Here is a 1103503-nt window from a genome sequence, read left to right on the forward strand (position 1 = left end):
GACATAAAAATACACAAGGTTACATTTATTACATAAAAATACAGACATTCTACCTATCCCCAGATAGCTTAGATCTGAGCGCACATTATTACCGGATTGCGCTCAGATCACATACATACAGTTCAATCGCCATGGAGCCAAAGTCTTTCATACAGTCTTTCAGTATACGGCTGGGCTCCATGGCATAGCTATCTGGCGTAGCATGGCTTTAACATTCCGCAGAAAGGCACAAACCAGGGAAAAACAAAAGTGGCCATAGTCTAAAGGCAAGAGGCGGGCAAGCAGCCCCCTCCAAGGACACGTGGCGAGGTCCGTTTCGCCACAACCACACTACAGTCCCTACCTGTGAGGAGGACATGGAAGCGCTAAACATTAGTTTAATACATGTGTATCAGTGATGTGTAATACATGATGCATTTCATGGCAGGCTCACTTTAAAAAATATCCCTCTATACATATATTGTAAAGCGCTGCAGAATTTGATGGTGCTATATAATAATAACATAACAATAATATAAATATTATGGGGAGAGAGAGAGTGTATGTACATGGAGGTATGATTTCTGAAATATATATCTATACAGTCGATAAGGTGGAAGGCCAAACACAGATTATTTATTAAAACCACATCTAACACCTATAATTACTCCAATAATAAAATGATCTCTTTGACGGAAGCAAGAGCAAAATATAAGAGAACTTGTTCGATTATTTTTGGAGTTCAGACGCTCAACTTATCAATATATCAGAATGAAGACTGTTTTTTTTTTTTTTTAAGCAGCAAAACTAAAGAATCCTAAAACCTCTTTTTTTTTTTTTTCCTAATCTGTATTTCTGTTTCCATTTCATAACCGTTAACTTTGATTGCAGGATGTCATTGTCCGCACCCAGTTATAATTGGACAGAGACAAAATTTTCTTCAACTGCTGGTGGGTGAAACACATTCATGGTCAAATTATTTATATAGATGATATGGAATAAAAAAATAATGGAATCCTTTCTAAAATGTACAAATTGATTTTCATATCAATGTTTCCCTGTGTTATTGTTTTCTGTGATTTATTATTTTTTTTTAGAGAATATTATTTGTATACATCTCAGATGTATTGCGCTGTCCTTCCCAATTCTCTGTATAATTATTTTAAAACGTGCAGCACAAACCAGGCCGTGTTTGTCAGCATCATGCCTGAATAGGAAGGGCACGGCAAGACACAGATTTCATCTGATTAGAAAGTGACAGGTTGTGTCTGTGAATAACAGTTTTTAAGATGAATTCTGCATAGTACAATATGGCAGTGACAGAGCCATCCATTCTGAATGCATCAGTGGCTATGAATAGTCGCAGGGTTTATTGTTTTTCGGAGCAACATGTAGACAAAGATTGAATGTTATACTATACCTGTCAGGGTACCTGAAGCCTCTACCTCTGAGAGAGGTAGAGACTTAGAAGTTTATCCGTCCGGACGGCATGTCTCCCCGGTCCCTCGCGGTTCACTCGGTCTTGCTAACGCCGGCCGCGAGGGAGTCACTTCCTTTTATAGCAGGAGGACCGGAGGTCGACGTCATGACGCCAACCCGGAACGTCCTGTCACTCAAATCTCGGGAGACGAATCAGGACTCGCCGGAGGCGTGTCTTCTCTCTCTAACCAGGATACTTAACAGTGGCTCTCTCACTTACTCATTGCCCTGTCGTGGTTCTAGTCTGCCTAGTCACACAGTGCTTTGTTATTCCCTTGCCTTTTGGTTTTGACCCGGCTTTGGTATTTACTCTCCTGTCTTTCTGTTATCCTTGACCCGGCTTGTCTCTCGCTTACCTGTCTTCTCGTTCCCTCGACCTCGGCTTGTCTCTGACCATTCTATCGTAGTTCTACGTTAAGTCCGGCCATTCTAAGGACCGGTATACGTATCTGCTACTCTTTGTACTCTGCGTGTTGGATCCCTGACCCGATCCTGACAATACCTTAGGTAGCAATATAGGTTGTCAGATGTCTTTCATGTGCACCGCTATTATGGGTTGTGCTGTCATCTGTAATAAACTCCTAGGACAGGCATACAAATAAGGGTATCTGTGTATATGTCTGTGAGTTATTTATATATATATATATATATATATATATCTATATCTATATATATATATATATATATATGTGTGTGTGTGTGTGTGTGTGTGTCTTGATGAAAGCTCCGTAATGGAGCTGAAACGTTGATGTCATTTTGAATAAAGAAGAATAACTTGAAAATCCTTGGAGTGACTGTATTCTATATACCACTACCGACTCTATCATAGATCATGGCCTTTGACCCAAACCACAAATGACAAGGCAGCATCCTGGAGTTGAGGGAGCATTTTGTTAGCTATTTAATTATGAATCCCCTCCTTTCTCAGATTGTCAACAGTCACTTTATCACCTACTCTCCTGTCGTTTACTCCCTCTGTTTCAGCTACTCCTCTTAATTAAAGGGACACTGTAGGCACCTAGACCACTTAAGCGTATTGAAGTGTTCTTGGTGTAGTCTCCCAGGCCCCATAAACCTGCAATTGTAATTATTGCAGTTTTTGCTAAACTGCAATAATTACAATTGCAAGGGTTAACTCCAGCTCTAGTGGCTGTCTACCAGACAGCCGCTAGAGGACTACCGGGTGGTTAGGTGACTTTTAGTCACCTAACTGAAACTAGACGTCCTCAGTCCTCCCGCTTTTCCACGAGGACATCCAGCATCATGTAAAAGCCCATACGAAAACATTATTATACAATGTTTTCCTATGGGGGAAGTGCTAATACGAGCATGGCTCTCACTGAGCATGCACTTTAGGTCCCCCCCTGCTGGCTGACGTTGGTGGAGTCAGAGCCTGAACCAGCACCAAGGGACATATTCTAAACCCCTTCACCACGAGGAGAGGAGTGCACTATAGGGAGCTATTGTGCTAGGAAAACTTTGTTTTCCTAGCACTATAGTTTCCATTTAATTCAACTAGGTGGGTCCTGTTGTGTGGTCTTTCTTTGTTTTTTTGTTTTTTTTGTTCTATTTCTGTTTCGGCACACTAGAACTAGCTAAAGCACGTTCTCTAAGGACCATAAAATTGTTTTCCTTGACCATAAAAATGTATATGTACACACCCTATCTCAAAGATATATGCAAGCTAATTCAGTGGACTGATCTGTTCAGATCTTGTAATTTACAGTATGACATCATCACTGTGAATATTCATGATTATCATACTTGAATCAAATTATTGTTTTAACTCTAATCTACAATCTTTCCATTCCCCACTTGGTGTTCTAATGTCTCTGGTGCAAGCTCCAGTTATACATACTGTAGCGGTTACCCCGATGGGTAGAGGGGTTTCCACCTCCAGGGGGCGTCCTTCTCCTGGGATATTACAGCATTCCCAGCACTCATCCAAGTAGAGAAGCTTTTACAAGAGCTAGTGTGATTGCTTTATAGCAGTTTCCCCCAATACGAGACAATACTCTAGATTAAGGGTAAAGTAAGAACTGGAGGTTTAATGGAGCATACTGGTCTTTTATACAAGTTTCCCCACAAGGTTACCGCCCAGGTGGACCTTGTAGGGCACAGGACGTAAAATCAACAGACCAATAAAAATATATATTTTTTTTACATTCAGACACTCCCAGATACTGTACACAATCCCTCCCCTCTTTTTTTTGGAGATAATCGAGTTAATTACAGTATCAACTCAATTATCTCCAAACAAAAAAATACAAGTTTTTACCCATTTCTGGAAACACCCCAAAAACATTTTGGAACCTCATAAACATATATCCCCTGATATCCCTGATCTGGGGGAACAACATATTGAAAAATATACCCAGATCGTTTCAGGGGTTCAAGAGTTAAATGGAACTCTATTTTTTTGACCGACCGCACGCATGTTTTCATGCCCAAAATAGTTCCAGAGGATTAGGCTGTGCGGCCGGTCTCTTTTACCCAGTCAAAGTCTATTAAAATAGTCGAACACAGCTGTTCGTACCCAGAGGCATTAAGTGTAGTTGGTAGGTAGATTATATCTACCGAACGGCTCTACATTCGTGTAATTACCGTCGAACAGGACGAGGAGTGGAAGTCCCAGAGGTGTTCGTGCTGTTGAGTGTCCGATTTTAGTTCCATGCACTCGACGACAAAACACAGTTGGCCGCATTTATATCCCAAGATGGCCGCTGCCACGTGTTCGTGCATACAAATGCCAACCACCCAGACAATCAATTAGAATGTTAGGGAGTTCGTGGTTTATAGAGGTGTTATTAAGGTCAGTGAGGTTAACAAGCGCCATGCTCCAAGTCTGGGTGTCCGGTCGTTTGGTAGATTTTTCGTTATTCGAACGGCCAATGGTAAAATAAAACAGGCTTTTTTTCCATACGAATGGTTAGACAAACAGACCATTTTAAACCAGAAACTACTTAATACACCGGCAAGTACAACTTTACTATTCCTCTGACTGCAGCTAGTTGCACTGTGGCTGCCCTTCTAAAAACAAAGCACCCCACTGCCTGATCTTAATTTCTATCGGGCAACTGCTGTAGCAATGGCTGCTTCCAGTCAAAAGCTAATAATGTCCACTTAACCGCTTAATAACCTCTTTATACCTAAGCAACAATTCTATCTCTACCTTCAGTAAAAGTCATCAAAATAAATGAAGTGTATTTACAAAATAAATGTTAAAAAAAGTTAGAGAGCCATGTCTGATGGATTTTGTACAACTCTGAGTCCTATATGGTTTTCATTACGATCTAAGTCTTTGCTACTCTCTTAAATGGCTGTATTCCTTTATATTTCTACAATAAATAAATTGGATTTTGAATTTATTTCAGCGTAAGACTCTTTGTGCCTAACCTTGCATTACTTGATGACTCGTGCTGACTTCAAAAACAGTTGTCTGTGTGTGCCCATGCATATAAACCACTTTTACTAAAACTTTTCTAAGGTGGAAAATGTGGCTCTTGTTCTGTAAAGAAAAATATGGAAGTAGAATGCAGAACTGAGGTCAGCTTGAGACACTAGAGGAAACACTCAGAAATAAATGATCACCTAGAAACACAAGAAGTGTATATAAACGTAGATTTGGATCCAGTCTTGGCTAGAATTAAATATGATTGTGCAATATTTTATTTAGATGTGTACATGTATAGGACAATATTTTATTTACACGAGAACTTACAAGTTCTGCTATTCATACCTTATTATTTTAATATCATGTATATTTTATCACATTTTTCTCTACCGGTTACCTTATTTTTATTTTATCTTATTTATTTATTTTTTTTTTTTTAATTCCTAAAGGAATTTCTCAGATTGAATATATTAAAAAGTGCACAATGTGGGGGCGGAGCCTGGCAGCCAGACTGAGCGGTTGTGCTGAACCTCAGCTCCCGCTCTACTCGACACTTTTTGGGGGTAATTCCCCGAAAAACCAGCACAATCGCCCACTGGAGGACAGCTATAATGACGGGGACACCCGGGGGAATCACCCGACACCAAAACCAAGCCTGTAACCCCCCGGGGACCCGTCCACATACCCTGAGGCCTATTGGAGGTCGAGCAGCGGGGAGACGGCCGCTCTCTGCGCTGACTGGCCCGGTCACGGACCCCTCGGGGTTGCCATCTACCCCCCCCCCCCTGGACCGAAGGGGGTCATCTCGGTCCACAACAGGCATCAGGAGTGGCAGTCACAGGCAGAGCACAGAGCCAGCTACATCACAGCACAATGGCAGCCAAGCACATGGTGCACCCAAAATGGCGGCAACCTGCACACCAAGTGAGCCATACTGCATGCCCGAAACGGAATCCCACAGTGAGGACACGCGACGCATAGAGGCCGCTTTCGCCCGGTTCTGGCATGCCTTGAATGAACAGCTGCAAGTACCTCAGGCAGCGCAGCACACCCTGCCGGAACCAAGCGAGCTGCAATACCCCCACGGGGAAAAGAGTAAGGTACCACAGCGCAGGCGGGCGGGATGCGGGAAAGGAGATGGGAGCGGAGGAAAGGGGCGCCCTGTGTCGTACAGAGCTACAGCCCCCAAGCTACCAACCCGACAACCGCCGCGCAGGATGAGAATCCACCGCTGCTTGCAGCGACATCGCAGCAAGAACACAGGCTATCCCTTGCCACAAAGAAACCCGGCCCAGAGACAGAGAGCCCGAGCTGACGGATTCACTATGCTGCCCATGTGCACCCACCAAACCGATCGCCCACCCGGGGTGAAGGCCCCCAGGGGTATTGCCCCCCAACAACAGCCGCACACACAGAGACACTCCCGCCGCAGCCAAAGCGGGCCACCGCAAGCACACACATACGCCAGTCAAGGGAAGGTCATGGCACTACAGGGCACCCAAGCCTGCGGATTAACAACAATTACCCACACATGGGCCAGAGGTTGGAGGAGAAACCAACACGGCATCACCTTGGCTGCTGCTCACAGGGACATCCCCACGCTTGCTCTACCGCTGAGGGGAATCGGCTGACCGGGCACCCATCCCCGCAAAGGGGTGGCTGAGCAATTGCTGTACCTGCAAAGAGTCTCTTAAGTTCACGCAGTTGCCATATATTACCTCCCACTCTATAATGAACTTACCTAAACAACTATCATCACTGCCGTTAACAGGGATCGGCTGATCCTGATGCTGGACTTACCGCTAGATTCCAGGGCTACCTACCAGGGACATAACGCTGAGGGTCCATTGCCAGCACCCACGGCTGGATTACCACATTGCTCGCCGCAACCGTAACATTGATGTGCCAGCCTGGTTGCTCTGATGTGCTGACTGAAGCTCCTGCATGTCTGGTTAAATAACTAGAATGTCTCTATATTAGAATGCCTTGCTTTTGTCTAAGTTTAAAAAAAAAACTCCTAGCCCACGACGGACACACTACTATAACACTAACATGAAGGCAGACTTAACCCCATGTTGATAGCTTGTTATTGCATAATAGACTACATAAGAGCAGCGCTACCTGTAAGCACATCACACATAAGCCAACTACTGATACACTGCAAATCGTACTGCCACTCTACACCTATGCAGGTATAGCTAATCTAGTACTGTTAAAAGTTGACTATGTTATATCTTATTTTGTTTTACTTTAATCTACCGATTTCACTTTCTAGCCAGACTTGTTATCATTACATAAAATGTACAATCTCTTAAGCCACGGTCTACCCTTAGTATATCGTCATACACGCTGTTGGGGCGCCTGTAGAAACAGCTATTGCAATTTCTGTGCTGCAACACGGACTCTCAGTCTGCTAAGTTGTACTGATCTGCTGCCACCTAATTGCTCTCACATTGTTTTAATATTGTAGGCCAAACAATTAGAAACGTTATTAATGCTGATGTAGCTCCTAGTTTATTCCAGCCTATATCATTACAGCATTGAGAATTACCCATAATGTCATCAACATGTAAATCACACTAGGCTCGAAGTAAACGAGATTCAAGAGGGTTTTGCTATGCTATAATTTGCAGCAATGTAAGCTAGAACATGTCCTGTTTAAAGACATACTACAGCCAGTTAGGATAAAGCCCTATGCCATACGTTTCACTCTCCCCACTGGCGTATAGTGCACAGCATGCCTGGTATTTAGCCATGCTCCAATCAAGCTACAGAGGGCACTAGCATATTACTCATTAGTATATACAACATACAATCTGTGTTAAGCTTCACCACACTGTTTAATCATACATGCTGGTTTAACCCTTCACATGTTTCCTATCCTAAATATAAAAAATGTGCAATGTCTTTCAATGCCATACCTATGTTACTATATGTTTCCATACCTGCTTGCACTAGCTATCGTGGCAGTGCAAACATTATTGTTCCCGCTATGCACAAATAAAATAAAGAATTTAAAAAAAAAAAAAGTGCACAATGTTTTTTTAAGTTGGATGCAATGTACTTTTCCATGCAGTTTGCTGTTAAAAAGTATAGATTTAAAAAACACTATTTAATTTTTATTTACTACATAAGGGACTCACTGACTTACTTGAAGTATAGTCGTCATGGTAACAGGAAACTACCATCGCCTGAGGACTTGCAAAGAGGCTTCTTTTTTTTTTTTTGCCTTTTATTAACCGGTTAATAATATTGGATATCACTCAAACATGGAAGTAACCAACAATAAGACGCATTGACTGACTTATTCCAACTCATCTTCCTTCTGACTTCTTTATTCAGTGTGCTACTAAACTTCTAGAAAATTCTAAGGGAAGTGATGGTTTGATTGTTCCTACGCCCTTTTTGTTATTCTATATTGCCTTTCTTGATAATATGATAATGTCATTTAAAGGGACACTCCAGGCACCCAGACCACTTCTGCCCATTGGAGTGGTCTGGGTGCCAACTCCCACTACTCTTAACCCCGCAAGTGTAATTATTACAGTTTTTAATAAACTGCAATAATTACCTCGCAGGGTTAACTCCTCCTCTAGTGGCTGTCTGCTAGACAGCCACTAGAGGGCACTTCCTGGTTTTTAGCACCGGAAACCTGTGCTAGAGCGTCACTGGACGTCCTCACGCTATGTGAGGACCTCCAGCGTCGCTCATTTCCCCATAGGAAAGCATTGAAATGCATTTTCAATGCTTTCCTATGGGGAGCGCTAATGCGCATTATGTCTCTCCGGCCGGTGGGCGGGATCATTCCTACAGTGTAGGCAAGCAATCATAGTTACAGACAACATACAATGCAGGTATGGCAATTGCTGGATCTGCACAATTTTAAGTGTTAAATACAAGTTATAGAAGCATGTCTAGGTACAGATTAGAGTATTCGCTTGCATACAGATAGGCTTTCTAGACATGTAGACAACCAAATTAGATATACAGAGACCACCAGGTACTTGTCAAAGCTGCTATGAATAGGGGCATAAATTCTCGAGATGAAAATATAATTTTTTCTGTTAAGACCACACCTTGAATATGTTTTTTTTTTTGAAAATCTGTTTATTTATGATAGGGGGATAGAAAGAGTACAGAAAGGATCGGCTCGCAGGCCCACAAAAAATATAATTACACTTCGGTGTGGCCGAGTAAGTGTAGTTCAATATTGTTTATATCAAAAGTAACATTGCATTTATATGAGTTGACGTACAATATAACTGTTCAGGTTTACATATAACTGTAGGCAAGAGCCTAGTAAGGTTCAATTAGGTTTCTGAGTATGCTAATCGAGGGGTGTCAAGCACCAGGACCTACATATACTTTATTGAGTACAAAGCAACACTGTGCATCGTGTCAAAACCAGGTTGGGCGGCAGGTCGGAGATAATGATGAGACGTTGTAAATGTGTCATAGGGAGTATTAAATGAGTAGATGAGTGTGCACGTCTAAGTGCTTGGTCGGGTTACGATAGCCGGTCAGCCTTTGAGCGAGTGCCCGTGTCTCTCGGCTCAAGGTGTCCAAAGTGATGTTGCTATCCAGTGTTCCTGTTACATTACTTTGTTGTCGATTATTTCAGTACGGTTATGTATCATGCAATAGGAAAGTAGAAAGATAGAGATAGGGTGAATTAAGGTGGTCATCGTAGTGGACCCCCTCCCCAGCTCCACGGAGCGCAGCCCGCGCCCCCGCCGGCGTCGCAGACTCGGTGAAAGTGAGGGACTTTTTAAGTGGGTATCGTGTTTCAAGCCCCGTGGGGTGTGTGCGTATGTATCAGGTCGTCGGGTCAGTGTCGATTCTGTCAGTCCAGTGCGTTGCCCTTATTGTTGTGAGCGTCTTGCCACCCATAAAGTCAGTGGCGTGGAGTATTACTTGTCGTTTGGGTCACGGTCTTCCCCCTTTTACTGGAGGTCTATCGTCTAGTAGCTTGGTATGCGAACCACGGCTGCCACCGTTCCACGTGCCTGGTTCCCCTACCCGTAAGGGATGCCTGTAGTGCTTCCGCCAATTGTATGTCTCCGACCCTGTTTAACCAATCCTCAACCGTGGGGACCTCGGTCCGCTTCCAGTACGCAGGTATGAGGGCTTTGGCTGCGTTCAGTAGGTGACGTAGGATGGACTTCTTATAGCCAGAAATAGACCGAGTGGTGATATGTAGGAGGGCCAGTTCCCTGGACCATTCCGTGTCGTCTCCCAGCATTGTTTTGATTTCAGATTTGATACTGTTCCAATATGGAGTGATGAGTTGGCAGTCCCACCAGATGTGCACGATCGTGCCCCTCTCCTCCTGACATCTCCAGCATGTGGGGGATGTCGTCGGGAATATCCTGTGTAGTGTTACTGGTGTCCTATACCACATGGATATTAACTTATAGTTAACTTCCTGATAACGGGAGCTGGAGGAGCTCTTGTACTGCCAGAGGAGTGCCGTGTCCCACTGTGGTTGCGAGATCGGGTTCTCCAGTTGTTGTTCCCATAGTCTCCTGAACGTGGTGTTCGTTGTGGTACTTCCTACCAGTAGGTGTTGGTAGAGTAGTGATACCGCCTTGTTAAGCGTGTCTCCCCGGTGGCATAGTTCTTCAAACCACGTAAGATCTCTGTGAAGGCGTTCCTTGTGCGGGAGAGACCTATAATAGTGTGTCAGTTGTAAATAGCGGAGAGATACCATTGGTGAGTTAGGTCTATCGGCCAGTAATGCGCGGAGGGGCCGAACAGTGCCCCCATGGAGGACCGTTCTAATTGGGACGTAGTCTTGTTCTTCCAGGAATATCCAGGCCTTGGCTGGGATGCCACCAGCAAGGTTTGGGTTGGGAACGATTGGGAGAAGGGGACTAGGAATCGGGGATATGTGCGTAGTTTTGCGCATCGTGTCCCACGCCTTCAAGGTTTGTGTCGTCGGAGTCTCTAGTCCTTCTCCCGTGCGACAGCGTGTTCCCCCCTGCCATACTGCTGCTTTAAGTGTGGCGGGTGATTCCCCATTGTTCAGGGTAACCCATTGCTTCGGGGAGTCAGCTACATGCCACTCCAGAATTCGTTGTAGGGTGGCGGCTTGATGATAGCGTTTGAAATCCGGGAGTGCCAGGCCACCTCTAAGTCTAGGTCGGCAGAGAGTGTCGTATCGTATTCTAGATCTCTCCCCCCTCCAGACGTACCGGATAATTGCGGATTTTAAGGTGGAAAAGAAATTATTCGGTGGCGTCAGGGGTATTGTCTGGAACAAGTAGAGAAGTCGCGGGAGAACATTCATTTTTAGCACTGCGACTCTTCCGTGCCAGGTGATGTGTGGGTACGTCCATTTATCTAAATCTGAGATAACCCTTCGCAGGATAGTGGCATAATTGTGGCGATAAAGCTCCTGGGGGTTCGTGGTGATCCATATACCGAGATATTTCATCCTCTCCGTGCACCAACGAAATGGGAAGGTAGTTCCCAGTTCCTCGTATTCTTCCGGTCGAAAAGTGAGGTTGAGCACTTCACATTTGGAGAGGTTAAGTTTGAAACCCGAAATCTTTCCAAATTTTTCGAACTCCAGGAGTAGGCAGGGCAGCGTGACTCGTGGGTGGGAGATAAAAAAAAGGAGGTCATCCGCATATGCGGCCACCTTATGTTCTGTCCCCATCCAGGTGTATCCCGAGATGTCCGGGTGGTGGCGGATCGCATGTAGCAGTGGTTCCAGGGTCAGTGCGAATAAAAGTGGTGACAAAGGGCATCCTTGTCTAGTCCCGTTCCGAATTTCGAAGCTGGGAGTTAGGGCCCCATTCACTCGGACGGCAGCATGTGGTTTATCGTATATGGCTGAGATCCACGCCAGCATATTGTGTCCCAGTCCCAAGGCCCGCAGGGTTTCCATCATGTATGACCAGTTGACACGGTCGAAAGCCTTTTCGGCGTCCGTGGAAAGAAGTAGGATTTTATCCCGCGTCTCCCGAGCCCTGTGCTGGATGGAGAATAGGCGCAGCGTACTATCTCGTGCCTCCCTCCCCGGTATAAATCCCGTCTGGTCTGCGTGGACCAGGCTCGGTAGTACCCGTTGCAGTCTAGTGGCCAGGATCTTTGTAAGCAGTTTTGTATCCACATTCAGCAGGGATATGGGTCGATAACTGCCACATTGCTCTGGGTCTTTTCCCGGTTTGAGGAGGACCGTGATAGTGGCAGCCAGAGATTCCGCTCCAAAGCGTCTCCCATCCGTAACGGTGTTCACAGCAGTAGTCAGCCGGGGTAGGAGGATTGAGGAGAAGAGCTTGTAATACCCCACTGAGAATCCGTCGGGGCCCGGTGCTTTGCCTGTTTTGGTGGACTTCAGGGCTGCGGCCATTTCTTCGGCGCTAATTGGTACGTCTAGTATATCCGCCGCTTCTGGGGACACTCGTTTGTCTATGTTATCGAGTAGGTAGTCTTGAATGAGCGTGGAGGGTTGGTGTCCTAGTATTGTGTTGTCAGGGCCCGGGATGTTGTAGAGGGCGCCATAGTAACGTCGGAATTCGTTGGCTATGTCTTCGGGGAATTGGGACAGTTTTCCGGATTGCAAGCGGATTTTATGTATCCGTGTGCGGGGGGTGTCTCCTTTCAGGATGCGGGCGAGGTATTTGCCGCCTTTGTTTGCGTGAATATAGAAGAAATTCTTGGAATGTTGTAGCGAGCGGTGGTATCGTTTTGTAAGGAGTTCCTTCAGGTGGCGTCGGGCATCCGTCAGGTCCTGTTGGATCGAGGCTAGTGGGGTTTGCTTATGTTGAAGTTCTAGCTTCGAGATGGTTTTATATACATTTGTCATTTCCTGCATGGTCGCCTTGCGTCGACGGGAAGCTATTTTTATAAGGATGCCACGTATGGTACTCTTGTGTGCCTCCCAAAGTGTGATTGGAGAGGTGTCTGTCACGTCGTTTTCCTGGAAGTAAAGGTCAAGGGCTTGTTTGATCTCATTTTCCACCGCTGGGTCCTGAAGTAAGGTGTCATTCAGACGCCAGGTCCACCGTGCCGGCTTGAATAGCGGGGAGTCCAGCTCCACTGTAACCGGGCCGTGGTCTGACCATGTGGCGGGGCCTATCTCGGCCGACCTCAGTCGTGGTAGCCCTTCCTGCTGAAGCAGGATGTAATCTATCCGCGCATAGCGACTGTGGAGCGCAGAGTAGTGGGTGTAGTCCCTGACATCTGGATTGAGTGCCCTCCAACAGTCTACCAGTCCCAAGTCACTTATTGACTTATGGATCGCACGAATGCTAGATGTCGGTAAGGAACTATGTCCCGTCGACGTGTCCAGTTGAGGGTCCAGTGGGGTGTTAAGATCGCCCCCCACAACCAGCGTGCCTTCCGCGAATTCGCTCAGTTTGCTCAGTGTTCTGCGTAGAAAACGCGCTTGATTCCTGTTGGGCACGTATATAGAAGCCAGAGTGTAAATTCTGTCTGCTATCGTGCCTTTTAGGAAGATAAACCTCCCCAATTTGTCGGTTACTTTGTCTAGTTCTTGAAAGTCTAGGTCAGCTGCAAGAATAATGGCAACTCCCGCTTTACGGGCCGTGGGGTGGTTGTTGAAGAAATTGTCGGGGTATTGTCGATTTCGAAGTTTAGGTGCAGATCCTTCAAGGAAGTGAGTTTCCTGGAGCATTGCTATGGAGATTCGTTGTTTCCTCAATTCCCGAAGTAGGTGAGTGCGGCGTTCAGGTACGTTAAGGCCTCGACAGTTGAGGGTCACCACACGAAGCGGAGCACTAAGGTACGCCCTTGTCCTGTCGTTGTTTGGGCCAAGGCACGCGGAGGCTTCTGCCCTAGCTCCCATACCAGTTAACCAGAGGTCTCCGTACACTATCAAGCTGGTCCCTGGCGGCCAGGCTATTGTGGGGGTAGTAGGTTAAACGGTCTGTAAGTCTCAGTTATGTAGGGAACTCGAACCGTGGGAAATGGTGCTCTGAGTCGGTATGCGAGTAGGGATGTGGGGCGGTATACGTCGTCTGCGTTTAATGAGGTCAGGGTGGGGAGGACAACGAGTAAAGCGAGCCGCCCAGTGCGGGGGATGCGCTCCTAGAGCCAAGGAGAAGGCGACACAGAGACGCCAAAGTGAAAGTATAGAGTATAGAAAGTAGAGGGTGAGTATGTTAAAAAAATGGGGGGAGTTAAGTGAGTCCCCAAGTAGAGGTGACCCCGAGAGGTGGGGTAAGAGAGGTGTTCACCTCAGTCCTCCTCCGAGAGTAGGAGGGAGTAACCGTGCGACGAGAGGGGATGCCCGGGATCACCCAGGTACCAGACCAGGGGGTGAGTCAGCGGGAGGCTCCCTCGTCCAGAGCTATGCACGGCTCGTAGTGGGGGTCAGTGGTCCTACCTCGGCCCGTAATGGACCAGAATCAAAAGTGTGTGGTAACTGTGTTATTTCAAACAACTCCTCTCCGCCGGCCACACAGCCTGGTGCTTTAATCTATACATGGAATACTAAACATGGAAACATAAATACATATAAATAGGGTAACAGAATAACCCATGAAAGGAAGGGGTCCCATCCCCCCGCCTCCCCCAACCCGGGGTGAGCCCTCACGGCAGCTAGACAAAAGAAATAATGGTTAGGCATTTACGGCACATTTAACATATATATATGCAGGGAATAATGCGATCGGTACAATTATATACACATATCTATGGTGAGAGCACGTAGATCGATATCAACATAATTCCTAGCTAATCCACTCTAGGTGACTGGGGGGTGGCACGAGCCTCTAAGGCATGGTTAGGGTGTGTCTCATCTACTTCCCGGCTATATTATTCAATACAGCTATCTAGTGCATGCATTCCTGTCTACTTTAGTGGAAATGATAGAACGTGGTTCGGGAACTATATATGAGACGTCACACATGGCAGTATAGCTGCGCATAAATAGGGTAACCTGAAAACCCAGGGAACCATGGCCAGAGCCCACCCAACCTGCCCCAGGTGGGGCTTATCCCCCCGCCCCTCCCAACCCGGGGGTAGCTCCCATGGCAACTGAGCAAAGGAAAACATTGGTTAAGCATTTGCACCACATTTAGTAGACATATATGCAAGGGGTGATGTGAGTATTGCAATGGTGTGCACTCAGACTTAGCGATAACAGATATAATAACATCAATATGCTTCTCGACTAACCCTTTCTAAGTTGCTGGGGGGCAGCATGTGTCCCCGAAACATGGCTCGAGTGTGTTCATTCTACGTCTCAGCCTCAATTACCTGTATGGCTATCCACGACATGTACTCATACCTATGCCAGTGGAGATGGCAGAGCGTGACCCTCCCATCCCTGTGTGTGGTAGATTGGTTGTCCACTAGCCAGCGTGGGGCATGACGTGTACCATCCCCCCCCCCGCCCCTATGTGGTAAAGTGAGAGTAACGTGTGGTGGAGTATTGTGACCTATCCGGTGAGTGTCTGATGTAACGTGTGGAGGGGCAATGTGTAGGGCTACGGGTGTAGTCTGGTCCCAGAGTGTCATACGGGCCCTGTGGCCATATAGGTGTGGTATCAAATAAGTACGTAAACGGGACCGAGTGTATCCAGTGTCCTGTATGTAGGGGCATTGCCCCGTACCGTATGTCCACGTTGAGCATCTGAATAGGTGATGTTGTGGAGTGGAAAGTCCAGGGCTGCAGTCAGGGAGAGCGTATGTGTCCCATACAAAAAGGGGTGGGTTGCAGTGTGCGGGCATTGACATACCCTAGGGTAATCGTGTTCCCCATGAGACCAGTTCAAGTGTCTCGTTGTATCGTAGTGAACAAATGAACCCGCTGGATGTTGTCCGTGTTGTAGAGTGTGTGCCCCCCATCATCCCCCCTCCCAAGTTCTTGACTGATACGTAACGTTAGGCAAACGGGTATTCAGGGCCCGGATCACAAAGAGAAGAAAAAACCCAATTGGTACCTCCTCGTTGCCAGGTCAGATAAGTCCCCAGGTTTGGCAGTAGAAAGGTGCAAGTGGTCTAGGTAGGTGTCGTGAAGGTTAAGGCGCGTGAAGGGTCCCCAGGCAGGAGTGAGAGTCAGGGGGATAGATCCAGAGGGCAGTGTGTATACCTCTTATTCCGGCGCCTCCGGGTTGTTGCGCCTGCGTTGTGCTGGGCCTTGCGGTGGTTCTCTGTCTCGTCTCCTATGAGCCCTGTGTTGTTGAGGCCTCCCTCCTAGCGGGCCCAGGACCCAGTCAGGGGTAGGGATATGCGGCAAGTTCATTTCCTCCAGGAATCTCGGGATCTCTTCGGGCCAACGGATTGAGGCCCAGCCATTCCGGTGTCGGGCCATTAGAGCAAAGGGGTAGCCCCACTTGTATTGGATGTTGCGTTCCTGCAGGGCTGCTGTGATAGGCTTCAGTGCTCGCCTGGCCTCTAAGGTGATGGGCGAGAGGTCATTAAAAAGGGAAACTTGCGCGCCCTTGTAGTCCCAGGCACGGTGGGATCTGGCCGCCTGCATGATGGCATCTTTGTCCCGAAAGGAGCTGAGGCAGCATATAATGTCTCTTGGGGTGCCGTCCGCTAACTTGGGACGTATTGCTCTGTGCGCTCGTTCGTATCTGAATGTGAGCGGAGCGCCCTCTCCTAGGATCATGTGAAAGAGGTCGTTAAGGGTAGTTTCAGGGTTTTCCTCACCTTCCGGTTCAGGGACCCCGCGGACCCTAATATTACATCTCCTTCCCCTATTGTCTAGGTCCTCCATTGTTCGCCTCATGTGTAATAACAGCTCCCCTTGGCGTGCTAGGGCCATATCAGTCGCCTGCAGTCTCGTGGCCTGCGTGTCTCGGGATTGCTCTAGGCTTTGTATTTGGCCTGCATGTGCGTTTACCTCTGCCCGGACACCTGCTATTTCAGCCCGTAGTGCATCCTGGATGGACGTGGTGTGCACTAGGAGGTCAGCCTTCGTGACCATAGCAGCAGCCATGGATCTGAGTTCCTCACCGATCTGCTCCAGTGTAGTAGTGCCACGAGGTTCCCTGGAGGACGGCTCCGTCGGCGCCATCTTGGATCCGCTCGCCTCCTCGCACATGTCGGCCGAGTTTTGGAGAAATCCATCCATCGGGCCGTGAGTGTGCCCGGATTGGGAGCCCCTCGGGGTCTGGGGGGTGTCGGTTCGTCGGTTGCGTCCCATGTGTGCTGATGGGGTCGGATTAAAGGCTGTGTTTTACGTCGGCGGGTCGGAGCTCACTCACTGTGCTGCCATCTCGTTCCGAGCTCAGGCCACGCCCCCACCTTGAATATGTTGTGCAATTTTGGGAACCTGTTCTAAAGAAGGATATCATGGCACTAGAAAAAGTGCAGAGACGAGCTACAAAATTGATAAAAGGAATGGAGCATTTTAGTTACGAAGAAAGGTTAAAACATTTAAATCTCTTCAGTTTGGAAAAACTGCGCCTTAGAGGGGATATGATAACATTGTACAAACCATTATCTGGAAATCTATTCATAAACAGGGCTATACATAGGACATGAGGTCACACATTTAGGCTTGAAGAAAGGAGATTTCATCTAAGGCAAAGAAAAGGTTTTTTTACAGTAAGAGCAATAAGGATATGGAATTCATTGCCGGAAGAGGTGGTTTTGTCTGAGTCTATACAGATGTTTAAATTGCAATTGGATAAATACTTGCAAAAACATAACATACAGGGATACAATTTCTAATTAGTGGGCTAATAGCTGCTTGATCCAAGGAGACATCTGACTGCTATTTTGGGGTCAAGAAGGAATTTTTTCCTAGTTTGTTGCAAAATTGGAAGCGCTTCAGACTGGGTTTTTTGCCTTCTTTTGGATCAACAGCAAAAGCATATGTGAGGAAGGCTGAACTTGATGGACACTAGTCTCTTCAGCTATGTAACTATGTAACCACCATCAGCAGAGCATTAGTTGCTAGGAGCAGTGGTGTATCCTGGTTTTGTGCTGCCCTAGGCAGGACAAAACTCAGGCGCCCCCCTCCCGCCCGCGCCACCCCCATCCAAAGCTTCCCCGGGCCCCCCCCACCCCCACCCTTCCCGCCCCGCCTTCTAAATACACACACACACATTCACTTACAGATATGCATACACTAGCTAACAGAAACACACACTCGCTAACAGAAACACACACACACTTAGACACACTCACTAACAGACACACACTCACTAACAGACACACACTCACTAGCAGATACACACACACGCACTAACAGACATACACAGACACACTAACAGACATACACACACACACACTAACAGACATACACACACACACACTAACAGACATACACAGACACACTAACAGACATACACAGACACACTAACAGACATTCACACACACACACTAACAGACATACACACACACACTAACAGACATATACACACACACACACTAACAGACATATACACACACACACACTAACAGACATACACACACACACACACTAACAGACATACACACACACACACACACACACTAACAGACATACACACACACACACACACTAACAGACATATACACACACACACACACACACACTAACAGACATACACACACACACACACACACACACTAACAGACATACACACACACACACACTAACAGACATACACACACACACTAACAGACATACACACACACACACTAACAGACATACACACACACACACTAACAGACATACACACACACACACTAACAGACATACACACACACACACTAACAGACATACACACACACACACTAACAGACATACACACACACACACTAACAGACATACAGACACACACACACACACACTAACAGACATACACACACACACACTAACAGACATACACACACACACTAACAGACATACACACACACACTAACAGACAGACACACACACACTAACACACACACAGACATTCACACACACACTAACAGACATTCACACACACACACACACACATACTCACTCACATATTTAACACATTTTATTTTTATTTAAAATTTACCCCCCCCCCCCCAGCCTCCTTACCTTTGGGAATGCTGGGGGGGTCCTATTTCTCCCTGGTGGTCCAGTGGCTGCTGGGCAGTGCTGGCGGGCGGGCTGGCGGCCGGCGAGGGAGCACTTCCTCTGAGCTGTCTGCTCAGCTCCCTCGCGCGCCACACAGTGAGGCTGGGAGGCGGAGCCGGAATATGACATCATATTCCGGCTCCCAGCCTCACTGTGCGGCGCGCGAGGGAGCTGAGCAGACAGCTCAGAGGAAGTGCTCCCTCGCCGGCCGCCAGCACTGCCCAGCAGACCGCCCAGACGGCATGTCAGTTAGCCGCAAGGCTAACAAGGCATTTGCCCTGGGCGTTTGGGGGCGGCTTTTTTTGCCGCCCCCTGGAAAATGCCGCCCAAGGCAAATGCCTTGTTTGCCTCGCGGCTAATACGCCCCTGGCTAGGAGGTGTCAGAGGAATAGTACAACTATAGGTAAAGTAAAGTAATAAGTAGCTGACTAACATGTAAACCAGAAGAAAATTAAAACAAAACTTTTTAGTTGACATCAAACTAGTGTGCAAAAGCTGCACGTAATAGGCTTCAGAAAAGTTAGTGTACTTATCTCAGCCAATTCCACAAGCATGCTTCAACTGTGGTCCGGATCGGCTTCCAGTTACAGATTGCTGCATGGTTCTCCCCGTACCTACCTGCCTCATCTGGAGGTCGCTCAGATCGCCATAGGTAATACGGCCATATCCCAGCTTCTCTGCTCTCCAAGCCCAGGCCAGCACATGAGCCATTGCCTTTCCACCACTTAGCCCCCCATCTTCAGAGGACGGGCTGATGTCCTGTGAGACACCTCCTCCGCAAGCAGTCCTACAGAGTCGTTGATGGACATGACAACCATCTTTGTGCTGGAGCAGTGTGCTGGAACGTTGCTGAGGACACTCTCCGTCACAGGCTGGGTAAGTAATGGCCTCGTCTGGAGGGACTCGATCCTTGTTTAGAAAGCTGTGCATATATCGTCAAAAGTTGCATTAAACCTTGATTACCATTGATACAGTGGAGGCTCAGGTGGCTGTATGCGTCGTACACGCTGGCAGCTCCAGGCCAGGAGATCGTCCGTTTCTCCCTTTCACAAATCGCCCAGGTGAATAGGCCTCAAAATCTATTCCGGGCTGCATGTGGTTCAGAAGTGCTTCAAACTCTCACAAAAGAACTCCTAACTGGACAAGGAGAGGTAAGTGTTTGCTGGAGTACCCTTTGAGGTTACAATCGAAGCAGAATGTTTCAAGCTGTATGTGAGGAGCTCACTGAGACCACAGTCATCCGCCATACTAGCCAGGCCCTGCCCCCCTACAAAACAAAGTTTTAAAAACATAACGTCTGGTGTCAAACACATACCCGCCATTTTTAATCAAAGGTGACTTCAACATTCTTGTTGCTTACATTTCCTTGTCTTGGCATTCCACTTGGATACTTCTCTTTCAGTTTCTAGCCTACCAATGGGCATTTATAGAATAATAGCCATAGCATGTACTCCAGTTCTCAATGTTGGGTTGGTCCTTTGATAGGCTGGGGACATCAGCTAATGATTATCAGTAAGCTTACTAACCACCTGGCTAATCCTACCTCAGTAATGGCAGCCGGGAGGTAGAAGACACTCCTGCCCCTAGAACAATGTAAATAAGGTTCTCTACTCGATACATTGGATGCCTTGCAGCATGGATATATCATTCTATTTGAGATGCTTTTTCAGCATTGTGCGTACGTTGACAGGCTAGAAAGTGAGGGAGAAGACCTGGTTTACTTGCAGAGGCTGGTCACAACTATTTTATTTTTTTATTTTTTTTATACCTCTAAAACAGTGGGATTTTAAGGTCATTTAGAGGCGTCACCTGATATTATCTTTTATTTATAATTACAGTTTTTGCTGTGCTTGCTTTAAATTGAGTGTTTAATTTATTAGCTTTACTGCATAAAATAATCCAGTCAGCATTGATACTTAAAACGTGTTATTTTTTCATTTTTATTTTTTGTAAATACACTCTTAATTTTCACTGTAAGAAACTGGTAACAACAGTTGGACAAAACATAACCTATAAACTGTCAGTATCATAGTTTAGGAAATGAGAACACAAATTATAAACCCGGGTAGATAATTATAATATACTTCTGTCAATATCACTCTATCTAGGGTTACAATACCTTTAATCCCTTTAAGACCCTTTAATTACCTTTTAAGAGCACTACGTTTGCAGTGATCTCCATTCCTCCCCGGCTGAGATCACCATTCGCTACTGATATCCGCCAATCCAGTGCTTTTCCAGGGCAATCATCACATGAATCAGCATCTACTCATAGAGATGCATAGGTTCAACTCTTCAATATGGGGAGTATTTGGTGTCTTGGTGAGCTTGAAGATGCTGAACAGTGGTCCTAGAAAGACAACCACTAGAGTTGGACTTGGATAACAATTTTTAAACCCTCCTTCTGTCAGACAAGGGACAGTCTTTTAGCTGTAGTTGTTCTGACTTCTGGAGTTTTATTTTAATGCAAAAATAACATTTCTATAAATGTCTCCTGGAATCACTAAATATTTCTGTCTTATTAAAAACACTCTCTTTTTCTGTTTGCAATTGGATGAAATCAGTAGAAAAAGTGTAGAAAAATAAAATGGTAATTTCTTGGGCATATAGTGACATTTCCATGTTATTAACATAAAAGTTCCAAAGAATATAAATATGGAAAAAAAGTATTGGGACACACCTCTTATTGAATTCCGGTGTTTCAATCAGACCCAGTGCCAGATGTATAAAATCAAGTAGCTAGCAATGCAGGCTGCATTTACAAACATTTTGTGAAAAAGAAAAAATTAGTTGCTCTGAAGAGCTCAGTGATTTCAAGCGTGGTACTGTGATAGGAAGAAACCTTTGCAATAAGTCAATTAATGACATTTCATCCCTGCTAGATATGCCATAATCAGCTGTAAGTGGTATTATTGGAAAGTGGAAAGTATTTAGGAACAGCAGCAACTGGACCATGAAGCACAACACCTTGTAAAGTCACAGAGTGCTGAGGCGCGTAAAAGTCGCCAACACACTGCTGATTCCATAGCTAAAGAGTTCCAAACATCCACTAGCATTACTATCATCAAAATGATAAAAAAAAAAAAAACTGCGGTAGCTTCATGGAATGGGTTTCTTTGCCGAGCAGCTACATGCAAGCCTCACATCACCACCAAGTACAATGCCAAGTGTTGGATTGTGTGGTGTAAAGCATGCTGCCTCTGGAGCACTGGAACTGTGTAATGTGGAGTGACAAAACATGCTTCTCTGTTTGGCAGTCTGATGGGTGAGTCTGGGTTTGGCAGATGCCAGGAGAACATTACATTTGGCACAATGCAGTCAGGCAGGTAATGTTTGGTGGTGGAGGGATAACGGTATGGGGGCTGTTTTTCGGGGTAGGGCTAGGCCCCTTATTTCCAATAGAGGCAAATCGTAATGCTGCACCATGCCAAGACATTTTGGACTAATGCTATGCTTCCAACTTTGTGGGAACAGTTTGGGGGGAGGTTCTTTTCTTTTCCAACATGACTGTGACCCAGTGCACAAAGCAAGGTCTATAAAGACGTGGTTGGATCAGTTTGGTGTGCATAGAGAGAGCACATCCAGCATCAGTTAGGTGACCAAAAGTAGCCTATCCACCCGGAAATCTCTCTAGTGGCTGTCTGGACTGTTAACCGTGGCAGATAATTATTGAAGTTTATTCATGATTACAATTGTAGGGTTAAGGAATCTGGGACTATGCACCCCAGATTTTTCTGTTCTTCTTTTCAGTACAATAGGTCCGGAAGCAGCAGAATGCATGTTTGTTTTACGGACATGCAATCATAATGCAATATTCATCCCACTCTCTGTATAACAGTTGATTTCTTCCTGCAGGAACCTTTTAGTGTTATACGTACAGTGATTTTGGTTCATAAATGATGTGTAAATGTCATTCTGCAAAGCATGTCGAAAGGTAAAAATGTGATGTTCAGTAGTGTACTCAAAGGAAAAGGAAAAACATAAAGATAAAAAAACCTCTTCATTCCATTAATAATATAGCTGCAATATGACCTCATGTTTAAGTTCCATATCATCCCAAAGAAGTTAATACAATACCTTCATATATTAAACTATCAACCTCCTCTGGCATGTAAAAACCTGCTGGTACAGGAAATCATGTAAAAACAGGAAGATAACACAAATACTGTAACTGATCCACAAAAATTGTTTCTTAAGGGTTTTCACCAGAATGTTGGTTAAAATATATAACTAAATTAAGAATTCCAGTAACTCCTGTTAAATTAGGGAGAGCCAAGAATGTCTTTCTCCTAACACTCCTGGAACACAGGTATTCATATAAGCCAGCCAATTGCAATTTGATTGAAGCTTCCAAGAGGGAGATACAATATTTCCCTCTTAAGGAAAAGCCATGCATCCAAGACACAAACTGAGGATTGTATCATGTATGAACTTGGCCCTATGCAGTTCTCTAGACCATTTAATTATTTATTTTGATTGATGCGTTTTTCCCTATAAACAATGAATCTAAATGGAATTGTTATGGATCGGATATAGCAGTCTGACAGAACATCAGTGCATGCACATTGAAGTTGCTGTTAATACAGTAGTTTAATCAATTCTCTCCAATTTTAGACCGCAACTGAATTGATTATTTAATTTCTCAAGTGGGTTTCTTAAGTAATGTGGCTCATCTCATTAAATACCACCGTGGTACCTCAAGTCTTAAGATATCAGCATGTTCAGAGATAAGTCACATGCAATCTCTCTTGCCATATCCAACGAAGATCAATGCTTGTTTAATAAATGAGATCCTCGTTTGGATTAATTAATGTCCTGCTAAGAACCTTTGTGACTGCTTATGCAAATTGCTGAAGGAAGAAATCTAAGGAAGGCAGATATGTGTATCTATTAATAATGAAGATGTTTAATGTTAATTAACTTTATTACAGTAAGTGCTACCTCATTATATACAATATATATGCACCTGCAAATATAAACTTTTTCATGTGGAAGTTTTGACAATATTGTAGACTGCAGTTTGTATGAAGCAGTAGATTAAAGGAAGTTCCACACACTTGTGCTATAGCTGTTAAAAGTAGACAAGTCTGTCCTTCACAGAAGCATTAGGTAATGTTGATTAATCAAAAAGTCTTTTTTTTTTTTTTCTAGATGTATAAAGTAAAACCTTAAATTTGTTCTGTGACCATGATTTTGGGATATTTAGGACATTTCTGCGAGAAAAACATCATCCTAATTTTTACCGTTTTGAAAGATGTTCATAATGAGAAAAAAATGTTTTTGTTTTTTTCTGTATATTCCCAACACTTGTTCAAAATTACTCTTTATTTTTTACAGGTAGTTTAGGCTACCTGTAGTTATATTCTAAACTTGACCCCGGGGTTCTGTTGGTACACTCCTGTGACATTAGCATGAGTTATACCCAGTATGCCTACAACTAATGTTTAGTTAGGCACCTTTCGCTCAGGCGACCTAATGATTTGGGTGAATGGGACAAGAGAATGATCCCTAGCTTCCACATGCAAAACTTTCCACCGAGGCATGTTCTGCTTTGTCTCAGGAAATTATGTACCCACCTGCCCCTCACCCTAACTGTGACAGGCTTCCAATACCAGCATCCTGTACCCTAAGCACAGTACACGAGCCACTGTGTCACTAGAAGATTAGTGGCTGTGGTGATATACCCTCTTGAAAATGGGTTTCTACCGCCTGAGGTTGCCCCTTCCTAGTTATGATAGCTCCAGAGTGATTACAGCTGCCAATGATTATAGTATTGCTGAAGGGGTAACCGCAGTAGTACCAAAACACGAGCCGAGGCTTGGTGAAGAAGAACTGTTTAATCCCAGCCAAATGGCTCACATTTATACAAAATCTGGTTCAGAAGACACTCCCCAAAACACTCCCACAATGTAACCACAAAATGCATTGTCATCGTGACTCGGCAATAAATGTACAAATATGAAAAAACATAAAAATCCATATTTCTCACATAGTAACCCTTGTAGTTTAAACATCCCCGGATATCCTGGACCTGAGTGCCCAACATAGCCAAAAAGTGCTCAAATTCCACAATTACAGCCGTAACACCACTGGGGTAAAGTTCTGACCGACCGCACATAAGGCTCCTGCCCAAAACAGTTTCACGGATTCAGTTGTAGCGGACGGTCAACTTCGGGAGTTCCATGCGATCGAAATACAAAACACACACTCTAGGGAAATTGGTAGTGTTTGTTCGTATAGTTCATATGAACAAACGTACCGAACGTCACTCTCCTGACATGTGTGGCATGGAAGAAGCAGGCGTTCAGCTGTGTTCAGGAGTTTCAGTGTCCGATTTTAGTTCCACGCTATCAACGCCCAAACACCGCTGCCTGCATTCTCACGAACCTGGCCGCATAATTAGAACCCACACTGATGGAAGTGTCAGGAGACGTTAACAAGTGTAAATAAGCTCAGAGGTGATCTGCAGTTTGTGGGTTGGTTCGGTTCCTGAACAGTCCCAGGGAATCCCACAAACCAATGTCTTTTAACAGCCTTTTAGCTGGGTCCATAGTCCTGAAGCATGCGGTTAACTAGTAAGCTCCTCCTGGAGCTTGTGGCAAGGGCAAGTTCGCCACAGTGGCCTGGGACTCAGCTTAAAGCTGCTGAATCTGCTGTGATCCCTCTAAATATTGAGGGGGACGGGGAGCTCTAGGTGTTCTATGGCAGGCTCATGATTGAAGCCAAATGGGCCAGTACCAACTTATCAATCCAGTCCACACCACATGGTAATTCTTAATTTGTTGACTGTCGCAAAGTTCAGAATAGCATCACACTGAAAAAGTAAAACCATACCAACTTAGAGTTCAGGGTCATACAACTAAACATGCGCAGCTGTGGCACAGCTGACTATCCCACTGTGATATGCCCTGATTCTTGAGCATTGTGGGAGAGGAGACATACAGCACGGTGAGCGAAACCTCTACTTTTCAATGGAAATCTGCACTTTGGAGCACTATATGTTATAACCCTTTGTGCTGACCATCCATTTACATTTAACCCCCCTCCTAAAATCCCTTTTTTTTCTCTGTACTTCAATATTTGAAAAGGTGAAATGAATTGTGACTCAGTACCGATATCGAATACCAATTGTGATGCAATTACTTACTGCCTGTATGAAAATTAGATGATTGGTATGTTTTGGTGTGCACTAGTTCTGCTATGCACTGTACAATTGTCATTGCTTGTTTACTGTGACACACATGTACTCGTTTATGCTGTGTACTTTATCTACTACTCAATAAAAAATATATACAGGGAGTGCAGAATTATTAGGCAAATGAGTATTTTGACCACATCATCCTCTTTATGCATGTTGTCTTACTCCAAGCTGTATAGGCTCGAAAGCCTACTACCAATTAAGCATATTAGGTGATATGCATCTCTGTAATGAGAAGGGGTGTGGTCTAATGACATCAACACCCTATATCAGGTGTGCATAATTATTAGGCAACTTCCTTTCCTTTGGAAAAATGGGTCAAAAGAAGGACTTGACAGGCTCAGAAAAGTCAAAAATAGTGAGATATCTTGCAGAGGGATGCAGCACTCTTAAAATTGCAAAGCTTCTGAAGCGTGATCATCGAACAATCAAGCGTTTCATTCAAAATAGTCAACAGGGTCGCAAGAAGCGTGTGGAGAAACCAAGGCGCAAAATAACTGCCCATGAACTGAGAAAAGTCAAGCGTGCAGCTGCCAAGATGCCACTTGCCACCAGTTTGGCCATATTTCAGAGCTGCAACATCACTGGAGTGCCCAAAAGCACAAGGTGTGCAATACTCAGAGACATGGCCAAGGTAAGAAAGGCTGAAAGACGACCACCACTGAACAAGACACACAAGCTGAAACGTCAAGACTGGGCCAAGAAATATCTCAAGACTGATTTTTCTAAGGTTTTATGGACTGATGAAATGAGAGTGAGTCTTGATGGGCCAGATGGATGGGCCCGTGGCTGGATTGGTAAAGGGCAGTGAGCTCCAGTCCGACTCAGACACCAGCAAGGTGGAGGTGGAGTACTGGTGTGGGCTGGTATCATCAAAGATGAGCTTTTCGGGTTGAGGATGGAGTCAAGCTCAACTCCCAGTCCTACTGCCAGTTTCTGGAAGACACCTTCTTCAAGCAGTGGTACAGGAAGAAGTCTGCATCCTTCAAGAAAAACATGATTTTCATGCAGGACAATGCTCCATCACACGCGTCCAAGTACTCCACAGCGTGGCTGGCAAGAAAGGGTATAAAAGAAGAAAATCTAATGACATGGCCTCCTTGTTCACCTGATCTGAACCCCATTGAGAACCTGTGGTCCATCATCAAATGTGAGATTTACAAGGAGGGAAAATAGTACACCTCTCTGAACAGTGTCTGGGAGGCTGTGGTTGCTGCTGCACGCAATGTTGATGGTGAACAGATCAAAACACTGACAGAATCCATGGATGGCAGGCTTTTGAGTGTCCTTGCAAAGAAAGGTGGCTATATTGGTCACTGATTTGTTTTTGTTATGTTTTTGAATGTCAGAAATGTATATTTGTGAATGTTGAGATGTTATATTGGTTTCACTGGTAAAAATAAATAATTGAAATGGGTATATATTTGTTTTTTGTTAAGTTGCCTAATAATTATGCACAGTCATAGTCACCTGCACACACAGATATCCCCCTAAAATAGCTAAAACTAAAAACAAACTAAAAACTACTTCCAAAAATATTCAGCTTTGATATTTAATGAGTTTTTTGGGTTCATTGAGAACATGGTTGTTGTTCAATAATAAAATTAATCCTCAAAAATACAACTTGCCTAATAATTCTGCACTCCCTGTATATTTATTGGAGGATGACCTATTGTGTACAGGATCAGATTTATAAGACCACCAAGGTGAGAGAGAGGGGAGGCACTGCCAGTAAGGAGCGTGTGTTGAAAATGGAAACAAAAATTGTGATGAAGGTATACAGAGGAAATACAGGGTTTATATAAAAGGGGGTGGGGTGCCAGTACTGGTGTAAGTGTAAGTTAAACACAAATACTGGAACTTGTTTTCCTTCTTGCTCCTGGTAAGAACTTTCAGTGCTGTAATTAATCAGAAGCATGGAGGCGGCAGAGATACCCCAATATGTATGTAGCGGAGTAGTAGTATTATCCACGGTATCTACGCTGGTAGACAGGATAAGCAGATCCCAAAACAGGCAAAATACAGGTAGCGTAGTTATAATCCCTTCCTCCCAAGAACTAGACGACACATAGCTTGGAGGTCAACTGAGGTTTTTAAGTACAGGCACAGTATTTATGTGGTTACGGATCTACAGGGTTTCCCAAGTCCTAATGCAGGGTTTGTCCAGTAGGGGACTACATGGGGGACTGGGTTTTACACATCCTTTACCCAGCATACATTGCTGTACCAAGGAGATAATTATCCCAGCATGCATTGCTAAGGGGAGTATCCCTTGGTACAGAGGAATACAGTTTTTACATTAAAATCCATAACTCACACAATTTTCCTGTTATACAGCTTGTTAACCCTTTATTACATAGCTGGGACCTGGACGCACAGTTAAGTGAACTTGCGCCCAGATCCCAGCACAATTGACCGAATGCTGTTCAGTTTCCCTCATCAGGTTAAATTCGTTTAAACGATTGCCTGAGTTAAGGGAATAAAACTACCGAAACCGGTAAACTCCCGAACGGCTTGGAAGTCCAGCGGGGCTTGTGTTGTCAAGTAGCCGATTTTAGTTCCAGGCACTCGATGACAAAACCCCGCTGGCTTTTCCGCAAACAAAGATGGCCGCCGCCTCGTGGTCGGTACACGTATGGCGGCCACCCGCAACTAACCGCAATTAACACGGATACAATGTTGCGAAGTACCTAATTGGAGACACACGACCGTCTATGGGTGGTCTCCCATTCGGTACTTTGCTTAACTCACGAACAGTGCGGGAATACACTGTTCGTGTAGATGTAGATTTAACATTAGCGGTATTAGTGTGCTTGAAACACACGAATGCCGCATACATAGTAAAATACAGGACATAGCAAGACATTTACATTAGTCCATTTAAATCACTCTTCACAGTCTCTGAGTGGCTGAATTTGCCACAATGTGACTCCACTGGGACAGGAGGCTTAGTAGCAGAAGAACCAAACTCAATTCCCCCTAATGGAATAGTAATGCCTTGGACTGTAAATTCTCCTGGGAGCCTAAATGTGTTGGTTTTGGCATGTCTGGTCTTGATTTGTTTGAAGAAAATGGTTTACAAATGCGTTTTTTTTTCTAACAGCAAACCCTTTTGTAGGGGGTAGATTTGCTTGTTGTAATGTTATACACTACCGTTTTTAGATATATTTAGCAGGTTTGTTCTATTGTTTATAGCAGCTGCATTACTAAGCCAACGACATTTAACTTGGACAATATAATAGGTCGGTCCTTGTGGAAAAAGTGTTTGAAAGGAAAAACAACTGACGTTTTTTAGTTAAGCCTCAGCAATTCCTTGAATTAAATCCTCTTTGCTTATCTAAAATAATTACTATACTTTTAAATTTGGCTTTACGTCCTTCTAGATCAGTCGATGCTGTTGACTTTTCTGTTGCAGAATTAATATAGGTCAGTCCAAGAGTATTTTAATGCTATATAATGCATTGCATTCTAAACCTTTCTTGGAGAGAATAGATTGAATTGTTACAGAGATTCGGATTAATCAGCCTTGTGACATAAATGTCATAGCCTTGTAGGGATAATTGCTGCTTTTATTTAAAAAAAAAAAAAAAGGCAAAGCAAATTCTTTATAAAGACCTTGAAACAAGAGGTATTGACACTTTTTATATATATATATTTTTTTACCTCTCATTTAAGCCAGACACACGCTTCCATTTTAATAATGACTTCCATTTTCCTTATTGATAGTGCTGGGAATCCCTAGTGGTACATCTTACATCGAGAAGCCGAAATCATGCTGAGAGCTGGAAAGAGGGAAAATATGCCAGCAGGGACTCACTTCAGCTTTCAAATATGAGTGTACTTTCTTTAGAGCCTGTCTAAATATGATAAAAGGTCTTGTCTTCGCTTTAAATATGCCATAACTGCTTCACTAGAGATTGCCCTCATAGTGCTCCGACTCAAAGATTGTCATTGTTCTCCTGAGCTCAGCTATTTGTAGAATTTGAAAATCAAAAGACAATACCTTCCCATGAGCTAACTATCTTTAACTTCTCATTTCCAGGGTAGGAGTCTAAAGGATTGTGTGAATATAATAAAGAGTCCCAAAGGCGTGAGCTCTGCATTGAACCATGTCTTAATGGGCTTATGAGCTTGCCCTCAACTTAACTGTATAGTAGATTTTAGAAAATCCAATGTGAAAATCCTGTATTTTTTATAGTAGTACTATGGAAAAGAGAGGTCGCATAATGGTGCAATATGAATTATTGGGAAAGAATGCCATTGGGACCTTCTGTTTTGTGGTTAAAGGACCACTCTACACCACAGCAGCACTTCAGCTTGTTGAGGTACTTTATAGGTGAGGAGTATCCTAGTTTAACCCCAGTTTATAAAAGTGTTGATTTCCGTTGCAGAATTAATTTAGGTCAGTCCAAAGGCTGCAGTCATACTGCAGGCATACTCCAATAAATGCATGCATAACAATATGCATGTAAGTATTTGGGGTATATCTACTAAACGGTGGTGTTTTTGTTTTTTTGTGTTGCATGGTCCTTTAATGGGTCTAGATTTCCCAGTATTTACCACTATTTATATTAATAAAAAAATTGAATGGGCAGAATGTCACATGGTGCAGCTGCTGACCATGGGATTGTGAGCCTCGTATATCAGACCAGTCACAGACCTGTATTCTGGAGAAGGCCTGAGATTGTCTTTCAAACTGCATGCTATACGTTTTATTGCTTGGTGTGACATCACACCATGGATAATGGGATTTGAAAATGTTATCTGCTTATTGAATTATAAGGCAGGTCATGAAATAGTTACTTAATATTATATATTAAAGAACAGCAGTATGATGAGAGAGATCCTATAACATAAACAATTATAGGTCCAATATTTCATTATGTCCAGTATCTAAGAAGACTGGTAAAAAAATAAATAAAATAAAAACTAAAATCTAGTGAATATATTGAATAGAAGTACGAAGTTGTTTGTTTCCACTAACAGTGTCTAGTACAACTTCTATTATTTCTGTAATTAATATGAAACAATAACCTTCATAATGTTGGTTTCACAGTAGATTAATACCGAACAACTTGCAGAGGATATGCTATGAAGCAAATTTTCCGGAATCTAAAAACCTCAAAATATTAACCATGAAAAAGTTTTTGTTTTTTTTTTTGTTTTTTTTTCTTCATCAAGCTTTGCGTTTTAAAAACCTAAACTGTTCTGTCACACCTGCTAGACCATCAAAAAGCCTAGAAAGAATGTCACTTTATCGGATTGACTACCCAGTAAGGAAGGAAGAGACTGGGTTAGTAGAGTAACATGCCATTAACAGCACATATACAAGAAATATTATTGTCTAGGTCGAGAACATGCTACCATGTAACCTTTTTTTGCAAGGTAGTTGCACAACAGAGATAACAAAGCCCAACGTATGCTTTATAATAAATCACACACAGCACAGTAAAGGCAATGTATCACTATACACAATACATTCCAAGTGGAGTTGAAACCCCTAATTTTTGTATGCATCCTTAAGATAATGCATTTATAAATGTGAACAAAAGGAAAGACTGCAAAATGACAATTGTGGTCCCATCACATGATATCTGATGCTTGGTATTAAGTTGTGTTCCATGTTGGTAAGTTGCGTTCCATGTTGACATTGAGCTCTATCTTTGCTCTTTTAAGCATATTTATTGGGACAGTTCTTATTTGCACTTTTGCTTTAATTTGCTTTATATAAAGAGTAAGCAATTCCCTTTATTCCATGTACTGGGATACGTTGGTTCCAAATATCTTTCAATGTTTGTTTGTTTTGTTCATGTGCAAAACACTTAAGAATTGTTGATTGTTTTGGGGTGTCTGTTAATATGTTAATACATTGGTTAAACAAAAAGTGTCCAAATTCTCTGTGGGGGTGGTCTACTTTTTACAAATATATACTTTAACAGCAATCACAGAATCCAATACCGCTAAACAAAGTTCTAGTCTCGTCAGACAAAATATACACATATTAAACTTAAAAAGTGTAAGTAACTCCTTGCAATATGTATTCTATAATTTCCAATATAAATGCATGGGATCTCTGAAAAGCCTTGGTCACTATTGGGTTAAAGATGGCAGTGAGAACCAAAACTACTTTTGTATCATTTATATTCTGGGTGTCTGTTATTTAAGGGGGTGTCTAAATGGTTGCATTTCTAACAGCAGTTTCCTTTTGCAGAACACTGGTAATCTCTTAGAACTGCAAATTGATTTATTTGCCCTTAGCATTTCAAGAAGAAAATAACATTTCTATCCCTCTGCACTGAAAAATGTACAACAATATTTATTGGCATGTATAATGAAGAATATTTTTTCTCCTTACCATTTTTTTTTTTCTTCAGATGTTTAAGATTTTTTTTTGTACGTTTGTAATCAGACCACTAACTCCATTCTGTTACACAATTAGAAGCAGATTGCTCTATGTAGGAGACAATTAATTAGCATCTGTTATTAAAGATACTGATATGCAATCAATAGAAACTACTGCATAGTACATCCAATTTTTTCTGTTGTATTTTAACACAAGATAATTGTGACAAACCTTTTCGGAGAGGAGGAAAGATGTAGTGGGTAAAGATTTTTCCATCAGCCAAATCAAGACTCCCTAGCAATTTATTAGTCACATAGACTCTTAGTTACTTTCCATTATTTATTTATTTTTTATTATTTTTTTATTATTGCAAAAAACTGTAACTCAGATGGGACTGCGCAGGAAATTCATAATGGCAAGTCAACGAAAAATGCTTATAATAACATGGGCAAACATTATGTAATCTTTATCTTGGTGACATTTATGATATAATTTTGGGAAATAAATTGATATTAAGGCCGAGAGAAATAATGCAAAGGTATTGTCTAATAATAGTACATTTTAATGATATCCTTTATGCTACCTGCATTAGGATACCTGACCACCAAGACAGGAGAGGGAAGAGGCCACCTTTGCCCTAGGAGTCCAGAACAAATTTCCTTTTTTGCACACATAAGTCACAGATCAACAGAAATATGCCAGCATTAAGATCCAGGACCATTAACCCATGTACACAGTACTGGGCTAGAAAAGTACTTCAGGCTTATAGTACTGCAAGAATAAATATTCTGGCACCCATAAAGTTGCTTTTAAACAGGTGAAGAATGGTGAAACTGTGGTGTATGTATATATGAGAAGGCTGATCCGGTAGACGAAGCCTGTAGTTGTGGAAGGAGTTACCTGGCCTAAAAATACACCAACCTCCCCTTCTTCTGGGCCGAGACTGCCTGGTTCAGTACAGAACCATCTACTTCCAATTCAAAGGCCATCAATACAAACTACCAAAACTCTAAACAAGTAGCCTACCTACATATTAATTTTACCTCATTCTAGTAAAAAAAAAAAAAAAAACACACAAAAAACAGCCACCTCCCTCGTAGCTCATGTGGCACTGCTGCAACTTTTCTTGTTGATGTTTGCGAGTTCATAACAACAAACCATAAGTTTGTTCGTGCGGCCCACGTTGGACCGCTTTATCACTGAAATTCAACAGGTTTTCACACCACATTCAGCCTTTCACTAACTAGGACGACATTCTCAATCCAATCTGTATTCTGCCCTCACTCAGATATGGCGATTTTCCACTACTAACGCAAATTTGGTCTATTTCAATTAAACATAGCATTACAGAGATACCTCATTTAGGTTTGTGCATTATGCTTACTGTATTCACCCCTCATTTGGCCATATCAATTTTATCATATGCAATTCATTTAGTCACCCTGCATTTTAATGTATAATAAATGCTATGCCATATTCAGTTTTTCATATTTGCAGGTTATTATTTTCGGCCCATACGGTCTTGGTTATACTTGTCAGCTTTGAGAAAATCAGCATTTGTTACTTATGTTCACCAGGTCTTCTGCATATTCAGACACTCATTGGGCCTACATTGTTTTGTAATGATATGGCTAGGTGTTGCAACCGATGTTCTAACTTTATGTCCGTCCCAAACTTGGACCTATACATGTGGTTTGCATTTATGGCACTGCTTGTTAAAATTCTGTCTAATTTCACTTTCTTAGATTTATTTAAGCCCTTTCTGGGATCCACCTAGTAAAGTGTACTTTAAAATTATGGTGGTCATAATTATGTCTGTTCTATGGTTATACGGCTATATTCACAGCCCTCATTTATGTATGTTATTTCTACACTTCAAATCAAGACATACCACGAACCAGGTCTGCCACTGGGGTGTCACCAATAACATACTAAATTGCAACCGGTCTACTCAAATATTTTCAACATTCATTAGACCCCATTTAATTGTATAATTTTGCACCCGTAACTTCTCATTAGGCCCTCATTTGACCATCCTGCATCTAGATGTAGCTATGCTCATTTGGCCTCCACTATCATAAGAAAGTGTAGGGTGTTCTAAACCATGTGAAAACAATATGTATACTTTATCAATAGAGTGGTAACCTAATTTTGACCTTCCTGTCGCTCAGGGTTTATAAATTGCTCTATTATACTACGTTAAGTACACCAATCAGTGTAAAAATAAAGTCTCTGGGGGCAATCCACTAAGACACAATTTGGGCTACACATTTGGCATACAACATTTCCAGCTTTACAAGGGTCAACTACAACCCTATCATCCTACAGTTGAATATTCCTCTCAGCCTTGTTAGACCCACACAATTCCTCCCTATGCAACCCTCTCTCTGCACTCCTGAGAACCTAGAACCGCTTATCCTACATTTAACCATATTCAGGCCTCCCTAGTCTGTCACTGTTTTACCTAGGCGTTGTATAATCCACAACTCCTGTCACAGGCACTTCCTTGACCCCACAGATGTTCTCATTTTCTCATACATACTTCAGGTCCTTCTTGTGGAAGGATGCACAGTAGGAACTCATAATTAGATGCAGCACTTCTAGGCATCTATTTCATATCCAAATTGATTGGCCTAGATTTATGCTCATAATCATAAGTTCCATTATTATCTAGGTTTCTAATTTCCCTACTTATGATCCTGCTGTTTTAATCCTTAACCACAACACAGGTACTTTATACTCTTATCTCAATTAGCACTTAAACTATACTGGACATGTTAACGTTTCCATTGTGTCTTTAGGATTCTCTCTATGATATTCCTTTCTCAAGCTCAACCACACACTAGTTGGGCAAGATACGTACATTCCAATATATTTTCTATCAATTCATTACGGTTCTAATCCCCTACATTCCTTAGGGATAGGTCAACTGGCTGTTAAGAGTATTGGTGTGGACCATATTATTGTATATTGTAATTCAGTCATGCAATGCCTACACCCATCCTCATGCGGAGGTATTTGTCCATTGGCCAAACTCCTAGCTAGAGCCTTGCTACTACTTTTCTAGGTTTTATATAGGGCCTCACATGTCACGGCCACTCATTTGAACCTCTTACCTATTACTATTATTATTTATAAAGCGCCAATAAGTTTCGTAGCGCTGTACAATGGGTGGACTAACAGACAAGTATTTGTAACCAGAAAAGTTGGACACACAGGAACAGCGTGGTTGAGGGCCCTGCTCAATGAGCTTACATGCTAGAGGGTGTGGGGTTATGTCACACAAAAGGTAAGTGTAGGGTAGAAAAGTAGGCTTTTAGATAGTATTTATTGAGGGCTTAGTTTTTGTTTTGATGACCGTTTCAGGAGAGAAATCAGGGTGCGGGGAGGGAAAGTTGTTCACAGTTTAATTGATATGATTTCCTAAAGAAGTATGTTTTCAAAGATTTTTTTAAAGGAGTGGAGATTTGGTGAAAGTCTTACAGAGAGGGGAAGGGCATTCCATAGATACGGTGCAGCCCGAGAACAGTCTCTAAGTTGCGCATCAGAGGTAGGAGTACAAACAGAGGTTAGACATAGGTCTCCGGCAGAGTGTAGGGGCCTAGACGGGGACATATTTGTGCATTAGTGAGGATAAGCAGGTCAAGGCAGCATTGTGTAGAGATTTGTAAGCAAGTATCAGGATCTTAAATTCAGTCCTTTATCTTACAGGAAGCCAATGTAGGGGCTGACAAAGGGGGAGGCGTGGGAGGTGCGGGCGGACAGGAAGATGAGCCTCGCCGCCGCATTCATTATAGACTGTAACTGGGCAAGTTGGGAACACCATAAGACCACTGAGAAGCTGAATACAGTAGTCAAGGCGAGAGAGGACAGTAACATGGACAAGCACCTATGCCGTATCAGGCATTAAATAGGGTCTGATATGCACAATGTTTTTGAGATTTAAGCGGCAGGATTTGGCGATTGATTGGACATTAAAGGTGAAGGAGAGGTCGGAGTCAAAGAGAACACATAGGCAGCGAGCCTAAGAGGTAGAGCGGATGGTAGCGCTATTGACTTGGAGGGACACAAACAAGGGAGTAGCAACACATGAGGGAAGACCAGAAGTTCTGTTTTGGACAGGTTCAGTTTAGGAAAATGAGCAGCCATCCAGTTGGAAATAGCACTGAGAGGCCAGCATTGCATCAACATCGTGGCCTCAGTCCCTCAATTCATAGCTAGAGCCTCTCAGAGCCACTTGGTACTTCGTAGGGCCTTTTCTTCCCCTTGTTTCGCAAAATTGTTTACCATTTGGCACTATGGAAGCCACCAGTTGATACAGAGTTATACTTTCACTTACATGACTGTCACATTTACTCTACATATAGATGTTGCACACCTCAGAACTAGTAAGATCTTTCAATCCAAGCTCCCCTGCCAAACCCTCCACCCCATGCACTCCAGCTGTAACCCAAGATACCGCCAGCCCCAGTTCCTGGCGATCTTGTACCATTCGACTCTTACCGCGAAGCTCTGATATAAAGGTGTGCCATTCCTTTTTTTGGACCGGAAAATGTGCTGTATGAATTTTGGGTTTTCAACCTCTGTGGCACCCCTACCATGAGTCAGCACCCAAGCTTGAAATACAGCCAGCATGGCAGGTATGTAGGCCATGACGACTCCCATTCTTTCATCCTTCTATACAATTGTTGTCAAACTAGTGACGTTAAGAATTTGAACCTTCCCATGTAGTACCCTACGTCATGCTCCTTACTTCCATCCCCTCAGGGTTACACTGCCAGTTACTATCCAGCATGTTTCCTCATCTAATGTTATTATCTGTACTGTAAGTTCCCCTGTCTTTGGGGAGAACATGGCTACAACACATGTCAGTAGTTTAAAGCTAGGGAACACAGATGGAACAATCTGACTGTTCCGTATTTGTTCTCGCCTTTTGTCACTAAAAAGGCGTTTCTCTATACTTACACTTCCCCTGCTCTAGTTGATATTCTAATTACATGTTTCATAGTAGGTTTCCGCAAATGTGTCATTTCTCTTTTGTCAGGTATCGGGGTTTGTCCTAAGCTGAAATCTTCTAGTTAAGACTCATTCTACTTAATTACTATAGGAGGCAGAATCAAGTATTGGTTTCATGCTGCTTCCCTTCTGACAACCCCTTTATGTGCAAGTGCACCTATATATCAATGGGAATCCCAATTATATCTGCTTAATTTCATTCTCGGCTCCTCATTCTTTAACGTTCCCAGCATAAGGCCATCGTAGGCAATGACTCGGAAGCAGCCTTACTGGGAAAATGCCATATCACTTGCCTTCAAGTTGTTCCTAGTGCATCAGTCCCAGTGGCAGTTGCATGAACGGAGCATTCTACTTTGCCACCGGTCTTACGTTTGGAGTGGAGAGCTGCCCAAACTAATCGTTATAGATGCCTAATCTCTCTGTTGGCTCCTTTTGTACATCGGTACTATCCATCAGTAATACATTATCTACATGATTGTATTGATTATGGAACCAAATGCCATACCCTGAAGCAGATGTGTCTTTTGTATCTGGTACTTCCTTTGGCACTCCGCTGGCCTCTACACCAATTTTAATTTCTGGAATACATTCGGCTTGATTTCATTGCAGTTCAGCCTCACCTCAGACGAAGTCCAGCGTATCCAGGAAAAGGGAAAAACCTTACTGGGCAACAATGCCTGTTTCCCATATGGATCTTCCATTTCTCCTTGGTCTTCTGAACTTTACCATGGACCTTATACAAGGGAGCTCATACATTTCCCATCCACTCAACCTGCGCCAAGGTTCACCTATCAACAACAGCTTTGTTACTTTCGACACATGCTTGAGCAGACCTGTTCATGTTGCTAAACTTTCTATCCCACCAAAGCAGGGAAGCCATGTAAACTACACCATTGCCCATCATTTCTGGATTGATACAGCCACCCACACTGCATTGCAGCCAATTCCATAGTTAACTCGGTCTGTGACAAATTTCCCACAGTGACACGGAACCTGCCCTCTTTTAGTAAATCCGCAGCATGGGAATTATTTAGGTTCAGTCTCCCTCACTAACAATAATAAGGTTAATTAGGAAGTGACTGGCTGGCAACATCACAGGAACTTCTTTGTCAAGAAACCCACACCAGGCTGCCACTACATAGCAACGAATGAGTGACTTGATCACAATTTCTCATATTCTTCCAAACTCTCACCACGGCGGGCAAACGACCTACCAAACCCGTACATTCCAGAATTTAATGCTGGATTAACTTATCACATTGTCATGGTTGTCTGTGGACACATGCAACACTCTCTACCAATGTCACATGTTCATGCACTGGGTTTTGGCTATTTTCAATAAACTCCCTTCCGCGTATCAAATCATACTCTTTCGATTCTATGGCGGCGTTCACATATTTTTGTCACTTCAACCTTAAACTAGCTCACAACACCTTACATCAAGGAATGGAATAACATTCTAATTGACACCTCCATCAGATTAATGGAATTTTTTATTAAACTGGAGGAGTCTCACTTAGAAATGGTCAACCAGAACTTACAGACAGAAATTAACATCATCAAAACATTTTAAACTCACACAGACTTCAAATTAATGGAAACCAAGTTAAATAACAATTTGGAAGGTACAAAAAAAGAGAGAGAAACTGTCCTTGAGGAGAAACCTGATAGAGGGATGTTGGTATCAAAAAAGATATAGAGTAGGTTTGGTATCCTGTGGGAATAGGTATAAAAATATCATACTTTAATAGGGTAAGTAGACGCCAGTTCTGAGTAGCAGTAGGTGCTGGCTGGCTTTTGGCTGGCACCCAGACTTACTTGCATAAGACAAAACGGGGCGTGTAGGTAAGGGGGTGGTACTATGTTGATATATACTAAAATCACATAGTACCAAACAAATACAGAAATAACAATACAAAATAGAAAATAAATCCACCCTATCCTTTGCTCATAGGCTGGTCCAAAATAATGGACAGTGGCAATAGGAGGGGAAGGGCGAGTAAAGGAAAAGAGGGGGGTGGGGGAGGGGGAAATGGGTGAACGGAGCTAGGCTAAGCAGAGTATGCAATGCCTAGAGGAGAAAAACTCATTTCAATTATTACAGTGTACTGATAGCGTCCTATTGTAGTTGACCACTAGGGGTCGCTCAAGAGTTAGCTTCAAATCCTGTGAACTTACTTCATTGACACAATAGTATCTAATGTGGGTGTATATACAAGTAAAGGCATAAACTAGTATCCGACAGACTAGAGTAGAATGTAACAAGTCTGTCACTTTGGTCCTAAGCCTAATACTGTCTTGACAACCAACATGGAAAATTAAGTCAGTACGTGATATGAACTCTTAATCGTGGTTTCTCAAAGAAATGGTTAGTCTGAAGGTCAGACACATATACTACAGTAAAACAGAACGGTTACGTATTTGGTTATACCTGGATCTGGCAGGGTGTTAAATGCATATGTAATTTTGCCCAATTTTACACCCAGCTCGGATAATAAGGTAGATCCGTTGTGTGGGCTATATCTGTAGTGTTGTTTGGGATTCCATGTATCCGATAGTACACTGTAATCCCAGTGCCTAGTTCCCTACGTTTGGTGTCTCCAGACAAATTGAGTCCACTGTTGATCTTGTGTAGCATCTGATTATGCTCACGAATTATCAGGATCCTAACAGTGGTTAGATTAACGGGTCTGGCTCACATACCAGACAGTCTATACTTGGAGAAACCCGGAAAAGGAATAGTGCCTTCATGGGCACTAGTTATAGTAAAGAGAGTGCCAATGAGACGGCACAATAGTAAGTAGGTGAAAAGAGTTATGTACACTGTGAAATGGTTTGCATAAATGAATACCCAAATCGGTATAGAGCTAGCTTTCCGATTCAATTATATCAGAATGTCAAATCCCCAAGATAAATATATACAATGTTCTCTCATAACAGGATCGGTCTGTTTAGCTGTCTACACTACCGCGGGGTTATAAAGCCCGCTAGGGTAGATATCAGTGAGACAGGTACTGGGAACCGATCGTCAGGTATTTGGAGAAACAAAATATTTTTCTTGGGAGGTGACGGAAAGCAAGTAACGGTCTCAGGTTGATGTCGATGTTTTGGGTTCACATCGACATCAACCTGAGACCGTTACTTGCTTTCCGTCACCTCCCAAGAAAAAGATTTTGTTTCTCCAAATACCTGACGATCGGTTCCCAGTACCTGTCTCACTGATATCTACCCTAGCGGGCTTTATAACCCCGCGGTAGTGTAGACAGCTAAACAGACCGATCCTGTTATGAGAGGACATTGTATATATTTATCTTGGGGATTTGACATTCTGATTGAATCGGAAAGCTAGCTCTATACCGATTTGGGTATTCATTTATGCAAACCATTTCACAGTGTACATAACTCTTTTCACCTACTTACTATTGTGCCGTCTCATTGGCACTCTCTTTACTATAACTAGTGCCCATGAAGGCACTATTCCTTTTCCGGGTTTCTCCAAGTATAGACTGTCTGGTATGTGAGCCAGACCCGTTAATCTAACCACTGTTAGGATCCTGATAATTCGTGAGCATAATCAGATGCTACACAAGATCAACAGTGGACTCAATTTGTCTGGAGACACCAAACGTAGGGAGCTAGGCACTGGGATTACAGTGTACTATCGGATACATGGAATCCCAAACAACACTACAGATATAGCCCACACAACGGATCTACCTTATTATCCGAGCTGGGTGTAAAATTGGGCAAAATTACATATGCATTTAACACCCTGCCAGATACAGGTATAACCAAATACGTAACCGTTCTGTTTTACTGTAGTATATGTGTCTGACCTTCAGACTAACCATTTATTTGAGAAACCACGATTAAGAGTTCATATCACGTACTGACTTCATTTTCCATGTTGGTTGTCAAGACAGTATTAGGCTTAGGACCAAAGTGACAGACTTGTTACATTCTACTCTAGTCTGTCGGATACTAGTTTATGCCTTTACTTGTATATAACCACATTAGATACTATTGTGTCAATGAAGTAAGTTCACAGGATTTGAAGCTAACTCTTGAGCGACCCCTAGTGGTCAACTACCATAGGATGCTATCAGTACACTGTAATAATTGAAATGAGTTTTTCTCCTCTAGGCACTGCATACTCTGCTTAGCCTAGCTCCGTTCACCCATTTCCCCCTCCCCCACCCCCCTCTTTTCCTTTACTCGCCCTTCCCCTCCTATTGCCACTGTCCATTATTTTGGACCAGCCTATGAGCAAAGGATAGGGTGGATTTATTTTCTATTTTGTATTGTTATTTCTGTATTTGTTTGGTACTATGTGATTTTAGTATATATCAACATAGTACCACCCCCTTACCTACACGCCCCGTTTTGTCTTATGCAAGTAAGTCTGGGTGCCAGCCAAAAGCCAGCCAGCACCTACTGCTACTCAGAACTGGCGTCTACTTACCCTATTAAAGTATGATATTTTTATACCTATTCCCACAGGATACCAAACCTACTCTATATCTTTTTTGATACCAACATCCCTCTATCAGGTTTCTCCTCAAGGACAGTTTCTCTCTCTTTTTTTGTACTTTATATTTTGAGGGTTACCCCCTCCCTGTCCGGTCACACTTGACAACGTTATGGGCCAACCCACTTCTTTATCAAACAATTTGGAAGGTTTCAAAAAATACATCAGGGAAAAGAAACATCTTAAGTACCAACGTGACCATAGAGATTTAAAGGAAGGAACTATTTTGAGACAGAGGAACTATAGGAAACACTATAGTAGCAAACAGAGCTCCACATCAGGCTAAACTGAGTGGTCCGACTCTGATCATGGCCCACTAAGGAAAGATAGATATCCAGTTAGAAATAGAAATTACTCACAACAAAGAAGGAAGGGCATTCTTAAACCAACAGAAAGAAATGTATCCTTTCCAGACTCACTGAACACCAACTCTTCAAATTTGAGCACCAATGCTCCAACCCCATGCACATCTTCACAACCTGGAACCTCCTCTTCTTCTTCTTTTTTAGAACAGAAGTGGCCTCTACCTCAGAGAGGCAAACTCAGGGACAGAAAGAGATGGGGCTACAAGACCAACAAGGAAGGATACAAAAATCAATAAATCAAGAACCTCCAGATGAGAACCTTATTATCAATTTATCCACCTTTACACTTACCAAGGAACATAAATCTCTCCTTAGTAAAGGTCTGTCCTTTGTCCCTTCTCCCATTACCAACAAGTTTGATTGGATAAAGGACACAAACCTTTTTGGGGCGTAATCTTGCCTTCAGTGTCACTCACAAACGAAAGGAGAATAAACTTGCTAGAGAGCTGTCAGGATCGGGACAGGGATCCAACACGCAGAGTACAAAGAGAGGAAAGGTACGTATACCGGGCCTTAGAATGGCCGGACTAACGTACCGAGAGTAATAGAGAATAGTCAGAGACAAGCCGAGGTCGAGGGAACGAGAAGACAGATAAGCGAGAGACAAGCCGGGTCAAGGGATAACAGAGAAGCAGGGTAGTACAACGAGCCGAGTCAAAACCAATAGAGCAAACAAGAATACCAGAGCGCTGAGTGACTAGACAAGCTAGAACCACGACAGGGCAATGAGCTGAAGTGAGAAGTAAGCTTAAATACCCTGGCTCTGGATGGTAATCACGCCTCTGACAAGTACCGATTGGATATCGGAGACTTGAGTGACAGGTCGCTCGTGATAGCGTCATGACGTCACGTATTGAGCGTCCTGCTAGAAAAGGACGTGGATTCCTCGCGGCCGGTGTTTAAGTGACTGGATGAACCGCGAGGAACGGAGGAAACAGCTCGCCTGGACGGATAAACCACCAAGTCTCTACCTCCCTTAGAGGTAGAGGCCTCAGGTTCCCTGACAGTACCCCCCCTCTCAGATACGCCCACCGGGCGGAATGAACCGGGGCGAGATGGGAAGCGGAGGTGAAATGCTCTGCGAAGGCGAGAAGCATGAACGTCCTCCTGAGGTACCCAACTCCTCTCCTCAGGACCATATCCCCTCCAGTTGACCAGATATTGCAATTTTCCCCTTGAAATTCTGGAGTCAATGATGGAGCTGACCTCGTACTCCTCCCGACCCTCCACCTGAACAGGACGAGGTGAGGAGGCCTTAGAGGAGAATTTGTTGCAAATAAGAGGTTTCAACAAGGAGACATGAAAGGAGTTAGGAATGCGTAAGGCAGGTGGCAGAGCAAGGCGATACGCAACCGGATTGATATGAGTGAGAACCCTGTAAGGGCCTATGTAACGAGGAGCAAATTTCATAGATGGAACTTTTAGGCGAATATTCTTGGTACTCAACCATACCCTATCCCCAGGAACAAAAACAGGAGCCGCTCTTCTATGCTTGTCAGCGTGTTTCTTGAACAGCGAGGAACTATGTAATAGAATTTGCCGAGTCTGATCCCATAATTTCTTCAGGTTGGCGACATGATCATCAACCGACGGTATCCCCTGAGAAGAGGAAACCGAAGGAAAAATCGAAGGATGAAAGCCATAGTTCATGAAGAAAGGGCTAGAGCGAGTTGAATCGCAAACAAGGTTATTGTGTGCGAACTCCGCCCAAGGAATCAGACCGACCCAATCGTCCTGGTGTTCGGAAACAAAGCAACGTAGATACTGTTCGATCTTTTGATTAGTACGTTCAGCAGCTCCGTTAGACTGAGGGTGATAGGCAGAGGAGAAGTTCAATTTGATGCCCATTTGAGAACAAAAGGATCTCCAGAAACGTGAGACAAATTGAGAACCTCTATCAGAAACAATCTCTGAAGGAATCCCATGTAGGCGAAAAACCTCTCTCGCAAAAATCTCCGCCAATTCAGGAGAAGTCGGAAGTTTAGGTAATGGCACGAAATGGGCCATCTTAGTAAATCTATCCACCACCGTGAGAATAACAGTCTGTCTCTTGGAAGCAGGCAAATCAACGATAAAGTCTATGGACAAACAGGACCAAGGTTTCTCAGGAATGTCCAAGGGGTGTAACAGACCACATGGAGATGCATGAAGTAGTTTAGTCTTGGCACAAGTCTCACAAGCTGCGACGAATTCCTCAATATCTTTTCGAAGTGAAGGCCACCAGAAATCCTTGGATATCAGAGAGTATGTCTTGCGAATACCAGGATGACCAGCTATTTTACTTTCGTGAAAGCATTGTAAGAGCTCCAGTTGAAGTTCAGGAGGAACAAAGTTTCTTCCCTCAGGAGTGTTTCCAGGAGCTAGATGTTGTGACTTCAAGATCTGGTCAAGTAGCGGAGAATGAATTTTGAGACTGGTATTAGCAATAATATTGCATTTGGGTACAATGGAGGACAACAGTGGTTCAACTGAGGCAGAGGGCTCATATTGGCGAGATAGCGCATCGGCTTTAGAATTCTTTGACCCAGGTCTGTAAGTCAGAACGTAATTGAAATGGGTAAGAAACAACGACCAACGAGCCTGCCTGGAGGACAGACGTTTGGCCTCTCCGATATAAGACAAGTTTTTGTGGTCTGTCAGAATGGTAACAGGATGTAAAGTACCTTCCAATAAATGTCTCCACTCTTTCAAAGCCTTGATAACCGCTAGTAATTCTCTGTCACCAATGTCATACCTGCTCTCAGTACCGGTCAATTTTTTAGAGAAAAATCCACATGGATGTAATGGTTTATCAACACCCAACCTTTGAGATAGGACAGCACCTAAACCAGTCTCTGATGCGTCTACCTCAAGTAAAAAAGGCAGAGAAGTGTCGGGGTGAACTAAAATTGGAGCGGAAGCGAAAAGCTCCTTGAGAGTTTTGAACGCCAGGAGAGCTTCAGTAGTCCAATTCTTAGTATCAGCCCCCTGTTTGGTCATGTTAGTGATAGGTGCGATAATGGAAGAATAGCCCTTAATAAAGCGCCTATAATAATTAGAAAAACCAATAAATCTCTGTACGGCTTTAAGACCTTTGGGTAAAGGCCACTCTAGAATGGATTGGAGCTTATCCGGATCCATCTTAAATCCCTCCCCAGAGATCACATAGCCGAGAAAGGTTACCTGGGTTTGATCAAAGCTACATTTCTCCAACTTGCAGTACAAGCCATGCTGGAGAAGCTTGTGCAAAACCCTCCTGACTTTCTTGTGATGAATCTCAATGTCACTAGAATGAATGAGTATATCATCTAGGTATACAATGACGCAATCTTGCTGAAATTCCCTAAGAACCTCATTTATCAGATCCTGGAATACAGCTGGTGCATTGCATAACCCAAAAGGCATAACAGTATATTCATAGTGACCATATCGAGTATTGAATGCCGTCATCCACTCATGTCCCTGCTGGATTCTCACCAAGTTATATGCCCCTCTGAGGTCTAACTTGGTGAAAATTGTAGAGCCCTTCAAACGATCGAAGAGTTCGGTAATCAAGGGGATTGGATAGGCATTTTTAATGGTTATCTTATTTAGGCCTCGATAATCAATACAAGGCCTCAGAGAACCATCCTTCTTTTTAACAAAAAAAAATCCAGCCCCGGCAGGGGAGGAGGACCTTCTAATGAATCCCTTGTCTAAATTTTCGTGAATATACTCCTCTAGAACTGAGTTCTCTTTCGTAGATAACGGGTATACATGACCTCTGGGCGGCATGGTACCAGGGAGTAGGTTAATTTTGCAATCAAAGGACCTGTGTGGGGGTAAGGTATCGGCTTTCTTTTTGTCAAATACAGCCTTTAAATCTAGATACTGAGACGGAATTTGTGTCTCTGTAGGATTATCAGAGTTAGCCGCTGTATTGGTTAAGCCGAGAGGTGAGACTTTCCGCAAGCATTTCTCTTGACAATTCTGTCCCCACGAAACTATCTCCCCTGACTCCCAATTAATAATAGGGTTATGTCTCCTCAACCAGGAGTACCCCAGCACTATGGGAATAGACGGAGAAGAAATGAGCAGTAAGGATATGTCTTCTCTATGTAGGATGCCAACAGTTAAGTTAATCGGTATGGTCTCATGGAAAATAACAGGCTCAAGTAACGGTCTACCATCGATGGCCTCAACGGCCAGTGGTGTCTCTTTTAACTGGGATGGAATAGCATGCTTGGCAGCAAAACCCTGATCTATAAAGCTCTCAGCAGCTCCAGAATCGATTAGTGCCATAGTCTTAACTACTCCCTTCTCCCACTTTAAAGAAACGGGTAACAGAAGCCTGAGCTCTTTGTAGTTGTGAATAGAGGACAAAGTAGAAACACCCAAGACCTGTCCTCTAGAGGAACTTAGGTGCGAGCGTTTCCCGAACGATTGGGACAGTTTAGGCGTAAATGACCCCTGACTCCACAATACATACATAAGCCCTCCCTTCTCCTGTACTGTCTCTCACTCTCTGTGAGATGAGTACTGCCTATCTGCATAGGTTCAGGAATACGTAAGTCCTCGAACTCAGAAATTTGAAAGGTAGGCGCTAGTTTAAAGGAGGGTCTACGGGTCCTATCTCGAGTGTTCAGCCTCTCTCTTAAGCGTTCATCAATACGAGATATAAAAGAAATTAAATCCTCCAAATTCTCAGGGAGTTCTCTAGTAGCGACCTCGTCAAGAATTACATCTGATAACCCATTCAGAAACACATCTATATAAGCCTGTTCGTTCCACTTAACTTCTGCCGCCAAGGACCTGAACTCTAGTGCATAATCCACAAGTGTTCGATTGTCTTGTCTAAGGCGCAACAGTAATCTAGCTGCATTGACCTTCCTACCAGGGGGGTCAAAAGTTCTTCTAAACGCAGCTACAAAGGCATTATAATTATAGACTAGTGGGTTATCATTCTCCCATAAAGGATTGGCCCATCTCAACGCTTTTTCAATGAGTAGAGTGATAATAAATCCAACCTTCGCTCTATCAGTAGGATAAGAGCGGGGTTGTAATTCGAAATGGATGCTAATCTGGTTTAGAAAGCCACGACACTTCTCCGGTGACCCGCCATAACGTACTGGTGGGGTAATACGGGAAGAAGCACCTACAGTGGCTACCTCTAGACCTGAGACTGCAGGAGAAATAGAAGGAGTACGTGTCTCCTCAGGTGGATTACTAGCACGGGACAAAAGTGCCTGTAGTGCCAAAGCCATCTGATCCATCCTATGCTCCATGGCGTCAAACCTGGGATCCGAAGAACCAAGCTGACTGTTTGTACCTGCAGGATCCATTGGCCCTGTCGTAATGTCAGGATCGGGACAGGGATCCAACACGCAGAGTACAAAGAGAGGAAAGGTACGTATACCGGGCCTTAGAATGGCCGGACTAACGTACCGAGAGTAATAGAGAATAGTCAGAGACAAGCCGAGGTCGAGGGAACGAGAAGACAGATAAGCGAGAGACAAGCCGGGTCAAGGGATAACAGAGAAGCAGGGTAGTACAACGAGCCGAGTCAAAACCAATAGAGCAAACAAGAATACCAGAGCGCTGAGTGACTAGACAAGCTAGAACCACGACAGGGCAATGAGCTGAAGTGAGAAGTAAGCTTAAATACCCTGGCTCTGGATGGTAATCACGCCTCTGACAAGTACCGATTGGATATCGGAGACTTGAGTGACAGGTCGCTCGTGATAGCGTCATGACGTCACGTATTGAGCGTCCTGCTAGAAAAGGACGTGGATTCCTCGCGGCCGGTGTTTAAGTGACTGGATGAACCGCGAGGAACGGAGGAAACAGCTCGCCTGGACGGATAAACCACCAAGTCTCTACCTCCCTTAGAGGTAGAGGCCTCAGGTACCCTGACAAGAGCTAGGCATCGCTCAGGAAGACTACCAACATGTTCAAACTATGGTGTCTCTCCTTGAGGAACAAAATGAAAACCCACCACTTACTAATTGTAAGCCTTCCAGCTGGTACACCCCTAACTTTAGAGAAGTGTCCAGTGTGGACCTTTTTGTCCAGATGACAAAAAATTTTTTAGAAATCTTTTCCTCCCCCCACTAAAGGTATCGACAATCTAACCAAGACAGAACGTGAGGCACTCAGAGAGTTAAGCAAGAAGAAAGATCTAGTTATAAAGCCTTCTGACAAAGGTGGGAATATAGTATTGATGGATCAAGATAAATATATCACTATGTGTATGGAACATCTTAAAGACAATACCCAGTATAAAGTACTCTCTCATGACCCTACAGCTATATCCCTCACCGAATTAAAAGCTTTACTAACACAGGCCTTGGATGACGAATTAATAAAGAAGGAAGAATACCAATTCATGATTCCTAATAATAACCCTACTATCTCTACTTTCTATTGTCTACCTAAAGTCCATAAATGTCTAACAAATCCCCTGGAAGACCCATAGTCTCTGGCAACAATTCTTTGACCGAGAAAACCAGCAAATTCTTGGAACAACTTCTATATCCATTTGTCATTAATCTGGATTCTTATGTTCAAGATACGAAACAAACCCTGTTGGTATTAGAAAATTTAGTGGTCCCCCCTACTCTCTCCTTGCAAGCTTAGATGTTGTATCATTATACAACAACATCCCCCATGACAAAGGACTGCACGCCACCTCTTATTTTTTACATAGATATTCTAAATATAATTCGGAACAAATCAAACTCATTTTGACACTTCTGGAATGCTTTCTCACTCATAATTATTTTGTATTTGATGGGATATACTATTTCAACTACGTGGCACTGCCATGGGCACTGCTTGTGCCCCAAGCTACGCCAATCTATATCTAGGGTGGTGGGAAGAGAACCTTTTTGAAAATACGGCAACCAATCCATTCCATCAATTCATACATAAATGGTTAAGGTATATCGACGATATACTAATATTTTGGACAGGCTCTAACTTCACAGACATGGTAAAGGTTCTCAACAACAACCAAATTGGGCTACAACATCCTGTTCATAGTTATATAAATAGCGCTCTACACACTACCACCTTATCAGTCTCACTGTATTAAATAGACTGTGAAATATGTACATAGCGCCATTATTATTATTATTATTATTATTATTTTATTATTTATATAGCGCCAACAAGTTCCGTAGCGCTGTACAATGGGTGGACTAACAGACACATAATTGAGATCAGACCACTGTACGTACAGGAACAGAGGGGGTTGAGGGCCCTGCTCGATGAGCTTACATGCTAGAGGGAGTGGGGTATAGTGACACAAAGGGTTAAAGTAGGGGGATTAAATAGTTTGTTAGAGAAGGGTTTATTGAGTGCTTGGTAGGTCATTTTTGACAGTTGCAGGAAAGGAGTCATGGGGTGGGGGATGAGAAGCCTGCTGACAGTTTAATTGATACGCTTTAATGAAGAAGGGAGTTTTCAAAGAATTTTTGAAGGAATGGAGGCTGGGTGAAAGTCTGATTGAGGAGGGAAGGGAGTTCCACAGAATAGGTGCAGCCCTAGAGAAGTCTTGAAGGCGAGCATCAGAGGTGGGGATCCGGGCAGAGGATAGGCGTAGGTCTTGGGATGAGCGCAGGGGTCATTCTACTAAACAGCCCTCTTTATAGCCACTTCTTGTTCTATAATTTGATATCTGGCTGTTTTTTTTTATTTATGCTGGAAACCTTTGTGCATTTTGCACTCAGCTATTACATTTCCATTTTTACTCTTATTCTATAAAAGTTATTTTTTATTTTCATTTGTCCTAGGGCACTCAAGTTTCTTTGTCTGTCTAATTACTACTTTGGTAGTGTATTGTGGGTTAACCCTACTATGAGTGTTTCCCTGTAGCTTCCAACTTTTCTTGTTTCTTCTACCTGAATACAACCTTCCATATTTTCAGGTCATTCTAAAAAAATATGCACTGCTTCTATTAGCTCTACATAACATGTAATGGCTGGGACAGTAGCCATCTGCATATGCCAGATATATCACTCAATCTCAGAGGGAATTGATACATGCATTTAAATATTGGTTATGTAATATCAACATGTATTTATTGTTAAAATTTTGCCCTCTTTTACAGTCCTACCAGAACGTCCAGCACACCACAACTGACACCACCATTAGGATAACTTGGCTTGTTGTATCCAACAATTATTATTTTTTTTTTTCAATTTTGCCAAAGTTGTGTGTATCATGTCTGCATGCTGCATTCACAACATGGACTGAATTAATTCCCTCAGAAAAAGCATACATGCATTGTGGCTCTGTTGATTGTTGCATTGCCTCATTAACAAAACTGTTAATCCAGCTGCGTTCAAACCAATGGTATGGCTGCCATTATCATTACAGTGAGGGGGGGGGGGGGGAAGTATTTGATCCCCTGCTGATTTTGAATGTTTGCCCACTGACAAAGAAATGACCAGTCTCAGAAAAACTCGTGTCAAAAAAGTTATAAATTGGTTTGTATGTTAATTAGTGAAATAAAAGTATTTGACCCCTTCAACTTAGTACTTGGCAAAACCCTTGTTGGCAATCACATAGGTCAGACAGATTTCTTGTAGTTGGCCACCAGGTTTGCACACATCTCAGGAGGGTTATTGTCCCACTCCTCTTTGCAGATCCTCTACAAGTCATTAAGGTTTTGAGGTTGACATTTGGCAACTCAAACCGTCAGCTCCCTCCACAAATTTTCCACGGGATTAAGGTCTGGAGACTGGCGAGGCCACTCCAGGACCTTAATGTGCTTCTTCTTTAGCCACTCCTTTGTTGCCTTGACTTTGTGTTTTGGGTCATTGTCATGCTGGAAAACGCATCCACAACCCGTTTTCAATGCCCTGGAGTGCAGTTGTCCTGTCCCTTTAGCAGGAAAGCACCCCCAAAGCATAATGTTTCCACCTCCATGTTTGACGGTGGGGATGCTGTTCTTGGGGTCATAGGAAGCATTACTCCTCTTCCAAACATGGCGAGTTGATGCCAAAGAGCTCGATTTTGGTCTCATCTGACCACAACACTTTCACCAAGTTCCCCTCTGAATCATTCAGATGTTCATTGGCAAACTTCAGACGGGCCTGTACATGCTTTCTTGAGCAGGGGGACCTTGCGGGCGCTGCAGAATTTCAGTCCTTTACGGCATAGTGTGTTACCAATTGTTTTCTTGGCGACTATGGTCTCAGCTGCCTTGAGATCATTAACAAGATCTTCCCATATAGTTCTTGCCTGATTCCTCACCGTTCTCATGATCATTGAAGATACTGTTATTTTGTGTTTCTTCAATTTGTGAATAATCGCATCAACTGTTGTGACCTTCTCACCAAGCTGCTTGGCAATAGTCTTGTAGATTATTCCAGCCTTGTGTAGGTCTACAATCTTGTCCCTGACATCCTTGGACAGCTCTTTGGTCTTGGCCATGGTGGAGAGTTTGGAATCTGATTGATTGCTTCTGTGGACAGGTGTCTCATACACAGGTAATGTGCAGAGATTAGGAGCATTCCGTTTAAGAGAGTGTTCCTAATCTCAGCTCCTTACCTGTATAAAAGACACCTGGGAGCCAGAAATCTTGCTGATTGATAGGGGATCAAATACTTATTTCACTCATTGACATGCAAACCAATTAATAACTTTTTTGACATGCTTTTTTCTGGATGATTTTTTTTTGTTTGTTATTCTGTCTCTCGCTGTTAAAATACACTTACCATTAAAATTATAGACTGATAATTTCTTTGTCAGTGGACAAACGTTCAAAATCAGCAGGGATCAAATACTTTTTTTTTTACCTCACTGTATCAGGGTTTTTCACTAAAGTGAAATAAAGGTGAATTTAAAATTTAAGGTCAAAATAGCCGAACTGGAAAGCTTCTCCCAACCAGCTGTGCTTTCAGTTTGGCTACTTTGAATTCACTTGAATACACTTTGAATACCCCGCAATACTCTTTTTAGTGAATAACCCTTTATATATCACATATAGCTATTGCATTTTTGTTCATCCTGTGTGAGGAGCAAAACTTCTACTTCAGGATAAATATCCTATCCCATAAACCTCTGATGTAAAAGTGTTTATAGGATAGGATCACGGACCACGATGAGAGGCTTCTGATTGGTTGAGCCTCTTCCTGGTGCATATTTATGTAGTGCATTAATATAGTGTGTATGTTTTTAAAAATGATTCCTTTAAGACACTTAAGATTTTAAAATATGTCTCTCTCCTGTCAGTAGGTTAACCAATAAATGTGTCAATATATAGACTTTTTACAATAAATAAAAATATAATGGTGAAATAGGGCAAGAGTGACTAAAGCCGAGCATTATGGGAAATGTGTTTCACGAAATTCCACATTGCCAAGTATAATATCTGTGATAGTCTGGTGCTGCGGGCTAATAAAAGTCTCACAAGTAATTACCCCATGTAGATATAATAAGCTAATGACATGCTCAATAGGGTCTTATCTGTGGATTCATTTGACTTTGGAGGCAGATTAAAATGCTTTGCCTTATTTGCATTCCCACTGCCATGTAGCAAGCTGTATGGTGTCATAATATATTCAAAGCTGATCTCAAAGCCCAAACTGTTATGTTATCTGCCCCTTGGAAATGGCATCATGATATTTTTTTTCCGGTCTCTCTTAAGACAGAACTTCAAATAGATGTTGCTAATGGATATGCAATGCTACAGTAAGTCATTAAATGATATGAAAATCAAAGGAGATGTCTAGCTTAATATAACTTCAAATATAGGTCACTGAAGGATGATTACCTTTGAGTTAATCTCAATCATATTTTTTAAATAAATGAAAATACGAACAGATAAATTGTAAATGATGTCAAATGACATACAAGTCAATAGAGAGGTCATTCGGCTCTGCTACAGCTGGTTGTGAATAGATCGCACTGTTTGGTTAAAGAACACCAATGTTTTGCATTGACCACAGTTACATATGCATATGTGATTGGTTCAACTTGAACGCAAGTCGTTATTGATCCTAAATGACGATATAAACGTCAATGGCGATTATGGAGAGAACTTGTTTTACCTTACTTCTTTAATAGAATATGAGATTAAAATGTACTTTTAAAGATGCATGCTGTTTTATCCTAATCAGGACTTGCAGACAGTTTCTGTCTCTTGCTACACACCCGCAGTTGCTGATATTTCTATGGAATCAGTAAAAGGCTTCCTAACTGGGTCCTCGTCTGTACATATTTATTAAACAAAATGTCATTTTTCATTTATTTAAAAAATATGATTGAGATTAACTCAAAGATAAAAACAGCACTCTACCTACCTTCTCTCCCTTCATCGGGTATTGGGGGGGGGGGGGGAATGATCCCTTATTTGGTGGGTGGTGTGGGTGTTTTCTTATTGGGGGCAGTTAATAGAGAGTTGAGAATCCCTTGATTCTCTGTTGGGCTTTGGGTCACACCATCCATGCATAATTATGGTCCTTACCTAAAAGGAAGAAGGATGCTATAAAATTGTGCACCAATAAATGTCCAGTTATTTGACTATGTAAGACATCTACAGTATTGATTTTTAGTGTAATACTAAAAGAACCGTAGCTACTTCAGCTCACTGTAGTGGTTATTGTGCCAGGAATGCCTATGTAATCCAACTTCATATTTGAGATTTTTTTTTCTCTCTTTGGAGATTCTAAAGAACAAGAAGACAAGCTCATATTATACTATTCATATCCATTGAAATAACTATTCATTCTAGTGGTTCACTGTTTCAATTGTCTCCTTGTAAAAAATATCTACATTTTAAATATTAGTTTGTTATACGAGCCTTTAAATTAACATTTAGTGTAACAGTAATACAACCGGGCTTGTGGGACAGAGTGACATAGGGCTAGAGGCAGAGGCGTAACTAGAAACCACAGGGACCCGGTGCGAAAATTGCTCTGGGCCCCCACATACATCTTTCCTCCACTTCCTCACCCCCACCCCCACCCCCCTCCCCTCCATTTGTATAATATAACACAGACACACATGTTAATACACAGTCACACAGAATGGCACACAATCAGATACACAGAATGACACTTCTACAGAAATACACACACGTACAGAGAGAGACACATATAGACAAATGCAGATACGCATACACAGAATGACACACATACAGATACATACACTGACACACATACAGATGCATAGGGGCACACACAAGAGCAGGCTGAAGCTGAAGGCAGTTGTTTTAATGGATTTGCACCTCCCTGCTGTTGCGCCATAAGATAGACAACTGGGCCTCCTTATGAACGTGTCGGGCCTGACTATGCATATCAGGAGTGTTCAGTTTTGGAAACCAGATCGCTACGAGTCCACAACATAGGACATCTAAGATCCTCAAACACATTAATTGAATTGGGGTCATAGGAAGCATTACTCCTCCTCCAAACAAACCAGAAGAGGAAGTTTTGGTGAGCTGGACAGGGAATCAATGTGCGGCGTCTGTGCGTTCCAAGGGTATATATTGCCTTTATATATTGAAAAAGGTATATATTGCCTTTAAACGGTCACTGACTGTAGGGTATATTTTTATTATATATATATATGTGTGTGTATTTACATGCAGAAGATTATGCCATCTATTTCTGTAATATAGTAACCTTGTCCTGATTTCACTCTGGAGAATATTTAGTAGAATATTTGCCTGAAACTGAAAACGTTTACTGGTTAATGAAAGTGATGGAAATTCGGCCATAAAGTATACATTTCCAATATAAAATCCAGTATAAGCAATTTGTGACTCAATTGCCTACTGCTCTGAAGTAATTTTTTCCTGTTAAGACCGTAAGGTAGATAATCAGAGAACAAGATATGTTTTATGATGTGTATTATATGTGTGTGTATATCATTAGATGTGTTTTTATATCGAATACATTTATTTTGCAAGATTATATATATATATATTTTCCCTAATGTAATTTATCTATTTATCAAGAAAACTTTTCAAGGAGTTTGTGCTTCAAGAGTGTTTTCATTCAGCAATAAAACTATTGTGTCCTATCCTTTTATACCCTTTTTATTTTTATATACTGATAAAAGGTAATATTTTTCTAATTTAAGAAAAATGCATCAGTCATTGCAAATAATACCTAATAATGCACGTCATCTCAAAATATGTGATCAGTTTTCCAATTTAGTTTTTTTTAATTCATACAAAAGCCAAATAGATACACCGCAAGGAGTTAAAGCAAAAAGGGGGTCCAAGATTGGGCGAGGTACGAGGGGGGAGAGGCAAGGTTGAAGAACACATGAAGGAACCGTGTGATTACTATGCAATATCTTCAGGTAACCATATTTAGTGGTCACATTTAACAATGACCCTCAAACAAAAGAAGGGTAAGTCATCTGATGACCAATTTCCACGTATGTGATATATTTTGCTTTTGCTTTGTTTTACTTGTTTATTTTTAAGACACCATGATTTATTTGCTATGGATAGCAATATAATATAATATAATAAAAGATTTACTGTAAATTTAAAATATCAACATTTCTTGTGCTTTCTCTCTTCTAGAAATTGTAAATATGAAAATAAAAAAACATTTAATTGGGATGATTAGGTTAATTAACAGTAACTAATTCTAACACTATGGAATGTCATGACAATTTACATTTATTTGTTGCAATGTTTGTTAATGCCTTCAGCCATAATGCGTAAAGAGAACATGTAAATTACCGATAAAGTAGAATAAAACAGCGATACAATAGGTCAAGAAAACAAAATGTGTAAATGCCATAGAAAGGCAAGTTGGTGTTAATGGACTGATTATGTAGTGATGAGTAGATTTGGAGTTTAGCTTTAATTTGATCTGTGAACCAGATTGCAGGAAAATTCTCCTGCTATTATATTATGTATATATTTTGTAGTTCACTGGCCAACTTTCAAGCTCTTTTGGCCCATCTGTTTCATTTCCAGAATCCGGTTTCTGGTACTGAAATTATGCCAAGCCAAACAAACTTTTCAGCAAAATTGGGGTGACCTGAACAATTTTCTGTTTTCGGAAAAATTATTTGGCTGAATTTTGAGCCAGCATTTGTAAATGGTGAGTAAGAGGAGGAATCTGAGAACTTATTATATTAATATGTAGAGACAATGCGCAGCTTGGGAAGTCTATAAAGGAGAGATAAATAATTTGAGATGTGAAGAGTCAAATACATCACATGAACAATCCTCCTGGGAGGATATTGCAAAGTTAGCTGAAAGAGAGTCAAACAAAAAGAAAGAATGTGGCTAAAGCAGAAGAGACCATAAATTCCTAAAAAAAATAAAACCAATCGGATGTAAAAATCAGATGTAAAAAACAAAACAAAAAAAAACCACTACAACAATAGGAATAGAATCCTGTGTAGGTATCCCCTAGGTATACCTGTCTCCTATGTAGGTGCCCCCCTCTAAGATTTACCTACATTACATGTAGGCATGCTGGTCTCCATGCAGCTGTTCTGCTTCCCTGGCTGAGATAATCAGTTTTGATGATCTTAACCAATCAAATGCTTCCCCATAGAGAAGCATTGGGAAGCTAATGCTCGTGTGGGGCAATAGGCTGCACTGCGCCACTAAAATGCTGTCAAGGAGACTCATGTGTTATATAACAGAGTTGAACTTGGTTATAGCTCCTGACAATAACTAAAGGTGTGGTAGCTCTGCAATGTTAACATTGCCATTCCTGCAAACACTTAACACTTGCAGGGTTAAAAAAAAAAACAGGGGTATGGCACCCAGAACCCTTTACTGAGATGGGATGAGATAGGTCTGGGTACCTATAGAGTCCTTTTAAAGTCAAATATAAATGGCATCTTCAAAAGGGCCTGAGTTTATATACTAATGGACATAGTGATGATAAATGTAATGGCAACATTGTTCAATATGTAGAATGATTGTGTATAGGAAGGTGACAACATACATTTTACAGATTAACAGAGACAAACTGTATTGTTTTCTACAAAAATGTTTAATTATTTTTAACTATGATAAAAAAATTCTGATTTATATTTCAGTGCCCTAAATTCTGTCGAGTCCTGCTGAATTTCTTTCAGCAATTGCAACTATAACAAACAAAGTAATCAGAAATTTTATTTTTGGTCTGTAATTTGTTTGCATTCATTAAGGAGTTCTAAAAATGGTCCAACTGGGATGTGCTTTGTCTCAGGAACACTACAGCATTTTAAATACAAACCTGTATTCATAATGCTATAGTGTTCTGCTGCTTATTTATTTTCTGCGCCCTCCCATCCCCTCCCCCGGTTACAAAACAAGTTTTACTCATCTCGTAGCCCTCACACGTTGATCTCCATGCTGCTGGATCCACTTTCTTGACTGATATCTTCAATCGTGATAACCTCAGCTAATCCAATGCTCCCTTAGGCTACTGCACGTGTACAACAAATCATTGCACTGAGACAATCGGCATCTCCTTATAAAGATGCATTGAATCAATGCATCTCTATGGGAAGTCTTTAGCTGGAGACACTAAACGCTGGTCTTGCAAAGATTGCAGGACGTCGTCCAGAAAAGTCCTTCTGGTGGCTGTCCCAGTGATGGCCACTAGAGGTGGATGCAGGCATAGTTTATACTGCTGACCCTACATGGACAGGCTATATATGCTCCATAATAACTACATTGAGCTGCAGTAGATCTGATGACTACGGTGTCCCTCTACATTTTGCATTTGCTTTGCTCCATTACTCTGCCATTTGTGATTTGTCCTGTGAATATTCCAGGTTGATGCTGCATTAGCTTGTTTATGCTTTCTGTGACCTTTTAGTGAGGTAAGCCTACTGCTGAGAGTTGGTCTTGTCAGTATTTTAAACTATTGTAAAAAATGGCAATTGATTTCCTAATTATCAAATTTTGTAAGGAGGAAGTAATCTGTGAAGTCTGTTCAATGTGCAACTTACAAATGAAATAGTACACATTTAATCAGAAAAGCGAGATCAGATGTTGATAAGCACAGAATGAGTCTAATTAACCCCTTAAGGACAGAGCTTCAGAAGCTTGACTTACGCTTAATGACACAAGCAATTTTTGCATTTTCTTGCTGTTTGCGTTCAACTGCAATTTGCATCTCTCTCATTTATTGCACCGACACATATTATATACTGTTTTTTAAAGGACAGAAAGGGCTTTAATTTGATATAACATATAAATATATAAATGCTTACTTATTATAAAAAAATACAGAAAAATGCAAAAAAAATGAAAAATATTGTTTTTTTTTACAGTTTTTGCAATCATAATGTGTGCATAATTAGTGCAGGTTAAGGAAAGTAATTAAAAATAAATTCATTTATTTGTTCTGATTTACAGAATATATAATGTGTCTGGGATTTTAAGTTTTTTTTGGTAGTTACAGGTCACAAAGCACAAGGAGTAAAATAAAATTTTAATATGGAGCGATTTTAGAATTTGGTATGTTTGTCTTGTAAGCCTAATAGCCATAAAATAAAACAAAATTGCCACACAAAAGTATATATTTATATAAAGTAGACATCACAGGCTATTTACCTAAGGTTGTTTTGACACTTTCTACGTAGCCATTTTACCGCCAACCTCTGCTAAATATTGGAGTAAAATTGTGTTTTGGGGGGTTTTTCGCACACAAACGTATAACAAAGAACTTCTCATGTGTATTTTGTAAAGTTGTTGTGTGCTATTCCTGTACAAAGTTTTATTATGTGTTCAGTTACTTCTGCTGAGTACAACGGTACCCCCATTGTATGTCTTTGGCACTATTTTGTGAAGCTACAGTGCCATATAGGAGACCTGTCCTTTTCAGTATTCACAGTAGAATTTTGAGAGACGGATATAATGAGCCTATGCTTCCATTTGGGGTATTATAACAGTTTGACTGTTCAAAAACCCCCACAAAGGCCTACCATTTGTAAAAGTAGACACTCCAGGGTATCTCATAAGGTGCATATTGTGCCTTAACATGCCCCCATTTTTTTACCATTACATGCCAAAGTATGTGGTAAAAAATAATTGTGTGCATTTTTTACATACGGATTGCATTTTTGCTGGGCATTTTGTATATTTCATATGTGCCACTAAGTTCAAACCCCCCAAATTATGCTCAGCTAAGTCTTCTGAGTAAAAGGACACCCCCATTGTATGTCTATGGCACTATTTCGTGAAGCTACAGTGCCATACAGGAGACCTGTCCTTTTCAGTATTCACAGTAGAATTTTGAGAGACGGATTTAATGAGCCTATGCTTCCATTTGGGGTATTATAACAGTTTGACTGTTCAAAAACCCCCACAAAGGCCTACCATTTGTAAAAGTAGACACTCCAGGGTATCTCATAAGGTGCATATTGTGCCTTAACATGCCCCCATTTTTTTACCATTACATGCCAAAGTATGTGGTAAAAAATAATTTTGTGCATTTTTTACATACGGATTGCATTTTTGCTGGGCATTTTGTATATTTCATATGTGCCACTAAGTTCAAACCCCCCAAATTATGCTCAGCTAAGTCTTCTGAGTAAAAGGACACCCCCATTGTATGTCTATGGCACTATTTCGTGAAGCTACAGTGCCATACAGGAGACCTGTCTTTTTCAGTATTCACAGTTGAATTTTGAGAGACGGATTTAATGAGCCTATGCTTCTATTTGGGGTATTATAACAGTTTGACTGTTCAAAAAAAACCCCACAAAGGCCTACCATTTGTAAAAGTAGACACTCCAGGGTATATCATAAGGTGCATATTGTGCCTTAGCATGCCCCCATTTATTCACCAATATATGCCAAAGTATGTGGTAAAAAATAATTTTGTGCATTTTTTGACATACGGATTGCATTTTTGCTGGGCATTTTGTATATTTCATATGTGCCACTAAGTTCAAAACCTTCAAATTATGCTCAGCTAAGTCTTCTGAGTAAAAAGACATCCCCAATGAATGTCTTTGGCACTATTTTGTGAAGCTACAGTGGCATATTGGAGACCAAGCCATATCAGTTTTTACAGAACTTTGAATTTTGACGCTGGACCTATGTGCAATTTCCAAGCATCTTCGTAAGTTTTAAATTCAAACTACCCCACAAAGGCCTACCATTTCTTAAAGTAGACACCCCAGGGTATTTCAAAAGGCATATTTTGAACCTTAGCGTGGGATAATTTTTCCGCTAGCTTGTACCAGGTGTAGTGGTAATAAGCGTTTTTTCTGCCTTTTTGACACACAAAGTGAGTTTGCACAGTATATTTTGCAAACCTTATGTGTACCACCACTCTATAATACTTTATATGTTGCTCAGCTATGTCGGCTGAGTACAAAAATACCCCCGTATGTACCTTTGCCAGGTATATGTGGACATCGGAGGGGCACATTTGGGACACAGCCATTCCATTTTTTTTCAAACTTTACATTTTTACGCTGTGCCCATGTCCCATTTTAGAGTATTTTACCAGGCTATATAATCCAAATACCCCATAAAGCCATACCATTTCTTAAAGAAGACATCCCAGGGTATTTCAAAAGGCATATTTTGAAAATTAGTGTGGGATAATTTTTCCGCTAGCTTGTACCAGGTGTAGTGGTAATAAGCGTTTTTTCTGCCTTTTTGACACACAAAGTGAGTTTGCACAGTATATTTTGCAAACATTTTGTGTACCACCACTCTATAATACTTTATATGTTGCTCAGCTATGTCGGCTGAGTACAAAAATACCCCCGTATGTACCTTTGCCAGGTATATGTGGACATCGGAGGGGCACATTTGGGACACAGCCATTCCATTTTTTTCAAACTTTAAATTTTTACGCTGTGCCCATGTCCCATTTTAGAGTATTTTACCAGGCTATATAATCCAAATACCCCATAAAGCCATACCATTTCTTAAAGAAGACATCCCAGGGTATTTCAAAAGGCATATTTTGAACCTTAGCGTGGGATCATTTTTCCGCTAGCTTGTACCAGGTGTAGTGGTAATGAGCGTTATTAAATGTATTTTTTTACTTTTTAAAACTTTTTTTACTTTTTAAAACTATTTTTTAAACTTTTGTTTTGCTTATTAATTTTTTTAAAGTTTCCTAAACTTTCGTAAAACTTTTTTTTACAGGTTTAACATTTTTCTAAGCTTTTTCTTTTACCGTTAACCCCTAACTAGCAGTAAGCAGCACTAACAGTAAATTCCCCATTTTCCCATAACTCCCACCCACCCCAGCTAGCAAAATATTTAATTATACAATATTTAAATTAGTTAATTAAATTAATTTAACCCCTGAGGGTTAAAAAATAAATAAAAGTTAATCGTCAGAGGTTAAAAAAAAATTAGATCACAGTATAATACTGTGATCTGTATTTTGATCACTGTAGGCAGTGATAGACTGGCAGGCAAGGGGTTAATTTTTATTTGGACTGGGTAAAGGGTTTATTTTTTTTTATTTTTTACTTAAACGTTATTAAAACTTTTTTTTTACTTAATTTTTTAACTTTTTAAAGCTTATTTTAAAACTTTTTTTAACGTTAACCCCTAGTTAGCCTAACACTAAATCCCCCAATTCCCCACTAACTTCCACCCTCCCCAGCTAGCTAAATTTATAATTTTAAAATATTTAAATTAATTAATAAAATAAATTTAACCCCTGAGGGTTAAAAAAAAAAATAATTAACCCTCAGGGGTTAAAAAAAAAATCAGATCATATTAAAATGTAATCCCTGCCAATTGATCACTGTAGTCAGTGATCAATTGGCAGGGAAGGGGTTAATTTTTTTATTAATATGGGTAAAGGGGGGGGTGGGATTTTAATTTAACTTTTTTTTTTAACACCAGGGGGCAGGATCAGTGAAGATCCGTCTCCCTGCACTTCACACTGAACCCGGAAGTGCAGGGAGGCGGAGGTGAGTATACACAGCACATGTGCCCGCTCTGGCATGCTGTCAGAGCGGGCACATGTACTCTGACAGCCCGATCCGGTGCTCCCGGTCTGCCTCTAATGCAGAGGCAGACCGGAGCACCATTAACCCCGCGATCGCCGCGATTGCGGCGATCTGGGGTTAATTTTACCGCGTGACGGACGAGGTCCGTCACCCGTCGTTAAGGGCATCCCCAGGATGACGGACCTCGTCCGTCACCCGTCGTGAAGGGGTTAAATTTCCAACATTATTCATCCTTAAGCACCGATATGTTGCTTTACAAAACCAGCGCCAAGGGTATTGTAAAAATAAGGACAATTTAAACCATACTTACCGTCATTTTCTTTTCCTGACTATGTATCATGGCAGAATCCTTTATGGGTAGCTCGGCCCTCAGAACCAATGCAGGACAGGAAATGAAATTCAAATTAAGACTGAATGTATAAAAGGTCCCTCCTCCCTTCACACATCGGTCAATTAAAAATCGAAGAACAAACCTAGTGAGTAAAAACGTAACGCCACCATGATACTACTACCAGCGCAAAGGAGAAGTTCCTTCAAATTCATAAAATATGGTCCGTATGGTTATCCGTATGGTTATCAGCCTTAGTGCTCTTCTAGCTATCAAGGTGGATTGTGTTAGGTCTTGGTATATCGTGACTCTGTGGTCTTCGTATTCTATCTTTCTTTGTTGTCTTGCCTTTTGCAGGATGTCTTCTTTTAAAGGGAAATTGTGAATTCAACATATCGCGTCTCAAGGCTTTTCATGCAGCAAGGCTTTTGGCCTCACAGCCCTTTGAGCCCTGTCAAAGTTTATGGTAGTCACCTGCGGCCTGTTAAGGACTTGGTTGAAGAGGGAGGTAAGTGTTTTTCAGATTTTTCGTTGGCCCCCTTTCAGTATTTCGGGTAGGCCCCGCACTCTGAGGTTATTGCATCTGCCTCAGTTGTCTAAGTCCTCCAGCTTCCTTTGTAGGAAGATTATGGCCACAGTATGTGATTGTTGTACCGTCTGCATATGGTGGTGGTGTTGTTGCGCCACCAGCTCACCCTTGTCTTTTAGGGTTTGTATTCTGGTGCCAATTTGTTGGACTTCTTCGCGGAGCATTTTTATTTATTCCACTAAGCTTTCCTCCATCTTGGAGAACATATTTTTGAGGTCTGCTTTCGATGGTAGATGTGCCAGGATTGTTCTGAGGTCTGCCTCATCTGTCGAGCAGTCCGACGGGACTGGGCTCGCTGACTGTCCGGAGCTTGTCTGGCGGCCGCCATCTTGGATCTCGTGCCTACCTCAGTATAGTCGGTGATGAATCTCCTTAATTAGGCTTTGCAGAGGTTTGAGCAGTGGATGGGGTAATACCCACATTTGCCTTGGATTTTTTTTAGTTGCCATGTCTCATTATTTTCCGGGATTATTACCTTTGTGTGGACGTGTGAGAGCTCAGCTCTCACACGTCCATCCACTCAGGAATGCAAGCCACGCCCCATAAATAGTGAATCTTTGAGCAGAGGAGTGCCCCTTTAAGCTGGATAAAGAACAGCGCTAGATATTTTTATAATTTAAGATATATTTTATTTGTTTGTGTACTAGTGGTTTAAAAAAAAAAAAAAAAAGCACAGGTTTCCTCTCATGATTTTGTGGTTTCTATGATAATACACGTAATAATAAAAAAAAAAAAAATAAGATAAATAAAAAAACCTACTCTGAAATATAAAATGTTTCTAATGCAATATTATTTCTTAAAAAATGAATTAGACATATGATTATCATGGTAACAGAGCACTTATTCGCAACCTATACCTATTGTTCATGACAAATGTTTTACTAAGCCATTGTGTAAAACTGTCTGGAACAACTGACATTAATTTCAATTACAGTCTCTAAAGTGTAAAATGAAGGTGATGCAGAGAATTTAAAACAGGTTTCCTATATGCGCAGATGACAGACAAATGTCAAATGCTCAGGCAAACGCAGTTATCAGCAGTGCTATATTTATATTTATAGACATCAATTCAAAGCCTGTCCTCTACCAAAAACAAATTGCACAAACTGGAGGATTTTTTTTTTCTGTGCATGTGTAGAACACTTTCACTGCAAAGTAAACTTTTGATAATGGTATGCAAGAAAATAATGCAAAGCTTTTAAAGCAAATCTATCAAGCATTGATTTCAAATGGGTGCCTTTCAAATGACAAACAAAATAAAAACAAGCTTAAGCAAAGTATGTTTATGCTAGGCAGCCCTATGAAACAAATTTTTGACTTATGAATACATGGTGAAATAACAATGCTGCCACCTACTGGGTAAGCAATGACGTTTAATAAAAGGAGACTTGTAATTTTAGTTTTATTTTGCTATTTTTTCTAATCTTCACTTCTTAATAGAACATTCCATGCACTGCAGCTTATTAGACTTGGAGATTGCTTTTGGTCCAAACGGAATTTTTTCAGAATTTGGGCCGTTCGGGTGACTGGTTGAATTCAAGAAGTCTGGGCCAAAATGTAGTCAATTCCAAAAAGATGACTGATGTCTAGCGTACAGTTATTAAACATTGATCTTATTAACAAGTCAAGCTAAATATATGTATATATAACTATAGATTTATTTATTTATTTTTTATTTTTTTTTCAAATTTATTATTTATTTTATTTATTTATTTATTTTTGCCGCATCTCCCGTTTTTTCCTCTCTTGGTAACTTTTTCTCACTTGGTCTGTAAAACAAATGGTGAGAGGTTTCTATCTGTGTTCCACAACATATATACGTAATAAAATATCATGTATATGTTTTGCAGGACAGTAATCCATTTTCGCACACTTTTGGTTCGTGCCGATAGTCTGGTAAGCTAAACCAACACATGGCCAAAATGTAGGTGTTCCGAAAATATTTTCTATTTGCAGTTAAAATGCTTCAGCTAAACCAAATTTTCTCGCCATGCAAATCTACAGCTTATCGTAGTGGTTATAGTGAAAGAACTCTTTCGGTGTAATCCCTCTGATTCCTTTTTTTTTTGTCAAACCATTTTGAAGCTTTTTGAGACTAAACTTTCAACTTGCAACACTGTATGAAAAAGTTCCATTATTATCTCATAATTTGCCCAAGCTCCTTGGTAAGCAGCATATAGCTGTGTCAAATCACCAAATCTCCCTGAATGAATTTTGTAGTAAGACTTGTTGGAGTTAAGCCAGAATGAAATGGATTCAATAGCTTCAGCCTCCTGCTCCGAAGATATCTTACAAGTGATATAAATCAGAATACTGAGCACAGTTTCTTTAATGGAAAAATCTATAGAACAGTGAAAATTTAGCCAGAATAGAAACTGAATAACATAGGTCTTAATAGTATCTGAAAATGTCAGGATCCGCAGTAAAATTAACGATCTTAATTAATCATTCTTTCACTTTATGATTAGGAGAATAGAGAACACATTTCAGATGTATTTTTCCTTAGATGCAGCAGAGAGAGAGAGACCCAAAATAGGTGCAAGATACTCCAGGCCTTCTTTTTGACAGTAGATTAACCCTCCCAGAGGCCCTATTTGGAGAGACAGTCCCTATTTTGCTTCCATATCCTTGTGTCACTCTTTTCAATCCTAATGTTCCTCTTTTCTATGAGATACATATTGTTGATGTGTCTGAGTGTATAACAGAGCTGCTTAGCAATAATGTGTAAAGTAATGTCTTCAAGACATTAGTTAATGGCCTTTAACACCTTTAGGGTGTGCTGACACTTCCGGTAGTTTTAGTATGAGCAAGGTTAAATCCCTGTTCACACCAGGGAGACCCAGGTATAAATGGATACCAAGGGCTCCCCTCTGTTAGTTTTGGGCCATTTTTAGTGGCCCCAGACTTTTTGATAAGCTACATGCAGTGTTGGAAGTAAGCATGGTATGTAGCGATTTAAACACACATTTAACTTAAAGGGACACTATAGTCACCCGAAAAACTTTAGCTTAATGAAGCAGTTTTGGTGTATAGAACATGCCCCTACAGTCTCACTGCTCAATCCCCTGCCATTTAGGAGTTAAATCCCTTTGTTTATGAACCCTAGTCACACCTCCCTGCATGTGATTTGCACAGCCTTCCATAAACACTTCCTGTAAAGAGAGCCCTATTTAGGCTTTCTTTATTGCAAGTTCTGTTTAATTAAGATTTTCTTATCCCCTGCTATGTTAATAGCTTGCTAGACCCTGCAAGAGACTCCTGTATGTGATTAAAGTTCAATTTAGAGATTGAGATACAATTATTTAAGGTAAATTACATCTGTTTGAAAGTGAAACCAGTTTATTTTTTCATGCAGACTCTGTCAATCATAGCCAGGGGAGGTGTGGCTAGGGCTGCATAAACAGAAACAAAGTGATTTAACTCCTAAATGACCGTGAATTGAGCAGTGAAATTGCAGGGGAATGATCTATACACTAAAACTGCCTTATTTAGCTAAAGTAATTTAGGTGAGTATAGAGTTATCCTTTAAATGCCTATCTCTAGATCATGATGTGAGGAGGGTTCAACCCCTGCACACACCAGGAGACCCAGGTATCAATGGATACTTGGTGCTCCCCCCAATTCAGTTGCGGACACTTTTAGTGGCCCCAGACTTACAGATGAGCTTGATGCAGATAGAGCCCTTTAAATCCATTCATACACTGAAGCTCCGCTGCAGTGTTCCTGAATCAAACCTGACAGGGTCTCTCTGCCTGTCCTCAGTCTAGCGAGTGTAGTAGATGCATGAAATAGGCTTCCAGCTGAAGTGGTAGAAGTTAACACAGTTAGGGAGTTTAAGCATGCGTGGGATATGCATAAAGCTATCCTTACTATAAGATAAGGCCAGGGACTAATGAAAGTATTTTAGAAAATTGGGCAGACTAGATGGGCCGAATGGTTCTTATCTGCCGTCACATTCTATGTTTCCATGAACCAGGCTTCATTCATAATTACATTGCATGTAATTATTAAACCAGCCAGTAGATGGCAGTGACAGATGACTATCTACTGATTTAACTAGTAAACCCATTTTTTTATATCAGAATTGATATTAGCAAAGGAGTTTGTTAGGGTTATGGTAGGGTTGGATTGGATTTAGAGGAAGTCAGCGTATGATAGAGTTGTTGTTGGGGTTAGCTGTAGGGTTAGTGTTCGGATAAGGAAATGGTTAATCCTAGGTTTTGGATTATGCTATTTTAGGATTAGGGATAGTGTAGGGCTAAAAGTAAGGTTGTGGTAAGTGTGCGGTTAGCATTCGTGCAAGCATAGGATGAAGGTTAGGTTTCCAGTAACGTTACGTGGGGGTTGGTAAAGGGTTAACGTTACCTACTAAAAATGTATTTAGAACCTAGACATATATGGCATTTAGAGTTGAACTGGATGGGTAAACATTATTACATGCCAAAATGTGAAAGAATTATTTTCTTTTTTTTCTCTCATTTTTAACATTTTGTTAACACTTTATTATTTTAAGGGCACATATGTATTCCTAACTTCATAGTCCTGAAGCCCTTTTTAATTATAGCCTCTTTCCCCTCCCTCCCCCCCCCCCACACTTCAGTGTCTAACCCAGCGGTGTATTTACCACGAGGTTGGCAGGGCATTTGCCTTGGGCGGCACTTTCTGGGGTTTTTGCCGCCCCCTATTCGCCCTGGCAAATGCCTTGCCAGCCTGTTGTCCTGGGGAGGTCCAGGAGCTGACTGGCCACCTCAGGACCCCCCGAGGCTGGCAGCGGTGGTACTTTCCGGACAGTGCCGACTGCAGTGACCGGCTGGCCGCCCAGCAGCCCCACTGAACCCCAGGGAAAGCGAGAATCCACCCCAACACTCCCAAAGTTAGGGAGGCTGGGGGGATTGAGATTATTATTTATTTATTTTTTATGTGTGTGTTTGTGTGTGTCTGTTAGTGAGTGAGTTACTATGTGTGTGTCTGTTAGTGTTAGTGTTAGTGTGAATGTCTGTTAGTGACTGTGTGTCTGTTAGTGTGTGTGTTTTCTGTTAGTGAATGTGTTAGTGTGTGTATCTGTTGGTGAGTGTATATGTGTCTGTCAGTGAGTGTGTGTGTGTATTTAGAAGGCGGGGGAGGGGAGAGAGTGCCTGAGTTTTGTCATGCCTAGGGCAGCACAAAACCAGAATACACAACTGGTCTAACCCCCCCATCTCATTCCTTATCCCCCACATTAGCTGCCTTTAAAACCCCCAGCTATATTGGGCTGAGGTGGAGCTAACTTGAATCTCCCTTCCCATTTTGTACTAAATGTAAATTCAACTTCTTCCCACATTGCCACACACAACACTTACAGCAGCCAAAACTTACCGCTCACAGCAGCTTACCGCTCACAGCAGCTTACCGCTCACAGCAGCTTACCGCTCACAGCAGCTTATCGCTCACACAGCTACACATATTACTCATAGCTACACATATTACTCATAGCTAACCACATGCAACCATACACATCACACACAGCTATACACACATTTCACACAGATAGCCACTACACACGCTACCCACACAGCTACAACACTTACAGCCACCCTATCCCCACACCACAGGTCCACTTAATATTTTAATAAATATTCACATTACATAACATTTAAAAAATACCATAGGTGAAGATAATTCCAGTGCACATCCTAATAAAATGAGCTGCACTCGCCTACACGCAGTATGCAACAGCTTTATTGGAGTCTGGGCAAAAGAACTGTCCAGGCAGACCCAGGAAAAAGCATTACTACTGAGAATACTGCTATAGAGGCAGACATTCATGATGTATGGATGATGGAAGCTGTGCTGGGCATCCACAGCCGCTGCGATTAGTTACAGACTCTATCTGTTGTCTGCCGGTGCCCAGAGTACACTGAAGACTGCTACATCCATCCAATTAGGCTAGCTAGAGCAACACCTAGGTACAGTATCTGTGTGCTCCCTGCCTCCTGTGCACCAGCACAAAGCTACATGGAGTTGTGCAGTTAGTGCAGAATGTCATCTCCGTAGCAAACCGCGGGACCCCAGGAATGATGATTTCAATACAAATAAAATAATTGAGTGTGTGAATGTGGCTATATGTGTACATGAATGTGTATATGAATGTGAAGTATCTTTGGATTAATGTAAATATCGTAAAAACAGATGGGACATTTCTGATGTCATGATCTTATGGGTAGGACATTATGTCTGAGCATGGGTTGGGGTGGGGCAAAAAAATTTGGTTGGACCACACCTTCAGTTTAGTTTGGGTTGTCATCTAGTCATACATGTGGAGGTTTGGGTTGTTCAAATATCGTCCATGCAAAATATTTGTGGAAACAATCTGGAAACAAACAAAAAGGGCCCGAAAACAGTCCAATCTGTGTACACATGCAAAATCCAGCGCACTAGCTCATTCACTAAACCACAATTTAAATAATTTTTTTTATATGTATTAAGGCCGTTTGGCCTGTATTTGTGGGAGGAGCTTAAATTAAATCACTTTCCTATATAAGGTACACCCCTTACCTGACTCCATACCGATCATTTAAATACATAAAGGGAATCAACACAGTAAAGGAGGAGACTATATTTAAAAGAAGAAAAACTACCACAACAAGAGGACATAGTCTTAAATTAGAGGGACAAAGGTTTAAAAATAATATCAGGAAGTATTACTTTACTGAGAGGGTAGTGGATGCATGGAATAGCCTTCCAGCTGAAGTGGTAGAGGTTAACACAGTAAAGGAGTTTAAGCATGCGTGGGATAGGCATAAGGCTATCCTAACTATAAGATAAGGCCAGGGACTAATGAAAGTATTTAGAAAATTGGGCAGACTAGATGGGCCGAATGGTTCTTATCTGCCGTCACATTCTATGTTTCTATCAAGGTCAGCGTCTGAATGACCCTCCCACCCACTCCTCATTTTCAACACTTTCTTTTTCCTTCTATTTTTCTTTCCTTTTATTACTCCTTGATGGGCCCTCTTTATTTACAGGCCTACCGTATCGGCACACCACAACTGACTTTGCTCTTTTATACTATCCTACGTTCTTACTTGAACCTTACTCCATATACGGCTATTTGCCCCTTACACAAATATATATAAATATAAATATATATATAGGTCCAGGTCAACTCCTTGCTTTTGCATCCCTACCAGTCACAGATGCCTCTATTCCAGGGCCCTGTTTAACTTTTCCCTGCAGAGAGTCCCAGGAGGATGCGTTTCCCATGTAAGTGGATTGATCTCAGAACAGTAGGCATCAGACAGCTAGGACAGGATCTGCCAAGAATGGGGTACATTGACGCTGTGGCAGGCTTATAATATTTTTTGCCTAGGTGAGGTGATTCAGACATCCCAGCATAAAAAAAAAACTCATTTGAGGGAGGTGCCCTTCCCCCCCTAATCTCTGGAGAGACGTAAAGGAGGGTATGGGCTGGGGGCTAGGAAATGTAGTGTGGGATAAGGGCTTAGTAGGGTGGTTAGGGAAGTAGGTGAATTGCTGCAATTGGGGAAAGGAGCTCTAGTGGAGGGTATGGACTGTAGTCAGGGAATATTGGCTGTAGTGGTGGTTATGGGTTAGATGCTGTACTAGGGTTGAGGGCAGCACTTGCGGTGATAGAGGCTGTAGTGGGAGGGATAGAGGTACCAATACCCTCCCATTCCATCTATATCTTCCCCCAATATATCCCACTCCCATTTTCTATCTATATCTTCCCTCTATCTCCCACCCCCTCACATCTTCCCTCAATAACTCCCACCCCTCATATCTTCCCCCTATATTTCCCACCCCCTCATAGCTTCCCCCAATATCTCCCACCCCCTCATAGCTTCCCCCAATATCTCCCACCCCCTCATAGCTTCCCCCAATATCTCCCACCCCCTCATAGCTTCCCCCAATATCTCCCACCCCCTCATAGCTTCCCCAATATCTTCCACTGCCTCATAACTTCCCCCAATATCTCCCACCCCCTCATAGCTTCCCCAATATCTCCCACCTCCTCATAGCTTCCCCCAATATTTCCCACCCCCTCATAGCTTCCCCCAATATTTCCCACCCTCTCATAGCTTCCCCAATATTTCCCACCCCCTCATAGCTTCTCCCAATATAGCCCACCCCCTCATAGCTTCTCCCAATATATCCCACCTACTCACAGCTTCCCCAATATCTCCCTCTCTTTCATACCTCCCCTTCCTGTACAAGCAGCAATTGTCTTCCTTCCACCAGCTTTGCACCACAATGATTGAAGTTGGTACCTGCTGGGTATCCTATTCCTGGCTGGAGTAGCCTGCGGCGGGCTGTTAGACTGAGCTCCAGGTAGTCACATGAGGGGGCAGAACTCCCTAAACGGATAGTACATGTGGTTCCCTTATGGAGCCGCTGCAGTGTCTGATCCCGGTAACCAATTTTTTTGATAGTGAGTTAAATGGTCATTTCTAATGATTTGAAGTTACCATTTAACTCAAACTCCAAAAAAGTTGGCTACCGGATATTATATAGACCTCGTGGGTGTCAGTGAGCCGCAATTAAAATGCGGAAGACTTCCAGAACGTCCAGCAGAGCTGGCATGTCTGGGTTTAAAGAAAACTATTACATTCCGTGAGACTTGAAATTGATGTTTAGTGAATGAGTGAGTGTATTTTTGTATGTTGTATGCAATGGTCCCAGCAGCACCCTTACAAGTATGCATGTTCAGGTGAGTGCAGCCTCTTGGTTTCATATATATATATATATATATATATATATATATATATATATATATATTGCAGTGCACTGCCATTTTGTTCACAGATCAAGTAAGAACAAGTAACCAATATTTATTTATTTATTTAAAGGAACACTATAGGGTCAGGAACACAAACATGTATTCCTGACCCTATAGTGTTAAACTCACCATTCAGATGGCTTGCCCTCCTTATCCCCCCTAAAAAAAGTTTCAAACTCACTTTATTTCCAGCGCCGCGCAGGTCGACCGGTGCTGGCTCTGCCCCCTTTGTGACATCATCAAAATGGCTGATTTTTTGCCAATCCAATGCTTTCCCTATTGGCATGGGGGCATGGCCAAATGCCATTTTGGCCAATCAGGACCTCCTCTTAGAGATGCATTGGATCAATGCATCTCTACGAGGAAAATTCAGCGTCTGCATGCAGAGTGTGGGGACGCTCGTGGCTGCTTTTCGGCAGCACTGACCCAGGAAGCACCTCCAGTGGCCATCTAAGGAGTGGCCACTTTGAGGTGTCCCTAGAGACAATGTAAACACTGCTTTTTCTTTGAAAAGGCAGTGTTTGCATGAAAGAAGCCTGAAGGGAATTATTATACTCACCAGAACAACTACATTAAGCTGTAGTTGTTCTGGTGACTATAGTGTCCCTTTAATAAATTACTTTACTTTTTTCCATCTGTTGATCACTTCTCTCTCAATCTGTGCATAAAATCAATATTGACCATAATTCATCTTTCTTTCTTTTTTACCCACATACCAAAACTCTGAGTCATGAATCAAACTAACATGCTTGTCTGTTATGTGAGTTGTTTGGTTAAATTTTCATACTGTGCTTCAGAGTTATGGAATCGGAAGACCAACCAAAAAGCCTAAGTTAAGGGGGGATAAGGATGTTCAGCATTTTTACTTTTACAGCAAACTCAGTTGAAACTTGCTCTCTATGATTATGCGTGAATTTACATTTCTTAGTAGTTGCTATCTGTCCTGTAAATATTTTATTTTATATATTGTTCAAGCAAATCTCTTTATCTTTTTAGCTGTACATTCATACCAAAAACTGTTCTAAGAATTAACACATCGTTACAATGCATCAGTGTTACTATCATTTCCCAGGAAACTTCAGTCTTTGATAGAGGTTATTGAAAAATGTGTTTTTCCCCACCTTTTAGTCTGATCTTTATTAATTCGATATAACTGGTGCAAAAGGAGGAGAACTCATGGGTCCAGTCTATCTAAAATGGACAGAGAATGTAATTACTCTTCTATAGAGGTCGTTCGGATTCATAGTGTGCCGACATCTATAAAATATGCTGTCCATGAAACATTGAAATTACAATTCATGTTGCCATTTTAAAAGGCCTGAAAATGAGATTATGGCCAGAGTTGTATATCTATTAGTCGATTAAACATGTATACTCATCAGTCTGTAATAGAGGAGAACATTTTCTTTAATTAGGGAAGGAGGGCCAAGTTTCATCTAAATTCAGATTAATTCTTTACAGGTTGAATTTACAAATCAAGAACAAGAGTATGTAACCATTGCAGGACCTGTGATCAGTGAAAACACAACTAGTACCAATCTTTGGTTCGGTAATTATTCTATCTATTGTTAACTCTTTCATGTAGAGAGACTGAGCTGTATCGAGAGGCTTCAACGAAATCTGAAGCATGTCTACCCATACATTTGGGATATATGAAAAAAATAAGAGTTTGCAAAGATTACCTTTTTTTTTTTTTTTTTTTAGACTATTCATAAAGACCCTGCTTTGTTGTTTCAAAAACCATAATGGTTTTTTTTTTTTTTGCTTTTTATACATTTTAGTTTTGTTTGTTTTTTATATATTTTTGCTATATCTCTCATCGTGTTACAACACTGTGTGTTGGATTCGGACTGTATATATAAGCAACAATAACAATTTAAACACATTAGCATATTATTAATATAGGTCTCTTAAAGGTGAGCTGTCCCTTCCTGAGATTTTGAAATTATGGTTACATATCCCTTTATATTTAGCAAATGATGTGTTTGTGAGGTGTGAAAATTAAAATGAATTGTAGAAATGAACACCTCTGTATCCTGTAACCAGGCATCTCCATCTTAGCTTCCTGTCAATCATATGTCAGCAAAAAGAAAGCTTACAGACAAAATGGCAAATTAAAGGACCACTATAGGCACCCAGACCACTGCAGCTTAATGAAGTGGTCTGGGTGCCAGGTCCATCCAGGGTTAACCCTGCCTGCTGTAAACATAGCAGTTTCAGAGAAACTGCTATGTTTACCTATGGGTTAATCCAGCCTCTTGTGGCTGTCTCATTGACAGCCGCTAGAGGAGCTTCCGCGCTTCTCACTGTGATTTTCACAGTGAGAAGACGCCAGCGTCCATTGAAAGCATTGAGAATGCTTTCCTATGAGACTGGCTGAATGTGCATGCGCGGCAGGATGATGGCGAAAAGGAGGAGAGTTCCCCTTGCCGAGGGAGCCCGGCGGGGGAAAACAGGTAAGATTATAGGATCACTAGGTCCCCGCCCTGAGGGGGCGGGGGGGACCTAGTGATCCTATAGTGCCAGAAAAACGAGTATGTTTTCCTGGCACTATAGTGGTCCTTTAAAGAAATGTTATATTCACAATTCTTGACCTGGTTTTGCCTTGTCCGAACGGGATTATGATGTCATTTCCTAACACTTTAATATAAATGCAATGGGTAAAAAGGTTAAACAGTTGTATGAGATTTAATTGTAAGTGACAGTCCCCACCTCCTCTATTGGCATTCTCAGTTGAAATAAACACATAACATATATTTATTGTATTCTAGCAGCATTGATTTCCACAATTCAGTGATGAGCCCTCTGACACGGGGAGAGTCTAATGAAGATGTTTCGAAAAGTGTATTTGTAATCTATTAAATTATAATTGATTTCATTTTTCAACTGAAGTGTGTGCTAAATATTTAAAGGAGCTCTCCACTGCCCCAAAAAATAAAAATCTCTAGTAGATTTACCTCTAATAAAAACATGTGCATTTAATTATGTATCTCATTAGAAACTTGCAAATGCTGCAGATCTTGTCTGAAGCCTTTGCACATGGCTGATTCTGGGTGGGTATTAAGCGCATAGGCGCTCTGTAGAAAGAGGCATATCGGCAGGTGTGCAGTGCTAGGCTCAACCCCCTCAGGTAGGTCCTGCCCCTCTCATTAGGCTCCCACAACTTGGCATGTTGTTATCGAACAGCTTGTAACTTTTGCCTTCCAGCATTGCTGACCAGTGCTGATCATGAGTGGTGGAGCCTAACAAGAGGGGCAGGAACTACTGTGAGGGGTGGAGCCTATTTCTGCACAACCCCGCGATCTAGCGCTATCTACAGAGCACCTGGTTGCTTTGCACCCACTTGGGATCTGCCCTGCCTTTGCCATTCTCTTCACCCCCTGCCCAGACTTTCTGTGGCTGTCCAAACACAGAAGTCTTTACAAGGCAGGTGCTCTGGGCAGTTGGCTACCTTTTAAAGAGGCACTATAGGCACCCAGACCACTTCATGCCATTTAAGTGGTCTGGGTGTAGTGTCCCTGTAGCTCTTAGTCCTGCAATTCAAAACATTGCAGTTTTAGGGAAACTGTAATGTTTACATTGCTGCACTAAGACTGCCTCTAGTGGCTGTCTACCAGATAACCACTAGAAGTGCTTCCTGGAGTTTCAGGGAGTTTGATTGCATAAACAACGCTGGGCGTCCCTACACTCTGCATGAAGATGCCCAGCGTCAGAGAAAACCTCATAGGAACCAATGGAGGCAATGCTTTCCTATGGTCACCCGCTGCATTGGATGATATCGGAGTAGGCGGACCACATCCCAGTGCTGAAGGACATCAGCGCTGGAATCATGTAAGTAAGTAAAGGGTTATTTAACCCTTTACAACAAGCGGGGACGCAGGGGAGGGTGCCGCAGGGCCTGAGGAACACGGTACTAAGAATACATCTATCTATTTTTTTATTTTTATTTTTTACATAAATTGTGTAAATCCTATTGAAATGTGCCCTTTTTGTAAAAAGGAAGTCTTGCTCTTAACACTTAAAGCACTTCAGTAAGCTGTAGTGCTTTAGGAGTCTGGAGTGTTCCTTTAACCTATACATAAGTCAAAGTAGGACTTTGCCAATGGGTTGTAATAGTTTCGTAGAAAATAATTACACATTTATGAATTATAGTTTAAATGACCAAAACCAACAGGTGGACATTTAAAAGAACACTATAGGATTTGGAATAAAAACATGTACTCCTAGCGCTATAGTGCACAGGCCAAATCTGCCAGGGCTAAAAGAAAGAGTTGACTCACCTTTTTTCCCTCACCACGATGGTCTCTCCACTCAATGTTGATGCTTTCAAACAAGAAATGTATTGTATTTCTGTATTTAATCTTTCAAGATTCTTTTGTTTCAGGTATTGTACAGGAGGATTGGAGGAAGGCAGATGTCGTTCCTATATTTAAAAAGGGTTCAAAATCCTTGCCTGGAAATTATAGACCTGTGAGCTTAACTTCTGTGACTGGGAAAATATTTGAAGGGCTATTAAGGGATAATATTCAGGAATTCATTGGGAAGAACTTTGAAACATAGGTCATGACAAACTAACCTAATTGCATTCTACGAAGAAGTAAGTAGTGTAGATCAGGGTGTTGCAGTGGATGTGATCTACTTGGATTTTGCCAAGGCATTTGATACGGTTCCTCACAATAGGTTAGTCTTCAAACTAAAAGAAATTGGTCTAGATGAATATTCTTGTTCTTGGATAAAACATTGGCCTAAGGATAGAGTACAACGAGTTGTAATTAATGGTACATTTTCAGGCTGGACAAAAGTGGTAAGTGGTGTCCCTCAGGGTTCTGTTTTGGGACCGCTTCTATTTAACATATTTATAAATGATCTTGAAATAGGCATTGAAAGCCTTGTTTCTGTGATGACACAAAACTTTGTAAAGTAATAAAATGTGAGCAGGATGTTGCTTTGCTGCAGTGGGATTTAGATAGATTGGGGAACTGGGCACTAAAATGGCAGATGAAATTTAACGTAGAGAAATGCAGTTATGCACTTCGGGGTCAAGAATGCACAAGCAACCTACACCGTAAATGGTAGTGAATTAGGGATAAACACTTACGAGAAGGATAGAAGGATTTGGGAATTGTTGTAGACCACAAATTAGGCAGCAATATGCAATGTCAATCTGCAGTTGCGAAGGCCAGTAAGGTTTTGTTATTTTTAAATAGGGGCATAAATTCTCAGGATGAAAATATAATTTTGCCTCTTTTTAAATTGCTGGTAAGACCACACCTTGAATATGCTGTGCAATCTTGGGCACCTGTTCTAAAGAAGGATATCATGGCACTAGAAAAAGTGCAGAGACAAGCTACAAAATTGATAAAAGGATTGATAAAACATTTTAGTTACGAAGAAAGGTTAAAAAAGTTAAATCTCTTTAGTTTTGAAAACCGGCGCCTCAGAGGGGATATGATAACATTATACAATATATTCGGGGCCAGTACAAACCATTATCTGGAAATCTATTCATAAACAGGGCTGTACAGTGGACATGAGGTCATGCATTTAGGCTGGAAGGAAGGAGATTTCATCTAAGGCAAAGAAAAGGTTTTTTTACAGTAAGAGCAATAGGGATATGGAATTCTCTGCCTGAAGAGGTGGTTTTGTCAGTCTATAGTATACAGATGTTTAAACAGCAATTGGATAAATACTTGCAAAAACATAACATACAGGGATACAATTTCTAATTAGTGGGGTAATAGCGTCTTGATCCAAGGAGACATCTGACTGCTATTTTGGGGTCAAGAAGGAATTTTTTTTCCTAGTTTGTTGCAAAATTGGAAACGCTTTATATTGGGTTTTTTGCCTTCTTTTGGGTCAACAGCAAAAACATATGTGAGGAAGGCTGAACTTGATAGACACAAGTCTATTTTCAGCTATGTAACTATGTAATTGTGTGTTAATTTTAACTTAAATGCGAGTACTGAAAGGGACTTGGTGCAGTAAGTTCCATGATGTTTTTATTGTCCTTGTTTCAAGAATTCTGCACAAACTCATTTTTTGGGATTACATCACAAAACACCAAATTGCAGTGAATGTAAAACAAATTGTACCACTTAGTCTGATATAGACTCAATTTTGAAATTTGGATTTAATTCACTGTTATTTGCTGTATAAAGTATACAATCCTATTTAGAATAACCAATGTGATAATTCCTGTGGAAATGCAAAAATGACAATTATTGGTAAAGTAGAGAGGTGTATAAAGAATACTGCTGCAGATTAGAGCTTTACAAGACATAACAAAATGGTTTAACATAAAAAACAATGTTTCTGTATTATATTTTATTTATTTTATCTTGAAGTATTAAATAAAACCATGTAAAAAAAAAAAAGATGTATTTTTTTCTAAAAATGCTATTTACCGCTTGCCTGTGACTAATGAAAGGTTTTAGAAGAGAAGTAACATTCTGGTTTCAAACCTTCCAAGTGTCCCTATTTAGTACAGACCCTTTTGCGTCCAAATCCATCTGTTCCCCTTTTCTATCCTAATATCCCTCTTTTCTAGGAATGAGTCGTTTAAATAGTCTTAATGCAACCTCAAAGAGTTTAGAACGAGATCAATGTATCTCATGAACACAGTCTGATTTCTATATTACTTTATTACTTTATTATTTTAGTTGTATAAATTATGAGAGAGTCACTTGAAATATCTCAGAACATACCCCCCAGCTACACCCCCACTCACACTCCAAAAATTAAAGCGCAGCTTTTTGTCCATATAAAATGTTGGTTAGTACGGTATGTCTTTTTAATATGTAAGTGATGTGCAAACGTTTATTTCCACTTAATTAGAAACATTTTATCAGCTAAAGAGTAAATATCAGATTCCCCCCCCCCCCCCCCCCAGGCAATACTTACTGAATATAGTTGTTTTACTTTTTGCATTATATTAAAGGCATTTTTTCACAGAGCACTGTTTATCATTTTTGATACAGTGTATGGCATGGGCATCCAGCTATCTGTCCATTGTTGAATGTTTACGAGCCATATCTGCCAATAAAGATGAGAGCCAGTAACATCTAATTAAAGTAACGGCATCATGATTTTTTTCAAGAGGCTATCCTGCTCTGTACCCTTTCTAGAATGCTCGATCTCTGTTCTCACAGTCGGCTTTTCAGTTATTAAATAGGATATTCGCCTATTAAGATGAACGCTTGGCCCCCGGCTTAATTTTACAACAATTACAGCAATAAATAGCAGGAGACTGTTTATGGATAAAACTATTATTCTCCATCTTATAACTGCCAGTCCCTTGAAGAGTGGTTAAGATCAATAACATTTTAGTATAGGTATTATTTTTCTCCGCTATCGGCGTTGTGAATGGATGTTCATAATAAATTTTGTTCAGATTGCATTCTCTTTTCTCTACCTTTTCTCTACCTGTCAGTCAATCCTCCTCAGCCCTCTGCTATTAATCAGATCAGGTTTGCAGCTTTCATGTAACATCAATTAAATCTAGAATTTACTAACAGAGACTAGGCTGCTCTGTATCATTTCTAGATAGTTCTATCGCACATCACACAGGTAACGTTTTAGAGTTCTGCATATATGGTGCTGTGACATTCATGAGTGTTTCGTCAAGAAAAAAGCACTGTCAATGGGGAAAACAGATTTTTGCAGTATATATGAAGCAGCTTTTACATTTATTCTTATTGCACATGCATTCTAAATTCTACAACCTGAAATCCCTTAAGTGTTGATTGTAAACTGGGCAGAAATGCTTTTGGTGTGTAAATGTATTCCTGTTTTTTTGGAACTTCTGGATTAGTATGCCCAATAGGGATACCCCTACATGGACACGCAATGGCAACTGTCACAGATATCACAGAATACAAGTGAACATCTGAAAATGTTTGTTAACTATTATCAGAGCATGCAGTGGTGGGATTTAGCCGGTTTGCACAAGCTAAATTATAAAATGTAATAAGTAAGACAAACTGGTCATTCGTTCGTCTATAGAGGCAGAGTCTATCCATGCCAGCGAAAACTTTGTTCTCCTGTAGAGTGCAGCAGCCCTTCGTCACAATCCTCAGGAGGCTATATACATACTAAACCCCCAGCGGTCACACACACACAAATAGACTACATACAATTTATACTGTCTATAAATACACACACACACACACTCTCTATACCATCAATAAACACACACTACAGTTCCTCACATACACACACTCTATAATACAGTCAGCTTGGCATGAATGCAGCTTGGTGCGCACACACATACGCACACTCTATAATCTTTGTAAGCACAAACAACACCCTAATGCACTCACATTCTATACACACTACTCTCATAGGCGTGCGCAGCCTATTGCATTAGGGTGTGCACCCTAAAGCACAAGCACACGCGGCGTATATATATATATATATATATATATATATATGTATATGTATATGTGTGTATATGTATATGTATATGTATATGTGTGTATATGTATATGTATATGTGTGTATATGTATATGTATATGTGTGTATATGTATATGTGTGTATATGTATATGTGTGTATATGTATATGTGTGTATATATATATATGTGTATATATATATGTGCTGTATGTGTGTGGGTGCTGTATGTGTGTGGGTGCTGTATGTCTGTGGGTGCTGTGTATGTCTGGGTGCTGTGTATGTGTGTGGGTGCTGTGTATGTGGGTGCTGTGTGTGTATGTGGGTGCTGTGTGTGTGTGTGTATGTGGGTGCTGTGTATGTGTGTATGTGGGTGCTGTGTATGTGTGTATGTGGGTGCTGTGTATGTCTATGGGTGCTGTGTGTGGGTGCTGTATGTGTGTTGGTGCTGTGTATATGTGTGTGTGGGTGATTGTGGGGGGTGGAGGTGGGGGTACATTACTTAATATCCCCCCTCCCTTCTTACTTTATGTAGGGAGGGGGGATCCTTCCTTGCTACATTCCCTGGTGGTCCAGTGGAGGTGGGGGCAGATCAGTTATCCCCCCTCCCTTCTTACCTTATGCCTGGGAGGGGGGATCCTGCTGCTGCCATCCTTCCCTGGTGGTCCAGTGGAGAGTGAACTCTAGCCCCGCAGGGCTAGAGTTCAGTCACGCGAGATCTGAGCGTTGCCGCGGCAACGCTCAGATCTCGCGAGAGGAACCCGGCGGAGCTGCTGGCAAGAGTTCCGCCGGTCCTCTCCTGCCTCCCTCCCTGCATGTGGGTCGGTGGGGAGGGAGGCTGAGAGCAGAGCCGGAGGTCTCCTCTGCCAGTCTCAATACATAGCGCGTGCCGCGGGGATTAGGGTGTGCCCAGGCACACCCGGCACACCCCGTGCGCACGCCTATGACTACTCTATATTCCCTATAAATACACACACTATGCCCCTATGCACACTCTACACCCCAATGCACACATTACATCCCCTACACACACGCACACTAAACCTCCTATACCGCTGGGGGAGGGAGAGGGGGAGAGACCACTAAGGGGGAGTAGAGACCACTAAGGTACACTGGTGGGGGGAGAGAGACCACTAACGGGACACTGGGGAGGAGGGAGGAGAGACCGCTAAGGGACACTGGGGGGGGAGACCACTAAGGGACACTGGGGGGGGAGACCACTAAGGGACACTGGGGGGGGGAGACCATTAAGGGACACTGGGGGGGGGAGACCACTAAGGGACACTGGGGGGGGAGACCACTAAGGGACACTGGGGGGGGAAGACCACTAAGGGACACTGGGGGGGGAGACCACTAAGGGACACTGGGGGGGGAGACCACTAAGGGACACTGGGGGGGGGAGACCACTAAGGGACACTGGGGGGGGGGGACCACTAAGGGACACTGGGCGGGGAGACCACTAAGGGACACTGGGGAGGAAAGAGGAGAGACCACTATGAGACACTGGGGGGGAGGGAGGAGAGACCACTAATGGAAAGATGGGGAAGGAGAAAGACCACTAAAAGACACTGGAGGGGGGAGGAAAGACCACTGAGGGGGCGGGGAGACCACAAAGGGACACTAGAGAGGGGAGGAGAGACCACTAAGGGACACAGGGGGGAGAGACTACTAAGGAAGTCTTTGGGTGGAGGAGAGACTTCTAATGGAAATATGAGGAGGGGAGGAGAGACTACTAAGGGAAATATGAGGGGGGAGGAGAGATCACTAGGAGAAATATGGGGTGGGGGAGAGACCACTAAGGGACACTGGGGGGGGGGACCACTAAGGGACACTGGGGGGGGAGACCACTAAGGGACACTGGGGGGGGGGAGACCACTAAGGGACACTGGGGGGGGGAGACCACTAAGGGACACTGGGGGGGGAGACCACTAAGGGACACTGGGGGGGGAGACCACTAAGGGACACTGGGGGGGGGGAGACCACTAAGGGACACTGGGGGGGGGGAGACCACTAAGGGACACTGGGGGAGGGGAGAGACCACTAAGGGACTTTGGTGGGGGGGGAGACCACTAAGGGAAATATGGGGGAGAACTCTAAGGGACAGGGGGATAGAGAGCACTATGGGAAGGGGGAGGCAAGGGAGAGCACTAAGGGAGGGGAGGGGAGAGCACTAAGGGACAGGAGGTCAGAGGAGAGTTAAGGGACAGGGGAGCAGGGGAGAGCACTAAGGGACAAAAGGGGAGGGCTGAGCACTAAGGGACATGAGGGAAGGTGACAACACTAACAGAAAGGAGGGGATGGGAGATTTCTAAGGCACAGGATGGGAGACCCTTAAGGGACAGGGGAGAAGTGGAGTTGAGACCACTAAGGGACGGGGGAAGTGGAAGAGATCATTAAGGGACAGGGGGAGTGAAAGACACAGGCTGAGGAAGGGGTGAAAGAGAAGCACAGAAGGGCTGGTAGGGGAGACAGAGACACACAGAGTCGCTTGTGAGAGAGGGACCTGGTGGGAAAAGAGACACACCAAGGAGCTGGGAAGAGTAAGACACAAAGGGCCTTGGGGAAGTAACACATGCAAATGGGTTGGGAGGATGTAGGAGACATAAAAAAGTGGGTATAAGAGACACACAAGAGGTTTGTAAGAGATACACTAAAGGGGAGTGTAAGACACAAAACTAAAACAAAAAAAATTATAATAACAAAATAAATATAATTATAAAAATAAAGAGCTACTCCCCTCTCAGCCCCTATCCTACCCCACAACCGCCATTCTTTCATACTACACACATACACAATGCATCCTTAGATACACAGAAACACACATGCACAGAATGCATCCTTACTCACGCACACACTGAAACATACAATGCATCCTACACTCACACAGAAACACACGATGCTTCCTTACACACACAGAAACACAAAATGCATCCATTAGACATACACAATGCAGCCCTTGCACACATACACAGAAGCACACAATGTATCCTTTCCACACACACACACTGCTTCTCTTAATGCATCCCTTACAGGCACACACACTGCATTACATACACCTAAACACACCGTGGATCCCTTACACATACCAACACACACAAACACAGTTTGACTAGGGTGGCAAAAATCCTTGCACCAGCCCTGATGCACACTAAAGCTCCTATATACATACACATTGCAGGCCTTCGATACACACACACAACAAGAGCCCTTACATGCACACACAACACACCTTAGGCCCTCTGATCATGCACACAAACTACACACACTACAGGCTCTAGCCATACATAGTACTCCATAAACAAACCCATTTACACACACATTACAACACAAACAATCTCCTCTACACACATGAAACCCCACAAACAACCTCCAAACACATACAACACCACATGGATCATCTCCACACATGCACAACACACTTTAATAACCCATTCCATTTTTGTTCTTTTTCTCCATCTGACGGAACTGGATGCTCTATAGAAGCATCACACTAAAATACTTATTTGGGGGGCATGCTTGTCATTGGTGATGATGTAACATGCCTCCTTTCTGGCTCCACACCTCCTAATAGTTTGATCAGCTCAAACTGCCCAGGCTGTTGTCCCAGTCTGGTCCTGATTAATAGCATTCTCATGCTAAAAATCCCTTTTTCTAAATGCTTTCCTGATTGTGGAAATCTCCCTTATTGATTAGTGATGTCCAGTGGGCAGGACAATTGCTCCTCAGGCTGCTCTCTAGCCACTTTTCACATGTAAATGCCCAACTGCATAGTACTTTCTATTTCTTTCTATTCAAATATCTTGTATGGACACATTTATTTAGTTTGTGTACTTGTGTCGATCTTTGATATTAACGGGTGGGTTGGTAAAATTGCATTATTGGTCACTAAGTTGGTTTTGCCCCCCAGGGTGTATGTGGGTTACTGCGTCAAAGTATTTATTTATTTATTTTTAAATCCATTTACTGACGATTTACTAACGCTTGCAATCCACATATACACTATACACAATGACAATATTATGAAATACATATAAACGTGGGGGAAATGTGTATATACCTGGGAGATCACAATCTAGGAGTGGAATATATACACGTAGTTTACATCATCAGAGAAATTATATTGTTTTTGCTGTTTTTCTGTGTTAATCCCAGACATTTTAAATGAGTGCAGGCATTTGAAAAAGCAAACAATTAGTTTATTGCAATCTGAGAAGTAACAGATCAAAGAACACGGTGTAATTAATATCAAAAAAGTTAAGTGGGCAGCAACATACATATACAAGCGACTAAATTTGAGTGTAAGCTCACGATATAGAATGCATGTGCGCTCCTAAATAAACTGTAAAAATAACCAAAATTTATACAAATATAAATATATTTATTGTTAAATGGTAAATGAATAGATAGCTAGATAGATCTATAATTGATTAGATTAATATAATATATGGTATAATATAGCTATCTAGATATGTAAAAAACACACAATGATATAAAAATGAAGCAAAATATAAATGAGAAAACTCAATAAAAGTACCTTACCTCGGTGGGGGCCCCCACCGAGGTATAAACAAGAGGAATACTCGGGAGCAGGACGAAGTCCGACGTGTGAGGTGTGTAGTGCTGGACCGCGGTCGGAATCTTCTAAAAAGACCGCGGTAAGTAGAAAAGGCACTCCAGCAGAGAACACGTTGCACCACGGTCGGTGCCTTCAAAAAAGACCGCGGTGTACGGAGACCGGCCGGCAGCAAAACACGCTTCAAGTTGATACTCACGGGGATTCCTGCACCCGACCTCTTCCTGCAACAGCTGTTGCAGGAAGAGGTCGGGTGCAGGAATCCCCGTGAGTATCAACTTGAAGCGTGTTTTGCTGCCGGCCGGTCTCCGTACACCGCGGTCTTTTTTGAAGGCACCGACCGTGGTGCAACGTGTTCTCTGCTGGAGTGCCTTTTCTACTTACCGCGGTCTTTTTAGAAGATTCCGACCGCGGTCCAGCACTACACACCTCACACGTCGGACTTCGTCCTGCTCCCGAGTATTCCTCTTGTTTATACCTCGGTGGGGGCCCCCACCGAGGTAAGGTACTTTTATTGAGTTTTCTCATTTATATTTTGCTTCATTTTTATATCATTGTGTGTTTTTTACATATCTAGATAGCTATATTATACCATATATTATATTAATCTAATCAATTATAGATCTATCTAGCTATCTATTCATTTACCATTTAACAATAAATATATTTATATTTGTATAAATTTTGGATATTGCAATCTGAGGCATTAAGAATTTAGTAGCACTATAATGGCTATGACATAACGCTTGGATATACAGTCAAAACAAAGTCTTGGCAAAGTTTGTGCTATGGTAAAATTACAGATGAGAACACGGTATGTCAATGTAAAAAAAAAACAAACAAAGACCAAATTACCATATATTATGTATCCTGGGTTGGAAAAAAATCCATATTTGCTCTTGTATCAGTCTGGACTACTGTAAAATAAACTGACCTGTAATCAGAATCTTATCTTGGGCTAAGCAATTTGCCTCCTTTTAGCACACTGATGGTTATGATAAGAAAGGCTTTCCTTAATGAAAGGGTTAATCTTGTATTGTGCAATATACACCTCTTTCTTTCTATTACTCTGCCACACCTATACTGAAGACATTACCCAGAATAGACGTAATTGTATTACAATGCTTTATGTAGATTACCAATGTTACTTAGGATAGGTGAAGGGAAGCTTCATGATAATAATCTAAGTGTCAGTGGAATGGCAATATAAATGGGGCAAACCAGACACAATGACACCCAATTAGCCTTGTCCAGCCAGCCAAAAGGATTGCAGAAGATAAGGGGGAGAGTTTGTCTGGGGTGGGGGGCTGTTAGACATTACAGGATATAGTAAACTGGAGCGTGAGAAAGTCCTTGTGTTTTTGGAAAGCCAAATCTGTGTTTGGAATGGTCAGTAGTTTGGACGAATTATGAGTATGTCTTTGAAGAACTTTACCCCTCATCGTTAGAAAAATGTAATTGCATCAAATAGCACTGCAGTTTGTATAAATTAAATTTGCCTTTATGACCAGCCATTAAATCTTGTAAATGGATGCAGTACCAAAATGTTGGCCATCAAATTAAGGGATGATCTAAAAATTAGAAAACATTGCCTGTTTAAATATTTCATAATAAATTATGTTAATGCCACAATATTCTGTCACTAACTTAAGGTGCATTGATTGCAAGTTGTGTCTTCACTATTGTGGTAAATTCATTTTGCCTTTTTATATACTATTAATATCTTAATGATTTCTAAAGTTGCCTAGGTCACCCCTTTGATGTATTTTTTTTTTCTTTTTATACTTTTTTTTTTTTTTTTTTTAAAGCTACACACAGGCCATATATGTTGACTAAGCAGCCACGTCTAGAACATAATATTTTATTTGCAGGATTAGACTTTCTTTAGCAAGATTTACATCCTGGAAAATGTATGTTACTTAAATGTCAGTCATTCACGTGTTGGGCAATGTCTATTGTATACAAAACAAATCCTTTTACCATTGTAAATTCAGTCTGTGATTGCATTCAAAGTACCTAATTTTACCTAGAGGCTATAAATGGAGTTGGAGCCAGAAGGACAGGGTGGGGACACAGACAGTGCTACCATAGTCCAATAGTTTAAAGATGAACTCATTCGATTTACATTGTTGCTGTAGGTACACCATAATGACAATCTTTATAATATGGAAATCCCATCTGTTACTGTTGGATTCTCCATCCCTTATGGCCAAGACATGTTCCCTCTATGTGCCCTGCTCACTGATACTGTGTCCCATGTGATTTTTCAGCAGTGTGATAGAGTTGAGGTTCCTTCTGCCATGTCTGAGAGGACTCTGCTGCTCCAATGCTTTGGGATTTTCTGAATGTCTACACTAAGAGGAAACTGCTGATCAAGGTGTCTGGGACCTGCTTCTTTACAGGCTATGGTGTGAATTTGTCTGCTAACCTTGGGACCCCTTAAAAGGTACGTTGAGAAAATGGGTTAATGCTGGGGCATAGGACTGGCCCATTGGATTTATTATATTGGCTCTGAGTGATTAACTGTGTACTCCATTTTCACATTTAAAGGGTTAAACACAATACATGTTTTGAATTACAATTCTAATCACACTTTATTAGTGAAATGGTTTATGCACCATTTATATTCTACATAACGCATAGTATGGGGGTGTGGAAATATTTATTTGGGTGTGGAGTCATTTTACAATTAACGGTTGTAGGTCCTTATTGTACGTACTTCTTGTAGAGTTGGGTTGTGTAAGCTCGTTTGAGCAGGGCCCTCTTCAACCTATCGTTCCTATAAGTTTTCTTGTAATTGTCCTATAGTTAAATACTCCCCCCCCCCCCCCCCCCCTAATAATATTGTAAAGCGCTACGGAATCTGTTGGCGCTATATAAATGGCAACAATTATTATTATGATGATATTTATAGAGCGCTGTCAAATTCTGCAGCACTTTACAATGGGATAATAATAATAGGTAACTACCAGTGGGATTATTGTTCTGTTTTTCTTTTCTTTGTATTGGAGTAGACTTCCCCATGGTGTTTTTAGGGCAGATTGTATTTTTATGGATATCGTCCTTATCTTATAGCGCTTTGGCTAAAATGACTGACCATGTACTGGCAAATGTGGTGATATATAATAGCATGGCTATAGATAATACTTTGTTTGGTGTGATTGGAATTGTGGAGATATCTGTACCTGTCTGTGGATTTCCTGTACACAGGTGAATGCCGAATGCCATTGGTGACAGTTATTGTGCAGTCCAATAAGTAAATTTTTAGGTTTATTGATGGGTGGAAAAAAATTGAATAATTTATGGAAGTCTATAAGGTTCTTTTTGTCCATATTATTAAAATGCCATCCATGTATTGGTAATATTTATATGGTTTGTGTAGCGGTGTACATAAGAATCTGTTATCTTAGTCAGCCATGAAAAAGCATTATGGTTACAATTATCTTGTCCCATCACTGTCCCAGTCATTTGTAAGTAGCTACTGTTATTACTACTGAAATGGTAATGTGTGAGTATAAATTCTATAAGCTTGGCAACAATACCATAATTGCGCATTAGTTGAGAAATTATACAGTAACATCCCACATAAAATTAGTACTGAAGCCGGTGTTCAAAGATTCCACTTCCATGGTACCCAGTATAGTATTTTAATTTATTCTGTGTAATCAAACCAGATGGGCTAACCATCATTACTAACCATTATTCCTCCCTCACATCAATGAGCCTTGGGCACCCATGACCATGACAATTCATTTATTGTCCTTACTTGCACTACTTTTGGTAGGTACTAACCACTGCATACCGGAAACGCTCCATAAGACTTATAATTTTGAAGATGCTCTGACCCAGTTGTCTAGCCATCACTATTTGGCCTTTGTCAAAGTCACTCAGATCTTTTTGCTTGAATATTTTTCCTTCTTCCAACACAAGAAATGAAATGCCTAATATATTCCACCCCTTGCAGTGGCTGATCCAGCCACTCTAAGAAAATAGTATATCTGGTTTTAGAACTACACTTCACATGATGCCTTAGATAATCATGAGAGTTCTAGGTCTGAAACAACTGGGGATCAGCCTTGTGGTGACCCTTGATAAATTAGTTTTATGGTTTTTTTTTTCTTCATAGAATTGGCCTCCTTTATTTTTCTAGAATTAGTATACACATCTCTCGTATTTTATTCACTATTCATTTATTAAAATAAAATCCTAACATATTCAGTTGCATTGTATAAAATTATCACAATTTTCCCAAACGGCACTTTCTGAATTTCCCTTGTTTTTTACCTCGTTTGCCAAGTCATCAGGCATTTTCTAATTTCTACTCTGCTTTCTATTCTCTAATATACTATTCTATTTGTTATTGAAATAAGACTGTTTTCAGCTCTCTCTCAACGTAGTCATACTTTTCATGCTGTTCGTTGTAGTGGTCATAGACTCTTTGTATCATGTTGTTTTTTTGTAAACCATGTTATTACAGAATCATTATTCCAAGGAATCCATCGGACTTAACAGGGTGTTAAATCCGTATATCAAACTTTTATGAGAGCTGACAATATAATATGTCAGTGCTGGTGATGTTCGGAACAATGTAAGCTCACTCAAGACCTTATTTTGTGAAAAATCAATTTACATTTCTTAGGAAAACATTGGTATGCATGTGGCTGTCAGAATGGGATTATTCAATAGGAAAGCTTTCTTTTAACTCACATGGAATCTCTCCTTGGTTGGTTGGATTACAGGTTCAGGGAAATAAAGAGGCCAAATGAGAATGCACAAAGAGATACATTACAGCCCCAAATACAAAGTGAAATATTTTAATTAGATGCAGTGTGCAAATGCATTGCAGTTGAATTCACAGAAATTCCAGGACTCGAGATTAGCAGTTAGATGGCCGTTTTGCTTACGGTTGTGTGAACAGATGCTGACATTTTCCGTTTTGCCAGAATAGACGTATTGTGGTGACCATCACATTTGCAGTTCAAGGCAACAGATGACGGTGGTAAAATGCGTAAGGCACAAAACCCACTGAAGTCCTGAATAATTTTCCCTGGAGATAGATTTAAAAAAAAAAAATGTAAAAACCAAAGATACATTGTTTAGAAAGTCTAATCCCACTACTTTTTGTTACTTAAGAAGCCATTGCTTAAAGTTTCAGACAAAACTTTCACTAGTAACTAAATAGCACACCGGATGATTGTAATGGTAGGAATAATAAGACCTATTTTATTTTTTTCAGTTATTGGTGCATAACGGTTTAAACTGTGTTCATGAGGTTTAGTAGACTTGTGCATGGCAAAATAATTAAGTTCCTCCGAAAAACATTTTGGTTCGATTGATTAGAGTTTAGTTCATGTGACGTTTTTGATTTGAATGAATTTTGTGGATTCGACAGTTTTGGGAGAAACAATTCAGACAAACTATAAATGTTTAAATAAATACATACATTTAAAACCCTATGGGAGTTAATATGACCCTCATTTTAGTATAAGGTAGATATGGGTTAGGGAGATTATTTTTTTTAGGGTGGGGGAGGGAGTTTGCCAGGGGAATGGGGACACAATTGGCCCTAACTTTGGTGGGGGGTTCAGAGAGGGGTAAGAGGGGGGGCGGCGAACAAAAGCAGCAGCATTAGTTGCCCAGTTGCTAGATTTTAATTAGAGTGAGCAGACGCTGGCTGTTCACTGTTTCGTAGACATACTCTCACCCATGGCCCACAGATGGAGGCATAAGGGGGGGTTATATCTCCCTTATGCTCATATGGGGGTCTTTTCTTTCTGATAGAATGTGTCTGTATCCTAGACTTAAGATAAGGCCAGGGACTAATTAAAAGTATTTTGAAATATTGGGCAGACTAGATGGGCCGAATGGTTCTTATCTGCCGTCACATTCTATGTTTCTATGTCTGCTAGCTAGCAAGGATTGGTCAGTCTCTGTAACAGAGCCCAGTACTCTGGCTGAATTCCTCTGTTAGTAGTTCCCTCTAGTTGGAGAATATCACTCTGTAGTGATTATAGTTCATCCCCAAACATTAGATGACACATAGTGAAGGGTACAACAACAGTTTGTCACCAACCCTGCATATCTATAGGGACAATAACAACAGGGGGTCATTAACTGAGACAATAGGTTACAGCCCAGGTGCCGCTGTGTCTGGGAGATGATTGTTATTTATTGTTTACTTTTCTAATCTCCAGACATCAGGGCATTGTATAAGAAAACATGAAAAATCATACTTTTTATTATCATAATTAATGGAATTTAAGCATTCCAGGTCAGGGCTAACTCTCCCAAGCAACATGTCCACAAAGCACCAGGATTAGATGTACCCAGCCCAAGAAATCATAGAGTGAAGTTTGACCGGGCTGGGGCTGCTTTCCGCTCCCGTGCAGAGTTCCAGACTGTCACCGTTAAGTGCTGGTCTCCAAAAACAAGTGCCTCTGGCTTTGGAAAATGGGGATCCCACTGACTCTTGGTGAGCGTTGATAGTTTGTCCTCCTCCCCATCTTCCCTCCACAAAGCATTCTCCTGGGTGCTCGGATAAGGGTGTAGTTTTACAGGTCTCCTAGAGCAAACACAGTGGTGGTAGAGTGTGCACTGTGTGATGTCAGGGCATGGGGGGGGGTAGGGGATAGCCAGGGGATAATTGACTTTGGAGTCCTGCACCAGTTAGTCCTGAGGACTGGAGCAGTCTCGGTCACAGTCGCCACACCCGAATCACGAAATAAATTAAATTGCTCATCCATTGCCTGCTTCGTTTGTGCTCTCTCTATAAATATTTAGATCAAGTTTTGGGAACATATTGGGATAATTATGAAGTTAATGCACAGAACTAAAATCTTATGGATCTTTCTATAAAATTACGTAAAATTAGTGCACAAGATTAACATGAACAGGGCCCCCTCTCCCGAAGAAGAAGAAGAAATCTCTAGAGTTTTATGAAAACTATTATCTAATATATGGACGGATTTACATTTCTGTATTTGTTTTAGAATTAATGCAAATAGGGACAAATTATTCATCATTCGTAGATATTGTCAATATCATAATGGACGTCACACACCTATTCAAGCAAAAGAGAAAAGATTTAATCATATCCTTAAAATCAATTCTATTGAGAAATATATTTTTCTTCATCCAGTAATTATTGAATAGATATTTGCTGTATTCTGGAATAGAAAGAAAATATATATATGTTTTCAAATATTTAAACCTAAAAAAAAAAAAAATGCATTTGCAAATAAGCTTTATAGGCATAAACCATGTTTTATGCAGATCTGAAAATTTCAGCACAAAATAGAACGAGCATGCCTTCTGACTAAGCGTAGGTATTGCAGTATGAATGAAACGTTGAAAACGTGCTGATATGTAGAGCTTGAAGGGTTACTCAAACCCTCGTTTTGTACATTAGTTTTGTTTAGTCTAAATACCCTATTTATTTCTTATTTAAACCTGCAAAAAAGATTTAACTTACCTTGAATCCAGTGCCGTGCCAAGTTCTCCATCATCGCGTGGCGTTGTTGTCTTTCCGTCCATTGTCCAATCAAATGCTTCTTATAGAGTAGCACAGAATGCTACACCAGACATGTGCACAGTGTTTGTGGTTGTGAGCAGAGGTCAAGTCCCAGGGAAAAAAATGTGGGAACTCGCCCAAGATCCCTCCTTCCCCTCCCCCCCCAGTCAAAATAAATTATACGCGCGTATGCATATATATTTCTCAGAAAATATACTGCAACATTTATTGTAAAGTGCCAGTTTACAAAGACAAGTATATGGAGATATCCTCTCCGGAGTACGTCAAAGTTATCCATGCTCATTTATTAATGCCGGCAAAGTAAATGGTCCTCTTTGTAGAGTCAGATTTATTTTGATTAGAACTCAGCTAAGCCTGACAAATTCAAACCAGTTTAGACGGAGCAATTTGTCGTTTGGCTTACTGCCAGAAAGCACTGTTTAGTCGATTGCTCCCAGACTGCCAGACTTTCACCGTGTAAGAATTGGGTCTCACTCACTGCCTGATTTTATTTATCATTTGTGTATATATGTATTATCCCTTTTTTCTTTTTGTTTGAAGTATTCTATTTTTATCATGCATATATTTATTAAAAGTTAAGTTTTAACTACCACCCCAAGTCCCAAAGGAGGGCTTATATCACTTTTTTTTCCCATAAGGGCACTTTAATATTACTTGTCAGTATCTACTCGACCCCTTTAGAGGTGCCCACTCCCATTGGGGCACTATACTTGAGATCCTATGTCTCCTATATATTAAGCACACTCACTGACAGACAGGCACACACACACTCTCACTGACAGACAGGCACACACACACACTGACACAAACATTGACAGACACACCTATTGACAGTAAGTGTGTGTGTAATTGTATGTTTCTATCAATAACTGTGTCATTAAATGTGTGTCTGTCAGTGTTTGTGTGTCAGCGAATGTGTCTGACAGACACACAAACACTGACCATCACACTTACTGATAGACACCCTTACTGACAGACACACACACACACACACTGACAGTCACACTGACACAGACACACACACACTTACTGATAGACACCCTTATTGACACACACACACACACACACTTACTTTCAGATCCTTACAGTCTTGCACACACTCACAAATACATTGTATTGCTTGTTTCGTCTACCTCTAGGAGTCCTCTGAGTCCTCTCCCTGGGGTCCAGTCTCTTCGATGCTCTTCCTTCTCCTCTCTCGCGCTGTTTAGTGATGAGGGACCGGAATGACGTCATATTCCGGCTCCTGGCTTCACCACAGAGGGCACGCGAGGGAGCAGGAAGATCATCCGCTCAGACAGCGCTCCTTCGCCACCACCTGATTGCTGCAGAGTAGGCACCTGCCTCTGGGGCAAGCAGGTGCCTACTCTGCATTGCTAAATAAGCGACACTCCGGGGGCACCCTTAGGTGGATCGGCCGTGGCAGTCCTGCAGGACTACTAATGGTGAATGGTGTTCCTGCTGTGGAAAAAGTGCAGGAACGCCGTTCCCTCGTGTTCCTCCAGGACTCGAGCCCTGGTTGTGAGTAGCGAGATGATCTGAGTGACGGCTCATCTCGCTGTGAAAGCCTTCTTTTACCGCACTCACTAAGGAGGTGAATGAGTGAGGTCCTGTTGAGAGGGTTGTGAGGGGTGGATAAGGAGGCTACTGGCTGGAGAGAGATTTAACACTGATCCGTTATTGAGTCTATGAGCACGCAAGCCATGCACACACAGTCCTACAAGCTTCTACTTTCAGGCACGCTTACAGCACCGTCTGCAAAAGAAGAATCTTATTTATGGCCATTAAGCAGTGCGTGCTGGCAACGTGAGTATTTATTGCACAGAAGTCGCACACCCCTGCACAAAATGACAGATTTCCCTGTTGGCAGCATTTCAAGCTGAAATGCTGCACCATGACCACATCAGGTGGTTAGAGCAGTGGTATTGTCAGAACTGGGAAACCCAGGTTCAAATCCCGGTAAGACCGTGTTACCAGTAAGTATCCCTGACACCAAACAATATATATATCTGCCTACCTCAAATTCTTATAAATAGTAAGTTTGTTTGAGCAGATCATTCTTCACCTTCACTTACAGAATATGTTAATGCTACATAAATAATTAATGGTGATTGGGTTAGCCCTTTAAAATAACCTTTAAATTATATATTTTAAGGGCACCTCTCCACCTCATTTATTATTCATTCATTACTTTATTGTCTCTGAAACATTTTGTTGTGTATAAAGGCATTTGTTTTAATTGGTTGAATATTATAATGCCTGAACACATTTCACTACTTGTACTTCTATACTATAATCATTGTTTATATTCAGTCTATTGAGTTACGCCCGGAATTTGTAGACTATATTTTGTAAATATAGCTGACTTCCTGTGTGCAAACATAAAACTGTATTTAGATAAGTTCAGTAGAAAATACCATGCTCTGTTACTCTGTATCTAAAACATGTTCTTTATTTCTAATGCAGATCTTTGGAAAATGGTGGCTGGGATACAAATCAAAACATACCTATTTTTCTGCTGTTGCATCTCTCTGAACACCATAACATCAGATCATTTGCTGGAAAATGAGGTCCACTCTAGTTTTGTACAACGGAGATTGAAAGGTCATCAACGCAGTGAAATTCAAAGAGAAATTTTGTCCATTTTGGGTTTGCGGCATAGGCCAAGACCGAACTTGCATGAAAGAAAGATGTCTGCGCCGTTATTCATGATGAACTTGTACGGTGCTTTGACTGTCCCTAAAGAAAACGAAGATGGATTTTCATATATTGAGAAACTATTTCCCACATTTACTACAGATGCACCACCACTGCTAAACTTTCAAGAGCGAAACTTTCTTCTGAACACAAATATGGTAATGAGCTTTGTTAATCTAGTTGAGAATGACATAGAGTTCTATCAAAAATGGTTCCGCAAAGAGTTCAAGTTTGATCTAGATGAAATTCCCCACGATGAAGAAATCATCTCTGCTGAATTCCGTTTATTTAAAGATCATGTGCTATTAAACGAAACATTTCAGATGACTATTTATCAGGTGCTTGCACTAAACCAGGACAGAGATCCTGAGTTGTTACAGTTAGATTCTCAAACGATTAGTGGATTGGACAAAGGATGGCTGATATTTGACATTACAGCTACCAGCATTCAATGGGTGACCAATCCAGATTGTAATCTCGGTCTGCAACTTTCAGTCGAAACTCTGGATGGGCAAAGTGTTGACCCAAGACATATAGGTGTTATTGGCAGAAATGGTTCCCAAGATAAGCAACCGTTCATGGTAACTTTCTTTAAATCATCAGAGATCCATCTACGTAGCATTCGGTCAACTAGCAGCAAGATACGGAATCAAGAGAGAGCAAAGACTTTAAAAGAACAGGACAATCCTCTCCTCCCTAATGTCTCGGAAAGCTTCATAAGCAGCACCTTGAATAGTAACAGATTTAAAAGACACGCATGCAAGAGACACGAACTGTATGTGAGCTTCCGTGATCTTGGTTGGCAAGATTGGATTATTGCTCCAGAAGGATATGCAGCTTTTTATTGTGAAGGAGAGTGTGCATTTCCTCTTAACTCACATATGAATGCCACCAATCATGCGATCGTTCAAACGCTGGTCCACTTTATTAATCCTGGAACTGTTCCAAGACCATGCTGTGTCCCTACAGAACTCATTGAAATTTCAGTTTTATTCTTTGATGATAACTCCAATGTAATATTAAAAAAGTATAAAAATATGGTTGTGCGATCATGTGGTTGCCACTAGGCTTACTGAAACTAAGCGACAGCTAAGCAACCAAAGCCATTAGATAATATTTTTAGGATTTTTTTTTTTTTTTAATAATGCTTTTATTTGATTATTTTACAAAGGATATTTGCAGGTATTCTATTTTCCTTTTGTTCGCAATCACTCCTAATAAGGAAAAAAAGGTTCCTTTTTTATCTCTAGTATAATTTTCTCAATGCATAAAATGATTTGTAATTTTAAAATTTGATTTTATACTTAACAAAATAGGAATTTCACAATATTCACCATTTTACTGCAAAATATTGGTTTGGTAATCTTGAAGATGCAAAAAAAATACATACTGTAGATTTATAATAAACATTCTAATATTATAACACAACATGTAAAAAATATATATAATAATGCCTGAACAAAAAAAGGAATTCTATAAGTGATGGGTTAGCAAAATTAAAAAAGTTGTTAAACCTATTTTCTGTGGACCTATGTAGAATGACTCACAATTATTTGCCTTCAATGTAGTGTTTTAAATGTTGATTGATTAGAGCAATTTTGAAATAGCCATGCATGAAAAAAAGATTGACATCATTGAAACATTGCTAAAAAAAAAACATCCAATTTAAAAAGACTGTGTTTGGGCTAATGTTCGTGTAATGAAGAGATATTGTTAGGATGTAGGTTAAGGTGTGTTTAAGATTTGGGAGGCTTAGATGGAAATTAGGATTAATGGTTAAACTAAATTTGGTGACTTGTTTAGGCATTTGCTCCTCTACTCCAAACAGAGACTTGCCACATTGACAGACACTCACCCTTCAGTGAATATCGAATACAATTAAAAGCTTGCAGCGTGCACGGACTTAGCGCTGCCTATAGCTCTGTAGACTGCCAAAAACATACTACAATTAAAGATAATCTAGAATACTGCTACAGTAATGACTCGTTATTTCAAAGAGAATAACGTCTTGTCTATTCTTTGTGCTAGCCAATGTATGCATGAAGTTATTCAACTATACATTCATTTGACCAACATCAGCTTTATGGCTATATCACCAGCATAGCAGTGTAGAAACAAATTCTAGAGTGCTCCTACATGCACATACTAGGAATTGTGGAATAGGGCTTGTAAAATGTAGGGATGAGAAGGTTGTACATTGAGAATGTGGTCTATTTTAGAGAACCAGGTTGGATTAATTGGATCTTCACCCATATGATGGCGATTTTGTTTGTCATCCTTGCCGATATAACTTTATCAATTGTCTGTTATTATTAGTTATTAGAACGTGGAATAGTGTACTAGTATACAATGGCTGAAATGGAACACCAAGGGTTCAAGTCCCTTAGCGCCAGCATGGGCATGCTGTCTGCAGGACTTTCCCAGGTTTCTTGTTGGTCAGGGGGCTTGATTCTGGTCAAGCTCCAATCTCAAAAGACTGTTCTTTTGTTGCCCAATTCAGAATACACATTATTTTACTAGTATTAGGCCAGAATTTACATGTTACTGGTCCTCCATCCCACCTCCAACAGTCATACCATTTGCAGGTACAAGTAGTAGTCTAAGAAAGAGAGGTAGAAGCGAACACTTCTACCTAACCTGTCGCTCATGGCATGGCTGAATGTGACTGCTCTGTCTTGGATCTGCTACTGGCATGCAGAACAAGTGAAGGGAGAAGAGGACATAAACAAATATCATATTATATTTCACCTCTCTGACCACTCATTCTGTACACCACTTGAGATGGACAATGACAGACCAGTAGAGTGCATTCGATTTTAAAATGGATAACAATTCATCAATATTTTGGGCGATCTGCGATTCGTCCAAACTCACCAACTCTGAATCACCATAGCAGAATCATGAAACAACTGAAATGGGCAATGAACGAACCATGTTTGTTTCATGATTTGGAGTATAGGCAGTAAATACTGATTTTATTCAAGGTTTTGATTTAATATTTTGGATAAAATTAAAAAAATTGGTTTAATATTTTTGGAGAATCCTTTTTTGTTTTTGTTTTTTTTTTCTTCAAAACTTAAGTCAGCAAAACATATTAAATATTAAAAAAAAATCAATATATTAAAATATTTTTCAAAATATGAAATCATCTGAAAGTTTTTTTTTTCTCAAAAATACTAAATTGAGACCCAGTTGAAAAGTGATCAATTAAGGAGAAAGAAGGAAGAGCAGTAAATACATTTATATTTATATTTATACATTATATATTTATTTACCAGGATGGAGCAAAGGCTCTGCATGCTCCTCTGCCTGGCCACACTACAAAATTGGTAGGTGGAGGTAAGAGGGTGGAGGTAAGGGGGGGGGGGGGAGGGGCATTATAAGATTCACATAAATTAGTAATGTGTATATAAATTTATTCATTAACAAGAAATATACTGTAACTGAATACATGACGGTGTATATAATACTACACACTGTGGCTCAAGCTTTGTTCTAAAAGGAAAACATGTTAAAGAAAAAAAACTTGCCCTCCACTCATTTTAAAAGAGCACTAATTATTCATTAAATACAAATCATGACTTTAACAGTAAAATGATTCTTTTTTTTTTCTTCTTTGCTAGAACTCTGATGTATATTGTCTTATATTTAATCAGCTTTCCTTACAATAAAACCCAGCACATTTATCTTCTGTTGCTTTCAAGTTATCTCCAGAAGCGTATACCTATGTATGAATGTTCTCTATAGTTGGGTGTAGGGCCAGGGGCCCAACGTTATCTTCACTTTTTTTTACTTTAACTTCTTACACCCCAAACCCATGCAAACACCATGCCTACCAATAGTTCTGATTTTGAAGGGACAATCCCAATTTTCACTTTTAGGGGCACACCTGGAGGCTGCCGCCAACAATTGTGCAAATTCATCATAAGAAGCACTGATACACTACTCCCTGCATGTCCTGCCCTCCGTGGGCCGCATAACATGATTGGCAGGAAGCCTGGTGTGTATTCATGCCAGCCTGACTTGTATTCATGCGAGGCTGACCTGGTGTGTATTCATGCCAGGCAGATTTGCCCCCTCACTGGGCAGGTCCACTCCCCTTTTCGTGGAGGTCTGACTGCTTTTGGGCTGAGCCATTGACACAATTGTATCACTGTCCCTATACCCACCAGGCGGACACATTCTGGGACTGCTGATGTCGTGAAGTATGAAACACTGACTAACTTTCTAATAATCTAACAGGATATGTAGTGTCACAAAGAAGGTGACACTTCAAGCTGGTTCTTTAAGCTTCTGTTTACTAAAGTGTCTGATGCAGTCCCCAAAATTCAATCCACTAGATCTTCTTTTTAGATGAAAGCTGAAGAAAGGTAAGGTCTGAATTATGAATGTTTGAAGAGCAGCTGGGTAATTTTTTCAACTCTGTAGCTGCCATTTTCTGACCTGTGGCATCTGTCTGCTTAACCTCATGCACTCAATCCTTAATACTCATCCCTTTTTAATACAGAGAAACTCCTACAATAGTAGAGCTACAGTATAGAGATAGGTAATTGCAGTAACAATACAATAAACAGAAATGCATATAATACACACTGCTGGATGCAACACAAAGAAACCTTTTAAATACACAGAGCTATGTAGACTAGAGAGGTACATACAATAGACAGCATTGTGATTGGCTGGCATCTTAAATTCTGATAATGCCAGCCGGGGAGGCGGAATGAGAGTGAGGCCAGATGCGAGGAGCCCCATGTGGCACTGGAAAAAGATGAGTTAATCACCTTTCTAACGAGGTTAGGTGGGCCAACCATCTACATGGTGGTCCTAGAACTATAGTGTCAGGAATACATATTTTTGTTCCTAACACTATAGTGCCCCTTTAAGCAATGTGTTGATGTTTTGTTGTCCCTATCAATGTTTTGATGTCCCTATCTTGTAAAAAAAAAAATAAAGAAAATGCGTTTGCCATACAGTAGAATGATCCAAGACCTCAAGATGGCCAGACATGTCTGCTAACAGCTTCAGCAATCAAAGATTTAAAGCAAAATTCGAGCAGTTATGCCAGAACATTTGGAATTGACTTGCCAGCCGACCGTCTATACTCACTTTGCCTGCACAGCTGCTCACTCTAGCCACCATTCCAGCTCTCTATCCCTCTCCTGGGCAGGGAGCCTAACGTCCACAGCACATATATTCACACACTCAAAGGCTGAGACCTCTGCATCCTCTGAATCCTGGCCTTCATGCAGCATACTCTAACAAGAACATCTGAAGTATCTGGAATACCCCATCTGGCAGTGGAAGATCCATGGACATTAGGCACTAGCCCTCTTCAAGGCCTGGAGCTGAAACAGAAACCTGGGGCATGACTGTATCATCCCTTAAAATGGCTGGAGGAAACTCAGCGAATGCTGACACACTGCTGTGCAGATGGACTCCCATTCAAGGCCTCTATGTGGCATTGGCTGACCCAGCCTGGCATCTGCTAAACTATCAGAGTTTAGGCTTCTCTCTTCAGTCTTCTCTTGCTTAAATTCATTTTTTCGTGTTTTTGTTTTTTTCTCATCTCATGCCCAGTGGTAATCTATAGCCTGTTATGCATATCATGTCAAACATATTAGTTTTGGTTATATCTACAACCAACCTAAACCATGCTTCTAGTTCTTCACCATTTTACTCTCCTGAAAGTCTTGTTTTGTAGCAGCACTTCTCATGTACTTATTACATGGCTAGCTAGCCTTATCTGATTCAGTGCTATTCAGTATTCTTGAGGTGGAGTCTGGCCTTGTCTAAATGAATATCCAGCTTAACTATGTGGCTGAGTACTAAGACAGGCCCGTGCCTAGCTTAAGCATTCTCTATATTTAATGACAGCCTAGCGCAAGCCTGCTGCTCTAGACAAATATACCTAAATAGTTATTTTTCTTATTTTTGTCTATCTATTACTTTCCATAAAAATGTGCTTATACCTTACATGACGTGCAGAGCCGTTTAAAGGAATTTGGGGGCCCCAAGTAAAATGGACATGGAGGCCCCCACCCGGCGCCACCCCTACCCAACCCTTCCCCCCTGCCCCGCCTTCTAAATACACACACACACACATTCACTGACAGATACGCATACACTAGTGAACAGACACACACACTAACAGACAAACACACACTCACTAACAGACACACACTAACAGACAAACACACACTCACTAACAGACAGACACACACTAACAGACACACACTCACTCACTAACAGACACACACGCACACTCACTCACCATAATACACTTTTTTTTATATTTAACCCCCCCCAGGCTCCTTATATTTGGGAATGCTGGAAGGGGGGGGGGGGGGATTTGTCCCTCTTCCTGGGGTCTAGTGGGGCTGCTGGGCAGTCGGGCGGGCGGCGCTGACGAGGGAGCACTTTCCCCTGAGCGCTCTGCTCAGCTTCCTCGCGCGCCGCAGAGTGATGCCGGGAGACGGAATATGACATCATCACTCTGTGACGCGCGAGGGAGCTGAGCAGAGCGTTCAGGGAAAAGTGCTCCCTCACCAGCGCCGCCCGACCAACCAGATTGTTGCCCTGGGCATTTGGGGGCGGCTTTTTTTGCCGCCCACTGGAAAGTGCCGCCCAAGGCAAATGCCTTGTTTGCCTCGCGGCTAATACGTCCCTGGTCGTTGTCTTGGGGCCCCAAGCAATTGCTTAGTTTGCTTGCGTTGTTGCGACGGGCTTGATGACGTGCAACTGTTATTTTATGTTTATGAACAAAATGCCTGCTGCTGCTGTAGTGGCACTGTACGCTTGTTCTGTATTCATATGCCCGTCAAAAAAAATAAAGAATGATATAAAAATAAAGAAATCTATATATTGGATTCTCACTTCAAGGCAATTGTACAACATTGTAACAGGTCTTTATCAAAACAAAATGAAAGTTTAAATAAGTGTGTCTTTATATTGTACTAGGCAAACAGCTAGTCAAGTTCACAATGTGACTTATTTTCAAATACATTTTTATTGGATGCTACAAATCTGGCCATGGCAGAACACTCTATGTGCAATATTAACTTAAGTACATACTGCTGCATAATATGGGGCCTGAATGATTATTTGAGCATAGCTGCATATTTTAGACATTTTTTGTAGTTATCAAGCCAGCATAGTGTATAAAGGAAATTGCTCGAAAATTAAAACAGGGCTTTATTATACAAAGAAATCAGAGGTCCAGCACTCCCGTATTCAAAGCACAAAGTGAAATGCAGGATTCCAGTTCTGGGGTTGCAAGCACCTTCCAGGAGAGTACGTGAGTCTAAAAAAAGTATTTTGTAATGTACCTTGAGTCTCCTTAATTTCAAGTAATTTAAAATTGCTGATGTGTAGATTTTGCTGGTATAACTTCAATATGATTTTTTTATGTACTTTTCATCGCTTAATTAACATATTTCTCACAATATATTCAATTAGAAAACAGACATTTGTTTTTGTTCTTCGAGATGTTTTAGCACACAGATTCATTATATCTCCACTTTCTCTCTTAAGACTAAGGTATTTCCAGAACTCAAAAAGAAAACCATATGTGGAACATTAACTTTTTAAATGTAAACGTATTGTATACTTAATAAATGTATGTGCAAATTTAGCGTTTATTATTAGCCGTAATTCGGGTCACTGAAATAATGCAGGAATTCCTAATTTCAATCAGTTAGTTAAAACGTCATATAATACAATATTGTCCAATACAAAATAGACTAATAGCTTAAATTGGAATTGTAGTACTTCTCTAAGGTCAGCAGAGGTCGGTAGATAACTTGATTCAAAGTAATCTTTTGAATGGGTATTACTATATTGCACTTATATCGTCAGTAGAGGGCACTATATCTATCCCATATACCAGTTGCGGCTTTAGACTTGGCAAGGCCTTAGGCGAAACTCATACATGAGGCCCCCACTAACACCATTATTGAAACAAATAGCAGTTGATTTGTGTGTGTATAAAAAGCTGTAGATGTATTGAAGGAGGAACTTACAGCACTGGATATAGTGAGCTAGTCTTTGTATACATCTGTGACAGATGGCGTGAGAGGGGTGACAGGTAAGGTGGCAGGGTGAGGGGGGTGACAGGGTGAGGGGGGGGGTGACAGGTGGGGTGGCAGATACCTTTTTCCCTCGTGGTCCAGTGGTGGCAGAGTCTACAGTTCACCAGCTATGCCAGGATTATTAGGAGTGAGAAAAGACAACAGTAAGGGAGGGGGCACTGTGGGAACCTATGGTGCCAGGAAAACAGCTTTGTTTTCCTGGCACTACAGAGTCCCTTTAAGGGCGGAAACACATGAGTTGTGTGGACAACTCCTATGTACTTTAGGATTTTTTGTTGTCTCTATATATTACCAGAACTTTGATATTGTGAAAAGTCGATATGTTAGTTTTATGAACAAATATTGAAAGGGTGATTTAAAGTTGTTCCTATCATTTTGAAAATAAGGCAGAACTGCCTCATACATCCGTGGTCACACAGGGGACTCAAACACTGTGGAGGGAGAATGGGTTCGGAAGAACTCTTTCTACTTCTTTTCCAGACCTTTGATTGTTGTCCATGTAAGATGTAAAACTTGGATTGGGAATGGGAAATTAAATTAGTCTCCTCATTACAAAAGGTCTGGCATTGATTTCATGTTGTTGTCGTTGTGTGAGGCTGTGACGCTAAAGGAAAATTTATTGTTTCAAAGGTAGAAGCTGTCCACACTCTACTTAATTGAAAATCCAAGGTGTAAATCCAGACCTGAGTCTGGAAAACCTCAACTCATTCATTAAAAATACAATGTGTTCCAGGCACTGAAGGTAGATAAGATGGCAGACTTTTTGAAGATTCAGTGCGTGAAGTAACAGCAACGTTTCGACCTCAAATAAGGTCTTTTCAATTTAACACCACAATGTATACGAACAATACATATAAGAAAAAACATTGATTAAAAGTGATTAACAAGTGTACACTTACTTAACAGAATGGTCTGCATCTAAGTTCAAGCGACCACAGGATGACCTGTGCTCAACTGCGCAATGACAAAACACACCCACAACCTTGGTGCTAATTAGTGATGTACCGAACGGTTCGCCAGCGAATAGTTCCTGGCGAACATAGCGTGTTCGCGTTCGCCACGGCGGGCGAACACATGCGCGGTTCGATCCGCCTCCTAGTCGTCATCATTGAGTAAACTTTGACCCTGTACCTCACAGTCAGCAGACACATTCCAGCCAATCAGCAGCACACCCTCCCTAGCAGACCCTCCCACCTCCTGGACAGCATCCATTTTAGATTCATTTGGAAGCTGCATACATTTTTTTTTATTTTTTTTTATTCTTTATTTTTGTAGTGCATGGAGGTATAACAAATGAGCATGTGGTACCCCAACGGCATTCCTCATGCTTTTCAAGTAACAATTGTAACAATAGGGTATATGTTAATACTCTAGTCTGCGCGGAGCCCTCCATGGGTGAAGATGGATTAATTTTTTTTTTGCGCTCGGGTTTTTTATTTTATTTTTAAGTTTGACGGGTATAATGGCTTTTTATTTGGCCTTTTTTGGGGCTGAAAAATGAAGATTTTAGAAAAAAGAAGACGTTGAATAGTAATTTTATTTCCCCCTCACTATTTTTTAGGGTGAGGGGGGGTAGGTAGGGGCTTTTTTATTTGGGTGTGTGACTAGGGGCTTGGGGACCCCTAGTCACCTTTGATGTGGGAGGGGGGGATTTTAATTTAGGGCCCCCACCCGCCGCTCAGGGGTGGGGGCCGGGGGGGACCTACTGTTGTTTAGGGCCCCCACCCACAGCTCATGGGTGGGGGCCGGGGGGAGGGCAGTAGGTCCCCCTCCCCCATTATTCTTTTATAGGGCCCCCACCCTCAGCTCAGGAGTCATGTTACTCTGTATATAGAGGGAGCCATGTTTACACTGTATATAGAGGGAGCCATGTTACTCTGTATATAGAGGGGAGCCATGTTACTCTGTATATAGAGAGGAGCTATGTTTACTCTGTATATAGAGAGGAGCCATGTTACACTGTATATAGAGGGGAGCCATGTTACTCTGTATATAGAGGGAGCCATGTTACTCTGTATATAGAGGGAGCCATGTTATTCTGTATATAGAGGGAGCCATGCTTACACGGTATATAGAGGGAAGCCATGTTACTCTGTATATAGAGAGGAGCCATGTTTACTCTGTATATAGAGAGGAGCCATGTTTACTCTGTATATAGAGAGGAGCCATGTTACACTGTATATAGAGGGGAGCCATGTTACTCTGTATATAGAGGGAGCCATGTTACTCTGTATATAGAGGGAGCCATGTTATTCTGTATATAGAGGGAGCCATGCTTACACGGTATATAGAGGGACGCCATGTTACTCTGTATATAGAGAGGAGCCATGTTTACTCTGTATATAGAGGGAGCCATGTTACACTGTATATAGAGGGGAGCCATGTTATTCTGTATATAGAGGGAGCCATGTTTACACGGTATATAGAGGGGGGTGCCCGGGGCGAACTTTCGCAGGGGCAGCGAAATGCCGCCCTGTGTCTAGTGTAAAGGGACCGGCCGCTAATAAGACTATCTACCCGAGTTTCCCATCCAGCAGCAGCAGGGTCCTCTGTTCTCGGGATCCGCGAGAGCATTGCCGTGGGTTGCCATAGCAATGCTCTCGCGGATCGCGAGAACGTTGCCATAGCAACGCTCTCGCGGATCGCGCAAACGTTGCCATAGCAACGCTCTCGCAGATCGCGAGAACAGAGGACCTTGCTGCTGCTGGATGGGAAACTCGGGTAGATAGTCTTATTAACGAGCATGGAGATTACTGGGCCCCTCTAAACTGCCCAGTGATGCTGTGCCACCGGACCACCAGTGGAGGAGGATGGGAGGGACAGGTAAGTGGCAGCACTTATTCCACACAACATACACATTGCATCTGCATACACTCTACACACACTGCATACACTCTACACACACTGCATACACACTACACACACACTGCATACACTCTACACACTCTACAGACACTGCAAACACTGCACACACGCTACACACACTCTACACACACTGCATACACCAGGGGTGTCAAACTCAAATTCATCGGGGGCCGCATCAGCAGTTTGGTCACCCTCAAAGGGCCGGTTGTATCTGTAGGACTATATGACACACACACTGACAGACAGACATACACACACAGACACACTGACAGAGACATACACACTGACAGACAGACATACACACACACTGACATACAGACATACACACACACACACTGACATACAGACATATACACACACACACACACTGACAGAGACATACACACACACAGACAGACATATACACACACACACTGACAGACAGACACACACACACACACACTGACAGACAGACACACACACACACACACACACTGACACACAGACATGCACACACTGACAGACATGCACACACTGACAGACAGACATACACACACACACTGACAGACATACTGACAGACATACACACACTGACAGACAGACATACACGCACACACACACTGACAGACACACACTGACAGACACACACACACTGACACACACACACACTGACAGAGACATACACACACACACACTGACAGAGACATACACACACACACACACTGACAGACAGACATACACACACACACACACTGACAGACACACACAGACAGACAGGTTCAGGAGGGTGGCTTACCTGGGATCCAGAGTGCTGCCTGAGGTAGTTGGGAGTTGGAGGAGCTGGTCCTGCCCAGCCCCCCTCCTCTCTGCCCTCTGCTGTCTTCTTGGGAGGACTTCCTCCCAGGCTGACGTGAGGGGGCCGGCGGTAGCTCCACCCCTGCTGGGCACCAGCCACGCTGTGTGCTACAGAGGGAGCAGGGATATGACGTGTTCATATCCCCGCCCCCTCCACACAGTCCGCGGCACTGCAGCTTGGCGCTCGGCCACGCTACAAGAAGTGACCGGCAGGAGAGGGGAGCTGCGCGCTTCCCTCTTGCCGGTCACCCGGGCATTTGGGCCCCGGGCCGGTGCGCCCTAAGGCGGCCGCCTTAGCCGCCTTAGCCGCCTTATGGACGCGCCGGCCCTGTGTGAAGGCTGGCGGCCGGCGGCGGCTACACGGGCCACATGACGAGGTCTGGCGGGCCGGATTCGGCCCGCGGGCCTTGTGTTTGACACCCGTGGCATACACTCTACACACACTATACACACTCTACAGACACTGCATACACTCCACACACACTATGCACACACTGTACACACACTGCATACACACTGCACACACTACATGTACTACACACACTGCATACGCACTACACACACTGCATACACTATCCACACACTACATACACTATGCACACACTTCACACTCTATACACACTATGCACACACTGCACACACCCTACACACACTGCATACACACTGCACTAACTATACTTACACTGTACACACTATAAACACACTGTACACACACTGTACACACTGCATGCACTATACACACACACTACACACACTGCATACACATTGCACACAATATACACACACTACACACACTGCACACACTACATGCACTACACACACTGCATACACACACTGCATACACTATGCACACACTATACACACACTGCATACACTATGCACACACTATACACACACTGCACACACTATACACACACTGCATACACATACATTTTAAAAAATTGCAGTTGTTTTTTACATTTCAAAGTTGGGGAGGGGGGTGCCAAATAAAGGATCCGCCCCGGGTGCCAAATGCTCCAGGTACGCCCCTGAGGGGAGCCATGTTACTCTGTATATAGAGAGGAGCCATGTTTACACTGTATATAGAGGGAGCCATGTTACTCTGTATATAGAGAGGAGCCATGTTACTCTGTATGTAGAGAGGAGCCGTGTTTAGACTGTATATAGAGGGGAGCCATGTTACTCTGTATATAGAGGGAGCCATGTTACTCTGTATATAGAGGGAGCCATGTTACTCTGTATATAGAGGGATCCATGTTACTCTGTATATAGAGGGAGCCATGTTTACACGGTATATAGAGGGAAGCCATGTTACTCTGTAAATAGAGGGAAGCCATGTTACTCTGTAAATAGAGGGAGCCATGTTACTCTGTATATAGAGGGGAGCCATGTTACTCTGTATATAGAGGGAGCCATGTTACTCTGTATATAGAGAGGAGCCATGTTTACACTGTATATAGAGTGGAGCCATGTTACTCTGTATATAGAGGGAGCCATGTTATTCTGTACATAGGGGGAGCCATGTTTACACGGTATATAGAGGGAAGCCATGTTACTCTGTATATAGAGGGAGCCATGTTTACATGGTATATAGAGGGAAGTCATGTTACTCTGTATATAGAGAGGAACCATGTTTACACTGTATATATAGGGGAGCCATGTTACTCTGTATATATAGGGGAGCCATGTTACTCTGTATATAGAGGGGAGCCATGTTACACTGTATATAGAGGGAGCCATGTTACTCTGTATATAGAGGGAGCCATGTTACTATCTGAGGTGGTTAACTATGATTGGCCCTGGCATGTTTGTTAGTCTGGCCTGCATGGTTGTCTGGCATGAATAAAAGTAGCATGTTTCAACTATATTAGTAGTTAGACTAGTTTGCACTAAAACATGTGCAAATGGGGAGTTTGCGGTTGTGCAAATGGACTGTTTGCGGTTGTTTGCGGTGCGTTAAACGGGGAGTTTGGTCTGTCACTGTGAAGCGGGCGTAACCCTTGCACTACCTGATCGAAACAACATCATACCTGATGTTTTAAAGCACGTTATTCCAAACAATTTAGGAATGTTAGGTGATTTATGCCCTTTATGGATTAAAACCAGACTCTGCATCAACTATGTAATTTTCCATGGGAGTTTTGCCATGGATCCCCCTCCGGCATGCCACAGTCCAGGTGTTAGTCCCCTTGAAACAACTTTTCCATCACTATTGTGGCCAGAAAGAGTCCCTGTGGGTTTTAAAAATCACCTGCCCATTGAAGTCTAAGGCGGTTCGCCCGGTTCGCCCGTTCGCGAACATTTGCGGAAGTTTGCCGTTCGCGAACCGAAAATTGTATGTTCGTGACATCACTAGTGCTAATATACGAAAAGACGAAATGTTACAAAGTACATAGGGATCCAAAGGCACAGACAGAAGCCTCATGGTACCAATAATGAAATATACATGGAATTGTGGCAAAAGCTTTTTTTTTCATTCCAATTCTGATGGAGATCCCATAAGGCCTAAACAAGAATTGCATAATTCTCCATAGTGACAATGTATAGGCTGGTGTAACGTCATGACGCACTTACATGATTACGTCTTTGCCACAGCTCCATGTCTTTCTCTTTTTTGGTGCCATGAGGCTTCAGTCTGTGTCTTCAAATGCCTATATACTTGGTAATATTGCGTCTTATGGCATATTGTCGCCCAGTTTCAAATTGTGTTTAACGTCACTATGCAATTATGCACCAGTCATCCTGAGGTCATTTGGACTCAGGTGCGGACCATTCGGTTAATGGAGTAAGTGTACATATGTTAATACCTTTTAATCAATGCTAATTATGCTTCAGCTTGTTATATACTATTAGTATACACTGTGATGCTATCTTGATAAAGATCTAATTTAAGGTCGAAAAGTTGCTACTGTTACTTCATGCAGGGCCGGCCTTAGGGGTGTGTGATCTGTGCGACCGCACAGAGCGCCATCTCTGCGGGGTTGCCATGCTCCCGACATAGCTCGCACATGCCCCAGGTGACTTCATTATTCTCCATCCGGGACTATTAAAAAAAAAAAAAACGGAAGTGGGGGCGGAGCTTCATGTGTGACTGGGCAGAGCTAAAATGGCAGTGGGCAGAGCTAAATTCACCCGCTGCACATTAAGTGGGAAGCAGGAAGGAGCCCCTGCTTCCCCAACTACCAGGAACTGCAGTGCCTTCCCTCCTCACTCCAGTACATAATGGCAAGAGGTAAGTGTGTGTGAGACTGCGTATAACTGTATATGTGTGTATCTGTCTGGCTGTAATTGTGTGTGTATCTTTGTGCCTGCAACTGTGTGTGTGACTGTCTAACTGTGTGTGTGTGTGTGTGTGTGTGATTGTCTAAAAGTGTAAGTGTGTGTGTGTGTGTGTGTGTGTGACAGTCTACCTGTCTGTGTGTGTAACTGTGGGGCTGTCTAACTGTGACTGTCTGCCTGTAATGGTGTGTGTGTGTGTGTGTGTCAGTTTGTAACTGTGTATGTGTATCTCATTAGCTCTTTTGGCTTCTAATATCATTTCTATGCGAATGACACGCAAATCTATCTCTTCTTTTGATCTCTCCCCATCCCTCTTGACTAGTGTCTCTGACTGCCTCTCGGCTATTTCTAACTGGATTGCTGCCCACTTCCTTAACCCCTTAAGGACCACACTTCTGAAATAAAAGGGAATCATGACATGTCACTCATGGCATGTGTCCTTAAGGGGCTAAACTCAACTTGACCAAAACTGAAATTCTGGTCTTTCCTCCCTCAAGTGTTGCTACTACTGTGTCTGTCTCCCTCCAAGTCAAAGGTGCTAACATCAGGAGCACCACGCAGGCTCGCTGCCTAGGTGTTCCCTTTGACTCTGACCTCTCCTTCACGCCTCATGTTCAGTCTATCGCCAAATCCTGCCGCTTCCATCTCAAAAACATTGTGCCCATCCGACCCTACTTAACTCCAGATGCGACTAAGGTACTGGTCCATTCCACTATCCTTTCTTGCCTTGACTACTGTAATCCGATTCTCAGTGGTCTTACGTGCTCCCAACTTGCGCCGTTACAGTCCATAATGAATGCGGCAGCAAGGCTCATCTTCCTGTCCGTCCGCACCGCCCACGCCTCACCCTTAGGTATGATCGGGGGGGAAAGAGGATGGGTAGGGGGGCTATGAAGATTTTCCACACATGGCGCCTATTGGCCTAAGGTCGGCCCTGAATTCACGCACTGAGTCTTCAATAAATCTGCCAACTTATCTACCTTGAGTACATGGACCACGTTGAATTCTAAAGGAGAATGTGTAAAGGTTCTAAAACATGGTAGACATAGTTTGACTTAAAGGATCTGGTCCTTGCATTCTTTGTATGGAATAAGGTGTAGGGACCAATGCCATATATTTGAAAGGTAGCCCTGTGCAAAAGGGATACTGTAGGCACTGTAACTACTTCAACTTATTGAAGTGACAATAGTTTCTGGAGTCTCCATTCAATGCTAAACAATTTTAAATGGTTTAACGCTAAACAGTTCCCAGCAGTCCATGTCCTCTGTGCTCCCTAGGCTAGCAAAGAAGTGTGTTTGGCTGAGAGTGTCATCTGACTGCTTTTAGCCTATCACAGTTCCCATTACTGGTATGGCAAATGCTTTCTGCAATAGCCATCCCATAGTGGGGACAGGCATCTTTATTAAATGTTATTTTTCAAAGCATTTAAAAATGAAATTTAGAGTTAAAGTTCACTTTCAAAGAAGTTGTGAAAGTATAATAATTGGCATAATCAGGAAACGATCTAAAAACTGTAATATAGCTGCTCTCACTGAATGCCAGTAATTGTTGTGCCAGCCAAGCAGACATGTACAGTGGTGCATGGTGTCCCTTGTAGCTAATGCAGGAAACTGATCATTGAAGTGTCAGTCGCTTGATTAGCAGTATTGTGAGCACATATTGGTTGGCAGGGTGTTCTAATGAATTTCTAACCCAGAAAGCGTGGAAATACAGAGCAGAACAGTTCATAATATTTCGAATGACGCTGTGTTATTGAAGGAAACGATGTTTCAGTAATAGAATAATTGAATTTCTTGCAAAGTATAATGTAATCAGTGCAGGATTCATGTTTTTTTTTCTTTCTTTAAATATGCGCTTTAAAACCATTAGGTTTCACCTGTTAAAGTACATGATGTTCTACGAACAAGAGACAGGAAATCGAACCACAAATATGTACAATAACAGATTAAGTGATTTTAGTGATTATAGTAATTTTATTTCTGAAGTGGCAGGTCAGCTCTTACTCTATGTGATGACTTTTAAGCCTCGGATTATAATTTTTATTCAACAAAGAGGGTGATAGTTTTGCTCTAAAAAGAGATGATGTCACGTGGTGTTTTTCAATTCCATTTTTTAAAATCGACTTTTTAGCATATGTATTTGTACTTTTGTTCCTTGAAAAGTCTTCAAGTCGCTCAAAATGTACATCTACACAATAACTGCAAGGCATGCTTGTAACTGGATACCTCCCAGCATTCTATATCGTTAGGGATAATTCTGAGATTCTTTTATAGCTTTGACCTCTGTTCAATTTACATAAAATGATATTATTAGAATGATCCCAACATTGCCTCTGTATGAGAATTAATAAAGAAAATGATTCACTACTATATGCAAGCTGGCTACCTGTCTGCTCTGTAACTGAAAACCATATTTGCTAGTTATGTTTTTATAGTGTGTGTAATGTTCTGTTTATTGTAGTGTAATAATCCTATATAGTATGGTAACTATCGTTTTCACCTAACATGCTATGGATCATATGATCACTGCACAGGCTCCTTGACATGTAATAACCACATTGTTAAACAGTTGTGATGGGCTCACATTCATCTTGTAAAATATAGGTTAAAATAGCATAAATCTAGATTATTATTTTCTGGACATTCTGGTCAAAATCGCAATCCTCATCATTTAAAGGGACCCTTTCTGGGTACCATCATATATTATAAAATCTTTTCAAAAAGGAACACAGTATTTTGCAGCACTCTGCGTTTTAAATCTACCTCTTCCTAATTAACACAATATTCCCAATTACTGTATCCATACTTCCCAACTGTCCTAAGTTTGGTGAAACTTCCCTCACTTCTCAGCTTTGTTCCCTGGTGTCCCTAAATGTCCCCAGTCTGCACACTGCAAATACATCATTAGACACAATCACACTATGGTGCATGCATAAGAGGTGTTGACAAGTGATCGTAACATAAATTAGTGATCAGGGCATTCATAGAAAATGCTGCTGATTTTGAACATTCCCATCCATAGTGTATTGCCTGTCTCTATTGATGGTTTATGGTGGGGTGTATATTAATGGATTCTAATAAAAGCCAAGTTTTAGTCACAATATATTATTGTGGCCTCTTTCGAAGTCTCTTCCTATTTATAATCACATACTTAGGAGTACACCCATTATATTTCTTGAGACTTCAGAATAAATATAGAGGTGCATTCTACTCCTGAGGCATAAACTGGCAGAGCCACCAGACATGGCAAAATCAGTTTCATACAGTGAGAGCATTGAGCAATCAGATGTTGCGCTGTCACCTAGAGGCCACCAGTTTCCATCACTTGATGTAAACCAGCATACCACAGTCACCAATGTGATTGCCAACCTATTGCAGGACATTAAAAAAACATTGTACTGCACAACTGGCAGTCTTAAAACAGGATCTAAACCAGGCTTCCCCAAACTCTGAACTGATGATTCTATGACTGAAATAGGCTGAGAATCATGGGAGTTGTAGTTCAGCAACATCTGGAGGGCCGGAGTTTGGGGAAGCCTGATCTAAACACTCTACATGAGAGAGTTAAAGTTGCATAAAGTTACAGAGGTACGCAATAGAGTAGTTTCTAGTGCACAAATAGCAGATTTCCATAGATGTACACCTTATCATCAAGTGGACTGTCAGGATGATAACCTTTTTTTTTTTTTTACTTGCAGTGATAAGGAAATTAATAAATAGGTGCTAAGACTTATTTCCTCTTTACCTCATTATGATTTGCACAAATCACTCGCAGAACTCTGTAACTGCTAAAGAGATGCATACTCGCTCGCAGTCCTTATTGCCACCATGGAGCAACCACGATGATCACTATCTCATGTTACTTTATGATCACTTGTAAAACCACCAATGACACACATACTCACCATGGCATATATCAACTACTATTGTTCACAGGGAAATATTACAAAGAATAACCATCACCGTCCTTGTACTGTGTTTGAATACTTTGGACAAACCGCAACCTATTGCTGAAATATATAGATTGCTCCGTGACCTTCACAGTGTGTCCGTGATGGTGCAGTTTATATCCTGTGGGGTATGGTGACTAAAAAGTGAATTGTAGTCTGTTGAAAACCAAATTGCTAAATTTAGGCTAAACTTAATAAGCTGCCAGATTTCCAAGCTGCCAATTTGGAGAAGTTTTTCAAATCCGCTCTTTCAGTCTGAATTTTACAATTATTTTTTTCAATTCACTACAATTTATTGTTTGTTTTTTTGCATACGGTAATTTGTTTTCACAACTTTAGTAGAAAAATGAAGGTCATGTTTAAGACTTTTTTTTTTATTAAGAAGACATTTATTTAAACCAAAAATATTTGCCACAGCTAAACATAATAGAAATTCAGTTTGTCAAGAAAAGGTGCACTTGTTCCAGTGTTTCATACACTCAATGCCGGTTTGTTGGAAATACATATACATAGATTATTTTGTTTTTAATAATATCAAGTGTGTATTCTGAATGCTTAACATGCTGTATCTACCCACTGGAACCCTTATCGATGTCAGGCCCACATAAGGTACTGATCTGACCAATGATGCTCCACTCTGCCCTTTTTAGGTAAGTTAAAATGGCCTTCTTAACGGTCCTTTTGGGTTATACAAGAAGTCAGTGTTTGGTAAGTAAAACATTTTTAAGCATACAAGAAGTATGTGCATGGATACCAAATTAGGGGAATTCTCAAAATGGTTTATCTACAATAAACCTGCAAAACAAATCTTTAATATTCCATTCTGGCCAAACATTTGCACCTAGGAAGGAGAACATGTTGTAAATCTCATTGATGAATACATTCTTTAGTTTACAAAATCATGCATATTCAAATTCCAGGGATTTAATTGTCTTCCGGGAGTTGATGAACTATAAGTATTGTTTACATGTCATTTAAATACAATAATTAGGGCAATTTATGTGAGAGGGATTATTCTTGAGGACAATAGAGATAAATTCTTGGCCTTCTAATACAAAATGGGGTCGAAATTATCTTATACAAACATAGAATGACCTGGCTATGACTCATGATTTGACATCTGTAAATGGGGGAAGCAGTAGCAGATTTAATTGAACCATTCACAACAAATACTATAGACTGTAAGCTCGTTTGAGCAGGGTCCTCTTCAACCTATTGTTCCTGTAAGTTTTCTTGTATTTATAGTTACATCGCCCCTCTCATAATATTGTAAAGGGCTACGGAATCTGTTGGAGCTGTATAAATGGAAATAATAATAATGAAGGAACTGAAATTAAATTCTATAGAAGAGATTTATACATCACTGAGGTCCTTAAAAAGCCACTAAAACAAAAGGATGACTTTTTCATGTGTATTCTTTAACTATTGTTTTACTTGATGACCTGCTCATAAAGCCCACCGATCAACACATTGGTCTATTTACCCTTCATTTAGGTGGAAGTAATGTTTGTGGAGGGCACATGTATAACCGAGAATCCCTTCCCTGTTAAATTATATATATATATATATATATCATTTGACAATGCATAATTATGAAGTCAAAGTTAGTGCATCTGACTGCTGAAACTAGAATCTACACTAAATTACATCACATTGCACAAATAAATTAACAGAAAAAAATGCTTAGCTCTACATCAGTGTTTCCCAACCCAGTCCTCAAGGCACACCTACCAGTCCAGGATTTAAGGATTACCCAGTTTTGTCTAAGGTGTTTTTTCTGTTTTTTCTAAAAACACCTTAGACAAAACTGGGTAATCCTTAAATCCTGGACTGGTAGGTGTGCCTTGAGGACTGGGTTGGGAAACACTGCTCTACATTACATGACTTTGAGTGGAGTGGTAGGTATCCGTGACTGAATGCTAAATATGTTTTCTAATGGTTTACTTTTACCTTATGAAAGTCATGGACAATATGGACCTATCTAAGGGCACATAGTTTATTCTACATTGCATTACATTTGTCCAGGTAGTTAATTAATGATTAAGTCTAGTCAAATAACACACTATCACAAGATCTAAACTTGAATAATCCTGTCCACATATAGAATTTACACCTTCCATTAAGCTTTTTACATAATCAAAAACAACCCTGAGGCCTGCTGTTTGGCCATTCTTGTTGCAATTGTCTACAAAATAAAACACATTCTGAGACCTTCTATTGTCCTTAGTGTACTCAGAGATCCTTAGTGTATTGCTTGCTAAACAATATTACGCAATGGAATGTGCAGGGTTTGTTGTTCTGAAATAAACCAATTGAACACTGTGGATGGATACATTTTCAAATACATCTACATGCAAGAGTGTGCAAAATAATCCCATAATCTATTGGTGAAAGGCAGAGAATATCCCCTACAAAAGCCAAATCATTTACTGAAGGGTGTTCAGGGTGTTAATCTTGGTACATACACGCTTGGACACTGTGGCCCTTGAACTGCAGCCCCCAGGGAGGGATTACAGATGCCCTTCGGTCTTCATGTGCACAGGCGGTCAATAGCAGCACTACTGCATCATGATTTTCTACAAAAAGACAAACTAAATTGATGCCCTATATAACAGGAAAAGCATTACTTTATTATTTACAAAGTTGTTAATCCAACACCTAAACAGAAAATATAGTCTCATGCCCTGGTAATGTAGCAAAAGTGACCCAGGTACTGTGAATAATGCCGGGTCTGTGCATTATTTATTTGGCTCCTTTTAAAAAAAAAACAAAAAACTCAATGGTGGGAGATTAGGTATTGCATTGTTATGTGTGATTCCAACAGTGTGCACACAGTCTAAAAAAAAACAAACCACGTGATAGGATCACAGCTCACGAAATAAAAAATAAAAAAAGTAAAAAAAAAGTACTATAAAGATTGTGATGATTCTAATGAGAAACATATCATGATGGACACTTTTCTTGTTAAATAAAATGATCAGTAAAAACAGAGGCAGGTGCAGATCAGTCATTAGTTCTGCTTCTGGGCGTCTGTGTTGCTTAGTATTTGCTTGAGGAGGTGGTACAGCCGATGTTATCTCCGGCCAACAAAACCTGTCTGTCTGCTGGCTGCTCTGAGGCAGGATACACAACAAGCAGTTTTGTAGTAAGCGTAGACACACAATCTGGCCTGCACAACAACATTGCAGTTGTAGTATTTGTCTTTGCAATTTTCATCTGTAGGAGAGAAAAGAATACATTCACAGTTACATTTTGTTCTTTATTGTAAAACGGATACGTATTGTTTATGACATGGCATTGGTTTAGAGGCAGAAAAGTTGATCTTATCTTTTTCTGATTTGTGCATCTGATATATACATTCATTTATACTGTAAGGATAACACATTTCTACTTCAGTCCTTACCAAGCCACTGTTAAAGGGACACTGTAGGCACCCAGACCACTTTAGATAATTAAAGTGGTCTGGGTGGTGTGTCCCTTTTGCACTTTAATTCCATAGAATTTAATTCCATAGAATTAGTTCCATCGAAATTGCAATGTTTACATTGCAGCTCTAAGTCTTCCCTCAGGGCTTCCTGAATTGAAACAGACCTTTGGTCCGGTATGATGCTGGACATCCTCACGCTCTGCATGAGGACCTCCAGCGTCAGATTTTTTCCCCATATGTAAGCATTGATTCAATGCTTTCCTACGGGGAGGTCTAAAGCAGGCGCGGCATTTGGCGCGTTAGACCATGCTAGTCGTGGAATGGAAGAGGGACATCGGCATTGGGAAAAGGTAAGTAAAAGGGGTTTTAACCCTTTATTTACCGGAGGGGGAGAGAGCCAGGAACACAGCTTTTATTCCAGGCACTACAGTATCCCTTTTAACATGCTCAAGCTAAACACTTGTCCATGGATCTAGAGCAGGCAACCTTTGACACTCCATATGTTAAAGACTATACCTCCCCTGATGCTTTGCCAGCATTATGGGAGATGTAGTCCACAATATCTCTAGTGCTGACATTTCTTCCTTTTGCAACTTGCATCACTGACATGCTTCCCCCATGGCCCACCTACACCATCCTCATCAGCATCCCAATGACAGTGGACACCCAAGAACCACAGCCCTTCTTACAGGACAAGTCACAAATGGACCTTTAATATGCAAGGTAGCCCTGAATCTCAGCATTAAACAGTTAGAGATATAACTATGTAAAATTCACTCGATTCACTCAAATTCACTCAACTGGCGTAAAGACAATTTGTTTAAAACTTGCACGTTAATAACAATTTAATGAGAATTCTTTCTGCTTCAAGCTGATGATTGGAATATTTTACTAAAGTATATGTTAACAAAAGTTGCCATATTGTATTTTTTAAAAGCTATATCAAAGAGCATCTGCTAGGAAATTAAAACCTTGAAAAATTAAACTGTGAGCATCGGAAATTCATCAAATTCATCAAATGTTGAAACTTTAACTGCTGACCTTTTCTGTGACAAAGCATTTATTTAATTAAAAAAATATATAATAGCTGTTTTTATTTTTCTGCAGCACACTCAATATCCACTGACATTCTTTCTCTCTGATAAATGACCCATGTTTTATCTGTGAAGCAATTTTTGTTTTTCTACTTTGGTTGGTTTCAGCACATCTTCGTATAGTGTGATAATAAATCAGTTATATTACATGTATCTCCACTAGAGTGATTGGCTATTTTTCAAATACAAGTTTCAATAAAAAGGAACACTCCAAGAACCATAACCATTACATGAAACCATAGTGGTTAAAATGGCAGAAGTGCCCTGGTGTCATTCCAAACTAAGATATCAAACATTTTAGCACTATTTGACTACTTACCTGGATCCAACCAGGGGCACACGGCCACATCTCCCACATCCTGCCTTCTCCAGCTTCACTTATTGGCTGAGATCATCATCTGAACACTCTCAGCCAATGAGTGTGCTCCTACATTGGATGTGCATTATTCTACAGACATCTGTTTTTTGCTGGCGGAGAAGACCAGCTGCAACGCTGACCCAGCAGTCCTGGGTAAGTTCTCAAACCATGCTGAAATGGTTTGACATCCTAGTGTGGGACAACTCTGAGAGTTATAGGAAAGCTTCACGCTATTTAACTCCTATTAAAGAATGGAAAACTAAAATACATGTTATAGATAGATAGATAATAGTCCTATATATTGTCTGTAAAGGAGCCTCATTATTCTACAGAATTCCTGATAGAAGCCTTTAAAGAAACACTCCCCCGCCATCCCCCCTCCCCCCCATGTTTGGAAAAAAATAATAAAATTAAACTATTTACTTACCTTTTTCCAGCAATGTGGCTCCCTTGGATCTGCTTGCCTCTCCAACACCCACAAAGTCATCTAGGAGGCATGGCTTCCTATGAGAAGGTCTGGGAATCTAATGTCCATGCACGGCAAGTGCCATGCGTAATTCCAAGCTTCCCTATAGAAAAATATTGATTCACTGCCTTCCTACGAGGGCTTCAGGGTCACGCAAGAGTTTTACTGAGTCAGTCAATACGACAGCTACTAGAACTAGACTTAACTTTGCAACGTAAACGTTTCTAAAAATTTTGTACATTGCAGGGTTAAAACTAGAGGATGAAGTTGAGATGAAGTGGCCTGGGTGACTTGAGTGGCATTAAAGAGCATCATATTTAATATCATGGAACTTTACAATATGATTTTAGAAGGAGCATCATTATTTAAACGTTTCCTTTCACACACTTGACAAATCTGGTCTCAGTTGTTATTATATATCCATATTAGGGTCACTTTACCAATTTCTGGTATGCAGTCCTGGGGATTACATGTCTCTGTATGCTCCGGTTTGAGGTCGGGATCACATTTATCACTGTGGGCCATGTCATCTGAGAGGCATCGTACCTCACGGATTCTGAATCCACCCTCACAGGATTTGGAACACTAAGACAATAAAAAAATAAAGATTGTATATATTTAGAGAGAACATATATCACAATGTTGGGTATTGTTATCATAGGGCAAGACAATGTGGTTGAAATAATTATACTTAAAGGGACTATAGTCACCTGAACAACTTTCACGTAATGAAGCAGTTTTGGTGTATAGAACATGCCCCTGCAGCCTCACTGCTCAATCCTCTGCCATTTAGGAGTTAAATCCCTTTGTTTATGAACCCTAGTCACACCTCCCTGCATGTGACTTGCACAGCCTTCCATAAAAACTTCCTGTAAAGAGAGCCCTATTTAGGCTTTCTTTATTGCAAGTTCTGTTTAATTAAGATTTTCTTATCCCCTGCTATGTTAATAGCTTGCTAGACCATGCAAGAGCCTCCTGTATGTGATTAAAGTTGAATTTAGAGATTAAGATACAATTATTTTAAGGTAAAATACATCTGTTTGAAAGTGAAATAGTTTTTTTGTTTTTTTTTCATGCAGGCTCTGTCACTCATAGCCAGGGGAGGTGTGGCTAGGGCTGCATAAACAGAAACAAAGTTATTTAACTCCTAAATGACAGTGAATTAAGCAGTGACATTGCAGGGGAATGATCTATACACTAAAACTGCTTTATCTAGCTAAAGTAATTTAGGTGACTATAGTGTTCCTTTAATATTGCTATAAAGGAGATCAATTTGTTGTGCAGATGTCTATTCTACATATTTACTAACTGGCATTAGCATTTGTGACAGAAGGTTTAATAAAATTAATTCCTGCACAAAGCACCAGTATTAGGGATAAACGCCTCAATCTAATAATTTCTGCACGGTTTTTAAGTGTAATATTTTTGGACAAACTCCTAAAATGATTTTTATTTCAAAATTATAAATATATTAAAAATATCATATATAAAATATTTATAAATATATCAAATAATATTAAAATATTAAATTAATGTAAAAATAAAATATTAATTCAAGGCCAAAGTTAGATATTGTTTGTTAATATGAATCCAATAAGACGTCAGGATCTTCATGAACATCTTAATATCTATTTATGTAAATGAGCAAACCATGCTCAAATCTGTATAGTTTTTGCACAAGATAAATAAAGGTTTTGCAGAATGCTGTGCCATAAGCCTGCCTGTTTAGCCACACCCCTTCATACCAGAAACGAATACTTCCTTATCAGAGGTACGTACACAGCTCAGCCAGTGAAGTACCCAGTGATCCGAACTAAAAAGCAAATTGCATTAGGAGGAGAGGACACCAAGGGAAGCACATAGTAAGGATATCACTACCTGGTTCTAGATTCTCTGACTGTCTGCAAATAATACAGAATATTAATAAGGGCAAAATCCACCAAATGCATCAAAGTTGTTTTGGAATGTCCCTTTAAGTTTGTAAATCGTACAAAAAATATAAATATGACCACTGCTGGCATACGTTAGAAAGTACTGTACTGAGTAAACAAACAGAACTCACATGAGTGATCTCTTCCACCACCTATGTTTAAAAAAAGATTCAACCAATGGCACCATATTTATTTTCAAAATTCAGACCAAAATAGCGAATGTGTTCTGTCATGTAATCAACTGCCGCCATCTTAGGTCAGTCATTGTTATCATCTATATCCTGTGCACCTGTCAGTCACCATAGTAAGGGCAGTGTACCCTGGTTGTGCCAGGAATTTGCTGGATTGTAATGTTAAATATTACAACTTTAATAAACACTTAAAATAACACAGATCATCACATGAAAGAACGTGTCAAAACTAATCATAGGTGATTTTTTTTTTTTTTTTAATTCTTTATTTTTGAGTGCTTGAGTGAACATAAGCATCTCACAATGCCACAATAGCATATGCAAGATTGGTATTATTACAGCATTTTACAGTCATGACATTTAGGTTTAGCACATTTTTTTGTATAAAGTTAGTCAAGTAATATATATACGTCCTATGGTTGTACACAGAAATGAAAGTAGAGCGTATAAACTAGACGTGGCGAGTAACAGATAGAAAATAAAGATAAAACAATAAGGTCAACAAGTATACTGTGTTAGCAAACTATTAACAGGAATTAACATCCAGGAGGCGTGAGTACAAACGAGGAGGCACAGGCAGGCAGTCTGCTTCCCTACCCACATTAAGCTATGTACTTTAAGCTTGATATCGCTCTCATCAGGGTTAATCTGTACCCCTCATGGTTTATGCCATGGGGGGACCAGAACATGTTTAAGAACAATTAGGAAGTACAGTGAACTACCCTGGTGCCATTATCATAATTACCATGCAAACAGGTTTGGTTCATGCGTAGATTAGATTAGAGACAATATAGGTAGTACAGGTAATGTAGTTCAACGCTAGTGGCAACATTCAGCTAATACAAGTGTACCTGTGGACGTTGGTATTTTCCCTTTTTTATGTTATAGGTTAATACACGCAGAGTGATGCAGTGGTGAACAAGCTAAGTATATACATCTAACTGTAAATCATTTGTTATGGCTAAATGACTTTGCTAATTGTTAGATAGATAGAAAACAAGCTTTGGTGTAGCTGAAGCTTTGCACATGTTTAATAACATGTTTAATAAAACTGTGGCCCAGTTCGGTGGGTTGTCGGTGGGTTCTGACGATCCTTGCCGTGTGAGCGAGGTCGTGGGGAGACCTAGCTTTCCTAGTATCTCCGGTGCCTCATGAATGTGTCGCGTTGTAATCGTGGTGTTGCCTTTAGTGATTAGCAAGGTATGAGTAGAGGCCCAGCGATACTGGATGTGGTGAGCCCGCAGGAGGGATGTTAATGGGCGCAGGGAACGTCTCCATGCTAGCGTTGCCCCAGAGAGATCCGCATAGAATGAGATAGACATCTCCTCAAAGGGATAATTCGGATGGTTTCTAGCCGCCGCTAGAACCGCTGATCTGTCCCTTAGGGTCTGGAATTGCATAATCACGTCCCTCGTAGCTACGGTAGGGGCTTTGAGGGGCTTAGGAACCCGGAAAATGCCGTCCAGAGTTATCGCTTTGGCTGTCTTGGGAGTCAATAGGGCCGCGAGGAGCCGCCGTGCGACATGAGGGAGCTCAGAGTCAGGTAGGTTGTCTGTAATGCCTCTTACCTTGAGGTGTGTGAGGCGGCGTTTGTCTTCAAAGTCAGCCATTTTTAGGTCGTTTTGAAGGAGTCGCTGTTTTACCTCTTGCATCTCTTTTTGCAGCCGCTGGATTTGGCTGGTATTTGAGTTGGAGGTGATTTCAACTACTCCCAGACGCCCTGTTAGGCCCTGCAGCGTGTCTTTAATGGAGGCCACCTCCGCCGAGATCTTATTGTGGTGTTCCGCCATGAGTTCCCTGATGGCCTCCATGCTTACCGGCGTGGGGGCCGGAGGTGGCGGTGGTTGTCGAGTTTGTGCTGGCGGTGAGTTATGTCTTGCCGGGCAAGGGCTTTCCTCCTCTTCGTCCGACGTCTCGGCATAGAAGTCCGAGCATCCTCCGTGCAAAGACGCCATGTTGGCGCTCGAGGCTCCTCGGGCCTGCCGCCACATTTAATCGATGTTCATGCCCATCGTGGGCTTTTCGGGTCGGAGCTTTTTACTTTTCCTCCCCATCGGGCTTATGGTGCTGTTGCAGTCCCCCACGGGTGATGGCAACCCTTGAAAGGAGGTAATTAGCTGGTTTTCTCGTTGGTTTGCTCGGAGCTCAGCTGGCATGCGACCGTTCTCCTTCGTAGCTAAGCGCCGCCCCCCATAGGTGATTTTTGATGTTTTTAATGGTGTTTCAATGGTGTAATTTCCAGATAAGTGATGGTTCCTCTTTAAGAATATTGGGTTTATTTAAATATCAGTTCATGATCTTTGATGTGACATAACCACATTTTGCAATAGTAATAGCACAGTGCAGCTGTAAGTCTGGGCTGCATATCATATCTGCCAATGGTCTGTAATACTCTGTATATGATATTACTATTAATATTTGTCAAGCACTAACAGTGCTATCCAATGTGTAGACTAACAGACAAATATTTGTGACCAGACAAGTTGGACATACAAGAACAGAGGGGGTTGAGAGCTGTTCCAGACCGAATGTCCCATGATGGTCAAGGGTCAGCCATCACTGTTATACATGATTACATAATCAAAGGTCAGCCATCACTGTTATACAGGATGACACACCATTCAGTAAATATTGCAAGCAGAAGCAGAATAATTATATTGTCAAACCATGAAACCATATTTGCATAAATATCACAGAAATAGTTTGTAGGCAGAATATAATTAGAGAAATGGCACAGCATGTTTCTAGTATTTTAATTGCTGGAAAGTGTCTACACATTACAGGTCAAAATAAATAACTTGGCAACAGCAGTCAGGAAGCGCCTCTAATGATTAATAACCGTTTCACACAGCTATATTTTCTAATTCATTGAGTTGACATAATGACAATACGGACTGCTTCAGGCAGATGCAATATGCTAATACTGTTAGCTAACCGTCATTGTAGTTTTCTGCATTTATGTAGCTATTGGGATAAAGCTTGTTTTTTGGAAACATCTTTCAGAGAAGTGTAAAGTTTAGAAACCGGTAACTTACTGAACTCCAATCGGTGTAAAACCATTTTGCGCCGCAGGTTTTGAGGTGGCAGGATTGCTGGTTAGGTGGTCTTTCCAAATATGAACATTCCTGTGGATTTACCACTGTGAAACCTTCGGCTCTCTTCCTGATGCATATCACATCTCTTTGCTGCGTTCCAGTGCCACATTCAACCGAGCACTGTGAACAAGACAGACAGAGGAATTTCAGCAAAATACAAACATACAGTTGTGCTCAAAAGTTTGCATACCCTTGCATTGATTTAGAAAATAGACGGATCATGCAAAAAATTTATTTTATTGAAGGATAGTAATCACATAAAGCCATTTTTTTATCACATAGTTGTTTGGCTTCTTTTTAAATGGTAATGATAACAGAAATCACCCAAATGGCCTTGATCAAAAGTTTACATACCCTTGAATGTTTAGCCTTGGTACAGACACACAAGGTGACACACACAGGTTAAAATGGCAATTAAAGGTTAACTTCCCACACCTCACATCGGTTAACAGCAAGTAAAGGTTAATTCCCCAACCCCTGCGGCTTTTTAAATTGCAATTAATGTCTGTGTATAAATAGTCAATGAGTTTGTTAGCTCTCACGTAGATGCACTGAGCAGGCTAGATACTGAGCCATGGGAAGCAGAAAATAACTGTCAAAAGACCTGCGTAACAAGGTAATAGAACTTTATAAAGATGGAAAAGGATCTAAAAAGATATCCAAAACGTTGAAAATGCCAGTCAGTACTGTTAAGAAGTTAAAAATTCTGGGTCTCTTAATACCAAGTCAAGGTCAGGTAGACCAAGAAAGATTTCAGCCACAACTGCCAGAAGAATTGTTCGGAATACAAATAAAAACCCACAGGTAACCTCCGGAGAAATACAGACTGCTCTGGAAAAAGACAGTGTGGTTGTTTCAAGGAGTACAATACTTGAACAAAATTGAGCTGCATGGTTGAGTTGCCAGAAAGAAACCTTTACTGCGCCAATGCCACAAAAAGCCTTGTTACAATATGCCCAACAACACCTTGACACGCCTCATAGCTTCTAGCACACTGTAATCTGGAGTGACAAGACCAAAATAGAGCTTTATGGTCACAACCATAAGCACTATGTTTGGAAAGGGGTCAACAAGGCCTATAGTGAAATGAATACCATCCCCACTGTGACGTATAGTGGTGGCTCACTGATGTTTTTTGGGGGGTGTGAGCTCTAGAGGCACAGGGATGTTTTTAAAATTGATGGTAAGATGTATGCAGCATGTTATCAGAAAATACTGGCAGACAATTTGCATTCTTCTGTATGAGGCTGCGCATGGGATGCTCTTGGACTTCCCAGCATGACAATGACCCTAAGCAGAAGGCCAAGGTTCTGGAGTGGTCATCAAAGTCTCCTAACCTTAATATTATCGAGCCACTCTAGGGAGATCGTAAACGTGCATTTTGTGCAAGACGACAAAAGGGTTTGCGTGACCTGGAGGCAGACGAATGGGCAGCAATACCACCTGCAAGAATTAGGGGTCTCATAGACAACTATTACAAAAGACTGCACGCTGTCGCTGATGCTAAAAGGGGAAATACACAGTAGTAAGAACTAAGGGTATGCAGACTTTTGAAAATAAGTCATTTCATTTTTTTTCTTTGTTGTCATGTTTTGTTTTATGATTGTGCCATTCTGTTATAGCCCACAGTTGAATATGAATCCCATAAGAAATAAAATAAATTTGTTTTGTCTGCTCATTCATGTTTTCTTTAAAAATGGTACATATATTACCAATTCTTCAAGAGTATGCAAACCTTTGAGCACCACTAATACTGGCCATAGAAAGAATTTTCAAAACAACTGCAAACAGAAGAACCCAAGCATTTCTCCATAATCACTCTCTGGTTTGGTGAGAAATGCAAGTTTTCAGAAAAAGCAAGAACTCGAACTATGAGCATATGTTTTTATTGTTGGTTTGTTTTTCTCATATCGAATTCACATTTTCAAGCAAGCTCTATGCAATGCATTATAAACAGAATAAGTCCAATACAGCCTGGAGTGTCCCGTTAATTTTAACTGCACAATCCACCTACAACAAAGGTAGTCTGTTCTTATATCTATATATATATATCTATATATATATATATATATATATATATATATATATATATATTATATATATATATATATTTATATAAAATAAATGTCAAATCAATTAAAAATGTACTGTATGTACTGTATGTCTGTGATAGCAGGGGAGGACAGACAACATTTAGCCATAAGTATAACTGATTGAACTTTTCTTGTGCACACAACTCACTGGACCACCTTAATCACAATGGTGATATAATGTTTTGAGAGACGGAGGATGCTAGTGATGTGACATCATATTTCCTTGCAACTTCGATCAAAATCACCTGTACAGCATGACAGAGCATTCACAGAAATCTGTGCATGCTTAGGAGATACAGGCTCTCTTTCCTGTGACTCTGTGGCCACCAGTGATGATAAGCATTGGATATGAATGTCATGACCACTGTATCATATAACCCTGCTGTCACTTGTAAATATCTTGAGGAAACCTATACATGCTCATCGTGGTCTGTCAGCCTAGTCAATCTCAGATCCTACAGTCTAGTGGGAAAAGTCCTAGTTGGCCTGTTTAGGACTGAGTATTTTGAGGTTGTGGGCCATGTCCAAACCAACAAAGCCCAGAGCTATCAAGGGCCCTGCACAATTCCTAACCGCTTCCTGACTCCTTAATTCCTGTGCTTGCAGACATCCCAAAGCACTTCATGCTAGCTTAAAAAATAGCAGAAGCGTGTGAGGTTGCAGTATCACAACCCCTGTATGCTAGTGGTCCGGGGACAATCGCCCCCTTCTTCTTATGCCGGCAATCCATGTGAGATACTATATGTACATGCAGCTATATTATTTCTTCTTTGTATTAATCCAGTTGAGTTGCTCTTGTTCTGTCCAGAAATATGAAGTGGTATTGTGTATATAATGTCATGTTATTTCTGGAAAAAAAAATATATAGAAATATAGCAGCAAGACATTATCAGTTCTCTAAGCTGATAAATAGAACAGTTTGAAAGGAAAACGCACAATTTCCTTGCCAGGTATTATTCAAAAACTACCTTTAGCATTATATTTCAGCATTACAGTCCATTAATTATCACTGAAACTGCCAGGATTAAATGTCAGACTGTTCAGATATGCACTTTTTAACTTTCTCTTGCCAGTTGCAAAAACATATAATGGGGAGTAGAACAATATCACGGTTTAATTGGCAAGTCAAGAAATACTAAGATTCTGGAAAGAATAATTAGGTTACGGATCTTGGCTCTACAGCATGATTCACTTCCACACTCATATTAAATTACATACGTCTTCTGCAGATACACAGCAGAGCTGTGAAAAGATGCTTGGCAGGAAACAGACATGGTAGAGTAGTTATCAACACCTAGAATCTGTGTATACCATTGGCTAGTTTCTATAAGCTTCACAGAACCCGAAAAGGTCATTTTTTATTAATCCATTGATGTAAGGACAGTCACATGTATTCTACAAGAAAAATTCTAGTTGCACAATGTGTATTACGCCTGTGACATATCTTTTAAGCCCTGTATCGCCTGTTCCTCTAGTATGGACACACATTAAGACCATCACGAATATAGCTAAGTGTCATCTCTGGAAAAATCAATATTAAAATGTTTTATGTATGAAAAATGTAATGTAACTTAGGCTGTATTAAAATAGAGTTTAGAAAAAAACATTCAGCCAGGGATGTGTGCAAATAATGTTTTTTGTAATAAATATGTATTTGGCAGTTTTTGCTGGTGAAGTTTAGAGCTGGTGGGGCTCTAGACTCTACCACTGGAATCTGACTCCAGCCCTGACCCAATGAAATACAGTATATGGACAAAAATATTGGGACACCTGACCATTACACCACTAAGTCTTTTATGACAAAGCATTCTAAATACATAGACATTAATATATAGCTGGTTCCCCCTTTGAAACTATAACAGCTTCCACTCTTCTAGAAAGGTTTTCCAGACGTTTTTCTTTCGCCTATTCATCCAGTACAGCATGTGTGAGGTCAGGCACCGATTTGCAGTCTCTGTTTCAGCTCATCCCAAAGATGTTTGATGGGCTTGAGGTCAGGGCTCTGTGCGGGCCAGTCAGGTTCCTCCACACCAAACTCCATCCAACCATGTCTTTATAAAGCTTGCTTTGTGTGCTGGGGCACAGTCAAGCTGGAAAACAAAAGGCCTGCCCCAAACTGTTCCCACAAAGTTGGAAGCATAGCATTATGGTATGCTGAAGCATTAAGATTTGCCTTCACTGGAAGTAAGGGGCCTAGCCCAGCCCAACCTCTCCAAAAACAGACCCATACCATTGTCCCTCCTCCTCTAAACTTTACAGCTGGAAAAATGCTGTATGACAGATCACGGTCTCCTGGCATCCACAAAACTCTGACTCACCCATTAGACTGCCAAACAGAGAAGCATGATTTGTCACATTTTCACTGCTCTAGAGTACATTGGCGGTTGCTTAACACTATTCGATCTGCGCTTATCATTGCACTTGGTGATGAGGAGCTTGCATGCAGCTGCTCCGCCGTGGAAGCCCATTCCATCAAGCTACCACCGAACAGTTTTTGTGATTATATTTGTGATTGTATAAATGGCAGTAGAAGTTTGGAACAATTCCACTTTTATGTAACATATGCCTCAGCATATTTCTTATTCTTTTCGGTGTGTAAATGAGATCCTATGCACAGCTTGAACTGACTCTCTGTACTTAGAAGGACTGACTAGCTGGCTTGCATGATGGTTGCCTCCTAAGCAGAGAGGTAAGATGGTGGAAAAAAACAGCACATCGGGGAAATGGACATTCAGAAACTCTAACTGTGGTTCTGTTAGCCAATCAAAGCCCTAAAAGACAGGCCAGCACATAGGATCGACTTCTAGGGGTTGGGCTAATTAAAATAGATCGAGCTTAAAGGACCACTATAGGCACCCAGACCACTTCAGCTTAATGAAGTGGTCTGGGTGCCAGGTCCATCTAGGATTAACCCTTTCTGCTGTAAACATTCAGAGAAGCTGCTATGTTTAATTTAGGGTTAATGCAGCCTCTAGTGGCTGTCTCATTGACAGCTGATAAAGGCGCTTCCACGCTTCTCACAGTGAGAAGACACCAGCGTCCATAGGTAAACATTGATTATGCTTTCCTATGGACTGGCTGAATGCGTGCGCGGCTCTTGCCGCGCATGCACATTCAGCAGATGACGGCGAAAAGGAGGAGGATAGTTCCCTGCGCCAAGGGAGCCCGGCGGGGGAAAACAGGTAAGATTTAACCCCTTCCACCCCCTAGAGCCCGGCAGGAGGGGGCCCTATGGGTGGGGGGGACCTAGAGACCCAATAGTGCCAGGAAAACGAGTATGTTTTCCTGGCACTATAGTGGTCCTTTAATAAAGCATGTGAATGGAGAAATAATGTGTGATTTGCAGAAGTCCCAAAATTTCTGAAATGCTTACTTAGCTCTGACCCACTTCTAACACAAGAGTGGGAGGGTTGAATAGGTGCAGAGCTGATCTTTAAAGAAACAGTTACACCATTTTTTTCTAACACAGTTTTGCTCCCCCCAGAAAAAAAAATACTAGTATTCCCACATCAATAGATTACTTCTCTTTTACTTGTATTTATTTATTTATTGTAGCAAACACTGGTGGGTAGCTGCTGCATCTGCCATTATGGACGAGTCTCCACTGATATTGATTGTACTGTATAACTTTTTTTTGTTTGTTTGTTTAAATAAGCTAACATGCAAATAAAAACAATTATTTTAATAGAAGTATGTTTTCAATAGTGCCCTCCTTCTAATTAATTATTTTCAAAATGGCTGACACCAATGCCCTATTTTTTAAACTAACTTTCCTTGAACAATCTATAATTTAATTACGATCCTCCATTCCTTAGCGAGGTCAGCTTCACCTTGCCTTCATTAGTCATTTACTGACTGATGTTACTTTAACTGCCGTGTATATGTTAACCATAATCTAAACACACTAGGTTTCAAAATAGTAAAAGTGCCTGTAGCGGCACAGAGGACATCATTGCAACTCCTTACCATCTCTCTGTTGGTCAAAGCAGCTATCTAATCTTAAAGCTACAGGCTTTTAATAATTTTATTTTATGGAATGCTACCGGTGACTGGTTTCTTTTAAAAAATATATATATCATTAATTATTTTTTCTCATTTAACTTGTGTGGGTCAAGACAATTTGTTTCTGCCTTACAGAAAGGTTCACATCTTTACTGCATATGCCATAAACAGAAAATGGTAAAAATCAAGATGAAGTGTACAAACATATTGAAACAATATTACAGGTTAGAAATTATGCTTAGAGTAAAAGGGACATCACCAGAAAGGAGCAATTCTATAGAAAAAAAGCATCAATTTACACAACCAGATTAAAGCCAAGTGCATGGAAAATGTAGGATAAAACACCAGTGTCATACCAATTGGTAACATGTAATGCATTGGGGAGGATAAATCAATGCAAATGCAAAAAGTACTAAGGGAAACGTTAGTAGAATGAAAGATAGACAGGTTAAATGAAAAGCAATATATGAAGATTCTTCGTGAAGTTTATTAACAATTATTTAATATGTTTCTGTACAGCTGTAGGTTGGAATTGTTCCTGGCTGTGTCACTGTAAACGTTAGAGTGATGACAAATTGTGTGAGATCAGTTTCCTAGTAGTATGAGAACCTGCATCAGGGGGAAAAATATCTAAGACTTTTGAACTGTGCTTGTAAGTAAGTAAATATGGATAAAATCTGAGTGTGAATATTGCCATATTGCCAGTAGTACACCTGGGACATTGCTCAATAAATGCAGGATCATACCAACGCTACCAGCACTAGTCTGGACTAGTGGCGGACCAGATACTACCAATATGATTTGTGTGTTTTTTTTAGCGACTTTGAAATGTGCCTCAAATGTTGGTCCCTTCATCATCCATAACACTACAAAAGTGTTATTAATTGCAATAAAATGCGAATTGTTGGGATTTCAAAGTAAATATTTATTTCAGCCTTGGTTAAAGGTAAAACAGCTGTCAAGATTAATAGGACACTGTAAGCACAAACACAACTTTAGTTTAACCCCTTAAGGACCAAACTTCTGGAATAAAAGGGAATCATGCCATGCCACACATGTCATATGTCCTTAAGGGGTTAAGGTAACACTAGAACGTTAGGTATTGTAGGGATAATTATGGGGTAAAAAGCTAAAAAATAATATATTAAATCTGTATTCCTAACGTTAGAGTGTTCCTGTCGCTAGTTTTATTAGGGGCTCCTTCCCCTCGTCATTAAATACCCTTTTTTACTTGCCTTGATCCAGCACCGAGGCTCCCTCAATGCTGCTGGCCTCTCCTCTGTGGACGGTCCAATCCAATTCTGCTCATAGAGGAAAAGCATTGAGTAGGTGCTTTCTTATGGGGTTTCTAAACCAGGTGTGGAAGCAACTCTAGTGGCTGCCACTAGAGGAGGAGTCAACCCTCCAATGCAAACACTGCAGTTTCTCAATAATTGAAGCGTTTTACATTGCAGGGTTAAGTTGACACTGCACCTAAACCACTTTGAGATGATGTGGTCTGGATGACTATAGTGTGCTTTTAATGAAGCAGTTTTGGTGGTTAGAGTTAAATCACTTTGAATCACTTTTGTTTCTGTTTATGCAAAATGGTTTCATTTTAACTCACATCTTATAGCACAGTGTGTTTACGTTAGTAATCATAAAGGGTACCTCCTAAATAGAAAATCTAGTAGGAAGTACGGAGAGAAATGGGTTATAGGGGTGGTAGTAAGGGCATAACCCTGCATATAGCACAACATATTCAAAAAAATTAAAGGTAAAGCACCCCGTATCGAAACGGGCTGCTCTCCTTTAAACCACCCCAGAGACAGCATCTATGCAAAACAAATAAATTTTATTTAAATAACCATTAAAAACAACGTTAGTAGTACTTATCAGTGTGGCTAGGGCTGCATAAACTTAAAATTTTACTTCTGAATGACAGATTAGTGTGCAGTGAAACTGAAGGAGCATGAACTATACACCATTTTTTTTTTTTTTAATTAAAGATGTTTTGGTACTTAGAGTGCCTTTTTTAAATATTGAGAACAATGATATGCAAGTTGGGAAATAACATGATATCAGGATTTTCTGCAACGAATATGATCAAAGAAAAAAAAAAGTGTGCAAGAGCAAAGGAGCCTGCACGAGCCAGATATAATAAACCTATGAGGATCCTGTTAATATGAGACATTGGATACCCTAGCTGGTGTGCCCCTGGTAAGGAGATATATCAATATAGCATGGATATGGTAAACATATGGAATGCTTGCTTGATATTCTGCAGCACCGTAAGGAAATATGGGAAAGAAAACTGGATATCATAAATGGATTGAGTGGCTCACCAAGAATATAAGATGTCTTACCTACTGTATCTATGTTTCCATCACCCTGTTAAAGGGACTCAGATTTTCCCCTTGCCTACTAGCCATTGGCCAGTGCGGATTCAGCCCTGGGGAGTAGTAGTTCACCCCTGGTGATTGTGTCAGGTAGAAAACCTGCTTCCAGTGGCAAGTAACCTTTTGGCTTGTCTAGTCGTGTAGAACTTGAAATTTGAGCCCTGCTGTGACCATAATCTAAACTCTCTCATTCACTCTGCACTTGTGTGCTGGTTTGTCTATTTCATTTAAATAGGTTTCCCTCTTGTTCTTTTCTTGATTATTATTTTTTTCATTACAAAAAAACACAATATAAACCATATATTTATGCACTTGAGTTAGAATTCAAGTTAACCTAAGCCAACCACTTAAAAATATTTTGTTTTTGCTATTTTCACTACGATCTATCTGTAGCAGAAACTCTTCAACCTATCATACCTTAGTCATGTTTTGATTGTCAGTTCCATCCATCCCTCAAACACCTGTGCACACCACCTACTAACTCCACTTCCCCTCTTAAAAGAAAATTATTTTGATTATGATTACACCGCGACCCCAGCTGTGTTTTCACATCTCTTTAACAAATACTTTTACTACTTCTGTACGTGCAATTTGCTTTTCAGAATGGAAGCTACACTTTTGAATAAACCATATTAAAATAGTATTTACTCTTCTTTAGCTGTGCTTTACTTTCTCTGTATTCTTTAAAACATTCTACAATAACTACGTAACTATAGACCACACCTTGAATATGCTGTGCAATTTTGGGCCCCTGTTCTAAAGAATGATATTATGACACTAAACAAAGTGCAGAGGTGGGCTACAAAATTAATAAAATAATGTACCATTTTGGGTATGAAAAAAGATTAACAAATTTGCATCTCTTAAGTTTAGAAAAACACCACCTCAGAGGGGATATGATAGCATTATACAAATATATTTGGGGTCAATACAAACTAAATTTATTCATAAACAGGACTATACATGGGACACAAGGTTGCACATTTAGACTGTAAGAAAGGAGATTTAGTCTAAGGCAAAGTAAAGTTTTTTTTTTTTCTGTTTTTAAGTGTTGATTTAATTCAGTACTAACACTCATGCATTTCCAACAGTGACCTTTACAATGCAAACTCAGCAACACCACGCATGGTCATGAAAAACTTTTAAAGTTTATTCACAAATTACTAAAACTAACCAGTTACTAGATTCCACTGCAGGTTAGTAAGTTATTCAGTTGCAATAGACAGGGCTCCGTGTTAAATATCCTTGGTGTGTACACAAACAAAAAGCTTTGGTAAAGTGCATTGTTGCTACCAAGAGAATAGCAGCAGTTTTCTAAATTACAGTATTGTTTTTAAAAGTATTTTAACAATACGAATGTGGAATTCTCTGCCTGAAGAGGTGGTTTTATCAGAGTCTGTGCATATGTTTAAACAACAACTGGATGAATACTTGCAAAAACATAATATTCAGGGGTTTCATTTTTAATTTGTGTTGTTATAGCTTCTGGGTACTGACTGATCTGACTGCCATTCTATAGTCAAGAAGGAATTTGTTCCTAGTTTGGAAAATTGGAAGCGCTTCAAACTTTGTTTGTCTTATTTTGGATGAACAGCAAAAACAGATGTGTAACTAAGTTCATTGACAATCTTACTTCTCAAAAGCAGAATCGCTGTATGTGAAAGGTGGAATTTGTCTGTATTACTCAAAATACCTGAGGGATGTATAAACATAAATTGATAAGGTTTTGCATTGCAGGCACTGTGGGTGTATCTCAACTAATTTCCTGAAAGCATATAAAATCCCCCACCGCAGCCATCAAACTATATTTTCTAATCTTGGTAAAGCGTTGAGCTACACAAAAAAACAATCCATGCCTTACCAATGGAAAAATGGGTCCAAATATTCAATACTATATTTTCTAATCTTGGTAAAACGTTAAGCTATACAAAAAAACAATCCATGCCTTACCAATGGAAAAATGGGTCCAAATATTCAATACTATATTTTCTAATCTTGGTAAAACGTTAAGCTATACAAAAAAACAATCCATGCCTTACCAATGGAAAAATGGGTCCAAATATTCAATACTATATTTTCTAATCTTGGTAAAACGTTAAGCTATACAAAAAAACAATCCATGCCTTACCAATGGAAAAATGGGTCCAAATATTCAATACTAAATTTTCTAATCTTGGTAAAACGTTAAGCTATACAAAAAAACAATCCATGCCTTATCAATGGAAAAATGGGTCCAAATATTCAATACTATAGATCACTAAACTAGTTTCTAAGCTCTTTTGTTTACTTGCCAGGGTTACATTATGTGAAAGCCTCCATTAGTAGACACTTTTCCAGTAACTCAGTGGAATGTTGGCTTCAAAAGCCCTACATGTAGAGGTCAAAGCTCAGTCCTACTGGGAGGACACAAAGTACCTTTCATGGGTCTGATACTTAGCTTAATTCACTTCCATTACTGGCAGCAAAATGTTTTATACATGAATAAAAAGAAACATTGAACTCTGAATAAGAGGCTAGATTTATCTTTGCAGGGTCACGTTAGGGAAGCTGGGTCATGGCCAATCTCTGTATTCTTTATCCATCACCTAAGCACAAGAGCCGACTCAAAATAAAAATAGTTATACATTTTGTTCAAGTCTGTGTTTAAGATATTTTTATTACAAAAGGCAGTGGCTCATGGCATTACAGAGTCTGATGTTTAAAATTCATAAAAACTTCCCAAGCTCTGGTACTATTTCGACAATGCACCGCGATGTCTGGTGATTTTATTTTTAACATTCTGGACGAGTGTCTGTAAAACACGCTGACAGCTTTATTTTAATAAAAACACAGAAATATTGCAATGTGTATTCTGCTCTGCAATAAATCTAACCCAGAGCTTACAATGACAATCTCTGCCCAGTTCTTCGTTACATTAGCCTCTATCCTCATTTCTTATGGGTTATTCTATCTTCTCCAGGACAGTTATTTACACAAGCGTTTTAGTATTCAAATAAACTGTAGTCTGTTAATGGAATCCCATCACACACTTATTGCTTGACCTCATATAGTCGCACATAAAGCATTAGCAGTAAATATAGTGTACTGAAGGTCAGGAAGCAATGCTCCAGAAACTCTGTATTGTGCACATGAACGTTAAATCACAGGAACGATGCAAAGAACAGTAGATTGATTTTCAGAACATCCTCAAGAAGCATTCTGTATATGTCATTCAAGGACTAGTCCAGAGATTGATTCCATTACCAAACAATATAAATATGTAAATTCCTGAAAGATGTATCAGATTTACCTTCTGTTTTATCTTCTTAGATCAATGTTTTAAAAATGCATTGAACCAAGTTCAATTTATGTCAAATTGTATTTTTTCTTGAAAGATGAATTTGTGGTGGCTAGCACAAAAGAGAATGTTAGAAAAAAAATAAAATAAAAACATGCAAGTTTGATGTCGACGTTTATTACCTGACTCCAGCTTCCCATAAACCATTCAACTTTGCCATCACAGGGTCCATTATCACACTTTGTAGTTTCAGGTGGTCTATTATTTCCACAGCCTTCTAGTGGCAAGCTGCTGATATGATTGGACAGACACACCACTGATCGTGTTCGAACTCCCTCTCCACACTCCGCAGAGCACTGCAACAGAACACAGAAATAATTATTCCACGTAGCAAAGGTAGTCTAGAAAAAACATATACTGAGCATAGAGTTAAAACAGATAGTACATAAGTAGTCAAATCAATTGCTTCTAAGCAAATTATATTTTAAAGGTGCATTCTAAGTAATAATGGCTTCCAGTGACAGGTTTGTTTTAAATGATTAAATGAACAACAGTATATATATATATATATATATATATATATATATATATATATATATATATATATATATATATATACATATATATAAAGTACTCTAACCTTTAATAATTTCATTGGCTGAAGCTGGTGGTGACTGCATCAAGTCACAATAGGCTTCTTAGGTAACCCATGCTAAACCCAAGTAAAATGGGATGACAAGTCAGATGAAAAGAGAGATAGAGAGATGTTCTTCACTAGATGAGGGGAGGGAGGGACAAGTTTGCCATTAAAAAGAAGTGCAGTAGAAATTTGGAGGACCTCCAAGAGTGGGAGCTCAGTCCTCATAACTGATTTTGGAAGAGAGGGCTGAAAATTTATATAAATGGGAGAAATATCAATGACAATGACATGCAGCCAAGTGGGAGTTAAATATTCTGAGAAGGGAGAGAGAGAATGCCCTATAAGTAGTGTCTATGATCTGTAGCATAGTGAACATTGGAAAGAATCCTCAGCACAATTTGTTTCAATAAAACAAGACCTACACTAAATAAAGTGGGTTTATTTCAAAACATTTATATGTTGTTGATTTTACAAATCTATTCCTTTTGTGAGATACAAAGTGTTTTTTTCTATAGCACGAGGAGCAAAGTTAACCCTCCCCTCTCTTTGAAATGGAAGGGGGGGGGGAAGAAAAAACACTAAATCTATCTGTAATTTAGTCCCAGGACAATCATTCCTCTAAAGCCAATAATGATGGTCCAAATATTTGGCATGTTTGGCAATCATCGCTATAAGCCAATCGGATGCCTCTCCTAGAGAAGCATCCTCTCTATAAGAGGCATTAACAGTGTTCGGCCTCTCAAAGAGAAGCAAAAGTGCGTGAACACCCTTAAAGGACTTCAGGCTTGGGGAAGATTTTAATGGATTGATGGAATTAAGATACAATCTGAGTTTGTATTCAGTAAATCACATATTAATACACATACAGTAGATGAGGAATATAAAAAAGGGAAAGTTGCATTTATAAATCATTTATCTATCTGTACACCTAGGGTTTGTAGATAATGAAACTGAAATCACCATGATCTAGACATACATTGATCAACTGGTGAAGCTTACTACTGAAGACAAAATTATTAGGAAATAAAGAAAATATTGTATGTTCATTTATTACCGAAAGAGGAAAATAAAAGCATCTTACCCTATCACTCCATTCTGTAAGAAACCAACTTCTGGCACATGCTCCCATGTCGCAGTTTTCAATATCGATTGGACGAAGCTTCATGTTACATTCTTCATCATCAACCACATCTCCTATGTTGCTGACACACTTTACATCACGGGTCTTCTGCCCCACGCCACATGGCACAGAGCACTGAAAGGATAAAAACAACATTTGTTATAACAGCTAGATCTGCACTCTGCGTGCATTAAAGGAACACTAGCAGGTGTAGTCACTGAAGTGAGTATTCAAAGTGCATTTCTAATTTAATGTCAAGATAGCTGAACTGGAAAAACTCCTTAAATTAGAAATTCATCTTAAATGTACTTTAAATTTTTACTTTGTGGTTTTTATCCTTTGTGAGGAGCAAACACGCTAAATCAGGCTCTGATTCTAAAACTTTGTATAAAGACAGGTCCAGCAGACCTTCAAGAAAGTTTAGCATCATGGGGTCACGGCAACATAAGTATTTTCACAACTCAAGGTTGAAGGTTCTTAATGGGTTACTTCAACCAATTGGAGGAGCGGGACATTTTCAGGGTCATATGTCATATGTCCTACTGGACACAATGAAGAAGGTCACGTTCCTCCGTTTGGGATAAACAATAAGTTTTCAAAAAAGGTTTTACTAACCTTAATATTCCGTGCCCTCTGTAACTTTAGAGGGCCTGCAAGCTGTCCAATCCTGGGCTTCTCATAGAGAAACCTGGATTGGACTTATTGCTGGCTCAGAGTGCATGCACGTGCTATGGGCCACCAAGGCGAGGGAGGCAGAGGAAGGAAGTGGGGAAGAAGAGGGATGGGAATTTTACATTATTTTAGAAGCCAATGTTGCATGGAGGGAGGCAGGAGAGAACCCCCACAGGGAGGGTGGGTGGGAGAAGCTTACAGGGTGCCTGCAAGGGCATGATTTCTACATCTATTGTCAACGTGCAGTGCGAACTGACAATCAACATATTTTATGCACAAGCTGAGAAGCATTCATTCTATTGGCTGGGAGATCATCAGCACGGGGTTACTTGCAGGTGGGTTAGAAGTAACTTCTTAATTTTACAAGGTTTAAGGGGTAGAGAGGGCCCAGGAAACTAACCAACACTAAATGTACTTATTAATAACACTGGAGTGTATTTATTTCACTTTTTCTGTGTTTCTTTAAGCTTCTTACGTGCAATTTCTTACTTTTATAGCTGTTGTTTTTGTTTATTTATTGTTTGTGCTGTCAAACGAGTTTGCTTATAAATGGCACACACAAATTACCTTCATATCCACTTGGTGATACTCTGCAAACATATTCTTCAATAAAATTAAAAAGCAGAAAATAGCTAGGGGCAGATACTTATCAGATCAAAACAATATAGGTTGTTTTATTTTTATTTTTTAATTTTTATCCCTTGGCAGCAATAACAGTAACAGAGTCAAAAGGACAATAGCTCAAGGCCTTTAAACAAGGTCAAACATACTGTAGCTATATATTTTGGCTTGCAATCTCTATTACACTAACTTTATGGAGTTTATTTACTAAACACAGCATTTTTGCAAACTGAAAGCTCGATTGCAATATTCAGGATAAAATAGCCAAGCTGTAATTATAGATAATTTGAAGGAATTTTTCCAAATGATTAATTTAAGTCTAAATTTGGAAATTTAGTTTTTCAATAGACTATATTTGGGGTTTAGTAAATAAATCACTGTTGGTTTAATAATAGTGGTTTAATAAACAGCTAGGTGTGATGGATTGAAAACTGTAGCACGTTGTAGACCAGGGGTTGGCAACCTTTGGAACTCCAGATGTTGTGGACTGCCTCCACTGATGCTTTGCCAATATTATTGCTGTCAAAGCATTTTTTGGAGATGTTTCCAAAGGCGTGTCCCCATGTCTTCCAGTATCCCCATGTCTATGTCCACAAGTGCCCCATGTCTCCCAGTGTCCCCTAGTCTCCCAGTGTCTGTGTCCCCATGTCTCTTAGGGTTCCTAGTGTCGTAGTGTCCCCAAATGCTTCAGTGTCCCCATGTCTCCCAGTGTCTGTGTCCCCATGTATCTGTGTCCTTAGTGTCTAAATGTCCCCATTTCTCCCAGTGTCCCCAAATGTCTGTGTCTCCATGTCTCCCAGTGTCCCAGTGTCTGTATTCACAAGTGCCCCCATGTCTCCCAGTGTTCCCGGGTCTCTGTGTCCCCATGTCTCACTGTGTCCCCTAGAATCCTAGTGACATGGGGACACTTAGGGGAAATGGGGACATTGGGAGACTAGGGAACTGGGCGACATGGGGACACTGACACCGTGATACATTGGGACACACTGAGAAATGGGGAGACTTGCGAGACTGAGACACTGGGAGACAGGGAGACACTGGGAGCAATTTATCTATACAGCAGAATCAAACTGTGAGTAGGAACACTATAGGGTCAGGAACACAATCATGTATTTCTATTATGTGAAAACCACCTTCTAGCCCCCCTGGCCCACTCTTGCCTCCTTAAATATAGTGAAATCTTACTTGTATTTAAGTCTGCAGCTGCTGGCTCTGCCTCTGAACTGCCTCTGTCTGCTGACATAATCAGAAGTGGTGGTCTGAGCAAATTACAATGCTTCCCCATAGGATTGGCTGAGACTGTCAACTAGGCAGATCAGGGGCAGAGCCAGCACAAGTCAAACATAGCCCAGGCCAATAAGCATCTCCTCATAAAGATAAATTGAATCAATGCATCTCTATGAGGCAAGTTCAGTGTCTGCATGCAGAGGGTGGATACACTGAATGGCAGTGCTGCACACTAGGCAGTACTGCCCCAGGAAGCACCTCTAGCAGTCATCTAAGGAGTGGACAGTTGAGTTATTTTATCTGAAAAGACAGTGTTTACTGCAAAAAGCCTGAAGGGAATGATTCTATTTACCAGAACAAATACAATAAGTGGTAGTTGTTCTGGGGAGGGACTATAGTGTCCCTTTAAGTTTAGAAGCTTAAGAGGAATGTATGGCAACAAAACCTGTGTGGACTGGCTGACAATAAAATTAGTTTAGTTAATGCTGACTTTGGTTTCTCTAACACTGTGGCATGTCCCCTTTCTTCTAAACTCACTACATACACTACACTCACTACATATACCTTTACTCTGTCCCAGACTATATACCAGGAACTTCTGCCTGCTAGTAAGACGATAAGGAGACAAGTGGACATGTGAGTGCTCGGGGACAGTCCTTAGAAAGCATGGAGTAGGAGCATCGTTTGATGCATTTATGTCAAGTTCAGGGTGCTGCCTGCATAGTATGCCCTTAGTTGGACAGCCTGTATGATTGGCAGGCAGCCTGACATGCATTCATGCCAGGCTGGCCTTCCAATTCTTTGGACAAACATGCCCCCTTTTTGGGCATGTTCATCCCTTTTGGCAGGTCTGGTCACGTGATTCGCGTCAGTGCCACACCCTTTTAACCTGCCCATTGACTTCCTGCTTCACTGGACACTGCTGTTAGGGGGTATGGATTTACTTGAAAGATGAAAGCATAAATTAGAGAGAGTATGTGTTTTTCGTATAGCTGCATCCTTTCATAGAGTATTAGCATAGAGTATGTGTTTTCGTAAAACTGCATCCTTTCCCTCCAACACCATCTCCATCAGATACATGACGCTTGGGAGGTATGGTTGTTTCAGTGTTTTTGGTCGATAAGATTCTGTAATTAGGCCCATCATAATTGTCAGCTCCAGGCCCACTCGGCTCTTAATCTGGCCCTGTTAACAATGTTATCTCTTGCTCTGTAAATTGAACTTTAATCACATACAGGAGGTTCTTGCAGGGTCTAGCAAGCTATTTACATAGCAAGGGATAAGAAAAATCTAGGATAAACATTAGATGACTCTTTACAGGAAGTGTTTATGAAGACTGCGCAAGTCACATTCAGGGAGTTGTGACCAGGGTGATTTAACTCCTAAATGGCAGATAATTGAGCAGTGCAGGGGCATGATCTATACACCAATACAGTTTAATTAGGCTAAAGTTGTTTTCGTGATTTCAGCGTCCCTTTAACCCCTTAAGGACACATGACATGCGTGACATGTCAAGATTCCCTTTTATTCCAGAAGTTTGGTCCTTAAGGGGTTAAATATTTCAATTTGTTTTTCAGTTCAATACAGTTTTATGTTTAGAGAATAAACCGTTTCAATATGTGTTTCTACTTGGCCTCTCAAAAATAGGCAATATATGAAAAGGAAATTGTTGTAGTTGCCACATTGCTTCCTAAAAGAAGTGGCAAAGGCATGTGTAGTATGCAATTTTAGAAATACCAAAATGGAACCTAAAGCAGAATCCAATTTTTTTTTCTTCGTTTACACTCTACTTAATTGAATTACTGTGGTTTATAATAGATACATTTGCTGAGATGTTATACATGAATACAGAAACATGTTAGAGTCAATATCTATATTTCTAAAACAATCTTACAATTGATTCGGAATAAGGAGGGGGAGACAGTCAATTATGAAAAATTAAATAATAGCCATGGATCATGCTACATCATTGGAGCCAAAAGGCAAATAATTTCAATGGACATATCGAGAACCCTACGAACTTCAGCTAATTAAAGTTTGTCCCTTCCTCCCTCCCTCCAATTTTCAAGTGGTTTAACTGAAAAGACTTCTCTACCCCCCGTAGCCCATCCACTGAGCTTGCATCATATAATGATAGATGCTTGGAACAAGGTTTTGAAATGGGTCTTTTCAGAGAGTCCAGTTGCAGAGTTAATGGACTGCTTTGTCGAGGTAGTTGCTTACTGAGGTAGTTGCTACCTGCTACAGTAACGGAGGGCATGTTGATAGAAAGCAATTACTTTGGCTCAAAGTGGCCAAAAGCATCTTGATCTGGAAGAAGGAGCAGACAATAATATCTCCCAGTCTGGTGGGTGGAGGGCAAGACCATATTCTGAATAATCACTGCAGTATTATTCCCTGGTTCCGAAAGACAAGGCATGGATGACGTGGCAGGGGAAATCTTGATCCCAAGATGAGATACAGTCGCCTCTGTTCTCATTACAAGCAGATTAAGAACCAAAATAGTTCTAGTGGCCCCTAGAAGTGTCCTTAGGGGGCAATGAAAACACTGCCTTTTCTCTAAAAATGCAGTGTTTCATTTAAAAACTATAGACTATACTCACCAGAATAACTCCATTAAGCTGTAATTGTTCTGGTGACCATAGTGTTCCTTTAAGTACATTTGCTTCTTATATACAGAATCGACACTTATACTCACTATAGCACAGAAGAGAAGCATCAAGCCTGAGTATAGAAGTTTATTTTTACATAATTTCTCCAATTATAATATTGTTCCTGTTATCAAATACAGCCTGCAGTATATAACAGTTGACACTTACGGGTGTCCACTCTGTCCTTATTTGCCACTCACTGCAGATCTTCATTTGGCATGTACTCGTTGTCTCCGGCTTTTCCAACTGCTGGCAGCGGTGTGGCTGTACTGTCTGGGTACGGTTAGCGTAAACGTGCCTGCAGAGGATTTGCCGGTGCTGCATTCCTAAACCGCAGGTTTTGCTGCATTCCGACCACTCGCCAATATCCCAGCTAAGAATTATAAAGTAAAATGGAATAATTAACAGGTATCAGTAGTGTAACAAACATTATTTAAAAAAGCACAAACTTGAATGTTAAATGACATTATGGATTTGTATTGGAGATGGGGATAGAGTGCGTTAAATTAGCAGAAACACAGATTTGGAAATACATTTTCATCAATTATTTCTCAGTTTTAACATTCTATGATGTATATAGACATCCTTTGGCGTTTATTTACATACTTTAGCCTTTGATGATAAAATATAGAAAAATACAATAAAATGTAGTTGATGGATGATTCAAACATTCACCATCTATGGAACATTTACTCAAAAGGCATATTAAAACAGGATATTTATCTGTATTAATACATAGATTGATGTATTGTAACGGATGGATATACATGAATATTATATTTCATTCCATATCATTCCTATATATTATTCATACTGAAAATAAATCTGGTTTAGTAAAAAGTAATGGAGTATTATATGAGAAAAATATAGAACGTTACATTCCCAAATCCCAATATTCCAGAGTTAGCTGCCATTTAATACAGAATAAAATATCCTACTGTGTTAAATTCACTTTGCGCTACAGCAACTGCCAAGAGTTATCAAGGCAAATTAAAAGGTGGCAAGCGATAAACAGTTATGCATTATTTATGAAAACCGCTCTGCGTGGATGCATAAGAGAACATCTAAACTAGCAAAACTAGGTAAGCCATTCGGCATTATTGAGTTGCAAAAATATTTTTTATATCAGATTTGGAAAGAAACAGGTGACATTTTCACCCATCCTGTGCTAAATAATTTATATTTTTTTTAAAAACACTTCAGGTGAGCACATTTAGGTTTCTAGGCAATAGTAATTAACCTTCTAATTATTGACTGACACTGTGAGGAATGGATATGGTTAAGATTGATACAGTGCAATGTGGACAATTGACTCTCATTAGTCTAGTACTTAATGGGTAGATGTTATAATCAATAGTAAGAGCAGGTCATTAAAAGTTATCTTGGCACATTTGTGTGGAGTGAAAAGTTGCAGTAAAGACTAAAGACTGTAATGGGCAAAGAATGATCCAAAAGGTGAAGACGTACTGAAACTTAAGTTAAAGACAGTTTCATTCTCTGATCGAAACCCCAGAAAATCAGATAATAATCCAATCAAAAAAGAAGAAAGATCTGTAAAAAAAAATTGGCCGAGATGCTATAGAAAATATTGTTAACATTTAGCAAAGCAGAAAAGAAACGAGTTGCAAAGGATGCTATACTGAGATCCAAGATAAAAATGTAGAAATACAATAGGTAGCATAGAACCAATCAATATTTTATAACTCAGAGTCTGACATCTCTTCACACATTAAATTGTCTGGATATTGGTTATTATGAATTGATAAGTGTACTTTTTCTGCTGTCTTCCCAGTCATATTTCCATCATCTAAGAGATTAATTTATAGCTCCTTGAAATGCTAGACGTGCTCACTTATTCCATATACAGGAGTTGGACAAAATAACAAAAGTATCTAACAAAAGGGACACATGAAGTGCCATGCTTAGCGTATCGCGCAAGTAGCACACTGCGCTTAGATGCTTAAATGGACAATATAGGCATCATCACAACTTCATCTAAATACCTTATGGTGCTAGGAGACCCACTGGAGAAGAGGTGCCGCTGATTGGATGAGATCCAATCAGTGACACCCCATTCACAAAACTGGCTTGGAAAATGTAAGCAAACTTACAGAAGCCGGAAGCCGCCAGGGGAGGAGCTGGGGTGGCACTGGATGCAACTTTGGGGTTAAACAGCTCAAAAACGGTTTAAATTATTAATGTAAGATTTCTTCAGGAGACTCCTTGAACCATAACTACTTAATTTAGATGAAGTTGCTTTGGTGCCCAGAGTGTTTCTTTAAACACAACAATTAGCAAACCTTAACCGAAAAATATTCTATGCATATTATACATTCATCTGTCTTCGTCACCATGGCTTTACATCTGCAAGTTATCTTAAACATTTACTGCAGGGCAGCATCTAAATAAAAATTAAATGATATAGTTTTGTCTTTTTGTGTTTTGTGTCTAAGCTTCACATAGACCCCAGCTATCATCACCAAATACATCCACACGTACTAGCTAAATTCCATTTTCATACAGGGTAAGGGTGACAACCTTTTTGCATACACACACAAAAAAAACAAGTGGGGTTTCAGCTTTTCCTAAAAAAGATACAAATGTAATAATACTGTAGTGTTGTTACAATAAAAGTAACTACTGGAGATACAGTTGCACTCACAAGACATATGTAGATAGTGTGTCTCAAAGCCTCCCTGAAACACCCCAGAGGACACCTCCTTCATGTGTTCATCTCCATGCACGTTTTTCATCTTGTTTCTATGCTTTTTATATATGTGATCCCTGAGGAAGTGTTCAGGTAAAAGGTGAAATGCGTTGGATCGTTTTTATGGAATGAATCCCCTTACATTTCCACCTGTTGATCCAGAGTATTCCTGTGGAGACCAACACATGAAGGAGGTGTGCTGGTAGCCCCCTGGGGTGTTCCGCGGAGACTTTGAGGCACACTATCTACATATGTCTTATGAGTGCAACCACTACTGCAGCAGTTACTGTTATTGTTACAATATTACACTGTTATTACATTTGCATCTATTTAAGAAAAGCTGAAATCCACTTGGGGGACTAAGTGCCACACTGTGGCAATCAGGATCTCCTTACAGAGATGCATTAAAGTTCTCCATGCAGAACGCCAGTACTGCATAGTACCGCCACCTTTCTACTTTGCTATATTCTAGCTTGTATGTGACTAAAGGTCACATGACAAATACATAGACAACCAAACCACCCAATAGCTAGAGATCAAGCCAGCGTTTAAACTCTTGCACAGGAATAAGCATAGGGTGGATTATCCGTCTGGTAGCAAAGAGTTAAAATGCATATGCCCCACAAACTGCTGAAAATAGTACTTTAAAGTGGTATCTTACAAAGCTGGACATGGAAAGAGATTGCAAGGCTCCTCTTCAGCACTGGGCTTCATGCTAGGGTCACAGAACGATTCTGCCACCTCTTCATGAGTATTCCTGTTTACACAGTGAAAAGACGGGTATCGTGATCCTGTAAAAAAAAAAGTAAATGTTTGGATGCTTGTATGCAAAATTTTATTTTAAATAACAGAGACAGCACATCATAAGTGTTTGATGCAAATCTGACATTATGGTCAAGATTCTAGAATTTAAAAAATACTTTATAACAAATAACATACATGTAAAGGTGAACACATGGTGTTGTGCCTGACAGATTTAACCAGTGGCGTCATATAGAATTAATCAATTCACCTTATATTCTATCATGAAATTGGCACTTAGAGCTTCACAGCCGATATTCCAGTACCGCACTCTTCATCTGAATGAAGTGATGGAATGGTGCGCACATTAATATTCTATAAATTCACAGTAAGTGTAGTATGTCATCTCCAAGCCTTGATGCTTTTAGTTAAAAGAAACCTGATACATTTATAAAGTAAGTAATAGCAATATGCATTTAGCACCATGTTTAGTAAATATGGACAGCTGCACTATAAATACTCCAGTGTAAAAAAAAATAAAAAAAAATCCCCTAAATAAAGGAATGAATGACATGGTAATGAATGAATGAATGAATGACATGGTAATGAATGAATGAATGAATGAATGACATGGTAATGAATGAATGAATGAATGAATGACATGGTAATGAATGCATGACATGGTAATGACATGGTAATGAATGAATGAATGACATGGTAATGAATGAATGACTGACATGGTAATGAATGAAAGGTGTTTGTTCTCTTGATAATGAACAATAAAATTTCTCGGTTTCAAACCAAGCATATATATATATAGCGGACTGAACTGAAATAATTAGAGCTATGTTATTCACTAAACCAGAATTTTGTAATTCTAGGTCAAAAAACACACGCTTCTTTTTTTCTGTGTGTATGTTTTAGGGACTGTATGTGAATTTGGAAATAAAGGAAGAAAGAATTGGAATTTAATAAAATTCTAACTAAGCGGGAACATGAAATAAAGTGAGGGTGCTTATGAAAGAAAAGGAAATATGGAATGTAAGTGAATGAGTTTGGGATAACATATTTTGAAAAGCTTATATAAACATTTTACATAGAGGTCCAAGTATGTGCCACATACTTAAAAGAGCATTCTAATTTTAGAAATAAATATATTGTTTGTTTTTTTGTTTTCTGTTTATTTTGTTTAAGTTAAAAAAAAACTGTACTCCAGAACCGAGCCTCCTTTCTGGAGGCCAATCTGCTTTCTATGAGTTTATCAATCCAGATGACCTCTGGTCCAATAATGTGCTTACAGAAGCACTGAGAACCTACACCACGTATGCAGTAATTGAAGCAATCCACCAATCAAATGTTTCTCATAGAGAAACACTGAACCCAATACTATTGATAAACTTAAGTGGTGTCTGGCATCATCATGCACTTTAAAAAATCAAAGGTCTTAAGGAGTAAGAACCTCTAGTGGCTGTTTGTCTGTTTCTCAGAAATGGCAATGTTTAACATTGTCCTGGAAAAAAGAAGCACATATGCACCAAAACCACAAAATTACAATGTAGTGGTTGTTGTACTTAGAGTGTTCATTTAAAAACCGGGACGGAAAGCAACTTTCTCTCTGGGTTACTCATTGAACTGAGAAATACTGGGAATTGAAGGAATAGAAAATTCAATTTTTTTTGTAATTCTTTCCATGTGTGCAATAGGTATTCAGCATGTAGTACATTTCACGGTAAAGACAGCATCACATGCAAATCATAAACCAAATTTTATGTTTTGTCTAGCATAAATTCCTCTTGGCTGCACGATCGGCTAGGTTGTCACTTAGCTGGAGGTTGCGGGACAGTAGCTAGCGCACCTTCCGGGTTGTTGGATAGGGTTGTGTCTGTGTTTAATTTAGCTTAGGGTGCGTGGGTGTTGGGTAATTATGACATTGTCATAGGGCTGGTAAGTATGCATAGTATGCTCGTAGCCGTAGGCCAATGGGCGATTGTGCCACCATGCCAGCTGTCAAGCGTGAAGGGGCACGTTTAGGTAGATGGAAGATGGTGGGGGAGGGGGGGTAATAGCTGGGCAAGATAACTGGCTGTCAGCTTTCGGAGCCAGATATAAGGTATGTAAATCTGTACATTTAACTAAAACATAGTAGAGTCAACAGTAAACTTATATCAAAATAATACGCTGTCAAAACATAACAATAAATCTGCCAGCGCTGCTTGTTTCAGGTGGGTGAATCGGGTGCGCCCGGTCTTGTTCCCCTTGGCACAAACGGGCTGATGTGAGCGATAGTCCATGAAGGTTGAGTTTCCATTGAGGCCGCGTCTGCTGGCCGCGTCTGCTGAAGGAAGGCTGGAGCGTCCGACTTGTGTGTTAGAAGGTGCGTCTTGCCTGCTTTGTCTGCCGTCAGTCGGTGCTGCCCCCATTTGTATGTAATGGAGTTCTCGCAGAGCAGTTGAGTGATCTGTCTAAGAGATCTCCTCCACGTCAAAGTGTGCCTGGAGATGTCTCTATAAAATGTTAAATGCGCCCGCTCAAATTGAATCGTGGGTAAGCCTCTTGCGGCTCCCATGAGCACCCCTCGGTCAGAGTCCCGAACAAACTTCACAAGTATATCTCTGGGAGCTTTCTGGGGAGCTTTGGTGGCTTTGGGTAATCGAAAGCATGAATCCACCCCTACTTGCTTTACTTGTTTGGGTAGTAACAGAGTGGCTATCAGCCTCCGGCAGTAGTGGGTCAGCTCAGAGTTGGTAACCAATTCTGGCACCCCACGGATCCTCACGTTCCGTGCCTTCACCCTGTCTTCCTGAGTAGCTAGTTGTGTAGTTAGGGTGCTGCATTGTTTTTGCAGGGACACCAGGGCTGTATCTGTGGCAGTTTGGGCTACCCCTGCACCATTGAGGCCCTCCTCCACCTTCACCACCCGGTTTGTGAGCCTGGAGACTTCCTCCCTGACCAGCGCCATGTCAGTTTGGAACATTGTTTGTATCTCTTTCACCAGTGCCTTTATGTCAGCTCTTGTGGCAGGGGCTGAGTGGGCCAGCTCAGGGGATGTCGTGGGTTTTGCTTGTACCTTTTTTGTTGGTGAGTAAGTGGCTGTCGGGCTCTCGTCGTCCGACGATGGGGAGGTGTAGGTCCCGGCCGGCGAAAATTAAAAATTTTAAGCCCCAAAAACTTAATTGATAACTTCATACTTTTGGTAGTTATGAACTAAAATGTGCAATCCTTTGGTCAATCCTCAACAATTAGCTATTAAGTGAATAACCATGATAGTTGGCATGTAATTCAAATGTGTATTGCCTGCTGCTTTGTTATGTACAAATTTTGGAATAATTCATTGTAGTTGTTTATTACACATGATAGGCTAGAACAGGCATAGGCAACCTTCGGCACTCCAGGTGTTTTGGACTACACCTTCCATGATGCTTTGCCAGCATTATGGGTGTAAAAGCATTATGGGGGATGTAGTCCACAACATCTGGGGTGCCGAAGGTTGCCTATCCCTGGGCTAGAATAAAGTTAACCCATCTTTTTATTGCAGTACAAATATGTTCTCTGCGTTGATAAATAATTTAGTTTTTCTGTTTGGCTCTGCTCATACTTTTTGTAAAAATGTGATTAGCTATTTATGCATTAGAGACTATGAATTACTTCAATATTTGATCAACCATATGTTCAAGTTAACATCTACAATTGGAACAGATAGACTCTGTAGTATCAGGATATGCAGATCGCCTCTGCCAATTCACCTTGTGTTCCCATAACTCCAACTTGTTTATGCTTTTTGTTCAATGAACCAAGAAGCATAGCTGTATCAAAAAGCAATTAATTGGAAAAGTCAATAAACAATATACAAAGGTCCTCTCCATGGTAATGTGAAAATTAACAAGCAACTATATCTAGAAAAGAAGTGTAGATCTATTGTTATTGCTTATCAGTTAATATGGCATATACTTTCATTAGTGCCCTAGGGTTAAATATACAATACCCAGGTCATATGGGAATTTGTATTGTTTCAAAAAGCGGAATCATCATTTGTATTTGTGTAAAGAGGTCAGAGACACACTGTTTCTAGCTCTGATTCCATGCTTTTTGACTGTCAAAGTATTTTCTACATCTGCCCCTCATCCATCACATACCTGGGTATCCAACTAAATAACGATGTGGCGAACCTTTATGATACAAACTACACCCCCTTACTGTGAAAAGCACATAAAGTCCTGGGCTAAAATTAAGGACAAATGTGAGCTGTTGTCTCTCCTATCCCCTATTGACCCCAATCTGGAGAAACAAGCTCTTTATGCTCGGCCTAACACCAATGCATTTTGCCAACTTTGAAAATAAAGACATCTCACGGTTGGGCCACTTATAATCACAATAACAAAATCATTGAATATAGTGATATACCCGACAAAAACACCTTTAAAACATTCAATTACTTCAGATACATCCAACTAAGAAGCTTTGCATCCATGCCCATTATCAAGCAAGCAGGCACGGCCCCCTTAACACAATTCGAACTGGATTGCATAAAACACCCCTATAGGCAGGAACAAATCTCTTACCTATACACCACAATAGCGACCCATAAAACACAAATAACGATCCCCTATTACAGCATTGGCCCCCTAGACGAACCCTCTAACTGGTCAGACATATGGGAAGCCACGGCCCCCTTATCCATCTGTGTGACACACAAGGAAAAGGTGTACAAAGTGTTATTTTGCTGGTACTTAACACCTCAGCGCATAGCTACCATGCACCTAGCACCCTCCAATCAATGCTGGAAGGGATGCGGGGAAGTGGGGACTTTCCTCCACTGCTGGTGGACATGCCCCAAACCAAAACCCTTATTGCAAAGCATCACAGCACTGATCTCCAGACTGTATGACAAACTGTGCCCCTTAAACCCTTGAATGTTGTTGCTCTCCATGCCCAAGGACTCTTTTATCAGAGCAGAGAACAAGTTAATAGCACGCATGGCACTTGCAACAAGAAGGGCAAAAACTGAACTATTATCAACCCTGCAAATACCCTCACACAGTACCATTGCCAAAAATATACAAGACAGTGCAAACATGGATAGTCTAACATCTCAGATTCATGAGACATCCAAACAATTCCACAAGTCCATGGCTAACTGGAGATACATTACCCTGGTAGATGTTACACACTTTAAAAACAGCCGACCTTGGATGACCCATGGACTGGCACCCATTTACCTTCCCTCCCACCCTCAACCCATTCCCCCTCAACTCACCCTGGGGGGGGTGGGGGGTGGGCTGGTGGGACCTGGGAAACCAGGTGATATCCCATGACCTCTCAGCTCCCTTTATCCTTTCGTACCCATACAACTCCTGCCCTTTTAGCCTCTCTCCTTGCTTCACTCTCTTCCACCCTACACAGGCCACACATACACTTACCCACGCAACCACTGATTAACCCAGGGCCCGAAGCGGAGCATGAGCATCTCTACAACAGGAATGCACACAGAAAACCCACCCTACACTAACAACTCGCCACAACGAGAAACCGCTGAAAGTGCAGGCAACAGCACTTAAGACCCAACACAGTCTTGGTACACCAAAGAACGAACACAGCAGACTGACCCTAATGTTTACAGGTTGACATGCATGACTACCCTAACACTAGCAACATATTCTTCTCACAAGAGCCCGCTACCATCCCAATAGGCATCCGGCTCTACAGACACAAATAATACAAAGAAAATATCAGACTCTAAGCCAAGAGTCAGCCGAACTTAATGTACACTTTGAAAACTTGACTCAATGTACATGTATTGCTTAACCTGGGATAATCGTTTAAGTTGGAATGCAGCGCTAAAAGTGTGTTCCTGTACTACCCCTTGTACTATTTCTGTTTTCTGATACCCTTGTACTATTGCTGACATCTGTAATTTCACATTTAACGAACAAAAGAAAAATAAAGAATAAAAAAATATATTTTTTTTCTAAACTTTAGTAGGGGTAACATTCACAATATGACTATGCTCAAGACATATAAATAACTCAGTTAAGCTTGTTAGAAGTGAAAGCTAACCTTGGCGACTTAGTTGTTTGTTAACTTACAAGTCCCATTATTTTCAGCCATTGTTGCTCTAAATGAACCTACCAACACCAACATTTCCCCTTCTTAGTGTAGTTACAACATTAACAATAATAATCACTTTACAATCTAATATATCATTTTATTATCCAATATTAGTAGATACTTCATCTGGTTTTAGTGGTGTATTTGTCTCCTTACACCCACCTCACCTTTCCCACATGTAGCTGAACATTCTGTTGACCCAACTTGTTTCCAGTTGTAGTCACGGTTTCGTCTTGCTGGTTGTATCGGCTGCACCTGGTTGTCTGGTTGATTCGATGGAATCCTCCCAGGCTGCAAGGGTGGCAACACTCCAGTGGCATGATCAGTGTGTATGTCAACATCACTGAAGGAATCTCTGTTCTCTGTAGGAGTTGATTCATCAGTTATCTCTAGCTGGCCATTGAATGGTTGACCTAGGCAAATAAAAATACAGGGTTATTGACCAGTAAGTGGAGTCAATAGTGGAGTGGTAACTGGAGTGATAACTGTATCACGTCTATGCCTGTTTCACTATGTTAATTTACTTTCCATTCTATGAATGACTAGTTTTGGTAGCAACATATAGCCTTATTGAAATGTATATCTATTGTTTATTTGTTTGATTAGTCTCTAGTAATAAATATTATTGAATTGCCGAAAGCAAGGAGTGTGGACTCTGACTTTACACTCGATTTTCAAGTTATTATTTTTAGTTATTCATTTTTTTTTTTATTAATTCCATATTTTACTTCAATAAGTTAATTATAGTATCTTAAATCTGTTTAAGGAGATTACCAGGTCTCCGATTTGGAGGGAGTTGCGGACTGATAACATTCTCTGCTGGAATAACAAACTCGTAACGAATGCCAGGATTTGGTTGTTGATGTATCATCTGAAAGAACAAAAAACAAACCCTTATAATCTGATACATTTAAACTTCAATTTACCCCGTCCACGTACAAAATCAACGTGGGCCCACAGACATTTGGCAAGCACAGAGCAGTCTCACACTTTAATGTTGCATAGCTATTAAGAATTATGAATTAGTGCATGTAAAATATTCACCTTGATTTATAATGTGTTAATTTGGAATATAAAATCTGCATTGGTTTATTATACAAAATGGCAAAAAATAACATACCCTTTTAAAACCACTAGGTGGCATTAAAAATATTCAATTGTATAACATGTTTATAGCATACCAACATATGGTATCATACCATGTTTAAAATGGGTTCTACTGGATCAGCAAATTACATTCTCGAGAAAAATGGCTCTGATGGATATGTATCTGTATTTGAGATTACTAGAAATACATTATTAAGAAACTGTTACAAACAGTGAAACATAGAAGACCGTATTGAATCAATATTAATTAATGTTTGTGCATAATGCTAAATGCGTTTATTTCATGAAACCCATTACCACCCATCTTGTGATGCACTTACAGCTAGAGATCTTGTAGTAAACATGTAGATATTTGCCTTCATAATTGTATAGTGTTTCCCCATGCAAATAACAGACACCCAGCTATGTACATACAGGAGAGGACTAAATAACTTCAAATTATCTTGTTAGAAATAACATGATTGACAAAAAAGCTACATTTGCAAACAAATGGAAACATATTTAGTACACACACATAAAAGGAACTCTAGACTTGTATGGGAAAATACTCAATCAATAATCAATCGATTACTAGCAACAAACATGGGCTGTAGTATTTCTTGTGCTTAACTTGCCCCCTTGCACTGCATTATAACTGTCAGAGTATTATGGGAGATGTAGTCCACAGTATCTGGAGTGCCGAAGGTTGCCTATCCCTCGTCTAGATCTTGCAGGGACATTTTCCAGCCAACAAAATGCACAGTATATGGCATATCAATTATTAATGTATAATAAAATGGCGTAGAGCAGTCTGTTTCATTATATACGTTCAGCAAATGTCTTTGTATGGTGCATCTGAAATTAATTATTGAGCGTTTTCAGAAACTCATCACAAAACATCATATTCAAGTCACGGTTCCCCATTAAAACTCATTGGAAGGTTGCTGTTATAAGATATGCTTCCACGTCCTTTTGATCTTAGCAAATCATGTTCATGTTCTATGACCTCAGATACTGAAATCAGGGCCGGCGCGTCCATAAGGCGGCACAGGCGGCCGCCTTAGGGCGCCAGAGGAGGGGGGCGCAAAAATCCGAATCTCCTGCCTCTGGCTGGAGACTCGGATTTGTAATCTCACCTCTCTCCCTGCAGCCAGCACACAGCAGGAGCAGGGCAGTGAAGTCAGCCGTCCTCCTCTGATGATGTCAGAAGGGGGCGGGACTTCTGCTCCCAGACTCCCCAGCGGTCCTGACTGCAGCTCCAGCCTCCCAGCCGACCACCAGTTGAAAGGTTCTCCCTCCCTGGCCCAAGGTAAGCTTCTAGGAGGGGAAGGGGGTGGGGAAGAAGCATTTTTTTTTTTTTTTTTAAATCAAAACGTTTTTTTTTTCAGCCCCTTTCTACAGCCCCTGCCCCCACTATACTCCCCCTGCCCCCACTATACTATCCCTGCCCCCACCATACGGCCCCTACCCCCACCATACTCCCCCTGCCCCCACCATACTCCCCCTGCCCCCACTATACGGCCCCTGCCCCCACTATACGGCCCCTGCCCCCACCATACGGCCCCTGCCCCCACCATACGGCCCCTGCCCCCACCATACGGTCCCTGCCCCCACCATACTCCCCCTGCCCCCACCATACTCCCCCTGCCCCACCATACTGCCCCACCACACTCCCCCTGCCCCACCATACTCCCCCTGCCCCACCATACTGCCCCACCATACTCCCCCTGCCCCACCATACTCCCCCTGCCCCCACCATACTCCCCCTGCCCCCACCATACTATCCCTGCCCCCACCATACTCCCCCTGCCCCCACTATACTTCGCCTACTATACTATCCCTGCCCCACCATACGGCCCCTGCCCCCGCCCCACCATATGGCCCCTGCCCCCACCATACGGCCCCTGCCCCCACCATACGGCCCCTGCCCCCACCATACGGCCCCTGCCCCCACCATACGGCCCCTGCCCCCACCATACTCCCCCTGCCCCCACCATACTCCCCCTGCCCCACCATACTCCCCCTGCCACCTCTATAGCCCCTGCCCCCACCATACTCCCCCTGCCACCTCTATAGCCCCTGCCCCCACCATACTCCCCCTGCCACCTCTATAGCCCCTGCCCCCACCATACTACCCCTGCTACCTCTATAGCCCCTGCCCCCACCATACTGCCACTGCCCCCTCTACAGCCCCTGCCCCTCCAAACTTCCCCACCATACTACCTCTGCCCCCTTTACAGCCCCTCTTTAGCCCCTGCCCCACCATACTACCCCTGCTACCTCTATAGCCCCTGCCCCCACCATACTGCCACTGCCCCCTCTACAGCCCCTGCCCCTCCAAACTTCCCCACCATACTACCTCTGCCCCCTTTACAGCCCCTCTTTAGCCCCTGCCCCACCATACTACCCCTGCTACCTCTATAGCCCCTGCCCCACCATACTGCCACTGCCCCCTCTACAGCCCCTGCCCCTCCAAACTTCCCCACCATACTACCTCTGCCCCCTTTACAGCCCCTCTATAGCCCCCACCCCTCTATGTCCCTCTATAGCCCCTGCCCCACCATACTGCCCCTGCCCCCTCTACAGCCCCTCTTTCCCTCTAAAGCCTCTGCCCCACCATACTGCCCATGTGCCCCCTATACAGCCCATGCCCCCCTCTACAGCCCCTGTCCCCACTATACTGCCCATGCCCCCCTCTATTGCTTTTGTGCCCCCCTCTTTATCCCGTGTGCCTCCTCTATTTCCCTCTACAGCCCCTGCCTCTGCCCCCTTTCACACGCCTCTACTGCCCCTGTCTCCCCCCTCTACTTCCTCTACCCGCCTCAACAGCCCCTGTCCCCCCTCTACTTCCCATTTACCCCCTACCATACTGTCCCTGTGACACCACTTTATTGCCTCAGTGTCCCTCGTTACAGCCTGTGCCCACACCATACTGCCCCTGTGTCCCCCTCTACTGCCCCTGTTTCCCACCATACTGCCCGTTTCCAACCACATTGCCCCTTTGCTCCTTTGCTCCCACCACAGCCCCTATACTCCCTTCTACAGCCTCTAACTCCCTTACTTCACATCCCTTCCACTCCCTTTTACACCCCATAACTCCAGTACAGCCCCTATTCCCTTACTTACAGTCCTTACCCCCACTACAGCCCCTCTGCCCCAATTGCTGCCCATATCCCCCACACTACAGCCCCTGTTCCCACTTGCAGCCATCAACCTACTTCAGTCCCTAACCCCCTACTACAGCCCCAATTCCCCACTACATTTCCTAAGCCCCCAATTACAGCCCCTAACTCTCAACTACAGCCCCTGTCCCCCTACTACAGCCCCTAACTCCTCAATTAGAGCTCCTATTACCCCACTGAAACTCACTACCCCCCCCCCCCCCCCCCCAAAGATTAGGTTCTGGATCTGCCCCTGCTCTGTATACCTGTCTACATGTCTCTGTATGACTATGTCGGTCTATGTCTGTGTCTGTATGTCTCTATGACTGTGTCCGTGCGTTTCTGAATGTCACTGTATGCCTGTGTCTGTATGTCTCTGTATGACCGTATCCATATGTCTCTGTATGCCTTGTTCTGTATATCTTTGTGTGACTGTCTGTGTATATATGTCCCTGCATGCCTGTGTAAGTATGTATCTGCATGCCTGTATGTATCTTGTATGCCTTGTTCTGTATGTCTCTGTATGCCTGCATCTTCATGTCTCTGTATGTCTGTGTTTGTATAAATGTGTCTTTATTTATCTATATGCCAGTGTCTGCATGTCTCTGTGTGTGTGTCTGTATGACTGTATGTCTGTGTACCTGTATGTGTTGATTGTATGACTGTTTGCCTGTATGGCTGTGTTTGTTTGATTGTGTGCCTGTATGTGTGTGTAGCTATATATCTATGTCTATATGACTTGGGAGGGAAAAGTTACACAAAGGAGCCTGAGGGGAAGAGGGACACACAAAAAACAGGCTGAGGGGAGAGACCCACAGAAAAGGGCTGTGGGAAAGAAAGACACACAAAGGGGCTGGGGGGGGGGAGGAGATACACATGGGGGTTGTAAGAGACATACAAGTGGGTGTAAGACACACTAAAAGGGGGTACAATACACTACATGGGGATTTCAAAAGGCTGGATATGAGACACCGCTAAAGATACATCTTATTGGGGGGGGGGGGGGGGGCGGCAAAATTCATCTTCGCCTGTGTAGCCAAAAATCCTTGCACCGGCCCTGACTGAAATCTAAAAGTAAATTGCCAGGCAATATGCATTTTTTTCTCCATACAGCTCTGTACTAAATCTCTGTACTGCAGCCAATCCATATTTGATATCTCATCCTTTACATGAATGGTTAGTATAGTCAATAAGAAATCCCATACAGTATACTGCGATCAGTCAAGGGAAAAAAATTAAAAATGGCTTAATAGAGAAGTATGCCTGGATGGAGGGTCATAAAATGTCTGCAAAACAATAACCACTGCAGTGTTATAGGTTTAGTTATAATCAATGATTTTAAAGAATAGGTCTAGCCCAGGCATAGGCAACCTTCAGAACTTTGTGGACTACATCCCCCATACCACAGATGTTGTGGACTACATCCCCCATAATGCTCTTACACCCATAATGCTGTCAAAGCATCATGGGAGGTGTAGTCCGAAACATCTGGAGTGCCGAAGGTTGCCTATGCCTGGTCTAGCCAAACCTTGTCCCCTCAACCATTGGATGGCAAATACAGGGCAACCTGAAAGATCAAGGTTAGACACCAATTCTGTAATGTTTTTTAAAAGAGAAATGGAATCTAAATTAATACAAAATTATGTGTTCTCCTATTCTGTTTTACCAGATAATTATACTTTAATGCACAACAGATAAATGCACATCAGGGGTACTGACAGATGCTATTCCCAGCCACCGAATCAGCAGTATGCTTTGATCTACATTTCTAATATGAATGGTCATACTTTAAACTAAGCCTCAACTATAGCGACCAGTCTTAGTCTACCTTAGGTAACAGAGTGTTTATCTGAATGGATCCGATCACCCGATGTAGCAGATTATACTATAAAATTCAACTTCACTTCGGCTATTGTATTAGGAACGTCGAGGGAGGTGATATCATTCTACCCAAGTGCAGGGACTCAGGCTTTGGCTTAAGGAGTGCCCTCAAATGCACAGCTTTATTATAGGGCTTTCCACCCTTTTCTATATCAATGTATCCAGCACGCTACCAGGCACCTTAGCCAACTCCGGTGTTGTTTATTTAAATTTTTTAGTTACAGTATAGTGTACCTTGTCTATATGTGTGTTAACAGCACACTACATTAGTAAGTTACAACATTATTTCCTCAACAAGGCTACCTTATCAGTCGGGGTTCATTGGGGATTATCCTTTAGGTCAGTAGCCTTTGCCCTAGCATTTATTTATTTGCACTAGGGCTTATGCTAATAGGCGAGTGTTCAATTTGGAAGATGCCCCCCTTTTATTTAGAGACCCAGTAGACTAATGTATTTACATTACCATACCTGACACAGTAGGTACTGGCTACAGTACAGTGCCTTGTAGGGAGTCCTACCAGTTCCGCTAGGCACTCTTTAGATGATAATCCCCTCACTTCGGGTTCTCTCTTGTCCAGTGTGGTCTCTATTTGGTTTTATATTGTATATAGTGTGTTTTGTTTCTGAGTGATATTTTTTGTGTACTGCATTTTTATAATTTAATTAAGTGTTAAGTTTTATTCATGTTTCTTTCACCCTAGGGTAGATTTCCACCTTTTATGGACTACTATTTATCCCTTCTTTTTATCTTAGGTTAGCTCTAAATGGGCTCCCACTCCTAAGGATACAATATATGATGTCCTAATGCTCCTGACACGTCAGATTATTATTGTTATTATTAGTGAATTTATTCACTAGGGGTTACCCTCTCCTCCACCTCCCTCCCCCCCTACCCCCCTACCCCCCTTCAGGAGGTAAATGTACTCAAACCTGTATTCTATTATTTATTACTTTAATGCATACTTTCACTTTATAGAACAGACTTTTTTTTTTTTCTCAGCCAATAGAATCACCAGCCACCTAACCGAAGCAGTGATGACATAAATGGATGAACTGGATTGTAATGTCAATTGCAAATTTTTATAAATATTTAACAGAAAGTAATCAACACAAGATATAGGCTATTTTCAGTAGTTTATTCAACAGTGTAATTTTTAGAGATGTGGTAGTTTCCCTTTAAAGATCAAGACAATGGGGCCAGTAGGGAGTCTATTCGGTTCTCAAACCAATATCTCCATCAAGGTCACTTTTAGATCGGTGTAACATACTTTATTTGCTCTATTTCATAATGTTTCTTATGATTCAATCTGAAGTGAGAGAAATTCATATCCACTCATATGATACTTACTGGCAGTGACATGACTTCAGCCCTTTACATATAACTTGACGGGGACACAACAATATACAATTCGGGTTACACCAGTTAGAGTGTGCAGGGGCTCGGGAACTAGTCTGAATAATGTTTTGGTGGTTTTATTGAGGCAACAACAGGTATTCTAATTCTAACACAGAGAGAAAGAGCAAGCACCATGGAAATCAATGGATTGTATCTCAGCATTAACCCCTTAAGGACACATGACATGTGTGACATGTCATGATTCCCTTTTATTCCAGAAGTTTGGTCCTTAAGGGGTTAAAGGGACACTATAGTCACAAGAACAACTACTGCTTATTGCATTTGTTCTGGTGAGTAGAATCATTAATTTCAGGCTTTTTGCTGTAAACACGGTCTTTTCAGAGAAAATGCAGAGTTTACATTACAGCCTAGTGATAACTTCACTGGCCACTCCTCAGATGGCTGTTAGAGGCGCTTCCTGGGGCAGTGTTGCACAGTGAGTAGCACTGCCATTCAGTGTCTCCTCCCACTGCATGCAGACACTGAACTTTCCTCACAGAGATGCATTGATTCAATGGATCTATAGGAGGAGATACTGATTGGCTAGGGCTGTGTTTGACTTGTGCTGGCTCTGCCCCTGATCTGCCTCCTTGACAATATCAGCCAATCCTATTGGAAAGCATTGTGAGTGGCTCACATAATCACTTCTGATGATGTCAGAAAAGCAGGCAGTTCAGGGGCAGAGGCAGCAGCTGCAGTCTTGAATAAAAGCAAGATGTTACTATATTTAGGGAGGCAAGGGGGATTTAGATGTTGACTTTAACACTATCGGATCAGGAATACATGTTTGTGGTCCTGACCTTATCGTGTTCCTTTAATAGCATTAACGCCCAAAACAGCACATGTTTGGCCTTGATAAATACAACATGGACAGGATGGTTAATAATGGCATTAAAAGGTGTTTCTGGATGACAAGTCCCATAATATTAAGGCTGTCCATCATGGAAAATGTAGATTGAAAACAGGGCTAGCAATTTTTGTTCTAAAAAGCAAAAAGTAGCACAAAACTTTCCCACGTAAGAGCCCATCACAGCATGCAAATAAAATAAGGGTATTGTGATAGAAGAATGGGTGTTTGATACAATAGGAGTAAAAGGTTAGATCATCACATTTTGATGTAATGTGAAGAAATTAAGCTAAAGGACAACTGTCTCTATTTTATTATTATTTCCTATTACTTAAAATAAAACATTACATGTTTTTAACCTCTATGTTTATTATCCTTGGATGCATAAATATAAGCAAAGTCATCTATTCAGTGAATCCCCGGGCTTAGCCTTACTCCATGGGGGTGGCCATCTTAAATCCTTTTTGGTTGGAAACACAGCTTATCTGACCAAACAATGTGCATATAATTAAACATTAGAGTATTCTCATAAATCCAGGCATCCTGCCCACGCTCTGTACATAATTTTACAAAATTATTAATATATATAATTACAATAAAATATATATGGCAAGGCTGAGCTCAGTAAAATATTCATGAGTTACCCTGAAGAGTGGCTCTATATAATAATAGCTACTACCAATAATAGTATCATAATCAAAATATATTATAACCAATATGAATTTCATGTTTACCAGTAAAGTATGTCCTGGGATACAAATTCTATTTATTTAGTTACCTAGGCAGATTTTATTTCGAAATGTCAATTATGACTATGTATGTTAATTAATGTATTATTTTTGCCACAGGGCAAATCAAAAAAACTATTGCAAAAGTCCGAGACTTGTTTTAACCCTTAAAGATTCAATGGTCATGTCATTCCATAACAGCAATATAGTGCCCTCATTTAGCAGTAGGGAGGCATCAAAGCACTAAACAGGCAATTTCAATCTGGCACAGCATTTTTGAAGGACCTGTTTGCAATGATTCTCTAATGTGTCATTGATCCTTAGGAGTTAATCACCAAGGGCCAATAAAGATCGCTTTCAGCCTAATGGCCCTTAGTAAATGCAGTGGCAAAAAAGAAGTAAAAAAGGTGGATTGCAACATTATTATATATTTTCCCTGTTTCTTAAATGGTTAACTAATGGAATAAGAGTGAACTTTCTTTGTACCCTAGCAGTGTTTATGGTGGCAGAGATAACTGTTTAAGGATCAAGAGACATTGCTGGCAAGTGCAGAATATTCTTAGGTAACCTTCCTTTGTAAAATCATAAGTACTTTGGAAGGTTTCTGACAATTCAGCATGAAGTCCTCAGTGACTCGGTGCCAAATAATGAAAAGATCTGTTCTGAATATGAAAAGATGGATTCTTTATATGTCAGAAAGAGACTTGACTGAGAAAGCAACAGGGGTGGACAGAGTTGAAAAGGTGGTTGATTAATAGCCTAATTAAATTATTAAAACGGGTCTTTGAGACATAGTCTGCAAAAGTTCATTATATTTGGCAAACAACAGAGCAGAGAATGTATTTTATTTCCTTTCGTTATTAATCATGTGATAGGAAATATTTTTTAAGTATAGCATATGACTTTTAAGAGTATTTTATTACACATGTGTAATAACATTTTTCAGACATATGTCTTATGTATAACTGATGGAAGATATATAACAGAAAACACTCAAAACCCAAGTAAAATATTTTAGTCCTGGACAGTGAATTGTTTCCCCCCCATATCCATAGATTTAATGGTAACATTTCTACAGTATGATTTTTTAAAAATCTTTCAAACACTTTATGGATAACTGCACATTAAAATTATTGGCATTTGATATCCGTTTAAAGCGCTTTCAATTTTGCAACAAACTAGGAAGAAAATCCTTCTTGACCTCAAAATGGCAGTCATATAAAAATGATATCCCTAAATATTATGTTTTTGCAAGAACTCATTCAATTGCTAGTTTAACATCTATATATACTCTGATAAAACCACCTCTTCAGGCAGATAATTACACATCCTTATTGTCCTTACTGTATAAAAAACTATTTATTTTGCCTTAGCCTAAATCTCATTTCTTCCAGTCTAAATGCTACATGTCCTATGTATAGTCCTGTTTACAAACAGATTTCCAGAAAATGGTTTGTATTTAACAAATCCACTTCCTGGTGATGTATCTTTGAAGTTTATTTAATGCAGAGCTTGTGTTTGATATTGCTTTGCTGATCTGTAACATTCATGGCATAATCATATTTGTTTGGGTTTATCCTGCCAAAATACCAATTCTTCATTTCTTGGGCTACCATTAATATCGGGCTAACATTTCGAGGTAACTGTATATATAACTACTACAACACACACAAGATTATTTGTGACTATGAACAGAACTAATAATCAGAATATGATTTATAAATAATCCACTGTATTCCTTTTTAAAGACAAAAAAAAAAAAAAAAACAGAGGTAGAGAGAGAGAGAGAGAGAGAAAGAGAGAAATAATGCTTAAAATTTGGGGATCGTCTGAGAATATATTGGCCCTCAAATCATAACAAAGGTACCACTTGCTGATGGTTATTGGTATTTTCTATTATTTGTTGCTATATTTTTTTTTATATTTTATATGATTATGGCCTCAATTTAATACATTTGAATATCCTTTTTTCAATTTTGGGGTATAATTTTGGATATATATTTTTTCAACATAGTAAAATAGCAAAAATAGATCATGTATAAAAAAAAATATATAAAAAAAATCTAAATAAAAAGTTTTGTTTTTTAATATTAAATCATTTAAAAAAGTTTATCCAATAATATTAAATCATCTGAAAAGCGGAGTCAAAAAATATATAACCTATATGTAGTAAAATAATTGCATGCATGTTTTCTTAAATAAACGGGGTACAGTGGGTTATTTTCGTAATTAACTCTAAATATCCCAGAAGGTTGCAATATTTTATCGACCAATGAAGGTAAGATTTTACATTTCCTGCATTAGTCACTTGCCTTAAATATTTCGGATTCATTGAGTGTGATGTATTTCTGATATAATAATTGCATGTCAGTTTATTTTATGAAGCTCATTAGTTGGTATTTATAGATGTCGTTGGATCTCGGTATCATGCTGGCTTGCCTTTACCTCTAATTACAGTGTGCTTATTTAGCATTTATATTCAGGGAATTACCTCACTGTGTAATTCTCATAGACCATAATGGAAGCGCCTACTAGCCGTGTGTTTTATGGAGTTTTTTCACTGAATGAAATTACTATTTACAGGTTCATGTGTGCAAGTGACATAACACATTTTACTGGAGTTTTCTTGTTCATCACTGAAATGTTATTCATTTTGAGAAGTAGAAGAAGCAGACGCAATATCGTACAAAAACTGAAAATAGGTACATTCGGAAGTCGATATATATATCTTTTTATATCTTTTCTTATTTTGTGTTTTTAATTATATATGTAGTGTTGAAAAATTATAAAGTGTCAAGTACGAGTCAGAGAGTACTTTTAATATCATTAGAATCACTTTAAATGTCGTTGGTACTTACATAAACATCAAGTGCTTCATTTGTTGGGCCTTCAGCTAAAAATGACTCCCCAGCAGTGCTCGAAATTTCATTTGGCCGCTTATAAACAAACATTGTCCCACCTCCTTCATATTTACCGGGCCTGTCGATGGCCCAGTTTCCATTGATGATCGATCTGCCTGACCGACTTCGAAGCGCTAAAAAAACAAAAAAAAACAACGTACAGTAAAGTATATGATTTTAAATTCTATATAATGCTTCTGCAAATAAAAATCTGTATTTGATCGATAGGCTGAAGTGTCAATACTACAACAAATGTCAGGTAGGTATGTGAGCCTAATAAAAATGTACAATGTACAAATATACACATGTGATTATTCAATCAATTAAGAATTGCGGAAAATAGGAATATTCAAATAAATGCTATTAGTAAAAACAAATCAGATAAATCAAGTGTACGATTAAGACTTTGTAAAAACGTTACACACTTAAAACATTTATTAAAATAGATATCAAAATAAACACTCAAGCACCATAACCACTACATCATGCTTTCTGTATTCCTGAACCGCGTATATTTATTCACTAATGTGCACTTCTGACAAACATTTGAAATGCGCATTGTAATTCTGGTAATTCACACATTAGCATATAACACTGTTTATCCTTTTTTTTTTTTTTTTTTTTAAAACACAATTCAGATGTCAGGATCCCGCTCGCGGCAGCTTCAATTGGCCGCGTGCCACTCGCAGTACCCTCAGCTAACCTCTCGCCGCGAGTATCGGCTTCTGAAACCCGCGCCCGCTCGTGGCGACTTCTCTGTGCTGCCACTCATGGCGGTTTCCCATGCCTCTGCGCCGCTCACGGCTATTTTCAAATCCACCAGAGGTGATTATGACGCTTAGATAAGCGCCCGAGCGAGCTACCTGACTCGGCGCTCGTTGATGATGTCACTACTTACAGTGGGAGTACCAAATACCTTCCACGTGTAAAAGTTAATTCTGATTGGAAGCTAGCCAATCAGAAACTCCCTAAGCATATTTAAACTCACCTCTTCCGTTTCTTGTTGCCCTGTTGTGGTCTTTTGATAGCCCAATAGCGCGTATTCTCTGTTCATTTGGCTGATTGTCTGGTTACCGAAATTTTGGCTTGTCTCATTGTTTATCCTGCTCTCTCTAACCCCTGACCTCGGCTTGTCTTATCGATTATTCTGTCTCTCTGGTTTCCCCTGACTTTGGCTTGTGTACTGACTTCTCTCTGTGTGCTCAACCCGGCCACTCTAAGGACTGGTACAACACTTTCTGTGTCTGTGTTATATCAGCGTGTCTGGTTCCAGAGTTCTTGACACCGGAAACCAACACTTTATCAGTCATGGCACCACCACTATCACAAGCATTTTACTAGAGTCAATATAGGAGCATTGGGGAATAAAAGCTCATGTGTGGCAGTGGTCTGCTCCTATTGGAGGCTAGCTGTGAGAACAGAGATTGACTTGGTTCTCACAGCAGAAATGCCTCTAGTGGCTGTAACGTAGACAGCCACTAGAGGCATATTTAACCCTGCAGTATAAGCATCGCTGCACACTATTTCGAACTTAAATTTATAGAGCTTCTTTTCTCAAAAGATTATTTCAAAATGTATTCGTATCTTGTAATTTGTAATACATACTGTATTTTTTGTTTTTATACAGCACTAACATGTCCCGTACCTCATCTGTTTCTGAAAATCAACATTTCAGGAAAAAATGTTTTAGTTAAATGCCATTGGGGCTAGCCTGGTATTTTATATTAGATCTGTCTATGTAGTTTGGGTCAATATGCTATCTAATTTGAAATGGCATAAATAGCCTAAAAAGTGTCTGAGGGAGGACGCTTTGAAGTATTTGTGCATTGTTGGCAAGTGACGCATACGTGTTATTCTTGGTTCAACTATGAATTTCACCCCTTAAGGATAAGAGGCAATCCACGTCATCGTAACAACCTGGTCTTTAAGCATCATATTCAAAAATATAATTCTCTACTCGTTAAAAAAAACAGTAGGGGTGTACAGAGTCAAACATGCTCAATAATCAGATGGAATGTTATCTGTACTTGAACTATATATATATATATATATATATATACATATATAAAACAGCCTTTAAGTTATTTAGTTTAACCTTTAGCTGGATGAAATATGAATTGATTCTGTGACTAAGTGAAGACAGAAGTTACTAACATAATGAAATATATCAGGAAACATAATATAGAGTGGACTTTAAAAATATTATGTAGAGCAGATATGGCCAAAAGGAAGGTCCAAATGTCTTATTTTCTACAGCTGGATGTCTGTTGTGCCTATTCTTATGTATAGCTGTCTATGGGTATCTGAAAGTAAAGGATGTAGAACTGTAGTTCAAAGACCGTTACAATTCCATGTAACTAAGAAACCTTAAGGCTACCAAGGACCAGCTATATGCTAGGGATCACAAACTGTGATATCATCAGGATACCCCTGGGTACAATGTAGCCAGAAAATAATCTATTACAAGTCTGATATTTATTGTTAATCAAAGTTGGATAAAGTGGAGAAAAACATACAAATCTAAAGTAGAACCTGGCACAGAGGAACACCTTGCAGTGTGACTTACACATTGTGTATTAACCACACATAATAATAGACTCATTAAATACCAGAACTAGTCATGATGCTTGAAAACTAGTCATAGAATATCAATAGGAGTCGTACATTGTCTTCCAGAGCTATTGTGTATGAATATTACTTATTCCTAACGTCAAGTAAAATATCACAAACACAAAGGGTACTCTCTGAATGATTTATGGCTATTTGTTCTCTGATATGCATGTCGTGGCTACCTACAGTGCTGCTTTGCTACATGCATTAGCGCCCCCTAGAGGATTTATTAACAGAACAACATAAAAATGACCATATTTTCTTAGTTATAATTATCTTGATGCTGTTAAATCTTCTAGTGGATTAAAGAGGCCTTCATCAGGTCAGTCCGGATCTCTCCAAGAATTCGGATGTCTGGTATTAGTTTCTCAGATAAAATTGCAGAATACAGAAGATTGTGGTCGGTTAGTTCATTTAATTTAAGAAATAATATTGTACTTATTTCCTCTACACACCGAGAGGCCATATTTAAGCTATGAATGTCAAATTAAACCAAAATCCTGCCCTGGGATTAGTATATGTCAAATGTGACAAAACATTATATTCCAGTGAGAATATGGAATAACAACTTGTAGCAGTAAAAAAAAAATCTTACTTTTCAAACATTTTAATGGACTAGAAAAAAAATCGCTGTTAATGGTTATCCACACGGGGGCCTCCTACACATTTTAGGCAAGACTGCTTATCTAAGGCCCTCAAGCCGTTGGTTGGTTTCTGATTCCAAGGTTTTAACGCAAAAGGTCTTGCACACAAATAGATGACTCTGTGGTGAACACAATGTGGGTTTTACCAGGGTTTCGTCTACAAAATGGATAAACTGAAGATAACAATCCACACTTTTTTACAAGCATCCATGATGAAATCTTCATATCTAGGATCAGGGCCGGCGCGTCCATAAGGCGGCACAGGCGGCCGCCTTAGGGCGCACCGGCTCTGGGGGCGCAAAATTCCAGTGACCGGCAGGAGGGAAGTGCTCCCTCCTGCCTGGTCACCTCCTGGATCCCCGGAGCTGCTGGGAGGCGTGCGGCTGCAGTTGATTAGGAGGAGGCGGCGAGGGAGCTCTCTGATCTCTCTGACCGGCTCCCTCTCGCGCCTTTTGCTGATGCCGCGGGAGCCGGAATATGACGTCATATTCCGGCTCCCGCGGCATCAGAAAACAGCCTGCGAGGGAGCCGGTCAGAGAGATCAGAGAGCTCCCTCGCCGCCTCCTCCTAATCAACTGCAGCCGCATGCCTCCCAGCAGCCCCACTGGACCACCAATGAGAGACCCACGCCAGCACTCCAGGTAGGGAGGCTGGGTGGGAAATTTACATTTAATTTAGATAATTAATTACTGTGTGTCTGTGTGTGTGCATGTGAGTGTGAGTGTGTGTGTCTGTCAGTGTGTGTGTGTTCGAGTATGTGTGTGTGTGTTCGAGTATGTGTGTGTGTGAGTGAGTGTGTGTGTCTGTCAGTGTGTGTGTGTGTGTATGTGTGTCTGTCAGTGTGTGTGTGTGTGTATGTGTGTCTGTCAGTGTGTGTGTGTGTGTGTGTGTGTTCGAGTATGTGTCTGTGAGTTTGTGTGTGTGAGTATGTATTTTTCTGTAAGCCTGTCTGTATGTATGTATCTGTATGACGGTATGCCTCTGTATGTATGTATGTGTCTGTATGTCTTGTACGTATGTTTCTGTATGTCTCTGTATGCATGTATGTAACTGGATGTATGTTTGTCTCTGAATGTCTGTATATATGTCTCTGTATGCATGTATGTAACTGTATGCCTTTATGTCTCTGTATGTACGTATGTGTGTGTCTCTGTATGCCTGTATGTCTTTGTATGTATGTATGTGTCTGTATGACGGTATGCCTCTGTATGTGTCTGTATGACGGTATGCCTCTGTATGTATTTATGTATGTGTCTGCATGCCTGTATGTCTCTGTATGTATGTTTCTTTATGCCTGTATGTCTGTATGTATGTGCCTGAATGTCTTTGTATGTATGTTTCTGTATGCCTGTCTGTATGTACGTGTCTGTATGACGGTATGCCTCTGTATGCATGTATGTCTTTATATGCCTGCATATGTCTCTGTATGCATGTATATCTCTGCTTGTATGTGTCTGTATGTCTCTGAATGATTATTTCTGTCTTTGTATGACAGTGTACCTGTATGACTTTGACTGTGTGACTGAAAAATTATGCCTGTGTGCCTGTGGCTTGGGAGGAAAGACACACAGGTGAAGATGCATTTATTTTTTTTAATGAGGGTTGGGGGCGCCAAAATGCATCTTCGCCTGTGTAACTAAAAATCCTAGCACCGGCCCTGTCTAGGATGGAAGGAGGAAGTTGTCTTAGCAGGTATTTAGCGGATACAATGTTTGTGTCTATGTTTGTATATGTCAGTGTGTATATATATATGTGTATCGGTGTGTTAATATTTATGGGTGTGCATCTGTGTATGTGTATACATGTCAGTGTGTGCGCATCTGCCTGTCAGTGTGTATGCGTGTATACATATCAGTGTTTGTGCATCTGCGTGTCAGACTGCATGTGTGTCAGTGTGCACGTATCTGCATTCAAACGCAAACACTACACACAAGTACACCACTGTATTCCAATGGCAGAAGTACATACAAAGACACCCCTGTAGGCACACATATACTGTATATAAAAACATGCTTACATTCAAACACACAAACACTGTTCACAAATACAACTCTGCAAGGATGGGCAAATGGTAGATCCCCTGCTGGCATAGCATCGTTCGAGTTGTAAGACAGATGGAGATCTACTCAAAGGGGGGCCCAAAAATCGTTCTTGCACCAGGGACCTCTCTACATTAGTTCCGCAACTGGAATTGTTAATTTATATATGTATCAGAGTGATAAATGCACTTACAAATATGTATACATATTATTTTAAATATATTTATTCTACAATGAGGCAGACACAATATTATTCATATATTCCATAAACAACTCTTTCCTGTTTAAAATCAAGATTTTAGAATACTTCTTATGACTATTGGTTAAATAAAGAACATGTAGATGAGTGTATATTTTGACTTATGTGTTGGTGTATATAAACAATGCTTACTTAAATGATCTTGTAGAGTATATCCATTTATATTTTTTTGACAACTTTTTTTTACAGTACATACTATATAAAATTTGCTATATGACTTTAATATAAACATATCCCATATGTAAAACAAGAACAACTGTATAGCCAAGTATTATAACAAGCAAATCGATAAACAATAAAATAATGATAGTCTCCTACAATATTAATGGAACAGTAAAAGTATGGCAGATGTTCCCATCATTGATTATACAGAAAATGGAAGAAAAAAGAGGAAAATAGAAAGAAGGATGAAAGAGAAAAATAACTTTTTTTCTCACATTTAGATAGATTCCAATCTCATAATTGATCATTATTGACACTTAAAGAGTGTGGATGAACCATTAACAATGTCAAAAGGATTGCAGTCCCACAGTTCCACAACTTTTCAAGACTTTACATTGAACACTCCTACAGTGAACACACTGGCGGTCACGATCTTGCTAAAAAACAGTTAGCAACAATTTAATGAGACTATAGAAAACTTAGCAAATTCAACACCAAAGGATTTTAAAAGGACTTTGAAATACTTTTCTAACAAGTAATCCATTTCCCAAAAATATTTCTAAGTATTTGAGCGTAAGCGGAATGAACCACAAACACGGCTCCTGACTTGATACAGTGTACAAGCAATGACAACTAACAATTCCTCGCTATACAGACAAATTAGCATTGTAATTAAAGTTTAACTAGCAAAATTGATAACACAATAAATACACATACACAGTACCAGGAAGGGATGTTTTACTATGTCAATTCTGTGTTCAGTTTTGCTATTTTGGCCTTACATTTAAAATTCACTTTGAATTCCCATCAATTCTCACTTTAGTGAATAACCTGGTGGATCTGTGCATTCCCAAAAATAAGTTTTAATCCTACAAAATATGTCCTTCATTTATTATGTTTGTAAGCTTTTAAACAATTATTAGAATCTGTTAGAAAAACTCTCCAAATCGTGAATCTACAAAAATTCCAATAGACTTTAAAGGCGACTTTAATGGCCCAATAACAGATTGTGAGCATATGAAATGTTTATCCAAAAATATCAAATCCAGGTCATTGTTAGGAAATAAATAAATAATCTATCACAAAAAAACAAGCGATAAAAGGCGCTATAATTAAAACTAGTCTTGTATTTGAAATGTGAACAAACAGAAAGATAAAAAGGTAAAGCGGCACCTTTATAGTGCCCACGTTTTTTTATGTTTTTTTTTTAATAAATAAATAATGTTCATTTTGGATATAAGGGAAAATGATGTCGTTTTAATTATTTTCATTACCATTTTTAATCAAGGAGTGCCAGTTAAGAGAGAAAAATGACTCCTCTTTGCTGACACTCAAAAGTTTAAAGGGACACTATAGTCACCCGAACACTTCATCTTATTGTAGTGGTCTGGGTGAAGTGCCGCTGTCCCCTTTTTGAAAAAACGCAATAATTACATTGCAGGGTTTACTCCACCTCTAGTGGCTAACCTCCAGACAGCTACTAAAGGTGCTTCCAGGCCCCTAACTGAGTTTTATTCCATCAAATGAACCTGGACGTCCTCACACTTTGCAGGAGGACATCTACTGTCTTCATAATCCCCATAGGAAAGCTCTGATTCAGTGCTTCCAATCGGGAAGCTAGAATCCATCAAGGACGCTCGCTGCACATATACTATAGGCCCCCCAATTGTTGTGACATTGTGGGAGGATGACACCTAGACAGCACTTAAGGAGCCTCGGCACTGCAAAGAGGCAATACAAAAAAAAAAGAGGGCTTTAACCCCTTAAGGGCACATGACGTGTGTGACACGTCATGATTCCCTTTTATTCCAGAAGTTTGGTCCTTAAGGGGTTAAGTTAAATTTAAGTTAGGGGCAGGGTACACTATACAGGCTTGTATTCCTATTCACTATAGTGTTCATTTAAGGACAGTATAACAGAATTAATATCAAAAACAGAATGTGCGCTGAACACAAAAATAATTAAATGTAGAGCATTGGAATTATAGCTGGATGAAGTTTAAATGTGCTTAATTCTTAAGAAATGTTTTTCTTCTTCAGTTCAACTATTTTTATGGCAAAGAAAAATAAAATAAACAATAATATTTGAATTAATGGTTTAAAAGGATTAAATGGGCCAGATAGACTAATTTTAAGACGCAACACCTTTACTCACATTTACAGACTTTATACAGAATGGAATTATACATTTATGCCAAAACTGTGCTCTGTGAAATAGATTTCTAAAACATTTTTTAAAAATGACATGTCCCAGCCGTCCGAAGTGAGCAGACATCCAGGGCACAGCGTCTGGCTGAGACTGAGGAAATCCTTGATTGTATATTATTTTTAACTTTGCAACACTTTTACATTTTGTAATTTATAATTCCAACCATGGAAGTGAAGCAACAAGTAAAACAGGTAATTCGTATCAACTATTGTATGAAAGGAGCTAAACTGATGTAATTTTTATTTTAGGTAATCCAAGGGCCGCATTAAAGGAACACTATTGTCACCAGAACAACTACAGCTTAGTATGGCTTGTCTCTGCAGGGTATTTGCTGTAAACACTGCCGTCACAGAGAAAAGGCAGTGTTTACATTGCTGCCTAGTGACACCTCTAGTGACAGTCACTCACCTGGCCAGTAGAGGTGCTTCGTGAGTCAGTGCTGCACAACGTGTAAATCACACACACACAGATAACACATATACACACAAATATCATATATACGCACAGATAACACATACACATATACACACACAAAAATACAATTTACAAACTTTTAGCCACCCACTGCTTCCATACATTTTTGGTGCAGGCAAGTGACTTCCTAGGGGTCTAGTGGCATCTGTATGGGTCTGATGGGAGTCAGGTCCTGACTCCAGGGTCTCTCTGGTTCTCTGGTCCTCCCTTCTCCCTTGCGGCTTGTTGGTAAGCTGGCAATGGGTGCATTTTACTCACTTTCTCCCTGCATGGGGCTTCATATAGACCAATGGTCGCACTGTTAAAGGGCCGCATTGCCTCACCAAACATGGCCAAAATCGTTGTTCCGCCAAAATCCCATAGCGGGCCACATGCAGCTAATGGGACACGTTTTAAATGGCCCTGATTTAATGAAATAATGAAATCAGGCTACCTATTCACATGACACAAGTACATTCAAAGTACTCACACTTTAGACACAGGTTACAGTTAGTTAAACTAAGGTGAATATTTGAATTTAAATTTTTTTAGGGGTTTTTATTTACTTAGTTAATTTAGATCTATAAGTGCCTCTGGCTCTATCTCCAGTTTTTCTTTTTCTTTTACATTGTCATATGCACTGTAGAAAGTTGCTAAATGCACTACAATCCCCAGAAACCCTTGCTATGACCATCATTGGGATGAGAGGTGCATTTTCGTGTGTTCATCATAGTAAAGTGAATGGTTTTATGAAATGGCACGTATATTCTAAAAAATTAAGTAATGCAACGTTTAAGGAGAAATAGGCCAATATGGAATCTCCGAAAAATGAGAATATAATTCTATGTCAAATGTAAGTAAAAAGATTGACAATGGCAATTATTGATGTTATTAGCTAGAACAAAAGGTTATTAATTTACAGCCTGCTTCACTATTTTACAAGCAGACTATTCAAGATATCAAGGGTTCAACCTGCAGTTTTACTGCGGTTGAAAACAAGGTCTATCACATGCAATAAACCAGCATTTCCCCAGCTGAGTAAGAACAGATATAATCTATAAAACAGGAGCATTGCTAGGTGGCAGAGAGATAAGGGGCTTCAGCCCAAGGGTAAATTTCATGGCTCCACATATACTAACGTGAGCCCAACCTAAACCACACATTAAACCCAACGCTATGTACCACAGTGAATTAACATAGGGTTTTTAGGAACCAGTTATTGAAACGTAAAAGGAGTTATGAACGAGTTGCTGAAAGCAAAACTAGAATTTCCAGAGAAGTATCCGTTCCTTGTTCCCTCACTACACTATTGCAGTATTTACTGGGACGAATGAAGCAGTGAGTGCATGAGTATCGAAAAAAAAGAGGAATGATTATTCATTGGTGTGTGTCTAATTACAGGGCGGTTTTGTATGGATTGTGTGTATGAGAGTACTGGGTGTAAACTTTGATGTGCATTTCTGCGGAGAGTGTCTGTATATGAATGCCAGAATGTATGTGAAAGGATAAAAGTACGTGTAAACACAGGTGTGTATTTGACATACATTACTGTGTGTGTGAATGCAGAATTGTCTTTGTGGGTGTGTCATTGCGTGTATGTGTGTAAATTTGATTAATATATATTATATTAAGTATTAATATTATAGGTTACTGAGCCTTCTCTTCGACTCTACTTGTTTCTCTCAATCCACCTATTTCTCTAAAAGTGTTCCTTACCCTTACAAAACGTAACATCCTATCCGCACCTATTTCCATCTCATACAGCCGAGTCATTTAATTGTATAAGAGATGGCAACTACGTGACATGACATGGTGCAGACCCAGTTAGAGAGATGTGTTGGTCTCCCGAAATGGCCTGCAGAATCGTTGGCAGGCCCCTCACTGCCCTGGGCTCTTTGCGACCAAACTGCCTGTAGAAGTCAGTCCATACCTGCTTATCACAGGCTGGCTGGCTGCTTATCAGAGGCTGGCTACATAATGGAAGGCAGGAACATGAAATGCTCCCTCCTAGTGCTCTCCCCTCACCCCCCCCCCAAACATGTTTTGCTTTTGAGGGCACACAATGCAATGCATGTAGGAAGGTAATCAGTGCTGCAGACATTTTACACTCCTCAGCACTGATGTTCCTACATGGCTCGCAATTTCAGAGTATCAGAACTTCATTGATGATGAACTGGAGAATTGGGTTGAATAAAAAAAAAAAAAAAACATCCAAATTTTAGTCCTGGTGTGTTTCAGTATTCCATTCAGGGCTATATCCCAGCAGTCCCTCTCTCAACAAATCCTCTGCTATAAAAAACTCAGAGGCTATAGTGAAATTAAAATGAAATCAGAAAATATACATCAGCTTCTGCTAACACGTTTTTACCCATTTCATGCACACATCCTTCAGCTACTCAGTGTATTTCTGTGAATGAGATCGGGGTCCCAACATCTTGTAAGGATCTTCCATAGACTGTTTTGTCCCATTGGGCATGTTTCAGAGTATTTGTGTATCCCAACTATTCAGCAATATGCATATTGTAGCTTTTAGAATGTCTTTATCTTTAACTGGAATAATTTGTTAACACGCATTACTAATCAATTTCATCTTTAGGATTTTTAATTAAAATAAATTGAATAATAAGTATAAACATTTCAGCTTTCAAAACGGTCGTCTGTTCTATTACCCTGTTGTCTGTGTTTTGTTGAAGCTAACAAATTTGCAAGTCAGAACATCAAAGCAACAGCCCTTAAAGCATACATCATTCTGAGACCTGCCAAGTGCGGTCAAAGCCAACAGACAGATCTGTATCATATAAACATTTTTAACAGAGTTTAAAAGTAAACAATACGATTAAAAATTAATTGTCTGCAAGCAAGATGTAAGAACTTCCCATGGCTTCAAATCCTTTGGAATGATTAGTGAAGATAAAGCTAATCAAAACAAGAGCTGCAAAAAATGTCACCCATTTAAAAATTACGGTAATTGCTTAAAAGGTAAGCAAGTCAATTTCAATGATTAGATGACTTTACAAGCCTGAACGTTCAAATCATCCAACTATAGGTCCAGAAGGGCTGATGCATAAAACATACTTTATCCAATCATTTAGTCAGGATGTAAGCCACTTAGCTGTGAGCATTAGGCCCTGGACAGTTATTCTCATAAAAGTTATAATTTGTATTAAATTAATTTGTGACTGGCAGTAGAAAGCCATAAGGTTAATCGTAGACTTCTCTATCAAGCCCTATATAGGTATGAACTAACAGCAGTCTGATCCCCTTGGCAAATTAAGACCCTATGAAAGCCAATAGATACACCAGGCATGAGTTTGCCGCACATTTAAAGATCACATATACACCCTTAAAAATGCAGATAAAATAAAAAATGTAAACAATTGTCCAGTGTTTAGTATGAACTGTTTGTTTTCAATGGGAGCACTGAGCATATTTCATAAGCCTCGGGCTATCGAGGATCTATCTCAGGGATAGACATCTCCCATATTGCTCTTGAATAATGCTGGCAACGATTCAGGGGAGATATAGTCCACAACATCTGGAGTCAGTGGCGTACACACAACCCATGGGGCCCCGGTGCGAAAACTGATCCGGGGCCCCCCAACCCCCCGCGCGAGTGCTTACTCTGCGCAGGCTGGGGCCGCAACACATGGCGGCGGGCACCTGGTCGCAGGGCTGCGACCCGTGCGACCGCGGTATGTATGCCAGTGCATGCATAAACACATACACTTAAAGGACCACTACAGACACCCAGATCACATCAGCTCAATGAAGTGGTCTGGGTGCCAGGTCTCTCTAGTTTTAACCCTGCAGCTGAAAACATAGCAGTTTCAGAGAAACTACTATGTTTCACTGAGGGTTAATCCAGCCTCTAGTGGCTGTCTCATTGACAGCCGCTAGAGGATTTTCTGCGATTCTCACTGTGAAAATCACGGTGAGAAGACGCTGAACGTCCATAGGAAAGCATTGAGTAATGCTTTCTTATGGGCGGTTTGAATGCACGCGTGGCTCTTGCCACGCATGTGCATTCGGAGCTGAGAGGCGGATGGGGACGGAGAGATCCCCAGCGTTAAGGGAGTCCGGCGCTGGAGAAAGGTAAGTGCTTAAGACACACACACACACACTCTCATGAACAGACGCACACATTTACTGACAGACACACACTCAGTGACAGACGCACACAAACATACTCAGTAACAGACACACACACTAACACACACACTCACTAACACTAACACACTCACTAACACACACACACACTCACTAACACACACACTCACTAACACACTCACTAACACACACTCACTAACACTAACACACACTCACTAACACTCACTAACACACACTCACTAACACTCACTAACACACACTCACTAACACTCACTAACACACACACTCACTAACACTCACACACTCACTAACACACACACTCACTAACACTAACAAACTCACTAACACACTCACTAACACTAACACACTCACTAACACACACACTCACTTACACTAACACACTCACTAACACTAACACACTCACTAACACACACACTCACTAACACACACACTCACTAACACACACACTCACTAACACACACACTCACTAACACACACACTCACTAACACACACACACTCACTAACACACACACTCTAACACTAACACACACACTCAAACGTTTTTTTTTTTTATTTAATCCCCCCCAGCCTCCTTACCTGTGGGAGAGCTGAGGGGATTCCCTGGGGTCCAGTGGTGTCACCCGGCTGGCTGGCTGGTCCTGCGGGCGCGCGAGGGAGCACTGTCCCCTGGGTGCTCCCTCTTCAGCTCCCTCGCGCGCCGCGTACTGATGCTGGAGCCGGAAGATGACGTCATCTTCCGGCTCCGGTTTCAGTGCGGTGCGCGAGGGAGCTGAAGAGGGAGCACCCAGGGGACAGTGCTCCCTCGCGCGCCCGCAGGACCAGCCGGGTGACAGCAGGGCCAGCCTCGGGGGGCCCGGAGGTGGCCGGCTCCTGGGCCCCCCAGCAGAAGAGGCTGGCCCTGTGGGTACATACCTGGGTCGCAGGGCGGCCGGGCCCCCTGGTGGGCCGGGCCCGGTCGCAGCCGCGACCCCTGCGACCCCGGTGTGTACGCCACTGTCTGGAGTACCAAAGGCTGCCTACCTTACTATCTCTCCTTGTTACTCACCAGGACTCTTCAAACCTCCATTAAATTAAGAAAAAAGAAGAGGGAGAAATAAAAGGGAGAGAGAAGGACTACATATTCTAATAAGGGAAACATGTATATATTGCAAATAGGGGTTCACAAAGTATCCAAGAATAGAATAGATATCATATAATGGAGCTATAAACAACAACTCCCTAAGTCTAGGAAGGCAAAACGGAGATGATGGCAGGCTACAGTTTTATTTATTTTTTCATGCATCTGTCTGCTTAATTACAATGGCACCTCCTCTCACTGCTAGAGGCACTGGATGCTGATATACCGGCATACACTGTCTGTTACAATGCAGTTTGCAGGGGGAACAGCAGGAAGAAGACGTCGATAGTCAGCAGGGCCGGACTGGGAAGAAAATTCAGCCCGGGCATTTTTTAATTACAGCGGCCCACTAAAAAGGGGGCGGGGCCAGATAGGGTGTGATTTGTCATCCCCAATGACAAGCACGCCCCATCACAAAGTGAGCATGTTGGTTCAATGCTCTTCCAGGGTAGACGATGCGCAGAGCTCTGCTGAAGAGCTCTGGCATGAGAAAAAGGCCCTGTATTTGTTATGCACAGCACAAGCAAATTTAATAACATGCTTGCACTGTGTTTGCTTGAAATTTGTCTCTGGTGTCTCCATAGTTGGGATACCAGGAGACAAAAATGCTAGGAAAGCATATTGTGCAGTGTGTGTGAGGGTGTGTGTAAGGGGTGTAGTGTGTGTGCGAGAGGAGTGCAGTGTGTGTGAGGGGTGTAGTGTGTGTGTGTGTGAGTGATGAGTGCTGTGTTTGCGTGAGGGTGCTATGTGGGTAAGGGTGCTGTGTGTGTGATGGGTGCAGTGTGTGTGTGCTGTATGTGAGCGGGTGCTGTGTTTGCATCAGGGTGCTATGTGCGTGTGAGGAAGTAGTGTGTGAGGGTGCAGTGTGTGCATGTGAGGAAGCTGTGAGTGTCAGGGGTGCAGTGTGTGTGAGTGAGGGTGCTGTGAGTGTCAGGGGTGCAGTGTGTGTGTGTGTGTGTGTGTGTGTGTGTGCTCTGTGAGTGTTAGGGGTGCAGTGTGTGTGTGCTGTGAGTGTCAGGGGTGCAGTGTGTGTGTGTGCTGTGAGTGTTAGGGGTGCAGTGTGTGTGTGTGTGTGTGCTGTGAATGCTAGGGGTGCAGTGTGTGTGTGTGTGCGCTGTGAGTGTTAGGGGTGCAGTGTGTGTGTGCTGTGAATGTTAGGGGCGCAGTGTGTGTGTGTGCTGTGAGTGTCGGGTGCAGTGTGTGTGTGTGTGCTGTGAATGTTAGGGGTGCAGTGTGTGTGTGTGCTGTGAGTGTTAGGGGTGCAGTGTGTGTGTGTGTGCTGTGAATGTTAGGGGTGCAGTGTGTGTATGTGTGTGTGCTGTGAGTGTTAGGGGTGCAGTGTGTGTGTGTGTGCTGTGAATGTTAGGGGTGCAGTGTGTGTGTGTGCTTTGAGTGTTAGGGGTGCAGTGCAGTGTGTGTGTGTGTGTGCTGTGAATGCTAGGGGTGCAGTGTGTGTGTGTGTGTGCTGTGAATGTTAGGGGTGCAGTGTGTGTGTGTGCTGTGAATGTTAGGGGTGCAGTGTGTGTGTGTGCTGTGAATGTTAAGGGTGCAGTGTGTGTGTGTGTGCTGTGAATGTTAGGGGTGCAGTGTGTGTGTGTGTGCTGTGAGTGTTAGGGGTGCAGTGTGTGTGTGCTGTGAATGTTAGGGGTGCAGTGTGTGTGTGTGCTGTGAGTGTTAGGGGTGCAGTGTGTGTGTGTGCTGTGAATGTTAGAGGTGCAGTGTGTGTGTGTGTTGTGAGTGTTAGGGGTGCAGGGTGTCTGAGTAAGTGTGATCTGTGTGATTATTTCCCCCCTCCCTGCTTACCTTATGCCTGGGAGGGGGGAATCCTGCTGCTGGCATCCATCCCTGGTGGTCCAGTGGTGTGTGAACTCTAGCCTGTGAGGCTAGAGTTCACTCTTGCGAGACCCAGAGCGTTGCCATTGCAACGCTCCGAATCTCGCGAGAGGAAGCCGGTGGAGCTGTAAGTAGGAGCTCCGCCGGGTCCTATCCTGGCTCCCTCCCTCTCTCCCCGCCGGCGGCCGCAGGATACTGTATGTGGGCCGGTGAGGGAGATCTCCCCACCGGCCCGCCGTGGACTATTGCAAGGCCGGTGCTCGGATAGTGCCGGCCCTGCAAAGACCGGCAGTGGAGAGATCCTGTAATCTCCCTGCCGGCCTCGGCCCATGGCCACCGCGGCCCACCGGGCATTTGCCCGGTGTGTCCGATGGCCAGTCTGGGCCTGATAGTCAGTGTCATGGCTCCCATGCTTTCCTACCATTAGACACTAGGGACTGCATGGTTATTTCTTGTTCTCACCCCTGTTTGCTAAGAAAAGTAATTTCTGTGTGTATGTGTCTATGCATGTAGGTACATGTTTGTTTATAAATCCTTGCCTATAAATGTATGCATGAATAATGATTTTGCAGTGTAAATTGCTAGTTGTACATGTATGTTTGTGTGAAAATTATAAACTATATGTAAAGGGTAGGCATAGCCATTACTGGCCTAAGGCAGACAAAAACCTTAAAGGAGCACTATAGTGCCAGGAAAACAAACTTGTTTTCCTGGCACTATAGGGTCTTTGGGTCCCCCCCCCCCCCCACCTTCAGGGTCCGCCCCACCCTCAGGGTCCCACTCCCGCTGGGCTGAAGGGGGAGGAAGGGGTTAATCACTTACCTTTCTCCACCGCCGGGCTCCCTCAGTGCTGGGGAAACCTCTTTCGTCGTCAGCGCAGAATCCGCACGCGCATTCAATCAGTCCATAGGAAAGCATTTTTTAATGCTTTCCTATGGATGGCAGCATCTTCTCACTGTGATTTTTGACACTGCTTAGCGCATTGAAAGCAAGTTAAAGCTTCCATGTGAGATTACGTTGGTTTGAGTTTGACGAGTTGAAGCCCAGTGGATAAACTCTACAGTTAACGCCAAGCTAATGAACAGATTTATACATTCCAAGTTATCCTCTTTGATGAGGTTATAAATAAATCCAACACAGATATCATCGGCAGTCGGAATTTGGAAATGTTTATGATTAATGTTGTTAATTAACTAGAGGCCTTTCTGACAACAAACTGATTATGATGCCTTTAATATAAAAGAGAAAAAAGATGAAAAAATATGTACAAACCTAAACCGTCAGCCATATTATAGCAAAATATAATATAATCCAGCATTGCAGTACATCAAAGTGTAGTACAAATGTGGATCTGCAGAGATTCGGGGTTCAAAATAATAATAATAATAATAATAATAATAATAATAATAATAATAATAAAAGTCACATGATCTAGCAGGCATCATTAAGAAGCACTTTGTGTTTTCTCTTGCCAGTATGAAGTATATATTTGTATTGTACGGACTAATCTCAAATCTAACTTACCCGAGGGCATCTTACTGATTCTTTATACCATGTCTCTTTGAGTTAGCGCACATTGATATTAATGCAGACACACTTGCTTTTCCATAAACCAGTTGAGTGCAGTTCTTTATTAAATCTGACCTGGTGTTAGATACAGATACATTTATATACTTCCTTTGCAAAAAAAAATAGGAGGTATGTAAAGTTGATTAAAATTGTAACTCTCTTCCTAATTTAACTTTTTGTTTGCCAGATGAATTATTTATATCTCCATCACTTTGTACGTGAATGTGGGAATTTCGAGAAAAGGGAGCTTTTTCCATTGACGCTCTTTGCAATGCTAATTTGTTTAATGGTCGTCGGATCTCCAATAGATATGAACATATGAACATTTCCAAGCATTGTTCAGTTGGCACAAGCTAGTTAGGGAATTTAGCAAACCGTGTTCACAAAGGAAGTACTTTTCTTCTCACAGTGAGGTATATGACAATTATCCTCAATTTGTCCTATTTTGTGGAACAGTAGCTTTGTGAGAATGTACGCATAAGACACCATATGGTTCTAGAGACTCCAACAGAGAAAATAAATCTCTAATTAAATATATAATATGCTGTGTGAGATCAACTCTTTCGTATGAGCTGAACTATCTCCTACTATTTAAAAAATGTTATTCCTACCTCTTGGTCACCATATTTTGTTCTATTTGCCTCCCCTGCATGGGATATTTTCTCCTGATGTGTTTTTTTGTCTTTGTTTTTGAATTGATCAAAAAATCTTAAAGATTAACCACAAAAAAAAATAAAGTTGCCAAGACTAGGTATTTTCATATAGTGTTGTCAAATGACTTTACTAATATATCTTTGTTAGAGATAACACTATGAAAATAATGACACTGGCTTTGGCACATATACTGTATGTTTAAAACAATATTTACAACAGCTGTGCCAAAATTCTAAAAGTTTACTCAATTTCAGAGAAATAGTATTAGGTATTAGCAATTGCAATGTTTCCTGAATAACTTGGGTAGGATTCAAATGAATACTGGGGATTAAATCCTAGAACTGGAAAGTCATTTAATCATAGGGACATAGGCAAGAAGGGACAAACTGGATAATTATTTAAATTTGCTGCTGTGTTACCAACTACCGATATGACAAACATGCTCACATATAATGAGTCATAATACTTTTCCAACATCCTGAAGATGTAAAACTACTATATATACCAAATATCAGCGATATCGTCTGAGATGGTAAGTTTGCCAACAACTTTAATATCTCACAAATGTTTAAATGTCCAAATGGTCAGATGGCATGGGTAGACTAAAGCCTACTGTTGATTTTCCAGCAAATGTAGAACTACAGGTTGGCAAAGTAGGCAGGGAGAAATACCTCCAAAATGTTAAACTGTTGATGGATTTTATGCAACAGCTGTATAAGCGCTATGTTAGTACAATGTACTTTCTTACATAGCTTTACAATAGTCCTGCAGCTGAACATCTGCCGTTTGTCCTCTCCTGTTTAGTAGTGTAAGTGCTTGTACCAGGTCTGACGCTCGAGCGGAATTTTTGCTGCACTCTTACCTTTACTTGTGTCACTCTGAATCTGTTCATTCTTAGAATGATGCAAGCTTTGACACCCGCATATATTGTGGGTTCTTTCCCCCCCCCCCCCCCCCCGATTCCTTGTCGCAGTGTCCAGATTTACGCAGTGTGCATGTCCAACATGACGAAGTTTAAGGATTTTCAGGGGCTGGTCCCGTTTAAACGCATGCCTCCTTAGGACCAGTGTTTATTGCCCTTAAGTGCATCTTTTGTATCATAGTCTATTTGTTCTTTGATCCAGCTAGTTTTGTTGCTATATTCTGGTGTTCCTGATCCAGCAAAATTTTGACCCGGAGTTGATTTCTGATTTGGCCTTAGTTTTGATACTGTCTATTTTTGCCTACGCTTGAAATCCGGCAATTCTAAGGTTAGGAGCTCCACTGGTTCATGACAAACAGTTATCTGATTGTTACCACAAGATAGCTAACATATTTTGGGTTGTCATGTTCCTGGGTCATTTTATCAGCTTCTTTGCTAAAACTTGCCAAACTGATCCTGATCACCCAAGCCTGGACTTCTTCCCCAGCTGCTGCTAGATTACTTTTCCCATGATTCTCATCCAATCTGCAAAAGCTGGAGAGCTACATTTGGCTGCTGCTGGCTCAGAATCAAGCTCTCCATGTCCACAGAGCATACTGGGGACAAACGCAGATCACATCATTTAAAACTGGAGAGGGAAAAGAAACCCAAAATAGCTGGGAGAATATTCTGATTTCCTGATCCATAGATAAGAGCATATTTAGATTTTCTACAAATACAAACCGTTTGTCTTAGCTGTAAATAATTCTTATTTCCCAGAAATAAAACAATGTATAATCTTCGATTTATTTGTATAAATCAAGGCAAGTCATAGCAGTCTCAACAATGCACACTAATAATATGTATCTCTCTATTCTAGAGACTTTAATGTGAATAATTAGGTTACCTGGGTTGCTTTGTCTCACTCAATGCTGCTTTGTCTGAACAAGCACACAATACATATTAAAACGATTTCTGTACATTACAAAATACCGGTAACCAGAAACTCTGCGGAAAGCAGATTATATTTAAAAATGAGCAAAATGATCCCTAATGGATTTAAACAAAATAATGATAGTTAATATACAATTTTATTAGAAATAAGTAGAGACATACAATTACAACAAAGAACCATTAAAAAGCCAAAAAGTGGCTCGGCAGATAAATTGGAGGAGGGTGCATGTGCCAGGACTAAGTAGGGGTAGGCAAGAGGGGATGGGAGTAAGAGTCAAAAGTGTAGCAGTATAGCAGTGCCAGGGGAAAACCAAGTGACACCCTGTATGCCAGCTTGTTAGACCTTAAATAGGAATTATAATGGGACATAGAGGAACCTCTTTATACGTGTACACCCTGTTTTGGGTGGTCTGCTTTGTAGTATAATCACAAGGTGAAAACAAAGTATATTTGAATATAATAAAATGTTAACTTGTGTAGCAAGATAACCAGGAAAAAATAGAATGGACTATTCCAGACGGTTCTCTGTAAATGCAAATAAATATATATGTAAAAAACAGATAACATTCATATCTTGTAATACCTTTTTTATTGGACTAACTGAATTTTTTTAATGACAAGCTCTCAGGAGAACCTCCCTATCTCAAGTCCAATAAAAAAGGTATTACAAGATACAAATGTTATCTGATTTTTACATTTACATCACATTACATATATATGTAAATAATTATAATTTGAGAGTTCCTTTAATATAGGATAAAAGAATATTTGAATCCTGCGAAGAACAGGATACCATGGACAGCTACCCATGAAAATGAACCATGATGTCTATTAGTCTGTTGTTAACAGTTTTCCACATTTAGACTCGGTCACAGTCTGTGATACAGTTTTTCTGTTGTATAGTTTTGGTCCTTTCCAGCTACATATCTAGTAGCCTTTCTTAAAATCGGTCTTATAGAATCAGAATTGAATATAGGAAAACTGTGTTGTATAACCAGCTTAATCTAGGTACATTCTCCTTAATAAGGTGGAAGAAAAAACAATTTTTTTACACAAGAATACATAACGTTTGGGCTTAATTTATTGAATAAATGCAGCCACACTGAAATCTTATATGAACGTCTCCATATGTGAAAAGTAACCTTTTATTTATGCCACAAACACAGCAATTTTCCACCAGTATTTACATGTCTAAGAATCTGAATAATGTTTTATTATAATGCTTTCTAATATGGGAATGCTTGCTTTTTTCACACACATGTCCAATTTAAAGATCTGTAATATTCATTATTATAGCATGATCAGAGATAGGTGCTGCCAATGGTACAAATCAACATATTAACCAGCTAATAAAATACATGTTAATAGAATATTTATTTCTGGACCGAAAGCCAAGTAGTGTCCACACCACATAGGAACATTGCCACTTTTTGCTACATCTGAACCACAACAAAATGCAAGACACTTCTTATTCTGGTGATTCGTGGTGGATAAGTCTACCACCTACACATAGATAGACAATAAACGTACCTAAGTAGTTACTGCTTTTTGACATCTCGGTCACGTTGATCTTGGTGGCACCTTCAGGGATTTCTATAACTTTATGGTATCCAACTTTAGTTAAAATGTGTTTGAAGATTCCCGAGACCACTTTACAGGCTGTGTTATCTCCTCCACATACTCCGCACTTGTCAATCACTTTGTCTGACCCCAAATAGTCATCACAGCCAATACCCTGCAGCAGAACAAATACATTATGTAATAACATGCAATGCAATTTATGCAATAGGTTTACATTCTGAGGATACAGTAAATCAACTTCAAAGTCTGCATTAAAATGATTATGTTACTGCCCTGGAGAATGTGTATGCTATAAGTAGTTGCTTTAAAGGTACATGTGAGAAATGCAATACAAGTAAAACCAGCCCATACATTGAACACGTGTTTTTTTTTAAAATAAGCTCTGCCATTTTTACAGTGCATTTCACATATTAAAGATCATAGCTGTGGTTAAAACCACTTTTTTCCAGTTTTGTATGATTTATAATGGGTGTAGAAATATGAAACAGGGTTTGATGATTGTCTGCCTAAACCTCAAAGAATGACTTTCATGTAAGGTATTACATATATAATGCATGATGAAAATTTATAAAGCTTTTAAAACTACTGGGCAGAATATAAAAATATACAATTTGTGGGTTATAATGAAAATGTCTAACTATGTTGGTTCCACGTTAACCCCTAAACCACAAATAATGGTCCATCTGATCAATCTTGTTTTTAAGGAGTCTATTGCGTTAACAAAGAAGCCCACTTATTATATAACGGAATGTCTGTACAGAGCAGCCAAGCTCAAATAAGAAAGGTATGATCACAAGGTTCAAGATATAAAGGGACTAGATTGTAATGGCATTAAAGTACAACATTTGTTATTTGAAGGGACACTCAGAGTATCATTCACAACAGCTCATTATGGTGGTTGTAGTGCAAGGAGTCTTTGGGTGCTGTCTATCTGATTTTTGTAGTTTTGCGCCAAACTACCGCAGCACTGGAGTGTTCCCTTGAAGGAGCACTCTAAGCACCATAGCCACTACAGAACATATAGTGCCAGAAGCCTATAGTGCCATCACACTGTTAAAAGTCGAACCTTACAAATGATTTGACACTTACCTGGGCCCCCCAGGTATCGACAGTTCAGCCCCTTATCACAGATATCACTAAAGCAGATGCCAAATTTCTGCATTAGTGAGATCAATCCCGCCTCTCGTTCAATAGAATTCTTTGGCTGAAAGTGTCGGGTGACACCTCTCGGAAAATGAATTTTGTCTTAAGTTGGATAATTATTTTTTTATTTTACTAAAGCAGAAGGCTGGCATCTGCTTTAGTAAAATAAAAAATAATTATCCAACTTAAGACAAAATTCATTTTCCGAGAGGTGTCACCCGACACTTTCAGCCAAAGAATTTTATTGAACGAGAGGCGGGATTGATCTCACTAATGCAGAAGTTGGAAATCATGAGAAGCGGGAGCAATAACTGCTTTGATAGGTTGGACCATGTGCTCTCGGGGTCGCCAGGTCCATCTTTGAACATTCAAAAATGGAGATGTGCTGGTGACTCCCTGACATTGTGCTGCAGTGGTTAAGAATGCTTAGAGAGCTCCTTTATAACAGCAAACATTATTTTCGTAGCCGCAAAATTCATAATTCTTTTTATATTTGAATTGCTATAGTCACTGTAGTATGTACTGTGATATGTTTTCTGTGTTTACTGAAACTACTTCATGCATTTAGCAGTTACCTAGTGGTATATTAAGATGAGTCAAATAAATGAGAAAATAAAACTACAAGGTTTTTCATAATATTTTACTTTTTTGTAAAAGAAAAATCAAGCAATTATTTTATCACTTTTCTTCAAGATGATTGCTAGTAATTAAAAGGATAACAATAACAACTAGCAAATGGTATGCTTTGAAACGTCAACTTCTTAAGATTGATTGTAGTGAATTGACCTATTGTTATTGATTAAGAGTTCATTATATTGGATGGAGAGAATAATCAGTGTACTTTTTGTGTTTATATCCATAATTGATTATTGCATATGAAAGCAAAATGATTTAATTTCATAGATTTCCTAATTTATAAAACCCAGTCAATGAAGGGACACTCTATGCTGTGAGATATATGGATAATGCATAAGAATGTGCAACACATAAAATTAAAGGCAAGTATATTTATTCATTTTATTTCTTAAAGTACAAAAACAAATATCCGCTGAGAGCTCTTCCAAAATCAGAAAGAGGCTCCACCAATCACAAGCCCCTTATTTTGATCCACGAGAGTGATTTTACCTTATAAATCTTCTATCCAGGAAGAGATATGTAATGTAATCCCTAACTCTAGATCACTTAATAAAATAGACTGTACCGTGGCTGCCATCAGCCAAATTACAGACATATTCTCACCTATGTGAATGTGGTTGTGCACGGAAATTAACTTGAACCCTCGGCGGCACATGTGCGATGCATGTGCTTACACCTCACTTTACATTTTATTTCTATTCTCTATATCAGTTTTACTCTTCTCCATATACCGTATCCTTTCTCTCTCTCCATATTCTGTATTCTCCATATTTAGCCTTCTCCTCCACATCACTTACCCCCTCCATCATATTTTGTTGCCATCCCCAAATGCCCCCTACCTACCATTCCCTGATTCTACAAACCCCATAGGGTAGTTAGTATTCACACATTTTATATTAGTCGTACTTTTTATTAATCTGAAAATCATTCCTACCTGTCTCTTTTTACATTGCTAAACTTTCTACAGTGCACAAATTGAAAAGACAGAATAGGTTTAGCCATGAGCCTTGCGTTGTAGTTCTGTTCTTCGATTCCTCTCAGCCATTTAGGTGCCACACTTGGCATATCATTACACTCTCCTATACTTCCCTATTACTGTCAGTTACAATTACCCTTTAAGCTTTTTCATTCGTAAAAATAAAGACGAAAAGATACAAAAGAGCAAGAAATGATTTGACAAATTAATTTAGATCGGCCAAAATAGGTTTGGACGAACATCTAATTTGTGTATGTGCTATTATTTATGTTTGCAAACAATACATACCTAATAATTAGTTGTTACTTCTTAGCACAGGTAGAAAATAGGAAGATCTCTGCCATCGTAAACTAGATCTCCCTTACAGTGAGCAAAGCATCATGGGAGCATTAGATTTATAGCAGCTGGAGGTCTACATTTTGGCCACCCCTGCTCTAACCTTATCCCTTCAGAATTATAAACATCCAGTAAGCGTTCTTTGTGTACTAGGCATTGCCTTTTTCCTTTGCCTGCCATTATTCAGTAAATTGGTCAAAATCCAAGAATTTGTTAGAAATTTGGCTCGTACAGTGTTTTTTAATAATATCTAATACATTATCCAAGACAGGTCCCACTTTAAGGTGCTACAGAGGTTTGAGATGAACCATTTTTTAACATCCAGTCTGTGTTTGCTCCATGCTGTGATCAGTATTCCAAACAGAAAGCCAGATATTGCTAAGCTCCAATGAAAATATTTAACAACCCTGTTTTTTTTTTCATTATTATCCAAAATATACACCCTTGACTGTTCTTCTTGGGTTTTGTGGCAGATGCCTGCCTGTTTGTTATCATGAGAAAGAAGAGTTGGGAGGTGTTCCAGTCAACACAGACATTCTGTTACTCTGTAAGTAGACTGTGTTTATTTTGCTAATACCTAAAGTGCAATTTAATCTCATCATTTTTGGAACTGCAGAATAAATAGTGTTTTAAGGCTACAGCACGTCTCCATTCAATTTTAATATAATTTATTTTAACATTATATTATATATGATAATCCGAGCAAAGGATTCAGAATCAGAGATCAGGGTTTGATGCAGTTCAAAGGATAATCCAGATGTGGATTATGTGCTCACAGTTCCTCAGTCACACCTCTCATGAGGTCAGAGGATGACCCAGAGGATGACCCAGAACCCAATTTTGGGAGGGGCACTGGAATATTATTTAATTTCAATGTGAAATATTTATATATACATTTATTTTGCATATGAACATTCATGCACAGACAAGCGGACAGTCAATCTAATTGACACACATACAAACTAGTGACACAAACACACATAAGCTCACTGACAGAATAGCTCACTGACACACACACAAGCTACCGGATAGACACACTCTGACATGCATAGTCAAACTCACTGTCAGATAGTCTCACTGACATTAACAAACAAACTCACATGAACACACAGCCTTACTGACAGACAAACATTGATACACACACTGTCAAGCTGTACTCACTGTCAGATGATCTCACTGAGACACAAGCTCATTGACACACAACTAAACTCACTGTGAATCTGACACACACAGACAGTGTGAGATCCACACACAAGCCCACTGACACTCACACACCCAAGCCCAATAACATACACACACTTATTGTCAGTCACTGCATGCTAAGCATGGCATTGGTGCCTGGCATTGGGATTCACTCTTTATCTGAATGCAGCAGGAGGCTGTTGTCTTCTATCTCCACGTGCTTTATGCTCCAAAACCCCATTAAAAGTAATTCTACAAGACAGTTTGTGCATTGATTATGCAACATATGTTTGACTTGTGATGTTTACTGATCTGTAGAAAATAATGTTGTAGTATTCCCAGGCTTACCAATTTTCTTTTAGCTTGTCATTGTGCCCTTATGTGTTTAAGTGGTTATTATAAAGTTATTATTGTGGTTTGGCTTAGCCAGTAATATGTAAAGCAGGGCTGGCCTAGAGGTAGGTGGAAAACTCAAACTCCCATGATGCTTTGCTGCCTTTAAGGTTAGCATGCACCATTCTGCACCTACGTCAACTCTTCCACACTTTTTGGTTAGCTGATGAGTGATACTGAGAATGGTATCACTTGTGTCTACAACAAGCCCCAATGTCACTACTGGAAAATCAGCAGAAGATCTAAAGCACGGCTGTGAATAAAATTAAAAGGAAATCATCAAATGAAAGAACTAAACACAAACAGAAGCCATGTGTACTACACATGTATAATTTGTGTTTGTTTACAAGAGTTCCAGTTACAAATCACTGTGAGAAAAGCTAAACAGTGCTGGCTAACTTCTCGCACAGCAGATGGTGGTGAGGACTATATGTCCCATGAAGCTCAGCAAGTCAAGAAAGAATGTAAAGTAAGGCAAAACCATAGAAAGTAATAGAAAAGGTTTACAACCCCTCCACAATAATTCAGCTTTGATCCAATATACCGCACAATGCTCTAATAATAACAATTGATACAGATCTTGCCATTATGATTGGCTAAAGACTTTCAGCTCTTAGTTGGTATGGTGCAATTGTTATCAAAGCAATCAAACACCCAAATGTACAAATCTTTTTATTCTGCTGGTAATGCTCAGAGTGCACCTTTGTAATGGCAAACACCATTTGCTCAGCAGCAAACTTTTTATATAAACTCTTTTAATATTTGTATTGATCTAGTCACTGTAGTATCTAGTGTGATATGTTTTTTGATAATGCTGTCAAAATCAGAAAAGCATCTTCATTTTAAAATCCGCACAGTACGTTGATTATTTTGTTTCATTAGTCTCACAATCTCTAGCTAGATAAGCCAATTTCACCAGTTTAAATAACCACTAGAGCCACCAAACAAATTCATCTCAATACGGTGGTCTAGATGAAGTTGTTTCTTTAGTTTTAACCCTGCAATGGACAGCACTGCCAATGGACAGCACTGCCACTGTAAGATATGGCAACGCTTACATTGCAGTTTTAAATACGCCTCTCGTGAATGTTTATCTGACCGCTACTGGAGGCGCTTACGCTGTGAGAACCGAGTCAATCTCAATTCTCAATGCAAACTTCCAATAAAGGCACAGATATTTGTGTGTATGCACTTTCCTACCCCAGTCCACCTCTATGAGGAACACTGGATTGGACATTTAGAAGCGTCGACATATTCATTGGTTCATGGGCAGCCATTAATGTGTTGAGATTGTAATTTCCCTATCTTAATAAACTGTTTAAATTACTATATACAAATTATTAATTTCCAATAAACATATGTTCAAACGTTATAAGTTTCCCTTTGGCGTAACATAATTCGCCAATTGAAATATAATATGTTTTGAGTACTCTGATAACATAATCCGCATGATTAATAGAGGGCAGCATTAAAAATTAGCAGTGGGTAAAACTAAAGACAAAATGGCACATACCAGTGTCTGTATATAACATTTTGACAGAGTTCAAAAACTCCCATTGAGATACATAGAAATATCAATAGGAATGGTATTTATCATGTAGACTAAGCAACTTATGTGTGGAAATTGAATACATTTATGCCTGAAAACCTATGACTGCCCTAAGAATATCTCCATAACGTTTTTTTTTTTGTTTGTTTTTTACCAGGCAGCCACTGTTTGCCAAAGTACCCACCACTACCTGTATCAAGTAGAGGCTGTTAAATGTCGGCTATTTTTACAAGTAGCAACATGGAGTTCATGGCTGCCACTACTAAAATGCCAGTCATTGACTGCTGACATTATTCTGTATGAGACTTTAGCTACTAGTTCCAACTCTGTCACTACTCCGCTAAGCCTTCAAACTGACTAATTGATAACGTGTGTGTAATCTTCCTGTTGGCTAAGTAGCAACAGTGGACTTTCGCAAACCCTTCAATGAACACAGGGAAGGTCTGCCGTAGCTACTCTGATATACTATACCAGGAATATGATTAAGCCGGATGTGCACAATACTCTGAATCAGGCTAGTACATCTCATGGTTCTTTAAAAATCTTTTTGCTGGTTTTATGTACAAAAGAGTAAAGGAAAATAGTAACCTTCCTTTTACTGTAGATTTTAGGTTACATACATTCCAAACTACACTAAGTTTACCAATGTAAAAAAAAAAAAAAGTTTTGTTCCTTTTTCCCATTTAAGGCTTTCACAATCAATATAGATCATTTACATTATTGAAAGAGAGAAGAAAATTATGTGAATAATAATTAAATCAATAACTCTGTTAACCTATGCCAGTATTCATTTACATAGCATCTTACTGAACCAAATTTCATCCAAAACAATTTCCGCTGGGTCTTTTAGACTTCAAAATATCACAAATGACTGCTTATAAATTGCTAACTATAGGAGCCAGAATAGCTGACTGGGGTCACTTAAGGACGTACAAAGTCATCGGATTATTTAACTGTTATGGTGGGTTGTATTAAATAAACACAAGGGGGTGAAATCTTGCAAAACTATGAAGGACTCGAACTGTTCATCAAAGTATGTGACAACGTAGAACAAAACACTGGCTTTAATGTTTCACATATGTTCCATGTGAACACAAGTTGCACTTTGAAAACTGAATATGATCATATAAAATGCATCAACACAATTGCAAAACTGTTTGGTGGAATGTTTAGGGATAGACATCACACAATGTTCGGGTTTTACATACTGAGTGCATGGCTGCCAAGTATAGATTCAATTCAGAACATCTGCTTCTATTTTCGGAGCTTGAGATACATTGTTTCTAAAGCTTAAAGTAGATGAAGATGGCCAATAAATATAGTTCATACTATTAAATCTGAATGGTCAAGTGTTAATGTAATGTAAGAAGAATTACACTCAATGGATGAATTTTGAAATTAGAAGCACAGTGTGAAACATATGCGATGATTCGACAAGCATAGGTGGAAAATGTAGTTATCTCATGCAATTCAATTTTGGACCATGATAAGGCGAAGACCTTACAAGGAGCATGGGTTTACAATGTGACAGACAGCAAATTACAGTAGCCCTATTGGGTTTGGAAAAATAAGCAGGAATAGTAGAGGGAGGGGGAAAAAAATCAACAAAACAAATTAAGCATTTTATAAGACTATATGAGTGGCTGATGAATGTCCTAAAAGGAGGAAATAAGATACTTGAGTACAGCTAACGTATAAAGTAAACAACAACAAGCCATGAATAGCAAACCAAATAACTTACATGTTATTGGAACTGGAGAAAGGATAAAGTAGTCTAAATAGACAAGTACAAACAATGTTTTGACCAATTATTAATCTTTGTCCTGGAGTCAACGTGCACAGTAAAAATTTAAACTGGTGTAATATTCACTGTAAGATTATATCATAGCTGCAAAGCTCTTAAGGTAAAGATGTATAATGTGCTTCAAATTCATAATATGCAACCGAGTATTCAGGATGTGAATGGGACACACAAGGTTTACTTCATTCAAAATAAAGGATTTGTCATTGTATAATGACAGGGGACCAGGGCAAACACTCACACTTCCTATAGAAAGATGGATTTCAAGTTCAAATACATTTCACTCTATATACTGTGATAGCTCAATGGCGATCAGTGACATTTCGGAGATGCTAAATAGTCATTTTCTGCTTCTTCTAGAAATTGCCACTACCCAGAACTTCATGTCTGGACACATTGTTAAGAGGAGTTATATTGCATTGTCGGTATGCAATGTAATTTGCATTAATGGGTGCTGTAATTTTTCAGGTTTAATTACATTCAATATAATGCCAATCTAACAGCCCATTGAAAATACATAAAACAGTTCTTCAGTTATAAATGATATACCGATTGTAGACAATATATACCATTACTAACTCATATATATGCGTCCAACTAGTTTCCACCTATGCATATTTTTCAAATTGTATTTCTACTGAACTACTCACACTATACATTTTACACTGCTACAAAATATAATCTGATTTCTAAATAAAAATAGTACTTCAGCTTCCTAAAGGTAAATGATCATTATTAATGAATGAGCAATATATTCAGCACAGGTATGCAATGTAACTAGACTGGGACTAGTGTATGTATGTATCTATCTACACATTCTATTCGATTTTGTAAGTAATTAAGTTATGATGCTAGTCAGTACAGTGGTTGATGTGTTATCTTGTTTTACAGTTTGTGGTTTGTATGTTCCTAAATCATAAGGAAACTTGTAGTAGTATACAATAGGGTAAGTACGTTTGGAAAAAACGATTAACTATTTCCATATGTTAAATGCATTTAGAATAATTAAACAAAACATCACAATGATGTCAAGCTGGTTTGTCCTTTTATGCTCTTTGATAATTATTTTGACAAAGCTATTTTTTTTTTTAAACAAATAGATGAATCTGCTCCAAGATAAATAAGAAATGGAGGGGAAACCCTTCGATCAATATTAGTCATCTTGAAAAATATATTCACAACAGAGTCAAAGCCATATCATTCCCAATGCGGCATACAAAAAGAAAATAATTCTAGTCTAAAAATTAGTATTCCCTAAAACAAATCATTTAGATGTATTTACAAAACTCCAAATTAGAGAAAAGTATAACCCATACTGTGAAACTGTGCCTACTCAGCCAGAATATTAAAATTCACAATAAATCCATTTGCATGTAAATAATAACTAATACCATATTTAAAAATGTGAAAATATGACGTGCATGTTTTGGCAATAATATCACCAAGCGATTTTCACTGATGCGGTGTTATTTTTTACTTATACTGCTCAACAAGTCTACGAGTTATGGGGATCACCATCACTGCTGGTGTTATGCTAGTGCCAATAGTGTGGAACAAAAGGAACATTCACAGGTGGAATTTGATGAAAATAGAGTCAAGCTAGGATCGATAGGGGAGCCTATTTAATACTGATGTACTGGTACCAATAATTCTAATTACCGTATATACTCGAGTATAAGCCGAGTTTTTCAGCACATTTTTTGTGCTGAAAAACCCCAACTCGGCTTATACTTGAGTCACTGTCTGTATTATGGCAACTTACATTGCCATAATACAGACTGGGGGCTGTGGGGGCTGCAGAGCATTTACTTACCTCTCCTGCTGCTCCTGTCAGCTCCCTTCTCCTCCGCGCCGGTCCGTTCAGCACCTCTGTCAGCTCCCAGTGTAAGTCTCGCGAGAGCCGCGGGGTCATAGTGCGGCTCTCGCGAGACTTACAGTGTGAGCTGACAGGGGAGTTGAGCGGACAGGAGCTGCAGGAGAGGTAAGTAACAGCTCTGCCAGCCCCCTCCCCCCCACTGAACTGCCAATGCCACTGGACCACCAGGGAAGGATAGCCCCCCTCCCTGCCATGTATCAAGCAGGGAGGGGGGACGAAAAAAATAAATATAATAATAAAATATTAAAAATAATAATTTTAAAAAAATAACAATATAACAAAAAAATTCAAATAATAATTAATAAAATAAATAATAATAGAACAAAAAATGATTAATATAATAATTAATAAAATAACAATAATCAAAATGCCCACCCCCCACCAACACATACACAAACACACACTGCATCACACACACTCACACTTCATTCATATACACGCACTCATACACACACACACTGCACTCACACACACACACACACTGCACTCACACACACACACACACACACACTGCACTCACACACACACACTGCACTCACACACACGCATACTGCACATACACACACTCACTGCACTCATACACACACACTGCATTCATTATTTACACACACTGTAAATCAATATTCAATTAATATAACTTTTTAGGATCTCATTTTAATTAGAAATTTACGTTAATACGTTTTCCCAGTTTTTTGGGGTAAAATTAGGGGCCTCGGCTTATATTCGGGTCGGCTTATACGGTAACTTCACTGGAAATTAGAGGGGGTGTGTTAAAATAAACATAAGTCTTTTTAAATTAATTTGTTCAAAGACTTTCTAATTATTATTTATTATTATTATTTTTTTTTATAGCTATTCAGTCTATAACCTCATTACATTCCAACACACCTACCCACAGTTCCTAAAAACAAACCCATTTACTCTTCCTTTATCTCGGGATACCTTCCAAATCAGAAAGAAGTTCAATAATAAAAGAATAAGTAAAACAAAATGAGCTTAAGCACATTCAAATAATGCAATCATTGTATATACCTTATAGGCCAAATAATTGTAAACGAGAGGTCTGTTTTTAATCTTGCTAACAAGTTGAGTTTAGAGTTTCTTTGGGAATATTTCAGCATGCCATCATATTTCATTATAAAACTGCACCTTCAGGAATTATTAAGCCATTGGAGCTTTTACAACAAAAGTGTTATAAACTTTGCAAAATAATAGGAACACATCTGGGCCTCGTCTATAGTCAGCTATCAGCATGGTTTAGTAATGCACCTGGGATTACTAATTCCTGAGATCAAATCAAGTCTGACTTTGTTGTCTCATCATTCTTTATAGAAGCATATTTTATTGATTATACCTGGCAGAAACTCTTAACAAAGCCTTTGTTCAAATTTCACACATCTATAAACCAGGCTTTGACATCCCAGTACTGGGGAGAAGCGATGCTAAATATAGCAAGCAGAAGAAGGTTCCCCCAGGTTATAAGGTCAATAAAAATAAGGCTCTTATTAAGAACTAGCTATTTCAAAAATGGAACACGAAATACAATTGCTTACACTTCATTAAAAACAATACCTTGGGCTGTAGCGTAATGAGCAGATTACGATTTATAACGTTTAAATCTATTTCGTTCAAGAGATACGGCACTTCGGTTCCACAACAAATTTAGAATCTCACTAGGTAACTAGATAAATGCCAGCTTGGCTTGCGGCATTGGGGAGGGTGGCTTTATGCAGCCTCTACGCCCCACTGTTAAAATAAGAGGATACGTTTAGGGGAATGCAATTGACCGTTAGAATATCCACTTTGTGGGTAATTTAAAAACTGAGATGATAACTTGGAGATTAGCATAGTTGTGATAGAAAGTACCAAATCATGATGGAGATATTTTTTAAAGCATTAGGAATTCTATCAAAATGATGGATTGATCGGCAACAGTTAACAAGTTAAGCAGAAAATAAAAGTTTACAATATATCTTTATACCAGTGACACAGCGTATATAGAACAATCAAGCATACAGAACGATGAGCAGTTTTCCTAAGAACTTGTTCTCCTGTGGCAGGGTATACATAACGTAGGAAGTTAGTACTAGGTTAGATAAGATGCAATGAAGAGGGCTTATTTGCAATTTACTGTGCTAAAGATCGTATTGTCACTTTGGAACATCCAGTGATCCTATACAAAGCTGCTATATTCTGTAAAGGGAGGTAGTTGCTTAGAATACTCAGTGGGGGACTACAGGAGAGAAAACAAATATAACAAACCAAATTATATACACAGGGAAAGCAATCTGTAAGTACCCATATGCTCAAGTCAATGGCAATTTCAACTGATCTACCTGTGTAATTTATGCTAGCCTAATGTATGCTTCTTAAGCAGAACCATTGAGGTTTATTTATGCCAAAGGTCACTGTTCTTTGTAGGATGTGATTAAGAATCAATGTATGACTTGCTAGCAGGGGTTCTTTTACACTTGTTTTCAAACCAGCACATGTTTTCTCATTTAGTGTAATGAAAGTAAATTAGTCAAATTTAAATATACCTTGCACAAGTCAGTTAACCTCCAGGTTCTAGGTTTGCTATGGATGAACAACCTCAATTCACTTACACTGCAGCAGAAGACATATAAAGCACAAGAAGCAGCTAGTGGGCTTAGGGGAACCAAAATGTAAATATTTCAAGGAACATTCCCAATCCCATAAAACCTTCTGCTCATTTGAAGTTAAGGGCTGACCAGGTTCCCCTCTTACCTTCGAGCCTTAAAATATTTTGCAAGAGTTTAACCTCAAGTGGATTCTCTGATTCCTGGACAGAGCTACCCCGAGCAACCATGCTCTGTGCCTCCACTAAGAGTTTCAGCTGACACTCTCAATGGCTGCCCTTTGAAATAGTACAAACTAATTTTTTGACCCAATTTCATTATTGATGTGCTTATTGTTCACGATTAAGGATATTGCCCCTGTACGTGGTTTATCCTTTCCCTTTCCCTCCTATTAATTCTGTTTTATTTCCTTCATTTCTTCAAAACGTGTCAACTTCATTAAAAAATATTATTAAAATGTCTTTCTTCCACTGAAGATGTAGAGTTTAAGAGCCCACTATTCAGTACAGGCATCGTACCATAATAAGGTGCAAATGGACGAAGCCACTGTTGTGTTAGCGGCATATTCACGATCTATAATTGCTAGCAAGTCCAAGCATAAAATCTCAATGCAACAACCATTGGATGCATAGTTGGAGTCAGTCGTCGGTTCATTGTTACACGTGCTTTTTACACCTTTGAAGCATTGAATGCTTATGCAGCAAACTCTTCGCTTTGACACCAGGGTCCATAAAAACATGATATATAAATATTATAAACGAGAATTCTCTACTTATCAAATTTTTCACCCCTTTGTGTTTTCTGCCTCATAATATACAACCATGATTTTCATTACCCGATAGAACTAAATAGAACAAACAACCACTGAAAAACTAATTCATGAGCCATGACATAATTACCAAATGACAATCTGGCTTTCAATTAAATGTGTTTTTCTGCCTTTTGCGCAGTGTGCTAATCTTGGTGGCCAATTATATTGTTTCTTCGGCAAAATCTCTTTTCCATGAGATCTCAAATATAAATATTTCACAAGCCAAGAGAGGCCCATAGTACCAAAAGTCAAATAAATAACTAAGCAGCTGAGCATAACAAACGTTTTTTTTTGTGTTAACGACTTTCAATTCTTCGCTTCAGCATTACACTTGCACTTCTTTAGATTGTTGGCTGGTGAGATTAGAATGCTAAATCCGTCCAAGTATATAATACCATTTTCCCAAGCATTTTAAAACAGCCAAGAAATGCATTAGGATTTCATAACCAAAGAAAACAAAGTATACGGACATCTCTTGCAATTATATTTGAAAGTAATACTTTAGAAATGCATTTTGTTTGATTTTGGCATTGGAGTTGTAGAAATCCCTCGATAGTGGCACTTAGAAGAATTACAGTAATATAAAGTGGAAATGAAGCAAATTATTAAAATAAAAGAGTATTATTATAGTATTTTAGTCAGTCAGTTATAGCTGGTGAGAATGAGTATAGTAATATAGTGAAGTAGGCTGAGAGTGAGTAAAGTTGTAACCGAGCTAGAATTGAAGGGCTAAACGTTGTACTCTACACACAAAACGTGTATTAATAGAAGTCAATAAAAAGGATCCTTTCTAGAAGATATTATTGACTTGAAGACTTTTATTAAAATATAAATACATTCATGCTTGATAATCTGTACCCCAGCAGATGTTTCTAATAGATGCCTTGAGGAAACATGGTGCATTCCCAGCAATGGCTATAATCCACCAACCCATCCATCGATGCTCATAGAGAAGCACGTGACAAACATAGTGTGTGGATTCAACTGAATCTGTTTCCGTTCAGTGCCCAATAGGAGGTGTGGAAACTGCAAAATGTCAGAAGTACCATGTCTCACAAACCTGCATTGTGTTCATTTGCAAAGCTGTAAGAGCAGCATCTATACCTCCAAATCACATAATCAAAATAAGGTAATTTTGGTGCTTAGACTGTCCTTTTAGTTATGAATATCTGACTTGCAGTTGTCAAGTTGTGTTTTTTTCTAGCAATATGAAGGCAATGTAGTAAATTCTTGTTTATAATTCTCTAAAGGAAAAATGTCACATCTTTCGTTATTGCACCACCAAGTAGAAAATATAATGTTCACCAACACTTTGTCTCGTGCGTGGAGATATTTCAAGGCAAAACACATCCTATACAACATGGAACATCCCAACTTACTGCTAATGCTTTTTTTAAATTTGTGTGTCATATGGTGGTTCTGCCACACATGCAAGTACTGGAGAGTGATAAAACAGGTATTTGAATTACTCTTTCACACAATTGGCCATACAACGGCCCTCAATTCTCTCCTGTATCAACTGAAAATACCTGGGGTAATACATAGGAAGGACTCCTCACTTCTAGCATTGTGGGGGAAACCCAGATTGTACTGTGAACTATGAATGTGCTGATCTTAGCCTTTACCTCCTTTCAAACTGAATTGCGGTGTTCGAAATGTGTTGTTTAGTGATGTCGCGAACATAAAATTTTCGGTTGGCGAACGGCGAACGCGAACTTCCACAAATGTTCGCGAACGGGCGAACCGCCATAGACTTCAATAGGCAGGCAAATTTTAAAACCCACAGGGACTCTTTCTGGCCACAGTAGTGATGGAAAAGTTGTTTCAAGGGGACTAACACCTGGACTGTGGCATGCCGGAGGGGGATCCGTGGCAAAACTCCCATGGAAAATTACATAGTTGATGCAGAGTCTGGTTTTATTCCATAAAGGGCATAAATCACCTAACATTCCTAAATTATTTGGAATAACATGCTTTAAAACATCAGGTATGATGTTGTATCGATCAGGTAGTGTAAGGGTTACGCCTGCTTCACAGTGACAGACCAAACTCCCTGTTTAACGCACCGCAAACAACCGCAAACTCCCCATTTGCACAAGGTTGGATACCAAGCTAGCCATGTCCCGTTCCTTGCCCTCAGTGATGTCATTGAAGGTCTCTCTTCCTCCACCCAGGAAGCGGGAGATGGAAAAAGATGCTTGGTCGGTCCTCCTACTTCAAATTTGGGGCACTGCGCGTGCAATCTAATGTGCCACCAGATAGGAGTGGTGTGTTAAGTAGTACTATTCCTATCAGTTTAATCCCTGTTCCGTCCCCTATCAGGGGACGTGTATATAAGGCATTGATTTTAGGAAGCGGGAGATGGAAAAAGATGCTTGGTCGGTCCTCCTAATTCAAATTTGGGGCACTGCGCGTGCAATCTAATGTGCCACCAGATAGGAGTGGTGTGTTAAGTAGTACTATTCTTATCAGTTTAATCCCTGTTCCGTCCCCTATCAGGGGACCTGTATATAAGGCATCGATTTTAGGAAGCGGGAGATGGAAAAAGATGCTTGGTCGGTCCTCCTACTTCAAATTTTGGGCACTGCGCGTGCAATCTAATATGCCACCAGATAGGAGTGGTGTGTTAAGTAGTCCCCCTCATCAGGCCTTTTTTAGTCGAATGTATCGCCCACTGTCAGTCCCTTCGGGATCCATCCCTCATTCATCTTAATAAAGGTGAAGTAATCTAGACTTTTTTGACCTAGGCGACTTCTCTTCTCAGTGACAATACCTCCTGCTGCACTGAAGGTCCTTTCTGACAGGACACTTGAAGCGGGGCAGGCCAGAAGTTCTATCACAAATTGGGATAGCTCAGGCCACAGGTCAAGCCTGCACACCCAGTAGTCAAGGGGTTCATCGCTCCTCAGAGTGTCGATATCTGCAGTTAAGGCGAGGTAGTCTGCTACCTGTCGGTCGAGTCGTTCTCTGAGGGTGGACCCCGAAGGGCTCTGGCGATGCGTAGGACTTAAAAAGCTCCACATGTCCTCCATCAACAACACATCTGTAAAGCGTCCTGTCCTTGCCGGCGTGGTTGTGGGAGGAGGAGGATTACTTTCACCTCTTCCCCTGTTAGATTCCCGTTGTGCTGTGACATCACCCTTATACGCTGTGTAAAGCATACTATTTAATTGATTTTGGAACTCCTGCATCCTTTCCGACTTGCCGTAATTCGGTAACATTTCAGGCACTTTCTGCTTATACCGGGGGTCTAGTAGCGTGGACACCCAGTACAGGTCATTCTCCTTCAGCCTTTTTATACGAGGGTCCCTCAACAGGCACGACAGCATGAAAGACCCCATTTGCTCAAGGTTGGATGCCGAGCTACTCATGTCCTGTTCCTCGTCCTCAGTGATCTCTCTGAAGGTATGTTCTTCCCCCCAGCCATGTACAACACCTCGGGTACCAGATAGGTGACAACGAGCACCCTGGGATGCCTGTTGTGGTTGGTCTTCCTCCTCCTCCTCAAAGCCACATTCCTCCTCTGACTCCTCTTCCTCACAATCCTCTTCCAGCGTTGCCGCAGGTCCAGCAAGCGATGCTGATAAGGCTGTTTCTGGTGGTGATGGTGACCACAACTCTTCCTCTTCACGCTCATCTACGGCCTGATTACGCACTCTTCGCAGGGCACGCTCCAGGAAGAAAACAAATAGTATGATGTCTCTGATGGTGCCTTCGGTGCGACTGACTAGGTTTGTCACCTCCTCAAACCTACAGGCATTGCGCACGAGCGTCCAGTAACGTGGCAAAAAAATTCCCAGCTCCACAGAGGCTGTCCTAGCATCCCGGTCATACAAATACTCGTTAACAGCTTTTTCTTGTTGGAGCAGGGGGTCGAACATTAGGAGTGTTGAATTCCAACGTGTCGGGCTGTCGCAAATCAAGCGCCTCACTGGCATGTTGTTTCGCCACTGGATATCGGAAAAGTGCCTGAAACGCCTGAAATGGCCACACACCTTCCTGGCCTGCTTAAGGACGTCCTGTAAGCCTGGGTACTTATGCACAAAGCGTTGTACGATCAGATTACACACATGTGCCATGCACGGCACATGTGTCAACTTGCCCAAATGCAATGCCGCCAAGAAATTTATTCCGCTTTGCCGATCTCCGGTTGGTGCGGAGTCAGCCACTGATCCACCTGTGCGCTCAGGGCAGACAGGAGTGCTGGTCCGGTGTGACTCTCTGCTTTCAGGCAAGTCAACCCCAAGACGGTGTGACACTGCCATATCCAGGATGTGGAACAGTACCTGGGGAGCTGGGGGGTGTCGTTGATGTGGAGCAAGACGCAGCAGCAGAAGAGGACTCAGCCGAGGAGGTTATGGAAGAGGATGGAGTAGGAGGAGTAGAGAGGTGGCAGCAGGCCTGCCTGCAAGTCATGGCAGTGTCCCCAACTCCTCTGCAGAGCCACGCATTCCATGCTTGGCAGCCGTCAGCAGGTTTACCAAATGCGCAGTGTAGGTGATATACCTGCCCTGACCATGCTTTGCAGACCAGGTATCAGTGGTCAGATGGACCCTTGCCCCAACACTGTGTGCCAGACATGCCATTACTTCCTTTTGCACAATCGAGTACAGGTTGGGGATTGCCTTTTGTGCAAAGAAATTTCGGCCGGGTACCTTCCACTGCGGTGTCCCAATAGCTACAAATTTTTTGAACGCCTCAGACTCCACCAGCTTGTATGGTAAAAGCTGGTGGGCTAAGAGTTCAGTCAAGCCAGCTGTCAGACACTGGGCAAGGGGGTGACTTTGTGACATTGGCTTCTTACGCTCAAACATGTCCTTGATAGACACCTGACTGTGGGCAGATGAGCAGGAACTGCTCAAGGCGAGAGACGGAGGGGCGGATGGTTGAGAGGGGGCAAGGAGGACAGCAGTGGTTAACGTGGCTGAAGATGCTGGACCAGGAGGAGGATGGAGGCTTTGAGTTTGTGTGCTGCTTGTACTCATGTGTTGATCCCATAGGCGTTTGTGATGTGCGATCATGTGCCTACGCAAAGCAGTTGTACCTAGGTGGGTGTTGGACTTCCCACGACTCAATTTCTTTTGGCACAGGTTGCAAATGGCATCGCTGTTGTCAGAGGCAGACACACAAAAAAAATGCCACACTGCTGAGCTCTGCAATGACGGCATTCTGGTGGTGGCAACAGCATACGTTGATTGGCGTGCTGTCTGGCTGACCCCGGGTGCCGATGCATGCTGTCTGACTGTACCACTAGCTCCTTGCGACGACCTCCCCCTGGTTCCAACTCATCTCCTCCTCCTCTCTTGTCTCCCCATCTGAACTTTCCCCCTGTTCTTTTTCTCTTCTAGCGGGCACCCACGTGACATCCACGGACGCATCGTCATCATCAACCGCTTCACTTGTATCTGACAACTCAGCAAAGGAAGCAGCAGTGGGTACAAGATCATCATCATCACACCGTACGTGTGTAATGCTGCCTGACTGAGACATATCCCTGTTATCTACATCCTCTGGCAATAATGGTTGCGCATCACTCATTTCTTCCAACTGATGTGTAAATAACTCGTCTGACATACCAAGTGAAGCGGCTGTGGTGCTAGTGTTGGTGGTGGCGGCAGGCGGGCGAGTGGTAACTTGAGAGGTGCCCGAAGCTAAGCTGGAGGAGGATGGTGCGTCGAGGTTCCGAGCGGAAGCTGTAGAAGATTGGGTGTCCTGTGTTAGCCAGTCAACTATGTCCTCAGAACTTTTCAAGTTCAGGGTACGTGGCCTCTGAACACTTGGCATTATTCTACGGCCAAAGGGAATCACAGCACCACGACGGCCCCTGCGGGGTGGCCTGCCTCTGCCTGTCATATTTTTTTCCGATTAGTGGTACTATGCGTGCAAGCTACTGTGACAACAGATATGCGTGGCACTGGTGTGACACTGTGCCCTGGCAGGCCCTGAAACGCACACTCGTGAAGGAAACTGACTGCTATTATATTACAGTCCAAAAAGTTTTTTTTTTGTTTAATGCAAGCTATTGTGACACCAGATATGAGTGAGTGGTGGCACTGGGCAGGCCCTGAAACGCACACTAGTGAAGGAAACTGACTGCTATTATATTACAGTCCAAAACGTTTTTTTTTTGTTTGTTTAATGCAAGCTATTGTGACACCAGATATGAGTGGTGGCACTGGGCAAGTGGGCACAGTATACGCTGTGAGCCTGACACACACGCTGGGAGATAACTAACTGCTATTCAATCTATTACAGTCAAAATTGTATTTTTTTTTTAAAATGTACACTACTGTTACACCAGATATGAGTTGCACTGGTGTGACACAGTGCCCTGGCAGGCCCTGAAACACACACTCGTGAAGGAAACTGACTGCTATTATATAACAGTCAAAAAAGTTTTTTTTTTGTTAAATGCAAGCTATTGTGACACCAGTGAGTGAGTGGTGGCACTGGGCAAGTGGGCACAGTATATGCTGTGAGCCTGACACACAGGCTGGCAGGTAGGGAACTGCAATTACATTACACAGAAAAAAAAAGCAGACTGATGTTCTAGCCCTAAAAAGGGCTTTTTGGGGTGCTTCCTTACAGCAGAGATCAGATGAGTCCTCCAGGACTGTAGTGGACACTGAATACACTAGCCTAGCTATCAATTTCCCTATCAAATCAGCAGCAGCTACACTGTCCCTACTCTCACTAAGAATGCAGCTTCACAATGAATGTAAAATGGATGCTGTCCAGGAGGTGGGAGGGTCTGGGAGGGAGGGTCTGCTTCTGATTGGCTGGAATGTGTCTGCTGACTGTGAAGTACAGGGTCAAAGTTTACTCAATGATGATGAATAGGGGGCGGACCGAACAGTGAATGTGTTCGCCGTCTGTGGCGAACGCGAACAAGCGATGTTCGCCAGAAACTATTCGCCAGCGAACAGTTCGGGACATCACTAGTGTTGTTCGATAATTGCCTTTTTCATCTTTTCTATTCATCTGTAGTGGAGGGGTATACAACCTGGAGATGTTACAGACTACATTTCCCTTGATGCTATTACAGCTATAATGCTGGCTAAGCATCATGAGAGATGTAGTCCACAACATCTGAAGTGCTGAGGCTGCATACCCCTGACATAGTGGCCTAGGTGAGAATGACGGTAATCCATAATAGATCACCAGAGGTTGAGCTTATCAATAACTCATTAAGACAGTACTAGTCCACCGAGACTGAACGGAGCCGTCTCTATGAAGTGGAATGTGCGAGAAATGTTCAATTATAGAAAAGTCCATCTACGTTTCAATAAGGAGATATTTTAATGCCTTGCGGTTACATATTTTTGAGGGCTGCAGTTAGGAACGGTAATAAGGTGTTCTTAATTACTTGTACGATACAAAGACCAGTATATAATTAATTTGAGATCAGTTATTTGTATCTTGACTCCCTACCCATCCAAAAGACATTGTGTTAGCCGTGTTGGCGGGCTCTGTCACTATGTACCATGGCAATAGCCAGCATTCTTGAAGTAGGACTCTGGGTATCTATGTGACAGCATGCTGAGACCAATTCATCACTAGAAGAATATGGAAGGTTGAAACACAGCTCATTACAACACTGCTGGGTGCCGCAATCCGGCTCGCCTTTAAATAGATACATCAGGGGAGCCAGGACACTGCCTGAATTGTAGCAAGAAACATTTAGGTCCAGTCATCTAATAACCTTTATTGTTAGTGCAGCTCATTAGCTCTCTTACATGTATTCTCCGAACACATTATTTAATCAAACCCATTTTCTATCTCAATCACGGCGATTATTGCATTTTTCTGAATAAGCAAGGACCAAGTTAACTATTTGATTACTTAAATCAGCATTTTCTTTGCATTCTGTGTTTCTTTGAAGAGCTTTATCCATCAGTCAATAGTGAATTTAAACAGGATTACATTTCCAAAATGTATCTCAGTCAAGAATAGCAGGGTTATTTACTACAGTGATAATTTAAAGTAAATGTTAAGTGTATTTCAAGGTCACAATAGCAGAAATTTAAAAATTCTCTCATTTAACCTTGGTTGCTTTGACCTAAATGTACTTTGAATTCTCACTATCGTAAATAACTCTGTAAGACGTACATCTTTAAGTAACCAAGGAGATATCTTTTAAAGGACCGGTTGTCTTTTCTTATAAACAGAGCCCCAAAATCTACTCTACATATTATTCATATAAACTCAGTCTAATGAAGATCCTTATTAGGGAATATTGAAAGGAAAATTGATTTTATCTACACCAAAAATATTTACTTTCTTGTGTAAACATCTAAACTCCATAAGCTGAGAGTCTCAGATTGACTCCCGCATAGTAATTTAATAAATGAATAGAAAACACTACAATCACAAACCAGATATTACCTCTGCCCTTATACACAAGATGACAGGATATTTAATATAAAACGACCAACAAGCACTTTCATAAATGAATGGGATCCTTGAGTGATCCGTGGAAATTGAATTAACCCATTTAGTACCAAGTGTGTTGGTAAGCAGTTCGTTTCCAAAAATAAAATACCCTTTGCATGATACTCAAAGAATTAAAAGGGGATATTAGTATGTGTCTGTCGGTGAATGTAAGTGTGTGTTTAACTGTGAAAGAGTGAGTGTGTATGCCTGTGAATGTCTATGTTTCAGTGAAAGCGTGTGTTGGTTTAACAGTGTGTGTGACAATGACTGTGTATCTGTAAGTTAGTATATGTCTGTGCATGCATCAGTGAGGGCGTGTCTGTCAGGAAGAGAAATTTGGAAGGGGGGGGGGGGGGAGAGGGTGCCTGAGTTTTGTCATGCCTAGGGCAGCACAAAACCAGAATACACCACTGATTCAGGGTACCCATCGGGTTGCCCACGAACTTCGGTAGTATTGACAGCCTGGGAGGAAGTGAGAGATGGTGACTTCCTAGAGGGCATTACAGTGTTAGAAATACAGTTTTGTATTGCTAACCTTTATAGGAGCCCTTTAATTCTGTCTCATCAGTCTGTTCTACCATGGTGGTATTTTGTCTATCATTCAGAGTGTCCACGAATATGTTCAAGTAATTTCCAGATATGTCAGTCAGTCTGGAGGTAGCTATCCTGTGTTTAACATTATGTTTTCCAGAGAGCTATTCTGTGTGAAATGTTCCTATACAATGTACTTTATATTTCCACATCAATTATTACTACAGTCTCACTATATTATTATCTTCTTTTAATGCTACACCACCATTTTCACCACGCCTGTTTTCCTGCAACCACTGCGCACACAGTGTCTAAGCCAAGTCTTTCATCACATTGTGTAAGCATCTACTGTTCCAGCTGGCAGTATAGAGTGCTGCCAATCAAAAATATATATTTCCACTGTTCTGTAAAATCTGTTCATGTGTCTCTCGCTTAAGTCTGCCAATATAGGGCATAATATCTATGCGAGATATTAAGGGAATAATATCAGAACACGGTTTCTATGGTCATTAACGTCGAAAAGCTTAGACCCTCTAATAAAGATGGCTACACCCACACAAATAGTCCTCTTTAGACATTGGAGCCACCAAACCCATCATGTTCAGCTTCACACAGTTGGTAACATACATGTTGTAGCATTACAATGACGAATACACAGGTCTTAAAAATGCACATAAAGTAATCCTAAAAGTATTTTACATATTACCACCCCTCCCTATAACAAATGCCTATCTCCCAATGTAAAAACAGGCTAACACAAATGCCAGTTTTATGGGTCTCCAAGATGGACATCCAAGATTTAAGTGGCTAATCATTGTGGTAGTCTTGTTGCACTGTAGATGATGTAGATGACATGAAAATAATATATGACCCATATCATGAGACGCACTATTTATAAGAAAGTATATTGCACCATCTTCTAGACAGCTTAATAGTGTACCATGATTGCTCAGGTAAAATGCATCATATTGTTACAACCAGCTGGTGACGTCTTGTAAAAGAAATGACTTGATCCAATGTACGACCAGGTGTCTTTAATATTATCAAAACATATTTTCCGAAATACTTGAAACATCTTTGCAATGACAGCTTCACCCTCTTTGTATAGTAAGTAATGAGAACATAGGGATGGGAAAAAAAACGTAATGACTTCTTCATAACGGAGAAATGTCTAGCTGGGTTGATATAAAAGAAAACAGACTTTATTTGTTGTAAAATTGAAAAGCAGTAAAACTATGCAGAAGATGTAATAAAATGAGAAGATGCCCTCTGAGATAGCGAGGGATTCCAGAAAATAAATTAGATATAAATTACTATGTATTTTTGTCGGAGAAGATATATATTCACAGTACTTTGCACTCCTGGGAAGAATTCAAAGCACTCAGGTCATCAGCATTGGATTCATTTGACTTAGAATTGACAGATATAAGGGATTTTGTTTAATGTCAGCTTCTACATAACAAGCTTATTGTGGTATATGCATCATGTCTATCATAATCATTTGCAAGCAGTACAGCAGGAATACTTTTAACACGTTAAGGTTCAAGGCTACTTTTCACCACAAGCACAGAGTAATTATGGCATTTTTACTAGGTGTTTATGATCTTCTGCTTTTAAGTGCATGAAAGTTGATAAGGATAACTAATTTCTCTGTACAATATTTTTTTAATATATCATTTGTATTGACATATAAAGTGATGCCTTCAGCAAGATAAACACACATATAGTGGTCTAAATTCTGGTCTCCTGCCCCAGGCTTTTTGTCAAACTGTTTAGGAGCCATTTGATAAAGACTACATATTGACATGACGACCAAAAACCACCCAACCATATCTGCATTATCAATGTCAGTGCCATTAAATACAGATTGCAGCCAATAACTACCATCCAAATGGACACGAACAACATAGAACTGTAATTTACACATCAGTGCATCTGTAGAGGTGGTAGTGTCTAGGCGTTGGAAAGAGATCCAATTTTGTCAAACTGCTTATTTAAAAAAAAAAAAAAGTATGTGGCAAAAACACTACTAGAAGTATTGTTTGTCCACTCCTTTTTTGCCACATACTTGTTTTTTATGTCCAGAATATTGTTTCCTACCTGGCACCTGCTACCACTACATGTGACACCTGCAGACTACCGTCTAAAGAACCCTATGTGGGGATCATACCACCCACGTTTGAAAAACAGAGCGGTTTGCCTGCTCTCTTAATGTAAATAGATTTGATATTTTTCATCCTTATACTTACCGATACGGAGAGCACTATTTATCTTATTCTCTTGTCCTATGTGGCCCACCCTACCGTTATTCTGCCATGGATAATTGCCTGAGGGATATCCTACAAGTGGGGATCTATACAACTGTAGGCTGTTTTATCCAGAGCTGATTTTAGCTCCATCCCATGTGAGTTGGCATTTGGGCTTTTGTGTTGTGTGTCCTATATTTTTGATTAACATACTGCACTAGTGATCTTTTCCTGTTCTTCTGTTTTCTTTTATATGCTGCTATGAAGTAAAGCCACAACCAAGAACACAACATGGCCACTTTAGATAAGAAAGGACATTTTTTCTGGGACTGTATTTGTTACATGGTATACAATTTAACATATATATTTTTATGTTTTTTATTCTGTTTTATGTGCATAGTCCAGTATTATTCATTGCCTATTTTCAAATCCTTGTGTGGTTTTAATAGTTTTTTTACATTTTTTGGTGCTACCTATATCCTATTGTTTCTTACTTTCCCAGGATGCACGATTTGCCTGAATACTAGTTAGGCAAAAGGTTTTTACCTAGGCAAAAGCTTTTTGAAATAACTATTTGTCTATCTCATATACATGCAATAACCCAACGCTTTCTACATGTGGACCCATGCAGATTTCTTAGTTTATCTCTCTGCCTACAACGTTTCCCCCCTACCTATGTCATACTTGCTGGTTTTCTCTCATCCTTTACCTTTTATTTCTACATATATACCATTCCTCCCTTTACTCTAATTTCACTACAAAATGAGTTGCATTTCAGATAATACAAGCCTCAATTTGGATTTATTATGCTGTGTTATACAGCTCTGTGATTGATGTGTGCATCTCCCGCAATGCAATTTCATGTTCTTCTTTCTCTTTTATGTGCATACAAGAATTTTCTGTGAATTCTACTTTTATCATTTCACAATACAGTTTTAATTACTTTTCACCTGTATAACATTTTGTTCCCTCCCCTATAAAAAAAACACATTATAAGAACAATGTTATGCACAGAATGTGCAACGACAGACAATACTGCAAACTACACATGCTTGGATTCTAGAAACACTCCGCATGTATTAAAAAATATTTTCTTCAGTCATTTTGTTCTGAATTAACACTAATAATGGACACTTGATTTAGCTTTTTGAGGCAAAGAGAAGTCACAGTGTCAGCTTTGCTCCCAACAAGGAATGTAGGTTTCAGGTGCATGCATTCATGGTAAAATGATAGAGGATACATTAGCTGCAAACTCCCATCTTGATTAGTGTGTATTCTACAGACGACATGGCAGCACTATCGATGAAGTACCCAACAGTATGCAAATATGATATCTATTCAGGAAAAATTGGTTGGTTGGCAACCTAACAACTCGGTGGGTCGTTGCTAAATATTTACCTGCAAGTGTCATGTATGTTCACTTTAAGTTGAAATGGACTTGACAGATTACAACCTAGTATCAATCGCACTGCAGTCAGAGGAGTAATCAGAATTACTAAAAGAGATCACGAACAAGTTCAAAGGCAGAAGTGAATAAGAAGTGTATAAAAAGAAAAAAACAAAGAGGAACAAGAAAATGATGGGAAAGACATGAAGGTAAGCGCGCGTAATCATAAATGCCGCAAACTGAATTCATGCTATAGTGGTAGAAAAGAATGCATTGCTCACTCCTACTCAGCAAGAACCTGATTTTGGGTTGTGAGAACGCGCAACTTTGTGTCACATTTTATCAACAGAGTGATGCTAACACCTGTGGGTCATAGTTTGGCTAGACCGGTGTACATATTACAGAAGGAAGAAACCGTTTCTTTTTTTGTTTCTGTATGTTTTGGATAAAGTGGGTGCTATATGTGAATGTTGTACTATGTGATCGTATAATGCACATCTACGCATTGGCTGCTGTACAGCTGCTTGTACCAAAATTAAGCATAAAACGAAAGTGCCGTAATGGTGGTGCACTCTTAGTACAAATGGTACAAATACCATGCTAATATGGTTAATACCCAAACCAGTGGCAGAACTACCAGGGTTGCGATGGCCACTCTGGCAACCATATACCTCAACTGGGCCACCAAGTACCCTGCCAGCACCCACTGTACCACCAGGGATCCAATCCCTTATCTGAATGAAAGTAAACAGCAGAGGGTTAATAACAATAATAATATATATATATTTTTTTTAAAATAGTCACACTCAAACAGCCACAAAGGCAATCACAAGTCTAAAACACAATCACACTCAGCAAACCACAAACACAATCACATTCAGCCAACTACACACACAATAACACGCATCAAACCACACACACTATCACACTCAGCCAATTGCCAATCACACTTACCCGACCACACACACATTCACACTCTGACAACCACTGCACAATCAAACACAACCAACCCCATCTGCCAGGGGATATATACGTGTATTGGATTTATATTTATAAGCTATGGCTTATCAATGTAACTATTTTGTTTTGCATGTTAAATGTTGATAAGCAAAGTTAATGTGACTGCTTTAGAATAACTGACTGTTGGAGCATTATGTCTAACAACAGAAATGTAAAATGCAGAGTGTGATAAACACAGTGCTCAGCTTGTTGGAGCAGTGTCAAGACATTCTAAAAAGCCACAATTTTGTTACAATATGGACAGACAACATCTCACTGGCAAGTTACATCCCTGCACAGCAGTGTATATAGGAATATTGTATCATCAAAAGTTCAGCCAAACCTCACAAACAACACAAAGAAACCATCTGCATCAGCTGCGGTCCATAATGGTTACCAAACAGATCAGTTGATCTCCTGATTTTCATTCCGTAGGGAGTGCAGTATTATCCAGTATATATTTACCAAATTCAGATTTAAAGGGGTCAACATTGCATCTAGCCACTAGTGAGTTAAAATTAGCCCTGGCAAGTAGAAATTTGACCCAGATAAACGTGCTATGGATCCTTCAAGCTTGCAGTGGCAAGTAAATGTTACGACCTGGCTAGTAGCGTTAAAAAAATAATAAACATGAGGAATAGAAGAAATATATTATCTTGCCACCCACATCATACTGTTCCAGATAAATGTTAATGATTGGCATTGAGTGTGAACAAGATGTACCGGTAGGTGGCCTCTCGAGGGGAGCTCTTACATTTAACTTACCAAGATACTAACCATGACTGAGCAGGGGTCTGTTCAACTTCTGGCATATGTTATCATTATGACTCCTATCTCTGTAAAGTCCATCAACACACCTTATACACAGCATCATGCTCAGGAGATGCAGTCAGAGGTGTTTGCTATAAGGTGCCTAGGGTATGCTGCCATGTTGTTAGACCACCAAGTCAGGGAGCTCTCATTCTCAAGCTGTACAAAAAGAGGGGTACCCTTGTAAGAAACATATCTGAAAGGATGGACAAGGAAATCAATGTTGGATCAGAATAAGGAATGGAGAGAAATAGATAGGATTTGGAAAGTAGGGCGAAGGTATGGCTGGGCTAGATATACAGTTACATGTGGGGAGGTGTTATGTTAGTGCTTGTAATTACTTTTGGAGACGATTTAGGACTATTTGATTATCTGACTGAGGGTGCTAAAAATGACTGCTTAGGGGGAGGCGTGTCATTACTTGTTAATAGGTGGGTTAGGACTGGTATTTCAGTATCGTTAAGGGATGCAATTGAATGCAGGAGGTGGTTGTTAAGAGATTAGGGCTAGTATTTTATTTCCAGCAAATTGATACAATCCCGAACATAAAACCTTGGAAAAAAGATTAAAAACAATTAAAGTTTACTAATTCTCCAAATTATTTTTTCAAAGCATGCCAGAGCTACCAGAAACTAAAACTAGGCAAAAAAAAAAAGAAAAAAAAAAAAGAAAATGTACTGATGTAGCATTTTCTAACTCTAAATTCATCAACATGAGAAGTGTGGAATCCATATCATAGAAGACAAGCCTATATGTCCTTAACTCAATACTAGGAAGAGGGGGCTTTGTTTTCTAAGCACTGGGCTGTCTTCCCCACCAATTTATATACGGAAAATCAGTTCTCTTAGACAGGTTTCATCAACTTTATGTACTTGTCGGGAATGACTCATGGTGATGACTGTGATGTTTTTAAAGTAGTTTGGCTTTCCCTCCTGTGTGATTTATGGTTTTCCTTTGTTCAGTGGCAGTTGCTGGTTGTCACATGGGAATCCGGTGCACTTGGAACGAGTAACATTTAATAAGAATAAAATGATGTTTTCATATAATTCACATTCTGTCATGGTTAGCCGCACATACGCATCTCAGTTACTTAATTACTTCTTACAGGTGAACAGCAACCTTAACAAAATGACCTTTCTGTCCTGGGAAGAATCGATAGTGATTACCTAATGTTCAGGATCACAGTGTTGTTTCATATGGGCTGATATATTTATAGTCTGGACAATAAAAATGGATATCTATTTATTAAAGCAGTTTTTATTAAAGGGGGATTCGAACGTCTTTTAAATTGTCCTATTAGAGTTTGTACAAATAGAAAGGAGTAAAGGTAAACTTGCCTATAAAACAATACTTTGCTGCCAAATGTTAGAAATAAAAAGCCATCCTATTGCTCTGGGTCGGATTCCTGTTCTGGACACATTCTGTGTTCGAGGAGCAGGTTCAGTAGGAAAGCAGCTGGATGGATAGGGTGGTACTATACTATAGGTCAGGGGTGCCTAAAGGTAGATCCCCAGATGTTGTAGAACTACAACTCCCTTGATGCTTTGCAGGTCTTGGGATCTACCTTTTTGGCACCCCTGCTATAGGTACTTGCTTCGCTGTACAGGAGGTTGTATCAGTGGAACATAATGACACAAGCAGTAAGGATTAGGTATGTGTAATGATATAAGTGGGGATGATATTAATGCTAGAAATTAAGGGGATGTGGCCATACAGAGCAGTCAGGTGATTATTTAAGGCTATTCAAAACAGATTTATAAAAAGTGTATCGCTTTTCAATGGTTCGAGATATAGAAATTCTACCTGCACGTCTAGTGGGATTGGGTTAGAAATAAATATAACTAGTCTTGCATGTTTTGAACAGTTATGTCATTGTAAGATCCGATGGTTATGAAACATATAAACAACTGTGAAATTACTAAGAGACATTACAAATAAATAAGTACATTTGCAGCTTCTAAAAAGCCATAAGTACATATTCAATATCTTAAGAACCAAGGGGTTGAGTTAATTCATATTAAACCAGGACCGTACCAGCACATTGGCCTACATGTGATATTGTTGGATAAGCTTTCCAAATTGTTTAATATTTTTTAATTAACATTTAAAACATTTTCTTCAAAATATTAAAATATCAAAAATTGTGTTATATATAAAAGTGTATTAAAACACATAAAATATTACAACATTTAAATATTTTATACAGGTTTATCCAAAAATATTAAATTATGTGTAAAGCCTCTCCAACGATATTAAATTAATGCCACTGCCTGTAATAAAGGGGATCATTTGTTACACTTTCATTATTGTACTAGAAGTTCTAATTGTAAACAGTCGAGTCTATATGTCCATCCAACACAGAGTGGCTTACTTTGTATCACCTTCGTATCTGAAGATCTACGGAACCATACTTATGCTTAGATATCTTGGGCCTTATTTCAACAAAGAATCACTTTCCGTGTCCTTTATACACAACGTTCTCCTCTCAGGAAAACACATACAAAAAATCCCTCTGATTACCAACCATACTCACGAGAGGTGAATTTTTTACCTTAAAAAAAAAAAAACCTGTCCACATGGAGTTAAATAGAATTTACAACCATCGCTCTATAAACCAAGCTAATTATAAAAGATTTGGCACCAGCCATAACATTATAAATGGCTTGTTTTCATCCACATCCAGTTACCCCTCCTTTTATTTCCCTCCAAGTCCCACAGGCCTGAAGGTAAGGCGAATATCAGCTATTTTAACAACAATCTCCTCTGCTGCACCTGGATATCAGTTCACGTTCTGGCTCTGTTTATTTCCAAGTCAGCGACGGCCATGAATAGCAATTTCTAAAGATCTAGTGTTTACCAAGTTCAAGGTCATAACACCCTGGCTTTAAAAGTAATTTAAATAAACACACAGTATGAAATTAGCCTAATGACCAAGAATTCTGTCAACTTAAATACTTGCAATTATAAAACGCATTTTTATAATGCCTTAACGGTACCCAAAATAATTCCATATTTTATAAATTGCGTTCTTTCAGAAAACTATAGAGATGTAGTTTAATAACACGAATGCCATTGATGGTAATTAATTAGCTGTACAAATGTAATTTACAATAAAAGCTATGGCACAGTAACAAGGGAAATAATTAAAAGAAAAAATGAAAGGGACAATCCAGACCCCTAAAGCATTTTAGCTTACTGAGAGCTTTATACGTGAAGAGTGTGTCCTCTTTTTGTTTTTTCATTTTACAAAAAGTGAAGATTTCACTAGAAAATTGCATTTACTTTTTTTTTTAATAAAGACATCTTGTCACACCTCTCTAGCTGTCAGACAATCGCTCCTGTTGCTTCCTGGTTTCTTTAGCTCAGTGGAGTTAAACCCAGGAGGCCGCAATTGCCAAGAGCACCTGCCTTGCAAAGACTTCTCATATAACCGCACTGGGAATTTTGTGTTTTGTGATTGGACAGATAGAGAAAGCCTGGGCTGTGTTAACCTCGAGGGCTTGCAAAGGCTTAAGAGAAGAGATCTGCAGCTTTTGGATGCAGTTTTTAGATACACCGAATGAAAAAATTCATAATTAAACTAATGGGCCTTTGCATTGCATATCTACGAAACTGTGATTTATTTATTTTATTTGGACAGTGGAGTGTCCCTTTAAATGTGTATTTTAATGAGGATATCAAGAACTTGATGTTAAGGTCAAACAACATTTCCTACATTATTCCCATAGCAGGAGATGAATGAAACCAGATATTGATACAGAAATAAAGAACATTTGGGTTCAAACTAATATTGCAGAATTCTGTGATGTTTGTTTGTGCATGTGGCAATTCTGTTCCATGAGGATTCACTGTGAGGCAGTTCAAAACGCTGCTTTATAGCAAAAAAATTTATAAAGCATAAAGGTACTGACTCAACTGCATCACCCACCTGAGAATGAATAAAATAATTGTAGATATTACTTTTGACACCATAGAAACATAGAATGTCACGGCAGATAAGAACCATTTGGCCCATCTAGTCTGCCCAATTTTCTAAATACTTTTATTAGTCCCTGGCCTTATCTTATTGCTAGGATAGCCTTATGCCTATCCCACGCATGCTTAAACTCCCTCACTGTGTTAACCTCGACCACTTCAGCTGGAAGGCTATTCCATGCATCCACTACCCTCTCAGTAAAGTAATACTTCCTGATATTATTTTTAAACTTTTGTCCCTCTAATTTAAGACTATTTCCTCTTGTTGTGGTAGTTTTTCTTCTTTTAAATATTGTCTCCTCCTTTATTGTGTTGATTCCCTTTATGTATATCCCCCCTGTCTCGTCTTTCCTCCAAGCTATACATGTTAAGATCCTTTAACCTTTCCTTGTAAGTTTTATCCTGCAATCCATGAACCAGTTTAGTAGCCCTTCTCTGAACTCTCTCTAAGGTATCAATATCCTTCTGGAGATACGGTCTCCAGTACTGCGTACAATACTGCAAGTGAGGTCTCACCAGTGTTCTGTACAATGGCATGAGCACTTCCCTCTTTCTACTGCTAATGCCTCTCCCTATACAACCAAGCATTCTGCTAGCATTTCCTGCTGCTCTATTACATTGTCTGCCTACCTTTAAGTCATCAGAAATAATCACCCCTAAATCCCTTTCCTCGGATGTTGAGGTTAGGACTCTATCAAATATTCTGTACTCTTTTTACGTCCAAGATGCATTATGCACCAACATGTATAATGCAAATTTAAAATAGTGGTAAAAAGATTCCAGTATGATAATCTAAATATTCTGATAATCTGACTACTCTAGATTAACAGTAGATAGGTGGTGTAGTGGTCCAGATCAACATCACCCATCAGGAGCACTGTGATAGACAGATCAGGGTCCCCCACAGTAGAACCCAAAAATAGTCCACGGGTTACACAGTGCAGGTGGCTCTATAGTCAGATTTATTGGTGCACACAGGATACAGCAAAAAAATATGCAGTGTTCCAGCCTACATGGCCTTTCTTATGCATCACACATGACAGACTGCGGAGGTCAAAATGTTCTATATTTTGGGGGGGAGAAATTATAGCATAATCTTTCACATTAAAAACAACTATAAAGTCACTTACTACAAAATTAATTAGGTATGATGACCCTGCTAAAATAAAGTCTAAAGGTGCTGGGTTACAGTTACTTAAAAACATAAAAATATTTCTAGAAAGCAAGATTACAAAGTATTCAAACTGAAATATAACTGTAGAGTGGGAAGTTATAGCAGGGTGTTTTATGGACATTGAATGATTGGATGGATGAATGGACGGACGGACGGACGGATGGACAAGTGAACGCATGGGTGGGTGGTGGACGGATTTTTTTTTACAGTTGTCTTGTTTATTAAAAATGACAGTTTTTAAATCACTAGTTCTTAAAAGTAAATATTTCATTTTACCTTAAGAATCAAAAGAGTCACTTGCAAGCTTAATAACAGTGAAGAGAGAAGAAGGTAAACTTGATTGATGGGCCAAAATTAATAATGCTGGAACAACATGTGCTGTTATTGTTGTGACTCATGCATATCTAACCAAAAGAGGCTCCAAAATACATACTTGAAATAAAAGGAAAGAAAAAATTAATTAAGAGGAGGTATGCGAACGACAAAATATTCGTTACTGGTGATACTCGCTCTTCCCAGAAAGCCAACGAGAGATACAGCTGTGCAGTGCACAATAGTATGGACACAAATCACTTGCAATAACTACGAGTATGGCTGCAATTGTTTTTAATGGTGACATCACATTTAGGCACTTTTAAAGTGGGTTGCATAAGTTTTGCACAAGAAGGGAAAAAAATACCTATATGGTTTAACAGTAAGCCAAAGTCGGGACTTTGTAGTTTAATCAGGACTGTTAGGAGGTATATTGTTAAGACTTTCATAGAGGGTTTACTCCCACTGGCCTGATTTCAGTAATAAGGGGAAATTAACCTACAGTATACCGATTGGATCATGTCCAAACTCACTCTTCTACTATCAGTAAACCGGAGGTTACAGCCACTAATTTCCTCTCATTCCTGGCGTTTGTCTCCTGCTCTATATTGAATTATACGAGACATTTTATTTTATAAATTGACTAGCGTCATGACAAATTCAAGCCTTTGCCTGTAATTGCTGTACTTAAACATAATAATTAAAACAATCAAAACAGCTGTAGCACACTTTGCATCACATGCAGACCTTAACTGTGCGTCGGGGAACCATTTCACAGACTGAATGCGTTCCTTGGTATAAAACTTTCCATCATAAAAGTTTAAAGGTACATAAATATTGTGGATTAATGCTGTCATCTATACTCGTACAAGAATTGTTTACTGCAGGAGGGAAGCATCTACCGTATAAATCCCTCTGCAGAGAGACATTCATCTCCCAGCTCCGAGGGAACCTTGCATGTCGGAAGTAAAATAACCAGATTAATAAAATATGAGTGGTTATGTCAACAAGGTGGTCCCATTGTTTAAGTTCGAGATGTGAAAGGAGCAGAATGAAGTGCACTTTTCATGACTGGCTGAGAATAAAGGGAAATGTAGCCAGGCAGTACCTATAGTGTCTCTCGCCGGCTCAGTACTTGTGTGAGTAATGCAGGTTGCTTTTAACCCCTTAAGGACCAAACTTCTGGAATAAAAGGGAATCATGACATGTCACATATGTCATGTGTCCTTAAGGGGTTAAAGTGACACATCTGGGCGGATATCCGACTCATTTTTAACTCCACATCATCACAGGTCAGTTCCCAAAGCGCTCATGGTAAAATGGAATATGTCTAACTGCTTGTCACAAAGGGGTTAAATAAATTGTGGAGACAATAATGAAATAATCAAGAGTCCCGAGGAAGAATAGCAATCTCTGACAGTGCATGTTTTGCAGCCAATCTTAGTGCTCTGATCCACATCCAGTACCAATAACTTCATCCAGGAAGTGCCTGTGATCTCTCAAACATTCTCAGCGCTGCACTTCCAAAGGCACTAATGCGTGTAGGTTTGTTCAGGGTCTATAAAGTCATACTTTTTATGCAAAGTGTTTTACCAACTACTCTTCTAAGTGGAAAACAAAACAAAGTTTTCATGTTTGTATTTTTTTTTTATTCCTTTTTACCAAACACTTGCATCTGCCAATCTGAAATTAAACCTTGTTTTTTTTTATTTCTTCCTTATTTGATTGGACCAATGTGCACTGTATATGTGCAGGTACTGTGCCTTTTAAAGTGTTTTTCAGAGTACCACAGGCATGCTCAATGTACAGACCGCTTCTTCTATTGGTGCCCACCGGATGTCACTGTTAACATATGTATGCATCAGCAAACACACTTACCTCTCAACAGTCAAGGATTCGGCAGAACAGAAGCAACGTCAGGCTCCTGTCCCATCATTCCATGTTTGAACAATTTGCACAGCTAAAACAGATTATTAGTCACAACTGCTCTGCCTGATATGAGCCCAGAACATTCTGTTCAAAAATGTTGTTAGAAGCACATTATCGACCCAGAGTAGGACTGGCCTGTCTGACATGCATAAATGCTTGAATATCTCCCAACATTTCAAATGGACAAACAGGGACACTTGAATTTTAGGGATGTGAGTGGGGGTGTGGCCAGGGGCCGGGAGGTTCTGAGAAATTTCTAGGTGACTTACTAATAACAATTTATGTAACTAAAATGCAATTTAGAATAAGAACAAAGTATCTTATTTAAACAGACTGATTTCTAAACGTATTTATTGTAGTTTAAAGACACATTACGTTGGGCATTATAGCTGGGGAGCTCTGTTATACACTCAGACACACCAACAATATGGAGCATTAGGATAGAAAAGATGAACAAAGGGATTTGGCCCAGCATATCCCTTCTAAATATAGAAACATAGAAACATAGAATGTGACGGCAGATAAGAACCATTCGGCCCATCTAGTCTGCCCAGTTTTCTAAATACTTTCATTAGTCCCTGGCCTTATCTTATAGTTAGGATAGCCTTATGCCTATCCCACGCATACTTAAACTCCATAACTAGATAGAGGTCCATAACCATGAATTTGCTTTGCTTAATTGACCATCACTTTGTAAAGAATGAATTGACCCCATTTTTGAAGGTCACACCACGACCCCGTGAGTCATAGTGCAAAGAGTACCATTGGCATCCCCACTCCCACTAGTCTGCTCCCTAGTTTTAATTCATTCAAATGTTGGGAGGTATGAACACGCACACAACTTAATTACTGTCAATCAAGCTACTTTATTGTCGAGTAGCTAAAAAGAAAAATATCTGGCAAAAACTAATTAAATTATGAAACTGGCCGCAACTAATTTAACTTAATACCATCTATTGACAATATAGTGAATGTCATGAATGCATTTCTTAAATGAGCTAGTGAGATTTTATTTTAAGACACCAACAACCCAACATGCCTGTTATTTCTACCGATACCTTGTGCCAGTCCTTTACTCACATCTGAACTCCAAATTCTTACCTACAAGACGTCTCTAAGGCTGCACCATGGAATGCCTCATGGAATACCCTAACAGGGCTTATTAGACTTTCTCTCACTCTTTTACTCTTTTACTAAATCCTAAACACTCACTTATTGAAGTAGCCACAGAAATTAACTTAATCCTCCTGATACCTTCTCTCCTTTTCGTCAATATCCCAATCTTCTACCGCTACTCAAGTCATAAAATGTTTAACGCTTTATATTTAATAATACATCTAAATATACAATTTTACTCTGAAAAAACTGGTACTGGTTTTTGTGTAATTTTACCCCCTGCCCTTCAGATAGGAAGCTTGTTTGAGCAGAGTCCTCAAGCTTGTGTAATTCAAACTGGTCTCATTGATTTAACTTGTACGTCTCTTCTTCTTGCTGTACAATGGCGCTGAATATGTTAAGTGCTTTATAACAATAGTCATTTTATTATGATGGGCAATAAGAGAAGATTTATATAACTATTAATAATTGTCATGCTAAAGATTATTAATATCTGACAGTTTTGTCTTGCTTTATTTCTTTTCATTTTAAGAATTATATCAAATTAAAAAGTCTTTACGTTCCAAACTTCTTTCATTACTTACAGCTGAATCTCAAAGCTATAAAATAGAATTGAAGAACAGATCAATCAGGTCAACGGTTTCCCATCACAGTAAAGATCAATTAGATGGTTTACTATCTATTGTTTCGGTGGAAAAAACAGCACATCTTCTAAGAACAATAATTACTTTTCCTTCAGGAGATCTTGACTATGTTTCACAGTTTATAACTCTGAAAGCACAATGCTGTCTATCACGAGTGACCTCACTTCAAAGGTCTCAAGTACTTCTGGCCTTTAAGTACACAGGACCTTTCTTCAATAAACCCTGTACACAAGGCATCTTCCATACCATTACCCTGAAAGCAGGTGGCTTTGATAGTTGCTCAAATGAATTAGCATTCACTAACAACACACAATAGGAACTGAAACTCTATTGGCTAAAAGACTCTGCTCAGTTATTTTAGACAATGATGGTTCTAAAGGACTTTTCTGAACTACTGGTCCAGACAGTGCACTTGCGTTGAGAGTCTACATTGTCTCACGGAAGGTGGAATTCTCTTGCTATGTATAGAATCATTCAAGTGGCCATCATCACTGTAACAGTGCCAAGAAATTGAAAGACTAAGTTCACGTTCAAGAACATGAAGAAAGTTTTACCTTGGGATCTACGTTCTGGTATATGCATCACCTTGTGCTTCCATAGTTCTAGCACTTTTATGTAATAGACAAATTCATATCCACTTTAAAAATTGTATTTTCCAAAGAACATGACTATTTAAGCCCTAGGATTTTTTTTCTTGGATTTAGTTTGGATAGCTTTAGAGTAAAAGTCGATGATCCCAACAGCTTATGTAGCAGCATCTCTGTCTGCAAATGGGATTTTATGAAACACAACACAATAACATTAACACCTTTTTGAATTAACTGAATAGTTTTAACATGGGCCAAAGCAGAAAGGCTTTACTTTTATGGTAAGGTAGCATGTAACATCTAGCAAGTGTTCCACAAATACAATACACTGGTTAGCATTAATGAGACATTTCAGTACTTTAAACTCCATTACAAATTGAATCTTGATTTTTATTTTATTTTTCTTAAAAGTAGCTCTATGGCAAATTGTATTGGAACAGATAAGCAGAATCAAAGCCTAGTTTTTCACTATGCATTTAACACTTAACTAGATATCAACACAGATTAGAGAAGATTAAAGCCAAACAATTACTTCCAACCATTTAAACTAAATGACTAAATCAGCACTAAATCCATTTTTCATCCCAGGGATCATGATATGCCTCATCACCCAGCGATTTTCAGTTCTGAAAAGAGATTCTCATAGGAACACTGCTTGCAGTACATACTGAACTCTCTCTGTGATATCACAGATACTTTTAGAGAAGCAGATTACAGTGCTCATTGTGCATGCGCACAGAGCATGAATAAAAGCATTCAAAATGCAATCCCTGCTATCGATGGATTTAGGATCAAAAGCAGACGTTGTCCTATGCATGGTGACACCACAGGACCTTGCTAGACCAGCTAGGATTTTCAAAACAGAAAAAAAAAAAGAATAAGCCAGATATTAAAAATAGATTTTAAACAAATATTTCCATTAAAAAAAAAAAAAAAAAAGTGTTGTAAGTTTGGTTAAAGATCTGCAAAATTGCAAGCAGAAATTCCAAACAAGAGACCAGCATAGAAGGAAGCATAACTACAGTACAGTGGTCCATACAAGCTACAAAATTGGAAAAGGGAAGGGCATGGATTTTTTTGTTTTACAACAAATTATAAACAGCATTTTAAAGTTGTTACTTTATAAAACATTTGAGAATGTTATGTTGCACTTGTTTTTATTCCTTTGCAATGGTTTGCTAATATTTGAGATATTAAGCATTAACCATCCCTAATATTTGTTTACCTAAAATGACATTTGTCAATTTGTCATTTGTTAATAAGAATAATTTCTACAATGTACATATTACACAGGTTAATAAATAAACATATACATATAATTACATATAAAACATATTAAGTACAATTTAGGCACCCATTATTGCAGCTTTCACTGCTGTGAAAACTTTGAGGCATAGAAACATAGAAACATAGAATGTGACGGCAGATAAGAACCATTCGGCCCATCTAGTCTGCCCAATTTTCTAAATACTTTCATTAGTCCCTGGACTTATCTTATAGTTAGGATGGCCTAATGCCTTTCCCACGCGTGCTTAAACTCCTTTACTGTGTTAACCTCTACCACTTCAGCTGGAAGGCTATTCCATGCATCCACTACCCTCTCAGTAAAGTAATACTTCCTGATATTTTTAAACCTTTGCCGCTCTGATTTAAGACTATGTCCTCTTGTTGTGGTAGTTTTTCTTCTTTTAAATATAGTCTCCTCCTTTAATGTGTTGATTCCATTTATGTATTTAAATGTTTCTATCATATCCCCCCTGTCTCGTCTTTCCTCCAAACTATACATGTAACGATCCTTTATACTGACAACAACAACAGAAATATTCTAACCTTTCAGTATACATAGTTGGAATTTTTATGGTACATCTAACACAAAGTATATTTATATTATTGTTTTGACAATATACATTTAAATAAAGAGATAGAAATACTGATGATCCAGAAGAGAATCGTCGAACCCAGAAATAAGTTCATTTAAAAAATCCAATAGTAATGTTTGTTCCCTCTGTTCATAGCCACACGACCAGAATACATATTTAGACACAACGATTCCAATTTAATGATGCAACAATTTTGGCTGTTGAATCCTAACACGAATATATAGATTTGCAAAAAGTATTTAAACTATCGCACAGGATATTGTGCTATATTTTGGATCACTTTAGCAGTATTAACAAAAAGTTAAAAAGTACAACTAAAATGCAAAAGGAATTGAGGAATGTTTTTGTCAATGGCACTATCAAAGACAGTGGTGCATCTAATAGAATGCTGAGACTCAATTCACATCATATGCTACTAATTAAATATTTCGAATTTACCGAGATCTATGTATCAGTTATATTTTTAAATGTTGTTTACGTGCTTATTATTTCCCATTAAAACCATCAGATTTGGGGAAACATCTCAGAGCTAATTTGCTACATCTATTTATATTCTTCTAGACTATAGATTGCTACCTACTATGAAAAATAGATGATTTGAGCAATCAATAAGTTCCGATACCAGTCGGTGGTATATGATCAAACCTGAAAGAACAGACACTTGGACAGAGCATGAGTAGCAGAAACAGTCACGCTGTTAGAACAGACAGAGGGCATTACGTTAGCGAGCAATAAAGCTGGACCTCTCATAAAATATCCTGACATGTTTAGAGTCTTCAATTTATACCTAAACTTTTCACATCAATGTAAACAAACGTTGGAGGGCCATATAAAAATTCCAAACCATAGAAAAAGTTTAATTCTGCCTTGCATGGACCAAATGCTGCATGTTTTATATTAAAGTCATCATTATTATTCATTGCCTGATAAACAAAATAGTCATTATGGGAAGGGAATATTGCTCTTTTAATACATTGCATTGATCGAAGGCAGTTTTGTCAAGCCATTCTCATTTTCCCCACAGTATTTTCTTTTGTAGACTCGTGCAAAATTATTTTAAATCCACACCCAAACAAGTCATTTCATACATCTCCACAGTTTAATCAGCCAAATCGATCCGCCCAGAGGGAGGGAATTAAAAGGAATTTGAATCGGACAAAGTGGCTCAAACCAATAACTGTACAAGTCAAGTATTTGTACTTATTCGCCTGCTTCTAATACGTTTATATAATTAAAAACAATAACTATTGCGCAATTCGCAAGCTATTTTCGTTTTAGTAGACATCACACTTAATCATTTCTTCAATTATACACACTAACATTAAATGACTGGAGTTCAATGAAGCATGTCCCTTGCAACCTCCACATGCCATTTACTTAAATCTTATCATATTTTATTTTTCTTCTCCTCAGTGTTTTGGTTATACATAATATCTTGCTGAGGTTATCAGGGAGACTAGCATAGCATTGTTCCTCTTCACTGTTCCACAAAGACTATAATACATGCGTCACATGAGATATTAGGAGGCTGAATTTATGTCCCCCATAATTTCTTATAATCCAGATCGCTAAGGAATGCCAAGAAGTAACTGTAATTTTCAGTCTTAGCGAACGTCTTCTTGTGTATGCGTGTACTGACCAGAAGTAATCTGCGCACCTATAATGCTAAAGGAAATATATTTATACTGTTCTGGTATGCAGTATATATTAAGAAAAAAATAAAATAAATGTCATTATCATTAAATATTACATATAGAATTATAACATGATTAACGTAGTCTTTGAATGGTAGCTAATTGTTATAGAGCCTTGGTATGCAATATATTATCCATTCTCATCAAAATGATTCATGCTAACAAAGTGAACTTCAGTCAACAGAGTTTGTTCACATTAAATATTCTTTATGTGTAATGGTTTTTAATTTCACATTATGAGCTGCTCTGTAATGAATTGATACTACACAAATCTTAACAGATCTTAACATCAGATGAACTGGCCATTAGACTAGTCATCTGTCATTCATGTTTCTTTATCATTAAAAAGCATTAGTGTAACATGTTGAACGACAAGTCCCACTAATGGGCTCACTCGAAACATACGCAGAAAAATCTATGTAACAATCTGTAAATGTATTTTGCTAATAGTTATGCGTAGTCAGGAGTCTTTCTGAAGAAAGATGACATGTAATTATTTTTATTGCAAAATGCATGACTAACTCCCAAGGAACATGGAATTTACTAATGTCCCTTAAGACAGAGCATTAGATTTAAGACTTTCTTAAATCTTAGTCTTAATCGTGGTCTGGCTAGGCTGTGGTCCACACTTGGTGGAAACTAAAGCATTCACAAATCCAACTTCTCTCCCAACCAGCCAGTTGTAGGTCTCCTGAGATCTTTGCTGACCACATCAAAATTGCGAGAAGGGCAGAATTAATGGCATACCTGTGACTAAGGAAAAGTGAAGTCCAACATTCATCATGTAGGCGTCTACTGCCTGTCCTCCTCTGCTGCTTCTGAACATGTAAACAAAACACTTCAATATCTATTTGGAAGTCCACGCTGAATACTTAAAGGACCACTCTAGTGCCAGGAAAGCATACTCGTTTTCCTGGCACTAGAGTGCCCTGAGGGTGCCCCCACCCTCAGGGACCCCCTCCCGCCCGGCTCTGGAAAGGGGAAAGGGGTAAAAACTTACCTTTTTCCAGCGCTGGGCGGAGAGATCTCCTCCTGCTCTCCTCCTCTTCTCCTCCCCGTCGGCTGAATGCGCACGCGCGGCAAGAGCTGCGCGCGCATTCAGCCGGTCACATAGGAAAGCATTCATAATGCTTTCCTATGGACGCTGGCGTGCTCTCACTGTGAAAATCACAGTGAGAAGCACGCAAGCACCTCTAGCGGCTGTCAATGAGACAGCCACTAGAGGACATAGGGGGAAGGCTTAACCCATTCATAAACATAGCAGTTTCTCTGAAACTGCTATGTTTCTGAAAAAATGGGTTAACCCTAGAAGGACCTGGCACCCAGACCACTTCATTAAGCTGAAGTGGTCTGGGTGCCTAGAGTGGTCCTTTAATTTTGGCTTGCCTGAATTGGCTCCAGCTTTTCTGCACAATATTATTTTATTATAACCACATCTAATAAACACTTCATATTATCACTGAGTCTGAAGCAAAATGATAGGATAATTGCTTGTCTATGTGGAATGGACTGATCTTAGACAACATGCTGCAATTTAAAACAAAACAACAAATTGTTTAATAGGCATGTATGCATCTCTCTAGACTGTACACAAACTGAAGTGCATAAAAGTATTTTAAGAAAGAAAATGACATTGTTTTCCCAATTACTATGACAAGCATTTTATGTTCGTCAGCTGAGTTAACAATAACGGATTTTATGTTATAACTAAATTCTGTAACATTTAAGCAGCACCATGTGAATTATTCATCAAGCAGTAAGTTGTGGTAAATAAATGAGTTGCAAAACCTAATGTAAAAGTACGGAGTTCAAAACATTTTAGACTTTGTCTTGCAAGTAACTTGTCAGCTCACTAATACAAAAGCAAAAAGTTTCACGTATCTTCACGGCGTTCTGTGAACTTAATGCCCATGCATGCAGAGCTCCATGCACGCATTAGGCCTCCCCCATAGGAAAGCATTGAATCAATGTTATCCTGTGGGGTGTTTCAAGATGCTAAGTGTACTGATGCAAAATGTGAGAAAGTCCAGCGTCATTCCACGGAGTTAGACTGTGTAAATGTAGGAAGCGCCTCTAGTGGTTGTAGTCTTCTTAAGCCCGCAAGGTAAACACTGCATTTTCTATAAAACTGCAATGTTTTATATTGCAGTGATGGGGGACAGGGGCAGTGCACCCAGACCACTTCAATGAGATCAAGTGTTTTAGGTGCGTATAGTGTCCCTTGTATTGTGTGTGATGATTGATAATTAGTGAACAGTCAACCTACAGCTCTCAGTCATTTTATAGTGTCCCAGCTTTGTATGAGCTGGTATGATAATGTACACTTTAGCATATCAGCTCAGACCAGGAGCACTGCAGGTTTCTGACAGAGGCAGGTAAATGTCAAACTACGTCCAAATGCTTTGACATGGTGATTACACGCACACTGTAGTGGCTATGGTGCTCAGAATATTCCTTTAAAGGGTTAGTTCGAGCACCATGACCGCTTCTGTGTCTGTATGTGCATCGATTCGCTAAGAAATACTGCACATGCATAAACCAGAAGTGTTACTCCACTACCAGAAGTGTTACTCCACTACCAACAGCGTAATTGGGGTGCCATCACCCAGGCTGGAACTAGATTTCCGGGCTGGCTCATTTCAACTTTCTGCAATGTCAGTCATTGGCTAAGCGTGGTCAGCTGATGCTCTCAACCAATAAATGGTGACGGCCACAGCTTCCATGTTTAATGGCTCTGCAGAAACCGTAAACATGTCACAAACCCACCGGTGAGGCTCGGTAAGGTGCAAACCCATTGCTAAATCCCTAAAACCAGACCATGGTACTCCTGGCATCATAACCACCACAGCGTGCTTTACAGTGACATATGTATTCCTTCTCCGCTGCTTGTAAAATTACAGCCCTATTCTAAAATGTAAGATACAGCAAAACACTTTGCATTAATAAAAACTTAGCATTTTTCCATTCACTGAACATTTCAATACAAAATATCCATTCTGTGCACTTCATTTCATTTCCAAAACTAAGCCCTGATTTCTCCACAAGAATCGAGGGAACAATGAATCACAGAGATTTATGCAAAGCATTCCAAACTGAGAACACGGCAGTAACGAGGCATTCCCCAAATGGACCAATAGATCGGCCATTGACAGCCAACTATAAATAAAAATGAAGTCATATTGGCTTCTGGAGTATAAAAGGTCAAGAGACATCATAAAAATGAGTCTCTAACTTTAAATCTGTTTAAATTGCGGTGAACTTCTGAACAGTTGAATCCTTGCAATTTATCGAGGCTTATTTCATAGTCATTCACAAAACTTTAAGATAAGACAATATGAATCGATTTGAATGAGTTTCTTTATCTCTAACAGTTTAACATGCTGCCTGCCATTTGTTTGGGCAGCCTATTTCACTAGACTAGGGTAGGCACCTCAGATTGCATTTATTTATTTAAATAAATAAAAAAAATACAAATGGCTATTAAAAATGTTAGTTAGCATGAATATTTATATTTGTTCAAGAAACTAAATTTTATAAAAAAAATTAAAAATTCAAACTAAAACTTTAAAGGGAAACTCCAGTGCCAGGAAAACAATCCGTTTTCCTGGCACTGGAGGTTCCCTCTCCCTCCCACACCCTAATCCCCAGTTGCTGAAGGGGTGAAAACCCCTTCAGTCAGTAACCTGGGGCAGCGACGATGTCCCTCGTCGCGGTCTCCTCCTCTGCGCCGCTCCTCCTACTGATTCCGTCGGCCGGTGGGCGAGACTGATCCTGCCCACCGGCCGAGGAGATCTAATGCGCATGCGCGGCAGTGCCGCGCATGCGCATTAGCACTCCCCATAGGAAAGCATTGAAAAAGATTTACAATGCTTTCCTATGGGGAAATGAGCGACGCTGGAGGTCCTCACACGGCGTGAGGACGTCCAGCGATGCTCTAGCAAAGAAAATCTTTGCTATAAATCAGGAAGTTCCCCCTAGTGGCTGTCTAGTAGACAGCCACTAGAGGTGGAGTTAACCCTGCAATGTAATTATTGCAGTTTATAGAAAACTGCAATAATTACATTTGCAGGGTTAGGAGTAGTGGGAGTTGGCACCCAGACCACTCCAATGGGCAGAAGTGGTCTGGGTGCCTGGAGTGTCCCTTTAATTACAATTATAAACTTAATATATAAAGTACAAAACACCTCCATTAAAAACCTGGTGTATGATATATAATAGAAAAATATTAATAAAACAATAATATAAAAAATAAAAATCTCCTCTCACTCCAAAGATACATGCAGTGTGAGGACGTCAAGCGTCATATCATGGAGTAAAACTCTGTGAAAGGCCAGGAAGCTCACATGGTAGTCTTAAAGGATCACTATAGTGTCAGGAAAACAAACTTGTTTTCCTGACACTATATAACCCTTAGGATCCCCCCCATCCTCAGGGTCCCCCTGCCACTGGACAGAAGAAATTAAAACCCCTTCAGCTACTTACCTTTATCCAGTGCCGGCTCCCTTGGCGCTCTCCTCCCCCGCCGACATCAGCTCCCGAGTGGAGCGGAATGCGCATGCGCGCGCATTCAAACAGTCCATAGGAAATCATTTCTCAATGCTTTCCTATGGACGTTCTGCACGCTGAATGCGATTTTTGCATCCAGCGTCACAGAAGCGCCTCTAGCGGCTGTCAGGAAGACAGCCACTAGAGGCTGGATTAACCCTGCAATGTAAACATAGCAGTTTCTTTGAAACTCCTATGTTTACATCTGAAAGGTTAAAACCTGGCACCCAGACCACTTAATTGAGCTGAAGTGGTCTGGGTGACTATAGTGTCCCTTTAACCATGCAAGGTGACATTACAGTGTCTCTGAAAATGCAATGTTTGCAGCTGCAAGGGTAAGGGAACAGGGACACTGCAACCAGACCAATTCAATAAGGTGAGGTGGTCTGGGTGCCCATAGTGTCCCTTTAATGCTGTTTTCTCTATTTCCTTAAGCTTTAACTTCTAACTTTTTGTTAAAAAAATGTACATTTTGAAACAATGATAAATACAAAAGCATATGTAGTTCCACCAGTTTATTGCAGGACATTTCTACCCAACAACAGCATTTCAGCAGCACTATCCACATGGGCAGACCTAGTTAGCAAGACAACAGAGAATTCATGCAACCTTCCCAAATCTGATCTTAGAGCCAACATTTCGTCATGTTCTATTTATAAAGTAAATATGTATTGTAAAATATAAGAAAAACAGACATCATGCTAAAATGAATGCATCATGAGTGGTCCCACACTATTTAGGGAAATCCACTCCAAACAATACATCATACACTTTAAACTATTTTCTTTTACAGGTGACTTTTACTTGCAGGTGCATTCACAGCCCAGTAAAGTGTGCAAATACTATGTGCTCACAACAAACAACTTGTATAAGACATAGCTAGCTCAGAAATAAAGATTCTAGCCGGCTGACTTAAATTAAGTGGAGATGGTTCTAACCAGGTTACACCCTGGTTAGAAACATAAACCCCTATGAATTGTGGGTGTTTTTTTCCAGATAAATCGATTTGGATAAATCACATTTTTCTGCTATGCTCAAGTCAACAACTGGCCCAGGGTAACACATGTGGTCTAGCTGTACAAAAACAGTAACAAACACAGAATGTTGGGCAGCTCCATGTGCCAATGCCACTGCTATTTACCCTGTGAACATATGACCAGGACACTGCTGGATCCAGCTACTAGAAGTAAAACTAGCAGATGTGCCATGAAAGCAAGTTATTAAGGTTTGAAACAAGCATAAGCATTACACTGTAATGGCAACACTGAGGCTACAAGAACAAAGCCAATGAACATTGGGAAACTCTGAACACCACGTCCAATAAGCCTAGAGCCATTGAAGTGAAAAGAAAAAGCAAAACAAAATTCTCAGATGAAAGCATTAATGCTTATGAATGAGATGCTCAAGTAGTGAGCATTGGACTATTGTATCATGACTGGAAAGCGAATTTCTTCAAACCAAAGTAAACATGTGTAGAGAGACTGAAGCATGAAAGACCAAGAACATGGGTAATCAGACAAAGACCATAGGTGCAAGGGTAAGTTCTAAAAAAGTGATCTTCACACATTAAGTATCACATTGTTCATTTAACTAATGTCTATTCTCTGTACCAAACACACCTGTCACATATTTTATATATTATTATTATCATTTATTCATTATCAGGTGTTTTTCAAGTGAGATGGATGTTTTATTTTAATGAACAGTACAACACCAAACAACAATCGTAAGCACAAATGGAGAAGTAGAACAAGGAACACAGTGGAGCGGACTGCATGGTTGAAAAATAAAAGGCAAAGAAACCCGTTCGATGCTTGGTGCCCAAAACCTCTACTTCACAGGTTTATCCACTAGAGTGAAAATTCAAAGTGAATTTCAAATTTAAGGTCAAAATAGCCAATCTTTAGAAAATCTCTAAGTCAACTATGCTTTTCCTGGTGGCTACTCTGGCATTACATTTGCAATTCACTTTGAATTCTCACTTCAGTAAATAACCCTGTTAGACTTGGATCCAGCAGCCAGTGGTCCCATACATTATGTGTCCAAAGCATTACATAATGAACTAAGCAGTATATCTGTATATCTACTGATTTACTGCTTAACAATCTTTTTATTAGTTCAGGCAGAGTAAAAGCTACATATACATTGTACAAAAGTGAAACAGTTTATGAATCAAACATGTTGGAAGGAGTACAAACGGTTCATCCTTGCAATAAAGTTCCAAGCATGCATGTTCCACAGTACTCATTTAGCTATCCACCCCATAACCAAGACATAGATTTCCCAAGAGATTTTTTTTTAAATGTATTCCTTTTCAGTTATATCATCTGCTAGTATTCAATAGGTTGCACCCTCCAAAATTGTAGTAATTCAAAGGAGTAACATGTAGGATACAGGCTAATAAAATATTCCATCTCATTTCAGTACAAAAACGTGATATTAATGGGGACCAAATAGAAAAACCTTTTTTGTAACAATGTTTATGCTTAATACTTCTAAAATATATACAAAAGCCCATGATATATATATATATATATATATATATATATATATAAAGAGAGAGAGAGAGAGAGAGAGAGAGAGAGAGAGAGAGAGAGAGGAGAGAGAGAGAGTGTGTTTTTCAGGGACATTTGCAAAAGTGATTAAACAGGGTAGTTTATGTGGGCAGGGCAACTATGAGTCTGTACGCCTCTGTAAAGTTCCTGTGTGTCACTAATTGAGCTAATGTGCCCACTGCCAGGCCCCCACCTCTGCCAATGTTGGTAAACATGCAAGGATTGAGTTTGCTGGCTGTTCAAAACTTCTTCTGTGGTATTGAACATCAAATATCTAGATATCAAAAAGGTTTAGAAAGGAGAAATATCCAAAAATTATTTTAATGATTACCATTTATATAGAACCAATGTATTCTGCAATTATAGACAGGGGCTTACAATCTGTGAGGATTCAAGGTAGTCGAATAGTTATTGATGGTCTGACCAGAAAGTTGGGTTTCTCAGTTTTAAGGAAGTGCCATTACTGCTCTAACCAGCCCATATACTATGATTCTAACCGAACCTGCTTTTGAAAGACTCTCAAAACGAGTTATCTCTTTCCACAAGGGACATCTGGTGGTTTTGTTTTCTCTATATAAAAAGTTTTGTTGAACCTTTATTTTACCAATTCAGCAGATGTATGACACAATGTATGGTTTATATTTTTCAGAATAAAGATGAACACGTTTCAATCATCCTTACATATGTAACATATGTAACATTTCTTACCCTGTATTAATACTTTTATTTAACAACTATGGACATCATCTAACTAGAACATGCCGTAATCTTCCGATCTTTCTGTTTTGTGCCCTGTGAATCTTTTATTTCACATGAAACTAATGACCAAATAAGCACAGTGAACATCATCCCTTAACGCATTAAACAGGTTGACTAATCTCTCTTTTGAACATAATTGGATTTTCACGTATAGTGAATCTATTAACTTTGCACTGCTTGAAATAATTGCTGTAATTGTTATAATGACTTTATTTGCCATACTATTTCCCTAGAGATGGCACAGGTTTCTAGATCAGTGCTCAACCTCCGTTACCTCAATCGGTTAATATCTGTTCAAACTCTTAGTTACAAATTCAATATCTAACAAGGTTAACTCACTTTTTTATCCTTACAGGGTCAAGGACACAAGTGTCAATGAATTAGATAATAATAATTATCAGCTGCTACTTAGATCAAATACATCAACATGCTCTAAATGCACTGAGTCTCATTTGGGAAAAAGTGCAATATAAAATAACATTGTATTATAATAATCTTCTCTTTGTTTTAAGTTAACCATATTTCAACTTTGTGAACATTGTCTGGAGTTTTATCGTTTGAAAATAAGCATATAGAAAAAAAGTATTAATATATCAAATTGTTAATCTATTTTCCTATTTTAACTTTAGAAGGTAACAAAGTTAAACAAAAAAATAATAATTAAAAATGGACACCTGTTAATCATAAATATATTATTATTATTCTTAAGTGCACAAGTCTCTATACAATTATTCAGCATCAATTATTTTATACTATATTTAAGTACCGTAGTGTGTGTGTGTACTCACTGATATAGCTATACAACCAGATATGAAAAAAAGGAACAAGCAGATCAATGATGGTCTTAGCTCTTTAAGTCATCACATGACCTGTACAAATTCAGTCTTTGGCTCTCCACAGTTCACGGTCACTCAAAACATGGACATTTGGAATGTGTAGATATACCACTTCCTTTGATCCCTACATTGTTCATCAATTTACCAATTCATAAATTAAAAAAATAAATAATAATTTATATGATACATATGTGACACTAACTGCCCACATTGCATAGAAAACTTTTTTATTAACACAAACAGCTTAACAGCAAATCGTGTGACGGAAAATCAATATATAGAGCATGCAGACAAGGTCAAGCTCAAAAACAGATGGCTCCTTGGGATTCCCATGCTCCATGACTGCTCCACAAATAGAGAATGTTTAGATAAACACAAAACCATGGTGAGCAGTTCCATGGTCAAGGGAGTGACTACAGTTGTTATATGATCTACAAAACAACACGATTTTGGTATAAGAACTCAGAAGTTAATCAACAAATCTATCTCCATTGCATCTATGGTTTTACAAATAACTGTTTCTTTTTGTCCCAAGTTCCTTAGGTTAGTTCCTTAGGATGACATAAGACAGGAAAACATTTCTTGGTCTGACAAATATTAAATAAACATTTTCAGATCTACACAGATGTATAAATCTATCATCCTTTATAGAAGGGCTTGTGCATGGCAGGATTGTCTGGTACGGCTGAATCATTTTAACTAAATTGAAATAATGTTTATAATGTCTGATGCTCATTTGTGTGACGGATCAGCTTGGCCGAACATCGTCCATTTACAAGAAAAAAATCATTAAGTATGTACATGAAGTATAAAATTACAATACTTTACTCCTGCAAGATGGCAATAAAAGCAGCCACTACAATAAATGTAACTACATAAACTACTATATACATTGTAACATACAAATAAAACTAAACCAAAAAATTCAATACAAAACATATAAAGCTAAAAGCTAGGAACTAAAAAGTAAAATATACAAAACACAATAAAGGCAAAATACAAGTGCATAATGTATATACAGTCTAGGTGTAATAAAAACATAACTGACGTCAGACAAGAAAAACATATCGATGAGAAAAAACTTAAACAAATAAAAAATACAGATAAAAACCCGAAATCAGGGGGGCGGAGCCTAGCATCCGGACGGAGCGGTCGTGCTGTGCCTCAGCTCCCGCTCCACTCGACAATTTTCGGGGGTGATACCCCCAAATATCGGCACGACCACGACCGGAAGGCACCAGACATGCTGGGGAAACTAGGGGGTACCGTCCGGTACCAAACTCTGACCCGTCACCTCTTGGAAACCGGGCAGAACACTCGGAGGCCTACCGGAGACCGAGCAGCAGGGAGACGGCCGCTCCCCAGTCTGTCCGACCCGGCCAAGGATCCCTCGCAACAGTCATCTCCTACCCCCCCCCCTCTGGACCGATGGGGGACATCTCGGTCCAAACCCAACGACAGGCACCACAAGCATACCACGCAGTCCTGTACTCTGCAACTCCAGACCGGCCTAACGCATGGGGAACCCAAAATGGCGGCGGCAAGCGACCCCCGCAGTTCAAACAGCATGCCTGACACAGGGGAGCCCTGCGATATACACCAACGTATAAACGCAGCATTTGCAAGATTCTGGCACAAGCTGGAGCAGAGGCTTCAAGCCCAGAGGGCAAGCAGGCTATCCCAGCCGGCAGCTAACAAGCAGAACCGACCTAGCAGCATGCAGACAAAGGCGAAACCGCAACCAAGGCCAGACCGCAAACTTGAGGTGAGAGACACGAGGCAGAGGCGCCCCACTCCGGGCACAGCCTCTACCCACAAGAATACCGCGCAACCACGCAGCCCACCCAGCCCGGGTGCCAGGAGGGATATACCTCCACAGCATCGACCACCCTGCAGGAGGAATGCCCGCCGCTGGCGGCGAAAGAGATCCGGCACCAACTGCACCCACAACGGGATTGCCTCGACCTCACAGAGCCATCGAGCCAGTGGTCAGAAGATGTCACCCCCTGAATGGGCCTGGGGCAGGAGGGGGCCCGCGCCCTGTGCCGATCACTCCAATGCATGGGACTGTTCAGCATGTGCCTTACCAATGCCGACTGAAGGTATAGGATGACTCCCAGCAACTACCACCGCCGCACCGCGGCCTAGACTGCTGCCACGCCACACAGCAACGCAGCTATAATGGACTATATCCTCCTACACCTAACGCTGTTTACTGTAACCTGCAGTTTACTAATCTATGTTATTAAGCATGCCTTTAGTTTAAATACTGCTCTTATCCTGTGTATTAATTATTGGTAGTATATTAGACCTATTCTGTCTTCCTTTTACTTTGACTTAACACACTAAGCACTGAACCATATGTACTTGACTTAATCCTCTAAAGCGATGTCTTAGCATGTTTTTTCTACTCCTACCTTTCCCTAAACCACGTCACCAATCGATGGGCAAAGTGACGATCCCTTCTAGGTGGTTAGGAAGAACACAATGTAATCCTGTCATATCGTAAGAATAACACTACTGCTGAAACTCTTAATTAAAAAAAAAAAGAGGCCGTTACTCTCGGGAGTACATGCAATTTTTGTATAAACCAATTGTGCATAACCTGTACTTTTCATGCATTAACCCCCTGTTTTACTTTCTGTAACGTTCCAACTTTTGCCTCAATAAAAACAAAGATTGACAAAAAAAAGAGAACAGCTATTAAAATAAAATAAAAATCATAATGAATAAAAAACCCGAAATCAATAAGAGGGAGATGTCTCATTCAACATTTAATCCCAATGGATGCTTGGTTTTGTAAGTGAATATATCCTGAGTGACCTATTGTGAGACGCCAAAGTTGTGAGTACCCATATTGAGATTACTATTTAGAACTTTTTGCAGACTGTTTTCTAGTCTATAAATCCACAATAGGGGAAACATATTGGATGTAAATTGTATTGTGTTCAAACATTGTTCATGCAAAACTATTCATTTCAGTAAAGCAAAAGGGCACCTTAATAGTCCATTTAGTGTACTACAATATATATATATATATATATATATATATATATATATCATATAAATGCTATATATAATAAATGCATATAGAATATACCGTATATACTCGAGTATAAGCCGAGTTTTTTAGCACATTTTTTGGCTATACTCGAGTCAATAGTCTGTATTATGGCAATTTGCATTGCCATAATACAGACTGGGGGAGAGGGGGGCTGTCAGAGCTGTAACTTACCTTTCCTGCCGCTCCTGTCAGCTCTCTCCTCCTCCGCGCCGTCCGTTCAGCACCTCGGTCAGCTCCCACTGTAAATCTCTCGCGAGAGCCGCGGCTCTCGCGAGACTTACACTGGGAGCTGACAGAGGGAGCTGCACGGACGGCGCGGAGGAGGAGAGAGCTGACAGGAGCTGCAGGAAAGGTAAGTTACAGCTCTGACAGCCCCCCTCTCCCCCCACTGAACTGCCAATGCTGGACCACCAGGGAAGGAGCCCCCCTCCCTGCTATGTATCAAGCAGGGAGGGGGGACGAAAAAAATAAAAATTAATAATAATAAAAAAAAATAATAATTAAATAATAAATAATAATACTAAAACAATAATAATTAAATTAAATAATAATAAAAAAAAATAATAAAAAAAAATTAAAATAATAAAAAAAATGAAAAAAAACATTGCCCACCCCCCACCAAGGCTCTGCAACACACACACATACACTGCATTCATACACACACACTGCACTCATACACACGCTGCACTCATACACACGCTGCACTCATACACACACGCTGCACTCATTATACACACACTGTAAATAAATATTCAATTAATATATTTTTTTTAGGATCTAATTTTATTTAGAAATTTACCAGGAGCTGCTGCATTTCTCACCCTAGTCTTATACTCGAGTCAATACGTTTTCCCAGTTTTTGGGGTAAAATTAGGGGCCTCGGCTTATATTCGGGTCGGCTTATACTCGAGTATATACGGTAGATTCATTTTTTTTGCTGCTCTACTGTTTTTCCCTCTATTGCTCACTTTTCATTTGATCTATGAACAACATCAACATTTAGTGGCTGTCCCCTAGCGATCATCTTTTTCCTATAAATCATCAGGTTTTTTGCGCCATGGGCAGAAACCCTAATTCCGAAGCATCCGTACATATTCGGGCATCGACTTGTTATTAGCTTGATTTTATATCCTCATGGTGCTTCTGAAATACGGAACATGATCGAACAGCCAATCACCCAAGTTTGAATGAACCCACAATTTATAACTATTCATGATCTCACCAGCACAGCATACCAAAGCATTTAAGCAATTTGCTAAATATTTAGGAGAAGGACCTTTGCAGATGTAAATAATAGATGATTTGGAAATACATTTTGAACACAGAACATACTTGCCAATCAAGGCAATCTGGAACGATCTGTTTCGTTAAACTAATAAATAATAGACAGCTGCCAAAGTATGTTTTCCCCAAATGCATAGAGCTCATCATAGTAGCAGGTTGCATTGCGTTGATGAATTATTTCAGTATGGCTCAGAGAAAAAAAACAATCCAGGCAAAGCCAATGTATTATTAATTTTGGCACAGGAGAAAAGAATCAGACGTCGCTATATACCTTTAGGACCTGAATAGAAATACTCGGCTCGTCTCTATTCTCCTTTTAACGCTTTGCAGATGACCGTTAAACAATGCAGCCAATGAGCTCTGCCTTTCCTGCTCAAGTCTCGAGGTTGTTTTTACAGACGTGCAACATCTCCTTAGATTTAAGGACTGAACGTACTTGTAATGTGAAAAGCAGAAGCATTCGGGAGTTCTATACAGCTTCTCAATTCAAGAGTTCTTTTTAAAGGACCTGACCTTTTCACATTATTGCCTGTGACCCGTGGAGTGGGATAACTAAACACTGTTCATTCTGCAAGGTGGATAGACTAAGAATGTTGTATTTGCTATTGTATATGTCTTAGAAATGTAGAATGTGCACTTTTGATTATTCTAACTGCGCACACTACTGAGCGTTAAATTGACCACGTTTTTAGATCTAATGGAGGTAAACAAGTGTACATCATCTGTCTGTCTATTAGAATTAGAATTTAATGTTACAGCACATCAAGAGATAATATGTGTGATTTACAATCTAGAAAGCACACCATATTTTTTTATCTTTGAAAAACCAACCTAATTTAAAAAAAAACAAAAAAAAACTTGTACTGTATTTTAAGATCACTAGTGATTGGAATTATGTAAGGAGTTTGTTTTATTTCCTATCAATACAAATATATACTTTTAGATAATTTTTGGTCAATGGGCTTAGACAGTTCGTTTACCTGCAATAGTCTGGAATGACATCATTTATAAACATTATGGAACGTTGCTCTGAATACGATCAGACATTCATGAAATGTAGATTTTAAAGTATCCAGCAGAAAATGTTATTAAAAAAAGTCCACATTTCTCTCCATCATTTCAACAATAAATGATTCATTAAAGCGGTGAAATAATTTAAGGACTTTAAGGACGGTGCCTCTCTGATTGTGCACGGTAAAGAGTTCCAGAAAGTAGGGGCAGCATGGCCGCATGCCCTGGAACCTGAGTCTGTCTTTATTCTTGGCACTGACAGGAGGTATTTGCTGGCTGACCGAAGTGAATGGAAAAGAATGTAGGCTGTCAGGAGCTCTTTCAGGTACTGTGGGCCTTGCATGTGTGTAGTCCTGTTCCAAGTTAATGGAATGCAAAATTGTATCTAGTAGATAGACTCTCCATTGATTAATTTGACGTGGTTTGGGCTCCCTGGCTCAAATTTAAAATGACCCCGCAACTGTTAGCCATAATGCCCTAGTCAACCCACCGCCGATAGATTGAGTGGTATGCATGGAGTGTGATTGATCGGGCCCAAGTTGGGAAACATAAGCATGATAACGTAACACTAATACTTCTTATTTCCCATTTTGGGAACATTTAGTATTATCATTCATGTATTATAATCTAATTGTCACTCCTACTAAGGACCCAGTATGTTCTAATGTCTATTGTATATCTATCGATACCGAAACCTTTGTATAGAGATTATCTTATGTAAACTGGAAAAAAAAAATATTTGCAAAAATAAAGAAACTTAAAAAAAAAAAAGTGTCCACATTTTTGATGATATCATATTTTGATCATGTTTGATATTGAGGTATTCCAGTGAATAATACCAGTCTCTGTGTTTGTTTCAAATATACATTTATGACTGCATGTGTAAATAGCTAAACATAATTTGGCTATAGAGTATTTGGTGATGATAATTAGTCACAATAACTCAAAGTATGTGTTTATACACCTATTTACATCGGCGACACCATTTCGGTGGAATAAATGTGAAAAAAGAATGGAGGTCACTAGTTCTGAACAGGAACTCTCAAAATGGCAAGACGTCAAGTTCAACGGAAATTGTGCTCTATAAAATAAATAGCAAACACGAATAAAGCACACTTTGCAAATGGAAATCCAATTCAGGAGAACTGCCATTTATAAATAAATTAATTTGCATGTCAAGCAACTGGAAGTTCATCTTTATTCACCAACCTATTTCCCTCTCTCCTAAACCCTCCCTCTTTAAATCATATTCAGCGCATTTCAAAGGGCACGCATTTGGGTTATAAACGGTCACGTATCTAAAGAAAGAAAGAAAGAAAAAAAAAATGCTTTGGAATAAAAGATTCAAGCTCATACAGACCGCTGCTGGGTTCAAATAGCATTTTATGTAGGTCAGCATTAATGAAGGGGAAACCCTGCAATGGCCAGCCCTCTTTCTTTTTTTTTTAACAGTTTTATTTGGTAATGAACGTTTCTCACATTCCAAATCTCTTTTATACAGGCCAGTAGTAACCTGCAGCTGTCTAACAGATCTAAACCCCCATAGATCTCACACACGTGTATCCCTGACATGAAAATAATCTAAGGATCAAAAAATGGCAAATACAACCTTTTTGTATGAGAACAGATATGAGTGTGAGTAATAATTAAAACCTTAAGGACCGAGGTTGTATGGAACATTACGGAGACACGCCAAGTACATGCACGACTTTCATGCATAATACAGCTCCTGCCTAAATAACTGACTTGGTTTTACAGCGGTCTATTATAATAAGGATGTCATAGTCCTATTTTACACAATATTTAATTGTATCTCTACGTTGTACTAGCCAAACTATAGACAAAGATGTATCTTAAAGGAACATTAAGGTGTTAGGATGCTAGGAATAAAAGCATGTATTGCTAAAAATATAGTGTTCTTCTACCTAAAGCCCCCCCACACAGTGAGGTTTTAACTTACATTTTCTCCCTTACAATGTTCATGGCCTTCTTGGCGTGATGATCTCTGCCAATTCAATGTTTTGCCATAGAGAAACTTTAGGAGGCTAAGCTCACTCCCAAATCCACTTGTGTGTTTGTTTTGTTGAATTTGTTTATTTCATTCTAACGTACTGCAGGAAATGACTTTAAAAATCTATATTATGATAATGGCATAGATATAATTCTCACAAGTGAAAGGCGCACTACTGATAATGGAAAAAAATCATTATTTTCCCAATAGCTGCATTTTTAGCCATCACCTCCAAATTTTCCCTGCTACCTTTTGTCTCAAATCCCCACGGTATCCTTCAGATTGTAAGCTCACGGGCTAACTAGCTAAGCACTTTGTATAAAAGAGCTTCAATGGCTAGATATCAGCGTACGGGCAGGGCTCTCTCTACCTCTTGTATTTGTCTGTGTATATTGTACGTTCTTCACTAATTGTACAGCGCTGCGGAATCTGTTGGCACTTTATAAATACCAGTAATAAGTAAATAATGCAGTTTTTAAAGCACATGTATATATATATATAGTAGTGGTATTAAAGAATAACATTAAAGGGTTACTCCAACCACAATGACGACTTCTGCTTTTGGAAGTGGTCATGGTGGTTGGAGTTTGTATGTGTAGTGTTTTTGCTTCAAACGCTGCACATCCTGATATATTATTATTATTATTATTATTGACATTTATATAACACCAACAGATAGCGATTTACAATATTATGAGAGGGGGATTTAACTAGAAATAGGACAATTACAAAGAACTTACGGGGACAATAGGTTGAAGAGGACATTGCTATAGGAGGTGGGGTATAAAACACATTAGGACAGGAATTTGCAGTCAAATAAGATGGGCTGCCCTTTAGGAGAGAGCAAGAGACAGGTATGTGAGGTAGAGGTTAGTCTTGGAGGCCATAAGCTTTCCTAAAGAGATGGGTTTTAAGGCACTTCTTAAAAGATGCAAGACTAGGGGAGAGTCTGATGGCAGTAGGCAGGCTATTCCATAGGAAGGGAGCCGCCCGCGAGAAGTCCTGCAAGCGTAAGTTGGCCGTACGGGTGCAGACAACGTACAGGAGGTGGTCACTGCGCTGGGGACTAGTAGCACGCCCAGCACACATGACTTGGGCAGTCCAGAACTCTTTTCCAGACTGCCTAATGTCAATTCTGTGCAAAATGTATGTCTGTTGTCAGTGCACAAAGAGAAAAAGGAAAGGGGAACAAGGGTTAGAGCAGCCCTTTGACGGTGCATTCTAAACACCAGAATCACTTCATCTGAATAGGGGAATAGATTTTGGCCTTGCAGCCTTCCTGAAAACTGCAGTTTCTGAGAAACGGCACGGATTTCATTTCACAATTCTCACACCTGTCGTGACTTTAATTTATACTGCTACAATAAGTAAAATAGATTTGATAATTAATTATTTTACTTCCAACATCAGCATCCAAAGTATGATGACTCAGAAAGCTCTATATGAAGCCTCAGATTCAATGCTTCTCACAGAGAAGCACTAGTTTAGTGGATTGTGGTGATAGTTGTGCCTGTGTCCTATGTCTGAAATGTTTCTATGTTAAGGAAGTATTTAAATGTACAAAACTCATCGCATTCGATGAATTCACAGTAGGAGGTTGGTCTGCAGTGAGGGGGCTTTCATGAAGCAGGATTACAGGTAAATTTAAGTTTGTTTGTTTTTTCTTTAAAGGATTATTAATCTAAACGAAAACTCACTTAAAACTTATAACAAATTTGTTGATGTTTTTTTTAAAGACTGTTTATTTAACTGGTTTATTCCGGGAGCCTTTTTGTACAAATGCCGCATCTAAAGTTCTCCATGATGGCCAATTATGCAGCTTGGTATAAACATAACTATTGCAAATTGTATCATCTAATGTATGAGCATCTGGACCAGAGGACAAAATTGAATGTATGGTTTATGGGACAAGCAAATTCCACTCAGATGACTGTACTGCCAAAATTGCTGTATTATTTCAAAAAGCTTTCACAAGCACTTCCCAAGGCCTTGCGCGCATTTAGATTTACTTGAACAATGAACAAACGTTTTATATCAAGGGAAATTGCACCTTGCCAATGTTTAAAGGTAGAGGAACCTGTGCCATATATGAGATTGCGTATGATATGCTGTTGCCAGAATGCCACTGTTAGAACATGATCAACATTTCATGCATCCAAATTGAGAAATATAAATTCAAATTGGCAAAAAAAAAAAAATCAACAACAGAAAGAACAACAATTGTGCATTCATGAAAGGAGAAACCAATATATATTTTATATTTTATTTGATTTTAAAATGCTGGTAATGTTATATTTTTCATGTTTAAGAACAGTACCGAATTCCATAAAAGAAATGAATCTTGAATTGGTGTATTCGTACTAAATTTATAAATGAACATTTAAAATTATTAGTTATTATATTACTATATTATATATTATATCAGTTTCTGCGGAAGCCAGATGTCTAAATCTGCTTACAGAGGAGACGCCTGGCAGGGACACAAGTCTTTTTGCAAGTCTTGCAAAATAGTTTGCTTTGCTCCATTACCAGGGAACAGAGCAAGGGGACTACTACTGCCATAACAAGTACAGCCCGCTAGTTTGAATAACCCTTTACGAAGCATTTTAGATGTTATTAGATTTTCAAAAACATTTTCAGACTGTGAGAAATCTGACGAGGATGATAGGTCTTTTTCCTTAAATTAATCACACCAGTTATGATTTTTGGATTTAAAAGTTAACTAAATATATATATATTTTTTAAAGCAGAGGCATTTATTTACCCTTGTGATATTGAATAAGTTAAAGAGAACAAAGTTACTGATTAAAGTGTTGGAGTCTAGTTTTTTAGCCTATTCTCAGGACATATTGATGCCCATGTCAAGAAATAAAGATATGCCTTTCCAGACAAGAAACAAAGAATAATAATATATTATTATATAATTTAAAATTGTATCCAATTAAATCATTTGAAAAGCTTATTGAAAAATATTAAATCGAGCTCATAGTCTGATATACATGGCAACTTTCTGTGTAACATTATATTAAATTATACATTCTACCATATTAATCTGGAAGGTGTGTTAGAAAGATAAAGATAAGTGTGAGACATTAAAGGACCACTATAGTGCCAGGAAAACAAACTCGTTTTCCTGGCACTATTGTGTTAATAGGTCCCCCCCGCCCTCATGGCCTCCCTCCCGCTGGGCTCTAGAGGGAGGAAGGGGTTAAACACATCTTTCTCCAGCGCCAGGCTCCCTCGGCGCTGGGGACTCTCCTCCCTCTTCCGCTGAATGCGCATGCGCGGCATGACCAAAAGTACTCTCAGATGTGATAAAGTTCGAAACATAAAATCATGAATTATAATCTAATAAATAATATACCGGTTCCCATTTTCTGTTCCTGGAAAACTTGCTATGCATTGTAGCTGATTGCTGCTTGTTGTAGCGATTTGTCTCCGTGACAATCTTTTCAATGACGTCATCTGTGATAAATAAAATAATTTTAGGTATGCCAAAGGATCATTGTGCTCAACGTCTACCTTCATCCCAGGTGATCCAGTAAACGGAAATCTTGGCGGCGGTACCTCATCCATACCGCAATCAATAAGGCACCAAGTGCGCACATCACTGAGCTCGGGTGCAGAATCGTCGCTGTCGCCACTTCTCTGGTCACTGTCAGAGTCGGATGACGAATCTTGCCACGAATCGCTATCGCAGTCGCTCAATTCTGCGAGGGGCTCTGTGTCGCTGCCGCTGTCACTCATCTGATCCAAACCCGCTTTGGAGATGCTAAAGTGACGCTTTGATGCCATGGTAAAAAATTTATTTTATGGGCAGAAATTACAGCAAAAAGGGCAGGCAGGGCAGTGTAGGATGATCAAATTTCAAATCTGAGGTGATACTGTGTCAAATCTGAGGTGATACAATGTAATCTGACAGGATTTCAGTGTATCACCTAACTTTATGTGTGTGTGTCACTTTTATGCTTGAAACATTTGAATTACCCGCCCAGTTCCGCCCCCATGAGCCTCAGCGGCTCAGAGAGATGGAACCAGGAAGTCAGATGGAGGCATCCGCCGGGGCTCTCACCGGCAATCACAGTGCGGGGACATCGCTGGATCGCAAGGAGAAGGTAAGGAGACTCCGCTGCCAGCTCTGTTATCTACCCCGAGCGTGACTCGGGGTTACTGCTTCTGGCAGCGAAAATTAACCCCGAGTCACGCTCGGGAATACCGCTAACATGGTTAAGCTGAAGTAGTCTGGGTGCCTATAGTGGTCCTTTAATAAATTGTAAAAAGTAAAAACAAACTTCAGACAATGTATTTTACCATAACCTCAGAATAGACCCGCATGCCGGCTGCAAAGATGGGAATAAGATACAATGTCTTATCCAATGCTCTAATCAGGTGCTGTTATTTTAAAACTGTTCCTCTCAAATGAACACAGCGAGAAACCATATCCAAACCAGAATATGGCATAGTAATATATATACACATGTAAATATAGGTTGGGAAGAGGTATATGTTAGGTTAATGTGTAACATTATAATTACTTATCCCTATACTTAACAAATAGATATATGTGAGGTGTGAAAAATAATATTCTATTTAATAATCCACACCACACCTAGGCACCTGCAGCTCATCTTAGCTCCCTGTCATGCATTGTTATAAGCTCTATCTATTGCACACAGAGAATAGGATATATATATATATACACACACACATACTAACATAGCGGCAAATTGCCCCTCATTATGAAGGTGAGTCCCTATTTCTGCTCAAATCCTTCTGTCCTCTTCTATTGTCTCTTTTTCCAGGAGCTCCATATTGTTTGTGTATCTGAGTGTATAACAGAGCTCCACAGCAATATGACTTCTAGTAATGAGTCTTTAACCCCTTAAGGACACATGACGTGTGTGACATGTCATGATTCCCTTTTATTCCAGAAGTTTGGTCCTTAAGGGGTTAAACTACAATAAATGTGTTTAGAAATCAGTCTGTGTAAATAAGATACTTTGTTCTTGTTCTAAATTAAATTTTAGTTGCATAAATTGTTATTAGTAAGTCACTTGCAATTCATCAGCACAGCCCTGCCCCCTGGCTGCAGCCCCACTCCCAGCTCTAAAATTAAAATGTACCTCTTTGTCCATTTGAAATGTTGGGAGTTGTGTATATACCTGCTCTCACTCTCCTAGATGGGAGCCAGGACTGCTCATTGAAGTATGAATTATCAAGAATTTTAAGTGAAATTAAAATTTTAAGCCAAACTAACTTAAAAAAATAGCTGACATGGAGATTTTTTTTCAGTTTGGTTATGGTGACCTAAAATATTTAAAGTCATTTTGGGTTCATTTTAAATTCCCGACAATACACACTTTAGTGACATAATTTATGTTAGAGCAGTTCTGTCTCAGCTATATCATTTTTGAATATTTCACCAAGATACATTTTTGGGGGGAATACTAATATTGGATGCATCTAACTGCTTCTGCTGTCAAATTTTTTCAAATCCCACAGCTATGATTAGCCATGTTGCATAGCGATAGTTGGTCTATTATTATTATTATTTATAAATCGCCAACAAATTCGCAGCGCTGTACAATGGGTATCTTGTGGTCTCGCAGGATCCTCCTTACACCTCTCTCCTGTACTCTTGACAAATGAAACACCAGGAGCCGAACACAGAATAAGAAGAAACCTTCAGGTAAGTATACTTGTCTTCAGCATCACCCCTGGCCATTTCAAACCGAGTAGGGTAATTACCTTCAAGGTTCTTTTTAAAATATTCAAGCACCCTCAAATGTGACAGGGCCACTTTAAGGCTTTTACGCATTAAAAAAAATCCTGTTGCCAAAGTTAATAAGGGCATTCATACGCTATAGCTCTGCTCTTTATTACCACTTTCATGTCTACAGTGACTATAATCTATTTGTGACCACATTTGTTGGTTAAGGTCGACGTGCTGAAATTAAATTAAAAAGGACGTAAAAAAATAGCCTTGCTTAATGTCATTCATCAATATATAATTAGTAGAAGAGTTTCAAAACTGAATAAATAAGTCAAACATGGGAAAGAGTTTGAATTGCCACATGTTCCAAGTCTAGAATTCTCTGTTAAACACTCTTGTAACTGGCTGAAGGCATTTCTGGCGTCGATCTGTAGCCCATTCACTTTGGCCAGTAGCATAGGGAATATGAATGCTTTGCCAAAGCAATGACATTGGATATAAGGATACATCATGAGCTCTTATTCAGCCACATTTAATTTGTACAGGTGCTGTTGTGATGATACAGACTCCTAAAAGCTTAAACCCAATATCAAAGATACTGTTAAAGTTAGTACGTGTGTTTTCTAAATCACAATTCAATAGGAAAAAAAAAAAGATCAAATTTAATGTTTAATTTCTTTTTATTAAAGCCATCTCCCATATATTTCTATTTAAAATATGCTATTTGGTATTTGCGCTTGCCGTAAGACATATATTTCAAATGAGAGAATATTGAGTTATTCATCCCTGTAAAACACTTTCAAGGTTATTTACTAGAGTGAACCAAACTGGAAACATTCCCCAAGTCAGTTATGCTTCCAGTCAAGCTACGTTGGCCTTAAATGTGAAATTAACTGTGAATTCACCTTTAATTCCCAACAAATCTCACTTTAGTAATTAACCCTAAGAGTAAGCAAATAAATCAAATATTAAAAAAAAAAGAAAAGAAAAAAAGAACAGTGAATATGTCGAAGAACAGTATTGGACTGGTCCCTCCAATACATAAATTACAACCAAAAATGCCTGATTTAGCCTCCTATGTCTACGGCAGTGTGATGCTGGTGAATACTCACTGAGGCATACTGCAACATGTCCAGTTCTGGATTATCTTTTAGTTTGGGGATTTCCTAACATTATGCAAATAAGCAATTGCAAAAAGTACAGATAACATATTACCATATCAGATTGATCTCACCAACATTGCCAGCCGTAACGGATATGCCAGGCTCTTCCCACTTTAGATAAGAGATACTGTAACCCCAGATTACCATTTATAACTCTCGCAAGCCAATCCGCAACATACACTAGTAACCCATCTAGACGCAGTGAGTACCACATGTATAAATCTTTTTTTCAAAATATCCACGTATGGCTAAAATACTTCACAGAATTAAATTAAATGTTTCCATTCTTAGATAGTTACCAAAACTTCATTAAAATGTGTGATAGGCTAAAAAAAAAAAAAATGCTACTCCGGGACTGCAGTGATAACACAAATATGTACGAGAGCAGCTGAAATTTGCGGCATACTGCACCAAGTAGAACACTGTCTCAATAGCAGAGAGCTAAGCAGTTTAACAGATATCATAACACATTATTTCATGACCTAGCAGTCAGAGAAAGCTAGTCCCTCCCCCCCCCCCTATTATTTACTGCTACCCAGAGGCCAAATTAGTTGGCACAGCTTAGCTACCAGGGTTTTACAGTAGGAATGCTTTTAACCTAAAAACTCTAGAGGCTAACAGTGGACTAACAATGCTCATTTCTCCTTGATTCGGAGACATGCCTTCCTTTCGCTATATAGCAATGCCAAAATGTATTGCTTAACAAATATCATGTATTCTGATATGTTTAATTGACTTGAAACCGAAGATATGTTTGAATTTCTTTTCTAAAGTAAGAGAATATTAAAGTGAATATAAATGCTGAATTGAGGTCCTTATGCTAAAGCAGTACTCGTTTACTAAACAGAACTTTAAGGTTATCTTGAAACTATAAAGCACCCCACTTTGGAGTTTTCAAGTCAAAAATATTCCTACTTTGATGACCCTGGTACATAACTGTGCCAATTTGTTTGGCATCACAGTAATCCAAATAATAAGGGAGAACTAATCAGGATGTAGACTATCGTAGGTAAAAGAGGGTAATCATGTCCAAAAAAGTGGGTGAGATTATTAAAATAGAGGTTGGGACAAGTGGAGAAAAATGAGGTCATGTCTATAGAGAGGTGAGGTGTTTTGTTTTTGGAGCTGAAAAATTGCGGACTGCAATTGGAATCAATACAGCTGCTGTCTGCTCAGTCATTTTTAACGTTTGTGTTTTTTTGGATTTTTGTTTGCAATCATTTAATATACACTACAGCAACATTTTTACTATTGGTGAAGTATACTTCATATAACGACTGACATTCTGGAAAATGCAACAAGATGACACCTGGAGGGCCAGGTTCGGACACCTCTTTCATAAATAATGCTCTGCAGAAGAAAATAAATAATTGCTCTTGAAATTAGGCAGACTAGATGGGCCAAATGGTTCTTATCTGCCATCATATTCTATGTTTCTATGTTCCTAAATCTCCCACCACATATGAATTTAATTTAGACAGACAATAAACTACTTTAAAATATTGATTCAGTACATAATAACGCTACGTTATTTATAAAAATGTATACAAATCCGGTGATTTTTTTAACACTACAAAAGGACTACATATTCACGTTAAAAGATAAGGAAATATCGTCTTGTCTTCACGAACAGTAGCTGAACAAATCACACCCAGCCAACAAGCTGATAAATGAGCTGAAGATGCTGTCTGGATAGCTGAACAGCCAGTAACTTATCAGTGTACAGAAGCTGTGGGAGGACAGGACCATAAATCCATCCAGCTGGGATAAGGAGTTGGATTCATTCATTGTCTATTGTTTACCTACTTATACAGTATTTTTTATGTGTTTTTTTACTTATGGAACTTAAATTATTATATATTGTTGCGAGAATAGTGTACATTGCACTGTTTAAATTATTGAAAGGCAACAAATTGATCCCATTTCTTTCATATACATAAGGAACACACGGAATACAAATTTAGTGGAATTTAAGGGAATAATAATCCCTGGTACCCGCAGAAAGATAATCCTACCTTACTTCTATTATGTTGTGCAAACAAAATTTAAATAGCAATCAGCATGTCACTTTTACAGTCCATATTAATTCCTCTTGCTTATTCAAAGTTTTAGTACCACATATATGGTTGTAAAGAGGATATGTATCAAAATGACAATACTGTATTATTATTATTATTTATATAGCGCCAACATATTCCGCAGCGCTATACAATTATAAAATGGGGATATTTCACAAGTGATTTACATACAAAATATAACGGAGACAAGAAGTGAAGAAGGCCCTGCTCAAACGAGCTTACAATCTATGAGGAACTGTACTTCATATCTGTAGACCCAGGACATACTTGAAAACGAGAGAAATATCAATTTATCCATCCTGGTAAAATATTTTATAAATAAATAAATAAGCATCTAGAAAATATTTGGCCAGAAAAAAAGACAAATGTAAAAATAGTGTTTGTAGTGGATCCATAAAGTCTGATCTTTTGAAAATAATAGTTCACTAATCAGAAAGCATGCATACTTTTAATAAGTGAATACAAGCACCTCGGAACACCTCTGAACGCTCCCACACTCTGCAACGCTCAGGAATCGGATGACAAGTCGGGATGGGGATGCAGCTGCAGTCTGGTGATGGAGCTTCACTCAGTGGGACTAAAATGCTACACAGATGCATGAACCTGCTTCTGCCTATTGAGACTTTATGTAATGTATTCCCACACCACACACCAGCTCTCACCACCACCACTATACAACATGCTGGCATCTTATAATAACGAATGTGCACCTATTTAGAAACGCTAACGTGTCTGTTGCTTTTAGACCACTCATCCCTCCTGAGTCATGGTATCTTTCCACAAGGCTACTCAGAGCTTCATGTTTATATGCTTTAGTACTCAATGGCTTTATACGCTTACGTCTTGCTCTACAGCAATAGACAAATCTTTCTCTGCCATGTTTAACCCTTAATCGTTTAATCTTGTAATCTACCATCTATCTGCAATCAACTTATGACAACTCCTAGATAAGCAATGGTTTTATGTATAAAACTGTGAGATATACACTGCCACTTAACTATTGTCAAGCCATGCCAAAACTGATTACCCTAGCTGTGGTGACAGTCTCTGCTCTCACCAGTTGAATGTATGTGTAACCAATTTTCTATAAAAATGTGCCTGATATTCCAATGTCCCGCATGTTAAGCGGTGTAAATGCTTGGGGACTGCTCTCGGGGCACCTCGTGCCTGTCTGTAACCCTTTTTGCGCACAACAAAAATAAAGAATTAAAAAAAAAAAAATAAGTGAATACAAGTACAGAAAGATAAGTCCTGCGATCACTCCCATCACTCCTGGGCGGCAGAAACGACTACAGTACACATCAGCCCCAATACATAGGAAAAACCAAAGAAAATCAAGTTACCCGCGCTCTCTCCTTAATCCCTATGTATATTTAGACAAATGGAGGTCATTTAGTTGCTCCAATGGCCACTGAAGGGAATGCTCGCCTGCCAACGTCAAGGCAGACCCCCCTAGACGGGTCCTACACTGACCCTTCACCTTGCTTCCTTGGCAAAGATCTCTAATGAGACAGAGAGGGGTATTTTTTTTATATACACCCCTATATACTTGTTAACCCTTAATAGGGAACACATGGGATGCTAAGTTTTGTATGCATGTATTCACATGCAAAAATACCCTTCAAATGGAAACCTATATTACACTAATTTAAAGTCGATAACAATTTACTTTGGCAACATTACCAGCAAAAAGGGAAAGGAACGTGACATTTTGTGTCTTGTGATTTAATTGAAAACACTCAACAGAATGCAATACATGTCTACGTTCCAAAAACATTAACGATTGAACACCAGCGATAGATTGTGACCAGGGTGTAAATCAGGGAGAGATTTCTAAAGTGTAGAATCAGAATGGCCTACAAATTATATATGTGCACTTTGAATATGTCAATAGTGAAATTCCACACGTCATATGACAACGCTCTCAAGTTGCCACATTAAAGTTTGTACAGTCATTAGAGCATGGTTTGTAATCAAATGAGTCATTATAGATTTGGGCACATAATTGTACACTGTGATGTAGGATACAGCAGCCCTAATATTAAAATTACAGCACAGATACACTGTTATACCTTGTATTGTTACACGTACAGTAGTTTTACAGATTAGAGCAATCACAGGGTGAGTTTACTTTAACATTAAGTGTTATTACAGTGTTTGAATCAAGAATGGGCAGTTCCAGCAGACATAGAGCTTAATGAGTGCTGAAAGTGACAGACATATTTTGGATTATTATGAATTAATCAGATAGGATGGTATAGGGTAAAGGGAATATAGTCAGTTTGAGGAGTAAGTGTTGGCAGACTCCTCAGAGTAGATGTCAACATATTTATTTAAAGGGGCATTCCAGACCCCTAAACCACTTTAGCTTGCTGAAGTACTTTATGTATGAAGAGTGTGTGTGTTTTTTTATTTTATTTCATTTTACAAAAAGTGCAGATTTTAATAGAATTTAGCACTATTATAAATTAAAGGAATACTATAGAGTCGGGAATGAAACAGGTATTCTTGACACTATAGTGCTGGTTTGGCTACTTGGGTCCACCCTCTCCCGGTCAGTGGCTCCATGACTGAGGCTCCAGAGGCTCCATGACTGAGATCAGCAATCTTAATTATTGCCTCCAATCCAATGCTTTTCCATAGGAAAGTATTGGGAGGCTTTTGTGCATGGGCCAATTAGCATCTTATCATAGAGATGCATTGAATCAATTTCATGACACAGGAAATACCTCTAGTGGCCATCTGAGTGACTGCCACTACAGGTGTTACTAAACACCAATGTAAACACTTTATTTACATTAAAAAACCTGCAGGGACAGGCTATAGACACCAGATCCACTACATAAGCCGTTGTGGTTCTTTTGACAATATTGGCCTTGAAACCTTGCTGTCAATCAGACAACCAAACCTGTTACTTCCTGGTTGTTTAGCTAAGCAGAGCTAAACTCAAGAGGCCATACAATTACCCAGAGTACCTGCCTGCAAATATTTCTCATTGAGCTTCACTGAGAAATCTGTAAGTGGACACCCAATTAAAAGTCTGAACTGGGTTAGAAGGGAAGGGCTTGCAAATGCTTAAGAGAAGACATCTGCAGCTTTTGCAAGCTGTGTTTGCAATAAAAAATAAATAAATAAAATGTCATGCATGTTTTTATTGGGTTTATATACTAAACAGATATATTTTTTTTTATTGCATTACTGAACCGCTGTAATCACAATTACACTATAAACACACATACACTAATAATATATGCAAATAAAAACATGGACTCAAACTGAAAATGCACACAGAACAAACATGCATTTGTATAACAAACACCATACATACAGATTGCTACTAAACAGCATATCAATTGTGAACCATAGGACATCTTAATGTATTAATTATATTGGACTTCAAAAAGGCCACAGTTAATTAGTGGATGAACATGTGATAACACAGTACATTTATCCCTACAAATACCATAGAAACATGATGTGCGCGAATTGTGTTTGATTTCAATAAATCTCTCCTAATTGAATCATTCAAAATATTCTTTCCTACAGCCCTTGAAAAGTGAATTTAATCTATTATCACTTGGCATTTGCACACCATGCTGATGTTTAAATTCATCATCCCAATCACATATTCTCCTTTTAACAACTATTGGTTCTGCTTGTCATCTTTACAATCAGGTGCATGACTACAGTGTGTTTTACTGCAAATTAGCCAATTATCCGACTGCCACAGTTGCCTCTTTACCTCTGACTAGCACATCTAATACATTGCTTGGCATTGAATACAATTTGACTTTAAGATTTCACTGTGCTTCTAAAAGTATAATCAGCGGAAACATTATTCCCGCTTAAGTAAAAGGCAAGCACTGTTTCTACATATTCAATCTGATGTGCTGTAGAATGGGCACTTTCATACGAAATAGATATCTCGGAACCATTTCCTGAAAATAACACAAACTGATACATATCACTGGATTGTTGGTTATCTTTTAGGGCCTTTATAATGGCAAACTATCCTGCTAAGCAAATGATGTTTCAGAAGCATTTTACATCTGTCTTACAACCTCTGTGTCTCTCCTACATTTCTAAGCTGGGTTTTATTATTATTACTTTTATTATTTATGAGGCATAAACTTGCAAAGAAACATTACACAATTTGTACATAGAAAAATGTATTACCTTTACTCTGAGCCGTGAAATAATTAAATACAGCAGCCTGAACATACTGACCTTAAGAAGACCTGAGAATACATATATTTATTTTTTGTTATACACATGCATAGATACATAGTGCTAGGAAATGAATTAAGGTTTTGCTATTGTAAGAGTTCACAATAGCATAGTAGGTTATTTGGTTGATATGGATAATACCCTCCAGAGTCAGGTGACAGAGTTATTCAATTTCCCAAAATATGTAGAGCAGATCACTAGGAGGGTATCTTGTAGTCTTCTTGGAGAATGTTTAGTTTCAGAAAGTGTTTAAAGCAGAGGAACGTTGGGGAGGTTTTGAGAGAATTAAGTATGGGATTACTGGTGCACAGGGAAAGACATCAGATAGAAGCGTGTGAAACAAGAAAAGATGCACAATGGGCAGAACAGCAAGTGTGGCTGGCTGTGTGCAAAGAGATAAGGGGATGTGTTTCGGTCAAGACACAACAGTTCTTCAAATGTATCTTCCAGTAGGAACATGTTTGAGTCTGTACTGCTTGTCGTAGGGTCATGTTTCTACTTGATACTGGTTGCGGTATTCTACTAAATGGAATGAAAACACACATACAATAATAGCAACAGTATTTAATAGCTTTTCCCCTTCTAATATGCATCAAGCAGGTGGTTACATAAGGAATAGAGGAAAGGCCAAACAACTTGTACTATATAAGAGTCTGTCAAGAGCTGACAGAGTGTCTTTGAGGTGCTTGCATATTCTCCACAACCTTCTACACAACCATGTCCAACTGGAAAGTTACTTTTATTTAATTTTAGGAGGTTTAAATAATTTTAAAGATATGTGATATGAGTCCCCGCCTGGATTTCTTCTTAAAAATTGCTAGATGTAGAAATTGGATAGAAGATGAATTATTTGGCATGCATCGGATAAAATATGTATCCAGTTGAGGCTTATATTACAACATTTCCTTTTTTAATGTCATGTCTCAACTGGGGTTACCCTTGTTTGCCTCTGAAGCTGTCAAACTTGTCTAGCTTGATATATTTTTATTGTATTGGACAGAGTAAAGGATGTAATAGTAACCCCAACACATGGAATTACTATAATATCAAACCCACATGCCGGAAAGCTTCAAGAAATTAAATTCCTACAATGCAACTCTTAACCCTAGACTGATCACGTATATAGAGAGATTTGTTCTGTCAGCATTCTGTGCCGTGTAATGCAGTGTATGGCATCTAGGACTCAATTTGCAGGTTGCCTTCATTTAATATGGACATGTGGGTAACAAGGTATCTATTTGATATGCACTGACAATGCAAGCAAGTCTAGGCACCAAGTTTGCATCTCAGATCTAAAACACAGAAATACTCAAACTGGGTCTGAAATTCCAATTTGGATATTTACTGGAGTCAATTCAGTATAAAATCTGCAGAGTAAGCCACAAATATGCAAATTCACTTTCTTGATATTAGTGCAATAGTTTCAATTAAAAAAACATAATAAAAATATATCATAATTCAATGGAGCAATGATACCTATGATGATAACAATGAGAATCAAAAAGGAATAACATATACTTCATTAGAATGACTATAAGACCTATAACTCCTCCTTGAATATCATGTGATCAACCTCCTACAACCAACTTAACCTCCTTAAGGGAGGTAAGCAATTATTGAAGAATTGCACATCTAGTGATTTTTCCACGTTCAACAGGCAAATAGTTATTGGGTTTTGATATTCAGAAACAAGAGGAACAATTAGGGTAGAATGAAATGTTAAATATAAAACGATTGTGTGAATTTTCACTTAGTCTGCACCTGTCAGTGGTATCCCATCACTACCCATGAGGAGAGAATGGGTTGCCTCTTTTAGATTGACATAGTCAGAAAAGGTTGACAAATGCATGTTGAAATTTGGAAGCTGAAAATAATCCGTAAAGAGTGCTGCAACATTTGTCTGTTGATCAGGGTTTAAATGTTTACAATGTTCTACAGAGACTTCTTTCTCCATAACATCAATGATCCTTGGGATGATAGTTGCTAAAACATGGCAAGCCACAGCAGTTCAATAACTAACTGAAAATTTTGGATTCATTATATATCCGAGCAGTGCAACAGTATGTTTGAAAAGTGATTTTTTTGTTCTGAGATTTAACACCGCAATCAAATACATGTGACTCCAATATGTACCATTTGACGGACCTGTCATTTATAGTTACCTCTAAGACGGTACTCATGGATCACAGTAGTAAACATACATTCATACACTGGTGAGAACTGAACATCAATGTATACTATGGATACACAGAATTCAACAAAATAAGCTTACACTTGCTATTTAACTTTAGAAATGTATTTTCGAAAGGTCTATGTTTTCTTAACCTATGTCTCGTCTCATGTTGCTTATCTGGTAACTCCATTTCTCCTGTATTTTATCATCTTGTTAGCACCAGTGCACTTCTTCTAGGTTACATTAACCAAAAAATTCCCATACGCTGGGGACTTATAGAAGCATTTACAAGACTGCAGCTGTAAGAGTTTATTGTTTCGTGCAATCAGAAGAAATGTACTGCTGCTTGGTGTACACACAGAAAGCAAATTGCCCATTCAAACAGCACAGAGATCAGGACTGTTTGCATGGTTTTATAAGCATAATCCAAGCACAATGTTGGGAATTGATTCATGAGGATTTTAATAACTATGTGCATGCACTGGGGATTTGCTGTGTTGATCACAGTGCATACGAAAGTTATACAACAGAAGGCCAATATGAGAGCAGCATAAGCAAGCATATAAGTGTACTATGACATGAAATGGGAAACCAATCACAACTTCTATGCCTTGAAATTTTGTTCTATTGTTTATTCTTCCACTATATTACAGGTACAAGCTTTTAATGCAAAACACATTTGGAAAGAAGAAAAAAAAACAAGAAAAAGCTTTAGAGTAATTCTATTTTAGCTTGTACAAATCACCCGCGGTTCTCACAATTCTGGTTTGTGAATATCTCGGTCAGTGGTTTCAACTATTATGAAGTATCTGCCTGTTTGTGAATAAAGGGAGTTAGCCTACGCTCTCCAAAGTGCCATGGTTAATAATAGTGGCACTACATAAACAATACCTACACGATTTCCCCAGAATTTGAAAGGCACGTGCCTTGCTGTCCTTAATTGCACTGTGGATTAGATTTAAAATCTAAATTTTAACAAGAATTAGGACTACATTTTTAAATTGCTACATTTTAGTGAGATTATCTTTCTGTTCTAACATTTCAATAGGATTACTTTTTTAAAATTTTGATCTCTCAGTGGTTATTTCAATTCCTTATTATTACTACCTTTATAATTTAAACTTACACGCTTGTAATTTAGGCACTTTTTTGCAGTCTAGTTTCTACATCTTGACCTTACAGAATGTGTAGTCTCCTTCATTGTTCATTGAGTAGTCCGTCCTACGGCTCACTGTACTTAGAGGGTCATCAGCCACACTTTACCCATGAGACCCACCATTGGTGAAACAACATATTTGAGGTTGCTGTATCTCTCACGCTGAGGGAACGTGCCAGCATTTTCAATTTGCACTGCAATTTGGGTGAGATCAGCCTAATGTGCAAATGATTCAGACTCTCCTTATAATGTAACAAGTGAGCTAATATTGGAAAATCTATGAGATAAAGGCAGGGGTCTACTGAAATACAAGCTGTTAGAATTGTTGTCCATTCTCTGTGTTCTCTTGTAATCGTTTTCTTTGGCTTCATATGACAGATAGTGTGCTCCAATTACTATTGTTTCTTATGGACACACCAGATTGTATTTTAACAATCTCTATATCAAATTTCAGATGAGTTATATGGTATGTTTCTGTGATTGCATTCCTATGATATATTAAATGATAACGGGGCAATATTTTGTATTTCTTTTTATTGACTGGTTCACCCAAGTCTAATACAAAATCCTTATTAGATCAAACTACAATTTACATAAAAAAATAGAATAGGAATATGAGGAATACAGCATGTTAAGTCAGAAGAGTAAAGTAATTTTAAGTAATAAGAAATTAAGTAGCCAAATGACTGAATATGTAAAACAGTCTACTAAACTGATAAGAGGTCTTCTCACAGAATTACTGAGTCATCCTTGAATATTAACCCCTTAAGACCAGAGGGCGTACTATTACGTCCTTTTTAAAGCGGCTCTAAATGCCACAGGACGTAATAGTACGCCCTCCGTTTTTTTTTCACTTACCCGGTCGCCGGCGATCCCACGCCGACGATCGCGGTTGGGGGGACTCCCAGGGAGCCCCCCGCGGCACCTCCGTCCTCTTCAGCCCCCCCCCCCCCCCCCCCCCGGGCCATGTGAGAGTGAGGTCCTTGCGAGGACTTCACAATCACATGGCCGGGATAGCTGGCTGCTGCATTGCCAGCAGGGGGACTAACTGTAATGACAGTTGGTCCCCCTGCTGGCTGGAAATTAAATTTAAATAAATTAAATCAGTGTAAAAAAATATATATATACTTAGATCATATATATATATATTATATATATATATATGATCTAAGTATATATATACCTATATACACACACACACACACTGTCTAGGTGTATTTTACTATTAATATATATATATAATTATATATATATATATATTATATATATATATTAATATCAAATTACACGTAGACTGATACTGATTAAATATATATATATATATATATATAATTATTGTTATATATATTTCCTGACCAATTCTACATGGCAGCATTTACTCTTGGGGTAGCTCCTCCCCTCACAGCAGAAAGGACAGGAAACAGAACTCTGAAACTGGTATATATAGATCCTCCCCCTACCCATCAGGCAGTCTTTTTTCCTGTCCTTCACAAGCAGTTTGGAAGGAGTCTGCTTATGCAGGCCAAGGTTTTCTTTTATGCTCACCAGGCTATATTTTTGTAGCCATGCCAGGGTTCAGCCTCTAAGCCCTGAAGACCCAGCAATACGCACTAAGATGAAAAGCTGCTACCCTGGGTACCCCCTTTAGTGACCGGGGGTTGGACCCAAACTCTCCCTGAAGGGGATGAAAATGGTCCACTGCATGCCAGGGTTCAGCCTCTTATCCCTGAAGAACCAGCAACAGGCCAGCTTGGGTACCCCCTAAAGGGATGTATGTGATCTACTGTATACATGAAGCCCAGCAAACAGCATACCGGTAAGAGTTTCCAGCCTGGGTACTTGCTTCAGCATCCAGGGGTCTGTCCTATCTCTCTTGGAAGTAATGACAGTTGTCCACTGCATATATGAGGCCCAGTTGAGTCTAAGCCTTTATCCCTGAAGACCCAGCAAACGGTACATGTGTAGGAGTTACCAGCCTGGGTACCTCCTTCAGCAATCAGGAGTCTAACCCATAACTCTCCCTGCCGGGGTATACCTATTATTTGTGTTCCACCTTGTATGGTGATGATGAATGGCATATGGGGTACAGATGGAAGCCTATAGTTTAAACAGTTTAGGCTGTCAGTTGTTCAAATCCCCATTTTTTCCGCTGAAACTCAGTCCTGCAACGGTTCAGGTGAGTGCATTAGTAGTTTGGATTAAAACTAGTATAGGCACCTGGGTCTCTGTTCTTTCAGTCCCTCCCAGCTGCTTATTTTAGGCTTCCTTCTAACAAATAGGTCACATTTAGGAGATTTGTGTGGTGAGCATTTTAGGTAAGTTTATATTGTTTGGTGCAGGTATATGTACCCAAAAGAGTGCTGATGATACAAGTATGCATTGGGCAAAGTAGTGCTGATAATGCAAAAAGAGTGCTGATAATACAAGGAGGCATTGTGCAAAGGAGTGCTGATAATGCAATGAGACGCTATGAAAAAGAGTGCTAATAATGGATATCCTGGCTGTACAAAGTCTGCTGGAATTCCACAGCCTGGGGTCAGAGGAATATCCAAGGTAAGAGAACCTTCCTGGGTGTCTGTTTGAAGTACACATATGTATATGACAGGTTTTGAAAAACCTAGCTCCAAGGCCACACACACACTTGTTTCTATCAAGGTATGTGGCATTGATTGCTGTTATCTGTGCATTATCACAAATAAACAGGCTTTTGCAGACATTGGAAGAATATGCTGCACAGGAGACCACCGGGCCTCAGTATCTGTACATGAACTGGTGGTGATACAGCATCGGTATGTTTCCACTACATGCTCTAATGTATGAACAGTGTGTGTCCGGTATATGCTCTAGGTATGAGTTGCTATGAGGACACGGCCTCAGTATTTGTATCCACTATATGCTCTAGGTATGGGTGTGGGGACATAGCCTCAGTGTAGGTGTCCGCTATATGCTCTGTGTATGAGTTACTGTGAGGACACTGCCTCAGTATATTTATCCACTATATGCTCTATGTATGAGTTACTGTGAGGACAAGGAGTTACTATGAGAACACAGCCTCAGTGTATGTATCCACTATATGCTCTATGTATGAGTTACTGTGAGAACACAGCCTCAGTGTATGTATCCACTATATGCTCTATGTATGAGTTACTATGAGAACACGGCCTCAGTGTATGTATCCACTATATGCTCTATGTATGAGTTACTATGAGAACACGGCCTCAGTGTATGTATCCTCTATATGCTCTATGGATGAGTTACTATTAGAACACAGCCTAAGTATATGTATCCACTATATGCTCTATGTATGAGTTACTGTGTGTACACAGCCTCAGTATAGGCACGGCATCAGTGTATGTATCCACTATATGCTCTATGTCAGGGGTAGGCGGCCTTCGGCGCTCCGGGTGTTGTGGACTGCATCCCCCATAGTGCTCTTACACCCATAATGCTGGCAGAGCATCGTGGAGGGTGTGGTCCGGGATGGCTGGGGTGCCGAGGGTTGCCTATGCCTGCTCTATGTGTTAGTTGCTGTGCGAGCACAGCCTAGGTATATGTACCCACTATAGGCTCTGTGTGAGTTACTATAAAGATGCTCTGTGTGTTATATTGGCTGTGTATGAGTTGATCTGAAGACTCTGCCTAAGTGTGTGTTCTTTATATGCTCTAAGTCGCTGTGAAAACTCAGCCTCAGTGTATGTCCTCTACATGCTCTATATGAGACATTGCTTCAGTGTATCTGTTCCCTATGTGATTGATGTATTAGTGGAAACACAATATGTGTGAATGATAAAGGGCACATCCGCTATATGAATCCAAGCTAATACTGGTTCTATGTCGGTTGTGAGTCGCAACCTCAGTATATATGACTGGTGTAATATGTGCATGAAGTTCGGTTAGAACACAGCCTCAATTTAGCTCATTCATATAATCTTAATATGTGTACAGGCATAGTGTCACTGTATATAGCAGAGGTAGGCTATGTATGATTTCTGTTTAAACAGACTCCGTATATGTAACTGATATATCTGTGCATAAGGTGCTGTTAGTAACTCTCACAATGTATGTGATTCATATAATCTGTATGCAGGTTGGTATTATTATATAACCCCAATTTATATACGGCATTGGTAGATTTAGTATATACGATTGATCTAAGGTCTGTTTTGCGCTGAAATGTAGCACTGCCCAGTTCTAGCAAATACTAATGCACTAGTAACTGGATAAGTAATTATTGCCTACTGTGGATTTTCGATTTCAATTTTTTAAATGAAGTAAATAAGGGAACATACTGCTGTTGGCTTTGTATTAGATTCCTTCTCCCACAGGTGTTTCAGGATAAGCAATTAACACATTTTTATCACTTCAGGTAGATTGCAGGTGTTACTGAACCTGTCTGAGTGCCTCTCCCAGGAGAGAAGGAGACCTGATTTTCCAAAATGAAGCATGGTACTGTTTCACAGAATCAATGTTAATTATTTTTATTTTTTTTGTGGGTGCACATCTATGTAATTATTCATGAGACAATAGATTTTCTATTACCAGGTATCCTCTCCTCTCTGTCCAAGATAGGGAATGTTTTTTTAATTGGTGACAGTGTTTTACCTTTAGATATATGCTGATTACTAATTCACAGCTAAGTAGATCATACTAGTTGCAAGAGTACAAATTGGGCTAATAATTGATCTCACAAGTAGGTAACGCTGAAGCCATTACCTGATTTAAAAGCTGTTCATATTGTTTTTTTCTCTCACCTGGTCATAACCTTTTAGTCTTTAAATCTGAATTCATTTCCTTAAAGCATAAATCTTATTATCTTTTATCCCTTGGGGTCCTGAAAGATTGGCAATCCCTTTCGTATATGTCAGGAGTGTCATGCTTCTGGTTCTTAATGTGTTAATGATCAGAATCTTCTGACCAATTCCCCTGTTGTGAAGGGGAACATTATACATTCCTTTCTGCAATAATGGTATTATTTTAGGCTCATATGCTCAGGTAACTTTGATGCTGTGGATTGCATGTATTTTAAGGTCTTTCCAGTCCCCAGTCCTTCCTACCAGGTTTTCTATTTTAGGTAAAAATTCACCTGCTACCTGAACAATAGTGGAAATCCCTAAACAGGTTCTGTAATTGCGACCAACCTGTGGATTATATGTTTGGATTGGGGTTGATATCTTGCAGATATAACAAGCTGCTTATTATCACCATAGGCTCTGCCATAAGTCCTTCTTCACTGTCTGAGGATAAGGTAAGAGGAAGTATGTGGTTGTTCTCCTAGGGATAATTGAATATCTTCTACTGCCCTGCTTATTGTGTGTCTGTTGCCACAATGTATAATGTGCCTCTGGTTACCACCTTCCCATCAGTATCTTGCCTAATATGTGTGTGTATATTTTCTATTACCATGTATATCTTACTTATGTTGCACAACAGTCTCTAGTAAATGTGATTAAACTGTTTGGCATAACCTGTACTATTTTACAAATATAGGTACTGACATGGTTAGCCTCCTTATTGATTATTAGTTGCCACAAATTCTATGGTTATACCGATATTTCTTTATTTTCCTCAACTAATCTGTATATGGTTCATCTTGCCTTTTGCCTAGTAATGTGATTAGTTTATCTCCTGTGGCTGATCATTGCTGTATCAATTCGTCCACTGTGTGAGGTTGTGAATCTAAATTTAGCAACATCGGGTAATTGTTGCAGTGTTTTAATGACCGACTCTTATTTCTCTACTAGGCTCTGCCCCTTTCTGACAGGCAGGTATTGATTTGTTCCTGTTGCTTCAGGTAAGTAGTTCACAAGGCAAGAGGAAGCGGTGTGAATCGTCTTTATTAAATACATCCAGAAAGTAGTAAGATTCTCAGTGTTATTCTCCCCATGTTTAATAGCATGGGGTCTCCGTTCTCATCCAACATTTATCTGCGTGTTACAGTATGATCACTGGAAGTTATGCCTTTGAGGTTTTGATTTGATGATATCAATTCGGTTTTATATCAGTAACATTTTTCTTCTCTAGTTTATGCTTTTATGGCCTTAATTCCTATCTGACTCTATATCTATTCAGGATATTTCTGGTATTGAATGCCAGGAGGTTGCTGACCTTGCAGCCTCTAGGGGAAATTTGTCTTGTCTGAGCAGATTTTTATGACAATTTCCTATTGATTCTTGTTTGGCTTTGTAAAGTCTTCTACGGTTTATACAGCTCAATAATGGTTTTATAGCTATTGGCTGTTTTTGAACTCTGTCCCTCCCTCTATGTATTGCTTGGGTATTCCCCAAGAGTAAATGCTGCCATGTAGAATTGGTCAGGAAAATGGAAAATTCCTTCATACTTACCGTAATTTTCATTTCCTGATAATTATACATGGCAGCATTACGGTCCCACCCATATACTATAGGAGGTGAAGCTAGTTGCAAAGACTGCCTGATGGGTAGGGGGAGGATCTATATATACCAGTTTCAGAGTTCTGTTTCCTGTCCTTTCTGCTGTGAGGGGAGGAGCTACCCCAAGAGTAAATGCTGCCATGTATAATTATCAGGAAATGAAAATTACGGTAAGTATGAAGGAATTTTCCATTATTTATATATAATATAAAAAAATATGTAAATACGTAAAACAATAAAATTAAAAAAATAATTAAAAAATATATAGATGTGTTTTATTTCATTCTAACTGTATTGTGATATTAATATATATATATTTATATCAAAATACATGTAGAACGAAATAATAAATATATCTATATACATAAATATATACGTATATATCACTATATATATACCTATATATAAATACAAATATCTTAATTTTTTTCATATATATATGTATATATACACATATGTATATATATATATATATACATATATTAATTCTACACATATATTTATGTAATAATTTTACATAATTAGGTATCCTTATTAATTACAATTAGCGGGACCTGCCTGACAACCCATGCCGAAAGTATAGGGAATTTAATTTGCTAGCACTATATTCAACCCTATAACTTTCCAAGACACCATAAAACCTGTACATAGGGGGTACTGTTTTACTCGGGAGACTTTGCTGAACACAAATATTAGTGTTTCAAAACAGTAAAATGTATTACAACGATGATATCGCCAGTAAAAGTGACGTTTTTTGCATTTTTCACGCACAAACAGCACTTACATGGACGATATTATTGCTGCAATACTTTTTACTGTTTTTACTTTTTACTGTTTTGAAACACAAATATTTGCGTTCAGCAAAGTCTCCCGAGTACAACAGTACCCCTCATGTACAGGTTTTATGGTGTTTTCAAAAATTACAGCGTCAAATATAAGGCTTGTGTTTCATTTTTTTCACATTAAAATTCGCCAGATTGCTTACGTTGCCTTTATGACCCTATGGTAGCCCAAGAATGAAAATTAAACCTATGATGGCATACTATTTGCAATAGTAGACAACCCAAGGTATTGCAAATGGGGTATGTCCAGTCTTTTTTAGTAGCCACTTAGTCACAAACACTGGCCAAAATTGGCGGTTTTTGCATTTTTCACACACAAACAAATACTAACGCTAACTTTGGCCAGTGTTTGTGACCAAATGGCTACTAAAAAAGACTGGACATACCCCATTTGCAATACCTTGGGTTGTCTACTATTGCAAATGGTATGCCATTATGGGTGTAAATTTATTTCCTGGGCTACTATACAGTCTCAAAGGCAACGTAACCAATCTGGCGAATTTTAATTTCAAATGTAACACGCTATATTTGACCCTGTAACTTCCCAAAACACCATAAAACCTGTACATAGGGGGTACTGTTTTACACGTGAGACTTTGCTGAATACAAATATGTGTATTTTATTGCAGTAAAAGCAAACAGTATTATGACATTGACAGTTAAAATGTAGAACTAAAAAAAAAAATTACATTTTTTTCATATTCAATTATGTTTCATAGCTAAATATTTGATATTAAATGAAAGCCCTGTTTCCCCTGAATAAAATGATATATAATAAGGGGGGGTGCATTTAATATGAAAGAGGTGAATTACGGTTGGACAGACATATAGCGCAAATGCCAGGTTTTGTTTACATTTTGTTTCGTTCACAACTTGTACATTTGTCTCAGTCCGTAAGGGGTTAAAATACGAGGAAGCTTTCAAAATTAGACAACAGAACTGGGAAACTTACAGCCCTGTAATTTATTACATAATACGATGTAGTTAAATGTTTGAAATCGCAATCAATGTACATTGAGATTTTTCAGGGTATAATTATTCCCAATTTGGCACATTTTCTACTGTCTCCCAATCAGGGCACGGATACATTTGTCCAGCTCTTTCTATTTACAAAGATTTTGCTGGCCGATAAAAGCCAATATGTAGTATTGGTTTTATTGAATGAAAATCATGAAGAGGACAGCAATGTGTCTATCCCACATTTTCTGACTCTGATTATAAATGTTATGCATTATATTTTGCTGGCCGATAAAAGACAATATGTAGTATTGGTTTTATTGAATGAAAATCATGAAGAGGACAGCAATGTGTCTATCCCACATTTTCTGACTCTGATTATAAATGTTATGCATTATATTTTGCTGGCCGATAAAAGCCAATATGTAGTATTGGTTGTATTGAATGGAAATCATGATGAGGACAGCAATGTGTCTATCCCACATTTTCTGACTCTCATTATAAATGTTATGCACTATATTTTGTTGGCCTTACAATCCATCAGTATATCTCATATGTTAAAAGTAGTTCCCTGGTGATTCATAAACGTCCCTTCGCAAACTTATTTAGGTCCACTTTCTTCTAAAGGATATGGAGTTTGCTTTGCCCGTTGAAATAATTGTGACGCCCTTCGCCATTATCCATTCTTTGCTTGAAACTAACATTTTCCTAATATTCTTCAAAAAAAAGTATACTGTGAACCAATTCTAAAACCTCATTTACTGTACACTATACAAATTATTCTATTATTGTTTTATTTTATTTTTTATAACTTGTTCGTTCCGTCACAGTTGTCAATATGAAATTGATTAATACGCTTTCATTTAGCATATATATTTATATAACAATAACAAAAACATAATAACTTGTATAGTGTACAGTAAATGAGGTTTTAGAATTGGTTTACAGGATACTATTTTTGAAGCATCTCATAATAAACCAGGTATTAAAAAAAAATAAAAAAACTTGCACAAATGGTTTAACCCCTTAAGGACACATGACATGTGTGACATGTCACGATTCCCTTTTATTCTAGAAGTTTGGTCCTTAAGGGGTTAAAAGAGGAATGCTATTCCAGCTATTCCCCACAATCTGATATAAAACACATCAGGCTACTTACGTTCGGGTTATTTAACAACATTTTGCAAGGCTCACATGCATTCCTCCATTGGAAGTTGTCTACATGGGGGACACTAGACATCATACATACTGCGGACTATATGACAGTTTACTGATGTCCCATTTTGAAATAAAATATTGAACAATATTCAATCTAACAAAAATGGAATAAAATATTTATTTTATGAATTCTCAAAGAAAATAAAACCACAAAAAAAGTTAGAAACAGTACAAAAAAAGCATTGTTTTTGGAACGTAATAAGATGGAGGAATTTTATGACTGATTTACTCCAAATACAATTTTGTTATAAACTAATCCAGAAAATGCTAATTTTACTAGTCTGCCACTCTGCACTATTTTAAATTGTAAGTCTGGATATAATTACTGTAACGGAACGCAGTATATTAGTCCACGATATCCGTTGGTATCCTCAGGAAATCCACAGTCAAGACAGAAAGCACGGCAATATTCCCCATCCTCCCAATAACCGGACGAAACACAGTTTGGGAGTCAACTAACTCGCTTTATTCACAGACTTCCGTATTTATGCAGTTCCCCGTGCAAGGGGTTTCCTTACAGTTATTACAGGGGATTTCTCCCATCAGGCATTGCAATTATCCCAACAGGCATTGCTGCACGAGGGGGATACTCCCACTAAAATGGACGATTAAGTGGATTATCCCCTCGTGGAGCAAAACCGACAATTTATACAGAAATCTGTAGTTTATCCATTACAGCTCGCTTTTAGATGAATGACCGTTCGGTAGATAGCTGGGGTCGGTGGGCACATTTAGTGAGAATACCGCTCCGATCCCAGCTAAATTAACCGAACGCCGCACAAAATACATCCAAACAGGGAATTCGGTCTAAAAGTACCGAATATATATGGGGCACATAATGTACTAAACGCGGTACTCCACACCGCTCTGGAAGTCCAGCGGTGTTCGAATCATTGAGTAGCCGTTTTCGGTTCCAGGCTCTCGACGACCGAACACCGCTGCAGAGACAAAGGATCCAAGATGGCCGACCGCCGCATGGTCGGTAGCCGATCGGCGGCCACCAAGGAGAGCCTTTAAATACCGATTGCACCCGGAGTGCAATCGGTTACTTGGTGCCACACGACTGGTGAAGGTGTGGTCTATTTGGGGAGCCCATATTCGTACGGCGAACGGCTGTACATAGCATTATCACAGGTAACAACTTGCAGTATACATTCAGCCTATGGACAACATACGATACATATAAGTCAGAAGTGGCTGGGTTTGCCACAATGCTCCCCCAGAACCAAGCCGGCATACACAGTCTGATCCCAACGGATCGGCTTGGGGATGTCCGGGGGAGTACTCACAGATCATTTTTCTAATTCTGTTTGTCTGGATAACCCGTCGGCGTTACCGTTTTGTTTTCCTGGTCGGTAGTGGATGGTAAAGTCAAAGGGCTGCAGCGCCAAACTCCAGCGCAGCAGCCTGGCGTTGTCTCCAGATACACGGTTTAGCCATACCAACGGGTTATGATCTGTGAGTAAGGAAAAAGGTTGTCCATACAAATACGGCTGTAACTTTTTAAGGGCCCACACCACGGCCAGGCATTCTTTCTCAATGGCGGCGTAGCTTACTTCGCGGGGTAATAACTTGCGGCTTAAGTAGGCTACGGGATGTTCTCCGCCATCGGCTCCCACTTGGCTCAGCACTGCCCCCAATCCAAACATTGAAGCGTCTGTGTGGACAAGAAATCTTTTAGTTGGATCAGGAGCCATCAACACAGGAGCATTAGTTAGTGCGGTCTTGAGCTGTTGGAATGCCTGCTCACACTCTGGGGCCCAGACAACCAGTCGGGGAAGGTTCTTTTTGGTCAGGTCCGTCAGGGGTTTGGCCAGGGTACTGTAGTCGGGTACAAATTTCCTATAATACCCTGCAGTCCCTAGAAACGCTAGCACCTGGGTTTTGGTCCTGGGGGTAGGCCACTTGGCCACGGCCTCAATTTTGGCTGGCTCGGGTCTCTGCTGCCCACACCCTACTCGGTGTCCTAGGTACTGCACCTCGGCCATCCCTATGTGGCACTTACTCGGTTTCAGCGTTAACCCCGCTCCCCCAATACGATCTAGGATCGCCCCTATATGTTGGAGGTGATCCTCCCAAGTCTGGCTGAAGATGGCTATGTCGTCCAGGTAGGCACAGGCATAGTCCTGGAAGCCGTCCAGTAGTCGATCTACCATCCGCTGAAAAGTAGCCGGAGCGTTTTTCATCCCGAAGGGCATGACCTTGAACTGGTACAGGCCAAACGGGGTGACAAACGCCGACTTGGGGATGGCATCATCGGCTAAAGGAATCTGCCAGTATCCCTTACATAAGTCAATTGTAGTGAGATACTGGCCCCGTGCCATTTTATCTAGCAGTTCGTCTATACGGGGCATCGGGTAGGCGTCAGACACGGTCTTGTCATTCAGCCTCCGGTAGTCAACGCAGAATCGGGTCGTGCCGTCCTTTTTAGGTACCAGGACTACCGGCGATGCCCAGGGGCTATCGGAGGGCTCGATAACCCCTAACTGCAGCATCTCATCCAGCTCGGCCTTCATATGAGTCCGGACCGATTCCGGGACCCTATATGGGGCCTGCCGCATAGGTAGCTGTCCCGGGGTTTCAACCCGGTGGGTGGCCAGCGGAGTGTACCCAGGTACATTAGAGAACGTAGCCCCTTTAGCTACGATCAGCGCCTGTATCTGGGCACGCTCACGAGGGCTTAGCCGCTCCCCCAGTTGAACCCCCCGGGAGGGCTCTACCGGCTCTTCCTGTTCTAGCAGATCAGGTAATGGTAAGTTCTCCTGATCTTCCATGGCTGAGGCACAGATTGCCGTCACATCCTCTATCCGCTCGTGGTAGGGTTTGAGCAGGTTGACGTGAAGCATGCGTCTCTTCCCTACCCCGGAGCAGGGGCCAATCACATAGGTAGTGTCGCATCGCTGCTCCACTACCTGGTATGGGCCTTGCCAGATGGCCTGCAGCTTATCGGCGCGGACAGGTTTTAAAATTAAAACCTTCTGCCCCACTTGAAAGCTGCGGTCTCTGGCTCCCCTATCGTACCATCGCCGCTGACGTTGTTGGGCCGCCTGGAGGTTGGTGTGTACGGCCTGGGTTAGCGCCTCCAGTCGGTCTCGGAACTCCAGTACGTACGATACTATAGGGGTTTCGCTAGCGATACTCTCCCCCTCCCAGTGCTCCCTAATTAAGTTTAAAGGTCCCCGTACTCTCCTCCCGAACAGTAGTTCGAATGGGGAGAACCCGGTCGATTCTTGGGGAACCTCTCTATACGCAAAGAGCAGGTGAGGTAGAAACCTCTCCCAGTCTTTGTGGGTCTCCCCGAACGTCCGAAGCATCTGCTTCAGCGTCCCATTGAAGCGTTCACATAGTACATTGGACTGGGGGTGGTAGGCTGAATTGACTATGGGCTTAATGCCACACACTTTCCACATCTGTTGGGTAACCTCAGCAGTAAATTGGGTGCCCCGGTCAGATATTATCTCCTGGGGGAACCCTACTCGGGAAAATACTTTTATGAGAGCTTCCGCCACGGTTTCAGCGTGAATGTTAGAGAGGGCTACCGCTTCGGGATATCGGGTGGCGTAGTCCACCACAGTTAAAATATATTTCTTCCCCGAAGGACTGGGTTTTGGCAGGGGCCCTATTATATCGACTGCGACCCTGCTGAAGGGTTCGGCGATAATGGGAAGGGGACATAACTTGGCCTTGTGGCGATCCCCTCGTTTTCCTACTCTCTGGCAGACGTCGCAGGACGTGCAATATTGTCGCACATCCTGTGAGATTCCGGGCCAGAAAAACGCGTGCGTTAGGCGGTACCGGGTACGGGTCATCCCTAGGTGCCCTGATAAGGGGATGTCATGAGCAATTCTGAGCAGCTCCTGCCTATACTTCCGAGGTACCACTAGTTGTTTGTTCGTTAAGGTGACGGACCCCCCCACGTCCTTGGCCGTGACACGGTACAGTAACTCTTTTTCCCACGTGAAATGCTCCCCCTCTAGCCCGGCCTGGACAGCTTGTGCCCGGTCCCTATAGACTTGTAGAGTGGGATCGGTCTGTACTTCGGTGATAAAGGTAGTCGGGGTATCCCAGGATATGTAAGTCGGGTGAGGGTCGTGGTCTCTTACCTGAGCCTCAGAGTGTATCGGTGTAGCCGTGGTGCGTGCCTGTTGCCGTGTGGTTACCGGATGGGCTTCCTGGTAGGGTGCCTGAGGAACAAAGGCAGAGGTCATCTGACCCAAATCATTCCCTAACACAACATCTGCAGGTAAGTTCTGCATTAGTCCCACTTCTATTGTCCCCTCTCCCGCACCCCAGTTCAAATGTACTTTCGCCGTGGGTAGCCGGTATACAGCTCCCCCGGCTACCCGAACGGCCACTGATCCGCCGGTATGCGTGCCCTCCGAAACCAAATGGGGGGCTACCAGGGTTAAGGTAGCTCCCGAATCTCGCAGACCCTGCACTTCGGTTCCCTCCAGAGTTACTAGTTGTCGGTGATGTTGCCGGTTATCAGTGGCTCGGACCGACATGACCTCGTGCAATATGCCCAGAGGTTCCTCCGCCTGCACACTCCATACATCCTGAGTGGCGGGGTCCCTCTGGTAATGGTGAGCAGCCGCCCTGGGTGCGGGGTTTGGACGGCCCTGATTCCAGGCGGGCCGGCTGCGATTCTGGTTGCACTCTCGGGCCATATGCCCCCATTGTTTGCAGGAATGGCATTGGATGTTTGCCCGCCCGTTGTATCTGGACGGTGGCGGTATCTGTCCTTGGGAGGGACGGAACGGGGCAGCGGTGGGTGCTAGGGGTGTTGTAGCGCTAGGTAGTCCTGGGGGTCGGGAGTAGCTTTTGGCTACGGGTCCCTGGGGTCTCCGGGCATCGAAATGTTGATCGGCCAATCTAGCCGCTTCCGTTAGGGTAAGGGGTTTCCTATCCCGTACCCATTCTTGCGTCTCCGGGGATAGTCCATTAAAAAATTGTTCCAGCAACATCAGCTGGCGCAATTCCTCCATGGTGGTGGCGTTGCTGGCCTGGATCCACCCTTGGGAGGCTTGATCTAATTTGTGTGCCCATTCGGCGTGCGAATCTCGCTCTGGTTTGCGTAAGTGTCGGAACTTGCGCCGGTATGCCTCCGGGGTAATGGCATACCTCTCCAAGATTGCACGCTTTACTTTGGCATAATCTTTGCTGTCCTCACTGGGTACAGCACGGTACGCTTCGGCTGCCCGACCTGCTAGTTTGCTTGCTAGCAGTTGCACCCATACGGACCGTTCTAGCTCATGCAGATCACCCAGTCTTTCAAAGTCCTGCAAGTACCCGTCTATCTCGTCCTTTTCCTCGCAAAAAGCCCTGAAGGCCTGGTACGGGATCTTGGGCTTTACTGGGTTGTAGAGTGACCCTGGGTTTGACTCGGTTCGAGCCAGGGTGTGTTGCGGGCTGTGTGCCATAACGTATTCCTGCACATTTGCCATTACCATATTTAACATGGCATCTGATACCGGTTGCGGCAAAAACGCTAGCCTGGTCCTCATCTCTCTTTCATAGAGTGTTTCCTCCATAACTACCGGGGGGGTAGCGCTGCGGGCTTGGTCTCCCTCCATCAGCTCGGCAATGATCGTCGCCTTGTTTTTGCTGCTGGCTACTTTCCCTCTGGCTTCCAGTAGTTCCTTTAACGTCTGTCGCTTTAGTATGGTATAGTCAATCTCCATACGAATTGCCTTTGCTTTCCTCGTTCGGTAGTTCCAGTTACACGAACTCTGTTTTTCGGCTGTAAGGTTCGGATCCCGTCGCTTGCCACCAATTGTAACGGAACGCAGTATATTAGTCCACGATATCCGTTGGTATCCTCAGGAAATCCACAGTCAAGACAGAAAGCACGGCAATATTCCCCATCCTCCCAATAACCGGACGAAACACAGTTTGGGAGTCAACTAACTCGCTTTATTCACAGACTTCCGTATTTATGCAGTTCCCCGTGCAAGGGGTTTCCTTACAGTTATTACAGGGGATTTCTCCCATCAGGCATTGCAATTATCCCAACAGGCATTGCTGCACGAGGGGGATACTCCCACTAAAATGGACGATTAAGTGGATTATCCCCTCGTGGAGCAAAACCGACAATTTATACAGAAATCTGTAGTTTATCCATTACAGCTCGCTTTTAGATGAATGACCGTTCGGTAGATAGCTGGGGTCGGTGGGCACATTTAGTGAGAATACCGCTCCGATCCCAGCTAAATTAACCGAACGCCGCACAAAATACATCCAAACAGGGAATTCGGTCTAAAAGTACCGAATATATATGGGGCACATAATGTACTAAACGCGGTACTCCACACCGCTCTGGAAGTCCAGCGGTGTTCGAATCATTGAGTAGCCGTTTTCGGTTCCAGGCTCTCGACGACCGAACACCGCTGCAGAGACAAAGGATCCAAGATGGCCGACCGCCGCATGGTCGGTAGCCGATCGGCGGCCACCAAGGAGAGCCTTTAAATACCGATTGCACCCGGAGTGCAATCGGTTACTTGGTGCCACACGACTGGTGAAGGTGTGGTCTATTTGGGGAGCCCATATTCGTACGGCGAACGGCTGTACATAGCATTATCACAGGTAACAACTTGCAGTATACATTCAGCCTATGGACAACATACGATACATATAAGTCAGAAGTGGCTGGGTTTGCCACAATTACTATGCTAGAAAATGTCTCTGTAAGCTCTATAGGATTTATGTGGGATTTAAAGCTTAAAGCGATATAACTTGGAAGAGACTGTGATATTTTACCTGTTAATATTTAAAATCAAATAAAAGTGTGTTTTCAAATTGTCATCATATGGAATATTACCGATATCAACAAGAACAGCATTTGTGACTTTTTGTTTAACATATTTCATACAAAAGGGAATTGAATCATTTTATAGCACTAATTTGATTTAAATCCACACCAACTCAAGGATTGTAGAAGGTCCATAGCAAAACCAAACCTTGGGCCAGGTCCATGATTTGTGGAGGTTGCAAGAGACAGATTGGATTTTCATAAAAGTTTAGGTTGATAAATGGAAAGATTCTTGTAGATAGAGAATAATATCAATTTCTTAAATACTTAACAAAAAATACCACAAAGGCTGTTTCTGTCCTTTGAATTTAATGTTTTCTAAAGCTGTGCAGTTAATAACATACTTACACAGCACACGTACAGTGGCTTCTCTCATAGAGGATACAAAAGAATATGAAATAATTGGCTACAAAACACTGAACAAATATTTGCTGTGGAGTCCGGTTAGCAATCATCAACATATGCATGAATCCAAACTCTGTTCATTCTCTTGAAGTTGGAGGTTAATTGTGACCACAAATCTTGTAGGTATGGGAGTTTGAAAGATGAAGAATGTTTGATGGCACGGAAATGGGAAATGCTGGGTGTGTTCGAAAATAGTCACAAAAACAGGTCAGATTTTTTAAGAAAATAAATGTATTTTTCTTTTTTCTACTGTTTTTTTCTACTGTTTCTAGTATTTCCTGTTTTTAAGTCAGCATATGGATTATCTAGACTTGGGTACAGTAAATTGAAGATTTTTGAGAGAAAAAACCCACACATATACAGGATCTCACAAAAGTGAGTACACCCCTCACATTTTTGTAAATATTTTATTATATCTTTTCATGTGACAACACTGAAGAAATGACACTCTGCTACAATGTAAAGTTGGAAGTGTACAGCCTGTATAACAGTGTAAATCTACTGTCCACTCAAAATAACTTGACACACAGCCAATAATGTCTAAACCGTTGGCAACAAAAGTGAGTACACCCCTATCTGGAAATGTCTAAATTGGGCCCAATTAGCCATTTTCCCTCCTCGGTGTCATGTGACTCAGTGTTACAAGGTCTCAGGTGTGAATGGGGATCAGGTGTGTTAAATTTGGTGTTATCACTCTCATACTCTCTCATACTGGTCACTGGAAGTTCAACATGGCACCTCATGGCAAAGAACTCTCTGGGGATCTGAGAAAAAGAATTGTTGCTCTACATGAAGATGACCTAGGCTATAAGAAGATTGCCAAGACCCTGAAACTGAGCTGCAGCATGGTGGGCAAGACCATACTGCGGTTTCACAGGACAGGTTACACTCAGAACAGGCCTCGCAATGGTCGACCAAAGAAGTTAAGTGCACGTGCTCAGAGTCATATCCATAGGTTGTCTTTCGGGAAATAGACGTATGAGTGCTGCCAGCATTGCTGCAGAGGTTAAAGGGGTGATCAGACCATACGCAGCACACTGCATTACATTGGTCTGCATGGCTGTCACCCCAGAAGGAAGCCTCTTCTAAAGATGATGCACAAGAAAGCCCGCAAACAGTTTGCTGAAGACAAGCAGACTAAGGACATGGATTACTGGAACCATGTCCTGTGGTCCGATGAGACCAAGATAAACTTAGTTGGTTCAGATGGTGTCAAGCATGTGTGGCGGCAACCAGGTGAGGAGTACATAGACAAGTGTGTCTTGCCTACAGTCAAGCATGGTGGTGGGAATGTCATGGTCTGGGCCTGCATGGGTGCTGCTGGCACTGGGGAGCTAAAGTTCATTGAGAGAACCATGAATGCCAACATGTACTGTTACATACTGAAGCAGAGCCTGATCCCCTCCTTTCAGAGACTGGGCCGCAGGGAAGTATTTCAACATGATAACGACCCCAAACACACCTGAGATGACCACTGCCTTGCTAAAGAAGCTGAAGGTAAAGGTGATGGATGGCCAAGCATGTCTCCAGACCTAAACCATATTGAGCATCTGTTGGGCATCCTCAAACGGAAGGTGGGGGAGTGCAAAGTCTCTAACATCCACCAGCTCCGTGATGTCGTCATGGAGGAGTGGAAGAGGACTCCAGTGGCAACCTGTGAAGCTCTGGTGAACTCCATGCCCATGAGGGTTAAGGCACTGCTGGGAAATAATGGTGGCCACACAAAATACTGATACTTTGGGCCCAATTTAGACATTTCCCCTTAGGAGTGTAATCACTTTTGCTGCCAACGGTTTAGACATTAATGGCTGTGTGTTGAGTTATTTTGAGGGGACTACAAATTTATACTGTTATACAGGCTGTACACTTACACTTACTACCGTATATGATAGACAGCCACTAGAGGAGGACTTAACCCTGCAAGGTAATTATTGCAGTTTATAAAAACTGAAAAAAACTACACTTGCAGGATTAAAGGTGATTGGAATTGGCACCCAGTCCACTCCAATGGGCAGAAGTGGTCTGGGTTTCTGGAGTGTCCATTTAATGTTGAACAAAAAATCTGCACACCAGTCAAGCCATAAGACTTGCTTTTCCCACAGAAATCACAAATCTGCAGTGATGTTACTACCGCAAAGATTCTGGGTGGGCATATGCAAATTAGTTTAACAAAGAATCACATTTTTGCCTCATTCCATTTTAAACATGGATTCCTTTGAGCTTTGAAACACAACTTGGGAAAAGATGCAAAGCCAGTGAACCACTCATGGACAGCTGTTTCATAGTCAATGCAAATCATCAGCATGAGGTTGGTTGCTGGCTTGCTATTGAGGCTTGGCAGTACTGTGTACAGTGACCATCCATGTTGTTTATTTAGTGTATGGGGTAACAACATTAGGGGCTATATACCACATCTTTTTAGGCCAGCCAAACTTTAGCAGTAACAATTAAGTGGAAATACACATAATATATCACATTTCTGTTATGCCACAGATGTATCACAGAGTGTCTCTTTACCTAACAATATGAAAATTCCACAATCGTGTTCGTGACAGAAGCTCATGTGCCATGGCCTTTTGAAAAGGCTTGAGGGCCAGTCTCTGAGCCACATACTGTGGACCCGGTTCTAAGAGCCCCTGTGAGGGGCTTGTGACGGTAGCAATTGAAAAACAAATTATTCATTGTTACGCGATAATTTTGTAGTGCTCTCTGCTGACTGAATGGAAGCATACAATTACATATTGCTGGTATGCAAATGAGAGCAACAAAATACATTGATAAATGTATTTATTGTTGCTTTTTATTTTGCTTGAAAATATTACTTCTATGATATAGTTCATGTATTAAGTATTATTTAGCATTCTACAATGTTCTGTATATTTGTATTTTAAAAGTCCGACACCATATGTTTAAGGACTAGTCTCCAAAAGCTAGTCCTTGCCCCAAAATAAGGACGTGTGTTCGTTCCATTGGGAACTGTGTCCTGTGTGGTATGTTCAGGTTACCCAGTAACATTAGTCTTCAGACCTGTAAGCTGGCTGCATTGGTCCCCGATTTCCAGGATGTGTTAAACAGATATAGGCATGAGAGCCACAAATGTCTTTTGTAAAGGCAGTAGCTGATCACACTGTAGACAGAGGTGTGGAGGAACCGTGATCTAGTGCATGTACAATAAGGTGCCACAGCCAACTCTCCACATTGCACAAAATGATGACTGTTCCCATTAGCCACCTAGAGTGGTATGAAATTGAGGATGCAATTCCACCTTTTGCGAAGATTAGCAACTACATAAGACAAATTGGTTCCTATTTTATAAGCTCAAAAGTGACTTCAAAGCAATAACTTGTTTAAAGTAGAATTGTCACATCCCGGGATTTTGAGTATTATGTTTATTCACACATAGAGAAATCCACCCAGCTACCTCCTTCTTGGCTCCCTACTAATCATTGTTATAAGCTCAACCCTCTTCTGTCACTAAACTGGTCATAATTAGTATTCTTTGTGTTTATTCTCCTCCAATGCAACAAGTGCCCTGGCTGTGCCAGACCTGAACTGGATTTTGATGTCAACTGCAAAATATTTATATTTAGGCAAAGGAAAACAGAGTCTAACATGGGAAAGTGGGTAACCTACATTATATGTTATTTTAATGTTTTGTTTAATTATGTAACTTAAAAAAAAAGTATGGTATTGGTTACACTTTAATTCACCTTTATTGTGAAAAAAATACAACCACGTCTTGCAAAAGCATCATGCTTTGCACAGCACATACATCAACACGTATATAGCTTTCGCGTGAGAAAATAAGCTTTTTGAGACCTACTGACACTTCCAATTAAACTCATGTCCAATACACATTACATATCTGTGACTTGTCATTTTATAATACTGATGTATGGCCCTTGTGTACATTCTTTCAAAAACAGCCCATCACTCTATTTACAATAACATTTTACAAGTCTCTATATGTGAACGTTAACAAATGGAAATCCTGATAATGCACTGTATATTCCACATCTTTAATAAATAAACAGCATACAGATGGAAAAGTTAGAAGAGCTGACACGTATAATCCGTCTGAAAAATGCATTTAAATAAGCCAAAGAGAAGATAAAGTAAATATCCACGAACTTTACGTCTTTCAGCATAAATTACTTGGGGCAAAAACATGGTGTTCAATCCTTGGAAACATTATTACAAGCAGAATTATAGGACTAAAAGCTGTGTTGAGAATTCAGAAAACGTAAACAAGTTTGGCAGTTACCTACTCAAATAGGAGTTATAATTGAGTATCATGACAAGCATCAAGCGGTCACATCTCTCTTACACAATATACATTATTTAGAGGGACACTACAAGCAACATAACCACTAGAGTGCTTATGCCAAGCATCATAACCTCTACAGTGTTTAGTGTCTCTTTAACTGTTTAATGGCATTGAAGAAGGCACTTAAAGGAACACTGTAGCATTATGAATATAGATGTGTATTCCTAATGCTATAGTACCCTGTTAAATGTTTAGGTCCCCTTCTTCTCTTGTAGGGAGTTAAAATGTGCTTCTCTGTTTGCGGCTGGACCCACCTTTGGAGCTGAGATTATCAAGATCGATGACATCAGCCAATCCAATGCTTTTTCTGTCTGAGTAATGCCATTAGAGGCATTTAAACTCTACAATGTAAATATTGTCATTCTGCAGGACAGCAATGTCCTACACTGCAGAGAAAAAAAAAAACAGAGGGACATAGCACCCAGACTACTTTGTTGACTTGAAATGGTCTGGGTGCCCATAGTGTCCCTTTAAGGTTTTCCCTGTCCACCAGCATTCCAATTCAGGGGACTCCAATGTTTTAAGCTATGCCATCAAACCATGATGCACCATTCACTCATACATCTTTTTATTTTTAGCCATACTACTGGATAGATACTCTGGCATTTCTTCAATGATTTAAAGCAAATGCGTGATCTTGGGACTGCATACACAGTTGATTTGCAATGTATGCCACTCTGAATAATAGCTAACTTTTAGATAGGTACTGGGATGTGCAAAAACCTTATGCATGTTCCTCATTTCAGCTTTTCAGTCTCTTCTCATTTCATGTATGTAAACACTGGTCAGAATACCTATCCGGGATTGCTATTGAACTCAACCTGTGATTGTTCCATTTTAACTTTGAAAGAGAAGAGTAAATAAAGTAATGAGGTGGGGTTAGAGGTTAAGTCAACCTAAACCCCAAAATTAAAGAATATGCAGAGAAAACATACACAAATAATTGCTAAATTGTCATTGGTTTTAGGGTTTAGTTTAGAGGAAAACAGAAATTAAAAATAAATAAATAAATATTAACACCCCAACCCGTCCCAGTTTTGCTTCTTTGTGTCTAAAATTATACAAGTCAAATGTCAAGACACTACAGCACACAAATTATTTTATTATCCCCACAATGCACTTCGTAGATTAAAAGTTCATTGATTATACCCTAAACAACAAAGATGGGAGATGGGTCTGAATTATTGTAAAATTACATCAGCTTAATATACATAGACTGGTAGGAGTTTATGTCAGATTTAGTCAATGACAGAGATGTGCAATATACATTTGTGCTCAAAAGTTTGCATACCCTGGCAGAAATAGTGACATTTTGGCACTGATTTTGAAAATAAGACTGATCATGCAAAAAATGTATTTTATTGAAAGATAGTGATCATATGAAACCATTTATTATCACATAACTGTTTGGCTCCTTTTTAAATCATAATGATAACAGAAATCACCAAACTGGCCCAGATCAAAAGTTTACATATCCTTGAATGTTTGGCCTTGTTACAGGCACACAAGGTGACACACACAGGTTAAAATGGCAATTGAAAGTTAATTTCCCGCACCTGTAAAATGGCAATTGAAAGTTAATTTCCTGCACCTGTGGCTTTTTAAATTGCAATTAGTGCCTGTGTATAAATAGTCAATGAGTTTGTTAACTCTCACGTGGATGCACTGCGCAGGCTAGATACTGAGCCATGGGGAGTAGAAAATAACTGTCATAACACCTGCCTAACACAAGGTAATAGAACTTTATAAAGATGGAAAAGGATATTAAAAGATATCCAAAGCTTTGAAAATGCCAGTCAGTACTGTTCAATGACAAGATGAATGCAAGATGTTATCAGAAAATACTGGCAGACAATTTGCATTCTTCTGCACGAAGGCTGAGCATGGGACACTCTTGGACTGTTCATGCAAGACAACCAAAGACTTTGCATTACCTGGAGGCATTTTGCCAAGATGAATGGGCAACTATACCACCTGCAAGAATTAGGGGCCTCATAGACAACTATTACAAAAGACTGCACGCCGTCATTGATGCGAAAGGGGGCAATACAAAATATTAAGAACCAAGGGTATGCAGACTTTTGAACAGGGGTCATTTCACTTTTTTCTTTGTTGCCATGTTTTGTTTTATGATTGTGTCATTCAGTTATAGCCTACAGTTGAATATGAATCCCATAGGAGATAAAAGAAATGTGTTTTGCCTGCTCAGTCATGTTTTCTTTAAAATGGTACATATATTACCAATTCTCCAAGGGTATGCAAACTTTTGAGCACAACTGTATAATATATTACTTTATAAAAGAAATGTTCTGGTAATCGGTCTATGAAAAGTATGTTAGAGCACCAGGTAAGCATCCAACATTCATGCAATCTAAATTCTGATGCTGGTTGTTTGTGAAACAATGAGACATTTTGATGAAAAAAGAAAATCCACCTGTAATAATCAAATCAGTCAACATGACTCATCCAGCAGAGGAGGGGTAAAAGAGCAGAGGACACCTCCTAAAAGAAAAAAAAAACACATCTAGAAACTCTAAAAAGGATGGGTGGATGTAAAGATGTAATTTCCAATTTGCTGTTTAGTTCATCCATCAATTGGAACAGTAGGACACCAAAGTGATAAGGAAAGCTGCAAAATTCTGATTAAATTAGTAAATCTCCAACCATATAACATTAGGAAAAAATGTCTAGCTGAACCCTGGACTCTGGCTTTTTGAATCCTGCTCTTTTGCCACTGTCCTTGCCTTGTTGCCAGCACTGGGAGCTGAACTTACCCGTGGCTGCTCTAGCACACCTCTATCCCATATTGATTGGCTGGATATAAAAGCCTGCCTCACCCTGGGAAGGGGGTCAGTTCATTGACTCTGGTTCCCTTGTGTGGTTCCTGTCTCTCTGTATCAGCGTTCCAGTATTTCCTGTCTGATTCCGGCTTCTGACCTTGGCTTCCTCCTGGACTACTCTGACCTCTGACTTCCACTGACTTTGGCTTTCCTTGACTACGCTTCTGCTAATCCCTGCTGTACTGCTACTTGGAGCACTATTCCTGGAAAGCCCAGACTCACAGGTCAGGTGGCGTCTTACCTGGTCACCCTGGTCTGTGTCTACTTTGCAAGGGTGAGCGTATAACTCTGCGAGCCGGACTCCCCATCAGCTAAGACTCCTGACAGTCCTGCAATGTAAATCATTGCAGTTTTAGAGAAAGCGCAATGGTTAATTTGCATGACTAAGACTGCACCTAGTAACTGTCAGTGAGACAGCCACTAGATGTAAATACTGCTTGCTAGGTGACTTTTAGTTGCCTAACTGACGCTGGACGCCCTCACTTTCTGTATGTGGACATCCAGCGTCAGAGAAAACCCAATAGGAAAGCATTGCAGCGTGAACATTAGCCTCCACCTTCCCCCTCCAATCAGATGATGTCAGAGGAGGCAGAGAGCGGAAAGAGATCAAGAAAGATTGGCGTTGGAATCAGGTGAGTACAGTCAGGTTTCTTTAACCCTTACAGTGCTGGGCGGGGGAAGGAGTTGCACCGAGGGAGTTGGGGGGGGGAGCAGAGGAAAGTATAGTGTAAGGAATACAGCTTGGTATTCTTTATACTATAATATCCCTTTAACGCTTAGTTAACGCTTAGTATTTTGTGTTAGTCATACTGAAGTTCACAGTTGCAGATGTTTAAACCCTTAAGCAATAGATATCAAATCCACATTTTTTTTTTTTTTTAACTAAAAAGTCTGATTTGAATAATGTGCTTCTCTTGATGTCATCCAGTTGCATGTTGGGAGATACTGATTGACTACTAAAAAACAAACACAAACTTACAAGTTCAACATCATATATAATGTTTATTAGTGATATATATATTGTAAGTTCCTTCGAAAAGGGTCCTCATGAACCTACTGTTACTATCAACATTTCTACTAGTTTGTCACATTTGTTGTTACATTTCCCAATGTAGAATACTCTGAGGCACTGTGGAGTCAGCGCTCTAGTAATACTAATATTACTTCTAATCTTTTCATTTTAATCTAAACAAATTAATCTGCCAATTTTGACACTGGAAGACATTTGCTCCTAGGTTCAGGTCTCAGTCCAAGTATTACAACTACAGGTGGTCCTCATTTTGCGACCTACCTGTTTAAGATGGCTCGCACTTACGACCAGCTCTCTCGCGAGGTGGTAAGTGCGAGTTGTCGTGGGAATTAGAGGGATTCCCTGCTCTGCCCCGTTTTTCTATGTTTGGGGATATTTCCCTGAACATAGATGAACGCAACAGACCAGGGAATCCATCTAATGTATGTTTGGGGAAATTTGCCCGAACATAGACTAGAGGGATTCCCTGCTCTGGTGCATTAGTCTATGTTCGGGGAAATTTCACTGAACATATAAGGACGCAGCAGAGCAGGAAATCTCTTAACTCCTCACTTACCGACCAATTCGTTCTATGACCGCGTCGTAGGATGGAACCCGGTCGGTAAGTGAGCAGTGTCTGTACACATGTTGCGATTAGATAGTGTGATACCCAGCAAGATACTGTACTAAATGAACTAAATTGTATTTCTTTCTAGTCTGCAACTTCCAACAATAGGGGGCATGTATTCAAGATGGGGGGGAGCAGGTTTAGCATGGGGATGAGGGGGGCATTTGGATGATGCAGATTGCATAATCAATTACTAACTTGCCCCTAGAAGCGGCATATTGAGTGCTGAGATGATTGGTTGCCTTGTCAGCCAGTACACCCTTTTCACAGGCATGCTAATGTATATGAGCTGAAGTGTCACTTTTTTAACTGTTAACACACTCATGCTGCACTTTTGACCCCCATTATTGGGAAACTAGAAAAAGATCCTAGAATGGAGGGGCATGTTCCCAAAATCAGGACTGTCCAACAAGATTTGGGACTGTTGGTAATTACAGTGTTAACCTTACAAGTTTAAACTTTTTTTTTTTTTCAAGAAGCTGCTTCGGGGGTTGGTGATACCAAACTTGTCCCTGAGGACGTATCAGGTACAGCAAAACAACACAGTAAGAACCTGTGTAGCTTAAAGGAATGAGTCTGATTGAAGTTCTATCCTCCAGAGTGTATTTGCTGACATGGTAAAGTTTATGCATACACAAACAGTAAAGGTTAGTGTCTGATGTAAGAGCATCGTTAACAAATTCAAGTATGACTGCAGGAAACAGCCTTTGTTTTTTCTGCCTAAATACTGAACTAAACACTAAAAATAAATCAGCTGCTAACTGAAGTATGTGGAGTCTATCAAGAAGTTAGAGAGAAATATAGCTACAGATCAGAAAACCGAAAATACCCTTTCAAGATTGCCGAGCACACATACACCCCCCACTCTCAATGCCATCACCCCTTATTTTGTTAATGCTGGTAGCCTCACATTTATTTTTAAGGTGCACTGTAGTGCCTGGAATACAAACATGTATTCCTGGCACTGCAGGCATAGAAACCCATTCTAGGTTACCGGCCCCTCTTGGCTCCTATTAAAAAGTTAAAGAACTTATGTTATTTCCAGCGCCAGAAGGGTCCTGTCGCAGCTGTCCCCACCCCCCTCCGCCTCCTTGGCTGAGATCATTACGCAGCAAGAAACCACACCTCGACAATCAGCATTTACTAATAGAGATGCATTGAATCAATTGACCTCTATGAGGAGCGTTCAGCATCTCTATGAGGAGCGTTCAGCATCTCTATGAGGAGCGTTCAGCATCTCTATGAGGAGCGTTCAGCGTTTCCATGTTTAACATCAATGCTGCACATTGTGCAGCACTGAACCAGGAAGAACCTCTAGTGGCAGTCTGAGTGACAGCCACTAGATGTGTTTTTTTTTTCTATGAAAAGGTAGTGTTTACATTAAAACGTCTGTGTAGACAGGCTTCAGACACCAGAACAACTACATTAAGCTATAGTTGTTCAGGTGACTATAGTGTCCCTTTAAAATCACTTTTACAGACATGATCAATGATATGACATGTACTAGCCCCAGAACTTAGTCTAACTGTTCTAATTCTCAATGTTCTCTAGTGTTTCTAGATCTAGAATTATATATAGTATGACTTGAAAGTGAACTATAACAGATATCAGATATTTTGATAATTTTGTTATGCTTCATCCAACAGTATACCAAGAGTGTTTTGCCTTACATTACATCCATAAGCCATATTAATATTTCTTTCAATCATTAAACTGCCCTTTAGGTGTCTTCTCTCATCACTTTGACTCCCATCTTAAATTGATCCAGCTGGCTTTAACTGCAGCCAGAAACTCTATAATGCAACATGATGATGGCCCCAACCTATCCTCATTTTAAGCTAAATTGTTTTACATTTTTGCAATGAATCGGGTAAATTTTTTCAACATGCAAAACAGAACAAAAAGAAAATGTGACCTACTCAAGAAAACGTACTTTTTGTTATAGTGATCTGATTCTTCAACAATTGGTAGAGAGTCATTCTCCTGTTCCCCTTTGAATGGGTACCATTATAGAAGTTGGCAAATTTCTTCTTACTTGGCATCAAAGGAATTCTCCAAGCACCATAACAACTACAGTATACAGTACACTATAGAGCTTATAGTGAGTGAAGTGCCCAGGCCACCTCAAATCTAAGCAGTAAAACCATTTAGTAACGGTCTGCAGGGTGCTGCTTCCCACGTGCTGTAGTACTTATGGTGTTTGGAGTATTTATTTAACTTTGGGTAAAAAGGAGTGTGGTGTGGAGGGAGAATACTAGGTGTTTGAAATGTGAGTGTGATACCGCTAGTTTTCCTACACTTATGTCCACTAGATCTGAAATATTACACTACTGGTGTTCCCGGCTTTTCTCGCTGACCTTGTATGTGGATATCCAAACTATCTGAAAAGGCTATCTCCCCCCAAGTCACGTCACGTCTCATTCAACCGTTACAGCTGCTTCTCCCTCTCTCAGTAGAGGCATCTCTATGTGAGAACTTTTTGGACCATACACTCTCCATATTTTAAGACTGTGCAATATGTTATCCTTGTTAAATCTTTGAAGATAGCTATGATGTTGTTGTTTGGTTTGTGGCGCAGCCATTTCTTCTGTTGTTTGATTTTATGATCTGACACTTTTATGTTGTTTTCTTTTTTCTTTTCTTTTCTTTTTTTTTGTTAATAAAAACTACCTTCTTTGAAAACCATAAGAAAAAGAAAATGTATTTATCATCTTGATCTTAGTGAATTTACTAATTGTCATCTTGACTATCTACCGCAATAAATATTGCTTGAAATTTAATTTTATTAATATTCTGTTAGAAAAACTAAGTTCTGGTTCTTCCTACGGTTATGTTTGTAGTTTTGGTTTTTTCGGTACTTCTCTTTTCTGTACATACCTAAATGTTATAACTGGTCTGAAATATAAATAGAAACAGAATGTTTATGAATTCGTTTTTTTATATTTTTTATTTGTTAGATATTGCTTCCCTAAGTTTAATGAAATTCATATTTTATTCTATATCTAGTATATACTTGTAAAATGCTAATGTATTACTGTCTTTAGACATTTATACATCTGGGAAAAAAATATTATTTATATAAGATGCCAAAAAAAACACAAAAAAACAGAGAGAGAGTGAAAGATAATAAAATAGATACTAAAATGGTGTAAACTTTAGTCAAAAAAAAAAATCATAGTCCTAACTGTGCGCCTGTGGTACACATTTGTCATTTGACCACATTTCATTGCTTATTGGGCAACTCCTAGCCATTAAAATTGCATCATCTGGAGCTTGAGCAAACTATCGTGACATGAAACCTGAAAGATGTTTACTTAAAGATGTGAACCCCCCCTGCTCAAAGTTTGGATAATTTTTTTTTTTTTGCAGGGATGCTGTAACAGTTTTCTCTAATACAGTAAGGCAAAAAAAAAAAAGTGTGTGTGCCATCTGTTAAGCATAATAAGATTAGATGTTTAAAAAAAAAAAAAAAAAAAAAAAAAAAATATGTCTACAAGACATCTACTGTGACAATTCCTTTCCATATTACCTTGTAACTGCATTTTACAGGCTTTTCTTCCTGGGGAAACTAACATGTGGCCACATGTTGCATTCATGCTGCTTTAAATTTCCTCCAAATAGCATTCTAGGATTTTATTTGCAGGTAGGAGGTGAAGCAAGCATTTGCCTTCTTAAAGTGGCACTGTCATTTTTTTTTCTTTCAGTTTTCCTTTCCTTAAGCCTCTTGTATCTTAATGATTATACAAACACTTTTGCCACTTGCTTGTATTTATATGTATTACATTTTCTTTGTGTAGAATTAACTTCTGTTCATGATCTCTGCACTTTGCCTCTTTTGTGGGATTCTGTTGCCCCATGTTCGTAAAATTAGCGTAAAGGCCAAAATAGATTTGATGATGCTCTGTCCATTTAAACAAAAATGCCAGCGATCATGCTCCCCATGAGAAAAAGTAGTCTAGTATAATCATCCATATCTAAAAATCTAAGGTGAATTAAAAAAAATAAAAAAATAAGGATAAATAGATATACAAAAAAAAAAAGATTAATCTAAAAACAAAACCTGCAAAGCGACAGAGACGGTAAATTAGCAACTATTTAGTAGTTAATAAGAAGCGAAGCAGGATTAGATGTTCTATGTGTAGTAGAAAAGATCGTAGTCTATAATTGGCCAGGATAGATAGTTTATATCTCACAAACCGACAATGATATAAAACTTTTTTCCCCCAGGGATCTCCACATTGTTACGACCCGTTCTTCAAATATAAAATGAGTGAACAGTAAAATACATTTTGCTACACACCTTAATTACATGGTTTGTAATACCAAAGTGGTCTCCACTGCAGTAAGGTTGCAGAGTCACAACAATAAGCACATTTTTCAGAGCAGTTGCCTTGTATTATGGAAAAATAATGTTGAGGCTGGTATGCTGGCAGAACTGGACTCATTTGATAAATTTGCATCCTAATATAGAGGAGCCTGTCATCATTGCTACCACGAGTACTCTATGTCTGTAAATGATACATTATGGCATCTGAAATTACTCATTTAAAGGGACACTATAGTCACCAGAACAACTACAGTTTAATGTATTGGTTCTGGAATGTATAGTAAGTCCTTGCAGGATTTTTAATGTAAACACTGCCTTTTCAGTAAAAAGGCAGTGTTTACATTACAGCCTAGGAACTCATCTAGTGGCAGTCACTTGAACACTCTGCATGGAGGTGCTGAATGTTCCTTATTGAGATGAATTGATTCAATGCATCTCTATGAGGAGATTCTGATTAGCCCAGTGTGGCGTCTTTAGCTCATTTGCAATAGTCTCCCCCAATGCTTTCCTATGTGAAAGCATTGGATTGGCTGCAATCATCAAATGTACACCTTTTTCTTTTAATGGGGGCAATGGGAGGCCGGAGGACAAATGGCCCATTTAGACGGTTGTATTCCTGACACTATAGTGTTCCTTTAATTACCATATTTCTTGGAGAGGAGAAATTCCCTTGGCATTTCCCAGAATTCCCAGCACTGAAGGAAACACTGCTGTTTACCCTGTGTATTGATCTTCCTACTAACTGCAAGCTTCAGAACTGATTCAAAGAACTAAAATGTGTTTAATCCCTTAAGGATCTATAATATAGACAAGCTTCTCCTTAAGGCGAGATACCAGCATGGAATGCCCAGTATATTCAGCTGGTGTATTTAAATTACAAAGATAATGCATTATGATATAGGCTCTTTTAAACAAACACTATGATAAAAAAAAAAAATAGCACAATTAGAGTGCTTGTCAGATATGCCCCCCCCATTTCTAAACAAAAAATAAAAAGCCAATCAATTTAGCCTGGCAGCCTCAGTTTGGAAAACCTTAGTGCCAATCCAGTGACCTTTGTTCCAATTCAATGCTTCAGATGCTTTCTATATAAAAGTATTAAATCCAATGCTTCTCTTTAAGAACCACCGTGACACTGAACATGAAGATGTTCTGTCATTGAAAGTCTTTACTAGGATGTGTCTTTAGTGTCTGTCTGATTGATTGACTGGCACCTACCAGAGACATACTGACTGCCAATTTTTTACAAGCAGCAATGTTTACATTTGTCAGACTGCACGGACAGTGTCTATGCACTAAAACTCTAGATTAGAATGTAGTGGTTTTGGTACTTATGGTATCCCTTTAAGGAATACATTTATACATAATTATACGATTGGCACAGTAGCTGATTTTTCATTCTTTCTTTCTTTGTTTTTCTTTTTCCCTGCAGTGGTGTGAGCTAAATAGTTGCCATTTTATTACATTCTTTCTTGACATGACTTATCTTTTGCTAATCATCAGAAAACTCAATTGCAAAATCTAAAAAGGAAGTCGTATAATGAAGTTATAATGCAGCTTTGTATAAATATCACACAAAGGATAGCTGGGGAAGTGTACACCTTTGGAGGTGTCTGAGCCTTGGACCCTAGTAAAGCCTACTAATCAGCAAAAACAGATGTGAGAAAGGCTAAAATTGATGGACACATGTCTCTTTTCAGCTATGTAATGCATCCTGCTTTGATGAATACAGAGGCAGAGGAGTAGGTCTTCAGAAGCCATGATGGCTCCAAACATGCAGAGAAATAAACAGGCCTTTAACCCCTTAAGGACCAAACTTCTGGAATAAAAGGGAATCATGACGTGTCACACACGTCATGTGTCCTTAAGGGGTTAAATCTGCCTTTTTAATCTATTTAAAACTAAAATATGCTTAGAAGTTCAGTTTTTTCTAACAAGTCTTGATTACATTTATTTCCACTTTGTCTAAAAACAAATTATATAAAATACACACATTCCATGAACAATTAAACGCTCACAAGCCCCCCAACCCAGTAGTATCATTCCCTCTCCCGCGCCAACCACATTTCTTTACATCACAGCATCAAAAACTAAACGGCCATAGTAGAAATATATAAAATGACTCCATTTACTAGGGTAGTGGAATTGTGGGACTAACTACACTCCTCACACTACAAAAGGATGTGGCTCAACCTTATCCTGCAGCGACGTTTTGCAAGCAGAGGCAAAAGGACTGCAAGATTTAGTGGGCCCGGAATAAAATTAAGGGGGCTTCTTGTTGCCCAGTAGTGAACTGCAACACTGTTTCTTGTTGTGGGAGGGCCTGCTTTTACCTTTCTGAGACCTATCCACTGCCTGTTCTTACTCCATTTTTTTCCATCATTCCTTTTGGTTTCAGCCTGGACCTGCAGCAGTGTTTCAAGTCTCTGCCCTTTCTTGCAGGTAAGTGCTATATATGTCTTCTTTGGTTGTTTTAGCATACATTAGGCAGTGTAGGACCTGCCAGATATGGGGTACATTGGCATTGTTGGCAGGCTTATGCAATGTATGATCATATAATGTAACTAAATCCCCATGATTTTAATATGTAGTACTTAGTTATTTCTTGTTTTGCCTATGTTATCTTGTCTTGTTTTAGTTTGTATACACAGTCCTGTCCAGTCCAGTCATGCCCATGTTATGTTCATGTTTTCCTCATGTCTTGAGTATATGTTCTGGGTTTAGCTTACTATCTTTCTCTGGTTCTGGGTTCTATTAGTTCTGTCTTGTTTTCATGTTTGGTGCCTATCTCTAGTCTTGCCTTGTTTCTAGTACTGGATACAATCTTGCTGCAGAGCCTCCCTATGAGGCTGCTTTTTTGTACTGTATTAATTGCAATTTTAATATTGTTGGTCCCTGAGGAAGTCCCATACTTTACAAGAGGGACGAAACGCGTAGGACCTTTATTGTATTCATTTTTATATATATTTTATTGAAAATTAAAGCCGCTTTTTCATACCTACACCCGGAGTCCTGCTTTTTGGTGGAAAGATCCAGGGAAGTGTCCAGGGGAACTCCCCCAGCCCCCCATACAATCAGGGGAGGCACCATATATGCCTGAACTGTCCAAGATCCTGTGAGTGCATTTCATATTGCGCAATGTTATTTTTGTAAAACTTTATTACACTATATTCGTTTTGTATTTATCTCAATTTAGGCAACCAGCCGGTTCCCTCGTTGTGTTTTGTATATATTGGTATTGAAGTTGATTGCTAGCTGGGAGCGATCTGAGGGAGGCTGTATTTCACCTACCACTGATAAGTATCATTGTATATAAGTGTGTGTATAAGGTGTATTTCTTTGTTGTATTGGTTTGCAGAGCCTCCCTATTCAGCTTAATTTCTAAGCTCCTAGTTCCTGGTATCCGCTGAAGCTGATTCAGGGTCTTGGTATGTGGCTGCACAAGCGCTGGTGCTCAACACCAGGGGGCGTGCGGTTACCCTGCACCAGACCCTGCTAATCCACCTCCACACTGTGACTCCTACTCTGAACATCAGGCATACTGGGTCCCGGTCCTCGCACCGCCTACCGGACAGTGTCTGGGTCCCGGGCACTGGACCGCCACCCTAACAGTATGGCCGCAGGCCCTTCGAGTTCGTGGAGTGGACTTTGCAGCTTTCCTGTTCTGTCTGTAGCGTGTCATGCCTGGTTCTTCTGCATGCAAGAGATCCTGTATCTGGACCAGTCTGGAGATGGCTTCCTTATTTTTTGTCATGGAGGAGGTCGATCTGCTAAGCGGTACGGTGGTCGCTTTAGGTGTTCTCTTGTGATGCTTGGTTCCTTGTTCTAGTTCCTGTTGGTTTTTCGGCATGCAAGAGTTCCTGTATCTGGACCAGTCTGCTGGAGATGGCTTCCTTATTTTTGTCGTAGAGGAGGTTGATCTGCTAAGCGGTACGGTGGTCGCTTCAGGTGTTGTTTTAAAAAAAATGTTTAGTTCTGCGTGGCATTTTAACTGTGAATGGCATAATACTGTTAGTTTTTACTACAATAAAATGCACAAATACAACAGTACCCACCTTGTACAGGCTTTATGGTGTTTTGGAAAGTTACAGGGTCAAATATAGCACAGTTCATGTTTCAGTTTATACAAAGTGAAATTTGCCAGACTGGTTATGTTGTTAGGGTGTCTTGGAAAGTTACAGGGTTAAATATAGTGCTAGCAAATTAAATTCTCTGGACTTTCGGCCTGGGTTATCAAGCAGGTCCCTCAAATTGCAATCAAAAAAATTACTTAATTATGTAAAAATATTACATAAATATGAAGTTAAATATATTTACATATTTGAAGTCTACGTGTATATTTATGAAAATATTTATGTAATAATGAATATGGATATACATATTTTGTATTATTTTTCATTTATTTAAATAAACACATAGATTATATATATAGCTGGAGTTTCGCACCGAGGTAAAAAAACAAGACCGGTTAAATTGAGTGCGGGGAACCAGGATTTATATATATATATATATATAAAATTTCATTTTAAGCGTATTTAAAAAAACAATATATATATATATATATATATATATATATATATATATATATATATATATATATATATATATAAATATCAAAATACAGTTAGAATAAAATTACATATATATATATATATATATAGAAAAAAGCAGTAAAGGGAGCACACTAGGTCTTCATTCAAGTGAAACAAAATTATTTACTGCATTCAGAAAGAATACATAAACTGTTTTTTGCTTAAACCACAGTTTATGTATTCTTTCTGAATGCAGTAAATAATTTTGTTTCACTTGAATGAAGACCTAGTGCGCTCCCTTTACTGCTTTTTTCTATATATAACGCGGGATTGAACCTAGGCATATGTACTATCTTTAATACTTTGGAGGAGTGCCCTGCTTCTTATATTGTTCATATATATATATATGTGTGTGTGTGTGTAATTTAATTTTAATGTATATATTAATATAAAAATACACTTAGTTTGACATGATATATATATATATATATATTAACATATTATTCTTAACATATTTTTTCTTATTTTACAGAAGCAAGGGTGACGGTCTGTCAGTTTAGGCAGTCCACCTGCAGGCAGCACTATGGACCCCTACTGCGGCCATGTGCCGCTCTTTCAGAGCGATCAACAGGCCCACGGGGGCCTTATTTGCCAAGGGGGGGACTGTCTGGGCTTTCAGACAGTCCCCCCAGACCGGCAGGGACACCGATCACCGGTGGGGGAACGGCGAGGATCGGGTAAGTGTGATGGACAGCGGGGATGTTCTATGGCGTGTAGGCTCGGCTCCTTAAGGACAGTATATAAGACCCGCCGTGCTTAAGGGGTTAAAGACACAGATAGAAAACAAAAAACAGAAACAGATACATTCTAAAACGTAATGCATACAGTATCACAGCTGACAACGGGTTCATTTCCATGGTTTACACAATCACAGCTAAGGAAAAGACAAGTTACCAGCTGCAAACTCTCAGTATATCTTATATTTAAAAATGCATCTATTCTATTTTTAAGAACATTTAAGCACTAAATCCTATCTATAAGGATGGTGTATACCGTTTTCAATGAATACCCATGATATTTGGCAGATATCAAGCTCAGCAAACATTTCTTTTAGTCTTCTTGCTATTTTGATTTAAAAAGCCCCATTTGCTTGATGTACATGCAATATGCACAATGGTAAAAGCAATGTAATGGCGTACTGCAGTGGTTATGGTGCCAGGAGAGCCCTGTTGACCCTCCCAGTTTAAGTAGTCAGATCATTTGTCAATGTTTTGTGAGCTTACCTGGGGTCTACGAGGCATTAGTCGCTTCCTCCGGGAAGCTTTGATCTAGGCCCTGCAATGTAGGGATGGCTGATTGGCTGAGAGCCAATTTAGCATATAACTTGCTTTTGCCAGGGAGACAGGAATTTTAACTATGAAATGACCTATCTACCAGTAGAAAGAGGCCAGAACATGGATTCATTATTGATGAATCTTTATTTAAAAAGTATGCACATCTTGATTAACACCCACACTGTGTTATACAGTGAAGTCAGGGACTCGTATGAGTAGGTCACTGCATTGATGAATTATTTATGATTAGGGCCTTATTTTTTTTATATTTTTTTTATGAAACTCTGGATGTTTAATATACATCTATTTTTTTAACCATGTCTCCTTTTAATACATCTTCTTTTCTATGGATAAATGAGTAAAGGGATAATTTACAGTTAAAGTGGCCCTCTCATCAGAACTTGTTTATTTATTATCAAATAGCACTACATACATGGCAGTCAACGGTAGTGATTTTAAATATGTTCTGCTGGTTTGTTTTATGGTAACAGAAAAGAAAATAATACATTATTTTTAGTATCATTAGAGAGTTAAATTAATAGATTCATTTTTCCATACAGTGTAATGCCAAGATCTATGAATCTCATTTATGAACAAATCATAACTGGTGATTGGCTACTGACATCACATGACACTGGTACATTATCTTTTGTTTTCTTTTTTTTTTTATTGGTATCTTACATTTTCATGGTTGTAAGGCAATACCAAGATGGCCACCAACACGCTAGAAAACATTTCAGATCTCAAAGTGGGAATTACATCTATTAACCCCTTAAGGACCAAACGTCTGGAATAAAAGGGAATCATGACATGTCACACATGTCATGTGTCCCTAAGGGGTTAATACAGTTTTATTAAAAAAAATATTAATTTGTTGAGAATATTATTTTATATTAAAAGGAAGGTTTAGTAGCATTACTGCTTTAAATTAAAATATCATGTTAAAAACAAACAAAAAACAATGAATGCTCACAGAATTCTTTAGAAGTGCATCATATTAACTGGAACTACGTCATATGTCATAGGCTACTTTTTTTACACCAGTTAGAGGAAGAATATCAGTGACTCAAACACAGCCAGTATAAATTCCATTTCACTTACTGGACACTTAGAACCCCAAATCTAGAACATGTGACATTGTGTAGCAGACATTATTCTGCTTAATGCAAGTTTTAACCAGGTGAAACATTTTTCATGGTTCACGGAGGAATGCATTCCTTTATTTTACAGATTATAACAGAAGAAGCTTTATTATTTCCCTGCATATGTTTAGAGACTCTGAATATCGTGGTTTATTTAAAGTTATTAAGGATTTATATGTGCAATATCTTATTTTAAAACCAAATGTCCAGATGTTGCCTTTTAGTAGTGAAGCAATGCTGATCACGCAGACAAAATGGAGTATCCGTAACTCTTAAAGCACCTGTTTACTTACCAAATAACTGCTCCACTGCTAGTACAGGGCTATACAGCGGGGGCTCTATCAGGTCATGCTTGGCTACAGCTACATGAACCAGCACACCTGCACGATGTCACTGCAATGTGCGTTTGCCATTTTTTGTCTTTGTTATCCCAATGGAATCAATAATTCCTGCTGCCTACTGAGGATGGGGAAATTAATTGGGTGTGAACACACTAGAGAGTTATGGGAAAGATTGCTACATGGGCTTTGTGGTTTGGAAGGATAATGATATAAACAGAGGATGCTCGTAAAATGGAGGAGAAATAGGAAAGAAGACAAGTGGGAAGGTTACCAAGTACAGAAGGGTATAATGGAAGAATTAGCCTTCGAGTCGTGCAGGAAGATGATTAATATTCCTGTTGGGGTTTCCCTATAAGAAATAAATCCACAGTGAAAAGTATACACTGTATTGAAACATATGATGCTTTGAAGAGATACATGTCAATTGCATAACTTTATTGTGGAAAGGAAAAGGAAAATTCCTTGATAAATCTATGGTGGTCGAGTGGGTGGAACAGGCAATCTGCGCCCTCCGTGGCAGTCATCACTTTTCCCTGTTCCCTATACAAAGGGTTTAACTCAAATTGCATGGTGAGAGAAATATTCAGATCCAAGCACATGCTCTCTGTGTTGCAGATCTCATCAGTGAGCTGGGGTGAGGATTATATGGGAAGGTAAGCACTGTTAGACAACATCCACACCTATTGGAAGAAAATATATATATATATCCAAGCACACCTGAGGTTTCTTCTAAAAGGCAGACTTTTATTAGGAACAAAAAAATGGAGACAACGTTTTGGCTCCTCTCGGAGTCTTTATCAAGACTTGAAAAAGGCTCAGAGAGGAGCCGAAACGTTGTTTCCACTTTTTTAATCCTGATCAAAAGTCTGCCTTTTAGAAGAAACCTTTAGGTGTGCCTGGATATATATATTTTCTTCTATTCTATCTCTCCTTAGCGATTGGCCCTCCTTATCTGGAGTACCCTGCAAGAAGTATTCCGCCTTTTTTAGTTTGTGCATTATACTCTTGTTTTCTTGCAAACATTTACACCTATGACTGCAACCACTTCCCCACGTCCCTATCATTCAATTTTATTTGAAATGTGATTGACAGCAAGCATGTGTCAACAACATGAACAGTGTACATTAGCTGCAATGTAGGATTTTAAACAAATGCAACATTATTTATATATTACGCAATGTGATGGACAGATAGGCAGACAGAAAGATGAAATATTACAATGAGTAACAGTATTTCGTAACAGGTTTACCCCTAAGAATGAAATGAAATTCTGCATATTTACAGTAAAACTGAGTAAGTTGTCAGTTGACTTCATGAACTTTTACCACGATCTCCTATTATATAATTATGTATATTTATATCAGCAACCATCAATGTTTTCAATGATATGACAAATATCAAAAGAGCTTAACTGCCGTGGGCTAGCAAAGTATAGAGTGATATGCAAAGAGTGGAGGAGTGGGAAGGGGATTTTAAGAATAAGCAGCCAAAACACAGAAATGAATACACACTGCCTCACAGTTTTAGAGCTTGTTGTTGAAATATGAGAGTAGGAAATACTGGGGTTCAGAGATAGAGTGTGACTCAGCCTTGCTCAGTTGGCTAAGAATATATGGGGTGGGAGGACTAATAAATTGAGTATGGTGGTTTAGAGCAGTTACATGGTTATGAAGAGCTTAACCTCAGAAGAACAAATGTGCCAATAATATTTATAATGGGTAAAAATTCACCTCAAGATGTAACCTTAACCAAAATGGATGTGACAGTTTTACATTCCTTAGGTGCAGTTACAGCTATCACTGCAGTTAAGATAGTATGGATGTAGTGTGAGCAGTGGTACCACAGCTATATCCCTTAATTTCTATCCTTACTTGATGTCCTCAAGTGACTCCACTTCTAGAAGTATCCTTGTTTTCCTGCTTTTTTGTCTGGCTAATCCCAGTTTCTAAATGCACTGGCCTGGGCTTGCACTAACTTCTGGCTTACGGTACCATGTCTTATACTGAACTCAGTTTGGGAGTTTTGTCACTATTCTACTCAGCCCTGGCACAGTGGGTACCTTTGCTTTACTGTCCATCACGGATATCATGTGTTTCTTGCTTAATCACTCTGGTAGGAATTTTATGACCTCTGGAGAACATCTAAGTTCAGATGCTACTTTCAACCCAAAGGCTCATCTAATATGATACAGGTTAAAGGTTCAGAGAACCTTCAAATCTGAGGTTTTGTAACTTTTGATAAATGTCTCTAAGTTTTATTATTAGAACTCCAAGCACCTTAAACACTAAAACCCGTTGTAGGGGTTATGGTGCCATGGGTGTCCTGTTGCCATCTCAGGGTAAGGTACTAAGCTGTCAAACCATTTTATTATGGTTTTACAGCGTTCTTGGGTTACTTTGGGTATCTGAATTCTCCTTCAGCCCCTGCTTCTGCTCTTCTCTTACAGGAGAATCCAGTTAGCTATGCAGAGCTAAGCAGGGCCATGCTTGACTGCACTCATTGGCTGAGAGCATCAGCTGAGCGTTCACAGACAGTGAATATACTCTTGAATTGTCTGTGAATTGTTCCTGCAGTAGAACATTGGGTGTAGTGCGGTGCTCAAGGGACCAAGATAAGTCATCAAACCATGCTAAATACGTTTTACTACTTCTTGTGAGATGAAGCAGGGCAAGCATGGTACTATAACCACCAATGGGCTGTAGCAGTTATGGTGATTTGCAGTGTCCATTTTAAAAATAATTCTCACAGATGATTTATTTATTAACAGATGCCTCAGGATCAAATCAAACTAAGTTATTATAGTTATATAGATATAAGGATCATATTTACATTATTCTCATGGTAAATCATAATACAATGCGAAAAAGGTATTTATAGCAAAACATGTTGAAAGACATATACTTCAAGTTACATATGCATTCAGTTTTTTTACGAAACATATATTTAACGCCATTTAAAGAATTGCATCACCATTACTAAAATTGCACAGCCATTTAGCTATTGAATAAATCAAGACTCTTCTGCTAGAGTTTAGATTTCGGTAAACAGACCACTCAGAAATAGGATTACACTACAAACATCGCACTAGGTCATTTGTATGGTAAAAATAAACAATATTCGTTTTCTGCTATAACCAATGCAAAACCGTTACAAAACTACAAATAGTTTAATGAAAAAAACAAAACAAAAAAAAACTCTAAACCACTCCAAATGGGCATGCATAATAAAAAAAAAATTAGATATGAAATAAAAAAAATATTTATTTATAAAACTTTTCTACAAGTTTATATATGTGTAGTCTGTAAGACGTAAACTGTCTGCACATCCTATGCGAAATGTGATGCTTATAAAATATACCTTACTTTGAAAATGTCAAGAACGGTACATATCTAAATTCTTCAACATGTCAGGTTCAGTTTGCCAGTGCTAAATCTAAAATAACCAGGCGCTTTCTCTCCAGCAAGCATGACAAACACATCATCAGATTATGCAGTGGGAAAACATCTGACAAAAAACTTTAGACACAACGTAACTTACCTCTACCCCAGGTCTTGCTAACACTGTATCTTGAAAGGAGAGCAACGTTAACAACAGGTAGCTGACAAACATTATCAAGTCAATGTCAAAGCTATCCCTACAGGGGGAAAAAATCCTTCTGCCAAGCACTAACAACTAACAGATGCACTTGTGCCTCAATATCTCAAGTCAACACTGCAGTTCTGCAAGGCACAAAACTCCCTCTCACTGAGCTACTTTAACAAGGAACTTGCTTTCGGCTGCAACACTGAAGACAACTAGAAAGCTGATCCTCTAATATGGAATAAGTTCTCCCTGCTAGGGAGGGGGGAGGAGAGGAGACTCCAGCGAGCAAGGGGTTGTAGTTCATAAAAAGGAAAGAAGGGGAGGGGACAGAAAGTGGTCCATGGCATGCTATGCATCTGCTTAAAGAAAAGGTAACTTTTTTTCAGAGCAATAACGGATAATTCACAATGGGATTGCATGAAACAAAGTGGTTTTTATGAAGTGTTTAAATGTTTCGTAAAAAAAAAAAAAAAATACTTTTCAATAGGAGAGGTGGAGAAAAGGTACTGATTTTAGAAAAAATAGAAAATATCATCCAACTCTCGGAATGGATTGCACTAACCCTTTCTTGGCAAGTTCAGTTAATTCTAATAAAGATTTGAAAGGTTATTTTTAACCAGGGCATGTGTAACTTTTCTGTATTTTTTCAAACATGTCCCTGGATTTCTTGTCAGTACTGGCAAGCCATCGGTCAAGAAGGGGTTAATCAAATAGAGCCTACTTCATTTAAAAATGATGATAAGCTGATTGCTAGTGGTTTAAAGTCATACTTATGATCAGATAAGACTTCCAAATGGGTGTAATTATAAATATGGGTAATTAAGTCTCAGACAGATAAATATTATCGGAGGATACCAAGGCTTTAAATCAGTGGGTGTTTTAGTAAGATATGGGTTTCCTGTTTGAAATTCGTAGTGTTGCTTTAGAGAAGCACCTTAGTGTTAGGAATGCAAAAGAAATCACCGTGCTCCCATCCCATCCATGAAAGGGTTAAAAATCCTTTCAGTCATTTACCTGATTTAGTTCTGACGTCTGGGTGGGGCGACCTAATGCGCATGTCCAGTAAGTTCCACGTGCGCATTAGTCTTTTCACATAAGCAGACATTGAATCAATGCTTTAATATGGAGTTTTACTTGATACTGGACACTCATGCAGTGTTAGGACATCCAGGGTCTTATCGCGGAGTCAGACTCCTTTAGTGGCTGTCTAATAGACACAGTCTTAGCACTCCAATGTAAACCTTTCAGTTTCTCTAAAACCGCAATGTTTAAGGGTTAAGTGAGAGGAAGTGGTCTGGGTGCCTATAGTGTCCCTTTAAGTGAAATTCAAAAACAACATTAAAATTGGTACGGTAGAGTTGTTTTTGTTTGTGTATTTAAAAATATTTTATAGTCCAGTTAAGCCTAGAAAAATGTTTTACACAGCAGTATTAAAACAATAGGAACATTAAGATGAAGTAGTGTACCTTTAAGTGAGTGCACTTTATTTTTTATTTTTTTTTCATCTTCATCTACAATTTGAATGGGTTGTCTACCCAAAAAAATGGATTACTGTAAATAACCTGCAAAAAAAAAAAGGACTGGGACTCCCTTCCACACAATGCTGTTAGATTTGGGACAGTTACTTAGTATAGTGAACTCATCATGTCAATGGTACCCATGAGGATGGAGCTCGGACACTGACCCTTGTCTTTTACTTTTCTTTGCAAATCTGCATTTTCGACAGTAAACGGGAAGTGGATGTTCATCTAATTATTTCCAATTGGAACACTGTGCATATCGCCAAACGTACTGATTACAGAACCCATAGTTCTAATAAACCAGTCACCAAATACAGGATCAGCAGACCACAGTCCTCTGGTATCTAAAACAGAAAGCTCGAGCAACCCACTCCATCTATACCAATCAGTCACCCCATCGGCAGCTTACTCCATCAAAACCTTACATTGGTGACAGGGGTCACTTTTTAAAATATACATTGTCTTTACAAATGCTAGGTGTACACTAATAAAAGTAGCAGGGCCTTCACAAATGCTTTATGGAAAAATCATACAAGGATTTTGATTGAACCCATTCCATGTGGGGGTGATGACAGGCGTACAGTGTTATTTCCTGTATGTATTTAAATATGGGCTTCTTCTGAACTACCTGCAACAAGGGACATGGCTATACGATTGTGAAAGACTCACAAGACAGATGGGATTTTCCTTGGATTTCGTAATAAATCATGTTTTGTGTTAACTGGAAAAAGGAGCGTGAATGAGACATTGTCTGTGACTTTGTCCCTGGAAAGTTAGATTTCTTTATTGGTTCTTTGCTTAAAAGATACTTAACACATACAGTGTTTCTGTTACTAAAGTATTTTATCAACTACCAGCTATTACAGAAAGGTCAAAATACAAAGAACACCTGGATGCGTAGAAAATGAAACTGACTCCCTCATGCTCAGCTTGAAATGATTTCAGTAGAATTTCCCAGTTTTTACATTTGTTCATAAATTCCTTAATTCAGGAACCATGTCTGCAGTTCAAGTCGTTAGATATCACAAAATAAATGACCCACTGTGAGAGACATATATTTCCATGATAGCATTTTATTGCCCACACAATAGTATATTAACGCACAATGACTTTGCCATATGCTCATCTTGGATACACGTCTGATATGTTCCGGTGAGTACATTTTGGAACATGTATACATATGACATTTCCTTTGATCTCACTTGACAGATGTGGACATTTTTATGCACCCACATTCCTCAAAACTTTTTCTATTCAAGTATAACACAAACTTTAATTAATTTGGTCACAAAACATCACTGATGGACAGTTTCCAGTGTACTCTGCTATACTACAATGTTCTATCGCTAAAATACAGCTGGAACGCTGCCGAATGAATGGAAGGCAAGTCTTTTTTTTTTTTTTTTTAAATCAGGCATATGGGTGATTATCAGAAAGAGAATAGTTTGGCCAAAAGAAATTAAAGAATACCTGTCCTGCTTTGGATTATAACTGAAAAAAGCAACTGACACCATTAAAGTTAATGTCAATTCCTTTTTATCTCACCCTGGCAAATGTTACTGAATTGTTTGCAGGGGCGAGAAGTGCAGAGGAGATAAATATAAGCTGCTATACTTCAAGGTGATCGACATTGGTATCATCCCAGAATGCACTGGGCAGCTTTTACATATGATGCTGTACGAGCACATATTTACGGATTTGTTGCACACACGGAATCATGGGAAGACGCTTAATAAGTTGCACACAAGGAATTATGGGAGACACTTAATTGCATGAAATTCCAAACTGGGCCTTTTAAAAAAAAAAAAAAAAAAAAATACATAAATGAATAAAATACTTTCTTTAAAGGACCACTATAGGCACCCAGACCACTTCAGCTCAATGAAGTGGTCTAGGTGCCAGGTCCATCTAGGGTTAACCCTGCAGCTGTAAACATAGCAGTTTCAGAGAAACTACTATGTTTACATATGGGTTAATCCAGCCTCTAGTGGCTGTCTCATTGACAGCCGCTAGAGACGCTTCCGCGCTTCTCACTGTGATTTTCACAGTGAGAAGATGCCAGCGTCCATAGGAAAGCATTGAGAAATGCTTTCCTATGGACCAACTGAATGCGCGCGTGCACTCTTGCCGTGCATGCGCATTCAGCCGATGATGTCGGAAGGAGAAGGAGAGTCCCCAGCGCTGAGGGAGCCCGACGCTGGAGAAAGGTAAGAATTTAACCCCTCCCTCCCACTTCAGCCGGCGGCTGGGGGGCCATGAGGGAGGGGGGGACCTATTAACACTATAGTGCCAGGAAAATGAGTTTGTTTTCCTGGCACTATAGTGGTCCGTTAAGTGAAATTAACCCCTTAAGACCACAGGGCGTTCTATGCCGTCCTTATTTTGGTGGCTCTAAACGCCGCAGGGCGGCATAGAACGCCCTGTGATCTTTTGCACTTACCCGGTCGCCGGCGATCGCGATATGTGGACTTACCTGGGAGCCCAGGGAGTCCCCCTCCGTCCTCTTTGGTCCCTCTGGGCCATGTGATCGCGAGGTCCTTGCGAGGACCCCACGATCACATGGACGGCATAGCCATGTCAATGCCAGCAGGGGCAGTGCCTGTAATGACAGGTCCTCCCCCTGCTGTCTGAAAAAAAAAATGAAATGTTAAAACAGTGTAAAATTAAATAATATATACTTAGAGTTATTATATATATGATCTAAGTATATATATACACACATACACATAAATACACATACACTGTCTACATGTATTTTAATATTAATATATACATAATTATATATATATTAATATCAAAATACACGTACAATGATAGTGATTAAATATATATATAATTTTCATTATATATATTTATATATAATAAAAAAATAAATAAATATATAAATACGTTAAAAAATAAAATTATAAAAAATAAATAGATAAAAAATATATATATATGCGTAATTTCGTTCTAACTGTATTCTAAAATTATTATATATTGATATCAAAATACATGTAGAACAAAATATATATCTATATACCTAAGTATATACGTATATATCACTATATACACCTATATATAAATAAAAATAATTAAAAAAATTATATACATATATTATACACATATTATACACGTATATATATAATTTTACGTATATATTTATGTAATAATTTTACATAATTAGGTCATTTTATTAATTACAATTTGCAGGACCTGCCTGACAACCCAGGCTGAAAGTTCAGGGAATTTAATTTTCTAGCACTATATTTAACCCTGTAACTTTCCAAGACACCATAAAAGCTGTACATGGGGGGTACTGTTTCACTTGGAAGACTTCGCTGAACACAAATATTAGTGTTTCAAAACAGTAAAATGTATTACAACAACGATATCGTCAGTGACAGTGAAATTTTTTGCATTGTTCACACACAAATGGCACTTACACTGACGATATAATTATTGTGATACGTTTTACTGTTCTAAAACACTAATATTTGTGTTCAGCGAAGTCTCCCGAGTATAACAGTACCCCTCATGTACAGGTTTTATGCTATTTTCAAAAGTTACAGAGTCTTACAGAGTCAAATATAAGGCTTGCGTTTCAGTTTTTTCACATCAAAATTCGCCAGGTTGCCTTTGAGACCGTATGGTAGCCCAGGAATGAAAATTACCCCATACCATTTACAATAGTAGACAACCCAGGGTATTGCAAATGGGGTATGTTCAATCATTTTAGTAGCCACTTAGTCACAAACACTGGCCAAAATTTGCGTTCAAATTAGTTTTTTGCATTTTCAAATATTAACACTAACTCTGGCCAGTGTTTGTGACCAAGTGGCTACTAAAAAAGACTGGACATACTCCATTTGCAATACCTTGGGTTGTCTACTTTTGCAAATGGTATGCCATCATGGGGGTAATTCTCATTCCTGGGCTACCATATGGTCTTAAAGGCAACATAACCAATCTGGCGAATTTCAATGTGAAAAAACTGAAATATGTTACACGCTATATTTGACCCTGTAACTTCCCAAAGCACCATAAAACCTGTACATAGGGGGTACTGTTTTACACGTGAGACATCACTGAATACAAATATGTGTATGTTACTGCAGTAAAAGCAAACAGTATTTTGACATTCACAGTTAAAATGTCACGTAGAACTAAATTTTTTTTTACAAATTCTCATTTTCTTCCATTTTTTTTTATTTTAAATTATGTTCCATACCTAAATATTTGATGTTAAACGAAAGCCCTGTTTCCCCCGAATAACATGATATATAATAAGTGTGGGTGCATTTAATATGAAAGAGGTGAATTACGGTTGGACAGACATATAGAGCAAATGCCAGGTTTTGTTTACGTTTTGTTTGGAACACAACTTGTACATTTGGCTGCGGTCTTAAGGGGTTAAGAGGTAACTCTTAAGTTTTTCAAATATATGATTGACTTATGAATGACAAATCCTCTTCCATTCAAAACAAAAAACTTTTTTCCATACAAGTAGCTAGAGTGGAGTCTTTTTTCCGGAACCAATTTACTCTCTTTGAAATTAAATTTTCCTGCTGATACTCACCCCAAACATGAAAGAAAATTAAAATCTAAAGCAGAACTATTGAAGTTAAATTTCTGTACACCCAGTTTGCTATTTAGAAGTTAGATTTGTGTTGAGATAGTAGTATTCACTTATTTGTTTTAATGTTAGCTGTTTTTATTTTTTAATTTACATGGCCTGTCTGGCTGTCCTGGCATAGCAAGGCATACTATGCAAATTAATTTAATCCACACAATACTATATGCTAATTTACAAAACTACTGAAGGAATATCTAACCATGTATGGATTTGTTCAGCATTTCACTGTGGATGCTAAGCAAGCGTGAGTGCGCTTGAAGCATAATGGGATGATTACATCACTATGGACATGAATATGCTACAAAGATAAGTGTGCTTTTTCACTTATCTCTACTGCTACTTTGCTGCTCATCCCAGTAAACACTTCAATAGCTCTTACGGGGGTGAAGGAATGAGAATCTGTTACTAGCAGAGAAGTGATATCTGCTTCATAAAATAACACCAAATAACTACACATTGAGACATTACTAAAGATATATAAAACACAGCCTTTATTTATAATGTAAGTTAAAAAAAAGCTGGATTATTTTTTTTATAGAAATACAAGAGCTGACCTGCAGGAAGTAGGGTCGCATTTATAGAATCACATATGTAATGAGAGAGTGTGTGGGATCAGACTTTTCAACTTAAAGGGACAGTACAGTCAAGAGAGCAACTACAGCTTATTGTATTTGTTCTGATGAGTATAATCAGTCCCTGAGGACACTGTCTTTTCAGGTAAGATTGTAGATGGTGGTTTTAACACTATAGGATCAGGTACACATGTTTGTGTTCCTGGCCCTACAGTGTTCCTTTAAACTAAATTGTGTACCATGTGATCACATACAGTACCTAATGTATTAAGGTTTGATTTTTATCATAGTTTAAAATACAATGTTGAGAAACTAAAGGATTATCGTAAATATTAATGTTTTGTTTTGGATTTTATATTTTTTGGGACAATCTGAACTGTCAAAAGTAGAAGCGACATGCACAAAATATTTTTTCTATTCTTTTAGATTAATTTACTAATATGAAAACTCTAAGTGAATTTCAGAGCAGAATTAGAGATTTTTTTTTTTTTTAAACTCCGGTTATAGTCACCTGCAATTTGAAATTCATCTTGAATTTTCACTTTAGTAAATAACCCTATACATTTTTCATAAGCCATACATAATATAGTTTGCAAACTATATATATTTAATAATAATAAAATGTTCAGACATAAGCATATTTTCTGAATACAGGGACTCCAAAAATAAATGAAATACTCACATGGAAGGTCAAACTGAGGCCTTGATTTAGAACGGATCTGTCACTTTTTTTTTTCTTATATTGCCATGACCCAAATCCCCTCCTTAGTTGGCCCGTTTTTTTTATTTAATCAAAAACATTATTTCCCCATTTCTTTGGCTGTCAGCTATACTGCACACCTAGCCAGGGGCAGATAATACTATTTCTGGGAGCTGCCATCTTAGAGAACTGAGGCCTAGAAACAAGACCCAGATGGAGTGGTACTCTGTCAATAATGGAGAGTAAAGCCCATCCGAGGCTGTGAAAATGGTTGGGGGGCATCAGGGGGCATGAATGCATGGATCCCTTGGCTTTGACTTTAAGCCAAGAGATCCTTATGATGAAAGATCTACTTTAAAAATGGTTGGATAAGCTTTTTAAAATGTTTCATATTTTTGAGTAAACTTTTAAAATGACTAGAATGGAATTTTTAAAATGTTAATGTTTTGAAAACATCATTTAAAAATGTAGCTAAAAATATAAAATTATTTGAAGAGCTTATCCAACCAAATTAAATTGAAGAGTAAATAAGTTACCACCATTTTTTGACAAACAACCTAGATTTCCAGTAATCGCTCCCCCTCCCGCCAAAACCAAAAAAAAAAGCCTCTTTACACCTGTTGTTTGCCTGAAAGAATACAGTGGACTAAACACTAAACAGTGGAAATCAGGAATGTCCCACTGAAATTGGGACTTTTGGGATGGCTGATGATGTAACATTGCACAAACAGTCAATATTTTCCCCTCTAACATATGTATTTTGCATTTATACAGACCATGACCTGTACTTTGCAAAATACATTGTGCCTTGCAACAGGCCTGCCATGCAGCACAGCTAAGAGTGGAGAATAATCATTAGAATCCAAGAATCGGTCCTGTCTTGTTTGCCAACTTGATGATTTGATATATGGTTAATAAGCACAGCAGTTAAAATCCTTTGCTGAAGAACAAAAAAACTGGCTGGGATAAAAGTTTCTGTTCTACTGCCTCCAACTACATTAACATCCACAGCATGTGCTATAATATACATTTCACTAACTCAACATATTTGGCTTCAAACAGGCATTGTGAAGAGTAATAGGAGAGACATCTTAACAGAATTAGCAGGGGATTGTATAACACCGACTTAACAGCAGACTTTAAATTGTCACCCCTCCGCCCCTTTGAATGTAGAACAGTAATTATGGGTACTTTTACATCTTGGTTTATTCACATCAGTCATTATTATGTCTAGTTTGTCAGCAAAAGACGTGCTATAGTTGAGTCCAGTGTTTGACTTAAACCTAATTTTCTGGGCGTGTGCATAAGAAACCGCAAGAAATTTGCCAGATATTTAGCATTTTAGATATTTTCTGTGCAAGCCGTTCTAAAATATAACTCTTACATCTCAGAGTTATCTGATCTGTAAAACATTTAATGTTTTCATAATCGGTACAAAATATGTACTGCTCAAGTTGAGGGTAAAAGGTATATCATGGAGACTGTCAAAATACTTTAGATAAAATATTACCTACATACTATAAGGCCAAAAATAACAAAATTTAATTAGAGGAATAAATACGTTAAGCTTTACTGTGGTTCCTTGTTAACACATTTCAAAATAAAATGGACGAACAAAATAGACAGTCAACAAACACAGATTTCTGGCCATTGGTTCTGGCACTGGTTAGTCTACATTTCGTCAATTAGAGTTCATGTGTTTCATCAGACGTACTCACAATGCTTTGTCAATGCTAAATGACAATGTAGTAATCAGGAAAAACAGGCAGTATAGCGATCTATTGAACTATTCAGAGTTGGTCGTCCAGCACTTGGACATTATGTGGGGCATGTGCATTCTATATGCACACATTATCAAAATCTATGAAACTCATTTAGGCCTTGATTTAATATTTTTGGATAAGTTCTTCAAAGATGGAGAATTACTGTGGATATGGAGAAGAAGACATCGCTGCCCAGATAGGATTTTCACACAACATGATACTAGTCTGTACATGAGACATGAAGACTGAACAACTGATACAAATTAGGGTTTGTAAAGATTTTCAACATTTGGTTCAGCTGCAAGAATTGTTGTAGGACTTCCGAGCACTGTTGAATGCAGGGTGAATGAAACAGCAGGGAACAGCTGGCTAGAATCTTGATGAGAGTAGCCATGGCATGATGTCTGCATTCACAAGCACAAGAGGAGATGCTTCTTTTACTTTGTGCCTAACCTTCAAAGGGGCAATAGTTAGATACCTGATTCCAGGAAGATTATATTGATCATGTTTCTATAGAAATTGCTGGCCATGTGTAACAAAGCAGCCATCGGGTTCTGACCATACATAATCTCCATGACTTTTTATTCATTTAATTATGGGGTTTTCTGTGTCCACTATAATGAGTGCACTTTGATAATATATTACAGAAAAAAACTTGTCAATGGATAGTGAAAGAACAGCCTCCGGTGAGTCATCAGCAGAACACATGTTGACAAATCACAGGAAACTATGTTCATAAATACAGTTGAGAATGTCCTAGGAGGTTAAAAGAATAGTATTAATTAGGAGATCATTGTCTGTATCTGAACCTAAAGAAATATTTATCATCAGTAGAAACACCTTCTTTGTCAACCTATGTTTTTATTGTGGCATAAAGGTTACACGTGACAATAACAATACAGCAACCAATAACCACATTTTATAAATGGGTTTATAACATCAAGAGAATCAGCGGTCACAAACAGTAATAACGTATACCGAGCAGATGACAAGAAGCTTAATCAATCTTAAAATGTAAGGTCAGATAAATAGGATTATGTGTAACTTTTATTTGTTGGCTGAGAAAATATGACACTGACCAGACACGCAAGGAAACTCACAGGCATATCAAACAACTTAGATATATCAAACGGATAGCAACATGAAAATGAAATATTGTGACAACTGCATCATGCAGACTTGTAAGCAAAGGGATTGTCTCAATGAACTATCCAACACCTTGTCAAGAGAGAAACTCAGGCATATAATAGTTGACATGGGTACATAGTCCCACTGTGAACCAGCTCAAAATCTCCAGGTAAGCGCCAACCAAGGGCACCTTTCTTCCCAGTTAGGGAGCTACAGGTGATATGCTCTGTCCCAGGTTTAGAGCCTATTACAGGCCCTCATTCATCCAATTTTCTACACTCTGTTTCTTTTAAGGTCCCTCCAGCAATGGAAACTACCTGAAGAAGGTCAGCCATTCTCATCCACTTCCACCAGACTCAGCGCCAGCAGTCTATGAAAGCCCTTCCCAATATCCTGTGTGCCAAGACGGAATGTGCAGGAGATACAAACAGTGATATAAGAGTTGTTGAAACAGATAAATCCAATCTGGCTGCTAGTCTCTGCCAAAATGACTGGCAAACATGGTCAAATGGCATCCAAGGTACACTTGTTTCTGCTCGGCATTTACAGGAGCGTCGGATATATTGGAACCACTAGGTAAGAGTGTATCCTCAGGGTAGCCACAAATTGCCAAATTGGTCAGTGTGAATAGGGATAACCACCACTGGCCCAAAAGGAGGGAAACAGAGCACAGGAGATAACAAGAGCACACCAAGGCAGAGAGTCGGCCACCTCCACCGCCTCATTCCATCCAGCAGGCCTCAGATAGGCCTTAACTCTTAGCACCTGACCCAGATAGAGAAAGTCAGTTCCAAGGAGTGTCAGGGTGTTGTTAAGTTCAATAGATATCAGATAGTTGTGATAAATGTCAGGTGAGCTTGCAATTTGGGCATTATTTCCCCAAAAAATCAGAGGCGATCCATCACCAGGTGACTTTTTTGGTCAGTATTTAGGGTCCGCCCCATAGAAACACCTTTTTAATAGCATTAAATTAATGTTGTCCACTTTCTGAATATACGCAGTTCATATATACACATACATATTGGTATAAATATTACTGTGTCTTGTCATTTTCATAGTGATACTTAAATAGTAGTTCAATAATCATGCAAACCTAATCTGTCCCTCCTTGGAATTAAAATAAGCTCTTGCTTTGATATCACAAGAGCCACTTATTTCAGATAGCAGAGTATGAAAAGTGCAGTTAAATCAGTCAAGAAGTGGCCATACTATGAGTGTTTGTAAAATTGAACACTGCATCTCTTGAAAAGCAAACATATTTGGAATATTTCTTTAATCTCTCTCCTTACTACTCCTTCACAAAACAATTAACACTATAATTTAAACATAACGATAAGGAATCTTCAGTAGGCCTAAAAATAGGTGTGTACTCAGCATTGGAACCAAAGACATCGGAATCGTTTCTCTCTTGCTACATAGTAAGTAGTATATGTTTCAGAAATTATTGCCAAGTTAGGTTGACATATACTAAAAAAGTGTAAAAAATAGACGCTAAAAAGAATTACAATTTTTTTTGCATTTCGCACCAGATTGGTGCATAAATGCTTTTCAAGTGGGACAAACAAATCAAATGCCTTTAATAAACACCCAAACGAATCAATGCATGCAGGATTTGCCTCTGGAAAAACACTCTGCATTGAACAACACGTCAAAGGTAAATCCTAGGCAGATCGATTTGTTCGCATGCCGATTAAAAGACATTTGATTTGTTCACCCCATCTGAAAAGGATTTGTCCACGAGCCTATTTAACACAAACAGTAACAGTTGTTAGCCATTTTCATAACTGCAAATATAATCAAAACTTTTAAATATTTGAGCATGTTGGATTATCTCACAAAATAAAGATAAATTACATCTTCCTGTTTAATATTCATTTTTAATTTCAAGTTATGTGAGCGTTCTCCTTTAAGGGAAAACCCCTTGGGAATGTTAGAAAACTATAATTGCCACAGTTTGGATGTCAAATGTTTTAGGCAAAGCAAACATGTTCTGTACTTGTTTACATTAGTCGTGCACAGTTAATTTTCATCAACAGTTCAACACTATAAAAGTGTGCCTGGAACTTACTAAAATGACCTTGAGCAATATTTGCTCCTGCATTAGCATCGCAATGTTACATTTGGCAAGCTGAGAATCTTTGTGCAGTTCCAGGTCTGCGCAGATCCAAAACAGAAGACTTAAGAAAGACATGAAAAATTAGTATTTTTTTTTTATATTTAAAAGTAACTATTAATCAAGCTAATCATTTTTCCATTGTGGTGTTCCCCATTTCCCTTATTTTTCTTTAAAGTTGGGTCCCTACTGAGGTCCCAGAGAAATCAATGTTCAAACACACTGTTTTGCAATTATAGGATCATTGAAAATATGATTTGTATGAAATGCCATTTTAGAAAGCAAATATTTTTCTCTTTCTTTCATTTACTTTTACTTTTTATTGTAGCTACAGTAAATATATATATATATATATATATATATAAAAATAATAAATACAAAAAGTTATTGTATTTTCTACCCACATTATGGTTTTCTCATTATCCACTGCAATTGCAATGAAAGAACGGCATTGGCTTTTTTTAAAGTTTTGACCAATTTTGGAGAAATTTAGGGAAATCAAAGGGTTACTCAATGCACCATAACCACTTCATTGATTTGAAGTGTTCATGGTGCCTGGAATCTGTATGTGCATCATTTCCCTTTGAAACGCTGCACATCCAGAGATTAACCTCAATAGCAGCAGCACATACAGAGATTAACCTCAATAGCAGCCTTATCAGAGCATCACAAACCAGCCCAGAGTTCCCAGTTGGCTATAGTTAATTCTGTGCAAAATTGGCATGTGACGTCAGCACGCACAGCCTGCTGGTACCAGAGAGCCAATGGTGGCAAGAACCCCTGTCTTTTCGCATGGGCATGCTGGGCAGTTGCCCAGGGGCCCCACAGGCATGGGGGACATACTGTGCTGCCTTTGATCTCCCCTGCCAGAACATGGAGAGTCAGCCCTTCTCTCTTGCCGTGGACCCTCTCAGACCGGTGAGGGAGATCAGAGATGCCCTTCATTAGAGGAGAGAGGGCAGGAGGACCTGGAGGAAGGGAAGAGGGACCTGTAAGGCTGTGTGGAGCATTGCCGCACCACCACTCGACCACTAGGGCTGGCTGTGCTCACCCACCCCTCACTAAAGGTAAGAAGAAGGGAGGGGGATGAAGACTTTATTAATGTATAGCAGTGTTAAAAAACTACCTGCACCCCTCAAACTCTGCAACACACACACAGCACCTCTCACACACACAGCAATGACCCACCCACACACACACACAGCATCCCCCTCCCCTCCCACACAAAGCACCCCTCCCACAAACACAGCCTATAGCACCTTTCACACACAGCACCTCTCTCTCTCTCACACACACACACACACACACACACACACAACACCCCTCAGACACACACACAGCACCTGTACACACAAACCCATACACTGACTCCCTCCATACAGTATGTTGTGTGTATTCAGCAGTTTGTATGTATTGAGCAGTGTGTGTGTGTGTATTCACAGTTTGTGTGCGTGTATATATTCAGCATTCTGTCTGAGTGTGTTGGTCAGCAGTCTGAGTGTGTATATGTTTGTGTGTATTCCGTGGACTGTGTGAATGTGTTCAGCCGTCTGTGTGTGAATGTGTTCAGCAGTCTGCGTGTGAATGTGTTCAGCAGTCTGTGTGTATGTTTTGTATGTTTGTATGGTATTTGTTGAAGGTATTAATAAATATAAGCTTAATTTTATCTATAATTAAACATTTTTATTCCTGTGAGTTGTGTATAGGCAGGGCCCCAGTGCACTGCTTTGCCCCGGGGCCCATAATGTTGTTACGATGGCACTGGACCACGCCACCCCATTCTCTCAGTCCACCATCCCTGACTTCTCAACCCCTCTAGTGAGGAACGTCAATGGAGGAAGATAGGCCTAAGGTAGATTTTGACCAGACCAGGCTAGTTGAGGTTACTCCAACTACTACTGCAAACACTCAGCCATATACATACACTTGAGTTGAACAGTGTTTTAAAAACAACAGTTAGTGTCTCTATGGTCTTTCCTGTTTCTGTGCAAGAAGTGAAGCAGGTATTAACATAGAGATTAACTGTGCGATTCAAACACTGTCTGACCCAAGGTGTGTGTATGTATATGAATGAAGGATCCTGTCACATACTAAAGGTAGGGATGAAAATGTCACATTTTGTACATATAATTCTTTTTTTTTTTGGGGGGGGGGGCATTTCCTTTCAATACTTGATTAAAAGATTTGTATATTACCAATTATTCTTTTAATGCTACCATTATATCTTGACAATAAATTCCCTCTAAAAACCCTACTTCAAGCTGTTTTTTTTTTTTTTTTATGTTTTTCTTGTTTTCTTATGGCAGTGAAATTCGGCTACAATTCAATTCAAAAGATTTCTTTTTTAATACAAAACTTACTACAGCAGCGAGATCCATTTGAAAATAACAGGCACATGTTCAGCTCAACGTGGCTTCAATTTAGTCAATAGAGAATTTAGGAAAACTCAGTAGAATTTTATCAGCTGAAGTGAAAAGAAGTGATCCAAATAAAAGTGACAAAATTTGCTATAGCCAATGCCATTTTTCAGAAATAGACCCTAGAGATTGGTGAACAGACAGATGGCATGCGATTTATCCGACGAGAATGCGGTTTTATGAATACGCAAATACTGATTCACCGGTGGTGGATTTACTCGGACATACAGAAAGGATGGCAAAAAATCAAAAGCTTAAGCAGTAAAACTCCTTAAAGAAAGAATAAAAAAAAAGAAAATAAACTTTGTTGTGATTCCTGAAATGCACTCTAATAAAATAATTAAAGGGATGTCAAGTGAAGAGAACAAACCTGTTTCTTATGTATACGCAGCTGCCTCATGCTTTATAACAGGATGCTGGAACTGCCTTTTTTTAAATTAAAAATAGTGACAACATTTTAGTGGGTGCTTGAGATGGAAACAATGTTGGCACTGGTAAATAACACCACGGGAAAAATTCAACCGCATCGGTTCTGTCCCTGTGCAATGTAACTGATCATAACGGGTTACATGCACTGCAAACATCATATTAGCAATGAATGCATTTTGGCACATGGATGCCGAACAGAAAAAGAGGATCCATTAATGTCTGGAAAGAGATTCAATGAATTGGACTCGTGTTTCTTTTTTTTAAATGGGTAGTTGAAGGTACTAATTAATTTTCTTAATTTCACATTTATTTATTTTTTACGGTTTCTGAAATATTTCAGACTGATAGAATATAGACAAGCTCGGCAAGTCACTTTTCTTTTCCATCACAGAGTAACAACCTGGACTATTACGTCACACTGACAAGCACATCTGGATATTTTACCGTTCTCTCCATCCACTCCTTCCCATTTACAAACTCTTTACATTCCTTTTCTTCATATAGCTATTTAAACTCCCTCCATCCTCTACCTTTATAGCAATTCCCTATGTAAAAGGTTAATAAAATGCACACATATCAACTAGAAGTTGCAACAATATATAAAACCATTTCTCTCTCTCTCTCTCTATATATATATAAATATATTATATTATATAATGTTTTTTATTGGTATATATAGAATACTTTATAATTTAGAATTAATTACTACTAATTGTACATTATTATACTGAATTCATTTTCAAGTTTTTTTTGTTTATTTGTTACTGGCCAAGTAAAATTAAAAGGCCTTGTTGCAGCGATGGATGATGTTTGGGGCTAAGGAAAAGAGATAAAACAGTTAATTAAAAGGAATTTACAGCTGGGAGTGGCAAGTGGGGGGTGGGGGGGCAGTGGAGGAGCAGGCTAGCCATTTGTTATAAACAAGTAAGTATATGCCAACCAAAATTTTAACAGCCATATGTTCTAATATATTCACATAACACTCACATAACACGAGTCTGTTACGGTCTATACCCAGAAGTGCACATTATCGGCAGGCTTTGTCTCAATGCACTGCTACAAGGAAGGCTTTCATACAACTGTCAAGCATATATACACACACACACACACACAAACACATACATACATACATACATACATACATACTAAGCATATGCATTTGTTGCACTCTTCCTTACACAAATTAATTATTTCAGCAACGACTTGACTTGTCTAATACATACATATGTAATGCTGTACTTTTATTCTGTGGAAGGGATGGTCACATTACGAAATATAAAACATCAATTTATCCAAAATTTAAAGGGACACAATAGTCACTAAAATAAATTTAACTTAATGAATCAGAATTGGTGTACAGATCATGCCCCTGCACTCTCACTGCTAATTTATCTGCAATTTAGGTGTTAAATCACTTTGTTTATAAATCCTTAGCCACACCTCCTTGCATGTGACTTGCACAGTAGGTATGTGCATGAGCAAAACATTTGGTTCGGTTCGGAAATTTGGGTAAGTAAAAAAAAAAAAATGTCTGCTTCGGCAATTCAAACCAATGGCATCCGGTTCGGTTCGGCACAGCACTTCGGAACTGCCGAACGTCATCCCTTTGGCACTTCGGACATTCATAAGCATCCGAATGTCCCAATGGCATGAAATTCGTACGAATGTACATTCGGAACGAAACAAATTGCACATGTCTAATACACTTTATGTAAAGAGTCATCTTTATAATGTTTATACTCAATGTTTATACTTCATTTGTTGCAAATTCTGTTTATTTTTTTATTTCTTATATCCTGCTCTGTTAATAGTTTGCTAGACCCTGCAGAAGCCTCCTGTGTGTTACTAAAGTTCAATTTACAGAGCAGGAGATTAAAACAAAATTAATTAATATGTGATTCAAAATGAAAGCGTTATTTAATGTAGGCTATGTCAGTTACAGTCAGGGGAGGTGTGGCTATGGCTGCATAAACAAAAACAAAAGTGATTTGAAACATAAATGGCAGAAAATAGAGCATTGAGTCTACAGAGACATGATCTACCTATTGAAAGTGCTTCAGTAAGCTAAAGTTGTTTTGGTAACTATAGTGTCACTTTAAGTCAAGCAAAAATAAATGCGTACTGCCAATATTACTACAATGGCTTGATGTCGAAGCTGAGGTCACTATTACCCCAATTAGCATAAGAAAGCTCTAGGGTCATTAGGACATGACCACTATATATCTACACACAACCTAACTGCTTAAAATTGAAGATTTAATCAGCACAATGTCACTGAAAAAAACCACATACATAAATCGAAATACAATGTGTTTTTTTTAATTCTATTTACCCTTTAGTTCAGTTATACCATAAATTATTTAAATCTGCAGTTGCGGGGGGCGGGGCCTGACCGCCGAGCAGAGCGGACGCTTGGAGACACAGCTCCTGCTTTGGCCAGCAAAACTAACGGCAAAACGACAAAACACAGAAAGTACAAGGTTCCCAAAAAGCTTCCAAGCTACTCACGGCAAACCAGCTGCTTCGACGGGTACCAAACATGCCACATCCAAAGCGAGACTCACCCGAGCACCTTATGCGGCCTACAAGCATGGCCGGCGCGGAGGAGACGGCCGCTCCTCTGACGCCCTTCATAGCTGGACCTTCGATGTTGGGCCCCTGTTCCCCCCCCTCTGGACCGGTGGGGGTTATCCCGGTCCCCGATGGACTCACACAAACACCTCCACGGCCCCCGGTAGCCCAGAGCAGCCCCGCCACCTCACGCGGAGTCACTAAAAAGACGGCGGATGGGCCTACACCCACGCCACATGGCAGGGACAGTGGCTCTGAGTGCATCCTCACGCGGATTGAGAGGAGCTTCCAACGCTTTTGGGCATGGCTGGAAAAACGCATGGCCCTGCAATCCATCTACATGGAAGAGGGGAAAGAGGGAGACCAGTTGGAGCAAGGTGGACAGTCCCTGGGCACCACTGCTGCTGCTCCTACTTACCTACCCAGGCTGAGGGTCTTAAGGAGAAAGCCTCCAATGCATCGCCCACCTCGCAGGAAGATCGCCCGCCGGCGGCGGCGGATGACCACCTGGGTCTTTTACTGCACCCGACACGGGAAAGTCTCGGACTCGAGAAGCCACCGAGCCTGTGGTTCCCTGATGCGGCCCTCCATAAAGGTCTGGGGCTGGAAGAAGGCTTATCTTTCATTCTGTACCCCTGTTAATGCTTACCTCAATAAAAGAAAAATTGACAAAAAAAAAAAGAAAAATCTGCAGTTGCTTCACTGTCGATTTACCATGTAACAATGAAAAACAAAGCAATAAAAAGGAAATACTTATCTTTGCTAATGTTTAGCGCCTGCAAATCATCGTTATTTATGCATCTGTTCTACGGAAACCTGATATTTAACACCTTTTAATAGAGCATGTAGTTTATTTTTGCAATGGAAAAAAGATACTATAAAAACATACCATTATGCACACTAAATAAAACTGCTCTAACAAAGATGCCATGATGAAAGTATAAAACCACAAGTCTGAGCTATGAGCTGGTTATGTCATCAGGATGTTAATTAGGATCCATACGGTACTTCTTTGTTAAGGTTTTTTTTTTCCGCTCTCAAATGGTTATTAAATCCATAAGATGCATTATATTGGCCTACTTTGTAAAGAGAAAATAGGTGTCAAAGTACTCAGTCTGCTTATTAAGGAAGGTTAACGTTAACAAAAATATGGGAGCTGTAAGCGAAATGTAAAGGAAAGATTTCAAGATGACTTAATACATTTCCAATAGGTCATATATCATTTGTCAAGTTATTTCTGTACAGCTCTGATATAACCAATAAAAGAGACTAAACAGAACGTTAAACACAAGCCGTAAAGAGGCAGTAAAATTATTTTCTCTATGGATCACAAGCAACCTGTGAAGTAATAGACACAAGCATGTATATATACATATAAAAGTATATAGATTCACAACCACAATTAGTGTGACAAAGATGCTAAAGTTAACAGAATAAAGGGGTGAGCAGGGACCTGCTCAAACATCAATCCATTGGCATGGGGCAAATTAATCTAAATTAATATTGGGTGTACCTGACCCAAAAAGAATGTGAGAAAATAATAAAAAAAAGCGCAACAGGTGATTCAATACTTTATTAACTGATTCAATACTTTATTAACACCAATAAAAATAAAAAACACGTAAAAAGTATGCTAAGTACAAAATTACATACAATGTAATAAAAAAAATAAAAAAACAGGAATATATTGTGTAAATAAAATGGCAAAATAAAATGTGCTGGTATACAGTCTCAAATTGATACAATGTTTCCAAAGCCACAAAAAGAAGGGCTCGATAGAGCAATGTGTAAAGCAATTCCTGAGCTAGTATGTGCCTATTAAGGCTCCACAATTTCTGTTGTGAGCTGAAATGTCAGTCTCTATGCACTACATTTTATCTCTGACCTGCTTAGTAGTCCATCCAGTGGCGTTTAAGGTAAAAGGTGCTAAAGGCTCCTCTGCAGATGTAGTATAAAGTCCTCCAGGCAGATTGTTTTTAAGCAGAGTTGTAGAATGCAGCTCGAGTTTTATTGGGTATTTTTTTAATCCATGTATTTCATTGTTTTTATATTATTTCAAGAGTATACTGTTTAGCGTTTATTTATACCAATATTAATTTTTTTAACTGTCATATTTATAAAGTGTATGTGATTCAGAATGCTCTGCACAGTTATCACGGATTGGTACTATTACAAATACATTTACGGAAAGGTACAAACCTGATAGACTATACATTATACAACAGAGCTGACAGATTAACTTTCAGTGGTTTGCCATTATATAAAGGATGGTATTTCCCAAGAACACTTTAGTACTAGCAAATATCTGCCTACCAGACGCCATACTGAACAACCATAAATAAAAAAAAATATTATCTATAATGCACACTGTCTGCAATTATGGAAAAATAAAAGGGGAGGATTGGTGCTATTCGGAGTTCTAAATTCGGATTAATCACCATGGAAACCAAAAGAATGTCTCTCAGCATAGCACTTTGCACCCTGATAGCACCCTGATAACACCTCGATAAATCTTCCCCCATATGAGTTCTGTATGAAAGAAAAAAACAAACTAATGCTATGTGGCAGTGGTTGCTCCTTCACAAAATAACTTGAAAACTAAATGGTACATTAAAATACATGTGAGAAATCAAAGGTGGACAAACGATGCTTTGCCAGGAGAGCATTAGCACAGTTTTCTTTTAAGAGTGGTCTTCCTGGTGATTGAGAATGCCAAAAATGCAGTCAATAGGGGCACCAGAGTCGAAAAATAATGTAATCATAATACAAAAAAAATATTTGGGGCCATAGTTATCCATATGCCAATGATCGCACTGCCAACCCTCTTACCAACCCTGCTGGATCACTTAGGCTGAGACCCATACAGCAGTCACCACTTTTTAAACACCAAGATCACATGATACAACTGCAATGCACTGGTAATTCTAGTTCACAAACCATTATTCATCTCTACCGCTTTGCTGTTTAATCCCATCTTCTTGAAACAAAATCATCCTTTCTTAAATAAAAAAAAAACTGTTTTGTTACGTGCATCACTGCAGCAATACATGAAAGGCTAGAAATGGATAACTGAAAGTCTGACATTGTAATGTCTTAGACGCTCACATCTTACGGCCCATTAAGAGAGATGACTGAGGTCGTCAAGCCTAAGAATGGAATAAATCTTCAAGTACTCGAGATATACTTATACTGAAGAAGCAGCCCTTTTCATAATAACAAGAGGCCCATCCACTAGTAATCTGTTATTTCTATATCCTTGAAAATAAAGTATACATCGCAGTGGAGCATAACATTGCAAAACAACACATATAAGTTATAACGTGCACCCATTCCTAACCTGATTATGTTGCAGAACGTAGCCCAGTGCCAACTAGTTCTCAATCACATCTGTTTTTGCTTTTACGTATACTGCAATGCTTATTCTATAAATGTTCGGAATTCCTGATAGGTTCTAACACAGTCTACACCTTCACAATTCATTCCTCTATGTACTTCAGTGAAGGTGAAATATTATTTTTAAATGTCACATGTTCTTGCCGCTTGAGAGGTATTCATACTTCTACCAAAACAGCCATAATTGTTTTCCATATTACAATCACAATTGTAATGGTGACACAAAAAAAAAAAAGAAACAGTAAAACCACATACTTAAATACCTCATTTTGCCTATTATAGCCAAGAAATAAGTGAGCTATTTATAAAAAACACTCACATTCACCTTTATGTTTGTGCCCATTATGTACACACAGGGCTAGATTTACCTTTCTTGCTGCCCCAAGGCCAGTATCCTCAATGCACTTCCCACTTTATAGACATACACACACACAAAGTGTAGATGAATTTATATGACTAGTTTGGGGCATGATTGAATAATCAATGCGACTAGATGGGTGGTTGGATGATAAGTGGACCAGGGTGGGGAGATGGTGTATGTGTGTAGAGGCTGTTTGTGGAGTTTCATATCTGGGGGTGGCTGCCCCTTGTGTTACATTTGGCACTGTGGGGGGGGGGGGGGGGGAGAGGGGGAATATGGGCTAAAGTATGAGGCAGTAGTGGCCTCGTGACCTGAGTAGTTTAGTGGTAAATCCAGTCCTGTGTACAAATGTGCCATTTTCATATTTATATGATTTTACCAGTGATAAATAAGACAAACACGTAATATTTCTAGAATAAAAAGGTTATTAAAATAAAAGATGTATTCTTAATTTGAAGGGTTTTTTTTTTAATAAAAAGGAAGGCTGTGGAAGTGGTTTTCCGGCCTCTGAAAATCCTCTACTCAGACAGTGACAGAATAATTTGTCGGGAAAAATAAAGGTACACTCCACAATTTTATGTATAGGGAGCAACACATTTACAAAACGGGAAAAAAAGAAACAAAACAGAACAGGACAAAAAATTGAAAGGAGAGGCACAGTAAAGAATATTTTTGGCAAAAAGAAGGGAATAAATAGGCACCAATAGCAAGAGCCCCAGAAACAAACAGCCTGAAATTGGGCACAACATCTTTTATATATAAACCTCACTTAGTTCATGGCATACTTTGAGGTGACTTGAGACACACTATTTAAAAACCATTGAGAGAAATGTTACATTTTTTTCTTTGCAACATGTAACAATATACTGATACAAAGAGAACATATATCCTTAAAAAAAATATCCTTTTTTTTTTTTCTGTTATTATTTTAGATTGAGAAAACATCACCCAGGTTCATACTTCTTCCATATAAATACACTTTTAAATTGTTCGATAAAACATATTAAGATGTGACATGTTTAAGAAAGGGAGGGAAAGGTATATATTTAAGTTCAATCATTTTCGGAAAGAAGCAAAGTTTAGAAGAAAAGAATATTATTATTATTATTATTATTATTATTTTTGGCTATTCTCCACTGTTTCAGTTCAGGAAAATATTCGGCTAGTGAGTTAAGCAACGTATCGGCTTAAGGTGCATTGTAAGTATCCCCCACACACAGGCAGCTAGAACTCAGAGATTGTAGAATCATTTCTCATGCAGTTAGTGCCAGGGAAGGATTTAACATTTAATATTATAAGTAACTTGGAAATGTTGTTAAACCCTGCGGTGTGAGATGCAAGTTTTAGAACAACAAAAATATATTAAATAGGTGTTTTATTTAACGACTAAAATTCCTATATATTTCAAGTTGTTTGTTTTTTTTCTGCACTAAACTTCTTTCCACTTTTAAATATTCTCCCAGTGCTTTGTTAGAAAAATACAACATACAGAAAGCTCTTAAAGTAATATAATACACTGAAAACAAGTGTATTTTACATATATAAACAATGTAATGTTTCCTGCCACTACTCTTTTGAAATATAATAACAAAATCTTATAGCACTGTGTATAAAACAAACGAAAAATAACACAAGATCAATGTCTGCATATCAAAAAAATCTTGGGTAAAAAAATCGTGGGGAGACCTAACAGAACTGACGTTGTACTTTTCATGTGCATGTAAAATTAAAAGTCTAAATTCATCCTATGAAAAGAGCTAGTGAAGATACTCTAGATTAGAAGTGTTAAACTCTGGCCTGCTGTATTCCACCGTTGTTGGACTACAGCTCCAAAATTATTCTAGGCAACCATGGCTTGGCATAAAATTCTGGTAATTTTAGTCCATTAACACAGTGGGGCGGGGGTTGACAATCCTTCTCGATATGTTGCAATAATTAAATTACTAGACCAGGCAAAGGCAACCTTCGGCACTCCAGATGTTTTGGACTACACCTCCCATGATGCATTATGGGGGATGTAGTCCACAACATCTAGAGTGCCGAAGGTTGCCTATCCCTGTACTAGACTAACCTGCGCCGATGATATTGTTGCATTGTTTTTTTTAGACTGCTGAAAGGCAGTAAGGTGAATAGAAATGCTTCATTCTGGAAAAGTTTGAAAATACATTTAATTGTGAACGTTACAGCGTGTGGTTTTATTCAGGAGCCATCTATGTTTAGTGATATTTCCCAAGTGCTCTTGTACTTGTCAAGAGGAAGATAATCAAAGCCCACACAAAATCTATTTTTTTCAGGATCATGCAAGGTCAAGCACTTTGGCAAAACTATACAAAGTCTTTCAAATGTAGGTTACAAAATCACAACTGACGTGTCCAAATAGCATTAACATTTGACTGGTCAATCCGGAGGGGGTGAGATTTAATTTAATTTTCAACACAGCAATTAGTCACCTAGACAATCGGTTGCTGGAACACATCCAACAGCATAAAATGTCAAATTATCAAGCTGCAATTTAGTTTTTTCCAATGTATGAAATGCCAGACGCAAAAATAATATATTAATTTCTATAACATGTTAAGAGAAGATATGATGTTCAGTGAGCCAGAAAAAGTCTCAATCGGATAAGGAAACAGCAGAATCTCGACATATATGTGTCAGAATTACAATTGATCATTGATACAGTATTAGTATCACACTAGGAATAAGGATAACATCTAACCTTGGCCGGACCTAACGTACCAGAGAATAGTCGAAAAACGTGCCGAGGTCAGGAACACAAAACGGAACACAGTTGCAAGGAATAGCCAATAGTCAGGGATACCAGAATTCAGGGAAGTTAGAACGAAGCCAAAGTTAATAACCAAAGAAACACAATCAGGAACACGCTCTCGGATAACCATCAAAGGGAAACCAAAACAGGGCAATGATAAGAAGAAATTAGTGAGTTTAAATATCCCTCCAGTGAATCCGATTGGCCGTATCTGGCCTTTGACCCCAAAACGTGAGTGCGCATCCTCTGCGTGACGTCACCCACACATCGACATCACTACCATCATGAACAGATTTGGGGCTACATAACAGTGTGGATCCGCAGTTGCCAGCGTCCAATGGCATGTCGCAAAAGCCCGGTCTTATGGCATAGGACCGCCAAGCAGCACTTATCTTATTCCTGGAAAGGTGATTTATGTTGTGCATTGCATATGGAGAGGATGTAGACGTGACAATATGGAAGCATATTGCTATCAAATTATTATTTTATATTCTGTTCATATTTGGTGTTGTGCTGTCTGCTATAGTAATACATAGTACTGGTAAAAGTTGCCTACACCAAAATATAAACATCCCTTTTCATATCAGAAATGATCCTGCTGACAGCTCTCTTGGACATTTTAACCTTGGCGTGTCTAGTAGAATGTAATACCCTACATGCTCCAGTAATAACTCTTTGTAATTCTAATAAACCAAACTGGGTGAAATACGCCTGCACAGTGTTAGAAGAAGGACTGCTTTGCAAGGTCACAGAATTACGTTGGGTCTAGATTCTAGAATGATGCAGATACCCTGCCAGTGCCAAGGAGGAGATCATCTGTAACAAAGAGCAGTGTCTTATACTTGATGGATTTGGATTCCCTACTGAGAAATATTGAAGAAGTCAGTACAACAAGAGCACCATTTAGTTTTTGGTATTTAAAGGAACACCTATAGGTACATAACCACATCATCAGTTTAAAGTTGATAAGACACCAGGAGACCCCTGGTGCCCTCCCACTATCCAATGCTAAACCATTTGGACAGTTTGACACTGAATGAGGGTCCTTGGGTCCCTGCCACCCAGAATGTCCAAGTCACATAACTACTTCAATGGCTATGGTTCCTAGAGTGTCCCTATTGAGGTCTTCAGTGAATCTGAAAGTTTGAAGCCACTTGTTTCAACCTAATATCTGTAACATCCTAAAGTTTTTTCTGATGTAAAATAAACCACAGCACCTCAGTGTAAATGTTCACTTACAAGCCTTCACAGCCTGTATAGGAGACTCAAAACATTGTAAATCGCATAAATGTATCCATAAGACCTCTTATGATCTATAATGGTTTGCAGGACTCACCTATATCCCATGCAGGCAAACCCTAAAGGAATATCCAGTGAATACTGCAGTCATCCACAATTGGCATTCTGAAAATACTTCAGTAACACAGACTTTGTAGAAATACAGAGCAAAACAGAGACAAGAAATGTCCAAACTCCCTCACCGCTGCACTGCAAGGGATGAGACGCCCATTCATTAAAATGTTATTTTACAAAAGGAAGCTTTATTATATAAGATAATTTAAAAACAAATAAAAAAGGGTCAATGCAAGAGAGCTCACCAGCAAGGTTTGTAGGGGGCACTCATAAATTACTACACTGAATGAACAGACCATGGAGGTGTTTGCTCTCCGGCCTAAAGAAGCAGCAGGGAATCCTATGCAATTTTAGCACACAGTCTCTTGCTATAGTTTTTAGTGTTGAATCAGTTTAATTTTGTCCTTACACATCTGATATGCATGCCTTATTTACATAAAAGCAAAATTAGAGAGATTCAATGTGACATTTTCCAACCTCTTCCATGTAAATAGGTTTGGGAATATATGAAATATGTGAAACTGCTTTACGTGTTTAGGATTTTTTTTGTATTTATGTTTTGAATGATATTTAGAATATTGTAGCGGTCATAAAACACAAGTTATTTTAATAATAAAAAAGCTAGACATGAAATATTTTGCTTCCTACTTCTTATCTTCAGTGCATGAATGTAAGAAACAAACAAAAAAAGAAATACGCAACAGTCTGGGATCTTAAATTATCGACTGTTATTTTACAATTTATCAATTGCATGAAATCCGAAATATAAAACTTCTTAAAATATATCATAAAAAGCAAGATCCAGATTTTAAATTGGCTATAATTTTTCTTTTGCCCACACAAGATGTGCTCCAAAATGCTAAATCGGAGATTTACTGACCCTCATGGGCCTTACTTTTTATGCAAAAAACATCTGTGAATCTGTACCAAAACCCACAAGCCTGACCACTATTAATTGTGCCAAGGGACTGTGAAAAAGCATTACAGTAATAAAAAGAAATCCTACTGCAACTTAAGCTAATTTAGCAAAACAATAAAACACAGAAGAAAATAAAATCAGCTTCAAAATTCGGAGTAAAAGATTATATTCACAATAGCTGGAGAATCTTCAGGAAATATTTACATTTTGAAGAATACTTGATGACAAAATGATGATACACGATGGCTTTGTTTTATCGTTTCAGAATGTTGTTCTTTTGGTTGCAAGTTACCGCGAATAGAATTCTACTTTTATCTGTTTTTCTTCTAATGATGAAAATATAATCGTGGATAATAATGATCAGATATCTAAGATGCTGTAGGTAAGATGCACAGCAAGACATTCTAATCCTGCGTAATATTTTTTTCTTAAGATAGCAAAGACTGGTGTTGGCTCAGCTCAGACAAAATTAAATTTGTGAACCGAATCAGGAGAAAAAAACAAACAAACAAAAAAAAAGGCATGAAAATGGGCTTTATATTATGAATATATTTTGCAGTATATTGATAGGAGCTTTTTCCTATTATGTGGTCCAGAGATCAAATGAGAAAAAGAAACGGATGTTAAAACAGGATAAGCAATAAAAAAAAAACAAAAAAAAAAACACTATATATTTATACCATATCTTGATTAAATTATATAGTATGTAAAAATACAAATACACATTTCTTTACAGCTTCTCCTGTTTTTTCCACCATTGCTAAGCACTCACTCACTCTGTGAACAAAATCAAAATGTAGTGACTGTCCCTAGCCATCAATCGTCTTGAGTATGATGATATAAGTGCCCCTATACATGTTATATAATGACTTTTAACCCCTTAAGGACACAACTTCTGGAATAAAAGGGAATCATGACAGAATATTTTCGTCATGTGTCCTTAAGGGGTTAAAGGGCAAAAATGTATTTATTTTGATATCCTGTATGTATACTTAACACAATAATAAGTGTGAATAAAATGATAAAAATAAGTGCGAGTAAATAAAAAGAACTCAAAATAGATTGGCATATCACTCCTTATTGTTAAATGCCTAATGTGACTAGGATCTAATTTAATTAACGCTAACCCTATACTAACACCCATTCCAACATACCAACAACCCATTCCAAGCATTAAATAACTGCTCCCAGTATCCTTCCAGTTCCAAGACAATCACACTGGTTGATGTTGCAATGAGTCGCATTCCACTCCAGGATAGACTGAACTGATAAGACCATGTTGATTTCAGTGGAAGATTGAATACGTATGTACTATATCCAAGCAGAAATTAGGTTGTTAGGAAAATGTGGTGGGGGCAGTAATAATAAATAGTACTCAATAAAATGACAGGGAATGGTAACTTAACTAAGTAGTTAATATTAAAAAGGTTTCAGAGTTACAGCCATAATGGACATTTAAACCGTAAAATGTTCTTCTATCCGTCCTTTTGTGGTGTGTAAATCATACCTTAGAAAATCATGTAACATACTGGTTTAAATTCCATACTATTATATAACGTGGGGAACATGTCATTATTAAAATCAGCAACAGATTTATTTTATTGAAAACAAACCATGCCTGTCTAAAATATCACTACTATCTGATATAGGATATATGATATATTTAATTGTAAACAGGGTCAGCAGTTACATCTTAATGGTACCCACATTTGTTATTATCTACCTAAGCAACGAGTGAGTTTTATGATTATGTCTGATGGGACATAGAACTGAGTTATAGGCTCTATATTACAATTATTTTGTAGATGTTTACTGCCACACTATTTCTTGGAAGCAAATTAAAGGGGGGAGGGGCCATGAGGCTGAACATGAGAAGTACAGAAATAGCCGTTTTGAAGCACCGTGGGGCAGGTATTGGTTGGGGTATTGGTTGGGGTATATAATGAGATAAGAAGGTCTTCATCAGGCAGCTAAGGAGTCATTCAACAACCTGAGTTATTCTGCAGCTATAGGAAAATACAGATATACAGATATAGGAGTTCATTTATTGTGCAGTTTGAGAATATGCTGCATAAATTAAAGTATCTGAAACATATCGTTTTTTAACTTGAACTTCATGACACCAACTACGTAGAAAGAGGTTATTTTAACGTTGTTTGAGCTTCAAAAGAGATAATAACATAAGAATGATTTGTAGCTACAGAGTGAAAGAGAAAGGAGTAAAAGAGGAATAGAGAGAAGTGAATTTTGTTGGCAAAGTACAGACTCAGTGAAGGGGGTAACAATTGTCTAACTTCACAAACCTATCACCTTAAAACAACATATATTGTCTAGTTTGTGGGGGAAGCAATTTAGTGACGTGTTACAATAGTCAAGGGTGTTGTTAGTGTCGTGCACTGTGTTATTTAAACGTTAATCCTCATTCCTCCAACCAGCATCGGACCTATGCCTTATGGTTAACATGGTCTCTACAAACTATAGTTGGCTATGGTCTCAGCAGAGTTTATGGTGTCAGGTAAATGTATTTTGTTGTAAAGAATACAGGTATCAGGTCAACCGTTTAGTTGCTGGTTACATTTCTGTGTAATTTAAAGACATCTTGTGTAGGGTTGACACTAGCACCCTAACCCTATCAGAATGGAGTTCCAGCGCTGTGATTCTATTTACAATGGCACTTTTACCATAACAAAACCATTATCCAAACACTGAGAACTCATGGTAAGGCATGGGACTATTGACGACTAGGTAGAAATATATTAAATAGATTCAAGAACACACGGTCTGGTATTGAGCAGACATGCAGCCCTACATACAGACCACCATACCTTCAAACATTGTGAGATATGGAACTGGACAGGAAAACAGGCCTTCGCAGGGCATGGCAACTTACCTTACTGGTGATGCCCACAATAGATTGGGACCACCAATTGAAGAGACTTTTCAACCTGGCATCAAACATGCTGCTGAAGTGCTCCCTGCATGGTCCTAGCACACGCTGCTGTGCTGCCTGAGGACACCAGGAAACCTATTGAGGATAGCGGGATAGGACCACCAAACACGGGACAGTTAGGAGGCTTGGACCGCCAAAAGACCACACAGCATAGTCTGGCATTGGCTGGGATAGAAACTTGATGAATAGTTAGGGACCAGGCACCGTAGTATAATTAGGGATACGTCACAAAGTCAGAATATAAGCTTGGACTGCCAAAAGACCACACAGCATAGTCTGGCATTGGCTGGGATAGAAACTTGATGAATAGTTAGAGACCAGGCACCGTAGTATAATTAGGGATAAGTCACAAAGTCAGAATATAATGCAGGAACAAACTAAATATGTTACAAGAAATATCTGCAGGAACTAAAGTGAGACGGAGAGTATATAGGACATAGTGAATTAGGTATTACTAATTATGCCATTGTCAAATACAAAGAGTCACTTTGTATTGACTTCAAACATACCTAAAACACTAACCTACAGTTTTTTAAAAGCATTTATGTAAAATATGTGCAGATTTTAAATATCTGCCGATATAAAATGCCATCAAGTACCTTTCATATTTCATAAGAAATGTAGCCCTGCCAACCCAGTGTCAGTTAGATTACCAATTAACAAGCTCACTAATTAACAGCATACATTTCAAATCTTAAATATGACAATTAAATGAATAGAGTTAACCATATTACAAATTCAAATATTTGCGTGTGAAGTAATTAACAACATCTTGTTGTACTAAGTTTAAAATGATGTCAAATAAAGAAGAGTGTTACAAACTGTATCATTCAAGGGATAATAAACCAATATATGCTTTAAAAAAAAAAAACTAATTAAAAAAAACCTGGTCTCCCATTGAAATCAATGTGATAATATCTGCCCTTCAATGAACTGAAGAAACGTGCTCTATCAATAGTGTCTCTGATAACACAAACAACATCAAATATACATTGAACACAGAGTTTTAGAAAATAAATTATGATCTGAACCAAAGTACCAACAATAACCCTTAAGAATGAGAGTGCTGGACAGCTCACAGGGTAAACATCATCTTTGTGTGGGTGGCAACCAGCATAAACAGATATAACTGATTAATTTTAAAGGTTTGGCAATATTTAATTTTTTTGTATTTAATACTACAAATTGGTTGATCAGAAAAGGAAAGATTTTAAATTTCCAAACTATAAAATGATGGCTTTGACGGATTGAAACTCAATTCTATAACTAGCAGAGACACCATGGAATTCTGGTTATCTCGCTATTTACATGCCAAGCAAAAAAATAAAATATCTTTAAGACCTCTCTGGTTATGTGACCGTGTCATATAGTTCACTGCAGTCCAGGTTGTTCTCTCTCTTTTGGAAGCTAGCTCTCTTTTAAAGTCCAGAAAAGAGTCATCACATCGCACTTAATTTAACTTAACGTTCGGTCGACAAACTGGAATACGACAGAAAAGGGATTTTACTTCCAGATCATTTTTGATAAATGAGACCGAAAATGATTAAACGGTACTTCCAATTTAGCACTTTCAGACTTCAGCCAGATACATCTGAACACGTTTTAAACAGCTAATATATATAGGAAACATTTGTCATATTAAAGATTTATGTCTCATATGAAGCCATTATATTGCGGATTGGATCATCTGGCAATAGAAAGTTTCGGGTTTAGTCGTCTGAAAATGACTTTAATGGATACCTGATGAATTATACAAGGTTTTAGAGTGTAAAATGAAGATATAAGTAGGATAATGTCAACCCTTCCATTCTTGTTTTCCCAAGACACTTATGAAACATGTTTTTATAGAGATGTTGGAAAAAAAAAGTCTGTGTTAAGGAAGTCACTTAGAAGAAAATAAAGTGAGAATATAAACTAAAAAAAAAAAAATTGACATTAATTATTCAAAGATAATTTAGATTTTCTCTCTACTCATTTTATTCAGCACTTTATCATGGTTGTAACACAGCAAGGCAAGACGTAAGAACTGTGAGATAAGTACAGCTATACAGGCACACAAACAGATTGGGTTCGGCTACAACACCCTGTCGATTTGTTAATTGTGTGGAAGGGAGTTATGGAAAGTGCCACCCTCTCAGGTATAGTTCGTAGTCACTGCTAGGGACATCAAGGAAATCTGTCACACAGAGATCTATGGTATGTCCGAGAAATACGTATAATTATGTCTGCTTGTTTCAAGGTCTACATCCGTTTAAAGGGCCCCACACAATACAATGGAGCAGAGACATAGAAGGTGATCAGACAGTATTTAGTTCTCAGGCAATGTCCATTTTACCTCGAGGCTTGTCCAGGGTTGAGCCCCCCCTATCACCGCAGGGGTGAGAAACAAATGGAATTGAGGTTCAAGTAAAATAATTGACATATATATTTCTTGATATGTTGCATATGTGCCTGTTAAGGTTTGTGTGAGTGCATAAGAATGTTTGAGGGGTTTTTCTTTGTTTATTTGTTATAGTGTGTTACAGTGTCAGATTGTTCATCTACCTGTTATTATTCTTAATGAGCTTTCAAGATTATAAGTTAAATTTACAAATATTTTTGATTTATTCTAAAAGCTACTATAGTAGTGTGTCTGTGACAGTGTCACTGTTTGACATTAATTGGCGTTTACAATTATATTTTTTAATTATCAATGATGTTCAAGTGGTTGCCAATCACTCACAGAATACGCATAGGGCACCTAAAGTCTTAAGGCAATACGAATAAAGTGTCAGTGATAAGAACTAATTAATCATTTTCCATTCCCTCACGTCCGATCTGCAGATAGCAAAAGATAAAACATGGTAAGAGGTTACCCGGATATTTAAGAATAAAACATGAGGTTACCCAGATATTTGAGAAAAAATGTGAGGTAATATATTCTATAAGATAAGTCAGTGACCCCAGTCAAACTCCATGCACAGATTTAAAGTGAAGTGGATCCAGGTTTCTGGGAATTTTGTCAAGGATTAACTTAGTTGTTGGCGCTGTAACACCTTTCAATACGAGTAATTTAGAAATGCTTACACAATGTAAAATGATAATGTGATTGAAGACAGCTGTTGAATTAAATACTGAGACCAATGTGTCAAGGTCAATCCCCAGCATTTTTAGTCACTAATTAAAAAAGAAGAAGTCTCTTGGTCTATGAATAAACAGGTACTGGGTCTCCTGCATAAAAAAAAATAAATAAATAAATAAACAAAAAACAAACGAGAGGGCAACTTAATAGCAGTGAAGGACTAGTTATTCCCAAAGATAATAGAAATCATCAGGGCCAATCAAGTCAAACTTGGGATATCGATTGCTTGTCAATTGGTCTTCCATTAAGAGGATATTTCAAACCCGCAAAGCTTGCTGAAAAGCTTTATATTTAAAGAGTGTGTCCTCTTTTTTCATTTTTGAAATAGTGCAGATTTCAATAGAAATTGACACTTTCAGAAATAAACCTGGTTATACCCCCCTAGCTTTTTAAGCAGACAGCTGGACCTATAACTAAATAAATATATAGGATACAGCTGAAGATCTACAGAAAACAAAAACACAATAGTGTAATACAGTTAAACATGCAATAAAGGCGCTAGCAGAGTTGCACTCACAGAATGAAGAATGTTATGTATCGCCTTAGGGTGCCTCCCCTTAGAATGCTGGAGGGCTAACCCAAGACCCCTTCTCTTGGATGCCAGCCTTAGAACCAGTTTAGAAGATGGGACTCCAAATGTTATCAAAAATGAAAATGCTTTATTGCATACAATAAGTTTAGAAAAATGATTGTAAAGTCAGCAGTCTGCAATTTGTGCAAGAAGTTTATACATATAACTCCAATAAAAAATGCATAATTAAAGACATGCAAGTTTTCATTTGGAGTATATCTGCAAAACAGTGACTTATTTATTTTGTTTTTGGGCAGTGTCCGAGTGGCCGTGTCTCTTTAACTTTGAAACCTTGATCTTAACGTTTCATTACATTGCAAATGGGTCAAGTAGAAAAAACTATTATACCTAGCGACGCAATGCTATACTCCAGTATACACTTGTATGTATTATATAAAAATATGGCATTGTTATTGGCATTGTTACAGGCTTATGCATTGTATGATCATATACTGTAACTAAATCGCCTTTATTTTGCCTATGTCATGTGTTTACAAAAAATGAGCGTTCATATTTGTTTTTTGTATTTTTCACACACACATATGAATGTTAACTTTAGCCTGTGTTTGTGACTACTTGGCTACTAAAAAGACTGGACATACCCCATTTGTAATACCTTGGGTTGTCTACTTTTGCAAGTGGTATGCCATCATGGCGGTAATTCTCATTCCTGGGCTACCATACGGTCTCAAGGGCAACATAACCAGCCTGGCAAATCTCAATGTATATAAACTGAAAAAGGTAATGTGCTATATTTGACCCTGTGACTTTCCAAAACACCATAAAACCTGTACGCTGGGGGGTACTGTTGTACTAGCGAGACATTGCTGAATATAAAAATGTGTATTTTATTGCAGTAATACCAACAGTATTATGACATTCACAGTTATAATGAAAAGCAAAAAAAAATACTAAATGTCTTAACTTTTCACACTGTTTTAGATTTTATTCATAATTACTTGTTTTAGATATAAAAAATTGATGGGAAATGAACAAAATGATATAAAATAAGTTTAGGTGAATTATGTTTGAACAGACATATAGTCAGATTCTAGGTTTTGTTTACATTTTGATTTGATCAGAACGTGTACAACTCCTAGTACATATATTGTATATTATCTTCTCAAATTGATGCACTTAATGTTCTAGCATAGAGTTCTTCGACTAACCCGGCGATTTGTGACTGCTTTTTGACATCTTAGTTATTTGAAGCAATCCTTGTACCTTTTGCTTCCTCCCCATTATTTCTTTTAGATTGCAAGCTCACGGTGCAATTTCCCACTTTGTAATCTGCACTTTGCATTGAAGTATTTGTGAAGGATTTAACATTTGTTTTTTTACCAGTTTAATTCCGTATTATACGGTCTGTATAATTGCTGGCATTTGTTAATGAGTTCTTGAAAGCTGAAGAAAATTATTTATAAATAGGTGAATAATAACAAAAATAATTTAGCACGATGGGAGTTTAACTTTGATAACATCCCCAAAAGCAGTATATAGCATGTATAAATAACTGGGTTCTTCACGAGTGGTTTTCCATCCTATTCTAAAGATTACCTTTATTAAATTAGACGTGCCATAAGTAAATTGGCAGTATGAACTAAACAAGCTTTGCCTTCTCTTTCACATTTTCCACTTAAGACTGCCATGCTTTCTTGGGAATAACAGTACTTGGTGGATAGAGAGAACACGGAAAACAGAAGTCAAAATTATAAAACCTTTTTACAATGTACTATACTGTGAAGAAGAAATTACTAGATATATTACATTTCCTGGAGACCTCACACGTTCTTAATGTATTTTTCGCTTGTCAGTTGTGCTTTTTTTTTTCTGGTTTTTAGGGAAATTTGCTAACCAGAATTAGATGAACTACACAAAACATGAGCCATAAGGAGGAAGACATTCCCATACCCACACGTATACTTACAGAAGGTTGTCAATCTGAATCTCTGCCCTAAGAGAGCAAAACAACAGATATAACAAAGATGAACATAAAAAGCTAGCCATCCTTGACCAAGGGACAAGATTACCAAAGATCAATGGAAAATTGTCACCAGACAGTATGCAAGCTGCGGTTGTTGAAGAATTGTCCACAATCCCAACCAACACCATCACATAGACCAGCAAGCTCATATATGTCACAGTATTAGTGTTCCTCCAGATGCTTGACTACACGGGCAGGCGGAGGGAAAAATAATGCCCACCATGGAGACTAAGACTGGAAGCCAAGATAAAGGCAACAAGTAATGAAGTTAGTAAGCTGGATCAACTTCACAGAGGTGGAAAGATCAAGGATAGATCCTGCCAACTGAAATCCAAGGGTATGCCCATATCACAGGCACTGGAAACAGCCAAAAAAAAAAAAAGGCTAACAGCTCCGGCAGCCAGACTTAGCAGATACACTAAAAAAGCAGGGGCTAAAAGAATAAATGCCCTATTTAGCAAAGAACCATCCAAGGTGCATGCACAACTACAGAGTAACCACTTACCCTACCAGGGCAGAGGCTAAACCGTACTGGAATAACATATGGAAAAAAGAAACATCACATAACACCAAGACCCAGTGGCTACTAGACCTGAAAGCAGACCACTGAATTCTCTAGGAACAGGAAACCGTCACCATCACAGTGAGAGAAATCCGACAACGAGTAGCCCATATAAACACATGAAGAGTTGGTCAGGAACTAAAATGATCCACACCTTCTAGATAAAGAAATTAACAATGCTGCATCAATGCCTAGTGACACAAATGAATCAGCTACTAGCAAGAGACTCCCACCCTGACTGGCTAACACAAGGCAGAACAATACTGGTCATTAAGGGCCCATACCAAGGAACAACATCATCTATCGACTGATCCCCTGCCTCACAACAATAAAAAAGGCCCTGTCAGGCATCATAGCCTTCTAGATCGATGGACATATGACTCAGTACATGAACAATACTCAAAAGCAAATTGGAAGCAACACCAGAAGATAAAAAACACCAACTGCTGATACACAGGACCAGACACCAAGCAGATACACAGGACCAGACAGAAGATTCTGTGCACAGCCTGCAGTGACTACAAGAAATCCAATGACACAATGACTGGAATGCTTGGCTCTATACAAGGTCAACAAGATAATAAGAGCCTTTATCAAGAACTCGATGGGCAAGTAGAAAACAACTCTAGAAGCCAATTCCAGGACAATAACACAAGTGAACATAACATTCAGCATATACCAAGGTGATGAGCTATCTCCATTGCTGTGCTGCATAAAAGTCTCAAGCCCCTTAGCCAGATCACCATGAACAGTGGATATGGATACAGGTTCAAGAGTGGAACTACCATGAGCCACCTACCATACTTGGACAACATCAAGCTGTATGCCAAGAGTGAGCGGGACATTTACTCACTGGAATGTCTTTTGGACTAGATAAGAGTTGGCAGATGATAACAAAAGGGTGAAGATGATCAGGACATAATGAGTTCAAGTCCCAGAAGTTCAAATAGGAGATGTAGAGAACAGTTACAAGTAACTGGTGTACCACAAACACATGACATCCATGAGGAAGAGGCCAGGAAGATAGCAACATTCAATTACCCCCAAAGAGCCAGACAGGTCCTAAGGTCCCATATCAATGGCAAGAACAAGATCCAAGCCATCAACACATATGCCCAATTAGTTTTCAGATACCCAGCTGGAATAATAACCTAGCCTAGAGAAGAGCTGGTCACCATGCATGTTAAAACCCCAAAACTACTCACTATGAATGGACGATTCCACCTGAAATCCAACACCCAGAGACTATACACCAGGGGGAAGGAAGGAGGTTGGGGCTTGTGTGGCGAAACCAACTTCGCCACTGTGGGCTGGAGAAGCCTGGCTGCTAGCCTCCTGCCCGCTGACTATGGCCCCTGGACATATTGCCCTTTAAAGACTATATTTGGGCATGTATAATTTATATTGCTGCTACTGGCCCTTTAAAATCAGCGGTGGACATTTTGGGACTACTGTCCCTTTAAGACTGTGAAGCATACTCTATTGTACTGCCTGTATATTGTATATGTATTTATGTATGCAGTTAACCTGGGTTATATATATATATATGCAGCCTTCATCTGATTGTTCGGTAGAATCACTCCATTCATTGTATTGAGGAAACTACCGAACAACCAGACCACCCAGGATTAAGTGTGCCTCCAATTACCGTTTGCAACAATGTTGCAAACGGGTAATTGGCAATCATGTAATGTGTTCTGTGTCCTCTGGGTGGCCGCCATTCAGGAAACAACCACGTGGCGGCGGCCATCTTTAACTGCCGAACAGCGGTGTTTTGCCGTCGAGTGTCTGGAACTGAAATCGGACACTCGACTAGGCAAACACCGCTGAGACCTCCAGACTTCCAGGATTTCGTTCGGTAGAAAGGAACATACGAACTAGGGGATTCATACGAACTCCCCTTAGTCTCTATAACACCAGTAATTCGTATGTTTCATTCACCTGTTTGTGACCGACCGCAGGGCCAAAATGCATGGAACTGTTTTCGGATACTTTACCCATGCGGTCGGTCAATACTTTAAAGTCCCATAACTCCTGAACCATTTATCCGAATGGGCTGATTCTTGCATATGTTGTCCCCCTGAATAAGGGCTATCAGGGGATACCTGTTTTGGAGGTGTAGCATAGGTATTTGGGGTACATCCAGGAATTGGGGAAAAAGATGTACAGTATAATTGTGGTAAGTGTTAATCTAAGGGGAGGAAATGTGTGGGAGGTACATCCATGTGATTGGTTAATTTCATCCTCCCCCTGGGAGTGTCCTGTATGTACTTGTTGGTAATAAAAGCCAGACTGGGTGTCCCAGTCTTGAGTTCCTGCTTAACCCTCAAAATGAAGTGCCGTCTCGTTCTTGGGGGGGATTGGATTGTAAGCTGACTGCCAAGAGTGTAAGCCGATTGTATGCTTTTCTTGTTCAGCTGTTCCAGTTCGGAGTGTTATTTCGTATCCAGATCGGGAGTGTGGTGTTCTGCAGTAGCTGTGCCTGTATCCAGAAAAGGGGATTATCGCCTAAACGGATTTTCCCCCTTTCATGCTGAAACGGTCCGTTACAATTGGTGGCAAGCGGCGGGATCGTTCCTACAACCAGAGGGACAGCTACAGACAACACCATTCCTGGATTACAAAGTGAGGGCAACGCCAGTACCCGTACAGCGCCACTATCTACAAGGAACCAACTGCAGCAGAGCAAGCATGGCACCCAGCTACACTCAAGAGGCGTATGACAGAGAGGTCACCGCGGTGCTGGCTATATGCGGACCCAACCTCTCAGAGGAGCTAATACAGTGTGTGAAGAAAGCAGTGCGAGAGTACTTGCCGCGGGAATCAGAGTGGGCCAGGGGGTTTGCAGACCTCCCTCCCCAGCGGCAATGTGTGGCCCAGGGAGCTGATGGTGTCGTCCATCCTCCCCAGCAGCCGTGTGTGTCCAAGGGAACCGAAGGTGCAGTCCTTCCTCCCCAGCGGCAGGCTGAGTTACAGGGGGCAGAGGTTGTTGTTTCTGCCCCCCAGCAGCAAAGTGATATGCCAAGAAGGCAGTGTGAAGTGCAGGGAGAGGAGAGCAGCGTCCTCCCTCCCCAGCGGCAGTGTGTGCCCCAGGGAGCTGATGGTGTCGTCCATCCTCCCCAGCAGCCGTGTGTGTCCCAGGGAGCCGAAGGTGCCGTCCTTCCTCCCCAGCGGCAGGCTGAGTTACAGGGGGCAGAGGTTGTTGTTCCTGCCCCCCAGCAGCAAAGTGAGATGCCAAGAAGGCAGTGTGAAGCGAAGGGAGAGGAGAGCAGCGTCCTCCCTCCCCAGCGGCAGTGTATGCCCCAGGGAGCTGATGGTGTCGTCCATCCTCCCCAGCGGCAGTGCCTATCCCAGGGAGCTGATGGTGTCGTCCATCCTCCCCAGCGGCAGTGTGTCCTGCAGGGAGCAGAGACAGTCAGTCTCGCACCCCAGCAGCCGGACAAGAGAATGAAAGGGGAGACAGCTGGTCCCCCTTTCCACCAGCAGAGAGAGTGGCAGGGAGAGGAGCCTGCTAACCCCCCTCCCCAGCGGCAGTTTACCGTCCAGAGAGAGGAGCTTGTTACACCCTCTCTCCAGCGGCAGCCTAACCCACCAAGGGGAGATGTTAAGCCCCACATCGGTGCAGATGGGACCGTAGTCTCTGCACTTACAGCCCCAGGGGTAGGGACGGTCGGTCCTGTCCCCCAGCCACAGAGCGATATATCTAAAGGGGAGACAGTCGGTCTCCAGCAGCCAGGCTCCCACCAGACTACTCCCGTGGTAGTGCTGGCAACAGGACAGAGTACCGCTGGTCTCTGCCCCCTCAGCAACCCACCAAGGCAACCTATCAGTCTCTCACCCAGCCGTGGGGAGGCACCTGAACTTGGACAAAATTCTCCCTCACCCAGGTGTGGTAACTGTTTATTATGGGTGGGCTGCTCTACTACTTCTGTTCTGTGGGTGGGTTGCTGGACTAACCAGGGCACTGACCGGCAGGAGGTCAGATACCCTGTTAGTCTAATTGGTAAAGGGGAGAATTGTGGCGAAACCAACTTCGCCACTGTGGGCTGGAGAAGCCTGGCTGCTAGCCTCCTGCCCGCTGACTATGGCCCCTGGACATATTGCCCTTTAAAGACTATATTTGGGCATGTATAATTTATATTGCTGCTACTGGCCCTTTAAAATCAGCGGTGGACATTTTGGGACTACTGTCCCTTTAAGACTGTGAAGCATACTCTATTGTACTGCCTGTATATTGTATATGTATTTATGTATGCAGTTAACCTGGGTTATATATATATATGCAGCCTTCATCTGATTGTTCGGTAGAATCACTCCATTCATTGTATTGAGGAAACTACCGAACAACCAGACCACCCAGGATTAAGTGTGCCTCCAATTACCGTTTGCAACAATGTTGCAAACGGGTAATTGGCAATCATGTAATGTGTTCTGTGTCCTCTGGGTGGCCGCCATTCAGGAAACAACCACGTGGCGGCGGCCATCTTTAACTGCCGAACAGCGGTGTTTTGCCGTCGAGTGTCTGGAACTGAAATCGGACACTCGACTAGGCAAACACCGCTGAGACCTCCAGACTTCCAGGATTTCGTGGGGAAACTACCGAACGGCCCGCCGTTCGGTAGAAAGGAACATACGAACTAGGGGATTCATACGAACTCCCCTTAGTCTCTATAACACCAGTAATTCGTATGTTTCATTCACCTGTTTGTGACCGACCGCAGGGCCAAAATGCATGGAACTGTTTTCGGATACTTCTCCCATGCGGTCGGTCAATACTTTAAAGTCCCATAACTCCTGAACCATTTATCCGAATGGGCTGATTCTTGCATATGTTGTCCCCCTGAATAAGGGCTATCAGGGGATACCTGTTGTGGAGGTGTAGCATAGGTATTTGGGGTACATCCAGGAATTGGGGAAAAAGGTGTACAGTATAATTGTGGTAAGTGTTAATCTAAGGGGAGGAAATGTGTGGGAGGTACATCCATGTGATTGGTTAATTTCATCCTCCCCCTGGGAGTGTCCTGTATGTACTTGTTGGTAATAAAAGCCAGACTGGGTGTCCCAGTCTTGAGTTCCTGCTTAACCCTCAAAATGAAGTGCCGTCTCGTTCTTGGGGGGGATTGGATTGTAAGCTGACTGCCAAGAGTGTAAGCCGATTGTATGCTTTTCTTGTTCAGCTGTTCCAGTTCGGAGTGTTATTTCGTATCCAGATCGGGAGTGTGGTGTTCTGCAGTAGCTGTGCCTGTATCCAGAAAAGGGGATTATCGCCTAAACGGATTTTTCCCCTTTCATGCTGAAACGGTCCGTTACAGCTTGAGTGTCAAGACCACAGTTCTGGATAAAAGACAGAGCATCCACGAGTACATCATGCAGATGGCTCCCAAAGATGAACTTGTAAGGGAATGTTTGAGACAACAACAGATAGAGGATGCAGAGAAAGAGGTGATTTGCATTGCATTGAGATAATTGATAGTTACGCACCTCCCTTACAGTAAAGTACTCTTCTTAAACCCTACACTACTCCAACATAATATACTGCACATTATCCTCTATATTGCGCTAGCACACTACACCATCAGTAAACAGGAATCCCCTACACTACACTAACACTGAAATGTACAGTACACTATTCATTACGTTGTACACTACTTTAACACGTACAAAAACAAATATACTAATGTCCCAGTGCTGCCTGAGATTTGTGGAAGTTACAGTACTAGGAAACAGTTATTTTAGCTGCCATCAATAATAGCAGTAGGTACTACTCGGGAGCAGGGCTGGGTCTTTACATCACGTGCCTATAAGTGCAGAATTATAAGCTGCCCCCACACCTCCACCCCCACATACACACAAGGTCTTCATGGGGGCTCTCCCAAGTTGTGGGGGTGTCCCATGTTTTAGGGGGTTACATTTATGGTTATAGGAATGGGCATTTCGTGCATGTGGAGTTTAAAGTGTGCATCAATCCATGCTGTAGTTGCTCCTACATCAAGGCATTTTCTGTGTAAGAGGCTATTAGCGAGCAATGGGAAATGATCCATTCCTCCTCCTGTCCAGTATCACATGCGGATCCTAAAGGAGCTGTGACAGTTTTACACCCTCTATAACCGCGTCGGTAGTTCTGCTATCAAGCATGGGAGGCTGAATGAACTACATAGGACATGCCAAGCCACGGCTCTTGGCATTTCTCTTTCCTCACCAGCCTACCAAACCTCCAAAATGACACTTTTACTAGCTTTGTATAGATTGTGAAGTGCATGCACTAGGTTTGTCTGAGATTAAAGCCCCCAAATTGCAAAGAGACGATCCATATATTATTCCTCCACATATAACTAATAATAATTGCACTTTTGACTTTATCATAAATGCAGTACAGAAACAGAAAACATTAACTGCCCATTAACAGGAAGATCATGTAAAAGATATGAACACACTTACACAAACATACCACTTTAAGCAATGAACAGGCTCAAATTAGCCTTAAAGAAGAAAGAACATGCTCTCGCTTTATGCTCTATTGATGGCATAATAATGATAATGATGTCATTATTATAGCAGCCTCAATGGACAGATGTGGTTTTTACATGGAAAGACATAACTGTAAAATTTAAAGTACGTATTATGGAAATATATTTTATTCACTGGCCTAGTAATTTCCACAGGAAATCATCTTAAATCACGAACAATAAGAAGGAAAAAAAAAACCTGCTAAACGTCAGAAAATATTATTTAAGTTCTAAAAATGCCTATGCAACATCTGAAACGCCAGTTAATTTAGAAGTTCATATTTATATTACTCAACATTTCATGAAACACAAGTTCACCTTAAGTATTTTTCCAGCAATACTTACTTATTTCGTTTGCAAAACCGTAAAGATTTTTTTTTTTTTTTTTATATTTGATTTATTGTGTAGACTTAAAATGCCATCAAACAAAGAACAGAAATCAAGGAATATTAACTCCAACGAGAAGCTGTTTGATACTGTACATGGCATGCTTCAGTATTAAAAACGATTGCTGCGCTGATTGTAATAAAACATATGGAAACTTAGGCAAATTCAATAAAAACAACGAAACACTATTATAGATATAATGAATTAACACCAACTCTCCCACACCTAATTTATGATTATATAGTTGAATAATTTGTATTTTTTTTAAATGACATTTATGACAATTATTTACATTTTGAATGATTACAGATTAAAATCTGTACATATTATTCAGTAACTTAGATATAGGAACATGTTGCAAAGTCTGTTTGTAGAGATAGATAGACAAATCCACATACTCATTTTATAAACACCTACTTTCAATGAATATCAACGGGTCGATTTACTATACCTGTAGTAAGTCACAAACGATGGACACCGCACTCACACTTAGAATCGGAGTTAGAAGGGGAGGGCTTGCAAAGGACGCAGACAAGAGAACTGCTGTTTTTCCCAGTTGGTTTTATATATACCCCCAGTGGAAAAAAAAATGCATAATTAAATGCGTGCAGGATTTAATTTGGGTTATATCTATTAAACAGTGATTTTTTATTTATTTTGTATTTGGGCAGTGGAGTGTACAGTTAACTAAACAATAATACATATGTTGTCAATAGGAGGAGAGATTAAGTGATTAAACCATTAGAGATATTAAACCATTAGAAGATGGTGCTGAAGCTGACACAACTTTACAGGAGAAGTAACGTAAAACAAAAATCATCACAGCCACTGACGTACATACCACGGTCGCAGGGGTTGCAGCTGCGTCCGGGCCCGTCACTCCAGGGGGACCCAGCCGCCGTGTAGACCCCTGCGACTGGGTGCCCGCCTTCACTATTTGCGGCCGCCGTCCAAGGGTCCATCGGGTGGCCCATGCTGTTACGGCCACCCGATGGATATGGATTGTCAGGGGGCCCGGTCAGCGCTGGGCGCTTTAACAGCGCTGGGCGCTTTAACAGCGCGACCGAGCCCCCTGTGATGACATTACAAGCTGGGAGGAAGTGACGGCATACCACTCCTCCCAGCATACACAGACCCCGCACGGGAGGAAGCAGAGGGAGTCAGAGTGATAACTCTGACTCCCATCCACTTGAGCCACCACTGGAACCCAAGGGAAATTCACCCTCCTGCACCCAAAGGTAGGAAACAGGAGGGTGACTTAAACCTTTTGTGTGTGTTTCTTTGTATGTATGTGTGTCTGTCTGTATGTATGTGTCTGTATGTGTCTGTGTGTGTGTGTGTGTGTGTCTGTGTCTGTCTGTGTGTGTGTCTGTCTGCCTGTATGCATGCCTGTCTGTTTGTACGTATGTGTCTGTCTGTATGTGTCTGTCTGTGTGCCTGTCTGTGTATCTGTCTGTATGTGTGTCTACCTGTATGTATGTGTGTGTGTGTACCTTTCTGTTTGTATGTATGTGTGTCTTTTGTGTGTGTGTGTGTCTGTATGTCTGTCTGTCTGTGTCTGTGTGTATGTATATATGTGTAACTGTCTGTATGTGTGTGTGTGTGTGTCTGTCTGTGTGTATGTGTCTGTATGTATCTCTCTGTCTGTGTGTGTGTGTCTGTCAGGGGGGAATAGGGATGGGGGGAACAGGGAGGGGCCCCACGGATCAGTTTCACACCAGGGCCCCATGGATTGTGTGTACGCCACTGATCACAGCATACAGTATAATGCTAAGTCTCTCAACACTCAATGTTAAAAAAAACGGATCTAAAGGCCTTTAAATTGAAAGTGACACGTATTTGCATGCAACAGTTTCTCATTCACTCACCCAAGTAAATGCTATAGAAGTCTTTACTGGGTTGAATGTTGCAGCAAAGTAAGAAAACATACACTTTTCTTCACATCCCTTACATGTTTGCAGTCAATGCATCACTCTATGAAGCTCATGTACAATCAGCATCCGCAGAGAAATGTCTTAAGTAAGTATCTGCATTCCTTTCACAGTTTCCTAGTCACGAGAAACAACAAACCCTCCCCCTCAGAAAACAGTATTTTTTTATATAAAGACGTGGACAACATAATTTATTGAAGATTAACAATTTATTTAAGATTTCATAATCTAATCCAATAAATGTGCACAGCGTTTGGATCCTGACATTTAGTTCGCCTGTACCGCCTATAATGAACCAACGCAGGGTTCAGAAGTTAAACATTCCTCATAGAGATTACCAAAACCGACAGTTCATATAGTAAGACATTGACTTTATTCATTTACTAACCATTGGGAAAGTCCAGCAGAGCCACGGGGAAACTGATAAATATTTTAATTAGGAAACAGCTGTATCCTCACTAGCATTTGATATACCATGTATGTAAATCAATCTTAGATCTATAAAATAATAACAATTGTTATAAAATACATAAATGGACACCTTTGTTTTATTAAATAAATGCAAGCCTTCAAATAGTGCATTCATGACAGTACAAATGTGACTGTACGCTAGGAAAGGAAGAATTTCATTTGGGATTTAATCAAACTGTGTGTGTCGTTCGTAAACAGACATATACACTTTCTACAGAATATAACCTTTTGCCACTGATATTCCTAGGCATTTGGCAGAATAGCAGCAGTCAAAAGAGAAAAATGCTCCACTCAACAGATGCCAAGGGCTGGTGAATAGTTTCCATTGAAATTTAAGTAAATTAACTGCTAATCCCGCAGGCAATTATAACAATACATGGTGTTTTCTCCTTTCTGTGATTTTAACAATAAACTGGATTATTTCAAACAGTTTTGATACATAACCTAATGTGTGTGTTTATGTGTGTATATATATATATATATATATATATATATATATATCTCCAGGGGGCTGCACTCACCTGAACATGCATACATGGGTTGCTGCTGGGGCCAATTTATACAATACACAAGATCTACTCACTCGTCCATTTATTTTATTTATTTTTCTAAAAACACCTAATCTAGGCAAAAATAATGGAGGTTTAGTTACATTATTTTTTTTTTTACCATGAAGAATGATTTAGATTTATTTTGTTTTTCAATATGTCTTAGATATCAATATAGTATTCAAATGGCCATGCATTTTTTAAAAAAACAAAAAAACATTTTTTGGTTTTTAGGATTGTGTGTCCCTGTCTCCTTTTCTCCATCACCCTCGGATTAGCTAACATCTGACCTCCAAAGCTATATTGAGCGTGTGTGACCTTAAATATGGTTTACTACCTGGGAGGAGACAAAGTCTGCAATTTCTCTAGCATAAATACCAGAATTTCTTGTTTCAAATAGTGCTTTGAATACTACTGCATGTATAATCACTCTGCTTTTTCTTTAAAGGGTTAACTGCCTTGTAGGTTTGTGGAAGGGTTTAGAGAAACAAATTCAGAATGTTCTCTGTGTCTCTTGCAGCTATAAAAACACAGCTACACCTATCTGTACTGGCATGGATACAAATATTTGTGGGATGAAATACCCTCCTGCTCTTTACTTTGTATCAAAAGTGCAAGAAAAATATGAAGAAAATCACAATTAACCCTTTAAATAAGAGTTGCAAATATCCCATCTGATCCATTAAACAAACACTTTCTGTTTAAATTTAAAACATAACATAATCTGTTTTTCATCTGTAGAAAATGTAATATATGCACTATACTAGCACAATGATCAGCAAATGCAAAGATTTGCAGATAGATGTATGGTATCATTCCAACTCTAAGTGGAACAGGAAGATGCTTTGAACTTTTAAACACACCACTCATTATGCTCTCATGCCTTCCCAAAAAGGAAAGCATTCTGGGATAGAACAGAGAGGATGCTGGGTTACTTCTATGCGATAGTGTCATATGCTTTGCCTTGATCACCTTAACATTTAGATTTAACGTTACGATAACTAAAATGTTAAAATACAGATGATACTAGTAGCATTAGTTAGACCCGGTCAAGATATAAATTGAAGCATCCCTGTAAGGAACGTGATTTTTATATTTAGATTATAATTAATCATCCAGATAATATATAAAGACTGCAGAATGAATGTATGCTATCGAGAATTTTTGAAAAAAGTTAAGTGAATGTATCATTCAAAAGATTTAGGCTTCAGATGAGTGCATGAATGTTATCTATATATTGTACATAGTCCGCAATAAATGTTTAGCTCAATACATATGTTACAAGAAGATCACATACGTTTCATTATTACAAATCATTACATCAATTCAGATTTGGGTTTCAGCATACAATAACAGCACTGCATGGGTCTATCCATTATATTTACTAATAATCATATTGTTATGGTTCTAAGAAAGCCCCCCTTGTATGTTGGAGGAAAGAAAAAGAGTACAGTGGGGGAGATTTATCAAAGTGTTGATGACACCTATTATATCCCACCACCATTGGACTCCTCTGAATCAAGACACTGGTGGGCCAGGTATTAGGGAGTGGGCTAGTGACACAAATCACATCACTGGTGCTAAGACAGGATGGACCCACTCAGAATGTGGGTGAGCCTGCCCAAAGTATTGGAATGTCGGCCTGTCATAAATGCACGCCAGGCTGCCTGCCAGTCACACAGGCAGACCATGCAGAGAGCATTGTTTTAACGATCTGTGCATGGCAGTAGTTCCTTTTTGTTTGAGGGGGAGGGGGAAGTTCCATGGCTTTACCAAAACTCAGGATGATAGGACAGGAAACTAAAATCAGGACTGTCCCACCGCAATCAGGATGGTTGGGATGCTCCGATGTCTAATTTTAGGCAAACATTTTGCACCCAACTGTCATTTTTGAATATATGCAATTTTTTCAGCAACACAATGGATTTATCAATCTTTCTGCCAATTTTTCTGAAAAGGAAAAAAAAAAGTATTCTGTTTCACTTCTCTTACTCTCTAAATTTGGTGGTCTTCTGAACTGAATATTTATGCGAACACTGCATTAAAAACATCGTTTTTGGAAAACAAAACACTGCATTTAGATCACTTTTAGAACACAAAATGTGATGAAACTCATGATGGGATTTAACTGTCATTTTTCAGAACACCTTGATAAATATGCTCCCAAATGTTAATCTATACAACATTGTCTCTTTCATTCATGCTAACTAGATCAAAATGAAACTTGGACATGGGCACAGACAAATTTACATCAAATGCTCCCCGCTTCTCAAACGTTGAGAATAGCCAGGGCCACGTTCCATTTCTACGCTACCAATACATTAAATGATTTTTAATTTTTTTTTAAAAGGAAAATATATATAAATCATAGCACAAACGTCTAAATGTAATTTCTCTCTAAGCCTAAACCATTCTCACCTACTTCCTGAGTTTGTTGCATAAACCTATAGAATAATATGCAATAATGGTTAATAAATTAGATTTAAAAATACTACTAATAAAATGTTTTCAAGCTTTTAGCATAACATGAGAGAAAAAAAAAGACAAAATATTTCTGTATTCTCACTATTACTTTGTATACGAATGTTATGTTTCGGTAGCTTGCGAATTTTCTCCTGTGGAATCACTTTTTCTCTAACAGAGAACAAGGTATTTGATGCATTGCAGTTTGTGCCATCTCAAATTTTACGATGAGCTTACTCAGCCTTGTCTATACAAGTATCTAGCTGAGTTTAACACCTGCTTACATACACATACTAGTGGTCATTTTTAGAGTTTCCAGAAATACAAAATTAACACAATTTACACAATGTGCAGCTGTGAACAGATTAACCTTTATCCACAGGATGAACATATATTTAACATACGGAAATTATACAATAAATGACAAAATTTGTGCAATTTATGTAAAAGGTTTTCCGGCAGATGTAAATATGATGGAAAATCTGCTAGTATGCCATTGATTCCAAATAATCTCAAGGTTAAGTTCGCCTAGATCTCCTTAAAATGTTTGTCAATTAACCCTTCCTAATCATCCATAATAATCTACACAATGTGTTTTAGAATTTACAGAAAAAAACAAACATTTGTTTTGGTATTTATGTGTGTATAAATATATTTTTTTAAAAGTGTGTGTGTACATATAGAAAAATATCTTTCTATATCTATCTACACATACAGGCACGCACTAGTTATTGTGTTCATCTATTAAAATTACGTTTGCTCCTCAATAAATAATTTTATGAATTAAAGGGGAAGCAAAGGTTAGAATTGACTTATCTTTTTTGTTATTGTATTGCATAGATAATGCAAGAATAACAAAGTTAATCATCAATGTATTTGTAACACAAGTTAAGGTTTTACATAGTCTGAATTAGCACAATCAGATTACTCCAATATTTTTTTTAATGGCACCTCTCAAATAGCTGATATTAAAGGACCACTGTAGGCACCCAGGCCACTTCGGCTTAATGAAGTGGTCTGGGTGCCAGGTCCAGCTAGGTTTAACCCTTTTTGCTGTAAACATCACAGTTTCAGAGAAACTGCTTTGTTTACCTATAGGTTAATCCAGTCTCTAGTGGCTGTCTCATTGACAGCCGCTAGAGGCGCTTCCGCGCTTCTCACAGTGATTTTTCACAGTGAGAAGACGCCAGTGTCCATAGGAAAGCATTGAGAATGCTTTCCTATGAGACTGGCTGAATGCGCGCGCGGCTCTTGCCGCGCATGCGCATTCAGCCAGGGACGAAGAGGGAGGAGAGTCCCAGCGCAAATGGGAGCCCTGCGCTGGAAAAAAGGTAAAGTATTAACCCCTTCCTCCCCCTTTAGTGCCACGGGAGTGGGACCCTGAGGGTGGGGGCACCCTCAGGGCACTATAGTGCCAGGAAAACGAGTATGTTTTCCTGGAACTATAGCGGCCCTTTAAAGGGACACTATAGTCACCAGAACAACTACAGCTTAATGGTGAGTATAATAGCTCCCTTCAGGCATTTTCATGTAAACACTGCCTTTTCAGAGAAAAGGCAGTGTTTACATTGCCCCTAGGGACTCCTCCAAGTGGCCACTCCTCAGATGGCCACTGGAGGTGCTTCCTGGCTCAGGGCTGCACAGTAAGCAGTCCTGCCGTTCAGCGTCCTCACGCTCTGCATGGAGACGCTGAATTTTCCTCATAGAGATGCATTGATTCAATGCATCTCTATGAGGAGGTCCTGATTGGCTAAAACTGCATTTGGCCCCCACCCCCTTGGCAATTTTGATGATGTCACCAAGGGGGCAGGGGCAGGGGCAGTGCCGGCAGACCTGTGGAGAGCTGAAAATAAGGTACGTTTTAACCCATTCTGGGGGGTGGGGGGACAAGACACCTAATTGGTGGGTTTTACATTTTTGGTGGGTTTGTGTTCCTGACCCTATAATCCTTTAAGCCATAATTACTGCATAGTAGAGCTTGGAGACAGCATGGGTTTCATTATCAACCTTTTTTTTTTTTTTTACTCATGATAATTGAAGTATAGCTAAGGAACATTTGCTGTGCTTCATTATGACTTGAAAATGCTTGAAGTAAAAAAGTATTAAAAAGTATTTAAATGAAAAGGGATTGGGTATACATTAAAAGAAAACCAGAGGAAAACAAAATAATTATTTTACAAGAGTAAACTCATGTATACAATTTAATTATCCTTTTGTTGTGGAGGAATTTTTTTGTAAACACCAAATTTAAATGGTTCTCCATGAACAAATGTTAACGTAATCATGTAATATTGTTTGGCTTGAGCCTTTACAGTTTTAATATGACACTTTGAACATTAAAAAAAGAAATAAGCATACAAGTGTCAAAAAATAAAATGAAATACCTTAGATACACATATGTTTCAGACTTCTATTAAAAACCTGGAAATTCCATTACATACAAAGCAATATTACTGGTACCCAATAGATGGCTCAAACAGCATTAATCAAGCTAGATATGTCAATGTTTTAGTTCAACAGCAAACTTGTTCACAATATAATACAAAAAGGCAAACATTAAAAGCTATGCACTTTTATTTCAGACATCTGGAAGGAATATTGCACCTTTTTGAAGGTTTTTTTGTTTTGTGGTTAAATATATTGTTATTTGTTTTAAACCCTTTGTCAAATTCTGTGCATTGAAATACAAAAATTAGAAAAAGATAGAAAGCACATTTTTTGCATAGCTTTGCTTATAATCATTTCTACACAACTAGTGCAAAAACCCTCCCCTACCCCCCGATTAAATATATACACTTATATGACCTAATTGTTAAACATCCTCAATTACTCTTTGAAAGTTATAGGGCAAATACTGTAAGGAATGAGTTGCAGTTTTAAAGGTAACAAAATGTAATATTTGGTCTGCCATGACTATGTCACTAATGGTATTTAACGAAGACCATTTTGACACTTTCATTTAACTGTGCCATTTTTTGGGACAAAACAGTAGTATCCAATTGCACTTTACTGTAATCATGGTATATTATTTCTAAAAGACCACTACTTAGGGTATTTCATGGAGCTTTTTGAGTCTTTTCACTTTGCTATTTCATCATCAGTTTCTGACAAGTTAAGTGGTACATTTTATTTTCAGGTACATATTGGATTCTAATGGTGGATTTCACTGGTTTTGTGGGTTCTACTACTTCAAAGATCCCATATTTGTATTCTGCTGTATCTCTCAAGTATAGCCATACTACAAATATATATATATATATATATATATATATATATATATATATATATATATATATGTAAATGTTTTAGTGAATAGTAATTGGAGACATGGCTCTATTTGACATGCCTCTGTGCTTGCTTTGCAGACAAGTAATTTCCTGAAGTAACACTATCTGTGCCACCATACTGACACTATTTATAACAACAGGTATACCTTATGCTATATATCCCTAGCCCTATGTCATAAATGATTTTTAACCCTAATCCTCACTCTATTCCCTGCTCTAACTAATGTCAATACTAGAGTCTGTCTGTAAGAATGTATATCTATATAATCAAGCTGCTGTCTAATTGTGTGAATGGCTAGTTATCTGCATGTGATATAATACTGATGGTTCAGACTGGAATTGATAAAGTGGTATTTGAGGGAGTCATTAGAGGGTAAAGGCCTTTGAGATATTTATGATTATAGTATTTCCAGAGCAAATGCAATTCGGTGCTTGTCAATGCACCTAGCTATTCAACACTTCAACTAGGTATTAATTATCAACTGACAAACCCACATGCATTTACAATGGAGCTTAACAGAACAGTGCACAGACTGGAAGACAATGAATTTAGATTCATTTTTCATAAATAATAGGCATCACTGTCCTTATGTAGGCCACATTTCCAAGAAAGCAAAATATGTTTTTATTATCCTCTTTTATACCTCAGGAAGCCATTTTCTTTCCTTTGCTTAGGAAAAATACATCTTATTTCAAAGAAACTGGACTGTTAGTGCTAATTGTTCAGAGGTTTTTAACCAATATATTTTTGTCTAAAAATTAAAAACATTTTAAATTGATCTGATGTTACACCTCTTATGGTGTTTAAAACCCTGTTATTTGCTACGTTGAGGATGGGGAGCAAGTAGACATCATTCTAACTCATTCACTGGTCCTATGAGCTCAGCTGCAACTATTTTAGAGGAAAATCAATAGGTTTTGACTATCAATATAGACATATACTAAATCATATTATAGAAATAGGGTTCCTTGCCAAAAACTATATTTTCTTTTAGTGTGGCTCGACAACACCCACCACCCCAAAAAAAGTGTACAGTTGTACATATAGTTGTACAATTGTATTAAATAGCAAAATAATAAACAAGGAGGGTCCTCTATCTTCTGATTTTCGCTTACAAAGTAAATTACGGTATACCTTTATTTGAATCACCCGGCTTATTAAAGGACCACTATAGGCACCCAGACCACTTCAGCTTAATGAAGTGGTCTGGGTGCCAGGTCCAGCTAGGTTTAACCCTTTTTTCTATAAACATAGCAGTTAATCCAGCCTCTAGTGGCTGTCTCATTGACAGCCGCTAGGGGCGCTTCCGCGCTTCTCACTGTTTTTCACAGTGAGAAGACGCCAGCGTCCATAGGAAAGCATTGTGAATGTCGTGCATGCGCATTCAGCCGAGGAGGAGGAGAAGAGGAGGAGGAGAGTCCCCCGTCCGGCGCTGGAGAAAGAGCTAAGTTTAACCCCTTCCATCCCCTAGAGCCCGGAGTGAGGAGGACCCTGAGGGTGGGGGCACCCTCAGGGCACTATAGTGCCAGGAAAATGAGTATGTTTTCCTGGCATTATAGTGGTCCTTTAAACACAGAAGAATAAAATCTTTTATTGTAAATAAACACTAATTTGAAACACACGTCCTGTTAAATAAATCTAAAATTACTGCAACCTAAGCCAAAAGGATCTCAATTACCTAGAATTAATTGACTTCTAAATAGATTGGTTTTATAGTGCAGATTTACAGTACATGTTAATGGTAGAAAGCATGTCTTAGTGACTATTCGTCTCAAATCTTTCTGTTATGACATCCTGGGTGTCAGGATCGGGACAGGGATCCAACACGCAGAGTACAAAGAGTGGAAAGGTACGTATACCGGGCCTTAGAATGGCCGGACTAACGTACCGAGAGTAAAGAATAGTCAGAGGCAAGCCGAGGTCGAGGGAACGAGAAGACAGATAAGCGAGAGACAAGCCGGGTCAAGGGATAACAGAGAAACAGGGTAGTACAACGAGCCGAGTCAAAACCAAAAGAGCAAACTAGAATACCAGAGCACTGAGTGACTAGACAAGCTAGAACCACGACAGGGCAATGAGCTGAAGTAAGGAGTAAGCTTAAATACCCTGGTTCTGGATGTAAATCACGCCTCTGAAAAGTACCGATTGGATATCGGACACTTGAGTGACAGATTGCTCGTGCTAGCGTCATGACGTCACGTATTGAGCGTCCTGCTAGAAAAGGACGTGGATTCCTCGCGGCCGGTGTTTAAGTGACTGGATGAACCGCGAGGAACGGAGGAGACAGCTCGCCTGGACGGATACACCACCAAGTCTCTACCTCCCTTAGAGGTAGAGGCCTCAGGTACCCTGACAGTACCCCCCCTCTCAGATACGCCCACCGGGCGGAATGAACCGGGGCGAGATGGGAAGCGAAGGTGAAATGCTTTGCGAAGGCGAGAAGCATGGACGTCCTCCTGAGGTACCCAACTCCTCTCCTCAGGACCATATCCCCTCCAGTTGACCAGATATTGCAATTTTCCCCTTGAAATTCTGGAGTCAATGATGGAGCTGACCTCGTACTCTTCCCGACCCTCCACCTGAACAGGACGAGGCGAGGAGACCTTAGAGGAGAATTTGTTGCAAATGAGGGGTTTCAACAAGGAGACATGAAAAGAGTTAGGAATGCGTAAGGCAGGTGGCAGAGCAAGGCGATACGCAACCGGATTGATACGAGTGAGAACCCTGTAAGGACCTATGTAACGAGGAGCAAATTTCATGGACGGAACTTTTAGGCGAATATTCTTAGTACTCAACCATACCCTATCCCCAGGAACAAAAACAGGAGCCGCTCTTCTATGTTTGTCAGCGTGTTTCTTGAACAGCGAGGAACTATGTAATAGAATTTGTCGAGTTTGATCCCATAATTTCTTCAGGTTGGCGACATGATCATCAACCGACGGTATCCCCTGAGAAGAGGAAACCGAAGGAAAAATCGAAGGATGAAAGCCATAGTTCATGAAGAAAGGGCTAGAGCGAGTTGAATCGCAAACAAGGTTATTGTGTGCGAACTCCGCCCAAGGAATCAGACCGACCCAATCGTCCTGGTGTTCGGAAACAAAGCAACGCAGATACTGTTCGATCTTTTGATTAGTACGTTCAGCAGCTCCGTTAGACTGAGGGTGATAGGCAGAGGAAAAGTTCAATTTGATGCCCATTTGAGAACAAAAGGATCTCCAGAAACGTGAGACAAATTGAGAACCTCTATCAGAAACAATCTCTGAAGGGATCCCATGTAGGCGAAAAACTTCTCTCGCAAAAATCTCCGCCAATTCAGGGGAAGTCGGAAGTTTAGGTAATGGCACGAAATGGGCCATCTTGGTAAATCTATCCACCACCGTGAGAATAACAGTCTGTCTTTTGGAAGCAGGCAAATCAACGATAAAGTCAATGGACAAACAGGACCAAGGTTTCTCAGGAATGTCCAAGGGGTGTAACAGGCCACATGGGGATGCATGAGATAGTTTAGTCTTGGCACAAGTCTCACAAGCTGCGACGAACTCCTCAATATCCTTACGAAGTGAAGGCCACCAGAAATCCTTGGATATCAGAGAGTACGTCTTGCGAATACCAGGATGACCAGCTATTTTACTTTCATGAAAACATTGTAAGAGCTCCAGTTGCAGTTCAGGAGGAACAAAGTTTCTTCCCTCAGGAGTGTTTCCGGGAGCTAGATGTTGAGACTTCAAGATCTGGTCAAGTAGCGGGGAATGAATTTTGAGACTGGTATTAGCAATAATATTGCATTTGGGTACAATGGAAGACAAAAGTGGTTCTACTGAAGCAGAGGGTTCATATTGGCGAGATAGCGCATCGGCTTTAGAATTCTTTGACCCAGGTCTGTAAGTCAGAACGTAATTGAAATGGGTAAGAAACAACGACCAACGAGCCTGCCTGGAGGATAGACGCTTGGCCTCTCCGATATAAGACAAGTTTTTGTGGTCTGTCAGGATGGTAACAGGATGTAATGTACCTTCCAATAAATGTCTCCATTCTTTCAAAGCCTTGATAACCGCTAGTAATTCTCTGTCACCAATGTCATACCTGCTTTCAGTACCGGTCAATTTTTTAGAGAAAAATCCACATGGATGTAATGGTTTATCAACACCCAACCTTTGAGATAGAACAGCACCTAAACCAGTCTCTGATGCGTCTACCTCGAGCAAAAATGGCAGAGAAGTGTCAGGGTGAACTAAAATTGGAGCGGAAGCGAAAAGCTCCTTGAGAGTCTTGAACGCAAGGAGAGCTTCAGTAGTCCAATTCTTAGTGTCAGCCCCCTGTTTGGTCATGTTAGTGATAGGTGCAATAATGGAAGAATAGCCCTTAATAAAGCGCCTATAATAATTGGAAAAACCAATAAATCTCTGTATGGCTTTAAGACCTGTGGGTAAAGGCCACTCTAGAATGGATTGGAGCTTATCCGGATCCATCTTAAATCCCTCCCCAGAGATCACATAGCCGAGAAAGGTTACCTGGGTTTGATCAAAGCTACATTTCTCCAACTTGCAGTACAAGCCATGCTGGAGAAGCTTGTGCAAAACCCTCCTGACTTGTTTGTGATGAATCTCAATGTCACTAGAATGAATGAGTATATCATCTAGGTATACAATGACGCACTCTTGCTGAAATTCCCTAAGAACCTCATTAATCAGATCTTGGAATACTGCTGGTGCATTGCATAACCCAAAAGGCATGACGGTATATTCATAGTGGCCATATCGAGTATTGAATGCCGTCATCCACTCATGTCCCTGCTGGATTCTCACCAAGTTATATGCCCCTCTGAGGTCCAACTTGGTGAAAATCGTAGAGCCCTTCAAACGATCGAAGAGTTCGGTGATCAAGGGAATCGGGTAGGCATTTTTAATGGTTATCTTATTCAGGCCTCGATAGTCAATACAAGGTCTCAAAGAACCATCTTTCTTTTTAACAAAAAAAAATCCAGCCCCGGCAGGGGAGGAGGACCTCCTGATGAATCCCTTGTCTAAATTCTCGTGAATATATTCCTCTAGGACTGAGTTCTCCTTTATAGATAATGGGTATACATGACCTCTGGGAGGCATGGTACCAGGGAGTAGGTTAATTTTGCAATCAAAGGACCTGTGTGGGGGTAAGGTATCGGCCTTCTTTTTGTCAAATACTGCCTTTAAATCTAGATACTGAGACGGAATTTGTGTCTCTGTAGGATTGTCAGAGGTATTCGATGTATTAGTTAATCCAAGAGGTAAGACCTTCCGCAAGCATTTTTCTTGACAATTCTCTCCCCATGAAACTATCTCCCCTGATTCCCAATTAATAATAGGGTTGTGTCTCCTCAGCCAGGAGTACCCCAGAACTATGGGAATAGACGGAGAAGAAATGAGCATCAAGGATATATCCTCTTTATGCAAGATGCCAACAGTCAAGTTAATCGGTATGGTCTCATGAAAAATAACGGGCTCAAGTAACGGTCTACCATCGATGGCCTCAACAGCCAGAGGTGTCTCTTTTAACTGGGATGGAATAGCATGCTTGGCAGCAAAACCCTGATCTATAAAGCTCTCAGCAGCTCCAGAATCGATTAGTGCCATAGTCTTAACTACTCCCTTCTCCCACTTTAAAGAAACGGGTAACACAAGCCTGAGCTCCTTGTAGTTGTGAATAGAGGACAAAGTAGAAACACCCAAGGCCTGCCCTCTAGAGGAACTTAGGTGCGAGCGTTTCCCGAAAGATTGGGACAATTTAGGCGTAAATGACCCCTGACTCCACAATACATACATAAACCCTGCCTTCTCCTGTACTGTCTCTCCCTTTCAGTGAGATGAGTACTGCCTATCTGCATAGGTTCAGGAATACGTAAGTCTTCGAACTCAGATATTTGAAAGGTAGGCGCTAGTTTAAAGGAGGGTCTACGGGTCCTATCTCGAGTGTTCTGCCTCTCTCTTAAGCGTTCATCAATACGAGATATAAAAGAAATTAAATCCTCCAAATTTTCAGGGAGTTCTCTAGTAGCGACCTCGTCAAGAATTACATCTGATAACCCATTCAGAAACACATCTATATAAGCCTGTTCGTTCCACTTAACTTCTGCCGCCAAGGATCTGAACTCTAGTGCATAATCCACAAGTGTTCGATTCTCCTGTTTAAGGCGCAACATTAATCTAGCTGCATTGACCTTTCTGCCAGGAGGGTCAAAAGTTCTTCTAAACGCAGCTACAAAGGCATTATAATTATAGACGAGTGGATTATCATTCTCCCATAAAGGATTGGCCCATCTCAAAGCTTTTTCAATGAGCAGAGTAATAATAAATCCAACCTTTGCTCTATCTGTAGGATAAGAGCGGGGTTGTAGTTCGAAATGGATGCTAATCTGGTTTAGAAAGCCACGACACTTCTCCGGTGACCCGCCATAACGTACTGGTGGGGTAATACGGGAAGAAGCACCTACAGTGGCTACCTCTAGACCAGAGACTGCAGGAGAGATAGAAGGAGTACGTGTCTCCTCAGGTGGATTACTAGCACGAGACAAAAGTGCCTGTAGTGCCAAAGCCATCTGATCCATCCTATGTTCCATGGCGTCAAACCTGGGATCCGAAGAACCAAGCTGACTGTTTGTACCTGCAGGATCCATTGGCCCTGTCGTAATGTCAGGATCGGGACAGGGATCCAACACGCAGAGTACAAAGAGTGGAAAGGTACGTATACCGGGCCTTAGAATGGCCGGACTAACGTACCGAGAGTAAAGAATAGTCAGAGGCAAGCCGAGGTCGAGGGAACGAGAAGACAGATAAGCGAGAGACAAGCCGGGTCAAGGGATAACAGAGAAACAGGGTAGTACAACGAGCCGAGTCAAAACCAAAAGAGCAAACTAGAATACCAGAGCACTGAGTGACTAGACAAGCTAGAACCACGACAGGGCAATGAGCTGAAGTAAGGAGTAAGCTTAAATACCCTGGTTCTGGATGTAAATCACGCCTCTGAAAAGTACCGATTGGATATCGGACACTTGAGTGACAGATTGCTCGTGCTAGCGTCATGACGTCACGTATTGAGCGTCCTGCTAGAAAAGGACGTGGATTCCTCGCGGCCGGTGTTTAAGTGACTGGATGAACCGCGAGGAACGGAGGAGACAGCTCGCCTGGACGGATACACCACCAAGTCTCTACCTCCCTTAGAGGTAGAGGCCTCAGGTACCCTGACACTGGGTGACTCTGGCTAGTTTATGAGGGAATTACAAAGTCTAAAGATAGTTAGACACAAAAAGCCCAGATGAGACTATATTGAAATGTCCCTAAGTATGTACACTACATACCTTTGAAATTATTATTTCAACAACTATGTTATATTGTTTCTCTACGCAAGAAGCAATATATCATAAGCTGCCAAAGAGCCTATGTGGCTTTAGCATATATTGGAATAAGGTTTAAGTATTAAGTTATGAAAGGTACAGCATAGATATAGATGTATATGCAACATGAAAAAGGACCCTGTTGGGACTAAAACTGCATTTATTATATAGACAAGCTATTGCAGAAAATGGTGTGTGTAACATGCATAACATATAATATAAATAATAAAAATAATATAACAAGGTTACACTGATATACAAAAGAAGCCTGAGAGTTAAGTACTTGGAGAGGAAAGAAAAACAAAGTATTTAATTGTTAGCTAAGTATTTATTATTTTTTTTTTTTTACATAAAATGAATAGCGGCACCACAGAGTTTAGAAGCCAGTATCTGATGCCAAATGAATAAGAACACAAATGTATGTGTCTGAGATTGCAAAAAGAACTTGTGAAATTCACACAAGACTTCAATGCATGATCCAAATGTCAGGGTGGTTACCAACTGGGCTATTATCTCTAAATAGGCAACAGACACTCCGAGCCAACACCAGGGACATCTCATAAGTTACCAGAGTGATCATACACTTAGTACAAAGGTATTGTTTGATTAGACAAAGTGAGGAGCTGGGGGAAGATTTATGATTAGGAAATAAACAAGAATGAAGTACGTGGCCCATCTATGGGCTCTCAGACAACAAGGAGAACCTTTTGTTTTGCTTTGTTGGTTTGTTTAGTTTATAGACTGCTTCATGTAAAAAGCTTATACATATAACTGAAAGGTCCACCAGCAGCAACACAGTGTCCATGACAAACAAAACGTGAGAATAATATAATAGTAATATTTCAAAGTAATATATCAGCTGCAGAGCATTTTACGATTACACTTGCTACAAAATTCCAGATTTGTCTGCATTTCACCATGCTCACCAATACATATATTTTTAAAATTAATAATTCAGCCAGGTGAAAAGTAGATGCGAGCAAAGTGGAAACAACTCAACATCTCCCACCCTCCTGGCTTAAAATAGTTCACAGGCAGACACAACATGTTAGACAGACATATGCGAGGTGCATTTTGCATGCCATAGGTGTGACCTTCCTGTCAACACCGAGATTCCCAGCAGAGAGTTTGATTAAAATACCACTGGTACAGCAAAATAGCTCACCACCGTAGGTATGGAAGCAGTGATAGTCCGGATATCAAATAGTATTTTCTACAGCTTTTATGAGCGAGGGCAAACTGGAAGCAGATACAAAATGCAATGGTATGGTCTCATTCTTAGTTTTACACTTCTTTTGCTTGCCAATTTAAAGTATTCTTGTTCCCAGGGTACCAAGGCAAAATACAAATAATAAGAAATTAAAATGAAATATACTTATGTAATGCCAACATTTTTTTTTTATAATTGAATTTGTGGTTTAGAGATAATTAAAACCTGTGTTATAGAATATTTCGTTGACTTATAAAAACTATTTTTTTTATTTTATTCTTTTTTGTTCTTGCTTTGTCCTTGTAGTTTGCATAAAATTATTTGCACTGATTTATCTGCGCTAGGAAAATGGAGGAAGGATATCAAAATGGTTTATCGGTACCATTGTAGAAAACAATACAATTAATTTAGTGGGTAATACACTGTGTCAATCACCAGGAATATAAAATATCTAAAAGTGGGTGGCATTATCCTCCCTCTCTGGGGAAAATGTTCCTGCCATTGTGATTGCCTTATCAGTACCACCTGCAGGTGGCGCCAAGACATGAAAAGTGGTTTCCTCATATTATATATACCTCCCTCTTTGATTGCATAGTGGGCTCAATTTTCCACAATTCTTGAGTAAATCAGGTTTGTGTGCTTATTTTTTATAGGTGAAAATGTATCTTGCCAAAAAAATTGAGGTAATAATGTAATTATGGGAAACATTGGTGGGAATGAAATTCTAGAAACAAGACATTGGCACAATATATTACCCTCTGCTATACCCATGGATGCTGGACTCAAACACATTTTATAAATAGAATATCCTATTTAATTATATTAAAATAAAACAGACATAAATAAAATACACATTCCCTTAGTCTATGAAATGCAGGATATTAATTAGGCATGATTCAATTCTCAATTAGACTGTAACTTGATTTTGTGAAGCACACACATTAAATTATAAGTTAGAACTTAAGAATAATTTAACTCTGCAAAGAGAATATTAAACGTGCAATTAAGCTTGAATTAGCCTATGAATCTATAACAGATTGATTTTCTTTAAGTTTATATCAACAATCATGAACTCCAGTTTACAGGATAATGTAATATAAATTGACTAACTCGGGTCCTTTGTACAGTTCTTTTTTTAGTGGGATTGTTGCAGTGCTCTCCTATACTATATATAAACACAGATTTATATCTTCCGTTAACCAAGTATGTAGTTATGTAATGTGAAGTTAGTACAGTCTACCTGACTCACACCTACTACACTCTCTAAACAAGTAGAAGATCAAGATTTATATGTATTTCATAATGCTTCTGAAACACTATCTATAAGCAATTAAAGGGACGAGATCCAGGTAAGATTAGCACTTTCGATTTAATAGTGCACGAATATGCAAAAAAGATTACTTATGTATGCATGCCTTCCAAATTCAGTAGAACAGTCACGATTTTGGGGTGCTGACCTGCCTTTGTTCCCTGGTGTCCCGCATCTGGGGAAAACAGGGAACTATTCCCGGGAGGCACAGTGTGACCACATCATTAGATGCGCCCTCACTGTGGTGCGGGTACTAGTCCCATGCAGGGAGCTCGTCGGCAGCGATTTGTTAGACATGGTTCCGGGTTTCGATAGCTGGAAGCCAGCCAGGCTGTCTGTCAGATGGTGGACCTGCTTCTGTTCCAGGAAGACGTACCCCTATCAGATGAGACTGCCCATTTTCTAAAGGCCTCATCCATTGTGGGTGTCACTAGTAACACAGCTAGTCACTGCTAGTCACTGGTGTAGCCCTCTCAGGACTCTGCCCACCTGCATTTACTTGTGGAGCCGGTTGGGAGGTTTGCGCATGTATTTTAAAAAATATATATATCCATGTGACCTACTAGTCTGACTCACAGTGCTAAAATTTTTTTTTTATAAAATAGCAGAACTAGCCTGGCAGCTCCAGTTGAATGGATTTCCCAGAATAAAAAAAAAAGTCTTTCAATGAGTCTTTCTCATTGAAGAGAAACCACCAATCAGCAACTGTGAGTTATCAAACAGACAGCACAGTGTACTTTTAACTAGTACTGTACAATGTTGTCTAAATGTACGGTACATATCCAGCTGTTACAACATTACAACTTTCAGGGTATGATGCGAGTTGAAATAATACAACAAAAAGAGGCTGACATAACAGTTACATGAATATGTTTTCATTTATTACTGGGTATGTAGGTATTATATATGTCACATGGGTATATGGAGGGTTAAAATAGTGTGCTTTTTCCCTTTACTTTCCCTTTATTAACTGTCTGTAAATTAATTTTTCCGCTTTATAATTCGCTCAATATATTGTTTCACTGTATTTGCTAAAGCACTTCAAAAATTTCTCGCAAGCATCCTAGATACACATAGCAACCATTCTCAGCCAAGAATAACTGACCAGGGCTCGTAGGTACAGTTCAAACTATATCTCAAGTGAAATCTAAAAGGAAAAAAAAATATTAGTGCATGTGAATATGGACTAAAATTAATTTAAAGGGACACTATAGTCACCTGAACAACTTTAGCTTAATGAAGCAGTTTTGGTGTATAGAACATGCCCCTGCAGCCTCACTGCTCAATCCTCTGCCATTTAGGAGTTAAATCCCTTTGTTTATGAACCCTAGTCACACCTCCCTGCATGTGACTTGCACAGCCTTCACTAAACACTTCCTGTAAAGAGAGCCCTATTTAGGCTTTCTTAATTGCAAGTTCTGTTTAATTAAGATTTTCTTATCCCCTGCTATGTTAATAGCTTGCTAGACCCTGCAAGGGCCTCCTGTATGTGATTAAAGTTCAATTTACAGATTGAGATACAATTATTTAAGGTAAATTACATCTGTTTGAAACTGAAACCAGTTTTGTTTTTCATGCAGGCTCTGTCAATCATAGCCAGGGGAGGTGTGGCTAGGGCTGCATAAACAGAAACAAAGTGATTTAACTCCTAAATGACAGTGAATTGAGCAGTGAAATTGCAGGGGAATGATCTATACACTAAAACTGCTTTATTTAGCTAAAGTAATTTAGGTGACTATAGTGTTCATTTAAACCTTAATTTTATTCCCATTATGCTTTACCAATGATTACAAAAATTATTATATGGTATATTATAGTGTATAGATATTGGTATCGGAAAGTAAAATGTTAGTATTAATCACTGATAAATGGATTTTATTCACTCAATTTACATGTGAAGCGATTACAAAACCATTTGCACAAGGTAAATAAAACAGAGAATTTACCTTAATTTAACATATTTTAACTTGACAACAAGGTTATTGCAATCTCATTAAATTATATAGTTATACATTTAAAAAAAACTAATCTCTAAAATTGTAGGACCTGCAGCAAAGGAACTATTCAATGTATGAGTAAATATCAGCGCGTATGATAAGAAGCAAACCCTAAGTGTGTCGCACGTTAATTCTCCAGCAGTAGATTTCACCCTTAAAATAAATGCTGATCACATCTGTTTTCACAGGTGTGTAACAATCTATGGGCCTTCATACGGAAATTTAAAGAATGTGCCCAAAGCATTTACTTCATTAGTAACATAATGGGTTTTAGCTCAGAGTTAAACCTTTGGATACATGTGGAACAAAGGTTCTGTTTAAAAATCACCTGATCAATATGCCGACAACTGTCTATAGTTGATTTCTGTCTGCAGGTAATGCTTTATTTATTAAATGTATGTTCTTTCTGCATCAGGAACTGTGGGTACTTGGAAAAGTTGAACTTTCTAAAACAACATCTTTTTCAGCTTAATAAAGGTAAAACAAATAAACTTGAAGAAAGTTTACAAAAATTATGTGACCTGTGGAGAAGCTTGGAGGCCAACTACCTTCCTAGAGATCATGGATCCTCTGCTGTCACTGGAACTCAACTTTGCGGTTCTGACCCCCAAGAGTATCCATTATCCATCCAACCTCTTTTCGTGTTTCATTGTTCAGTCAGCAGGACTTTACCCTACTGTTCCAAGAGGGGTATTCCCTTAAGTTTCCCACCTTGTTTATTTGTGCTGGAAGAAGAAGTTGTCTTATTGTTCTAGTCTAATCTTAAAGGGATACTATAGTCACCAGATCCACTACAGCTCAATGTAGTGGTTCTGGTGTCTATAGCCTGTTCCTGCAGGCTCTGCAAAATAAACGCTGCATTTTCAGAGACTAACAGACTAACATTGCTGCCTAGTAAAACCTCTAGTGGCTGTCACTCAAACAATCTTTACAGGACCTACTTTCAGTGTTTGCATGGAGACACTGATTTGTCCCCATAGAGCTGCAACTGATCTATGAAGAGATTCTGAATGGCACAGCTCGGTATTTTGCTGTTCATGCACAACGCACGGAGGCTGGGCTAGCTGTGGCTTATAATCATACTTTCCAGGCGCTAGGTGGTGTGGCTAGCTACGGGGCAAGATGAACGCGTTGAGACTTGCTCCGGACCATGAGCTCCTGCTTATAGTGTTTTAGCCCAAGTACCTGTGTATCTGCAGGTTTATACACCCGCAAAACTGAGCCGAAAGTGTGAACAGCGAGAGTAAGCAAGGGTAAGCTGGAAGTGTAAATGGTGGTAAACCGTGGTGGTAAACTGTAGCTGCAACATAGTAGTATGCCACAGCACAAACCCAGGAAAGGCTCTGTGAAAGCATCATAATTGTGTAAGCTCATGTTTATATTTACATATATTCTCAGTTTGTCTCATTTATTTGTTGGATTTATTCCAGTTCTTATGAAATGTTATGTTTTAGAAGATATTTATATGCAGCTTGCATTACTATTGAACTGGCTTTCCAATTATCACTCAAGGCTCACCAAGAATTACATAATGTTTTACTAAACTGTTACCTCCCGTAGGTTTATTGGTAAAGACTGGCCTGCTCCACCCTCTATGTATGAAGATGATGGTAGCAGGTTTCCATAGAAGCACATGATGCCATCTCTTACATTGTCACCATAATTTGAGTCCGGCATCTTCTAGACGTCTTTGCCATTTCTCTGAACATGTCACAGGGAGGAGTTTTTCATAGATAATAGTGTAGTAATATTGTTTCGGAAAATACAGTTAAGCTAAAACTGTGAGCTCCAAATGTGTTCTTAACAGCCGATAACAGCTTCTTCCCAAACATATTATTCTAAATGCATCAGTAAACGTCAGGAATGTTCTGACAAAAAACTGCTTATAATGAACAGATAACAATTAATATCAGCTTAGTAGCTAACTAAGCAGTAATCAGCTTTGAGTTAACATAGCATTTAATTGCTTCCAACTTTATACAGATAATTATGGTTCCTATTAGGACAATGTCATTGCATGATTAAGATCCCATTCTTCATAGTATGACTGTCTCCTATATCTGTGTACCATTACAACATAGCTTACAGGAAGTGACTTACATGTCAGCATTATGAACACCAACATTTACGTAATCACATATGTTTATAAAGGGTTTACAGACTGCTTTAACCCCTTAAGGACACATGACATGTGTGACATGTCATGATTCCCTTTTATTCCAGAAGTTTGGTCCTTAAGGGGTTAAGAATGGCATTCATAAGTAAAGGTTCCCAGAAGTATATGGTAAATATATTTTAAGAGTGGACTCTAGGAGTTGTATTAACGTAATGTCTGGAACAGTGTATCTATACGCTACCTACAGTTTTGTGTTGATTGTACTAGTTAGCAATGCTGGAGGGGCACAATAACCTTACTAATAAATTAGAGAACTTTACTGTATAGTTCTTTCCACAAAATGTGACTTTTGCGCCCATAAACAAGGTATCAAGCTTTGAAGACAAACTGAATAATGACAAATAAAGAAATCAAAAGAATACACAGCACATAGTTAAGTACAATAACAGTAATTGGATTTATCCCACAATGATTGCACTCACGAAATAGTGTAGAGTAATGCGCCTTTAAGCCCACATGGGGCTGACGTAGCGTTCACCTTCCACGGATAGGTTACTCTGTCTTCCAAGAAATGGGAGTATGCCAGTTGAAATGTAAAAAAACATTTTTATTTAAAGGCAATAACAAGCCTTAATCAAAAATCAATAAATTAAATTTAAAATTAATTTAGATTTTTGATTAAGGCTTGTTATTGCCTTTAAATAAAAAAAAAATTACATTTCAACTGGCATACTCCCATTTCTTGGAAGACAGAGTAACCTATCCGTGGAAGGTGAACGCTACGTCTGCCCCATGTGGGCTTAAGGGCGCATTACTCTACACTATTTCGTGAGTGCAATCATTGTGGGATAAATCCAATTACTGTTATTGTACTTCACTATGTGCTATGTATTCTTTTGTTTTCTAGTCATTCAGCTGTATCCCATTTTTGTTTACTCACATATCTGTTTTTGAGGTTCGTTTGGGGGAAACCTCTAGGGAAGCTGTATCCATCTTACACTCAGTTAAGTACCTCTGCATATTCTTACCATTGAGTTGGTTAGGTGCATTTGTATTTCTTGTGTATTTTTTTCTTCTTTATACAAATAAAGAAATCAGTATTATCACCTTAACGGTTATATGACAGGCATAACACACTCTCTAAACACAACATATAAAGAATCTTCTTTTTTTTTTTTTTTTAATAATATTTATTCAAAAAGTTTTTCATTTTTACAAACAAACAACATCATGTGAGACATTAATAAATGAATAAACCTTACTTCTAGTTAACAATATGAATAATCAGTAATTGTTTTCACATAATGTACGAAGTAAATATTGCTACTTTATATCAGAATATATCAACCAATATCTTGCCTTACAGTCCTTATACATAACAAACATACGACCATTCACACTTTCAGAGTGAGAGGTTAGCATATCCTAGATACTTATCAAAGTGTTCTTCGTTGCATATACGCATATAAACACATATATATAATCCTAGATACATGTATAAAGGCCAACATTTTTTCATCTAGTCATTTTAAGTCATCTCTCTTGTTTATTATAAGTAAGTCATCTCAACAATAGTCACATTGTCAGCCATATACCAATATATACATAGACATTATTACAGTGAGGTGAAAACATGATTATGTATTGTGTATGTATTATAAAATAACATTATCCAGGGTAACAACATGCATAAATGGAAATACTAAATACTTAAATGAGCTGTATCATAGTCCCCCTAAATTTGGACACTAAGTGTGATCCTATCACCTATATCTCCCATGCAATCACCGGAAGTTCTCTATAAACGAGTTAACAGGAGGCCCTTAAGTTCATCTAATTTTCACCATATATTAATATGAATTTATCTAACCACATTTTGTATATGCATTTCTTATGCAATGAACTTACGTATTGTTTATAAGGTTATTTTCCATAGACAATTGGAATTTGATTTGGTTAATAACAGGGCAGAGGCCGTTTTTTTTTCTAGATTATTGTTAGAAAGTTTAAAGAGAATATCAAAGGCCCATGACCACAATAATTTCACTATGGGACACGTCCACCAAATGTGTATATATGTTCCGACAAATGAGCCACATCTCCAACAAGTATCTTGTAGATGTGAGAACATCTTCGATAATCGAGAAGGGGTATAGTACCATTTGTATACTAATTTAAAATGACATTCAACCAAATTGAGGCTGTGGACGTGTTTTGTCAAATGGAATATTGAGGTACACCATTCCTTTTCAGAAATTATTAAATGATATCAATTTGTTATCTACCATAATGTCTGATATGTTATCTATGCCATGATTAATCCAACTATTAAACGATAGATCAGCTACATTCTGTTCAATTACAGCAAGAGAACAAGTCTTTGGTATCTCATTTATATAACCCAGCAGTTTTTTAATTTCTTGCCATATATCTAATAATTGGCTAAGTATATTGGATTTTATTTGGGCATAAAATTGGGATTTGCCCTGTAATTCTTTCCAAATAAGATATTGCCATTTATTAGGTAGAACAGCCTGTGCTTCTAGTATATACCAGTGTTTATCAACATATTGTGGAACTTGCAAATAGTAAATATGTTTTATCATGTTTGCATAGTAAATATAAGTGATGTTGGGAAAATGTAAGTCCCCCTTCGGCAATTTTTTGAACAATGTTTTGAGAGCTAGTCTCAGTTTTTTATTTTTCCAGATGAACCTAGAAAAAGACGATTTAATCATATTTAACCAAATCTTTGGTGTCTTGAGGGGTACCATGGAGAAAATTTAAGACCATTGCGGTAGTATGTATGAATTAATAATATTAATTCTCCCTATCCAGGTTATCTCCAAATGTTTCCATTTTTGTAATTTGTAATTAGTATCTTTAATCAGTCTCAAAATATTTTTCTCCATTATATCCCCTATAAGTGCCGGTATAACAATCCCAAGATATGTTATTTCCATATTAGTCCAAATAAAATTATATGTATCAGATAATCTATTAACCACTGCATTTTGTAAATTAATATGCATGGCGACAGATTTCGAGATATTCAGCTTAAAATTAGAGATCGCACTATAAGTGTCAATTTCTTGTATGAGGGAGGGCAAGGATGTCTCAGGGGAAGTAAGTGAGATCAGAGCGTCATCCGCATAAAGTGATATTTTTATATCCATATGTCTCGTGGGAAATCCCTTAATATTTGGGTTATTCCTTATATTAATAGCAAGAGGTTCCAACGTAAGAATGTAAATAGTGGGGATAATGGGCAGCCCTGTCTGGTGCCGTTTCCGAGGGAAAACCACCCGGCTGAAATATTAGGGCCCACTGTTCTGGCAGAGGGATTAGAGTACAACGCCATAATTGCATTGCAAATCCTGCCATTTAGGCCAAAGGCCCGCAACACTCCCTCTAGATATCCCCACCCGACCCTGTCGAACGCTTTCTTGGCGTCTAGAGACAGGGTCAGGAAGGGAATGTGAGGTCTATGGGCCATATCCAATATATCTATCACTCTTCTAGTGTTGCTTGAAGACATGCTCAGAACTATTTTCAATATTTTTTAGTAAAAATGGCTAAAACAGCTATATGAGTAGAATGTGCAAGGCACTCACTAGACTTTAATATACACTGATCAGTCACACCATTAAAACCACGGACAGGTAAAGTAAATATTGTTACACTGACACCTGTCAGGGTTATGATATATTAGGCACCAAGTGAATAGTCAGTTATTTAATTTAATTTGTTGGTAGCAGCCACAATGGGCAAGCAAAAAGATCTGAATGATTTTGATAAGGGCCAAACAGTGATGGCTATATGACTGGATCAGAGCACCTCCAAAAAAGGCAAGTCTTGCAAGGTGTACCCAGTATGCAGTGGTTAGTACCTACCAAAATCGGAATTACCACTGGTGAACCGGCATCATGGTCATGGACGCCCAAGGCTCATTATTGAATGTGGGTAGCAAAGGCTAACTTCTCTGGTCTGATCACACATTACAGCTGCTGTAGCTCAAATTGATGGAAAAACTTGCAGGCAACGATAGCAAGTTGTCACAACACACAGTGCAACGCAGTTTGCTGTGTATGGGGCTGTCTAGCAGCAAACTGGTTAAAGTGCCCAAAGCACCTTCAGTGAGGATGTGAGCTTCAGAACTTGTTTTTGGTGAATGGGTTGAGTATGCTGAGATTTGGACATGCACAGTCACTATTGATAAGGCAAAATTGTATAACTGACAAGTCCCAGTACAAGATCAAAGAATGCAAGATCAGGATCAGCAAACAAAGTAAAGTCTTTGTTGACAAGTCCGGTAGATTCAACAAATATAATATAAAGTCTAAACGGGATAAGCAAACAAACAAGGTTTTACCAGAACCATCCAGCACTGCAGTGGCGTACATACCGGGGTCGCAGGGGTCGCGGCTGCGACCGGGCCCGGCCCACCAGGGGGCCCGGCCGCCCTGCGACCCAGGTATGTACTCACTGGGCCAGCCTCTTCTCCTGGGGGGCCCAGGAGCCGGCCAACTCCGGGCCCCCCGAGGCTGGCCCTGCTTACACCCGGCGGGCAGTCAGGCTGGCGGGCGCGCGAGGGAGCACTCTCCCCTGAGTGCTCCCTCTTCAGCTCCCTCGCGCACTGCACTGAAACCGGAGCCGGAAGATGACGTCATCTTCCGGCTCCGGCATCAGTACGCGGCGCGCGAGGGAGCTGAAGAGGGAGCACTCAGGGGAGAGTGCTCCCTCGCGCGCCCGCCAGCCTGACTGCCCGCCGGGTGACACCACTGGACCCCAGGGAATCCCCTCAGCTCTCCCACAGGTAAGGAGGCTGGGGAGATTAAATAGAAAAAAAAAATGTGTGTATGTTAGTGAGTGTATGTTAGTGAGTGTGTGTTTGTGTGAGTGTGTGTTTGTGTGAGTGTGTTAATGTATGTTAGTTAGTGTGTGTGTGTGTGTGTGTGTGTGTGTGTGTGAGTGAGTGTATGTTAGTGAGTGTATGTTAGTGAGTGTGTTAGTGTATGTTAGTTAGTGTGTGTGTGTGAGTGTATGTTAGTGAGTGTGTTAGTGTATGTTCGTTAGTGTGTGTGTGTGAGTGTGTGTTAGTGTGTGTGTGAGTGTATGTTAGTGTTAGTGTGTGTGTGTGAGTGTGTTAGTGTATGTTAGTTAGTGTGTGAGTGTATGTTAGTGTGTGTGTGTGTGTGTGTGTGAGAGTGTATGTTAGTGTGAGTGTATGTTAGTGAGTGTGTGTTAGTGTGTGTGAGTGTGTGTTAGTGAGTGTTAGTGTGTGTGTGAGTATATGTTAGTGAGTGTGTGTGTGAGTGTATGTTAGTGAGTGTGTGTGTGTTAGAGTGTGTGTGTGTAAGTGTTAGAGTGTTTGTCATAGTGTTAGAGTGTGTGTCTTAGTGTTAGAGTGTGTGTGTGTGTTAGTGTGTGTGTTGGAGTGTGTGTGTGTTAGTATTAGAGTGTGTGTGTGTTAGTGTGTGTGTTGGAGTGTGCGTGTTAGTGTTAGAGTGTGTGTCTGTGTGCGTCTGTTAGTGAGTGTGTATGTATGTTTGTCACTGAGTGTGTGTCTGTCAGTTAATGTGTGCGTGTGTGTCTTAAGCACTTACCTTTCTCCAGCGCCGGACTCCCTTGGCGCTGGGGATCTCTCCGCCCCGATCCACCTCTCAGCTCCGAATGCGCATGCGTGGCAAGAGCCACATGCGCATTCAAACTGCCCATAGGAAAGCATTACTCAATGCTTTCCTATGGACGTTCAGCGTCTTCTCACTGTGATTTTCACAGTGAGAAACGCAGAAAATCCTCTAGCGGCTGTCAATGAGACAGCCTCTAGAGGCTGGATTAACCCTCAGTGAAACATAGCAGTTTCTCTGAAACTGCTATGTTTTCAGCTGCAGGGTTAAAACTAGAGAGACCTGGCACCCAGACCACTTAATTGAGCTGATGTGATCTGGGTGTCTGTAGTGGTCCTTTAAGTGTATGTGTTTATGCATGCACTGGCGTACATAACGTGGTCGCAGGGGTCGCAGCCCTGCGACCAGGTGCCCGCCGCCATGTGTTGCGGCCCCAGCCCGCGCAGAGTAAGCGCGCGCGCGGGGGAGGGGCCACGGATCAGTTTTCGCACCGGGGCCCCATGGGTTGTGTGTACGCCACTGCAGCACTGGATCAGTCAGGCGAGAGTTAACCACAACTGGTTCAGGATTAACCATTCAGGGACAGGTGATTAAGGGTTAACCAAAGCAGGAACAGGCTTGAAAAGGGTTGTGACCTTTAGGAAGTCCAAAGGGGGTTCTGTGCTTAAATAGGTGAGAGACCCCTCCAGTGCAGGCATGCGTCCACTTCCCCAGGTGAGCGGGTAAATTCCCAAGGTGAGTTGACCATTCAAACCAACTGTTCCCCACAATAAACTTAGGAATACCAATATGGAACCCCCGCAGTTCTGACACCCTGAGAAGATCCTGGATCAGTGTGATGGACACAAATACCCCCAAGCATGCCAGGCAGAGGGGAAGCAGGCCTAAGGGCAGACAGGGCGCGTCTCACTTCCCCTTGCACACAGCAGTCCACATATAGCGGCTGTAGGGGCCTACGGGCAAGGAAAGAGTGCTGTGCGCCTTGCACTTTTGGTTACTAAAGAACTGAAACATCCATCGGCAGCCGTGACAGAACTGGACATGAGGCAAGTTTAATAGATATTTAATATAGAGTGGTATTATGTATAAATAAGGCAAAGTAGCCTTGACGGAAATATCTAAATTACCATGCATCTAGGGACATAAGAGACCTGGTGTATTTCAGCCCATAGGCACGGCACTGTTACAGATCCCTATCAATGTGCGGACAGTCAGTATGATGTTCAGTCTGTATTCATATATGTGTCCCATTCCTCCTTCTCTCCCCCACCCCTCCATGTGTCCCATTCCTCTCTTTGTCCCCCTCCCCTCCATGTGTCCCATTCTTCCCTCTCTCCCCCTCCCCTCCATGTGTCCCATTCTTCCCTCTCTCCCCTCCATGTGTCCCATCCTTCCGTCTAGCCTCTCTCCCCTCCATGTGTCCCATTCTTCTCTCTCTCTCCCCCTCCCCTCCAGATGTCCGATACCCTACTTCCTCCATGTGTCCCATTCCTACCTCTCCCCCTCCATGTCCGAGTCCTCCCTCTCTCCCCCCTCCTCTCCATGTGTCCCATTCCTACCTCTCTCCCCCCTCCTGTACATGCTTCTCGATGCAGTTCCTGGTCTGACAGGAAGTGCTCTCACAGTGAGCACTTCCAGTCAGACCACTCAGCCACGCTACACACAGGTAGGAGGGGAGCAGGGGAGCTCTCCCCTCCTGCCAGATACGCGGCCCCCAGGCACCATCCCAGAAGGCATGCAGGCGGCCCACGGTCACAGGGGTTGCAGCTGCGGTAGGGACGCCACTGATTCTCCTATACAAACAGAAAAGTCACATACCCAAATTGTAGATTATGCTAGCTTTAGTGTACCTATAATCTTAATTTTATTAATGACAGGAGGCGAGTATTTGCTTAAGTCTCTCTTTACTAGAACTCCACAGCAGCACAGAAAAACAACCAATCAGAAAAAAGTTAGGTACTATAAAACTCCCCTCCCCATGCATCATTTCCTCTTTCAAGCTGCGACAAAACAGAATAAAAAGGCAGAGAACATCATGGGGAAGAAACGAAGTCCTAGATCTGATGAATATAACGATGTCCACCATTCGAGAGTAACCGTCAAACTAGATAGTGTCGATGGACTGTAAACTGAAACGAGAGAAAAACAGAATCGAACAGGTTGATTATCCAATGAAATGTACTCTGAATAAACATGTAGGTACCCAATGTAGCAACCCAAATTAATATTAATATGTAGACATCCCAACCCTACATATGAAGAAACACAGACATAAGGAACAAGCGACAGGTAGCAGAGACAACAAACAGAGTTGCATACGTACCTGATAATCTAAACTATAACATTAAACAAGGGAGGGACAAGAATGGGTGGGAAATACTCGCCTCCTGTCATTAATAAAATTAAGATTATAGGTACACTAAAGCTAGCATAATCTACAATTTTATAACATGACAGGAGGCTTCGTATTTGCTGTTTCAACGCTCAGATCACCAATCCAACGCTGTTTGTGTCGCTGGTATCTATTCCAGGAAATATCAGAGAAAACCTAATTGGACGTTCCAAGTACGATAAATGACAGCAGACGGATCAAAGACTTAGGGTCGGGAGAAGAAACTGCCACCATGTCTCAACTCATGATCCGTAAGGTGGCTCCTCCGAACGTGCCAGGGCCATTCGGCAATGCGGCCTTGGAGGCAGATCTCCAATCTCAAGGAATGCGCCTAAGTCCGCCACCAAAATCGCAATAGAAAACTGAGGAGGATCTTCCGTTCCTTCCTGTCCTACCCGGTGAGATGCCGTATCCGAGGATAAATTCATAATGCAGGCAAGAGTGTGGCCAGACCAGCCGTATTCTAAGTGATACCAATATTCCAAATGGACTGTGTAATCCTCGGACGCAGTGGAGAAAAGACTCCAAAGGACGTCCATTCAGAGATCCGAACTGAACTTGTGTGGAGGAAACGGCGGTCGACTACTCCGGGAATAGCGAATCCCAGAAATCTGCAAAGGAATGGGAAAAGCAAACCGCAGATTTCCATCCAGAAATGCCCTCGTCCAAGAGTGAAAGATGTCCGTGTAGAAGTCAGGGCACACCAGGTACCTCCATAAAGTCTCAGAGGTCTCCTCGATGGTAGTTGAAAGTAGGTTAGTGCGAATCCAACAAAGATGGCTCCCGTGAGGGATAAACAGGGCGTAGACGGAGGGTCCTCTATCTCCGAACCATGTTCACCAGGTACGCGCTCCGAGGAAACGGGGCAGTCCTAACAACCATCCCAAGATCATAATGACCGGGGAAGTCCAGACAACCCGGGTTTCCGGTCTTATCATGTGATCCATACGCACGGTTTTACCGTCAGACCGGGTAATAGGCCTTCCATAATCTTGTTACCCGAGCAAGGCAGTGCCTGTTTGCTCCATGAAGGTCTCCGTATCTCCTGACATCTTGACATGGGAGAAACTGTTTGCGCAGTTTGTTTGTAATGGTCTGGATATCCAAACAGAAAGCAATCTGTATCAAATGGCGCAGAATATGCCTAAAATCTGCACTCTCATAATACCGGAGGGCCATCCATTAGCCGTACCATCTCCAGGATAGTGCGTAAATAATTGGGAGACTCCCCCCGTTATACCGCTGAGTATTTCCTGCGTGATCTACAGCGGTCCGGATCCAGTAGATCCATTACAGGAGACAGAATAGAGGGATCTAGTCTAAACATGCAATTCTCGCATGACCAGGCAGTCCTCTAGAAAGAAGTCAGTAGCGTGGATGTCAGTTCTAAGTGAACGCAGGAGGGACGCCCCTCTATGTAGTCATCAATGTCATGCACAGGTAGAAGCCTGTGTGATGAACAGATGGCCGGTACTGTAGAGCGTCGAGTGTATGAGAGAGCCGCGCTCTCTACTACTGTGATCGCATACCGCAAGAGCGTCCGGCTGCTAGCCTGAGCGGGCCGTGCCCGTTAGTAACCAACAGCAGAGTCTACATCCGTGGCCGGTTCTCTCTATGATAATGGGTCCTCCCAACCTGTCCTCTGTATCCAGCCCAGAATCTGGTCGAGGCCGAGTGAGGGGCTGCGCCCTTTAATAACGAATCAGTATCCGGTTCCGTATGAGAGGGTTCGCCCTCTGTTCCTGAAAATAAATATACTCGGATCGAGGTGATGGAGGGTCGCACCCTCCCGTGGTGCAAACTAGAGTCCCTAGAGGTTCAGGGTGGCCAAACTGTAGGGTGCACCCATTATAATGTCAGCATAAGGCTGAGGGCAATCTTTGGAAACAACGGTGGAAAAAACTATCAACCGACTAACCGGACCCCGTGCGCGCGGGGTCCAGGTAGACCGTTGGTAGCCTGAGGAAAGCTGGAGACGTTCTCCGCAATCCACGAGTGCCCGAGAGGTCGGAAGAGGTCAAGCCAGGCCTCACGACGACCCGAGCGAAAGGGAAAAGGAAGTCATGAAAAAACAAAAAAACGACAATAAATGTAGATAAGAGAAAATACACCAATGCTATCCGGATAGAAGGCAAACAGCAGGCCGGAAGGTAAGAAAAGTAAGTCCCACTGGACAGGGTCAAAAGCCAACCCAGCGCAGGAAAAAACTACTGAACCTATAAGGAGTCCGGGAGGCAGATACGGAGTATCCGGTAAAGACAAGGAAAAAACACCGCTTCTCCTGTAGCAGGCTGAGTACCGGTCCTTGCCTGTGCGAAGTTCTCCTTGGAGATGTGCCGTCGCCGGTTTGGAGTAATCCTTGGATGTGCCCTGGGTCTTCATAAGAAACTTTGCCCTTCAGGCATGAGGTGTAGGGCTTTCACCCTTCCCACCATATTCAGATGGCCGTATACTGGTGTTCTCTTGAACACTAAGGCAGTGGTGTTTGTCTGGACACCTGCCTATCTCCATGTCACTGTTGGGCACTGGGATTTCCTCAGTGACATTACCCCAGGCCTGCGGCCAAAAGAGGTTGGGTGCCAATAGTGTAGGCCCGCCAGTAGGGCACAGGCCCAGCAGGCCCAACGAATGGACACAGAAAGGTTAGCCAAGCAAATAGTCACAGACATAGTAGGCCATTCAAGGAGGCACCGACACAGCAGGCTTTTTTAATGGGCGCAGACACAGTAGGCTGTTCTTATGAGCACAGATACAGTAGGCTGTTCTTATGGGCACAGACATAGCAGGCCGTTCTTATGGGCACAGACATAGCAGGCCATTCTTATGGGCACAGACATAGCAGGCCGTTCTTATGGGCACAGACATAGCAGGCCGTTCTTATGGGCACAGACATAGCAGGCCGTTCTTATGGGCACAGACATAGCAGGCCGTTCTTATGGGCACAGACATAGCAGGCCGTTCTTATGGGCACAGACATAGCAGGCCATTCTTATGGGCACAGACATAGCAGGCCATTCTTATGGGCACAGACATAGCAGGCCATTCTTATGGGCACAGACATAGCAGGCCATTCTTATGGGCACAGACATAGCAGGCCATTCTTATGGGCACAGACATAGCAGGCCATTCTTATGGGCACAGACATAGCAGGCCATTCTTATGGGCACAGACATAGCAGGCCAACTTGGGCTGTGCATTATTACCATATTGTGATGATCATGTTATTTATATAGTGCCATCCAAGTCTGCAGTGCGGTTCAATGGGTATAGAGTGAGTAACGGGGACCTCTGAGTTCGTGAAGAGGTCCCTAAACCTAGTAGATCCTCGGAGCATCCTGTGAGATAGGACCCCTAGGTACCAACCCATTTATACAGTGTAATGCCGTGTGAATAACTCGAACCGGGACAGGCAGTCCCTAAATGCCCAGCAGTCAATTAGTGGTAGTCCAGCTGTATCGTGTACAAGCGGAAGTTGTGCCAGTGATTATCATTTCCAAGAATATAAGATACACTTAGCGGTACTCTCCATAGACTGTGCATGGGTATGCACATGCTCACCCGGATCTGTTTGAGATTTCTTATCGATATCATAGGATACCATCAATATACCGGCTGAAGGGTATTGAAACCATTGACACTTCCAGGAGTAGGGCTAAATGATAGTCAACTCGATGAAATCCCCTAAGAACCTGATAAAATTCATAGTATCAGTGTAGACTGGTCTCCCATACCAATGAATCAGATCTTCTATATCTTCTATATGCCACGAACAGAGAATTCCTACCAGAGTAGTCTCAAATGAGACCTCGTGTCTGGACCAGAAAAAATATATATACTGGCACTGTATACATCCTGTACGGAGTTTGTATAACTGAGTATGTACATACCTGTAACTTGCAGTAGGCCGTGATATACCTTGACGGTAGAACTCACAGAAATCTGTGATATATATATACTGTCCGCAAACTCTCAGAAATCTGTGGTAAACACTGTAGGCAAAAACCCACGGCATTCTGTGATATACACTGTCAGCAAAGCTCACAGCAATCCGTGATATACACTGACAGCAATGGACAGCCAAACTCACAGCAGTCTGAGTCAGCAAACCAAACTCTTAAACACTATTAGCGCACGCCGCAATCTGACATATGTATTGCCACTAAAACTCACATCAACCTAAGTCAGCAAAACTAACTCTTGATAAACACTATAAGCACACACAGCAATCCTACATATGTGTTGCCACTAAAACTCACATCAATCTAAGTCAGCAAACCTAACTCTTGATAAACACTTTAGCACACACAGCAATCAGACATATGTATTGCCACTAAAACTCACATCAATCTGAGTCAGCAAACAAACACTCGATAAACACTATTAGCACACACAGCAATCTGACATAAGTATTGCCACTAAAACTCACATCAATCTGAGTCAGCAAACAAACACTCGATAAACACTATTAGCACACACAGCAATCTGACATAAGTATTGCCACTAAAACTCACATCAATCTGAGTCAGCAAACAAACACTCAATAAACACTATTAGCACACACAGCAATCTGACATAAGTATTGCCACTAAAACTCCCATCAATCTAAGTCAGCAAACCTAACTCAACGCACAGTAATCTGACACATGTATTGCCACTAAAACCCCACAGTAAGACGTGCATAAAACTGTATAAGGATGTAGAAAAAAACGACGTGCAAAAACCCTAAGACTCACAGAATCTGTGAGACAACGCTGTAAGTAAGCTTACAGCCCTCACAGGCAATAGCAAAAAAGGAGTATTCCCCCGGAGGTCCCAGCCGGGTAACAAGTAGCCGTGATCCGAGCACCGCGGACGGAGGAGGGGTCGCAAGTAGGTGCACTCTCCTCCGCCCGGTCGGCTACCCGCGGCTCTCAGAAGAAATGGAGTGCGGCGGGCAGCCACGTGGATGAGTGGAGCGGCCGCCGGGTACTCGCGTCCGACCGCGAGTACCTCGGGTGCCGGAGAGTCAGAAAGGGGGTCGAGGGAATCAGGAGACAGCCCGAGGCTAGCCGCCAGAAATCCCGAAAGAGCAAGCAGCCCGCGGGAAACGGCGGGACAAGGAGAATGGGGTAGAGAGGGGGGGGAATCCCAATAACAACAAAATAAACATCTAAATACCATACACCTAACCACATAAGCAGAGGTAGATATATAACAGAGATATATAGTTAAACCCAAAAAATATATCCTGTAAACATACAGAAGGAGAAAGTACAAGATATAAAATAAGTAAATATATATTAAGATACCAAAAATGAATCCCAATAAAACATAACAAAACCCAAAACCACCCACTATAAGCAGGAGGTAGTGGTACTCTGACCTGTACTGATGCGGAGCAGCAAAGAAAGAGGAAATGATGCATGGGGAGGGGAGTTTTATAGTACCTAACTTTTTTCTGATTGGTTGTTTTTCTGTGCTGCTGTGGAGTTCTAGTAAAGAGAGACTTAAGCAAATACGAAGCCTCCTGTCATGTTATAAAATTCATGCTCTTCTAGTAGTCCACAATACATGAAGGTCATATTCTCCTCCTTTTAGCTCTCTAAGAAGCCTTTAACACGCCTGATAAAAAAATCTTATTGAACCAAAAACTTCCTTTTGGTGTTTTTTTGTGGTTACCTCCCTTACGTGTAGCTAACGACAATAAATTGTATAATGACAATAGGGAGTGCACATTTGACCAAAAAGTGAAGCAGTAAACATTTGTGTTCAGTACTTATTGCACTAGCTTGGCCTTTGTTCTGTATATTACATGTCCAATGGTTTAAATGTCTACTCGAACCAGCCTGACCACTTCTGCTCTCAGCTTGAATCACTGGACATGCGGGTGACAGACGTTCACTGCAGAGCCTCCAGTAAGGGGAGGCTTGTGTCTCCCAACCCTATCCCATCTCATAATTTTATTTTATTTCCTCCTGCCCACCCTCCTCCTTTTCTCCCTCTCCAATGCCCTCACATCATTGGCTCAGAGTGTGTGCATGCCCAATAGGGCATATTTCAAAGAACCAAAAAAAAAAAAAAAAGGTTAGAGAGACGCTTTAACATAGGATGAGAGAGAAAAAGTGATTAAATAGTTTGATTATATTTTTTCATTCTCATACCACAGTATGATGAATTATTGATTATTCTATACTTAAAGGAACACTACAGGTTCAGGAACATAAGCATGTATTCCACACGAATCTTGCTCCCCCCTGGCCCTTCTTAACCCTACAGTAAAATCTTACCTTTCTTTCAGTCTGCTTATGCTGGCTCTGTCCCTGATCTGTCTCCTTGGCTGACATCATCATAAGTGATTCTCTCAGCCAATCACAATGCTTTCCCATAGGACAGCAGTGAATTGGCTGAGTTAGAATCAATGCATCTCTATGGGGAAAGTTCAGTGTCTCTATGCAGAGGGTCGAGACACTGAATGGCAGTGCTCCACAATGGTCAGCACTGCCCCAGAAAGCACCTCTAGTAGCCATGTGAGGAAATGACCACTGGAGGTATTCCTAGGCTGCAATGTAAACACTGCCTTTTCCGAAATGACAGTGTTTACTGCAAAACGCCTGCGGAAACACAGAGCAATAAATTTCCACCATTGTCTTCCATCTCCACATGGAGTGACACACATTTAAAAGGTGTTAACCAATAACATATTAAAAATAAATAAATACAACTTGTATCTGACAAAATAAAAAAAAAAATACATACTCTTGCACTGTTAAATGCAAGGATTGTCCATTTGTTAATTGCTACACCCTTCAAAAGTGTATGAGAGACATTCATAACTTTTTTTTTACAGTAACAGCACAACCTGGTGAGAAACAAAGAACTTGTTTAAGTGGTGACATCTGCTGCAGCTGTTTCACAAAAGACATGCCCATTATCATACTTGACACCTATTCAAGGTCAAGGACATGTGGGAGATGTGGGTAATGGATAAATGTTTTTTTTTATGTTCGTTCCTGTAAGTGTATTGTACAGAATGTAAATTGTGAAATGAATGTATGTAACCAAATATCCATTGAGTTGGTGCTTCAATTAAAAAAATAAATATAAAAAAAAGGTTACATTTTGATTAATTCTGAATAATCATAATACATTGTCTTTTTAGAAATCCAAGATTGCATTATTTCCCGTAATAAGTTTCAAAGTTATCCATCATTTATATTATATAATATTTTTATAACTAGATCCATGTATGATGTTCTTTAAAGTTAACGCTGCAGGGAGACATGCATGTCCTAATTTTCATGAGATTGGTAGAAGTTACACGCCAGAAGGATTCTCCATGGGAGAAAGGAGTATGAATGATGTCACCTGCTGTGCACAACTTAATGAGCAGTTCTATGTATAGTTCTATGTAGTGTATTGTGTATGTGTCTGTATGTATGTTTTTATATATATATATACTGCACTCGTGATGCCCCAAGCTCCAATTTGTTGGTTTGTGGGGTTTTGCATTATTTTTTCTTTAATAAATATATCTGTCTTACGCATTTAATATATATATTCCCAAGGGGGTTCTGCACTCACGATCTCCCAATCTATATGACGGCCACTGTGCCAAAACTTTTTTTGTTTAGCTGCAAAATAAAAATTTCGATATTTCACTTTCAATAAAACATTTTCATTCGGACCACCAGGACCAGGGCTATATATCATGCTTGAAAGAGAGCACTCTGGAGGCTAAATAGTGAATCATTTTGCCGGTTTTATTTTTCTGCATCCTGCATACTTACAAACACAAAAACACAGTTTAAATCCTCACTGGGACTTTTATGAAAATGATAAAAGTACTGATCAGAACTGAAACAATGTTTTTTGTTTTCCGGGATGCAGAAATATAAAAGCAGCAAAATGATTCACCATTTAGCCTCCCCAGTGGTCTATTTCAATTAGGCTCGAGATTTTGTCGATGAAATGTTGAGTGCAGAATTACATAGAAACATAGAAACATAGAAACATAGAATGTGACGGCAGATAAGAACCATTGGGCCCATCTAGTCTGCCCAGTTTTCTAAATACTTTCATTAGTCCCTGGCATTATCTTATAGTTAGGATAGCCTTATGCCTATCCCACGCATGCTTAAACTCCTTTACTGTGTTAACCTCTACCACTTCAGCTGGAAGGCTATTCCATGCATCCACTACCCTCTCAGTAAAGTAATACTTCCTGGTATTATTTTTAAACCTTTGTCCTTCTAATTTTAGACTACCGTATATACTCGAGTATAAGACGACCCGAATATAAGCCGAGGCCCCTAATTTTACCCCAAAAAACTGGGAAAACTTATTGACTCGAGTATAAGACTAAGGTGGAAAATGCAGCAGCTACTGGTAAATTTCTAAATAAAATTAGATCCTAAAAAAGTTATATTAACTGAATATTTATTTACAGTGTGTGTATATAATGAATGCAGTGTGTGTGTGTATGAATGCAGTGTGTATATGAATGCTGTGTGTGTATGCAGTGTGTGTATGAATGCAGTGTGTATATAATGAATGGAGTGCAGTGCGTGTATATGAGTGCAGTGCATGTATATGAGTGCAGTGTGTGTATAATGAATGCAGTGCAGTGTGTGTATGAGTGCAGTGTGTATGCAGTGTGTGTGTGAGTGCAGTGTGTATATAATGAATGCAGTGTGTATGTATGAATGCAGTGCAGTGTGTGTATATGAGTGCAGTGTGTGTGTATGAGTGCAGTGTGTGTGTATGAGTGCAGTGTGTGTGTATGAGTGCAGTGTGTATATAATGAGTGCAGTGTGTATATAATGAGTGCAGTGTGTGTATATGAGTGCAGTGTGTATATAATGAATGCAGTGCAGTGTGTGTATGAGTGCAGTGTGTATGCAGTGTGTATGCAGTGTGTGTATGAATGCAGTGTGTGTATATGAGTGCAGTGTGTGAGTGCAGTGTGTATATAATGAATTGAGTGCAGTGTGTGTATGAGTGCAGTGTGAATGCAGTGTGTGTATGTGTGTATGTATGCAGTGTGTATGAATGCAGTGCAGTGTGTGTGAGTGCAGTGTGTGTGTGTGTGAGTGCAGAGCATTGGTGGGGGTGGGCATTTTATTAATTATTATTGTAATATATATATTTTTTTTAATGTTATTATTTATTTATTTTTTTTTTATTATTATTTTTTTTTTCGTCCCCCCTCCCTGCTTGTTAGCTGGCCAGGGAGGGGGGCTCTCACTCCCTGGTGGTCCAGTGGATGGGCTGTAGGAGGGGGGCTGTCAGGAAGCTGTAACTTACCTTCACCGCAGCTCCTGTCAGCTCCCTTCTCTCTCCTCCGTCCGTACAGCTCCCAGGTCAGCTTCCTCTGCAACTCTCGCGGCCGCGCGGAGCGTTGCCACGGTAACCCGTGGCAACGCTCTGACCCCGCGGCTCTCGCGAGATTTGCAGAGGGAGCTGACCTGGGAGCTGTACGGACGGAGGAGAGAGAAGGGAGCTGACAGGAGCTGCGGTGAGTTACAGCTTCCTGACAGCCCCCGGTCCTTGTCTGTATTATGGCAATGAAAATTGCCATAATACAGACAACTGACTCGAGTATAAGACGAGTGAGTGTTTTTCAGCACAAAAAATGTGCTGAAAAACTCGTCTTATACTCGAGTATATACGGTATGTCCTCTGGTTGTGGTAGTTTTTCTTCTTTTAAATATAGTCTCCTCCTTTACTGTGTTGATTCCCTTTATGTATTTAAATGTTTCTATCATATCCCCCCTGTCTCGTCTTTCCTCCAAGCTATACATGTTAAAATTCAGGGAGTACTTATACTACTACTACTGTGGATTTACATATTTATTTATTTTTAGACAAGCCAGTTTTTTTCTTCTTCATGTACAAGTCTAATATCTATATATACTGGAATAAATAAATAAACAAAAACAGTGTAATTTAGGATTAACCCAGCATCAGCAGATTGACTCAAAGGCTATTTGACATGATCAAAATGTTAGCTTTCCAAAAGCCTGTGCAACGCAGAGAATATCACAACACACCAGAGAACTTGGAAAATGTGTTGTTCCACTAGAACAGGTGTGCCAAAAAGGTAGATGTCTAGATGTTTTAAAACTACAGCTTTCATGATCCTGTGTCATTGTAAAGGCAAACAACGCATCACGGGAGTCATAGTTCTACAACATCTGGGGATCTACCTTTTCAGGACCCCATGCACTAGGGTATATGAGCTTTCCTTTGACTGCTTGACTTCAGCACATCTTCAATAGGATACGTAGGGAACTATATAGTCCTATCTTGTCCTATATAGTCCTATAAATGTCCTGTCTTGGAAAAAAATATATACATTAAATCGGCAAAAGCTTTCAGGTACAAATTGCCAAAGGCATACCATTTTTACACTATTTGTTGGTTGTTGGGTTGTTGTTGTTGTTTTTTTGCAACTTTAATGCATGAAATTAGTGTGAAAAAAAACAAACAGGAAAAATAATGGCAAACATACAGTATACAGAGAGGGGGCAGAGCAGGTAAAATAATGCGTTTCATGGGACTTTTTCAGTATGTCTATATGGCGTTTTCCCTGGTGTGCCTCATCTTGGTGCACTGCTTGTTTGCATATATGATTTCTTGTTCTTTCACAATGCAACACAAATTGCACATAAAGGGAACCGTAACATTTACCAACATCAAATTATAACATACACTGTATACGGATCCCAACACTTTCAACTCCGCCTTTTTCGCCACAACTCTATTGCAGTGGTGTTGTCACTCTGCCCATTTATCCCCCCTATGTATTTGTTGGTTTGTGGGGATTTTACATTATTTTTTCTTTAAAGGACCACAATAGGCACCCAGACCACTTCAGCTTAATGAAGTGGTCTGGGTGCCAGGTCCCTCTAGGGTTAACCCTGCCTGCTGTAAACATAGCAGTTTCAGAGAAACTGCTATGTTTACATTAGGGTTAATCCAGCCTCTAATAGCCGTCTCAGTGACAGCCGCTAGAGGCGCTTCCGCGCTTCTCACTGTGATTTTCATAGTGAGAAGACGCCAGCGTCCATAGGAAAGCATTGGGAATGCTTTCCTATGGACTGAGTGAATGTGACATCAGAAGAGGGAGGACAGTCCCCAGCGCCGAGGGAGCCCGGCGCTGGAGAAAGGTAAGAATTTAACCCCTTCCTCCAACTTCAAGCCCGGAGGGAGGGGGGCCATGAGGGTGGGGGGACCTATTAATACTATAGTGCCAGGAAAACAAGTATGTATTCCTGGCACTATAGTGGTCCTTTAATAAATATATCTGTCTTACGCATTTATTTTTATTATTGGTACCAAGTGTTCTACTGACAATGTGATCTGCTAATTATGATAAATAAACATGCCAAATAAGTAAATTAACTCTGGAGAGCTATCATGCTTTATACTTTTATTTGGTTGTAGTACTAAACATAGCTGTTGATTCCTTGGATATTGATAGTAAGCAACTACCATGGTCATTTTCATAAAGTGTGTGCCTGTTTTCTGCAAAAGAGAACCTCTGGGCTGGTTCTGTGAGTAAATGTCTCATCAAAAACAAACAAAAAAAAAAGAATACTAAAAGAGAGCACCCTCAAACATCCCCAATATTTAACTGCATTTAACTAAACATTTAAAATATTATAAAACAAAACCTATAACCCTATGTAAAATGGATAAAGACAAGGGATTAAGAACTCTAATTGACTTAGCACAACATTCCCAGTCTATTATTACCATCCAAAGATGATATAGACAAATCATTATTTTGATGGTTGCACAGGAGCCAGTTTTGGCACGTAGTGCTTAAAATTCTATGAAGGAGCAAGTCTGCTGGCATACTACAAAAACCTTAGAAAACATTAATGGTATCAGAAGGTACATTATAATGTACTATTCACAGTATGAATGGCAAAAAGGAACTGTTATAAGTTCTTTACATCAACAACATTTCTACAAGTCATCTAGCGGACAGAACCAAAAACCAAAATGCTTATTCTCATTTATAAAATAACAAGCGACAACAGAGAAACTCCGCTAGCATGGAGCACGCAAAATACAACCCCCCCCCCCCCCCCCTACTCCGCTAACTAGTAAGAATCCCAAGGGAAACATAATAATGGCTATCCATTGCTGTTCTATGTATGATACTAGAATGGCAGTATAATATCACCAACTATAAATATATAAAACATATTTAAAAAAATATTATTTAAGACTATACACCATTATATATCTGTAATGATAATAACCAACATCACACTCAAATCTGATTACTTGATAGCAGAAATGTGCACAGTTAATGTTTTATAAATTACTTTTCAGGATGAAGAACGAAGAAGGAACTATGAGTCAGCATTAAATAACCATAAATGTAATGTCAGTAAAACATCCTCCGGAAAAAAGAGACATTCTGTACTTTTTATCGTTAATGTGTGGACTTCTGAAATGTAAGCAAATATATACCACATGTTCGATTTACAGACCAAATGAAGGCTTTCATAATACATAGAGACCTCCTGCACTGCCCATTCTGGATGTGTGACAGAAAGGTGAATTAGTAACATGTTATTCATCGCCACTTATCCAAATGGATTGCACAGAACTGCTCGAAAACAGGAAATACAGATATTTAAAGAAATACTTTCAGAACCAAATGTTTCATAAAGTATCCCAATATAACCCAGTGATTACCATATGTAATTCATACATTTACTTTATTATCCAAGAAAACTAGGGAAGAAACTCAATATTTCACAAACTTTATTGGTTGATAAACAATTGTATTAGGTGTATTGACTTAGATGCATATGACAAAATATAACTGTACCGTCATAATAACAGTGAGAACTATGTTAAATTAGTTCATGTTCTGATCAGACTGCCATGTATTCCATTCTACAAACATTCTACATTTAAACATTTCTTAAAAAAAAAAAATTATCAGTTCAGAGACTGACGGCTTCAGCAAAGTCGAAAAAGCGTGATCCGTAAATTCTTACCACTGGAGTCCTGATCGGTAGTACATAATGCAACACATGCTTGAATCTATACCCCAGGACAAAGATCTGTACTCAATCGTTGCAATAAGAATTCCACAACATTAGTGTTTTAACCCCTTAAGGACACATGACGTGTGACAAGTCATGATTCCCTTTTATTCCAGAAGTTTAGTCCTTAAGGGGTTAAAAAAAACCTAAAAAAAACATGAATATATGCAAACATACAGTACACAGGAAGTTCCGTGCCTACATGGTACTTCCTCAGAGATTTCCACGTCTATATGACGTTTTCCCTGCTGTGCCCTGCCTCGGTGCACTGCTTGCTTGCATATATGTTTTCAGTTTTTTTTCCCAATGCAACACAAATAACACAGAAAGAAAACAGTAAAATTTACCAACATCAAATTATAACCTACACTGTATACAGAGTGACATGTGACAGATAAACCTAAGGAATCCCAACACTTTTAACTCTTAAGTCTTTCTCTCCATAACTCGATTTCAGTTGTGTCATTACTCTGCCCCATCTCTCTCCCCTTGTGTTTACCCCAACCCCATTTGTTTGTCCCTCCCAGATTTTCCTCTGCCCTGACACTTGCCCAAACAGTGTGTTCATATGCTTCATGTCCCTCGTGTGTCTCACCAATCCCATCGTGTCCCTTCCTCATCTTACTCCCATCCTGATTGCCCCTTTAAGCTCCTTTACCTTATTCTGTTGGTTTCCGTTTCCCTCCCACGCAGCATTTCAGCACTGCATTAAAAAGGCCTGCAGAAAAAAAAAAGACATCCTCCACACAGCCCCACTTCGCTGTGCTTCTCTCCCATTACTGCTGTTACCCAAAGCAGCCTGCCCTCACTTACTGAGTCGCTCTTCACAAACCCCTGAAGATACACCTATTTACAACCTTGCAGAATCACAGTTCAGTTTCCTATGTGTCCCCCACTGAGCACATTATCAGTACTCCCAACTTAAAGTATCAGATCTTATTACTTCCTCTTATTCCCCTCTCCCCCCCCCAAACTAGTGTACCATTACCATGACATAGTGTAACCATTACAATGATTTTTACTTGCCCTTCCCTTAAAACACCAATTTTAATCTTTGCAGATTCCATTTCATTTTAATCGGTAACTTTGTCATTGACGTCTAAATAACGAGTTCTCTGCAAAGTGCATAAGATAAATAAAAAAAAAAAATAGAAAATACATTTTGTGATTATATTGCACAATAAGATGAAACGGGCAATTTAAGTGAAACTTGACTATCCTGTTCAATTTGTTTAGACAGCTTTATATTATACATTGGACATGTCATTCCATCCCACTGACAATCTTTTATTCACACTGAAGGCTATTTTACATTGTTCCATTCGTAAAAGATCATTTATGGACACTTTTCAAGAAAACCAGTAATGGCACTGAAACATTCACATACTACAATGTATTCCACGTATCTATCATTTGTCACCCTTAGCATAATATCACTGCTGTGTTACTCTGTTCTAGTGATATAGACGACTAATTCCTTATTGAAATGGCAAACCGTTATCATTTCATCCACTTGACTATTAAAGAATACTGAAAAGGATGTAGGAAAAAAACGTTTATAATTTCTGAGTTACTTATTATATGCTTCAATACCTTCCGTGTACACAATATATTATGACATATGAATACCAGAATTAATTGATTTATTGTATACTAATTTCTAAAAAAAAAACTCACTCCCTACACATTAACTCCAAATAAGAGGTAAATCCGTAATGATTACATAAAGGTTCTGTTCAGAGGACTTTAGGATATCAGTCTTATTATTTTTCGAAGTTCCACACCAGGTCAATCAATAACCATGTAAGACATCAAATACTGCCCAGTTCTCAGAGGAGGACTAATTCTAGCATGCAGACAGATGGCAAGTTATTATTTGAATTATGGTCTCTTTGATTAGCCGCTAATTTGTTATATTACCTTTTACATTCAACGTCATGATTTACCTCTGGGTATTATTCAAATCATGAACATTTTATAGAATCTTTGCTGCAATTCTCAAAACTTAGACACGTTTCCATAACAGCACAAATAACTTATCCCCATAGCTTGAGGACATTAAATCTAACGCGGAATAACAAAGAGATGCTGCTTTTTAGGAGGGTCGGAGGGAGGGGTATAGGGGAGTTTAAATATGTTTATTCATGATGGATAACCAACACGGTGCTTTACATAACATTCATTACATTTTATATTTCTTTCAACTGAAAAGTGTAAAAAGGTTACTGGAAATACACAAGAGGGTTCAAATTATCATATATTTTTTACAAATCCTGAATGAGACCAATTTACATAGTCCTGAAATCACCAAGGCCTCCCACTAACTCCCATTAGATGAGGCAGCTGCCTGATCACTATATAATCGTAACTACACCTCTAAGCTTCTGGAAATCTCCTTTCACAGAGGTTATTTTGCACAACAGCTGGTTAGCATGTGAATTTCTTTAACATTGTTTGCCTTTTGTAGCTTTTTATGCTTTGACTGCATAAAAACAGATGCTACAATAAAGTGCAGACAATTAAAAAGTATTTTAATTTTTTTGTTAAGGCAGTGGTTCAAAGGGATTCTGAGAGGAATATGAGACTGTGTTATATATTACTAGTATTTGCAATAAGAACAAGGAAACAATCTTGACAAATATTTAAATTACAACATTAAGAGAGAGCATCTCACAGACTGCTTTAGCTTAAAGGCACAGTTAAAGCACCAGAACGGATGACCCTCTTGTAGGTGATGTTTAGCTACATCTTTGTCTGAATGTCCATCAGTGAAGGCAATACATGCAGCGTAACGGTGTCCACGTATATGCTCTCAATATAAATAATGCCAGAAGGGCAGGTGATCTTATAGAATACAAACCTAGTTGTGCATGTTATCCTATGGCAAATGTCATGTTTTTTTTTACTGGAATATGGGTGGTTAATGGACTTGCCCGGTACTTATGTCCACAGGTGACAGGTGACACAAAAATATGTAGCAGCCCACATTTCAAACAGTGTTTGTGAAACTGATCCGTGTGTGCCAACCTGCCACGTACGTTGCATCATAACGATACAAAAAATTATTTTCCAAGTCATACCTTCAACCTCAGAAATAATCTGAGTTGAATCTTTGATATACGAGGGGGCTTTCACAACATGTTGTTGTAAATAGTGGTCAACATATTCAGAGACGTTGCCAGCTAAAGAGCCAAATGCCACTGATGATCGGCCTTCCAGGAGGATTTTTTAATGACTTATGGATTTTTGGTAAATAATAAAAATAAAAAAAGCCATTTTGGGAGATTTTTATAAAAAGGTAATCAAATTCATCTTTGTTGATGATTTTATTTTGTAAATCTTCATTAAAAAGAGAAAGCAATTGCTTCTTAAAAACCTTCATAGGACTTGATTTTAAAATCATGTAAGTATCTGTCTCCTAGAATCCTAAATGCTTCTAGCATGTAGTCCTCACGATTTAATATAACCGTCCCCCTTTCCTTATCTGCTTGCCTTATAACCAAGTTATAATTCTCTAAATTGCTTCAGGGCTATCTTTTCTTTTATAGTGAGATTTTCTTTTCCACTTTTTTAGAGAGCTTATCAAACTCTTTCAAAATCATGTCGCTAAAAACAGGATTAAAATCGTCAAGTTGGTAAAAACTTAGATTTATATTTTAAATTTGAATGTGTTATTTGTGGAGTTATAAGCTCCACAGGTTCTTCAATGATAGTCTCACAATGTTCACCAGTAATATATTTTTTCTTTTCAAAGAAGCATTTAATTGTTAGTTTCTTTAAGAATTTATGTGCATCAACAAACAGTTCAAAATGTTTGGGACCTTTTCAAGGAGCAAAGTTTAATCCCTTATTGAGAGTCTTTAGTTGATCATTACTAAGTTCATATTTCGAGAGGTTAAAAATCCCTTCTTTGTTCTAGATTTTATCCAATTGGTCATTTCTTCCTCCTCTAGATCCTCCTACCGCTCCTAAGGAGTTTTTTTTTTTTTTTGTGGGGTGTTTGAGCTGTCATTAGGGGAATAGATCTGTTTTTGTAGTGCCATACATTTTTTTATAGGGCTTCTTCAATATTGGTTCCCCACTCCCCTCTCTAAAAAATCTCTTTGTTGTTTCCTTAAGTCCTCCCTTGCGTGGTATGTTTCCGAAAGGTTTAGATAGTTCTTTGCGTCTTACCACTATATCTTCATGTTCAACCCTTGTGGATTGGACAGGGGTATTACTATACTGTTTATATGTTCTTTCAATTTTCCCATCATATTGTTTATTATTTCTATATGTTTATTAACTATACTGCTTCTGTATCTCGTGATTTGGGGATTTGGGAGTGATCCCTAATTTGAGTGCCTAGCCTGCACTTGCGATTTGCACTTTTCCAACTTACCTTTCCCTTTTTCTATGATTGTGCCTCTCTAGTCCTCTGATTGTTTTCAATGGATGTTGTATATATCAAATTAATCACTGTGCCATGTATTAAGTTGTCATATATTGCATAATATGCAAAGAGGAACCGCACTCAATCCACAATAAGCCAGGGGTGCTAAACTAGACCATGGGCCAGCATGAGCCCAACAATGATAAATACCAGTTTACAGAGAGAAGGTCCAGGCACTCCAATAGCTTCAGGCAAATGTATTGGAACATGAGGAACGCTGCAATGTTTCGACACAGAACCAGGTTTTTGTCAAGCTTGACAAAGACCACATATTCTGGGTTGAAATGTTGTAGTGTTCCTCATGTTCCAATAAATTTGTCTGAAGCTATTGGAGGGCCTGGACCTTTTCTCTGTAAATTGTCATATTTCCCAGACTTTAAAAAAAAAAAAAAAAAAAATTATAATTAAAATATCCAAATATTCACTAGAACTATGTGATAATATTATGCTTGCTTGGATAATAAAGTTACATGACTGATAAAAAAAAAAAAGTACATTAGTATTCCAGAAGTAATTTTATTAAAGTTTATGGAAATAACAACAGAAAAAAAACATTGTAAACTATGTAATATTATACAGTTCCTTACAATTAACAACATATGCATAGGAATAATACAGGGCAAAAATATAGTGAATGATTTTCTGATAATTTAGTTATCTAATGACCTCTGACCCTTGCAAAAATGTGAGCCATATCAGTTACTGAAAATCAACTGTGCATATAACCAGAGGCCAATTAGAACTTATGTTGGAAAATATTCTCCAAAGTTCTGCCAAAGAACTCAGTAGGTAATACGTTATTTTATGGCAGTAGTAAGTAATGCATGGCTAAAGAAAGCTTAGTATCTATATGCCTGTATATTCCTTTAAAATACATGTATGATTGCTTTAAGTGTCATAAATAATTTGTTAAATATAATACAGTCAGTTGAGCTTTGCAATGGTGTATGTTACATTATTATTGTTTCCATTGAAGTTGTGGTCCCACCTTTGTCTACAATGAAATGAGCTGAAATATTTGTAAATTAGCTGACCCTACTGATGTTAAAGGAAAACTTTAATAATAAAAATAAAGATATATGTTATGTATTTCTATTTTTTTTAAAACTGCTGGACCCCCTTTCCATTGTAAAAAAAACCAAAACAAAACAAAAAAGGCACAGAGAGATTTGTCTCAAGCCAACAGTTGCTTCTAGACCCAAGAGCACTTGAAAACTAGCAAAATGGTAAACATACTTTTCCTGGTTGGACAAATCTACACCTAATAATGCAGAAGTGTTCAGTGAGCTGTAGTGGTTATGGTGCTTGGATTATGTGTTTTAAAACTTACAAATTTATAAACTATTGCATAATGTCCTCCTATGAGGGGTGATACTACAGGGCCATCTGAGATTACAATCATAACTCATCTAATTCAATCTGTGGTGCATTTAACAATGTAGCTAAGTATCTAAGAAACTTTTGGGAATACAAAGGGATACGTTGAGCATCGGCAACAAAATGCCACAAACGAGTATAGCACGATCCACAAACAAAAGCTATGTTTGTGTAAGAATCTTATATGTGACAGTTCTGCTCTAAACAATAGACAACCCAAATTAACACCATCACATCAAATGACATCAATGACAGCAAACATAAGTCTAATGCTAGATTCACCTTTCTGAGGTAAAGCCAAGTACATCTAATGAAATGCTGCTTTCTGATTGAAATGGGTTCACGGCCCCCACCTGGCCACCCAAGCTATTTGACATAGCATGCGGTACATTTTAGTAATCAAAATTTCATTTTTGCCAAACTTTTTTTTATGTAATTGTACAGTGTGTATGTATATATATATATATATATATATATATATATATATATATATATATACACACACACACACACATTTTTTTTATTTGTTTGTTCGGTAGATACTGAACCACTTATATTACATATATGTTATGCTTTGTCTACCTGCAATATGGACATTTACAGGGAAGGAAGACAAAAAAGTTACAAACTAAGCAGATTTTTGTTACTCTGACACCCATACTATATCAAGCCTTTTCGAGGACTAGCAAAGATGATTTTATTATTTACTGAGCGCCATAAATTATCCAGACAAGGAACATCAGTCTAGCCAGACAATTTGACTTCGGTTTAGGCCGAGAGGGCAATATGGGAAGGGACAATATGATTAGTTATTAGCAACACGTATATGACAGACTATTGGAAACTCCATGTTCATGTCAGACTTCACATACAAGCTTTTATTATGTGTGTTAAACCCTGCAAGGTTCCCCCGTAGCTCACTTGTTAATGATTACAAGTCTAAACAGCTGCTTTGGTGCAGAAATGTTCTGCCGATCCTGGATTTGAGCAAGAATAAAAAAAATGAAGAAAGGAAAAGGTCTCACTGGTTGGAGAAATAACTTAACTGTTAGTCACTATTACTGTTACCCCTAACCACAGAACACTCACTTTGCCAATTAGCACATTATAAAGTCACGCTAAAAAGTTCACAGAAACATAGCTTAATAAGCTGGAAATGATTCACGTTTCACTCGGCTTGTGATTAACACAAAAAACTTGCCAAAACATATTAACTAACAGCAATATAAATCAGGGAGTCATTTTTGAGTTATGGAATTTGCTGAATGATAGAAATGGCCAATGTGCTGGTTACTGTAGAGACACATTTAATGAATGAATGAGGCTCAGACTCGTGTGCTCAGGTGGCGCTGTCAAATGCCAGCTGCTTTGTTGGACTAATACTCATATTACCATAAGCCAGACAGATACTCCGTTAAACTGAAAATCTGAGGATTTAATTCCAACAGGTGTGCTTGGCAGAGATGGTTGGATTAATCCACTAACACATAATGTTAATCTCAAGGCTTTGATGTTCTGAGAATCTAGGATTTAACGCAATAAATACGCGCAGGTGTAATTCGGTTTCTACATCACGAAATATATAATAAACCCATAACATAAATCAAAGGCATTAACCTACTATATAAGCATGGTGACATCAAAAAGACATTCATTTCTGTCTGCAACAAATAACATGCAGAGAAAAAGCCTTAACATTTTAGAAACCAAAAATTGCATTAAATATGAATCATTGCAAGATAATTTAAAAACCCACAAATAATAACAAATAGTATGAAATGTACAAAAAGAAATCCAATGCTTGCTAAACATCCATCAAAGTCCATGTAGAAGCTTAAAATAAAGAAGAGTAAACCTATAAAGCACACAGTGCCAAGTGATTTGCAGAGCATTGAGTCCAGATAGGACGTTTTGTATCATGAATATAGCAAATATGGCAGAAGAGGAGTTGATAAAGAGTACATTGATGCTTGCCTGAAGCATTCTGCAAGATTTAGTGGCAGCTTGGTTATAGCCTAGGAACACCTTTTAGGCTCTAGTATCTGGACAGAATCTATGGAATTATAAATCCAGATAATCTAATATCCATCCCCATTCTCGCTAATCTCACAACTATCACTTGTTAAAAAATATTAAACACTACTGTGGACCTAAATTCATCTTTCAGCCATATGACTGTGAAGGAGAGACTTGGGGTAGGAATTGAAGGGTGCCTTCAAAAGTTCAAATGATCTATTTTTCCACACAAAACAGCCCGAGTGATTATTATTTTTGCCATTTATATAGCGCCAACAGATTCCGTAGCGCTTTACAATATTATGAGAGGGGGGATCTAACTATAAATAAGACAATTACAAGAAAACGTACAGGAACGATAGGTTGAAGAGGGCCCTGCTCAAATGAGCTTACAGTCTATAGGAGGTGGGGTATAAAACACATTAGGACAGGAAATGGCAATCAAATAAGGTGGGAGTGAAGCAGAGCTGGAGGAGAGAGTAAAGTGTTGCCCTTTAGGAGAGAGCAAGAGACAGGTATGTGAGGTAGGGGTTAGTCTTAGAGGCCATAAGCTTTCCTAAAGAGATGGGTTTTAAAGCACTTCTTAAACGATCGAAGACTAGGGGAGAGTCCTGCAAGCGTGAGTTGGCCGTACGGGTGTGAGCAGCGGAGAGGGAAGGTCACGGGCAGAGCGGAGAGACTGAAAAGGGGCATACCTATGGTTCTGTGATGGAGTAGTTAAAAGACAACCGTCCCTTCCCAGGACTTTTAATATTATAAATTTAATATGTCTTATGTATCGATATAACACCAATTATTCCCAATACAATGGTTTTTGTGACCATGGAAATGAAAATAATAACTGTTAATAAAAGAAGAAAAGGCAAGTGGGAAATGTATAGGTTTAGTTTAATATTGTAAGATTTTGTAGAATGTAATTTTTTGTAATTTGTATTATTTAAGATGTGTATTGATGCAAAAGCACAGTTCTACTTGAACTTATATTTATATTAATACACACAAACAGCATCACATGTAAGACACAATTTGTTTTAAGTACTAATAATAGTAATAAGCATATTTGGCTGCAAAAGAGAATTGTATGGCAAATAAAAAAGCAGGTAATGAGCCAAAATCTAAATACATGAATTATCCTGAAACAACTCTCTGCTGTCAGACAAGTTGTCTTCCTTATTACGTTAGCACTAAAGTGATTCTGCCTTCTACTCCAAGTTACAGTAAGCTTGTGAGTGTGTGCTCGTGTCCACAAGCCTCTGGTTCCCGCATCCTCCCTGGCTTCCCATGCACATGTCCACTTGATGAGAATCCTCTGATACAAAGGGGAAGGCTTGCAAAGGCTGCAGACAAGAGAAGGACACGGGGAGATAAAAGAACGACCGATGGACTTGAGACCTACATAGGGACACTTGGAAGGTATGATTTATGTGCTGTTGAGGGTCCCTGTAGATCTACACAAAACCTTTTATTCCACTAGTCTGCAATGCTGGCAATCTGACTGTACCATGCGTGTGTTGTGGTGGGACTGCTCCAAAATCCAACTCTTTTGAAAATACATATTCAAACATTCAAAAATTGACTAAAATCTCTATACCCTTGTCCACAGCGGCCCACCAACATTCTATCCTTTTTCTGAACTATAGAAGATACTCAACAATACACCTGATCAACACACGTATATCACACATCCTTCTCTTTTGAAAACCCTCTTTCAGAGATTAGGTTCTGAAAGTTGAGGGCGTTCGTTATATGGAAGATTTAGACCATACTGCATCTGGTCCTACTGGATACGCACAAAAGCCTGCCCTATGGTCTGCCGGTGCAGCTACAGAGGGGATCAGCTTCTACCTTTAAGACTACTGATGGTCACCCCACCCCAGTTAATTTGCACACACAATGTTGTTTTATTAGATGGAATTTCACCTAAATGTTGTTACATGCAATTTTCCCACCATTTTTCAGGTATTTCTTATTTCTGGAAAGGTGAGTAAAATGAACTCAAAAAAGCGGGGAAAGAAACTAAAAAAAAGTTAGTCAAATTAAAATTTGTATTGTGTTCCTAAATGATAAAAAAAACTTCACTAACCTAAGTGGATGATATATTTTTGGAAACATAGAAGAAAGAGAAAAAAATAAACTTTCAGATGCATTATTAATTAAGGATTTAAGACCTCAGTTCACAAGCTGTTATCAAGACTGACCGAGGCGTCATGTGGAAACTTCTTCCAAGATGACATATCCAGCATGTAAACTGGTTTAAATTAGTACTGGGTCAGTAAACAGAAGCTATGTGGCATACACATGGTACCTTTTAAACCAAAGCCTGCGTTTTCCATGAGAACAACATGTAGGCAACTGTAAATCAGCAGTCATTATCAGAATAGAAACATGTTGGACTTTATGTGGGAAAAATTACTCATATATCATGTGTTAGTCTGATCTTTTATAATGTTCTTCCACTACACAGACAGTTATTGTGTTGAAACACCTGCAACGTGCTTCGAAATGTGATGACCTCAGCAAAACTAAAGGTTCTCTCAGTTTTTCAATCCACAAAGTAAAAGGGAATTCCTGCCAGTGACTAGTGACTACCCAAAATAAACCTTCCAACAGAGGTTGTACAAAATTCAATGATCATAAGAGCAGCACCAGAAGTTCTAAAGTGGGCATTTGATTTCATAAAGCCATTCATTGCCCAAGTCCACATCGGAATCAGTGTAAATAACTAGACTTGTGAGAAAATGCTGTCCGGCTTAAACATTTTTCCCAAAAATCGATATTTTTTTCAGGATATCTAAATTTTCGCTATATGTCAGTTTGGCTTGGCAGAATTTCAGTAATGAAAAACTGATTTGGGAAACAAATCAGACGTACCGAAAGGGCGCAAAAATAGGCCAAACAGTGTAAAGATTATTTATATATTTTGCAGTACACCGATAGAATTATATTTCCGCTACTTGTTCACAGATCAAGTGATAAAAAGTAACGAAGAGAGGAAAAATATAAGAAGCAGTAAAAAAAAAGCTTTATATATAGATTTATGTATTTATCACTTGCTCCTTTGTTCCCTCTATTGGTCACTTCTAATTTGATCAGTGAATAAAATCAGCATTTAATAGCTGTCTTCTAGCTACCAATTATCTGTTTTTCCCATTAACCATATATTTGTTTGGCGCCCTGGGTAGAATTCTAAATCACAAATCGAAATGAACATGTTCTAGCCATTGCGTATTTAGTTTGTTTTGTGATTCAGCTACATTCTGACTTGGAGTTCGGGAATTCGACTGATCACCTGAACCAACTTCAGTTGGTAAAAAAATTATATTTTCCAAGTCTACTAACAACAAAATGGCCACAGAGTCAGTTTTCTCTAGTTTTAGAGTCTACAACTGATCACAGGTCCAGGCACACTTTGGTGGCATGTAAATTACTAATCTTAGATAATTAACTATTTGTATCATTTCACACTTCTATGCAAACAGATTACACACAAAATGGATGACCCTTTTATTGTAGCATTTTTTTTTTGCCTTGTGCCAAGGACCGGTCAGCTGTGGAAATGTGATGTCTCACTGCCATTCACATGAAGGGATATATGGGAAGAAGATCCCATGCTGGAGAAAGTTTGCATAAGAAAGGCAAGTGACTTTTACTTACCCATAAAGCAAACAAACAAACAAAAAATTAACAAAGCAAACATATCAGCTGCACTATGTTTGAGTAAATAAAAAGAGGAATGGCCCCAACATAAACATGGCAGTTCCTCTGTAAAGTTATCAGATTGTCATAGGTTTCTATATGTTTTCCACTCACCAGTCTAGAGTAAAGTAAGAATACTCTGAACCCTGTACATAGCTAACTGTAACACTGACTAACTCAGTGCACTAACAGTTATTGAGGCATTTGAGATGCGGTGATGTTGCCAAAACTACATATGGTGTACAGTGCTCTCAAGGCCAACCCTTGGCTCCAGGTTCTTAGTTCATTAAGATCAACCTTTCCTCAGGACTAAAGTCACATCATACGGTGGAACGGAATCTCCAGAATTGTTTGCCTAGATAGGTAATTTTAAATAATATTGTAAGAAACTAAAATTGAATTTTTTGTGTGTGCGCCCTTCCTTAAACTAAGGAGGCAAGATGCAATAAAAAAATGTACAAAAAGAGGAAGAGCAACCTCATTGGGCAGTAACAGAAATCTGGCTAATTAAAAGTCAGAACAAACTTGCACACTATATATTGAGGAACGTATTATTATTATGGGGGAGTTTATTGGCAACTATTATTATGGAGAGAGTTTACTGGCTCCTAGAACCACAAAAAGGAAAGGCGTCCATCTTGTTTAGTTCCCATAAATTCGGCATGGCTATATGGTGCATGTGTACATGGTACCAGACAACTAAGTAACTAGTAATAGCACATATGGATACAAGTTCATGGAGTCATTGGCTCCCAAAGATGACAGTGACTCAAAACTCTGATTACAAATATGGTGGCACAAACGAGGAACCACAGTGTTCTATGAATAATGGATAATACATTTCCAACAAAATAAAAATTTTCTTTGAACTGACTGACTGAAAGGAAGACTAAGCAACTAGTATGATTCCAGACACATTATCAACAACAATCTCTGAAAAACCACACATTTCTATTTATATCTTAAAATTGTAAATAAATCAAATTTGAAAACAGACCAGATGATTCCATTATGAATCACAAAAGGCATTAATCGCCCAGGCAGGACAATGTGCTTTTGACTCGATGCAGTATTTTCCACCATTGCCTTGTTCTGCTTTACTCAAACAGAATATTTCATATGACTGCCAGAAGATCTGGACTGAGCTAACATAGAGAAAACAACACAAAACAATGTTGTTTCTGAATGTACTCATTTATAGTGAGCGATGCAATAGATTTTGTTTATTTCTCCAGAACTGTAGTTGTTATGACTTACCAGAGAGTCAAAACATATTTGATTTCCGATACAAATGACATTTGCTAAGCACATCTTTGCCTCTATGCTAAAATACAAAATGTTCCTTTCCAAAACCTTAAATAAAACAGGATTTTGACAAAATTGCATTTTATAACATTGAATGTTTTTTTGAAACCCTTCAAATGTAAGGTAAAAGTGGAAAAATAAAATACATTAGCTAGATTGATTTAGCTCACAACAAAATATACTTAGCAGCAAGAGTCTGCTTTTCAATATTGTATAATATAAGCTGTCTATTTGTTTAAACTAGAGATAATTAGGGAAAAAAATATTCTCAAATTATCACCTTTTCAGGGATATTTAAATAACCAGTGACATAGTTACCAAGAGCTGGGAAATAGGACACTCATGTTAAGTGACACAAATAGCTTATTCCTCAAGAAGTCTTCAGATCCCAAGCACATTTAATCAGACACAAAAGGTAGCCATAGATTTTAAGTCTATATATATATATACACACACACACACACACATATATATATATAGGTTTTTTTTGTAAAGTACTGATGTTCCTACACTTGATTATATAAATGTTGCCTTTATTTTTTTAAATAATGGAATTGTTTATATTCACTCCTCTTTCTTATTACAATATTTACAAAATAATTAAATAAATTATTATCAATGTTCGGGATTGTAGGGTAGAGGAATTCTGATTTTTACTTTTTCAGATCTAGATTTTCAACCTTAGTTTCCATTTGATCTATTTCATGTATCGGTCATAGAGACAGTATACAAAAATAAATTTCATCTGCTGTAAAACATTTTGTTTGTCTTTTCTGTGTCTTTGCCGGTGATGACTCTCCGTAGCTTGTGTTATGGATTCCAGCAGACAATACAGTGAAAAGCCCTCAGCTATGCTCCACTCCTTACAGACAGAAAGCCTCCTGGCTGTTGTCACTGTCAGGATATTAAGAGTAACAGGACAAAATCTTATGACATGTACAGTTGAATAACAATACCAGACGAAGCTCACATGAATAAATCTGGCAGCAAGATCTCGATGACTCCATGACTGCAATAAAGCTTTCAATGTAAACAGCTGACAAGCATACAATTAATGCAAATTAAAAACATCTATTCTTTTTCAAATAGTCACATGGGAATATTGTAGCATTCCTTTCTACTGCAAAGCCTGGACACACAGTGGTAAAATATGCAGAAAAAAACCTAATGCACAGTATTCAAAGGTGGTATAAAACATATACCAGTATACAAACTTTTAGCTTGAAGGAACTCTATACAAAACTTTATTCCTAACACTAGTGTGTCCCTGTTTCTATTTCTTTAGATCCGCACCACACAAAGTGAATAGATAAAAAAAATAACTATTTCATTTTACCAGCAGGTGGGTGAACCTAATGTATATGCAGGCCAAGTGCCACACTTGCATTAGAGGTTTTCCATAGGAAAGCAGTGAATCAATGCTTTGCTGTGGGGAATTTGAAGATGTTAGAGGTGCGACAGATTGACCCGATTATCACTATATTTGCCACCTCCATGTTGTGATCCTGCCCTACAAATATAACAGAGCCTATCCCGTGGCCCAGTTAGCTCCACAGACTGTCAGGACACTCCTTAGAATAGGGCACAAAGTGATCGACCGGGAGGTACCCAGGAATCTCATGGAACAGTAAACCGGATCGGAAGGATGCTGAGATCTGGTGAAACTTCAAGTGGGTATTGCTCATTCCCAGGAAAACCAAACTGAGCCTATTTGGAGGGAAGGTTGGGGAGGTGATGAGGTGTATAGCTCCACCAAGGTTTTGTAGAACTCACTTCTATGGGTCTTTGGGAAGCCATTATTTGGGACTAGAACTTGATACAAAAGAGTTTGGAACTCTGCACCGGATCAGAGGGTAGTTGCTGCCTGGTCAAACTTCAACACGTGATTGCTCAGGCATAGCTCTTGGTGATAACTCATGGGGAATACTCTGTGTTGGGGATATTATTTTAGGGCACTTAAATTACCTTGTGTTTGATTGAGTTCCAGACACCAAGGCGCCGGGGTGGGAATGCATTGTTTAGTTTGACGGCCCCCTGTTGGAAATGTATTTATAAATATTTGTGCATTTCTGAATAAAATTTATACAGTTTTTTCCCTTCATCAAGCCTCGGCTGATGCTTGGGAACTGAGCTATAATCACTCTAGCTGACCTGTTCCAGAGGAGAGGGATACTTGACGGAGATACTCAGTCTGAGCTGAGTATAGTTGCTACATCACAAGATGCAAACAGTGAGAACAACCAGTGTCACTTCACAAAGTAAAACTATATTAGCGTCCAGTAAGCATATTGAATAGACAATATACAGTAAAAGAATTCAGCTTACAGCAAAATGATATGACCACAATTAAACTGTAACTAATAATATGAACATACAAGGATTCCATACATATCTGGGGCATAAAACAAACCCCAAAATAGCTCTCTTTCCAGGAAGCTCCACACACCAAAACTACAGACACATCGATTATATATTTATTCAAGTGCATAATTTCTCGCTATTAATCCATCCATGTCACATCTTAATCAATGTGATTAAAAAAAAAAAAAACAGTCTCATAAAAACAACTAGACAAAATAGTAAAAATAAAAAGCTTTTATTATACCCTGCACTTTACAAAGCTCTAACATTTGGTCTGAATAATTAAGAAACAATAAGTATTTATTATTAAAATAATTGTGCATATCTTCTTATTAATGGTAAAACTATAACATGTTTTAAAATATTAAAATGCATAAAAATAAAGTATTCTAGAAAGAGTCCAATGCAGCCAACATGTTATACTCAGCTAATCAGTCATACGACGGAGAAAGGAAATATAATATTATGTTACATGATTACTTGTTCTAAGCATAGAATATCTTCTGAAAAGTAGAATGCTGTGAGATATGTTGACACAGTTTAAATAATATATACTTCCAATTACAGTTTCAAACACCGATGAACAGTACACTCACAGTCATCTTAAGAAGAGGAATACTATGCAATGAAACACAATAACCACAGATAAGCATGACCATCTACAGATGCCTATAGATCGGAGAGAGAGAGACAAAAAAATGAAATTCCAACTTTGATTAATAAATTATAGTCTGTGGGCCTACCATTTAAAAATAAATAAATAAATAAATAAATAATAAAAAAGAAAAAAAAAAACTAGGTACATGCCTGAATACCTCCGATCAGAAACTATTACCTAATTTTCTAAATATCCAGAATAAATATTGGAGACAGAAACTAGAAAATAAACGTATAGGAATTATTTTCAGGTTCTCAAAGAAGGTTGGTAGACTTTCGACATAATAAACACAACTACTGCCTCCATTTTTTGCATTTTATAATTACACCCTGCTGTTACACAGAGACGTATTAAATGTAGCGTATGCTTGTCAACTTCAATGCACTCAGTGGGGTGTCCCCCTAGGCTACAGTGTGTATCTCATTAGTTAAAAAACAAATCAGTTCAAGCTAGAATTTGTTCTCTATCACATAGCACAGCAATTTCTAATTTTGTATTTAGATCTAATTTTAGAATGTTGCTTTAATGCCTCTTATGTAATTACGTGGGGATGTTGATGATTGCTATTAAACAGATTCCGGTGTCATATTGTGTCCCGTTTACATGATGGGAGGCGTGACCTCTAATCTTGGACCTGGTATTCTTCTTCTTATTGGGATAATATATGGGTCTCAATAACATATAAACAAATACTGATACCTATACATAATGACACAATGTAATCTTTGGATACAATGAAACATGGACCACCATTTGAACTGACATAGAACACACTCCTCTCAGAGCCAAATCACAAGAAAAAAAACACTTGATTTACATAACAATATAGTCTGGGATAAGAAAAAGAGAAAGGCCAAAGCAGGGGGAAAGGACCAGAAGGCTAGAGCCACTTCAGGAAATTGCACCTGGAGGTGCTTCGGAAACCTACTGGCTTACTACAATCATTCGGAAATGCAAAGTCTGACCTACGCATGTTGGTTCAGGAAGCTGGGTGGCAGCAATTACATCCACCACTTGTAGTCATCATGGAAGGAGATAGTCACAGTTTTCTGGTAAGTATATATTTAAATTCACTAAATTAGCAGCAAGTGTGCCAGCAATGAATAGATTATGTACAGACCTGCCTGAAGTATAAGCAACACATATAATTCCTATATTTTCTGGATGAGATAGTACTTTTAGTTAAAGTGATTTGGTCTTTTTTTGTATTTACTTTTACCTTATGATCACATAAAACATACCCTGTACACATCTTTCTCAAGCTTCACGGGAGTGAATAGGGAAATAAGGTTGTAATAGTCTCGTGTTCTACTAGATTAGACAATACACTTCATTAAGGCAGTGTGTTAAAAGCCACCATGCACCTCAGTTAATCTCTGCTGGTGTGGTAGGCTAACATGCTCCCTCCCCGCTGCAGAACTTGTGCCCCCTGCTGCAAATCTTGAATGAGTGAACAATAATCCTAATAAAAACTATTATGTAGGCGTTTGACGATCATTAATTGACTGAACTGTCCATTTTTTTAAAATTCATTTTATCTTAAGTCACATGGCAGGAGGTAAATGAGACCAATGGACTAGTTTGATTCACATCATGGGAATCCCATTGGAGTTTAAATGAGTACATATTTAAAACTCTGAAGAGTGAGAAAAATTAAAGGAAAATGTAAATTTATTTTGTTTTACAAATCTTATTATTAGATTTAGCAGTGCATTTCAAGTTCCACCGAGACCAGAAAGAATTAGATGTCATAACAGTCATTTTACATTCACGATCACTCTGCTTTTAATCATTAACTCACAGATGGAACCTTCGTTATAATAGCGCATAAAGCATATTCTTTCCTTATTATGTAAAATTATGTTAACTATGTTATCTTATTAGGGTGATTTCATTACATTAAAGTTCAAAACAAATGACATTTTTTTTGTATAAAATATCAAACCAGAGGATATGTAGGGTGACTGAAACATGAAATATTTCTTGTCAGTGCTAATTAACAAAGGGACGCCTAACAGTTCAAGATCCATCACAAAAAGGAGGACAAAAGGCAGATAACAAAACTTTTATCAAAACTACAATCCCATTGATGCACAACAATTCACACAAACTTACATTTGGCTATACATACACAGACACACACAATAATACACACACACACAGGTTCCTCTGCATGGACACAGATACACAATATACACAAACAGACACACACCAACTCATACACATACGCACATTCACATACAGACTCACCCAACAATTCATACACAAACACGCATTCATATTCACATACAGACTCCAATAAATGCGCATGGCATGATGTCTCATCCCTAAGGTCCAGCTGCTTGCAGCTGATGTTTCTGCTGCACAGTTCCCTGCATCAACTGATGTCAGAGTTGGGGTGACTTTACATCCCAGGTCTAGCGTCTATAAAGGGCATGCTCGAAAGCTAAGAAATCAGTACAGAGTGATCCATACAGCCCCTCGCCACCAATACCGCACATGACAGCCACAGAGCAGGCACCTGCCATGCGGCATCCTTACCAGCAATGTGCCAGTTGGAGTTGGGTGTACACTGTATACCTGCTTCCCTCCCCCCAGTAAGTACACTACAGCACTGCACTCATTACTCAATATAATTTCTTGATCATCACATTTTTCCTAATATTGTATTGCTTCAGGAGTTCATATAATGTCCCTATTTTCTTTAAGAAATCTTTAAAACGATTTCAAGAGAAATCTGCATTTTTATAAAGCTTCTGGGTTTCACCCTCCTAGGTGTCAACAGGACAGCTGTAACTTGGAAGACACTCTTCCTCACTAACCTTGAGTGCATGCATGGGGTTTAAACAAGCCTTCAGCCTCACAACATTCTTCTATAAGAGCACAGAATAGGCCAGGAGATAATCACTTAAGAGAGGGACACTTTAACCACTGGATTACAGTGAAGCAACTTCTTTTTAGGGGATGTTGGGGACCGTACATCTAAGTAGTATAACACTGTCTTTTTAATTTAGCCTTTTTATGGCCCTACCAGGTTACCTGTACACACATGCTTTAGTTCCATTAGCCACCTTTGTTTTCACTCTCACAATGTTGTCTGTTTACGACTTTTACATGTTTTTTTTTTTTTAACATCCTTCGATTCTTAGCAAGGACCTAAATACGACATTTTGTTTCTGCTATCGCTTATACATAAAACCACATTTACCTGAATATCCACTTAATACCTGATATTGTATTGTAAAAATGTGTATGTAAGGCATGGCTTATTTCGATTATTTTATATAAAAAAATCAGAGAGTGATATCTGCTAACATACTTTCTCAAACAGATATTTGGAGCCAAGCTAATTGGCAAAAATAAAATGTTAGCATGTACTTAGTGTAATAAAAATTTTATGTTTAGCAGATAATTCTTGGTGTTGCTGCACATTATATCTAGTAAGCACATTAATTTGACTGTTCGTAGAGATTTCCATTTGAAAGGGCAATGAGGGTGCCGAGTAGAAAATAATATTCCACCTATACACACTTATAGTTAAATTATGGCTGTACCAGTGTTTTGTGCCCGTCACATACTGTATCACATATGCTCATAAGCGAGTTTTTGTGACTTTGCACACCCATAATTCTGAGAGCATAATGACTCATACAGCTTTCAGGGTGCTGTGCAGTATACAAACTAAAGGTAGAATTCTAGCATAAACTGTGGTAAGAACACTTTTATTTAAAATACAAAAAGTGTATTTTTCACGTTTTGTTCCCAATAGTGTGCTTCCCAATAGTGTTCACACTACAGGAAGTGGCTGAGCACTCCCAGGTGATCCCAGATGCCCAACTAGAATCAATGAGTTAAGCGAGTGCTCCTAATGTCCTCACATAAATAGATGAGAGCTATTCACAAATGCACAGAACATCGAGACTGGCATCCACGAGCTTTAGAATTGGTTAGTTCATTTGGCTTTAACTGATTTTGACGAGGAACACAAGACACTGATTTTAATGAGTGTGCGGTCTCAGTGACGACAGAAAGATTGGATGAGTAGTAATGAGTAGGTAATTTCCTCTCTTTGACCACCATGTAATAATCTCTTAGATATCTTTCCCATCATGCTCTATATTTTACATGTTAGTAACCACTTTGCCAACAGTGTTCCTTTAAGTGGCGATGATTGATGGGACATATACTATATGTACAAACCTATGGACTTATATTGTGCTTAAAATTCTTAGTCTTCTGGACAATTTAAAGTTATGCTTTTAGAAAGTTTGACTTCCTGTTTTGTGTAGCTTGAATTAATTTGATTGAACTATTTTTAAATGCAACCAACATTGCCCATGTGGATTAATGCTTATAGCAAAAACTGGCAAAATGTAATCACCTGCTTAGCTATGTGGGTTTTTGAGTGGTTCAATGAATTTGTTATATGGAGCCTTAAGAAAATGAGAATCTATAAAAGATTTTAATGTCGTCTAAACCTTAGGAAGCCAACGTTTTAAAAACCCAGCTGTAAGAATAGAAGTCCTTGTTCAACAGGAAACAGCCTGTATGCTGCAGACCTCATTACATGCATAGGAAACAAAGCTTAATATTAAAACATTCAAGCAAATACCGGAGTGAAACCAAAACACATTACGTCATACACATTTCGGTGAAACGTCAATTAACGTTTACAACTTTATGCAAGAAAGCCCCACGTTTAACCCACTGCATACTTAACATAATTGTGTATTTGATTTGCAATATATATGAAGGTTTTTTTCATGAGTGTATCAGAATCCAATAACATCTTATCAATCTCTTTTTTTAATTTTTATTTAATTTACTTGTTTTTATTATCTTTCGTGCAATACCATGCAGTCCCTGCATAGATAAAAGAAATGATTTACTTTGGTATGCTATGCCTCAAGCAATTAAAATTCCATAGCACAATAAAAGTATATACTAAATGCCTAAATGCTTCCAAATCATTGAACTCTTGTGAAAAGGATGTGCAATTTCAGTAGATACAAAAATAACATTAAAGGAACACTATAGGATCAGGAACACAAACATGTATTCCTGACCCTATAGTACTAAACCCACCAGCCCCCTTACAAGGAATCAAAACTCACCCCGCCCCCGATCCACCTCCTTGATGGCATGTTCTTGTTCCCCTCATGTCTTGTGTACATGTCCTGGGTTCTGCTTTCTGTCCTGCTCCAGTTCTGGGTTCTTCTAGTCTAGTCTTGTTATCTTGTTTGGTGCCTGTTCTAGTCTTACCTTGTTTCTAGTACTGGATGCATATCTGCATAATATCAAGCTCCTAGGATCAGAGAAGCTGCATCAGGGGGCTGGTATGTGGCCGCACAAACCCTGGTGCTCAACGCCAGGGGGCGTGTGGTTACCCTGCACCAGGTATTGATTGTTCATTTCCACGCTGTGACTCCTACCATCATCAGGCATACAGGGGTCCTGGTCTCCAGACTGCCACCTGTGACAGGTTTAACATGTTTAGAGTTGCATCAGGTTATATGAAATAATGCAATCAGAGTGTGCTAGACATATATGGTGTAGGTAATGTGCGCTACAGAGGTTATGCAATGGGCAGTGTAATCTCAGCGTACTAATGAGTCGTCATTATGTCTCCAGTAGTTACAGGTCTGATTTGTGCACTTGTTAGAGGAGTCACATCAATAAAAGGGCGCTGTAAGCCTCATGGTGGCACAAAAAGTAAAATATAAAGCAACAGGTCAGAAGCACATAAAAACAAAATCAAACCAAACATGAGAGCGGGACTTTGACAACCCAAGGCAGGAGGGTGGTAGGCCTATCGCCAGTGAGAGTCCCTGGTCATTCTATTCCCAATATTGGGAAGCTGCTGGAGTATACTGGAGGGTTAAGTTCTCTTTTTCCCGCTGTCAGTCTCGGTGAGTGTTGCTGGATGTTCTGCTGTAGGTCGCTTCTCGATGTACAGGGAAACTGGGCAGCAGGCATTACAGTGTGGTGCAGGTTGCTTTCCGCTTCAGAAGCAGGTCTCCGGGCTTGACTCTTGGTGTGCCCTGCCAGACGGGAACCCTCTGAGAGCGCAGATTTGGTACCTGCGGCTTTGCGTGCTTCGTGGGAGATCCTCTCCGTGCATGCTGAGGCTCGTGTAGGTGGTGGTGGATGGCAGGGGGAGGCTTTGAAGTTGGGGCGCTTTCTGTGCTCCCCTCCCCCGCTTCTGCACTGTCAGAGTTGTGATTTTGTGGATCCGCATAGGCTTTGTTGCAGTTGGAGCAGTGGGCTGTCGAAAAACGTCTATCTGCTGGTGACTGTGCCCTTTCAGCCAGTTTGGCCCATAATTGTGCCCACACGTGATCAAAGGCAGCTGATATTTAGAGGACTTCGGGAATGCATTCAGTACTAAAGTAGCCATCATATTTCTTCACATATGTGTACATTCTAAAAACTGCAGCCTTGTAACTAATCTATGTCACACTTGCAGAGAATTCTTCCTTCATCATCATTGGAAGCACTAATTAGTAACCATTGGCATCCTCCATGGTTTCCTACAGCAACAGGGTTAAGGAAAAGAGGACAGAGAGCCTGGGATTGTTCTCTTGCAGAACGTAACTGTAAAATAATCAATATGATTAATTTAATTAATTACAAGATGGCCTTAATTGGTCCTGCGATGGGCTGTAATTTTCTGTTCCAAGTTCCTAAATAGATATCAATAAAGTATAAAAAAAAAAAATAAAAAAAATATATTTTATTATTATTTATTTTTGCATTTTATTTAATTTGTAATATTGTATTGTGTTTCAAGCGGTTATGTCTTTTGTTTTTGTTCATGTGAGATCCAATACAATGACTGCATAGATTTGCATTGAGACAAGTTCTAGTATGTTTCCATTTCAATGTAAATGCACTCCTGACACCAATTCGGTAAGACTCGGCTTAAAAGACTGGGAGTGTATTAATGCACTCTTTAAACTACTGGTAGAATAAGCATTGGGATGAAATGGTTTCTGCTATTGTGGCAGAGAAGGCATGGTTCACTAAAGGTACATAAAGCCTATTTTCACAGACCAAACCATTCCTCTTTCTCCATCCTTTGGTTTTATTGTCCGTATCACATGCTCATTTTCTTTAGCCATAAGCATTTAAGCAGAAAAGGCCTAGAAATGATTTAGGAGGGGCTCAGGAACTTCAAAAGCAGTCCCCAACTCAAGTGCAGTGTCACTGTGAATTCCTCATTGACCACAACAGAGAAGACTGACCTTAGCTAACCCGCCATACTAATGAATGTGGTTAAACTCTGCTATCGATCCAACTTTTCACAAGGTAGAACTGCAGACACATTAGCCAGGGCGAATTTAAAGCACCCACTGTGTTCCGCAATAAAATATTTTTTTTCAGCCTTGATGTCGCTTGGGGGGTTTCTTTGAGATTGCAACGTTTTTACTTCTGCCCCATTTACTGTGATGTTCAAAATATATGAGGAAAGATCTGTTTACAGGAGGTATTAAGTGTAGAATTTAACAAGCCAACAGGCACATTTCAACGCCTGCGTTAATTCACATAATTGCCCAAAGTGAAATAAAATACAAACAAATGTCAGGGCTATTTGTATTTTAACTAGAGTTATCGTGCACACATCAACTTCTTTCAGCATAAAGATGACCAGGTAAATCAGATCATCTCAACGTGCTGTTATGCCTCTGGAGTTACCCAGACGTATAGAATAAAAATTTAATTTAAAATTCAGCTCTCACTACCTCTCACTTTTATTTAAGTCTAGCTGCATTCTAGCTCCCTTCTTTCTCATTTTAAAGGAGAATTTCATAATATTATTATTACATAATTTACTAATGTAATAGCAAGCTGTGAACACATTTCATAATTATGAAAACATGTATTGTATGTATCCTATGTCAGCTCTATGGCTGATCACACATTATTCTAACATTCAACTTTGTGCAAGAGAAAAAAATCACATCATTTCTATTCACTATTTATCACAAAATCACACTTTTGTTTTTCTAAACTGGTTTTTGTCCAGACAAATCCCACATGAAACCTACAGTGGTTCTGAGAACAAACAAGTGGCAACCTTTAAAAATATTCTCAGATGTAAATATTCCTGACATTTTAGAAAATGAAGGGTTCACAGCAGATATGCCTCGCTCTTTAAATGCAGAATAGTTTTGCTTCAAAATGAGCAAATTCAGCTGAAAGGAACAACTTAATCTTAAAGGAACACTCCAAGCACCATAACCACTACAGCACACTTTAGAATGATATGACTTCTAGGTACCACTCCATGCCTCCACTACTATTGATAGAGAACCGGAAGCTCCAATGCAAGAAATTCCATAAGGTCCTTCAGCTGGGCCTTGCAGTGCAGGCACAGCTAAATGGTTGGGAGCATTAGCTGATGAGCTGAGTCTTGTACGGCTGGGCTTCGCTCAGATAGAGAGCGTCTGGCTGCTGTGGGAAGTAGTGAAGGCAGGCACTGGACTCAGCAGATCTCATGTGAGAAGTCAAACTGTTCTAAAACTGTTTGATTACTTACAATGTGGAAGCAAACCGTGGTGGTTATGGTGCCTGGAGTGTTTATTTAGCCAGAAAAACTATGCAGTTGTGTAATACATACAGCAAAATTATATATTGCCCATTCATAGTGACAGTAGAAAGGCTGTCTACCAAACCTGTAATCAGCATGTCTGTTGTCAATTGTATCCCTTGGTTGAAGTATGTTATAACTTACTGAATTTAAAATTATACCTTAAACACCAAAACCAATACATCCTAATATAGTGCGGTTTTAGTGTAAAAATTCTGTCCATTTTGTCAGGAAAGGAAAAACATAGCTGCTTTAGAGAAAATGAAACATTTACATATTGCCAAGAATATGACTAATAAATGACAGATAGAACACAATAGGTAGAGGTATTACCTCTAGAAGACCTTCAATGTTCCATGTTCAGATCTTCCATGTTCAGCATCATCCTGCCGAATATAATGATATTCTATATTTATATTTCAGAATCTGAACATAACTCTTTATAACATCAATTATCTGTTAAAGGGACGCTCGAGACCCCTAAGCACTTCAGCATGCTGTGATTGGACAGCCAGTGATTTTTTATTTATTTGAGCAGTGCAGTGCCCATTTAAAGATTTTGTTATATAACATGGAAGAGCCCTGAATCTAAAATAAAAGTAGTAACACTCGAATGTGAAAAATAAATATATTTATTTTTAGTATTAGAGCATTTCTTTAAGGAAAGAAATGACAGAGCTCAACTACAGACAATGCAACATTGATGACACACACACGGTTGACTTTGTTTATCACAGTGACATACCGTGTTAATGTAATGCAATCAGATGTTTCCAGAAATAGAAATAGAAAGTCTACAGCACATTACAAATAATTACCAATCCTTTTAGTTCACAATTGTGCATTCTTTAATAGAGTTTAATGGTCTGGATGTATACAGTGTTCTTTGACTATGTTTCAATTATAATGTAAAAACTAGAAATTAGATTTCGCAGTACATGTGACATATTTGTCGTCTGCAGCCTATTGCAACTCATAGCTTTCCTGGCCAGCAAAACTGCTTATGGCAGTTTTATTATCTCCCATGTCCTGTGTTGCTTTGTGCAGAAGGCTCTCCATTAACTTAGTAAAACAACAGCCATTGAATGCTACCCAGTGAAATCCATGGATGTAGAACACATTGTCTGAGCACAGATAAATATGTGCGTATGGTAAAGAGTAGTCCATTGAAGATCTTGTTGCCCACCGATGATAATAACTATTGTCAGTGTAACATTTAACCCTGTCCCTGGAATCATTAAATGACTATTTTCTATTGCATGGCCCGGTATACGAACATCCCCGAACAGATTATACCAATTGGTTTGTATACTGAACAAAGTACAGACAGACCACCAAGAACAGTCGTGTGCCGCTCATTGACCTTCCTAATCCCCATTATCACCATCGTAACAGCAATTACCACAACATTCGAAATGTTCGGCTGGGTAGCCGCCATTTGTATGGATGAACACATTTTTAGCCTCGTACACGTACAGCGGTGTTTGAGCATCGAGTGCGTGGAACTAAAATCGGGCCCTCGATTTGTGGCGAACACCGCTGGGACTTCCATCCCCATGCACGTTCGGTTCTATTAGTCTAGGAAGAACGGTTTTTGGTGGGAACACACTCCTGAACGGGGGGAACACGACCAACTGTTATATTCATGGTTTTATTGTGTTTTGTACTCCCAAATGAAACCGACCACTCAGCCTGAATTCATGGAACTCTTTTGGGTAGGCACCTTGTGTCGGTCTAAACTGTACCCCGGTGGCGTTTCGGCTGCGTTCGTGGGATCTGAGTGCTTTCGAGATATGTTGGGTGCTCAGATCCAGGCTATCAGGGAATATAGGACTTTAGGGGGTACCTGTTATTATTATCTTTATTTTGAGGTATTATTGATATGTATGTCCTGGACATGAAAGTTAATGTAAGTAAAGGACCACTATAGTGCCAGAAAAACACTAGTTTTCCTGGCACGATAGTGCCCTGAGGGTGCCCCCACCCTCAGGGACCCCCTCCCGCTGGGCTCTGGGGTTCACAATGCTTTCCTATGGACACTGGCGTCTTCTCACTGTGAAAATCACAGTGAGAAGTGTGGAAGCCCTCTAGCGGTGGTCAATGAGACAGCCACTAGAGGCTGGATTAACCCATTTATAAATATAGCAGTTTCTCTGAAACTGCTATGTTTATAGAAAAAAGGGTTAAACCTAGCTGGACCAGGCACCCAGACCACTCCATTAAGCTTAAGTGGTCTGGGTTCCTATAGTGGTCCTTTAAGTTGTGTACTTTGTCACAGTCTCCTCTCAGGTCCAGTGGGTAATGCCTCTGGATTATGTATTAGGAAACCCTTTGCATGGGCACCTGCATATAAGGTCAGTTGTGGCTGCTATCAGTGGCGTACACACAATCCATGGGGCCCCGTGTGCGAAACTGATCCGTACCCCCCCACCCCAGACCTTCTCCCCCTGACCGCGGGCCCCCTGACACATACATGCAGACACACACACCCCGACAGACACATACATACACACATGCAGACACGCACATACAGATACACAGATACACACACACACACACACATACAGATACACACATACACACACATACAGATACACACATACACACACACATACAGATACACACATACACACACACATACACACACACATACAGAGACACACACACATACACAGAGACACAGACACACACACATACAGAGACACAGACACACACACATACAGAGACACAAACACACACACACACATACAGAGACATACACACATGCAGAGGCACAGACACACACATACATACATACAGATATACACACACACAGATACACAGACACACACACACACATACACACATACAGAGACACAGACACACACACACATACAGAGACACAGACAAACACACACACATACACGCATACAGAGACATACACACACGCAGACACACACACATACATACAGGTACACACACACACAGATACACAGACACACACACACAGACACAAACATACATACATGCATACAGAGACACAGACACACACACACACACACACACATAAATACACACATACAGAGACACATATACATACACACATACAGAGACACACACACACATACAGAGACACAGACAAACACACAGACACACACATATAGAGACAGACACACACAAACATACAGACACACATACATACAAACATACAGACACATACATATACACACACATGCAGAGACACAGACACACACATACATACATACAGACACACACACACACACACATACAGACACACACACACACACACAGATACACACACACACACACATACACACATACAGAGACACATACACACACACACATACAGAGACACACACACACACACATACAGATACACACACACACACATACAGACACACACACACACATACAGACACACACACACACATACAGACACACACACACACATACAGAGACACACGCATACAGAGACACACACACTCATACACACACACATACACATACACAGGGGCACACACACATACATACACACACACACATACAGAGACACACACACACAGACATGCAGAGACACAGACACACACACATACATACACACATACAGAGACACACACATACACAAAATGTTTCCTACCTTTTGTGAATTTCCCTGGGGTCCAGTGGTGGCTCAGCCTGATGGGAGTCAGAGTTCCCACTCTGGCTCCTTCCTGCTTCCTCCTGCGTGGGCTCTCTGTATTCTGGGAGGAGTGACCGGGGAGTCACTTCCTCCCAGCAGTGATGTCATCAAAGGGGGCCCGGTTGTGCCGTTATAGCGCCCAGCGCTGGCCTGGTCCCCCTGACAATCCATGTCCATCAGGTGGCCCTGAGAGCATGGGCCACCCGATGGACCTCTTAACATGCGGCCCCGGAGGTTTGCCGCGCGGGCCGTGGCAGCTGGTACCCGGTCGCAGGGGTCCGCAGGGCGGCCTGGCCCCCCGGAGTGACGGGCCCAGTCGCAGCTGTGACCCCTGCGAACGCGGTATGTATGCCACTGGCTGCTATTTAACAGTTCTACTTCACCCTCAACACAGAGCCTCGTCTCGTGATTGTAAGGAACAACTGCTGTATTACCGCTTGGATTACTGCTTGGAAATACTACAGCATTACCCATACTAGGGGGGAAGAACATCTCTGGCAGCAGAAACCCCTCATCTCTCGGGTGGCCGCCACAGTCACAAAATCAGGAATTGTGGAAAACTGAGATAATTTAAGTGTGAAAAGAGAAGAAAACAAAACAAACTGGAAAAAATGATGACATGGTGATCTTTTTTCCCATTTCGCTTATTTTTAATTCAAATTTGCAACCCCATTGTTAAAAATTGCACTAAATTATGGAATTATTAGCAATGCATTATTTCATGAACAAGTACCTAGGTAAGGGATACTGGATACACACGGTCCGTGGGAGAAGTGGCCATGCATTGTGGGGTGAGCATTTCCCAATGCTCACCCCACAATGCATTTCACTAAATGAAGGAAAAGGCCATCAACAGGAGTCTCGTCCACTAAACATATTGAATCAGTCTCATTATTTTTTCCCTATGACACGATGCTTTATGGAAGAGCAGTGGTGGTTACCGGTGGTGGGATAAGGATTTTTTTTTTTTCTTGAAACAGAGATGTCTTCTAGAATGTACACCAATGTTACCAGCAGGACACTATTCAGGCTATTTGTTAAACTGAGAATAACCAGAAATTAACCAGGGAATTACACAAATTAGGCTGAAATTGCTAAAACAGCATAAATCACCAACTCCTTTTCACGTTTGCCTATTTGACCTTCCTGGTCAGTACCTAACTATTCTCAATTTAGTCCTTAACTTCTTTGTCCTATCACCCTTGGGGATTTTCAAATATTCGTAAGAGATATGCCTAATAAAGTAATTCAGCAGGAGACCTTCACAAACTGTAATATGAGGTCTAGCGAAGTTATGAATAAATAATGTTTTAGAACAAAACCATAGAACTTATCTAAGAATCATAGGGATACTCCGGACAACCAAACGGCCTAGTTGCAAAATGTACATTTCACGAATATGCTGGCTGTTTTAAAATTGTTCTTAGTGTTTGTTTTTGTTTATTAAATAGCAATTGGTTTAGACCTCACAATCTGCAGAATTAATAATGCTATACATTATGTTGTGACTACTGGAAGTTGTAGTTTAGCTGGTAATTGAACTTAAAGTCCCAGAAATGATTTATGTGCCCAATAAGTAGTGTTTATGGAACTACTACAGCATCATGATTGGCTGTGTCACTTCCAGGTTTGATGTGAGGTCACTACAAAACCTGCATAACGGAGCTTTATAGACACAGACAATTAAAATATGTGAGTATAACTTTAATTTGTTATTATCCGATTATTTTTAATTTAATCTATATCAGTAGTCATTAGCCAGTGTGACGTGGCATACAGGTGAACCTTAAAATTCTGCAAAGTGACCCACAAACACAATGTCATATAGGCTGTAATAGGTTAAATTGCGCCCTAAATTATGCATTTTTTTAAATTTATTTATTGTTTTTGCAGTGCTTAGAATTACAAACATGCTTGGTACCATATTTTTTCTTTAGATATTTTACTATATAAATCATTGTGTTGTTCATTGGGTTGTTAGATTTTATATTTTTTACAAATTCATTGTCGCACCACAAAAGGAATAGAGGTTCGATATTACCAAAATCCGATTTTTCGATTTCTAACCAAATTGGTCTTGATGTTGTGAGGTTATCACACTTAAATAAGTGTGCAACCATATTATTCATATAGAGTTTTTGTATATCCGGAAAAGATACTCCCCCGTCCCTCCAATGTCTCTGTAAGATTTCCAATGACACTCTAGGTCGCCTATCCTGCCAGATATAATCTGTTATTTGTTTCTGGAGACCGCGTATCGTCTGGGGGGACACCCTCAGCGGGAGGTTGCCAAATAAAAATGTCAATTTAGGAAGTAGGTAAGAATTTACTGCTTCAATTCTCCCCAGCCAGGACAATTCTAGCCCCCTCCAATTTTTTAGAGTATTCCTAAATTGGGTTACGATTTCTGTGTAGTTAAGTTCTCCGATTTCTCTGAATTCCAAAGATAGTCTTACCCCTAAATACTTTATATTACTAACTTCCCAGTCACAGTTAAATTCCTTTTTAAGCATATTTTCCCCAGGCCTGCTTAGGCCTTTTGTCAAAATTTGGGTTTTCTTTATATTTAGTTTGTAGCCAGAAATTTTTCCATATTCTTTAATGAGACGGAATGTGGCTGGAATAGATCTGATAGGATCCGTAAGAGACAGTAGAACATCATCTGCATAAAGTGTAATTCTATTCTCCTTTGTATTTACCATTAACCCGCTGATACCCTCACTCTGTCTAATCGCAGCTGCCAATGGCTCTATAGAAAGGATATATAAAAGGGGTGCCAATGGGCAGCCCTGTCGCGTCCCGTTTCTAATTGGGAACCAATTTGATTGAAACAAAAATCCTGTAACTCTGGCTTGAGGATCTTTATATAGTGCCATTGTACATTCCCTATATAAACCTTCTATGCCGAAGGCCTTCAGAACCTCTTCCAGATATTTCCAATTTACTCGGTCGAAGGCCTTCTCGGCGTCAAGGGTAACCAAGGCAAAAGGGGACGAACTTTGACTTGCATGGTACCAATCATATATCAAGAAATGCCCCATTAACCTGTTTAAAATATTACATAAAAGATATAAACATTCAAGTATGGGAAAACTGCGGAATTGTAAGATTTACGGAACTATTAGAGGACAATAAAATATGGTCATTCCCAATATTACAGTCTAAATATAATCTCCCTCCCAAAGAAATATTTAATTACTTAAGAATAAAATCTTTTATTATGGGAAAGACTTTTTCGGAAACCTCTCCAATCGATCAGTTTACACTATCCCATTATAGAAAAAAAATTGCCTCCAGATTTAATCAATTCATAAGGAGACAAAACCAAATAGATAAAGTGACAGCAATGATTAAATGGGAGCAAGAACTCAACTTTTCTATGCCGGTTGAAGACTGGCTTTCGGGCCTAAAATTAGTTAAAAGATACATACATGGGGTAAACATACGGGAAGTATACTTTAAACTAGTATATCGATGGTACCTGGTGCCTACACGCCTTCACAGATTTCAACCCACACTTCTACCAGATTGTTGGAGATGTGGTAGGGAATTAGGTACATTCCCTCATATATGGTGGAACTGTGAGGAGTTGAAACCTATGAAAATAATTTTATCCGATTTGGTAAATCTTATTTTGAAAGCACAAACTGTTATCACGGCTCAAATGTTCTTGTTTCACTTAGAAATGCCAAGGGTCAAGATAAAATTTAAAATCCTAATGATACATATCTTTATGGCAATCAAATTAGTTATGGCCAGAAATTGGAGAATTATGGGCCCGTTAGATTGGCATGATATTTGCATACAAGTGGACTACCAAGGTAGGATGGAAGCAGGCATAGTAACAAATAAAGTTTCCAAAGAGAAATATGACGAGATCTGGGCCCCTTGGAATAGATACTTTAGCACTCAAAATTAACCCCCCCTCCCCCCTAAACGTTAATCTCTCTAAGGCAAGGTAGTAACCACATGAGGAAGTGTATGTAGAGTCTTTTGAATGTTTTTTTTTTTGTTTTTTTTGGGTAACTAGAAAGAATGAAAAAATGAGGGAAAAGGGAAAGTAAAGAGGGAAGTGTATGTATATACCGTATGTATAATATTTAATTTTCGATAATATATCAAACCTGCTTCTTTTTATTTTCCTCTCTGTAAGCGTGTTATATGGATATGTATGTAATTTTTTTTTAAAATGAAAAATAAAATAAAATATTTATAAAAAAAAAAAAAAAGAATTACAAACATGCTTGTGCTGCCACAACAGCAAGTACAAGCAAATAAGTAGATCAGGATAAACATTGCCATGGCATGCAAGGAACAGCACAATTTTTATAGTTAATAAGGTATGAGGTCTGAGGCTTTTCTATGCTTAATAAAAATTTAATTTTTATCTGGGAAGTATTTACTCAGTTTTACTAGATATATGTACTTTACAGAATTTACTAGTAATGCTGTAAGCAAATGTGACCTTCAATGAAGTGCAAATTGGTCCAAAAAGAGTCTGGAAAGATTGATCTACATAATGCATTAGAAGAACGGTTCATATCCCACCTTGGCTACCCGATCTGATAGTTTGGTTAATTTTCTGGTTCCAAAAAAAGTAACCGGTAAATCAAAACGTTTCTGTCCTGTTATGTGACTTTTCAACTGTAAGGCAACCAAATTGGACATTTTTGTTTAATTTCGCCAAGTTGTTTCCATGTTCAGCTCACCATGACTCACTGTTTAGCAAATACACCCCCATAGCTACTTTTGTGGCGATCTAAATAATATATTGTAAGGATTTGTTCCCTCAAAAATGGCACTGACACACTAAACAACAGGTTTTACTGCACACACCTCAGAGTAGTATTTAGCAATTCAGAAGTAAATTGTACTCTGTAATTAGTGAAAATGCCTATTTTATTACAATAATTTACATCATACACTATAACTATAAAATACACAACTGTTTATCACAATGCCATCGGAACTTGGTACAGTAAGCAGTGCCACCAAGTGGTTATTCAATGAAACGCACCCATCAATTCCAACATTCTTAATGTAATGCTTTATTCTTGAGATATAGCCATTAGAAAGAAACATTAGATAGATCAGACAGGACAGATAGATCAAATGTAAGACGAACTGGCTAACTGATTATTCTGTACAATAATGGATACCTATTTATGTTTAGCTACAGTCTCTTTCCTGGAATTTGAAAGCTGAAAGGTTAAAAAAAAAAAAAAAAACAACAGTTGTAGTATGTCGGCTTCCTTACAGGAGAATTCTCACCTTCTATGACTTTTATTATTACAATAATGTTTATCTACATTTAATAAATATATGTTTGTGAGGTCCCTTCCAGTCATTGCACCTGGCAGTCAGTATAGAGAGAACAGGTGGCTATTTCCTCCTCCATTTCTACGTGTGCTCTGACTGTGCCTAGTGACTGTGCCTAGACTAAAATGAATTGTTAGATCTTTAGATCAACCTTGTAAAGAAAACAGAGCATTACTTAGTACACATTATAGCGGATTTTCAATGTACTATTCAATGGTACAAATAATAGGGATGTGGAATATGGAGTAAAATTAACCCACTATATTTAATTATAAAGTTAATTCTTCAAAGAATGTAAGTAAAAAAAAAAAAAAAAAGAAAAGAAAAGAAAAGAGGGGTAGCAGCTACACTTTATTGATATGTCCCAATTAAGTTGATCATATGGAGTTGCTGTATCTTTTGTGCAGAGGGAACACCTCCTGTCCTGTTATTTGGTATCAGTGGGATATGTCTGATTTGCGAATGGCTAAAGCAGTGACTAACCAGACTATTGAAAGGGAAAATGATCAAGTTTTATTTCTGCTCTCAGTGCTTTCATATCTTTGGGAAAGGGAATGGGAGTTGCGTATTTTCTTTTCTTGTGCATGCTTGCTTTCTTATTTATTGTACGGGTCAACTACAGGGCTTATTGAAAATCAAGGAACATGGCAGATACCCCTTTACACATATCAATAAAGAGGCATATTTGCTGATTTACTGGGAATTGTACACAGAATTGTGAAAATCAGGCTACAACTGTCCAGTTTTTCGCCTAAATTGAAAGGTTTTCATTTATTTATTTTTATTAATTACAGTATGGTGTTGAGTGAATAAGCTCCACAGTGGCTGTATGAGGCACAATGTTTTTATGTTTTCCATGTAACTGCACAAATCGATAGAGTAAAATGCCGAATACTACTTTACAGAACCCGTTATATTACAATGGCAAGATGACATTGACTAATTACATGAAATTCTAAAAGTAAAAACTTGACGCAGGCACGGTTAAAGACATAATACTGTGATTTACTGAAATTATGTACTTTGAAACAGATAAGATACAATGCATAATTATATTTGCAAACCCCATTGTGTTTTCTACCACCAGACCTCTTGATGTGTAGAATCCCAATGTTAAGATTCAGTTTACATGAATAGCATCAGTGATCAGCACTGTTGCTTTTAAATTAAACTTAGGCTAAGATTTCTAGATGAAAAATACACCGTAAAGGGTTACTCCATACATCCTCACCAGCAGACTGGACTGGCCATTTGGCAAACCAGGCATATTGCGGCATTGCCAAGGGACGAGGCCGACCAGGGATATCAAAGGATTTCCACGGACGGCCTATGCATGTAATGAAGTCCCTTCTTCTTTATCAGAGATGAACACATACTACAGCACCTACACAAAGAAAAACTACTCTGTGCACACAAACTACAAGCCCTATACATAAACACATACATTACAACCTCTGTGCACTCGTGCTACAGCCCTAGATACACCTACATATACACAGAGAACCAATACACATACATGCACATTACACCCTCTAGAAACACTACAAATACACACACATGTTTTTTAATCTCTCTCTACAACCAGTAGACACACACACAATCTCTACAGTCCATAGACACACACACTTTATATCCAGTAGAAACACATACACAATCCAGTCCCTAGTCACAAATGGTACACCAGACTCCTTTACTCACACACTACACTGATGTAGAATTATTAAAAAACGGTTGAGAAAGGTGACTTTGGAGTAAGCACATGTAGAAGGAAAGGGATTACTGTTGATTTCATTTGAACTGTGATGCATGCACTGTATTTCAATTGTATTGTTGTCTTGTTTGTTTAGTGTGGAGTCATTTAAACTCCTGTATCTGTCTCTAAGGATTTTCCTTCCCTTACTCTTTACCTTTTCTACACTTCCTGTACTATTGTACTATCCACTCCCATTCCTCTTAATAGAGAAGTGATTGGTCACACACTTCTCACCTCGCTCCAATCCGTGTCTACCACCCCGGGTAGGCGGATTCAGTGACTAGTCTACGTTTTGGGAAGACGCACTTGAGAAAGACCCACGATTCTCAGGTGGCAGTCGAGCATTGTAGACGTTCTGGTTCAATTTTCCTTATCTTTCCCTATATCTGGGACGCTGGTGTAGGGGAGAAGGGATTATGGGGCAGGATTTAGGTAAGCCCAGTAAGGGCTGGTTAGCATGTGATTTAGTTGATGACAGAGAGGGTGAGGAGATGGTTAAAGGTGTTGAAAAGATTGCAAAAGTTTGTAAAATTGCTGTGCCGACATGTGGTAGGTTACAACCAGAAAGTTGGCGTAGATTGTTGATGGAAAAGAAAGGCAAGCTTGCAAATTATAATTTATTAAAAACAGCTGAAGCATGGTACAGAGTAGCAAAGGCTATTCAGCAAGAAGGTTGGGTTGAGGAAGAAATAATTCACAAGGGTGTGAAATTGTTTGTGTACCATAATAATTGTGTTGCTGGGGCTCTTCCTCAGCCAGCGCCCCAAAATGGCGCCCGGGGGATGTCTATCCCAAAGGTCCAGTCAGCAATGGGAGATTGCCAGCTGACTATGTATCCCACTCCCAATCCTCCCAATCCCCATCCCGTCACCTCTCCTGTTTGCCCGGTCCTAAATTCTGATGGATCCTACTTTTCCCCTTCTCCTTCCCTAACATTCCCATCACCCTCATCCATCCCCAAGCCACCTTCTGAGTCTAATGCTAACATCTCATCTGCCATTCCTTCCTCACACTTTGTCTCCGTAGATAATCCTACCCTCCCATCTGCATCTGCCCAGTTCACTAACCCCTCCTCTCCTGCCACTGTCAATCTTGCTGATCTCACTCCGGCTCCTCCTTCTTCACCCGCCTCTACTGACTCTTCTCCACCCTCTCCCTCGCCCGCCCCGACCACAGCCCAGGTTCCCACCCCCTCTGCTAATCCCTCCCCAACCTCACTGCCCACTCCAGGTTCCGCCCCAACTCCCACCCAAATGGCCTGGCCATACCCCTTCCCATACCCCTATCCTCACTGGCCATACCCCTTTCCCCAAGCCACTCCCCAAGTTCCGGTCATGCCCAGTCCGGTTCAGTCTGCCCCGGATGTGCCCACATCCAACATGGCCGCCACGTCTTCCCTTAACCCCAATGCAACTTCCTTCCCCGCCTCCAATATGGCAGCCCCCAGCCATTCAGCACCCCTGATGCCGGTGCTTCCCGGTGATTACCGGTCCCAAGATTATGACCCAATGGCAACTCCCGCCTCCGGAGCTCCCTCCTATCCCCCGGCCCTGTCTCCTCAGGTGATCCCCTCACGCAGAAGGTCCCAGATAATAGAGCTAGATGAGGGAGAGGATGACAGGCTGTCCCAGGTTTCAATGGAGGCTGCGAGAGCCCACCGTTCTATTGAAGATCCCTTCGGCCATCAGGGTCGGGGAGAACAGGCCCCTCCTAAATATGTCGCTTTTAACCCCACACAAGCTAGTGCTTTAATGAAATCTCTCCCTGACCCAGAGAAACAGCCTATGCCTTTTTACCGAGGGATAGTTCAGATACAAAAGACTTATTCCGCCGCCTGGCGTGACCTACTGAGCATTTGTGCTATTAAAGCAGGGGATGCATATTGGCCCAGCATGGCCCGCCACCTCAGTACAGATCTGCTTACAAGTGATGTTGATTATCCCTCCGGAGTAACCTTTTGCAATCAATTGAGAGATTGGGCTAAGGATAAACTTGCAGATCAAGCTGCTGGCCTTACTGATGTTATGCAAGAAAAAGGAGAATCAGTGGAAAGGTTTCATGCAAGATTATATCAAATGTTTACAGATTTGGGATTTGATCTCACTGACAAAATTCATTCACAAATGCTATCAGGTGCGTTTGTCCAAGGTGTTAAAGATTCCATACGCAAGGGAATCATTGCTGCACGCCCTGAATACAAGGTTGTTCCCCTAGATACGTTACTCCTAGTTGCTAGAGGTTTGGAATCTGCCCAAACCCCCAGAAGACCCAATTCAGCTCCTCTCATGGTGGCCCGTGCCACCCCCATCACCCCTGGCACCAAGGGTGTCAAGTTAGAGGACGTATCATGTTTTAATTGTGGGGCTAAGGGACACTACAGAAGTGACTGTCCAGAACCCAAAAGGGAACCGGGGGAGCCCAAAAAGTTTCCTACAGGGGAGCCCAAAAAGTTTCCCAAGCCTGCCCCGGCCCCTAAGACCATGAAAACGGTTCCAATTGTTGAGGAACCAGATGATGATTAGGAAATAGGCAAACCTGTGTCATTAACCCCTGTCATGGCAGTGTTTACAGGGGATAAGGGAGGGGGGCCACTTGCCACAGTAACTTTACCCATTGAAGGCCAACCTACCACATTTCTTATTGACACAGGCGCAGCCCGAAGTGTTCTCAGAGAACAAGACCTGCCAGACCCATCTTTCTTGTCAAGTATTGATGTCTCCTGTGTTGGAGTGGATGGCCAACCGAGACACAGTCCTCTAACAACCCCTCTGCGGGTTGGCACAAGCTTACTTGCTCGTTTTGTAGTTTCCTCCACATGCCCAATTAACCTGTTAGGCGCTGATGTCCTTTCACGCCTACAGGCGTCTATAACCTTCACTCCAGATGGACAGGTAGAAATGTCTACACCTCTATCTGTCTCTGACACTTCAGCCCTGTGCTCCATACCTTTGATGCTGCAATTAGATATATCCAATGAGCAAGCAGCAGAACCTAGGTCCAATTTCCCAGATGAGTTGAAAACTCAGGTGCCTGCTAAGTTATGGTCCTCAGGCCCAGAGGATATAGGTCACCTAAATGTCCCACCTGTGGTGGTTAAGCTCATCCCAGGAGCTAAGTTACCAAGGAAACCACAATATCCTCTAAAACCAGCACAGGCTGCAGCCATTTCTATTCACATCAAAGCGCTCCTGGAAAAGGGTGCTTTAGTGAAATGTAAATCAGAATGTAATACTCCATTATTTCCTGTGAAGAAGAAGACTCTAAAAGGTGAACCAGTAAAGTACAGGATGGTTCAGGATCTCCGTGCAGTCAATGAAGCCACTGTCCTGGACACCCCTCTTGTACCAAACCCCCATACCCTGCTCTCTGGCGTCCCACCTTCTGCAAAGTATTTCACAGTCATTGATCTAGCTAATGCCTTTTTCAGTGTTCCACTGGATCCATCCTGTCAATACCTGTTCGCTTTCACCCATGAAATGCAACAGTATACATGGACTGTCATGCCCCAAGGGGCACAAAATTCTCCAAGTCAATTTGCCAAAGCCATGTGTACTATTCTTGACCCATGGCAAGCTGAACATCCAGAAGTTGTTTTACTCCAGTATGTGGATGATTTGTTGCTCTGTGGAGATGATATACCAACTACTGAAAAATGTTCAATCAGTCTGCTTTGCTATTTGGCAGAACAAGGATGCAAAGCTTCACTTCTCAAGCTGCAATTCTGTCAACCTTCTGTGATTTTCCTTGGACATTGCCTATCTCAAGGTACCAGACATCTCACTCGGGACCGAGTCAGAACAATTCTGGACATTCAACCCCCAAGGACTTCAAAATCTCTTCATGCCTTCTTAGGCCTCATTTCCTACTGCAGAGCATGGATCCCAGAGGCCTCTCTGCTTATGCAACCTCTCTACGATGCACTCAAGTCAGATCCATTCGGCCTGACCAACGAAGCTCTGGACAATTTCAAATCTCTTAAGCGTGCCATTGCTTCTGCTCCTGCCTTGGGCCTACCTGATTACTCCAAACCTTTCAAATTATTTGTCTCTGAAAGACAAGGCCACGCAACAGGAGTTCTTACCCAAACTAATGACTTAAGAGGCCGCCAGAGGCCTATTGGATATTTCTCATGTCAACTGGACATTGTGGCCAGAGGGACCCCTTCCTGTCTCAGGGCTGTTTTTGCTGCAAGAGAACTCATAGAAAGAACCTCAGACCTGGTCCTTGGCCACCCCCTGGTTGTTTTGGCCCCTCATGACATTTCTGCCATCATCAACCAAGTCCAGCTCAAGCACGTGTCTCCAGCCAGACACCTACGCCTGCAGTGCCATCTTCTTCTACCTGACAACATTTCCATCCAAAGATGTCAAGTTCTTAACCCATCCACTCTTCTTCCACTCCCTGAGGGGGGTATCTATTATGGATTTATCACAGATGAAACCTACATTTACCTGCTTTGTGGATGTATCAAGAAAGTCATGCATCCACATTTGACATTTTATGAAGATGAAAAGCCTCTCTGTGAAGGCCCAGATTACGCCTTCTGTACCATGTGGTACAAACCAGACATTACTCCCGAGCCTTGCTATGAAGATGAGCTCTACCATTGGACTGATGTTAAGCTCACTGCTCAAGATTTCTATTGTGACTCTGAAGGCAATAGCATGGTCTTGGTCCAATTACCTCAACAACTTAACTACCTTTACCGCCATTGGGATACTGCTATCCCACATATTCCTGTTACCAAATTGAAGACAAAGTCATGGAATGATCTTGGGCCCATGGCAAAGTTATGGGCCACCATGGATGAAGAACAGCTACAGGAAAATGGTATTGTCAAATACCCAACAACTGACCTTCTGGAAGCATGGCCACGTCACTTCCTAGAAAAAGAATTTAAAGACCTAGTTATAACAAATGACTATGACCCAGAAACTCCTCATGACTGTTTCGAACAGATGAAAATGGAAACAGTACACTTACCAACTGTGCATGAGAATCCATTACCGGATCCGGATTTTACTCTGTTTGTGGACGGTTCAAGGTATGCTGATGAAGAAGGAAAATACCATACAGGATATGCCGTAACCACAACAGGGGAAGTTCTCAAGTCATCACCTCTACCGCCAGCAATGTCTGCGCAAGAAGCTGAATTACAAGCCCTGACGTCAGCATGCAAGATTTCCAAGGGAAAGCGTGCCAACATCTATACAGATTCAAGATATGCTCTGGGTGTGGCACATGACTTCGGCCTCATTTGGAAGACAAGAGGATTTCTTACCACTGCCGGTACACCAGTCAAACACAGCTCTGCAATCAAGGAACTAATGGATGCCCTCCTACTCCCTGAAGAAGTGGCCGTTTTGAAAGTAAAGGCACATGGGAAATTGGATTCAGATGAAGCAAAGGGCAACCATTTGGCTGATCAGGCTGCTAAGCAAGCAGCCAGAGATTTGCAGGAAGTGGACGAAGAAGTGTCCGGTCAAGAAGAAGAAGTTCCTATCTTTACCTTACAAACTCTTCCTACTGACCTAAGAATTCTACGAGAACAACAAGCTACAATTACCCCTGAAGAAATCCAGAAATGGAAGAAGAAAGGAGCTGTCCTAAAGGACGGAATTTACTACAACAATTCTAAATTTTGCCTTCCAAGAAGCTTGTACCCAGCAGTTGTCCAATGGGCCCATGGGCCTGCACATCTGTCAAAAGACCTAATGGCCGCCCTCATTCAAAAATATTATGAAGCACCTGGAATCACAACCCTGATCAACAGCTTCTGCAGGGCCTGTGTCATTTGTGCAAAATGTAATCCAGGAAGACCAATCAAGGTGCCTGCAAAGCACCTAGCAAAACCCATGTACCCATTCCAGAGAATTCAAATTGATCATATCCAAATGCCCAAGAGTGGGTCTCATGAATATGCACTAGTAATGGTGGATATGTTCTCAGGCTGGCCAGAAGCCTACCCTGTAGCCAATATCACTGCAAAAACAACCGCAAGACGCCTACTTACAGACATTGTATGTAGATTTGGACTTCCAGAAGTCATTGAAAGTGATCAAGGCCCAGCCTTTACAGCAACAGTGACTAAAGAAATTTGGACTGCTCTGGGAGTGACCCTAGCCTTCCACACCCCTTACCACCCACAAAGTAGTGGTAAAGTAGAGCGCATGAATGGCACTCTAAAAGCCAGAATGTTAAAAATGTCACAAGAAACAAAAATGCCCTGGCCAGAAAGTCTGTCAATAGCTTTGTTCAGCGTTAGGCACACACCTAGAGGGAAACACTCGTTATCCCCATATGAAATTCTATTTGGGACAGCACCCAGACTAGGTTGTTATTATCCACAGCAGTTACAGCTTCAATCAGATGTTTTAGTAGACTATGTAACTGAACTTGCAAGTGCCTTGAACAAAATACATGCCCAAGTTTTCTCTTCAATTCCAGATCCCGATCTGAACACAGGTACCCATAACCTGCTTCCCGGAGATTGGGTTCTGGTTAAGAAGTTCGTGCGGAAAAGCTCCCTGGAACCAAGATTTGACGGGCCATTCCAAGTTCTCCTGATCACCGCAACTTCCGTCAAATTGGCCGGCAGGCCACATTGGATCCACGCTTCCCACTGCAAGAAGTCTCCTGCCCCAGAGGAAGCAGATACCGCACAACCATGTACCTCTGGTACATTGTCTCCTTAATTAGTTTAATTAAGGCCCAGCAAGTAGCCATCACTAAAGATGCTAGTGGGTACACCTTCTGGTATAATTCATCATGTACCCGTGTGGCTACCTATACCTTTGATTATTGTGACATCGTAGAATGCCCATTCACTACAACACAGATCCAGAATATCTATAGAGATATCCCTCATGCAAAAGATCCATATGTTTGTGTAGTTGACAAACAATGGGGACATGATTGTGGCCATTGGGGGGCGGCGGGATGGAATGCCGGGCCTTCCTGGGGCTACAAGCCAAAAAGTGCCTTATCTAAAGTAGATGATCATGGTAGGTCCCTCCTTCAAAGAATGACTCTGAGAAAGCCTGGAGGAGGCACACCAATGAAATTAATTCTTAATGTTGAACATCCAAGCCCAACAGATGCAGACCAGTATGTATTGGGAATGTACTGGAAAAAGGGCCACTATACTAAATTAGGGCATTTCTACCTTAAAGATATGTGTAATTCCCCTGAGTGGCGAGGAGCTACTCATATGGTCACAAACCCATTAAAACCACACATCCAGTCCTTTAAGGACATGATGGCCATTGCTAACCCCACCTTTGAAGATACTATGGCCGCTGAAACAGGTTTTAATGATGTTAACCTATGGTTAGAATGGATGAAATATAATGCCAACAAACATAACCGAACCGCATGCTATGTGTGTGGTGGTGCCCGGCCTCATCTGGGCACTGTACCTTTAACCCTGCCAGTAGATGATGAAAAATGCATTTTAAGTTTTTTTGCCTACCAATATAATTTCAACAGGTCTCAATGTCAAGCATGGACAACGGAGTATCCTCTTATAGCCAAAAATGTAAGACCTCCTCATGGTGTTACTGTATATAAAGGTAATTACACTTGCTATGCCAAACATGATGGGATTGGTAAATTTGTGGGTAACTTTCGCGCAGGTTATTGTAGTACATACAGGACTGTTCCTGTACGTTTGCTGCAGCAGCACACTAGGTCACTGGGAGATATTTACTGGTTGTGTGGAGATTTACAGTTAAGATCCAGAATGGACACAGAGTGGTGGGGGGAGTGTACATTGGCCAAGGCCATTATGCCTATACACATTATTTCTGACACACACACCAACACCCATGAGTCCAGCCACACTAAGGCCAAGCGTGAAGCCCCAGTAAAAGGAAGTTTTGACCCTCACATTTACATTGATGCCATTGGGGTGCCTAGGGGGGTACCCAATGAATTTAAAGCAAGAGATGAAGTTGCTGCAGGATTTGAATCAATTTTTACCATAGTTACTGCAAACAAGAACTTAAATTGGATAAACTACATTTATTACAATCAACAGCGTTTTGTTAATTACACCAGAGATGCCCTCCAGGGATTAGCCGAACAATTGCAGGCAACATCCCAAATGGCCTTCCAAAATAGAATAGCCCTGGATATGATCCTAGCCGAAAAAGGAGGGGTATGTAAAATTTTGCCCGACACCATGACATGTTGTACCTACATCCCAGAAAACACAGGTCCTAATGGTAAAGTTACATTAGCCATAGCAAAATTAAATGACCTCTCAGAAGAATTAAAAAGGAATTCTGGGATAAAAGATCCCTGGGACAGATGGTTTAGTTGGATGACAGGTTGGAAAAAGGCTTTAATGTATATTGGTATGGCAATACTAATTTCTTTTTTTATCTTTGCTCTTCTCTTTTGTTGTGTCTTCCCCTGCCTAAGGAAAGCTCTCACGAAGACTATTGACCAAGCGGCACCCACTTTCACACTACTTGATGTTTATGACCAAGATTTCCAGGATCTCAACTCACCCTGTTTGCCGCTGCAATCCATCCCTTTTGATGATAAAGTGCAGGAATTCTAGGAAGGGACTAACTTAGGGACAGCATCTGTCAGTGAATGGTAAAGACCCCGTGTTGGAGAAGTGGTGGATTAGCTGCCATGGGATACCCATGGGTGTGAAGTGTTCGAGAGCCATACTGACGGATGAGTTAGCCTATCAGGGTCAGAACTAGGGACAGCCTTGCACTTTGCATTAACACCTAGCTAGCGGCCACAGGGTTTCTGTGCCTTTGGGTTAACACGTCTTCCTGGTACTAACTTAATAAAGTTTTATCTCTTAGAATCTAACATTTCATAGGGGGGACTGATGTAGAATTATTAAAAAACCTTATTGTACTTGTATTCAATTATTGCACTAACTCCATTTTAACCTTATACTGTGACAATCCTCCATTTTGTCCTCCTAACCTGACTTGTTCATTTTAAAAACTACATTACATGACAGTATTTCTCAGCACATCTAATACAATAGACAAGGACAGTATTCTCCATAAGGATATGACTAACCCAGGAACTGTTGAATTTCCCCTAACTCGCAACATAATATAATTTAAAGGCCATGAGAACACAATAGTAATGAAATGTTCTATTCATAAGAGACCTTGCACCTAACCACGAGATTTGACATCACCGACCGAGTAAAATGACGCTCAAGACCCCTTGTCCCCCACCCGTGTCCGGAAAAGTACCACCTCTTGGTGGGTGGACACGGAACTAACCACTTAGCTTTTGATCCAATTAATTATATTGATAGGTGGACACTAACCCAGACACTTAACAATTAATCCAATTAATGATGTTTATTCACTGATATCTTGATAATCAATGATGACGAAAATGTCTCTTAAAAGGGCCTGCGCGCCCGCTGATTCTGCACTTGCCAATAAATTTCCTCGAAGTTATTTTAACCTGAACTCCGTGTGTCAGACTGAATTACTTCAGCGTATATACGCAATTCAATTCTCTTTAATTTGGACAGGAACAGATAGACACTTAAACATTTTGGTTTACTGAAAAAGTACCATAACAACACCACAAACAGTCACCGCTACACACACGCAATCCCACAATCAGCCTCCAAACACATACAGAACTACAATGAGCCTCCACACACGCATAACCCCCTTTACTGGCCATGCCCCACTTTTGTCCTCTAGTATTCCTCTTATAGGGACACCAGAGACAGGTCACCAGCAAAAGCAGATCTGTGCTGTGTAAAATACACACAGGGCATTGCTCTGATGTGAGAGCTCTTCAGAAAGGCTCTGAGCATGAGATGCCCTGGAGGGACAGCAAACTAACGTACTTACTTTGAGGTGGCCTGCATGTCATTGTTGATGACATGAGATGCCCCCACTCAGTCCCCGCTCCCTCCTATTGGACAGCTCTGCCTTTAAATGCCCAAGCTGAATTTTTTCCCCAGTCCGGACCTGTCAACCAGTAAGGCATGCAGTAGTGCTTATGATGCCAGGAGTGCACTGGCCTAGTTCCCAGTAATGGGGCAAGTAAGTGCATCCCTCTTTCCATTCATTGGCTGAAAGCATCAGCTGACAGCTCTCAGCCAATGACTGCAATTCTGTGTATAGGAAAATGCACATGGATAGTGATGTACCGAACTGTCCGCCGGCGAACAGTTCCCGGCGAACTTAGCGTGTTCGCGTTCGCCGCGGCGGGCGGACACATGCGCAGTTCGATCCGCCCCCTATTCGTCATCATTGGGCAAACTTTGACCCTGTGCCTCTCGGTCAGCAGACACATTCCAGCCAATCAGCAGCACTCCCTCCCTTCCACACCCTCCAACCTCCCTCCCAGCATCCATTTTCGATTCATTCGGAAGATGCATGCTTAGTGAGAGGAGGGAAAGTTTAGCTGCTGCTGATTAGATAGGGAAATTGATAGCTAGGCTAGGGTATTCAGTGTCCACTACAATCCTGAAGGACTCATCTGATCTCTGCTGTAAGGACAGCACCCCAAAAAGCCCTTTTTAGGGCTATAACATCAGGCTGCTTTTTTTTTTTTCCTGTGTAATGTAATTGCAGGTGCCTGCCTGCCAGCTTCTGTGTGAGGTTCACATTGGATACTGTGCCTATTTGCCCAGTGCCACCACTCATATCTGTTTTAACAATTGGTTAAGCTTTACATTTAAAATAAATATTTTTTTTCACTGTAATAGAAGAGCAGTTGCCTGCCTGCCAGCTTCTGTGTGAGGTTGGATGCCTTGCCCATTTGCACAGTCAGTGCCACCACTCATATCTGTTTTAACAATTGGTTAAGCTTTAGATTTAAAATAAATAATTTTTTTTCACTGTAATAGAAGAGCAGTTGCCTGCCTGCCAGCTTCTGTGTCAGGTTGGATGCCTTGCCCATTTGCACAGTCAGTGCCACCACTCATATCTGTTTTAACAATTTGTTAAGCTTTAGATTTTAAATAAATCATTTTTTTCACTGTAATAGAAGAGCAGTTGCCTGCCTGCCAGCTTCTGTGTCAGGTTGGATGCCTTGCCCATTTGCACAGTCCGTGCCACCACTCATATCTGTTTTAACAATTGGTTAAGCTTTAGATTTTAAATAAATCATTTTTTTCACTGTAATAGAAGAGCAGTTGCCTGCCTGCCAGCTTCTGTGTGAGGTTGGATGCCTTGCCCATTTGCACAGTCAGTGCCACCACTCATATCTGTTTTAACAATTGGTTTAGCTTTAGATTTAAAATAAATATTTTTTTTTCACTGTAATAGAAGAGCAGTTAGTTGTCTGCAAGCGTCTGGGTGTCAGGCCTACTTCAGCGTGTGCTCTGCAGACCTGTGCCAGCGTGCTTTGACAGTTGCCAATCATATCTGGTGTCTCTTTAGCGTGCTTTTACAAAGAAAAAAGGTTTCCAGTGTAAGCTAATAGCAGACAGTCAGTGTCCTTCAAGCGGCTCTGTCAGGCCTTCCTTCAGCGTGTGCCCTGCACAACCCTGCCAGCGTGCTTTGACAGTTGCCACTCATATCTTGTGTCTCTATAGCGTGCTTTTACAACCAAAATTTTGTTTCCACTGTAATAGAAGAGCAGTTGCCTGCCTGCCAGCTTCTGTGTGAGGTTCACATTGGATACTGTGCCCACTAGCCCAGTGCCACCACTCATATCTGTTTTAACAATTGGTTAAGCTTTAAATTTAAAATAAATATTTTTTTTCACTGTAATAGAAGAGCAGTTAGTTGTCTGCAAGCGTCTGGGTGTCAGGCCTACTTCAGCGTGTGCTCTGCAGACCTGTGCCAGCGTGCTTTGACAGTTGCCAATCATATCTGGTGTCTCTTTAGCGTGCTTTTACAAAGAAAAAAGGTTTCCAGTGTAAGCTAATAGCAGACAGTCAGTGTCCTTCAAGCGGCTCTGTCAGGCCTTCCTTCAGCGTGTGCCCTGCACAACCCTGCCAGCGTGCTTTGACAGTTGCCACTCATATCTTGTGTCTCTATAGCGTGCTTTTACAACCAAAATGTTGTTTCCACTGTAATAGAAGAGCAGTTGCCTGCCTGCCAGCTTCTGTGTGAGGTTCACATTGGATACTGTGCCCACTAGCCCAGTGCCACCACTCATATCTGTTTTAACAATTGGTTAAGCTTTAGATTTAAAATAAATATTTTTTTTCCACTGTAATAGAAGAGCAGTTGCCTGCCTGCCAGCTTCTGTGTGAGGTTCACATTGGATACTGTGCCTACTTGCCCAGTGCCACCACTCATATCTGTTTTTACAATAGCTTAAGCTTTAGATTTAAAATAAATAATTTTTTTCACTGTAATAGTAGAGCAGTTAGTTGTCTGCAAGCGTCTGGGTGTCAGGCCTACTTCAGCGTGTGCTCTGTAGACCTGTTCCAGCGTGCTTTGACAGTTGCCAATCATATTTGGTGTCTCTATAGCGTGCTTTTAAAACCAAAATTAGTTTTTCACTGTTATAGATTGAATAGCAGTTACTTGTCTTCAAGCGGGTGTCTCAGGCCTACAGTGTGTGCTCTGCAGAACTGTTCCAGTGCACATTGCCAATCATATCTGGTGTCTCTATAGCGTGCTTTTAAAACCAAAATTAGTTTTTCACTGTTATAGATTGAATAGCACTTGTCTTCAAGCGGCTCTGTCAGTCCTTCCTTCAGCGTGTGCTCTGCAGAACTGTTCCAGTGCACATTGCCAATCATATCTGGTCTCACAGTAGCTTGCACGCATAGTACCACTAATCCCCAAAAAAATGACAGGCAGAGGCAGGCCACCCCGCAGGGGCCGTCGTGGTCGTGGTGCTGTGATTCCCTTTTGCCCTAGAATAATGCCCAGTTTTCAGAAGCCACGTACCCTGAACTTGAAAAGTTCTGAGGACTTAGTTGACTGGCTAACACAGGACACCCAATCTTGTACAGCCTCCGCTCGGAACCTTGACGCACCATCCTCCTCCAGCTTAGCTTCAGGCACCTCTCAAGATAGCACTCACCCGCCTGCCGCCACCACCAAAACTAGCACCACAGCCGCTTTACTTGGTATGTCAGAGGAGTTATTCACACACCCGTTTGAAGAAATGAGTGATGCGCAACCATTATTGCTAGAGGATGTAGATAACAAGTATATGTCTCAGGCAGGCATCATTAAACACATGGAGGTACGGTGTGATGATGATGATGTTGTACCCGCTGCTGCTTCCTTTTCTGAGTTGTCAGATACAAGCGAAGCGGTTGATGATGACGATGCGTCCATGGATGTCACGTGGGTGCCCGCTCGGCAAGAAGAAGAACAGGGCAAAAGTTCAGATGGGGAGACAGAGAGGAGGAGGAGGAGACGAGTTGGAAGCAGGGGGGGTCGTCGCAAGGAGCTAGTGGCACAGTCAGACAGCATGCATCGGCACCCGGGGTCAGCCCGACAGCACGCCAATCAACGCATGCTGTGTCCACCACCAGAATGCCGTCATTGCAGAGCTCAGCAGTGTGGCATTTTTTTTGTGTGTCTGCCTCTGACAACAGCGATGCCATTTGCAGCCTGTGCCAAAGGAAACTGAGTCGTGGGAGGTCCAACACCCACCTAGGTACAACTGCTTTGCGTAGGCACATGATCTCACATCACAAACGCCTATGGGATCAACACATGAGTACAAGCAGCACGCCTACTCTAAGCCGCCATCCTCCTCCTGGTCCAGCATCTTCAGCCATGTCAACCACTGCTGTCCTTCTTGCCCCCTCTCAACCATCCGCCACTCAGTCTCCCGCCTTGAGCAGTTCCCGCTCATCTGCCCACAGTCATGTGTTTCTGTCAAGGACATGTTTGAGCGTAAGAAGCCAATGTCACCAAGTCACCCCCTTGCCCAGCGTCTGACAGCTGGCTTGTCCGAACTATTAGCCCGCCAGCTTTTACCATACAATCTGGTTAAGTCTGAGGCGTTCAAAAAATTTGTAGCTATTGGGACACCGCAGTGGAAGGTACCCGGCCGGAATTTCTTTTCACAAAAGGCAATCCCCAACTTGTACTCGATTGTGCAAAAGGAAGTCATGGCATGTCTGGCACACAGTGTTGGGGCAAGGGTCCATCTGACCACTGATACCTGGTCTGCAAAGCATGGTCAGGGCAGGTATATCACCTACACTGCGCATTGGGTAAACCTGCTGACGGCTGACAAGCAAGGAATGCATGGCATTGCAGAGGAGTTGGTGACACCGCCACGAATTGCAGGCAGTCCTGCTGCCACCTCCTCTACTCCTCCTACTCCATCCTCTTCCATAACCTCCTCGGCTGAGTCCTCTTGTGCCGCTGCTTCTTGCTCCACATCAACGGCACCCCCCCAGCTCCCCAGGTACTATTCCACATCCCGGATACGGCAGTGTCACGCCGTCTTGGGTTTGACTTGCTTGAAAGCAGAGAGTCACACCGGACAAGCACCCCTGTCCGCCCTGAACGCACAGGTGGAAAAGTGGCTGACTCCGCAGCAACTGGATATCGGCAAAGTGGTGTGTGACAACGGAAAAAATTTGATAGCGGCATTGAAGTTGGGCAAGTTGACACGTGTGCCGTGCATGGCACATGTGTGTAATCTGATCGTACAACGCTTTGTGCATAAGTACACAGGCTTACAGGACGTCCTGAAGCAGGCCAGGAAGGTGTGTGGCCATTTCAGGCGTTCCTACACGGCCATGGCTCATTTTGCCGATATCCAGCAGCGAAACAACATGCCAGTGAGGCGCTTGATTTGCGACAGCCCTACACGTTGGAATTCAACACTCCTAATGTTCGACCGCCTGCTCCAACAAGAAAAAGCTGTTAATGACTATTTGTATGACCGGGGTGCTAGGACAGCCCCTGGGTAGCTGGGAATTTTTTTGCCACGTTACTGGACGCTCATGCGCAATGCCTGTAGGCTCATGCGTCCTTTTGAGGAGGTGACAAACCTAGTCAGTCGCAGTTGTGTGTGTGCGTGTGTATGGCTGTCTGCCTGTGTGTGTGTGTGTGACAGGGCGAAGATTTCTTGCACATGGGTGTGACAGGGTGAAGATTTCTTGCACAGGGCGCCCAAAGGCCTAAGGCTGGCCCTGCGCATGGGTCAGTGGCTCTGCACCAGACTTCCCTCCAATTGATCAAAGTTAAAGGATTTCAAGTGGACTGATTACAATTACAGGGCCTCTAAAGAGTCCTGTATTGTTATTTGTCGTCACTACCTTCCCGCGTCGGGAGTGGGTCATTTGCGCCCCTGCTGCCTTCCTTGCATGTGGTAGCTGTTTGTCAGGGATTTGTCAATCCATATCTGCCAAGTGACCCTATGACAGGGCGAAGATTTCTTGCACATGGGTGTGACAGGGTGAAGATTTCTTGCACAGGGCGCCCAAAGGCCTAAGGCTGGCCCTGCGCATGGGTCAGTGGCTCTGCACCAGACTTCCCTCCAATTGATCAAAGTTAAAGGATTTCAAGTGGACTGATTACAATTACAGGGCCTCTAAAGAGTCCTGTATTGTTATTTGTCGTCACTACCTTCCCGCGTCGGGAGTGGGTCATTTGCGCCCCTGCTGCCTTCCTTGCATGTGGTAGCTGTTTGTCAGGGATTTGTCAATCCATATCTGCCAAGTGACCCTATGTAGGGGTAACAGTCCCTATTCTGCTCTGTGTCAGTGTGTATCATGGTCTCTGTGGACAGGGAACAGTCTCTATTCTGCTCTGTGTCAGTGTGTATCAGGGGTTTTGAGGACAGGTGTCAATCCATATCTGCCAAGTGACCCTATGTATATCTGCTGTCAGTACACAGGAAAAGTTTAAATATTTCTTGTTCTACGTTCTCTGCAACTCCACGCACCGACTCATCCAATACGTGAAGATCTGGGGTTTCTCTGACTCTCCTCAGTAGTGTATCAAACAGAGTCTGCACTGTGGAAACACGGACATCTTCAGGACATAACTCAACTATTTGCAGATAGGCAGTCTGCAGCTTCTCTTTTTCACCTGTTCTCTTCTTTCTCTTATGCGTATTCTTGTCTATATGCAGGTGGTCTCTTGCCTTTCTTTTAACCAATTCGTTCCTTCCATATGGTTTCAAAAGATCTCTGGCATCATTACTTTCAACGCAAATAACGTCATCATAGTTAGTCTCCTCATTATTCACCGGGAAGAGAGTGTTTGCACTGACTACCCACAGCATGCTCTTGCCATTGCCTACTCCACCTTCAACGACAGGGTGCAAGTCCCAAGGAGAAGGATCATTCACTTTATTATCTGTCTTTATTTCACAAGTAGTGCCTGGAACATCCTCATGGGTCACAAGATGTAAATCTGGACTAATGTCAACCCCAGGGTCTGGAAAATCATCAATTTGAAATTTTTCGAATAATCCCAGTGGGCTGCCACATTCTTCCTCCTCTGATGGTATTAAAGTTTGCAGAGATTCACTATGGGGTGGTGTCAAGCATTTTGGAGAACAATTAAGCATCTCCATCCCAATACGTTTCAGATGTCCTATCAGCTCTTCCACCCTATGCGATAATATGGGCAGGCTACCCGTGACGTCATTACTCACGGCCCTATTTCACGCGGACACTCTGTGTCAGTGTGTATCATGGTGTCTGTGGACAGGGAACAGTCTCTATTCTGCTCTGTGTCAGTGTGTATCATGGTCTCTGTGGACGGTGAACAGTCTCTATTCTGCTCTGTGTCAGTGTGTATCATGGTCTCTGTGGACAGGGAACAGTCTCTATTCTGCTATGTGTCAGTGTGTATCAGGGGTTTTGAGGACAGGTGTCAATCCATATCTGCCAAGTGACCCTATGTAGGGGGAACAGTCCCTATTCTGCTCTGTGTCAGTGTGTATCATGGTCTCTGTGGACGGTGAATAGTCTCTATTCTGCTCTGTGTCAGTGTGTATCATGGTCTCTGTGGACAGGGAACAGTCTCTATTCTGCTCTGTGTCAGTGTGTATCATGGTCTCTGTGGACAGGGAACAGTCTCTATTCTGCTCTGTGTCAGTGTGTATCAGGGATCATTAGGATAGGTGTCAATCCATATCTGCCAAGTGACCCTATGTAGGGGGAACAGTCCCTATTCTGCTCTGTGTCAGTGTGTATCAGGGGTTTTGAGGACAGGTGTCAATCCATATCTGCCAAGTGACCCTATGTAGGAGGAACAGTCCCTATTCTGCTCTGTGTCAGTGTGTATCAGGGGTTTTGAGGACAGGTGTCAATCCATATCTGCCAAGTGACCCTATGTAGGGGGAACAGTCTCTATTCTGCTCTGTGTCAGTGTGTATCAGGGCTGGGCTTTGAGGACAGGTGTCAATGTTAGGTGATTTCTGCCCTTTATGGATTAAAAGCAGACTCTGCATCAACTGTGCAATTCTCCATGGGAGTTTTGCCATGGATCCCCCTCTGGCATGCCACAGTCCAGGTGTTAGTCCCCTTGAAACAACTTTTCCATCACTATTGTGGCCAGAAAGAGTCCCTGTTGGTTTTAAAATTCGCCTGCCCATTGAAGTCAATGGCGGTTCGCGCGGTTCACCGGTTCGCGAACATTTGCGGAAGTTCGCGAACCGAAAATTTCGGGTTCGCGACAACACTACACATGGACATTAGTCACTGATGATGAACCAATGATGCTGCAGGAGGTGGTGTTACACCAGCAGCGGAGGCGTTAATCTCCATATGTATAGTGTTTCATGCGGAAACGCCGCACATACAGACACCTGGCACTGTGGCCAGGGAATTGCACATTTGAAACCAGTGTACCTGAACTGGAAACAATTCATCAAGCTCTGGTATTTTTGACTAAAATGTTTAATTTTACTGTCAATTCCCCACAATTCTCATTTTATAAACCCTGTGATATAAGTGGTTCTATAGTACTGTATGAATATTAAACAAGCAGAATTATTTCCAATTTTGGCACTATCAACAAGGGCTATGTTAGTACTAAATCATTCTTAGATAATGCTGAGCCCATGAATAGCTAACTTTCCAGAACACTCCAGGCACCATAATAACTTCATTGGAATGAAGCTATTTTGGTGCAAGGACTTCCTTGATGCTTTCTGCCAATCAGCAGAGCCCCTGTCTAAGCTTCCTGATTCAAACCTGGGACAAAAGTGGAATCAGAGGGGCAGAGCTAACCGGTGCTAAATTCAACACTTCCGAGTTACGGATGAATCCCTAAAGAAAAAAAACTGACACCGGGGCCCTACTGTCACCATAACAACTATATTCCAATTAAGTTGTTATAGTGCATGGAGTGTTTCTTTAAAGGCAGCATAGGCAGAGGGACATTTTCGTGTATAAACATCTACATCCTTTAAAGACATTACTTGCTGACTTTTCCACAAGCCATTGCCAATTTTCATTTTAGAAGTATAAATAAACTTGTTTCAATTTGAATTGACAGTCAAGTGTTAATAATAGTACTGTTCATACTTCGTACTGTTGAGGAACAGCAAGATATCGAATAATTGGGACATATCTTGTCTTCTAATTAACACAAATTCAGTTTCTTCATGTATTTATTGCTATCAACGTGCTGTAACCAGTAATCCATCAGATTTTGAACGACATCTCCTAGCATTAGTTATAACTAGCAACATGGTTATTGAAATTATATAGACACAGAAATAGATCATTAGAGAATGGGATACATAATGCATTATGACTACATCACAGAAAAGAATAATCTGCTGAACTCACATTCTTTAGTTTATAGAACAATAATGCAGTAAACGGATTGCCTGGTATATAAGAGGTGTATATGCATAGGTTTTACAGAATTAATCTAAGTTTTTTATTCAAAGTAAGCGGACTTACATTTCATAAGGTCTATTTCAAGTCTGTAAGCCTGAGTATGCTTTATGCAAATCCTGATATTTTAATGTAATTGATTTTTAGCTAGAGCCCATTATATTCCAATATTTTAAAACCATCAAATTGATTCAAACTGCTGATTTAAGGTGTTTCATATAACTGTTCACATAACCTAGCAGTACAACTAATATTTGACTTGACTCTAAAATATACATACAGCCAATATATTCGACCCTTTTGAAATGCGCGTTTAACTGTTGATTCTCCTTTTAATATCATTTAATTTAAGTTGCATCTTATATCTGAATAGGATGTAATTGAATATAAAGGAGTTCATTATCCCAGTACAGTGGGGCTCTTGCTAAATTAAGTCTGAGTGGTTTCATAATTCGTATAAATGAATAAAAAGGAAGATGTTCCAATCTCACATTAAAAGTAGACGTTCAATATGCTAAAAGAAAAGACACTTCTGACCCTGGGCGATCAATGTACAGTGAAAAAAGGTCACAACTATATATCAGGGGACTGATACGCAATATATTAGAACATGTGAGTTAGAAAGGGCTACATTGTGAATAAGATATATAACGTCTGCCTTGGTTCTAGTACAAGTATATATATATATTTAAAGCAATGCAGCATTGCTGACAATTTTCCATTTCCTCTGGATGATCATCTAGCAGCTGGCCCCTTTGGCTCGCAGTATGGTAATAATGCAACTTTTCGAGCTTTTAAAAGCAATGCAGCTGAAATTATTTTTTAATGGAAAATATCGGTACTAAATCATTATGTTGTTGCGTTAGCTAAAAAATAACAAATTAAGTGGGGTGTTTACAGCTGTTTTGTTAAAAATGTCACTATCAAAAATAATATTTATTCAAACATTAGACTCATTTTACATCACAGGTTAAATGCAATAAAACCTCATTATACTTAATTTCAAAACCCTTTATTTGTTGTTCAATTTAGCAAAAAAAAAAAAAAATGGTAATAAAAATAATAATGTAGAGGATGTTTGTGCCAAGTAAATGGAAGTGTGCTATGCGGAGTAATAAGTAAATTCAGTGTTTTTTTTTTATTTTTTATTCTCCAATATTTTAATTATTCTTGTACAGTAGCAATAAGTCAAGGAATGAACCATGATGACAGATGTTAGATTGCTTTTAAACGTTGTACAAGAAACAGGAATATATGACTTCAGATAACCCACTTCTATTTTTGGATTTGAGCAAGAATATTAAATGTGGATGAGAGGTCTACACATCTATATGTCCAACCAAGACTGGACACACCTACTTGAGACAGGGATCAAAGCCCTGGTCAGTATTTCCAGGAAGAAGGCCTTCTATAAGAGGGTCACCAGATGGTAAAGAACCCCTGTACTGCTTCATACATACTGGCCCGCAGTGAGTGATAAATGTTGGAGATGCAATGGGGAACAGGGAGATATGGAACACATTTGGTGGCAGTGCCAGGATATTACCCCCTTCCGGCAGCAGGTATTAGCAGATATTACAATGATCATCCCCTTGAAAGCCCGCCTAACGCCATCCCAAGTCCTCCTAGGTTGACCTAACTCCACTAGCGGGAAACCCAAACAACAACTACAGAACATAATGCTGGGGGAAGCAAATGCCCTCATCCCGGTATACTGGCGAAAGACATGTATTCCCAATAGAGAACAGTGGGTGCAGAGGTTGGAGAGGGTGAGGGAGCTGGAGGAAGTTCACTGGTCATCATTAGGGAAAAGGGATAAATACTTAGACACATGGTCACCCTGGATACGACATTGGAAAGACATGCCTTAAGGACTCCAAGTTGGTAACAAGGGGGCCCCAATCCTGAGAAGATACATAACCACACCACGACTAACACAGATCAAAGATGGAATAGCAGAGATTCAACCCAGTAGCAGACATAGGCAGACCCCTCCACCCACCTTACCTTTCCCCTCCACGTTGCCCCCCCCCCCATTCTATCCCAACCAACATGAGTCACACAAGCTAGATATAGACCAGAGATTGAAGCAGACCCAACTTAACCAGGGGTGGTATAGCCACACTTAGGAGTACCCCACCAGTTGCATATAGGAGGGAGCGCGTCCCCCAGAGAGGGGAGACGGATAGTCGAATGCTCTTAAGAACTTTCATTGAACGAAATAACTCCAGTCTTGACTGTGAAATGCTGCAAGATGTGATCGATGGTTGGTCATGTATACAATTTACCACTCTGTTAAGACCTGAATAGAATGTAAAAGATTTATGATGTGTTACTGTTAAAATGACAACATGCTACCTCCCCTATTTTCTTCTGTATCCCATTTACCTGTTGATACCTAAAACAATAAAAAAAAAAAAAAAAAAGAATGTTAAATGATTAATTTTCATATACAAGATCCTATGTATGACAGAGTACGGTGCGGTGCTTTGGGCATCTTGCTGCATGTTTTCTTGTCTGAATATGTTGGAGGCCTAGTACAACAGGACTTAAAAAGGAACTGCTAAGTTTATCTTAGCCAGGTAAACAAATAGATAACTATTAAATAATGCTATGTATTGTAGAATACTGTATCATTTGGGGGGTAGGAGACTGCACAGACATGCTTACAGAGACTTCAAACAAGAACAACAGTTTACCTGCAGAGAGTGTAGGACTGGATGCAGCAATAATGAACCCCACTCTAACCCTATAACCTCAAAATCAATAAAAAAAATTTAAAAAAGCACAACCGTGTGTTCGTATGTTGAATTACATTTATTACACTATTCACAGTGGATCTTGCAACATGTCAACATCTTCAAATCTGTGTCTTTACTGTTTGAAACGTTGCTTAAGTATTGGCAAAGATCATTAGTGTTTAAAACTTTGCTAGGTCCACAGTGGATGGTAGCCAATTCCTATATAACTATTTCAGATAACTTCTACATAAGAACAAGGTCTAAATCTGCATATGCACACAAGTCACTGGCATTTAACTCATTTCATAGATGTTAAGCTCATTTGAGCATGTTACTATTACAAAAGCCTGGGTATAACAGTGTATAACAGAGCTTCACATCATTAATACTCATAGTAATGTTTAATTAACTAGAAAAGCTACCATTTCTGGGGAAATTGTGTGAAGTGTTTTTGCCTCCACCAGTAGTTTACAACTGGAGTGGGCGGAGTACCTTATTATTTTTGTTTATATAGCACATTTAATTGCAACGTTGTTGCCCAAAGTGCTTCATAGTTAAATTAAAATAAACATTTATAAAAACATTAGCAGGTGTACAAAAGGCCCTGTCTTTGACATCGCTTGCTGCTCCAGGCTGGCACAGGTCAGAGTATTTTTGCGGTTGCCATCTTCAAACGGTAGTATTTTAGAAACTGTACATCCTACAGTGAAGAGCTTTATATTGTGAGAATCACAAGACCCAGACCTACATTTTGATGCATAGTATGTCTCCGCAATATTAACAATGAAGGCACAGTCGCAGTTTAGAAATTGCCCTTCAAATTTGAGCTGGCTAGAGTGGAGTTTCAATGAATGTCAATGGACGGCGTGAGTTGCAAACAAATGGTCATATTGTGAAAACAATCAGGACTATGGCTTAGCCATGGACATTTCTAGTGGCAGCAGGGATAGCTGAACATTTTGATATAAGATTTGTGTAGGTGGGCTTGAAAATGAGGGAGTGGTGGCAGTTTAGAAATCATGTCCTGATTTTTCAGCTTTTGCCAGCTCCCACTCTAGCTTTGAACATTTTGCCATTCATTCCTATGGAACCAATTTTGCCTCGAGAACGACGATATTCCGTGAACCATTCGGCGAAATGTTCCACAGAGTAATAGCACACCAATCGGGAACAATCCGCACGTTTTGGTATATTTTTGTCTATGTAGTGTAAAAACTGTGGGAGGAGTTAGGGTGGTAAATTTGGCTATAATAAGAATAATAATATATATGTGAGATAACATTAAGTGGTCTTGCTATGCAAGAACACTTAATAATAATAACTCGAAAAGCTACAATTTCTGGGGAAATTGTGTGAAGTGTTCTTGCCTCCACCAGTAGTCTACAACTGGAGTGGGCGGAGTAACTGTTATTATTTATATAGCACATTTAATTGCAACGTTGTTGCACAGTTAGATTAACCCCTTAAGGACCAAACTTCTGGAATAAAAGGGAATCATGACATGTCACACATGTCATGTGTCCTTAAGGGGTTAAAACATAAATTTATAAAAACATTAGCAGGTGTACATGACATCACTATGACATCACTTGCTGCTGCAGCAGCAGCAGCATCCTACATCGAAGAGCTTTATATTGTGAGAATGCTATGCAAGAACACTTAATAATAATAATAATAATAATATATATGTGAGATAACATTAAGTGGTCTTGCTATGCAAGAACACTTAATTAAACTACTATAAATGTGAAATCACTGTTTGAATAAGAGATGTTGTTTTTATTTTAAATTACATTTTAACACCATAAATTATTGTTAGTAAGGCACCTAAAATTTCACAGAAGAGCTCTGCACCTGGCAACCTCTAAAATTAAAATGTTCCACTTTGTCCAGGAAGGTATGAAGGGGCCCCCTACTGGACAGGCTTCTGTAGGCAGGTGCCTGCTCCGTCGCAATACCCCACAGCTGCAGGTTGCCCCTTTTCTCCATCCTTCACTAAGCTTCTTATAAGCATAAGACCGTTTATCTTCTGAAAACATCTTGCACTATAAACACAATTCTTTCAGAATGCTCTTATCGCAGTTCAAAAGTCCAGTGATTATCCTTCGGCAGCATAAGCATCCTTCTTAAATAGCAAATACGCTTTTTGATGAAATTAAATTGAAACAAGATGGTTAAAAACAGACAGGCCTACAAGCTCTATGTACTCCTTGCTCCAGATAAATGATCACACCAGGAGCATTAAGAAAGGGGCTTTATTTATCTTTTAAGTATCACTAGTATCACCAACTCAGTAGCTAAATCTTTAAACTTGGCATAGAGAGTTACGTATAAGTGTTACTCATAGATTCATAACTATGATTAATCCATTACCCTGCCATCCTGGCCCAATCGGATCACCTTTACACCACAATTTATATATTGTTGCTTTGTTTGCAGTTTTTGGGTAGAGGGTGAGGGATAACGCCGATTTATGTTCATTTACTGCTTTTTCGGCTTGTACTGTGTTATGGGAGGGATAGTGACACCTAGAAGGGACAGGTTCAGGTAAGTAAATCTTACCTTTCCCTGCCCCCTCCACAGCCACTGGATCCCAAGGGGTGGCATCCAGGGCTGGACTGGCCCACTGAGATACCGGGAATTTTCCCGGTGGGCCGCAGCACCTGGGGCCGGCAGGAAGCCCTAATGTTTTATTTAAATAATTTTTCCCTCGGACTGTGACAGCTTCTGTCAGTCCGAGGGAATTCAGGAGGCAGGTGCTGAGGGCTGGTGCCAGACGCAGGGAGCACTGAGTCTCCCTTCCCAGCACCTTTCTTAGCACTTACCGGCCCAGCATGGTAGCTTGTCCCCACGTTGTAGCTCCGCCCCCGCATGGAAGCCCCGCCTCCTGCACGCAAGCAGTGGACCTTGCTGCAGGAACAGGCGTAAGAGTGTGCCTCCCAGAGAATAATCCAGTGCCAGGTAAGGATTAAATACTGTGAGTATGTCTGTCTGTAGTGAGTGTTGGTACTAAGTGTGTGTGTGTAGTGAGTGTCAGTAAGCAGAGGGAGGGGGGTATTAATGGAGTGAAGGGGGGTTATTAATGGAGTGAAGGGGGGTATTAATGGTGTGAGGGAGGTATTAATGGAGTGACGGGGGATATTAATGGTGTGAGGGGGGTATTAATAGTGTGAGGGGGGTATTAATGGAGTGAAGGGGGTATTAATGGTGTGAAGTGGGGGTATTAATGGTGTGAGGGGGTATTAATGGTGTGAGGGGGTATTAATGGTGTGAGGGAGTATTAATGGTGTGAGGGAGTATTAATGGTGTGAGGGAGTATTAATGGTGTGAGGGGGTATTAATGGTGTGAGGGGGTATTAATGGTGTGAGGAGGTATTAATGGTGTGAGGAGGTATTAATGGTGTGAGGGGGTATTAATGGAGTGAAGGGGGTATTAATGGTGTGAGGGGGTATTAATGGTGTGAAGGGGGTATTAATGGTGTGAAGTGGGGGTATTAATGGTGTGAAGTGGGGGTATTAATGGTGTGAAGGAGTATTAATGGTGTGAAGGGGTATTAATGGTGTGAGGGGGGTATTAATGGAGTGAAGGGGTGGTATTAATGGTGTGAGGGAGGTATTAATGGTGTGAGGGGGGTATTAATGGAGTGAAGGGGGGTATTAATGGTGTGAGGGGTGTATTAATGGAGTGAAGGGGGTATTAATGGTGTGAGGGGGTATTGATGGAGTAAAGGGGGGTATTAATGGTGTGAGGGGGGTATTAATGGAGCAAAGGGGGGTATTACTGGTGTGAGGGGGTATTGATGGAGTGAGGGAGAGGGGTATTAATGTTATGAGGGGGGTATTAATGGAGTGAAGGGGGTATTAATCAAGTGAAGGGGTATTGATGGAGTGAAGAGGGGGTATTGGTGGAGTGAGGGGGGGAGGTGATAATGTTGGGAGGTAGGGAGGGGGTGCTGGTAAGGAATTAAATACCTTTTTATAGCTCCCTGGTGGTCCGGTGGCCATAATATCCGGTCTGCAGCTCCACAGACCTGCAGACCATGTATCTTGCGAGATCCAGTCAGAGCGTTGCCGTGGTAACCCGCAGCAGCGCTCTGATTGGCCAGGTCTCGCGAGACACATGGTCTGCAGCTCTGCACATTGCGGAGTTGCAGACCTGTGTCTGCGATTGGTGCTCTCTTGCCGAGCAGACTGGAGGGGCTCACAACCAGCAGCATATAGAGCAAGCCGCCGGGGCCACTGCTGGTGTCGGGTCCTCAGTCACTGACCGAGGACCTGACACAGTCTGCCCTAAAGTGATTTAGGTGGCTGCGAGGCCCCAGGCAGCGCAAGGCCTTAGGCGGCTGCCTAAATCGCCTAGAGAGCCGCCTCTGACCACAGTCTAGCACCCGGTATTTAAACAGTGATTATATTAAAGCAGGAGTGCAAGGCAAGATTGAACGGTATATGTATATATATATATATATATATATAAACACACACACACATACAGTGGCGTACACACAACCCATGGGTCCCTGGTTCAAAACTGATCCATGGGGCCCCCCTCTAACTCCCTCCCCCGACAGACACACACACACACATACAGAGACACACACAAAGACAGACCGATACATACAGACACATACATACAAACAGACAGGCACACATACATACAAACAAACAGACAGGCACACACTTACACAAGATACATACAGACACACACATGAAAAACATACAAACAGACACACACATACACATACATACAGACACACACACACAGACACACACACATACATACATACATACAAACAGACAGACACACAAGACATACATACAAACAGACAGGCACACATACATAAATACAGACAGACACATACATACATACATACATACATACAAACAACACGCTCATAATATTTAAGTCACCCTCCTGTTTCCTACCTTTTAAGTGCAGGAGGGTGACTTTCCCTGGGATCCAGTGGTGGCTCAGGTTGATGGGAGTCAGAGTTCCTACTCTGACTCCCTCTGCTTCCTCCCGTGCGGGCTCTCAGTGATAGCTGGGATGAGTGACGGGGAGTCACTTCCTCCCAGCGTGTGATCTCAAAACAATGCAGCGCTACCCGGGCCCCCTGAAAATCCATACCCATCATAAGGTGCCCATCGGGTGGCCCATGCTATAAGGGCCACCCGATGGGCACCTTAAAATGCGGGCTTGGGGACGCATATGATGATGGCGGGCACCTGGTAGCGGGGGTCTGCAGAGCGGCCGGGCCCCCTGGAGTGACAGGCCCGGTCACAGCTGCGCCCCTGCGACCGCTATATGTAAGCCAGTGTACACATACACATTACGTGGCACAAGAACTTATGGGGCTGGCATACATTTTTTTTCCAGGGCTGCTTTGAATTCCCAGTCCGGCCCTGGTGGCATCATCGTCAGGGGTCTTTGCAAATGTTACCAAGACCCCAGAAAGTGACAAAGTCACTTTATCTAAATGTCTATAGTGGATTCTGAAGGCAGGGAATTCACAGGGAATTATCTTTCCAAGAATGCTGAGTTTTGTTACTTAACAATAGGGTCTTGTTTCTTAGAGAATGCTACGTAAATGCATATATTGATAAATCTTAATTTATATTAATAGACAGTCTATTCTTAGTTATGAATATTCAATCATATGAACAAGTGAGTGAAGCTTTCCTATTCTCCCAGATGATCATTGGTTTTCTTTACAGCTAAATAAATAATTTTCTGAATCCAATTACGAAGCATTTTGTGTCTCTTTTAGAGATCCCACTAACAGTTTGTTATGCAATCTAAAATACATTTTAATATCAATCCAATGATACATTGACAGGAGATCATCGACAAGCTAGAGGCAATGTTCAAAAGTTCATTTGGTTCAACTGTAAAAGCTTTGTATACATTACTCCAAGCCAACATAAGTTTCTGTTAATAACTTTTTATATTACTGTACACATCGTTGTGTGGTTTCATTACCATTAGATCATATTTCAAATGATATGTCTTTGAAACACAGTAGGCCATTAATGAAAATAGACATTTGTGTTGTGTAATTTCCATAATCATGGCTTGATGGCCCCTAAAAGGAGCATTTAATATTACATACATTAGTTATATTTAGAAACGTTTTACTTCCTCTTTATTGTTGATATGAAGAGATCTGAAACATTATAAGTGACTTTAGAAGTCATAAAAATTTATTAGTAGAAACTCATTTTATTTTAATTACATGGATTCATAAAGATACTTAGATGCACAAAACATTGCCTAAAGGTTTATAGACATTGTTGACCGCACAATATTTCAGATCTACAACTCTTTAATCACATTAACCTCTTAAGGACCAAACTTCTGGAATAAAAGGGAATCATGACGTGTCAGACATGTCATGTGTCCTTAAGGGGTTAAAGAGATTGATATATGATATGATATAAAGTCGGCTCCAATAATACTTCCGATAGGGATATTTTTGTAGGAAATAATTATGAAATTGAGGGGGTGAGTAGTATGGATCATATTCAATACATTCATGAGATAGGCCGTGATTAGAGAAAGGAGGAATAGGAATATTTTTGGGCAGGTAACAGTAGATTTTCAGCTTTTTAGAAGGTCTGCTTTTAAAAAAAAACAAAAAAAAAACCAATTTAACAGAGTAAGATTCATCGAGATTATCTACGAACTAATTCTATAAACACATACTCACACTCAATATAAACTATTGATAATAATAATATATTGTAAAGAACATTTTAATGGGTTCTTCATCCACCAATAGATGAGTTGTGGTGACTTTAGCAAATAATGATAAGATTTAACCTTCTTTTTTTTTTTACAACAGTCACCTATTCTAAGCGGAATTGCAGCTGTGCAGCTCCCATCCCACCCCCAAATCACACTTGTCCTGTTAGTGTTGGTAAATTCCTCTCTCACATTGTTAAACATTGGGTATGAGTCAATGTATAAGGTAAGTAGCTTATGGAGCAGTCAAATTAAGGGTCACAAGGTCTCCAACTTCTGATCTACTGAATGTACCACCCACACTACTAATTAGAATGCCCAGGGACATGTACAACTCTTATAGATATCCTTATAGCAATGAAAAAACAATTCTCTGGTTTGAAATCTCAGTATATGTGAACATAGTGGGGTGTCTTACCAAACTATTCCATATAAATAAAAAAGTATAAAACATAATCAGTCTAACATGCAAACAGGCATTAGAGATGTATGATCATTCCTGCAGTAGATTACAATCAAGAGAATCAGAATATACAGTGAATTCAATTTGCAGCATTCTAGGACATTATAAGATCAGGGCAAACCGCAATCTCAGTTCCTGGGAAATAGATGGGGAAGAAGTGGAGGCAGGGACATATTTTATTTTCCAGGGATCCAAGGTCCCTTCAGATGGTGACTGTAGTCATGAAATTAAAAGACGTTTCTTGGGGAGGAAAGCAATGGCAAGCTTGGACAAGCTGGTAAAAACTAAATATATTACAATATCAACAAAGGTCCACATAGTCAGAACTATGGTGTTCCCAGTAGTAACATACGGATGTGAGAACTGGACTATAAAGAAGGCTCAGCGTCGTATAATTGATGTCTTTGAACTGTGGTATTGGCTTATCCCCTTAAGGACACATGACATGTGTGACATGTCATGATTCCCTTTTATTCCAGCAGTTTGGTCATCAAGGGTTAAACTGCTTAGAATCCCTTGGATTGCAAGAAGATCCAATAAATCTGTACTACAGGAAATCAAGACAAAATGTTCACTGGAAGCTATGATCATTAGGCTGAAGCTCAAATATTTTGGCCAAATAATGAGAAGGCAGGATTCTCTAGAGAAGACTCTGATGCTGGGAAAGATTGAAAGCCCAAGAAGAAGTGGACGACAATGACGGAGATGGATAGATGAGGTCACTGAAGCCACGAACATGAAGTTGTTGAAGCTCAGAGGGGCAGTGACTGACAGATGTACCTGGCGTACTATTGTCCATATGGTCACGGAGAGTCGGACACAACTGAACGACTAAACAGCAACAACAAGGACAGTAAAAGCCTCAGAGATATAATGTATTGTAAAGAGCATAGTTTTCCTGGGTTCTCTGCACACATGTAAACATCTTAATAATTTAAAAATGAAAAACCAGTGTGGACCAGATCAAATCCCAGCAATGTTGCTGAAGCTCAGTGAGCCAGCAATTGCTAAACATGTCACTATCCTTATCAATGAATCCCTGGTGTCAGGATACATACCCAAACTTTGAAAGACTGCAAAAGTTGTACCTATCCATAAAAGTGGTGACAATACTTTGGTATCTAACTATCGCCTGATATCTTTGCTTCCTGTATTGTCAAACATCTTGGAAAAATGTGTCCACACACAACTATGAGTATATTATCAAAGATCGAATTATCTGATCCGTGATCAATCAGGCTTTCGTCCAAATCACTCAACTTCGACTGCCCTCTTAAAAGTTTGCAATGACATTCAAATTGGCATAGAACAAGGAGACTTAACTGGAGCTATTTTCCTTGATTTTACCAAGGCCTTTGACACAGTAGACCATGGCATTCTCTTGCAAAAAAATAAAAACTCATTGGTGTTCGTCTGCTAACCTGGTTTCGATTGTATGTTTCAGACCGATTGCAATATGTGCCCATTTCTGATAGCGCTTACCTCTCTCTTCCAGTCACGTGTGGTGTTCCCCAAGGCTCAATACTCGTCCCCCTGCTATTCACATTATTTATAAATGATCTTCCTAATGTCTGCAAATCCTCAACTGTACACATGTATGCAGACGATACTGTAATCTACGCTAGAAAACCCAAGCTACCGCAGCTTGAGGCTGTGCTCCAAAACCAATTCACAGAGGTTGAAAAGTGGATAGCAGATAACAAACTCTTCCTAAACACTGACAAAACTGTTACAATGATCTTTGGAACTGTACCTAAATTACGTAAACTACAAATTCAACAACTGTATATGAGAACAAATTCAAATAGCACACTGACAGCAGTCTTCCCATTTAAATATCTAGGTATGTTGCTAGACCCCAATCTATCCTTTGGCCTTCACATTGAAAAAGACTCTTAAAAACTTTACCCAAAACTAGGTGCCCTGAACAGAAACAAATCCTGCCTAAGCCCTACAGTAAGGAAGCAGATTGTGCAACATATGCAAATGCCGGTCATTGATAATGGGGATGAATTGTATGCACCCGCACCGCAAACCCACCTTAATAAACTCAATACGTTATATAATTAGTTCTGCAGCTTTGCACTAGAATGTAATTACTTTACCCACCACTGTGACATGTTAAAAGAGCTAAACTGGCTGTCGCTTGAATCCTGACGTACTCTTCATCTTTCCAGCATGGTGCATAAGAACATTTCTGGGAAGCTCCCACGCTACCGGAGTAGAATGCCCTCTCCAGCTGTTCCAACATCCTATAACCTCCGATCCAGTTCTAGCGGATATCTAGCATACCACAATACAAAAATAAAGTGGCTCGATCCTCCTTTTCCTACAGAGCACCGCAATTATGGAATAACCTCAGGACACAGTCAAATCTTTATTCAATCTAAAATCTTTTAAGAGATCTATGGCAAGATACCTCAGCACAGAATGCACCTGTCATGGTTAAATATATTTATTACCTGTGATGTGTTACATTTATATATGTGTGTATGTGTATATATATATATATATATATATATATATATATATATTTATAGTTTGTATATTGTTTTTTGTAATATTGTATCCTATTGTAACAATGCAATGTTTTGTGGACCCAGGACATACTTGAAAACAAGAACAATCTCAATGTATCCATCCTGGTAAAATATGTTATAAATAAATAAATGAAATAAGTAATCATATCATTATATTTGTACAATTTGTAAGAACTTACATTTTATAAAACATCATACATATCTGTACATGCTCATCAAAAAATGTATTCACCTGATAAGGTGTAAAAATACAATTATATTACTATATCACTTTTATTTATGTAATATTTGATTAGCAACAAGGTCAATGTATAGGATTAATGAGATTGCCCTGTACACTGTATTAAACATATATGCAGAACACAATAATACACGTTCTATACGTAAGCACATGTTGGTTGATATATTGATTAGGACCATCACCTTTGCTATTTTTTTTATTATTTTTTTTACAATGCAGCACATCACCTATTAGTAATGGTTTTTATTAATTTTTTTGCACAACACTGTGTCATTCATGTTTGGACAAAGGGCTTCTGAACTTTAAAAGATTTACTTGTTCACAGTTGTCATTTTCTGTCTGAATTTATTACCATGAACCTGTGAGAACCCCATTTTTCCAAGGGACCTCTGGCAGATGAATTCCTGTTTGCTAAATGCATTCTACATATTTCATAATCACAGGGGTCGCGAGAGATCCAGCTGTGACAGGTTACCAGTAGTGTTGCTAAGTTCTTTTTAAAGAGACCGTAATAAAGTATAAAAGGCTTTAAAATACCACCACTCAAGTTTAAATAGTCACTAAAAAACTGTGGGATTTGCTGGTTATGCATTGAATTGCTACAAAAATGTAGCATTTTAGAGAACAAACTCTCATTATAACAATAGTTTGCCATAAACTGCAGAATGTCGGGAACAATTGGAAAAAATAGGCTATATACACATCTCTACAATTGTTAAACTGAAAATGAAATGTATTTTTAAAGATTTGAGGCTAGAAAAATCACACAATTAAATAGATATTTAATATATATATATATCATGTGCTGATATACAGACTTGCAATGCACATCTATTAGTTCACTGTGACTTTTAACTAAAATAATAAGAGGATCATTCATATTATCCACTCACCTAACAATGCCGGATAAAGTTAACCGTTTGATTTAAAAAAAAAAAGCTTTTGTAGGAAACACAATATCTAATTTTCATACAACATCTTATGGCAAAATGTGTTTTACACTAAAAGCTCTTTTTGAGCACTGCCCCATCATGTCTTGTTGCTGTATGCCAAACATTTTTTTTTATACTGTTTTATACTGCAGCTTAGTGGTCAGCAGAGGACAGTACACGTCACTGTAATTTGTTACATCTTTTTTATGTTAAGCAGATACTTAATTACTCTTACAAAAAATATATTGATCTTATATTAGCACTTAGATGACACAATCTATATCTTTTACGTGTTATTTGTCAGAGAGCAACTGTGCTAAAAGAACTGTTCATGTTGTATTAGCTCAGATTTTTGTGAACTCTTTTATAACTGAATCAGGAGACAGGAGACAGGAGTCAGACCTCAAATGTTGAAATAAACCTTGTTAAATAAAAACAGTATTGCATCCCCACACTGTTCCTTCACTTAATTTTCCATTGGCTACAGATGACATCTGCTGGCTGCAACCAACAGTAATCTCAACATCTTTCAGCTAAGGTATAGATTTTCTAATTATCCTTTGTCTCGATGGCCAGTTTTCATTACAACAGAGTCAATATGACAAAGTGCGGACGAATGGAAAGAATTACATAATATAAAGAATTATATTTAAAAAGAGACAGCAAGAGCAAACTAAACCATATGACGCTGACTTTGATACTTAGTGAGATATTTATAATAAAAAAAATCGTCCTTACGGTAACCGTTAAAGATTAATTAATTTAAAGTCAGTAAGATAAAACAATGCTTGGATTAATATGCTGGGTAAAATCATTAGCATAAAAAAAAAACGCTTAAAATACATAAAACCATTCAAAGAAAAATTAAGGAAAAAAAACATTCAAACTTCAAAAGAGGGATATTACTTACCGCGTGCCTAAATCTACAATGTTTGGACTGCATAGATATATTTAACCTTCCTATAATTAACATTTTCCTTCATATCTTTCCTCTATTATTTTATAAATAAAATGTTCAGTACTTTAAATACTGGAACTTGGTTCTGGAACTTTGATTGGTTAATAAAATTAAAGCTTCAACAAGAACATATAGCAACTTTATCAAGGGGTGGGACACAAACAACATGGACGTTTCAGTATACACAGATCTATAGTACTTCATAAATGTGGCTATGTAGAAAACACTTCAAAGCATAAGTACAATGCACATACTGCGATAATTACACGAATCTCTGAAAAATAAGTGGCTCTGCAGGTCAAAAAATAAAAAAGAAAGACATCAGTACTTCAAATGTAATCTGTGTCACCCCTTATAATGTTTATCAAGCGACCTGTACCATAATAAGCATAGAAACATAGAATGTGACGGCAGATAAGAACCATTCGGCCCATCTAGTCTGCCTAATTTTCTAAATACTTTCATTAGTCCCTGGCCTTATCTTATAGCTAGATTGTCTTATGCCTATCCCACGCATGCTTAAACTCCCTCACTGTGTTAACCTCTACCACTTCAGCTGGAAGGTGATTCCATGCATCCACTACCCTCTCAGTAAAGTAATACTTCCTGATATTACATTTTAAACCTTTGCATAGTTATGTTGAAAATCATAAACACGTAACCCAAGACACAGTGGTCAACTTAATCAGTAATTTGTTTGCTTACCTTGCATTGGCCAGACACACAAACAGACGTTCCGTTGAGGTCACACGGCGTCCCATCTATTACTTTCTCAGCTTGTCTCACGTAGAATCTGTAGCCCATGGCTCGACATGTTAGCTCACACTTTAAATTATCTTTTCCTAGAGAAAAAAAAATATCACATTGTCAGCACAATTCAGTTGGTAAAACTGTAATAAGAGAAATAATAAAATAATAATGTTTGTATATCAGTGTCAGTGTGTGTATGTGTGCATCTGTGTATGTTTGTATATATGTGCATCTGTGTGTGTGTATATATTTTGCCAAAATACCAGAGTATTGCAGTATGCAATGATACCTTTTTGTATTGGACTAACATAATATTACAATGACAAGCTTTCGAGAGTTCCCTCTCTTCCTCTGGTCTGAAGCAAATGATCAAACTGATCAGAAAAATGTACACCATATATATTGTAGATTGGATTTGCCATATTAGTCCAGTAGACAAAATGCCAAAATACCATGTGTGGATAGAAACCCTTTCCACCTGAAGTAAGTGGATCGTTAATACATTGCTAAACACAAATAATGCCAAGCCTCCATTACAAGCCAGTAACCAACCTCATGCTGATGAGTTGCATTAACTACGAAACAGCTGTCCATGAGTGGTTCACTGGCTTTGCTCTTCTTCCTCAGTTGTGTTTCAAAGCTGTTGTATACAGCAGACATATACTCCAAGGAATCCATGTATAAAGTGGAATCATGAGGCAAAAATGTGGTTCTTTGTTGAGCTCATTTGCATACGCCTACCCAGAATCCCTTACAGTAGTGAGAGCACTGTTAAAGTGAGATTTCTGTGGTAAAAGCAAGTCTTATGGCTTGCCTGGTGTGTGTATTTGTGTTTAGCAATGTACTAACTATATATGCAGGAAAGCAGCTCACACTTCACACAGACACACTCGGCCTTCCCCCCCTCCACACACACACCACGCTCATCCACCACACACGCAAGACTCACAGAAACAGAGCCCACAGCTCTAGGAGGTACAGAGCCCCAATGGTACGCTACCAAGGGCCCGGGACCACCTCAATCCAGCTCAGGCACACATTAATATCTGTACAATATTTCTGCCTGTGACAGAGTATTAATATTTCTATAGAGATATTTAAGGTAATAGTTGCAATTTTAAATTGTATTGCGACACTTTATCGGTTATTTGTTGTTTCTGATTGACACATCAATATCCAATACTGCTGTGTACAGTGGGGGAAAAATATTTCTTAGCTCACAAGTAAACACTTACTTTAAGTGCTCGTAGAGCCTATTATTTTAGTTCATTGTGTGATTTTTACGCTAATCACAAACTTTACCTGAAAATTGATCTTCCATGATTGTAATGACATCATGTGCAACCATGACGTCTTCATGAAAGCTATTCCTAGTTCTAAGTGACTCAGATATGTGGCTCTCTTCTTTTCAAGGGTCTAATAACCCATGTGAGCCCCATGAAAGTTTAAAAGTGACAATGATGAAACTGAGATAAGGATATGACTTGGCATGAGCCTTTCACACCCATATCTGCTACGGAGGAAGATATACATTACTTATGTAGCAAAGGGGAGTACCCTATTTTGAATGAGGAGTGCTATAATCCCATGATTGCAGAAAAAGTGGCAATCACATCATTACCTAGATATCATGGAACTTTATGTGGAGAGCATACTGCTATTGTTAAAGGGACACTACAGGCACCCAGACCACTTCTGCCCATTGGAGTGGTCTGGGTGCCCACTCCCACTACTCCTAACCCTGCAAGTGTAATTATTGCAGCTTTTTATAAACTGCAATAATTACCTTGCAGGGATAACTCCACCTCTAGTGGCTGTCTACTAGACAGCCACTAGAGGGAACTTCCTGACCCATAGCAAAGATTTTCTTTGCTAGAGCGTCGCTGGACACCCTCACCTTGTGTGAGGACCTCCAGCGTCGCTCAATTCCCCATAGGAAAGCATTGAAAAATCTTTTCAAATGTTTTCCTATGGGGAGCGCTAATGCGCATGCGCGGCGTTGCCGCGCATGCGCATTAGGTCTCCCCGGCCGGTGGGCGGGATCAGTCTCGCCCACCGGCCGACGGAGTCAGAAGGAGGAGTGGCGCGGAGGAGGAAGCAGCGACGAGGGACATCGTCGTTGCCTCAGGTAAGTTACTGAAGGGGTTTTCACCCCTTCAGCAACTGGGGATTGGGGGGTGGGAGGGAGAGGGAACCTGCAGTGCCAGGAAAACTGATTGTTTTCCTGGCAGTGGAGTTTTCCTTTAACTGCAGAAGGACTGTACTGCACGTTTAAGGCATTTCGTGTTTAACTGTATACATAATGTCACATGCTTAATTCAAACAGGGATTGTAACACAAATGGTTTCAATTTAATTTGTTTACATCTGGTATTTACTCAAAGGCAGAATTTAGCGTTAGATTACGAGTTGTGTACAGAAGCAGTAAATATTATTGCATTTGCTTTTGTGGACTTATACAGTAATGACCCTTCCAGGTGTTATAGCTTAAAATGGTCCTACACTGGGATGCACTCCAAATCTGCGTACGAATGCAATTGTTATATCAGCTTTAAGAAAGAAAGATTAACTCCAGAGCATAAAGGGATCATGCTATAAAATCAATGATGGAGATATCTTTTAGATCCAATTTAAACTGGAAGCCAAAAGCAACTCAATGAGGTCACTAGATACAGATAGAATGATTTGTAGAGAATAAGTCAGTTTTAAGACCCTATCATAAAACAATGTGCCACATGTATTATTCTTAGTCTATCTCTTAAGGAAAATTATTGGTTTGTGAACTTGTAATATTTAGATATTAACCCCTTAAGGACCAAACTTCTGGAATAAAAGGGAATCATGACATGGCACACATGTCATGTGTCCTTAAGGGGTTAAAGGGGCACTATGAACCACAACCACCACAGTGTGTGTATATGTTGCAAGAAGGCATTGTGTGCACTCCCTCCGGTTATTGTCAAATGATTTGAGTAGTTTGATATAAAATGGACTCTGCTATTATTCACTTCCTAGTTAGGTGGATGGCAATGGTAGACTGTGACCACAGGGCTAAGCCGCCTACAGCAATAACAGTCTACCCTCGCCTTTGAAATTTGAATAATCAATGCTTGTAGTACAATGAAAAAAAAAACTGGAATATGGATTCATGAGCTCAATTTGATCTGATTTACCATGGGTTTTTGCTTAGGCTTTAATTCAAAATCAATACATGAAGACATTCGAGTAAATGTACTTCCTGGAAGGGCCATTGTCCTAATTCCTGAAGATCTTGACTTGGTTTGGTGAAAATGTAATTGTTTGAAAACATAAACGTAAATAATGTGTGTAAAAGAGGCATTATTGCAGGGACACCAGCAACTAGTAAGGGTTATATAATTGTTTCCAGTGTCCCAGCTTAATAAGGTGAATATAAATGTGCAGAGTTAACATAGTATACCATAATTACCAACTTTACATGTTAACAAACACCAATGCAGCTGCTAGGAAAATAAAACATTGTTCACAGCCTCCATATAGTAATAAATCCAATATGTCATATACACCGCACATCATAAATAATATATGTTAACGGAACAACAGATTCATGCATACATAGAATTTATTAGATCAATAAAATTAGTGCTACTATCAAAGCAAAGGTTTATAGGAATAATAATAATAATTGAGAATCATAATACTCGGTTTCAAGTATTGGTTTCACTTTTATTTCCTGAGAAAGATTTTCCTAAAATGTATTTAGTTTGAAATTGTTGTTTTTGTTTGTTTGTTTGTTTGTTTTTCATTTTAATTTCATTTAATTTGTTGTTTCCATTTTTTTTTTTAACATTTAATTCAGTCCAAACTTTCTAATGGAATATAAAATAAATAAATAAAAAAAAAATGGTAGGGCACTAATGAAAGAACAATATTACCTTATAATTGATTCTCATCTTTAAATCTCATAGAAGCGATTATAAATTAGTATAGTGGGGGTTAACAAATTGCGTGAAGTGCCCATGCAGACTGATCCAATTGGTCACAATCACGGTTTTTCACATCCTTCTTTTTACATGTGATTGATAGAGAAGATCAAAACGAATTATCTTACATATTAAAACTAAAACCTCTAAATTTGGTTTCCCATTGGCCGAAAGACCCGCCAGGTAGATGTAGAGACTGTTGCTGAATAAATGAGGATAAATGGACTGATTATGTGCCCTCACACTGCCGGGCAGATTATGAAGCACATAACCGTCCATGTACAACTATATCTTATTATTGTAGGATGTTGCTGACTAATCTAACCACTAGATGTCAGTATTAAACTTACAGATTCCAACAATAATTTTGAGGAGGAAATCCCCATATCAACTCAAGGCAGTTACCTGCAATCTTTTAACCCTGGAATAATGAAGACTCCCATAGCTAAACCTCCTTGATATTGACAATTTCTGGTTAAGAACCTTTACACATGTTTAGATATTTTTTTTCATAATGTATTATTATTACTATTTTTAATATTCCTTTTAATATGTATCCTTATAATATACACAAGTATGTCCCGTCGAGACCCCTGCGCTCATCCCAAGACCTACGCCTATCCTCTGCCCGGATCCCAACCTCTGACGCTCGCCTTCAAGACTTCTCTAGGGCTGCACCTATTCTGTGGAACTCACTTCCCTCCTCAATCAGACTTTCACCCAGCCTCCATTCCTTCAAAAAATCTTTGAAAACTCACTTCTTCGTTAAAGCGTATCAATTAAACTGTCAGCAGGCTTCTCATCCCCCACCCCATGACTCCTTTCCTGCAACTGTCAAAAATGACCTACCAAGCACTCAATAAACCCTTCTCTAACAAACTATTTAATTCCCCTACTTTAACCCGTTTGTGTCACTATACCCCACTCCCTCTAGCATGTAAGCTCATTGAGCAGGGCCCTCAACCCCCTCTGTTCCAGTACGTCCAGTGATCTCAATTATGTGTCTGTTAGTCCACCCATTGTACAGCGCTACGGAATTTGTTGGCGCTATATAAATAATAAAATAATAATAATAATAATAATAATAATATGTATCCCTTTGTACAGCGCTACAGAATCTGATGGCGCTATATAAATAATAAAATAATAATAATAATATGTTAAGTTCAATAAACAATATCACTGAATTTACATGTATGGCCTCTAGAGGAAATCCAACCCTCAGAATATATTCTGATGTGTAACAATATACTTTACTTTTTATGTAAAATTGATGTCCCTGTCTTCAAAACGTTACGCTTTTTGTTTCCTTAGAGTATAAGTCACTATTGAAAAAGCTTGCAATTTCAATTTATATATGTATTTATATATATATATATATATATATATATATATATATATATATATATTTTTTTTTTAATCTTTCCTAGCAATATGTTTTAAACACATAGTAAGTAAACAAAATATTAATTTATTATAACTACTTCATCTCATTGAAGTGTGTATAGAGTTTGTACAGTACACTCCTTCTATTCAGAATTAAACCATTGTTAAGCCACTCATTCCATATGTGCTGCTTGGGTTAATGAAGAAGCATTAGCCTGAGCAGCTATGATTGAGAGTGTCGGCTTACTGATTTCAGCCTATCACAGCACCCATTGCACTTATGATTTGATAGGGCTAAAAGGAAGTGTGGAATTTCTGCCTTAGCCATACCTACAGTGGCAGCGGGGCAGTAGGAGGCCAGAAACCCTTGTTTAGCGTTAAAGTCCTCAAAAACGATTTATTACTGAATGGAGGTACACTAGGTAATATTACCAATTCAATGAGATGGCATGGTTTCCTGTGCCTAGTGTCCCAGTACCTTTACCAATTTTGTGAATATACACTTTACTTCATTTAATTTGATGTTTTCAAATAGCAACGATACATTCTACTCTAAAGAATTCTTTATGTTAGAAAACAATATGCTAAATGATGACGTGACCAGCATCACTGTAACATTTTAAAAATCTCGGAGACTAAGGACAAAAAAGACAGAAAAACAGAATTACTGTGGACATTTCTGTTTGTGTACTTAATTCGCCAACATATTTCTTGTAATACAAGTACAAATGCCTTATGTCATTGTTGTAGAATGAAATATATAAACGTTGTATGTACTCTAGGGATTGATCTACCTGCAGGGAACCTTGCTGCCATATATGTTTTGATAGTACCGTCCAATAAGGTAAGACGTCCTTAATCATTTATCCCAGCAAATGCTTTAGAGGTGTTTGCTGAGATAAATTATGCAGTGGAGATAAGTAAAATAAAAAAAAAATAAAAAACATACTTACCTCCACTGCAATCTGTCCACAGCAACACCATTTCCCCATGAAGCACAATTCGAATTATTCATATAGCACCAACACAGTCTGCAGCGCTGTACAATAGGTAAACAAGACCAACACTGAATTCTTACAACACATAATGGACATACTGGAACTGTAGGTGAAGAGGGCTCTGCCCAAATGAGCTTACAATCACCATTGAGAAACGTCATACGTCGACATTCCTTCCACAGAGCCATGACTGCAGGTAGCTTGTTATATTCTCTAGGTGCAATTGTTTAATTTACGTTTTGATTTGGACTTTATTTGCAATTTGTCCTAATTATGTGCTTTATTATCTGATGTGCATTTGCGTAATATGTTGAAACCTTTTTATTTCTATTCTTCTTAATATTTTCCCTAATTTAAATGCATGTGGAAAGTCAATTATGTTATTCAAACAAATAGCAATGCATTAATTCGACAAAAGGTTTATCGTAAAATAACCAAAACACTGCAATAGCCACCAACTGTACAACGAGTAAACACGAATTATTTAGAAATCAAGTGTAATCTAGACATTTTCTTTCAATCTATACCTGAAATAAACTCATGGGTTCGGATGACAATGTTGTCAGCACATGGTAATTAGAAGGAAAGCTAAAGTCAAAAAAACAAATCTACAGGACAGTGTGATGTACAGAAATATAGCACAAAGAATAAGAATAAAGCCAATACTGCAAACACATTAACAAAAAAAAACATACAACAAACTTTAAAAACTTTTTTTTTATATTATTTGTTTGTGATTTGCCTTATTTATTTTATTACATTTGTAATGATGCAACAGGTAGGCCAGTTCTTGGAATCCTGAAACATAGTGAACCCAGTTATCTGAAGTGGTCATGGTGCCTGGAGTCTGTATGTGCAGCTATGAAATGTTGCATGTATGGAGATTAATTTATCTGCTGCCGGAGTTGTGATTCCACCTCCAACAGCGTCACTTGGGTGTCATCATCTATCCCAGAATTAGAGTTCTGAGCTAGTTAATAAGAATTCGGTGTATATTTCTATGCGCAGAGTTGCATTGATTGGCTAAAAAGGGAGAGCTAACTCTCTTAGCCAATGAATGGCTTTCAAGATCAACATCCAGCTCTGCAGAAGCTTGATGTACGTTGCCAAACAGCCCCATTACTGGTAAAAGGGGCCAAGGTTCACATCGTAACCACAACAATGGGTTGTAATGGTTATTTGCATATTATACACTTGCCTTTCAAGGTAACTTGTGTAGACTTTGCCATTTGGTCACTCAGTATATTGTTTTCATATGTTTAGTTAAGAAATGCTGTCTGTAACAATATGACATCTAAAGACTAACAGAAATGACAGAACCTGGATAGGGAACTCTCACTCGTGTTTTTGACCTACTTTGTTTTATTTTATTTTTAATATGGTTTATTATGTTATACAATGTTACACTGTATCTGAAAATATAAAAAAGGAAAAAGCTGACAGATACCGCAGTAATAGATACCTTAACCGGCCTCTGCGCAGGTCACAGGATACGCAACTCAAAAACGTACCAATAACATTGTATTGCATACATTCATCCCTATCGTTGAACCACAGAATAGGCTTCTGCGCAAGCCACTCATGTTCTTTTGAAACCTGTCAGCACGAAAAATAAAGAATATATAAAAAAAGAAATGCGGTCTGTACATTTGTACCACACAAACATGTCTTATATGTGTGATTTCACTTATCTCTATATATTTTGTCTGCCATTACAAAAGGGCAATCTCATGTTTCATTCTAGACTCATGATTCCAGTCTATTAAAAATCAGCCACTTTGAGATAGAACCCCTTTAACAAGCTAGTTCTCCTCATCATTTTCTCTTGGAAAACAAGTATCACATTCCACAAACCATCATTTAAAATAACCTAAGAAGGGCACTTTTGTTTCAGAGTGTAGAAATGGAATTAGGGCCACAGGCATGATTGTACCTACGTTAATTTAGTAAATTATAAAACCAAAGTATTTTATTTAGACAAACCAATATTGGAAAATTCTACTATAGTTCATTGACACAACATTGTTAGTTTTATTCTCTTTAAGCCCTTTGATTTACTCAGACACATTGACTATGCTTTTTATCCTAAAAGAAGAATAGAGGGATTTGCTTCTCTACTAAAAACACACAGTAGTTAAAGCGTATTCAGAATTCCGCAAATCACCCGAAGGCTTTTTATATATTAATAAACTCTTATCATTTGTACAATAAGTCAGTCCTTGCCAAGAAATAAACGTACAGTGCTTTTGGCTTTCCACGAAATAAGAGCCAGGACGACTCTTTGAAAAAGCAAGTCTTGTGGTTGACCCATCTCGATGGTATTAACACAGTGGTTTGGTGATGGTATGTTTGCCTGTTTTATGATGTGGATAGGGGCATGTGGATAGCCACAACATGAAAATTAAAGTATTCAAACGTCGAATACATTTCCAACTTTTGTTCACATATACAGAAAAGCAAACACATTTTGAAGGTGAACCACCAATTGCTATACTAACAGTGCTAAGCAGACTGAGAGACTCCTTGGAGTTATAATACAAATAAAGTTTTATAATGGTTATTGGCATCGTGATCCAATAAAACGAGCAATATCTACAGATCGGGCGATAGGAAATATAAGTAAGTATTTAATACCTAAACATTCAGTATTTCCTCTTACATTTTGTGTGTGTATAAGGTTACAATTCTCTAAGCAACTGTGAATAACCATTTTGCTTTTATAGCAGATCCTGTAATAAGCAGTTTTTGTGATGACATTTGCAGGTAAACTTATGATTTATCTAGCAAAAATGCCAATATAACAAATACATGAAATACATTTTTTAGAAATGCTTTCTTGGACATTTTGTGATCCACTTTCATTATTTACACAATTCTACCTGAGGCTTCTGGAATGTTGCTAATGATGTTAATTGATTTGTGCTTTGCTCTACTTTTATAACATTCTACTACCAACACTGTTATGAATCTCCCTTTAATCGTTTTAACCATCCTTTCTGCTGATGTAATACCGGGACTAGAACTGAGCAACCCCTTGCAGTTGTATCATATTTTAGATCCCCATCTATTTAACTTTGCCATCTTAGCAGCCCCTTCCAACTACACTGGCTTTTAAAAAGTAAGGCATGATTGAGTGCCCACCATATTTTACAGCATCGCTGTCACATACATCCATTTTGCAATACAAAACAGCACAGCAATAGGAACTTGATCTAAAGTCGCCTGGAGTTTCAGAATGGAGCACAACCCAGGACACGGAGGGCTCAGCAACCCACTGTTGTCTGGGAGCAATATCCAAGACCGATATTTCAATGATTTCAGAGCTCTCAAATAAGTTACCCAGTTAACGTCTCCCATGTATTTAGGGACTGCACCAGTTATTCCCATTGTTAAAATCTTTATGTCAAATACAGGTGCCTACTGATTTACCAGCCTCCTATTGTCCCCAGCAAGAATGTAAAATATGAAGGTAAAAATCCATATCTTGATGATGCGCAAACCTGCAAAAGATACAGGTATTTATACTAACATGCGCCCTAAAATTAGGGTATGGGCAAGTGATATGGTTTGAAAGACACTGCAAGCCCCATAACTGATTGAAGTGGTTATGGTAACTGGAGTTCACAGGCACCATATCTAACATGACTGTTAAATGGTTTAATCACTGTGTAGTAGAGGTGCCCAGTCCGGGCAATGTGCAGCTCATTCCCCAATGACAAGAAAGCAAATGTGGAGTGATAAGTGTATACGCAGTGCTCCATCTTTTGTATTTTAGTAAATGTGGAGTTATGCATACCATGGGTAGCAGGTAGTGATAGGCTGATAGCATTAGCCCTGGCATGAATTGGTCAAAGGCAGAACCTAACTCCACCTTCACTTTATCCTTTTTGGGGTCAGGCTTTAATATAGTGACATGGGACCTGGTGCCCACAGACTCTAGGCATGAGAATGAAATGAAATCAATAAGTTGAAGTGATTATGGTGCCTACAGTGTTCCTTTAAAGTTAATATTTGGCTCTGCTAGGGATTCTTTAATCTCAGATTGGAACAATTAAGCATGGTACAAGGAATACAGATTCAGGTCTGCCCAGGCCAGTGGAGTTTACACTCCCAGGCAGGCACTACTAGCAATTCAGTCGTTCTATTGAAAATTATATGCTGGGAGAAGAATGGGTGAAAATAGTGCTATTACCCCCCAAAAAATACTAGCAAGAAATTCAACATATAGCACAAAGGCTGTTACTAAATACCAAACATATCTGTGCCATATAGGATTGCTTTACAATGTGTTTGTTATTTTGTAACACACTACTTTGAAATAATTTTGTAATTATACTCCTTCTGGAATACATTAGGCATGGTGTTCTAGCCTTGACAACCATTTCATGCTTGTTGATCAGCAGAATCTTGTATCACTTTTGACTTACAAAATGATCCAATATATTTTGCTGCATATATTTTCCAATTGTGAATGACATGAATTGAAAGCTTTTTATGTCTTTTCATATCTATTATTTTAACTTAAACATGTATTTAACATTAAATTTCACTAATGAGAAATTAAAATAACGTATAGAAAATGTACAACCAGGCAGACAATTTGGGTTAAACATATTTCTGCAATAATATAAGCCTGAGATTCAGTTACATCCTAAACGTGTAGCGCTATAATACGCAATGTAATATAAGCTGCTATTTGATTAAATATTGTCACTTAGAACATATGTCTAATCCTGAAGGGTCAGAGAGGCAACAGGGATAAACCAACATCCTGGGTCAGATTTAAACTCCAGATAGCTTTAGACATAAACACTGCTGGATTCCCTTTATGTGCAGGGTATAGGAGGGTGAGGACATTGTGTAGGAAGCAGGATGCTGAATAAGAAGACAGGGTACAGATAAAGGGTAAAACGCGTAGTACAGGCCAGTGACGCTATGAAGCAGGCTACAGAAATGTGAATACGGGGAAGGACACAGGAGGGTGAAGTCATGGGGCAGAATGCAGGAGAGAGACTGCATGGGTCAGGATAAACGAGGGTGAAGGCACAGGGAAGGATAAAGTAGAGTGAAGACCCCAGCAGGATACAAGAGGGTAAGGATTCAGGGCATGTTAGAGCAGTGAGAAAACACAAAAGATAAAAAAAAGAGTAATCAATCAGGATGTCTGCATAGAATAATGACTTAAGGACTGTTTAGTTGGCATGTTTCAATATATAACCATGAGAGCCTATTGTAGTGGTTACAGTGCAAGCACACTCTGGATGCAGCCCTTTCTCAAACCGCTTTGACAAATAAATGCCCCCATTACCATTATTGTAAGCCCATATCCTGTATCTGTTGTTCAACAGAAATTCATCTGAGCAGAACGGACTGCAATAAATCAGTATAGTCACAGCTTGCAATAGCCCAGCAGTCTATCATAGCAATGACTGCTTAAATACAGATGGACAAAAACAGAGGGACCATGCCCATAGCTTATAATAGGCATGCAGTGATCGTGGTACTTAGAGAGCCCCTCTAATGCAGTTCATTTTGAGTATAAACATGCTGAAAAAGAGAGAGACAGACTGAGATGGTTATAATCTTTATAAAACCACACTATAAAATATATCTGATAAGGAATAAAGGTGGGTTTTTTTTTTAGCAGTTTCTGGGAACAGGACAGCTAACACTGGGACAATTCTGGAAAAGTGTCAGAATGCAATAACGATGCATTCCATCACTCTTACCAGCAGGAGAACAGGACGCTTCACTATCCCAAGAGAATAGGCTACGACTAGCCATTTGTCATTTTTGAATATTTTTACAATTGGTAGAATGTTTAAAATGCACCACAAAGACATCAATTACATTTGGTTCTTCAAACCAAAAACCACCCACACTCACAGTTGTATGGTCATTGAATCAATTAATCGGAGTCTTCAAAAAACAAAGCCACCATAAAAAATATTTTTTAAAATATAACTTTTTTTTTTTTGTAATTCTTTTTTTTGTTGTGCAGAAAAGAACAGACATTCCTGCAATGCCCCAATAGCATCTGCCAGATTAACATTATACACGATGTGACAATTGCAAGGCATGTTAAAGAACTGCACAATATGTATAGTATAGTAAGACTATGCTAGCATGTCTAAATATGAAATTGGAATCAAATCTGCTCAGTAGGGTGGGCTATCTAGACAAGGTGATAACTGGTAAGATGAGAAAGCTATATAAAGAAGATGCTGCTAGCACTATATTGGTAGATCAAAAAAGAGTGTGGTTAGAGTTGTTCTTAACTAGTACTGTGGAGCGTGAGAAAAGGGTAAGGACCACTGGTTAGGCAAATAGGCTACAGTAGAGGAATAATATGATCACAAAATTAACAAAAGCATGTCAATCTTCAAACACTGCATAAGCAATACGATAGTAGCCATGCCAATGGTAAGATCTGTGAACCACTCATCCGATGCCTAGGGTCGGCAATTCCCAGCTTCTATCCCCTGTCGCTTCAAGGAGACTTCTACAACTTTTCCAGGACATTAGACAGTCCGGCTTGGCTTTCCCCAGGGAGCTGGTAAGGGCCCGTTTCTGCGGTCCTGCAGAACCACACATCCAGAGGTTTGGAGAGTATGCTTCTAGGTTAAGTTAGTTAGAGGGCTTAACCCTCCTCAGTCTGAGTGAGTTGCAGCCTGCGTGATTACTCAGGCATTGAGATACCTCTAAACGTCTCGATGGCTGCTTGTGCCTTCTCCTCATCCCCTTTAGGTAGATGCTGCAAATGTGCGAGAGAGGCTTGAGGATGCATGAGAAGTCACTTTGCTGCACAGCTCAGCAGGATCATGACCCAGTCGTCAAGTGTGAAGGCAAGTCTCCGGGCTCTGAGCTGCTCAAAATCTGTCACAGATGGCATTGGAAGCCAGGAGCAGCCGATCTAAGCATGCAGGCTCCAGTGTGGGAGGGCCCCAGGCTTCAGTGGGGCAGCCATTTTGGTGGTTAGGCCTGGGGTCTCCTTTTGGTGGAGTAGCTGGAAGTTGTATTGGGGTGACCACTGCAAGTCACCAATGGGGAACAGGATAGCCCCTGCTGGCCCATAGGTCTATCTAAATGTAACAGAACAAAGCTGTGTGAGAGTCAGTACCTGTTAGGTGGGACAGCATATGCAGCAATTCTTCCCTCTTGCCCATTGTTGGTATTGACCTCTTAGGAGTATTATTTAAGGGTATACATATTTTAGCTGCTTTCCTCATTGATCCTGATTTCGTACTCCTGAACTTGCATTTTGGTTGACCACTCTCTATCTGCTGCACATAATGGCCACTGGCGTGTATAGCAACTATATCATCTTCTGGCATCCCTGACTTTGCCTTGTACCTGTTTACATTATTTTGTTATCAATTTTTCTTTGTTTCTATTAACTCCAACAACTCTAAAGTTGGTAATACATCTTACTATCAGCTGCCTAAATCTGCATTTAGGGACACAATTTGTCAGCCTAGTCCAAGCCGGACAGCTTCAAAGCATAAGAAAGCGGTGTCTACACCAGTAGGCCAACAGGCTTTGTTTGTGTTAATTCCTGGGAGTGGGGTACACTACAATGCTTTGGTCAATACTACATTAAGTCACATAACACTTTTGCCTGGGAAGATGGCCAGCAGGAATATCAAGACCTGTTTGGAGGAGATCAAAAAAACAGTAGTGGAGTCCATGAGAGAGGAAAAGAGACCAGGGAGCTGAATGAAGGTGAAGAGGGGCAAGAGAACAGAAAGGAAAGGGGCACGGAAATAAATGGTGATGGAACAAACAGTGCTAGTATAGAAAAGTACAGTACATATATCTCAAAATGTTTGCAGCTAAAGTGTTTTTCAAATCTGATATAAACCAAAATAGTCACATTGAGAATTGAGACTTTTTTGATTAAAGAAACGCTCAAAGCACCATAACCACTAAAGAATGCTGTAAATCTATATCTATCTGTCTATCTGCCTGGTCACACATATTCACTATGAAACTTGTGTCCATTTTGGAGCTAGATTTTGTGCCCATAAAGACACGATGCCTGAGTCTTCCTCTAAAAACTCACGGAGAGAAAGAGAGAGAGAGAGAGAGAGAGAGAGAGAGAGAGAGAGAGAGAGAGAGAGAGAGAGACATGACCATTCCTCTTTAAGCAGAAATCGGCTTCCATCCTCCGCTAGCTTCTTTTATTGAACACCATTTTTGCCTTATTGAAAACATTACCGAGTTTAAATACGCAATTTTACCCAATTTCACAAACACAATTTAAAACATAAGCTCCTAATGCTTTTCATATTCATAGCTTTCTAGAAATAGAAGCGGTCATTCCTTCTAGTGAAAAATGAACATTCTTTCACAATGAAGAAAAAAATGAATACAAAAGTAGATCAATGTGTCTGTAACAATGGCACTAAAATAGAGACCTGTTCTGAAAGGAGATTGTGCTAAAGCATGTGAACGCATGTTTTTGCAGGAGGTTTGGGAATAAAGGTTAAATACAGTAAATAGCGCATTCAAGTGTGAGTCACAGCTGAGCATATGCTTGCAATCAGTGCTCCAGCCATGTGCATTATAACAGAATACAAATATTTGGTATGTGCAAAGGAATCTCACTATTCTCTTCCATGAGTAAACCCTTTGAGTCCTGAGTTCTGAAATTAAAATTGGCATTCTACGGGGAGTAAAAACAGCAGAACTACTATTCATTACCATGACTGTGAAGCTAAAAGTGAAAAGGAGAGCGTCCAAACCCATTCATCATTAATATCTAGGGGTTTAATATCACCTTCACTCTGCTTATGTCAATATGTTATTTTCTGACTGTTTAAAGGAACAGTACAATGGGTAATTACCCTGAATGATGGCACAATGTGAATTAATGTGTTCTGCACATTGACTCCTCACCCTAGAGATCGGTGGGATGTCATAGTTATCCATGCACAGTTTAACTTAATGATGTTAAACTGTTCATGTACAAGGATTCACTAGGAGATACACGGGATATACACACTGGTCCAGTCTGGAATTATTGGTCCTGGTATAACAGGGGTATGGGGTTCCCTTTTTGACAGTAGGCACCGGTTTACTAGGGGCGCCAACTCTGACAACAAATATGCACTTTGAATTTTTAGTCATATTTTGATATACTTTTTCATTCTGTTAACACAGTAATAATTTTCTCTCTTTTTTTATTTTATATACAGAGGAGGGTTTGAGCTATATATGCTCACTTATGCATCCTCTTAATCATATAGCCATGAACAGAATACTTTGTTTTTGTGTGATATGGGCACCTGAGACATTTGAAATATAATCTAGCCCACCCAGGGTTATGTACAAAGAGCACACAGAGACGGATAATTAAGATAATAAGTTGTCTATTTGGCAATTGCTCCACATTCAAAAGCCGCAATATAGCTCCTTTTCATTCACATAGTTGATCTGTTCACTTTAATTTTTCCCCATCTGATTGAAGAGCTATAAAGGACTCTGTTGCGGATGCAGTTCAGTGAAAGATTAGTATGTGTACACATTTTAGATGCCAGCAGCTGGAGAACTATGAGATGCTATTAATAACTGACTGAAGAGGATTCAAATATAGAGAGATCAAATCCAAGGGACATATTGATAATTAGGGTCCTTTTATCAAGCCAGATACTGTTTAACAACTTAATGGCTAATAAGGTCTATACCGTCATAACGATCTGGTCTTTAAAGGAACACTATAGGCACCCAGACTACTTCATCTCATTGAAATGGTCTTGTTGCAGCGTCCCTGTTCCCCTTAGTCCTGCAATGTGAAATATTGCAGTTTTTGAGAAACTGTAATGTTTACAGTGCAGTACTAAGACAGCCTCTAGGGGCGATTCCGGGAGCTTACCGAACTCTGGGTTCCTTAAATGACGCTGGACGTCCTCATGCGGACGTCCAGTGTCCGTTAGAGGAAATAATAGGATGACGTCAGAGGAGGCAGAGCGCCAAAGGACATTACTGCTGGAATCGAGTGAGTAAATAAATGCGTTTTTTAACCTTTTTTGTGATTAGGGGTCACAAGGTGGAGGGGGGACCAGAGGGCATTATAGTGTTAGGATTGCAGATTTGTATTCCTAACAGTATAGAATCTCTTTAAGGATCCTATTCCAAAAATAAATGAGCCAATACATGAATTACTGCAGCACAGAGCTTCCAAACATACTATGTGTTAAACTACATTTGGCATGGGGACCAGAAGAACCAAATGGTGATGATGACAAAGTGCAGTATTTGGTTGCTAAAGAGCAAAAAGTCAAAACTCTGCTATCCTTCTACGGTTCATAGCAATGAATTAGACAGTAGGAATAAATGTTTTTTTGTTTTTTTTTTCTCCAGCATTTTCTAACATTTTCCATCTTTTAAACATAAAAAGGATGGTTCTATATTGTAGGATCTTAGTACACAAGAAAAAAGAACTTTCTAAGTATTGCAAGTATTGTTCAGTAATCACTAGAGCGTCAATTATGCAACATCTTTATACACATGTACACTAATCCTACCTATGACAAAGAATGAGTGGAAGACACGTAGGGTACCTTGTAAGTAAAATAACTGAAACCACCAGTAGGGGGGGGATCTTCCTATTATAAACCTCTAACACCAGCTTGCCATTTCATTTTATTTGGAACTCTACATCTTTTCAGGCATTGCTATTCTTTCATTCTGATGCAGGGCATATTCATTCATTATTTCTTTCAAGTCCAAAGTCTAAATATAGGAGAAAACCACCTATTGGCAAGGAGCATTACTATGATGTATTGGGCACTATTCAGAGAAAAAGGACAACTCTACAGCAAACAAAACGATCCCCTGTAATAAGTGGAAAGCACGTATTAAGTGTTCCTAAAGTCACATCTCACCAGAGCTAAATTTGATAAATTATTAGCAGAAGTGACTACTAAAATGTAAATGGTTCATCTACTATAGGGCACATACTAACTAGCCTTAAAAGTTAATACTAAATTGAAAATGAAAATAAAGAAATTAACCAACTGATCATGCAGTCTGGCTTTTCATATTTTCCAAAAATAAATACACTTAATAAACCTGGGCATAAATAGTGTAAACATGGAAATCATAAATAAGGTTAAAAGAACACATTGTGAATTTTTAACATACCATCACCCAATGTGATCATAAATGGTGAATATATTCACAAAGTTATATAAATTACCAACAACTTGCTGTTTGATTAAAGGGACACAAACAACTTTGGCTTAATGAAGCATTGTTGGTGTATAGATCATATACCAACAGTCTCTCTGCTGAAGTCTCTGCCATTTAGGAGTTAAGTTTCTTTTGTTTCTGTTTATGCAGCTCAAGCCACACCTCCCCTGGCTATGAATGAAACAACCTACATGAAAAAAACTTTAAATTAGTTTCACTTTAAATTAGTTGTTAACTTGCTTTAAATGTTTTTATCAATAGCTTTGTAAATTGAACTTTAATTATACATACAGCAGGAGATAAGAAATTCTAAATTAAACAGAATTTTCAATAAAGTGTAAACATTAGATGACTCTTTACAGGAAGTGTGTAGGAAGGCTGTGTAAGTCACATGCAGGGAGGTGTGACTAGGGCTGCATGAACAAAGTGACTTAACTCCTAAATGGCAGAGAATTGAGCTGTGAGACTGTACGGACATGATATATACACCATAACTGCTTCATTAAGCTAAAGTTGCTTTCATGACTATAGTGTCCCTTTAATGCATTACTTATAGTACTAAATAGTAAAGTATCAATTATTTGTTATTGCCTTTGCAATGTATGCTTACCTGTGTATCCTTTTTCTTGTTTTTAACTTGTACCCACCAAGGGATGGACACATTAATAAGAATAATAAGAATCCGATTTGACCAGTGCTAAATCAGCCAATGACAGCTGCTAACGTTATACGTACAACTTAATTCACAAAACATCCCTATTCTTCCAAGCCGCAACCAGAGCTCTAGGGAAATGAGGACTTGGATAAATGCACATTTCATAACTACAATTCGGGTGGATTTTAAACATCAAAGGAGGAAGGTAAATGTCCTTTTTTCCCCTTTTTTTCCCCTTTTTTCAAAGAAAAGGGATTGTCTTATATCTATAATGTTTGATTTTGCATAATTTTGTGGCAGAAACAAGTTACCACGTGCACAGACAACATGGCAAGGGACCTTCTTCCATCATAACCTATGCAACAAGCATAAGTAGTTATGGTGCTTCTAACTCTCAGGATTATCACGATTTTCAGTCTGTTTTATTTAAAAGCCACCTGGATTAATCAGAGCTCTTGGTCCACTATTCCATCATTCTTACCAGCATCCAGGTATCTACATGTCTAATGGTTCTAGGGTTTAGGGAGGGTAATTTGTGTTGGAATAAAACTTTGGATTTTGCTCTGCATTCCATTTCTGCTTTGATATTTAGCTATTAAGTGACTTCCATTCTAATGCACTAGTTGGTAATACATTTTACATATTTTGTAAACTAGAAAAGCAGACAGGAGAGAGGAAGAGTTTAGAAGGGATAAAAGGCTAACATTACAATTAAAATAATTTATTCATTATTCCAATTAAACATGCACGTTTACATATTGCAAATGCCTTCATAGCATGTGTTGCCAATGACATTTAAACTGTACAACCAGAAACTGAAAATACAATTATGGAAAAGGAAAGAGCTGTTTTAGGGTTCCCAAAGGGAGGATTGAATTCTTGTGTAAAGCATTAAATGCCGCAGACACATCCTGCTAGATTACAAAATGCGAAGGAGTACCATACTTTACGCCTTTAGTTTAATATTGCCCTATGCTTTATACTACTTTTACCTTCTCGGAATTAATAGATTCCTCCTTGTCAATTCACAGTGCGCTATTGTCATAAAACGTCACTAAGTTTTATTCCCCTAGTGGACACTTCACATGTGAAATTGTAAGGTTTTCCTGTGTGTATGTTCGATTATTTTCAGTAAATCCTACTGGATGCCTTGACACATTTAGCATGGCATTTTGTTACTATCACGTCTGTAAAACCAATACGTGTATAATAAAGATAATGGCAGAGGATATTTTATTTCCAGAGATCGGACCTTCCAATAAATCTGCTAAAATTCCATGTGTAACACTTCAGGAATGACATCAGAAACATTGGTACAATAAACCATTATATGTGTCTGAAATACTCTCAACTCTATATTTACAGTGGTACACATGATTAATGTTCAGAAGTAGTACTGGCCATTAGACTTGGAGATTTGTTTCATTATGAACTGCATCTCATCCGAATTTTAATCAATCTGTTGATTGTACGAATTCCGAAACCCGGAGCCAAAATGTAGCCAAATCATGAAAAAAAAAAACAATTTGCACAAAGGACAAGCATATTCCTTTTGATTCGTGATCCAGAATTCCGCTCTTGTTACCCCCAAAACAGATTGATGGGAAATAAAGATGGTGGACGACTAAGTGAGAAGTCACCAATAGCAATGGAAAAAAAGGAGGAGCAGTACAAAATCTATAATTATGTATATAATATATGTTTAATAAATACATAATATTGAAATATAGAAGCTAAACTGCATTTCCTCATTTTCCATCTATTTTGGTTACTTTTTCTCACTTCATCTGTGTACCAAATTTAGGAAAATGCACTTATAATTTTACTGTAAAATATATACATAATATTTAAATATGTTATGTATGTTTTACATATGTTTTGTAGCTCACTAATTGTCCATTTTCAATCCCTTTCGGTTCATTGGATTTGCTTTTCCAAATCTTTTTTTAGTTAACCATCCTAACTGGCATAGGGACAAAATTCAGCCATCCTGAATTTATTGTCTATTTTTTCCGGACTGACGAAACAAACATTTTTGCTGTGCGCAAGTCGATTGGCCACAAACTTCACTTGAGTACAATAAAGTAAACCTATTTATAATTTCTGCATTATAGATTATTTCACTTTATTAAATCCAAATTATCGATTCGGAATAATTTTAAAAAGCGTTTATAATATACGTTTTAGCCGCGAGGCAAACAAGGCATTTGTCTTGGGCGGCATTTTCCAGGGGGCGGCAAAAAAAGCCACCCCCAAATGCCCAGGGCAAATGCCTTGTTAGCCTTGCGGCTAACTGACATGCTGGGCGGCGTGCGGGCGGCGAGGGAGCAGTTCCCTTGAGCTGTCTGCTCAGCTCCCTCGCGCGCCGCGGAGTGAGGCTGGGAGCTGGAATATGATGTCATATTCAGGCTCCCAGCCTCACTCTGCGGGCGGCGCATGAGGGAGCTGAGCAGACAGCTCAGGGGAACTGCTCCCTCGCCACCCGCCCGCCTGCCTAGCAACCAGCCCAGCAGCCCGACCGGCAACCCCAGGGAGAGGGGGACCCCCCCACTGTTAGTGTGTGTCTGCTAGTGTGTGTGTGTGTGTCTGTTAGTGAGTGTGTGTTTGTTAGTGAGTGTCTGTTAGTGAGTGTGTGTGTTTGTTAGTGAGTGAGTGTCTTTTAGTGAGTGTGATTGCCTGTTAGTGAGTGTCTGTTAGTGAGTATGTGTGTGTCTGCTAGTGAGTGAGTGTGTGTGTGTGTCTGTTAGTGAGGGAGTGTCTGTTATTGTCTGTTATTGTGTGTGTGTGTCTGTTAGTGTGTCTGTTAGTGTGTGTGTGTGTGTGTGTGTTTGCCTGTTAGTGAGTGTCTGTTAGTGAATGTGTGTGTGTCTGTTAGTGAGTGTCTGTTAGTGAGTGAGTATGTGTGTCTGTTAGTGAGTATGTGTTTCTGTCAGTGAATGTGTGTGTGTATTTAGAATGTGCTTCGGGGGGAGGGGTGGGTTGGGGTGGCACGCGGGGGGGGGAGGAGGGGGCGTCTGAGTTTTGTCATGCCTAGGGCAGCACAAAACCAGGAATACACCACTGATAATATATGGAAACCCTGCTTTATGTGAAAAATGCAATGACAGATCTTTCTACCTTTCACTGTGCAGGAGGAAGTAGTTCAGACATGGGACCAACCAGTCATCGAGCCTAGAATTAGAAGCTTCTGAGGTTTATAGAGATTCCTGCCTGTCAATGACCAGAAAGTAACTTTTTATGTTTAGATTATGCTTAGATCATTTAGAGGATGGAATGTTTGGATCTACTCTTCTGTCCTACCTAGACCACTTATTTCAAGCCTTGGGAGGAGACAACTTGGTAAACAACAAGAGTCTCAATTTATTGTAGTTTTAAAGAAGTAGCTTCACTTCTCTCTCTCACCAGGCAGAGAAGCCCAGTTCCATAGGTGTGATGGTGAAGATATCTCTCGAAGGTCTACTAGCCTTGTAAGTATAACTTGGTTTTATATTAAAGCACACAACAAATGCAACACAAACAACTGCCTACCAGAGAGTCGAAAATCCAATGCATTCAATCCTACTAAAGCATCAATGCTTTAGCAAGTACCTTTCTAACGGGGCAAGCAACTAGCAGCACAACACATCCACTTATATGTATATGTCATAGCTTGAGAATGGTCACACTAATCCAAATGTTGCCATTTTTGGTGCGATAAAACAGCACAACACAGTGTTTGCAACTACTGAATTTCTTCACATCGGGGTTTTGAATAAAAATCTATTAAATGAACCATTGAGATGATTTTTTAGTTCATATTTATTTAATATGAGTCTTGATTTGTCTTACCAAGGAAGTAAAATAAATCTGGAACCTAGTCTGAAATATATATTTTCTAAAAATATGACATGATCATATTGGTAAATGTAGTATAATAATTAAATGTTCAAATCGCTACATAATGCTGTTCCCACCTATCTATCTTCCCTAATACACAAGTATGTCCTGTCTAGGCCCTTACGCTCTGCTGAAGACTTACGTCTATCTTCTGTCCGTTCTCCCACCTCTGATGCTCGCCTTCAAGATTTCTCGAGGGCTGCACAGTTCCTATGGAACTCATTTCCCTCCTCCGTTAGATGCACACCCAGTCTCCACTTCTTCAAAAAATCATTAAAAACACACTTCTTCATAAAAGCGTATCAATTAAACTGTTAATAGCTCTTGACTGATTCTTCTCTTGCAACTGTCATTAGTCTAATACTATCCTTACCTTTTGTGTCACTTTACCCCACTCCCTCAAGCATGTAAGCTCATTGAGCAGGGCCCTCAACCCCTCTGTTCCTGTGTGTCCAACTTGTCTGGTTACAACTACAGGTCTGTTCGTCCACCCACTGTAAAGCGCTGCGGAATTTGTTGGCGCTACATAAATAATAACATAATAATAATAGTTTTCCTAATGTCCCAATGAAACATTGCTACCCTTCAATACCAGACTTCTAACTTAGCCATATACCATACAGTATATAGTTCTACCCTTCCCTTCAATTAGTAATACATCAGAAAATGCATAAATAAGAATGAAACATTCCAAAAAAATATTAATATAGCACATTGAATAGGTGGCAACACTAAGACCACTCCAGGTGCGAGCCCACTCTACTTTGTCCTTGGAATTAAAGTTTTCCAAATTGGCAACCATATACTGGCAGATATTTTTATATTAGAATCTTGCTTGTGGGCCAAATACCAAAGCTGGTGAATGAACATTTTAACCCAGCCCTTAATACTTCTAATAAAGCATTGCAGACACACACAATAAAAACCAGATGTGAACATTGTGTATGCTGGAAACACTGACCTTCAATAGGTAGAAGCAATGCCGGGTTTCAAAGAGATCACTTTAATAGGTTTTTCCACATCGGGTCCCTGTTGCCATTCAGAAATTAATTAGTGCTCTTAAGTAATTTGACAACCAAACACAAGGCAAACGAACAGAGATATGTAGAACTAGCCAGTCCTTCTCTTGCCTTTCATGCTTGGTTTAATGAGATTTATGAAACAATGAGGAATATAAAGGATAAAAAAATAAAAAAATTTAGCTTCTGTTCTGAGTCTTTGGGAGTTCATTAGGCTACCATGCAACTGCTATTTTTAGATTCTCGATGATGATGTATAATGAGGTTATTGGACAAATTACTTTTCCTTTTACACACAGTATTTTGGGAATAATTAAAATGTCAGTTTGCAAAACCATCTTATACAGGGGTAGGAAATACATTTTTTTTTTGTGGAAAAAATACCTGTAATTGATGAAATGCAGTTATTTGCTGTTAGACCTCATTTGTTAGGAGATGGACCATATATTATTTTATACAGCATGAAATTATTTTAAATTATACAACTATTTCAGAAAGATGGGGTTACAGGGGACAATTATGAATAAAAGCAGTGTCCTATGACAGTATGATGTTGCTACATAATAAGAAAAAACTGTGGTAAACAGAACAACAATGATAACACAAATTATTATAACATATATTAAAAAAAAACCACACAGGGGTAAGTGCCCTGCACTTTAAATTCCACTACTCTTGGGCTATAGTACTGGCCATAGTATTTATCAGCACACATAAATAGATCAAAACTAAAAAAAAAAATCTGCACAATTACCAAGATCCTTGTTTAAGTAAAAGAAATGTTGGTACCAATTAATTGAACCAGTTTAGTTCAATTAAAGTGTAATCTCACCTGCCAGTGTCAAGGCATCAAGGCAAACCAAGATCAGCCTATGCTAAAAATTCTCCTTGTTGCTTTTAGCTAAAAGGCAAAAGCTCTAATGAGAAACAAATGTTTATTTGTATGACCCTCAGCAAACTAATTAACCCTTATCAGGACACATAGTTACATACTGTATCTTCCTTCTCAGTATTTAAAGGAACACTACAGTGTCACTATATGGTTAAAAGCACCATTTAGGTTAAAAAGGTGTTAAGCTTACATTTTTTTCCAGCTTCTCGCTGGGCCTTGTTGCGGTTGGCCCTCCCCCACTCCACCTCCTTGGCTAAGATCATCATTCTTGATAATCTGATCCAATCCAATGGTTTCCCATAGGAAAGCATTGCGAGGCTATTGCGCATGTGCGGCAAAACACTGTGGGGCGTCCATCAGCATCCTCTCATAGAGATGCATTGATTCAATGCATCTCTATGAGGAATGTTCAGAGCCTCCATGCAAAGCTGAAAGTGCAGCGCTGGCCTAAGAAGCACCTCTAGTGGCCGTCTGAGTGAATGCCACTAGAGCTGTTCCTAGACAGTAATGAAAACATTGCCTTTTCTTTCATAAGGCAGTGTTTACATTAAAAATCCTGCAGGGACTGACTATGCGCACTACATTAAGCTGTAGTTGTTCTGGTTAGTATAATATGCCTTTAGCACCATATGGTGTATTCTTTAAATCCCACAGAAAGGAGATTTTATTTTAAAAATTTAAAACTATGGATTTAATTTCCTGGTACAAAAAGTAAATAAGGCTGTGTTACTTAAGTGGCACTTCTCTATTTAATACAATTACAAACATTAGGAGTGAATACCTGCTCATTCCCCCCTTGTTGTTGTTATTGTTTTAAGAATATCATTTTATCTGCCCACCTGCATTGCCAACTAGCTACAACCTGCATTCCCCTTTTATCTTCTTATTAGTGGCACTTGCATCACTTAGGAGCGGGCTTTCATGCCACTTCCAGCATTATCGTTGCAACTGTGATGTGAAGGACACCAATATCAGCACAATGAGAAGACATCTCATCCAGTGTTCTACAAAAAAAATATCACGGCCATTTGGTGGCTTCTTACCTGCTCCTGAGAATCCTTGTGGTGTCCATGTAGGCTTTTATCAAGCCACATGGCGACCATCACAGCCCTGGAATTGCTTTCAGTGCTAAGCATTGCATTGTGATGTTTATATTAATTAAATATCAGAGATGGCACAATCATGTCCTAATGATGCCAACAGATCCAGTACTGCTCATCTGAAGTTGCTATATTGAAGTTGCTGACAGATACACGACAAGCATTCCCAGCACCACACATAAGCCTGACCAATGACATTCTATCACTGGTTTTCTAGCCATCTCCAGACATTCTTTGGATGTGATGATTTGTAACGGTTTGTTTTACACAGCACAAGCAGTGATCCAGACTGAAGCATGAAATCCTGCAACATATCTCACACCACAGCAAACTACCTAGGTAAGTGTTATATCAAAGTATCAATGAAACACATGTGGTATTCAAACATACTGTAGGCCATAGGGTCCCATCTGAACCAAAGGTAGATTAACCATACAGCCTGGGGCCCAGGGATCGGACAGAGGTACCAGAACCATGAATTTACTTGGCCCCATCATGCATCACTATTTAAAGAATGAAGGGGGGGCTGGTAAGCTGCCAAGGAATGCAAATCCTTATCTGATCATTTCCCATGATTCTCAGCTAGGTTAATGGCTGGCTGAGCATCAAGGAATCTGTAGTACCCAGAAGCGTACAGTACATGGTATCAAGAACCATGGTCTGCCTCTCTGTGTTAACTAAATTTCCTGTGATGCACAGTCAGCGTTCAGGGGTACATGAAATTAACTATATTGAAAAGGATATCAAGCAGAGGTAAGTATACAACAATAAGGAGTCATGGGGTCCTATTTAAACAAGCTTAAAGGCTACTCTAAATTAGTACAGTGAGGTAAAAAAGTATTCGATCCCCTGCTGATTTTCAACGTTTGTCCACTAACAAAGAAATGATCAGTCTATAATTTTAATGGAAGATCTTAACAGTGAGAGACCGAATAACAAAACAAATCTAGAAAAACGCATGTCAAAAAAGTTATACATTGATTTGCATGTCAATGAGTGAAATAAGTATTTGATCCCCCATCAATCAGCAAGATTTCTGGCTCCCAGGTGTCTTTTATACAGGTAATGAGCTGAGATTAGGAGCACTCTCTTAAAGGGAGTGCTCCTAATCTAAGCTTGTTACCTGTATAAAAGACACCTGTCCACAGAAGCAATCAATCAGATTCCAAACTATCCATTACCAAGACCAAAGAGCTGTCCAAGGATGTCAGGGACAAGATTGTAGACCTACACAAGGCTGGAATGGGCTACAAGCCAATCGCCAAGCATCTTGGTGAGAAGGTGACAACAGTTGTTGCAATTGTATGCAAATGGAAGAAACACAAAATAACTGTCAATTTCTCTTGGGCTGGTGCTCCGTGCAAGATCTCACCTTGTGGAGTTTCAATGATCATAAGAATGGTGAGGAATCAGCCCAGAACTACACGGGAGGATCTTGTTACCGATCTCAAGGCAGCTGGGACCAGTCACCAAGAAAACAGTTGGTAACACACTACGCAGTGAAGGACTGAAATCCTGCAGCGCACGCATTGTCCCCCTGCTCAAGAAAGCACATGTACAGGCCCGTCTGAAGTTTGCCAATTAACATCTGAAGGATTCAGAGGAGAACTGGGTGAAAGTGATGTGGTCAGATGAGGCCAAAATCGAGCTCTTTGGCATCAACTCAACTCGCCATGTTTGGAGGAGGAGCAATGCTGACCCCAAGAACACCATCCCCACCGTTAAACATGGAGGTGAAAACATTATGCTTTGGGGGAGTTTTTCTGCCTAGGGGACAGGACAACTACACCGCATCAAAGGGACGATGGACGGGGCCATGTACCGTCAAATCATGAATGAGAACCTCCTTCCCTCAGCCAGGGCATTGAAAATGGGTCATGGATGGGTATTCCAGCATGACAATGACCCAAAACACGCAGCCAAGGCAACAAAGGAGTGGCTCAAGAAGAAGCACATTAAGGTCCTGGAGTGGCCTAGCCAGTCTCCAGATCTTAATTCTATAGAAAATCTGTGGAGGGGGCTGAAGGTTTTAGTGGACAAACAGCCTCAAAACCTTAATGACTTGGAGAGGATCTGCAAAGAGGAGTGGGACAAAATCCCTCCTGAGATGTGTGCAAACATGGTGGCCAACTACAAGAAACATCTGACCTCTGATTGTCAAAAAGGGTTTTGCCACCAAGTACTAAGTCGAAGGGGTCAAATACTTATTTCACTCATTGACATGCAAATCAATTCATAACTTTTTGACATGCGTTTTTCTGGATTTTAATTTTTTTTGTTATTTTGTCTTTCACTGTTAAAATACACCTACCATTAAAATTATAGACTGATCATCTCTTTGTCAGTGGGCAAATGTTCAAAATCAGCAGGGGATCAAATACTTTTTTCCCTCACTGTAGCTACACACAAATAAATATATAAGAGGCGGCATTATAGGTGGTATATTTACAGGAAATATTTCCAGGAGTGAATTATGCTCACTGTGGCAGTGTAGCAATATTGCTATTACACTGCCACTGTGAGATGTGGTTGCTCTTCACACTTGGTTGGTACACTGAGCTAATGGCATACCAGCTGAGGAAGGTGGGTTCTTTGGCAAACAAAGTAATCAACAGCAAGGCTGCATAGTATAGAAGACTGCGATTGAACATGTGGCTATGCATGCTATGTCATGGCAATCTTGCTGGGCATAGGGGCTTCTCTGTCAAACAGCAGTCATGTAGCCCATGGAACAGTGAAACTAAGGGAATGGGCCTTGCCATAGCTAGAAGGCAGGCATACAGGGGGAAAATATTTGATTTATTTGGAATGGATAGGGGCGGGCCTACAGGAATATTAATAATGGGCATTTTAGCGTAGGGGCAAATTGAACTAATCCTGACTTACTTGCTGTTGTATGCAGCAAGTTTTTTGGGGGTCTTTTCTTTTACAGATGGATCCCGGTATGGAGTCTTTGATGGAGAGGATGACCGTTCGTCAGAGAGGGATCTCCTGGCTTCAGAAGTGCCTTGGATCTGCGGTTCCAGTGCCTAGGCCTTTGGAAAATACGGAGCGCCAGTCCGCAAGGCAGACTAAGCCACCCCAGCACTTGAGCCCTAGTTCCATTCCTTGGTGCTCATCGGCTGGGCCTTTGGCGGGAGCGGACATGGTTGGTGAGGAGATTGCCGATTCTGGAATTAGGGGGAGGCAGACTGACGCTGTTGTTTACACCGGCATTTGTCTGGACTTTCTTTGGGGCTTTTAGGGTGAGCAAACTGGTTAGTGGTAATCAAGCATGTTAGGGTGGTATTCAATAAGAGGACGTGGAGTTAGGTAATACCCGGGTGACCATTCGTCTACAGCGGTCAAAAACAGACTTCTTTGGCAAAGGGTACATGGTAAATCTTCATTCATTACAGGGTTCATTGTTATGTCTGTTTTTTTATACTTTTTTGTGCTTATGTGGATGTTTGTCCCAAGGTTCGGGGTTTCTTCTTGATGCATGTTGATGGGTTGTCCTTGTCGCGATATCAATTTCTTCGGGTTTTTCGGTTAAGTTTGGGCTGCTTGGGATTGGATCTCATGTAGTTCGGGACACATTCGTTTAGGATTGGGGCTGCAAAAGAGGCAGTGCGTCTGGGTATGGGGGACGAGTTAGTAAAAAGAATCGGTAGGTGGGAGTCTGTGAGGTACAGGTCGTACCTTAGGTTGGACCGTTTGGTTTAGAGTGGGGCGGTATGTTCCTCAGTTTTCTATTTGGTAATATTTTTTTCTTTCTTTTGTAGGCTGGGTTGCCTGGTTGGTGGGCCACTCATACATCGATTGGGTGCAGCAGAGAGCTGCAGTTAGACAACAAGGAGGATAGCTAGGCTTTCCACGGCGCTTGGTTCAATTGCGTTGGTTTGGCTATAGAAGTTTCAGCTGGAGGGAGGTTTGTTTTGAGGTTTTAGGAAACTAGGGTCTGGGCAATCCCCTGATTTATTATTGATCCACGCTGGGGGATGGGGGAAAACGAGTTAGGTCAGCTACAAAGCTGGTACAAAGTATGAAATGGGATGTGGAGAGGTTGCGGTGTCTTGTCTCGGGTATTACTATTCTTTGGGCAGAGATGGTGCCTTTGTTACATTGGCAGCATGCTCTGGATCCGATGCCAGTAGCTAATATGAGGGTAAAGGTTAATAAGCGCTTGACAATTTTTATTAGACGTACCAGGGTGTACTATTCACTTGGTTGGATTTCGTATTTGGTAAGTTGGAGACCGTTGGTGGCTTTCAACCTGGGGGCGTAGGGGTATGTCAGTATACCCCTTCAATGTTACATCTGTTGTGGCTGTGTGTTTTGTTTTATGTTCTTATAATACTGTTATATTGAATATGTATGTTAATTTATGTATGACCCATTGTGTTAATTATATTCATAAATTATTAAAGCTGTGACATTAACCCACTTTAATTTAGTGTCCGTGTCTTTCTGGAAAGGGTGTAAGTTCAGGTATAATTAATGACATATGCTAAAAGACGACTATGCGCATGTCAAGAGCAAGGCTGCATATGGTAGCAGGCATTGAGAATGAACATATGGTTAGACACACTTAATGGGCACAATTGTATAGAAAATGGGCACCCAGGCAAAGGTTCCTTCCATTTTCCTGTAGCTCTAAGCATGAATTTACTCAACTTTTGCATGTTGTGGTGAACTCAGTTGACACCAATGGCAAGCTGCATGTGGGATGAATGTTTTAAAACTGTCTCACCTCCACGTATACCACACATTTTCACCTAAGTATGGCAGCTCTATGGGTCAGATTTCCAATTTGCCACTTTTAGCCTGGAGTGCACCAAACCACACAGTATCGTGTGTGTCAAGGTCCTGCCAGCACCTTCAGTGCTTCGCTGGCACAAGAAATCCTAACTAGGAGCGGATGAGTTTTGGTGTGAGGTTGAGGCCCTAAGGCCAACTGCCCCTGGCCCCCCTTTACAGCCCTCCCATGCTGTCTGCCTAGGTTATTCTAATGTTCCGCTGTCATCTGTAACACAAGCACCATGTAAGCAAACAGTGAATCTAGTTGGCAATATTCCCTTTTTAATTTTTTTTACATTTGCTTAAAATTATGATCTCATTGATACCAAAGTGAAATAATGCTAGACGTCACCTTCACTTACAGGATTAATGATTCTGATGTTTAGTATACACAGCTCTATTTTATGCAATGATAATTGTAAAATATGATTTAAAATTTGCTACAGCTTTCAGGTTCAACATAGCATTCTTTGATCCAGTATAACTAGATATGTCACAATCAGACAATATGTAGCTACATTTCAGATGCAATGAATGCAGAGGTAATGGAAAGGCAAGAAAGTGCATCACTGCACAAGTGTTTTTGATTTCCTCCGCTGAAATGATCTGTGATGTTTTTAACACTATCGGTGTGCCCCTGAGCAAACATCTATTTGGGAAAAAAATTATTATATAAAGAGTTCATTCTCATTCTCTAAAAGAAATACATGCAAGATCTTGAGTGTGTAATATGAAGGGACAATATAGTCACCAAAACAATTCTCGGCTTAATAAAGCAATTTTAATGTATAGATCATGTCCATGTAGTCTCACTGCTCAATTATCTGCAATGTAGGCGTTAAATCACGTTGTTTATGCATCTCTAGTCACACCTCCCTGCATGTTACTTACACAGCCTTCATAAACACTTCCTGTAAAGAGTCATCTAATGTTTATACTTCCTTTATTGCACAGTCTGTTTAATTAAGAATGTCTTATCTCCTGCTAGGTTAGCAAAATTAAAGTGCAGAGCAGGAGATAAAAACTTTTAAAATGAGTTACATCTGATTGGAAATAAAACCAATTTTTTATCATGCAGGCTGTGTCAGTCACAGCCTGGAGAAGGTGTGGCGAGGGCTGCATAAACAGAAACAAAAGTGATTTAACTCCTAAATGGCAGTGAATTGAGCAGTTAAACGTCAGAGGCACGTATACACAAAAAAATGCTTCATTAAGCTAAAGTTGTTTTGTTGCCTATAGTGTCCCTTTAAACTGCACTGAAGTCTGTTTTAAGAAGCCCAAGATAATATCTGATTACACTTTTCCTGCTGTTACTTCTTCTTCCCCATTCACTGCCTCATCTCTAGGGCTTCTTCAGAGCAGTGAGAATCCCCTATGTTTAATTAAGCCAACAAAGAATATGTTTGCATTGCGGAAACAGTTCATTCGGTATATAGACGAATTTATAGTTTACAGGACTGACATTTTATTGCGAAACAAATGTTCCCAGTTCATTCCATGAAAAGAATACTATTGTGAAATATGTTTATTGGAACAAAGTAAATATTTATTAAAATAAACTGTGTAAATGCCTCTGACATTCACATGCAAGTTTTAGGTTACGCTTTTCGGAGGTGGGGGTGGTGTCAGAATTTTTTGAGTTTAAAAGAAACACATTTAAAAACATATGTTTCCCTTTACTACCAAAAATGTTTTATTTCGTAAGCAAAAAAATGTGATGATCACTTGTAATTATTTGTGTATCAGGCATGGTAGCTGACTCTATTGGATTCCCTGAGGGCAACACTACCTTTGGAATTTGATATAAAATATAGAAATGTTAATACAGAGTTATTTATGAGCAAATATATGGTTTGGGAATGATGGATGATCTCACATTGCAAGTATACACTCATTTCATTGTACAGTGCTATGGAATTTGCTGGCGGTATATAAATAATAAAATAATAATTTCATCTTTCTAATTAGTGATTATTTTGTGCAAGTTTCTAAACTATTTTTCACTGTAGTGCTGCTGTGTACAATTTTTAAATTTTTCGTAGTTAATACACAAAAAAATTTAATTATGGAGAACATGGGATTTTGTGCTGGAGGAAACTACCCCTAGAGAAGTCTAAAGTGAGGGGAATATAAAGTGAATTTTAAATTTAACACCAAAATAGCCAAACTAGGTACAGAATTGACTTGGAGGATTTTTCAATTTTGTCCTGAATTTTAAAATTTACTTTGAATTCAATTTAAATTCTTGGCAAATCTCATGTTAGTGTTATTATTCTCACGTTGTTTTAGGTTATTTCTTTTAGTATTTTTAGAAGCTAGATCACTTGGACACTTTAGAACACTGGGCGGACGTTCAGTATGGTGAAACCACACCATGAGTGAATTGTGCTTAAAGCTGTGAATATCATTACAATTTGCGAGTGCATTTATAGTTTGTTGTATAGAAGTAAAATTGTTGTCTCTACTATTCTATATACATTATGTGAGAAGGAAGCTCTCAAAAGAAGGTCATGATGCCAATTCCTCTATTCGCGATTTATCAAATAACTCCGCTAAATATGTTTTCAATATTCTGCAAAATATTACTTTTATTGGTGAACTAAAATGTATTATGTAATATGATATTACATGTTTCAAATGTATAATATCAGAAGGTGTTTCTTTTATATTTATAAAAAAAGATTTCTAATATTGCTAATAATTCAGGAAAAATAACTGCCACTGAAATATGAAAAGAAAGACACATTATGGACCCTTTATCGATCATTTTAGTGTCTAAAAATGAAAGTCATTATTCAGTGGCAAAAACTCTAAAAAGTCAAGTAGAGAAAAATAAAATAAACAAGACTAAAAATGTAACCGAGTCATAACACACAATTGCTCAAATATGCCTGTATATAGCACATAATTAAATTGAACAACAATATCTATATAAAACCAACTACATGCAATATATAGCAAATTGAAATTATATTCAATACAAAGAAAATAATAAAGATTATTAAAAAATACCTACTAAATGATATAATTAGAGAAAGAGAGAGAAATAAGGGGTATGCAGAATAAAATAATAGGCTACAGTGCTAAAATACTACAAAGGTTTTATACTAGAGGCTCCATAGTGCATAAACATTTTTACAATAACCAATTTATAAAGATTAAGGTATATCAAAAGAAGAGTTTAAATCTTTGGGAGAATAAAAAAAAATGTTCCTCAATAATTTTTAGGTTTAGCCATGTCTCAGCTTTTTTTTTTTTTTTTACTAAAATATGCCAATTCTATAACTTCTTTATTTCAGTTTCTAAAATTACTTGTATAGTGTTTTATATTACTCATACAATCCTTGAACAAACATATTGTCTGACTAAATGCACGGTTTGGAACAAGTGAGGCAAATAAGCAAATATATCACATTCTTTGAAATCGTTATTGTAAATATATACAGAATACTATTGTAAATCCCATGTTTGTATTTAACTTGGAAAGGTATTGCCTGCACAAATATTTACACAAACTGTATATGGATATCCACCACCACATGTCAACGTCCCTTTGTGGTTAAGCAAGGTGCAGCGCCGGGTTCTTACCTCAACATAGCGTTTTTTGGGGAGTTTTGTCATGTGAGGTGCAGTTTAGGTTTCTTCAGTTCTGTTAGATGTACAGCAAAGGAGTCACTACCAAGATCTGCCACTGCAGTGTTCTAGATTAGGCAGATGTTTCACATGTATCACACAGCTCTACTGTAAACTTGGTGGTGAATGGAGTGTATGCAGTGTTGTTGTGTATTGTTTGGAGGAGTGTGACCTGTGTGGAGAGGCACTGTGTGTAGTGTCGGCTGAGTGGTGGGCAGATATTTTGCAAGTATGATTTGTGTGAGGTGTTGGATGAATGTGGTGGGGGGATCAGTTGTGTGTGAAAGGCGGAGTGTGATGTGAGTTATGTTTTTAGTAAATAATACAGATTGATGATATTTAAGAGAAAAACACTGCAGCCTAGCCTGCTCATCTTCGTTCATCATATCTAATCTCTCCTGGTCTCATATAGTCTGCAAAAGCTGCTGGTAACAGCGCCACATGTTAGCAATTTGACTAAGGTTGCCATTTCTGGTTATAATGTTCACCAAAATTATTTATATAAATTTGTTAACTTGATAGACACCAAGATAAGCATGGACCGGGCCAAAGAGCTTGCGGTCTAGTAAAAGTTAGCATTTCTGTGATGTGAAATACTGTATGATTAAGAGGAAAGTTAACTTGCTTTAGATTGCAAGTTATTGGGGCCATTCCATGCATGTCCTGATGAGCATTTCTGTCTATGAAGAACTGTGTGACACCTGTCACAGTTATGTAAGGTACCTTACAGCTTCAGATGGCGATTACTCAACAAAGTGGAGTGGTAATCGTAGAAGGGGTAGCAGGCTGAGGACATAGTGGAAGGGCTGGAGCACAAGGATTCATTTTACTGCACTCAAAGTCAGTCCAGCATGATCCACAGTGAATTATTAGCGGAGCTGCAGCCAGACAGGTACAACGTAATTTATGGCACTGGAGGTTTTGCCATTGTGGAGGCAGTAGTTTCTAAAGAAATGTCACTTTTTATTTTGTTTGACTTCCCGTTATTACTGTAGAGTATGAGGTGAGTGAGAAGATTCATTCCATTGCGAGAGTGAGGGGGTCAGCTGCCTTGCGTACCATTGGGATGTTGACCCTGGTTTACAGCATACCTTTGTAAATAAGTTGCAAGACTACTTTTCCTTAGAAAATATATTTCGTTTGCTCAACTTAATGGGTCTAGTTAGGAAGACGTGGTCAAACAGCAGTCCTCAGATTACAATGGAACTTGTAATACTCTTTTAAAAAGTTGCAAAGGGTTAACAAAACATTGATAAATAATAGAATAAAAATTAGATAAGAATCTGGGAAAGTAAAAATAAAATCAAGGATTGGGCAAAGGATGAAAAATCACCTTAGAACATTTATAGGGAGGAGGCAACTGCATGTCACTGGAGAGGGATCAAATTAACTGGAGGGTGGATGATAAACAACAAAGAACAAGAGAAATAAGAGGGCAGGTAAAGAACACCAAAACAACTAAGATACAAATGAGAGGGAGAAAAGTGAAGGCAGGAGAAGGAGAAAGGAGTAAAGAAATAAATATGGAGCAAATGAGAGGGGATAGATTCCTTCACCATAATTCTCTAATGTCCTCTTTTTGGCAGACCTCAAATTTAAGAATAATGGACTTCCGGATCTGAGCTATGAGGCTTTATTCAGGATAACACAACATCAAAATATTGGCAGAGTCAGACTACACTACGTAAATCAGCCTTTCTGTATTGCTTTTTCTATGCTGACAATCAGGTGTGGATTTCTGCATATCATTTTATTTGTCCTAATTTCCAAATAAATATTGGTCCAATATAGGTGACAATTAACATAACATTTTAAACTTTGGAAAGTGACTATTCCTCGTAAAATGTAATCATAACAGAAAAATAGAAATACAAAATAACATAAAAAAGTTCTGCAAGCCCAAGCAATTTGGTTCACATTATATAATAAAAATGTCTTTACAGTGATGCCATTGTACGTATGTAATCTATGAAGTTGATAGTTTAAAATGTTTGTTATGCTAACAAGACAGAAACTTTTAAGAACTTTCCAAAGAATCCTGCAGCTCTAGTTTTGCAGTTATTATGTCTTATGGGTAAGTTTATGATAATGGATTAAATGTTTTGGCATTTGTGACTGTTTTGTAAACTTTCTTTGGCCTTCTTGTGGACCCCAGGAAGTCTAGGCATGAAAAAATAAATACAAATAATAATGGATGCTTTGATATAAAAGTGTAGTGTTTGAGTTTATTTTATTAAAGCAAGCAAAGCAAGCGTGAATGCATCTACATATATTTCCAATAACCTCAGATACAGCCATTCTCTATTTTTCTATTTCTTTGGCAAATCTCACATTCAAGGAAAATGGACTTCCACAACTGAGCTATGTGGCTTTATTGTGCATAATTCAAAATCAAAACACTGGCAGACACAATACTCTACAGTAAATCAGCTTGTTCTTCTTGTAAAGTGATCTAAAATATTAGGCTTACTCAGATAAGTCATATTAATGAATTGTTTTCTGTCGAGAGCCAGGCTAATGACTATTTCAGAAGAGTATTTCAGGTCAGCAGGGGTGTGTTCTTGTTCACAATAGTTGATAAAGATTTTTCTAATGCGGTTAAAAGACCACTCAAAGCACTGACACCACTTGATCTCTAAAACACTGCTGTTTAGTAGATACTGCGATGTTACGATTGCAGGGTTAAAATACCTTGACAGCCACTAGAGGCGCTTCCCCTGTGACAAAAGTCAGGTTCCGTTCGGCATGCATGCGCAACTTAAATAGAGATTTTCTAAGCAATAATAACATCATGAGCTCATCGAGATTACCCATCTGCCTTCAAGTCAAAAGCCAAATGAACTGTCACAAAGCACCTTGACCAAATATGAGTGGCTGTATATGGTTTAAGAAATTAGACTTGGCTAATTTTTATTCATGAGGGAGACAAAAATTTTGTTATGTAAATGAGCTGATGTTGCAAAATTACATTAAGGAATCCATAAGAAAGCAAGAGCAATGATATAATTTTGGTAATTTGATCCAAAGTCTATACTTAATTGGTACCAGATAACCTGATCTTTATTTAGGACATTTTTCTCTAGAGCTACCAGGAATAGATAGTAGTGTGTCTGATTCCAAGCAATATGACAAGCACCATAATTTACCCTAGCTACCTTCATTGCTTATGCTGCGTAGTGCTAATCTGTCCCACGTTTCAATGCCCATATTTTCTTAAAACTGAAATCATTTTCAAACAATCTCTTCACCTCAAATACCTTAGATGAGGAAGCCTACGTGTGCAAGTTCTTGTATGGTGTATGCATATTTCTGTGAATCTATACCTGACTCCCAGAAAGTTAATTGAAGTGCCAGGACTGGTTGAAAGCTTTTTCGGCTACATCATAATCTGGACAGACCTTATTACCATTACCGGTCATGTTTACTTGAGTTTCAACTTATTAATATTAAATTCTTATTACATTATTAAATTCAGGTTTTGTCTACCAAAAAATGCATCACATAGATAGATGCCAGCAGAAGGCCCAATAAATGTACTATTTCCAGAAATTCCATGAATTATACAGAAAGGTGCAAGGAATACCGTTGATTGTCAAACTGGTTTCAACACATCAGCCGTGTATGTTCACTTTGTAGTAATGTCCTGCATTCCTCTAAAATCATTCTCTTTACAGTTCTGCCAGATACTGGAAATATATCGCTTTTGTTAGATTACGCTGTCATCAGCTAAAATTTTAGGATATATAGATGGGGAGCAGCTGGAGCCAACAACTGAGCTGTTTTTAGAAAGCAATTTTTAAATTTTTTTTTATCTCCGGTGATTAATGTTAGCAGATTATTGTGTTCAACTTGTACAGTCATTGCTTATGAATGCTTATAGTTTAGAGAAAAGAATCTCCACCTTTATAAAGATAATCATTTAGATACATTGGATTAAACACAGGGGTGGCCAAATGGTAGAACTCCAGCTGGCAAAGAATCATGGGAGCTGTAGTTCTACAATACCTGGAAATCTACATTTTGAAATCCCTAGCTATACTTTTAGATTAACCAACATTTTCTTAAAGTACCAGAGACCATTTTTTTTCTCCAAGTCTTATAAGCAGATTGCCTCCAGGAAGTCAGCCATCTATTGTATGTGTATAAGATAAAGCTGTCTAAAATCTATGAATAAAGTAGAAACATATCTCCATCTACACAACAAGCACAAAAATACACTCTCCTTAATAGAATTCCACATGGAACTCTGCTTCTTTGAAATAGTGATGCTCAATATCAAAACCCTCTTTTCACTTCTGTGTGAACTGAGAATGAAGGTCATTTAAACTTAAGAAAATTAAAATGAGGATGACGAGCTATGTTACATTTCCAAAAAATCGTTCTGGTCTTCTTTGTGTACTTTTACAGTGATAATGTCTCTGACTGCCTCTCTGCTGTTTCTAACTGGATGGCTGCCCACTTCCTTAACCCCTCAAGGACCAAACTTCTGGAATAAAAGGGAATCATGACATGTCACACATGTCATGTGTCCTTAAGGGGTTAAACTAAACTTGACCAAAACTGAAATTCTGGTCTTTCCTCCCTCAAGTGTTGTTACTCCTGTGTCTGTCTCCCTCCAAGTCAATGGTGCTACCATCAGCTCAACCAACACAGGCTCGCTGCCTAGGTGTTCTCTTTGACTCCGACCTCTCCTTCAAGCCTCATGTTCAATCTATTGCCAAATCCTGTCATTTCCATCTCAAAAACATTGCGCGCATTCGCCCCTACTTAACGCCAGATGTGACTAAGGTGTTGGTCCATTCCACTGACCTTTCTCGCCTTGACTACTGTAATCCGCTTCTCAGTGGTCTTACGTGCTCCCAACTTGCGCCGTTACAGTCCATAATGAATGCGGCGAGGCTCATCTTCCTGTCCGCCCGCACCTCCCATGCCTCACCCTTCTCAGTCCCTACATTGGCTTCCTATAAAATAGAGCTCAATTTAAAATTCTGGTTCTTGCTTTCAAATCGCTACATAATGCTGCTCCCACCTATCTATCCTTCCTTATACACAAGTATGTCCCATCTAGGCCCTTACGATCTGCTGAAGACTTACGTCTTCTGTCCGTACTCCCACCTCTGATGCTCGCCTTCAAGATTTCTCGAGGGCTGCACCGTTCCTGTGGAACTCGCTTCCCTCCTCCGTTAAAGGCTCACCCAGTCTTCACTCCTTCAAAAAAATCATTAAAAACCCACTTCTTCATAAAAGCGTATCAATTAAACTGTTAATAGCTCCCAACTGGTTCCTCTTCTGCAACGGTCATTAGTCTAATACTATCCTTACCTTTTTGTGTCATTTTACCCCACTCCCTCTAGCATGTAAGCTCATTGAGCAGGGCCCTCAACCCCTCTGTTCCTGTACGTCCAGTTGTCTGGTTACTACTACATGTCTGTTCGTCCACCCATTGTAAAGCGCTGCGGAATTTGATGGCGCTCTATAAATAACATAATAATAATAATAATAATAATAATAATAATAATAATGTATAGTTATGTAGAGTTATCATTTAAAATTAGTAAACTCACTTATTATGACCGTTGTGTGGGCTATAAACTTTGAATGATAGAAGAAAATGTTCCATGTTGACTGGATTATTTGCATATAAGAGCAAAATCATAACGTGGTATTTAAAAAAAATTTTTTTATAGCATTACCTTTTAATCAAGTAACATCAATTCTATATTCATCGAATAGAGAGTTAGAGATTTCAGTATTTGGTGAACATTGGCAATATCTGTCCAATGGTTGCTAACAATATAAATATATATATAAAGGATTTGAATCATGCCTAACACTAAAAATCCGGTATAATGATATGTACCAATTAAAACTACACTATAGTCACTGAAACATCTTTAGCTAAATGAAGCAGTTTTGGTGTATAAAACATGTCCCTGCAGTCTCACGGTTTAATTTTCTGCCATTTATAAGTTAAATAACTATGTTTACTTTGTTTGTTTAGAACAATGGTTCCCAACCCAGTCCTTAGATACCCCCTAACAGTCCAGGATTTAGGGATTGTCCAGTTGTCTCTCAGGTGTTTTTAGAAAGAATAATATTGCCGCTCTAGTCAGGGCCGGACTGCGGATACAAAGCAGCCCTGGGAAAAAAACCTATGCCAGCTCCACGCCATCAGATTCCATAGCGCTGTATTAGTCATTGTGCCATGTACTGTGTTATATATTACACACACACTGAAAGGACCAGTATTTTGAATTAGAAAAATAAATATACCAATAATAGGCAAGGATATGTCTTGCCACCCCAGATGATTGAGTAATATATATATATATATGTATATAAAAATAAACAAAAGCCCTGCACTCTTACTTACTGAAAGGTATTCAGACCCGGTGCTCGATTGTACTATTAGACATAGAACAAAAATAATCAGCACTCCCAGGACTCCCAGAAATTATACTTTACTCCATAGGTCGACGTTTCAGCTCCACTTGGGAGCTTTCATCAGGACAGCAAACATAAAACAAATGAAACACACATAGTTTAAATAAGAACATCAATCAGAAAAGAACTTACATTTCAGGTGTGTAAGAGGCTGGCCTCCCCTCCTCTCGAGCGTCTGATCAGGCACCACCGGGATTCAGCATCTCATTAATTGCGCTGATGTCGTCAGCACGTAACGTCGTTACCATGGAGATCATGACACTGATAGCGTCTATCGCTCATCCTCCAGTTTACTTCCTGGATGCTAGCATTCTCGGTAGTCAGGGAGATGCCGGCGCATGCGCAGTGAGCTTACTCCCCCGGTCTAAGTGTCTGACCTGCGATCAGGGAGCAAATTGCCAGCATCCCTCACAAGCGTAAACATATATATCAAAAAACATTTTTGGGGAAATGTCATCATATTCTCCTCCCTTCTGTATCAAACATGTCCAAAGTTAGTATATCAACACTTAAATAAATCAGTAAATAAAGTGTAATACTGCAAATAATTACTGTCACAGGTCCATTCAGGACCCTAGTGCAACATATAGCATATACATAATCCATATCTTAATACTAACTTAACACCATATTGTCAAGCTAAAAGTGCTAGTGACCAACATTAGGGATCCCTGGGATTAAACCCGGTTCCTCATATATTGCGATAAATATGTGATAGAATATAGTAATATAAGTGAGTAAATGAGTATTGTAAGAATTGTAGCTATACAAGCCATACTAGAACCCCTGATACTCGTGTAGTATTACAAAACTAAGACATCCATATGGATACAGTTATACTAGTGTATCAAAAAAAATAGGAAACCTCCTACATGTGATATTGATGCGAATATATCTAACAAAGTGCCAATGCATACTATTGAAAGTGCAAAACAGTGCAGAAAAATCACACGATACGTTAAAGTGATAAGTGCCCAGTGTTAAACGCCATAATAATAAAAAAAAGTGTATGGTCCAATGCACTTTTTTAACTCCAAGAGAGGAAAAAAGGAAAAAAGAGTAAGAGGAGAAATGGACACCATAATTATCCCATTACTTCCTCCCATTTAACGGGAGAGATTATCACAAATGTATTTTCACAATAACCTGTATCTGCAGTCCTACTAAGAAAGAAAAAATAAAGCATGTATTATTCTAAGCCCTAGAAATATAGAGCAAAAATGCAAGATCAAAAAATATCAAGATTAAAATGGGCCTGGCAATTTGGATCAGAAAACGACTATATACAACTCACTATAAATATTCAAAATATTGGTCCTTTCAGAGTGTGGCTGGCACAGTCCGAGGGGAAAATAATTTAAATGACAGCCTCATGATTTGGACTGTCTGATCAGCCCCAGGTGCCGCGGCCAGTCTGGCCCTGGTTATAGTTACAAAGACTGTAGACACAACAGAGTAATCCCTAGATCCTGGACTGGTAGGGGGTACTTGAGGACTGGGTTGAGAACCACTGGTTTAGGACAATATTTTAGCTCCTAAATGAGCCTTTTCACAAGTATGACTTGACAGGAGGTTCATGTAGGAGCCGAAAGTAGTTCTCACTTCTTGGCTCCAAAAGAGGACTGCCTTTTAAGCAATAGATTGGATTTTTTTTAAACAGACTTATCATTTGTCCCTAACGCAATAGACTAGATTTTTTTTTTTTTTTGCAACAAAAATTAGGGGGTGGGCTGCAACACCTGCTCCTGGAATGCGTATATCATATTCCATTGTCATACTATGAAGTCTAAAAAAAAATGTGAAGAGCATGTCCACTATCTATATGCGGGTCTCCTTGAAAATTCAATCCTTATGCTTTGCTCCCCATTTGTCCTGCACATGACACTAGCTCATTTCTATACAATTTTTAACATTAGTCCTTCATTCATCCATATAATACACAATTTCAGGGATATCCTATTCCTCTAGGACAGGGGTTCTCAACCTTGTCCTCAAGGACCCCCCCTACCAGTCCAGGGTTTAGGGATTACCTGGGTGTGTCTAAGGTGTTTAGAAAAAGAAAAAAAAACACCTTAGAGTCCAAGGTGTTTTTTTCCCCCCTTTTTCTAAACACCTTAGACACACCCAGGTAATCCCCAAATCCTGGACTGGTAGGGGGTCCTGAGGACTGGGTTGAGAACCCCTGCTCTAGGAGAAGGTTATTTGATTCTATATTATAATGCAAGTATTACTGGTTTAGATAAAACAGCATGACCATGTTATACTAAATCACACTGGTAATTTAATTTTTGAACATTTGTAAGCTCTAGTGCATGTTACAATATCAAAACTTTATTTTTTATTAATGGGATTAAAGTACATTTCTACTCACCAAATGTTCTGTCAGCCTTAAATGGATTAAATACCATGAATAATTTATTATGCTGCCGTAGAACACTAAATATACACATTTACACAAACACACATGTACGCACGCAACACACACAATTTATTTATTCCTGTCTAAAGGCATTGAAGACTTACAGTCATGTTTTTGAACAAGGCACATGAGGTGCCCACTATTCCAAATATAGTTACAAGTGAAGTTACTATTTTGGCTCCATACCACTCCTCTATTACTATTGGAGCCTACATTTCTCAATATACAGTGCAGTTTTATTTGAAGTTTTGTCTACTTTGGTTTAACTCATTTGCTCACCTCTATCTAATAAATTAATTATTAATCATTTATGGATATTATTTGTAGAGGAATCGTATAGTAAATCCTTTATTATTTAAATGTCAATTAATAGCCAACAACTAATGATCCCGTCCTCAAGTCACACTAGTAGTCCAGTATTTATCAGTATCCTAATTGGAACATAATTACTGTAATCTGCATTCGGTTTCAAACTTTTGGCGTTCGATGTTTCAAACAAATTCGGTAACTCTGAAATGTTTATGGGCGAATCACAAAACAAACAAGTTGGACAATAATTTTCTGTGTGATTTGGAGTTCCGTCCGTGGTGCAAAAAAAAAAAATGTACGTGATGCCAATGTTAGGGGGAATGTCATCATGGATATAAAGTATATATGATATATGATCTTGGGTGCCACATCTTCATATAAAGTTATACCAAAGACTCTACAACAGACTTTTGGTTTGATTTAGTAAAATAATGATATATTTTCATATATTTTCAATGTTTTCAATATTTTAATATATAATTTTATTTTAAAATATTAAATATTTTTTTAAATAAATGGACCGACGCAGCGCTGGAAATAAGGTGTTATTATTATATTTAAGGGAGGCTAGACTGTTTTTTAACACTATAGGGTCAGGAATATACATTTATGTTCCTGACTCTATAGTGTTCCTTTAACAAGATCACTTTGACTGGCATGAAAAATATTCTAATAGCAAAAGAGAAAAATTACTTTAATAAATCAAAATATTTAAAAGTGATACATCGCACAAATGCATATATTTTCTTAGGAAGAATAATTAATTGTTTTAACCAATGTTTAGAGTATATGCTAAATCATTAAACAGTGTATAATATAGAAGAATTTCAATGATGGGAAAATTGTTATATTTCATCTGAAAATACTAGTTCCATAAGCTATATAACTGGGTTACGCATCGAACGACAATCTACGCATTTTTGCGAAGCACATACATTCTAGGCATTCTAGGCAATGTCTATTAAAATGTTTGTCAGTCAAATCTCCATTTCATAGGTTCTTATAAAGCTGCTTCTTATTGTGAATTCCAAGTTCTAGAACAGCTTATTGATCCAAGGAGAGATCTTACTGCCTGTGTGGGGTCGAGAAGGAATGCTTTTCGTAGTTCTTTGAAAAACTGAAGAGCACTTCAAACTGTTTTTTTTTCTGCCTTCTTTTGGATCAAAAAGAAAACTGATGTGAGAGACTGAATTTGAAGGATGCATGTCTCTTTTCAGTCTATGTAACTATGTAACAGACTGTTTAGGAATGACATCCTATTCATTAAGATCAGATGAAGTGCCTTTGAGGTACAAAAGTAATTAACGCCTTGTACTGTCGTGTCGCATCTTTAATGAACACTGAATAAAGGTATTGTTTTTTTTTATGTTTTTTTACTGATGTGAGTGAGCAATCTCTTTCTATTTAGTGTGTTTGCTGGATGTACCCCATCCTTCCAAATATATAAGAATTGTTTCTTAACTTTAACACCAAGAGAATTAAGATTGTGTTATTCTGACTAAGAAATGTTTTATTTTGAACACCAAGTGAAATCTGGCTTTTCTTCTGACACCACAATCACATGAATACTCCATTAGTTTATGATAAAACACAGATTTAGCTGATAGATAATATCGTTCTCTCTGTAGAATCTGCATAACAATGTAAAATCAATTTTATCTTTTTCTGCTCTAGGTTTAAATGTTCTTTGTGAGTAGAGATTTCCTCAGATTAATTCACGAGCAAAAACGGTTTACTTTGTACAGTATATACCAGCAGATTTACAGCCTTAAAGGAAATGACACGTCAAATTCATGTCTTGAGGCTTTCCAAATATATTGTGAACCTGGTTTAAATGCATATTAAAATGTGTAACCTGCTTTTCATCTCAATAAGCTATACTGATGTCATTGGGACACTAAATTTACTTTTTGTCATTTTCATTACACGTTAAAATGTACAATATAGAATTTAAGTGTAAATCAAAGTTTATTGGACTTTAAAATGGGGAAAAGACATGACAATATATTTTTCTCCATACCCAAATATTACCGCTATAGGAGGAATAGAATTAAGAGGTTGAATGATAAACTGCTTTCCAATGAACAAATAAATCAGTCTACTCACATTTTTACTACTTTGAAATAAATATTTATCTATGGATATGCCTTGTTCTGTATGGCTACCAACATTTCTGATTTTAGTGTGACAGTCCCGATTTCAGGGATCCATATTTGAAAACACCAGGGAACTGTCCCCAACAATTGAAGCACAAGTATGTCCTATGTGATTGGCAGGCAGCTTGATGTGCGTTCATGCCAGGCTGACTTCCCAGACTTCTGGGTGTCCCCATCCCCTTGCCATTGACACAATTCATGTGACTGTCCCATCCCCATTACCCTGCACATCGTCAATCCACTCCATGGGGCAGTGATGTTAGAGGTATGTTCTAGTCTTCCCAGCTATATATTTGTCCTCTAATGGATATCTATAACTAAACAGGTACAAGTACACTTGCTACAAGAGTAGTAACGCACAAAACATATATATAAGTGAGAAAAAATTTAATAAATAGGTGAAATTAAAAAATGTAAGTCAGTCTAAAAATAGTGAACATTATATTATTGATGCATGTCCCATTCTTTTTTGTAGGAATCTGTGGACATGGTAGACACATTTTAGAGGTGTGAGCAGAGGTGTTGCTGTTCTGAGAAGCTTAATTTTTGCAACTAAAATGTAATTTCAAAACACGTTTAGATACACACTACCGGTAGTATTATTGCTGTGTAGCTCTGTTATACACTCATACACACCAACAATATGGAGCTTTCAGAAAAGATGGACATTAGGCTGAAGGAAATGGACAGAGGGATTTGGGCCAAAAATAGGGACACTTGAGAGGTATGCAAACTATAATTACTCTAAAATCAATACACCAGATTGCATCAGAATGCCTTCAAGCTAATAAATGAAGATCATTTCAAATTTTACTATTTCATATACTTCGAGCAATGAAGGTGAAAATCAATGAATCTATCCTTATTTACAAATTTATTTGAGCATTATTACTCTTTGTTTTATAATCACCCATCGACTAACACAGTCCAAAATTAATACATCTTGAGATTATTTAAATATTCTTAAAATAACTGTAAAAATTGGCTAGACTTCAGATGTGCCATTTTCTAAGCTGGAAATTAAGAAGGTGATAAAACTCACTTAAACGTTACCATACGGATTCTCCAACAAGGATAACATATTCTGCATCCTTCTGGTACCTTCACTTGTAAAATTGTTTAGTGCATGCCAATACCCCAGCCTTAACAACCCCTCTGCCCAACTTCTGCAAATATCTAATACAATTCAAGGTCTATTTTACCATTTAATACTTAACACTAAAGTTATGCACAGGTTTTGGTCAACTGCTTAGATTACATATTACCATCAGTGCTGGAAAATAGCCAAGTGGGTTTTTAGTTTCTTGATTGCCAACCATCTGACAAAAACAGGAAACATAATATAATACATCATGCTAAAATACGTAGTTCCCTTTGACTAGCCTTCATTTTAAAAACAGAGAAGACCATATATAGACTGCACTGGGGATGTCTTCCTGAAGTTTAGCTTTAACCCCTTAAGGACACATGACGTGTGTGACATGTCATGATTCCCTTTTATTCCAGAAGCTTGGTCCTTAAGGGGTTAAAGGAAAACTAAAGCATTAGGAATACAAACCTATATTCCATTGCTGCTGCGTTGTTATTTTATGCCTGGGAGGACGTCAGTGAGGAGACATGGTCTTCTTCACTATAGTTCAATAAAATGTTTTACCTTGAATAGTCAAAAGTAAAAGACCTGTGCAGCCAGGCCATTTCATTAAGATGAAGTGGCCTTGGTGACTTTAGTGGTCCTCTAACTTACACAAATATGTATCAATGGAATCGTGGTAACAGTTAGTTTCATCACCCATCATGCAATCAGGACTCCCGTTACCACCCTTCCGGATACTGAATGACCCAAGGTGATTATGTTCCATGTATCTGTTGCTTTATATGTGTTTCAATGAGAATTTAGCTATTTCTGTTTGAAATAATGATGATACCTATTGGTATATAACCTCTCAGAGTTTCCCTGCAGAACCTAGGCCTCTTTGGAGCAGACATATAAGTGGCAAACAGCAATTTATTCATTTCATTGTCAACAAGTGACAATATAAATTGTGTGTGCTTGGTAAAGAAAATCAATCATGATATTGCCTATACATTTGTCAAAGCATTAGAAAGTCTGAAATAAACAGAGATAATCTGGGGAAATGGAGTGACGTTAAATTGAAGCTATATGATGGTGGTCCTATTGAAAGGACTTTTGGTTGGGTATTTTAGTGACCAAATATAAAGATTATATGAACTTTTCTTTTTCAGAAGCATTCTCTCCATGTTCTAGTCACATGTGGGTACGATCACAGTGTCACTCATGCCATAATGAGAAAGCATTTACTAAACATTCGTTACCTGAAGGTAAGCAGATTAGTTTACTGTAAACATATGATAATGGTAATAGAATATACACATTGATTAAGTAATATTGCTAAGCTTTATCACATCCCAGGAAAGTATAATATTAAGACCATTTAGGGGTCTTATGTTTGACCACATGCTGCTGTGACTTATGGACGGTCTAACACAAAATACCCTATGACGACTTGTACTGACCCTAGACCTGTCATCCTTCAGCACATCAGATGTTGTTGAAGGCAAAATATTTTCACACATATGTGGCTCAGTTTCTTGGTTTTGTAGTGAAAACCATGCATTGTCCGACATTTCAAACTGCACTATGAAAGTCTTACCAAGCAAGAGTGACAAACAACTATCAAATTGATTTTAACAATGAACGTCAAAATATATTACCAAATTTTAGATTCTAGAAAAATAGCTCTATCTGGCATGGATTTATAATTTATTATATATAGTTTTGTTGAATATCAAAAAATGTCTGCATTAAGAAATCTATGATATTTCTACCACCTGTTATTTTAATAAATGAAAAACAATATATGCAGCAACTATTTTTTACCTATGAACGTATATAAAATACCTGTTTATACACAGTAAAATTAATACTTCATATCTTATAAATTATTTCTTTGCAGTATTTCCCATCTGCTAGACTACATTTCTTATAAACTTTGAGTATTTATTCAGCTTCATTCATTACTGTTCCAACATAAATATAAAGCTTCTATTAAATGGATGGAGCTGGATATTTCTATTTTAATTAGAATTTTTTACTCTTTTGTGTGAGAAAACCTTTCTGATCTTTTTGACTTTGGAATTCTACATATTATAGATTTCAAAGGATTCTTCCAAGCACCTAAAGGATGGTAATGCCCATCACATTTAAATGTAAATATGCATTCTGAAAGAATGCTGCCTCTTACTTGCACATACCATGTACACTTTATCTCACATTTAGTTGCATTACGAAGGAATATTGGGTATATACATAAGAAGTAATTACCTGCATAGTTATAATACACATTTCTTTTTTTCTTTTTTACTGTTACAGGTAAGATTCATCTGTAGGAAAGGTTACTGATTGCACAAGGTTTGATTTCCTGTTGGTAATTATAAGGCATTTGATTTGATTAGTTAGCTACTTTCTATTGATTGCTGTTTAATTATCTATTGTTTGCAAATAAGCAGAGGCCTACCCAGGTGTTAAACATTCCTAGTGGGTGGTGATGTTAGGAGTATATAAGGGTAGTTGTCATGAACTTGGCTAATGTAGCTTGGTTGCTTCATCTAAGTGTTGCTTCTAAGTGTGTGTGTGGTTGGAGATATTCTGGAGAGTGCTGCTTCTAAGTGTGTGGTTGGAGATATTCTGGAGAGTGCTGCTTATAAGTGTGTGTGGTTGGAGATATTCTGGAGAGTGCTGCTTCTAAGTGTGTGTGGTTGGAGATATTCTGGAGATAAACTGGAGGTAATCTGAGTTATTCAGGATGATAAATAAAAAGTTAAAATTTGTTTGATTAAATTAATTCACCTCATTGGAATGGCAGACTTAGTTCAGTGTAATAGTTGCTATGCATTTGTTTCACGTTCCACTTTTTGGAGGTTTGGTTGTTGTCTAATCTGTAGACAGTTCTCCATCTTGTGGCAGGAGATTGTATTTTTGAAGTCTGAGATTTGTAAATTATCTGGTAAACAAACTCAGGCTGGAACTGCTGCAAAGCCACTGCCATAGAGACATAATAGGAATGGCAGATGGATCACTGTAGGATCTGGTAGACTTAGAGTTGTGGATAAAAGGCATATTGCACAGTCTGTTGCTCTACATAATTCATTTTCTGCACTTTCAGAGTGTAATGGTGTTATGGAGACAGGCACTGAGGGTAGTGGTGTTGTGGAGAGAGGCACTGAGGCTAGTGGTGTTGTGGAGAGAGGAACTGAGGCTAGTGGTGTTGAGGAGAGAGGCACTGAGGCTAGTGGTGTTGTGGAGAGAGGCACTGAGGCTAGTGGTGTTGTGGAGAGAGGCACTGAGGCTAGTGGTGTTGTGGAGAGAGGCTTGGAGACTATGGTGAGGCCCAGTGGCGTACACATGACCTATGGGGCCCCGGTGCGAAAATTGATCCGTGGGCCCCCCCAGCACGCTTACTCTGCGCGGGCCAGGGCCGCAACACATGGCGGCGGCACCTGGTCGCAGGGGTTGCAGGGCTGCGACCCCTGCAACCGCGGTATGTACACCAGTGCATGCAGATGCACACACACTTAAAGGACCACTACAGACACCCAGATCACATCAGCTCAATGAAGTGGTCTGGGTGTCAGGTCCCTCTAGTTTTAACCCTGCAGCTGAAAGCATAGTAGTTTCAGAGAAACTGCTATGTTTCACTGAGGGTTAATCCAGCCTCTAGTGGCTGTCTCACTGACAGCCGCTAGAGGAGCTTCCGCGATTCTCAGACACTGAACGTCCATAGAAAAGCATTGAGTAATGCTTTCCTATGGGCGGTGTGAATGCGCGCATGGCTCTCGCTGTGCATGCGCATTCGGAGCTGAGAGGCGGAGGGATCCCCAGCGCCAAAGGAGTCCGGCACTGGAGAAAGGTAAGTACTGAAGACACACACCTACACACTCTCACGAACAGACGCATACACAGTAGCTAACACACGCATACACACTAGCTAACAGACACACAATTACTGACAGAGACACACTCAGCGACAGACATACATACACACTCACTTACAAAACACACACTCACTAACAGACATCAAACAGACTCACTAATACAAACACACTCAGTAACAGACACACACAGTAACACACTCACTGACACTCACTAGCAGACACACTCACTGACACTCACACTAATACACAGTAACACTCACAGTAACACTAACACACACACACTAACACACACACACTAACACTCACACTAACACGCACAGTAACACTCACAGTAAAACACACACACTAACACTCACAGTAAAACACACACACTAACACTCACAGTAACACTAACATACACACACTAACACTCACAGTAACACTAACATACACACACTAACACATTTTTTTTTAATTTAACCCCCCCCAGCCTCCTTACCTTTTGAAGTGCTGAGGGGATTCCCTGGGGTCCAGTGGTGCTGCTGGGCTCCTGGGGGGCCGGTCACCCGGCGGGCGGGCAGGCAGGCAGGCGCGCGAGGGAGCACTCTCCCCTGACTGCTCCCTCTTCAGCTCCCTCGCGCGACGCATACTGATACCGGCGCCGGAAGATGACGTCATCTTCCGGCTCCGGTATCATTGCGGTGCGCGAGGGAGCTGAAGAGGAAACACTGAGGGCAGAGTGCTCCCTCGCGCGCCCGCAGGACCGGCCAGCCGGGTGACAGCCGGAGGTGGCCGGCTCCTGGGCCCCCCAGGAGAAGAGGCTGGCCAAGTGACATACATACCGGGTCGCAGGGGCGGCCGGGCCCCCTGGTGGGCCGGGCCCGGTCGCAGCCGCGACCCCTGCGACGCTGGTATGTACGCCACTGGTGAGGCCTAATAGAAAGCAGTTGTTGTTGGGGGATTCCATCATAAGAGGTGTGGAGATGGACAATGGTGGTCTTGTGAGGCGTCTTCCCGGAGCTACTGCTCACAGAGACAGGAGACGTATCTGTAATATTGTTAAGCGAGCAAAGCAGGAAGGGGAATTGGATGTACTTGTCCATCTAGGGAAAAATGACTTGGCTTGCAATGAGGTTTCAGAGGTTAAGGAAGTTTTTAGTGTTTTTGCCAATGATATACATTAAGAAACCATCAAGTTAGGTTCTTCTTGTTCTTCTCAACAATGAAAGGAAACAGCTATCTGTTGAAGAAACATAGAAACATATAGAAACATAGAATGTGACGGCAGATAAGAACCATTCGGCCCATCTAGTCTGCCCAATTTTCTAAATACTTTCATTAGTCCCTGGCCTTATCTTATAGTTAGGATAGCCTTATGCCTACCCCACGCATGCTTAAACTCCTTTCTGTGTTAACCTCTACCACTTCAGCTGGAAGGCTATTCCATGCATCCACAACCCTCTCAGTAAAGTAATACTTCCTGATATTATTTTTAAACCTTTGTCCCTCTAATTTACCTCTTGTTGTGGTTGTTTTTCTTCTTTTAATATAGTCTCCTCCTTTAATGTGTTGATTCCCTTTATGTATTTAAATGTTTCTATCATATCCCCCCTGTCTCGTCTTTCCTCCAAGCTATACATGTTAAGATCCTTTAACCTTTCCTGGTAAGTTTTATCCTGCAATCCATGAACCAGTTTAGTAGCCCTTCTCTGAACTCTCTCTAAGGTAGCAATATCATTCTGGAGATACGGTCTCCAGTACTGCGTACAATACTCCAAGTGAGGTCTCACCAGTGTTCTGTACAATGGCATGAGCACTTCCCTCTTTCTACTGCTAATGCCTCTCCCTATACAACCAAGCATTCTGCTAGCATTTCTTGCTGCTCTATTACATTGTCTGCCTACCTTTAAGTCATCAGAAATAATCACCCCTAAATCCCTTTCCTCAGATGTTGAGGTTAGGACTCTATCAAATATTCTGTACTCTGCCCTTGGGTTTTTACATCCAAGATGCATTATCTTGCACTTATCCACATTAAACGTCAGTTGCCACAACTCTGACCATTTTTCTAGTTTACCTAAATCATTAGCCATTTGGCGTATCCCTCCTGGAACATCAACCCTGTTACATATCTTAGTATCATCAGCAAAAAGACATACCTTACTATCAAGACCTTCTGCAATATCACTAATAAAAATATTAAAGAGAATGGGACCAAGTACAGATCCCTGAGGTACCCCACTGGTGACAAGCCAAGCTTCGAATATACTCCATTGACTACAACCCTCTGTTGCCTGTCACTCAGCCACTGCCTCACCCATTCAACAATATTGGAATCCAAACTTAAAGATTGCAGTTTATTGATAAGCCTTCTATGTGCAACAGTGTCAAAAGCCTTACTGAAATCTAGGTAAGCAATATCTACTGCACCACCCTGATCTATAATTTTACTTACCCAATCAAAAAAAAACAATAAGATTAGTTTGGCATGATCTCCCTGAAGTAAACCCATGTTGTCTCTGATCTTGAAATCCATGTGTTTTTAGATGTTCAACAATCCTATCCTTTAACATGGTTTCCATCACTTTCCCCACTACTGAAGTAAGGCTTACTGGCATATAGTTGCACGACTCCTCCCTATTACCTTTCTTGTGAATGGGCACAACATTCGCCAACTTCCAATCTTCTGGGACTACTCCTTTTATCAAAGATTGGTTAAATAAATCTGTTAATGGTTTTGCTAGTACACCACTAAGCTCTTTTAATAGCTTTGGGTGTATTCCATCAGGTCCCATTGACTTATTTGTCTTTACTTTTGACAGTTGAAATAGAACCTCTTCCTCTGTAAACTCACGTGCAATAAATAACTAATTTATCCTTTTTCTTAACTTAGGTCCCTCTCCTTCATTTTCATCTGTAAATACCGAACAAAAATATTCATTGAGGCAGTCAGCTAGACCTTTATCCTCTTCTACATACCTTCCTTATTTTGTTTTTAATCTAACTAATCCTTGTTTTACTTTTCTTTTCTCATTTATGTATCTAAAAAAAGTTCTGTCCCACTTTTTTACTGACTGTGCTATTTTCTCTTCTGTGTGTGATTTGGAACCTCTTATAATTTGCTTAGCCTCTTTCTGCCTAATCTTATAGATCATTCTGTCTTCCTCACTCTGTTTTTTTTTTTTATAATTACTAAATGCTAACTTTTTGTTTTTTACTATTTTGGCCACATCTGCGGAGTACCACAGTGGTTTCTTGAATTTTTTGCTTTTACTGACAAGCCTAATGCAATTTTCTGTTGCCTTCAATAGTGCAACTTTTAAATAATCCCATTTCTCTTGGACACCATTTAAATTGCTCCAGTCTGATAATGACTCCTTTACACATATTCTAATTTTAGAAAAGTCTGTTTTTCTAAAGTCTAAAACTTTTGTTTTTGTGTGGTGTGACTCAGTCACTGTTCTTATATTAAACCACACTGACTGATGATCACTGGATCCTAAACTTTTACCTACAGTAATATCGGATACCAAATCTCCATTTGTTAACACTAAATCTAGTATGGCCTCTTTACGAGTTGGCTCCTCAACGACTTGTTTTAGAGACAATCCCAGTAGGGAGTTTAGAATATGTGTGCTCCTGACACAAGCAGCTATTTTTGTTTTCCAATTCACATCAGGAAGATTAAAGTCACCCATGATGATAACTTCCCCCTTCATTGTCATTTTAGCTATTTCCTCGACTAGTAGATTATGTAACTCTTCAATTTGTCCTGGGGGCCTATAAATCACACCTACACGAATTACTGTGTGATTACCAAATTCTAACGTAACCCAAACGGACTCTATGTTCACCTCACTAACTTTTATTAGGCTAGATTTTATGCTATCCTTGACATACAGGGCCACCCCTCCCCCTTTCCTGCCTTCCCTGTCTTTTCTATATAAAGAGTACCCTGGAATTGCTATGTCCCAGTCATTTTTCTCATTATACCATGTCTCAGTAACAGCGACTAAATCTACACTATCAGTTGCCATTATTGCCACAAGTTCATGGATCTTATTCCCTTAACTGCGAGCATTTGTAGACATGACTCTAAGCTTATCATTTTTTAACACACTTGCTACAGGCACCTTCTGTCTTTGTTTTGGGGGACAATTGGATTGATGTTTTATCACCCTTTCCCCCCCCCCCCCTCCTAGTTTAAATACATCCTAGCAAAACCTCTGAACTGCTCACTGAGAACATTTGTTCCCTTTTGAGAAAGATGCAAACCATCTTTTTTGTACAGTTTATGTCCATTCCAAACAGAGCTACCATGAGAAATAAAGCCAAATCCTTGCTCCCAACACTATTCATTGGCAAAAACACTAAAAGAAAAACAGAGGGATTATACTTTCTTCTCACACGCCCACCAGACCTATTCCCAAATTGATTTAGCCTTGGTTGAATCCAACTTTCTTGATTCAATCATCAATTCTAAAATTGGTTCTATATTGTTATCCGACCATGCGCCAGTATTTATGAATATAAAATCTGATTGCCAATATGGGATAAGATCCAGATGGAGATTAAATGAAAGCCTCTTAAAAATGGAATATGGTGTTAATAAATTGATACTTGATTTTGATAACTTTGTAATAACAAATGATAATGGGGAAGTATCAACAGCAATGCTTTGGTGTACCTTTAAAAGTTATGCTAGGGGCCTTCTCATAAAATTAGGCTTAGATCTAAAAAGAAAAGTAGAGGGATCTTTACCAGAATTAAAGGTTACATTGGCAATTAAAGAAAGATGAAATAAAATTAAGGTTGATAATGTACTGGTAAAAGAAATAGCTAGATTAAACATATATATTTAAGAAAAGACTTATGATAAAGTAAATACAAATATCTGATACCTCAAAGATGGCATCATAATAGCAATAAAATTAATAAAGATCAAATAAAATTAAGAATGAACATAAATAAACATCTATAAAAAAAATAATGATAAACAATTAGCTTCTCCAAAGGATATCTCCCAAGCATTTGTAGACTACTATAGATCACTATATAATTTAAACAATGTTGAGAAAAGTAACAAAGAAATAAAAGTAACAAAGATAATTTAAATCTACCTAAAATAAATCAAGAGTAATTAGATATTTTAAATGCCCCTATAACATTAACTGATATAATAGAAAAGGTGCATAATCTTAAAACAAATAAAGCACCCGGGCCCGGATGTTTTTTCCTCCTATATCTCCTAAATCTCCTATAGGAAATTTGTTAAAACCATTGCACCTATTCTTTTGAGAGTGTTTTCTGAAGCTTCGGTCGAGAATCCCCTACCAAACTAAATGCTATTGGCATCGATTATCCATGTTCCAAAACTGGATAAAGACCCAGCTTATATTACTAATTATAGACCAATCTCTCTTATTAATTTTGGACCTAAATATTTTTTTCTTAAATTTTGTCAAATCGTTTAAAGGGAGTTTTCATGGACTTACTTAACATTGATCAGTCAGGCTTCTTCAAGGGAGAGGCACTACAGATAATACTCGAAGAATTTTAATGTAATTCATAGGATTAACAGAGACAAAATGGGTTCCATTATTATGGCCCTTGATGCCAAGAAGGCCTTTGACAGAGGCAATTGGAGATTCCTTGATTCTGTCATGGGAATTTTTGGCATCGAGGGCCAGTTTAAGGATAAAACTATGTTACTATATAATAATTCTTCAGCAAAAATAACAAAACATCTTTTTGAATCAACTCCTTTTTTAGTAGAAAATGGCACTAGACAAGGATGCCCCATGGGGTCACTTCAATACATTTGAACTATAGAGCCAATGGCTATTATGATTAGAGAAAACATAAATATGAAGGGTTTTATTTCACATAATGGAGAGATAAAGATATCTTTGTTTGAAGATGACATGCTTCTCTCCATGATGGCCGCTTTAAATTCAATTCCTGCAGTACTAAATACCAGACAGCTAAAGTAAATATTAGAATTATAAAATCAATATAAAAAAACAAAACACATTTTTACATCCTTTTAAACAAAATTTCAGGAAGAGCTTCTTATCAATCGTTTCCATTTTGCTTGGAAGGAGTCTACAATTTATTTTTGGGGTATTGAGATTTCATTTGATATAAAGGAATCAATTAAGTCTAATTACCAAGCTTTATAAAAAAAAATCAAATTCAGTTAACTAAGTGGAAAAGGATCGAATTATCTTGGTTGTGATGGTTAAATTTTGTAAAGGCATATCTCAAGCAAAATTATTATATTGTGTTAGAGCCTTGCCATTTAAAGGGGAAAAGGGATCCTCGGCCAGTTTCAAGGCATGCTTTCTAAGTTTATATGGTTTGGTAAACAACCTAGGATCTCTCAAAAAACCCTCCAAAAAATTACTTACAAGGGGGGATATCCTTTCCAGATATTTTTAAACCTCACAAAGCTAGTATGATATCCCACCTATCCTTATGGTTAAATGTAAAATATGATAATCATTTTTGGAACAAGTTCAAATTGTAAATTTAACATATTATACTTGCTAGGAATTTTAAGTTTAACAAAAATAAATGAAAATATTTACTCTAGCAAAGTCCTTATCGATATGATCTTGAAATGAAAAATTTGGACTACCTTCTAAGGACATTTTTATATACTTAAGAATTAAAAATTATTTATTAACAAAAACAATATTACATGACCATTATATTGATTCCTATTCTACTGTATTTTATTCTAAACTATTAATATCTAGAACTACCAAATTACTTGACTCTAACAAACCTTTAATTCAAGTAACCCCTTTCTTAAAATGGGAACATGATTTAAAAAAAAAAAAAATGTGTCTTTCGGACTGGACTCACGCCACCACAGATCTAAAGCGCTTTATACATTGTGTGCCTCTTGTTGAATTACACTTAAAAATAATTCATAGGTGGTGTATGGTCCCAATGAAACTTCCTAACATTTCACCCTCATATTCAAAAATCTGCTGGAGATGTGGAAAAGAAGATGGGACAATGTTTCACATATGGTGGGAGTGTAATGAACTAAATGATACAAAAACTCAAATGTAAACTCTAATTTAATCAACTGTTTATTTCCGAAGATCCTTAATATATCACCACAATGTTTCTTTTTAATATCGAATTTCCATCCCAGAGTAAAATACAAAGATATATACTTACCCTTATATTTTTGGCGATTAAAATATGTATTGCTAGATTCTGGGAAAAAAAAACGATTTCTTCTCCCTGGCAGGAGATAATAGATCAATTGGAATTTCAATAAAAAATGGAACACAATTTTGTTTCAAACTCTAATATTAGGATATCATACTCTAAACTATGGTTACCCTGGACAAACTATAGAGATAGCCAGTAATTATTACTCCGAGATATATCTGACACGTGCCGAGTCCCCAATCTTAGGTCCTTCTATTTTTTTCTCCATTTTGCTCTCTCCTCTCTAATTAGTTTTTTTTATATACTTTTGTATTATAATATAAATATCAAAATAATATGACCTTATATACCTACTAATGTATTACCTCTAATGCCAAGGGAAGGGGAGAAGGGGAAGGGAATAAACATTTCGTAAATGTGAATATTGTGTGTATATGTGAAAAACAAATAAATAAAATAAATATAATATATGCATTGAATAGAAAACCAACAATTCAGCCGTAAACCACTAAGCTAACAAACATGTGAAGTCTGTGGGCTTTAGAACTGTGAGAGTGTTGATGCACTTAATGAAGGGTTGTCTCAGCTATAAGTGATGAATACACTAAAGTGAAAAACAAAAATAATAATATATTTGGCTATTCAGTAAAAAAAAAAATTCTTCCAGTTCCACTATATTGGTCTGAATTTTTTTTTTTTTTTTTTTTTTTTTTTTCCACAAGTTTAGTTAATTACGCCATTAAATAAGCATGTATCTTTAAAGTGCAATATACACATGTAAGTACACACTGAAATACTCTGGAATATGTCTGGAATCTCAAACATTGCCACCCCACAGATGTTGCTAAACAACTACTCCCATGATTCTCAAATCATCTAAGAATTATGGGAATTATAGGCCATCAATATTGAGGGACCATAGTTTGAGATACCTGCTCTAGTTTGTATTATGTCAACTCACTACCTCACCATGTGCAGACACAAACCCATGAGAGAAGGAAGTGAGTGACATAATTGCATCACTGGTATGCTCATTTGCCCCGACCTACCGGTGTCCTAATTCACAGCACACCGGATTTGGGAGGTATGCTAATAGCTCAAACAAGGTAAAACATTGAAAGAAAATCTTTAGAATAATAAATAATAATGTGCCATCTCCATTTTTGTATTTCAAAAAACCAATTGTGTATGTTTTTACATACTGTAAAAAATGATTTTCACAAACGTGTAATTGAAGAACCATGTCACAGGTGTCTCATCTCAGGACCCTATTTAAGCCTTGTACTGCAGAGAACTCGAGATGGAAGGATTTCCCCAAGTGAGTAGCTCATTTAGTAGACAGTTGGCAGTGAGAGTAGGACCTGCCAAAGATGGGGTACATTGACGTTTGTGGCAGGCTTATGCAATGTATGATTGTATAGTGTTACTAAACCCCCATTATTTTTTGCCTAGATTAGGTGTTTTTAATAAAACTAGTCAAATCTGTCAGCATCAAAGTAGCTGTTTAATTGATAAGTGAGTGCGCTGGATTTCTATTTTTACTGTACTTATTGGCGCCCAGCAGCACCCCATTTATGCATGTTTAGGTGAGTGCAGCCAGCCCCTTGTGTTTCCATATTTATATATAGGAGTCTATCCAGCTCCTTGGTTTTGCAAATCTGTCAGCATCAAAGTAGCTGTTTAATTGATAAGTGAGTGCGCTGGATTTCTATTTTTAATTGAAGAACCATAACATGCATTTCTAAATATAGAATAACAAAATCATGCTGCTACAGGTACTTATTTATTTTATTATTTTTTTACTTCAAACTCATGGAGAGCCACATTATAAAGCACAATTCTATCTGTGTGAACAGATTAGATTAATTGGTGGATGCACATCCTTTCTTCAACACTTTTCTCACTATATGTACATGGACAGGACTGAGGGGAATTGTCAAATGAGCTGCTTGTTAGGGTTAATTATGTGGCATGGAAGGGCTTTCTTAGGGAAAATAAATAAACTAAAGCAAATATTAGTTACCTTATTGCTTATAATGTGTGACATGCAACATTCCTTAAATAATAAACAGGTTTGAACCATTAAATTATTACCGTATATACTCGAGTATAAGCCGACCCGAATATAAGCCGAGGCCCCTAATTTTTCCCCAAAAAACTGGGAAAACTTATTGACTCGAGTATAAGACTAGGGTGGGAAATGCAGCAGCTACTGGTAAATTTCTAAATAAAATTAGATCCTAAAAAAAATATATTAATTGAATATTTATTTACAGTGTGTGTATAATGAATGCAGTGTGTGCGTATGAGTGCAGCGTGTGTGTGTATGAGTGCAGCGTGTGTGTATGAGTGCAGCGTGTGTGTATGAGTGCAGCGTGTGTGTGTATGTGTGCAGCGTGTGTATGAGTGCAGTGTGTGTGTGTATGAATGCAGTGTGTGTGTGTATGAATGCAGTGTGTGTGAGTGCAGTGTGTGTGTATGAGTGCAGTGTGTGTATGAATGCAGTGTGTGTATGAATGCAGTGTATGAATGCAGTGTGTGCAGGGCCGGTGCAAGGATATTTGCCCCCCCCCATATGTCCTGACCTCCCCTCCTCCTCCCTCAGTGGTCCTTACCTCCCCACCCCCGTGTTCCTTCACCCCCCTCCCCCAGTGGTCCTGACTCACCCCTCCCCTAGTGGTCCTTACTTCCCCCTCCCCTCCCCTAGTGGTCCCTACTTCCCCCTCCCCTCCCCTAGTGGTCCTTATCCCCCCCTCCCTCCCCTAGTGGTCCTTATCCCCCCCCCCTCCCTCCCATAGTGGTCCTTATCCCCCTCCCTCCCATAGTGGTCCTTATCCCCCCCCTCCCTTCCTCCCATAGTGGTCCTTATCCCCCCTCCCTCCCATAGTGTTCCTTATCCCCCCCTCCCTCCCATAGTGTTCCTTTCCCCCCCCCCCTCCCATAGTGGTCCTTATCCCACCCCCCTCCCTCCGATAGTGGTCCTTATCCCCCCCTCCCTTCCATAGTGGTATAGTGGTCCTTATCCCCCCCTCCCTCCCATAGTGGTCCTTATCCCCCCCCTCCCTCCCATAGTGGTCCTTATCCCCCCCTTCCCTCCCATAGGGGTCATTATCCCCCCCTCCCTCCCATAGTGGTCCTTATCACCCCCCTCCCTCCCATAGTGGTCCTTATCCCCCCCCTCCCTCCCATAGCGGTCCTTATACCCCCCTCCCTCCCATAGTGGTCCTTATCCCACCCCCTCCCTCCAATAGTGGTCCTTATCCCCCCCTCCCTCCCATAGCGGTCCTTATACCCCCCTCCCTCCCATAGTGGTCCTTATACCCCCCCCCCCTCCCACAGTGGTCCTTATACCCCCTTTTTTTTAAATTATTTTTTTTATTATTATTTTTTTTAATTATTATTTCTTATTTTATTTATTTTTCGTCCCCCCTCCCTGCTTGATACATGGCAGGGAGGGGGGCTCTCCTTCCCTGGTGGTCCAGTGGCAGTTCAGTGGGGGGGAGAGGGGGGCTGGCAGAGCTGTACTTACCTGTTCTGCAGCTCCTGTCAGCTCTCTCCTCCTCTGCGCCGTCCGTGCAGCTCCCTCTGTCAGCTCACACTGTAAGTCTCGAAAGAGCCGCGGCTCTCGCGAGATTTACACTGGGAGCTGACCGAGGTGCTGAACGGACGGCGCGGAGGAGGAGAGAGCTGACAGGAGCTGCAGAACAGGTAAGTACAGCTCTGCCAGCCCCCCTCTCCCCCGGTCTGTATTATGGCAATGCAAATTGCCATAATACAGACCTTGACTCGAGTATAAGCCGAGTTGGGGTTTTTCAGCCCAAAAAATGGGCTGAAAAACTCGGCTTATACTCGAGTATATACGGTAATTCTTCTAAGTAGAACTGTATGAGACAAAAAAAAAATAATATACAGGTAAAACAAGTATCTCAATCTTTTCCTCTTGAGTATTGACTGTATATTCATCCACATCAATGTGGGAATATCGTTATAATTTAGGCTCAATTTAAACTGATATAAATTAGCCTTAGGTTAATTAAGTCCAGAGTGGTAGAAGGCAGTGGTTCCATGTTATGAGGGGGAGGGGGGGAATTATTTGCTAATTGTGCTTCTGATGTCTAAAGGAAAGGTGGCTGCCTGCCTCTTAAAGTATTCCATGGTAAAAATATATATATATTTTCTTAAAATTAAATTATTCCTTTATATTTTAGATTTTGGTACTTCCTTTTTTTGATAAAAAAAAAAAAAAATAGTAAACAACTTTGTCTCAGTGCCAAGACATTCACCATGTTCCGTCCCGGACTGCCTCATTAGTGCAGATCCCTGTCCACGAGTAATGCTTCTCTCATTATTACAGGGGCATTGGGTGCATGCACAGCCATTACCAGAGCAATGCTACTCATATGAGAAACACTCACTTCCACTTTAAACCATAGTTCAATGCAAGCGAGGCAGACAAGTCACAATCCACTGTACATCACTGCGGAATATGATGGCCCTTTAGAAAAAAATTGAAATTCTTCCAAGTAACTGTCTTTAATGAGTGAAGAATGGATATGTTGAAAGCGGAGTGTTCACACATTGAGCGCTGATAACACTTTGGATTTGATTGAACATTTGTGGTATAGCTGTTCAAAAGATTTAACATTTTTGTGTAATTTTTTTTAATTGATTTTTCAAAAGTTACATTTTTAAAAAAAATATATCATACATAATAATATACAGAAAAAACTAAAAAAAATTAATATTTTTCAAAATATTAAATATTTGTAAAAGTGTATCCAATAATATTAAATCTTTTGAAATGCTTATCCAAACGTCAAGGCCTTTATTTGATAGTTAGTAAGATACACTGCAGCAGTATTAATGCAGGGGCAATGTAGCTTAGTGCATAAAATACAAATTCTGGAAGACGAGCTATGTACCCCCTATAAATTCACATTTGCCTGGAGGTTTGAATTGTTAATGGCTGTAGATGCTGCTTAAAATGTGGGAGATACAACTCCAGACTATCCAGAACATAGGAGCTCCCTTTCCAGACTGTGGGTCCAATGCTCTCAAATACAATTCTGGATCATGAAAAGTCAGTGGAGACAGACATTACATAATATAAATGTGGGGAAGATAACACCTTCACAAGCTATCTTACAGAGTGTGTGGGTTCTTTTAATTCAGATTAGAAAGAATATCCACTGTTTTATGACACATGTGTATATCAATACATTGATATAGTGTTATATAAAATGTGTTATGCTTTTTCCAGAGTGATTTAGACATATGTGAATATGTATTCCATTTTTAGGCTATTGAAAAACCTGATTTTTCTTTTCTTTATTTAAACAGCATGATATTACATGTTGGATTGCATTTAGAAGGAACTTAAATCAAATGGCAACAAGATCCTGTCTCTCAAGTCCACAGGTAGTTAAAAAAAAAAATGTTCTTGGACAGACAGACAATGCTGGCAAAGCAAGGCATCATTAAGAACTGATTATGTAACAAAAAGGTTACTTTAACGTTATACTTCGATGCTGCATTGTTTGAGATTTAATTTTAATGTATTTTAAATGCTGCACTCAAACATGATTATCCGATTTCAGGTACCACATTACACAGATTCATCTTATCAATAGTGTAATGTAAACTAACCCTGCCAAAAATTGTGGATGTCATTTCGATTATATGGTTTATAAAATGGATCTGGTTTTAATATTGATGTATTCGATCTGTGGTAAGGTAAAATTCTGTGAATAAAGGCTTGCACAATCATATTAGTACATTTAAGAACATTCATGATGATGGTAAACAAGAACCAATTTAAGGGTTCTGGTAAATATGCATGTTATTTACAGGTATACTATAGTCACCAAAACAACTTTCGCTTAGTGAAGCAGTTATGATGTATAGATCATGTCATTTCAGTCGCACTGCTCAATTCTCTTCCATTTAGGAGTTAAATCAGTTTGGTTTATGCAGACCTAGTCACAACTCCCTGCATGTGACTTACACAGGCTTCCTAACTATTTCCTGTAAAGAGACATCTAATGTCTAAGCTTACTTTACTGCATAGTCTGTTTTATTTAAAAGTTTTCTCCTACTCTGTTAATAGCCCGCTTGACAGATCCTGTGTGTGATTAACCCCATTAAGGACACATGCCATGTCTGACATGTCATGATTCCCTTTTATTCCAGAAGTTTGGTCCTTCAGGGGTTAAAGTTTAATTTATAGAGAGTTAAGAATAAAGTAAATTTTGATCTGATTAAAAATTAAAACATTTTTTTCATGCAGACTGTGTCAGTCACAGCCAGGAGAGGGGTAACTAGGGTTGCATGGACACAAACAGAAGTTATTTAGCTGCTAAATAGCAAAGAATTGAGCAGTGAGACATCATGTGCATGATATTTATGAGGGTGGCTTACTAATTAACATCATGTTTAGAAAACAGTATTATCCTATTTTTATGCATTTGACTTTCAAAATATAAATTATATAGAGGGGAATAAAAATGAAAAACACATGGAAATCTATAGTGGGATTTTTAAAGGGGCATTTTGGGCTGAAAATTACCCTGTTATTTTTTTTATTTATTTATGAGGTGTAAAAACAAGATTAAATGCTTCTTTATCCTGCAACTGGCAGTCTCCGTCTCAGTTTCCTGTCAGTCATTTTTACAAACTCTATTCTTTGCATCTTGAAGGCAACACAGAAGAAGCATAAACCGAAGAAATTAAGCAATGTTACAGTTTCTCCTCCTCATCTGCATTGTGTGCCTTGGTTGTGCCTGGAATGCATTGGATTGTGATTTCATTTGCTAAATATTTACACTAAATTTAAAAGAAAATTGATCAAGATATGAAACAAGGACAACAAAAGTTATATGTGATATTCTATTTTTTATTCATAGTGTGATTTACAGAGAAATAGCGGTTCCATTTCAATACATTATTTCCCTGCTTCTTTGTGCAGTATATTGCCTTTGAGATACTGGCCACCTGGGTGATATTGTATCCAGGTGACAAGGATATCGAATCTACACAGAATTAGGAGGCACTGCCATCCTAATTTTTTAGTCAAGAACAATTGTCATATATTACATTTGTTAGCTTCAAAAACGACACATTATGAATTAATATTAAGCAGTGATATTTTTCCCTCTTACCTTCAGAAAATGGTTCCCACTCATACAATCGGCCCATAAATGGCTTGTTGTTATAGGATGCACATTGAACCTCTCGGATGCCTCTGTTATTCCCTGGGCACGGCTGTTAAAACAAATACCCAGAAAGCTGTTTAGAATTCTCTGTACAATGACAAATAATTACAAAATTCCTAAAAATCTTTAAAGACTTATTTCTTAAATTATCAGTAAATGCTAGCCATGTTATGGCCACTCTCTCTGCCGATGTCTTAAAGTTTACCTCCTAGAAACACTATAGTTTGCCTTCTATAATACAAACAATTTCAGATGTGCTGTGCTTGCACTGTAGAACGACAGCAAGCTCCATAAGGTGTCAACAGCAACACTAATAGTAAATTGTATAATATACTACATTGCTGACCTCGGAACATTTACTCTAAATGTATACAAGCAAAATTAGACAAGAGATAGATTGTATCCATTCAGAGACAGACAAAAGCCATATGAAATACCTATTTTCACACATGCAGAGACTATGTAGCTAAGACATCTTCCAAATGTGAAAGGCTCTCTTTTTGGTTGGATTTTTGTGTCTATTTCCCATTCAAAATTTTCATTGTTGTCCAATAAAAATGTACTAACTAGCAATAATAGATATTCAACCTACTGAACAATTAATGCTGACTATCCAAGTATTTAAGGACAGTAGAATTACATATTCACCACTGCTGAGCTCACATTCGTTATTCTTACATCTCCTTTTGAAGCTACTACTAAAGCATTAATTATAAAACCACCTTTTTTTTTTTTGGAAAAAAAAAACACAACATAAGGGTAAACGTGCATTTAATTGCTTGAGGACTAGAGTCGAGGACACGATTTTGCCTCAATTAGTACAAAAAGGAATCAACAAACATCACAACACTTTGGTGACTAGCTGCTTATTTTACCAGCAAACTGATATAACAATGATTCATAACCCTTCAAATAATAATAATTATAATAATAATAAAATCTTAATTGAAGGGCAAAACTTGCCTAGTCTACCAGATGGAAGACTAAAGACGTTTTCACCAAGGAATTGCCAAGTTTTTTTCTGCCTTTTTTTTAAAAAAATGTTTGTAAAAGCTCTTTTCAATATTCTTAAATGTATTAATTTATTTAACATTTTTAAATTACAAAATCCCATTTTAGCATGGTGACATTGTAAATTTCAGAATTATTAAAACACAACTTAAAAGTAAAAAAACAAAACAACAACACTCTCCCCATTAACCCCTTAACACCGCAGCCAAATGTACAAGTTGTGAACGAAACAAAACGTAAACAAAACCTGGCATTTGCGCTATATGTCTGTCCAACCGTAATTCACCTCTTTCATATTAAATGCACCCCCCCTTATTATATATCATGTTATTCAGGGGAAACATGGCTTTCATTTAATATCAAATATTTAGCTATGAAACATAATTTAATATGAAAAAAAATGGGAGAAAATAAGATTTTTTTTATTTTTTTCGTTCTACATGACATTTTAACTGTCAATGTCATTAATACTGTTTGCTTTTACTGCAATAAAATACACATATTTGTATTCAGCAAAGTCTCATGTGTAAAACAGTACCCCCTATGTACAGGTTTTATGGTGTTTTGGGAAGTTACAGGGTCAAATATAGCGTGTTACATTTGAAATTCGCCAGATTGGTTACGTTGCCTTTGAGACTGTATAGTAGCCCAGGAAATAAATTTACACCCATAATGGCATGCCATTTGCAATAGTAGACGACCCAAGGTATTGCAAATAAGCGATGTCCAGTCTTTTTTAGTAGCCATTTGGTCACAAACACTGGCCAAAGTTAGCGTTCGTATTTGTTTGTGTGTGAAAAATGCAAAAAACACCAATTTTGGCCAGTGTTTGTGACTAAGTGGCTACTAAAAAAGACTGGACATACCCCATTTGCAATACCTTTGGTTGTCTACTATTGCAAATGGTATGCCATCATAGGGGTAATTTTCATTCTTGGGCTACCATAGGGTCATAAAGGCAACGTAAGCAATCTGGCGAATTTTAATGTGAAAAAAATTAAACACAAGCCTTATATTTGACGCTGTAATTTTTGAAAACACCATAAAACCTGTACATGAGGGGTACTGTTGTACTCAGGAGACTTCGCTGAACACAAATATTTGTGTTTCAAAACAGTAAAAAGTATTGCAGCAATAATATTGTCCCTGTAAGTGCTGTTTGTGCGTGAAAAATGCAAAAAACGTCACTTTTACTGGCGATATCATGGTTGTAATACATTTTACTGTTTTGAAACACTAATATTTGTGTTCAGCGAAGTCTCCCGAGTAAAACAGTACCCCCCATGTACAGGTTTTATGGTGTCTTGGAAAGTTATAGGGTTAAATATAGTGCTAGCAAATTAAATTCCCTATACTTTCGGCATGGGTGGTCAGGCAGGTCCCGCTAATTGTAATTAATTAGGATACCTAATTATGTAAAATTATTACATAAATATATGTGTAGAATTAATATATGTATATATATACATATGTGTATATATACGTATATATATATTTTTTTTTCTTTTAATATTTTTATTTATATATAGGTATATATATAGTGATATATACGTATATATTTATGTATATAGATATATATATTATTTCATTCTACGTGTATTTTTATATAAATATATATATATTAATATCACAATACAGTTAGAACGAAATAAAACACATCTATATATTTTTTAATATTTTATTTTTAATTATTTTTTTTATTTTATTTTTTTACGTATTTACATATTTATTTTTTATATTATTTATAAATATATATATAACAATAATTATATATAATCAGTATCAGTCTACGTGTAATTTGATATTAATATATATATAATTATATATATATATTAATATTAAAATACACCTAGACGGTGTATGTGTGTGTATGTATATGTGTATATATATATACTTAGATCATATATATATATAATATATATATATATATATATATATATATATATATATATATATATGATCTAAGTATAAATTTTTTTTTTACACTTATTTAACATTTATTTGATTTGATTTCAGCCAGCAGGGGGACCAACTGTCATTACAGTTGGTCCCCCTGCTGGCATTGCTGCAGCCAGCTATACCGGCCATGTGATTGTGAGGTCCTCGCAAGGACCTCACTCTCACATGACCGGGAGGGACCGGAGGAGGAAGATGTGCCGCGGGGGGGCTCCCTGGGAGTCCCCCCAACCGCGATCGCCGGCGTGGGACCGCCGGCGACCGGGTAAGTTACTAAAAACCGGAGGGCGTACTATTACGCCCTGCGGCGTTTAGAGCCGCTTTTAAAAGGACGTAATAGTACGCCCTCCGGTCTTAAGGGGTTAATAGAATCACACTGACAACAATATAAACAAATTGGAGAAAAAGTACAACTCAACAATAATTTTTTTTTGTGAAAATGTATTCGATTGCATCCACGTTGTTTTTAAACTATAATCTACTTTAATGCAATGTGCTATCTTTAGACTCCAGTTTTTATTTGGACTCTAAAAATGATTTTAGTGATACCAGTGAAACATAAACTACAATCGATTAACCACTTTATTTGTAATATAGTGAGCCGATAAGGTTCAACGGCATGAAATAGCACTATGACGCAGACATTGTGCATTTAAAGGGGACTTTAATAGGTACCATAATGATAGTAAAAATGTACAGGTGTTTGGCACAGTATATATGCATGCCATCATTCAGACACAAACAACCACCTGGACATAAGAACAGCTGCACTGCATATGTTATCACCATGGCAACAAAGATACATTTAAGCAAGACTACACAAAACTTCTGAATAATCTATAGAATATAAGCGAACCTAGAACAAAACATGTCAACCATATACCCCAGGAGAAACATCGAACAGAACATTTTAAAACAATGTATTTTGAGAGTAAGCTTAGATTTTATTTTGTTCTTTAATATTAGTAATTTAACATAAAGTTAGCTTATGCATGCAGATTGTGAAAAAATGCATGCAGCAAATTTTATTTATTTCTCCATTTTTAATCTGCACCAATGATTATTTTGAAAATTTTTCAAAGAATAACAATCGTAAATTTCATCGGAATGCACAAAATTAAATGAGACATGCATTTTAATGTCTGGCACATGTTACCTATAGTACTAAATATGTTTTGTCAAAGCCTCGCCATGGGAACTTGATTTAAATGTACCCGGGGCAATTCACTTTTCTTGTAAGAAAACAGAAATTAAATTCAGAGAAACAACACATTTTCAGTTTAAGCTGGGTCAGTTAAACACAGAGACGGGAAGAGAACAGGGAGAAACTGTACATTATTATAAAGCTATATACCACTTGCAACAGCTCCACCTACTGTCAAGTCTGAAAAAAACTGTCATTGTAAATGATGAATAATGGTGGTACTAAAAAAACCTCTCCCCAAAAGTATTACCATCATTATTTTATGAGCAGCATCTTCTCTATTTGCCATCTGGATTTGACTTTCAAAGTCCATTTGCTCACAAAAACCTTGCATCCAGACAACAACTCTGCAAATGCCCATGTTCCAACTTAGTGAAGTTACTCCACTTCTGCTGTTGCTGCTTCCGTCTATCTGCTCTTTCTACTTCAGACAGTCCTGCAACATCTAAGTTGGATGACCGTTCAAGTGTTCCACATCTTAGCAGTATGTTACACTCTCTGTTATGATGTCCTTTTTTCTGTCTAAATTAGTCCTCAGATTTGTTTCAGTGACTTCTTCATTTTCATCCTTGTGAGCATTAGATTTTTGTTAAGAAGCTTTGACTTCTTCGCTCCTTTTTTTGGCAGTGATATGCACTTGGCATGTCTTCATTCGTGTATATATATGTAAAACATATATATATATATATATATATATATGTTTAAATAACTTTTTTCCAGAGGAGGGGCTGTATCGGTGCTGCTTACCTCTCCTTCTCCCACAACATAACGGAGTGGGCATGGCCTCCTCTGGCATGGTCCAATCCAGTGCTACTCATAGAAGAGTGTTGGGGACCTAATGCACAGGGGTGGCGAGTGCCATACACACTCTTGAACTTCATACCCACAGTCACTAGAGGTGGACTTAACCCTACACGGTAAACATTGCTGCTTCTAAAAAAAACTTTAAAAAACTGCAGTGCTTTACATTGCAAGGTTAAAAGGACATGGAAACTGCACATAGACCACTTCGTTGAGATAAAGTGGTCTGAGTGACTAGTGTCCCTTTAATAAGGAACACTGGATGTAAATGAAAATCAGAAGGACAAAGTAACTCCAATTATAATGGGCTATATTAGCCAATTCTGCCACTCTTAAAAGGGCAACTCTAATCTACTCAGCAAGTTTTATGCATATCAATGCCTACAATTAAATGTTCAATTAAGAACTGTCCACATTTGACACACAAAATATATACTACAGCTGGCTGGCTAAATTATAGGAGTTACGGTTACACGGCAGTGGACTGGAGCAGAGCGTTTACACACTCTGCAAAAGAATCACTCTGTAGAATTATCGTTAGAAAAGATGGAAGAATCAAATCATTTGTAAAATGAAGACTTGTCTAATAGACATCAATGTCGATAAATAGTAGGCCTATACAATTTATCCAAGGATATGAAATCAATAATAAGACAAGAAAATAAATACAAAAAATATACAAAATTAGTCATTAAAGGAGCACTATAGGGTCAGGAATACATGTTTGTGTTAAAGCCACCATCTAGCCACCCTGGGCCCCTCATGCCTCCCTAATTATAGTAAATCTTACTTGTATTCAAGTCTGAAGTTGCAGGCTTTGTGGCAGTTTGCTTTAGACCTGCCCACTGCCTGCTGACATCAGCAGAAGTGGTAGCTTGATCCAATCACAATGCTTCCCCATAGGATTGGCTGAGACTGACAAAGAGGCAGATCAGGGGCAGAGCTAGCACAATTCAAACAAAGCTCTAGCCAATCAGCATCTCCTCCTAGAGATGAATTGAACCAATGAATCTCTATGAGGAATGTTCAGTGTCTGCATGCAGAGGGAGGAGACACTGAATGTTTGGATGCATTTTAGGCAGCCATGACCCAGGAAGGATTTCTAACAGCCATCTGAGGAGTGGCCAGTGAAGTTATAATTAGGCTGTAATGTAAACACTGCATTTTCTACTCACCAGAACAAATTCATTTAGCTGTAGTTGTTCTGGTGACTATAGTGTCCCTTTAAATAATTTCAATGAACACATGCAATTCTTCTTTACAGCACAGCTTCATAAAAGAGCAAAACAGTCTTCCATTTAAAACTAGCATGGATGTGTGCTATTTGTTCTAAAAAATGCTATTTTTTAACATGCAAATAAAATAAACAGGTTCTTTAATTCATAAAAGAGTTTAGGATCATAAAGACGTATTCATGCAAAGCTGGCAAAATCCTCCAATCGCAAAGAACCACTAAGTCAGATAACTGGGAACCGTTCCAAACTGGACATGCAACTGGAGTGTGGAAAAACTATCGGCAAAATAGAACTCACGTTTAACAAGACTAACATCTAATAAGTGGGGATTCTTCTACACATGTGCTTTTCTTCCATATATAACACCAATAATTGCTAAGGAATAATGTCACATATTCTAACAAATTGGTTTAAGTATTTTCTGCAAATGTAATTATGTTGCTTAGATGTATTTAATAATCACTGTAGAAAGTCAAATCCCGAACCTGGTCTGAGCCAGCTACAGTGTGCATTTTTTAATATTACAAACATACATTTTATTTCTTCCATGGCCGAGTTAAAAAGTACTGGAATTGATACAATAGTTCAGGTGCTATAAATATGCTTTTACAATCCAGGATGAAATGTAGTTTAAATATTACTTGCCTGAGCCAACATGGACCATTTCAATTCAGTTTGGAAATGTGCAGGATTATTTACTAAAGTGAGAATTGAAAGTGAATTTCAAATGTAAGGAATGAGTAGTCAAACTGATAGCAAAGATGACTTAGATCATTTTTTTTTCCATTTTGGCTACTTTGACCTTAAATTTGAAAATCACTTTGAAATAACCTTGAATATTTACTTTAGTAAATCGGACTGTTAGAATCAAAATTAATAAAAGTCCTAATATTTTACACTAAACTGCTATGTGATGAGAGCTGTGATTGGGAAACTGACACACGTATAAGTCCTTTTGTGTAGAAATCTTAATGGGTATAAGACCTAGGCTACTTTAGCAGGGTAATTCATTCAGACTAATTGTGCTATTGTAGAATGCAGTCAAAGGTATCTAAAAAATTATCATTAATTAGAAAACGTAAAAAATTGAGTAAAATTACATTGGATGTATTTTTTAAAAAAGAAAAGAAAATATATTCCTCTCTGAAAGCCATTGATTCGTTTCAGACGCCTGTGTACCACTACCTGTCCACCTTCTTTACAGAATACATTATTCCATAAAGAACGGAAATGTCCGCCGCTATCCATGGAGAACTGTTCAGAACAGCAAAATAATAAATTACAACGATAGTAACTATCAAAATTGACATATATGGTGCAGACTATAGACCTTTTGATGGCATCTAATTATGTGCCCTCATCTAGGCTATACGTTCGTATTTCCTACTAAGTGACTCGTCTCTTTCAATTTTAAGAATCATGGTTACAGGTTTGGTCAAGCTTAGTTAGATTTATCACTAACCTGTTAGCAAAATTGAATTGCATTACATGTCACTACAACCACAAAACTGTGATTCCCTCCAGTATATTCATGTTTAAAGATTTTCCCAGTAAGAACAATTAAACAGAAAAATTGACGAGGCTCAGCATAAATGTTCAATCCAACACGCCTGAAATGTTCTGCTTGAAAAATTGATTTGATTTAATCTGTGAAGCTCTGGGCATTTAAATCTCCAATTCTTAAAACTAAGCAGCCTCCCTGCATCATACTGTGTTTTGGTAATTCCCTTTCAAAACCGCAAACTATTATATGGTTGGTAAAGTGAGAATAGATATTTCTATGTACTGTTAAACTTTTCTACGCATGTGATTAGAACAAGATGGGGAACGTTAAGCAAAGCTCGATTGTTTAACTATTTACTAAGAGATCAAAACATACACTTCATGGCCTGAGACGTTATTCTTAATATTGGAAAGTATGCATTGTCATTGTGTTGCCACCATTTGTCAGCCAATGTTATATCTGGGTTTTACTTATTAGTGCTATTATTAGGTTTATAGAATGCTGTATGATTTCATTCTTAAATACCAGGGAATTACCTGCAAACACAGATTGCCAACAGCCTGGGGCACAGTGCTCAGGAAAGCTGATGTAAGCCCTTAACAAAAAACAGAATCAGCTGAAACACATGGGTCCCCCTAGTCACAGTTTATATGATACAGATGTCTGAATTATAAGGTATTAACACTGAGAGGACAAATCAAATTGGCTATGCATCAGGAAGCATGCTAAGCAAAACAACAGTATGAATGCAATGCAGTTAGAAAATGGCTAAATGACAAAATGGCAAGGGCGGTCTGGCAACGTTAAACCCAAGAAGCGTGCATGCACATCCAACTACCTTGGTAATAAGGTGATGTTAAACACATCAGCACAAACTCTGCACAAAAAAATATAAAACACGAAAGCCAGTTCTCTCCAATCTGCACTTAAAATTGTCCAAAAGACTTGGCATAGAAAGAATTTACAAAGTGTCTAAATGCAGACTTAAGTGTACCAAATGCTAAGACCCCCGTGGCAACATAGAATATTTGTAACCAAAAAACAAATGAATTGTATTTACAGTCTATTTGAAAATAATGTTTTTAAATGTGTATGCACACATAAAGCTTTAACCCCTTAAGGACACATGACATGTGTGACATGTCATGAGTCCCCTTTATTCCCGAAGTTTGGTCCTTAAAGGGTTAAAGAAGACTATGGTGTACAATGAACAAGAGCTATGTTATTCCATTCTGCACTTTATATTTACGAAAAACAGATCATTGGTATTCTAAAGTCTAATATCTTTAATCAAATCGCTTGTGGTGTAGATTAACATTTGCATACATCTTTACACACGCATCCTGTATATTCCATGATGCCCATCTGTAGTGCATGGTTAGATGTATTACAAATGTAAGCCAGAATACCAAGTTAGCAAAACAGTACAGGAGACCAGTCTGAATAACCGTTGGCAAAAAGTTAAATATATTATTTTATATATACAAACAACTAAATTTCACTTATTTCAAACCTAATTCACAAATATAAACATAAAATAATAAATAAATGCACGAAAAGAACATAAAATCCATCAAAGAGACATTTCTCAGAGGTTGTACGGTGCTCTTTAAACCAGAAATATTGTATTTGTAACGTGCTAATTGAATAAGGCAATGCAATAAATAATATCATAGATCTACATTAATCGGCAATATTGCTAGAAGTTCTTCCTATAATGGAATTAAAAGTAAGGCATTATCACACAATCGCCACAATTCATGACACACAAAGCTATAGCTAATAACTCATGGTACTGGGGATAATATCCTTGAACATTAACAGCTGTTGGCACTTTCAATTATGGGGACACACAATCTTTGTATGAAAAAAAGATTTTTAGCTGAATATATCTTCTTACTGTGAATAGCCTTGGGACAACAAAAGAACTCACTCCAATAATCAAACCAAAAATGATTCACCAACCATTAACAGATAACGTTGCAGTTCCCACGAGTATCCACCAAACAATCCAAGTACACTTACAGCAGGTAACACAATTCTGAACAGGAAGCGTTAGGAATGTAGGATACTAGTTATCCAACCATTTAAGAGAAAAACATTCTGATATCTACTTCTTCCTTTCCAATTGTGACCATTCTAGGTTCAAATTGTGTGGAGAAGATGTTCCAGGTTGCAAGGCTGGCTCGTCCATAAGGCCCCTGGAACTGAGAAATGTCATGCCTTCTTATGGTGAATCGACTGTCTTTAGGATGCCATTATCCAAATTAAAAGCTTTGGGGGGTAAGGTGGAGGGAGTCCCAGTGATATGCAATTCTTCAATCTAAGCACCTTTGTAATGTTTACGTATATTCCTTACTTTCCGCCATAGTCATTGGCAAAAGATTATCCTATAAAGTTATATGTGTAAACGCCTCCAGCCTAGAGAGAGATTTTCTAGCAACTCACATAATGGCCCTTTTTAATATGGTTGTAATGGAGCCTTACCACCACATCTCTTGGTATCTCCAAGACAAGGCTTTAACATGTATGTGCATGATCAAGCAGTAGATCATCTTCTTTTAATGACGGAAACACAGGTGTGAAGATTTCTTTTAAATATGTCGGCAATGCATCTTGCTAAATAGTTTCTTGTCTGTCCTCACCTCTAGGGCATTCGTCCTCAAAACCAATTCTCATGCCACGAAAACCCTCTTTTAGAGAGTAGCATGACGTTTTTAGCATTCCTTAGAGTCTCCTTTCAGACATCAAAAGTTCCTTTCCTGTGCCAAATAAAGCTTCTGCTTCAGAGCTCGCTTCCGTTACGTGAGTAGAAGATTGTGCTAACTCGCCATCTTGTTCTCTTTTCCTAGGTTTAACAATTAATTTCTCTTGGGGTTCTTGGATGAGGCTATTGTGGGTTACAGACGGGAGGTATTCTGTTTTTGAGGACATTATCCACCTGACAATGTGTTTGTTTAGTGGCTAAAGGCCACTTTTGCTCGGAGCTAGCACAACATGTCACTGCACCGCTTTACCGGAAGTCCTGCCTCTGCCATTTCAGCCAAAGTAGAAAGACTTATATTGTCAAATACACGGATAGGTAAGCAAGACAAGTGCAGTTGGTGGTAATAATGCTGGAACCTTATGGCAGTAAGTAGTATAGCAAGGTAGTATTCCATGCCCATGGGAATCATACACTACCTCATGTTAGAAGAAGTGGCTCCAGTGGGCAAAGTCCATATGTAGATTTTATCCATCTGTGCTGTTTTTTTTTGTTTTTTGTTTTTAATAGTTACAAATTACATTTTCTTATCTTGATTTCAAAACTTCAGTATGTGAAGAATGAAGAGAAGGAGGCAAAAACAGGTAACCTACCTGGGGCTCTGTAGGATCTTAATCCTTCTCTGGTACACAACGAACTACTCTGTCACCACAAGGCTAGAGCAGAGTTATACAGTCTGTTCTGATGACTGAACAGGTAGCAAAGAACATGCATAGAGTTACAAGTTCAGTACTGAAGTTCATCCATTCACTTTATTTGGTATAATTGTGTTTGTTGTATCTATCCATCACAGAAGTACAGTAATATTATGTTTGACATTCTATAATTTATTGCTATTATATTGACAAATTCTCTCAATGAAAACGGTTTCAAATTGAGTAACTAAGTGGTTTAAGTTCATAATGTTGCTATATATTTTATCTTTTTTTTTTTTTTCGTTTCTTTGTTTTTGCTGCTGAGAAAATTGCTGAACTGGAACAATTCCCCAAGTCAGTGATGCTTCCCTTCACCTACTTTCTACTTCAATTTGAAATTCTCTCTGAATTCACTTTGAATTCCTGGCAATTCTCAATTTAGTAAATAGCACCATGGTTCTTTCTTTTTTCCTTGATTATTTTACAGATCTCGATTAAATAATTTGGCAACAATCCTATGATATGAGAACGCAAATGGAATTTGATCCAGAAGGAAAAATATTTAGAGCATGAATAATACTGAGTTTTACACTGTGCAAATGAAGCAAAATAGCCCACCCAGAGCAAATTATTGCAACCACAAACTGTAACATGCTGGCCTGGCACAGATGTTTGCAATAAGACATCATAGCAAAAATGTATATTACATAATAAAAAAATAAAAAATAATTAGAAATATTCACATACAAATCGAATGTCAAAAAAATATATTTGTTATTAATTAATGTATTACCACAAAACAAAAAAAGAAAAGAAAAAAGAAATTAACAGTAATGTTGGCTGTTTCAGTGGTCTGGAATCTGGTTTTGTTTTTGTTGCAACATAAAGAACGAACAAGAAGACCGAGCTAGTATCTCCTATATACTTCAAATTGGACAAACGTACATTATATTTTTCCACATTCCCAATCTAAATACTTCCATATAAAATGCAATGTTAAAACAATATTGAGTGTATCACATCAATTTTAAGACATCAAATAATACACTAGGGGGGCGGAGCCTGAACATTGAGCCGAGAGGTTGCATGCCACGCGAGCTCCCTTACTAACCAACAATTTTCAGGGTAAAAACCCTGTTTACAGCCTGAACCCAAGCACCCACACTCGTCTCCCGACTCTGGGACAAGTCACGGATCATATTGACCTCAAACTCGAGTACCCACGACGCACTGGGCCCGCAGAGGCGAATTGAGTCCTACTAGCCACCGGGCGGCGGGAAGGATGGCCAACTTCCCCGCTTTCCTGGATACCGACAAGCAATACCTCGGGCCTCCCCCCCCACCCTGGACCGGCGGGGGTTATCCCGGTCCCCACCGAACAAGCCAAGTCAGACCTTGTGGATGAGGAGAGACACTTACCTACACGTTACCTATTTACTTCCATAATGGAGGGCATCCCCCAGAAGAGCTAACATAGAAACATAGAATGTGACGGCAGATAAGAACCATTCGACCCATCTAGTCTGCCCTAACGCAATCACCGGCAGTGACCTTAACTTCTCAATTGAACGCTCCTTGGAGAGATTAGAAGCGATATTTACCAACTTCTGGGCCAAACTGGAGGCACGAGTGGGGGCTACAGCTTCCCAACAAGCGACAGCCAGCCATCAAACGATACCGCACAGCGGGAGCAGCCCCCTCCCCACCCCCCCCCCCCCCGGATAAGAAGGGTGAGCAAAACCCCACTGGCAAGCCCTCCTACTCACCTGAGCCAAATGCCTGCCAGGGCTCCACACCGCAAAAGGAGCAACGATCTGCGGTTCTGAGATGCCAGAAAAAGGCCCCAAGATGCTCATTCATAAGCACTCGCTCTCACTCTCGCTGGAGCCCTAAACAAGCCCTGCACACACGCATCTCACCGGATCCAAGCACCAGAGACCAGCACGGCACACATCTGCCCCCAAATGATTACAGCATACAACCAGGTCGCAACACAAGGGTCCACCCCACAGCCTATCGATGAAGCTGAATCTCACCGCAGCTCCATGCGGAGCTGGACATTCCACTGATCAGGACTGTGTATACCCACTGAGTGGCATCGATTAGCGGCAAATGCAGGGCCTTACTCTGCCACAGAGCTCCCACCACCCTAGGCCACACACAGCAGCACCTAAATCAGCTAGCCTAGCTTGATACTTAACACAGCTGGCTGAGCAGGCACCAAGTGCCGTTATTATGCTCCATTGTTTTATATTGTTTTACTTTGTTTATTTGTTAACCACACGACATTGCACCAATAATATTTTCCTTTTAACACAGTTAGCCAAGGCTGTAAAATTAGTGACAAGGGCCAGTAGCATAAGATCTCTGGTGTGTAATCCTAGCATGTTATAATATGTATCCTAGTTGTATTTCTCTCCCGCCTAGCATATACCATGCCTCATGCAATACCTTTCTTCTCTTTTAACATATGCTCTCTCAGATCTCATGTTTTTAGATCAACAGCTAAGCTTGATTTATTAAACTCATAAAAATGTGCACTGCCCTTATATGCTATGACACAACATCTTGATGCAGGGGCGGACTGACCAGTTGGGCACTTCGGACATGGTCCGAGGGCCCGGCCGGGATGGGTGCCCGCCATCAGGGGGCCCGCCCGCCCCTTTAAATGCTGCAGCCGCCTGAGCGCTCTCTTAAGAGCCTCAGGCGGCTGCAGCTTCTCACCTCCCCTCCCCTGTAGCTGTGCGGTCCGCGGTGCCCGGCCGGAGTGCAAGGAAGGTGCACACACTGTGCACCTTCCTGTCAGTCCGGCCGGGTACAGGAAACAGAAACTCCTGTTCCGCGCGGAACAGGAGTTTCTGTTTCCTGTACCCGGCCGGACTGACAGGAAGGTGCACACTCAGTGTGCACCTTTTTATCACTCCGGCCGGGCGCCGTGGACCGGAGAGCAGCTCGGCCACGCTACAGGGGAGGGGGTAAAAAGAGAGTGGGAGGGGGTGTTAAAAAGAGAGTGGGTGTGGGGGGGGGTTAAAAAGAGAGTGGGAGGGGGGTTAAAAAGAGAGTGGGGGGGTTAAAAAGAGTGGGAGGGGGGGGTTAAAAAGAGAGTGGGAGGGGGGTTAAAAAGAGAGTGGGAGGGGGGGTTAAAAAGAGAGTGGGAGAGGGGGTTAAAATTAGAGTGGGGGGGGTTAAAAAGAGAGTGGGAGGGGGGGTAAAAAGAGAGTGGGAGGGGGGGTTAAAAAGAGAGTGGATGGGGGGTTAAAAAGAGAGTGGGGGGGGTTAAAAAGAGAGTGGGAGGGGGGGTTAAAAAGAGAGTGGGAGGGGGTTAAAAAGAGAGTGGGAGGGGGTTAAAAAGAGAGTGGGAGGGGGGTTAAAAAGAGAGTGGGAAGGGGGGGTTAAAAAGAGAGTGGGAGGGGGGGTTAAAAAGAGAGTGGGAGGGGGGTTAAAAAGAGAGTGGGAGGGGGGTTAAAAAGAGGGGGGGTTAAAAAGAGAGGGGGGCTAAAAAGAGAGTGGGAGGGGGGTTTAAAAAGAGAGTGGGAGGGGGGGTAAAAAGAGAGTGGGGGAGTAAGAAGGGGGTAAGAAGAGGAGGAGGGGGGAGTAAGAAGAGGGGGGAGTAAAAAGAGGAAGGGGGAGGTAAAAAGAGGGGGTAAGAAGAGGGGGGAGTAAGAAGAGGGAGGAGTTAGAAGAGGTGGGAGTAAGAAGAGGGGGAGGGGGGAGTAAGAAGGGGGGTAAGAAGAGGGGGAGGGGGGTAAGAAGAGGGGGAGGGGGCAGTAAGAGGAGGGCAATTTCCCCCTCCCCTGTCCGCAGGCACCGTGCGGGCAGCCGGCAGGGGAGGAAGGAAGAGAGGACCCGGGAGCTCAGCCTGCAGCTCCTCTAGGTCCTTCTTGCGTGAGCACAGATCGTTGCCGCGGTTACCATGGCAACGTTACGGCTCTTGCGAGAGTAAACTCTAGCCCTGGAGCTACGGGCTAGAGTTCACTCTCAACACTGTGACAACCAGGGATTCCTGGTGGTCGCAGTGGTGAGAGTGAACTCTAGCCCCATAAACACACTGCCCCCACACACCATACACATCCACACACTGCCCCCCATACACACACACACTGCCCCCACACACACCATACACATTTACACACATTGCCTCACACACACACACATACACTGCCCACCCATACACACACAGCCCCTCATACTAACATTGCCACACACATACACAGCCCCCTCATACTCACATTGCCCCACACACCCTACACATTCACACACTACACCCACTCACACACACACACCCACTCACACACACTGCACCCCTTACACATTGCACCACTGCTCCTATACCCTACTACAGCCTCATATCCCAGCAGACCCCAGGTAAGTTGTCAAACTGTTCTTAAACGGTTTGACTACTTACTCTGGGAGGGGGGCCCGGCCCTCCTGGCACCATAACGACTACACAGAGCAGTAGTGGTTATTGTGCATGGATTATTTCTTTAAATAATCTACAAGTGCCCCAGTAGCCAGCAAGCCAGCCAGCCCACAGGCCGGCCAGCCAGCCAGCCAGCCCACAGGCTGGCCAGTAGCCAGCCAGCCCACAGGCCATCACTTAGGCTTACAGCCAGCAAGCCCACAGCCTGCCAACCGCAGCCAGCAAGCCCACAGCCTGCCAGTCGCAGCCAGCAAGCCCACAGCCTGCCGGCAGTAGCCAGTAAGCCCACAGCCTGCCGGCAGTAGCCAGTAAGCCCACAGCCTTCCAGCAAGCCCACAGACTGCCACCCAGCAACAGTAATTAAGGTAAGAGGAGCCAACTTGGCCTAGGTATCAGCGAGCTATGTTGTGTTGCTATATTGTGAATAGGAACCAGACTGTTGGAGACCCCCCTCCAGGCCCCATTAGACTCCATTGTAGTCTCTAATGGCACCTGGAGGAAATTCTTTCTAACACACTCTCTAAAGGACACTGAGATAGCTTCTGCTAGAATGCTCCCCCCCTCCATGGCCCATTAGCCCTCAATTGTAGTCTCTACTGGGGCCTGGAGGCGACTGTTTCCAGCAGGGACACTGAGATGGCCTCTGTTAGAAAAACCCCCTTCCAAGCTTATTAGACTCCATTGTAGTCTCTAATAGGGCCTGGAGGGGATTCTTTCTAACACACTCTCTAAAGGACACTGAGATAGCCTCTGCTAGAAAGACCCCCCTCCATGGCCCATTAGCCCTCAATTGTAGTCTCTACTCTCCCCCTTCCTCCCTCTCCTAACGCATTTTTAAATTCTTTATAACGGAAGGCTTGGGCAGCATCGGGCAGGAGTGCTGCTCTAAGCCAATCAGTAGCTTCCCATTCATAAAAATTGCTTGAAAAAAAAAAATGTACCTTTTTTTGCACTCACTATGCTGCGGACTGCACATATCACTCACAGCTAGCCAGTCCTTCGTGCCGAGAGTGCATTATGTTTATCTTCCCTTGACAGATCGTGATGCACTCCAGATTTTTTGGATTACAACTACTGCCATTTTTAGTGGCATATATAACAAATTGAATGCAAAACTCATTTGAATATACAAATGGTTTCCAGGCACACACTCACTCAGAACATATGGCAAGAGAACAGGATTATACCTTTATAAAAAAAACAAAAACACCCACCGTGCTGGCTATTTGAATGTATGTTCACAATCACATTATTAAAATCACTGATATAATGACTGCTGAGAATACATTGCTTATACGACAAACATTGCCTCTCTAACAAATGCTGGGTTAATAACTTATTTTTGAGCATATAATTTAGTTAAACCTTTAACCCCTTAAGGACCAAACTTCTGGAATAAAAGGGAATTATGACATGTCACACATGTCATGGGTCCTTAAGGGGTTAAATAAATGCTGATCACAAAACAAAGAAAAAACTAATTTTATTACAGTTATCCAACATGTGTATCATCAATATGTATATACATAAATAACAACAGAAGGAATGAGAGCACTTACTGGATTTAGTGAAGATATCAAACAATTGTATTTAAGTTTGCATAATTAAATTAATGTTTGACCAATACACTGTCTTTATCAAGATCTAGACCGTGTATTGGTCGAAACGTTGATTTATTTATGCAAATTTAAATACAATTGTTTGATTTTTTCCACTAAATCCAGTGAGTGCTCATTCCTTTGGCTGTTATCTATTTTGAACGCAGAGATGCACCGTGGTCTACATAGGTACATCATTTTTGTTTCATGGGAGCACAGTGCCAGATTCTAACATTTTATTCATTTACATATATATATATCCAGATTTGGTTGGCTTCAAAAACATTTGCTCAGTCAACAGGAGATTGCTTCCTTTCATGTTAATGCAGACAAAATCCAGATGTTTTTGTTTTTTGTTAGGTTCTTCAGAGGTATAAAATATGTCTTTCATTTCCTCTCCCTGAAAGTAATGGTTTTGATGTTTATTGATGTACTGTAGAGTTTTACTGGTTCCAGGAGACCTTTGGAATGGTCATGTGTTACAATACATTTTAATAAACATTGTAGTAGTAGTTATCTCTTAAAAATGTGTTGCAGACACTACTTCAAAATGAGAACGTTTGTGTCCTTGAAATCTCATATTCAGTTGTCTATTCACTAGCGGCTTAGTTGGACCCAGTCCATTTGCGATTATGCTAGAATACCAAACACATATTAACTCAGGAATTCCCTAAAATGTTGCTTGGCCCAACTGAGCGGCTGAGCTTGCAGACATTCCTCTACATTTCATATTCTGTAGTGCTCAGTTAGAAATGCATCAAACAAAGTCATAAACTACTAAATATAAATGAAAAAAAAAAACGTAGTTCCTGCAAAATATGTCTGATATTGCACACTGACCGCAGTCCACTCTTTCAAATACTTGGGTATGATGTTAGACCCCAATCTATCTTTTGGCCTGCACATAGAAAAGCTTGCATCTAAACTTTATCCAAAACTAGGTGCCCTGTACAGAAACAAATCCTGCCTAAGCCCTACAGTAAAGGAAAAGATTGTACAACAAATGCTGATGCCAATCATTGATTATGGGGATGTTGTATATGCATCTGCATCGCAATCCCACATTAATAAACTCAACACATTGTATAACTCGTTCTGCCGATTTGTGCTACAATGTAATTACAGGACCCACCATTGTGACATGCTAAAAGAACTAAACTGGCTGTCGCTGGAATCCAGACGCACCTTTCATCTTTCCAGCCTTGTGTTTAAGAGCTTTTCTGGGAAACTCCCACCCTACCTGAACGCAATGCTTTCCCCGGCTGTTCACACTTCCTATAACCTCCGATCCAGTACCAACACTTTACTTAGTCTACCTCAATACAAAAAGTAAGCAGCCCGATCCTCCTTCTCCTACAGAACACCGCATTTGTGGAACGACCTCCCGCACAAATTAAAATCGTCCCTAAGCTTAAAGTCCTTTAAGAGATCCCTCTCTACATACCTCAAAACAGAATGCACCTGTCATGGTTGATTATATATTTCCTACCTGTTCTATGTTAAATTTTGTATATATTGTATATTAATATTGTTTTTGTATTTTATTGTACACTAACTGTAACAATGCAATGATTTGTGGACCCAGGAAAACGAGAGAAATCTCAATGTATCTTTCCTGGTAAAATATTTTATAAATAAATAAATAATAAAAACACCTGAAACAAGTTTCCATGACAAACAAATACTGATACTTAATGATTCAAGACATAAAGCTGTGAACACAGTTAAAAACAGAGAACAAATAAGAAACTACCGTCTTTCCCTGATTTTCGGGGGATGTCTTATTTCGGGGGGAAACGGTAGCAAGCATGTGCTAGAAAGCAGGTCTACGTTCGTGGAAATTCCTCCTAACATAGACCAGTTCACTAGCACATGGAATCCTGCAAATCTATGTCCAGGGAAACTTTCACGAACATATATTAGCTTACTCTCAAAGGGAATCCTGCGAAAATTCCCCAAACATAGATTAGCAAACCAGCTTATATAACGAGCATTCCCCAAACAATAAGCTAGGGCTTATTTTCAGATGATGTCTTATTTTCGGGCAAACAGAATATTAGTGTAGCTGGAGGTGAAAAGGTAATTCAGTTCAACCAAGCCATTTTTTTTATATAAAATTTACATTTATAAAATGTATAAAAAATGTTATATAAAATTTACATTTATAAAATTCTGGAGCAGACACTTATTCATTTCATGGCTCAGCTCATTCAAATATCGTCCATGAAAAATACTCCAGAAACCACTTTGGGTGAACAAAAAAATGATGCAAAACTATACAAATAATATCATAAAGCCCCAACTTCAATTCACAGCAGTAAATGTTTTAGCAACCTCGAAGCAAACCGGTTAATTCTTTTTACGATCTTATTAGGAACAACATTCAGACATCAATCATGAAAATACAAAGCCTAGGACCAAGGAAAAGTCCTGAGTAAAGTCCCCAGGTGGGACTGAAACGTTGACCGGCTACTAAACTCATTTGTTCCCACACAGTACAGTGGATGTTCATTATAAATATGAAGAAAAAAAGGAATACTGGAACTTCTGCATAAAAAGTCTAAGTGCAGCCTATTGTTTTCTATTTTTGTATGATAAAGCAAAGACTGGGCACCCGGCAAATGGAACTAATTTAAGCAAGTGTACAAGGACTTTTGTATTTCGAATAGAAAATAATATAAATGTATTTAAACCCTGTATATCCGATTAGAAATAATAATCATTTAAATTACTGTTATAATATGGTCTACAACTCTATAGCTTACACAAAAATCTGCAATAAAAAAAAATATTTGGAAAGTACAGAAAAAAGCACCTTGGATTGGTTCCTCTGGGTTGAGGTTTTAGCATTTAAGATGAGTTCGAAATATTATGTATATTTTCTGTGCACTTGCACTATATCAAATACTTTTAGAGCTATGTATTTGTAGCATATGAAACTAGTTACTATGAATCTCGGTTCAATGTTAACAATAAGTGGATGCCAATCATATCTCCCAGACATGCAGAATGAAGGATAAACCAAATATATGTTGAATAACCGGCATCAGGGAAGGAATGTGTTTAATAGTCTTTAGAGGGGGATTGGTAAACCCAGAGCATCAATAAGAATAGAACCTCATACATGTGGCATGATTGGCCACAAAGAATGTGTGCTATAAACACAGCTGGTGGAGTTAAATCCTAACACAGACAAACAGTAAAGTAACAGATGATCACAACATGCTCTTAATCAGAACATCCTTAAAGACTAGACAAATAGCTTATTTTATTATGTATATACAAACAGTAAATGATTGACAGGGATAACTGATGCTTGTTCGCCAGGAATGCTTGAAACCCCTGTAACAGACCACGTTCCACGAATCTGAAATAACCTCCTAACAGACCTCCCGGTCATGTGACTTGTATCTTAGCCAGTCAAATAACTTTACCAACTGCTCTCGCTAATAGACCAATATCTATTACAATTATTTATTTTTTAAATGTTAGTTGAAAAAAAAAATGCTGGTTTCTGCACAACTAGGGTAAAAGTGGTTAAAAATAGCGATAGTTTAGAGTCAGTGTGTTAAGAGGACAGCAGTAAAAAAAAGTAAGCGTCGGGTAAGTTGCTTGAAAATGGTATTTACCATTTCTAGTAGAGAACCAAAGGTGCCACTTGAATAGAAAGTGACAACAAGGTTAAATTTCCAATCCACTCCAATAAGATCTTAAAGGAGAAAATAATAAATAACAAAATAACTTTATTAGCAACTCTAAAAATTACTAGAACAAATTAAACAGTGTAGCCTGATATGAGGGGGAACAGCCCTGAGTGAGATGCTCAATAATAGATAGTTAATAATAAAGCATACCACACTAGTTCCAAACGGGTATGGATTGGCAGTACGAGAACTAACTGAAGAGATAGCAATCTACTGTATTCCCTAGGGTTATCCCCTACTTTTCCAGTCTAGGTGACCTTTTTTTGTGGGTTAGGTACGGGATGAGGGTGTTACACTAAACCCCTATCCTTGACCGCTCCCCTTCTTTTCTTTTATTTACCATTTCTAATTACCATTTCTGTACCTAATCCATTAAAGTGGTGTAGAAAATTCTCTAAACAAATTGAAAACTCTAATAGAGAAACATAAAAAGCGACGGGATTGGTAATAAATAAATAATGTATTAGACAGACTAAGCAACATGGATACTGGATACTTTTACACCAGAAATTCTATGCTTGTCTGGCAGCAATATCTCTGACCACTCTTTACTAGGCTTACGCTACTTGTTAAAGCACCTGTCGCTAGTTTTAGCAAGTAGTTACTGCTAATCTCTAGCTTTCATCTCTCAAGCAAATCCATAACCTCCTAACAGCAGTGTCCGGTGAAGCAGGACATAGGGTGGGCAGGGTAAAAGGATCAGTCAATTGACGCAAATCATATAACCGGCACCACCCAAAGGGGCGGACATCAGAAAGTGGGTGGGACTCCCTGAAGAATTGAAAGAACAGTCTGGTGTTAATACAGGTCAGGCTGCCTGGCAATCATGCAGGCTGGCCAATTAGGTGCGTACTATGCAGACAGTGCCCTGAGCTGGACACAAATGCATCGAATGACACGCTCGCTCTATACCCTACTGGGAACTCTCCCCTATCACTCACTTATTCACTCCTCTCCTCACCTTCTTACTAGCAGGCAGTCAGGAGACATTCCTGGTATGCAGTATGGGACAGAGAAGAGATGGAGAAAGATCAAAGCAGCAAGAGCATTTATACAGTGTGCAAAGTCTGCTTTACCTTAACTAATTTCATTGTCAGCCAGTAAACACAAGGAACTATTTTTTTTTATTTTTTTAAATAAATGGACCTATACTGTGGGCTCCATCGGCCAAGGCTACTTTTACTGGCTTCTTCAAAGCCTTCAAACTGAATAACGGAGAACTCGTGTGTAATCCTGCTGTTGGTAAAGAAGCCACAGTGGGTTGTCAGTTTATGAACATAGGGCTGGTGTATCTAATTTTGTTGCTACTTTGAAGGTTTCAAACCAAGACATTTATTACACTGGAACTATACATATAAACTACTTTCTAATACCATGAATCAGACTAGTAAATCTCACAGATACAAAATACAAGTGTAAATCTTTTTCGTGCTTACACTGCTTATTATGTGCACTAATAAATCAAGCCATTAGTTTTACATGGGTTAGAATCAAAGCAATATAGACTATAGCTCCCATGATCCTCAGCAAGAATTCATTTTATCACTTTGCATTTGGACTTTTTAAAGTGAATGAAAATAAACAAGCCGAAAATATCCCAGGCTGTAACAATCCCTTCAAAATTGTCCCTGTAATAGATTAACTTGGCACTTAAATTATATATATTTTTCTGAAAATTACATAAAATAATTCAGTTTTTTTTGGTAGTACACATGAACAGAGTGATCAATGAATCTTTACTTTCCCTTGTGCACCAAAAGCATTGCCCTAAAGTTGTACACATATCGCATAAGTTCCGTTCTGCATTATGCAAGAAACAGCAGAAGGGTTTAGATGCCAAGAGAGACACTTTTTGTCAAATCACCAAAACACATTTTGGCACTGGTAATCTGGTACAAAAGCACCTAAAAATAGTCTGCATCATAACCACTTCAATAAGCAGAGTGTGATTCGCAATTAGGCAGAGTAAACAGCTGCCTATAGGTGCTTCACTGCCAGATATGCCTACCTTAAACAGTAAAAGTGATTTTTATGTTTTGTGTGTTTTTAGATGGAGCACCAATTCGAGTTGACATTCACACAATCCATCCTGCATTAACATCTTCCACACTGCAATTGCACCGAGGTACTTACCACACTAAAATAGTAATCTTTCCTATCTATACAAGCACAAGAAAAGACACGCACACTCAATGTGAACACCCATCCTCCTGGACATCTAAGGAACAATCCGTAGATATTATCAGACTCTTGATGCAGCTGTACAGGCAATAAAAACATACCTGATCCCACAATTAGGGTCAAAGGAGCTTTACATATTACATCTGTGACGAATCCTACACCAGGACATTGGATTAACTGGTGCAGGACTCTTAAACACATAGTCCAGACAAAGAGCTAATCACCCGTGAACACTTCCTACCCTTCTCTAGTCCATTTCACACCGAGCACTCCCTATCCAGACCACAAAACTGTCTCAGAAGCCCAGGAAAGCCACAATACCTCCAGGGGAACCAGGCAGAATTTGCATGGAACTCTAAGTCAGCCTGGTCTAGTGCGGCTGCCCGGTGAAACTAACGGCCGTACCTACGCCTTCAAATTAACATCTAGGTGAGCACTTTTTTGAGGGGAGGTAGAGGAGGGTTCAGCCAACAATCTAAGAGCCTAGCGAACCCCCCCTATACAGGAAGTAAACAGACTATTTAGGTGACCAGTACTTAGCCGCAAACAACCTGGAACTCCTTGCCAGATCAAATTTCAATTGAAGATTTATTGATCAAGGCATATCCGATCCGGGCACTTTATCGACGCATTGCTTGGGGGAACGAGACCTATACGGGGATATATGATTTGTATGTCATTTGTATGTTATTCTGCCACTCTGAAGCCTGGGGACTCAAAGTCAGTCAGTAATTAGTTTGTCTCCCAGACTCAGACGCCAGGGCAGTAGCCGATTGTTCTTTGTGTGTGGCACTCTGCTGATGTTGCCCCTCTAAAAAACACAATTTGTGACAAAGCGAGTTCTTGTTCTGCAGCACTATGTATCCTCTAGTGTCTGTGGGGAGCTATAATCACTGATGCGTGACTTTCCCCTGGAAGAAGAAGAAATAGATGGAGGTATTCAGCCTGAGTATTGGGCTCTCTAACAATCTCCAGGTTGAAGAAGGACTAAAAAAAATACCACTTGACATGTGGCCAAACAGGAGACATTAAACCCTTAATCAAGGTGATCTTAAAAGTGTCATCTCTGTGACTCATAGGCCAACATACAAATAATTTAAAGGGTTTGGAGCTCAATACTAATTAGGAGAACCAAGATCTACAATTATTGCTGGTCTTCAAAAATGGAGGAGTTATTTATAAAATTAGATGTATTTCCTACAAAATTCATAATTTATAGATGTGGAAACATTCAAATTAAATCCAAGAGTCACCATTCAGTCTGGACGCAATGGTCCAATTTCATGTACAAAGTACCGGACTCCTGAAGGAAGGAGTTAAAACAAAGAATCTTGTGGCATTCACATGTCAAGAAACAAGAATTGGCTTCTATTTGCTTTATACATTGAGTTATTTGAATTCTATATGGAATTGCTATGCATACAGCTGTCTAATAAATTTTAAGTTTTTACGGACATTTTCATTTAAATGAGCTGATTTTTTTATTGCTGACGGGAGACAAACAGTTGTTGCTAAGCTAACATTTCATCTTCTTTCATTGAAAAGAGCTAGCTTCCAAGATGCAAGCGTTTATTGCTTATCCAAGTCTTCCAAATATTTTATAGCATGTTGACATATTAAAAATGTATCCAAATATTCATATTAAACAGAAATATTGATTTTAATAAATTGTTGCTTGAAACAAACTGTCCTGATGCTTGCTCCTCTACATACAATTAATGGCTTTATTATTTATTTTATATTGAATGCATTTTAACTAAGTCTTTCATTTACTATATACACATAGATTTTATTTTCCAATAAGATTAAGAACAACTACAAAAACAGAATGTGGAAGCGGTGGAGAAGCAGGAATGACAGGATAAAGGTGAATGACGGCACAGGTAGTTGACTTCATCTTAAAGATTGACAGGATTTTCTACGAAAGTGAGAATTTAAAGATACTTCAAAGTGAATTTCCTATTTAAGGTCAATATAGCCAAACAGGAAAGATTCTCTAAGTCAACCATGATTTCGGTATAGCTACTCTGGTATTTGAATTGAATTTTACTTAGAATTTTCACTTTAGTATGCATTTTGTCATCGCGGGGTATAGCTAAAAACAGCTTACAAAATCTGAAGATCTCTTGGCTGAAACCTTTGCAAGCCCCCCAACCCTCCTGCTAACACAACCTATGGACGTCCTATCACAGACTTCCCAATGCAACTTAATGAGTTTGCAAGGCTCCACCTAGTTAAACAACCAGGAAGTAAATTACCCTGCTGTCTGAGTGACAGCCTGGGGGGGTGTTACCATGTTAATTTATAAAAGTGCCAATGTTCACTGAAAGCTGCACTTTTTTGCAAAATGAAAAAAAGAGGACATACTCTTCACACACAAAGCATTTCAGCAAGCTAATCTCTCAATTGTATCTCAATTTTGTTACTTTATAAAATTGATGATTTTAAGAGACATCTGCACTTTTATATATGCAAAGTTGTACCTTGCCAGCAATCACTCAGACAGCTGCAAGGGTCCTATTCCTGATTTCTATGAGAACGAGATTGCCACATATACAGCACTGATAATTGCCCAGTAGGTGGAGTGGAGCTGTAGTGGGAAGACCAATTGCAGTTGGATTAGATGTAAATTAGCCCTTTACTTCTCAGGAGAGGGGGTAGGGTAAAAATCTAAAATTACAGTGCCACGCGAGTTATACATGAAAGTATTTAAAGTGATACTATAGGCATCAGAACAACTTAAGCTTAATGAAGCAGTTTTGGTGTATAGTCTCACTGCTTAATGCTCTGCCATTTAGAAGTTAAATCACTTTTGTTTTTGTTTATGCAGCTCTAGCCACACCTCTCCTGGTTGTGACTCACTCAAGCAACATGGAAAAAAAACATGTACAAAATGTCTCAATCAGATGTTAACTTTATTTAGAACTTTTAATTTCCTGTTTTTTTAAAATTCTAATCACACAGGGGACTCATGCAGGCTCTAGAAGGCTATTAGAGCAGGAGATAGGAAATTCTAAACTGAACAGATTTTTTAATAAAGGAAATGTAAACATTAGATGTCTCTTTACAGGAAGTGTTTAGGTATTCCTATATATAAAAAAAATACCATTCAACCACCAATAATCTTTTTTTTCAACAAAGAATCCATCCATCTTATTATGTCTGCCGGTTTAGAGGCAGATGAATAAGTAACTGAACCTTTCAAGTAAGAGAATGGTAAGATCAGTTTGTGGATCACATTGGTTTCAATTAAAACATTTTTATAAAACAATTTTAATCGGAAATATTTTTTTACTTTTTGAATTTTTTTTTAAAATTCTTTATTTTCAGAGTGCATATCTTAACATGCCAGAGTACATGGGCAGTTCTCAGAAGTTACAAAGATGTATACATAGGTATATTGCGAACTGATCAAGAAACACTGCGCATTTTTGTATGTATATAAAATCCAATGCTTAGAGATAATCGGCTGGTTCTGGTCAGGCTGATGCCTAAATAAAGATACGTTTTTTTCACCATATTTCGGAAGTCCTTGGAGTGCTATCTTTACATTACTTATTTTATATATACCGTATATACTCGAGTATAAGCCGACCCGAATATAAGCCGAGGCCCCTAATTTTATCCCAAAAAACTGGGAAAACTTATTGACTCGAGTATAAGACTAGGGTGGGAAATGCAGCAGCTACTGGTAAATTTCTAAATAAAATTAGATCCTAAAAAAATATATATTAATTGAATATTTATTTACAGTGTGTGTATAATGAATGCAGTGTGTGCGTATGTGTGTGTGTATGAGTGCAGCGTGTGTGTGCATGAATGCAGTGTGTGTGTGCATGAATGCAGTGTGTGTGTGCATGAATGCAGTGTGTGCAGGGCCGGTGCAAGGATATTTGCCGCCGTAGGCAAAACATTTTTTGCCGCCCCCTCCCCCCCCCATATGTCCTGACTTCCCCTCCTCCTCCCTCAGTGGTCCTTACCTCCCCACCCCCGTGTTCCTTCACTCCCCCCACCCAGTGGTCCTGACTCACCCCTCCCCTAGTGGTCCTTACCCTCCCCTCCCCTAGTGGTCCTTACTTCCCCCTCCCCTCCCATAGTGGTCCTTATCCCACCCCCTCCCTCTCATAGTGGTCCTTATCCCCCTTCTCCCTCCCATAGTGTTCCTTATCCCACCCCATCCCTCCCATAGTGGTCCATATACCCCCCCTCCCTCCCATAATGGTCCTTATACCCCCCCTCCCTCCCATAGTGGTCCTTATCCCCCCCCCTCCCATAGTGGTCCTTACCCCCCCCTCCCTCTCATAGTGGTCCTTATACCCCCCCTCCCTCCCATAGCGGTCCTTATACCCCCCTCCCTCCCATAGTGGTCCTTAACCCACCCCCTCCCTCCCATTGTGGTCCTTATACCCCCCCCCCCTCCCATAGTGGTCCTTATACCCCTTTTTTTTATTATGAATTTTTTTTATTATTTTATTTATATTTTTTTTTCGTCCCCCCTCCCTGCTTGATATATGGCAGGGAGGGGGGCTCTCCTTCCCTGGTGGTCCAGTGGCAGTTCAGTGGGGGGGAGAGGGGGACTGGCAGAGCTGTAACTTACCTGTCCTGCAGCTCCTGTCAGCTCTCTCCTCCTCTGCGCCGTCCGTTCTGCTCTTCTGTCAGCTCCCAGTGTAAATCTCGCGAGAGCCGCGGCTCTCGCGAGACTTACACTGGGAGCTGACCGAGGTGCTGAACGGACGGCGCGGAGGAGGAGAGAGCTGACAGGAGCTGCAGGAAAGGTAAGTTAGGTTTTCTGACTTGTAACCTTAGTTAATTAGGATTCTCAGCTTGTCTGCTTTTTACATTTTGTTAACATTACCCAATATCATGATTTTTTACGGGGTGGATTAGCCTTAACATTCACCAACAGGAGCAATGCATTATGGATTTACACATCAGTAGAAGAACCAAGGTATTGTGTGGGATATATACCCACTGAATTGTCATATATGGTAAATCTGGTTTATTCATGTTTCCATATTTCAAACAACATAAAAAAAAAGTTCAAATATATGTTTCAATACCATAAGCTGTTTAGCATGATATTAGTAAATATAATAATATATGACTGTTGAAGTGACACATTACTCATAAATAAATTGCATAGGTACTCAAAGATGTAGCACATGTTCAGAATAAGAAATGACATTGACCAATAATATATAAAAAAAAAATCATATATCGATATATGAAAATGAAAAAAAATCAAATCAAAACAAAATGTCCCATAACCTGGTGGCAATGCTTTAGGGGCATATTGTTTTCCTATAAGAACCATGCAAAAGGTGCATAGTGTATTCCATAGTGAAATATGAAAGGTAATATCTACAGATTTTAAGTACTTATCTATTGATATATTTGGTTGTGGCTGGACGAATCTCAGCATTTGGACAGTGTAGTGTTTTGTGGTTTCCGGGTTTTTTCTTTTTTTGTAGCAACAATGATACTTGAATTACAAGACCAGGGGTGTTACAAGTTTACAAAATCTATCCCTTAGGCCAAAACAAAATACTATAACCACCACTTCAAGACTGCATCCAAATATAATCTATAATGCCATCCTTTAATCCCTTCATTCCTATAAAACATCCTTTGCCTAACTATCCCTATTTGGTCCTTATAACCCATAAGCTCTGCTACTCACTACTCTGGTAGTTTGGCCTGTAGACAATTGTTAACACCCTGCATGGCTGTTCTGCTAAGCAATCAGCCAATACAATATAGGACCGATAAGTATACCAGTCTCATGATCTCTCGGAGAGATCCAGAAATAACCAGTTTACCTCTGTGGTTTTAGACCCGGATACCATTCTCTAACATAAACTATATATACAACTTAAAAACAGGATTAAGGCAGTTTACATAAACAAGGATGTGTTCAAAGAGAGTCTGTAAAATGGAACGAGGTGTGCACCAGAGGTATGTATTTAAAATAGTTACCTCCACAGCACTAGAACACATTCCTCTATAATGCTATTGGGACCTGCAGGTCAACATATGGTGAACAGCCTCTTACATCTATAATGGAAAACTTTTTAGAGCAGATTATGGATCTAATAAATGTTGTTTTTCTCCTGTGTGTAAATCAAATACAAAATTCTCTATTTTTGCACTTTTAAATTCTCTGTAACGTGGCGGGCATAAGCTGCATTCTCTATTGTCTTGTTCATAAAACACCTCTAAAATTAATTCCTAATCCAGTATCAATTACACCTGCTATTCTTTTGCAACTGCTCCAAGACCGAATAATCATGAAATGTTAGTATTATTTGTTACATAATTTCTCAATCTTTTTTATTTTTCATATAAATCAACTGATTACAATAAACACCCCCAAAACATTAGAAATATTTAATGAATTAAATGTGAGCTAGAAACATTCACTCATCTTAAAGTCATCACAAAAGTTAAATACGCGTACCCTCCGTTTCACCCAAGGATCATTTAGATAACATGTGCTAGAGGCATGTGATTTACTACTTCTGATTTATTATGCTTCTATATCCTCTGACTGCTGTGTTTTAAAGGATTGTACGTTATGAAAAACATATGACCCTGCATTTGTCGAAATTCTTTAGGAAATGACTAAAAACAAAAACATCCGATTCATTCTTGATCACTAGTGTTTACAGCATATGTAGCATTAACACAATACTTCTACAACTAATACACATTGTAATTCATACATGTAATGTATTGGATATGTAGCAATGAGTGTAGAATGATATAAACATACTCCATTATCTATTAAACTTTGAACGGCAATCTGAACACCATGACCACTACAGCTTATTGTAATATGTGTATTGTGCTATGGTAAGAGGAACCTGTACTAGAGTACTTACATGCCACTCATACATCCTCACAGTATATTTAAGATCGACAGGTCATTATCTGGAACCCCAAATCAACTCCCATAACCATTTACATAAATTTGTAAATAGCTCCTTACTTCACAGGATGCACAAATTAATTTGGAACAAATAACTGAACAGATCGATGGGAAAGCCAAACGTCTTTACATGACCAACGTGTAGGGTTGCTGTATTCACCATGTTTTCCTAGACACTCATAATGTAAACCACGTATACTGGGGCACAAAAAAATGCTTGCCCATGTATGCAGAATCTACATGCTACAGGATTTTCATCTCACTGGAGCTAACCAGGATGGGAGAAGAGCAAGGTTTTTAGCCTCCGAACCAAAGCAATAAGTTACAGTGGCACATCTGTTAATATTCCCAATTAACATTCGGGGGCAGAGGTGAGCAGGCAAAAGGGAAAGATTCACAAAGGGGTGGACCTGCCCATGCAAGGGGCATGTTCTCCCATAAAGTGGGAGAGACCACTCCTTAAGTAGGCGATTAGGCTGACTAACAGCTTACCTCCTCCATGACCATGAACGGAGCACAGCTGAAACGCTCTGTGCATTATCCTAGTGTCCTCTCATTTCCTGCGTCTTGAAATCTGCCTAGCAGATTAGAATTATATGCAGATTCCAAAATGTAGGACAAGCCACTGGGATTTGTTTTGGAAGTGACAAGTGTGAGACTGTCTCGGCAAAACCAGGACTATTGGCCTCTATGGTGGTTTTGATTCTTTATATAGCAATGTCTGTTTATATATGGACAAACTGTACTTTTCTTGCGTGGCTAAAGTATACCGAGGACAATACAAAAACTTACGTGCAATCATATTTTAGAAACCACATTTTTTACGGCTCTACGATTGTCATTGACATTATCGGATAATACAATGATGAACATTGTGTGTCTGAACTAACATTTAACGTGAACCTGTCATGGAATGCTGGCAATTCAATCAATAGTAGTTGACTGCTTTGGAAATGAAATACAATAGCCAAGTAACAACTATACATGTTTGCCACAATTACAAAAAGCACAAATCCAGGAGAGGAAGTAAAAAAAAATCAAGAAAGAACAAAATCAAATAATGAGTGATTTGATATAATGAGCTTCAGAAAATCACGATGGCAGGAATGATGAAATAGAAATGAGCTACACGGTTATACCCTTTTTTGGTTGCATTGCCACAAGCAGATATGAGAAAAGAAGAAGGATTGTGTTTAAACACATAACCTTATTTAAAGCCTAGTGCTCACATAGAAATGTCTGACCTAAAATCCATTTTACATCAGTCAATAGAGCACCTACAATATGTATGCAGGGTTCTGCATGAGACCATCCTAAATTTATAAAGCTGCTCAAGTCATTGTTAAGAGCACATTTCAAACCACATGCCATGAAAATTATACTTATAAAACATACTTTATGAAATGTTTTAAGATATTAGAATTACAAAAATGTTTATAGCAAATCAAAGGAAGTTGAGTAAGAACCAGTGCTGCAGAGTCAGATTTGGAATCGAAGTCGGAAGCAATTATTGGGTTAATTGAGTCGGTAAAAATGTAGTCTACGATTAAATGTACTGTATATCCCGGCATATGAGTTAATGTAGCATTTAAATCAAACCTCAAAAATTAAGATGTGTTATATAGCTTTAGGCCTATTGTTACTGGGTAAGTTGACACCCAAAATAATGTTGCAATTTATACACCGGTATGTATGGTACATTGTAATACAATTATATTGCATATAATATCATAAAGGAATTAAAGATAGAGCTACCAAATTGTGGCGTTGAGGTTAGAGTCTAAGGATTTGTGTGAACAGATCCTTTGCATAGTTACTTTTCACACTATGATAGGTACACAACTACTGTACATAATTATTATTTATAATACACACTTTGAATAACACATAAGGTGAAACGCGCTAGTGGCTTTATAATAATCCTTTTTTTGTTTTATAATTATAAATAAAGTTTCTTTTTAAATTTTTGCTCCTGGATACTTTCTAATCTGTTATACACCTCTCCTGGTATTATGTGTCCTCAGGGCCATTAAGACACGTCTTTCCCTGCACGGTTTTGTTTATAGAGAGCACTATGTTTTGTACTTTTAGTTATTTGTGCTGCTGCTGACCCCCCCATGACTGGGACATCTGAAAGTGGAATCCGTACCATTATTCAAGGCTTTGTTACTTTTCCGGAGAAGGCCTTATATTCCATAAAGGAGGACATACCATACATCTTCAGGCAAAGATTGTTGCAGCCAGGCACAGAATCTCTGAGCTAGTATAAACCTTTATTGAAAGTAAGTGGCTCTCCACATATTGTCGGATCCCTATGCAGAGAGACACTCCACCATTGAACTTTCATTTGTTGCTTTTTGTCTTTCATATAAATCAACTGGAAGCGCAACCATCCACCTACTGTGAACCATTATCAATTCTTTAGCCAGGAAGAGAGTCTCTTGGCAGGATTGTTTCTGCTACATATCTACAGAACTGATCTAGTGCTTGATGCACGGTTTGTATTACATAAAACAGAGGAAGATGCGGGGTTGGGGGAAATATAGACAGGGATAGAACAGAGATTAGAGATCTCTTTCCTGATCATGGAAATCTCAGTAAAGTGTGTTGCAAAGTTAGTGGTGGTCAAGATAGTAGGAGGAGGAGCAGCAACAGGGCGAAGAAGACAGTCAACAGTGTGAAAGAGGCATTTGGGTACTTTGGAGCGTATGGTTATTAAAAAGTTGAGCTAATTTTTTTTTTTTTTTCAAGAGCCAGACTGTAGGAGCTTAGCATTAATTTATTGTGGAAGAAGTCAGACATCAAATGAGGCTTTCTCTAGCAGCGTTCAGCAATTCAAGAGCATTTTTGGAGGTAATGGGTCAGCTTAGTGTGCCAGGGTTGTAGCTGGGATCGCTTACAATGTTTAATAAAGGTAAGAGGAGAGAATGGAGCTGTAGAAGGAGGTTCCAGAGCTAGGGCAAGTTATGCTTGAGATGGGTGAAAGGAGAGTTTGGAGGTTGGTGGAGAATTGCAGCAGGTCAAAACAGTGGAGGTTTCTACAAGACTGAGGTACCGAGGTGTGGTGTAATATTAGAACGGGGTTTGCCAATGTCAAATGTCAGCAGATGGTGGTCAGATATAGGAAACAAAACATTGGAGAGAATAGAAGTGGTACAGAGATTTGTCAAGATGAAATCAAGAGTGTTTCCGTGCTTAATAAGTTGCTGATTTAAACCATTGTAAGAGGCCCTAAGGGGAGGTTACAGAGAGCATTCGAGAGGCATCAGATCTGTTAGGGTTGTTGATTGGGATATTAAAGTCCTTTAGGATATGAGCAGGGGATATGCATTGTGGTAGCTATTAAGAAAAGTGTTTGATGAATGTGCTAGGATGACCAGTCGGGTGACAAATTATGGCAATTTAAAAGGAGTGGGTTTAATTAGGCGGACAGTATGAACTTTAAAGGAAGGTAAATATAAGACAGGAGCAGGGAGAAATGGTTGAAAGGAACATTTGTGGAAGAGAAGGATGCCTCCATTGCCTCCTTTACAGTTGTTGAGTCTGGGACTGTGGGAGAATTGTAGGCCACCGAAACATAAAGAAGCAGGAGTTGCGCTATCTGAGACGGTCAGCCAGGTCTCAATGAGTGCTAGTAGGGTGGGAGATTTTGAACCTTTTGCAGAGGTTGTCTATTGCTGTTGATTTCAGATGCAGACACACGCGGGTGTTCCAGAGTGCAACGTCGGTAGGCGAGGATATATGGCTGGGTTGTGGGATGAGGTTCATGCAGTTTCTGGTTGGTTTAGTGTGAGCAGAAGAGGTGACGGACCCTGGGTTGGGTGAGACATCACCAGCTGCTAGAAGCAGGAAAAGAGATAGTGAGATAGTGAAAGGAGGTGAGTTTTCAATGGATGGGGTCTAGGATGAGATAGTTTGCCAGTAGGAGAGAGAAAATAGAGAAATGAGGGTGAAGGAGGGAGTGTAGTAGAGATGGGGAATTTTGGAGATTGTTGGGAGGTGGAAGGAAGTGGGGGTAGGGATTGATTTTGACCATAAGAAAGAAAATGGAAAAGAAGAGGAGGAGAAGTCAGAGCAATGCTCAGATATGTGGACATGGAGATGTGATAAAAGGTCAAAAGTGGCAAGGAGAGGATATACAGTGGTGTATAACGTCGGGGGGGGGGGTATAGTATTGATTTGGAAAAGTAGGAGTACAGAGAGGCATGATAGGTAGCTTTGAGTAGTTTGTTGACTGTGTGTAGGTAGAAGAGTGTGCCGAGTTTGCTGTAAATGAGAAGACTGTACATGTTACAGCCTCCCCTCTAAGGATTAACCGCAGAATTTGAAATAGTTGAGCGGTAAAAATATGCTTGGATTTTTCCGATTTGGCAATTTTGGACTAAATGTTGCAATTCCCTTATCAGCACTTCCTAATTTTCAACTTGGTTAATCAACCTAGTTTAATATTATATTTTCATTATTTTTGCAGGCAGTTTATTATAATACAGTTGAATAGCTCACAATCAAGTTTAGAAATCACATGAAGAAAACATTCAAGAAACCGTAGAAAAATGCTGAAGAGAAAAAGAGACCCACAGAACATCTCCTAATGACTAGTATCCCAAAAATGAAAGCAACTTAATTAACCAAACTTGTCCTAAATACAAAATAAAATAAAAAATCCTATTAAGTAAAATGGAATAGTCCACTGCAAGTTTTATAAACATCAAACCATGAAACTGAGACAAGCTAGACAGTTCAGGTGATCGTACTAGGTGATTATTTTCAGGATTCCAGATGCTCAGTAATAGACCCAGCACCATAGCATTGCAATCAAAAGTGCACACAGTGAAATCATCAAATAAATTTTTTTTAAAACTTCCATTGACAAGAAAGATACTGCCCCAAAAACTTTCTCTTATCTTCCAAAAATGAATATATACAACAAAGTAGGGAAATTCTGCTTTAAAAAACAAACAAAAAAAAAACAAAATGCAAGACAGCATAGCGTATAACTGTATGAAAAGTGCTCAAAATGTACAATTTCAATTGGCCACTTTTTTATGTGAAAATTATACCTGGTAAGAAATAGGGATCGACCGATATTGATTTTTTAGAGCCGATACCGGTACCGATATTCTGTGAACTTTCAGGCCGATAGCCGATATAATTTGCTGATATTCTGTACATTTACCATTTTGGAAAATAAAAACTATTTCTAAAGGTAAATGCACAAAATATACATGCCACGTGTAGTGGATGCAGTGTGTTTAGACAGGGGAGTTGTGTATGTTTGTGTAGAGTGTGTGTTGTGGATGCAGTGTGTGTGTGTTGTGGATGCAGTGTGTGTGTTGTGGATGCAGTGTGTGTTTGTCTAGTGTGTGTAGTGGATGCAGTGTGTGTGTCTAGTGTGTGTAGTGGATGCAGTGTGTATTTGTCTAGTGTGTGTAGTGGATGCAGTGTGTATTTGCCTAGTGTGTGTAGTGGATGCAGTGTGTATTTGTCTAGTGTGTGTAGTGGATGCAGTGTGTATTAGTGTAGTGTGTATATAGTGAAAGCAGAGTGTGTGGGTAGTGTGCGTGAAGTGAATGCTGTATATACTAAAGGTGTGTGTGTGTTTGTGTAGTGTGTGTATATAATGAATGCAGAGTCTGTGTGTGTGTTTGTGTAGTGTGTATATAATGCAGAGTGTGTGTTTGTATAGTGTGTGTATATAATGCAGCATGTTTGTGTAGTGTGCATTATATAAACACACTACACAAACACACTACATTATATACACACACACTATGCAAACACTGCATTATATACACACACACTACACACACAGCATTATATAAAAACACTACACAAACACACACTGCATTATATACACAGTTTGTTTGTGTAGTGTTTGTGTATATAATGGAGTGTGTGTGTTTGTATAGTGTGTGTGTATAATGCAGTGTGTTTGTATAGTGTGTTTATATAATGCAGTGTGTGTATATAAAGCAGTGTGTTTGTATAGTGTGTTTATATAATGCAGTGTGTTTGTGTAGTGTGTGTACATAATGCAGTGTGCATTATATAAACACACTATACAAACACACTGCATTATATACACACACTATACAAACAAACACTACACAAACACACTGTTTTATATACACACACTATACAAACACACTGAATTATATACACACAGCATTATATACACAGTATGTTTGTGTAGTGTATATAATGGAGTGTGTGTGTGTGTGTGAGGGGGCATTTTTTATTACATTATTTTTTTTTTTATATTTAATTATTATTATTATTTTTTGTTGTCCCACCTCCCCGCTTGTTGCCTGGCCAGGGAGGGGGGCTGTGGCAGTCCCTGGTGGTCCAGTGGCATGGGCTGAGCTGTGGGGGGGGGCGGGCAGCAAGCATTTACTCACCTCCCAGCAGCTCCTCCAGCTCCCCAGTGTAACTCTCGCGGCCAAGCGTTGCCATGGTAACCCATGGCAACGCTCTGACGGCTGCGGGTCTCGCGAGAGTTACACTGGGGAGCTGGAGGAGCTGCTGGGAGGTGAGTAAATGCTTTCTGCCCGCCCCCACAGGACCGCCGGGCTTGTAATGAGCCTGGCGGTCCTGGGAGGTATTATCGGCAATATCGGTATCTCTATTGGCCGATACCGATATTGCCGAAAATACAGAATATCGGCCGATTATATCGGTAAAACCGATAATCGGTCGATCCCTAGTAAGAAATGTATTAACTGAATGGAAGATCCCTGAGGAAGTCCCTAATATGGACTAAACGCATTGGACTACTAGTGGTGACTTTTGTGAACCACTTGCTGTTTTTAATTTCCATGTAAAAAAATTGCTTTAAAGCTACACCTTTTATATGTATTTAATTTAAAAAAAGTATTTTCTCTATGAGCTGATGACATCTTACTACTGCCGAAAGTTCATGGTGATCTGGACAACAGCAGAACAACCCATTTAATGGGAGATTCTAACCAGGCATCATGTGTGTGGCCAATTGGAATGTAAATTTTGAGCACTTTTCATGCAAAGTTATAGGCTATGCTGTCTTGCATTTTTGTTTTAGCAGAATTTCCCTACTTTGTTATATATTGTTGGAGGTTTTAACAGGATTTTAACAGGATTTTAACAGGATTTTAACAGGATCTTAACAGGATCTTCCAGAGTAACTCTCCTCCATCTTAGATTTGTCTCCAATCCACGATGATGTTGTTGGATTAGTTTATGAGAAAAGGAGTGAGGCGTTTTCTGATTTTAGAATACAACTGTATTTTAGGGGTGCAGTGTGTTGGTCAGCCAAAGTAGAAGACTCATGGTTGGTGAACCATAATGCACCACGATGGTCTGCAATATTTTGAAGTTCAAAGGTAGAAAGTGGAGTTGAATCCAAGCTGTATATAAAAGTTGTATGGAAATAAATTCCCAACCTAATTTGGGTCCCTGACAAATATTGGTAATGTGCAATATGTATTTCAAATATTAGAATTTTATGTCTTAATAGCAATAACGCATAGGTCAAAATTTTCTTTTCCTTTCTGTTTTGTTTAATTTACCTGGACTCTGTGGATATATAGATTTTCTGTAGCTGTCAAACATTCTTATTTCAGAACCAGCTGCAGCAGCTAGAGATGATAGCCATGATTACCAACTCGGGCTATGGAATTGGGGCATAATTATTGGAGGGACTAATCATTTGGAACACTGTAGTAGGTGCCCGGTCCTCCCCATTATCTACCACAATTACACTGCTGGGGGCACTTTGTAGTAAAATAATGTCTTTATCGCTAACTGCAAAAGGGAGGTTTCCTACGTAATCATTTCCTGCTGGGAAAAAAATATTTTACTTAAACCAAATCCAATGCTGTCAAAGTACGCCCTCCTCAACCCCCAAAGTAAAAAAAAAAAAAAAAACATCATCTCAGGGAATGGGATAGGGAGTTTACAAGCAGCAAATTCATATTTAGACACACGCGCATGTATACATGTATTTATACAAGGATACACACACTTGCTGGTTTAATTATTTATGGTTGGTTTAATAACCAAGATTAAGATTTTGTAATTATTGTATATGGACTGTTCGTAAAGCCAGTCTGAAAGGATACCTGTTTTCAGTTTTTTCTTCAAGCTTCAAACTATATTTGAATATACCAATAACCAGTGTGTTGAAAACACAAATGTGTTCATCACATGGTTAGAATAAAAATATTTTAAAAAAATTAATAAATAAAAAAAAAAGAATATTAAAAGCTTCAAGCGTGAGCAAGTCTTTTTACTTAATCCAGAACGTAAAAAAAAATATTTAGAAAAAAGGTTTGCCTTTACTATTCACCACCAGTAAAATATCAAAAATCAAATGCAACAAAACACAATTAAACTTACATGAGAGAGAGAGGACAACCAAAAAAAACTTGTCAAGATTAAAGCCATGCCAGGAGATTAATTTACAGCAATAAACCTGTTCTTAATATCAGTATTTGATATCTGCCTGTTGACTAAAGCAATCAATGGTATATTGAGATTTTATTTCAAATTCTTAATATTAATACACATGATTTAGGAAATTATTTAATTTAATGTAATAAACTTTAAAAATAAAAAAGGACTCTTGACCCGTTACCTAGTTATCAAGGCGTTACTATACATTGAATACATGGAATTATTACATACTATTAACGCTCCTAACAAAGTGTGATTGGGAAACAGTAATGTTATTTTATGTACTTTCTCTAGCCAGTTGTTCATCTTTTTTTTTTCTTGTTTAAAACAGATTTGAAGAAAGAAACAAAGATGGAAAGTGACGGCATTGATAAAGGGATCTGCAATGTGGTGACTCTAGATTTCAGAATGTTCCTCAAGAATGGAAAGTCTCTGGCACTAAGCTGGAGAAGAATTGTAAAGAAAAAAGACATTTCAATAAGATAACGGAAGCCTTACAATATATTGACTGGCATAAACTCTTTAGTGGATAAATTGAATATCTTCAAACAAATATTAGAAAGGTACATTTCTCAGTATGTACCATTGGGTAATAAATATAAGAGAAACAAATTGAAACCAATTAAATCAAAGCCTTTAAATTGGACAAATCAGAGGCATTCCATAAAAGATATAAGGTAGTCAAAGTTAATACTTTACTATACCTTTGTCTAACCTTTTCACACATTACTAACCACCGAACCCTAACCAGACATAACTGCTTATTATACGGACTGAGGTGACATATTGTTGCAGACATTGATGAAGCAATAATGCCTGCACCAATTTAACATTAACTAACGAAGGGAACTGAACGTAAACGTTGCCTCCTCTTATTTTTTTGTGGGTTTTTTTCTGATTTTTTAATTTTTTGTTATGTTTTGTTACCTATGAAAAGAAAAATAAACAGTGGATGTACCGTATTCCTTGCTATGTTACCTGTATACCTGCTCATTATTCACAAACTTTGGAGAATAATATTGTATATGACGTATTATTTCCACCTGACATTCACAATAAAAATGGTATTGGAAAAAAAGGAACAAATTGAAACCATAGCCAAATGGTCAAGTGAATTAAGAAATTAAAAATAAGAAAAGTGCATGTAAACCATTTAAATTGGACAAATCACAGGCATCCTATAAAAGATAGAAAGAAAGCCAATAACGCATGCAAAAAGGCGATTAGATTCACTAAACTTCAAAATGAGAAAGTGAAAGCCAAAGAGAGCAAAACCAGCCCCAAAGCATTTTTTCAGTACATAAATTCTAAAAAATAAAAAATAAAAATAAAAGTGTATGTACACTAAAAACTGGAATGGGGGAGTTAGTTAATGAAGACCAGGAAAAGGCAGACATTTTAAACAGCTATTTCTCCATATATATTAAGAACCTATGGCAACAGATATGCAAATGATTGCTGCAAAAAACTTGCAGAAACATTGTAATTGGATGACTCAAGACAAGGTGCTGCAGCAACTAAAGAAAGTTAATATAAACAAAGCGGCAGGGCCTGACGGTATTCATCCACGAGTACTTAAGGAACTAAGTGTGGAAATAAGAAAACCTCTTTTTTTAATCTTTCAAGATTCTTTTCTTTCAGGAAGTGTACTGGAGGATTGGAGAAAAGCAGATGTGGTGGTTTCTATATTCAAAATGGGTTCAAAATCCTTGCCTAGGAATTATAGACCTGTGAGCTTAACGTCTGTGGCTGGGAAAGTTTTTGAAGGGTTATTAAGGCATTCATTCAAAAATTCATTGAGAAGAACGTCGTTATCAGCAAAAATCTGCATGGTTTTATGAAGCACAGGTCATATCAAACTAGCTCGATTGCATTCTATGAAGAAGTAAGTAGAAGTATAGATCAGCGTGTTGTAGTGGATGTGATCTACTTGGATTCTGCCAAGGCGTTTGATACAGTTAAATACAATACACATTAAATTAGTGTGATTCTGTGTTTGCGGATGACACAAAATCATGTAAAGTAAAACAATGTGATCAAGATATTACTTTGCTGCAGAGGGATTTAGATAGACTGGGGGACTGGGTACTCAAATGGCAGATTTAATTTAATGTAGAAAAATGCAAATGCACTTCGGGGTAAAGAATGCACGAGCAACTTATACCCTAAATGGTAGTGAATTAGGGATAACCACACACGAGAGGGATTTGCAAATTGTTATAGACAACAAACTATGCAACAATATGCAATGTCAATCAGCAGTGGCTAAGGCCAGTAAGATATTGGCATGCATAAAAAATGTCATTAATTCTCGGGATAAAAATATAATTTTGCCTCTTTATAAATCACTGGTAAGACCAAATATTGAATATGTTGTGCAATTTTGGGCACCTGTTCTAAAGAAGGATATTATGGCACTAGAAAAAGTGCAGAGGCGGGCTACAAAATTAATAAAAGGAATGGAACATATCAGCTATGAAGAAAGGTTAACAAATTTAAACCTCTTTCGTTTACAAAATGTCAGCTCAAAGGGGATATGATAACAGTATACAAATATATTCAGGGCCAATACAAACCATTGTGAGGAAATCTATTCACAAACAGGACTTTATATAGGACACAAGGTCATGCGTTTAGGCTTGAAGAAAGAAGATTTCGTCTAAGGCAAAGGAAAGGTTTTTTACTGGAAGAAGTGGCTTTTATCAGGTTCTGTACATATGTTTGAACAGCAACTAGAAACTAGATGCATATGTGCAAAAACATAATATTCAATGATATAAATTTTTAACTGTAAGGTAATAGCTTCTTGATCCAAGGATTAATCTGACTGCCATTCTGGGGTCAAGAAGGATTTTTTCCCCTGGTTTGCTGCAAAATTAAAAATGCTTCAAACTGGGGGGAGATGGGGGAAGGGGTGCCTTCTTTTGGATCAACAGCAACAAATAGATGTGAGGAAGACTGGACTTGATGGTCACAGGTCTCTTCTCAGCCTATGTAACTATGAAATATTGTCCTGCAAGAGACTTCAAATTAATGGAAAAAAAGGTTATATTGTCATTATTAATATGAATTACCATTGCTTTTTCTGCAATTCTGTAATAAAATGAAAGACAAAAAATCGAATTGCCTCCTGAAAAGAGCGCTAAGAATCCATAAACAACATTTTATGTTCAATATAAAGTCACAGAAGAAGTATGTCCAGTTACAGAGATCTTTTAAATTGGAAAAATCCCACTGCAATCACGGTGTGTGACTGAGAAGCCTGGAAGCAAGTCAGTTAGAATGCTTCTGACAATCTCAAACCCAATTCTGAAGCCAATTAAAACCCTTATTAAAAGCTAGATAATTTACTTGAATTCCCATCAAAGTCCCAGCAAATGTCAGATGTTAAAATGGCAGCACCAAAAGAACAAATTCCCTATAGGTTATGGGAAAAGGAGGTCTCACAACTCTGTCAACACACAATGTCGTATAAATGCAGCATTCTGTAAACATCACAGATGTCACTGGACAAGTCTGTGCCACAGCCAATAACATGTAAAGTATCATATATAGCTCACTTCGTGAAAAAATGAATGGAACTAGTGTGTAATCTTTCACGATGGGAACCAGATTCAAACATTTATTCAGCTGTGACTCACTGTTGTAACAGTTTTACACCCAAACATTTTGGAGGTATGTGATGTCCGATGTGAACGGGTGCACACAGTGATTTTTGAAAATTCAACCAAATGTTGCTCAGTATGATGTGACAAGTGATGTTTGAACGAAGAATGACTAGCGATAAGTCATCTTTGCTTAAAAAAACTAAATGAAAATTGTCTTAAGAAACAGAAAAATTTGCTTTTTGAACGGCCTAGTTTTCTTTGAACACAGGTGAAATTTGTTAAAGAAAATAAACAGCTTTAACTAAAATATCTACACAATCTGAATGTCAATCTAATTCCTTTCATAATTGTTAATATAAACACTGAAGTAAATCTATTCTATTAAGAAAATTACTTCTGCAGTTTCACAATGTTCCATCACTCTTGGGTAAATGCTCTAAGAGTTACCGTTGGTATGCTCTGGGATATATCTTTTGCATCTCCATGGAGTAATGAGTCCAGCTTATTTAGGCTATGACTGACACAGGAGATACAGTCTATAGCCAAAGGACTATATTGGCATCACAGGTCTAGTGTCCATAGTATCAATTTCAGGGTTGTTTAATAAAGTGAGAAATGATGGGAATAATCATTATTATTATTTTATTATTTATATAGCGCCATCAGATTCTGTAGCGCTGTACAATGGGTGGACTAACAGACATGTAATTGTAACCAGACAACTGGACGTACAGTAACAGAGAGGTGGAGGGCCCTGCTCAATGAGCTTGCATTCTAAAATGATGAATTTCAAATTTAAGGCACAAATAGCAGAATTGGAAAGACTCTACAACGCAGCTATGGTTCCAGTTCAACTAGTCGGGTCTAAAATATGAAATTCAGTATGAAATTGCTTTGAATTCCCAACAATTCTTACTTTGGTAAATAACCCTGTAAGTCTCTTTCACCCGCTAGTCAATGCTAGAAATGAACTCAGAGATACAGTGTGCGTGAAGTTGGCATCATTCCATACAAAAACATGAACTAAAAGTAACCTCACTCTAGTCACTACTAGTTTCGGCATTGACCTCTGTGAAGGATTTTTAATTAAATAATTTTATTTTTATGTATGAGGCTGGTACATCTGTATATATCAATCAGTGTGTTTGTGAAATCCCGTACAATCACCATGCAAAATAACATGTATTATATATATATACACATACACAAACACATTTTTAAATATATATATATACATACACACACACACACATTTTAACTATATATCAAGCTCTTGAACAATCAGACCTTTGAACAATCAAATAACATCACCACGATGAAGTCACAGACCAGCTTCATGGCTTATTCACATCAGACCATCAGATCTTGCTTGGTGTCTGAAGTAGTTGGACATAATATTGCAGATCTTACAACAGAAAGCTCACTTCATAAAAAGTGAACAAAGGGATCTCATTCCTAATTAGTTGGATATCAAAGTCATTAGGTGAGTGCGGGAAGGGGAACGCTTAAATCGGATATTTAGAGACTTTACACTGTGTTAAATCTCAAAAAGGGACAACTGACAAATGAAAAGTCCAGAGGTAGATGGATCATATTAAATATCCTATAGAGCAGATATTTCATTTTAACACTAATTGAGTCAGCCAATTAGTAAGAACAGGTTTCAGGATCATATAAGAATATATTTGCAGATAAGATGGGAAACTACTTTAGAGCAATGTAGGGCATTAGCACAATGGTATATGGGACTGAAGAATGACAATTGATGTCCATGTCTAGAACACAGTATTACTGGCCATCAGCAAAATCTTATCTGATTATTCAGCTTTTACTAGAATAAATAAGATAAAAACATATGAGCTTCATTAAATAGCCAGTGATACTCCAATACCCAGAAAGTAGCAAACGAATGGTTTACTGTGTGCTATATAGCTTTATATACTAATGATCTGACACCAGGATAACACCAATGGATCATGATGTAACATTCATATATTCTATTTCACTGTGTTACAAATCCAATCAGTTATGAATAAGTATAAAGAACGAACAAGAACCTTTCTAGATATATAGCATCAAACAGGTTTGATGAACCTTAATATATAGTGGATTAACCTTTTTATATATATTTTTAAAAAAAATTATACAGCAAAATAATGTAGATAGAAGGTACAAACTAAAGAATATAATGTTATTTCATTCATTATTTAAGTAGTTACCTAAAAAGTAAATTGGAGATTGACAATTTTATCTAGATTGTTATTAAGATAATGCCATAGTGACAAAGGACTATTTTACCATCACTAATCTAGTGTGCATAGTATCAATTTCAGGGTTGTTCATTAAAGTGAGAAATTGTGGGAATTAAACATGAATTTCAAATTTAAGGCCTAAATAGCAGAATTGGAAAGACTCTACAACTCAGTCATGCTTCCAGTTCAACTATTCTGGTCTAAAATGTGAAATTCAGAATGAAATTGCTTTGAATGCCCCAAAATTCTTACTTTGGTAAATAACCATGTAAGTCTCTTTAACCCACTATTGAAGGCTAGAAATTAATTCTGAGATACAGTGTGCGTGGAGTCAGCATCATTCCATACAAAAACATGAACTAAAAGTAACCTAACTCTAGTCACTACTAGTTTTGGCTTTTTAATTAGCAACATTAGTTCAGTTTGGGTTAGATAAAGTATTATTGGAATGGTAGACATTATCCCCAACTCACATAATTAATTTTGAGATGAAACCAATAAACTATTTTTTTATGCGCTTGTTGATGCAAATCTTATGGAGTACATAAGTCATATATTTTTAAAATATGAAAGATTTTTAAATAAATAATGTTATTGTTATGTATAAGGATGGTACATCTGTACATATCAGTGTGTTTGTCACATCACATACCATCACCATGTAAAACAACCTGTTTATATATATTGTTTTCAGATCAGACCTATTACAAAAGAAAGATCACTTCATAAAAAGTGAATAAGGAGATCATTGGAATCTCATTCCTAAACAGTTGGATATCAGAGACATTAGGTGAGTGACGGAAAGGGAACGCTTAGAAAGTATAAATTAAAAAAAATCTATCATTCTTATCTGTACCATGAACTCCTAACTCTTAGTTAATGAGCGAGGCTTGTTTCACATTACGAGAATTAGCCCAGGATGCGTCATATTGATGGCATTTATTTCATTAAAGCTCTTGATGTCCCTGCAGTAATGAGTCCAGCTTATCTAGGCTATGACTGACACTGGAGATACAGTCTATAACCAAATAACTATTTTGGCATCACCGATCTAGTATGTATGGTATTACTCTCAAGGTTGTTTATTAAAGTGAGAAATTATGGGAATTAAAAATTAATTTCAAATTTAAGGCACAAATAGCAGAATTGGAAAGACTCTACAACTCAACTATGCTCCCAGTTCAACTAGTCTGGTAGACAATTTTAAAAAACTGTCAAATAAGTTTTATTAAAAATGTGAACAATTTAGTAAATAACAATAAGCAATAATAATAACAGAAAGAAATGGGATAAAACAAACTTAGAAATATATTTAAAATTATAACAATCATCCAATGACATGTATGGGAACAATTACACATTATGTATGGTTAAGTGGAGACTACATTTTTAAATCAACCATCACCACTGGTGGTCTGAATGCCAACTCACATCTTTTTTTTTTTTTTGAATACCAAGTATAAATTTTCTTTTATTATTGGTATTTTAGGGTCTTTCCAGTAACAGGGAAAACTAGCGGAAGCTCCTATTAGAAAACGACCCAGAAATATCAATCGTTTTATCCAAATTATGACTAGCATCCCAACGTGTTCTAATCTTTGGACATGACCAAAAAATATGGTACAGAAAACCAATTTGGCTACAACCTCTCCAACATGCAATAGAGCAGGGGTAGGCAACCTTCGGCACTCCAGATGTTGTGGACTCTACCCCCATAATGCTCTTACACCCATAATGCTGGCAAAGCATCATGGGAGGTGTAGTCCAAAACATCTGCAGTGCCGAAGGTTGCCTATGCCTGCAATAGAGGCTAGTAAGTTCATCTTAAATAATTGGGATGAGGTTAGGTACCATCTGTAGAAAATGTTATAATGGTTTTCCAGGTGAGTGACACATTAAAATGTGAAATTCAATATGAATTTGCTTAGAATTCACAACAATTCTTACTTTGGTAAATAACCATGTAAGTCTTTTTCACCCACTATTGAAGGCTAGAAATTAATTCTGAGATACAGTGTGCGTGGAGTCAGCATCATTCCATACAAAAACATGAACTAAAAGTAACCTCACTCTAGTCACTACTAGTTTTGGCTTTTTAATTAGCAACATTAGTTCAGTTTGGGTTAGATAAAGTATTATTGGAATGGTAGACATTATCCCCAACTCACATAATTAATTTTGAAATGAAACCAATAAACTAATTTTTTTTATGCGCTGGTTGATGCAAATCTTATGGAGTACATAAGTCATATATTTTTAAAATATGAAAGATTTTTAAATAAATAATGTTATTGTTATGTATAAGGATGGTACATCTGTACATATCAGTGTGTTTGTCACATCACATACCATCACCATGTAAAACAACCTGTTTATATATATTGTTTTCAGATCAGACCTATTACAAAAGAAAGATCACTTCATAAAAAGTGAATAAGGAGTTCATTGGAATCTCATTCCTAATCAGTTGGATATCAGAGACATTAGGTGAGTGACGGAAAGGGAACGCTTAGAAAGTATAAATTAAAAAAATCTATCATTCTTATCTGTACCATGAACTCCTAACTCTTAGTTAATGAGCGAGGCTTGTTTCACATTACGAGAATTAGCCCAGGATGCGCCATATTGATGGCATTTATTTCATTAAAGCTCTTGATGTCCCTGCAGTAATGAGTCCAGCTTATCTAGGCTATGACTGACACTGGAGATACAGTCTATAACCAAATAACTATTTTGGCATCACCGATCTAGTATGTATGGTATTACTCTCAAGGTTGTTTATTAAAGTGAGAAATTATGGGAATTAAAAATTAATTTCAAATTTAAGGCACAAATAGCAGAATTGGAAAGACTCTACAACTCAACTATGCTTCCAGTTCAACTAGTCTGGTAGACAATTTTAAAAAACTGTCAAATAAGTTTTATTAAAAATGTGAACAATTTAATAAATAACAATAAGCAATAATAATAACAGAAAGAAATGGGATAAAACAAACTTAGAAATATATTTAAAATTATAACAATCATCCAATTACATGTATGGTTAAGTGGAGACTACATTTATAAATCAACCATCACCACTGGTGGTCTGAATGCCAACTCACATCTTTTATTTTTTAATACCAAGTATAAATCTTCTTTTATTAATGGTATTTTAGGGTCTTTCCAGTAACAGGGAAAACTAGCGGAAGCTCCTATTAGAAAACGACCCAGAACTATCAATCGTTTTATCTAAATTATGACTAGCATCCCACCGTGTTCTAATCTTTGGACATGACCAAAAAATATGGTACAGAAAACCAATTTGGCCACAACCTCTCCAACATGCAATAGAGCAGGGGTAGGCAACCTTCGGCACTCCAGATGTTGTGGACTCTACCCCCATAATGCTGGCAACGCATCATGGGAGGTGTAGTCCAAAACATCTGCAGTGCCGAAGGTTGCCTATGCCTGCAATAGAGGCTAGTAAGTTCATCTTAAATAATTGAGATGAGGTTAGGTACCATCTGTAGAAAATTTTATAATGGTTTTCCAGGTGAGTGACACGTTAAAATGTGAAATTCAGTATGAATTTGCTTTGAATTCTCAACAATTCTTACTTTGGTAAATAACCATGTAAGTCTTTTTCACCCACTATTGAAGGCTAGAAATTAATTCTGAGATACAGTGTGTGTGGAGTCAGCATCATTCCATACAAAAACATGAACTAAAAGTAACCTAACCCTAGCCTTTGCTAGTTTTGTTTTTTAGTTAGCAACATTAGTTCGGTTTATAATACTACATAAAGTGGTATTGGAATGATAGACATTATCATTAGCGCGATTCATTAATTTTGAATTCAAATCAATTGTCAATGTTTTTTGCGCTGGTTAGTGTAAATCTTATGGAGTACAAAAGTAATATATTTTTTTAAATTAGTATTGATCTCTATTGAGGATTTTTAAAAGAAATCATTGTATTGATATGTATAAGGCTGGTACATCTGTACATATCATGGTGTTTGTGCCATTACTTACCATCACTTTGTAAAACAACCTGTTTATATTGTTTTTTGTTTTTTTTTTCAGATCAGAAAAGCTTGCTTGATCAAAAGTGAACATGGGGATCATTGGAATCTCCTTCCTAATTAGCTGGGTATCAGAGACATTAGGTGAGTGCGGAAAGGGGTACAGTTATATAGAATATTTGGAGATTTTACACTTTACTAAATCTGAAAAAGAGGACATTGACACATGAAAAGTCCAGAAATAGTTGGATCATATTACATATCCTATAGAGCAGAGATTTCTTTTTAACACTAATTGAATCAGCCAATTAGTAAGAACAGGTTTTAGTATCATAAGAATATAATTGCATATGAGATGTCGAACTAGTTTAGAGCAATGTATCAGGGTATTAGCACAATGGTAAATGGGACTAAAGGATGACAATTTACGTCCATGTCTAGAACACAGTATTACTGGCCATACGTATAATCTGGCCTGATTAAACTTTTACTAGAATAAATAAAACACAAACATGTAAGCTTCAGCAAATAGCCAGTGATGGTCTGATACCCAGTGAGTACCAAACAAAACGTTTTACTGTGTGCTGTATAGCTTTATATACTGATGATCCGACACCAGGATAACACCAATGGATCATGACGTAACATTCATATAGTCTATTTCACTGTGTTACAATTCCAATCAATTATTAGATATGAAAACCGAACAAGAGCATTTTGTAGATAAACTATATGAAACACGTTTGATTTATATATGTGTATATTTAAGAAACTCCCAGGCCTCTGAGGGAATGAGGAATAAACATACCACCCAGGAGGGGGGAGAAAATCAAATAAATATATATATTACCGTATATACTCGAGTATAAGCCGAGTTTTTCAGCACATTTTTTGACATTGACTCGAGTCAATGTCTGTATTATGGCAACTTACATTGCCATAATACAGACAGGGGGCTGGCAGCGAGCGCTTACCTCTCCTGCAGCTCCTGTCAGCTCCCTTCTCCTCCGCGCCGGTCCTTTCAGCACCTCGGTCAGCTCCCAGTGTAAATCTCGCGAGAGTAGCGGGGTCATAGTGCGGCTCTCGCGAGACTTACAGTGTGAGCTGATAGAGGAGCTGAATGGATCGGCGCGGAGGAGAAGGGAGCTGACAGGAGCTGCAGGAGAGGTAAGTAAACTCCCAGCCAGCCCTCCTCCTCCCCCCACTGAACTACCAATGCCACTGGACCACCAGGGAAGGAGAGCCCCCCTCCCTCCCTGCAAGGGGGGGACGGAAAAAAATATTAATAATAATAAAATTAATAAAATAATAAAATAAAATAAAAAATAATAATAATTAAAAAAAATAATATAACAAAAAAACTATTAACATTAAAATAATAATAATAAAAAATAATAAAAATGCCCACCCCCCACCAAGGCTCTGCATCACACACACACACTGCACTCATACACAAACACACACACACTGCACTCATACACACACTGCACTCACACACACACTGCACTCACACACACACACTGTAAATAAATATTAAATTAATGTAATTTTTTTAGGATCTAATTTTATTTAGAAATTTACCAGTAGCTGCTGCATTTCCCACCCTAGTCTTATACTCGAGTCAATACGTTTTCCCAGTTTTTGGGGGTAAAATTAGGGGCCTCGGCTTATATTCGGGTCGGCTTATACTCTAGTATATACGGTACAATTATCTAGAAGAATATGGATTTATTTATTATTTATGTAGTTACATAAAAAGTAAATTGGAGATTGACAGTTTTATCTAGATTGTTATTAAGACAATGCCATAGTGACAAAGGACTATTTTAACATCACTGATCTAGTGTGCATAGTATCAATTTCAGGGTTGTTCATTAAAGTGAGAAATTATGGGAATTAAAAATGAATTTCAAATTTAAGGCCTAACTAGCAGAATTGGAAAGACTCTACAACTCAGCCATGCTTCCAGTTCAACTATTCTGGTCTAAAATGTGAAATTTAGAATGAAATTGCTTTATAAGAAAAAGGAGAAAGACAATGACAATGGGAAAACCTTCATATTCTGACAATGAGGGGAAAAAAAGTAGAATCTAATAAAAATGCTAAGGAAGCCAAAAAAAATAATAATTCTTATCTGTACCATGAACGCCTAGTACGTAGTTAATAAGCGAGACCTGTTTCACATTACCAGAATTACTCCAATCTGCCATATTTATGGCATTGATTTCATTAAATCTCTTGATCACTAACCTAGTTAACATAGCATAGACACATCTAATACATGCCACAGGCACATCTAATCTATGGAATACTTACTTAATAATGTTCATAACTTTCTGTGATTGGGATACACAAGTTTTATTTTAATCTTTCTCCAAGCATAAGTTCTTTATTTTTTGTTTAAAACAGGCTTGACGGCAAACAAAAAGATTGAAGGTGATGGCTTTGTGGTAGCTCCTACTGAAAACAAGCGCCGCAAGAATGCAATATCCCTCATCCAAAATGCAAAGAGGATAATTAGAACTTTAAAAAAAAATATTACAAAAAAGCTTGAAATTTATGGAACAAAAAGTTTATCTGTTCAGATGAAGCCAAGAAAACGGCACAGCAGGTGCCAGAAGAAAACAAGTGATCCTCCGAAAGAAAAACCTACATCTGGTATTACCACACAGGACTCTTGTAGTGCTTTTAAAAATCAAGGGGCCAGCACTTTCAATACCTTGGAATCAGACACAACAAATCATCTCAGGAAATGTTCTATCCACGCTAAGAAGATACAGAAAGTAAAGAAATCTTTGAGCATCAAAAGTATAAAAAAGGAAATATTACATCATATTGCTGATATCTACAAAAAAGAAGTTCTACATCAGAGTGAAACATCTATACGGCAAGAAACATATCAGCTAATTGTGCCAGAAGTGGTTGAACCGACTGTGCCAGAAGTGGTTGAACCAACTGTGCCAGAAGTGGTTGAACCAACTGTGCCAGAAGTGGTTGAACCGACTGTGCCAGAAGTGGTTGAACCGACTGTGCCAGAAGTGGTTGAACCGACTGTGCCAGAAGTGGTTGAACCGACTGTGCCAGAAGTGGTTGAACCGACTGTGCCAGAAGAAGTGGGTGAACTGACTGTGCCACAAAAAGTAGATGAGCCAATTGTGCCAGCACAAGCATGTGAACAACCTGTGTCACAAGAAGCAGGTCTTAGCATCGTACCTGAGAAGGAACAAGAACAACAGTCATATGTGCGTTGTCTTGATAAGAAGCAAGATGGGCAATGGCTGCCATGGCTCAATCTCACCCAAGAGCACAAGAACATGATAATCAACGATAAGTGGTTGGATGACACCATAATTGATGCTGCCCAGACTTTACTAGAAATGCAGTTCGATACCGATGGATTGCAGAGTTGTGTGTTAGCACAATTTGGCATGACGCCTGTGACCAGGGAGGCTGTTCAAATACATTATGATGTGAATCGTCACCACTGGTTCACAACAGCCTTCAAAAAAGGGATTGTTAAGGTTGCGGACAGTTTAAGAACATCATGCCTGTCTCCTTCAGCCATTAGAGAGATTAACCAATGCTACGGTAAGGTCATCAAGAAACCACTGAAATTAGTTCACATGGTAAAAGTGGACCAGCAACCAAACTATGACGATTGTGGTGTATTTGCAATTGCAAATGCTTTTGAGCTGTTGAGTGGTGGGAATGCCACATGCAAATACCAACATCAACAAATGAGGAAACATCTGATCTCTTGCTTGGAGAATGGAAAAATCACTGCGTTCCCAAAGAGATCTTAGGATTTTGAAAATAAATGATACAGGCAGAAACCTCAAAACATACGAATATAGACTTTAAATAATAAATACTGATATTCCTGATTGACCATTACTCTTATACCTCACCCATTTGCCAATCATTATACTGACTTTCTATACTCTTCAGCATCTAATTACAACTGCTAACACTAACCTAAAAGCTCTCACAAACTCCACTCCAAACTACATTTCTTCTTCTCTCAACAAATATACCTCTTATAACTCTCATTTCATTGTCCTCATCACTACCCTCGCCTCAATAGCCCAGCTCACTCGCTCCCCTGACACTGTTTTTCCACACACCCCTTTTACTAGCTTATTTCGACACAGACATCTTATCCATCCAGTGGCGTAGCGTGGGTTGTCAGCACCCGGGGCAAGGCAAGTAATTTGCGCCCCCTAACCCGTGGAGTGAGGGGGTGATTAGTGACAGAGTGAGGGAGGGAATGGGTGACACAGTTACAGAGGGAGGGTGTGACTAGTGACAGAGTGCGGCAGTGGGTGACTAGTGACAGAGGGAGGGGGTGACACAGTGACAGAGTGAGGGAGATGGTGACTAGTGACAGAGTGAGGGTGGTGGTGACTGTCACTAGTCACCCCATCCCTCCCTCTGTCACTAGTCACCCACTCCCTCTGTCACTGTGTCACCCATTCCCTCCCTCACTCTATGTCCCTCACGCTAGTCACCCCTTCCCCCCCTTACTCTGTCACTAGTCACCCCCTCCCTCCCTGTCACTAGTCACTCCCTCCTTAACTCTGTCACTAGTCATCCCCTCCCTCACTCTGTCACTAGAGTGAGTGGGTGACTAGTGACAGAGTGAGGGAGGGGATGACTAGTGACAGGGAGGGAGGGGATGACTAGTGACAGAGTGAGGGAGGGGGCGACTAGTGACAGAGGGAGGGGGCGACTAGTGACAGAGGGAGGGTGACTAGTGACTGAGGTGACAAGTGACACAGTGAGGGAGGGTGACTAGTGACACAGTGAGGGAGGGTGACTAGTGAAACAGTGAGGGAGGGTGACTAGTGACAGTGTGAGGGGGGTGACTAGTGACAGGGGGGGTGACTAGTGACAGGGGGGGTGACTAGTGACGGGGGATGAGTAGTGACACAGGGGGGTTGACTAGTGACACGTTGGGTGAGTAGTGACGGGGGGTGACTAGTGACACAGGGGGGTGACTAGTGACAAGGGGGGGTGACTAATGGCAGGGGGGTGACTAATGGCAGGGGGGTGACTAGTGACACAGGGGGGTGAGTAGTGACACAGGGGGGTGAGTAGTGACACAGGGGGGTGACTAGTGACACAGGGGGGGTGACTAGTGACACGGGGGGTGACTAGTGACACAGGGGGTGACTAGTGACACAGGGGGGTGACTAGTGACACAGGGGGGTGACTAGTGACACAGGGGGGTGACTAGTGACACAGGGGGGTGACTAGTGACACAGGGGGGTGACTAGTGACACAGGGGGGTGACTAGTGACACAGGGGGTGACTAGTGACACAGGGGGATGACTAGTGACACAGGGGGATGACTAGTGACACAGGGGGATGACTAGTGACACAGGGGGTGACTAGTGACACAGGGGGGTGACTAGTGACACAGGGGGGTGAGTAGTGACAGGGGGGTGAGTAGTGACAGGGGGGGGGGTTATTAGGGACACAGTAGGAGGGGGGAAGGGTGATAAGTGCCTACCTTTCTCTTGCTCCCTCTGGTCTCTCCCAGGCTGCTGCTCCTTCCCCTGCTGATCGGGCTCTGTGTGAGAGGAGTAAACAGGAAGTGATGTAACTTCCTGGCCCTCCTCTCCCATCACACAGAGCCGCGACGGACAGGAGAAGGAGACCTGGCAGAGAGGAGGTGAAGCTGCCAGGTCTCATTTGAGGATGGGGGGCGCGAGCGCACCCCCCAAGATGTTGCGCCCAGTGCGGCCGGCCCCCCCTGCACCCCCCACGCTACGCCTCTGTATCCATCAATCCATACCCCCTCTGACATACTGTTATTTCTCCTATGTGTCTTTACCTTTTCCTCACTGATTGCAAGCTCGTTTGAGCAGGGCCTTATTCACTTCTTTGTTACATTCTCTATTTAAATTACTTGTTGTCAAACATCCATACTTTATAATTAGATGCTGAAGAGTATAGAAAGTCAGTATAATGATTACAACTGCTAACACTAACCTACAAAGCTCTCACAAACTCCACTCCAAACTACATTTCCTCTTCTCTCAACAAATATACCTCTTATAACTCTCATTTCATTGTCCTCACCACTACCCTCGCCTCAATAGCCCAGCTCACTCGCTCCCCTGACACTGTTTTTCCACACACCACTTTTACTAGCTTATTTCTACACAGACATCTTATCCATCAATCCATACCCCCTCTGACATACTGTTATTTTTCCTATGTGTCTTTACCTTTTCCTCACTGATTGTAAGCTCGTTTGAGCAGGGCCTTATTCACTTCTTTGTTATATTCTCTATTTAAATTACTTGTTGTCAAACATCCATACTTTATAATTGTATATTACTAATAATAAATATGAAATAATAAATATATATATATTTATATATTTTTTTTATTTAATAAATGTTTCGATGTATTAAACAACCCAATCTGCAAAATTGTATCTGTTTTAGATTTGTAAATTTACAACATCTTATTTGTATGTATATATTTTTAACAAGCATCTACCACGATGATCATATCTAGAGTTATATATACACTCAGCGCTGTATTTAGTGCAAGGCTGACAAGGCATTTGCCTTGGGCAGTACTTTCAGGGGGGGGGGGGGGTGGCAAAAACCCTGGGGATGTCACCTCTTGATGTAGGCAGGCGGCGCGCACGCAGTGATGCCGGAGGCGGAATATGACCACTCCAGCATCACTGAGAGGCGCACGAGGAAGCTGAGCGGGAGTATGAGAGCTCCCTCGCTGCCTGCCTGAACTCTGCTCCTGTCTCCCCGACCACCTGCCAGCCCAGCCAGCAGCAGCCCCACTGGACCACAGGGAAAAAATCCCAAATGTAAGCAAAAAAAATTGTGTTAGTGTGTGTTTGTTAGAGGGTGTGTCTGTGTGTGTCTGTCACAGAGTGTATGTGTTTGTCATTGAGAGTATATATGTGTATGTACTCATATCTATGTGTGTCTATCAGTGTGTGTATGCGTGTGTCAGTGTGTATATCCGTGTCTGTCACTGAGAGTGTGTGTCTGACACGGAGTGTATATATGCCTGTCAGTGAATGTGTATTTGTCTTTGTCAGTGTGTATCTGTCAGTGAATATATGTGTGTCCCAGTGTGTGTGTGTGTGACACTGAGTGAGTGTGCATCTGTCAGTGAGTATGCATGTGTGTCTTGTCAGTTAGTGTATATGTGTGTCTTGTCAGTTAGTGTATATGTGTGTCTTGTCAGTTAGTGTATATGTGTGTCTTGTCAGTTAGTGTATATGTGTGTCTTGTCAGTTAGTGTATATGTGTGTCTTGTCAGTTAGTGTATATGTGTGTCTTGTCAGTTAGTGTATATGTGTGTCTTGTCAGTTAGTGTATATGTGTGTCTTGTCAGTTAGTGTATATGTGTGTCTTGTCAGTTAGTGTATATGTGTGTCTTGTCAGTTAGTGTATATGTGTGTCTTGTCAGTTAGTGTATATGTGTGTCTTGTCAGTTAGTGTATATGTGTGTCTTGTCAGTGTATATGTGTGTCTGTCAGTTAGTGTATATGTGTGTCTGTCAGTTAGTGTATATGTGTGTCTGTCAGTTAGTGTATATGTGTGTCTGTCAGTTAGTGTATATGTGTGTCTGTCAGTTAGTGTATATGTGTGTCTGTCAGTTAGTGTATATGTGTGTCTGTCTGAATGTGAGTATGTGTGTAACTGTGAATGAGTGAGTATGTATGCCTGTGAATGTGTATGTTTCCGTGAAAGTGTGTGTTGGTTAAACAGTGTGTGACAATGACTGAGTATATGTCAGTGCATGCATCAGAGTGGCCATGTGTCTGTCAGAAAGAGAAATTTAGAGAAGGGGGGGAGGGAGTCTGAGTTTTGTCATGCCTAGGGCAGCACAAAACCAGAATACACCAGTGTATACACTGGCATTGAACATGCTTCACTTCACGTCCCTGGTATTTTTCATTACCCAACTACTGGTAAACATTTGAATCTTATGTATAAACTCACTGGACAACCGGTGCACTCACAGACTTTCCAAGTGATCAATATTTATATAAAATGGTGAAAGATTTTCATAAACGACAGTAAATGGTAAGCAGTCTCATGGTCATGGCTTGTCCAAAGTTCAGGGAAGGCAGTAAAGTGTCAAAATCTGTAAGGGAAGGGAGTCATATATCCTGAAATCATGTACAAGTCATTTCTGGGTTCTAGCTTATGAGATATAGATGATGACATTGTTAGTAAAGGTGGAACAGCAGGCAAGATGTGTTACTAGTGCTTGGAATTGCTGGCCATACCAAAGTAATATTGTTATTATAGAAAGTCTGTAGTGCTGTTCAATAAGCTTAGTAATATCTCCGTAATTTCAACAAGACAAGATGGATGTCCAGGAACAGAAGGTGCTGAGGGCCATGCAGAAATGAGTTTACTGTAAAAAAAAAAAAAAAGATTACAGAGGGACAGAGAGAGATTGGAACAATACAGATTTGTAAATAGAAGTGATATTGAAAACGATAGGAGCTCCTTAATTTATATTAGTTATTATTGGGTATCAAGGTGAAGTAGGAGTATCTGTAAATAAGCAAATGTAAATTAGACACACGCCATAAATACGCAAAATCTGTGAACAAGACAGGTCAGGCATTTGAGTTTTGCTCTCTTGCAAAACTCCTGCCCTCCACACTTTCACTGGGACAGCAATGCTTGGCATCAGTATTACAAGCAGCTATGTGTAAGGACAAGAATCCAGGAGCATCATCTAGTCAGTCCCACAGTTATGCAATTCTGCTACACTTAAGGTCTTGTGTGTTTGTTTGCATTTCTTCAAATTTGAAAACCATTATATGCATGATATACACAACATAGGTGTTCTCCTTATACAGTTAGTATTCACAATCATTACATATTATGCATGCATATCTCAGTCAATGCTTTAAATGAGCACTCCACTGCCACATAGTAAAAAAATATATATATATATATAAATTACTATTTAGTAGATATACCTCCAGTGAACACATGCATGAATTTAGATTGAATTGGGATTGTATCTTAAGAAATCAGCACTTCTTTAAATTGGGGTTAAACTAGGGTACTCCTCATCCCTAAAGCACTACAGCAATTCCTTTAAGAATACCACTAATAATGGGTGGGTAATGGGTGGGTGGGTGTGTATTATGTATGATTTATTTATTTTACCAGTCCGACACTGTCTGTACTCTTTCAACCTAACTATTATCAACTTGTTTTCCCATGTCTGTCAGATATCAGGTCATCCCCCTTCATTATGCACCTTGTAATCCCCTCTCCCCTCCTTAAATGTATGAGAGGAACAAGCAGGGTGCCTGGCGTAATGGGGCTCCTATACTCAGCCAGATTATCTCTGTTAATCTCCCTCCCTTGCATAGGTCAGACATCAAGCGTGATTATAGCTCGTTTAGCAGTTGCCCCAGATATCAGCCAAGACTTGATTTAGGGTGAAACAAGCACTACTTTATTGAGACACACACAGAATTTTTACACATGTCCTTGTTTCGACAGTGAACAAGACTAAACCAATAACAGTAAGGACTTGTGAAATCAACCAATCACACTAAGACGTTACAATTTTAGACCTGTACTTTGGTTTCTAACTATCGTCCAATATCATTGCTCCCAGTATTGTCACAAATCTTAGAAAAATGCGCCTATATGCAACTATGTGTATTACTAACTGTGTGTATTACCAACTATCTGACCCCTGATCAATCAGGTTTTCGCCGGAATCACTCCACTACAACTGCCCTCTTAAAAGTTTGCAATGTCATCCAAACTGGCATGGAACAAGGAGACGGAACTGGAGCTATTTTCCTTGATTTTGCAAAGGCCTCTGACACAGTAGATCACGACATTCTACTGCACAAACTAAAAAAACTCAGGTATTGGTGATCATCCACTAACCTGGATTTGATCATGTGCATCAGATCGCTCACAATATGTGTCCATATCTAACAGCGACTCCCTCTCTCTCCTAGTCAGGTGTGGTGTACTCCAAGGTTCCATTCTCAGCCCCCTACTATTTACATTATTTATAAATTATCTGCCTAATGTCTGCAAATCCTCAAATGTACACATGTACGCAGACGACACAGCAAGCAAATCCGATCTACCGCAGCTTGAGGGTGTGCTCCAAGACCGGTTCACAGAGGTAGAAAAGTGGATCACAAAAAAATAAATAAAAAACTATTCCTTAACACTGACAAAGCTGTCACAACGATCTTTGGAACAGTAGCTAAATTACACAATTCCCATCTATGCATTAAAACAAATGGGACACTGACCGCAGTCCACTCTTTCAAATACTTGGGTATGTTGCTAGACCCCAATCTATCTTTTGGCCTCCACATAGAAAAGCGTGCATCTAAACTTTATCCAAAACTAGGTGCCCTGTACAGAAACAAATACTGCCTTAAATTAATTAAAATATTGTACAGCAAATGCTGATGCCAATATATAAAATATTTTATAAATAAAGAAAGAAAGACATTAAATTACAGCCAGTACCATGTTTAAAAGGAAGGATGGGGACAGACAATCACAAGGACTGTGGACAAATTGGAGGCTTGAGTGACGGATCAGGCATTTTAAAGAAACACTCCACTGCCCAAAAGGGCAAAGAAATGTACATTTTTCATGTATATATTCATTGAGTGCATGTCCCCTTTTTTCCCCAGAAGATACTTTCAATCTTTCATTGAGACGTTTATGAATTTTATCACATGACAGGAGGCTTCATATTTTGCATAATCTTTCTTTACTATCTCCATAGCAGCAAAGAAAAGAGTGACAAAACTTTTAACCAATCACAATGTAGAATAGGGTATAAGAGGTGTGACATATGACATAATTTCCTCTTTCTTTGCTGCTCTTTCACAAGTTAAGTACCGTATATACTCGAGTATAAGACGAGTTTTTCAGCACATTTTTTGTGCTGAAAAACACTCACTCGTCTTATACTCGAGTCAGTTGTCTGTATTATGGCAATTTTTATTGCCATAATACAGACAAGGACCGGGGGCTGTCAGGAAGCTGTAACTTACCTTCACCGCAGCTCCCGTCAGCTCCCTTCTCTCTCCTCCGTCCGTGCAGCTCCCAGGTCAGCTTCCTCTGCAACTCTCGCGAGAGCCGCGGGGTCAGAGCGTTGCCACGGGTTACCGTGGCAACGCTCCGCGCGGCCGCGAGAGTTGCAGAGGAAGCTGACCTGGGAGCTGCACGGACGGAGGAGAGAGAAGGAAGCTGACAGGAGCTGCGGTGAAGGTAAGTTACAGCTTCCTGACAGCCCCCCTCCTACAGCCCATCCACTGGACCACCAGGGAGTGAGAGCCCCCCTCCCTGGCCAGCTAACAAGCAGGGAGGGGGGACGAAAAAAATAATAATAATAATTAAAAAAAATAACAACAACATTAAAAAAAAAATATATCACAATAATAATTAAATAATAATAATTAATAAAATGCCCACCCCCACCAATGCTCTGCACTCACACACACACACACACACACACTGCACTCACACACACTGCATTCATACACACACTCATACACACACTGCACTGCATTCATTATATACACACACTGCATCCATACACACACTCATACACACACTGCACTGCATTCATTATATACACACACTGCATACACACTGCATTCATACATACACACATACACACACTGCATTCACACTGCCCTCATACACACACTGCACTGCATTCATTATATACACACTGCACTCATATACACACACTGCACTGCATTCATTATATACACACTGCACTCATACACACACACTGCACTCCATTCATTATATACACACTGCATACATACACACTGCATTCATTATATACACATTGCACTCATATACACACACTGCACTGCATTCATTATATACACACTGCATACACACTGCACTCATTATACACACACTGCACTCATACACACACTGCACTCATATACACACTGCACTCCATTCATTATATACACACTGCATTCATACACACACTGTATACACACACAGCATTCATATACACACTGCATTCATACACACACTGTAAATAAATATTAAATTAATATAATTTTTTTAGGATCTAATTTTATTTAGAAATTTACCAGTAGCTGCTGCATTTTCCACCCTAGTCTTATACTCGAGTCAATAAGTTTTCCCAGTTTTTTGGGGTAAAATTAGGGGCCTCGGCTTATATTCGGGTCGGCTTATACTCGAGTATATACGGTACAAAATTTTGTGTTCTCATTATTCAGCATATATACTTATTCTCTATCCTACATTTAGTTCTTTCACTGTGTCTTTATATATTTACCCTAGTATTTCTCTTACCCTATCTGTATACCCTGGAACCTTGCCTGGCTCCCTAGGTGTCTTTCACGGCTCCCCCGCCGTCTGTACTTTCCCTCCATATCTCTGTTTTCTGTCAACGTTTTTTTCTGTGCGCTCGCGCACAACAGTTTCGGTTGTTCTCTACCGAATGCTTTTATTCGGTAGTTTTGCGCATTCGCCATTTTGACGCGAATGCCCGCGGTCTTTTTCTGTGCGACCGCACATTGACTATTCGGTTCTTTTCTACCGAACGCTTCTCGTTCGGCAGTTTGATGTGATCGCCTTTTTAAGGCGTTTGCGACCATTTTACTATACGCACGTACGGCAGTTTAATTATACGAACGGCAAGCATCCAGTTTTGCCACCCAAACTGGGGGAGGTACTATCCTCCCCATACTAAGGCTGTCAGTCCGGCGGCCATCTTAAAAAGATAGACCCTGCCTGTTTTTTCTGCTCCAGCTATCCACTGCAAGCAATTGGAAATCCTTGTACCCTTTTTTTCACTCAGTGGGACCAAGTCAGGTTAGTGCCTTGCCTTGCACTTGTAGTTGGTTTTAGCCAGTTGGTCTGTACCTTATTCTGGCCGGGGTGAGCCCCCATTTTATGCTGCTAAACGGACCTGTTCATGCAGGATTCCGATTACCTGGGTGAGCCCAGTGAAACAGCCCTCTCCATCTTACTACGACCTACCAGTCTCTAGCCTCAGGTTATTCAGTCCTGATACCATACCACCCCGGTCCCCAGGCCTCTCCACTAATTGTGCCTAAGTGCCCTCACGCAATTTATCGGGTGAGCCCCGAATACTCATTCCATATAATGAGGAATCACAAACCTCAGACCTCCAGGCCATGATAACAGCAGCTGTGGCTGCAGCTATGGAACAGGCCGCTTCCAAGTCGCTCCCAAGAGACTCTGAAGTCCCCATGCCCATCTCTAAACGACTCCTCCAGAGAACGCTCCCAACGGCCTAAACGCCATTGGAAGGGAAATGTCACTCCACGCAAATCTAAAGGGAAAGCCCCTGCTGATCGCAGAAAAGCCACGGTTCATGCTTCCCACGACCTCACACAACTTTCCTCAGGTGAGGAAGACTTAGAACCCACTCACGCACTAGCTCTGCTGGATGAATGGCAGGCGGCAGCCTCCGACCAGGAGGACTCCGACAAGGATTCCGCAGCCAACTCTGACCCTTACTTCATAAGGGAACAGGGTCTGGGTGAGCCCCAAGACTCCATGGCGACATCCATGGATAACCCACAGGAGGGCACGGAGATTTTCCTTGACAATTCGGGCCTCCAAATGTTTGACCCAAGAAACATCCGGCATCCCCGTTCGGAAGAATGGTCACCACCCGAGCATTTGGCAAGGTTTATGCACTTCTGGCTCAGGAAATCTCTGGACAAAGAAGTGAGGAACCGGATGAGATCCGAATGCCCTCGGCCTAGCCTGCCAGACAAAGTGACGCACACCCCCGAGTTTGACCCGCTCATGACTACATTCATGTCCCGAGGGGGTCGGGACCCGTGCAAGGGCATAGAGCGCGGTTTTACAGGAGCGCAAGACAAACTGCTAGACGCCATTGGGCCACTAGCTAGAATCATGGATATGGCGGATTACGCCTATGAAAGGGCTGACACTTTTACCCCAGATACGGTGCGTGAATGGGCACGAGATACCCGGGAATGGGCACAAAGGTGCTTCTGTTTCCTAGGGAACACCAACGTAGCCCTCTCTTCGGAGAGGCGCCGAGCAGCACTTTACCGTATCGATGAAAAACTGGTCAAACTGGGGGACAAAGAATTAGGACCCTTGGCACAGGGTAAATTATTTGGAGAGGCCTTCCTTAAGGAATTAAATAAAAGGGTCAATATATTCACGTCCCTTAATAAAGCACAAACTTCAATGCGGAAAGTCTTCCGCAGTTCTCACACCCGTGGTGTTTTTGGAAGGGCTGGATGGCAGAGGGGCCGTGCCGCCAGCCGGTTTTGTCCATCCGGCCCCCGTACAACAAGGACTCAACCGTTCTACCCAGACTCATCTATCCGACACAGATTCCACCAATTCAGGGGATCTGATCATGGCCGAGGCAGCCGAGGACGCTCACGGGCAAGATTCTCCAACGGTAAGTCAGAGTCTTACTCTGCCTCTAACCTCCTGTCATATCGCAGGTCGTGTTTCTCTTTTTTTTCCCAGAACTGGACAGAACTATCTTCAGACGCGTGGATAATCCAAACGGTGCAGGGCTATTGAATAGAGTTCAACTCGACCCCGCTCCAGCTGTCCCCTCCACGTCCGATCCAGACTACACGGGCAGATGCCCGCCTCATAGACGCGGAACTCCGAGAACTTCGCTCCAAGGGTGCCATCCAACCAGCTCCGGATGCCACCGGTTTCTACAGCAATATCTTCCTGGTCAGGAAGAAAACCGGCAAATTTCGGCCCGCTATCAATCTCAGGGAGCTCAATTCTCATGTGGTATATCGACATTTCAAAATGGAAGGTATCCATCTTCTCCGGGACTTACTTCGACGCGACGACTGGTTCACTCGTCTGGACCTCAAGGACACAAACCTTTCTGGTACACAGAAGCAGCCGTCCCTACCTCAGTTTCTTCTGGCACGGGACCCCCTGGCAGTTCACCTGCCTCCCGTTTGGCCTCAGTTCAGCCCCGTGGTGCTTCACCAAGATTATGAAGCTGGTGGTGGCGAAGCTCAAACCCAAGGCATAAGATGCATCATCTACCTCGACGACATCCTGATCTTCGACGAGGATGCAGAGACTCTGCGGAGACACACGAATCACACACTACACCTTTTAAAGTGTCTAGGTTTCGTCGTCAACCGCCCCAAGTCCGCAATGACCCCGGCTCAATCAGTTCAATTCCTCGGATTCGTAATAGACTCCACATCATGCACTCTCCACCTCCCGGCTACCAAAATTATGGCAATCCGCCGGGAGATCCGGAAAGTCCTTCTTCGGACAACCATACCATTACTGGCACGGATCGTAGGCCTTCTCTCCGCATCCATCCAGGCCATTTTCCCTGGACCCCTGCACTACAAGGCCATGCAACGCCTCAAGGCAAGTTTCCTTCGCAGACAACCGACATACGACCAACCGGTTCCAATGTCGGCCGAAGTTCGGGAGGAGCTACACTGGGGGCTGAACTGCATGCAGGCTTGGAATGGCAGGGCCATATTCGGGAACCAGACAGACTTCGTGCTGGAATCGGATGCCAGTTGTTCAGGCTGGGGAGCAACAGATGGAACCATGTCCACAGGAGGAATCTGGACTTCCGAAGAGCTCTCGATGCACATAAATTGCCTGGAACTCTTGGCCGGGTCATTCGCCATTTTCAGCCTGGCAAAGGACCGATCCAACTGCTGCATCCTACTCCGCATGGACAACGTCTCAGCGGTAAGATACATCAACCGCCTTGGAGGCACTCGTTCTCAAACGAGATCTTCGATTACTGCCTACCACGCAACATCACCTTGCTGGCAGAGCACTTACCAGGAGACTCCAATACGACGGCGGATTGGTATTCACGCCACTGGCGGGACGCCTGCGATTGGCAACTAGACCCTCATATTTTCGCACTACTGGATGTACAGAGGGGTCCTCTCTCCATAGACCTATTCGCGTCCCATAACAATCGACAGACAGAGGCTTACTTCAGCTGGCTCCCAGACCCGGAGAGCCTCACAACGGACGCTTTCCTCCAACAATAGCCACGGGATGGTGCTTACGCATTCCCACCTTTCGCAATGATAACGAGGGTCCTTCACCGGATCCGTCTACAGGGAGTGAGAATAATTCTCATCACGCCGCTCTGGCAGAGCCAGCCATGGACCTTCTGGAACTTTCAATCAAAGATCCCCTCCTCCTACCAGATGCCCCAACCATCCTCAGGAACCCATTGGGCCTACCTCACCCACTAGTCCTGCAGGAACGCTTGCCCCTTGTGGCCTGGACTCTTTCCGGGGCTCCTGGAGAACCAAGGAATTATCGCAGGAAACTATGGACCTGCTATGGGATTCATGGGCACCAGGAACAAGGAGGTGCTACTTATCAGCATGGCACTCCTGGAAAAGTTGGTGTGTGGGACGGGACCTCAATCCCTTTACTGCACCTACTCACTCCATCATGAATTTCCTGACCTCACTTTTCACTGCTGGAAAATCATACCGGTCCATCAATGTGGTACAGTCAGCCATCTCAGCGGCCCATACTCCGACCCAGGGGACTCCGGTTGGTAAGGACCCGCTCATCTGCAGACTTCTCCGCGGCATGCGCCTGCGGCGCCCCCCGGAACCCAAATACTCTAGACTTTGGGACGTTGGCGTGGTCCTACAATTCTTACGAAATTGGCCTCCCAACGAGGAGCTGTCACTCCGCCAGCTTACCGCAAAATTCACCTTCCTGCTCTGTCTGGTTTCTTTTCGACGGGTATCTGACGTACGCGCCTTTGACGCCAACGCGTTTACCTTCTGTCCGGCGGGTGTTACCTTTCAGGTCTCACATCGCACTAAGGGCAACTCTCACTCGGTTTTCTACCCTTTCTTCCCTTCTGACCCTCAACTCTGCGTGGTCTCAACTCTCCGTCAATACGTGGAAGCCACCACGACGTTGCGGCAGTCTTCCACTCATCAATTTCTGATCTCTTACGTCCGCCCTTACGGTCCGGTTTCGGTTACTACACTGGCCAGATGGGTTAAATGGCTACTGTAGCGGAGTGTAATGTTAAAATCCCCGATCTCCGCTGGTTCCACAGGTAAATCCACAGTCAGCGCTGAAAAGTAAGGCAAGTTCCCAAATCCTCCCAATAACCGGACGAAACACAGTTTGGGAGTCAACTAACTGGCTTTATTCACAGCTGGCATATTTATACAGTTCCCCATGCAAGGGGTTTCCATACAGTAAATCCAGGGGATTTCTCCCATCATGCAATGTAACTTTCCCAACAGGCTGTGCTGCACGAGAAGGATACTCCCACTAAAATGGACGATTAAGTGAATTATCCCCTCGTGCAGCAGAACTGACAATCTGTATTAAAATACGGTTTTTACATTCTATTCGGCAGATTTAAATGACCGAACGTTCGGCAGGTAGCTGGGACCTGAGCGCATCTTTTGGGAGAATACCGCTCAGCTCCCAGCTGAACTGACCGAACGCCGCATAAAATACACTTAGCCATCGAGTTCGGTTTAAAACTACCGAACACCAATGGGGAATACAATGTGATGAGAGCGGAACTCCCGAACGCTCTGGAAGTCCAGCGGTGTTCGTATCATTGAGTAGCCGTTTTTAGTACCAGGCACTCGACGACCGAACACCGCTGGAGAGACAAAGGATCCAAGATGGCCGACCGCCGCATGGTCGGTAGTCGAACGACGGCCACCTAGGAGAGCCTTTAATTACCGATTGCAACATTGTTGCAATCGGTTAACGAGCGCCACACGACTTCTAAGTGTGTGGTCTACCTGGGGAGCCCGTGTTCGGTTGGCGAACGGCCCGAATGGCCGCAATTCGTCAAACGAAGGGTTTGTATGCTGGTAGCTTAGGGCTGCCAGCATGCGAACGGTCCTATAAAATACACACACAATATAGAAGATACAGTCCCCCCTTACAGCCTATGGACAACCTCTACATATCATAGTCCAGAAGTGGCTAGGTTTGCCACAGCTACTATCCCTTGCCGGTATTGACCAAACTTTTGGAGCACACTCCGTACGTGGGGCAGCGGCCTCTTCCGCTTATGTGGCAGGCGCGTCCCTTTCGGACATTTTACGAGCGGCGGACAGGACCAGAGAATCTACCTTTAGGACATTCTACTTTCGTCCTCTTGATAATCCAGCGTTTTCTCTTCTTTCACAGCATTGAAATTGCAAAATACGAAGCCTCCTGTCATGTGATAAAATTGAAGATTATGCTAGCTTTAGTGTACATATAATCTTAATTTTAATAATGACAGGAGGCGAGTATTTTCCCTCCCTGCTCTCTTTCGTTCTTCCCTCCCTATTATTTCACATCTACCTATAACACTTTGCTCTCTCATATTGTTGTATAAATACCTAACTTAGTAGCACTTGTTTAAATGCCTTATTTACATTCATTTGAATATCTATATATACGCCTTATGGGTGGGATATTTATTTTACACCATTAGTCGGGAGGACGTTTAGTTTATTATTATCATTTTACTAGAAGAGTAAGTTAAATTAAGGGACAGACACTCATTGTTTTAAACAATCATTTCTGGACTCTAACACACTTTATACTCTCGTTTCAGCTTAATCAGAAGTCACACGGAATCATTAAAGTCTCCATACAAGATGTCGTCATCATCGCATCATGGGCCTTATCATCAGGTCTTGGGAGACCATCGTTTGAAAACGGTATGCCTTCGTCTGCATTCTACCTGTTCCTGTTCAATTTATTCTGATTAGTTTCCAATTTCTCGTTCAATGGACTTTTTCAGTTGTTCTGTTATTTTTCTGCATTTATGACCTTGTGATGTCGCAATTTTAAAGAGGAAATGATGTCATATGTCACACCTCTTATACCCTATTCTACATTGTGATTGGTTAAACGTTTTGTCACTCTTTTCTTTGCTGCTATGGAGATAGTAAAGAAAGATTATGCAAAATACTCGTCTCCTGTCATTATTAAAATTAAGATTATCTGTACACTAAAGCTAGCATAATCTTCAATTGGTGCCCATATACATGTGTGCACCGGCTTATGCACACATGCACACAGGTCTGGAGAAGCTGGTCTGAGATCTGTGTGGGAGGAAGCACTTCCGTTAGTTCAAAGGAGCTACATGAAGTAGGCCTCAAACCTCAATCAAACAGCCAGGGGGGCATTTCTAAAAGTAGAGATTTCTCATAGAAACTAGGATGCTCCTCACCCATAAAGCACTTCAGCAAGCTAGGGTGTGGAGGGGTCCTTTAGACTAGTTTTAAAAGCCCTCTCCTGGAACAATAAGACAGGGCCCTAATTGAGTTTAAGGAAACATTCACAAAAAAAACATTTCAACCATGCAATATAGAAATTCAAAAATACAATATAGAAAGTCCCAATTATTTTAACCTGGATAGTTAGCCGTAGTATTTTCTAAGCCCAGTGTCACCAATAGAGGGTCTATAATCTCTAGGAAGGAGGCTGGCCTTCAATCCCCTCAAAGAGCCATCAGAACTGAGGCTTCTGTTATACCAGGATTGTGTACAGAGACATCTGTACTGAATATGGGCAAAACCTGCCAAAGTCAAAGTGGGAATACCCACAAACTGAAGTTAAGAATGACCAAGCTACGATCCTGTGGAACTACTAGATCCAGGTGGAGAAACAAGTACGTGCCAATCAGATATTATTATGGTGGAATAAAGAACTGAAGACCGCTGTGGGAGTGGATTTGGAACTACCTAGTGGCATCACATACCATCACCATGCAAAACAACCTGTGTATTTATATATATATATATATATATATATATATATATATATATATATATATATATCTTGGCTTTTTTAGATAAGACCTTTGTACAACCAAATTAAATCACAACGATGAAGTCACAGATCAACTTCCTGGCTTACTTTTTAACACTAATTGAGTAAGCCAATTAGTAAGAACCGGTTTCAGGATCATATATATTTGCAGATGAGATGTGGAACTAGTTTAGAGCAATGTATGAGGGTATTAGCACAATGGTAAACGGAACTGAAAATGCCCATTGATTCATGTGTCTAGAACACAGTATCTACTGCCCATAACTGCGGTGAAAAAAAGAACTGAAGAACTGCTGTGGTCGTGGAGGTGGATGTGGCACTACCCAGTGACTATAATGTCAAGAAGAAAGAGCAAGAGAAGGTAGACAATTAAAATAAGCTAGTTGTAAATGTACCACTAATATGTTTTTTATTACTCAGTACTAAAAGATTGGTTACATATCTTCCTCAAAAATCAGGAGGTTTGGGCTTTTTCATTTGATACACCACTGACATTCTGTTCATGAAACCCATGTGGAACAATGGTGTGCTTAGAAAAGTATACAGGAAGTGCTCACATGGAATAATCTCACTGGAAATGATCTGCCTTTATATCAATGATGTCTAATTGTCTTTGACCACTCTTGTATGTATTCCACAATTCAATTCTTAAATCTAACTCCGCTCAGGCAGGCTGACTCGTCTTTGGTTTAGCAGTGACTCCAAGACAGTCAATCTTCAGTTTCAGGTTCTTTTTTTTACAATTTTTTTTCAAATTTGCAGTTATGTCAGCTCTGAGCCTTCTTTAGACATTCTTTATATACCCAAATCTTCTTGCCTTGTGGATATAATATTTGCACAATTTCTATTGACTTTTTATTTTTTTATTTTGTATTTTTGGTGTGCAAAGATTAATACAGACCTGCCTGAGGTACCCCAACGGCATTCCTCAGGCTTTGTATCGTGGATTACAATAGGGTAGAAAGTAAGACGTGCACATTTTATATAACGAGATATTGACAACGTTAACTGTGTTAGGCTAGTAGACAAGAGTAAATCGGTGAGTATAAGCTAGAGCCTATGTAGCTAGACTGCGCTAGATAGTCTGGATTGATGCAGTAATTATACCTTTAGTTTAAATGCGTAGCTTTGGGTCCAGACAAGCTAGGAAAGCACTTTACTGCCCAAGGTGAAGGTGGAGCGTTGGTAAGAGGGCTTTAGACAGGTAAGCATATGATGTGAAACTAAATGCATGATAAATGAGGGCCTGTGAAAATTGCATATCAGAGACATAAAATAAAGCATTGCATCACTTCAGCATTGTGGTAAGTGCATTTCAATGCTTTTGGGATCCAGGTTGCGGGTTGACGGGCAACGGGTAACTTGCCAGTCCCTTAACACTGTGGGTGGGGAATCATCCGATGCCCTTGCGTGGGTGAAGGCTGTGGATTGTGTTCAGTCCCGTTGGGGGGCCAATGCCGCATCAGGGAGGTGGTGCACCCCTCTGGCCCTGAAGCCTAGTGAGAGCTGGTACCCGATTGTCACGAGCCTGGGAGCCATTAAGGTCCAGGGTCTTCCCTGTCGGGGCGGTGCTGTGGGTCTTGCAGTCAGCTTATTTCTGACGTTGTTTCTGCCATGTGGCCCTGCACCTGTGTGGCCGGTACGTGTGGGTTGCAGCCCTGGTTGCTCTCTGCCCGGGAGGGCATCTTGTAGAGATGGCTGAGGTAAGGGATCGTTGTGTGCCCTGAGATGGTGTCCCAGTCCCCCTCTCTGCGCGCACGAGGGCCCTTTCCGTCGGGATAGGGGTAGTCTGAGCTGGTTCAAAATAGGTCAGAAGTTTGTCCCAGAATCTGTCAAATATAATGTCGATAGAGCCTCTTACTGTGTTGCTTTGGTCTAACTTATCCTGCAGTTGCATGCCCGTTTCACTGAAGTTTGGGTCTGCTGTGGCCGCCATCTTGGAGACCACTGTGCCTGTGGATTTCGTGAGGCCTGTCGTGTCCTCTGTGGGACATATTGTGAGGGGTGCTCCTTCTGGGGGGGACCGGGATATCCCCCACCGGTCCATAGGGGGGGGTAGTGTGGCTTGTTCGCTTGTGGCACACAGCAGTGCGGGGAAAGCGGCCGTCCTTCCCCTCTGCCGTCTCTTTTCGGCCTCTTTTCAAAGCGTTTTTTATTGTTTCCATGAATCCATGAATTGGACAGGAGGAGTGAAATAAGAAAACATAAATACATGGATGATGAACTTTAGCAGAAGATGCCCTTCTGGTCTCACAGGACACACTAGGTGGCCCTGACCATACTGAAACCAACAGTTGCAATCTAGGTGCCTTAATGCTTCTTTCTACCTTGGAATAACACATTTGAGCATAAAATAAACCATCATTGTGTACTTTATACAGGGAGTGCAGAATTATTAGGCAAGTTGTATTTTTGAGGATTAATTTTATTATTGAACAACAACCATGTTCTCAATGAACCCAAAAAACTCATTAATATCAAAGCTGAATATTTTTGGAAGTAGTTTTTAGTTTGTTTTTAGTTTTAGCTATTTTGGGGGGATATCTGTGTGTGCAGGTGACTATTACTGTGCATAATTATTAGGCAACTTAACAAAAAACAAATATATACCCATTTCAATTGTTTATTTTTACCAGTGAAACCAATATAACATCTCAACATTCACAAATATACATTTCTGACATTCAAAAACAAAACAAAAACAAATCAGTGACCAATATAGCCACCTTTCTTTGCAAGGACACTCAAAAGCCTGCCATCCATGGATTCTGTCAGTGTTTTGATCTGTTCACCATCAACATTGCGTGCAGAAGCAACCACAGCCTCCCAGACACTGTTCAGAGAGGTGTACTGTTTTCCCTCCTTGTAAATCTCACATTTGATGATGGACCACAGGTTCTCAATGGGGTTCAGATCAGGTGAACAAGGAGGCCATGTCATCATGTTTTTCTTGAAGGATGCAGACTTCTTCCTGTACCACTGCTTGAAGAAGGTGTCTTCCAGAAACTGTCAGTAGGACTGGGAGTTGAGCTTGACTCCATCCTCAACCCGAAAAGGCCCCACAAGCTCATCTTTGATGATACCAGCCCAAACCAGTACTCCACCTCCACCTTGCTGGCGTCTGAGTCGGACTGGAGCTCTCTGCCCTTTACCAATCCAGCCACGGGCCCATCCATCTGGCCCATCAAGACTCACTCTCATTTCATCAGTCCATAAAACCTTAGAAAAATCAGTCTTGAGATATTTCTTGGCCCAGTCTTGACGTTTCAGCTTGTGTGTCTTGTTCAGTGGTGGTAGTCTTTCAGCCTTTCTTACCTTGGCCATGTCTCTGAGTATTGCACACCTTGTGCTTTTGGGCACTCCAGTGATGTTGCAGCTCTGAAATATGGCCAAACTGGTGGCAAGTGGCTTGGTTTTTCCACACGCTTCTTGCGACCCTGTTGACTATTTTGAATGAAACGCTTGATTGTTCGATGATCACGCTTCAGAAGCTTTGCAATTTTAAGAGTGCTGCATCCCTCTGCAAGATATCTCACTATTTTTTACTTTTCTGAGCCTGTCAAGTCCTTCTTTTGACCCATTTTGCCAAAGGAAAGGAAGTTGCCTAATAATTATGCACACCTGATATAGGGTGTTGATGTCATTAGACCACACCCCTTCTCATTACAGAGATGCACATCACCTAATATGCTTAATTGGTAGTAGGCTTTCGAGCCTATACAGCTTGGAGTAAGACAACATGCATAAAGAGGATGATGTGGTCAAAATACCAATTTGCCTAATAATTCTGCACTCCCTGTAGTGTGTAAACATTTTTGAGCTGTATTCATAATTTAGCTTTAAAGGGGAAATTTTTATTCATCCTTCTATATAGAGTACTGGGACACTAGATTCCACCAACCCCGGCTCTACATTCATTAGTGGAAATGTTAAAGTGACACTATAGCACCTGAAGAACTACAGCTACAGAAGTTGTTCTGGTAAGTATAGTCAGTCTCTGCAGGCTTTTTTATGTAACTATGCCTTTTAAGAGGAAAGGACACCTCCAGTTGCAGTCACTCAGACGGCCAGTAGAAGTGCTTCCTGGGTTGTGCAGCACTGAAGTTCAGCGTCTCCACTCTCTGAACGTCTCTCTGATTGGCCAGCGTGGCATTTTCCTGCTCATGTTCAATGGCCTCCCACTGCTTTTCTATGGGAAAGGATTGGATTGGCTGACATCATCAATTCTGATTACATCAGCCAGAGAGGCGGATTGTGGATGGGGCTAGCACCAGCAGACCACCTGCACAGCACTGGAACAAAAGGTACGGGTTCTACTTATTTAAGGAAGGCATGGGCTAAATAGAGTCTTTAACACTATATGGTCAAGAATACACGTTAAGGGCCTTTATTCATCTGATCGGCACATATATAAATATATAGAGATACGCAGATAGACAAATAAATATGTGTGATCCACTGAGAAGGAACATACCAGGGGGAAAGCAGAGCCGATCCTACTGTCACGATCGCCTGGGTGCAATAACATTTTTGCTGACTCCAGGTAGGCGTGGCTATATCGATAAGTCCTCTCCTTCATGAACATAACACTTCTAACCCCACCCATTTTTATGGAAACCACTCCAACTCTTTGGGCCCCCCCAACTTCATCAGGTATATATGTCATTCACTTCCTACAGTGCCAGCATTGCACCCAAAAAGCTTATCAGTGCCATCAATGTCCCCAGCTTACCAGTGCTGCACTTTTTTGCACTTTTTTTTAATTACGGAAAATAATGCATCTAATACATGCATCAAAACTAACCTTTCCCCTCTCTATCCCATGCTAATCCTGTGGAAATAAGTGTATGGCAGCCAATCCAGGGGGCATGATGTCACACAGCAAGATTCCATAGGAATACTATAAGCACCAAAACAATGTTAGCTTAATGAAGTGACTTGTATGTATAGATCATGCCACCACAGTGTTTTGGCTTGATTCTCTGCCAGTTAAAACACTTTGTTTATCCATCACTAGCCACACCTCCCCTACTTTGATTCACACAGTGTCCATGAAAAGAAAACAAAATAAATAATGCTCAAACTATTTACTTTAGAAGTTATCTCCTCCTCTGTTGACTGAACTTTAATCAGACACAGGAGGCTGTTGCATGCTCTAGCTGAACGCTCTCAATACAGTTGCATTGGGTCAAAGCTTCTCTTTGAGGAGATGCTGATTAGTTCAGCAAGGCGATTTCCACACATGCACATTCTCTATGGGGAAGCATTGAATTGCCTGAAATCATCAGGATTGATGATCTCAGCCAGAGGAGGTGGGGCAACTGCTGTGAGACCGGTGCACTGGGGGAAGAAAGGAAAGTATAATGCTTTTTTTTTTTTTTTTTTAAATTAACTAATTATTATAACACTATGATGTTAGAAATTCATATTTTCATTCCTAAAGCTAAAGTGTTCCTTTAAGACAATTTGATAGGAAGTAGCAATAATCCAAAGCTTGTGACACCTTATTAAGATGGTTTGCTCTCATGACCATTCCTTGCTTTAATCTGTAAACATTACTACGTAGGTTTCTAAGAATCAACTTTTATGGCCTGGATTGTGTGGACCAAGGATAAAGTCACTGTTAGGCCTGTTATCTGTTCGGTTGTGTCAAGAAAAATGACAAAGGGTTAAACATTCAAGCCATCTAGGGTCATAACCAACAATATTAGACGTGCAAATAAATATACTGAAGTCTAAAAACAAATTGGAAATGGCAAAGTATATAGTATATTGTAGTATAAATCTCATTAAAGCAATATATTATTGCTATAAAAATCAAAACATTCCAGTTTCACAGGCTCCAGCAGAGGCATAAATAACAGACTAGCTACATACATTATTAAAACTTATGAAATTTCTCCATGTGTTTGCTTTGCTATAATATCATAAAAATGCACTTACATTTTTATTACAAAGCTTGTATTGTTTATAGGCTCCGATGCACATGATGGCTGTGGCTCCCCGTTGAGCAGGAGGTTTATCTTGGAGAAGTTGGAGGGTTGTAGAGCCACGGCTGGAAGTATCAGGAAACAAACTCTGTGATATTGGCATAGTGTGAGAATTGGAAGATGTTCGCTGCCGATTTGTTGGAGGCTCTGCTACCGGTGACACCACTGGAATTCCACTTTCTTCTGTATAAACGTTATCCTGATGAGTTGATGGGAATCCGGAAAAACGCCTATGATTTGCATTCTGCTCATAGGATGGTTGCCTCAAAGATTGACGCTGTCTCTTTGCTCTCCCTCTTGGAACTTCTTGACCAGTGTCACTTTGTAATGGTAAAATATAAGGAACTTTACCATACCCGTATGATCCTGGACTGATGGGCGTTCTGGTTCTGTTTCTAGATTGAAATTAACAGTGAATTAAAATGTATACATAATTTCTTTTACAATTGATTATATTGTTTTTAATTAAAATACAATTTTTAATAAAAAAAAACCCCGATGGTTAGATTTGCTGTTCTTGATCTTAGTGAAATTCCCCAATGAACGTATATTAATTTTTTTTTTTTAATCACACAAAACAATATTAAGCATAAGTTTGAAGGCCTCTATGAAACTTAAGTGAGTTAGTGAATAAGTTGACCCCCCCCCCCTTCAGCCACTTACCTTTCTCCAGTGCCGGGATCCCTCGGCGTTGGTGACCTCTCCTCCCTCTGCCAACATCAGCCCTGAATGTGCATGCGCGCGCGCATTCAACAGGCCATAGGAAAGCATTACTTTCCTATGGACGTCCAGCGTCTTCTCACTGTGATTTTCTCCGTAAGAATCACGGAAGCGCCTCTAGCGGCTGTCAGTGAGACAGCCACTAGAGACTGGATTAACCCTCAGTGAAACATAGCAGTTTCTTTGAAACTGCTATGTTTTCAGCTGCCGGGTTAAAACTAGAGGGACCTGGCACCCAGACCACTTCATTGAGTTGAAGTGGTCTGGGTGCCTATAGTGGTCCTTTAACCTAAGTCATCTCTATTTACCTAAAGTAAAGATGTTCCATCATCAGTATTGTACTTTAAACCCTCAGATAACACTTCAAAACTCACTATCATCACGTTTAATTAAAACAAAACAAAGATCATCATCCTTTGAAGGAGGCTAATATTTACCAACATACAATCATGGGAAAAAGAAAGCAAACAGGTACTTGTAAAAAGGAGATAAACACTTCTAAAATAAGTTAACATCTAGCTGAAAAATATATTTTTGTTCCATGCTGGCTGAATCACAACCATGGGAGGTGTGGCTAGGGCTGGATGGACAGAAACAAAAGTGATTTAATTCCTAAAAAATAATTAAGCAGTGAGACTTCAGAGGCATGATCTATACACCAAAAATGTGTTATCTATAGTGTCCTTCTAAGTGAGGATTGTAGGGATCTGCCAATTTCACTGTGTATCCCCTGCATGGGAGTCATGTCCTGACTGTATGTTAGTGTGAGTAACTGACTCATTATGATTTGTTTGTAGTGTCTGCAGCTAATTAGTTATGTGAAAGGATGGTCCATACTTTCCCTTGTGTATAATTTAGAAAGTAAGTATACATTGTGAGGTGTGAAACTAAGGGGGTATTTGGGACATGCTAATATTAAAATATTTTCTTTTTTCTTTTTTTTTTTCTTTAAAGAGATCTGCCTTAAAGGACCACTATAGTGCAAGGAAAACAAACTTGTTTTCCTGGCACTATGGGGTTATTAGGTGTCCCCCACCCTCATGGCCCCCCTCCCATTGAGCTGAATTGGTTAAAACCCCTTCACCCACTTAAAGGACCACTCTAGGCACCCAGACCACTTCAGCTTAATGAAGTGGTCTGGGTGCCAGGTCCAGCTAGGGTTAACTAATTTTTTTTTTATAAACATAGCAGTTTCAGAGAAACTGCTATGTTTATCAATTAGTTAAGCCTTCCCCTATTTCCTCTAGTGGCTGTCTCACTGACAGCCGCTAGAGGCGCTTGCGTGATTCTCACTGTGAAAATCACAGTGAGAGCACGCAAGCGTCCATAGGAAAGCATTATGAATGCTTTCCTATGTGACCGGCTGAATGCGCGCGCAGCTCTTGCCGCGCGTGCGCATTCCGCCTGACGGGGAGGAACGGAGGCGGAGAGGAGGAGGAGAGCTCCCCGCCCAGCGCTGGAAAAAGGTAAGTTTTAACCCTTTTCCCCTTTCCAGAGCCGGGCGGGAGGGGGTCCCTGAGGGTGGGGGCACCCTCAGGGCACTCTAGTGCCAGGAAAACGAGTATGCTTTCCTGGCACTAGAGTGGTCCTTTAACTTTCTCCAGCACCGGGCTCCCTTGGCGCTGGGAACTCTCCTCCTCCTGCTGACGTCAGCGCCGAATTTGCATGCGTGGCAAAAGCCCCGCGCACATTCTAACCGCCCACAGGAAAGCATTACTCAATGCTTTCCTATGGACGTCCAGCATCTTCTCACTGGGTGCCTATAGTGGTCCTTTATTAACATGACATTTAAAAAAAAAATGACAGATCCACATTAAGCCTGGCTTTAAGTGGACAGCAAGTGCTAACTTAAGTGGCACAAGTGTACCAGCAGAAAAGGGTTGCGACATTGAGATCATGTTCAGAAAAAGTTATGAATTGAATACCAAAGCTGAATGGGGATCAGACCCTTAGTGAATTGTCTCAAATGTTCTTAAGCTTAGTGAAATTCCCCAACGAATATATATTTATAGGAAGAAAAAAAAAAAATCACACATGATAAAACTACAAACACAAAATATTTTAAAACATGTCTAAGTGAGACACTGTGATTACTTATAAAACTGTTCTCTTCACACAGGGCTAAAATGTAAACATGCTGCCTTAGTGGGCGAAGAGAAATGTTCGTACTATTATAATCCTTCACATAAATCTATGTGCAGATGGTTAATATAGTATACAACTATGCTTCTGTACAGTAATGTTATTTATGGTTTCAGACATGCAGCTGTGTCCACTACCTGGGAGGTTGTAAAGACTACAATATAAGGTGGTATGTTTGTTATCGTGGTGCATGCCAGTTTTACCACATAACCGATCGCTAATGTGTTTTCACAGGTTTTCTCATAATAATGAAGTATTAGCTAATACAGTACATAAGAAGTTGTTGGCAGAAGGGCTCATTAAGTATTTCCTTCTAAGCCCTGTTACATGCATAACTTGCTAAGCAAAGCAAATTCATGTTATAGAAGCAGCTGTCACTTTCACAGCTATACAGCTGCTGGGTTAGTGCTGCATTGTAATAATAACTGAGGTAGGCCATAATTATTGTAAGTGTCTTTTTCCCCAGTGACGGGCCGAAAGATATATTATTTGTTGTAATACAGATAGGGTGGAAACAAATGGTAACCCAAATACAGAGTATAAGAAAACGTAGCACTCTTGCGCTAATATGAAATAAAAAAAAAGGTAAATAAACATGCACACCTCCACGGCCTTGACATATGCATAGTCGCCGTTCCGGCACATGCGTAACAAACCAAAGAACCAAAATACTCGGACACCTTTATTTGGGAAAATTATCACAGCTTTAATAATATATAAATCAAGTTAAAATAATTTAACGTCATTGTCACATATTAACATAACATATCCCCCCTCCTTTAACAATACTAACCCAGACAATGATCCACAACACAATAAGTAAAAACACCAGGTCCGGAGCTACAGACGAGCTGGAACCTACAAATACTCTTCCAAACCGAACTGTTCTTAGCGAACCAAACTATTTTACATCAAGACAAACAACCTACACCCCAAATTCTCTATCCATCCCTCGCCAGAGCTCAGAGCTCGACACCTTGAGCTACCGGAGCGCCCCCACCAAAAAACGCCCTTTGCAAACCTTCCTGAAACCCTAACAACATGAAATCCGTACCCACCTCTGACAGATGCACCCCATCTTGCTTGTAATAACCCGCAAACCTATGCCTTACAACCACCTCCCCAAGCGCCTAACATAAGTCGCCATGAATTTATTCACCTTCTCCCTACATTTCACCAATGCCTAGTGTGGAGCCACTGCAATTGCGGTACCATCTCTGACCATATGACTACCATGTCAACCTATCCACCTCCTTCTTCATCCCAGTGAGCAAAGCCCTCTGTGACACCAGACCTAATGCATTCCTCCCGGCATGAAACAAAACAATGTTAGGCACTAATCCTCTTGAATAGCTCTAAGCACACCCCTTGCCAAATAAAACCAAACTACTCAAACTGCACCATCGAGTGAGGAAAGCCCAGCTGTATGACTTGATGATAAACTGCAGCTCTCCATTGTGCCCACTACATATACGAGTGTCCCATCACAGACGCAATCCAACATGCGGAAGAAAACACGTTACCAACAGAGAACAAATATAACCATTTCAATCAAACTTAAACTAAATGCTTGGGCCTCACATATGACCTGAATCTTACCGATTCCCACCTCCCGATCTTCTTGACCAGTTAATCCCCCAAACCTAACCAAGCTGCCCCTGTTGCAGCCTCAATCCTGAACGAATGTGTCACGAACTGTAAAGCCCAACTGCCCCAAGGCCAACCAAAAAAAAAACCTAAAGAATTGAAATTTGGACAACGCCGAACCAACAGCATGCAACAAAAATGGACCTCCCATCATGGAACCTGCTGGCTGGAAAGCCACTGTACATGCTGCTTTACCTGGCACCGAAAAAAAACGTGACCGCGGCACCCTTCCTGAATACGTCCGTTTTGGAACGGTGGACATGTAGCACCACCCGATTCTGCCACAGTTCCGCATCCAAACTCTGTAACCCGCCTCCGCCCAAGCGGTTACTGCTCACCAACTCACTTATCCTAAACGCTATGGAAAACAGCAAAACCTCGTACTCCGGAAAAAAAAACCTCTGGAAGCACACCGAGTAAACCTTGCAGAATTTTGAAGGATAACGGCCTGTGCGAATCCCGCGATGACCTGCCTTTCCGAAACCCCTTGATAGCCTGATGCACTAGGAAATGTTTGGTTAAATCTTCCCACCCATTAAGCTTAAATAAAAACTCCAAGGCAGTCATGTTGCACCCTATGGCAGACTGAGATGCCCCCGAAGCAAATAACCTGCAAATGAACCATAACAACGTGTCGAACCGAGCCGCAACCAAGACCTGACCTTTCGCACACACCATTGCAGCATCCCATTGTTGCCGAACCTTCACATAGGCCGCCCATGTGGATGGCGCCAACTAACCCCCTTATGAGACGACAAGCAATAGGGCCTGAGCTGCCACTCTTCTGCCGGACAAGGCACTCCCTACTTCTAAGCGCTCGGAGCCACTGCTCAAAACCGTTCCCACCGAAAGAGCGAATCAGCCACCACGTTCAACAACCCAGGCACTTGAAGTGCCCTAAACACAACATTAAATCGCATGCAAGAGAGAGCGAAGCGGCGAAGGAGCCAAATAACAGGGATAGAAGAAGCAGATAAACCATTAACAGCATCAACCACCGACATGTTGTCGGTAAAGAAGAAAACATTCTTGTCCCTCAGCTGCTGCCCCCACAATGCCAGCGCCACTATTAAAGGAAATAATTACAGAAACGCCTTCCACTGGTCATGGTTCGGAACACCAATGCCCCGCAAAACAAGCCCCAAACCCGATGCTCCCCGACGCGTCCATAAATAATTCCAAGTCTGGCGAAGATGCTGCGGGCTCCCGGAAATATACCTGCCCATTAAATTCCCATTGAAAGACCTGCCCACATCCAAATCAGCTTTCATGGATGCCGACACCTGATTGAAGTGATGCAGTGACGCTACCCTGCTGGTTGCCCTGTAAACGTAAAGTTGAGCTGGCCCACCAATGACTGAAGTGCCCGCAAAGTAGCTCCACGGACCTCCGCCTACGCCTGCCACAGTGCCCTCAACTTGTCCTCAGGCAACCAATATTCTCCCTGAATCGAATCAATCTCCTAGCCCAGGAAGGACAAGCAAGTAGTCTGCCCCACCCTCTTGTCGCCCGCCAGCGATATTCAGTAGACATTCGCAACCCATTCCAAAGTTTTCAACCCTATGCGGCACACCTCCGAACCTGCACAAAGGAAATAATCTAGGTAATGGACCACAAATCTAGTGCCTGCCTCGTATTTGACCACCGACTCCAGAAGCGTACTGAAATTTTCTAAGTACGCACATGAGATGGAACAACACATCGGGAAACACAGATCAACAAACTACTGCCCCTTGAAAAAACAGCTTCGTAAATGATGACAGTCGGGGTGGATGTGCAATTGTCGAAAAGCCTTTTCCACGTCTGCCTTGGCCATCAAGGCCCCCATGCCCGCACGCCGAACCAACTTGACCACTTCGTCGAATGATGCATTCGACACACAGTAGAGGGCCTTTGTCAATATCATCACTCACCGAAGTTCCATATGGATACGATAAATTATGAATAATGCGGTACTTACCGGGCTCCTTTTTTGGCACGACCCTCCACAGTGAAACCCACAAATCACTCAACGGGGGCACCATGAACGGCCCTGGCATCCTCCCTAACTGCACCTCCTTAAATAGCTTCTCCCGCACCGCATCTGGGAAGTCCCCCACTGACTTCAGATTCCGCAGATTACAAACCCCCTCCCAATGCCGAAACGGAATCCCAAACCCCCTATTGAACCCATCCCTTAACAAAACAGCATCCTCTTGGTTACCGTAGCTGTTTAGCCGCGGCAACATTTCGCCGACCTTCACCAGCTATCACCCCGGCGGCAGCGGGTGCCCCCAAACCACCCGTTGTTCCTCCCATGGGGGAGGACTTACCCTTCTTGAAACAGCAGTTGTAACCAGGCGCACCTCCACACTCGGAGCACTCGTTCACGGCCCAAACCAACCTCCTGTTCACGGCCAGAACATTCTCCCGATCCAGCCCTCGCCTGTTTGCGGCCCAAACGTTCGCTTGTTCCCTTACGTGCCTGTTTGCTGCCCGAACATACGCCAAACTCCATGTTCACCTGTTCCCGGCCCGAACACTCCTCTCCTTTGCGGCCCGAATGTGCAGCCTCAGCCTCGTTTCCATGGATACGCACAGACCGTGCGGGCGCATGGTGACGCCGGCAACGACCTCCCAAACTCCCACCACTCGCAGCAGCCTCCAGCCTCCGTTCCAGTGACGGACTCACCCTATTCCTCCCGGTGGAGCCAGCGCTGGGTCTCAAGCGTTGCGGCGGTCGGGTATTCCTGTGGACCCAGAAGCAGAAGGCCCAGATGGGACCAGGGCCTCTCCCAGACGCTCCCGGAACAAGGAAAGACATCTCTGCTGTACAGCAGCATGGAAACCAGCCAGCCATTCCACTATTCTTCAACAACAGTACTTGCAAGATACAAGACAGAGACACCACACAGCCTGCACAAAACAGGTAAGTGAGGATTAATTAAGATGGTCACTTATCTAAAATGGACACTATATATACTCTTCTAACGCAAAACCCAACCTCCAGTTATTCTAGCCAGTCCCCTTACATTACACCCCTCCTATGCCTGTCTCCTAGCGATGTCAAGACCCATTCCCACTAGCTGCGCTGCTCCATGGGCTACATTGTATGTGTCCAGGGAAACGTCATTGTGTCTTGAGGCCTTGTGTGCTCTCATGCATGTGGTCAGTACATGTACATGTGTCCATATGCACGGAACAGTGGGGGTTACATTAATATGCTCTGGCTTGTATGGACAGGAAGGCATGCTGGGTAAATTAAACTATGAAAACAGTTTAGAAAATGTAAAATCGCATAACCTATAGCTAACTTTCAGATACTTGTAAGGGTAGGCTACTATCTTTTTATATGTGACAGTTTCACTTTAAATAGTAACAGAGAAAAAAGCAACAAGATGTAAATGAAAAAGTAGGAGAACGATCATAAGATGAACTGCTCCCTCCCCACAATTGAATACACTGCCCACTCCTCCTTATTCAATACACTGCCCTCCCCCATATTAATACACTGCCCCCCTCCCCAATGTAATACACTGCCCCTTGCCCCCCTCCCCAATGTAATACACTGCCCCTTTCTCCCCACAATATAATACACTGCCCCTTCCTCCTCCCAATGTAATACACTGACCCCCCTCCTCCTAATGTAATACACTGCCATCCTCTCCTCCCAATGTAATACACTGCCCCCCCTCCTGCCAATTTAATATACTGCCCCCCTCCTCCCAATTTAATACACTGCCCCCCCTCCTCCCAATTTAATACACTGCCCCCCTCCTCCCAATTTAATACACTGCCCCCCCTCCTCCCAATTTAATACACTGCCCCCCCTCCTCCCAATTTAATACACTGCCCCCCCTCCTCCCAATTTAATACACTGCCCCCCCTCCTCCCAATTTAATACACTGCCCCCCTCCTCCCAATTTAATACACTGCCCCCCCTCCTCCCAATTTAATACACTGCCCCCCCTCCTCCCAATTTAATACACTGCCCCCCCTCCTCCCAATTTAATACACTGCCCCCCCTCCTCCCAATTTAATGCACTGCCCCCCCCTCCTCCCAATTTAATACACTGCCCCCCCTCCTCCCAATTTAATACACTGCCCCCCCTCCTCCCAATTTAATACACTGCCCCCCCTCCTCCCAATTTAATACACTGCCCCCCTCCTCCCAATTTAATACACTGCCCCCCTCCTCCCAATTTAATACACTGCCCCCCTCCTCCCAATTTAATACACTGCCCCCCTCCTCCCAATTTAATACACTGCCCCCCTCCTCCCAATTTAATACACTGCCCCCCTCCTCCCAATTTAATACACTGCCCCCTCCTCCCAATTTAATACACTGCCCCCCCTCCTCCCAATTTAATACACTGCCCCCCCTCCTCCCAATTTAATACACTGCCCCCCCTCCTCCCAATTTAATACACTGCCCCCTCCTCCCAATTTAATACACTGCCCCCCTCCTCCCAATTTAATACACTGCCCCCCTCCTCCCAATTTAAATACACTGCCCCCCTCCTCCCAATTTAATACACTGCCCCCCTCCTCCCAATTTAATACACTGCCCCCTCTCCTCCCAATTTAATACACTGCCCCCTCCTCCCACTTTAATACACTGCCCCCTCCTCCCACTTTAACACACTGCCCCCCCTCCTCCCACTTTAATACACTGCCCCCTCCTTCCACTTTATTACAGTGCCCCTCTCATCCCACTTTAATACACTACCCACCCAATTTAATACACTGCCCCTTACTCCCCACAATTTAAAACACTGCCCCCCATCCTCCCACTTTAATACACTGCCCCCCATCCTCCCGCTTTAATACACTGCCCCCCATCCTCCCACTTTAATACACTGCCCCCCATCCTCCCACTTTAATACACTGCCCCCCAATTTAATACACTGCCACTTACTCCCCACAATTTAAAACACTGCCCCCATCCTCCCAATTTAAAACACTGCCCCTTTCTCCACGATTTAGTGACAGGGAAGTGACAGTTGGCCTTTAGTTTTATACAGACCAAAAAGAACATTCTAAATAATGCATTAAGGGAACACTGTAGGCACCCAGACCAGTCAAGCTCATTGAAGTAGTCTGGGTGCAGTGTCCCAGGTGCCTTAACCCTGCAAGGGTAATTATTGCAGTGTTTTTTTTTTGGTTTTTTTTTAAATGCAAAATTTGGCTCTATGTGTTAACTCCACCTCTAGTGTCTGTCTACTAGACAGCCATTAGAGGGACTTCCAGGTGGTTAGGTGACTTTTGGTCCTGATATGCATGAGGACATCCAGCATCATGTAAAACCCCGTAGGAAAGCATTATACATGTTTTTCTATGGGGGAAATACTAATGTGAGCACAGCCATTGCAGAGCCTGAACCAGCGCGGAGAGACATCAGGTAAGTGACCTGGCGGGGGCTGCGACAGAGGGGGGGGGGGGGGGGGGCATTATAGTTTCCCTTTAAGCAAATGGGGACAATTTTATACTATAGTGATTTTATAATATGACAGACTAAAGCATAGCAGTAAAGGAGGTTTGTTGTGTCCTGCCAGTAAGTTTACAATATTTTGATTTAATTCTCTTGTTTTAATTTAAAATCCAGCTTAGAAAAAGTGCCTTTTAAGACCTTAAAGTACATAACTACCTTGAGGGTTAGACACATAACATTCCTGCGGCATGATAAATCTGGGACGCTACTTGAAAATAACCAACAATGATATGGTTGTGACCTGGGTCACACTGCCTAGCCACAAATACCACAATGTAATATGCATGCAGTTGTGTTATGATTAACTTAACTAAATATGTCTGTTACTACAGCAAACTCCAGGTCACTTGGTTTGAGGCTTTTTGATATGGAAATCCACACAAACCATTATTTGATTTTCCAAGTTATTATCGCTTTGTGGAATGAAAGTTAAAGTGAAATATTTAGGACCACAAAGACACACACAACATACCCACTCATAAATTTACACAATGTAGAAAACCATTACGAGAAAGCTTAAAATATCAAATGAAGTAAATAAATACTAAAAACTCTCACAGTTGCTTAATTAGAAGCAGTGATTTTGCATGTGCCTTTAGATTTACTTTATGATGGACCGCCACTAGCTTGACGCAGGTCCTCTCGGGCGGGCACAAGAATACTTATCGCCTATCCCCTAACACACAATACAACCACTTCACCCCGTACAGCCTCTACGTACACCAAGAACAGCCCCTACCTACACTGAGACCCCTTAACCCCTACAACCAGGGCCGGCCTTAGGCCTTCAGGCGCCCTGTGCGAAAAATATTCACAGCGCCCCTCCATGGTCACATGCCCTCGTTCATCTTGTAAAAAGTGCTAAGCCTCCATTACATAGGTGTTACGTATTAATGTGATTTCTGGGCATATCATGCATATACACGTATATTAATACATTTGTAAATGTTATAGGCGTAATAACACATATAATAATATTAATAATACACCCATATTAATATACATGTATATTTAAATATTACTCTCAGAAATCATGTTAAATTCTACTTATTATGGTACACACAATTTCTGGTATTTTTAACCTCTTAAGGACACATGATGATTTCCTTTTATTCCAGAAGTTTGGTCCTTAAGGGGTTAAAGAGCAGAACACACACACACACACACACACACACACACACACACACACACACACACACATATATATATATATATATATATATATATATATATATATATATATATATATATATATATATACTAGAAGAATTCCTCCCACATACTAATTTCTAACAAGAGTGTCCTGTCACCCTGAAGTTGCCATGCCATTATGTTGTGTGTGGAATAGGGATGCAGTGTGTGTAGGGAAAGTAGTGTGTGTGTGTGTTTGTGTGTTAGAGTGTGTGTAGTTTACACAGTAAGGGTGGGATAGTGATGATTTGTGGGTAGGAGGGGGTGACATAAGGCTTTAAATTAGGAGGTGGGAGAGCAATTTTAGGTTTTATTTTCTTAAATTAATTGATGATTCCCCCTTTCTGCCCCCCTCCCTCTTGCATACCTTTGGGCAGGGATGGGAGAATACCGATTACCTGGTGGTCCAGCGGTCTCTGCCAGCTCTTGAAGTTCTGCACCTTGCAGAACAGGAGCCCTCCTCTCGCGAGCTCCGCGTTGATAGTATGAGAACGTTGCCGCGGCAACACTCCGAATGCCGAGCTCGCGAGAGGAGGGCAGAATCAAAGCGCTCACTGCTCGCTCCCACCTCCTCACCGGCGCTCACTGCACGCTCCTCATCGGCCAATACCAAAGCAGAGTGCACTCTGTAAGGGCCGGCCAGGGCGCAATCTTTCACCCACCAGGGCGCCCTGAGGTAGGGCAGGACCTGGTTGTGCGAGCTGTGTCGGTTGCCCGGCGCCCCTGTTGGCATGGCGCCCTGTGCGGCCGCACAGTTCGCACACCCCTAAGGCCGGCCCTGCCTACAACCCATATCCCCTCCTGCAATGACTACAGCCCCTATCCCCATACACCCAAAACCTCTGCTGAACCCACTACAGCCCCTATCCCCTTACACACAATACAACCACTACACCCCCTACCCCTCCCCTACACCCAGTACAGCTCCAACCTACACTGAGAACAGCCCCTACCTACAACGGGAACAGCCCCTACCCCTCCCCCCCTACAACCTACCCCCCCTGCAATGACTACAGCCGTTATCCCCACTACAGCCCCTATCCTCATACACCCAAAACCTCTGCTGCACCAACTACAGCCCCTATCCCCTCCCCTACACCCAGTACAGCTCCAACCTACACTGAGAACAGCCCCTACCTACAACGGGAACAGCCCCTACCCCTCCCCCCCCCTACAACCTATCCCCACTGCAATGACTACAGCCGTTATCCCCACTACAGCCCCTATCCTCATACACCCAAAACCTCTGCTGCACCAACTACAGACCCTATCCCCTCCTGGAAAAAATACTGACCATATGCTCCCCTGCACGCACTACAGTCCATATTACTCAGGTATAACCTGCAGTTTCTATCCCCCCACACACTATTACCCCTATCCTCCTCACACACTTACAGCATTTTAACTGCAGCCTCTATACCCCTACACAGAGATTCAGCTACTATCATGTATACACACACTACAGTCTCAGTATTCTCCACACATATACTACAGCACCTATCACACACACATACTACAGCACAAACAGCCCTCTCAACAACCGCATCCATGCACGCAACCTCACAAGCAGCCAACCTCTATGCACATAACTCTATAAGCAGCATCGCCACACATGCAATACCTCACGCAACGTCAATATACACACACATCACAAGCAGCAACCACACACATGAAAAACTACATGCAGCATTCCTACACACACAATTCAAAAGCAGCATCCCCACACATGCAATACCAGATATAGCTTCTGGGTGTAGCTTAAGCAAAGTCCCCTTCCTGTGTCTAGGAAAGATTTACACCCTTTCTGAACATCTTGTGATGTAGACATGAGCGGGAATTTAACAGCCTGAGCTAGTGTGGAAAGATGAATGCGATGCTGTAAACATAATTTCAAGGAACACTCAGATGGGTGTGATTGGAAGAAAAAAAAAGTATAGTGAAGCTGGGAGAGGAGGTTAAAAACAAAACAAAACTGATGCGGCCATGACAGTGACGCTTTAACGAGCAGCGTTGGCTTTGGAAAGGTTGGGGTGGGGGGACGGGAATACTTATGCAACAAATAAATATATTATTCTTGTTTACTTATGTATCCACTATCCAAGTTTTAGGTATATTGTGTTAATTACATGACAAAACAACATAAAATCCATTTTAATTCCAGGTGGAAACATCCAATAGGGCAAATTTGTATGCAAGTCAATGTTCATACATTCATACATCTACACAAACATGTGTTTAAAATAAGAAAATGGAAAGAAATTATTTTAAAATGGACAAAAATCACAAAAATAGTCACATCTAAGAAAGAAGGTTGCTGATGCAATGAAATTTAGTTGAAACATTACCCAATGCAGCTGTGCAAATCCAATCTAGTAACACACGAGGACTATACACATGGTGACCTTCATCATTCCCAAAGCCAAAAAACGTAAAAGAAAATCTATCCCAGGAAAAAACAATTAACAAAAAAATGATACATTTCATCGTCTCATCTCACAAACCAGGGCAAATCCTTTCATAGGATGACGTGATTGGAACATCTTTAAGGGGAGATGATGGATGGATGGATGGATGAATGAACGGATAGATAGACATTATGTGCTATATAACTATACTGCTCAACTCTTCTGGCACTTTAATACTCAAATGTTTTATGCTGTAACCATTGTTTTGTATTATCAATATGTTCTTGGGGTTGTGTTTTGCAGGTGCACAAGCTACGAAAGGGGGTTAAAGAAAAAACAAATTACAGCAAGGAGTTTTGTACTTTAATTAGGTCTGATATAGGAAGCATTCTATCCCTTCCCAATTAAATGGCCTTGGAACTTTACCAGACGTGGAAGATGTCCAAGGATACTTTATTATCCCTCCGACACACTGTATGTTTCCACTATATCTACAGTAATGACTAGGAAACCCCTCAATAATGTTGACACAGAATAGCAATACAATGATCGTAATCTTTTGAAGGGCTGCCAATGCATGTTTAAATTCAGTTTTTTTTTTTTTTTTGTATTATCCATTTTCTAATTGTTTGGGCCACTCTATGAATCATTTGTAGAGCTTAGATCTGGAAGAAAGTGCTGATTTGCCATGTTGGATAATGTGTTATGTCATCTCTCCTGCTGAATTCACACAAGCTCAGCTGTTGCTGTTCTTCTTAAGTGAATATGCTATGGGACAGTAATGCTTATTACTACGGCTTTATTTTTCTTCCCCTGCTGTGTAAAAGATTGGATGTGTCCCTGTGTTTCTTCAAAACATATAATAAAATGTGTGAATTTACATTTATTGTCTCATTGTTCTTATTACCATGGCAAAGTCAAGCAAGGGAAACAAGGAGGAAACATGAAACACAAAATATATTTGTATGGAAAAAGACAATCAGAAGAAACACTTTATTATTTAAACAAGGATTTTTTTTTTAGAGATGCTGCCATGTCACATTAAACTATCTCTGCATTTAATGTTGGACAGTTTAAAGGGCACTGTCACTATATATATATATATTTTCATACTCGCACTTCATTAAGATAAGAGTTTTTAAATCAGACCAAATGCCCTAACCAACATATACACTAACATGCCACTAACATAACAGCATAAAGTTATTGTGTTCCATTGCTGGCTAAAGTCCCCCAGACCATCTCAATGAAGCAGTCTGGGTACAGTGGTCATGTCTTTTTAATCCTGCAATGTAAAACATTGCCGTTTTTAGAAACAGCAATGTTTATATGGAAGGGTTAATTGCACCTCTATTTGCTGTCTTTCTGAGAGCCACTAGAGGTGCTTCTGCCTCTATAGCGGCGTTAAACTCGAATATTCAACCGGATGGTCTCATAGAGATCATCGGATTGGTGCAGTGCGGCATTTGCCATGCATGTGCACCAGCCTTTTAAGGTTTCCCAATGTTATCCTTAATCTCATCAATGGAATCTGAGTTACCGTGGCGAGACCAGTGCCCTCAAACTCTGAATTAGCTACATTAATTATGTCTTTCATATCTGAGAATTCACTTTCTACAAATGGATTGATAATCAACAACAGGTACAGCAGCGCAGCTCCTAATGTGCAGACATAAGGAGAACTATTTAAAAACACATCTGAAGAATCTTTCCACCAACTACTCTGTGAAGGCACTGCCTGTGTTGGTTCTCGTTGCCCAGGTCTTCTGGGTATGAAGACACTGATGCACTTACCCTAATCCTTCTTTTTGGCCGGTCCCACTGCAGTGTGAGCATCATCATCATCTGCTTGGACTCTCAGAAACACCACTAGACTATTCCATACACAAGAATGGTGTTCCATCATAGCAACCTCAGGTCCCTTGTGTCATGATTTACTTGAACTGTTTTCCCCCTTAGACTCCCAAGGAACTCATCGGCCTGCCATGTTGCAAATAAGGATCGGCACAGATCTACCATGTGCTAAACCTCATCTCTATGCTCTATAGCCACCAACTAGCCTAGTATGCAGAGCACAAAACCATTTCCAGAGTCTGTAAACAAAATATGTTTAGGCACTTGGCACATGTCCTTGGATAGTGTTGCTTGTTACAATATTTCTGGAGATTACAGTAGGATACTAGAATTGCTAGCATGTTTGTCAATGGGGTTAACAAGACTTCAAGTCACCGGAAAAATATCCTCCTAGCTCCTGATTCTGTGTCAGAGTAAGTAGGAAATCTGGTTACAAAAAGATTTTACTTCACACTAAGGCTGAGTGACGAATACTCACCTTAACTCTGACCATGCAGCACCTCTGGTCTTGCAGCTCATGGAACAGAACAGCTAGGGGAATGGGCCTGGACAGGGCATAGCAACCAATTTAAACTAATTACCATTTGGTAAGTGGGGGCGGGGCTTGTTAAGGGTATATATATATATACCTATAGTGTCCATTTTAACTAAACCTACACTTACTTGTTAGCGGTCAGTCCCACCCTCCCATTTGCTTTATAGTTGGGTGTTTTTTCCAGTTTATTCACAGTGGTGGGGAATGGCCAGGTTAAAGTGGGGGGCGGTAGAAGGAGTAGGAAGTGGGCATGGCTAGGTTTAGTGGGGATTAGTCGGAGTGACAGTTGTTTTTTAGGTTCAAGCTCGTTGGTGGCTCCGAACCTGGGGGTGTAGGGGTGTCTCGGTACAACCCTACAGTTTAATCAGTTGGAAATGGGGCCGTTTGGACAGCCGTGTTACGTGTTGTCTGTTATTTATTATGTTATTATTTGTGTTGGGTCATTGCCAGGGGTATTTTATGTATGGAGAGATGTTGGTTTTAAATGTTATTAAGGATTTGTTGGCAATGACCCTATTTTGTTATAAAGCTTATCATCTGCGTGAGATGGGTGCAGAAAGACAGGAAACAGAATGTGATTTGAAGTGACTCCATCATCCATAACATGACAGAGCCCTGCTTTTTTTATTTAAATAACTTTATTTATTGGGCTAGCTAAATTGCAATTACAGATAATATAAAAATAATTGCTTCACATCTGGTTCTAACTGAACTACACGGAGTGCCCACGCGGACATTCAATATGTGCCTGAACCACACCTGGCATCCTATATGATTTGTCCTGACAGCATAGCATTTTGGGACAGATCAAAGAACGTGTTAGCGTTTGTGAGTGGATGTAGACATTCATCTACCACACTGTATTATGTGCAGATTAAAATGAGGCTCTCGTATGTTATTGTTATGGATTGAAATTAATGTAGGTAAAACATTATAACTATACGCAATTTTCTAAAAGTGCTACTTATTTAAAAATGATGTGTTGGGTTTTTTTTTTGCATCTTTAAATTCTTTAAATTTTCTGGAATGTTGCAAAATGGAAGCCTCACTCAGAGTGCCGTTTTTGTTACGGAAGTTTTTCTATTACAAAAGCTTGGAAGTCCAAACAGGCGCACACGATTGTTAATTTTTTTTTAAATTCAGTTGAATATGACAGCACTAGACCATTTCACAACAGAAAAATAAAAATGGCGCAAATTAAATATATACGTTTTGTGTTCTGCAGAAGACTGCACTTAAATTGTTTTTAAAAAAAGTTCACATCTCTGACTATTGGGTAATGTGTAATTATCTTGTGTAAGAACATTAGTAATTTAAGGGGTTTACAATGGTCAGCTCAGTACTGGATATTGCAATCAATCTGGACTTAATTATCATTGATTAATACTAGATTGGGCACATTAACCCACAAATGGATCAAAGAATATGGTTTAATCAAAAACAGCTTGATTCGACTATTGTAATGATTTCACCGTTTTCATATTTAATTAATGCTGAGGAAAATGCTGGGAAAAAGAAGAAGAATTTCAGGGTTTCATGAGCATATTATAATAAATTATAACTCCATCAATGTGCCAACACGGAGTTGTCTCAGCGAGCATTACTGTCTGTGTCTCCTATACCTGTAATAGTCATAGGTGACCAGCACATCATTATCAAGTACCGATGTTAACAATCATAGTTCTGCAATACGTAGCCCAAGTCATTTAATGAGGTAATGCGGTCATTAAATCCAATACAGTAATGTCATACACACTGTGCATGTATTCCCATTTAATTCCAAATGCAAGGTCAAGAGACAAAAACATTCAAAGATGATGAGTATTATAGCCTTTATGATGTAGAGCGGAAGTAATTCAAAACATGTTTGGAAGGACAGAGGGCCAATTAGGGTTGCCAGACTGTCATTTTTTCTGGGTCACTAATTTCTGTGTTCAAACTCATGAGCACTCATAGAGAATTCAATTAATTATGGCAAGGGGTCACTTTATTTACCACCAACTTTCGTCCATGCTGTTAGGATTTTGCAGGGAGGCTGGTGATAGGCTGAATCAGCCAACGCATTCACCATACCACTAATCACCAATTGAGAGTAATAGTACATGCCAGTTTACTCAATAAAACCAGTGATAGGCTGAGAGTGTCACTTTCTCAATCGATCACTGGCTAACCAGCAAAACCTTCCTCCTATTGTGGAGCACAGAGGAACAAAGTCAGAAGGCAGGTATAGCTGGTGTGGGAGACCAACCTTTAGGCTATACTGGGTGAGAATGTTACTTTAACCATTTTTATTGATGCCCCATTTTCATTTAAAGGAACACTCGACAAATCCCAGGTGCCAGGTCACCATGGCGACTAGGAATTTTGTCCTGGGATCTGGGATTTGTGAGCTTGTTCCCTCTGACTGAACGTACTGTAGGCGTGCAGCGAGGGAGCTGTGATCTCCCTGCACCCTTGTGCACCGCTTAGCGATACCGGGACCAGAATATGATGTCACTCCAGCCCTGGTATCACTAAGCAGCAGGCAAGGAAGCAGAGCAGGAAGATCACAGCTCCCTCGTCGCCCACATCCACTCTCCTACAGCCGGTTACTCACTGGACCCCAGGAAAAGCCAAACCACTTCAGTTCTGCCAAAGGTAAGGAGGCTGGTGAACTTAAAATTAATTAAAACAAATAATAATTTGTTAGTGTGTGTATGTGTCTGTCATCGTATGTTTGTCAGTGTAGGTGTGTGAAAATATTCACCAGTACTGGTGATAAGAGTAGAGTTAGACTATGCACCATTTTGGCTGGCAAGGAAACAAACATAAGACAGGCGTATCAGAAGGCATGGCGTAAAACAATGTGCTCAGCAATGTCCCTACCACCCCCGACAGCAACTCTAGTCAGGTTCCCTCCTGAGCTTCCTTCATATACAAGGTGTGTCAGGAAAAAGTCCACCCATTGTTCATCATTTTGCATTATGCTTGAACATACCTCCGTGCAAACTATAGGATGGTTCATAAGGCTTTCTGGGGACAATGCAATGAGTGCATGCATGTTTGGCATGTGATCTGAAGGTTTAGTACATTATTATATAGGTTAAGTACATTATTAGAATAGTATTATTATATAGTAACGTGTGTACTGGATACTCATAATGATGGGGCAGGTGTGGGTGATGTAAGTGAACTGAATGACAAAACGGTCTTCTTGATCAGACATCTAGTGAAATATTTAAAACATTTCCTGCAGAACATGTAGCCAAAACTGAGAGAAAGATCCATATCTAAAGTATAGTTACAGATGTATGACTTCACATAGTGAATGTAAGTTAAAGGAACACTATAGGGTTAGGAACACAAACGTGTATTCCGGAGCCTAGAGTGTTAAAACTACCATTTAGGTGGCTTGCCCCCCCTTAACCTCCTTAAAAGGTAATAAAACTCACCTTATAACCAGCACCGCGCGAGTCTGCCCACATTGGCCCCGCCCCTGATCCACCTTGCGAACATAATCATAATTTCCTATGGGAAAGCATTGGACTGGCTGAAATTGGCCAGGAGGCAGGGCAGGGCCAAATCCCAGCTTGGCCAATCATCACCTCCTGTGGGTGAACATTAAATTAAACACATAATTTATGAGTGTGTGAGAGTGAGTATGTGTGCCTGCCGGTCTGTCAGTGAGTGTGTTTGTGTGCGCCTTCCTATCAGTAAGTGCAGGGCCGGATTAACATAGGGGCTGATTGAGATGCAGCTCCAGGCCCAGGCCCATGGAATAGGCCCATTGATTTAAGAATTTTTTTTTTATTTTTTTTTTTTACACACACTCCTCTTAGGTTTGCCAGGTATTTCTCATGTATTTCTTATAGTTGCCAGGTATTTCTCCTAAGTATTTCTCAGGTATTTGAGGCTGCCTAGCCGGTGCTGATATTGCAGTTATACCGGCAACACAAATGTCTGTCTCAGTAAACAGAGATTATTCTGCAATACCAGCGCCGGCCGCTGTTTGTGTGGAGAGAGGCAGGGATGAGAAGTTACAGCATCTCCCTCCCTGCCTCTCTCTACTCACTGATCTGCGGGAAGCAGCTCTGCACAGAGAGTCCAGACAGCAGGCTCCGAGCCTGCGAGACATGGGGACGGTGAGAAGGTGCTGCTCTCTAGCACCGAAACGTACGTTGGGCGTTTTTCTTCTCATATTATATATATGAGCACTGGGCACTGGTGGATGTAGCACCATGATTATCACTTGATTTAATTTATTTACTTTCTCTCTATCTTTCCTATGCCTGTCTAGCTAGATTTACAGGGAGAGAGGCTTTTTAATGTAAACGATCAGTCTGTTTTTGACTGTTTATTACCATTATATACCAATTTCTATCTCCCTCTCTATCTGAGTTAGCTCTATCTTGAGTTTTTGCTATACTAATTATGGACATTTCCTAGGAGGTATTTATGGCTGGGACCTAGCCAATTGATACTCATACCCTTATAGCGAATTATAATAAAGCTGATAACCAGGGCTGAGACATGATGTTATATGGCGTAATTATATCCCTACCTATACCCCCTTTGGTTGGCATGGAATTCTAGTACCACCTGTATATGCTTCATTTAATTATTATTATTTTTTCTGTTTATGGGTCTCAAAGTTACAATCACAGCTTTGCAAGCCAGGATTGTTGCATTACACTCTATCGCTATAGATATTTCCAGATATGTGGCTAGTCTCAAGAACACACTGAGACTGACTACATTTTGTATCTGTTGTTGGACATTGGGAGACATGGGGACACTGAGACACAATGGCCCCATGTCTCCCAGTGGCCCTAGTCTCTCAGTGTCCCCATGTCTCCCAGTGTCTCTCAGTGTCCTTAGTGTTTGTGTCCCTAGTCTCCCAGAGTCCCGTAGTCTCCCAGAGTCCCCTATTTTCTCAGTTTCCCTATTTATCTCAGTGTCCCCATGTCTCTCCCAGTGTCTCAGTGTCCCGATGTCTCACAGTGTCCCAATGTCTCTAAGAGTCCTAGTGACATTGGGACACTGGGAGACATGGGGACACAGACTCTAAGGGACACTGGGAGACATGGGGATACAAACACTAGGGGACACTGGGCGACATTTCGGACACTGAGACACTAGGGGTCACTGAGAGACATGGGGACACTGAGAGACAATAGGGGACACTGAGAGACATGGGGACATGGGGGGACTTTGAGACCCTCCCAGTCAGTGTCCCTAGTATTTCCGTATCCCCATGTCTCCCAGTGTCCCTGGTGTTTCTCAATGTCCGTAGTGTGCCTGTGTCCCTAGTGTCTCTGTGTTTTCTAGTCTCCCAAAGCCCCCTAGTCTCCCAGTGTCTCAATGTCCCAATGTTTCCCAGTGTCCCCTAGTATAAAATAAAAAATATCAGGCACTCACTGTTATAGATTTAAGCAGGATTATTGGACAACGCAACGTTTCGACCAGTACCCAGGTCTTTATCAAGTCTCCAGTGACACCTATGTATCACAGTGTCCCCTACTTATTAGAGTGTCTCAGTGCCCCATGTCTCCCAGTGTCCATAGTCTCTCAGAATCCCCTAGTCTCTCAGTGTCCCCATGTCTCACAGTGCCCCCATGTCTCACAGTGCCCCCAAGTGTCTGTGTCCCCTAGTATAGAAGAAAAAAAATCTAAGGCACTTACTGTGTTAGATTTAAGCAGATTTATTGGACACCGCAATGTTTTGACCTGTACCCAGGTCTTTATCAAGTCTCCAGTGTCCCCTATGTATCACAGTGTCTCAGTGCCCCATGTCTCCCATGTCCCCTCGTGTCCCGAAGTCAACCAGTGTCCCCATTTCTCCATGTCTCCCAGTGTCCCAAACAGTCTGTGTCCCCAGGTCTCTCAGTGTTCCCTAGTCTCTCAGTGTTCCCTAGTATCTCAGTGTCCACATGTCTCCCAGTGTCCCAATGTCTCTCAATGTCCCCTAGTGTCCTAGTGACATGGGGACACTGGGAAACATGGGGACACAGACACTAAGGGACTGGGAGACATGGGGACACAGACATGCCCCCTGTTTGCGTATGTTCGCCCCTTTCGGCAGATTTGTGTCAGTGGCCCACCCTTTTACCCCATCCATAGACTTCCTGCTTTACTGGACACTGCTGTTAGGGGGTATGTGTTTACTTGAAGATGAAAGCGTGAGATTAGCATAGGGTGTGTGTTTTCTCATAGCTGCATCCAATGAGTTTCCCTCTAGCACCATCTACATCAGATACATGACGCTTAGGAGGTAGGACTGTTTTAGTGTTTTTTGTGAATAAGATTTTGTAATTAGGCCCATCATAATAGTCAGCACCAGGCCCACTGGGCTCTTAATATGGCCCTGAGTAATTGTGTGCCTGTCAGTGTGTGTCAACTCAAGTGTGTGTGTTTGACAGTGAGTATGTGTGAGTATTGGTACTTTACTGTGCATTTTATTGTGTTTTAGTCCATCCCAAACAACAAAAATGTGCCAGGCTTTTAACATAGCCTTTGCAATCACATTCCTAGCTCAATTAATACATTTAATTCAGAATATACATCTGTGTGATCAGACGTGTGTGTGTGTGTGTGTGTGTATCACACACACATGTATATTCTGTGCGCACAGCAGAACTATTGGATTTGACTGAATCAATAGATCTGAAGAAAAAAATGTATTTGGTTTGATCTAATTTTTATATTTATATATATTTTTTTTTAACCATATTTACAAAATGTAAACAAATGTAATGCAACAATTAAAATCTGCTAACAGACATCCAAGTGTTCCTATTGTTTTGTCTCCAAATGTCTTTATAGATAGGTGTATACAAAAAAAGCATTACAAAAAAAAGTATCTATACAATTCTCTGGGATTACTCAAAACTGCAGAACTACATGAAGAACAAAGTTAGAATACTAATGAGCTAATTAGAAAGGTTTACTTTTTGTGTTCGCTCTTTCAAGATCACATGTCAATTAGGAACAGCTGATATAAATACCCTAGAACTTCATGTAAGACTTAAAGTCTTACCAACTAGTGCCAGGTCACCACTGATATTAATATTAATCTCTGCAGAATGTTTTATGGTAGCCTCCTTTGTGTTTCGGCTTCCTAATTCATTAGCAAATCCTTTGGCATTTATTTCAACTTCTACTTGAATTCTGCTGCCACATATACACACATATACATATATGCATACAGTCTTTATTTTAGAAGGGATTACCACAATCTTCTTCCTGTATATATTGTTACAGTTGTGGTTGGTGAAATAACTGTAGATAACTAATACATATTTATCAAGAAGCTTTAAAGCCCGGTTTATTAAATCAAGAAAGGAATCTGCCCTCAAATTAATTTTATGTATCTGTACGATTATAATTTTTCAGCTATGCTGTCCATTTAATATGTTTCTAACATATCAATCATATATAGATGTTTGACATTCCTCGTCTTGTATAGAAACCCGGGGCAGTTAAAACCGTGCCTGATTTCTTGGTGTGTCAGCAAACGTTTTATATTACTAGACAAATCACAAATACAATTTACTGTTACCGTGCTTGTTCCCAGATGTAATTTAAAGAGCATCACATTTCATTATCGGAGTCACCACTTGCCCTAAAAATGGACTTTTAATGGTAACTAACAAAACCATTGAGCAAACCCGAGCCTAAGGAACAGAGAATGTTTTAGTGGTAACGTGATTACTATACCTTCCACCTGCCCACCTAATAAAAACACTAGAACGCTTTCAAATGAAATAATGTCTTGAAGAAAAAAAAATTATAGTATTACTCCATACAGTCAGTAGAACAGCTTCTTTAAAAAAATGGATTTAGCCTCTTGCAGTAATTTTTTTTAATAATATTACACATACTACAAAAAAATAAAAAGGAATAATACACAGTTCAAGTCCTACATAAGAGCATAGCAGGGTTGGAGATGGGGCGAGTGGGGGGTGGGGTGGGGGGGCATGTACCATGGCGCTTGTCCACGCAGAAACCAGGGGGGATCTTGAGCATCACTACCGATAGGTGTCTCCAAGGCCAGTGGGGAGTCTCCCATAGAATTACTAAGAGGCTCCAAATGTGTTACTTCTACAAAAGGTTAACCATCCAGTGCAAAGGTTTGTAAAGGGTTAATGAGCATGGACACAGTAGAATAGCCTGGCATTTGGATAGTAAGAGCTAATCCCTATTGGCACGTGAATGGATACTGTTATTAGCTACAAACTGTTTAGTACTGTGTGAGAATAGCGTATGTAACAAAGAGGTATTGTATTGTGGCATTGTATTTGGGTAGGTCCCCCCATATTACCATCTAGACCAGTTAAAAAGTAATCTATGGGAATGTATTCAGTAGTAAAAAGAGGATTGTGATTTAGGAAAACAGATTCAATATTATTCCAGCAGATACACTTGTTATTCTTAAAATATAGTAAAATGGATTTATGTATTTTTAGAGCATGTTGACTTGGGCCTTGTTTCCATTGTTGTTGCATCTTTTTTACTGGCCAGCCACTTCTAGCTAGAAGGCATGTCGCTACAGTTAACAAGTAGAGGCTGTTTACTAACTGCAAGCTTTGAACAGGGAGTTACCACCAGCTGCTATAACCGAGTCAATTTCTATCTTGAAGCCCAAAGCGCAGCTAAGCGAAAAAAGGCCTTGACAGGGGTTAGGAGGCGGGCATAGGAGGAAGCAAGGAAGGAATGGAGTTATGGGTAAGTAGGCTTGGCTATTTAAATAGGCAGCCATTTTAAATCATTCACTTTTAATTACTACCTTGTCGAGTTTGTGTACACTCCTGTGTCCACAGATTTGGCTTGGTGGGTCTGTTGTTTTTCTCTCCTTCTGCAGAGTCGATGGATGACATGGAGAAGCTGTTGGAGGGGATCCGGTCGGCGGCTCAAGGACGTGGCGTGGACTGGCTGCGGGCCCAACTTGGACCGGCCTTGGCGGGAGCTGCGAATCCTGAGGGCGGCGTAGGTCGGCCTCTGCGGGGCAGCTGAGCCCGGGCGTGGGGTCCAGTGGGGACGGAGCTGGTAGCCTCCCGGCGCGCTACCGGGACATCGGAGGAGCTGTAGCCGGTGGCTGCCCGGGAGCTGGAGATAGACGCGGTGCAGGGGGAGTGTCGGCTGCCATTAGCAAAGCTGCAGAGGCTAAAAGGGGTGGTGGCAGCAGTGGCACAGGCCCGCAAGGTTCCCCTGCGACAGCTGCAGTCGTTGATCGGGATGCTGAATTTTGCGTGCAGGGTGATCCCAATGGGTAGGGTGTTTAGCCGTAGTTTATCAGCAGCGACGGCGGGGGTGCGATCCCTGCGTCACTTCATACGGGTATCGTCAGCCATGAGGGCCGACTTGGCCATATGGGATGCCTTCCTGCGGGATTTCAATGGGACAGTGTTTTTTAGGCAAGAGGGCGTGTCATCGGCGGAACTGGAACTGTTCACCAACGCGTCTGGTAGCGTAGGCTTCGGGGCCTACTTTGGGGGTAGTTGGTGTGCGGAACGGTGGCCGGGGGAGTGGCGAACAAGCCCCCTCATGCGTAACCTGGCTTTCTTGGAACTGTTCCCGGTGGTCGTGGCATTGGCGCTGTGGGGGGATAGGCTGCAGGACCGGAAGGTGGTCTTTTTCTCGGACAACATGGCCGTGGTGCACGCAGTGAATAATCAATCGGCGGCGTCGAAACCCGTGGTCAGGTTGCTACGGCGTTTCTTTTTTTTGTGCATAAGCAAATAACATCCGCTTATGAGGTACCCCAAAGGCAATCCTCTAGCGTTTCATATGCAGGTTCTACATTGGGTTACATGAGAGACATGCAAATTTTTGTCATTTTTTAAGTCACATAATGTGTTACAACTGCGTAAACATAGATATTAACAAGTCTAACCATGGCACGAGTATCTGCACAATTTTATCCCCTAACAGGTTAATAGTCACAAGCTTAAGTTAACGGCCAGGTGCTTCCAGATGATTTAGTATATATGCAGGGAAGATTGCGTTGTCCCAGGCTAGTAGCGGCTCAGACATTTATATTCACAAGGTAAAGTAAAGCGATTATTCAGTTGCAGATTATTTAAATACAAGCTAGTACTAGGCTATGGCATCTGAATGCTGAATAAGGTCAAAATAAACAGGCTTCACAATGCTTGGTCTTAGTGGCGCTCAGGTATGTGATTGGCAAGAATAATACTAGGCTACGAAAGGTCTTATGCCTGTCTTAGTGGGTTGGATTGCGTGAGTTTCAACATAAAAAGATAAAACTAATGCACAGCTAATTCGAAGCCATAATAGAAGTGGGTCATTAGGTAGTAATAACAGGATTGATAACCCATTTAACTAGGCTGCCCTAGCGCTCATTGCCGAACTTAAAAAAAAGGTATTGCCTAAACAAACATGCATATTTATACAGTATTGACTTGTGGGCAAGATCTAGGTGGCAAAGTTCTCCGGCAGCGGGATCAGGCACAGGGCAGACATGCCGCTTGTAGGGAGGTAGTCCAACGTGCGGGCATTTTCGTCGGTTGTCTGTGCTTGATTTGCAAGGTACTGGCTCAGCCTATGCCCCGGTTCGGTCTCAGGCTTAGGGGGTGGTGCATGGATAGGAGGCAGAGTTCGAGCAATTCCTCCCCACAGCCCCGAGCCGTCGTGAAGGCCTGCGCTTCTGGGCTTCGTACCTGGTCACTCACGTGGGAGGCCGAGGTCTTCCCCTGCAGGGGCCTACTTTGGATCCCGGTGGGTGATCACCGCCTGCGGCGTCGGATCTTCAGCGGTGATGGCCGGTGCCCCGGGTGAATCCTCCTGTGCTGGCAGGCTGTTTGTGCCTCAGAAGGGGATCTGGGATGGAGGTGCAGCCATTGCAGTGCGTTTAAGGTGGGCCCAGTGGAATGCTGATGCTCTTCTTTTTCGGCCCAATATCTGTGCTGTAGGCATCCCTTTGGTCTGCTCAATGTGGTCAGCCGGCACTTCTCTGGGGCAGGTGTCTGTAGAAGTCGGATGGCGTTGGATGGCTGCCTCTGCAGCAGGCTCCATCTTACTGGTAGGTCGCACATGTGGCAGGCGTGCGGCAGCCATCTTGAGGGATGCCGCCGGAGAGTGTGCCGTTGCAGATTGCTGGCTTGAGGCCCTGCACGGCGTTTCGTTTTGCTGTGCATGTCGCTAAATGTTGTTTTTCACGCGCACCATGTGCCTGGGTTCATGAACGATGTGGCTGACGCTCTGTCTCGTTGTCTCGCTCTGTCTTTTCAGTGGTCCCGATTCCGGACATGGTGCCTGAAGCGCAGGAAGTGGGGCAGGCATGCCCGGACGAGATTTGGCGGCTAGGTGCGTCCTGCTTGGGGGACTTGTGAAGGCTTCGCTGGCGCCGGCCACGTGGGCCGCATGCAGCAAGGTCTGGGAATCTTGGGAACGGTCATGGGACGGGTTGGACCGCACGCCGGCGGGGGAATCACTCACGGATGCGTTCCTCTGGTACACCTGTCAATTTCTGGCGAAGGGGGCGACAGGTTGACAGGTCCATGGCGGCGATGGCTTTCTGGTTTAAGCTACACAGGAAAGAGGATCTTACTAAGGCCTTTGTCATCAGTAAGGCACTGAAGGGGTATCGGCGGGGCCACAGGCTTCCTGACACTAGGCGCCCCGTATTGGTGCGAGTGTTGGGGACCTGGTTGGATTGTTGCCTGAAATTTGTTTCGACAGGTTCGAAACATCGTTGTTCCAGGCGGCGTTTCTTTTGGCCTTTTTCTGAGCTTTTCGGTTGGGGGAGTTGGTGAGTGCCACGCGGGCAGTGGCCGGGGGCGTACAGGTGTCGGGGGTCCGAGTGCTGGAGGGGAAAGTGGTTGTACACCTGGCAAGATCCAAGACGGACATGAAGGGCATGGGCCGGGATGTGACACTGCGGGCCCTGCCGGGCTCCGCTCTGTGCCCGATGGCCGCGGTGGCGGGGTACCTGGCACGGAGGCCGGGGGTTGGGGGATCGCTACTGGTACACGCGGATGGGTCTTCCCTCTCCAGGTTCCAATTCACCGAGATTTTTCGGTCAGGCCTGGGGAAGCTGGGACTGAGGGCGGATAAGTTTGGTACACACTCCTTTCGCATTGGGGCGGCCACGGAGGCAACACGGTTGGATCTGGGGGATGACATAGTGAAGCGAATTGGGAGATGGGAGTCGGTACGGTTCCGTTCGTATGTGCGCTTGGGTTTATTGGATTAGTATGGCGGGGGGGCCTTTGAGGATCCCGGGGGGCTGGATACGAAAGGGGGTTTTTACGATCTGTTTTTCTTCTCTTCCCCAGGCCGTGTCGCATGAACGGGCCATTCATTTGTCTTCTGGGCCGAAAGGAGGGCTGCAGCTCGAGCTCAGGGCCACCAGCTGGGCTTTCATAGGGACCCGTTGGCAGTGCAATGGTTTGGGTACAGGGGTTTTTGTTGGGGGGAGGTCTGCGGGGTGGTGGCACGCGGGCAAAGGCCAGACCTGCTGGTACTCCATGCGGGGGGCAACGACTTAGGCCTCACACCGCAGCGGCGGCTGGTGAAGTGGATGAAGCAGGACCTTAACAGTTTAAGGGACCTGCTTCCTGGGGTGATGTTGGTCTGGTCGGAAATTGTCCCGAGGAGGCGATGACGGCACGCTAGGGACCCGGAGGCTATTGACAGGTGTAGGAAGAAAGTGAATAGCTTGATGGCAAGCTTCGTGCGGAAACTTGGGGGCGTGCTGGTACGGCACAGCGAGTTGGAAGGCGGGTTGCCGGGGTACTACTGCTCGGATGGTGTCCATCTCTCGGCAGTTGGTTGGGATCTGTTGACCCTGGGCTGGCAAGACGGAATAACCAGGGCACTTTTTCTTCGGGGTGGCGGAGCTCAGACAGCTTAAGGAGTCACGGTCTGAGCTTGTGGCGGGATAGGGAGCTGAAGGAGAAGAAAGAGGCTAGGATGAACGTCATGGAGACGTAAAACTGTGGTCATTAGTGGTTGGTAGGTTCCGAGTCCTGTCGGTGGCTCAGAACCTGGTGGGGCAGGGGTATCCGGGTATACCCCTGCCATGGTTAATTTATGTTTGGCACTTTGGTAAGTTGGTATGTTGGAATATGTTATATATATATATATGTGTATGTTATTTATATGGGGGTCATTGCCTTTTATATCAACAAAAGGATTTGGATGCGAGGGAGGAGTATGGGGGGCAATGACCCATGTTTATTGTTAAATTATTATTAGGTTTATTAATATTGTAATTAATAAATTGTTATTATTCAGGATTGTTTTAAATAAAGCTGTGGACAAAGTTTCCCATATACCTGCGTGTCAGTGAGTTATTGGGTTAGGTATGTGGGGGGTTGTCCTGGAATCCGACTGCCCATATGGCGACCATACACCGGTCAAGTGATTAGATTGGTGTGCACAGCAGAACTATTCGATTTGACTGAATCCTATCTGAAGAAAAAAAAAGTATTTGGTTTGATCGAATTTTGCTGATGTGGCAGTTCATTTCAGACAAAATATAAACCATTTCAACTATTCGGCCGAACCGAAAAATGTACCTTCCAGCTTTCAGTGTACTGCCAAAAATACATTAAACACAATATATATATATATAAACAAACCAATATAAAAGGAATAGAGGACCTTGCCCATGAGCATTTATAGCCCTTATAGACAAAGTACTAAGCTAGCTGGCTTGTGAGTTTACAATCTAAATACTATGAATGAGAATTAAAATGGAAAACTCCAATGTAAAGGAAGCTGAAACCAGGGTTGGAAGTGCTGAAAAGGGCAGATGTTGTGGTGGAATCTCGGTAAAAATAAATTTAGTAGGCCGAGATTACCACGTGGCATGTGTACGTGCATATGCTGACGTATCGATCAGTTGGTTGCACGAGGCAAGATACGATCAGTAGTGTACGGAGCATGTGCAAGAATACAGGATGTAGTATTCCCCTCCTCCATTGTGCTGGACAAGCCATGCGGTCAAGCAGGAAGTTAATTCTTATTTGTATTGATTGGTCAAGAGAATGTGCGGGTGGAGCTTAATATGGGAGGAGTTATGTGCCTATATAAGGAGCCTGCACTATTGTCCGGGGCTCAGAACTTGTGGTATTTTGGTGACGCTAGTCCCTCTGAGTCCCGATCGGTGATCCAATAAAGAATCTCTTCCTTCCTGAAGAAACCTGTGTCCATCTCTCTGTGCTTTGCTTCCGTCAGTTTCTCCGGTATCATTTGGTGCATTGGCCGGGAAGCTCATCGTTCAACGGTAGCTGAGAGGCAGAGGCGTGAGACGGTCTATCTTTGCCCACGTTCTCTACGGCTGCACCCCTGAACTTCTGCGTGGACCTCCCTTCGTCTCGGCGCCACTGGTCTGTTGTCCAGGAGATCATCGGCCTCTACGTGAGAAGTGCTGGGGTGTCCCCGTCGATGAGTGTGAACTCAGGTTCAGGAACGAGGAGGTAAGACAACTGCTGTTTTAGACGGCAGACCCACTAGGGGTATACCGATTGTGCGGTAGGCCCAAAGGGGTTTAAATCTGTGTATCTGCCCCCTCTGTCGGAGGGAAGGAGCGAAGGCGCACCGCTCGATCGAACGCTCTTTAGTCAGACCGTTTGATTTTGTTAGTCAGGCGGGGCTCTGGTGTAAATAGCCCTAGCCGGACACCGGTGTCTTGTCTAGACTAGCGTTCTAGGGTGTATATTTTGTTCGCTAGGTCGGAGGGACCGGGAGACTAAGCGGCGTCTGTGTAAATTCGGTTCGCTAGCTCTCAACCTATCTTGGCTAAGTGGGAAGGCGTGTAAATTTGGAACCCACTAGACTTTTGATAGTTATCGACTAAGAGGCGTCTGTGTAAATTCGGTCCTCTAGCTCGCTATATGTGGTGCTTGGGCAGTGTGGCTAACCAAAACGGGTGTATATAGTTTTAGGTAGTCCATCAAGGTACTGGCCAATAGTTTAGTTGGGAATTGTAAATGTGTTAAAGATTGTTTAGTAAAGTGTATATCTTGTTAGATAGCGCGAGCTCAGCCGTCTAGCGAGAGTGTTAATAGTGTGTTGCTGTATTATAGTGCACGGTACCATAACCCTGTATATTTACTGACACTGTATATAAGTACTAATCATTGTCGTCCATTGCATGTTTAACACCATAACCACTAATAATTGTATTGTGACCTTAACTTGTGCTTTGACCTATGCTAACCGTACTGTAACCGCTATTTGTAAAAGACGATGTTACTGGGGTGTGTTATAGACGGGTAATTCATATATAGAGAATTATAGCGTGGGTGACTGTATAGTTACGCCAAAGGGCATAATATTGATTATTTAGTGACTGGTGTAACAGCTGTGTGTGTACGGGAATTCCCTGAGTGTTTATTGTGTTATTGTATACGTTTCACTTGGTAACTGTACCACGTGGTGCTGTTGCCAGAGGAAACGGGTGTGACTGTTGAATAGTACGCGTGCATAGTATTCGTTGTCAACGACGTTCCATTGATAAGTATGGGCGCGTCGCAGTCAACGATTCCGGATCCCTTAGGTTGTATGGTGAAGAATTTTAAAAAGGGATTCAAGACATGTGATTTTGGGGTTAAAATGTCTCCTGTACGTTTGGTCACTTTGTGTACTAGGGAGTGGCCTACTTTGGTTGCGGCATGGCCGCCACGTGGCAGTTTGGATCCAACTCTGGTACAGCGCTTACACGTGGCTGTATCGGGTAGGCCTGAACTTTACAGGCAGTTTCCTTATATTGATTGTTGGAGACAGGCCGTAAATGACTCGCCAAAATGGCTCCAGACATGCCACGAGGAGCAATGTCGCCTCATGGTAGCTAGGACTTGTTTGTCCACTAGGACTGGTGTTAAGCCCATTTTGGACACGCCCCCTGAGTCCGAGATCCCTTTGCCGCCCCCTTACTTTCCGTTAAGAGGAAGTGACGCAAATGCGGGAAGTCCTGCAACCCTTCCCTCATTGTCCTCATCCACTTCCGCTTCCTCCTCCAGTACAGAATCCACCCCCCCTCGTACTAAATCTCCCCTTCCGGAATCAGAACCAACCCCCATTAAATCCGAATATCCTGATTTGGCGCCACTTCAGACTTCCGGTCAAGCTTCATCTAGCTCGACTCGAAGTGTTTTATTTACAACCTTTTCCCAAAACCAAGCTCCCACATCCCCATACCCTATTTCTCCCCGACTGGAACCTATGACTGACGCCCCTCCACGTAGCCCCATACAGACCCGACAATTGACCGGTGCCCAACAATTAAAACACTATCAGATGCCTCTTCGTCTGAATCCTGGGTCAGCCTATATCGATGCCGCAGGCCAAATGGCACATGCTGACCCGGTCTTTGTATATGTCCCGTTCACGACAACCGATCTCTTAAATTGGAAGACCCACAATTCCTCGTATACTGAGAAACCACAAGCTATGACTGATCTGTTCACCTCAATAGTACAGACACATAACCCGACATGGGCTGATTGCCAGCAGTTATTAATGACTTTGTTCAACAATGAGGAAAGGACAAGAATTAATCAAGCAGCCATTAAAGCACTAGAGGATAAAGCCCGTACTTTAAACCAAGCCAATCCATCAGCATGGGCCGCAACACATTATCCCAACACCGATCCCGATTGGAATGTAAATGGTGCTGATATGGTTCAACTCAGAGCCTATAGAGACGCTATAATTGCTGGCATGAAAGCCGGAGGAAAGAAAGCTATTAATATGTCGAAGACAGTTGAGGTGATTCAGAAAAGTGATGAAGCGCCCAGTGTCTTTTATGACCGATTATTGGAGGCATACCGCTTGTATACCCCCTTTAATCCGGAAGACGCAGATAATTCCCGAATGGTGAACTCCGCCTTTGTCAGCCAAGCTTACGGAGATATTAAGCGCAAGCTACAAAAGTTAGAAGGGTTTGCAGGTATGTCTATCACCCAACTAATGGAGGTAGCGAATAAGGTATACATGAATAGGGAAACAGAAAGTAAGAAAGAGGAAGAGCGCAAGATGCGTAGAAAGGCAGACATGCTAGCGGTAGCGATCGCAGGCGTAGATAGACGGGGCCCAGATAGAGGCGATAGTAAGTGGAATGAGGAACCTCTAAGTAGAAATCAGTGCGCATACTGTAAGGAAGAAGGGCATTGGAGAAATGAGTGTCCTCGAAGAGAACAGTGTGAGAGAGACAGACCTAGGACAGGTTATGGAAACTTTAGAGGCAGAGCGAGAGGTAGAGGAGGCCCCGGAGGGAGTAATGGTAATAGAGGGAGCAATGGGAACAGAGGAAGTGTTAGGGAAGATAGGTATTTCCCAGCAGCGCAAAGGTCCCGCGATAGAGAAGGCAGGGACTTTGTAGGATTGGCTGACACGGTTATGGAGGACTATTGATACCGACCGGGCTCCATCCCCCTTGGTCGAGCGGAGCCTATGGTCGATGTATCAATAGGGGGAAAAAGGAGTGCGTTCATGATCGACACTGGTGCTGAACATTCAGTGGTGACTAATCTAGTTGCTCCTCCATCTGGAAGGACTATTACTGTAATAGGAGCAACTGGAAGAAGTGCTGAAAAACCGGTTCTTAAAAGTCGACTCTGTACATTGGGAGGCCACGTAGTAAAACATCAATTCCTTTATATGCCTGAATGTCCAGTCCAATTGCTGGGACGTGATATGCTATCAAAATTACAAGCGCAGATTACGTTCCTACCAAATGGAATAACATCCTTAAAGTTTAATGGACCTTCAGGTATTATGACATTATCCGTACCAAAGGAAGAAGAGTGGCGACTTTATACAGCGTTGACTAGCCAAAACCCTAGGAGTGATGAGTCATTATTTAACATACCAGGAGTTTGGGCAGAGAACAACCCACCAGGACTGGCCCGCAATATTCCACCTATAAAAATTGAACTAAAACTTGGGGTTTATCCAGTAAGCCTAAGACAATACCACATCCCGCAGAAGGCTAAGAAGAACATCCAATCCTATCTGGATAAGTTCATACGGTATGGTATCCTAAAATTCTGTACTTCCCCCTGGAACACCCCATTGCTGCCTGTTCAAAAGCCCGGTACAGATGAGTATCGACCTGTGCAGGACTTGAGAGCAGTCAATGATGCGGTTGTTAGTATACATCCAGTTGTACCCAATCCATATAACCTGCTTGCTTTAATTCCGGGCGGGGCTACTTATTTTACAGTCTTAGACCTCAAAGATGCCTTCTTTTGCCTCCGAATTGCCGCAGAAAGTCAATGTATTTTCGCTTTCCAATGGGAGAACGCTGTAACGGGCTCAAAACGCCAAATGACTTGGACAAGACTGCCCCAAGGGTTTAAAAATTCACCTACCCTATTTGGTTCAGCTCTAAGTCAAGATCTACTGGATTTCGAGTCCATCCCAGGAGAGTGTGTATTGTTACAATATGTAGATGACTTGTTGATAGCAGCAGTTACAAAAGAAATCTGTCAGCAAGCAACGCACGATCTACTACACATTCTCTGGAAGGCAGGATACAAGGTGTCTAGAAAGAAGGCTCAGTTGTGTTTGCCAACTGTCAAATATCTGGGATTCCATATCTCTGAAGGTCAAAGAATTATGGGGCCAGAGAGAAAAGAAGCGGTGTGCCAAATACCGATACCCAAGAATAGAAGACAAGTGCGAGAATTCTTGGGGGCAGCAGGCTTCTGTAGGATATGGATTCCCAGCTACGCGATACTGGCAAAACCTCTGTACGCAGCTATCAAAGGTACAGAGCACGACCCCTTCTTATGGACCCAAGAACAGCAAACGGCATTTGAAGATGTGAAGAAGGCTTTGATGAGCGCCCCAGCATTAGGTCTACCTGATCACACACGACCATTCTACCTGTATGTACATGAGCAAAGAAGAATGGCTGTGGGAGTATTGACACAGTACTTGGGATCATGGCAAAGACCTGTTGCCTACATGTCTAAGCAACTGGATGCAGTGGCCAGCGGACTTCCACCTTGTCTAAGAGCCGTAGCTGCAGCCGCCCTGCTAGTAGCTGAAGCCGATAAACTCACTCTGGGTCAAGAACTTTATGTACGAGTCCCACATGCAGTACAGACGTTGTTGGATTACAAAGGAAATCATTGGTTTAGTAACAGCCGTATGACCAAGTATCAAGCAATGTTGTGTGAAAACCCAAGAGTGCATTTAGAGACTGTAAATACCTTAAATCCAGCTACCCTTTTGCCACAACCTACTGAAAGTCAACATGATTGTTTGGAAGTAATGGATGAAGTATTTTCAAGTAGACCAGATCTTCGTGACTTTCCCATCCAGAACCCCGATGTTCAATATTACACCGACGGCAGTAGTTATGTGAAAGAAGGGATCCGCTATGCAGGATATGCAGTAACAACAATAGACAAGGTGATAGAAGCTCGGCCACTGGCGAAAGGAACATCAGCACAAAAGGCAGAATTGATAGCACTGACACGAGCGTTACAATTGGCTGAAGGTTTAAGAGTGAACATCTACACGGACTCCAAGTATGCGTTTTTAACCACTCATGCCCACGGAGCTTTGTATAAAGAAAGAGGACTACTGAATTCAGAAGGCAAAGAAATCAAGTACGCAGCTGAAATCCTACAACTATTGGAAGCAGTGTGGGAGCCGAAAGAAGTCGGTATCATACATTGTCGAGCGCATCTGAGAGGAGATGGTGATGTAACCAAGGGAAATCGGATGGCAGATAGTGCAGCTAAGCGTGCTGCTGAATCAGGAAGACAGGAGTATGTGGGGCATATAGCTGCTCTTATACCAACTCCACTGTCCCAATGGACTCCAGTTTATACAGCTCAAGAAGAGGAGTGGTTAAAGACTGAACCAGGAAAGTATTTGGAGAACAAGTGGTATCAGCTAGAAGATGGAAGAATAGTCATACCAGCATCACTAGCGGTAGAAATTGTCCAAAATTATCACAACGGGACACATTCTGGGAGAGACAGCACAGAAGAATCTCTCAGAAAACATTTCTACATACCAAGATTGTCCAACTTGACTCAGGCCATTGTACGAAGATGTGTAACGTGTGCTAAAAATAATGCAAGACAAGGACCAGTAAAGCCACCAGGAGTCCAGTTTATGGGGGGACTCCCCATGTCCGATTTACAAATTGACTTTACAGTGATGCCTAAATCGGGTGGACATCGTTACCTGCTGGTAATTGTTTGCACCTATTCAGGCTGGGTAGAAGCATGTCCTACTCGTACAGAGAAAGCAGGAGAAGTTGTGAGATTCCTGCTACGAGAAATAATACCCCGATATGGACTACCCTGTTCTATAGGATCGGACAATGGTCCAGCTTTTGTTCATCAGTGCCTACAACAACTGACTCATATGCTTGGTATAAAGTGGAGGCTTCATACTGCATATAGACCCCAGAGTTCTGGTAAGGTAGAGAGAATGAATAGAACTATTAAGAATCAGTTGGCTAAAATGTGTCAGGAAACCCAACTTAAGTGGAAAGTTCTCTTACCCATAGCTTTATTGCGAATCCGCAGTACCCCTACCAGAAGGATGGGCCTCTCTCCTTTTGAAATCATGTATGGGCGACCACCTCCCGTACTTGGTAACTTAAGGGGGGATTTGAGTCAGTTGGGAGAAGGAATTACCCGGCAGCAGGTTGTAGAGTTGGGTAAGACTATGGAGGAGGTACAGAAATGGGTACAAGATAGATTACCTGTGAATATTTATCCCCCAGTTCATAGTTACCACCCAGGAGACCAAGTGTGGATTAAAGAGTGGAATAATGTACCGTTAGGGCCCAAGTGGAGAGGTCCTTATGTTGTTCTTTTGTCTACCCCTACAGCAATAAAAGTAGCCGAAGTGACTCCGTGGATACATCACTCCAGGGTTAAACCAGCAGCAGTCGATTCTTGGCAAGTTACAGCAGATCCAGAGAATCCCTGCAAGATCCGGTTAAAACGCACTACTCAGTCGGAGTAACGAGGAACTTTTGTGGATTACAAATTTTATTGTTACAGGGATTTGGTGAAGTGAGTGTTTTAGACGGCCATAATAAAGCCTGTCCTCTCACCGACATATAGTGTATAAGCCAGGGAAAGTCTCGAAGGGACTCCTGTGAAGACGAGCAGAACTCCATTCCCTGCAGCCCTTACATCCTGGAAGCTGAGGTGCCTTCGCACGGACGAAGACTGAGGATGACGGCGAAAGATGTGTTGATGATAGTGTTTATTTATGTGTATTTTTATATTCAGGAAGGTAGAGGTACCGACACTCCTAGCTGTGAGGTATGCATTAAGACTACGAGAACAGGTAACCATATTTCCCAAACCCTAATTTGGCATTCACAATATGAGTGTAAAGGAGATGTATCGAGATGTAGATACCTAAATATAGACTATAGTGTGTGCCATTTAGGAGTAGGAGAACCTAAGTGCTTCAGTCCGGAGTATCAACCCCGTACAATTTGGTTGACTCTCAGGAATGGAGATCCTCAGGGGACCCTAATTAATAAGACAGTGTTAGAATCCGTACATTCTTCGGGTGTTCTGCTATTTGATGCGTGTAAAGCGATATCAAGTGGTAGAAAGCCGTGGAATGTATGTGGGGATCTTAGATGGGAGAGGACGTATGGGTCTAATGATAAATATATTTGTCCCAGTAGTAAAAATAAATATGTGAGTCCTAGATGCCCAAATAAAGACTATAACTTTTGCCCATATTGGTCTTGTGTGGGGTGGGCGACTTGGGGACAGACAGTAGACAAAGACATGATAGTGACTAAGTTGCCTACCAGCCCATATTGTAAGTCTATGGAATGTAATCCCATCCATATACTTATAAATAACCCCGACAAGTTCTTAGACAAATATGGTAATTTATTTGGGTTTCAAATATACGGGACGGGTTTAGATCCTGGGACAGTATTGTTTATAGGGATAGAGACTGATACGGTATCCTCCCAAACTCATCAAGTATACCATTCCTTTTATGAAGAGATGAGTATAGATAATAAGATCCCCCATAATGCTAAAAACCTGTTCATTGACTTAGCTGAAAGTATTGCCGGTAGTCTTAATGTTACCAACTGCTATGTGTGTGGAGGTACTAACATGGGAGACCAATGGCCTTGGGAAGCAAAGGAGGTAATGTCCGGTTCTGAGACAGTTGACCAATTAATATCTACACAAGCCGATTATCATATGAGTGTTAGAGGTAAATCTGAGTGGAGATTAAAGACCTCCATCATAGGTTATGTTTGCATAGCAAGGAAAGGAATAATGTATAATACTTCTGTAGGAGAATTAACTTGTCTAGGGCAAAAAGCTTATGATGATGATACAAAGAATACAACTTGGTGGTCGGCTTCAAATGTCTCAGAACCATCTAACCCGTTTGCTAGATACGCCAATTTAAAGGATGTGTGGTTTGATTTATCCATCACATCTACCTGGAGAGCCCCAGCAAATTTGTACTGGATCTGTGGTAAGAAAGCCTATTCGGAGTTGCCACAGGACTGGGAAGGGGCATGTGTGTTGGGTATGCTCAAACCATCCTTCTTCTTGTTACCGATTGAAACAGGTGAGACTTTAGGTGTTAAAGTGTATGATGTGAATCATAGGAAGAAAAGGGGACCCATAGAGATAGGCGCCTGGGAAGATGATGAATGGCCTCCCCAGCGTATCATAGATTATTATGGGCCAGCCACGTGGGCAGAAGATGGTACCTTTGGTTATAGAACTCCTATTTATATGCTCAACCGTATTATAAGATTACAGGCGGTGGTTGAGATTATTACTAACGAAACATCACAAGCGCTCAATCTTCTAGCGAAGCATAATACCAGGATGAGGACAGCAGTCTACCAAAATAGATTAGCCTTGGATTACCTTTTGGCAGTAGAGGGAGGTGTATGTGGGAAGTTTAACCTGAGCAATTGCTGTCTTCAAATAGATGACGAAGGGCAAGCAATAGCTGAGCTTACTAGCCATATGGTTAAACTAGCGCATGTGCCTACTCAGGTATGGAAAGGGTATAATCCAAGCAGTTGGTTTGGTAGCTGGTATGAGTGGTTTGGAGGGCTTAAGGCAGTGGTAGGTGGAGTCCTACTGATTTTAATGTTGTGTCTACTCCTGCCGTGTCTTATACCTTTAGTAGTTAGGTCTGTGCAAAGCCTGATAGAAAATATAGCAGAGAGGAAGGCTGCTGCACAGATAATGGCAATTTATAAGTATAAGGCTCTAGATCAGGGAGAACCAATGCAGGAAGATGAGTGTTGAAGATTCACATCATAAGTTAAGTCTGGTCTGGTTCAAGGTAACTTGCGGTGTATGCAAACTAAGGTTAAGTGATGCCTCAAGTAATTGTGAAATATCAAGAGGCATCAAAGGGGGGAATGTGGTGGAATCTCGGTAAAAATAAATTTAGTAGGCCGAGATTACCACGTGGCATGTGTACGTGCATATGCCGACGTATCGATCAGTTGGTTGCACGAGGCAAGATACGATCAGTAGTGTACGGAGCATGTGCAAGAATACAGGATGTAGTATTCCCCTCCTCCATTGTGCTGGACAAGCCATGCGGTCAAGCAGTAAGTTAATTCTTATTTGTATTGATTGGTCAAGAGAATGTGCGGGTGGAGCTTAATATGGGAGGAGTTATGTGCCTATATAAGGAGCCTGCACTATTGTCCGGGGCTCAGAACTTGTGGTATTTTGGTGACGCTAGTCCCTCTGAGTCCCGATCGGTGATCCAATAAAGAATCTCTTCCTTCCTGAAGAAACCTGTGTCCATCTCTCTGTGCTTTGCTTCCGTCAGTTTCTCCGGTATCAATGTTGCTTGGAGTTGATTGCATAGGTGCCAGCAGTCCTGAATTCGCAGGGACAATCCTGCATTTTGGGGTACTGTCCCAGCAAAATTAGGTCAGAGAGACCCCTCCCACATTTTGAAATCTGACAGCAGCCCTCAAAATGCAGGATGGAACTAGGAACTAGGACCATTCATGGAGCGCTTTAGCAGTGCCCTGAGCATGGTCTGCAAGAGGGGGCAGGCTGCCAGTCAGCCTAGCCACCCTCTTTAGGGAATAAACACCCTGAACATAGACAAACGCAGCAGAGCAGAGAATCCCTTAAATCTATGTTCGGGAAAATTTACCCAAACGTAGACACTTGCACCAGAGCAGGGAATCCCTATAATCTATGTTCAAGTGGAAAATTACCCGAACATAGACCAGCTCTCTAACATGGGGAATTTCCTTGAATCCCGAAGCTAGATAGCTAGTCGTAAGTGCGAGCCGTCATAAAAAAGGTAGGTTGTTAAGTGAGGACCACCTGTACACTAAATATAGTTTCATACCACACTGCACAGGACTGGGTTTGTATTTTAATTAAATGATACATTATTTTGGCAATAGGCTCTCTTGTGCCTGTTGTGAAAACATTTCTTTGACTACACAACTAACATAACAAGTAGTTCCTTTGCGTTTCAGAATAAATTAGTCTTTGTGAAGTAACAGAATATCAGGCAGGAAAGGGGTGGCAAGTGGACTCTTAACATAAAAGTAAAACATTTGCCTTACAGATAAAAAAAAGGCTCTATAAGTAAGGAACCCTCCAAACTCAATGCCAAACAAGAGTCATAATCACCTCTGATTCACATTCTTATCTCTCAAGCAGAATGATTATCCATCTGATTGCCTCATGTAGCACAGTCTTTTCCTAAATTACATCCTGTCAGTGGGTGTTGAGAAAAAGCTAAGTAGTCCAACTGAAGTGATAACATGAAAGCTTTGCTAATGAGTAAACTCTCCACTTAATTCCAGAGATTAGCTACACAGGACACACATCTGACTATTTGTCCAACTGAGCAGAAAATACCTCTCTGCGGTTTGCTGGGCATGAGCAGACGACATTTTAAATAGTTAAATTTACGTGATAATAACTGGGACACCACGTTTTGAAGCATTAATCAGTGTTCCGAGTGGATAAACTAGGAGGCCAAAAGCTGAGAAGTTGTTCCCCACACAGGAAAGCCAAATCTGCCAAAGATTACAGAGTAGCAGACCTCCAGCATTATTACCACCATTATAAATTTGCTTGAAGTATGCAAGAGGCAGCCTGGGCCCAGTGAACGAGTCCGCAGCCAGAAGTCACTCACTTGCCAATACATTTATATCAGAAAGCGGAGAATAATACTATTCACTTAGAGTGAGCATCTTTAATATTTAACTTTTATAGAACATAACCCGGAGCTATATTTCAATAGGCGGGTGGTTATGTCATTAACGTTACAGCAGACTGGGATTCAGAACAAGAAAATAAAGTGTTTCTCAGCATAAGCTAATTAATGGAGGCTAACAAGAAAAACGAGCATGGCTTTATGATAATCTCAAAAAAACACCTGCTGGAATTTGTCTTGGCAAAATCCATAACTAAACGGCTGGCCAAGTTGAAACACAAATATAGTTGAAATGGCAGAAAGTATGTAAAACCTTTTGAAGTTCCCTTTCTTCTTTTATTCTTTGAAAACAGTTCTAAAGTGGTATATATTACAGTTAAATATATAAAACAGTATATATATATAAATATACACACACACTCTGGTGTATATATTAAACTGTAATAAATAGTAAATATCTAGTTTAATCTTAAAGTATTAAACAATACTTTCTCTAAAAGAAAAAAACGTAATCTTCTCTGAGAACACCTTTGTACTCGGTATACTGGTCTTTTATTGATATTTACTGGTTTTTTTTTGTTTTTTTGGGGGGGGTAGGGGGTTTAAATTGTGCAGATTCTGTTTGAAGACAGAAATTTGACTATGAAACAGGCAGGAATTGACTCTGGAATCAAATCTATTAAAGGAGCACTACGGGTACCAAAACTACTGCATTCCATTAAAGGGACTCTCCAGTGCCAGGAAATCAAATCCGTTTTCCTGGCAGTGCAGGACCCATCAGTAACCCTCACCCTCCCACCCCCCATCCCATGTTGCTGAAGGGGTTAAAACCCCTTCAGTAACTTACCTGAATCCAGTGCCGATATCCCTGGGCACTGGGTCAGGCTCCGCCCAGGCTCCTCCCCAGTGGCGTACATACCGGGGTCACCAGGGGGCCCGGCCGCCCTGCGACCCGGTATGTATGTCACTGGGCCAGCCTCTTCTCCTGGGGGGCCCAGGAGCCGGCCACCTCCGGGCCCCCCGAGGCTGGCCCTGCTGTCATCCGGCTGGCCGGTCCTGCGGGCGCGCGAGGGAGCACTGTCTCCTGGGTGCTTCCTCTTCAGCTCCCTCGCGCACCGCACTGATACCGGAGCCGGAAGATGACGGCATCTTCCGGCTCCGGCATCAGTACGCGGCGCGCGAGGGAGCTGAAGAGGAAGCACTCAGGAGACAGTGCTCCCTCGCGCGCCCGCCAGCCTGCCTGCCCACCGGGTGACCGGCCCCCCAGGAGCCCAGCAGCACCACTGGACCCCAGGGAATCCCCTCAGCTCTCCCACAGGTAAGGAGGCTGGGGGGATTTAAAAAAAATGTGTTTGTGAGTGTTAGTGTTAGTGAGTGTGTGTTAGAGTGTGAGTGTATGTTAGTGTGTGTTTGTGAGTGTATGTTAGTGTTTGTGAGTGTGAGTGTATGTTAGTGAGTGTGTGTTAGTGAGTGTATGTTAGTGTTAGTGTATGTTAGTGTTAGCGAGTGTGTGTTTGTGAGTGTGAGTGTATGTTAGTGTTAGCGAGTGTGTGTTTGTGAGTGTGAGTGTATGTTAGTGTTAGCGAGTGTGTGTTTGTGAGTGTGAGTGTATGTTAGTGTGTGTGAGTGTATGTTAGTGTGTGTGAGTGTATGTTAGTGTGTGTGAGTGTATGTTAGTGTGTGTGAGTGTGTGTTAGTGTGTGAGTGTGAGTTAGTGTGTGAGTGTGAGTTAGTGTGTGTGAGTGTATGTTAGTGTGTGTTTGTGAGTGTGAGTGTATGTTAGTGTGTGTGAGTGTATGTTAGTGTGTGTGAGTGTATGTTAGTGTGTGTTTGTATGTTAGTGTGTGAGTGTGTGTTAGTGAGTGTGTTAGTGTGTGTGAGTGTTAGTGTGTGAGTGTGAGTGTATGTTAGTGTGTGTGAGTGTGTGTTAGCGTGTGTGTGTTAGTCTTAGAGTGTGTGTGTGAGTGTATGTTAGTGTGTGTGTGTTTGTGTGCATCTGTTAGTGAGTGTGTATGTATGTCTGTCACTGAGTGTGTGTCTGTCAGTAAATGTGTGCGTCTGTTCATGAGAGTCTGTGTGTGTGTGTCTTAAGCACTTACCTTTCTCCAGCGCCGGACTCCCTTGGTGCTGGGAATCTCTCCGCCTCTCAGCTCCGAATACACATGCGTGGCAAGAGCCACGCGCGCATTCAAACCGCCCATAGGAAAGCATTATTCAATGCTTTCCTATGGACGTTCAGCGTCTTCTCACTGTGATTTTCACAGTGAGAATCGCAGAAAATCCTCTAGCGGCTGTCAATGAGACAGCCACTAGAGGCTGGATTAACCCTCAGTGAAACATAGCCATTTCTCTGAAACGGCTATGTTTTCAGCTGCAGGGTTAAAACTAGAGACCTGGCACCCAGACCACTTCATTGAGCTGATGTGATCTGGGTGTCTGTAGTGGTCCTTAAAGTGTATGTGTTTATGCATGCACTGGCGTACATACCGCGGTCACACAGGTCGCAGCCCTGCGACCCGGTGCCCGCCGCCATGTGTTGCGGCCCCTGCCCGCGCAGCGTAAGCGCGCGCGCGGGGGGGCCCACGGATCAGTTTTCGCACCGGGGCCCCATGGGTTGTGTGTACGCCACTGCTCCTCCCCCGCTGATGTCAGCCGGTGGGGGAGACCTAATGCGCATGCGTGGCAATGGCCATGCACGTGCATTAGACCTCCCCATAGGAAAGCATTATTCAATGCATTCCTATGGGGATTTCGGCGACGCTGGATGTCCTCATGCATAGCGTGAGGACATCCAGCATCGTTTAAAACACTTTTCATGTTTTAAGAACATAGAAGTCCCTCTAGTGGCTGTCTGATAGACAACCACTAGAGGAGGACTTAACCCTGCAACCGCTTGCAGGGTTAAGGGTGATGGGAGTTGGCACCCAGACCACTCCAATGGGCAGACGTAGTCTGGGTGCCTGGAGTTTCCCTTTAAGTGCATTCTTACCTTTAAGTATTAATTTGTTTTTTAATGGCTCCAGACACGGGTCTGTCTTCTTGTCTGGAACTGCTTGCCAAATGCAGAAGCATCTCTTTGAGCAGCATTGATAGCCTATCAGAAGCCACCCATAGCTTACGTATTTCCCGAGCAGTTTCAAAGAAGAAGCTGGACCAATTCTTGGGGGACTCCACTTCAGTGTTAAACTGTTTAAGAATGGTCCAACACTTGAAGGGAAGAAGGTGCCGATGGACTTGGACTTGAAATGAAGGGATTATGGTGTCACAAGTGTTGTTTAGTTTTAAGCAGCAATTCATTTACTGTGGTTTCACAAGAATATGGATGTAACGATAACATAAACAAAACAAACTGACACCAAGATATTTCTCTATAACAAGTGATAATTAGAATCTCCCTGTTACAGTGAATTCTACTTCTCAAACAATATTTTATATATATATATATATATATATATATATATATATATATATATATATATATTCAAAGAGGTAGCAGCACTCACGGAGTTTAAAAGTTCTATTCTTTATTTGGTCATTTAAAAATTGCGATCAATGTTTCAGTCCTCTAAATTGGACTTTCCTCAGAAGAAAAATAAATTAATAATTATGTCTAGCTAATAAACAATATAATATTGTGAAAAAAAATATACAAAGAGAAGCACATAGAAAAGAAAAAAAAATCACTTAAAAGGAACAATTGTAGTACACCCCAAAATCCTGCGTGTCTGTTTATATTTTAAAATCCAGTATTGACATTGTCATAATAATATTTAAAATTATTCACATTCAAGTACATGTACATGAAGCAATCAAAATAACATTCAGAAAACTAGCACCATACTAATGTCTGAGCTATTTTAGAATGTTTGCCCTGTATATAAACAAATTGGAGACCTTTTGCGAGATTCATTTATAAAGATGTGAATAAAAATGTATGTATTTATCATAATTCCCAAGTGTCTTTAAGTCTCTATGGCTTTATTATTGTTTCTTCTTTAAAGGGACACTTTATTCACCCAGACCACTTCAGCTCAATGAAGTGGTCTGGGTGCCAGGTCCCCCAGGTTTTAACCCTTCAGATGTAAACATAACAGTTTCAGAGAAACAGCCGCTAGAGGCGCTTCTGGGACGCTGGATGCGAAAATCGCATTCAGCGTGCAGAACTTCCATAGGAAAGCATTGAGAAATGCTTTCCTATAAACTGTTTAAATGCGCACAGCTCTTGCCGCGCATGCGCATTCCGCTCCACTCGGGAGCTGACGTCAACGGGGGAGGAGAGGTCACCAGTGCCAAGGGAGCCCGGTGCTGGATTAAGGTAAGCTGCTGAAGGGGTTTTAACAGTCCAAGAGAGGGGTCCAAAGGATGATATAGCATCAAGAAAACAAGGAGAGAGAGAGAGAGAGAGAGAGAGAGAGAGAGAGAGAGAGAGAGAGAGAGAGAGAGAGAGAGAGAGAGAGAAAGTGAGTGTGTGTCTTATACAGGTAAATATTTTGAATACAGCTTGTTAAGAGATATGACATCACTGGACCTGGACTCAGCATTAGCATCGAAGTATCTGCATATCTCTACTTGTTCTGAATACTCCTTGAAAACAATATCTGACCATTATTTTATCACCAATTGAAGAGTCCTTACATTTATTTTGGTTGCGTTAGGGCCAAGTGGCTAATCACATATATGGCAGTTATCATAAATTACAATTGTCATGTTATCTGCCTTTTATTTGAAGTATGTTTTCTTACTTGTGCCAGATCTCAATATCTAAATGTAGCCGTTTTGTTGTTTTCTGCCCATATTGTCAGCTTGTTGCTCTTCTGTGGGACTGATTTTACTGAAGGATTGTGGGTAAATTAGATTGGCAACTGAAACAGAATTTAGGTTTAAGCTCTGCCTAGTGTCAAGTTTTGTCAACTTTACTGTTACACATATGGAAAAGTAGTCCCAATTTTTTTTTATGCTTTTTATGAAAACTAGAGCACTCCAGAAAAATTAAAAATAAAAGAGTCAGACACAGGCAGCTATATAGAACCCAAATACTTAAAGGAGCACTATAGTGACAGGAATACAAACATATAATAGCACTTTTTAAGTGCCTCGCCCTCCTGTAACCAAGGCAAAAGGTGATTTTACTCACCTATTTTCCAGCGCCACGTGGGCAGGGCCGTCTTTAACGCGGGGCAAACGGGGCAGCTGCCCCGGGCCCTGTCCGTGCCGGGGGGCCCAAGACAGCTGCTCCGTTTGCCCTCTGCCCGCAAATTATGGGGGCCCATCGGGTGGCCCATGCTCTTAGGGCCACCCGGTGGGCCTGTGTCAGCAGGGGCCTGGTCGGGCGCTGTGGCGCTTTAACAGCGCGACCGGGCCCTTGCTTTTCGGCAGCCGACTGGGAGGAAGTGACAGCCGCCGCGTCACTTCCTCCCACAGAAACAGGAGCCGCGCGGGAGGAAGGAGCTGTTCCGGAGGGGGCCAGGCCGGGAGAGCTTAACAGCCAGCCCACTGGACCCCAGGGAAGCCACCCTCCAGGAAAAGGTAAGAAACTGGAGCGTGGTTATCAAATTTTGCATGAGTGTCTGAGAGTGTGTGTGTGTGTGTGTGTGTGTCAGTATATATGTATGTGTGTATGTGTTAGTGTGCCAGTATGTCTGTCAGTGTATCTGTATGTCTGTGTGTGTGAGTCGGTCAGTGTCTGTGTGGTTCAGTATGTATGTATGTATGTGTGCATGTCTGTCAGTGTATGTGTGTATGTCTGTCAGTGTGTCAGTATGTCTGTGTGTGTGTGTCTGTCAGTGTGTCAGTATGTCTGTGTGTGTGTGTGTGTGTGTGTGTCTGTCAGTGTGTCAGTATGTCTGTATGTGTGTTTCAGTATGTCTGTCTGTGTGTATGTGTGCCAGAATGTCTGTATGTCTATGTGTGAGTCTGTCAGTGTCCGTGTGGTTCTGTATGTCTGTGTTTGTCAATATGTCTGTCAGTGTATGTGTGTTTCAGTATCTCCATATGTCTGTGTGTATATGTGACAGTATGTCTTTCAGTGTATCTGTAGTCTGTGTGTGAGTCAGTCAGTGTCTGTGTGGTTCAGTATGTCTTTGTGTATGTGTGTTTCAGTATGGCTGTCTGTGTCAGTACGTCTGTCAGAATGTGTCTCTGTATCTGTATGTTGTCCATTTGTGTTTGTGTGTGTATCTGTATGTGTCAGTGTTTGTATCTGTATATCTGCATGTGTGTCAGGTTGTGTATCTGTGTGTCTGTATGTGTGTCAGTGTAGCTATATGAAGTCAGTGTGTGTACCTTTGTATCTGCATGTATGCCAGTGTTTGTATCTGTGTGTGTCAGTGTATCTATATGTAGTCTGTGTGTATCTGTATGTTCTTGTGTGTATCTATATGCGGTCAGTGTGTATCTGCGTGTGTGTGTCAGGTATTGTATTTGTGCATATCTATATGTAGTCAGGGGGGCCCAAGTAAATGCTTGCCCAGGGTCCAAACAAAATTAAAGATGGCCCTGCACGTGGGTCTGTCACGGCTGGCTCTGCCCTTTTGCTGAGATCATCAAAATTAATGTTATCCACCAATCCAATGCTTGCCCATAGGAAAGCATTCGGAGGCTATTGCACATGCGCAACAAAACACTGCATGGCACCAATCAGCATCTTCTCACAGTGATGCATTAAATAAATGCATTTCTATGGGGAATGTGAAGACACAATGTCAATGCTGCACGTTGTACAGCACTGCCCCACGAAGCAGCTCTAGTGGCTGTCTGAATGACTGCCAATAGAGGAGTCCCTAGACAGTAATGTAAACACTACCTTTTGACTGAAAAGGCAGTGTTTTACATCAAAATGCCTGCAGACACCAGAACAACTAAATTAAGATGTAGTTGCTCTGGTGACTATAGTGTCCCTTTAAAGTTTGTTTTTTGGCGACAGAGCTGCTTTAAATACTGGTACATTACTTAAATAACATTATTATTATTATTATTATTATTATTATTATTCAGACATGTTCTACAAAAGTGTATAACAGGCTAAATCAAGCATAACTGTTGTTTTAAAATGAAAGTCCCCCTCTACTTATTATACAGAAAGAAACATGTTGTTTTTCTTTAAATAATACATTGGTTTTGCCAGTAGGATTGATATTAATGCTTACTGAAAAGTGTAAGGAAAAAAGATGATTTATGACTAAGTATTCTAGCTACTTGGTTAAAATACCTGCAAGAAATAAACTGGCAGCTAACAGCAATACATTCCTTCCGTGGAACTATTGCCACAGTGGACATAACTGGAAACTGAAATGAGATGCTAGATGAAAAATTCTATTTTGATTGTAGCTTGGACTACGCTAATGAACTGGAGACCAAAACACCTTAAGTTACATACTTAAATTTCATTGATAAGTCATAAACCACACAGTAATTGTGCAGGAATGTTACAGGCTCGACAGGTTTTTAGGCTGTTACTAATACCAAAAACGTATTTTATCCTACATTATTTAATATATATAATAATAATCTGCAAAGGACAAAAATCTGCACAGGATCCCTAAAGAAATAATTGCTTTTCCAATCTAAATACTCTAAGCCCAGATCAAAGCCATAAATTCAGGAATTTGATTAAAGCGATACTATAGTGCTCAGAATACAAATCTGTATTCCTAGCACTATACTTCAGTCTCGCCCTGTCCCCCCCCCCCCCCCCCACCTCCTCCCCCCACCACCTTTAGGCACTGTTAGAGTTAATAAACCCTTACTGTACTTTATCCGATTCCCATACTTATCCGATTGCTTCAATGCTTTCCTATGGGGATTTCTCGGACTCTGGATGTCCTCTGGCAGAGTGAAAGTGCCTCTAGTGGCTGTCTGATTGACAGCCACAAGAAGCAGTGTTAGTCCTACAAGGAAAGCATTGCAGTTTCTCTAAAACTGCAATGATTTACTTTGCAGGACTAAAGGGGACAGGGACATTGCACCCATACCATTTTAATGTGCTGAAGTGGTCTTGGTGCATACAGTGGTCCCTTTAACATTGATAGCTGAGGGTATATTTATTTTCTGACACATAAATTAATTACTAAAGACAAAGTGGTCATTATATGGCCACCTAATTTTATTAGATAGCAAGCAAGAAAATTGCTGGACAGCATATTTAAATGATCAGATGATAATATGGTAATTATTACTATTTTAGGTAGCCAAGCAATTAAGTTATCGGTCACCCTCTGGAAATCAGAAGTATTATTCTCCTACTTTTTTTTTAAATACCTTTAATTTGCAAACAACTTGTCTAAAAGTAAGATTTGGTGTAATAATAAAGACTTATACATTTGGTGTAATAATAAAGACACAATATATAGCATACTGTGTTACATAAACCACAAGGACTGATGACCATATTGCTTTGGGCAACGTTTTTTTCTTTTTTAAAAATATTTAATAAAGTTAATCTGCATTTTTATCTGGATAATTCTGTTTATTGGCTGTAAATCAGAGCTGAATAGCAGTTGCATGCATCTGTGACAGACTCCGTTAGGTGTTGCTTTATTAATTATTTACATAGTGCCAACACATTTCACATGGCTTTATAATCATAGAGATGCACTGATTCTATACATCTCTATGAGGAGATGCGGATTGGACAGAGCTGCAAATGGCTCTGCCCCTGACCTGTCTCCTTGAGAGTCTCAGCCAATCCAATGGGAAAGCACTGTGATTGGCTCAGAACAACACTTCTGATTATGTCAGCCAAGCAGGCAGATCAGGGGCAAAGCCAGCAGCTGCAGACTTGAATAAAAGTTAGATTTTACTATATTTAGGCAGGTAAGGTTGGGCACATGGGGGGAGATGGTGGTTTTAACACTATAGGGACAGGAATATATGTTTGTATTCCTGACCCCATAGAGTTCCTTTAAAGAAACTACTTGAAGCCAGGTATGCTGTATATTGCGCAGCTCTCAGTAGAAAGCAGAGTACTGAACCGCAGACATTTTACTATTGGAAAATTAAAAGCTGCTATACATTTCCTATATATAAATTCTTTGCGCAGTGCCCCGTTTGGAATCCATGGAGATATTAAGATGGGCTTAAATACTTGGCCACTTCCTAAGCTTCAAGTACTAAACACATCTCTTGAATCTCTTTAAATAATCAGGCAGAAAAATTATCAAAAATACCACCTAATAGACATACACAGTGGCGTACATATTGGGGTCGCAGCTGCAACCGGGCCCGTCACTCCAGGGGGCCCGGCTGCCCTGCGGACTGCTGCGACCGGGTACGAGCCACCATGTTTTGCGGGTCCGGCCCACGTGGCAAACCGCTGCGGCCGCCATTCAAGCTGACTAGGCCCCCTGAAAATCCATACCCATCGGGTGGCCCTAACAGCATGGGCCACCCGATGGATATGGATTTTCAGGGGGCCCAGTCAGCGATACGGCGCTTTAACAACGCGACCGGGTCTCCTATGATGAGATCACACGCTGGGAGGAAGTGACTGCCCGGTCACTCCCAGCTATCAGAGAGCAGCGTGGGAGGAAGCAGAGGAGGGAGTCAGATTGTGAACTCTGACTCCAATCAACCTGAGCCACCACTGGACCCCAGGGAAAGTCACCCTCCTGCACCTAAAAGGTAGGAAACAGGAGGATGACTTAAACATTTGTATATGTGTGTGTGTGTTTGTTTGTATGTATGTATGAGTGTGTCTGTCTGTGTATGTCTGTGTGTATGTGTATGTGTCTGTATGCGTGTGTGTCTGTCTGTATGTGTGCCTGTCTGTTTGTATGTGTCTGTGTGCCTGTGTGTATGTGTGCCTGTCTGTTTGTATATATGTGTGTCTTGTCTGTGTCTGTATGTATCTGCTTGACTGTATGTGTCTATGTGTGTGTGTCTCTGTGTGTGTGTGTGTGTGTCTGTCGGGGGGGGGGGGGGGGAGGAAGAGGCAGGGGCCTATGGATAAGTTTTGCACCAGGGCTCCAATGATTGTGTGTACGCCACTGGACATGCAGTAAAGTTCCCAAGTCTGTCATTGTTCTGACCTTTTTTCTAAAATTTCCTACTTTAAAGTTGGGCAAACTTATTGAAGTTGACTAATGGACAGAGATGGTATTTGTTAAAACCTTTCAGAACACACGTACGTAAGCGCAACTTATTAAATAATTCCCAGAGTCACATTATACAAAGACTATCTTCACTACATTTGAATGCAGTGATGCAAAGACCTCTCTCTGATTTATATGGTCATGCTGTATTTAAGCAGTTTAACAATATTACATGCCAGACTCCAAATAGCACAGCTAAGTCATTAAATAGCTTTCTGTACTCCACTTGGGCTGTAGCTCTAATAAAGATCATTAAAACATACTTATCTTTATCATCTTCAGCAGAACAATTTTAGAATTAAAAGCACACAAGAGCTAGTGTTGATCTTTTAAAAGGAGCTGAGCTGTAAAGACTTAGAACGTTAGTAGCTATCTGGAATTTCACTGGCCGTTTGTTAGAAAAATGACCATGTTACTGTAGCTTTACCACATAGTGAATTGCAGACAAAAAAAAAGGGTTAAGAAGGTTAAAGTAAAGCAATATAAAACTTTATTACAGCAGAATAGCAGCAGCTTATTTTATCTTCTGAGCAATCACAGAGTTACTGAGACAGGTAAAAGCATTGAAACCATATGCAAGCATGTTTCTGGTGAGAAAGGGTTTTTTCTTCATCAGATGACATCCATGTCTGTGGTCCCCTTAAAGGGACACTATAGTCTTCCAGACCTCTACATCTCATTGAAGTGGTCTAGGTGCACTGTCCCTCTTAGTCCTGCAATGCACATCATTGAAACTGCAACGTTTATATTGCAGCACTAAGACTGCCTCTGGTGGCTGTCAATCAGACAGCCACTAGAGGCACTTCCTGGCTGCTAACGGACTCTAGGCTCACAGGACATACTTGAAAACGAGAGAAATCTCAATGTATCTTTCCTGGTAAAATATTTTATAAATAAAAAAAAAATTTTTTAAATGACGCTAGATGCCCTCATGCTCTGCAATACAACTTTGTATTCCTAACACTATAGAATCCCTTTAATGCGCCTACAGCTGCCTCTTCTCCAATAACAGCGAGCAAAATAATAACATGAAATGGCACCGACAATTGATCACAAAGGATTGCCTGGTTAAACAGACAATTGATCACAAAGGTTTGCCTGGTTAAAGGCAGCTCCCACCAAGTACATAAAAAGAACTCCTATGCAAATGTCTAGGCATTTTTAAGAAGTAAGGAAACACTATTCTAGGGAATTATAATCACATATATATATATATATATTTTTAAAAGTGTTTGAGATTATGCTTTAAAAACAAGTAGCAGAAAGCATCAAACCACACTTTATACACTTTCGGCTGATTTACTGAAGCAGGAATTGTTTGGAATCAACCAGGGAAATGTAAAATGTACACCAAACTTGCAGCACTAGAAAAATAGCTGAAGTAGGTTAATAAACCAGTTAAAGAACCTGTTAAAACCTCATGGTAACAAGTTCACTTCCCATCGAGTTCAATTTAGTCTTTGTTGTCCTTACAGTAAAATAATGATTAGTGAATGTCTAAATCGCATATCAATTCAACGAAAAGTAAAAACTTAAAGGACCCCTATAGTGGCAGGAAAACAAACTTGTTTTCCTGGCACTATAGGGTCATTAGTTTCCCCCCACGTTGGGCTGAAGGTTTTTTTTACCTTTCTCCAGCGCCGGGCTCCCTCGGCGCTGGTGACCTTTCCTTCTCCTGCAGACATCAGCTCCGAACGCGCATGCACAGCAAGAGCCGCGTGCACATTCAAACTGCCCATAGGAAAGCATTACTCAATGCTTTCCTAATGACGTCAGCGCCTGCTCACTGTGATTTTCTCCCTGACAGCCATTAGAGGCTGGATTAATCGTGTAAACATAGCAGTTTCTCTGAAACTGCTATGTTTTCAGCTGCAGGGTTAAAACTAGAGGGACCTGGCACCCAGACCACTTCATTGAGCTGAAGTGGTCTGGGTGCCTATAGTGGTCCTTTAAAAGAGCAAAACAAAAGGTTCTATTTATAAAGGTAATGAAAATGCAAACGGATAGCACCACGCATTACAATTAATGTATTAAGCACCCAACATATTGTTTGACTCTTCATAATCGTTAACCATTGTATATGTAACCAACTATAAAGACATTTAAGCACTTAGGAACAAGAGACGGAAACAGCCCAGCTCAAGTGTGCTTAGTCTTAAGAATACAGTTATGCTAACAATTATCTACAAACCAAGCATAAACCAAAATAAACTGCATTCCCAGAAATAACCCTAGTATGAGCAAAATCTTCATTTTAATGCTTTATAAAAACATATCTAATTGTTCTGAATCACATTTTCCAGATGGGTGACTGTCCCGTACAAGATCTTCACTAATGTTTATAAAACATACACAGCATTAAACGAATAGGCTCTATCAACAAGCCTCTGAAAATATATTCTACAATTTAGGATAATAAACAGAGGTAACAAGTATCTTCTGTGATATATTGAACATATAAATAAAGTGAAACCAAGCGTGATCAGATACTTTCTGCCTTCTCCAAACCATATATGCAAATCTTGGCTGGAAGAACAAACGCATTTTACGATTTCATCTAATATATTGCAGACACTAGTGGTGTGGGTGCAGCCTTTGTTCATGTTCTGGTTTCAAAACTATGACTTATCGGAAATCATCACTTTTTTTGGTACATTGATAGATGAGGTAACAGGGCAGCTAATCACAGATAACCTCGAAATTAAAGCGGCACGGTCATGCCGAACTTACCTTTCCATAATCGCTTCCTCTTCTCTCCCTCTCTCAGGATCTGTTATTCATTTCTTACTATCTAGTTTTCTTTTAAAATAAGACAATGTAAGGACTACTTTGTCTTATGTAGATTCATTTTCCCACAATTCTCACCTTTCCTCTGTGATTTCGTGATGCCTGCTTTCACTATTCCCGAATGTCCTGTCATTTAGACAGAACGCCGGCGAAACTACCGAATTCCGTCCTAACAGAATGAGAACAGTTTGTTCATTAATGTTAGAATGACATTCGGTACTTTTAGGTAGGTTTGAAATTTCAATCGAATGAATGAAATTCCGATCCGTGCTGCTACTACATCTTGCAGCCGCTTAGTAGATAGCTCACTAATTCCCACGGTGTTAGGAAGCTATCTACTAAAAGGCTGAAAGACCAAGATGGGTCTATCAGCCAACTTTACTAATACTAAGTAAAAATTACTTAGGATTAGTAATTAACTGCACCTATTAGCTATATTGCGAGTAGGGGCATGTCTAGTAAACAGTAAGCAAACTGTGGCTGCTCACTGTTGTAAAAAATAAATAAAGCCCCCCCCTCCCCCCAATAAAATGCCCCATGGTGGGGCATCTATTAATAAGCAGGAGGACATAGTTCCCCCCAAAGCCCCAACCCGTGCCCTGCAAGTGGGGGCTATTTAACTAAACTGGGGACATAGGATACCTCCCCCACCCAGATGACTAGGGGTCCCCAAGCCCCGAGTCACCCCCCACCCCCAAAAAAATTAAATAAAGCCCTATCTACCCGCTCACCCTAAAAATAGTGAGGGGGAGACAATAAAACTAAATACCATAGTATTTTAAAAAATACTTACAATTTGAGGTCTCCTTTTTTCTAAAACCTTCTTTTTTCAGCCCCCCAAAAGGCAAATAAAAATCCATAATACCCGTTGAACTTCTAAAATAAAATAAAAAATTGAGCGCAAAAACAAAAATATGCCCCCCCCCCAAAAAAAATTTCAACGCTAAAAGAGAATCAATCTTCACCCAGCGAGGGCACCAGCTGCTCACTGTTTAGCAGACATGCCCCTAGTCACGATATAGCAAGTAGGGGCATTCGGGAGATTTCAATCTAGTGTGGGCAGATGACGTGTCCCACAGGGCCATCATCTCCCCACACAAAGATGGCGGTGCCCAGGGCCTAGAGGGTCAATTAGATGTAGTGGAGTCCGGAGGGAGTAAAAAGAAAAAAACCTGGATTCAGCCATGACAGTGCCGCTTTAAAGCAAATGTTATCCTAACAATAGAGCACCTATAATGGTATACAACCCTGACATAGAAAACATCTACATGGCTGTAAATAACGGTCATTAAATTTAAGTGTTATTAAAAGTAATTACATTTGATTAAAGGGACACTATAGTCACTAGAACAACTACAGCTTATTGCAGTCGTTCTGGTGTCTATAGGCGGTCTCTGCAGGCATTTTCATGTAAATTCTGTTTTTTTCAGAGAAAAAGCAGTGTTTACATTGCTGCCTACGGACACCTCCAGTGGTAGTCAGACAGCGCTAGAGATGCTTCCTGGGTCATTGCTGCACAAGGTTAACTTTCCCTATAGAGATGCATTGATTTAATGCAAACCCATACAGCGCTGGAATAAAGGAGAATATTTATACTATTAAAGGGGGGTTGAACACCTAAATAGTGTTTTTAAAACTATAGGGTCAGGAATATACGTGTGTGTTACTTTAATGATGTATATGGCTTTTTTGAGTTATCTGGCTGAGCGGTCACGTTAGGTTAGGGTTTTTTTTTTGTAATCTGACCAATTGCTGCTCAACCTAACTTGCCTACTGCTGCAGGTACTAGTGTAGATGGACAGTCTTGACAGGCAAGCAGACAGATAAATAGGAAGACAGACATACAAACACAGAGATATTTAGACCGATAGATTAATCATTCGGATTGTTGCTTTTTCTCTTTATGTTTATGTTTATGTTTAGGATTTTTACTTATATTGAGACTATTTAATAATTCATTAATTCTTCATTACAATAGCAATTTATTAAAACTCCTGCTTACACAGTGCAGAGCTTATTTTGGGCTTTGTATTCTTTGTCGGACATGCTTGTAATACAATATGTGATGATGAACAGTGACCTAAATTGAATAGGACATAATATTCTTTGTTTGCTTTTGTTGCAAATTGCCCAAATCACTTAAACTGTCTTAATGACAGGTTCAATGGAATAACTATTTACTAGCAAGCGCAGCAACTTCAAGTTGAAGAAAATTGGACAGATCACATGACTTGCCAATACAATCAGATTAAACATCTGAATTTAATACAGGACATTTAAATAGAGAATTTTCATAGGTTTGTTTCATTAATATTTTGTAACTTTATGCCCGCGGAATTAAGATATTGGCAGACAAAATGCAGAGTTGTTTATTTTACCTTATATTTTGTCTAAACTTGACCCCCCCCCCCCCCCCGACTCATGTAAAGTTCCATCTGGCTTTTTTCTCACCAACACAGATCTGTTAACATTAAGTACACTTGAAGAAACATGGAAAAATCTGCTTAGCTGGGAGGGTTTGCTCTGTTTTGTTAACCCTGATGTCTGATGTTTTAAATACTTTTAGAATAATATGGGCTCAGGTCCATCGTGTTTTTCCTACAAAAAGCATTAAGGTGTATGTCAGGGTAGGCAACATCCGGCACTCCATATGTTGTGAACTACATCTCCAAAAATGCTGGCAAAGCATCAGGAGAGATGTAATCGTCAACATCTGGAGTGCCAAAGGTCGCCTACCCTTGGATATGATAGTGCTAGGAGCACTTTTATTGACTCCTCGCACAACAGAGCATGGTATTACATGGAATTTGTATTACTAAATCTGAAACAGAGAGCTATGCTAAAATTCACAGATTTCTCCTGCAGATTCTTTTTTTTCTTAAATATAATTCTGACCATTAACCCCTTAAGGACCAAACTTCTGGAATAAAAGGGAATCATGACATGTCACACATGTCATATGTCCTTAAGGGGTTAAACATTAATATGTATGTAACTTGTCCAAATTTTTGGAGTGACCACCAAGGCAGTCTCTCTCGTCTCTTCTTTCAACGAGCCTAAAGAACAGCTATATTCTTTCATTATTTTAAGATCCTGACCTTGTTCAATCACTGGGTGATTGAAATTTTGTAACCAAACAGATCTTCTCATATTTTGTGAGATAACATGGCCAGATATGGGAATTAAGCCAGGTTAAAGACTGAGTGTTCATTCTACACCATTTTTGAGACCAAGACATAACAAGAGTACATGAGAGCATTGTCAGTGGATTAATGTTCTGTATTGAGGAGTACATTCTCATATCATGTCAACCAATGCTTTGATATATTTTCTCAACGTGAAGGATAATACCGAGGACGCATGCAGACTGAACCACAGATTTAGAAAATAAATATGCTAATATGTTATTCTGAGAAAAATCCGAGCAGTAATATGGATACAGATTTATGAAGACATGAGAGGAATTTGAAAGAAAAAGAAAAAGAAAAAGAAAAAACACACATTATGATGGGGTTGGTTACCCAGGCTGTCTTGACCTGGAAAATGAGCAAAACCAGACATATGTTTAGTTGAGATATGTTCTGACAGCATCATATTTTTTTTTTTAACAAAGGTTTGTGCCAAAACATGTTTAAGATGTTTCGAAGTGTGCACCATTTGTTACAGTGGTGGAGCAGTATGGGAAATGTGGTGCATGGGCAGGGGTCAAGTCCTGGGTAAAAAAGTGCAGGAACTCACCCAAGACCCACTCCCCGCCCCCTTCCCCCCCACGCCCCCCTCACACCACAAAAAAAATGATATGCTTGTATGCAGGGGCTGAGTAAGGGCACGGGGCTGAGGAGGGGGACAGGAGCTGAGGCAGAGGGACAGGAGCTTAGGAGGGTTGGGGGGCATGGGCTGAGGTAAGGGATGGGGGCTGAGGAAAGGGACAGGACCTGAGGGGCTGAGGAAAGGGACAGGAACTGAGGGGCTGAGGAAAGGGACAGGAACTGAGGGGCTGAGGAAAGGGACAGGAACTGAGGGGCTGAGGAGGGGGACAGGGGCTGACGAAGGGGGCAGGGGCTGAGGAGGGGGGCAGGGGCTGAGAAGAGGGAAAGGGGCTGAGGAAGGGGGACAGGGGCTGAGGAAGGGGGACAGGGGCTGAGGAAAAGGGACAGGGGCTGAGGAAAAGGGACAGGGGCTGAGGAAAAGGGACAGGGGCTGAGGAAAAGGGACAGGGGCTGAGGAAGAGGGACAGGGGCTGAGGAAGAGGGACAGGGGCTTAGGAAGAGGGACAGGGGCTGAGGAAGAGGGACAGGGGCTGAGGAGGGGGGCAGGGGCTGAGGAGGGGGACAGGGGCTGAGGAGGGGGACAGGGGCTGAGGAGGGGGACAGGGGCTGAGGAGGGGGACAGGGGCTGAGGAGGGGGACAGGGGCTGAGGAGGGGGACAGGGGCTGAGGAGGGGGACAGGGGCTGATGCTCGTATGCAGGGGCTGAGTAAGAGCACTGGGCTGAGTAAGGTGGACAGGGGCTGAGGAGGGGGACAGGGGCTGAGGAGGGGGACAGGGGCTAAGGAGGGGGACAGGGGCTAAGTAAGGTGACAGTGCTGTGGAAAAGGGACAGGAGCTTAGGAGGAGGGGGGGCATGGGTTGAGGAAGGGGCCATGGGCTGAGTAAGGTGGCAGGGCTGAGGAAGAGGGACAGGAGCTTAGAAGGAGGGGGGCATGGGCTGAGGAAGGGGCCATGGGCTGAGGAAGGGGCCATGGGCTGAGGAGGGGCGCAGGGGCTGATGAAGGGAGCAGGGGCTGAGTAAGAAGACAGGGACTGAGGAGGGAGACAGGGACTGAGTAAGGGGACAGGGCTTGAGGAGGGGGACAGAGACTGAGGAAAGGAACAGGGACTGAGGAGGGGGGCAAGGACTGAGGAGGGAGACAGGGCTTGAGGAGGGGGGCAGGGACTGAGGAGGGAGACAGGGACTGAGTAAGGGGACAGGGCTTGAGGAGGGGGGCAGGGACTGAGGAGGGGGCAGGGACTGAGGAGGGGGCAGGGACTGAGGAGGGGGGCAGGGACTGAGGAGGGGGGCAGGGACTGAGGAGGGGGGCAGGGACTGAGGAGGGGGGCAGGGACTGAGGAGGGGGGCAGGGGCTGAGGAAGAGGGACAGGGGCTGAGGAAGAGGGACAGGGGCTTAGGAAGAGGGACAGGGGCTTAGGAAGAGGGACAGGGGCTGAGGAAGAGGGACAGGGGCTGAGGAGGGGGGCAGGGGCTGAGGAGGGGGACAGGGGCTGAGGAGGGGGACAGGGGCTGAGGAGGGGGACAGGGGCTGAGGAGGGGGACAGGGGCTGAGGAGGGGGACAGGGGCTGAGGAGGGGGACAGGGGCTGATGCTCGTATGCAGGGGCTGAGTAAGAGCACTGGGCTGAGTAAGGTGGACAGGGGCTGAGGAGGGGGACAGGGGCTGAGGAGGGGGACAGGGGCTAAGGAGGGGGACAGGGGCTAAGTAAGGTGACAGTGCTGTGGAAAAGGGACAGGAGCTTAGGAGGAGGGGGGGGCATGGGTTGAGGAAGGGGCCATGGGCTGAGTAAGGTGGCAGGGCTGAGGAAGAGGGACAGGAGCTTAGAAGGAGGGGGGCATGGGCTGAGGAAGGGGCCATGGGCTGAGGAAGGGGCCATGGGCTGAGGAGGGGCGCAGGGGCTGATGAAGGGAGCAGGGGCTGAGTAAGAAGACAGGGACTGAGGAGGGAGACAGGGACTGAGTAAGGGGACAGGGCTTGAGGAGGGGGACAGAGACTGAGGAAAGGAACAGGGACTGAGGAGGGGGGCAAGGACTGAGGAGGGAGACAGGGCTTGAGGAGGGGGGCAGGGACTGAGGAGGGAGACAGGGACTGAGTAAGGGGACAGGGCTTGAGGAGGGGGGCAGGGACTGAGGAGGGGGCAGGGACTGAGGAGGGGGCAGGGACTGAGGAGGGGGGCAGGGACTGAGGAGGGGGGCAGGGACTGAGGAGGGGGGCAGGGACTGAGGAGGGGGGCAGGCACTGAGGAGGGGGGCAGGCACTGAGTAAGGGGACATGACTTGAGGAGGGGGGCATGGACTGAGGAAAGGGACAGGGACTGAGGAGGGAGACAGGGACTGAGGAGGGAGACAGGGACTGAGGAGGGAGACAGGGCCTTAAATAGGGGGACAGGGACTCGAGAAAGGGACTTAGGAGGGGGACAGGGACTGAGGAGGGGGACAGGAACTGAGATGGGGACAGGGAATGAGGAGGGGGGACAGGGCCTTAAATAGGGGGACAGGGACTGAGGAGGGGGACAGGGACAGGCCTGAGGAAGGGGGACAGGGCCTTAAATAGGGGGACAGGGACTGAGGAGGGGGACAGGGACAGGCCTGAGGAAGGGGGGCAGGGCCTTAAATAGGGGGACAGGCCTGAGGAGGGGGACAGGGACTGAGGAGGGGGACAGGGACTGAGGAGGGGGACAGGGACTGGGGAAAGGGACTAAGGAGGGGGGCAGGAACTGAGGAGGGAGACAGGGACTGAGGAGGGGGACAGGGCCTTAAATAGGGGAACAGGGACTGGGGAGGGGGACAGGGACTGAGGAGGGAGGCAGGGACTGGGGAGGAGGGAGGCAGGGACTGGGGAGGAGGGAGGCAGGGACTGAGGAAAGGGATTAAAAAAAAAAAACTAAAGTGCCTTCCCCCCTCCCTGAGGCTTACCTTGGGCCAGGAGGGGTGGGACAGGATCTGGAACCTGCAGCCTGCAGCCTGTGGAGTAAGCCGGCCTCTCCTGATGATGTCAGGAGTAGGGGGCGTGACTTCCTCTGCTCCCCAGCGGTCCTGTGAGAAGAGCAGAGGAAGCCACGCCCCCTCCTACTGACATCATTAGGAGAGGCCGGATGACTCCACTGACTGCAGGGGGAGAGGGGAGTTTAAAAATCCGAGTCCCCAGTCAGAGGCAGGGGATTCGGATTTGTGCTCCCCCTGCTCTGGCAGCCGCTTGTGTCAGCCCTGGGTCCTGCAGGATTAGTAATGGGAATGGCTCCTGCTGTGGGAAAAGTGCAGGAACGCCGTTACCACGCGTTCCTGCAGGACTCGAGCCCTGTGCATGGGCATAGACAATGTCAAGGTTAATAATTCATTGTATAAGCCATGACCCAAGCAGGTCAGCTCCTAATCCACTTTAAAAGTTGGCAGGGTGGGAAAATACAAAATAACGGTGTTTTAAGACAAGTATATTTATAAGGCGGATACTTTTTTTTTTTTTTGGACTAGCCTGCTTCTCCCTTCACCGGTGATCAAGACTAATTCAGTGTACATCAAATTAAAATAATAATATATATGTTTCCTGTCCCACTACCAACACTTTACATGAACACTCCTCCAGCATTATCTTTCTGTTCTGTCATATGTATCAACATTTTATAATGCATTGCAATATGTTTGGGTACAGCTCCCTTTGGTATACTACAGAAAAAGGGGGTAACCCTTGGTAGAATAGAAAAAGGAAGAGGATGGGTAGTATACTGATGTAAGGGTATTAGAAACGTATAGGAGGTATTATGAATTATGATACCGATGAAGGCTGTCCCATCTCTGTGACATCAGATTCATTCACCAATTGCATACACTTTTCGCCAACCAATCATGAGCTTTTTGCTCTTTTTTAAACGAGTGCCTCACACCGACCGGTTCCCTTCTGACGAGCCTGGTCGGGTGAAACGCGCGCGTCAAGGGAATTACCTTGCGGCTTATCATACTTACCATTAAGTTTCCATGTCTGTACTCCACTTTCTGTACTTTTCTCACCTGGGGGGTTGGGTTTAGGTGCCCTCGAAGGTACGGGGGGATTATCTACGGATAATTTATCCAGCAGCTTTGCCTTTTTTATTAATCTTTTTTCGTCATCCTCTCTCTCCTCCCTGCTACCCTATGAATATTCTATACATGAGTGAGTTGTGTTGAATCCTGTGTTCGGGCAGCATATTTAGCCACATCCAGTACTCTAGCTATTGATCTGACATTTTTACGTTAACAAAGAGACCCTGCCGTTATAGTTATTCACTCCTGGTCTGCATACATGTGTTGAATCCTGTGTTCGGGCAGCATATTTAGCCACATCCAGTACTCTAGCTATTGATCTGACTTTTTTTACGTTAACAAAGAGACCCTGCCGTTATAGTTATTCACTTCTGGTCTGCATACATAACGAACGGACAGTATAACTGGCAGCATGCTCTGATACATGGTCTCTGTGTATATCCTATTACTACCCTATGAATATTCAATACATGAGTGAGTTGTGTTGAATCCTGTGTTCTGGCAGTATACTTAGCTACATCTAGTACTCTAGTTATCAATCTGACTTCTTTTACGTCCACACAGAGACCCTGCTGTTACAGCTATTCACTACTGGTCTGCATACATATGAACGGCCAGTGTAACTGGCAGCATGCTTTGATACATGGTCTCTGTGTATATCCTATTGATTAGGTTATGCGATAAACGCTACAGCACTTGGTGCTTTCACAGTGACTCACTGCGATCTTACACAAACAGCGAACTGACAGTGCGTTATATTGGCAATATTGTTTGATGTACTGTCACATCCTATGCCTATTTATTGAGCCTGCCGTTTTGCAGTGTTTTGGTGCTTCACTGAGACTTACTGCCAGCCTACACATATAGTGAACAGACAATGCACAACATTGACAATATTTTTTGTTAAGGGTTATATTATCTAGCTAGACGTCTGCAGACTTTGTATTTAGGTATTTCAATCATCAACATATATACATACGTTCTGCTGTTTTCCACACTTTCTCAAGTATTTTATCCCCTTTTTCAAACCCCCCAACCCCCATATCTCATGTTTATCAATTCTCTGTAACACAGACGTGTGTTTTTACAGATATTTATTGGAGTACAACTTTGGAACTTCTGAATTTCCAGTTATCAAGCCCCTTTTCTTTTAATCTACTCTATTGATTTTCAGGCCCTCTCACAGTATTTAGCTAGTGTGTGACACTCTGGGTGATTGCCAAGTTATTAGGCAATTTTTTACACATATATATATTTTTCTCTAATAAATTCTTTTTTATTTTTTGATTTTATTTCTCATTCTTTTCTCTGATTGGTACCTTCAGCCTTCATCAGTATCATAATTCATAATACCTCCTATACGTTTCTAATACCCTTACATCAGTATACTACCCATCCTCTTCCTTTTTCTATTGCAATATGTTTATTCTATCGATATACAAAGTACTATGTATAGACCTATGCTTTCCCATACTCGTTTGCATGTATGCTTATATATGTGATTGTGCATTATTTATATATATATATTTGTTTATATGAGTTCATGTGCATGTATGTATGTATGTATGTGTTTGTGTGTGTGTGTGTGTATGTATATGTGTATGCATATACGTGTGTGTGTATAAAGGGTATATATACATGCATACATGTATGTATGTATATGTGAATGGGTGTATGTGTACATATATGGTCTACATATGTGTAGGCACATTGGTATATGTGTAGGTACATGTATTGGTGCTTGTGCGTGGATGTTTGTGTAGGTAGATGTAGATTCATTGTTCTACTCGCTCAGTCATTTTGAATGTGATGGCCACACAATACAATGCTCACTCAATGGCAACTAGCGCCCCCACTGACTAGTACAGTGGAGTTGTTATTGTTCACGCAAGCGCATTCCACTCTCCCTGGCTGCCAGGTTACATTGATGCTGCGCAAACCATTCTCGTTATATTAACAATGGCTGGACCAGACAGATCTATATACATATTTACAAACACAAAAGAGATGAGGGAACAGTAACCGTTTGTGTAAAATCTAAGTCTGCCTTCTAGTGAATACTATAAACACTGTATTTTTTTCAACTAAAATGTCACTGAATGATCACTGAATATCAACCGTAGGGCACATAAACAGTCTTTGAAGATGATCCATTTTTAAGAATGCATGTTCACTACAAATCTATGGTTTATGTATTATAACAGCAGGTGAGTAATGTAGGAAAAATGTCTTGCAGTCCATTGGCTAATCAACGATGTACAGTAATTGCTACACTTTAATCATGCATGTCTGATTGACTGATCTTTATAAATAATTTATTTAAAAAAAAAAAAATGTATTTCCCAAACATTTTTACTGAAAATTGTTCTACATGGTAACCAACACATTCCTGTTCAATGTGTTGTTTGATAGACGTGTGTTTAGGTTTATAAATTGAACAAGTGAATTTGAATCACCTGTAACAGACAACAAACAGACGCCATACAGCTGCTCACGGCCAAGATAATTAGTGTCTATAGCTGTTACAGCTGTTTATGTAACCCGTTCTAGAACGGCAACCTACACGTAAGACGATACCTTACATTCCTGTTTAATGGCTTCAAGTCATAACAGCTATGAAACGGTTAATCCTGTAACTATCTTCAGACATATTCCAAACATTAGTAACCCCACTACAGTTTACATATAACATTTCTGAAATTCAACTTCTGTATTAATAAAAAGTAAATCAGAGCCATAAAAGGGTTTCTTTAAAGTCTAATATCAAAAGCTGAGAATTTGTACAGATAGCTATTAATGACGGACATTAATCCCCCAGAGAGGCTCAAATCCAAACTGTATATGTGTAAGCTACAGAGAACATTCTACTCCTCTGTTCCAAAATCAGCTACAATTACTCGGCCAGATGATTTAATGTTAATCATATCATAAAGCCAGGTTGCTCACCATACACGTCAATACTTCATGATTTTTTTTTTTGTACCACTAACTTACAGGCAAACACACTGGGTAGTGTTTCCTAGAATGCCCAATCGGCAACCATACACATCTGCCCAGATATTGAAGATGGGTTCACTTTGCCCCATCCCTTGGCCATCCTGGAAGTAAATACTTACCTTGTTTATCTCCATTCCTGTTCCTTGGGTGTAAATCCACAAACCCAGCTAACAGAAACATCTAAACAACTTAATTTCCACTAAACACTTCCCAACCACCGGCCCCTCCTATCACCCTCCCCGGTTCCTTTTTACTTTCTAGCCTGCTTCTTCAGCTGCATGATCTCTCACACAATTACCTCCTCATTCCCTTTACACATTACCGGTGGCTGCAATTATCCTTTAATTCTCTCTGAACATCACCTCCAATTTCCCCTGGCTACTTCTTGTCTCAGCTCCCTATTTTAACCTTTAGATTGTAAACTCATGGGCCATCCCTCTAGAGTGTAAGCTCATGGAGCAGGGCCCTCCACCCATCTGTTCCTGTACGTCCAGTTGTCTGGTTACAATTACATGTCTGTTAGTGCACCCATTGTACAGCGCTACGGAATCTGATGGCGCTATATAAATAATAAAATAATAATATAGACAAGTACTTTGTATAAAAGCTTCAGCGCCTGATCTCAGCTAATGACCAGGGTCCTCTTTACGTCTTTCTCACCAATTGTACAGCACAGCAGGATATTCTGTCACTTTATAAATACAGACAATAATAGTAATAATAAGAATTCTACCATACCTGCAATAAAAAATTTTTTTAAATAAAATCCCAACTACTTTGCCAATCCTTTCTGGCACACCTATCCACATGCCCTGAGTCCACACATCAGATTTATTTACCCAAGTCTACAAAGCAGACTTAGCAAGCATTAGATAACTTTATCCATTTAAATGAATGAACACCATACAACATATCTAGGTATTACAATACTAAATAATAAAAACACAAACTTTTTAATAAATAAAAAAAACAAAAAACGCTGGCATGTGAGGGCTGCACTTTAAGAGAAAGCATTCAATTATAGTGGATAGTAATGCATTAAGTCTTGGAAACGTTTTGATCACCAATGGATGAATAGCCTGCATATTTACGATTTACATATTTATCTACAAATATAGGTCTACTGTTTTTACAATAGCAGGAGTCCTTATATCCACTCTACATCCAGCTTGATACATTGTGATACATTGTGGATAAGACTGTATTGATCATCATCTATATCTTTCTTTTATCTATTTATTGGTGCATGATAAATACTTGGACTTGGATTTATATTCTATTTTGACTGTACCAATTTGGGATATTGAATTAATTAGATACTATTATATTGGCCAACTGTTTAGCGGACTGATCCCCATCTTGCTACTTTGGGTTTTTATTCTCATGTACGTATTTGTATCCTACTTATACCCACTCCTGGTCATCACATTATATTTTTCTCCTGTGCTTTTACTTGAATAAAGGTTGTTAATGCTTTACCCTTGATCAAGCCTTGGCTGGTGTTCGGGATTTTTAACTATAATCTCTCTAAACCTCCTATAACAGAGAAAGGAAATTGGCGGAAATCCTCAGTCTAAGTATAGGAGCTCCATCACACTAGCCTTTGTTATTCAAATTTCACATTCCCCTCAAACTATGGACTTTTCAGTGACTAAAAAATATATAATATTTTTATCACACGGCAGTATCTTTCTGGCCTTTGCAGTTGTTTACTAACAGGGTATGTTATTTCATTGTCAGTTTACCTGCACAGGCACACCACACTCAACACCTTCATAGTAACACAGCAATATTCTACACAAAAACATACCTGCATTCTCACACACACTGTGCCACTGTAAGTACTAACCTGCAATATACATGTTGGTTGTGATAGAATGTGTGCATTTATACCATGTAGCTTCATTTGTGTATTTCGTTTGTTGTGTTTTCCGTGTGGTAGAAAAACGATCTCTGAAGTCTGGCTATGAGTTAGGTTGTGATTTTAAGTCTGCATGCTTCAGGGTTTTTCTGTGTATCTGTGAGTGCAGTTGTGTTTTATAGTGAGTGCACAATCTCTGGCTGTTTGCAGACATTGTTCTAAAAATATTGAAATAAAATTCTGATCGCAACTCCGTATGATGACCCAAAATTATCACTACACAGGAGTAGGTCTAGGACAAAACCCAACTGCAACTGTTAACAATGGGCGACATATTGAAATCTAGAGGTACTCCTCAAAGTTGGGCTGGGAAATTCTAGTATTCAATTATTTTGAGGGCTGATTTTCATCTCTAGTCTGGGTCTGCATGTTGCATATTGATTCATCAGCTAATAAATCCATAACATTGCATTTACCTACACTGAATCTCAACAGCCATGTGTCTACCCAGTCATTTTACTCATCCAGTTATTTCTGTGGATATGCAATGTCATACTGTATTACATTATGGATTTATATGTTTTACAGATACAGGCATGTAATTTAAATTACAAGAACATTATTCAATGTATTAAATAGAAATGGCACAAGGACAGAATCCCACATATCAATGTTTTCCAATCTGTTCACTCTACTACTCTCTGCACTCTATCTTTAAGTAAGTTTTCCAAGAACAAGTCTGGTCAACTAGACCCATAACTTTGAATTTGTGCAGTAAAAATATATAATTTAATTAAATGCTTTAGCGAACTCCAAGTAGACCACAGACACACCCAAATCTACAGTATCTCTCTTCTGACTTTGTCACATAATACAATTAAGCTAGTTTGACATGATGTATCTTTCATGAAACCCATTTTGATTCTTGCTAATGCCATTGTTGTTCACAATGAATTCCTGAATATGATCCCTTAATAATCCTTCAAATAATTTTTGAGCCACGGGTGTAAAGCTACAGGTCTGTCATTTCAGGACTGAGATGTTGATCCTTTTATAAATACGGGCATCATATGTCACACTGCTTTACAACTAGCCTTTGCTACAATTCGTGAAAAGAGAGAATCCTGGCAGATTAAACACAATGGTTTAGCTATTTCACGACCAAGTACCAATGGGTGAACAACATTTGGCCCTGTGGCTATATTTAACTGATGTAGTACTTCAATATGTGGCATCCATTTAAAGCTTGCAATAAAGCTGTTTTAACATTTGTTTCCATAGTCATAGCCATTGGTTCTTCCTTGATATAATAAAAAACATTTAAAAGGTCTTTTCTGATCATCAATAACTTAACCAACCACCAACATTTTAATTCTAGAACAGTGTTCTTGATATATTTAGAAAAAAATTGGGATTCATCTTTCAATTTATCCAACTGCCATTTTGCAAATCCTGTTCCATATTTTTTTTCCCATACATGATGCTGTTGACCCAATTAATCATTGTTACTTGACTATGTTTGAACATTTTAAATGTCTAAAAATAGACACTCTCTACAAAAAAAAAAAATGGGCAGTATGAACAATGCAGATGCATTTGAAATACATTTCCCATGGTGCTAATCCATGCCTGTTATATAGGGGTATAGTATAAGAAGCACACGTCTATGAAAAATCTCAAACTTCTGCAATTTACACTAGATCATTTTAGGCTTTATGTTATGTATTACATTATTTGCTACTTTATATTGCTTTAAAGTATACTGCACTATTTCATCTTTTATCCAAGTTTGTAAATAGTACGATTTTGGATGATCAAGTTGGTGAATTTAGCCTAAAGAAGCATAGAAATAGTGTGTGTGTGTGTGTGTGTGTCTTATACATGTATAAATGCGGTTGGGTAAACAAAATAAATGCCATCAATTATGATCAAAATTAAATTTTCTACTGTTAGCCAGTCAAAAAAAAAAATTTATAATAGTGCCAATTATACTCAAGGGTAGGTTACTAGCCAGCTAAAGATGTCCCACACTAATTATTTAAAGTTCATGTATGCACACGCACCAAATACTGAACTTTATGTGAACTTCAACCATTTTAGAAGGAAATATCCAGACAAAATACTAATGCTAAATCTGAGATACATAAATCATGCAGATAAAGTTGAGATTATATCTCAGTGTGTGTATAGTTCACATGACAATTCAATTACAGAAAACTACTATCGCTATTTAAAACTTACAGTTTTAGACAAACACTCACACGTATGCACACGTTACTCCTTAGAAGTCACTTTCCTTTAGATTATATAAATGAACATGGGGCAGATGTAAAAGTGCTGACTAAAGAGGGACTTTAAACATCATAACCACTACAGTGTATTGTAATGGATATGAAGCTATGAGTCTATGGGTGACCATTTGTTTGTCAAGCTATTTTGGAATAGTTTAACAAAAACATTGTCTCTCCTCAATACCAGATGCCCGCATTGTCTTCAGCAGCATGATAATGCAGAAATTACTATTTGACATTATGACATGAGAATCCCCCCAAACTAGACAACAATGATAACCTAACGCTAGGAATAGGATAAATCCTGTACACATTTTAGATTAATCAGACATTTCTTTCACACCCCCAGACTACATTAATCAAATTAATGACAATAATATAACGGATTGCCACATAAAAACACATGCAAAAGAATGCAGTACCTCCTTTCTGGTCTTGAGGTCTGTCCGTTGGGTAATGGTCGTCCACCTCTTATTATTCCTCTGCCAAGATGAATTTGACTTAAATTCTCTGAAGCTGGAAGACTGTACCTTGGACTGTCTCCTTTTCTATGAAGAGGCACCGATGTTCTAATTGCGGACACAACATGGCCAGGGTATGGATTTAGAACAGTGTCATGGTTTACAGCATTTTGGAGGTTGACCGTTCTTTCCCCTGTAGCATACTGTTGACCTGGACCTTGGTAGACCCTTTCTTGGTAGCTGGCAGGAAGGCAGGGTCGGGTTTGTTCCATAACTCCTCCACTGCAGCTTCTAGAGCAAGCTGACCATGGTCCCCAGTTTCCCCATGTACCAGTAGGCCCAGCACTGATATTTTCATTAACATTACTTTCGTGGTCTATCCTTTGTGGGACCTAGAAACAATCATATATATAGCAGTAAGAAATCTGATCAAATGGGCATTTCATGCAAACAATAATGATTTAAATTATGTATACACTTTTTCGTTTTACACATAAACCAAAAAACTAAATTGCTTATTTTATGGTGACAATTAGGCATATTTATTTTTCTTATCAAACTGAAACATGCTAAAATACTTGAATGACATAATTGGACAGTATTCTATAAGATAATGAAATAAATAAATATAATACAAATACAAAAATACAAGTCCTGCGCTCCAACAACGACCGTAGTACACATCAGCCCCAATACATACAGTAAAAACCAAAGAAAAAAAGTCACTTGCACTCTTTCCCAAATCCCTATGTATATATAAACAAATGAAGGTTATTTAGTTACTCCAATGGCCATTAGAGGGAATGCCCATCTGCCACGCCAAGGCAAGCCTATCAGGTGGGTCCTACACTGACCATTCACTTAGCTTAGCCATTGGAGTAACTAAATAGCCTCCATTTGTTTAATTATACGTAGGGATTTGGGAAAGAGTGCAGGTAACTTTTCTTTACTAAATAAATATAAGAATAAATACAGCTTAAGTAATGAAAATACAAATACACACATTTAAGAAGAAAAACCCTCTTAAAATATTACATAGATGATTCTAATTTATATATGATCTATCAGGAAGCAAAGTGCTTGATTTCTAAAAAAAAAAAAATCTGCAATTAGAAGTCTGTATTTTAGCAGTAATTAAGATTACAGTTTTGGAAGGGCAAATACAGTGATAACATGATAATTACAGTACATAAATGTAATTATGTATCAAATATGTGTTACATTGCTGATGCTGTGCAACAAGAATAAAACGTGCATATTTTTCCCTGAGTAATTCAATTAAACATCAATTTATGATATATTATACAAGTAAATCAAATTCTATCCTTCAGCCTTCAGAGAGGAATGCACACAGAGTGTGAGACAGAAATTCAAAACAAAAATGTAATAGAAACAGTATGTGGAACTGTCGACTCCAAGGACACAGAAAATCTACAGATGAATGTGAGATCCTGCCAGTTTTCGCAGATTGGAGCTTTTTCATGCCTAAAACAGACATGACAGAATTAATATTCACTAACTGATCGAGCTCTATGCCTGCCCAGTAAATACTCACTTCAGACTAGCAGTGTAACCCATGATGGGTTCCGAAGAGGAACGGGAGTTTTAAGCCGTATGATGGAATTGTTGAATGATGATAAAAATAGAAAAAAAATAATACAAATTAAAAAAAAAAAAAAAGAAAAGAAAAAGGGGGAGGATCAGATCAGGCATAGTGTCATTTCAATTTTAATGTATTTTATTTCCCCCTACTCTGCATAGTTGTAAATGTCCCAATTCCCACACTTCTGAAGTCAGCCAATGTGTGCTGGCTCTGAGGAGGGTAATCTTGTGCGGAGATCTTGTGATGATATTTTGAGAGGCTCACACCAAAATATACAGCTGACGCATTGCTGTTCCTATATTTAGAGGCTAATTAAATTCTCTATCTAAGGGTGGTGGCTCAACAAATGTCTGAAACTCCAGCCAAAACCGAAGGCAGGAATTCAGAAGAAATAACTGAGAATACTACTTTTAACTAGTTAAAGGGAAGCCCACTGTGGTAAGAAAGGAGTGCAATGTACCATTAATTGGGTTAGTCACATGTCCGCCGTTATTTAAAGGACCACTACTGGCACCATAACAACTTCATAACAAATAAACTGTAACGGAACGAGGAGGTCCTGGGCACCTTCTTATCTTAAGGGGATGAACCGTCAGTGCCCTGATGTACCCCCATCAATGGTTTGACTTCTTACCTGGGTGCACCAGGCTCCACTCCCTGCCTCCACTACAACCTTTAGGCAACCCAAAAGCTCTCTGTATCATTGCAGGGCTTAGCTCATTGGCAGAGAGCGATCAGATACGTTGCTCCCTGCACTGCAGGGATTAGCTCACAAGAGCTATCGGAAGGTCCTAAGCAGGAGCTTCTGGCTTTCCTGGCTGCTGAAGGGATGGAGGAAGTGGGATATGGTGTACCCTAGGTAAGAAGTCAAACTATTCTAACAGTTTGATGACTAACATGGGTTGTTGGAGGGCTGTTAGGAACTCCTGGCACAAAAATCTATACCACATGCTGAAGTGTTACATTACTTGGAATTTTCCTTTAAAAGAAAATGACAACTGTTTATCATTTGATTGTGATAGCAATAAAGTTATTAACTAAAGTGTAAATCTCAATTGTAAGTCTAAAATAGCCAAACTGACCGACTTTCCTATGAGGAATCTCTAATATGGGCACGCATCCCATTGGTGTGACATCGCTGGAGGATGAGACACAGAGGAGTGGAAAAATGTTTTTTACCCATCATACACCGGGGTGGTAGGACACAGGAAAGGGACACTATAGTGTTAGGAATACCGTTTTGTATTCCTAACACTATAGTATTCCTCTAATTTAGGTTGACAAAGTGATCTGTGTATCTCACCGCTACAGTGCCCTCCACTAATATTGTCAGCCTTGGTAAATAAGAGAATAGAAGGTTGTAAAACATTATCTTTATTGTTTAACCATTTGTTAAAAAAAAAAAAATACACAAAAATGCACTGCTCTCATGTATATCAAACATCTGCAAACACAGCATGGGGTTATCAAAAAAAAAATACACAAAAATGTTGGATCGACTGTGGGCAAGTTCTAAATTATAAACCACTCACTCAGTGCTGTGTGGGCTGGGATTGTGTGCATACATTGGTAAGGAAGTCTCTCATAATGAGGCAAACACTTTTGCATGTAAAAACTAAAGATTTGAGTATGCAAAAAAAAATACAGCATATTAATGAAGGCAAAATCTACCAAATTCATTAAAGTTGTAAAAAAGTTCTAAAAACACATTTCAGCTTGCCCTTTACCCCAGTTAAAAATATTTGTAAAAAGCTCACATTTATTCCAGTGCTTGGCGGCTCAGTCTCGGCTGGCTCTGCCCACATCCCACCCCCTTGTCTGAGATAACCAAAATTGACGATCTCTGTCAATCCAATGCTTTCCAATAGGAAGGCATTGGGAGGCCATTGCGCATGCGTGGAAAAACACTACGCTGCGTCAATCAGCATCTCCTCATAGAGATGCATTGAATCACACTGTGCTGTACTGACACAGGAAGCACCTATAGTGGCCGTCTGAGTGAGTGCAAATACAGGTGTTCCTAGGCAGTAATATAAACACTGCCTTTTCTACGAAAAAGCAGCATTTACATGAAAAAGCCTGCAGGGACATATTATACGCACCAGAACAACTACATTAAGCTGTAGTTGTTCTGATGACTATAGTGTCCCTTTAAGTCATTAACAGTTAAACTAAATATAAATGAAAAAAAAACTGAAAAATGTGAGGTTTAACAGTGTCTTCAGCACTGCTCTGCGAGTCAAAGGGTTAAAAAAAAAAAAAAAGGTATCGAGCATACGTCCAGTCCCTTGACAGACACATACGTCTGTTTTCTACCCACAATACAAAACCTCTTGCAGAAAAGTGCATTCAACAGTAAGCAGACATTCTAACAACCCATAATTGTCTGTTAGGAATGTAGCAAAATGTTATTCATGCTTGCTTCACCTTTTTAATACACAATGAAGCCTCAGAATATAACCATTTGTAGCACGGGCCTGTCCGCAGAGTGCCAAAATCTAGGAAAACGTTTCCAGGTATCCATGAAAATGTCAAACTACAGCAGCTTACACATCAGTGCCACTGTCTCTAAAACTAAAAAAAAAAAAAAAATTCACTGTATCTTGTTTGGAAGGATATACTGTAATTGGTACACCTTCCTTTTTTCTCTCCATATTGTTGTTTTAATATTCATTTTTCAAATTTCTAAAAGGTAGTGAGTCTACTGAATGGTATAGCAGAGGCACCCAGAAAGAGCTCTTTGGCACATGCGTTAGTGACTTACAAATGGATAATGGCATATAGTGACAATAAGAGGCATAACTAAAATTACAGAAGGTATGCAGACTGGCCATGGTCACAGGGGGTAGGTACGCCACTGGTGACAATGGGGAATTTCCATTGGTGATATATACTGCCAATGGTGATTCCATATGGATGATATATACTGCCAAGGATGATTGCCCATGCATGATATATACTGCCAGTGGTGATTAGTGATGTCCCGAACGGTTCGCTGGTGAATAGTTCCTGGCGAACATAGCTTGTTCGCGTTCGCCACAGATGGCGAACATATGCGATGTTCGGTCCGCCCCTATTCGTCATCATTGAGTAAACTTTGACCCTGTACCTTACAGTCAGCAGACACATTACAGCCAATCAGCAGCAGACCCTACCCACCTCCCAGACAGCATACAATTTAGATTAATTCTGAAGCTGCATTTTTTATTTTATTTTTTGTGTTTGTGTTTATTATACATTATCCCCCATAGCCAGTAACCTGTGTTTATTATACATTACCCCCATAGCCAGTAACCTGTGTTTATTATACATTATCCCCCCATAGCCAGTAACCTGTGCTTATTATACATTATCCTCCCATAGCCAGTAACCTGTGTTTATTATACATTATCCCCCCATAGCCAGTAACCTGTGCTTATTATACATTATCCCCCCCATAGCCAGTAACCTGTGTTTATTATACATTATCCCCCCACAACCAGTAACCTGTGTTTATTATACATTATCCCCCCACAACCAGTAACCTTTGTTTATTATACATTATCGCCCCACAACCAGTAACCTGTGTTTATTATACATTAGCCCCCCATAGCCAGTAACCTGTGTTTATTATACATTATCCCTCCCATAGCCAGTAACCTGTGTTTATTATACATTATCCCCCCCATAGCCAGTAACCTGTGTTTATTATACATTACCCCGCCCCCATAGCCAGTAACCTGTGTTTATTATACATTACCCCGCCCCCATAGCCAGTAACCTGTGTTTATTATACATTATCCCCCATAGTCATTTATTGTTGGACCTAGGCAGCATGATGTCTTAGGCCGGCCCAGAGAGTGAGTGAGTGAGTGAATAATATAATATATATGTTCAGAAACATATTAGTAATATATGTAAATCGGGTTCATGCAAAGAGGGTGAAAAGGTATTAAAGAAAAACACACTTACTGCATCAAATTTACAAAGCCAAACTTTTAAAAGCTTTCCTCATTTCTTTCTCGGGATGAGGAATATATCGGTTGTAAACTGAGGATTTCCATCTGCCCAATCTTTTAATAATATGCACTGGAGTGTCCGTGTTGAAGGAGAACGAAGCTGCCCCTATTCTAAATGAAAGACCCGAGACATGGATACAACCCAATCTTAGGAGTAGTGTTCTGATGTAGAAGATGAATTTAGCCGTAGTCAGAGGGATTCAGTCAGAGTAGTGGTGAAATGTGTGTGGCATGACTGAGTGTTGGTAAGTAAGAGTCAAGTATTTTAACTGGGCACTAGTTCTAGGTGGGATAAAGTGGTATAGTGGATGGATGAGTAGTTTGGTTCGTTTTAGAGGTTTGTAGAGAAAGTATATAGTGATCATGATTTTTAGCGATATCCAATAATTTTAAGGTGGTCTCAAAAAAACAGAAAATGCTATATAAAATTTGTGGGAATATCGAATAGTCGTGTACAGTAAATCAGAGAGGGCTCAGAATATCAAACCATCGATCGGTAACCTGGATGAAGTAGGGGGTCTATCTATCTGTTTTATTAAATACGCGGTAATTTGCTTTTAATCGAATAGGACGTTAGGAAAGGTGTCTGATTGGGATAAGTGGTTGTGGCTGTATTTACCTTATCCTGGGAACGACCTGGCTCCTAAGCTTGAGCCGCGCGTGGCTGGATCACTCCTGCCTCCACACGAGCCGCATGCGGCTTGATCTCCTCTTCTGACTTAGCCGCGTGCACTGACCGCAGTGATCGGTCACGTGGCCCGCCTTGCACTAGGAGCACGGCTCGAGTCACGAGCTCGCTCTTAAAGGGGCAGTGGGAGCCAAAAGCGGATTCAGGCTCCCATTGGCCCACGTCATTCCAGCACCCCCACACACGAACGTTTTGGGGGCGTAGGCATGACGTGGGCCAATCACTGGTGTAACAGTAGTGTACATTAAAAAAAAAAACTAGAAATTTGACTGTGGAATAATAGCAGTTAGTTTCCTTCACACATGTGTGTTTCAGGGCCTGCCAGGGCACAGTGTCACACCAGTGCAACTCATATCTGGTGTAACAGTAGTGTACATTTAAAAAACAAATACAGGGGGCTTGTTGTCACCTTTCGAGGACCCTTGGTGTTGTACGTGGCTGGGTGGAGGAAGAGACCTTCAATGACATCAGTGAGGACAAGGAACGGGACATGGCTAGCTTGGTATCCAACCTTGTGCCAATGGGGAGTTTGCGGTTGTTTGCGGTGCGTTAAACGGGGAGTTTAGTCTGTCACTGTGAAGCGGGCGTAACCCTTACACTACCTGATCGATACAACATCATACCTGATGTTTTAAAGCACGTTATTCCAAACAATTTAGGAATGTTAGGTGATTTATGCCCTTTATGGATTAAAACCAGACTCTGCATCAACTATGTAATTTTCCATGGGAGTTTTGCCATGGATCCCCCTCCGGCATGCCACAGTCCAGGTGTTAGTCCCCTTGAAACAACTTTTCCATCACTATTGTGGCCAGAAAGAGTCCCTGTTGGTTTTAAAATTCGCCTGCCTATTGAAGCCTATGGCGGTTCGCCCGTTCGCGAACATTTGCGGAAGTTCGCGTTCGCCGTTCGCGTTCGCCGTTCACAAACGGAAAATTTTATGTTCGCGACATCACTAGTGGTGATAGCCCATGGATTATATTATTATTATTTTTATTATATTTCTATAGCACCAACAAATTCTGTAGCTCTTTACAATGGGTGGACGAACAGACATGTAATTGTAACCAGACAAGTTTGACGCACAGGAACAGAGGGATTGAGGGCCCTGCTCAATGAGCTTGCATGCTAGAGGGAGTGGGGTAAAGTGACACAAAAGGTAAGGGATGTGTAGGGAAGTAGCTTCGTAGAATAGTATTCACTGAAGACTTAGTGTGGGTTTTTTTCTTTGTTTTTGTTTTTTTACCAGGAGATGAATCAGTCGGGAGCCAGTTTAATTGATACACTTTTGTGAAAAAGTGAGTTTTTAATGATTTTTTGAAGGAGTGGAGACTGGGTGAGCATCTAACGGAAAAGGGAAGGGAGTTCCACAGGAACGGTGCAGCCCTAGAGAAATCTTGAATGCGAGCATCAGTGGTGGGAGTACGAACAGAGGATAGACATACAGTGAGGGGGGAAAGTATTTGATCCCCTGCTGATTTTGAATGTTTGTTCAAGGACAAAGAAATGATCAGGCTATAATTTTAATGGTAGGTGTATTTTTTAACAGTGAGAGACAGAATAACAAAAAAACTAAAAAATTCCGAAAATGCATGTCAAAAAAGTTATACATTAATTTGCATGTCAATGTGTGAAAGAAGTATTTGATCCCCTATCAATTAGCAAGATTTCAGGTGTCTCAGGTGTCTTTTATACAGATAATGAGCTGAGATTAGGAGCACTCTCTTAAAGGGAGTGCTCCTAATTTCAGCTTCTTACCTGTATAAAAGACACCTGTCCACAGAAGCAATCAGATTCCAAACTCTCCACCATGGCCACAACCAAAGAGCTGTCCAAGGATGTCAGGGACAGGATTGTAGACCTATACAAGCCTGGAATGGGCTACAAGACCATCGCCAAGCAGCTTGGTGAAAAGGTGACAACAGTTGGTGCGATTATTCGCAAATGGAAGAAACACAAAATAACGGTCAGTCTCCCTCGATCTGGTGCTCCATGCAAGATCTCACCTCGTGGAGTTTCAATGATCATGAGAACATTGAGGAATCAGCCCATAACTACACGGGAGGATCTTGTTAATGATCTCAAGGCAACTGGGACCATAGTCACCAAGAAAACAATTGATAACACACTACGCCGTGAAGGACTGAAATCCTGCAGCGCCCGCATGGTCCCCCTGTTTAAGAAAGCACATGTACAGGCCCATCTAAAGTTTGCCAATGAACATCTGAATGATTCAGAGGAGAACTAGGTGAAAGTGTTGTGGTCAGATGAGACCAAAATCGAGCTCTTTGGTATCAACTCAACTCGCCGTGTTTGGAGGAGGAGGAGGAATGCTGCCCCCAAGAACAGCATCCCCACCATCAAACATGGAGGTGTTTTTCTGCTGAGGGGACAACTGCACTGAATCAAAGGGATGATGGACGGGGCCATGTACCGTCAAATCTTGGGTGAGAACCTCCTTCCCTCAGCCAGGGCATTGAAAATGGGTCGTGGAGGGGTATTCCAGTATGACAATGACCCAAAATACACAGCCACGGCAACAAAGGAGTGGCTCAAGAAGAAGCACATTAAGGTCCTGGCCTAGCCAGTCTCCAGACCTTTATCCCATAGAAAATCTGTGGTGGGACCTGAAAGTTCGAGTTGACAAGAGGAGTGGAACAAAATCCCTCCTGAGATGTGTGCAAACCTGGTGGCCAACTGCAAGAAACGTTTGACCTCTGTAATTGCCAACAAGGGTTTTGACACCAAGTACTAAGTGTCATATACTTATTTCACTCATTGACATGCATATCAATTTATAACTTTTTTTACATGCATTTTGGGGGATTAAAAAAAAAATAATTATTTTGTCTCTCACAGTTAAAATACACCTACCATTAAAATTATAGAATGATCATTTCTTTGCCAGTGGGCAAATGTTCAGAATCAGCAGGGGATCAAATACTTTTTTCCCCTCACTCTAGGTCTTCAGCAGGACATAGGGGCCTAGACGGGACATACTTGTTTATTAGGGAATATAGCTAGGTGGCAGTAGCATTATGTAGAGATTTGAAATGTTAAGTCCTGCCAGAGCTTATCTATTTTTTATAGTATTCCTAATACATTATGTAACTCTTGCAGAAGTTAACTGGGTATAGCAGGACCAGGGTCTATGAGAGGACATCGTCTTCACAAATAAATGTATCGGATTATTACAAAAGCAAAAAATAAATAAAAAGGGCTGATTTAGAGTGTGCCATTGCTGCTGCCCAGGAATAGCGGGAGGTAACTGTTCTATTTGCTTTTGTATGCCACAACTATCGCTGCCGCCAACCCCATGTGCTCCCTATTAAGTGTTAAAAAGTGTGTAGGGGTTTGGAAAAATACACTTCTCTGTCTCATTAGAGATTTTACCTTATAGCTGAAGACAGCAAGGTGAATTGTTAGTGTAAGATTCACCTAAGAGGTCTGCCTTGACGGGACATGTGAGCTTGTCCTTTAGTTATGTAAATGTGCATAGCGATTTGGGATAGTGCGACGATAACCCCTTTTTTTTTGTTTTTGCTTTTGTTCTGTGCATATGTGCTGATGTATACTATAGTCATTGCTGCTAAATATTAGTGGTGGTAGTTTGAGTGTAGGGCTTAATTTTGTGTGTTTGAATCTGACTGTTTGACCACAACTATTGCCTAATAGATGATACATACATTTATTTTATCCACAGGCTTTGACGCGCCAGTTAAGTCACTGACAATCTCTCCATCTGACATATTCTGCCATCCACAACTACATTAGACTAATCGGGCAATTTCTTTTTTTGTTTTACCTTTCTGGACCTTGCAATGAATGAAATTAAGTAAAAATTCATGCCCTCACATGAAAAGTCATCAATAATGTTAACTGTTTATGCTGCTCAGCCTTAACCTTACGATAATTGTTTAAACCAGTGATACAATTATCTAATGATTAAATTCTGTAAAACAATTTCAGCAATCCCTCCCACTTTTTACACCCATGCTCATCATTGTATTTATTATTGCAACACACATATCATGTATTTCCTGGGCATTCCATAAAATGTCACCTCTATAGCACAGCTGGTTCTCATCGTAAACATTCCACACAATCACAAAACGATCCTTGCACTTGTGTCAAAAGCTCTAGAATTACCAGTCTGTGAGAGGAGTAATTACAAGTCCACTAATTAAAATGTACACTTATAAACAAAAAGCGACACCGGAAATATTCCCTGTGTTTTGTGATGTATGGACTGTTGGGCTGTGTATGAGTGTGTGAGTGTATGAGTGTGTGTATTGTGATGTATGGGCAGTTGGGCTGTGTATGAGTGTGTGAGTGTATGTATTGTGATGTATGGACTGTTGGGCTGTGTATGAGTGTATGTATTGTGATGTATGGACTATTGGGCTGTGTATGATTGTGTGAGTGTATGAGTGTATGTATTGTGATGTAGTATGGACTGTTGGGCTGTGTATGAGTGTGTGAGTGTATGAGTGTATGTATTGTGATGTATGGGCAGTTGGGATGTTGTTGGCTGTAAATTACGCACATCCTTTCTTTTGGTTCTTTACTTCCTGTTCCTGTTGGGAGTTGGTGGAATGTTCGAGGGATTTTAAACCCTGTGTAACAAGGCTGCAATATGAAGATGCTGTTATGTATGTATTAATAAAGTGAGTACTTCATTATACAGGAATTATTGGCTTATTTGTACAAAATATCACGTTTCATACTTCTTGATGTTTATTATATAACATATGCTATCATACGTAATCAAACTCAATGTGTTAATCCTTTATATGTATCTATATATTACACTACATTTCACATGCTCTTGCTTTGTGCAGAGAGAATTAAGTATGAGAACTTAAGAGGGATATAGGGTAAAAAAAAACGTATGTGGACTAGCTATAATTTAGTTAAGTTAAAGCAGACTTTGCACAGTGTTCAAATGCTCTTGCTGCTTTGGTATCTTTAATAGCGTGGCACGTCCCTTTAACTCTACACTCACTACATCCATCTTTTAATGTGTTCCAAGCTGCATACCAGGAGTCCCACCTGCTAGCAAGAAAGGAAGGAGAGTAACGGACAAGTGAGTCCTGGGGGACATCAGGGGCTGCCCACAAGAAGCAAAGAGCAAGTGCATCATTAGGCGCATTCATGTCAAGCTCAGGGTACCCAGAGGGTGGGGGCACCCCTGACACTATAGTGATCCTTTAATTTCTCTCTTGCACAGATTATTAAAAGAGAAACATTTACCAGCCATTGAAGCCACTTGTAACCCCTCTGACAATACTTTAGCGGGTGTCATTGATTAAGGAAAACACTGTAAATTCTGTGGCTGTTTTATTTTTGGGCAACATATGTACTTCAATCCTGGAAATTAAATCAAGAATTACATTGGTAAAATGTAATTTAGCAAATTTTTATTTATTTTTTTAAATGCTTTTTAGCTACAGTTTTGCAAAAAACGAATAAAATGTTACTGGCATCAGTCAAAGAAAGGAACTTTAGAGTTGTACTCATACGCACCATAACTACAGCAAGATGCCTGTGTGGTGTTCTGCTATTTTTGGTCAAACTGTTTGAGAGATTAGGTAAAACAGGTTCTATTTGATTAGTTGTGCAAATATTTAGCTCAATAAAAAAAAATAAAAGTACATCAAAATCCAAACTTTCTGATGGTCCTTTAGTGAGATGACCATGTGTGGGTTTCCCTTCTTGGGTATGTTCTCTGGTGTCCTGCTTCTGAGGACAGCAGAGAAAGTCTCCAATACCAAACTGTGTGACTGCATTATAAAAGAGGTTCTCTAAACATCATAGCTACTGCATTTCATTTCAATAGTTATGGTTAAAAGGTTCTGGGGTTGTCATCCAAACAGTGTTTGCAGAGTATGACAAAACTAGAGTATACAGCCAGCTTATCTAGTGCCGCTCAGCTAATGTGGAAGTAAACATCTGTATTAGCACAACCAGCTTTGGGTGCCAATAATAGACAGAGAATGCCAGACAAACCTGCCCCCAAAATACCGTAGGGCTATAATTGCCACCCAAACTTGGACAAGCTAATGATGAAACTCACGTTTGTTTTAGCAAAAGAGCCAGGCTGTGAAATCAAGTTATAAGGACCCCTTTTATTGTCCAACTGTTTGAAAACTAATAAAATAAATGGTACTCATTGTTAGACATACTCATTGTCTAATATATATATATATATATATATATACACACACATATATACAAAATACAGAATCCAGCGCCCTCGCTTATTAACCAAACCGTGATTTCAAATCTTAGAGATTGTAATAGTTTTATTTAAAAACACCTCACCTAGGCAAAAAATGATGGGGTTTAGTTACATTATATGATCATACATTGCATAAGCTTGCCAACTACGTCAAAGTACCCCATATTCGGCAGGTCCTATCCTAATAGCAGCCTAATGCTTGCTCTTGTGAGATTAATCCACTTACTTGGGAAATACTTCCTTACTGGGACTCTCTGCAAGTCAAGGCTAAATAGGGTCCTGGAATGAGGCACCTGTAACAGGGAGGGGTGCAAAACCCAGGGGTTGGCCTGGGACTCCCAAATATATAAAAGAAACCAAGAGGGCTGCATTCACCTAAACATGCATACATTATAGGGTGCACCTTATAATGTATGTATGTTCAGGTGAGTGCAGCCCTCTTGGTTTCTTTTATATACATATATATATATATATATACACACACACACAATATATATATATATATATATATATATATATATATATATATATATATATATATATATATATACTTTCTTCAGATTTACAGTTTGTGACTTCTTTCTGTTATCAACATAAATTGCATATTTCCATGGTCACATGAAATAAGTGTAGTGTAATGTAGGTGATTTCCATTCATTTCAACAAGACTTTGTTTAGGTCTTTCTCCCAATTGGCATATTTTGATCTTTGATTGACAGCTCTTGAAACAAGGCGTCTCTGTTCCAGCTGAATATGGTGTCCAACAGTAGTTCTAGATTGCTTATACAGCTCTGTCACACATTCATTGAAATGAAAATCAGCCTAATCATTGGGAAGGTTTTATAGAAGACACATTAAATCCAGGCGTTTTCTTTTCATAACAGAAGATATTGTGGATCGCTGCCTGGTAATTCATTAACAGACTTAGACAAATGAATGCAGGCCAGCAAGCCAGTGATGTGATGAATACTTACAGTGTGGATTAAACGGCTTAGCAGCTGCCTTCGCTCCAAACAAATACATCAATTATTCTTGTGTTTTTACACATGACAGTATTTTCCTCCCAACGCAAAATAAATCAAATAAAATACCAAGATCCATTATATTTCAAGCAATATAGTTCAAAATAAATAAATAATATTATTATTATTTATGGATCAGACTTGGAATAGGAATGGAATATTTTAAAGAATATTTACATGATACGTGTTATGACGGACATTAACCCCTTTTAGTGTGACACTGGCTTACTGGGGGCAGTCTGACAACTGATAACTAACCACAAGGTGACACTATAAATTGTACACAGACCACAGTTTATTGTGTGGTCTATCAGAATTAATTGCATGCTAAATTTGCCCAAATTTGCATGTTCCATAGAGTAGTTACTGGCAGTGGCAAGAAATATTTTTTTCCATTTACTTTAGCTTTCGTTCTGTCATTTTTTTAATAGAACTACTAGTCAGACAGGGGCCGTCATTGCCAGATCAACCATCCTTCTGCTTGTTAAAATTCCCACCAATTAATATCCATAATTGGTAACTGCAACACAATGCTATCTGCACCTCAACTATAATAACTATATCAAAAGGCACATAACAGTGCAATGAACTACATTCTCCCAACTTTGTTTTTAATGTTTGTTTGTTTTTCTTGGCTTAAATAGTTTTATTACATTCGCAAACCACTGCAATGTTACCAATAAAATCAGAAGGAGACTATTTGCTCCCCTCCCAGTACACATACGTAAGACAGCCATAGTAATTACTCCTCCACCCTCCAATGTGTAGAAACAAAGAAGAGTCCTAGAGAGCTAAAGATGGAGATGGGTAACGTAAAAGTGAACAAGACATGTTTATGGGTTTCAAGTCATCCAATGTGGCGGAGCACTGAAAATGTACAGACATTGAACACCCCTGGGGCCCTCGTCATTGATTACATTGTCCTGCTTTACAAGGGAATTCTGAACCTCTGCTATAGGGGAATTGGGATACATAACATCGGCAGTACCTCCATCTGACTGGATGGGTTTCCCAGACAGGAACATAATAAATTACAACAATATATAGTGGCAATAGTAAAACAGTATTAACATGTATTCAAGGATAATGGCAGATAAAGATAAGGCAGGAAATACGGTACCTGACTAAACACACCAAGCTCAATAAAGTGGTCTGGGTGCGCCCATGTTTTAACCCTTCAGATGTAAACATAGCAGTTTCATTGCAGGGTTAATCCAGCCTCTAGCGGCTGTCTTCCTGACAGCCGCTAGAGACGCTTCTGCGACCCCGGATGCGAAAATCGCATCCATCGTGCAGAACGTCCATAGGAAAGCATTGAGAAATGCTTCCCAAGGACTGTTTGAATGTGTGCGCGGGAGCTGACGTCGGTGGGGGAGGAGAGGTCACCAGCGCAGAGGGAGCTTGGTGCTGCATTAAGGTAAGTAGCTGAGGGGGGTCATAAGGATGATATAGCTCCACTCGGGGACGGACGTCGGCGGGGCAGGAGAGGTCACCAGCGCCGAGGGAGCCCGGCGCTGGATTTAGGTAAGTAGCTGAATGGGTTTTAACCCCTTCAGCGCCAAGGGAGAGGGCCCTGAGGGTGGAGGGGTCCTAAGGATGATATAGTGTCAGGAAAACGAGTTTGTATAGTGATCCTTTAATATTTAGGCCAAGGTGTACTTTTACACGTATATATACTTTTGTGTAGCAGTTTTTGATTTTGTGACTGCTCTATAAGTTGTAATCTCAGCATTCCAAATTTTGCAAAGTTTCAGCTCTAAAACTGTAATTTATGTCTTGCAATAAATCAGGTTATAATTTCTATAAATTAATTGAAAGCCTAGACATGAGCATGTTAACAATAAGGACTAATTAGTCAATCTATTTTGCGTTAGTTTTTTTAGCTACAGTTTTTGTGTAAAAAAATTATTAAATGTAAAACTGAGACACAGTTTTTATTATGTTCATATTCGAAATTGTGTTATGTAGGGTATCAGAAGAAAGCCCTATTTCTCCTTTAAAAATAAATTTTATATGTATTCATGCTCTAAAACAAAAGGGTGGAATTGTGGTAGAATAAACGCATAACAAAAAAGGAATTGGTCTCAAATGTGTTGTTTCTCAAAAGAAACTTGGTCTTTAATGGTTTTAAACACAATCATAAGATATCTTCTGCAATAATTCTTCTGTAAGCCTTTATATATGGCAAAACCAGAATTCTGATTTATATCTGGCAGACGTGCCATGACGTACAAGTTCACATAATAATAATAATAATTTTCAAAAATGCATGCAGGAATTTTAGCATGTTTACATTCGATATGGAGGTAAACGTTTGTCAGCCTTAGAAAGGAACATTTAGTTTTCTTGCATCGATCATAAGCTTGTAATATACTCTGTCGAACTACCCATAGAATGTAAAATCTTAGCACAGTAAGGCGTTCTGAGATCAGAGAAAAGCAGTATTACCTTTGCCAGACTAGTTTTGTAGACATGCAAATAGATGTTGAAAGAGAGATTAGCAGGGTTTACATTGGTTATCGAATATTAAACATTATAAATCACAGAGATCTACATACTGTGGTTAACAAAAGATAATATAAAGGAGTCAAGATCAAAGGGATGAGATACAAATGAGTGTCTAAATAGCTACAGTTCTCTCCTACAGCTAAGTTATTACACATGTTTGCTTTTAACTTCCAATCCAGAAGAGTAAGTAACAACACATTGTGTGTGGATTTAAATTCTGCCTTTCTTAAATTCCTCTCATTAATCATCAACTTTTAGAATAGCCAGAGCAACCCAAAATATGTTTATCACACAAGATTTTCTGACGAGCCCCACATTTACTTTTGTTTGAACGTTGTGCCTAAAAGATATAGTCGATGCATTGTAAAATAAACAGTGGTATTACATATGTATACTAATTTTTTTTTATTTTTTTTTATTAAATTTTTATTTGAGGTCGGTATATTGAACAACTTTTTCGTTATATAAATTTGACAGGCATAAAAGATCATTTGGTAAAAGAAAATGGTGTTACATATGTTATTCAAACAATATTTCAGACACAAATATGAGGGCATACCTTTGAGTTAACCATGCAGTAGTAGTGGTATGTGAGTTATGTTGCTTTTCACATATCCCTATGTTCCTAAATTCGTATTTATATTCCCATATTTTTTCTTTTCCCTGTAGCTTTATATAGTGGTTCTCTTTCTGTTCGTCCTAAGCCTTTTTGTCTTGCTGTGGTCGGTTGGGCAGTCGGGAACCTAATTACTTTTTGTTGGTACTTTAGTCCGTGTTGTGTGAGAATGGAAGGGGGGGGGGTGAGATAAATGTTTGTTGTTGGTTGTTGGTTTGGGGGGGGGGGGGGGGAGGAAGGGAAATGATCTTGGTCTATTATGTGGTCTTGAGGAGGTATTGTGTCCAGGGATACCAGATCTCTGTTTATTGTTGGTATTGGTTTGAGAGGGCATAACAGGTTTCCTCTAGACTTCTGGTATTTTCTACTTTTTGTAGCCATTCGTGTATGGTTGGGGGATTTGGTTGTTTCCATAAGGCTGGTATAAGCTGGTTTGCAGCTGTTATAAGGTGTAGTAGTAGGGCAGCTGTGTGTTTTAGTAAGCCTTGTGGAGTTAGAAGGAATAGGTATGTGTCTGGGTCCAGAGGGGCGGATATCTTAAGTATGGCGTGGATCAGGCCTTAAATGCGTGTCCAGAATTTTTGTATCTCTGTGCATGTCCACCAAATATGTGTGGTGGTGCCTACAGCTGAATGGCAACACCAACATTGTTTGGAGGATGTGGGAAATAGGGAGTGTAGTTTCAAAGGGGTGTAGTGCCACCTCTCTATTCTTTTATAGTTACTTTCCTGTGTTGTTGCATTTTTTTGAGGATTTGCTGGAAAAAAAATGTCCATTTGTCAGGCGGTATTTTTATATTCAACTCCTTTTCCCAGGTGAAGGTGGCGAAGGTCGGCCTTTGTTGGGGTCTTGTGGATAGAATCAGGGAATACATCATCGAGATGAGTTTTGTCTTTATGGATTGGAGGGAGCAGTATTTTTCGAAATTAGTTTGTTCTCGGCTAGTGCTGTGGGCTAGGGGCCCCGATTGGATAAAGTGCGTTAGCTGCCTGTGTTGGAATAGTTGTATTGCCGTGGGGGAATCCATGAATGCTTGTATAGGTTTAATTGTTCGCGACCCTATGGTTTCCACGGTGTCCCCCAAGGCAAGATATGGTGTCTTATGGAAGGACTGAAACGATTTGCCTTCTACTCCTGGTTGAAATAAGGGGTTGTGAGTGAGCGGGTAGAGTGGTGACAGGTATGGTGATACCAGTTTGTGAGTGCGTAGAGTTGCCCACATGCGGAGGGTTGGGGTGATTGTGGGATGTGGGTTATGTAGCAATAGTACCTGCCCTGATTTGTGCCAGGGTATCGTGTAGATAGGTGCTCTAAAAAAGGTGTCCTCTAGATTTACCCATTGTTTCTTGGATTGTGGGTGTGACCAGTCGTATATTCTGGTTAGCAGTATTGCTTTATGGTATGTTTCGACATCTGGTAATCCCAAGCCGCCTCTGTCCCTCGGTTTTGTGAGGAGTGTGTATGATAGTCGTGGAGTTTTGTAAGCCCAGATGCATGTAGTAAATGTTTTACGAACTGTCGTGAACCAGGACTTGGGAATTGTTATGGGGAGCACCTGTAGCATGTAAAGGATTCTGGGTAGGATGTTCATCTCAAGGATGTTCATCCTGCAAAACCACCCAAAGTGTGGCTTATTCCATGTGGTGAGATCAGTCGCTATGGCTTTTAATAAGTCAGGAAAGTTGCTCTCGAATAGTTGGAGAAGGTCCCTGGTGATGCAGATCCCTAAATATTTTAGACTGTGCGTGGCCCATGTGAATTGGTGTTCTTGTTGCAGCGCATCTTTCTCCTGTGATTGAATGTGTATTGGGAGGATCTTGCATTTGCCTTAAAATTGGAGAGTATACCATACGTAGTCATTTCAGATATTAGGTGGGGTAATGAGGTCACTGGGTTTGATAACATGAAAAGCACGTCGTCAGCAAATGCCGCTATTTTATGTTCCTTTGTCCCCGCCCGAATGCCCCTAATGTTAGAATTGTCCCGGATCCCCTGTAGGAAAGGTTCTAAGACAAGTACAAAAATGAGTGGGGAGAGGGGGCAGCCTTGTCTGGTGCCGTTCGAGATTGGTACTGAGTCAGTGAGTTGTCCATTTATACGGATGTTGGCGGTCGGGCGTGAATAAATTGCGGAGATCCATTTTTGCCAATGTGGTCCAAAACCAAAATGTTGCAGCGTATGTAGCATTAGGGTCCAGTTTACCCTGTCGAATGCTTTTTTGGCATCTATTGACAGGAGTAGACTGCGGCACCCAGCTCGTGTGGCATGGTGTATGAGATTTAAGATCTTGGTGGTGTTGTGTTTGGCTTCTCTGCGAAAGTGCGTCTCCTGTATAAATACCACATCGGCCTTATGTCTATGATAGTCTGAGAGTGCCATGTGTCGTTTTACTGCTGTATTTAGTCCCCTAGCATTATGTGAGGTGATGGTTATAGCGGCCCTTGCTCCAGGTACGCTCATGTCTGGGGTGTTATTGGAGTCATTCGGTAGGTGTTCAGATTCCATTGTGTCGTGAACCTTTTGTAACACGAGATATCGTATGCACTGTTCTAGACACTATATATAAGATCGTTTGGTACAAATATACAAATTCACATAAACAATAGTATTGTTAACAAACAATTAACTATTTACAATTCGTCAGTTCTAATCTTCATTCGTTAGATGAATACCTTTAATAACTGTAGATAGTTGCTTGTGTGCAACTATTGTATCTGGTGTCGGCCTCTGAGATGTCCCTGAGTCTGCAGGAGGCCAATGTGTTGTGACACCGTTAATAATGGTGAGTGGGGTTACATGCGATTAATTTGAAAGTGGTACTGGTTTCGTTGTGTGATTGTTGTGTATTGTATTGTGAGGTATATAGTGTTTTACTAGTACCGTCAGTACCAGTGGATGGTTTGATACTTGTTATGGTGCTCAATAGGCGCTTGTGGGCTGAAAACTTATAGTCATGTACAAGTGTATTGGAGCTTGGTGTTGAGTTTTTGTGAATGGGGATGTGTAGTATGGCTGATGGGAGGTATACGTCTTAACCGTAATCCCAAATGGTGGAGGAAGTAGTTACATTGTTATTGTAAGAGAAGGATTTTTTATTTTTTTTCCTCAACCCTGGAGTGGGTTGGCTTTGTAGTTTCCCTGTTTGTGTACCGCAATCTGTAGTTCGGGTGTGGATTACTCTGTCGGTTAATTGTGTGATGTGCGGGTATGGGTTACAACTGCATAATTTTAAATACATTGCTGATCATACAACCTGATGTTAAGAGTCCGACAGGGTGTCCTTGATGTCATATTCGTCATTTTAGGTCTTAGCGAAAGTTCACAAGTCCCATCTAGGTTTACCATTAAGTATTTGTATGTCCAATACGTCGGGATCAGCTGAAGGTGCGTGAAGGAGAGTGAAGTTTCCTTTCATTTCCCTTATGCAGGCGTTGTTGTCCTGTGAGGGTTCCCTTTAGGTGGTGTGAGAATTGCATATTCCATCTGGGCACGATGTGTTCATGTGGGTTAGTCTTCCATGGCCCCTCTGGGGTGTCTCTCTCTTCGTTGCTGGTGACTGACTTGTCCGGTTCGCTGTTTCTTCGCTGGCGATTGCCATCCCGTACCTTGTGGGGGTTTGTTGCAAGAGGCAGCCGGGTCTGGTGCGTACCAGTCCATAATGGGGGTTTTGTTCAGGTTTAGTGCCCTAACAAATGGGGCTACGTCATGATGTGTGATACAGCAGTGGGGTGGAGGTGTTTCTCAGGTTTCTCAGGATGTCTTCTTTGAGTGATAAGTAATGGATGCGACATATAATGTCTTGAGGTGCTTCGCCTACCCCATTCTTTGGCCTTAGGGATCAGTGCGCCCTGTCAAGAATTATCTGTGTGTCTGGCGGGCAGCCTAGGATCGAGTTGAAGAGGGTAGTTAATTGGTCGTGCAGATTTTCGTTATCCGTCTCCTGGAGCCCCCTTATGCGGAGGTTATTTCTCCGTCCTCTGTTATCTAGGTCATCTAGTGACCTTTTCATCATGGAGAGATGTCTGTCATGGATATTTACTGTGGCAGTTAGATCTTGTATCTGTGTTTGGTAAGATCCCCTCTCATCTTCCAGCTGCTGTACCCTGTGGCCTACCTGTTGAATTTCAGAGCTGAGGCCCTCCATTTTGTGTTGGAACGTGGATTCTAATTTCCCCAGCATTTGTGCCAGGTCGGCTTTAGAAGGTAAGTTTCTCAAGATCTCCTTGATATCCACATCAGAGGAGTCTATGGAGCTTTCAGATGGGGCAGGGCTTTGTGGTTGAGAGCCTGTGAGGGTCGCCGCTGGCGCCATATTGGAATCCCCGTGTTCAGAAACGCGGTCGGCGTATTCTTTGAACAGACGCGTTACCGATCCCGGTTTACCCGCCGGGGTCTTCCCCGTTGGTGGGTGAGTGGTCGGCTGTTTTTTGTTGTTCCCCATCGTGCGTATATTCCTCCGATATCGTCGTTTTCAGCCCTTGTAGCTCGGAGCTTACTTAGTGTGCGGCCATTCAGTCCGGTCGCCGGCCACGCCCATGTATACTCATTTTAGGGTTGACCATTATGCATACCATTGTCCTATGCTTGTGCTAGATGAGTTAATATGCATTCTAGAATAAGCATCCTTTATAATCAGAAATAACATAAGCATTCATGATAACGTTTGGTTGGGAGGCAGTCATAAATGTCCTGCAACTCTTTGACCATGTTGTGATGAACGGAACATTTGGACTTCATATGGCGATCTACCACACCAGAAACACAACCACTTTTAAACTCAGAAGACAAAATCTAAAATCTTATTATTTTAGTCAAAATTTTTTACACGTAATCTAGATGATTAACTGGATAGGGCGGACTTTCACAGATCAAACAAGGTCTTATTGGTACAGTTGACATGTCATTACTAAGCAGCTAATATTGTATAAATGTACATGCATAAAGAAACAATATAGTGTCAGGAATACACACATGTATATACATGTATACAGTGTCAGGAATACACACATGTACTTAGTGTCAGGAATACAAACATGTATATAGTGTCAGGAATACAAACATGTATATACAGTGTCAGGAATACAAACATGTATATAATTGTATATTGTGTCAGGAATACAAACATTTATATACAGTGTCAGGAATACAAACATGTATTCCTGACAGTATAGTGCTGGTTCCCCTGTCTGTGCAGCACTGACACAGTAAGCAACTATTGTGTCGGTTTGAGTGACTGCAACTAGAGGTGTCACTAGGAAGCAATGTAAACACTGCCTTTTCTCTGAAAAGCAGTGTTTACATTATAAAAGCCTGCAGGGACAGGCTAAAGACACCAGAATTTTTTTTTTAAATATGGTTCAGAAATGGAGATTTCAAAAATATGTCTTTTACCATGTTTAAAAATTAAAAACAAAGTTAACATAAGGGTTGGAGCACAAATGTAATATCTAAATGAAAAGTTAGAAATATAAAGTTTTGACAATTCTTATTTAAATATATGAGCCCGTGCTAATTGTATGTGGTGGAAGTGACACGTTTTAATATAGTAATGACTTATACCTTATTTTAGGTAATATTCCGTGGTCCACCCTGTACAACATTCCTTTATGAGAAAATGCATATTGAATTCATTTAACAACTGTAATTAAACCCCCCTAGGATATCTGTAAAAATGAGTTCAAGGAAAATTAATTAAAGAAAAAAGGAAACTACATCACAATATCAATTCATTTCTGCCTTAGGGAAATGTTTTTCTGGGGAAAAAAAAATGATATTATGACCAAAACATGTACTTTTAAAAGTTAGAATAATGGACAGTGATTGGATTAGTATTCTACACCTTGGTAATCAGTGCTTTATTAACAGTAGCTAGAGGACATAACGCATTTTATTGTGTTATGTCCAAAGCCACATACCTAATAGTTATTGCTTGGGCTAAAAGTTATTAAAATGTTATTTTTATTACTTACATACATTGCCAGCCATATATAAATTAATGCTTGCAGTGCCATAAGATGGCAAACACGAGATACTTATTCATGTAGATAAAGCATCATAGGCCATTATTAATAATGCCGAAACCTGAAAGTGCAGTGAATGTAAGTTATCACCGAAACAACATTTATTGGAGTGAAGGAGCAGGAACCATCCACCTTCCTGGAAGTGATAGTTTCTCTTTAAAGACGCTCTTCGCAAATCAGTCTCATCTTAAAGCGGCTCCTATGGTTTGCAGGTTTTGTTTTCAAATTAATTGTATTTTTCTCCCTCTATATCTCCTTTTTTTTTTTTTTTTTTTTAAGTTACACATAAGGAAAAGTAAAGACAGCTTTTTCCTGTAGGCTCTGCAATATTTGGCAATTTGTGGCAATGGGCGGAGAATAATAAAGTTCCAATTCTATCGCTAAACTTATTTACCCACAATCAATCAGTCAAAATAAGGACAAATTGCAGACTTCATGGACAGATGCTGGTATCCGGCAGCACAGATCCAGATGATAGATCCTATACCATAGGGTGTGGTCTCTTCTTTAAATAATTTTCGGACCAAACTAAATAGTTTTATTTGTTTCAAAAAAACACCCACCAAATTGAATATAAAAAAGTTAAATAAGCCGCATGTTCAAAGAATATTCTCACAAAAATACTAATCTGAACGAAAAAGGTTGTCTTCTGAGGACAAAAGACATTCCATGCATGTCTCTTAGGGACCCACACTGCCCCTTTTTTTTTCCCCAAAAGTTCAGAGAATACTATAGGCATGATTTTTTTTTTTTAAATAACTGAATACATTACAAATCTGTGTGTATATAGTGTGTGTGTGTGTGTGTGTGTGTGTGTGTGTGTATAGTGTGTGCCTGTGTGTTTTCTCATACATGGTGTGTTTCTATTTCTCCAAATAAATATATTTTTTTCATTTACAAAAAAATAAAAGAACAAACACACATTGTGCCATCTTGTCTACTGGACTAACACACTAATCCCCTCCCCCCACCCCACCACAAAAATAATACTATATATATATATATATATATATATATATAATTTTATTAAGTATTCATTTATTTTCACAGTATGTTTCCGTATATACTTTCTAATAGACTAAATATGTTAGTCCAATAAAAATGGTATAACTGCATACCAAAATACTCTAGTATATAAACACACTGTACGTATACACATAATTGATATGCAAACAGGCATATATTATATGCACACACAAACACAAATGTCAGAATCTACTTGAATCAGTGTGCAGTTTTATCACATTTTGATTGTCATAGGTAGACAGACGTATCTCTTCCCAAGTCCTTAAGAAACCGGCTACATTTTTCTCCTAAATAATGGTAATTCTAATTACAGTAAGTAAGAAAATACTTGGTATTATCTGAGGTCAAAGTCAAGGTTCTCAGTGGAATGCGTAGCATATTTTATAACACTCTGTAGGGTGTAAGGTTACACGAGGGGAATAGGTCTGGAGTTAAACAGCAACAGTTTTCAACCCCGAGTAAGGCAAAGGAGAAACAAAATGAGAGTGACACAAGCAAATGATGGCTTCAGTGCATACAAAGCAGCAGCTGTGCCCAGAAACGGTAACAAGAAGCAGTGAAATTGGATTCAGGGTGTGTAGTCAAAGGGTTGGCTATTTTAAAGGCTTTCCCTACATTTGTTAACAAGAGTTCACATCCTGTTTGCACAGTGCTGGGAAATAAAGCATTGCAGTCACTCAATTAGCAATTACCCTTTCCCCTCTGATAGACTGATGGTGCAATAACATCTATAATTATTTATCTTTCAGCCTGACTGCAGCGTCAGCTTGAACTGGAATATAAGTGACTTTGAAAAAAAAAAAATCCACGATGATTGATAAGCTAGCGGGAACTAACAAACACAATGAATATTGATTGCTGCTCTTCCTCACAGAGAGAACCCATCATTAAATGACTTGGCGAATACAATGTACATGTGATGTATTTTATACCATGACACAATGTTATATTTTGAAATTTGAGCACCGTGAAAAAAGCAATGATCATTCTCTCTCATTCATTCATTGGTGCCTTAACCATAGAATAGGACATGGAAATACATATTACAGTGTATTGAGTAGAATGCTCTTCCCGGCTGTTCCCACGTCCTATAACCTCCGATCCAGTACCAGCACTTTAGCATACCGCTATACAAAACTAAAGTGGCTCCATCCTTATTTTCCTACAGAGCACCGCAATTATGGAATAACCTCAGGGGACACAGTCAAATCTTCATTCAATCTAAAATCCTGTAAGAGATCTATGGCAACATACCTCAATACAGAATGCACCTGTCATGGTTGACTATATTTATTATCATATATTAATTATTTTTTATTTTATTTTTTGTAATATTATATTGTACCCTATTGTAACAACGCAGTGTTTGTGGGCCCAGGACATACTTGAAAATGAGAAATCTCAATGTATCCTTCCTGGTAAAATATTTTATAAATAAATAATAAATAAGTACATATTCAGTGTAAGAGCAACCTCACTCAAAGTATTAAGACGGTTTAATGTTGTGAGCATATTTGAACATTTATGACATTTTCTGCAGACTCTGCAAAAGTCCAAAATATGAATAGATTTCAATACCACTTCAGTGCATTATATCTCGAGTATCATGTGCTATGGAATGGCAAACCATGTTTTGAGTTTTTGTGTGCAGAGGAAGACTGGTTTCACGTATATACTCCCTTTTTATTTCTCTGGTGAAGCCTGGTTTCCCCAAATGGTTCCTTACAATAGGAACCTGAACTGGGTTTCTCTCTTACACAAAAAGAATAGCAAAAAAAAGTGCATAAATGTTCTATTTCACCTAGGTTTCAAGCGTTCGCATTTACAAGACTTACGAGGTGATACCGCACCCTTACCATCTGGCACTGCTCATCTACTATGATTTCAGAGAGAACCTGGAGATTTGAGGATGTCATGGGCTTTTCGATCAACCTCCCTGATGGGGAAATCACCTTGTACCTGGTGCCGACCCTCATGCACCACACTAACCTCTCAGTCAAGAGATAAATAAACACGCGGTTACTAGGTCTTTTCTAATTTCTCCTTCTCCCTCTCTGGGCTCTGTTGTGTTTGTACATGTGTAATGTCAGAAAATGTAGTTATGTATTTGACTGGCGATTTTCAAATTCACCTTTGTTAGACAGTTATTGACTTTTCTAAGTATTGGTCCCTAAATAAAGATTGTTTAAAAAAAAAAAAAAAAAAAAACAAGCAACGTATACAAATTCTAAGAAACACAATCAGCCATAATACGATTTTACTATCCACAGAGAATGTGGGGCGTTTCTTTTTTTTTTTTGTCTGTTGACTTAAACCATGGAGATAAATACCTAGGAAGAAAAGAATGGCTTGACTGAATCACTACTTTACTGTCAATCTCCTGCTAGGCATTTCAGCATTTTCTTGTATTCAATCGCATGGAAGCAGAGGCTCTAAATAGCATCATTCTTTAAGTATTTGTCATCTACATTCATCATGCTGCCTGCTATAGTAATCCGGCTTTAAAATCAACTCCCTGAACTAGGTCCATTGACTTAATGGTAGAATTGAAACTTGGCTTTTCAATAGGCACAGTCCTTTGAGAATAAATTTGGGGCCATTGACACTTACTTACTGAGAATCTGTTGACAATAGATAATTTTTTTTATTACAACAAAGTGCATTAAGTCATCCAATTCTTTATTCTATGCTCAACTAGGGCTTGTGACCAGATCCAGAGCAGTTGGGTGGTATAACTTTGTGCACTATTATTATTATTATTATTTCCATTTATATAGCACCAACAGATTCCGTAGCGCTTTACAATATTATGAGAGGGGGGATGTAACTATAAATAGGACAATTACAAGAAAACTTACAGGAACAATAGGTTGAGGAGGACCCTGCTCAAACAAGCTTACAATCTTTAGGAAGTGGGGTGTAAAACACATTAGGACAGGAAATAGCAATCAAATAAGTTGGGAGTGAAGCAGAGCTGGAGGAGAGAGTAAAGTGCTGCCCTTTAGGAGAGAGCAAGAGACAGGTATGTAAGGTAGATGTTACTCTGTGAGGCCATAAGCTTTCCTAAAGATATGTGTTTTAAGGCACTTCTTAAAGGATTGAAGACTAGGGGAGAGTCTGATGGGGGTAGGTAGGCTATTCCATAGGAAGTGAGCCGCCCACGAGAAGTCTTGCAAGCGCGAGTTGGCCATACAGGTGCGAGCAGCGGTCAGGAGGTGGTCATGGGCAGAGCAGAGGGAACGAGGAGGGGCATACCTATGGATCTGTGAAGTTGTTTTTAAGTTGGAATCTACAGGATTTGGCAACAAAGTGGATGTGAGGCTCAAAGGTGAGGCCAGAGTCAAGTATGACACCAAGTCAGCGTGCTTGCAAGGATGGACTTATGTGGATATCACTGACTTGAAGGGAGAACAAGAGAGGAGAATCAGGGTGAGAGGTCTGGGGAGAAGAGATATATTTGGGTGTCATCAGCGTACAGGTGGTAGTGGAATCCAAAAGAGGCTATAAGTTTGCCAAGAGAGGCAGTATAAAGAGAAAATAGAAGGGGACCAAGGACAGAGCCATGGGGAACTCCAACTGAGACAGGACAAGGGGAGGAGGAATCCTTGGAAAATGAGACACTGAATGAGCGTTGGGAGAGATAAGAGGAAAACCATGAGAGGACAGAGTCACAGAGACCGAGCGATTGAAGAGTTTGAAGGAGGAGAGCATGATCAACGGTGTCAAAGGCAGCAGAAAGGTCAAGGAGAATTAATATGGAGTAATGACCTTTGGATTTAGCTGCAATTAGGTCATTAGTAACTTTGATAAGAGCAGTCTCAGTAGAGTGGAGAGGGCGAATGCCAGACTGAAGAGGGTCAAGGAGAGAGTTGGAATTGAGGAAGCGGGACACATGGGTAAAGACAAGTCTTTCCAAAAGCTTTGAGGAAAAAGGGAGCAGGGATATGGGACGATAGAGGGGGAGGACGGGTCAAGAGATGTTTTTTTTCAGGATAGGTACTACGGTGGCATGTTTAAGGTCAGCAGGGACAGTGCCAGAAGAAAGAGAGCAGTTGAAGATGTGTGTTAGGGAAGGCACAAGACAAGGGGAGAGAGATCTGATGAGGTGAGATGGGACAGGATGGAGTGGGTAAGTGGTGGGTAGGAAAGGCATGATCTACGTGTGGTTGAGAAAGAGAGTGGCAAGGAGGGGATAATTATTTCCTTAGCTGTGTTCAATCTTGTCGGTAAAGTAGCATGCAAAGCTATCAGCAAGGAACAATATCTAAATAAGACATATGCTTTTAGATAGGAAAAGTGCAGGCTATGCGTGTCGATTGGCTTTTTAAAAATATTTTATATTCACACATCACCATTGTTCCCTTAGAACCTACAGATTATACCACCTTTTAAAGAACAAGGAAAACCATCTGTCAGATCCACACACATCAAAGACCATAAAACCTTAATCCGCCTGCTCCAGCAATCCCTCTATTGTTTCAAAGTTAAATGTGATTATTCCATTCAGAGACATTAAAACCTAGCACTGACAATATTTTCTTCTCATCAGCTCACAAATAGTTTAACAGCAGAAAAAAAAAAAAAAACCTATTGAAGGCATCCCTTCAAAAACGAAAAGCCCCATCAAATAGAACAGCAAACTTCAACTCCTAAAATGACCTTTTAATGTTAAGCTGTCATCAGTCGTTTTCAACTAGTTATTTTAACACTTGATTCTTTAAACAATCACTTCCTAAGGTTATAAAAGCCCTTCTCTTGAAGAGAAATGAAGACTTTTGAATGTTCCAAACTGGACCACACAGGTAAAACAAATCTGAATATTTTACCAGTGACTGCAAATATGTGCTTCTGTCAGTGAGGTATGTATTAATTTCCATCTGTTTTATTAGGCATACATAAAAGATTTATACAGACCTTCTTAAGTTTATGTTTCAGGCAGCCAGTGAGAGCTACAGGAACCCGACCATGGCTGTTGTCAGTACCCTAGTGAGCCGTGACAAATTATTTAAAAAGGTTAAAGACTCTACTAACATGGTAACAAATGTGCAAACAAAATACTACATGATCTTGTTAATCAACCAGTATGAGGTCTAATGGAAACCTTGCATGTGTAGTATAAATTCATAGGTACAGAAAAAAAAAAAGAAGAAGAAAAATATATTTGCTATTGACAGGGCAGTAAGTTATAATGCAGGCAAAATAACTCTAAGACATGATGCTACCTGGTTACAAAAATAAAATGCTGTCCCTACTCTTATTCACAAATAGCGTTTATGTTTATTCAGACTAGGCTTGCTTATTCCCACTAAGTATCCAACCATTTTGCAGAACTCTTCAGTGCTCATGATGGCACAAGTGTTCCTTTTAGGCTAAATACCGTATATGGATCTTAATGTAATGACCCTCTGAGTAATATTTAAATACTAGGAAATGTCAGTTCATCTTTAAAGGGACACTATGGTCACCAGAACAGCTTAATGTAGTTGTTCTGGTGAGTACAGGGCCGGATTAAGAGCCCAGTGGGCCTGGTGCTGATAATTATGATGGGCCTAATTACAAAATCTTATTGACCAAAAACACTAAAACAGTCCTACCTCCTAAGCGTCATGTATCTGATGGAGATGATGCTGTAGGGAAACTCATAGGATGCAACTATGAGAAAACACATACCCTTTGCTAATCTCATGCTTTCATCTTTCAAGTAAACCCATACCCCCTAACAGCAGTGTTCAGTAAAGCAGGAAGTCTATGGATGTGGTAAAAGGGTGGGCTACTGACACAAATCACATAACCAGAACGTCCGAAAGGGCGAACATACACAAAAAGGGGAAATGTCTGTGTCCCTATGTCTCCCAGTCCCTTAGTGTTTGTGTCCTCATGTCTCCCAGTGTCCCCATGTCACTAGGGGACATTGAGAGACACTGGGAGACATGGGGACACAGATACTAGGGAACACTGGGAGACCTGGGAAATCTGAGACTCTTGGGGACACTGGGTGACAGACACGAGGGGACACAGGGAGACATGGGGCACTGAGATACTGTGATATATAGGGGACACTGGAGACTTGATAAAAACCTGGGTACAGGTCAAAATGTTGTGGTGTCCAATAAACCTGCTTAAAGCTATCACAGTGAGTGCCTGAGATTTTTTTCTTTTATACTAGGGGACACTGAGACACTACGGGCACAGAGACACCACGGGCACAGAGACACTACGGGCACAGAGACACTACGGGCACAGAGACACTATGGGCACTGAGAGACATGGGGCACTGAGACACTGATACATAGGGGACACTGATACATAGGGGACACTGATACATAGGGGACATTGGAGACTTGATAAAGACCTGGGTACAGGTCGAAACGTTGCGGTGTCCAATAAACCTGCCTAAATCTATCACATTGAGTGCCTGAGATTTTTTCTTTTATACTAGGGGACACTGAGACACTAGGAGACATGGGGACACAGAGACATTGGGAGACTAGGGGACTTTGGGAGTCTAGGGAACACTGAGACACTAGGGACACTGGCACACTACAGACACTGAGAGACACCAGGGACACATGGCGATACTGAGATACTAGGGACACTGGCTGGGAGACATGGGAACACTGCCATGTCTCCTATGTCTCAGTCGCCCAGTGTCCCCATGTCTCCCTGTGTCTCCATGCCTCTCAGTGTCCCCATGTCGCCCAGTGTCCCCTAGTGTTTGTATCCCCATGTCTCCCAGTGTCCCTTAGAGTCTGTGTCCTCATGTCTCCATGTGTCCTGATGTCACTAGGACACTAGGGGACACTTAGAGACATGGGGACACTGGGAGACATGGGGACACTGAGACACTAGGGACAGTGGCTGGGAGACATGGGGACACAGACTAGGGGCCACTGGGAGACATGGGGCCACTGTGTCCCTAGTGTCTCAGGGTCATGGGCATCCGAATGGGGGGGTAAAGGGGGTACTTGGCCCCCCCGGATTTTTCAGCTTGTGCTGCTATTTTTCGTTTTAGTGTGAGAATACAGTGCAATACCAGCGCTGGCCAGTAGGTGGCGCTGTGAATGGAGACAGGCAGGAAGCTACAGCTTATCCCTGCCTCTCTCTCATGACTGAAACCGCAGGGGAGCAGCACAGAGGCAGCCTACAGAGCAGGTAAGTGAGAGATGGGGGGTGGGGGAGACCGCATAGAGGAAGGTAAAGTAGAAGGAGCAGAAAGGTTCTGCAAGGGGCAGGAGGGGCCAGCAAGGAATAGAAAGGGGCAGCAAGAAGCAGGAAGGGGTCGAAAGGTTTTCAAGGAGCAGGAGGGTAAAGTAGAAGGAGCAGCAAGGAGCAGGAGGGGTCAGCAAGGAGCAGAAAGGGTCTGCAAGAGGCAGGAGGGGTCAGCAAGGAATAGGAAGGGGCAGCAGGAAGGGGTAGGGACGGTCTGCAAGGAGTAGGAAGGGTCTGCAAGGAGCAAGAGGGGTCAGCAAGGAGTAGGAAGAGGCAGCAAGGAGTAGGAAGAGGCAGCAAGGAGCAGGAAGGGGCAGCAAGGAGCAGGAAGGGGCAGCAAGGAGCAGGAAGGGACAGCAAGGAGCAGGAAGGGGCAGCAAGGAGCAGGAAGGGGCAGCAAGGAGTAGGAAGAGGCGGCAAGGAGTAGGAAGAGGGAGCAGGGAGGGTCTGCAAGGAGCAGGGAGGGTCTGCAGGGAGCAGGAAGGGGCAGCAAGGAGCAGGAAGGGGCAGGAAGAATCAGAAGGAACAGAAAGGATCAGCAAGGGGCTGCAAGAAGCTGGAAGGGGCAGAAAGAAGCAGGAAGGGCAGTAAGAAGCAGGAAGGGTATGCAAGAAGCAGGAAGGGCCATCAAGAAGCAGGAAGGGCCATCAAGGAGCAGAAAGGGATCAGAAAGAGAGCAGAAGGGCGCAAAATAAGCAGAAAGTAGCAGAAAGGTAAAGGAGCAGAAGGAGCCTCAGAAGGCAAAGAAGACTGTGTCAAATGAAGGAGAAGAAAATGAGATTGGAGCACTTCATTCTGGACACCACATCATTAGGCGTTGGTACCTGGGCCTGTCAGGGAAACTTTGGACCTTCTCATCTCCCCAGGTAAAAACAAACAATATCAGTGTTAATGTGTTCACTTTTATTTACTGAGTGTCAGGAAACACAGAGGGCCGCTGGGTAGGGGTGCCGCTGATTGGCTAGATGGGTCAGCTAGCACTCTAAGCCAATCAGTAGCTCCCCATTCATAAAAACGTAAAACATTTTTATGAATCGGGAACTAGCGATTGGCTTAGAGGGTCAGCTGACCACTCTAGCCAATCTGCAGCACCCATGCCTGACGTCAATCTGCACTTCCTGACACTCTGTTTCAGAAGTTGAATACCACTGAGTGACCTGGAGATCTGGAGCTGAAGGAAGCCTTTGGGGGTAAACCATTTGAGAGCGGTTTAACCCCTTCAAAGAAAGAGCACCCAGGGCCTCCTTGCATCACATCATTTTCATTTAGATAAAGTTGTTATGGTGACCAGAATGTTCCTGTAATTTGATGAAAGGAACACTATAGTGTAAGGAATACAAACATATATTCCTGACACCATAGTTGTGAAAACGCTATTCACCCTGGCTTTATGTGAAAATGACTATGCTCCTTCCCTTTCATGACACTGTCAAAAAGGGGCCAAGCATGGATGTCATTACAATTATGTCCCCCCCTCCCCCCCGGAAAAATTCCTGCGGACGTCCATGCTCAGGGTCCCCATGTTACCCAGTGTCCCAATGTCTCAGCGTCCCCATGTCTCGGAGCTGCTGTCTGGACTCTCTGTGCAGAACTGGTCCCAGCGGATCAGTGAGTAGAGAGAGGCAGGGAGGGAGATGCCGTAACTTCTTATCACTGCCTCTCTCCACACAAACAGCGACCCCTACTGGCCGGCGCTGGTATTGCAGAATAAACTATGTTTATACTGAGACAGACATTTGTATTGCCGGTATTACTGCAATACCGGCACCGGCTAGGCAGCCTCAAATACCTGAGAAATACTTCTGAGAAATACCTGGCAACCCTAAGAAATACATGAGAAATACCTGGCAACCCTAAGAGTAGTGTGTAAAAAAAAAAAAAAAATGTAAAAAAAAAAAAAATTTTTTTTTTTTTTTTTTTAAACCAATGGGCCTATTCCATGGGCCTGGGCCTGGAGCTGCAGCTCCATCAGCCCCTATGTTAATCCGGCCCTGGGTGAGTATAGTCAGTCCCTGCAGGCTTTTTAATTTAAACACGGTCTTTTCCGGGAAAATGCAGTGTTTACATTACAGCCAAGGAACACCTCTAGGTGTTACTCCTCAGATGACCACTAGAGAGGTGCTTCCTGGGGCAGTGCTGTACACTGTGCAGCACTGCCATTCAGTGTATCCACCCTCTGCTTGGAGACACAACTTTCCTCATAGAGATGCATTGAATCTGGGAAATTGTGAGCAAATCATCTTTCTAACCCGAGGTAAGAGGGACCAACCATCAAAATAATGGTTTTAGAAATACAGTGTCAGGAATACACGTGTGTAATTTATTTCACGTGATTGCCTTATTATAAAAGTGACATGTCAACTCTTCGTTAAGTGGGACAAAAGCTTACCCATTTGGTTTTCAGAAGTTTGGTTCCTTGTGAGATCTGAAAATCTGACCTACAATCTGAGCATCAATAACAAAAAAAGACTCTCAGTGGTTATGTATATTTATTTTTCACAGTCAGTCTGCATTACCATTTCAATAGTTCCGTCCTCCTTGTAGCAAGGGCTGTCAAATATAATTCATTTACAAATGAATTCCCTGTACTTTACCTGCCATTTCCAATAGCAAAAATCCATCAGACACCTATATATCACCAGGTTTTTCCTACTGTCAAGAGCTTAGTCACAAAACCTGTAAAGGCTATAAACAACTTCAAAACTTAAAGAGGAACAATCATGTTTTACACGTTTCTTGAATCCAATATATTGAATCCAATATATATATACACACACACACACACGAGTCAAGATTCATATATACATGTATGGTGTGTTATGTCACCCTTCAAGATAACAGCTGTTTTCTAAACGGGCACAGACTGGGCCTTTAAATGCAAATAAACATGTTTAATATCCCAAAACATTCCGGAATATAGAGTGTGTATCACTCAGCAGGTTTTCACTCACACATGAGTTTCCCTGCACAAGTTCAGTTTTGCTTTTCACTAACAGACATTTGGGGAGGAAAAAGAAGTATGAATTGAGCCTACTTATCCAATTCCCTCAGTAATTTAGTTTTCATGACATTCCATGACTGGGCAGTTTGGGATGTCAAGAGTTTTATTAAATATATATCATAATAGGTTATTTAACATATATGGGCATTAAATACTTATTTGCTGGAGGCGGTTCTAATATTATCTCTAATGTAAATATGTTTCTGTAAACTTTACTCTGAAGGGATAAATCTCTTCACTGAATGGTGGACAATAATGTGATATAAGGACCTATCAACAAGCCAAGATTTGAGGATTTCCCAAACCGGTATCTGACTGGGCTGATTCTTAAAATAACAATGCTAAATCTGAAGTATTTTTTTTTTATTCTTTATTTTTGGTGTGCAATTGCATATCACAAGTGATGGAGATGCCACAACAGCTCTCTCAGGTAGTCAAACATATAACATAGGTAAAAAGTTTGTATTAAATGACAGTTTTTTTTTAAGATTAATTTTACATGTTACAACAATCCTGCAAGATCTATCCTTGTATCGCCATTGGCCCACCCAGGGTGAGAGGTTACGTGTAATTATCATGGTTTTACATAGCGTGTTCAGCTCTGTTTGGTGTACCATGGTCGCTTGTTTCATGTAAGTAGATCCGAGTGGTGGCCATGGTGATAAAGATTTGTACCACACTACTCGCTATTGTGACCTATTGTGACAAGGATAGGGCATTGTGGCCGGGTGCGTGATGCGTGAACCTGGTTCTCCCTATCCTTAAGTTGTCCTGTGTGCCTCGTAGTTGGTTTACGGTGTGTGTGTGGTCTGTGACGCCTAACCTAGGGGGTCTGGGGGGGCGGTGGAGATGTTCTGTTGGTATATGAGCTGGCTCTGCCATGGTGGTGGCTGTTGTGGGTATTGCAGTGCCCGGTAATGGTATTATCGGTATGTGGGTCATCACCTATAAGGTGGCCTTTTGACTCAGGGGAGTATTATGTGGGTGTGTGCCTTGCGGAGTTCCCTAATTGGTGCTAAGACCTTGATAAGATAAGATAAGTAAACGTATAACTGGAACAGAAATATTAATGTCAACTCTGGTCATTTTTTTTATTTATTTTTTGCCAGAGGGCTGAGAAGCAGTCATTCACATGAGGTGTCTGTTATCGGGATTCCCCATCTCCTCGGTATAAAGGGGACGGTTCTCGTGGGGTCCCATGTATGGGGGCTGGTGGGCTCGTCAATTGGCTCTGGTCCCGGTGGGAGCCCCAGCGCCTTGAGGAAGGTGTCCGCCTCCTGTGTGGAGGTGAGATGCAGAGTTGTGCCGTTGTGGTCCACAGACAGAGTTTTGGGAAGTGTCCAGTGGTAGGTCACCTTGGCGTCTTGAAAGCGACGGGTCACTGGGCGTAGGTTTCGTCTCCATTTAAGTGTGGATCTTGTTAAGTCCTGATAAAAGGTAAGACTTGCGGATTCAAAGGCCATTGGTGTTTTGCCCTTTAGCGAGGCAAAGATGGCGTTTCTGTCCGCTTGAGTGTGGCACCTGACGATTACATCCCTGGTTGCTTGGGGGTTGCCTGTGGTGATTTGCGGATACGAAACATCTCTGCCATGGCCAGTTTTTGGCCTGTGCGTGTGGCAACATGGTGGCTACCAGTCGCCTGAGGAATACGGCAACTCTGATTGGCTGATGTCATCAGGGATTCCCCTGATTTTTACGTTGCATTTGCGGCTTCTCTCTTCTGTCGCCTCCAGCTTGCTAAGCAGAGTTGAGTGGGAGGATTTAAGTTGTGATACTGTGTCTTTAAGGCCTTTTACTTCTTGTTGGATGTCGATTAGGTCTTCCTCTGTGGATTTCACGCGGTCCGTGACCGCGTGGACCTCCGTTTTCATTATGGCCATGTCTGCCGCGGACATTTGTTTTAGTTCAAGTAGGAAGATTTTAATGTCCAGTTTTGGTTGGTGGTAGCGCATCTGGGTCAGTCTGGATGTCATGGGGTGGCCCATGTTCTTGGATATCCCCTCAGCATGATCTGAGCATGTGGAGTTGGTCTCTGGGTCAGGCGTGGCCACCATCTTTGGGCCTGCTGGGTGCTGGAGCATGCTGCTAATGTCATGGGTGTTTTTACACGCACCTGTTGCTGTCCGCTGGGATTTTCTTCCCATGGTTTCCAGGTCGATGTGCGTGTTCTCTGTGGGTGGTGCGGCTATGGAGAGTACTGCGCTGTAAAGCACCGTTTCAAAGGCCCTGTAGTCTGGGTAGGCCTTGGCTTTGCGGTGGACTTCCCGACCCGTCTGTTGGAACGTAAAGGGCATCGGTCGGGTGTCGGCTTTGCTCCCCCGTTCTGCCTGTGGGATTTCGGAGGTGAGTGGGCACGTTTGGCTGCAATTTCTCATTGTTTTCGTCTCGTTTTAGCCGGAGCTCTCTGTATGAGAACAGGTTTTTTTTTTTTTTTTTTTTTTTATAAATTCTTTATTTTTCGTGCCAGAGAAATACAACATTGGTTATGTCAATAATGCAAGTAGTAGTTTTGTACTTTAGCTTGTCATGTGACATGAGAAATTGGCTTAACATTTTTATATTAACCCCTTAAGGACACAACTTCTGGAATAACATGTTATCATGATGGAAAATTTCCGTCATGTGTCCTTAAGGGGTTAAACAAGGTTGAACAATGTACATTAGGAGGAGGTTTCGTCAAGACCTGCAAGGTGTTTACTAAGAGTTGTACGTTGTGGAGTGTTACAAGAGGGTAGGTACATATTCGAGAGGAAAAAAGGGGAGAAAAGGCTGCGCCAAGAGATACAATAAAATAAGTCCCAATAAAAATATAAAAAGGATATATATAAATATATATAAAAGTCAATATAAAAAGGAGGATAAATGTCTATGTTGCGCTGGTGTTCTCTCTTCTTATGATGCTTTGGATCCTCCCGTGATATGTAAAATATAAAAGGGAAAAGGACCAATGGTGCAGATTGTGGGGTACGTGGAAAATGAAGAATAAAGATGTAATAAACTCACATTTGTATGAGCTATAACCAGCTCAGGTGGAATGGGCGTTCTGCAGTATAATCCCTGCTAGTAGGATATCAGGAAATTCTGATCCACTGGGGCTGTCCAATTCTCAGGAGAAGGGAGAAAAATATATAACAGATAGTGCTCTCTGAAGATAAGATGTGGTATATACAAAACAAAATAAATATACTCACAGTATACAGTGCAGATGACACTGCACTTGAGATATGGCGTGGGTGGTATAATCCCCACCTTAGGATATATAAAATGCCAGGAAAGGATAATATAAAATTGGAGTGATAAAAATATATATAATAAAAATATGAATGGCACAGAGATAAAGCCAAACGTAATTTATTAATAAAAGTATACAATAAAATCCATTAACGCGTTTCACCTCAAGGGTTTTATCAAAATGGAATAACATGACAGTGGATCAGAATTTCCTGATATCCTACTAGCAGGGATTATACTGCAGAACGCCCATTCCACCTGAGCTGGTTATAGCTCATACAAATGTGAGTTTATTACATCTTTATTCTTCATTTTCCACGTACCCCACAATCTGCACCATTGGTCCTTTTCCCTTTTATATTTTACATATCACGGGAGGATCCAAAGCATCATAAGAAGAGAGAACACCAGCGCAACATAGACATTTATCCTCCTTTTTATATTGACTTTTATATATATTTATATATATCCTTTTTATATTTTTATTGGGACTTATTTTATTGTATCTCTTGGCGCAGCCTTTTCTCCCCTTTTTTCCTGTACATCCTTATCCCAGAGGGTTAGAGGGTGACCCTCTGTAAGGTTGCTGCCTCCTTTGTATATTATTAGCGCTAACCTACTCTACACTTTTTCACATATTCGAGAGGTAAGGCTCAGTGTTAGTAAGAAGGTATGGTGTTTGGAAGCTGAAACTCTCTGGTGGATGTGGTTGGTACGTGCAGGGGCGTATTAGCCACGAGGCAAACAAGGTATTTGCCTTGGGCGGCATTTTCCAGGGGGCGGCAAAAAAAGTCGCCCCCAAACGCCCAGGGGCAAATGCCTTGCGGCTAACTGACATGTCGTCTGGGCGGGCGGTCTGCTGGGCAGTGCTGGCGGGCGGGCGGGCGGCCGGCGAGGGATCACTTCCTCTGAGCTGTCTGCTTAGCTCCCTCGCGCGCCGCAGAGTGAAGCTGGGAGCCGGAATATGACGTCATATTCCGGCTCCGCCTCCCAGCCTCACTGTGCGGCGCACGAGGGAGCTGAGCAGACAGCTCAGAGGAAGTGCTCCCTCGTCAGCCGCCCGCCAGCGCCACCCAGCAGCCACTGGACCAACAGGGAGAAATAGGACCCTCCCCCCCCCCAGCATTCCCAAAGGTAAGGAGGCTGGGGGGGGTAAATTTAAAAAAAAAATGTGTTAAATATGTGAGTGAGTGGAGTATGTGTGTGTGTGTGTGTGTGTGTGTGTGTGAATGTCTGTTAGTGTGTGTGTGTGTGTGTGTGTGTGTGTATGTCTGTTAGTGTGTGTGTGTATGTATGTCTGTCTGTTAGTGTGTATGTCTGTTAGTGTGTATGTCTGTTAGTGTGAGTGTGTCTGTAAGTGTGTGTGTGTTTCTGTTAGCGAGTGTGTGTTTCTGTTAGCTAGTGTATGCGTATCTGTAAGTGAATGTGTGTGTGTGTATTTAGAAGGCTGGGTGGGGGTGGCGCGGGCAGGAGGGGGGCGCCTGAGTTTTGTCCTGCCTAGGGCAGCACAAAACCAGGATACACCACTGGGTACGTGCCAGTTACACTGGTTTGTTACCGTCCAGGGAGTCGGTTTACTGTAGGCTTATCACTGAGGGGAAGAGGGGCCAAGTGTTTAGGGGGCCTAGTAGGCCCTGTTAGTCTAGGGGGTGAGTTCCCTGATCGATCTGTGTGTTCCCACTTGTGTACACACTTGGTTCGTTTGGCACCTCTAACCTAAGGGGGGTAGCGGGGGGTCTCGCCTGTTAGTGTTGCTGCTAGGGGTAAAAGAGCTTGCGTGGTGGGCTCCTGGTTTGATTTATAAGTTGTTAGCAGAGTTAAAAATAAAACATTAACAACATAAGTAACGATAACTGGGGCATTAGCTGCCACGTTGGGCTTCAGGTTTCTCTCAGTCAGTGTCAATATGGCCCTCCCGACTGTCAGGTCGTGGGTTGATTTTCAGTTGCCGCTCTTGGGGTGAATGGTCTGGTCGTGGCAGGGTCCCCGATCCTCGTAGAGGTGGGCCTCGGTGGAGCGGATGATGGTGTTGGTAGTCCCAGGACTGTGAGAAGTGATGGTGCCGAGGGTGTGAGTTTGCCCTTGGTGGGAGGGTTCCCGGTGCTCCCCAGCGGTACTTTACGCCAGCTGCTCTCAGTTGTGAGGTGAGCGACGCCAGTGTTTTGCGCCATTGCAGGGTTGATCGTGTCAGATCTTGGTAAAAGGTCAGTTGTGCTTCATCGAATGGCAGTGGCGTTTTGCCCTTCGATGCTGCCATGATGCGTCCCCTGTCCTGGGATGTAGTGCAGCGCAGTATGACATATTGGTCTGTATTTTGTGAGGCCCTGGACGGGGCTGAGATTCTGTACACTCCGTCCATTGCTAATTTCTTTGCAACGGCCTGGGGTAGGATGCTTGCCAACAACCGTCTCACATAATGAGGCAATTCGTCGGGTGAGATAGTGGCTGGTATGCAACGGATTTTGACGTTGTTGCGTCTGTGTTTGTCCTCTAGTGAGGTAAGCTGCAGGGCTAGTGCTTGGTGGGACTTGGTAAGCTGTTGTACCTCTGTATGTACCTGGGAGAGGTCAGCTTGGATGTCCACTATGTCCTCTTCAGTGGCCCTCACTCTGTCAGCTTTGTTTTGCATGTCAGCTCTCAATACTGCGAGTTCGGCTGCTAGTACCTTGTTAAAGTCTTGAAGTAGAATTTTCAGGTCGTGTTTAGTTGTGGGACTGGTGTCCTCTGCGGTTTCTGTAGGCATTTGAGGTGTGGGGAGTGTTTTACCCCTCTCCTGTAAGTCCCGTTGTTCGGGTGTATCGGCAGGGGTGCTCTCCGTGGGCGCCATCTTTGACGGCGCTTGTTTCTGGAGCAGGGCTCCTATGTCTTTGTGAGCGGCCGGAGGGTGTTCTGTGATCGCTGTCCCATGGCGGGCATCTGGGCCACCGGTTCGGGTTCTGGTGGTGAGCCGGGCAGGTAAGCTTTGTCCCAGTGGTCGTATGCTCCACCTAGGAGGGTCCCCCAGTCCGGGGTCTCTTGCGTGGTGTAGGCCCCGTGCCTGCGTCTCTGCCTGGGCGCATTTTTGGGGAGAAAAAAGTGCATCAATCGGTGCGGGTGTACCTCCTGTGCCTGTTGCCGGTTGTTAGGTTTACGGATGGCGTTTGTGGGCTTAGATTCAGGCGAGATTTGATTAAGTCAGCCGGAGCTGTCTGATTTTGCGTCCGTGCAGCACCGCTGCTAGCTCTGCCCCGTATGAGAACAGTTTTAATGAGCACTAATAAAAATATGTAAGTTTTCACACCAATCATTATTTTAAAGGATCGTCACTCCCTCCAAAGCAGAATATCAATAAATATAAATAATAAAAGGGAAAACATAAAATACATAATCAAACTGGTTATTTTATGGAACAGCAACCTTCACATTGTAGTCCCAATGCTATCCAGTCAACATTTATGTCACCCCCAACCTATGACACCACACTAATGTTAAAAAGATACTACCAAGCCAAGTTGCTTTGTGTGGCTGGCAATGCCTCCTTGACGGATATCATCAAGTTTGATGATCTCAGCCATTTCAATGCTTTGCCATAGGGAAGCACTGTGAGGCTAGTGCGCATGCACAACAAGACACCACACTGTGCCAATCATATAGTCTCCATTAGACCATATTTTTGATATAGCTGAGTTTTGCTCGGCTATTTGGGAGAAAATGTTCTAGTGAGAGCAACTAGAGGCATTTAAACCCTGCAATGTAAGCCTTGCCGTTCCTGCAGAATGGCAATGTTTTACACTTCAAGGTTAAAATGATGAGGACATGGCACCCAGGCCACTTCATTGAGATGAAGTGGTCTGGGTACCTATAGTGTTCCTTTAAGATTAGGCAATGAAAAGTTAGCTTTATTGAAAACTATGTTTTGTTATGTTAGGATGGCCTCGCAATCTTTTCAATAAATGGAGTACTATGAGAGTAGCAGCCATGTGTCATGTCTTTGTCCTGTATTATAATGGTAACAATGTAAGTTAAGTAGACCTTGAAGAACCTGTACCTTTTTGGCTTACAAAAGCCTATTCGTTTGTTTCATTATCACGTCTTGTGAGGTCCCAAGTACTGGTCCTGAGAGAATGGCTGAAATTCATGAACATTAACAAAAAATAAAGGAGGGAGGAAGGACACTACGTGATTCAATTCACTCGAATTTTGCTCAGAAAGTCAGCCTGCATGACCGTTTCAGTGGAGCTACAGCTCAACTGTTCCTTTTGATGGGGGCCTGTCACATCTAATTAATCTAGAGCTTCTATGTATAATATTTTAACATAGGTTTTTATATCTCATGTATATACTATTGTGATTTTTCTTACATTTACAAAATACATATTCTCTCCTTTGTCTCTACAAAAGATATAAATGCATACTTTAGTGATCGTTGCACGCAATTTGATAAATTATTTTTTTAACTTCTCTGTATCAGTTAGTTGTGCCAGTTCCAGTTTATTTTCACCTGAAAAGAAAAGACGTGATTGTCAGTGGCATAGACTGACTGCTGGTCTGAAGTCACAAAGCCCAGTTTTGGATAGTGAGCTCTACATTTAAGTCAAAGTTGAGGACCTGGGTAGCAGAAGATGGAAAACAGTGAATGTTTGCTGGGCAAGACTAGTTAGAGTATAAAACATGCTGACCTGCAGTTGTGTGTGTTTCAAAGTGTTATTTTGCAGATTGAAACTGCATCATTAACAGATCAAAAAAAATAAACAACAAGAAAACAAATCCAGAGAACTCTACAGGTATATGGAAAAACCAAAGGTTCCAAACAGGACTTCTCATAGCTTTAGTACCACTCACAACATCAGACCGTTATGGTGTTTAATAAATAGACACAGATGAATTTCAATTCAATAAAGAATATACCCCTGCAATTACAAGTGCCTCCACAACAGAAAAAGTTGAATATGAGCAGCTACAGAGATTATTTGAGATTTTAACTGAAAACAAACCTAAACTTCATCACAATACATTGACCCATCATCACATAATTTGAAGGATAAAATATGTGAACATTTACAATACCCAGGTGACACCACCATCAGCAGCAAAGACAATCAAACAAAACCCCTACTTGCTAATAAATCATGTTCTGCTACAGTTTATGTATATTTCATTGCTGTTTTGTAGGAATTGTTCACTTGGGATCATACAAAGTTCCAATTAGGTTTAGGTCATTGACTCTACCATTCCAAAACATAAAATGTGATCTGCACGCGTTTAGAATCTCATTGTGGATGGTCTACATTCTGTCAAGCTTCATGGATGGACAATCTGGCATTCTAGTGTATAACTTGCTCGTACAATCCATAATTAATTGTTGCCTCAATGACTGGAAGACATCCAGGTCTTCAAGATACAAAGTAGTCCTACTACATCATAACTTTCCCACCATCATGTTTCATTGTCAGGATACTTTTTTGGAATGCACTATTTAAATTTACCCAAACAGCTTTTCTCAAATATGAAAAACATTTACATTTTTGTTTCACCTATTTGTAGTCTTTCAAAAGACACCTGGATCATCCAAGCAGTCTTCCGGAAACCTGAGATGACAGTAATTATATTCCTGTCGAGAAGTAATTTCTTGGTATAGTTCTATGTACCACATATTTGTACAATATTTTCAATTTGGCAGATTCACTGCACATTTGCATTCACCAATGCAAGAAATGAATACGGATCCACTAATTGTGATTCATGGAGATTTAGATCCTCCGTGATTTTTGGGGAGAATGTTACCCACACAGGTGAATTTCAATCTGCCCAACTATTGATTAACAAAGGATTGTGTATTCAGCAATAATTTTGAAACAAACGTCCAGCCTCATACACAACAGCAAAACGTTTCCAACTCCTGATTGAGGCAAAAGTAAAATCACAAACCAATGTTAGGAGGAGCAGACTCTAGGAGACAAGCAAATTTTGTATTTTGAAGGAAGGGCCTCTCACACGCACACCTACCTGTCAGCTCATTGATTGAAACATCTGAACTCAATTACTTCATTACTAGACCTGATTCCTCTACAGACTTACATACAATTTCCTATGTAGACAATTAATGTAGGACAAATATGTTCCAAAAATGACATGACAAATGAAATGTTATTTTCCTTATATATTATTAGAACTTGGATGAAGGTCAGATCTCATTTAAGATTAAATTAATGCCGGGATACATGTTATTCTAAAGGGTTCATAAACTTGACCTGACCATTGTATGCATCATACACTCATTTATGAGAAACTACATGTTTTTAAAAACTACTTTTTTTTTAAAATAATTATTTTGCTTGGAATTTGAGTCAAAACGGAAAGACGTGAGAAAAGAAAAACAGGAGTAATTTTCTAAGACATGTAGCACACAAAAAAAAAATATTTACACTGCCTTTGTTACAGACTCAATGTCCTTCAGTCTACAACACACACAATTACACCGTATTATAAATAACTATAATAACCATATTTCCATGTAAATAATAAAAAATATCTACTTTTTTGTATTAATAAACTTTGATTCTATATCCTCCTATAGAATAAGAGCTAAAAACAAAATGTGCACAAAATATTTCTTACCGTTAAACAAATATTTTACGGTCAGTATTTCTGGATTGAAATATTATTCTGCTATTGCTCTAAGTGACAGCGTATGTTTTTATTATCTATCTATCGCATGGTTTATTTGATCTGTTTTATACTCTATTTACAGTTTTGTGCCAAATATTACCAGACACAACAAATCTCCAGAAGTATTTCCGCTTATCGTTTACAAGTAGAAACAAGTGCAATAATTGGAACATTGCAATGTTTCAAGGAGTCAGGAAGAAAAAAAAGGATTTATCCGACACGGGAAATAGATGTTAAGAGTGTCAGTGTTCACATGATGTTATTCTGACAGAGATACCAACAAGTTTCATATGATACAAATATACAGAAACTCTGACAGAAATCCAATATAAAAACCTCAAGGCAACACTTTTTGTGTACAGAGAGAGTTGTTGGTACATTTAAAGTCCACCCCTTAGTTCTGTGGAGAGTCTGCTGCCTCTGGTCTACCCTTTTGCACTTTTAATATTCTTCCACATTTTGCTGACTTGACAGTATTAGCAATGGCGTAAGAGGCGGGACAGCACACACAAGAATTTGCCTATTCAACAGAGTTCAGAAAACGGTCTACTACTTGTTATAGCAATTCGAATTATCATGAAATAGGGTGTTCTGGAAATGTAAATCATATATTGAGGTGACATGAAAATAATACACAGGTATAATATATACGATATATTATATAATATAGGTTTCAAGCATGGTTATGGCCAAAAACAGTGCATCTATTTGTCTTTGTGTCTAAAAACATGGAAGAGGTAAAGAGAAATAAAGGACTGGAAAAAAATGAGGGAGTACAAAAACAGAAAAAAAAGAAAAAATTGAGATTGGAAGGGAAAGAAAGACAGATTATTCAGATTTAAATCCTTTATGTACTCACAGCATTCTGGATCTAAACATTGCATTACCATTTGAAAACTCTGTTTTTATTTATGTGGTTAAGCTTTAATTAGAGGACCAGATCCAGCACCGGCTTACAGAAAGACTTTTACAGCTCAGAAGCTTATTGCATGGGCTGTTTGTTGTTGGATTGCCAGAGAAGGACAGAACTCTCAGAAATATAAAATCAAATCCCTGTGCAAGCTACTGCAAGAGCCATGGCAACTTTGCCAGCACCAATCACTGTAAAGCTATACTAGGCAACTGCACAGTGGCCACTGAAAGTCTTGGGACCACTTGCTAAATGGAAAAAAAGCCGTCCAGCAGCACACTTGACTCTCTTGCACTGACCAGATAAACATAAAATTAAGTTTTCACTAAACAGGAAACTCTAGAGAACTAACATGAGCGTTGCAAATTTTAGGTAAAAATAGCAGACTTAGAGAAATGCTGCGACTACAATTTTGGAATAAATATGCAATGCCGTTGTTAGTCCTCTGAAATTCTCTGTTTAGTGAATACTCCCCACAATGTCCCAAGTAGGCTTTTCTAATTTAAGCAGTGTTGTTTTTTTTTTTTTTTTATCTCTCTATACAAAATGGATTTATTCCTGACCGAAACGAAAGCTCACATTCATTGCACTTAAAGGGTTACATTTAAGCACCGGCACTAAACAAATATAGATAAGGTTCTTTCATAATCCTTCATTTTATAGTACTTTGGCAAGCATTCTACAAGCATTTACATTGCAACACTACAGCATCTGGCACCTTTTGGAAGGCAGCCATGTTTGCTATCGGCACTCCTAAGTGGGGAATTATCTCATGGGCATAGCCTTGTTTTGACAAATATAGCAGGCCTGGTAACCCACAGCTGATATTAATCACCTCTGGACTATGTAAACCAACTAATATTACACCACAAGTCATCCTCCTGAGAAAAGAACTCAAGAAATGAGATCATTAAAACAGCAACCAATGCATTGCATTTCCTGGTCTGCTTACTACTTCACCTGCATGAGCAACTTTATAAGGCCATTCGTTATCCCCTGGAATAGCTCTAGAAAATATTTAATGGTCGAAGCCTAAACATATACTATGGGCAATGTGAGGTGTGGAAATATACGGTCTATAAATACATGTGTCTTCTATAAATAGAGCAAGGGCTTCCCACATACTAGGTTTATACATTGAAAGTGCTGTTTATTGCAAATACATTGCTCTGCTAGCTTTTAAGTGGATTTGGTTAGAAGAGTGTAGGATATACGATTTTATGATAGAAACTTTCTGGATTTAATATGTCACCAGAAAGTGGCAATTGATATTTCACGAAAATAGGTTAAGGTTTAGCGAACAAAAGTAAATAAAGGGTGATGTGAAAACAAGATTCTTTGGATTTCCTGTTTGCGCCAATATTTTTCTTTATCTGCGCCACATTGTCTCGGTTTGCACCCTTCCTGACAGCATGAGCAAACAAAAAAGGAATACAAAGTAGCTACAAGTGTGTGCTAAAAATATTAATAAAAAGTAGGTGCAAATGTGTTGATTTTTTTATAAATCACCTCTATTGTCTTTAAATTGGCATAGAGGCTCTTTTTTTTTTTTTTTTTTTTGCTTCTAAGGAATTTTTTTTTTTACAATTAATGAAATATGGGATTTTGTAGATCCAAGAGGTTAGGAGCTCAAGCCAAGTTTCTCAAAAGCAAGCCAGAAGGAGATATGGTTGTCTCACACATTTAAGGCATTTCCTCCATGAGCCCACATTGTTAGAATAGAGCAATGGTATATAAAACATGGAATGTTATGTTAAGGAGGTAGGTAAGGTAAAAGAAAAATACAGAGGAAAAAGTTAGGACATGGAGTAGATATCAGGAGTGAATCGAAGGTCCCTGTCTGAAGTTTTTCTGTACAACCTTTGGTCCCAGGTATAAACAAACATTTATGAGATCTTTTATTTTAAACAAAACTTTTTTTTATTGGTGTCTAATCAATGGAATACTGCATACAGTATTCTCCTGATGCAAATGAAAACTACTCTAACAAGTCTTATTTATATGTTTGAAGCATTAAAAGTATTTTACACAAATTAACCTGAAACCTTCTAGCAAGGTACAAAGCAAGGAAGAAAGTTGTGTTTCAGAAAAATCCAAAAGCTTTAAGAATTTTACAAAAGCTTCATTTTTATTTTATTTATTTTTTCCACCTCAACACAAGTGTGTGTCCAAGGATGCAGTCACAAGGTTTCCCCAAAATAGCAGCAACAAAACTACTGTTTCAGGCAGGCCAAATTTCCTTCCTACAGGTGCCTGACCACCAGAGGGCACCTGTTTTCAGCACTTATAATGTGCCTTTTTGAGGAGTATTAAGTACCAGCTGCCTTGGCTAGTGCTCCCTGTAGTCCAATCAGCCTTAACAGCTACATGAACAGTTATAGAGGGTGTAAAACTCTGTGCTGTCTCAGCTCCTCCAGTGTCTGTGTGTGATGATGGACAGGAAGTGGAAGAGATTACTACCCATCTGCCCACTAACAGCCTCTCACACAGGAAGCGCATTACAGGAGGAGCAAGGGAAGTACATTTTTTATAGCCACTCCTGTACCTCTAATATCATCAATCTGATTGGTCTACAGAAAACATAGGAGGGCGAGTCCTCAAACTCTAGCACACAAATCGTGAGAAGAGACATAGAACAATAAAGCACAATAAAATTGTACTTTTTGAATAGTGTAAGAAACAGAGAATATATCCAAACAAAAAATAGCAAGAGCCTTGTGCCTGCCATTTGATATGCAAAGATATGCAAAAAATATAAATAATTCCCGATTAGACATCAAGGTATGACCTAAGAAGGATGACAAGAGAAAGAAGCTTTATTGCTGAATGGTTCATAAAGGTTTGAAAAATAAGGGAACAGCACACAAATCACCCAACAAAAAACAATCCAATACAGTGTCCTATAGATATTGTGATTGCTTGCTCACCCCTTTATAGTTCACACAGCATTTGGCATCGCTACAGAATATTGGCAGTAAGTATAGTAAATAGCGGCAGAAGCATGAAAATATCTTATTCTCGTGCCAACCACTAGACCAACTAAAAAAAAATCTCAAAAGGAAAAATGTTTGAATTTTTTGTTCTTTCAAGCATCTGGGGTTGTGTTCGTGTACCAATACTTTGGCCAAAAGAGATTGCAAAATAATCTGATTTCACTGACCCGTGTTCAGTGCTAGTATTATATGCCAAGGAAACAGATGCATAGCGTATGATTAGGATGTTTTTGTTCAGTTAAATTCTTAAAAATTCTGCTCAATAAACCATATCCAGGCTGTGTAAAATGGGAGTTGCAATCCATGTACATTGAATATATAAATCAGTACTTTCCAAACCAGTTATCATGCATACCCAGTCTGTTAAAGATTTTGGATTCTCCAAATTGTATTCCAATCAGGGCCGCCATCAGGGGGTGACAACCATGACGGTTGTCACGGGCCCGGCGGCCCTGGGGGGCCCGGACTGCTCTGGCAGTCCTGGGCCCCACTTTCCCTCCCTGCACACATAGATAGCGAATATCGCGATCTATGTGTGCAGCCGCGGGCCCCCCGGCTTCCCTGTTACCGCAGAGGGGGCCCAGGCAGCACACAGACTCTTCTCCTCTCGTTTCTGCTAATAACTCTCGCAAGACCCGGTTGCCATGGCAACGCTCCGCGGGTCTCGCAAGAGTTATTGGAGGAGAGAGAAGAGGAGAAGCTGTGTGCTGCCTGGGCCCCCTCTGCGGTAACAGGGAAGCCGGGGGGCCCCACCATGCCACCGGACCACCAGGGATGGAAACTCCCCCCTCCCTAGACACAGGTAAGCAGGGAGGGGGGAGAAACAATTTAAATAAATGTAATTTTTTTTTTTTATTATGTTAAAATGCCCCTCCTCCCCCTCACCCCAGATTGCAAATTTACACACATACACTGACACAACACATACACTGACACAACACACACACACTGCATACACTGACACAACACATACACTGACACAACACACACACTGCATACACTGACAACACACACACACACTACATACACTGACACAACACACACACACTGCATATACTGACACAACACACACACTATATACACTAACACAACACACACACTATATACACTAACACAACACACACACACACTGCTTACACTGGCACAACACACACACACTACATACACTGACACAACACACACACTACATACACTGACACAACACACACACTACATACACTGACACAACACACACACACTGCATACACTGACACAACACACACACACTGCATACACTGACACAACACACACACACACTGCATACACTGACACAACACACACACACTACATACACTGACACAACACACACACTGCATACACTGACACAACACACACACTGCATACACTAATACTGCATACACTAATACAACACACACTGCATACACTAACACACACACTGCATACACTAACACACACACTGCATACACTAACACAACATACATACTGCATACACTAACACAACACACACACACACACTGCATACACTAACACACACAGTGCATACACTAATACAATACACACACTGTATTCACTAATACAACATGCACTCTGCATACACTACACACTAACCCACTCACTGCATCCACTATACTGACACACACTCTGCATTCGCTACATATTGACACACACTCTGCATTCGCTACACTAGCACACTCTCTGCATCCGCTACACACTAACACACTCTCTGCATTCACTACACATTAACACACTGCATCCGCTACACACTAACACACACTCTGCATCCGCTACACACTAACACACACTCTGCATCCGCTACACACTAACACACTCTCTGCATTCACTACACATTAACACACACTCTGCATTCACTACACATTTACACACACTCTGCATTCACTACACATTTACACACACTCTGCATTCACTAAACATTTACACACACTCTGCATTTACTATTGGAATTGGACTGGGTAATTGTCCTCATGGTTGTCTCTTAGTTAGACCACCTTTGGATTTATTTTCTTTGTTTTGTTTCATTACCCTAGGGTTACCCCCTTTCTACCCAGTCTAGGTGACCATCCCTTACCTAAGAGACGGTAATAGGGTAGGGTTTTGTCCTCCCTGTTTTCTGGTCCCTTAAGGTTTCATCTACACTCTGCATTCACCGCACTAACACACACACACTAAATGCATTACACTGACATACTCTGCATTCACTACACACTAACACACACTCTGCATTCACTAAACTATGCACACACTCTGCATTCACTAAACTATGCACACACTCTGCATTCACTAAACTATGCACACACTCTGCATTAACTGTACACACAGCATCCACTACACAAACATCCTGTATTCACAGTACACACACTACATCCACCACAAATTGAAACACTCTGCATTCACTATACACAGACACTGAGTCTAATACACACACTGCATCCACTACAGACACTGCATCCACTAAACACATTTCATCTAGTACATACAAACACACACTACATCACTGTACACACACTACATCCACTACTCAAACACACTTTGCGTTCACTATACACACTGCATCCGCTACACAAACACACCCTCTGCATTCGCTACACACTAACACACACTCTGCATCCGCTACACACTAACACACTCTGCATTCACTACACATTAACACACACTCTGCATTCACTACACATTAACACACACTCTGCATTCACTACACATTAACACACACTCTGCATTCACTACACATTTACACACACTCTGCATTCACTACACATTTACACACACTCTGCATTCACTGCACTAACACACACACACTAAATGCATTACATTGACACACTCTGCATTCACTACACACTAACACACACTCTGCATTCACTAAACTATGCACACACTCTGGATTCACTATACTGACACACACTCTGCATTAACTGTACACACAGCATCCACTACACAAACATCCTGTATTCACAGTACACACACTACATCCACCACAAATTGAAACACTCTGCATTCACTATACACAGACACTGCGTCTAATACACACACTGCATCCACTACAGACACTGCATCCACTAAACACATTTCATCTAGTACATACAAACACTACATCCACTACTCAAACACACTTTGCGTTCACTATACACACTGCATCCGCTACACAAACACACACTCTGCATTCACTGCACAAACAGTACCTAATACACACAAACACTACATCCATTACACACATTCTAATTCACTTCCACTATACACACCACATTCAGTCCCGCATCATTGTCAGCGGACTAGGTAGGGCGTGGGCGGGCCCAGGAGGGAGGGGGCGGGGGGGCCCAGACCTTGTGCTTTGTCAGGGGCCCCAAAATTTCTGATGGCAGCCCTGATTCCAATGGAATATTCATCAATAACTTGGGTTCAGGACAACCGTTCATAGTAATGAGTGGAGCATTCCTAACCCTGTTCAAGGATTTTATTTACATTGTCTATTTTGGTGATCCCAAGGAACATAATTTATAACTGAACTAGAAAGGAACACAATACAAAATGCCAACTACATTTAACTATGCAATGCAACACTCACTAACAATGTTACATTAAACTTCATGGCTTAAAGGAACACTATAGGGTCAGGAACACAAACATGTATTTCTGACCCTATAGGGTTAAAAAACTAATGCCCCTGCCCCCACACCCCCACCCCACAAATATAGTAAAATCTTTCCTTTATTTCAGTCTGCTGTGTTGGCTCTACCTCTGATCTGCCTGCTTGGCTGGTATCATTAGAACTGATCATTTCAGCCAATCACAATACTTCACCATAGGAAAACATTGGATTGGCTGAAATTGTCAATTCTAATAATCTCAGCCAAGGAGGCGTGCCAGGGGAGGAGCTAAACACCATTGTGGCCAATCAGCATCTCCTTATAGAGATGCTTTGAATCAATGCATCTCTTCGAGGAAATGTCAGTGTCTCCATGCAGAGCACTGCCCCAGGAAGCATCTCTAGAAGCCATCTGAGGAGTAGCCACTGAAGATGTTCCTAGGTTGTGGGCTAGGCTTCTCTGAAAAGACAGTGTTTACTTCAAAAAGCAGTCAGGGGCTGACTATTCTCACAAGAACAACTACATTTAGCTGTAGTTGTTCTGGTGACTATAGTATCCCTTTAGAGTTTGCTTATACCTTATATTAACAACCAGAGCCAGTATCTGCCAGTGAAATACACACATGTTGGATACTCGAACAGTGGAAACATATCTGATGCCTGTAAGGAGGCATTTGTGGCAACTACTGTGTCAGTAAGATTAACTGACACAAAGAGCTATGGAGTGAAAAAGCCAGAAGAAAAACAAAACTTTTTTTTTTTTTTTTTTTGCAAAAGCATTGTCCACAAAATCAAAAAGAAAACAAATAGCCATGACAGGGCTATAACTAGCCCATGGTGGCCTATTTCTATAATTAGCTATGTAAATCTAGATATTGGGTAATCAAATGTTGATTAAAAAAAAAAAAAGTATGCCAACAGCAAAGCTGTCCCTGGCCAGGAATAGAAGGATTAAACATACTTAATTATAATACAAATCATTTGAGTCAAAGTGATGAAATTACAACTAACCCCCCGTGTACAAAGGTAAGAATTAATTCCAGATTGTGTGCATTAACCCATAATGAACTTTTATAAAAAATTCTCCTGGTGTGGCAATTACGTATTAAAAGAAGTGACCGTTGCTATTCCCAGGTCAATAAAAAACAGCCTTTCAACCTGCACTCGATTAGTTCCCATTGCATAAGTATCTTGGCTATGTTGGATTCTAAGCAGAAAGATGCAGATGTTCTTGTCAGCAGGAAAATCGAAACTAAAAAAACGCAACCCTTGATGTCCCATGTGGCTACAATAAATGTGGAAGGCCTGTGGAAAAATGCAGTGTATTAGTACACCTTTGTCTGATCTGGAGAGGATAGTGTTCGTGTACGGAGTCAAGAGAGGAAATTTAATTTTAGAATGAGTTACTTCATCAAGGTTGAGGACTATATTAGAAAATATGATCACATTACCGTTCATGAGCCAGATATACATTAACTCCACAGATTGAAGAGTACAATAAAAATAAGCAAGTTACCATTTATAAAATATGTTGTATGATATACATTTAAAATTAAAGTGAAATTGTTATCCACAAAAAATGCCGGACGACAAGCCAAATAGAAAACTTGCATTGAAAGTACAAAGAAAATATTTATACTTCTCCTGTTACAGAATACAAATTACCAAAAATTATATGTTTATAGCCACATGGGAGATATTTATCAAGGTAAAACAGGGGCTACACTGGGTTTAACAGACTCAATGTTGTGAGACATACGATTGTTTCCATGGTGACTAGTCCCTGAGTACTTTGCTCAGAAGAGCAGCCATTTTTGCCTCAATACATTTTACCCATGTACCTTTATAAGGGAACTATCATATCTCTGCAAATTACACCATTCAATAAAATAGTGAAAAACACCAACCCCATTTAAATCTAGGTTTTCTTTTAAAATGTATATTAAATGGCCTCACAATCCATGACTGCAGACCCACAACCCACCCGTTGCCCAATAAACACACAACACCTGTATAATGGATAAGGGCAACGGTCACAGCTTTATTGAACATTTTTGACCAGCATTAAACCAACTGTCAGCTGATGGGGTGATTCATCCATCAGACAGATCTCACATCCTTTTACCAGAGTCCAAAGCAGCCTGCCTTCCGCCTTCAGCCCAAGCATGCTGCGACTCCCCAATCCGACTTGGCACTTGCCTTCCCATGCGCTGGCCAGGTATTCCGCCACCGCGATGCCGGCCTCCTACGCCCTCCCCCGGCATCGCGCCCCCCGCCGCCAGCGCCTTCTCAATCCCATCTTGTATTCCCACGTTGAAAAAGTCCAAACCAATCAAGCCTAAGTGTACCCCATCGGACCGTATCAGTGTGCTGTTATCCCCCTCCAACTCGACATGCCGGACTACGATGCCTCCAAGCTGACGAACAAACCTCGACACCGCCACATTCAACTTGCGCCTGCTGCGCTCCAGACCTTTTGCATGAGGCAACAGCTGCCAGCGGGGCCTCGGGACCACACCAACGTTACATCCCGAAACAGTGCCATGCAACGGGCGAGATCGTCCTTCATGTTGTGCATGAGATCCACTGTCCGGACCCGCCCCAGGTCATTGCCCCCTGCATGTATGACCAATATCACCTAACTGGGAACCAACCTGCTCAGAAAACGGCACTCTGGGTAGACCTGGCTCCATGATAACCCGCGAAGGCCCCTCCATCGGATCCGTGCTTGGTCGTAGGAAAACCCCAGGTTGCGGCCATAAGGGCGCTCCTCCGCCCGCCTCGCTGCCCAATAGATGTAGGAATGCCCTAGTATCCATACGTAACGTGGGGGAGAACCTAGAATGAACAGACAACCTAACGGGAAGAACACTGTTACTCACCCCGAAAATAAACCCTATAAGAGGTGCGGCCGTACATACAGCTGGAACCTCCCTGAACTCCACCGCCCCAATTCCCGCACCGCTGCCGGTGAAAATCCCATCCCACTAGCCTGTGTGGCCGCCCCAATCCGGAAGGAATGGGCCGAGTACCCTTGCGGGCTCCTCCCGCTTGCCACCAGGGAGTCACGCAAGATCTTGCTAAATTGATAGCGCGTCATAGGAGACCCGTCCTGATGCACCAGCAGCGCACCCCCGCCCGCAGGGCGGACCTGCAAGAATCCCTGAAATAGGAGCACTGGATAGTATTCCCCCCCCGCTGCATCAATACGTACCCACGCCCCTTCGCCTCTTTGATCCGTCTTGGACTTACGGATCCGAATGTCCAGCCCCTTGACCGCCCACCGCACATCCGACACCAACAGCGGTGGCGCCACCCGCCGACTGGCGGCCACCAACTCTCCGACCCGCAACGCCCCAAAGAAACACAAAGAAAACGCGACCCCGAACAACAACGCCTCGTACTCTGAGCTACACACCCGCCGCCAGGAGCTCCCACAGAAGCTGCACCGAAATAGGCCTCATCTGATCGCGGACCCTCCTCCGACGCCACCCACGCAGGGCTCTCTGAATACTAAACTCCCTGGTCATATCCTTCCAACCCAGAAACCTAAACAAGAACGACAGGGCCGACAGGGCCTTCTCCGCTGCCGCACATGACCGCCCCTCATCCAACAATTGCTCCAAAAACATTAAGGTTACCTCAAAGCGCCCCGAGTCCGACGCCAGGCTACCTTCCCCCGGCACCAACCCGAGCCACTTAGACCACACCGCCCGGTAGGACTTCCACGAGGATGCTGACAACGACTCCGTCACTAACCCCATCAATCTTCGGAACCGAGCTCCCATAAAGACTACGGGCAAGGCTGACCCACCTGTTCCGCCTCTGGTGCCGCCTCTCGGAAACGCTGCCACTGAAACCGAGAAAGCGCATCAGCCACAATATTTAACACTCCCGGCACATGACACGCCCTAACCCACACATTATGCTGAAAAACTCAACAGGACCAAGCGCCTCAGCAACGCCAGCACCGGCAGCGACGCCGACGTTGCGCGATTTATCACATGTACAATACTCATGTTGTCCGTGTGAAAATCAACTGTTCGGTCCAGTAAATCGTGACACCATAACTCCATTGCAACTACAATCGGGAAGAGCTCCAGGAAGGTCAAGTTGCGCATGAGATCCTTACCCTGCCAGCTGTCCGGCCAGGCCTCCGCACACCACCGGACCCGGAAGTAAGCCCCGAAGCCGAGGGAGCCGGACGCATCTGTGAAGAGTTCCAACACCGAGTTACCAACCGCCGCTCGCAACCAACACGACCGGCCGTTGTACCTTTCCAGGAAGGAACTCCACACCTGTAAGTCCGACTTAAGCTTTTTCGTAACCCGTATAAAATGATACGGCTCCCGAATCCCCACCGTCGCCAAAGAGAGCCGGCGACAAAACGCCCGACCCATCGGCAACACCCGACATGCGAATGCCAGGTGACCCAGCAGCACCTGCATCTGCCGCAACTGCACCTTATTCGCCCCTTTGACTAGGTCGACCCAACGAAACAGCACGGCGACCCTGTCCTCCGGCAACCGAAATATCATGTTGGCGGAATCAATTTCCACCCCGAGGAACGACAGCACCTCCGCCGGACCCTCCGTCTTCTGTTCCGCGACCGGAATGCCAAAATCAGCTGCCACCTCCCGAAAAACACGCAGAAGATCCCCACATACCCCAGTCCCCCGTTTCCCTACGAACAAAAAATCATCCAAATAATGTGTCACTGAACCGAAACCTGAATGACCACCCATTCCAGAAACGACGCAAAGGACTCAAAATAGGAGCAGGAAATTGCACACCCCATCGGAAGACACGTCATAGTAGTAACTACCCTCAAAGTGGCAACCGAGGAGGTGATGACACTCCGGGTGGACTGGTAACAAGCGGAAGGCCGATTCAATGTCGGACTTCGCTAACCAGGCTCCAACACCGGCGTACCTGACCAATTCCAATGCCCTGTCGAAAGACGCATACCGGACGCGGCTGAACTCCTTATCAATGCCGTCGTTAACAGACTCACCTGCTGGATAAGATAAATGATGAATCATGCGGTAAGCTCCCTCCTCCTTTTTGGGAACCAAACCCAACGGCGACACCCGAAGATTCACAAATGGCGGGCGGACAAACGGCCCTGCCATCCTCCCCAAACTTACCTCTTTTTCCAGTTTTTCCCGCAACATCCCTTCCCTACCCCGAACCGAGCGCAAGTTGTTAGCAAAACGTGGCTCCGCCGAGGGAACAAACGGAACCCAAAACCCTGACGAAAACCGGTCCACCAACAACAACGCATCCCGCCGCTTAGGATACCGAGCGAGCCACGGCTCCATCCTTACCCCGCTCACCGGGGTCCAGGCCTTTTGGGGCGGCGTCCGCAGCCCCACCTTTTGGAGGCACCTGTTTCCCCTTTTTGAAACAGCGCGACGCAGGATGCGCTCCTCCACAGTGAGAACACACATGTCGAAAGCGGCAGGAACTATACCACCTGCAATGGCTCTCATTGAAGAGCCAGCAAACCCCCCGCTTAGGGCCAGCCGGCACCCCTGGCTGGACGCCGGCTGCTCCCTGAAAGGGCGCCGGCCGGCTGGGAGTCATGAGAAGCAGCCAAAGGCTGCCATCCTGCACCCCGAAATCCAACCCTGGGCATACCGCCATCTTTTGCCGAAATTGCTGGTCATAACGAAACCAGCATTGACCGCCATAAATTTTGTAAGCCCCCCAAATGAGATCCAGGTACCCAAATAACGAAGGGGCCCTTTCCGGAAACTGCCTGGACAACACGCTGGCGAAAACCGCAAACCCCTGCAACCAGTTCCCAAACGTCCTCGGGAGCTGCTTGCCCTTGTCCCCTTCCCCCGGCTCCCCCCGTCTAGGCCTATCTACGGAATCCTTGTCTGGCGGAACCAGGGATAGCAAATCCACAAATTCGCCACGTACTATCGTCTCGCTAGGGACATGCATGCCCAGCGGAGACAACTCACACCCCGGTATGCTGGGACGAAAAGCGCACAGTGGAGCTGCAGGCGCGGGCCCTGGCACAGGCGCTAATGCCCCCCCTTACCCTGCCCCTGGTAACCCTGCCACTAGGGCCCTAAGCAAACGCAAGACTTCCCCTTGTGCCTCCCTGGAACCCCCTATACTGGCCCCCAGACTACCCCATGCGCCTGCGCAGGCTGACTCACCGGACACAGGAAGGCTGCCAGGCACACGGTCCTCCAGCTGGTCCTCCTGCTCCTCCACGCTGTCTTCCTCTCCCATAGCCGGTTCCTCCTCCAAACCCAGCCGGCCTCTCCACAGGCCGCCATCCACCGCTTCTTCAGGCCGACCAGAGCCATGGCCGCCATCACCCGAGCTCGTGCCCGGCCGCCGTCCCTCCATGTCTCCTGGGCACTCTCCAGGCCAGCCTCCCGGCTGCCCGTCTCTCCGGACCGGTTTGCCCGGTTCCAAGATGGCGGGGCCTGCGACATCAGTGCGCTCCGGCACACTGACGTCACATACGCGCCCCGCGGCGCCTCCGCTGATGTCACTCTTCCCGCGCGCCGGGCGCGCTCAGACGTCACATCCGGCTGGGCCGGAAAAGAAGCCGGACTCCTCGACCTCGTACCTCTACCGCCGCCATCTTGATCCCGCCGACCAGCATCCATTTCCCGCCGCAGCCGCCCTCCTGCAGCCCGGGTCGGTAAGGGAACACCTCCAGCCGCTCCGCCCGCTCCGTCCGTCCCGGTCGCTCTCCTCCTACCGCTGCTTCGCTGCACTGGGCTGGGGGAAAGGCGCGTAGGAGGTCTGGATCGCCTAGGCCTCCTACCGCCATCTTGCCTCTCCTCAGGCTCCGCCACCGCTGCCTCATCGCAGTTAATAGAGTATGGTAGCTAACAGGTGTATCAGCGTGGTTTGAAACAGAAAATCAATCAAGAAGCGAGGCTTCTACACCGTGTAGATTAAGTTTAACGGCAGGCTATGAAACATGTATGCTATGTGCATTGTGGTTAACTATGGTATCTCGCTTAGTAGGGTGCTGGGTTAACAGAATGCACGTTGTGTATTACAGTGCTACAGCAGCGGGTAAGAGCTGAGAAAGCAAGGCAGAAGCAAAACAACATTCAAATATTACTATTAGACAAAAAAAAAGAGAGGAGAGGAGAGGCACACTAAAATAGTGCTAAATACAGTGGTCTGGAGTTCTACATTGAATTAAAAAAAATTCTGACTTCACAAACTAATATAGAAAAAAAAAATGATATATATATATATATATAATATAAAATATCTTCTATGCTATAAGTGGATAAGGTGGCTGTTTAAATCACTAAAGTACCACAAATTATATACAAACACCATCCTTAAAAATTCCCTGTAGTGTCATATAGTAGCAGAGGATACACGTGCCTTCCAACCATTGCAGGCCAATAACCTCAATGGGCAATTTGTCTTCCTTAAATGTCTGCCCCCTATCTCCCAACATAATTAGGGGCTCCAATGTCCAGTTTATTATCTCAACATCCACCGTTTCAGCTCTCCTGCACACTTACCCGCTGATCTTATTCTACACATTATTCTTCCTGTTTTTATATCTCACCTCTGCCAGATTGTAAGCTTGTTCGAGCAGGGTCCTCAGAAACTGTTAGTTTCAAATTAAAATGTAATGGATTTAAATTAAAGTGCTGCAGATTATAATGGCACTATATACATGCCAATAATATTCATAATTTGTAGTATTTGCCATTGGGATTGTAGTGAAGACAAAAGAGATCTAAAGATGTATTTGATAGCAAAATGTATAAATCAAATGTTTTCCTATATAAAGGGAGGCCATAATACATATGTCATGATGGGTGTAAACGAAAAGATCAACACATTCTGGATGCCTGGATTTTGGACTACGATTATGTCTCTATTATGCACAGAGAATACATTATAGAGTGTGCAATAAACAGAACACGGCTTGTTTCCTAGATCAGCTCTACTTTTTAAAAAGTTCAAAGTTATCAAGTTGGCAAAACTATAGTCAAAAAAAAGATTGTGTTTCACTTAAAAGACAAGTTTCTGGCATTCAACCCACGTACATGAAAAAGAATTGCACTTGTAATCTTGGAAGATCATTGTTCTAAAACAAGCTTTAAATATGATCTCGTTAATGGCTTGATTGAATTGTTATACGAGTATGGGACTACAACATGCTTAAAACAGAACATTATAACATGACTAAAGTGTGACTCCAAGCACCATGACCTCTACAGTTCGCTATGAAACTCTGCACATACAAAGTTTATCCCTTTGCTGGCAGATGTATAAAACACTACCTCTGGCAGTGTCATTAAAGCATCACTATCCCCAGGCTGGCTGATATCAGTTCTGTGCATATTGGACATCTCCCATACGTTCAACCCATGTTCTCCCCTTAGTCTGTCTTCGCTTACTGCCCTCTCCCTACAGCAAAGGGGTGAGTGCTGTCAGTGGAGAATGATAAGGTCACCAGGAGAACTTGGCCTTGGGTTACTCTAACTAAAAATGAGTGTTGTTAAAAACCCCTTTTTTTATGGTTTCATTTAATATGCAATTATTTATTCCATCACGTGATCACAGAAATAAATCATTATCTTTCTTTTAGTTAGATCTCTATTAATAGCATTTCCATCTCTTGATTTTTAAAAAAAAAAAAAAAAAGTTAGATTACTACACCTGGACAGCAACACAACTTTTATGTATATTATAACTTTTGGCCTAAACAATGACCTGTAATTTTTGTGTGCCCAATTTTGAAATTTTTTGAAAAGCATTCCGCATGTTATCCCTACTTCCCCGTACCACCTTCTACGTTTGAAAATACCTCCTTACAGCTGGTTCCTGTAACGAACAGCTCAACCTCTGTCCTCTTCTAATTAGTGTTACTCTAATTAAAAATTTGTATATTCGTAAGCACAGCAAAATTCTCTAGGATTTATGGTTAAGCTAATAGCTTTCAAAAGTAGAACGTTAGTAAAGTTAATAAGGGAACTACAAGTCTGCTAATTATCTCCTCCCACGTATAACTGACAGAATCCTAGTTTGACAGTGACAGATTAACACTTTCAAATTATCGGTGCCTAGGCTAGAATATCACATTTATTCTCTGCAAAGGGAGTGAAATTCGATCTGCATGTTAACCCTTGAAGAGTTCAGGTAAACATGCCCAATAGCTAAGACTTTATACACCAAAATGAAATGCTTGTGAATGGCTATTTCCTGAAAGGTAGAGTTTAAAAATGATCTAATGCATGGGGATTTCTTGCAAGATTCGGCATCCATTAACCGGAGAATCTTTTTTATGTTTTATTAGTATGAATTGTTTGCTGTATATTTGAAATGCATTTTAATGCAATGCATAGAAAATTAAAGAATGGCTGATGTACGCCCTTTAATCTTCTTTGATTTTTTGTTTTGCAAGTTTTACAGATAATTATAATATCCATTAAAAGTCATTGCCATTCTCTTTGCATGATGTAAATCAGTCTTCTGGTCTCCAATTTTACGCATGTATGTCGTTTGTTGTGTTTGTCCAATGTCATGCTCTACCAAAATACCAGGTTTACTTTAATGAACAAAAAAATGACCTGTTGTGGGACAAGTCATTATCTGTGCAATTTTCATGTCTATAAATTCATGTCCAATCAGATTAAATTGGCCACAACATTCTTGTGTTCTCTCTGTGCATGGTAGTCCCTTCGAGAGAACAGACTTTGGTAAAAAGGTAGAAATGGAGCGATTAAATGCAAATTGCACACATGCATATACTGGATACATCTATAATTCTAGTTAATTTCTGGCTGGTTATCCTGAGACTTTTAGAGCAACGGCAACTAGTATGACAGATGTTGGCAACTCCAGAAGAGTCACAATGGTTTCAAAATCAGCTTAACTCCAAAATCAAATTTTACGTATGTCCCATAAACCGAAAGGGACTCTCTAATCACCAAAACTACTTAATCATAAATAAGTGGTTTTGGAGCATGAATATTGCAGTTAAAATTATGTCAATATTTGTTTATATTTGCCAGAGAACATACTCCCACGGCTGTCAGACAGACAATCACTAGAGCAAGACTGGGCAAAAGTTAGCTCCCAAGATGTTGTACAACTGCGATGATGCTTTGCCAGACTTTAGAATGTCAAAGCATTACAAGTTACAGTTCAACAACATTTTGAAATGCCTTTTTTTCCACAAAAAAAGGTTTTTATGTGTGGCACCATCATGTCATATTTGTTTATACTTCTCATACAGACCCATTGGAGTCTCTACGTGTCTCTATAAGAACATTCTGATTGACAGACCACAGCAAATGCTCTGTGAATTGCACGTCTCTATGAAAAGCATTAACTTGGACAAAATTCATCAAGTATGACGGCTTCGGCAGAAGCTATGTGACTGCACTAAGGAGACTGCCTTAGTGCTGGATTTAAGGTAAGTTTTAGGGTTTGTCTGTTTATTTTTATGTTTTTATATATAACATGGGTGGTGCCTGAAACTAAATATGTTTCTATTTGTGTAAAAGTGTTCCTTAAAAAAAAAAAAGTGTTTTCAAATTTTACAAAGTATTACTTCATAGATAATGCTCAGTGCATCTTAAAAGGACACTATAGTCCCCAAAACAACCTTAGCTTTTTGAAGCAGTTTTGTTGTATAGATCATGTCCCTGCTGTCTCACTGCTCAATGTTCTGCCATTTAAGAGTTAAATCACATTATTTATGCATCCTAGTCACACCTCCCTGCATGGGACTTGCACAGCCTTCCTAAACACTTCCTGTAAAGAGTCAGCTAATGTTTATACTTCCTTCATTGCAAATTCTATTTAATTTAAAATGTATTATCCCCTGCACTGTTGATAGCTTGCTAGACCCCACAGAAGCATTCTGTGTATGATTAAAGTTCACTTTAGAGAGCAGGCTATAAGAACTTTTAAAGTAAATTACATCTAATTGAAAGTGAAACCATTTTTTTTTCATGCATGGTGTGTGAGTCACAGCCAGGGGAGGTGTGACTAGGGCTGCATGGACAGAAACAAAAGGGGTTTAACTCCTAAATTGCAGAGATTTGAGTAGTGAAACCTGAGAAGCATGATCTATACACAAAAACAGTTTCATTAAGCTAAAGTTGTTTAGGTGACTATAGTGGAAATTCTATCATTTAATCGAACTTAGAAAATCACTGATAACCTGAGACTGCAGGATCATGATGTATACAGTAAAACTGCTTCCTTACGCTAAAGTTGTTTTGGTGACTAGAGTGTCTCTTTAAAAACAAGAAAACACAAGTGAAAAAAAGCGCTATAACAATAGTCCTCTAACAAATTATTATTCATTTTTTAAAATATGAAATTGTATATCGTCAGGATACGGCGAAATGCGTCATCACGTTCAGCTACGTCAGCATGCACGTGCACAAACAGGATGGTAACTCCACCTCCCAGAAGAATTTACAGCAAGAGTCTCTTAATGAACAAGGAGCTGACATTCGTGTAAAGGACTTGGTATTCTACTTTTTGAAGGGAGAGTGTTGTACAAAGCGGTATTCTGGTTTTATTGTGCAAAAAATAAAATAAAATGTGGATCGACTGCCTCTGTCATTTTCTGTCCCAAAGTGGATGTGGATTTAGAGGTATTACAGTTAAAGCAGGCTTTTCTGCTCTACTTTTGTGAGTTTTACCAATCTATATATTAGATAAAATAGATTATTTACAGTTTTACACTATTGGTATGTTTCTCTTTTTTTGTTTCTATGTTTCTTGTGATATATGGATATTCTGAAAACACGAGCATATGACATTTTCTCCTTATTCAAAGAAAATATTTATTGTGAGTTTATTGGTTTTTATACACTGTGATTAGCACTGATTTGCAAATAACACAATTACATAGTTTTTTGCACTTTAATGTTTGTACTGCACTTTACAGAATATTTTTGCACTTTAAAAATGTATTTGTCTTAAAGGCACAGCGTACCCATATTGCTTTTTTAATGCTCTGTGTATACATTTTACAAAGAATGAAAGTTGAAAATATGTTGTGGTAGAACTTCATCAATCCTCAACGCAGAGCACTGTGGTTTCAGGAAGTAGATTTTATGAAATTATCTTTTAATAGGTCATTTCACAGCAAAGAGGAGAAAATCAGTTTTGTTAGAATCTTCTGATGAAGAAGCCGTTTAACAATCAATTAAACACAAACTGTACCAGTCTATTTCCATCAATACTGTCTTTCGTGAAAGAAACATGATACAGCCAATTACTCTTATGCTTTTATAACCATATTATGATTCTGACCATCCTAGACATGGTTTTGCCATAAAAGTACCCGTCTGGCATTTTATGCAGTTCACTTTTCTTGTGTCATGACAAACCGTAGATTAATAAAATCCCAACGTGTATTTGTAAACTTACCTTTCTGTGATCAATTGACAGCTGGGACACAACTAGCTGAAATCCTAGCAATACAATGGAGCTGACCAACCTGAAAAGAGAATCACAGGGTTAGTACCAGAAGTGCTATTTTTCATGGCTATCTCTTGGTAATCTTTGTGTTAGACTTCCCTATCCCCAAGTCCTCTCATCTAATGACAATTGAAATGGCAAACGGTTTTTCTCACTTAAACCATTACAGCTGCATACCGCAACTGCTTCTCCTAGTGAATACAGATGTTAAATTCCTTTAAAAGGAAAGGAAAACAAATTACACACATATATTGTGTGTGCGCCCATGTGCGTGTGTGTACGTGCATGCGTGTGTGTTTAAAACAACAGACTTTATCAAGCCTAATTTCTGAGCAAACACAGAATTCAAAGATGAGTTGTGATACTAGTTAAAGTGACATAAGTGCAGCAGAAATATATACACATACATACATAGATTATTATTAGTATTATTTATAAAGCGCCAACTTATTCCGCAGTCAGGGCCGGTGCAAGGAGTTTTGGGTACATAGGCGAAGATGTATTTTTCCCCCCCAAAAAATAACATCTTCACCTATTTGCCTCTTAACCAGCCCCTCTCCCCATGGATTATTGGTGCCCTCCCCTCCCTGTCCCTTGGTGCACCCCGCACCCCCTTAGTGGTCTCACTCCCCTTCCTGGTGTGCCTCCTACCTCTCTTGTAGCGTTGCCGAGTGGAGGATATCCCCTACAGGAGCTTCAATTTTCTGTACCTGGCCGGACTGACAGGGAGTGCTCTCTCAGTGAGCACCTCCGGTCAGTCTGGCCGGGTACAGGAAACAGAAGCTCCTGTACTGCGCTCCGCCACGCTACACTCAGTGGTGTATACACACTGACAGCCACACACACTCAATGACAAACACACACTCATTCATTGACACACACACACACTGACACTCATTGACAGACACACTGATAGTCACACACAGACTCAATGACAAAGATACTCTCACTGATTTGACAGACACTCACAAACACACACTCATACACTCACATGCAACACTCATACAATCACTCACAGACACACACATTCACAGACACACATACACTCACTCACGCACACACACATTCACACACAGTCACTCACAGACACACACACACTGACACACACACTCACAGACACACAGACACACAGACACACACTCACTCACACATACACTCACTAATTATTTTAATAAAAAAACATTTTCCGCCCAGCCTCCCTACCTGGAGAGCTGGTGTGGATGATGGGTCATTCCCTGGGGTCCAGTGGGGCTGCTGGGCGGCGTGCGGCAGTGCTGAGATCAGACGCGGCGAGGGAGCTCTAATCTCACGGCTCTGCTCCCTCGCGGACTGCCTACTGATGCCATGGGAGCCGGAATATGACATCATATGACGTCATATTCCGGCTCTCGCGGTATCAGCAGACAGCGCGCGAGGGAGCAGAGCGGTGAGATTAGAGCTCCCTCGCCGCGTCTGATCTCAGCACTGCCGCACGCCGCGCCGGGGGTCCAGAAGGTGACCTGGCAGGAGGGAGAGCTTCCCTCCTGCCGGTCACTGAAATCTTGCGCTCCCGGAGCCGGTGCACCCTAAGGCGGCCGCCTGTGCCGCCTTATGGACGCGCCGGCCCTGTCCGCAGTGCTTTACAATATTATGAAGGGGGGGGATTTACAATAAATGAAACAATTACACAGTGACACAGGAACAATAGGTAGATGAGGACCTTGCTCAGTTGAGCTTACAGTCTAGAGGAGGTGGGGTAAACAAACACAATAGGACAGCAAGGGGGACAGCAACCAAACAAGGAGGGGAAGTAGCAGAACAAGAGGTGAAAGTATGGCTCTTTAAGAGAGCAAGAGACAGATATGTGACATAGAAGTTACTCTGGGAGGACATAAGCATTTCATGGTCATGGGGTTGAGGAACTTCCTAAAGGATTGAAGATTAGGGGAGAGTCTGATGGGGTTAAACAGGCTGTGCCAAAAGAAAAGAGAGTCACCTGTGAAAAGTCCTGAAAGCACAGGTTAGCAGTAAGGGTGCGAGCAGCGGACAAGAGAAGGTGACCGACAGAGTGGAGAGACCAAGAAAGGGCATATCTCCAAATCAGTGAAGAAATGTAACAGGAGCTAGAGTTGTTTAGAGCTTTAAAGGTAAGGGTTAGTATTTTGAATTTACACCTATGGGATACAGGAAGCAAGTGTAAGGATTGACAGAGAGGTGAGGTGTGAGAGTAACGACAAGTGAGAAAGATCAATGTGGAAGCAGCATTCATTACTGATAGAAACGCGGAGCAATTTGGCTTTTGGAGACCGAAGAGGGGATAATTACAGTAATATATGTGAGAAATTACCAGAGCATTGACAAGCTCCTTGGCAGCATTTTGTGTAAGAAAATGGTGGATGTGGGCAATGTTTTTAAGATGGAATTGATAGGTTTTAGCAACATACTGGATTTGAGGAGCATAGGTGAAGCCAGGATCAAAGGGAACAAGACAGCAAGCTTACAAGGACGGACTGATGCAAGTACCATCAACTTGCAGGGAAAGCGAAAGAAAAAAATAAGAAGCTCCATTTTAGAGACATTGAGTTTCAGAAAGCAGGAGGGCATTCAGTCAAAGATTGAAAAAAAGGCAACCGGTAACACGTTGTAGGCCAGTGGGGGAGAGATCAGGGGGAGAGATATATCTGGGTATTATCGGCATAGAGGTGGTAGTGCAATCAAAAGGAATTAATATGCTTGCCGAGAGAGACCGCATAAAGCGAGAACAGAAGGTGACCAAAAACAGGTCCTTGGAGGTATCCAACCGAGAAAGGACGAGGGGAGGAGGTGTCATTGGAAAAGGAGATACTGAACGAACATTGGGAGAGATAGGAGGAGAACCATGAGATAACAGTGTCACATACACTGAGGGTTTGAAGAGTTTGGAAAAGGAGGACATGATCAATGGTGTTAAAGGTACACACATACACACACCACACACATACATACCTACCTATCTACCAGTAGATATGCTTCACTAATTCATGCAGTTCTTGGTGGGGTCACACACAGAACTTTGAGGAAAATTTTCGTTTTATTAGGGTAGGTTAAAAAGCTGTTTGACAGCTCTCCTGGATAAAGCTAAATGCAGATTGTTACATGTAATCAAATTGTTAGCCCTCACAAACACACAGTTAAATAAAGAAGACAAATGAGAAAAATTCTGTACATTTTCAGAATGTGTGATATTATTGTTCTTTTTCGAACTTGCATATCTGCAAAGAGTTCCATTTATAGAGATCAATCATTTTACTGGAACAAAGGCAAGCACCTGAAGTTGCTGGGAAACTCTGCCAGCTGACCCCCAAGGTTATAAGAAAGTTCTCTACGATGTAGAAAAATGCAAAGAAGCCTCAAGTTGACTGAATGAAATCCCTATTCCTCTCCACACAGAAACATGTAGCCTTTACCATTCAAGAAATCCAGATACCTAGAATTGGGTTACACATTGTTCCTTGTGCTGGGAATGGCTATTATACTGAAATCAGTCTGGAGCCAACAAGTATAAATCACCAAACGAGGACACTGTCTCTAGAATCTGACATACAAAATATTTTATTCTACTTTAAGAATACTAATAAAGCTACTGATATTTTTTTTTTTTTTACTTAATATTATTTTACCTGTTTTTACAAATAACTGATCAACTCAGATGTTTTAAATATTCCATCTTTGCTAGAAAGAAAGAATTGGTAAAAATTAGTGTTAATGCAAAACAATGCAAGCAGATTTAAGAAGTATTCCACCATCTATTTAGAACTTTCTTTAAAGGATCACTACAGCATCAGGAAAACAAACTCGTTTTCCTGACACTATACAACCCTTAGGTCCCCCCCACACCCTCAAGGCCCCCCTCCCTTGGCGTTGAAGGGGTTGAAACACCTTCAGTTACTTACTTTAATCCAGCGCCGGCGCTGGTGACCTCTCCTCCCACTCCGACGTCGGCTCCCGAGTGGAGCGGAATGCGCAAGCACATTCTTGCCGCGCGCACATTCAAACAGTCCATATGAAAGCATTTCTCAATGCTTTCCTATGGACGTTCTGCACGCTGAATGCGATTTTTGCACTGGAAGACAGCCACTAGAGGTTGGATTAACCCTGCTATGTAAATTGAGCTGAAGTGGACTGGGTGACTATAGTGTCCCTTTAAAGAGAAACTATAGTGCCCCTTCCCTCACGGCCCAGCCCCCTCCTCCTCCCCCACTGCATCCCCCTGGTTCAGAAAGGGTTAAAAAAAAAAAAAGCTACGCTATTAATACCCATCCACAGGCCATGACAGTCAGGCAAGAGAACCCAGGCGACACTGAAAAAGAATAGAAGGAGGGAGGTCGACAGGGAACAGGTCCCAGAGTTAAAGTAGCCACAAAACATAGCTGAGATTGCCAAGTTGAGGATAATAACATGTAAATATTATATGTAAATACCCTATGCTGTACCCAAATGTTCCTGCACAAGTATCCCTTTTTCTTTTTGTACCCTGGCGAGCAGGCGCCGCGAACTAAATATGACAAACAAGAAAATAAAAACATATGTCAATTTGGAAAAAAAACAAAAAAAACAAAAAAAACTGCAATAATTGCCACAACAGGGTTAAGGGGGCAGGGACATGTCACGCAGACCACTTCAATGACCTGAAATGGTCTGGTTGCCTATAGTGTCACTTTAACTTTCTATTTATACACTCAAAATGTTACATCAGTGATAGGTCTCCTTGTCAAGAGTGGAACTGGAAGATGGTGGCTCGAAGTAGATAGAGCTTCAATTAAGTATATTTACCTTGCCCCACTTCTCTGGAGTTGGTCAGTGTTGCTTGTATGCATGCCAGGCTGACTGACCGCTCGTTTGGCTGGCCCCATTCGGGGCACACCACGTACAGAGAGTTTGTTGAAGTACTCTGTGCATGGACTTAATGCCTTGAGGGTACTCAGTGAAGCACGAAAGCGTTTAATTATGTGCTTGAACTTCGTTAATTGGAGAAATTATCCTGGTGTCCCCAAATGCAGGCCACCAAGGAAGAAACCCCAGACAGAAGTCTGAATATGGGACTGGGCTGCCAAATTCAACACTATTGTGAAGTATGTGCATAATGATTATGTGTCGATGTTCTACTTCCCTCTAGAATTAGCAGCATTTTCCAGTCTCCAAGCTCAGTCATGGTGCTCCCATTCAAGTTCTGTACTTCCTGTAAAACAATATTGCATTCCTAAAACCCACGATAAATCCCTTAGAATTATTGATACATTTCTATCTTGTCCCCTACATCTAAGCTATTCGGCTTTTAATTTCATGCAAATCACAGACCATATACAATTCATGTATGAAAATATTATGGAATTTAAATTTAAGCCGAAGTTCTCTAGAACTTAACAAAATGAGTCTTGATTTAAGGAAACTATAGGAATTACCTACAATATTGTGCTAAGTGACCTAGGCATACCAACTTTCTTGCACATTTTCACATCATCTCCATAGGACATACTTTACCGAAACAATTTGCCTAATATTACCCAATATTAAAAAGGACTGTTCTAGGGATTATCCTCAAAGACTACGATAAATGACTAACATTTTTTGACGTTTATAAAGAGGCACAGGTTTAAAAAGCTTACAAACAGAGAACTACTACTGCCTTTCTTCCCTGTCTCCTTTTATCCTGAAAAGAATTTTGACTGCATCCACTGATTTTCTATCCATACAAATTTATACATCTCTAATTGCACCTTTCTCGGGTGTCCCTGCTCTCCCATGTATTTTAAATGAGTGCTGGATCTATTGTTCATAAAATTCAGAATCATTCAAGTTTTTTCAGTTTTCTAATTAACACATTAAAATACGTATACTCATATGCTATTCTTCTAGAGAATGCTTGTTTACTAAAAAGTGAATTTCAAAATTAAAGGGATAACATAGACACCAATGCAACTTTAGCTTAATTAAATGATTGTGGTGCATAGATCACATCCCTGCAGTCTCCCTGCTTAATTATTTGCTATTTAGGAGTTCAATCACTTTTTTTTACAGCCCAAGTCACACCTGCCTGCATGTGACTTACACAGCCTTCCTAAACACTTTCTTCTAAAGAGAGATCGCATGTTTAAACTTCCATTATTTCACAATATCTTTAATTCAGAATTTCTTTTCTCCCGCTCTATTAATAGCCTGCTAGACCTTGCAGGAGCCTTTTGTGTGATTAAAGTTCCGTTAACAGAGTAGGAGACAAAAACATCTAAAGTAAGATCTGAAACCACACCAGCGGAAGTGTGGCTATAGCTGCATAAACAGAAACAAAAATTATTTAACTCCTAAATGGCAGTGAATCTTGCAGTGAGACTGCAGGGTCATGATCTGTACATCAAAACCGCTTCATTAAACTAAAGTTGTTTTGGTGACTGTAACGGATCACCTGGCACCCCGACTTGGTACCTCCGTTAATGGATGCTCCTAGTGCTTCCTGAGGACTCCAAGCACTCTGGCAGACACCACAATCACCGAATCCGAGAAACCTTTAAATTCTCCCAAGCATATGAATGCTGTAGACCATTGAATAGGAACCATACGAATAGGCTTGTACTCCTAGCAGTCAACTGGAACAGCATGCAATAAATCCTTCCCCCAATAATGAGACGACACATCACTTTGAGGGTAAAACAGGAACTCTGGACTGGCTCATCCAGCCTGGCTTTTATTTCCAACTCACACATACAGGCCACACCCAGGGGGAGGCATACAAGAACCAATGACATAGATGTTACCTCCCACACATCCCCTCCCCTTAGTGTGACACATAATCCCATTATGCATACAGTGTAAAATATACTTTTACACAACTTTCATAACTTTAAAACCATACATCACATTCACATAAAAATACATATCCACAATCAATCCATTCAGGGGAACAACATATTAAAAAATGGCATGAATCCGACCAGGGGTTCAAAAGTTACTAAAAGTATCTTTTGTTCCTTTCTGGCTGGCAGAAAAACATCCCCACAATGCACCCTGGTTTCCTCCCTTCTGCCCTGGAGTTAATTGGAGAAGTAATCCAATTACCCAGGACTAAAGGCAGACTCCATTAACCACATGGTTGCAAAACAACATAAAACACTTTAAAATACATAAAGTCACATTTACACATAACACACAGACATTTCACCTATCCCCAGATAGCTGGGATCTGCACGCACAAAACTACCGAATAGCGCGCAGATCCTACTCACACAGTACAATTGCCATGGAGCTAAAGTCTTTCCCATAGTCTTTCATTATATGAATAGGCTCCATGGTATGGCTATCTGGGGTATCACATTCCCATAAAGTCTGGTCCATAGTCCAAAGGCAAGAGGCGGGCAATCAGCCCCCTCCAAGGACACGTGGCGAGGTCGGTTTCGCCACAGTGACTATAGTGTCCCTTTAAGACCAGTGTAGCCAAACTGAAAGCTTAACCAAGTTAGACAATTGTTTGTCTATTTTGACCATTAGTTTGAAATTCACTTTGAACTCACTCTTAATTCTCACTTTAGTGAATAACCCTGTAAGACAAAGTTACCTTCTGTAATAACAATATGTTTATTTATGCAGTCAACTGTGTCCAACTATTAAAACTGAAGAGTTTTCCATCTGGGAGCAACATATACCCACATGCTAATGTACAAAAAAACATACCACGGAGCTGCTTCCTTTTAGTAATCTGGCGAAAAATTAAGCAAGCAGTGTTATGCTTCAAAGGAAACTTTCTCACCACAAACTCAGACCATTTAAAAAATAATTTGGTAAGTCTAACTGCATAATACAATCAAGAGTGCCTGAGCCATATCCTCTAAATACATTGATTAGGGATATTGTGATTGATTTAATTAAGTTCTGCAGAATGTCATACTGTAAACTGGTAGTAAAGTATTTTGTAAGAATGATTCTTAAAAACATTCAATAGGACGATACTGCTCCATTCCTCATCTTTCTAGGTCTGGACAGATGTGTTCCCGCCCGACTTTAACTTCATGGAACTACAGTTGGAATTTTTACAGTTGGATTGAAGTGATGGTGAAGAATGTAATATATGGTTGGAATCCCTTGTCTCAAGAGAAATTATTAAAAAAATAAAAAAAACGGAATTAGAGGAACCAGTTGGCTTGACTCTAGAGCAAAAATACAGCTATTGTATAGTAAATCCTTCCAGTATCATTGTGATAGTCCTCACATTTGGTCATTCTTCACCCTATTACAAATACTCTGCACCTCTATGTGTGTTTGTGAAGTGTTCTAGGATATATTTGCAAGTGGACTTTGGGTCTCCAAGTAAATTAGAGTGAATAAAATAGACCACAGTGACAGGTCATTATTGATATAAGAGATAGCTGCTGTACATCTTAAAAATTACATTTTAGACTATCTTCTACATCTGTATAACCACCAGTACGGTCACTGCCAATTGTATTTGTGTTACAGAGAAAGCAAAAATCGAATGCCTTCAAGTCTACTAAACAACTCCTGTTACTGTGTATTGAGAGATTCTGTGAGACTGACTTTTTTCTCTTGCCAATGAAAACTAAACAAAATTGTACTTTAAATAAATGATCAGAAAAAGAAAATTGGAGACATTAACCTAATTGGAGAAAATATCCTGGTGACCCCAAATGCAAATAAATATATAATCATCCTGGTAGTGTGTATTCTATCTAAATAATACAATTTACAATAATACAACTACTGATGTAGTGGTTATGGTGCCAGGAGTCTCCATGCATCCTCACAGGGTAAGTAGTCTATTTGCGAGTGGCCTGACAACTTACTTGGGATCTACTAGGCGCCAGTTACCTCCTACTCTGCTGCCAGAAGGACCTCAGATAGGTTGACAGTCCGTTCACAAGAAGAGTTTATATGACTTTTATAAAACTTTTTTTATAGTACTAACAATATACATTAAAATACAAGCTTTCAAGAGGTTCCACTGTTCTTCAGGCCAGAAGCACTATTGAAATATCTACAGTTAGACCTGTGGCCCATATGGGTTAGAGGTATTCACTCCCATTATATGGCGTCTGTATAGCTGGCGAGTAATGCTGGCTGGGTACCATGATAACTGCCTGCTAGACATGTTTAATCATTCACTACTAATTCAGCATTTTCATCTTTGTTGCACCTATTTAAACCTCTGTTAAATTGTAAATGAATCACTACTTGAGTACTTCAGTGTGAGTTTGGTGGGGGGGTTCATTGGTGACATATTTTCCATGAGTTTGTACCTACATTAACAATGACTACAGCCGGTTCCTTTTATTTCTTAAAATCTTTAGTTTGTTATCAAAGTGCCAATATTTTCAGTTGGGTATGAAGTGAAAAATATGCATGCTTCAAATGTACTTCATCATAAATAGAAAAAGTATTCTTCTGTGGAAGAGCTGGTAGAGAGTACACAAGGTAAAATTAATGAAGATGGGATGACAGTTGAGATGGTCTCCTTACAATGTAGTCTACAAAAATATACAAAACATCTGCGATCAAACAAAAAATTTAACATTTTGGAAAAAGCTGAAAACTTGTAGTTTCATGTGAGATATGTTTAAAAAAAAAAATACTGTTCAGAACAACAAAATGTACAGCAGATCTATGGCAATGATCTGAGTAAAATGTGTAACAATGTGCTACTCACCGTAAAGAATACGACACGATCAAGCTGTCTACCATGTTTTGCAGAAATGTAAGAGTAGAAGAAGAGTAAAAGTAACTCCTGTGCGGAGATCGTTTGACCTTGATCAGTAGATGAAGAATAGGAATTCACACCTGTAAAAGATATAAATGTTCATTACAAATTACACATATACCAGAAATGTTACATGCTGGAAAATGTAAACTATCAGAATGGAAGTCTATGCAGAGAGAAACTTGTTCCATTAATCATTTTATGAAACATTTTCATCAACATAAAATTCAGAAGCTTAATGACATTGGTAAAAAAAATGCATAAACATTATAGAATCTGCACACAGTCCAAACAATACTAACATTCATGTATGGAAGAGGTAGAGCTAAAATTTGGGAATGATTGCCTCCAGTTGATATATTTTGTAATAAACGTTCAGTACCGAGTGTGAATTCCAATCCCTGAACCAGTATTTTCTTAACCATTAACCATATAGTTTATTACACACATTAAACCTTAAATGTGGCAATAATATACAGCAGTCACATACAACTTACAATTATAGCAAATTAAACGGTCACTCTAAGCACCAAAACTACTTTAGCTTGGTGTATAGATCAATCCCCTACAGTTTCGCTGTTCAATTCTCTTGTCACTTAGGAGTTAATTCACTTTGTTATATAGCCCTAGCCACATCTCTCCTAGCTTAAACTTACACAGCCTCACTACACACTTGGAAGAAACAATTTTAAATGTTTTAGCTTCCCTTATTGCACTGTGTGTTTAATTTAGAGTTTCTAATCTCCTGCTCAATAAATTGCCTGCTAGATTAAGGTTCAATGACATTGGGTTCATGGAGGCTTTGTGAGTCACAGTTGGGTTGTGTGACTAGCGCTGCTTAAACAGAGTCATTTAACTGCTATATATACACTCCCCTATAACAACTATAATTACCCTATTATTATTATCTTTAATATGCAACTGACTAACGGTATCATTTCATGTTATAGATGGTGAACAGATGGATAGACTTTAATGCTCTTACATTTCTAATCATTTAACGAAGTTAGGATTTTCCATGCTGTCCTAACAATAGTGGACTTTAACACAGTTAGGCTGGAAAGAAACATCCCAACGTTCTGGTGTGAATAGGGTTAAATCCCTTCTCACATCAGGGAGACCAGAGTATCAAGTAGAACGCTCTCTACGGTTTTACCTGGGTGATGTCAGCAGAGTGACCCCCTGTGAGTTAGGATTATGGACAGAGTTAGCATAAGTGTCGCTGTAGGGTTAGAGTCAATGCTAGATTAGGTTTAATACTGTTTCATGGTTCGGGATAGTGTAGGATTTAGATTATGGGTAATGCAGGTATACAGTTAGCGTCAGTGTAAGTATTGGAGTATTACTGGTATAGGGTTAGCATTAACTATCAGATATCTATTTAAATCCTAGATATAGGAACCATTTACCAGTCAGGATTGATATGTAAATCTATTTTAAGTTCTTTTTTTTAGTTGCAAAAATGTAGGGCCACTCAAAAATGTGATGTGTCTGTGTGTGTCTGTGTCTGTGTGTGTGTGCGTCTGTGAGTGACAGTGTGTGCGTCTGTGAGTGAGTGTGTGCGTCTGTGAGTGAGTGTGTGCGTCTGTGAGTGAGTGTGTGCGTCTGTGAGTGAGTGTGTGCATCTGTGAGTGACAGAGTGTGTGCGTCTGTGAGTGCATCTGTGTGCGTGTGTGTGTGAGTGAGTGCGTCTGTGTGTGTGCATGTGAGTGTATGAGTGTGTGTCAGTGTATGATGAGTGTGTTTGTCAGTGTATGAGTGTGTGTCTGTCAAATCAGTGAGAGTATGTTTGTAATTGAGTCTGTGTGTGACTATCAGTGTGTCTGTCAATGAGTGTCAATGAGTCTGTGTCTGTCAGTGACGTCTGTGTGTAGCGGAGCGGAGCGCGGTACAGGAGCTTCTGTTTCCTGTACCTGGCCAGACTGACAGGAGGTGCTCACAGAGAGAGCACTCCCTGTCAGTTCGGCCGGGTACAGAAAACTGAAGCTCCTTTAGGGGATCTGCTCTGCTAGGCAATGCAACAATAGAGGTAGGAGGCACACCAGGAAGGGGAGTGTGACCACTAAAGGGGTGTGGGGTGCACCAAGGGACAGGGAGGGAATGGGAGAGAAACACCAGGAGACAGGGAAAAGAGGGGGGAGTGGAGAATAACACTAAGGGACAGGGAAGTGACCACTAATGGTCGGGGAGGGGAGAGGGGCTGGTTAAGAGGCACATAGGTGAAGATGGTTTTTTTTGGGGGGGGGGCAGAAAAATGCATCTTCGCCTATGTACCTAAAAATCCAAGCACCGGCCCTGCCTGTCACTGCAATGGACCAATCTACACACTGTGAAAGGTCAGATTGAGACCTTGTTTGCATGGAATACTAAATGCCCGGAAAAAAACACATCCACCGGGAGCAGACATAAGACACATTATGTGACATATTTGAAAATTACAACCACAAACATGAATTCAAATGTGTTACATAGAGTAGATGTATTGCAATGTAAAAACACACTCATGCACTGTTAAATAAAAGCCTTTTGCTCTGAAAACATAGCAGAAAGTGGAAGGTTGATGTTAATTCATATTATGTGGTGTAGACATGTAATCATACAATACATCACCAGTGCTGGCTCTAGCATTCAGGACTTAAATGCTTTACTACAGCAAATGGATTAAAAATCTGCCTTTATTCAAAAACTAAAATCGATTTGAACAGAATATGCAGGAGGACAGAAAGAATGAACCCACTAATGCATTTCCTGCTGTGCCAGGTACTACTACAGGTACCTCAGAAGTCTTACAGTATTAAATCATTAGGAAAGCCTTTTAAATTGAGACCTAAATTCTCAAATAACGAATTAGAGCCAGTGGATTCAAAAACAAAAAAACTAAAACGCCTTACAGGATGAGAGATGTGTCAAAAACATCTCTAAAGTAACTATCAATTAAGTACTTTAAGGTTTACGTTCTTATCATAGGACTACTTCTTACTTCAAACAGCTTTTGCATTTGGCCATGGATGCCATGTGATCCTCATGCATAGACTTTAGTTTTGTAAGTAGATTTAGTTAACTTCCTTTTTAGCTTTCCCTTTCTCGATCACTGATTAGCAATAAAAAAAAAAAAAAAACAGAATTCACATGTCTAGCAATGCATCTGCTCGTTCATTCCCATCTAGCGATGAGCTTGTTTTCTTTGTACATTCAACATACTGCTATCCATCTAATTCCCAAGGAACCATTGTTCTCTTATCTTAAGATCCTGGGGAAACCTATTTTGAATGAACCTGTTTTTAGGTCATCGGGACTTGGGTTTCCAAGGTTTGACTTGTCCATGATACAAATCAGCTTCTGTTTGCTATTTAACGTCTATAATACCTTAAACTGGGAATAGACAGTCAATCCACATTTCTCATCATGTAATTACTTGTACATTTTTACACACAAGTCCTTCGTTTGCTCTGGACCCAATTCACATTTAGGTCTACACACTCACATCTATTCTATTGCACCTTACTTTAGGTTCACTGGTCCAGTAGAAAGATTATGAAGTCATTGACAAATTCCTTAACAGACAAAGTAATGGATGGGTCAACAGGAACATAAATTAGGGATGTTTTGATTTGATATTTACATGACAAAAGACACCCTGGGTGCCAGTTAATGCGGAATCCAGTCACATTTGTACTTCTAAACATATTTTGTCAGGATTAAAACATTTTCGGAAGAAAAAAATAAAATCTATATATATGTTCACACTTCCCAAATTAAATTAACAATTAAAATGCCAACGTTATCAAAATGTTGAAATAGAAAACCGTTCACGAAATACTTAAACCATTAACATGTCATTTTGAAAACTAGCAGGCAAATGTATGCCGTGGTACATTGGACTAGTATAAACCATGTTTATACTGCTATTAAATTCCTCTCTGAAAGGGCAACGGCTATTAAATTACTCTCTGAAACTATAAGTATATATGATTTCACATGGAAATAAAAGACATGCTAACTTCAAAAGAATGTTCGAACTTTAATATGACTTTACTTGTAATATTTAATTCAGGTCCTTTGGCTATAAAAAGCTTTCCTACACCCAAAGGGTTTCTGATGAAATGGGGGTGGAGGGGGGGAAAGACAACACTGATTTATGAATAAGGAGAAAAGAAAGAGTGCATTGAATTTCTTTTGCATAAAGATGAGCATTTATAGAAAGAATCCATGGCCACTATGCTACATTTTAATTTGGATAACAGACTTTACATATTAATACACTGTAAATGTAGATAGCAAAGCTAGGTCAATGTACGCGAAGAAATGAAAATGCCAATGGATTAATCATTCCTCCTGGCCTTCTGTGATCAAAAGCACTCTTTAAACTAGACATTAACGTTTTAAGCAGTAAACTGTTCAAATAGAATGTTTTTGGGTTTTTTTTTCTAGGTATGGTATGAAAGATGAATCAAATGTTTTTATTTCCATGCCGAATTCTAAAACATAGACCATTGTTACTCTAGAGCCGTGTGCTGTTCCACCGTCCTGTTTTAATTCCCTGGTGTCCCGCATACGGGGTGAAAGTGAACTGTAGAAAGAAAAGTCCTGCGCTCACTCCCATCACTACTGGGCGGCTGCAATGACTACAGTATACATCAGCCCCAATATATAGTAAAAAAACAAAGAAAAACAAGTTACCTGCGCTCTCTCCTTTCTCCCTATGTATTTTTATACAAATGGAGGTCTTTTAGTTCCCTCCAATGGCCATGAGAGGAATGAGCCCACCTGCCAACATCAAGGCAGACCCCCCTAGGTGGGTCCTAACTCTAACCATTCACCTTGCTTCCTTGAGCCTCTGGCAAAAATCTCTAATGAGACAGAAAGGGGTATTTTTTATATACACCCCTATACATTATTAACCCTTAATAGGGAACACATGGGATGGGCGGCTGCATTGTAACAAGGCTGAGTAATACAATAAATGGATACAAATGCAGAAAGAAAAGTCCTGCGCTCACTCCCATCACTACTGGGCGGCTGCAATGACTACAGTATACATCAGCCCCAATAAATAGTAAAAAACCAAAGAAAAACAAGTTACCTGTGCTCTCTCCTTTCTCCCTATGTATTTTTATACAAATGGAGGTCTTTTAGTTACCTCCAACGGCCATGAGAGGAATGAGCCCACCTGCCAACATCAAGGCAGACCCCCCTAGGTGGGTCCTAACTCTAACCATTCACCTTGCTTCCTTGAGCCTCTGGCAAAAATCTCTAATGAGACAGAAAGGGGTATTTTCTGTCTCATTAGAGATTTTTGCCAGAGGCTCAAGGAAGCAAGGTGAAAGGTGGGCTCATTCCTTTCATGGCCATTGGAGGTAACTAAAAGACCTCCATTTGTATAAAAATACATAGGGAGAAAGGTGAGAGCGCAGGTAACTTGTTTTTCTTTGAAAGTGAACTGTGCCTAGACAGCAAAGCACAAGTACATCTTCAGATACGCTCGTGTGCAGTGTGCACTAGCATCGCGCAGAGAGCGATTGAGCAGCATTCCAGGCATGGTCCTGAAGGCTGGGGGTTGGTCGGGAAGGATGTCAGTTGCGGGCCACCTCATTTCTGGATGTTCCTACCTATTATGGACATTGCTAGTGATACAGACCACGTCCTCAAACCACTCATGCACTTTAGAGAATGACATTTCATCCCTACATTGTGTTAGCAGTTTTGTTAGCAAATGTACAGTCTGTGAGAAGAACCTATTTAAAAACGGGTCATTCTCTACTTTCTCAGTCATATTTTTTGTCATAAATGATTTGAATGACAAGGGAAAGCACACAAGACCACTCACATGAGGTCCTTCTGGTCTCCCAAGCTTAGTAAGCACAACACATGCGCTGTAATTGCAGTGGAAACTCGCTAGGTGGCAATGAAGCCAGCATGTCCCAAGCAGGCACATGCTGCATTCCCAAGCAGAGCGAATGAAAGTAGACATCTGCAATTAGTATCGGTCCGAATTTAAATTTGGCCAAATCTCGGCAATTCAGATATTCAGATGCTTCCAAATGTCCGAATTGTCGAATTTCGGAACTGCCGAACCGAATTGCCGAAGTGCCGAATTTCAGAAGTGCCGCAGTGCTTCGGATTTCTGAAAAGTGACAAAACAGGAGAGAGTGGGAAAATTAAGGGAATGACGACAGGAATCTAACCCTAGCCCTAACCCTAACCCTACCCTTAGTAGGTTAGGAGAAGGGAATTGCCGAATTCCCGAACCGAAGTCCCAAATTTCGGAAGTGCCAAACCGTAGTGCTGAAATCCTGAATGGCCAAACTGAATTTTTTGCCCATGCACATTCCTAAATGAAAGAAGATCACGGTAAGAGCAGAGGATGATGGTGGGTAATGCGTGAAGAATAACACCCACAAAGTTCTAAAGATGGTGGCACTGGAATAAAAGTGAGGCGAGTATATCTAGAAAATTTACATTGAATACATAATATTTCTTTGTGACATATGGTGTATTCAATGTATATAGGGCGATACAAGGTAAGTAAAATTTTCCTTTAGAGGTAAATAGTCAAAATACATATGATGAAACTACAATAATCCTTTTGTATTCCCTCACTGCAGGAATAACTCCCATCACCGTAGTCCCCACAACCTGCTCATATATATTTGGGAAACTCATTTATTCATTTATATAAAAACAGAAGGTAACAACCAGCACTCTAATATTGTAATGAAAAACACAACATGCAGGCATCCCTGAACTAAATAGCAGTCATATCAACAGCATCTTTATTAACCACTAAACCGCTTAGAACACATCTTTCAGATCCCCATTATAAAGCACTGTGCAATATATGTGCTGTGTTAGAATAATAATAATAATAAAGAATAAAAATAAAGGTTCCTACGTATATGTATTTGGCACAAAACACATATTATCCTCAGCCATTAAAAAGACACTATAGTCACCAGAACAACTATAGCTTAATGTATGAAATTTCCCGGTGGGCCGTCGGCACCTGGGGCCGGGCAGACACCTGGGTCTGCTGGCGGCCGCTGGGGAAGGTCTGCTGGCGGCCGCTGGGGGAGGTCTGCTGGCGGCCGCATGGGAAGCTGTGCTGTGCTGGCTCTGCTCCACAGCGTGCAGCTTAATGAGACCGCGGCCGGAATATGACGTCATATTCCGGCCGCGGTCTCATTCAGCAGCGCGCGAAGGCGGGAGAGCAGAGCCAGCACAGCACAGCTTCACATGCGGCCGTCAGCAGACCTCCCCCAGCGGCCGCCAGACTCCAGCACAAGTCCCCCAGTGGCCGCCAGCACAGTCAGCAGTCTGCACTGCACGGCCCCCTGGCAGCCAGGTAGGAGTAATGTGTGTTATGGTCTGTCTGTCTGTTATGGTCTGTCTGTATGTCATGGTGTCTGTATGGTGTGTGTGTCTGTCTGTCCGTCATGGTGTGTGTGTGTGTGTGTGTCTGTCCGTCATGGTGTGTGTGTGTCTGTCTGTCTGTCCGTCATGGTGTGTGTGTGTCTGTATGTCTGTCCGTCATGGTGTGTGTGTGTCTGTCTGTCCGTCATGGTGTGTGTGTGTCTGTCTGTCCGTCATGGTGTGTGTGTGTCTGTCTGTCCGTCATGGTGTGTGTGTGTGTCTGTCTGTCCGTCATGGTGTGTGTGTGTGTCTGTCTGTCCGTCATGGTGTGTGTGTGTGTCTGTCTGTCCGTCATGGTGTGTGTGTGTGTCTGTCTGTCCGTCATGGTGTGTGTGTCTGTCTGTCCGTCATGGTGTGTGTGTCTGTCTGTCCGTCATGGTGTGTGTGTCTGTCTGTCCGTCATGGTGTGTGTGTGTGTGTCTGTCTGTCCGTCATGGTGTGTGTGTGTGTCTGTCTGTCCGTCATGGTGTGTGTGTGTGTCTGTCTGTCCGTCATGGTGTGTGTGTGTGTCTGTCTGTCCGTCATGGTGTGTGTGTGTCTGTCTGTCTGTCCGTCATGGTGTGTGTGTGTCTGTCTGTCCGTCATGGTGTGTGTGTGTCTGTCTGTCTGTCCGTCATGGTGTGTGTGTGTCTGTCTGTCTGTCCGTCATGGTGTGTGTGTGTCTGTCTGTCTGTCCGTCATGGTGTGTGTGTGTCTGTCTGTCTGTCCGTCATGGTGTGTGTCTGTCTGTCTGTCTGTCCGTCATGGTGTGTGTCTGTCTGTCTGTCCGTCATGGTGTGTGTGTGTCTGTCTGTCTGTCATGGTGTGTGTGTGTCTGTCTGTCTGTCCGTCATGGTGTGTGTGTGTCTGTCTGTCCGTCATGGTGTGTGTGTGTCTGTCTGTCCGTCATGGTGTGTGTGTGTCTGTCTGTCCGTCATGGTGTGTGTGTCTGTCTGTCCGTCATGGTGTGTGTGTGTCTGTCTGTCCGTCATGGTGTGTGTGTCTGTCTGTACGTCATGGTGTGTGTGTCTGTCTGTCCGTCATGGTGTGTGTGTCTGTCTGTGTCATGGTGTGTGTGTCTGTCTGTGTCATGGTGTGTGTGTCTGTCTGTGTCATGGTGTGTGTGTCTGTCTGTGTCATGGTGTGTGTGTCTGTCTGTGTCATGGTGTGTGTGTCTGTCTGTGTCATGGTGTGTGTATGGTGTGTGTGTCTGTCTGTCTTTCATGGGATTTGTGTCTGCCCGTCATGGGGTGTGTGTGGTTCTGTCTGTGTCATGGTGTGTGTGTGTCATGGTATGTGTGTGTTTCTGTGTCTGACATGGTGTATATGTGTGTTTTAAAAATAATGTTTTTGCTCACCTTTTTTTCCCCCACGTAGTGTGCTGGTCTCCCCTCGACTGGCCCTGCCTCTATGGCTAAGATCATCAAGCTTGATGATCTCAGACAATCCAATGCTTTGCCATAGGATTGGCTGCAAAACACTACACCAATCAGTATCTCCTCATAGAGATGCATTGAATCAATGTATCTCTATGGGGAACGTTCAGTGCCTCCAGAGTGTGGAGGCCCTGAATGTAGGTGCAATGACACAGGAAGCACCTCTAGTGACTGTCACTAGCGGTGTCACTTTGAAGCAATGTAAACACTGCCTTTTCTCTGAAAAGTCAGTGTTTACGTTGAAAACCTGTAGAGACATGCTATAGACACCAGTACCACTAGATTAAGCTGTGTGTGTGTGTGTGTGTGTGTGCGCGCGTCTGCTAGTGAGTGAACTTGCTTGCATGTGTGTGCCTGCGAGTGAGTGAGCTTGTGTTATTATGTCAATGAGCTGATGTATATTAGTGAGATTTTTGTCTATGAGGCTGTGTATCAATGAGCTTGCGTGTGTCAGTGAGATTGGCTGTGTCTGCATGTGAGTATGCTTACTGTATAATTAAATGTTTTACTCTGAAAGGACCAATATTCTATATTAGAAATATATATATATATATATATATATATATATATATATATATATATATATTACTCAATCATCTGTCATCTGGGGTGGTAAGATATAGCCTTACATATTACATACGGCAATATATGTCGCAATGACATGGGGCTGGCATAACATTTTTTTCCAGGGCTGCTTTGTATCCCCAGTCTGGCCCTGAGCAGGATTTTTAATGTTAACACTGCCATTTCAGAGAAAATGCAGTGTTTACATTGGTGCCTAGTAACATCTCTAGTGGCAGTAACTCAGACGGCCACTAGAGGTGCTTCCTGGATCACTGCTTCACAGAGTGCAACACTGATGTTTAGCACATTCCCGCTCTGAGTGGAGGCACTGAATGTTCTGCATAGAGATGCATTGATTACATGCATCTCTATGAGGAGATGCTGACTGGTGCAGTGCAGCATTTTTCTGTGCATGCGCATTGGATTGGCTGAGATAATCAAATTTAATTACCTCAGTCGCTGAGGCAGAGCGTGGACGGGGTAAGCCGCAATGACACCGGCCCAGCGTGGGGAAAAGGTGAGTAAAATGTATTTTTTCATGGGGGACCTGAAACCTTAATGGTGATTTCACACCTATGGTGCCAGGAATACACGTTTGTTTTCCTGACATTATAGCGTTCCTTCAAATCTGTAATTTGAATCTGTTTGGAAATGAGCTACACCTGTAAAAGATGTAATCAGAAGCCTTATGTTCAAGCTAAGAACAGAGAAAGTCAAAACACGTTTACTAGCTTTAGACGTGTGTCGAGAGCAAGCATACAGAGAGCATTTTATATGGCACGTAAACTCCACCCTAAAGGGAGACTATCCTCGCTATACATTCCTCTCCCTTCCAGTAAACATCCAGCTGATTATACTGTCAAGACAAGCACATACCTCATAGGAATAAGGTAATGGAAAAAACGACTTCTGAGAAAGTAGCACACTGGCTCAAAATGGGATTAGATGGTTCGGATGCAGATACAGTTTAGGTGTGAACTATTATAGGATAATCTCTTCCTTCTTCAAATGCACATATTCAGGCAGTTCACCCTATAAAGGAGAGCTCCAGCGGAATCTGTTACTAATTAATGTGAGCAGGATATGGGAAATGTTTGCACATGTGTTTTGTTCTATAAAACATTCATAATAAAAATAACTGTGTTGCGTGGAAGAAATGTATTTAGGCATATGTTAATTGCTCAAAGACAAATGCACGTAATATGTGCAAATTCATTTTCCTTTTATTTAAAAGTCGTTTATAATTCCAGAGAATGCACAGTCTCTGTTTATAGGCAACATTAGACAGTTGTAGTGCAAAGAAAAACCAATTGCATGATGCCAGGGGAATGTCTTAGCTCTGTTAAAGCAGGAGAGAAAATATGTTAAGTATTTAGGCTTTCCAGAGAAGTGGCTTGTAATTTAGTTAGATAAAAGGACTGCTACGTCTAATTCAAATGTTTGCAAATTTTTTTTTTTTTTTTTTTTAAAGTATCACAACTCTACGAAGTGTCTACGAAGTGTAAACGCATTTATAGATATGGGGACCAGTTGCATATACTACATTGCCCAATGAAAAACATTATAATTATTGGACTAAGTGGGAAGATAATGTAAGAAAATCTTATCGATTATAAATTTTAAATATGGAACCGCACTCATAATTATTTATTGTGTTAATGTGTTATAATTATTAATTGATATACTCTGATTGTTCATTGCATGTTTTATGATTACAAGCATGTATACACTGTATGAGTATATAACTGTGGACGTTTTGCTTCCCCTATTTTTATTACAGGTGGTCCTCACTTTTTGACCTACCTGTTTTGCGATGGCTCGCACTTACGACCAGCTCTCTAGCGTAGGGATTCGAGAGATTCCCCATTTTAGAGTGCTGGTCTACGTTTGGGGTGTGCATGCGCCTCACTTACCGACCAATTTGTTTTACGACTGGGTTGTATGAACGGAACCTTGGTCGCTAAGTAAGGGGCATCTGTATTGTAATGGTTTAAAAACACTAATTGAAAATAATTTGTTCTTAAAGGTTATATGATAGCATATGAAAACAAAGTCCAAAGGAGAAGTCAGGGTCTAACCACATTTCAATATGTCACGTGATTAAGATATACAATGAAGGAGTAGGTATTTATTTGATATAGAATATTAACTGAATGGCAGTTGGTACTTACTTTTCTACTTCGATTGGGGCTCTGAGTTGTGCGCTGGATTTTATATGATAGTACGTCGATAGATTTTTAGACTGGAAAATGGAAGCTATGTAGAAGGATTGTATTCTTAAAGGACCACTCTAGGCACCCAGACCACTTCAGCTTAATGAAGTGGTCTGTGTCCCTGGTCCAGCTAGGGTTAACCCATGTTTTTATAAACATAGCAGTTTCAGAGAGCTTTTGCCGCGCGTGCGCATTCAGCCGAATGGGAGGAGAGGAGGAGGATCGGAGGAGAAGAGCTCCCCGCCTGGCGCTGGAGAAAGGCAAGTTTTAACCCCTTTCCTCTCCCCAGAGCCCGGCGGGGGCACCCTCAGCGCACTATAGTGCCAGGAAAACGAGTGTTTTCCTGGCACTATAGTGGTCCTTTAAATATTAGGGAATTGTGGTATCAAGTATAAACTGTAAAGCTTACACTGGGAGTACATTTTTTAAATAGTATTTTACATTGCTGCTGCATATCTGTTCATAACACAACTTTCATTGTCCTTGTTTGGACATGGTACAATGACAAAGTTGAATCTGAAGATATTTATAGGAGCTTATTGGAGTAAACAAATAATTCAATACTGTATTATTTTTAGATAGACATTTTTAGTGTTTTCTATCCATCAAGCTCACTGGCTTCTTAACTAACAAGCCATTTAATCAGTCAAAATGAAATGTCCAATGCAAAGAAAAAAATGTGTTCCATCAATAATCTAATGGGTGAAAAGGTACAGTTGAAAGGTATTGCAAACCTCTTATGCACATAATGGAAAACTAAATCTGCAAGATCATTCCTACAAAGAGTGATCTGCTAAGAAATATAGAGTGACAACAATAAGTCTAGCTTAATATTAAAATCAGAATGAAACACTAAGTTTAAGGATCTTTCTCCCAGGAGTTCCCAACTATGGATTGGGATGATACAGCCTAGCAAGGGAATCCTGTGCATCTAGTAGCATCCATGTTTAAGAATGGGAACCTCTCAACAACACATGCATTCATGCTCTTAGAATTCCAGGCCGTAAAACCATTGAGCTTGATCACTGCCAGTTTTGCATTATTCTTAGATTCTGAAGAACTCTCCCCCGGTTTAAGCAAGATTATAAAGATAGACAGACACAAAATATGATTGTTAGAATTATGTTTTATAATTCTACTGGGCACATAGTTGCTTTTCATGTCAACACCAACACTAACGTAACTACTCCATCAAAAGGTTCTTTGAAGTGAGGCTGTTACAATATGACCAGACCCACAATCTGATGGGGACCTGTGCAATTTTGTTAGAGGTACCATTTGCAAAACCCGATACACTCAATTAATTCATCTATCGATATAGAAATATATATATATTTTTTCTTTAAATAAAATGGCTGTATCCATACCTAGGGAAAGAAAACTATAAGATGGTTATATAAATATAAAATTGAAACCGGTGCTAATTTGACAAAGGCACACGAGAAGGAATAATTAGAACATTTTTACACAGTGCTGGTACTTTTCAAATACTAAAAAAAAAAAGTAGGTGTCTACATAATGTTTCCAAGTTTTAACTCACAGTTTAAAAATACCTGTAAAATTATTATTATCATCATGTTTTCCACAATTGCTGGCAAGACCGCGTAATTCACAAAATAAAAACCCAAACAGTAAAATGCTGTTGACAGGTAACTTAAAGCAGAGCTTAAAACGGTTTGATCTGCATGGACAAAGCTGAGTAGCATTACATCAGCGGTAGCATTGGCATCCATATTAGGAAAAGAGACAAAACCATTTTGGCGCATTTTGCAAATCCTAATTTTTGGCAACAGGTTTTTTTTATTTCTAGATTTAGTGGAATTTCTCTTAAATTATTCCATTACAACAACCAAAATTCACAATAGAGTATTGGCCTACAGCCACTACTCCTGAGTAATAACAATGGCTGGCCAGTGATTGGGAAAAACCAATGTTCTATTTTTGTCTTGGCAGTCTGTGAGGTTTCGATGTGTGCCAATGAAAAGGTTGCTTAGCAAGATGGAAGTTATCCCGATTTTCACTTTTTCCATGAACGTAAGGCAGCCATAAAGCAACTACTTATCTCTAGCACCGTCCTCTCTGTGGAGTCTTCTAATCCACTCAAAATTTAGCACGTCGTTAGGCACCAAACATAAACCAACTTAATTACAGGCAACAGGATGGTAAACTCAAATACAATAATAATAACTTAAAGCTTCATTATGTTAATGATATGACAGTGATAATGCGTCATGACAGCTTTCACTAATTCACGAGCTGGGCAAAGAGACACGTATAGCTGTGAAGGATTACATTGACAATTGGGTGCTAGGTTCCAGGGATCCAAAGTGAATACAAAATACATTTCTGTGCAATATAAGATACGAATGCAGTAATGTAAATAAAAAAAATGTCCCCCGTAACTGTGACAATGCCAGCTAAATAAACAACAATGTTAAACTAGAATGAAAATCGGTTTCTTTATTTAATAATAGCATTGCCAGGCTTGCTAGTATTTTTTTTTTCTTCTGAGAATCTATTTTAAATCTATTTTAGTCTAATTTCCTGACTGGCTAGAAATTAAAGTTTGCTTGTTTTACACTCAGTAAAAATTATGAGGGCACCAAGAAAAATACCTCCCTTATTGTGCATCAATCCATAAACATTTCAGAAATGGAACAATCGAAGACTTTTGCTCAGAAATGCGATAATGGAAAAAAAACTGAGTTAAGTCTAAATCTATTTGAGTAACATTTTTAATCTATTGTATAGATGGATGCCTTATCCAAAAATACTGAAACACACATGGAATGTAAAATAAAAAGATACCTACTGTTTGTTTAGTTGTCAGAAGCTACAGGACCTTCAAGAGGCTGCAGCTAGGGAGGATTCCTTCACTGTAAGTTTTAAAGGAGCCGGTTAGAAGAGGAGGAGATTTCTATAGGTCGGTACAAACTCTACAAGAACTTGACAGGCGCACAGTCGGATTTGCCGGCATATGCGCTAACCTTACTCAAACACCCATTAAAACACGGACACAGGTTATACTGTTGGAAATAATTAGTCCAAAGCTTTATTAAATTAATAAAATAATTAAGGAATAACAAATGGGGTCATTGCCAACAAATCTTATTAAAGTTAACATCCCCCCATATACATAACATACCCCTAGCAATGACCCCACAATAATAACAATAGATAATCTAAAAAACATGTTAATACAGAAACTGGCCAATATGACCACATTTCCACCAGGTTAAATTGTAGGGGTGTACCGAGACACCGCTACCCACCATATCGATTGTAGGGGTGTACCAAGACACCGCTACCCACCAGTTCCAGTGTAGGGTGTACCAAGACACCACCACACCCCCAGGTTCGGAGCCACCGACGGGCTCGAACCTACCAACCACGTGCAACACTGCCCAATCCACACTAAACCTCAGGATGCCCACTTTCTCCTCCATCTACCCTCCGATTTAACCAGGCCATTCCCCGCCACAGCTCAGGACTTGACACCTAAAGCTCCTGAGCGACCCCGACCACACCGGAATAAGGCCTGTTGAATGCCTTCCTGAAGGCCCAATTTAAACAGATCACACCTTACATCCGAAAACGTACCCCATCCCCCCTGGAGTACCCACGGAGCTTGCCTCCCAGTCCATTGTGTCTCACTGTTACACCGCCCCCACATCTGATAAATACCGCCATCAAATTTTGTTATTTATTTATTTATTTTTGTATTAATTCGTCCTCGCCACCGAGACCGGGTACCTAGTATGTCTCCAATGTAACCGAGGAACCATCTCGGACCGCACCACCACCACACCTGTGGCCAGCTCCCATAGCCAGTCCACCTCCCTCTGCCTCCACCTGTTCAATTCCTTTTCCGGGACCATGCCGATATCCTTCCCGCCCTTGCGGATTACCAGAATGTCCTAGACAGTACCCCTAGTTACCTTCCGGAAAATTTCCTCCACTATTGCTTTGCCACCAAAACCCCCGAAAACCAAAACCACTCCAGCTCCACCAATTCCAAAGGAAAGCCCAGTTGCGCTTGACCCGAACCGCGGCTCCCTTCTGCGCCCCTTAGATGGAAGAGTGGCCCACCAACCATGTCACCAAACCCGAAACGAAAGCAGCATAGCCCCAAACACAAACCCATACGTCCATAGCCATTAAACCAAATAGACCGGCCGTAAACAGGACTTAAACCGTGCTGACTCCCACTTGCCTAAACGTTTCCCCAGGTCCTCACTTAAAGCCAGGCGGGACACCTCTGTCGCCGCCATTATCCGGGAAGCTTGGGCCCTAAAGTGCCCGGGATCCAAACCCAACATTGTCAAGCCCCTCCGAACAAACCCCTGCGGGAATTGAATCGTGACCGCGCCGATCCGTCCCCTTTTACCAGTAAGCCACCCGGGATGTCCGGGCGAAGCTCCAAGTAACATGATATGCTTGGCGCCGGGCGTACCCCTGACCCCGGCAAGGAATATAGCTTTACCAAACCTCCTTTACCAGACACATCCGTTCTTGTACAACCCCACCGAATCATTACCTTAACCGACTGAGGTTCAACAACCGAGTGTAGAACCCCCCCAACACCCGCCTGAAAGGCACTCACCAGCTCCCCAATCCGAATTGCTCCAAGCCCCCGAGAAGGCCACCGCAAACAAACTCACCTCAAAAGTAGAGTTACCCAAGGAAAACAGCCGCCCGGCACCTTTTATTTTATACCTCTACGTAAGACCCGCGATGCCTGACGGACGTGTCAACATTCCATCACTTCCTCCCAATCGGTCTGTTTGAACCCTAACGCCAACACCGCCATGCTCTTGTCCCTTGCCGATGGAGCTAACGCTGAAAGAACAAGTGGCTTAGGAACCACAGCAAGGTATCCCATCGCCCCTCCTTTGACTGGGACCCCCCAGTGAAACCAACCGCCTCGTCCCATATATCCCAAACCTCCACATAGGCGATCCCCCTGCCCGGTGCCATAGGATTCCGTATCAATCCTCCAAGCATGACGTCTCGAGCTGCCACACTTCCTCCAGACTGGCCTGTCCCTCCTCCCGCGCCCCCTGGGGCCGCCATTCGCAGCTTGTCCCCTTGTGCGCGAGCCAAGTAACCAGCCCCTACCTTCCGCCAACCAGGCACGTGGCGTGCCTGTACCCGATATTAAACGACCTGCACAATAATATGAATCGCTGCCATTGGTGTACCTCCTGTACCGAGGGCCCGGCTGGATGGTAAACCGCATGAACCCCGCCGTATTGTCTGTGAATTACGACTTTTTGTCCCTTAATCCTTCACCTTTTAGAGCCACGGCCACTCCCAATGGAAATAACTCAAAAGATGCCAACTTCGAATTAGAGGACTTACCTTTCATGCCTCCTGCCACCGCTCTGCGCACCACCTGCCTTCCAGGTATGCTCCGGAATCTATGTTCCCAGAGGCATCCGTGAACAACTCGATACCACCCGCAGTGGCTCCACAAGTAGCCTTCGCCATGAAACGGCTACTGACCCATTCCTCGCGACTAACCTGACATGCAAACTTGAAACTGCCTTATGAACAACTGCGATTTCTCAGCGTGACCTTCCTGGACCTGTGAACCTTCACCCTAATTCCCGAAGTGCAGTCAACTGATCCCCAGGCAATTGACACTCTCCTACCACCGAAACAATTTCCAGCCTAAGCTAAGACGCGCGGTAGGATTCCCGCGACCGTAAGGTATGTCCACAAAGGCCCGGCCCAGCCGAGCCCACACAGCAAGCTATCTTACAGATAATGTACTAAGGAACCCCTTCCTGATTCCTCTTTAACCACCCACTCCCAGACGGAACCAACTTCCCGAAGTAGGAAGTAGGAACATGAAATGGAACTGCCCCTTGGCAAGCAGAGGTTACCAATAGGCACCTGCAAACATGCAACCCAAAAGATGGAAGGGTCGTAAATAATCGAACACGTCCCGCTTCCCCGAACCAACTCGACGGCAAGGCCGAATGATGCCAAAGATACAGAACAGGTCCGTGTCGATGTCCTCATTTACCGATGCCCCTTTCGGGTGCGATAAGTTTTTTATCAGACTAAATTTGCCTGCTCCTGGGGGCACGCCGGCAGCCCCCGGAAAGAGCAAATTTCCCGCACCATCATAAGGAAACGGGGACCTTACCCCGATTACGCTTACTAGGATACAAAAGCACTAAGCCAATTCCCAAAGTCTTCAGTATCTTGCGATACTTCCGGCTTTCCCCTCCTCTTCAAGGAACTCCTCGAGCGGAAGACAGGAACATTTTTTTTTTTTTTTACAAAATCCCTTAATCAAAACTTATCCTCCGCCTTCAAGTGACCCCCCCCTCCCCCCAATGTCCCCGCGAAGGACACATGCCCATTTCGTCACGCCGCGCCTGGAATATTGCACACATCTAACTGTTCTCCTGCCCCGTCGAATGTCCCCGGTACCGGTACACCCTATTCCCCTTCCCTTCCCTGCACGCCATCACCACCACCGCCCTAACTTCTGCCTCCCGACCGCCCTTCGGTGACCCCACCCTTCCGCACCGCGGGGACGGCCCCTTTTTTCCTTGATCATGACTCTAAAATGATTTTTGCAATTTAAAAAGTGTGGTGTGTTTATTGACTCACCGCCCGAACCCCCGTCTGTGCTGTCCTTCCGTCCACCTTGCCAGGCTCTGGAATATCTGGTGGACGCCGACTCCTGTCCATGCTGGTCCCGCCTCAAGCTCGTAGGAGTAACACTCCTCGACCGCTGGAGACCCCGGCCGTGCCAGGCCCCGGGGATGCCGCCCTTCCGTCCACCTTTTCAGGCCCCGGAGTGTCCAGATGACGCCAACTCCTATTCGCCTGATCCCTCCTCAGGACCATAGGGGTATTGCTCCGCGACCTGTAAGGAGAAGACAACCTGGGTAGACTGTACCGCTGGGACCCTACCCGTCCTTCCTCCCTACGCTCCTTTTCACTGTTCCAAGCTTCGCACCTCCGCACCGGCCTAACTTCCTTGCTCCTGGCGACCCTCCGCCGTCCCTGCGCAATGCAGCCAGAGGAACCAGATGCGCTGCGCCGCCTCCTCCCCCGACTGTCCGTGGAATCTGGACCTCCTTCTCCACCCCCTGCAGCTGGTCTTGGAACCACTGCGCCTGCTGTGTGACGGGCTCCTGTCCCTACTCCACTGCCGACCCGCTGACCTCCTTCCGCTGCTGGGCCTGGCGCTAACGCTGCGCCGCTCCCTTCTGTAATCCCTCCTATCCGTGTCCCTGCTGCGGTGCCCCCCGTGAGAGCAGCCTGAGGGGCCCATCCTCCCGCTGCAGCAGCTCCTGTCATCCCTGTCCAGTGCAGCACCCCGTGACTCTCCCCTGTCCGCCTAGCCTGGCCCAACGTTGGCCGCTGCGCCTGGCTCTGGGGCACCCTGCCCCCCCTGGCAACCTGAGGGTACCCCTGCCGCTCCCGTCCTGGCCACCTCCCAGGCCGTCTCCGAACTGATCCTGCTGACCGGGCCACCCCGGAGCGGCTGGGGGTCCGCCTGTGCGGAGTCGTCACCTGTCCCACCAGTCCCCTGCCCCACAGTGACAAGTATAGACTCACCGGGAGGCCTCAGCGAACTGCCTCCTTCCATGTGCTCTTCCGCCATCCCGGCCGCCATTCCTGCCGTGCTGGAGCCTTCCTCCCGCGGTATCTTGCCGCCCGCCGCCATCTTAAGTGGGGCGCTTGCCGCTGCAGGCCCACGCTTCGCGGCTGTCCTCGCCCGACCGGCGCCGCGTTGAACAGATGGTGCCGGCCGTCCTCCAGCAACCTCCGACCCTCCTGCCTCCTGACTGGGCGCCAACGGGCTCCTCCGACGCCGTGGTGCGGGCGCCATGCCCGGGCCCAAACGCTGGGGCGGCCGTGCTCTTTGCGCCGTCCTGCACTCCGCTGGTGCCGGAGGGGGAACCGCAGCCCCCAGTTGCTCATGCAGCCAGGCCAGCCCATGGTCCTTCACTGCTGCCCTCACTCCAGCCAGGATCTCTTCCAGGGACGCCATGGACCTGCAGAAAAAGAAAAAGAGAAGAACTTCCCAGACCTGTCACAATTAACAGGTAAGTGAAGCTCTGATGAAAAATTTTCTTCTATGCTGCCTCCTGCCTGAATACTGCTCTGTTCTTCTATGCTGCCTCCATGCTGCCTTCTGCCTGAATACTGCTCTGTTCTTCTATGCTGCCTCCATGCTGCTGCCTTCTCCCTCCAGGGCAGGCAGCTTTCACAACTGACAGGTAAGCTTAGGTTTAGTTAAAATGGCCACTTCATATAATGGCTGGTGTAAATATTCCCCTTATGGCTCCGCCCTACCCAGCATGCTAGCTGTCACTCACTTCCTGTGGTTGCTATGCCTACCTCCTGGCTCTGTCAAGGCCTATTCCTCTTAGCTGCGCTGATCCATGGGCTACATGTATGGTTAAAGAAGTAAGCAAAATGTCATCCTGTGATGCCTGTCAAACCATGCACAATAGCGTCAAAGAGTTTGTTATGATGCTTAGATTGTCTTTTTAATAATATAACAGAAAGATATACTGCACTGGTGTCACACTAATGTTCCAAAAAGCACATACATTGTCTGCCTATTTTCCTATTATGCAATTCTTCTTTTTTTGTAATATTTTGTTTTTGCAACACTCATCTGTTCTAATGTTATTTTTCTTTTCACTGGGTGGGATTTTGAGAATTTTGTTTTTAGGTGTTGTGTACTGCTCTGAATTAGTTAACTTGTCACCTTAATTACCTGACTGTTAATCAGAGGTTTAAATATCCATGTGGTTTCATAGCTTGTTTGTGTCTAAGATTAAGTGCCATGTGTGGCACAAAACGCGTTAGACGGCTGTTCTGGGGACGTATGCTTTCTTTCTTTATTTTGCATTGTAGGGTGCATGGCATGCTGTGTATTTGCACAATTGTTTTTAAGGATATCTTTTGAAATAAATGCTACGTTTCATTGTACAACCAACGTTTCATCAGATTTTTTTCGCAGACATGTTTAATTAGAAGGACAATGTTAGCCGGCAAAACCACCCTTTGCGTGCCTTGTTCTCTGTTCATAAAATAAGTCTAAAATATGATTTTATATTTTAAAATAACATATTGTGAAATAGATTCTATTGATAAGTTCTTTTCTTTTACACTAGTTTAATATAAAAAAAAATTCGAACACCAAAAGAATGGTAATCTGTACCAAAGGCAGCAATCAAGAAAGTCGCCAACTCGTATTAAACATAATCCATTATGATCTTAATGCTGGCTAAATGCAGTATTTCTCTTGCTACCAGGTCCTTTTTCCATTTTCTATATATACTTCTATCACTCTGGCCTATGCCAGAACCCATAAAAGAAAAACAATCACTCTTTATCATATTCCAATTTGTCTGCAATTTGCAGGTTTACCTTTTTTTTATACAATTTTACAGGGTTCTAATTTATTTTATTATCATCACTTTTCCACCATACTGGGCAAAACAACTGTGAGAACATAACCTTTTTCCTTTGGGTATTGGTGTTTTTGTTTCTCACCTAAAAGGAGGTCAATTACCAATTACATATTCTAACTTTGTTTTTTTTTTTGTTTTTTTTTTTTGTTTTGTTTTTAAGAAGCATTGTGTAATAGTTTGGCAAAGAAGAGTCATCTTCACAGGTTTGAATTGCAAGAGGTTTAGAAGCCATTATTTTCAAAGGGATCAGCAAAACATGTAGCATTTATAGGAGTTACACAACATAACTTTTTTTTATATCAAACTTTAGAATTTTGCCATGTTTTACTAGAAATCTATATGACATTTGTATCACTTACATGCATATCTAGTTATTTCTGTTGGTCTTTGCTGGTAAACACTGCAAATTCTAATTTTTGGGGGGGATTGGGAGCTTATTCCTCCTGTTCAACTTAGCATATCTTTAATTAACTGAATTTAGAATGCATCTTAGATTCCTTCACCAAATGAATGTTGGAAGATTTTGCCAAAAGCCAAGAAGAGTTACCCAAAGTTGGGGTATATAAATACATTTGAGCACCTCCCCTATTTTTTCAGGTTAACTCACAGGTGCTATCATTGCTTCCAGCAGAATAGCTACCTCTGGTGCTCACTTTAAAGACTTCTCTAGGGCTGCAGCATTCCTATAGAATACCCTTCCCCTCTCTGTTCCAACCAGTCTCCACTCCTACAAAAAAATCTTTGAAAACGTACTTCTTCAGGACAGCATATCAATTCAACTGTCAACAGCTTTCACTTCCCACACCCTGACTCCTCTCCTGTAACTGTCATCAAAACAAAACACTAAGTCCTCAATGAATATTATCCTAACAACCTACTTTTCTACCCTACCCTTACCTTTTGTGTCACTATACCCCACTCCCTCTAGCATGTAAGCTAATTGAGCAGGGGCCTCAACCCCTCTGTTCCTGTGTGTCCAACTTGTCTGGTTACAATTGTGTGTCTGTTAGTCCACCCATTGTACAGCGCTATGGAATTTGTTGGCGCTTTATAAATAATAATAATAGCAAATGTTATCAGGATGATTTAATATGAATCTGTATGTGATATGCTACCAATAACATAAAAAATTTAATGAACTTACTTTAAAAACAAAACCACCAATGTATAAAAAATGCGATCAACATTCTGTAACATTTAAATCCTATTTAGGCCAAAGAGAGGGTGCTATAGAGTTGCTGTGAATTAAAGCCTTTTTTCTCGACCACTGGTATGCGTGCCCCAAGGGGTACATGCACCAAAGGCAGGGGGCATGCCAAGAGCTGGCCAGGAGGTAGCTGGCTATGCACTAAGGCAGAGTAGGCCTTATGCTTATGCAGACGACACAACTCAACTAGCAGCAAAAGCCTAAAAGATATTAATTTTTTTATATTGTCCAGGGATTCAGTCGATCAGTCGATATGGTGCAGCGTTAGAACATGAGACTTTATCTACTATTCACTGCAACTTCATGCCCAGCTGAAAGTCGTTAGTATTTTGTTGCCATTAACCCCTTAAGGACACATGACATATGTGACATGTCATGATTCCCTTTTATTCCAGAAGTTTGGTCCTTAAGGGGTTAACATTAGCTTTAAGGTAGGACATGGTGTACTTTCTGCTTTGTGGACACTCCAGGAGGTAAGCTGCTTCCAAGATACCAGAGCCATCACATTTGGCATCAGATATCACAAAAATATCAGGTGCCTCACATATATACATGTTCTCCTCTAAGGATTGGTCAAATACCAACTAAACATCATTACCATTTCTGCATGCTTTATACATCGACTTACAGCCATGTGACTGTTCTGCTGTTTGCGTTCATAATAAAGCGGTTGCTGGGTGAGTCATATTATACATATATAAATATATATAAATATATATATATATGCATGCATTGTCAAAAAGTATGAGGACACCCCTTGCAACTAATGGGTGTGGATCTTGTTTTAGCAATAACCTTTGCTGACAGGTGTATACCTTAAAATACACAGAAATTTAATCCTTATAGAACAGGCTTCCAGAAACTCCGACCCTCCTGATGTTGCTGAACTACAACTCCCATAATTCTATGAATGAAATAGATAGGCTGAGAATCATGGGAGTTGTAGTTCAGCAACATCATCTGGAGGTCCGGAGTTTGGGGAAGCCTGTTATAGAATATCAACTGTAGCTAAGACCCTTATTGGAGACTTTAGTGTCCATCATGGGATGCACCCATTTCAATAAAGTCTGCACAAACTAAAATTGGAAGGAATGTTGTCAAAAAGAAATGCTCGATGTGATCTTCTAAACAACTGTATATAAATCTACAATTTGAGCTCAGCAGGGACAATACACAGTATTAAGAACTAAGGGTATAGACTTTTGAACAGGGGTCATTTAATCTTTGTTGCCATGTTTTGTTTTATGATTGTGCCATTCTGTTATAACCTACCGTTGAATATGACTCCCATAAGAAATAACAGAAATTAGTTTTGCCTACTCACTCATGTTTTCTTTAAAAATAGAATATATATTACCAATTTTCCAGGGGTATCCAACTTTTGAGCACAATTGTAAGCCTTGACACCTCAGAACTCAGGAGAAGTGTTCAACAAGCCACATTTTGGCCATGTATTGAAGCCCATGGAACAACGCAGTAGGAGGAGTGGGCCTTGACAGAGCCAGGAAGTGGGCAGGTGCTAGTGTTTGGGGGTTGGCTTAATTTAATGGAGCTTGGGGGCGGAGACAGGGAGTATAAAGAGCAGCCATTTTAGAATAGGGGCCATTTTAACCAGAGCCTTTCTTACCTGTAAATTGTGTCAGGTCGGCGAGGTTCTTTTTCTTTGTCGTTTCTGCAGGATTATGGCGTCGCTAGATGAGATTCTGGATGGTGTTCGGGCAGCGGTGAAGGACAGAGGACTGGATTGGCTTCATCAGCAGTTGGGGACTGCCGGGCCTGCTCCTGCGGTACCGGCCCGTCGACCGGCGAGGAGGACGAGACCACCTCAGCGTTTGAGCCCAGGCGCTGGGCCTGCAGCGCGGCGGAGGAGGAGCCCTTCAGCGGGAAGTGGGGTGAACGACGGTCCGGGTGAGCCCCGGTCAACAGAGCCAGGCAGGCGCACGGCTCGCTCCGGTGGGCGCGGCAGCGGCCTGGCGAGGACGGCCGCACAGCGCATGGTGGCGGATGGATCTAAGCCACGCGGTTCCGCGGCTGGCAGGAGGAACGGTCCGGGCGGATCTCGGAAGACGGCCGGGGCGGAGGCCAGGCCGGCTGGGAGTCATATGAGCGGCGGCACGAAGCGGACACGTCCCGGTGAGTCAGCCACTAGTGCGAATGCTGGAGGGCAGGGGTGTGATGGTGATGGCGGATGTATGACGGCCCCTCAAGCCGTGGGGGGAGGCCAGGACAGCAGTGTGAGGGCAGGGACGTCTCAGGCTGAGGCAGGTCAGGGAGACAGATGCAGGGATAAGGGGACCTCACAAGGAGCGAGTGGGTCTGGGCACACGGCAGGCTGCCAGGATAGCGGAGATGAATCTGACATGGGGCAGACGGCCGAGGAGAGGCCTGGCTCGGCACTGACAGTTGAGGGACAGGGTGCTCAAACTGTTAAGCTGGTTCGGGATGTCAGCGGTAGGCGGGAGGGCCCATCTGGCCGCTCCCAAGGTCAGCTTCATGACAGGGAGGCCGCAGGGAGTGAGTGGAGAGCAGAACGACGCTTCTCTGGCGTCAGGCGCAGCGTTTCGAGGAGCAGAGCAAGGAGTTCAGGGAGCAGGGAAAGATCACCTGCGCGGAGCGGGTGCAGCTTGGCGGGCTCATGTTGCAGGAGGCGTGATTCCAGGGATAGCAGGAGGAGGAGTCAGCGGAGAAGATCGGGTTCGCCGGGAGAGAGGCCTAGTGATCGGTGGAGGGGATCATCTCGTGAGGGCAGTCGCCCTGCGAGACGCAGCGTTGCTGAGGAGGATTGGGAGGAACGTAGGGAGGAAAGGCGGGTGAGGAAGGTTCAGGACAGACTACCCAGATTTCCTTCTCCCTACAGGTCTCGGAGCAATACCCCTACGGTCTCGAGGCGAGTCCAGGCGGATGGGAGTCGGCGACAACGGGATTCTCCGGTGCCTGAAAAGGTGGACGGAAGGACGGCGCCTCTGCTGCCAGCTACGGCCAGAGGTTCGAGTGGTGAGTTCCTACACACACGACACCCAGGACAGTTGTTAAATGATTTAAGAACATTTTTAGATTCTTGGTCTGGGAAAGAGGGGTCGCCTGCGCAATTCGGGAAAGTGTGGGCGCGAGAGAGTAGTCGGGACATAGCTACAGGGCTCGGGGTTACACAGCTGTCCGCGCACGGCGGAGGTGAGTCGGGAGCGGGGGCTGATTTGTCTGGGTTGGAAGGAGGGGGTGAAGAGCGGGAGGTAGGTGATGTCCCGGATGCGGCGCGGCAGAATGTGCACGTGTCCTTCGCAGGCCCCCTCGGATGTCATTTAAAGGTGGAAGTGGAGAAAAGATATGGAAAGGTGAGTTTGTGGAGATATTTTCCCTCCTTCCCCTAGAGGAGTTCTTAGACTTGAAGGAGGAGGATAAGAAGGATGCTAAAAAGGAGGAAGAGGAGAAAAGGCGGAGGTATCGCAAGATACCTAAGACCTTTGGGAATTGGTTGAGGGCCTTCTGCATTCTAGCTAGCGTAATCGGGGAGAAGGCTCCGGGGCGTTGCTCAGAATTATTCTGTTATTTGGATGGGATAGGTGATGCGTACCGAACCTACGGAGGTTTGGCTTGGTGGAGGTACGACGAACAATTTCGTCAGCGGCTGGCAGCGAATGCGAACATGCGGTGGGACCAAATGGACCTGCCGTTATGGATGCGCCTTATGATGGCCCAGAAGGCGGCGCCCTTTCCTGGGGCAGCCGGCACGGCCTCAGGGGCCGGGTCGGCTGGGCAAAAGAAAGGTTTCTGTTGGATGTTCAACGAAGGACATTGCAAATGGGGAAATAATTGCAGGTTCCGGCACGAATGCTCAGGCTGCGGGGGGTCCCACGGTGTCAACCGTTGCTTCAAAAAGGGTAAGTCTGGCGGGGGAAGCGGTCCCGCAGGGGCGGCAGCTACCGCAGCTCCCGTTGGGAGCGTCTCCGGTGAAAATAGACGTGATGTTGCCTTGGCTAAGGCGATACGTTAACAGGGAAGATGCTATTTTCTTGTGGCGGGGTTTTCGGGAAGGGTTCTTTATTCCCTACGTAGTTAGGGAACCTGGTACGTTGTGTGGGAATCTTAAGTCAGTGCGGGAACACCCAGAGGTAGTGAGGGACAAGCTAAGTAAGGAAGTGCAACTGGGGAGGATGGCGGGGCCGTTCTCGGCACCACCATTGCCCGATTTGCGAATATCCCCGTTGGGCGTGGTTCCCAAGAAGGAGGCAGGCAAATTCAGGTTGATTCACCATTTATCGTACCCGAAAGGGGCTTCGGTGAATGATGACATCGACGCGGCTCTTAGCTCCGTCTCTTATACGTCATTTGACAAGGCAGTCGAGTTGGTTCGGAGGCTGGGGCATGGTGCGCTGATGGCAAAGGTAGATGTGGAAGCAGCATTTCGACTGCTCCCGATACACCCGGACTGCCATCATCTGCTCGGTTGCTGTTTTGAAGGGGAATATTTTGTTGATCTGTGCCTGCCTATGGGGTGTTCGATCTCGTGCGCCTATTTCGAGAAGTTTAGTACCTTCTTGGAGTGGGTTGTGCGGACGGAATCGGCAGAGGGTGCGGTGGTGCATTACCTCGATGATTTTCTTTGCGTGGGCCCGCGGGATTCGGACCGCTGTAAACAGATATTGGACGTGTTTCAGTGGGTAGCGCATAAAGTGGGGGTCCCCCTGGCGGAGGACAAGACGGTGGGGCCTACGACGTGCCTTAGTTTTTTGGGCTTAGAAATTGACTCCTGTAAATGGGAATGCAGGTTACCGGGGGACAAATTATCACGGCTGCGGGAGCTGGTGGCCACGGTAGGGAGGGCCAAGAAAGTGACACTGCGCGGGCTCCAATCGCTGGTGGGGAGCCTTAATTTCGCGTGCCGGGTCATACCCATGGGGAGGGTTTTCTGTAGGCGCCTCGCACAAGCTACGAGTAAGGTGCGTCTGCCGTCACATTACATTAGGGTTTCGGCGGATATGAAGGCGGATTTAATGGTGTGGGACCGGTTCTTGCAGGATTTTAATGGAACGGTGATTTTTCGAGAGCCGGCGGCATCAGGGAAGGTTGTTGGTCTATACACCGACGCTTCTGGTAGCGTAGGCTTTGGGGCTTACCTGGGGGGTCACTGGTGCGCTGAGCCATGGCCGGAGGCCTGGAGGCAAAGCTCGCTGATTAAAAATCTAGCTTTTCTGGAGCTATTCCCGGTGGTGGTAGCGGTGAGTTTGTGGGGGCGGGTGTTGTCCAACAAGCATATTACATTTCACTCGGATAACATGGCGGTAGTACAGGCGATCAATAGTTTGTCGGCGTCGTCCCCCCCTGTTTTGTGTTTGCTGCGGCGTTTTGTCCTTCTTTATATGTCTTTTAATTTGGTGTTTAGGGCTAGGCACATCCCTGGTATGTTGAATGTGGTAGCTGATGCGCTTTCTCATTTTCAGTGGGAACGATTTCGGGAAGCGGCGCCGGAAGCTTTGGCACAGGGGCAGGCTTGCCCTGGCGAGATGTGGCAGCTCGGGACCGCATGCTTGGGGAGTGTATAAAGAATTCTCTTGCGCCGAGCACTTGGTCAGGCTATGTCAAGGTTTGGAAAGAATGGGACGAGGCGGTACAGCAGGTAGGGGGTGACAGTTCGCAAGGGCAGAGAGTGGATGTGCTGTTGTGGGTACTGTGTCGCTTGTTTGCTAAACAAGCGTCGCCGGCCGTGATAGATAGGTGCATGTCTGCTATGGCGTTTTTGTTCAAGTTCAACGGGTGGGAGGACATTACGAAGAATTTTCTAATACGCCAGGCTTTGAAGGGCTTTAAGAAGGGTAAGAGGCTCGCGGACCCGAGGCGACCAGTGTCGTTTTCGGTCTTGCAAAACCTGTTAAGTGTGTTGATCGATCTGTGTAATTCCCCTTTCGAAGTGACACTATTTTCCGGGGCGTTTGTCTGGGCGTTTTTTGGGGCTTTTCGCATTAGTGAGCTGGTGAGTGCCAACAAGTCGGGGAACGGCGGTTTGATGTTCAAAGACGTGGTCGTAGGTAATGATCAGGTGCAGATGTGGCTGCGACGGTCTAAAACGGACGTGTACGGCAAGGGACGTGCGGTGGTACTGTATGAGTTGCCAGGGTCAGAGGCTTGCCCGGTGGCTTGTGGCAAAAGGTACTGTGAGGTGCGGCCAGAAGGTAAGAGTTGTTTCTTTTTACACGCCGATGGTTCAGCGTTGTCGAGATTTCAGTTTCTGCGGGTTTTTCGAATGGGTCTGCAGAGAATGGGCTTAGAGCCGAGTCAATTTGGGACGCACTCCTTTCGCATTGGGGCAGCGACGGAAGCTGCGCGTTTAGGTTTGGGGGACGAGAAGATCAAGCAAATAGGGAGGTGGGAGTCCGTGCGATTCCGCTCGTATGTAAGGCCTGATAAGTTGGTGTAATTGCTAGGGTGCAAGTATCTGGGGATGGGGACGTTGCCTTTGTTCTGCCACTAATTTTGTCTCTTTTCAGGTTTGAAAGTTTGGTTGCTGGGCCACTCGTATGTGTACTGGGCGGAGAAGAGAGCCGCAGTTCGCAGAAGCGGATCACAGCTGGGCTTTCCTTTGGAACGAGTGACTCTATGTTGGTTTGGTTTCAGGGGCGCAAGTTGGCAGAGTTTGTGTAATTTCTTGTTTCAGAAAGTGGTTGGTGGGTCGGTCCCGGATGTGGTATTGATTCATGGAGGAGGGAACGACTTAGGTGGGATTCCGCAAAGGGAATTGGTGAGAAGGATGAAAAGGGATGTAGATCGGCTGAGGGAGCTGGTTCCTGGCGTGGTGGTGGTGTGGTCAGAAATGGTTCCGCGATTTGCGTGGCGGCACGCCAGGGACCCGGCTGCAATAGCTCGATCGAGGGGTAAGGTTAATAAGATTATGTCAGTTTTTATTAGACGTTCTGGGGGCGTAGTGGTGCGTCACAGAGAGTTGGAGGGCATGTTACCTGGGTATTTCAGGAGGGACGGTGTACACCTGTCAGACGTGGGGAACGATTTGTTGAACATTGGGTTCCACGAAGGTATTGAGCAGGCCCTGTTTAGTTGTGGTGGGGGTCGCACATGCGCTTAAGGAGGTCAAGCCATGTGCTGTGGCGGAACAGGGCATAGTAGAAATTGGAATTTGGCGTAGAGTTTGGACTGGACAGGCCGAGGTGTAGGCCTGATGGAATTAAGGACTGGTTGGTTCTAGCTCTTCGGTGGCGACGAACCTGTGGGTGTAGGGGTGTCTGAGGTACACCCCTACAGTTAACAATATGATGTGGGGCCTCTTTGGTAGGCCGTGTTTCAAGTGAATTGTTATTTGTTATATATTGTTCAATTGGTAGGGTCATTGTCAAGGGTACTGTGTGGGGGGTATAGTAATTTAATGTATAGTTGGACAATGACCCTAAATTATGTTAATTATGTTAATTTATGATAATTTAATTAATAATTTAATTAATAAAAGCTGTGGACTTTATACTCCAACAGAATTAACTGTGTCCGTGTCTTATTTAGTTTAAGGTTATAGTGCATGACGAATATCGTCTGTACAAAGGTTTATATAAAAGTTTTAGCACATGCCGAATAACGTCTGTGCAAATGTCATGAAGCCCATGGAACAACGCAGTAGGAGGAGTGGGCCTTGACAGAGCCAGGAAGTGGGCAGGTGCTAGTGTTTGGGGGTTGGCTTAATGTAATGGAGCTTGGGGGCGGAGACAGGGAGTATAAAGAGCAGCCATTTTAGAATAGGGGCCATTTTAACCAGAGCATTTCTTACCTGTAAATTGTCCCACCCACCCTCCCTCGGTTTAGCAGTTCCGTTTCAGTCACAGCGGCGGAACAGGGCATAGTAGAAATTGGAATTTGGCGTAGAGTTTGGACTGGACAGGCCGAGGTGTAGGCCTGATGGAATTAAGGACTGGTTGGTTCTAGCTCTTCGGTGGCGACGAACCTGTGGGTGTAGGGGTGTCTGAGGTACACCCCTACAGTTAACAATATGATGTGGGGCCTCTTTGGTAGGCCGTGTTTCAAGTGAATTGTTATTTGTTATATATTGTTCAATTGGTAGGGTCATTGTCAAGGGTACTGTGTGGGGGGTATAGTAATTTAATGTATAGTTGGACAATGACCCTAAATTATGTTAATTATGTTAATTTATGATAATTTAATTAATAATTTAATTAATAAAAGCTGTGGACTTTATACTCCAACAGAATTAACTGTGTCCGTGTCTTATTAAGTTTAAGGTTATAGTGCATGACGAATATCGTCTGTACAAAGGTTTATATAAAAGTTTTAGCACATGCCGAATAACGTCTGTGCAAATGTCATGTGTACACACAAAAACATATTTATATTACAAATGCGTAATACATCTATATTTTCATCTAAGATGGATAGATAGAAATAAGTAAGTACATAAACTCACACGCATAGGAAAAATGATCGGCAAGAAATGTCCTAATTCCGGATTTAAACTTCGTACCCAATAAAATTAGATTATTGAGCACCACAAAAAGAAAAAAGAAAAAGAGAGAGAGATTTCTCACTTTCAAAAGGAATATATCTATATTTAACTGTGAAACCAAACTCTCCAGCCTCATTCAGTTTATGAGAATAATCATATATCTTTATGGAAAGTTAAGCTGTCGGACAGTTTGGGTTATTATGTATACCAGAAGCACACATACAATAACTGGACAGAAGCCTTTAGCATTATTCAGTGCCAGCAATCACCATTCAACGTCTTAAGACAAAGCCTTAATTTAGGCAGGAATCCCTGGCTTCGGGTTTGTAGAGAGAGAACGCTGCACTGATAAAAGGTCTCCAAAAACACTATGGTATAATGCAATCATGAAATGGAATAAAAAACAGAATTGATTATGTAAGCACAGTTTAGGTTCAATTTAAGAAAAAAATAATTAAATATGGAATAATATATATGAATCTCTATAGAAGTTACTATACAAACATATAACAGTCACATTGCTTAATGTGAAAATTAAAGATTATTAAAAAAACAATAAAAAACACATTGTTAAAGAAATGAGAAAATGCATTATAGATGTTACAGTGAAAAGACGCAATATGATCACAAAGAATAGGACAGTGGACATAGGGTAAAGAGTGGCATTAATCTACAGAAAACGAAAACATTGAAATTGTCACTTTAATATATCTCAACCTTTAGGGACACTCTGGGCACCGATGCAACATCAATGCAGCACTGTATTTAGCGCGAGGCTGACAAGGCATTTTCCTTGGGTGGCGGCAAAAAAAGCCGCCCCTAATTGCCCTGGCAAATGCCTTGTCAGCCTCTTGTCCTGGGGGGCCTAGGTTGATGTAGGCAGGTGGGGAGGGAGCAATCTCTCCTGGGCTCTTCCTGCTCAGCTCCCATGCACACCGCATAGTGATGCCAGAGCCGGAATATGACGTCACTCTGGCCTCGGCATCACTATGAGACCCGCAAGGGGAGCAAGAGGATCAGAGCTCCCTCGGTGCCTCCAATATGAGCCTACCTGCTCGACCGCCCGACCCATGCCTGCCCACCTATGCCTGCATGCCTTGCAAGCCCCGCTGGACCCCAGGGAAGAATCCACTCCAGCACTTTTTTTATTGTGTGTCTGTTAGTGTGTGTATTAGTGTGTGTGTGTGTGTGTGTGTGTGTGTGTGTGTATTAGTGTGTGCCTGTTAGTGAGTGTGTGTGTCTGTCAGTGTGTGTATCTGTCAGTGTATGTATGCATGTGTCACTGGGAGTATGTCGATCAGTGAATGTGTATATATGTCTGTCAGTGAGTGTATATATGTCTGTCAGTGAGTGTGTATTTGTGTGTCTGACACTCTTTTTTGCACAGTGTGTGTATGTCATTCAATCCGATTGGCAGTTTGGAGGAAACCCACATCTCCAAAGCCCTGTACAGATGTATAACATAGCAAATGACTGGCGTGATGGACAAGCATGTTCGTTTTCTTCAATATTCGATGAGAGATCTGGGCTAGCTAATGTAAATTCTGTACATATTTAGGCAAGTTTTCTTTTTTTTTTTTTCTCTTTCTTTCTTTTTGGGGTGGAGGGGATATCATGCCAGTAAGGGTTAAAGGTTACTCTAAGCAAAAACAGTGTTTTATTAAAACACATTTTTTTGGTTGGAGTAAGCCTTCATTGTACATTGTTGCAGTATATGTTGCAATTACAAACAAAAAAAGGGGATGATCTGCTGAACCAATCACAAATAAAACAACATAGCGTATAACTGTGTATGTAGGCAAATTGTAGAAATTGCATTCACAAATGGCCACTCACACTTTCACAGAAGTTTGCAAGCCTTGAAATTTTCTTTTCAGAATAGGAGTTCCAAATCTTCTATCTGGGTTAGAATCTCCATAGATGTATTTGTATATATGTGCTCAAGAAGAAAAAGTAATAAAAATAAGATGCACGTTCAGAGTGAAGTACAAAATAAGTATTTAATAACTTACATCAAGTTTTAAAATCATCAGTGTAGTCCCTCTATGTCACCCTCACCTGAACGTGCATCTTATTTTTATTATATTTTCTTCTTGAGCACATATATACAAATACATCTATGGAGATTCTAACCCAGATAGAAGATTTGGAACTCCTATTCTGAAAAGAAAAATTTCAAGGCTTGCAAACTTCTGTGAAAGTGTGAGTGGCCATTTGTGAATGCAATTTCTACAATTTGCCTACATACACAGTTATACGCTATGTTGTTTTATTTGTGATTGGTTCAGCAGATCATCCCTTTTTTTTTGTTTATATTGTGTGGAAGACAAGAGGAAGTCTTCTGGGATATTACCGGAAATCTTATCCTATACAGGAAAGTTTCTTTCTGCTGATATAAATTAAGCACTTCTTACACTGTGGTGGGTGTACACACACATTGTTCTTTTCTGTATGTTGCAATGACATATTTTTTTTATTGTGTAGAATAGGGGTACAATTCACCTCCGCTGGGGGTATGCGAAAACATTTGTGTAATGGCGGAATAGAGTTCCGCAGGGCCAATCGGGGCAGCTGTCTAATGGCTTGGCGGTATGTGCACAAGTTGGTTAAGGTCTCAGGTGACAGAAATGTTCTGCCCAAAGCTTTCCAGCAGACTGGCTGGGACAAAGGAGATCTCGCCTACTGCAACCTTCCATGTGTTCTGCAAATTTACATGTAGGACATGCACAGTGATATGCTCATTCATAGACCGTGAATAATTCACAAAACTAGAATCTTTGTATAAAGAACACAAAAAAATAAATCTTTGTATCAAAAGGCGCACTGCTTGGTCTTGCAATAGTGCGTATCTACCTCTTTTTTTTTTTTTTTATTTATTTATTATTGCCATTTATATAGCGCCAACAGATTCCGTAGCACTTTACAATATTATGAGAGGGGGATTTAACTATAAATAGGACAGTTACAAATAAACTTACAGGAACAATAGGTTGAAGAGGACCCTGCTCAAACGAGCTTACATTCTATAGCTATCAACATATTTTCAATATAATCTGGAAACACCATCTCCCAGGTGTCTATCAGAATGTCAACTATACAATATCTTTCAAAATCAGAAGAAGAAGTCGGATACATTTCATTTCATAATATTAAGCTGACACCATAACATTTCAAGATCAATCAAGAAATATTAGTGGCAAACATTTCCTATATTCTCTTACTAAGTCATATATTGTATCAGCATATATGAAATGCAAAGCAAAATGTATACTTTCACTATGAAATATATTATCCCACATTGACCACATCAGAATGGGTCACCTTAACCAAAGCCTGTATTAAAATACACCTTTCTTTCTTTCTTTTTAAATAACCCTTTTTTGCTAATTAAATTAATTTTGGGAACAGCTAATCTAATTTCCACAAAAGTCTTAATTATTTAATTTAGTTTTATCAAGAATAGAGATATCAAAAGGTCTCTCATTTAGCATATGAACTCACACGCAAGGCCTATATGTAATGGTGCAGGTACACTACATTGTAAGCGTATCAATTGGATTTTGCATTGTATGTGTTAAAGAGACACTAGTTATCAAAACAACTTTAGGTTAATGAAGCCGTTTTGGTATATAGATCATACCCCTGCAGTCTCACTCAATTCTCTGCTATTTAGGTGTTAAATCACTTTATTTATGCAACCCTTGTAACACCTCCCTGCATATGGCTTGCACAGCCTCCATAAGCACTTCCTGTAAAGCTAATGTTTACACTTCTTTTATTGCAAATTATGTTTAACTTATATTTTCTTATCTCCTGCTCTGTTAATAGCTTGCTAGATCCTGCAGGAACCTCCTGTATGTAAGTTAAAGTTAAATTTACAGAGCAGGAGATATAAACTTTTAAAATAAGTCACATCTGAATGAAAATTAGATGTTGCTAGGGCTGCATAAACAAAAACAAAATAATTGAGGAGTGAAACTTGAGGCATGATATATACACATGATATATACACAATAACTGCTTCATAAAGCTAACATTGTTTTGATGGCTAGTGTCCCTTTAACTACTGCATAATATGTGTGTGCGCTTAACAAATGCTACGATAATACTGATACTTAAACAAATGTATACAGATATATTGCTGCTTTTTTTTTTTTTTTAGGCTAGAGAGGATGAAAACAATATTCGGAATACAAATTAGAAAATCATCGGCAAGATTTACATTGATGGTCATACAGGACCCAACATTAAACACAATTATTACAAGAAAATGAGTGATGCATGCATTACCTTTGAACCTGAACAAAAAAAAACAAAAAAAACAATAAAAATAGGGCATACCATGTGATTATGGAAGGATCCACTTAGGGAGAGGGTGTGTTTCTGAAACCCATACACAAACATATTTACATCCAGATTTGGTATTAAAAAAAAAATAAAAAATAGAGAAGGGGGACGGGGAGCTGCAATCTTGTTACTCACTTAGGAATCAAAGCTATAGCCCCTTTACATGAAAATTAGAAAAATGATGGACATTCCCTTAATTATTCCAGTAATTGCCATGACTTAAATTTTTTATGGATGGCAACCATGTTGGTTACAATAGACAAGCTATAAAAACGTACATCCTGCTGGGAATAGCACCCCCTAGGGGGAACTGCGCACACCAGCTAATATTCCAACCTTGTCTTACAAACTGCATTTAGACTTTTATTGACCCATTTTGTGCGGTTTAGTCTTGCAATATAAGATACATTTTTTTTAAATGTATTTATTTTAAAAGAAAATTTGACATTTGTCACGTTTCATTATGAGATATTTGTGAAACGTACACATCTAAAAGCAAGCACTGCTAGAAATGTCTTGTACACATGGTTATCAGAGCCCGCAATACATTATAACACCACATTAAACACAAAGGAAAAGGTTTTGTGGCCAGAGCAGCAAAGAACTTTGAGGCATATTGTTCCTATTACGATAGCTAGATGGGCCTTCACTGAGCTACTTTCGTTTGGAATTTAACGGAATGTTATGAAAGATCCATGGATCTAGTCTATACGCTTAAAATATGGCACCAATACAATTATATCTCCTGGAGTTTAGAAAATGTGTAACAGAACCGTGTCCAATTCCTTTAGCTTGTAACTGCCCATCATGGAGATGTAGGAGGCAAGGGATAGGGAACAATATCCACGATTGGGTAAAGTAAGTTTGCACAGACACTTTTTCAAATGAAAGCATATACTATTAAAATCCTAACATGTTGAACTCCATATGGGATATAAACCTGCCTTTAAATTAATGTCATCCTTCTTGTTACAGTTCTAGTCTTTACATTTTTAAGCAACAGAATATAACAAGCATGTTTCGGCGCTAGTCTGCGCCTTTGTCAACAGCTCTTGACAAAGGCGCAGACTAGCGCCGAAACGCGCTAGTATGGCTTAACCGACATACTTATGTATATCTAAGATGACAGCTTTCTGCATTTAAACTATTTAGAGGATGAGGGGGTCTTATATTTATTAGGTCTTAGATTCTTAGTAGGGACCCGAGGGTCCTTTGTCATACTGGACAGGAATCTTTTTAGTGAATTAGGGATAGTCTAGTACCTAGTTATACCAGGGAGCACGCTATAGACAAATAGCATTAAGCAATCTGTACTTCACAGATACCCGACGAGCTCTGGTTATACACGAGGACCGATCTCCCCGTCTATTCAGGTCCGGCTATCCTTCACTACTGTCCTTTCTAAGACTACCTTGTAATTATCTACTTTAATTTTTTCGGGGGGGGGGGGGGGGCGCGGGATTTACTGAGTGTTATAATTGGGGTTTTTATCGCTACGGCTAGCATCTCGACCGTACTTTTGGTTCAAGGAACGCTGCCGCTCTTTCTCCCAAATACTCCGGTATAATCTCCATTATTACCCTGACGATTTATAACCCCCTCAAACTCAACGATACAGCATTAAGACTCCTTTTTTACCCGCTCTTATTAACATACACGTGTAGCATTTAAGCGTGTGAAATAATCTTTGGAGTCATCTATTGTAGTGGGTACCCTCTACTCCCTAGATCTACACCTAAAGAATATCGGCTACTGATACACTGTTGCAAAAAAGTTACTAGCAGCAGTTTATACAAACATTGTAACGATTTAAGTATTCAGCCGATATGGTGTGCTATGTGTACAGTTAGCAGAATAGCTGTAGGTCTTTATTTCTTTTAATTATTAATTTTTTCACTTAAATTGTATATACACCCCTTTTCTCACCATGAGTTAATTAACCCTCAAGAGGGACTAATAAAGATTTATTATTTTGTATAGGTCTGTCCTATGCTCTAGGACTGGCAATTTGTCGCCACATACTAGTGTTGCATCTTTCCTAATAGGGTATAGGGACTGAGTCTTCCCATTCCAGTCTCTTTCTTCAGTATTTAAACCTTCGCCTTCTGCAACACCTATTTTCTCATGAACACTTCAACAGAACAATTCTAAAAACAAATGGGGAAAAAAATCCACCCACCACAAAAAAAGATTTTAACACAATGCAAGACCCCAGCAGTTGCCCTCGTAACATTTTCTTTCATGTGAACTTCATGGTGTTTCCATTTAATTTTAACCAAATAATATTGTACAGAACGTGTTGACATTTATAAAATATTATGCTACCTAATATAATGGGACATTTTACGGCTAGCCCTGGGCAGCAGTGTTATAGAGAATGTAAAATGGTAGTTAACGGCCAGTCAGAGATATATTAAATACATTTTAGAAACGGTTTTCCAGGCAAATGTTTTTCGCTAACCAGGATGGGCCTAATTTGCTATTTACAAATGGGATCACTAACCTACTATATGAAGTAAAACAAATAAAACTCTAAAACCGAAATTTATGTCACCATTGGTTTAAAAAGGCATTCAAGTCAGTGGCACGCTCGTACAATAATGGAAAGAAAAACAGATTGCAATATCCAGTTTGTTCCAAAATGTACGTTGCCAGTGGTTGAGGCCTTATGAATGGCTGCCTCTTTATCCCAGGCCAGGCTGTGAAGACCATCAGAGCATCTCAAGTAGATGAACAAACTCTTAGTTCTAAAGTGATGTCACCCGCAAAGCATTTTGGATGGAATACAGCCTTTATTTCAAGTTTCAACATTTGTTGTTTTTAGGCAGTGATGGAACAGCGATCACTGAGTTTTTACAGCCCTCTTCATGGATGCAAGGTTTACTGCTGCATAAACAATGTGTCCAATACACTAGTCCTATTCAGCTTGCTGTGAAACTGCCTTCCTGTTTAGGAGATAGGTTCTCCTCAATGAAAGAGAAGAACACCATTTCTGTCATAGGGAGGTAACTATCCAGCAAATTAAATGAGGGTGGTCATTGAGTCCAAATAGGTCACGAGCATAAATTGTGAGTAGAATAGTTGTTTTAGTAATGCCATTTACCAGCGTTCTTAATCTGGCACCCAGCTCTGAATATTGAGAAATAATGAGAACTATATAAAAAGTGTGACTTTATTATTTTAAATTACGGTCACCTTACTACATCTATAATGTAAAAAGTTGGGTATGGGGAAAAAAAACAAAACCCTCTGATGTGATGATCTCTTAATGCAAAAAAAAATGAAATAAAATACCTTAGGTGTAGTGTGGTTGCCCCTGTTACGTAGATATGACCACGCATGTTAAATGAAAGATAGAATGACATGAAATGAAAAAACAAAAACACAGACAGCGTATAATTCCTATAAATGACACTATATTAATTATCTGTTTACATGTGGAACTTTTGATAATTGCAACACTCATCATACTGCTTTCTATAAATATTATATTTAAATATAGAAGAATTTAACGGCAGGTGCTTTTTAACTACTATCAGCTGATGACAGAAAACTTCATACTTTGAAAATTTTTGGATGGTTTAGTGTGTCTATAAATAAGAAGATTTATTTTCTAAAACATTTTTTTCCTAGGGCAGCAGATAGTTGGAGAAAAATAGCTTAAAGCTGTGTGGGAGAGAAAGAGAGACTTGGCAGAAAATAAATAAATCTTAGAATGCTTATTACGGTCAGTGATCTGGTATCTGCAAATAACAGAATATTAAATATAAAAAGGTCACTACAATAGCAGATTTACAAAAAAAAGTAATTTTAAATAAAGCATAGCAAAACTCTTATAGCATTTTAATGTTAAAAAAAAATAATACATATCTATCTCTGTCACTGGACAAATACAGCTACAATCTCTATGATATAGAGGCCTGGGAGTTTGAAGATTCTGTGCAGTATCTTAGTTGCTAGAACTACACTCCTGGAATAAAAGCCCTATTTATCAAAGAACCAAACAAGGTGTATGCACAACGGCAGAGTAACCACATGTCCACCCAAGACCCACCCAGAGCAGAGACTGGACAGTAGTGGAAGAACATCTGGGAGAAAGAAGAATCACATAACACCAAGGCCCAGTAGCCACTAGACCTGAAAGTAGACCACTGTATGCTCTCAAAACAGGAACCGGTTACCATCACAGTCGGAGAGATCTAACAAAGAGTAGTTCACATGAAGAGTTGGTCAGCCCCAGTATCTTACATGATCCAGACCTACTAGATAAAGAAATTAACAACACTACATGAATGCCTAGCGGCACGAATGAACCAGTTACTAGCAACAGGCTCCCATCCTGACTAGCTTACACAAGGAAGAACAATGCTGGTCATGAAGAACCATCACAAGAGATCTACACAATCAAACTACCGACCAAATCACCTGCCTCCCCACAACATGGAATTTACGGTAATTCATCATAGAATCCATGGGCATACAGGATTCTAAGACCATAGTAAAGACAAAAAGGAATTGGGAGTGCACCCGGGACATGCATTTTGCAGGAATGGTGCTGCCATAGTCACCAACATATATACATAATACAGATTATGGAACAGCACACACATAAAAATAAATTTTCACATTTTCTACGGCAACTTAAACTGGCGTATCTCAGCAATAAAACATGGTGATCCAGTTCCATCATATAACCATATTGTGACAACCCCACCACTACTTCATAGTACTCCAATATGGGCGAGTCATACACCAATTCTAACATGGGAAACAAATTAAATAGTGCTAGTGCTAAATAAGCAAAAGTGTATTTTAATAATTATTTTAAGAGCATTGTAAATATATATAAAGAAAGATTTATGTGAAACACAATTCAGGGATGTATACATTTGGGGAGGTTTTGAATAGCAATATCACTTTTATTTTAATTTTCATAGAGCAGATATATGATATGCATTGTGAACGTTTAACTTCCAGCGGATGAGGGAGGTCGCACTGGAAGTGACGTTGCGATGTGATGAAAGCAGACACAGAAGACCCGGGGGGACATTAACTTGTAGACAGCTGGGAATCAGGATCCTCGCCATGAACCACCAATGAACTTGGCATTATCCTTATATATTGCAAGACTCGAGGAGGGATAACAATGCTACTATTCCCCTCTAGAGGATAATTTAGGTTGTATATTTTGTTTTAAAAATTATCACGTCTACTTATTACTGACTAATGGATAGAGATTTTTATCAAGAAGAATCAGAAAGAAGGAATGTGTTCATGAATAAGTGTTTTTTGGGGAGCTTGCGAACATTGTGAAATGTGTGAAGGACATCAAAGAACATTTGGAATTTTAAGCATTACCAAGCTGACAGGAAGAATGGGGTTTACTAAACAGTACATAAAGTAGGTGTGGGTGAGGTTTCTGTAGGTGAGTGGGTAAAGATAGAGATTTAGGGATAGAGAAAGAGATGAAAGGGTTTTTATGGAAGTGTGAAGTTATAGATGGACTTAAGGAATTTGACAATAGAGTTCTATTAGATAAGAAGCAGGTGGATTATTTTGTGTATGGTTATTATGGTTTACAAATGGAGGTGAAGGGGTGGGGTTCTGCTTGACAAACTAGAAATTTGTAAAATATTAAAATGGCTGTCTCTCAAACTGTGTTTTACGGAAGATCATACAGGGAAGAAAAATCTGTCTGTGTGAACGGAAAAAAAAAAATCTGGAAAAAAATGGGTACAGTAGATGGTATGGTCAGTAGAAACAGTATAAAGAGTAAAATCAAACAGTGACTATATCAGAGTTGGAGAATTCTTCTATACATGTATTCAAATTGGTTTTCAATCACTTGACTTCACGGTTTAGTGAATAAATACTTAAGGCAACATGCTCAGATGATCGCAGGTGAAGTATATATGCTCTAATCAAGCCTTTAATATTGTATAGGTGGAGTTAATATGGTGATATATTGGAACATTTAATTTATTTTGTCCAAACTGCAAATCGGTAAATGCTAATGAATGGTCGGTATCTGACGTAAGCATCTAGTAGCCAAAACCATCTAATGGTTCTTGACGTGAATGATGTTTATAGGCTGTTTTTGATGGACAAGCATAGAAATGAGCTCTTGAGGTGTTGGACTTGAAGGCAACACGTAGCTGCTTAGGTCTGTTCTATTAAAGGGGAACTGGTCAAAGTTCTGGAATTTTTTTTGCAAAGTAGGGTACACAATTATCAATATAGGACACGCATTATGACCATAAATGTATAGTCATTTAAATATTGGTATCTCTATAGCTGTAGACGTATTGGTAGCTATAGTGTGACATTCTTAGAATTTCCTTTCACGAGCATAAGTATATATTGGGGATAATATAGCAATATATAAATCCCCTGGAGACATTGGATTTAGAGAAAAATTTGCATATAAATAACACAATGTATCGATACATTCAAATAAATGCTTTCTGTTCTTAAGTTTAAAACTTTGTCTTGATTGTAACCAGTGAATACTTACTATGGCAACTGCATGTTTTATTTACAGTGATATTTACTAACGGAAACCATATCTGACTTATAGAAACTTAGTGAGTTCAAAGTAAACTCAGAATTCAAAGTGAATGGAAAGTGGATTTCAAATTTAAAGTTCAAAATAGCCATACAGGAATAATATGATTTCAATTCAGCTACTTTGGTCTTGCGTCTGAAATTCACTTTGAATCTTTACCCTGGTAAATAACCCGGTCATGTTTTGTTACTAATCAAGTTACAAACACCAACAGCCAATTTTAGATATTTTAAGGCTTTTTTCTTTTTTTTTTTTAGAAGATTCTTTCTCCCGCAAATATTCTAAGCAGAATTAACTCTGAAAACTTTAGCTTTGTGGATAATTTGCCTTTTTACTGAACAGTTTAGAGCTGAATTGTTTAGCAAAACACAATAAGAGCACATTTTAAGGACACATCATTTCACATCTAGATTAAATAAGGTTTTCTACATTGTATCTACACTGCTACCTAATGGCTGTGTGCTAATGTTAGAATAATAGGAATCCGTTAAATTCAATGAAATTCACAAATATGAACAATCGCTTATGGGGCTTAGTGTAAATCAAAGCCAGTAAGAAAATGCTGAGTTTTGGGTGGGGATGCTTAATCTAAATATTTAGGGGGAAGAAACAATAAACATATCCATAATTGAAGCAAGCATTACCCGAGGATAAAATGCATCTGGCAATTTACATACTGAAGTCTTAAAACTACTAAGGATTATCTGCCGAGCCAGACATCTGGCTGAGAATGATGGCAGTTGCAGTCTGCAGCTGGAAGACCAGAGAGAACCAATCTCATAGTATATCAAATTTTACCTTATTTATAAAGTGTTGAACCAGGAAGAGTACATTGAGATTTGCCAGGTTTGCAAGTATGCCTTTGAGACGCAGTACAGATAATAAGGCAGCATTTTATAGCATAACAAAGACTGAACTTGGCATTGCGCTCGCCTGGAAGAAAGACCCAAGATTCAAGTTTCTGGTCATCTGTGGGAGTTAGATAAAAACAGCACAGAGCTCACAAACGTGATCAGAAGTGAATAGGAAAGTATTTTTTCCTTGGCATTAAAAATGCATATGTCCATTCTTTAAAAAGGTTCTGCTTCTCAATAACAGCCTGCATTAAAGGAACACTATAGTGTCAGGAATACAAAAATGTATAGTGTTAAACTAAATATTTAGGGCCCAGCCCCCTGTCTGTACATGAAAAGGTGATTTATTTACTTTTTTTCAAATTTGATCATCTCAGTCAATCCAATGCTTTCCCATAAGAAAGGTATTGGGAGGTTATTGCAGCTCTGCGTCAAAAAGCAGAGCTACACCAATCAGGATCTCTTCTCTCAATGCATATCAAGGGGGAACATTTAGCGCCAACATGCAAAGCGTGGGTGCGCTAAATGCCAGTGCTTCACGCTGTGCAGCATCAGACTAGGAAGCACCTCTAGTATCCATATGAGTGACTGCAACTAGATGTGTTCCTAAGCATCAATATAAACACTGCCTTTTCTTTTAAAAGGCTGAGTTTACATTAAAGAGCCTGCAGGGACAAGCAATAGACACTAGAACAATTACATTAAGCTGTAGTGGTTCTGGAGACTATAGCACTCTTTAAAAGGGACACTATAGTCACCAGAACTACTACAAATTAATGTAGTTTTTCTGGTGAGTATAATCAGTCCCTGCAGGCTTTTTTTTTTTGCTTGCAGTAAACACTGTTTGTTTTTGGAGAGAAAAGACGTGTTTACAGCCTAAGCACACCTCCACTGGCCACTCCTGAGATTGCTGCTAGAGATGCTTCTTGGGGCAGTGCTGCACTGACATTCCGTGTCTCTTGATTCAATGCATCTCTTTGAGGAGATGCTGATTGGCCTGTGTGGCGTTGTGCCTTGCCCCCTGACCCACCTCCTTGGCAATCTTTGCCAATGCAATGCTTTCATATGGGTTCCTATTGGCTTTGATAAACACTTCTGATGATGTCAGTCAAGCAGGCAGAGCCAGCACCAGCAGACTGGAAGTTAAGGTAATATTGTAATATATATTTAGGGGGGCAAGGTAGAGCCAGGGGGTCTAAATAGTGGTTTTAACACTATAGGGTCAGGAATACATGTTTATGTTCATGACCCTATAGAGTTCCTTTAGGTAATTAAAAAACCTCTTTATACTAGAACTATTTCAAAGTAAAGTAAATTCAAAGTAAATTTCAAATGTTAGGCCAAAATCGTTAGATGGGAAATTCTCCAAGCCAGCTATGTTTCAGTTCAGCCATTGTGGTCTCAAACTTGAAGGTAACTTCTATTTCGAGTTAATGTGAATTCACAGTAATTTTGTAAATATTGGATTCCTCTTCTTCTAAACATCTGGAAAACGACATTTCAACAAACATGTCTGTGTTTTTGAATGAATGGCGTTTAATTTAATATTGTTAATAGATAATTAGCAAACATGCTATGAACCTAAATATGTATACATTTTATTTACAATCTATTTGTATTAAAAGGAACACAACAGTGTTAGGAATACAAATGTGACCAGGTTCCCCACTGCCAAGGTTAAAAAAGGGTTTTTTACTTGTTTTTTCTGCCTTGCAGTGCTGGTCTCTGATGTGCCGCTCTGCCTCTTTGGCTGAAATGATCGAGATCAATGATCTCAGCCAATCAAATACTTTCCCATAGGAAAGCATCGGCAGGCTAGTGCGCATGAGTGGCAAGACGATGCTCTCCGACCATCTGATTGAAATGTTAAAGTTTAACTCCACTATTTCGTCAGAAGCGCCCTGCAATGAAAACATTACTGCTCCTACTGAACGCGAACAGCTGCAGGTTTAAAACAGATGGAGGGACATGACACCCAGACTATTTGATTAACATGAAGTGGTCTGGCTACCTATAGAGTCCCTTTAATAATGGCTTAACAACTGAACTAGAAAATGTAGATCTAGAGAGCATGTTGGACAAGTGGTCTAGTCTAGTTTGACTATTTTGATCTGTATTTTGCAATTTGTTTCACAACAAACAATTTTAAATTAATAAACCACTGATGTAAAACATTTTTTTGGCCACTCATAACATTGAAAATGCCCAAAATGGATATTTTGTGTTTTTAAACAATTTATCAATATGCATAATAAATACCAGTAATTTGTAAAGTCAAAAATGTATATATAGAGCAATTGCAAGTTAAGCACACTTTACTACACGTTTTGTTTTTGTGGATCTTTGTGAAACACTCTGTACCAAAGGCAATTAACCCCTAAAGACAGGGAACATATGGATTTGGGTTTCAAAGAGGAACATCTACGAGGTGAGGCTGGGCTGAGTGTACTCATTACTTGTGGTACACCTTGTCTTGGGCTCTTGGCCATTGTCCCTAGTATTAACTGAAAATGTGACTCATCCCGTTTAATCATGCTAAAAGTAACCCAGTACCCTTGATCCTGCTAATCAGTAATATCATATAAATAGACTTCTTGACAGCCTAACAAAGACCAAAGCCAGTGTGTACCTTAATCAGTGCACGTAAAAAACGGCATAAGACAGACAAAGATTCACACTGGTATTTCTCACAAAAGATCTGTGATCTAATTTGACTTGCAGTATCAGAAAGTAGCAAAGATGTAGAGCTCAAGAATAGTAAATTTCCGATCCTAAGGTCTTCAGTGTAGAGAAGATAACGGACATGGTTGACCAAGCCTACATTCCTCAATCTGCCGTTGCTCCTTCAGCAACAACAAGATTACACACGTTATCAATAAGTCAATTTGAAAGTTAATGGCAGTCAGTAAAAGTGGAAACAGAGTTGGAATCAGTTACCAAGTTCTTTCCACAGAAATTAATGGGAGGTCTAGGGGATGCAGGGGAACTCCAGGCACCACAATCCAACAATGCTGAGAATTACCCCATTTTGCCATGTTTAGAGCATGAGGAACCAGGACCTACTCAACGCTTTATATATCCTCAACTTATTCTAGCTCTCTAATGTTTTATGAACATACACTTGAGGGAATAACATACATTCATCATGAGTTTGCGAAGCTTAGGAAAGTGGTTACCAACCAAATCATCAAAGTGCACCAGCAGTCCATGATTTAGGCATTTTCCAATTCTGTTTAAGTAGAGGTAGTGGCAAAACCTGTTGCACGTACTTTGGTTGAACCCACTGACACCGGGAATAACTTACTCACCATAATCACATATGTACGATTATACACAAGAGGAAGTATTTTATGATCTATATTTGTGGTGTATTTCACAGACATTTGCAGGTTTGTTAAAAATATATGTCAGGGGGGCGGAGCTTAACCAGCGACCAGGGAAGACGTGCACTGCACGAGCTCTGGCAGACCAGGCACAAAAACGGCGGTTAAATCGAGCAAAAATGCCACTAACCTCCTGCAAGGGGGCCCATCGGCCGGGGAAGACCGTCCCGGACCGAGTGATACCGAACCCGACACCCGGGATTACCAGACACAGCAATGTCAGCATGGGGCCTACCGCGGGAGGCGGCAGAGAAAGAGGTCCGCGCTCCAGTAAGTCGCACGCAGTCACCTATGAACATGGAACACTCCCTCCCCCCCCATATGGACCGGTGGGGGACATCCCGGTCCCTGCCAACAGCGGAACCCTACGCCCGGCACCCTCCGACTATACCCGCGACCACTCCAAGCAAGGCGGGCGGTGGGGCCCCCAAAATGGCGGTAGCTCATGGCGCAGCACCACAAGTCACATATCAGCCTGCTAAGCAAACGACCCAGATTGCCCAGCCAGCAGAGGCACGAGCTTGCAGGGGCGCACCCAGTACCAAAGCACCAAAGAGAGGGACCACTGGCAACCAAGTACAATCACACTCCCTGGAAGCCCTAGACCTACTCTGCTCGAGCTTCCACACGACACTATGTGGCAGGGGAGTGTCCTACCTCCAAGCGGCCCGCATGGTGGCATCATGGCTCCGGCCGTTGACCCGCCGACGTCTTTACGGATCCCCACTGCAGACCTTCAGGGCGGTAATCCGGCAACGCAAGCAGCGACAACCACAATGGCGAGAAACCCCGGGTGCCAGCACCCACGCTTCCGCACACCAGAGCGGGACCCGCCAACGTGAACAACCTGTTCCACACACAGCAGCCCCGACAACATCTGACCAGCAAAGTGTAACTCGGCGGAGGAGAACTGGGGATGCCTGCCGCGGAGACTACCGAGATGCAGCTAAGATGGCTACCAACAAGCAAAAATCCAGGAGCCAGCGTGGCACACCTCCACCCTCTATGGTCGCGGCAGCGACATGTGCCACAACACGGAGGTCTATCCCACTGCTTAGTCTTGGAGCTACATCCCAGCCACGGAACGCCATGGCAGAGGCGCGACTCACGGCTCGGACAGAGAGCTGCAAGGTGAGCCTGGAGAAGCTTGGACCAAACGACTGGGAGGCCAGGACCCGTTTGAAAGCCTCCATCGGAGTAAGCAGGGGTAAACGGAACTGCCCTTCTATGGGCATCGGCTGAAAGACTTATGAACTTTACTTGCTGTACCACAGTGTCCACGGAGCAAGTAGCTTAATGTGCTATACATTTCATTTACATGGTTCCTAACTTGTTCTCCCTACATTGTCGCCCTACAAATTATTTTCTAGAAAGTGAATAAGCCTACAAAAGTCAGGGTCAGTTCATGCCACAGATTTTTGTTCTTGTTTTAATCTCAGTTTAGCCTTAACGCTTAAACTCATAGCACTGCAGTAACTGATTGCAGACACTCAGCATGTTACTAACACGTTTGTCTACTTAACTATGCATCATGTAGTCCTCACGACATACCTGTCTAGGCCCATGCGCACATCGACCTCCCTATTAATGATGATGCTTTGCTTAAAACTAAGCCTATACATACATCTAGCGAGGTGCAGCCTCTCTGACCAGCGAATACTAATTCACGCATAAGCGGCTATATTACCAGCAGGGGCATGTATAAATTTTTTCCTTTATGTTCATATCATCTCCAGCACATAGTTTAGTTTATCTTATTAAGCAAGCAAATACTGGTAACGCAAGTTGTACCACAGCATACACAGAAGGATATACCATATCTGCATATAACATGTTACATGTCCTGTTATTTTATCAACCAAGCTTGTATGTTTACATGATGGTTTTGCAAAAAAAACCAAAAAAACCCATGGCAATCTTTCTTTGAGGTGCATTGCACACCATCTTGTTCTCATTAACTCATGTTACCCCACAATGCCTCCTCTCTCTCTTTTGTACCCCATAACGCATATGCCATAATAAAAGAAAGATTTACAAAAAAAAAAAATATGTCAAACTTCATCATCAAGGTGTAAAAACTGCCCAGTTTTTTTAAGATTTCCGTAATCTGCATGCCAAACAAACATGGTGTACCAATCAGAACTATATCTGAGAATTATCCTACACAACACAACTTATACACGGAGCCTCCAATACTTGGACTTTTACACCCCTGTTCTAAACGGTCTTAATTATGTCATACTGTGATGTGTAAAATATTTGTCTATGATTGCATGTCTAACCTTTGAATGAACAAAACTACAAGAATTGTACTTTTCCTCTCGAATAATAACTACAACATCAAAGCATGCCTGGAATCTATGGGAAGATTACACTCAAATAAAGCAAATTGATTAAGAGATAATTTTAACAAATTGAAGTCTAAAAAAACATATCACATAAAAAGAGGCAAAGGAGAAGCAAGGTCAGTGAAGCCCATGGGGAGATTGCAAAGGATTTCTAGTAAATATTTGAGAGTAAGGGAAGTATAATGGGGATGGGGAGGAATCAGCAGTACTGATTTGAGATATGTGCATTGAAAACACTGCTGTGATCCATCTGGCGACATGGCCTGAAGTTATCCCACCACCTGTCCAAAGACCTAAGAAATGCAATGAATAGAATCTGACAGAAGGATAGAATTCGGAATATACAGTTTTACTGTACGTATGCAGATAGACACACTCCGTGCTTCCTAAGGGATTAGGCGGTTACACAAGATTGTGCAGATGACAGCAATCCATTTTTTTCACTCTAGCAAATATTCTGGTCAGCTACAAATCATTGATGAATACCAACAATTTGAGTCATTTTAGGATGACTGGGGGAGACAGGCAGTAAAGTTCTATCAATCACACATGGGAAGAAGAGTAGAAACAAGACAAAAACAACTTATCACTGTGACACACTGTAATAATAAAACTATAATACATGATCATAGTAAAAACTTGTTATAAAAACATCTGTCCGGGTCTCCAAAAAAAATTAAAGACATTTTACTTTTGAAGAGATAAAATATATAGAATAATATATATGTCATCGCCACGAGAATATTTCATTTTTACTCATTTAACGGCCATGCGGTGGGAAAGTCAAAGACTGCTTCAACTTTCCAATCAGTTATTTTAAGTCGGCAAATCAGGCAGTTCCTTTCAAGCTACACAGATAATTAACGGGTTTCCCTATTTCTGTTACGGAGGGTTTAAAAAGTTAATATGCACAAAAATCAACATAGGCAATTGATGCCTAGTTGATTAAGTCACATAATTCTATATTAAAAAAAATAAAATAATCTATTTTGAGGTCTTTTTCCCCCATGTACAGTTTAAAAAGAGATCACTATAGACCAAGAAAATTATGACTTGCTCAGCTAGCAATCATATTCACATCATTTCACGTTCCCCTTGGGAACTTGACTGCCGAGACTCAAGTACCAAAATCAAACAAGTACAATTTGTAGATAACTACCCTAGGTTCAAAATCAGCTCCCCACTGAGATTCATTTGAATTTACCAATTCCAGTATCCTTACAGTATATAGAACATTACTGATGAGTAACTGCAAATAGTCTACAGACTATTTGTAAGAGTTCAAAACAAGGAACAAAAATTAGTGCATCTTTCGGGACTTGAGTGTATACTCCTATGGAATTCCCTACACAAGGAATTGCACAGTCTATGAAAACATCTGTACTTAGGAACAATCACCTCTTCTCCCTGTGCAGTTAGAGGAATTGGTAATGCAATTTGCAAATTTAAAAAAAAAAAAAATTATATATATATACACACACACACACACACACACGCATATGTGTTCTATACCATTGTCAACATTTGCATTGCATACATACTCGGAAATATTGCTTTTTAGTACACCTCCTTTCTTACTTATCTGACTAAAAACCACGTACCATGTCTGAACCATGTCTGAACGTGGGATCAGGCATATTTATCAGAGTTAGCAGAGTTTGTTCATTGTGTTCGGATTCGTGAATATTAACGAGTTCTGTTTGATGTGTATTAGTGTGATAAGCAGTGGTTTCGACCAATGAGTGCAGAGCCAGGGTAAGCCAGGATATGCTTTGAAGATATCTATTTACTTTATTAATACACAAAGAGACTAGAATACATGTATTTCATTCTTCCTTTAAATAAAACGGGATGATGGATTTCCTTTACATAGAAGTGTTACAGAAAATCATACCAGGTACAAAATGGTTTCTATATTTGGCGTTGATGATCCATCGTTAATACACTTAAAATAAACATTTCAGCCTGACGCAGAGTGTGTGGTAGAAAGAACATTTGCCTTTTCAGTACTTTAGTTCAATGCAGAAGTAACAAGACACGAAATATACAAAACTTCCATCAAAATCCATGGATGAGCTTGTCCATAAGTTTTGAGTTTAAATTGCAGAAGTGCCGCAAAGTAACATTCTCGCTAGCCACTGTGGCAAGATAATGCTAGGGCACACCAAGATAATATACACTTGCTGGGCACACTGAGTTAATATACACTTGCTGGGCACACTGAGTTAATATACACTTGCTGGGCACACTGAGTTAATATACACTTGCTGGGCACACTGAGTTAATATACACTTGCTGGGCACACCGAGTTAATATACACTTGCTGGGCACACCAAATTAATATACACTTGCTGGGCACACCAAGTTACTATACTCTTGCTGGGCACACCAAGTTAATATACACTTGCTGGGCACACCAAGTTACTATACTCTTGCTGGGCACACCAAGTTAATATACACTTGCTGGGCACACCAAATTAATATACACTTGCTGGGCACACCAAATTAATATACACTTGCTGGGCACACCAAGTTACTATACTCTTGCTGGGCACACCAAGTTAATATACACTTGCTGGGCACACTGAGTTAATAGTACACTTGCTGGTCACACCAAATGAATACACTCTTGCTGGGCACACCAAGTTAATATACACTTGCTGGGCACACCAAGTTAATATACACTTGCTGGGCACACTTGGATCAACTAAACAGTCACTAGCAAGGCTGGGTAGTATAGGGCACGGAGAATAAACACCTGGCTATGTATTTATGCCATGCCATACTGACATTTTCTGGCAAATAAAGTAGACAAAAGCAAGACTGAAAGGCATTGAGCAAGAATGTGCAAGCCATTGCAAATACGTTCAGCATGATAGAAGAAATAGGTAAACTACTAGGAAACGATCTTCGTATTTCCCTAATGCTCGGAGCTGTAGGAGAGGGTTTTACTCATATGCCGAGTTCCTTTTTTTTTTTACTATTGAGGACATTCCATCAAATTAAGCTACACTTTTTCAGAGCAATTTGCTTAATTAAGTTAAGAAATACATGAAGACATTTACAGACTTTTCTATCAAGATAGAAAAAAAATATATATAGATTGTGAATAGCATTTTCCACACTTTCTTCGATCCATGATGATTTTACTAGATAATCTATGGACTGGTTTCCAAAGTTGTGAAATGATAGCAAAAAGCAGCTTCTCACTAAAACGTGTGACGTGATCATAATCAAGTGGCTGCTGTTTACATACTGAAAAATCACACCAATGATGACTCAGAATTCCTGGCTGACGAGAGCTTTAACGTCTCTCATAATGAATGATAGATGTTAAGTGCTACTTACCAACTTGTTTCCATGATAGATACTACATTTTACCGGTTTTCCAAAACAACCTGCCTCAGCTAGGTTTTCAGAGACAAAGTCAAGAAATAATGCAAGCACCATAACTACAACCCGCTATGGTTATGTTGCTAGGAGAGCTCTGGCACCATTTTACGGTAAATACAGTTTGACAAATTACCTGGATCCTGCAGCCCCTACTTTTACTTTTCTGCTGTAGGTGAAGCCAGTTAGATCTACATAGCTAGGCAGAGCTGTGCGCTAATTGCTTGTAGCCAGGGAGCATAATCGTGAATCGAACTCTAGAGAGATGCCCAAATCCTCGTCAGAAGAAGACCAGATGCCAAGCGGGAGCCTGCAGATCTAGGTAACTTGTCAATCCATTCCAAAATGGATTACTGGCACCATTACCACTACAGCAAAGTGTAGAGTTTATGGAGTTTGGAAGTATTCCGTTAACTCCAAACTCTACATATATCCTATAGGAAAAGTGCATTAAACACATATCAAACATGAATAAAACCAAAGTAAAAGGCCGGACACATGATTTAAAAAAATGAATGTAATAGAGAATCCACAGTTTCAACAAGCAGGATGCATTGTGAAGTTTATTGAAGAAACAAACAGCGACAAAAAAAATTAATGTTTCAGCCCAATGGCCAATACGGAGCTTTAAAATCTTCATCACTACTACACTAACCAAAAAAAGGGAAAGATTTGTCAAACTCCAGCCATCTCCACTATCGTCTGCATCAGTCTTGCAACGGGCAATCAAAGGTAAACTGCATTGCACCAGAATGGGCATTTTACACTGCCCGGCAGTAGATGCTATGACAAGGACTTGGAATGCATGCGCTTTATTGCCCAACCTTGGAGACACTAATAGGTGAATGCCAAGATGTAAGAAAGGGCAATAGTAGCTCGTAGGCTGCAAAAATAATAATAATAATGCAAATTTGAAGCCACCAAATCTGTGTTCATTCACGCAAACCATTAGGGAGACCTTATGGAAAAGCTGCTGTCACACTTTTGTCAGTTTTAGATATACATGCCTGCATATCTCCCACTGTGTTGAGTTTGGTTGACTGTCTTGCCATATTTGGTTTGTTCCCAGGTGACATCTAGGGACATAAGGGAAATGTGTCCAATCAGCACAAAACAAGTGTTTTATTAGGTGTGCTTAAACTGCTCTGGGTGAACTCATGGCACATGCCCAGAGACACCAGTGTAAGAATGAAAGAATATACATTAAATCATGTCGTTTTCTATAGAGAAAATTATATATCGTCACTTGGAGGTCCATTGTAATTAATTAATTAATTATTGTTTGTTAACGTTTTTATAATTGTTCTTAAACAGTGAAAAAAAAAAAAAGTATCTCAAAGCTACACCATATTTTCGCGTGGGGGGCAGGTTTACTCTGTCCTATGGCTTCAGAAGCAATCTGAGTGTTCCCCTGAGTGGAGCTGGATTGACAGGTAGACATGCCCCTTTTTGTGCATGGCCGCCCCTATATAACATGGGTTCACTCCTCTTTGCCACTCACTCCATTTTGGAGGTACGTGAGGTATGTGTCTTTTTATCAAAGAAAGGATAATGAGAAACAAAGATCCCCCATACTAACACTCCAATGCCTAAACAAACATCTAAAACATAAAGCACAGCTTATACACGTAGTCTATTTAATCAATAGATTAAAAGAAAAATCACAAAGTCTGCATAATCATTAGTTTGGATTATGTATTGAATTTGATTATTTTTACTATACTTTTCACAGTGCTAAAACTTTTGTATTTTCATACCATATTAGACTGTGTTCTTAGAGTTATGGGTATTGCAAAGATATCTTTCCTCTCGCACAATGATTCTAGGGTAAAAATACAACTGAGAAGTGGACAAAGCCCAAAGGCAAATCTCTTTCTGAACATTTTCCCTCCTCCCAAACAATTTTGATGGAATCCAAGGGCCTGTGGTGCCTTTTTGGTCCATCTAATCCTACCAAGAATTCTCCACGAATATACAGCATTTCTATAGCAATTTTACTTTGGCATTCGTCCCTGCAGGAAAGATTATTTTTGAGAAGATACTGCAATGGAGATACATTCTTTAATCCTACTGTGATAAGTCACATTCTTGGACTAAGTTACTAATTTCATCTTAATGATCATAAAATTTTGATATAACAATACCTAACACAGATAGTGGCCAAGGTCATATAAAATATGTGAATCTGGCGGGGGCTAGCACTGAACCCGTGACATTGGACAATGAAGAATAATAAATCTAACATACTAAGTCTCTCTTTCTCGCCAACAATGCTCAGTGTGCTATGTTTAAATGCGTCCCTTTTGATCGGTCTGGAAAAGATTTGCTTTGGTTACAGACATAAGAAAACATAATATCCAGCAAAACACCTTTTTTTAATATTTATAAGCCTGAGTGTAGGTATACAGGCTTATCAGTTATGTGAAAAAGCAGAACGGGGGGGGGGGGGGGAAGCGTAGTATTATTTCTATAAACGAACGGTTCTCCTGCACAGAATTTTATGGGTGTTGAGAGATGTAAAAAGATGCCTTCTGGTTTTTTTGGACAGAAATGACACCAATTGTGTAGGCTCATTGTACAGCTTTCTGGGATGTTTTGTGATGTATAAACAATGTAACAAGATACCAATTCTATATAATTTTTTATTTTATTGACAACAGTTTGCTCACAGATTTGGACAATGGTAAAGCACAGCATGGAGAACGAGTGGGTGAAAACAATGCAAGATAATATTGCCAAGAGTTTTTGGACCACATCCAAGACGGTGGAATGTCAAGTGATCTAAAGCAAGGATTAGTACAATATTTTAACAAACTGTGTGTATATATATATATATATATATATATATTTACAGGTAATGACAATCTTATCTTAGTAGTCCAAAGGATCCTTACCTAGGATGATAAAGCCGTGGTGTCGAAAGCAGTTCAGGATTTAGGGATTACCCAGTTGTGTCTAGGAAGTTTTTTTTTTGTTTTTTTTCTAAAAACACCTTGGGGGAAAAAATGGGTTAATCCTCAAATCCTGGACTGGTAGGGGTGCCTTGAGGTCTGGTTAGGATATTATAACCACTGCTTCTTGTCCCCTATTGATGTCTTTGTGCTTTTGCAATGCTAAAACTAGGTTGCACAGTTTACAACCTCAAAACCTTACTATATTTAAAGGGCCACTATGGTGTCAGGAAAAAGTTTTCCTGACATTATCCTTAGGGTCCCCCCACCTTCAGGGCCCCCCTCCCGCTGGGCTGAAGGGGTTAAAATGGGCTCCCTCTGAGCTGGTGACCTCTCCTCCCTCCTCCGATGTCAGCTCCCGAGTGGAGCCGAATGCGCATGTGTGGACAGAGCCGCGCGCGCATAAAAAACGGCCATAGGAAAGCATTTCATAATGCTTTCCTATAGACGTTCTGCGTGCTCAATGCGATTTTCGCATTGAGCGTCGTGGAAGCACCTCTAGCGGCTGTCAGGAAGACAGTCACTAGAGGGTGGATTAACCCTGCAATGTAAACATAGCAGTTTCTCTGAAACTGCTATGTTTACAGCTGCAGGGTTAAAACCTGGCGGACCTGGCACCCAGACCACTTCATTGAGCTGAAGAGGTCTGGATGGCTATGGTGGTCCTTTAAGATTTTTGTATCCAACCCTTAGCTTAGGCCTGGAAAGTTTCTTCCAAGATGCAGATAAAACCATTTTTATTTAGGTTTTCACTTTCCTTATATGATACACCTGAGGCAAGTTGCAATAAAAATATACATATTTTAAATGCTTAAAGGAAAGATCACACTGCTGTGACCAGATAGCACTCGGCAACTACATCACCTGTCATCACCGTTAGTGCATTAGAACGCATTGCCGGGTAAAGCAGAGTGATCTCCGGTTATGTTCCTGGTGAAGGAGCACTCAAGGAGGGAATGTCTTGAGAACTGGCTATTTTCATTTAAATGTTAACAGTTTTGGACTTCTCTGATATATTCTCTGATAACACTAATTTACATATTCTTACTCAATATGCAGCCTCATTTGTGGATTTCATAGGTTTTTTTTATGGTATGTAAGTATACCTTTGTGTGCCTGTCTGTATCTGTGTATACCTCTTTCTGCTTGTTTCTCTCTCTCTGCCGGTATGTGTCTGTTTGGGAATGTGTTTACCTATACGTGTCTGTCTATGCCTGTGTGCGCGCGCTTGTGTTTACCTCTCTCTGCCGGTCTATGTCCGCTTATGACTGTCTGTTTGCGTCTGTGCTGGTGTGTTCCACTCTGTGCTTGTGTGTATTGGAGGGTCTTGATAAAGGCTCACAGAGGAGCCTAAGCGTTGTTGCCACTTTCTTATTCCAAATAAAAAGACTGCCTTTTAGAAGAAACCTCAGGTGTGCCTGGATATTTCTTTTCTTCCATTTGATGTCTTCAGGGATTAGCCCTCGCTTTCTGAAGTACCCTGCAGTCTGGAGTACCCCTTTTTAGTGTGTGCATTATACTCTTAATTTAAAAAAAAAAAAAAAACACACAAACAACTGTATTGGGGGAGGAGGGGGTCTGCATGTGCTTGTGTATGCCTGTCTATTTGTATGTGTACGTACAGGTTTGTACACGTTTGTGTCTACACATGCACTGTACAGCACTGTTGCAGATCCCGTCAGATAAGGCACCAGACCCCAAAGTAGGTCTCCAGGAAATAGTTGGTGGCAGCTGCGAAGGACAGCTTTAGGTAAGTAAACCTATCCACCACTGCACCCTGCTGCCTCCGGATCCTAACTGGAGATGACATCTTCAGGGTCTTTGCAAACTATGTCCTTTTACCAAGCTTGTTGTGTTCAGAGTAGCACTATAATACTGTTTTCAAACAAATTTACCATGTTCTGGTAAGTGATAAAATGATCACATTTTTTTTTACCAAACACATTATGGGGGCTACAAGTTATGAGTGCAAATAAAATAAGAAAAGTAGTAAATTTAAAAAATAGAGTTACTTTTCATTTTTGATGAGATGTTTGACTGCGAGAGTTGATACAGACAAAATGCAATGTGATGAAGACCCTGGGTTTTAACTGGCATAGACCAATCTTGCACAGCAAAACTGAAGCCATTAAGGAGTAACAGTCTGGTCCTTCCGCTTTAAATATATTTGTTATACTTGGAGGTTGCAGGTTCACTTCCTGGCAGGCACTGGCGGAACTACCGCGGTCGCAGCTGTGACCAGGCCAGTCACTCTAGAGGGCCCAGCCCACGCGGTGTAACCGCCAAGGCCACAGTAAAGGGGCCCATCAGGTGGTCCATGCTGTTAGGGCCACCCGGTGGCAATGAATATCCAGGGTCTTTAACAGCGCGACCGGGCCCCCTGTGATGACGTCAGACGCTGAGAGGAAGTGACAGCCCCGGTCACTCCTCCCAGCTATCAGAGAGCTGCACGAGAGGAAGGAGAGGGAGTCAGAGTGGGAACTCTGACTCCCATCAGCCTGAGCCCCCACTGAACCCCGGGGAAAGTCAACCTCCTGCACGTAAGGTAGGAAACAGGAGAGTGACAAACATTTCGCATGTATGTGTTAGTGTATGTGTGTCTGTGTGTGTGTGTGTGTGTGTGTATATGTGTGTATCTGTTTGTCTGCATGTGTGTGTGGGGATGGGGAGATTTAGACGTATGGGGGGGTGGTAGAAGTTTCGGGGGCCCCCCGAAGTGCAGTTTTCGCACCGGAGCCCCGTGGTTTGTAGTTACGCCTCTGCTGGCAGGATTGACTCAGTCATTCATCCTTCCGAAGTAGATAAAATGAGTACCATTAAACTGGGTAATAGTAACATCCCCTGGATGTTGGGCAAAAGTCCGGCCAGGACGTACTTGGAAACCAGAGTAATCTGAATTTACACTTTGTTATTATATCTGTAACGGTATGCGGTATAATCGTCCACGACATCCGTTGGTATCTTCAGGAAATCCACAGTCTGAGTAGAAAGCAAGGCAATATTCCCAATCCTCCCAATAACCGGACGAAACACAGTTTGGGAGTCAACTAACTCGGTTTATTCACAAGCAGCGTATTTATACAGTTCCCCATGCAAGGGGTTTCCACACAGATCATCCAGGGGATTTCTCCCAACATGCATTGTGACTTTCCCAACAGGCATTGCGACACGAGAGGGATACTCCCACTAAAATGGACGATTAAGTGGATTATCCCCTCGTGTAGCAAAACCGACAATTGACTCTAAAATCCATAATTCACATAATATTCGGTACTTTGGAATAATCGAACGTTCGGTAGATAGCTGGGGTCGGAGCGCACACTTTGTGAGAATACCGCTCTGATCCCAGCTGAATTGACCGAACGCCGCACATAATACATTTAAACATGAAAGTTGGTTTAAAAGTACCGAATAAATACGGGACATATAATGTACCGAACGCGGAACTCCCGAACGCTCTGGAAACCCAGCGGGGCTCGGATCATCGAGTAGCCGTTTTCAAGTCCAGGCTCTCGACGACCGAACACCGCTGCAGAGACAAAGGATCCAAGATGGCCGACCGCCGCATGGTCGGTAGTGGATCGACGGCCACCTAGGAGAGCCCTCAATTACCGATTGCAACAATGTTGCAATCGGTTACTTGGTACCACACGACTTGGGAGTGTGTGGTCGACCTGGGGAGCCCGTATTCGTACGGCGAATGGCCCGGATAGCCGTGTTTTCGTCGTATGAATGCTGGTACGCTGGCAGCGTACGGCTGCCAGCGTGCGAACGGCCATAGCACAATACATACACATTTAACGGAACACATCATACAGTCAGCCTACGGACAACCTATACTGCATATAGTCCAGAAGTGGCTAGATTTGCCACAATGCTCCCCCAGAACCAAGCCGGCATACACAGTCTGATCCCAACGGATCGGCTTGGGGATGTCCGGGAGAGTACTCACAGATCACTTTTCGAGTTCAGTCTGTCTGGATAACCCGTCAGCGTTACCGTTTTGTTTTCCGGGCCGATAGTGAATGGTAAAGTCAAAGGGCTGCAGCGCCAAACTCCAGCGCAGCAGCCGGGCATTGTCCCCAGATACACGGTTCAGCCACACCAACGGGTTGTGATCTGTGAGTAAGGAAAAAGGTTGTCCGTACAAATATGGCTGTAACTTTTTGAGGGCCCACACCACGGCCAGGCATTCTTTCTCGATGGCAGCGTAGCTCACTTCACGCGGTAGTAACTTGCGGCTTAGGTAAGCTACGGGGTGTTCTCCGCCATCGGCTCCCACTTGGCTCAGTACTGCTCCCAATCCAAACATTGAAGCGTCTGTGTGAACAAGAAATCTTTTAGTTGGATCAGGAGCAGTCAACACAGGAGCATTAGTTAGAGCCGTTTTGAGTTGCTGGAATGCCTGCTCACACTCTGGGGCCCAGACAACCTGTCGGGGAAGGTTCTTTTTAGTCAAGTCCGTCAGGGGTTTGGCCAGGGTGCTATAGCCTGGAACAAACTTCCGGTAGTAGCCGGCCGTCCCTAAAAACGCCAGCACCTGAGTCTTAGTCCTGGGGGTAGGCCACTTTGCTACGGCCTCAATCTTGGCTGGCTCGGGTCTCTGCTGCCCACACCCTACTCGGTGTCCCAGATACTGCACCTCAGCCATACCTATGTGGCACTTGCTAGGCTTTAACGTTAACCCAGCCTCCCCAATACGATCTAGGATCGCCCCTATGTGGTGTAGGTGATCCTCCCAGGTCTGGCTAAAGATGGCTATGTCATCTAGATAGGCACAGGCATACTCTTGGAACCCGTCCAGTAGCCGATCTACCATCCGCTGAAAGGTAGCCGGAGCGTTTTTCATTCCGAAGGGCATGACCTTGAAATGGTACAGGCCAAACGGAGTGACAAACGCCGACTTGGGGACGGCGTCATCGGCTAGTGGAATTTGCCAGTATCCCTTACACAAATCAATGGTAGTGAGATACTGGCCCCGTGCCATCTTATCTAACAGCTCGTCTATCCGGGGCATCGGGTAGGCATCAGACACCGTTTTGTCATTTAGCCTCCGGTAGTCGACGCAGAACCGAGTGGTGCCATCCTTTTTCGGTACTAGGACTACCGGCGATGCCCAGGGGCTATCGGAGGGTTCGATAACCCCTAGCTGTAACATCTCATCTAGCTCGGCTTTCATATGGGTACGAACGGATTCCGGAACCCTATATGGAGCCTGTCTCATAGGTAGCTGTCCCAGGGTGTCTACTCGGTGAGTGGCTAGCGGAGTGTAACCAGGTAAATTGGAGAAGGTAGCCCCTTTGGCTTCGATCAGCGCTTGTACCTGGGCACGCTCATGGGCGCTTAGCCGCTCCCCCAGCTGAACTCCCTGGGAGGGCTCTATCGGTGCCTCGGGTTCTAGTAGGTCAGGTAAGGGTAGGTTCTCCTGATCCTCTAAGGAGGAGGCGCAGATGGCCGTCACATCCTCGATCCTCTCATGATAGGGTTTGAGCAGGTTCACGTGGAGCATGCGTCTCTTCCCTACCCCTGAGCAGGGGCCGATCACATAGGTAGTGTCGCATCGCTGCTCCACTACCTGGTATGGGCCTTGCCAGATGGCCTGCAGCTTGTCTGTGCGGACAGGTTTTAAAATTAGAACTTTCTGTCCCACCTGAAAGCTGCGGTCTCGGGCTCCTCTATCGTACCAGCGTCGCTGTCGTTGCTGGGCCGCCTGGAGGTTGGTGTGCACAGCCTGAGTGAGCGCCTCCAGACGGTCCCTGAATTCCAGGACGTATGATATGATAGGGGTCTCGTTGGTAGTACTCTCTCCCTCCCAATGTTCCCTAATTAAGTTCAAGGGTCCCCGCACCCTCCTCCCAAATAGTAATTCAAACGGGGAGAATCCGGTCGACTCCTGGGGAACCTCTCTATAAGCAAAGAGTAGGTGAGGCAGAAACCTCTCCCAGTCTTTGTGGGTCTCCCCGAACGTCCGAAGCATCTGCTTCAGTGTCCCGTTGAACCTCTCACATAACCCATTGGACTGGGGGTGGTAGGCGGAATTAACTATTGGCTTAATGCCACATACCTTCCACATATGTTGAGTAACTTCGGCCGTAAACTGGGTACCTCGGTCCGAGATTATCTCTTGGGGGAACCCTACCCGGGAAAACACTTTCATTAATGCCTCCGCTACGGTCTCGGCATGTATATTAGTGAGGGCCACAGCTTCGGGGTACCTGGTGGCGTAATCCACTACAGTCAGAATGTACCTTTTGCCAGAGGGACTGGGTTTTGGCAGGGGCCCTACGATATCTACCGCTACGCGGCTGAAGGGCTCTGCGATAATGGGTAGGGGACATAGCTTGGCCTTGTGGCGATCCCCTCGTTTACCTACTCTCTGACATACGTCGCAAGAGGTGCAATACTGGCGCACATCCTGCGAGATGCCGGGCCAGAAGAAGGCATGCGTTAAGCGGTACCGGGTACGGGTCATCCCTAGGTGTCCTGACAAGGGAATGTCATGAGCAATTCTAAGCAGCTCCTGTCTATACTTTTGCGGTACCACTAGCTGCTTGTTAGTCAGGGTGACAGACCCCCCCACATCTTTAGTCGTGACACGGTATAACAACTCCTTCTCCCAGATGTACCGCTCCCCCTCTAGCCCGGTTTGGTCTGTTTGTGCCCGGTCCCTATATACTTGGAGGGTGGGATCGGTCTGGACTTCGGTCGCAAAGGTAGTCGGGGTATCCCAGGACATGGGGGTCGGTTGGGGAGCATGGTCTCTTACCTGAGCCTCAGAGTGCATCGGTGTAGCCGTGGTGCGAGCCTGTTGCCGGGTGGTTACGGGGTGTGCCTCCTGATAGGGAGTCTGGGGAATAAAAGCGGAAGTCATTTGGCCTAAGTCATTCCCCAGCACAACATCTGCAGGTAAATTTTGCATAAGCCCTACTTCCACAGTCCCCTCTCCCACACCCCAATCCAAGTGTACTTTGGCAGTCGGTAGCCGGTATACTGCTCCCCCGGCCACCCGTACTGCCACTGATCCGCCAGTGTGGGTTGCGCCCGGGACCAAATGTGGTGCAACCAAAGTCAAAGTGGCTCCCGAATCCCTGAGCCCTTGTACCTCCTTGCCCTCTAGGGTTACTAGCTGCCGATGATGTTGTCGGTTGTCGGTGGCTCGGACCGACATTACTTCGTGGAGCACCCCTAGCGGCTCCTCAACTTGAGCGCTCAGCAATTCTTGGGTGACGGGGGCTACCTGGTAATGGTGTGCAGCAGCCCTTGGTGCCAAATTTTGTCGCACCTGATTCCAAGCCTGCCGGCTCCTGTTTTGGGTGCACTCCCGAGAAATGTGTCCCCACTGCTTGCAGGTGTGACACTGAATGTTAGCCCGGCCGTTGTATCGGGAGGGGGGTGGTGGAGTATTCAGTGCTGGCCTGTGCAGGGGTACGGTGGGGCCGGTAGGAGTAAAATTATGGGGTGGCCCGGTAATCCGAGGGAGGGCCTTATTCTGTGATCCGTGATGCCTCCGGGCATCAAAATGCTGATCCGCCAATCTAGCGGCTTCGGGTAAGGTGAGGGGTTTACGGTCTCTCACCCATTCTTGTGCGTCTGGGGACAAGCCATTAAAAAACTGCTCCAGTAGCATAAGCTGTCGTAACTCCTCCATATTAGTGGCGTTGCTGGCCTGTATCCATCCTTGCGATGCTTGATCCAGCTTGTGTGCCCACTCTGCGTGAGAATCTTTCTCCGGTTTGCGCAAGCCCCTGAACTTGCGCCGGTATGCTTCTGGGGTAATAGCATACCTCTCCAAGATCGCCCTCTTTACTTTAGGGTAATCTTTGCTGTCCTCTCGAGGTACAGCACGGTAGGCTTCCGCTGCCCTACCCGATAATTTACCGGCCAGCAGCGGTACCCATACTGCGGGTTCCAGATCGTGCAAATCGCACAGCCGCTCAAAATCCTGTAAGTACCCATCGATTTCGTCCTTTTCTTCACAAAACGCTTTAAAGGCGTGATGTGGGACTTTGGGCTTTATTTGTCCGTAGGTGGAGGCAGTAACAGACTCTGCCCTAGGTGGGGTTGCTGGTGGGTTGGTTGCCAGCAGATAGTCCTGTACATCCGATATCATCACGGTCAACATTTCCAACGATACTGGTTGCGGCAGAAACTCCAACCTGGTTCGTAGCTCTTTTTGGAATGGGGTCTCTTCCTTGGCTGGTGGAGGTGTAGTGCTGCGGGCTCTGTCTCCCTCCATTAGTTCAGCGATCAGCACAGCCTTAGATTTGTTGCTGGCTATCTTGCCCCTGGCTTCCAGTAGCTCTTTTAAAGTCTGTCGTTTCAGTATGGTGTAGTCAATCTCCATACGAATTGCCCTTGCTTTCCTTGTTCGGTAGTTCCAGTTTACACGAACGCTGCTTTTTCGGCTGTAAGGTTCGGATCCCGTCGCTTGCCACCAATTGTAACGGTATGCGGTATAATCGTCCACGACATCCGTTGGTATCTTCAGGAAATCCACAGTCTGAGTAGAAAGCAAGGCAATATTCCCAATCCTCCCAATAACCGGACGAAACACAGTTTGGGAGTCAACTAACTCGGTTTATTCACAAGCAGCGTATTTATACAGTTCCCCATGCAAGGGGTTTCCACACAGATCATCCAGGGGATTTCTCCCAACATGCATTGTGACTTTCCCAACAGGCATTGCGACACGAGAGGGATACTCCCACTAAAATGGACGATTAAGTGGATTATCCCCTCGTGTAGCAAAACCGACAATTGACTCTAAAATCCATAATTCACATAATATTCGGTACTTTGGAATAATCGAACGTTCGGTAGATAGCTGGGGTCGGAGCGCACACTTTGTGAGAATACCGCTCTGATCCCAGCTGAATTGACCGAACGCCGCACATAATACATTTAAACATGAAAGTTGGTTTAAAAGTACCGAATAAATACGGGACATATAATGTACCGAACGCGGAACTCCCGAACGCTCTGGAAACCCAGCGGGGCTCGGATCATCGAGTAGCCGTTTTCAAGTCCAGGCTCTCGACGACCGAACACCGCTGCAGAGACAAAGGATCCAAGATGGCCGACCGCCGCATGGTCGGTAGTGGATCGACGGCCACCTAGGAGAGCCCTCAATTACCGATTGCAACAATGTTGCAATCGGTTACTTGGTACCACACGACTTGGGAGTGTGTGGTCGACCTGGGGAGCCCGTATTCGTACGGCGAATGGCCCGGATAGCCGTGTTTTCGTCGTATGAATGCTGGTACGCTGGCAGCGTACGGCTGCCAGCGTGCGAACGGCCATAGCACAATACATACACATTTAACGGAACACATCATACAGTCAGCCTACGGACAACCTATACTGCATATAGTCCAGAAGTGGCTAGATTTGCCACAATATCTTCTACTATATACACATACATCCCTGGTGCACTCTATTTTACAGGATACCTAGCACAATGCAATGCTATGGTTAACTTAAAAAAAAAAAAAAAAAAAAGCCGGTAAAACATGTAGGAGATTTTGAACAGAGTAAAGTCCAAGTTATCTAGTTTCTACTAAAACACAAGCTTTAACATTACCACAGCTTTAATGCTGAGTAACTACACTTAAATAACCAACTACTTCAACATTGCTTACTTTGCTATGTAAACAGCATTCCTGGGGTCGGACATCTCTACCTAGTAGCAAAGGTTGACCGTAGCTTGTTGTCAGTGCAACCTTTGAAGATTTGAGCCTACATTGTTAAGGATGGTGAGAGCCAGGAATGACATCAATAATGGTCACTTTGCAATTCCATTTAATGATATCCTAACAAGGTTTAGAAACTCTCAGGCAAAAGAAAAAATGCTGAGAAATGAAAGGCTGGCAGGAGCTGTCCACATGACGAGTCAGAAAATTGTGAATGAATGAAATTCAACTGCATCAACTCAATGTTTGCAGACAAAACCGAACAAGAAAAAGTATTGGTGTTGACGCTATAATATCCATATGCAGAGCACAGAAATAACAATACATATAGCAAATCAAAAGTTAAATATTGCAAAAACCTAGAACTTATTCAGGGGTTTTCTTAAAGGTTACTAGAACATATTTGAGATTTCTAGTGGAATATTATTATTATTGCCATTTATATAGCGCCAACAGATTCCGTAGCGCTTACTGAGTAATATGCCTTACTGAGCACTATCAGGAAAGTTCTACCTCTCAATTTTTTGTAAAACCTGATCTTCCGCACCCCTTCTCTCATCACTGGGGCCATGTGCAATCCAATCACAGCCTTCTCCTAGAGAAGCCTGTGATTGAACCTTTTCGCTGGCTCAGAGCACATGCACACATCCCAGGCTGGCGAGGAGAGGGAGGAGGGAACGTATTTCCCAGATCATTTAGCTTTGCTTTGAAAGGTGCATTCTATGCACCACAACATATAAGTGTAGTGGTTATGGTGCAATGAGTCTGTGGGTGCTTCCTCATGTAATAATCTCAAATCTTTCAGGAGTGGTCTGAAAAAAATGGGTCTCTATCCAGAGGCTGCAACCTCCTCTGGCATCAGCAGAATCCATTTTGCTCCACAGGGCTAAGCAGAGTCATGCATCAACAGAACGCGCTCAGCCAATGAGTGTGTCCCTGTATTGTGCCATACTTAGCACAGGGGAACATCTGCAGTAGAGGCCAAAAACAGGGCTGCAGCGCATGCACCCAGGTAAGGTGTCAAACCATTATTCAACTGTTTGACTATTTATTGTGGCAACAAGGTCTTATCAGGCACCATAAACGCTACTGTGGACTGTTATAGTATTCGGAGTGTTCCTTTAACACATATCAATTTCTTTTTTGTTAATGAAAATAGTCCCAAGCACGTAGAGATACACACTGTGACAAACTCTCCTTCCCACAAACTCCTGGAGGAGTTGGCTTGCCAGCCTCTTGCCCACAGACTATGGGCCCTGCAGGGAAACCTGTAAAAGACTAGTTAACTGGCTTGGTTCATGCCCTTTTTCTATTCTGTTCGGGAACCGAACAGGCGCACGAACCATGGACCACCCGGGAGCTTGTTAAGCCTAAATTGACAGTTTGTAACACGTTCCACCGCAGTGTTCTAATTGTTCGTCTGGGTGGCCGCTGTTCACATGAACGACCACGAAGTGGTGGCCATCTTGTTCGCATGAACGCAGGCAGCGGTGTTTGTTCATCAAGTTATGGAACTGAAATCGGGCACAGAAACTCCTGAACACCGCTGGACTTCCATCAACGCGTGCGTTCGGTTCCATACGACTATGGATTCCGTTCAGTAGTTTGTTGTTTTTAAACTAGCGAACTTGACCGACTGTTAGCATTAATGTCATGGAACTGTTTGGGGCATAGGACCATGTGCACAGTCGGTCAAAATTGTGACTTCCAGGGAAATTCCGAACCCCTGAACTGATCTGTCCAGATTAAAACATTCCAGCGTGTGCTCCCAGAGCTATGTGTTGTCTGGTTACTGGGAGGGGAAGGGGCTAATCACTACTCCAGCTTGCTCCAGTGTGGAGGATTCAACAGGGAAAGTCCTTGTAAGGACTAGAGCGCCCAGGACTGAGTGTCGTCCAGTGCCTGGAAGTGGATAGAGCAAGTTCCCCATTTGGCTCCAGGACGGGGTGTGGTTCCAGGATCACGGCGACTGGGGGCAGGGGTGCTGAGGTTTGTCCCCTGTTTTAGCTAGGAAGCGGTACTTGGCAGAGGTACCCAGCCGGGGTACAGGGAGCTCCGTTACACACACTTTTTGAAAATTGTAGGTTTGCAATTATACTGGTCCTTTTATTTACCCCTACTCTGTCCATGTGGAGTTTGTGACTCCACTTCCTCAGTGCCATTCTTGCCTCTCGTGTGTTGCCCTGTCAGTGCTTATTGTGATACCCTGGCACATTTCTGACTACCCATTCTCATATTTTCTCATCTGTCTTTCATTAACATTTCTTTGTCTATTGAGCTCTCCGTTTTCTCACCCAGGATAGGAAATGAAAACTATTACACATGACTGCTTAGCATGAGGGTAGCAAACGGCTGCGATGATTTAATATCGTTACCTGAACAACGGAACGCTTTCATGTATTCTGTATTCTAAGAAAGCGTGATAAATTCATACACCATTATGTTTGCACAAAGGATAAGGTAAACATGAAGTTGGGGAGATTTAAATGGGACTGATTTATGAATGGACAGAAAACATGAATGAAAGGAGAACATTCAAAGCTGCATTCATAAACCAGGTCTGATCAGGACACAGATGAACAGAATGGAAACCACATGATCTGCAAACACTGGTACTACTGGATACATGGGGGGAATGGGAGGAACCTCCATCAAGAACTAGCATGCTTGATTTATGTATATTTTACTCTGATATTTTGTTTGTAGATTTCACTCTTGCATTCTGATAATGATTTATAACAATTTTTGTTTAAAACTTTAAAGCTTGTTTTTGGCTTTTCTATTACTCCTTTCCACAGCAGAGACAGTTCCACCTCGGACACTTTGGACAGGACAACCCAGAGGACTATGCCCAGAAAAACTACTGTTTGTGAGCCCAAGGCAGATACATTGAATTCTAATGATGAAACAGACCATGTATGCGTGTGCAATTTAAACTTGTTTATTTCAAAGGCATTTCTGAAACCTAGGATGGGGCCAAGGAAATGATGCTCATTTAAGGCCAGAGAGTAACATGACATGTTCAGGTTGATTCCAGATAATACAGAAACCTGTACATTAATACTGCTCCTGGTGACGGAGTTATACCAGTGCCCAATCTAAAGTAAATTACACATACATACATATATAAAGGGGTTATATATCCAGCCAATCTGGAGAAGTTCCTTCATTTAACAACTCAAGCTTACAGGTGCACCAGACAATACAAGAGACTTCACAGGTGTGCATAACCAAAACTACAGCCTAAAGAAGACTTACAACAACATTTTAATTATGCTAATCCTGTAAAATCACAAATACGTTTTTCATTTTATATTGAACACATAATTAACACCCTGATCCCCGATTGCCTTTTAATATTAAAGAGAAAAGTACTGCTTGTGCATGTTACTGCTCCCTTTGGTTTCAGAAGGTTAGGGACACTATAGTCACCTAAACAACTTTAGCTTAATGAAGCAGTTTTGGTGTATAGAACATGCCCCTGCAGCCTCACTGCTCAATCCTCTGCCATTTAGGAGTTAAATCCCTTTGTGTATGAACCCCAGTCACACCTCCCTGCATGTGACTTGCACAGCCTTCCATAAACACTTCCTGTAAAGAGAGCCCTATTTAGGCTTTCCTTATTGCAAGTTCTGTTTAATTAAGATTTTCTTATCCCCTGCTATGTTAATAGCTTGCTAGACCCTGCAAGAGCCTCCTGTATGTTAATAAAGTTCAATTTAGAGATTGAGATACAATTATTTAAGGTAAATTACATCTGTTTAAAAGTGAAACCAGTTTTTTTTTGTCCATGCAGGCTCTGTCAATCATAGCCAGGGGAGGTGTGGCTAGGGCTGCATAAACAGAAACAAAGTGATTTAACTCCTAATTAACAGTGAATTGAGCAGTGAAATTGCAGGGGAATGATCTATACACTAAAACTGCTTTATTTAGCTAAAGTAATTTAGGTGACTGTAGTGTCCCTTTAACGCCATACATTTAGTAACACAAATGAAAAAATAACTTTCTTTTACTTTTATGAAATTATGAGCATCTCAACTAAAGGATCATTATAGGCAGCCAGACCACTTAATCGTAATTAAGTGGTCAGCATGCATTGACCCAGTCATTGTCGTCATGCAATTTAAAACATTGCTGTTTTGTACATACAGCAATGTTTACATTACAGAGCTAAACATACTTTTAGAAGTGGTCTTTTTGACAGCCACTAGAGGGAGCTTCCGCTCCTAAGACCTGGTCAGACTTGGTTCTGTGACGTTCAAAGTCCTTACGCACTGGATGAGAACGTTGAACGTGCTCTAAAGCTGATCATAGGGAAGCACTGGATTAAATGCTACGCTAAGAGAAACATTTGATTGGAGTAACATGGCACTTGACACACATGCTTTCCTTGTACTTAATGCTTCTCTATGAGAAGGATTGGATTGGACAAGAAAACCAAGATTAGACAGCCTGCAGGAAGAGGGAGCAGGCACCTGCAAAGATTGAGTCTCTGAGCTGGACAAAAGGTAAGAAAAATGCTTTTTTAACTAAAAGTAGAGGCTCCTGAATCAAAAGAGGGAGTAGACGACTAAAGCGTTAGGAATTTGTATTCCTAATACCATAGTGTTCCTTTAAAGGGATTCTATATTGCCAGGAAAACAAACCTGTTTTCCTGGCACTGTAGAATCCTGCAGTGCCCCCCTCCCACGCGGCATCAGCCGGCGGGGAAGACCTAATGCGCATGCGCGGCAGTTGGCGCGCTCGCATTAGGATTTCCACACAGGAAAGCATTATTCAATGCTTTCCTATGGGGAAAAATCTGACGCTGCAGGTCCTCACGCAGGGCGCGAGGACGTCCAGTGTCAGATAACGAGACAAAAGGTCCGTTTCAATTCCGGAAGTCCTTCTAGTGGTTGGTAGACAGCCACTAGAGGAGGAGTTAACCCTCAGAGGTAATTATTGCATTTTCTCAGAAACTCACTGTAAGGTTAAGGGACATTGCACCCAGACCACTTTAATGAGCTGAAGTGGTTGGGTGCCTACAGTGTTCCTTTAATATGTGATACCCATTCTGAAAATGTCTACAAGTACCACTTAGTAAAAATATACATGGAGTAACTCCTTAAATGCTATTGTATTACATTCTATCCTTAACCTATTGATTGGTGGGTATAGAGCGGTTATATTTTAAAAAGAGAATTGTGACAATATTTTCCTGGAGACTGCTCTGTTTTTACAGGTTTGCCAGTGTATAAGTAGAATTGTAATAAACATGTGCTGGGAATATCTTTTGACATTCCATTTTAATATTTAGTACTGGAGACTTATGTTCATAACCAAACATTCTACAGCCTATTCACTAAACCGTTAATTACCAAGCGTGAAGAACAGCCGTCTCAATGCTCTGCAATTCACTTTTCCTTGAACAGACCCCTTCTACGTTTCAAAGAAATCCTCAGTAACAAGGTAATTATGATTTATTTATCTACACTTTATCGCTTTCCTTGATGACATCACCAGAGTTGCTTTTTTTCTGATAAGAATGCATGTGAAAGCCATTGTAAGGAAGTTTTAAAAATATTTAGTCTTCTGCGACAAAACTATTCAGTGTGGCTCCAAGTAACGTTTTAAAGTCATTTTGAACAATTCCCAATCTCTGCCCATAGCCATATAGGAGATAATGTGCCAGCATGTTGTGGGCCGATATCTGTTTTATCTTGTTGAGCACATTGTGAGTGAGTAATGTAAATATAATGCATTTAAAAGAAAAAAAAAAGGATTCACTTTACAAGCCTGGAAAAGCATGAACATCTACTCACTTGTCCGCTTTGGTTTAGTAAATAATCCCACAAGAAAATTATAAAATTGTTGGTGAGTAAATGGAAATGTAGATGTATTGGGTGTGGGTGATTATACTTCATAAATTGGATTACTCACTAAACTGGAAATTGAGAATTACAGGAGAATAGGAAATCTTAGGCTAAAAGAAAAGCCAACTACAAAAATATCGGTTTTGGCCAACATTTCTCGAGAATTCACAGTAGTTTAATGGCTAAACACTTACCTGGGATACCTGAACACATAACATATACATACTGACCGATGTCAAGTACTGCCCTGTGGTCTGAATTAAATTTAAGTCATTTATCAATAACTGCGTCATATGATTTCTACATACATCAGGACAGTACTTTCAACGTTAAGAAGCTTGTTTATCCAGGAAAACATGATGAACCTGGCCTTCCAAACCAAGGCAGTGATGGCTATCCTCCCAGTTGCAGGAGTTCGCCCCGTTTTTATTCACACAAGAATGTATTAAGCTGTTCATTAATCTGATCATTATGGGAAATGAACCGAGGGGTATGTCCTGTACAGAGGCCATCAAAAACACGCCCATTCATTGAAATGTCAATCAGAGCGACTGTGATTGTGTTCGTTGTAAACTGTACTGCCTATATAATTAATTTATATTCAAGTACATAAAAAGTACGTGTGGTTTATGTTTATTATTATTTTTATTTTTTTTTAAATGTACTGTATTATAGAACTATCCACATGAAGAAAAGCAGGGTTATTCACCAAAGTGAGAATTCATAGTGAATTTCATATTTAAGACCAGACTAGCTGAACTGAGCATTGCTAACTTAGAGACTTTTTGCATCTCTGTTATTTTGAACTTAAAGGACATTATAGTCACCATAACCACTACAACTTGATCTAGTAGTTGTCGTGTCTATAACATGTCTCTATGGGTTCTTTAATGTAAACACTGCCTTTTTGCTGCCTAGTAACACCTCTAGTGGCAATCACCCGGACGACCACTAGATGTGCTTCCTAGTCCTACGTTCAGCATCTCCCTGGTCGGCGTGGAGACGCTGAATAATCCCCTGAGAGAGATACATTGATTTTATTCAACTCTATGAGGAGAAGCCAATTGGCTCAGAGCAGCGTTTTGACGCACATGCGCAATAACCTCCTAGGATGATCTCAGCCATGGAGATGGGTTAGCCACAAAGAGACCTGTGCATCGATGGAAAAAAAAAAAAAAAAAAGGAAACTCACCTTTTAACTTTCCAGAGAGGGGGCCAGTCACTTAAACATATTTTCCAGCACTATAGTGTCAGGAATGCATGGTTTTATTCCTGACACTATAGTGTTCCTTTAAATTTGAAATTCACCTTAAGTTTTCAGTTTAGTGAACAACTCTATAGGAGTTGCATTACAAAATGATAAAAATAGAGAAAAATGCATAGAACCATTTTATATTGCTAAATTGCATTAAACTATTTACTAAACAAACATCTTACTACTTCTTACTATACATTGAAATCATGTAACCCTATCTATTCCATTAGTCACTAAACTAAGACCTGTAGCCAATTAAAATAAAATTGGTCAAAATGTTAAATAAAATAGCCAAATGGATGGTATTTTTCCAGATCACCTATTGTATCTATTGTGTTAACCTTTAGGATTTAAATTTACTACAATTCTGAGTTTGGTAAATATAGATCACATCATGTTAAAAATAATGCTCTCAGGCAACCGCGCCCCAAATCTTAATTGTATAATTCAGTCCAAATACCCAAGCTGTGTCTACAGGTGAGTCGGTAATTTTTTTTTCCCAGAGCAACTACTTTTGCCTCCTTATGCAAAAAACAACATCCAGGGCTATCATTTCTAATTAGTGGGGTAATAGCTGCTTGATCCAAGGAAATATCTGACTGCCATTTTGGGGTAAATAATTATTTTTTTCCTAGTTTGTTGCAAAATTTGAAGCGCTTCAGACTGGGTTTTTTTTTTTTGCCTTCTTTTGGATCAACAGCAAAAACGTATGTGAGGAAGGCTGAACTTGATGGACGCAAGTCTCTTTTCAGCTATGTAAATGTGTTCCTAAACGGAGTTTAGTTACAATCCAATTGAGATTTAATTAGATCAAATTAGCTGTTTAGTGAATAACTCTGGGATTTCATTTACACAGATTTTTTTTTTTAATTTAACAAATGCATCTGCTCCCTGAACATACAGACAGCTTTTAAAAACACAGGATTTATAACTGTTCCTAACCCTTAAGCAACAACATTCCTCTCCACCTGCATGTGTCAGGATACACCAAGAGTACATCAAACAATCACATATACCTGGTGGGCATTACAGCAGGGTAACTGAAAGGAGCCTTCAGATCCAGGGGGGCCCATGTATCAGTTCACATGTGCCCAGGTAATAAAACAAACAAAAGTAGCAACATTTTCTAAAATATTGATATTCTATTAGCCTTGAGCACCTGAACAAAAAGGTAAAATATTTCTATACAATCAGAAACCTAATGCAGCAGTTAACCCTTAATATGCTGGAAGATCAGCCAACTGTCCCGGCACATCAATGGTGAATTCTCCAAGATCTGCTCAATCCCCAACTTTAATAATGAGCCCATAGCATCACGTGTTCTATATAAATACACACACACAATGTGTGAAGTGCTCTGCAGGGATGGAATGATGACATTGTTTTAGAACACTGGGTTATACATTGTTACAAGGCTCACACACACTGTATAGGATGCAGTCAGACACACCATGTGCATTACCTGTATAGCAAGATCCAGGCTGCTAAGTCCACAGGTCCCAATACTTTCTCCCAGACTTTTAAATACCCTCCAGGTCCCAGGCTGACTGCAAGACAAGTTAGTTTCTCCCAGTAGCAAAATAGCAAAGGAAAAAAAAGGAGAAATCCCCCCCAAAGGAGGAGATCTGTGATAAAGCGAAACGTGCATGCAGGTTTACTCTAGTTCCCTGGCAACTCCACGCTGTGGGAAAGAAGGAAGCTCCTGTCTCTCTCTCTCTGTGAAGCCCTGTCCCATCAGAGTTTCACTCTTTGCTATACTTGGGAAGTGCACTGTCAAAGGCACAGGGAAACCCAAAGGAAAGACGTGCTCTCTGCTGCCATCTGGTGGTCGAATGAGGTGACATGTAAAGTTACACAGGGCTATTTGCAAAAAAAAAACAGTGTGAATTTAACCCCTTAAGGACCAAACTTCTGGAATAAAAGGGAATCATGACATGTCAGACACGTCATGTGTCCTTAAGGGGTTAAAGTATATTTTTTAAAATTTAAAGGCACAGTAGCCCAACTGGAAGCATAGCTGACATTTTTTGCAGTTCACTTTAAATTGTAACTTTATCAAATAACCGTGACAGGGCTGATTTCAAAGCGAGTGATTTCAAATTTAAAGCCAAAGTTGCTAAAATGGAAAACAATCTGCAAGTCGGCTATGCTTCCAGTTTGGCTACTTTGACCTTAAATTTGAAATCCACTTTGCGTTCCTATCAATTGTTAGCTTAGTGATGAACGTGTTATAGAATTTCAGCGTAGGTCAAGTGAGTGTACGGAGAGGTTCTTTATTGTTACACTGTCACGTGACCCAGTTCAGGACATCGTACGTCATTATTTGCCTTTGTAAAAATACATGCGCTGTACATTCTAGAATACTGTTAAATCTGTTCGCATTTTAAACGTTACTGTTTACATGGGGGAGGGTTTTCAGAACACATTCTAGTACAGCTAGCTCAAGTAGTTCTGCAGTATATTTTATTTAACTGACTAAACAGGGCTTAAAAGCAGAGCTCAGTGTTTCACGTGCTAACTTTGTCATTCAGAGAGCTACCCTGCTACCATACCACTATAATAAGCTAAAGTGGTTATGGTGCCTAAAGTATCCTTGTAAAAATAGTATTTTATATGTTTACCTTAAATATTGTGGTTTTGGTTTAAGATTGACTAATTTCATGCATTACTATAAACATCACACATTTAGTCCAAGCTCAGCAATGCCACAGTGAAATCGTTGAAATGACTTTTGATCTGGGTTCCATTCTTAAAGGGACACTGTAAACACTATAACCATTTCATCTCTGTGATTTGGTTATAGTGCCTGGTGTCCCCTGACACTCTCCTCATCAGCCCAAGCAGCAGAAAGGAAATGAGTTGCTGGGGACTCTCATTTAGAGCCTTAAAACCTGTTTAATGCTGCATGAAATGATGGCACCAGGGACTCCAGACACTATAACCACTTCAATGAGATGAATTAGACACAGTGCCTACTGTGACCCTTTAAAGGGGCACTCCAAGAATCATAACCAGTACAGCAAATCTCAATATAAGAGGAAAACTGCTTAGAAATGGTTTAAATTCTTATCTGGGAACCACCTGGCACTAATCCACATCTACTACTCTCTGCCAGAAGGAGAGCTCGGAACTCCTAAGCAGGAGCTTCTGTTAGCTCTCCTGAGCTAAGTCCTGCAGTGCACGGCCATCTCATTGGTTACGAGCGTCAGCTGATCATTCTCAGCCAATGTGTTAAGCCCTGCACTGCCGGTCTTTGCTCAATGAAGAGAGCTTCTTGAAGAGAGGAGGTTTAAAACGGCGCTCTACGAACCACAGGTAAGATATCAAACTATTATTAAATGGTCTGACTCCTTACATAGGAGGGGCTCCAGGGCACTCCTAGCACCATAACCACTACAATGTGCTCTGTAGTGGTCATGTTGCCCTGAGTGTTTCCTTAAAATGGCTTGGCCTTCCATGAGCATTAATATTGTTGCGATAGTGGTATATAAATTTTTATATATATATAATCTTGTGAATAAAACCACTCTCTCTTTAATCTGTATGACTGTCACTATTTAAAAGATATAGGTGACAGAGGCCTCTTCCAATTACAAAGTTTACTATAATTTTATTTAATGACATCCCTCGCTATAAGTCTCTCTTTCCTCTTTTTTTTTTTTCTTTAAAGTTATCAAAATGTTAGATATAGAAACATAGAATGTGACGGCAGATAAGAACCATTCGGCCCATCTAGTCTGCCCAATTTTACAACATTTTCATTCGGACCACCAGGACCAGGGCTATATATCATGCTTGAAAGAGAGCACTCTGGAGGCTAAATAGTGAATCATTTTGCCGGTTTTATTTTTCTGCATCCTGCATACTTACAAACACAAAAACACAGTTTAAATCCTCACTGGGACTTTTATGAAAATGATAAAAGTACTGATCAGAACTGAAACAATGTTTTTTGTTTTCCGGGATGCAGAAATATAAAAGCAGCAAAATGATTCACCATTTAGCCTCCCCAGTGGTCTATTTCAATTAGGCTCGAGATTTTGTCGATGAAATGTTGAGTGCAGAATTACATAGAAACATAGAAACATAGAAACATAGAATGTGACGGCAGATAAGAACCATTCGGCCCATCTAGTCTGCCCAATTTTCTAAATACTTTCATTAGTCCCTGGTCTTATCTTATAGTTAGGATAGCCTTGTGCCCTATCCCACGCATGCTTAAACTCCTTTACTGTGTTAACCTCTACCACTCCAGCTGGAAGGCTATTCCATGCATCCACTACCCTCTCAGTAAAGTAATACTTCCTGATATTATTTTTAAACCTTTGCCCCTCTAATTTAAGACTATGTCCTCTTGTTGTTTTTCTTCTTTTAAATATAGTCTCCTCCTTTACTGTGTCGATTCTCTTTATGTATTTAAATGTTTCTATCATATCCCCATGTCTTTCCTCCAAGCTATACATGTTAAGATCCTTTAACCTTTCCTGGTACATTTTATCCTGCAATCCATGAACCAGATATCTAAACTTACAGCAGGATTCGAATCATCCCTTATACAAAAAGGATAGATAGGACCTATATATATATTCATTAACTAACCACTACTCCCATACCTTTTTATATGGCTAAAATGGAGAATTAATGAAGTTACTTATTATCACCAGGTAGGTAACATGTGGGACACTAGTTATCTCTTCCCTGTAACAAAACAAGTAAAGTAGGGAGCAGACTACCTGTCTACCAGGGGTGCATAAGTCGAGTAAAAAAAATTGCATTTTCTGGATAGATTTGTATATACTATTTAATATTTCTACATTGTAATTGCATGTTTTTCTTCATGGACGAAGGAAAGATTTACGTCCCAATTCTCCTGTGTACCTTCAAAATTATGAAACAAGCATCAGGGGACTGGATTTTTGGGGGACACTTGAAACTTCTACCACTATAGGCACATTTGATATGAATCTGATGAAAATGTGTACGATTTATAAGATAAGTTTTCTTATTTGTTAATTATTTAATAAGTTTTCTTATTTGTTAAATTGTCGCCTGAGAGGGGATATGATAACATTATTCAAATATATTCGGGGCCAATACAAACCATTGTGTGGAAATCTATTCACAAACCGGACTTTACATAGGACACAAGGCCATGCGTTTAGACTGGAAGAAAGAAGATTTCGTCTAAGGCAAAGGAAAGGTTTTTTTACTGTAAGAACAATCAGGATGTGGAATTCTCTGCCTGAAGAAGTGGTTTTATCAGAGTCCATACAGATGTTCAAACAGCTACTAGATGCATACTTGCAAAGACAGAATATTCAAGGATATAATCTTTCAATGTAGGGTAATATGTGCTTCATTCAAGGATAAATCTGACTGCCATTCTGGGGTCAAGAAGGAATTTTTTGTCCTAGCTTGTTGCAAAATTGTGCTTCAAACTGTTTTTGTTTTTTTGGATCAACAGCAAAAAACAGGTGTGAGGAAGGCTGAACTTGATGGACGCAAGTCTCTTTTCAGTTATGTAACTATGTAACTATGTAATTCACCAAACGATATTTCCTAGAAACATTTTTGTTAATTCTTTCAGTTTATGCATGTGTGATGGCATTTGTCCAAAATGTGTAAAAATATTTATAGATATTAATCCTGTTGCTCCCGATTATCTCCAAAACTATTCTAAATCTCGAGTTTTTTTTGTTTCTCTCTTGCCACACAAAACAAATCTCGCCAATATATACACGGGGTTGGGAGGGATGTGCACATAGATTTTTTAGGTCAAATTAACCTTTGCCATAATTATTTCAAATGACCTAAAAATCTATTAGAAACTCAAGAACTAAAGTTCATTATTGTATTGTAATGCACACCTGTTCATGACGAACTAAGCCAACATATAAAAGGATCATTTGTACTACTAGATACAATGCTAAACTTGACCAATTGTCGATGTGATTGACAAGTCTTTATTAAAGGCGTGGTTCCCCTAGACAAAATATAAACAGAGCGTACAGCATGTTAAGCAATACAATTAAGCACATCTGTCAGTCTGAAACACGTAAATACAACACAGAGATGTTTCAGACGTTTTTTTACTGCTATGGTAACAAAAGCATCAAACCTCCTATTGTGTCACATAGCTACAAACTACGACAAATACAGATGGAGTGAAAATTGGACATGTTCTTTGTGTGCAATATCAGATGTCCCAGTGAAACTTCAGATATCTGCTAATACGAAAAGGTAGTAAAGCACAATCCTCAATTTTATTAAAGGACACTTTTTGTTATTATTATTATTATTATTATTATTGTTATTATGGTATTTATGTAGCGCCATCAAATTCCGCAGCGCTTTACAATGGGTGGACGAACAGACATGTAGTTGTAACCAGACAAGTTGGACGTACAGGAACAGAGGGGTCGAGGGCCCTGCTCAATGAGCTTACATGCTACAGGGAGTGGGGTAAAGTGACACAAAAGGTAAGGATAGTATTAGACTAGTGACAGTTGCAGAAGAGGAATCAGTCAGGAATATAAGTTATTGTCATATCATACCTCCCTATTTGTGTGCAGAGGGGACAGTCCCTATTTTAGGCCAAATTCGCTCTCTGTCCTTCTTTTCTATTCTAATGTACCTCTCTTCCAGGAGCTCCATATTGTTGGTGTGTGTCTGTGTGTATAACAGAGTTCCACAGCAATAATACTCACAGTAGTAGAATAATCGTAGTTGAAAATCACTCTGGGTAAATAAGATACATTGCTCTTGTTCTAAATTAAATTTTAGTTGCATAAATAGAGGAATCCTTGGCCGTGTTCATTTATGGCCAATGTAATCAGTTTGGGCTCTATTTTTAAAAGAAAGGATTTTCGGTGTTCTGTAGCAATCGCCGTGTTTGCGTTGCCTATTAGGCATACCAATCTCTGAATCCATCCCCTGACAGTTAACAAATCCAGTTGCAGGTTGTTATGCATCCTCAACTGCCTCAAATATCTTAGCGGCCTGTGCCAGAATGTCCAGGATTTTATCCTGGCAATTGCGTAGCGAATAATCCAGTCCCTTTTTGGGTTTCCACCCTGTTTTACCCAGGAACTGGACAATTGTGGGGTCCACGACAGGCATTTGACACACTTTACTGGGAACAGTCGGGCATGGGCATTCAGCCCACAGCTTATTGCTTTTTCTAGGGGCTTTCAGACCTGCAAAGTCAGATATTGCACCACATGTTCGGCCGGGGACCATGCGGCTGAACGAGGGTGTCTCGTTTTGTCTGGGTCAAACAGGGGTTCACCCTGTGGGTCCAGAACCTTGCCATCTACATCTGGAGGGGGTGTGGTGTATGCACCAATGTTCCTTCAGTAGAAGGGGCGTGTGAGGGAGCCGGGATGTCATCCCCTGCATCCTCTGAATCAATGTCAGACTGTAGAATATTGCATATTCTATGTTTCTATTGATTATGTATGGATGTCTGGATTGACATAAGTAACAGATGGTATGAATAAGTCACAAGGCTTTCTTTGTCTGAGAACTCTGGAATGTCTTGTCCTTCTATGGCTAGATTTATACTCTGATGTCATTATGGTCATATCTATATAGAATAGTGAACAAAGGTGCCCGAGGTTGTTCTTCTTGTCTGGCTGTCTACCTATGTCAGGAGTCCAGCAATTACCATCGGCTGTTGAACATCCATTATCCTTTAACATCCTTTGAAGTTTTATTATTTATCCGTAACTCTAGGAATAAACCTGAAGAAACTGTAAGTCAGATTGCGTATTAGTATTTTTGGTTAATATAGACATGGCGAGCCTTTTACCCAATAGGTTATATACATAAACAAGACTTATTTTTAATCAACCAGGAAAAATACACAGAAGAATTAAATCTGTTACACAGACCCTCCATCTAGGTTCAGATAGGACTCGCTTAACTCCTCCTCAGAATCGCTGAGCTCAGACTCAGATGCATCAGCGTGGGCCTTAGCCCTTTTCCACATCCTAGCCGCTTTTGCCCGGCTAGTGGCTCTTTTGAGCGGTTGTGCTAGTTGTGCTCCATCTGAGACAGGTGTAATACTGTCCTTTACAACTTGTTTGGAGGAGTGTTTGGATTTTGACAGGGACTTCCGACCTGGTACGTCCGAACCAGTGGCCACATCGGATGGATCTGTCACAGGGACAGAACGCTGCGCCTGCAAGAATGCTTGGGAAATAGTGGTGGACAGGGAACTGGACATAAAGCCAATAGCTGAAACCATGAGCCCAACGATCCAACTTCATGTTATCTTGCTTTGCTCCTGTGAAAGAAAGAGTTTAGCATAATACTCGCCTCCGTGTCTTTAATAAAATCATGACTTTATGTCATGATATTCGTAAATTCTGGGGATTTAGTTGCAAAAATAGTTTTTAGTAAGTCAATTAAAATTTCTCAGAAAAGTATTGCTCCTAGCCTAGCCAACACTTACACGCTTAAAATTAAAGTGTCCATTTGAAATGTTGGGACTTATGTGATATGGGGCAAGTTATACCCAATTCATGATAGGTAAATGCATATCTCGAGTGGCTATTTGCCGTACATATGGACAATATGAGAAGTGATCATGCAAATAGGCATACACATATTGTAGACCTGTGGAAATTTTTAATTTTTTTTTTTAAACATCTGTCTCGATGATAGAAAACAAAGGAATTCACGAGGTCTTCTTCATTTTTCATTTACACCATATACATGCACCTAAATTATGTATATACAGAGAATGGCTTATCTTGGAAGTTATTACATGTACGGAACCTTTACCTGGAGACTGCCTGAACGTCCTGCCATTTTTGGGTGTCATTGCATTTTATTATAAAATGACTAAAGAGCCGTAATCCTTTGTTCCACGTCTTGAGAGAGAGCACAAAAAAATGTGTTGCTTTCACTATAGCTCAGCACAACCATATTTATTAACCTTGACTGTGTGCAAACTGACACTTTGTCATAGTTATAGTTTGTGTCAGATTCGTAAATTGATATCTATGTATCTTGATCTCTTCCTTGCTTGAAAAAAATCATTAAGAAAACAGGAATTCATTTATAATTTCCAAAGGCAATAAAACAGTTGATTAACTATTTTCTTTTTCAAAACACTGGTGCTTCTCAAATTATGAAAAATCCTGTAATCAACAGACAAATGTCCTGAAATGTCAAGAATTGAATTTCCTGTGTAAATTTGTTGCACTTTGTGAAATTCTAATAAAGATGTCATTGTCTTTCATCGCTACTTAAAGGTTCATGGACGTTTTGTTAAAGGACATAGATGTTTCAGATACCACGAGCATCCTGTATTATAAATGCAGTTATTAACAAAACTATATAGTTCTCATTGGTATCATTTTACGCAAATTAAGTTCATCTAATTAAAGAATGTCTCTCTCTTTTTTTTTTTTTTTTTTTAAAGAGTTGTCTAGAATCAAAAAAAGTAATACAGACGAGACAGGCTTACTGGAACTTTTTTCCACAAATTCTAGTTTAAAGAGAATATTTCATTATATGCTTTGTATATAAAAATCTACTGCAATTTTCTGCAACTAGTATTTCTAATTAATTTCTAATGATTTTATTTAAGTGTTATGTTTAGCAATTTATTTATATTACAATTATTTAAATTGAAGTATAATCAAATGAAAAAATGTATTCCATCATTTACAATAATTTTGCGTGTGTGTGTGTGTTTTTTGTTGTTTTTGTTTTGTTTTGTTTTTTTTACATTTTGCCCATTGTCCACAAGCTATGGCCCCAGTCTATAATCCCAGCTCAGAGGATTTATGATATTATCTATTGTATGACTTATATGACTGTCAGAACGTAAACTTGTTAGGATGTTATCTAGAATATCTGCCCCCAGGCTCACTACGAACAAGTGAGAGCATGAAGTGTTCGGTGATCTAGTAGTTTGCCGTGGGATATGATTCTATACAGAATTGTTACCATATTTAAAGAGGTATTATAATTATTATCTTCTATATGGCAATGAAAATAGGATGTGGATTACTGAATTCAGACTAGGAAATCGGGTTTATTTACTAAACAACAGTTTTAATCATTTAAAATCTGTATTGTAAAATGTAGGCAAACACAGACAATTGAAAGAAAAATCTACAAAATAAAATTAACTTTAGTCACAATTTAACTGTTTTAGGTTCAGTTTGGCAATAAGGTTTCTGCACTACAAAAATAAGGAAAATGAGACCAAACTGCAATGAATCAAAAGCCAAATAAAACAAAAGTTATTAAAATATACAAATCTGGGGGCTGGGCCGGGCGGCCATGCCGACAGGCTGCAAATCACTTGGGCTCCCGAGGAAAAAACAAAAACTAGGGTATATACCCACCCTACCCGACGTGTACCAACCCGGGGGTCCATGGCACAAAGCTCTGGAGTGTCCCGGTGCAGCTGGAGCGCTCGACGATGCGTGGCTCTGGGTCCTGGTGAGAGACTCTGGGGCTCGGGGATGGAGGCCTACCCGGGCGGGGAGTGGGGCGGACGGCCGCTGCCTTGCTCTCCATTCCGACCATAGCGATCTACTACTATCCGACAGGCGCCTTCCTGGTCCTGTTTCCCCCCCCCCTGTGGGCCGGGGGGGTCATCCCGGTCCCCATCAGGCTGGCTACCGCCTTGCACATCTTACCTGAGCGGCCCGAAGAGAAAAGGCTCCCACCAAAACAAAATGGCCGGCGCCCGCGCTGCAACACCACCAGCCGAGACAGCGACCCCTCTGAGACAGGCAGATATAGCAGATATGGCAATGCGGCACTACACAGCCCGAGCTACCACCACGGGGCACATGCCCGATGACAGGCGGAAACCACTATAGCCTACATCTACTTCACCTGCCCATGTCAAAGCGGTAACCTTCGACAAGGCACGCTGGGACACCCCCGACCGAGCAGGCCTCACCACTGATCGGTGCTGGAAGAACAAACGGGGACAACATCCTCATCCACCGACCACACAGGGCTACAACCCACGTCTGAAAACCAAGGTCTGCAAAGCTAGGCACCTAGACCAACACAGCAACCGGGAAGCTATGACGGGACCTCGGGTGACCTGCAGGGACTCTCCCCACGACTAAGCACAGGCTGCATTCCCATTGCCTCTTACTTTGTGCACGGTTGGAGCTAGCGGTGACCCCAGCCATTCACACCAAGGAGCACCCCATATAGCAAACCATGTATAGCCACACCAGATATCATTGTAACTGCAATTATTGTTTAATATGCATACCCTCTGTTTGGTATCTTATAGACAGTCAATTTTTGTTTAAGCTTTATACCTGGTAAGGGAGATAGTGGAATATGTGGTGCTCAGCCTGGTGGCACACTACTTTAATGATTACTTTAATGGCTTTAAAAGATATGCATTGAACTACCAGCAAACTACCAGACCTGCTTAGCCAAGAAGGGACCAAACCCTGCTTAATAACTAATCGTATTGCCTAAACATGATTAACTTCTACATAACAAGATTACAGAAATTAAGTAGAATAAAAATAAGCCACTTAAGCTACTGTTACTACTCACTTAAGCAGTTTATTATGACAGATGTAGTTATAGCATGTACCTAGCTTGTAATGTTAAGGAAAAATTGTATATTCTTTCAAAATATGTGTAAATGCTGTTGTGGCATTGGTAACATGCGAATGTTATTTCATGCACAGCAAAAAATAAAGAATTAAAAATCTACAAATCTATCAGTGATTTATATAAAGTTTTCCCCAAATCATTGTTTATTGCGTTTTTTGTGTTGTTTTTTCCCCCATAGAAAAAGGAAGAGGTATAGTTCAGTACCTTACGTAATTTAGTATTTCAGTATTGGTACAGAGAATGTAAAACATACATTATCATGTTATAGAAAAACTCGAAATCACATAATTAGAAGGTTTTTTTCAAATTATCCTATTTTGCTTCAATTTTAAAACTACATTTTTATTTCACTGTTTAGTGAATAAACCCTTTAGCTCTACATAATTCTAGATACAGAAACGCAGGAATTGTGATTCTTTACTCCAATATTTAAATATCGCTTGTAATACTTGCAGGAAAAGTTCAATATTCATGGTAATTAACAGAATCAAAACAGGAAACTAGAAAATCTCAAGGGTCATACTTCATAATATATTAAGCAAATCTGTTACCCATTACAGTGCATACTTCAAACTATGCGGTGCTCTATTGACAGAAATTGTACATTATCACTGGGGAGTCTGTACATAGCATTGTAATGGCTGGTGAGCATGTACAACTTTTTTTGTGTGTGTGTTTGCTAGTTTTCAGATTTTGTCTTTATTTTTGTTTGTTTTGTTTTTAATTTATAAAGATATTTTTAGGATTTTAACTGTATTTACTCTTTGTGGGAAAAAAAGAGAGAATTTGACCGATTTTCCCTATTTAAACCTGATGTTACTTTTGAATTCATATCAATAAGTTCACCAAATCTCACTTGTGTAGTTAAGCATATGAATTCAAAGACTACACCGTCATGAGTGGGTGTTTTGTTTTATCCATTACCCCATCTCCCACTTCCCACACCCATACCATCCCCCACTTCAAACACCAATGATTGTCAATCTCTTCCTCCTGTTCGGTCAATGGGAAATTTCTCATGATATCGATTATAGCTTGTTGCGACCTACTGACTATACTCGAACTGGGAAACTCCATTACTCTAAAGAACCTGGTAAACTCTATTACACAGATGTATAGAACGGCAATGCCTAGTACAAAGTAGACTTGATTGGAAAGTTTCGATTTGGCCAAATCATCTTTCCTGCAATTGCAGTTTTTAAAAAGGATAGGGAGAGGAAGTTGCGCCAAAACAATATGACTGATACAGGTAGACTAGACAGAAAGCTGATAAAAACAGAATGTGGTAAATATATAAAATAGAATGAGGGAAATATGTATAATAAAGCACAATGAAAAATAAGTGGAGATAAAAAATGTATCTCCACTTGAAAGCCTTAAAGAAATGTATCTCCACTTGAAATGCGTTGTGGATATTTTAATATTGTTGCTAAAGGTATTTTGGCTACTTTTATACCATGAGTGTGCCATTTTACTCTTTTATTATTTTATACTTTTCCTTCTCTATTGCCTAGCATCCGATTTTATTTGTTCCAGTGAGAACTACTCTAAAGAATCCTAGGTGGGGATTATACTACTCATGCACTACCCATTGAGCGGTTTGTCTGCTCAACCAAATGTGAGTACCCAATTATATTTCTATACTCCTGGTGTTTTTAATACAGTGAGCACTATTGTTGTTTCTTTTTATTTTTATTTTATGGTCTTCATATCACTGAGACAACTATCAACTTTTTTACGTATCCTATAAGTGGGGATTGTATTGGAGCTGGTTAAAGCTCTGAAAAACATGAGTAGGACCACATAGACTTTTTTTTATCAAACACCACTCTCTGTGATATATTGCACTAATGGTCTCTCTTTGTTTTTATATATGGATCCTAAGAATTCTTCTGATTTGGCATCCCTACGGAAGAAAATTATCTGAAAAAATCACAGTTGTTTCTTCTGGCAAGTTTTTATTTGTGTTCCTTTGGAATCTATATTGAAATTTTTTATACTAATATTCATTGTTTTGTTTTTTATTATACATATTTCTCTCATTCTGTTTTATCTATTTACCACATTCGGTTTAATCGGCTTTTTGTGTTGCCAATCCGTATCAGAGTCATATTGTTTTGGCGCAACCTCCTCTCCCTATCCTTTTTACCATTGTATTTTGTGTGTAGAGCTAAGAGGGAGCCCTACATTTTGAGGTGTGCTGCCTACCTATTCAATAGCACTGATCCATTTGTCTGTATTTTCTGCCAATTGCAATTTTTGTTCGGCATGTCTGACACATGTTCATGTGCTGGTTCGGTTCGGCTGAATATCATCCATGGGCAAATATTTGGGGAAACATTTGGACAAACCAAAAGGGTGTCTATAACATAAATTTTATGTTTGTATTTTGCAGTACACTGATAGGAGCATTTTCCTGCCATTTGGTTTACAGATCGTGTGAGAAAACCTAAAATAGAGGGAAAAGAGGGGCAGTATAAAAAAAACTAAAAACTATATTTATAAACGTATATATTAATTAAATTTATAAATATAGTTTATTTACTACTCTTCCTATTTTCTTCTCTATTGGTCACTTCTCACTTGATCTGTGAATACAATCAACATTTAACGACTGTCCCCTAACCACCAATCATCGATAATTTATTATTATTTTTGTGCCACAGTGAGAATTCGAATACCGACTCAAATCGTTTGTTCCATTATACATACGTATGGTGCTTAGGAGATTCCGAACTTGGCTGCAGTCTAGCAGAAAGCGTATCAGTGTAGGCCACATAACATATTGTCCATATAATGTACCAAACATTCTCGTTTTGTGCAGTAAATGAGTCTGTAAGTTAGCAGGATACGTCCTTATGGCTAGTTATTTGTTACTTTACTAATTATACCTTACATTTTTCACAATACAATATTTATATAACTGTCACTATAGATAGATAGCTGTATCCTAGCCAATGAACAATATTATGAATTGTATCCGTATATGTATAGTCTAAATATATGTTTCGAATCACATTTCCTACGCGAAAAAGAAAGTCCAAAATAACTTTATTAATCATTGTGATTGTTTAAGTAAACTAGATATGCTGAAAGTAATTATGGACTATGAAAGAAATGGAGAAATAGTTCATTTTACATTTCTCGTGTGTGTTATACTGGACATATTGTATGGTTTTGGGGGGGATCAATCAATGGAAGGAAGGAAATATAACAAGTAAATTTAATCTGTGTGTACACTTAAAATTCCCAGATGTTTTAAATGCATTTGTATGACCTCATCGCTTTATGGTACGCAGCTTGTGATGTATTTAGTCTGTAGAAAATGGTTAGATTTGGGTCACACTGAAGCCTGACAGTAGCAATTGCTCTTTGCTCTGGGCAATAACTGGACTGCCTTTTACTCTTTTCATCTCAAATTATCCATTTAATTTCCCTCTTAAATAAAAGGATAGGGGCATTGACTAATAATTACCAAAGCAGAACTGGTTTTCCATCTATTTATCATCAAGTACCTTTGCTTAGAGCGAAGGTTTGCAATATATCATTGTGTGACCTGGCAACCTCGGAACTGTACATTAATTCTGCTGAGATTTCGATTTCCTTTGTCAAACAAAGCACTACACAGAAGATTTACATGTAAAATTATATATGGCCATCGGGAAAGGAATGATTAATATAGTTTATTAGTAGTTTTCAACACCAATTAACTCTGATTTTGATTTATATCCATAATTCTGTAAGAATTAAAATATACAATTATTTATATGCGTAGTGGGGACACACTTAATAGTGGCAAAAATCGCAACATGAATGAAATCTTATTAGTCTTAAGTGGTTTATATATCAGATTAAAATTGTAGATCTCTTAAAAGTCAAATAGTGTGGAGCTATCCAATAAAAATCCGAGCAGTGCCATTTTCACTTAGAAATTGATGTTTTGGAGGTAATCGATACATTATTAATTTGGGGAACTATGCAATAAAACTTGGACTTGTGGGAGATGATTGCCAATTTGCTAAATTACACACACACAAAAAATAGGACAAATATTCAACTCTGATGTAGTAGTCTGATTATTATTCACTTATAATTATACCTTATTTGTTAGCATTTTTCAATTATTCCTTAATTTCTCAGATCTTCAAATCTTCACTAAATAAGACTTTAACTAGTTTTTTTGGGGGGGGGGGAGGGGGGAGGGGGAGGGGGTTGCCATTGAATTCAAAGCTGCAAAACATGTTTGAAAGTAAAGTTCAACCTTGAAATCAAAATCTGCAATTCATATGCTGTACAACAATCAGGGCAACAACCAGGGCCGGCGCTTCCTATAAGGCGAACTAGGCAGCCGCCTAGGGCGCCATATAGGAGGGGGGCGCCCTGCGCCCCATCGCCGGCCCTTTAAGTGCTGCAGCCACCTGAGTGCTTTATAGAGAGCCTCGGGAGGCTGCAGCACGGCCTCTCTCCTCACCTTCCCCGTGTGTAGCGTGGGTGGCCATCTTCATATTGATAAACCATTATATTTCAAGAAAAAATATTTCCTGTTTCATCACTGATTTTGCAATAAACACTGTAAGAGTTTTTTTGTTTTTTTTTAATCAGTTTATCTTTCACTAGATCATGTATTACAATAATAAAAAAGCCAATACATTATCTGGAGATGTTTTCTTGTGTATGTAATGTGTATGTAATGTTCAATCTCTATTTAAGGGTTTTCCAGTTTAGACTCAAAATAACTAAATAAATAATAATTCAGTTATTAAATCTAAAAATATACAGCTTGTTAAATGAACAATCAACGCACCATAACCATTTCAGCCCACTGTAGTGGTTATGGTGCAAGGAGTGCCTTCATACTGTCCGACTGTCACAACATTTTTGAATGGTTTGACATCTTATCTGGGTTTGCACTTTATCCGCTACATCTATGAGAAGAAGCCAGATGGGACCATCAGCTGAGCTCTTTTAGCCAATGAGTGTAGTCCTGCATTGACCTGTTTTGCTTTTATAATGCAATCTGGTTTCTCATGCTGGAGAAGGTTGGATGCAGTGTATGCAGCACACGCTCAGATGCTTTGATATCATGTTGTGGGATGGCACCAGGGCACTCTTGACACCAAAACCACTGCAGCTGCCTGTAGTGGTTCTGGTGCTTGGAGCATAACTTTAAGCCTGCTGTCATCTAAACTTGAGAGAAATCAACATTTACCAAAGTCCATCTGAGTTTGACATAATTTAAAGGATTACACCAAGTAGCATAACCGCAATAGCGTGAATTAGTAGTTATGGTGCCATTAGTATCCTGGTCCCATCTAAGGTAACCTGTTTCTCACTGTTCATCCTTGTAACTTATTCACATCATTATTGAAACCAACAGAGTCTAAGTAAAGTCTAAGCACTTACTATTTCCATTGAAAAAAGTGCGTAATTAAATGCATGCAATGGTTGAATTAGGGGTATATCTACAGTGATTTTCATTTATTATTTTTTATGTTGGCAGTAAAGCGTACAACACATGTGCATCTCAACAATGAAACAATATTTCAAGTTGTAATCAATGAAAAGGAAACTAAGGGAGGGTATACATTCATGAAACATTCTCACCACTGCTCGTTCCCAATTAGAATATCTCTTTATTCAAAATCTTCTTAAAATCGATTAAACACAGTGGGGGAAACCCTCCAAAACCTTCATTTGTTTATCGTACCACCCAAGGTCTACGAGCTTTTTTCCACAGAATGTCTCATCTAATTTAAGAAGATTTTGAATAAAGAGATTTTTTTTATTGGGAACAAGCAGTGATGAGCATGTTTTAGGACCATATTCTCTACCTTAGTTTCCCTTTCGTGGATCATATTTGACCCTTTTTGCATTACTGAGCTTGAGTCTACATTATATGAATATACGCCAGCATAGCGAAACTGCGTATTTGAAGATGTCTATCGACCTGCATAAAAGAAAGGCAGCCCTTATCTTCATTTTTCTTGCTTTACAATATTGAAAGTTGTGTCTGAAAATCCTATCAGAGCTGAATTTTAGTTGTAGTTGAAGATAACCAGTCTCCAACCTGAATTCTGCTTCTGAATGGATTTGGTATTTTACTATCACAAATTTAGCAATAGATAGTGAATAATAGTGTATTACACACTAGGTCAATACTCTTTTCTATGAATTATCCGTTCTGACAGTCTTACACTATTTTTAACTTTTTTTTTCTTTTGCGTTATCTTTGTGTAGTGCATTCCATTTATTTAATATTTATGCATTATTTATGCACTAAATAGTTCTTGCTACTTGTTCATTAAATTCCATCATGTTTTAATGATGGAATGTTTTGTTATTGTTGTTGGGGGTTCTTTTCACATTTCCCTGATGACTTCTTTATAGAATAATACATTATTATCTTAATGCTATACTCCCTCTTTGCTTATTACGTGAGCTATCTGGGTATTGTTACTTAGCAGTTTATACCACATATAGCGCTTGGTTTTACCTAGTACTGGAATTAGTCCTGGTATTCCAAATACTCAAAATATTTGTACTTTGCTAACACTGATAAGATAAACCCAGAGAAACTTCAAACACCTGAATTCACTGTTAAAAAAATGAAATGTGATTACCATATAGAACAATTCATTTACATTAACTTCATTACTTTAATTGATTGATTTGTGAACAATGGGTTCAACATTAAACGTTAGCTTTAGGGCCTAGAATGGGCTCTTTATTGCCTATGTTAAGGAGGTATGCTAAAATGCATGAAGTCTTTTTGACGATATTTAGTCAGATTATTCTTTGGGAGTTAGAATGGGTATTTTTTATTATATGGAATAAATATGCATTTCTACCACACATTAGGACTTTCATAGGATGTGGTTGATATGTACGGGAAAAAAAGTATAACATAATGCATTATTGAATAATCCTTCTGGGGGGGGGGGAGAGTCACATTACTCACCCAGATTGGGTCCCAAGTGGAGTCGGGTCTGTTACGCATTGTTATTCATTTACTCTTTACATTCATTTATCTTTTCCATAGTTTTACTGATTTATTTCTGCATACAGCAGAAACCATGCACACACCCCCCTAACATATATTAATTTCAGAGGCAGCTTCAGTATACCGCCTCATTATGTCACTGCGAGGGGATACACCTCGGTGGTACAATAGCAAAAAGTGATAACACAACGGACTTCTCGGTAATTGTCACACACATTTTTCTCTACTTGTTCCCTTATATACTCCTCTTATACGTTCTGCCTTCCTTTACTTCTCTTCATACAAGTAGGTGGGTGAACAAGAAAGACCAATGGGGGACTTGTTTCATCCTACAACTACATGCAAAGAGGATACAAGTCTCACTGTTCACGTGACACTTTAACAAAATAATCTCCCCACCACCCTATGACTTATGTTTTTGATGTCATCTGTATGCCTCCACACTGGTAACTGAAGGACCAAAGGATGATGCTCGTGTAGTTCTATTAATGGAGAAATGCACTTATATAGTTATGCCTGCCTTACTAACCCTTTCTTTCTTTTTTCTGTAATTTCTATAAACTGAAATTAAAAAAGAAAAAACGTATTTAAAAAAAAATAATGCATTAAAACATGTAATACTGCAAAAGTGAACATAAAACACAGTTTTCTGTTAAACAAAAATGTACTCATTCTGCTAAGTACTGCACTCTCCAAGAGACCCTCAATAAGGGATAAACTAATCACCACTAAAAAGAGATCAGAGACAGAATGGGCTTACATCTCCACTACATCGATGAAGATCACCATATGCACTACTATCAAAGAAAACATGTTTTTCATTCTACTGTTATTACTAAAAATCTAATTCTACAGAATATTAAAAAAAGAAAAGAAAACACCTTTAATGTGCATTGTTGTGTTGTTACCTATTTATTTATTTTATTTATTTATTACTGGTATTTATAAAGCGCCAACAGATTCCGCAGCGCTGTACAATTAGTGGAGAACGTACAATATACACAGACAAATACAAGAGGTAGAGAAACCTAGATCTTCAGAGTAAAATCCAACCAACTGCTCTCTTTCTTTTCTTTCAGAGACTAGGGCGGTTGGATCATATTATCATTCTTGGTACAACCATTCTACTGTGCTGTTTTTTTGATTAGTGGACAAAGTTCAAAGAACGATTCTTGACCCTGATCCTAAGATGACATTTTTTCACAGCAATCATTTTTACTGCAGGCTCTCTAAGAGTGAGCTTAAACTATCCCACTGAATCTCTACCTATGCCAAATTATAAAAAACAAAAAGATGGAATTCCCAATAGCTACTTGAGCAGTTGGTCAGGAAAATAAACAACGTTATCTCCATGGAAGAACTGGAAGAACATTGACAGACACAATACCAGCTACAAACAAGATATGGCATCCTTGGCATAACTACTTGGCTTAGGGTTCTCAAGGCAGCCACCCAAGCTGTCCATCCTATATATATATTATCTTATATGGTATTATTACACATTTATATTTTTATCTGCCCCATCTTTTGCTCTCTAACGTTCCTTGCTTCTCTTTCTCTGAATCTCTAGATAGATACGTGTATTCTCTTTCTAGTCCCGGTCCAATACACAGGACTTGTCATTTAAACTAAAACATTAAAACTGGAGAATCTTACTTTTCCATTAAAATGGAGTATCTTTTTTATGTACCAATTTTTGCACCATTTTCAAAACGGTTTTTGAGGTTGACTATTCTTCTGTTCTGCATTAACATTGAGCCCTGTTTCCTTGCTCAGATTGCAATGTCCGTAATTTGTTAATTTGATCTCCTATTTATGTATTCTTTACATTGTAGAACACCATTGCCATATTTATTATATTGTTATGTCCAACTCTAAATACAATATTTGAAACCGAAAACTGGGTGAAAAAGATTACATCTTAAAGGGAAGCTATCACATATGTGGATTTTTTATATTTTGTTTACTTATCCCTATATTTAATAAATATGTATTTTGGATGTAAGAAAATGTAAATGACATGTATAAATCCACACCTCTTTATCCTGCATCCATGGAGTGCCTCCATCTTAACACCCTTTCAGTCATTGTTATATATAAGTTCCGTCCTTTGTACCTGGTAGAGAAAGCGTAGATAGAAAAAGAATAAATAAAACAATGTTTTTATTTATTCTCTTGATTTGCAAAGGTTGCCCTGCTTTTGCCTTGTCTGAAATGGATTCTAAAGCATCTCGGGGGAAAAAGAGATTACCACAAGTTCTAACTTATTTTCCAAGTTTTATTCAATGACATAAATTGCAAAAAAAAAAATAACAGTTAAAATGTTTTGCAGCACTGTAACTAAAAACCTTAAACAAATATAAAAAAAAAATAAAAAAAAAATAGAATAGCCACGATGCTTTTATATCAACTATAGTTGCAACCAGGAGAAGTTGCTTTGTCCAATCTAGTACTAACATAGATGATTGATTTTGCCAATATACTCAGAGTAACTACGTCCAATACAGAGTTATGCCTGGTACTGTTTTAACTGATATGCACTGGATTTACTGCCAAAATATAAACCGGTGTTACTGGAAAATAACACGAGTTCAGGTAAGATTCTTTTTAAATAGGTTAATAGGACTAAGCCTCCCAGAGACCCTAAAGCCAGTTCAATCATGTCTACATAAGAAAAGGTAATATTTTTTTCTTATAAGTAACAAAAACAAAGGTGAAATAAAATTATGAGCGGAAATAGAAGGAAAGAAATAATTATTTTAAAATCAATTCTAAAAATATATTTTAAAAAATGTAAGTAACAATGGTGCTTTAAAACAATATTTTCTTCTGACTTTGGTGGTTTTACCAGCAGTGAAATGGCGCATGAAATTTGGATAGTGGTCACTTTGAAAATTGTCTCACAATTACGGGCAAGAGTCACCAAACATCTCTGGTTTGTAAATGACTTCCTTTATTGACATTATTTACGCAGTCTCTACTCCAGCTGATATACAGAAATAAATCATTCCAATCGAGCTGCAACTGGTGTAAAGAATTGTTGCATGAAATGTTAGATCTATGGAGAATTAGAACAGAATTTATATTACAAAAAGTTAAAATTGTCCAGTACAAGCAATATATCATGAATAGGGTTAACACAACCCCGTCTCATACTGGAAAAGTTAGACTCTCCATAATGTCACGCCAAATCACATTTGTAAAAAGTGACAACAATCTATCAGACTCCGTGAAAATGTAATGACTTAATGACCGTGTGCCTGGTGAGCCTGCTGCTTTCAAAACATGTTCATTAATCTGCCACGGTCACAGATTGTGTATTTATGGACAGTAAAATACTCTAACCATGACTTAGAAATATTTTCTTAGCAAAAAGAATTTAAATTTAGAAACACTCCTGTGTTTTCCTAGGAGGAAATATCCCCTCTGGTAGCTGCATTTACGTGATGTGTTTTTTGGTCAAGATTAGTATTTTCTTTGGAGAATTTTGACAGAGATTAAACATATTTTTTTTTATTTTTATTCTGGACATACCGTATATACTTGAGTATAAGCCGACCCGAATATAAGCCGAGGCCCCTAATTTTACCCCAAAAAACTGGGAAAACGTATTGACTCGAGTATAAGACTAGGGTGGGAAATGCAGCAGCTACTGGTAAATTTCTAAATAAAATTAGATCCTAAAAAAATTATATTAATTTAATATTTATTTACAGTGTGTGTATATAATGAATGCAGTGTGTGTGTATGAATGCAGTGTGTGTATGAGTGCAGTGTGTGTATAAATGCAGTGTGTATGTATGGGTGCAGTGTGTGTATGAATGCAGTGTGTGTGTGTGAGTGCAGTGTGTGTGTGTATGAATGCAGTGTGTGTGTGTATGCAATGTGTGTGTATGAATGCAGTGTGTGTATGAATGCAGTGTGTGTATGAATGCAGTGTGTGTGTGTGTATGCAGTGTGTGTATGAATGCAGTGTGTGTATGAGTGCAGTGTGTGTGTATAAATGCAGTGTGTATATTATGAGTGCAGTGTGTGTGTATGAGTGCAGTGTGTGTATGAATGCAGCGTGTGTATGAGTGCAGTGTGTGTATGAGTGCAGTGTGTGTGAGTGCAGTGTGTGTGTGTGTGTGATGCAGAGCATTGGTGGGGGGGCATTTTTTTATTATTTAATTATTATTATTTTAATATTTTATTTTTTCTTATATTATTATTTTTTTTTATTTTATTATAATTTTTTGATTGTTTTTTTTTTTTTGTCCCCCCTCCCTGCTTGTTAGCTGGCCAGGGAGAGGGGCTATCACTCGCTGGTGGTCCAGTGGATGGGCTGTAGGAGGGGGGCTGGCAGAGAGCTCTTACTTACCTTCACAGCAGCTCCTGTCAGCTCCCTTCTCTCTCCTCCGGTCCATGCAGCTCCCAGGTCAGCTCCCTCTGCAAGTCTCGCGGCCGCGCGGAGCGTTGCCATGGTAACCCGTGGCAACACTCTGACCCCACGGCTCTCGCGAGACTTGCAGAGGGAGCTGCACGGACCGGAGGAGACCTGGGAGCTGCAGCTGACCTGGGAGCTGCACGGACCGGAGGAGAGAGAAGGGAGCTGACAGGAGCTGCTGTGAAGGTAAGTTACAGCTTCCTGCCAGCCCCCGGTCCTTATCTGTATTATGGCAATGTAAATTGCCATAATACAGACAATTGACTCGAGTATAAGACGAGTGGGGGGTTTTCAGCACAAAAAATGTGCTGAAAAACTCGTCTTATACTCGAGTATATACGGTAATATAAAATATGACTACTCAGAAAAATAAAATTAACAAAATGAATGTACAAAATGTCCTCATTGTCTTCTAAACCACTACAAGACAAAAGGTTTTCGGAGATTCTGTCCATATGTGACCTTGGCTTTCTTGGTACTTTGTCTACGTGTTTGTTTCACCGTAACATTAGCATTTATGTGTTCTCATATGTAAGATATATAGTTTTAGTTTGTTTGTTTTTGTAAACGTAGAAACGTGGTAAAACGTAGAAAAACAAAACCGTTTTTCACAGTTTTGCTCTTGGTAACTGCTGCACAGGCAGTGCAACTAAACATTCATTTCATTTAGCATAGTTTTGCGTATTTGTCCTGATTGTTGAAAGGCCCAAGATGTCTAGGATTTCAATTAAAGTTTGGAAGATATAGGACAAATTTGGCACGCTGAGACTATACTAGGGTTACTCCAACCATCATAACCACTACAGCAGTTTGCTGTAGTGGTTATGATGTGAGGGGTACCCTGGTCCCATTTCCCAGTAATGGGGTGAACTGTTTTGCAACAATTTGCCCTCTTACCTGGGTCCCTGCTGGGTGTCAGGTATCGGGTGCAGCAGTATTATGACATCATGCTTCTGGAACCCGATGGCTTAGAGCATCAGCTGACCGTTCTCATGAATAATCATCCATGCATAGAAATTGATATTAGCCAATCAGAATTCTAGTTCAGGGCTGGCTCATGATGCCCCAATGATGCTGCCAGAGGTGGAGTTACAACTATATATGTGCAGCATTTCTTAGTGAAACACTGAACATACAGATCACTGGAGAGATCGCAGCGCTTGGGGTAATCCTTTCAGTGCAGCCACAGAATCCAAAATTGCTACACAAAATAAATATTTGTAAAATGTAAACATCATATTATTTAACTATGCACATTTTCACTGTTTTAATTTGACCAATTAATCACCAGCCAAAACTGTTGGTTTTCATTTCAGGGTTAATTTTGCTGGCCATTTTGGTACCAAGACTCATATTCTTCTACTGACATCGAGTACAGAAACACCTCCAATGCAGAACTTTGTGAATGTTTTGTGAAACTAGGGTCAAATTATAGACAAGTCCATTTTTTTTCTCCCCGGTTAATGTACTGGCACCGTGTCACTTTTGAGACAAAATCGCAATCAGCATTTTACTCCCATCATGGCATACTATTCTGAATAGAAGACAAATTGGGCTATTTAATATTGGGGCATTTTTAAGATTTTTACATTTATGTTTCATCAGTCATTTTAGCCAAATGTTGCATTCAATTTTTTTTCCACATATTGAATTTTTTTTTTTTTTGTAAATCTCTTTTTATTTTTGAGGCATATGAGTGAACAAAACGATCATATATATGCATGGTACACGAGACATTTACAATTGTAATTTGTGTGTTTTTTTCATACATCATACATTTGTTATGCAGCCTCTTTTTATGGGAGTAGGTTACAGGTTAGGTATGCCGTATGTGGTAAGGTAGTTTAACCCCTTAAGGACACATGACATGCCTGACATGTCATGATTCCCTTTTATTCCAGAAGTTTGGTCCTTAAGGGGTTAAGCATAGAGGTCTGCAGTCATGAAACACATGTCACATTACGGCTTTGAGAACACATATTGAATTTTAAAGGTATAGTTATCAAAATAACTTTAGGTTAATGAAGCAGTCTTGGTGTATAGATCATGCCCCTGCACTGCTCAATTATATGCCACTTAGGAGTTAAATAACCTTTGTTCATGTTTATACAGCCCTAGCCACACCTCACCTGGCTGTGACTCATACAGTCTACATGAAAAAAAGTGGTTTCCTTTTCAACCATATGTTAACTTGCTTTAGACGTTTTTATCTTTTATCTCCTGCTCTGTAAATTGAACTTTAATCACATAGGGGTGTGATTAACAGAGCAGTTGATAATACATTCTAGATTTAACAGAATGTGCAATAAAGGAACCTAGAATATCTAGATTTTTTTAAGGAAGTGTTTAGGAAGGCTCTGAGAGTCACTTGAGAGTGCAGGGAGGTGTAACTAGGGCTGAATAAATAAAGTAAATTAACTCCTAAATGGCAGAGAATTGAGCAGTGAGACTGCAGGGGCATGATCTATACATCAAAACTGATTTATTAAGATAAAGTTGTAGCTTACTTTAGAAGTCTGATGAAGCCTTGAGAGGAGAAACGTGTTAAGTGTGGTCCTTTTAGTCGATTTTAGACTTTTTATTTATTTGTTTTTATATTTAGTTTTTATACTTTGATATAAGTAATAAAGTTAACTTTTTTTTAACATACTTACTTTTTTATCTACATAACATCTTGGTCCCTGGTACCTGTAATATCCTAAGGTGAAGATTATACCATCCAGGCTGTTTACACTAGAGCAAGTTCTGCTCTAGAAATTGTAAGTACAATGCCCTATTTATATTTGTTTTAAGTGTACTTACTTCACTATTGGAGTTTCTTTTTTCTTTGTTTTCTATACTGGAATTATCTAACTTGGAGAACTCTTGTCATCTGGGCCATCATATATCCTTAGCTAGGGATTATACAATTTGTGTGCAAAACAGCAGAGCTCTGAGTTAGCTCTGAAAAAATGTGAGTGAGCTCTCTATATTAATTCTTCTGAATGTCTCTATTTTGCACAACTGTATTGCACTATTATCTGTATTGTTTTGTTTCTTTGTTTTAAAGGTTAACCCAATTTGAATATTCCAGTGATACATGTATGTATTAAAGGACCACTATAGGCACCCAGACCACTTCAGCTTAACCCCTTAAGGACACATGACGTGCCTGACACGTCATGATTCCCTTTTATTCCAGAAGTTTGGTCCTTAAGGGGTTAATGAAGTGGTCTGGGTGCCAGGTCTATCTAGGGTTAACAAAAAAATGGGTCGCAAGAGTATACTGAGAACGGGCAGCAGCTGAAATAGCCTGCCCTTGGGTGGGTCCCCGCTCAGAACTCAAGCTGGTTTTTGCTCATCTTGTGCCATTACAGAGAGAACATCTCTGAAACATATCAGACTGGTCCCACCCATACGGGCAGTCCAGATCCGAAATGCCAGCAGGTTCCCTCTGCACGAGAGATACAGCAACCCCAGACGATCGTTTCAGCCTTGTTAGGCATCATCAGTGAGGCATAGCTGATCTCTCTCTAGGCACCGTGAGCAAGGGGTCCACGTCTGGATTACCCTTTAAAATTGTGGAGAGCAAAAAAACAAGTCGCAAGAGTGCACCGAGGACGGACAGCAGCTGAAATAGCCTGCCCTTCGGTGGGTCCCCGCTCAGAACTCAAGCTGGTTTTAGCTCATCTTGTGCCATTACAGAGAGAACATCTCTGAAGCATATCAGACTGGTCCCACCCATACGGGCAGTCCAGATCCAAAATGCCAGCAGGTTCCCTCTGCACGAGAGATACAGCAACCCCAGACGATCGTTTCAGCCTTGTTAGGCATCATCAGTGAGGCAAAGCTGATCTCTCTCTAGGCACCGTGAGCAAGGGGTCCACGTCTGGATTAACCTTTAAAATTGTGGAGAGCAAAAAAACAAGTCGCAAGAGTGCACCGAGGACGGACAGCAGCTGAAATAGCCTGCCCTTCGGTGGGTCCCCGCTCAGAACTCAAGCTGGTTTTAGCTCATCTTGTGCCATTACAGAGAGAACATCTCTGAAGCATATCAGACTGGTCCCACCCATACGGGCAGTCCAGATCCAAAATGCCAGCAAGTTCCCTCTGCACGAGAGATTGCTCACGGTGCCTAGGGAGATATCAGCTATGCCTCACTGATGATGCCTAACAAGGCTGAAACAATCGTCTGGGGTTGCTGTATTTCTCGTGCAGAGAGAACTTGCTGGCATTTTGGATCTGGACTGCCTGTATGGGTGGGACCAGTCTGATATGTTTCAGAGAGGTTCTCTCTGTAATGGCACAAGATGAGCAAAAACCATAGAAACTGCTATGTTTACAATAGGGTTAATCCAGCCAAGAGTGGCTGTCTCATTGACAGCCGCTAGAGGCGCTTCTGCGCTTCTCACTGTGAAAATCACAGTGAGAAGACACTGACGTCCATAGGAAAGCATTGAGAAATGCTTTCCTATGAGCTGAGTGAATGCGCGCAAGGCTCTTGCCACGCATGCGCATTCGGCGGATGACTTACTTTTGGCTAGAAAGTGGAAATCCACCAGTGCCCCCACCATACGGGAGGTGGTTCAACAAGTCTCTCTTAACGGCCAATATGAAAAGATGGCTCATCTAAGCTCTGACAGCACCAATAAACGATTAGCTGCTTGGGGTAAATTGGAGGATTGGCTAGGAGGCCAAGATATACCATAGACACTGTAGAGGTAACAGACCCATGATAAAGGGTCTTCGGGGACAAAAATAACACCTCCCCAAGCACCGCACGCAACCAGTTGAACCCACAGACACCCCCCAACACCACCACTCACCAACACCACCGAATTGCCCCACAGGAGTATATCACCTGATCAAAACCAGTCATTTATTCTCTACCCTATTTCTCTTTCTCACTTTTCTTTTTTCTCTCTGACCTCCTCTAACCCAGACAAGCGCTGTGACCTCCTAAAAAATACGGTGCCCACAAGAGTAGGGTAAGATGAGGGTGTCTAAGCACGTTGATGCCACTCTAGGATGGCGCTATACACTTATCCTGGTAAAGAGTGGCACGCTGTCTGCAGACAAAACCAACAGCAGGAGAGGATATGGACCATCTACTGGACAGAGAGGTTTAGGGTACACAATTGGTATCACGTACATTCCTGTTGATGTAATACCGATGTGGAGCGTTAAGATATTGTTATGTACATCTGTAAACATAGTAACATTCTCTAGCGGTAATGTGTTACCTTGACTGTCATTTGAATCATGTGTGTTTTAAAAATCACCCGAATAAAGAAATACATTTAAAAAAACAAGAACAAAAAATAGTTGTACTCCCAGAACGATGTGTCGTCTAGTAACTGGGAGGGGAAAGGGCTAATCACTGCTCAGCACCTTGTTCCAGCTCGTGTAGACTCAGCAGTGAAAGTCCTTGTAAGGATTAAAGCTCCCAGGACTGTGGGTCGTCCAGTCCCTGGGAGGGACGCAGAGGCTCCAGGAGTACCCCAGTCAAGCCACGGGGTTTACCTGGTTCCTGTACCCCCAGCTGGGTACCTCCGCCAAGTAATCCTTGGCGATGGTACCCAGCCGGGGTACAGGAAGCTCCGCTGCACGCACTATAGTTGTAATGGTGTGATTTTTTTTCAGCAAGTTGTTACATTGAAAACTCATGCACTACAGGTAGGTGGGTTATGCAACATGCGGCTGTAACAAAAACTATTCACTTCAGCTGTGATAGACTCATATCCCACAGCCATATTTGCTGAGCATTGTGGGACATTACGTCTTCAGTAGATGAATGGACACATGTTTCCTTCCAAAAGCAATACATTTCTATTTCATTCTTGCTGTAAAAAGATCCCAATGTATCACTGCATTAATTATTTCATGCAAGATATTTACAAACTAGAATTCCCATGATGCTCGGACAGCATAAATGTTGGCTGGGTGTCATGGGAAACGACTGGGCTGCCTGGGTTTGGCACCAATCCTATAGGCAAACACAGTATCAGATGTAACAAAAATAACATTCACAATTCAGACCGATTGGGTCATCCTTAAATATGTGGCACCATCTCCTCATATTAGTTTAATTGAAGCTGTGTAGCTTGTGGATTTCTCTAAATACTTTCCTTGGATGAGAACATTCATGAAAAATACACACAGACCACTTTAACTCCAGTGATTGCATTGCTAAGTGCAGTGCACCAATTAGCATTAGAAATAATAGAATTCTGGTGCCTTCTGCTTATTATATGGGAATCCTCTAAATCAAGTACAGCTTTCAGCCATTTTGCTCACGGTGGATTCAAGCAGAGCCCCCGCAAATCCTCACAATTGGATGCAATAAGCATTAAGCCTCTTGAAGGGGCGAGAGAGGAAATATCAACTATTTTGTCTAATTTCTGGTTTTCACGCTCTTTTAAAAACAAAACAAAAAAAAACATCAATTATGTGATTTTTGCTGATTTTATAAGGGCTATACAGGGGTCATATATAAAAAGCTAATGGTAAGAAAGTTTTGGTTTTTTTTTAAAATAGTTTCTCAGTTAGTATGGGAAAGCTTCTCGTATAAGCCTCAGGGTAAATTAGAGAAATTCGAGAAGCTTGGCTTATTTGAGGATGGCTGTAGTTAATATGTAATAGTAACAGACACCAACACGCAATGGAAAGAAAAAGCATCATTTTAAAGTTGTTAAACAAATTAGCATCTGTAGTTAAGGAGGTGAAGAAGAACTGGAAGTCTGTCCTCCCGTGTGAGGAATTATTTATACGGACATGTCACGCAATCTGGTTTTATACTTTAGACTGTCAGATCATCTTTTGTTTGTTTGTTGTAATTATTTGTATATTTTGTGTACACTTTTTTAGAGCTGCAGAATATGTTGGCACTTTGTAAATAATACCAATAATAAAGCACATTTAATTTGTATCTATAAAGATATCCAGTGAAAATAAAGATATAAGTATAGCGAGTTCATTCATGAGAATGTTGCGTTTATAAATGTTGTATTGATAAGAGATCAGTCATTACAGCACAGAGTGCTCTAATATTGTCCCATGGTAGGTAGCCAACCCATTTTAGGACAGTTTGACAACTTACTTCTGCACATGAACACCTATCACCGCTTCTGCAGGAGAGCCAGGTACCACTATAGAATTAAGCACTCCAGTACTGCACTTGTTCGCTAAGAGATCCGTGCTTTAAGCCAATAAGTGCAGTCCTCCGGTGCCTGTATGTTTTCTGGCTGTAACGGTGCCACGCCCATGACATCGCTTTCGTGTTCCAGTGCATACGTGAAATTGCTCACACGCCCTTAGCCTCATGGTGTTTTGTTCTGATTAATGATACTGGATGCCTCTATTTATACTATTAGATAATATGATGATTTATGATGCTGTCTGCTTGGTTGCTCACGTCAACCAGTACAAGCAGGATAACCAGTGAACCAGGATCATGGGCGCCCAAGGCTCATTGTTGGATATGGGGGACGTAGGCTAGCCCGTTTGGTCTGATCACACAAAAGAGCAACTGTAGTTCAAATTGATGAAAAACCTAATGTCGGCCATGATTGAAAGGTATCAGAACATGCAGTGCATTGCTGTTTCCTGCACATGGGGCCACACAGCGGCAAATGGATCAGAGTGCCCATAAGGACCCCTGTCAACCGCAGACAGTGCGTTCAAAGAGGACGTGAACATCACAACTGGACCATGGAGCAACGAAAGAAGGTTGCCTAGTCTAATGAATCACATTTTCTTTTAGATTAGGTGGAAGGCCAGGTGCTTCTGTGTAGTTTATCTGGGGTGAAGAGATGACAGCAGGATGGATGAGATAGTGTTATGCTCTGGGAAATGTTCTGCTGGGAAACGTTGGGTGTTGGCATTCATGTGGATGCTACTTTGACATGTACCACCTACCTAGAGTTTATTGCAGACCATGTACACCCCTTCAAGGCAATGGTGTTCCTTGATGGCAGTGGCCTATTTCAGCAGGAAAAATTGCACACTGCAAAAATTGTTCAGGAATGGTTTGAGGAACATGCCAAAGAGTTCAAGGTGTTGCCTTGGCTTTCAAGTTTCCTAAATCTCAATTCAATTGACCATCTGTGGGATGTGCTGGAACAAGAAATCCTATTCAGGAAGGCCCCACCTCTCAACTTGCAGGACTTAAAGGATCTTCTGCTAATGTCTTGGTGCCAGATACCACAGGACATGTTCAGAGGTCATATGCTTTGACACATCTGAGCTATTTTGGCAGCACAAGGGGGACCTACAAGAAATTGGGCAGGTGTTTCTAATGTTTAGGCTGATCAATCTCTATATGTCTCCAGCATCAGCGTGGACGCTCTAATGACCAGTACTCGCTTATGTTCTCTTTCAACCTGGGTATGTGTGTTCGGGTTAGGCCAGTCCTGACATTGGCTGCTTCTGCTCTTAATGCTGAGAAAGGGAGACTTGTGAATTGAGCCATGGTACCTTTTTTTCATATTATTTAAAATCTATCTACATATTGTAATAAATAACTGAGCAGGAATCATGATTATACACCAGCTGCCTACAGTATTTTATTATTGCTTCATATTATTTTCTTGCTGTTGACTATTTACTACACAAATCTCCGTCTCTTGGAGTACAGAGAGTGTGATTAACTAGAGTTCTATGACTGTTACCCTATATATTCTTACAGGTCAATTAAGGTGAATCAACAAGTGATTTTGTTTTCTACAATATTCTTCATTCAGAGGTGAAGTTACAATTCTGTAATTAATCATTTCCATCTTTTCATCCATTCTGAATGACATAACTAAACATATTCACTTACGGGGATTATGAAGGACACGTTCTGAATGCCTGAGCCGTGTTAGCCATGCTCATTCAAGTTCAAGAGCACGTTCTAAATTAGTTCTGATGTTTTCTCATTCGTAGAATAGAAGTATTTAACATGTTTTGTGTACACAATGCTTACATCATCATCCTAATGCACAAAACAGGGCTTTTGTCTCCCAGCTACCAATCAGAGACGTCACGTAACCCAAAGTGAAGATGAAAGAAGTACTCTTACAGGTCTATACATTCATCAAAATTGGGTTCATGTAAAAAAAAACTAATTGCAAAAATCCCTTTGCTCATTCACAGAAAACACATCAGCATTAAAAGATGTAATAAGCAAAAAAAAAAAATGTTTCAATCAGTATCTCACACACTGAGCACATAATTCTATGCCAGGTAGTCATCGTAGTATTTTATATCTATTGGACATCATTCAAAACAACAAGGTTATTGAAAAAAAAAAAGAAAGAAAATCTAGAACATTCAGGCCATATAAACCCACAGTTTTCTGCAGGTGTAACTATAAAAGAAAACTGTAACGTTTATATGTGGAATAATTGGATTGACTGAGTTCTTCATTACTGATTATCACAGCCTGGAGTCTGGGGTGCCTATGTGAGACTAGCGTGCCTCGGAATTATTTACAGCATTTAGTGAGGGACAAAACAATCGACATAGTCACTAGAACCCTTCAGCGTTAGGAATACAAGTTTGTAATCCTAACGCCATAGTGTTCCTTTTAAAATTATTTAAAAAAATAAAATATTTGATTCACTGCAAAGAAATGAACAAACTGTCTGTGGCCACTATTTTGATGACCTTGAACTAAGTGACCTACATATTGGTAAGGTATTGAAGATAGTATTAGAAATTACTATGCTCATGTTGTGTTAACAGCAGCACAACTGATTTATAGATGGAAATTCAATTATCTTAAAAGTAGGTTGAGCCTGGTACCGCCTTTGTAGTTTTTCATTATGTCTACTTTTGCCCTTTCTAAAAGGGCGGTGGGCCATTAAAGAATATGCCAGCATTTTATGAGGCTATCTGAGACAAATGTATTGGCTTGTACTAATTTACACAGTGTGCTTCCCGCTGCTCCCATTTAATGTTGCCTTTTTTTGATTTTTACAACATGCATATATGGTTTAACCATCATTTACATAGTAAAAGGAGAAACGAGAAAATGAATAAATGCAGACGTTGAGGTTGATAGATCTTTTACAGCTCCTATACGGTTCGAATTGCCCACACATTTAATTTTGCTTTTGCATCTTATCACACACATAATTAAAGGGAGAGGAAATGGTTCTTACAACCCATCCAAGCCATGTCCTGCATTAACTCTCAGTAAAAAAATGGTTAATGTTATCAACATAAAGGACAGCATGGCGATGACGAATGCCATCTATGCAAAATTGAATCCTGGGTTACTTAGAAATCCTTAATTCGGTTTTAATTTAATGAAAACCTCAGTTTGGAGTATTCCAAACACACTTTCTGATGACATAGCCAATTTAACTAGTATAGAATCTCCATGCATTGTTGATGCTATTCCCGGATGCAAAGAAAATAACAGAACCTAAATGAAGGCTGACTGCTTCCAAGGAGCTTGACGAGTCGCGTAGGCTTTTGGTTCGATATCTGATGAGAACTCAGGCCAAGATGTTGAATTTACAATCCCAGCCTGCTCAGGAAGGCAGTTCCTTGGCACAGTGCTTCCACGGATGTGAGTTTAAAACTATAAATCATCTGTTTCCACCATAAAATCAGATTGCGCAACAAAGTCTTTCCCTCCCTAATATACAATTTAACTTCACTGAAAGGAAGTCTTCTACAAAACAATAGACTTTCGTTTGCTCCCTGAAAATATTATAAAAGAGCCATTAACAGTTTAACGACCCATATCTTTTTTGGCAGCCAAAGTTTTGAACGCTGACAGATTAAGAGATGCAAAATGTTCTTGCGTTTTTTTATTCCTGCATTTTAATTTACATGTAGAAGTTTTCCAGGAGAAACAGAGGACGTGTTTTATCTTGCTCACTAATAATATACACGGCAGTTGCACGAGGTTAGGATGAGTATGAAGTTCAATCTTGCATGTCCAGACACCGAGCACATTTTTTCCTTTGCTATACAGGAGCTTGTTTACAACAATCTGTGCACATTGTTCAGGATCTACTGTTCACGGTGTGACATCCACTCCATTGCTGATTAGCAACAGAGATCTCTGCAGCTGAAATATTATAATAAGACACTACAGATAACTTGAAAACAGGTTACACACCCTGAATCTAAAGTGTAGGTTCACAAGACAACTGCAAAGTGATAGTAATGCTATATATGGGTCCGTAAATCTGTACTCCAGCCTCGTTATGACTAATGGGTATAATCTGTTGGTTGTAGCGTTCAATATAATTATAGTAGAGTATTTTAGACTTTTTTTTTTCCCAGAGGGATGGGCATGCTATATAATAAATATATTTTATGTGATCTGTGTGACACTAGCAAGCATTTACTTGTAACACTTGTAGGACTTTCACTTGTAGAGGCACCTTCAATCATCTGCTGTTACTACTGTTTGAGATGAACAATAATACATTGAATTGTGCTTAATCACAAAGGTAGAATTTAACCCCTTAAGGACCAAACTTCTGGGATAAAAGGGAATCATGACATGTCACACATGTCATGTGTCCTTAAGGGGTTAAAGAGAATTTCCAGCAGATGTAACCAACGAGGACTTGAGGACATGAAAAGGCATGTTAATCTGCCTAGATGCTGTGTTAGCAATGTGTGTATGTAAAATTCTGAATAACATGTCTCAGTAGACAGAATTCAAAGTGGAGTGAGATACACGCATTCTTAAAATATTGCATCTATTTTTGCTTATTCATGAATTACGTAAATTGTGCGCAACACTGTGATGTAAATGAGATCAGGTGTTGGGATGGCGTCATTGAAGTCATAAGTTCCCTAGTTATAATTAACATGTATTATTAAACACATTGAAAGTTATAAATTACTCCAAAAATGTAATTGTTTTCAAAATAATAATAATAATTTAAATGTGATAAAACAGTCGAGTACTGATTAAAAAGAAATCCGTTATGTGATTTTGCTTGTGGTGAGTAAAGATCTTCAAACAAATACAATGATTTAAGCTTGTTCAGGACTAAAACATTGTACCACTTACTTGGCATAATTCGCACCTTCCAGCATACAACACCCCTCTCCCCCCACATCCCTGATTAACGCCCTCCTCATCCTTCATAAACCGGATAGAGAGAGACCTGGCATCCTTCTATCTCCCCTCTCCCCAATATTGATACTTCCCTAGGGAAGTACCTTAATGATAATAATAAAAAATAAGAATAATTATTTTAAATTAATGATCTCTCTGGCTAATACTTAAGGGAAGCAGGGTGGTCGGTAGAGTCATTTAATGTTGGGATGAGAGAGTAGGATTTCGGGTGGGATGGTAATTTGCGGACCCCAAACCACCGAGAGGATATTAGTTTAACTATTTAGTACCAGCTAATGGGCAGGGTAAGTGGTGTAGGAGTTTATAGCCAAGTAATTGTATTACCTCCATTCCACTAGCCAGGAGATGAAGGACATTTGTAGGGGCTTAATCTGAACATAAAAACATTTTCAGTTTTGTAGATGCTTAGCATAGCTGTTCGAAACAAATGTATTCTGTGATTTCTAGCTAACGTTATGGCAAACTTTCTCTCATCTGTGGTGGGAAGTAATTTATTGTGTTTAGGAAACAAGCCATGAAAAATTAAAAGCCATTAAAAAAAAAAAAAAAAAAAAAATCAGTGGACATAAAGGTACACAAGCTGGCCACTTTTTGTCTCTGGTCTTCTCAGTGAACCTGTCATAGATATTACAGCCATGGAAAAAAAATTCTTAAGGAAATCATTTCTTTTCAATTTCACTCAAATAAATAGAATCTGTGTTGTTTTCTTACGATACATTTGATAATGTTTTACCTTTAGATAAAATGTCAATAGTTCTAAAATGTCAGGTAATGTTTGTACATATTGGACACACGCTGGTTTTTGTATTTGTAAGAATAAATTATAAACAAAAATTTAAAAAAATCTGCCAAAGCCACTAATATTTTCAAGTAAGTTCATTCTCAATTTCCGAGGTCCATAGGGGATGCATCCACCCACATATGGGATCAAATTGCTTCCTTACAAACATAAAGTAAATAAAGCTGTTTTTCAGCCTTAAAATGTAAAAATATGTGGTTTCATTTACATATGGATTTTGTTTATGCATTAAAGTTACTAAAATAATCCAGAATCATTCTAAAATAAAAATATAAACATGAATCCTTCCTGATTGCTATATGAAATCTTTATTTAATTTTATGGAGTGCAAATAAAATAGATATACTGGGATGACACACCCTTCGTTATTGTTATGATAACTTTATCTAAAGCTTGTTGAATAACCTTAAGCAACCTTTTAAAAGCGTCAAAGTGTGATTAGATGACAACTTGGCATGATTATCCTAAACTGCACAATTTCAACTTTTTTAATTGCTATGAGACTAGCAAGGCATTTAATGTAACACTTCTTTTTAAATATGAAATACTTCACATATACTCCGGGGAACCAAGGAAAATGTTCCCAGCATCCTAGCCTATCACATGACATATCACTGGAAAGCCCAGGATGTCCTCTTTATAATACAGCAGGGATTGATAGAGTATCTCAAAAGAAAAAAAGGAGCATGCTAGGAGACTACAGCTCCCACAATACATCAGGTGGTATGAGGGCATGCTGGGACATCACAGTAGTATTCTCTCTACCCTGATCCACATTCCGTTCCCCAGACATATAAATCAGAAAGTAAGACCTAGCTGAGGTGGAGCAAACCTTAATGTGGCTGCTCCTTTTATGGTGTGGCATGTCTCTGGAGCTTTGTTGGTGGTAAGTGATGATATCTGCTGAATCTCCCACACATATAGGGACCTCTTCCTCCTTGCCACAGCATTCAAAAGTGGATCGGCGGGAGGGAGGCCAGGTATGTGTGTGGGCTGGGGAACACTGAAATACGTCAGGTGCCAACCTAACTTAGGCCCCACGCACAAGTGTTGGTTTTTTTAACCCCTACAGGGACATTCCATGTAAAAGACTACCCCCAAAAAAAGTTTAGAAAAAAACAGTCTTATACATGGAAAAATACGGTATATGTCTGGGCAACATAATGCAAACCAGAGTGTCATTAACAGATATGTTGACATTCTGACAAGAATGTGCCTTCAATGTAGACGTCTTAAGGAACACTTCATAGCCAACAGTGGAAGATGTGGACCAAAAGCAAACCCTTAATTGAGATGGTAGGATGATTAGGTTAGGTTCTAAGATTTATTGAGATGATTAGGTCCTAAGTTCTATATTAAAACAGACGTTTTTGAGCATTTGTTCTTTTATAATCAAAATGAGTTGAAAAAGGACTTCAATTTTTTGGCTAAGATAGCAGAACTGAAAACATAGCTTACTTGGAGAATTTTTCAAGTTGGGCTATTTTTGGCCCAAAATTTGAAATTCAAGTTGAATTCACTTTGAATTCCTGTCTATTCCCACATCAGTGAATAATAATAACATGATGAATTTAAGCATTGTTATTTCCCCTATAACATGTCCTCTATGCTGAAATGTAAAGCCCAAATGAGCAAACTAGTTGTATTCTATATCTTATAAGCAAAAATGGAATCTTTAAACTTTTGAATACTTCTTTAACATTCCTAATGTTTCTCACAGTTTATGCTTGTGTTGCCGTATATATTTTGGTATAAGAAACATTTCTCTAAGTCAGTAATCTCTATATTGATTTCTCCATTTCCTTCGACTACACTTAAAATTGTTATATAAGTTTTAACAAAGGCAACACATTATCACTGCATACTTTAGCCTTATGTTTCACCCCGAGGCCACTAGGAATTCTTTGGTTTTCAAGACTTTCACATTAGATGCTACATATATGTGTTTTTTTCTTTATTTTCTTTCCAATACTATTAATACATAGCTCTCTCCTGCACATTGTAAATATAATAGGATAATCACGCTAGGATATAAATAGCCTCAATCTGCTCCTCTATGTAAATGTTTCAAATAGACATCTGCTGTGGTACTCTCTCCCTCCTCTACCCCCAAACCCGCTGTAGCGGAGTAGTAGTATTATCCACGGTATCTCCGCTGGCAGACAAAATAAAGCAGGTACAAAGCAGGCAAAATCCAGGGAGCGTAGTTACAATCCCTTTTCTCCCAAGAACTAGACGACACATAGCTTGGAGGTCAACTAAGGTTTTTAATCACAGGCACAGTATTTATGTGGTTACAATTGTGAGGGGTTTCCCGAGTCACAATGCAGGGTTTGTCCAGTAGGGGACTACATGGGGGACTGGGTTTTACAGACAGAATACCCATCTTACACTGCTGTACCAAGGAGATAATTATCCCAGAATGCATTGAAACATAGAAACATACTGTAGAATGTGACGGCAGATAAGAACCATTCGGCCCATCTAGTCTGCCCAATTTTCTAAAATACTTTCATTAGTCCCTGGCCTTATCTTATAGTTAGGATAGCCTTATGCCTATCCCACGCATGCTTAAACTCCTTTACTAATGGGATTATCCCTTGGTACAGAGAAATACAGTTTTTATATTAAAATATATAACCAACATAATATTTGTGCTAGACAGCTATTTAACCCTTTATTACATAGCTGGGACCTGGGCGCACAGTTAAGGGAACTTGCGCTCAGATCCCAGCACAAATAACCGAACGCGGTTCATTTTGCCGTATCAGGACCACTTAATTCAAACGATTGTCTGAACTAAGGTAATAAAAGTCCCGAAAATGGAAAACTCCCGAACGGCTCGGAAGTCCAGTGGGGCTTGTGTTGCCGAGTAGCCGAATTTAGTTCCAGGCACTCGACGACAAAACCCCGCTGGCTTTCCAAGAACAAAGATGGCCGCCGCCTCGTGTTCGGTACACGAATGGCGGCCATCCGCAACAGACTGCATCTAACACCGATACATTGTTGCAAAGTACCCAATTGGAAACACACAACTTGCTATGGGTGGTCTCCCATTCGGTACTTTGCGTATTCCACGAACAGTGCGGTGATTCACTGTTCGTGGATAACCAAACTTAACATTAGCAGTATTCGTGTGCTGTAACACACGAATGCCGCATGCATTACACAATGCGGTTAACAGCAGAAGAAATATACAGTTCGGTTAAAGATACAGTTTAGTTCTATAAGTGGCTAGATTTGCCACACCCGCACCTAGGACTTGTGATGTGTGGCAAGGTAATAAATACCATACCATATTTTTGGCATCTGAATATAATGCTAGTGTTGATGTGTTGGAGAGAGTATAGTGTCTGTAAAAAAAACTGTAATGAAACAATGCTCTACGTTCAAGGTACCCTTAATATTTCAATATTTTTCCAAGGTGGCCCAAGTCAGAATTTGTAGGTTGTATCTTTGTACATCGCTGCAGCATTTACTGGCGCTATAGTATAACGTGTAGTGTTGGTGTTTGATTAAAGGGGTGCTTGTAAATAATTTTAGTGTTTTAAAATTATACAAAGGTGTATACTTTGTGTGAAGTATTTGTGTAAAGGGGTGTGTTTGTATATCCTTTTGGAGTTTGAATGCAGGGGTGTGCTTGTATGTTGTGCTGGTGTTTGACTGCCTGGATGTATGCACATACACTACCACATACATACATACTTCCACAGATATACATGCACATTAACACACAGATACATCTAAGTACACTGACACATACACACAAATCCATATAGACACCGACACATACACACACTATAACACATGTATACATCGACATATACACACGCACCCTGACACACACAAACCCTGATACAAGCACACACTATGATACAGATACACACTCTGAAAAAAAAACCACACACCCTGAGACACAGATGCACATCCTGACACACAGATGTGTGCGCACACACACACTGACACATATACACACATACACACAGATGCACACCCTGATACACACACACCCACGTATTTCACACATTACATTTTTTTATATCTCCAGCCACCTTCCTGTTAGCTTCCCTTATGTATCCAGGAGGGTTGCTTGGAGTCCTGGTCCTGCTGGCTGGTGTGAGTGAGAGATCTGAAGCAGCTTGTGGATTGCTCCTCTCTCCTCATGCTGCGACTGCCTCCCTCCCACGCTGTCTCCCTGCACGAAGCTGGGAGGAAGTGACAGACTGGCACTTCCTCCCAGCTGGCTGACACTACAGGGGCTGAGAAAAACACATTTAAAGCAGTCCTGTCCTCGTCTGAGGTCTTAACCACCATGATGCTGACATTGCATCGGGGCTCCAGTGGTCATGGGGGGCAGGGAAAGGAGGTTTTTATTTAAATGAACCTCTCCCTCGTGGGCACCTCCATCCTCTTCCATCTAGACCTCTTCAGCTGCCAAGAGCCAATGCCAGCGTTATACTCTCGTGCATGCGCAAATGTACAGTGTTGAGGATCATGCAAGATACTCCATAGAAAGAGTTTTTTCCCTTCAGCCATCACTGGTGATGAATGGGGAAGTCCCAAGATTGACAAAATGTAGCTCTGACTTTTGTCCATCTTTGTCGGAACAGAAGAAAAAAAACTGAGACATAGTAGCCCCTGCTTTGACTCAGTATATCTTTTTGACTGGGTTGGAATTTCAGTGAAACTGCAACACAGTCTAGGTGAGTATTTCATTCTATCTTTATGAAATATTCATTTTGTAGCAGGGAGTGATAGAGGGAGCGAGCTTTCACAGCATCACAAAGTTACCACCTGTCTTTACAGGAACTCTCAGAACAGAGTTGTCCTGCAATTATTTAATGCATCATAAACATAATGCGCAATAAAAACCATAGAACAGAAAATAGAAAGTAGTTACCTGCGAAGTTACTGAAAATACACCAGGTATACTGGGTGAGCTCTCACCATACCAGGAACTTACTCAACCAATCCTGTTGATCCCATTATTTTCAGCGAACACTGAGCACAACCCACGAACTCCAGGTCATGAGGGTATTATGGGACATGCAGTTCAAAAATGTGCAGCAATTACATGTATGACTACTACTTGCTGTCTTAACAATTTTTTTTTTTTAAGTTTCTACAATTATTATTATTATTATGTTATTTATTGGCGCCATCAAATTCCGCAGCGCTTTACAATGGGTGGACGAACAGACATGTAGTTGTAACCAGACAAGTTGGACACACAGGAACAGAGGGGTTGAGGGCCCTGCTCAATGAGCTCAAGTGTGTTTTTAACGATTTTTTTGAAGGAGTGGAGACTGGGTGAGCATCTAACGGAGGAGGGAAGCGAATTCCACAGGAACGGTGCAGCCCTCGAGAAATCTTGAATGCGAGCATCAGAGGTGGGAGTACGGACGGAAGACAGACGTAAGTCTTCAGCAGATCGTAAGGGTCTAGACGGGACATAATGTAAATGTAATATGGACTGACAGTGAGAAATAAATATACCCAATGGGATGAAATAACAGTAGGGCTGCGTCACATACTAGACGGGACATACTTGTGTATAAGGGAGGATAGATAGGTGGGAACAGCATTATGTAGCGATTTGAAAGCAAGAACCAGAATTTTTAATTGAGCCCTATATTTTATAGGAAGCCAATTTAGGGACTGACAGAAGGGTGAGGCATGGGAGGTGCGGGCGGACAGGATTTACAAAAAGCTGGATGCGCAGGGATGCCAGGGAACTTAAGGCACCATATGCAGAGAGCACAGGTTGTTATGGTGCTTGAAGGGTCGCTGTAAATGAATCTTAAATCCAACTGACTAGTCCTGCATAAAACAATGATACACAATGAAAATCAAAATATAAAAACAATACAGGAATCTGAAGGATGGTATATGGACCTCATACACTATCTCCTATAAATGATGACAAACAGTTAACCTGCCGACAAGGCATGATCTCCATTTAACCCTCAGACAAATACAGAGCTCTGGATTACTGTAAATGGGGTGTTTCAGTCCTGACCTGCCAAAGAGAGTGGAAATTGCACTGTTTTACGGGACGTCCTGTTGCTCTTGGCAACCAGAATTTTTTATGTGTCACGGAGGAATGAGAAACTAAGAACCTAATGACAGATATAGCATGAAAGAGCAAAAGACATTTTCTTTAGGATTTTAATATAGGTATTTGAGCCCTGGGGTCTTGCAGGATTGCCAGGCAAATAATTACGGGGAACGTTTAACAAAATCAGCTTTCATACCAGCATTGTTCTTGAGGGTCGTTTAAGCCACAAATTGTGTTGTTAAGGTTGTTTCCTTAGGTCTTAACCGCTTGTCTGTGCCAGGGAATTTATTTTCTCGTACTAACGCACAGAACGAGTTAAAGGAAGGAATAGACTGCTTGTGCAAGTACAGCAGCTCCGTGGGCCAACGATTCTGTTCAATATGAATTGTTATTAGTTGATCCTGTCATATGGTTTGTTGTGTAATATCTCTTTATACACTGACTTGGAACCTTATAAATAAAACCACTAGCAATCCAGAGGAAGGCATTTTACACAGAACTATTTTCATCATGTGGATCAGAGCTTCACGGACTCTAGAGATACTGTGGGTGGTCCGGCAGGAGAGCTCTAAAAGTAGATTTTGGCAGACAGACTGAGGAAACATGAAAGTGTCCACTCGCACTGTTTGTGCTGTCTCTAATGACTAACTGACCCATGTTCCCATTTCCCAGTTGCAGTCTGCTTGCTTGAACGACAAATAATTTAGAGTACTTTGAATAAACAGTTCTGAGAGTTCATCCAGTTCATGTGTATATTTTGTCATGCCCCCTCCCGCCACTCAAAACAGATTCATTACAGGTTAGACGTCAATTGCACTCATGGAAGAGGACTGTTACAAGGTACTTGTGTAGATGACATTTTTGCAAGTAGGTGCATATGGTAAGCTCCATGTGGGTTAAATGTAAATCCAATAGGGAAACGACTGGATTTACTGCAGGAAAAAGCTAAGCAAAAAATACAGTTCCACAAAAAGAAAGGGTAGTAAGAAATATAATAAAACCATACCACAAGAATTGCAGGATTCACATGACGTGAGGTAGCAGAAATAATAGAAAATAAATCGAATAAATATAGGAACTGGCAAAAAAAAGTACACTTCAAAGGGAAAATATATAGGAATTCTCTATGAAATGGCAAGCAATATAAGGACATGCAAAGGCAGGGGCGCTGCTATGTGTGTGGGGAAAGGGGGGTGACACGTCCTGAGTGGGGTCCTTAAAATCCCTGAGTGTACTTTTGACACTATGTCATTGTTAGACCCAAGACTCCTGTAATACTGAGAGAGAAATAACACTTCATATCACATGATTTGTGAAAGTGCCATATTTGGAGTTAATGAAAATGTGTGAGGGTATTGCTGGGATTATAGAGTTTTAATACAGTGTGGTAAAGGTTAATACAAAAGGCGTGCGGTATATAAATATAGGTTACTGTAATACTCTGAATTCAATCAAAGATTTGATGTCACAGTGCGATTTATAGAACAGATCAGGATGTAACGTTGGAGTTAATCGTATAGGGCTGGTTTTAGGAGGGGTTTAAGTCAATGTATGTAGGAGGATCCCACATTTTAACCACCTGGCAGTGCCCCTGTGCAGATGTCAAGGTTCAGAGGGTAGGTTAGTCTGTATAACATGACAGAGGTTTTTGCAGACTGCAAACATATAGGACAATCATGTAATAAGTTAGCATAATCATATAATAACCAAACCAGGGCCTCGCATATTTTTGATAATTTTAGTATAATAATTTATTATTAGGAAAAAAAATATTTAAATGTTATAATGTATTGACATTTTGTGATTTATTTTTTCATATGACATATTTTTTTGATATTGAGAGTTGTTGGTAATTCTAAGTGAATTCGAATTTCATATTTTAGAGCAGAGTAGCTGAATTGGATTAATGATTAAGTCAGACATTTTTTTCCTTTTTATTATTATTATTATTTTTATTTTTTTTATCTGACAGTGATGTAATGAGATCCATCAATGAAAAAGCATGTCTGGTAGCAGGGGCGGACTGACAACTCATGGGGCCCCTGGGCAATAGGAGATCATGGGGACCCCGTGTACCCACCAACTTGCAAGAGACACAAATATACATCATGCACACATGCATGTGTTACAGAAAGAGTTGTCATGTGGGGGGGGGGGGGGGAGAGGCTTCAGTGGGGGACAGGAGTTGTTGTGTGTGGGACTGGGGCTGTAGTGGGAAGATAAGGACTCTAATAGGCAACAGGGGCACTAATGGGTGGAAAGGCACTGTAGAGGAGGTATAGGGGTTCTAATTGCAGATATAGACTGTAGTATTGGGTGTTTGTGGGGGACAGAGGCTGTAGTGAGGTCGTTTTTAGGTTCCCAGACCCCCTTTCCTCCTATTAAAACGTTATTTTATTCACTTTTTTGACCTAAATTAGAGTGGGTGCTGGTGCAAAAAAAAAAGGTAGATCCCCATCTTTCGTACAACTACCATAATACTTTGCAAGATGGGTATCTACCATTTTCCCATCCTTGCAGGGTTGTACTTAGCTCTGAGCAGTGTTTGTATGTTTGACTGTAAGCATGTTTTGAATGGAGTATGCATGTGAGAAGGTAGGGGTGTATTTGTGTGCACTGTTTGCCTTTGTATGTAGGGGTGTGTCTGTATGTAGTGTTGATATTTGAATGCATGTACAGATACACAGGTGCCGACTCACCGATACATACACACACTAACACATACACACTAACATACATACAGATATACACACTAACATACATACAGATACAGACACACAATAACATACATACATATACAGATACACAAACACACACTAACACATACACACTAACATACATACAGATACAGACACACACTAACATACATACAGATACAGACACACACTAACATACATACAGATACAGACACACACTAACATACATACAGATATACACACAATAACATACATACAGATATACACACACTAACATACATACAGATACAGACACACACTAACATACATACAGATATACACACACTAACATACATACAGATACAAAGACACACACTAACACATACACACTAACATACATACAGATATACACACACTAACATACATACAGATACACAGACACACACTAACACATACAGATAACATGCACACACAGATCACATTACATATTTTAACCACCCCCTGCTTACATACCTTTTTGGTTCAGGAGGGTGGCATCTGGCTGAGTGTGATGGGAGTCTGGCTCCCTCCTCTCTCAGATTCTTGGTAAGCAGGGAGGGCATTACACAGTAAAGGGTCCTGACCGGGCTCCTGATCATTGAAGCATTCTCTTCAATAACAGGTGGCCCGTGCAGGCAGCGCAAGTCAACGCGTGTGCGTGACGTCGGCGTTGTGCGCCCATGTGCACAGGGATCACATACTCCTCTGCTCCCCCGGGCCCTAGCTCAACTTCTGGTAAGACCTGCTGGGCCCGAGGGAGGCGTTTGACTCAAGCGGTTGGCGCAAATTCTGTTGTGTGTATATGCCACAGACACAAAGTGGCTGGGTGGCGGGCCCCCTACCTCAGTCCGGCCCTCGGACCATGTCCGAAGTGCCCGACCGCTCAGTCCGCCCCTGTCTGGTAGTGAAAAGGGCAATACTTATCTTCGAAGTTTCACCTGGTAAGATATAATTTGTCACCAATAGTACATCATGCATTGCTGGAATCAAAAAACTCAATAAAACATGTAAGACACACAATCAAACAATATTTCCTAACATTCGATTTTAAGGATTGGTGTAGCACCAAGATTGACAGTGACAATTTCTAATAAGTCATTACTGCAGAAATTCAGAGGAGGTGTGCTCTGTATGATTAAAGGGAAACTCCAGTGCCAGGAAAACAATCCATTTTCCTGGCACTGCAGATTCCCTCTCCCTCCCACCCCCCAATCCCCGGTTGCTGAAGGGGTGAAAACCCCTTCAGTTACTTAAGAGAGGCAGCAACATGTCCCACGTCGCTGCTTCTTCCTCCGCTGCCGCTCCTCCCAGTGATTGCGTTGGCCGGTGGGCGAGACTGATCCCGCCCACCGGCCGGGGAGACCTAATGCGCATGCGCATGCTTTTCAATGCTTTCCTATTGGGAATTGAGCGACGCTCTAGCACAGGTTTCCTGTGCTATGGACACGGAAGTGCCCTCTAGTGGCTGTCTAGTAGACAGCCACTAGAGGTGGAGTTAACCCTGCAAGGTAATTATTGCAGTTTATAAAAAACTGCAATAATTACACTTGCAGGGTTAAGAGTAGTGGGAGATGGGACCCAGACCACTCCAATGGGCAGAAGTGGACTGGGTGCCTGGAGTGTCCCTTTAGGCATTTCAAAGATTACTTCATGGTGTTAATGGGAAAGAGGGCAGATAATTAGAAGACAGTGATTGGCTGTGTGGCAGAGTCACGTTGGCAGCTCAGCTCACACTTACTTCTTATTGGCTGTGCATACACAGAAGTTCTAGGGAATCAACATCAACATTGTGGAACCCCTCCCTTGCACGCCTCTTAGTGATGCCGGAGCTGGAGTGACGTCATATTCTGGCTCCGGCATTACGGCTGTGTGCACGAGGGAGCTGAGCAGGGAGATCACTGACCACTGCTCCCTCCCCATTTTGTTTTTAGAAATTTTGGCGGAACCCAATTTGTGTTCTTGCAGATAGGGTTCCGCGGATATCAATTGGGAAATGTTGACCTAAACAAATACATTCCTTGTTCCAAAATTTAATTTAAGCACTCAAAGTGTAAACCTGAAAAATGCAAAACCATTTACCTTTATCCTATGTTTAACTTCTCTTTCATTAAACAACCCATGTATCCCAATACTAAATGTAACCACACTCTAATGCCAATAATTCTAAACACTGCTTATACCCCAACTGTAACCCCTTCCAAGCTTCTAATACTCTAAACACTAAACACCCCATGTAATCAGAGTAGCTCTGCAAATTGTGAGTTAGCATTGTTATTGATTTGTATACCAATTATTTATGTTATCTTAACATTTGACATATTGCACTATTATTGTTCTGTATTTTTATTTCCCTTGAGGGCTTTATACAACATTGTTGGATTATCTGTATGTATGTATATACCATCACATTATTCTATTCACTTTTAATGTTTGTCTGGCGCGGTTTACCACTCTGTTTTTTATAACCCCATGTAATCTAACTCTGCATTGTATACCTGTCTAATCTTAACCCCTCTTTACCCTAACCACTTCTCTAACATCATATTAAATCCTGCATGCATTTACACAGCTGCATACTCTCACTGTGCTCACAGATTCAAACACAATATATTACAAGCAGAAATATGCACATACATATATATGCAGTTGTCAGACACTTGTTTTATTATGCCTGTAATGGCCAGTTAATTAGTTAAACTCACTTTATCTGACTTTTTGTTTAGGGAGGGGCAAGTGACGCCTTAGAATTCAGTGCCTACAGGCACCTGACATTTAAATCCATCCCTGCAATCAGGAGCATGTTGTACTGTTCAGACCAAAATATATGTTTGTGTCTATTGTTAAAGCCAAGCAAAAACCTACACATGTCTTTATAAATACTTAGAATGCACTTCTAATTAAAGGAACACTATAGGGTCAGGAACACAAACACGTATACCTGACCCTATATTGTTAAAACCACCATCTAGAACCCCAGGTCCCCCCTTGTAGTAAAATCTTACTTGTGTTCAAGTCTGCAGCTGCTGCCTCTGCCCCTGATATGCCTGCTTGGCTGACATCAACAGAAGTGATGCTTTGCCATAGGATTGGCTGAAACTATCAAGGAGGCAAATCAGGGGCAGAGCCAGCACAAATCAAACACAGCCATGGCCAATCAACATCTCCTCATATATATGCATTGATTTAATGCATCTCTATTAAGGAAAGTTCAGTGTCTCCATGCAAAGAGTGGAGGCACTAAATGGCAGTGCTGCACATTGTGCAGCACTGCCCCAGGAAGCAACTCCAGCAGCCATCTGAGGTATCCCTAGGCTGTAATGTAAACACTGTATTTTCTCTGATACAGTGTTTATAGCCAAAAAGCCTGAAGGGAATAATTCTACTCACCAGAACAAATAGCTGTTTGGTGACTATTGTGTCCCTTTAACTTCAATTGTAATACATTAACAAAATTGGGAGCTAGATGAAAAATTGTATAGTAAAAGTATTCAAAACACAAATCTGATTTTTATGAGTTTGCAGTTGTGTATTATATATACAGGCTTAAACACCTGATACCACACTATAAATTTAGTCCTGAAGGACTGTTCAATAATTTAGAAATTTTAACAAGAACCAGCTTTAGGTACCTGACCTTTGTTCCAACAAGTGTATTGTAATGTTAATGGTTCTTAAAGGTATTCCTGTGTTCTGTATCCTTTTTTCCCCAAATTATTTGTACTTATACTTAAGCTGAATAGCACATGAGAAAGTATGTACAGCTAACCTTTTATACCCCCAAGGAGTCCATAAATAGTTCTTACACACCCATGAGAATAACAGGCACCATCAACCAGTTTAGGAGGAGGATTATCAACAGCCCAAATTCTCTGGCTTCTTTTTTTTTATTTTATTTTTTTGAGAATACTCGTGTAAATCTATTGATCTAACATTTTGTTTTGGTTTGATGTGTTGTGCTATTTCAGTCATTAAAACATTTCTGGAATCTGCTTGTTCTGTCCTAGGGTAAATCATCCAACTTTACCTGAGATTGAGCTCCACGTTTTGAATGAAGCTTTTTCAGAACCAACGTAAAGATTTTGGAGCACACTTTCAGTAGGTCTTTTGAACCTTTTGGAAAGAGAAATTCTAGGGCAAAACTCGAAATGTGGAGCACTCACAACGGAAACCAATTAAATGTTCCTAATGATTGTCCCACCTCTTGAAGCTTTTCCTTGATGAACTATTTATACCCCCACCTGTAATATTTCTGGATATACAGGGAGTGCAGAATTATTAGGCAAGTTGTATTTTTGAGGATTAATTTTATTATTGAACAACAACCATGTTCTCAATGAACCCAAAAACTCATTAATATCAAAGCTTAATATTTTTGGAAGTAGTTTTTAGTTTGTTTTTAGTTTTAGCTATTTTAGGGGGATATCTGTGTGTGCAGGTGACTATTACTGTGCATAATTATTAGGCAACTTAACAAAAAACAAATATATACCCATTTCAATTATTTATTTTTACCAGTGAAACCAATATAACATCTCAACATTCACAAATATACATTTCTGACATTCAAAAACATAACAAAAACAAATCAGTGACCAATATAGCCACCTTTCTTTGCAAGGACACTCAAAAGCCTGCCATCCATGGATTCTGTCAGTGTTTTGATCTGTTCACCATCAACATTGCGTGCAGCAGCAACCACAGCCTCCCAGACACTCTTCAGAGAGGTGTACTGTTTTCCCTCCTTGTAAATCTCACATTTGATGATGGACCACAGGTTCTCAATGGGGTTCAGATCAGGTGAACAAGGAGGCCATGTCATTAGATTTTCTTCTTTTATACCCTTTCTTGCCAGCCACGCTGTGGAGTACTTGGACGCGTGTGATGGAGCATTGTCCTGCATAAAAATCATGTTTTTCTTGAAGGATGCAGACTTCTTCCTGTACCACTGCTTGAAGAAGGTGTCTTCCAGAAACTGGCAGTAGGACTGGGAGTTGAGCTTGACTCCATCCTCAACCCGAAAAGGCCCCACAAGCTCATCTTTGATGATACCAGCCCAAACCAGTACTCCACCTCCACCTTGCTGGCGTCTGAGTCGGACTGGAGCTCTCTGCCCTTTACCAATCCATCCATCTGGCCCATCAAAACTCACTCTCATTTCATCAGTCCATAAAACCTTAGAAAAATCAGTCTTGAGATATTTCTTGGCCCAGTCTTGACGTTTCAGCTTGTGTGTCTTGTTCAGTGGTGGTCGTCTTTCAGCCTTTCTTACCATGGCCATGTCTCTGAGTATTGCACACCTTGTGATTTTGGGCACTCCAGTGATGTTGCAGCTCTGAAATATGGCCAAACTGGTGGCAAGTGGCATCTTGGCAGCTGCACGCTTGACTTTTCTTAGTTCATGGGCAGTTATTTTGCGCCTTGGTTTCTCCACACGCTTCTTGCGACCCTGTTGACTATTTTGAATGAAACGCTTGATTGTTCGATGATCACGCTTCAGAAGCTTTGTAATTTTAAGAGTGCTGCATCCCTCTGCAAGATATCTCACTATGTTTGACTTTTCTGAGCCTGTCAAGTCCTTCTTTTGACCCATTTTGCCAAAGGAAAGGAAGTTGCCTAATAATTATGCACACCTGATATAGGGTGTTGATGTCATTAGACCACACCCCTTCTCATTACAGAGATGCACATCACGTAATATGCTTAATTGGTAGTAGGCTTTCGAGCCTATACAGCTTGGAGTAAGACAACATGCATAAAGAGGATGATGTCGTCAAAATACTCATTTGCCTAATAATTCTGCACTGACTGTATGCTGTTCGTGTCTGAGCTACCTTGAAAAATAAGATCAACATGAAAAAGTATACAAAGCTGAACACAAGCCCCCGTAGTGAATGGAAATTAAGATCTAACATTTAAAAGGACAACACTTTCCTTAAGTAGAAGCAACTACCCAGAATATTTCCTCCGGTCTTCTGAATGCAAAATATATGGTATACTAAGGAAAAAAGAAATACAACATAGTGAAGTGAGTAAGTTCCGATTGGCCACTCAATATTATCCAGTTAAAATGAAGCCTTTCTAAAATCTTTGTCAGGAAACTCATCTTCCAGGTCCTCACTTTACTTCCACTTCAATTCCATGTGTAGTGGAACAGAAAGAGATAAAGTGCAAAATGTAAAACGAAGACCAAGTAAAGTGCAAAAAGAAGTCTTTATTACTTACACATAAGTAAGAAACAGCAAATAACAGTCCAACGTGTTTTGTCACCTCCGGGGACTTCATCCGGGACAAATGCTGCTGAATGCACAATCAAATAAAGAATAAAACTACTGCACTATGTTGTACAACTACCTATATATATTATAAAATAAGATCAAAGCCAAAAGAGTAGTAGTTGAATTTAGTTTAGAATTTAATTCACTTTTGATTCTGTTTATACAGCCCTAGCCACACCCCAATTGCCTGTGACTCACAAAGCCAACATGAAAAAGTTGTTTCATTTTTAATCTACAGCACATTGTAATAGGTATTACAGCGTAGTGTGTTTACTTTATAAGATTACTTTGTTAATTAAACTTTAACCACATGCATGCGACTTCTACAGGTTTTAGCAGGTCATCAACAGCAGGTGAGATAATAAATTCTAAATGAAACGCACTGTGCAATAAGGGAAGTTTAAAACGTTTAGACTTTTTTTCAGGAAGTGTGTAGGAAATCTGTGTGAGCCAGGGGAACAAAGTGATGTAAGCTCCTAAATGTCAGAGAATTGAGGGGTAACACTGCAGAAGCATGATCCATACACCCAAACCAGTTAATTAAGCTAAAGTTGTTCTGGTGCTTAAAATGACCCTATGATCCACAAAAATAGGGCGGCGATTACATTTTGGGTTCGGGCCCAGATGATCTCTTACAAAAGGTTTAGATGTTCTTTTCAATCTATTGTGATAATAAAAGTTATGGCAGAGCCCCACATTGGTACATACCTAAAACAAATAACTCAGTAATGAAAAGGGCAATATAACTGAAAGCAAAGGAGTTAACTTCTTCCACTTTGAGCAAAAGAGAATTAAAGTACCTTAAGGCATAACACAAAAGCATATTTTCATGTCTGGCCCCATCTAGGTATGCGACTACTGTATAAAACTCAAATGTTAACTTCATGTTAGTGGGGGCAGTTAGTAAATGATAGTATGCTGTAGACAGACAAAATTGCTTAAGGGATTGTTTTGACATCAATATAAAGAGTAACCCAAAATATGTAAAAAACTGGGGCTGCTGATCCAGAAAAAAAATGCCATGTACCGTGAAAACAAAAGGATGTATGCTTCATAGTTAAATGACATTTACCATGGTGTGTGGTCACGCTTAAATACGATTATGCATCAGGGAGTTTATTTCCTCAGCACTGAAATACAAAATATACCAAAAAAAAAAAGCAAAACAGCCAAATAGGATTTATTTTCCAATTTATGCTCTTTTCCTACTTGGCTATTTTGGTTAATTATTTATATTTCACTATGATTCACTGCTTAGTGAAAGAAAAAACGAAAAAAAAAAATGTATATGTATTTTGAGTCAATTTCAAGGTAGTTCTTCGAAAAAACTGCCGAAGAACCATCAATAAATATATTAGATTATTATGAGACTGTCCTGTGTTATATACATTTACATGAATATTTACTAAATCTAGACTAGACTAGAAATTGAAATTGTATGACATGACAGGAGGCAAATATTTGCATTCTTGCTTTACTGCACCTTCGTATAGCAGCAAAAATAAACAGTACAGAAACTACCAATCAAAACAAAGATATGTCAAAAAAAGGCAGTGTCCCTGAGGTCACTTCCTCTTTCTTTGCTGCTCGCCTCCTGGATTAGATTAGAATATTTCGTCTGCATAACTACTCTACATATCTACATTTATATTGTTCCTCTTCATCAAATTAATTAGCATAATTGTATTATTATTTTCTTACTTTATTTGTTACTTAATCTGTTTGTTCTTTTCTGTTGATCACTGGTCCCCTTCTCAGAAGAACAACCTCTCCTTATCTCTATTTTAATTATCTAGCTCTATTACCTTCTGTTTTAATTATTTTGTATTATCATACGTATATTATAGTACTGTTGCTCCTGCTTTCCTTTTCAATTCTGCCACAATTGCTTCCTTTTTTCCCTGTGTCTGCATTTTATGGTTCGCATTGTGAGAAGCAGGCTTTCAGGCCTTTTGGCCTGGATTCGGACACGAATTGCGGCTTTTCCCCAGCCGCCATATTTGCCTTGCATTGCAAGACCTGCCGTCACATACGAGTTGCATTGTACCACATGTTCTAAAAAAGGTGCCTGAAGACATTGGATTGCCTGGATCCTTTTTCTAATACTGGTTCATCTAAGCACTATCTTAAGTGAATTGAGTGTGGTTCCTTTTCCATTTTCCATTTTTGCAACTTACATGCGAGAGGTCCAGCGGCCATCTTGTTGAAACTGATAAGATCAGGCTTCCCCAAACTCCGGCCCTCCAGATGTTGCTGAACTACAACTCCCATGATTCTCAGATTATCTAGTTAATTCATAGAATCATGGGAGTTCTAGTTCAGCAACACCTGGAGGGCCGGAGTTTGGGGAAGCCTGGATAAGATGATTTCTTGATTTTTCAACATTTGTTGGTTACCAATTTTTTTTTTCTTTTAAGTTTCTTTTAAGTTTACTCTCCTCTTCCCTGTAGATAAGGTAATTATCTGGCATATCTATAAGACTCTCTGCACAGAGCCCCCTCTTATCTATCTTTTAATAACACTGACTTGGTTTTATTTGCCATATTACCTGATACTATTAGGAGTGAGCCACTCAGGGCAGAGTTAACTGACAGTAATAAAATAGTAATATACCTTAATACAATAGTAATATAAACAAGAGGTTCAAGTGTTTTAATATTCCAACACTTATACCTATTATTTATATTACTATTTTATTTTGTTACTACTTAATTACTGTCAGTTACCCCTGTCCTGACTATGGAAGGTCTATATGAATTCATGCCATCTTCTGATAGCCTACAGGCTATGGTTAATGCTGCTGTTGCAGCTTCTCTGGCAAAATAACTGCCTGATTATTCACTGACACAAAAGGGGGCCAATGCCCGGTACAGGACAACATACCCTCCGTTTACCCCCTGAGCTGATACGGCCATATAAACGGCAATAGAAAGGCTATAATTCTAAGCCAAATCCAAGTAAAGGGAATTCTCCTGCTAAGAAGACAAAAGTAACCTCTGCCCAATCTTGATGATCTTAGCCAACCCAACTCTTCCTTATATGGAAGCATTTGGAGGCTTATGTAGATGCACCAATCAGTATCCCATCATAGAGATGCATTGAATCAAGAGTGTTCCGCATCATCATGCAGAGTATAAAGACACTATTATGGAAATATTACTGGATCTCGTCCAGGGAGTCCAAGTGATTGCCCGAGAGATAGCCACCAGAGGTGGTGTTTGCAGCACTGTAAATACTGTTTTTTCTCTGAAAAGGCAGCATTTACAATGCTCAGTCTGCAGGGACAGACTATATGCCCCAAAACCACTGCATTAAGCTATAGTGTTTCTGGTGACTATAGTGTATTTTAATGTTAGACTACATCTCAATATTACCATTAAAGTGATTCTATAGTGTAAGGAACACAAATCTGTATTCTCCACTCTGACCACCCCCCTCCCTCGTGGCCTTCCAGCATGGAAAGGGATTAAAACCCTTTATGTACTCTCCCAATTCCTGCGCCGATCTCCCTCAGTGCTGGGTTGGTGCTCCGCCTCCTCCACTGTCATCCAAGATGAGGGGTGCTAATTAGCGGCGAGCACATTTGGCCCTCTCCATAGGAAAGCATAGAAGCAACCAATGTAGATTTACCTGACGTGTGATGTCCTCATGCAGAGTGTGAGGACGTCCAGTGTCAATTAGGAGACCAAAAGTCGGTTAGCAAACCGGTAGTGCCTCCAGTGGCTGTCAATGAGACAGACACTAGAAGAAGTCTTAGTCCATGTTTTACATTGCAAGACTAAGGGGACATGGACACTGCACCCAGACTACTTCAATGAGCTGAAGTGGCGTGAGTGCCTGTGGTGATCCTTTAAGATGGCAGATGATATATCATACAGGCCAACTGCTTTACCAACTCCATTTTAGTCTAACGTTTTGCAATTCTGTATTAAGTTCACTGTTTAGTAAATAAACCCCACTGTATTCATTAAGAAACTGTGACACATACAGCCTGCTGATGGGTAAGGTGTCATTAAAGAACAAAGAGCGGGTGGGCAAGTTGTCTGAGAAGACACAGAGGTAGACATTGATTTTGTCTTTATATTAGCTTCAGCACATACAATATAAATATATAAAGAAGGGAGCTTTTTGGCTCTGAGCCCCACGTTGTATCTGTACATGTCAGGAGCTTTAAATCAGGAAGGTGGGGAAGGCAGAAAGGTAACATCTGTTTTGTTCTTTCAAAAATGTCTCTTCTGCCGTTGGCAGGGTCAGTGTATCATAACATGTAAGAGCAGGCGTTCAGCTAAACACAGTGATAGGAGTGATGCTATCCAGACATCAAAATACTGTATAGAGAATATGCGTATTAGCAATACAAATCATAGATACAAAGACAGGTATAAAAATACTTTAAAACCCAAGCATAATTGGAATCAGATTCTCAATGGAATTCCAGAATAAAGTCTACAACGTGTAGGCTCTTACTCTGTCTGGATCTCCGAAGGGTTTACTTTTTTACCCAGTATAGACTTCTTTATTGCATTTTTTTTTTAGGATTAGATAGGACATTCACGCAGATCACACTGCAAAATGAGTAAAATCCAGATTACGAGTTTTGGGGCTCTTGCATTAAACGTGGCGGTTTTCTTTCGATATCTACTTTATTCAGTTAGATCTATTTCATTTAATTAAAGAGCAAACAAATGAAAAGGTGAATAGGGTACGCGACTGCCCCCTCCCCCCTCCCCTTAATGACGCCCCTGCTACAGTGATACATACTTCCCTGATGCTTACCAAGTATGTGTTCTGTTGAAACATCCTCACCAAATTTGGCAAAATCCAGAACTCGTTAAAGTCTTGTGCTCCAAAGTATGAGGCTTATACACAAATAAATAACACAACGTAGCATTTTCTAATTAAGTATCTCTATAGGCTATTTGCTGATATTGCAAATATAAGAATGAAAAAAAATGCATAACAATTATCAGCAAGCGACTAAAACAAACAGTTGGGCTATTTGCTTCGCTTTCAAAAGCTTATGTGTTTTCAGTCAAGGCTAGTATGTATTTTAGTGTGAAGAACAGGTATGTTAGAAGATACCATGCATATCACATGATGTATTTGGTATTTGAAAGATGGAAGAGAACTTGCAAATGCATACCAATCTGTCATGCAAGCATCTCAACACACTTCAAGTCTAGAATATGCTACACGCAGTACGTAGCTCTCTCACGATCTCAGGATTTCTATTTTTAACCGTGAAGAACAAGCAAATGAATGATTCTCCACTAATGGCAAGACATTTCTCAGTGATAATGAAAAAGACAGAAATAAGCACTCTCTTCTTAAGAATGAGCTGCAGTTCACCAACAAGGTGTTCCCTCAACCTTGTGAGAAGTGGACAAATATAGCAAAAAGGTGAACAGCGCTAATAATAAGAAAAATACATACGTATAGTGAAATACTGGCCAACGAAGTAACTTGAAAAAAAAGAACAAAATACAATAATGGTACAGTATGTATGAACAATATAACTAGACAAAATAGAGGTGTTAAATTCACACTCACACTTTTAAGAGCTATATCAGCTCGGTATTAGATGCCTGGACGGGGATTATTCTCAGTGATAGTCTGTTTTAAATTGTAGGGTTGTTAAGAAATTTTTCAGTATCCAATAAGACAGGCGATGATTGTTACAAAAAATACAAATAAAACAAATAAATACAAAAGTAAGCAGCCTTTGCTTGCAGCCATGTTTGCTTTGTAATTCTTAAGTTATCCCGTCTTAATGGACATTTGTATAGAACATCATATCCTTCTCTCATTTTGTCCATAGTTTGCAATCAATAGTTCCTGTTTACAGCTTGCAAATTCCATTATTTCATTACGGAGAATGAGATAAGTGCGTAATATGTGTAGAAAAGTAAAATCTGTAGAATTATTGTGCTTTATAGCCATTTTAAACGAATCAAAACACTTTCTATTTGTGCAAATAAATATTCCACTTAGGTCATTGGTTTAAATAAATACACTTTCATTGCAAAGTAGTCATTAAAGAGCTTAAAGGCTCCCCATAGGGTACATTTCTACACGTTCTAATCATTTCACATGTACACTGAACTCTTGCCAAAAATGCCAGAATTAATTTTTAGAAGTTCTGATTTGTACATGTTGCTATGGTTAGACTGCGTTTCTGTAATTAAACATAACCTTGGTTACTCGCTTCCCTGCGGAGTGTCACATATATTTATACATACATATACACACAATGCTGTCTATCATCTGTAAGAGTCAAACTGTACTGTGCAGCCAAAAGGTATTCACACATTGTAAATGCATGAGAACAATGCAGGGGTGGAAAAGGGGGGTGAGATAAATGAAGCTGCATGTAGCTGTTACACATTGCTAACCATTAAGCAGACATGGTTTTTATCCATGGTACTATTTAGTTTGAATAACACTTTGGAAGTAATTATGTATTTGTATTATTGTAAAAAATATAACAAACACGAGAACAGACATAGTCAGGGTTATTCAATAAATTGTGCATTGTCAGGAATTCAAAGGGTTACAAGGTGGATTTCAAATGTAAGGCCAACTTGCTGTACAAACACAAAAGTGATCTGCGCAACGTAAGGCACTTATAAAGTGGTAAAGATATTTATCCCAACCTATAATGGGGTAGCTAGTTTAGGATCATTTGTAATTACTTAGATGTGACTTTCAATGCCCATGGCAGGATTATTAATGCTCATATTAAAGTTGGTCAAGGAAAGAACCTTACTACTCCACAAACACATTGGCCAACTTAAAGCGGCACTGTCTATCACGAAGATAGGATCTTTATACTCATATTGACTATGTTGGAATTGCAGAAGTAAGTAAAAGTAGCAGAGACTACACAAGGGAAGGTTCCTCAAACTTTACATGGAAACATGCAAAAAAGCAGAGTGAATTGAGTGATGGTGGTACACTCACATAAACCCAGTGTAGCACTACCTAAATCAACACTCACCCTTTAAAAAAGGTGTATCTTGATGGAATATGCTAGAAAAAAAGAGATGTATATATAGTGTAATACGTTCAATATAGGAGTGCAGTAAATTAATATTGGATGCACTCATATAGATAAGAGCCAGACAAGGACAGGCTTAGATATCAACAGCAGGGGTATACTGTGTTGAACGTAGCTCTACAGGAACCATAGGTAACTTGGAAAAATGTTCCAACTTAGCTACTTTGGCCTTAAATTTGAACTTGCCAATGGATCTCATTTTAGTAAATAACCCTAAGTGGTAGAACGCTAGATTGGATTGTATTTCATATTTTCTACCTTAAATAAGGCTAAGGTATCATTATTTGACATATAAATGTCTTATGAGTATATGTTTGCATGGTAAGAGAGAGGGGCAATATGTTAATTAAGTCATCCGGAACAAACTCTGATGGGTATTGACGAATGATTTGCTTTAACCCCTTAAGGACCAAACTTCTGGAATAAAATGGAATAATGACGTGTCACACATGTCATGTGTCCTTAAGGGGTTAAATATAAATTGAAAAAAAGTGCTACACATTTGTGTCAGACTATAACTATAAAATATGTTAAGTACACAGAGACTGATCAGACTATTTCGACATGTAGCTCAGCTCAGAGACATACAAGCAATCAATTGATAGATGCATATTTACTTCCTGACACATTTAATCCATTATTTCATTTTCAAATATAATGTGGCTTTCAATTAAGTGTTTCTCGTTCATGTTTTTGGTTTATTGTCCAATGGTTAAGTTACATTGGCTTCCTGTATCCTGTAGGAGTCAATTCAAAGTGCTAACCCATACCGATAAAGCACTGAATAATTCTAGCCTCTCTTATATCTCTTCACAGATCAATAGGTATGCCCCTTCCCGGTCTCTCCGCTCTGCCCATGACCTTCTCCTGTCCGCTGCTTGCACCCGTACAGGCAACTCATGCTTGCAGGACTTCTCGTGGGTGGCTTCTTTCCTATGGAATAGCCTGCCTACCGCTATCCGACTCTCCCCTAGTCTTCAATAGTTTTAAGAAGTGCCTTAAAACCCATCTCTTTAGGAAAGCTTATGGCCTCCCCGACTAACCTCTACCTCACATACCTGTCTCTTGCTCTCTCCTAAAGGGCAGCCCTCTACTCTCTCCTCCAGCACTGCTTCACTCCCACCTTATTTGATTGCTATTTCCTGTCCTAATGTGTTTTATACCCCACCTCCTATAGACGGTAAGCTCGTTTGAGCAGGGCCCTCTTCAACCTATCGTTCCTGTAAGTTTTCTTGTATTATTATTATTATTATTATACTATTTATAGAGCGCCGTCAAATTCCGCAGCGCTTTACAATGGGTGGACGAACAGACATGTAGTTGTAACCAGACAAGTTGGACACACAGGAACAGAGGGGTTGAGGGCCCTGCTCAATGAGCTTACATGCTAGAGGGAGTGGGGTAAAATGACACAAGAAGGTAAGGATAGTATTAGACTAGTGACAGTTGCAGAATAGGAATCAGTTGGGAGCTATTAAGAGTTTAATTGATACGCTTTTATGAAGAAGTGGGTTTTTAATGATTTTTTGAAGGAGTGGAGACTGGGTGAGCATCTAACGGAGGAGGAAAGCGAGTTCCACAGGAACGGTGCAGCCCTCGAGAAGTGTTGAAGGCGAGCATCAGAGGTGGGAGTACGGACAGAAGATAGACGTAAGTCTTCAGCAGATCGTAAGGGCCTAGACGGGACATACCTGTGTATAAGGGAGGATAGATAGGTGGGAGCAGCATTATGTAGACATTTGAAAGCAAGAACCAGAATTTTAAATTGAGCTCTATATTTTATAGGAAGCCAATGTAGGGACTGACAGAAGGGTGAGGCATGGGAGGTGCGGGCGGACAGGAAGATGAGCCTCGCCGCCGCATTCATTATGGACTGTAACGGCGCAAGTTGGGAGCACGTAAGACCACTGAGAAGCGGATTACAGTAGTAAAGGCAAGAAAGTACAGTGGAATGGACCAACACCTTAGTCGCATCTGGCGTTAAGTAGGGGCGGATGCGCGCAATGTTTTTGAGATGGAAATGACAGGATTTGGCGATAGATTGAACATGAGGCTTGAAGGAGAGGTCGGAGTCAAAGAGAACACCTAGGCAGCGAGCCTGCGTGGTGGAGCTGATGGTAGCACCATTGACTTGGAGGGAGACAGACACAGGAGTAACAACACTTGAGGGAGGAAAGACCAGAATTTCAGTTTTGGTCAAGTTTAGTTTAAGGAAGTGGGCAGCCATCCAGTTAGAAACAGCAGAGAGGCAGTCAGAGACACTAGTCAAGAGGGACGGGGAGAGATCAAGAGAGGACAGGTAGATTTGCGTGTCATCTGCATAGAAATTATATTGGAAGCCAAAGGAGCTAATGAGTTTACCAAGGGAGGCAGTATAGATGGAGAACAGTAGGGGACTAAGGGCTGAACCTTGAGGGACACCAACAGAGAGGAGTTGGGGAGAAGAAGCAGAGCCAGAGAAAGAAACACTGAAAGAGCGCTGGGAGAGGTAGGAGGAGCACCAGGAGAGAGCAATATCTTGTAGACCGATATTGCTAAGGATGAGAAGAAGCTGTTGATGATCAACAGTGTCAAAAGCCGCAGACAGGTCAAGGAGAATTAGGATAGAGTAGTGACCATGAGATTTTGCAGCGGGTAGATCATTGGATACTTTGGTCAGTGCCATTTCCACAGAGTGCTTAGCGCGGAAACCAGACTGAAGCGGGTCTAGCAGAGAGTTTGATTCGAGGAAGTCTGTCAATCTCGCATACACAATTCTTTCAAGGATCTTGGATGCACAAGGCAGTAGCAAGATAGGACGATAGTTGGATGGGGAGTTAGGGTCAAGACTGGGCTTCTTTAGAATTGGGGTTACAGTTGCATGTTTGAAGGGTGATGGAAATATACCAGAGGAGAGAGAGAGATTGAGAATTTTAGTGAGAGGTGGAGAAAGAGAAGAAGACAGAGTACGGATGAGAAGCGAGGGAATTGGATCTAGGGAGCAGGTGGTGGGGCGGGAGGACTGGAGCAGAGCAGAAACCTCTTCCAATGTAGCGGGTGTGAATGAACATAGAACAGCAGAGGGAGTGAGGTTAGGGGAAGTATTGCAAGGGGGAGGAGAAAGATGAGAGATCTCTTATCTGATTGTAGAGATCTTGTCAGTGAAGTGAGTTGCAAAGTCTGAGGCAGTCAAGTTAGTAGGTGAAGGAGGTACAGCAGGGCGAAGAAGAGAGTTAAATGTGTGAAATAGTCGTTTGGGTTCGCGGGAGAGTGTGGTTATGAGGGTATTGAAGTAATTAACTTTTGCAGAGGAAAGAGCCAAGCTGTATGAGCTCAGCATAAATTTATAGTGGAGAAAGTCAGATGCACAGTGAGACTTTCTCCAACAGCGTTCAGCAGTTCTGGAGCATTTTTGGAGGTATCGAGTGAGCTTGGTGTGCCAGGGTTGTTGTTGCGGCATTTCAATGTACAAGGTGCCATGATGTCTAGTTGAGAGGAGAGGGTGGAATTGTAGAAGGAGGTTGCAGAACTAGGACAGGTGAGGTTTGAGATAGGTAAAAGGAGAGTTTGGAGATTAGTGGAGAAATGCTCTACGTCAAGACATTGGAGGTTTCTGTGAGAGTGATGTTCAGATGGTGGTGTCAATTGGGTCTTAGGTATGCCAATGTCAAAAGTCAGCAGATGGTGGTCAGATAGAGGAAAAGGAATATAGGAGAGATTAGAGGCAGTACAGAAGTTGGTGAAGGCAAGATCAAGAGTGTTTCCTGCTGTATGGGTTGCTAAATTGGACCATTGCGTAAGGCCAAAGGAGGAGGTTACAGAGAGCAGATGAGAGGCATCAGTGCAATTAGGGTTATTGATTGGGATATTGAAATCCCCAAGTATAAGGGAAGGAGTGCTAGATGAGAGGAAGTGGGGAAGCCAGGAAGAAAAGTGCTCAATGAACAGTCTAGGATAACCGGGGGGGCGGTAGATGATAGCAATTCCTAAAGGAGTGGGTTTAAATAGGCAGACAGTGTGAACTTCAAAAGAAGAAACGGATAGGGCAGGGGGAGTTATAATTGGTTGAAAGGTACATTGAGGGGAGAGAAGGATGCCTACGCCGCCTTCTTTACAGTTGAGTCTGGGAGTGTGAGAGAATTGTAGCCCACCAAAACATAAAGAGGCAGGAGTAGCGCTATCAGAGGGGGACAGCCAGGTCTCTGTAAGTGCAAGCAGTTTGAGTGAGTTTGAGATTGAGTGAGATTTGAGATGAAAAAGTCGTGTATGGTTGTTGATTTTAAATTACTGCAGATGGAGCGGGCATTCCAGAGTGCACAATGAATTTTGGTAAGTGAGGGTAAAGGGCAGGGTATTGTGATGAGATTTGTGGGGTTTCTGGTTGTCTTAGTGTGTGTATAGAAGGTGAAGGGCCCTGGATTGGGAGAGACATCACCAGCTGCTAGATGTAGGATGAGAGAAAGTGACAGGAGGTGTGAATGGGTTTTGTATGCATAGGGTCTAGGATGAGATCGATTATGGGCTGTAGTGAGAGAGAAGAAAAATGAGTGTAAGGCATGAGATGAGAGAAGGGGGGAGTGTAGCAGAGAAGGGCAAATGTAAATGTGGATGGGGGATGAGTGAAGTGGGTGTAAGGAGAGATTTTTATACTGAGGGAGACTGAGGAAGTGAAAAGGAGGAGAAAACAGATCATTGCTAAATTGTGAAAAATGAAAATTGGAGATAGTTGGAATGTCAAGATCAGGTGAAGGTAGGAAAAATGTGTTTTATGGTTTAAAAAAGTGCAGGAGTGTACTAATAAGAGGCAGGTTTCTTTTGTTTAACCTAACTAAAATGTAGGTGTGACAGACAATCTATAAATGTAATAATGAGCATGGGGTGGGATGGTGTGGGGAGGGGAGGGGAGGGTGGGCATCTCACTGCTCACTGCACGGCTTGCTCACTGAAGGAATAGGCTTGCAAAGTTGGGGAATCAGGCTGTTGAATAAAGAGATGTGAGGGTCAGAGAGCTTGCAATAAACGTAAGGGAGGGGGAAATGTATCTAGGTACAGAGATGGATATTCAAATAAAAACAATAAGAAAAGGGAGGAGTCAGAGGTCAGTCACAAATAAGAGGGGAAAAATAGAGGAATGCATATAGGCGAATAAAACAATTACAAACAGGGATAGCATAACAGACAAGATATAAATACAAGAAAATATTCAATGTACACAGGATATATTAAATAAAAATAAAATAAATGTACAGGGTGGTTAAGTTAAAAATAAATGAAGGTGTGCAGGATAGAGTCGTAGTATGGTCTTCCAGAAAGGGTACCTTTGCAGACGATCAGGCTTGCTCACTGAAGGAATGGGCTTGCAAAGTTGGGGAATCAGGCTTTGCAGACGATCAGGCTTGCTCACTGAAGGAATGGGCTTGCAAAGTTGGGGAATCAGGCTTTGCAGACGATCAGGCTTGCTCACTGAAGGAATGGGCTTGCAAAGTTGGGGAATCAGGCTTTGCAGACTCTGATCAGGCTTGCTCACTGAAGGAATGGGCTTGCAAAGTTGGGGAATCAGGCTTTGCAGACGATCAGGCTTGCTCACTGAAGGAATGGGCTTGCAAAGTTGGGGAATCAGGCTTTGCAGACTCTGATCAGGCTTGCTCACTGAAGGAATGGGCTTGCAAAGTTGGGGAATCAGGCTTTGCAGACGATCAGGCTTGCTCACTGAAGGAATGGGCTTGCAAAGTTGGGGAATCAGGCTTTGCAGACTCTGATCAGGCTTGCTCACTGAAGGAATGGGCTTGCAAAGTTGGGGAATCAGGCTGTTGTAATTGTCCTATTTATAGTTAAATCCCCCCCTCTCATAATATTGTAAAGCTCTACGGAATCTGTTGGCGCTATATAAATGGCGATAATAATTATAATAATGTATCAGGTTTTTCGATACATTGTTAAAATAGTAGACCTAACTAACATAAAACAGATAAAGACAGTTACAAACATGAAGTCGTGCATATGTTTTTTTTTTCTTTTCTTTTAATGAAATCATATTTATTGGTTTATTGCTAGGCAGGTCATTTTTTAATTTTTATTTTTAAACCATTTGTTTTATATGGTGCCTCTGAGGAAATGCTACTAGCATATTATGCAAAAAGGTGTCTGTTTTAATTGTCCCAGTCATTATGCTTGTTATTTTTGATCTTACGCAGCGATTGAAAATAGGCATTTGATTTTCGCATACTGATCAATGAGGTAAATTTAATGCATGAAGTGGTAAGGATTTTACATATTTTGCCTGTTCTGTCTACAGTGTTGCTCATCAGTTTTCTCCAGTTTACTCTTCATACCAAATGCATAACATTGCATTTATTTTTAAGAATTTTTTTTATAGAATGACATACTCTATAAAATACTCATATTGACTGTGTTGGAATTTTACTGAAATTCAGGATGAAAACTATTTTCATCCTGATGTCGAGATGTCACAGGGGTATCAAGCTATGTATTTTGTATAGTATTATCAGCATATTCTATTTTATACATTTGTATAAGTATGACATCTGGCTGCCCTACACAATGTCACTTGATTGACTACCTTATGTATCTGGTGTTATCACTTTCAGTCCTGCCTGGATCATACAGGTGAGCATGCTGGCCTTTACAAAAATAGACCCAAATGTTGAGGATTTATTAACATAATCTTGTCTTGACACCTGGCTTTGTTAGTTACATAAAGATTCACAACATGTCAAAAGAGAGAATTTATTAGACTTTTTCTTAAACAAAGACTCATAAAAAGCAAAATTAATTGAAACGAGGATTATCTTCAGACAAAGTGAATATCCCGTGAAGGACCCTTTCCACAAAGTCCTCAAAAGCGACAAAAAGTGGAAGACTTCATGGCTTGATTCTCCTCTACAATAATTTCTTGATTGAAATTAATTTTAAACCTTGTGGTAATATTCGAATACTTGAAATCTTAGGGAAAGAGGAAAAATGCATTTTTGGAAATAGAAAAGTACGGTTTTAAGGAGAATACTGAATTATAGTGTTGTCTTGGTTAGAAAGGATATCTGGAACGTGCCCAAATTGTGGTTTTGCATGGCTATTTTTGCTCACAGATCCTTTGTAAGCATTGTTTCATGTAGGAGTTTTTATCACGAACTTCAATCACTGCATCTCTGACAAGTTCAATGAACATCTGCGGCCATAACTTTTGCAGGGATTCATTTTTCATATTGATGTCAGCAGCTTCATTTGCAAGGTCCTGCACGTAGGTATGGCAAAAGGCCTTCTTTTCTTTGATTTCCTAAAAAGAAAACATTCATTCATTTTAGTAATTAGCATAGGTATTTGAAGTAAAACAAACAAACAAAGTATTTGTCAGGTTTCTGCCTGCATAGGATAAAAAAAAAAAAAAAGAGGTCTAAAATGATAGTCACATAAATAACATTTATTTCTAATGTAACGGTATTTAATTCTAAAGAAATATATAACCGAAAACACAGGAGTGGTGCAATTTTCAGATTAAAGGTGAAACTGTCACTTTCCAGGATTTTTAATAAGACGCTGACGAATGTACAATTCCACACGTCTTTATCTTGCTACTAGAAACCTCCATCTTAACTCACTTGTCAGTCTCCGTTATAAACGGCGTCCTTTGCATATGGCAGTCAGCATTTAGAAAACAATGTTTCTATGTCTGCTTTTCACTTGCCTTGTTATGCTTCGAATCTGTCTTGCCTGCATTGGATTGTGATGCCATTTTCTAACTCTTTAAAATAAATTTAAAAGAGCATGTCGTGAAAAAGGTTAGCATGAGTTATCAGTGATTTTCTAAGTTTGATTAAATGATAGTATTTCCAGAGTTCGGTTTTAAAGGAACACTATAGTCACCTAAACAACTTTAGCTTAATGAAGCAGTTTTAGTGTATAGATCATGCTTCTCAGGTTTCACTGCTCAATTCTCTGCCATTTAGGAGTTAAATCACTTTGTTTCTGTTCATGCAGCCCTTGTCACACCTCCCCTGACTCTGACTGACACAGCCTGCATGAAAAAAAAACTGGTTTCACTTTCAATCAGATGTAATTTACCTTAAACAAGTGTATCTCTTTCTCTGTAAATTGAACTTTAATCACATACAGGAGGCTCCTGCAGGGTCTAGCAAGATTTTAACATAGCAGGGGGTAAGAAAATCTAAACTAAACAGAACTTGCAATAAAGAAAGGATAAACATTAGATGACTCGTTACAGGAAGTATTTAGGAAGGCTGTGTAAGTCACATGCAGGGAGGTGTGACTATGGTTAATAAACAAAGGGATTTAACTCCTAAATGGCAGCGAATTGAGCAGTGAGACTGCAGGGACATGATCTATACACTAAAACTGCTTCATTAAGTAAGAAACAACTGTCTAAATCTTACATTTGAAGCTAGATCAAAAAGTCACAAAAACACCCAAATTATTAATATACATTCTCAAAACATTGATTATTGAGAAGGGATCTTGTGGAAATATGAGATGGAAATTTTTTTTTTTTAATTTTTTTTTTTTAAACTCACCCAGTATTGTGTTGCACCCAGTATACATGGAGACAGGGTAACATTGTAATTAAATGAATGCACACCTGTACATTTAGAAAGCATTCATGTAATAAGTGGGAAAGCAATTATTTTCCCTCTATATACTAAACAAATGCACAAAGAGACATCAGATTGCAGGCTAGTTATTAATTTAAACAACTGAGGAGAGTGTAGGTGCATGTAGAGCTAAAATAGAAATACAAGATTTTGGTTAACTGCATTCTATATAGACAAGGCACGCGTTAAATTCACTATAATATGGTTTTAGCACTAGTGTGGAATGACTTTTGTGCTTATGAAAAATTATTTTAGGAAGTCAGATAAAATATTTTGTTTATTTTTTTAGAGGAACATAGTTCACCCAATTTTGATCCTTCCATAGTGTAGGGTGTAAGGAACTATCTGTATGACTCTCCTGTCATCATCCAAAACCACATTGAGAAGTCATAGGGGAAGCATAGTGTGCACACATTGTACGACTCCCATTAAGGAGGGTCAGGATTGACAAAGGAATCTCAGCCACTTCCTGAACCATGAATATTCTAGGGATCTGCAGCATACAGTGGACATTTATAGCTTAAAAAAAATTAATATTTACTTTTTTCAATTTGTATTATTTATTATTATTACAGATTGATAATCTTACACGTAACTACATAACACATGGGTATCATTTTGTGACAAAACTGTAAATATTCAAAAACCAAACCCACGGTAAACAAGTACAAGTGTATTTTAAGTAAAGAATGAACAGTGAAATCGTGCAAAGGAAAATAATATTATAAGAAAACCATAAAGAGGTATAAGTAGCTGTGTTGTTCAAATGTGGGTACATAGAGGGTAATATATTAAAGAAGGACAATGGAGCAGGCTACTATTAGAAAAAAAAACAACATGAATTAAACAAATCAACCAAAACATACTTGTATCAAATGAGACAAGCTCTAAAGAATGCACAGATAGTGAAACTTCTCTCCTAAGAAGGGACAGCAACCTTGAGTCCCCACATGTCCTATGAGGCCTGTCCCCTGCAGTTTTCAGGTAAGAAAATGCCCATAATAAAATCAGGGCATGCCGACCCCAAGCAGGACTGGTGCCTAAGGCAGCCACTGGACTGAGCTTGATGTGGGTCTCTCTTGACAGATGTCTTTTCTGCTCAAATATACTGTTTGGCAAGGGTTTTAATGTTTAGAAATTATATCGAAAGTGGAAGCTTATGACACCTGGAACAGGCTGAGATTTAACATAGGACTTCGATTTAGTCATTATAAAATAAAAAATAAATAATGAATACTAAAATGTGTAAATAAACAATGGATAGTTAAATCTACCAATTTCTTAGGGAGGAGGATCAGGGAGGGTAGTTGCTTTAAAGTGAAAAAAGACTCAAGTAAATCTTATTTCCTGAAACAATTAAATTTTTTTTTTTTTTTGAGTGTAGAATGTATAACAGTTCAAATGTATCTGAATAATATAATACACATTTTAATTCTCTTTCTTACATACTATACAATGCATTACTTTACTCAGCAAATTTTTTTTTATTAGTGCTATCAGGGTTATTTTCTAAGATGATAATTCAAAATTAATTTTACACTTAAACCCAGTCTAACCACATTGAAAGTATAGACCTAAATAATTTCTCCAGTCTGGCTGTTTTTTTTTTTTCAATTTGAAACTTGTTTTTTTTATTGTTTCACATTGTTCATCTTTCAGCGCCTGCTCGCCAGGGTACAGAAAAGAAAATAGGGGTATGCAGGTACAGTCTGTTACATTTTGGGGGTGTATACACATTGCACATTACACATTACACATTCCAATTGGTTCATTTTGACTCGTGCCTGTTCCTTTTAATAGTTTGCATAGTTCTCGTGTCTACCCTTCCCTGGTTTTCGTGGAGGGTCTATGGCATCTGTTTTTTGTTGTGCGTTGTGGCGTCATATTGATATGTACCTCATTGTTGCTATGTCTTTAGTTAGGTATTGTGTGGGTTTTTCTCTAGGTATTCCCTCTATCTCTCTCCCGCTTGCTTTATATGTTTTCGTGGGTGTATGGGTTTGTCTGCCATCGCTTTATATTTCGAATTTAGAGTGACTTGGTCTAGCAGCACCTCTCTTGTGGGTACCTGTGTTGACTTCCATGATCTTGCTATGAGTGTCACCGCTGCTATCATCAAATTAAATATCAGACCTTTTTCTGTTTTGTGTGTTACGGGTGGTAACATGAATAATATGCATTGTTCGATATTCAATGGCCATGGCCTGCCCAGTAGGTCCCTAGCTATTGTTTCCACCTCCTTCCAGAATGGTTTGAGTTTTGAGCACTCCCACCATATGTGTCCCATTGTGCCCCTTGCTTCCCCACATCGCCAACAGTTGTTAGGGGAGCCTGGGTATATCACTGCCAGTCTCTCTGGTACCAAGTACCATCTATATTGAAGCTTTCTTATGGTCTCCAAGTGTGAAGTGCATAGTGTGTTCCCTTTATGTGCCCCGTAGGCTTTCTGCCACTCTTCTTGCTCTATGGTGTGCCCCAGCTCTTTGTGCCATGCTTGTTGAAATACCATTATATCATCCGCTTCTGTGTCTAGCAGGGCCGTGTATAGTGTTGAAAGCGTTTTCTTAGGGGGTCTGTTTGTCAAACACACGGTTTCCACCTTGTGTGTGTGTAGTGCCCCTTGGTTCTGTAGTTCTATTTCGGTGAGTAGCGATTTCATTTGTAGGTATGGGAAGATTGCTCTGCTGGGTAAGCTGTATTGTGTTTGGAGTTCCGGGAAGGGGAGTAGGTAGCCGTGTTTGTATCAGAGTTTAATTGTTGTGCAGCCCGCCTCCCTCCATGTTTTCGTTACTAGTGTTGGGATGCTTACTGTTAGTCATAATAGTGGTGCATCTCGGCATATGATCCTCGGGTTCCCTCCTTTTGCTCGCGTTTCATCCCAGTGTTTCAGTGTCAGTGTCGTGGTGGGCAGGGGGTTCATGGTTTGTGAGCGTAGTGGCCTAGGTAACCAGAAGAGATCTCTCAGGCTCTGTCTGCCTATCCAATGAGCCTCTATTTGGGTCCATTGTAGTAATTCCCCCTCTGCAGTGGCCGCTTTGACTGCTGTCAATTGTGCTGCTGTATAGTATGTCCGTATACTTGGGAGTCCGAGTCCCCCTTTCGCTACTGGCAGTTGTAAGATTTTTGCTGCTACTCTTGTTTTTTTGTCTGCCCATATAAAGTGAGTTAGCACTCTTTGTAGGTTGTCTAGGTATGTTGTTGGCAATGCTATAGGTAGGGTGCGTAATAGGTATTGGTATTTTGGGAGCAATATCATTTTTATGGCTGCTATCCTCCCCACCCATGACAGGTATTTCCCTTTCCAACTCGTCAGTGTATTAGCTATTTCCTTCCTCAATGTGGTGTAGTTTATCTCGAGTAGTTTGCCTAGATTGGGTGGTATTTTAATTCCTAGGTATGTTAGGTGGTCAGTCCGCCAGTCAAAGGGGAAGGCCGTTTTAAGTCTTGTTAGTGTATCTGTTGATAGCCCAATTCCCATGGCTTGGGTTTTCGAGACATTCAGCTTATAGTAGGAGTCTTTCCCATATTCTATAATGGTAGCCATTAGGTTGGTTAGAGATATGTGGGGTTGGGTCACAGTTAGTAAGATGTCGTCTGCGAATAGGTTTGTTTTGTATTCCCTGCCTCCCACCTGTATACCATGAATCGATGCATGTTGCTTTATGGCAATCGCCAGCGGCTCGAGAGCTAGCACATAAAGTAGGGGCGACAGAGGGCATCCCTGTCGGGAGCCGTAAGTGATGATGAAGGGGTCCGAGACAAATCCTGCGTTCACTACTCGTGCTGATGGTGCGTTGTATAAGGCCCTGACCGCCAAGAGGAAGCTCCCTGGCACCCCAACCCTAACGAGGACCTGTTCCAGGAACTCACATCCCAGGCGGTCAAAGGCCTTCTCCGCATCCAACAAAACCATCACACTTCCTATTTTCATGCGTTGGGCACTGTAAAGTATATCAAGGACTTTCCTGGTGTTATCACCTCCTTGTCTAATTTTTATGAACCCTACCTGATCAGTGTGTATAATGTGTAGTAACAGGTTTCCGAGACGTGATGCATATATTTTGGCATACAGTTTGGCGTCCGTATTTAAGAGAGATACGGGGCGGAAGTTTTGTGGGCATGTGGGTGGTTTTCCCGGTTTTGGGAGCGTGATTATGTGGGCCAGTAACGTTTCGGTCGGTAGGCGTTGAAGGGCGGTGGCTTCATTGACAGCTTTCGTTAAGTGTGGTGTGAGGATGGTTTGGAATTTTTTATAGTAGCAGTTGGCGAAGCCGTCTGGGCCTGGTGATTTGCCCAGCGGCATATTTTGGATGGCCGTGGTCACCTCGTCTTGGGTGATTTTGGCGTCTAGTGTTTGTTGTTGTAATGGTGTAAGCGTGGGCTTTGGGATCTTGCTTAAGTAGTCTTGTATGGCTTTTGGTTGTGGTTGGTGTGTTTGGGCGTCTGTTGCTAAGTTGTATAATGAGTTGTAGTATTGTCCAAACACATTGCTAATATCTTTGGGTGCTGTAACTTTGTGGCCTGCCGTTAAGATGAGGTGTGCTATCTTTTGTTTCGTTTGTTTGGCCTTGAGGTGCTGTGCCACTAATTTGCCCGCTTTGTTCTCCTGCGCGTAGTGTGTTGCTTTCAGTCTGTGGAGGTTGTGCCCGGTGGTGTCCAGTGCTTGCTTATGGATGTCTCGTGTGATTTGCATTATGTGTTTCTTTAGGTCCTGTGTCGGGTTCAGCTGGTTTTGGATTGTGAGGTCTTGTAATTGTTTTTGCCATTCCCGTGTTTGTGCCTGTGCCCGACGTTTTAGGAAAGCTGCTCTCTTTATTAATAGCCCCCTAATCACTGACTTGTGGGCTTGCCTCGTTTTATTTGAAATAGTGTGTGAGTTCGGTTTCTAATTCGTTTGTAAAGTTTGGATCTAAGAGTCGTTCAGTCTCCAGGGGCTCCTATGTGTGGATTCATATAGGTCCATTAGGTTCGCTAGTACTGGAGCATGGTCTGACCACGTGATTTGCTCTATGGAGCACTCTCTGACCTGTTCTAAGTGTTGGCCCTAGTCTGGCTGTTTTGACTCTAAATTTGAAATTCACTTTAGTGAATAACTGTATATGTTTTATATGTTTTGGGTAGCTTCCTGTACTATGTGTCACTTTCTTTTACTAGTTTATTCTCGTGTTCTGGGTGCTTGGAAATAGTACATACTGCTGACTTCCAGTTTACCAATGCAGACTTCAATAATGCATTTTTTGTGTTATGTGCCAAAGCTAGTCTAGCTAGTCTGCCTGTATTAATAAAACATAACCCCCCCAGTGGTTTCTAGGGTTTGGGTTAGCATAATCCAAATGTTTTTTTCCACTTTCCTTTAACCATATCTACATTTTGTTTAGGCGATTGAGTTAATCTGAGAACAAAAAAACGTTAACTAGATATGAGCTCAGAAACACATTGCACACTTGAGGGCAGTCAGACTACAGATACTCCTCCACCCCCCCCCAATGACACCAAGGGAGGATTCGATAATCAAAACCCCATAACAGCCAATATGTACCAAGCTTAGTTTACAATGCTTTCTACTTACATTAACAGCGTGCAAACAGGTAGAAATCAATCTGAGTTTACAAAAAAAAAAGTTAAATTTCTGTAAATTTCAAACAAGCCCAGTCTTGAATAGCCAGTTTCAAAAATATGTATATAAAAAAGTTAAATGTGTGTCAAACTCATTTTGTTCCAGATGGAAGGAATACAGCTCTAGTATACTGTAGAGTTCAAGTTCTAATTGTAGTAAATGAAGGACAAAGTTATGTGGGCTTCAACCATCCCAAAATAAATTAATTTGGCAGGTAAAATACACAATTTGTTGTGTTTTCATGAATGATTCCTTTTTACCAAACAGAGAAGGACATGTTGTCACCTCAAAAGGTAGGGTGGATAGCGACGGTGATTACATGGGAACTATCAACAAACAAAAAAAGATCAAAAAGGGAAAAAAATGGAAAAGTATGCAATGACAATCAAGTGTCTGACTTTCTGATTTAGTCCACAGAAACATTAGGGAGGGAGGCCCACGAGGAAGCCACGGTTTTAGTAAAAAAGGAAGTAGTAATCCTCTCAGGAGCTGGCTTGTTAGCCAGGGCATATTGGAGCCACTTGACAAAAATGAGGTTGAAGCCTTTTTTACCTAGATGGGGTCAAGAATAATAACCAAGCAAAGAAGAATTCCAGAATAGCCAAAAGGCCTCAGCAGAATACTTTACAAATTATGGAACAACCTCTCCTTCTCAGGCGAAGGACAAAAGGAAAGAACAACAACAGTTTGGTTTAAATTAGAGGCAACACTTTGGAAAAAGGAAATTAAAAAACAAAAGAAGGAGCCCACAAGCTAAAGAAATTTTCAGAAATATTTATTGCAGAGGAAACGGTCAGAAGAAACAAGACCTTCTAGGATAACAAATGTGAATATAAGTAAGCATAGGCACAGTACACAGCACATAGAATACCATGTTCAGAGTCCAAGGATTTAAAGTCCTAAAAGAGCTGAAATTTGAGTCTTCAAGGTATTTCTGTCTGGCCAAACACTTATCCAATCCTTCTTGAAGGAATCCAACAGTGCAAGGAAGCTTAAAAGACTTCCAACGGTACCCACCAAGAAAAAACAGCATGCCAGGGATGTGTGGCATACTTTGTGGTAAAAGCGACTGGTTATAGGTTGGCAAGTTTGAAGTAAGGCCTCAATGATCTTATTTGAAAACATCTGCAATGAAACATCAAACAACCAATCTACAAGCCATCAAAGACAGAGCCGAACTTCTGGATGAACCACTTAATTTCTATGGAGGCCAGGAAATAAACTTGCACGCCAGGCACCAGTGAGCTCTTTGAGAGGTTGATACATCACCCGTACTTGACCAAGACTAGACCGCCAGGTTGTAAGAAGTCACGTGTACCATGATCGTCCAAGTATCAGAAAAATGCCAAAGATGCTCGCATAGGCCATCAGAGCACCAAGCATCTTGGTGAATACTCTGGAGACCACTCTACTACCAGTAGAAAGGGCAAGTAGATAAACTGGCAGGGCCAGTCTTGAAAGGTGAACTACAAGAAAAAGTTTTGATTTGGAAGGATCAGATTACAATTATTATGCATGCGTCAGACTGACAGTTATTAGGAACTGGCCCTCCAGTGCCTCCCCCTGAGGAACAAGTTCAAGGACCAGAGCTCCAGGATTGGCTGGATGTTCTCTCCATAATTGGCTTCAGGAACAGGTTTTGAGTTGCACCCCAGACCCTGTTTGGGAACAGAAAAATGTATCTTCTTTATGATCCCAAACAGGGTTTGGGGTTGAACTCAAAATGTGTTCCTGATCCCAAAGAAGGAATATATCCAGAAAGGTCTGAGCCTTGAGAGGGTCACAGGAAGGATGAAAAAGCAGGAACCAATCCAGAGGAGGGCAGTGCTGAAAGTCCAGCCAGTAACCTGATAAAATCACAGCCACGTTCTGAGACAGACCGGGTCCAAGTGTCCCTGAAAAACTGCAAATATCCTCCCACCAGAAGCTCGGGTCATGGGGGGTGGGAAGTGAACACATTCCTGCAGACTTTGTAGAACTGGCAACTTTGTTGATCTGCATTGCAATGGCTTTTTATATGATCACATTCCTGGAATATCTTTGGACACATAAAATAATCGACAATAAATTACTCCAAATAATAACTCCAGAAATGTGATCCTATAGAAGAAAACATTAACTAATTTTCTCAGGACTTTCAGGAATGGGAAAAATAAAAGAGTAAAAAAGCAGCAACCAATCTAAAATTAGTGTAAGTGGGTCAGTCTTGCATGTTCACATATAGATTTCAGATATACAGGGAGTGCAGAATTATTAGGCAAGTTGTATTTTTGAGGATTAATTTTATTATTGAACAACAACCATGTTCTCAATGAACCCAAAAAACTCATTAATATCAAAGCTGAATATTTTTGGAAGTAGTTTTTAGTTTGTTTTAGTTATAGCTATTTTAGGGGGATATCTGTGTGTGCAGGTGACTATTACTGTGCATAATTATTAGGCAACTTAACAAAAAACAAATATATACCCATTTCAATTATTTATTTTTACCAGTGAAACCAATATAACATCTCAACATTCACAAATATACATTTCTGACATTCAAAAACATAACAAAAACAAATCAGTGACCAATATAGCCACCTTTCTTTGCAAGGACACTCAAAAGCCTGCCATCCATGGATTCTGTCAGTGTTTTGATCTGTTCACCATCAACATTGCGTGCAGCAGCAACCACAGCCTCCCAGACACTGTTCAGAGAGGTGTACTGTTTTCCCTCCTTGTAAATCTCACATTTGATGATGGACCACAGGTTCTCAATGGGGTTCAGATCAGGTGAACAAGGAGGCCATGTCATTAGATTTTCTTCTTTTATACCCTTTCTTGCCAGCCACGCTGTGGAGTACTTGGACGCGTGTGATGGAGCATTGTCCTGCATGAAAATCATGTTTTTCTTGAAGGATGCAGACTTCTTCCTGTACCACTGCTTGAAGAAGGTGTCTTCCAGAAACTGGGAGTTGAGCTTGACTCCATCCTCAACCCGAAAAGGCCCCACAAGCTCATCTTTGATGATACCAGCCCAAACCAGTACTCCACCTCCACCTTGCTGGCGTCTGAGTCGGACTGGAGCTCTCTGCCCTTTACCAATCCATCCATCTGGCCCATCAAGACTCACTCTCATTTCATCAGTCCATAAAATCTTAGAAAAATCAGTCTTGAGATATTTCTTGGCCCAGTCTTGACGTTTCAGCTTGTGTGTCTTGTTCAGTGGTGGTCGTCTTTCAGCCTTTCTTACCTTGGCCATGTCTCTGAGTATTGCACACCTTGTGCTTTTGGGCACTCCAGTGATGTTGCAGCTCTGAAATATGGCCAAACTGGTGGCAAGTGGCATCTTGGCAGCTGCACGCTTGACTTTTCTCAGTTCATGGGCAGTTATTTTGCGCCTTGGTTTCTCCACACGCTTCTTGCGACCCTGTTGACAATTTTGAATGAAACGCTTGATTGTTCGATGATCACGCTTCAGAAGCTTTGCAATTTTAAGAGTGCTGCATCCCTCTGCAAGATATCTCACTATTTTTGACTTTTCTGAGCCTGTCAAGTCCTTCTTTTGACCCATTTTGCCAAAGGAAAGGAAGTTGCCTAATAATTATGCACACCTGATATAGGGTGTTGATGTCATTAGACCACACCTCTTTTCATTACAGAGATGCACATCACCTAATATGCTTAATTGGTAGTAGGCTTTCGAGCCTATACATCTTGGAGTAAGACAACATGCATAAAGAGGATGATGTGGTCAAAATACTCATTTGCCTAATAATTCTGCACACAGTGTATGTGTAAACAAATTCTTGGAGGAAATGTAAAGTCACAACAAGCTGTGACACATAACTGAAGTAAAAACAGAGCAACATTATCCTGAAAATACTGATTTAATACTGAGCTACATGTTATCACATCATTATAAGCTAATGAAAAGTCAAAACAATGAGTTGGGATTTTTTCTGCCTGAAAGCATTAGACCTTGACTTGGGTCACCCATGCTAACCATAAAAAAAAAAAAAATTAAAAAACATTTGATAAGCGTCAGAAAATCCTTTCCAGCTGATTACTATGAGAAACTTATTTTTTCACAAACAAGCTCAACTGGGGATCCTCATTAGCAGGGCTTTTAGTGGCAAATCATATTTACTTTGCTATTTTATTGCTGATGGGAAACAGGACTTGGCGGATATTCTTTTTAATGTGAGTATTTAAACCCAAAGTAAGATATGAAACCAGCTGTGAAATGTTCTAACAACAGAATGAGACAAAGAATTCACGCGTGTTTCAAGAATGCCGTAATTCACTGATTATTGCACGCGCTCATTATAGAGCACTCCAGAAGCATATTTAATAACTCTAATGATTACATTTAGACAGGATCTATCAGGCAGTGGAAATGCCCGACTTAACTAACAAGTATGAACTCAATATAAATATTTATATACATTAAAAAAAAAAAAAGAGTAAAAAAATGTGTATGTTAAACTGCTGTCTTCTAAAGACCAATATATGCTCCATTTATTTTAAATATATGATCTTAATAGCTACAATTATACATTTTTTTTGTTATCGGTTTAAATAAGTTATATTGCTTTAGCCAACTCTATGGAGAGCACAATCCACATGTTATCTTAAAGTGAACTGCTATCCACAAAGCTATGTAGATTACAATTCACCTCCATGTAGTTATGAACTATGTTGCCGAAATTTCCAGAAATTGTACTGCTTGTTAGATATTGGAGATCGTAGGCTCTCGCCATATATAGAGAATTTTATACTGATTCTCAAGGTGATTGGCACATGTGTGGCAAGGCGAGGAAAAGCTAAACCAATCCTGTAATTTGTAGTGTTCCCAAATCTTTTTGCCACGCCAACATAAATTTCAATTTAGAGGTGGGCCCAGATGAAATATAGGAATAATATGAAACAGTACCTCTACTTTTTTTCTAAAGTAGAGATTTTCAAAGTGTTATATATCCCCAATCCAAATCCATTTCTGAGATCTCAGAACAATTGGGTAAGGGCAGCCATCATAGAAACATAGAATGTGACGGCAGATAAGAACCATTCGGCCCATCTAGTCTGCCCAGTTTTCTAAATACTTTCATTAGTCCCTGGCCTTATCTTATAGTTAGGATAGCCTTATGCCTATCCCACGCATACTTAATTTCCGTCACTGTGTTAACCTCTACCACTTCAGCTGGAAGGCTATTCCATGTATCCACTACCCTCTCAGTAAAGTAATACTTCCTGATATTATTTTTAAACATTTGCCCCTCTAATTTAAGACTATGTCCTGTAGTTGTTTTTCTTCTTTCAAATATAGTCTTCTCCTTTACTGTTTTGATTCCCTTTATGTATTTAAATGTTTCTATCATATCACCCCTGTCTCGTCTTTCCTCCAAGCTATACATGTTAAGATCCTTTAACCTTTCCTGGTAAGTTTTATCCTGCAATCCATGAACCAGTTTAGTAGCCCTTCTCTGAACTCTCTCTAATGTATCAATATTCTTCTGAAGATACGGTCTCCAGTACTGCGTACAATACTCCAAGTGAGGTCTCACCAGTGCACTTCCCTCTTTCTACTGCTGATACCTCTCTCTATACAACCAAGCATTCTGCTAGCATTTCCTGCTGCTCTTTAAAGGACCACTCTAGGCACCCAGACCACTTCAGCTTAATGAAGTGGTCTGGGTGCCAGGTCCCTCTAGGTTTACCCTTTTTTATATAAACATAGCAGTTTCAGAGAAACTGCTATGTTTATATAAGGGTTAAGCCAGCCTCTAAATCCTCTAGTGGCTGTCTCACTGACAGCCGCTAGAGGCGCTTGCGTGATTCGCACTGTGAAAATCACAGTGAGAGCACGCAAGCGTCCATAGGAAAGCATTGTAAATGCTTTCCTATGCGACCGGCTGAATGCGCGCACAGCTCTTGCCGCGCATGCACATTCAGCCGAAAGGGAGGATCGGAGGCGAAGGAGAGCTCCCCGCCCGGCGCTGGAATAAAGGTAAGATTTAACCCTTTACTCTCCCCAGAGCCGGGCGGGAGGGGGTCCCTGAGGGTGGGGGCACCCTCAGGGCACTATAGTGCCAGGAAAACGAGTATGTTTTCCTGGCACTATAGTGGTCCTTTAAGTCATCAGAAATAATCACCCCTAAATCCCTTTCCTCAGCTGTTGAGGTTAGGACTCTATCAAATATTCTGTACTCTGCCCTTGGGTTTTTATGTCCAAGATGCATTATCTGCACTTATCCACATTAAATGTCAGTTGCCATAACTCTGACCATTTTTCTAGTTTACCTAAATCATTTGCCATTTGGCTTCCTCTTCCTCTGTAAACTCAAATGTAACAAATTACTAATTTGTCCTTTTTTTCTAACCCAGGTCAATTTCCTTAATTTTCATCTGTAAATACTGAACAAAAATATTAATTGTGGCAGTCGGCTAGACATTTATCCTCTTCTACATACCTTCCTTCTTTTGTTTTTAATCTAACTGATCCTTGTTTTACTTTTCTTTTTTCATTTATGTATCTAAAAAAAATGTGTGACCTTTTTTTTTACTGACTGTGCTATTTTCTCTTCTGTGTGTGATTTGGAAGCTCTTATAACTTGCTTAGCCTCTTTCTGCCTAATCTTATAGATCATTCTGTCTTCCTTACTCTGTTTTTTTTTTTATAATTACTAAATGCTAACATTTTGTTTTTTACTATTTTGGCCACATTTGCGGTGTACCACAGTGGTTTCTTAAATTGTTTGCTTTTACTGACAAGCCTAAAGCAATTTTCTGTTGCCTTCTTTTAACACTTTAGTGACCAGACCGTTTTTAAATTTTCTTACCGTTTGGGCCGTTTTTACATTTCTGTGCTGTTTGTGTTTAGTTGTAATTTTCCTCTTACTCATTTACTGTACTGACACATATTATATACCGTTTTTCTCGCTATTAAATGGTCTTTCTAAAGATACCATTATTTTCATCATAACATATCAGTTACTATAAAAATAAAAATATGATTACCGTAATCTTTTTTTTAAAAACACACTTTTTCTAGCCTTGGCCCCCAAAATCTGTTACGCACCTACAACCGCCCAAAAACACCCGGGCTAAATAGTTTCGAATTTTTGTCCTGCGTTTATAAATAACCAATGTTAACATGTTCTTAGCTTATTTTTTAGCTTATTATTTTTTATTGATATATATATATATATATATATAATATATATATATTTTCCTTGTAAGTGTATTTTGATATAAATATATATATACATTATCAAAATACAGTTAGAATAAAATTACTATATATATATAGTGATGTCCCGAACAGTTCGCCGTGAACCGTGTTCGGTCCGCCCCCTATTCGTCATCATTGAGTAAACTTTGACCCTGTACCTCACAGTCAGCAGACACATTTCAGCCAACCAGCAGCAGACCCTCCCTCCCAGACCCTCCCACCTCCATGATGAATAGGGGGCGGACCGAACACACACACACACACATTATATATAGTTATATATTATATATATATATATATATATATATACATACACACACACACGTGTGTAATTTAATTATAAGTGTACTTTTATATTAATATATTTATATATTAATATAAAAATACACTTAGTATGACATAATATATTAATGATAAATATACATATTATATATAGATATATATATACACACACACACACACACACAGATACACACACACACGTTTTTTTTTTTTTTTTTACTAAACATAATATTTTTTATTTTACAGATGCAGTAGGGACGCCTATTGTGGCCATGTAATCGCTGGGGCCTAATTTGCCGAGGGGGGACTGTCTGTGCAGTCAGGCAGTCCCCCCAGACCAGGAGCAACACCGATCGCAGGCGGGGGAACGGTGACAATCAGGTAAGTAACCTATTTACTGTGTATGTACTCGGTACATCCGCGTTCCTTAAGGAACGCTTTTGTCGGACGTATCTAGTACATCCGCGGTCCTTAAGGAGTTAAATAATCCCATTTCTCTTGGACTCCATCTAAACTGCTCCAGTCTGATAATAACTCCTTTATACATATTCTAATTTTAGAAAAGTTTGTTTTTCTAAAGTCTAAAACTTTTGTTTTTGTGTGGTGTGACTTAGTCACTGTTCTCATTTTAAACCATACTGACTGATGATCACTGGATCCTAAACTTTCACCTACAGTAATATCTGATACCAAATCTCCATTTGTTAACTCTCCAACCTCTTAACGAGTTGGCTCCTCAACGACTAGTTTTAGAGATAATCCCAGTAGGGAGTTTAAAATATGTGTGCTCCTGGCACAAGCAGCTAATTTGGTTTTCCAGTTCACATCAGGGAGATTAAAGTCACCCATGATGATAACTTCCCCCTTCATTGTCATTTTAGCTATTTCCTCAACTAGTAGATTATCTAACTCTTATTTGTCCTGGGTGCTTATAAATCACACCTACACGAGTTACTGTGTGATTACCAAATTCTAACGTAACCCAAATGGACTCTATGTTCACCTCAGTAACTTTTATTAGGCTAGATTTTATGTTATCCTTCACATACAGGACCACCCCTCTCCCTTTCTTGCCTTCCCTGTCTTTTCTATATAAAGAGTACCCTGGTATTGTTATGTCCCAGTCATTTTTCTCATTATACCATGTCTCAGTAACAGCAACTAAATCTACATTATCAGTTGCCATTATTGCTACATGTTCATAGATCTTATTCCCTAAACGGCGAGCATTTGTAGACATGACTCTATGCCAGTGATGGCAAAACTATGGCACGCGTGCCACAGGTGGCATGCTGGGCCCTCTCTGTGGGCACGCGGCCATAGGTCGCCGGGGGAAGGGGCCGCTGGCTGTCTGCAGCAATGCAAAGTAGGCACCTGCCTGCCCAAAACGGCAGGCACCTACTCTGCTTTCTAGGAAGCAGCTCTCCTGTCCTCCCGCGAGCAATCTGTGTGGAGCTTTACCATGGCAACGCTCCACATAGTATCGTGCGGGAGGATAGGAGAGCTGAACCCTTCACACATACACACACACACACACAGCACCCCTAGCCCCCCACCACACAGCACAGCACCCCTACCCCCCATGCATACAGCGCCCCTCACACACACACACAGAGCACCCCTCACACACACACACACAGCACCCCTCACTCACACACAGCACCCCTCACTCACACACAGCACCCCTCACTCACACACACAGCATCCCTCACACTCACACAGCACCCCTCACACAGCACCCCTCAAACACAGCACCCCTCACACACAGCACCCCTCACACACAGCACCCCTCACACACAGCACCCCTAACTAACCCTTTTTTCTTTTTACATTTTTATTGCTATTATTGTATGTATAATGTTCAAAATCTTTAATATAAAAGTTGATAATAATTTGACTAGATCAATGTACAGATGAATTGTTATGATCTTTAAAGCATCACTGTGTCATTTCAGGCATGACAAGTGAACTTTAATAGTCTATATAAGTTGTCAAGTACATTATAAACCAACTAATCGATACAAATTTTAATGAAGACATTCATCCAAGCTTCCATATTGGATATATGTATGTCTGGAATTTGTTGCATTAGATTAAGCAGCAATGATCATAAATTACTGCTTTTTTGTATGCTTTGCAATTTTGCTTGACCCCTTTAAGAGCAGCAAAGTGACAAGATGAAAGCTTAATTTAAGATACCATGTGGTGATTGTAATTCAAGGAAAGTAATATAGAAAGCAAAAACACACTATTACCTCCAGTTTCTCGTTGAGCAGATCTTGAGGAAGGTAATGCAATGCCGCTCTGCTTGGGATATCTCCTCCTAACTTCCGGTAGTCATTACTTTCGTCGCCTGCTGCTGGATACTTCTTAGATTTCCCCTCCAGAAATTGATTGAACGGTTTTTTTCTTTAAAAAGACAACAGCATGACAGCATTTCACACAGCAAATCGACAATAGCATTTTTCTTTGGCAAGTGACAACACTGACACAAATAAAACATTTTTAACTTTCATTTTCTTAGCAAGTTCAGAAAGATTTATAAAAAAACAAAACAAAATTCAAACTCATTTTAAGTGTTTGCAGATTGAGTTGGCATTAATTCAGTAATGCAAGTGAGCCACGCTGTTAAAGGGACAATCTAAGCACTATAACCACTACAGCTAATAGTAAATTGGTGGCAGTTCATCTAGTTTATTTCAAACCATTTGAGTAGAGTTGACAGAAACCGAGGCTCTCACCCAAAGTACGGCCTCTTTGCTGACATTCAAATAATGCAGTGTTTGCACTCTGTTGCTATCCACACAGATAGGACAGCTTAGACAGCAAATTTACTATGAGTCTGCTTTCATGATGCATAGTACTTGTGTATGATGTCAAGATTTGATATCTCCCAGGACACTGCAAAGACTTGGATAAGGGAGATTCTGGACAAAGATGGCAGCTCACATAAAGCAAGTGCAAGTCATTAAATCAACTGAAAGAAGGTATATATATATATATATATATACGCATTACAAAACGATACACATAAAGACTACACTGATCAGCGACATGGAGGTGACCCTTGTGCTGCCAAAACATCTTTGAGTCAAGAAATGGACTCCACAAGACCTCTGAACATGTCCTGTGGTAGTTGGCACCAAGATATTAGCATCAGAGCCTTTAAGTCCTGCAAGTTGCGAGATGGGGTCTCCATGGATCGGATTTGTTGTTCCAGCACATCCCACAGCTCAATTAAATTGAACTCTTCGTCATGCCTGGTAAACTCTCCCAAAAGAGCTCAAATTGCTTGCTCATTTTCCCCCATTGTACCATCACTTACAACCCCACAGAGCACCTTGAATACCTAACCAACTTCCTATCTGGAAATGAGGGCCTCCGACCACCAAACAAAGCGCTACTTGGAAGGGAGATTGGGGAACTGATGAGGCATCCAGGGATACCAAAGACTTTTGGGAGATCCCTGATATGGTGCCCTTGAAAATCATTATTTGAGACCAGAGGTTACTACACAGCAGCATGGAACTATGTGACGGATTAAAGGATGGCGTTGGCCCAGTCAAACTTTAACCAGTGATTGCTCGGATTAGGCACCTCTGATCCAGTTTGTATTTGGACACCTTGTACCGCAGAACCTTCTCTGGGGATATATGGCACACCTTATGTTTTGAGGATGCTATTGTAAGGTGCCCTGGTAGTTAATTAAATTATCTTGCATTTAATTGAGTTATGACCTAGACACTGAGGAGTTGGGGTGGGTTTGTATTGTTTAGGTTGATGATCCCCTCGTGGGAATGAATGCCTGTATAAATATGTGTGAGTTTGTTAAATAAAGTATGTCTGTTATAACCCTTCATCAAGCCTAGGCTGATGTTTGGGAACATGACTAAAGTCACTTTAGCTATCCTGTTCCAGGAAAAGGGACAACCTTGGCCCAAGTACTCAGTCACAATCATCACAATGTTCCTCAAACTATTCCTGAGCAATTTTTGCAGCATGGCAGGATACATTATCCTTCTGAAAGAGGCCATTGCCTTCAGGGAACCCCACTGCCATGAAAGGGTGTGTGTGGTCTGCAACAATCATTAGGTAGGTGAGTAACATCAACACGAATGCCGGATCCAAGGTTTCCAGGTTTTTGTTTTTTTTAACAATTTGAGCTACTGTAGTTCTTCTGTGTGATCGGACCAGACAGGCCAGCCTTCGCTCCTCACATGACAACTTTTGTAGGTACTAACAACTGCATACCGGGAACATCACACAAGACTTGCCATTTTGGATATGCTCTTACCCAATAGTCTAGCCATCAATATTTGGGCCTTGTCAAAGTCACTTAGATCTTTTTGCTTGCCCATTTTTCCTGCTTCAAATACATGAAATTCAAGAACTGACTGATCACTTGCTGCCTAACATATGTCACCCCTTAATAGGTGCCACTGTTGTAATTATATACGATAATCAATGTTATTCACTTCATTGATTTTAATGTTGTGGCTGATCAGTGCATAGAACATGTAAACATTTATTTTCTATTGCAGTTAAATGTGTTGGCCTCTTAGTTTATTATGAGTGTTTTAAAGCTTATGACTGAGTCAGACACTACTTTTGCTCTGGTTACATATCTAGTAACAGGCATGCTAAATGATTTCTACCTAATGAGTTTACATTTGAGATCAGCAGGATGAAGACCATGCTGCATTCACCATATAGGTAATTGAACTCAGATACTCAAAATTAAATAAAATCCTCTGCAACTTTCCACAGCTTGCCAATAATGCCATCTATCAAAGTATATTAGATATTAAGGACAAGATAACAGAACAAATTGTCTTCCTGATGCATGACCCCAGTGGAAGCAGTGACTACAGTCTCCATGACACATTTCAGAATATTCATCAATAAAGTTGCCCCGCCACTTTTTTTTCTTTTCTTTTTTTTCTCCTTACCTTATGCCCCCTGTATTTAATGATTGTACTCTCCCCCCTTGCCACTTGCCTTTATTTATATGTATTATTGTTTCTCAATACCTGGACACAGCCATTTTGTTCTAGTCTGCCTATGATGTCTGCTGTTTTCCCTTCTTCCCTTCTCTGGTCTCTTTAGTGAGGATTGGTGGTAAATTTGATTGGCAACTGTAACATTAGCCTTGTCTAAGCACCGCCTTTGGCAAGTTTTGTCTGACTGCAATACATAAAGAAAGGTAATTCCTACTTTTCTTTCTCTATCAATCGAAAGCTAGAGCACTCAAGAAAAAAATAAAAAGAGATGCAGACACACGGAGCTATATAGAAGCAAATTAGAAAAACTTTATTTGTGTTGAGAGTCACTTTAATTTAACCTTATGCTGAGTTACATAATGCTGGGCTGAACATGCTAAACAATCCATCTAGTCGCTTACCTGAAGTCGCCAAGTATTGCAAGAAGTTTAGATTGTGGTAATTTGGACGATGCTATGTAGGCAAGGATACCAAATAATTTCTCCGACATAACAATGTCATTCTGAGTAACCTGTTAAAAGAATGTATCAAAATATTAAAATATGAAGTGTTAACAAAACACTAGACTTTATAGTCTCAGACTTTCTACTTATGTGTGCCAATAAGAACTGTTTCCAGGTAACAGTCCCTCATTTTTAATAAATGGTCTATCAAATACTGCCTCAATACTCATTGTTATGTTATAGGATTATGTTTAGTGATTTACATTTCTGGGTAAAATCATTGTCCTGAATGATGCATAAATAAATTACCAAAGTTCATTGATAAGGAAATATCAGTATCAAGTCAGTTCAAACCTGCAAAGTTGATTTTATCTGTACAGCCATACCAGTTTGTTTTTCTAGACACCAATCAATAATTTTAAATAGTTTCTGTTTCTTACAACACAATTTAATTACAGATTTCTACCATCATGAATGATTTACCAGGCTGTTGCTATGGGAAACAAAAAAGTGGAACATTTGTTTTGATCATTTTGATAAATTGCATGGCATTATGGGACTGTTGGGACAGGTTTTAAGTTTGACTATAATGTGTGGTTATTGTACCCAGCAAATTTACAGAATGTACTTAAAGCTTGTGGGGAGTTCCGACACTAATATGTCTACACACGACCTTATTAATGAACAGGGTCATATGGGCAGTGGACTACAGAAAAACACGAAAATAAAACACACATATATATATTATTTATAACTATTTTTCCCCTTTGAAAAGAGAGAAAGAGACTCATTATCAGACTATTTGGAAGTCAGATCACACGTGGAATATCCACAATGTGTCCAAGAAACAGCAAAGGAACATGTGAACAAGTTGTGTTACTTTTTGTCAAGATCCTCTTCATCTGCACTAAACCCAAACTGTGATGGGAAAGCTGGATGATGAAATCTATCGGTATGTGTCATCTATCACCATTTATATACAAACAGAATGTTTGAAATTGACCAGTAAGGGGTTTAGTCACCAAACAGTGAAATATGGTGAACTCAAAATCCAATACTAACATTAAAGGGGTTACTCACTAAAGTCCGGGGTCATTCAGATTGCAAAATCCAGACCTTGTTCATGCTATTCAACAAGGTCCGTGAATAGTCTTGGTTTGGTCAAGATTTCAGCCAGACCAAATGCTGCCGGATGGCTGAAATTCAGATCAATTCCTGCAAATCTAGTCGAGGTTTTAAATTTAGGCCCAGGTTTCAAATGATTAAATAATTAAAGCAAAACCATTTGCCTGCTTACATCAAGCAGGCAAATATTTAAAAATCCACTAGGTAAATGATTAGTTGCAAATGGACATTCTACTGGATGCATTTGGTCCTATTTTTTTGTATAGTGTTTAGACGCTAATCCAAATGCATCCGGGCAATTGATAAAGATATGCTTGGGCCAACTGAATTGCGAAATATAAAAATTGTCAATGTGGTCAGAATTTGGTAATTTTGACAATTTGGACGGTGTTTACTGAATAACCCCGTTATTACATAAAAACATATCACAGCTCTAACTAGGCCCCAATTTTTGGTTAAGCTTTTCAAATAATTAATATATTTGGATAAACGTTACAAAATATTGAATATTTTCAAAAATATATTTTTTATATATATTTTGATATTTTAGAAAAGAAAATATTTTAAAAGTGTACCCAAAAATAGTAAATCATTTAAAAAGCGTATCTGAAAATATTAAATTAGAGACCTATGTAGGAATTGTTTAGTTTCTATCTTTTTTTTTTATTTTTTAAATGAGCAATTTTGACAAAATTTTGCAATTAGTTTTCAAAAAGCTACAATCTGTTGTTTTGTGAATAAACCTACATATGTCTAGGTGTCGTAGAGCCTTTACCTTAAAAACCATCAGTATATGTGAGACGTTTATTGAAGGGACACTATAGTCACCAGAATAACTACAGCTTAATGTAGTTGTTCTGGTGAGTATAATCATTCCCTGCAGGCTTTTTCATGCAAACACTGCCTTTTCAAAGAAAAAGCAGTGTTTACATTGCCCCCCCCTAGGGATACCTCCAATGGCCACTCCTCAGATGCATTGGCTGAAATCATAAATTCTGATGATGTCACCAAGGAGGCGGATCAGGGGCGTGGGCAACGCAGGAAGTGTTCAAAATATGGTAAGTTTTATTACCTTTTAAGGAGGTGAAGGAAGGGGGGGAGGACGGGGTGCAAGCCACCTAAATAGTGGTTTTAACACAATAAGATCAGGAATAGATGTTTGTGTCCCTGACCCTGCAGTGTTCCTTTAAGCAAACAATTTATGTTGCTGACTTAAAAACTAATTGTAAAATGTAGAAAAACAGCTGATTTGCAATTCAGTTTTCAATTCACTAAAACTCACTGTTCAGTGAATAAAATCTTATGTGCAGTAAAAGTTTAAAATTCACAGTATGAACCTTTTGATGACCACACATGACCCTTTTGTTATAAACAGGGTTATATATTATGATTTCTATTTTGTTTTCCTTGATTCTTCTTACCTCGACATCATTAATTTTCTGTATGTTGAAGTTGTTCAGTCTAAAAAGAACATAGAATTTCCACAAACTAAAGTTAACAACAGGGTTTCCCTGAGGATCCAAAGTCAACTGATCAAGCCGACGTAGCTGAGACAAGGCATTGAACTGATGTAGGCTGCTCAAATTGGTCTCTTTAAATTTTAGGTGCTATGAGTCAACAAAAATAGAAACATTAAATGATTAGCAAACCTGTTTAATTAAGATAGCAAGTCCAATAATCACAAAGTAAATAAAGGTCATATCAATCATCTATTGTGTGTGGCCACTTGGAGAACCGTAACCAATTTCCCTAAACAAGGCTAAAGGTATAAACACAAACAGGTAACAGGAGTAAACACGAACATGTCCTAAGCTTTGTATCAGAAAATAGACACCCAAGCTGATAGATTTCAACTTGGCGCAATGGATTCTCATGACCAGATGCCTAATAAAAATCACATTTGCAATATTAAATAATTTAAAAAGGATCAGACCACCCCATACCTATTAATTTTATTGACAGATTTTTTTTACTAATAAGAGTGAGCACAGAGCCGTAGAAGCAGTTTAGTCAGTGGATTTTGTAGTCAGCATGTTTATCTCCCATTTTAAAATAAGTGTTGGGATACTTGGCGTACTTTACAATGTGGCCTTTTAGTGTGACTACATTTGCAGTTTAGCACAGGTGATTTTATGTAGCATCATATGATTGGAAACAGAGCTATGAATTGAATTAATTGTTCAATTCAGATGCATTTTGAATACATGTCTCTACAGCAGCACCATTGTTAAGAAATGTATATTCTGGGTGCACCACCACTAATTCCTCCCTTCCAGTGCAGCAACCCCGAAACTAAACTATTCATAAACTGGTTAGGCTATTACATCAGTCAACTGACAGCCCATTACCAGATGCCTTATTAAGCATATAATAACAATATTAAAATGTAATAGGATCTCTGCAGCTTTTTTTTTTTTTTTTTTTTAAACCTAAGCATGGGTTATGTACCAAAAGCACAAGTGACAAGAAACCAACCATGGACTGTACAGTTAAAACATTTTGGGTCTCACATGTTGCCAGTGCTTATTGGAAGTTGTATATCTCATATTTACAGTATAGTTACCGGTAATAATTTAATAGGATCTCTCCAAGCTACATCGACTCGTCTAATCAAATTTAAACGCAAACATACAAAAAACACTAAACAACACAGGCATAAAGCAAAGGCTGACATTTAAAATATTCACTCTTATTAACTACTGCTACTCTACACATTTTCTAATATCTGAATGCCAATAACCTTGTGTGTGTAATGTAACAAATATATCTGTCTTTCACAGAAAAAGGAAATATGCTCATTTTATTGTATACATGTATACAACAATTAATTAAAATAAGAAACATAGAAGAATACACTGATTATAAAATTATTTGTTGGAAATGTATTGTGACTGCTCTAACAGCAAAGAAGACATACTTTAAAATAATGCATAAAGGCTGATAACATTAATATAATTTACTTAAATGCAAGTTAGGGCATGCCAATACATTAACCAAGTATGCCTAGTGTTTAAATTCTACTAATCATGACATCCTTTAAAGGGGTAGGTTGTCTTTGGAACACCTTACATGAAGCCAAACAAGTGTATATACCTAACCAGGATTGGGTGGAGGGAACGAAAAAAGAATAGCTCATATTAGCAGAATTTGAAAATGATCCACCCCTGCTGCAATAGCCATGTTAGGCAAATATCTGACACACACACACACACACACACACACATATATATACACACACACACACACACACACACACACACATATATATATATATATAATTATTTTTTTGTTTACTTATGCACCTTATTTAAATTAAATGATAAAAGAGTGGTTATAAGAAATTAGTACATACTGGGAAACTATATAGCATAATATAAAAGTACATTGCACAAGAAGACAGCACAATTTTACATACAAAGCATAATAATGTACATAACGGTAGGTATTCAGGTAAACAGTATACACTTCTGACGACAATACATCACTTGCATATGATTGATGTCGCAAAGATTGCTGACACTATTTTTTGTATGTAAAAAACAGAAATAAGAAAAATAGAAAAGATACGTAAGGCAACAGTACCCTCTGCCACTACTGAGGGGTGAGAAGGTTGGTCTCTCGCGAGAGGTGAGAGATACTATTATACAGAGCAACCTATTGGTTGAACAGACGGACTTTCCGATAGGCGCTCACACGAGTGCGGAACTTATTCTCAGTGGTGGATAGAAAGGACTTCCCCTCTGGCGGGATATTTAAAAGACCGGGAGAACACAGAGTGTATCACACCAGCCGGATGCCCCTGACGAAGTCGTAGGACGAAACGCGTAGGGCGGCAAAGAACACTTTATTTACGGACTTTTGACTTTATTTGAGTTCTAATTTATTTTGTTCGTGTTTTCTTCAATTTGGTTTCCTGCATTTCCGACTGGGAGATCTACCAAGAAGTTCACAACAATATCTGATGGGCTTTTAACCTTCTTGCATGTTGTAAGTGCAGACAATAAAGTGTTTTACTATATTTTAAAGTGGTACACTATGTTCTTTTATCTTCTTTCCCTTAAAGTTAATATGCTGGGATAAAGAAGACCACATTGATCCTCCTGTCTACATCCAACGTATATATATGGGGAGATTTTTCTATTATATTTTGCACTACTGAGGGGTGGGCTTATTTGTGGTCATGCTAGTGCATTGTAGGACGCTCCAGGGAGTGATGTATTACTTTACATTGTATTATTTATTTTATGTAGTTATGCATTTTCTTTATTCTTACCGTAGCGTTTGGAAATTTGATTCTCAGCTTTGGAAGAACTTGTACTATATCATCAAAATTTACAAAAGTAAAAGAGACGGTGCAGACTGACCCCGAAGTCTGAACACTCCAAGTCCTATCCAATGACTCCAGGGCCCCTGACCCATAAAGGCAAAGTGTATCTCCTTCAAGTTCCACAAGGTGGGAATCTATGACAGAAAGAGCTTGCACTGCACTGCTGAGCACTGTGTCAATTGATCTGCAAAAAAAAATAAGACACTTCAAACACAGCAATTAAGATGATCATCATTATTTCACAAACCACCACGTGTTCTTCACATTAAAAAAATGATTTAGAAACAAACGGATAAACAGTCTATGTACAAAAGTCTCATGACAAAATAAAGCACAATATTTCTTGCCAACCAAGGCAACCATTTATACCTGATCTGTTACTATGTCACTTATTTTAAAAATAAATTCATTGATTTTTTTCCAAGTATTTGAGAGGGTTTAAACAGGTAGTTTTCTTAAACACTCTGACCCAAGTGTCAGTTTGTAATTAGCACACGTGCAATATTTTAAAAAAATATTAGATTATTATGACATACAATGCAATTATGTAAAGTGCTTTGTTTTGGGAGATGTTTTGCTGTTTATTTTAATCTTAAACAGGACCAAAACATTTACCATAAAAGCATATTTCTGAAGGAAAGAAGAGCTTCGCTTGTCAAGTGACACAGACAAGCAAACAATAAATATGTGCACGTCCCTTTACTGTACATCTTAACATTCAGATTAATTGTTAAAGGAACACTACAAGGTCAGGAACACAAACATGTATTCCTGACCCTATTGTGTTAAAAACACCATCTGGTCCTTCTGATCCCCATTGCCCCCCTAATTATAGTAAAATCTTATTTCTACTCCAGTCTGCTGCTGGCTTTGCCCCTAATCCGACTGCTTGACTGACATCATCAGAAGTGATAATCTGAGCCAAACACAATGCTTTCACATAGGAAAGCATTGGATTGGCTGAGCTGGTCAAGGAGGTAGATTAGGGGCAGAGCCAGCATGAGCCAAACGCAGCCCTGGCCAATCATCATCTCCTCATAGAGATGTATTGAATCAATGCATCTGTATGGGGAAGTTCAGATTATCCTTGCAGAGCCTGGAGACACTCTATGTCAGCCACACTGTGCAGCACTGCCCCAGGAAGCACCTCCAGCAGCCATATGAGGAGTGGCCAGTGAAGATATCCCTAGATTGTAATGTAAAAACTGCAGTGTCAGATATGAATAAAGTAAAATAGATGTTGTAAAAAACAAAAAAAAAAAATAGCTTTTTCCCTTTTTATAGACATCTGGCAAAAGAGAGCAGATACTCCTTTAACTTCATAGATTAATCTTGGCACCAACACTAACGGGAACTGTTAAAGTAAGCTTGGGTGGATCCTGACGATGGACTTAACTACTAGAATTCTCTACCACCGAGGGAATAGAGCAGCCGAGTGAGGGATTAGAAGGCCAGGTTAAAGTATGCACCTGGGTCTGAACTGGTGAAGATATAAAACTGCTTGTATAGTGCATTCGAAGCGTTTAATGCTATTTGAATGTCAGACGAAAACCAGCATGTGTGTTAATGACAGGGTTGATTAAGGCAGTAGACGTTATTGAAAAGTGCAAAGTTTTAGTTTACCTGTGGTTGCAGTTGATAAACATCTTACTCATTTACAAAGCAAACACAGTAGTAGTTGGAAATTAAACGTATTATTTTACCCAGCTCGTCACCCTAGCGTCTAATACAAATTGTTTTCATTATGTTATGGAAAGTTTGCGCAGCCATTTCAAGCGATCTTCAGCCAAACATTTACTCTTAATTCATGTCAACACTCCTGGCCAGGCTCTCGATCACACTACTAATCCAGCTTGCAAACTCGGATCAATGTAATTTAACTAAAGTTGGCACAAACACCGATCTAGTCTGCTTCCGTGCTTAGTTATTTGGCAGTGTTGTCCTCCTAATGTTTGATTTACGGAGGACCAACTAAGCAAAACCCTCATTGTTTCCAGGATTTTATAATACTTTCAGTGAGTTATCTAGTGATCATGTAAATGAAGGGTATCAAGGCCACCGCGCAAGTTGTTATAGAGTTATGCATGGAGGAATGCAAAGTAACGAGGCTGGAAAATGACAAATGGCTTTGTGTAAAAGATGCCCATATCTGTATATACATATGAAGATAATTGCTTTTGACTGACACAGGAAAGCTGGTACTTGAATACACGAGCGTTCATCGTTTAAACTAAATGTTAGTTTACAACACAACACTGTTACACAGTAAACATGCCCACCATTGTGTCAGACCTTGCAAGAGGCCAATCAGACAGTGGTAGTAAGTAAATCCTTTTGATTGGTGGAAAGTGGGTGAATGAGCTTTGCAAAGAAATAGTCATCATAAGAATGCAGTAAACCACGGTCCGAGTAATAAAAAGTAATCCATACTTTTCTAATGTGTATAAAAAAAAAAAAACACCTGAGACAGATTTCAAAACAACAAAAATAGTAAGAAACAGGGGGACAAACTGTTGTGCTTCTGATCTTAGTACAACATAATAGCTCATTAAAAGTTAGCTAGTGGCTTTGATAAAAGTATTTTACAATTCTTCATACTTTCTTTTCTCTTACATGCTCTGCCCAGTAAACTATGTACATTAATTAACCCATGCATGAAGCATACAGGCGTATGGCACTGCTGTGGGAACCCAGAGCATGCATGTTTTCCTACAACATTTCTCCATTACATACCTGGGCAATTGAGGTATCAAATCCACAGTACACATATACAGTATGTTATTATTGTCCTCTGCTGCATTATTCGCCCCGGTAATTACAGGAATAGCATTTACTGGGGTTAATGAATTAGGAACTGTCACTTCCAGTTCTGCTTTCTTTTTATCTGCTACATATAAATAGTAAATATAGTGAAGTATACATTTGGACTCTGGAAGAGGCATTTGGCATCCAAGCCTTGGATATCTAGCAAGACATTCCCCAATACCCGTACAGAGCAAAAACCACTGCACGTCCACCCATATATTAAAATCTTCAAACATTTGCATCAGTGATGCCACATGGGATAAGGGGAGCAGACCCATGCCCTTGAGTACACAATGTGTCCTATGCCTACATCTCAAGCAGATTAACATCAGTGGTATACTGATAATTTATCTTATACTGCTGGCACATGCATGTGAACAGGGTACTGAACAATTATTAACAATTGCATACAAACAGATATTTTAAGTATGGCATAGCAGATTACAGCTTTAACCATAGAAACACCAGAGAAGATTCTTCTCTTCAATTTTAGAAATCTAGAAGAGAGACATGGCATGAATCTATTGCCCTACGAAACTATAACAATTATAAAATATGAAATGAATTTACTCTAATTTTCTAAATGGTTTTAAAAACTTGAAAACTGTGCAATCTCAGTTCTTTAGAGCCCATGTTTTAGTTGTGTGTAACATTTCTTAAGTTATGAATTTAAGTTCAATTATACTATCATATACTATCATGTTACTACACAAATACATGCTGCAAGCAATATTTACAATCTTGTTATACATTTTCTGTCTTAAGGAATGATTTCCGGACATGCCTTGCTGATTTTTGGTAGATTGTGCTTGTATAAGGTTGCTATGGGGAGTGAATGATACATCAAATAAAACACATTGTATACCACAAGCAGGTTAATATATATGTATATATTAAAAAAATAATAATAATAATTAGTTTCAGCCCTGTTAACAACTGTAAAAATGTGCACGTACAATATTACTTCTATAATAATAATAATAATAATAATAATAATAACACCACCAGCTCAATGGATACAGCTCACATTATTGTCTGTAGTATCTGTTGATTGGGGTACATGTCTTTTAATCATTACTGGAGTATGTCTTTTAATTATTTTATTTATTTTTTAAAGGACCATGTATTCTTTCAGAACCTAAGTGGGAAACACAATACACTCGGATATGGTTATAAAAAAATAAATGAAATTTTTTTTTAAACATTCTGAAGGAGTACAAAGCAATTTAACCCCTTTGGGACGGAGTCAATTGTACACTTTCTGATCAAAACAAAATGTAAACAAAAAATGGAATTTGATCTATATGTCTGTTCAACCGTAATTCACCTCTTTCATATTAAGTGCACTCACACTTATTATATATTGTTTTGTTCAGGAGAAACAGGGCTTTAATTTCTCATGAACTATTCATATATGAAACATAATTTATTATGAATAAAATAGAAAAAACTGAGAAATTAAGATTTTTAAAAACAATTTGTAGTTCCGCCTGACATTTTAGCTGTAAATGTCACAATACTGTTAGCTTTTACTGCAATAAAATGAACATATTTGTATTCAGCAACATCTCACGAGTACAACAGTACCGCCATTTAACAGTTTTTACAGTGTTTTGGAAAGTTAAAGGGTCAAATATAGCACATTCCATTTTTCCGTTTTTTTCCACATTGAAATTTGCCAGATATTAATGTAACCTTTGAGACGGTGTGGTAGCCCAGGAATGAGAATTACCCCCATAATAGCGTACCATTTGCAAAAGTAGACAACCCAAGGTATTGCAAAATGAAATGCAAGCCTTATATTTGACTCTCTAACTTTCTAAAACACCATAAAATCTATACATGGGGGTACTGTTATACTTGGGAGACTTCACTGAACACAAACATTAGTGTTTCAAAACAGTAAAACGTATTACAACAATAATATCGTCAGTAAAAGTGCTGTTCATGTGTAAAAAAAATGCAAAAAGCGTAACTTTCACTAAAAATATCACTGTTGTAATACAATTTACCATTTTAAAACACTAATATTTGTGTTCAACAAAGTCTCCAGAGTAAAACAGTACCCCCCATGTACAGGTCTTATGGTGTCTTGGAAAGTTACAGGGTTAAATATAGTGCTTGCGAATTACATTCCCTGCACTTTCAGCCTTGGTTGTCAGGCATGTCAATCAAATTTTAATTAATAAAAGCACATAATTATGCTAAAAGATTACTCAAATATACACATAGAATTTTAATATACATACCTATATATGTATTTAAATTCTACGTGTATACTTATGTAATCATTAATGTAATTTTATATATATATATATATTTATCTATATATATATATATATGTAAAGGCCTTGGCCTGTAGTTGTGGGAGGGGCTTGAATTCCCTTAAAAGGGCTGCCAATCCCCTCCCACCTTACCGCGGTCAGTCTGGCGAGTCACCCCTCCCACCGCTCCCTCTATTCATATCACCCTCTAAGGTGGGCCCACTTTTATTACAGGCCTACTGCTCTGTCGGTTCCGGCACACCACAACCGACTGGTGTCATTTGAATATGTCTATTGGTTAAATATACTATGTTACACTATCATTACGGCTAGATTGCCCCGACTACAAATATATATATATATATATATATATAAATTTGCGGTTATTTGTATTTTATAGATAGAATGACATTGTATATATATATCCAAGTGTATTTTTTTTACATATATATTATATATATATATATATATATAAATAAAACAAAATACAGTTAGAATGAAATTACATATGTATACATAATTTATTTAAATTAAAAAATATATATATTTATTCATTATTGTAATTATACGTATATATATATATACACATATATAAATATGAAATATATGTATTATATATATATATATATATCTTATATAAATGTAACTTCATTCTAAGTGTATTTTAATACTAATATATGTATATATATCTATATGTATTATATGTATGTATATATATATATATATATATATATATATATATATACACACACACACACATACACACACACACGCACACACATTTATTTAATTTTAAACATGTTTAATTTTTTTTTATTTCATACTTTCCACCAGCAGGGGGACTGTCTGACAGCCCAGACAGTCTCCCTGCAGGCAGATCCCCAGCTAGCTATAGGGGGCCAGATTTGCCGTGTGAGGGCTGCCTGGGCTGTCAGGTAGTCATCCTGAAGAGGATCACGGCTGAAGTAAGTCCACCGGAGCTCCTGGGGTAGAAAGCCAACGGCTTTAAAGCTCATTATAATGGGGACGGCATAGAACGCCATAACTGCGTTAAGGGGTTAAAAGAAAGTTGCCCTCATGAAAATGATAATAAACAATCCGCAAATAAAAAAGTGTATGATAATATTTTGTTTCTTTTACATTGTGTAGTTCAAGCCCCATAATATGTTTGCAGAAAGTGATTGTGGGGAATGACAAGAAAAAACCTGCATGCGTAGAGTATCTCAGTAAGATGGCAGTACTGATGGAACTGAAGATAAATGTTATAATTACCAATGCGGCACATCTTACTGCAGTAGAGGCTTCAAATTTGATAGAACCTCTTAAAATATGCATTATCTTGATAAGCTATTATCAACAAAACAAAACAAACAAACGGAAAAAAACAGCAAAGGACAAAACAAATCCAAAACTAAAATAATTACTATTGCTTCTCTACTGTGGCATTACAATGTCTCAAATATTTTTAGCAGTTTCTAGTACCACACATTCCGCCAAGGTTATTAATATTCACATTGACTTTTATGAAACAGTCACAGAATATGTGACACTGCTCATTTAATTCCCATAATTAAATATGGTATGGTCACATTATTGTATTTTAACACCTTAAACAGTGCTTCGGTTGTGACACAGATATTACTCCTGGGAGCCGTGCAATCATTTTGACAGTCTAATTAACTGTAACGATGCATAAATCTCGCTTTGTTCAGCAGGAATGCGGACGATTTCAGAACAGGATTTGGATGTTGAGCCTTAGAGGTACGCGTGGAAATCTGACATATGAGGTAATCCTGTAACATTAATGTATACGTTCAGTTCTCTCTAAATACGTGGCAGACTATGAGGCTCCAGGCAGGTATTGCTTTGGCTTACAAACATCTCTCGGATTTCACTTATAAGTTTGCTTCTTTATGCAAATTATAAATTTGTAACACACACACACAAAAAATTTGAGATCCTGGCTAAGACATAGAATTTCCGAATGGAAATGAAACTATATGAATTGACACAAATCTCACACAACTTGATTAGGATGAGTTGTTCCACTATCTTAGATGAGTTTGTTTAAAAAAAAAAAAAAAATATTAAGGAGGAAGAATTCCGGTTTTGTCCCATTTTCAATATATATGGTGTACAACTCTTAACACTGGTTCATGTCAATAAAACTTTTTTTTGTAAACTACAATACTTGCTCTTAGAAATGAGATTTTGTAAATTAGATATATTGGTAAATTGGGTTTATCCCTGCGAGTAACTTACTAAATGTAAGAATTTATCCTTTTTTTTTTTTTTTATAAGATCAGATAGAACAATATTTTCTGATCTTACAAATAAAGTAGAAATTGTGCATTGTATTCATGCCTTCCTTTCAGCACATCTTTATGAATGCAAAACTCAATGAAAACTAGTCTCAATCATAAACATACCTATTGTATTTCAATTGATGTTTTGTCAAATTTAAAATGTTAACTTTTTGACTTTCATTTGCTCTATTTGCTTCTAGACAGTGGGAGGTCTTGCTGGATCCTCCATAAACCTCAATGCTGTACTCTTGCGCAAATGCAAAACTGCAAGGGAAAGGTTTAGAAAAGTAGAACTCACTGTAGCAAAGCCCTAGTCCTATCAGGGACTCTCCTTCGATGGATACATCAAAGTACAGTCAATAACAAGCAAAATAGTCAAAGAATCTTCCACCTCCTCCCCAGTAACTGGACGACACACAGCTCTGGGGGTACAATTGAAGTTTATTGGCACGTACATGGCTTTTATGCCCAGTCCCACGCAAGGAGTTTCACATAAAATAATGCAGGGTTTTCAATCCGAGGTTCCTCTGTGCCTGAGAGATAATTGCCTGAGAAAACTCCTCTAATTTAATTATCTCCCAGATACAGAAAATCCAACAAAATATCTTGTACCCCAAAAGTACCTCAATTATACCCCAGAACCCAACGAAAAGTACATTCCCTGATAGCCCCAATCTGAGTGTCCAACATATACAAGAATGACTCAGATTGGTTCAGCAGAAAGGGAATGGCATCGTGGTAAAGTTTTGACCGGCCAAACATGAGGCGCTAGCCCAAAACAGTTCCAGGGAAATTGGTGCCCTGGCCGGTATCCGTTCATGAGGTTCTGGTGCGAACACCATACAAGGGAATCTCTTTATTTCAGGATACAAATGCTCCCCCTGTTGGGTAGTTAATATCTCCCGAAAGTTGTTTGTGTCGGGTTTACCAGCGTTCGCGCGAGTGCCTAGGCGAAAAGAGTTCCAGGCACCCGACAACCAATAACCGCTGCCCACGTTCAGGAGACAAGATGGCCGCCATGTTCTCTTCCACGTGTTTGGTTAAACAAACTGGCGGGCACCCAGGGGAAGCACTTTAATTGTGTCCCTTATGGTTTCGACACTTAAGTGGTTGGTGTCAATGTTCTAATGGGGCACAGGGGTGGTGCCCATTTGGGAGACAAAGGGATTCTGTTCGTATAAAGTCTCCCGAACGGCAAAAGAGGAACTACACGAAATAACAGGGAAAAACAAACTATATGTGGAAGTTCTGCGACAGGGGATACGGACACCCTAAAAATGGGAATAAAAAGTGTATGGCAAGCGTCCATTCCGCTGCACTAACCTTTGCCTGCCCCTCACTGCTGGCAATGTCATTGCCCCCCGAAGGTGACAGTGCCACTTTAAAAAGAAACATAATATAGACCTATTTCCATTTTTTTCTTTAAACATACCTCCCTCTTCCTTCTCCTCTTGAGTCTTGACATCAGATGTACTAAGCTAGCCCTTACTATTTTGTTGAATAATAATATTTGTGTTTGTACATTTAAATCCCATAAAATTTACTTGCTTAAAATAATAGTAAACAAAACATGCTTCTCAAATACGCTAAGTGACAAAACTTCATACTTTGGTTCCCAAAATGTATTTTCCTGCGTTCGGTAGATAAATCTACTGAACACCAACAACCCGCTGGCTCATTAAGTTCAAAGAAAACCACAGGAATCAGTGCTCTCCCTGTGTGGCCGCCGTTCATATAACCGAACAACATGTGCGGAAGAAAATGGTTGCCATTTTGTTGCACGAAAAGAGGCAGCAGGACTTGGTCTTCGAGCGTCTGGAACTCCAAGTCGGACACTCAACCCCACAAACACCAATCAACTTCGCGAACGCCTGTTTCTTTTCAAAGACATGCCAGGAGAGCGCTGTTCGGTAGGTTTGTTCCCACGAACAAGGCAAACAAATCCAACATATGAGCCAGGGGAACCGTTCGAAGTTTTGTTCGGTTTGGAACTCCCGAAATTGACCGGCCGCTACCACAGAAACTATGGTGGCGATGCGGGTGTGTTAATGGGATCTGAGCGCTATTTGGACAACTTGGGCGCTCAGATCCAGGCTATCCAAGGATCTGACATTTATGGGGGTTCCTATATGTTTTGTGTGTGTTATGAATTTTAATATTTTGTATTAAATGCAGAGTCATGGTGTGTATATTGAACTCCTGAATTGCATAAAAGCAAACAATCTGGCCTGAATAAAATATAAAATATAAAAATATTTCTGATGTACCCTTCATCTAGTCTAGGCTGATGTTTGGGTATGTGACTGACGAACCGCTGGATTTACTTTCATGCTGCACTTTGATTCTTGGGAACGTACGAATCAGCGCTCCGGACTACGGGCTATAATCACTAAATCGTTAGCAGTTCGGGAGCCTACGAACAAACAGGTATACAAAATACCAGCGTTCGTTAGACGCTAAATGTACTATAGGCACTTAAAGTGCTTAAGTTCCGAAGTAAGCAAATTAAAGATAGTAAAATAATTCACTGGCTGTGAAATACGGCCTACTAAATGATGTTTGGAAAAATTTATTGGGATATTCTTAAATATTTTTGTGGCTTAAGAGTGGGACATAATATAACTGTCACGTCCCCCGTGCCTCCATACAGCGTGGCCACATCCGATCGATGCGGTCACGCTGTTAAAAAGATTAAAGACCTACCTAAGTCAAATCAGCTTGCCATTCTGCACCCTCATGCAGTGATCCCTGACCGGTGCAGCATTTTAATGAACGCTGGCCGCTGCGGACCCAAGCAACTATGTAGCCCCATCTCCGTCCTCAACAAAAATGGCGCCAATGTGCAGGTGACGTCACGCAAACAACGTGCACGCACGTTCCCGGGTCAAAGGCTATGTAAGCCAATCATAGCCTTAGGAGGGTTATTTAAACTCAAAATAGCATTTGGTCAGTGCCCTGTCGTGGTTTTCACTAATTGGTTAACAGAGAGTGCATTCCTATTCTAGTTCTTTTTGGTATTCAAACTTTTGCTTGTATTTTGACTTCCCCATATTTCTGGTATCCTTAACTTTTGGCTTGTTTGTGTCTCTTTCCGTGTCCCTGACCCCGGCTACTATTTTGACCATTCTTTGTTAACATTAAGTCCGGCCATTCTAAGACCCGGTATACGTTATCATTGTTTATTGTATATTACATAGTTCTGCGTGTTGGGTCATATTGTAATCGTGACAAACTGTAACCGAAACTCCAAAACTGGGCAATTAAATAAGTGTATGGATTAAGCCAACGGGAAGGTAGGAGAAAAGCTGAAACAAGAGGTCTCACCTTGAACTTGGAGGGTGGCAAGATCAGTTATCACACAAGCAAGTACTACTTAACAGAAAGGAAATTGGATATATACAAAAATATTCAGTACAAGTAATACATGCTAATATCGTAAAGGAACATGTTAATATCATTAGGGAATTGAAAAATGTTTGCAACTAGCACAAACGTAACTTAAGTGTAAAATAAAATGACAGCAAAATAAGCCCTAATAATGGACCATATGTCGTACTTAAAAACATGACATGCCAAATATATGTTTTTTTTTACTTTTCATTTATAATTATGTGGGTGTGCCTAAAATTTAACAAGCCACCTTTTCAATCTGTGTAAAAAAGACACTCTGGAATTGTTCCAAATCTCTTTTTTCTCACTGTGGAGTATATTACAATTTGGTGTCAAAAGCAATTTTATAATATTATTCGGCTCTTGCTAGACAGTTTCAAACATGATTACAATAGAAAATTCATGAACCACGTAACTGTAGTAATGACTCGTAAGTCAGGAACGTTTTTTGAGTTGTAAACAGGCATAACTCATGATTTAGTCGTTCTGTTTTTCAGTTTTGCTATGTTGTACCGTCATTACACAGACTATACATTGATCAGTCACAACATTAAGACCAATTGCCTAATATCGTTTAGGTCCCCTTTGTGCTGCCAAAATAGCTCTGATGTGTCGAGGCATGGACTCCATGAGACCTCTGAACGTGTTTCCTGGTATCTGGCATTAAGACATTAGCAGCAGATCCTTTAAGTCCTGCAAGTTACGGGGTGGGGTCTCCATTAATCGGATTTGTTTTTCCAGCACATCCCACAGATGCTCAATCGGATTGAGATCTAAGGACTTTGAAGGCAAAGGCAACACCTTGAATTCTTTGTAACATTCCTGAAACCATTCCTGAACATTTTTGCAGTATGGCAGGGTGTATTATTCTAAGTACCCAGTCATCCAACTGATCTAACAGAAAAAGTGATTCATAAGACAAGGCAACCTTCTTCCATTGTTCTACGACCCAGTTCTTACGCTCACATCCCCACTGACGCCACTTTGGGAGGTGGACAGGGTTTTATCTTAGGCCTTTTGACCAGTCTGCAGCTTTGGAGAACCATATGCAGCAAACTATCAAAGCCAGCTTTACATTTTCAGCAATTTTAGCATCAGTAGCTTTTCTATGTGATTGGACCAGGCAGGCTTGCCTTCGCTCTCTACATGCATTAATGAGCCTTGGTGCCGATGACCCTGATGCCAGTTCACTGGTTGTCCTTCCATGCACCACTTTTGGTAGGCACTAACCACTGGATACCAGGAACATCCTACAAGATTTGTCATTTTGGAGATGCTCTGACCAAGTTGTCATCTATTTGGCCCTTGTCAAAGTCACTCAGATCTTTTCGCTTCCCTATTTTTCCTGCACATGAAATTCAAGATCTGACTGTTCGCTTTCTGTCTAATATATCCCACCCACTGACAGGTGATATTGTAACAATATAATCAATGTTAATCACTTCACCTGTGGTTTTAATGTTGTGACTGATCAGTGTATGTCCTTTATTTGGTATAATTAAGGAGGGTCCATGTTGCGTACACATGTCAAAAACTTGAGGCAGATGTTTGAGGTATTCAGCTTGTGTACAAACACTATAGTCATAAACTCAATTTTGGTGTACTGGTTATTTGGCAGAAAAGTGCTGTCTGTGACTTTTCAAGTTATTTTTAATAATAAATAGCCAACAGTTATGTCAATGTGGTGATTAATCCTCTTTGTAAGTGATCAATTAGAAATCATTAAGTCATGAACAGCAGAAAATAAGTATTGATAAATATTAAATTATATATTCTAGTGAAATCTGAAATTTTAGTTTTTGTTTGAGCAGAAAATAAATTATTGTGAAAGAAATTTCCATGTGATTCATTAACATTCGCAAACCGTGCTATCTGCCATAATCCAACACAAGAATGCCTGGATTAAATTCAAGGAGGCTGAGCCACTGGAACCACGAAAGATAGTTAATAGATAGCTCCTTTTTTGTGAGTGTATTTTTTATAATTTTTCTTTTTTGCCTTTGACGCAAACTATTCTGTTTTTCCTGTTGCTTATTTTCATTTCATATTATGGAAGTTGGTGAAAATATTAGACTACCTGCGGAACATATTTACCTTACAAACACTTTTTGATATTGCTACTAAGTATTACTACTATTGTATTTGGTGCAACCTGTTTTATTTTCTTTATATTTATACAAATAATATCCCCCCCCCCCCCCCCCCCACTACACACACTTACTGTGGATGAGCCTCAGTCATGGTCATGTCTAACACCTTCACTCACACATCTATGAATGGAACTGTCAGTAAAGCTTAAAGTCAAATATAAAGTTACAGGAAAAGCTCTACTGAAAAATGGGTAATATGTGTGTGATTTTATAGGGTACAGGGTGCTCTTAAAGGAAGATAATCTGTTCCCATACCAGATATATACATGTAATAAAAATTAAGAAATGATCCCAAGGCCCAAGCTAATAGTAACTGAGCTACAGCTGCCATTAGCTTAGACATCCATTCATTACATCCTATGTCATGTAAGCAATTGCTGTCAACTGTTTAACTACATATACCATAAATGCCTGGTGGGCTTTCAAAGAAAAAAAAACTTTATTGATGTACTGATTTTATTATTTTGCCATCACTGAAGAATAACCTGCTCATGAAAGTTTTGTTTTGTCTTTTCAATTGCTATTTCTCGTGACACAGTGGCATCTAGTTTCTGGTATTTTTATCAGCAAATTACTCAGTAGTGAAGAAGTAAAAGGGAACTTTTTTTTTTAGAAGTAAACCAACTGCAAACAAAGCTTTACTTCTAGATATAAATTAAGAACTTTAATGAGAATGGGGCAGGAAGCCAACTTATGTATGATGAGGTGCTGCAAAATAGCTAAAGTTATTGAAATTGTACCAAAAAAAAAACAAAAAACGTAATTCAACAGACAAGAAGAAGTAAGAAAATAACACCTTATGTGTTTTTCCCAGAAAATAGGCTAATTATAGGCTGTGATTTTATTTTCATTTCTTAATGCATTCAGTAAAGCCTGGGTAATTTATACCGCATTTCATCTTATGACTCATCTCTCAAGCATTTGAGAAGTGCTGCCTCGATACTCCTATTTTCAGTAGTCGTCAAAATGTATATAAATTTATTCATCAATACCTAATCTTTCTATTGAATAAGCACTAATGTTACATAGAATTAAACTGAGTGGACATTGTGTTAGCATTTCACACAAACAAATACATTTTACATTTGAAATCAAGTTAATGTCTAAAAAATAATGCAATGAAAAAAAACAAACCCATAAAGCCTAACTTGATGCACATATTTTTGTTTTTCGTGTTGAAATTGAGGAAAATTTCTGCAGAAATTACACCACGAAATAAAACACTGAAAATCACTAATAACTTGTGCACCGACACACTATTAGCACTTTTTCTTCAGCACATTTATTTCTGTTTGTTTGTTTTAATGAAGGGACACTAAGTTACTTATATATACATAAAGGTTTTTTGCTTTTCATTCATTTATTTTAGGTTTCCCATACTGTCAGCATTATGTCAACCAGTTAGACCATTGCTTTCCCTTATAATTACAGTAATTTTGACGGACTTATAGGTTCCCCAAAGGTTACACTTACTGTTCTTTTAAGTTTATTTACTATTTTTGTACCGCACAGTGAACCCGGCGCTATGGAAGCATTTGCACATTAGCTAAACCCCTACCGGGTTCTTAACATCTTGGCCAGATCGTCATGTATAATCTCCAGCACATCTTGCTTATTCTTTAATCAGTTGGTACTTCCCAAGTCGTAAAGATAAACTACAGTAAAGCAATATTTCTAGCACCATAGTTCCCTCTGCCCCATCCTCCCTCCCTCGCACCCTACCACCACGGCGCTGCAACGGTTAAAAAAAATCCTTAAGTCACTTACCCAATTCCAGCACCGATCTCCCTCATCAGTCGGTTGGCCCACCCACCCAGAGTGGCGATGGCCGCAAGCAAATTAGGCCTTGCCCATAAGAAAGCATGCAGAGTGTGAGTTAGGTGACCTAAAGTCTGGAAAAGTCCTGGAAGTACCTCTCGTGGCTGTCTAGTAGACAACCACTAGAGGCTGCCTTAGTAATGCAATGTACACATTGTGGTTTCTCTAAAACTGTGTCAGGGTACCTGTAGTCTCTACCTCTGATAAGAGGAGAGACTTAGACGTTTTCCCGTTCAGAAGGGCTGTTTCCTCCGGTTACACGCCGGCCGCGAGGGATCCACGCCCTTTTATGACGTGACGCTCAGTAGCCGACGTCATGACACCAAGCTGGCTCGACCTGTCACTCAAACCCTGAACACGAACCAGGACTCGTCGGGGGTGTGATTACCTCCTAGAACCGGGGTATTTAATAGAGCTTGCCGCATTTGCTCATTGCCCTGTCGTGGTTCTAGCCAGTCTAGTCACTCAGTGCTCGTTTGTCTATTGTCTCTTTGGTTCTGACCCGGCTTGTTTGTATCACTCTGCTTATCTCTGTTATCCTTTGACCCGGCTTGTCTCTCGCTTACCTGTCTTCTCGTTCCCTCGACCTCGGCTTGCCTCTGACCATTCTCTACTTACTCCTTACGTTAAGTCCGGCCATTCTAAGGTCCGGTATACGTACCTACTACACTTTGTACTCTGCGTGTTGGATCCCTGTCCCGATCCTGACATTACGACAGGGCCAATGGATCCTGCAGGTACAAGTAGTCAGCTTGGTCCTTCCGATCCTAGGTTTGACGCCATGGAACATAGAATGGATCAGATGGCCTTAGCACTACAGGCGTTATTATCTCATCCTAATAACCCACCAGAAGAGATGCGTAATAATTCTATCTCCCCTGTAAGTTCAGGTTTAGAGGTAGCCACTGTAGGTGCCTTCTCTCGTATTACCCCACCTGTACGTTATGGTGGTTCTCCTGAGAAGTGTCGAGGTTTTTTAAACCAAATCAGTATCCACTTCGAATTACAACCCCGTTCCTATCCTACAGATAGGGCGAAGGTCGGATTTATTATCACCTTACTCGTTGAGAAAGCTCTGAGATGGGCCAATCCGTTGTGGGAAAACGATAATCCGTTAGTATAAAATTATAATGCCTTTGTAGCTGCTTTTAGAAGAACTTTTGACCCTCCTGGTAGAAAGGTCAATGCAGCCAGATTACTGTTGCGCCTTAGACAAGATAACCAAACTCTTGTGGAGTATGCACTAGAGTTCAGGTCCTTGGCGGCAGAAGTTAAGTGGAATGAACAGGCTTATATAGACGTATTTTTAAACGGATTATCAGATGTAATACTTGATGAGGTTGCTACTAGAGAGCTTCCTGAGAATTTGGAGGATTTAATTTCTTTTATCACTCGCATTGATGAACGCTTAAGAGAGAGACAGAACACTCGAGATAGAACCTGTAGACCTTCCTTCAAACTAGCTCCCTCATTTCTAAGTCCTGAGATCAAAACCTTACCTTTTCCAGAACCTATGCAGATAGGCAATACTCATCTCTCAGAAGAGGAGAGACAGTACAGGAGAAGGGAGGGGCTGTGTATGTACTGTGGAGTCAGAGGTCATTTACGCCTAAATTGTCCTAATCGATCGGGAAACGCTCGCACCTAAGTTTCTCTAGAGGACAGGCCTTGGGTGTTTCTATTTTGTCCTCTACTCATAATTATAAAGATCATAGGCTTGTGCTACCCGTTTCCTTAACTTGGGAAAGGGGAGTAGTAGAGACTGTGGCATTGATAGATTCCGGAGCTGCTGAGAGCTTTATCGACCAAGTTTTTGTCACTAAACACACTATTCCATCTCAGTTAAGGGAGACGCCCTTGGCCGTTGAGGCCATAGATGGTAGACCTTTAGTTGAGCCTGTGATTTTTCGTGAAACCATACCCGTTAACTTAACTGTTGGTATTTTACACGAGGAAGACATATCTCTGTTGCTCATTTCATCTCCTTCTGTTCCCATAGTCTTGGGGTATTCTTGGTTAAAGAGACATAACCCTATTATTGATTGGGAATTAGGGGAGATAATCTCATGGGGTCAGAATTGTCAGGAGAAGTGTTTACAGAAAGTCTCACCGCTTTGCATAGTTAATGCATCCACTCAGTCTACCGACCCTACAGAAGTACAAATACCTCCACTGTATCTGGACTTAAAGGCGGTATTTGACAAAAAGAAGGCCGATACTTTACCCACACACAGGTCCTTTGATTGTAAGATTAATCTACTCCCTGGTACCATGCCTCCCAGGGGCAATGTATACCCTTTGTCTACTAAAGAGAACTTAGTCCTAGAGGAGTATATTCGTGAAAATCTAGACAAAGGATTTATTAGGAGATCTTCCTCCCCTGCCGGGGCTGTTTTTTTTTTTGTTAAAAAGAAGGATGGTACACTGAGACCTTGCATTGACTACCGAGGTTTGAACAAAATAACCGTTAGAAATGCCTACCCGATTCCTTTGATTACCGAGCTCTTTGATCGTTTAAAGGGTTCCAAGATTTTCACCAAGTTAGATCTCAGAGGGGCATATAACTTGGTGAGGATTCAGCAGGGTCACGAGTGGATGACGGCGTTCAACACTCGATATGGGCACTACGAGTATACCGTAATGCCTTTTGGTCTCTGCAATGCGCCGGCAGTATTTCAGGACTTGATCAATGAAGTTCTTAGGGAGTTTCAACAGGACTGCGTTATTGTATACCTGGATGATATTCTTATACATTCTAGGGACATTGAGACTCACCACAGACAAGTCAGAAGAGTTTTGCGCAAACTTCTTCAACATGGCTTGTACTGCAAACTGGAGAAATGTAGTTTTGATCAGTCCCAGACAAACTTTCTTGGTTATGTGATTTCTGGGGAAGGGTTTAAGATGGATCCGGATAAACTCCAGTCCATTTTAGACTGGCCCTTACCTAAGGGTCTCAAGGCCATTCAGAGGTTTATTGGATTCTCCAACTATTATAGGCGCTTCATTAAGGGTTACTCGTCAATTATTGCTCCTATCACCAATATGACCAGACAGGGGGCTGACACTAAGAATTGGTCTACTGAAGCACTTCTTGCTTTCAAAACCCTCAAAGAACTTTTTGCTTCCGCACCAATTTGAGTTCACCCTGATACTACTCTGCCTTTCCTACTCGAAGTAGACGCCTCAGAGACAGGTGTAGGCGCTATCCTGTCCCAAAGGTTAGGTGTGGATAAACCATTACATCCATGTGGTTTTTTTTTCCAAAAAGCTATCTGGCCCGGAGAGCAGATATGACATTGGTGACAGGGAACTACTAGCAGTTATCATGGCTTTAAGGGAATGGAGACATTTATTGGAAGGGACCTTACATCCGGTTACTATTTTGACGGACCACAAGAACTTGTCCTATATTGGGGAGGCCAAGCGATTGTCCTCCAGGCAAGCTCGTTGGTCTTTATTTCTCACCCATTTCAATTACGTACTCACTTACAGACCTGGTTCTAAGAATTCTAAAGCCGATGCTTTGTCTCGCCAATATGAACCTTCTACTGTGTCTGAGCCAGTGTTGTCCTCTATACTCCCCAAGTGCAATATTTTCGCCAACACAAGTCTTAAAATTCATTCTCCACTGCTTGACCGTATCATGAAGTTGCAACATCTGGCACCTAGGCAGACTCCTGTGGCAAAACACTTCGTTCCTCCTGAACTCCAAAGGGAGCTCTTACAGTGTTTCCACGAGAGTAAGGTGGCGGGGCATCCTGGTATTCGCAAGACATATTCCTTAATCTCTAAAGATTTCTGGTGGCCTTCTTTACGAAAGGATATTAAGGATTTCATTGCAGTGTGTGAGATCTGTACTAAGACTAAGCAACCTCATACTCTTCCATGTGGTCTATTACAGCCCTTGGGCATTCCAGAAAGACCATGGTCCTGTTTGGCCATGGACTTTATTGTTGATTTGCCTATTTCTAAAAAACAGACTGTTATTCTCACTGTAGTCGATAGGTTTACTAAGATGGCTCATTTTGTGCCTTTACCTAAACTTCCGACTTCTCCTGAATTGGCGGAAATATTCGCTAAAGAAATTTTTCGTTTACATGGGATACCTTCCGAAATTATTTCTGATAGAGGTTCCCAATTTGTTTCACGTTTCTGGAGATCTTTCTGTTCTCAATTGGGCATCAAATTGAATTTTTCTTCTGCTTATCACCCTCAGTCTAACGGAGCTGCTGAACGTACCAATCAAAAAATTGAACAATATTTGCGTTGTTTTGTCTCCGAACATCAGGACGATTGGGTCGGTTTGATTCCTTGGGCAGAGTTCGCACACAATAATCTTGTTTGTGATTCCACTCGTTCTAGCCCCTTTTTCATGAATTATGGCTTTCATCCTTCCATTCTTCCCTCGGTCTCTCCTTCCCAAGGGGTACCGTCGGTTGATGTTCATGTTGCCAATCTGAGGAAGTTGTGGGATCAGACTCGACAAATTCTCCTACATAATTCTATGTTGTTCAAGAAACACGCTGATAAACGCAGAAGGGCGGCTCCTGTTTTTGTTCCTGGTGATAGGGTATGGTTGAGTACAAAAAACATTCGTTTAAAGGTTCCTTCTATGAAGTTCGCGCCTCGTTACATTGGTCCTTACAGGGTCCTGGCTCGTATTAACCCGGTTGCGTATCGTCTAGTACTTCCATCTGCCTTACGCATCCCTAACTCTTTTCATGTTTCCTTGCTGAAACCGTTAATTTGCAACAGATTTTCCTCCACTGTTTCCTCTCCTCGCCCTGTTCAGGTTGAGGGCCAGGAGGAGTACGAGATCAACTCCATCATCGATTCTCGAATTTCTCGAGGGAGGTTACAGTATCTTGTCGACTGGAAGGGATATGGTCCTGAGGAGAGGACTTGGGTACCTCAGAAGGATGTTCATGCTCCTCGCCTCCGCAGGGCTTTTCAATCCCGCTTTCCATCTCGTCCCGGATGCTTCCGCCCGGTGGGCGTTTCTGAGGGGGGGGGGGTACTGTCAGGGTACCTGTAGTCTCTACCTCTGATAAGAGGAGAGACTTAGACGTTTTCCCGTTCAGAAGGGCTGTTTCCTCCGTTCCTCGCGGTCTCTCCGGTCGGTTACACGCCGGCCGCGAGGGATCCACGCCCTTTTATGACGTGACGCTCAGTAGCCGACGTCATGACGCCAAGCCGGCTCGACCTGTCACTCAAACCCTGAACACGAACCAGGACTCGTCGGGGGTGTGATTACCTCCTAGAACCGGGGTATTTAATAGAGCTTGCCGCATTTGCTCATTGCCCTGTCGTGGTTCTAGCCAGTCTAGTCACTCAGTGCTCTCAGTATGTCTATTGTCTCTTTGGTTCTGACCCGGCTTGTTTGTATCACTCTGCTTATCTCTGTTATCCTTTGACCCGGCTTGTCTCTCGCTTACCTGTCTTCTCGTTCCCTCGACCTCGGCTTGCCTCTGACCATTCTCTACTTACTCCTTACGTTAAGTCCGGCCATTCTAAGGTCCGGTATACGTACCTACTACACTTTGTACTCTGCGTGTTGGATCCCTGTCCCGATCCTGACAAACTGCAATGTTTTACATTGCAGCACTAAGGGCAATAGGGATACTCTACCCAGACTACTTCAATGAGCTGAAGTGGTCTGGGTGCCCATAGTGTCCCTTTAACTGACAAACTTGCATGTGCAGTGCAATTAAGACAAATATCTAATTTAACAATTTAAATCATCTGTATACAACCACAAATCGCAAAACTCATTGCTACACCACCAAACATATCTGTTAAGCTCAGAATGACTGAAGGCATACAAATTGAGTTCAGCATACTAAACAATCTTAATCTATAACAGGGTAAGCACAGCCTTTACCCTGTCATTTTAAATACCATAAATTGATTACCTTTCTTCTTTAGGAAATTCATAAGACGTAGTCCCGTTTATCTGGCAAGGTTTATGAGAAGGACTTGCACAGTCAAGACTTTCTAGATCTGAAGCAAGTGTGGGAACTCTGTTTTGCTGAATATCCCACTGGCGTGCAGCATTGCAAATCGCTATTCGTTTTTTCTCCTGGAACAAAAAGCATGATAAAAGAAAGTTATGGATAGTACATTACAGAAAACTGAACAACCAATACAAAAGTTATATTCTCCTTTCTTCATACCTCCTAAATCTCCCAGGTTTGTCCCCATAAAGTGGTAAACAAATGCGTTAATAGACACTCACACTCAGATAAGTGCATTCAGGGATTAACGCCCCATGGGCTAAGCACTTCAGAAGCACTCTGCGTATGGTCTTAACTGAGTAGGGCTGGCTAGTTTGATGGATAGTACACAACGCTTACAAGCCCATAATCTGGGTGCTCTCTCTTATGTACAACCAACCTCATCTTCCTTCCCATTGTTGGGAGATAGGTTTACTGTTGTAAACTTCTCTGTGGAACGTAATTCATAAATTGATTGATAAAAAGTACATTTAAATCACTTAGCCTCTGAAAACCTAAAACAGCACCATAAAAAACAAAAACAAAACTCACATTTTCTTTTTCTTTTAATTCTTTATTTTATTTGTGCAAAGGTGAAACATGTGGTTTAGCACTGCCACAACAGCAGGTGCAACTCGGTGATATACATAAGATAACATATGGCAATAGAGATTAACATTGCACATTTTTTAAAGGTAAATTAGCAAACAGGTTTATGTCTAAATCGTCAATAAATGAGAGATATGCATATATATTAATACAAGCTAGGCGCAAGCTGGGTGACTATATTTGTCAGTAGTTTAGTTAGGGCGCTTATACAGTCGCTTTTCTAAGCTTAGTAGTTTAGTTAGGGCGCTTATACAGTCGCTTTTCTGAGATTAGTAGTTTAGTTAGGGCGCTTATACAGTTGTTTATCTGAGATTAGTAGTTTAGTTAGGGCGCTTATACAGTCGCTTATCTGAAATTAGTAGTTTAGTTAGGGCGCTTATACAGTCGCTTTTTTGAGCTTAGTAGTTTAGTTAGATCGCTTATACAGTCGCTTTTCTAAGCTTAGTAGTTTAGTTAGGACGCTTATACATTCACTTTTCTGAGATTAGTAGTTTAGTTAGAGTAGAGTAGTGTCATATCAAGACATGCAGGTTCAGCTATATATTCGCACTCCGCTTAACGCTACTGAGGTGCTCGGTGTACGTGTAAACCGTACAAGGCGGGCGTTCTAGTGTAGCATGAGATATAACATTATATACAACCTAACACGTAAAACATCATTGCTAACATTTGCAATAAAAACGAGTGTCGTGCTATCAGGGTTAGTGATCAAAGCATTATATATCATGAGGTCGTGCGTGGAAAATTAGTAAAACAACGTTAAACAGTGGCGGTAATGCACTTGTGAAACATCATATAAACACAATAAACTACTTGTGAGGCTATGTCATCTTGAACATGCACAGCGAGTGAAGGTGAGCGGCTGCTTAATATTTTCGTTTGAATGTCTCGCTGTAACAGGTCAAGGCAATTGTGTCCAGCATATTGGGCAAGAAAGTCCGGTAGTAGGAAGCATACTAAAGGAATAGTGTTTAGGACTAAATTAGACAGTCAAACAGGAGCATTGCCAGGATATGACTGAGTAAGTTCGGTAGTGGCATGTCGGTAACCTCCAGCGTTAGGGGTCTTGCAGCGTGGATGGCAGAGCTGCAGTGAGGCATTTTGCCGCCATCAGCCGATGCCCCTGCAGCGAGCCGGCCCAGGTCTCAGAAGCGGCGTGAGGATTAGGGAGTCCATGCATCCCGGTTGGTTCAGTTGGGGGTTCATGTGATGGAGCCTCAATATGATGCAGTGGGCCCATAAGTGTGGTTGAAGTCTTTTAGCTGTACCCTGTATCTTCGTGTGGGGCTCTGCTTCTTCCCCCCTCCAGCCTGATGGTCCTGGTAGCCGGCGTGGTGATGTGTTCTTCGAACGGGGCCCATAGCTCGGTCCACGGACTGGAGCATGTCCCTTGGGTCTTCCTCGTGGCTGTGGGTGTCGTGGTGATGTGTGAGCCTTCTGTCTGGGTGATTTGGGTACATGGGGTCGGATTCTGCCTGGTCTTTGTGCAGTGCAGTAGGGGCGGTTTGGGCAGGCTAGTTTGCTTCGGTTTCCTGCTTGGATGGTTTTGGGTGCTGGGTACTGGTGTAAGCGCCCAGGCGCTGGATAAGGGTCACTAGTTGGTGGGTGCTTCGAGGGAGTGGGGGGCCCAGGTGGAGCAGTTTTACCCAGCCTACCTTCCAGCTTCCTCCAGAATGCCTCGAAGTGACGGTTGAGTCGTGCTAGGACATCCAGCTTTTCGTCGGTCGGGTAGTCAGCACATATCTCGTCCGCCATTGTAGGTAGGCCTCCGCTTGTTTTTCGCGCTATTACGCTCGAGGTAGCCGACCCTGGGCGGACCGGGATCACCCCCGCCGGTTCAGGGGGGGGGTAACAGGGCTTACTTGTGCGGCAAGAAGCTCCATAGCGCTTCCCGAGCAGGGGAACGGCCGCCTCCCCCGTCCGGCGCCCACTAGGCCGCAATGCCGTTGGCTGTGTCATCTGGCTCCGAACTGGCAATAAAACATCTCGCTGTGTGCCTTTTGTCGTGGGTGGCCAGTGGATGCTGGAACCTGCATGTTGTTTTAGCCGATTATTGCTTGTTTTGCCCATCTTGTGCTGGAGCACGCGGAAGATGCGTCTATCCGCCATGATGGTCAGGCCCCGCCCCCAAAACTCACATTTTCTAGGCTACTTTTTCTAAATAAAGGAGATGGATACCACTTTGGTATAACAAAGGAAAAATCTTTCCAGATATCTAGATGAAAATAGAACTGACATAGGGTAATATCGTCAAATACCAGTTAACCCACAAGGTATAAAAAGCACTCACAAGATGGCAAATGATTTTCAGCCCATCAAAAATGAAGCCCGAACGTCTGTAGGTTCAAGTGACTTCAGGCGTGATGTATAGGAGCTTTGGTATGGAAAGATAGAAAAAACAAATATAGTGCAGACGGGAAGCACAAAAAACACAATTTATTAGAATGCACTTTCAGGATAGAAGTTAAAATAGGCATGTCTCCGTATACAACGGATCTGCCGCTGATCTATATGGTGTAAAAAGGATCAGGAACCAGCAGAAATACAGAAACAAAGTACCAACAAGAGATAAACTCAGAGTCTGTGTGCTTTTCATCCGACGCGTTTCATCTCACAGACTTCTTCAGGGATGTATGTCATCGTCTTCTCAGCCTTCTTTTAAATAGTGTGGGTGTGCGTTCCACGTTGAAACGCCACATAGTTTCCGGTTCTGGAACGTATCTGAGGATTACTATCACTATTTAAACGAAGGCTAAGAAGATGACGGCATACATCCCTGAAGAAGTCTGTGAGACGAAACGCGTCAGATGAAAAGCATGGAGACGGAGTTTCTCTCTTGTTGAGACTTTGTTTCTGTATTTCTGCTGGTTCCTGATCCTTTTTACACCATATAGATCAGCTGCAGGTCTGTTATATACGGAGACATGCCTATTTTAACGTCTATCCTGTAAGTGCATTCTAATAAATTGTGTTTTTTATACTTACCATTTGCACTATATTTGTGTTTTCTATCTTCCATTGAACCTACAGATGTTCGAGCTTCATTTTTGATGGGCTGAAAATCATTTGCCATCTTGTGATTGCATTTTATACTTTGTGGGTTTACTGGTATTTGATGATATCACCCTATGTCAGTTCTATTGTCAGATTTTTCCTTTGTTATACCAAGGAGGTATTCATCTCTTATATTTAGGTGATTTCATCCCTTGTACACCTCACTTATATTTTTGTTGTTTGCCTATTTGTCTTTGGTGCTTGGTGGACACACTTAAGTGGGTGTTACATATTGCATATATTGTGGTCATATATATTTTTTGTGGTTTATACTTTTTTTACATGCTGTTTCGTACCTTGTGATGCTGCAGTTTGGTACAAATAAAGCAAAAATAGTAAAAACATAATTATAATTTATGGTTATGCTTAAAATATCGCACTCTACAAAGAAAACACACTCTGTAAATACATAAGAAATGCATGAAAATTTCCTGGCAGCAAAACTGTAGAAGGAACTGTATTTATTAAAAGAAAATATAATTTTGCTTTCAGCTGAATTCTTTTCACCAGATAACTCAAGTACAGCATGTAAGTTATTTCGGTTCCTGCAGCCCATAATAATTTTGATGAATAGGGTTCATTATTATAAATAAGTCTAACCATAACATAGTTTCTTAGAAGATATACCGTAGCTATTTAGATACTGATGGTTTTGTTTTATATGCAGAGACAATCAAGACAAATCTCTTTTCATTAATGGGGATTTTCACAGAATTCCAACACTTTTCATATATAGACACGTTTTATATATAGAGGCAATTCACCAGTGACAGAAGCCGGGAATTATATGCCCATCTGAGCAGTGACTAAGTAGATGAAGCATCAGTGGAATGCTGGGTCCCACGGTGAATATTTTCCTTTCCTTCTGCCAACTCTTCTGCCTAAGTCTAAAATGTATATTTTATCATGCATGTCAAATGATTTCACACAGTTAGTCAAAACTTGCTGTGTTTTGGAGAAAAACATTCTCAGAATAGTGAATATTTCTAAGTTGTCCTTAAAATGAACAGTATGTGACATGAAACCAATTATTCTGGTACGATCATAAATAATAGTACCATTTGCTCACGTACGGACAGAGAATTGTGGTTTGTAAGTACAAAAAAGTGGAAGCCTTTTTTTGCGAGAATTGTACTTCGGAGATCAAATGCTTCTAAAAAAGCTAATCAATCCAAAAGATTTCTAGAATTCATATTAAACAGGGAAAAATAACTCCATGGGAAAAAGGGGCATCAAGTGTCTCGAGCACCAAGCAATACTGGAAACAACAGACAAAACCGACCATTCAAAGGAAGAGGCGTCTTGACTTCCCCTGAGGGCGCCAACTCAGTACCTGAGATGATACAAACCAATGTCATTATAACTCAACACACACTAGATCTTGCCAACTTGAATTGTAATCCTCCCAGCACATGTACCATTCACGATATTATTCGTGTTCAATACTAGGGGTGATTATTTCTGATGACTTAAAGGTAGGCAGACAATGTAATAGAGCAGCAGGAAATGCTAGCAGAATGCTTGGTTGCATAGGAAGAGGTATTAGCAGTAGAAAGAGGGAAGTGCTCATGCCATTGTACAGAACACTGGTGAGACCTCACTTGGAGTACTGTACACAGTACTGGAGACCTTATCTTCAGAAGGATATTGATACCTTAGAGAGAGTTCAAAGAAGGGCTACTAAACTGGTTCATGGATTGCAGGATAAAACTTACCAGGAAAGGTTAAAGGATCTCAACATGTATAGCTTGGAGGAAAGACGAGACAGGGGGGATATGATAGAAACATTTAAATACATAAAGGGAATCAACACAGTAAAGGAGGAGACTATATTTAAAAGAAGAAAAACTACCACAACAAGAGGACATAGTCTTAAATTAGAGGGACAAAGGTTTAAAAATAATATCAGGGGGGGCGGAGCCTGACCTCAGAGGAAGATGGACGCCTGATTCCCGAGCTCTCTCTCCCCACAGCACGCTAATCCACTAACATCGCCACCCCTGTTAGTCACAACCATCTACAAACAACATTGAACGGTGCCACTCATCCTACCCAACCTCCGACACCATGGGCGGTGGGAAGAAAAAACGGGATCAAACCCCGTCGGTAGCAACACTCTTCCGTACGCCGACCACCTCACAGAGGCCTACTAACTCCCAACTAACAGAAGAGGATGACTCTGAACCCGAGGATACCGTCCCCTCATCGGACACAACAGCCCCACTTACCATCGGGGTACTCCGTGGCATGCTCCGCGAGGCCACCGCCGACATCAAAACCCACGTGGCCGCGGAAATCACCAAACAGCTTGAGGGCCTCAAAGCTGAAGTGACTACCCTAGCTTCCAGGACAGACCAGGCGGAGACCCGCATATCTAAACTAGCGTCTACCACACAGGAACATGCCCAAGACATCGCATATTTCCATGGCAAAATTTCAGCCCTAGAGGACGGCATGGAGGACCTTAAAATAATATCCGCATCCGCGGCCTACCCGAGGCGGTCTCCCACGAGCAACTACTACCCACGCTTAAAGCCATATTTCAAAGGATGGCCCCGGATCTCACACCCATCGACCTGGAAATAGACAGGGCTCACCGGGCCTTGAAACCGCCCAACCTTAACCAAACTATCCCGAGGGACGTCATCACCCGCCTCCACCATTTCACGGCAAAGGAAAAATTGATCCAGGCGGCAAGACACGAACAGCCCAAATACAAAGACACCATGCTCACCTTTTTTCAGGACCTCTCACCGCTAACGTTGAAGAAGCGGAGAGACCTCAAACCCCTCACTATGGCCCTCCACCAACAAGGGCTGAAATACATGTGGGGCCATCCCTTCAAGTTGATTGTCAGAAAGGACGAACAAACCCACATACTCCTGCATCCAGCAGAGATGGGGCCCTTTGCGGACTCGCTGGGAGTCCAACTGTTGCAAAACACCTCCGCCTTCCGACGAGAGACCGACGCCCGCCAAGACACCAGGCCCCGCTCTCCACGTCCCCCTAAAAAGAAAAGACCACAGCCACGAGAACCGGAGACCGGCAACGCTTCGCAAGATTGGTAACCGCAACACTTCCCTGACCCCAGCATTACCTGCACCAAGATGACACTCACCACAACCCTGCATGACACACCAGACGCCCTGCTACCCGATGAACTCCCCCTCTGCTGAACGAGACCTCAAACTTCCACCTGCCCCGATCATTGATCTTCTGGTCAGGCCTGGGAAGCGCTCCCCCGAACTCTCCACCACAACTAAACCAAAGACACCATCCCGGGCCCATATGATTCACCTGCCGAGCCCAGGAAAAGGGACTCTACCACCGGACTATGCCACGATATAGCAAGTATACCAGGGGACCTTGGGGTGGGACCGGAGGGACTTGGGGTGGGGGGTCCACGGGGTTATGTATGTGGGTCGAGATCCCTGAAATTATGGCACAATCCCTTAGCCACCTGGGGGGCATACTTACGCTTTCCTGTCAGGACCATTGGATTACTCCCCCGACAGGTGCCCCGACCCGACCCCCTATCACTTCTTGCCCCATAGTCTCTCCACGCACCCAAAGTAGGCCTATTAAGGGACCGGAGCGTACTGCCACTAGCCAAGATAGGAGGATCACCCCCCACCGCTCTCAATGCCCAAGACCACGATAGACGGCTGGGTAACAAGACCGGACCCTAACCCCCCCATTAGCAACATACCTCTATCATAGCACTATAAAATAGAAGGGAAACAATATTTACATATAATACAAAAATCTAACAAAAACTAAATAAATAAATAATAATAAATAATAAAAGGGGGAAAAAAAAAAAAAAAAAAAGAACAATAAAAATTATAAAAAATAAACAAGAAATAGGGTGGGGGGAGACAATGAAGGGGGAGAATCAATCAATAAATAAATAAGTAAATAACAAAAAAAAAAAAAAAAAAGACATTATAAAAAAAAAACTGAAAAAAAAACAAAAAAACAATACTTTAAAAAAAAAAAAAAAAAAAAAGAACATTTATAATACCATAGAAACCAATAACAGGAGGTTACACAGGGGAGCATATACGTTATACGGATAAGGGAAAGGAAGGGTGAAATCTACATCCCCAGGTATGCCTCTATCTGGGGGAGTGAGACCACTGGGGTACACGGCAGCTCCCTATGGACACCCTCACTCCTGACGGATCCCTACCTAACTCATGTCTTACCTGGATACAGGGAGATGACCTTGAGACATTCGGGACAGGCCCCAGAATAGGGAACAGCTCTTGGGAAGGGGGGAGCAGACACTAAGATACACCATAGGACCTTAGAAATTATACTTTAAACCAACCCTAGAGAGGGGTCTGCTCTCATAACCCTCCTAACCTGCTCTAACACTCCATGTCCTACTGACTAAGCCCAAACATAGGTACTGGGCAAACAAGAAGTCACTAATGCTGGGAGCCGTAACTCCTGACTTGGCGCCCCTACACCTTGATATCTATTGTCTATGCACACAACTGCGGGTAAATGCAACCTATAATCCCTACTTGTTCAATGTTGTTAATTACTGTTCAGTTATGCCTTCAAATGCTTTTATTTTTATGTTTGTTCCAGTCCGGAATAGCACTTCACCCCCAGAAGCTGAAAACAATGGACTCGACATGGGACTGACCCCACTTCAATGACGCACCTCACAGACCATCAACCCCACATCGAGACACCCATCCCGGACGCCAACTGACTTCTATCTCCCACTTGTGACTCCACAGAGAAACCACTCCCGGCACTACCTAGGACAGCTATCTTGAGAAACCTACAACCGTGAGTGTACCATACCACTGCGTGCTGGGGGGGGAGGACAGAGGGAATGTGAAAACCTTCCTCCTCTCCCCCCAGACTTACACAAACGCCCACGACAGGGCACGAAGCACATACGACCCCTCACCCCTCAGGCAACACCAACACCCCCCCAAACAACACCACCTGGCTAGTACTCTATAAGACCAGGGACCCTACAGACCCGATTCCCCACACCCTTACCCTCCAGCCCAAGACGTTACACCCCCACCCTTCCCTTGCCTCACAGCCCTCCCTCGCAACTAAGCTACCACTTCTCTCGGGGACCACCCCGTCCCACCGTACCCCCACCACACCTATAACACCTGAAATGCCTAGGACACTCTCGTGTGTATCACTTAACTGCAAAGGCCTCAACAACCCAGCTAAAAGACACCAACTTTTGAGATGGGCAACCCGCTCGCGAGCGGAACTAATCCTCCTCCAAGAAACACATTACGTTGACTCTAGACCCTTTCCTTTACGCAACAAACACTACACCACATGCCACCTAGCTAATTCCCATCACGGTAAAAACAACGGAGTGGCCATCCTGATCCACAAATCCTGTCCGATTCACTTCACGCGCTCTATCCCGGACCCCCAAGGCAGATACCTCACAATAGTGGGACATCTGGGGACCCAAAAATACGCAATCACTTCCATTTACGCTCCCAATACCCCTGACCCATCCTTCTGGTCGACCCTCAGGGCACACTTAAAACTATTTAGCTCCCACCACCTGGTTGTAGGTGGGGACTTTAATGCGACTATGGCCCCTGAATTTGACCGCAAACGCCCCACGCTCCACACGAAAAGGTCCACCCCCCACCCAACGAGACTGGACAAATTGCTCTCAAACTTCGCACTCCACACAAACCTCCAGGACGTATGGAGACTACAACACCCCAACACCCTAGACTTCTCATTTTACTCGCATCCCCACACCTCATACTCTAGAATTGACATGTTCCTAATCTCCCCCTCCCTGCTACCCCAGGTCACAAACTCAACAATAGGCACCATTGCATGGTCCGACCATGCAGAAATCTCCCTTGAAATGGACATTCCCATAGCGTCCAGGCCCTGGAATTGGAGACTAAACCCCACTCTACTGCAAAACCCTGACATCACGAGGGACACACGCGCAACCATAGAAAACTACTTTACCGAAAACTCACACTCGGTCACCTCAACCAGCTCCCTGTGGGCAGCACACAAGGCAGTGGTTAGGGGCACACTGATTGAACAGGCCACCAGGCTCAAAAAAAAGAAGCTCAGAGAACTGGAACACCACATATCCTCCTTGAGAACCGCCTCGGCCCTACACAAACTAGACCCCTCCTCAGACAAGCTGGCCCAAATAAAGATCCACCAACAGGCTATCAAATCCTTCATGGCCAAGGACTCCCAAAAGGCGCTCTTGTGGACTAAACAACTCTATTATGATAAGTCCAATAAAGCGGACTCACTCTTAGCCCGCAAACTACGCCACAAAGTGCAAGCCAAAAATATCGATAAGATCAACTCCCCCGGCGGCACCACACACACTACCCCAGACCGAATTGCCGCCACCTTTGCCAAGTACTTCACTGAACTCTATGACCATAAAACACACCCTAGGCACGATCAATCCCACTCGCTTGACCCCCAAGCCATCGATTCGTACCTCCGAGGCATCCCCCTCCCTGCACTGCCAGATGAAACCAAACAATACCTCACTTCACCCACCACAACGGAAGAAATTGCCCTCATAATTAAATCAATCAAACCTCATAAATGCCCAGGTCCGGATGGCTTCACGGGCCAATACTACAAATCATTTTCGGCTGCCCTCCTTCCACACCTCGCCTCGCTCTACAACTCGCTACTCCAAGGTGAGGCCCTACCTGACGATATGCTGCGGTCAAACATCAGCCTCATCCCGAAACCAAACAAGACACTCACCGACCCAGGCCACTATAGACCGATATCCCTCCTCAACGTAGACATCAAAATCTTCACGAAACTTCTGGCGAACCGCATCCAACACTCCCTACCCAAATTAATCCACCCCGACCAGGTGGGATTTATCCCCTCGAGACAGGCCAATGATAATACCAGACGCACTTTAGATCTCATTTGGGTAGCAACACACCGGAAGATCCCGACCCTTCTATTGTCCATGGATGCCGAAAAGGCATTTGATCGCCTCCTTTGGCCTTTCCTATTTACCACCCTCAGGAAATTTGGATTCCCCGAACCCCTGATAGAGGCCCTGTCTTCTCTCTATAACAACCCAAGGGCCACCCTCCTTATACCCAACTCCATCCCAACATCAATTACAATTAAAAATGGTACCAGGCAGGGCTGCCCTCTCTCCCCGCTCCTCTTCGCCCTCTCCCTTGAACCCCTCCTGCAAAAAATTCGTGATTCCCCATTAATCACCGGTCTCATTGTGAGACAAAAGGAGTACAAAATATCGGCCTATGCCGACGATATCCTCCTCACACTCACCAACCCTCTACAATCCATACCTCCCCTGCTGGCACTACTGGACGAGTACGCTGCAGTCTCGGGGTACAAATTAAACCTAGACAAAACGGAATCTCTCCCAATCGGAATCCCAGAACATGACCTGAATGACCTACGACGCTCACACTCTTTTAGGTATCACGACACCAGCATTCGGTACCTCGGCATACTCCTACCGGCTAACCCCGACTCCACATACGATTTAAACTACCCCCCCTTAATCCAACAAGCCTATACGGACCTCCAGACCTGGAACACCATGCCTATCTCATGGTTGGGGAGGATAGCCTCCGTTAAAATGAATCTACTCCCCAGATTCCTGTACCTATTTCAGACCCTACCCGTCCCTATCTCCCGAAAGGACTTCAAAGCACTTCAGACGAAAATCGACAATTTCATTTGGTCTAACAAAAAACCCAGAATAAAAAGATCCACGATGTACAAAACCACGAAAACAGGCGGACTGGGGCTCCCCAACTTCCTACACTATTTCCAGGCGGCCCACTTGACACAAATACAACACCTACACGCCCCCCCAGGACTTAAATTATGGGTGGACCTCGAACACGATCTGTTGGGTGGGGACCACCCCTCACTGCTCCTCTGGGTTCCCAAACATTCCAGACCCGCCACTCCACAAACGCCCCCAGCCCTTAACACCTCTTTCCAGATATGGGACAAGACCGTACCACATACCCGACTTGTCAACTCCCCCTCACCCCTAACCCCAATCCTCCGGAACAAACAATTCCCTCCCGGCATGAATCCCAGAGACTTCGCACATTTCGAAGACAACAAACTCTACCGCTTCTACCACTTCTTTCGATCCAACCAGCTGCTCCACTTCCCAGATCTGCCCAGGCACACACCACTGAACACCTTTGACCACTTTAGATACCTCCAGATCCGCAGCTTCCTACAACACCCCCTTCACTCCGCCACGGCCACCACTACCCTGACCCAATTCGAAAGAGACTGCTTACACTCCCCGATACGCAAAGGCCAAATCTCCTTCATCTACCTCCAACTAAACTCCTCCTCCCCGTCAGAAGCACTCGCATACACCAAAGCGTGGGAAAGGGACATCGGCCCCCCCAATGACCCGTCAGACTGGTCGGCAATATGGGAAGCAACTGCATCCCTAACCATATGCGTTAACCATAGAGAACAGGCCTACAAAACGCTCCTCCGATGGTACCTGACGCCCCTACGGATGAAGCAAATGAAATGCTCGACCACGGACGATTGCTGGAAGGGCTGTGGGTCACAGGGCACCTACATTCATGCCTGGTGGTACTGCCCACACATCGCACAACTCTGGACGAAAATCGCAGACCTAGCATCAGCTCTCCTTCATACTGAGATCCCTCTTGATCCGTGGGTCTGGTTACTATCCAAACCCCATCCCCCCCTATTTAGGGCACAAAACAAACTACTCGCTAAAATCGCCTTGGCCGCGCGGCGTACAATTGCCGAACAATGGGGCAACAAAAACATTCCCACCATGGACACAGCTATTAAGAAAATAGAGGAAGCCAGGGAAATGGACAATCTCTCGGCCCTACTTCACGACACAACCCACCACCACAACAAAATATGGGACCCCTGGATCATATATAGGCTGACCCACCCCTAAACTTTCCCAACTCCTACAGACATCAGCCGTCCTACTCCACTACGACCCCTCCAAGATACCACTTCTTCGACCTCCCCTAACCCCCTCACCCCCCACCGACCCCCCATGCAACTTCGCCAGACCACTGACAATCGACCCACCAATGTTATTCCCAACCTAAACTGACACTTCAACCCCTGCCTCACACAACTGAAGATTCTCCAATGGAAACGAGGGTACCACGCCCCCCCCAAGACACCGACCCCTCACTACCCGAAACCTTCAAAGGGCCAACACCCCCACGCCCCTCTCCCCATAACTTTCACCACAAGGCCCCCACCGCCCTGGAAGGGCTCTTGTCCCGAAACGGCCACCACAGATCACTGACTCTGACAGCTCATGGCCCAACCACAGCGACCAACCCCGCACCAGACCGCGAGAGGCCGGTCTCATGGAGACCACAGAGATACACGAGCGGACACGCTACCCCCCCATCTCCCAACTACCCTACCCACCACTGTTACCCCCCCAGACACATAGGGTACTAACCTAAAGACACAATCACTGAGCGACAGCTCACCCCCATGACACCCTCAAGACCATCAGACAACGTCAGCTAAAGAGACCATCGTTAAAGGACATCTTATTCACGAGCCATAGTTATCCCGGCCTCTTTCTCTCCGGCTCAGACAAGCCAAATCCTTACTCACTCAAATATGTGAATTGTACTTGTACCCCTCCCCTCTTTTCATTCTGTACCCCACATTAACAGTTGAAAAATTGAAAATAAAGAATTTTGAAAAAAAAAAAAAAATAATATCAGGAAGTATTACTTTACTGAGAGGGTAGTGGATGCATGGAATAGCCTTCCAGCTGGAGTGGTAGTGGTAGTAGTAAAGGAGTTTAAGCACGCGTGGGATAGGCATAAGACTATCCTAACTATAAGATAAGGCCAGGAACTAATGAAAGTATTTAGAAAATTGGGCAGACTAGATGGGCCGAATGGTTCTTATCTGCCGTCACATTCTATGTTTCTATGTTTACTATTGGAGTCTGTGAAACCTTTACTGTAATTTATAGTGAAAAAACAACAATAAATTAGAACAAAAAAAAATTTAAAACAGGGAAAAATTTCATAAAATTATACAACTAATTTGAACAACATATGGTGACTTACGTTATGGACAAGGATAAGTATTTTGTTATTCTGGCTGATGGTCAACCAGATTGGAGCATTATATTGAGAGGGCTAATCTGGAAAATACAGTACACTATGTACCAATATGTATAACTCTAGCAGTTATCCAGTCATAAGGAAGTAAGGATTCATAACACAAAAGTAGAATATAACAAACTTACTTCTTAAGTATTCTGTCTTTATTTTGCTAGGTGGTGGATTAAGAAGCAGCAGCTGACAGAGGTTATCGATATTTTGATAAGTACCTCTAATGCACATATCACCACAAGGCTTTTAGCAATTTTTTATGTTTAGGATGTAAAATAGTGCTATATTAGACACACTATCTCCCTTTTAAAAGGTTTTAAATAACACACATAATACTTTGTAGTTAATTTCACTCTGAATGAAACCAGGGTCCTCTAGCTGCAGAAAGACCAAGGCTACATTAATTTAAAATTGTATGGGGAATCAAGACATTGGTTTTAGAAAGCATCTTACTGCAGACAACTTGGTTCTAAGCCAAGCTCTTTCTCAAGATCTGGACAAAGAATAAGTACCGGTATTTTAACTCTATTGATATTTGTTGAGGGAGAATAGACTCTTCCAAACAGTGGTATCTCTAACCTCTAAGTTTAAGATACCAAATGACTGTTGCCCTTTTGGCGTACTTAGTGTTAATAAAGTGAGTAACATTCCGACAAAACTTCCTAGGACTGTGCCAGTGACATTATCAGACCCCAATCTGCATTCACAAACTCATTTCCATATAAAACCCACAGTTCTACGTATGAATATGTGTTCCAGTGAGTGCTACAATACATGTATTTCTTGGCCTGGAATTCACAGTGTCATCATCAGTTCTTCATGATTTGAAGTTTAGTGAATAAACCAAAGGGCCAGTGGACACAGCAGAGACGCACCAACCTTATTCATAGGGTATTGTTCTGTACGCTATACTGCTCTGTACTGCTTCCCTTTCATACTGCGATCAAGCCGTATAAATGTTATATACAGTAATACTAGCAAAAAAACAAACAAAAAAAAAAAACTTGCGTGGAAGTGGTGTACCATGAGCAAGTATACAAAATAAATCATGTTTTAGTTCAGTTTACCTTAAAGTCAATGGAGGATTTAAATATAAAAAATGTTTAACTATATTTTGTCTAAACATATGATTAAAACAACTATGAAAACGGTTTCAAATCAAATAAAATGTATGTTTGTTAAAAAATTTTGTTAATCCCATCGTTTATGAGCGGAATATCCCTAGAACACAAGGGTGACGCTCAAAATCCCTTCCCTTAATGTTAAAGGTTTGCAATGTTCCTAAGAAGCTTTGATTACTACTACGAGAACTTAAAAAACTGAACCCTTACATAGCCTACATACAGGAAACTCACCTACCAGTGACGGCACACTTCACATTTAAAGACCACATATACACTATGTACATGAAGCTAGTGATCGCCGCAAACATAATGGATTGGCCATACTCATCCATAAATGTTGCCCGCTTCAGGTAACCAAAGTTGTCCGAGAAACAGATGTAAGATATGTTTTGGTATCTGGGAAAATCCACAACCAAACCCACCACTTGATCAATATTTACGCTCCAACTTCAACACAGTGCCGTGCCCGGCTGCCGACAGGAGCCTCAGGCAAGGGTCTTTGAGATCACACGGATTGGGTGGACAGGACAAACAGTTTCACCAATTCATTAGATGAACAGGGCTAATTGACGCATGGAGGGCACCACACCCCGATGTGAAAGACTATTCTTTTTACTCGGCCCCACATAACACCTACTCAAGAATAGACAACTTTCTCGTTAATAACACCAGCATTCTAAAAAGTTAGCAGAACAGAAATAGGATCTATTACGTGGTCAGACCACGCGGACATAGTGATACATTTAGATAAAATAAGTGTAGCCACCCCTTGGATATGGAGATGAAATAACTCCTTACTTAAAGATAATACCAATGTAACTACTATCCATAAGGAATTAAAATAATATTTCCAAACCAACCTAGCTCCTGCCGCCCCAATAGGCACAGTCTGGGCGGCGCATAAAGCCATGATAAAAGATTCTCTCATCAAAATGGCTACCCGTAAGAAACAATTGCTAGACTTTCTGTGCAAATTAGAACACCACCACCACAAAACAGATCCGACACAAACAAAACTAACAGAACTACAAGCCATAAGGCACACAATCAAGGAATTACTTTGGAGGACACAGCACACTTTTTACAATGGTCATGTCGAACATTTTATGAAAAGTCCAAAAAATGGACACACTTCTGGCTTGTTCACTGAAACCTAAACAACGCCGCACTCATAACTACTATCTGGGCAAGTGACGTCTCCCTAACAAGTACCCCTGAGGACATATCCCGAATCTTTACAGAATTTTTTAGAACTCTACATAACCACACCAAGGGACAGGGGGACTTGATAGAAAATGACAAAGATATCATAGAGATGTGCTCTTTTCTAGACAGACAAAACCTCCCAAAAATGCCCACAGAAGTTAAACACATCTGGGATCACCTTTTATGACGGACGAGGTAGAGGCAGCAATTTTTTTTAAATAAAATGGCCGCAGGCAGCGAGGGAGCAGTGGGCAGTGATCTCCCTGCTCAGCTCCCTCACACGCACAGCAGTGATGCCGGAGCCGGAATATGACGTCACTCTGGCATCACTAAGAGGTGCACGAGGGAGCTGAGCAGGGAGATCACTGCACCCGCGCTGCTCGCACGCCAGCCGCTCAGCAGCCCCACTGGACCCCAGGGGCCGCACGCTCAGCCCAGCAGCCCCACTGGACCCCAGGGACCGCATGCTCAGCCCAGCAGCCCTACTGGACAAATGGGACATAGAGACTGCATGCCCGCACTCCCAAAGGTAGGGGGGCTAGGAGGAGTAACATTTTAAAAAATTAATAAATTGTTTGTGTGTTTGCAAGGGAGTTTGTATGTGTATGTGTGTCTGTCAAAGAGTGTATGTGTATTTGTCAGTGAGAGTGTATATGTGTTTGTATGTGTGTCTGTCAGAGTGTGTGTTTGTCAGTGAGAGTGTATGTGTGTCTGTCAACGAGTATGTGTGTCTGAGTGTGTCAGTGTGTGTATCTGTGCGTGTGTCACTGTTGGTATCCAAGTGTGTATGTCAGTGTGTGTGTATCTGAGTGTGTATATGACACAGTGTGTATCTGAGTTTGTGTGTATGTGCCAGTGTGTGTGTATCTGCGGCTTAAGTGTATGTATATGTCAATGTATGTATCTGAGTGTGTATGTGTGTGTGTGTATTTGTGAGTCAAGATGTGTGTGTCAGTGTGTATCTGAGTGTGTATCTGTGTGTCAAGGTGTATCTGTGTGCCACTATGTGCCAGTGGGTGTGTATCTGTGTGTCAGATACATATACACACACACACTGACACAGAGATACACACACTTTAACTAAGCAGCAGAAAAGCTGTGATGGCTGCGTGGTTAAGGTGTTGGACTCGAAATCCAATGGGGTCTCCCTGCACAGGTTGAAATCCTGTTCACAGCGAGATAAATTACTTTTTTTAAAGTTAAAAATGTGATTATGTTCATGCTAGATGAAATTGCACATTAAGAAACTGCGTAAAGTGACATTAGTATCTATTTAGAGACAATTCCTAAAAACATGCACGCTGAAATAAATGACTTCTTAAATCTACGTTTCTAGTTGTAAAGTGGGCATCAACATTCTGCTGTGGAGTGCAAGATTAGGTTGTTACCTATGGCTCTTAACACAGTAAAGGAGTTTAAGCATGCGTGGGATAGGCATAAGGCTATCCTAACTATAAGATTAGGCCAGGGACTAATGAAACTAATGAAAATTGGGCAGACTAGATGGGCCAAATGGTTCTTATGTTTCTATGTTTCACTGGCACAAACAAACACAGACACACACCTTGACACACAGATACACACTGTGTGTCAAGGTGTGTGTATCTGTGTCAGTGTGTGTATCTGTGTGCCACAATGTGCCAGTGCGTGTGTGTGTGTGTGTGTGTGTGTGTCTGTTTGTCAGATTCATACACACTAGCACATACAAACACAGACCTTGACACACAGATACATACACACACACACACACACAGATACACACACTGGCACATAAAAAAAAAAAAAAAAAACAGCGCAATTTTTATTTTTTTTTCCAGGGGGGCGGTTGGGGTTCCACAATGTTGATACACTATGTCAAAGGGTTCCATGGGAAAACATTTTTGGGAACCCCTGCTCTAATCCAATGAATGGCCTACAGGAGTACCCTACCTGATGTGGCAGTGTGTGAGTCTATGCACCACTGAACACTGCTCTCATTGACCTCATATGAATCCACATTGCCTCCAGGCTCCTGAGTAATGACGTGGGCTTTATAAAGCATCATTGTAAGCACGTCTAAGCAGGTCCTCATCAACCTATTGTTCCTGTAATATTTTGTAATTGTTTAATTTATTGCAAAATTTTCCCCTTTATAATATTGCAAAGCACTGCAGAATAAGTTGGTGCCATATAAATGCCCCTAATAATAATAATAATATTATTATTAATAATAATAATTAGACATTTACATCAGGGCACCAATTGGCAACAGATGCTAAGGAACTGAAAGGAAAGTGCTTCCACAACAAGGAGCCTTGAAATTTTCTTCTGATGTATGCTATTCCAGTTGTTGTATGGCTGCTGCAGCTCTGTCCTATATTCGCGCTTAACAAAGCAATGTAGTGTTTTAAAGATGAAATGTTGATTCCTATATTGTACAAGTGTCTTAACAGCCTATACCATACAGTACAACATAGTTAGGAACACCTATGACAACTTAAATTAATGTATTTTTGCAACTAAGAAAAATTACTTAAGTACAATGGTACTTTACAACATCCAATAAGACGGACATAGCCGTGACATTCATGCTATTCAACATTGGTTTAATCCTTTTTCATACCCCCACCCCATGTCAAGCAAATCTTTTAGATCATGACGATAATGGAATGTCAAGCTAAATGTTTAGAAAGTAGGTATAGCAGGAGAAATTAATGGATATTTGCCTTTTAAGTCTAGGTTACTCTGTATAATGATTAACATGGAAAGCATATGAAGCTTTGGTGTACTTTGAACGTCTTATCCATGATTGTATTTTCTTGACACATTTTAGATAGGGTATTTGAGCTGGGAGCACTACATTGTTTTATTAATTTGGTTTTGCACGTGGTCACAGTCTCAGTTTCCAATAAGATAATATTGTAATAGCGCCCCAGAGCTTTTTAAGTCACAGTTCACTGTCATGGTATGTTCGAGCAATTAAAGTCATTCATATATATCTTATCACATAATCCTTCAGTGGGTCTCGCTGGCAGTGAGGTCTAGTGGAACTGTAAATGGTATATTGTGCGGGCCTCATACTTCTATGTCTGAGTTTTCTACTGAAGGCCTTTCAAATTAAACATTTAATTTACTGCTGAGTACATTTAATTTATTTAATTGCTATTTTTCAATCCACTGAGATCTGCTCAACCATAGCACTTGGCAATGTTTTACTTTACTGAGTGTACCAAAGTTTCCAATTGAAATCTGTTAAGATCCAAACTTCTGTCAGTCTAGAGCAAGACACCAGACAAATGGAACATTTAATACCATGCTAATATAGGGTATAAATTACTTTTCAAAACTTTAACCCATTAGAGTACTATAATTTGATAAGTCACATTACGGCACAGGACATTTGTCCAATTTAGCATCAGAAAGTCCTGCACCTGCTAAGGTACAAGAGATTAGCATTTTTCTTATATTTTTTGACAATCTTTATTTTGGTTTTTCATAAACAAGGAAAGTACAGTGAGATAGTTAAGGAAGTCTGTATTCACAGCTCGTGTTCAATACTAAGGCACAGGATACATTGCATCAACATGTTCGCATATAATTTCAATAGTACAGGTGCATCTCATTGTGTCCCTAGAATAATGTGTTCTAGTAAGTGGTACAAGGTATCAGTTTGTATATTCAATTAGGTCCGTCGTTACTAGCCAGCCATATTTATATCCTGGTGGAGTATACCCCACTGTCAATTGCCATTTTTGTTTGGTAACTGCTCGTTCTTCATGGCGAGTGGCTAAGTTCCCCCTTCCTCAGTGTATCGCTGATTCCTTTACAGTCGTTGGGCTAGCCTGATCCCTGCATGCCATAAGGTTTTCCGTGGGTTAGTGTGCCTGTTGTGTGTCGGCATGTGTTCTCTTTGGGGTAAGAGAAGAGTGATGGGGTGGTTCATGGGTTCGCTTCAGTTACCTTGGGGGACTACCCCAGGCTTCCCCTGTATAGTGGCTCCGGGTCTCTCCTAGTGTGTAGTCGGTCGTGTGCCCATCAGTTTGCCCAGGTCGAAGGTCCCGTCACCTTACTCATCGGTGCGGTTTGTGTTTCGTTTCTGTGCTTAGTGCTACTTCTATATCCTGTGGTTCCAAGTATGTTGTCCTGTAGAATCGTGTCTGATGCATATCTAGTGCCAATCAGAATCAGTGCCCTATCTATTGGCTGCTTCCTATTCTAGAGCCCCGTGTGTCCAGCATCCCCGCGCCCTCCCCCAGTCAGCCCACCCGGCCTGCCCCCTCTAGGAATCCCCCCTGCTCTGGAGTCCCCCTTGACTTATGATGACATGGCCTATAGTATGTTGGGTAGGTTAGGCCAAGGGTTGAGAGGGAACGGGAAGGAGCCAAGAGGGTCGAGAGTCGAGAAGATATAGAGCCGGGTCAGATATGATGGGTGTAAAAGGAAGCGTCTCCTTCCCCTTCCCCTCCGCCCCAAGCCAGCCCTGCGCCCACCGCCTCACCCCACGTCTGTGTCCCATGTAATGCAGCAGTAAGCGTCTCAATCCCATATATGTCCTCCAAGTCTTTTTCTTAAAGGGACACTATAGTCACCTGAACAACTTTAGCTTAATGAAGCAGTTTTGGTGTATAGAACATGCCCCTGCAGCCTCACTGCTCAATCCTCTGCCATTTAGGAGTTAAATCCCTTTGTTTATGAACCCTAGTCACACCTCCCTGCATGTGACTTGCACAGCCTTCCATAAACACTTCCTGTAAAGAGAGCCCTATTTAGGCTTTCTTTATTGCAAGTTCTGTTTAATTAATATTTTCTTACCCCCTGCTATGTTAATAGCTTGCTAGACCCTGCAAGAGCCTCCTGTATGTGATTAAAGTTCAATTTAGAGATTGAGATACAATTATTTAAGGTAAATCACATCTGTTTGAAAGTGAAACCAGTTTTTGTTTTTTTATGCAGGCTCTGACAATCATAGCCAGGGGAGGTGTGGCTAGGGCTGTATAAACAGAAACAAAGTGATTTAACTCCTAAATTACAGTGAATTGAGCAGTGAAATTGCAGGGGAATGATCTATACACTAAAAAAATGCTTTATTTAGCTAAAGTAATTTAGGTGACTATAGTGTTCCTTTAATTGCTCATATACCCCTTTAAGAGCATGCAACAAAATGTGATGGTTTTTATTTTACAAGTGAATATATTAGTGAATATATTATATGGCCTTAAGCCAAGCACCACCAAATGCCTAGATTCTGAGTAAGGTATTACCTATACAGATTGTAACAATATTAAACCCTTAGAGAGAGAATGATACCCGCTCTTAATGAATTATTTATTTTTTTGTCAAATTTAAGACTACTGCCATGGATTTTTCTTAATTATTATTATTTATTTCTGCATTAATCACCATTTATCATTGCTTATGCCTACCATGGAAAAAAGGTTTGTTTCTACATGCAGTTTTTGTATAAAACAGAGGGTTTTTTTTTTACATAGAAGACTGAAGTATTTTTAATTTTCTTTTGCTTAGATCATGTTCATGTTTAGAATGTATCGGCTAACAAATCAAATGTCTGTCTACTATTAATTTCTTATAAGTAAAAAGCAAATAAGGAAAGCAGGCCCAAAACCTAACTCATTTTACTTTTATTTCTTCTGGTCTCAGACATGAGTCAAGCATGTATGGGTACCACATCGCTATCTGTATAAAAGTTCTTTCTTTAAGAAAGGTAGTGCAAATGAGACAAATTTATTTTAAAGAAGCGATATGCTTTACTGAGTATATTGAGGGAGGCACCCAGACCACTTCTGCCCATTGGAGTGGTCTGGGTGCCAACGCCCACTACCCTAAACCCTGCAAGTGTAATTATTGCAGTTTTTTATAAACTGCAATAATTACCTTGCAGGGTTAACTCCACCTCTAGTGGCTGTCTACTAGACAGCCACTAGAGGGCACTTCCTGGTTTCTAGCACAGGAAACCTGTGCTAGAGCGTCGCTGGACGTCCTCACGCTGTCTGAGGACCTCAAGCGCCGCTCATTTCCCCATAGGAAAGCATTGAAATACATTTTCAATGCTTTCCTATGGGGAGCGCTAATGCGCATGCGCGGCATTGCCGCGCATGTGCATTAGGTCTCCCCGGCCAGTGGGCGAGATCAGTCTCACCCACCGGCCGACGCAATCACTGGGAGGAGCGGCGGCGGAGGAAGAAGCAGCGGCGTGGGACATGTCGCTGCCTCTGGTAAGTGACTGAAGGAATTTTCACCCCTTCAGCAACCGGTGATTGGGGGTGGGAGGGAGAGGGGACTTGCAGTGCCAGGAAAACGGATTGTTTTGCTGGCACTGGAGTTTCCCTTTAAATAACAAGTATCTTACATTGGAAAGCCAAAACTAGTCATTCTACAAAATTAATGAAAGTTTCTCAGTCGCTAATAAATGCGCTAATGGGGGACATCAGTGCCAATGTTATTTGTGAGCTCAACAAGATCTATGCAACCTTGATTTATTTGCACGAAATAGTTCTCCAACCCCCACCCCCCCAAAAAAAAAAAAAATTAAAAGGAACAATTTTGATACATTTTATAATACTAATAAGCGTCACTCGTTTTCCTAAAAAAAAAAAAAAAAAAAGTCTTGCGGACCTACTATCTCAAGTTTTAAAAACTGTAATTTAAAACTTATAAACAGAAGGCTTTATTAACCTTTTACAGACTGGGTTTGATCGCTCTCAGGAATCAGATAACATCTTCACTATTTTACGCATGAACTGTAAGAACAATGTCAAGGTAAATAACTTGAAGAAATGTTAATTATGCATTTTTATTCATGTGTTAAATGAGGCTGAAACTATTTTTTTCCCACAAATTTGAATTTCCAGTTAAATGCTTAATATAGTACTATTTACTATACTTTATATATTATGTGTTTTGATAAAACATGTCTTTGTTCCCCAATCCCAATATTTCCTGTTTAAATTTCAGATGCTTTCAGGCAAATCTGGAATGTCACAGGCTCTTACATATCAGTTCCTCACGGTTAAGTTTAACACCAGGAAATAAAATGTATAATTAAAAAATGAACACATACAATTTATCGCTTATCATCTGTGGGGTCATTAATGTTTTAAACATTGCAGTTAAATTTGTTATTAATATTTTTTATAAAAATCATGTAAAAAAAATAATAAAAAAAATAAAGGGTTCTTTTGCAAATATGGTCTGGTCTATTTAATCTAACCAGAGGCACCCTCATTGTTGTTGACCAAACTTTCATGTCATGGGAATTGTGAATTTTATTGTACGGTGCTATTGAACACATAGGTGTTTAAGAAATAATGGTACAGACAACTGACTCAGCATTTTATGTAGAATATAATTTGTTGTAAAATGGGAACAGTCTTTTGGTTTCCATGGTGAAATTCTCTCATTCTGACTAAAACTAAACATGTTTATTCTTTTATATACTAAGCTTAGAATAGAGTATAATTGGGCATTATAGTCAAAATAGTCAAACTTGGAAAAAATCTCCAAACCATTTGTTTTCCAGTCTATCTACTGGCAAAATATCTGCAATCCATATCGATTCACACACTTAGTATTTTAGAGAATAACCCCATGTGCACATGTTAGATTCACATATACGAGTTTAGTTAATACAATACAGGTATTTCCATCAACATATCATAAACAAAATTTACTGCAAGTGCACATGTATTCGTAGTGAATGGAACTCGTGAACTGGCTTTGATACTAAAGACATGGATGTCACATACAAATGACAATGATATTTTGCAGACATTGGTCATGCTGTGACATCAATTACACTATCTTGTGCACCCCACAACTGAATTCCATAGACCATTCTGATACTAATGTCACATGTCGACAGAGCAGGGCCTACATATGGGGACCTCTATGCACGATACATTAACCTTCAGTGATTAACTGATTACACATCTAAAGAAGGATGATTTACTAGTCACACTTTCCAGAATTAGCCTACTAGTAAATGTGCCCTGATATTAACGTATGCAATCTTTGCACAGAACAACACGCATAGAATGCATCTTTCAAAATAGATACAGTTACAGTGTGGCCAAATGCTGGACATATTGTATGCTGAAGTCACCTAATTGCTATGTGTTTCACTGTGATAAAAGTTACCTTTAGTAAGGCTTGTTTATGGCTCTCACGCTTCCTCTCTTCCTCTTTTCTTGCCAGAACAGATGCAGTACGCCTTTCTTCTTCCTGAAAACAAACATCCTATACATAAACTTTTGGATTCTGGAGATACATACGCAATAATCACTATTCTGAATTGAATCATGCCAAGACAAAAAAGCATGTAGTGTTTTTTTAAAATTTGAAACCTATGTTTTTCTTTTAGCGTAGTATACATCCATGTTGTCAATATTATAATTTTCGTTTTTTCTTCTAAAACATAAAGTGAACAGTTTTTGCTTGAAATAGTCCTGTTACCTGACACAGAGGTACCAAATCAAATCTTAAAGGGAAACTAGCACATGTGGGGTTTAACACATCTGATACCATGCTATATATAAATCTATCATTTATATTGTGTCTCCTTGCAAAATAAAAGCATGCCATGTAAATTTAATTAATTCCTGTATTGTTCTGTATTCTTTTATGGTTATATGCGGGCATTCTACATTTTGTAAGAAGGGTCGAAAAACACATTCTGTAGGATGGCACGTTTACATGCCTAAGGATATGTAAGTGTACACCGAACATAATGTGTAGACAACATCTCCACAGACAAAAAAAAGTGTTGTGAAGTGTGCTTTATACTTTCCACAGCTGCACTACCCTTACCAGTAAACAGTTCAATAATATTAACACGGGTGAGAAAAAAGGGAGCTCTCATTCTTTAAAGTAAAAATGAAAATGTATCAATGCTTGCTGTAAATAAAAAAAATTGGATAAACGGAAATAAATCTAAAAGTGATAAAGTATCATTCTCTATTATATACCCTTTTGTATTAAAGCATTATTAAATATATCCTTAAAGCAAACATGTTTGTGCTGAATGATCTTTTTAAGATGGCAAACTAGACTTCATGCCAAATTCAGTAATTTTCAGATTATAATTTGCTCTCTGCCCAACATGATTCAATGTTGCAACTTGCTCCAGGTCTCATGAGATTAAATGAACCTTTTAGACACAGTTTTGTTTTGTAAGGATTTGGGGATTTAACAAAAAGTAAAAAAAAAAATGCTCCTTAAGGAATTTAGCCTTTTCTGCTAAGATTATGCAGCCCCTGCAGAATTGGATACATCCATAGGGTAAACATCTCACTCCACCTCCTCAAAAAGGTGATTTCTGGACAGAAACCTGGGGATTATGCAGGTCACAGTAAATAGATGTCCCTAGCATGTTTGTAGAATAAGCTTGAGATGAAGTTTGCTTCATGACCCTGTAAATTACCCTACTGGATGTATTACACTGGCTAATAAAATATCCCTCACAGCATACAATGCTTCCCAACATTGTGACGTATGAATTTAGGATGGGATTGTCATAGGTCAAAAATATGATGGGCCAGTGATGTGAAGAGGTCATCCCATGTCTGCATACCATGTTAACTTACAGCTGCATTGGCCCTGTGAGCAATTTGCACATCACAAGTGAATATACTGATGTCTACTGTGGGAGCAAACCAAGTAATACCTTGTGGATCTCTATTTTTGCCCTTAGAGGCAAAACTTTTTTTTTCCAATTTATACCTGTAAATATAAAGGAGGGGTTTGAGGGGGATTTTAAGCAATAGAACCACTACAGTCTCTGGGAAGTGTCATCTGGTTTTATGTCAAACCACTTAGGTAAAGTGTTAAAATGCTGCATAATGTTTTACAACTAACAAACAAGGGCTGACTGCTTGTTCTCGGCTAGTTCAACATTATTACATTATTAGCATTCCACTTATTTATATTTTACAATCTTCTGCCACCTAGTGGTTGTCATTAGTCACACACTGGAATGGGTACAATGAAAATAGAAAATTAAAATGGAATTTTGACATAAGTTTTGCCCAGAATAAAGGTACCCTAACAAACCCTTGCACAAAGTGCCTGGCCTATTCACTAAGCAGTTGGTTCGTGGTGAGGCTCTGGAACGTGAGGCACAATGTGCTGAAGCACTGTGTGCCAGTCAATTTTTGGATATTATCTTGCTTTTTTATACTTGAATGCATTTGCTTATGGTCTGAAACGAACATCTGGAGCCGTCGTACCTCTTGTGCAAAAGGAACTTTCAAAATCTAGATTGCCCTTGCCCTTTTGGGTGGGATTAGTCTGACACTCTTTAATGAAATATGTGAGCAGCAATTTGTGTGAGACATCAGCAGTGAATAACTGAAGGGCAAACGATTAAGTTTTTGTCTGTTCTTATATTGTCTTTTTTTAACTGAAGAAAAATGCTGTTATGTTTCGTAGAAGTTCATAGAAGTACTAGTGTCTCACTGCACAAACACAACCCTGCTACCAGAATGTAATAAAGAACCCCCTATAACATATGTATATATATTTTATTGCTGCAGTCAGAAGCTTGGGGACCACAGGAGCTTTAACATATAAAAAAGCAACAAGCCTGGGCATCTCCATGACCTGTAATGAGGGGGAAATTGTGCATCCACCTAATGCACAGAGAATGGAGTAGGAAGGGGCATACCCTCATTTACTGAAAGCTTATAATGACTACATTCAACATTTTCATGAGAAGGCTGTTAACTGAGCCATGTACTGTTATCAATGGCCAATGGTCCACAATACATTAATTGCTTGTTACCAGTTTGCATGTGGACTATGCAAAAGTCTATTAAGCAATAACATTCCTGAATATTGCAATATATTGTCCTCTCCAAGTTATTGTCAGGTGAAATGAAATATGGTCAATAACCATCACTCATAAATTTTTGGTATGGCATGGATACTGAAACATCTACCTTTTCTTCTTTTCGTAGAACATATCTAACCGTACGGATGCACTGAAACAGGCATTTGAGATGAAAGAAATAGGCAATATAATAAAACCATTGAATATGTTTGCACGTATCCTGCCAGACTGGTGGCCAATTGCAACAAGCATGATAAATCCAGAAAAGTACGTTTTGCTTTTTGGGGTGGGAGCGGGGGGGGGGACGGGACACATAAAAACAAATCCCTTCTTTAATGGACTTGGCAAGTGGTGCCCTACTTGTAATGTTCATTTACAATGGGCTGCTGTATATTTGAGGGGAGTTGCCTTCATAAAAGTATGTCTGAAAACGAGTGCAATTTAAATGACTTCTGGAGGACACTGCCAAGTTGGCTTACAGTCAGTTACTTCACATTTAGTTTACTAGTTTCTTCTTCCATTTGGGTTCATTGTATTAAGTTATACAGCTGGTTGGTTTAACGTGTAAACACTAATTCATACATGACTAAATGTCATGCTCTCACCGTGATTCTCTTCATATCCAGCTGTCGTAGCTGCAGCATATGTCCAAGAATGGTTTGTCTGTACCATGTCTCTTGAGCTATAGGATTGCCATCAAGTGTGACATCTGAAAGTGATGTAGAGTCAGCAAGGCACAGGATGTCATTGATTCTGTCCAAAAGACAAACATAGAAAGGGTTTTAGCAGATTCATTTTCTCCCCAAAGTCAAAACACGGTTATTTCGAAACAGAGTCCTATTATTTCAGTCCTGTTGATCACAGACTATACCCATATATATATATAAACTATTTCAGTGTGTGACTGAGTGAAATGAATACATTAAAATCTCTCACTTGATATTTATCAACACGTTTACAGCTGCCAAATCTATTGCAAGGCTACAATTCCAATACTTTTAAAAAAACATTTTTTCAATATTCTGTTTGGTAAAAAAGGGCACTTTTGTTCACAAGTTTGAACAATCAGAAACATTCCAAAGAAGAGTTACTGAAAATGTAAAAGATCAATTAGACACTAGGCAAAATAAACACAGAAAGGAAAGTTTTTTTTCTAACAAAGAACCAACAAACATGTATTCCTGTCACTATAGCTGTAATATCAATATTTAGGTTCCCTGACCCCCGTAACCAATGTAAAAGGTGATTTAACTTACCTTTATTACAGGGTAGCGCAGATCTGTCATGTCTGGTCCTGCTCACGTTCAGCCTCATTGGCTGAGATCATCAAAATTGACAAGCTCAGCCAATCCAATGCTCTCCCATAAGAAAGCACTTTCATGCAGAGTGTGGAGACGCTGAATGTCGGTGCTGCGTGTTGTGCAGCACTGACCCAGGATGCAACTCAAGAAGCTGTCTGAGTGACAGCCACTAGATGTGTTACTAGGCAGCAATGCAAACACTGACAATTTCTCTGAAAAGGCAGTGTTTACTATAAAATTCCTGCAGGGACATACTGTATACACCAGTAAGCTGTAGTTGTTCTGGTGACTATAGTGTCCCTTTAATTACATGTGCAAGCAATTAACATTAGCTAAAATTTTCTTATTATTCAATTAAGGCAGTTAAAGGACAACTACACAATGTCACTAAAATATAACCACAACATTTATATCACTACAAATACATGTTTGCACAATATCTGAAATATACATTTCTAACTATGGCCTCGATTTAATAAGCTTCCTAAATGATTCAATACGGTTAGAAAAACTTTCCAAGTGATTTATCTACAGAAGTCACCATTAAAGTCTATGGGAATTTTTGTAAATAAATGATTTAAAAGTTTTTCTAAAAGTATGGAATCATACACGTGTAGTTACATACATAGCCATATAGGCTAAGAAAAAAAAACTTGCCTCCATCAAGTTCAGTCTTTCTCACATTTTTGCTGTTGATCCAAAAGAAGGCAAAAATCCCAAGTTGTACCATTTTCCAATTTTGCAACAAATTAGAAAAAAGAAAAAAAAAAACCTTCTTGACCCCAGAATAGCAGTCAGATATCTCCTTGGATCAAGAAGTTGTTACCCCACATATTAAATACTATATCCCTGAATATCATGCATTTGTAAGAATGTATCCAGTTGCTCTTGAAACATCTGTAGACACTCTGATAAAACCACCTCTTCAGGTAGATAATTCCAAATCTTTATTGTTGTTACTGTAAAAAAAACCCTTTCCTTTGTCTTAGACTAAATGATTTGGATGTTTGTTTCTTTAAATGTTAAACTGTTCTGAAATGGTTTAACACTGAATGGAGGGATAGTGCCATTGTATTCCAAGCACTATTACCATTTGTAGAGGATCTTGGTACTCAATAGATTGGAGGTTGAGATTGAAAATCTCAATAGTAGAGTTAATAGTATGGCTATGAAAACCGCTCATCTGGAAATGATAGGGACTCCACTAAAAATCCCCAAATTTGCAAATAGAAATAATATTAGATAAAATCGAATGAGTATCCAGGAGTAGGTTGTAGTATATACCTTTAAATATGAAACCGTGTTGGAAATACAACGGAAAAATAGTAGTAGAGGATGGTTGAACTGAATAGTTAAAACACTTAGAAGTAATTAATAATTGGTGTACTGTTAGCTATAATTCAATTAGTATTCAGAGGTATATGCCTTTAAAATATAAGTTTAAAACAATATCTCACAAAAAAATATCTAAAGTGTATGAGCATTAAAATGATTATGCAAAAGCTGGCTATATTCACTGTGAATGTATCACACTTGAGTCCAATATTATATAGTCTCTTTTTGATACAATTACTTCAGTGGAAAGAGTAATAAATGAAACCTGAGGATGTTACTTGCTCGATATCCTCTGATGAAGTGAGCAAGCACTCACGAAACGCGTAAGGACAGAACAGCAAAATTTTTTGGCACTTACCGTAAAATCTTACCAAGCTGCACTTAGAACGCAGAAAAGGGAGATCGGTGACACGCATGCGGCAACCTCCAGTCTTCTCATCTACCGGCCGGACTGCAGCACCGTGCAAACTACCCCCCGCCCAAACAACTTGCCTCCAGTAACGCTTGGTGTAATTTACAAAGTGTGAGTGCATTTTCAACGTATTATTTCAAATACATTTTTCATGCAGTATACACTCTGGATTTCTACTCTGTTTCTTTCAGAATGGAGAACTAAACCTATAACTTAAGATCACTCTCCATGATCTTATAGTATTTTATTTTATTTTGTTAAGGGTACAACTATTATTGTCACCAACTCTAAAAAGGAGATTCCATTAAAGGGACACTATAGTCACCTGAACAACTTCAGAGAAAATACAGTGTTTACATTGATTGATAGGAATACCTCCAGTGGCCGTCACTACGACTGCCACCTGAGGGACTTCCTATCATGTAGGGCCCTAAAAAGGCCTTGTACACGTCAGACGTACTAAAATACGTCTGACGTGTGCAGGAGAGAGAAGGCACTGTGTGCGTGCCTTCTCTCTCCAGCCTGTCAGCAGAGGAGAGGGGGCAGGCAAAGACCGCGAGCTGAGCAGTCAGTCAGCTCAGCTCGCGGCCGCGCACACCGCTCACATGCGCGGTAGTGCGCTCAGGACTTCAGAGAAGGGCATGAATGCCGCCCTCTGAAGTATGGGCGCATGTGCGTCGAAGCCGCGCATGCGCACAAGGGAGCAATGACGCTTCCAAATGGAAGCGTCTGATTGCTCCCTGCTCGCGCCCGCCTATTTCGGCATTTTGACGAAACAGGGGGCGCGGCTTCAGGAGGCTCCCGGCGCTGGAACCAGGTGTCCCTTTAATATTGTACTACAACAAATGTGAAGGCTTGGCCTGCAGTTGTGGGAGGGGCATGTTACCTACTTAAACCCCCACCCTCCACTCCCTTTATTTATACTTTTCATTACACCTCATGGGTGGGTCCTCTTTTATTACAGGCCTACCACGATGTCGGTTCCGGCACACCACAACCGACTTACTCCCCCCTTTTTTATTTCCTTTACGGCCTTATTTGCCCCTCACACAACTAAGCTTTTTCAGTATTCACATCCCAGCTGATGTATAACTAAAGGCAACTGAAATAGCTCACAATTCAAAGACGGTTTCAATTTCATTTATTACTCTTTCCACTGAAGTAATTGTATCAAAAAGAGACTATATAATATTGGACTCAAGTGTGATACATTCACAGTGAATATAGCCAGCTTTTACATAATCATTTTAATGCTCATACACTTTAGATATTTTTTATGTGAGATATTGTTTTAAACTTATATTTTAAAGGCATATACCCCTGAATACTAATTGAATTATAGCTAACACCAATTATTAATTACTTCTAAGTGTTTTAACTATTCAGTTCAACTATCCTCTACTACTATTTTTCCGTTGTATATCCAACACGGTTTCATATTTAAAGATCTTGCTACTCAGCCTGAGTATCTCTGCTATTTACCCTCAAGAGTTCAGCTCTAATCTTGCAAATGTATATGCCTTTAAGGTAGCACACTACCTTCCTTCACTTTCTCCTATATGAGTAAAATGGGAGACACAAATGTTGCAGTAACTGCAGACAGGATAAAACTTACATATACAGAAAAGAGAGATATCTCCAACCTATTGTTCTTGTAATTGTCCTATTTATAGTTAAATCCCCCCCTCTTATAATATTGTAAAGCGCTACGGAATCTGTTGGCGCTATATAAATGGCAATAATAATAAATATAATATTGATCACCTTATTAAGAGTCTAAATAAACCAACTCTAGGTTGAAGTAGTAAAAACACCTTCAGTGACTTACCTGAATCCAGCGCCGATGTCCCTCAGTGCTGGGTCAGGCTCCACCCACGCTCTTACCCCACCAATGTCAGCCAGTGGGGTACACCTAATGCGCATGCTTGGCCATGGCCACGCTCACATTAGGATTTCCCCATAGGAAAGCATTAATCAACGCTTTCCTATGGGGATTCCGGTGATGCTGGAAGTACTCATGCATAGCGTGAGGACGTCCAGTGTCATGTAGGCGACCAAAAGTCGTCTAAGCACCCAGAAGTCCCTCTAGTGGCACCATTGCACATTGCACCCAGTTCACTTTAATTATCTGAAGTGGTCTGGGTGCCTACAGTGTCCTTTTGACCTGTTATATACATTTGTCAGTTTAACAATTTCTTTTGATACATTTGTCGTTACAATTTAGTTTAATTTGTGCAAGTGCAGATATACTTTCTTTTTCTGTTTATTATGACTTTTTCTATTTTCTCAATTGCTATACCATGCTATGGGGTAACAACTTGCAGTATTTATATTTTTGAGAGATTTATAGTTCCAGATATATATATACCCTGCCAGTTTCAGGTGTCAAATAAGTTATTCAAAGGAGTGGACAAGAGAGTGTTAGAGGACAGTCCCCAGAGAGTGTAGAGCGAGTGTATCATTAGATGCATTTGCACCAGCTCAAGGCACTGTCTGCATAGTTTGCCCTTAGTTGGCCAGCCTGCATAATTAGCAGGGAGCCTAACAGGCATTCAGTCCAGGATGACCTTACAGTTCTTTGGGCTGACCCGTCCCTTTTGCCCTTTGGGTGGTGCTGGTTACATGATTTGAGTCAGTGGCCCACCTCTTAACCCCGCACACGGACATCCTGCGTCAACGAAAGCTGCTGTTAGGAGATATCTATATGCTTGAGTGAAATAAGCGATAGATTAGCATGATTCGCATAGGGTATGTGTTTTCTTATGGATAATTCCTATGAATTTCCTTCCAGCAAAACCTCCACCAGATACCTTATACTGACTGTTTTAGTGTTTTTGTCATTAAGAATCTATGATTAGTTGTATACAACTGTAGCGGAGCTCCAATACTACGGCTGAGTATCTCTGCTAAAGTCCCTTCCGACAAAAAGAAATGCCGCTTCAGTGATTATAGCCCACCACCCCAAGCACTAGATAACAATATTTCAAGGGGAGAACAACAACCTTTATTGAAAACAGCACATCTATTTATACTCCCACAGCCTCATTTACATACAATATGATTACAGTAGTACCCAACAGAAGTATGGACTTGGGATAGCAACCAATAACAGTGCATATCCTAAGCCAACCAATAGTTGTATGGACTTGAGATAGCAACCAATCACACTACAAAGCTTACAAGCAGTGTGAATGGAGCCCTGTAATTACCAGGAAGGCTGGAGACAGTCAATAGCAAAGGTTGCAAACCACCTGAGGGATTTAAAGGAGTGGCAGGGCAGCCACTTGGAACTGGTTTGGAAGTGTCCCTGGAACAATGGCACAACTCCCTACTGGGAGAACTATAAGACAGGAAAAATGGGGAGGGGGAAAGGAACATACAAGCTGGACAATTAACCAAATCATATGAGGAAACATATAGGCACTCATAATAACACAATATAAACCAACAGACAAAGGGTCTCTGGGCACGGGGATTCTGTTGTACTACAACAAGTGTCTGGAGCCCCTTATTCTCAGGGGCTCTTGGGACCAGGCCCATAGTCTGTGGGCAGGAGGCTAGCTGCTACGCCTCTCCAGAAGGCTGTGGCACAGGAGCTTCCGTCTCAACAACTATTAACATCAACCTGTTTAACCCCTTAAGGACACATGACATGTGTGACATGTCATGATTCCCTTTTATTCCAGAAGTTTGGTCCTTAAGGGGTTAAAGCGCATACTAGTTTATAATTTAAAATTTGAAAAACATTCATACAATTAACTTTTCTTTACTGTAGTTAAAGCAATAGCCAAATCATTAGAATTTATATTATTATATTTATTTATCACCAACATATTCTGCAGCGCTTTACAATATAAAATTAAATTTGCAACAAGTTATTGGCATAACAAATATTAACAAGAGGTGAAGAAGGGTATGCTCAAACAAGCTTACACTCTATGAGGAAGGGGTAAAGACACACAAGAGAAATAAAAGTATGTCAGAGGGCAGGGCCGCCATCAGGGGGTGACAACCATGAGGGTTGTCACGGGCCCGGCGGCCCTGGGGGGCCCGGACTGCTCTGGCAGTCCTGGGCCCCACTTTCCCTTTCTGCACACATAGATAGCGAATATCGCGATCTATGTGTGCAGCCGCGGGCCCCCGGCTCCCTGTTACCGCAGAGGGGGCCCAGCACACTTCCTCTTCTCCTCTCTTCTCTCTTCTAATAACTCTCGCGAGACCCGGTTGCCATGGCAACGCTCCGCGGGAGGGGGGGGGGGCCACCGGACCACCAGGGATGGAATCTCCCCCCTCCCTGGACCAGGTAAGCAGGGAGGGGGGAATAACATTTAATTATTATTTTTTTATTTTTTTATTTATTTATGTGAAAATGCCCCTTCCTCCCCTTCTGTCTGCTTTGGACTAATACTCTCATTGTCTTCCTGCAGTCTGTGTGTTGTGTCAGTGTATGTAGTGTGTGTGTGTTGTGTCAGTGTATGCAGTGTGTGTTGTGTCAGTCTATGCAGTGTGTGTTGTGTCAGTGTATGCAGTGTGTGTGTTGTGTCAGTGTATGCAGTGTGTGTGTTGTGTTAGTGTATGCAGAGTGTGTGTTGTGTTAGTGTATGCAGAGTGTGTGTTGTGTCAGTGTATGCAGAGTGTGGGTTGTGTTAGTGTATGCAGTGTGTGTTGTGTTAGTGTATGTTGTGTCAGTGTATGCAGACTGCATACACCAACACAACACACACTCTGCATACACTAACACAACACACTCTGCATACACCAACACAACACACACTGCATACACCAACACAACACACACTGCATATACTAACACAACACACTCTGCATACACCAACACAACACACTCTGCATACACCAACACAACACACTCTGCATACACCAACACAACACACTCTGCATACACCAACACAACACACACTGCATACATTAACACAACACACACTGCATACACTACACAACACACACTGCATACACTACACAACACACACTGCATACACTAACACAACACACACTGCATACACTAACACAACACACACTGCATACACTAACACAACACACACTCTCCATACACTAACACAACACACACTCTCCATATACTAACACAACACACTCTGCATACACCAACACAACACACACTGCATACACTAACACAACACACACTGCATACACTAACACACACACTGCATACACGAATACACCAATACAATACACACACTGCATTCACTAATACAACATGCACTCTGCATACACTACACACTAACACACTCACTGCATCCACTATACTGGCATTCGCTACACATTAACACACTCTGCATTCACTACACTAACACACACTCTGCATCCACTACACATTAACACTCTGCATTCACTACACTAACACACACTCTGCATCCGCTACACTAACACACACTCTGCATCCGCTACACTAACACACACTCTGCATCCGCTACACACTAACACACTCTCTGCATTCACTACAAATTTACACACACACTACATTCATTACACTGACACACTCTGCATTCACTACACCCTAACACACACTCTGCATTTATTACACACTAACACACACTCTGCATTCACTACACCCTAACACACACTCTGCATTTATTACACACTAACACACACTCTGCATTCACTACACCCTAACACACACTCTGCATTCACTACACCCTAACACACACTCTGCATTTATTACACACTAACACACACTCTGCATTTATTACACACTAACACACACTCTGCATTCACTACACCCTAACACACACTCTGGTTTCACTATACTGACACACACACTCTGCATTTACTACACTAACATACACTCTGCATTAACTGTACACACAGCATCCACTACACAAACATCCTGTATTCACAGTACACACACTATATCCACCACAAATTGAAACACTCTGCATTCACTATACACAGACACTGCGTCTAATACACACACTACATCCACTACAGACAATGCATCCGCTAAACACATTTCATCTAGTACATACAAATACTACATCCACTACACAAACACACACTACATCACTGTACACACACTACATCCACTACTCAAACACTCTCTGCATTCACTACACAATAACACTCTGTATTCAATACACTAACACACACTCTGCATCCGCTACACACTAACACACTCTCTGCATTCACTACACATTTACACACACTCTGCATTCACTACACATTTACACACACTCTGCATTCACTGCACTAACACACACACTACATTCATTACACTGACACACTCTGCATTCACTACACACTAACACACACTCTGCATTCACTAAACTATGCACACACTCTGGATTCACTATACTGACACACACTCTGCATTAACTGTACACACAGCATCCACTACACAAACATCCTGTATTCACAGTACACACACTACATCCACCACAAATTGAAACACTCTGCATTCACTATACACAGACACTGCGTCTAATACACACACTACAGACACTGCATCCACTAAACACATTTCATCTAGTACATACAAACACTACATCCACTACATCACTGTACACACACTACATCCACTACTCAAACACACTGCGTTCACTATACACACTGCATCCGCTACACAAACACACACTCTGCATTCACTGCACAAACAGTATCTAATACACACAAACACTACATCCATTACACACATTCTAATTCACTTCCACTATACACACCACATTCAGTCCTGCATCATTGTCAGCGGACTAGGGAGGGAGCGGGCAGGGGGGGAGGGGGGAGGGCAGACTTTGTGCTTTGTCAGGGGCCCCAAAATTTCTGATGGCAGCCCTGTCAGAGGGGAGGAGGGAATGACGGATACAATGCCTGTGTTGAAATGAGGTAGTAAAAGTAGTGTGTGGAAGAACTGAACAGTAAGGGGAGAGAGTAAGCAGGCTATGGAGGGGAATGAATGGAGGTCGGCAATTGTAATGACAGAAGCGTCACCCAGGAACATGGTAGGATTTCTTAGACGTATGTCTTTCAGTGACTTCTTAGAAGCTAGGGGAGAGCATTATGGCATGGGCTAGGGAATCCCTTAGGAATGGGACAGCCCCTGAAAAATCCTGCTGATGACAGATGGGAGTGCGGGAAAGAGCAGATGACAAAAATATGTCACTTGAAGAGCAAATGGAACAAGAAGGGGGTGTATTTTTCTTGACTATAGAGGAACTGAAATGAGCAGTGGGGTTTTTGAGGGCTTTGTACATCAGTGTAAGCAGTTTGAATTGGATCCTGAAAGGTACAGGAAGCCAATGTTTTTGTCAATTTAATTTTTCAGTTTTTAAAAGTTATTATTTAATCTAAAATGCAATTCTTATTTCTATAAGTATTTAGCACGTGTGTCCTGAACAATATCTCTCTCCAAAGGGTGTTAAAGAAAATATTTCGTTAACCCCGAAGTTTGGTCCTTAAGGGGTTAAACACATTTTATGTTTAAACTTTTTCAGGTCTACTTCATTATCTTGCAATCATTATTATAATCTCTGTCGATGACACCTGGCAGTCAGCATAGGGAAGAGGAGAAATAGAACAAAGTTAGTATTTCTTCTTCTCATTTGCAATGTCTACCCTGGCTGTGCACGCACAGTTTGAGGTGTCAATTGGTAAATCTTTAAAGTGACACTAAAGTCACCTAGATCACAATATCTCAATGAGGTTGGCCGTGCAGTGGTCCTGTCCTTTTAAATTTGAAATGGCATGGTTTATATTGCAGGGTTAAGTCTACTTCAGGTGGCTCTATTTTTGACAGCCAATAGAGGCGCTTCTGCTGCACTGTGTGAGTAAATATCAGTCAAAAGACACAAAAGCCCATAGGAACACATTGAACACATTGTTTTCCTATGGGGACGCTTGGATGCGAGCAGCGCTCACTGCATATGTGCATCAGGACCACCATGGCTACTTTTGAGGAGCATAGGATTGGACCATCACCGGGAGAAGCCATGCCTTCTCAATTACATCATAGGAGGCAGGGATGTGAGCAGCACCAGAGAAGCCATGGCACCGGAAAAAAGTAAGTAAAACTTACTTATATTCAAATTAATTTATTTTGCCTAAAACAGGAACCAAACGTTGTGTGTATTTTATTGAAAATACAGAGATATTTTTTTTTAACATATTTTCATAAATAACCCATTGTACCCATTGATCTCTAATAGTTCATGGACTTAATTCCCATGAAATACATCACTTATGCTTTCTTAGTGGAGTGCCAAACAACACATTTATATTTTAAAATTTGTTTGTTTTTAACCCCATTAAGGACCAAACTTCTGGAATAAAAGGGAATCATGACGTCATACATGTCATGTGTCCTTAAGGGGTTAAAGTTCCCCCTTTTTATATATATTTGTAAACATGGCTGTCGATGAGTTAATTTTATTTCCAAAAATAAATACATTATAAACCGGGGAATACTTAAACAAATATTAACTCTGTACCATCTCTAATACAATATAACTGAATACAATTTGCAAATAAATAGACAATGTGATCATATTTCAGCTGTGTTGCTCTGTTACTGCCGGTCTAAAGTGAATTAAAAAGAACATGTGCCAACGCCGTCACAACTGCGCCTGTTCTTTCACCCATCAGCTGGTAACGTCAGAGGGGAGATTATTAATAATCGGCCACGATGGTCCCAAAGCCTCTCTTGCTAGTACAACACCCCTTATATGGTAAATAAAGATTAGGGGAATCTCAATTCACAGAGCTTAATGTCCCTCATCCACACAATACAGTAAGGTCCCTGCTACCTCGGGCTTGCTACAGAACTTTTCCAATCTGAGTTTCCAGTATAGGCTCCTGGTGCTCAAAGGATTTTCACAACTATTTTCAATTAAGTTTGCTTTGTCAGTCCATGTTACTACCAATGTGTGAACAACCATGTTGCTGACGGTGTCTATCCCAGGTCTGTTTGTATTTGTCCAACATGTAAAGAACCAGGAGTAAACCATCACTGTGCCTGAAGACAGGTAGACTGAAGAAAAGGGAAATAAACTAACACGTACTTTGTATTTCTTTCTATGTTAAAAGGGTACTGTACGTATTTGTGGCGGAACCAGCCCCGCCACTTGTGCCTGGAGAGGACTGCTTGCCAGCCTCTTGCCCTGCGACTATGGCCCTGGGATGTATTGCCCTCTAGGAACTGATTTGGGCATGTTGTTTTTTATTATGCTGCTACTGGCCCTTTAAGAACCATCTGGGGACATACTGTGGAGTTACTGGGTGGCCACCATTTCATGTATCAGAGGCACATGGTGAGAACAATGGATGAAGCACATGGTGAGAACAATGGATGGCGGCCATTTTAACTCACAGACACTGTTTTGACTTTTCTACACGGTGCCATCTCGCCGGTATTTGGTGCACAAAGACATTGTTCAGTAGTTTTAAAATACAGAACAGGGGACACATTTAACAGTAATTATTTTTCATATAGCCTGTATATGTTCTGCAGAATCTGCATTAAACCGTATCTTCCAAACTACTGGGGTTTTATGGGGTTATTGCATGTTTTGGGGTCCCTGTGATATGTTTTATAATACTGTATTTCTCTGCCTGTGATAATTATATTAACCATTGTGTTCAGTAATCATATCATAGGCAGAGGGGAGGATTTTGTGTGGGAGTGTCTGTGTGTATTGTACGGATTGATTGGTTGTATTTCAAATCCCTGTGGGTAGTACTAGGTTTGTGGATTGGGAATAAAAGAGGCTGTATGTGCCAGTACAGTCAGTTCTGCTTGACCTCAAAACGAAGTGTCGTCTCGTTATTGGGGGAATTGGATTGTATGCTGATTGCCAGGAGTGTAAGCTGATTGTATGCTTTTCCTGTTCAGCTGTTTACAGCATTCAAATGCTTGAGAGCATTCATATGCTTCTCCGGTTTGGTGGTGGTGGTGGTGTCTGCTGCAGTGCTTGGAGTCCTCAGGAAGCGCTAGGAGCATCCTTCAATGGAGGTACCCAGTCGGGGTGCCCGTCGATCTGTTACAGTACTATAAACACTCTGGTTAGGATTAACCCCTTAAGGACCGCTGACGGTTCAGGACCGTCAGCGGTAAAACGTGCGTTTGGACCGCTGACGGTCCTGAACCGTCATAACGGTTTTGGGCAACTTACCTGATCGCCGTCGGTCCCACGGCGGCGATCAGCTCTCCTCTCGGTCCAGGGGGACTGCCTGTCTGCCCGGGCAGTCCCCCCTCGGCAGATCAGGACCCCACGGCCATGTGATCACTCGATCACATGACCGCAATAGGGGTCTGTGTATCTGCCTGCAGGGGGACTGTCTGTGCTGACAGGCAGTCTCCCTGCAAGTAAAAAATCATAAAATAAAGTGTAAAAAAAAAGAAATCAGTGTAAAAAAAATAATAATATGTGTATATATATATGATATATATACATTCATTATATTTATATATACCTATATATAATATATGTATATATATAATATATATAATGTCACACTAAGTGTATTTTTATATTTATATATACGTATATTAATATAAAAATACACTTATATTTAAATTACACACGAATATATACAATATATATAATAACTATATATATGGTATATATATATTATTATAAAATACAAATAATATGTTAATAAAAATAAATAACAAAAAATAAAAATAATTTTTAATAACTAAAAAAATTATATATATATATTCAATTGTATTCTAACAGTATTTTGATATTGACATATATATATTTATATCAAAATACACTTAGAATGTAATGATATATATAATAAATAAAAATAATACAAAATATACATATGTCCACATACATAATTACATAAATAATTTCATAAATATACACGTAGACGTCAAATACATAAATATGTATATATATTAAAATTCGACGTGCATATTTATGTAATATTTTTACCTAATTAAGTAATTTTAATGATTGAAATTTGAGGGACCTGCCTGCCAACCCAGGCCAAAAGTCCAGATAATTTAATTTGCTAGCACTGTGTTTAACCCTGTAACTTTCTATGACACCCTAAATCCTGTACATGGGGGTACTGTTTTACTCGGGAGACTTCGCTGAACACAAATATTAGTGTTTCAAAACAGTAAAACATATCACAGCGATGATATTGTCAGTGAAAGTGAAGTTTTTTGCATTTTTCACACACAAACAGCTCTTTCACTGAGGATATTATTGCTGTGATATATTTTACTGTTCTGATACACTAATATTTGTGTTCAGCGAAGTCTCCTGAGTATAACAGTACCCCACATGTAGAGGTTTTATAGTGTTTGTGAAAGTTACAGGGTCAAATATAAGGCTTGATTTTACTTTTTTTTTTTTATTGAAATTTGTCAGATTGGTTAGGTTGCCTTTGAGAGCGTATGGTAGCCAAGGAATGAGAATTAGCCCCATGATGGCATACCATTTGCAAAAGAAGACAACCCTAGGTATTGCAAATGGGGTATGTTCAGCCTTTTTTAGTAGCCACTTAGTCACAAACACCGGCCAAAGTTAGCGTTTTTTGCATTTTTAACACACAAACAAATATAAATGCTAACTTTGGCCAGTGTTTGTGACTAGGTGGCTACTAAAAAAGACTGGACATACCCCGTTTTGAATACCCTGGGTTGTCTACTTTAAAAAATATGCACATGTTAGGTGTGTTTCGGGGATTTATGACAGATAACGGTGTAACAATGTCACTATTGATACATTTAAAATATATATATATTGAAACAGCAATTTCCTACTTGTATTTATAGGCCTATAACTTGCAAAAAAAAGCAATAAAGCATGTAAACACTGGGTGTTTTTAAACTCGGGACAAAATTTTGAATCTATTTAGCAGTTTTTTTCATTAGCTTTTGTAGATAAGTAAAAGATTTTTCAAGTAAAAGTCCAAAAACATGTTTTTTTTTTTATTTTTTACCATATTTTATTATTTTTTTTAAATACAATATATGACATAATATAAATACTGGTATGTAAAGAAAGCCCTTCTTGTCGTGAAAAAAACAATATATAACTTGTATGGGAACCGTAAATGAGAGAGCGGAAAATTACAGCTAAACACAAACACCACAAAAGTGTTAAAACTGCTCTGGTCCTTAACGTACAAACATCGCAAAAACAGGCCGGTCCTTAAGGGGTTAAGCATTAAACCATTTCAACTGGTTTGACACTTAGCTGCGCCCATAGTCAGACACCTCCTTATAGAAGCAATATTCTAGATGGAATGCATTGGCTGAGGAAAGCCAGTTGATCCGTCAACTCTATATGGTTATGGTGGTTACAATGCTAATGTAATACATTTCACTTTCTTATTTTGCAAAGAAAAAATTGTATCAAAAGGAATAATAAGCAGCATATAATATTTAAATTAATGATGATCAAACACTGCATTGTACTTAATAACAAGTCACAAGTAATGACTAAAAATATGATACCGAAAAAAAAAAGTACAGTGTCTTAAACATGCATGGTACAAAAATCTGAAGCTTTATTTAATATGCCAAAAACCCTGACATGACAATGACTGCAGTAACAATACAGGCACTGCGATAAACATGAAAATGCCAATTCTAACTGCTCTGACCAAGCCAGTTCGAATAAGCTTTCTACTTGGCATTTCCACAAGTGAAATAAATTATAGAGAATATCATTAGTTATTTATTTTGAGCTCAGTAGACACAGGGAGTGACAAACGCATCCCAAGTCTTGCGCTAAGCCTCTCGCCGATTGTGAATGAGATAAGCTTTGCGTTAAGGATGGACCTTCCCATCCCCTACCTTGTGAGTTAACTCAAGTATCATCCTCACACACTGTGATTGTAAAATAGACCTGGTGTGCAGAGGCGTAACTAGAAACCACCGGGTCCCAGTACAAAAATTGCCCTGGGCCGTCACATATGTGTCGCTTTCTCTCCCCATCTTCCCTCCCACCACCAGACCCTCCATGTGTCCCATTGCCTTCCCACCAGTACCTGCTCACCGACGCGGTATCTGTCTGATAGGAAGTGCTCTCTCAGTGAGCACTTCCTGTCAGACTGCTCGGCTACGCTACAAACAGCGTCAGGCAGCCGCGGGCCCCGGGCTGGTTGGGTTGTGCACCAGCCCTGAAGGTATGCCAGTGGTCCATGATTGCTGGGGCAGCCGGGTACCCTGGAGTGACGTATTGAAGTTATATCTAAAAACAGCTTGCAAAAACTGCAGATCTCTTGTCTGCTGCCCTCTTCCCCCTTCAAACCCCACCCAGACTTTATGTTACTGTCCAATCACAGACTTCCCAGTGCAGCGCAATGAGCAATGAGAAGTCTTTGCAAGGCAGGTGCTCTGGGCAATTGCTGCCTCTTGAGTTCAGTGCAATTAAGCTACCCCCCACCCCCCACCCCCCCAAAAAAAAAAAAAAAAAAAGGAACAGGACCTGTTGTCGGCTTGAAAAACCAGGGATGTGTAACCAGGTTAATTTATAAAACTGTCAATTTCCATTGAAATCTGCACTTTTTCCAAAATGAAAATAATAGGATACACTCTCCACACATAAAACTTTTCAGCAAGTTAAAGGGCTTTAGGGGTCGGGAGTGTACCTTTAAAATACACCATGTGAAATATCCAGTGATACCTTCTTCTGTATATTGTAGACCTCTTCCAGTGTAACCTAAATTGGTGGTCTGTTAAACTACTCCCAAATGGTTACCTGGTTTTCACAATGCAATCCGTTTGGTTCCTTAAAAGGACACTGTAAGCACCGTAAAGGTTTCCTCTCATTGAAGTGGTTATAGTATTTGGAGTCCCCTGGCACTTTCCTTCCGTTTTAAATAACCACTCCAGACTGAATTTTGTTTTTAAACAAATATCACTGTTTAGTAGATATACCCCTAATGAGTATATGCATGTGTATCTTATGAACTGCAGCGTTTGCAAACCCGACCCCTTTTCACCGGAGCAGCCTAACATTCTCTTCAGGGGAAATAAACCCATCAGAGGCTACTCATTGAGAAGCCTCTGAATCTGGGTACACGTGGTCTGTGGAGGCTTTGAATTGCCTGAAGACGCTGGTCTGAGATCTGTGTGGGAGCTTTCTGACAGAGCTATGGTGGTGGACTATCATTTATTTATTTATAAAAATGCTACTTTGTCATACATATCGGCACTTTTATAAACTGGGATAATGTAGGATACTCCTCACTCATAGAGCTCTTCAGAACGTTGACTGCATTCAGCTTAACACCTTGCCATTGCAGGTGTAAATTGGTGTGGCTACAAGAAAATGTGTAATCTCTGTGTTAGCCACAACTCTAGTGGGGATGGGGCTATGTGAAGCCAGGGATCTTCATTCAGTGTTAAACTGCTTATAAAATACTTAAAGGGACACTATAGTCACCTGAACAACTTTAGCTTAATGAAGCAGGTTTGGTGTATAGAACATGCCCCTGCATCATCACTGCTCAATCCTCTGCCATTTAGGAGTTAAATCCCTTTGTTTATGAACCCTAGTCACACCTCCGTGCATGTGACTTGCACAGCCTTCCATAAACACTTCCTGTAAAGAGAGCCCTATTTAGGCTTTCTTTATTGCAAGTTCTGTTTAATTAAGATTTTCTTATCCCCTGCTATGTTAATAGCTTGCTAGACCCTGCAAGAGCCTCCTGTATGTGATTAACGTTCAATTTAGAGATTGAGATACAATTATTTGAGGTAAATTACATCTGTTTGAAAGTGAAACCAGTTTTTTTTCATGCAGGCTCTGTCAATCATAGCCAGGGGAGGTGTGGCTAGGGGGCTGCATAAACAGAAACAAAGTGATTTAACTCCTAAATTACAGTGAATTGAGCAGTGAAATTGCAGGGGAATGATCTATACACTAAAACTGCTTTATTTAGCTAAAGTAATTTAGGTGACTATAGTGTTCCTTTAACATTGAATGGACAGTGCCAAGAGACTCCAGGCACTATAACTAATTCAGAAATGTTTATACAGGGTCCCTGTAACGTTTCCCACTACACATGGGATATCGTTGGAACCAATGCATGTAGCATACATGTGAGGCAAGTTGTGTGTTGAAAAACACAAATAACATTTATTAGACTCTTTTAGAAAGTGGTGCTCAAATGGCTGCATGGAAATTATACCTAGGTAATTACAATATTATATCTACTTCTTAAAGTATAGGGTGGGCCAAATTTCAGAGTAGGATTTAACAGGTAAATAACTTATTTGTATGTAGTTATATTGTTTGGTTGCCGGTACATATTATAACTTGGAAGTCTTGGAAACCGGAGCCTCAAATATTAACTAATGTTATGAACAATGCAATCAAAGTAGCCCAACTGTGCAAGGCCGCAAATGGAGCTAACTATGGGAAAGCACTGTACTGGCTAAAAAGAGGAAATTCTGAGGATGTCATCAAGGAGGCGGATAGGGGTGGGGCCAGCATCGGCAGACCCTCGTGTCGCTGGACATTAAGGGAGTTTTAACATTTTCTAAAGGGGCAAGCCACCTAAATGGGGTCAGGAATACATGCTTATTGCCTCCTCAAATACTACTCTGAATATTTGCCCACCCTGTCTATTTGTATATATAATGTACTCTTTGTAATATGTGATCTATAACTGCTAAATGGCTGGCCTAACAAGGTATCCTCAAATAAGAATTAGTTTATTTCTTAATGGTTTAGATTTTTTAGTTGCCCTTGCTATGCAATAATTATTACAGAAGAAACTATAGAAAAAAAAAATATGTTCCTATCACTTTATCCTTTTTTATATTTTAATTGTGCTAAATGAGGAGTATATTTCTTAAGGAAACTGTGAAGGACCGCCTGGCACAGTCAATCGCTGCTTCCTAGTAATCCTTGAGTACCATAAGCACGCACCAGACACCCTAACCACCATAAACCCCACAAACCGCCCCAGCTTAGTTGGGGTCTCGCTGTCCTCCACCCACCCTGGACCTAACACAAGGATCCAGCTCCCAGTGGGTAGACCTCTCCTAGTCCAGAGAGCAAAGCAGGCTGTTCTTACAAGAGCAATTGTTGTATGCCAAGGGAGTATAGTGATTATAGCAATCCCCAGAGTGAATATAGCTCTCCAATCCCCAAAACATGAAGGGTAAAACGAATCTCTTTAATGGCAGTCACAACTGGCCATATATGCAGGTCCCCATGCAAGGGGCACTCCCCCCTGGACCTGAGAGTAGACTACTGTAAAAATATACACAGGATTACATTGGCTCTCAGGTCCAGAACACTCCCATACAAAATAGGTCAATCCCTTCCCTATGACTGGGAGATAATTGAGTCAGCACTGTATTCAACTCAATTATCTCCAGGCACAAAAAACACTCATTTTTACAAAACCCCCAAAATACCTTAAAAACACACAATATCCCCACAAAAGTTACATCCCCTGATAGCCTTGATCTGGGTGACCAACATAACCAAAAATCACCCAGATCGGTTCAGGGGTTCAGGAATTTCCTGGAAGTCATAATTTGACCGACCGCCCGCATGGTCCCATGCCCAAAACAGTTTCAGAGAATCAGGGCTTACGGTCGGTCTAGTTTGGTAGTTTAAACATGAACAAACTACAGAACATAGTCAATAGTCTTGTTCGTGGGAACGTTTCCACTGAACAGTGTCTTCTTAAGTGTTATAAAACCGAACACAGGCAATCATGGAAGTCCAGCAGTGTTCGGGAGTTTTAGTGTCCGAAAATAGTTCCATGAACTCGACGACCAAACACCGCTGCCTGTTTTCATGCGAACAAGATGGCCGCCACCTCGTGATCGTCCATAGGAAATACGGCCACCCAGACGAACACTTAGAACACTGCGGTGGAAATTGCTACAAAGTAGCAATTAGGCTTAACAAGCTCCAGACTGGTCTCCGGTTCGTGCAGCTGTTCAGTTCCCGAACCAAATATAAAATCCCACAAACCAAGTCTGTTCACATAGTTTTTTGTTTTTTTTAAAGGGCCCATAGTCTTTTGGTAAGAGGCTGGCCAGCAGGCCCCTCCAAGCACCCGTGACGAGGTTCAGTTCGTATGTATGTATGTATATTAAGTATATTTCCACAGATATAGAACGTCAATCTCTTAACAGAACAATAAATAAAAATCATTGTAAAAAATTATGAAAAGCGTGAATTGTAAAGGACAGTTATGTAAATAATTGTGAAGCCAATCTAATGTAAGCAATTACTCTGGATAATTTGAGTGACTTTCTGTGTTGTGCAGAGAAAAAAAGCGATACTGCAGTGTCATTTCTGGATCAGCACCATTCAAATAACCGATTCAGACTGTGTGTGTTTCAGACCCCAACTCTAAAATAATTGCAGGACATTAGATGCAGCTACGGACTATATAATACCACTGCAAAGCAAACTGCAGCAGGGGTGTAGATAGATATACTCTCCCATGCGGTTTTAAAACTACAACTCCCTTAATGCTTTACTGGCAAAGCATCAGGAGAGTCTGTAGTTCTAATCAGCTTAGCATATATATGCCTGATGTGCATGTACAGTTGAACAACCAAGAAGGTATTGTGTAAGATAAAATGTTGATGGCACAAACTTGCAAGGACACGGACACCTAATGAAACAAATAATTTAGATCGGCATTTACAAGCCTCTGAATAAAGAATATAGAGTGCCCATGACAATACATCATTTTATGGCCCTAAATTAGTTGATTACACAGCTCTACGTGTCTATGTGGGTGTAGCAGCAAATCAGGAAGACAACATGCTAGCATTCTACAATGTGTCATTACAGCTATAATGTAAAACACAGCGGTAGGATGGCTTCTGTTGTCAAAGAAACCACATATTATACAGGGGACACAGAACAGTTAATAATCACAGGCATATGGCGAAGTGCATTAATAAACCCGTCCTTACCTTGATATGTTGTTAAAGCTGAGATACAAAAGCTGGAGGCTTGGCAAAGTATCCACATCTCTCTGAAAAAAAGCAGATTCACCACATCAAGGGGGATAATGTGACGTAGCACTGTAACATCTGCTCAGCTGATACAAAGCACACTCCCTGCTAATTACTGTGGTCCTGATGCAGCATTGATTACTGAGGAGCTTGCAGCTCCATCCTTTCTGATGTAGCTTCTGGGAGTGTTACAGTGCAGAGATCTATTCTGCAGAGCAAGCTACACTTGCAAGGTGAAAGGCACTGGAAGGGGAGGAGGGAAGACAGACATAGGGCTCCTTGCAGTTGCCAAGATGCATGCTCATCATTTAACTGCATGCTGGCAAGTGCAGTGATTGGGGGCACCGCAGCATATTTTCGTTGTATTGTGTAGCACTAAATCATGACCTAGATTGATTGGAACAGGAATTTATTACGTAATCAAGCTGTGATACCTGATTTTGTAATTCATTTCCTCAACCATTTGCTTTCATATTGGTCAGGCCTTACAATCCTGAATGCATCCATCCTTTAATATTTCATGCTTTCAAGCTTGAAGCGAATGTTCAATTGTAACAAATCTAGACAGCATGTAGACTGTATGCACGGACTATTATTTCACATGGAAATAGGCAGCATTGCTATAAATAGGGATTCTGATGTAGACATGCAAATCCAATGATTCAACTCACATGGGATTTCAAATCACTAAAATGAATCATGAATGTTTAGTTTGCATACTTTAAATTAGTTACATCAGTACAGTTCACATAATAATATTTTTGTTTTAGATATTAAATTCAAGCTAATGGTGCAATAAAATACTTTGAATAAATGTGGGCTGCACTAGTGGGCCCCTCTTACTAAGCTGCACTTTGTGGTTGAATACTTTGGATCAATAAAATACTTGTTCAAAATACTTTTTCGAAATGTCAAAAGTTTTGCTTTAGACGTGCTGGAGGTGCCAAGAATCCCGCGGCACAGTGCTACACATCTGGTGGGAATGCGGAGCTATCACCCCATACTGGGAAATGATCAGGGAAACAATCGTTCATATTATGGGGGACCTCCCGGACTGGTCAGCAGAACTGGCATTGCTGCATATCACGTCACAATCCATATCATCTTATAAGAAATCGATCTTGGGGAGCAGGTATGACAAGAATATACGCTTACTGAGTAACATGACGAACGCAAAGACGTTCACCTGGGGATACGTAATCCCAAGACAATCTGTGGGATCGATGCCTGTCATTTAACAGGACTGTGGCTCACATGACGAACACTTGTCCACTACACTCCCACCAACTGGACAGACACATGACTTGGTCCACCCTAGTGCAGGAGTAGCACCAATATTACATGCCATCTCAACATATCTATCACGACGCACAGGGGAGAGGACCCGAGCGCCTCAATTAAGCTGGAGGGATACCTGGACAACGCACGAGCTCTGCCGAAAGTGAGGGTTAACGGGAAACTCGTTGTTCCGGGTGCTAGGCTCGGGTTAGGTGCTCTTTCAGGCCCCGACTTAGGCCTGGTGTCGGGAACATCGCTGCCTCAGCATGATGCTACATCCACTATTATTAGTTATTCGCCTGCATGCCGACTACTACAATGCTGTATACCGAACCCTTTATCTATGATTCAGACAATTTGTTGGGGCGCCTTTAAAGCAAATTCTTACACCTACACATATGCATAATGGCAGGTATACCACCAGGTGTACTCCTCCCGGGTACACCGAACGCAAACTCTCGAATGTAAATACAGGTGTAGTTTTGTATATAACGATTGCACACGTTCGTCTTGGATACCATGCTAACACTTGATCCCCGTAAGGATGGATCTTGTTACCTTGTTAATAAGTGTATTATCGGTTGTGTATATTCTGTTCACGGAATCTTGGTTTTCACCTGCTTGTACTCTACTCATTTTATTTTCTTTACATGCCCAGACCTGCGTGTCTTACTTTACTTTCTTATTATGTCAAATATGCTCATAAATCAATAAACAGATTTACAAAAAAAAAAAAAAAAAAGTTTTGCTTTAGACAACTTAATATAGCAAAGAATGCATGTTGGATGTTAATTATTTTGCAAATAAAAAAATAAATAAATCTGAAGGTAAAATCTGAAACAGTTGAAATTTAGTAACAGGTAATCTAGATTGCATTTCTCACTGGTATAAACACACGATGGATCACTTGTATGTTAATATGGGTGGGTTTCATCTGTAAAACCCAGCACGGAGGAGTATTAAGAATGACTGCTATCACGTGTAGGATATGACCTGAATATATAGCAGCACCAGTTAATGTACAGCTGCACCAAATGCTGGCATGCCAAAGTTCCAAGAATAAACATGTACTGTAATATATTCAGAATACAAATACTACATTATCACTGTCACACAGTCATCTACTACTCAGGAAAGCAATAGTAAAGATAAGAGCTGATCTTAGCTATTTTTCTCATATTATTGGTTATATTCTATTCGTTCCTCAATAAATGTGAGTAGCACGGTTTGTACACAAATTATACCTGTACCGTTGTCTCCTCATTTCCTTTGGTTTCATCTTTATGTGATCACTGTGAGAGCATCGGAGTACAGAGCAGCTTGGTGCTACTGTTTTTTTAATTCTGTTTGGGTACTGCAGTAACCTATCCCTTTTCTATTTGCGCCCTTATTTAAATATTTAATACAGCAATTGACTCTGTACAAAATGTCTGTACCAATACTTTAATCAAAGGACAGTTCATTTGAGCCAGAATCAGAATGCATGTCACAGTCAACCTGTATTCAGATGTCATCTGGCTAAAGGGTCAAGCTACCCGTGCTGTGCTCTTAGCCATGTAAACAGCACAGCATCTATGAGCCTAACAGTGATGAAAGTGGAGTTAAAAGGAACTCTTCAGTCACCAGACCAATCACTGGCTTTTCATATAAAAGGCAGTTTTTACATTGCTGATGGTCACTAAAGGTGCTTAACGAGTCAGTGCTGCACAGTGTGTAGCACCGACATCAGTGTCTCTACGCTCTGCATGGAGTTGCTGAATGCTTCTTATAGTGATGTACTGATCCAATGCATTTTTATGACGAGATGACAATTGGCGCAGCGCTGTTTTGCTGCTCATGTACAATAGCCTGCCAATGATTTTATATGGGAAAGCATTGGATTGGTGGAAATCATCAAGTTTGGCAGAATAGGAGCAGGGCCAGCCGCTAGGAGATCTGCGCGGTGCTGGAAAAGGGTGAGTAAAATCCCCATTTACTTTCCTGGAAGGGAGCCGGAAACCTAAATACCGCTTTCACAGTGTTTCAATAGTGTTCCTTTAATGAGAAATGGTCTAACTGTTGAAAGACCAGTGAAAGCAATAATGAAGAAAATCTAACTGTAGAATGAACCACATAATCAACAAAACTACATCAAGTAGTAGAGGTATGAAGAAGAGACTTCTCAAGTAGGTATTAAAATCCACAGTAGAGGAAGCTTCCAAAACAGAGCTCCATCGGAAGGTATGAAGAGGTTTTGCATCTACAGGACAATGACAGGCGTTCTTTTGTGACATCTCTGAAAGGATACCATGCTCAAAAAGTAAATTGCCATTTCATTGGAAAAGGACCAGTGCTGCCAAGATGGCATATAATGAAGACTAAACCACATGAGCAAATGCTTTTCTCCAACCAGTCTGGAGTAAACAAAGGCCTGCCAACATGGTGGTATAATCTTCCAGGAAGGTGCAATGTAACATTACAATCAATTAATATTCAAAATCTCATTGCGTTCTTAAAATAGCCATCAATGTCAGCACAATGGACATATCTCAAGTATAAAATGATGGCTAATATTCTTATCTACATGATAATATGTTTTATAATCATCATCGTTCTTATCATCCATATGCTGACATGACATAAATGATCCATGAAAAAATACTCAAAATAATTAATCTTTTACTTACCACAAGATTGATTTTGTTGTGTCTAAGGTTAAGTTCTGTTAGTGAGTCTAGACCATTAAGATTTTCCACTTGGCTTATGAAGTTCCTTGCGAGGTTTAACACTCTTAGCTCTCCCAGGTGACTGACATTCTCTATCTTAGATATCTGGAAGGACACACAGCATCACACAGGTGAGATCATTTTAATTACGTAAACGTTTGCTGATGCTGACTGCATTAAAGATTTCAGGTGATGAACACTAATTCGAGTAATAATTCATGGTAAATATAATTTAGTAATCACATAACTAGGATTAAGCATTGCATTTCTTTCACACATCACTATTCCCTTAGTTAGATTAAGGCGTAAGCCTGGGGATGCCTGTTTGTAGTTTTCATACTTTGTTTGGAATAGGCACCATAGCTACTTCAACTGATTAAAGTGGTTGTGATGCCAGAAGTCTTTGTTGCCAGGTCTCACACAACTGCTAAAACGTTTACTCACCATTTAGCAGAGACACTCTGTCCCTCTCAGGCTACAGCCTGGTCTCCATCTAAGGATATACCAATTAATTTCAGAGATTGGGGCAATGATTAGCCAAGGAAGCTCAGCTGTTGCCCTCACCCAATTATTGCTCACTACCCCTGGTATGGCATGAAGCCGAATATAGCACCATTTCCTCCATTTGGTTATGAAAACTCTGGCTGTAGACTGTTCGGGACAGGGCAAAACTCTGGCTGCAGGCTGTTCGGGACAGGGCAAAACTCTGGCTGCAGGCTGTTCGGGACAGGGCAAAACTCTGGCTGCAGGCTGTTCGGGACAGGGCAAAACTCTGGCTGCAGGCTGTTCGGGACAGGGCAAAACTCTGGCTGCAGGCTGTTCGGGACAGGGCAAAACTCTGGCTGCAGGCTGTTCGGGACAGGGCAAAACTCTGGCTGCAGGCTGTTCGGGACAGGGCAAAACTCTGGCTGCAGGCTGTTCGGGACAGGGCAAAACTCTGGCTGCAGGCTGTTCGGGACCCGGCAACTTTTCAGGACCCAGCTGCCAGACTTCACTGTGGTGGTAATAGTCCTTATAGCAATAGAATATTCAGAATAATTCTGAATATATTTTCAAAGTACTCAGTGAAAACAAGGAATGGGACGATTGCAAAAACAAATAAAGAGTACTGGGAAGTAACAGTAAGCAGCACAAATGTTTATTATTGTTTATATTGTCATGGTGCACATCCATGCAAAAATCTACATATTACAGGTATTAACATGAGATACAATGTTAATAGTAACAGTAAGCTATAGAATTTGACCAGTAATGATACATTTAGCTATCACAAGCTTTCCAAGTATGTCCTGAGATAAAGATGTTATTATAATATCTACATTACATCCATAGGAAGGAAATCATTTGAGTAAAAGGGACACTTTAGATACAGACCATCCATGAGGTAGTATAGGTGCCATGTCCACCCATTTAACTCTGCAATGTAAACATTGCTGTTCTGTTTTCATTTACAGGGGTAAAACGCCTCTAGTGGCTTTCACTCAGACAGCCACCAGAGGCGCATTCATGGAAATCTAAAAGATGGTCTCAGAGAGACCTGATTGACGCAGCACTGCATCTTGTCGTGCATACACACTAGCCTCACAATACTTTCTTATGGGAAACTATTGGATTGGCTGAGATCAGGGCCGGTGCGTCCTACAGGCCGATTAGGGCACTGCTTAAGGAGGGCACCAGCAACAGGTTTACTGCTGTTTGGGCCACTCCTCTATGTGTGACTAATTACGTATTGCGTGTCGCAAGTCATGGCACCGGGCACTATGTCCTGTGGCACGCAAAGAGCACAGAGAGACGCCCTATCTAATAAGCCCGGCAGCACAAGCGAACATTGCTCTATTGCTCCACCCCTTGCCCTGTACTCTGGGTTACGTGGGCTGGAGGATAGCGGAGGCGGACCTGAGAGAGTTTGAATGCAGCAAGGCACAGTCCATGAGCCTTGGACTCACTGAGAGACATAGAGAGCCAATATGACATGAAGGCAAGATAGTGTGTTGTGTGATAGTGTGTGTTTTAAAGAGTGTTAGCCTGCTTCAGTTAGTATTGTTGTGTCTGCTTGGATTAATGTGTGTGTGCTTGGGTCAGTGTGTGTGTTCGTGTGTGTCTGCATGGGTCAGTGTGTGCATGTGTTTCTGCGTGTGTGTGTGTGTGTGTCAGTCTGCATCAGTCCTTGAAGAAACATTCTAAGCATCATAACCACTATACTATATGTAATTTTTAAAACAGTTTGACTTCTTACCTGGGGTCTCACGTCTTGCTTTCACTACTTCCTATGGAGAGCCTGAAGATCTCAATCTGTTAAGCTCTTTGGCTGAGAGTGATTAGCTTTGTACTTCGGGGCTTAGCTCAGGATAACTAACAGAAAGTCCTGATTAGAAAAACTTCAGGCTGTCTATGGAAAGTAGCAGAAGCAGGGAGCAGTGCCCAGCAAACCCCCTGTTAATAAGTCAAACTGTTCTAAAATGAGCTGATGTGGTTATGGTCCTTAGAATGTTACTTTAAAACAATGTGCAATAGCTAGCAATATACTGTACTATACTGTGTCAGGGCACTGTGACATACTCGTTTTGAGCTGCTCTGATGCAGGTTATAGTTAATTTATAATGACCATTTCTGAGGCAGTGAACCTGGATGATATGTCCACCAACATAACTGTCAAGCTGTTTTACTTTCATACAACTAATGCCTCTATAAAAAATGTTTTAAATGAAAAGGATACACAAAAAACATATTAAAAACAATTAAGCATAAAACACAGGTTTGTATTGCTGCCACAATGTGAGCAATGTTCTTTTTATATGCTTCACACATAGCCCATACTGAATTCCTAATTGATAACTGCTCCTCAATTCAAATTTGTTAAAGACAACACAAGGTTTAACCTCCGGTTCTAACATTATCTAATTGGTATCCAGAAATACTTCTTCTCATTTAGACATAAAAATGTGCTTCAAGGGGGCGGGGCCTGACCTGCAAACGGAGCGGCCGCATGGTGGAGGAGCTCCTGCTATGAAGGCTGCTTCTAAGGACCCACTAGCGAACCTGATGCCTAAAATGTTACCGGGCATGCTGCCCAGGATGGGGGCACCCCGGAGAAGCACCAGACACCAAAATCGAACGGATCCCGCACTCATGAAACCAAGGCGATGGGTCTCAGCCTGTGGTGGACGGGGCTGGGGGGAGACGGCCGCTCTCCTCACCCCTACGCCGGAGGTACCGAAACACTGCATACCCGCTCCCCCCCCTTAGGACCGGTGGGGGTGATCCCGGTCCAACCCACCAAGATAACAGGGCCACGACAAGCACGGGCAGCGGAGCCCCACAGGCAACCTCTGGCTACTCAGGCCTACAGATTGACGAAGGCCACGTGTGACCACAACTACCAGACGTTGTCAAAGCTGGAAGCTATATTCAAGGCCTTCTGGGCGAAAATAGCAAGCAGAAAGCAGCAGCCTGAAGCACCGGGGCACTCACCTAGTGAACTACCCGCACGGGCCTGCCACAGCCACGATGATTCCCGCCCGACTAAAACTACAAGATGGCGCCGACGGCGGAGAACTCTCCCACAAGCACACAAAAATACAAGACAACGCCGCACAGCGATGCCTAACCGAAGAAACCTGCGGGCTCCCCTCAGAACCAGCATGACACCAAGAACCGCAACACAACCAAAGGCGGGCAAGTTCACCTCACAGCACCGAGCCCAGACACTAATACAGAGAGCCCCAAAGCCACAGCCAGGGACACTTACTACCTGTAAGATCAATGTAAGCCTGCACAGCAACAGCCAGAAGAGACAGCGACTGAATCCAACAAAGCTGCATCTTGCGATACCCCAGGAGGACTCCCAAGCACCCTTGACCCCCTTCCCCACGCTGGGCATAGGCTGAAATGGAATCCACATGCCGGGAAACACGGAGGACCAAATCTGGAGCCTCCGATATAATGGACGCCGCCCAAGACCATACTATAGCCACCTGAACTTGCTCATATCATGGAACCCTTAAGTAACTCTACTGTTCTCTCATTGTTTATGTTCTTTACCCATGCTATTCATTTAAGTTCTGTTCTGCTTTGCTTTGGTGCCCTTATACTAACCCTCCTGTAATTGCCCAAGGCCTTAATACACGCATAAAATAAGCTTACAGCCTGCCTGTCACACACTAACACACAGACGCTAAGCCCACCTGCCTGGTACTATCGATATGTATCTCGCCTACATTACACTTCTAATCAGTACAGCGATGTCACTTTACAATATAAGCGAAATTTTGCAAGATTCAAGTTTATTTTGTCTACCACATAGAAAAGCATGTTTAACTATATAGCCCAGCAAATAACGTTTTTCATTTACTCTTTAAACCATGCTATATATTATGTTAAACCATGATATACATCACTAATTATAAGTTACCTGCTTGTTATCTATCGAAAGTATAAAATGTGCAACTTCTTAGCTCGATAAACCTAGCGATTGTATTAAAAAAATATAAAAAATTGTGCGATTATGCATGCCACAGTCAAACTCTTATATATGCTGTTCTACGTTGATACACGCTGTTTGAAGTAACTCTGTACCCACCCGCACTACAAAAATAAAGAATAAAAAAAAAAAATGTGCTTCAAAATAAATTTTAAAGAACCTGCTTTTATTAATCATTATAATCTGGCCCTTCAGAAATATCAACAGGTTCACATTTTAAATGAGTATTTTGATTGATTAGAGAGGAAACAGGGCACTAAACTTTAGTCATCTTAGAGATTAAAATGACATACGATTTGTGATAAAACTATAAGTGCACTTCAACTTCCTTTTGGACCATGAGAGCTTAAAGCTCAATATCCTCCCAAGGGTAATCATTCAACTGCCAAAGAACCATTATCCTCCATTGAATCCTGGAATGTTAAACCAAAGAGCACAGTATAAAAATATTCAGAAACACGCACCTGACTCATCATTATTATCCTAGTAAGAGCAGTAACTAATCATTTATACAAGTGCTCCATGACAATCCATTTAATAGAAAATCAAGGCTGTGTATGTGGATATGATCTTTCTGAAAGTGGGGCTTTCGCATTGTGGGCTTCCTTTTCGGGACCAGTATTAAACTATATCCCTTTTTAGCTCTCTTGAACTGTAAACGTATACCAATTAAGCACTTCTACCATATATTGAAACTAACACAACGGTAAGAATTAGTGTCATAAAATATTGGATCGGGCTCCTTCAAGTAGAACATAGGTAATATCGAAATGTAGATTTATTTGCAACATGGAAAATATTACTTCAAATCTCAATTACACCGTGCCATTGATTTAACAAAATGTGACCCACGGCTTCCCAAGTTTGGGAGCCAGCACTTTGTTTGGCAGTACATTCAATATCATATTTTTTTTCTCTTTCCTCCCATTGCATCTCACTGTTGTTCCTTGTGTAATACCCTATATATGTTTTCCTTTGCCAATTTCTCTTCCCATTTTCCCACAATCCTTTGGGGACAAATCACTGTTTTCTCACAAATCTTTCTCCAATACCCTTACGACCAAATCGCAATGCCCAAATCATATCCTATTTATTATGCTTCAATCATCTATCTCTTGCTTTCTTCTCTCACAATGTTTTCTCCTCATTTTCAGATTTAAGATCTAGCTTTAAATTCCACCCCCGTCCAATGAAACCTTAAGAAGATGCATAGAAGAGTTGTTAGATTGTCTGACTCAATTCTAAAACATTGCATGTCACCTGTGATCAGTCTAAGCAGGATAGATACAGTAGATATTTCCTATATTTGCATATGAAGTTTCTCTCCCCCCAAAAACATAGTATTATATGTATTAAACAACATGAACAACATATTTTTTTTAGCGGTTAAAGGCATACTCTAAGCACCAACAAGTCTTATTTTAAAGAATTAGTTTTGGTGTGCAGACCATGCCTCTGCAGTCTCATTCCTCGAGTCTCTGCTATATAGGAGCTTACTCACTTTATTTATGTAACCTTAGCCATAGTTCCCCTGGCCTGAGACTTCTCTATAAAACATTGGACTGGCCTGAGATCACTGAGTGATAAAAACTTGCGGCTGAGCCGATAATGGGGCAGCACAGGATTAAAGTGAAGATTTTTTGTTTTTGTTTTTTTAATGGGTGGGGGGTTATTTATTTTTAAAATGGGGGGCAACAATACAAACATGCACACAGACATGGTAATGTTTAAAACAGATAGAATAGAATAGATATATTGTTTTCTAAAGCTCGAGTGTTCCTTTAATGTCAACACTGGAAACAAGCTAATAAGGTGCAAATGCAGACCATTTGAAGACAGGTTGCAAATGCAAACAAATCAGTTCCATATGTACATAATGAGTAGTGCTGAAATTACACAATGAGTTTAGCTGCAATTACATTCCATGGATGGAATGCTAGAAATCCCATGATTGAGAGACCTCTGTGTCTTTGCTTAAAATTTACATTTTTGCAGATGTCTGCTGGACAATTTGTAAAAGGTGAACAAACAGCAGTACTGCAGCAAGTAATACCCCTGGATCCATTCTATACAGGAAGAATGAATTGTGTGTTTACCCATACCTGATTCCCATGTAAATCCAAAACATCAAGACTTTTAAGGCTCTCCAGGTTTGCAATTTTCTTAATTCTGTAAGATGAATTGAAATAAAACAATGTACTATTTGACCAAATATATTAACACATTATCTTCCACATAAAATGTAAGAATTGTAAAATAATCACCTACAAATAAAGTTTTATGTTTGCCGAAGAGCCTCTCTCTGTTTCGATTTTTGAGATAACTCCACTTTAAAGGACAACGGTCATAACATTTAGACTTCTCATTATTTCAAAAAGTTTATAACATTTAACACAATAACAGGTTTTTTTGTTTTTTAATGATGCATATTGTTTTTGTCACTTCTTTATTTCGTTGAGCAGCCATGTGGAGTCAGGATCTACTGTTATCTAAACAACTGCACAACCTAACATGCCTACTGCTGGAGGTTCACGTAGAGAAAACAGACCAAATGCAGCAGCAGGCATGATACAGAGAGCAGCAGTTGATCAGATAAAAAAAAAAAAAAAGATATATAAATAAATAATAATCAATAACATCATTAAAAATAAGAAATAAATGGTTGCTCTGGACGGGACACCATGACCCCTTCAGTGGTCTGAAGTGATCATGGTGCCTGGAGTGTGTATGTGCAGCATTTCACTGCACATACAGATATAAACCACTCTGCTGCCAGAGGTGTAACTTTACCTCCAGCAGCATGACTGGGGTGTCATCAGCCAGCCCAGAACTCCAATTCTAATGTCAATTATATGCATCTTTCCATGTAGAGAATTGCATTAATTGTCTGAGATCAGTCAACGTGCATCATTTTAAAAAAAATGATTATCTTTCATTATATAATAAACTTTAAAAAAATGAGAAATTACATGATGGCAGTTGTCCTTTAATGGTATTACACAATTATGTCCCCTTGCTGCTTGATAGGCTATTTAAAAATTGCATTCTCAATTTAGAACTGATTTGACAAAAAAAGCAATGCTATTGCCAACCCAGACACCACCTCTCTTCAGTTGCCTTTATAATTCTGAGATTACACTTCTGCATTACCAAGTGCTCTGGCTGCAAGGTAATGCACTGTTTTTTGTCAAACTGCTTCCAAATGGTCTGACATAAAACGGAAGGAGATGCACATTGACTTTTGGCAGCATCACCACTACACTGAGTTATATAATATATATGTTACTTAGACTTCCCTTTTAAATAACAAAGGCATTTAAATATTCACAGAAGTCCTCTAATTTGTGTTAAAGATCAGAGATCTGATTAAATGACAAACCTAGGGCCTTTTGCCTAACAAACTCTAGAGGCAGGGTGCCCTGCCTCCTAGATATAATACTTATGGAACCTAATACTTTGTTAATTATATTATAAAATAGCGCATCACACTTGAGTAAAAAAACAAACAAACAAAAAAACAAAGACCCCCCCACACACACACACACAACTCTCTGCAAAATCAATTGCTGACTCCTTATCCAATGAATACTTTTCAACTCCTGCAGATATGTTTTTATATTAAAAAATGAATCAGTACCTATTATTTCCCAACATGAGGACACGCAAAGATCGTAAAGCTGAAAGACCATTTATTTCTTCAATTTGATTGTCATACAAATCTAGAAATATAAGGCGCTGCAGACTTGATAAATTCTGGATTTTTGTAATAAAGTTGTGCTGGAAATATAATAATCGCAGATTTTCCTCCCCTTCTATTATAGGACAGACATTCAGCTTTTGCCTGAAAAACAGTTAAGTACAGCAAGCATTCAATTTACTACTAAGAACATAATGAATCAAAACAAAACAAGCAAATGTTACATAGCATAAAATGTGTATCAAATGGGTTACTATGAGTAAAAATGTAAAACAAGATTCCTTTTTAAATGAGCACACACAACTACAAGCTATCGCTTTTATCTCTGATATCTTTAAAACACTTATATTTAGCCAACAAGCTCACTTTTCAGGTGTGCCTGCTGGTTCCATAGCTCTCAATGTTGAGAGGGATAATTTTTCATTTTGCCCAGAACTGCTCATTATAGACTCTTCCCATGACCTCGAAAGCTCATTTATTTTACTGTTTTTTAAATATTTAATTAAGCTACAATATATTACTGTATGAATTAGGATGCTGCACATTGACATATAAAACTATTTTTTTTAAACAAACAAAAACACCTTGTGATTTCACTAACTTGGCTTTAGACAACTGAAATACGTTCACAACAGCAATCCAGGCTTTTTTTTTTTTTTCTTTTGAAAGGTCTAAAGCAGGCCTGTCCAACCTGCGGCCCCACAGATTTTGCTGAACTACAACTCCCATGATTCATTCAATGATACAGATAGCCAGGGAATCATGGGAGTTGTAGTTCAGCGCTGGTCTAAAGATTCTGCTCACAAAATAACATGGATACGTTATTTAATTTCATACTTGTAGAACTGTGAGTTATTGCTGTTTTTCTCTCATGTATGGACATGAGTTTTGGTGGTTTTACAAAAAAGGGCAAAACATATTAGCAAAGGGCACATTTGTTTTTAGATTTACTCAGGTTAATGATTCCCCCCCGCCTTCCCCCCCATGATCCAAAAAAAAAAAAAAGGCTTAACTGAGGTTACCTTTCTAGGTTAAGTTTGTCTGGGCAGATGGCTTTCTCCTCTGGAGTACGGTGCACAACGGGACATCCTGGTTCTGGCCTTGGCAAGTTTCTTATGTAACTGAATTGTTCTACGTAAAAAGTTTAAATGATAAACAATCAGAGAACACAGAGTAAGATAATGGATAGAAGCCTTTTTTTTATTTGCCTTTATGGTTTCCCTTTCTATTTTACACAATAATATAATATTGTTTAACCAGGAAAGCTCAATTTCGTTTTTTTTTGGCTTGCTTGCAAACGCTTCTCAAGGTACATTATTATAACTATAAAATTGTCAGTCTCTTGCTCAACCTCAATTAATTAAAAGCTTAGTTGTAACTGTGGTGTATTTAGTCTGCAGACTGCATAGAGGCTAAAGACAAACCATTTGGAGCACCAACAACTGAGCTATTCTGTACATATTCCCTCCCATCACTACTGCTGCAATACATCACTTGAATAAAAAATAAAATAGCTTGCTACCTAAGTGATAAAATGTACAGCAAGTAAGCACAAAGAATTAAGATAACAGGTTAACATTAAAGGAACACTCAACCCAGACCACTTCAGCTAATTGAAGTGGTCTGGGTGCTGTGCCCCTATTGCACTTAGTGCTGCAATAGAAAACAGTGCAGTTCAGGTTACATTGCAGCTCTAAGTCTGCCCCTAGTGGCTGTCTGCCAGAAAGCCACTGGTAGCGCTTCCGGAATCCTAACAGACATTTGGTCTGTTATCTGACACTGGAGCAAGGGGGACGGGGGACGAGTAAGTGGGACGGGGGCCGAGCAAGGGGGACGGGGGCCGAGCAAGGGGGACGGGGGCCGAGGAAAAGGGGACAGGGGCTGAGGAAAAGGGGACAGGGGCTGAGGAAAAGGGGACAGGGGCTGAGGAAAAGGGGACAGGGCTGAGGAAAAGGGGACAGGGCTGAGGAAAAGGGGACAGGGCTGAGGAAAAGGGGACAGGGCTGAGGAAAGGGGGAAAGGGGCTGAGGAAAGGGGGACAGGGGCTAAGCAGTGGGACTGGGCTGGGGGAAGGGGGACAGGGCTGGGGGAAGGGGGACAGGGCTGGGGGAAGGGGGACAGAGCTGGGGGCTGGGGGAAGGGGGACAGGGCTGAGGAAAGGGGGACAGGGCTGAGGAAAGGGGGACAGGGCTGAGGAAAGGGGGACAGGGCTGAAGAAAGGGGGACAGGGCTGAAGAAAGGGGGACAGGGCTGAGGAAAGGGGGACAGGGCTGAGGAAAGGGGGACAGGGGCTGAGGAAAGGGGGACAGGGGCTGAGGAAAGGGGGACAGGGGCTGAGGAAAGGGGGACAGGGGCTGAGGAATGGGGACAGGGGCTGAGGAATGGGGACAGGGGCTGAGGAATGGGGACAGGGGCTGAGGAAAGGGGGACAGGGGCTGAGGAATGGGGGACAGGGGCTGAGGAATGGGGACAGGGGCTGAGGAATGGGGACAGGGACAAGGTGACAGGGCCTGAGGAAGGGGGAATGGGGACAGGGACACGGCTGAGGAAAGGGGGACGCGGGCTGAGGAAAGGGAGACGCGGGCTGAGGAAAGGGGGACGCGGGCTGAGGAAAGGGGGACGCGGGCTGAGGAAAGGGGGACGCGGGCTGAGGAAAGGGGGACACGGGCTGAGGAAAGGGGGACACGGGCTGAGGAAAGGGGGACACGGCTGAGGAAAGGGCTTCACGGCTGGGGAAAGGGGGACACGGCTGGGGAAAGGGGGACACGGCTGGGGGAAGGGGGACAGGGCTGGGGGAAGGGGGACAGGGCTGGGGGAAGGGGGACAGGGCTGAGGAAAGGGGGACAGGGGCTAAGCAGTGGGACTGGGCTGGGGGAAGGGGGACAGGGCTGGGGGAAGGGGGGACAGGGCTGGGGGAAGGGGGACAGGGCTGAGGAAAGGGGGACAGGGGCTAAGCAGTGGGACTGGGCTGGGGGAAGGGGGACAGGGCTGGGGGAAGGGGGACAGGGCTGGGGGAAGGGGGACAGGGCTGGGGGAAGAGGGACAGGGCTGAGGAAAGGGGGACAGGGCTGAAGAAAGGGGGACAGGGCTGAGGAAAGGGGGACAGGGGCTGAGGAAAGGGGGACAGGGGCTGAGGAATGGGGACAGGGGCTGAGGAATGGGGACAGGGCTGAGGAAAGGGGGAAAGGGGCTGAGGAAAGGGGGAAAGGGGCTGAGGAAAGGGGGACAGGGGCTAAGCAGTGGGACTGGGCTGGGGGAAGGGGGACAGGGCTGGGGGAAGGGGGACAGGGCTGGGGGAAGGGGGACAGGGCTGAGGAAAGGGGGACAGGGGCTAAGCAGTGGGACTGGGCTGGGGGAAGGGGGACAGGGCTGGGGGAAGGGGGACAGGGCTGGGGGAAGGGGGACAGGGCTGGGGGAAGGGGGACAGGGCTGAAGAAAGGGGGACAGGGCTGAAGAAAGGGGGACAGGGCTGAGGAAAGGGGGACAGGGCTGAGGAAAGGGGGACAGGGGCTGAGGAAAGGGGGACAGGGGCTGAGGAAAGGGGGACAGGGGCTGAGGAATGGGGGACAGGGGCTGAGGAATGGGGACAGGGGCTGAGGAATGGGGACAGGGGCTGAGGAATGGGGACAGGGACAAGGTGACAGGGCCTGAGGAAGGGGGAATGGGGACAGGGACACGGCTGAGGAAAGGGGGACGCGGGCTGAGGAAAGGGGGACGCGGGCTGAGGAAAGGGGGACGCGGGCTGAGGAAAGGGGGACACGGGCTGAGGAAAGGGGGACACGGGCTGAGGAAAGGGGGACACGGGCTGAGGAAAGGGGGACACGGCTGAGGAAAGGGGTTCACGGCTGGGGAAAGGGGGACACGGCTGGGGAAAGGGGGACACGGCTGGGGAAAGGGGGACACGGCTGGGGAAAGGGGGACACGGCTGTGGAAAGGGGGACACGGCTGGGGAAAGGGAGAGGGGCTGAGGAAAGGGGTGAGAAAAGGGAGAGGGACTGAGGAAAGGTAGAGGGGCTGAGGAAAGGGAGAGGGGCTGAGGAAAGGGAGAGGGGCTGAGGAAAGGGAGAGGGGCTGAGGAAAGGGACAGGGGCTGAGGAAAGGGACAGGGGCTGAGGAAAGGGACAGGGGCTGAGCAAGGGGACAGGGACTGAAGAAGGGGGATTAAAAAAAAAAAAAAACTAAAATGTATTACTTTCCTCCCTGAGGCTTACCTTGGGCCAGGAGGCGTGGGACAGGATCTGGAGCCTGCAGTCAGTGGAGTCGGCCAGCCTCTCCTGATGATGTCAGGAGGTGGCGTGACTTCCTCTGCTCTTCTCCCAGACTCCCCAGCGGTCCTGGGAGAAGAGCAGTGGAAGTCATGCCTTCTCCTTTTGACATCCTCAGGAGAGGCCGGCCAACTACACTGGCTGCAGGCTGCAGAGAGAGTGAGGTAATTTGATAAATTAAAATCCCCAGCCAGATGCAGGGGATTCTGATTTTTGCGCCCCCCCCCCCCCCCTCTCTTGCGCCCTAAGGCATGTTAAAGATAAGTGTGTGTGTGTGTGTGTGGGGGATGTAGTATGTGAGCGGTGAAGTGGGTGAGGGCAGCAGTGTATGTCAGGGGTGCAGTGTGTGTGTCAGGGGGCAGTGTATGTGTGTGTGTGTGTGAGGGGCAGTGTATTTGTGGGTCAGTGTGTGTGAGGCTTGCAGTGTATGTGTGTTTGGAGCAGTGTGTGTATGGGGGCAGTGTACGTGTGTGTATGTTTGGGCAGTGTGTATATGGGAGGCAGTGTCTGTATGGGGGGGCACTGTATGTGTGTGTGGCGCAGTGTGTGTATAGGGGCAGTGTATGTTTGTGGGGCCGCAGTGTATGTTTGTGGGGCATTGTGTGTATGGGGGGGCATTGTATGTTTTGGGGTACAGTGTATATTTGTGGCGCAATGTGTGTATGGGGAGGCATTGTATGTTTGTGGGGCAGTGTGTGTATGGGAGGGGAGGCTTTTTAATAATGTTCTTTTTTTATTTAATAAAATAAATATATTTATGACCCCCCTCCCTTCCTACCATTACTGAGGGAGGATCCCTGGTGGTTCCAGCAGTGAGAGTGAACTCTAGCCCGCAGCTCCAGGGCGAGAGTTCACTCTCGTGAGATCTGGAGCGTTGCCATGGTAACTGGAGGCGCTGCAGGCTGAGCTCCCGGGTCCTATATCCCTCCCTCCCCTGATGGCTGCCAGCACGGTGCCTGCCAAGCCGGGGAGGGAGATCTCTGATGTCCCCTCCGATCTGTGAAGGCACATTGCAGGTGGTGGTTCAGAAACTTTTTAGGTTCAAGACATCCTTAATATTTCAATATTTTTCTAAGGCGTCTCAAGTCACAATTTCTAGGTTGTATCTCTGTACAGCGCTACAGCATATACTAGCGCTATAGATTCATGTATAGTGTTGGTGTGTTTGAAGGGGGGTAGTTTTAGTGTTTAAATACAGGGGTCTGTATGTAAGTAATGTTTGCGTTTGATTGCAGGTGTGTGTTTGAATGTGGATGTACTTTTGTATGAAGTATTTATATTTAAATGAAGGGGTGTGTTTGTATATCCTTTTGGAGATGGAATGCAGGGGTGTGTTTGTATGTAATATTTGTGTTAGATTGCAGGAGTGTGTTTGTATGTTGTGCTGCTGTTTGGACTGAAAGTAAGAGTTTACTATATATAAGGGGGTAAGGTGGCCAAGAGGGCTAGATGGTGTTTTTAACACTATAGGGTCAGGAATAGTCAGTGTTCCTTTAAGGAGCTCATTTAGATCATGAACTGCACAGATACATTTTATACTTTTAATCCCCAAGACTAACCGATAATTAGAAAAGGCACATTCAGAAACGGCCATTCAACAAAGGGTATATAATAAAGTGTTAATAGTTCCTGCAAGGTACCCTTTAGGAAACAAACAAAAATAGTTAATTTAAATAAATTTAAACAAAATTAACCACTACCTCATTGATCATTAAAACTCTTACTGATCTCATTAATATTATTGAGTGAAGGATAACCAATGGGACCCAACCATTACCTCAAATCCACACATAATATTTTTTTAGAGAACCTTAGCAAAGAATAAAATTATTGATTCCACTTCACAAAATGCACACCTCTACCAGGCTTAAATGTATGCATTGCAAGTACCTTTTGGCATGTCTTCGTTGTTGTTGTTGGGGTTGGCACAGTTTGAGACAGATCTGGACCTGGGTTTTGGTAGCAAATGACTTGGGATGTCTCCAAGTGCACCCAAGGACATGTACTCTTTTCCATATTTCGGAGCAGAGCCAAACACCTCTGTGACATTAGTAGTTACTGGGATGTAAGACTGTTTGCTACGTGTGACAGGACTTGAAACTCTTCCATCTTTAAAAAAAATAAAAAAGAAAAGAAAAAATTATTGTATCAGTCTATATAACATTAACAAAACTTTCAATTCAACTATGCTACCATGTAAATGTATGCTTTGGAAACTAGTCAATTTAGGCCTAGAAAATCCTTTTTTTAATAAAGTTGTGAAAACTTGTATCTACTAACTAGAGGAAAGGAAGGTCAGTGCATCATATCTCAAGAACTGAAATTGTGCATTGCATTGTGGGTTTGCATGATGCACAATGGAAAGTCAGCCTTACAATGTGTAGACATACAACATACAGCACATATATCCAAATTGTATTACTTGTCCCCCCAAGGTGACCTAACCATTCATTAATGCACAGAATTGTAGATGATTCTAGCAATGGTGAAGGAATAATCTGAATTTTAATAAAGACAGAAGACCTTCTTTACTGCATCCACCAATAGCAGAACAAGTTTAACAAAGCAACAGAAACAACCAATCGGAGGGGTGGGGGAAATAGCAAGAAATAATATATGGCATGTAGCATGGTAACGCCTTCTCTTTCTTTAAGGCTCAGTTCTGCAAGTTAAAGTGTTAGGAAACAATGGAACTCAAACAATTTTGCTTTCTTTGTATTGCTGGAGGACTGGTCTAACAAATTCTATCATTTATTCAAACTTTGCATTACCAAATGTGGAACATATGGAACAGATATTGGCAATATATGTTCCAAGTAAACCAGCAAAAACACGTAAGAACTGTCATACAGACAAACTTTAAAAATTATGGGATGCCATAAACCTCAGCAGGGAAATTTTACAAGCATAAATATAGATTTATTATATAGCTAGCAAATTGTGATAACCATGATGCACACATTTTGTGAATGACAGGTATCTAAATAAACATAAATAAAAAAAGAAATGTCCTTTGTATTGGCGATGGATTTCTTCCAGAACTTATAACAGTTTGGGATTGCAAAAAAACAAACAAAAAACACATAACATGTTTGAGATCACTAAACTGTACTTTGGTAATTACATACCTGTATTCTTCGTTAAGAAAAAAGGGGTATTGGGGGCACCCCTGGGACATGCATTTCTAAGTAGTGGTGCTGACGTAAAGTACATTTAAAAGTGTATTTTTTGTTTATGCGCTGTTCCCTAATCTTTATTTTGTATATATTTTGGGGTCTTTATGGCAGCACCACTACTTAAAATGCATGTTCTGGGAGTGCACCCAATTCCCCTTTTTTCTGTGTAGATTTGGAATACAGACCGACTCCTATTGGGCTGAGCACCCCACCCATCCACTATGGGTGCCCCTATGGAGGCAACCACAGGAAAGCGTAAATTGAGCAGAGTCTCTGGAATCAGCTTAAGCGGTATGTATTGCAAGTTAGCATGCAAATCTCTCATGTTAAAATTAGTGTAGGAGACATCAATATTGGGGTACTGTGACATAGTGGTGGGCTTAACACAATATGGCAATATGGTGTAACCAAATATCCATATTTGTTTGCTAAGATAGGTGATTTTAAAAAGCCTTGTAAAATTTTAAATTGTACTTTTTTTTTGTATGTGTGCTGTTCCCTAATCAGTATTTTCCAAATGATATTAGGTGTAGAAAATAGGTGGCTTGCCAGCTGCTGAACTTCATATATACATATGACTGTGTGGCAGCATTTCACCGAATGCAATTTCATTAACGCTATTGCAAAGCTAGATATCGTCATGTTATCTTTGACTTCACTGTACAGAATCGGAAGACGTCTCAACAACTTTACCCTCACTAAGCATATTGGAGGAAAATAAACATTTACCGGTATTCTCTTTCAACACACTGTAGCTAAGTTTAGCCATGTAGCAAAACAATTAGTTATAGCAAACATATATATATCTCCAATGTTTGTTTAGAAACACAATGAGAAATTATTTCAGCCCGCTGTAGTGGTTATGATGGCCCAATTCCCCCAGTAATCAGGCAAACAGTTTAGCAATGGTTTGCCCTCTTACAGGGTCTCGCCAGGCCCCTGGTCAGCTCTGAAGAAAGATTTTCAAGCTGCAGAGGCCGGATGCTGAACCTAGTGGGCATTCATTGGCTGAGAGCAGCAGCTAACCACTCTCAGACAATTAACGCATTTCTGTAAATGGAAAGTTGCACATAACTGACAGTAGCCACCACAGAATTCTTGTTCCAGGCTGGTGAAAACAGCCCAGTGATGCTGCCAGAGATGGAGGTACACGTCTAGCAACGCTGCTTTACATGTGCAGCGTTTCGTAGTAAAACGATGTACATACAGATTCCAGGCACCATGGCCGCTTGAAATCACTGACGAGGTCTTGTTGCCTGCAGTAACCTATTAATTTTATATATATATATATATATATATAGATTTATTTGTTCTTTTTAGAAAATTCCACTTTTTTATTTATTTTTTCAAAAGTGAATTTTTTTTAGCAATAAGTCATCAATGACATCAACAAGCATAATAATTCAATGTTAATGCCTCCGAGTAGAGTGACTCTGTGCAGCAATGGATGCAATAAAATAGCGACATTTGTGGTTAGATTAATTCAGTTATCCCAGTAAGGGGATTTGCTTTCAGGTAGATGGGTGACAAAGCCAAAGGTTTTGGTCGGATTATAGGGAGTGGTAGCTAGAATGTAAGAATATGCAATGGACAATAATCCTCCTGAGAGAGGGTAATGCAAGAAGGAAAATAGAAGTAAGAAGATGGAGGAGAAATAAGAGAGAAGAGGGGAAGAGAACAAAAAAAAGGGATAGAGGCGTGGGGAGTCAGTCATCGAGTTATTTGCCTCTCTGAGAGGGGCAAAGATAAGGATAGGAAAGGGCCCTTCTCAAAATAAGAAGATATAAGAACAACAAGAGGACATAGTCCTAAATTAGGTTTAAAAATAATACCAGGAAGTATTACTTTACTGAGAGGGTAGTGGATGCATGGAATAGCCTTCCAGCTGAAGTGGTAGAGGTTAACACAGTAAAGGAGTTTATGCATGCGTGGGATAGGCATAAGGCTATCCTAACTATAAGATAAGGCCAGGGACTAATGAAAGTATTTAGAAAACTGGGCAGACTAGATGGGCCGAATGGTTCTTATCTGCCGTCACATTCTATGTTTCTATGTTTAATTGAATATCTGATGACAGTTGTCCTTTAAATCTGTGAATAAAAATGTTCTCATAGACAAATTATGCAGTACCTTGCCTTCCCCCACTGCTCCTTTCTACATCGTGTTGAGTGGTACGGCTGTTAACGGAGGAGGATTCTTTGCTTAATCTGAATTCATACTGCAAAACAAATAAAAATAAAATACATTACACCTAGACAGAAAGATGTTAAAATATTTCTTGTTTTATAGTATTTTCACCTAAGCTTTTGCTCTTAAATCAGATATGTTTATAGTGAAGCCCCTCATTCACTTCTATGTAGGGAGCAACCAGTTGGATGAGAGCAGCAATTTCTGAACATGCACCCAATCCTTCTCTATGACTCCAGGCATTATAACCACTCCATTGAGATCAAGGGGTTATGATGCCTATTGTCCCTTTAATGAAAAGTCTAAAGAGATATGTTTCACAAAAAAAACAAAAAAAAAACAATAATCTATCTGTATAAAACTGTAATGCATGTATTATGTTTATGAACAAATACTTCATCAACTTGCTAGAATTTAATCACAGGTGACACTTGCAGGGACTAACTCTAGCTTTTATAGTGTCCTGGTGTTGTTGTGATGGTAACCAACTAAAAAGCATACTATTTTCAGACTTGCGTCCAAGTTGTGAACTAGGAAGAGTTAACATGTAGATGCTAAATGCAGAAATGAACCATTTATATCTAGCACTGAAATGTAGCCATTCTGTGGCTAAAGATACATTTTGTAGTGAACACTTCCACAAATGATAGGGGCAAAAGTATGAGCATATTAAATAGACAAGCTTTTGAAGTTTTGAAACGGTCTAAAAAAAAAAAACTGGTAAAGGAATACACCAGGCTGTTAAGTTATGCATATCTGCTCATAATAATTCCTTCTAATTTACATTTACCTGTTTGTTTTTTTCGGCTACTGGTGAGGTCTGCAAAACTAAATGAAGTCCACAGTTGTTTACCTGAAGAAAGAGTTAAATATATTAATTTAAAACAAGGAACAAATTACTGAATATAAAAGTAAAACACACATAAAACAAGTATATACTTTGCAAATTATTTTGCCACAATTTTCTACTATAAGCAAGCGCCCGAAAGGTTAATCCACCTTCAGCACTCTCAGCAAATCATTGTCTCTCAAAGTCGGATGGCTAACGTAGAAGTTAGATAATACATCTCCGTGACACAGTAACACAAATATTGTGAAAATAATGCTAACTACCTACAAAAAGATAATCTCTTACCATAAACTTTCACAAACCCACACCTAGAACATATACAAAAAAAATAAAATTGTTCGTAAATGCTTTTTTATAAATTTTTTACTTGTTCCCCAATGTTTTGATTACATATAGTAACCTTTTTCTTTTCTCTTACCTGCTCTGTAGGTAACCCATGAATTAACCTTTTTGCTTTTTTTTCTCCTTTTTCTTTTATTGTTATTTAAGATTTTGTATATTGCTCTACAAATGTTAAAATTAGATTTATGGAACACCCTCTTGAAATTGTTTAGAAAATATTTTTAGAGATATGGATAGGTATATGTTCTGTACATATTAAAGGAACACTGTAGTCACCAAAACAACTTAAAGGGACACTCCAGGCACCCAGACCACTTCTGCTCATTGGAGTGGTCTGGGTGCCAACTCCCACTACCCTTAACCCTGCAAGTGTAATTATTGCAGTTTTTCATAAACTGCAATATTTACATTGCAGGGTTAACTCCACCTCTAGTGGCTGTCTATTAGACAGCCACTAGAGGTCACTTCCTGGGTTCTAGCACAGGTTTCCTGTGCTAGAGCGTCGCTGGACATCCTCACGCTGTGTGAGGACCTCCAGCGTCGCTCAAAACCCCATAGGAAAGCATTGAAATGATTTTTCAATGCTTTCCTATGGGGAGACGTAATGCGCATGCGCGGCATTTCCGCGCATGCGCATTAGGTCTCCTCGGCCGGTGAGCGAGATTAGTCTCGCCCACCGGCCGACGTAATCATTAGGAGGAGCATCGCTGAGGCGGAGACAGCGGCGAGGGACATCGCCGCTGTCCCAGGTAAGTGACTGAAGGGGTTTTCACCCCTTCAGTAACCGGGGATTGGGGGGTGGGAGGGAGAGGGACCCTCCAGTGCCAGAAAAAACGGATCGTTTTTCTGGCACTGGAGTTTCCCTTTAAGTTTAATGTAGCAGTTTTGGTGTAAAGATCACGCCCCTACAGTCTCACTGCTCAATTCTCTGCCATTTAGGAGTTAAATCACTTTGGTTATGCACCCTATTCACACCTGCCTGCAAGTGACTTGCACAGCCTTCCTAAACACTTGTAAAGAGTCCTCCAATGTTTACACTTCCTGTATGGCAAATTCTGTTTAATTTAGATTTTCTTATCACCTGCTCTGTTATTAGCTTGCTAGCCCCTGCTGGAGCCTCCTGTATGTAATTAAATTCAATTTACAGAGCAGGAGATAAAACCTTTTTATGTTAAAGGAACACTACAGGGTCTGCACTACAAACATGTATTTCTGACCCTATGGTGTTAAAACTACCAGTTAGGTGGCTTGTCCTGCACTTGCCCCCTTAGGAAGGGTTACAACTTACCTTATTTCCAGCTCTCCACAGGTCTGCAGGCGCTGGTCTCGTCCTTGATCTGCCCATTTGGCTGACATCAGGGGTCAAGTCCTGGGTAAAAAAGTGCAGGAACTCACCCAAGATCCACTCCCCGCCCCCCCCCCCCCCCCCTCACCCCCCAAAAAATGATACGCTTGTATGCAGGGGCTGAGTAAGGGCACGGGGCTGAAGAGGGGGACAGGAGCTGAGGAAGAGGGACAGGAGCTTAGGAGGGGGAGGGGGGGCATGGGCTGAGGAAGGGGACATGGGATGAGGTAAGGGATAGGGGCTGAGGAAAGGGACAGGAGCGGAGGAAAGGGACAGGAGCGGAGGAAAGGGACAGGAGCGGAGGAAAGGGACAGGAGCGGAGGAAAGGGACAGGAACTGAGGGGCTGAGGAAAGGGACAGGAACTGAGGGGCTGAGGAAAGGGACAGGAACTGAGGAAAGAGACAGGAACTGAGGAAAGGGACAGGAACTGAGGGGCTGAGGAGGGGGACAGGGGCTGACGAAGGGGGCATGGGCTGAGGAAGAGGGACAGGGGCTGAGGAAGAGGGACAGGGGCTGAGGAAGAGGGACAGGGGCTGAGGAAGAGGGACAGGGGCTGAGGAAGAGGGACAGGGGCTGAGGAAGAGGGACAGGGGCTGAGGAAGAGGGACAGGGGCTGAGGAAGAGGGACAGGGGCTGAGGAAGAGGGACGGGGGCTGAGGAAGAGGGACGGGGGCTGAGGAAGTGGGACGGGGGCTGAGGAAGAGGGACGGGGGCTGAGGAAGAGGGACAGGGGCTGAAGAAGAGGGACAGGGGCTGAGGAAGAGGGACAGGGGCTGAGGAAGAGGGACAGGGGCTGAAGAAGAGGGACAGGGGCTGAAGAAGAGGGACAGGGGCTGAAGAAGATGGACAGGGGCTGAAGAAGATGGACAGGGGCTGAAGAAGATGGACAGGGGCTGAGGCAGAGGGGCAGGGGCTGAGGAAGGGGACAGGGACTGAGGAGGGGGACAGGGGCTGATGCTCATATGCAGGGGCTGAGTAAGCGCACGGGGCTGAGTAAGGTGGACAGGGGCTGAGTAAGGTGGACAGGGGCTGAGGAGGGGGACAGGGGCTAAGTAAAGTGACAGTGCAGTGGAAAAAGGGACAGGAGCTTAGGAGGAGGGGGGGCATGGGCTGAGGAAGGGGCCATGGGCTGAGGAAAGGGACAGGGGCTGAGGAGGGGGACAGGGGCTGAGGAGGGGGACAGAGGCTGAGGAGGGGGGGACAGGGACTGAGGAGGGGGACAGGGACTGAGTAAGGGGATAGGGCTTGAGGAGGGGGACAGGGACTGGGGAAAGGGACTAAGGAGGGAGACAGGGACCAAGGAGGGGGGACAGGGACTGAGGTGAGAGACAGGGAGTGAGGAGGGGGGACAGGGACTGAGGAGGGGGGACAGGGACTGAGGAGGGGGACAGGGACTGAGGAGGGGGACAGGGACTGAGGAGGGGGACAGGGACTGAGGAGGGGGACAGGGACTGAGGAGGGGGACAGGGACTGAGGAGGGGGGGGCAGGGACGGAGGAGGGGGGGGCAGGGACTGAGGAGGGGGGGGCAGGGACTGAGGAGGGGGGGGCAGGGACTGAGGAGGGGGGGGCAGGGACTGAGGAGGGGGGGCAGGGACTGAGGAGGGGGGGCAGGGACTGAGGAGGGGGACAGGGACTGAGGAGGGGGACAGGGACTGAGGAGGGGGGACAGGGACTGAGGAGGGGGGACAGGGACTGAGGAGGGGGGACAGGGACTGAGGAGGGGGGGACAGGGACTGAGGAGGGGGGGGACAGGGACTGAGGAGGGGGGGACAGGGACTGAGGAGAGGGGGACAGGGACTGAGGAGAGGGGGACAGGGACTGAGGAGAGGGGGACAGGGACTGAGGAGGGAGGACAGGGACTGAGGAGGGGGACAGGGCCTCAGGAGGGGGACAGGGCCTCAGGAGGGGGACAGGGCCTCAGGAGGGGGACAGGGCCTTAGGAGGGGGACAGGGCCTGAGGAGGGAGACAGGAACTGGGGAAAGGGACAAAAAAAAAAAACCTAAAGTGCCTTCCCCCCTCCCTGAGGCTTACCTTGGGCCAGGAGGGATGGGACAGGATCTGGAACCTGCAGCCTGCAGTCAGTAGAGTAAGCCGGCCTCTCCTGATGATGTCAGGAGGAGGGGGCGTGACTTCCTCTGCTCCCTAGCGGTCCTGTGAGAAGAGCAGAGAAAGTCACGCCCCCTCCTACTGACATCATCAGGAGAGGCCGGACGGCTCCACAGGGGCTGAGGAAGAGGGACAGGGGCTGAGGAAGAGGGACAGGGGCTGAAGAAGAGGGACAGGGGCTGAAGAAGATGGACAGGGGCTGAAGAAGATGGACAGGGGCTGAGGCAGAGGGGAAGGGGCTGAGGAAGGGGACAGGGACTGAGGAGGGGGACAGGGGCTGATGCTCATATGCAGGGGCTGAGTAAGCGCACGGGGCTGAGTAAGGTGGACAGGGGCTGAGTAAGGTGGACAGGGGCTGAGTAAGGTGGACAGGGGCTAAGTAAAGTGACAGTGCAGTGGAAAAAGGGACAGGAGCTTAGGAGGAGGGGGGGCATGGGCTGAGGAAGGGGCCATGGGCTGAGGAAAGGGACAGGGGCTGAGGAGGGGGACAGGGGCTGAGGAGGGGGACAGAGGCTGAGGAGGGGGGGACAGGGACTGAGGAGGGGGACAGGGACTGAGTAAGGGGATAGGGCTTGAGGAGGGGGACAGGGACTGGGGAAAGGGACTAAGGAGGGAGACAGGGACCAAGGAGGGGGGACAGGGACTGAGGTGAGAGACAGGGAGTGAGGAGGGGGGACAGGGACTGAGGAGGGGGGACAGGGACTGAGGAGGGGGGACAGGGACTGAGGAGGGGGGACAGGGACTGAGGAGGGGGACAGGGACTGAGGAGGGGGACAGGGACTGAGGAGGGGGGGCAGGGACTGAGGAGGGGGGGGCAGGGACTGAGGAGGGGGGGCAGGGACTGAGGAGGGGGGCAGGGACTGAGGAGGGGGGGCAGGGACTGAGGAGAGGGGGACAGGGACTGAGGAGAGGGGGACAGGGCCTCAGGAGGGGGACAGGGCCTCAGGAGGGGGACAGGGCCTCAGGAGGGGGACAGGGCCTTAGGAGGGGGACAGGGCCTGAGGAGGGAGACAGGGACTGGGGAAAGGGACAAAAAAAAAAACCTAAAGTGCCTTCCCCCCTCCCTGAGGCTTACCTTGGGCCAGGAGGGATGGGACAGGATCTGGAACCTGCAGCCTGCAGTCAGTAGAGTAAGCCGGCCTCTCCTGATGATGTCAGGAGGAGGGGGCGTGACTTCCTCTGCTCCCTAGCGGTCCTGTGAGAAGAGCAGAGAAAGTCACGCCCCCTCCTACTGACATCATCAGGAGAGGCCGGACGACTCCACTGACTGCAGGGGGAGAGGTGAGTTTAAAAATCCGAGTCCCCAGTCAGAGGCAGGGGATTCGGATTTGTGCTCCCCCTGCTCTGGCAGCCGCTTGTGTCAGCCCTGGGTCCTGCAGGATTAGTAATGGGAACGGCGTTCCTGCTGTGGGAAAAGTGCAGGAACGCCGTTCCCACGCGTTCCTGCAGGACTCGAGCCCTGGCTGACATCATTGGAATTGATCATCTCAGCCAATCCAATGCTTTCCTACAGGGAAAGCAATGGATTGGCTGAGATAGTCAAAGGGGCGGGGCAGGGGTGGGAGTTGACGTTGCACTGACCAATTAGCATCCCCTCATAGAGATGCATTGAATCAATGCATCTCCATTCAGAGCATAGAGATGCTGAACTTCAGTGCACTGCCCCAGGAAGCACCTCCACTGCCCATCTGAGGAGTGGCCACTGGAAGTGCCCCTAGGTTTTAATGTAAACACTGCCTTTTCTGTGAAAAGACAGTGTTTACTGCAAAAAAAGCCTGCAGGGACTGAATATACTCACCAGAACAACTACATTAATCAGTTGTAGTTGTTCTGGTGACTATAGTGTCCCTTTAAGTTACATCTGATTGAAAGTGAAACCAGTTTTTTTTTTCATGCAGGCTGTGTCAGAGCCAGGGAAGGAGTGGCAATGACCACATCAACAGCTCCACCACACTTCCCTCCTTGTGAGTTACACAGCATCCCTACACATTTCCTGTAAAGAGATCCAATGTTTAATTTCCTTTATTGCACAGTCTGTTTAATTTAGAATTTATCATCTACTATTCTGTTAATATACTTCAGCATCCAGCAGGAGCAGTTCAGTTTCTAGAGCAGAACATACAAACATCTAAAGTAAGTAAACATCTGATTGAAAATGAAACCACTTTTTAGCGTACCGCGATTTAACTCCTAAATGGCAGTGAATTAAGCAGTGAAACTTCAGAGGCATGATCTATACACCAAAACTGCTTCATTAAGCTAGAGTTGTTGTGACTATAGTTTTCCTGAAAGGTTTTTGTACATGTGTGGTCCTTGTTTGAAAGTTTTTTTTTATCAACACATTTAAGATATTTTTGTTCCCACTCCTCTTTTCTTGGACTACATTTAGTCCACTTTTGTTTCCTTCTTGCACCTTTTTGTTCCTCTCTCTTTTCTTAAAAAGGATTGTTTCAACAATAGTTTTTCATTTAAAAAAAATGAAATAAAAATAGGGGGTTTAGTTTTTCCCCCAATGTTTCACTATTACACAAGGGTTGCTATAGGCATGTACTGGCAGTGATGTGTACGGAAGCAATGTAAATATTGACAAGTAAAGATGAATATGGAAACTGGAAAATACACTCCATTGGGTAGGTGAGAACTCCCCATTTTGTGTCAAAGGTGGAATAAAACACAGATGGATTTGGATTGAGAGAAATGAAACAAATTGACCTTGTACATACTTTTGATTTTTGTTATTCTACTATTCTGAAGTGTTCCTAAATTTAAAGGAACACTATAGGCACCACACCAATTCATCTCAGTAAAGTGGTCTGGCTGCCATTTCCCAAATGTTTCTACAGAAACAGCAATGTTTACAGGGCAGTGTTTAATAGCCTCTAGTGGCTGTCACTCTGACAGCCACTAGGTGCTTCCACAGAAATAGCCAAGTGAAACTCGGCTACTTCAATGAGATGGTCCATAGAGACAGTGTTTTGCCACGCATACACACTAACATCCCAATACTTCCTCATGGGAAAGCATTGGGTCAGCTGAAATAGCCTACATCCGGGGTAGGCAACCTTTGGCACTCCAGATGTTGTGGACTACATCAACCATAATGCTCTTACACTTAATAATGCTGGACTACACTGATGATCTCAAAAAGATGGAGCTTCACCACAGAGACCGGCAAAGCAAGGACTAAAAGGTAAGTTAAAATCAACCTTCCAACCCTCTCACGGAGTGGGAGGGGAGCACAGTACAGACAGATTAAAACCATATTGTCAGGAATCCATGTTGATAATGATATAGTGTTCCTTTACGTAGTATTCACTGCTGCACAAATTTGTATACGTTGGTTTCTAAACACTGGTGAGCATTATTCATTTTATCTTTTGTCCCATTATAAATTTTAAATTTCACGCTATCGGGATTCTTTCTCTGTTTGTTCCCTATACATGTTTTATTTATATACTGGGGGTTTCATTAATGTACTTGAAAAATTATGTAATTTGTAATTTTTTTTATTTAATACAATGTTGGTGTTTGTGTTCACTTCATAATTGTTGCGCTCCACAATTTTATATATTTTTTTTACTGTGGAAATGAAACAAGCAGCATCAGAGAAGCTAGGCTCAAAAGGGTTTGATGCAATCTAGGGAGATGGCATTTTAATACTTAATATCTTGATCCCTACAAAAAGCTATGACCTTTTAAAGGGAAACTGCTACTTCACAGGATGTTTTATATTGTGTTTACATATCACTATACTTAAGAAATGTGTTTTATTGAGGGGTGATAAATAAAACTAAATGTACAAATCCACACCTCTTTATTCTGTAAGCTTCTCCATCTTAGATTTCTGAAACTCATGGTTATAAGCACTGTCAATTGTATCTAGCAGCAGAGAAAAGGCATACAGAAAAAGGTAGAACTGAAACAATGTCTCTAATTCCCTCTTTGTCTGCAATGCGTGCCTTGGATGTGCCAGGACTGAACTAGATTTTATCATTTGCTAGATGTTTAATAAAAATGTAAAATAAAATGGAGCATCTGGATAAAAAAAAAAGGTTCACACAAGTTAGATGATATCCAATGTTTTATTCAGTTGTACAAATTACAGAGAATTGAAAACTTTGTTTTAAAGGAACACTGACACATAAAGCACTTCAGCTGAAGTACTTTGTGTGTCTGGAGTATGTCATATTTGTGACAGCTTATAAAAGTGCTGATAGCAATAGAAATCATAGCTGTCACTGAGACATGGAAAGAGGCAAATTGAAGCGGACAGGGTATTTTTCATATACCCTCAAAGGAAACACACAGAAAAAAAAAAAATGTTTAGTTTGTTGGTATACCTATTAAACCGTTAAAAAATTCTGTGGAGTGATCTTTACGTTGTTAATTTGTGACAACAATGGACAGAGCAACCAAGAAGCATAAGCACTGACAGTGATAGCCTTGATAGATTTTTTATTTTATTTATAACAAGAGAAATTTGATGTGCGTTGTCATAAAAAATTATAATAATACATTTTAGACTGGTGCCACATGGGTCACAATCCAAGAAAATTTTAATAAGTTTAGAAAATAATAAAATGACATAGCATATGCAGTGAAATATTATCGCTCTGATGTCATTTGTGCATTATTCTCCATAAGATCATGCAGTGCAGAAGCCCCTAATCTGAGAGTAGCACTAGAATATACATGTCCAGGGCTGCCCAAGATTAGTGGGAGTAAAGGCAGCCCCTTTCAGATAATACATTTGTGGGAGACAAAAACTGTGCAATTTAGAAAACGAGCTGAATTAACAGCAAATAGTAGCTTCAGTCTCGTGGTTGGAAATAATACAGGGAAAGAGGTACTTTTATTCATTTGTGGTGATCACACATCCAGAACATGCGAGGCAGCAAAGCTCCTTTTATACCATAAATACATTCCACTAGATCCATCAATCTGTTTTTTAATCTAACCCACATGATCCTTCAAAGGTCTCCATCCGTACAGTTATTACAAAATAACCAGACACCTACTATATACACAACAAGAAATACTCATTTAAGATGAATAAGCCAACAACTTTAATTCATGACATCTGAAACCACTTCCTGCTCTCGGCAGGAACATTGCAAAATGGTTTGCCCCATTACCAGGAAAGGGGGCCAAGATACTCCTGGCAACATAACCATTACAGAGGTCTGTAGTGGGCATAATGCTTGAAGCCGCCCTTTTACCATACTCTTCTATTATTATTATGTTATTATTTATATAGTGCCAACGAATTCCGCAGCGCTTTACAGTGGGTGGACGAACTAACATGTAGTTGTAACCAGACAAGTTGGACACACAGGAACAGAGGGGTTGAGGACCCTGCTCAATGAGCATACATGCTAGAGGGAGTGGGTGCCCTTGTTCTTCCTGTTGCCACCTAGCCAATGACATAGAACCTACCATTACTCCCATTCATTTAAAGCGGCACTGTCATGCCGAACTTACCTTTCCTCAATCTTTTCCTCTTCTCCCCATCTCTCAGGATCTGTTATTCTTTTCTTCCTGTCTTCTTTAGTTTTCTTTAAAATCATAAGACAAAGTAGGGACTCTTTGCCTTATGGAGGATTCCTCCGCTTGACCAGCTCTGACCAGCGGAGGAGCAAAGTGTGCTTCATTTCCGCTGGTCAGAGCAATTTTCCCATAATCCTTACCTTTCCTCTGTGTTCCCGCGATGCTTCCTGTCATTTTAGACTAAACTGACGAATTGCGTTCTAACTGAATGAGAACAGTATGTTCGTTTGTTTTAGAACGCAATTCGCCACTTTGTTCAGATCGGAATTTCATTCTATTCATTGCTGTGGCTGCATCTTGCAGCCGCTTAGTAGATAACTCCCTAATTCCCACGGTATTAGGGAGCTATCTACTAAAAGGCTGAAAGACCTAAATTGGTCATTCAGCCAAATTTACTAACACTAAGTAAAAATGACTTAGTATTAGTAAATAATATGCCCCTACTCGCTATACCGCGAGTAGGGGCATGTCTAGTAAGCAGTGAGCAGCCTGTGGCTGCTCACTGTAAAAAAAACTAAAAAAACATATTGGCCTCCACCCCTAAACGACGGATGGGGGCCCTAAAGTAAATTAAGGGGGGGAGACCTATTGTCCCCCCCCCCGGCCCCCACCCCTGAGCGGTGGGTGGGGGCCATAAAGATAATGAGGGGGGGGGACCTACTGTCCTCCCCCCGGCCCCCAACCCTGCGCGGTGGGTGGGGGCCATAAATTACCATGGGGGGGACCTACTGTCCTCCCCCCCCGGCCCCCAACCCTGGGCGGCGGGTGGGGGCCATAATGGTAATAAGGGGGGGGGACTTACTGTCCTCCCCCCCCCCAGCCCCCACCCCTGGGTGGCGGGTGGGGGCCATAATGGTAATGAGGGGGGGGACCTCACTGTTTAGTGGACATGCCCCTACTCGCAGTATAGCGAGTAGGGGCATTGGGGAGTCATATTGACCCCCATAGAGTGAGGGGGGTACCTGGGGGGCTTATGAAGTGGTGGGGAGCACAGCTCCCTGCCGCTTCTGTCTTTACATATTACAAGGAGGGAGCTGCACGCCGGTAGCTCCCTCCTTGTAATAAACCGAACAAACAAACGAACACTGATATTCGGTGTTTGTTTGTTAGTTTGATTTTTTCTATTCATTCATTCGTCTGTCTGATGAATGAATAGGTGAAATTCCCGTTCGCATGTCCAGGTGTTTCACTGGGCATGTGTGGGAATCTCACAGTCTGTCTAGTGTGGGCAGATGACGTGTCCCACAGGGACTTCACCTACCCACACAAAGATGGCGGCGCCCTGAATAAAGATCGGGGCAGAAGATAAAGAATAAAAAATAGGTAATGTGGGGGGCTTAGGGGCATTTGGGGGTGACTAAGGGGTCAATTGGATGTAGTGGAGGCAGGAGGGGGGTTAAAAAAAAAAACGTGATTCGGCATGACAGTGCCGCTTTAAAGACCTTTAAAAGAACACTCTAAGCGCACTGTAGTGGTTATAGTGCCCACTCCCCATTTCATGAAGTCAAACCGTTTTTGAACCGAAGACCCACCAGTCGTCGTTACCCTGCCTGCGCTACTATCGCCGGACGCTCCTAAGCAGAAGCATCCCTAAGTGCTCCTGAGCTAAATCCTGCAGTACGGAGCTCAGCTCATTGGCCATTATTATTATTATATTTATATAGCGCCGTCATATTCTGTAGAGCTGTACAATGGGTGGACTAACAGACATGTAACTGTAATCAGCTGACCCTCACTATAATGGAAGCCTAACTGCAAATTCTCTATCTAAATCTAATCCTAGCTGTAACCCTTAATTTAAAAGAACACTCCAAGCACCATAACCACTACATCTCCCTGCAGTAGTTATGGTGCCTGTACTGCCGAGGCTCCCCCCTTCCTGGGAACTGCCGTCTACAAAGAGCAGGTGTGGCAAGTGATAGCCATGGCTGTCTGTGGGGATGGGGAGAACAAGACGAGCACAGCACGGACACACACACTACTCACAGCACGGACACACACACTACTCACAGCATTGGACACCAGCCTCCCTCGGTACTTGCCGGGCAGCATGGCTCCCTGCACCTCCAATCCCCCACTGCCAGCTGTCAGAGCATCAAACCACACACAATGTAAAGATGGCTGGTCTAAGCGGAGCAGTCATGGTTCCCTGTTACCATGGCAACAACCCGGCCTCCGTGTCTGCCACCCTGCCTTGAACACACCGGGCTTGCCGGTCTCCTTGGTAACGGCCTGCAAAGGATGCTGGGGAGCCTCCCGCCGACCTGTGGACTTCACTTCCGGGTGTAGTAACCAGTGATGGCTGGCAGGGTGCTTTGTGCACAGTGACACCTGGCAAAGCATCCTGGGCTGTGTAGTTTTAAAACAGACGGAGAGTTCCTTCAGCTGGACCTGCTTTGTGATTCTGGAAATCTCTGGAAAACACAAAAAATAAAACATTATTTTATACAAAAATATATCATGTATTATACTATGTATAAAGTAATGTTTTATGGTGTTTTTTTTTTTTTTTATCTGTGTTTATTGATGTCCTGATTTTATGTTAGATTGTGTGGTTGTTATTTTTTTTTTTTTTTTTTTTTTACATATTATTTCGTATTCTTTTTTTTTCTATTCAGTTTTATTTTATTTAATTGTTCTCAGTTTGTGCATTTATTTTGCTTGGATTTAGAGGGATACTCTAAGCTCAGTAATCATTAAAGGTTTTGTAGTGGTTGTGCTTCAAGGGGAGCAGTCAAATTTGCTGTGTTTTCTTGCAGTGTTATTCACTAAATCGTGAAGTGACTGTTAAGCATTGAATAAGAAATTTCAAATTTCCTGCCAAAATAGCCACATTGGAAAAATTCTCCCACTCAGCTACTTTCCGGCTCAGCTCTTTTGGCTTCAAAGTTTCCATGTCTTGGCCAATTCTTAAAATTCCCTAAACTCAAAACAGTAGTGAAATGTATCCAGCTATGACTAAGGCTTAGTTACTACAGCCCAAGATTTTTTTTTTTTTCTAAATCAACTATTGTAGATGGAATAAATGGGGATATCTACAATGTTGCTTCTGGAGGTTTTCACACATATTAAAATGTGTAGTGTTAGAGTGCACTGGAATCCCTTCATAGTTTGAGAGAATGTGTCTAGCTGGTAGAGATCACAGGTTGGAGAGGTAGGATAGCCTTTAATTCTTTATGTATAAGTATCTTAAGTAGATCTAGAAATGTTTAAGGGAGAAGGATTCACTGTGTTAAAGGGACAGTATAAAGGGACAGTATAGTCACCCAGACCACTTCAGATAATTGAAGTGGTCTGAGTAGAGTATCCCTATTGCCCTTAGTCCTGCAGTGTAAAACATGGCAGTTTTAGAAAAGCTGCAATGTTGACATTGTAGCAATAAGTCAGCCTCTAGTGGCTATCTACCACAGCCTTTTAGAGGCGCTTCCTGCTTATTAGGTGACGTCCTCAAGCTCTGCTTGATGACATCCAGTCAGAGAATTCACATAGGAAAGCATTGATTCAACATATGGAGAGGGCCCAATGCGGATGATGTCAGAGGAGGTGGTGAGTTGACCCAGCGGAAAGGGAGACTGTTGCTGGCATCAGGTAAGTAAATAAAAAAAGTTTTATTTTTTTAACCCTTTATTGGCCTGGTGGGCTGGAATAGGGAGCTATAGTATTAAGCATACAGGTTTGTATTCCTAATACTATAGTATCCCTGTAAGGTTATTTACTAAAGGCATAATTCAAAGCGAATGTCAAATTTAAGGTCAAAATAGCTCGAATGAAAAATAACTTGACGGGTTTAGCTAAGCTTTCAGTTCTGCTTCTCTGGAAATTCACTTTGAATTCTCACTGTAGTAAATAACCTTTTTTTGTATAGGATTGTGCCAGGTGATTGTTTGCTCTGCCAGCGCCATCATCCCTGCCCCCCCCCCAAGAATGATGTATTTTAAAAAGATAAGTCGCAATGTAACGATTGAATAATACCAAATAATGATGTCTTGCAAAAATTTTTAGAAATCATTCATCAGAATGATTTGGTCTTGCTGTAATGTTACAAAGTCAAGAACAATGTAATGTCAACATAACTAAATTGACCAATGTTTACAAAGGTTGATTGCAAGCTGTATTAATGACATCCTATACAACTTTTTTTTTTTTGTAAATATTTATTTTATTGAGGCACTATATCACAGTACAGAAGGAAGATATAGGTTATTGCGAGTAAATTCAAGTCAAGTATACAGTGGCATCCAACAATAACATTGAGCATATCCTCCTCATTTTATAGAGTAAAACAAGTTAGTACTATTAGACATACTGTTACATAGGCTAGGCAAACAAATAAGTACTTTCACATTGTGGTATGTAAAGCTTGGTGCTGCTATATAAAGTAAGTTAAGATAAGATGCTTCTCTATGCGTAGTATACAACTTTTTAACATATTTTTTCCATATGTCCCAATAGTATCCAAGTATGTCCAATAATAAAGAGGGTTGTCTAATGGCAGGTTCGTAACCTTTATTTTCTATTACAAGGTATAACTCTCCTGTAATAGAAGGGACTTTTGATAACCTTCAATTTGTTTTAAAAACTTGTAGTTTCTGCAATTAGTGTATGCCCTATAATGACCCTAGCTATCTTTTCAATATTATTTGGGAAATTCTTAAACAAAGCCAGTTCTGAAGTTAAAACGGTAATCGTAGGACTCACTGTTTGGATTAATTTATTTTACTTACTTCCAATAAGCTGTTAACTGTGGGCAGTACCAAAGTTTATGTCAGACCCATAATTCTCAAATATAGTTTGCAAATTTGAGTCCAATGGCCAACTGTGCTTCTGAATTTCTGTATATGAACAGCCCAGGGATTCATTTTCACACAGCTCCGCTGTTTTACTAGTTAAGGTGCAATAGCTGAGCTCAGTAATAATCACCCAGTAAAAAGTAAAAATCTTGTGTACAATGACCGTACCTGCCAGTTCAGAATCGGAAGGTGCCATTTGTCCAAAAATATAGGCAGCTGCTGATGCCTTGTGTCCCATACACAAACTCTGACTTCTTTCAATGAGTAATAGATCCACTGGCTTCCTTTGCAATATACTCCCTGAAAGAAACTGTTACTCAGCTATGGAAATCTGCCCAGACTTTGTTTGTTAAGAACATTTTGTAAAGAATGAAACGAAACAGATGCTCACTGCACAAAAAAAGTGTCTGTTTATGCAGTAGAGATGACTAACCATGTGTACAAACTATGAAAATCAAGTACATTCATGAAATTTATATTAAAAATGCACATGGAAATGGACAAAATTGCAAAAGTCAAGTAATTAATGAGACAATCTAAGCACCAAAACATCCTAACATAGTGGTTTTAGTTCAAAGACCCTGTCCTTTCAGTCTAACAAAAAACAGTTTCCTGAAAACCAGCAATGTTTACATTAGGAACTAAGGATGTTTCCAATGGCTGTTCATCAGACAGCCACTAGAGGCGCTTCTTTGTAAAGGTTTTCAGTTACAGAATTGAAAGTGTGTGTGTGTATTTAGAATGTGGAGCGGGGGGGAAGGTTTGGTGGGGGTGGCGCGGGGAAGGGAAGAGGGCGCCTGTGTTTTGTCCTGCCTAGGGCAGCACAAAACCAGGATACACCACTGGTCAGATACATACACACATGCACAGATACACACTGACACACAGATACACACACACACTGGCACATACAAACACAGATACTTTCCGGCTCATACACACAGATATAAACAACGTGACACACAGATACACATTGGCACACACACACAATACCGACAGACACACAGATACACTGACACAGATACACGCAGCATGACACCCAGATACATACACACTGAGTGTTTGGTGTGTGTATCTGTGTACCAGTGTGTGTATCTGTGTGCCTGTGTGTGTATGAGTCACTGTGTAGCTGTCAGTGTGTGTATCTGTGTGTGTTTGCTAGTGTGTATCAAGTTGTGTATGTCTGTGTGTATGTGCTGGTGTGTATCTGTGTGTGTATGTGCCTGTTTGTACAGGGAGTGCAGAATTATTAGGCAAGTTGTATTTTTGAGGATTAATTTTATTATTGAACAACAACCATGTTCTCAATGAACCCAAAAAACTAATTAATATCAAAGCTGAATATTTTTGGAAGTAATTTTTAGTTTGTTTTTAGTTTTAGCTATTTTAAGGGGATATCTGTGTGTGCAGGTGACTATTACTGTGCATAATTATTAGGCAACTTAACAATAAACAAATATATACCCATTTCAATTATTTATTTTTACCAGTGAAACCAATATAACATCTCAGCATTCACAAATATACATTTCTGACATTCAAAAACAAAACAAAAACAAATCAGTGACCAATATAGCCACCTTTCTTTGCAAGGACACTCAAAAGCCTGCCATCCATGGATTCTGTCAGTGTTTTGATCTGTTCACCATCAACATTGCGTGCAGCAGCAACCACAGCCTCCCAGACACTGTTCAGAGAGGTGTACTGTTTTCCCTCCTTGTAAATCTCACATTTGATGATGGACCACAGGTTCTCAATGGGGTTCAGATCAGGTGAACAAGGAGGCCATGTCATTAGATTTTCTTCTTTTATACCCTTTCTTGCCAGCTACGCTGTGGAGTACTTGGACGCGTGTGATGGAGCATTGTCCTGCATGAAAATCATGTTTTTCTTGAAGGATGCAGACTTCTTCCTGTACCACTGCTTGAAGAAGGTGTCTTCCAGAAACTGGCAGTAGGACTGGGAGTTGAGCTTGACTCCATCCTCAACCCGAAAAGGCCCCACAAGCTCATCTTTGATGATACCAGCCCAAACCAGTACTCCACCTCCACCTTGCTGGCGTCTGAGTCGGACTGGAGCTCTCTGCCCTTTACCAATCCAGCCACGGGCCCATCCATCTGGCCCATCAAGACTCACTCTCATTTCATCAGTCCATAAAACCTTAGAAAAATCAGTCTTGAGATATTTCTTGGCCCAGTCTTGACGTTTCAGCTTGTGTGTCTTGTTCAGTGGTGGTCGTCTTTCAGCCTTTCTTACCTTGGCCATGTCTCTGAGTATTGCACACCTTGTGCTTTTGGGCACTCCAGTGATGTTGCAGCTCTGAAATATGGCCAAACTGGTGGCAAGTGGCATCTTGGCAGCTGCACGCTTGACTTTTCTCAGTTCATGGGCAGTTATTTTGCTCCTTGGTTTTTCCACACGCTTCTTGCGACCCTGTTGACTATTTTGAATGAAACGCTTGATTGTTCGATGATCACGCTTCAGAAGCTTTGCAATTTTAAGAGTGCTGCATCCCTCTGCAAGATATCTCACTATTTTTGACTTTTCTGAGCCTGTCAAGTCCTTCTTTTGACCCATTTTGCCAAAGGAAAGGAAGTTGCCTAATAATTATGCACACCTGATATAGGGTGTTGATGTCATTAGACCACACCCCTTCTCATTACAGAGATGCACATCACCTAATATGCTTAATTGGTAGTAGGCTTTCGAGCCTATACAGCTTGGAGTAAGACAACATGCATAAAGAGGATGATGTGGTCAAAATACTAATTTGCCTAATAATTCTGCACTCCCTGTATCTATGTGTCAAGGTGTGTGTAATTGTGTTTGTATGTGCCAGTGTGTGTATCTGGGTGTCAAGGTGTGTGCATCTGTGTCAGTATGTGTGTGTCTGTGTTTGCGTGTATATGACTGTTTATGTGTCGGTGTGTTTCTGTTTGTTAATGTGGAAGTATGTATGTGGCAGTACATGTACAGACATCCCATCAATTAAACACCAACAAAACACACACTCCTGCAAACATGACATAAAAAGACACCTCTGAACTCTAACTCCAAAATTATATACAAATACTCAAACACCAATACTACACACAAATGTGCATCCACATTTAAAATCCAATACTACATCCAAACACATATCTGCACACAAATGCTAACATTCCATCCAAACACATCCCTAAACAGAGGTTGCACAATGAAACTACATATCTCTTAAATGTACATAACCAATTTCCCCTAAAAATATCAAATTTATAAATGCACATCCGTGTGTCCCTGTATAAATGTGAACCTTGCTTGTTAGCTGCCACAGTAAAAATAAAAAATGGGGGGCAGTTTTACCACTATCTCACAGTAGGGCGGTTTAATACCTGACACCCTCCCTATCGTGGGTGGAGGCATGTCTACCTGATGGTGAGCAGCCTGATCTCCATTCAACTGGGGTAAAAAAAAAATTGTGAACATCAGGTAAAGACAAAATTATTCACGAGGAGAGGACTTGTCTATTTCTACTTGGCTTGCCGGTTTGGGCTCAATTAGAAAACATGGGGGCACATGTCTATAATATGCAAATAGGGGGACATCCATTTGTCTCTGAGAAAGTGGCTTGTTGGCATGAAACACATTAGCATTCTAACCTCCTTCCCCATTGCACTGTGCTATTTTGTATGCAATAAAGCAGACTATTTTGATATACATAATTGAGCCCACATAATTGTTCCCAATTAGAACCCTGAATCATTGTTTGTTTTGCTGTGTTTGCATACAGCATACAGATGAGGAATCTCATGAATGGTAAGAATTTTATTTAGATTATCTGTAACTGCCTTTTTTAGCCTCTGGTCTCCTTATCATTTGACATGTATTTGTCCCCCACAGTCCCTTCCCAAAGGCAGCAGATAGGGGCTATTAAATAAAGGGGAGAATGCTAGCGTCCTAGCCCATGGTTGCTGTGTGACGGTAAATAAATCATTCAGGGGGGGAGAGACATGTCATGGCTGGCGTGGAAGCCAACCGATCAAAACATACTGACAGGCAAAACTCTCCTCACACAAGACTTGTCTGATAATATTACCAGGAAGTTTAATGAGAGACAAGACTTGCTTGTGAGAGATCACTGGTTGGTTTTTATAAACACCTTTCCCATCTTGAATTGGTAGTCGATGCTGAGCACAGTGGATGGGAGGCAATGAACCTCCCCATAGTTTTGATGGGGATAATATTGACATAATTCCCTTAGGAGTTTTCCTATAACATAACATAACCCTGGAGACACCAAATGTTTGTTTTTTATGCCCACTGGTCGCTAATGCAGACAAGGAGTACAGACATTTAAAATCCAGGCCCTGATTTTCAGCATTTAGAGCCGGTTTTCAGCGGCCGAGCAGTGTTTGATATAACTTTCTATTTGCAAAGTCCAGACATTGTTAACTAGTGGGAACAATCCCTTTGATCTAATATTTTTGGCTAATCATTTTAAATGATTTAATATTTTTGGTAAACTTTTAAAATTCTATTTTGTCATAGGTCTGTAAAGAAAACAGGCACCATAACCACTGTAGTGGTTACAGTGCTTGGAATGCTCGTTTGATGCATTACTAATGCAATACATTGAAAAACATGGTTTAATAGGCAACATAGCCACTACAGCTTGGTTGGCATTATCTCCTAGTTCAACGTCAAACCTTTTAGGAATGTTTTAGGAATGTTTCATATAACTGTGGCTCTTCCTTGCACCCACGGGCAATCTACAGGTAAAATTCAGAGCATTTTAAGTCCATACATGACTGCAAAAGCAGAGCTTGATGCCTGGGTAGCCCTAAATGGCAGCCGGTCGGGCAGCCTACCTCTCTTTTTGGGTGGGACATTGTCCACAACACCTGATATAACAATTTCTATTTTTAAAAAAAACTCACTCTTTAGTAAATAAACCTGACAGTGTATCTATCTATATAAAAAGGGGTCGGAGGCACACCCAGAACATGCATTTCTTAGTAGTGGTGCTGTTGTTAAGACCAAAATATATTTAAAAAAAAAAATACAAAATACACATAAAGAAAAACAGCACAGTGGGGCGTGTCTTGGCCACCATCTTAGATGGCCACGTTTTAGAGAGGCTCCTGGACAAGGGGGGCAATTTAATTCATAAAGTGACAATTTAAATGAAATGGAGAAACTTTACCTTTAAATCATAACAGTTAATACAAGTCCTAACATGGAGAAGCAGAAGAAACCTGAAAAATCTGTACCTGCAATAAAGAAATCGGGAGCAGGAGCTGCTGGGGTGAGTAAGGGTGCCCAGGCTCACTCCCCTGCTTCAAAATCCGGCTCGCGGCTTGTTTCGCCGCTTAAAATCTCGTTGGTGGCGCCGGGGAAATCCCTCCCCACCTCCCTCCCGGTCTCCCATGCTAAATTGTATGCTTGTGCGGTCGCGACCCGCTCGCAGCATCCAGAGAGCGGCGGGACCGCGGCCGCACTAGCCGACACCTCTGTGCGCGGCTCAGAGTGCTCCGAGCACTCAGCATGCTCGGAGCACAAAGCTGTGTCTCCCGCGAGCGGCAAGGACCACCCAGCAAGCCGCTCGCGGTCTCAGCATAGAGCAGCCCGGTCACTCACTTACAAAAGTGACCGGGCTGCAAGTAAAGGGGAGGGTAGTGTGAGGTCTCGCTCCCCATCGGGATCCTCGGCCTCCAGGTTGTCGGTCACGGTGGGGGGGGGCTCTGCTATCCGACCCAAAATTCTTAAAGGCACAGTAAGGGCTATGGAAAGCCCAGAAGTTCAAAACATGGAACTAGGAGCTGAAATGCTCCAAACAAGTACTTTCTCTGCACTACCACAGAGAAAAGGTCATGATGCCACAACAAAGATGGCTGCCAGACCAGACATTGTATATTCCACTCCCAAGATGGCCACTGTCACCTCCAATATGGCTACCACCACATTTATGGCTGCGACTTACAATCCTAATATGCCACCTGAATTGGCAGATGATCTGCCACCATCAGCTGGCATGATAATACAACTCATTAAAGATTTGAGAGTCGATCTGAAAAACGACTTTAAGAAAGACTTTGACACTTTATATGGAGCCATGGAGGGCATTAATCAGCGGACGGAAATAATAGAGAATAGATTGCACTCTCAAGAGCAATCTCACCTGGACTTGGTTGAAACTGTAAAAGAGCTTCAGAAGCAAGTACACCAACAAGCGGAAAAGTTAGCGGACGCCGAGGATAGAAGTAGGCGTAATAACCTAAGGATCAGGGGGATCCCTGAAAATATAGACTCTCTGGAATTACAAAGTTATTTCCAGGCAATGGTGAAGTCAGCTCTACCAACTGCTAAAAATACGGATCTGCTATTGGACCGCATCCATAGATTGCCTAAACCCGGTAATGCGCCTGCGTGCAGTACGCACGTCAGGTCTCACGGGGGACTACAGCGGTATGAAGGTCTTCCAAGACTTCTCTGCCCAAATAATGAGGCGACGCAGATAATTTCAACTTTTTACCGCGGATCTAAGACGAAGAGGGATAAGATATAGATGGGGATTCCCGGTCAAAGTCCTTTTCCGCATGGATGGCAGGAATTTCATAATCACGTCGCCTGAGGAAGGAATGGAACTCTTCCAATCCATGAATAGAAGTCAGGTATCGCCTCATAGACTCTCGCCATCTACTCCTCTGAAGGCCAGCAAGAGAAGCAAATCGGACACTTCCTGAGTTTCCAGTTCATAGAGCTACAGTCTTCATTTTCCACGGTCGCAAATCGTTCGACACTTCAAGTTAAGATGTTCTTCCTATCTTCACTAAGGATTTTCTTTTTATATATACACGTTTATTTTCATGATTTTTTTTTTTTTTCTCTATTGATTTTTATGGCTTGGTTCTGAGAAAACTTTATCTCTGCAACAGGCTTTCGAGTCCTGCTCCAGTCTGGAGATTTAGCGGGATTACTTTGAATTTTGACTTGTTTCTCTTGGTTATGACTGTCCTTAGAATTTGCACACCAATGATTATATGATATGCGACTTAACGGTTTCTATCAGAAACCGATTGGACCACTTAAATCTTTCCAAATTTTTACATTCAATATTATTTTATGGTCCCTTGGTTTTTTTTACACATCATTTCGTATTTAATTTTATTATTTTTTTTATTGTTCTGTGATTTTTTTTTATTTTTTTATTTTTTTTTTGTTTATTTATATTGCTCCCCTTGTATCCAGCAGCCTTCTCTCCCCCCAACCTGGGCCTTATACCCTGAGATGGAGAAACTTTTTTTACTCTCCCTCATGGCCCTTTTTCACTGTTTGTTTGTTTGTTTCCCCTGATAGGGGTATATACCCAAGTTTTTTGTACCCCGTTGATATTTTTATTTTTCTATTTTCTTTGACCATCCATCCTTTAAAATTTGGTAGAAATGTTTCCAGACCACGAATCACAGAAATGCCTCATACAAAAATGCATATTATGTGGCATCAGCGACTTGCACAAATTTGTTTATTTATTCCTGTACACACATGTACACATCTTGAGTTTGTTGTGACGTTATTGTTGGATGTTTCTTTATTGGAAGGCGGCTGTTCGGACTCTCACAAAGTTGAATATTGCTTTACTCTTTATCAAGCATTGCTGTTCCATAAATTATGGTTTTAAAATATATGTAATTTAATGTGAGAGGCCTGAACACCGCCCACAAAAGACGCTTACTATTCAAAGAAGCAAAATCCAACAAATCAGATGTCATCTGTGTACAGGAAACGCATTTTAAAAATGATAAAACACATAAGATTATGTCAAAGCTTTTCCCAGTCCAATATCATAGCACTTATAAATCCAAGTCTAGAGGTACATCGATTTTCTTCCACAGGAATGTAGCATGTTCAACGAACAAAGTAATGACGGATGATGACGGGAGGTATTTAATATGGATAGGTTCACTTAACACTATTGAATATACCATAGTGAACGTGTATTTTCCCAACACCGGTCAGTTGCAGTTCTTTAGGAAATTGATGGACTTAGTGGGTGAGAATGTGAGAGGCAGCTTGGTAATGTGTGGCGATACGAATTTTGTTATGGACGGTGAATTGGATAACGCTAGGGAAGACAATGATCAACAACATAGAGGGGACAGCGACAGATTAGCTAACAAATGTTCCAGATACATGATTGAAAGTGGTTTATATGATTCCTGGAGACTGATGCATGAGAATGAAAGAGATTTTACATATTATTCTGTATCTAAAAATATGTATTCCAGGCTGGACAGGTTTATGGTCCAGAGCTCTTTAATCCCGCACATCTTGAAATCTGATATCTTAGACATTAACTGGTCTGACCATGCTCCAATCATAATGCATATTGACGAAATTGTTTCCTCAGCCCCGAATAGATCCTGGAAGTTAGGCGATTATTTATTAAACGATGTTGTGAACAGATCATTGGCGGAGAAAGCCTTGAGCGATTATTTTTTGGAAAATGCCTCACCCGAGGTTCCTGGCGAGGTGTCTTGGAATGCGCATAAGGCTGTATTAAGAGGTCATTTTATTTCTAGAGCGTCTCACCTGAAGAAACTTAATAGCAATAATTTAAGAACATTGGAAAAAGAATTGTACAATTTGAATCAGGCTAATAAATTTGGTCCCTCGTCTTCCCTATCAGCAATGATAGGAGAAATTAAGGCTAAAATTAACAAAATTAATTTAGATCGTACATCTCTTATGGTGAGACGTCTCAGGAAAACATTTTACTTAAAAGGCAACAGGGCCTCTACTCTTTTGGCATCCAAACTCCGGCATGTGAATGCACAATCAAAAATAGCGTATTTACTTGATGATCAGGGGCGAAAAGTGTTTCATCCTACTAAAATCAGTGACATGTTTGCAGAGTATTATAGTAAACTTTATAATTTAGAATGTGATTCGAACCTTACCCAGCCTTCTGCAACAACCATTGATACATTTTTAGACAGAGTGACATTGCCTCGGCTGTCTCTAGGACACTTAGAAAGCTTAGAATGTGAAATATCAGCAAAAGAGATAGCTGAGGCGATCAAACTTATGCCATCCGGAAAAGCCCCTGGTCCCGATGGAGTCACTATTTTATATTATAAAACTTTTCAAGAAATTTTAATTCCCCACATGACCAAATTATTCAATTCCTATAAGTCCGGGGGAACGATGCCAGAGGAGTCCTTGTGCGCACGAATAGTCACCTTGCCAAAACCGGGAAAAACTCCTGATAGATGCCACAATTTTAGACCCATTTCCCTAATCAATAATGACTCAAAGATTTATTCTAAAGTTCTCGCAAATAGGTTAACCAAATTAATCCCATTGCTAATAAATAAGGATCAAGTGGGTTTTGTAAAGGATAGACAGGCGCCCGACGGGACTAGAAGATTCATAAACTTGATTCAGCACATCAATATGACCAAAACGCCTTCATTGCTTCTATCTCTAGACGCAGAGAAGGCGTTTGACAGGATACATTTGGGATATTTATGGAGAACGTTAGAAAGATTCAACATACCATCATCTTTTATCACAGCAATTAAGGCGCTATATTGTGCACCTTCCGCCCATGTCTCAGCTTCCGGTTTCACATCTAAAACGTTTTCTCTAACTAATGGGACGAGACAGGGGTGCCCTTTATCTCCAATTCTATTTGTTTTAGCAATAGAACCCCTGGCTGAACTAATTAGAACAACCCCACAAATTGCAGGAATTGTTGTTAAAGAATCCGCTCACAAAATTGGCCTGTTTGCAGATGACATAATTCTAGCTGTCAAACACCCAAAAGAATCTTTGAGCCACCTCAAAGACATTTTAACTCAATTTGGCGAGATATCATACTACAAATTAAATGAGTCTAAGTCTCAGGCCCTCCCATTTCATTTAAAAAAATCGGAAACCATTGCCCTTAAGAAATTATATTTATTTGATTGGAGAGCTGACTACATGGAATACCTTGGCATTAATTTATGCAAAAATTTGGTAAATATGCATAATCACAACTTGAGGAAAGCATGGTCGGACCTACAAAAGGAGATGGAGAGATGGGGCGGAATGGAACTTTCCTGGCTGGGGAGGGTCGCATCTGTTAAAATGACAATACTACCAAAAATTCTATATTTTTTTAGGACCATCCCTTTGTCCATCCCATTATCATTTTTTAATAAAGTTCATTCGACAATGATGAAGTTCATCTGGGGGAATAAGCCTGCTCGTGTGAAGCTCACTTCCTTGCAGCACCACAAATCGAATGGCGGTATCGGTGTTCCCGATATCCGCAAATATTATTTCGCCACTAACGCTGCAGTGGCTGTGAGATTTAATAATCAGGTTGATAAACCCAGATGGATGGAAATAGAAGAATCAAAAATTTTACCGGTTAGATTGTCAGAATTACCCTGGTTAAATTCTAAGAAAAGACCTGGAATTACAAAGTTATTTTTATCTACCAAGACTACACTTAAGGCCTGGGATATTGTTTTTAAAAATGATCATTCTCCCAGCTTATATAGAGCAATGCCTATTGAGTTATTGAAAGATTATATCCCATCCTTAAAAATAGAACTGTTGAAGGAATGCTCTATAACTAATCTTGACAATTTTTTTTCACGGCAATGCTATTCTTTCTTTGGAAAAATTGAAACTTAAGTATGGATTAACGAATGTATGTGAGTTGGATTGTAAGGTAATCATTGACAAATTGAAAGAACTATATAAGGTACCTGAAACGGATAAAAACTATAAAACGCTTGAGATGTCTCCATTAGAGAAAGCTTTTTTATGCAGCCCCACTAGTAAAGGCATGATATCCTTATGCTACTCGTTTTATAACGCCAAGCCCCTAGTTAAATTAAAACACATGTTGTCATGGGAGACGGAGTTGGGTGCCCAGTACGATCTAGAAGAATGGTTCGGTTTTTTTAAAGCTTTAAAAGGTATTTCGTATTGCACCGACCACTTTGAAAATCACTATAAAATTTTATATCGTTGGTACCTGGCCCCGTCTAGATTGCACAACATGAACAATATGTATTCTGACCGGTGTTTGAGAGATTGTGGGGGTGTGGGCAATATGGCCCATATTTGGTGGTTCTGTCCTAAATTAACTAAATATTGGAAATTGATTCACGACCTAATTATTAAAGTGGACAGGACCATTAGCATTTTAACCTCGGAACTAGCCTTATTTAAAAAACTCCCGGAGTCCATTAATAGATCAGACAAAATAATCATAGGTCACATTTTGATCGCTGCTACATCCTGTTTACCTAGACATTGGAAGTCCCAAGATGTGCCATCTATCAGGGAAGTTTTTAATTTGATTCTAGAAAACAAGGCACACGAATTATCCCATAGAGCTCATATGCGTGGTTTCCCAATATTAAAATATAATTGCGATAAGTGGGAAGAAAAAATCAAAACAGCATATGGTCTTTGACATATTTGTTATTAAAGTGCATTGATGTAAAAACATATATATATATATTTTTTTTTTGCCATATACACTGTTATGCCTATTTTAATACTGGATGGTTATTCTCTTCCATTTCCAAGTTCCCCTTCCCTTCCTACCCCCCAAATACAATGTTTATATTCTTGTTGTTATACAAATATGTAAAACTTTAATAAAAATTATTTGAAAAAGAAAAACAGCACAGTCACTGTAAAAATACAGGTTTAAATCTTACAAGGCTATTTAAATCACATATCTTAGCAAACACATATGGGGATTATATACACCATATGGCTAAATCGTGTTAAGCCCACCGTCACAGTTCCTTAATATTAATGTGTCCTACACTAATTTTAACATGGGAGATATATCTATCGATATCACATGCTGGAGCAATGTATCTGCTCCAAAAAAAGGTGTGTGTAGAGATGACTAACCATGTGTACAAACTATGAAAATCAAATTCAACCTATTTACAGTTTTCTGGCTATCCGTCCTCTGCTAAATATTTAAACCTTCTACAACTCTTTATTTATATACTCCTTTACCCTTCTCGAAAATACAAAAATCCCTTATATTCTCAGTATTGCCAATTTTTAATCTAGCTTCATGGGAGGTTGACTACAAAACAATTGAAGTGTTACATAATCAAACAAGTTTGCTCTGTGGAGGAACCCATTGTCTGTGCTTATAAACCATAGGATGTTTATACATACTTGCCAAATTTGGATTTTATTGTGCTGAGACTGGAGGTGGGTGGGCCAGGAAGCAGGAAACGGTGATAATATCTAAGAAAGGGACAGGTCCATCCATAAAATAGGCGGCCAGAAGGCTGACTTAGTGCCACTCAGGGCAAACTATGCACAGAGCTCTGTGCACAGTCCTTGTGCCCCGTCCAATGCCTAACACCAGGAGCTGTGTCCTGCATTATGAAATGTGCCGGTCTCATCTTTTTTTTTTTTTTTTTTTAATACTTTATTCTTGATTGAAGCATTTGACATAAACATTGTGTATAACAGAACATGCCAGAATCATATGATGTCACATAGGTTTCTCTGTGGTATTACATCTCGTCGGTCTCATCTTTTTAATAGCTGAGTTGCAAATAAAAGTATAGTAAGCCAAAAAATATAGTAAGCCAAAGTAAGTACTTTTTGGTTTTACTTAAGTGCCAACTTTTGGCTAACGGCAGAGGTACAAACAGATTTCACTACTATATCGTGCCAGTTTCCACTAATGGTGGCTTGAGATGGTTAATGGGGACAAGCAGTGAAACCTATGACATCTCATTGCGCATGTACATGGTCATCCATGGAAAAAAGCCATCATGTATTAAAGCCAGTAGAGCTCCAGACAGGCCATTTAAAGGGGCTCTCACTTTGCAGGATTTGCTTTTAAAGAATGATTTTTTGTCTCTCTATTTCTATTTGCTTTTTTAATCACCTTATTCTTTTAATTATAAATAAGAAAATATTGGGAATACAATTTCTTACATGGAGTGTGATGTAAAGTGTGATTAATTAAAACTTTGGGGAACTATTGCACTTAGTGCTGCTATGTGAAACATTGCTGTTCCAAATAAACTGCAATGTTTATATTGCCACACTAAGTCTGCCTCCAGTGGCTGTCTACTACACAGCCACTAGAGGCGCTTCCTGGATTCTAACGGAGTTTTGGTCGAGTAACTGACACTGAACGTCCTCACGCTCTGCATGAGCACATCCTGCGTCAGCTATTTCCCTATAGGAATGCACTTATTCAATGCTTCCTTATGGGAAGGCAAAATGCTTGCGTGGCACTCGCTGCCCATGAGCATTAGCACCCGCTCTTCGAGGAGGCAGAGCCGCAACCCAGCACCGATGGACATTGGATCCGGGATCAAGTAAATACCCTTTATTTATTGCAGCGGGGGTGGGGGGAGGCAGAGGTAGCGATAGTGCCAGGCAGGGCCGTCTTTAACGGCCACCCGATGGCAATGAGTATGCAGGGGCCCGGTCAGCGCCGTGGCGCTTTAATGTGATGAGGGTCAGTACCTAGCTAACACAGAGAGTGCCGCGCGGAAAGGAGGAAGAGAGGAGGAGCGCAGGCTGGGAAAGAGCCCAACTCCCAACAGCCTCAGACAGCCACTGGACCCCAGGAAAGTCACCCTCCTGCACCCAAAAGGTAGGAAACAGGAGGGTGACTAAAATTTCTGTATATCTGTCTGTGTATCAGTCTGTGTATTTATCTGACTGTATGTGTATCTGTGTGTCTGTATGTGTGTTTCTGTGTGTATATCTGTCTGTATGTGTATATGCATCTGTCTGTATGTGTATTTCTGTGTGTATATCTGTTTGTATGTGTATATGCGTCTGTATGTGTGTTTCTGTGTGTGTATCTGTCTGTATGTGTATATGCATGTGTGTCTGTTTATCTGTGTGTATATCTGTCTGTACTTGTTTCTGTCTGTATCCGTCTCTGTATGTGTATTTTCATCTGTGTTTATCTGTCTATATGTGTGTCTGTATGTGTCTGTCTGTACGTGTGTCTGTATGTGAGTCAGTGTGTGCCCCTCTGTATCCTTGTGTGTCAATGTTTGCATTTATATGAGTGTCATCCTGTGTATCTGAATGTTTGTCATTAAGTGTGTCTGAATACCTGCTTTTGTGTCAGTGTGTCTGTATGTGTATCTCTGTGTCTGTATGTGTATCTCTTGGTATGTGTGTCTGTGTATCTGCATGTGTGTCAGTGTGTGCTCCTGTGTATCTGTATGTGTGTCAGTCTGAGTGTCTGTTCGTCTGTATGTGTGAGTGTGTGTCTGTGTAACTGCATGTGTGTCTGTGTATGTATCTGTATGTGTGTTATTGTGTGTATCTGCATATATGTCAGTGTGTGTTTGTCTGTTTATCTGTGTATGTGTTAGTGTGTTACATTTATTGCTTGAACAAGGAGCACAACCACAAAAGTATATAGAAAAAGATGTTTATTACATGGGTCAAAATAATAGGCTCTCATAAACAGTATCAATGCATAAAAAAGACAATAAATGTCCAACAAAGAATACAATGCAATATCTATAAGTTCTTAAGTTGCATACAAGCAAACTACATAATGCATAAAAATGATATATGAGTATACAAGACAACTATATGAGATGCCAAATTCAATAACCCCAAAATAAATGATAAATTACACAAAAATAAAGACAACATACCAGACCTAGTGAGAATAAGGACAAGAGTCAACCAATACACCCCCAACGTTTCGGCAGAATGCCTTTATCAAGGGAGCCTGTACTGAAGGAGTGAACACCACCCTTATATACCCCTTATATCAGAGGCGTAGCGTGGGGGGTGCAGGGGGGGCCGGCCGCACCGGGCGCAACATCTGGGGGGGCGCAGACTGGCCCACCGGGAAAGTTCCCTGTGGGCTGGCACACTAGGGGGCCGGTGCGCGGCCGCCTAGTGTGCACCAGCCCCGGCCGCAATTACAGGGTGACCGGCAGGAGGGGATGCGCTCCCCTCCTGTCGGTCACAGAATGTAGCGTGGCCGAGCAGGCAGACCGGGTAGGGGAGCTTCTGATCCCCTACCCGGTGTAACAGGAAGCAGTGAGCGAGACGAGAATGCTCCTCCCGCGAGCAGGCAGGTTGGAGCGTTGCCGTGCGTTACCATGGCAATGCTCCGACCTGCCTGCTGTTCTCGCGGGAGGAGAGCGAAGTCAGCCTGCAGCCAGAGGAGCTGCAGGGTGAACAGCACGCGGCACCACTGGACCACCAGGGATTGAATTGAAGCTGTTCCCCCTCTCCCCTGGGCCCTGACCAAAGGTAAGGGGGGAGGGGAGTAATACAAAAGTTTTCTTTTTTTTTTTTAAATATAAATATATCAATGCTTTAACCCCCCCCCATACACACACTACGCTCCTCCCCCTCACCAACAGCACCCCCCCCACACACAGAACCCCCACACACAGGACCCCCCACACACACACAGAACCCACACACACACACAGAACCCCACACACACACAGAACCCCCCCCACACACACAGAACCCCCCCACACACAGAACCCCCCCACGCACACAGAACCCCCCCATGCACACAGAATTCCTCCACGCACACAACCCCTTCACGCACATAGAACCCCCCCCACACACAGAACCCCTTCACACACACAGAACCCCTTCACGCACACAGAACCCCTCCACACAGAAACAGAACCCCTCCACACATAAACAGAACCCCTCCATGCACACAGAACCCCTCCACACATAAACAGCACCCCTCCACACACACAGAACCCCTTCGCACACAAAACCCCTCCACGCACACAAAACCCCTCCACACATAAACAGCACCCCACCACACACACAGAACCCCCCTACGCACACAGAACCCCTTCACGCACACAGATCCCCTCCACGCACACAGAACCCCTTCACGCACACAGAACACGCACAAACGGCACTCTCTCCACGCACTATGCTAAAATCCACGGGTTAAGGGGCGCAAATTACTTACCTTGCCCTGGGTGCTGACAACCCACGCTACGCCACTGCCTTATATACACAGGTGTTTTCCGTTTTATTTTTTGTCTAGGGGTATATAAGCGTGGAGTTCACTCCTTCAGTACAGGCTCCCTTGATAAAGGCATTCTGCCGAAACGTTGGGGGTGTATTGGTTGACTCTTGTCCTTCTTCTCACTAGGTCTGGTATGTTGTCTTTATTTTTGTGTAATTTATCATTTATTTTGGGGTTATTGAATTTGGCATCTCATATAGTTGTCTTGTATACTCATATATCATTTTTATGCATTATGTAGTTTGCTTGTATGCAACTTAAGAACTTATAGATATTGCATTGTATTCTTTATTGGACATTTATTGTCTTTTTTATGCATTGATACTGTTTATGAGAGCATATTATTTTGACCCATGTAATAAACATCTTTTTCTATATACTTTTGTGGTTGTGCTCCTTGTTCAAGCAATAAATGTAACTCTTTTGGCCTGTTTGGAATACGGCCTTATACGAGTGAGCACCCGAGTTTAGTTGTTATTTTCTGTTCTTTATTAGCATATTAAGTGTGCCTACCTGTTTTTAATTGTGACTATGTGTTAGTGTGTGTCTGCATGTTTGCCAGTAAGTGTATCTGTGTATCTGTATGTGTGCCAGTGTGTATCTGTTATGCACCTGTGTGTCTGTCTATCTGTCTTTGTATATCTGTGTATTTGGATGTATGTACCTGTGTATGTCTGAGCCTGTGTATGTGTGTATCTGTATTTGTGTCAGTGTTTGCATCTGTATGTGTGTCAGTGTGTGTATTTTTTCTAGGTGTAAAATAAGTGTGGCTAAATCTACGACCTATGTGTGAATGTGTGTTTTTGTGTTTTCTTTATCTATGTTCTTGGGTTTAAGGCGTGTTTGCATGTTAGAAGATGGGAGGGAGGGCCCTGGTGCCAGGAATACAGATTTGTATTCCTGGCATTATAATGGTTATATAAGACCCCCAAATATTCTATTTAACCCATCAGCTGCCACTTATTATTTGAGGGGTCATGCTTCATCCCATGAGTGGCAGGTGAGCAGGGAAATAGAAGGTGTGAAGAAGTACAAAGTTTAGGTCAAAATAGCAGAACTAAAAGATTGCTGACTTGGAGATTATTTTCCAGATGAGCTAAATTGAAATTCTCAAATTCACTTTTAATCCTAGACAATTCACGCTTTAGGTTTCTTCACTAAACTCTGAACTATAGTGTACTGAAATCTGAATGAAAATCTTTGGTCTAAAGAAACACTATAGCGTTATGAATACAAATATGATTTCTAACGCTATAGTGTCGGATTACCTAATTTGATTATTGGGGCCCCCTAGAATTAAAAAAAAAGTTTTCCTTACCTGGCACACTGCTCCTGCAGCTTCCTCTCCTTCTACATAGGGAACCTTTGGGAGGCTATTGTGCATGTGTGTCAAATCGCCATATTGTGCCAATCAGGATCTCTTTAAGTCAGTGTATCTCTGTGGGGAGTGTTCAGTGTCTCAATGCACAGCGTGAAGAACCAGTATGTTGGTAATGCAGCCTTTAGGATCAAACCTAGGAAGCTCATCGAGTGGTTGTCAGAGTGACAGTCACTAGAGGTGGCATTAGGTAACTTCAAAACACAGTCTTATCTCAGACATGGTAGCGTCTACACTGCGGAGGCCACAGGGACAGGCCATATGCCCAGAACCATTAAACTGTGGTGGTTCTGATGGCTATAGTGGCCCTTTAAAGGAACACTGTAGTGTTAGGAATACAAAGCTGTATTCGTAACACTAGTGTCCATTTGCCCTCTGCCTTCAAGCCCCCCACCCTGTGGCATTTAAAGGGATAGAACCTCTTTAAACATTCATCTTATTGCAGGATTGAGGCTCGGTCTCCTCTGACGTCAGCGAAAAGGGCGAACACATATTAGGCTTTTCCAGTAGAGAAGCATTGAATCAATGCTTTCCTATAGGGATTTACAAGACGCTGGAGGTCCTAATGCAAAGTTAAACTCTGTAAAACAGCATATAAACATTGCAGGGTTAAGGGGCAGAGACAGTGCACCCAGACCGCTTCAATGAGTGTCCTTTTAAATAGACAAACTGTGACTGTAGCCGAGTTAAAGAATATTTCCAGATCAGCCGTTTGAGCCTTGGTTATGCCATTCAGATTTAATTTCTCTACAAATTGTGAATTTAGTGAATAACCCTTCCAGTTCCCAACAACCCACACAGTAAGCAAACTTGAATGTGTCATGAGCATTTTATCATCTGACACTTTACAATGTGTCCAGTAGGTGGCGCCAGGCGACACCAGCAGCCATGTACTATTAGGGAATGTCACTGATGTATGCTGGTTGACGCCTCTCCTCCTCCTGTCCCTGCAAAGCACTCAGGGAGGGCTGCTGATGGTAGTAAGTAAGAGGGAGGTGGAGGGGGGATAGAGGAGGACCCATCCTCTGCCTGGAAGAAGGAGGAGGAGGTTGAGGCCAGAGCTGTGCTCATAGCAGCAGGAAGAGAGAGGCTTGGATAGGTTTGGAGGCCAGCCTGAGGCTGCAGTGTGTGGCAGTGCCAGCACCCGGGAGGGTCTGGCAGGCTCTGCATTGCCATCTGGGCTCACCATCTCCCCCTGCACACCACCATCACTCCCAGCCAGGCACAGCGTCACCAGGAGCAGCTGGTGGCAGAGGACAGAGGATGGAACCAGGTGCCCCCCCTGAACTGCAAGCTGGTGACAAGGACACAGAGAGGGTACCAGGAGGGCACTGTGCTGGCAGCAGCTGGGACATGGGCACCCAGATACAGATCAGGGTGGCCATAGAGGCAGCTGATGATGATGATGACCCAGACACCCAGGATTTCAGAGGAGGGCTGGAAGGAGGAAGCTGCAGCGAGGATGACTACAGCCGCAATGACAAATACAGGTACTTAACCCCCTGGTCATCATAGGGTTAATTACCCCCCACCCCTCTTAGATTACTGCCCCTTTATAATGCCAGCCACCTTATTAAATCACACGATGAGCCATGGAGCAGGAGCATGTCACTGGAGTTTACATCTCTGAAGAAGTAAATTGATTTATATTTTTATACCCTTATCCCCCTGGCTGTGAAAGGGTTAACCATTAGTACCCTCTAGCTGGGCTTGGCACAAGTTGACTGGCACGCAAAGGGTGGGTGTCAGCACGTGTGCGAGGTGCTTCCTGTTCTTTAACCCCTTATGGACGGAGGCAATTGTACAAGTTCTGAACCAAAACAAAACCTGGAATGTGTCTGTTCAGCCACAATGAATCTCTTTTATATTAAGTATAAGCACACTCATTGCAGAGCATTTTATATAGTAGAAACGGGGCTTTCATTTCACATCAAATATTTATATATGAAACATGATTTAATATGAACAAAATCTAAAAAAGTGTGAGAGATTAAAAAATGTAGTTATTTTTCCAGGTTCTGCATGGCATTTTAACTGTGAATGTCGTAATACTGTTTATAATTTACTGCACTAAAATACACGTTTGTATGCTGTATGTCCCACTAAGTGTACAATGATGCCCCCACTGGCAGATTTTATGGTGTTTGGAAAGTTAAATGATGAAATATAGGGTTCGCAAATAAAAATTTCTGGCATTTCCTCACGCTGTTATGAATTACAGTATTATATGTATATTTATATATAAATTATGTAATTATATATATCTTAATATCAAAATACATTTAGAATGAATACATATATATATATATATATATATATATATATATATATATATTTTCCCTTTTCCAAGCATATTTTGATGTCAATATATGTTTTTTTTAATATATTTGATATTGTATATATTAATATCAAAATAGAATTAAAAAGTAATTAAATATATATTGACATCAAACTTTATTTTCAAGTAAATAATTATATACTTATGATTATACATTGGCGACCTGCCTGACATCCCAGGCAGTCCCCCTGCAGCCAATCCAGCAGATCCGAGTCACGTGGTCGCGCCGTCACCATGATCACATTGCTTGGATCGGCTGCAGGTAGACTGCCTAGGTTGTCAGGCAAGTCACCCTATCGCGATCAGAGCAGAGGTAAGTATTTGGGCATAGGGGAGGGCCGGAGAAGCACGCCCTAACAGCGTTAAAGCCCTCCTTTTGTAAGATGGCATAGAACGCCGTAACGTTGGGAACGGGTTAATAATTTTACCAATCTGTAGAAGGAAACATGTTGCCACATATGGTGATGACATGTAATGATTGTGGTGTCTAATAGCACATGCAATGAGACATGCAATCCAGTTCTCTGGTATTTCTGCTGGGCTGTTATAATCTATATATATTATATATATATGGACAGGCAATGATTGTGAAATCTAATAGAATGTGCAATGAATGATTGTGGATGCTAATAGGACAGGCAATGAGACATGCAATGATTGTGTAATCTAATAGAACGTGATTAGCGTTTTTCTACTTTTTGAGAAACAGTGAAGATGACTCCACCATGTATCCAAAACATTTTACAAAGCTTTCCCCTGTTACAGACAAAATCTGACTTCTCTAATACAGTAACCTAAATTTGATCTCCCTAATCTAGTTAGTAATGACTGTCTTTAGCACTCCCGCTGCAAACTCCAATTCCAGCATTGTGGAATGAATTGTATAGAAGAGCTAAAGTGCCAATTCTCATTCGTCACTGCTCTGATCAGTGTATCTGAATGCCTGTGTAGAATCAATCTAATCAGGCTCACTGGATACACTTGCTATCACTGCAGTATTTTGGCAGTGCGTGAGTAAAGATATTTTAGGCTAGGTCTCATTCATGCCTGCAAAGAATATGGTCTATAGCCAGGAGGAAGCAGTTATGTAGACGGAGGAGGGCTGCGGGGAGATGAGCATGTGCAGAAACGGATCATAACATTTGCTGCAGTGTGTATTGTTCCTTTATCCCCCTAGTGATGCACAGTGACAGCATTATGGGAGCAGAGAGTAGTCTGTCACCACTGTCTGACCTTCCTGTGACAATGACGCAGGTACCATCTGACAGTGCCTTGAGAATAACAAAATCATGGTAGCAGTCTGCTTCTAGAGCTTTAACCTATACCCAGTGGAGGTCAATCCAAACCATCATCGCTGGAAATAACCAAACCATTGCCCCTGGGAAGAATATTTCAAGATACCTACATATTGATTTGTTCTGAAGTCTTTGAAAACCATTTGTGCTACAACTTGGCTTCTGTACACCGAGAATGTCAGTTGCATAGCATATAATTCTTTGGGTTTTTTTAAACACACAAAAACATAATTTTCTCTCTCTCTCTCTCTCTCTCTCTCTCTCTCTCTCTCTATATATATATATATAAATGTCTAATATACCCAATTTTAATTAATTATTTCAGTAGAGGTTTTGAAATCCTGATTTCTACCTAAACTTCTTTCACCAGAACATTGAAAACCACATTGCTTTATTCAATTACAATTATTTATATAGCACCAACATATTCTGCAGCACTGTACAGTAGTTAAACACTTGTATGGCATACTGGTATAGTAGGTATATTTTAATTTCAATTTTGCAATAGTATTTTCCATTCACCGCTATTCACAGTTTAATTAGTAAGCCCCTAATTAGTAATATGCCCTTACCGCTACTTTTATTGCAGTTTGTCCTTCTGATATCAGTTTTGTGTCGCATTATATATATGGGCAATTTTCATATATGTATGGTTGTATTTCTGCTATCCTTTGAAGATCTACATTTATTTATTTATAAAAATATTTTACCATGAAGTATACATTGAGATTTCTCTCGTTTTCAAGTATGTCCTGGGTCCACAAAACATTGCATTGATACAATAAGGTTCAATAAAATACAAAAACAATATTAATACACAATATATACAACATTTAACATAGAACAGGTAGGAAATATATATAAAATCATCATAAAGTTGCAAAAGTAAATAATGTAAAGTGGGACAATCATTATAGAAACCAATGGGTACACCTTACCATTTTTGCATCATTTATTTTAGAACATAGCATATTGATATTATGTCAGACTCCAACACAATAAAAACTATAGCTGGCTGTAGTGACTATGGTGCTAGTAGTAGTAGGAGCATGTGGGTACCCAGCATACCTTAGGTAAGTTGGCAGACCGTTCTCAGATGGTTTGGATATTTACCCTGGGAGAGTGCCAGAGGACTCCAGGCAGCATAACCACTACAACAGTCTGTAGTGGTTATGGTGCTTTGAGTGTTATTTTAAAGGTTTTTTTCAACCCATTTTTTGAAAATAACTTTATTTTATTTTGTAATGCTTTATTGGGCACTAGTAGCGTATCCACCCCCTTTTGTATGCAAACAAAATTGTAAAAGAAGATAAAGATTATTGATAATTCAGAGCTAGGTGCGGTTCTTCCACACCGTCCTACATCATGCCACATCATTCATTTCATTCCTCTCTGTGGGCCAATCAAACACTTCTCATAGGTCTTTCATACCCTTGCCTCAGAGCTGCGGAGGGTGAGCGGGCATTATTACAAAAAATAATAAATAATAATAAATGTCAATGTAGGGTGGTGGGGAGGGAGCGCACCACAGGAGGGAGAGAGGGGAGATTTAGGTTCCCCTTTACATGTGCACTACCAGTGCTGCCTACAAGGGTAGAATCTGACTATGTCGCCAGCGTGCTGATGACAGATGTATATTTTGCACAGAATTAATATTAGGTACCCAGGAACAGAGCTCTGGACTGCCTGGGGTTTAAGTAGTGTACAGCACAACAATACAGATTTCTCTGTACGTGTTGCGTTTCAAGCAGATAAAGATTCCTTCCTGCTTTTAGAAATCGTCATGGAGGCTGGACTAACAATTTAAGTTAGTTTTCCATCCTAGTATAAACAGGTTTCTTAAAACGTGTCTCTTTCCATTTGTCCAGCAATCATCTGCATGGAACTGTTTTAAAAGTATTGGGATCCATGAGCTGTACTTCCTCTGCAGGCACAATTACAGGTTACCTGTACTTTGTACTGTATTTCATTATATCAATACATTGTGCTAGCTAATGTGAAAATAGCACCTCCCCCTCCTGTCAGTCAAACTATTGGCATAGAGTCTATGCCAATGTCTGTTAGCAAGAGTACATGCCTACTGGTTGTTCTATTGCTTGTAGAGCTACGCCAGATTTGGGACATTTCTAAACCTTTCCAAAGAGGGGCAGTATTGCATAGGAGGTAGCAGTGCCAGAGAGGAGGTTGTCGCCCATAAAGAATATTGCCGCCCATAAAATTAATTAGCCAAAGTTTAAAAATGTGTGACAGATTCACTTTAACTGACTGTGTGATCTTTTCATTTCATAAAGTCTAATTGTTTGCACACACACTGTGCTGTTCAAAATGTATTTGTGATTATTCTTTATGTTTTCTTATAGTTGTCTGACCAAATATGTCAGGTTTACAGGTCTGCAACTTCTCAGCAGAGAGTTTCATGCTGTGTTAGACTTGGGCAGCATTTCTGCTATAAGATCACTTTTAGAAAAAAAAAAAATTATCTGTAGGAAACATAATAATACATTTTGTTCTAGTATTTACTGGACTAAGATCATGAAGTATCTGCGGGTGAATACCATATGGATACAATACTTCGATCTATCTTTATTAATTTGCTCTAGTACTTTATTCAGTGTTAGCCGTCATGTTTGCTGTAAGGTTCTTGTTACAGTAAGCCAGTCTCCTTACTAGGTGATCCATGCTTCAAACTTTAAAAAAAAAGTATCAAAACAAAAAACACAAGTTACCTAAGATTTCATTGCAATGTCAATGTCCTTTAACAGCGACTGTCATTTTCTTTGTTTTTTAAATGATGTCTGCTTATCCTTATATTTAAACAAATATACATTTGTGCATGGTGAAAAATACAATAAAACCAGTTTGGAGTAAAATCACATTATTTATACAGTTCCCTTACTCAGCCTTCATAAACACTTCCCGTAAAGAGACATTTAATATTTAAACTTTATTTATTGCACATTTTGTTTAATCTCTAAAAATGTTTATCTCCTGCTCTGTTAATAGCCTTCTAGAGCCTTCTGTGTGGATTAAAGTTTAATTTACAGAGATAAAAACTTCTAAAGTAAGTTACATCTGATTGAAAATGAAACCATCTTTTTAATGCAGGCTGTGTCAGTCACAGCAAGGGGAGGTGTGGTTACCTTATAATATAATTTGAATGTCTGATTTACGTAGCCAAATGAGTTTGGCAAAAATCCGGTTACCGTGAGCAAGTTTGTTACCAGGGAATCTGTCCAAATACAAGTAACAGGACTGAAGGGGAGATCCGTAAGTCCATGGTCAGCATTTCAGAGTTGAGATCATAAGCCAAAAGGGTAGAAATAGTTCACTTAGTGCACACACGAAATGAGACTGAAAAGAAATGTTGTTACAGACATATAAAACAGGCTCTGTAATCGAGGCCTGGGTATCTGCAGAGTTGGGTTTAAATTGTTAGTTAATCAAAGAAACCTGAAATTAACTATTGAACAAAATGACAGCTTATGTCATTAATTAGTAACAAATTGCAAGCAAGGCTAGCCCTGGTTTTGGAGATTTTCTGTTGGAGTCAACTGAGACATTCTTGTCACCATAATTACTACAACAAGGCTTGCAGCTAATGGTTGCAATTCCTTTATCGCCACTCTCATCTCCAGTGTTAACACCAACCTTTTATATAGTATTAACATATAAACCTTCCTCCATTCCCTATATATGGTGTACCTCAAAAAGTACATCACACAGAATTTCTTAAACTATTATCAATTATATAGCGTCAACGTATTCCGCAATGCTTTACAATAAAATAAAGATATCTGACAACAAGTAATTTACATACAGAAGAAGGCCCTGCTCAAACAAGCTTACAATCTGTGAGGACGTGGTCAAGACACACATGAGAAATAACAGTATGTCAGAGGGAGTATGGATTGATGTATACAATGTCTTTGTCAAAATAAGCTAGTAAAAATGGTGTGTCAGGGGCGCAAAAGGTTGGGGTGCAAGGAGACCCTTGCTTATTATAAACCTACTTTAAAAAGGTTTGATTAAACCCTGAATGACTGAGCCTATAGTCTCATTAAACCATAACCACGACACTAAGCTGCAATGAGTTTCACTACTTGGAGTGTCCCTCTTACTGGAATTTTAGGATATTTTTTAGAGATTGTGATGGAAGTGGTTCAGTGTTTGTAAGGAGGGAGTAAGTAAGTTGTTTGTTTTATTTCCAAAGGAATGTGGATTTATTTTGTTGAAAAGGGAGAAAAGACGATTGGTTGCAGTTTTCATTGAGGACGATATGTTCACAGATCCAGTGGGATTGGGAGTGTAGAAAAATAAACAAGCACGAGCTCATGTGTACAGCAGCTGTGTAGTGAGTCCATGTTCCTGTAATAGCCATGAAAGCAAGTTGATGGTGAAGTGAATGTCGAATGGCTTAGGGCAGTGGATCATTTTTTTTTTTTTTTTTTTTTTTACAAGGAATGACCAACAGTAGTAGGCAATAAAAAACAAAAAAAACTTCTAAACCCCCCTCTACAAAACACCTGCCCCTTCTGCAAAACTCCTGCCCAGTCCTACTTCTACAACATCCCCCCACCTTCTACAAAATCCTTGCCCTTTCCCCTCTTCTACAAATCCCCTGTCGACTTCTACAAAAACCCTGCCTCCTCCCCTTATAAAATCCCCTGCCCAGTCCCCCCTCTACAAAAACACCTGCCCCCTCTACAATAAACCCGCCCACCCCTTTAAGAAAAAACCCTGCTCCCCCCTCTATAAGACCTTAGATCCACCACTTACAAACCTCCTACAAACCCTGCTCCCTCTCAAGACCCTTGCACACACAAAAAAAGACGCAAAACACAACAATATTAGCAAGCACTTACCCTGCTCCTCTGCTTGCTTGCTGCTCCATGCTGATCCGGAATCCAGACTCTCCCGTCGCGGCGCCGCTTGCACAGAGTGTCAGCACACTGCTCAGAACACAGTGAGGGCGGAGCATGTGGACAGCGCATTATTGCGCTCCTCCGTGCACCTCCACATTCCTCATCCTGCTGCCCCCTACGCCACTGAATGGGCTCCCTGCCTTCCACTCTTCCCAGGCGGCAACGGGGGGAACACTGCTAGCGGTCCTGTACCGCATGCGGCCTGCAGGGTGGACACCCATGGTTTAGACATTAATGGCTGTGTGTTGAGTTATTTTGAGGGGGCATTGTTATACAGGATGTACACTCACTACTTTACTTTGTAGCAGAGTGTCATTTCTTCAGTGTTGTCACTAGGGATCGACCGATATTGATTTTTTTAGAGCCAATACCGATAATCTGTGAACTTTCAGGCCGATATCCAATAACTTACCTATATTCTGAACATTTACCATTTTGAAAAATAAACTTTTTCTATACAAATCTACTGTTAACTGAACATGTTTATTATTTATTTTTTTTGCAAATCTTTTTTTTATTAAGGTAAATGCACAAAATATACATGCCAGTCAGAATTTGTCATGTTTTCAAGCATATGTGTGTTTGTAGTGGATGCAGTGAGAGTATTTGATTAGTGAATTCAGTGTGTGTTTGTGTAGTTGATGCAGTGTGTGTGTTTGTGTAGTGTGTGTGTAGTGGATGCAGTGTTGGTTTGTGTAGTGTGCATAGTGAATGCAGTGAGTGTTTGTGTAGTGTATGTACAGTGAATGTATAGTGAAGGCAGTGTGTGTAGTGTGCGGAAAGTGAATCAGTGTGTGTAGTGTGTGTATGGTGAATGCAGTGTGTTTGTGTAGTGTGTGTATATAATTAATGCAGAGTGTGTATTTGTGTACTGTGTGTATATAGCGAATGCAGTGTGTTTATATAATGCAGTGTGTGTGTGTGTGTTTGTGTAGGTATGTAATGTTTGTAAAATAGGGAGGGGGCATTTTTATTTAAAAAAATGTTTTAGTCCCTCCTCCCTGCTTCTGACTTGGCCAGGGAGGCGGGAGATGGTATTCCCTGGTGGTCCCGCTGTAGCGGTACTTCCCCTCTCCAGGGGCCGGCCGGGGTCCTCTGTTCTCGCCGCGCGCGGTCCTGCTTCTGCACGAGCCGCGCGCGGCTCATCCGATGGCGAAATCAGGAAGGCGGGCAGTGACCGCGAGAAGCGGTCACTTGTCCCGTCTGACTCTAAGAGCGCGCCATGTGTCTCGGGCGCGCTCTTAAAGGGACAGTGGGAGCCGAAATTTGAAACGGTCTCCCATTGGCCCCTGTCATGCCACATTCCCCATACACTCACGTTTTGGGGGCGTGGATATGACAGGGGCCAATCAAAGTGAAGTCTAGGGTATTTATACTCACCTGTTCCTTAGTACCTTGCCCTATCGTCGTTTCTGTTCAGTTCCCTTTAGTGCTTGTATCGTTCAGTTGGTTTTTTGGTGCTAGATCTTGGCTTTGTTCCTGACTCCGCTTTCTCTTTATCCTTGCTTGTCTTGTTTGCCGGTTTGCTCTCCTGTGTACCAGTCCTTGGCTTGTTCTAGTTTACGCTGTCTCTCTGTCCCCTTGACCTCGGCTTGTTCTGGACTCTGTCTTTTCTTGTCCTTGTCTAGTCCGGCCATTCTAAGGTCCGGTAAGACGTATCTTGTTTACCTGCCTCTAGACTATCTGGACTATTCTTGCGTGTTGGGGTATATTACCGTGACACCCGCGGCATGGACTGTGCAGTGGGGGCCCGCAGCAAGCTCTTACCTTCCCAGCAGCTCCCCTGTCTAAATCTCGCGGCCAGTGTGCTGCGCTGAGCATTGCTATGGTAACCTGTGGCAGTGCTCTGACAGCCGCGAGATTTAGACAGGGGAGCTGCTGGGAATGTAAGTAAGAACTTGCTGCAGGCCCTCCAGGGCTTGTCATGGGCCCGGCGGTCCTGGTCTGCATTATCAGCTATATCGGTATCTCTATAGGCCGATACCGATATTGCCAAAAATACCGAATATCGGCTGATAATATCGGCCAGACCGATAATCAGTCGTTCCCTAGTTGTCACATGAAAAGATATAATAAAATATATACAACAATGTGAGGGGTGTACTTACTTTTGTGAGATACTGTAAAATCACAGACCTATGCACACCATATATACACACACACATACACACACAATCACAAACCAACACACATGATCACAAACTTACACACACAATCACAGACATATCCACAGACAACCCCCCAACCACCCTGCTACACAACACAGACAATCACTGACAAAACATATACAAAAAACAGATACACACTTTTAGTACTAAAGAGGTTAACCCAGCCTCCCTACTTTGCTCTGGAAGGGCAGGCTAGCTGTTGCAGCTGGGCTTGGACCTCTGTGCTATTCCTGCACAGGTTCCTCGCATGCCCAGCTTTGGTGCCGATGCCGGGTTGATGTGATATGTGAGCGGCCGGCTCACTGCAGGGCGCACAAAGGAACTGTCCAGGAGGAGTACAGAATGGAATCGGCTCCCTTCCACGTACGCCAACTGGCTGCGCGGGCCGCGGGTGTTGGACACCACTGGTTTATAGTAAGTTACATCTGATTAAAAATGAAGCCATTTGTTTTCAAGCAGTCTGCGTGAGTCACAGCCAGGGGAGGGGTGTGGTTAATGCTGCAGAAACAAAAGTCAATTAATTTGATGATCTCAGCCAATCCAATGCTTTCTCATGGGAAATCATTGGGAGGCTATCGCTCATGCATGGCAAAATGCCAATCAACATCTCCTCATAGAGATGCATTGAATCAATGCATCTCTATGAGGAACGTTCAGCTCCTCCATGCACACTGTGGAGACACTGAACGTGACTCAGGAAGAGTAACTGCCATTAGAGGTGTTTCTAGGCAGTAAGAAACACCTACATGGGCATACTATACACACCTGAACAACTACATTAAGCTGTAATTGTTCTGGTGACTATAGTGTCCCTTTAAATTCTGCAATACAGTTTTCAGTTCACCAATTTCAGGGTTTGGTGAAATAATCCTAAAGTAGACAGATTTTCATATTCGGACACATGGTTGTTAATAACGTAATAAATATGTTGGTACATGGTATAATGTGATCACTTATATTTTCAAGTCCTGGCTACTCTTTTGTCACGAAGGGGTAAAAGGAGACATCTGGCCGTAGTATTAGAGAGTTATCGTCATATGTTTGATACGTGCTCTTTTTAGAACTGGCTGTCATATTTGTATCATAGACTCGCATGGGAAACCACTACATTTAGCTGTAGAGGTTCTGGTGATTATAGTGTCCCTCTAAAGTAAGAATTGCTGGACATTCAAATTGAATTTAAAGTTAATGTCAAAATTTAGGCCACAATAGACAAATGAGAAACAATCTACAAGTCAGTTATGTTTTTAGATTGGCTATTTTGTGCTTAAATTTGGAATTCACTTTGCATTCCTTACAATTCTCACTTTCGTGAACATCCCTGTATGCACGCTTGACTGTGTAGCTATGCCAACCAATGTCGGCAGCCATGTCAGAGAAGGAGGAAGCAATCATTAAAGGATCACTATAGGGTCAGGAACACAAACATGTATTCCTGACCCTATAGTGTTAACACCACCATCTAACCCCCCTGGGCCCCTCGTGCCTCCATAAATATAGTAAAATCTTACTGTATTCAAGCCAGAAGCTGTAGATCTGCATGCTGTTGGCCTAAAAAAAAAAAAAAAACAGTGTGCTGACATCATCAGAAGTGGTGGCCTGATCCAATTACAGTGCTTCCCCATAGGATTGGCTGAGACTGACAAAGAGGCAGATCAGGGGCAGAGCCAGCATGATTCAAACACAGCCCTGGCCAATCAGCTTCTCCTCATAGAGATGTATTGAATCAATGAATATCCATGAGGAAAGCTCAGTGTCTGCATGCAGAGGGTGGAGACACTGAATGTTTGGATGCATTTTAGTCAGCCATGACCCAGGAAGGATCTCTAACAGCCATCTGAGGAGTGGCCAGTGAAGTTATCACTGGGCTGTAATGTACACACTGCATTTTCTCTGAAAAGACCGTGTTTACAGCAAAAAGCCTGCAGGTAATGATTCTACTCACCAGAACAAATTCAATAAGCTGTAGTTGTTCGACTATAGTGTCCCTTTAAGAAAATTGTCTATTAAAAAACATTACATATTAGGTTAAAAAACGGCTGACGGTGAATCAGAATATTTGTACTGTATTTTTATATATACAAATTCTGCTGTGTGGCACGGATGATTGCAATTCCATGCTATTTTCCTGCTTTAATAGTAACTAGTCTTTTCATCTTCAGTTTGTTGTTAAATCTGTAAACAGAATGCGCTAGAAATCAGGGATAGGCAATCTTCGGCACTCCAGATGTTGTGGACTGCATCCCCCATAATGCACTTACACACGCAATGGTGACAAAGCATCATGGGAGATGTAGTCCAAAACATCTGGAGTGCCGGAGGTTGCCTATGCCTGCGCTAGAGTGTACAATTTTGCAATTCAGTCTTTATTATTTTCATTTTATTATATACAAATTTCACTTTATAAATTCAGTGCTTGCCCAGACAACACTTACCTGGGGAATGTTGCTTTTCATAAGGTTTATGTGTTTTTAATAAAATAAATGAATGTTCTTTTCAGTGTAGTTTGCCTAGTTATTAGTATGCCTGGAGCTGTAATGCTGGTGTCATTTATAGTGGATATCGGTAGTGAACAGCTGGTATTTTTTTATTCATTCATTAAGTGCCGACACCGAGAGCCATAACAAACTCAACAGCCTGTGCACCTGTGCCCCACTAACAAGATCTAATGAAATGTACAAAGGTAATGGCATTCACAAAGTGTGACACTTACAGGGGTTCCATAACAACTACAGTTTATTGTAGTGATTAGTGAAGCCAATTTGAACTGTCAATTTGACATAAATCAGGAAGAATTCTGTTATTTCAAAACCGAGCAACCAAGTTGCAATGTCGTTTCGGCTTTCCCAGAGTGACACGGATATACCTTTTCGACACAAACAAATTGATGCCGAGCCTGCATCAATTCAGCGTTGAGAAGGAAGATTTTATCGTTAGGAGATCAATTTAAAGAGTTGGCCTCTGGATGCAGGGAATTCTTCCTGTTTTTGTCAGATGTATTTAAATGATTTGAAATAGAATAACGAGCTGAACCCATAGCGTCCTGGTACCATAACCACTGCAGTGTGCCATGCTAGTTATGGTGCTTGGATTTCCTTTTAATCTGATGCATGGAATCCTGTCTTGTTACATGTGTCAGCTCATATAACCAGGTGTGTGAAAATCAATTAAAATAATTAAGTAGAAAACAGTTTCTCTCTCAAACAGGCATCAATGAGCTTCACAATAAAGATGAACAGGGTTAGTCACTAAAATATTGGGATATTAAAATGAATTTCAAACTTTAGTGTGAAAGACCCAGACTAAAAACATGCTAACTCCCCCCTCCCCCCCTATTTTGGCTATCTGGTCTAGTAGTTAAAATCCCCTTTGGGGTGGTAGCCAAACTAAAAATATAGCTGATGGATATATATATATATTTTGTAATTCTTTATTTTTGGTATGCAAGTAGGTACAACAGTGCCTGTATCGCCACAACAGCATCAGCAGGCTCGGTGTTCATAGTCAGATTATAACAATATTGTGGCGTGTTGGGTACGCATAAATTTTTTAAATGAAAAGGTAACGATAGAGGAAACAAGCTGAGAGCAATATGGTTTAAGTTACATTAGAGTAGGTAAACATGCATAAGTGTACAAGCTTAAGTGTATTAGCAGGGTATAGGTGGACTTTGAGTTTAACAATCTGTGCATCTTTACAATGGGGTTAAGCACATGGCTGGCGTGCGGCGGCCATCTTGTAGAATAGTGCGCGTGGATGTACCTCGCTCGGGCGATAGTTTATGCCCAGATTGGTGTGCTGCTGGTCCCCTGCAGACTGGGATGACCCCCCCCGGTCCAGAGGGGGGGGGAGCGAGACGCCGGCCGGAGACCCGAGAAAGTGGCCGTCTCGTCCCGGCTCAAGCTCCAACGAACTCCGGGCCCCTGTCGGGTTACTCTAGGTGCAGGACAGGGTCGTGTGCGGTGTCCCCGCGTGCCTCAGTGACTGGGGGTCAGTATGGTCACCGGCATAGAGAAATGGTCGCGGTTGACCTCAAATTTGGGCCAATTTTCGTGCCCTGGAGCGGGAGCTCAGACAGAGTGCGTCTGATCCCGCCGGCGGTCAGGCCCCGCCCCCTCGGATATATATTTTTTTTAATTCAGCTATTTTGGCCTTGAGTCTAAAGTGAATATTAAATACACATTGAATTCCTGAAAATGGTTTTATTCACTAAAGCAAACTAAAATCCACATAGCATAACAAAAATGTTCAGATCTAAATTCAAATTTGCAACTATTTGGAGTTTAGGAAAATGGGTTGGCCCATACGATAATTATAATGTAACTGGACAGAGAGGGGGTAACCCTCAAAAGTTTGAACAAGAACAAAGAGAGAGAACACTGTCCTAAAGAATGAAAACACAATAGTGAATATTGGTATCACAAGGGACGTTCCCAACGTCAAGTGTCACAATTATTCAAAATAATGTGCTCTAGAATATAAAACTTTTAAAAATCAATATTTTAATGAGTAACAGAAAAACGTTCCTAAGGTAAACTGTCCCCAGTGTATTTAATCCAGTGTATCGTGGCTAACTAGTAGCTGGTAGCCAGAGTAATGGATATAACACCTATGGAGGCGTGTACCTAGGGGGTGAGGTGGGAAACAGGAAAACGAATGGGGGAGGGTTGGGAGGACAAAAAGACACAAAGTGTAGCAGAAGATGTGTTGCCACGATAAGTGTGATCCACTACACCAATACTCCCATAATAGTTAAATCTCTCACTAAAATGGTAAGCTTGTAGTGACAACCATTCAAATAATTTGTCGGTTCCAGTACAGGTAGTCTGGATGGACCGGGATGAGGATATACCTCTGAGAATCCCTGTGGTCCAGACCTTATAGCCAAACTATTAGCCAGTGTCAAAGCCTCAGTAGGAAATCACTTAGTGAATCTCTAGCGCTACAGGGAGTGTCCAAGCCTCAGTAGGAAATCACTTAGTGAATCTCTAGCGCTACAGGAAGTTAACCAAGTTATCCTGAGGTGGTCACTGTAATAATGTATCGTTATAGATACTGTGTTACAATGGGGATGATCCGTACAAGTGAGTCTAGCGGTCTCAGCAATTTCACAGGTGCTACGGTAAGCAGTGTAGCCCTTGGCACCACACCAAGATACTTTGGGGGGTCCGTATAGAGGGATAACTATTGCACGGATCATAGAAATCCTATTGATCCTGATAGTTCTCAATGCTACAGAAGTTTTGTTGGCTAGATACGGAGTGTGGTAATATCTAGTCCAGCATAGGGTGATAGCTGAGAGAGCGCCATAGAGATACAAATCAAAGCCTTAGGATTGCTACAAAGTAGGAAAAAATGCCTTCATGGGCATTTAGTCATAGGAAAGAGAGGTTTAGAAAGGGTTTGAAAGAACTTGCTGGTATAAAAAGTAAGTACTGGCAGAGAGTGGCTATAGTACCAGATGGTTGGCACCACAAACGGTATGGAGCTCAATACTGCTCGTCACTTACTACCATCAGGTAAGTATGCTGACGAAAGTGCAGAGAGCTTAGTAAAAGTGTGTATGTATATACAACCCCGGTCGGAATAGCACTCAATACTACTCGTCACTGTACTACCTTCCCGGTACCACGGTCAGTAATGCGAACAAATTGGTTTGTTCAAAAACCCAGGAGGCAGTCATAGATGAGTATCTTGACGAAAGTACTAAGAGCTTTGTCGGAATGTCTAGAGACCCGACGCGCGTTTCGCCTAAACAGGGCGAAACGCGCGTCGGGTCTCTAGACATTCCGACAAAGCTCTTAGTACTTTCGTCAAGATACTCATCTATGACTGCCTCCTGGGTTTTTGAGCAAACCAATTTGTTCGCATTACTGACCGTGGTACCGGGAAGGTAGTACAGTGACGAGTAGTATTGAGTGCTATTCCGACCGGGGTTGTATATACATACACACTTTTACTAAGCTCTCTGCACTTTCGTCAGCATACTTACCTGATGGTAGTAAGTGACGAGCAGTATTGAGCTCCATACCGTTTGTGGTGCCAACCATCTGGTACTATAGCCACTCTCTGCCAGTACTTACTTTTTATACCAGCAAGTTCTTTCAAACCCTTTCTAAACCTCTCTTTCCTATGACTAAATGCCCATGAAGGCATTTTTTCCTACTTTGTAGCAATCCTAAGGCTTTGCTTTGTATCTCTATGGCGCTCTCTCAGCTATCACCCTATGCTGGACTAGATATTACCACACTCCGTATCTAGCCAACAAAACTTCTGTAGCATTGAGAACTATCAGGATCAATAGGATTTCTATGATCCGTGCAATAGTTATCCCACTATACGGACCCCCCAAAGTATCTTGGTGTGGTGCCAAGGGCTACACTGCTTACCGTAGCACCTGTGAAATTGCTGAGACCGCTAGACTCACTTGTACGGATCATCCCCATTGTAACACAGTATCTATAACGATACATTATTACAGTGACCACCTCAGGATAACTTGGTTAACTTCCTGTAGCGCTAGAGATTCACTAAGTGATTTCCTACTGAGGCTTGGACACTCCCTGTAGCGCTAGAGATTCACTAAGTGATTTCCTACTGAGGCTTTGACACTGGCTAATAGTTTGGCTATAAGGTCTGGGCCACAGGGATTCTCAGAGGTATATCCTCATCCCGGTCCATCCAGACTACCTGTACTGGAACCGACAAATTATTTGAATGGTTGTCACTACAAGCTTACCATTTTAGTGAGAGATTTAACTATTATGGGAGTATTGGTGTAGTGGATCACACTTATCGTGGCAACACATCTTCTGCTACACTTTGTGTCTTTTTGTCCTCCCAACCCTCCCCCATTCGTTTTCCTGTTTCCCACCTCACCCCCTAGGTACACGCCTCCATAGGTGTTATATCCATTACTCTGGCTACCAGCTACTAGTTAGCCACGATACACTGGATTAAATACACTGGGGACAGTTTACCTTAGGAACGTTTTTCTGTTACTCATTAAAATATTGATTTTTAAACGTTTTATATTCTAGAGCACATTATTTGGAGTTTAGTGAATACATCCTATGAACCCAAGATTTTTTGTGCCCATGTTTAGCAGTAATTAGGAACAGTAATAAATAACGAGGGGTGCAAGAGTAATCAACAGCACGCAATATATACTTATTAGTATGAATGTAGAGCCTCTTGATCTTTCTAAAAAAGCTAAATAAAAACAATCATAGCATAATACTGCATAGCAGCATGTATAGATCAGTTAAAGAGGTAATGGGTCACTCACACTTAACAGAGCCACAACAAGCAGGCTCTGGCAGTTGAATAAAGAGCTTATTCAAGCTGTAAATTTCACTCCTTGGGATTCTCCTTTCTGGTACTGCATTAATACGAAGTTATCTATTTATTCTGTGTCACCCATTGTACAGCGCTACGGAATCTGATGGCACTATATCAATAATAAAAATAATAATTTGGGTGATTTTAGAGACTGGAGGTTGTTGCACTTAGATTTGCACTTTTAAGCGCCAATCCACCTTTATTTTATCCTTTCTTGGATTTAATATTGTATATCAGTAATTAGGAGCAGGAACAGTATATGAGAATAAGGTGAGATAGAATAGACTGATAAGAACATTTCAGGGTACAGGAGACTTTATCCGAAGGATTTTTGTCACATCTCATAACATTCTGTCTGTCAAACTGTTAAAGCTGTGTGCTAATAGGAAAAGGATATTGCATAGATTTGGTTTTGAGCAAGGTGCGGAAATTGTCAGTCTGCATGAAGTAAATACACAAAAGATGAGAAATTGTGCACAACCCCCTCCTCCCCCCCCCAAAAAAAACAGGGTTTCCGTAAGATAGATGTTTCAATCAATGAACAGTTGAGTGCGCTGAGCTGTATAAAAAGACTCCTACAAGAAAAACATACAATGCAAAGTCAAAAATGGATCAAATGTATTTACTCATTTGTTGCAGATTATGTTTAAAAATAGATTTTTTGGGGGCGGGGCCTGACAGCCAAGATGGCCAGACGTGCGTCCTGAGTCCTCCGGTACCAGCAGCCACGAATTCGACAATTCTGCCCAAACCACGGGTGCTGGCGACTCAGGGTGCTTGGATCGGGCTGCAGTACCGAGCAGGGAACACAACGATACCAGTCCGGCACAGATCCGCGCCGGTAGAGTCTGCACCGGCCATGAGGCCTAAAACGGAGCGGAGCCTGAAGCAGGGTGGAGGCGGCCGACCGCCCGGCAAGGGAACCGCTTCCACACGTGACACACGCACAGCCCTGCTACCCCCCCCAATGGACCGGCGGGGGTTATCCCGGTCCTCGCTGGGGACGGTTACCCCCATCCAAGCGACAGAACCAGCAAACAGGCAGCACTGCAAGGGCCCAAACAAGATGGCGGCTAGGACGAGATTCGTGAAAGGGAGAACTCGCATCAAGCCACCTGTACACGCTCTGGAGTTCTTTGACAGGCTGAGAGCACGCCTCTGGTCAGTACTTCACATTAAAGACCAGACCTTCACGCAGGCATTGAGACAAGCAGCGGCGTGGATTCGCCCCACGACCCGCCGCCACCTCAGCAGACGACCGCCAGTAGCACCCAGGGCGGCCGCCCGACGGTGGATGCACCAAGCACTTGAACAGCAAAAAAACACATTACAACTCCCGGGCGCTAGCCCTCGCTTGACTGCTCACCAGAAGGGGACCACACTTCTTGCCAGGCCCGCTTCCCGCCCAGCGACATCTACCTCCTGCACAGCGGCGCCATGCAGCTTGAGTGCAAACACTGACCCTCTCCCCTTAGAGCACAAGCCTGCTAGCCTGGCCTCCCACGTAAGCTACCTCCAAGCTTCAAGAGCCGAAGTCCAGCCAGGCTCGCACCTTCTCCTGCACGGCGTAAGGACACACCGAGGGATCATCTCACAAACCAACGCACATCCAACCGACACAGGGACACCAAGCTCCCACACACTAGAAAGACCGGGCCCAGTGCACCGACCAACGCAGGGGGCATATACTCAGCCCCAAAACGGCATCGGCTGACCCACCAGGGACTTGGACTTAATTTCAGGCACTTTGCTCGTTGTAACCCAGCCTAATATGCCTCGAATGGTCCCATTATTACAACGTTTGGTTCCTCTCCTATGTTACCTACATTATTAGTTTTCGTTGTCTCAAATACTGCTCATTTGTACGCTTCCAAAGGCCTAACTATCACCCTAGCGCAGCCGGGTGTAACCTTGTTGATGTCTCCCCTAGAACTCATTAAGCTACTGTGGACTTGTAATCAGCTATGTCTTAGTTAAAATCCCATTACCTACTGAATATCCTCATTGTGGCATAATTGATCTACCCTGTTTTAGTCACAAGCTAAATATATCGACGTCCACCATCTTCCTATTACCGTAAATCTAGACATGTTAGCCTGCATCATATCAAGCGTGTTAAAATATAAGTTTCTTAAACAAACGTCCCTTTAGCGAGGCTTAGCCTAGATAATGCGATTTACGGTATCATCACTCTAGATTGTTCCTTCATATATCGTGTTTAATATAGGCTTAAATTTGCAGTAAAAGCTTGAGCATTGTCACATTTTAGACCTATTTGTCATATCGTGTTTAGCCATGAACCTTAAACCTGTATAAGAAGCCTATCTGTATTAATATTGTCTCTCAACCAAGCGTGTATTACTCTATTTGCATGAGTGTTTCACAAAAAAAAAAAAAAAAACATGGCAATCTTTCTTTGAGGTGCATTGCACACCATCTTGTTAACATATACTCGTATTACCCCACAATGCCTCCTCTTTTTCTTCTGTACCCCATGACGCATATGCCATAATAAAAGAAAGATTTACAAAAAAAAAAAAAAAAAAAATAGATTTTTTAAACTACATTATTGAACTGCACTTTGCCATGATAATACCAATGTGAAAATAAAAAAGGTCCAAATGTGTGAATAAAAAGTTTACATGTGATTCTCATTTTGCTGTCATGTATTATAAGCCCATTTAGACACAAAGTTGTAGAAATGTAAAAAAAGAAACAAAAAAAAAAAAACACCTACTTGTCCCACGCCTCTCAACTTTCAAATGGGCAAAGAGGGACACTGTAATTGCAGGGGGTGAGTGAAGGTGTGACCAGGTGCAGGAGTGTGCTGAGGAATTTTAGGTGACTTACTAACAATTTCTGCATATATAATGTAAGTTATACCAAGAACAATGTATCTTATTTACACATTTAGAGTGATTTCTAAACACATCTATTTTAGTTTACAGACTCATTACTGTGTGTATTATTGTTGTGGAGCTCTGTTATACACCCAGACATACCAACAATATGGAACTCCTAGAAAAGAGGGATATTAGGATAAAAAAAAGAGGGACAGAGGGATTTCGATCCAAAATAGGGACTGTCCCTCTTAAATAGGGACACTTGAGAGGTATGTTGTCCAAGTGACTAAAGTGGTAGCTCGATCTACTTGTCTAGCGCTACGGAATCTGTTGGCACTATATAAATGGCAATAATAATAATAGCATGGCAATCCAGTTGTCCTGGCACAAGATCATTTGAAATTAGTAAATCGGGGACCTGGATTAGACCTGGATATTGGAAGGATTATTCACTAAACTCGGAAACCCGGAACTACATGTGGGCAATACAAATTCCACATATCATAGATATCCTTGTACATGCCATAGTGACGGATCTGTAAAATATGACCAAATAGGTCATGAGTAATCTTAGAGATTGCACTGTAAAAGTGGCAGTATAAGCACAAAAACTGCTACAATTTGAGAAACAGCATAGTTTACATTTTACAGAAACCACTAATAGCTGTCAAATTGACAAATTCTTAAATTTTCAAAGGTCTTCACGTTTCGTGTCGTCACACACAGCATATAAAGAAGCATAGTATTCAATGTTTTTAGAAACATAGAATGTGACAGCAGAATAAAACCATTCAACCCATCTAGTCTGCCCAATTTTTAAAAAATACTTTTATTAGTCCCTGGACTTATCTTATAGTTAGGATGGCCTAATGCCTTTCCCACGCATGCTTAAACTCCTTTACTGTGTTAACCTCTACCACTTCAGCTGGAAGGCTATTCCATGCATCCACTACCCTCTCAGTAAAGTAATACTTCCTGATATTATTTTTAAACCTTTGTCCATCTAATGTAAGACTATGTCCTCTTGTTGTGGTAGTTTTTCTTCTTTTAAATATAGTCCCCTCCTTTACTGTGTTGATTCCCTTTATGTATTTAAATGTTTCTATCATATCCCCCCTGTCTCGTCTTTCCTCCAAGCTATACATGTTAAGTTCCTTTAACCTTTCCTGGTAAGTTTTATCCTGCAATCCATGAACCAGTTTAGTAGCCCTTCTCTGAACTCTTTCTAAAGTATCAATATCCTTCTGAAGATACGGTCTCCAGTAGTGCGTACAATACTCCAAGTGAGGTCTCACCAGTGTTCTGTACAATGGCATGAACACTTCCCTCTTTCTACTGCTAATACCTCTCCCTATACAACCAAGCATTCTGCTAGCATTTCCTGCTGCTCTATTACATTGTCTGCCTACCTTTAAGTCATCAGAAATAATCACCCCTAAATCCCTTTCCTCAGATGTTGAGGTTAGGACTCTATCAAATATTCTGTACTCTGCCCTTGGGTTTTTACATCCAAGATGCATTTTCTTGCACTTGTCCTCATTAAATGTCAGTTGCCACACATGCACTAAGTATCCACACTACTTCTCTATGATAGGTATTGGATTGGACACATGTCATCTTCCTTGATGACCTTAAAAGAGTAGGAGGGAACACAGATATTAAAAGAACACTCTAGCCTTAAATATATATATATATTTTTTTTTGTCAATCTTTATTTTATTGCGGCATATATGATGGGATACAGAAGAGAGAAGGGTGGTGTACGGTTTGTTCACAAAATGGGGTTAATACAACATTTGCATCAGATAAATACACTTCCTTGTTCAGTAATGCCACTTTTTTGTTATGTTGAGTATCGAAACAGATATAGTACATTTTAAAGGTGAATAAAGAACGGTTATAACATTTTGTGTTGGTAAACCTTAGTTTGGAAATACAAGCTATGGATCTTAAGATCCGGTTAGTAACTCGCTAAGTCATTAAAGTCAGACATTTGGTAACACATGAGTAGACAGTAAGCTCACAATTTAAAGCAACACAGGATTTAAAATAGATGCAGGCATAAGACAGGTAACGATAATGACCTCGCTAGGTATGTGTTAGCATGTCAACGAGATTAATAGGCAAGCTTTAAGTTATTGAGGCAGATCTGAGTCTATGTAGTGTGAGGAACAAGCTAAATAACAATTTTAAGTGCTAGTGCTCTCATGGTGGGTATACGTCGGAACCAAGATTGCCAACCAGCAACGTGTATACACAGGCAAAAGATAAACAAACCATATATATATATATATATATAGTGATCGCCAAGTGAGGCATATGGTGCCCAGGGTGCAGTTGCTGCTCGTGGGCATGCCTTCTGGCAACCATGCCCACCCAAGGGCTAGCGTATATAAGCAAACATAAGAAAAAGAAAGTCAGTCTAGGTAAGTCGCTGGATTGCGGTGAATAGGGCTCTACCTGCCATGTATAGGTCCGTTAGACTCAGCTAGGTCAAACGTTACAGTTCTCGTACAAAGTAGCCTGAGTTTCTGAACTGCGGGTCCGAAACTTTTCCCAGGGAGCGGTTAAGGTGGTTAGTGGTGGAGGAGGGTCCGGCAACAGTTGGGGAGCAGCAGACTCACCGGACCTGATGGTCAACCAATGCCTCTAGTGGGCCACATTATGCAGTCTCGTTCATTGTCGGCTATTGATTGTGTGTTGAGGCTCGAACCTCTGAGGGCTCCGAGTCTTTCTGCTGGGTGGCAGTGGGGCGAGATTGTACCCCGTTCCCAAGCTGGTGCTGAGAGCCGTCGCTCTGTGCTGCTGGGCCGGGAAACAGTAAGTCCCATGTTCTGCTCTGCCAACGGAACGTAGGGCCGGGTCGCGGTTTTCCGGCGCAATGCCAGTAGTTTATTCCGCTTACGTGGTCGCAGCCGGAAAGCCCGTCCGTCCCGTGGAGGCAGCATCCTCCCAACCCCTCGCCCGGGCAGGCTGCGTGTTTGCGTTACTAACTTGGGGGTAGGTGCTGTGCTCGGAGCAGGGCGCCGCTTCCCTCCGATCCCCTCTCCAGTCTTGCGGTCCGGCTTCTGTTGGGGTGATTCCTTGCTCCTCACCCTGTGGGCCTGATACAGTCCGCTTTTAACTGGCAGGGATTGCATCCTTTCTCTTAATCTATGCCAGAATCGGGTAAAAGCCTCGTCTATACGCTGCTGAATATCGTTGAGAGCTTCCATTTCAGGTGAGCGTGTCAGCTCCTCTGATGTGCTTGGTGCCGCCATTTTGGGTGCGCCACATGGTCGGCTGCCCCGATGGTGCTGGTCCTCTATTTGGTTACTTGGCCTTAAATTGCCATTCCTGTCGCTTGGCGTGGACCGAGATGTCCCCCATCGGTCCAGAGGGGGGGGGGGGGTAGGAGGCGATTTTCTCGAGCGGTCCATATCCAGGTCAGTCAGCCTGGGGAACGGCCGTCTCCCCGCTGCCCGATCTCCGGTAGGCCGCAAGGCATTATGTCGGTTTCCCGGGGGGTTGTAGACTCGATTTTGGTATGATACTGATACCTCCGGGTGTACCTTTCATGCTGGGTCCTCTCCTGTGAGTGGCTGTGTCATTTTTTGTGGGAATCACCCCCGAATAGTGCATAATGTAGCGGGAGCTGAGGCTCAGCACAACCGCTCTGCTCGGATGCCAGGCTCCGCCCCCAAAATATATATTTTTTAACTGCTGAAAATATGCTAGAGATTATTCATCGTGTTCATAGATTTAAAATAACACCTATGATATAATTAAGACTGATAGGTCAGCCAGAGTTTCCTAAAGAGACATGAATCGTGTCATGTCAAATTCATTACCATGACATCATCCTGTATAATTAGTGACCACGCAGGGTCAATCAGTCACTGCGAAGGTGTGCTGAGAACTAGATAAGACAAAATGTGAATAGTAAGGAGGAGGAGACCAAGTTAAACAATTACTGGAGAAATGAATTTGGGAACCAGTTGTTCATCATTAATTGTGCTTGTAATCTGTCACCGGGAATCCTGCCATATCTGATAATTATTACAGTTAGAATAACAACACTGGTGAGAATTGACATTCTGCCAACATATGACAGCACGTTTTGTTGTACCTTCCACAGATGCTCTTAGGCACATGCTGGGCTGCAAGATCTGCTGGTTATGATTTTACGATCGTGTCCTCACATCTTTTAAAAGGCTGGCTAGTATGATTTGGTTATACAGCTGATGATTATGCCGGCACAGTGCCTTGTTTTAATATATACCTACCTTGTGGATCTTAGATACACTTCAAGCTACAAACAAAAAAAAACATATTTATATTCAGTTAAAAGTACAGGCAAACTGTACTTCTTATTAGAATAGAATACAACACATTTAAAGCTTTAATTTGCTTGTCATTGATTGGTTCAGTGTTTAAAGGGTTACCCCAAAAATCATAACCACTACAGCAACCGTTTGCCCTCCTAACTCGGTTCTTCCAAGCGCCGAGCCTCCTCAGAATAGGGTGATGCGCATCCAGCTTCTGCAATGTTGCGGAAGACAGATGTCTTTTCACCAGTCGTCCAATCGGTGACCAATTGTGCACAGAAATATGCATAGAATTGACATTAGCCAGCTCAAAACTCCTTTTCCTGACTGGCTAATGACACCTTCGGCAGCAAAGGGCTATATTTATGAATGCGCACTTACAGACTTAGAGCACCATAACCACTTCAGATTACTAAAGTGACCAATCCTCTCTGTTTGTCCACCCTTGCTCCCAACCTCTGTCCACCCCTGCTGCTCCCTCTCTCCCTTTCCATTAGCCATGTGCCCAGCCCCATCCCCCAAACTAGCTAGCCATGTTTCTAGTCCACATACCCCCTCTCCCTTTCCATTAGCCATGTTTCCAGCCCCTTCCGCCCGTAGTCACATTTCCCTCTGCTTTTACCATAAGCAGGGGGCAGTGCTTAGAGCTCCCGTGAGCACAACTAACTTTGTATGGACTGGAACTCAGGCTGTTCTTCTTGCTCCCGTAAGCTCTGAAAGGACGGGAGGTATGTAGGAGGGTTTTAATTGGCAGTGTAGGTGCCCCCATCAGACATGTGCTTGTAGACAGGTGCCTACTATAACTAATAGGAAATCCAGTCCTTTGTGGGCGGCCCCATCCACTGGCAGGCTCTCTGGCCGTACCTTCCCAATGACAAGCTCTCTGGCTGTGCCCGTCCACTAGCAGGCTCTCTGGTCTGGCCCCTTCCACTAGCAGGCTTTCTGGCCTGGCCCTGTCCACTAGCAGGCTCTCTGGCCGGGCCCCCCGTCCACTAGCAGGCTCTCTGGCCGGGCCCCCCGTCCACTAGTAGGCTCTCTGGTCTGACCCTGTCCACTAGCAGGATCTCTGGTCTGGCCCCATCCACTAGTATGCTCTCTGGTCTGGCCCCATCCACTAGCAGGCTCTCTGGTCTGGCCCCGTCCACTAGTAGGCTCTCTGGTCTGGCCCTGTCCACTAGCAGGCTCTCTGGCCAGGCCCTCCCAATGACAAGCTATCTAGCTGTGCCTATTCACTGGCAGGCTCTCTGGCTGTGCCCATCCACTTGCAGGCTCTCTGGTTGTGCCCGTCCACTAGCAGGCTCTCTGGCCTGGCCCCCTCCACTAGCAGGCTTTCTGGCCAGTCTCAGAATGCAGGGAGCACGAGCATGTCTAATGATGTGCTCGTGCTGTGCGGTCCCTAGATGCGGGACACCAGGGAACTGAAAGAGTACAGGATCCAGAAAGCGGAATTGTTGGGAGACCTGGAATAGTATTAAGCTGTGAGTTACAACTCATTATATAATACATAACCCAGGACGTTTTTGTGGGTTTCTGTGCAGTGTATACATGTACCTAGACACCCATACAGTGGTATCATTAGAACCAATGTGGCAGCATTATATGAGTCACTGTGTTCCTGTAGTGTGGTCTGTGTCAGATCAGTGAAAGCCATATGGTAGTCATACATTCCTCAGAAAACCTTGAAAATAGCTACCTAAATAAATGCCACATGAACTTAAAAAAAGCTATACCAGTAAATGTTAAAAACAGCAATATTTTGTATATTTGACAAATGATTAAATGTACATAGTGCAGCATGCTGATTTACAAGTCCATTATTAATATTAGCAGAATAGATTATTAGATTATTATACTCCTATACTGCAGAGCTGTAAAACATGGGATGAGACATATGACAAATCGAAATTGCATGCATGTACTATTCAACAAAACTTTGATTGCTACCTACAGAGGCTGTAAAGAGTATATGACTTGAGCAGAGGACCAGGAGACATAGTTGTTTTTAAGGCTTTGTTAAGGGTTGAAGAGTAGGAGAAAGCCTAATTGATTGGTGAAGAGGATTCAGTAAGGATGATCCACCTATAGAGAGGTCTAAGAAGTGGATGATGGCGATTTGTGTTTAAACAGTACAAATGCAAAACGTGGAGAGGGGTGAATGGGACATGCTTGTTTGTTAGTGATGTTATGTATGTTGGGGGCCCTCTTATAGGGTAAGTACTAGAATTTTTAATTGAACTTGAATAGTTATAGGGAGCAAGAGATGTGAAGTATGGGTAGAGGAAGCCACCAGTAAAGACGGGCATTAAAGGGTTACTTCAAGCAATATGACCATGTCAGTGTTTTGAAGTTGTGATGGTGCTTGGGAGTCTGTATGTGCAGCGTTTCCGTTTAGAACCCTGCACATACATAGTTAAAGCATTTTGCAGTTTCCGTTTAGAACCCTGCACATACATAGTTAAAGCATTTTGCAGCTGGAGGTGTAACTGTAACTCCATCTTTGGCTGCGTCATTAGCCAGCCCGGAATAATAATAATAAGACACCGTTTTTAGTTGGAGTATCCCTTTAACAAGCCTTTTTAGCTGCATTGTGCGTTAGGAAAGGGTGGATACGGGTAAAGTTGAAATTGGCAGGATTTAAAGATTGACTAGACGTGGGGAGTGAAAAACAACAGATCAGAGTGAAAGAGAACTTACTGGCAGCGAGCCTGCAGGCTCTACCTTATGGTAGCACAACTGACCCGAAAGGATCCTAATAAACAGATGATAAATGCCTAAAGGAATGAACGAGATGCTGCTTTTTGCAGAGATTTAATGCCTTAAAGGCAGGAGCTGTATGGTTGACGTAATGGGATGAGATGATGCGTCAGAGAGAGAACGTGGTTGTTTATTGATGAATGTTTTATTTGGAGGGGGAGGGGGGCTCAGCTATATGTATCCATTAATCAATGAGATGTGTTAGTTGAATGACTAAAGAAGATATTTTCAAAAAGGGGTGTCAGTGTCTTACACATGTGCACCTCATCCAGAATGCTTGCTGTCCATGCCAAAAACAAGACTTTAAAGCTTATATTGCACAGGACAATGGCCGTGCAGTTTGTGTGGCTACAACAATAAGGAACTTACCTGTTTTAAAGGCCCACTATAGGCACCCAGACCACTTCAGCTTAATGAAGTGGTCTGGATGCCAGGTCCATCTAGGATTAACCCTGCCTGCTGTAAACATAGCAGTTTCAGAGAAACTGCTATGTTTATAATAGGGTTAATCCAGCCTCTAGTGGCTGTCTCATTGACAGCCGCTAGAGGCGCTTCCGCGCTTCTCACTGTGAAAATCACAGTGAGAAGATGCCAGCGTCCACAGGAAAGCATTGAGAATGCTTTCCTATGGACTGGCTGAATGCGCGCGCGGCTCTTGCCGCTCATGCGCATTCAGCCGATGACATCAGAAGAGGGAGGAGAGACCCCAGCACCGAGGGAGCCCGGCGCTGGAGAAAGGTGAGTGTTTAACCCCTCCCCCTTCAGCCCAGCGGGAGTGGGACCCTGAGGCACCATTTTTTTTTTTTTAATTCTTTATTTATTACAAGGCGTGAAACCACAAGCATGTGAAAAAAGTAAGAAATAACACAAAGTGCGGTAATACATTATCATATATAAGAACACTGAGAATAACAATACATAAAAGCATTGAAAACATTTATGCTGAGGAGAGTAGAAATGATGATCGATCCGAGGTTTTCATAACAAATAAGTGTTCCGTAGCCATAGGTGTGTAAAAGTTTATGGCGTTACACCTTGTTAGTTTTATTTTATTAACTGAGGCACCATTTGATGGCACAATATACACTGGCAGATAATGTTAGATGATGCTATGGCATGAGCTGTTTTTTTATGTCTACAGCTGAAACACTCATAATTGCTTTAAAAGGACTTATCAATACTATGGTGACACGGCTTGCCGGTAAAGCACAATTTGTACGCTGATCTTTCTGGCGCAGTAACGATACCATTACCACTAAGAGTCAAGAGCATCTTAAAGGCATGTACTCCCACCTAACCCAAAATCACCTTATAAGCACCCTGACCCAACTCTAAGTGCGTATTCACCACCCTATCCCGAGTATCAGTTAAACCATTATTAACTGTGCTCTAATGACACAGCACTTAAATGCTCTATATTTAAAACATGTGATTTATTGTGGGTTTTGTTTAGTTTGTATAGTTTTGTTTTGTTTTTTAAATATAAAAGCCTGTTTATTTGCATGAAGATTAAATGTATACTCTAATGTAGAGTAGAGCCATTATTATTTACGGTAATTCACTGTAGTGTTAATGCATTCAAATATGCAAATTTATAATTTTAAGAAAGGCACATGTCCAAATGTATATCATACATACATATACCCTTACTAGCTACACATTTGACAGACACTGTTACTGTACAGAATCTTTACTCACGGTCACACTGTGTGCACTACCCCATCCTATCTTATAAGCAGCTTTTTCTGGATTTCTTTCAATATGATGTTCTGCTAAGGATGATAAATCTTGCATATAAACATCTGGTGGAAACGGTCTATGTGCAATCAATTACAGAAACACTATAGGGTCACAAACACAAATATATATTTCTGACCCTATAGTGTTAAAAACACCATCTAGCCTCTCTGACCTCCCCTAAATATAGTAAAATCTTACCTTTATTCCAGTCTGCTGGAGCCTGCTGTGCCCCTCAGAATTTATGATCTCAGCCAATCATAATGATTTTCCATAGGATTGGCTGAGAATGAATCAATGCATTTTTATGAGGAAAGTTCAGTGTCTTCGTGCAGAGGGTGGAGACAATGAATGGCGTGCAGCACTGCCCCAGGAAACACCTCTAGTAGCCATCTAAGGAGTGGCCAGTGACGATATACCTTGGCTCTGGTAGACAGCCACTAGAGGAGGAGTTAACCCTAAGAGGTAATTATTGCAGTTTATAAAAAAATGAAATAATTACTTGCTCGGGGTTAAGGGTGATGGGAGTTGGCATCCAGACCACTTCAATGAGCTGAAGTGGTCTGCGTGCCTACAGTGTCCCTTTAAGCATGCTGTTACCGTTTACCTGTCCAATGCATTGTTCTGCTGTTTTGTTCTTGTTGCTACTGTCCACTGTCTGTATCCGATGTTTCAGAAAATCTATTATGAATAAAAAAGTATTTGTGTTTCAATATTTAATATACTTTGTTAAATAAACATGTAAATCGACATTTATAATCTTCTTGATTTTGTGTTTTCAGACAGGAAGAGATGTATTTGACGTGTCTTTTTTTTAGCATTATAAATTGGCTTATTATGTGGTTTATAGTGAGTCTACAGACGGGGGTTTAATTTGCATGTTGCAGCATATGGAGGAATCTAAAGCAGGCAAAGTACAAGTACAGACAGAGACTAGATTTACATACAGGCCGCTTGCTTTGTCATTGATGGTGGAAGAATGCTGCACTGTATTATATTGTGCTACGAAAGAGAGGCAATGACAACTGGTTTTATAACCCTGCTTACCTTTAAATACAGCCTAAGTGTGCCACGCAGGTCTCTGGCTTATATCAAAAGTGACAGAAATCAGAGTTTGATTTATCCTAGGAAAAAAGGGAAAAAAAAGAGAGAGAGAATGCATTCCTTGTCCTATAAAGAACATTCTAAAGACCATAACCACTACAGCTGCCCCACTGTTTACAGCCAAACCATTTTAAATTGTTTGACACATTCCTGAGTCTCACAGGCACCGGCAGTCCATCCCCTCTTTGTACTAAAGTGGAATTTCCTTTCGACATTAAAAATAACAATTATTCCTAGTTTTGGATAGAACGTATTGGCTGTGGAGTGTCAGATTCAAAGCAATGCAATTCAGAGAAACTCCTTGCAAAATGTATTGGCAAAAATGCTAGTCTGTCTAAAGTAGTAAAAATTTAAAGGGACACACCAAACTGGAAGTTACCAGTTAAAAGAAAAAAATCAATCTTAATTGCATTTTTACAGATTGTCGCAAATATGTAGCTTTTTCAGGAAGCAGGAAGTAGCTAAGGTTTCACAGCCTATCCTAGTCTTCCCATTGATATCAACAATGTACAGTGTACACATATAATCTCCTGCCTAGCAGATATATGAGAGAGCTGCAGTTTCGATTTGTCTACCTACTAAGATTCTCCTAGCTTGACGTACATTGATTTGTGGGGGAGGGAGGGTATGAATGAAGCTACTTACGATAGTGAAAGCTCTATACAAGCTCTCTGATGAAAGAGTGTAGAAGTGCTTGTGTATTTTCCCTCAGGGATATCATACAGTGAGGGGATAGGTATAAGCTGATAGTGACTGTTTTTAAATTGGTGCTGAGATAATGAACAGTATAAAGTATGAGAAGGACATGGAGATTTGCACCTTAATGTTTACAAAGGACATACATAGCGTTGTGTTGAAGACGATCTAGATCTCTGTAGAGCCGGGGTAGACAACCTTTTAGTAGTACTGTGCCAAAACAAAATCCTAAAAGGGACACTCCAGGCACCCAGACCACTTCTGCCCATTGGAGTGGTCTGGGTGCCAACTCCCACTACCCTTAACCCTGCAAGTGTAATTATTGCAGTTTTTTTATAAACTGCAATATTTACCTTGCAGGGTTAACTCCACCTCTAGTGGATGTCTATTAGACAGCCACTAGAGGGCACTTCCTGATTTCTAGCACAGGTTTTCTGTGCTAGAGCGTCGCTGGACGTCCTCACGCTGTGTGAGGACCTCCAGCGTCGCTCTATTCCCCATAGGGAAGCATTGAAATTCATTTTCAATGCTTTCCTATGGGGTGCGCTGCCGCGCATGCGCATTAGGTCTCCTCGGCCGGCGGGCGAGATCAGTCTCGCCCACCGGCCGACGTAAGCAGAAGGAGGAGCGGCGGGGGAGGAGGAAGCAGCGACGTGGGACCTGTCGCTGCCTCTGGTAAGTCACTGAAGGGGTTTTCACCCCTTCAGCAACTAGGGATTGGGGGGTGGGACCTCTAGCGTCGCTAAAATCCCCAAAGGAAAGCATTTTCAATGTTTTCCTATGGGGAGGTCTAATGCGCGTGCACAGCATTGCCGCGCATGCGCGTTAGGTCTCATCCTGCCGGCGGCCGCGCATGCGCAATCGGCCTCCCCCGCTGGCTGACGTCGGCGGGGGAGGAGCGTGGGCGGACCCTAAACCACGCCGAGGGACATCGGCGGTGGTCTCAGGTAAGTCACTGAAGGGGTTTTCACCCCTTCAGCAACATGGGATGGGGGGTGGGAGGAAGAGGGGACCTGCAGTCCCAGGAAAACGATTTGTTTTCCTGGCACTGGAGTGTCCCTTTAAGTCCCTTGGCGTACCAGTCCTATTTTTTTTCAATTGAGGTGTGTATGTTGCCTTATTGTGCTCGTGTGGTTTTTTTGGGTGCTGCAGTTGCTTTGTAGCATTGTATTTGTGTGTGTATGTGGGCTGTTATATTGTATATGTTCATGAGTAGATGGGTATGATACCAATGAATGTGTGCTGTGTAAGGGGGCTGCTTGTGGAATTGTGTGTGTGGATGATATGTCACATTGTGTGTTGTGGTTGTGTGTGTATGTGTGGTGCTGTTTGTGGGGTTGTGTGCATGTATGTGGATTCAGTGTTATTGAGTTTGTGGGGACTGTATGTGTGTTTGTGTGTAGGCTATTTGTAGTATTTTTTATGAGGGGGCAGCTTCTTCTGCAGCTCTGTATATATATATATATATATATATATATATATAATAAACAATACACAAGATCCAGCGCACTCTCCTATCTACTAAACAGCAACTTCAATGTTGACAGATTGTATTAGTTTTTAAACGGTTTTATTTAAAAACACCTTATCTAGGCAAAAAATAATGGGGATTTAGTTACATTATATGATCATACATTGCATAAGCCTGCCACAACGTCAATGTACCCCATCTTTGGCAGGTCCTACTCTCACAGTCTAATGTCTGCTCTTATGAGATTAGCCCACTTACTTGGGAAAAAAATTCCATCTGAGGCTCTCTGCATTGTATAATATGGCCCCCAGCAGCACCCCATTTAAGCATGTTCAGGTGAGTGCAACCACCCCCCCATGTTCCATATATATATATATATATATATATCTGTGTGTGTGGCTTATCTGGGGTCTATTGTGGACTGGACCGATCAGGTACAGGTCAATGGCAGGAGCTGCAGTACCTGCGTCAGGCAGTGTGGATTCCCATTCACAAGTGCTGGTAGGAAGTAATCTGAGATCACTTCCTCTAAGTGCAGCAATGTGTAGATTGAGGATTGTCCCTCACCACCTGCAATCACCGCTCAGTTTGCACTAGCAAATATCTGAAATCCCACTGGGACTCCACATAGGCCAGAGCCTGTTCTGGCAGCCTTGAGTGCCATAGGTTTCTGAGCCCTGTTATAGAGCATCATATCTATTTACTGTACAGAATTACAGAACATCATATCTATTTGCTGTATGATACAAGTAAGCATTTACTGTACAGATTCAATATTACAAATAGTAAGAAGCATATACATATATATATATATATATAAAACGTTCATGTTGTTCTGGGTAAGAGTGGGGAGGGTTGCATTCCTTTTTATATGTTGAGAAAAACAAGGAGCAAGAGAGGTGAGAACGAACAACAGCTCAATTAGCCTGCCCTTTTTCTCTCCTTTTTATATATTGTCTTACTCCTCCGTGAAGGTAACCTATAGTCCTTAAAATAACAAACATTATTTAAGGGACCACAGATTCCCTTATGTTCACCTGTTCCGGCATGAAGAAATTCTAACATAGAAATTAAAGTAATGATTACTCACCTCCTTTTCGGCAACGGGGCTCCTCCGCTGCGGCCTCCAGCCCTGCCTCTAGTGATGTCAGCACCCAAGCAGACATCACCTACAATCTCCACCAACATATTGCTTCTCACTGAAAAGCAATGGTTTGGAACTAGGTTACGCGCAGCCAAACACTGCTTTCTTCCAATCAAATAATGCTGTGAGACAGCCGCTGGAGGTGTATTTAACCCTAAAAACAACAGGGCCACTGCACCCAGACCAGAGATGAAGTGGTCTGGGTGACTTTAGTGATCCTTTCATATTGCACGATACGATCACAATCAAATGTACAAGTTAAAAGATATACTCAAATGGTGATAACTTCCTCCATCTGCAATATGGCCTCCAGGAATGGACAGGGTGCCCTCAAATAATGTGAACAGTAGCCTACAGTTTTTGGGTGTCGCCACATCCCTTGTAGTAGTGCCATTATGTGAGTGCATGGCAATAACCAGGAAGGTGATCAGTATAAAAAATGTAAATTAGAGTTTAGCATTTTTTAGAGAGGTGTTTTTTATTTCTACAAAAATGACACCAAATATCTGGCATGACAGTTGGAGTTGGAAAGCAATATTCATCAAATGCCATGTTTGACCCTGCTCACAGATGGGAGTACTTTGATGAACAGACTTGTGAGGTAGCGAAAGAGCCATATTCAGGGTGAGAAGAGGGTCGCCAGCAGGGACAGTGTCAGAAGTAGAAACCGTTGCTAGGCAACGGATAATCAGATTAATGATTGCAGTGCACGCTAATGGTAATCTCCGGTATCTGTCAGAGTAGCCTGTTACAGAAACAAAACACTATATTGACAGAATGTGTTAAAGAAAGATCAATTCAACCGTAGCTTCTGCCTGTGAAATATTCAAACAAGAGATTTTTGTAAAAATATCTGTCATTACAAGCAATAAGGAAGTGACACAGGACCTCCTTGCACAATAACCTGTGGAAGAAACACAGTTTTCTGTGATGCTTGGAGAGTCCATTTACAGCCCATCAAAGGAATGGACCAGCACAAAAATGGAGAGGGCCCTGTCCCCAAGGGGTGGAGAGGGGTGTCAGTGTGCTGTGAATGCACACCAGGCTAATCGCATACCTCCCAACATTTCAAATGGACAAAGAGGGACAACCACCTCCGTGTTAGCGCCCCCATATTGAGAATTTTAACAAAAGAACATTCCATTTGTTAGATCTTTGTTAGATCAGGTTAGATCAACATTGTTTTTCGTTAGATCTACTCTAAAATATGCAATATTAACGCCCACAAAGTCGTTCAGTGAATACCGCCTCTTGTGTGATAGATTTAACAAAAAGCAGTGGATCTTACCTGATCTAACGAATAGCTACTAAATTAGTAACATTTTGCCCAAATTTCAGTTGGGAGGGGGGAGCAGCCCCCCGCAGCTCTCCCCCTAATTATATATGCAATATCTCAGTAATTAGACTAGATCTAACAAATATTTTTGCCTGAACAAACCTGATCTAACGCAGAACTATCATAATCAACAACATTTTGTGCAAGTTTTTGTTGAGGGGAGGCTGGGTACGGGTTAGCCCCCCTGAAAATGATTGTTAATATTGCATATTTTAGAGTTGATCTAACAAAAAAAAATTGTTGATGTCACCTCATCGAACAAAGATCTTATCTTTCGTTAAAATTCTCAATAAGGTGGGTGGCTAACCTGTGGGGGGCAGAGGGAGACTTACTAATAGCAATTTATGCAACTAAAATGCAATTTGGGCAGCTAGTGGGGGCTAACATTTTATACTGCCAGTTACCCCACCTATTTTGCCCCATCCATGGGCAGCAGATAGGGCTGAAATATCATGACAGGGGGAGACTTGCCTTTCAAGCCACAAAAAGTTGTGGAAAGACAGATTATTTTGGTGCACTACAGAAATGGTGAGAAAAGGGTGAAGTACCAATTTTACATGGCGCATGAGCACAAAACTGGCATGAACGTGAAAGTGAATGCATCACAATTTTACACGTAACCCCCATGATAAATTATTTGTGCTCATAAACAATACATGAAGGTGTTGCCCAGTCGTATATAGAATTCATATGCTGTGGGCTGGAAATCAATTAAGTAATCAATGAGGAATCCAAAATTAACTGGTTTCAGGTTTCTCCATGACTGTGTCATAGCAGAACTTTCCATGTGTTTACCACTTACATGTAGAATTATAAGACTTTAAGTAAAACACGATTTACTGTTCAATCCTACTTGTACATACTGCCGATATTACATGAAAAGTTCTACCCACACTGTGATTAATTACTATGCTCAAAGAAGGAAATCAGTTCATAAATCAAAAAGGAATTTCCCAGCTGGCCATCGTTAGAAGTGATTTGATTGCCTTTCTGCTACATACCTCGGGGAAGCACTTTTCATGGAGTGTCCATTAACTCGTGGATGAGAAATATGGCAAGCAAAGCAAGCTCTGGTGCAGGTGCTCATGGAAACATACAGATGTTCAAGGATGTCTTCAGTACAGCTGTTTTAGACTAACATTTAAAATTCGTACTTTCTTACGTAACAACTTGCGAGTTAGGTAAAAAACAACAACTCAGCTAGTAAATATGTTGCAAATTTAAATTTAGAACAAATTTGGTAATAAAAATCCTCCCACTCGGCTATTATCACAGCTTGATTATTTCAGTATAAAGTTTACGATTTGGTGTTTATTTTCCTTCAATTCAATGTTTAGTGTAGAAACCCCTATCTCTAATTAGATAGCTAAGACTATATGTATTGAATTATGAAATGTCACTTGCATGAGTCACAGTAATTATCAGGTCATTCACAGACAATAACCCAATACATATTAAAACATCTTACATATCGAAAGACCATCTTTACAATAAATCTATACATTTGCTTTTTTGAAATCCAAGTTTAATTTGATTTCTTTAATAAAAAAAAGCACATGCAATAAAAACTCAGGTCATGACAGCAATTGGAAGCCCCAGGATTGACTGATACTTGAGTTTTAGGTATATTTTAAACAGGTTTATCGAAAAAAAATACTGAATTTAAGTGGATTCAATACCAACCTCCTAAATGTAGGCTTAGCCAACCTTTGACTAAATGTAAGTTTTTGCCCGAATTATAAAAAAAAAAAAGTATATTTGCTGCACTGTATGCTGTCTAGAACTGAGAAAAAACTGGTAACCATAAGCCCAAATCATTTGAATTCTAAATCGGCTACTTTGGCCTAAAATCCCCAATGCTTTTCTTGGTTCCACCACTTATCACAGGTCAGTGATTAACCATTTCAGAGTTATTCGGTAAAAACTGAATTGTCAGGAAGGGAATTTCAAGTTTAAGGCCAGGAAAGCTGAGCTGGAATTGGGAGAATGTCTCCCAATTTGTCTATTTAGGCCTGCTGTTCCTTGTTCATCTTCTGATAATTCACTGTTTAGTGAATAAGCCTGAGCTCTCTTATTGCAATCCTAAAATAAAAAAGAAAAATTACCTTGTTCGGCTTATTGAACACATCCCTCAAAATATATGACGGTTTCAATAAGAAAGTATTTTTCATGTTTAGTATACTCTCTCTGTCAATGTTTTTTTCTGGCATAACTAATGTGTCCTTTACTAAAACTGTGCTATTGAGCTTATTTGGCACGCTAAGGGTTATTGAGGGTAGGGGGAATCTGGTCAGCTGACACTTCCTCTATATTTAAGCTAATCAGACTTCATTTCAGTGCCTGGGTTGGCCTCTTTCAATAAATAGCAATGGACACCAGTGCTAGAAACTTAATGGAGTAGTTTGCCCAAATGTATTGATGATCATCAAGATGTGTGCATTAACTAACCATAGGGGAGTATCTCTGCACATGTGACTGCAGTAAAACTAATTGTGTTTTTTGTTCTGTTATGGGGGCAATTAACCTGTCTGTCGCCAACATTATAGGAAACATTAGAGTTGAAGGAAGAAATCATTTAATGCTAGCAACCACTTATCAGTGCAGGGCTAATTCTGTTTAAAGTGTGACTGTGAAGATGTATCAGTTAATGAAAGCTTCACTTCGTTGCTTTTTAATCCTTCTACCTCTTCCAGTGCAGGATTTCTTGTGGCCTGGTGATCGATTGGAGGGAATGAGATTTGGTTGCATCTGTAGAAGGAAGGAGCAGGTTGGGCTGCATGCAGGTGTCCAGAAAAAGACTGCTGTAAAGTATCAGGTTGGCCTAGCCTCTTCCCCTTGGGAAGTTGGAACTCAACATTTTTGGGAATCCTGGCAGACTGTTGATTGGCACCTATGCTCTCCATTTTTGCTGCAGACCTTGCAGAAGAGCTTGGGGCTTTCCAGATCATGTCATGAGATGGAACCAGTAGTGAAGCATGGGCAGTTACACCAGGGATGTATAAAGGTTGATGGTGGCTCTTCTAAATATGACTTAACTGCAGTTCAGGAATACAAGATTGTTGAAGAAATAGACTCTACTTCTAGATCTGGTATAATCAAAAACTTTGCAAGCCCTTTAGAAACCTCATTCCACAACGAGGTCCCTTTCCAAAACGCAATGGCTAAGTGTGACACAGAATTGGCTATCAATTCTGACTTGATGTTAAAGTCTCTGGAGGCCTCAGAGACTGATTTAAATCACATTTTTGAAAGGAACTTGATGTCTGAAATTGTACTTGGAAGAAATTCTAGGTCCTTGTTAGGTATTGGGGAATGGCTGGCAGATGAGGCTTTAGGCACACTTTATTACCTAGAGGATTCATTCTCTTCATCCATAGATTTGGGTTCACATATTGATGAAAATATATGGCCACCACTAGATCCAGGTGATAACTTTGGCACACTTGCCAATGGATGGCCAGAGCTAGAAAATGAGGCGAGTATTGGGCTCCCCCTAGAGGTTGATTTTGGATATGGAACATTTCCAGGAATTGAATGCTATGGAATTGGAGGTTGTGTAGATCTGATGGACATGGCTACTACAGCTGAGAATGGCTATCAGGAAAATGGAGTAATAGAAGGAGGCAGCTGCAGTGAGGATGATTACATCAGGCAAGATAAATACAGGTATTTCCACCCTTTAGTTCTCTCTACCACTCCTAGTTCCTGTAATCTATGTCTGCTGGAGCAGAGGTGTCAAGCGACATTCCAAAAATGTCTTGCACTTTTCTGTAGCCACTAGGTGGGTGAGCCAAGCTTTAAATAGCTTGCTTTTTCTCTTCTGTCCTTTGGAAACCTCAGGTCTATTATTGTACCGTAGCTTAAGCAGGAACAACATGGGGTTTATTCGCTAAACACTGAACTAGAAATTAGATTGCAAAGTTATAGATAAAAGTACCTGATTTGGGAAAAATATTTAAGTCAACTATTGGTTTACATTTTGCAGTTCAGTGAATTTTGATTGATTCAACACCTCATGTTTACCCCATGCACCACCCACACGTTTTCTGTAATTCTTAAATCGCCTTTCTACCATTTTCTCATGGACTCATACTCACTTGGGTTTTCATACCACATTACCTACCCAGACTTGTGAAATTACATTGTGCCCACATATGGTTCGTATTGTACATGATTTGCATACTCCAATTAAATGTACACTGCAGGCACGATAACCACTTCAACATGTTAGTTATTGACTTCGGTATGTGCAAATTCCCATATCACTACGTTCTCTTGCCATTCAGTATAGATGGACTGGATATGGACACTGAAACTGCTGTGCTCTGTTTTAAAGCCACAACACACATGTTGCATTCACTAAACGCATATTCTAAATATCTGACTGACGGATTTTCTCTGAATTTACCACTCAATAAAATATACTGTAATTAAATAAACCGGTTCAGTTAATGGCAGACTTGTGTAGAAATTTTCTATTTTTAAAACTGTACTTTCAAAACTGTAAATGTACACCGGTACCAGCTATTGGTTTGAATGGCCACCAATTATCGATATCTGCCCTAAAAAAAAAAAAGCAATTTTGGTCAATACTGAACAACCATTGCAGCGTATTTGTAGCTTTTATGATGTTTGTAGCTTGCCATTTGTTTTTGCATGGCAGATTTGTAGCTGCACTACTAGGCTCTCAAGCAATGTCACTGTTTTTGCCAAAGCTAATCTAACATCATATAATAATGTCAATGTTTGGATGTCTCTACCTTGACTCGCTAGTCCTCTTGGGATCTAATCTGTCTTCTGTACCAAATTTGATATACACCTTGTCCCTTCTCTTTTTTGCTGTACCCAACTATGCACTGCTATAACGAAAAAAACTGCAATTAAAATTGAATGTCAAAAAAACCTTACTATACTTACCCACTTCCAGCGCTGAAAAACAGCAAGAATTACCATTGCAGATTTAAGGGGACAGGGTTTGGGGTGACCCTGGATATCCTCATGCATAATGTGAGGATGTCCAGCATCAGTTAGGCGACCAAAAGACGCCTAATGACCCGGAAGTCGTTCTAGTGGCTGTTTGAATGCTCTAAATAGAGTTGTGACCAGGGGCCTTCAATCCTTAAAGGACCACTATAGGTGTGCTCTTAAAAGGACACTCTAGACTAGAGCAGGCTTCCCCAAACTCCGGCCCTCCAGATGTTGCTGAACTGCAACTCCCATGATTCTCAGCCTATCTATTTCATTCATAGAATCATGGGAGTTGTAGTTCAGGAACATCTGGCGGGCCGAAGTTCGAGGAAGCCTGGTCTAGACCTTTAGTTTGCTGATATGCTTTGTGTGAAGTGTCCTTCCTACCCTCCCCCACCCAGTTTTACAAAATAGATTTTTAAATGGAGTTAAACTCGATGCAGCCAATTGCCCAGAGCACTTGCCTTGCAAAGACATCTTAATGAGCTGTGTTAAAAAGCCTGTTATTGGACAGCCACAGAAAGTCAGGAATGGGGAAGGGAGGTTTTGCAAAGATGGCAGACAAACCTTTTGCAAGCGGTTTTTCGATGTACCCCAAATAAAAAAAAAAAAAAAAAACTTAATTAAATGATTAAATGCATGCATATATTCATTTGGGTATATCTACTAAACTGATTTATTTTTTGTATTGTAATTAGGCAGTGGATTGTCCCTTTAACATGCATCAAACCCTACTGCCTGCTTTGCCCAATGGAAATCCAGCCCTTGGCGGAATGAACGCTGCCAAATCTGTTGTGGGTTCAGGGTGTTAAAGAACAGCTATAGTGCCAGGAAAACAAACTCTTTTTCCCTGGCACTATGGAGTCACCAGGTGCCCCCCCCTCCCCCCCGCTGTGCTGAGTGGGTTAAAACCCCTTCAGCCAATTGCCTTTCTCCAGCGCCGGGCTCCCTCTGTGCTGGGGAACTTTCCACCCCCTGCCGATGTCAGATCCGCATGCGTGGCAAGAGCCGCGCATGCATTCAATCCGCCCATAGGAAAGCATTACTCTGTGCTTTCCTATGGACGTCCAGTGTCTTCTCACTGTGATTTTCAGTGAAAATCGCGGAAGCGCCTCTAGCGGCTGTCAGTGAGACAGCCACTAGAGGCTGCATTAACCTCAAATGTAAACATAGCCGTGTCTCTTAAACTGCTATGTTTTCAGCTGCAGGGTTAAAACTAGAGGGACCTGGCATCCAGACTACTTCATTGAGCTGAAGTGGTCTGGGTTCCTATAGTGGTCCTTTAAGGATTGAAGGCTCTTGGTCACAACTCTATTTATTTAGAGCAATTGGGCATTCAAAGAATAGGATGTCTAGTCTACTTTGATGTATTGTTTGCATAGTTTATGGAAATTGAGGTTTTTCTAATATAATAATGTGCACGGATCCATTTTTAATTTGTAGGTTTTGTAGTAGTTTGTTTTTGAGGATCGTACCTAGATATGTATAACTCTTAGAAGTAGGTGTGCCGGCAAAACTGCCGAATTGCATCCTAACAGAATGAGAACAGTTTCTCCATTCGTGTTAGGATGCAATTCGTGACTTTGTTCGGATCGCAATATCATTCGAATGAATGAAACTCCGATCCTATTCGTGCTGTGGCTGCATCTTGCAGCCCCTTAGTAGATAACTCCCTAATTCCCACGTTATTAGGAAGCTATCTACTAAAAGGCTGAAAGACCTAAGTTGGTCTTTCAGCCAACTTTACTAATACCAAGTAAAGATTACTTGGTATTAGTAAATTATGCCCCTACTCGCTATACCGTGAGTAGAGGCATGTCTATTAAACAGTGAGGTCCCCCCTTTATTGTTTTTTAGGGCCCCTACCCACCGCTCGGGGGGGGGGGAGGACACTAGGGCCCCCCCCCTTATTGTTTTTTAGGCCCCACCCACCGCTCAGGGGTGGGAGCGGGGGGGGGGGAGGACAGTAGTCCACCACCACCATTCTTATATAGGGCCCCCCCAAAAAAACAGGATTTGCCCATGACAGTGCCGCTTTAATGACAAATCTTTGTTCTCTAATTTTAAGCCAATGTTCTTTTCAAATAATTTTTATTAAAGTTTTACATATTTGTATAACAACAAGAATATAAACATTGTATTGGGGGTAGGAAGGGAAGGGGAACTTGGAAATGGAAAAGAATAACCATCCAATATTAAAATAGGCATAACAGTGTATATGGCAAAAAAATAAATAAAAAATGTTTTTACATCAATGCACTTTAAGAACAAATATGTCAAAGACCATATGCTGTTTTGATTTTTTTCTTCCCATTTATCCCAATTGTATTTTAATATTGGGAAACCACGCATATTAGCTCTATGCGATAATTCGTGTGCCTTGTTTTCTAGAATCAGATTAAAAACTTCCCTGAGAGATGGCACATCTTGAGACTTCCAATGTCTAGGTAAACAGGATGTAGCAGCGATCAAAATGTGACCTATGATTATTTTGTCTGTTCTATTAATGGACTCCGGGAGTTTTTTTTAAATAAGGCTAGTTCCGAGGTTAAAATGCTAATGGTCCTGTCCACTTTAATAATTAGGTCGTGAATCAATTTCCAATATTTAGTTAATTTAGGACAGAACCACCAAATATGGGCCATATTGCCCACACCCCCACAATCTCTCAAACACCGGTCAGAATACATATTGTTCATGTTGTGCAATCTAGACGGGGCCAGGTACCAACGATATAAAATTTTATAATGATTTTCAAAGTGGTCGGTGCAATACGAAATACCTTTTAAAGCTTTAAAAAAAACGAACCATTCTTCTAGATCGTACTGGGCACCCAACTCCGTCTCCCATGACAACATGTTTTAATCTAACTAGGGGCTTGGCGTTATAAAACGAGTAGCATAAGGATATCATGCCTTTACTAGTGGGGCTGCATAAAAAAAGCTTTCTCTTAAGCCAATGTTCTACCCAAGAACAAGCATTTTCATTGAGACCGATTTCCTTGAGTTTGAACTAATCTATTGTGGATTTTTACTTTTTTTTTTTTTAATTTGCATGTGTAACCCTTTTTTGCCCTGCTCCTGGCAACAAGCCGTAGCTAGCAGCAGTTACACCTTCTTCTGTCGCTGACAGGGATCCTGAGCCTCTGCTATAGTTGGGAGATCGGGACATCTTGTTCTGACGCAGTGCCTCCACTCAGTGCAACTTCTATTTATGGGGAACCCACCCCACTGAGTAGATGAGTACCCTCCACTTAATAACTCAGAGACATAAAATAAATAGACATGGAAATACACTCTGTATTGTGGTTAAAGAGACGCCTATAACAATGCAGTTCCTGGCTGATGCTGAGTGATGATTAAGTCCCTGATGTAGGAATGATACAGTCACAAGAGTCTTTAGCAGCAGGAATGCAGACCACAAACCTCCCTAAATAACATTAGTAACTACATCTGAACAGTTAAACTTCCAGGTACCTGCAGGTAAATTATGTGCACAACGTAGGGGCCCTTAGGTGCAGGTAGCGCTACCCAGATACAGTTATAAGGGAGAATCCTGAAGCAATCTCTGGAGACAGTACCTTGGAGTGACTTCTGTAACTGCAGATATCTCCAGAGAGATCCAGCAGAATGTAGGACAGCAGCAGAACAGCAATGGCAATCCTTTCTCTTCCTTCTGCTGGCAGGATGCAAGAGCTCATTCACACTCCTGCAGGAAGGTGCAGAATCTGCAGGGAGTTGAACATAAAATGACAGTCTTCTAATTCTCCTAGCAGAGCAGTAGACAGTCTCCAACTTCTTGTAGTTGCACTGCATTAGCCTTCCCCTGTTATTATCTCACTGTCCCAGCAGTAATAGACAATTGAAACAGGTAGGAACACACTTTCTTTATAGCAGACTCGGAGAACATGGCTTCTCCCCTGTCCTCTTCTTCCTGCCATCCTAGCCCTTTCTCAAAGTTCAATATCTCAAAACTTAAAGCAAAACAGTAAAATATAGCAGTCTGTTACATATGTATTGATTAAAACCAAATCCTTTAACAAATTTTATATAAGGAAAAATGTAATCTGTAAACAGATGCATAGGTCAGATTATAAAAGTGAAACCATCATTTTACCTTATTGTACTGGCTGATTGCAGGGTACTGACAGTCACTGACCATGGTTATGGTGGTGTCTATCTAAAAGTACTCTCCACCAGGGAGTTAGGAAGTTCACTTTCCCGGCTTGCACAGTAACTCGTAACAAATTTGTATGTCACTGCTGATGTGGTGAGGACTGCGAGCACTATCCTCTGGAACGAACTCTCATATTTCTGGCAAAACAGACGGTGTTAACTGGTGGTGGGTAGAATGAGCGGAACCATGCATCTGTCTGGTTTTATGCTCGGGCCAGTTAAGTTTTGCGAACCCCTGTGCCACAGTGTATGCAATGTTGGAACCTTCTAGCATTGTAAGTAGGTTTAGTGGAGAAGACAGGCGTATTCTAAGTGCACTGTGGACTGTAGATGTAAACACAGGGATTTTTATCTTTATTTTTTTTTTTATCACTCTACTTTGAAGACTAGCTCTAGGCTAGCTCATTTTGTGATTTTTGCCTATTGCAAGTCACCTGCCCTATAATTTCCTCATTGCCAGGTTCTCACACCCCTTTTCTCTGCTCTGTGTCTAGCTATTACAGTAAGCATTATGTATAGAGTAATTTCCACCATGCACTATGCCATTTCCTGTCAGGAATGACGTAAAACAGGTGTAAAGACAGTTTTTCTGTCTGAGTAAGTCAGGTGCACTGTTTCTGTTGATGGTCTCCTCTCTAGCTGTTTTTTATATATAATTTTATAAACTCTGCCCTTTAATGCACCAGTCCCCTGGTTTTTCTCTGGCTCATAGAAAGTCTGTCTGCTTGAAAGATAATCAAAAATCAGATGTGTAGAATACTGCGACAGCATTCAATTGGAGTGTGGAATGCTTCTTCCAAATAGGCTCTTAGTGTATTTTATGTGTTTTTTTTTTTTGTTTTGTTTAAGGCCATTAAAACAAACTCTTTACAATAACTATGTATTTTTTTTTTTTTTCTTTCTTTAATAGTGGGGCGGCTACCAGTGGAGGGGAGAATGATGGTGATGAGCTGGATCAGAACTGGCAACCTCCTGATTCGGAACTGATCCAGAAACTTGTAGTCCAGATTGAATATTACCTTTCTGATGAAAACTTGGAGAAAGATGCCTTCCTATTAAAACATGTGAGAAGAAATAAAATGGGATTTGTCAGCGTTAAACTACTTACCTCCTTTAAAAAGGTTTGTTTTAGTTTCTATACGTAGCGTTTTTTTTCTTTTCATGGTTTTGTGTTTACAGCTATATAATCTAGTTTTTAGACATTTTATATTGGCATGGACTGCCTTAATTAACGTTGCCAACAAAATACAATTAAAGGAGGGGCCATAAGTACATGCTAATGGAGTTATGGGCCATGCACAGTCCTTGGTCACTCAAGCAGTTTGATGGAGAAATTTGGGGTGAGAATGGCTTAAAGACAAGTAATCTTTAACTTAATAAGTCAATGACTCAACCAGAGCTGCAATGATTAGCTATCGTACGAAACCATGGGGGGGGGGGAGTAAAGGTGTCACAGAATCTCTCCTCCTTTGAGGACGGTCACCTAAACTGTGCTCCCCTAAGGGACCATAATAAAGACCATAAGACCATAATAAATAATTACCAATACGCTTCACTAACAGGGAGCGCAAAAGGAAGGGGCACAGTGAGGAAAGGTTAGCGTAAAAAGAACCCCTAGCTTTTATTAAGATGTTAAAAAGGAAATAGAAAACAAATTGCTCAATTAAAGGTGTAAGCCTAATTGATCTAGGGGATAGAGTGGAAAGGTGGTGTCCGACAGTTACTCATTCTGCTGTATAGAAAGCCACCACTGGGCAGGTAGGTTTTATTGTGGGGTAAACCAGAAGAAACCCCCTTGTATAATATCCCACCTACTGGAGAAAGGTACAGGGTCTCAATGGGGAAAATCCAGGGGATAAGTAAAATGCCCAGGCGTTTCTTTTGTCACCATAATTTTTTTTGTTTTTTTACCACTTGGGTAGCACTATGCACATTTTTGATTTAAGTATATTATTTGTAGTCTATAGGGATTTTTTGGTGCAAGAAGGCACTAGCTTTGTGCGGTGCTAAGGTAAACCGGGATAGCCATTATTTTTGCTTTTTTACTTCTCCCCTAAATCCCAATATGTCTGGCTCCTGGTGATTGAGAGACTCTGTGGAGGTTAATTTAGAACAATGTTCTGTGTGTACCCTTAGTCCTCCCTTGGCACACTTGGGGATCTGTTCTCTCTCCTTTCCCCTTTACTCCCTATGAGGTGTTCATAGCTTGGGTGCTGGAGTCTTTCTTTACAGATGGGAGAGTCCTATTAGTTTTTTTTTATTCTTGTGGATTTTCCCATTGAGACTAGGTGTACCTTTCTCTAGTAGGTGGGATATTTTACACGGGGGTTTCTAAAGCTAACTTTTCCTTAGTTCTCCCTATTCCTTTTGCGCTCCCAATTAGTGGAGTGTATTGGGAATTGTTTTTATTATCTTCCTAATTTGGAAGTTAGTTGTCTAAAGTCCACTTTGAAAAACAGAAGTAGCACAATAATGAATGTCTCTGTAATCTGTGCTTAAATATAGATAATGCTCTGACTTTTTGTGCATCTCCAACAGCAGTTAACAAGACCCTTGAACACCTTACAATGAAATCTTTGCGAAAATTGTCATTGGGTTCTGAAATTGCCAAGTGATGCTCTGTAGTTAAAGGGGAAACTATAGTGCCCCCCTATCTGGTGGCCCCCACCCGCGGTGCAGAAGAGGTTAAAAACCCCTTATTACATTTAATGGAGTCCAGCGCTCATGTCCCTCAGCACTGGCTTGGGCTCCACCTACGCTTCTCTCCTCCATCAGCTGGAGGAGACCTAATGCGCATGCGAGGCGTTCAGTTTTGGGTGACACTGGATGTCCCATGCATAGCTTGAAGATGTCCACCGTCTGTCTAATGATCCAGAAGTTCCTCTAGTGGCTCTCTGATAGTCAGCCACTAGAGGTGGAGTTAACACTAGTGGGTAATTATTGCAGTTTCTTAATCTGCAATAATTACGTTTGCAGGGTTAAGGGACCTGGGACACTGCACCCAGACCACTTCAATAAGCTAAAGTGGTCTGGGTGCCTATAGTGTCCCATTAAGGACAACATTTTAAAAATTGTGTGGTGTTTTTTATTTTATTTTTTTGTTTTGTGTGTGTTTATTTTTTATATACATTGACGGATAAGTTTGTGTTCCGTACTTGGGAAATGTCCGTGATTTAACACATGATTCTATTGAAGAATGATTAATGTTTGACGGTTCACAAAATTCCAATGCAATTTACATTTGCTCTGTTTCCTACAGGTAAAACACCTCACACGTGATTGGAGAACCACTGCATACGCTTTAAGGTTTTCTGATTTACTTGAATTAAATGAAGACGGCAGGAAAATACGTAGAAAAACTCCTGTTCCTGTATTTCCTAGTGAGAATCTTCCCAGTAAGATGCTCCTAGTCTATGACCTCCACTTTATTCCAGAGCTTCAATGTTTAAATAAAGAACAGGAGAATGGTGGAATGCAGGAAAAGATAATGGAGCAGCTCCTCAAGAGTTTTGGAACTTTTGGTGTAATTTCCTCTATACGTATTTTGAAACCAGGGAGGGATCTTCCATCAGATGTCAAGAGGTTCAGCAGTAGATACAGTCAAGTTGGGACCAAGGAATGTGCAATAGTGGAGTTCGAAGAGGTAGAAGCTGCTATCAAAGCACACGAGACATTGAATGTAGAAAGTGAAGCAGACGATGGTATTAAAGTTGTTCTGATTGGTATGAAGCCTCCAAAGAAAAAGATACAGAAAGACAGGAGTAAAGAAGAAGATTCAAAGAATCTTCGCAAAAACAGATCTTTGAATAAAAGGGTGGAAGAACTTCAATATATCTGTGATGAGTCCACATCCGAACCAGAGAGTAATCCAAACTCTCCAATGACTGGCAGAAAAACTCCATCCAGTAACAAGCTCAGCCCATCTGCTTACCCAAATAACCATTTGAGCCCCAATGCCTCACCCAGAAACAGCCCTTGGAGTAGCCCCAGTGGGCAGCGGAAGGCCTCAAAGCATTCCCCACTTGCGGAAAGCATGAGTCCCGAATTCTCTCGTAGGAGCACAGAGTATTCCTCTGATAGTAGCACTACTCCATCAAGTAGTCCTTGGGTTCAGAGAAGGAGACAAGCTCAGACTGTAACTCAAGAAAAAAGTCCAGCTTGTAGTCCTATGCTAGGCAGGAAAATACAGAATGCCGATGGCTTGCCACCTGGTGTTCTGAGGCTTCCAAGAGGCCCTGATGGTACAAAGGGATTTCACAGTGGAAGCGAAAGGAATAAACCAGTTGAGAATCTCTGAATGCCACACAACCTTAAGGAAATTGTTGCACCAGCATTCCACCAGCCTCTTCTGTACTGAAGTGACTTGTGATGCAACACATTGCTTCAAGCCAACCCAGTAGTGTTGGGTTGCATATTATTTTTTAGCTGGAAAGGAAAGCATTTTCAGATAGACTGATCTAAAGTCTGTATTTATTTTCTTTCTCTTTAATTTTTATTTTTTAAATGTTTTTTATTTTAAAAAAATTCAGTTTACTTTCTAAGCCTACTGTGTACATTTGCAGCCGTAAAAATGCTTTCTATTTTATTTTTATTTTTGCTTTAAACCACTTTTTTTCACATTTTTATTTTATTTTTTATTAGGCTTTTTTTCTTTTTCTTTTTCCCTTCACTGATTCATGTAAAGCAATTGCTGTTGACATAAAGGCACATCTAAGCTCTGATTCCAGGAACGTAATGTATTTTTATTTCACTATGTCTAATGTCAGGACTTTACAGGATTGTCCACTAGCTGAGTTGGATGCTGTTAGACCTCATGCAATGCAAGTCATAAACTTCCAAAGACACAACTGTATATAAAGAATGTATATTTGCTGTGATGTGAAATTAAAAGGAAATACCCTAAGCATTGAAAAGGCAACTGGGCCTCACACTTATTTGCTACCCCATGCTGTGTTTTTATTTCCAGTTATCTGGTCACAACTCAATCAGGGAAAACTAGTTAAGAGGGACAGTATAGTCACCAAAACCACTTTAGCTTAATGAGGCAGTTTTTGTTCCTTTAACCCCTTAAGGACACATGACATGTGTGACACGTCATGATTCCCTTTTATTCTAGAAGTTTGGTCCTCAAGGGGTTAATGAACCAAGGACTGAATCTGAGATAATCTGAGTCACTGAGATTCTGCTTAATCAAGGTGGTTTTGCTTGTAACAGTTGCAGTCATAGTACATTCATGGAACACTCGAGTCACCATAATCACTTCACCTTATTGGCACAATTCCATGTGTAGGGACCTGCAAGTTATTCGAAAAGCAAGACTAACTCTATTTTTGGTTGTTGCTGGGTGCACATGGCTGCTCACATACGACCTGCACTCTTGAGCAGCTAGTGCCATTAGTCACTTCTCCCTCTTACTAACGTTTTCAGGGGTTTGATTACTTCTTCCAGTATTATTGCAGTGTGCATCCCAGTCTGTAACAGACCTTGTTCAAAAAAGCGCAATCTCAAGAGCATATTGATTTATTTCTTTAGAATTCTGTCTAGAGAGAGCACTTTAGGTTATGTATGTTAACTGATGGACTGCTGTTAGCATAATATAATGCTGTTGGGTAGGACAACACTGGGCTAGACTATGCCTGCCAATCTAGCCATCATAGATGGCAAACTACCACTTTGTATCCAAGCCATGGGTGTATCACAGAGTATCAAGTATGCTTCCGAATTTTTGGTTTAGTGTGGTTTTAAAACAACATTTTTTTTTTTTTTTTTTCTCCCTCTTAAAACTTTTTGTATGTATGTATGTATGTATGTATGTATGTATGTATGTATGTATGTATGTATGTATGTATGTATGTATGTATGTATGTATGTATGTATGTATGTATGTATGTATGTATGTATGTATGTATGTATGTATGTATGTATGTATGTATGTATGTATGTATGTATGTATGTATGTATGTATGTATGTATGTATGTATGTATGTATGTATGTATGTATGTATGTATGTATGTATGTATGTATGTATGTATGTATGTATGTATGTATGTATGTATGTATGTATGTATGTATGTATGTATGTATGTATGTATGTATGTATGTATGTATGTATGTATGTATGTATGTATGTATGTATGTATGTATGTATGTATGTATGTATGTATGTATGTATGTATGTATGTATGTATGTATGTATGTATGTATGTATGTATGTATGTATGTATGTATGTATGTATGTATGTATGTATGTATGTATGTATGTATGTATGTATGTATGTATGTATGTATGTATGTATGTATGTATGTATGTATGTATGTATGTATGTATGTATGTATGTATGTATGTATGTATGTATGTATGTATGTATGTATGTATGTATGTATGTCATTACTATAGAAATACAAATCTGTATTCCGAACGCTGTAATGTTCCTGTCCCAGGCTCCCTTGGTGCTGCTCAGCGTTCCTATCCAATCCAGTTCTACACCTAGAGGAGCACGGGGGACAAAATGCACATGCGTAGCGAGCAGAGTGTGCGTATTCACACTTTCTCATAGGAAAGGATTGAATTAATGCTTTACTATGGGGCTTCTGCGTCACTTGCATTTGGGTCGATCAAGCCCCCTCTAGTGGCTGTCTTATCAATTTTTATCATATGACCTCCCTCGTTGCAAAGGCTGAGAGTCTGTCTTTAAATTAAGTAATTGGATCATGATTTTACAATATTGTTTTGTCGGAAGTTGACTTTTTTACACAGCTGTGTTTTTGTTAATGTCCGTTATAATAAAGTATGATGGGCCTCATGATATTTTACTATATTTAAACCCACACTTACAAAATAATGAAGTTGTGTTTTTTTTGTTTTTTTTTTTCCTCATGCGAGGTAGATGCTTTCTACTTACCCAGTCTGGGCACCAACCTTCCTCCTAGCATACATATTAAGGCCAGTTTATACAGTCCTATAAACTTCCCACCAATCCACCTGTATCTGGCTGTAGCAAGAATACTGCATGGTATCAATTGTAACCACAGTGGTAACTTCAACGTTATTTTGATCTTTGCATTTACCAAATCTTCCCATCCGTGTAGTTGACACACTGCCAATCCTTTCTAACCACTATACTACAGAATAGATCGTTTTCACTTTTATGCATTTTGCTGAATGAAATTTGATCAAAACCTCACTTGCCCTCCTATATACTTTCTGTTTGTAGAGGAACTAATTTTTAATCTGCACACTTGCCAGCATTAAAGCAGTACATTTGTTTTGTAAGCTATACTGCTCTATCAGCAAGGTATTTGACCATTTTTATTTATCCATTTGTCACACCTACTGTGAATAGCATTTGTATTAGATTAGCAAATCTCTATGGTATAGAATAGATTGCTGCTAGTGCTATAAATGGGGGCAAGAAATGTTATATTGAAATCCGATTAATCCTTTATAGCTATCACCTAAGCCAGGAGTTCATTGTCTTTTGTTAAAATGGAAATAAGCAGGGGAGGCAGGCATTAGTCTGAGTCACGGTGTGACCATGTTAATGCCTGCAGCTTTCACTCGATTAGCTGTTGGGAAGCAGACAAAATGCTGTTTATTCACTTAGTGGCCTAATTCACAGCTTCCCACCGTCTATGGAGTTTTTCTACAACACACATCTCTTCGTGGATACATTTAATAACCAGAGTAAGCGGTACTTTCTAAAACCTGAAATATTTTATTTTAAATGTTTTTTATTTGTTATTTGGCCAGTTGCAAAATTTTCAGACTGGTCTGACTCTGAATTTACAAATGAACAGGGAAACGTTGTTTGTGTGTGTTAGTGTCACAGCATCACCGTAATGTCTTGGAAGTGTTCTAGAAATTGGTGTGAATAAGATATTGTGCTTGTACCAAGCATTTACAGATGGCAATAGAGTGAAGGTTTTCTGGAATGATTTTGTCCTTAAAACACATCCTTAACCCCTTCATGACAGATGACAAATCCTAGGATGTCATTATGGTTATAATGTGTCCCGAAGGTATTTAAATAAGTCTGTCATATAACCATTTGTATACTTGCCAATTTTTCCAACCTTATAGCTTGGATAGGACAGGAACACGGCAGTAATGCAAATTTTCACAGGCACCCCCCCGTGCTGGGTTCAGTTTGTAGCTGTGAAATTGAATTATCCTCTTGGTGGGCATGAGGACAGAATTACAAGCTGCGTTTTAAGGCCACCAACCCAGATCCCCCCCTACCAAGGCTTGCAAAAGTGCTCTTCTGTGGGTGGAATTCCATGGATAATGCTGCTGAGCTTGTTTTAATAGAACTGGCTCACATTAGTTAAAAACCTACTGTCATTTCCTCCCACCCCAGTTAAAAACATAGGCCAGAGTAATAGATCAAAATGGACTTGCTGAATTCAGGGCTGTTGGCAATTGGTATTTTGAAAATGTTTGGGGTGGATAACGTTGCCTCTTCTGACTATGAACTATTGTACAAAGTGGCACTGCCAGTATGGCCTGCTTATCTACCATGACTTAATGTTTTTAAAAAATTTATATAATTCTAATCTGAATAATTTAGAAATTTAAGCAGATTTTTTTTTTTCTGTTTGTCCACCCATATTTGCAATACAGCATCATCCATGTGATGCATCTTTTTAATTCAGTAACATTTCCTGAATATCTTAAAAAATGCATGCCAAAGAGGCCACCATATCTTCATGTGTTTCTAACCAGACCTATTATAGATGCCATCCTTTTACATTTTAGGTATAATGTTTAAAGTAATATGATAAAAGGACATTTTAGTCACTGTGCCACGTTCAAACTGTATTATGACCTTTTCTACGTAGCTGTAGTTGATGTAGTAGCTATAAAGACGTATCACTGAAGAAATATTTTGACATGGAACTCCTAGAAAACTGATTTTACAGTTGGGTTTTTCTGGTTCTCAAAACCCTGCATTTCTGAAGTTTCTGTCTGTTCCAATGAGCTGCAGAAGACCTGGGCTGTTGTAGGGTCCTCCATTTACCTAACAGGATACATTTAAAATTGCAATTGGTTTGAAAATAAAAATACCAAATCATTTTTTTAAATTTATTTTTTGGTCAATCTTTTCTTTATTCTGTACCCAGTTTAACGCTTGCCTCAATAAAAGAGAGGGGGTGAACTTTGTCTTACAGGTTGAGAGCATGATAACACAATGTAACGTCTATGAGAAACAGCCTCATTTTATATTACTTAAGCGTTCCAGCATATTAATAACAAGTTAGCGTAATAGTAGTAAAAGTAGCTAGACATAAGCAATGTTCAATAACTTTTAAGCATGAGTGACTCCTAGGTGGGGTCAGCCATTTTATCAGGAGGATGCTCAGAGTTAAGGTAGGCATGACCATCGCAAAAGGCAAAAATGTAGGCACAAGCATATATAGATCACTGTGCATTATAAGCTGTTGATTATTTAGTCATGCTGGGTAAGCCACCTAGCCCTGACCTCACCATGAATGCCCCTGGTTATGCCAGTGGAGGTCTAAAGCGCGAGCAACCGTGCTGTGCGTATTTATACAAAATGTCGGCGCCCCTGAATTTTGGGTAGTAGGTAACCATAAAACTTAGTATGTAGGGATAGGATTAGAAGAGGGTATGATAATTAAATCATTACACTTGTAGCGATCACATTGATAGTATGTCCATGGTATGTGGGTAAACAGCTTCTGCCGCCCTCTGAGTTGTTCTCAGGATATTGGTGTGAGCGTATGGTCATCTGATACCTGTAGGTGGCAACTTTGGTGCTCGTGCCAGGACGCTTTGGCAGCCGGTCGCCGACCCGTCCATGTTGGGCAGCGTGGTGGTGAACTTTCTGGCGTCCGCTTGTTCATCTGGGCGGCGCGGGAGCGTTGAGGCCTTGTCTCCAGTCCAGGCTTTGTAGCCGGTCTGCATCTTCTCCTCAAAGACTCAGGAGCTCAATGAGGCCGTGTCTTCCCCTTTCCAGGTGCTACGGAGGGTCGCGCTGTTATATCGCCGCCTGCGGCGTATGGTCCTTGTAGTATGTGGGCGATGCTTTGGAGGGGGTCTCCGAGTGACCGCTGTCCTGGGTGGGTTTTCCGCCCTTGAGGCAGTTGCCTGGGTGCGTTGAGTGCTCAGGACAGCTCGCCCCCCTGTTCCCCTCACCTTCAGCGTATAAGTGGGTGGCGGCGGTTGTGCCAGTCACCTGTGCAGGGCCTGCCAGAAACGCCGAAATATCCTATCCTTAAGAAGCCACGCACACAGAGTCCGGACACAGGTCAGTTCAGGAAGCAAAGGTCTTTATTCTCACCGATTGGGTCTCAGCTGAACTCATGTCCAAAATGTCTGAGCCCCGATCATATGGAGTACAGGCTTTTAATAGACTATACATCCCTTATCTGCAGGCCGGATTAACATAGGGGCTGATGGAGCTGCAGCTCCAGGCCCATGGATTAGGCCCATTTTATATCCTATCGACCACCTGGTCGCTTCTCAGTGGCTGTGGTGTGGGCACGGGCTGCTTGGCTGCCTCTTCCATGTTGTTTGGCCTACTATGTTTTGGGCCAGCATCCTGGTGGGTGGCGTAATGCCGATTTGCCATGTGCTTGGGGCTGGTGGGGACCGGGATAACCCCCGCTGGTCGGCGGTCGGGGAACGGCCGTCTCCCATATGCCGTCCATGCCGGTAGGAACCGGGTTAGCGAGGCCGGTGAGTATCCCCACATGAGCTGTATTTTCGTGGAGGTCTCTCAGTCGACAAGGGCAACAAGAAGAACCAGTTCTGTGGGTTTGCCAGTGCAGAATTTCGAATTTCTCGTTTTGCTGGATCCGCAGCCAGACACGTCTGCTTGGCTCTGCAGTCAGGCCCCGCCCACCAAATACATACATTTATCAAACTCTAACAGGTTTATTTGGTGAATATTACTGAATTCAAACCAGATAGGCAATTCCCAAATTCATTAAAGTCAACATTGGTTGAAATTCGTTCCTCCCGTCTGAGGCTCCATCATTTGGCTGGATGTATTTCGAGTCAACTATTAAGTTCAGGTGTTTGTGGGTTGTTGTTTTTAAATGTATTTATTTTATTTAAACATTTAAATCCTATATAAAGCATTAAATCTTGACATTTGCAAAGCACTGATTCTTAATAACATCTTGGCAGAATGCATCGGGTAAGATGGGCATTCATATATTCTCTTTTACATGCATTTTGCAAGGGAAATTATTTTCAGGACTATTAGCCCAGTGACAGTCATAGCAACAACAAAAAACCTTGATGGTGTGAGGGTTGTGTAATGTGGCAGCTGGCTGATATGTGGTGATCAGCCAGTACAAACAATGGGGCTTACTGTAACCATTCAGTTTAACATATCTGATAAATAGTGGGGAGCCAATGGCACCAGTAGAATATTGAGGGGACCTGGCACTGATCCTCCCCCCAAAAAAGTTGGCTGATCATAGGTTTATTTAAGAAACGATAGCTGTAAAATTAAGAATTAAAACCGGTATATTCCTAATATTGTAACACCCCAGAACTGGATTTTGTTTTTCTCCTTTACATATCCCTAGGCTGTAATACACCTTTACGGACGTGATGAAATCAGGAATTGAGTATGTCTCTAAACAACTCTGGGGGGATTGCAGTTCTCCACTAATATGAAGAATCTGTAAGCGTGCATGTATATGATGTCAATGACTGGTATGCAGTTTGATAACACGCCATGAAATAACATACAGTGTGCATTTCCACGTAAATCTTATACGTTACCCGACGTCCTCTTCATCTGTGTCTAGAAGGAAAACCCTTTGCATGTTTTTAATACCATGTGGTTAAAATATCAAAAAAGTGCTCCAAAACTCAGCACTCCAGAAAGAAAATCAATAAATAGTTGCCATAAAAAACAGCTTCTTCTTGATCTATTTGATTTATCCAAACATTGAAAATATGCAAGTCAGTCATACAAAAAACCTATAAATGTACAAAGGGGGGTGAGGAGCAAAAAAAAAAAAAAAGAAATTTGTAACCGTACCACGTGCCTAAGAAATCTTTTGACATGAGGTTATACCACTTATTGCTAGGATCTCCCCATCTGGAGATACAGACCTGGGGGTAAAGCTCGAGAATTTTGTCTTTTCTGAACGATGCTGTATTTGGATATAAAAATTAAAAATAAATGACCCACTTAGTTGCTCTTATAAGTAGTGCAATAAACAATCTATTTTAAATATTTGTTTGTTTTATTTGGGAAATTGCCCAAAATTTGTGTAACTGAGAATGAAGGAAAAAATATTTAGATTAGAGAGAAGGCCGTGACAAAACTAGTGTTCAAATTTTAAACTGCAATAAAGTGTTTTTTTGGTTTTTTTTAGATTGCAGTTACGTGTGCTGTAAGCAGGGGTGGAGTGTTGTGATGTATATGTATATATACACGTTCTATATAAAATCATGTATAACTTGATGGGAAAATATGGTTTGACTGGTATTGACTGCGTGAATTTTCCGTTTTATCAAATGTCTTGTCCTACAATTATTTTTTTTTTAAAACCTTTTAAATAAAGAAATATATTGAATTTCCTTCAAATAAACATTCTAGAACAGACTGTTTTTGTACTGTTAATGTTCATTGGGTCAATGAAAGCTAAGCACAAATCTCAAGAGGTTTAAGGGTAATTGCAGTCTACCATAGGATTAGACTTATTGTAAACTGCTTTCTGCAGAGCAGTAGTTGAAAACCTGGTTCTAGTTCTGAACAAAACCTATTTTACCTCTAATGATTGGTACAATATACAAATTGGAAAGTACCAATTGAACTTCTAGAAAAAATATTTGGGGCTTTATACTGTAAGCTGGAAATTGGAAATTGAATGTTCAAAGAGTAGGTCAAAATGATCACATTTCAATTAAAATGTTTTCCGTTTCTGATCTATAGGCCTACCTTTGAACGGTCTGTTCGTTTCATAATTAAGATTTTTATAAACTTCTTAACCTGTATGCCATGGTGATATCTAAATAAGTTATCCCATAGAGACTGTTCAAAATTAAAATTGTAAGAACTTAACCCCTTAAGGACCAAACTTCTGGTATAAAAGGGAATCATGACATGTCACACATATCATGTGTCCTTAAGGGGTTGGGAAACAATCTGTTTTCCTGGCACTGCAGGTCCCCTCTCCCTCCCACCACCCATCCCCCGGTGGGTGAAGGGGTGAATCCCCTTCAGGTCACTTACCTGAGACCCCACCGATGTCCCTCGGCTGTGGTTTCTGCTTGCCGCCGCTCCTCCCAGTGATTATGTCAGCCAGTGGGCGAGACTGATCCCGTCCGCAGGCTGAGGAGACCTAATGCACATGTGCGGCAATGCCGCGCATGCGAATCAGAGCTCTCCATAGGAAAGCATTGAAAATGCTTTTCAATGCTTTCCTATGGGGAATTGAGCGACGCTCTAGCACAGGTTTCCTGTGCTATGGACACGGAAGTGCCCTCTAGTGGCTGTCTAGTAGACAGCCACTAGAGGTGGAGTTAACCCTGCAAGGTAATTATTGCAGTTTATAAAAAAAACTGCAATAATTACACTTTCAGGGTTAAGAGTAGTGGGAGTTGGCACCCAGACCACTCCAATGGGCAGAAGGGGTCTGGGTGCCTACAGTGTCCCTTTAAAGAATCAGTTAAATGCAACTAGGTATTTTTTAGAAAATCTGTTTTCATTTGCCAAAATAAAATGCAACAACAAATTGCACAAAAGAAGGGGTAACCTGTGCCATAAGCATTTTGTGAATATACTTGCATCCTAATGTGATCTCTTATTAACTATTCTTCTGTAATTTTTTTTAATTTGCAATCCCAAACATACCAGCATATAACTTGTACATGGGTGAAGTGAATGTTTTGAACATTTTAACGTGATTGCACCAGTAAAGCATGTTTGTAAAGGCTGTCCATGTACGTAGAGTCTGAACATTTTCTGGATTGTGAGATAAAAGTATATTGTATAATATACTCCACTCCATATATTTCTACAATGAAGAAAAAAAAATCCCAAAAATATTATTTATCAAGGTCAATCAAAATGCACTTTGTGTTACAATTCCCAGATTTTACTAATAACATGACGTAAAGTCATGATTTTATTAATGACACGGAGGCTCCTATTATGCTATCTCTTTCTTACTTTATTCCTCAGCAGCAAAGAAAAATATACTGAAAGAGAAAAATATGTAGAATATGAAATATATAACAGATACAACCATATCTGCCTAGTAACAGGGCAGCCAATCAGTCTCTAGGAACAGTCCATAAATCTCCATCCTTGTATTTCCACTTCCTCTTCTTTGCCTTCTGAACCGAAGACCCAAACCGAAACATCCATATTAGTAACGATTAACTTTCCAACTGGTAACTTCCACATAACGAAATCAAGCTGTAAAACAAAGAAATATGTGGTAAACTCCAAACTTAGGACCTGAGTGTAACATATCGTATACATAATACCTGTACATCACGAGAATCCTAGTTAGATTAATAAAGATATATGTCACACCCGACAAGAATATGCATTCAAAACAAGTAAACCAAGTGCACTTACCATGAGTGAAAAAATCACCCCGATTGAACCATAAACATAAACTTACCCCAGATCCATGGGCGGGTGGGTGGGAATAATACTCGCCTCCGTGTCATTAATAAAATCATGACTTTACGTCATGTTATTAGTAAAATCTGGGAATTTTATTAATGACACGGAGGCTCCTATTATGCTAGTTTAAAGCTGAGCCACCACCAACGAAGAAACATGTTCAATCGGGCGGAAATAGAAATCACGGAACGTAGATTCTTTAGACCAGTCCGCCGCTCTCAAGATGTCGTCCAGACGACATCCCATCGTAGAAGCCTTCGAAGCCATGGCACCCCTAACCGAATGTGCCGAAAAAATCGAAGTATCAATTCCTGCAGCGGAAAGCAGACCCTTAACCCAGCGGGCTAACGTAGTCGAGGAGACAGGTAGAAACGGTGCCTTAAAGGAAATAAATAGTGGAGGCAAGTCCGTTGACCTCAACTGTCGAGTACGAGCCAAATAGACCTGGAGACAAGCCACAGGACATAAAGCCGGTCTGACGGAGCACCTAGGGTAGTCCACCGACTTGGAAGCCGACTTAGTCCTCCTTGAGATATTAAACGACACACCTTCCGGGGTGAACGAAATCGCGTTCCAATCCAGAGCCCTGACGTCCGATACTCTTTTGCACGAAAGTAAGCACAGAAGCATGACCAGTTTCCATGACAACTGTTTGAGAGTCAGGTCCTCATTACAGGGCCAGGAGTCCAAGAAACCAAGGACAATGTTAACGTCCCAAAATGATGAGTATCTAGAGCTTGGAGGCCTAGCGAAACGGATACCCTTCAACAGTCGACACACAACAGGATGTTGTCCAATCGGAGATCCATCTAGCCCTCTGTGTCCGGCCGAAATAGCCGACCTTTAAACATTAAGGGTACGATAGGCCAAACCCGAATCGAAACGTTCAGTCAGGAAACTGAGCAGAGCAGTTAGAGGGGCAGAAAGTGGATCCAGCAATCTTCCCAAGCACCAGCTAGACCACACGCGCCATGCGGACTTGTAGGCCTGCCTGGTACCTGGCGCCCAGGCATTTTCCAAGAGTCGAGCTTTCGCCTGCGAAACGTCCGTGACACACCAGGGTCCCCTGAGATCAGCCAAGCCGTGAGTTGGAGCAAGTTCTGATCCACCAATTCGTGCGAGTTCCCATCCGGGTCTAGAAGCACATCCGGCCTCATTTCGATCATCCGTGGGAAGTCTATGGCCATTTCCAGGAGACGGGGGAACCACGGTTGAGATTGCCACAGGGGAACCACCATTACCAGCGTGCTATCCTGTCTGGTCGCGTACGTCAGCGTCCGGGATATCAGATTGAACGGTGGGAACGCAAAGTGGCGCCCTAGCGGCCACGTCTGTAAGAACGCGTCCACCGCAGCGGCTGTCGGGTCCGGTCTCCAACTGAAATACTGGGGCAGTTGGGAGTTCAGTCTGGACGCGAACAAGTCCAGGTGTAGAGGACCCCATAGCCGGTCCATCCTTCGGAAGGTTGAGGATAGTAAATGCCAGTCTCCTGAATCTTTCAGGTAACGCGAATTCCAATCCGCCCACTCGTTGTCCAGTCCCGGAATATGTTCGGCCGTAACCGATATAGCGTTGTGGAGGCAAAACTGCCAGAAGTCCCTTGCCAGGTTCGCCAGCTGTTTCGATTTCGTACCACCCAGGTGGTTTATGTACCTGACTGCGGACACATTGTCCATGCGCAGTAGTACGCAGCAATTCCCTTGAGTCGGAGATAGGCTCCGAATGGCGAACAAACCTGCCAGAAGCTCCAGGCAATTTATGTGTAAGGTCGACTCGACCTCGGACCATCTTCCACCGGTGGAGATACTGCCACAGCGAGCGCCCCAACCGTGTAGGCTCGCGTCCGACTCTATAACCATGTCCGGCGCGGAGCCGAAGATGGCCCGGCCGTTCCATGCCTCCATGTGGTCCAACCACCATCGTAGCTCGTCTCTGGAGTCGTCGTCCAGGGTCAATACGCTCTCGTACGAGCCCCCGGCCCGAAGATGGGAACCTTTCAAACGTTGTAGGGCCCGGTAATGTAATGGGCCTGGGAAAATCGCTTGAATTCAAGAGGCCGATCACTCTCGCCAGTTGCCGGACGGAGAGAGAGGAGGCCCGTAGTGCACGCCGTATCTCCTTCTTCATCGACCGAAGTTTGCTTTCCGGTAGGAACAGAAACTGGGTGACTGAATCGACCTCGAAGCCCAGGAATTCTATCCTCTGTACTGGTTCCACAATGGATTTTTCCCAATTCACGAGGAAGCCCAGGCCTTCCAGGAGGTTTACCGTCCATCCCAGGTGTCTGAGAAGTTGGTCGGGGGACGAGGACATAATCAATATGTCGTCCAGGTAAATAATCATGCGGACCCCTCGGGCCCTGAGGAAAGCCACCACAGGCTTCATCACCTTCGTGAAACACCATGGAGCCGAAGATAGACCGAACGGCAGACAGGTAAACCGCCATCGACGACCTTGCCACGTAAAGTGCAATAAGTCCCAGTGCTCTTTTGCCATGGGTATAGTCAAGTAGGCATCTTTGAGGTCCAATTTGACCATCCAATCCCCTTGACGTAGCAGGTCCCGGAGACAGTGGGCACCCTCCATCTTGAAGTGATGGTAACGGAGGAAAAAATTCAGGTGTTTGAGGTTTATCACCGGGCGGACACCTCCGCCTTTCTTGGCGACAAGAAACAAATTGCTCAGAAATCCTGGGTGGTTGTAAGGGATTTCTTGAATGGCCTGTTTGGCAGACAACTCCGCGATCTCCGCGGTAATTAGCTCGGACTGATCGTCCGGCAGTCTCAGTTCCTGTGGGATAAAAGTCTGGACAGGGGGAGATAACAGATCCAGACGGAAACCCCTGACCGTCTCCAGAACCCATACATCTGTGGTGATCATACCCCACATTTCTAGAAATAGTGCTAACCTGCCCCCCACACTCGCTCTGCAAGACACACGTTTTGGGGTACTCACCGTAAGGGCGTCTGTATGAGGGTTGTCCACGACCTCCTCGACTTTGCCAAGGTCTCCCACGTGAGGGGAAGAAGGGTGCTGGCTTATACTCCTGGTAGGTTCGGGGGGCGGAGAAGGAAACTCTGTGGGTCCGCGAGGGACCTCGAGCTCCACGGCCGGGCGGACGGCTCCTATACCTCCCGGCCCCATGGAAAACCTTAGGGCCAAAGACCCGTTTTAGGTTAGACTGCGCTTTATCAAGAGCGGTGAAGGTACGCACAAAGGAGCCCAAATCCTTGACAAAGCACTCCCCAAAGAGCATACCTTTGGCCGAGGCACCCGGCTCCTTCACAGCGAGGTTCACTAACTTTGGCTCAATCTTGAGCAAAATCGCCTTGCGGCGTTCAGCCGACATGGCCGTATTTGCGTTGCCAAGGAGGCAAATCAACCTCTGGACCCACCCAATCGCCTCATCGAGGTCGATGGGTTTTGTCCCAGCTTTAGCTGCCTCCAAAAGCTCATAGAGCTTGGCAGCGGGGCCCAGGGTGTCCAGGATCTTGTCCTGGCAGTTATGCAGTGAAAACTCTAGCCCCTTCCTGGGTTTCCAGCCTGTTTTAGCCAGGAATTGGGAGATCTGAGGGTCAACCTCTGGCGTCTTGCACGCCGCATCAGGCACGGAAGGCCTCGGGCACTCGGCCCTCAATTTACTGCGCCCCTCTTTGGAGAGAGGGGTACGCATACGAAGTGCCAGATAACTGGCAATGTGCGCGGGCGGGTCCCATTCCGCCGAGCGAGGATGGCGGAGATCATCGGGATCGAACAGGGGGTAACCCTGAGGATCACAGATGTCCTGCCCCTCACCCGGAGGAAGTGCCGAAGCGTCAAACTCCGCCTCATCGCCGGAGCCCCCCTCCTCATAGGAGGCGTAATCAGGGGGGTCCGAATCCGACTCTCCAGTCTGATCGGTATCCGATCCATCATCACGGGCACGCGCCCGTTTCCATTTTCTGCCCGATTTTGCCCGGCCAGCGGCTCTCTTGCGCGGAAACGCGCCATCTTGGACGGCCATGGGCACGTCAGTCAGGGCAGGTAACACCTGCGTCACATCTGGAGAGACATGTTTAACCTTAGTTTGAGCCTTGCGACCCGCCTGAGTCTGAACTGCAGGCATGGGAGCAGGCAACATGACAGGGGTCAAAGGCAGTGTTAACGCCTGTTGGATAGTGTGGGAGAGGGACGAGGACACGGTCCCCATGGCCGAAGCCAGAGCCCTCTGCATAGTAGAATCAATAAGGGCCTGGAACTCCTGGGAGGGAGTAAGGCCTAAGTCCCCTGCATTAGGAGTCTGAGAGGGGTCCATAATGGGGTAACTGGGGCTACCAGAACCCTCACCTCCAGCCTGCATAATTTGCAGAGCAGAAAATAAATTTACGTACTGCCCCTTTAAATAATAATAATCAGGCACCGAGCAACCGATGCAATACTGAGTCAGAGCAGTATTAGGGAGAACACACAAAGCTAACAATAAGGGGTTGATTAACCCACAAGCAAATACCTGCACAGAACAGTAATAAGGGAGAGGTAAGGGAGCCGACCCGCTGAAAAAAACGCCCAGCCCTCGTGTGATGAGGCAGAAGATGGCCGCCGTGTGCAGAGCGCGCCGCGCTGCCACAAAGCTCCTCCCTCGCCAATGGCCGGGGAGCGCGTGAGTCACACGCGGCCGGGAACTCCCTCGCACCAGCGGGTGCGAGGAGATAGCGATCGGGTCGGCAAACAAACGCGGCCGCAACCGCAGCCGCGAGGGGAGAGGGAAGGGAACCAAGGAGTATAAAACTCCGATGTAAGTCACCCCTGCTAGCCGCGAACCCTGTCTGGGTGAGTGAAAAGGCAACACAGACAGGGGAAGCGACGGGAAAAACGCAGGGGAGGCGAACAGTAATAAAACATCAATAAAATAGACTAAATAAACGCAGATATACAGAAATTAACAAACAATGTAGTCAACAATAACAATTAGGTAGTAAAAACAGGGTACAAAACCCTTGTAAATACAATCAAGCACACTATGTAGGAGAGAAAAAATAATACTTAGCTGGTCTGAGGACAGCAGCAAAGAAAGAGGAAGTGGAAATACAAGGATAGAGATTTATGGACTGTTCCTAGAGACTGATTGGCTGCCCTGTTACTAGGCAGATATGGTTGTATCTGTTATATATTTCATATTCTACATATTTTTCTCTTTCAGTATATTTTTCTTTGCTGCTGAGGAATAAAGTAAGAAAGAGATAGCATAATAGGAGCCTCCGTGTCATTAATAAAATTAATGAATGAACCCTATAAATAACGAAACCTTTTTTTAATCTGACAAATGTCTGTAGCCAGAGTTGAGAACTCTGCAAAGAAGCTTACAACCAACAAATTTTTTTTTTTTTTTACATTTTTTAACATTTTTTTGTAATTGAACATACATTTCTATTTAGAATTTTCACAGCTTCAGTTTACCAAATCTGTACCTTTTATAATGAATTTAAATATGTCTTTACAAACTTCTACCTGCCTGGGCGACACCTACATCTTTAATAAAAAGAAAATAATAACAAAAGGTTAAACATGTCAAATACTCAAATTTGTCCCAAATGTACAAAGGAAGCATGTGGTTGGTATGTGTGACAAAGTTCACAAAGCAGAATAAACACTGTTAAAGTAAATAAAACTGAAGAAATTCAGGGTTTGTTTAAAGAAAAATAATAGGGTTTTTTTTCATTCCGGTTTCTGGTGCATCTGGTGGTGGAGAAAGATATTTCAGAACAAAAGACTACGGACATTGGAAAAAGCATTTGAAAGCACTGTTTCCATGTGTGATGGAAGAAGGTAGAACTTTACGTTTCTCCAGCTGGAACCAGTCGGTAATAAGATTAAATCTGTCAGGACTTTCATCATTTTGGGGCTTTGGTCCCTAGAGAAAAGTCTCCTTAAAGCAATGTGAGCATGATGCTAATTGTGCTTTTTTTCCACAAGGCCTATATGGCCATACAAAAAACGCTACGTGGGTAGCAAGTCATATTGGTGCACATGAATGTAGGGATGATTAGATGATCGCCATCCTTCATTAACAGTGTTATACCCTAAAGTTAAACTTGTTGGGAATTTAAATAAAATTTCACATTTAAGACCAAATTAGTCAAACTAGAAAACCACTGTAAGGAAGTATGCTTCCAGTATGTCTACGTTCCACAGCTCATTTTAGGGTTAGGAACACAAACACGTATTCCTGACCCTATAGTGTTTAACCCACCGTTTAGGTGGCTTGCCCCCCCCCCGCTATAAAAGTTTAAAATTCACCTTATTTCCGCCCCCTTTGTGACATAATCAAAATGGCAGATTGTTAGCCAATCCAATGCTTTCCCATGGGGAAAGAATTGAATTGGCTAAAATCGGCATGGGGCATGTTTTGGCCAATCAGCACCTCCTCATAGAGATGCATTGAATCAATGCATCTCTATGAGGAAAATTCAGGGCTGCTTACTGTGCTGCCCCAAGCCAGGAAGCCCATCTAAGGAGTGGTCACTTGGAGGGGCCCCTAGGGGCAATGTAAACACTGCCTTTTCTCAGAAAAGGCAGTGTTTACATGAAAATGCCTGAAGGGAGCTATTGTACTCACCAGAACAACTACATTAAACTGTATTGTTCAGGTGACTATAGTGTCCCTTTAAATTTGAAATTCACTTTGAATTGCTGCCAATCCTCACTGTAGTGATTAACCCTGAGTATATAGAGTACCTACCTGGCTCCTTAGCTAGATTCACTAAACCTGAAATTATGACTAGAGATATTGGTAGGTTTATAATCCTGTAAAATGATACCAATTAATACTTATGTTGTCCAGAAAAGTCTACTAGTCCTTTTCTTCTGGTCATATAAACAGTCTCAGAAGGTCAATTAGTCTGCTGCTGTGGGGTTTAAGCAAAAAAATGTATTAACAATACTCCAAATCAATGATGATTCACTGTTCAATTACTGATCATTCCAAGAACGTGGATAAAATTGTGACAACTGCATTAAAAAAAAATAGATGGTAGAGTGTGAGACAAACTATTCCAACTAAGCTACTTACTTGTTCCATATAGAAAATGTGTGATTTTTTTTTGTTTTACAGATGACTGCCAAATTCACGCCACATCTAGTTGAAATTAAGATTTCTCACTGGCAAAGCCCTGGTTTTGGCAACCTTTTCTTTCTTCCTATTAAGGAAGCCTACATATAATTCAGTCAGTTCTCTTAGATGTTAAATAGGTACAGTTAAAGCTTAAAGTGTGAAAAACTTGAAGATATTGCAAATAGTGACTTCTTTCAATTCCTTATCTGCTGCTGTTCAGGATACCTAATTTGGCACTGAGGCATGGCTTTATCATGTGATGAAGCCAAGCCGTTCACTCATGCTCAAGTGACCTTAAACCCTAAGTGCTAGCTGTTGATGAACCAAATAAGCATCCACATACATAGGTGTTGATTAATCTATTTTCGAATAGGCAGAACACTTTTTCTCAGCAGATACGAAATCACCAAATACCTATGCTCCTCCCCCAGTGACGGATTATTGTCATGACTCTTAAATATGTTTTCATAATACCTGTGGGATATTCAGGTGACCTTTGTACAAAATTCCTCGAGGTTCACATGTGGCTGTGGGTCATCTTTTTGACTCTACTGATCTACAGCATCAAACCAAAGAGTGTCATATTATCCGGACTGATTGCATTCCTGACATCGTAGCAGTAAACACACTCACTACATGAACAAAGCAAGTACTTGGCCCTGAGGTGGTGGCACCATTCACAGACAGAAATGGGTTTCCTGTAAACAGCATGTGAGATGCAGACAAAACAATATTTGTTATATGGAGAAAATATACTGATAAATGTCCAGAATATTTCGCAAAAGGAAAACTAAAATTAAACTAAATTTTCTGATGGGTAAGCAGACTTACTGTTGGATACAGAGAGAGAGAGTGTGTTGATTTATGCTACATAATAACACATTATTTTATTATATTGTTCATGTCTGGAACCAATCACACTCCACATTCAGTTAATGTTGTTTAGTAGCTGTGCAGGTGATTGATGGATTTTCCAATCATACTTTACATATTTGTCATCTTCCAATCTAAACATCTAGCATTCCCTTTGTGCTGTCTTGCTCCCATTGGTCTGGTTCCAAAGTAATTAAGTTCAAGATTGGTTATTTTCATTTGGATCTTACACATTCTCTACCTAAAACAGACCTGAGATCCCTCAAGTAAATTCCCCCTCTCCTCCAGTACTTGGCTTCTATTCTGTCTCTTCTTCCACTCTTCACTTCTTATCCCCCTTCTCTGAACAAGAGGTCTCTAAATTGCTTGTCACAATGATATAACCCAATACGCAGTGTATGAATCCACCAGATAAGATATAGACATGTATTCCAATCCTTAGAGGAGCCCGGCGGCTTAACATAAATAAACAAGGATGATAACAGGAAGGTCACAGGGAGCCAGAGATCAGGTACATTTAAAGACATAGCTGGGTCAAGGATGCCCGAAAACAGAACAGTCAGCAGAAGCCAAATCAAAGACAAGAGTAATCAAGATACAGAGTAAATGCGCTATTGGGACCAACAAGAACCACAACAGGGCAATGACAGATGGACCAGGGTATTTATAACTATTGACTCTGTGCATAAGCATTCCCTAAAACGTGCACATATGTTGTTGCCAATATATTAACACGACAGGACAAGTATAAAATAACACAAGTATGGAGTGTGCTGAATCAGAAACAATTCTGTAATGATGATTAGCATTGTGTAACTCACTTTCTCAATACTATTCTTTACCATTTTCAATAAGGCTTCTGCTTCCTTCATACTGCTGAAACTGCTCAAAATGATTAATGACAATCTCTGCCAAATATAAAGTTCATTACACTCTCTTTATTTGCCTTGACCTCTGCTGCCTTTTATACTGTATCGATCACTCCTCCTTCAAACAACCTTTGCCTCGGTGTCACTGTACTTTACTGATTTTTATCCTATATTTTTGAGCGCTCATTTAGTGTCTCTTTCTCTGATGCCACCACCTCCCCAGTGCCCATCACATTTGGACATTTATTCTCCATTTGCACTGCCTCTCTTGGTAACCTGATCAACTCTTTTGTATTGCAATACTATCTATATGCTGACGATACAAAGATTTACCTCTGCTCCCCTAACCTCTCTCCTCTGCCCTAGGATGTGTCACAAAGTGCCTCTCTTCCATCTGTCTTCCTATTTTCTGAAACTAACATTTTCTAAAATTAAACTCATCTCACCCCTACCTTCATCTTGATCTATCTCCCTGCATGTGACACCTATTCTAAATCCATCAAGCTTGCTGTCTTGGTGTTATTTTTGACTCAGGTATTGCCTTTTCTCCTGACATCCAGTCTGTGACAAACTCCCCTGTCCTCGTGAGTTTGCCAGCCTCCTGCCCACTGACTATGGGCCAGGTCAGCGACTGTAAAGACCCATATTTTATTCCCCTGGTTTGGCACTTTCCATTCGTGCGCATAGAACCGACTGCTGGCTCCTTCGTGGCCGTTCACATGGACCAAAACCACGAATAGACTTCAGGGGGCCGCGAAAGCCCTGGAACTATTTTCTGCATGAAGACTTTGCGGTTCCTGGTCGGTCCCCAGCGGCACTTAGACGCGATTCTATGGAACTATTTTCGGCTAGGGGACCATGCGGTTAACCGTCAAATTATGACTTCCAGGAAAATCCTGAACCGATCTGGGTGATTTTTCGATATGTTGGTCCCCCAGATCGGGCTATCAGGGGATGCAACTTTTTGGGGGTTTTATATATTTTTAAGGTTCTTTTGGGGTGTTTGGGAAATGTGTGTTTTTTGTACCTGGAGATAATTGAGTTTAAATACAGTGCTTAACTCAATTATCTCCTAGGCACAGGGGAGGGATTATATTGTTTTGTATGTGAGTGTCCTGGACCTGAGAGCCAATGTAATTGTGTGTATATTTTTACTGTAGTCTACTCTCAGGTCCAGAGGGGAGTGTCCCTTGCATGGGGACCTGCATATAAGGCCAGTTGTGGCTGCAATTAAACGTGTTCCAGCTTGTACTCCCAGAACTATGTGTCGTCTGGTTACTGGGAGGGGAAAGCGCTATTCTTTAATCACTGTTTCAGTGTGGAGGATTCAACGGGGAAAGTCCTTTTAAGGACTAGAGCTCCCAGGACTGAGTGTCATCCAGTGCCTGGGGGTGTCTAGAGCCAATTCCCCATTCAGCTCCAGGAGGAAGCGGTTCCAGGACTAGAACTCAGAGGACTGAATGTTGTCCAGTGCCTGGGGGTTGCTAGAGCAAATTCCCCATTCGGCTCCAGGAGAGAGGGGTTCCAGAGCCCACGTCAAGCTACGGCCACTGTGGGTAGAAGTTCTGCAGTTTTCCCCCTGTTCCAGCTAGGAAGTGGTCCTTGGCGGAGGTACCCAGCCAGGGGTACAGGGAGCTCCATTACACAGTATATCTCCAAATCCACCTTCAAAATTATTAACCATAGTTGTCCTTTTTTACTCAAGGCACTTTTTCATGCACTCATCATATCCCTTCCAAATACCCACATTGCGGTAGTAATCACAGCAAAAGTAAGGCTGCCATTTATACAAATTAAGTTTTTCATTTTTAAATAGAAGAAAGTAATTCTTTAATCTTATTCTATTGGGGTCAAAACTGCATACAATACATAGTGAACAGATTGTACGAAGATATTAAAATAAATATATTTTTCAGTATAAAGTAAAAGAAAAAGGAAATAAGTAAGAATGGGTGATGGGGAGAAAAAATAGTGAAATTTAAGTGGAACATAAGGGTGGAGAAACCTCATCTAGAGACCTCACTGCGGCCTGCAAACTGTAGGGTCAACTGGAACAGGCGGAGGCTGTAGCTCTGTGTTCTGAAGGTCTGCTTTAGCTAAATGTGCAGCTATACATGGGCTCCATATATTCAGATATTTTTATTTTCTGGTAAATAATGTAGCTGTTGAACTTTCCACAGGATAAATATACCAGGTCTTTGGAAATACTGAAAGTAACCTAAAAGCTCTCAGTGAGTGTGTGTTTAGATTGCTGTGCATATGCTGTTCACTAGAAACTATTGGATGTTGGGCAGTTGGAATCCCTGTAGTTTGCCATTCAGAAGAGCAATAAAAGGGGGGCTGAGACAGTTTTAAGCAATAGGATGCTCTGCCTAAAAACAGACAAAAAGGGGAAGGGACAAGGAAATAGTTTTTGACCGTTTGAAGATTATTATTATTTTTATAAAGTTTATTTTTTTTTTTTATTTTTTTTTTTTATTCTTTATTTTATTTGTGCATCAGATAACAGTAGTCATGCAGAGCCACGACAGCATCTGCAGGCATTTGCATAGTTTGACATATACGTGGCAGCGTAAACGGCACTTTTTTTTTTTTTTTTTGAATGACATACAAGAAACAAACTCGTGTGATTGGTGGGGTTTTTTAGGACATTTTATTTATTTTTATAGGTATAAGAATCTAGATTGATGGCTTTGACCGATTTTAACCAGTGAAAGGGAAATCCAGCGACTTCTACTAGTTTTGTGTATTTTAATAAAATCACACATATGCTCCAGCTGCAAGATCTACCGTTTCCCCCCAAAAATAGCTCAGCCCTAGCTTATTTTCCAGGGGATGCTCGTAATATAAGGCCAACCTGAAAATAAGCCCTAGTTGAGATTGTCGCTAGTTCGCTAACTTTCCCCGAACATAGATTTGTGTGATTCGGTGCGCTAGTAAGCTAATCAATGTTTGGGGAAGTTTCTCTGAACATGGATTCGCAGGATTCCATGTGCTAGCGAAATGGTCTATGTTGGGAGGAATTCCCCCGAACATAGACCTGCTTACAAATGCATCCTCACTTACCGGCGAATTCGCTTTATGACCATAAATAAGCCGTAGTGCCCTGGTCTTATTTTAGGGGGAAAACAGTAGTAGTGTTTTTAATATTTAACATGCATTATAATATTTTTAAGGAGAAAGTTTGTTAAAGTGAAAATACCCTCTTCTTTACCACTTTTACGATATAAGATAGGCTGGTGGGTTTTTGGGGCACTACATGCTTTCTTTTCTTATTTATTTATTTATTACTGGTATTTATAAAGCGCCAATAGATTCCACAGCGCTGTACAATTAGTGGAGAACATACAATATACACAGACAAATACAAATGGTAGAGAGAGCCCTGCCCGTAAGCTGATATCTAGCCATTGGAGCTCTTTTATACAAAGTGCTTAGCTAGATGGCCCGTGAGCTTACACTCTAAAGGATACATAGGTTAATTAAATTAATGTAGGTGTTTATTTAGCTGTTGGACAGTAATTTGAACATTCACTATATCTGTTAAACAAACCTTAACAGATAGATCATGGGAATATTGAATCTGGTTGGACTGAATCTGGTTGTCGTGAACAAATAGTTGGCCATTGGGTTTAAAATGCAGAGATAATGAAAACTTGGCATGATGACTGGAATCTTTTGTAATAAAGTAATTTAGAAAACGTGGCTTGGAAAATGTTGACAAGAAATATAGTACATTTTGTAAGAAGGAGGTGAGCTCTGTGGTGAGCATTTCTTTTTTTTCCTCATTATCTTTAATTAATTAATTGTAATGAACTGTTACAATGTGTAGCATTTGATTTTCTGTATTGGTAGTAGTTTATTTACTGACGGGTGCCAAAATTACCAGAACCACTTTTTTTTTTCTTTTTGTGCGCTCATTTTCCATTTTTTTGTGTATTAACTATAATTGTATATTTATTCACAAGAGGCTTTTAGGAGCATTTGTACATTATCCTCCTGGTAAGTACACCTATTGAATTCTTAAAGGACAACTGTCATCAAATTTTCATTTCTCCTTTTCTTTAAAGCTTATTACATTTATGAAAAATTATTTTTTTACAATTATGTATATTGATTTTGTAAAAAATTGAATTTCACTATTTTTATCTTGTCTTTCCTCCTCCTTCTTTCGCTCTCCATTCAAGTTAGTGGTATCCAGATAAGTCCATTCTTGCAAGCGCGCTGTCTTGGCTTCATACTTCATTCTGGCCTCACCTTTGAGCCTTACATCCAGTATGTCGCCAAATCCTATAGATTCCATCTTAAAAACATAGCCCGCATCCGCCCCTTTCTTACACAAGATGCTTCCAAGGAGCTTGTCCATGCTCTCTGGCATGGATTATTGTAACCCTCTCCTGATTGGTCTTCCCAAAAGCCTTATTCTACCGCTACAGTCTGTAATGAATGCTGCCGCCAGACTTATTTTCCTCTCTAGTCGGTCCTCTCACACCTCACCCCTCTGTCAGTCCTCAGTCCTCCCACCTTACATTGGCTTCCTGTATCCTATAGGAGTCAATTCAAGGTACTAATTCACACCTATAGAGCACTGACCAATTCTAGCCCCTCTTATATCTCTTCACAGATCAATAGGTATGTCCCTTCTCAGTCTCTCCGCTCTGCCCGTGACCTTCTCCTGTCCGTTGTTTGCACCCGTACAGCCAACTCACGTTTGCAGGACTTCGCGAGGGCGGCTCCCTTCCTATGGCTCTCCACTAGTCTTCAATCATTTAATAAGTGCTTTAAAACCCATCACTTTAGGACAGCGTATGGCCTCCCAGAGTAACCTCTACCTTACCTGTCTCTTGCTCTCTCCTACAGGACAGCACTCCTGCTATTTCCTGTCCTAATGTGTTTTACACCCCACCTCCTATAGAATATAAGCTTGTTTGATCAAGGTCCTCTTCAACCTATCATTCCTGTAAGTTTTCTTGTAATTGACCTATTTATAGTTAAATCCCCCCTCTCATAATATTGTAAAGCGCTACAGAATCTGTTGGCGCTATATACATGGCGATAATAATAATAATGGAATAATCCCGAATGTCACTGGCAATCACACGGCCATTGAATTACAAAAGGTTATTAAATCTTATAACCAAAAAGATGTGAAATAGGTGGAGCGTTACAGATAATGTTACTTATCTTAAATGTAAAAATATAGCTAAACTGATATATTAAAAAACAGAAAGGAATACAATACTGTAGACCACGCAAAAGCAAAAAGTGACAATCACAATCAATGGGAAATGCACATATAAAAGGGCACATTTAAACTCTTGGCCCTTACAGTTGGACTCTTCCAGGGTGTCCTACCCCCTTGTCTTTTCTTTTCCAAATCAGCTAAAAAAAAGTGGCTTGCATTTATGTAGTACTATAAAATGTTATAGCGTAAATCTGAAAAAACTAAAGAGTGTTTGGATGGTAACTGGAAGAACTCACATGTTCAAGAGCCCTAATGCAGCTGGCTTAACACTTTACATAGTACTACACATAAGAATAGATCCTCAGGAGTGATTTTCAATATTGCACAATTTGTTAAAAATATTTAAAAAAAAAAACAGAAGAAAAATATAGAATATATAAGAAACAATATAACATCGTATACAAATATATAAAATGTCCCACAGGATAAAGTTCAGAACACGTTTCACCATCAGATCTTCCTCCGCTTTGTTTTCTACATTTAATACAGGTAACATTATCTGTAGCGCTCTGTCTATTTCACATCTTTTTGGTTATATGCTTTTTGTGTGTTTAGAATAAAGGGGTTCCACACAGATGCTTCGAGCAGCTAATTAGTTTAAAAAAGCTCTTCTACGAATGGACCCAATTCTAAAACTCTTGTATATCACTTACACTATGTCTAGGTAAAAGCTATATGGCATAGTTTGTATATTTCACACTTTATATAAATACTGTAAAAGTTGGGGGAAAAAAATATAATAAATTACCGTGAGTCTTTATTTCTAGCTGATCGGAAACTTGGCAGGCTAAGAAGGCCAAACAGTTAAATCTTGCCAGCCAACAGTTTGCATTTTCAGTAATCTCAACCTCTCTCCAATAAAAACTAGACATTAAAATGTTTCATCTGCTGTGTTCTCACTACTTTCACTTTGCCCCTAATCAAAAATGTCAATGGAAAAAGAATGTGTCATATGGGAGAGATCTCAGCTGCAGGCTATTATAATGTGTTAGACAAGGACACTAAATGGGCACAGATCAAAGAAATAGATTTTCTTTATCAAAACCTACACTAACCAATTGGAGGTACAAATGGAGCTGTGTCAACATTTACAGATAAATTAACAATATCTAAAATTTAAATAGTTTTGATAACAATTTTACATCAGGCTCAGGGAACGTCAGACACTAGAATCACTTCAATGAGAAGAAGCAGTGATGGTGCCTACGGTGTCCTTTTAAGTACACCTCTTGGTTATTGTATACGGTTTTAGGTAGTTTATTTAGATTATCTGTACTCCTATGAAACCATAGGCAAAGTGGATTTAGAGGGATCTCCATGTCTGAAATTTGACATTTATATATAAAAAAAAAAATTAAAAATAATAAACGTTAACTTAATGAAAAATACAAATCAGGTTATTAAACTGTGAAGAAAAAAAAAAACCTGAAAAGAATTAAAATAAATGTATAAACTTTAATCTCCTCAGAGACAATGCCTCACGCGGTGGGAAAATCCACTTTTCTGCTGAGAACCTATCCACAACACTGATATTGTGGTATTCTTAATTAAAAGAATTACGCTTGGCGTTGATGACAATTCTTAAATGTTGTGGGAATTCAAAATGAATTTTAAATTTTAAGGCTAAAATACACTGTCCCTGTCCCCTTAACCCTGCAATGTAAAATGCTGCAGTTTTAGAGTGGCTATCTACATGGAGGCACCACCTCGCAACTTGCTGGACTTAAATCATATGATGCTAATGTATTGGTGCCAGATACCACAGGACATGTTCAGAGTTCTTGTGGAGTCCATGCCTCGACTCATCAGAGCTGTATTGGCAGCACAAGCAGGGCCTACATGATATTAGGCAAGTTGTTTAATGTTGGAGCTAGTCAATGTACATCAACTGCCTGAGAAATCTGTAAAAAATATGTGCAAGAAATTTCGGATGCACTTTTGACCCATATTCTGCAAAGCAGAAAACCAACTACGGTAACTTCAAATACTACTTGCAATGCAAAAATCTTCCACTCAGCATTTGCCTGCTTATTGCACTAGGTTTTTTGTTACAGATTACTAATAGCCCCGTTGAAATAGCTCAGTATGTAGCTACGTTATGGCTGCCATTTGCATGTTTGGTAGTTCCACTCATCAGATCTGATGACTGTAACTGTAGTTAGGGACTAAGCTACATATCTCATAAGCATGTTGTACAGATTCTGACAATAGTACATCCTTGGGCATTAACATCAACAAATTACTTTGCTAGCTTCTGGAAAACATACATACATACAGACGTTTTATATATATATATATATATATACACACACACATATATATATACACACACACATATATATACACACACACACATATATATACACATACATATATACATACATAAATACATACACACACATACACATATACTTTTATACATACATATATAACTCTTCAAAATCATCCAGGGGCTTCATACAAAAATCAAATAGGTCAAGACCGTTACATTAACATATTCACCTTAAGTGATCCAAAGTATTCATCCACAAAGCGCAGCTTCGTTATAGGGGCCAACTAGTGCAGCCCAAATGTATTCAAAGAGCATTAAAAATACAGATGTTTCAATGATAAATGCCCTCCTTAAGTGAGTGGTGTCCAGCCTTTAATCCTATGTTATTCAGTATTCTGGTGAAACTGATCGAAACAAAGTAACCAATAATTTAGTCACTGGTTCTGGCAATTTTAACAATGGTTAAGTCAACGTTTCTTGACCTATTTAGTCTAAAAGTAACCAAGGTTCTCCTGAATTAACCTTGGCCTCAGTAAGACCTTAGGAAGAGAAATAAAACAAATTTAAAAATCTTTTTTTTTTTTTTTACTGCTCTGCTTTTGGTGATCTAATAACCTTGTTTGGAGTTCAGTAACACATTCTAATCATCTATATTTAACCGGAGGACGGTTTTGGTTTTGAAATTCAATGTCTACAAAAGAGAGGTTTTACATTTCCTAAATTGAGCAATTCCAGTATTTTCTTTTTCTGGTCAATGGTGTAACCATCAACTTTTAACCCCTACAACGTTTATCTTTAAAATATAGCTCACCTTTACCCCTTCCTAACCAAAGGCACCATTCTTGCCATGTTTTCCTCCCATGATTACTGCATTAGATTTTACATGTCCTCACAATTTCCTCGCAATGTTTTATGGATGGATAATTTTCCTCACCCAATTCTCCTCTCTATTCTCTCCCCTTTCTTAGGTCTTACATTAGCATTTTCTCCCACGTTAAATCTGCTCTGCTCAAATAAAAAATATTGGTTAGAGTTCCCATCTTGGCATAGTTTGCATCATTTTTTTCTTCCTTCTTGTTTAATATTGTGACTTCTTTTTGTAACGTCTGTTGTTTTTTTTTTTTTTTTAACCTATAACTGTATTAATAATGTGCATTTTTAGTTCTGCTGCTGACTTGATAGATATTAGATTTAGATGTCTTCCAATGATCTGCAAGGCTTTCATGGTTATAATTACCTGTGTGAGCATCCAAAGGAATATTTTACTGTAAGTTTTTTATGACTCACCCGCGAACCTCCTCTTTGCTACGAACAGGGGTTTATTGAATACAAAATTGAAGTGAAATTAAAAAAATCAAGCCAAAAAGTGTCGTTTGTAAACATGCTCCAACACAGCTATTTTAGCATTGATTTTGCCAACTGGTTTCCAATTCAATAAAGGTCCGAGTTTTCTGAAAAAAAACCTCTGGTTTTACTAAAGAACGAAAGTGGTTTACTGTCAAACTAATTAATTCCAGTGTGGCTTTTCAGTTGCCTATAATAATTATATTTTGAATCTACTTCTGATGCCTGGACTAAGTGAGGTTAAAGACTTATCCATGTATCCATAGAGAAACAGACCAGACAGTAAAACCACCATTTTACCATTAAACATTATGTTAATGATGAGTGGAAAACTAAGAATCAATTTTAATAGCATCAATTAGATTTGCACAGAAATGCTATTAAAGCAGTTTTTAACCTTATTGTTTTGCCAGACCAGCTAAACAGCCTCTCATTCTAATTCTAAATGTCAAATTGAACATTTTCATTATAAAATATTCACAAAATTGAAAAAGAAGGTTAAAAAAAAGCACATCTGTCGATCTCTATAATAAATACATATATTTCTTAAATCGGATTGTTATTTACATATTCAATATCACTAATATTATTCCTCTTTTTTATTGTGTTTTCTGATAAAACATTTTGTGTAATGTAGTGTTTTTTTTTTCTTTTCTTACTCAACATCATATAGTCTATCATGTGCCTGGAACTGATGAGCTCAGCGACATCAAGGAGGAGAGTGATGAGTCCATACTGGACGCCTCAGATGACCAGTCTGAACCAGACTCCAGCAGTGCAGGCGGAGAGGTGACCGCCTCCTCCACCAGCACCTTCCCTGCTACGATTTCCAGGAAACAGGTAAGTGGCTCTGGTGACGATACAAAAATCTTGGATCCCCGGGGGTTAACCCTGTTTGATCCAGAGGATTTGAGTCATCCGCGTTGAGCGGAGTGGTGCCCTTCCGAACATGTGGCGAGATACATCGCCTCTAGAGTCCGTAAACCCTTGTGCAAGGCTACACAAAATAAGTTACGGGCAGAATGCCCTCGCCCTACTGTCCCGGATGATGGGTGTAAAACGCCTATTGTAGACCCCAAAATCATTATTTGGATTTTTCGTTGACCCACTGTCAGGATAAGGTCCTAGACATATTAGGCCCTGCTGCCAAAATTTTGATGCGGTCGAAGACGACAGAGATCTGGATTGGGATATCATACATGGTTGGATCCAACGCATCATTTGCCTGGTTGGCAATGAGAATACTACGATTGCTACTGAGCGCTGCAAATCCATACTACTCAAAATGGAAGCTAAACTGGTAAATTTAGCCCTTAATGAACCAGGTGTCCAAGCTAAAGGGTTACTATTTGGTGACTCCTTTGTTAATGAGTTGGGGTAGTTTGTCCACACATTTACAGCTTTGGATAAAGCCCTAAGTAATATGAGAAATTTTCACCCGAAGATTTTTGCCGAGGCTGGAAGAGGAAGGAGCTGTCTGTCCAGCCATATACAAAGAGGTTCTTATAGACAGTACCAGGGCTCCTATTTAAGACGAGTTGGTTTTCAGGAACAAAGAACATCACCAGTGTTCTTCCCACAGAGATGCAGAGCCTGGGAAGCTAGGGGCATTCGAGGAGCTCTTTCTGGAAGACGACCTTATGATAAGTGTCAACTCTCCCCCTTTTTCCCTTCTGTTAGTAGGGGGCAGACTCCACTCCCAGAGAAATAGTTTTTTTCCCCCATCAAGATGCTCTCATTGTAGCCAAGGAGATTCAAGAACTGATGCGCAAACAAGCCATCACAGAGATTCTGACCCATACCCTGGGTTTTGTCAGCAATCTATTCCTGGTCCCCAAAAAAGGTGGAGAGGTAAGACCAGTCATAAACCTAAAGCAACTGAACAGTTATGTATCCTACAACCATTTCACGATGGAAGGCATACATTGTCTTCGCGATTTACTCCAACCAGCGGCTTACCTCGTGGTTCCTATAGCGGACAACATAAACATTTTCTCCAGTTCATGTGACAGGGACGGAAATAGAGGTTCAGGTGTCTCCCATTCGGCCTGTTGTCAGCTCCGTGGTGTTTCACCAAGATTATGAAACCTGTGGTTACTCAATTAAGGAGTCAAGGCTTTCAGCTTATCATTTATCTGGACGGTATCCTCATTTTAGCGCAGTCAGCCAAACTTCGTCACACACACACCTGACGTGGACCCTGACGTTACAAAACCTGGGTTTCCTTATCAATTGGGAAGAATCCGTCATGCTTCCTTTCCAACATATCGAATTCCTGGGACTCATGGTCGATTAAACTTTTTAGACTCTACATCTACCAACACCAAAGCTGGTAAATATCAATATAGAAATAAGACGCACGTTAGCTGATCCCCAACTCCCCATCAAACACTTGGCACAAGTCATCGGACTCATCACATCTTCCATCCAAGCTCCTCTACACTATTGGGCACTTCAACGGCTGCAAGCCTCTTACCTCAGAGGCGAAGCATCATACGAAGACATGGTGACATTGGACAAGGAGGCGAAAAACAAGCTTCATTGGTGACTTTTCCACATGGAAGCCTGGAATGGACGCACTATATTTGGAATGACCTCAGACTTGATCATAAAATCGGATGCGAGCTTACAAGGTTGGGGTGCGTGTTGTGGAAATATCTTCACGGGAGGCAGATGGTCAGATCTAGAATCAACACTACATATCAATTGCCTGGAACTTCTGGCCAGATCCTTTGCTGTGCACAGCCTCTCTCCCAACCCACTCCGAATGCACAATCCTACTGAAGATGGACAATATTTCAGCAGTCTGATACATCAACCACCTAGGAGGCTGGCGAACATGACTTGCGATTTTTGGCACTTTTTGCCTTATGCACAACATTTCTGTGACAGCAGAATATATCCCTGGCCTCTCTAACACCACAGCAGATTGGTACTCCTGTCACCTCAAAGACACCTTAATATGCCAGAAAATAACAGACCTGAGGGGACCGTTGGAAATAGATCTCTTTGCCTCTCAACTGAATGCTCAAACCCCTCGCTTTTTCAGCTGGAGACCAGACCTGGCAGCTCTGGCAACAAAGCTTTTCCCCAAAATTGGTCTACGGAAACTAATTATGCATTTCCCCCATTTGCACTGATCCCTCTGAGCCTGCTTCACCTACGTCGCCAACAAGTTTACGTCAATTTGTCTTAGCTTTATACAAAAACAAGTATTGCATAACGTCTTTAAGGCTATGCTACGTCATCCTGACACGCCATTTTTAAAAATTTCTTTTTGGATGACAGACTCGTATCATGGCAGGTACAATGAGGCTTACGCAGAAGCCAAAAACGTATGAGGCACATCAGTGTTTATAAGGTACATACACATTTTGAAGCATGACATTGTTTATCAGTTTAGTGTCTCTGTGCCATCCTTCAATTTATCAAATATATTTTACTTGAAAAAGAAAACATTAAAATTCAACTGAAACTTATAGCTTTCTGTGTTTTGTTACCACCTTGCTATTAGCCCTGGTTAACTTCCATACCCCTAATATGAACAGGACCGCCCCCGCACCCCTGTGGTCCATGAGGGTACCCCGGCTAGGGCTCAGTTATGGGCGGGTATCCGTGTCCCCAACCAGTGTTCCCCTCTGTAGGACCCAGAGCCTTAGAAGCGGGCGTGCCCAATCTGCCTATCTGTCCCCCCTTGTCTGACTTACGCCATTTTGTCTTAGATTAGTGGAAATTCCCCAATTCAGGGAATTTCCCATGACGTGTGCACCCTTACGTTTTAGTTCTGGCCTTGTATCTTTGCCAAGTTAAGGGAGGTTCTAAAATGAGCATCGAAGGTATAAATATACCTTTTAAATGTTAGAAAGAGGGGAGAGATTTGGAGACAGAGATGCGGTTTCAAATTATAATGCCAGAGAGGCCGACATGTTGATTTGTTCAGGAGGGTATGTTATTCTATTTAAATGATATTGCAAGCATATACTCTGCTATAAATTGTTGTAATGGATTTTATATAATAAATATCTAAAAAGACAAAACTTTATTGCTTCCAAGACATGTATTTATATTGTATTCTCAATTATTTATATATTTTAGATAGAGGATCTCTTGCTAACTACATAATATTATAACTACATAATATTATGCCTAAGATATCTGTATCGTTAACCCTGCTAAGTTCTATCCCTTAGGACGTTACAGTGGTAAATAAGGGAACCGGCTGCGGTTACAAGCCTGTTGTAGATTAGTTTTCGTCATTGTTCTGGATATTCTGTTTCTCTTCGGGATTGCAAGAAAGAGGAAGTGATCTAATGGCTACCGCCTATTATGCCAAGGACTGGATGCTGATTGGCTGTTCCGGTTACTAGGAAGATTGACCTCTGATGTTATACATTTGTTATTGGATGATTTTTTTTAATGTTAGATTTCTTTGCTGCTGAGGGAAATAAAGAAATAGTGCAGCATAATACTCGCCTCCGTGTCATTAATACAATCATGACTTCCCGTCATGAAATAGTAGAATCTAGTCATTTTACCTTTCTACAACACATTACAGGTAAAAAAAGAGTATG

General features: G+C 40.7%; 4 protein-coding genes and 1 non-coding gene across 6 annotated transcripts; 3 read left to right on the forward strand and 2 right to left on the reverse strand.

Annotated features, from left to right (window-relative positions):
- The first annotated feature begins 94860 nt into the window (after positions 1-94860).
- On the forward strand, positions 94861-96147 carry LOC134601807 (bone morphogenetic protein 7-like). The gene has a single exon (XM_063446307.1). It carries the CDS (start codon positions 94861-94863, stop codon positions 96145-96147), a length of 1287 nt encoding a protein of 428 aa, XP_063302377.1.
- Positions 96148-115958: 19811 nt separating this feature from the next.
- On the reverse strand, positions 115959-810195 carry THSD4 (thrombospondin type 1 domain containing 4). 2 transcript variants are annotated; one of them, XM_063449121.1, is made up of 18 exons: positions 809972-810195; positions 737106-737236; positions 727388-727457; positions 663632-664062; positions 594248-594689; positions 520149-520251; positions 456004-456140; positions 185952-186156; positions 164848-165023; positions 153665-153761; positions 153058-153303; positions 146706-146835; positions 143506-143710; positions 138128-138301; positions 136589-136762; positions 124597-124776; positions 119880-120024; positions 115959-117310 (listed from the first exon to the last, which is right to left on the reverse strand). In XM_063449121.1, the coding sequence occupies exons 2-18, from the start codon at positions 737138-737140 to the stop codon at positions 117168-117170; spliced, it is 3093 nt and encodes a 1030-aa protein (XP_063305191.1). In that variant the 5' UTR covers positions 737141-737236; positions 809972-810195; the 3' UTR covers positions 115959-117167. The 2 variants fall into 2 exon arrangements, with proteins under 2 accessions (XP_063305191.1, XP_063305192.1); XM_063449122.1 differs by lacking the exons at positions 456004-456140; positions 520149-520251; positions 594248-594689; ... (2 more) ...; positions 737106-737236; positions 809972-810195 and adding an exon at positions 300234-300484.
- A 63044-nt stretch (positions 810196-873239) lies between these two features.
- Positions 873240-1002046, reverse strand: LRRC49 (leucine rich repeat containing 49). The gene is made up of 17 exons (XM_063449127.1): positions 1001831-1002046; positions 990418-990480; positions 989571-989658; positions 986155-986373; positions 981022-981130; positions 979940-980143; positions 978405-978471; positions 971784-971927; positions 967798-967859; positions 947465-947612; positions 944171-944254; positions 919789-919955; positions 899087-899324; positions 896235-896420; positions 893647-893756; positions 890501-890654; positions 873240-873800 (listed from the first exon to the last, which is right to left on the reverse strand). The coding sequence occupies exons 1-17, from the start codon at positions 1001870-1001872 to the stop codon at positions 873597-873599; spliced, it is 2289 nt and encodes a 762-aa protein (XP_063305197.1). The 5' UTR covers positions 1001873-1002046; the 3' UTR covers positions 873240-873596.
- Positions 937133-937214, forward strand: TRNAS-CGA (transfer RNA serine (anticodon CGA)). The gene has a single exon. It is a non-coding gene; the product is annotated as a tRNA-Ser (tRNA).
- A 20910-nt stretch (positions 1002047-1022956) lies between the features above and the next one.
- On the forward strand, positions 1022957-1071170 carry LARP6 (La ribonucleoprotein 6, translational regulator). The gene is made up of 3 exons (XM_063445711.1): positions 1022957-1023505; positions 1067525-1067735; positions 1069874-1071170. Exons 1-3 carry the CDS (start codon positions 1023279-1023281, stop codon positions 1070909-1070911), a joined length of 1476 nt encoding a protein of 491 aa, XP_063301781.1. The 5' UTR covers positions 1022957-1023278; the 3' UTR covers positions 1070912-1071170.
- Positions 1071171-1103503: the final 32333 nt, after the last annotated feature.

This window comes from Pelobates fuscus, chromosome 3, assembly GCF_036172605.1.
Source record: "Pelobates fuscus isolate aPelFus1 chromosome 3, aPelFus1.pri, whole genome shotgun sequence".
In the NCBI taxonomy this organism is placed as follows: domain Eukaryota; kingdom Metazoa; phylum Chordata; class Amphibia; order Anura; family Pelobatidae; genus Pelobates; species Pelobates fuscus.

Coding starts and splice junctions, on each gene's coding strand:
- THSD4 (XM_063449121.1), bottom strand. CDS start 737,140: ATGGTAGACAGCTTGATCGTGTCGTATTCTTTACG. Junction 727,458..737,105: donor ATCGTGTCGTATTCTTTACG/GTGAGTAGCACA, acceptor TTCTCTTTTCAG/GTTGGTCAGCTCCATTGTAT. Junction 146,836..153,057: donor TTCAGCTACATGTGGGAAAG/GTGAGGTGGGTG, acceptor TTTTTTTTACAG/GATCACGATACCCGTCTTTT.
- LOC134601807 (XM_063446307.1), top strand. CDS start 94,861: ATGGTGGCTGGGATACAAATCAAAACATACCTATTTTTCTGCTGTTGC.
- LRRC49 (XM_063449127.1), bottom strand. CDS start 1,001,872: ATGCTGCCCGGCAAGTACCGAGGGAGGCTGGTGTCCAATGCT. Junction 989,659..990,417: donor TAGCCGAAAAAAACAAACAG/GTAAATGTAAAT, acceptor TTTGTTTTGCAG/TATGAATTCAGATTAAGCAA. Junction 978,472..979,939: donor CTCATGTTGGGAAATAATAG/GTACTGATTCAT, acceptor TTCATCTTACAG/AATTAAGAAAATTGCAAACC.
- LARP6 (XM_063445711.1), top strand. CDS start 1,023,279: ATGGAACCAGGTGCCCCCCCTGAACTGCAAGCTGGTGACAAGGACACA. Junction 1,023,506..1,067,524: donor AGCCGCAATGACAAATACAG/GTACTTAACCCC, acceptor TTTCTTTAATAG/TGGGGCGGCTACCAGTGGAG. Junction 1,067,736..1,069,873: donor TACTTACCTCCTTTAAAAAG/GTTTGTTTTAGT, acceptor TGTTTCCTACAG/GTAAAACACCTCACACGTGA.